Here is a 1,142,188-nt window from a genome sequence, read left to right as displayed (position 1 = left end):
TGAAGAAAGTCCCAGTTTCAATCCCCATCGGCTCCAGTTAAAAGGATCAAGACAAATGTGAGGCATACTGAAAATTTTATGTATAAATCTACCAAAAGACTCTTAAAGTGATATTCAGACTATATAAACCATACATACAAAGCCAACTTGAGAATAAGCACTTGTAATAAAAAATGATCGATGCGAACGGTTATGTATTCAATAGTGGATGTCCACTTCTGGCTTGTGTTAGCTAAAGACACAGACCTTGCACCCTGCACAGGTTCCAAGCCCTGGACTCTCTTTTCCTTTGACCCCTGGACTGAGTCTTGGACTGGTTCATCTAATCCTTCTAAATCCTCATTCCCAGTTAAGAAGACAAGAACTGCTACTGAAGGTGAAGGTGGTGGGCTTAGTTCTTTCCTTCTGAGAAACCAGGGGGGAGATGATCTTGTCCTCCATGTCCCAGTAGGGGTCACCAGAAGTTGCCATGATGTCCAGCTCGCTGATCACAAGTGTTTCAAGGCACTTTATCCTTCATCCTGTTATACAGTCTCTACAATACGCATGGGCCCGAGGAAGCCATCTTGGAAATGGTGTTTTACTGGTGTGCTGTTGTGCAGCGTATTTTGGATCAACGATTTGGGACTCTGAACACTGAGAGAACACACAAGAGTCTACAATATTCTATGCTGCTTGGATCCATGTGAACAGCAGGAACTGAAGCGGACATCCACTATTGAATATATAATCGTTCGCGTTGATCACTTTTTATTACGGGTGTTTGTTCTCGAGTTGGCTTTGTATGTATGGTTTATATAGTATGAATATCACTTTAAGAGTCTTTTGGTAGATTTATACATAAATTTTTCCAGTAAACTTTTACAGTTTTGGGCCACAGGCTTTGGCTTTTTTGTTTGCAGTTTTACACAGCCGCCTGTTTGTCATTTGGGTTACCTTAGACTGATCCAGCAGGCCTCGAACTCTTTGTGTACGGCTTGACTCATTTGTGCGAGTCGCCTGGACTAGTTTGCAAGGGAACATCGCCCTGGGGTTTGCAGCCTGATTGGAGGACATATTCCTACCTCAGAGATAGGTGTGTGTGTGCACATGTGCGTTAAAAACCCAGGGTGCAGTTAATTTCTACCCAAGAAGCATCCTATTTTCCACCAGCAGTCAGTGATAGGGCCAGATATAAGGAGACTCCTTCCAATGAATCAGATTTGGAAATAGCTTCATTTTATAGTTGTTCATGTAATAAAGAATGCTTTGATTTAATTCCATTTGACATCGCTGAAATAGGTTCCCAGTTCCTCAATGCTTATCTTTCGGGCAGGCCTCATTTGGAACAGGCACGCACAGGAGTGGAGTTCCAGAACTTCTAAATTTTATTGTGCTCTTCCCGCCCCCCCCCCCCCAATACTTGCTTCTGGGTTCCATTGTTCAAACCCCCTCTGAGAATTGCGCTGAACTCTTAAGATCTGACAAACTTTCTAATATTTTTCCCTACAAAATATGGGGAAATAACCAAAACCTAGAAAGCAGACAGCTGGAAATCTTCCTCATGCCACTGTGGCCACATAGGAGAAAGTCATTTAAAAAGTATGATGGGAGGAAGGTTTTACGATGATGATTATAATTCAAGAAGCACTTGAAGGTAGATGCTGAGCTGATATAACTTAGTACACCTTCCGGTGGTGTCAGGGGTGTGTGGCATCTGCAAATGAGCCGTGCTAATGAGCTCCAGCACATCTTTTTCTACGAAATGACCCCTGGGGGTATCCCCCAAACCTGTTTTAAGCTGCAGAAGCTGCCCCCTCCCAAATTTATTTATTGAACCCATCTTTGCAATGGAAGTTTGCCTCCCTTGTAGATTTTGGGTGCCCCAAACTAGGCTTCGGATTGGAGAACTGTTGTACCTCTCCTTGTAAGGCACAGTCAGCACAGGACAGGGATGTATAATCTGGGGTGGTAGAAGAGGCATTCCCCTTCTCTCACATGCATTTCCTCTGCAATGACATCTATTACAGATGTCTATCCAGGGGTCATTTTGTAGAAAAAGAGGTGCTGGAGTTCATTTGCATATGCTGCACAACTCATTTGCATATGCCACATGCCCCTGACATCACTGGAAGGTGTACTAAATTATATCAGCTCAGCATCTACCTGAAAATGCTTCTTGAATTAGAATTATTATAATAAAACCTTACTCCCACCATACTGTTTAAATTACTTCTCCCATGCTGCCACAGTGGCATGAGGAAGATTTCCATCTGTCTGCTTTATATGTTTTGGATTATTTCCCCCCCTTTTTTGCGGAGAAATATATTAGAAAGTTTGCCAGATCTTAAGAGCTCAGCAAAATTCTCACAGGGGTTTGAACAATGGAGACAAGACGCAAGTATTTTTTTTGGGGGGGGGGGGCAGTAAGAAAGAAAGAGCACAATACAATTTAGAGGTTCCGGAGCTCCACTCCTGTGACCACCTGCCCAAAATGAGGCCTGCCTACGTTATATAAAAGTCAGACAATAAGTGTTCCAGAATGACAGTTTTTAAATGTAGGCAAACACATCACTGGAGAAGACCCTGGTGCTGGGAAAGGCAGAAGGCAAAAGAAGAAGGAGATGGCAAAAGATGAGGCGGCTGGACAGCGTTACTGATGGAACTAACATGAATTTGAGCAGGCTTCAAATGATGGTGGAAGACAGGAGGGCCTGGCATGACCTTGTCTATGGGCTCGCAAAGAGTCGGACTCAACTGTGCGACTGAACGACAAAAAAAAGAAGATGACATTGGATTTATATTCCGCCCTCCCCTCAAGAATCTCAGAGCGGCTCACAATCTCCTTTATCTCCCTCCCCCACAACAGACACCCTGTGAGGTGGGTGGGGCCGAGAGGACTCTCACAGCAGCTGCCCTTTCAAGGACAACCTCTGCCAGAGCTATGGCTGACCCAAGGCCATGCCAGCAGGCGCAAGTGGAGGAGTGGGGAATCAAACCCGGTTCTCCCAGATAAGAGTCCGCACACTTAACCACTACACCAAACACATATGTTGGAAACCAACAGGTTCATCAACAATGGTTTCTTTAATCAGATGACATAATGTACTACATTAGCATTCTAGTGTGAACACTGAAGCTGAATCGAGAGCACCGGACCTCCCAGAGAACCTTCAATGGCCTGCAACCGCTCCGCTTGCTATCAAACCTGAATGGAAAAATTCCAACAGGCCAACACCCAGTTTCTCTCACATGTGAAACGGTGGGTATTCCAATATGGCTTTTCTCCAGCATGGCTCCTTTGCCCCTCTCAGTCTCTCAAGGAGCTAGTTCAGACAAAAGCCATTCCCTGAGGTCAGTTCTTCCGCCTGCATCTTCTCCGCCGTGTGGTTCCGCCGGTGCCTTATCAAGTGCGACTTGCTGATGAAACCCTTCCCGCACACAGTGCACTTGTAGGGCTTCTCCCCAGTGTGAGTCCTGCCATGTGCAAGGAGGTTTGAGGTGCTGCTGAAGCTCTTCCCGCAGGCACAGCACTGATACGGTTTCTCCCCCGTGTGCGTCCTCTCGTGCAGGATCAGGTGGGAGCTCTGGATGAAGGTTTTCCCACAGTACGAGCACTCGTACGGTTTTTCCCCGGTGTGGGTCCTCTCGTGGGTCACCAGGTGGGACCTGCGGCTGAAGGTCTTCCCACAGAATGAGCACACTGATAGGGTTTCACCCCAGTATGGATTCGCTGGTGCCTCAGAGCTGATCTTGACAGCTGAGGCCTTCCCATCCCCACATGGAAAAGCTGGCTCCTGGATTTCAACTGTTGGTATTGCACAAGTACCAAGTCCTGCAGACAGCTGTCCCCAGACCCGACCTTCTGTGGCTGATGCAGAGGGGCTTTGCTGAGGGATTTCTTGTTTGCCCCACAGGGAACGGGTTTCCCTGCATTGTTCCTAGGAGATTCCCCTGCTGTCTCTTCAGTTTCCGTGGAATCTCTGAAGCTTCCTCCTCCGTGTCAATCCGGGTTGCTTTCTGTTGAGATGGTACCAAGCCATCAGGATTTTCCAGGCTAGTTTGTCACATCTTTGGACTCGCCCCCTTGCCTATAATCTGTTGACAGTAACATAAGAGAACGTAAGTGAAGCCATGTTGGATCAGACCAGTGGTCCATGTATTCCAACATTCTGTGTCAGGCAGTGGCCAAAAACCAGGTGCCATCAGGAGGTCCACCAGCAGCCCCAGAATTCCAGAAGCCCTCCCTCTATGGCAGGGGTGTTGAACTCATTTGTTATGAGGGCCGGATCTGACATAAATGAGACCTTGTTGGGCCAGGCAATGTCGGGTTGGGCCGAGCCATGTCATGCTAGGCCATGTGTGTACCTATTTAAGATTAGACAGAAGAGAGGTAAACTTTATAAAGAACACAAACACAATTAAATATATATATATTAAAAACTTAAAACATTAGCACTCATTAGTCTTAAAGGTGCTTTTTTTGTATTTCTCCCATGGGATCTAGGGAACTGGGCAAAGGAAGCTGTGGCTCTTTCCTTCCTTTCCCAGGGGACCAGGAGAGGGAGGAGCCTCAGCCAGTAGAAGGAAGAAAGGCTTGGCTCAGTTGCTCTGCTGTGCGATTGAGAAAGGCTTGCAAAGCAATCTGTGATGCAGAAGGAAGCAAGATATAGGGCGAAGGAAGCAGATGACAGCTAGTTGCTCGGGGGCCTGATAGGAGCCTTCCAGGGCCTTGATTCGGACCCCAGACTGCTTGTTTGACACCCCTGCTCTATGACCCCTCCAGCACCAAGAATATAAATGCCCCGGACACAGGGTGCTATCTCACTAGGAAATTGGTGTGATATTATCTCAGCTCCAAAAAAGTCGCCTGAGTTTGGTCTGTTTCTGAGCTATCAGACAGCTGCCATTGAAACAGCAGGATCATGACCGCAGTTTTATTCAGGATGTAAGCTTTCGTGTGCTGGAAGCACACTTCATCATATAGCTATACTTGGTGAAAGTGGGTTTAGTATATGTAATGAGATAAAAAAACCCCAATATCCCTGTTCAGTCCTGGGGAGGTGTTAGTTCCAAGTTTCGTAAAAATTTGTAATTCAGCAGTTTCCCTCTCCATTCTGTTCTTGAAGTTCCTTTGCAGCAAAACAGCGCTTATTCAAGTTATGACAGATAGCTATGGCCAAAAAATGAACAAAACCAGAGATGAAAAAGGGCCCTGTGAGTTATCAAGGTGCAGAAAGCAAAAAAAGCACCTCACTGGGAACAAACAGAGTATAATAGTTCGCTTAAAGGTACATAACATTAATTCACAAAACTGTAGGAAGCATGTACAATATGATCTATAACAAGGCACTCTCTCTAAACCTATACAAAGAGACTGTAAAGTCTTCCAAAAGGGGTTCTCAGGTGTGCAAAAGCATGTCTATAAGCTTTTGTGTGAAAGCTTGTACCCAGAATAAAACTTTGTTGGTCTTAAAGGTGCCACTGGACTCCAACTTTGTTCCCCTCCCTAAATGTTGGTCATCTGCAGACAAGGACTGAAGACAGAGCTAACCCCTGCAGACAAGGACTGAAGACAGAGCTAACTCTCCCTGCAGAGAGAAAAGGAGTCTCTCTGGGAAGTTTCACAGGACCTTTACCTTGCAAGCTCCCATCTTCACAATCCTCCTCCTCTTCCTCTTTGGCCTCCCTGCATTTTCCCTCCTGCCCTGTGTCTGATACGACCTGCAAAGCTTCGGAGAAACTCACAGTTGCCTCCTCAAAGGACGGCGGCATCTGAAACAACAGCAGAAAGCCCTTTCACAACTGGCCCTGAACAACACAAGATGTAACTAGCAGGAATGTTTTTCTGTATCTCATAATACTAGAACTCGGAAGCACTCAATGATGTTGTCGAGGAATGGAATCAGAGCAGATGAGGAATTTCTTCACCCAAGTAATTAAACTGGAATTCATTGCTAGAGGATACTGCTTTCCTGCTGAATCCTGGGTGATCTCTAAGCGATCCACTAATAACTCAATGTTTTGGCAAGAATGATTTCTTTTAAGGTGCTAGCAGGATGGGTTTGAATTTGTCAATGCATATGAGTATTGTAACATTTTATTTTGTCACGCATTTTCCTCTGTTTTATTGTGTTGGTTTTTATGCTCAATGGCATATATGTTTGGTTGCATAATTGAATGTACCTTATCAAAGATTTCAGGTTTTCACGGCTGGCATCATCATTAGGGTTTGTAGAATCTTTCGGGCTCAAGTGCCGTGTTCTACTGGAGAAAGTTTTTCTTCCAGACGTTTCGTTCTCAGCTGCAGAGAACATCCTCAGTGGTGTTGCAGCCGGAGCAGGCGATCTGACCTTCTTGGCTGCTGTGCATATGTTCTCCGCAGCTGAGAACGAAACGTCTGGAAGAAAAACTTTCTCAAGTAGAACACGGCACTTGAGCCTGAAAGATTCTACAAACCCTAATGAATGTACCTTAGTTTATTAGTGTTCCTTTTTTAGAAAATTTGTTTAAACAGTTAAGGTATGCTGAATTTGGGGATAAACAGTAATGGCAGAAGAAAACTTTGATAATAATCAAGGGAATAGCTATGTTTAGAAGAAATTATTGTATTAGAAGACTGCAGTAGATTTGTATTGGTATGATAATAACTGAATATATTGTTAGTGTTACATAAGGGAGGGACGGTGGCTCAGTGGTAGAACATCTGCTTGGTAAGCAGAAGGTCCCAGGTTCAATCCCTGGCATTTCCAACTCAAAAGGGTCCAGGTAAATAGATGTGAAAAACCTCAGCTTGAGACCCTGGAGAGCCGCTGCCAGTCTGAGTAGACAATACTGACTTTGATGGACAAAGGGTCTGATTCAGTATAAGGCAGCTTCATATGTTCATATGTACGTATGGGTTGCTTTGAGACTAAAGGCAGACCAGAGGTCTTGAGCATAAAAATCAAAGATTTTTATTTTGTTTTATAGGATATGGAATAAAAGAGGAAAAAGGGAGAAGTTAATAAAAGTAAATTTAAAAACTAACAAAGGGTATATGCCAGGGGTGGCCAATGGTAGCTCTCCAGATGTTTTTTTGCCTACAACTCCCATCAGCCTCAGCCATTGGCCATGCTGGCTGGGGCTGACGGGAGTTGTAGGCAAAAAAACATCTGGAGAGCTACCATTGGCCACCCCTGGTATATACTATTTTTAATGTACTTTTATTAACTTTTCCCCTTTCCTTTTTTCTTCCGTATCCTAAAGAACAAAATAGAAATCTTTGATTTTTATGCTCAAGACCTCTGGTCAAAACAACTTATTAGTAAAAGGAAAGGTGGACATAGTGATGGTCACAAGTATAGCTGCCCTTAAAAGGGGATTAGACAGGGTCACGGAGGAGAGGTCTATCCGTGGCTACCAGCCATTGTGAATAAAGGGAGCCTTCGCATTCAGAGGTAGACAGGTTTTAAATATCAGAGCCAGGAGGCAACATCAGGGGGAAAGCCTCGGCCTCTCTGCCCTGTTCCTGGACCTCCAGAGGAACTGCTTGACCTCTGTGTGAAGCAGGACTAGAAGAACCAATGGTTTGATCCAGCTCTTCTTAAATTCTTAGTCCTTGAAACAGAAGTGAGGGTCACATCCAGTGCTCCCTCTAAACTGTGGAGTCTTGTGAGCAAAAACTGTACTTTGTGAGCCACTGGCATTAAAGTTGTAAGCAACTGATTTAGCTGCGATACAAATTAGTTGGCTCTGGGGCCATCCTTCCTGAGGTAAGACAAAAATGTGTGAGCCGGAGGCTAAAAAACTGTGAGCTGGCTCACGCTAACTCAGGTTAGAGGGGACAATGACACACGTCTACAGTAGTGAACAGTGACAACAAGGACAGACCTGTCTCTGATCACCAGCCTTACCTCAAGTAAGGAAAATAAAAAGAAAATAAACAGTTCCCCAGTGGTAGGATCAATATGGTCTGTAGGCCATCAACCATCCCAGGCCCTGGACCACAGCCAAGTACTTAGTTAAATTTACTCTTTTTATACCATTCATATCTCCCCCAGTGGGAACCCAAAGTAGTCCCACTGTTCTCCCCTCTGTTTTATCATCACAACAACACCGTGAAATAAGCTAGGCCAGGCCTTTTTTTTGTAGTAGGAATTCCTTTGCATATTAGGCCACACAACCCTGATGTAGCCAATCCTCCAAGAGCTTACAGTAGACCCTGTAAGAAGAGCCCCGTAAGCTCTTGGAGGATTGGCTGCATCAGGGGTGTGTGGCCTAATATGCAAAGGAGTTCCTGCTACAAAAAAAGCCCTGGGGCCAGGAATGTGTTACTGGCCAAAGGACACCCAGAGAGCTTCCATGGCAGAATGGGTGTATGTGTGGGTGTCAAACCTGGGACTCTCATATTTTAGTCTGACACTCTAACTACTACACTAAAGCAACTTCAAGTGACTGACCTGTTTATCCTGGCTCTCCGCTTCTCGCTGCAACTGCAGGAAATCCTCAGCCAGGGACACCGCTTGGGAGCAGGTCTCTGGCCCGCCTTCCCTGACCCAGCTCTGGATCTCTGGGGGCAGGACGGCCAGGAACTGCTCCAGGATCAGTAGCTCCAAGATCTGCTCCTTGGTGTGTCTCTTGACCTTCAGCCAGCGGTGGCACATTTCCCGGAGCTGCCTGCAAGCCCCTCGGGGCCCCTCGGCCTCCTGGTAGCAGAAATGCCGGAAGTGGTGACACCACCTCTCCCTGGCTGCAGCGTCCTGCCGCAAGATGGCTGCCTTGACCTTCCCATAATCCTCTCTGTTGTGGACTTCCAGCCTGTTAAAGGCCTGCTCGGCTTCCCTGCTGAGGGCCGGCAAGAGCCGGGCCGCCCACTCCTCCCTGGGCCACCGACAGGCTTCAGCCACTTGTTCGAAGGAGGCCAGGAAGGCCTTGGCGTCATCCCAGGGGGTTGGTTCTTCCGGAAAGAGTGCAACACCCCCTCCTGAGTCAGGGGCCTCCACAGTCTTCAGGAACTCCTGCCACTGGGCATCCCACTGTTGAAGGAGAGCCTCACACGGCTCCTGTTTCACTCGATCCGCTGGGATCTTTTGCTTGAATTCCTGAGCACTCTCTGAACAGGCGGTGCGAGGTGCTAGTTCAGCTTCCCCCCGATTCTTCCATGGGTGTGGAGCCTCCTGGCTCACGTTCCTCCGCCTTGATTCTTGGGGAGTCCCATGGCTTGAACACAGCATGGAACTGAAATTCTGGCTGCCTCCCTTGTTCTGTGTCCATATTTCTCTCTCTGTCCACAGAAGCTCTGAAGAGCCCTCCCTCAACCCTGCCTGTGGACCAGGGACGTTCAACTGCACAGCATCTGTCTGGTTTTCTCTTTCTCCCTAGGTAGGAGGCCTTCCACCTGTGTGTGAAGGGGGAAAGGATAAAGTCAGAAGAAGAAGCAATAAACTTTCTGAGCTTTTTTGGCTACCACAAAGACGGCAGCTGACCCTCACAGCGGCCATCTTTTCATAGTTGATCTCCACAGAGCCAAAATCAGGGTTTCATTGTTTATAGTCAATGGAGCGGTTTTGATTGATCTGTTAAAAACCTCTGGCTCCCACTAAAATGAATTAAATAGGAAATGCTTCTGTTAGAAAAAAAAAGTTTCTTGCATATTTATCGACAACAAGATTTCCAAGCTTTTGAGAGTCAAAGGTCCATTTCTCAAATCTCACAAAGGGAGCTTTAACTGTTAGAGGCTTAAACCCTGGATATTTTGTTGGTGTTAAGGTCCTACTTGCCGTTTCTTGCCGTTTTCCAGACCAATACAGCTACCCCCTTGAAACTCTTTATTTTCTCTTCTGAGGGCAGCTGTGTTGATCTGCAGTAGAACAGTATTGTAAGCTTCTACTAAACTGTGAGGGGTGAATTTTAGGGGTCCTGGCCTTTGCTCACCAAGAGGGGCTCATCTTGTGGCAGACAACTTACTGAAAATGTCAAGACTGTGTGTGATTGCAATAAAAAAGGCCAATGCCATGCTGGGAATTATTAGGAAGGGAATTGAAAACAAATCAGCCAGTATCATAATGCCCCTGTATAAATCGATGGTGTGGCCTTATTTGGAGTACTGTGTACAATTCTGGTCACCGCACCTCAAAAAAGAGATTCTAGAATTGGAAAAAGTGCAGAAAAGGGCAACTAGAAAGATTAAAGGGTTGGAACACTTTCCCCATGAAGAAAGGTTAAAGCGCTTGAGACTCTTTAGCTTGGAGAAACATTGACTGCGGAGTGATATGATAAGGGTTTACAAGAGTATGCATTGAACAGAGAAGGTAGAGAAAGAAGTACTTTTCTCCCTTTCTCATAATACAAGAACTCACGGGCATTCAATGAAATTGCTGAGCAGTAGAGTTAGAACGGATAAAAGGAAGTACTTCTTCACCCAAAGGGTGATTAACATGTGGAATTCACTGCCACAGGAGGTGGCGGGGGCTACAAGCATAGACAGCTTCAAGAGGGGAATGGATAAGCATATGGAGCAGAGGTCCATCAAGTGGCTATTAGCCACAGCTTATTGTTGGAACTCTCTGTCCGGGGCAAGAGATGCTCTGTATTCTTGGTGCTTGGGGGGGCACAGTGGGAGGGCTTCTAGCCCCACTGGTGGACCTCCTGATGGCACTTGGGTTTTTTGGCCACTGTGTGACACAGAGTGTTGGACTGGATGGGCCTTTGGCATGATCCAACATGGCTTCTCTTATGTTCTTAAGCTTGGACCCCAACCCTATTAAGGTTCTCTTCTATGGGTGGATGGAGTCTGGTTAGGGAACTCAGGCTTCCAGAGGGAGAGAAACACAGGGAGAACAGTTGCCTTTATTAATTCTAAAACCATACAAAGGGAATGCTCAGCATATATTCACTATCAATACCCAACAGAATATAGAAAATCCCAATACCTTATATACTGTGCACTTTGGAAAGAATGAGGAAGACAGGGACCTCAGTGGGGTACACTGCCATAGAGTCTCCAAATCCTTTGTTTTTTCCAGCTGGGCTGGGTGATGTGGTCTGGAGATAAGCTGAAATTCCGGGGGATGCTCAGATCCCACCTGGAGGCTGGCATCTCTAGGGGCAAGTCAACTCTGAACCCCGATTGACAGCTGCCAGTCAGAGCTGGCAACCCGTGGCTTGCCTAGGACGGGCAGCATTTGAAACAAGGCGAGAGAGGTGCGGTGGCTCAGTGGTAGAGCATCTAGTCGGTAAGCAGAAGGTCCCAGGTTCAATCCCCGGCATCTCCAACTAAAAAGGGCCCAGGCAAATAGGCCTGAAAAACCTCAGCTTGACACCCTGGAGAGCCGCTGCCAGTCCGAGTAGACAATACTGACTTTGATGGTCTGATTCAGTATAAGGCAGCTTCGTATGTTCATATCTTGAGAGCCACCTACCCCGGGCGCAGTGGGTCCCTGCTCTGCGATGTGCACCCGGGTTCGAGTCCTCCCTCTTACCGGTGACCTTGGGACAGCCGCAGGGCGGAGAAGAGCAGGCGGACCCTGGCCTGGACAGGCGCTGTGGCCGGGGCTAAGGCACCTTCCCGTGGGCCTAAAGAAGCCATCCCCGGCATGGCTCTCCCTACCTCAGCTTTGCAATATAAAACGTAGCCCCAAACGCCCCCCTGCACACCTAACACCGTGCGCCTTGATCCCTCCAAGGGGAGCTTTGAGACCAGCTCCCTCCCTTCTTCTGCACCTTGCTGCCATTCAGACGTGCAATCGCTTACCCGGACTCTCGCCTCCAGATCCAGATGCTGCCCCTTCTTCCCAAAACAGCTGCTTGCAGCTGCCACTCCCGGGGAAAAAGTGCATTCAAAAGAGCCCGTTTCCGGGGGAGGGAAGACGGCAGGAAGGGGCTCGTTTAGACGTTGCGGCTCCTTTTGCAGCGCGTTGCCACCCCTCGGCTGTTGCCGGTTCAGATTCCCATGGGCTCCGCTTTTATTACTTAGGCGTTTAATGTCTTCCCGAAAAGTTCCCCCCTCGCACTCTTTTGCATTATTTTTTTCCCCCCAAGGGTGGTGGGTTTTGCAACTAAGTCTTCTTGCCCTCGCAAGGGCTCCTGGGAATTGTAGTTTCAAGCGACAAGCAGCCCTGCGGGACGTGCTCGGTTTCATTGGAGCCCGTTGAGTTTATTTGTTTCAGGGAGCCCTCTTTGCTTTCGCAAAGAACCGAGTACAGACGGGCAGAATAAAATTAACAACATCATTAACAACTAAAATATGACATAAAGATTGCAGAGAGTTGTGCTGGTCTGCAGAGATTTACTTTAGATATTTGCACCTTGCTTTTCTGTCCAGGGGGATAGAAGCGGCTTCCAAGAGAGGCATGTCAACTTCAGATTGGGCAATTCTTGGCGATCCGGGAGGACACCTGGGGAAAGCCGGGTTTGTGGAAGGAAGGAAGATATGATGCTCTAGAGCAGGGGTGTCAAACTCATTTGTTATCAGGGCCGGATCTAGGGTTGCCAAGTCCAATTCAGGGATCACTGGCAGTCTTTAGCAGCAGCTGGACAAACACTTGTCAGGGATGCTCTAGGCTAGGGCTGTCAAACCTGCAGCCTGAGGGCCAGATGAGGCCCCTGGAGAGCTCCTATCAGGCCTGTAAGCGACTTACTGTCATCTGCTTCCTTCTCTCTCTCTTTCTTCCTTCTGCATCACAGCTTGCTTTGCCAGGCTTGCTCAGTCATGCAGGAGCTAAAGAGCAAAGCCTCTGTTTTCTCCCCTGTCTGATCAGCACATGAAACAGCTTATGTACAAAGGTTCACAATGTCCAGCCATTTCATGTTTTCCCCTGGGTCTTAAGCTCAAAGCATTGACCATGAGATTTCTGTTATCAAAAGTAAGTTTGCAACTTACACACACCTGAACAACTCCTGAACAGCATACTCAAGATTGCTAGAGCGCAGACATTGTCTCCAGAATTTGATGCAGTAATTCAGAGCAAGAGGTGTCAGTTATCAGAAACTGTAAATAAACAAAATATTGCAAGGGTGCAAATCTTCTAAGCATGTTTTATTTTGATTTTTTAAAATTAAATTGTGTTTGTGTCCTTTATAAAATTTCTATCTCCACTACCTGGCATTACATTTTATGACACACATGGCCCAGCCAGACAAGATCACATTTATGTCAGATCCATTCCCTCATAACAAATGAGTTTGACACCCCTGCTCTAGGCTGATCCTGCATTGAGCAGGAAGTTGGACTAGATGGGAGTTGGACTAGAACCTACTGTGTGCCAAGTGGATGCTCTACCAATGAGCCAGGTCCCTTCTCAAACTGAGCTTTTGAGCTCATTTCTCCATTAATGTTTTCTATCCTCATCTCTGGGGCAGTTTGTCAGACCACTTACAGGCCCATTGTAGCAGGAACTCCTTTGCATATTAGGCCACACCCCCTGATGTAGCCAATCCTCCAAGAGCTCACAGGGCTCTTATTACAGGGCCTACTGTAAGCTCCAGGAGGATTGGCTACATCAGGGGCATATGGCCTAATATGCAAAGGAGTTCCTGCTACAAAAAAAAAAGCTCTGAAGAGGTTGGCGTTGTTGGAGGACTACACCCTGTCCTGTGTCGCCTGGCCTACTGAGTCCTCTATTTTTCCTACTTCTCCCAGCTGCCCTGTCCAGCTGCTCCGCCCTCTTTCTCTGGCCCGGAAGGAGAGTGAAGGCAAATGAGGGCAGGCAGGAGTGAAGATAAGGAGAGACAGCTTTTATCTGTTCCCTCACTTGCCTTCTTCTTCTGAGGAAGGACATGAACCAATCCCCATTGCTATTGAGAGAGAGAGGGAGAGGAGCCAGCAAGCCCACACAACAGAGTTAGGGGACAAGCCAACTCAATAAAGGGTATGAGGGGGGAACCCCACAGCTGCTGCAGGAGAACTCAGCAGCAGTGGAAAGATATGAAAAAGGGATAGGTTTCATCATTCTCAGGGCCAATTTTACCCTCCCTTGACTCACAGTTTCTGACTAGTGTTCCCTCTAAGCTGAGTTAGTGTGAGCTAGCTCAGTTTTTTAGCCTCCAGCTCACACATTTTTGTCTTAGCTCAGGATAAATGGCCCCAGAGCAAACTAATTTATTCAGTAACTCACAGCTTTAATGCCAGTAGCTCACAACAAAGTAGAATTTTTGCTCACAAGGCTCCACAGCTTAGAGGAAGTAGTTTCTGGCGTCCTTAGGATTTTGGGGGTGAAATTTTACCTGCATTTTTCTTACACCTAATATCCTTTTTCGCTTAAAGATGGAGATCAGGTTCAGTCTGTAATCAGGTTTTCTCTTGCAAAATCTAGAATCATTGTGAAGAGTTAGTTGTAGGTTTTCAGACTTACCCAACTGTCAAACTGATTTCTATTCTATTCTATTCTATTCTATTCTATTCTATTCTATTCTATTCTATTCTATTCTATTCTATTCTATTCTATTCTATTCACAGGAGGTGGCGGCGGCTATAGGCATAGCCAGCTTCAAGAGGGGATTGGATAAACATATGGAGCAGAGGTCCATCAGTGGCTATTAGCCACAGCGCACTGTCTGGGGCTCTGCATTCTTGGTACTTGGGAGGGGCAGCAGTGTGAGGACTTCTAGTGTGCGGGAGGGGGGCAACACTGTGAGGGCTTCTAGTGTTGTAGCCCCAATGATGGACCTTCTGATGGCACCTGGTTTTTTTGTTTTTGCTTTTTGGCCACTGTGTGACACAGAGTGTTAGACTGGATGGGGCATTGGCCTGATCCAACATGACTTCTCTTATGTCATTTCTATTCTATTCTATTCCTATTCCTATTCCTATTCCTATTCCTATTCCTATTCCTATTCCTATTCCTATTCTATTCTATTCTATTCTATTCTATTCTATTCTATTCTATTCTATTGCACATGAGTTCTAGACAGCATGCTTAGTGTGTTGGACTAGAATCTAGTGGACTCAGGTTCAAATCCCACACCCAGCCATGGGCAATCTCTTGCAAAAAAAACAAAAACAAAACCCTAGCTACTGACTGGAGCAAACCAAAGGATGCCAATTCATGAAAGCTTTAGAAGAAACAATGCAACAATGAAACCAGTAAGGACAGCATATCCAAAACCACAATGATCAAAAGAGAAAAAAGGAGGTTTTTCGGTCTCCGAAGGCTCCTGGGAAACAAACTTCTTCCAAACTTGTCTTTCTTGCCACATTCCAAATTGCATATAACATTTTCTACACACTTCCTGCTCATTCGGTTTCTATCGTGTGCTACTCATAAAGCGCAAGGAGATTTCAGCTCACTTTCTCTGCCTTTGGAGAAGTTACCTGTTTGGATGTGAGTCCAGCTGGATTTTTCCTGCAGATGTTTTTTTTCACAGGGCACTTATTTGTATTCTTTCACGCAGGCTGGATTCTCGGGTGATAACCTTAAGGTAGCCTGCACCTGAATCCCTTCCCACAAGAGTTGTGTTTATACGGCTCCTCTCGGGGCCAGATTTCTCTTATGAACCTGGAACTGGTGCTGGATGCTTATCCCTGTCTGGGCACCCACAGGGGTTTTCACCTGCATGGGAATTTTGATGACTTTGAAGTTTAAGTTTCCTCCCAACCAAGGCTTTTTTTTTGTAGCAGGGACGCCTTTGCATATTAGGCCACACCCCCTGACATAGCCAATCCTCCAAGAGCTTACAGTAGGCCCTGTACGAAGAGCCCTGTAAGCTCTTGAATGATTGGCTACATCAGGGGTGTGTGGCCTAATATGCAAAGGAGCTCCTGCTATATAAAAAGCCCTGCTCTCAATCTTATGTGCTCTATCGTTAATGGGAAGTTCTTAGACAAATGACATCTGAACTACCAATGAAGCACATTCTGTAGATCCAATACACTGACCAGTTGCCTTTTAGGAGCATTATCTTACTTTTACAGGGACCTGAGCTCAAGTAGAAGTTCTCCTCATAAGAATGACTTCACCATCTCTTACCTGCAAGGATTCTTGGCTCTGGTCCTCATCTCCACTTCCACGATTAAGAGTTTCAGCCATTTTTCTCCATCAGTTGAGTTTCCTCTTTCCACTCCCACAGAAATCCCCCCTCCATGGTTTACCGATGTTCTCCCAAATTCCCCCCCTCTATTGAGCAAAGCAGTTCACATCCTGAGCAGAAAATAACTGCTGTAATCTTAACATGTCAAAATTCATATAATATTTCATATAAAAAACCCTACAGAAATTGCAACAATGAGTGCTTGGTATGTTGGAAGAAAGAAGGAACACTGGAGTCATGAGTTGCTTCTAAACTCCTCCCTGACAAAGATCATCTCGGAAATGGAGTTTCTGATAAGGCTGGCATCTCCATTGGAGGAGGCATAGAGGGTTTCTCTACCCATTGATGAACATCCATTTGAAAATTACCAGCATAAGCACAAACCCTTTTTGCCTTTCAAGCATGGAGTTGGGGCTTTAAAAGACTTTTTCTGAGAGCCAGTTTGATGTAGTGGTTAAGTGTGTGGACTCTTATCTGGGAGAACCGGGTTTGATTCCCCACTCCTCCACTTGCACCTGCTAGAATGGCCTTGGGTCAGTCATAGCTATCGAAGGAGTTGTCCTTGAAAGGGTAGCTTCTGGGAGAGCTCTCTCAGCCCAACTCACCACACAGGGTGTTTATTGTGGGGGAGGAAGATAAAGGAGATTGTGAGCCACTTTGAGACTCTGATTCAGAGTGGAGGGCGGAAAATAAATCCAATGTCATCGTCTTTTTCTTTTCAAGACAATTATATAATCAATTTCTGGGATTCCTTACATTATTGCGATTTCTGTGGCTCTTTATAGGAAATATGATATGAATTTTGACATTGCAAACAAAATACAAAATTATATTTAAATATTTATTCATAATTGCATAAGAGCGGCAATCTGGTTAAATCACGGGTTTTGTTGTTGTTGGATCTTTTGTCCATGATTCTCCTGTTTTATTTTATCTAATTATTTTATTTTATTTGGTTAATTTATATTTCACCCTTTCCCATGTGAGTTCAGGACAGATCACAGCACCATTGTGGTTTTTTAAATCTTAACATGAGCAACAGGCCGTGCAAAACACTGCATGACTCTAGATTGCTGTTGAGCGGGGACATCTTGTGTTAATGAGTGGCTGCTCATGTGCACAGCTAAGAGGGAACACTGTGTTAATAACAGTCTCTTTCTCCTCTCCCTCCTTCCCTCATCATTTAACATGGTCTCTGTTGTCCTGAATATCTCCCTCCTCCCCAGAAATTTATGATTAATCCTCCCTTTATCTCACAGAATCATAGAGTTGGGACCTCCAGGGTCATCTAGTCCAACCCCATGCACATGCAGGAAATTCACAAATACCTCTCCCGAAATTCACAGGATCAGCATTGCTGTCAGATGGCCATTGGGCCTCTGTTTAAAAACCTCCAAGGAAGGAGAGCCCAGCACCTCCCAAGGAAGCCTGTTCCACTGAGGAACCACTCTGCCGCCAGGAAATTCTTCCTAATGTTGAGCTGGAAGCTCTTCTGATTTAATTTCAACCCAATTGTTCTCATCTTGCCTTCTGGGGCAATGGAAAACAACTCTACACCACTCTCTATATGACAGCCCTTCAAATACTTGAAGATGGTGCTCACATCACCTCTCAGCCACCTCGTCTCCAGGCTAAACAATCTGCTCAAGAAATGAGAGAATCCCATACAAAGTTCATTTCCCGAATGACACCAAAACATAACTTGAAAGTGGGGAATGCAGCCAATTAAATGCAAAGAGAGACAGACTTTTCAGAAGAGAATTTCAGTTTATCCCTCTCTTTACTAAGCAGAGGGCAAAAGATGCATAAAATCATAACTACCTTGGACAAGGCTGGGGGTACAACCAGCCTAGAAAATGTACCTAATGGAATTAACGTACAAAACACTTGGAACAAAAATGTGCTTATTTTGAAACATGCAATAAAGTTTCAGCTCACGCTGAAGCTTTCCCCATACTCTGGGCACTTGTATGATTTCTCTCCCACATGGATTCTACAATGCCTGTTCAGGTGAACCTTTTGGCTGAACCGTTTCCCGCAGTCCAAGCACACGTATGGCTTCTCCCCTGTGTGGATCCGCTGGTGGCGGTTACGATCTGAGCTGCAACTGAACCTCTTCCCACAATCCAGGCACTCATACGGTCTCTCGCCGGTGTGGATTCTCTGATGGATGATGAGATCCGAGCTGTAGAGGAAACATTTTCCACAGACAAGGCACTTGTACAGTTTCTCTTGCGTGTGGATCCTCTGATGGCGGTTACGGTCTGAGCCGCGGCTGAATCTCTTGCCGCAGTCGGGGCACTCGTAGGGTCTCTCGCCGGTGTGGATTCCATTGTGAATGATGAGATCAGAGCTGTACAAGAAAGATTTCCCACAAATCAAGCATTTGTTTTGTGGCTTGCCTCCAGCGTGTGTTCTCTGATTCATAATAAGGCTTTTGCCACAAACTCTATACGAGTTTTGCTTCTTGCCAGAACAGGCAGCCTGTAGGTCTGTACTTTCCCCAAAATCCTCACAAGAACCTGATTCATCCACCCCTTCTCCTGGGTGGACTTCACTCTGCCATTCATGACCCTCAGGGGCATTTTCTGTCTCGCTGCCTGAGGAAACATTCTCTTCCTCTTGGTCAGGCACCACCTCCATCGGTCCTGCATTTTCTGAATCTCCCAGCATGCATTTCTCCTCATCATGAGCACTCATCCATCTTTTAGCTGCTGGGGAAACAAGAAAAGCCACAACACTGCTCAGTTCCCTCCACAAGAGACTGCTGAAACTCAAAACAATAAATTAAGGAAAACGATAAATTAAGGTAAAAGGTAAAGGTAGTCCCCTGTGCAAGCATCAGTCATTTCCATCTCTTGGGTGATGTCGCATCATGACATTTTCCCGGCAGACTTTTTATGGGGTGGTTTGCCATTGCCTTCCCCAGTCACTTCTCCCTCAGCAAGCTGGGTACTCATTTTACCGACTTTGGAAGGATGGAAGGTTGAGTCAACCCCAAGCTGGCTACCTGAACCCAGCTTCTGCCAGGATCGAACTCAGGTCATGAGCAGAGCTTGGACTGCAATACTGCAGCTTACCACTCTGCGCCACAGGGTTTTTGATAAATCAAGAGATGTTCACAAAAAAAAATGCCTTCCCTGGCTTGAAGGCTTTGTGCAAATTGTGTTTAGGGCAGCAAAAGCTAAGAAGTCAACATGCCCCGGTAACTTCCCAACTAGACGATTGTAATGCTTTCTACGTGCTACTCCCCTTGAATGCTGTTCAGAAGCCTCCACTGGTCCAGACTGCCGCAACCAAACTGATTTTTGACGGCAGCTCTATGGAATGCATAATACTGATTATGTACGAACTCCACTGGTTCTTGATATACTCCTGAGTGAAAACGTAAAGTGCTGGTAAAAAAGGTAAAGGTAGTCCCCTCTGCAAGCACCAGTCGTTTCCGACTCTGGGGTGACTGCTTTAAACATAAGAACAAATTCCCTTAATCTGATTAAAGCTCCCTGACTAAAGGTTTTTGACATCACAGCTCATTAATATTTAGGCAAAAGTTCATACTAGCAAAAGTTCATCTTATCAACTTAAAGAAGAAATAGGATTTATATCCCACCTTTCTCTCTGAATCAGTCTCAGAGCGGCTTACAATCTCCTTTACTTTCCTCCCTCCCAACAGACATCCTGCGAGGTAGGGGGGTTGAGAGAACTCTCACTGGCTCTCTATATGGGACTTAGCAGCTGCAGGTTCCAGGCCCTGAATGAGGTCATGTTTTAGAGAGCATGTGTAGTGGTTAAGTGTGTGGACTCTCATCTGGGAGAATTGGGTTTGATTCCCCACTCCTCCACTTGCAGCTGCTGGAATGGCCTTGGGTCAGCCATAGCTCTGGCAGAGCTGTCCTTGAAAGGGCAGCTTCTGTCAGAGCTCTCTCAGCCCCACCTACCCCCACCCCCCGTCCCTGCAGCGAGGTGGTGCCCCAGTCAGCTGCCTACTTCGCTGACTCCCATGCGCCATCCCTGACTGGGGATGATGGCTAATGAGCCAGAGACTCTTGCATCCAAAGCAGGTAATCTCCCACATAGCCATTTCCCTTGCCTGGAAGTCCGAAGGGAAAACAGAGTGAGACCAGCAATCAGTTTCACATTTCCAGAAGGGTGGAATGGCTGGAATTAGCAAAGGAGTTTCAGACCATGATCAGGGCTGGCACCCTAGGCAAGGCTAACTTCTGGCGCCTCCCCCCTGCACTGATAATGTCATCGAGTCACATGGGGGTGTGCCCAATTTGGTGCCCCAGAAGGCCTGCACCTTAGGCGATCACCTAGTTTGTCTAAGAACATAAGAGAAGCCATGTTGGATCAGGCCAATGGCCCATCCAGTCCAACACTCTGTGTCACACAGTGGCCAATATGTGTGTGTGTGTGTGTGTATATATATATATATATATATATATATATATATATATATATATACACACACACACACATACACATATACATACACACACACAAATATATATATACTGTGGCTAATAGCCACTGATGGACCTCTGCTCCATATTTTATCCAATCCCCTCTTAAAGCAGGCTATGCTTGTAGCCGCCACCACTTCCTGTGGCAGTGAAAAGTCTAGTGGTAGTGCCGGCCCTGACTGTGATGCAAGGCAAAAGAAATCCCTGCTTACCTGCAAGCCGGGCAGTTCTGTCCTCGGCCAGTTTGGCCTCCATGCACAGTTGCCTCTGCTCCATCTCAAATGGTGCCTGGCCAGCCTCAGGGAATTTCACCGCTGCCTCCTCAAACGGCACCTGCAACGGCAGAGAAGGGTAAAGTGGCCAACTCCAGCTCGGGAAATATCTAGAGACTGGGAGTGGTGGAGCTTAGCAAGGGTGTAATGTCCCTCTAGGATCCTGGCTTCTCCTAGACCAGGGGTGGCCAAATGATGTTTGAGAGCCACAAGGCAAGGAAGGGACAGGACAGGGGAAGGGGAAGGGGAAAGGGGAAAGGGAAAGGGAAAGGAAAAGGAAAAGGAAAAGGAAAAGGAAAAGGAAAAGGAAAAGGAAAAGGAAAAGGAAAAGGAAAAGGAAAAGGAAAGGAAAATAGATGTGGGGAGGGAGAGAGAGGTGGGAAGAAAGTGACTTTAGCTTCATTCTCCAAGCCACTGGCTGGCTTGGCTTGAAGAAGTGATTTAAAGAGACTTTAAATGCCTTCTCCAAGCTGGCCAATGGGAAGCGGGCTTTGAGAGCCATACAATATGTGTGAAAGAGCTACATGTGGCTCCCAAGCCACAGTTTGACCACCCCTGACCTAGCCCTTGTAGTGTACCACAGTTTCGGAGGGCTGACTCTATACTGTATCATAGAGTCTGCACTCCAAAGTTGCCTTTTCTTTCTGGAGAAACAGTCTCCATGCTCTGAACATTGGTTGTAATTCCAGGAGAACTCTGGGCCGCTCCTTGAACTTGGTGACCCTAGCAGGGTTCATTTTGTAGAAAAATAGGTGGTGGAGCTCATTAGCATAACTCATTAGCATATGCCACCACCCCAGCCAAAAGCAACCCGACGCAAGAAAGGAGAGCCCTGCGATGCCTGCTTAGGCTGGCTGGATCTCCCTCGCCTGGAGGTCTCCTGGGTCGCCCCACCCCCAGCCAAAAGGCCAGCAAGCCACCTGCTGTCCAAAATCACATAAGAAGTGGAGAAAGGGTGGTGTGGGCTTCTCCAGGGGCTAATGAGGGCTGCTGGGGGTGTGGCAAAGCCCCAGTGGGCTGGCTGGCTGCCTGTTCTCCTAATCCAGGGATTGTTATGCAGTTGCACCTCCTATTCAATGGACAAGGTAGGTGGAAGGGAAGAGGGGGAACCCTCCGAAAGGTTCAGGAGCTGCACTCCTGTGAGCTCCTGCTGAATCTGAGTCCTGGACCTTAGAGAGAAAAGCAACAGGGCTGGTTGGGGGGAAAGTAACACAAGGAAATGATCTGATACTCTTGCATATCTGCAGTGAATGAACACCAAGCAGTGGGGAGGAAGCAAAATTTATCGTATCTCAATGGAAAATAAAAGAGATCTGCGTGGGTTTTTAAAACTATCATAATAAGCTGACTAGAACCACAAGGAAAGGTGGGGTACACATGTTTTAGTAAATATATAAATATCAATCAGTCAGCCATTCAACTTTTTTCCCTGAGTCCTAGGCTCAAAGTATTGATAATGAAACTTCCATAAATCAAAAGTAGGTTTGCAACTTACAGGTACACACCAGAACATCACCTGAACAGCATACTCAAGATTGCTACAGCACAGACATTGTCTCCAGTTTTTGATGCAATAATTCAGAACAAGAGGCGTCAGTCATCAGAGACTATTGAATAAACAAAATATTGCAAGAGTGCTAATGTTTTAAGCTTGTTTTAGTTTAAGTTTTTAAGTTTGTGTTGTGTCATTCCATCTCTTATCAGGCCTACTGATTCTACTTCTGCTGAGCCAGAGCTGTCTTCTGTTGGAATTTAATGATTTACTGTCAATTGATTTTTACTTTTTTAATGGCTTGTTATTAATTATCAGTTATTAATTAAAGAGCCCTGTGGTGCAGAGTGGTAAAGCTGCAGTACTGCAGTCCTAAGCTCTGCTCATGACCTAAGTTCGATCCCTGCGGAAGCTGGGTTCAGGTAGCCGGCTCAAGGTTGACTCATCCTTCCATCCTTCCGAGGTCGGTCAAATGAGTCCCCAGCTTGCTGGGGGGGGGGGGAGTGTAGATGACTTGGGAAGGCAATGGCAAACCCCGTAAAAAGTCTGCCGTGAAAATGTTGTGAAAGCAACATCACCCCAGAGTCGGAAATGATTGGTGCTTGCACAGGGGACTACCTTACCTTTACCTGTTATTAATTATTAAGATTTTGTTGTTGTGATATGTTGTACTGCGTCCTGTGCCTGTTCGCAGGATATGGCGGAATAGAAATCAGCTAAATAAATAAAGAAAATCTTTAATTAAGCACAATTAAAGACTTTATTTATTTATTTATTTATTTCTGTGTCCACTACCTGGCATTTCATGACATGCATGGCCTGGCCCGACAAGGTCTCATTTATGCCAGATCTGGCCCTCATAACAAATGAGTTTGACCCCCCTGGTCTAGTACAATCGTTATATCACGCTAGCAAGTTACGAATGCGTCTCACCTGGTTCGCTACCTGCTCTGCTTCTCTTTGCGTTTGGAGGAAATCTTCTGCCAAGGCCACTGCCTGGGAGCAGGTCTCTGGCCCAACTTCCCTGACTGCGCTCTGGATCTCTGGGGGCAGGACAGCCAGGAACTGCTCCAGGACCAGCAGTTCCAAGATCTGCTCCTTGGTGTGCCTATCAACTTTTAACCACCCGTGGCAGAGTTCTTGGAGCCTGCAGTGAGCCCCTCTCGGTCCATCAGCTTCCTGGTAGCAGAAACGTCGGAAGTGTTGCCGCCGCTCCTCCCTGCTGATGGCGTCCCCTCGCAAGATGGCTGCCTTCACCTTCCCATAATCCTCCCTGTCGCTGACATCCAGCTGGCGAAAGGCCTGTTCAGCTTTCCCGCTGAGGGCCGGCAGGAGTCGGGTCGCCCACTCTTCTCTCGGCCAGTGGCAGGCTCTGGCCACTTGCTCAAAGGAGGCCAGAAAGGCCTTGGCGTCGTCCCACGGAGTGATGGGCTCTTCTGGCAACTGAGGAATGGCCCATCCTGAGTGAGGGCCCTCCATGGTTTTCAGGAAGTCCTGCCACTGGGTCTCCCAATGACGAACGAGCCCTTCGCCTGGTTCCAGTTTAACCTGATGCTGGGTCAGCATCCTTTGCGGGCATTTTCTTTCTGCTGAGTTGTCATTAGAGGCTTTTTCGACCCTCTGTGATCTTTCCCCTGCTTTGTGGCCTGCTGCCTCTTGTTTCACCGTCTTCATCCCTGCCTGATCCCACAGCAATAACTTCTCAGCATGGAGAAACTCCTGCATCGAACAAAGGAGTCGGACCGAGCTCCTTTCAAATCTGCAATCCCAGAGAGTTCTAAAATGAAACTGGGAAGTTTGCCAGAGGGTCCGGTGTTCTACGCCGGCTCAATGGTCTTCTCCCTGAGAAAAGAAATTTAGGATGAGAATGGATGGAAATAGTTCAGAAGATGCATTTCTGGAAATATTATTCATGAGAGAAGTGGAAATTCAGTCATGCAATAACTCCTTATCACTTTACGATGCATTGGAGTCAAACAGATATAATCCACCAACAGACCACTGGTGGTTGTCTTTGATTACAAGTTCTTCTTAAAAACACACACACACACACAAACCCCAACCTATTTTTCTACAATACTTTAAAATTAACCCCTTAATCCATACTCCAGATTGAACCTAACCTCATCAGCTTTTGACTTTTGAAACCTTATACTGTATTGGGGTATAAACTTTTCAGGAGCCATGCTCCCTTCACCAAGCTTACATCCTGAAGATGTAAGTTCTCTAGGAACAATTTTAAAATTGTATATAAATGTATTGCAACACATATGAAGGTACTGTAAGATAAAGCTGATTTAGAACAAGTTCTGATTATAAATGTATAAGGAACTGGAGTCAGACCAAAATATTATTTCTTTATTGTGAGCTATATAATGGATTTCTTGTTAAACTTTGCTTTATTAAATGTTATAGATAGTAAGTAGAAATGATGAAATATGCAATATAGAATATGCAGTAATGATTAAATTAACAATATAGTTGCAAAACGGATCAGTTATGAAATCTGAAATTTAATATGTCTGAAGGAAGGATCATTGTACTCTATAGAAAATATTCCCAAAACTGTGATGTTGGGGAGAACTAATGTTTATTTTTTGTTTTATATACTCTGCAATATGCAATAATCTTTGATATGTATGGCTTGTTATATAATGCCCTTCTTCCTTTTGTATCCCCTTTGCTATTATCTTGTTTTCTCAATTTTTTTTTAAAAAACAAAATCCTACGAATTCTCTGACACCTTTATCAGCAGGCCACCAAACCTACATTCTAAGAGTCCCATGGCACAGAGTGGCGCAGAATGGTAAGCTGCAGTACTGTAGTTCTGCTCATGACCTGAGTTCGATCTTGGCAGAAGCTGGGTTCAGGTAGCTGGCTCGAGGTTGACTCAGCCTTCCATCCTTCCGAGGTCGGTAAAATGAGCACCCAGCTGGCTGGGGGGAAAGTGTAAATGACTGGAGAAGGCAACGGCAAATCACCCCATAAAAACTCTGCTGTGAAAACATTGTGAAAGCAATGTCACCCCAGAATCTGAAATGACTGGTGCTTGCACAGGGGATTACCTTTACCTTTAAAAAAAACCCCCTACATTCAGCCCCTCAGCCTCATTAAAAATATCCTGTCTACTTTCACCCAATGTTACTCTATAGCATACCACATGTGCCAATGGCCACTTTTGGAGAAAACTGAACATGTCCAAAGGCACTGTCACAAATCCCCTGTGGCTTGTCAAGCTAAGACCCTTACGTTCCTCGAAGCTGGTCTCCTCTTCAAAAAGTAAATCTTCTGAAGCATGGTTACAAACACACACTGGTCATGAAAATGCACTCTGCACGCACTCCGAGGACCCTCATCCGTCATCACTTCATACGCCTTCCTGCTCGGAGGCCTGTTTTCGGAAAGGGTAAAGACAGTTTTGGTGATTTTTTTTTATATAGCCCTGTTTCATACACAAGTGTTTCATATACTGAGAGCCAGTGCGGTGTAGTGGTTAATGCTTCAAGCTGGGATCCGGGAGACCTGGGCTTTTAACCGCCCCCCCGCCCCCCCCCACTGCCATGGAAGCTTGCTGGGTGACCACTGGCCAGTCAATCATTAGAATCATAGAGTTGGAACGGAACCTCCCAAGGTCATCTAGTCCAACCCCCTGCACAATGCAGGAAATTCACAAATACCTCCCCCTAAATTCACAGGATCCTCATTGTTTTCAGATGGACATCTAGCCTCTGTTTAAAAACCTCAAAGGAAGGAGAACCCACCACCTCCCGAGGAAGCCTGTTCCACTGAGGAACTGCTCTAATGGTCAGGAAGTTCTTCCTAATATTGAGCCGGAAACTCTTTTTTCAGTTTCAACCCACTGGTTCTGGTCCTGTCTGCTGGGGCCACAGAAAACAATTCCACACCATCCTCTAGATGACAGCCCTTCAAGTACTTGAAGATGATGATCATATCACCTCTCAGCCGCCTCCTCTCCAGGCTAAATATCCCCAGCTCCTTCAACCTTTCTTCATAGGACTTTCCTAACATTCTCAGGCTAGCCTACTTCACAGAGTTTGTGTAGATAAAATGGAGGGGGGAGCAGTAGAAACCAGCAAGAGACCAGGAGCCCCTTAAAGACTAACAACATTTGTACCAGTGGATGAGCTTTCATGAGTCACTGCTCACTTCTTCAGCCACCAACTAAGCTGAGTTAGCGTGAGCTAGCTAGCTCACAGATTTTTAGCCTCCAGCTCACACATTTTTGTCTTAGCTCAGGAAGGATGACCCCAGAGCACGATAATTTATACAGTAGCTCACAACTTTAATGCCAGTAGCTCACAAAGTAGAATTTTTGCCCACAAGATTCTGCAGCTGAGAGGGAACACTGTCAGATACACCTAGAATGCAAGTCCATCTGTCCTTATATCCAGGGCTCTTTTTTGTAGCAGGAACTTCTTTGCATATTAGGCCACACACCCCTGATGGAGCCAATCCTCCTGGAGTTTACAGTAGGCCCTGTAAGAAGAGCCCTGTAAGCTCTTGGAGGATTGGCTCCATCGGGGGTGTGTGGCCTAATATGCAAAGGAGTTCCTGCTACTAAAAAAAAAGCCCTGCTTATATCTTGGAGAGAGGAGTGATTTCAGATGCTGAATTACATCAGCATGCAAATTACAATAGCAGGTGAATAACAACAGCAGATGCAACTGGCTTAGGTGTGATGGGAAGAGGGATAGAAGATGTGGAGAAATCAGCATTGGCAATGAGACAGGAGACCGTGATCTCGATTCAGTCCAGGAGGGCACACTGTCTTGAGCTTCATTATCAGTTGTAATTCAGCAGCCTCTCTTTCAAATCTCCCTTTGAAATTAGTTGTTGTAGATTTTCCGAGCTATAGGAGTGTGGTCTTGGCATTGTAGATGCACCTGTGACATCAGGTTCTAGAATGCCAAGACCATGGCCGTGCAGCCCAGAAAATCTGCAACAACGAATGAACTCCAGCTGTGAAAGCCTTCGGCAACATATTTCCTTTGAAATCTTTTTAAATGAACTACTACTCTTAGGTCAGCAACTGAATGTCCTGGAAGGTTCAAATGTCCCCCCACTGGTTTTTGAATGTTGTGGTTTCTAATGGAGGAAGGAGAACAATTTAAACCAGGGGTGTCAAAGATGTAACCTGGGGGCCGAATCAGGCCCCCAGAGGGCTCCTATCAGGCCCCTGAGCCACTGGCTGTCATCTGCTTCCTTCTCCCCCTCTCTTGCTTCCTTCTGCATCATAGCTTGCTTTGCCAGGCTTGCTCAATTGCACAGCAGAACTACTGAGCCAAGCCTCTCTTCCTTCTATTGGCTGAGGCTCCGCCCCCTCCTGGCCCCATGTAGAACAGAGGAAAGAGCCAGAGCTTCCTTTGCCCAGTTCCCTTGATCGCACCATTAAGACCCCAAAGTGCTAATGTTTTAAGCATGTTTTATTTTTTAAAAAAAATCTTTAATTGTGTGCTGTGTCCTTTATACAGTTTATATCTCTGCTACCTGGCATTACATTTTACAACACACATGGCCCGGCCTGACAAGGTCTCATTTATGTCAGATCTGGCCCTCATAACAAATGAGTTTAACACCCCTGATTTAAACCACTTTAGGTTCCCATTGGGGAGAAGAAGAAGAAGAGGATATTGGATTTATATCCCGTCCTATACTCTGAATCTCAGAGTCTCTGAGTGATGACAATCTCCTTTACTTCCCCGCCCCCAACAGACACCCTTTGAGGTAAGTGGCGCTGAGAGAGCTCTGACAGAAATTGCCCTTTCAAGGACAGCTCTGCAAGAGCAATGGCTGACCCAAGGCCTTTCCAGCAGCTGCAAGTGGAGGAGTGGGAGATCAAACCCGGTTCTTCCAGATAAGAGTCTGTGCACTTAACCGCTACACCAAACTGTCTCTCAAAGAAGAAGGGTATGCTTGCATGCACGCACAAGTAAACTTTTGTGTGCATACGCATGTGAAATAGGACACAGGATTCCCAAGTGAGTGGTATGCTCCCAGGCAATACACGTCCATCCCTTTCTTTTATACTCCGATGCTGTAAGCCGCAGAGGACTCCAGCCCGGATCCCTTTGGGGGTCGGAGCTGGCCCTACCTCTAGGCAAACTAGGATCGCCTAGGGCACCATCCTTCTGGGGGCACCAAATTGGGCGCTTCCATGTGACTCAGCGGGGTGCCAGAAGTTAGCCTTGCCTAAGGCGGCAGACAGTCTAGGTCAGGGGTGCCAAACTCATTTGTTATGAGGGCCGGATCTGACATAAATGAGACCTTGTTGGGCCAGGCAATGTCTGGTTGGGCCGAGACATATTGGGCAGTGCCATTTGTGTACCTATTTAAGATTAGGTAGAGAGATATAAATTTTATAAAGAACACAGACAAATATTTTTTATAAAACTTAAAACATGCTTAAAACGTTAGCACTCATTTATCTTAAAGGTGCTTTCTTTGTATTTCTCCCATGGGGTCCAGGGAACTGGGCAAAGGAAGCTCTTTCCTTCCTTCCTCAGGGGGCTGGGTGGTGGTGGGGGAAGCCTCAGTCAATAGAAGGAAGAGAGGTTTGGCTCAGTAGTTCTGCTGTGTGATTGAGAGCCTGGCAAAGCAAGCTATTCCTCCCCCCCTTCCTCCCCAAGTGAGGAGCCTCAGCCAATGGAGAAAATAGAAGTTTTGCTCTGTAGCTACTGTGCAATTGAGCAAGCCTGGCAAAGTAACCTGTTATGCAGAAGGAAGCAAGTGAGAGGGAGAAGGAAGCAGATGACAGCCAGTTGCTCAGGGGCCTGATAAGAGCCCTCCTGGGGCCTGATTCGGCCCCCGAACTGCATGTCTGACACCCCTAGTCTAGGGCAAGCCCTGTTTGAGGTGCAAAGCTCTCCTTCACCCGAGCAGAAGTTGCAGGGATGCCCCGATGGCTTCACAGAAGGGAAGCCTTGGCAAAAACATTTGTGTGCCTCTGCCAGCCCAGCTTTTGGAGAGATCCCGTGCAGGCTAAAAGGAGGAGGGAGTCCTCCCTGCTCTCTCCCCCCTGCAAGCCCCTGTCACTTGCCCCCTCCCTCCACGCTCACCTCTCTCTGCCCCCTTCCTAAGCCAGGGGCTCTTTTCTCCTTTTTTTCTCCTCCTCTTCTTCTTCCTCCCTTTCTGCGGGATTCAAACCCAAACCCCTCCCCTAGCAGGGAAAAAGCATTATTATTATTTCTTTTTAAGCACACACCCCTTTTCAGCTTCGCTTGGCCTCTCTAGGAAGCACAGTTCTGTATGGTTAACCCTTCCGCTGGGGAAAGAAGCTCGCCGGTCCTTCCAACCTCCAGAAGGGCTTGCAAAAATCCTGAAAAGGAGCTGGCGACGGACCCAGGAAAAAAAGACGCTGCAGGAGCGCCCTCCAGTGTCCAAAAGGAAGCGTCTTCGTTGACACCTGAAATTGTAGGTGAGAAATAAGGCAAGAGTCCAGTTGCATCTTTAAGACCAACGAAGTTTTATTCAGAATGTAAGCTTTCGTGTGCTCACGAAATGATGAGAAATGATTTCAATACATACAAGAAAGTTTATATCCTGGGGGAAATGTCCTGTTGGGTTTTTTTAAGGAAATGCTGGGGAAGGAATGCTCATATAAGGTTGAAGACCCAAGTGACCTTAGTCACAGTTGTTTTCTCAAGAGCAGTTCTCCAAAGAGCGCTCAGCCCCACCTACCTCACAAGGCGGGGAGGGGAAGGGAAGGAGATTGCAAGCTGCTCTGAAACTCTGAGTTTAGGGCAGGGTATAAATCCAGTCTTCTTCTTCTTCTTCTCATTCTTCTCCTTCTCCTCCTCTTCCTTCACCCACCCCATTCAGCTGAGCTACATTGTGACAGGAGAACGTTTATATATATATGATAACAGACTGTCCCCCTTGGCGTCCCACTGAATGCTTTGAGACCACCTGTAAAAGATTCTTTTATTACTGTCCATGGGGTTTTCTTGGCAAGGATACTGGAGTGGGTTGCCATTTCCATCTCCAGTGGATCGCATTTTGTCTGGGTTCTCAGCTGCGGCCTGTCCATCTTGGATGGCCCTGCATGGCATAGCCCACAGCCTCACTGAACCGCACAAGCCCTCTTGCCACGTCAAGGCAGCAATCCAGATGCTGAAGCTGAAGCTCAAATACTTTGACCACCCAATGATAAGGGAGCACTCCCTGGAGAAGACCCTGATGCTGGGGAAGACAGAAGGCAAAAGAAGAAGGGGACGGCAAAAGATGAAATGGCTGGACAGCGTTACAGATGGAACCAACACAAATTTGAGCGGACTTCAGAGGCCGGTGGAAGACAGGAGGGCCTGGCGTGACTTGGTCCGTAGGGCTGCAAAGAGTCAGACTCGACTGTGCGACTGAACAACAAGTAAAAGATTCTTAATTGAAGCAGAGTAAGATATCCCAGGGTCTTTGTGGACTGCCAGAACACCTGCATGAACTTTGAGTGTCTTAGCCTACAATTAATGTCTTTGGCTGTTCTTTTACGAAAAAACGTTCATGTGTTTAGCAGTGCCCTGGTTCACTACTAAGAACACTAATGACGGTTCTTTATGTCCTTTGGCTGCCCCTGGTGGAGGAATGTGTCATGAGGTTGCAGCCGACCTGTGGCGACCATCTCCCAGGGCTTTCAAGGCAAGAGACGTTCAGACCCCCAGACTTCCTTGGTGCCTTCCATCCCATCCAAATACTAACAAGGGCCGGCCTTGCTTAGCTTCTCAAATCTGACTTGTTTGGGCCACCCAGGTCTGGACCCTGGAATGACTGGACTTGAATTTTTTTTTCTACTTACTGCCACTTGTTCGATCCCAGAAGGTGAGCACTGTTGGTTCTCGTTAGATAGGAGACTACCAAGGAAATCCAGGGTAGCTACACAGAGGCAAGCAATGGCAAACTACTAGATGCCTCTTCCTGTGAAAACCCCATCAGGGGTTGCTGTGAGTCAGCTATGACTCGAAGGCATTTTCCACCACAATGAGATGGTACATGAATGTGACTGACCACCTGAAAAAATAATTGGTAGCCAATGGATGGAATCCGTATAGGTGTGATCAGTATTTCCTCTGAGGTGTCTTGTGTGCAAAAATTCTACTTCATGAGCAACTGGTATTAAAGTTGTGAGCTCACTGCATAAATTAGTTTGCTCTGGGGCCATCCTTCCTGAGCTAAGGCAAAAATGTGTGAGCTGGAGGCTACAAAACTGTGAGCTAGCTTGCACTAACTCAGCTTAGAGGGAACACGGCCGGGTATGATATATAATAATTAATTCAGTGCCATTTATGTTGTTGTTGTTCAGTTGCACAGTCGAGTCCGACTCTTTGTGACGACCACCTCACATGTCTCCTGAGAAACTTTTATAAGGGTCAAGAAGCAACGGTCAGAACAGGATATGGAATGACTGATTGGTTTAGAATAAGAAGGAGTTCGACAAGGATGTATATTGTCACCCTGCTTATTTGATTTATATGCAGAGTACATCATGCGGAATGCTGGTCTGGATGAAGCAGAAGTCGAAATTAAGATTGCCGGGAAAAAAAATCAACGATATGCAGATGACACCACTCTAATGGCAGAAAGTGAAAAGGACCTAAAGAACCTCTTGTTGAGGGTGAAAGCGGAGAACACAAAAATAGGCTTGAAATTCAACATTAAAAAAAAACCTAAGATCATGGCATCCACTTTTGAGGCACAAGATTGATTGATTGATTTGATTTATAGCCCACCCTTCCCATGAATGGGCTCAGGGCAAGTTACAACATAATCATAAAAACAGTAGAATGGACATTTAAAATGTTTAAAAATGAGATGAGCAGAGGTGCTTTGCCTTTGTTTTCGTCTGCATAGCAACCCGAGTTTGACTCACAACGGAGCAATTCTGCTTCCTGTCAAAGACCTGCAGCAAAACCAGAGCTATTCATTGATATAAATGTTAAGTGACGTTTCTCCCCACTTTTTCCTACGAGGAATTTGCAGTATCCCAAGATAGCAGTCCCCAGCGCGGTACCCATAGGTACATACACTGCCTTGCTCCACAATGTGAAGTAAATAGTTTTTTAAAGTTTCTAGTCCTCATGGTTGCAAACATACGGTAACACTTAACAGTACCTCCTGAAACCCCAGATGCTGGAGCAGAGGGGGAGAAATCCCCAGGATGGTGAAATGTGAGAGCAAATTTCTAAAAGGAGACAATGTTCCTTCATATCCTAACCAGAGGTAGTGTTTGGGGGGGGGGAGGCACGGTGGGAGTACTTCTGGAGTTCTGGCCCTGCTGGCGGACCTTCTGGGGCACCTGGGTTTTGGCCACTGTGTGATACTGAGTGTTGCACTGGATGAGCCCAGGGCTGGCCCTAGACTGTCTGGTACTCTAGGCAAAGCTAGCTTCTGGTGCCCCCACACTGATAATGTCACTGAGAGCCAGTTTGGTGTAGTGGTTAAGCGCGTGGACTCTTATCTGGGAGAACCAGGTTTGATTCCCCACTCCTCCACTTGCAGCTGCTGGAATGGCCTTGGGTCAGCCATCACTCTGGCAGAGGTTGTCCTTGAAAGAGCAGCTGCTGTGAGAGCCCTCTCAGTCCCACCCACCTCACAGGGTGTCTGTTGTGGGGGGAGAAGATATAGGAGACTGTAAGCCACTCTCGATTCAGAGAGAAGGACGGGGTATAAATCAGCAATTCTTCTTCTTCTTCTTCACATGTGGGGGGGACCCAATTCGGTGCCCCTAGAAGGACAGTGCCTAGGCAATTGCCCAGCTTGCCTAGTGGTAGGGCCGGCTCTGGATGAGCCATTAGGCTGGTCCAATATGGCTTCTCTTATGTTCTTTTCCAGGAAGGAAGGAGAGGTAGAAAGAAATGCAGTTTTCCGATGTGGGAAATCGTACTTTCTTCATTTGATGCACTGTGATGTTTGTCACCTGCTTTTCCTCCTGGATGCCTTTGGCCACCCACCTTTTTCCTCCGGTCCTTTCAACTATTGAGACGCTCTAAGGGTTAAAGCCAGAGAGTCTGCGGTTCTAGACAGGCAAATGAGCGGCAGGGGAGACAGCCAATTCCTCCAACGCCCTATACAAGAAACCGCCTCTGCATTTCTTGGGCTGCCGCTCGAATGGCTGGGAGTGAATCTGGTGAGCTCAAAGGGGCTTTGGAGGGCGGAAATACGGGTTGGGGGCTGCAGGCGGAAAGGAGGAGAGAAGCAGTAGTGAGTGGGAGAGAGCCCCCTCCCCCAGTTCTCACCTTGCCCCCCTCCTTCTGCACCAGCCAGAGCCCCTTAGCTGCTTTGTGCAGAGCCACAAAATATCTTTGCGGTGGGCTTGAGGGCAGGATCCAAACCTGACATCTTTGGGTGTTGTGTAATGCCAATACAGATCAGGACCGTGCTTCTGTCCAGCCTCCAGGTGGGGCTTGGGGATCTCCCGGATTTGCAGCTCATCTCCAGACTACAGAGATCAGTTCCCCCGGAGGAAACGGCGGGAGGGGCTTTGGAAGGTGGACTGTGTGACATATTACCCCACTGAGGTCTCTGACTTTCCCAGGCTCCACCCCCAAATCTCCAGGAATTTCCCAAACTGGAGCTGGCATCCCTCCCCTCCCCACTGCCAGTGGCCAGAGGGGTGGGTGGGGCTGTCACCTGTAAACTTTGAGGCAAGTGCAAAGGTGCTTCGGGGCTATTCCTTCTGTTGTCAACTCTGGTGGGTTCTGAGAAGTGGAATCCAGTTGCAAAGTGGATTGAAAGTGCCTTATTTAGTTAAATCCAGGTGGGCTGCCCTGTTAGTCTGAAGCAATAGAACAGAGTTGGAGTCCAGGAGCACCTTGAAGACCAACAAAATTTTATTCAGAATGTAAGTTTCGTGTGCAGGCACACTTCATCAGGCAATGGAATAGGGTACAGTGAGGAGAGTTACATATCACTGGTGAGCAGTAGTTAAAAATGCAGAATAGTATCAAGTCAGAACCTATGCCAAAATAGCACAATTTAAAAAATTGAAAAAACAACCAGTTTGGTTTAGATACCATTCATTGTGTTGGAAAACAGCCAAGTCAATAAATAGGTCAGAATTGAAGAGTGATGGTGAGAGTGTCACGGGCTAGAAATGCAGAGTATAGCTGGGGTGGCCAAACTTGCTTAATGTAAGAGCCATAGAGGAGGAGGAGGAGATGATGATATTGGATTTATATTCTGCAAGAAGATGATGATGATGAAGAAGAAGATATTGGATTTATATTCTGCAAGAAGAAGATGATGATGAAGAAGAAGAAGATATTGGATTTATATTCCACCCTCCACTCCTAATTTCAGAGTCTCAGAGCGGCTCACAATCTCCTCTATCATCCTCCCCCACAACAGACACTCTGTGAGCTGGGTGGGGCTGGAGAGGGCTCTCACAGCAGCTGCCCTATCAAGGACAACCTCTGCCAGAACTATGGCTGACCCAAGGCCATTCCAGCAGGTGCAAGTGGAGGAGTGGGGAATCAAACCCAGTTCTCCCAGATAAGAGTCCGCACACTTAACCACTACACCAAACTGGCTTGAGAGCTGCAAGACACAAACATCAGATGTTTGAGGGAAGGAAGGAAGACTGGGAGAGGTAGAAAGAAAGCAACTTTAAATGTGTTCTCTAAACTGCCTGCTGGCTTGGCTTGGAGAAGTGATTTAAAGAGACAGATGCCTTCTCCAAGCCAGCCAACAGGGCAGTGGGGGCTTTGAGAGCCACACAATATGTGTGAAAGAGCCACATGTGGCTCCAGAGCCACAGTTTGACTACCCCTATCCTAGTCCTTCAAAAAGTTCATGGCAGTGGGGTGGGGCTCCACTGGCTACAGGTTCCTCAGGAATATTTAGGAAGGAGAAAGGAAGTGGAGGAGGGTGAGGGTGGGATTTAAGGTGGGGGGCAGAGGGAGTTGATGCAGCAGGGGGGAAGGGGGGCTGTTGCAGAGATTTTTTGGGGAGAAGTAGGGAGTTCATACAGGAGTGGCGCTGTTGGGGAGATTTTGGGGAGAAGGGAGTTTCACTGAATTGACTGCCAGAGAATATGTGTGTGCACCGAAAAGAGTTTTTCATCCCCTTTCTTTCTCTCTCTTTCTCTCCCAGGCAGCAACGAAAAGACACTCTTGATGCTTTATCTGCCATCACCTTTGCGTAGAGAGATCTCTATCATGCAGCCGGCTCAGGTACAAGCGGGAGGCCACTGGGGAGATGCACAAGGGATGGAAGAAGTGCTTCCTTTTCTGTTTGTAAGGCTCAGCAGATCAGGCTTCTTACCTTTGGTTCTGGTACTGCCTACTTGGGAGGTAGGGCAACGGTTACCCCCCCTGACCTCTTGCAGGACCAGCCCATCCATTAGGCAGCTGTAGGTGGCTGCCTTGGGCACAGCCCTGGGGGGGGGGTACTGAGTAGGTCCTTCCCACACATCCTCGCCTCCATGCTCAGAGTGTGCGTGCCTCAGAGGGGTGCTTCCAGAAGCTTCCAGAAGCACAAGGGAGGCTGAATGACAGCAGCCAGGCAGCATGCACACTCTGAGGCGCTGGAGGTGCACTGTGCAACCGCTGTGGTACTCACCCTCGCTGGGGGTGAGGGTGGAAGGAGAAAGCATGCGGGCACTGGGGGGGGGGCTCGCTTTAGGTGGCAGATGCCCTGATGCTGGCACTGGCCTCTTGCCAACATGGCTGCTAGCCCCCTGTGACTGAGGAGAGCTGCCCTGGCTCCAAGATGCTCCAAAGGAAGGTGGAATGGGCAAATATCCCTACAGGGCTCTTCTCCCTACTTCTTCATGCCTCTCTTCCAGTATTAGTTCAAGCTCAAGTTTATTTAGGGTTGCTAGGTCCGAATCAAGAAACATCTGGGGACTTTGGGGCTAGAGCCAGAAGACTTTGGGGTGGAGCCAGGAGACTTTGGGGGTGGAGCCAGGAGCAAGGATGTGACAAGCACAATTGAACTCCAAAGGGAGTTATGGCCATCACATTTAGAGGGACCGCACACCTTCTAAATGCCTTCTCTAAGAGTCCTGTTGTCAAGCATGTCTCTTGGTCAGTCTCTGCCAGTTCACACCCCATCAACTTGTATTTGCAGCTGGGATTCTTGGCCCCAATGTGCATTACTTTGCACTTGGCCACATTGAACCTCATCTGCCACGTTGACGCCCACTCACCCAGCCTCAACAGATCCCTTTGGAGTTCCTCACGATCCTCTCTGGTTCTTACCACCCTGAACAATTTAGTGTCATCTGCAGACTTGGCCACTTCACTGCTTACTCTCAACTCCAAATCATTTATGAACAAGTTAAAGAGCATGGGACCCAGTACTGAGCCCTGCGGCACTCCACTGCTTACCGTCCTCCACTACGAAGACTGCCCATTTATACTCACTCTCTGCTTCCTATTAATTAGCCAGTTTTTGATCCACAAGAGGACCTGTCCTTTTACTCCATGACTCTCGCTCTTACTAAGGAGCCTTTGATGAGGAACTTTATCAAAAGCTTTCTGGAAGTCAAGGTAAATAATATCTATCGGGTCTGCTTTGTCCACATGTTTGTTCACCCCCTCAAAGAAATGTAACAAGTTAGTGAGGCAAGATCTTCCCTTACAGAACCCATGCTGAGTCTTCCTCAGTAACTCGTGTTCATCAATGTACCTACTCATTCTGTCCCTGATAATGATTTCTACCAACTTTCCCAGTATTGAAGTCAGACTGACTGGCCTGTAGTTTCCCGGATCTCCTCTGGAACCCTTTTTAAAGATGGGGGTGACATTTGCTACCTTCCAGTCCTCAGGAACAGAGGCAGATTTCAATGAAAGATTACAGATTTTTGTCAGAAGATCCACAAGTTCAACTTTGAGTTCTTCAGAACTCTTGGACGTATGCCATCCGGACCTGGTGACTTATTAGTTTTTAATTCGTCTATCAGTTGTAGGACCTCCTCTCTTGTCACCTCAATCTGACTCAGGTCTTTCAACTCCCCTTCCAATATAAGTGGTTCTGGAGCAGGCAAACACTTCTCATCTTCCACAGTGAAGACGGAGGCAAAAAATGCATTCAGTTTCTCAGCCATTTCCCTATCCTCCTTCAGTAATCCTTTGACCCCTTGGTCATCCAAGGGCCCCACTGCCTCCCTGGCTGGTTTCCTGCTTCTAATATATTTGAAGAAATTTTTATTGTTGGTCTTTATGTTTTTTGCAATATGCTCCTCATAGTCCCTTTTTGCCTGCCTGATCACAGTCTTGCATTTGATTTGCCACAGCTTGTGTTCCCTTTTATTAATCTCACTTGGACTAGCTTTCCATCGCTTAAAGGAGTCCTTCTTACCTTTTACAGCTTCCATTACTTTGTTTGTTAACCATGTCGGCCTTCTCTTATACCTGTTTGTACCTTTCCTAACTTGTGGTATATATTTTATCTGAGCTTCTAGGATTGTAGTTTTAAATAGCCTCCAAGCTTCCCCAAGGGTTTTGACTGTATTTGCCTTTCCTTTCAGTTTCCTCTTCACATGCCCCCTCATCTCAGAGAATTTACCCCTTTTAAAGTTAAACATGGTTGTGCTGGTCTTTTGGAGCAACTCTCTATTTATACAAATGGTGAAATCAATAACATTATAGTCACTGCTCCCAAGTGGTGCAATCACTTTTACATCTCTCATTAAGTCTTGGACATTACTTAGGACCAAATCCAGGATCGCCGCACCCCTGGTAGATTCAGAGACCGTTTGCTCCATAGCACAGTCATTGAGAGCATCTAGAAACTCAATCTCTTTCTCTCGACCAGAACACATATTGACCCAATCAATCTGCGGGTAGTTAAAATCACCTATGATGACACAGTTTTTACGTCTAGCCCCTATCTTTAAGCCTTCCATCATATTATAGTCATCCTCTATCTTTTGATTTGGTGGGCGATAACAAACTCCCATAGTTAAATTTCCTTTTGGGCCCTCTATTTCAATCCAAAGCATTTCTAGAACGGAATCTAATTCTCTGACCTCAGTCTTACTGGACCGTATGCCCTCTCTGACATACAGAGCTACCCCACCTCCAACCCTTCCCTCCCTATCCTTCCGATATAACTTGTATCCGATATAACCGTGTCACACTGATTCTCCTTATTCCACCAAGTTTCTGAAATTCCCACAATGTCTATGTTTTCTCCCAACACTAAACATTCCAACTCACCAATTTTACTTTGAAGACTTCTAGCATTTGTGTATAAACATCTATAATTTCCCAGGCAAGCTAGGCCCGTCACCTTCCTCCTGCCACCTCGAGACTCTGGCAGGCAGTCCATTCTGTTTGTCACTGTCTCAGTGGACAACTCTGTTCCATTACCCGGTAGAAAAGTAACAGCTAACCCTTCATCTCTTTGAGATGAGTCCTCCTGAACCAAAGACATTTCATCTCCTGTCAGCTTTCCCCCAAGATTTAGTTTAAAAACTGCTCTGCCACCTTTTTGATCTTAAGCGCCAGCAGCCTGGTTCCATCCGGGGACAAGTGGAGACCGTCTTTTTTGTACAACTCCCGCTTGTTCCATAAAGCATCTCGGTGCCTAACAAACTTAAACCCTTCCTCCTTACACCATCATCTCATCCACACATTGAGACTTCTAATTTTTGCCTGTCTCTCCAGCCCTGCACGTGGAAAAGGTAGCACTTCCGAGAAGGCTACCTTGGAGGTCCTGGCCTTAAGTCTCCTGCCTAGCAGCCTAAATTTTTCCTCCAGGACCTCACGACTGCATTTCCCCACATCGTTGGTGCCAACATGCACCACAACGACTGGCTCCTCCCCAGCACTGTCTATCAGCCTATCTACTACACGCGTAATGTCCGCTACCTTCGCACCAGGCAGGCAAGTCACCATACGGTCAGTATGCAGTTTTGCCACCCAGCTGTCTACTTGCCTAAGGATCAAATCACCAACTACCAAGACCCCCCCCCTCTCTCCCTGCCCAGGGATGGTTTCTTGGCATGAAAGGATTTCCGCTCACCAACTGGAGAAGAGGTCCCTTCTGTGGGCACCTTCCCCTTATCCTCAGCCCGGTGCCCTGTTCCCTCTCGACCCTCATACTCCCTGGTTGCAACGGGGCTGCCATATTCAGAGCGGGGCTCATCTAACACGTCCCTGAGAGTCTTCTCCGAGTGCCTAACTGACTGTCTCTGCTTCTCCAGGTCAGTCACCTCAGCCTCAAGGGTACAAACTCGTTCCCTGAGGACCAGGAGCTCCTTACATCGAGCACACACCCAAGACTTCTGTCCTGCGGGCAGATAGTCATACATGTGACACTCAATGCAAAACACTGGAAAGCCCCCAACCCCCTGCTGGCATTCTACCTTCATGATAGCTTTTTAAAAATATACAGTCCCCTTTTAAACCCTGTTTGTTTATGTGGCTCCCCACCTGGAGAGTCTACTTACCTTATTGGGAACACAAGGAATCTGGGTTCCTGGTCCTTACACAGCCCCCAGGCTAAGAGCCACAGGCCAAGAGCCCTTTAGCTCTCTGGCAAGGCGCAGCTTAATAATGCAAAGAGGGTGGGGAACACAGCCACTCCTAATCAATCAGCAGCAATCACCTTCAATCACCTTCACCTTCAGCCCTTCACATGAACTCAAAAGTTTTCAGCAACTCCCCCAGCTGCTAAGCCACAAACCTCACACTTGTAGCACTTCTCTGCTCTATTCCAGAGCCCTCTGCAATGTGCTCAGTCTCTGGCAAGGCACAGCTTAAGAAGTGTATCAATGTATTGTTGGCATCACTCTCAAGGTCCTGCACCAAAAGAGCATACCGATTTAGCAATAAATGTAGTTTTGTATCCACTTGACTCATTCTTTTGGAAATCTGTGGCGCAGAGTGTTAAAGCTGCAGTACTGCAGTCCGAAGCTCTGCTCACAACCTGAGTTCGATTCCCAGTGAAAGCTCAGTTTTCAGGTAGCCAGCTGGAGGTTGACTCAGCCTTCCATCCTTCCAAGGTCGGTAAAATGAGTACCCAGCTTGCTGGGGGGAAAGCGTAGATGACTGGGGAAGGCAATGGCAAACCACCCCGTAAAAAGTCTACTGTGAAAACGTTATGAAAGCAACATCACCCCAGAGTTGGAAATGAATGGTGCTTGCACAGGGGACCTTTCCTTTCTTTTCCATTGGAAATAAAGGATAGGGGCACCTACTTCTAGGGCTCATAGACTTGGACCCTCTAGTCCAATCTTTTTGAAACTTTGTGGGTGTATTGAGGAGAGGCACCAGATAATATTCTGAAAATTTGGTGCCTTTACCTCAAAAAACAGGCCCCACAAAGCCCCAAATACCCATTGATCAATTCTCCAGTATACTCTGTGGGAATCAGTCTCCATAGGGTATAATGTACCCAGCAGACATCCCCCCCCCCCGCTTTGTGATGACCCACAAGTAGGGGGAGAGTCTCCAAACCGTCTGCCATCCACAAACACCTATAAACTTCAAATTCAAATAAATGCAGGGTTTTTTTCAGATAAGGAGGACCTGTGGTGGAGATAAAGGAGTGCAACATTCAGAGTAAAACATTCAGTTCCATACAACAACATTTCAGTTAGAGACATTCTGAAAGGCACTATGGGCTTTAATTTTCCTGGCTGCCAGGGTCTTCTAGTATTATTTAACCCTTTCCATTTTTGGCTCCGTTTTTGGAGAGCCAGTTTGGTGTAGTGGTTAAGTGTGCGGACTCTTATCTGGGAGAATTGGGTTTGATTCCCCACTCCTCCACTTGCACCTGCTGGAATGGCCTTGGGTTAGCCGTAGCTATCGCAGGAGTTGTCCTTGAAAGGGCAGCTGCTGTGAGAGCCCTCGCAGCCCCACCCATCTCACAGGGTGTCTGTTGTGGGAGGAAGAAGATATAGGAGATTGTAAGCCACTCTGAGTCTCTGATTCATACAGAAGGGTGAGGTATAAATCTACAGTCTTCTTCTCCCCCCCACCCACCCCAGGGACCAACTTTCAAGTGATATAAAGAAATGCTTCCTTCTCCTTCTTGCAGGCTGGGGTGTCCTTTGAAGAGGTGGCCGTGTATTTCACCCTGGGGGAGTGGACCTTGCTGCGCCCAGCCGAGAGAGCTCTGTACAAGAAGGTCATGCTGGAGAATTTTGGGAACTTGGCCTCTCTAAGTAAGGATCCTTTTCTCCTGGTCTGTCTCCTTCTTGCTGTGAGGTGTGATGGTAAAGAAGTCCTTAATGTGGAAGGAAGGACGAAGAGATCCAGTTTGGTGTAGTGGTTAAGTGTGTGGACTCTTATCTGGGAGAACTGGGTTTGATTCCCCACTCCTCCACTTGCACCTGCTGGAATGGCCTTGGGTTAGCCATAGCTATCGCAGAGGTTGTCCTTGAAAGGGCAGCTGCTGTGAGAGCCCTTTCAGCCCCACCCACCTCACGGGGTGTCTGTTCTGGGGGAGGAAGGGAAAGGAGATTGTGAGCTGCTCTGAGATTCGGAGTGGAGAGTGGGATAATTCCAATATTGTCATCATCGTCATCATCTGTCAGGCTATCTGCCTTGGGCCCAGTGGCTGATCTCTGCCACCCTCCCATGATCCCTCCTCTGATGCGGGAGGGGTTCTGGGCTCTTCTTTGAGTGTGGTGGAGTTCTGTGCCTGGACCGCATAAGAAGGCCCCAGAAAGTTAGACAAGAACCAATGGGTTGGAATTAAATCATAACAGTTTTCAGCTAAACATTAGGCAGAACTTCCTGACAGAGCCAGTTTGGTGTAGTGGTTAAGTGCATGGACTCTGGGAGAACCAGGTTTGATTCCCCACTCCTCCACTTGCAGCTGCCGGAATGGCCTTGGGTCAGCCATAGCTCAGGGCTCTTTTTGTAGCAGGAGCTCCTCTGTATATTAGGCCACACCCCCTGATGTAGCCAATCCTCCGAGAGTTTAAAGGGTTCTTAGTACAGGGCCTATTGTAAGCTCCAGGAGGATTGGCTACATCAGGGGTGTGTGGCCTAATATGCAGAGGAGTTCCTGCTAGAAAAAGAGCCATGGCTCTCGCAGAGTTGTCCTTGAAAGGACAGTTTCTGGGAGAGCTCTCTCAGCCCCACCCACCTCACAGGGTGTCTGTTGTGGGGGAGGAAGGTAAAGGAGATTGTGAGCTGCTCTGAGATTCTGAGATAGGGCAGGATATAAATCCAATATCATCATCATCTCCTCCTCCTCAGTGGAACAGGCTTCTTCAGGAGGTGGTGGGGCTCTCCTTCCTTGGAGGTTTTTAAACAGAAACTAGATGGCCATCTGACAGCAATGCTGATTCTGCGAACTTAGGCAGATCACGAGAGGGAGGGCAGAAAGGGTTGCATCAGTGCTTAGTTCTCATGGCCCCTTCTTACATGCTCAGGGAAATACTGTTCACCACTTTGGGGTCAGGCAGCAGTCTCCAGACTGGTTTGGCCAGGGCTCCTAGAGGGTTTTTTTTGCCATCTTCTGGCCATGGAACAGGGGTCATGGTGTGTGTATGTGGGGGGAGGTATTTGTGAGTTTCCTGCATTGTTCAGGGAATTGGACTAGATGACCCTGGAGGTCCCTTCTATGAGCCTGTGATTCTATGAGAGTACACCAGAAGAGATGCCAAGAGATGTTTGGCCTGGAGGTGAGGTGGTCTAAACAGGGGATTCTTTCCAGTCTGGTTCTTGTCATACTTGGGCTGAGAGGTGGCTGTTGAGGGAACTCTGCTGGCTTCTACAAGAGCCAGTTTGGTATAGAGGTTAAGTAAATGGACTCTTATCTGGGAGAATCAGGTTTGATTCCCCACTCCTCCACTTACAGCTGCTGGAATGGCCTTGGCACAGCCATACCTCTCGTAGGAGTTGGTCTTGAAAGGGCAACTGCTGGGAGAGCCCTCTCAGCCCCACCCACCTCACAGGGTGTCTGTTGTGAGGGAAGAAGATACAGGAGATTGTAAGCCGCTCTGAGTCTCTGATTCAGAGAGAAGGGCGGGGTATAAATCTACAATAATCCTTCTTTTTCTTCTTCTTCTTCCCTGTCTGTTTTCATAGTTCTCAACTGGCATTTCCATTTCAGCTTGACAGGGAGCTAGCACAGAAGAGCCAGTGTTGAATGGATGATTTGTGACCTTGCACTGTACCCCACCCCACCAGAATCAGTGGCCTGTTGTGTACTTCTGGAGGGATTGTCAGCTTGGCCTGGAACTCCCAGAATTGGGCTCACAGAAGTGTTACAATTTTTTGTATTTTTTTCCTTATAAAAAGGGCCTGAGATTGCCAAACCTGACCTCATATCCTGGCTGGAAGAGGAGGAAGAGCGTTTTTTCCTGATCTCTGAGGAAGAGGAGGGATTGGCAGGTAGCTACTGAGATATGTCTTGGGACAATGTGTTGCCTGCACTTTCTTCAAAGGGCTGGTGGATTTCCCCAGCCTCTTTTTCCTCACAGTTTGAGGTTCTTGTCAAAAAAGCTTGGCTGAGTTGTGAATGCTGAAACGGTGCCTGTAGATCTTGAACCTATGAAAACAGACATCTACCTTCTGCCAAGTCAAATCACTTTTCCCACACCTAGCTGAGTGTTATCCTCTTTGACTGGTGTGAGCTCTCTGCCAAGGCTGTACCTCCCCCCGCCCCGAAAAATAGCTCTTTCACTGGAAATGCCACAGGGAGGGGCTGTGGCTTAACAGGGGATTTTTTTTTTTTGTAGCAGGAGCTCCTTTGCATATTAGACCACACAACCCTGATGTAGCCAATCCTCTGAGAGCTTACAGGGCTGTTATTACAGGGCCTACTGTAAGCTCTCGGAGGATTGCCTATATCAGGGGTGTGTGGCCTAATGTGCAAAGGAGCTCCTGCTACATCTACCTCAAAAAACAGCCCTTCCAGAGCCCCAGATCAATTCTCCATTATACTCTATGGGAATAATGGGGAATAATGGAGTACCCAGCAGACTTTCCCATGCCCCACCCCACTTTCTGTTAACTTTGAAGTGGGGGATCCTCTGCCCCCAACTGGGGATTGTGCAACCCAAAGTAGAGAATCACAGCATAAATAGGCAGGGGAAACAAAGCAACTCGCTACTGTGATTACCAGCCTCAAAAAATCAAACAAAGAAAACAAATTAGAAAAATTCTATATCAAAGGAATATTTGATACTAATCAATGAACAACACAGTCACTCAGTCTTTTAAATCGTGCAAAGGACGTGTTCACCGGATACCACGTTGAAGTGAAACTTTGTGGATTGAAGTAGATGGCGTTTTTACCCGATGTAGAAGATTGTTTATGAAGAGCTGGAAAAAGCTACAGCGGAACAAGGACACCGGTATGACCTTGTAACTGTATTGAACTGCTGGCTGCTTTCCTTGAAGATTTTGGGCAGAGTGAATTCATTTTACGATTTCACCAGGATCACCCCTAAGAAAAAGAAGATTTGGATTTATATTGGATTTATATCCCGCCCTCCACACCAAAGAGTCTCAGAGCGGCTCACAATCTCCTTCACCTTCCTCCCCCACAACAGACACCCTGTGGGGTGGGTGGGGCTGGAGAGGGCTCTCACAGCAGCTGCCCTTTCAAGGACAACCTCTGCCAGAGCTGTGACTGACCCAAGGCCATTCCAGCAGGTGCAAGTGGAGGAGTGGAGAATCAAACCCGGTTCTCCCAGATAAGAGTCCGTGCACTTAACCACTACACCAAACTGGCTCTCAGCACGGTAGTGCTACAGAAACTGTGGGACTGGTATCCGGTGAACACGTCTTTTGCATGATGTAAGAGACTGAGTGACTGTGTTGTTCATTAATTAGTATAAAATATTCCTTTGATATAGAATTTTTCTAATTCGTTTTCTTTGTTTGATTTTTTGAGTAATCTCAGTAGCGTGTTGCTTTGTTTACCCTGCCCAACTGGGGACTGGCAACCCCACAATGACATCTGAGCATACAGACAATAAAATGGTTAAAAAAATTCCTCTTTCCATAGGTCTAAAGTATACCTCTGATAAAGAGAAAGGCAAAAATAACTGAATAATTTAGGATTCTAGTTCTCGTCAGATTACTACCTAGCTGGCCACATTTCTTCAGACCTGTCATATGTGTTAAAGCATAAATGGCTGTTCCTCTCTTAAAGAGTGTCCTCTTCCTTTTCCCCTGCCAACATTCCTCCCTGTAAATTCACCCAGTTCAGGAAAAGAGAAACTTAAGACTATTGGGTCAATTTGAGGCTTACATTCTCCATTGTACATTCTTTCTATTTTGTCATCTTGGGCTACATTCAGTACCATTTGAATGGCTATTCTGCAAGAATACATAGCTTGGAATTGCAAAGAAACTGAGATGGTGGAATTGCAAAGAACCTGAGAATATAGCCGTTACAAAGCATAGTAGAAAACTCATATGCAGATAGTTGTTCCAAGTGTCATAACGTCATACCAGGTTTGTCTTTCTTTCGGCAGGAAGCGTGTGGGATTCAGCGAATGAAACATCTGAGCATTTATTGATGGAGAAAGAGGATGCCTGTTCAGATGTGAAAGTGAGGGCTGAATTCTGTGATATGCTACAGAAGGAGGAGGGGAAACGTCTGTATAAAGGAAGAGATAATCCCAGTCTTTTACAAGGAAATGACTCTCTAGTGAAAAAAATACACAAAGGAGACAATAGAAATGAGTGTGCTACAAGCAGGGAAAATATTCCCCCAAAATTGGATATTAATATTCAACAGAGCACCTGTACCTCAAAGAAAATATATAAATGCCTGGAGTGTGGGAAAAGCTTTGGACGGAAAGATAGCCTAATATTTCATCAAAGAAATCACACAGGGGAGAAACCATACAAATGTCTAGAGTGTGGGAAAAGTTTCAGTCAGAGTTCAAACCTTATTTTCCATGAAAGAATTCACACCGGGGAGAAACCATATAAATGCCTAGAGTGTGGGAAAAGCTTTGGCCGGAAAGATAACTTGATCTCTCATCAACGAATTCACTCAAAAGAGAAACCTTATAAATGCCTGGTGTGTGGAAACACCTTCAGCCAGAGTGGAAACCTTACTTCTCATCAAAGAATTCATACGGGAGAGAAACCATATAAATGTCTGGAGTGTGGAAAAACTTTCACTTACAGTGGACACCTTACTGCTCATCAAAGAATTCATACAGGAGAGAAGAAATATAAATGTCTAGACTGTGGAAAAAAATTTAGGCGAAAGGATAGTCTAACTTCCCATCAAAGGATTCACACAGGGGAGAAACCATATAAATGCCTGAAGTGTGGAAAGAGCTTCTGTGAGAGTGGAAGCCTTGCTTCCCATCAGAGAATTCACACAGGGGAGAAAAAATACAAATGCTTGGAGTGTGGGAAAAGCTTCAGTCAGAGTGGAAGCCTTAGTTCCCATCAAAGAATTCACACAGGTGAGAAACCATATAAATGCCTGGAATGTGGGAAAAGCTTTAACCAGAGTTCACACCTTACTTCCCATCAAACAATTCACACAGGGGAGAAACCATACACATGCCTGGAGTGTGGCAGAAGCTTCAGCCAGAGTGGAAACCTTACTTCCCATCAACGAACTCACGTAAGAAAGTAAAACATTAAAATGCCTGTAGTGTGGAAAATGGTTCAGTCATGGTGGACACCTTACTGCCCATGAAATAATTCACATGGGAGAAGCTATTTAAATGATGGAAGAAGTGAATGTGGTAACCTTATTTCACTTCAAACAATTCACACAGAGATTTATGGAGTTTGGAACAAACTTCGGTGGGAGCAGAAAGTTTACTGTCCATCAAAGGATTTGAAAAGGGAGAAATCTTATGTCTGGAGTGTTGAAAAGGTCTCTATCAGAGCTCAAATCTTACCTCCCATCCAGGAATTCATATAGATGAGAAACCATAGAAATGTTGGCATTGGATAGCTATTGAGGGACCAGAGAAACAACAGGCTCCACTCTGCAAATCCAAGATTGCACAGTGAGCACTGTGTAAGCCTTAGCAACACTCGCCAATCAAAGAGCATTGCCCATTTGGTTAACATCACAACAATCAGGGTATCACACACTGATGGGACATATTTACTCCAGTGATTCACTGAAATTAAAATGCTGCACCGGACCTTTTCCACACGCAAATCTGACGGTACCTGCATTCTCCATCATTACCAGGACTGGTTTTTTGTAGCAGGAGCTCCTTTGCATATTAGGCCACATAGCCCTGATGTAGCCAATCCTCCTGGAGCTTAAAGAAGGCCTTGTAAGAAGAGCACTGTAAGCTCTTGGAGGATTGGCCACATCAGGGGTGTGTGGCCTAATATGCAAAGGAGCTCCTGCTACAAAAAAAGCCCTGCCTGTTACACAGGTAGGGCCTTTCATATTGGAGTGCAGTGCTGGATGTTGGATGGAACATGCACTTCTGAACAATATTTAGGATCACTTTCTAGTGTATACTAGGGTGCCAACTTGAGCAGCACTTTATTAACAGGAAGAGGGGGAAATAGCAAGGTACAGGCAAGGGAACAGAACAAATTCACCTTCAGTGGAAAAATACAGAATAGAAATAAAGATGTCAAGGAACAGAATACAGTACACACATGCACACATACACACACGCAGCGGATATGGAAATAGAAAACTGCTACCTTAGGTACTTGAGTTCTAGAAGGGAATCGGTAACGGGCAGGGCTTTTCTTGTAGCAGGAACTCCTTTGCAGATTAGGCCACACACCTCTGATATAGCCAGTCCTCCTGGAGTTTATAGTAGACCCTGTACTAAGAGCCCTGTAAGCTCTTGGAGGATTGGCTACATCAGAGGTGTGTGCCCTAATATGCAAAGGAACTCCTGCTACAAAAAAAAGCCCTGTTAACAGGCCAAAATGAATCAAGAAATCTGACCCTGAGAAGAGCCAGGAGAGTCTTTTAGAAGAAAATGCATGAAACAATTTTGAGCATTCATTATCTCGAGTGGTGATCAGGGGTTAAAACACTGAAGGGAAGAAGTTAGTACAGAGATTTAGGCCTGGTCAAAGTCTCCATTGGAAGTCCTGTGCAATATGGCAGGTACAGTAGGTGGGGTGGTTCTGCTACAGGGTTACCAGGGGAACTGGAGACTCCTTTTATGGACAGATAATACTATTATCTGAGGGTTTCAGCTTCCCTGGATGGGGTTGGACTGTGGGGATGGAAGAGCACTTCCATTTCAGAGCAGGTGAGATGTAATGGTAGGATTGTCAGATTACGGTCTGGAAGACCCAGGTTTGAATCCCTTCTCTGCCATGGAAGTTGAAGGAGAAAGAGATTGGATTTATACCCCACCCTTCACTCAGAGTGGTTTACAATCTTCTTCCCTTTCTCTCCCCAGAACAGACACCCTGTGAGGTAGGTGGGGCTGAGAGAGCTCTTTCAAGAACTGCTCTTGAGAGAACAGCTCGGAGAGAGCTGTGACTGACCCAAGGTCACCCAGCAGCTGCATGTGGAGGAGTGGGGCCTTCTTACAGGGCCTGCTGTAAGCTCCAGGAGGATTGGCTACATCAGGGGTGTGTGGCCTAATATGCAAAGGACTTCCTGCTACAAAAAAACCCCAAACCTGAATTTTAACTGTTTGCAAATTCAAGTGGGGAAGAAAATTACAGGAATGAATATGGTTTTGCTCAATCAGAAGAGAGCTCAGAGGTTTTGTCTGGGGAGAGAAAAGACTAGGTAAGATTAATGACTAAATGTGGTATTGTTTGAGAAAAACTGTGTCCTAAAGATGGCGTCCTGGGTTCTTTCCCCTCAAGCACGCTTGTACTATGCCCTCACACCTCAGGCCTCAGGAAAGCCTGAAGTCAGGAAACTCAAGATCAGCGATCTTGTATTGTCAGGGCTTTTATTGTAAGAAAAGCCCAGTAGGAACTCATTTGCATATTAGGCAATACCCCCTGACATCACCATTGTTTCACACAGGGCTTTTTTTGTAGGAAAAAGCCCAGCAGGAACTCATTTGCATATTAGGCCACACACCCCTGGTGCCTAGCCAGCCGGAACTGCGTTCCTGTGTGTTCCTGCTCAAAAAAAGCCTGCTGTATTGTTGTTCTTACCTTAAAGTTCCCCTAAAAAAAAAAAAAAAAAAGGGAGAACATTTTAATCTTCCGGGCCATTCCATTGCTGACCTAAGAGTGGCAATCCTCAAAGAAACTTCAAAGGGAGATTACAATGTGAGATTGCTGAATTGGAATTCATTCACAAATTCAGAACAATGGACTTCCTGGGACTGAATGGATACATAGGGCATTACTACAGATGCTAATTTTCTCCATTTCCTACTCCAGAACTTTTCTTCCCTGCTCTAATCACACTGGTGACAATTTGTGTTGGACGGGACCACTGCATTGGACTCCTTTCTTTACATCATCCCTCCCACCTTCTGACTGGGCGATAAGGGCTCAAGAATCTCTTTTTTTCATTTGTATCTGATGAAGGAAACCTGACTCTCAAAAGCTGATACCCTGGAAAACTTGTTGGTCTCTAAAATATGACTGGACTCAAATCTTGCTCTTTACGGGAGATCAATACAGCTGTCTACCTAAAATATGACGTTGTAGGTGTTTTATGTTGTTATAATGCGTACCTTTATCAAGTAAGCTAGCTGTTGTTGGATGGTGATTTTAACAATGCTAAATAAGGGTGATTGAAGTAAATAGCAGCTTATTTTTAGAAGACGCTCCTTGCTTTTGACTGACATATTTGGGTGAAATATTTTAATAGGCTCACAGGGTCGGATCTAGGGGGGAGCAGAGGGGGGTGCTTGCTCTGGGTGTCGACAGAGGGGGGGCACCAAATTGGGTATGGAGTTCATTGTATTCTATGGGACCATAAGATACAATGGCCCATAAGGGGGCGTCATAATTTTGCCCCCCTTAAAAAAAATGTAGATCCGGTCCTATAGGTTCATGTAATTCCTCTCCTTTAATTACCTGTGTAGAAATAACAGATGGGATAATTTTCTTTTGGTTTAGTCAGTGTTAAAGATACAAATAATTATGTGGTGATAAAATGATAAAAGTGAAGGAAATGTTAGCTAATGGTATCACTTGCGTACTACACCCGTATTCAGGGCTTTTTTGGAGCAGAAACGCATTTGCATATTGACTACATTGCATGTAGCCAATCCTTCAAGAGCTTGCGGGGCTCTTCTTACACGATTGGCTACATTAGGGAGGCGTGGCCTAATATGCAAAGGAGCTCCTGCTACAAGAAAAGCCCTGCCCGTATTGAACCAGAAATGTTGTTGAACTGTACCTATTTTCCACAATTAAATGACCTGATATAGAAACGATAGCCAGAAGCCTAGGGCTTTTTATCAGCATGACTCCATCTGAGTCAGGCCTAACCAGAAGCCTCCAGAACGCAATGATAGGCATGGAATTCTTGGTGTTGGGGTGACAACAGTGGGAGGGCTTCTGGAGTTCTGCCCCCCCACCAGTGGATCTCCTGATGGGACCTGGATTTTGGCCACTGTGTGATACAGAGAGTGGGACTGGATGGGCCATTGGCCTGATCCAGTATGGCTTCTCTTATGTTCTTATGGAATGTAGATTCCATGCCTCTCACTCCCTAGGATCAATATGACTCCTGAGCATTTGGAAGAGGCTCTGAGAATCCACGGGGAGTTGTCCCTGTTGCAGCTTGCCAGATTGACGGTTGCCTGAGCCAGGGTGGTGTGGGAGCCAGGTTGGAACCAGTGAGATGGTGGCCGTGTGGCAGAGATGTGAGAAGTGTACCCTTCACTGCAGACAGCCCAATCTGTACCAGGAATATCACCCTCCCAAATGGCCTTTCTGTTGAATCCTTACCTGCGTATTAAAATTGAAAGTTTGATGGGCAGATGTATCCTTAATTGTGGAATGCTGAGACTAATTAACGGAGGCTCTGCCTTCATGCTCCATCCATCTCCTCTCAAGCATAGAGGCTAGCTTACAGCCAGGGCTTTTTTTGTAGCAGGAACTCCTTTGCATATTAGGCCACACATCCCTGATGTAGCCAATCCTCCTGCAGCTTACAGTAGGCCCTGTACAAAGATCCCTGTAAGCTCTTGGAGGATTGGCTACATCAGGGGCGTGTGGCCTAATATGCAAAGGAGTTCCTGCTTAAAAAAAAAAAGCCCTGCTTACAGCATCTTCTTCTTTGAAGCAGGGTGATTGGCAGCATAGCGTTATCTTTCCTGTCCCCAGACTAGAGAAATATATTCCAGTCTACCATTCCAAATTACGGTACATTACATTCTACTATTCATTGCATTACGTTACAATCTACTATTGAATTCTGTTATTCCAGATGCAATAAAGAGGACTTATGTCCCTTCTGCAGGATAACCCATACAAACTAATATTTGTTAGTCATGTTTGGTCCTTGAATCCATTATGCTGTATACTTACTGCTTACCTTCTGCCTATATACATGGATTGTTAATTTCCATTTCATTGTATTTGAAGAAGTGTGCATGCATACAAAAGCTTATACATTGAATAAAATTTTGTCGGTCTTAAAGCTACTGCGGACTCAGTTTGTTCAGTTGCTTCAGACCAACATGACTGCCCACCTGACCTGAGTCTGCCTGCATAGAATCACAGAATCAGAGTTGGAAGGGACCTCCAGGGTCATCTAGTCCAACCCCTTGCACAATGCAGGAAATTCACAAGTACTTCCCCCTAAATTCATGGGATCAGCATTGCTGTCAGATGGCCATCTAGCCTCTGTTCAAAAACCTCCAAGGAAGGAGAGCCCACCACCTCCCAAGGAACTGCTCTAACTCTTGGGAAGTTCTTCCTAATGTTGAGCCGGAAACTCTTTTGATTTAATTTCAACCCATTGGTTCTGGTCCTAGCTTCTGGGGCCACAGAAAACAATTCCACACTATCCTCTATATGACAGCCCTTCAAGTACTTGAAGATGGTGATCATATCACCTCTCAGCCGCCTCCTCTCCAGGCTAAACATCCCCAGCTCCTTCAACCTTTCCTCATAGGACTTGGTCTCCAGACCCCTCACCATCTTCGTTGCCCTCCTCTGGACCCGTTCCAACTTCTCCATATCCTTCTTAAAATGTGGTGCACCAAACTGAACACAGTACTCCAGGTGAGGTCTTACCAGAGCGCAGTAAAGCGATACCATCACTTCATGAGATCTGGGCACTATACTTCTGTTGACACAGCCCAAAATTGCATTTGCCTGTTTGAAAGAGATTCTGCTATTCCCCTTATCACCATGGAGGGAGGGCTCCGTTTGCCAAAATACTCCTGGTGCATACCTTATATGCCATCACTGTCCGAATGACACCTCCTTTCCCCTTCTGTGGAGTTGCACTTTGAGTGAGCCTGCTCCATCTGCAAGTGCTGCTGCATTTGGCCCTGATCCTGCAGTGCAACAGTTGCGACAGAGGGTTGGCTAGTAGTTCCAGGCGGCACAGTGAGGGCAGCTGCTGGTCACCCCTGAAAATTATTTGTGCCTCCTCTCCACACCTGAAGAGGTGAGCCAACCTTGGCTTGCCTTTGAATCCAATTGCTAGCGTCGGATGATGGAGCAGTACTCAATGGAGGTCAGTATGAGCAGGGGTCGTTTTGTAGAAAAATAGGTGGTGGAGCTCATTACCATAACTCATTAGCATAAGCAGGGCCGGTGCGTGGGAGTAGGCAAAGTAGGCACTCGCCTAGGGCGCCACCTGGCCTAGGGGACACCACTGGGTGCCCCCTCCCTGACACATGACTCTGGCTCCTGACCACTGTCACCTTGTCCTCTCCCATCACCAAGCTGCTCTCAACAAAGCCAAGCCACCCCCTTCTCCCCGATGTGTGACTTGGCCTCCCACCTCATCCTATCCTGCCACCCTCCTTCCAGCAAGACTTATTTTCACTATTTTTTTTTATAATATCACATTTTAAAAAAATTAAAAATCAGTAAATTAAAAATATGAAGAGTTTCAAGTTTGGCACTCTTCAATTTCCCTATATTTTTAACAAGGGGAGGGTGCTAGTGGGTGATTCGCCTAGGGCACCAGAAAGCCTAGCACCAGCCCTGAACATAAGCTCTCTCCACCAGCAGCAGCCAAAAGCAACCTGATGCAAGAAAGGAGAGCCCCAGGCAAGCGAGGCCTGCTTGGGCTGGCTAGAGGTCCAGCCAGCCCAAGCAGGCCTCGCTCACCTGGGCTCTCCTTGGCCGCCCCCCACCCACCACCCAAAATCACATAAGAAGTGGAGAAAGGGTGGCGTTGGCTTCTCCAGGGGTTAATGAGGGCTGCTGGGGATGTGGCAAAGCTCCTGGTGGCTGGCTGGCTGCCTGATCTCCTAATCTAGGGATTGTTATGCAATTGCACCTACTATTCAATAGACAAGGTAGATGGGGAAGAGGAGGGGGAACCCTCAGAAAGGTTCAGGAGCTCCTGTGAGCTCCTGCAGAATTCAAGGTCTGAGTATGAGAATGAAAGCAGACAGGTTATGGACTCCCAGTCTGAGGATGCCTGATCTCAGCCCCTACTCGCACATCCTTTAGTGTGTGTCTCCAGAGATGAGCTACTCGTAAAGGTTCTGAACAGGGACTTCCCAGTTATAAATACAAGTTAAGAATATAAGAGAAGCCATGTTGGATCAAGTCAATGGCCCAACCAGTCCAACACTCAGTGTCACACAGTTGCCAAAAAACCAACCAACCAAGTGCCATCAGGAGGTCCATCAGTGGGGCCAGGACACTAGAAGCCCTCTCACTGTGCACCTCCCCCCTGCAAGCACCAAGAATACAGAGCATCTCTTGCCCCAGACAGAGAGTTCCAGTGATAAGCTGTGGCTAATAGCCACTGATGGACCTCTGCTCCATATGTTTATCCAATCCCCTCTTGAAACTGGCTATGTTTGTAGCTGCTACCACCTTCTGTGGCAGTGAATTCCACGTAATCCCCCTTTGGGTGAAGAAGTACTTCCCTTTATCAATTCAAAGTTGATGGGGTGTGAACTGGAGGAGACTGACCAAGAGAGAGATCTCGGAGTCTTGGTAGGTAATTCACAGAAAAAGTCAAGACAATTTGCGACTGCAATAAAAAAGGCAAGAGCTGTCTTTGCATTGTCTGCCTGGAGTCCCTTGAACTGCTGAAATGCTCTCTAAGGGTTAAAGCAAGAGAGAGAGCCTGCAGTCCTAGAGGGGGGGATTGGGAGGGACGAGGGAAAGCCATTTCCTGTCCCCCTACCTTGAAAAGTCTTTTTTATGCCCCCCCCCCCCCACCAGCTGCTTCTTGCATGGTTTGACACGATCTGGTGAGCTCAAAGGGATTTGAAGGGGGGAAATTTTGGGCTGGGGGCTTCAATGCAAGACTTAAAAGCAGAGAGAAAAGGAGGGAGGGGATGAAGCAGGGGGTGAAAGAGAGTGCTCCCCTCTCAAATCCTGTCCTTCTGAACCTGGGAGAGCCCCTCTACAGATAAGAAGACTGCAGATTCATACGCCTCCCTTCTCTCTGAATCAGAGACTCAGAGTGGTTTACAATCTCCTATATCTTCTCCCCCCACAACAGACACCCTTGTGAGGTGGGTGGGGCTGAGAGGGCTGTCACAGCAGCTGCCCTTTCAAAGACAACTCCTGCGATAGCTATGGCTGACCCAAGACCATTCCAGCAGGTGCAAGTGGAGGAGTAGGGAATCAAACCCGGTTCTCCCAGATAAGAGTCCGCAAACTTAACCACTACATCAAACTGGCTCTCTGGAGCTGGATCCAAAGGTGTTGCTTCAAGCTCCAGAGATGCCTTTGGGAAGGAGAGGCAGTGGAAGGAGGGAGGGAAGGGCTGGGAGTTCTTTGGAGAAGATTTTGGGTGGAGAGAGAGGATGAAGCGGATGCTAAAGGGAGAAAGGAGTGGGGGCTGTTCATGGAAGGTTTCTTGGGTCAGAAGAACATAAGAGAAGTGGTCCATCCAGTCCAACACTCTGTGTCACCCAGGGGCCATCAGAGGGGTTTGTTAATGTCATGCTTGTTCTGTTCTTGCCTTGGGTTGGTAAGAACAGTGGCAGAGGTGCTGCTTGGTGTGCAGAAGGTCCCAGGTTCATTCCCCGGCATCGCCAGACCAAGCAGTAGCAGGTGATGTGAAAGACCTTGAGATTCTGGAAAGGTGCTGCCTTTCTGAATAGACAATACTGACCTTGATGGATCAGTGGTGTGATTCAGTAGAAGACAACTCCATACATTCACGTGTATTAATATGCCATCAAGTAACATAGTTTCAAGAGGGGATTGGATAGACATATGGAGCAGAGGTCCATCTGTGGCTATTAGCCACAGCATATTGTTGGAACGCTCTGTCTGGGGCAAGTGATGCTCTGTATTCTTGGTGCTTGGAAGAGGCACAATGGGAGGGCTTCTAGCGTCCTGGCCCCACTGGTGGACCTCCTGAAGGCACCTGAGTTTTTTGGCCACTGTGTGACACAGAGTGTTGGACTGGATGAGCCACTGGCCTGATCCAACATGGCTTCCCTTATGTTCTTATGGCGACCCTACAAATTAATGACCTCCAAAACATCCTATCATTAGTAGCCTTGCTCATGTCCTGCAAACTGAGGGGGCCATGGTTTCCTTGATTGAGTCAATCCATCTCATGCTGGGTCTTCCTCATTTCCTGCAGCCTTCACCTTTTCCAATCATCATCGTTGTCATCATCGCCATCATTTTAAGTTTATGGCTTGCCCAATCCCACTCTGGGTGATGTACATTATTTCAGTAAACCACCAAAGCCATAAAATAAACACAAAACAGTCCCAGTACAATAAATCTTAACAAGTCAGATGGCAAAATTGGTGCCTATTCCAGTGCTTCTCATAATGCGACCAAAGTACCATTGCTTCAGTTGAGTCATTCTCACTTCTAGGAAGGGTTCAGGTTTGATTTGATCTACAACCCACTTATTGGTCTTTTGGGCAGTCCGGGGTATTAGTAAGACTCTCCTCCAGCACCACATTTCAAATGAGTTGGTTTTCTCCCTGTCAGCTTTCTTCGTTGTCCAACTTTTGCACGCATACATAGTAATGGGGAAGGAAGAAGACGAAGACTACAGATTTATACCCCGCCCTTCTCTCTGAATCAGAGACTCAGAGCGGCTTACAATTTCCTATATCTTCTCCCCCCACAACAGACACCCTGTGAAGTGGGTGGAGCTGAGAGGGCTCTCACAGCAGCTGCTCTTTCAAGGACAACTCCTACGATAGCTATGGCTGACCCAAGGCCATTCCAGCAGCTGCAAGTGGAGGAGTGGGGAATCAAAGCCGGTTCTCCCAAATAAGAGTCCACACACTTAACCACTACACCGAACTGGCTCTGTATGAATTATCTTCATAATGGTCTCCACCAGGGAATAGAAAATCTTGAATGATTGTAATTTCTTTATCGTTAACACTGAATGATTCCCCAGTAGCCCTTACTCTTGTCTGATGTTCAGCTGTATTTCTTCTTCAGCCTTTTCTGCTTTAATTTTCTCAGTAGTTGTTTCAGGTCATCAGCGTTTTCTGTCATCTGCATATCTCAGATTGTTAATGTTTCTTCCACTAATTTTCACTCTACTTTCATCTAAATCTAAACTATCCTTCCTTATGATATGTTTTGCATGTGATATGTTCTGTATATAGATTGGAGGGATAGGGAGATAAAATAGCATCCCTGTCTGATACACCTTTGCCAATTGGAATCTTCTTCAAAAGATTCTTCTTGGGAGGAACTGGTCATGTTTTTATTTAGGGGGAGATTTGTGGTGGGGGAGAATCAGGGAAGGAGTGTGGAGTTGAGGGAAGATTCGGGGTAGGAGGAGAAGGAGGGAGTAGATGCAGGAGGGGGAAAGCAGCGGGGGAGGCAGAGGCAGGAAGAGGAAAGGAATGGGAGCCGAGGAGGAGATTTGGGGTGGGGGATAATGGAACAGAGGTGGGAGGGGGAATGCATGGGGGCTGAGTGGGAGATTTGGGTGGGAAAGGATGGGATAGATGTGAGGTGCCAAAGGCAGGACCATGGGGGCAAAGAAGAGAGGAGAGGGGAATGGGTAAATAAGATAAACGCCTCCCATATAGAATGACTGAGTGAGGGGCAGATGTTGAGTTAAATGTTGGGCCAAACACTCTTTGGCCATCCTAGAACAAATGGAGTGTGTTTGAATTGTGCTCTGAAGCTAATCTGGAGAGAAGCTCACTGAAGCAAATGAGTCTGTAACAAAAAAAAAGTTTTGCACCCTCTTCTCTTCCTCTCCCTCCCAGACAACAGTGAAAATACACTCTTGAAGTCTTCTCCACCTTCTCCTCTGCATAGAGAAGGGAAAAGAGCCACCATGAAGCCAACTCAGGTACACAGGAAGTGGCGGAGGTCCGGGGGGGGGGGGAATATGTGTTTGATGCATGGACTTCCTTCCTCTCAGGGTGCAGGTTAGTTCCCTTGCTGTTAGGATAGCTAACCAGGAGAAACAGAGGGAAAGAGAGAGGTTGGGGGATGTGGCTTTCAGGGAATTAGCAGTACAGTCCCATTCTTCTGGAACATTCTTCTGCTATTGTGGAGAGTGAGTCTTGAGGTCAGAAGGTATTGTCTGAGGAGGAGGGATGTGATCCTTAGAAGGGACCACTTCCTTGGGTGATGGACCAATATTCTGGAGTACCAAGGATACTCCTTCAGGGTAAAAGGAAGTGGGCTTTTTCTAGTGAGTGTTATACTCCTGCCATTCCTGGATCCTCCAGTGAATTACAACATAATGAGTTTTTTCAATATTGCTACACTTGTTGCTGCTCTGACAAAACTACACAAGAATACATAGATTAAAATGCATACTTATTATTTAAGTCATGAATATGGGCCATCCCTTCCTCTTTTCTTCTGGTTTTCCACTATTAATTTATTATCTTTGTTTTTGGTCCCCCTCCCCCATGCCCCATGGACCAGCTTCACAACTATATAAAAAAGTGCTTTCTTTTTATTCTTCCAGGGCTGGGAGTTGTTTGAAGAGGTGGCTGTGTATTTCACCCCAGGGGAGTGGACCCTGCTGAACCCAGCCCAGAGAGCTCTGTACAAGGAAGTCATGCTGGAGAATTTTGGGAATGTGGCCTCTCTGGGTGAGCAGCCTTTTTTGGGAGGATTTTCTTTGTTGTCTAGTAGGGACTGACTGTAATGAGGTCCTAAAAGAGGCTATCTGCAGAGAGATATGGCTACAGAGGGAACTTTGCTGGCTTCTCTGCCTCTTTGCTTATTTCTTAGCTGGCACTTTCATCTCAGTTGGGCAGAAAGCAGGCAGAGGACTGCCAGTGCTAGTTTTATGCCAGCATTAGGGCCAAGTCTGATTAAAGAAATAACTGGGGACTTTGGGGGTGGAGCCAGGAGACATTGGGGTGGAGCCAGGAGCAAGGTTGTGACAAGCACAAATGAACTCCAAAGGGAGTTCTGGCCATCACTTTTAAAGAGGCAGCACACTTTTTAAAAGCCTTCCCTCCATTTGAAATAATGAAGGATGGGGCAACTTCTTTTGGGGCTCATAGAATTGGTCCCCCTGGTCCAATCATTTTGAAACTTGGAGAGTGTTTTGAGGAGAGGCACTGGATGCTATGCTGCTAACTTGGCACCACTATCTCAAAGAACAGCCCCATATACCCGCGGATCAATTTTCCATTATACCCTATGGGAATTGGTCTTCAGAGGGAATAATGGAGTGCCCAGCAGACTTTTCTCCACCCCCCCTCACCACTTTCTGATGACCCTGAAGTGGGGGAAGGGCCTCCAAACCAGGGGATCCCTTGCCCCCACCTGGGGATTGGCAACTATAGCCAACATCCCTATAGTCATCTAGGGCCTCAACCCACTGCAGAAAATGGAGAAAGGGGCAGCTAACCTGCCCCCTCGCCACCTCTCTTTCATTCCCAGAGAAGAGATGCCCAGAGGCCAAGGGGAAGAAGCAGCCAGATCAGACTCAGAAGAAATCATTAGCGAATGCAAGATGAGTTTTTCAGATCCCCTTTGCAGGATAGTTTGCCCTAAAGACAAACAATCCTGAGTTGCTAAGATCATTCCATATTCCAGCCATAAGAAATGGTCAGGTTTTGTGACAACAACAGATAAATATCGAACAGGGGTGGCCAAACTTGCTTAATGTAAGAGCCACATAGAATAAATGTGAGATGTTTGAGAGCCACAAGACATGAACGTCGGGTGTTTGAGAGAAGGAAGGAATATTGTTCTATTGTCTTGGTTTTTACTGTATTGTTTTAAATTTAAATTGTAGTTTTTTTAATTGTTCAATTTATGTTGTATCCACCCTGAGCCCATTATATGAAAGGGTGGAATATAAGCCTACTAAAGGAAGGAAGGAAGGAAGGAAGGAAGGAAGGAAGGAAGGAAGGAAGGAAGGAAGGAAGGAAGGAAGGAAGGAAGGAAGGAAGGAAGGAAGGAAGGAAGGAAGGAAGGAAGGAAGGAAAATAGATGGGGGAGAGAGGGAGAGAGAGGTGGAAAGAAAGCAAAATTAACTTTGAATGCATTCTCCAAGCCACTGGCTGGCTTGGCTTGGAGAAGTGATTTAAAGAAAGAAATGCCTTCTTCAAGCCAGCCAATGGGGCAGTGGGGACTTCAAGAGCAACACAATATAAGTAAATGAGCCACGTGTGACTCCCGAGCCACAGTTTGGCCCACCCCGTTATAGAAGATGTAAAGGGATTTTCTTAGGCTAAATGTCTAACACATCCAAAAGAGCAACTTGTCACTTTCCTAAGGTAATTACAGGGCCAAAAATGTTATCTTCTGACCCCTAACTTCTTCCTCTTTCTTAGTCTCTCCCTCTAGGACCCATGATTCCCATCCTCTTTCTTTCCATTGCTCCGACAGTGTTCCTGGTTTATGCTGTGGAGCCTCCCAATGTCCCTTTCTAGACCCCTGGTGCCGACTCCTGTCTGCCCCATGGTTGCCCATGTCTCCAACTTGACTCTCTTACATTTCAGATCCCTATGCCTCCTCTGTGCATTTTCTTTCATTCTCCTCCCCTCTGATTTGGCCTTCCATCTCTCGTGTGCTTCAGAGACATATGCGCATCCACACAACTCTCTCATGGACTAGCCTTGAATGAGATATAGCTGGGGAACTGTCATAATCCTTTTTTTTAATTTTTATTTTATACAACCAAGCTATAACACATAATAGCCAAGAATTCCATCAACACTCTGTTGCAAACCCTATGGTCAGAATTACCACCTCTAGCTTTAGTTGCATCGAGGGAATTATATCATCGCACAAAAACTCTAAAACTGGTTTCCATGTTTCATCATATTCTGATAAGGGAACTACCACACAAGAGTCCTCCCAAAAATGGATTATGCATAATCCTGCCCATCAAAAATTGTCCCCAGAGTTTCCGGTCCCATTGTCTAAGTCAAGAACTTGTGGGCGACTTCCAATTCCTGGCAATAACCAAGCGAGCAGAAGCAACCAATGTTGAGACAAAAGTTTTGATGGTTTTATCTATCTATCATTGAATCAGACCAAAGATCCAATAATAAGAATTCCGGGGAATAAGGCAATGGAAGACCCATGTTGGAAATCTCTTTAATCTCCCTCCAAAAATTCTGAACGATATGACGTTCCCACCACATATGTAAGGTGTTGCCTTCCTGTTTACAAGATCTCCAGCATAATGGGCTCAAAGACTTGTTTATTAGGCTTAGTTTGTGGGGCACTGTCATCATCAAAGATTTGAGTAACTGTTGAATCAGAACTTAGCCAAGTAGCTATAGGAATTATTTTGGCTTGCCAAATGCAGGCCTGGCACTGGGAGTTCTGCCACCCCAGGCAGACCCTTGCTCCCTGCCCCCAGCCTGGGCAAGATCGGGATGGCAGCAGGTGTGCTCAGAACTGGGCTCTGAGCGCACTTGCTGCGAGCTTCCCCTCCCCCGACTTTGCCGAGGCTTCCCGAGCCTTGGAAAGTCTCAGCGAGGTCCAGATGGCAGCGGGCACGCTCAGAGCTGGGCTCTGAGCACGTTTGCTGCCATGCCCCCAACTTCACCAAGGCTTCCTGACCCTCAGGAAGCCTTAGCGAGGTCAGGAAGGCAGCGAGCATGGGGCATGAGGAGCGGGGGCACCCTATTGCACTCCTAGGCCAGGTGGTGCCCTAGATAGCCACCTTACTTGGCCTACTCCCACGTGCCAGCTCTGACCAAATGTCTTGATTGCCCACTGCTGTTAAAATTCCCCTTTCTTTCTTGTCTTCAATCTATCACTTAGTAAAAGACACCTGTTTAAAAGAATGGTCTCACTGCTTGGTGGGAAAATAGTGCTCCAGTCTGTGATCTGTGCATACAGAGGCTCAGGTTCAAAGTGCCCAGAGCTTGGTGTACATGTTGGCAGGATCACATATACCTGCTCCCCCAATGTCTCAGGGTAACAGATGATGGATGATTCTTGGCCCCATATAGGGTTGCTAAGTCCAATTCAAGAAATACCTGAGGACTTTGGGGGTGGAGCCAGAAGACATTGGGGGTGGAGCCAGGAGCAAGGGTGTGACAAGCAGAATTGAACTCCAAGGGAGTTCTGGCTATCATATTTAAAGGGACAGCACACCTTTTTAAATGCCTTCCTTCCATAGGAAATAATGAAGGATAGGGGCACCTTCTTTGGGGGCTCATAGAATTGGACCCCTTGGTCCAATCGTTTTGAAACTTGGGGGGTATTTCGGGGAGAGGCACTAGATGCTATACTGAAAATTTGGTGCCTCTACCTAAAAAAACAGCCCCTCCAGAGCCCTCGATACCCGCAGATCAGTTCCCCATTATTCCCTATGGGAATTGTTCTCCATAGGGAATAATTGTCCAGTAGACATTTCCCTCCCCTCCCCCTCCCTCCGCCGCTTTCTGATGACCCTAAGGTGGGGGGATTGCCTCCAAACCTGGGGATTGGCAACCCTCTCTCTCTCACCCACACACACACTTACCAGTTGGTTCCTCCACAACAACATCTGAAAAGAACAGGGGCTACGCTGCTCTCTCTCTCTCACACCCACACACACACTTAGTTCCTCTGAAACGAAAGCAAAACAAACCGAGGGACTGTATTGCTGACCCTTCCCATGAAGTACTTTCTGCTCAACTTTAAAGGCACACAGACACACACATTTTGAAACTGACCTGTTTGCAGGTTTCTGAACCTGCCGGAGATCTAGAGCTGCATGGTGGCTGTGGGGGCAGGGCTTCCCCTGCCGGCCAGCTGACTAGGGGCGGGGGGAAGTCTGTAAAACCGGGGGATCCCCCGCTTGGACCTGGGAATTGGGAAACCTAGCCCCATACTGCACTCCACTCCAACCCATTATTTGCCTGTTGTGTTTTTCTGGAGAGACAGTCAACCTAGGTTTGGGATTGCTGAATTTATGGGCACAGAGAAGTATCATTTTGTGTGTGTGTTTTTTTCCTAATCAAAAGGAGCTCTGATTGCCCAACCTGATCTCATATCCTGGCTGGAAGAAGAGGAAGAGCTATTTCTCCAAACCTCTGAAGAAGAGGAGGGATTGGCAGGTACCTTTCATGTGTCTCTGTGTTGCTTGTGCTCCCTTCCAAGGGCAGGTGGATTTCTGTGGCTTTGTTTATCCTCCCAGTTTGTCCTCAAAAGAGCTTGGAGAGTACTGGATGCTGAAATGATGCAGGGAGAAGGATTCCAGAGAGTCAAGAGCCAGGCCAAGGGTCACAGGAATGGAGCAGAGTTTGGAGCTGTGGTCCATGAGTCAAACAGTTAGTGACTTGCTGCTTCCAGACTGAGCAGCCTCCCATGACTGGCTTTTATAGGCCTCTGCTGGTCTTTCTTGCAGCCAGTTGCTTGGGAGTAATCCTGCAGCTACTCATTATCAGTAAGAAGCTGACATGGGGTCTGGAAACATGTTTTGTCTTCCTTCACAAAGCTCCATTCGAAGCCTTTTTCTCCAATGCTCAAAGGCTGTAGATGAAACTTGAGGGCTGGTAACAACAACCATCTGGGCTTCATCTGTTGGGGCTAGAAGGTGCTGGTGGCTCTGCCTCCGCTGTTGGCTGGGAACTCTGACAAGTCTGCAGCTCATCTTCTGCTGGTCCAGAGCTGATTTCCTGAGGCTCTTCTTCTCCTGAGGCATCCTCGCTGTTGCTGAGTCCTGGCTGGCTCATGACACCTGGCCCAAAAAGTATATAGCTGTTGTTAACCAGAACCAGGATTTTTTTTGGACCTGGCCCTGACCTGGCAGAACTCTTTGCCAAGTGCTATCCAGTCCCTGTGAGACATGGTGCAATTCTGCAGGGCCCATAAGACTTTCCTGCATTGTGCAGGGGGTTGGATTAGATGACCCTAGAGATCCCTTCCAACTCTATGATTCTATGATATGTACCTCCAGGTTTATGGATGAGGACAACAACAATTTCCATCAAGACTGACCTCCCACCCCCTCCTTTCCCCCATTTTCTTCCCCCATCCCTTCCCTTCCCCTCATTTGTAATTCCTTATTTACTTAGCTTGTACTGAGAAGTTGATTAGTACCCTAAGAAATGGAGTAATTTTAATTGTTTTACTGTTTTAACTATTTAAATTTATTGTTAATTTTTATTGCTCAATGTTACGTGTTTAAACTTGGGAGTAACAGCGCAGTGACTCATTATCAGCCATATTCTCTTTGTCCCCTTCAACCATCCAGTTTTACATATTTTGTCATTTAAACAATTTTATTGATAGCATATGGTAACATTGTCTGTTTATGTCATTACTATCCCTAACCCATATGATATTTTCCAATCCCCCCTCCCTCCGTTACTAGACTCCCGCCGAAGTTATATACTTGAGTTCACTTATAAAGGTACCCTTAACCAATCAGAGTTCAATTTCTCCCTTTTCTCATACTCATTATTAAAAAATTGTCCAATGTCTTTTTACATTCCACTCTTTCTCTATATATCCTGCAGTTTTACATATTTTGTGAAATGATAAAATTGTGGGAGCCTTCCTGAGCTCATTGGAAAGGCCACCCCCCAAAGCGGGAGCCATAAGAGAGAAACCCTAAGTGGGGGAACAGCCAGCAGGGAACAACCTGAGAAGAACATATGAGAAGCCATGTTGGATCAGGCCATTGGCCCATCCAGTCCAACACTGTGTGTCACACAGTGGCCCTGACTTGGTGGAACTCTTTGCTGAGTGATATCCAGACCCTGTGAGACCTGATGCAATTCCACAGGGCCTGTAAGACTGAGATGTACCTCCAGGTTTACGGGTGAGGACAACAACAGTTTCCATCAAGACCGACCTCCTTCCCCCTCCCCCATTCCCCCTTTTTCTTCCCCCTTCCCTTGTTTGTTATTCCTTATTTACTTAATTTGTACCAAGAAGTTGATTAATACCCTAAGAAATGTACAGAGGAGAGCAGCAAATCCCCCAGTGGAGTAGGGAGCAATCACAGGTCCAGTTGGAAGGGCAGGCTGGCTGACTCAGAGTTGAGGAGGGTGAAGCACAGACTTTGACTGAAAAACTGGCTCTTGTGGGAGGGAGAGGGGCATCTCCCACCCACTTTCTTTCTCTCCTTCCCAGGCGGCAGTGAAAAGACACCCCGGATTCCTTCTTCATCCTCTCTTCTGTGTGGTGAAGGGAAAAGAGGCAGCATGCAGCCAGCTCAGGTAAGGAGGAGGTAAGCTGCAGTACTGCAGTCCAAGCTCTTGCTCAAAACCTGAATCCAATCCCAGGGGAAGCTGGGTTCAGGTAGCCGGCTCAAGGTTGACTCAGCCTTCCTTCCTTCCTTCCTTCCTTCCTTCCTTCCTTCCTTCCTTCCTTCCTTAGTTGGTAAAATGAGTACCCAGCTTGCTGGGGGGAAAGTGTAGATGACTGGGGAAGGCAATGGCAAACCACCCAGTTAAAAAAGTCCGCTGTGAAAATGTAATGATGCAACACCATCCCAGAGTTGGAAAGAACTGGTGCTTGCACAGGGGACTACCTTAACCTTTATCTTTTTATCAGTGGGTAAAAGTGCAGTGTTACAAGGCTCAGAGGACTGGGTGCCTTCCTTTTGGTTCTGAGGCTGCTGCTGGAAAGGCAAGAAAATGGGCACCCTACCCTGTCTCGGATGGAATGTGCAGAGAAGCCCAAGCAGCAGGGATGGAATTCTAGCAGGAGCTCCTTTGCATGTTAGGCCACACACCCCTGATGTAGCCAATCCTCCAAGAGCTTATTATCCTCTGTAAAGAGCACTGTAAGCTCTTGGAGGATTGGCTACATCAGGGGTGTGTGGCCTAATATGGACAGAATCATAGAGTTGGAAGGGACCTCCAAGGTAATCTAGTCCAACCCCCTGCACAATGCAGGAAACCCACAAATACCTACCCCAAATTCACAGGATCTTGATTGCTGTCAGATGGCCATCTAGCCTCTGTTTAAAAACCTCCAAGGAAGGAGAGCCGACCACCTCCTGAGGAAGCCTGTTCCACTGAGGAATCGCTCTAACGGTCAGGAAGTTCTTCCTAATGTTGAGCCGGAAACTCTTCTGATTTAATTTCAACCCATTGGTTCTGGTCCTACCTTCCAGGGCCACAGAAAACAATTCCACACCATCCTCTAGATGACAGCCCTTCAAGTACTTGAAGATGGTGATCATATCACCTCTCAGCCGCCTCCTCTCCAGGCTAAACATCCCCAGCTCCTTCAACCTTTCCTCATAGGACTTGGTCTCCAGACCCCTCACCATCTTCCTCTGGACCCGTTCCAGCTTGTCTATATCCTTCTTAAAATGTGGTGCCCAAAACTGAACACAATACTCCAGGTGAGGTCTTACCAGAGCAGAATAAAGCAATACCATCACATCATGTGATCTGGACACTATACTTCTGTTGATACAGCCCAAAATTGCATTTGCCTTTTTAGCCACCGCATCACACTGTTGACTCATGTTCAGCATATGATCCACTAAGGCCCCTAGATCCTTTTCGCACATACTACTGCTAAGACAAGTCTCTCCCATCCTATAACTATGCATGGGATTTTTCCTACCGAATTGCATAACTTTTAACTCCCTGTTAAAATTCATTTTATTGGTTTAGCCCAGTTTTCCAGCCTGTCAAGATCATCCTGTATCCTGTTTCTGTCTTCTACTGTATTTGCAACCCCTCCCAATTTAGTATCATCAGCAAATTTTATAAGTATTCCCTCTATTCCATCCAAATCATTGATGATGTTGAACAAAACAGGTCCCAGGACAGATTCTTGAGGCACTCCACTTGTCACTCCTCTCCAAGAGGATGAGGAACCACTCACAAGCACTCTTTGGGTGCAATCTGTCAACCTCTTACAGATCCTCCTAACTGTAACAGGATCCAAACATTTTACCAACTTGTCAACAAGGATAGTATGGAACCTTATCAAAAGCCTTACTAAAATCAAGATAAACGATGTCTACAGCATTCCCCTGATCTAGCAAGGTAGTCACTTTCTCAAAAAAAGAGATCAGGTTAGTTTGACATGACTTGTTCTTGAGAAACCGATGCTGGCTCTTAGTAATCACATCCATTCTTTCTAAAGGAGCTCCTGCTAGAATCCCACCTCTGTGAAGCAGGAACTATGAAAGAATGTTGGACCATGAATTCACCATGGAACAGTGTTTGGTTCTTTACCTTGTGCACTTCTCTGGCCTCTTCCCCACTTGGGCACTAGCTCCCTGCCAATGAGAACAGTCCCTCTGCAGTTCCCTCTAAGCTGAGTTAATGTGAGGTAGCTCACAGTTTTTTAGTCCCCAGCTTATACATTTTTTTGTCTTAGCTCAGGAAAAATGGCCACAGAGCAAACTAATTTATGCAGTAGCTCACGACTTAAATGGCAGTAGCTCATGAAGTAGAATTTTTGCTCACAGGACTCTACAGCTTAGAGGGAACATTGCCCCTCTGGCCCCCAAATGCCCCCAAGGATGACTGGGAGGGGGGAACCAAATGTCCTTGCAAGGCTCTTTGCACCGCCTTTTTGTGCTGGCTTGGGGTCAGGGGGTGTGACCTAATATGCAAATGAGCTCTCACTGGACTTTTCTACAAAAAAGCCCTGTGTGAAACAATTGTGATGTCAGGGGGCGGTGGCCTAATATGCAAATGAGCCCTGTCTTCAAGTATTAATTTACCACGTTTGCTTTTGGGGGTTTTGCCTCCCAAGGACCAGCATTCTAGTGACATAAAATAATGTTTCCTTCTTCTTCCAGGGTTGGGAGTCCTTTGAAGAGGTGGCTGTGTATTTCACTAAGGAAGAGTGGACCCTGCTGAGCCCAGGCCAAAGAGCTCTCTACAAGGAAGTCATGCTGGAGAATTTTGGGAATGTGGCCTCTCTGGGTGAGGATCCTTTTCTCTGGGGCTTTCCTCATCTTGTTGGGGGGAGGGAGTGACTGGAAGGAGGTATTTATTAAGGAAAGAGGGGGTCAGGCTGCTGTCTTCCCTGTGCCCAGTGGCTGATCTCTGCCACCTTCCATGATCTTTCCTCTGATGTGGGAGGGCTTCTGGGCTCTACTTGCAGAGTGGGAGCTCCTGCCTGGCTGTCCTGGTTCTAGACCACCTGAGGGGGCGTCGGAAGAGGTACCAAGGGATGCTTGTTCTAGAGAGGATGACGCGGTCTGAGCAGGGGCTTCTCTCTAGCTTGGTGTAATGAGAGCCAACTTGGTGTAGTGGTTAAATGTGTGGACTATTATCTGGAGAACCGGGTTTGATTCCCCATTCCTCCACCTGCAGTTGCTGGTGTGACATTGAGTCAGTCACAAGTTCTGACAGAGTTGTTCCTCTCAAGAGCAGTTTCTGTGAGAGCTCTCTCAGCCCCACGTACCTCACAGGGTGTCTGTTGTGGGGAGGGGAAGGGAAAGGAGATTGTAAAAAGCTCTGAGAGTCATTTGGGTAGAGAAGGGTGGGGTAGAAATCCAATCTTCTCCTCCTTTTCCTCCTCCTCCTCCTTGTTGTTGTTATTGGGGCCTTTCCTTACCTGGGCTGAAATGAAGCTATGGAGGGAACTCTGCTGGCTTCTCTGCCACTTTTCTTAGTGCTCAGCTGGCATTTCCATCTCAACTTGGCAGGGAGCAGGTACAGAATTCCAGTGCCAGATCGGTGGTTGTTGTTCCATATTACCTGACTGTTGTGCATTTTTGAAGCCAACCTGTGCCTTGTTTGGAATTGCTTTCATTAAGAAGAGTTATACAAATTTGTGATTTTTTTTTTTCTTCCATGACCAAAGGGGCCCAGATTTCTAAACCTGGCATCCTATCCTGGCTGGAGGAAGAGGAGGAGCCATTTCCTCTGGGCCTTGATGAAGAGGAGGGACTGGCAGGTCACTGCTTAGGTCTGTCGTGGGTCTATTTGTTGCCTGCACTTCCTTTCAAATGGGGGGTGGATCTCTGGGCCCTTTTTATTCTCACAGTTTGAATTTCTCTTCATGGGACCTTGGCTCGGTTATCATTGCCAAAATGGTGCCTGTAAACCTTGAACCTATGAAAAGAGGCAACATCTTCATACCATTTCAGATCACTTATGCCAAGGTCAGCCAAGTCTTGTCTGTTCTGAAAGGCAGAGTCTTTAGGCTAGCGTGTTTCCCAGCCCTTTTTTCTCCTCAGATCCCTTGAACTGGATTTGCCTAGCCTTGAACCTGAGTTTTTCTGTCAGGCCTTGATACTGGGTCACTTTTGTCATGGACTGGGTTCGTTACCATATGGTTGACTGCTTGGTCAAACGTATTGCATTTGAGATTTAAAATACATGGAGTAAGCAAAAGGGAGAACTGTCTATAGAATCTTTGTGCTTAACCCCTGAGCATTCACTGAGTTTAAAGACAACTATTACCAGAAGATTGTGACACAGATACTTAGGAAAAGTGGACTTTAATCATACCAGGTTTCTCTCTCTTTCAGCAGGTGGCATGTGGCAGTCAGTGAACAAAACAAAAGGACATCCAGTGATGGAGAAAGAGGATACATATTCAGATGTGAAAAAGGAGGTTGAAAATTGTGATGTACTGGGGAAGGAGAAAGAAAAACACACACGAGAAGTGAGGAATAATTTCAATCTATTAGAAGGGGATGGCTCCTTCCTGCCAAAAACATACCGAGATAATAGGAATGAGTGTGCTCCAAGCAGAGAAAACGTTGCTGAAAAATCAAGTATCGATACTCAGTGGAACACCTATAGCAAGGAAAAATATAAATGCTTGGGATTTGGAAAAAGTTTCACTCAGAGTGTAAGACTAACTTTGCAAGAAAGCATTCACACAAGGGTGAAATCCTATGAATGCCCGGAGTGTGGGAAAAACTTCAGTAGGATTGGAAGCCTTGTTTCCCATCAGAGAATTCACACAGGAGAGAAACCATATAAATGCTTGGAGTGTGGAACAAGCTTCCGTCACAGTGGACACCTGATTGTCCATCAAAGAATTCACACAGGGGAGAAACCATATCAATGCCCAGAGTGTGGAAAAACCTTCACTCAGAGCGGAAGCCTTACTGTCCATCGAAGAATTCACACAACACAGAAACCATATAAATGTCTGGAGTGTGGAAAAAGCTTTAATGAAAGTGGAAGCCTTACTTCCCATCAAAGAATTCACACAGGTGAAAAACCATATACATGCCTAGAGTGTGGAACAAGCTTCAGTCGAAGTGGAAGCCTTACCTCCCATCAAAGAATACACCTAGGGGAGAAACCCTATAAATGCCTGGCATGTGGGAAAAGCTTCCGTGACAGTAGACAACTTATTTTTCATCAAAGAATTCACACAGGTGAGAAACCATATGAATGCCTGGAGTGTCATAAAACCTTCATCCGGAGTTCACAGCTTAGTTCTCATCAAAGAAGTCACACAGGGGAGAAACCGTATAAATGCCCACAGTGTGGGAAAAGGTTTATTCGCAGTTCACACCTTATTTCCCATCAAGCAATTCACACAGGGGAGAAACCATATACTTGTCTGGAATGTGGAAAAAGCTTCAGTGGGAGTGGTACCTTGAAGTCTCATCAAAGGATTCACACGGGGGAGAAACCATACCAATGCCTGGTGTGCAGTAAAAGCTTCAGTCAGAGTTCACACCTTACTTCCCACCAGAGAATTCATACAGGGGAGAAACCATATAAATGCCTGGAATGTGGGAAAAGCTTCAGTCAGAGTTTTAACCTTACTTCCCATCAAAGAATTCACACAAGGGCAAAACCATATGAATGCCAGGAATGTGGGAAAAGCTTCAGGCACCATGCACGCCTCACTTCGCATCGAAGACTTCATACAGGGGAGAGACCATATCAATGCCTAGAGTGTGGGAAAAGCTTCAGTGAGAGCAGAACCTTGAAGTCTCATCAAAGAATTCACACGGGGGAGAAACCATATCAGTGCCCAGAGTGTGGGAAAAGTTTCGCTTGGAGCGACAGTCTTACTTCCCATCAGCGAATTCACACAGGAGAGAGACCATATACGTGTCTGGAGTGTGGAAAGAAGTTCAGTCAGAGGTCACATCTTACTGGGCATCAAAGAATTCACACAAGGAAGAAACCATATCAATCCCTTGAGAGCGGGAAAAGCTTTGCTAACAGTGAAAGCCTCAAGTCCCATCAGAGAATTCACATAGGAAAGAAACTAGAGACACTTTTAGACTGTTAAAATATGTTAAACTAAGCAGTAATGTTATAAAAAAGTAAAGGTAGTACCAGTCGTTTTCGACTCTGGGGTGATGTTGCTTTCACGTTTTCATGGCAGACTTTTTATGGGGTGGTTTGCCATTGTCTTCCCCAGTCATCTACACTTCCCCCCCAGCAAGCTGGGTACTCATTTTACCGACCTCAGAAGGATGGAAGGTTGAGTCAACCTGGAGCCAGCTACTGAACCAGCTTCCACTAGAATCGAACTCAGGTCGTGAGCGGAGGGTTCTGACTGCAGTACTGCAGCTTTACCACTCTGCACCACGGGGCTCATAGTAATGTTATAGACATATAATATTATAGACATAGTAATATTATAGACAATGTAATAAAACATTATTAGGGTTTGTAGAGTCTTTCGGGCTCAAGTGCCGTGTTCTACTGGAGAAAGTTTTCCTTCCAGACATTTCGTTCTCAGCTGCGGAGAACATCCTCAGTGGCGTTGCAGCCGGAGCAGGCGCTCTGACCTTCTTGGCTGCTGTGCATTGAGCAGCCAAGAAGGTCAGAGCGCCTGCTCCGGCTGCAACGCCACTGAGGATGTTCTCCGCAGCTGAGAACGAAACGTCTGGAAGGAAAACTTTCTCCAGTAGAACACGGCACTTGAGCCCGAAAGATTCTACAAACCCTAATGATGTTACCAGCCGTGAAAACCTGAAATCTTTGATAATAAAACATTGGTTGGTACCCCAATCCTGAATCTCCCCAGCTATACTAAATAATGAAATGTATTAGTACACTATTTCATTATTTAGTATAGCTGGGGAGATTCAGGATTGGGGTACCAGCTAATGTTCCCCCTAAGTTGCAGAGTCTTGTGAGCAAAAATTCTACTTTGTGAGCCACTGGCATTAAAGTTGTGAGCTGCTGCATAAATTAGTGTGCTTTGTGGTCATCCTCTAAAACTGCTCAATTAATGCTTTGCTTGTCTTTGTTTATCCACTTTAAGCTATCAGTCTTGGTGCATTATGATTCACTGAAGAGCTTTTTTACTGTTTATTTGGAACTAATTAAAGAATTTTTAACAAAGAATTTTCTTTGTTGTATTTTTCAGTTCATAGAATCATAGAGTTGGAAGAGGCCTCCAGGGTCATCTAGCCCAACCCCCTGCACAATGCAGGAAATTCACAAATACCTCTCCCTAAATTCACAGGAAATTCACAAATACCTCCCCTAAATTCACAGGAAATTCACAAATACCTCCCCCCTAAATTTTGCCACCCCGTCTTTGAGAACAAGTAACTTAATTCAACCCAGCATCGAGAGGGGGTAATCTAAGCCTCTCTTGCAAGTCTTTTGCTATATGGGGCAACTGTGCCTGTTTGCAGGATTGTTTAACCTGCTCTGCAGGTAGGGTTGCCAGGTCTGTGTTGGAAAATACCCGGAGACTTTGGGGGTGGATCCAGGGGAGGGTGAAATTTGGGGAGGGGAGGGGCTTCAGCATGGTACAATGCTACAGAGTCCACCCTTCAAAACAGGCATTTTCTCCAGGGGAGCTGATATCTGACAACTGAAGATCAGTTGAAAAAGCGAGAGATCTCCAGGCCCCACCTGGAGGCTGTAGTAAACTAACGAAAAAGTATTAAAGATAAATTTATAACTGTAAGTTACATATTCAAGAACACTTATCATGTAATACATAACACTTAGCAAGATACAAAATATCACAATGTCAAATTTTCAAAAGTCCAATGTGCGGAAAGTAAGACGTAAAAGTTATTTCCCGTTCAGCATGTCAATTTCTAACTTAATGCACTTGTAAACCATTTGTCCACGTCCACGGGTAAATTAAGGTGCCAGTGCCAAAAGTATTCCGCATGCAGTCAGTTCTAATTTTTCATAGATATTTCTTTCATTTTTAAAGATGCCAAGTTAAAAGCTTCACCATTTGTGAAAGGTTCTTGTGGAAGTGGGTTGCCAACAGCCTCCGACAGTAAAGCCGCTTGTGTTACTGTTTCTGAATATACCTTTGTCAAAGAGACGTATCCCACTCATCACAACACGAAATGCTTCGCATAGCACTAGCCCTGGAGAAAACCACCTGGAGGCTGGCAACCTTTTCTAAATGTCCTGGTGAGTTAGCACCACTTATGGCCTTGTAGGAAAATCTGTCTTGGGCAAGCTACACATCAGATGATGTTTTCCCACTGCAAATCCTAGAAGAGGGGTGGGAGGAGAAGGAGAAGAAAGAGAAGAATTGGATTTATACCTTGCCCTTCACTCAGAGTGGCCTACAATCTCCTTTTGCTTCCTCTCTCCACAACAGAAATCCTGTGAGGTAGGTGGGACTGAGAGAGTTCTTATAGAAACTGCCCTTTCAAGGACAGCTCTGTGAGAATTGTGACTGACCCAAGGTCAGCTAACAGCGGCACGTGGAGAGTGGGGACTCAAACCTGGTCCTCCAGATTAGAATCTGCCACTCTTAAATGCGACCAAACTGGCTCTCACCAAGCACACACTTCGTCAGATAGTTCAGGTGTACATGAACGCTCATACCTTAAATAAATCTTTGCTGGTCTTAAAGGTGCCACTGGACTCAAAATTTGTTCTGCTTCAGACCAACATGGCTGCCCACCTGGATCTGTAGTCTACCTGTCATTCATTTGCACAATATCCAGTGCGCTCAGCTTCTACGGTTGGCAGCCTGGGAAGCTGAGAGCAGCAGGGCAGGGGGCACCCAATGGTGTCCCCATGGGCGAGGTGGCACCCTAGGCGGCTGCCTACGTTGCCTACTCCCACACACTGGCCAAGCTTGGACTGCAGTACTGCAGCTTACCACTCTCCCCCACGGGGCTCCTGTCTTCACTAACCACCTCACAATTCAAAAATGACATAGGAATGGATAGAAGAGCTTAGGAGTGGGTGAAGCGGCCCCCTCACCTCATGACCACGAGTTTCAGCTTTATGCCATCTAATGCAGGGAGGGGTGTCGAACTCATTTATTATGAAGGCCAAATTTGACATAAATGAGACCCTATGGGTCTGGGCCATGTGTGTCAAAAAATGTAATATTAGGTAGTAGAAATATAAACTTTATAAAGGACACAAACACAATGAAAGATTTTTTAGAAACTTAAAACATGCTTAAAACATTAGCACTCCTTGGTCTTAAAGGTGTTTTCTTCATATCTCTCCTGTGTGATCCAGGGTACTGGGGAAAGGAAACTTTGGCTCTTTCCTTCCTTCCCCAGGAGGCCAGGAGGGGGAGGAGCCTCAGCCACTAGAAGGAAGAGAGGCTTGGCTCAGTAGCTCTGCTGTGCAATTGAGAGAACCTTGCAAAGCAAGCTCTCCCTCCTCCTTCCTCCTCAAGGGAGGAGCCTCAGCCAGTGGAGAAAATAGAGGCTTTGCTCTGTTGCTCCTGTGCGATTGAGCAAGCCTGTCATAGCAAGCTGTGATGCAGAAGGAAGCAAGAGAGAGGGAGAAGGAAGCAGATGACAGCCAGCTGCTCCAGCGCCTGAGAGGAGCCCTCGGGAGGCCTGATTTGACCCCCAGAGTGCATGTTTGACACACCTGGTCTAATGCAAGTCCTGAACGTTTTGAGCAGTGGAGCTAGCTTTCTGGGTTTCTCACTGCATGACTTCAGAATCTCATTCTTGCAGTCAAATAAATTCTTGTGGTCAGAAATTGAACTAAACTTAATAAACCTTTTTAAAAATTGATCAACAGTCTGATTGCTTGTGTGTGGCCACCCTGGGGACTCATGGAGTTCAGGCTTCAACTTTTTGACCAAGAACTAGGGTGGCCAATCCCCAGGTGGGGGCACGGGATCCCCCGGTTTGGAGGCCCACCCCCCACTTCAGGGTTATCAGAAAGCAGTGGTGCGGGGGGGGGGGAATGTCTGCTGGGCACTCCATTATTTCCTATGAAGACCGATTCCCATAGGGCATAGTGGAGAATTGATCCTCAGGTATCTGGGGCTGTTTTTTTTAGATAGAGGCACCAAATTTTCAGCATAGCATCTGGTACCTCTCCTCAAAAGACCCGCCAAGTTTCAAAAAGATTGGACCAGGGGGTCCAATTCTATGAGCCCCAGAAGAAGGCGCCCTTATCCACTATTTCCAATGGAGGGAAGGCATTTAAAAGGTGTGTGATCCCTTTAAATGTGGTGGCCAGAACTCCCTTTGGAATTCAATTATGTTTGTCACAACCTTTCTCCTGGTTCCACCCCCAAAGTCCCCAGATATTTCTTCAATTGGACTTGGCAATTCTACCAAGAACATAGAGGAGAAGGCATTGCGAGGCCTATTTCTGAGCTGGCTGAACAGCGCAGCCCTGTGCAGAGTTACTGGGCGTCGCTGACGGCAGCCCGGCCGACGCTCCTGGCGAGGACTGGTCGTATTTGCCTTTCCTCTGCAGCACTAAAAGGGTTAAAACCACCAAGATCCTTGCTAGAGAGGCCGGGGGGGGGGAGGGGTTTGCTTTTGCACAGCTCCAGAGTCCAGGGAGGATTGCAGAGAAGCAGCAGCCGGATCTCGGAGAGGTCTCCTTCAAAGTGAGTTACTGCGGGGGATCAGCTTTGTGATCTAGGAAAGAAGGCTGTGATCCTACTCAGCCAGGGTTGCCAACTCCTGGCAAATTGCTGGAAATGGGGGTGGATTCTAGAAAAGGACCGATTGTGGGGACGGAGATGGGAACCAGGCTAGAGAGTCCCCCCTCCAATGCAGCCTCTTTCTCCAGGGGAGCAGATTTCTGCCGGCTGGAAGCCAGGGAAATCCTGGGAGGGCAACAATGGGAGGGCTTCTAATGCCCTAGCCGCACTGGTGCACCTCCTGATGGCCCCTGGGTTGTGGGCCTGACCGCTGTGTGACACAGAGTGTTGGACTGGATGGGCTATTGGCCTGATCCAACATGGCTTCTCTTATGTTCTTATGGGAGGACTTCAGGCCCCACCTGGAGGATGGCAACCCTGTTAGCGCTCAGTTTTGTTCCACTATTTTGTTGGGCGCGGACGAGGCGGACAATCAGTGTCTTTCAATACAAGAAAAGGTAAATGTGTGAATCTGATATGTTCTGTTGCTGGTCATTTTCAAAGGGGAAAAAAAGCAAACAAAAAGCTGGCCTTTTTTCGGTTGGATGGGTAAAAAAGGAAGGGGGAAGGGAACTCTTGCCAGCGTTGGAACCAACCAGAGCACCATCCTGAGACCCTGATTTGGGCCCAGTGTGGGGCTGGGGCTGCCAGCTGGTGTTCTTGGCCCTCCCAGCAGAGGAGGTGGGAAATTGGGAAAACACCCAGTTTGGTGTAGTGGTTAAGTGCGCGGACTCTTATCTGGGAGAACTGGGTTTGATTCCCCACTCCTCCACTTGCACCTGCTGGAATGGCCTTGGGTTAGCCATGGCTTTCACAAAAGTTGTGCTTGAAAGGGCAGCTGCTGTGAGAGCTCTCTCAGCCCCACCCACCTCACAGGGTATCTGTTGTGGGGGAAGAAGATAGAGAAGATTGTAAGTTGCTCTGATTCAGAGAGAAGAGCGGGGTGTAAATCTGCAGTCTTTTTCTTCTGTGGTCAAGGTGCAGAGAACTTAGCAAAGCCAGGGAAGATCATGGAAACAGCACCAGTGTCCACCAATTGCAGCACGAGGTGACTCCCCTCTGACTGGCAGGGTGGGGCGGAGCATGCTGATGTGGCCACACCCTCTGGTATCAGCCTCCCACAGGGCCAGGAGGAACAAATGGCACATCACTGTGAGGATTGTGGCATGAGCGACGTAAACACACCAGGGAGTGCCACAGATGTGAGTTCAAGTACCCACCAGCAGCAGCATTTTGCAAACTGAATGCACCGGGAGAAAACATGGCCCAAATTGCCAGGAGTTTCCCAACCTGGAGTTGGCAATCTCTCTCCAGATACACTTAGTAGCCAGTGTTCCCTCCAAGCTGCAGTCTTGTGAGCTACTGGCATTAAAGTTGTGAACTACTGGCATTAAAGTTGTAAGCTACTGCATCAATTAGTGTGCTCTGTGGTCATCCTTCCTGAGCTAAAGCAAAAATGTGTGAGCTGGAAGCTAAAAATCTGTGAGCTAGCTCACGCTAACTCAGCTTAGAAGGAACACTGTTAGTAGCCATCTGAAGCTGTTCAAGGGCTGGATTTAGGCTTGTTCCCAAAATGGGCTGACTTTTTCACTCAAAGAGTGATTAACATGTGGAATTCACTGCCACAGGAGGTGGTGGCGGTTACAGGCATAGCCAGCTTCAAGAAGGGACTGGATAAACATATGGAGCAGAGGTCCATCAGTGGCTATTAGCCACAGTGTATGGGTGGAACTCTCTGTCTGGGACAAGTGATGCTCTGTCTTCTTCTGGTGTAGAATTGTTTTCTGGGGCCCCAGAAGGTAGGACCAGAACCAACGGGTTGAAATTAAATCAAAAGAGTTTCCGGCTCAACATTAGGAAGAACTTCTTGACTGTTAGAGCAGTTCTTTAGTGGAGTAGGCTTCCTCAGGAGGTGGTGGGCTCTCCTTCCTTGGAGGTTTTTAAACAGAGGCTAGTTGGCCATCTGACAGCAATGAGGATCCTGTGAATTTAAGAGGAGGTATTTGTGAGTTTCCTGCATTGTGCAGGGGGCTGGACTAGATAACCCTGGAGGTCCCTTCCAACTCTTTGATTCTTGGTGCTGGGGGGGGGCAACAATGGGAGGGCTTCTAGTGTCCTGGCCTCACTGATGGACCTCCTGGTGGCACTTGGTTTTTTTGGCCGTTGTGTGACACAGAGTGTTGGACTGGATGGGCTACTGGCCTGATCCAACATGGCTTCACATGTTCTTATGCTGAGTCAGTGGTGACTGATCTACTGGTGCCTTAGGTGGTAACTGAGCAGCAGCAGCTAATCTTCCCACAAAGGAGTGATACTTTCTCCTGGATCAAGGAGGGTTTGGCTGCATCCAGGGTGGACAAAAATCAATGATTTTTTTTAAATCAAAAAGATCGTATTTTTAATTTAAATCGGATTTTTTAAAATTTAAATCAAATTTTCCTTATTTAAATTGGATTTTTAAAAATTTAAATCGGATTTTTTAAAATAAAATGCTTTTTGAGGAAAATATATCATCATCCAAAGGCTATTCCATCATGAAATAAGGATTAGTTTTTAATTCTGAAGCGTAAGACTGTATATTCATGCAATGTTTAAATTTTTTGGTAATAAATTCTATTAATCCATTCACAATCTCATGCTCTTCCAGAGGTTTCTGTAAAATTACTGGGCAGTTTCTCTGTCTACAAGATATTATCACAGAAGACAGATGCTTGGTTTTGCAGTTCCCAAAACTCTTAATTTGTGTCTGCAGAGGTCACATGCCTCTTCTACACAGCAAAAATGTTATAACATGAACAGTTGAGAAAAAAAACCTTAATCTCATTGTTCTACAAACCTATGTACACAGAGTCAACCCCTTAAGTGCTAAATTTCAAAAAGTTCAATGGATAGAAAAAGATTGCTTGGAGTGGAATAGCTCTGCACAAGAAGAAACTTAAGTGTGAGGAGGAGGGAGGGGCAAGCAAGAAAAACGAGAGTGAAACTTTTTGAGCAGAATACTCCACAATACTTTGGATTCTTTGTGTGCATAACCCGAGGTTTGTCACATTATTCTTTCCCTGGAGGAGAAAACCCATAATGGCAGCAGTAGGGTTGCCAAGTCCAATTCAAGAAATATCTGGGGACTTTGGGGGCGGAGTCAGGAGACTTTGGGGGTGGGGCCAGGATCAAGGCTGTGACGAGCATAACTGAACTCCAAAGGGAGTTCTGGCCTTCACATTTAAAGGGACGGCACACCTTTTCAATGCCTTCCTTCCATAGGAAATCATGAAGGATAGGGGCTCCTTCTTTTGGGGCTCATAGGATTGGACCCCCTGGTCCAATCTTTTTTAAACTTGGGGGGTACTTTGGGGAGAGGCACTAGATACTATACTGAAAATTTGGTGCCTCTACCCCCCAAAAAAGCCACCCCAGACACCCGTGGACCGATTCTCCATGATTTTCTATGGGAATAAATCTCCCTAGGGAATAACAGAGTTCCCATCAGACATTTCCCTCCCCTCCCCTCACTTTCTGACGACCCTGAAGCGGGGGGAGGGCCTCCAAACCAGGGGATCCCCTGCCCCCACCTGGGGATTGGCAACCCTACCGGGTGGGGACAGGGGATCCCCCGGTTTGAAGGCCCTCCCCCCACTTTAGGGTCATCAGAAAGTGGAGGGAGGGGAGGGAAATGTCTGCTGGGAACTCTGTTATTTTGTATGGAGTCTTATTCCCATAGGAAATAATGGAGAATTGATCCGCGGGTATCTGGGAATCTTGGGGGGGGGCTGTTGTTTGAGGTAGAGGCACCAAATTTTCAGTGTGGCATCCAGTGCCTCTCCCCAAAATACCCCCCAGGTTTAAAAAAGATTGGACCAGGGAGTCCAGTTTTATGAGCCCCAAAAGAAGGTGCCCCTATCCTTCATTATTTTCTGTAGAAGGAAGGCATTTAAAAAGATGTGCGATCCCTTTGAATGTGATGACCAGAACTCCCTTTAAGTTTAATTATGCTTGTCACACCCTTGCTCCTGGCTCCACCCCCAAAGTCTCCTGGCTCCACCCCTAAAGTCCCCAGATGTTTCTTGAATTGGACTTGGCAACCCTGGGCAGCAGGCCTTAAAAGAGACCCAGGGTGATTCCGCATTAGCCTTTGCTCCAGCTCCAACGCTGTGTTTCCCCCGGGGCAGATGTTGGTTTCCGCACATTATGACCCGGGGTGGCAGTTTGACCCGCCTCCGAAGAGTGCTGCCCCGGATTAAGGAGATCGGCAAAATACCAGATCTTTTTTTTGATGCGATTCCGAGGCTCAGAATTTTATGTGCAGAACTCGAGCCGATGCGCTGTCAGACTTCTTGCATCAGTAGAACACACCCACATAACTTCACGCCCATGATTCCGCCCAGTTATTTCGTCATACTTCCGCAATTTTACTCCCTTTGAAAATTATGCAATATTTTCCTGAAATGGATTAATTTTTTTTAAAAAACAACTCATTTCGCGTTACAGCGCGAAAACAATATAACGATGTAACGCTATTTTCTTTTTTTTTGAATGCATCACTTACTTGCACCCTTCTTTACTATATTCCACGTGAATTTGATAATGTGCCATTGCATCGCGATTACGTTCTTCCCCCCTTCAAAAAAAATCCTGCTATATTTTTTTCCAAATAAGATCGTTGCAACGCAACTAAATAAAAAGCGATGTTGCATGAACTACTTTAAACATGCATGATTGCCACCTTTATCAATCTCCTACCCCCCATGGCCTCAAACGGGAGCGGAAATTTGATTATGTTTACAGCTTTATATTTTTGATAGGTTGGGGAAACTTTCTCCCTTAACCCCTCTGCATATTTCTCCCCCCCCCCTTCACGCATCTGTTTGTAATTTGTTATAGGTTTTAACAGAAAACTGTGTGCTTAACATTCAGCGTGTGTGGATAAAAACGGTGGATCGCCGACTCAGATTTCATGGTGCTTAACCTGCCAATGGCAGGGCGAAAGGAAAACACGTGACTTTGCCAGTATTATGCCTCTGGCATTACGTTGTAACGCAAACACGCATGCGTGTAAAAAAAAGGGAAACGTATGAGGGAGGGGGAACTCCGGGAGCAGCGGTAATGTGGAATCAGAAAACATGGAACAGATTGGGAATTGAATCCGGGGGAAATCTGCTAATGCGGAATCGGGAAATCTGGCCCGCATGGAACAACCCCGGAGCGAAAGGAGGGCAAACGCCAAATGCGGAATCAGCCCCAGTTTGGAAATATTTTAATGAAGTTCCTCTACCTATCTATAATGTGTTTCTAATAGTATTAAAATCAGTATTTTTATATAACTGTAAAACTAATATGAACAGTTGTTATTCTAAAAATGAAATTTTCATCTAATTGTGAATATCAAGGTTATACCAGCAAAAATGAATCTTTATGTAGAAAACTATGATTAAATCAAGTCTTACTGATCACAATTTAAATCAATTTGATTTACATCAAATCCACCCTGGCTGCATCTATGGAGGGGCTGCTGATGTCACAAGGGAAACACAAGGGCTCATCCTGCAGCCCGTGTGGGGATCCCGCCATGGGTCACAGAAGAGGAGCTGTGAGTGCCCACCACCCCTGCAGGGGAGGCACCCCCATGGCTGTCCCATCCACTGCACTAGGTTGCTGACCTGCTGTTGAAATCACCCCTGATGGCACCTGGGTCTGTTTTTTTGCCACGGTGTGACAGACCGCTGGGCTGGATGGGCCATTGGCCTGATCCAACATGACTTTTCTTATGTTCTTCTCTGTAAACTGGTCCTTCCCTCGGAGTGAGTTGGGCCCCCTCATGTGGTGCTTGGACAGAGCTCTTGCCTTAAGAATTAGCCCCTAGGACAGACAGAGCAAAAGGAATGAGAGGCTAAGCTTGTAACATCTCTAAAAAGCCAAACAGAGACATTTAACCAGGCCAAACTTGCTTAATGTGAGAGCCACACAATAAACGTCAGATGTTTGAGAGCCGTTAAGGCATGAATGGAAGGAAGGAAAACAAATATATGGGGGAGAACATAAGAGAAGCCATGTTGGATCAGGCCAATGGCCCATCCAGTCCAACACTTTGTGTTACAGTGGCCAAAAAAATGTATATATATACACACACACACTGTGACTAATAGCCACTGATGGACCTCTGCTCCATATTTTTATCTAATCCCCTCTTGAAGCTGGCTAAGCTTGTAGCTGCTACCACCTCCCGTGGCAGTGAATTCCACATGTTAATCACCCTTTGGGTGAAGAAGTACCTCCTTTTATCTGTTCTAACCCGACTGCTCAGCAATTTCATCGAATGCCCACGAGTTCTTGTATTGTGAGAAAGGGAGAAAAGGACTTCTTTCTCTACCTTCTCCATCCCATGCATAATCTTGTAAACCTCTATCATGTCACCCCGCAGTCGACGTTTCTCCAAGCTAAAGAGCCCCAAGCGTTTTAACCTTTCTTCATAGGGAACGTGTTCCAACCCTTTAATCATTCTAGTTGCCCTTTTCTGGACTTTTTCCAATGCTATAATATCCTTTTTGAGGTATGGTGACCAGAATTGCACACAGTATTCCAAATGAGACCGCACCATTGATTTATACAGGGGCATTATGATACTTGGTGATTTGTTTTCAATTCCCTTCCTAATAATTCCCAGCATGGTGTTGGCCTTTTTAAATTGCAATCGCACACTGTCTTGACATTTTCAGTGAGTTATCTACCACGACCCCAAGTTCTCTCTCTTGGTCAGTCTCTGCCAGTTCACACCCCATTAACTTGTATTTGTAGCTGGGATTCTTGGCCCCAATGTGCATTACTTTGCACTTGGCCACAATGAACCTCATCTGCCATGTTGACGCCCACTCACCCAGCCTCAACAGATCCACATTGATGCCCACTCACCCAGCCTCAACAATCCTTTCTGGTTCTCACCACCCCGAACAATTTAGTGTCATCTGCAAACTTGGCCACTTCACTGCTCACTCTCAACTCCAAATCATTTATGAACAAGTTCAAGAGCATGGGACCCAGTACTGAGCCCTGTGGCACTCCACTGCTTACCGTCCTCCACTACGAAGACTGCCCATTTATACTCACTCTCTGCTTCCTATTAATTAGCCATTTTTTGATTCACAAGAGGACATGTTCTTTTACTCCATGACCCTCGCTCTTACTAAGGAGCCTTTGATGAGGAACTTTATCAAAAGCTTTCTGGAAGTCAAGGTAAACAACATCTATTGGGTCTGCTTTGTCCACATGTTTGTTCATCCCCTCAAAGAACCCCCTCACCCCCTCAAAGAACTGTAACAGGTTAGTGAGGCAAGATCTTCCATTACAGAACCCATGCTGAGTCTTCCTCAATAACTCGTGTTCATCAATGTGCCTACTCATTCTGTCCTTGATAATGGTTTCTGCCAACTTTCCCGGTATTGAAGTCAGACTGACTGGCCTGTAGTTTCCCGGATCTCCTCTGAAAGGATCTCCTCTGGGAGGAAGCAGGGAGAGGTGGAAAGAAAGCAATTTTAACTTTAAATGCCTTCTCCAAGCTGTCCATTGGGGCAGAGGGGCTCTGAGAGCCACCTAATGTGTGTGAAAGAGCCACATGTGGCTCCCTAGCCACAGTTTGGCCACCCTTGCATTTAATTTTCGCAAGAAACCAGTGCAGCATATTTAAAATACCTTGACATGTAAATAGCACAAATGATATTAAACCCGGTCTACAAACCACAAGAAGCACTTTTGTTCTGATTCGCCAGGACAATTCTCACGTGTCCTCTGAGCATGTTTGTAATTTTCAACGGTATATCTCCATTCTCATTTTTCCTTGTGACGTGTTACTCCCTGTGTCTCTCCTTCCCCCAGAGAGAAGCCTCTTTTCAGAGCCAAGTGAATAAAGGCATCTTTCCACAGATGGAGGTGACTCAGTTGAAGAGTCAGGTAATGGAAGAGCAGGACCCAGAAGGATCTGGAACTGGCAAGACAGCGAGCAAAGGCCCCCTTCCCCTCCAAGCTGGGAGTGGGGTTGAATTCTGGGAAAGGGCTGGGCCCGAAATCCTGGCTCAAGACACCATGACCTCAGATGTACATTGCCAACACTTCCGTCACTTCCACTACCATGAGGCTGATGGGCCTCGAGAGGTTTGGAGCCAACTCCACAGACTTTGCAACCAGTGGCTGAAGCCAGAGAGGCACACCAAGAAGCAGATCCTGGACCTGGTGATCCTGGAGCAGTTCCTGGCTATCCTGCCCCCGGAAATGCAGTACTGGGTCAGAGAATGCGAGCCAGAGACCAGTTCCCAAGCAGTGGCCCTGGCCGAAGGTTTTCTCCTGAGTCAGGCTGAGGAGAAGAGGCTGGCAGAGCAGGTGAGGGGAGTTCCTCCAGATGTGTCCAATTCAAGCAACGGTATCTGGCCTTGTCCTAAACTATTTTTTTAAGTTCGGTTACCTTTATTGGCATTAGAGAAAAAAGAGAGGGGGAAAAATAGATGTACACACACATATGCATACAAATAGATAAAACATGTCAACATGAGTCAAGACAAAAGAACATTCTAAAAGGGTCTAAAATCTGTACAAAAATAATTTAAAAGTCAGTCTGTCTAATACAAATTTAAATTGCAATACATTACTGCGTCTAAGAAGAGCAGCCTGCAAAAACTTTGCCACAGCATCAGTGGTGTTCCCATCTTTGTTGTTTAATAGATACAGCCATTTATATGAATCTGGAAGCTCTAGGATACTATCTTTAAAGTTTTATTGATATTCCAAAGATAAAAGGGAAAATGGGAATAGAAAATTAAGTTTTAGCAATACAGTTATAGTCCATTCTGCATGATAATAAAGCTTACAGATAAAATAACAAAGTATTATTATTATTCATTTTACACCATATCTTCATAGTCTATATAGAATATTATACAGATTGTAAGTCGACACTAGGACTATCTGTCTATATTAAATTACCTTTCAGCATTTAGTATACATCTTAAGAGAAAAGATAAGAATGGAAGTTCACACCAGAATAAGTTAAGTATCTAACCACGCATATAGCTTCTCCCAATGTTTTCTTGCATCTTCCTTAGATTCCCCGGCCAACAACTGGGATAAATAGTCCGATTCCGCCGTCTCCAAGATTTTCCCCATCATATCTAGTCTATTGGGGAAGCTCTAAGATACTATCAAGAATTAACGATAAAATGCTGCACTGAATATTCACATAATAACAGCATTCTAATAACACATGAGACATGGTTTCAATGGACACACTTGCACAAAGGCATAGAACTTTTTCACACAGCCTATGTATTCCGGTATGGAAGCTGGTCAGTTACTGAACAGTAACGGGTTTCTGCTGGCATTTCAGACAGACCCGACTCAGTAACTGGCTGCTACCGGAATACTATCACCTTTTCACACAGTCCCGCGGCTGTCCCAGTAGTGAGGCATGCCTGAAGTGTTACTAACAAAGAGCAGCTTCTTCCAGTTTTCAACCCCTCCTTCCGGGTTGAAATCGGTATGGGGCGCTGTGTGAAATGTCCAGTATCTAATCTGGGAGCAGTTTTTGCGCCCTTTTTCGCTCGCCGGCGCGCAATCTCCAGCTTTTGGGGGGGGGGGGACGTCGGGCTCAGATCGCTATAGCGCTATAGCGACGTATCACAACAGCATAACCATAGGGATACCTGGGTTCCATTAAGATGCCAGAGATCGCCGCCGCTGAAACCTGGTAACTTATCTCAATGGAGCCTAGCCATCTCTATGGTGTTGCTGTTGTGATACGTCGCTATAGCGCTATAGCAATCTTTGCCGGGACGTTAAAAAAAAATATAAGCTGGAGATCGCGAGCCGGCAGGCAAAAACGGCTGGTGCTGGTGGAAGCGAGATAAAAGCGGAACAGTGTGAAATGGCTTGCTTCAATCATGAAACCCTACCGGGGGAAAAAAAAATGTGTCTGAAAACTCCCATCCCTGTCTCGGATTACTGCAAGGCAGCACAATACCGACTCCCTTCTGGTTTCCACCGGTAAGTGTGAAAAGGCCCACTGTCTGTTAGCAAAAGGTGTACTGTTAAATCTCCCAGTTAAAATCACTGAAGGGAGGGCATGAGAAAAGATTCTGCGTAACGCTGGAGCCTGAAGTTGGTAAAAGTAGCTAGCAGGAACACCCACAGTGTGCAAGATCCCATGGCTAAGAGGGGAGCGTGTCTTATTAGCTGCACTGTACAGTTCAGATAGCTCTTCCTCAAATAATCTGTCCCTTATTGTTTGCATTGCCTCTAATTCTGAAAGGGAGAGAAGAGATTCAAAGGAAGTATTCCATGTTCTTGGTTTGTTTTCAATATTGACCAGCCATTGACAGCCTAAACGGTCCCTCAGTGATATTTGTCTAAGCGTTAAAGCCTCCAAATGGGAGATTTCACAGCTTCCTTCAGCAGCCTCTTCTGCTCAAGAATTTCATATCCCTCCAGAAGTTCGCTGATTGGAGGGTGCAGAGTCTAGGAGCAGAGCAGGATCCATTCCTTGTTCTCTTTTCCATTCCATCTCTTACCTATCATTCACGGCTCCCTGACCTGGACAGCCAAATCTCAGAAGTTTAAGCAGGATCAGTCTTGGGTAGTACTTGGATAGAATACCAGGGCCATGATGCAATGGCAAAGCACCTCTGAAACATCTCCTGCCTTAAAAACAAGTCTAGCTCGCCAACTAGCGGTAACAGTAAGGGTGATTCCAGACCAGCACTTTGGGTTGACTCAGCAACGGCTCTGAAATCGACCCCAAAAATCCTTCCACGCACAAACATCTGCTGCCCTTCCCCGTCCCACACTCACTCCATTCTCTGGCCTCTGCAGACCAGCTCAAAAAGCTACCACTTCTGAAGTGGAAGCAAGTTTCTAAGCCAACAGCCAGTCGCCCCATCCATGTCTGGAACCGGAAGGGCGCAAGAGAGGCGCCTTAGAGGTATGAAACCAGCAAGCTGCCCCAAGCTGCTTTCTTCTCCTCCTCCTCTTCCTCCTCCTTCTCCTTGTCCTTCTTCTCCTTGTCCTTCTCCTCTTCCTTCTTCTCCTCCTCCCTTCTCCCTTCCCTCTAACCAGAGCGCTTGAGTGCACAAGCTCTTGACTCTTCAGGGGAGAAAAAGAGCAGTCTGGCTTCTGAGGCGCCTCCCCATCTAAACAGGCCAAGTCGCCTTGCAGATGGGATGGGGCCGCCTCACCAGGGAGCTTGTGGAAGCATCAGGGCCAGTGCATGGGAGTAGGCAAAGTAGGCAGTTGTCTAGGGCGCCACCTCACCTAGGGGACACCACTGGGTGCCCCCTCCCTGACGCATGACTCTGGCTCCTGACCACTGTCACCTTGTCCTCTCCCATCACCAAGCTGCCCTCAACAAAGCCAAGCCACTCCCTTCTCCCCGATGTGCAACTTGGCCTCCCACCTCATCCTATCCTGCCACCCTCCTTCCAGCAAGCACTTATTCTCACAATTTATTAATAACTTATCACATTTTTTAAAAAAAAATAAAATTAAAAATCGGTAAATTCAAAATGTGAAAAGTTTCAAGCTTGGTGCTCTTCATTTTCCTTATTTTTTTCTTAATAATGGGGGGGCACTAGTTGGTGATTCGCCCAGGGTGCCAGAAAGCCTAGCACCAGCCCTGGCCATACATTAATTGATTTTCCTTGCTGCTGTTTCAGATGCTTCTGAAGATAGAAGCAACATTCCCTGAGGCAGAAGAAGCTTTCTTGGAGCAAGAGCACAGAGCGCACACCCAGGAATGTGCCCAAGATGACCTTACTGTTTCCTGTGGTAAGGACTCCCTGTACCTCAATGTGTTTGGGCACTCCTGTGAGTCTGATGGCCAGGGATAACAAAATTAAACTCTCCTTCACACAACATGATAGCGGCATCTGGCAGGCCACTGGGAAATAGGATGCTGGAGTAGGGATGGCAGACTGTGGCCTGGCACCAGTGTTCCCTCTAAGCTGAGTTAGCTTGAGCTAGCTCACAGATTTTTAGCCTCCAGCTCACACGTTTTTATCTTAGCTCAGGAAAATTGACCCCAGAACACAATCATTAATGCCAGTAGCTCACAAAGTAGAATTTTTGTTCAGAAGACACTGCAGCTTAGAGGGAACATTGCCTGGCAACACAGGTGGATCAGATTATATTGATGTCGTAATTCTTCCGTTTATCTGTTAGTGGTCCTTCTGATGGTATTGCTCAGCCGCATAGAGTGGCAGCCTTCTCCCAGTTAGTTATTTTAGGCCTGTCAGAAAATTTCAGCTTTTTTATTAATTAAGATAGAAAATAATAGTAATAAGTAATTCTGTTCTTATTTGTATTTTATTATATTTATAAGTTTTTAGAAGGTTCTTAATAGGTTAATATTACCTTTTATTCTTTTTTGTATTTTAAGTTGAATGCACCGGGGAAGTCATAAAAAGGGGGGAGGGAGATGGGAAATGTGATGCAATATGTTTGATGTTTATTTTTGGAGGATTATTGATTGATGTTGCTGAATAATAAAAAACTATTTTTTTTTTAAAAAAAGTTCAACTTTATGGGCCCTGTAGAATTGGGAGAGCCTCAGCCAGTGCAGGAGCTTGGCTCTGTAGCTCTGCTGGGTGATTTAAGTTTGCTAGGCTCCATCCAACTGCAGAGCTACTGAGCCAAGCCTCTCTTCCTTCACATGGCTGAGGCTCTTCTCCCTCCTCATCCCCTGGGGAAGGATGGAAAGAGCCAAAGTTTCCATTGCCCAGTTCCCTCCATCGGGGGAGATGCAAAGAAAGCACTTTTAAGATCAATGAAGTTTTATTCAAGCTATGTGCTTTTTGCCTCGCTACAGAGAGAAGAAGAGAGTTTTGTTGGGCTTGTTATGGGTTCAGCTGGGTTCCCCTCCTCTTTTTCACTGTATTCATGCCCTCCAGTCTTTCTCAATAGGAAAGCAAGTCAACTATTTAGAAGAGGTGTGTGAGAACAAAAGTTGGATTTATACCCCGCATTTCGCTCAGAATCTCGGAGCGACTTGTAATTGCCTTTTTTTCCTCACCCCACAACAAACATCCAGTGAAGTAGATGGCACTGAGAGAGCTCTGAGAGAACTGTGACTGACCCAAGGTCACCCAGCTGTCTGCATGTGGAGGAGTGGGAAACCAAACCCAGCTCTCCAGATTAGAGTCTGCTGCTCTTAACCACTGCACCAAACTGGTGAAGCAGGGACCAAATAAGCAAGTGGAATAGAAAGTCCTGGAAAAGACCTTTCTTTCCTCCTTTGTCTTGCTAACAGGCAGTGGAGAGATGCTGTTGAGCAATCGTCATTCCAGAGGTGTGGAGATGGCTGCTGTACCTTCAGTCCAAGTTGGGGATCTGAGCAACACACAGCCTGGGCCCATCATCCTTTATCAGGTGCAGGGGGTGTAGCCAGAAAAATTTGGTTGGTGGGGTGTTGGGAAATCTGGGGGGGTGGAGGAGAGAGGGGGTGAGGAGACTGAGAGAGATTCTGTCAGTAGCCAGCTGGTGCATTCTTACCAGCTCTGCTGCATTTTTCAGGGCCACGGAAACCTCTCCCTGCTCCTTCTCTGCTAGGCAACCACGCTCCTCTTGCTGATTTGTTATCCCCTCCGGAGACTTCCTTCGCAGCATCGCTGGAGCTGCACGTGGAGAAAGGCTGTCCATGTGGGCAGGGAGAGCCTGCCACCAGCCCCCGACCTTGGCCTGAGGGGACCTGCACCAGGGGAGGAATGATGTAACCCAATCATATGACCCAGCCACCCAGGGGTGGAATTCTAGCAAGAGCTCATTTGCATATTAGGCCACACCTCCATGATGTAGCCAATCCTCCAAGAGTTTACAAAAAAGATCCTTGTAAGGTCTTGGAGGACTGGCTACATCAGGGGTGTGTGGCCTAATATGCAAAGGAGCTCTTGCTAGAATTCCAACCCTGCTCTTTACCCATGTCAAGCCTTCCATTCTGGACCTTCTCAGACTATACCTTTTGAGTATGCAATCTTTGTCTGGTATAACCTCTGATAAGAGAATCTGCTTTTTCTTCCAGTGTCCCTTTGCCTTTGAGGAAGTGGGTGTGCATTTCACCACAGCAGAGTGGGCCCTGCTGGATCCCCACCAAAGAGCTCTCTATCTGGAAGTCATGCTGGAGATCTGTGGGAGTGTGGCCTCTCTGGGTAAGGATCTTTCATAGATGCAAATTGCTGTCATTGTGATGAGGCATGTTATCAAAATACTGAACTGCAAAACATTGTTCCGACTCCTGTCCCTCCACTGGCCCATAAGAACATAAGAGAAGCCATGTTGGATTAGGCCAATGGCCCATCCAGTCCAACACTCTGTATCACAGTGGCAAAACCCCCCAAGTTTCATCAAGAGGTTCACCAGTGGGGCTAGAAGCCCTTCCACTGTGCCCCCCCAAGCACCAAGAATACAGAGCATCACTGCCCTGGACAGAGAGTTCCATGACCATGTTTCTTGACCATATTTCTGCTCTTTCAGAAAAAAAATTACTTTTGTTTGAATTTCTGTTCTTCCCCACATAAGAATGATATTCTTTCTCTCTCTCTCTCTCTCTCTCTCTCTCTCTCTCTCTCTTTGCGAAAGAAGCCAGAATTATAAGAGAGACTATGGTGGAGACAGACAACAGCCTCTCATCCAGAGAAAGTAACCATCTTCAATGTCATCAAAGAACCCAAATAGGGGGGAAACCTTTTGAATGCTCAGAGTGTGGAAAGAGGTTCAGTCAGAGTGGCGATCTTCTGCTACATCAGAGAATCCACACAGGAGAGAAGCCTTTCCAGTGCTCAGAGTGTGGAAAGAGATTCAGGTTGAGTGGTACTCTGGAACAGCATCTAAGAATTCATGCAGGAGAGAAAGCTTTTGAATGCACAGAGTGTGGAAAAAGATTCGGTCAGAGTAGCACTCTGCAACACCATATAAGAACCCATGCAGGGGAAAAACCTTTCGAATGCTCAGAGTGTGGGAAGAGATTCAGTAAGAGCCGCAATCTTCAACAGCATCGAAGAACCCACAGAGGGGAGAAACCTTTTGAATGCTCAGAGTGTGGAAAGAGATTCAGTTCCAGTAGCCATCTTCAGCAGCATCAAATAATCCACACAGGGGAGAAACCTTTTGAATGCTCAGAATGTGGAAAGCGATTCAGTCGGAGTGGCACTCTTCGAGATCATCAAAGAACACACACAGGAGAGAAACCTTATGAATGTTTAGTATGCGGAAAGAGATTAAGTCAAAGTTGTCATCTTCAAGACCATCAAAGAACTCACACAGGGGAAAAACTATTTGAATGCCTAGTGTGTGGAAAGAGATTCAGTCGGACTGGTACTCTTCAGCGGCATCATAGAACCCACACAGGGGAGAAACCTTTTGAGTGCACAGAGTGTGGAAAGAGATTTACTCAGAATTGTGATCTTCAAAAGCATCAGAGAACCCACACAGGGGAGAAAGCTTTTGAGTGTTCAGAATGTGGAAAGAGATTCAGGTGGAGCGGTGATCTTCAAAGCCACCAGAGAGTCCACACAGGGGAGAAACCTTTTGAATGCCCAGACTGTGGAAAGAGATTTAGTTGGAGTGGCACTCTTCGACAGCATCGAAGAACTCACACGGGGGAGAAACCTTTTGAATGCGCAAGATGTGGAAAGAGATTCAGGTACACTGGCCATTTTAAAGAACATCTAAAAACCCACACAGGGGAGAGAAGCCTTTTTAATGCTCAGAGTGTGGGAAGTGATTCAGTCACAGTGGCACTCTTCAGCAGCATCTAGGAACCCATGAAGGGGGTAAAACCTTTTGAATGGAGTTCGAGTAGCAGTTTTAGAAAACCTCTAAGAACCTACACAAGGAAAAACCATGTAACCTCTTAGCCAATGAAAAGAGCACTTCTCTTATTGCGCAGCTAAAAGACAACCACAGACCACATGAAGCATTGAAACAATAATATCTTGTAAAAAGCTTTAATCTACACAGAAATCTTACCCTAGCCAAGAAGAAATGTTATACATGCTCAGACTCTAGAAGGAGCTTTAACCATGTTTGAAACTCTCAGATTTCACAAGGAAGAAAGCAAAGATGAGCTCTGCCATTTGAAGACCAAGCAAAAACCAGGGCTGGGAAGACAAAGAGAACAACTGCACACAACTTCCCAAGAACAATAATAATACAGCTCCAGAAACAAAGCAGTGTAACGTGTTAAAAATGCCAGAAATTTCAAGAAATTACATAGAAGAATTACAATATGGTAAGAATAACACACATAATAGAATGTAGCTGACAAGCAAAAACATAAGCCAATCAATAAACCAGAAAAGATGTGTATATAAACTAGTAAATCATTTCTACAATCAGAATGGCTGAGAACAAATGGGCATTATGGGGCGGCTTGGAGGCGTCCCGAATTGGAATGGCTCAAAAAGAGCCATTCCGGAGCCTCCACACTCTCACCCACATGCCACCTGCATCCCATCCGTGAGGCGGCTGGACACCTCCACATGGGAAGGTGACCCAGAAGCCGGATTCCTTTTTTCACCTCGGGGGGGGGCAAGCACTGATGCGCACAAGCGCTCTAGCGCTCTGAATGGTTTCTTTTAAAACAAACCGAGAAAGAAACCATGTTTAAAGAAGAAGATGACCACCTAAGTTCACTGTCCCACAGCATCTCACCCTCACAAGCCCAGGACATCCCTCCAATATTAAGCAAAGACTCTCAGTCTGTACCTCAGCCTCTAGGATTGCCCAGACCTTGAGGGGAAAGATGGAGAGCCTATAAGGAATTCCAGAATCTCCACTCCCTCACCAATTCCCTCCTACACACATGACTTTCTAAAATGATTATCTGTGGGGGAGGAGAAGGGCTTTTTTTGTAGCAGGAACTCCTTTGCATATTAGGCCACATACCCCTGATGAAGTCAATCCTCCAAGAACTTACAAAGCTCTTTTTACAGGGCCTACTGTAAGCTCCAGGAGGATTGGCTGCATCAGGGGGCTGCGGCCTAATATGCAAAGGAGTTCCTGCTACAAAAAAAAAAGCTCTGGGGAGGGGCCTGGGACAAATGGGTGAAAAAGGGCATTCAATTGTTGCTCCCAGTGGCCACTGTGATCCTTCCACCTTTTCAGGTTTCCCTATTAGGACAGAAGGCTTTGAGAATTCGGGTTGCTGGCTGGTCAGATGGCCTTATTTAGGAGAGCCTCTTTCCTCAAAGGGAAGGTGGCCCAAAGCTCGACTGAGGGAACTGCCAATTCATTTGCTGGCAAAACTGAAGAATTAGAATTTCTCTTTCAGGAGATATGAGGAAAAAAAGAGATTGTCAAGCTACTAGATACTAAAACTCTTTCCCCTGAGGCAGCCAGGCTGTCCTGGAGTGGGTGAGAGAAGGAGCCCAGAGCCTGATGGAGGACAGTGCTGATTTCTTGGCAGCTTTGTGATGTGTCCAGCCAAGGACAAAGTTTCTCTTTGTCAAGCTAACAGATATTGTTTAAAACTCTTTCCCCTGAGTCAGCTGGACTGGCCTGCAGCAGAAGAAAGAAGACGGCCCAGAGCCTGACAGAGGGTAGTGCTGATTCCTTGGTGGGCCCAAAAAGGAGAGAGCTGAAGCATCAAGAGATCTGCAGCAGCAGAAACCTCTGAAGAGCACAGAGGCCCTCTGCACTTGTATGGACTTGCCCTTGTCCTGCTGCTACCAGGCCCCATTTGTTGGAGTTGTGGTCATAAAGTTATAGGGCCCATCTGGTCAAGCTTTCTGGTTCACACAAGGGCTACCTGCTGTCTCTAGGAAGAAGAGAGAGAGAATGAGTGCAACAGCCCCTCCCCCCCGCTTCAGATATATCAGAAAGTGGGAGGGGGGATGGTTGTAGGGTGCTCCTCTCACTGTGGGAATTACCACCTCCTTGGGCCTTTTTTTGTAGCAAGAACGTTGCATATTAGACCACACACTCCTGATGTAGCCAATCCTTCAAGAGCTTACAGGGCTTACTGTAAGCTTCAGGGGGATTGGCTACATCAGGGGTGTATAGCCTAATATGCAAAGAAGTTCCTGCTACAAGAAGAGCCCTGATCCCACCCCCACCCCCAGCAAGCAGGATGTAGAAAATAAATACGATGTGCCTATGTCAACAGGAAGTTGACATAGGCAGCAAGTTGGTGACATCAGGGACGACCCTCTGGATTTTGGGCAAACCTCTGTGGTAGACTTAGCTTCAAACTGTAGCCTTTTGACCGAAACCTGACCATTCCCCTCCTCCCCATTACTGACATGCCTATGTCACTTCCTGGTGATGCAGATGTTATCTCTTGCTTCTCTCTCCTTGCTCCTGGAAAGGTAAGCCTCATTCCCTGCCTGCACATCTGACTGACCAGGTAACCCCTAAACTAGGATCCTATTATGTAATTTCTGCTTTTATCTAATATGTCACGTTAATACTTAGACTGTGCTTCACCTCTGGTTTTCCAGATCTCTACAGGCCAAATGCCTAGTGTGTTGTCGTTTGGATGTCCCACTGTACTGATTGTACCGATACATTCAATGTAATCTTGCCTTGAGTTCCAGTGAGAAAGGCAGACTGTAGACAATGTAAATAAATAAAATACATTCTCTGTTCCTGTTCTAAATTATGGCTATCATGGAATTTGCACCCTGGTGTCAGTTGCAGGACTATCCTCAATTAAAGAAGGCTTCCAGTGTGGTCGGAAAGCTGTCTTTATTGATAGATCAGTAGCACTACACAACTGCTTCAGAACTGGCTCACCTCTGAGGTGACCAGTCTTTTGTACCTTATCAAGGGCCGTTACGCAGCCTGCCAAAATACAGTGCTAAAAAGCCCATGCAGAGCAATGCAAATTAGTTCCCACCACCTTTTCTCATTAGAAGAAGATAACATTGGATTTATATCCCGCACTCCACTCTGAATCTCCGAGTGGCTTACAATCTCCTTTACCTTCCTCCCCCACAACAGACACCCTTTGAGGTAGGTGGGGCTGAGAGAGCTCTTACAGCAGCTGCCCTTTCAAGGACAACTCTTGAGAGCTATGACTGACTCAAGGCCATTCCAGCAGCTGCAAGTGGAGGAGTGGGGAATCCAACCTGGTTCTCCCAGATAAGAGTCTGCATACTTAACCACTACACCAAACTGGCTCTCAACCAGTTTGTATCCTGCCCTCCACTCTGAATCTCAGAATGTCTCACAATCTCCTTTATCTTTCTCCCTCACAACAAACATGTGAGGTGGGTGGGGCTGAGAGGACTCTCACAGCAGCTGCTCTTTTAAGACAACCTCTGCCAGAGCTATGGCTGACCCAAGGCCATTCCAGAAGGTGCAAGTGGAGGAGTGGGGAATCAAATCCAGTTCTCCCAGATAAGAGTCCGCACACTTAACCACTGCACCGAACTGGCTTACTTGGCAGCTGAGCTGTCTATGCAAAAAGATAATCATGGCCTTGAGGTACCAGCCTCCGCCTTTCTTGCAGAGCTGATATGAATACAGTCGCTGCATTCAAGGAAAAGGGAAATGCCGTATTGTATGGATGAGGTGCTTTAATTGTTGTTTGTATAAAACTTACATTGGAACCTGTGTAGTTTTTTGCGTTTTCTCCAGGGGAGCTGATCTCTGCCAGCTGGAGGTCAGTTGTAAAAGCAGGAGATCAGGCCCCACCTGGAGGCTGGCAACCCTGTTGTTTGTGTCTATCCTCTTTTGAGCTCTTAAAAAAAACTGATGAAAACATCCTCTGTTGAGGTTGGGAGGCTGAGCCTGTTTTGCCCAGCAGTCCCCCCTCCCAGTGAAGGCCAGCTTCTGCTCAGGGATGACAACTTCCAGTGGTGGCTGAAGTGGAGAGCTCATGTAATTAGAACTGATCTCCAGGTAACAGAAATCAATCAGTTCTTCTAGGGGGGGGGAATGGCTGCTTTGTAGGGTGGGCTTTATGGCATTATTACCTGGAGAGGAGGAAGCTGAGAGGTGATGTGATCACCATCCTCAAGTACTTGAAGGGCTGTCATATGGAGGATGGCGTGGAATTGTTTTCTGTGGCCCCAGAAAGTAGAACCAGAACCAATGGGTTGAAATGAAATCAAAAGTTTCCGGCTCAACATTAGGAAGAACTTCCTGACCATTTGAGCGATTCCTCAGTGGAACAGGCTTCCTCGGGAGGTGGTGGGCTCTCCTTTCTTGGAGGTTTTTAATCAGAGGCTAGATGGCCATCTGACAGCAATACTGATCCCGTGAATTTAAGGGGAGGTAATTGTGAACTAAGAGCCCCATGGTGCAGAGTGGTAAAGCTGCAGTGCTGCAGTTGGAGCCCTCTGCTCACGACCTGAGTTCGATCCCAGGAAAACCCGGTTGAGTTAGCTGGCTTGAGGTTGACTCAGCCTTCCATCCTTCCGAGGTCGGCAAAATGAGTACGCAGCTTGCTGGGGGGGAAGTGTAGATGACTGGGGACGGCAATGGCAAACCACCCCGTAAAAAGCCTGCCATGAAAACGTTGTGAAAGCAACATCACCCCAGAGTCGGAAACGACTGGTGCTTGCACAGGGGACTACCTTTGCCTTTTTTAATTGTGAACTTTCGGCATTGTGCAGGGGGTTGGACTAGATGACCCTGGAGGTCCCTTCCAACTCTATGATTCTACCCCTCTCGTCTCCTTTCCAAACCCCACCCTCACCATAGTCCACCCCCACAAATCCCCAGGAATCCCCTAATCTGGAGCTGGCAACCCTACCTTAAAGAGTAGGGGTACTGGAAATGAGGTTTAGCAATAGTGATCAGTTGTTTGAAGTAGGCACGTCGGGAAATGTGTCCTTTTTTGCTTTTCAAAATGTGATAACCAGTGTTCCCTCTAAGCTGAGTTAGTGTGAGCTAGCTCACAGATTTTCAGTCTCCAGCTCACACATTTTTGTCTTAGCTCAGGAAGGATGACCCCAGAGCACACTAATTTGTGCAATAGCTCACTCACAACTTTAATGCCAGTAGCTCACAAAATAGAATTTTTGCTCAACAAGACTCTGCAGTTTAGAGGGAACTGGTGGTAACCCAATCAGAATGATAGGTTAATAAGTATATCCAGGTCTTTTTTTTTTAAGCAGAAATGTACTGGAATGCAGTTCTGGCTGGCTTGATGCCAAGGAGTGTGACCTAATATGCAAATGAATTCCTGCTGGGCTTTTTCTACAAAGAAAGTCTTGAATATATTTCCATTTACCCCATCCAGTTAAAATAGGCCCAGGAAAACCTGTCACTTTGCTGTGGGCTATCGTAATTTATTTGATGTTGGGTTTCAATACCATTTCTCTGTTCTGGATCCAGGTGGGCAGCTGTGTTGGTCTGAAGCAGTGGAACAAAGCAGAGTCAAGTAGCCTCTTCAGCCCTGTAGCTAGGGGCCGCAGAGGGAGGGGGCCATGGGGGACGGAGCCATGGGGGTGACAGCAGGAAGCTGGAGAGGCTGGGGCCACCCCTCTTCCTCCTACCGTGTGATTTAGAGCCAGACAATAAGTTGACCCTATAAGTCACCCTATAAATGGCACGGGACAGGCAGCGACTGCTCTTGGGTGCCCCTCCTGTGCAGTTAAATTGCACTGGAGTGGGAGGAAGAGGGGAGGCCCTGGGATGGGGGGTGAGGGGCCCAAAAACCCAGTCAGGGGGCCAAGCCCCATGGGCCCAGACAGCAGGATAGAAAGACAAGCAGTCCTAAATATAGAGAAAGTGGGCAGTGAACCAGCATGCAAAATCATGGAAATGTCCCTTAGCAGATTAAATAGCTCTGGCTTGTGATTCGTTTAATTTGCTAAGGGACATTTCCATGATTTTGCATGCTGGTTCACTGCCCACTTTCTCTATATTTAGGACTGCTTGCCATTCCATCCTATTGTCTAATGAAATGTGCTTCTAGCACAGGAAAGCTTACATTCTGAATAAAACTTTGTTGGTCTTTAAAGTGCGCTTGACTCCTACTTTGTTCTATTGCTTCAAACCAACAGGGCTGCCCACTGGGATCTATCTACATTTCTCTGTTCTGTTTGCATTTCCTGTCCTGGGTTTCTTGAACTGAAATGCTAAGATACCTGTGCTTGCATACAAAAGCTCACACCTTGAAATACCTTTCATAAAACTTTGGGGGTCTAAAAGATGCCACTGGACTCTTAACTTATTCAGTTGCTTCAGACCAACACGGTGACCCACCTGGATCTAGAACGGGTGGCCAACGGTAGCTCTCCAGATGTTTTTTGCCTACAACTCCCATCAGCCCCAGCCATTGGCCATGCTTGCTGGAGCTGATGAGAGTTGTAGGCAAAAAACAGCTGAAGAGCTACCGTTGGCCACCCCTGCAGTAGAACAAAACAGGAGTCAAGTATCACCTTTAAGTCCAACAAAGTTTTATTCAGAATGTAAGCTTTTGTGTGCTCTAAGCACACTTCATCAGAGAAGGAATCAGGTACAGTGAGCAGAGCTACATATAGCTGGTAGGCAGTAGTTTACAATGCAAAATGGTACAAATTTAAGATCCAATGACAGAATAGTAAAATTAACAAATTGAGCAAACCTTTGATCTGGGTAACATGAGCATGACAAGCCTGGGTCAAATTGAGGGCATTTCTATCTCAGAAGTTTTTCCCATCCAACTAATTTACCTTTTAACATGTAACATACATATAGTTTGCCACTAGATGAAAAATACATTAAAATATAGTGAAGATGGGTTTAGTATATGTAATGAAATAAACAGCCAATACCCCTATTTGAGTATGTCAATACAGCTAAAAGAGAAATACATTGGATAGTGATGTTCTTGTCCACCTAATTTCCTTTTTAACACAAAAACATCATTCTAGTTTTCGGTACAGTGAGCAAAGCCACACGTAGCTGGTAATCAGTGGCTCAGAATTAAACTGGTACAAATTTAAGATCCAATGACAGTATAGTAAAATTATCTGGTAGGGAGTGGTTTAGAATGCATCATGGTACAAATTTAAGATTCAATGACTGAATAGTAAAATTAACAAATTGAGCAAACCTTTGATCTGAGTAGCATGAACATACAAAAGCAATAAAACAGTAATATGTCAAAATGTGAGAATGTCTGTTAATGACTATATTGTATTAAGCCTGGGTCAAAAGGAAGGTATTTATATCTCAGAAGATTTCCCATCCAACTAATTTACCTTTTAACATGTAACATACATATAGTTTGCCATTAGGAGAAAAATACATTAAAATTAGTGGGAGATGGGTTCATTATATGTAATTGAATCTTAAATTTGTACCATTTTGCATTCTAAACCACTCCCTACCAGATAATTTTACTATACTGTCACAGGATCTTAAAATTTGTACCAGTTTGCATTCTGAGCCACTGATTACCAGCTATGTGTGGCTTTGCTCACTGTACCGGATTCCTCCTCTGATGAAGTGTGCTTAGAGAGCACACGAAAGCTTACGTTTTAACTAAAACTAAGTTGGGCTTAAAGGTAAACTTGACTCCTATTTTGTTCTACTACTTCCGACCAACACGGCTGACTACTTGGATCTATCATTTTAGTTTGCCATTAGAACAAAAGAATACAATAAAACGCAGTGAAAATGGGTTTAAGTATATATGTAATGAGATAGCCAATATCCCTATTTTGAGTATGTCAATACAAGGGTTAAAGGTAGCCAGCGGCAGTCCTAGAGAGGCATATGGCGGGGTGGGGGAGTCGTTTCCTGTCCCCTCCCAGCCCCATTTCCCCGGCTTTTTCTTGAAAGACTGCGAGGAGATCGGGGGAGCTCCGAGAGGGTCACAGAAGCTGGGCGCTCAGCGCTCATCCCCCCCCCCCCCCATCTTGCTGGACTCGAACCTAGCTGGTGAGTTCACGGGCTTGGTGGGGGGAGAAGTAGGGGGCACAAGGGAAGGGGTGCGTGTCTTGCAATGGTAGAGAGAAAGAAGGGGGCGGGGTTGCAAGAAGTGGTGAGACAGAGCCCATCCCTACCGCCCTGTATAATGCCCCTGTATAAATCGATGGTGCGGTCTCATTTGGAGTACTGTGTGCAGTTCTGGTCGCCGCACCTCAAAAAGGATATTATAGCATTGGAGAAAGTCCAGAAAAGGGCAACTAGAATGATTAAAGGGCTGGAACACTTTCCCTATGAAGAAAGGTTGAAACGCTTGGGACTCTTTAGCTTGGAGAAACGTCGACTGCGGGGTGACATGATAGAGGTTTACAAGATAATGCATGGGATGGAGAAAGTAGAGAAAGAAGTACTTTTCTCCCTTTCTCACAATACAAGAACTCGTGGGCATTCGATGAAATTGCTGAGCAGCCTGGTTAAAACGGATAAAAGGAAGTACTTCTTCACCCAAAGGGTGATTAACATGTGGAATTCACTGCCACAGGAGGTGGTGGCGGCCACAAGCATAGCCACCTTCAAGAGGAGGTTAGATAAAAATATGGAGCAGAGGTCCATCAGTGGCTATTAGCCACAGTGTGTATATATACAAAATTTTTTGCCACTGTGTGACACAGAGTGTTGGACTGGATGGGCCGTTGGCCTGATCCAACATGGCTTCTCTTATGTTCCTATGCCCCCTCCCCACGTATAAGTGAGAAATCCTGGGCTAATCTGTGCAGAGCCGCGAGATCCCTGCAGCGAACTCGAGAGCAAGACTGGAACCCAGCACCTAGGACGGGTCTAGGACGGCTGCAGGTTCCAGGGGCACTTTTAGGAAGGATGGGCAGTGGGAGGAAGGAAAGAAGGAGGGGGGCGGAGGGAGAAGATACAAGGGGGGGGAGGGCTGGTGGGGGGATTTGGATGAGGGAAGGATGGAGGAGATGCAGAAAAAAGGCAAAGAGGTGGGAGGGGCTGAGGGTGAGATTCCCTGGGGGGGGGGGAGGGGAGGATGAATGAGACAGGAGCAGGAGAAAAGCCACTGATAGACCTCAGGTCCATGAATCTGCCTAATCCCCTTTTAAATGCTGTCTTTGCCTGGGGCCATCACTACATCCTGTGGCAGCGAATTCCACATTTTAATCACTTACTGTGTAAAAAATAGATTTCCTTTTCTCTGTCCTGAATCTACTGCCCATCAGGTTTGTTGGATGCCCTCCAGTTCTTGTCTTTGCGGAGGGGGAGAAAAAGTCCTCTTTGTTTATGACTCCACCCTGTCCATAATTTTATTAAGTTCTGTCATCATGTCCACTCCCTTATTTGTCTCTTAAAAACTGAAAAGTCCCAGACTCTTCAGCTGTTTGTTATAGGGAAGGCTAATTGTCTTTGCTTGCCCTCTTCTCTACTTTTTCCAGCTCTCCGATGTCTTTTTTGTGACAATGGCGACCAGAAGTGCTCACAATATTCCAATCGAGGCTGCGCCATAAATCTATACAGGAGCCTTATCATAGCAGCCATTTTATTTTCAAGCGCTTTCCTACTCATTCCCAACACAGAGTTTGCCTTTTTAATTGCTGCAGCACATTGGCTCACCACTTTCTTAGCTGTCTGCTATGGCCCCCAAGACCTCCTCTCACTCTCAACAAGTTCAGACCCTATTAGCTTAAAATTGAAAATGGGTTTTGTTTGGGGGGGGGGTTGGTCCCAATCTGCATCACCTTCCACTCACCAAGACTGAACTTCTTTTGGCACGTTGTCACCCACTCGCCCAGGTTGTGGAGGTCCTCTTGGAGCTCTTCGTGATCAGTCTTGAATAATGTTGTGTCCTCTACAACAGTGGTCTTCAACCTTTTTGGCACCAGGGACTGGTTTTGTGGAAGGGAATTTTTCCAGGGACCAGGATGGGGCTGATGTTTTTTGGATGATACAATTGTGCACTTTATTTTTATTAGTTTGGCATGGTGGTTAAGTGTCCAGATTCATATCTGGAAGAACTGGGTTTGATTTCCCACTCCTCCACTTGCAGCTGCTGGAATGGCCTTGAGTCAGCCATAGCTCTTGCAGAGTTGTCCTTGAAAAGGCAGCTTCTGGGAGAGCTCTCTCAGCCCCACCTACCTCATAGGGTGACTGTTGTGGGGGAGGAAGGTAAAGGAGATTATAAACCACGCTGAGATTTGGAGTGGAGGGCGGGGTATAAATCCAGTGTCTTATTATTATTATTATTATTTCTACTACTATATTGTAATACATAATGAAATAATTATACAACTCATGGTCCGATCGCTAACAGGCCACGGACCGGTAATGGCCCGGGGATTGGGGACCCCTGCTCTACAAGCCTGGCTACTACACTATTCATCACTAATTCTGGATCTTTTTTGGGGGGATGTACCTTGTCCAAACCCTCATGAAAGTCTGGTTTTGGGCCAAACACTCTAGATCAGGGGGTGGCCAAACTTGCTTAACGTAAGAGCTGCATAGAATAAGCATCAGATGTTTGAGAACCACAAGTCAGGAAGAAAGGAAGGCATACAGTTACCAGCCTCCAGGTGGGGCCTGGAGATCTCCCACTTTTACAATTGATCTCCAGCTGGCAGAGATCAGCTCTCCTGGAGAAAATGGCTGCTTGAAAGGGTAGGCTCTATGGCATTGTACCATGCTGAGGCCCTTTCCCCTTCCCAAACCCCACCCTCTCCCAGATCCACCCCCAAAGTCCCCAGAGCCAGTAGCAGAGACTTGAGCATGTATGCATTGATCCGTGATTGAATTCTTCGTACTGTGGCTTCAGTTAAATCAGCATTGAGAGAAGGCTGATGAAGGGTAAAACCAACGAAACCGTGAGAAATCCAGGAAATACGGTATTTTTGATCTCTTTGTGAGAAGTTGTCGTTCCCCTGTCTCCACCCAGATTCTGAACTGCAAGAAGCGGCTGAAGGCAGTGCCTCTGAGATGTGACTTTAGAAAACAGTCTGGGGGAGCGTCATGTGGGTGCTCGTTCTATTATTTTGCTGTATGGACTTATTATAAAACTGCACTAAATACTTGTTTACACACTTTTTGTGTGTGAGTGATAATTCAACCGGTGAGGTTTTGAAGGATATATTCTCCTGGAGAAAATGGCTGCTTGGAAGGGTGGGCTTTATGGCAATGTACCATGCTAAGGCCCTTTCCCCTTCCCAAAGCCCACCCTCCCCCAGATCCACCTCCAAAGTCTCCAGGTGTTTTCCAACACACCCAGCAGCCCTAGGAAGGCAGGCGAGAAGGCAGGGAAAGAAGTGGAAAGAAATTTAAATGTGTGCTCTAAGCCGCTGACAGGCTTGGCGAAATAATTTAAAGAGGGAAATGCCTTCTCCAAGCCAGCCAATGAAGCGATGGGAGCTTTGGGCGCCACATAATATGTGTGAAAAAGCCACATGTGGCTCCCGAGCCACAGTTTGGAAACCCTGCTCTAGCTCAAACAGAGTATGTGTAAGGTTTTGCACAGGCTCATTCAATAGACTTCTTGTTTGATGCAAAGAAGCTTTATTGAAGAGACAGGTGCAATCATTTCGGCATTAAAGATAGCAAGTTCATCTCTTGCCGGACTTCCCCTACACCTAGAGTTGCCAGGTCCAATTCAAACAATATCTGGGGACTTTGGGGATGGAGCCAGGAGACATTGGGGGTGGAGCCAGGAGCAAGGTTGTGACAAGCACAGTTGAACTCCAAAGGGAGTTCTGGCCATCACATTTAAAGGGACTGTACATTTTTTAAATGCCTTCCCTGCATTGGAAGTAATGGAGAGGGGCACCTTCTTTGGGGGCTCATAGAATTGGACCCCCTGGTCCAATCTTTTTGAAACTTGGAGGGTCTTTTGAGGAGAGGCAAATTTGGTGTCTCTTCCTCAAGAAACAGCTCCCCCACAGAGTTCCAGATACTTACGAGTCAATTCTCCATTATCCTATGGGAATCGGTCTCCACAGGGAATAATGGAGTGCCCAGCAGACATTTCCCTCCCCCCCACCCCATTTTCTGATGATCCAGAAGCAGGGCAGGGGGGAGAGCCTCCAAACCCAGGGATCCACTGCCCCCAACTGGGGATTGGCAACCCTATAGCAGTTAGTGGATATGCTTAAAAGATCCAATAATGCAAACAACAGGTTAATGGTTCAGAAATATATATATGTGATGGTTAACAGCAAGAGTACATATATGGTTACATAAAAGGAAACATAGATGTGTATAGGATTCCAGTGTGTTAATTAGTTCCAATTGTAGGTTAATAAGCAATGACAATACTACTCAGAAAAGTCTCCAGGAAAATCTCCAGCCTGGACCAATGCAGGACTTTTTTTTGTAGCAGGAGCTCCTTTGTATATTAGGCCACACACTCCTGATGTAGCCAATCCTCTAAGAGCTTACAGTAGGTCCTAAGAGCCCTGTAAGCCAGGGGTGTCAAACATACAGTTTGGGGGCCGAATCAGGCCCCCAGAGGGCTCCTATCTGGCCCTCGAGCAACTGGCTGTTATCTGCTTCCTACTGCATAACAGCTTGTTTTGCAAGACTTGCTCAATTGCTCAGGAGCTACAGAGCAAAACCTCTATTTTCTCCATTTGCTGAGGCTCCTCTCCCCTGGGGAAGGAAGGAAAGAGCCAGAGCTTCCTTTGCCCATTTCTCTGGATCCCATGGGAGAAATACAAAGAAAGCATCCTTAAGACAAATTAGCTCTAACATTCTAAGCCTGTTTTAATTTTTTTTAAAAAATATTTGTGTTTGTCTGTGTTCTGTATAAAATTTGCATCTCTGCTACCTAATCTTAAATAGGTACACACATGGCTCGGCACAACCCCACATGGCACGGCCCCTCAGCGTCTCATGTCAAATCTGGCCCTCATAATAAATGAGTTTGACACCCCTGCTAAGCTCTTGGAGGATTGAATGACTACATCAGAGGTCTGTGGCCTAATATGCAAAGGAGTTCATGCTACAAAAGAAGCCCTGATCAAATTCATTGGATGCCCTCCAATTCTAGTCTTTTGGGAGATGGAGAAAAAGTTCTCTTTGTCAACTGTCTCTACCCCATGCATAGTTTTATAAACCTCTATCGTGTGCCGCCTTAGTTGCCTCTTTTTAAAACTGAAAAGTCCCAGTCTTTCCTCACAGTTAATATATATCTGTTTTGCAATGTATTGACAAAAGGTACCTGGGGTTTTTTTCCACTGTGTGACACAGAGAGTTGGACTGAATGGGCCATGGGCCTGATCCAACATAGCTTCGCTTATGTTCTTCTGTCTGAAGTAGTGATGCTCTGTATTCTTGGTGCTTGGGGGGACAACAGGAGGAGGGCTTCTACTGTCCTGGCCCCATTGATGGACCTCCTGATGGCACCTGGGGTTTTTTGGCCTCTGTGTGACACAGAGCGTTGGACTGAACGGGCCATGGGCCTGATCCAACATGGCTTCTCTCATGTTCAGGGCCGATGTGCGGGAGTAGGCAGCTGCCTAGGGTGCTACCCTGCCTGGGTGAGCCACCAGGTGCCCCATACTCCCCTACACTCTTCAGAGGCTTCCTTGAAGAATGCAGTGTTTTGACAGTGCCCGGCCACTTTCAGGTTCCAAGCGACTGAGCGGTGCCTTTCCATGAAGGCGCCATTTGGCCACTTTCACCCCAAAAGCGGCCAGGCGCTGCTAAAACCCTGAGCTCTTTGGAGGCTCCCAAGGAAGCCCCAGAAGAGCCTGGCTGCCCTGCACGATGATGTCACTTTGTGAAGTCATTGTGTCGCGCGTGTGCAAAATTAACAAGAGTTTGAGGGAGAGACGCGGTGCAGGGGTCTGCTGGAATTGGCAGAACCCCTTGCACTGAGCCTGCTTATGTTCACATGTCTGCTCCCTCCTTAGCCAATGTTAACTTCTCCTGACCCAGCTCCATTTGAGTCCTGTAGCGCTTTTGAGACCTACAAGATTCTCACAGTATAAGCTTTTGATATTCAAAGAATTACCCAAGCAGACATTTTAAATGTTTTGATTGCTTAGCTGCCTTTAAAATTCTACTTTCTGTCTTGCTTTCTTGTAGTTTGTCCCTTTACGCTTAATAAAAGTCAATCCTTTTAAAAGAATGGTCACATTCTTTTATGGGAGAATGCTGCACCCGTCTGTGATCTGTTCATACAAAGGCTTAGATACCAAGAGGATCAGAGCTGGTTGTACCTGTGTCCATAAGCACATAGATATGCTCCCCCAATGTCTCAGGATAACCAAAGGTGGATAATGCTTGACTAGGACTGGACACAAACCAAACCAATGAAACAAAATTTGCCCCGTTCGTGGTTCACCATTCCATACCAAACCTTTAATGGCATAACAGCTGCGAATAGAAATACACAGAATGTAAAATGTAAACATTGGAGATAAAATCAAAACGAAACCGAGCTTACAGATGCATTCATACATGGTCATATTTAAATTTAAGGATGTCAGCCAGAAATTTTGCCACAGCCTCGCTAACCTCCCACTCAGTATCGTTCGATAAATAATAACAGGGTGGCAGAATAGACCAATCTGGGGAGAAAGAAAGCTTGCAAAGTAAATCTTTACAGAGGTTATGATAAATGGAACCATCAAGCAATATATGCTGAATGGAGTCGGGAATATTCGCTCCACAGGAACAGAGTCTGTCGCCTAAAGGGACTCGATATCTCCCTTGTAGAACTTTGGAGGGAAACGCATTTAGTCTAGCCAACATAAATGCCCTGCAATGACTTGGAATGGTTAAGTCTGATAGATAATGGGGCATTTTGCCACAGAAAGCATAAAGATCTAAGGATGCTGGAGAACAAAGGGTCTGTTGGGCGTAGTTTCGTTTCCTCCAACTCCAACAATCTCAATTTAATACATCTGAAGATATATGACTCATCAGATGTAAAAAAAATCATCAACCTCTATCCCCAACTGGTTAAGTTTGGACATAAGAACTGCTGACCAGGATGAGATACATGGGTCTCTTTTCAGACAATCAAGAAGGCTGTTAAGATCTGTTCTAAAGTGAATTTTGAGCCAGAATTTAAACACTGCAATCCAGGCTTTTGTCTCCACCAAAGACTGACCCACTTCAGAGCAGAGAGCAAAGTAGGACACACATTTTGGTATACCAAGAATTTGTCTAAAGAATGAGGCTTGAATGCTCTCCACTTTCCTGGTAAATGCTGAGATCCATATAGGGATACCATAGAGAATTTGGGCTAGCGTTTTAGCTTTGAACACTTTAATTGTTGCCAGAACTAATTGGTTGCCCCTTGCAAAGAAAAATTGTTGAATTTGAGCAACCGAACATTTAGCCAAGTTGACAATGTTGTTATGATGTGAAACCCAGCTTAATTTATGATTAGAAGTGATCCCCAAGTATTTTAAAAAAATTGTTTGCTCAGTTGTTGAGTTGCCAATAAACTATCTCTGTGGGCACTGGCAATTTGTGGTTCACAATCTGAAGTTCATGATGGGTCTACTGTCACTGACTTCCACGAATTCTTAAAGCAGTTCACGCCAGTTCGTGGACAGAGCAAAAGGCAACTGTCTTTCAGGCTTTTTGCAAGCCATGTTGAAAAGGACTGTAGGATTTGCTGGGGGCCGCAACCCCCAACGGGAGTTGCTGGGGGCCACAAACCGGTTTGGTTTGCCAGCAAATTTCCAGTTTGCCAGTTTCCAATTCGTGCCCATCCCTCTTTTTGACGCCATGCTGAACTGCACCCTTCCCTTTTTCCTTGCCTGTTGTGTACTGCTGGAGGCATAGTCCATGTGGCTTGGAATGGCTGGATTTCTGGGCACAAAGAAGAGGTATAACTTTGTGTGTTTTTCCCCTAATCAAAAGGACCTTTGATAGCAAAACCGGATCCCATCTCCTGGCTGAAAGAAAAGGAAGAACTGCTTCTCTGGGTCTCTAATGAAGAAGAGAGATTGGTAGGTAGTTGCTAAGATACCTATCCTGGGACTGTCTTTTGCCTGCTCTTCCTTCCAAGGGCTAGTAGATTTCTGTGGCCTAGTCCAGAGGTGGTCAACCGTCGCTCTCCAGATGTTTTTTGCCTACAACTCCCATCAGCCCCAGCTATTGGCCATGCTGGCTGGGGCTGATGGGAGTTGTAGGCAAAAAACATCTGGGGAGCTACGTTGGCCACCCCTGGCCTACTCTATCCGCCTCATTTTACCTCAAACCCCACCCCCCCAGCAAGGAGCAGTGTTGGGAAGGGTCAGGCACATGCCCATATGAAATCCAGCCTCTTTCAGAGGAAGTCCTGGCTGTCCAAGCATATTTTAAACCCTTCTCAGGATTCTTCTCCTCCAGAAAACAGCTGACCACACATTGCACCAAGAATGCTATCACACTGGGAAACTGAAGTGATATGATCTCGGCTCCCAAAAAGCCGCTTGAGTTTGGTTCATTTCCAGTCAATCAGACAGCCACCGTTGAAGCAGCCGTAGTCGGCTCTTCACACTGCTAGTGTGCCGCAGCCACAGGCCCACTGTGGGAAGGGTTTTTGGTTGTTTTTTTTTAAGTGTGTGTTCTTAAGCAGAGAAGCGCACAAGCACTCCTTGGAGCAGGATTAGAGGGGGCGGGGGGACCCTGAATGCACTAGAAACAGCTTGGTGTGATCCCACTGCTCTTCTGCTTATGAGAGTTGTTCCTGGGCATTCAGATGGCCAGTGAATATGTGACCTAAATGTGATTCAGGGGGAAACTACCGGGGAGATCCAGGTGGCTTTTTAATCCAGATAGGAGGCATCTGGAGATGGGGTGAGAACGGGTGCAGCTCGGAGGGCAGATGTGCTCATGCGATTGTGCGCCTTTAATCCAAATGGGAGGTGTGACTAGGTCAGGCCAAGTCTCTTGTGTGGAAAGGAAAAGAAAAGGTCCCCTGTGCAAGCATCAGTCGTTTCTGACTGGGGTGACGTTGCTTTCGCAACATTTTCACAGCAGACTTTTTATGGGGTGGTTTGCCATTGCTTTCCCCGGTCATCTACGCTTTCCCCCCAGCAGGCTGGGTACTCATTTTACCCACCTCGGAAGGATAGAAGGCTGAGTCAACCTCGAGCCGGCTACCTGAAAACCCAGCTTCCACCGGGGATCAAACTCAGGTTGTGAGCAGAGCTTAGGAAAGCACCCCAAATGCAGAAGCTGATTTTAATTCCCCAAGGAATGTGGAGAGAGGGAGTCAGCAGCCAATCCTCCCATGGGGTAGGGGGAAATCACCAGTCCAGCTGGGAGACTGAGCCAGACTGAGCTGGAGCTCACACAGATGAAGCCCAGGGTCCAGGTGAAAAATCTGGCTCCTCTTTGAAGGAGAGGTGCTTCTCCCACGCTCTTTCTTTCTCTCCTTCCCAGGAAGCAGTGAAAAGACACCCTGGATGCCTTCTTCAGCCTCTCCTCCATGCGCTTTAAGGAAAAGAGCAGCCATGCAGCCAGCTCAGGTACGGAGGAAGGGAGTGTGCCCAGGTGGAGATGTTCCGCAGAGGGCAGGCTTGCTTCCTTTTCTGTTGCAAGGCTCAGAGCTTGGGGCTCCATCCTCTGGCTTCTGGCATTGCAACTTGGGGAGGTGGAAAACTGGTGGTCCTTTCTCTGGGATGGAGGCGGTGCAGAGAAGCCCAGTCTGGCAACAGTGAAACTAGACTGGACCTTGAACTTCCTGAGGAACACTTTGAGGTCCATTCTCATTTTATACATATTTTATCCTGATGTACATTGCCTAGAGCCTGGCATTGGCTGGGATAAGGCAATTCACTCATCATCATTATCAGGACACATTTCGTAGCAGAAACTTCTTTGTATATTAGGCCACACACACCTGCTGTAGCCAATCCTCTAAGAGCTTAGCGTAGACCCTGTAAGAAGAGCCCTGTAAGCTCTTGGAGGATTGGCTACATCAGGGGTGTGTGGCCTAATATGCAAAGGAGTTCCTGCTATAAAAAAGCCCTGCTACAGGGAAAGAACCTGGCTTCAGTGTTTTCTGTAGCAGGAATGTCTTTGCATAGTAAGTCACACACCCCTGATGTAGCCAAGCCTCCAAGAGCTTATTGTAGGCCCTGTAAGAAGAACCCTGTAAGCTCTTGGAGGATTGGCTACATCAGGGGTGTGTGGCCTAATATGCAAAGGAGCTCCTGCTACAAAATGAGCCCTGTCAATAACAACAACAACATTTCTGGCCTCTTCCCCACAGGGTTGGTAACCTCTGTCCAGGCTCTCTCACCCCAAAATTCCCCCGTCCCAGCCTTCCAGTGATGTAAATAAATTCTTCCTCCATCTTCTTCCAGGGCTGGGAGTCTTTTGAAGATGTGGCTGTGTATTTCACCCGGGGGGAGTGGAACTTGCTGCGCCCAGCCCAGAGAGCTCTGTACAAGGAAGTCATGCTGGAGAATTTTGGGAATGTGGCCTCTCTGGGTGAGGATCTTTTTTGCTTCTTTCTTTATTACTCTGAGGAGTGACTGTAAGCAATATTCCCGCTAAGCTGTGGAGTCTTGTGAACAAAAAGTCTACTTTGTGAGCTACTGGCACCAAAGTTGTGAGCTACTACATAAATTAGTTTGCTCTGGGGCCATTTTTCTGGAGCTAAGATGAAAATCTGTGAGCTAGAGGCTAAAAAACTGTGAGCTAGCTCACACTGTGAGACGAATTTCGCACTAGACCTTTAAACCTGGTTTAACCTTGTCCCGAAATTGACATTCTACACTAGAATCATAGAATCAGAGAAACCAACTCTATGACTATGATTTTAGTGTAGAATGTCAGTTTGGGGACCGGACTAAACCAGGATTAAAGGTCTAGTGTGAAATTGGTCTCCGTCAGCTTCGAGGGAATATTGACTGTGGAAAGGAAAGGTCCCCTGTGCAGCACCAGTCATTTCCAACTCTGGGGTGACGTTGCTTTCACATTTTCACGGCAGACTTTTTACGGGGTGGTTTGCCATTGCCTTCCCCAGTCATCTACACTCCCCCACCCCCAGCAAACTGGGTACTCATTTTACCGACCTCAGAAGGATGGAAGGCTGAGTCAACCTGGAGCCGGCTACCTGAACCCAGCTTCCACCGGGATCAAACTCGGTTGTGAGCAGAGCTTAGGACTGCAATACTGCAGCTTTAACACTCTGCGCCACGGGGCTCTTTACATTGACTGTAAGGTGGTCATTAATGAGGAAAGATGTGGTCAGGGAGTCTGCCCTGGTCTGAGTGGCTGATTTCAGCCCCTTTCCATGACTTGTCCTCTGATGTGGGAGAGGCTTTGAGGGGTCAAGGGGTGCTTGGTGTGGAGAAGGAGGGGTGGTCTAAAAAGGGGGCTTCCTGCTTGAGCATGAGTCTTTCCCGAACCTGAGCTGAGATGTGGCTGTGGAGGGGACTCTCCTGGCTTCCCTGCCACTTTGATTAATTCTCAGCTGGCATTTCCATCTCAGTTTGGCTCAGAGTGGGCACAGAAATGCCATGGCCAGCTTGGTGGTTCTTGCCCCATGCTGTACTCCACCCCACCCTTACGACTTGCCTGTTGGGTGCATCTGGAGAGACAGTCCAACTGGCTTGGGATTGCTGGATCGATGCGCATGTGCATAAGTTTTAATTTTGTGTGTCTTTTCCTGATAAAAAGGACCTCAGATTGCCAAACCTGACCTCATATCCTGGCTGGAAAAAGAGGAAGAACTGTTCCTTCTGATTGCTGATAGAGAGGGATTGACAGGTAGCTGCTTAGATATTTTTCATGGGATGGTGTTTTCCTGCTGTTTCCTTCCCAAGGGCTGTTGGATTTCTCTGGCCTTCTTTCTCCTCACAGATTGAGCTTCTCCTCCAGAGAGCTTGGCTTAGTTGTGGTTGCTGACATTATTCCCTTAGATCAGAGGTTTCGAACTCATGATCTGACATAAATGAGACCTTGTTGGGCCGGTCCATGAGTGTCATAAAATGTAATGCCAGGTAGTAGAGATATGAATTTTATAAAGGGCATAGACAAACCCAATGGCTTCTCTTATGTTCCTATGTTCTTTTTTTAAAACTTAAAATAAAATATGATTAAAATATTAGCACCCATTGGTCTTAAAGGTGCTTTCTTTGTCAGGCTCTGTCAATTGTACAGCAGAGCTACTGAGCCAAGCCTTTCTTCCTTCTATTGGCTGAGGCTCCTTCCCATCCTGGTCCCCCAGTGAAGGCAGGCAAGAGCCAGAACTTCCTTTGCCCAGTTCCCTGGATCCTGTGGCAGCCAGGTTATCCTTGATGGAGGACACAGAGGAGGTGACGGTGAGGAGGGAGTACCTCACTGAGCCTGCTGACTCCAATCCCAGCCACACAGGGCTGCCACCTGGCCTAACTTGTTCTGCATGGCCATGAACCTCCTGTCCTGCCCCTCCACCAGTGTCCAGAGTCAGCAGGTGTTCTCCCACCTGAGAAATATCCTCACCCCTCACTGCTCACGCCTTGACTCAGTCTTGGTGGATGAGTTGTCCTTCATCACCTCCTCCTGGTGGGCTTCTCGGGAGGTGGTGGGCTCTCCTTCCTTGGAGGTTTTTAAACAGAGGCTAGATGGCCATCTGACAGCGATGATGATCCTGTGAATTTAGGGGGAGGTGTTTCTGAGTTTCCTGCATTGTGCAGGGGGTTGGACTAGATGACCCTAGAGGTCCCTTCCAACTCTATGATTCTGTGATTCTATGATTCCCCTCTCTGGAACATTGGAGAGTAAGATCCAGGACCCCTGTCTTGCCCTCACACATGGGCGGCTCTCTCACTGAAAAGGTGCCCACCTCCAGCCTCTCCTTACCCACCATCTGCCCTCCTGCTACAGCCAAGCATGGGGTCCATCTCAGCACAGCTGCTGGGTTCCTCAGCTGAGGAGACTCACCTCCCTGGTTGGGATATTTCAACACCCCCTCCTCACAAGGCGTGTGAGTGTCTTGTTAAGTTCAGATCTGTGAGCCACCCCATCACCTGTCATCCTGCTACAGCAAAGCATAGGGCCTCAGCACAGGTGCCAGGTTGCTCAGCTGAAGAACTGCACTCCCCTCAAAGGGACTTTAACACCTCCCTTCTCACGAGTAGTGTTCCCCCAAGAATCATCGCTTCCAGCCTCCCCTGGTCCATGTCTGCCTCCTCATGATTTCTGTCCTGCATCTACTTCATAGCATAGCACCCACTGAATGAACATAAGAGAAGTCATGTTGGATCAGGCCAATGTCCCATCCAGTCCAACACTCTGTGTCACACAGTGGCCAAAAATCCAGGTGCCATCAGGAGGTCCACCAGTGGGGTCAGGACACTAGAAGCCCTCCCACTTTTGCCCCTCCCAAGCACCAAGAATACAGAGCATCGCTTGCCCCAGACAGAGAGTTCCAACAATACGCTGTGGCTAATAGCCACTGATGGACCTCTGTTCCAGATGTTTATCCCCTCTTGAAGCTGGCTATGCTTGTAGCCACCACCTCCTCCTGTGGCAGTGATTTCCATGTGTTAATCACCCTTTGGGTGAAGAAGTACTTCCTTTTATCTGTTCTAACTCAACTGCTCAGCAATTTCATTGAGTGCCCAAGAGTTCTTGTGTTGTGAGAAAGGGAGAAAAGGACTTCTTTCTCTGCCTTCTCTGTCCATGCATAATCTTGTAAACCTCTATCATGTCACCCCTCAGTCGACGTTTCTCCAACTCAAAGAGCCCCAAGCGTTTTAACCTTTCTTCCTAAGGGAAGTGTTCCAACCCTTTAATCATTCTTTTTGCCCTTTTTACAATGCTATAATATCTTTTTTGAGGTAACCGTGACCAGAATTCTACACAGCACTCCAAATGAGGCCACACCATCGATTTATACAGGGGCATTATGATACTGGCTGATTTGTTTTTAATTCCCTTCCAAATAATTCCCAGCATGGCATTGGACTTTTTTATTGAAGGGACTGAGATCGACCTCATAATATAACACCTACCTCATGAACCAACATCTACCTCATAACGTAACACCCATTTCATTAAATTGAAAAGTTCTTGGAGGTTTGTGTCTTGTGGGGTCTCATGAACCTCCATTTTTCCAATTTGTGCCAATCTCTAATCATCACACATGGTTTTTCTTTCTTTCAGTAGGAGGTGTGCCAGAATCAGAAGATGAATTGTCTCAGCGTCTTGGGATACAGGATGTACATGAGAAACTAGAATGTAGTGATGCACTGAGGAATGAGGAAAGAAAGCATCCATATAAAGGGAGAACTACTTCTGGTCTTCTACAGGGGGGTGAATCTCTATTGCAAAAAACTGATAAAGGAAATAATAGGAATATGTGTACTGCAAGCGGGGAAATTGTTAATATTCAATGGAATTCTGATGACAAAAGGACAATATATAAATACCTGGAGTGTGGAGAAAGCTTTGGGCAAAAATATATACCAATTTCCCAACAAAGAATTCACAAAGAGGAGAAACCATTTAAATGGCTTGAATGTGGAAAAAGCTTTGGTTACAGTGGGCACCTTACTTACCATCAAAGAATCTGCACAGGGGAGAAACCATATAAATGCCTGGGAAAAGGGAAAAGTTTCAATCAGCATGGAAACCTTGCTTCTCATCAAAAAGTTTACACAGGGGGAAAACCATATAAATGTCTGCAATGTGGAAAAAACTTCAGTCAAAGTGGAAACCTTACTATCCATCAAAGAATTCACACAGGGGAGAAACCATATAAATGTCTGGAATGTGGAAAAAGCTTTGGGCGAAAATATACACTAACTTCCCATCAAAGAATTCACAAAGGGGAGAAACCATTTAAATGCCTGGAGTGTGGAAAAAGCTTTGGCCAGGGTAGTGAACTTACTTCCCATCAACGAATCCACACAGGGGAGAAACCGTATAACTGCCTGGAATGTGGAAAAAGCTTTAGTCAGAGTGGAAACCTTGCTTCCCACAAAAGAATTCACACAGGAGACAAACCATTTGAATGCCTGAAGTGTGGGAAAAGTTTCAATAAAAGTGGAAACCTTGCTTTGCATCAGAAAGTTCACACAGGGGAAAAACCATATGAATGCATGAAGTGTGGGGGAAGGTTTGGGGACCGTAAAAGCCTTACATGCCATGAAAGAATTCATACAGGGGAGAAGCCATATAAATGCCTGGAGTGTGGGAAAAGCTTCAGTAAGAGTGGAAACCTTACTGTCCATCAAAGAATTCATACGAAGGAGAAAAAATGCAAATGCCTAGAGTGTGGTAAATGCTTCTATGACAGTGGAAAACTTTCTAGTCATCAAAGAATTCACATAGGGGAGAAACCATGTAAGTGCCTGGAGTGTGGTAAATGCTTCATTTTTAGTGGAAGCCTTGCTTGTCATCAAAGGATTCACAGAGGTGAGAAACCATATAAATGCCTGGAGTGTGGAAAAAGTTTCACGCAGAGTGGAGGCCTTACTTGTCATCAAAGAATTCACACAGGGGAGAAACCATATAAATGCCTGGAGTGTGGGAAAAGCTTCACTCAGAAAGGAAGCCTTGCTTCCCATCAAAGAATCCACACAGGGGAGAAACCATATAAATGCATACAATGTGAAAAAAGCTTCAGAGTGAAGGACAGCCTTACTAGCCATCAAAGAGTTCATACAGGGGAGAAGCCATATAGATGCCTGCAATGTGGAAAATGCTTTAAGGACAGAATCAAACTTACTTCCCATCAAAGAACTCACACAGGAGAGAAACCATATAAATGCCTGGAATGTGGAAAAGGCTTTAGTCAGAGTGGAAATCTTGCTACCCACAAAAGAATTCACACAGGGGAGAAACCATATAAATGCCTGGAGTGTGGGGAAAGCTTCAGAGTGAGTGATAGACTTATTTCCCATCAGAGAATTCACATGGGGAGAACTATAGAAGTGCCCAGTGTGTGGGGAAAGCTTCAATCAGAGAGAAAACCTTACTGTCCATCAGAGAATTCACACAAGGGAGGGGAAATACAAATGCCTAGAGTGTTGTAAATATTTCTGTGATAATAGAAAACTTTCTATCCATCAAAGAATTAATGCAGGAAAGATACCAAGTAAGTGCCTGGAATGTGGTAAAATCTTTGCTCAGAGTAGAAGCCTTGCTTGCCATCAAAGAATTCATACGGGAGAAGCCGTATAGATGCCTGCAATATGGAAAAAGTTCAGTGTGACTGGAAGCCTTACTTCCTATGAAAGAATTCACACGGGGAGAAATGACTGGCATGTGGGAAAAGCTTCAGTCATGGTTTACACCTTATTGTCCATCAAGGAATAAACACAGGGGACAAATGATATAAATGCCTAGATTGTAGGAAAAACTTGTCAGAGAAGACAACAATACCCATCGAAGGATCCACATAGGGGAGAAACCACATATATGTCTGGAGTATGAAAAAGGTTTCAGCAAGAACCGAAACCTTACTTCCCATCAAAGAATTCACAAGGAGAAAAAATGTGTAGGCATCTATAGAGTAGGAAAAGCTTTATTCAAGGTGGAAACCTTGTCTATCAAAGAATTCATAGAGGAGAGAAACCACATAAATTCCTGGAGAACTGAAAAGTCTTCTCTAAGTCTTCCCATCGAAGAATTTACTCAGGACTGAAACTATATAAATACCTGGAGCATGGAAAAAAACTTAGGACCAAGTGAAAACCTTATTTATATTCTAAAAGGCTTTAGAAATTAACAGCCAGAGTCTGAGAACTTGCAGTCTACTGCCTAGCTACACAACCATCGTCAGTGGTTCATTCCTTACGGACATTCCATGAGGGGAGGGGAACATCTGCCACTCTGCAAGGCCCAGATTTTACCCAGTGAATGGGGCAGAGTCCTTAGCATCTACAGTAGCATCCACCAAGCAACAAAGATTCCTGCTGACATCTCTCTGAGTGGCAGAAAGGGGTGCAGCCAAAACCCCTTCTTGAAGCCCCTTGACCCCCTCACCTTCAGTGCTAGAGGACAGAATTGAAACCATCAGAAAGACCTGTGATTTCTGTGAGACTCCTTGGCACCCCACAGATAAGTCACATAGGGTTTTCAAACGTTAAGTGGGACCTGGAGGTCTTTTGGAATTACATCTGATCTCCAGACCAGAAGACAGGTCTTTAGGTATCCTATCCCCAGTAATTTCCTTCCCCTTTCTAAAACCACCTTCTCCAAGCACTGCCCCCAAATCTCCTGGGATTTCCCAAGACAGAGCTGGCAAGAAAGAATGTTTGAAAAACCACAACAAAGAAATTCTGGTTCTGAGTTTTCACAGCAAACGTTTAGCAGCCTAAGGCTTACATGCATCCAGAGTGTTGAACTAGATAGGCCATTTGGCCTAATCCAACATAGCTTCTCTTATGTCCTTACCTAGAATTATTTTTCTCTTGCTGTTCTGTATAAAAATTGCCATGTAAGGCCTTTGGTCAGAGAGAAAAAGAGAGAGAGAGAAAAGAAAGTCCTACATTGGGTGAACATCTCTTGCTGGGCTTCCCATTTTACTTAACATTCTGCCAATCAGCTGAAAACCTGATCTGCTCTAATCTTAGAGAACTGTCCTGCTTTCATATTTAACGAAGGTTGAGAACTGTCACGAGACCTGACTTTTATTGCATGCATTTTTCATGTACTTGTAGGATTAATCTGCACCTGTTTATATTGATCAAGTTCTTTCCTTTAAAAACAGTTATGCTTGAGTTTCAATAAAATAGTTATCTTCAAGAAATGCTCTTTGTTCTGCAGGCCAAAGATGTGACATAGAACCTTCGAGTTGGAAGGGATCTCCAGGGTCATCTAGAAGAAGAAGATGATATTGGATTTATATTCCTCCCTTCACTCTGAAGAGTCTTAGAACGGCTCACAATCTCCTTTACCTTCCTCCCCCACAACAGACACCCTGTGAGGTGGGTGGGGCTGAGAGGACTCTCACAGCAGCTGCCCTTTCAAGGACAACCTCTGCCAGAGTTATGGCTGACCCAAGGCCATACTAGCAGGTGCAAGTGGAGGAGTGGGGAATCAAACCCGGTTCTCCCAGGTAAGAGTCCGTACACTTTACCACTACACCAAACCGGCTCTCCAGGTAGATTTCATGATGCTGTAAGAGTTAAGTGTCTCTTGAAGAGTTTGTCTTCGACAGACCTAATGGGGATTAGTTCAGCTAACGAGGCTTGAACTCTCCAAGAGCTGAGTTTGGTGTACATCCCTCATTCAGCTGCTCACTAATCAATTCATCACAATGACGTCAACATTGGATAGGGACGTGAGAATTTCTTGGACGATACCTGACCGTCTTGCTTTCTTCTGCACTTGCCTTGTCTGCCTGCAGACTGCAGCTTCACTTCTACCACAACAGCAGGAGTCAGGCAGGGCTGCTAACAGCCACCACGGCCCCCTATGATCCAAACACGTGTATTTTGTGACTGTATATTTTTACACACATACAGATGTGCACAAGTACAGGATACATCTCATAAATGGGGGTTTAGTTCACAAATACCTCCGATCACACTGATCAGTTAGAAATCTATTTAAGTTTACCTTCGTACCTTCAGTTTGCACAAAAGCAGGGTCAAATGGGTCATGCAGTGGCACTAGATGAGAAGTACCAGGATCGTTGGGATGGATTCACCTTAACATTTAATAAAAAAGATTAGTTCGTTCATCATATTACATGAAGCTTAAGATCTGCAGTAGCAAAGTATCATTTACAAAGGGATATTGTTCCTAGATGTCTCACCGATACAACAACAACCCACTGCCTGAATACCGTTTGAAATGTAATGTAATGAAATCTAATGCGTTGGGGGAGTGCCAGGAGGTAACCTCAGGGAAGAGTCTCTGTTCTGTGCCTGGCATCTTCCCATAGGGCAGGGGTGTCAAACTCATTTGTTAAGAGGGCCGCATCTGATATAAATGAGATCCTGTTGGGCCAGGCCATGGGCATCATAAAATGTCATGCCAGGTATAAACTTTATAAAGAGTCAGTTTGGTGTAGTGGTTAAGTGTGTAGACTCATATCTGGGAGAACCGGGTCTGATTCCCCACTCCTCCACTTGCACCTGCTGGAATTGCCTTGAGTCAGCCATTGCTTTCATAGGAGTTGTCCTTGAAAGTGCAGCTGCTGTAAGAGCTCTCTTAGCCCCAACTTCCTCACAGGGTGTCTGGTGGGGGGGGGGAGGTAAAGTAGATTGTGAGCGCTTTGAGATTCAGAGTATAGGGCAGGATATAAATCTAACATCTTCATCTTCAAAGGACACAAACACAAGTAAAGATTTTGTATCTCTCCTGTGTGATTGAGGGAACTGGGCAAAGAAAGCTCTGGCTCTTTCTCTCCCTCCCCAGGGGATGAGGAGGGAGCAACGCTTCAGCCAATAGAAGGAAAAGAGACTTGGCTCAATAGTTCTGCGGTACGATTGAGAGAGCCTGGCAAAGCAAGCTCTTCCTCCTTCCCTTCCTCCCCAAAGGTGGAGCTTCAGCCAATGGAGAAAAAAGAGGTTTTGCTCTGTAGCTCCTGTGTGATTGAGCAAGCCTGGCAAAGCAAGCTGTGACACAGAAGGAAGCAAGAGTAAGGGAGAAGAAAGCAGACTTGCTTGTGGGCCTGATAGCAATCCTTCCGGGGACCTGATCCAGCCCCCAAGCTGCACATTTGACATAGGGGTTTTTGGCAGCCTTGCTATGAGCAATCTCTTCTGAACAAGAATGAAAGGAACATACCACCCACCCCAATCTTTCTTTGCCCTACCCAGTCTCCTGAGAAATCACCAGTGTCATTTCCTGAAGAAAAGGAAAATAGGAAGGCAGAAACCTTGTGAGAGCCAGTGTGGGGAAATGGTTAGAGACTCAGAGTACCCAGGTTTGAATTCCTCCCCTCCCCCTAATTCTCCCACAGAACCTTGCCAGGTACCCTGGGCCACCTCAGCCCTCCTGGCCTAGCCTACCCCACAAGGTTGTGTGGGGAATGAAGAAAGAGGAGAGCAGGAAGACAATGAAAGCTGCTTTGGTTCCCCATTGGGGAGAAAGGCAGGGTAGAAGTGAAATAAAATAAACCTTCCTGTAGCTTCTCTCCCCCCCCCAAAAAAAAAATTAAACAACAACACACACCTTAGGTGGATAAAGGCAGATGTGCTTGGTAAACTTTAGCAGGAAATTTCTTTTCCCCCACCTGTGCCAAGACTCACCACATCTCTTCCCATCTCACATGTGCCCCCGAACTCAGCCTCAACAAACCCCTCAAAACTCCTGCCAGGCTAGTAGGAGAGGGAAACAAACTGGAGGTCAGAAGGTGGCACCATTATTGACCCCCCCCCCAAAGTGTTTTCCATTTCCTTCCTCTTTAGATAAAGTTCAAGTCCAGCATAGGAACATATGAAGCTCCCTTATACTGAATCAGACCCTCGGTCCATCCAAGTCAGCAGGGCTTTTTTTGAGCAGGAAAGCACAGGAATGGAGTTCTGGCTAGCTTGGGATCAGGGGTGTGGCCTAATATGCAAATGAACTGCTGGGCTTTTTCTACAAAAAAATCCTATATGAAACATCTGCAACATCAGAGGGTGTGGCCTAATATGCAAATGAGTTCCTGCTGGGGTTTTTCTATCAAAAAAGCCCCGAAAGTCAGTCTTGTCTACTCAGACTGGCAGCAGCTCTCCAGGGTCTTGAGCTGAGGTTTTTCACGCCTGGACCCTTTTGAGTTGGAGATGCCAGGGATTGAACCTGGGACCTTCTGCTTACCAAGCAGATGCTCTACCACTGAGCCACCGTCCCTCTCTTTAGGTCCCATAAACAAACTTTTATTCTGGCTGTGAGCTGTCATGGACATGCACCCTTCTTTTGTTCTGATTTGATGCTGTTGCATTTTATCTGCCATTTCCTCAGATGCTCGGTTTGCATTTTCTGCCCTGGGTTCCTTGAACAGGTGAAAAGCTCTCCAAAGATGAGACCCTGGAGAGCCGCTGCCAGTCTGAGAAGACAATACTGACTTTGATGGACCAAGGGTCTGATTCAGTAGAAGGCAGCTTCATATGTTCTTCATAAGATGAAGGAGAGAGAGAGAGAGCAAAGTAGGAGACAAGTTGCACCTTTAAGACTGACAAAGTTGGTCTTAAAGGTACCACTTGACTCCTACTTTGTTCTATTGCTTCAGACCAACACGGCTGCCCCCTTGGATATATCTACAATGGATGGAGAGAGAGAGCTGCAGTCCTAGAGAGGCATATGGGGGGGGGAAGGGAGGTCAACGTGGGGGAGAGCCATTTCCTGTCTTCTCCAAGCCTTAATTCCCGGGCTTTTTCTTGAAGGGCTGGGAGGAGACCAGGGGACCTTCAAGAGGTGAGACCGTCAGAGCTCACTCCCCCCACCCCCCATCTTGCAGGTCTCTACAGCGCCTCTGGACTCATATCTAGCTGGTGAGCTCATAGGGGCTTTGGAGGGGGCAGAAGGGGGTGTTGCAATGGAAGAGAGAACGAAGGGGGGTTGCAGGAAGAAGTGAGACAGAGGCCATCCCCACGTCTAAGGAAGACAGTCTGGGGTGCTTTGTGCAGAGCCATGAGGTCCCTGCAGCGGCGGGCTAGAGAGCAGAATCCGAACTCAGCACCTTGAACGCGCCTCAGGTGACTTGCAGGTTCCTAGGGCAACTTTAGGAAGGAAAGTCGATGAAAGGAAGGAGGAACGTGGTGGTGGGGCTGTGGGTGAGGTTCTGGGACGGGGAGCAGAGACAGGAGAGGGTCGGGCGGGTGGGGGGAGGAGATGCAGAAAAGGGCAAAGAGGTGGGAGGGGAGGCTGTTCTGGTATTTTGCGACGAGAAAAACTCCTTTTGGTCGAGCCTGTGCATAATTTTGCACAGCCCCTTACTTGTCTCTTAAAAACTTGAAAGTCCCAGACTATTCAGCCTTTTGTCATAGGGAAGGCTAATCATCTTGCTTGCCCTTCTTCTCTACTTTTTCCCGCTCTCTGACGTCCGTTTTGAGATAACGATGACTAGACGCGCAGGCAGGATTCCAAATGAGGCTGCACCATTAAGGTTGCCAATCCCCAGGTGGGGGCAGGGGATCCCCCTCTCCCGCTTCAGGGTCATCAGAAAGCGGCGGGGGGGGGGGAGGAAATTTCCATAAGGTACAATGGAGAATTGATCTATGGGTATCTCGGGCTCTGTGGTATGTGTGTTTTTGAGGTAGAGGCACCAAGTTTTCAGCATTGCATCCGATGCCTCTCCTCAAAACACCCTCCAAGTTTCAAAACGATTGGGCCAGGGAGTCCAATTCTATGAGTCCTCAAAGAAGGTGTCCCTATTCATTATTTCCAATGGAGGGAAGGCATTTAAGAGGTGTGCAGCCCTTTTAAATGTGATGGCCAGAACTCCCTTTGGAGTTCAATTATGCTTGTCCCAACCTTGGTCCTGGCTCCACCCCCAAAGTCTCCCGACTCCACCTCCAAGGTTCCCAGATATTTCTTGAAATTTTTAAATTTTATTTTCGTAGATTTATAGGCCGCCCCTTCCCATAATGGGCTCAGGGCGGCTTCCAACACGTTAACCGGCAACCCTATGCACCATAGATTATACAGGAGCTTTATCAAGGTGGCCATTTTATTTTCAAGCCCTTTCCTAATCATTCTCAATACAAAGTTTGCCTTTTTAGTTGCTGCAGCACCCTGGGTCACCACTTTCTGCTGTGGCCCCAAGGCTCCTCCCCCTGCTCCCCGCAGTCTCAGCAAGTTCAGACCCCGTTAGCCTAGACCTGAAGTTGAGGTGGGGGGGGGTTTGTCCCCATCTGCATCACCTTCCACTCCCCAAGACTGAACTTCATTTGTAAAAGCAAGTATTAACCCAGTGTAAAGCTGGTATGAGAAGGCGAGAGGCATCTTCTTCGTCAAGGTCAGACAGGCCCGTTACTGTAACTACTAGATAAGAAAGCTGGCTGGAGCAGCAATCCCGATAACAAAGTCTCTGTCCACCATTTCCCCTCCTGCATACCCTGGAAACATATCAGCAAGGTTATGTTATGTCTGGGCTGAGTTATCTTGTACTGTGTGAGATTCAACCCTGGAGACAATGCCTAGGTAGGATTGAATCAGCTGCAGTCTGTTTGGCTGGGCTGCCTTGGACTACCTATAGGGGGGGACTGAGGTGAAGTTTGAATGCACCTATGGGTCTACAGCGGGGTGGGGTTTCACTGCATATAACCAGGTCACGGTCTGGAGGTTTGCATGCTGTAAATAGTTCTGAAATCACTTTAAGCAACAAAATGCTAATCCCTACTCGTAGGGTTGCCAAGTCCAATTCAAGAAATATCTGGGGACTTTGGGGGTGGAGCCAGGAGCAAGGTTGTGACAAGCATAATTGAACTCCAAAGGGAATTCTGGCCATCACATTTAAAGAGACTGCACATCTGTTAAATGCCTTCCCTCCATTGGAAATAATGAAGGATAGGGGCACCTTCTTTTGGGGTTCATAGAATTGGACCCCTTGGTCCAATCGTTTTGAAACTTGGAGATATTCCAGGGAGAGGCACTGGGTGCTATGCTGCAAATTTGGTGCCTCTGAAGTGGGGGGAGGGCCTCCAAACTGGGGGATCCCCTGCCCGCACCTGGGGATTATTGACATCAGAGAGAGGTCACTGGTAAATGAATAAACACACAACCACAAATGGTTATTATCCACAAATACTGGTGGAATCAGCTCCCCGTGGAGATATGTGGGAAGGGCGGGATATAAATTCTAAATAAATAAAATATGGGCCCTACCAAATTTTTTACCTTTCCGTAGGGCCTGTAAAACGGAGCTGTTCCGCCAGGCATTTGATTGAGGCAGGTGGGCATCCTTTTCCTTATAGCCTATACCGGGGTGGCCAATGGTAGCTCTCCAGATGTTTTTTTTGCCTACAACTCCCATCAGCCGCAGCCAGCATGGCCGATGGCTGGGACTGATCGGAGTTGTAGGCAAAAAAAAATCTGGAAAGCTATCGTTGGCCATGCCTGGCCTAGACCATCGGCTATCCTCACCCACAGTGATCTGTCATCTGAACTACTATATCTGGGCCACTGATTATATTCCAACCTCACTATGAGCCCACCCGTCTTTGTTATACAGTACTGTGTTGTGTTGCTGTTTTAATTGTGTTTTATTGGTTTTGCTGTATTTGACTGGTTTTATCTGGATGTAATCCGCCCTGAGCTCGTCTGGGAAAGGGCGGAATATAAATTTACCAAAATAAATAAATAAATTATAGTGACCAACAATTACTAAGACTATATTACAATACAATAATATGATAATAGGTGAGAATAGACAAATACATAGAGACATAGACAAAACTCTCAAAGAGTGCATTCATGGAAGATAGTAGAGCACCGAAGGGCAGGGAGTCGACTTGTAGCTCCTGTTTGGACAAATCTTCAAGCAATGGAAAGCTCTGCTCCATTTTCCTTCAAATCAAGTAATCCACGAACCATAATTCATACAGCTTCACAGTTAATCAGTATCAACAAACTCTTCCATATAACAAAGTAATCTCACAATATTTCATCCAAGGACATATAGTCTCAACTGACTTCAAACAGGCACCAGCTCAGAAATGGCTCAAGGCCAAAGCTGTATGAATTGTGGTCCATGGATGATTTCTGCACCCCTCCCCTTTTACTTGCCTGTTGTGTATTTCTGAAGGGACAGTCCAACTGGCTTGGAATGACTGAATTCATGAGCACAAAGAAGAGGCATAAATTTGTGTGTGTTTTTCCTAATCAAAAGGGCCTTTGGTTTCAAAACCTGATCTCATCTCCTGGTGGGAGAAAAGGAAGAACTGTTTCTCCAGATCTCTAATGAAGAGGAGAGATTGGCAGGTAACTGTTAAGATATCCATCCTGGGGCTGTCTTTTGCTTGCTCTTCCTTCCAAGGGCTGCTGGATTCCTGTGGCCTTGTTTATCCTCTCCTCATTTTACCTCAATGGAGCAGAGTTGTGAAATGTTAGGCGCATGCCATGTGCCAATATGAAACCCAGCCTCTTGCAGAGGAAGTCCTGGCTTTCCCAAAACCTTTTAAACTCTACCCAGGATTCCCCTTCTTTAAACAAGCCAACTTTATGTTGTCTGGAACATCTAGGCTGCAATCACACACGCTAATTAATGCACTTTCGATCCACTTTCAATGCACTTTCCAACTGGATTTTACTGTCTGAACTGGCAAAATCCAGTTGGAAAGTGCACAGGAAGTGGATCAAAAGTGTGCTATTTAGAGTGTGTGATCGCAGCCCTATTGGCAAAGCTGATTAGGGCCTGAAGGATTGTGGAGAGGAGGAGTCAAATGCCAATCTTCCTGCGGGGTAGGAGGAAATCACAGGGCCAGCTTGGGGGGAGGAGGGTAGACAGCCAGACTGAGCTAGAGCTAATGCAGATATAGCCCAGACTCCAGGTGAAAATCTGGCTCTTGTGGGAAGGAGAAGTGCTTTTTTTACCCTCTTTCTTTCTCTCCTTCCCAGGCACCAGCAAAAAGATAACCTTGATGGCTTCTTCACCCACTCCTCCACGTGGTGAAGGGAAGAGAGCAGCCATGCAGCCACCTCAGGTACGGGGAGGGGGAGGTACCTGGGGGGAGATGTTTGGTGGAGGGCAGGCCTGCTTTCTTTTCCTGTTGTAAGGCTCAGAACCTTTTGGTGAGCCAGTTTGGTGTAGTGGTTAAGTGTGCGGATTCTTATCTGGGAGAACCGGGTTTGATTCCCCACTCCTCCACTTGCACCTGCTAGCATGGCCTTGGGTCAGCCATAGCTCTGGCAGAGGTTGTCCTTAAAAGGGCAGCTGCTGTGAGAGCCCTCTCCAGCCCCACCCACCTCACAGGGTGTCTGTTGTGGGGGAGGAAGTTAAAGGAGATTGTGAGCCGCTCTGAGACTCTTCGGAGTGGAGGGCGGGATATAAATCCAATATCTTCTTCTTTTTCATTCCTTCCTCTGGCTTCTGGTGCTGTGCATCGGGGAGGTAGGAAACTGGTGGCCCGCAGTCTGGGATGAGGGGGTGCAGAGAAGCCTTCGCAGCAGCCATGAAACTAGACTGGACTCTTTTTGGTCCTTTTGCAAATTTGCATGCAAAAGATGGGGGGAGGGGGAGGGTCATAAGAGCCGTTTTGGTGTAGTGGTGTAGTGGACTCTTATTTGGGAGAACTGGGTTTGATTCCCCACTTATCCACTTGCAGCTGCTGGAATGGCCTTGGGTCAGCCATAGCTCTCGCAGAGCTGTCCTTGAAAGGGCAGCTTCTGGGATTGCTCTCTCAGCCCCACCCACCTCACAGGGTGTCTGTTGTGGGGGAATATTTATTTATTTATTATGCTAGATTTATATCCCATGCATTCTATGAAGACTCAAGGCAGCTAACAACATAAGGTAAAGGAGATTATAAGCCACTCTGAGATCCAGAGCGTAGGGTGGGATACAAATCCAATATCATCATCTTTTTCTTCTTCTTCTGCGTCTTCTTCTGTTTCTTCTTCTCTTTCTTTGTGCCGCTCTTCCGCTATTTTTACGATCTTTGTTTCTGCCTTTCCTCCCCTGCAAGCATCAACTTTCCAGTAATGTAAATAAATGCTTCCTATGTCAAGCATGCATATTTCTGTGTGCCATGATGGTCCATAAGACAAAGAGCAGAACACCAACCTCTCCTGCTCCCCCCTCTTTTACAACCTAAGGGCAAGTAATAAATCCATCTGGTCCAAGGATGTTTAGGTTAGCTTTGCTGGTAACAGTGCGATATGCCTCTCCCCCAGATTCACACAGCCAGGTCTTATCTGCTCTCAGAGAAAGTGTGAGAATAAAGCAACTTTTGATTCAATAACAAAAGACTGATTATTGAGAAATATCGATGCTTGACATCATCCTCCTCCTCCTTGCAGGGTCGGCTGTCCTTTGAAGAGGTGGCTGTGTATTTCACCCGGGGGGAGTGGAGCCTGCTAAACACAGCCCAAAGAACTCTGTACAAGGAAGTCATGCTGGAGAATTTTAGGAATGTGGCCTCTCTGGGTAAGGATCTTTTTGTTCTTTGCTGACTTGCAATTGCTGTGAGGAGTAACTGCAAGGGGGTCATTTGTAGAGGAAAGATGGTCAGGGAGTCTGCCCTGGTCTGAATGGCCGATGTGGCCAACCTAACACAACCCCTCCTCTGATGTGGGAAGGGTTCTTTGGGGCCAAGAGATGCTTGGTATAGACAGGGCCGACCCTAGACTGTCTGGCACCCTAGGCAAGGCTAACTTCTGGTGCCCGCTCCTTGCAATGATAACATCACCCAGTCACATGGGGGCAACCAGGGCTCACTTTGTAGCAGGAGCTCCTTTGCATATTAGGCCACACACCCCTGATGTAGCCAATCCTCTTGGAGCTTACAGGGCTTACTGTAAGCTCCAGGAGGATTGGTTACATCAGGGGGGCATGGCCCAAGAAGATAAGAGAAGCCATGTTGGATCAGGCCAATGGCAAATCCAGTCCAACACTCTGTGTCACACAGTGGCCAAAACACAAGTGCCATCAGGAGGTCCACCAGTGGGGCTAATATGCAAAGGAGCTCCTGCTACAAAGTGAGACCTGGGGGCACCTGATTTGGCACTTCCAGAAGGCTGGTGCCCTAGGCAATCACCTAGTTTGCCTGGTGGCAGGGCCAGCCTTGGGTATGGAGAAGGAGGGGCAGTCTAAAGTAGACGCTTCCTGCTTGAGTCTGAGCCTTTACTTAACCTGAGATGTGGCTGCGGAGGCAACTCCCCTGGCCTCTCTGCCATTGTACCTGGTTCTCATCCAGCATTTCCCTCCCAGCTTGGCAGAGAGTAGGCATGGAAATGCCTGTGCCAGATTGGTGATTCTTGCCTCATACTGAATTGATGTCCATGCACATCACTTTGTGTCTTTTGTTCCTGATAAAAAGGACCTCAGATGGCCAAACCTGATCTCATATCCAGGCTGGAAGGAAAGGAAGAACAGTTCCTTCTGATCGCTGATGAAAACGTGGAATTGACAGGTAGGTGCTTAGATATCTTTCATGGGATTGTATTTTCCTGCTGTTTCCTTCCCAGGGGCTGGTGGATTTCTCTGGCCTTCTTTCTCCTCCAGAGAGCTTGGCTGAGTTGAGAATGCTGACGTGGTTCCCTTAGATCTTGGACCTATGAAAATAGGCGACTTCCCTGTACCAACTCAGATCGCTGACGTCAAGTCTAGATCAGTATTTCGTTTCCACACACAGCATTTTAAGTGGCTCTGAAAGCTCTGGCAAATACAGAGCCTGGTTTCGCACTGTGAAATTGACAAGATTTTATCCAGTTGAGAAAAAAATCCGCTTCAGTTTGAACCGTTTCTGGGCTATCAGACAGTCGCTGCTGAAGCGGCAGGATCCTGGGCAGTGGTCAGCGGTTGCCCGTTCACACTGCTAGCCTGGCTCAACAACAGACCCAATGCAGAAAGGATTGTCTTTTTTAAAAAGGCCCCTGTGTGTGTGCTCATTCGGAGAAGCACACAAGCGCACCTCAGAGAGGGGTTAGGGGGGAGGAAAACACTGGACCTTATCAAAAATGGCTTGGCATGATCATACAGCTCTTCTGCTTATGAGTCGCCCCAGGGCATTCAGACAGCAGCCGATTATGCGACCTACATCCGATGCAGGGGGATGGCACCGGGAAAATCCATGCGGATTTCAATGTAGATAGGAGGTGTCTGGAGACGGGGTGAGAATAGGTGCAGCTTGGAGGTTGTAGCAAGAGCTCCTTTGCATATTAGGCCGCACCTCCCTGATATAACCAATCCTCCAAGGGCCTACTGTAAGCTCCAGGAGGATTGGCTACATCAGGGGTGTGTGGCCTAATACAAAAAAACCCTGGTTAATACCATCACCTTGAAACAGATCTGAACATAAGAGCATAATAACAGCCATGTTGGATCAGGTCAGTTGCCCCTCCAGTCCAACACTCTGTGTCACACAGTGGCCAAAAAACCAGGTGCCATCAGGAGATCCACCAGAGGGGCCAGGACACTAGAAGCCTTCCCACTGTTGCCTCCCCCCCGCCAAACACCAAGAATACAGAGCATCACATGGCCTGGCCCAACATGGCTCAGCCCAACCCGACATGGCCCAGCCCAACAAGGTCTCATTTATGTCCGATCTGGCCCTCATAGCAAATGAGTTCGACACCCCTGCTTTAAGGGGAACAAAGTTCCTTTATCATACTATGAGAGAGGATGGTGGGATACCCTTCCAGGGATGCGTCATTCCACCCCTGGTGGGGAAAACTGGGGTTAAATGACCCTGCAGGCCCTTCTTGGCCCCTGGGAATGAGGGTTTTATGCTGCTTGCAGTGGTCTCACGTGGCTAGACCTCAGCAAGGAGTTCCCCTGCATCCAGCCTTTATCCCACTCCACTCCTCTTTATTGATTCTCAGACCTACCACCTGAGACCTCTGAGAGGCTTATTGTCTGCTTGCTTGAAACAGATAATAGTATCCATAATAGTATCAGAATCACTCCCTTTACAGCTGCCAAGGCAGAGATAGGGGAAAGTTCTTGGAATCCGATTTGTTAGACTCTTCACAATGCGGGAGCCAGAGAATGAGGCTTTTTTCAAGGACTGAGACCAAAACATGGGTGGCCAGACTGTGGCTCAGGAGCCGCATGTGGCTCTTTCACATAAATTGTGTCGCTCTTGAACCCCCACTACCTCACTGGCTGGCTTGGAGAAGGCATTTCTGTCTTCAAATCATTTCCCCAAGCCAGTCAGTGGATTGGATTATGCATTTAAAGTTAAAGTTGTTTTCTTCCCATTTCTCCTTCCCCATCTGTTTTCCTTCCTTCCCTCCCTCCCTCCCTCAAACATCTGATGTTCATGTCTTGTTGCTCTCATTTATTCTATGTGGTTCTTTACATTAAGCAAGCTTGGCCTCCCCTGGACCAAAATGACACTAGTTTCAGGAAGAGGATGGTTTATTATACAGGATGTGCCATACAATGGAAACACAAAAACAATTGAACACAAGGTTATCTCATCTGAGCATAAGAAAACCCAGTATTTAATGAGGCACCCAGTGTCACCACACTGACCTCTGTACTGTATAAAGAAAAAAGCCAAATTAAAGTATTGGTTTCACATCAGTTGTTCAGATTAAAATAACCCCTATTACAATTTCATCACTCTTTCTTTCTTTCTTTCTTTCTTTCTTTCTTTCTTTCTTTCTTTCTTTCTTTCTTTCTTTCTTTCTTTCTTAGGTGTGTCAGAGTCAGCAGATGAATCATCTGAGCATCTCCAGATACAGAAATACAATGCATACACAGACCTGAAAGACAGACTTGGATATCATTATGGTCTGAGGAACAAGGAGGGAAAAGACCCATATAAAGGCAGAATTACTTCTATTCATCTACAGTGGGGTGACTCTCTACTGCAAAAAATATACAAGGGAAAGAATATGAACATGTACAACAGAAGTCAGGAAACTGTTAATATTAAATGGAACCCCGATGACAAAAAGAAAATATATAAATGCCTGGAGTGTGGAAAAAGCTTTAAGCAGAAATATATACTAACTTCCCATCAAATAATTCACACAGGAGAGAAACCATTTAAATGCCTTGAGTGTGGAAAAAGCTTTGGCCAGGGTAGTAAACTTACTTGCCATCAAAGAATCCACACAGGGGAGAAACCGTATAACTGCCTGGAATGTGGAAAAAGCTTTAGTCAGAGTGGAAACCTTGCTTCCCACAAAAGAATTCACACAGGAGACAAACCATATGAATGCCTGAAGTGTGGGAAAAGTTTCAATAAAAGTGGAAACCTTGCTTTGCATCAGAAAGTTCACACAGGGGAAAAGCCATATAAATGCATGGAGTGTGGGGAAAGGTTTAGGGACCATAAAAGTCTTACATGCCATGAAAGAATTCATACAGGGGAGAAACCATATAAATGCCTAGAGTGTGAGAAAAGCTTCAGTCAGAGTGGAAACCTTACTGTCCATCAAAGAATTCACACAGGGGAGAAAAAATGCAAATGCCTAGAGTGTGGTAAATGCTTCTATGACAGTGGAAAACTTTCTGTCCATCAAAAAAGTCACACAGGAAAGAAACCATTTAAGTGCCTGGAGTGTGGTAAATGCTTCATTTTTAGCGGAAGCCTTGCTTGTCATCAAAGGATTCACAGAGGTGAGAAACCATATAAATGCCTGGAGTGTGGAAAAAGTTTCACGCAGAGTGGAGGTCTTACTTGTCATCAAAGAATTCACACAGGGGAGAAACCATATAAATGCCTGGAGTGTGGGAAAAGCTTCACTCAGAAAGGAAGCCTTGCTTCCCATCAAAGAATCCACACAGGGGAGAAACCATATAAATGCATGCAATGTGAAAAAAGCTTCAGAGTGAAGGACAGCCTTACTAGCCATCAAAGAATTCATACAGGGGAGAAGCCATATAGATGCCTGCAATGTGGAAAATGCTTTAAGGACAGAATCAAACTTACTTCCCATCAAAGAACTCACACAGGAGAGAAACCATATAAATGCCTGGAATGTGGAAAAGGCTTTAGTCAGAGGGGAAATCTGGCTACCCACAAAAGAATTCACACAGGGGAGAAACCATATAAATGCCTGGAGTGTGGGGAAAGCTTCAGAGTGAGTGATAGACTTATTTCCCATCAGAGAATTCACATGGGGAGAACTATAGAAGTGCCCAGCTTGTGTGGAAAGCTTCAGTCAGAGAGGAAACCTTACTGTCTATCAAAGAATTCACACAAGGGAGGGGAAATACAAATGCCTAGAGTGTGGTAAATACTTCTGTGACAGTAGAAAACTTTCTATCCATCAAAGAATTTGTGCAGGAGAGATACCATGTAAGTGCCTGGAATGTGGGAAAAGTTGATGCTTTTGAGCTGGCTTGTCTCTGCTCAGTGGACCTTACCTAGTGAGTACTCTAACCTGGGAACCGATAGCCAAATGGGGATATTATACTGGAGAGCAATTGCCAATCTGAGTAGACCCGACGGGGTGGGGGGGGGGGAAGAGAAGTTTGTAATGCCATTTTATTGTTTTCCCAGGCTCAAAGGATTTTTATATTTTTAGTTTCTGCTGTGATCCTTGTGCTTTTCCTTGATGCTTTATGTTTAAAATTGCATTGCCAAACCCCACTATTCCCCCACCTTTCCATTTTAAACAAAATTTGCAAGAGTTTTAAGCATGTTTGTATTTTAAGTTAAAAACATGTCTTTAATTGTGTTTGTGTCTTTTGTGAAGTTTATATCTCTGCTACCTCACATTACAGTGTATGACACACAAGGCCCAGCCAAAGTCCCATTTGTGTCAGTTCTGTCCCCCCTAACAAATGAGTTTAACATCCTGCTTTAGATTCTTTCAGAGTGTCCAACTAGATGGGCCATTGGCCTGATGCAACATGGCTTCTGTTATGTTTTTAACTAGAATGACTTCTTTCTCTTGCTGTCCCCTTCTCTATAAAAATTGCCATGCAAGGGTCTCACCAGGCTGGTGGCCTTCCGTTAGAGAAGATCTGACACTGGGTGTATATATCTTGTCTGCATGACATTCTGTCAGCTGAAAACCTGGTTTGCTTTCATCTGAAAAGAACTGTCATGCTTATGTATTTAGCTAAGGTTGAGAAATGTTATGAGACTTGATTTTTATCAAATGCATTTTCCCTGTATTTGTAGGATTAATTTGCACCTGTTTATATTTACCAATTTCTTTTTTTAAAAAAAAGTTATACTCGAGTTTCAATAAAATAGTTAATTCTATGAAATTCTCTGTTCTGCGGGTCAAAGATCTGACATCTGAGCGCCAATATTTGGCCAAATATTTAACATCTGATCAATAAGGTTTCATTGTGCTGTTAAGCGAGAAGTGTGAGAAGTGTTTCTCCCTTTCTCACAATACAAGAACTCGTGGGCATTCAATGAAATTGCTGAGCAGTCAGGTTAAAACAGGTAAAAGGAAGTACTTCTTCACCCAAAGGGTGATTAACATGTGGAATTCATGGGGAGTTGTACGCATGCGCTGAAGAAAGCCGACAGCTGGCCCGTTCTCTCAGCGTAATTTGTTAAAAGCTCAAATAAATTGAGATAAGTTCGTCCTCAAGGCTAATAGTAAGAGGAAATTGCTGTAGGAGTTTTTGGTCACTGAAAGAAGTCTTATCTGAGCGTTCCAAGGGTAAGAAAACAACTATTTTTTACTTTTCTAAGGAGGCAACACCCTGAGCGAATACAAGCTCTCATTAGGCCTAGTAAAGTGTGAGGAATGGCGAAGACAATTAGGGAGTTATCTGAGCAATTGTCTGCTTTTCAAAATATAGTAACAGCCTCACTGGGGCAGCTATCGGAAGAAATCAGAACAGTAAACGAAGCTGTTTCGAGTATTCCTGAAGAACTCAGAGATACAACTCAGACGGCCAATTTAGCCAAGGAACTTGCAAGTAAAAATAAAAAATAGATCAGTTATCTAGCCAGCTGGCAATGATTTCAGACAGGAACAGGAGAGCCAACCTCATTTTTTCAGGAATTACCAAAGAGATAAATAATACGCTTTTAGAGGGAATGCTGAGAGAATGGATTGAAGAAAAAGTAGTTAAGGTGTTCAGCCTCAAGAAATAGAAAGAGCCCATAGACTACAGAGGAGAAGAGAGGGAGGGGCTCCAAGAGATGTTATTATTAAATTTACAAGAGAGAAGCTACAGCAAGAAGTTTATAAAACTTTGAAAAAGAAGAAGGATTTGTCCTTCAGAGGAAATAAGGTCTGGGTGAGAGAAGACTTCTGCCAAGAGACTATTAAGCAGAAAAACCTAATGAGACCTTATGGGAAAAAGCTATATGACAACAAAGTAACATTTTCATGGGGGTATCCATCTACAATAATAATACTTAAAGATAGGAAGAGGATAATAGCTAGAAACCCCAAGGAGGCAGAAGAACTTGTGAGAAGATTGGGACTTGCCACAGACGACTTAGGTGTACACAGAGAAGAGGAAACTATGGAGACACCTGACGATCCAGGAGAAGGAGCATCAAGCAGGCTCGATAAAAGGCGAAGGACAGCTTCTCTGGAGGATATCTCATAAAGGGAAGTATACAAGAGTTTAATGAGCTAACTATCTGGAATGGTATGTAGGGGAAGAATTAGGGATGCATACACTCTGGAAGGTGGGAGACAGGATGATGTTTTCGTCCACAATTCTGTCTCAACCACAGGGTGGGGGGGGGAAGGGAAGGCATTTCCTAATATATGTAAATAAACACCCACAGCCAGGGAGACCAATGAGTAAAAAAAATAAAGAAAATGGATAGGTCATTAAGAATACTTTCACTGAATGTAAATGGGTTAACATCAAATCTTAAGAGATACAGGTTAACTAAATTAGCTAGAGAACAAAAGATAGATTTGATGTGTCTACAAGAGACACATAAAAAAATAGAACACTGTTAATAAAAGATCCGTATTGGCAGGTCTTAGCAGAAGCTAGTGAGACTTCCAAGGCCAGGGTGGTGGCAACCTTGATCCATAAGAACTTAACAGTAGAGGATACTGAAACATTAACTAATAAGGAAGGTAGATACCTATTAGTCAAGCTTAAAATGGAAGGTAAACGGGTTACCCTAGTGAATATGTATACACCAAACCAAAAACAATAGAATTTTCTAATTAAGGTCTTCAAGAAGATTCAACAATTCTCAGAGGGTGAATTAATAGTTGAGGGGACTTTAACATGGACATAACAAAGAATAAAAATATTAAGTTGGGAGAATAGGGATTGAAAGAAGCACATGAGTTTACAAGTTCTAGACCTAGACCCCCCCACACATATCTAGTAGGCATAAAACGGCGTCATGCATAGATTATATAATCCTGGAAAAGAATAATATGTCTATAAAAAAATTATAACCTTCCCAATCTGGATATCTGACCATGCTCCTTTAAGTATTGAGTTGGAGTTAAATTTACCAATAACAAATAGACCCTGGAGATATAATAATTTAATAATGGCAAAAGAAGAGGATAGAAACTTTATGAAAACACAGATAAATCTATATTTTAAGGAAAATAGAGGAACGGTTCCCACTAATATATTATGGGATGCTGCCAAAGCAGTAATAAGGGGGCATTGTATAAAGAGCGAAAAGAAGATGAAAAGAGAATGGTATGAAAAAAGACAAGCCAAATTTCAGGAATTGGAGAAGTTACAAAAGGAACAAACGATTAAATATTGCCCTGCAAAACAGAACAAAATAAAAGAGATCCAAAAACAGCTGGAGGCACTGGACATAGCTACGATATGGAAAAAGGAAACTATGGTAAGGAATGATTTTCAGAGGAATAGTATTAATATGGCAAAAAGACTGGCGAATTATTTGAAGATTAAAAAAGCAAAACAGAAGGTTAGAAGTATAAAAATTAACAAAAACTTAACACAAAGCCCTAAGGAAATTATTAAGGCCTTTAAGAATTTTTATAAAAATTTGTATAAGGAAAAGCCCATAAAGGTGTTCCAGGAGTCAATTAGTCTTTCTTTGGAGAAAGAGATGATCGAAGCATTAGAAGGTGATATTTCAGTCCAGGAAATAAAGGATGTAATAAAAGGTTTAAAAAAAGGCAAATCACCAGGACTAGATGGCTTTACAGGTGAATTCTATAAAGAAATGATTGAAATTATTGCACCTGAAATGCAAGCAGTTTTCAATGAAGTGTTGGGAGGAAAGAATGCCCCAGATATGTGGAGGGAATCAGAAATAATATTAATTCTAAAACCTCTAAAGGATCTGGAAGAGGTAGGTTCATATAGACCAATAAGTCTATTAAACCAAGACTATAAGATTTTTGCAAAAATATTGGCTAATAGACTTCAGAAGGTCATTTCAACAATCATTAAAGGGGACCAATATGGGTTTATTAAGGGTAGAAACATCACACACCCTATTAGAAATATACTAAATGTCCTATATCATGGTCAGAAGGAAAAAATAGGGTTACTAAAACTGGACATTTATAAAGCTTTTGATACTCCTATCTCACGAATTTTTATGGCAAATATTGAGGAAAATTGGGATAGGGAAAAGGTTCTTACAGGCATTTCAAGAGATCTATAAAGGAGGAAATGCGAAAGTAAGAGTAAATAATAACCATACACAAGCATTTCCTATACAAGGAGGAGTAAGACAGGGTTGTCCTCTATCTCCTCTCTTGTTTATAATAGCAATGGAACAACTAGCGGAATTGATTAGAAATTTGGGTAGAATTGAAGGCTATAAGATAGGTAATGAAGAGATGAAGCTTAACTTTTTTGCAGATGATATTATTGTAATTATGACAACCCTAAAGAGGGTGTTAAAGAGATTAAGATTATCCTAGAAGACTTTGAAAAGTATTCAGGGCTAGGGGTCAATTTGACAAAATCAGAAATTATTTATTTTAATATTAACAGAAAAGAAAGGCATGAGATAAATAGGTCTACGAAAATAGGATTGGGGGTTAAGAAATTTAAACATTTAGGTATAGTTCTACATAAAAATATTGATAAAATAATAAAGGAAAACTATGATAAAATATGGGAAAAAATTGAGAGACATGAAAAGATAGAAAAATAAAACGTTAGGGTTATCTTCTAGAATAAGCGCTAAAATGTTTTGGATACCAAAGTTAGCATACCTATTTCAAACGTTGCCTCTGGGAACAAGGAAAAATAAAATTGAACAATGGAATAGAGCATTAAGAGAATGGATATTCAGTAGTAAAAATTGCAGATTCCACAAGCAAATAATATATAATCATAAATCAGAATTTGGATGGGGAATTCCGGGCCTAAATATTTATTACGAAGCCTTCCAACTAAAACCATTATTAGAAATAGGTGAGGAAAAGTCTCAGAAGTGGGCCAACTTTAAGAATGAAATAAATAATAATATAGGTAGATCAGGCATTTTCTCTAAAGTTATGAATAAAGATTTACAATTAACAATAGGCCCTAGAAGAGCTTCATTAGAGGTTTGGAAGAAATGGCAGCCGCATTGGTTAGGAAGAGTGTCCAGATGGGCACCCCTGGAAACTGTCAATGAGGAAGTGCAAGAAACTAATTGGTGGGAAAGGTTAAATCTCAAAGGTTATTGCAGAGTGGAAGACATATTTTGAAGTGGAAATCTTAAACCCTTACAGGAAATAACAAGAAATAGGAAAACAATATTGGTTAAAAGCAGCTGGGCTATACAAGACAGTAAAAAAGATTAGCAAAAATGAAGATTTTTGGATAGACACACCAATGGAAGTAATATACAAAGAAATGGCAAAGCAGTAAAAGGGTTTGGTAGGGAAGATATATAGAATGATGATAGCAAACAAGGAAAAAATAAAGTATTTACAGAGGAGATGGAGCCAGGAGGGCTGGATATCAGCGAGGACGGTGGAAAAAATTAAAGGAATAGAAGAAATCAAAGTAACTCAATTTAAAGAACTTGAATATAAATTTCTTACAAAATGGTATAAGACCCCAGCACAATTAGCTAATATGATTCCAGGATTGAGTCTGCTATGCTGGCATTGTAAACTTTCCAAAGGTTGGTATGCTCATATGTGGTGGGAATGCCCGGTAGTAAAGACCTTTTGGAACAAGATTATCGAAATAATCAGAAAAGTATGCAATATAACATTAACCATAGAGTTTAATCTTAAGTTGGTAAGCCCAATAGGTGGCCCGATAATAGACAGGAGTGTGCAAAATTTAGTCAAGGCTATGGTATTGGCGGGTAAGGCGGACATCGCTTTGTGTTGGAAGGACAAAAATAAATGGACAGTAGAAATCTGGCACAATTATTTGTTTGAATTTATACAGTCAGACATCGTGGAGGTACTTAACAAGGAGACAACATGGGATGTGAAAACCAAGGAAATTATGACCAGATCGAAGACCTACCTAGAATGGACAGAGATAGAAGGAAGGACGGACATTCAGTGGAAGACTAAGACTTTATTTTATTTATTTATTTATTTATGATTTGTATCCCGCCCTTCCCACAAGTGGCTCAGGGCGGCTCCCAATAGTTAGTCAGACATGAAATTAAACAATTATTTGAATAAATAAACAATTAAAACAGATAAAACCTTAAGACCAATAAACATTCCAAGGCTATGTAAACAGGAGTCTGGCAGGCTACATTAAGTTTCTCATCTCAGCTAGGTATAAGCTAGCCGGAAGAGGGTCGTCTTACAGGCCCTGCGGAACTGAACAAGGTCCCGCAGGGCCCTCACCTCCGGCAGCTGATTCCACCATGTAGGGGCCATAACAGAAGGCCCTGTCTCTAGTGGATTTTAAGCGGGCTTCTTTTGGCCCAGGGATAACGAGAAGATTTTGGGTTCCCAATCTCAGCACTCTCTGGGGAACATGTGGGAAGAGACGGTCCTTCAGGTAGGCAGGTCCCAGGCCATATAGGGCTTTAAAGGTAATGACCAGCACCTTGTACCGAACTCGGTACATCACTGGAAGCCAGTGCAGGGTCCGAAGACCCAGCCAAATGTGTCCCCACTTTGGGAGACCCAATAACAGCCGGGCCGCGGCATTCTGCACCAGCTGCAGTTTCCGAGTTTGGGACAGGGGCAGCCCCATGTAGAGGGCATTGCAGTAGTCCAACCTCGAGGTGACCGTAGCATGGATCACTTTGTGCCCATGGCTAGGGGAAAGAGACTAGGAGCAAAGGGTGGGGGGGGAGGGAGGAAGGGTGGGTCGGAAATAAAAATATTTGTTGTAATGGACTAAATAGAATAACAAATAGAGACTATTTATATATATATATAAAAGAGAAACCAAGAAGAAATACATGGGTGCCCCTCATGAACTTTTTAAAGTTTTTTTTGAGAATTTTGTTTCAACAAAGAGGTTCCAGAACTTTTCTGCCATGTTCCCCCAGAAAAAAAGCCCTGAACAACCACTGGTATGATTTTATAACCTGATAATTTTTTTAAAAAATCCCCAAGTAAACAATAAAAAAGATGTTCTGCATAGGTGTGAAGATCTGGAATGAATAGAGTGCCACATGTTCTTGCAGAGAAGACTGTGGTGGTCAACAGCATTCTGAATGGTACCTGCAGTAGTTCTTCTATACACTGTCGGGTACAAATTAATGACCATGAGATGAGGATGCTGGCAGATTCTAGTTTTCTAGGCAACACGATTCCTCTTCACCAGGACACTGTACCTGTGCATCGCTTCATGCACCAGGATCCCAGAGGCAGTTTCCCCCCCCCCCCGAAGTGCTCAGAGAACAGCGACTGTAGCACAATGAGTGGATGTAGCTACTATGCACATGCAAAGCTTCTCACTCAGATACAAGTCCCCGGCAAGGATTTGTTTTAAATTTGTTGTTCAGAAACAGTGTGTTGATTTCCCTAATAGTATTGTCATTTCTGATGAGTGGTCAATTATCCAAAGCATATTTATATATCCATAACTATACTGTTTTATGTATTCATATACACTTATATACATGTATTCATGCCTGTATTATTCTATGTATTATAACATCAGTATTTACTAACCCTATTTATTCATTATATTCTTTTATGGATTTATGTAGAATAGTTTTGGTAACAAATGAGGCCACAGTAGAGGGTAGATCATTATGGGAAACTAAGGCTAAGGTAGGTACCAATGGAAGATGTCTACAAAGCTGGAATGCGACCTTGGAGAAAAGCAACACCAGGGTCTGGGAACTAATTCAAAGACTTTTCAATGGGAGACATTTTGACAGGAGAAATGATGAGCCGTTAACCTGTAAACTATATTTGGGCTGTATCTTTCACTTATTGTCAGTCTGGCAAGACGAGTAGTCTTGTGTATACATGCTACAAGTGTTTGCTCCTTGGTTCATTAAAAGCTTCTTCTGCATTTACTCAAGAAGTCTGCAGGCAAAACCCTACACTCACCATTATACTCAAGATGAACACCGAGAAGAGCCATTTTGGTGAACCAATGAGGAACTTGGCTTATATGTACAGTAATTGTTTGGTGGCAAGATCCTCAGCGATCTCTCCCCTTACACTCAGCACCTTTGATGTGTGGTGGGAAATGCTGCACTAAAAGAAACACCTGCACCTTGCTGAACAAACAAGAGAGCCACCATGTTTGGAAAAAGAATTGGCCTCTGTGAAGGAGTATTCTGAAAGTCTCTCTGTTCTAATAATTAATACTAATTAATGAGGAGTATAAATTTGTTATATTAATATAAGATCTTGATAAATGTGATTAATAAAATTGACACAGTAGTGGATAGGGCAAAAGGGGAAAAAAACGTGGAATTCACTGCCACAGGTGGTGGCGGCGGCTACAAGCATAGACAGCTTTAAGAGGGGATTGGATAAAAATATGGAGCAGAGGTCCATAAGTGGCTATTAGCCACAGTGTATATATATATATATGTGTGTGTGTGTATACACACATATTGGCCACTGTGACACAGAGTGTTGAACTGGATGGGCCATTGGCCTGATCCAACATGGCTTCTCTTATGTTCTTATGTGTATATCTTGTGTACATAACATTCTGACAGTCAGCTGATCCTGCGGCCCTCGCCAACTACCGCCCAGTTTTGAATCTCGTTTCTGGATAAGATAGTTGACAGGGAGGTGGCTGAGCAGCTCCAGGTCTTCTTATATGATGGTTCCAAACTGGAAGCCTTCCAGTCCGCCTTCCATCCTGGCCATGGACTGGAGACTACACGGGTTGCCCTCAGGCCTGGCGCTAGGGTTTCTGGCGCCCCACACCACACCCTGCACTGGCACCTCCTGCGTTTTTCTCAATGACATCACCAGAAGTGACATCATTGGGCTGTGTACGCTTCATGAGAATGCTCAGCCAGCCCGGCCCTCTCTCTCTCTTCAAAGGAAGCCGAAAAGATGGCGACCTCTTCCTGGTGGCCTCTGAAGAGGGAGAGGGATGGACTGAGCCACATTCAGGCCCCGGAGGCCTCCTCCCTCCCCACCCCAAGAGTGGCCAAACATAACTCCTGCCACTGCCCACCTGAGCCAGGTTTGGGTCAGCATGAGCGGGGAGGGGGTGCCCACCCCGTGGCGAAGTGGTGCCCTAGGCGGCCGCCTACTTCGCCAACTCCCATGTGCCGGCCCTGGCTGCCCTCACAGATGACCTCTGGAGGCACTTGGATCAAGGTGGGTCAGTGCTGCCATTGCTCTGAGATCTGACAGCAGCATTCGACACGGTTGACTATGACCCACTGCTTTGCTTAAACTGGGATACAGGCGACTGCTTTACAGTGGCTTTCCTCTTTTCCCCATGGCTGGGAACAGAGGTTGGTGTTACAGGAGAGGATGTCCCTGTGTTAACTCCTTAAACATTGGGTCCCACGGGGTGATCCTCTCTCCAATGTTATTTAACATCGGTGCATTTGATTTGATTTAACTTAAATCACTAGTCAGTAAGACTCGATTTAAATCATGGTCTTCTTCTTAAACGTTAATTCTTGCTGTCCTTAATATTTACAACCCAGGTGAAGGTTTCATTTTAGTATAACAACTTTTAAAGTTAGTCTTAGTTATATAGATATGACATTACTGCAAGGTTAACTATCTCCAGTTTAATAGGTTAATCAATCATCTGGACAACTTTTCTGCTGTACTTTATTGGAAGGATAAAAATAATCATTAACAATAGCCATTTAAATTGCTTTATTTAACCAAAACAATAACATTATATAGCATAGGCTTTTTTGTAGCAGGCACTCCTTTGCATATTAGGCCACACACCCCGATGTAGCCAATCCTCCAAGAGCTTACAGGGCTTTTCTTACAGGACCTACTGTAAGCTATTGGAGGATTGGCTACGTCAGGGGTGTGTGGCCTAATATCCAAAGGGGTTCCTGCTACAAAAAAAGCCCTAAGCATATGAATTCTTGTATTTGCTTACACTTCCATGAGGATACACTCATAAAGATCTCAAGATTTCTGGAGTATTTGGCTCAAAATTCACTTTCATTTGTACTGCTTTCCCCTCCCTCCTCACACTTAGCATCTAACCTCTCGTCCTTATCCAGACCTATTCCACCCAAACATATTCACTGAGCTTCTTGAAACTTGGCAATTAAGTATTATGGAGTTGATTTTGTGTGCATAGATTTGCAGAGGACCAATAGGATTGAAGTTTCATAACCATGTAGGGTTGCCAGGTCCTACTCAAGAAATATCTGGAGACTTTGGGGGGTGGAACCAGGAGCAAGGTTCTGAGAAGCATAACTGAACTCCAAAGGGAGTTCTGGCCATCACATTTAAAGGCATCACACACCTTTTAAATGCCTTCCCTCCATTTGGAATAATGAAGGATAATGAAGGGGGGGGGGGGGGTTGAGAGGCACTGAATGCTATGCTGAAGATTTGGTGCCCCTACCTCAAAAAACAGCCCCCTCAGAGCTCCAGATACCTGCAGATCAATTCTCCATTATATCCTATGGGAATCTGTCTCCATAGGGAATAATGGGAGTGCCCAGCAGACATTTCCCTCCCTCCTTCGCTTTCTGATGACCCTGAAGCGGGGGGAGGGCCTCCAAACCGGGGGATCCCCTGCCCCCACCTGGAGATTGGCAACCCTATATATGTTTTGCTATATTTTTGCTGTGAAGAAGAGGCATGTTATCTCTGCACTACGTTTAGATAGATTTTTACAGGGATCGGGTAGACAGGCCCTTACCAGAGTGGTGGCATCCCACAGAAGGCCCTCCTTGGTCCCCTGTTTAAGACAGCCCATAGGGCATGAACTTCCCCAGGGAGCTGCTTCCAGGGGCTTAAGAGGCTCTCTTAAAGGGACAAAGACATTTTCCCCAGCAATTGACAGCCGTAACCAGGATCCACCTAGTCCTAGTCCGACATGCTAAGCAAGCACCAGGATACTACTACCCCCTCTTCCAGTTTAATGCATACAAGTACATGCAAGGGATTTCTGGGTTTTAAATTATTGTGCAGTGCATATAAATTCAATTCATGAAGCTAATAATAAGTAAAATTTTTCTAATAATAAATTAAATATCTCTCCCACTGTGGCCCCCCACCCAAGCACCAAGAATACAAAGCATCACTGCCCCAGACAGAGGCAGTAACCGTTAAACGGGTTTGCTTATTCGTTCAGTTAATACTTAAACAACCACTATACAACCTGCTGTTCTCCTTGTTCTTTCGCTAGCATGTGCAGGTTGCTTAGGCAGAAAGGTAATAGCAGGGGTGGCCAAACTGTGGCTCGAGAACCACAGGTGGCTCTTTCACACATATTATTTGGCTCTCGAAGTCCCCACTGCTCAATTGGCTGACTTCGAAAAAGCATTTCTCTATTTTAATCACTTCGCCAAGCCAGCCAGCAGCTTGGAAAATGCATTTAAAGTTGCTTTCTTTCCACTACTCCCTCTCCATCTATCTTCCTTCCTACCTACATCTGTCGTTCATGTCTTGTGGCTCTCAAACATCTCACGTTTATTCTATGTGGCTCTTATGTTAAGCAAGTTTCGCCAAACACGAGTAATAGCTTAACAGATCAACTATTCAGGGCACCTTCATTATCTTGACACAAGAAATGATTTCACAGAATCATCAAGTTCCCTATAACTTTTGATCCTGCTTTCTCCCCCGTTCCCCCCCCTCTTTATATTTATTATTGATTTTTTTAAAAAAATATACAAGTTGAGCAACCCAGACTTTCCATCTGCATTCTTCTCCAATCCTGAGACCTTTAGACGTCTTGGAGACTTTATTATAAATTTCCAAACCCAAACCCAAGGGGCCATCAGTCCTAGAGAGGCACAAGGCCTGGGTAGGGAGCCCTTGATTTCCTCCTCCGCCCCCTTGCAAGAAGCCGCCTCTGAATCTCTTGTGCTCTGAACGGCTACGAGGGAATCCGGTGAGCTGAAGGGGCTTTGGAGGGGAGGAGAAGGGGGAGGGTGGGGAAATACGGGTTGGGGGCTGCAGTGAAGACCCTAAGCAGAGAGGGCTGGAGCAGCGGGTGCAACTTGCAAGAAAGCCCCCTTCCTCAGCTTCCTTCCTGCCTCCCTGGGGTTGTCTCCCCCTCCCTCCCCCTACTCCTGCCCCACGCAAAGCCTGCCCCCTTGCAGAACCACCAGGCCCCCGCGCAGAGAACTTGGGGGCTGGATCTGAACACAGCACCTTGGGAAGCTGGAAGAAATTCAAGCGGCTTCCCCTTCTAGAGGCAAGTTCGGGAGGAGTGTGGAGGGCGGCGGAGCTCAGAGTATGATGAGGGAGAAAGAGGGAGCAGATCAAGGAGTGGGGGGCGAGGGGGAGATTTGGGGAGGCAGGGGCGGCTGAAGGAAGGGCTGATGGAGCTGGGAAGTGGTGTGCGGAGTGGGGGACAAAAGCTGTGGCGCTTGACCCCTCAAAATACTTAGAAAACGGAATCTGAAATAGGGGTGCCAGCCTCCAGGTGGGGCCTGGATATCTCTCGCTTTTATAATTGTTCTCCCGCTGGCAGAGATCAGCTCCCCTTAGAGTTGCCAATCCCCAGGTGGGGGCAGGGGATCTCCCGGTTTGGAGGCCCTCCCCCCTCTTCAAGGTCATCAGATGAGAGGCGGGGAGAGAAATGTCTTCTGGGAACTCCATTATTCCCTATGGAGACTTATTCCCACAGGAAATAATGGAGAATTTATCTGCGGTTATCTGGGGCTCTGGGGGGTGGGCTGTGATTTGAGGTAGAAGCACCAAATTTTCAGTATAGCATCTAGTGCCTCTCCCCAAAATAACCTCCAAGTTTCAAAAGGGTTGGACCAGGGGGTCCAATTCTATGAGCCCCAAAAGAAGGTGCCCCTGTCAACCGGTTTTGGGGGCATTGCCCCTTCTTCCAGATACCAATTACGGGCAGAGACATGTTGTTCAGAGAAAACCATTTTATTTTCACTTCTGCAGAGAGTGGAGAGAGGCCAGCCATGAGACCGCCTCTCTACCTGAATCAGCCAAGCCCCTTGCCTTATAAAACCTCCCGGACGTCACATCCCTCTCTTGCCCTGTGGCTGTTTGCCATTGGTCAGAGCTCACAGTCTACCTTAACCGGCCGATTTAGGCTGAGGGCTTAGCCATATAAGGTAAAAGTTATAAATATCTCCGCCCAGCAACACTTCCTCTTGTCAGAACTTGTAACTTCTTTATCTATATGCTTAGCTATAATGGTAGTTAGCACAACAGACTCCATATTTGTGAACTTCATTAACCCCGTGATTCTGCATTTCAAACAACCACTAACCACTAAAAGGTGACAGCTAACCACTCACAAACATCTGCAGATGCTCCTTTGAAATTTCCAGTTCTGACATCTCTTATGAAACCAATTTTGCCCTTATGATTGATTAATTCTTTGTTGTGCACTCTACTCACTATTTATGCTGAATATTATAAATCACTATACTTATAACAGTTGTCTTGTTAGCATATATAAAAAGAAAGAAGCATTTTACTTTTGCAGGCTTAAGAGACTGATGTATAGGAAAACTAGCAGGGAGGGGGGAGTGGCAATACTAGCAAGCTTTTGAGAAGCTTCAATAGGAAACAGGCTAACCACCACCAAGCCACATCGAAGAATGCAGGAAGCTAGTACCAGAGAAAAACACTCAGAACTTAATTAAGTGCTTGTTTTATGCTCTATTCTAATGGGTTGTTGATAAGTCTGCAATAGGAAGTAGCTCACCACAAAGCCACACCAGGAAACCAGCAATTCGAAAATAATTCTGCTGTCAGACAGGTGTTGAGGAGAGCGTGGGGGCTTGGCTTCTTCTAAGTCTCATCTTATGTTGAATAAATGATTGAATAAATGTCAGAGACCATGATTGAATAAATGAACATTCAAACGAACATTATTAATTTCCTAACAATCCCCCCTTTTATTTTATAAACTCTTCATTTATTCACACCTCATTCCTCTACACTCGGGTCATGTGTATTATTTTATATTTAGGGTAGTAATCTGTTAGTGGTTGGTAGTCTATTAACGTCACTGTCATCTTACTAGAAAGAAATGCAGCCTGCACTGCAGAATTTACTAGCCCTCTGATAAGTGGTATTATGCAAGGGAGTGTTATCATACCCAGTAGTAGTATCCCCAGGAAGAACAGACTTTGCTTCCATTTAAGAAAAACACACCTCCCAACCATTCCCCAAAATCTAGAATTCCTGTCCATTTCTGAACAGGAATATAGGCCAAGTTTCTCATTCCTCCATTTACATCCCCCACATCTATTTCCTTTGGCATTAATTGCTTTACAGGCATCAAATAAATAATAATAAAAAAAACCTTATTGGGCCATTTCTTTGTAGTATACTTCTGAATCTATGTCCAATGTTCTCTCTGGGTCCCACTTACTGGCCTTCCACTCCTTCCAGTCTTGTGGTTTCTCCTCTAGCGACCCCTTTTACAAATTGGACCTTCTTTTTATACTTCTTCAAGATAGGGTTTCTTATTCATAAAACACCAGCTATGAAATCCTTAAATCCTGCAGTAAATGGTTCTGGGGATGCCTGTCCAATAAAAAGTAAATCTAAAGGTGCACACCACTTTCCTTTCCACAGCGTTATTTCAATTAAATTTACCCAAACCTCCCACCTTTCCTTTTCACCCTTCTTTTCTGTAGGAAAGTACACAAGTTTAAACTGCCAATGATCTTCCACAGGACCCGGTCCACCCACAGGTTTACAAAACAAATACTTGTCCGGGCATTTATTTATCTGCTCGCCGTTTGAAAGTAATTTTTAAGTCTTTTCCAGGTACTGGATTTGATTCCCACTCAGCCTCTGGGGAAACCGCGTGCTTTGCCCTGGTGTACTGAGTTCCACCCTGCTTCTTTCGTCCGGATTGCTGTCTCCGTAATTAGAAGGATTTGGCGGAACCAGGGACTCTTCCACGCCTTGATGTATGCCCATTGGCCTGGCAGATAGGAATGGACCGGGGTCTCAAGTGGTGCCCTCTGAACGGTCACGCCAGCCTCCCTGTTGCAAGAGAGAATGAGAAACGGTGCCAGCAAATGTTTTCTTAAATAGGCATCCTTAAGAAGGTGCAAGTTGGGATTTCCAGGGATCACGTCCCAAACTTCCATGCCATACAAACACTCAAATGGTGAAAGGCCAGTAAACTGATGAGGCCTTGTCTGGATATCAAATAATACTAAAAATAACATTTTACATTCTGGTTCATACATTTGGTTTTTTCCTGAATTCTGGGGTTGCCAGGGGGTTGGAGCTTCCATTTTACTCCCAGAGCCTCCATAACTTGGTGCAGAACCTTCTGGGAGAATGGAGAGCCACTACCAGAATTTAAAATTTTGAAAAAAGACCAAAACGTGGGATAATCTGTTCCAATAATATTTTAGTCACCACATTAAAAGTTGCTCTGGTTGTGGGGAAAGCTTCTACTCACCCAGTCAATTAGTCAGTGAGGACCAGGCAGTGTTTAACCCTTCCCACCTGAGGCAAATTAATGACATTCAAAGGGATGCACTGCCAACTGTCTCCCACCCATCTCAATTTTCTAAAAGTAATGTTTTGTTTGCCCGCTGGCAAGGAGTACATCTGGCCACCAGAGCATTGGCCTGGGACCACACCCATAGTCCCACAAATTTTTCTAGAAAGGTCCTCATGCAAAGCTTTTAAAACCTCTCTGACAAGTCCTTCTGGCAAGCATTGCCAGCCGTCTAGCAGAATTAACACTCCCTGTTTTAAGTCTGCCCCCCTGCTTTTTGCTATTTTCATTTCCTTTTTCTGATAAGTAAACGGAGGGGAGAGCCCTATGCCCAGGGGAACAACCCCCCCCTTTTTTTTCTGATGCCCTGGTACATGTATGACAGCAACCTGTGTAGGCAATTACAGGGTCTGCAGGGTCTTCTTAACTAGATTATGGTGGGCAAGGTTCTTTCCCTGGGATGTTAGCAGACCTTTTTCACACCATAGTTCCCCAAACACATGTACAACCCCACTTATCAACAAGTCATCTACATTTTTTATTCTTGTAATACAAAAGCCAATGCTTTCTCCAAAATTGTGGGGGATTCTGTGTACCCCTGGGGCAGTACTTTCCATTGAAACCTGGTCAAATGGCCAGTATCAGTATAAGGCCACTCACTGGCCAGGGGAACACAAAAAAAGTTTCAAATCAATCACAATATACACTTATTTTACTGGGGGACTTCTGTAACAGTCCTAAATTGTCTGGGCACGCCCAAACCTTGGGGTCAATTTTTTATGTTTCATGCACTTCTTTCAGCACAGCCATCCTGACTGCACAGACTCAATTTGCACATTACATCTTTAACTCCCAACAGGCAAATGCCTGTATTAGACATTCAAAGGAACCACGCAGCTCCACACACCTGCCCTCCCCTTACATTAAACTTGAAGGGGTTTTAAAATGGGCACTGAGCCCTCACAATTTTCTATTTTCACAATTTTACAATGCCTTCCCACACAATTTTCCAGAGTTTCAAATTTCCCTGCCCCCAACATTCCTTATACATTCTCCACTCCTTACTCCTGAATCCACCAAAAATTCCACATCTATACCTAACTCGCCCATCCTTAAGGTTAACACAGGCTCAATTAAGGGAGGGGGGGCTAAGTACCAGACAACTCTGAACCCCCTCCATGCCAAATCCTCATAACACCTTGCCTGCCTCACCAATTCTTCTGTTTCAACCCCGTCCTTGCTCCCCTCTTCACGATTCACCCCTCTCTCTTCTCTCATTTTATCTCTGCAAACCTGGGTTTTGTAACCCCTGTCTCATGACTACATTCAAAAGCCCTTCATATCAAACTCTGACACATATCTAAACCTCCTCATATCAAAACCCCTTTCAGACACTAAAAGTGTCAGCTTTAGTTTTTAATAACATTATTTAATGGCAAGAGAGTTGGTGTATTCGGGCATCTGCTCTCCAACACTGGTCAAACAGATGCTTCTAATACACAATAGAAATCTACCTATTAACTAAACCCAACAAACCTTGGCTTTGATCCAGCAAAGCACATAATTACAATAACCAGAAATTGATTGTACAAGACCCTGTGCAATCAAAAACTCAAGTGAGGATGCCACAAGCATGACTCAATAACTACTAATATATATATATTTAAGTTCATCTTTCTTAAGATTACACAGTGGAAACCAATGTAATCAATAAAATGACACAGAGACCCAGTGCAGCTGAAATTCTGCACTGAATTCAAGCCATAAGTATAATTATCCTCCCAAATTTTGTCTAATCCTTTTAAGCAACCACTAATGTCAATAAAAAATTACCTCTATATAAAGTAATAATTCTTGCAGCCTTTTTTTTTTTTAATCTATCTCCAGTCAGATTTTTATGCCAAGATAGCATTTGCATTCCTGAATGTACTCTCACACCCACCGTTTACAAACTGCAAGCTGTAAGAGGGCTGTCTTTTCACACACACCCCCTCTTCCTCCTGACTTGCAGTTTCTACACCACTATCAGTCTTCTGCTTAACTTCTGATTTTTCTTCACTAATTTCTTTCTTATCTTTCTCTACCTCTCCCTTGTCTTTCTCTTACCATACTCAAAAACCCTTTAAGTGTTTACGTTCCTAAAGATGATTCTCCACTCAAACCTCTGCAACATAAACTACGGGAAAGTTTCACACCCTTCCCTCCCTGGGGTGTTTGTAAATCCCAGTCAGCCGGTGTTGCATCTGGGAAAGCGGCTTCTGCCTCTGCCGCTGTTCTATTGATCTCTCTCCCTCCAGATTTCTCCCATAGGCACTTACCCAAGGGGGCCTTTAATTCTTAATATATATATTTTTTTCCTCCGGCTTCAATGATTGCCGGGGCTTTCTCTCCTTTTGTAAAAAAAATAATTTTCAACTCTTTTCAGTCTCCGCCTCTTTGTAAGAGAGGCGATGACTCTGCCTTTCTCCACTTAAGGCGGCCACTATCTCGCCCACAGGAGAGCGAAGGGGGGGGGGGGTCCAATTTTAAATGTTGTGTTTAGTCTATTCACCTCTCTCTCCAATTTGCTGGAGGGGAGTACCTTCTGTGAATCCTCCTCTATCTCTTCCTCACTGCTCTCCCTCTTGGCCTCCTCTCACCAGGGGGGTCTGGTCCTTTAGTACCTGAGGTACTTGGCCTCCTCTCGGGGTCTGGCAATTTTGTACCTGCGATACTTGGCCTCCTCTCACCTGGGGGGTCTGGTCCGGGGTTAACATAGAGGATCAAAGAGTGGACAGACATTCTGTCCTCTACGGGTGTAGTTTTCATAGGTTTCTTTTTTGTCTAATTGCTTTTAAATGGGGGGAATCTTAATTCTCTTCCCTATGAAATACACCCATAACAAAATGTAAAGTGCCCCCTTGCCCACTATAGGGCTGGGCTCCTGCTCCTTTGTCTCATATCCTGTAGAGACCTCATCCTAGTGGGAGATCAGCCTTCCCATCGGCTGTCTCCGGAAATTCCTGACCCTGGCCATTCCTTTCCAGTGATCTGGGCGTCCCCAACGGAATTCCCTACCTTTGGTACCTTTTTCACCTTTGACGTCTTATTGTCCATCCCATTCACACACACCATTCACACCAACAAACACTTTCAATACCCAAAACTAATTTTAATTTCTTCTGCCCAATTTTATTTTCTACTCACCGGTTCCACACAGCAGACTCCTCCGGTGGGCTGTTTTCAACTGAACGTCTCGTTGTGGGTTCTTGGGGAGCAGAGTGCCACGCCTCAAACAGTGAGTTGGCAGCTGAACTTAGCTGGGGCGCCCTCCAAAATCACAGGAGAGGAGTGTTCGCCCTGCTCTCCAATGGACCAGAGGCCCAACCCCAAAAGGGGCCTATATTTATCCCACTTCTGACACCAGAAATTGTCAACCGGTTTTGGGGGCATTGCCCCTTCTTCCAGATACCAATTACGGGCAGAGACATGTTGTTCAGAGAAAACCATTTTATTTTCACTTCTGCAGAGAGTGGAGAGAGGCCAGCCATGAGACCGCCTCTCTACCTGAATCAGCCAAGCCCCTTGCCTTATAAAACCTCCCGGACGTCACATCCCTCTCTTGCCCTGTGGCTGTTTGCCATTGGTCAGAGCTCACAGTCTACCTTAACCGGCCGATTTAGGCTGAGGGCTTAGCCATATAAGGTAAAAGTTATAAATATCTCCGCCCAGCAACACTTCCTCTTGTCAGAACTTGTAACTTCTTTATCTATATGCTTAGCTATAATGGTAGTTAGCACAACAGACTCCATATTTGTGAACTTCATTAACCCCGTGATTCTGCATTTCAAACAACCACTAACCACTAAAAGGTGACAGCTAACCACTCACAAACATCTGCAGATGCTCCTTTGAAATTTCCAGTTCTGACATCTCTTATGAAACCAATTTTGCCCTTATGATTGATTAATTCTTTGTTGTGCACTCTACTCACTATTTATGCTGAATATTATAAATCACTATACTTATAACAGTTGTCTTGTTAGCATATATAAAAAGAAAGAAGCATTTTACTTTTGCAGGCTTAAGAGACTGATGTATAGGAAAACTAGCAGGGAGGGGGGAGTGGCAATACTAGCAAGCTTTTGAGAAGCTTCAATAGGAAACAGGCTAACCACCACCAAGCCACATCGAAGAATGCAGGAAGCTAGTACCAGAGAAAAACACTCAGAACTTAATTAAGTGCTTGTTTTATGCTCTATTCTAATGGGTTGTTGATAAGTCTGCAATAGGAAGTAGCTCACCACAAAGCCACACCAGGAAACCAGCAATTCGAAAATAATTCTGCTGTCAGACAGGTGTTGAGGAGAGCGTGGGGGCTTGGCTTCTTCTAAGTCTCATCTTATGTTGAATAAATGATTGAATAAATGTCAGAGACCATGATTGAATAAATGAACATTCAAACGAACATTATTAATTTCCTAACACCCCTATCCTTCATTATTTCCTATGGAAGGAAGACATCTAAAAAGGTGTGTGGTCCCTTTAAATGTGATGGCCAGAACTCCCTTTGGAGTTCAATTGTGCTTGTCACAACCTTGCTCCTGGTGTAGCAGGAAAAGTCCTGTGTTGTCCAATTAATAGTAAATCATACTCACAAACGAGGTCTGAGGCAAGGTCAGGAAAACAGCTTCTTTATTTAACGTGCATAAGCGCTCTACACACGGGCTCCAGACCCGAGGGTCTGAGCAATGATCACAGTTACCTGCCATCCCTTATAGGGGGCCTCCACCCACGCACTACCTACTCACTACCTTAAAACACCCATGTTCTCACCACAATTCGAGTTGTTTTCCAACCCTCTGGGTTCTTCTTAGGGCCTTTCTTAAGGCCTCTGCAAACCCTGGTTCCTCTTTCTCTAGAAACATTCCACCCCTACCCCCACGATTTCTGGCTCCATCTCCGGCACCTGTTTTGCTTCTCTCTAGGCTCTGTTCTATGTTTTCAGCTTGTGGTTTTGACAAGGTCAATGACCTGTCACAGTTCCCTTTTCTCTCTGCAAGCTAACACTCCTTTGCTTCAAGCTGCTATAGAAGATTATTTCTCAAAAGCACTCTTACATATTTCTAACATTGCTATATTGATTAGGTATTGGTATTGTTTTTGGATCGATGCTACATTTCCCCTCTTTCAAACGGAGTTTGATTATTTATCATGACATCCACAAACCATCACACACATACTAAAATCAACCTACTTAAAACCAAACACCAAAATCATAGGGGAGTTGTCTCCTGATGCCTGTGGAATCCTGCCATTTCCGGTAAGCCAGGATCCAGAGGGCGTTGCCTGTGGAACCTCACTGCTGCTGGTGAGTGAGGTCCAGAGGTCGGGCTTCAAGCAATCAGGTCTGGGAGCAAGGCTGCACCTAGAAAGCCTATCTAGGAAAACCTCAATCAAACTGCATAGCCAAAACAATACAAAGTTCAAAACAAGCCTATAATTCAACATAACATTTCTTTCTGGGGCTGGGTTTTCTCATTTTAACAATTTTCCCAAAGGGCCTTTCATGAATAAAATCACAAATCACAAAGGACTGAATCTTCTCTCTTACTTAAGCATCACAATATATGGGCAAGGCACTGAGCAATGTGTCAAGCTAAAACTAGCTTTGGGCACATTTTGACTACTTACCCCTAGGGATCGTCTTATTTTCTTCTCTTCTTCTGGGGCAAAACAAGCCTTATGCATAGAGCTGTTGCCATCAAAGGAAAGTGGTTTCAAAACATCAAAAAGTCAAATCAAAATAATCCAAAAATTACTCAAAAAGGAACAAAAAGAGTCCCCTCTTTGTAGCTTCATACAGAAACTTAGCAAGTTGGACTTTCTTCCGGACTTTCTTCTGGGCCCTCTCCCTTCTGGAGAGGCTCTTGCAGGCTCACACCTCGTTCTGGGACTGGGACAGCTGCTTCTTCCGCGCTTCTACCATTTCCTGGCCATCTCCCTCTGGCGCAATCCGGCTACAGCCTTCAGGCGCGGGACTTCCTTGATGCCAGTCAGTTCCCCTTTGTGGATCCGCTCGATCTGCTTCGCTGCTGGGCAGTGTTCTCTCTGCCAGCTGCTTGGCCCTTCTTGTCGACATCCAGGAGCTCAGGCATCGCAGACATCGGGACCTTCAAATGACCCTTGGTTTCCTTATCTGGATCGGCCCTTCTGCTAGGGTTTTCTCTCTTATCTTTCGCAGCAATTGCACAGGAAAAAGCTATTGAACCCACGGCTTCCTCTGTGGCCTTTCACTTCTTGGACCAGTTGTTTGGCTTGATGCCCATAGCCTTGCATCTTACTGGCTGAACAATACTCTTCCAATCTCCTTCAGGCTGGACTCAGCTTCCTGCTGCCTTCGCCTGATACCTGGAGCCGACTGTAACTTCGTGGTTGGTGGACAAAATAAATCTGGTGGGCTTCACACAGGCATCTGGCTTCTGGAGGATCTCTGCTGCCTCACACGTCTTAATGGCTTTGTGCCTGCTGGTAGAGCCCGTTGGCATCGGCTTACTAGGCAGATGGGAGCCTCCCTGTTGGCATCTCACTCGAGGGCAGTTGTTTCTTCACTTCCGCAATCTTGGAGGATTATTTCAGGGGCACTCAGAAAGCACTTTAAAAGTCTCTTCTCCCTTGTGCCCAATGAATACTGTAGCCTGTCATGGGCCAGGAGCCTGGGAGCCCTGGATCTGCTGGACATCACATGGCTGACGGGGATTTCCTCTGAGAAGGTAAGCTGACCAGAGGTAGGGGACTTGCTTCTGGAGTACTTCTCTCTGGGAGGGCCCATAGATCTGGAACTCTTCAGCTCTTAATCAATAAAGGGGGCGAGGGTGAGGTCTAAGTGGCAAAAGAGGAAGAAGCTGGGAGCCTTGTGTTGGGCTTAAAATCAGCTCCCCATAAGGGGCAGCAGAAACACTGCTCTATGTCTTGGCATTTAATTCCCAGGGGCTTCCTAACTAAAAGTGCCTTGTCCTGAAACTGAGATGCCTGTCCAGGGACAGTATATCTCACAACCATATGCTACTTAAAACTACACCTTAATACACTTAAGTCAAATGGGAACCATATCAAAACACAAATGTGACATGATTAATGCTTTTAGGTGCTCTTTCACATGGTCTCACACGGCAGTATTATTGTAATCATAAAACAAAAATAAAGCACAGTTTTCCTGGTTAATAGATAGCATCTGTGGGGTCTCCAGGAATCTCCTGGGGCAAAACACATACATTTTGCAAGTTGCTAGGTAACTTATTCACACTGACACTTCCCGTTTTTCTAAGGGAGGGTTGTGCAATACTGCAGGAATATTTCACATCACCACAACCAGCCTTTACACTGCCCTGCTGCTTCTAGTAATGTGAACCATTTACTACTCTGGTCTTAATTTCTTCCTTTACTTGCAGCGCAGGCATCCGCCTGGCTACAGAGGAAGTTTTCTCCAGGGAACACCCGGTACTATTCACCCCAATATCATCTAAATAAGCACATGCATTATCTCCTCGCACAAGAAACCGATCAGCAAACTCTGGGCCACTTTGCCATTTCCATATTAGACCTGTCCGTTTGGAGAGGCCAATCCAGTGGTATACAGGGCGAGTCAGGTTCATGAAAAAACTCAAATCCCACTGTGAATCAATCAATGCCAAAGTGGCACCAAATGTAGAGCATTTAATCTCACTGCTATCCCAATCTCTTTCATTTTCAGATTTATAATAGCATTTCCCATGGTACCCAATCCAGTGTTGTGGGCAGGCAGTGGTGCCAAGAAAGGGGCATGGTGAGCAAGGCTGTGCCTTTTGGACAGCCATTACAATGATAACTATAAGCAGAACCACACCAACAAGGGGAGTCGCTAAAATTTCTTCTTGTCTATATCACAGTCCCTTTTATAATCTACTTCCAGTTCAAACTATCTCGGCCAAGGGCGGCTCATCAAATCCTCAGTGGCGGCCCAAGGCAGGGTGGCAACTCAACCTCTAGGCTACCAGGGGTGGCAGTTCGACCTCTGATCTTCCAAAACAGCAGGGGCGTCCCCCAGATTATAAATTACTGATGGTTAACCAGACAGACAAAACATTGTAGACATATTGGACCCACGATTTCCCCTAAACATTAAACACAAAACATTAAACACAAAACTTTTCCCCCCAAATGGTATACTTCTTTACTTATAAACCTACGGGAGGCAGAAGGGTCAAAAACGTCCCTTCCCCTCTTCGAATGCAGCCCGTAGCCTAAGGCAGCGGCTGCATGCGGAGCCGACTAAGGCCCGCCGGCAGAAGGGGCTAAAACCTTCCCTTCTCCGTCGATCAGACACTGTTAGGAGGCCGCTGTGCGGGATCCTGCGAGCGCTGCTCAGCGAGGTGTTCCTACCCGCCCCTCACCGGAGGTGGAAGTGGGCTGTCAGGTGACCCTTTGGGTCACCTACCCGACCATCTCGGAGAGGTTCGTTACTGCAGTCAAACTATTACGTAAAGGAAAGGTGCGTTGAGCACAAGGTCCGAAAAAAGTTGCCACGCCCTTGTGTTCAAGGTTCTATAACGTTGAGGGCAGGGGGCTATAATTGGCAGCACCCTGTACCCAATATCTAGGTTGGGGTTCTATACTCACGCTCCGGAGTCTTCTAACAGAGCTGATTCCCGTTGCCTCCTCGTTGGTCCGAGATTAGGCCATCGGTCAAAGGTCAACTGAAGACAGGGCGGGCAGATGACGGTCAGCCAAAAAAAAGGCTGGGAGCTCCTTACCGTGAATCTGGCCCTCCCCGCCAACAGCAGCACTCGGCCGGGCTAATCATCAGGGGCTAAAGGCCCCTGTGTCCCATCTGGGTCGCCAAATTTATGTAGCAGGAAAAGTCCTGTGTTGTCCAATTAATAGTAAATCATACTCACAAACGAGGTCTGAGGCAAGGTCAGGAAAACAGCTTCTTTATTTAACGTGCATAAGCGCTCTACACACGGGCTCCAGACCCGAGGGTCTGAGCAATGATCACAGTTACCTGCCATCCCTTATAGGGGGCCTCCACCCACGCACTACCTACTCACTACCTTAAAACACCCATGTTCTCACCACAATTCGAGTTGTTTTCCAACCCTCTGGGTTCTTCTTAGGGCCTTTCTTAAGGCCTCTGCAAACCCTGGTTCCTCTTTCTCTAGAAACATTCCACCCCTACCCCCACGATTTCTGGCTCCATCTCCGGCACCTGTTTTGCTTCTCTCTAGGCTCTGTTCTATGTTTTCAGCTTGTGGTTTTGACAAGGTCAATGACCTGTCACAGTTCCCTTTTCTCTCTGCAAGCTAACACTCCTTTGCTTCAAGCTGCTATAGAAGATTATTTCTCAAAAGCACTCTTACATATTTCTAACATTGCTATATTGATTAGGTATTGGTATTGTTTTTGGATCGATGCTACACTGGCTCCACCTCCAAAGTTTCTGAGGAAATCTTCCTTCTGGGTCTGCAGCACTTCTCTCTTGGGGAAGTGGAAGCAGGTGCTTTGGCATCTTTTCCCCACAGATAATTTGCTGCTGGTTTGATGCTTTGGGGATTATTTTTCCTGCTTCCACACAGCACCACACAACACTTGGGCACCTTCCGGAGTTTCTCCCCCTTTTTGCTGGGATCTTTTCCCAAAGCTGCTTTGGGGTGAAGCTGAATTTCGCAACCCAGGCAGGATGGCTGCCATTTCCAATCCCCCCTCCCCCTCCCAACAATTGTTTTTCCTCCTAGGCATGGTAGGTGTGTCAGCTTTGGGGGGGTGGGGCGTTCCTCTCTGCTTTAATTGGCAGTTATATATCCTGGTGTTCTAGCCATGCTTCTATCAGACTGTACCAATAAATTAATAGAGAATTGTCAAGGAGTCAAAGGCTGAACCCTATTGAGTTCTCAGGGTTACCGTGCACAATAAATTCCAGGGCGTGACGTCATCACGCTGGTGACGTTGCTCACGGCCACTCTAGGCGTTTGGACACTCTAGCCGTTTTGGGAGGGGGAAAACTCTGTGGTGCCTATTGCACCATAAAGTTTCCCCTCCCAAACGGCTAGAGCATCCAGGGAAACCATAGAGTTCCCCCCTTCCTAAACGGCTAGAGCGGCTGCATTGCAATGTCGCCAGTGTGATGACATCATTGCGCCAGCGATGTCGGGGGAGGTTCCCTCCCGCCGGCTCAATGTGGGCCAGCAGGTTGGGAACCTCCCGGGCGGGGGAACCCCCATCCGGACTGGGGGCTTAGCAGCCCTATCATACAGACATCTGTTTCCTTTTCTCTACAAGGCTTCTAGCCCCCTGCAAGCAAGGACAGCCCCTCTGGCTCCAACTTGCTTCTCAGGAGGACTTGGGGATGGTTTCATGTCTTCAAGGGGCTCTTCTGCCCTTCTTTTGAATGCTGCTCTCCCACTTTGGTTTTACTGTTCCTCTTTTGACTTCTCCCAGCCTCATTTTGTTCTATTCTGCTTTTCAACTATTTTGCCCTTCTCAGGGCTTTTTTTTTCCAAGCAGGACCTCCTTAGCACAGGGGTGGCCAACGGTAGCTCTCCAGATGTTTTTGCCTACAACTCCCATCAGCCCCGGCCATTGGCCATGCTGGCTGGGGCTGATGGGAGTTGTAGGCAAAAGAACATCTGGAGAGCTACCATTGGCCACCCCTGCCTTAGCATATTAGGCCACACACCCCTGATGTAGCCAATCCTCCAAGAGCTTACAGTTGGCCCTGTAAGAAGAGTCCTGTAAGTTCTTGGAGGATTGGCTACATCGGGGTGTGTGGTCTAATATATACAGTAGGGTTGCCAAGTGCCAAGGCTGAAGGAGGCGAGACTGTCGACCACCAGGGATCGGGCCTTTTCAGTGGCAGCCCCCTTCTGGTGGAACCAATTGCCCGAAGAGGTTAGGGCCTTGCAAGACCTCGCTCAGTTCTGCAAGGCCTGTAAGACCGTTCTCTTCCGGCAAGCCTTCAGTTGACCGTAGATTTCTGGAACTGTCGTCTTGAGAATGAGTAACATCTAATTTGTAGCACCAACTGTATATTGTTTTTAATTTATATTGTTTAATGGTTTTATTGATTTTATGATTGTGATCATAGTATACTATGATCTGATGTAAGCCGCCCTGAGCCCGCCTCAACGGGGAGGGCGGGGTATAAATCAAATTAAACATAAACAATATTCAAAGGAGCTCCTGCTACAAAGTGAGCCCTGCCCCTTCTCCACTTTATCCCCTGCTTTGGAGGGGAGGATAGGCTGAGAGATTGTGATGGGTCCAAGGCCCACAGGGAATTTCCATAGCAAGGTGGAGGATTTGAATGCAGCCACCCCAGGTGCTAGACCAGCAGTGGCCAAACTGGCTTAATGTAAGAGCCACAAAGAATAAACATCAGATGCTCAAGAGCCGCAAGACATGAATGTTAGGTGTTTGGGAGAAGGAAGGAAGGAAGGAAGGAAGGAAGGAAGGAAGGAAGGAAGGAAGGAAGGAAGGAAGGAAGGAAGGAAGGAAGGAAGGAAGGAAGGAAGGAAGGAAGGATCATAGATGGGGGGAGGGGGAAAGAAAGCAACTTTAACTACATTCTCCAAGCCCCAGCTGGCTTGGCTTGGAGAAGTGATTTAAAGAGAGAATTGCCTTCTCCAAGCCAACCGATGGGGCAGTGGGAGCTTCAAGAGACTCACAATATGTATGAAAGAGCCTCAGGTGGCTCCCGATCCACAGTTTGGCCACCGCTGTGCTAGACTGTCACTTTAACCACTGCTCCACCCAAGCCTTTTGAATTTGCTTTCTCATGAAACATATTAAACATATTAAAGACTAACAGCCATCTTGGCTTGGGTGAAGAAGGACTTCCTTTTATTCGTTCTAACCCGACTGCTTAGCAATTTCATGGAGTGCCCACGAGTTCTCGTCTTGTGAGAAAAGAGAGAAAAGGACTTCTTTCTCTACCTTCTCCGTCCCATGCATAATCTTGTAAGCCTCTATCATGTCATCTCTCAGTTGATGTTTCTTCAAGCTAAAGAGCAGAGAGGGAACCACTGCCTGGCAGTCCTGTATTTGGATCACATGAGAGGGCATTGCATTTGTTGTCAAGGAATGTTGTCTTGGAGAAGGTGGGCTGGTCTGAGCAGAGGCCTCCCTCAAGTACAAGCCTTGCATTATCTCAGCTGAGACAGAATCATAGAGTTGGAAGAGACCTCCAGGGTATTCTAGTCCAATCCCCTGCACAATGCAGGAAACTCACAAACACCTCCCCCTAAATTCCAGCAGGTGCAAGTGGAGGAGTGGGGAATCAAACCTGTTTCTCCCGGATAAGAGTCCGTGCACTTCACCACTACACCAAACTGGCTCTCCCATTGAGAGGTATATGGGATAGCGTTTAGGGTTGCCCCCTTTAACCCTGGTGGGGGAATTTCACACGTGCGCTTTGTGCGCACGCATGATGTCACCCAGATGTGACATCATCAAAATAACAGCACCCCCGGGGGCCACTCTAGCCATTTCTGGGAAAACTCTGGTTTTCCCAGACACTCTAGCCATTTCAGAGGTAAAACTCTATGGTACAAGAAATACCATAGAGTTTTAACCTTCCAAATGGCTAGAACATCTGGGAAAACCATAGAATTTTCCCAGAAATGCCTAGAGCGGCCTCTGTGCGTGTCACCATTTTGATGATATCACTTCTGGGTGATGTCATCGTGCCAGCGACGCAGAGGCAGGTACCCCCACTGGCCCAATGTGGGCTGGCGGGTTGAGAACCTCCCAGGCGGGGGAATGCCCGCCCGGAACGGGGGCTTGGCAGCCCTAATAGCATTGGTTGTGTTGCACAAATCTGCAATCTGAATGTCTTTGCCCAATAAAAGACATGCAACTGAAGTCTGCTTGAGGAAAGTTTGATTCCCCACTCCTCCACTTACAGCTGCTGGAATTGCCTTGGGTTAGCCATAGCTATTGCAGGAATTGTACTTGAAAGGGCAGCTTCTGTGAGAGCTCTCTCAGCCCTCCCCCCCACCTCAAAGAGTGTCTGTGGGGGGGGGGAGAAGATAAAGGAGATTGTAAACTGCTCTGAGACTCTGATTGAGAGAGAGAAGGGTGGGGTATAAATCTACAGTCTTCTTCTTCTTCAAACTATAATCCTAGAAGCTCAGATAAAATGTATACTGCAAGTTATAAAAAGAGGCCTGCATGGCTAACAAATAAAGTAATGGAAGCAGTAAAAGGTAAAAAGGTTTCCTTTAAGTGATGGAAGGCTAGTCTGAGGTAAATAAAAGGAAGCACGGGCTTTGGAAAATACAATGCAAGTTGATGATCAAACAGGCAAAAAGGGATTATGAGGAACGTATTGCAAAAAACATAAAAGTCCAACAATAAAACTTCCTTCAAATACATTAGTAGCAAAAACCAGCCAAAATATTTCTATTTTGAAGCATAGGTTCCAGAAAGTAAAGAGGTTATAAAAGTGACTTTTTGAAGAATATTTCACAAATGTATTGTGATCTGAATGGTATGCCAAGCTGCTGATAATTGAGGTAAAGTGCAAAAAGTCCAGGAAGTCAGAAGAACACTGTCAAGCCCCTCTCTTCCTGCCTATGTTATTTACTGCCTAGCTGTCCTGGTAATCTGGCAAGCTATTGTTTATTGCCCAAGGCCTTCATGTTGTGTCTGCTTTGGAATGTAAAGTGTTACCCTTCCTTAGTTCTCAAGACTCCTTATCAATTCACAGATCCATGGTAAAATGCTTTGTAGTATGTTATTTTAACCTGGTAACCTTTAGGTTTGAATAACGCCACCATTTAGTAACGGTTTCTGTTATCCCATATAGTGCTTGTGTAGTTGTTTGTTCCTCAGTCTTCTCACTCAGGTGAAGCATCACCTGAGCTCTAATAAACGTATCTATTTGAAATAACAAAGGATCTCGTTATTTGGAACATCGGGAGCTTGACAAACACATTTAAAGGTTTTCACATCAGGTGTGTATGAACTGTTGGAATATTGTATAAACGGATAAGGCAGGCCCTTGAAAGACAATTTCAGGACCTTTTTGTTCATGTGTTTAAATTGGTAGAACATTGTTTCTTGTAAGAAGCACTTTGACCATACACGTGGTAGACAACAGTATAAGAGCACAGGACTGGAATTGTAATAATAATATATAACAGACAAGTTTTAAGAGATTAGTTGCAGTCTGTTTGGACTGAGGATTAATTAAAAGCACCTGGCAGCCTTGACCAGCTGATAGAGAACACTCTTATCTAGTTGCTACAGAGCTCCAGGAAAATAGAGGTTTAGGCCTCCATGACTTCAAGTTCGGGTGCCAAGGATTGTTGTGGTGGGAACAGATTCTCCTCCTTGAGCCTCTAGATGTGGAAGTCAGGTTGTGGGATTATTCCAGAGAAGGAAGCCAGCATCTAATGTTTTAGAGACTTCGCCTCTCTGCCCAGCACAAGTATATTAATTTTCTATATGTTGCGATGCGAGGGTGACTTCTGTTCTGCATACACTCTCTGTTATTCAGAAGACTGAATAAATGCAAAGGTTAGAGTTGCCAATCCCCAGGTGGAGCAGGCAGTAGGTGTAAACCTTTGTGGAAAAACCAGCCTCAAAAAAATTACAAACTGAAAGTTTTATAAATAAGACACTATGGGGCTGTTCAGACACACAGTATAATCAGTTGTCGCTGCTGTTTCATACCGGATTAAAAGTGACTGATCAGACAGCAACATCTGCCTCCTGGTATTAACTCGTAGTAGCCCCCCGCCAATCCTTCTTGGAACCGAAGTATTTTGTTACCTGCTGCTTTGCGGGTTTTTTTGAGTTCTCCAGTTTCACCTCAGACATCTGGTTTATGGTCGCCATTTTTTTTACTACTTAGCGAAATTGATGGACAGAGCGGCGTGCTATTAGGCTGATAAGAATGGTAACGCAGATAAAAAGAGACTTCACACTGGTTCTATTGAAACTATCAGTGTATTTACAAATATATACAGATAAGTGCAGTATAATTACAATCCAGAGCTCCAAAGTGCTACGCCAGACAATCATCAATAAAGAGAGAGAAAGTAACCTTGCTAGTTAGCACTTTTATAGCTCAGCCCACCAATCAGCAAATATGCTGACTCACTGTGACTACAGGCAATTACTGGGCATTGCATCAGCCTGTCCTGTGATCACAGTCACATGATCTCATCACTCTGACAGTTGATGACAGTAGATGATCTAAGATGCAGTAACTTCAAAGCTACACAGTTACTGACAGAAATGCGTATAAGTGCATAACCACATAATGTTTTAATCTATGCGCATGTGCATGTATGCACACGCGCATAATGCACGAATGCACATAATACACATAAAAGTGGAGGAAAAAAGAACTGCATGATGCCGTTGTGTGGACGGCGGAGGAGGGTTTCTCCGCGGAGTGATTCGAATTGCAGTATGGCAGTCTGATAGATAATATCCGGAATAAAGACATTCGGAACAGAACTGGGTCAGTTTAACACGGACTCAACACGCTGTGTGAACAGGGTCAAAATATCAATATAATGTGAAACCAATCACAAAAACAAGAAGCATAAGCCACACCCACACCAAGGTCTCACAAAGGACGAATCAACGTCTGATTTCAGAAATAAAGTCCAGGTAATGGCAAAGATAAGTTCATAAAAAGAGTCCAAAGCTTCAAGATGTTTTCATAAATGCTTGATAGTATAATCCAGTGCAGCAAGGCACATACAAAACGCAACAGGTTTGTACCAAATTCCCTGTTTCACATCATAGTTTCTATAAGTAGCACAAAAGAAACAATGAAGTCAATAAATCTTAAAAACATCAAAAACACAACAAGAGCATTTTTAGCAAAGTTCTACATACCTTCACAATATCCTTATACATTTTTCATGAGAACAAAGCTTCAGAATTCTTAGCACAAGTTACAACATCCTTAGATCACATGATAATAAACGCATACAGGTGACATATGAGATGTTCAATTTAAAGATTCAGACATCCTAGTCAAGGCAGTTTCTCCAGCACAAATATTAACACAAAAAATACTTAAAACAAAACAAATCCCAGTCATTATTAAGGCCATGAGGCACAAGAGTCCTAAATTTAAAGATCCAGCGCATTTCTTGTTTTAATAACCATTTGTTTGGATCAGTTTTACCATGTAGCCAGATGGGAAATTTTTCCAACACAAAGAACCTTAAAGAGTCAGCATCATGTTTTAAATTATGGAAATGCTCCACAAGAAGGGTGTCAACCACCAAATTTTTAATTTGAGATTTATGTTCAAGGACACGTGTTCTAATGACACGTGTCATACTGCCAAGGTACAGTTTGGGGCATGGACAGAGAACTCCATAAATACATAATTTGGTGGAACAGGTCGTAGTGTCTCTGAGACACTACTGTTGTAGGGTGCTTTTATAAGCCTGGTCCATGCTTTGTTCAGAGAGGACCCCCCCCCCTCAATCTTCGGATGGCTGGGGACACTCCTTGCAATTGATTTTTTTTTAAATTATTTGCAATTTTCAAAAGGTTAACTCTCCTGTTGGTTTGGAATGGCAAGCAGTCCTAAATATAGAGAAAGTGGGCAGTTAGTTAGTATGCAGAGTCATGGAAATGGTTTTTTAGCAGATTAAAAGAATCACAAATTGGGGCCTGGTGTTTGTTACTTAGTGTTAAGCTAAGTGTTAAGTTAGTCTTTTAATCTGCTAAAAAAAACATTTCCATGACTCCTCATACTAACCCACTGCCCACTTTCTCTATATTTCGGACTGCTTGCCATCCCACACTATGGTCTGAAGCGTGCTTCGAGCACACGAAAGCTTACATTCTGAATAAAACTTGGTTGGTCTTAAAGGTGCCACTTGACTTCTGCTTTGTTCTACTGCTTCAGACCAAGGCAGCTGCCCACCTGGATCTATCTCCTGTTGGTTTGTAATCAACCCAAGTCGTTGAACTACGTTTGGCCGGGAAGCCCAAATTCCCCAGCACCGTACTTTGGGTTTGGGGGTTTCTTTGGTTTTGCAGAAAGCTGATGCAGGAGGAGGAAACCTGGGGATCGGGCTCACCCCCTGCCTCCCCTCCTGCCAAGACATGAAGCTGTCCTATATTGAATCAGACCCTTGGTCCGTCAAGGTCAGTCTTGTCTACTCAGACTGGCAGCGGCTCTCCAGGGTCTCAAGCAAAAAAGGGTCTTTCCCATCCCATCACCTGCTGCCAGACCTTTTAATTGGAGATGTCAGGGACTGAACCAGGGACATGACCTACCACTTAGCCACAGCCCCCTCTTTGTTCCCTGCTTTGGGTCTAGTATTGCAGGGACCTCACATATCTCCCATCTCACCCCCTTTCAGCTCATCAGCTGTCGCCAAAGCATTCAAGCTGCAAAGGGAAGAAACACAGAAAATTTCTGGGGGGGACGGGGGACAGGAAATGGCTTCCCCAAACCTGTCCCTCTCTAGCATAGGAAAGCTTACATTCTGAATAAAACTAAGTTGATCTTAAAGGTGCAATTGACTCCTATTTTGTTCCTCTCTAGGACTGCACATTTGCTCACTGTAACCCTTAGAGAGCCGTCTTGCCCTTTCAGCGGACTCAAGAAAGAAAACAAAAAAGAACCTCCCAAGGAGAACATTTCACCCATCGGTTAGGGTTGCCAGCAATTTTCCCTCTAAGCTGCAGAGTTCTGTGAGCAAAAATTCTACTCTATGAGCTACTGGCACTAAAGTTGTGAGCTACTGGCATAAAAGTTGTGAGCTACTGCATAAATTAGTGTGCTCTGGGGTCATCCTTCCTGAGCTAAGACAAAAATGTGTGAGCCGGAGGCTAAAAATCTGTGAGGTAGCTCACCCTAACTCCGCTTAGAGGGAACACTGGTTGCCAGCCTCCAGCTGTGCACCACAAAAAAATAATCACAGTCATCAATTAATTACTGCTTCTAATGTACAATATTAAAGAACCTAAATATCTCATGGACTTTCCATTAAAGAACCTAAATATCACCTTATGGACTTAGGACGGAATTCTGACTAACTTCCAGCATTTTGCTAATATAATTTTTCCAGCTAGAAGGAAAATTAATTCTGCTTTAAGTGGAGAAAAGTTTTGTTGCAGCCAATAGTTTAAAAAGAATAGTACAGGGACTCAAATCACTAACAATGTTGTCTAATTTGTCAATAATAGCATTCAAAAGCAGGGTTTTTTTTGAGCAGGACACGGTTCCTGCTCGCTTGGCATCAGGGGGTATGGCCAAATATGCAAATAGTTCCTATTGGGCTTTTTCTACAAAAAAAGCCTTGTGTGAAACAAAGGTGCTGTCAGGGGGTGTGGCCTAATATGCAAATGAGTTCTTGCTGGGCTTTTTCTACAAAAAAAAAAGCTGTGTGTAAATTTACTGTGATTTTGGGCTTTTTCTCTATTTTGAGAGTGGACTTTGACCTATTGTAAAGTCTTGGCTCTGAAAGGACCCCAGGTCCTTTGTTCCTTGTGGGGAGCAGTATTAGAGGGGCCCCTTCATCCTGTTCTCTCTTTTCTATTTTGAAATGCTGGTCTGTCGTCTTTAAACTCTGGCCTCCCATGTTCTCCTCTGTGTGTGAGTGGAGTCCTCCAGGCTTCCCTAGATATGAACCAGAGTTTCAAGGTCAACTATACTGGACAGGAGACGAGAGATGCTCTCTGTAAGCCAAAATGCCCTCAAAACGAGGTTGGGGAATTAGTTAGGTGGGCACCTGGCTCACTAGGAATCTTTTTACCAGTATATACCAGGCTCAACCATCCAGAGGGTAATGCTCAATAAAAAGGACTCTAATTTAATAAAAACCAATTGTAATTTATTTAGAATAATAGTTCTTCCACACAAGATAAAAATACAATACAATCACACATTCACACAGGCCTAAGAAACACAGATAGATTGATAGGGGAACATATAAAGGTAAACAGACAGGGTAATATTTACCATCGTAGTCTTCGAGGAAGGTTCCAATGGTGACATAAGAGGACAGGGGAAATGGACCTAAAACTGTGGCCAGAATTGGGGACAGATCTAGACAGCAGAACTGGGATACTGTTAGATGCACACATGAGTGGAGTTGGGTCAGAGGTTAAATAGACTGCCTTAGACCCTCAGGGACTGGGAGGTCAGAGGGAGGAGAAAGGGGGGGGGGCCTCTGCGATGACCATGAAGGCTGGACCTCCGCAGAGCCAATGGTGAGTTCATGGGTGGCATCTAATTGGGTGCCTACTTTTGACCAATGAACTTCACTCTGGTCCTGTGAACCTGGAAGAATCTTCCTGACTAGAACAGGCCATGGGGTGACAGTTGGGAAAATGAATAGAAGTGATTACCGGGTGGGGAACACTTAAGATTAGATGGACTTATCTGAAAAGGTGACAATAGGGAATCAAATGCTGGCCTAGGTATCACCCGGTTTGGACAAAAGACTTGTTTATGACAGATGTTCTTCCTCTTTTCTCATCATCTTCTGGGCAGGGGCCTTTGTCTAGGGCTTTGCCAGACAATCAGGAACATTAGTTGAGCTGTTAATCCATTCATGGGGCAGATCATGGGTTGCTTGCGAGCCAAGGGTGACACAGGGTGTGTACGTGAGCCTTCCACTATGAGGGAATGAAGTCCAACCTGGCAGGAAGATGGACTCTGGTGGTGTTAGCCCTTGGCTCATGGAAAACAGGCTAGAAACTGCTTGCCTGTACTGTTCATGGTGGTGTGGCTTCTGCCACTGCAGTGGCCAAGACTGGGCACACAAGGAGTAGCTGGCAGCTCATTTGTAGAATGCTGCTGCAAAGCTGAGGCTTATAGTATCCACATAAGCCTTAGAAACTGTAAGCAAAGTCCACTTCTTAGAGCAGATGTGTGAGAGTCAAAACTCCAGGCACCCTGGCAACCATACTGGTGATCATGATGTCCATATGTATGAAAAGTAGGGGGCTTTCCTTACACCTCCCTATGTTGTGAGAACTCTTGGCATGCTGGGTTATTTTCCTTAAAATTAAAAAAAAAAAACCTGATGTTGAAAGAACAAACCAAATGATCTCTTACTCAGAGACTTATTAACAAGAGATCAGTTTTAGGGACCAGGTTTCACAGGGCCTGTAAGATGGAGCTCTTTCGCCAGGCTTTTAATCCATCCAGCGGGCACCCTCTGAAAGTCATCACTTCCTCCAGCATTTCACCATTCTGGTGTTATGTTATGCTACTAGCCATCAGCCGCATGCTTACTGCCTATGTCTGTAAGACTATTTACAGTGCTGCTCCTGTTTTGGAATGTCTGTTTTCATGATATCATTTTAACTGTTGTTTTATTGTTGTGAGCCTACCCTGAGCCCGCTTGCAGGAAAGGGTGGGGTATAAATCTAAAAATTAAATTAAAAATTTTACCGACATGCACAGCAGAGCCAAAACAAGAATAGATTGGATTTATACTCCCACCCTTCACTTGGGAGTCTCAGAGTGCCTTACAAACTCCTTCCCCTTCCCCTCCCCACAACAGACACTCTGTGAAGTAGGTGGGGCTGATTCAAGGCTCTCTTTGTAGCAGGAACTCCTTTGCACACAAATCCTTGATGTAGCCAATCCTCCAAGACCTTACAGTAGAAACTGTCCTAAGAGCCCTGTAAGCTCTTGAAGGATTGGCTACATCAGGGGTGTGTGGTTTGATACGCAAAGCAGTTCCTGTTACCAAGAAAAGCCCTGGGCCTGAGAAACCTCTTTTCAGAACAGCTCTGAAAGAACTGTGGCTTGCCCTAGGTCATACTGACAGTTTCATGTGAAGGAGTGGGGAATCAAACCTGGTTCCCACAGATTACAGTCTGCTCTCTTAACCACTACACCAAACTGGCTCTCATCCCCTAAAGACAAAAGACCTGTAAAGACAAAATAACAAAGGCTGTATAGGACAGGGGTGGCCAGACTTGCTTAATGAAAAGTTACATAGAATAAATGTCAGATTTTTGAGACTTGAGTGACAGACACCTGAGAGAAGGGAGGGAGGGAAGGCTTCTGAATACAGAGTCAGTTTTACTCCCTTGCTAACCAATGCTGAGGCTGAGAATCTAGGGCTAAGGGCCAAATGCCACTGGGTGACTAGGCCAAGGTCACCCAGCTTTTAACTTTAAATGCATTCTTCAGACTGCTGGCTGGCTTGGTTTGGCAAAGTGACTTTAAGAGAGAAATGCCTTCTCCACGTTGGTTGACGAGGCAATGGGTCTTTTTGAGAGCCGCACAATATGTGTGAAAAAGCCACATGTGCTTCCTGAGCCACCGTTTGGCTACTCCTGCTCTGCTAGTACACATGTGTATGTGTGTAAAAATATGCAGTTACCAAATACACGTGTTTTGCCCAAGAAATGTTCATTTCCCTATCCAGTGTTGGTCATTGTGAAGGATTATTTAGTTTGCAAACTAGGGATCTACACTAAACCCAGCTCTGGGAGAGTTAAGGCCTCATTAGCTGTAGAATCTCTCAGCTATAGAATCCCTATTAAGTCTGTTGAAGACAAACTCTTTGAGAGAGACTAAGCTCTTACAGTGCAATGTAATCTTATTCATCAGCTGTTAGATATCTGGCCAAATATTGGAGCTCAGATAGAGTAGGAAGGGACCTCCAGGGTCATCTATTCCAACCCCTTGCACAATGCAGGAAACTCACAAATGCCTCCCCCTAAATTCACAGGATCTTCATTGCTGTCAGATGGCCATCTAGCCTCTGTTTAAAAACCTCCACCTCCCAAGGAAGCCTGTTCCCCTGCGGAACTGTTCTAACGGTCAGGAAGTTCTTCCTAAAGTTGAGCCAGAAACTCTTTTGATTTAATTTCAACCCGTTGGTTCTGGTACTACCTTCTGGGGCCACAGAAAACAATTTCGCACCATCCTCTAGATGACAGCCCTTCAAGTACTTGAAGATGGGGATCACATCACCTCTCAGCTGCCTCCTCTCCAGGCTAAACATGCCTGGATGTCAGATCAGATCTTTGGCCAGCAGAACAAACAGATAATTTCTTGGAGTTAACTATGTTATTGGGAAAAAAAATCATAACTCTTCTTTTAAGGAAAGAACTTGATCGATATAAGCAGATGCAAATTAATCCTACAAATACAGAAAAGAGGCATGTGATAAAAATCAGGTCTTATAACAGTTCTCAACCTTAGCTAAATAAGCCAGCATGGCAGTTCTCTAAGGTTAAAGCAAATCAGGTTTTCAGCTGATTGGCAGAATGTTATGTGAAATGGGAAGCCCAGCAAGAGATGTTCACCCAACGTAAGATCTTCTCTGACTGAAGGTTAGCAGCCTGGTGAGTTAACAGCAATTTTGATCAAGACAGCAAAAGAAAGAAGTCATTCTAGTTAAGAACATAAGAGGAGTCATGTTGGATCAGGCCCATGGCCCATCTAGTTCAATGTCTTGTCTAGTCCTATCAGGCCCGAGCAACTGACTATCATCTGTTTCCTTCTCTCTCTCTCTTGCTTCCTTCTGCATCACAGCTTGCTTTGCCAGTCTCTGTCAATTGCACAGCAGAGCAACTGAGGCAAGCCTCTCTTCTGACGGCTGCGCAAAGAAGCTGCGTTTTCCTCGTGTTCCCGGTCGGTGAGCTTCGGGTTTTTACCCTTTTCCCCCCTAGCCTCTGTAAATATTAGCCTGTTTGTTGTTTTCCTTAGAGTAGTAGTTAGTTCTTAGTTAGTTTTAAAAAAAAAAAAGTTGTTTTTTCCAGGTGCGTGTTGCGGCGGGTCGTCCTCCGGGACCTCCCCCCCCCCTGTTGCTCCCTAGCTCTTCCCCTCTCAGAGGACCTTCCCAGCGACCGCTGTCTATGGACAGTCGCTGGGTTTTTTTTTAAGAGGTGCCAGGCCTGCGGGAAGAAGATCGCCCCTCCCGACGGCCATTCCCTGTGTCTTCTCTGCCTGGGTGAAGCGCATCGTGTGGAGGCCTGCCCACACTGCCTCCGCTTCTCCAAACAAACCAGGAAGAACAGGGCGGCAAGGCTCTCGGCCGCACTTACTGCCTCGGCACTTCGTCCTCCGAAACAAACGGCGGGCCCTTCAGCATCGGTACCGAAAATGGCGACCGCCCAACCCCCTACGGGCCCATCGGCCGATGCGCCCTTAGTCGACACGGAAGCTCCGAGGGAGCAGCAGCCCGCGAAACGGTCCCTCGAGCTATCGGTCGAGAGGCCCGTGAAGAAGCGACGGGAGGAAGCGGGGCGCGAATCCTCCAAGAAGGCGAAGAGTAAGGAGAAGCGAAAGCGGCCACGCTCCACTCCACCTTCTCCCGACGTGTCGGCGCCGATCGCCACCGAGAAGGGTCCCTCCCTCTCCGCTCCGCAGCCCCCCGACTCCAGGGGTCGGCGCGTGTCGGTCGCACAGCCCTCCAACGCCAAGGGCTAGCGTCCATCGGCCACGCAGCCCTCCAGCACCAAGGGCTAGTGTCCATCAGCCACGCAGCCCTCCCACTCCAAGGGCTAGCGCTCATCGGCATCGCAGCCCGCCGATCCCCGGGCCCAGCGCTCATCGGCCGCAGCCTCCAACATCGGAAGTGGAGATCGACCTAACCCGTCGATCCCCATCGGTGGCATCTCGTCGGCGGAGCATCGACTCGGCATCGGACGTTGAGACGCTGCCATCGGGCGACGCCTGCAGCGCCCAAGCGCGTGAGACGAAGGGAGCCGTCGTTCAAATCGCGCCGCTTCCCACCGATACCCCCCTGGGAGCAGCATAGATGGCAGTCGACATATCCCTGCTGCCCGCAGTACCACTGGTACCAGCCACCGGAACACCAGGAATGGGAGCATCGGTCCGATATGTCCTCGTTCTCCAGGACATCGCACCAACCCAGGCAACCATCGGCATCGGTCTCGATCCCACCGGAGCGACGCGTCGCACCGACAGAGCCCCCACACCGACCACCGACGCCGATCCAGCTGCCGCGGAGGGCCAACACCACCCCTGTCGGGACACTCGGACCACGGAGAGTCCTCGCCATCAGGGTCGGAGAGCAACGGGGAGAGAACCTGGGAACCCTCGCCGGATCCCAACACAGCAGAGGACCTTCCAGTCTCACCCTCTGAAGACCTGCGGTCCTATGCAGAGATGGTTAAGAGAATGGCAGCCACCATCTCCCTACCCATCTCACAGCCCAAGCCGGTTGTGGACGATAGTGTCTTTGATATCGTCCAGCGAGACACCTCCGCAGCCGTAGCCTTGCCTATGACCAGGGTCATGTTACAGGCACTCAAGGACCCATGGAAGAAGCCATCCTCAGCACCGGTGTCCTTGAGGAAGCTGGACCATATGTACAAGGTCCAGGAGACGGGGGCTGAGTTTTTATTCACGCACCCAACACCAAACTCAGCCATCGTCTCGTCTTCCTCGAGGTCGCGCAGGGTGCATTCTGCCCCCCCTGACAAGGAGGGGAAGAAATTAGACTCCATGGGCAGGAAGATCTACTCGGCGGGATCCCTGGGCGCCAAGGTGTCGAACTATACGGCCTGCATGGCAAGATATCAATACGCCATGTGGGAACAGCTGTCCCCCCTCCTGTCCTCCCTACCCGAGGACAAGAAAACGACTGCCAAGAGACTGCAACAGGAAGGCCTGAAGGTAGCCAAGCAGCAATTAACAGCAGCAAAACACCTGGTGGACGTGTTTGCCTCGAACATCATGTCTGCCGTCTCCATCCGCAGGCACTCCTGGCTGAGATCCACCGCCCTGCAGTAGGACACCAGGGCGCTCATCGAGGACTTGCCCTTTGAAGGGGACGGGCTCTTTAGTTCCACCACAGATAACGCCCTGCAGGAACTAGATAAGAACTTAAAGATCTCCAAGAGCCTGGGGGTGCAGGCACCCTCCAGACAACCCAGAGCCAGGCAGTGGAGCCAACAGTGGCGCCCACGCCCCTCGCAGCCCGACAAGCAGGCCTACTCGGGCAACAACAGAGGTCGCTACAACACCCAGCCTTCAGGCAAACCTAAGGGTGCCCGCCCCTCCAAGCAGGGACTTTGACTTTTCTGTCCCACGCATCGTCGCCCCCACCCACCTCACCATCCACCTCCGCCCTTTCCTGCCTGCCTGGGAGCGGGTCTCCTCAGACAGGTGGGCTCTCTCCATCATCAAAGAGGGCTACAAAATAGACTTTGCTCAGATTCCAAACCAGTCCGTAGTGATTACCACTCCTCCCTCCCCACCTCTGCTGGCAGAGGTGGCCACCCTCCTACAGAAACAAGCCATAGAGAAAGTACCACCAGGGGACAGAACCGGTGGGTTCTATTCCCGCTACTTCCTGGTCCCCAAGAGGGATGGAGGGCTGAGACCCATCATGGACCTTCGGAATCTGAACAAATTCATCCTGTACCAGAAGTTCAGGATGTCCACACTGCAATCCATCCTGCCCCTCATCAACCAAGGGGATTGGATGGCCACCCTGGATCTCAAGGATGCCTATTTCCACATCAGCATCCACCCAGAGTTCAGAAGGTTTCTAAGGTTTGCGGTAGGCCCACAGCACTTCCAGTTCACGGCCCTACCATTCGGACTCTCCACAGCACCCAGGGTGTTTACAAAAATGATGAGCGTAGTGGCTGCCCACCTCCGGCTGCAAGGGGTGATAGTCTTCCCATATATAGACGACTGGCTCCTGGTAGCCAGCTCAAGGGAAAGTCTGTCTGCCCACATCACAACCACGCTACGCCTTCTCGATGCCCTGGGTCTGCAGGTCAACCTAGAGAAATCAAAACTCACCCCATCAAGGACAGTGCAGTTCATAGGGGCAGTACTGGACACAAACCTACACCGAGCGTTCCTGCCTGCCCAAAGGGCAGAGGACATCACCAACACTGTACAGCTGCTCCAGAGACAAGGGTGGGGCACAGTAAAACAGCTTCAGCGGATGCTGGGGCTGATGGCGGCGACGACAAGCGTGCTTCTCTTCGCGAAACTGAGGATGAGAGACCTGCAGCTATGGTTTCTCCGTCAGTTCTGCCCAACCAAGGACTCACCTCGAAAGAGGTTCACTATTCCTCCTACGATGCTCCAATCACTCCAGTGGTGGGAGTCGAAGGACAATATCTGCCAAGGAGCGCCCTTCCACCTCCTGGCCCCCACAGTGACCATCACCACGGAAGCCTCCCAGTGGGGTTGGGGCGCCCACATGGACGGACTGTGCGTGGGGGGCCAGTGGCCTCCCAAACTGGCCTTGCACCACATAAATTACCTGGAACTGCTGGCGGTCCACTTTGCCCTTCGTTCTTTCCGCCCGAAGCTGGCGGGAAGGACGGTGGCACTGCTCACAGACAACACCACCGCCCTGGCGTACATCAACAGACAGGGTGGGACGGTGTCCTGTCGCCTCTGTGCACTGGCGATGGATTTGTGGACGGAATGCATCCAGCACAACGTCTTTGTGAAGGCCGCACATCTCCCAGGGGTCCTCAATATACAGGCGGACTCCCTGAGCAGAGGGGGGGGCTCACCACACGAGTGGGAACTCCAGTGGCGTTTCCTGCAACCAGTTTTCCAGCTTTGGGGATACCCACAGCTGGATGCCTTCGCCACAGCAGACAACAAGAAGTGCCCCATGTTCTGCTCCAGAGGGGGTGCCGACCCAGCATCCCTGGGGGACGGGCTTCTCATCCCCTGGGAGGGCCGTTTCCTCTACCTGTTCCCGCCCCTCCCCCTATTGACGAAAGTAATCAACAAGATAGCAACGGAGAGGCCACGTTGCATCCTGGTGACCCCCTGGTGGCCTCGCCAGAACTGGTTCTCCTCCCTACTACACCTGTCGGGGGGGAACTTTTACCACTTCCCAGCAGAACCAGACCTCCTGTCATCTCAGGGGGGCCTGGTGCTACACCACAACGTACCACACCTGAAACTGACGGCGTGGCTCATAGACCCCTAGAGTTCTCGGGCAGGGTCCAGGAGGTTCTACTGAATAGCAGAAAACCCTCCACCAGGGCATCCTACGATAGGAAGTGGAGGAAGTTCTCGAACTTTATGGCTAACCGGCCAGGCACACCAAAGGAGGCAGGCCTGCCGGCAATCTTTGACTTTTTGCTGTCCCTAGTCGACGCAGGCTTGGTCTTCTCCTCCATTAAGGTCTACCTGGCAGCCATATCTGCCTTTCACGAACCTGTGGGCGGATACTCAGTTTTCGCCCACCCCCAGTCCAAAAAGTTTATGAGGGGGCTATTTAGACTGCATCCACCATCTAAGCCTCCCACTCAGTTGTGGGACTTGACACTAGTCCTAGACATGCTAACCAGGCGTCCCTTCGAGCCTATGGCCACATGCTCCCTGCAGCTCCTGTCCTGGAAGACTGCCTTTTTGGTGGCCATCACCTCCGCTCGTCGTGTAGGGGAGCTCACGGCGATGCGTTGTGACTACCCTTACCTAGCCTTTAGAGAATCTGGTGTCTCCCTGGCCCCAGATATCAACTTCCTCCCTAAGGTACCCTCCCAATTCCACCTTAATCTAGAGGTTTGGCTACCCGCCTTTTTCCCCAACCCCTCCTCGGACGAGGAGCGGAGATTGCACTCCTTAGACGTCAGGCGTGCCCTACTTTTTTACCTAAAGCGCTCTAAGGCCTTCCGCAGGGACCAGCAGCTGTTCGTCTCATACACTGCGCCCAGACTGGGCTCCAAGATCTCCTCACAGAGATTCTCGAAGTGGCTGACGGAGACCATCAAGATCTGCTACCTCCTAGCAAAGAGGCCGCTGCCGGGACCTGTTCGTGGGCACTCCACAAGAGCAATGGCGACATCGGTGGCGTTCCTGAAGGGCGTGCCCTTGGCGGATGTCTGCAAAGCTGCTACCTGGTCTTCCCCGCATGCCTTCATGAAGCACTACGCGCTGGACGTGCATGCTCAACAGAGGACTTGGTTGGGGACTGCGGTTCTACAATCTGTTGTCTCCGGTTGACCATCTTCCCACCTCCAGGTATGCCTTGCTTGCTAATCTCCCACAAGTGTGATGCACAGAGACCACGAAGAAGATAGACAGGTTGCTTACCTGTAACTGTAGATCTTTGAGTGGTCATCTGTGCATTCACACTACCCGCCCTCCTTCCCCACTGCTGACGGTCTCCCTTCAATAGGGGCTTTTCAGCGGTCATGAAGGAACTGGCGGGATTACCGCGATGGCGCCGTTGGGTGTGCGCAATGGGACGCCTGCGCATGCCCAGTGGCGCCGACCGTGGAAAATTCCCGGGCTTTCTTACAGATACCGATCGGGGACCAGTGCAGGCGCAGTATCCCACAAGTGTGAATGCACAGATGACCACTCGAAGATCTACAGTTACATGTAAGCAACCTGTCTTTTCCTTCTCTCTCTTGCTTCCTTCTGCATCGCAGCTTGCTTTGCCAGTCTCTGTCAATTGCACAGCAGAGCAACTGAGGCAAGCCTCTCTTCCTTCTATTGTCTGAGACTCCTCCCCCTCCTGGTCCCCTGGGGAAGGGAGGCAAGAGCCAGAGCTTCCTTTGCCCAGTTCCCTGGATCCCATGGGAGAAATACAAAGAAAGCACCTTTGAGACAAAACGAGTGCTGATGTTTTAAGCATGTTTTATTTAAAGTTAATTTTTTTAAAAAAAAAAATCTGTTTGTCTGCGTCTTTTATAAAGTTTATATCTCTGCTACCTAATCTAAAATAGGAACACACAAGGCCCAGCCTGACAAGGTCTCATTTATGTCAGATCCATCCCTCATAACAAGAGTTCAATATCCCTTCCACTCCACCATCTGGAGATCAGGTGTAATTCCAAAAGAATTCCAGGCCCCAGTTTGAGCTTGGGACAGAAAGGAGTCTCATAGAAGTCACAGGTCTTTCTGCGGTTTCAACCCTGTCCTCTAGCACTGAACGGGAGGATGGGGGGTGTCAAGGGGCTGCAGGAAGGGGGTTTGGCTATACCCCTTTCTGTCATTCAGAGATGTCAGCAGGAATCTTTGCTGGTTGGTGGGTTTTGCTGTAGATCTAAGGACTTTAACCCGTTCACTGGACAACCTGGACCTTGCAGAATGGGACATGTTCCCCTCCCCCCATGGAATGTCAATGAGGAGTGAACCATTGAGGCCAGTATTGTAGCTAAGGTGGATTGCAGGTTCTGAAACTCTGGCTGTTAATTTCTAAAGTCTTATACGATAAAAGTTTTCCCACACTTCAGAGATTTCTGTAGTTTCATCCCTGAGTATATCCTTTGACAGAAAACAAGGACTGTAAACATACAGAAAACTTTGTCATACTCCAGGAATGTATGTGGTTTCTCAGCTCTAGGAATTCTTTGATTGACAAGATTTCACCCTGACTGAAGCATTTTCCCACACTCCAGGCGTTTATGCGGCTTCTTCCCTATGTGAATTCTCTGATGGTAAGTAAGGTTTCTATTCCTACAGAAGCTTTTTCCACACTTCATGAATTCCTTGATGGTCAAGAAGTGTTCACCTTTGAGCGAAGCTTTTCCCACACTCTAGGCATTTATATGGTTTCTCCCCGTGTGAGTTCTTTGGTGGGAAGTAAGCTGTCCGCTCCGTCTGAAACTTTTCCCACAATGCAGGCATCCATATGGTTTCTCCCCTGTGTGAATTTTTTGATGGGAAGTAAATTCAGAATGCCTACTGAAACTTTTCCCACATTCCATGCATTTGTATGGTTTCTCCCCTGTGTGAATTCTTTGATGGTAAGCAAGACTTCCAGACTGACTGAAGCTTTTCCCACACTCCATACATTTATATGGTTTCTCCCCTGTGTGAATTCTTTGGTGGACAATGAGCTGTGAACTCTGAGGGAAGCTTTTCCCACACTCCAAGCATGTATATGGCTTCTCCCCTGTGTGAATTCTGTGATGGTAAGTGAGGTTTCTATTCTTTCGGAAGCTTTTCCCACACTCTGGGCATTTATATGGTTTCTCCCCTGTGTGGATCCTTTGATGGGAAGTAAGTTTTTCACCCACCATGAAGCTTTCCCCACACTCCAGGCATTTATAAGGTTTCTCCCCTGTGTGAATTCTTTCATGGGAAGTAAGGGTTCCCCTCCATCTGAAGCTTTTTCCACATTGCAGGCATCTATATGGCTTCTCTCCTGTGTGAATACTTTGATGGCGACCAAGGCTAGCCCTCCATCTGAAGCTTTTTCCACATTGTAAGCATCTATAAGGCTTCTCCCCTGTGTGAATACTTTGATGACGAGCAAGGCTTCCTCTCAGTCTATAGCTTTTCCCACATTGCAGGCATCTATATGGCTTCTCTCCTGTGTGAATACTTTGATGGCGACCAAGGCTAGCCCTCCATCTGAAGCTTTTTCCACATTGTAAGCATCTATAAGGCTTCTCCCCTGTGTGAATACTTTGATGACAAGCAAGGCTTCCTCTCCGTCTATAGCTTTTCCCACATTGCAGGCATCTATATGGCTTCTCCCCTGTGTGAATTCGTTGATGCATAGAAAGCTTGGCTTTTACACTAAAGCTTTTCCCACATTCCATGCTTTTGTGTGGTTTCTCCCCTGTGTGAGTTCTTTGATGGGAAGCTAGTATTCCACTGTGACTGAAGCTTTTCTTGCACTCCATGCATTTATATGATTTCTGCTCTCTGTGAATTCTTTGATGGGAAGCAAGACTTCCACTCTGACTGAAGCTTTCCCCACACTCTAAACATTTATATGGCTTCTCCCCTGTGTGAATTTTTTGATGGTGACTAAGGCTGTCCCTCAGACTGAAGCCTTTTCCACATTGCAGGCTTCTATACGGCGTCTCTCCCATGTGAATTCTTTGATGGTGAGCAAGGTTTCCTCTCCGACTAAAGGTTTTCCCACATTCCATGCATTTATGCAGTTTCTCCCCTGTGTGAATTCTTTGATGGCGAGCAAGGTTTCCTCTACGACTAAAGGTTTTTCCACATTCCATGCATTTATGCAGTTTCTCCCTTATGTGAATTCTTTGATGGCGAGCAAGGTTTCCTCTCCAACTAAAGGTTTTCCCACATTCCATGCATTTATACAGCTTCTCATCTGTGTGAATTCTTTGATGGCGAGCAAGGTTTCCTCTTCGACTAAAGGACTTCCCACATTCCATGCATTTATACCGTTTCTCCCCTATGTGAATTCTTTGATGGCGAGCAAGGTTTCCTCTCCAACTAAAGGTTTTCCCACATTCCATGCATTTATACAGCTTCTCATCTGTGTGAATTCTTTGATGGCGAGCAAGGTTTCCTCTTCGACTAAAGGACTTCCCACATTCCATGCATTTATACCGTTTCTCCCCTATGTGAATTTTTTGATGGGAAGCAAGGTGTCCACTCTCACTGAAACTTTTTCTGCAATCAAGGCATTGAAAAGATTTTTCCCCCTTAAGAATTCTTTGATGGGAAGTTAACATATATTTTTGCCTAAAGCTTTTACCACACTCCAGACATTTATATATTTTCCTCTTGCCGTATGAGTTTTGGCAAATATTAACCATTTCCCTGCTTGCAGTACACATATTCCTCTTCATTCCTTTGCATATTTTTTCCAGTAGAGAGTCACCCCCTTGTAGAAGACCAGAAGTGTTTATCCCTTTATATGGATGCTTTCCCTCCTCATTCCTCAATGCATTGCTATATTCAAGTTTGTCTTTCACATCTGAATATGCATCCTTTTTCTGTATCCTGAGACGCTCAGATGGTTCATCTGCTAATTTGAACACGCCTCCTGCAGAAAGAAAGGAAAAAAGTATTTGACAATGACCTTGTGTGATGATGAACAAGGCAGCTGGGGTGATTTTAATCTGAACACCTGATCTGGAACCAATAATTTAATTTGGCCTTTATATTTATGCATTACAGAGGTAAGTGTGGAGACACTGGGTGCATTCTTACATACTGGATTTTCTTATGCTCAGATGAGAGAGTCTTAGCAGGGGTGTCATACATGAAGCCCGAGGGACGGATCAGGCCCCTGGAGGCGTCCTATCAGGCCCACAAGCAACTGACTGTCATCTGCTTCCTTGTCCCTCTCTCTTGCTTCCTTCTGCATCACAACTTGTTTTGCCAGGCTTGCTGAATCATACAGGAGCTATGGAGCAAAGCCTACATTTTCTCCATTGGTTGAGGCTTCTTCCTTGGAGAGGAAGTGGGGGAGGGAGAGCTTGCTTTGCCAAGCTCTCTCAATCGCACAGCAGAGCTACTGAGCCAAGCCTCTCTTCCTTTTATTGGCCAAGGTTCATTAGAGCAAGAGATGTCAGATACCAGAGACTGTTAAATAACTAAAATACATTGCAAGAATGCTCAGGACTTAAGCATGTTTTATTTTAAGTTTTTTTTTTTAAAAAAAAACCCTTTGTGTTGTGTCCTTTATAAAGTTTATATCTCCACTACCTGGCATTACATTTTATGACACACATGGCCCAGCCCGACAAGGTCTCATTTACGTCAGATGCAGCCCTCGTGACGGATGAGTTCAACACCCCTGTCTTATAGTGTTCAATTATGGCTTTTTTGGTGTCTCCATTGTATGCTAGATTCTGTATCATAACACAACAAAAAATGCAAGCTAGTGACCAATTTACTAAGAAGTATACTTCTTAGTAAATTGGTCACTAGCTTGCATTTTTTTGTTGTGTTATCCATTATAGTGACTTCTCTCGGATTGTATTATATTAGATTCTGTATCATAAACAGTCTTCTTTCTGAAACTGCTGTCATTTTGGTTTCTGCCCTTGAAAAAAGCCTCCTTCTCTGGCTCCTGCACTGTGGAGAATCCCTCTAACAAGTCAGGTTCCAAGAACTTTCCCCTACTTCCAAATTGGCAGCTATAAAGGGGGGGATTCTGATATTATTAAGGAAAGTCTGTTTCAGGCAAGCAGACTGTTAACCTCTCAGAGGTCTCGGGTGGTAGGTCTGGGAAACAAGAAAGGGGGCTGGAGTGGGATAACGGCAGGATGCAGGGGAACTCCTTGCTGAGATCTTGCCACTTGCCACTGGTGAAAACAGCACTTCACCATCCTCTCTTCTCTCATGATAAAGGAACAATGGTCCCAACCCCACCCCGCCCCCCTCCCACACACAAAGGCTTTAGACCTGGTAACCACCTCCCTTTTTCTTTAGCAAATAAAGATGGGAAGAAAGCTAGAATGGAAGAAACTAAAGGATCAAGTTGACATTCCACAAAGAGATGCAGCTGTCAGTCTTGCGCCAACATTGAGGGGAGAAGCACTCCTGCCTCCCTCAAGGGTGTTCCCTTGCTGGGCTGGGAATCCTAGGCTGCGAAGAAGGAATTCTATTCAGTCTTCATTGCCAGGGGGCCAAATTAGGCCCTCAGAAGGCTCTTATTAGGCCCCCAGGCAACTGGCTGACATCTGCTTCCTTCTCTCTCTCTCTCTTGCTTCCTTCTGCATAACAGCTTGCTTTGCCAGGCTTGCTCAGTCACACAGGAGCTACAAAGCAAAACCTCGATTTTCTCCATTGGTTGAGGCTCCTCCCTTGGGGAAGAAGTGGAGGAGGGAGAACTTGCTTTGCCAGGCTCTCTCAATTGCCCAGCAGAGCTACTGGGCCAAGCCTCCCTTCCTTTTATTGGCTGAGGCTCCTCCCCCAGCTGGTTCCCTGGGAAGGAAGGAAAGAGTGTGAGCAAAAAGCCCCCTACTTTTCATACACATGGACATTGTGATCACCAGTACGGTTGCTAGGCCACCTGGAGGTACAACTCACACACATCTGCCAAGAAATGTGGGTTTTTGTCTACCTGAATATAAGGGACTTATTTGAGCACTAATAACGTTGCAGCAAGCACTCAGCGTCTCTGGAAGAGTGCTGACCAGGAGGAAAGATGCGTTTCCAATTGCTCCGTGTGATAGCCATCTCAGCCATTGCAGCGGGAGAAGGTGCGCTGTCAGGGACTGTCCAGACAAGCCGTTTCCAGCCCCTGACCATGGAATCCCTATGAGAAGGCTAACACCACTAGCCACTATCGTTCTGCCTCACAAAACTCCATGATAGCAAAGCAGGATGTTCACGTACACAATAGGTGTCACCTGTGCATAAGGCAATCAAACTCACCCCAGGAGGGGAATCTGCCACACTGCCTCAGCCTTTGTTCATCGGAACTAAGACAAAAGATGGCACCAGCAGAGGAATAAAGAAGAGGAAGAACAGCATCATACAGAGCCAAGTGTCTTTGTATAGATTGGGTGCCACCTTAGGTAGCAATTTGGCCATCTATTGACACCTTTTTAGTATGTTTAATAGCTTTCAGTTACCCCCACCCCAGGAATGTCACACATTCTTTCCTTTGATGGTCACCTTGGAGCCTCCCACCTTGGCCAACTTTGTTGCCTGGAAGTCCAATCAGATAACTAAGGCCAAGTCTGCTCATTGGTTAGCTAATAGCATCCAACCAGGGGGTGCCAATTAACTGGCTGCATAAGTCCAGCCCTTATAGTCACTGCAAAGCCGCCCCTTTTTCTGAGGTCATGCACCAGCTGACCACCTGTCATCCGCCCCTGTACCTCCGATCCCCTAAGGGCTCAGGGGACGCCTTATAACCTCTGACCCAACTTTTTACACGTGTGCATCTAGCAGTATCCCTTTTCCACTGTTTAGTTACACCCCCGATTCTTGGCCAGTTGAAGGTCACCATCCCCCTAGTCCTCATTTTTCAGCCATTGGAGACTTCCTTGAAGACTACGATTGGTAATTATCACCCTGTTTGTTCATCCCAGTGTTATCTCTGCATTTCTCTCTATTTTTATTAGGACTGTATGTGTGTTGCATAAATTCATGACCTTGTGTGTGTGTGTGTGTGTTCTATATTTTTCTGCAATAGTTTTAAGCAATAATTTCTGGAAGTGGAATCCTGTATACATAGATTCTAGATCCTTTTAAGCCAAAGGTGCCCACCTGTCAATTCCCCAACCTCTTTTGAGGGCATTTTGGCTTACAAGAGGCAGAGCTTCCTTTGCCCAGTTCCCTGGATCCCATGGGAGAAATATAAAGAAAGCATCTTTAAAACCAATGAGTGCAGGCGTTTTAAGCATGTTTTAAGTTTTTAAAAAAAGTATATTTGTGTTTGTCTGTGTTTTTAATAAAATCTATATCTCTGCTACCAAACTTAAATAGGTATACACATGACCTGACAGGGCATGGCTTGGCCCAACCCAACAAGGCCTGGCCCGACATGGTCTCATTTATGTCAGATCCGGCCCTCATAACAAACGAGTCCAATATCTCTGATTTAGAGTAATTCAGTCCCTGACATCTCTCACTGTCGCTTGACCTCACAGCAGTGTTCGACAGTTGATCGTGATCTTTTGGCCCACTGACTTGCCAACAAAGGAGTTCACAGAGTTGTCCTGAAGTGGCTTTCCTCATTTCTCCAGGGTCAGGGACGGAGGATGGTGTTCAGGGAAAGAGTTTCCTCTAGGTGCCCCTCGATGTGCCAACCCCCCCATGTGCCTGACTTAGAAGCCTGTTCTGTGAGAGGGGGGTGTTCACATGAGAGCTGCTTTGGGCCACATCCAGTGTTCCCTCTAAGCTACAGAGTCTTGTGAACATAAATTCTACTTTGTGAGCTACTGGCATTAAAGTTGTGAGCTACTGCATATATTAGTGTGCTCTGGGTTCATCCTTCTTGTGCTAAGACAAAAATGTGCAAGCTGGAGGCTAAAAAAATCTATGAGCTAGCTCATGCTAACTCAGCTTAGAGGGAACACTGGCCAAATTTCTGTGGGAATAGCACATGCTTTGCATTGTAAGGAACAGCAACCCAGGATCAAGATCAGCTATAGCCAGTTAAAGGAATCTCAGGAAACACCCAGGCCTGAAAGACTCAGCCTATCAGAGAGGACTATACTGAGCTAGACTTGGCATGTGACCTGAGTTGGTAGAAAGAAGTCACCTGTTTTCATAGGTTCAAGATCTACAGGCACCATTTCAGCATTCACAACTCAGCCAAGCTCTTTCGAGGGGAAACTCAAACTGTGAGGAGAAAGAAGGCTGGGGAAATCCACCAGCCCTGAGGAAAGAAATGGCGGGAACACACCATTTCATGAAAGATATGGTCTTTCTTATGAAACACCCAGGCCTGAAAGACTCAGCCTCTCAGAGAGGACTATACTTAGCTAGACTTGGCATAAATGATCTGAGTTGGAAGAAAGAAGTCACCTATTTTCATAGGTTCCAGATCTACAGGCATCATTTCAGCATCCACAACTCAGCCAGACTCTTTCAAGGGGAAACTCAAACTGTGAGGAGAAAGATGCCCTTGGGAAGGAAAGGATGGGAACCCACCATCCCATGAAAAATATCTAAGCAGCTACCTGTCAATCCCTCCTCTTCATCAGCGATCTCAAGAAACAGCTCTTCCTCTTCTTCCAGCCAGGATATGAGATCAGGTTTGGCAATCTGAGGTCCTTTTTATCAGGAAAAGACACACACAGTTATAATTTATGCGCATGGACGTCAGTTTAGCAGTTCCATGCCAGGTATACCCAACAGGAAAGTCATAGGGGTGGGGGTGGAGTACAGCATGGAGCAAGAACAACCTGTCTGGCACTGCGATTTCTATAGCTGCTCTCTGCCAAGCTGGGAGGGAAATTGCCAGTCGAGAACTAACTGAAGTGGCAGAGAATTTAACAGAGTCCCCTCCACAGCCACATCTGAACCCAGGTTAAGGACAGGCTCAGACTCAAGCAAGAAGCCCCTGCTTTAGACCACCCCACCTTCTCCACACCAAGCATCCCTTGGCCCCTCAGAACCCCTGCCACATCAGAGGAAGAGGAAAAAGGTATTGGATTAATATCCTGCCCTTCACTCTGAATCTCAGAGCGGCTCACAATCTCCTTTGCCTTCCTCCCCCACAACAGACACCCTGTGAGGTAGGTGGGGCTGAGAGAGCGCTGACAGAAATTGCCCTTTCAAGAACAGCTCTGCGAGAGCTATGGCTCACCCAAGGTCATTCCAGCAGCTGCAAGTGGAGGAGTGGGGAATCAAACCTGGTTCTCCCAGATAAGAGTCCCTGCACTTAACTGCTACACCAAACTGACTCTCTCCCAAACTGGCTTTCTCTAGATAACACATGACTGCCAATAGAGAATGCATGAATAACAGAAATTAGGCTTGATCTAAGGACAGCGATTGCCCACAGACAATACATGATTGCCAGTATAGAATGCAAGATTGCTCATAAGGAATAATGGATATCACATTTGGCCATAGGGAATAATGGAGAGCAGGCTTGCCTTAAGGACAGTGATTGCCCATAGAAAAAGAAGATCTTGGATTTATACCCTGCCTTTCATTCTGAATCTTAGAGCAGCTTACACCTTTACCTTCCTCCATCCACAACAGACACCCTGTGAGGTTGGTGGGGCTGAGAGAGCTCTCACAGCAGCTAACCTTTCAAGGACAACTCCTGTGAGAGCTATGGCTGACCCAAGGCCATTCCAGCAGCTGCAAGTGGAAGAGCAGGGAATCAAACCTAGTTCTCCCAGGTAAGAGTCTGCACACTTAACCGCTACACCAAGCTGGCTCTCTGGTCGTGGAAGGGAGCTGAGATCAGCCACTCAGACCAGGGCAGACTCCTTGACCGCGTCTTTCCTTATTGACGACCACCTTAAAGTCACTTCTCACAGTAAAAAGAAGTCAGCAGAGAACAAAAAGATTCTCACCCAGAGAGGTCACATTCCCAAAATTCTCCAGCATGACTTCCTTGTAGAGAGTTCTCTGGGTTGGGCTCAGCAGGGTCCACTCCCCCAAGGTGAAATACACAGCCACAGCTTCAAAGGACATCCCACCCTGATAGAAGAAGAAAGCATTTATTTACAGGAAAAGCTGTTCCATGGGGAGAAGCCAATGAAAGAGTTAATCAATAATGGAACAGAAAAAAGAGGGAAAAGCCACATATGATTTCAATTATCTGTATGCATGTTAACCTATGTATTTTTAGGTGGTTTCATCAGAGCCGTGACAAGTGTAGGGATATGAAAGAAACAGACTGTGTTATAGTTCCTGGGAGTGGCCAGAAATGAGGGAAGTGGAACACACATTTTCTGTTTCTCCTCAGCTGGAGTCTGAGCAGAATGAGAGAATGCTGAGACTGAGAGAGCTCTGTAAATTAGTTATTACCACAAAGTTTAAAGTTTATCCAACTCTCCAAATACTAGGACTGGAGGGCATCCAATGAAGCTGACTGGCACTAGGTTCCAGGCGGACAAAAGGAAATACCACTTTACACAGAGAGTGATTAAAATGTGAAATTTGCTGCCAGAAGATGGAGTGATGGACACAGGAAAAAAAACAGCTTGAAAAAGAGATTAGGAGGATTCAGGGAGAAGTCTATCGAGGCCTACTAGCCATCTTGACTGAGGGGAACTTCCACATTCAGAGGCAGTCAACCTCTGAACCAGAGCCAGGAGGTAACATCAGGGAAAGGCCTTAGCCACCTCTCTGCCCTGTTGTTGGCCCCCCAAAAGAACTGAGCAGACACTGAGTCAGACAAGATGCTGGACTAGACAGACTACTGCTCTGGTCCAGCAGGGCTCTTCTGATGTTCTTATTAAGGCCTCAGCCTCTCTGCCCTGTTGTTGGCCCTCCCAAAGAATTGGGTGGACACTGAGTCAGACAGGATACTGGGCTAAAGAGACTACTGGTCTGATTCAGCCATCTTAGGCTTCTTGTCTGTTCGTCTTTCTGGATGTCAGCCAAGTTTCTCTCTACGCTTAAAGATGGGGGGTGGGCTTTCCCCCCTTTTTAAAAGCTCAGGATTCCTTTTGATGAAACAGCACCCTGGCCTGAGGTATCGATTAAGGAGGTCATTTGCCTTATTGAGGGATTAAAATTAGGAAAAGCACCAGGCTCTGAGTATTAGGAAACTTGCCTAATACTCTAATAAAGGTAAAGGTAGTCCCCTGTGCAAGCACCAGTTGTTTCTGACTCTGGGGTGATGTCACATCACGTTTTCACAACAGACTTTTTAACGGCTACCTGGGATCGAACTCAGGTCATGAGCAGAGGGCTCCGAATGCAGTACTGCAGTACTTTACGGGGCTCTCTACCAGTTTTATAAAAGGCTCCTAGGGGTTATTCAACTTTTATATTTGGGTCTGACTGCCCAAGTATGATGTGGGTACAATGGGAGTTTAACAAATACATTTAATTTGGAAAAGGGAGTTCCTCAGGGATGCTTGCTGGCATCTTGTTTAATTTATATTTAAATGATGTAGCATCCATTTTTTATGATTACTGCCCTCCCCCCAAATTAGCTGAGATCGGTGTACCAATTTTGCTTTATGCAGATGATGCTGTGACTTTGTTCCAAACCAGGATCAAACTAAAAAGGGCCTTGTAATCTTCCTCCAGTTATTGTAGAGAAAGCTTGTTGATTAACATTGTTTATTATTTATTTTAAAAGATATAAAAAGAAAACAACAATAATTACACATTATTTCCAGAATAGGCAACATATTCTCTAGTACAGATGACATAACCATTGAGTACATAATATGAAGAAGCTGTTCCATACAGATCAGGAAAGTATAATTGTCTTATGTATTACGTTTGTTTATTGACTCCATGTACAGAGTGTCCACACCAATTCTATCTAAAACTGGGTACCATTTTGCGTAAAACTTCTGCGCTGCCTTTATAGGATCATGAGAATCTAAATCTGCAGTAAGTTTCTCCAGTGCAATGTACTCCCATACTTCGAGCAGCCAACATTCCATACTCGGAACCTGAGGCGATTTCCAGTTGTGTGCAATAGTAGTTTTGGCTGCTGTTATGAGGGAGATAAGTAGCAAGATTTTGGATGGTAAAGCATCAACTCTTTGCCAGTTATTTAGAAGAATTATGTCAATTTGCCTGGGTACCAATACCCCAGAAATTTGCTCAATTTGGGGCAGAACCTTGCTCCTGAAGCTTGGTGATTATTGACGTAAAATCTAAACTCTTAGCTTTCACAAATGAGTTTGACACCCCTGCCTTAGACCAGGACATCTCACCCTCTGCCCCTCCCACCTCTTTGCCCATTTCAGCATCTCCTCCATCCTTCCCCCACCAGCCCTTCCCTCCCTCCTGTATCTGCTTCCTCCTTCTCTCCCCCAGCCTTACCCACAACCCCCACTCGGAGAAATACAAAGAAAACACCTTTAACACCAACAAGTGTTAATGTTTTAAGCATGTTTTATTTTAAGGTTTTTTTTAAAAAAATCTTTAGTCGTGTTTGTTTGTGTCCTTTAAAAAGTTTATGTCTCTGCTACCTAATATTAAATAGGTACACACATAGAATCATAGAGTTGGAAGGGACCTCCAGGGTCATCTAGTCCAACCCCCTGTGAGGAAAAAGCCCCCTACTTTTCATACATATGGACATCGTGATCACCAGTATGGTTGCCAGGGTGCCTGGAGTTTTGACTCTCACACATCTGCTCTAAGAAGTGGACTTTGCTTACCGTTTCTAAGGCTTATGTGGATACTATCAGCCTCAGCTTTGCAGCAGCATTCTACAAATGAGCTGCCAGCTACTCCTTGTGTGCCCAGTCTTGGCCACTGCAGTGGCAGAAGCCACACCACCATGAACTGTACAGGCAAGCAGTTTCTAGCCTGTTTTCCATGAACCAAGGGCTAACACCACTCGTAGCCATCTTCCTGCCAGACTGGACTTCATTCCTTCATAGTGGAAGGCTCACGTACACACCCTGTGTCACCCTTGGCTCGCAAGCAACCCATCTGCCCCATGAATGGATTAACAGCTCAACTAATGTTCCTGATTGCCGGGCAATACCCTAAACAAGAACTCCTGCCCAGAAGATGATGAGAAAAGAGGAAGAACTTCTCCTCCATCAACCAAGTCTTTTGTCTTACCCGGGTGATACCTAGGTCAATATTTGATTCCCTATTGTCACCTTCCCAGATAAGCCCACTTAACCTTAAGTATCCAGCCATTCCCATTCTTACCCCAGTCTAACACCTTGGAGCCGCCTCAGGCCATATTGTAACTTGGAGATTTCCAGGTTCACGGGACTAAGGTGAAGTTCATTGGTCAAAGCAAACACCCAATTGGATGTCACCAAAGGACTCACCATTGGCTCTGCTAATGTCCAGCCTTCATGGTCATCACAGAGCCTCCCATCTCTCCTCCCCGTCACCTCCCATCCCCTAAGGGGCCTAAGGGAGCCTATTTAACCTCTGACCCAACTCCACTCATGTGTGCTTCTATTCAGCAACCCACCTTCCGCTGCATAGATCCATCCCCGATTCCTGATCAGTTTCGGGTCCTCCCCCATTCCCTCAACTGTCGCCACCGGAGCCTTCCTTGAAGTCTGCGAGAGGTAAATATTACCCTGTCTGTCTACCCTTATATGTTCCCCTATCAATCTATCTGTGTTTCTTAGACCTGTGTGAATGTGTGATTGTTTGTATTTTTATCTTGTGTGGAAGAACTATTATTCTAAATAAATTACAATTGGTTTTTATTAAATTAGAGTCCTTTTTATTGAGCAATTACCCTCTGGATGGTTGAGCCTGGTATAAATTGGTAAAAAGATTCCTAGTGAGCCAGGTGCCCACCTAACTAATTCCCCAACCTCATTTTGAGGGCATTTTGGCTAACACCCCTGCACAATGCAGGAAACCCACAAATACCTACCTCAGATGCTGTCAGATGGCCATCTAGCCTCTGTTTAAAAAACTCCAAGGAAGGAGAGCCCACCACCTCCCAAGGAAGCCTGTTCCACTGAGGAACCGCTCTAATAGTCAGGAAGTTCTTCCTATTGTTGAGCAAAAAACTCTTTTGATTTAATTTCAACCCATTGGTTCTGGTCCTACCTTCCGGAGCCACAGAAAACAATTCAACATCATCCTCTATATCAGAGGCCCCCAACCTTTTCTATCCCAGGGACCGGCCCCAGAGATGGCTGGCCCACCACGGCCCCAGAGCCAGCGGCCGCCCCGCGCCGTGCCTCCTCCCCCCCCGTTTCCTCCTCCCTCCTCTGCCCCGCCCCCACGCAGCCTCACCACCTCCTGTTTTTACCACTTTAAGGCCACTTTACCACTGTAAGGTGAAGCGCCTTCCAGATTGACCTCCTCCCCTCCGCCGTTGATCAGGTCGCTCGCCATGGTTTTCCCCGCTGATTGGATCAGCTGATCAGCAGGGGGCAGGGGAGGCCAGCCTGGAAAGCTCTTCATGGCACCTTTCCCAGCCTTAAACGGTGGACGGCGAGGCTGTGCGGGGGGGAAGGGGGGTGCGGCTGCGTAGCCCACTTAGAAACAGGCCACGGACCGGGACCGGTCCGGGACCTGGGGACCCCTGCTCTATACGACAGTCCTTCAAGTACTTGAAGATGGTGATCATATCACCTCTCAGCCACCTCCTCTCCAGGCTAACGTATTTTATATTAATACGGATTCTGTGAATTTAAGGGGTGGTGGTATTTGTGAATTTCCTGCATTATGCAGGGGGTTGGACTAATGACCCTGGAGGTCCTTTCCAACTTTATGATTCTATGACATTGCCTGGACTGACATGGCCCGGCCCAGCTCGACAAGGTCTCATTTATGTCAGATCCGGCCCTCATAACAAATGAGTTCGACACCCCTGGCTTGTACCCTAAAAATCTTGGAGGTCTTGAAGGGGTGGAGAGAGCTGTCCAAGAGACTTCTTCCACTTTCTCCCAAAAGACTAGAACTTGAGGGCACCCAATGAAATTGATGGGCAGGAGGTTTAGAACAGACAATAGGAAATACTTCCTTTTACAATAGTCCCTGCTTGGGCTTCTCTGCACACATTATGCTAGAGAGGAGGGGGGTGACTATTTTCCTGCCTCCCCAGCAGGCAGCCTCAGCATCTTCCAGCACTAGAACCAAGAGCAAGGAGCCCGACCCTCTGAGCCTTGCAACAGAAAAGGAAGAAGAAGAAGAGGAAGAAGATATGATGCTATTGGATTTATATCCCGCCATCCACTCTGAGCCTCAGAGCGGTCACAATCTCCTTTACTTCCCCCCTCCCCACAACAGACACCCCGTGAGGTGGGTGCGGCTGAGAGAGCTCTTGCAACAGCTGCCCTTGCAAGGACAGCTCTGCAAGAGCTATGGCTGACCCAAGGCCATTCCAGCAGGTGCAAGTGGAGGAGTGGGGAATCAAACCTGATTCTCCCAGATAAGAGTCCGCATGCTTAACCACTACACCAAACTGGTGTACATCCATGCTATCCTTTACGCATCTCTCCAGTGGGCCCTCCCCCTTCCCGTATACCTGAGCTGGCTTCATGGTGGCTCTTTCCCCTTCAACACACAGAGGAGATGGTAGAGAAGGCATCAAGGGTGTCTTTCTGACAGAGCCTGGGAGGGAGAGAGGTGGACAGAAAGTCTGGGACTTTTCATTCAAATGCAAAACAACAATTTAATTAAAAATTTAAAAATTATTTTTGTGTGTGTGTGTGTGTTTCTGGAAGTCATGGTTGACAGTTCTGAGAGGTGGCTTGGTCTTGCCTGCCTCTGCACTCCAGCTGTGGTATTCCTTGGAAGTCTCCCATCCAAGCACTTGCCAGGGTCAGCCCCGCTTAGGTTCCACATCAGGCTTGCCTGGGCTATCCAAGTCAGGGCAAATTTTCAGTTTTTAGGAGACAAATAAGAGGATGGCCATGATCAGGCCTGGAGCTGGGGGTTCTGCCACCACAGGCAGACCACCGATCCCTGTCTGGGCAAGATCAGAATGGCAGCGGGCTCTGACCGAGCTCTCTTGTCAGTCCCCCAGACTTCTTCAAGGCTTCCTAAGCCTCGGGATGCCTCGGTGAGGTTTAAATGGCAGCAGGCACACTCAGAGTTGGGCTCTGAGCGCACTCACTGGCACAGCCCCTCAACTTCGCCGAGGCTTCCTAAGCGTTGGGAAGCCTCAGTGTGGTCGGGAAGGCAGCGGGCGTGCTCAGAGCTGGGCTTTGAGCTCGCTCACTGTCACGCCCCCGACTTTGTCAAGGCTTCCCAAGCTTCGGGAAGCCTCAGTGAGGTCGGGAGGGCAGTGGGCACAGCACAGGAGGGGGGCCACGTTGTGGACCCCTAGACCAGGTGGCGCTCTAGTCGGTCACCTACTTGGCGTACTCCCTCGCGCCGGCCCATAGAGGATTATAACATTATGCACAGAGTGGAGACACATGACAAAGAATTTCTCTCTCTCTCCCTCAAAATACAAGAAATGGAGGGCATCCAACAAACCTGATGGGCAATAAATTCAGGATAGACAAAAGAAAAAAAATATTTTTACATAGCAAGTGATTAAAACGTGGGATTCGCTGCCGCAGGATGTAGTGATGGCCCCAGGACTTTAAAAAGCATTAGACAGATTCATGGATGAGAGAGGTCTAACCAGTGGCGGACTGGCCAGGGTGACAGCTTGCCCGATGGCAAGTGGGCCCCTGATGAAGTGGGCCCCCTTAAACATTAGACAATATGCTAAAAATGGTAAAGCTTGAAAATATAACAGACGTTCCAATATTTTTACTGTAATACAACTAAAATTTACGTTGTATTTAGGGTTGCCAGCCTCCAGGTGGGGCCTGGGGATCTCCCGCTTTTACAACTGATCTCCAGCTGGCAGAGATCAGCTCCCCTGGAGAAAATGCAATCTGTATTTACATTAAATATCTACTGCATACTGCCAGTAAAATGTACAATATATGTACACTGTAATTACTAAAAATACATATACATTTATTTCACAAAAGTTTTGTGTACCTTTTTTCCACATGACTTTTTTGAAAATTTATTTCTTATAAAAATCAAATGATTTTTGTGGGTGGACCCCCTTTGTCTCCTAGCAAGCAATATTTTTAGACCCAGTCCGCCACTGGGTCTATCGGTCAGCGTCTCTCCTGTTCCTGCCGCATCCATCCTCCCCCCACCCCCATCTCACCCTCCGCCCCTCCCACCTCTTTCCCCTTTTCAGCATCTCCTCCATCCTTCCCCCACCAGCACTTCCCTCCCTCCTGTATCTGCTCCCTCCTTCTCTCCCCCAACCTTACCTACAACCAATATTCCCTCTAAGCTGCAGAGTCTTGTGAGCAAAAATTCTACTTTGTGAGCTACCGAATCAATTAGTGTGCTCTGGAGGGTCATCCTTCCTGAGCTAAGACAAAAACGTGTGAGCTGGAGGCTAAAAATCTGCAAGCTAACTCACCCAAACTCCGCTTAGAGGGAACACACCCATCACTTCTCTCCCATTGATTCTCCTTCGTAAAGGTACCCTTGGAACCTGCAGTCGCCTGAGGGGCAGCCAAGGTGCAGGGTTCGGGTCTTGCTCTCAAGTCCGCTGCAGGGACTTCCTGGGCGGCTCTGCACAAAGGCGCCCAGGATTTCTCACTTATCCATGGGAAGAGGGCAGTGGAGAAGGGCTCTCTCTCACCTCTTCCTGCACCCCCTCTCTTCCACCCCCCACAAGCCCCTGTGAGCTCACTCACCGGCTAGATTTGAGTCCAGCAAGATTTGGGGGGGATGAGCTCTGAGGGTCTCAACTCTGCAGGCATCTTGAAGCTCCCCCAATTCCCTCTCGACCATTCACAAAAAAGCCCGGGAAATGGGGCTTCCGGCGGACAGGAAATGCCTCCCCCAGCCCATGCTGACCCTCATATGCCTGTCTAGGACTGTGGACTCTTTAACCCTTGGAGAGCATTTCACCGGTTCAAGAAACCTAGGACAGAAAATGCAAACAGAACGCTTGAGGAAATGACAGATAAATGTTAACACAGCCTCAAATAAGAACATAAGAGTAGCCAGAGCTTTTTTGGTAGGAAAAAGCTCAGCAGGAACTCATTTACATATTAGGCCACACACCCCTGGCATCACCATTGTTTTGCATAAGACTTTTGTGTAGAAAAGAAGAGCCCCATGGCGCAGAGTGTTAAAGCTGCAGTACTGCAGTCCTAAGCTCTGCTCACGACCTGAGTTCGATCCCCGGTGGAAGCTGGGTTCAGGTAGCTGGCTCATGGTTGACTCAACCTTCCATCCTTCCGAGGTCGGTCAAATTAGTACCCAGTTTGCTGGAGGGGAAAGTGTAGATGACTGGGGAAGGCAATGGCAAACCACCCCGTTAAAAAGTCTGTTGTGAAAGCAAAGTCACCCCAGGGTCGGAAATGACTGGTGCTTGCACAGGGGACCTTTCCTTTCCTTTGTGTAGAAAAAGCCCAGCAAAACCTCATTTGCATATTAGGCCACACCCCTTGACACCAAGCCAGCTGGAACTGCATTCCTGCTTAAAAAAAAAAAAAGCCCTGCTGGATCAGGCCAGAGGTCCATCTAGTCCAGCATCCTATCTCACAAACAGGGTTCCCATTGCCTGTGTTGAAAAATCCTGGAGACTTTGCGGGTTGGAGCCAGGAGAGGGCATGCCCTGGACCCATCTTCCATTATATTCTAGTGTATTTTTTTTTTGTAATGGCAAACTGAAATGTTTATAATGTATGCTACATGTTAAAAAGTGAATTAGGTAACAAGAACACTTCTGGGAAAATAGTTCTCAATTTAACCCAGACTTTAAGAAACCAGAAAGCAATTAACAGACTGCTTTTATTACCCTGCAACACCTTCTTCAGTTCTGACATGCAGATGCTATCCAGACCAAATGTCCTTTCAGTTTATTCATTTCACTGTTTTGCTATTGGATTTGAACAAAGCAGGACTCAAGTTTCACCAATTGGATTATAACTCTGTACCATTTTGCATGCTTAACCACTGCCCACCAGCTATATGAAACTCGGCTCCCTGTACACCATTCCTTCATCTGATGAAACATGCCTGCATACGAAAGCTTACATTCTGAATAAAACATGGTTGGTCTTAAAGGTGCTACTGGGCTCCAACTTCAATATACAAGTTTACTTATTACTTGTCCCCCCAGAAACCGTAATACGATCAGTTCAATGTTTTGCTTTTGACAAGGCATAGAATAACATTATAAACAAAAGTTAACCTATTATTGGCTTCATCTGTTGAATCTCTAAGAGCTGCACAACCATTTTAAACGCAGAAATCCCTGTATGTATTTGTATTTGGAGTGGGAGGGAGTGGTATAGTAATGCTTAGCATAACAGACTAGGACTGGGTAGATCCTGGTTATGACTGTCAATTGTTGGGGAAAATGTCTTGCCCCTTTAATAGAGCCTCGGGAACGAGCTCCTTTGAGAAATCAGTGAACTTCCAGCATTCTGTAGCGTCAGGCATGTAAGTCGTAGAGCCAGTGTGGTGTGGCGGTTAAGTGTGTGGATTCTTATCTTGGAGAACCAGGTTCGATTCCCCACTCCTCCACTTGCAGCTGCTGGAATGGCCTTGGGTCAGCCATAGCTCTCGTGGGAGTTGTCCTTGAAAGGGCAGCTGCTGTAAGAGCTCTCCCAGCCCCACCCACACAGGGTGTCTGTTGTGGGGGAAGAAGATAAAGGAGATTGTAAGCCGCTCTGAGACTCTGATTCAGAGAGAAGGGCAGGGTATAAATCTGCAGTCTTCTTCTTTGTTTCAGGTACCCTTTAGGTAGCATATTAGGCCACACCCAGTGATGCCAAGCCAGCCAGGCTTCTACTTTCCTTGAAGCTTTTTCCACACTCCAGCCATTTATACAATTTTACCCCCACGTGAGTTTTTTGATGGGAAGTAAGAAGAGCCCTGTAAACTCTTGAAGGATTGGCTACATAAGAGGGGTATGGCCTAATATGCAAAGGAGTCCCTGCTACAAAAAAAAAAAGCCTGATATATGTTTAACTGTTGTAAACCACCTCAAGTCCCCTGTGGGGAGTTAGTGCAGAGGATAAAATAAGTAATTACCCATGATCTATTGAAGCAGTCAAAGGATGCTCTCCTCTCCCCACTTTACATGCATGATAATGGAAAGTTACGGTAATCTGCTGTGGATTGTTGTGTTGGTAACAGCCTCCCCAGAACCCCAGATACCTGTGGATCAATTCTCCATTATACCCTAGGGCAGGGGTGGCCAACGTCCCCAGATATTTCTTGAATTGGACTTGGCAACCCTACTCTCAGCTCTTCCTGCAACCCCCCCCCCCTTTATTCTCTTTTACATTACAACGTTGATGTTACAGCCTCTTGAGATACTATGCCCTGCATTTAAACCCACAACTAACGAAGCCAGAATAACACCCAGATTTATGGCACTTCACACCTATGACATGTCTGCTTTTTATCACCCTCCACTGCTGTTACAGCCCAGTTAACAATACTAACAAACAAGCTCAGACCCCAATTTGTGATTCTTTTAATCTGCTAAAAACATTCCCATGACTCTACACACCAACTCACTGCCCACTTTCTTTATATTTAAAGACGGCTCGCCATTCCAATTTTGTTTGATGAAGTCTGCTTAAGAGCATACGAAAGCTTACATTCTGAACAAAACTGAGTTGGTCTTAAAGGTGCACCTTGACTCCTGCTTTGTTCTATTGCGGCACACACCCCTTCTGCCCCCCCCCCCCAAGCCCCTGTGAGTTCACCAGCCAGATCTGAGTCCAGCGGCAACTTAGAAAACAGCAAGATTTTTTTTGGGGGGGGGGGGATAAACTCTGAACATCCAACCTCTGCAACCCTCTTTGACCAACCCTCCCAGCCATTCAAGTAAAAAGCCCAAGAAATGAAGCTTGGAGGCTGGCGGGAAATGCCTTTCCCTATGCTGAACCACACCACACCCCCCATGTCTCCCTAGGACTGCAGCTCTCTCTCTTTAACTCTAGCAGAGCATTAGTTCCGAGGATATGTCTTAGAGGGTGGTATCAGCAAAAATTTCCCATTCGTTTTCGTTCGTTTCTTTGCAGTTCGCCTTCACCGTCTTGAGATTCAAGGCTAACCATGCAGTTGAAAAAGATGCCATAAATGAGAACGGGGTTAACACACAACATGGACTCCACGCAAATGTCACAGGGCGTTACTGTTTCTTGCTTTGGACATTTAGAAGGGGGACTTTAGGGGACAGCCCTTCCCATTCTCCCATTCCACAAGCGCTGCCCCCAAATCTCCAGGAATGTTCCAGGCCGGAAGTGGCAACCCAACCTCGGGGGGCCGCAGGGAGGAAAATTTCCAGGCTCAGCTGCTCCACCTACTGCAGATGCAGCACTCAGATTAAGAGTTAAAATAAAGTATCCAGGGATTGCTAGAGAGGCATTTTCCGGCTCGGCACCCCCTCTCTCTTCCCAAGGGGAGGGGGGGGAGAGACAAGATTTTCCCAGAGAGGATCTGGTAAGTTGCAAATACATTTGGGGGCTCCGGGGATGAAAATGCAATATCGGCAGTTTAAAAGCGGGGGCGGGGAGTCTTCAGTTCCACCTAATAAACTGAAACAAGAGGGGGGGATTTCTTCTGGAAGGGGATTATTGCACTCCCCCCAAATTTCCCCAAAGGGAGATGGCCTCCAAAAAACGACCCGTTTGGGCTGTTTTCTTCTGCAGCATCCAAATTGATGGTTTGCTAGGGTTGCCATCAATGTTCCCTCTAAGATTCAGAGTCTTGTGAGCAAAAATGCTACTTTGTGAGCTCCTGCTGGTATTAAAGTTGTGAGCTACTGCATAAATTACCGTGCATAAATTACTGAGCTAAGACAAAAATGTGTGAGCTGGGGGCTGAAAATCTGCGAGCTAGCACACGCTAACTCATCTTAGAGGGAACACTGGTTGCCACCTCCAGGTGGTGGCTGGAGATCTCCTGGTATTATAACTGAGCTCCAGGTGGCAGACAGCTCAGTTCATTGTGGGGAGGGAGTCTCCTTTGGAAGGCAGGCTCTGCGGCATCATGCCCCCAGATATTTTCCAATCTAGAGCTGGCAAAACCTAGTGGTTTTATCTGCTTTTCTGCAATGAAGCAAGATACAGCAAATGCACCCTTTAGATTTAGACAAAAGAGGATCTAATACAAACTGGTTTACTTTTGGCACTGCAAAGAAGCAGCTAGGGGGTGAGAGGGGTTCTGGCTGGGGTCTTCTGAGGAAGGGGTTGTTATAGAGTTGCCAAGTCCAATTCAAGAAACATCTGGGGACTTTGGGGGTGGAGCCAGGAGTAAGGTTGTGACAAGCGTAATTGAACTCCAAAGGGAGTTCTGGCCATCCCATTCGAAGGGACTGCACACCTTTTAAATGCCTTTCTTCCATTGGAAATAATGAAGAATAGGGGTGCCTTCTTTTGGGGCTCATAGAATTGGACCCCGTGGTCTTGAAATCCAATTCCCATAGGATATAATGGAGAATTGATCCGTGGGTATTTGGGGCTCTGAGGGAGCTGTTTTTTTGAGATAGAGGTGCCAATTTTGCAGCATAGCATCCAGTGCCTCTCCCCAAAATACCAACCAAGTTTCAAAAAGATTGGACCAGGGGGTTCAATTGAGCCCCAAAAGAAGGTGGTCCATCCTTCATTATTTCCAGTTGAGGGAAGGCATTTAAAAGGTGTGCAGCCCCTTTAAATGTGATGGTCAGAACTCCCTTTGGTGTTCAATTCTGCTTGTCACAACCTTGTTCCTGGCTCCACATCCAATGTCTCCTGGCTCCACCCCCAACATCCCCAGATATTTCTTGCATTGGATCTGGCAACCCTTATCAGTTCGCAAGCTAGAATCACCCCCTTTAGTCTTGAACTTCCAGCTGAGGAGTAAGGTATTGGTTCAGCAGGACTTACTAATTGCTCTCACCTGGGAAAGGGCCATGGCTTACTGGCCATGGCTTAGCATGCAGAAGGTCCCAGGTTCAATCCCCAGCAAGGATCAGGTTGTAAGCAATATGAAAAATCTCAGCCTGAGACCCCTGAAAAGCCCTTCTGGTGTGAGTAAGAACACAACATAAGAACATAAGAGAAGCCAAGTTGGATCAGGCCAATGGCCCGTCTAATCTAACACTTTGACCAATTTCGCACTAGACCTTTAATCCTGTCCCCAAGCTGACATTCTACACTAACATCATAGAATCATAGAGTCATGGAGTTGGTGTCTCTGGTTCTATTATTCTAGTGTAGAATGTCAGTTTGGGGACAGGGCTAAACCAGGATTAAAGGTCTAGTGCAAAACTGGTCTTTGTGTCACACAGTGGCCAAAAAAACCAAGTGCCATCGGGAGGTCCACCAGTGGGGCCAGGACACAAGAAGCCCTCCCACTGTGCCCCCCCAAGCAGCAAGAATACAGAGCATCACTGCCCCAGACAGAGTTTAAACTGTGGCTAATAGCCACTGATGGACCTCTGCTCCGTATGCTTATCCAATCCCCTCTTGAAGCTGTCTATGCTTGCAGCTGCCACCACCTCCTGTGGCAGTGAATTCCATGTGTTAAACACCCTTTGGGTGAAGAAATACCTGATCCTTGCTGGGGATTGAACCTGGGACCTTCTGCACACTAAGCAGATGCCATACCAGTAAGCCATGGCCCTTTCCCAGGTGAGAGCGATTAAGTCCCGCTGAATCAATACGTTACTCCCCAGCTGGAAGTTCAAGACTAAAGGGGGTGATTCTAGCTTGCAAATTGGTGAGTGGACAAGATTGACTTTGATGGTCTGATTCAGCGTAAGGCAGCTTTGTGTGTTAGGGTTGCCAATCCCCAGGTGGGGCAGGGTAAAGGTACAAAAACCTCCGTCAGAACCAGCCTCAGCACTAAAGAAATTGAAGTGTAATTTACAAAAATTCTTATAACAAAGATCCTATCTCTAAGACTATTGAAGCGTTGCTCTCCTAGGAAAGAATTTTATTAATGTATTCTTGAAGGTTTCTCGTTGAAGCACTATGTGAAACGGAGAGAACAGCGCAACTCTGTTGCGTTCTGATGCCTTGCTGCATTACATCATTCTACTCTGTTCACCAAAAAAAGATTGGAGCGTTGTACTCCGTTTGAATATCGACCTTTTTCACCACAGCCCGGATCTTCAGTTCAAGAAACTTCATGTTCAAAGACTTAAATACTATGGGTACAGGCGTGGTCAGTGTTCTGACACTTTAAAATGTGCTTTTTTTCACTTTTGATGTGTTCATTTTTGTTATTAGAATTTTTGTAAATTACACTTCAGTTTCTTCACTGTTGAGGCTGGTTCTCGCTAAGGTTTTTGTACCTTTACCCTGCTCCATATATTCGCATTTCTCTGTAGTGTTGCAAAATCCCCAGGTGGGGGCAGGGAATCCCCCAGTTCGGAGGCCCTCCCCCCACTACAGGGTCATCAAAAAGCGGGGGTGGGGGGAGAGGGAAATGTCTGCTGGTCACTCCATTATTCCCTATGGAAACCAATTCCCATAGGGTATAACAGAGAATTGATCTGCGAGTATCTGGGGCCCGGGGGGGGGGGCTGTTTTTTAAGGTAGAGGCACCAAATTTTCAGCATAGCATCCAATGGCTCTCCTCAAAACACTTGCCTAGTTTCAAAAGGATGGGACCAGGGGGTCCCATTCCTTGAGCCCCAAAAGAAGGTTCCCCCTATCCTTCATTATTTCCAGTAGAGGGAAGACATTGAAAAGGTGTGTGGTCCTTTTCAATGTGATGGCCAGAACTCCCTTTGGAGTTCAATTATGCTTGTCACAGCCTTGCTCCTGGCTCCACCCCAACGTCTCCTGACCCCACCCCCAAAGTCTCTTTGCTCCATCCCCAAAGTCCCCAGATATTTCTTGAATTGGACTTGGCAACCCTATTGTGTGTCCCTGCGTTCTAGTTGGATCAAGAGGGAACATGTCGAAAGTGGGAGGGGACTGCTGGGCCCTGCTAGAAGCTGCCCTGGAGCAGGGCTTGAAAATAGAAGAGAAAGAACCCGCTTGCGTTGAAGCAGCCCTACAGCCTGATGCCATCCAGGGTGAAGGCAGCGAGGGATTCTGGGAAAGAAATACGCAGGCATTTCCAGGAGAGGACACTGTCAACTCCAACACGCAGCGCCTGCACTTCCGACAGTTCTGCTATCAAGAGGTGGAAGGGCCCCGGGAGGTTTGCAACCGGCTCCACGCCCTTTGCCATCTGTGGCTGAAACCAGAGCAACACACGAAAAACCGAATCCTGGACTTGGTGATCCTGGAGCAGTTCCTGGCGATCTTGCCCTCGGAGATCCAGAGCTGGGTCCAAGAATGCCAGCCAGAGACCTGTTCCCAGGCAGTGGCCCTGGCAGAAGGTTTCCTCCTGAAGCAGGCAGAGAGGAAGAAGCAGAAAGAGCAGGTGAGGCCATTTTGCCCAGGTGTACAAACTGTAAACGTGAACCTAGCCATTCACACTCGTCATCTTTGGAACTATATTCTTGGTGCTTGGGGGGCAAAAGTGGGAGAACATCTGGAGTTCTGGTCCCACTTGTGGACTGCCTGATGGCCCCTGGGTTTGGGCTACTGCTTGACACGGAGTGTTTGGACTAGATGAGCCATTGGCCTGATCCAAGATGGCTTCTTTAATGTTCTTTTTTTAAATTGGTATTTTGTGTGTGTGTGCTCTTCCACCTGGAAGTAATGCCTCCTGGAGGCCTGGAGGATTTTCAGAGAGGTAGGTGTCTGAATATAGAGCCTGCCCCTGTCCTCTCAACTGGGTATTTCAAGGAAGTCTCCCATTCAAGTACTAACCGCAGTTGACCTTGCTTAGTTTCCAAGATCTGATAAAATCAGGCTTACCTGGGCTATCCAAGTCAAGGTGGTTCTTTTAACTCGCTCTCCAGGGAGATTCATCTGTCTACCTGTATTGTTGTCTTCCACCGGCAATGAAGACTTTTTTGTTCTGTTTGGCATATCCCCAAATAACAGTTATATGCCTCCTCCCTGGATTTTAGTGTTATGTCTGTATGTATGTTTTCACTGATTTATAGTTTATTATATAAATTATCTGAAATGTTTTTGGTGTTGGAATGCTTTAATGTTTGAAGTCTGCCACATTGGGGGCTTGGATTTTTCTCCCTCTCCCAAAATACTAGAACTAGCCCTGACTTGGAACGCCCAAGTAAACCCGATCTCATCAGATCTTGGAAGCTAAGCAGGGCTGACTCTGGCAAGGAACTCGAGGGAATCCAGTGAAGCTGATGGGCAGTAGGTTCAGGACAGACAAAAGGAAATACTACTTTACACAGAGAGGGGTGGAAATGTGGAATTTGTTGCCAGAGGATATAGGGATGGGCCACAGGAATCAACAGCTTGAAAAGGGGATTCCACAGGTTCATGCAGGTTAAGTCTGTCAATGGCTTCTAGCCATGTTGACTGAAGGGAACCTCCACATTCAGAGACACTAAATCTCTGAATCGCAGAGCCAAGAGGCAATATCAGGAGAAGGCCTTGGCCTGTATGCCCTGTTGTTGGCCCTCCATAGTAACTGGCTGGCCACAGTGTGAGATAGGATGTTGGACTCCATGGGACTTTGGTCTGATCCAGGAGGGGTATTATATTCTGAGGAAGGCCTCAGCCTCTGTGCCCTGCTGTTGGCCCTGCAGAGGAACTAGTTGACCACTGTGTGAGAGGATGTTGGACTAGTGGATCACTGGTCTGATCCAGCAGGACTCTTTTATGTTCTTGAAGGCCTCCGCCTCTATGGTCTGTTGTTGGCCATCCAGAGGAACCGGCTGGCCACTGTGTGAGACAGGATGCTGGACTCCATGGGCCCTTGGTCTGATCCAGGAGGGCTCTTCTGATGTTCTTATGAAGGCCTTGGCCTCTCTGCCCTGTTGTTGGCCCTGTGGAGGAGCTGATTGGCAGCTGTGAGAAAGAGAACGTTGGGCAAGATGGACCACTGGTCTGATCCAACAGGACTCTTCTTATGTTCTTATTTGGGTGGAAAACGAGCACAAAATGTTCTAAGTAAATAAAATAAAAACATTTGAGACCTGTCCTAGTTTACTTTTGAATCCCTCCTCTCATTCCCCTGTGGAGATCCTCATATGTTCTTTCCGGTGCAGGGACCTTTGTCCGATGTGACCGCTTCTTTCCCCAAGTCAGAGAATGTTCCATCGGACACCAGCCAGAGGCCGCCATTGAGGTGGATCGTGCAAGAAGGTGACCAAGACACTGTCATCTCACCGGGTATGGATCAACAGGACGTGCTTTAACCTGGTTCTCTCTCCTTCCTATGCCTGAAATCCAGGGGGGTGCTGGGATGTTCCCATGAACGTATGGGACGGAATGCTCATGCCACTGGCCTCTCTCACACTTTAAAAAGGTGATTGCTTCATATGTCCAGAGTGGCGGCTAAAATCTGGACCATAAAAAGGAATGTTTGGAAGGGATTAAAGAAGAAAGACCTTGTTCTGGATGGCCTTGGCTAGCCTGATCTCATCACATCTCAACAGCTGAATGTGGAGACGTCCAAGGAATACCAGTAGGCAGGGGTCGCTTTGTAGAAAAAGAGGTGGTGGAGCTCATCCAGGGATTGTTATGCAGCTGCACCTCCTGTTCAATGGACAAGGTAGGTGGAAAGGAAGAGGGGGAACCCTCAGAAAGGTCCAGGAGCTGTGCTCCTGTGAGCTCCTGCTGAATCCGAGGCCTGCCAGTAGGGCTTTTTTTTGTAGCAGGAACTCCTTTGCATATTGGGCCACACATCCCCGATGTAGCCGATCCTCCTGGAGCTTACAGGAGGCCCTGTGCTAAGAGCCTGTAAGCTCGAGGACTGACTACATCAGGAGGGTGCAGCCTAATATGCAAAGGAGTTCCTGCTCTTAAAAAAGCCTGAGGTACCAGAGTCATGATGTGGAGGAGGCAATGGCAAGCCACCTCCAAAGTCTCTTGCCTTGAAAACCCTACAGGTTCACCCAAAATTGACTGCTTACCTTCCGAGATCTGCTAAAATCAGGCTAACCTGGGCCATCAAAGTCAGGGCCAATAAGCATATAGCATTTCTGTATGCCCTGTTGTTGGCCCTCCCTAGTAACCGGCTGGCCACTGTGTGAGACAGGTTATTGAACTCCATGGACCCTTGGTCTGATCCAGGAGCGGTCTTCTTATGTTCTTATGAAGGCCTCGGCCTGTGTGCCCTGCTGTTGGCCCTGCAGAGGAACTGGTTGGCCACTGTGTGAGACAGGATGCTGGACTAGATGGACCACTGGTCCGATCCAGCAGGGCTCTTTTATGTTCTCTTCTATGATCTATATTTTTCCACCCAACAGGTGATGAATTGAGACCAGCTTTAAGCTCGGAACTTTCTGCTGTTTGTGGGGGAGCTGAAATGGCTTTGGTGCAGCCAGATCAAGTAAGTGAAGGATTCCTGAGGTGACAAGATGGGGACAGCCTTGGGTGTCTTTGTGTCCCAAAGTCAGAGCATGTTCTCCCTTTCCTTCTCTCTAAGCTCCCCTTTGTGAAGAGTGAAATTTGAGTCCAATAGCACCTTAAAGACCAGTGACTTCCAGAGTATAAGTTTTTGTGAGTCAAAGCATATCATATGTTGAAGAGAAATTTGACTCTCAAAATCTTATGCCCTGGAAATTTTGTTGGCCTTGAAGGTGCTACCGGACTTGAACTTTGCTCTTCTACCAACATGGCTACCCTCTGAAACTATCACTCTGGGAAGGCAGTGACTGCCACACATGTTCCACTGGAGTCCTGCAAGAAAAAAACTGGTCTCCTCAGTTTTCCTGAATTTTTGGACTGCAGTCCAAGGGGATAGAGGGAGTATGTTCCCTGTGAGGAAAACACATCTCCTTTCTCTTGCAAGAGAAATTCTGGACTCTTCGGTTTTGCTGAATTTTTGAACTGCAGTCTGGGGGGATGGGGCAGTATACCCCCTGTGAGGAAAAAACATCTCTTCTTCTTTCTCTTGCTGGAGAAATTCTGAACCCCACGGTTTTGCTGAATTTTTGGACTGCAGTCTGAGGGGATGGGGCAGTATGCCCCCTGTGAGGAAAACACATCTCTTCTTCTTTCTCTTGCTGGAGAAATTCTGAACCCCTCAGTTTTGCTGAATTTTTGAACTGCAGTCTTGAGGGGATGGGGCAGTATGCCCCCTGTGAGAAAAACACTTCTTCTTTCTCTTGCTGGAGAAATTCTGAATCCCTCAGTTTTGCTGAATTTTTGAACTGCAGTCTGGGAGGATGGAGGCCGTATCTTCCCTGTGAGGAAAACACGTCTCCTCCTTCTTTCAGGGTCCAGTCTCTTTCAAGGAGGTAGTGGTGTGCTTCACCAAGGAGGAGTGGGCGCTGCTGGATCCGGGCCAGCGGGCTCTGCACAGGGAGATCATGGTGGAGAATTATGGGACTGTGACTTCTCTAGGTAAGCCTCTTGCTTTTCCTCATGTGAAGCTCCTCAGGGACTGTGGCTCAGGAGTAGAACATCTGCTGGCATGCAGAAGGTTAAACGTCAGGGTGAAACTATACTATCAAAACATTTATTACAAGGGTAAAAATATGGTGAGGAAGAAGAAGAATTGCAGATTTATACCCCGCCCTTCTCTCTGAATCAGAGACTCAAGAGCAGCTTACAATCTCCTATATCTTTCTCCCCCCACAACAGACACCCTGTGAGGTGGGTAGGGATCAGAGAGCTTTCACAGCAGCTGCCTTTTCAAGGACAACTCTTGTGATAGCTATGACTGACCTAAGGCCATCCCAACAGGTGCAAGTGGAGGAGTGGGGAATCAAACCCGGTTCTCCCAGATAAGAGTCCACACACTTAACCACTACACCAAACTGGCTCTTGTGGCCTCTGCTTCTAAGTAGACTCTACTTCTAAACAGTCTATGATGAAAAATATGTGTGCACACAGGCACTTTAATATTCCAAAGCCTCTCCCTTTAAACAGACTGCAATAAAAAATCACAAGAGCGCACGTGGGCACTTTGACATAACCTCTTTTCCCAAACAGTCTGCACAAAATGAATCCAAGCAGTCTGCAGAAAAATAAATCAGAGTGCACACAGGCACTTTTTAAAGGTTAAGCGTCTGCGTGTGACTCATAAGTCAAAATCATAAGAAAACAGTCTGTAATGAATTTTTTCACCCAGAATGCACGCCAGCCGGCCTCTTCCTGGCTTCCTCTGAAGCGGGAGAGGGGTGGACCAAGCCATGTGTTCTTGAAGAAAGAACGTGCAGCTCGGCCTGCCCCATGCCTGGCCCTCTCCCGTTTCAGAGGGAACCGGGAAGAGCATAAGGGTAGACATAAGTGGGGATGGGGAGGGGGCGCCCACCCCCCTGCCCCTGTGGCAAAGTGGCGCGCCAGGCGGCTGCCATCCTCACCGACTCCCACTCACCGGCCCTGCTTCTAAACAGGAAGCTAAACAGGGTCAGCTCTGTCAAAGTACTTGGATGGGAGACCTCCTTGGAATATCAGCAGTTGGGAGGAAAGGGGAGGGCATTATTCAGCCGACTCTGAATATCCTCCAAGTCCCCCGTAGGGGTCAGTCACTGGAGGTCACCATGACTTCCAGGTGCATGCATATGCACACACACATACAAGAACAACTCCAGAAGTATTTCTGGCTTTTGTTGCTGCCTGAATTTCCTGTGTGACTTTTTTTGGCACTGTTTTGGATTGCAGATATATCTCTGGTTGTGGTTTTTCTCTGTGTGTGTTCCGTCAGGTGATGGAGATGAGAGCAAGATGAAAAGCGAAACCCCTGGAAAGTTAGAGGGAGGAGCCTGCTGCCGGGAAGGGGAGGAAGAGAAGAATGGGGAGACAGAAACAGAGAAGACGAACGCATCCTCTGCTCCTCAGAGCGGTGACACCCAGGACACCTTAGTCCAAGACAGAGCTGAGAAAGAAGAGGAAAGGAGTGAGTGCCTGCTGTGTGGCGAACGCTTCAGCTGCAAAGTGGGCCTTCGGGCTCACTGGAAGATCCATACAGAGGAAAAGCCATTCAAATGCTTAGAGTGCGGGAAGAGTTTCACCCGGAGGGAAAAACTGATCCGGCATCAAGGGATCCACACTGGGGAGAAGCCCTTTGCTTGCCTGGAGTGCGGGAAGAGCTTCAGCCGGAGAGATAAACTAATCAGGCATCAAGGGATCCACACAGGGGAGAGGCCATACAAATGTTTGCAGTGTGGGAAGAGTTTCAGAGACAGGACAGACCTCACGTCGCATCTGAGAATCCACACAGGGGACAAGCCATATAAATGCCCCGAGTGTGGGAAAAGCTTCAGCCAGAGTTCGTACCTGGCTTCCCATCGAACCATCCACAGTGGGGAGAAACCATATAAATGCTTGGAGTGTGGGAAAAGCTTTCTTTGGAACCACAAGCTTCTGTCTCACCAGAGAATCCACACAGGGGAGAAGCCATATCAGTGCTCCATTTGCGGGATGAGTTTCAGTCAGAAAGTGTACATTACTGCGCATGAAATAATGCACACGGGGAAGAACCCCTACGAATGCTTTGAGTGTGGCAAGAACTTTACCCGCAGCACGACCTTGACAACGCATCAGAGAATCCACACCGGCGAGAAACCTTTTAAATGCTCCGAATGTGGGAAGGGTTTTGTTAAGAATTCTGCACTGACACGACATAAGAGAATCCACACAGGGGAGAAAACATACAAACGCCCAAAATTTGGCGTGCGGTTTTCAGATAGTTCTGCTCTTACAAAGCACCCACCACTTCTCACAGGGGAGGAACTATTTGAATGACTGGAGTATGGGGACAAATGTTCAACCAGTGGGGAAGAGGCTGTCTTCACTTTAAATAATTCACCAAGGGCAGGGCGGGGGATCCTAAAAATGTTCAGTGCACAGAAAGAAGTCCAGGGATCATATCATGCCTATCAACAGCTACATTGGCTGCTAGATTGTTTCTGAGTTTCAGTTCCATGTGCTGACTATGACCTTTAAAGCCTTTTAAGGCCTGGGACCCTCATCTGAAGGGCTGTCTTCTCCAGTATTATATATAATTTCAATTTCTAGGCTGCCCTCCCCCCCCCAAGGTATTGGGGCTCAGGGCAATGTACATCTCATAAAATACATTCAGATCAATTTAAATATGGTGAAACAATAAATTATTAAAACAGTTTGGTGTAGTGGTTAAGTGTGCGGACTCTTATCTGGGAGAACCGGGTTTGATTCCCCACTCCTCCACTTGCACCTGCTGGAATGGCCTTGGGTCAGCTGTAGCTCGGGCAGATGTTGTCCTTGAAAGGGCAGTTGCTGTGAGAGTCCTCTCAGCCTCACCCACCTCACAGGGTATCTGTTGTGGGGGGGGGGGGAAGGTGAAGGAGATTGTGAGCCGCTCTGAGACTCTTCGGAGTGGAGGGTGGGATATAAATCCAATATCATCATGATCTTCTTCTTCAGATTCATTCCAGGTGGCACCTAGGATGGGCCAAACTAAATCCTCCTCCTAATGGGAAAGAAAAGAAGCCAGACTGGTTAAATGCTATCGCTGTCCTCAACCATAAGTATGATCCAGTGGGCCAACTACAATCCACTGGTTGCCACCTGCTGGCTGCTTCCCTGCTAAGGAAGTCCACTTGGCATCACCCAAAGCTCGTGCCTTCTGATAGCTCCCACTTTGTGGAATGGACTGCCTAAGGAGGCGTGCAGGATGCTGTTTTCAGAAATGTGTAGCACATGCCACAAGACCATTTTTTTAAACCAGGGCTTTTCATGAGGTATAGACAAGCAGGCATCTCTCGGGGGAAGGAAATTTATCAGCGATTTTGTACGTTTGGAACTGTGATGCTTTCCGCTGTGCTTTTTAAGCCGTCGTGAACAGCAAGGAAAGGTGGAACATGATAATTTTGATAAATAAACAAATACTTTTTTGATTGTATTGTTCCATTTGTCAAAATATGGAATTCAGTCTCCATTTTGACATACCTTTCAGCCTTAGTTGCCTTGGATCAATGTACAAGAGAGGGTTTCTTCCTCTCTGTTTCTCTTTAACCATGGGATGGAGGAAGCAGAGAAATAAGTCCTTTTCTCACAATACAAGAACTTGTGGGCATTCAATGAAATTGCTGAGCAGTTGGGTTAGAACGGATACAAGGAAGTACGTACTTCTTCACCCAAAAGGTGATTAATGTGGAATTCACTGCCACAGGAGGTGGTGGCAGCTACAAGCATAGCCAGCTTTAAGAGGGGATTGGATAAAAATATGGAGCAGAGGTCCATCAGTGGCTATTAGCCACAGTGTGTGTGTGTGTGTGTATATATATATGTGTGTATATATATATGTGTGTATATATATATATATATATATATATATATATGTGTGTGTGTGTGTGTGTGTGTATGTATGGCCACTGTGTGACACAGAGTGTTGGACAGGATGGGCCATTGGCCTGACCCAACATGGCTTCTCTTATGTTCTTATGATACAGAGCCTCATGGAATAAGACCATTAAGTCAAGAGGAAGAAAAACTCGAATGTTTTGTACGTGGACAACAGTGTTCCCTCTAAGCGGAGTTAGCTTCTGGCTCACACATTTTTGTCTTAGCGCAGGAAAAATGGTCCCTGAGCAAACTAATTTATGCAGTATCTCATAACTTTTAATACCAGCCGCTCACAAAGTAGAATTTTTGCTCACAAGACTCCACAGCTTAGGGGAAACATTGGTGGACAAGGCCTTTCCCTTTGTCTCTCCCACACTACACAGAAAATCAAATTTCATTATTTGTTAAAACTTACTGAGGCATTGAGGAAGTTGTTGGGATACAAAACCTGACACAATTGCTAGGTGTGGCTAACACTGCCTCCGAAGTTTTAGGAAGGTAGCCATGTTGGTCTCACAGGACTTTTGTAGCAGGAACTCCTTTGCATATTAGGCCACACACCCCTGATGCAACCAACCCTCCGAGAGCTTACAGGGCTCTTTGTCCAGGGCCTACTGTAAGCTCCAGGAGGATTGGCTACATCAGGAGGGTGTGGCCTAACATGCAAAGGAGTTCCTGCTGCAAAAAAGCTCTGTGTTTGTCTGTCTGTAGCAGTAGAAAAGAAAAAGTATCTTTGGGGGGAAGGAGATTTATCAGAGGTTTTGTATGTTTGGAACCATACAAACCAGCAGTATCTTAAAGACAAATTTTGCAACAATTTTTGTTAGTCTTTAAGAGGCCGCTGGACTCTTGCTCTTCTCTACTGCTGTAGAACAGCTAGATTCAAGTCCAGTAACACTTTTGAAAGCAACAAGGTCTTTGGGGTATAAGCTTTTGAGTCAAGGTTTTCAGTATCTGATAAAAGGAGTTTTGACTTTCAAAACCTCATATCCCAAAAAAAAACTTCTTCGTCTCTAGGGTGCTACTGGACTCAGACCAGTCCTTCAGCTGCCACAAAGGAATTCTACAAGCTGCCCTTCAAATGAGGAAAGGGAATCTTAAAATATGTGGTCAGTTCAGTAACACATAACTTCAGCAAAGTAGCTGACAGTTACCAACTGCCTCCATCCAACTTTAGCTGAATTTATTGCTCAGTTACTTTTACATCTTGACTCTGATTAGCTCTTCCTGCCAACACCTCATCACCCTCTACCTATATATAATGGTTGGTGACTTCTGTTCCAGTGTATCTGAAGAAGTGCGCATGTGCATGAAAGCTTATACCCAGGCGGTATAATTTGCAGGCACTAAATCTGTTATGGTAGAGGAAGGTTCAGGTAACTGAATGACTGAAGATGGTACATGGACTCTCAATAGGCTTGCCAATCCCCAGGTCCCAGCAGGGGTTCTCCCTCTTTCCCAGGCTCCTTCCCACCCCCAGTCAGCTGGCTGGTGGGTGGGGGGGGGGAGGAGCCCCGCCCCCCACAGCCACCATGTGACCTTCCACCTCTGGAGGCTTCAGAAGTTGGCAGCAACTCATGAGTAGACACACCAAACAATCCCTCGCTTCAAAGTCACCAGAAAAGGGGGGGGGGGAGGGAAATGTCTGCTGGGCACTCATTATTCCCTACATGGAGATCGATTCTCATAGGGTATAATGGGGAATGATCTGGAGGCATCGCGGGCTCTGGGGGGGCTGTTTTTTGAGGTAGAGGCACCAAATTTTCAGTATAGCATCTAGTGCCTCTCCTCAAAATGCCCCCCCCAAGTTTCAAAACGATTGGACGAGGGGGTCCAATTCTATAAACCCCAAAAGAAGGTGCTCCTATCCTTCATTATTTCCTATGGAAGGAAGGTATTTAAAAAGGTGTGCTGTTCCTTTCAATGTGATGGCCAGAACTCCCTTGGAGTTCAATTATGCTTGTCACACCCTGGCTCCGCCCCCAAAGTCCCCAGATATTTCTTGAATTGGACTTGGCAACCCTAACTCTCAATTTATATTTCCTGATTAACTGATAAAATTGTAGGCCAGACTTCTGAAAAATGACCCCCCAACTGCACCCTCCCCAGGCTCCACCCCGAAATTTCTAGGTGTGTCCCAGCAGGGAGCTGGCAACGCAATCAGATCCCATAATTTCTAAAAATAGGACCAAGTTAAAGTTGTTTTAGAACAAAGTTGGAATCCAGTGGCACTTTTAAGACCAACAAAGTTTTATTAATGGTCTGAGTTCTTGTGTGCACGCAGACTTTCTTAGGCAGAATGGAATGGAAACAGAAATAACATATAGAAAGTGGACAGTAAATCAACATACAGAATAATGAAGATGTTATAATAGATTAAAATAATAAGCTTAGTTATATGACTATCAGAAGAAGAAGACGACGACATTGGATTTATATTCCACCCTCCACTCAAGAGTCTCAGAGCGGCTCACAATCTCCTTTACCTTCCTCTCCCACAACAAACACCCTGTGAGGTGGGTGGGGTTGAGAGGACTCTCACAGCAGCTACCCTTTCAAGGACAAGCTCTGCCAGAGCTATGGCTGACCCAAGGCCATTCCAGCAGGTGCAGGTGGAGGAGTGGGGAATCAAACCCAGCTCTCCCAGATAAGAGTCCGCACACTTAACCACTACACCAAACTGGCTCTCGTTGTTATATGACTTAGCTATGACTATCAAAGTTATAGGACTATCATAACTACTGTTTTATGAAAAGAATAAAACAATAAGCTTAGTTATATGACTATAACTAAACTTATTGTTTTAATTTGTTAAAACTCCATTATTTCGTGTGCTAATTCACTGCCCACCTCCCATATATAAGATTGTTATTTCTGTTTCCATTCCATTCTGAGGAGGTGTGCTTGCACACAAAAGCTCACACCCTGAATAAAACTTGGTTGTCCTTAAAAGGTGTCATTGGACTGAACCTCTTTTGTTTTACAGCAACACAGCAATCCTTTTCTTCCACAGTCTTCATCTGCAATGTTTATAGGGAATCTAAGGGGTTAAGATAAAGGAATCTTGAGAGCTAGAGAGGCTGAGTTCCAACTCCATCCTGCAAAGGAGGGAAAAGGGCCACTGATATCCACCATCCAGGATCTGGTGAGATTGCACATGGGTTGGGCTGAGGAGGATTCCCTGGGTTGCAATGGGCAACTTGGGGTGGGGGATGTAAAGCAGGAAACAGAGGCGAGTCTAGTCAGCAGAAGCTCACAGGAGCACAGCTCCTGAACCTTTCTGAGAGTTCCCCCTCTTCCTCCCCACCTACCTTGTCCATTTAATAGTAGCAGCAGCTGCATAACAATCCCTGGATTAGGAGAGCGGGCAGCCAGCCAGCCACCAGGGGCTTTGCCATGCCCCCACAAATCCTCATTAACCCCTGGAGAAGCCCATGCCACCCTTTCTCCTCTTCTTATATGACTTGCTGGCCTTTTGACTGGGGGGGACGGCCCAGGAGAGCCCCAGGTGAGCAAGGCCTGCTTGGGCTGGCTGGATTTCTAGCCAGCCCAAGCAGGCCTCACTCACACGGGGCTCTCTTTTATTGCATTGGGTTACTTTATTGGGGTGGGGTGGCATATGCTAATAAATTATGCTAGTGAGCTCCACCACCTATTTTTCTACAAAATGACCCCTGGGCGAATCCAAAGGGACAGTTTTGGAGGGTAGCCAGGGAACTGGAGGGGGAGTCAGGAAGGGGACACCTGCTCCTAAGGAGGATGCTGAGGATCTAGGAAGAAAAAAGACACCCTCCTCCTTCCCATAGAGAATGGGGCTAGGAAGGTGCCTCCTTGGGCAGTCTTCGCAGTGGAGGATGGTAAGCAGTGGGGTGCCGCAGGGCTCGGTACTGGGTCCCATGCTCTTTAACTTGTTCATAAATGATTTAGAGTTGAGAGTGAGCAGTGAAGTGGCCAAGTTTGCGGATGACACTAAATTATTCAGGGTGGTGAGAACCAGAGAGGATTGTGAGGAACTCCAAAGGAATCTGTTGAGGCTGGGTGAGTGGGCGTCAACGTGGCAGATGTGGTTCAATGTGGCCAAGTGCAAAGTAATGCACATTGGGGCCAAGAATCCCAGCTACAAATACAAGTTGATGGGGTGTGAACTGGCAGAGACTGACCAAGAGAGAGATCTTGGGGTCGTGGTAGATAACTCACTGAAAATGTCAAGACAGTGTGCGTTTGCAATAAAAAAGGCCAACGCCATGCTGGGAATTATTAGGAAGGGAATTGAAAACAAATCAGCCAGTATCATAATGCCCCTGTAGAAATCGATGGTGCGGTCTCATTTGGAGTACTGTGTGCAGTTCTGGTCGCCGCACCTCAAAAAGGATATTATAGCATTGGAGAAAGTCCAGAAAAGGGCAACTAGAATGATTAAAGGGCTGGAACACTTTCCCTATGAAGAAAGGTTGAAACGCTTGGGACTCTTTAGCTTGGAGAAACGTCGACTGCGGGGTGACATGATAGAGGTTTACAAGATAATGCATGGGATGGAGAAAGTAGAGAAAGAAATACTTTTCTCCCTTTCTCACAATACAAGAACTCGTGGGCATTCGATGAAATTGCTGAGTAGCCAGGTTAAAACGGATAAAAGGAAGTACTTCTTCACCCAAAGGGTGATTAACATGTGGAATTCACTGCCCCAGGAGGTGGCGGCGGCCACAAGTATAGCCACCTTCAAGAGGTGTTTAGATAAAAATATGGAGCAGAGGTCCATCAGTGGCTATTAGCCACAGTGTGTGTGTATATATAAAAATTTTTGCCACTGTGTGACACAGAGTGTTGGACTGGATGGGCCATTGGCCTGATCCAACATGGCTTCTCTTATGTTCTTATGTTCTTGGGGAACTCCTGGCTGTACAAGACTCACACTCAGGTGACCATTCCTTCTTCTGAGCAAGGAGATCCCAGCTGCAGGTTGTTGGCGATGAAATTTATGGCAGTGCCTTTTCAGAGCGGCTGGATTACAAAGCTCCCCAGGGTGGAGATGGGGACTTCTTCAGAGGGATCCAAGGGAAGGCAGATAGGGAGACTAAGTTGTCTATTCCAGGTTGGGAAATGTCTGTAGATTTGGGAGCATTGCCTGGGAAGTGTGGAATTTGGGGAGGGGAGCTCATAAGTACATAACAGGAGCCATTTCAGATCAGGCCAATGGCCCATCCTGTCCAACACTCTGTGTTACACAGTTGCCAAAACCCAGGGGCTATCAAGAAGTCCATCATCAAGGCCAGAACTCCAGAAGCCCTCCCACTGTTGTTCCCCAAACACCAAGAAGGCAGAGCATCACTGGTCCAGACATAATATTCCATCTATATCTTATGGCTAACAGACACTCATGGACCTTTGCACCCATGGCCGGTGCGTGGGAGTAGGCCAAGTAGGCAACCACCTAGGGTGCCACCTGGCCTAGGGGGCTCCACTAGGCTCCCCCTCTCCCCATGCAGAGTGTGTGCTCCTTGCAGCCTGCCTTCCCCAATGGCGGGGAAAGCAGCAGGGAGAGGAGAGAAGGAAAGCTCTTCCCTGCCTGCCCCTCTCGCCTTTGCCCTCCCTTCCCCACCATTAAAATAGCACACGGGACCAGTGGCAGAAGCAGCCCCAGCCCCCGTGCAAGTTAAAGGGCCCGTGAAACAACGGGCCCTTTAACGGGCTCTGGGAGCTGCTTCTGCCACAGCCCCGCGGCACACGCTATTTTAATGGCGGGGGAGGGAGGGCGGCAGCGAGAGTGGCAGGGAGGGAAGAGAAGAGAAGACCCTTCTCTTCCCTCCCTGTCACTCTCGCCGCCACCCTCCCTCCCTTCCCCGCCACTAAAGCAGCCGGTGGAGCTAGATCCAAGTGGGCAGCCATGTTGGTCTGAAGGAGAACAAAGTAGGAGTCAAGTTGCATTTTGTTGGTGTGGTGCAACGTGACTTCTACTTTGTTCAAATGGTGGAGCTGGCAGCAAAAGCAGCCCCCAGCTCCCCCCACCCCCGGTGAGATAAAGGGCCCATGAAACAGCTGATTGGAGGGCCAAACTTAGAGGGGTTGCCAGGACTACTTCTGCCCCCGGAAGCAATTTCATTGGTGGGGGGAGGGGAGGGCGGCCAAGAGGGAGAGCAACTAAAGGGAAGGATGTGTGAGGCACTGGGGGGAGGCATCAGTGCCCCCTGAAATTATAAATGCTCCCCAACCTTCCAAATCCTGTCTACGGCCCTGGGTGCCACTTCTCTGGGTAAGAATTAACAGGGCAAATTTGATCTTGGTTCCTCTCTAGGGTTGCCAAGCTCCTGCCAGGGGCAGGGAATCCCCCCCCCCATGGAGGACCCCAATCTGCCGGCAGAGAGCAGGCCACCAGGTGGATCCCTGCCCCTGAAGAGCCCAGCCAGCACGTGCCGTCCCCAGCTCAGTGATGTCACCCAGCGCAATGATGTCACACCTAGTAACTTGGTTACTAGGAGCTAAAACCGATTCATCGCAGGGGCATCCAATTCAAAAGGCTGACTGTATGCTTGCCATGACATCGGCTCCCGTTCAGACATGTTTTCCAGAATCACACATTCTCTCCCATGCAATACTTTTACAAACCACTGCACATTTTATAAGTGAATTCTGAATTCTCCCATGTGAATTCTGGGATTGTTGCCAAAGTTGGTTTGGATTGACAAACCATTATGCAGGGGGGCGGGGTTGGACCAGATCAACAGTTCCCAACCTTTTTGCCACCAGGGATCGGTTTTGTGGAAGACCATTTTTCCAGGGACTGGGGGGGGAGGGATGGTTTTGGGGTGATACAATTGCGCACTTTATTTCTATTAGTTTGGCATGGTGGTTAAGCGTGCAGACTCTTATCTGGGAGAACTGGGTTTGATTTCCTACTCCTCCATCTGCAGCTGCTGGAATGGCCTTGAGTTAGCCATAGCTCTTGCAGAGTTGTCCTTGAAAGGGCAGTTTCTGGGAGAGCTCTCTCAGCCCCACTCACCTCACAGGGTGTCTGTTGTGGGGGAGAAAGGAAAAGGAGATTGTAGACTGCTCTGAGACTCTGTCCTTGAAAGGGCAGCTACTGTGAGGGCTCTCTTAGGCCCACCCACCTCACAGGGTGTCTGTTGTGGGGGAGGAAGGGAAAGGCGATTGTAGGCCGCTTTGAAACTCTCTCCTTGAAAGGGTAGCTTCTGGGAGAGCTCTCTCAGCCCCACTCGCCTCACAGGATATCTGTTATGGGGAAAAAAGGTAAAGGAGATTGTGAGCCGCTCTGAGACTCTGAAATTTGAAGTGGAGGGCAGGATATAAATCCTATGTCGTCGTCTTCTTATTACATTGTAATATATAATCAAATAATTATACAAATCCCTGCTCGGTTGCTAACAGACCATGGAACGGTACCAGTCCACGGCCCAGGAGTTGGGGACCCCTGAACTAGATTACTCTGGAGGTCTCTTACAACTCTATGATTCTATGACTTCGTAAGGCCTGTTACTTATTTATGTGAGTGTACAGGGTATAAGCTTTCAAGGGTATAAACTCTCTTTTAATGTGTTAATGTCAGCAATAATGTACACTTGAACCACTTCCCAGATCACGAGCACTGATATGGTTTCTCCCCTGTATGAATTCTTAAGTGTTCGTTTAAAGCTGAACTTTCACAAAAACTCTTGCTACACTCTGAACCCGTAAAAGGCTTCTCCCTGCTGTGGATTCTCAAGTGTTTCTTTAAGGTTGAGTTGTCAGAAAAGCTCCTATTACATTCCAAACAAGTAAAAGGTTTCTCCCCGGTGTGGATTCTCTGATGCCTCGTAAGGTCTCTGTTATCAGAAAAGCTCCTTTTACATTCCAAGCAAGTAAAAGGTTTCTCCCCGGTGTGGATTCTCTGATGCCTCGTAAGGCCTCTGTTATCAGAATAGCTCCTATTACATTCCAAGCAAGTAAAAGGTTTCTCCCCAGTGTGGATTCTCTGATGCCTCGTAAGGCCTCTGTTATCAAAGAAGCTCTTTCCACACTCGGAGCATTTAAAGGGCTTCTCCCCAGTGTGGATCTGCTGGTGTTTAGAAAGTGAACTCTTCCCACGAAACCTCTTTCCACACACTGAGCAAATGAAAGGTTTCTCCCCGGTATGGATTCTTTGATGAATAATCAGTTCATTCCTCTGGTTGAACCTCTCCCCACACTCGTCACACTTGAAAGGTCTCTCTCCCGTGTGGATCCTCTGGTGTCTTGTCAGGCCAGCATTAATCATGAAACCCCTGCCACATGTGGGACATTCATACGGTTTCTCCCCGGTGTGGATTCTCTGATGCCGTGTAAGGTCTCTGTTATCAAAAAAGCTCTTTCCGCACTCAGAGCATTTAAAGGGCTTCTCCCCAGTGTGGATCTGCTGGTGTTTAGAAAGTGAACTCTTCTCACGAAACCTCTTTCCACACACTGAGCAAATGAACGGTTTCTCCCCAGTGTGGATTCTTTGATGAATAATTAGTTTATTCCTCTGGTTGAACCTCTTCTCACACTCGGCACATTTGAAAGGTCTCTCTCCTGTGTGGATCCGTTTGTGTTTTGTAAGGTCAGCATTATTCACAAAACCCCTGCCGCATGTGGGACATTCATACGGTTTCTCCCCGGTGTGGATTCTCTGGTGTCGTCGAAGGCTTGAACGAACTCTGAAGCTCTTCCCACACTGTGGACATTCACATGGCTTCTCCCCTGTGTGGATCCTTTTATGTAGAGTAAGGTGTATGTTAACTCTGAAGCTCTTCCCACACTGCATGCACAGATATGGTTTCTCTCCAGTGTGGATTCGTTGGTGTGTGGTCAGTTTGTCCCTCTGACGAAAGCTCTTCCCACACTCTGAGCATTTGAATGGCTTTTCCCCGGTGTGAATCGCCCAGTGAATATTAAATCTGGATTGAACGCTGAAGCATTTCCCACACACGGGGCACTGGATCTGTCCCTTTCGTACATTGGCTTGCTCTTGAATTAGGGCTTTGCAGACATCACCACCCTGAGAAGCAGGAGATTTTTTCCTTTTCGTTTCTTCATTTTCTCTGTTCTGCTCTTCCTCCTCTTCCAATTGGCCACCTCTGAATTGGTCTCCTTCATTCTCACTCCACCCCACTGGAACACAGAGAAAACTGGTAAGGAGGATTGTGGGCCTCCAGGTGGAAAAGAGAAGAAGCTGCGCTTCCATGTAAAGCGACTACAACAGGGGTGTCAAACATGCAGTCTGGGGGCCGAATCAGACCCCCAGAGGGCTCCTATCAGGCCCCTGAGCAACTGGTTGTCATATGCTTCATTCTCCCTCTCTCTTGCTTCCTACTGCATCAGCTTGCTCAATAGCACAGAAGCTACAGAGCAAAGTCTCTATTTTCTCCATTGGCTGAGATTCCTCTCTTGGGATGGAGGGGGAGGGAGGCAGTGTTTGCTTTGCTAGGCTTTCTCAATCACATGGCAGAGCTACTGAGCCAAGTCTCGTTTCCTTCTATTGGCTGAGGCTCCTCCCCCTCCTGGACCCCTGGGGAAGGATAGAAAGAGCCAGAGCTTCCTTTTCCAGTTCCCTGGATCCCATGGGAGAGGTACAAAGAAAGCACCTTTAAGACCAACAAGGGCTAATGTTTTTAGCATGTTTTAATTGTCTGTGCTCTTTATAAGTTTATATCTCTGCTACCGAATCTTAAAATAGGTACACACACGGACTGGCCCAATCTGGCCCGGCCTGACAAGGTCTCATTTATGTCAGATCTGGCCCTCAAAACATATTTGGAATTCCTTCTTAAAGATATCAACATTGGAATTGCTTATTAAAGAGAGCAGCATTCACAAAAGCTTGAAAGCTTAAAAGATATTTCTTTAACACATCACCAAATAGACACTTCATACACAATGGAACATATAGACAAGAAAGGGACATATAACCTGCAAAAAAACTTTTGCACAGCGATTCAACAGGTAAGTCCAATATATCCCTCCTTTTCTTTTCCAGGTGAATGTCCTCTACTCCTGCACTTGAAGAGCTGGTAAGGCGGATTTCAGCACGCAGGACATACTGCACATCTAAGAATCGCTTTAGTACCAGGCTGAAGTTCACCTTACAAGCCTTCGCATGCTGCTCACAATCTCCTTTCTCTTATCCTTCCCACATCAGACACCCTGTGAAGTAGGGGGGGCTGAGAGAGCTCTGAGAGAAACTGCTCTTGAGAGAACAACAGCATTATGACTGACCCAAGGTCACAGCAGCAGTTGCATGTGGAGAAGGAGTGGAGAATCAAACCTGATTCTCCCAGATTAGAATCCACGCAGTTAACCACTACACTACAGGCTGCTTGCCTGACCGTGGGTCAGCTTTCTCCCTCCCAACCCATATTTCCTCTCTCCTTCTGCCAGTCCTGGATTAACTAATCAGCAGGTCTCAGCTTCAGCAGATTCAACCATTGAATAGTAGGTGCAGCTCCATAAAAATCCCTGGATTAGGAGAGCGGGCAGCCAGCCAGCCACTAGGGGCTCTGCCACACCCCCAGCAGCCCTCATTAACCCCTGGAGAAGCTTATGCCACCCTTTCTCCATTTCTTATGTGATTATGGGTGGCTTGCTGGCCTTTTGACTCTGGAGGGAGGGCAAGGAGAGCCCCAGGTGAATGAGGCCTGCTTGGGCTGGCTGGATCTCTAGCCAGTCCAAGCAGGCCTTGCTTGCCCAGGGCTCTTCTTTCTTGCATCAGGTTGCTTTCGGCTGGGGAGAGCATATGGTAATGAGTTATGCTAAGGAGCTCCACTACCTATTTTTCTACAAAACAACCCTTGCTAATCAACAAAATAAGCACATTCTTAGGGCACCCAGAGAAGTTATTTTAATCATCCTTATCTGCCATGTTTGATTTTCATTTCTGTTGTTAAAAAAAAATTTTTTTTGCCAAGGGGAGTGACTAAAGTTTGAAAGTCTGGTATGAAGGTGTCGTCAGATGTCACATTTCTTTCTGTCTCGTGGCACGAGTTCCGCTTTCGTCTAGTGTAAACACCACAATGGAGAGCCAGTGTGGTGTAGTGGTTAAGAGTGGCAGACTTTAATCTAGAGGACTGAGTTTGATTCCCCACTCCTCCACTTGAAGCCAGCCGGGTGATCTTGGGCCAGTTACAATGCTCTCAGCCCCAAAACCGAATCTAGCTCTCCACCAGTGTTCCCTCTAAGCTGAGTTAGCGTGAGCTAGCCCACAGATTTTTAGCCTCCAGCTCACACATTTTTGTCTTAGCTCAGGAAAAATGGCCCCACAGTACAATAATTTATGCCGTAGCTTACAGCTTTAAGGCCAGTAGTTCACAGCTTTAATGCCAGTAACTCACAACTTTAATACCAGTAGCTCATGAAGTAGAATTTTTGCTCACAAGGCTCTGCAGCTTAGAGGGACCATAGCTCGCCACCTAGTGGTACAAACGTGTGGATAGAGCATAACGGTAAAGAGCTAAGAACTGGCAAGCTAGACACTCTTAGGATTTCCTGGCTATCCTGCACATAATGCCATATGATAATTAGTATTACAGCAATGGAAATGCCGAGGGGGAACACTGTTGGGCTGCACTTGACCTTAATCATTTGAACTTAATTTGGCCTTGTCTTCTGCCCACAGCCATTCCCTTCCTGGCTCCAAACAGTGCCCTGGGACCACAGTTAACTTTGATGTGAGGGAAAGAGCAAGAAACCTTACCCAGAGAGGTCACCATTTCATAATTCTCCTCCATCACTTCTCCATACAGGGCTCTTTGTACCCGATCCAGCAGAGCCCATTCCCCCTCAGTGAAGTACACCACCACTTCCTCAAAGGACACTGGGCCCTGAAAGCAGCAAAAAAACATTTATTCCTCATGGACAATGTTGTCCCGCTTTCCCTTCTGACAGCAAACGTGGTTAAGTTCAGGTGTCCAGATGTTTGCATGCAAGACCGAATCTCCTGCAATGGACTATAGCGTTGCCAAGTCCCCCGTGGCCTCTGGCAGGAGACTTTATGTGCACGTGGTGTGATGACATCACTCACAAGTGACATCATCGTATGCCGGCCGCTCTAGGAGATTCCAGGAAAATTCTATGGTTTTCTCAGATGCTGTAGCAATTTGGAAGGGAAACTCTATGGTACCATAGAGTTTTCCTCCCAAATTGCTACAGCGTCTGGGAAAACCATTGAGTTTCCCCAGAAGCTCCTAAAGTAGCTGGCGCATGACATCGCAAGTGACATTGGGTGGCGATCGTCCCACTGGCCCACTGTGGACTGGTGGGTTGGGGACCTCCAGTGTGGGAGAACCCCCGCCCCACCCGGAGGTTTGGCAGCCCTAATGGACCACCATGGCTTTCCCAGAGGTCAGATCTGACAAAAAGAAAGAGAAGAATCTGGGGGCACAAGGGATCAAAGATGCCCCCTTCCCACTGCCGGACAATCCTTCCCCTCCCCTCCCCTACCTGATCTGGCTGCTGAGAAGAGGTTTCTTCCACACCACAAACAAGAGAAAATCCAGACCTCATAGCTGGCGCCATTCCAACTTCTGCTGGAGAAAGAAAGGCTGGGGAAGAGGTTGCATTGTTTATCTAGGTACTGTATTTTTATGCTGACCATTTCAGTTTTCTATATTGGCCCTCAGCAGCAGCTGATATTCCAAGGTGGACTGCCTCTGAACACAGAGAAGAAGACTGCAGATTTATACCCCGCCCTTCTCTCTGCATCAGAGACTCAGAGCGTCTTACAATCTCCTTTATCTTCCTCCCCCACAACAGATACCCTGTGAGGTGGGTGAGGTTGAGAGGGCTCTCGCAGCAGCTGCCCTTTCAAGGACAACTCCTGTGAGAGCTAGGGCTGACCCAAGGTCATTCCAGCACCCCCCCCCCCTCAAAAGACACCCTGTGAGGTGGTTGGGACTGAGAGAGCTCTCACAGCAGCTGTCCTTTCAAGGACAACTCCTGCAATAGCTATGGCTGATGCAAGGCCATTCTAGCAGGTGCAAGTGGAGGAATGGGGAATCAAACTCAGTTCTCCCAGATAAGAGTCCACACACTTAACCACTGCACCAAACTGGCTCTCAGAGGTGACATTTAGCCTCCAAGCTGAAAACAAGTATCAGTTCTTCAGTTCATCTCATCCTTTTCAAAGCCCCCTGTACCCGACAGGCAGTCTCTTCAAACGATCACACTGATAAGGTCTCAGATTTTACCTCCAACCACCCTATGAATTTTCAGTTCGCTGGGTAGCCTTTAGGTAGCACGTTACTCTTCTCATAAATAAACTTTTATTATAAGGCCAACATCCCTCTTTCTAGCACACTTTAAAGGGAGAAACAAAGGGAAAACAGGCTCTGTCTAGCCTTACCCAGAGAGGCAACATCTTGGTCATGTTCTTGTACGATCCACCTAAAGGGAAGTTGCTTCTCCGTATCTGAATGAGCCTCCAGTACCTGCAGAAAACCAGTAACCAAGTCAGCTAAAAGACCCTGCAATTGGGAGGGAAAGGTGATTTTTTGCCAATTCCCTCATTCTCTGAAGTCTCCCAAAAGGCAGGGCTTTTTGTTAGCAGGAACTACTGCTGTAAGCTCCAGCAGGATTAGCTACATCAGGGGTGTATGGCCTAATATGCAAAGGAGTCCCTGCTACAAAAAAGGGTTTAGGTCAGGGGTGGCCGATGGTAGCTCTCCAGATGTTTTTTGCCTACAACTCCCATCAGCTCCAGCCATTGGCCATGCTGGCTGGGGCTGATGGGAGTTGTAGGCAAAAAAAATCTGAAGAGCTACCGTTGGCCTCCCCTGGTTTAGGTTTATTCAGGGGTCATTTTGTAGAAAAATAGGTGGTGGAGCTCATTAGCATAACTCATTAGAATACGCGGCCACCCCACCAGCCAAAAGCAACCCAATGCAAGAAAGGAGAGCCCCAGAGATCCAGCCAGCCCAAACAGGCCTCGTTCACCTGGGGCTCTCCTTGGCTACCACCCTCACCAGTCAAAAGGCCAGCAAGCCACTCGCCATCCAAAATCACAGAAGTGGAGAAAGTGTGGCATGGGCTTCTCTAGGGGTTAATGAGGGCTGCTGGGGGTATGGCAAAACTCCTGCTGGCTGGCTGCCTGCTCTCATAATCCAGGGATTGTTATGCAGCTGCACCTACTATTCAATGGACAAGGTAGGTGGGGAGGAGGAGGAGAAACCCTCAGAAAGGTTCAGGAGCTGCATTCATGTGAGGCCTGGGTTTATTTGATTTATATCCCACCCTCCCCACCAAAGCAGGCTCAGAGCAGCTTGCTGAGGTCCATGTCCTGCTCAAGTGGGAAGCTCTGCTGAGGGGTTTTCAAGGCAAGAGATGGTTGGCCAATGCCTGCCTCTCCACAGCAAGCCCAGTCTTCCCTGGGACTACAGATGGGGAATTCCAGCACTCCCCACCCCACCCCCCGCTCACATCTTGTGCCCCACAAACTACCTGGATTCAGCCCTCTTACCTGACCTTCCAGGTTCTCATTTTCCACCTGGCTCAGGAGGAAGCCTTCTGCCAGGGCCACCGCCTGGGAACTGGTCTCTGGCCCGCATTCCCTGACCCAGCTTTGCATCTCCGGGGGCAGGATGGCCAGGAACTGCTCCAGGATCACCAGGTCCAGCATCTCCTTCTTGCTGTGCCTTTCTGGATTCAGCCACCGACTGCAAAAAGCATGGAGACGACTGCAAACCTCTCGTGGACCCTCTGCCTCCTGGTAGCCGAACCGTCTGAATCTCCGGCGCTGTAGATCCAGGCTGGCAGCTGGTTCAGCCTGCATCTTCGGCAGGGTTCCTTCCCAGAATCCTCTCCTGTTCCCCATCCAAGGTCCTTCATGGCTGCTGCAGGCTTCAGGCTCAGCCAAGTCTTGCTTCTCAGTCCTTTCCTCCCAAGGTGCCCCCCAAGGGTCCCTGGAATCACCTTTTCCTTCGGTCATCTCTTGTTCTGAAGGCAACAAATGTCTGATTTAAAGGGATTGCCACAAAGCACAAAACACAGGCTTAAACTGAAGAAAACTGGGGAAGCCATTAGGCCATTCAGGTTTGACCTTAATTACATCCCTTATGAATATACAATGGAGATGAAGAATAGGTTTAAGGAACTAGAGTTGATAGACAGAGTGCCTGAAGAACTATGGATGGAGGTTCGTGACATTGTACAGAAGGCAGCAACCAGCACCATCCCAAAGAAAAAGAAATGCAAGAAAGCAAAGTGGCTATCTGATGAGGCTTTACAAATAGCTGAGGAAAGAAGGAAAGCGAAAGGCAAAGGTGAAAAGGAAAGATTCACCCAACTGAATGTAGATTTCCAGAGAACAGCAAGGAGAGATAATGAGACCTTCCTGAAGGAACGATGCAAAGCAATAGAGGAAAATAATAGAATGGGAAGGACAAGAGATCTCTTCAAGAAAATTGGAGAAATCAAGGAAACGTTTTGTGCAAAGATGACCATGTTAAAGGACAAAAACGAAAAGGACCTAACAGAAGCAGAAGAGATCAGGAAGAGGTGGCAAGAATACGCAGAAGATTTATACAAGAAGGATCTCAACGTACTTGACAACCATGACAGTGAAATCACTGACCTTGAGCCAGACATTCCGGGGTGTGAAGTCAAATGGGCCTTAGAAAGCATTACTAACAACAAAGTGAGCGGAGATGACAGTATACCAATTGAGCTTTTCAAAGTCCTAAAAGATGATGCTGTTAAAGTTATGCACACATTATGTCAACAAATCTGGAAAATGCAACAGTGGCCATGGGATTGGAAAAGATAAATTTATATTCCAATCCCAAAGAAGGATAATGCCAAGAAATGTTCAAACTATTGCACCATTGCACTCATTTCACATGCCAGCAAGGTCATGTTAAAGATCCTACAAGCTAGGCTTCAGCAGTATGTCAATCGGGAGCTACCAGAAGTTCAAGCTGGGTTTCGGAGAGGTAGAGAAACTAGAGATCAAATTGCCAACATTTGCTGGATTATGGAGAAAGCACGGGAGTATCAGAAAAACATATATTTCTGTTTCATTGACTACACTAAAGCCTTTGATTGTGTAGATCACAACAAACTGTGGCAAGTCCTTAAAGAGATGGGAGTACCAGACCACTTCACATGTCTCCTGAGAAACCTGTATAAGGGTCAAGAAGCAACTGTCAGAATGGGATATGGAACAACTGATTGGTTTAGAACAGGAAAGGGAGTTCGACAAGGATGAATATTGTCACCCTGCTTATTTAATTTATATGCAGAGTACATCATACGGAATGCTGGCCTGGATGAAGCACAAGCCGGAATTAAAATTGCCAGGGAAAACATCAACAACCTCAGATATGCAGATGACACCAGTCTAATGACAGAAAGTGAGGAGGACCTAAAGAACCTCTTGTTGAGGGTGAAAGAGGAGAGCACAAAAGTAGGCTTGAAATTCAACATCAAAAAAATTAACATCATGGCATCCAATCCCATCACTCCTTGGCAAATAAAAGGGGAAGACAAGGAAGTAGTGACAGACTTCACATTTCTGGGATCCAAGATCACTACAGATGGTGACTGTAGCCATGAAATTAAAAAAACATTTGCTCCTTGGGAGAACAGCTATGGAGAACCTGGGCAGTGCAATAAAAAGTAGAGACATCACCCTGCCAACAAAAGTCCGTATAGTCAAAGCAATGGTATTCCAAGTAGTAATGTATGGCTGTGAGAGCTGGACCATAAGGAAGGCCGAGCACAGAAGAATAGATGCTTTTGAGCTGTGGTGCTGGAGAAGACTCTTGAGAGTCCCTTGGACTGCAAGAAGATCCAGTCAGTCAGTCCTAAGGGAAATCAACCCAGATTGTTCCCTGGAAGGTCAGATGCTGAAACTGAAGCTCAAATACTTTGGCCACCAAATGAGAAGGGAGCACTCCCTGGAGAAGATCCTGATGCTAGCAAAGACGGAAGGCAAAAGAAGAAGGGGATGGCAAAAGATGAGAACGCTGGACAGCATTACTAATGCAACAAACACGAATTATTTTCAATGAAGGGAAGGCATTTCAAAGGAGCCCTTGGAATGTGATGGCCAGAACTCCTTTTGGAGTTCAATTATGTTTGTCATAAGCTTGCCTTCCCTTGAAACCTGCTTGTTCATACTTTCCTCTGCTTTCCCCTCCTCAGAGGCTCCTGTTTCCTCACTGGCCACTTTATACCAAAGTGCAGAAAAGTTGCAACCAGTGTGGTGTGGAGAGCCAGCCCAGTGCAGTGCTCAGAGTTCCAAATCCTCATTCTGCCACAGAAACTTGCTGATACTGACCTTGAGCTGCTCACACATTCCCAGCCTGACTTACCTTAAGAACATAAGAGAAGCCATGTTGGATCAGGCCAATGGCCCATCCGGTCCAACACTCTGTGTCACACAGTGGCCAAAAAACCCAGGTGCCATCAGGAGGTCCATCAGTGGGGCCAGGACACTAGAAGCCCTCCCACTGTGCCCCCCTCCCAAGCACCCAGAATACAGAGCATGATTTGTCCCACACAGAGAGTTCCATCTATGCCCTGTAGTTAATAGCTATTGATGGACCTCTGCTCCATATGTTTATCCAGTCCCCTCTTGGAGTCATAAAAAGCCCCATGGCACAGAGTGTTAAAGCTGCAGTATTGCTGTCCTAAGCTCTGCTCACAACCTGAGTTCAATACCTGGCAGAAGCTGGGTTTTCAGGTAGCCGGCTCGAGGTTGACTCAGCCTTCCATCATTCCGAGGTCGGTAAAATGAGTACCCAGTTTGCTGGGGGGAAAGTGTAGCTGACTGGGGAAAGCAATGGCAAACCACCCCGTAAAAAGTCTGCTGTGAAAACGTTGTGAAAGCAGCATCACCCCAGAGTTGGAAACGACTGGTGCTTGCACAGGGGACGTTTCCTTTCCTTTTCCTTGAAGCTATCTATGCTTGCAGCTGCCACCACCTCCTGTGCCAGTGAATTCCATGTGTTAATTACCCGTTGGTTGAAGATGGACTCATCTGTTCTAACCTGACTGTTCAGCAATTTCATTGAGTGCCCACAAGCTCTTGTATTGTGAGAAAGGGAGAAAAGGGCTTCTTTCTCTACCTTCTCTATCCCGTGCATAATCTTACAGGGTTGTTGTGACAGTTCAAGGGAGGAGAACAATGTAAGCTGCTTTGTATCCTCCCCTGGGTAAGAAAGGTGGGGTAGAAATGAAGTAGAATTAGAAAACAAAACAAAACAATTTATGGCAACCCCAGCAATGGGCTTTCAAGGCAAATCAAAAGCAGAGATGATTTGCCACTGTCTTCCTCTATAAGCTCTTCCTTGGTGGCCTCCCTTCCCAGGACCAGCCCTGCTTCAGGTGAGAATGTATAAAAGGAAGTACTTCTTCCCCCCAAAGGGGATTAACACACAGAATTCACTGCCACAGGAGGTAGTGGCAGCTACATGCATGGATGGCTTCAAGAGGGGACTGGATGAACATATGGAGCAGAGGTTCATCCGTGACTATTAGCCACAGGGCATAGATGGAACTCTTTGTTTGGGGCAGTGATGCTCTGTATTCTTGGGGGGGGGGGCATAAGCAGGGCTCTTTTTCTAGCAGGAGCTCCTCTGCATATTAGACCACACATCCCTGATGCAGCCAATCTTTCTGGAGCTTACAGCAGGCCCTGTACTAAAAGCCCTCTAAGCTCTTGGAGGATTGGCTGTACCAGGGGTGTGTGGCCTAATATGCGGAGGAGCTTCTGCTTGAAAAGGAGCCCCGGTGGAAGGGCTTCCAGTGCTCTGGCCCCACTGATGGACCTCCTGATGGTACCTGGTTTCTTTGGCCACTGTGTGACACAGTGTTGGACTAGATGGGCCATTGGCCTGATCCAACATGGCTTCTCTTATGTTCTTATGCTTAGCTTTTCAGATCTAATGAGATCAGGCTCATACCAGATTTTTAATTATGCATAGAAAATATTAAAAACTACAATACAAACAATGTATCTATGGTTCTGTATATTATACCCAATATCAGGACAAATATGTTAGAAGTACAGGTTCAAAGGTACAGAATGCATTCAAATACAGGAACGAAATACATTTTTGCTTTAAAAAAAAATAAAACCTTCCTCAGTGGTAAAATACAAGCTGAGGACTCCAGAAGTTAAACATCAATATATTTCAAAGTCATCATATACAGATTAAACCTAGTTAGTTAGTTTATTCACAGCCTAAGCCAACATTTAAAACAGTAAAATCATACAAAATTAAAACTGAATGACCATAAAATCATACATAAAAAGACATAAAATGCTGTTGTAAAACTAGAAATATAACAGAACATGGCAGTTACAGCAAACAGATTGGTAAAGGTGTTTAGCCATTTCCTGACTGAATTATTTAGAGTTTGCCTTTCTCTTGCGGCAAATCAGCCAGATTTTGCTAATTTGTATGTAACCTCAGGGTTCTTATCATCAAGAAGATTCTTAAGGAGTTGCAGTTTTTGACTACTGGTAAAAGGTATGGCCGTGGAAAATGGAAGTACTCCGCAAAGATCATTGTACACCTCACAAACAAATATGGCATCGACAGATTAGACCTAAAACCCCCAACAATTATCAAATACAGCGTGGACCTTACTCACACAGAGATATTCACTCATGGAGTAAGTAGGAATAAATATTCTTAAAAAGCAGCATGAGTCACTCATCAGGCACTAATCTGCACTATTCAAAATCCAGACAGAGTGCTCAGCTACAATGTTCTTTCTACTTATGGAGTGCTCAGCCCGTATTTTACCACTGAGGAAGGCTTTTTTAGTGAAATGCATTTGGCTCTTGTATTTGAACACATTTTTTTTAACCTGTATTTATATATTCTGACATTTTCCTCATATTGGGTATAGGTATATACAGAACTACTGATGTGTGGGTTTTTATTGTGATTTTAATATTTCCTATGCATAATTAAAATATATTGTATATTTTTATGTTAGCACTGTGTATTTAACTATATTTAATTATTGTTTTTGTCTCAGCCTTTTGGGTTACCTTTCCTGTTTGAAGTTGTCCACCCCCTCCTCCCTTTTTTTTGGTCTTACCAATATATCATACCATTCCACATCAATCACTCAACACATCGGCACTTATGTATTTTTAAATTTTATGATTGTGACCACACACATAGACACATGTTTTAATGTTTGGGGACCACTTTGGGGAGAACCTATTTGGATGGAAAGGAGGCCTAGAAATGTTTTAAATAAATATAGAGATGCAAAGGAGTTTCAAGTGCATTTAGATGGCACTGCCTTGAATCTTAGCACCCAGAATCTTCAGAGTTGATTTCCTGGTTCAGCAGAGGAAACAGACTTGAGTTAGGAATGCCAAAGGGTCGACTGCCCAGGAATGGACAGCATGGAGTTCCCATCTTCTAGTTGAGAAGTTCAAGGAAGAAGAGGGATTTCAGAAGAGGGATTTCAGAGGGGTGGGGGGCAGGAATGCCACAAAGTCCACTCTCCATAGCAGCCATTTTCCCCCCAGGGAAATGATCTCTGTCATTTGGACATCAGTTGTAATTCTGGGAGATCTCCAAGCCTCACCTGGAAGTTGGCAACCAGAGGGCAGGCTCCTTTTTAAAAAGGCAAATAATTGTCCCCAGCGGTTCAACCTCCCAAGCGGCAGCCCCCTCCCTGCGCTCTTCCCATTCTATTTAAGTGGCTCTTCCTGGAAACTGAGGGTCTCCTCCTTTTCATCCCCACCCCCTCAATTCCAGATCCCCCAGAAACCCCATCAGCCAAATGCATGCAAAACTCACCAGATCTTTGGGGGTGGGGGGAATCAATGGGCCCTCGAAGGAGGAGCGAAGAGACTGCAGGAAACCGACTCTCTGGTGTGAATGCAATTGTATTTCGGAAGGGAAGTCCTGAAGGGGGAAGGAGTTGCAGGAAGGCGTCGTCCTCCGACGCTCTTTCCCGACGAATTCGGTGGTGTTAACCCGTTGCAACCTGGCGGGTTTTGGTTTTAACAATTTATTAATTGAGGAACAGCTGCTTGGGGGGTGGGAAATCACAGGTTGTTTCATTTGTCAGCCTCCAGGTGGGGACTGGAGTCTAGGGTTGCCAATCCCCAGGTGGAGGCAGGGGATCCTCGGTTTGGAGGCCCTCTCCCCCCCCCTTCAGGTTTATCAGAAAGCGGGGGGGGGGGAGGGGAGAGGGAAACGTTTGCTGGGCACTCCATTACTTCCTAAGGAGACCGATTCCTATAGGGTATAATGGGGAATTGATCTGTGGGTATCTGGGGCTCTAGGGGAGTTGTTTTTTAAGGTCTCTCTCTCTCTCTCTCTCTCGGCTTGGCTTCGCGAACGAAGATTTAAGAAGGGTGCAATAGTCCACGTCTGCTGCAGGCTCGCTGGTAGCTGACAAGACCAATGCGGGACAGGCAGGTCCGGCCACAGTGGCTGCAGGGAAAAGTCTGATTTAGGGTTGGTGCTGTAGCAGTGCGATTCTTCCTCAATCTCCTTTTGTCCTCAAGACCAACTATGCGTGCGTTCTCAAAAGAAGAGACAGCCTGGTGGATGGTGCGCCTCCATGCTTTGCGATCTGAGGCTAGGTCAGACCACTGGTGATGGTTGATGTGACAGGTGCCAAGGGATTTCTTCAAGGAGTCCTTGTACCTCTTCTTTGGTGCCCCTCTATTTCGATGGTCGGTGGAGAGTTCGCCATACAGGGCAATCTTGGGAAGGCGGTGGTTTTCCATCCTAGAAATATGTCCTGCCCAGCGCAGCTGCGTCTTCAACAGCAGTGCCTCGATGCTGGTAACCTCCGCCTGCTTGAGAACTTCAGTGTTGGTCACAAAGTCACTCCAGTGGATGTTGAGGATGGTGCGAAGGTTGAGGAAGGTAGAAGCACCAGATTTTCAGCATAGAAGCCATTGCCTCTCCTCAAAGCACCCTCCAAGTTTCAAAAATACCGGACAAGGGGGTCCAATTCTATGAGCCCCAAAAGAAAATGCCCCTATCCTTCATTATTTCCAATGGAGGGAAGGCATTTAAAAGGAGCACGGTCCCTTTAAATGTGATGGCCAGAACTCCCTTCAGAATTCAATTTTGCTTGTCACACCCTTGCTCCTGGCTTCATTCCCAAAGTCTCCTGACTCCACCCCCAAAGTTTCCAGATATTTTTTGAATTGGACCTGGCAACCCTAAGTCACCCAGAATTACAACCGATCTCCAAACAACAGAAATAATTTCCATGGCAGAAAATGGCTTTGAAGCATGGACTGTGTGGCATTTTGCTTCCCTCCCCAAAATGCACCCTTCCCTATTTCCATCCTGCATGGGGATGTCCAATGTCCAGACCCAGAGTTGGCAACCCTGTCAGGATCCATGACTTTTTGGAACCTTATCTAGCAAAAAAAAGAACCCTTTTGCTGCATTCAACCATTTTTTTAAAAAATGTATCATATTTCAATCCTGCACATTCTCAAAGGGGGAGCAGATGGGGTGCCATGTTGGTCTGTCAGTACTTTACTTTGAATCTGTCAGAAAGGTGGCTGACAAATTAATAAAATAGGATTTTTTGCAAAGGAATGCAGTTCCAGCTGACTTGTGGCTTAATATTCTAATGAGTTCCTGCTGGGCATTTTCTACCAAAAAAACCCTGCAGAAAACAATTGTGACATCAGGAGGTGTGGCCTAATGTGCAGATGAGTTCCTGCTGGGCTTTTCCCACAAAGAGCCCTGTGTGAAACAATGGTGCCATCAGGTGTGTGTGGCTTAATATGCAAATAAGTTCCTGCAGGGCTTTTTGAGCCCTGCGCGAAACAATGGTGTTCCCAGGGCTTTTTTTTTTTTTTTTTTAAGCAGGAACGCACCGGAACACAGTTCCGGCTGCCCTGGTATCAGGGTGTGTGACTTAATAGGCAAATTAATTTCTGGTAACATCAGGGTGTGTCGCCTAAAATGCAAATGAGTTCCTGCTGGGCTTTTTCTACCAAAAAAGCCCTGGGTGTTCCGGAGAACTTGGAACACAGAGCTACAATAAAGGATTCATCTTTGCTGTTACTCATTGGTGGTGGTTTGGGCAGACTGGTGCAGGGAATTGTGGAAATGATTTTTTCATGATCTGCACAGAAGTGCAGTCACTACATTTCTGCTTTCTTCCTGGCTGTCACTGGAGGGGAAATGAATGAACTCTGCCACTGACCTAGGGTTGCCAAGTCCAACCCCAGAAATATCTGGGGACTTCGGGGGTGGAGCCAGGAGACTTTGGGGGTGGAGCCAGGAGACACTGGGGTGGAGCTAGGGGGGAGGAGGAGAAACGGCACCAGGGAGCGTGGCGAGCCGCCCTGTCTCGGAGCGGGCGACGCTGCTGCGCCGCTGCCGCCTCTTCTCCGCTCGCCGTGGCTGCTCCTCCGAGATGGGCTCAGCCTGAGCCCATCTCGGAGGAGCAGCCACGGCAAGCGGAGAAGAGGCGGCAGCAGGGCGGCGGCCTTGACTCGCCCACTCCGCTCCGCCTCTGGGGTGGAATTGGAGAGGGGGTGGAGGCGGGCCGGGGGCGTGGCGAGCCCGGATTCGCGGCTCGGATTCGCGGCCCGGATTCGCGGTTCGCCATGCTCCTGGCCTGCCTCACCCTCCCCTGCGCTGCTGCCGCCTCTTGGCTGCTCCTCCGAGATGGGCTCAGCCTGGGCCCATCTCGGAGGAGCAGCTGTGGTGGGCGAGGAGGGGGCGGCTGCGGCGCAGCGGCCTCACCCGCTCCAGGATCGGGCGGCTTGCCATGCTCCCTGGTGCCATTTCCCCCCTCCCTCCGCTTCCGTTTTTTTGGGGAGCGGGGGAAGAGGGTGGAAATTCTGGGGTCCCCCGCCAGGGCGGGAGGGTTGGGAAGCCTACACTGACCTGCATTTTGAAGTGTTCGTGTTCTCTGCTTGTCCTGGTCTTACGTGGTGACAGTTCCCCAGGACTTCTTTTTTTGTAGCAGAAACTCCTTTACATATTAGCCACACACCCTTGATGTAGCCAATCCTCCAGTAGCTTACAGTAGGCACTGTAAGAACAGCCCTGTAAGCTTTTGGAGGACTGGCTACATCAGGGGTGTGTAGCCTAATATGCAAAGGAGTTCCTGCTACAAAAAAGCCCTGCAGTTTCTTAATGCTTCCATGAGCTCTCTTTCTTCCACACTTGGGTAAATCACAGCTTGGAACTCTCAAGTTTTCATGGTCGGGCAAAGGTCCAATTGGCAGACTTAAATCTGCCACACACAGTAGTCATCCATAACTTCAAAACATTACACAGTCCAGAACCTGTTATTTTCAGGTGGTTAGTTGTGTTGGTCTGCACTGTTACGGCACGATTTGAGACAAGCAACATCTTAAAGACCAACAAGTTTTCAAGAGTCTAACCTCCCTTTGTAAGATGAAGGGAGTGTTGAATTCTACACCTTGGAAACATTGTTGGTCTTACAGGGGCTACTGGAATCGCATCAGATCTTGTTATGTGAACTCTCTTAATGGTGTAGCCATGTCAAAAAGTCCTTGTTAGTAATGGACATATGGAATTCACTGCCACAAGAAGTGGTGGTGGCTACACGCATAGACAGGTTTGAGAGGGGATTGGTTAAACAACTGAAGCGAAGGTTCATCAATAGCTATTAGCTGTAAGGTATGAATTCCACATGTTAATCACCCTTTGGGTGAAGAAGTACTTCCTTTTATCCGTTTTAACCTGACTGCTCAGCAATTTCATTGAATGCCCACAAGTTCTTGTATTGTGAGAAAGGGAGAAAAGTACTTATTTCTCTACTTTCTCCATCCCATGCATTATCTTGTAAACCTCTATCATGTCACCCCGCAGTCGACGTTTCTCCAAGCTAAAGAGCCCCAAGCGTTTTAACCTTTCTTCATAGGGAAAGTGTTCCAAACCTTTAATCATTCTAGTTGCCCTTTTCTGCACTTTTCCCAATGCTATAATATCCTTTTTGAGGTGCGGTGACCAGAATTGCACACAGTATTCCAAATGAGACCGCACCATTGATTTATACAGTGGCATTATGATACTGGCTGATTTGTTTTCAATTCCCTTCCTAATAATTCCCAGCATGGCGTTGGCCTTTTTTATTACAGTCGCACAGTGTCTTGGCATTTTCAGTGAGTTATCTACCATGACCCCAAGATCTCTCTCTTGGTCAGTCTCTGCCAGTTCACACCCCATCAACTTGTATTGGTAGCTGGGATTCTTGGCCCCAATGTGCATTACTTTGCACTTGGCCACACTGAACCTCATCTGCCACGTTGACGCCCACTCACCCAGCCTCAACAGATCCCTTTGGAGTGCCTCACAATCTTCTCTGGTTCTCACCTGAACAATTTAGTGTCATCTGCAAACTTGGCCACTTCACTGCTCACTCCCAACTCCAAATAATTTATGAACAAGTTAAAGAACATGGGAGCCAGTACTGAGCCCTGCGGCACCCCACTGCTTACTGTCCTCAACTGCAAAAACTGCCCATTTATACTCACTCTCTGCTTCCTATTAATTAGCCAGTTTTTGATCCACAAGAGGACCTGTCCTTTTACTCTATGACTCTCGAACTTACTAAGGAGCCTTTGATGAGGAACTTTATCAAAAGCTTTCTGGAAGTCAAGGTAAACAACATCTATTGGGTCTCCTTTGTCCACATGTTTGTTCACCCCCTCAAAGAACCCCCTCAGCCCCTCAAAGAACTGTAACAGGTTAGTGAGGCAAGATCTTCCTTTACAGAACCCATGCTGAGTCTTCCTCAATAACTCGTGTTCATCAATGTGCCTACTCATTCGGTCCTTGATAATGGTTTCTACCAACTTTCCCGGTATTGAAGTCAGACTGACTGGCCTGTAATTTCCCGGATCTCCTCTGAAACCCTTTTTAAAGATGGGGGTGACATTTGCTACCTTCCAGTCCTCAGGAACGGAGGCAGATTTAAATGAAAGATTACATATTTTTGTCAGAAGATCCACAAGTTCAACTTTGAGTTCTTTCAGAACCCTATGGCATAGAGTGCTAAGCAGCAGTGCTGGTGCTGTCCAAGCTCTGCTCCCGACCTGAGTTCGATCCCAGCGGAAGCTGTGTCCAGGTAGCCAGCTCAAGGGTTGACTCAGCCTTCCATCCTTCCAAGGCTGGTAAAATGAGTACCCAGCTTGCTGGGGGGAAAGCGTAGTAGATGACTGGGGAAGGCAATGGCAAACCACCCTGTAAAAACTCTGCCAAGAAAACGTCATGATGTGATGTCACCCCATGGGTGTATAAGGACTCGGTGCTTGCACAGGGGGACTACCTTTATCTTTTTATAGATGGAATGGCCTGTCTGGGGCAGTGACACTCTGTCTTTTTGGTGCTTCAGGGACAACTGTGGGAGGGCCTCTGAAGTTCTGGCCCCACTGGTGGACCTCCTGAGGGCACCTGGGTTTTGGCCACTGTGTAACACAGAGTGTTGGACTGGGTGGGCCATTGGCCTGATCCAACATGGCTTCTCTTACATTCTCATGATCCCAGAAACCATCAGCATCATCATTACAGGCCATGTTTCAAAGCCATTTCTCCCATGGAAGTGATCTCTGTTGTCTGGAGATCGGTTGTAATTCCAGGAGATTTAAGATTGCCAGGTCCAATTCAAGAAATATATGGGGACTTTGGGAAGGGGGGTGGGTGGAGCCAGGAGACATTGGGAGTGGTGCCAGGAGCAAGGGTGTGACAAGCACAATTGAACTCCAAAGGGAGTTCTGGTCATCACATTTAAAGGGACCACACACCTTTTAAATGTCTACCCTCCATTGGAAATAATAAAAGATATGGGCACCTTCTTTTGGGGCTCATAGAATTGGACCCCCTAGGCCAGTCTTTTTGAAACTTGGAGGGTGTTTTGAGGAGAGGCACTGGATGCTGTGCTGCGCATTTGGTGCCTCTACCTAAAAAACCCCACCCAACTCCCCTAGAGCCCCAGATACCCACAGATCAAGTCTCCATTATACCCTTTGGGAATTGGTCTCCTTAGGAAATAATGGAGTGCCCAGCAGATGTTTCCCCCCTGCCCACTTTCTGATGACCCTGAAGCAGGGGGGGAGGACCTCCAAACCAGGGGATCCCCTGCCCCCAACTGAGGATTGGCAACCCTAGACTCCAGTCCCCATCTGGAGGTTGACAAATGAAATTATCTGTGATTTCCCCCGCCCATCAGCTGTACCTCAAAACCCGCCAGGTTGCAATGGGTTAACACCACCAAGTTTATCGGGGAAAGAGCGTGGGAGGACGACGCCTTCCTGCAGGTCCTTCCCCCTTCAGGCCTTCCATTCCGAAATCCAATTGCATTCACACCAGAGAGTCGGCTTCCTGTAGACTCTCCCCACCCCTCCTTCGAGGGCCCATTGATTCTTCCCTCTCCAGGATCTGGTGAGTTTTGCATGCATTTGGCTCTGAGGGAGCTGGAATTGGGGGGTAGGGATGAAAAGGAGGAGACCCTCAGTTTCCAGGAAGAGCCAGTTAAATAGAATGGGAGGAGCGCAAGGAGGGGGCTGCGCTTGGGAGGTTGAAGCGCTGGGGACAATTATTTGCCTTTTTAAAAAGGAGCCTGCCCTCTGGTTGCCAACTTCCAGGTGAGGCTTGAAGATCTCCCAGAATTACAACTGATGTCCAAATGACAGAGATCATTTCCCCTGGGGGGAAAATGGCTGCTATGGAGAGTGGACTTTGTGGCATTCCTGCCCCCCCCCACCCCACTGAAGTCCCTCTTCTTCCCAAAGTTTGCCTTTCCCACGGTCTCCAGGAATTTCCCAATTTGGAGATGGCAACCACATTCTGTCCATTCATTTGACATTCCTAACTCAAGACTCTGTTTCCTCTGCTGAACCAGGATATCACCTTTGAAGATTCTGGGCGTTGAGATTCAACGCAGTGCCATCTAAATAGGCTTGAAACTCCTTTGCATCTCTATTTTATTTATTTATTTAAAACATTTCTAGGCCTCCTTTCCATCCTAATGGGTTCCCCCAAAGTGGTCTCCAAGCATTAAAACATGTATCTATGTGTGTGGGCACAATAAATAAATTTTAAATAAATAAATGTCGATGTATTGAGTGACTGATGTGGAATAGTATGGTATATAGGTAAGACAAAAAAAAAAGAGGGGGAGGGGTGGACAACTTTAAACAGGAAAGGTAACCCAAAAGACAGACAAAGATGATAATTAAATATAGATAGATCCAAGTTGGTAGCCGTGTTGGTCTGAAGCAGTAGAACAAAGTAGGAGTCAAGTGTACCTTTAAGACCAACAAAGTTTTATTCAAAATAGGAGTCGATTGCACCTTTAAGACCAGCAAAGTTTTATTCAAAATAGGAGTCAATTGCACCTTTAAGACCAACTTAGTTTTATTCGGAACATAAGCTTTCGTGTGCTCTTAAACACACTTCATCAGACGAGGAATCCGGCACAGTGAGCAGAGCCATACATAGCTGGTAGGCAGTGGCCCAGAATGCAAAATAGCACAGATTTAAGAACCAATGACAGAATAGTAAAATTATTTGGTAGGTAGTGGTTTAGAATGTAAAATGGTACAAATATAAGATCCAATGACAGAATAGTTAAATTAACAAATCGAGCAAACCTTTGATCTGAGTAGCATGAGCATTTTTATTCAGAATTTATTCAGAAAGTAAGCTTTCGTGTGCTCCAAGCACACTTCATCAGACAAGGAATCAGATACAGTGAGCAGGGCTATATATAGCTGGTAGGCAGTGGTTTAGAATGCAAAATGGTACAAATTTAAGATGCAATGACAGAATAGTAAAATCAACAAATTGAGCAAACTTTTGATTTGGGTAGCATGAGCATGCTACCCAAAATCAAAACAGTAATATGTCAAAATGTGAGAATACAAAGTGAGAATGTCTGTCAATCACTCTATTATATAAGCCTGGGTCAAAAAGAGGGCATTACTTAATCAGTAAATATATTTACTTATATATTATAATTAAATATAGTTAAACACACAGGGCTAACATAAAAATATACAATATATTTTAATTATGCATAGGAAATATTAAAATCACAATAAAAACCCACACATCAGTAGTTCTGTATATACCTATACCCAATATGAGGACAAATGTCAGAATACATAAATACAGGTTAAAAAACATGTGTTCAAATACAAGAACCAAATGCGTTTCAGCAAGAAAGCCTTCCTCAGTGGGAAAATACAGGCTGAGCACTCCATAAGTAAAAATAACATTGTCACTGAACCCTCTGTCTGGATTTTGAATATTGCAGATCGGGCCGGAACAGATCCATGAGCCTATGAAATAAAACACTCTTGGATGAGTGGCTTATGTTGCATCCTAAGAATATTTATTCCTACTTACTCCATGGGTGAATATCTCTGTGAGTAAGGCCCACACTGCTTTTGATAATTGTTGGGGGGGGGGGGGGTGTTAGGTCTAATCTGTATATGATGACTTTGAAATATATTGATGTTTAACTTCTGGAGCACTCAGCTCTTATCTTACCACTGAGGAAGGTTTTATTTATGTTTTAAGCACAAAATGTATTTAGTTCCTCTACTTGAATGCATTCTGTACCTTTGCACCTGTATTTCTAACATATTTGTCCTGATATTAGGAAAAGGTACTTATATATAGAACTGCCATAGATATGTTGTTTGTATTGTGATTTTTAATATTTTCTATGCATAATTAAAATATCTGGTATGAACCTGATCACATTAGATCTGAAAAGCTAAGCATAAGAATATGAGAAGCCATGTTGGATCAGGCCGATGGCCCATCCAGGCCAACACTGTCACATGGTGGCCAAAGAAAACAGGTGCCATCAGGAGGTCCACCAGTGGAACCAGAGCACTGTTGCCCCCCTCCCCCAAAGCACCAAGAAGATAGAACATCACTGTCCCAGTCAGAGTTCCACCTATACCCTGTGGCTAATAGCCACTGATGGACCTCTGCTCCATATGTACATCCAGTCCCCTCTTGAAGCCATCCATGCATGTAGCTGCCACCAGCTCCTGTGGAGGGAGAGAACGGAGGGAAAGGATAATAGATAAGACAGTATCTGGAATCCTGTGTCTGGTCCCCCTCCATTCAAAGGAGATTTGCACCATTTTCTATTGCCCTCCAACCTCACTTTGCAGGGTCTGACTCAGGAAATATCTGGGAACTTTGGGGGTGGAGCCACAGAGGCAAGCTATGACAAACATAATTGAACTCCAAAAGGAGTTCTGGCCATCACATTCCAAGGGCTCCTTTGAAATGCCTTTCCTTCACTGGAAATAATGGAAAATAGGGGTGCCTTCTTTTGGGGATCATAGAATTGGCGGGCTTTTGAAGAGAGGCACCGCATTCTACAATGAAAATCTGTTTCAAAAAGCAGTCCCTTCAGAGCCCCAGATACTCACTGATTGACTGTCCATTATATAGTGGAATGCCCAGCAGACATTTCTCCCCCCCCCCCCACACACACACACTTTCTAATAACCCTGAAGCAGGGGGGAGGCCTCCAACCTGCCCCCAGCTAGATCCCCTGCCCCCAGCTAGAGATGGGCAATCCTACTTCATAGTCTCTCTTTGGGACTCTCTTTCCTTGGTTTTCCCACAGGGACAGAACTTGGGAGCCCAGCTGAGAGCTCTGCTTTGGTTGGGAGTCTGAATGTTTAAGATAAAGCGCTTTGTGGCAATCCCTTTAAATCAGACATTCGTTGCCTTCACAACAAGAGATGACTGAAGGAAAAGGTGATTCCAGGGACCCTTGGGAGGCACCTTGGGAGGAAAGGATTGAGAAGGAAGACTTGGCTGAGCCTGAAGCCTGCAGAAGCCATGAAGGACCTTGGATGGGGCACAGGAGAGGATTCTGGGAAGGAACCCTGCCGAAGATGCAGGCTGAACCAGCTGCCAGCCTGGATCTACAGCGCCGGAGATTCAGACGGTTCGGCTACCAGGAGGCAGAGGGTCCACGAGAGGTTTGCAGTCGTCTCCATGCTTTTTGCAGTCAGTGGCTGAATCCGGAAAGGCACAGCAAGAAGGAGATGCTGGACCTGGTGATCCTGGAGCAGTTCCTGGCCATCCTGCCCCCGGAGATGCAAAGCTGGGTCAGGGAATGCGGGCCGGAGACCAGTTCCCAGGCAGTGGCCCTGGCAGAAGGCTTCCTCCTGAGCCAGGTGGAAAATGAGAAACTGGAAGGTCAGGTAAGAGGGCTGAATCCAGGTAGTTTGTGGGGCACAAGATGTGAGCGGGGGGGGGGGGGGGGGGTGCTGGATGGCCCAGGCTAGGCAGATCTTGTTGGATCTAAAAAACAAAATGGGGTCAGCCCCGGTTAGTAGGAAAGGGCAACTGGAATGATTAAAGGGTTGGAACACTTCCCCTATGAAGAAAGGTTTAAAACGCTTGGGGCTCTTTAGCTTGGAGAAATGTTGACTGAGGGGTGACACGGTAGAGGTTTGCAAAATTGTGCATGGTAGAGAAAGAAGTACTTTTCTCCCTGTCTCACAGTACAAAAACTCATGCGCATCAATGAAATTGCGAGCAGTTGGGTTAGAACAGATAAAAGGAAGTCTTTCTTCACCCAAAGTGTCATTAACACCAGGACCCGATCTACATGTTTTCTGAGGTGAAGCAAAATTAAAAAACGACATCCCCTTGTGGGCCATTCTATCTTAAGGTCTACAATGGACTCCATACCCAATTTGGCGCCCCCCCCATCAGCGCCTGGGGCAAGCACCTCCCTCTGACCCCGCCCCCCCCCAGATCCTGTTGGAGCAAGAATCTACATAAACCCAGTATAACAGCTACAGTATGACAGCTGGTGATCTAGCTGCCAGGCTAGGTCACAGTGACCTGATCAGCAGACCGGCTTGAGCCGGCAGAAGCCAAGTGATGCAATCTGCTGAGTCAGCACGGCCAGGATTGGCTGCTTGGACTATATATGATCTGTGTGTGCATCACACAGGTCTCTCCCTGTGAGATGGTGGTTAGGCGAAGCACTTTGTCCGTGGAGGTGATATTGTATAGACTGCACAAGAGAGCACTTGTCGTGTATATATGTTAATACACCTTTTGGCACTAGTTGCACGTGTCTGCCTGATTTTCTTTCCTGAAGCCCTGTGTCGGGCAAGTCATCTCCCTCACTCTGCTACTCCCGCTCCGACAGGGTTATGGGCCCAGGGCGGTTCCGCTGCGCGGAGGAGAGAGTTGAGAGTTGAGCTGACTGTGAGTTTGGAAAGAGCCGGAGGCGAGGAACGCCGGTGAAGGACACAGAAGCACCACTGCTGGTTCCCTCATGGCCTTGACAAGGAGGATGTTCCGCACCGTTATGCCGGCTGGAGGGTGTGTGAAAGATCACATCAAACGGCTAACGGACTGTTTCGTTGAGCTGGAGGCAAGAGGCAAGACTGTAGCTCCAGACGACAGAGTGTACATTTTGCTGTCGTCGTTGCCACCTGAGTACACTCCCCTGATAACTTCTCTGGAGACGGTGGACGTAGCGACCCTGACCATGGAATACGTCTGTGCCCACCTGCTTGACTTCCAAGAGAGAATTGCGGCCGTGAGCTGTCCGGGGGTGTCGGCCGGGCAGCGTGCTGTTATCGGTGTGTCCGGGAAGACAGCCAAGAATGAGCCAGCTTTTGCTGCTGGCAGGCGTCCGAAGGTGGAGGAAGTGGAGCCGACTGCGTTTGCAGTCCGTCGCTGCTATGGATGCGGGTCGTCGCAGCACCTGCTCCGAGCTTGCCCTGAGAGGGAGAAGAGGCGGGGGCGTGTGCGGCGAGAGCGGAGGACCGCCAGCCCGTGTGAGGAAGCAACCCGGCTGGTCACGTCTGCAGTAGAGAGCACAGGGTCTGCTTGGATTTTAGACTCCGGGGCAACGAGCCATCTCTGCTGCGAGAAGGAGTTGTTGAAAAACATTGACAGTCCTGAGCATAAGTATGTGAGATTGGCTGATGGGACCACTGCCAATTCTGTTTGCTCAGGCAATGTGGAATTTCCTGCACTGAAATGTATGTTGCAAAATGTGTTGTATGTACCCTCACTGCAGTCTAACCTGTTGAGTGTTAGCACACTGTTTGACCAGGGATACCAGGTGAGATTTGAGAAAACCTGCTGCAAAATCCTGGGAGGTGGGGGAAAGTTGCTTGTGACAGGAAAGAGGGAAGGTAAACTGTATGTGGTCCAGAGTGATTGTGCCCAGGTGGCTCAGGTGTCGAATGAGCCTGTGCACAATAATTGTATACATTTGCTCCATAGGAGACTTGGGCACTGCGGATTTAGGGCGTTAAAGAAAACCCTGGAGCTTGTGCCTAGTTTGAAAGTAAATCCTTGCAAATGTTACTTGGATTGCCAGGTCTGCAAGAAGACCAAAAGCAAGGCGTGTGCTGTTGCTAAAGAAAGCTCAAGGGAAAGCACACGAGCCCTGGAACTAGTCCATTTAGACGTTATTGGCCCATTGCCAAAGAGTCTGTCGGGGAGGAGATACTGCTTGGTGGCCACCGACGACCACACGAGGTACGCGTGGGTTTTCACCATGGTGCATAAGTCTGAGGTGTATAAGACATTCACCAAGTGGGTCAAAGCAGTGGAGAGACAATTAGGGGTTAATCTCCTAGCTGTACAAACCGACAGAGGGGGGGAATTCTTATCTAACCAGATGAAACGTTGGCTGGAGAACAAGGGCATTGCCCACCGTCTGACGAACCCGGCAACGCCCCGAGAAAATGGGCATGGGGCTGTATTGCAGAATGTGATGTATTGCATGTTAGAGGACGCACAACTGCCAATGACCTATTGGGCAGAAACCATACATGCAGCTGTTTTTTTGCAAAACAGGGTTTGGTGTAATACTGTGAAAAATGTGCCTTACAGGTTACTGTTGAACAAGACCCCAGATTTGAGTTCTTTAAAAGTCTTTGGGTCACGGGCTCGGGTTGGCATCCACTCCACGAGTAGCGGGGAGGGGGATGTCCGGGCAGAGAGCCTAATTTTTCTGGGCTACAAGCCAAGGGCCAGGTGTTATCGTTTCTGCAATAGCAAAAGCAAGATAACACTTAGTCAGAGTGCCCAGTTCAATGAAGAAAGCAGCTGGCCAAGGTTGCACTCCTTGCAGAAACAATTTGTCCTGCTGCCAAGTAGCGATAACGATGTTGGAGCGCAGCCCAGAACTCCAGCCCAGGAGGAGGCACCCAGTGGGGCTGGAGAAGGTGAGCCGAATGCTGGCACAGAGCCTGACGAGCAGAGTCAGGAGGCAGAGCCTCAAATGCAGGAACTGGAGGTAAAGTGTGAGAGTCAGGAGGTTCAACACCCAATTACAGGGGCAGAGCAACCAGCCCAGGAGGTGGGAACAGAGCAACCCGAAGAAGACAAAGCTGGTCCAAGCACAGGGCCACGGGTGTCTGCCAGGTCCACCAAAGGCCAACGTCCCGCTAGGTACAAGTGTCCCTATGTCACTCTGACTGTCAATCCAGACCCACCCGGATTTGAGGAAATGTTAAAAGAAAAGGCTAAGAAATGGAAAGCCTGGGTGGCAGAGTGCGAGGCAAGGGAGAAGGAGGCTGAAGCCAAGCGTCTGAAAGAGCTGGCTGAACAGGAACACGATGATGTGTTTTACAATCATGATGAGTTCCTGAACGAATTCCGGAAAGGGTTCCGAGCTACGTAAATATGAACTGTAATGTTGCTGGTGGACATGTATGTAAACTGTGTAAAGTGTTTTGGTGCACTGGGTTTAAATAGATTAGGAGGTGTGTTGGAGCAAGAATCTACATAAACCCAGTATAACAGCTACAGTATGACAGCTGGTGATCTAGCTGCCAGGCTAGGTCACAGTGACCTGATCAGCAGACCGGCTTGAGCCGGCAGAAGCCAAGTGATGCAATCTGCTGAGTCAGCACGGCCAGGATTGGCTGCTTGGACTATATATGATCTGTGTGTGCATCACACAGGTCTCTCCCTGTGAGATGGTGGTTAGGCGAAGCACTTTGTCCGTGGAGGTGATATTGTATAGACTGCACAAGAGAGCACTTGTCGTGTATATATGTTAATACACCTTTTGGCACTAGTTGCACGTGTCTGCCTGATTTTCTTTCCTGAAGCCCTGTGTCGGGCAAGTCATCTCCCTCACTCTGCTACTCCCGCTCCGACAGATCCGGCCCTGATTAACATGAAATTTGCTGCAAGGTGGGGGGGGGGCGGTCTGCAAGCACAGGAGGTGGGGTCGACTGCAAGCATAGACAGCTTCAAGAGGGGATTGGAGAAACATATGAAGCAAAGGTCCATCAGTGGCTATTACTCACAGGTCATTGATGGAACTGTCTGTCTGGGGCAGTGATGCTCTGTATTCTTGGTGCTTGGGGGGGCACAGTGGGAGGGCTTCTAGTGTCCTGGTCCCACTGGTGGACCTCCTGATGGCACCTGGGTTTTTGGCCACTGTGTGACACAGAGTGTTGGACTGGATGGGCCATTGGCCTGATCCAACATGGCTTCTCTTATGTTCTTAGTACTTGGATAGGAGACCACCAAGGAAGACGTGGCTTGCTGTGCAGAGGCAGGCATTGGCCAACCACCTCTGAATGTCTCTTGCCTTGAAAACCCCTCAGCAGGGCTTGAGCAGGACATGGACCTCAGCAAGCCGCCCTGAGCCTGCCCAGTCAAATTCAAGAAATATCTGGGGTCTTTGGGGGTGGAGCCAGGAGACTTTGGGGGTGTGGCCAGGAACAAGGGTGTGACAAGCATAATTGAACTCCAAGGGAGTTCTGGCCATCACATTTAAAGGGACAGCACACCTTTTTAAATGTCTTCCTTCCATAGGTAATAATGAAGGATAGGGGCACCTTCTTTTGGGGCTCATAGAATTGGACCCCCTGGTCCAATCGTTTTGAAACTTGGAGGGTACTTTGGGGAGAGGCACTGGTGCCTCTACCTCAAAAAACAGCTCCCCCAGAGACCCTGAAACCTCCAGATGAATTCCCCATTATACCCTATGAGAATCGATCTCCACATAGGGAATAATGAAGTGCTCAGCAGACGTTTCCCTCCTCCCCATCACCCCGTATCTGGCGACTCTGAAGTGAGGGATTGGCCTCTCTACTCATGAGTTACAGCCAACTTCTTTCAAGTAACACAGACACACCATCCCAAGAGGAAGCCTTTCAATCGGAGACTGGAGCCTCCGGAGGTGGAAAGGCACATGGTCCTCTGGGGGCAGGACTTCCCCCCGCTGGCCGGCTGACTGGGGGCGGGAAGGAGCCTGGGAAAGTGGAAGAACCCCTGCTGGGACTGGGGATTGGCAAGCCTAGCAGGTTGGAAGGGATATAAATCAAATAAACCCTGAGCCCGTCAGGGGAGGGCGGGATATAAATATGATAAATAAATAAATATACCTATTTTTTGTAGCAGGAACTCCTTTGCATATTAGGTCGCACCCCCCTGAAGTAGCCAATCCTCCTGGAGCTTATAGAAGTAGTTCCTGCTACAAAAAAATCCCTGCCTTTTGGGAGACCTCAGAGGATGAAGGAATTGGCAAAAATCATCCCTCCCTCCCAGTTGCATGGTCTTTTAGCTGACTTGGCTACTGGTTTTCTGCAGGAACTGGAGGCTCATTCAGATACTGAGAAGAAACTACCCTTTAGGGGGATCGTACGGGAACATGACCAAGATGTTGCCTCTCTGGGTAAGGCTAGACAGAGCCTGTTTTCCCTTTGTTTCTCCCTTTATTTTGTGCCAGAAAGAGGGACGTCGGCATTATAATAACAGTTTATTTATGAGAAAAGTAACGTGCTACCTAAAGGCTACCTGGTTTTCAGATGGGGAATTGAAAATTCATAGGGTGGCTGGAGGAAAAATCTGAGGCCTTATCAGGGTGATTGTTTGACGAGACTGCCTGTCGGGTACAGGGGGCTTTGAAAAGGATGGGATGAACTGAAGAACTGATACTTGTTTTCAGCTTGGAGGCTAAAGGTCACCTCCATGTTCAGAGGCAGTCTACCCTGGAATACCAGCAGCTGCTGGTGACCAATACAGAAAACTGAAATGGTCAGCATAAACATACTGGACGTGGATAAAGAATGCAGCCTCTTCCCCAACCTTTCTTTCTCTAGCAGAAGTTGGAATGGTGCCAGCTCTAAGGTCCGGATTTCCTCTTGTTTGCGGTATGGAAGGAACCTCTTCTTGGCAGCCAGATCAGGTAGGGGAGGGATCGTCCGGCGGTGGGAAAGGGGCAGCTTTGATCCCTTGTGCTCCCTTTCCTTCTGTGAAAGCCTCACCTCTGGGGAAACCAGGGTGGTCCATTGTGGAAGAGTCAGCCTTGCATGCATCTGGGCACCCAAATTTAACCACGTTTGCTGTCAGAAGAAAAAGAAGGACAACGTTGTCCACAAATAAATCTGAGGGAAAATAAATAAATAATTAAATAAAGTTTTCTCACTGTTTTCAGGGCCCAGTGTCCTTTGAGGAGGTGGTGGTGTGCTTCACTGAGGAGGAATGGGCTCTGCTGGATAGGGGCCAAAGAGCCCTGTATGGGGAAGTGATGGAGGAGAATTATGAAATGGTGGCCTCTCTGGGTAAGGTTTCTTGCTCTTTCCCTCACACTAAAGTTAACAGTGGTCCCAAGGCACTGTTTGGAGCCAGGAAAGGACTGGCTGTGGGCAGAAGACCAGGCTAGATTGATGCCCTAAACCCAGCCCAACAATGGTGCCCCTCGGCATTTCCATTTCTGTAATAATAATTATCGTATTGCATTATGTGTAGTGTAGCAAAACCAAGTGAGAACCACAGTTTGAAATTGCTGGTAAACAATGGAAAACTGTGTAGCACAATAACACTATGTCAATAAGGAACAATTGTGACAACAGTTTCTGTATCCAACTTCTAGTATATTATAATAAAGAAAATAAATGTAGCTGACAAATAGGCCCTGTCCATAACAAATAATATCCATAAACAAAATCAGTGCACAGTCCAAGTGCTATTCCAAAATTATCCTGAAGTGGATCATTGACGAATAACAAAGGAACGGACGCTGCAGCCCAATCAAGAACTTCAGGACTGGTTTTGGTAAAGACACCTTCAACTTTTAGGTTCCACCTGCAGCCATTACGATTATGAATATCTGTCAGCTATGGAAGCTCCAATCTATATTCATTCAAGTAGACATAGTGCAAACACTTTGTAGCCACAAATTCCAACTACAAAGTGTTTGCACTATGTCTACTTGAAGAAGCTGTGGCTCTTTCTGTCCTTCCCCAGGGGCCCAGGAGGAGGAGGAGCCTCAGCCAATAGAAGGAAGAGAGGCTTGGCTCAATAGCTCTGCTGTGCAATTGAGAAAGCCTGGCAAAGCAAGCTCTGCCTTCCTCCTCTTCCTTCCCATGGGAGAAGCCTCAGCCAATGGAGAAAATAGAGACTTTGCTCTGTAGGTCCTGTGCCATTGAGCAAGCTGTGATGCAGAAGGAAGCAAGAGAGAGGTGTTACAGGAATTTATTTTTGTACCCCCAGGAATACAAAACCAAAACCTGCAGTTACCAAAAGAACCTGCAGTTATCAGAAGGCTAATATACACTCTTTAATAAGTTTTAAGACATCATAGATAAACTTTATTAGACTCCAAGGTTAGAAAAGCAAAACTGTTTATTAGACTCCAAGTTTCTCCTTTAGACAGCAGGCTTAAAATATATGGATAGAAAAGCAAAACAGAAAACAGTTTAGATAACTTTCACAAAACAGTTACACAGAATTCAGTCAAGCATAAAGCATAGTTCTACAATAAAGCAGAGAGCATACTGTAAAGAATAAGTCCCAATAGGGAATTCACCCTATTGCCACATTTTCCCATTTAAAATATGTCCCAAGTCTCTAGTAGATGCTATACTCTAGATTCTAAGGTTGAGCATTAAGCTATGTTTGAGGCCTCAAACAGGAAATGACTTAAAATCATCAAAGGCTGTCTATCCTCTTCAGGGGTGTCAAACTCACTTGTTATGAGGGCCAAATCTGACTTAAATTAGACCTTGTCAGGCCAGGCCAGGACAGGCTGGGCCATATGTGTACCTATTTAAGATTAGGTTAAAAAACCTTAAAACATGATTAAAACATTTGCACTCGTTGGTCTTGAAGGTGCTTTCTTTGCATCTCTCCCACAGGATACAGGCAAAGAAAGCTCTGGCTCTTTCCTTCCTTCCCCAGAGGCCCAGTGGGGAGGAGCCTCAGCCAATAGAAGGAAGAGAGGCTTGGCTCAGTAGCTCTGCCATGCGACTGATAAGAGCCTGGCAAAGCAAGCTCTCCTTTCACCCCTTCCTGTCAAGGAGAAGCCTCAGCCAATGAAGAAAATGGAGGTTTTGCTCTGTAGCTCCTGTGCGATTGAGCAAGCCTTGCAAAGCAAGTTGTAATGTAGAAGGAAGCAGATGACAGCCAGTTGTTCGGGGGCCTGATAGGAGCCCTCCGAGGGCCTGATTTGGCCCCCGGGCCACATGTTTGACACTCCTGTCTTAGATAGTCCAGCAGAGAAATTGTCTCTGCAGGGCAGCCCAGAGTCTAAGTTCCAGTTAGCTTGGCATGATCTCACACAGCAGCTAGTGCAGCAGACTCTGGTGCAGATCAGCTGCTTGTGCCTCAAAATCCAGAGCTTTTAAAGGCTTCAACCCATCTCTTATCAGATAGTATTGGATCCACAGCTGCACCTTAATGTAAACAATTTTACAGCCAAATCAAAACAATCAGAGCCCATATTGCCCTCAGTTTCCTTCTACCTTTCACCTACTTTTTGGGTCTTTATAGATAGCTGCTTCCTGCAATACCATATAAGGAACATACGCAATATGGCAATTCCTACCTTGAGACAGCTTATGAACTTTTACCCACTAACCTAGATTTCCCCACTCAGGCATTTATCTGAGAGAAATATAGAGGCTTAAGGTGTTTGAAGAGCTTAGAGCTGAAGAGCTCTTAGTGCCTGTTCCATAAGAGTATGGCTACTTTCAGAAAGAGTTCTTGTAACCAATTTCATAAAGAGTATGGTTAAGATCATCAAGAGGGCCAACCCAAAATAAATTCTGCCACAAGAGGGAGAACGAAGCAGATGACAACCAGTTGCTCGGGGGCCTGATAGGAGCCCTCTGGGGGCCTGATTTGGCCCCTAGGCTGCATGTTTGACACCCCTGTTGTAGTCGCTTTACATGGAAGCGCAGCTTCTTCTCTTTTCCACCTGGAGGCCCACAATCCTCCTTACCAGTTTTCTCTGTGTTCCATCAGGAGTGGGGCGGAGGAGTGAGAATGAAGGAGACCCATTCGGAGGTGGCCAATCAGAAGAGGAGGAAGAGCAGAACAGAGAAAATGAAGAAACGAAAAGGAAAAAACCTCCTGCTTCTCAGGGTGCTGATGTCCGCAAAGCCCTAATTCAAGAGCAAGCTGATGTAGGAAAGGGACAGATCCAGTGCCCCGTGTGTGGGAAATGCTTCAGCGTTCAATCCAGATTTAATATTCACTGGACAGTTCACACCGGGGAAAAGCCATTCAGATGCTCAGAATGTGGGAAGAGCTTCCGTCAGAGGAACAAACTGACGACACACCAGCGAATCCACACTGGAGAGAAACCGTATCTGTGCATGCAGTGTGGGAAGAGCTTCAGTTGTAACACACACCTTACTCTACATAAAAGGATCCACACAGGGGAGAAGCCATATAAATGCCCACAGTGTGGGAAGAGCTTCAGCGTTCGTTCAAACCTTCGGCGACACCAGAGAATCCACACCGGGGAGAAACCGTATGAATGTCCCACATGCGGCAGGGGTTTTGTGAATAATGCTGACCTGACAAGACACCAGAGGATCCACACAGGAGAGAGACCTTTCAAGTGTGCAGAGTGTGGGAAGAGGTTCAACCAGAGGGATGAACTGATTATTCATCAAAGAATCCACACTGGGGAGAAACCTTTCATTTGCTCAGTGTGTGGAAAGAGGTTTCGTGGGAAGAGTTCGCTTTCTAAACACCAGCAGATCCACACTGGGGAGAAGCCCTTCAAATGCTCCGAGTGCGGAAAGAGCTTCCTTAATAACAGAGGCCTTACAAGGCATCAGAGAATCCACACTGGGGAGAAACCTTTTACGTGTTTGGAATGTAATAGGAGCTTTTCTGAAAACTCAACCTTAAAGAAACACTTGAGAATCCACAGTGGGGAGAAGCCTTTTACGTGTTCAGAGTGTAGCAAGAGTTTTTGTGAAAGTTCAGCTTTAAACAAACATTTAAGAATTCATACAGGGGAGAAACCATATCAGTGCTCGTGATCTGGGAATTGGTTCAAGTGTACATTATTGCTGAAGTTAGCACATTAAAAGGGGGTGTATACCCTTGAAAGCTTATACCCTGCACACTCACATAAATAAATAACAGGCCTTACAAAGTCATAGGATCATAGAGTTGGAAGGAACCTCCAGGGTAATCTAGTCCAAACCCCACCCCCCACCCCGCACAATGGTTTCCCTATCCAAACCAACTTTGGCAACAATCCCAGAATTCACATGGGAGAATTCAGAATTCACTTATAAAAGTTTCAGTTGTTTGTAAAAGTCAGGGCTTTTTTTGTAGCAGGAGCTCCTTTGCATATTAAGCCACACCCCCTGATGTAGCCAATCCTCCTGGAGCTTACAGTAGGCCCTGTACTAAGAGCCCTGTAAGCTCTCAGAGGATTGGCTACATCAGGTGTGCGTGGCCTAATATGCAAAGGAGTTCCTGCTACAAAAAAAGCCCTGGTAAAAGTATTGCATGGGAGAGAATGTGTGATTCTGGAAACATGTCTGAACGGGAGCCAACGTCATGGCAAGCATACAGTCAGTCTTTTGAATTGGATGCCCCTGTGATGAATCAGTTTTAGCTCCTAGTAACCAAGTTAGTGTCCATTTTCCTGGAGATAGATGACTTATTCAGGTAGCTTCAGAAAGGAAGAGCATGTGGGAATCTTCAAGTTCAAGTTTATTTAGGTTTAATAGCCCATTGGCCATACAACCATTAAAAAAAACCCTGAAGAATTTAAAAACACAGTGAAACAAAAGTTTGCCACTTCTACAATGCAGTTTGGCAGAGTCTTGATCTTGAAGTATCAGAAATAGTTGAGTACCTCAGCAGTCATTTTCTGGGGACTCTTTCTCATTTCTGGGGACTCTCTTTGCATATTTTGGGCAGCGGAAGAAGACAGGAGATGGCAAGTCAAGTTCTGTCAAGGAGCAGTCATAATAGCTCTCATCTGGAGGTATTCTAGGAAGATAACCCTTCATTTCAGCTGTTGGGAATGCATTATAGCATGCATTCATATATGACCACCTCAGTTTAGGAACTGACAGTGTGTTAAGATCAGGGGTAGCCAAACTTGCTTAACATAAGAGCCACAAAGAATAAACTTCAGATGTTTGAGAGTCACAAGACATGAATGACAGATGTTTTGAGAGCCACAAGACATGAACATCAAATGTTTGAGAGCTGCAAGACTGGAAGGGAGGGAGGAAATAGATGGGAAAGGGGAAGTGGAAAGAAAGCAACTTCAACTTTAAATGCATTCTCCATGCTGCCGGCTGGCTTGACTTGAAGAAGTGATTTAGAGAGACAAATGCCTTCTCCAAGCTGGCTGATGGGCTGGTGGGGGGTTCAAGAGCCACACAATATGTATGAAAGAGCCACAGTTTGGCCACCCCTGGTTAAGATAAAAGGGACAGGTATTTTATGGGCTCCAGGAACACTCAATAGACTAAGGCTGCAATCACACACAGTAAATATTGCACTTTCCACCCACTTTCAATGGACTTTCAAGCTGGATTTTATGGAGTGAACTGGCAAAATCCAGTTAGAAAGTGCATTAAAAGTGGATTGAATGTACATTATTTAGTCTGTATTGCTGCCCAGGTTTGCTGTTTCCTACATTTTGGTTTCTTATTTAGAATCCTTTCACATTCCTTGGTTTTATGTTTTTGTTCTCTTTCCCATAATAACCCTGATTTATTTTGTAATGCTTCTTAAGAACATAAGAGAAGCCATGTTGGATCAGGCCAATGGCCCATCCAGTCCAACACTCGGGGTCACACCGTAGCCAAAAAAAAAAAAAAACACCCAAGTGCCATCAGGAGGTCCATCAGTGGGGCCAGGACACTAGAAGCCCTCTGACTGTTGATCCCCCCACCGCCAGCACCAAGAATACAGAACATCACTTGCCCCAGAAAGAGAGTTCCATCTATACCTTGAGTCTAAGAGCCACTGATGGACCCCTGCTTCAGATGTTTCTTCAGAACTACACTTACAGACCTTACAGGACACCATTTCTCTCCCCTCCTCTGGTTCCTGTTCAGTTTCACTTTTCAGTTTCACTTTTCCCAGAATTATTCAGGTAACTGAAATTTGAACTTGGAGTAAGTCCCAGATTCTTTTATTTTTCCCTTCTTCCAACTTTTCCTCTCTCGTTTTTCATTTTGTTTTACAAGCATTACTTTCCATATGCATTTCTCACAGATCTCTCTCCCTTCGTGGAAATAGATTTTGGTCTGTATTTATTCCCATGTGAGCAGCCTCTGTGGCGCAGAGTGGTAAAGCCGCAGTACTGCAGTCCGAGCTCTCTGCTCACGACCTGAGTTCAATCCCGGCGGAAGCTGGGTTCAGGTAGCCGGCTCGAGGTTGACTCAGCCTTCCATCCTTCCGAGGTCGGTAAAATGAGTGCCCAGCTTGCTGGGGGGGGGAAGTATAGATGACTGGGGAAGGCAATGGCAAACCACCCCGTAAAAAGTCTGCCATGAAAACATCGTGATGCGACATCACCCCAGAGTCGGAAATGACTGGTGCTTGCACAGGCTACTACCTTTACCTTTTACCTTTAATTCCCATGTAGGGTTCCCAGATCCCTCCTGGCCATGGATGGGGGGGAGGGGAAGGATGCCAGCTCCACTTTGGGAAACTCCTGGAGATTTGGGGGTGGAGCCTTGGAGGGCAGGGCCCTCCATGAGGTACAATTCCAAAGAATCCACCCTCCAAAACATCCCATATTCTCCAGGGAAACTGATGTCTGAAGATGCAGTAATTCTGAAGGGTCCTCAAGTCCAGCCTGGAGGCTGGCATCCATATTTCTTTGGGAGCGGAAGTTCAGCCATACCTGGAAAATGGCATTGCTTTCTTTGTAACATTTCAAAATTCTGTTCCTCACACGCCTCAGGCCATTTCTCCCTTCTCTCTGACATTTGACCCAAAGAATCTTCCTGAATACCTCAGGAAGAAGGCATCTAATGAGGATGATGGGCAGTCCATTCAGGAAAGACAAAAGGCAATATTACTTTGTTGTTGTTCAGTCACACAGTTGAGTCCGACTCTCTGCGGCCTCATGAACCAAGTCACACCAGGTCTTCTGTCATCCAAACTAAGTCTGCTCAAATTCGTGTTAGTTACATCAGTAATGCTGTCCAGCCATCTCATCTTTTGCCATCCCCTTCTTTTGCCTTCTGTCTTTCCCAGCATCAGGGTCTTCTCCAGGGAGTGTTCCCTTCTCATCTGGTGGCCAAAGTATTTGAGCTTCAGCTTCAGCATCTGACCTTCCAAGGAACAGTCAGGGTTGATTTCCCTTAGGACTGACTGATACGATCTTTCACTCTCAAGATTCTTCTCCAGCACCACAGCTCGAAACATCTATTCGTCTGCGCTTGGCTTTCCTTATGGTCTAACTCTCACAGCCATACATTACTACTGGGAATACCATCGCTTTGACTATAACGGGTGGCCAAACTGTGGCTCGAAAATCATATGTGGCTCTTTCACACGCATTTTGTGGCTCTCGAAGGCCCCACCACCCCACTGGCTGGCATAGAGAAGGCATTTGTCTCTTTAAATCACTTCTCCAAGCCAAGCCAGCGAGTAACTTTCTTACCACCTCTCCCTCCTCCATTTATTTGCCTTCCTTTCTTCCACCTCTCCCTTTCCCATCTTCCTTCCTCCCTCCCTCCCTTCCTTGCTTCCTCTCTCCCTCCCTCCCTTCCCTCAAGCATCTGATGTTCATGTCTTGCGGCTCTCAAACATCAGACATTTATTCTATGTGCCTCTTGCATTAAGCAAGTTTGGCCACCCCTGGACTATAACTTTTTTACTTAAGGAGTGATTAAACTGAGGGATTTGCTGACAGAGGATGTAGTGATAGCCACAGGAATAAACCACTTTAAAAGGGGATTAGGCAGATTCCAGGAGGAGAGATTCAAGTGGGTAGCCATGCTGATCTGAAGCAATAGAACAAAGTTGGGAGTCCAGTGGCATTTTTAAAACCAATGAAGTTTTATTCTGGGCACAAGCTTTCGTGTGCATGCTCACAAAAACTTATACTCAGAATTAAACTTTGATGGCCTTAAAGGTGCCATTGGAGTCAAGCGTCGTTAAAGGAGGATTAGGTTTATCAGTGGCCGCTAGCCATGGTGATGAAAGGGAACCTCCACATTCAGTGGCAATAAACCTCTGACTCCTAGTGCCAGTGGGCAACATTAGTGGAAGGCCTCTGGGTCCTGTCTGCTGAATCTCCAGAGAAACTGGTTTGCCATTAGATGCAACAATGCCCTTCAGTTCTCTATATAGGCAATCAAGCCAAACCATACACCAAAGGATAAATGGACACAAATCTGACATCAAGAATCACAAAACTGAGAAACATGTAGGAGAACACTTCAGCCTTCCAGGACATTCAAGGGGGTACCTTAATGTGGCTGTTTTATTGCAAAAGGAACTTCAGATACAGACTAGGATGGGAGATTGCTGAGTTACATGTTATTAACAATGGAACATCCTGGGCTTAACAGAGATACCGGTTTCTTATCTCACTACACGTCATTCAGTTCTGGCATCTGTTTGTGAACTCTTTTATTACGTTGTATGCTGATTTGCTGCTGTTCACAGGTCTTACCAATTGCCATTATTCATTCTTATCTATATTTATTGCCCGGTTAGTTATGCATTTTGACTCTAATTAGCCCTTCCTGGCAACGCCCTCCCCACCCTCTACCTGTATGTAATGGTTGGTGACTTTTGTTTCAATGTATCTGAAGAGGTGTGTGTGCACATGAAAGCTTATACCCAGAATAAAACTTTGTTGGTCTTCAAGATGCTACTGGACTCATTGTTCTGGTGGGCCACTGTATGAGAAGGGATGCTGGACTAGATGGGTCACTGATCTGCTCCAGCATGGCTCTTAAGATTATATGTGCTTGGGAATGCTTACCCTGTCCAACATCTGCCTGAAATATCACCTGAGAGCTGAGCTTAGAAACGGCTGCTAAGTCTGAAAATGTGGGAAGCAAGCAGCATAATTGAGATGGCAGGATGCTTCAACCACATAATGTAGAAGTTTTACTGCAGTGTAACATACAATTCCTGTTTTTTGTCTAATTGGTTGGCTGGTTCCTTCCTTCCTTCCGAAATAATTTATTTGCAAGCAGCTTTATTCTTTTTTAAAAGAATAAGAGTGTTAAAGCTGCAGTGCTGCAGTCTTAAGCTCTGCTCGCGACCTGAGTTCGATCCCCAGTGGAAGTTGGGTTTTCAGGTAGCCGGTTCAAGGTTGATTCAGCCTTTCATCTTTCCGAGGTTGGTCAAATGAGTACCCAGCTTGCTGGGGGGAAAGTGTAGATGACTGGGGAAGGCAATGGCAAACCACCCCGTAAAACGTCTGCCGTGAAAGCAATGTCACCCCAGAGTCGGAAATGACTGGTGTTTGCACAGGGGACCTTTCCTTTCCTTATTCTTTTTAAAGCAAAGTTTTTTAAATCTAGGATATCTAGAAATAATCCCCCGCTTCACTGTACTGTTGAAGATATTTTTTCCCAGCTGAGCACATATTTTCAAATATCTCTTTTCTGTCACCACTTCCCTCTCAATGTATGTAATGCTGCCACCAGGAATTTATTTAACATTCCCCACTGAATTGTACCCAAGTTCTAAGGCCAGGGTGTCAAACTCATTTGTTATGATGGCCGGATCTGACATAAATGAGATGTTGGGTTGGGCTAGGTCATGTGTGTACCTATTTAAGATTAGATAGCAGAGATATACACTTTATAAAGGACACAGACAAACACAATTAAATATTTTTTTAAACAAAACAAAACATGTTTAAAAGATTAGCATTCATTGTTTTTAAAGGTGCTTTCTTTGTATTTCTTCCATGGGGTCCAGGGAATTGGGCAAAGGACGGTCTAGCTCTTTCCTTCCTTCCCCAGGGGACCAGGAGGGAAAAAAGCCTCAGCCAATAGAAGGAAGAGAGGCTTGGCTCAGTAGCTCTGCTGTGCGACTGATAGAGCCTGGCAAAACAAGGTATCCCTACCTGCTTCCCCCAAGGGAGAAACCTCAGCCAGTGGAGAAAATAGATGTTTTGCTCTGTAGCTCCTGTGCAATTGAGCAAGCTCTACAAAGCAAGCTGTGATGCAGAAGGAAGCAAGAGAGAGGGAGAAGGAAGCAGATGACAGCCAGTTGCTGCCGGGGGGGGGGGGTGGCTGATAGGAGTCCTCCAGGGGCCTGATTCACCCAGTAAGTAGAACAAAGCAGCTTATTGATGGGCTGGCAACATGCTCTCTAGATTTATAGCATGTTTCAATGGAAAATCCCCCGTCTTCCAGGCCTCTAGATTTATTGCAAGTTTTGATGGAAAATCCTTTGAGGGAACTAAAATTTACAATTTAAAGATAACCTTTAATACTGATACAATATAATAAGGGATTATCTTTAAATTGTAAACTTCAGTTCCCTTCAAGCTACTTCGACTTAGTTACCACGTCACTTCATTGTATAAGAGAGCTTTTGTTTCATGCTACATGGAGCAAGTTCTGGTCACCATCCATGCCTTGTCGTTGGAGTCAGCAATGGAAACAAGTTACTTTGCTTGAAGTTTTGTGCTACTTGACTGACTGTTTTTTGTTTAACGAGTGTGGTGCAAAATTGTAGGAGCTGATAAATAGTATATTGTATCAGCATTAATTTTGTAATTTTTTTGAAACTAAGTGCATTCAGCAAAACATTATAAAGTTATTGAAATCCAAAAGAAGGTGCCCCATCCTCGATTATTTCCAGAGGGAAGGCATTTAAAAGGTGTTCAGACCCTTTAAAAATGATGGCCAGAACTCCCTTCAGAGTTCAATCAAGCTTGTCACAACCTTGCTCCTCGCTCCACCCCCAAAGTCCCCAGATATTTCTTGAGTCAGACCTGGCAACCTGCCAAATATTTTTTTGTTAAAAATATTTAGTTTTAAACAAAAAAGGAGGGAAAGGAACAGTCCTCTCTAATGGAGGAGCGTGTGTGAAGGAAGCATTAGAAAGAGTTAAAACCAAGCGCAGGCTCGAAAGAAACAGAGGGAAGAATTGGCAGTTGGGACTGGGAGACAACTGGCAACGCTTGATAATGACAGCTGGGCTGAAAATCTGCAGTGGTTTTTCCAGAACAATGGCCAGCTTTGTGAGGGAAAGGAGCATTACAGACTGAACCTTAAGCCAGTTTCCGAGAGTGAGAGGGAAAAACAGTGACTTGACCAGACAAAAGTATGAGGGAGAAACCTCCCCCCCAAAAAAAATCACAGATGAGGGGAAAGAGAAATCCTAAAAAGGGTTTCAGTTTCTAAAAACTGGCTCTTGTTGAAGTTGTATGCTGCCACTCATTCTCCCTACTCTGCTTCAACAGAGCCATGGGGTTGGAGCCATAGCTCAGCGGTAGAGCATCTTTCTCACATGCACAATGTCTTGTCACTGGCACCTGCAACTAAAAGGATCAAGTAGAAATGGTCCTGTGAAGGTCTTGTCCCTGGCACCTCCAGCTAAAAGGATCAAGTAGTATTCTCACAATTTTTATTGCTTAATCTCACAATTAAAAAAAATTAAAAAACTGTAAATTAAAAATGTAAATAGTTTCAAGTTTTGTCATTTCTCCTACAATTCTGGTTTTTTTTATTTCAGGGGGGGGCCTAGTGGGCAGCTCGCATAGGGCGCCAAAAATCCTATCACCGGCCCTGATAGCCAGAATTAAACTTTGTTGGTCTTAAAAGGGGCATGGGACTCAGACTTTGTTCTATAAGGTTGCGGCGGTGAGTAGGTGGCAGAAATATTTAGGGTGGAGGATCCCTCATGTATTTTTTTTTTTTTAAAAAAAGAAGTTTAAAAGGTAGCTCAATGTATCCTATCAAACAGAAATTGTCTGATGATGTAGAAGAGGAAACAAGGTGGAAGGAAGGATTGTACACAGGTAGGAGAGATTTTTAAAGAGGTCAGCTGCATTTATAAGCCATCTTTTCTCAACATGAAAGTAAGGCAGAAAGGGAGCACAAAGTTAGCACTAAAGGTGAGTGAAGAAGGCAGCATTCAGGAGAGGTCAAAGAATAAATGGATAAGAGAAGACTGCAGATTTATAACCCGCCCTTCTCTCTGAATCAGACTCAGAGTGGCTTAAAAAGGTAAAGGTAGTCCCCTGTGCAAGCACCAGTTGTTTTCAACTATGGAGTGACGTTGCTTTCGCGTTTTCACGGCAGACTTTTTACGGGGTTGTTTGCCACTGCCTTCCCCAGTCATCTACACTTTCCCCCCAGCAAGCTGGGTTTTCATTTTACCGACCTCAGAAGGATGGAAGGCTGAATCAACCTGGCGCCGGCTACCTAAACCAGCTTTTGCTGGGATCGAACTCAGGTCGTGAGCAAAGGGCTCTGACTGCAGTACTGCAGCTTTACCACTCTGCGCAATGAGGCTCTTTCCAGAGCGGCTTACAATCTCCTTTATCTTCTCCCCCCACAACAGACACCCTGTGAGGTGGTGGGGGGCTGATAGGCCTCTCACAGCAGCTGCCCTTTCAAGGACAGCTCTGCAAGACTGGGGCTGACCCAAGGCCATTCTAGCAGCTGCAAGTGGAGGAGTGGGAATCAAACCCAGATTCTCCCAGAGAAGAGTCCACACACTTAACCACTACACCAAACTGGCTCTCTATAAGGACAAAGAAAAACAGTGGGCAAATTGGAGGGGGGCAGGTAAGACATTTTTAAGAGAGACAAAAAAAGTCAGATAACCATAGAGGAAGTCTGTAGATTAGAAGACACTGAGGATTGTGAAGAGAATTGAAGTGCCTTACATTTAGAAATCCCAAAAGGGCAAACAAATGTTAAAACTGTGCATGCATGAACAAATGGAATAACAAACTTAACAGAAAACAGAACTAGCAGAGAAAGAAAGATGCACCGAAGCAAAACAAGAAACAAAAATGTTGACATAAAAAGCTGAACAGCAGATCATAGCCCGAGAGAGCAGTCTGCCTTTGCTGATGAAAACCCAACTGAATGCTTTAGAGGGTCAATCAGAGGGTTTTGTTGCTGACAATCTGATGTGCTTGTCAGTATTTTATTTACTGCACTTAAATCTTTAGGCTGAGAGATTGTGAATGGCCCAAGGTCACCCAGCAAACTTCTGTGCAGTGCGGAGGTTCGAACTAAGGTCTCCCACCATGCTGGCTTAGGTCAATATTTCAGTTGTAAAAAGGGATCATTGCACAACTGGCTGCACCAACAGGAAAGTTGGGACCCTTTCTATAGATGGCTGGAATCACATATATCAGGGGTGGCCAACAGTAGCTCTCCAGATGTTTTTTGCCTACAACTCCCATCAGCCTCAGCCAGCATAGCCAATGGCTGGGGCTGATGGGAGTTGTAGGCAAAAAAACATATGGAGAGCTACCGTTAGCCACCTCTGACATATATGATGATCTACTAAGAAATGAAGGCTCGACACTTATAATAAGTTATGTTGGCATCAATGTTCCCTCTAAGCAGGGGAGTCGTGTGAGCAAAAATTATACTTTGTGAGCTATTGGCATTAAAGTTACTGCATAAATTTGTGTGCTCTGGGGTCATCCTTCCTGAGCTAAGACAAAAATGTGTGAGCTGGAAGCTAAAAATCTGTGAGCTAGCTCACACTAACTCAGCTTAGCGGGAACACTGGTTGGCATATATGTTACAATTTGAACACTCATGGAAACTACTTCTTTTTCTGTTATGAAATTGCTAGAATATTATATTACTTTATATAGAGTGCAATTTAAGATATGGATTTTTTCATTTCTAATTCCCATTCCCCTGAAAATAAAATATTTGAAACAGAAAAAGGAAAGCCACTGTTCCTGTCATGGAGGAGGCACAAAACTCTGTCCACTGATGAAGAGGAAGAAGAGAAGAGAATGGATTTATACCCTGCCCTTCACTCAGAGCAGTTTGCAATCTTTCCCTTCCTCTCCCCATAACAGACACCCTGTGAGGTAGGTGCAGCTGAGAAAGCTCTTTCAAGAACTGCTCTTGAGAGAACAGCCTCTGACAGAGTTATGACTGACCTAAGGTTACACCAGTAGCTGCATGTGGAGGAATCAAACCCAGTTCTCCCAGATTAGAGCCTGCACTCTTAACCACTACACCAAACTGGCTCTGAAGAGCACCTTCCTTCCCCAGAGGACATTTTCCGGTATAACAACTGCTTCTCTTTTGTATCTGTGAAAATCAATTGAAAAATCCTAACAAGGCTTTGAGGAATAAAAAGAACAGGGTAATGTAGGTAAACAAAGACCCTGAGGCACAGTCTGTGGCAACTCCCTCAATTTTTAAAATTAGAACTCATTCCTTTGAGCAGATTTTTCTTCTCCCCTTTTCCCAAGGAACGCACAACTGCACTCATTTTCCTTCCCTCCTCCATTTTATTCTACAAAACAGCAATGTGGGACTTCTGCAAAACATTTGAATCAGAATTTCCCAATTCAAATGTAAATAAATAATTTTCATATGTAAGTAATGCTAGGAAGACAAATATGCCATGTACAAGCCTGCTTTATATCCCACAACAACCCTGACAACTATAGATGGAACAGATTATTTACATATGTAGGGTACTGGGGAAATTTTCTGTTCCATCTTACTACTCCTAACCAGTGGTCATTTTGTAGAAAAATAGGTGGTGGAGCTCATCCAGGGATTGTTATGCAGACTATTCAATGGACAAGGAGGTGGAACTCTCAGGAGGTGGAACTCTCAGAAAGGTTCAGGAGCTGCGCTCCTGTGAGCTCCCACTAAATCTGAGGCCTGCTCCTAACAATCTTGTGACGTAAACAAGGCAAAGAGAGACTGGCTAGCCCAAAGGAACCCAGTGTTAAGAACATAAGAACATAAGAGAAGCCATGTTAGATCAGGCCAATGGCCCATCCAGTCTAACATTCTGTGTCACACAGAGGCCAAATATATACACACACACACACACACACACACACACACACTGGCTAATAGCCACTGATGGACCTCTGCTCCATATTTTTATCTAACCTCCTCTTGAAGGTGGCTATGCTTGCGGCCGCCACCGCCTCCTGTGGCAGTGAATTCCACATGTTAATCACCCTTTGGGTGAAGAAGTAGTTCCTTTAATCCGTTTTAACCTTTCTGCTCAGCAATTTCATCAAATGCCCACGAGTTCTTGTATTGTGAGAAAGGGAGAAAAGTATTTCTTTCTCTACTTTCTCCATCCCATGCATTATCTTGTCAACCTCTATCATGTCACCCCGCAGTTGACGTTTCTCCAAGCTAAAGAGCCCTAAGCGTTTCAACCTTTCTTCATAGGGAAAGTGTTCCAGCCCTTTAATCATTCTAGTTGCCCTTTTCTGGACTTTCTCCAATGCTATAATATCCTTTTTGAGGTGCGGCGACCAGAACTGCACACAGTACTCCAAATGAGACCGCACCATTAATTTATACAGGGGCATTATGATACTGGCTGATTTGTTTTCAATTCCCTTCCTAATAATTCCCAGCATGGCGTTGGCCTTTTTTATTGCAAATGCACACTGTCTTGACATTTTCAGTGAATTATCTACCACGACGCCAAGATCTTTCTCATGGTCAGTCTCTGCCAGTTCACACCCCATCAACTTGTATTTGTAGCTGGGATTCTTGGCCCCAATGTGCATTACTTTGCACTTGGCCACATTGAACCGCATCTGCCACGCTGACGCCCACTCACCCAGCCTCAACAGATCCCTTTAGAGTTCCTCACAATCCTCTCTGGTTCTCACCACCCTGAACAATTTTGTGTCATCCGCAAACTTGGCCACTTCACTGCTCACTCTCAACTCTAAATCATTTATGAACAAGTTAAAGAGCATGGGACCCAGTACCGAGCCCTGCGGCACCCCACTGCTTACCGTCCTCCACTGGTTACCGTCCCCCACTGCTTACTGTGTTGTGGCCAGTCAGGATCTGAACCTTGGTCTCTTCAGTTCTAGCCCAACTGCTCTGTCTAAAAGGTGAAGGGGTGGGTGGGATGCTGTTAAAAAATGATACTTGCCAAATAAAGAACAAAGCTTTTCATGGACTGCCATGTTGGGCATGGATAGCATTGAGAAAATGGGAAAAGCAGACCGCATCCTGAAATTTGTCTAGTTTGAGCCAATAGCTGAAGTGATACCATTACAGTTTCTTGCCTGTTCCCAAGGAAACTAGACCTTGATTCAATACTGAATCCAGACACAGCTGAAATATTTTGATTTTTTTTGACATTGTTCAGAAATATTTTTTCCAGGATGGATGGATGAAATGTAGCCAAAAATGTTAAGGACTGGACAGGATTCAACCGTTTTAGAATCCAGGCTAGAAGTCACACTTTGAAATTAATTTTACCCTGTTTATTACACTTTACAGGGACTGATTACTCAACATCATTTCCAAAACTCCTAACTAAATGCAAAGAAAAATAGTCAATGATGGTTCAGCATTCAGGAACATTCAAGTTAAATAATACAAGAACAAGGAGGAAAAAAAATGATCCATAAAACATTCTTACACACAGTACTGACACAAAGGGGAGAGCCAAAGATGCCCTCGACTCAGGATCTGAAGGAAAATGCCTTAATAATAATAATTAATAAATTATTGTTATTATTAGCATTTCTATAGTGCTTTCAAAGTAGTGATTATTTTAGTACAATAGTTACAACACCGTTGTAAGGTAGGTCAGTTTCATTCTCCCCATATTGCAAATGCTAAGATTGAAACAGACTGTATTTTGGCCAAGAGATCTCATTATTTGAGAAGCCTCTTGTCATTTCCCCCCCCAAAAAGCTCCATTTTAGAGCTGGTAGATTAGCAAGGCAGAGAACAGCACAGTTCCTACGACACATGAAGAAAAAACCTGTTCTCCAAAACCAGAAACTTTATTTCTAGTGTGGAATCCAGGACATCATTAAATGAAGGAAAGCAAAGTAATTGAAGACGAAGATACTGGATTTATATCCTGCCCTCCACTCCGAATCTCCTTTATCTTCCTCCCCCACAACAGATACCCTCGTGAGGTGGGTGGGGCTGAGAGGACTCTCACAGCAGCTGCCCTTTCAAGGACAACCTCTGCCAGAGCTATGGCTGACCCAAGGCCATTCCAGCAGCTGCAAGTGGAGGAGTGGGGAATCAAACCCAGTTCTCCCAGATAAGAGTCCACACACTTTACCACTACACCCAACTGGCTCTAATAGATCTCATAGTCTCTGATGATCCCATAGTCATGTGCGTGGCTCTGGTTGGTCATGAGCCCAATGAAACTAAGCAGCAAAGGAATACTTAGGGGCGTCCCCCATCTTATGCTGAAAAATAAGACTTTGAAAGTTCGCCAGGAGCAGAAAGAGAAATGCCGAAGGCAGACTGAGTATACCTCAAGGGGTGTGGAGTGCTGAGAGCAGTTGAGAGTCAATGAAGGAGGAGAAATAAAGGGAAATGGTGTTACAAAGAGAACAAGTTGGTATCATGCTGCCACCAGGCGCCACCAAACCCAGAAAAATTATAAAATTTCCCAAACAGTTTATAGCTCCTGGGAAATCTTAAATTCATTCTGGAAAAAGAAGTCATACCAGGCGGTTCTCAGAGAATAATTCTCAAAGTCTAAAAACGAAATGAGTAGGCTGAAAAAGTTCGCACTCACGACAACTGACCAGCTAAAGATACACTCTTAGCATTATAGTCTGTGCTTGTAATATCTGTTTAATACATGATGCCTGGGAATGTTCATTTCTGTCTGGTAAACACAGTACAGATCTTATAGACATGCACAGCTGGTGAGCCAGCATGCTGCTGCTACAGTTTTCTCTCATTCAAACCGTATGATCCCATTTGTTTACAACTTAGAACAGAAGAGAGAGGCTCAAAAATCAAGACAGAAGGAGAAGGAGAAGAAGACTGCAGATTTATACCCATCCTTCTCTCTGAACTCAGAGCAGCTTACAATCTCCTATATCAGGGGCAGCCAAACTGTGGCTTGGGAGCCACTTATGTGGCTCCCGGAGGTCAAGGAGGAACTTAATGCAGACTGACTCTCAAGTCTCCCCTATGCTGGTCTTATGGGGACTGTTATTCCCAGCTTTTATTCTTTAAAAAGTCTCCTTCTAAGATGGTTCTGTTATATAGTGCATTCACATGCATTTTATCTTTCTGTTCAAAGGAAGTATTAAGAGTTTTCACAAAGACGTGTGTGTAATATTTGTTCATGTCTTGTGGCTCTCAAACATTTGATGTGTATTCTATGTGGCTCTTACATTAAGCGAGTTTGGCCACCCCTGTCCTATATCTTCTCCCCCCACAACAGACACCCTGTGAGGTGGGTGGGGCTGAAAGAGCTCTCCTAGAAGCTGCTTTCAAGGACAGCTCTACGAGAGCTATAGCTAACCCAAGACCATTCCAGCAGCTGCAAGTAGAGCAGTGGGGAATCAAACCTGGTTCTCCCAGATAAGAGTCCACACACTTAACCACTACACCAAACTGAAATAAGTAACTCCCCTCCCCCCAGCTTTGATTGGGTGAAAAAACTCTATTTTTGTGATTTTGCTGGAGTAGAAACCCTTATATGATGATCTGAACTTCCACTGAAGTTGTTTCCATGTTGTGACAATTCTTAGGCATGGGAATCTCCCCTGTGTGCATTCGTTGATGGGAAGTCAGGGACGTACTCCAAGTGAAACTCTTTCCACACTCTGGACATTTATATGGTTTCTCCCCTGTGTGGATTCTCTGATGCCTAGTGAGGGCTGAGCTTGTGCTCAGGCTCTTCCCACACTCCGCACATTTATATGGTTCCTCCCCAGTATGCATTCTTTGATGTGAAGTGAGATGTATGTTCCGAGTAAAGTTCTTCCCGCACACCAGGCATTTAAACGGTTTCTCCCCTGTATGCATTCTTTGATGTCTACTGAGGTCAGACCCTGTACTGCAGCTTTTTCCACACTCCAAGCACTTGAATGGATCCTCACCCGTGTGCATTCTTTGATGGTAGATCAGAGTTTTGCTCCAAGTGAAGCTTTTCCCACACTCCAGACACTTATAGGGCTTTTCTCCCGTGTGCATTCTTTGATGCCTTCTAAGGTCTGACTTCTGACTGAAACTCTTCCCACACTCCAAGCATTTGTAGTCCTCCCCTGTGTGGATTCCTTGATGTCTCTTAAGGCTCGAGATTTCACAAAAGCCTTTTCCACACTCAGTGCATTTATACGGTTTCTCCTCGGTGTGAAGTCTCTGATGGCTTACAAGCTTATGCCTCCGACTGAAACTCTTTCCGCACTCTGAACATTCAAAGGGCTTCTCCCCTGTGTGCATTCGCAGATGAGTCTGAAGGCTAGCATTGCTACACAAGCACTTTCCGCACTCCAAACATTTATACGGTTTCTCTCCAGTGTGGATTCTCCAGTGAAGATTTAGCCTTGACTTAAAACTGAAGCTTTTCCCACACAGAGGACACTTATATCTTTTCTTAGTTTTGTCTATTTTTGCTTCCACCGGGATTTCTTGGAAGTTGCCAAGCTGAGAAGGGAAAGACTCATTCTTCCCAGTTAGATTGGTTTTCCTTCTCTGTTTTTTGGTCTTTTCAGATTTGTCCCGTCCCCAGGACACCATAAACAGATCTTCCTCAGTGTCACTCTTCCACCCATCGCCTGCTGGATGAAGCAAGAGAATACTTATTAAGTTCCGGAAGAAGGATTGGAGCCTGAAATCAAGGAGCAAAATGAATTAGCTGCTGTAACAAGTGACAGAATAGAAAAGGACAGTTTCTTCAATGTCCATCCCAACATTTTCTTAGAAGGTCCTCCAAAATTAAGTGGGCAGATAGATTTTAACTGAGTATTAGAGTCTCATAACTGCTAGCATGGTCACTCTTCCAGGGGAATGAAACAGCATTCCAAAATGGCTGCGCACCCAGCCCGAGATTAGCTGTCTTAGCAGACAACACCACCTCCATGTTATCTGGATCAAGCTAGTTGGCCAAAGTCAATGGAGACCAATGCTCCCTCTAAGCTGTGGAGTCTTGTTAGCAAAAATTCGATTTCATAAAATACTGGCATTAAAGTTGTGCACTCCTGCATAAATCAGTTTGCTCAAGGGGCCATTTTTCCTGAGCTGAGACAAAAATGTGCGAGCCAGAGGCTAAAAAACGGTGATCTAGCTCACACTAACTCAGCTTAAAGGGAACATGGGTGGAGACCCTGAAGATTTGTGATAAGGCTAATAAAGGGAAACTTACCTAAAGAGGACACAATCCCATAATTCTCCACCATGACTTCCCTGTGCAGGGCTCTTTGGGCTGGGTCCAGCAAAGCCCATTCCTCCTCAGTGAAGCACACCACCACCTCCTCGAAGGTCACTGAACCCTGAAAGAAGACGATGTAGCAGTCCTTAACTTCTTAGTGCAACCTGAAAGGCAAGGGGTCTGAAAGTTCTTCCTAAGCAACATTAATGTCTTTTCCTAATAGGACACCTTGGCTCAAGCAAAGGGGAAGAGCGGCATGCTTTGTAAGAGAGACAGAAGCACCCAGGCTCACCACTGTGCCCTTCTCTACAACAGAAGTCCCCAACCCTCAGGCCGAGTACCAGTACCAGGCCGCGGCCTGTTTTGCAATGGGCCATGCAGCCTTGCCGCCCACCCCCCCGCGGCACCTTCCCCCCTCCCCCACAGCACCTTCCCCCCCTCCCCGTTTTCACTATTTTAAGGCCGGGGAAGGGAAGGAGGCAAGGGCAGTGTCGCTCACTACTGCAGTTTTCTGCTGATCGGCTGGGAGCGGGTCAATCTGGGAGGTGCTTCATGACCCCTTTCCCGGCCTTAAAATAAGAACAAAAGAGAAGTCATGTTGGATCAGGCCAATGGCCCATCCAGTCCACCACTCTGTGTCACACAGTGGCCTATATATATATATATATATATATATATATATATATATATATACACACACACATACACACACTGTGGCTAATAGCCACTGATGGACCTCTGCTCCATATTTTTATCCAATCCTATTTTTATCCAATCTCCTGGCTATGTTTGTAGCCGCCACCACCTCCTGTGGCAGTGAATTGGTGAAAACAGGGAAAGAGGCAGCTGTGAGGCTTCACAGCAGGGCGGTGAAGAAGGGAGGAGGAAAACGGGGGGAGGAGGAGGTGCCGCAGGGAGGATGGGGGGAGGCAGAATTGGATGACCCCACCCTGCCGGCCCTGGGGCCAGTCCCTGGGGCCAAAAAGGTTGGGGACCACTGCTCTACAATAATCCCATCTCATAGAATCATAGAGTTGGAAGGGACTTCCAGGCTCATCTAGTCCAACGCTATGCACAATGCAGGAAACTCACAAATACCTCCCCCCATACCCTCAGTGATATCTACTCCCAGGGGTGGAATTCTAGCAGGAGTTCCTTTGCATATTAGGCCACACACCCCTGATAAAGCCAATCCTCCAAGAGCTTACAAAAAAGAGCCTTGGAGGATTGGCTACATCAGGGAGGTGTGGCCTAATATGCAAAAAAACTCCTGCTAGAATTCCATCCCTGCCTACTCCACATCCAGAAGATGGCAACAACCCCCCCCAACGCCCCCCCCCCCAAAAAAACCTCCAGGATCCCTTGCCAAACTAGCTTGGAGAAAAATTGCTGCCTGACCCCAAAGTGGCGAACAGCATTTCCCTGGGCGTGTAAGAATTAAGTACTGATGCCACCCTTCCTGCCCTCCTTCTCATGATCTGCCTAACTTCACATCTCCTACCTGATCTGGTTTCCCAGGAGTGGAGTCCACAGTTGGGTCATAAACGGATGACCAAGGATGCGTTGCTGAGATCTTATCACCACCTGTGATGGACACAAAAGACGGTGGGAAGATGTGTTGCTGTTTCTTTCTTGAGTTTCATTTTCTTGTACGAAAAATGTGTCTTCCTGTGGTTCTCTGGACATAGTGAGGTATGAAGACCAAAAGTCCATCTACTTCAGTATTCTTCCAGACAGATGCCTTCAGGAAACCCACTATAGCAGGGGTGTCAAACATGCGGCCCAGGGGCCAAATCAGGCCACCGGACAGCTCCTATCAGGCCCCTGAGCAACTGGCTCTTGTCTGCTTCCTTCTCCCTCTCTCTTGCTTTGTTCTGCATCACTGCTTGCTTTGGAAGGCTTGCTCAATCGCACAGCAGAGCTACAGAGCAAAACCTTGATTTTTTCCGTTGACTGAGATTTCTCCTCTTGGTCCCCTGGGGAAGGATGGAAAGAGCCAGAACGTCAGGCTTCCCCCCTGAGCAGTGTTCCCTCTAACCTGAGTTAGCATGAGCTAGCTCACAGATTTTTAGCCTCCAGCTCACACATTTTTGTCTTAGCTCAGGAAGGATGACTCCAGAGCACACTAATTCATGTAGTAACTCACAACTTTAATGCCAGTAGCTCACAAAGTAGAATTTTTGCTCACAAGTCTCTGCAGCTTAGAGGGAACATTGCCCTTGAGTACTCAATAAACAATCCTTCTATTTCAAGAAGGTTCCATTTATTAAGTAGTTCAGGTAAAATGTGCCTCAGACTGGTGTCTGAGTCAGAACTACCATCCGTCAATAGGTCAAGCAATAATATAGGTTCAGCAATAGGCATAGCTAGCAATGATAAGCTCCCCCCTTTACTTTCCCCAAGCGATTCATTGGAACTCTGGTTTCCCTTCCCAGCAGGACCAAGGTTGCAGTTTTGATACATGCGTTACTAAGCAGTGGCCTTCAGATACAATATCCAGACCCAGCAAACAGATGCAATGCATGGGAAGCAGTAGATAACCATTACAGAAACATGCAGAGAAAATACAAGTACAGACATTCAGTAACCCTTTCATAGCAAGCCCTTGACACAGAATTTCCTTTGTCCAGTTCCTCAGATCCCATGGGAGAAATACAAAGGAAGCACCTTTAAGACCAACAGTTGCTAGTGTTTTAAGCATGTTTTATTTTATTTAAATCTTTAACTGTGCTTTTCTGTGTCCATTATAAAGTTTATATCTCTGCTATTGCTACCTAATCTTAAACAGGTACACACATGGCCTGGCCTGACATATCCTGGCCTAACAAGGTCTCATTTATGTCAGATTTGGCCCTCATAACAAATGAGTTTGACACCCCTGCACTATAGGGATAGAAAGCCTTTGTAACTTGCCCTTGGTAACTGGTTTTCAGTTATAGCATGGAGGATCCTTCATGACAAATAGCTGACAGATCTTTCCTCCAGAAATTTCTTTTGCCTTTACTTAAATCCATCTAAGATAATAGCCTTTGGTATTTCTAAATATACATTATGCTATCGTCCATTTTCAATCCCTTTCAAAACAATCCCAAACACAAAAGTGTGAAAATCTTTCATTGTGGCATCTGCCAGGCCCCCTCAGAAGGTATTGGGGTAAAAGTAAGATTACAAACGTCTACCTCAATACAGCATAGTATATCAACTTTTTGCACTTTTAATGTGTGGAAAAGGTTGCAGACTAGCATCTCCCTCATACCTTGCAGATTTCGGGGTGACCAAATGAAAAGGCCTAGCAGAAAGATGGCTCTTTCTATCAAGGCAATAGTGTTGAAATGATAATTGCCTAATTTGAGAGTCCCTTGGACTGCAAGAAGATCAAATCAGACAGTCCTAAGGGAAATCAACCCTGACTGTTCCTTGGAAAGTCAGATGCTGAAGCTGAAGCTCAAATGCTTCGGCCACCAAATGAGAAGGGAGCACTCCCTGGAGAAGATTCTGAAAGCAAAATATGAGATGGCTGGACAGCGTTACTGATGTGATTAACACGAATTTGAGCAGACTTCAGAGGATGGTGGAAGACAGGAGGGCCTGGCATGACTTGGTCCATGGGGTTGCAAAGAATCGAACTTGACTGTGCAACTGAACAGCAATTTGGGTAGGGGTTTTTTTTGTATCCTCCAAACTTGAAATCCAGGGGACTGGATAGACAGAACTCTTCTTCCTTTAGAGGTTTTTAATTGTGTAATCTAGTTTTACCCTAGCCTGGATGGCTCTGGTTAGTCTGCCTGTAGCCGTAGAAAAGAGCAAGAGTTCTGAAGAAGTGAGCCGTCACTCACGAAAGCTCATACACTGCCACACGTTTTGTTAGTCTGGATGGCCCAGGCTAACCTGATCCCATGAGATCTCAAAAGCTAAGTGGGGTCTGCCTTGGCTAGTACTTGGATGGGAGACCACCAAGGAAGTCCAGGGTTTCTACACAGAGGCAGACAATGGTGATCTGCCCCTGTTGTTTCCTGCTTTGAAAACCCCTATAGGGCTCACATACGTTGGCTGCCACTTCCCAGCAGTTTACACCACGATCACTAATCCAGTTCTATTGCCTCATAAGAATATAAGAGAAGTCTTGTTGGAGCAGACCAATGGCCCATCCAGTCACACAGTTGCCAAAAAAAACCAAGTGCAATCCCCAGGCCCTCGGATTCAGTGGGAGCTCACAGAAGCACAGCTCCTGAACCTTTCTGAGAGTTCCACCTCCTCCTTCTGAGGGTTCCACCTCCTTGTCCATTGAATAGTAGGTGCAGCTGCATAACAATCCCTGGATGAGCTCCACCACCTATTTTTCTACAAAATGACCCCTGGACCTCCCACTGTGCCCCCCCCCAAGCACCAAGAATACACAGTATCACTGCCCCAGACTGAGAGTTCCAACAATAGGCTCTGGCTAATAGCCACTGATGGACCTCTGCTCCATATTATCCAATCCCCTCTTGAAGCTGTCTATGCTTGTAGCCGTCACCACCTCCTGTGGTAGTGAATTCCACATGTTAATCATCCTTTGGGTGAAGAAGTACTTCCTTTTATCAGTTCTAACCTGACTGCTCAGCAATTTCAATGAATGCCCACGAGTTCTCATATTGTGAGAAAGGGAGAAAAGTACTTCTTTCTCTACCTTCTCTATCCCCTACCTTCTCTGTCCTCTACTTTCTCTACCTTCTCTATCATATGAATTATACCAGCTTTTACTGAATTGCTCATCTAACTCTTGTTGCTTGTCTCGGGTTTCAAGAAGAAAGCCAATTATTAACACAGTCAGGGGTGGAATTCTAGCAGGAGCTCCTTAACATATTAGGTCACAGCCCCCCTGATGGAGCCAATCCTCCAAGAGCTTACAAAAAAGAGCCTTGTAAGCTCTTGGAGGATTGGCTACATCAGGGGTGTGTGTCCTAATATGCAAAGGAGCTCCTGCTAGAACTCCAATCTTTAACACAGTAAATAAATTTTAAAGACCCTTACCAATCCATGCGGCATCTTGCTCCCCCTCCACAGCAATCCTGCTGAACAGCAGCCTCTGTCTGGGGTATGTCAGAGCCTCGCCTGCCTCCAGGAAATCCATGGTGACACCAGTTAATGCCCCCTGCAACTGAAAAAGCAAAGACAATCCCAATTAAGGAATGGAAAGAAATTCAGGAAAGGAATAAGGGGTCAGGGGACATTCCCTTCTTTGAGGATTTCAAGGGAAAGATGCTGGGAATGCTTAGGACAGGGGTGTCGAACTCATTTGTTATGAGGGTCGGATCTGACACAAATGAGACCTTGTCAGGCCGGGCCACGTGTGCCATAAAATGTAATGCCAGGTAGCAAAGATATACACTTTATAAAGGACACAGACAAACACAATTAAAGATTTTTAAAATAAATTAATAAAATATAATTAAAATATTAGCACGGTCTGATAACCGACAGCTCTTGCTCTGAATTATTGCATCAAAATCTGGTGACAATGTCTGTGCTGTAGCAGTCTTGAATATGCTGTTCAGGTGTTGCCCAGGTGTGTGTCTGTAAGCTGCAAACCTACTTTTGCCTTACTGACATTCATTACAGAAATCTCGTGGTCAACGCTTTGAGCCGAAGACCCAGAGGAAAATATGAAATGGCTGGGCATTGCAAGCTTTTGTACATATGCTGCTTCATGTGCTGGTCAGCCAATGGAGAAAATAGAGGCTTTGTTCTGTAGATTGACTGAGCAAGCTGTGATGCAGAAGGAAGCAAGTGAGGAAGACAGAAGCAGGCAACAGTGAGTTGCTTGTGGGCCTGATAAGAGCCCTCCACGGGCCTCATCCAACCCCCAGGCTGCATGTTTGACATCCCTGGCTTAGGATCTTAATCAAACGCTCAGCCCTTTCAAGTACACAGGAACCCATATGAAGCTGCCATATACTGAATCAGTCCATCAAAGTCAGCACAGTCTTCTCAGACTGGCTGCAGCTGTTCAGGGTCTTGTTTGGAGATCATTCACATCATCTGCTACCAGATTCTTTAACTGGAGATGCCTCCAAGCAAGGCTTTTTTTGGTAGAAAAGGCCCAGCCGGAACTAATTTGCATATTAGGCCACACATCTCCATTGCTTCATACGGGGCTTTTTTGTAGAGAAAGCCTAGCAGGAACTCATTTGCATATTAGGCCACACACCCTGACACCAAGCCATCCGGAACTGTGTTCCTGTGCATTCCTGCTCAAAAGCCCTGACCCCAAGGACTAAAACTGGAACCTTCTGTGTGCCAAGCAGACCTTTCACCCCTGAGCCATGGCCCCTTGCCCTTTACTAAGCTGGACCCTTGGGGTCTACCCAATCCTTTCAACTGCCACTTAGCCACAGCCCCTCCCTCAAAGTACCTGCCTTTTACTGAATTTGGCCCTTGGTTTTCCTCATGCTTTCAACTGGAGAGGGTGGGGATGAAACGTGGAACTTGTTTGTGCCAAAGAGATGCTCTTCCACTGAGCCACAGCACTTCTGGAAATTACATTGGGGCTTTCACATGATCTACTATTTAAACCATTTGACTGGAAAGGCCAGGGTTGAACCTGGGACCTTCTGCATACAAAGCAGAGGCTCTACCACAGAGCTACAGGCAGGGCTGGCCCAGCCGCTAGGCAAACTAGGTGATTGCCTAGTGCGCCAGCCTTCTGGGGGCACCCCATGAGATGCTATCAGTGCGGGGGGAAGGCATCAAAAGTTGAGTGATCCAAGTGGTGAGCCATGCTGGTCTGAAACAGTAGAACAAAGTTTCACCTTTAAGACCAACAAAGTTTTATTCAGAATGGAAGCTTTCGTATGCATGCATACAAGAACTAGGAAATGCGTGTCGCTTTGTTTTACCTAGACTTGCAGCAACAGCAATTAACAGGCAACTTTTATTACCTTTTCTTGCTCTCCAGACCTAATGGTCTTCCAATTTATTACACTATTTTGCCATCTGATCCTTTGTATCAGTTCACACTCGTAACCCAACAACGACATGCATTTCAGCCCGCTGTACCCTATCCCCTCGTTTGAAGAAGTATACCTGCATACAAAAGCTTACATTGTAAATAAAACTTTGTTGGTCTTAGAGATGCAACTTGACTCTGACTTTGTTCTTAGGTTGACCGTTACATTTCAAAGCCAAGGGCGCCAAACTGCTCATCCCTCCCCTCCCCCCAAAGTTTCATTCCCATTCCCCTTTGAAGGAGTAGACATAATTCCTGGGAACCAGACAACGACCTTGGCATGCCCAGGGACTAGGCAGAACGATACTTGTGCTTGTTACAAAAAAGAGATAGCCCTACCAAGCAATGCGGCAGTGCGAGCGAAAGCAACGCATAAGGTTAACATAGTTCACCTCAGGGCCGTATCTAGAAAATTTTGGGGGGGGGCAGGGAATAAAATTTTAGATGGAGGGGCCCTCTGCTCTGGCAGTCCCCACTCTCTCTGTCGTCGCTGCTTTGGTGGCCCCCACCTGCCCCACTGCTCTGTCAGTACACGCCCTCCTCCACGGCACCTCCCCACCTCCGTCCCACCTACCCATCTGGTAAAGTGCCAGCTCCCAGGGCTTTTTCAAGAAGCCCGCCCCCCCGCCAATCAGTGGAGAAAGCGTGCTGAGGCCGGCGGCTCCTCTACCAGCTTTCCAGCGATCTCACACGTTCAGCCCTGGAACCCTGGCAGCAGTAAAGATCAGGCAGTCCTTCCCGCCATGGGCGCCCCAACGCTAAACATGCTGAGAGCACTGGAAAGCCGGCAGAGGAGCCACCGGCCTCAGCGCCACTTTCAAGGGGGTTCCTTGAAAGATCCCCGGGAGCCGGCGCTTTCCCAGGTGGGTGGGATGGAGGGGAGAAGAAGAAGAAGAAGAAGAAGAAGAAGAAGAAGAAGAAGAAGAAGAAGAAGAAGAAGAAGAAGAAGAAGAAGAAGAAGAAGAAGAAGAAGAAGAAGAAGAAGAAGAAGAAGAAGAAGATATTGGATTTATATCCCGCCCTCCACTCCGAAGAGTCTCAGAGCGGCTCACAATCTCCTTTACCTTCCCCCCCCACAACAGACACCCTGTGAGGTGGGTGGGGCTGGAGAGGGCTCTCACAGCAGCTGCCCTTTCAAGGACAACCTCTGCCAGAGCTATGGCTGACCCAAGGCCATGCTAGCAGGTGTAAGTGGAGGAGTGGGGAATCAAACCCGGTTCTCCCAGATAAGAGTCCGCACACTTAACCACTACACCAAACTGGCTCTGCAGTGGAGGACAGGGCAATGCAGAGGAGGACAGGGGCCACCAGAGTGGTGGGGAGATCAGGGACCACCAGAGCAGTGGCAGCAGAGAGAGCGGGAGCCGCAAGAGCGGCTGGGAGAGGGGGGATGGGGAGAACAGTGGTGGCAACGGGGAGAACAGGGTGGGGAGAACGGGGCAGCAAAAGAAGGGGCCATACAGTTGGAAGGGGGGGTTGGGTGGAGGGGCCTAGCCCCCCCAGGTTCCCCCATGGCTACGGGCCTGGTTCACCAGCAAATAATAAACAATGGCAAGAGACCCTCTTGACAGCACTCACCTGCCTTTCCTGCTTCTTGTCCTCCGCCTCACTCAGCAGGAAGCCTTCCGTCAGAGCCACAGCCTGCGAACTGGTCTCCGGGCGGCATTCTCTAACCCAGCTTTCGATCTCTGGTGGAAGGATGGCCAGGAACTGCTCCAGGATCACCAGATCCAAGATCTGCTTCTTCGTGTGCCTCTCCGGTTTCAGCCACCGACAACACAGGTCGTGCAGTCGGTTGCAAACTTCGCGGGGCTCCGCCAGCTCTTGGTAGGGGAACTGCCGGAAGCGCAAGCGTGGAGCTTCGGAGCCGACAACGTCCTCGCCCAGAAAAGTCTGCATGCTTCTTTCCCAGAATCCACCTCTGCCCTCTACTACAGTGGCATTTTTGGCTTCAGGGTCAGCCAAGCCTTGCTCTTCCATTTTCACTCTGGGCTCCGAGGCAGCCTGCCAAAGATTGCAGGGATCCCCCTGCTCTTCTGCCATAGCCTTCCACAAGGCAAGGAGCGCCTTCCGATTACAGTGGATCCCAAATCCCACAAAGCCAGAGTGTTGGTCTATGTGTAACCCTTCATACACTAAGAACCACAGCCGAGATAAAAGGCTTCCAGCTGGAATCCCAGGTCCTCTCCCTGTATAAAAGACAGACAAACAATGGCTGCGGGGGTGACATGATAAGAGGCTTACAAGATTATGCATGAGACAGAGCAGGGTTTCCCAAACTCCCCCCTTCCCCACCATGGCCCAGTTTTTTCCCCGTGGAAACTGCGCTGGCCAGGAGCTTTCCTTGTCCCTCTCTGATGTTTCCGAACCACAGAGAGGGATAGAGGAGCATGCCTGGCTGGCGTGCAGTCTCAGTATCGCTCCCTCCAGGCGGAGGATGCTCAGGGAGCGATACAGAGACTCCGCGTTGGCCAGGAGGTTTCCCCGCCCTCTCTGATGTTTCTGAACATCAGAGAGGGATGGGGGAGGGCTTCTGGCCAGTGCACAGTCTCTGTAGCGCTCTCTGAGCGTCCTCCGCCTGGAGGACACTCAGAGAGTGCTACAGTCAGCAGTGTGGGGGGCAGGGGCTAGATCATGGGGACCCGGCATTGAGGCTTGTGTGGCCCGGTACTGGGTCGCAACCCTGCAAATGGGAAACGCTGAGATAGAGGAAAAAGTAGAAGGAGAAGAAGACAACAACACTGGATTTATATCCTGCCCTCCATTCTGAATCTCAGAGCAGCTTGCAATCTCCTTGTGCCATTCTCCCTCGCAACAGACACCCAGTGAGGTGTGTGGGGCTGAGAGAGCTCTGACAGACAAGGGCAACTCTGCAAGAGCTATGGCTGACCCAAGGCCATTCCAGCAGCTGCAAGTGGAAGAGTGAGGAATCAGACCCAGTTCTCCCAGATAAGAGTCTGAACACTTAGAATCATAGAGTCTGAAGGCACCTCCAGGGTCATCTAGTCCAACCCCCTGCACAATGCAGGAAACTCAGAAATACCTCCACTTAAGTTCACAGGATCTTCATTGCTGTCAGATGGCCACTTAACCACTACAGCAAACTGGCTCTCCAGAAAGAAGTCCTTTTCTCCCTTTCTCACAATGAACATGGGAATGAAATTAATGAGCAGAAGGCTTAGAACTGATAAAATGAAGTATTTCTTCACCCAAAGAGTAATTAACATGTGGGATTCACTGCCCAGGAAGTGGTGGAGGTTACAAGCACAGACACATTCAAGAGGCGACTGAAGAAACATCTGGAGCCAAGGTCCCTCCATGGCTATTACTCACAAGGTATAGATCAGCATTCCCATTTGCAGGGTTGCAACCCAGTACCGGGCCATGAAAGCCTCAATACCGGGTCACAAGAAAAGCCAAAGCTAGCCCTGCTTCCAGCAAAGCATGAGCTCTGCTCTGCTTCCTTCCTTTCCTGACTCTCTGTTGTGCAGAGAAAAGTTAGGCTTGAAGACTGACACAGGCTGCAAAGCCTGAGCTCCATTTTCCTTGGAGATCTCTATAGAAGAAAGAGACAGGCTTTCCCATCTACCAATTCCACCTCCGAATTTTAGTGGGCCACAAAGGAGAAGTGTAAAAATAACCAGGCCATGGGGGGGGGGGAGAGAGTTTGGGAAACCCTGGTATAGATTGAACAGTTTCTAGGGCAGTTATGCTCTGTATTATTGGTGCTTCCTACAGATCCCTGGGTTTTGGCCACTATATGACACAGAATGTTGGACTGGATGGCCCATGGACCTGATCCACCATGGCTTCTCTTATGTCTTGGGGAAGTGCTGGGGGGGGGCAACAGTGGGAGGGCTTCAGGAGTTCCGGCCCCATTGGTGGACCTCCTGATGGCCCTTGGGTTTTGGCCACTGTGTGACACAGAGTGTTGGGCTGGATGGGCCACTGGCCTGATCCAACATGGCTTCTCTTAAGCTCTTAAATGTCAACATTCAGAAAGAAATGACAAAATGGGGGAGAGTTCTAGGGTTGCCAACTCCTGCTTGGGAAATTCCTGGAGATTTGAGTGAGGAAGGCAGAATGTAGGGAGAGGAGAGACCTCAGCGGATATAAGTGTTAGGGAATTCTGTTTGAGATTCTATTTTTTTATCTTAAACAGTGTGATGGATCACTGGCTCAAATAACCATTGAGAGGCATTTAACATGAAAAAGCAAAAACATATTTATTACTACAGGGAAAGGGTACCGGGAGGTGAAAATAACAAACACTATAGAACTACTTGCTTACACTAGAAGTTCATGTGCTTAATGGAGGCTACTTCCTCCTTCTTCTTGACCTCTCTGCCTGAACAAAGGAAGTCACCTGACTAACTGACCAAACAGACAAAACAGGTTTTCCCGCTTCTAGACATTGATTGACAGCAGTCAGTATCTTCTTCCCAGGTCATGCAGACAATAGGGAATCAGGCACAGTGTTAACTCTATAATGACTGGAACTTTAGAACATTGCAAAGGACATACAAAACAGATACATATTTCCAACACCCCTTCTCAATGTCTAATGTCAAAGTCATACATTCAATAGTCATTACTCATTACTCACTGTAACATTTACATCAACTAGATTCATCATTTCACGTAAACGTTCAAATCTGGCACAAGGTAATGGCTTTGTAAGTATATCAGCTACCATAGCTTCTGTACAACAATATTCTATCATAATCAGCCCCTTCTGGTGTAGATCTTTCACTAGCTCATATTTAATACCAACAGATCTACTTCTGGCTGTTCTACTTTCCCCTTACATATAGCAATACATGCTTGGTTATCTTCAAACATTACAATAGGTAAAGTTTCTTTTATCTAGCAGTCTTTCAGCAGATGAAAAATCTATTCAAGTTCACTGCAGGCACTGGCTGCTAGCACACACTCAGCTTCTGCTGTAGATTGTGTCACTACAGTCTGTTTTCTGCTAGTCCATTCTACAAGTCCATTTCTGTAGAAGAACAAGTATCCACTGGTTGATTTGTAATTACACGATTCCTCTGCATAGTTGGCATCCATGTATTCAACTAGTCTGGGATTCTCAGAAGGTTTAATGATCAGTCTTAAGACCATAGTCCCTTTAAGTATCTGGCAAGTTTCTTTAGTGTGTTCCAATCATGGTGATTAGGCGAACTTACTTTTCTGCTCAGTATTCTGACAGCAGCTGTTACATCAGGTCTGGTAGTTTTACTCAGGTACAGGAGTTTTCCTATAGCTTCTCTGTACACTCCAATGTCTTTGAGTGGCTGACCACCCTGAGCTCTCAGGCATGCAGGTTCAAGAGGTATTTTAGATTCTTTACAGTCTCTCATGCCAAGAGATTCTATAAAGTCCATAATCTTTCATCTCTGACACAGCTGAAAGGTTCCATCCTCGAGTCTCTCAATCTGTATTCCTAGATAGTGTTTAATATCTCCAAGTCTTTTGACTTCAACCTCTTTGTTCAGCTTTTCAACAATGTCTTTAATGTCCTCTTTGTTCTTGTAGCTCACAACCAAATTGTCAACGTAAACCAGAATGTATTGATATTCTCCAACTATGAGTCTAGTGTATATGCAGGGTTCTGCTTTCCCTTGCTCAAATCCTTGTTGCTGTAGTAGTTCAGTTATTTTGTCATACTAACTTTTTGCAACCTGTTTCAAACCATACAGTCCTTTGTTGAGTTTGAAAACACAGTTCTCTTTGCCAGGGACTTGAAAACCTTCAGGTATTTCCATATAGATTTCCTCTGATAGCCCACCATTAAGAAACGTTGTCTTAATGTCTAGGTGCTCTACAAGCATATTTCTAGATGATGCCACACTCAGTAGTGTTTTAAGTGTAGCACTATTGATATTGGTGCAAAAGTCTAAATAATTAGTTCCAAATTCTTGTGCATAGCCTTTGGCTACTAACCTTGCTTTGTACAAGTCTATAGCTCCATCATCTTTGTACTTTATTTTGTAGACCCATTTGCATCCAACAGGCTTTCTTCCTGCAGGTAGCTTTGTAAGAGTCCATACATCTTTTTCATAAATGGATAGTATCTCTTGTTCCATTGCTTGAATCCATTTCTCCTTTTCTTCATTAAGTAAATCACACACTTGTTTCCAGCTCTTGGGTTCCTCGTTAGGTTTCACAGTCTCTATAGATCTCACAGTGTCACAATATCCATATTTCTGTGGTGGTTGCCCTTTTGTGCTCTTTTCTGATCGTCTTAAAATGAGTGGAGGTTCTGTCGCTCCCTGCGGTGCTGCCCCCATTTCCCCTTCTGGTTCAGGAGAGTCTTCAGAAGGTAGACCTGCCGGTTCACTGGTGGTCACTACAAGTAACCAACTATACCAATCTTCAGAAGCGTCATCAGTAACCTCAGGATCAGATTCAGGTACACAGGGTGCTTTAGGCAAATTACTGTCATCCACAAATACAACATTACAATGTTTGGTCTTATTCAGTTTGGATCATAGACTTTGTAGCCTTTTCCCACTGAGGGATATCCTACTATGAATCCAATCTCAGTCCTTGCATCAAGCTTCCTTCTATTTTCTCTAGAAACATATGCATAGGCTTTTGCTTCAAAAGTTTTAATATGCTTAAGTCCTGGCTTCTTGCCAAACCAAGCCTGGAACGGAGTAATTCCTATTACTTTTGAAGGTATTCTATTGTGAATATACACTGCTGTATTTACAGCGTCAGACCACAGGCATTTAGGTTAATCCAGAATGCATGAGCATTGCTCTGGTCATTTCCTGTAACACACGGTTAAGTCTCTCTGCACTCCCATTCTGCTGTGGAGTGTATGGGACAGTCACTTTGTGTTCAATCCCTTCTGCTTTCAGAAATTTCTTAAACTCAGTATTGCAAAATTCACCACCTCCATCCGTCAGCAAGCTTTGAGGTGCACGCCCAAATCTGTTTTTAACCATGGCAACATATTCTTTAAATTTATCAAGAGTCTCATCTTTTGATTTGAGCATATAGACAGTGCTATATTTTGTCTTTGCTTCTGTGAAAACTGAGAAAAATTTATTTCTTCCAATCGAAGCTTTTATAGGCCCAATAACATCACTGAACATTGTCTCCAAAAATCTTTCATTATGCACACTGCTTTTTCCACTGAAGCAAGGTGCAGTTCCTTTTGCTCTCATACAAACATCACATCTTTCCTTGGATTTATCACAATGCACAACATCAAGTCCAGAATCCTTTAGCAACTTCTCAACACTGCATGCTTCTGTGTGTTAACTTTACATGCCAAGCATAAACACATCTCCTATGGTCACACTTTCTGCCTTCAGTCTGGCAAACAGTCTTTTCTGCCTTCAGTCTGGCAAACACTCGTGAGGTGCGGGGAGAACGGAGCGTGGAGCCAACTGGGGCCGCAGCGGGGCTTCGGCTGAATTCAAGCCGCGGGGGAGCGCTGCTGCCGAGAAACATCGCCAGCCGACGCCGAGACTAAGAAGGATCGGGCGCGGCCATAGGCAAACGGCAGGAGCAGGTCTTTTGCAAAGGACTGGGGCGTGGACTGATACAACGAGGAGGGAGAGGGGCAGCTGTGGAGGGAGACGGAGTTGAGGGGTGCGAGTGAGCGGAGGAGTGGACTGGCCCCGGGACGTAGGTCCCGGTGGACACCCTGGTCTCTGCCTTCGCCCCCCCTTCTCCCCTTTTTCTTCTGGCTTTCCCCCCTCGCCTCCTTCATGCTCCCACACCCCCCCCGCCCCCCCCACCCGCGACAAGGTCATCAACCGAGAAGCTCTCTCACCCATGCCTCTGAGAACTATATTAAGAACTGTGCTTAAAACGGTCCCTATACTAGAAAACAGCACCTGCACTTTAAGAGCCGCCACGAAGCACCAAAGACGCCTAAAACCTGGACATTCGATTTTGAATACTTATACCAACCACCAGCACTTTAAGAATTAAACCCTACCTCACCTCCAACTTTTATCCCCACTGCCCACGGACTATAGATCACCACTAGAATTATTATTAAGAATGAATTAGATTTAAATTGATTAGAAACTGGATTTATTAAATTGATTAGAAGCTGGATTTATTATGTATTTATGTTTTAAATGCATATAGAATTAATTAATTCAATGGATTATTTATTCACGTTAGCACTTTAGATTAGTTAGGAATTGGACTTTATTATAGTGCTAAGTAGGAATTATTATTTACTAATCAAATTGGAAGATTATGGTGAACTAGATAACTGGGAACAGAGGACGAAGGTGGGCAGGAGATCTATGCTGTGTATCAATACCAACTAGTCAGTGGAATACTACCATTGGGAGAATAGGTCGGGATGTCCGGTCAGGGGATCCCAGTGCTCCTGGGGAGGGGAAGATATGACGGTGGGAATAGATGGAGATGTGAGAGAAGGAGGCTGAGACAAAACAGTGCTCGGCCCCCTTCTAGTCTACTTCCCATCCCGACGGTGACAAGTAGTGGGACCAAGAGAAATTGCCCGCGTCCGACACTGGTGTTATGCAACGCCAGGTCTATAAATAATAAGACCGAAACCATTAGGGACTTCCTGCTTCGACAGGACGCAGACCTGGCTTGCGTGACCGAGACCTGAGTACAAGAGGGGGAGACGACGGCACTCTCCCAGATGACCCCCCCAGGTTACTCGGTCTTTCACCAGTCCCGGATTAGCGGGCGGGGGGGCGGGGTGGCGGTACTCATACGGGAGGGTTACTCCTTCCGGGCTCTCCCGGCCCCAAAGATCGACGGTATTGAGTGTGTTGGCCTTGCATGGGATGTCGGGGAGAGGTTGGCGATCTGGCTGGTGTACCGTCCGCCTAACGCACCGGCCAGCGCCTTACCATCCCTGATGGAGGCGGTGTCCGGCTGGGCGCTGGAGTACCCAGGGCTTCTGGTCCTGGGCGACTTCAATGTCCATGCCGATGACGCGGCCTCTACTCAGGCGATGGACCTAGTGTCTTCCATGGCGACACTGGGACTCTCCCAATTTGTTACGACTCCCATGCATCAGGCTGGGCACACATTAGATCTGATCTTTGCGACCGGGATTCAAGTGAACGAAATCGCAACGGAGACGATACCATGGTCGGATCACTTAGCCCTCAAGGCTCGTATGGAGACGCTACCACAACCCTGTAAGGGCGGAGAGCCTATTTTGGCTCGCCCGCGGAGCCTGATGGACCCGGAACGGTTCCAAATGGCTCTTCGGGATCCTTGGCCCCCTGGCGATTCCCTTGATGCCCTGGTTGATGCCTGGCAAGATCGGCTATCCGGGGCAATCAACGAGATCGCACCTCGACGTCCTCTGCGCCCTCGTTCAAGGCTGGCTCCTTGGTATACCTTGGAGCTACGCCGGTTGAAACAAGGACTCCGACGACTAGAGAGGCAGTGGCAGCGCACTCGTGACGAAGCGGCGAGAACATCCTATAGAACGTTTATGAGGTCTTATGAGGTGGCAGTCAAGGCCGCGAAGAAGAAGTATTTCGCGGCCAAGATTGCGTCTGCAAATTCGCGCCCAGCACAATTGTTTAAAATAATTGGACAGTTAACCACACTGCCCCAAGGCAGACCAAACGTTAGAGAATTGGAAATAGGCTGTGAGGCTTTTGCGAAATTTTTTGCAGACAAAATCACGTCGCTCCGCCAGGACCTGCCCATCACCTTGGATACAGTATGTGAGCCCGAGGCCCCGTGCCTGTCTTCGGATTTAATCCTGGATCACTTCAGCCCGCTCAGCCTGGAGGAAGTTGACGGAATTCTCTCCTCTGCACGCCCTACAACTTGCGATTTGGACCCATGCCCCTCCTGGCTAATTAAATCCTGCCTGAGGGAGCTTGAATGTCCTTTACGGGACATCATAAATAGATCCCTCTCGGAGGGGCGCTTTCCATCATCTCTAAAAGAGGCTTTGGTCCGTCCCCTCTTGAAAAAAAGTACAGCGGATCCGGCCGAATTGGCAAACTACCGACCGGTCTCTAATTTACCATTTTTAGGTAAAATTATAGAGAGGGCAGTGGCGTCACAGTTGCAGAGCTTTCTGGATGACGCTTCCATCCTAGACCCTTGCCAGTCCGGCTTTCGCCCGGGTTACGGGACGGAGACAGTACTGGTCGCCCTGGTAGATGATCTCCAACGGCACCTGGATCGGGGCGGTGTGGCGGTGCTGATGCTGTTGGACCTGTCGGCTGCGTTCGACACGGTCGACCATCGGCTACTGACCCGCCGCCTCGCCGATGTAGGGGTGAGGGGGTCTGCCTTACAATGGCTTGCCTCCTTCCTCGAGGATCGGGGACAAAGGGTGGCAATTGGGGGCGAGCTGTCCCAGAGGCGCACACTGGATTGTGGAGTGCCTCAGGGGGCAGTTCTCTCACCAATGCTATTTAATATCTACATGCGCCCCCTTGCCCAGATTGCCAGGAGACATGGACTTGGGTGCCATCAATATGCAGATGACACCCAACTCTATCTGCTAATGGACGGCCGGCCTGACTGCGTCCCAGAGAATTTAGACCGGGCCCTGCAGGATTTGGCAACCTGGTTGAGGAAGAGCGGGCTGAAACTGAATCCAGCGAAGACAGAAGTCCTTTGTCTGGGTCGGGGTGCTCGGGGAGGGGAAATACCTCTCCCGGTCTTCGACGGGGCGCCGTTGAAAGCGGCGCACCGAGTTAAGAGCCTGGGAGTTTTACTGGAGCCTGCATTATCAATGGAGGCCCAGATTGCAGCCACTGCCAAGTCAGCCTTTTTCCATCTAAGGCGGGCAAAGCAGTTGGCTCCCTTCCTAGAGCGCCAAGATCTGGCAATGGTGCTTCATGCAACGGTCACCTCGAGACTGGATTACTGTAATGCCCTCTACATGGGGCTGCCTCTGTGCCGAACCCGGAAGCTGCAGCTGGTGCAGAACGCAGCGGCTAGACTGTTGCTGGGACTCCCTAAATGGGAGCACATACAGCCTGGGCTGCACGAACTGCACTGGCTGCCAGTTACATACCGGGTTCGTTACAAAGTGCTGGTCATTACCTTTAAAGCCCTATATGGTCGAGGACCTGTCTACCTTAGGGACCGTCTCTCCTCATATGAACCCCAGAGAGCACTGAGGTCAGCCGGGAAAAACCTGCTGACTATCCCCGGACCGAGAGAGGTGAAGCTGCAAAGCACCCGTAACCGGGCCTTCTCCTCTATAGCCCCGAGCCTATGGAACCAACTTCCAGAGGAAATGCGGGCCCTGCGGGACCTAGAACAGTTCCGCAGGGCCTGCAAGACCTTCCTCTTCAGACTGGCCTTCCCTGATGAAAATGGAAATTGCGAAGGAAACCGCCATCAGAAAAAGCAAACATAGCATTAGCACTTTTAAAAATTAACTAATTTAATTTTAAAGCTTAACCAGATTTTAACTAAATGCTGATAATGTTTAATGTAGTTTTTATTTACTTGTATAATTTAACTCTGAACCATGTTGTTAGCCGCCCTGAGCCTGCTCCGGCGGGGAGGGCGGGATACAAATAAAATTTGTTGTTGTTGTTGTTGTTGTTGTTTTCCACAACATCAACAGCTTCTGACCTATCATTTAAGTCCATAATATAATGAGCTCCATTTCTTTCATCCAGTTTAAAACTAATTCCAGAATTCTTCTGAATAATTTCACTATCATCTCCTTTATCAAGATATACAGCATAATTATTTCTTATAAGCACTTGGCTTGAAAGTAAATTCTCAATTGATTCAGGTGCATAAGCTACATTTTTCAGTCTTACTGGCATTAAATCTCCATCAATGGTAAGCAATTTCTTTTTGATCTCATCCACACCACAAATCTGTAAGGCTTTCTGGTTGGCACCTATCATTTCAGGTCTCTGACTTTCATCCAACTCCGAAAACATGCCCTTATATTGACAAATACGCATAGAAGATCCACTATCAATCAATTTTTTTCCTCTTTCACCAATAAAATTCACATTATTAACATGGGCTTTGTAGAATCTTTCGGACTCAAGTGCCGTGTTCTACTGGAGAAAGTTTTCCTTCCAGACATTTCGTTCTCAGCTGCGGAGAACATCCTCAGTGGCGTTGCAGCCGCAGCAGGCGCTCTGACCTTCTTGGCTGCTGTGCATTGAGTGGGGCCAGGGCTGCTGGAGAGCTGCTATTTATAGGCTGGAGGGGGTGTGATGAAAGGGCAATTGGTTTGTGGATGTGCCCATTGTTTGGTGGGGCTTCCTGGAAGGGTAGTGATAAGGAAACTGGCTGTTGAATGTGACCATTGTTCTGTGTTAATTACTGGGAGGGTTGGAAGGGGTGTGAAGATAAGGAAGATGGTTGTTGACTGCGCTGATTGTTCTGTGTAATGTGCTGGTTGTTCTGTGACTTTCTGCAATTTATAGTCTGTAGGGTGTTTTGCAGAGCTGAATACCAAGATTGGTGGATGAAAATGCCTTCTTCTTTTCTGTTTTTTGTGGAAAGAAAGACTGTCTCTCCTACTTTAAAATCCCATACTGGAGTATGGCTCTTATCATAGTGCTTTTTGTTTGTATCTTTAGCGATCTCCAGGTTCTCTTGTATTATTTTCCAAACTTTTCCCAGATTACCCCACCAATGTTCAAAAGATGAAGGTAGTTCCGGGATCGCTCTGCCAGGTAATAATGGGAAGGGCCTCCCTTCATACCCATTCACTACTAGAAAGGGAGTAGTTTTGGTGGAGCTATGCACACTGTTATTGTATCCATATTCTGCAAAAGGTAAAAGTTCCACTCAATTAGATTGTTGGTAATTCACAAAACACCGTAAATATTGTTCTAGTAATGCGTTCACCCTTTTCGTCTGTCCATCCATTTGAGGGTGATAGGCTGAGCTTAGCCCTTGCTCTGTTCCTGTAAGCTTACAAAACTCCCAACAAAAGTTGGCAATGAACTGTGGGCCCCTGTTGCTAATGAACTTGTCTGGAAATGAGTGTAATTTCACCACGTGTTGAAAAAACAGATGGGCTAGCTTTTTTGCTGTAGGTAGTTGAGCGCAAAGAATGAAGTGAGCCTGCTTTGAAAAAGTGTCCACTATTACCAGAATTTTTCCTTGTGACATAGGTAACTCTACAATAAAATCCATTGAGACTACTAACCACGGTTGATTAGCCATCTCTAAGGGCTGCAATAACCCCGGAGGTCTCCCCCACCCTTTTTTAGACATTATGTATACTGGGCAGGAGGCCACATAATTAGAAATGTCCTTTTTCATGAATGGCCACCAGAACTGTTGATTCACCAAATGTAGTGTTTTTACACAGCCAAAGTGTCCCGAAAGTTTGCTATTGTGACAGAATTGTAGTACTTCTTTTCTAAGGCTTTCCGGTACATAAAGCTTTTCCTCTTTGTACCAAAATCCTCCTTCTCCTTTCATTACTCCCTCCGGTTTGCGCTCTCCTTCTTTTTCCACTTCTGCAAATAGTCTTTCTCCCCCCCACTTTTCTTCAAGGTTCCCGTGTTTGGCTTTGGAGCAGGTAATTACAGCCCCTCTTAAGTGGTTTGGTGAGATAATGGAGTCAATCACTTCTTCCCTCTGACTATTATGTTGGGGGAGTCTGGACAAGGCATCTGCTAGGAAATTCCTCGATCCGGGGATGTGCTTCAGGGTAAAGTCGAATTTAGCGAAGAAGCCTGCCCACCGGTTTTGCTTTTCAGTCAGCTTCCTTCTCCCAGTGAGAGCTTCTAGATTCTTATGGCCTGTTCAGATTTCAAATGGGACTTTCACTCCTTCCAACCACAACCTCCAGGTTTTTAGAGCAAAAGTCACTGTGAATGCCTCTTTGTCCCAAATGGACCAATTCCGTTGCTCCTGGATGAATTTTTTAGAAATGTACGCACCAGGCTTTAACGCCTCCTCTTCATCAGGCTGCATCAGGATTGCTCCTACTGCGACATCAGAGGCATCACATTGGACCACAAAGGGTTTTAATTCATTTGGGTGAATCAATATGGGTTCACTCGTAAAAAATCTTTAACTTATTGAACGCCTCTTGGGATTTAGCAGTACGTTCCAATTTGGCACCTGGTCGTTTCGTGTCCAGGCCCTTCCCCTTGGTTTTGAGGAGGTCGGTTAACGGTAACATCATTTGGGCAAAACCCTGTATGAAATTACGATAAAAACTGCCGAACCCAAGGAAAGATTGGAGCTGTCTATGTGTCCTCGGGGGTTCCCAATCTAACACCGCTTGTACTTTAGCGGGATCCATGGCTAGTCCTTTCCCAGACACTCTATATCCCAAATAATCCAGTTCTGTCTTCTGGAATTCACATTTGGACAGTTTAGCATACACCTGATTTTCATATAGGGTGCTTAACACCTCCCGCACCAATCTCACATGTGATTGTACATCCTTGGAATAAATAATTATATCATCCAGGTACACCACAACCCCTTTGTATAAGTAATTGCACAGAACATTTATAAAGTTCATAAAAACTCCCGGGGCTCCTTGTAATCCAAAGGGCATGACCAAATATTCAAATTGACCCATGGGTGTATTAAACGGCGTCTTCCATTCATCTCCTTCTTTTATGCGCACCCGGAAGTATGCATCTCGCAAATCTAGCTTGGTGAAAATTTGCCTCTCTGACACTGTACTCAGTAAGTCTTTTATCAGAGGTATTGGGTACGCATTGGAGGTATAAATCCCATTAATCCCCCTAAAATCCGTGCAAAGCCGAAGCCCGCCATCCTTTTTGCAGAAAAGTACCGGAGTGCAATGTGGGGCAGTGGCCGGTCGGATAAATCCTCTCTTTAAATTCTTGTCCAAAAATTTCCTTAACTCGGCCTTTTCTGCCCACCCCATTGAGTAGAGCTTGACTTTCGGGAGCTCTTGCCCAGGGATTAGTTCTATATTGCAGTTGGTATTTCGGGGGGGGGGGGGGAGTTCGTTGGCTTCCTCCTCACTAAATACTCTTCTTAAGTCTCTGTATTCTTTAGGAATTGAACGTACTTCCTCTATGGTTAAGCATAGTTTCTCGTTCCTAGGGGGTGGGTCAGGACCCAATCTTGTTTCCAAACGTGGTGGTGGCACTTTTTATCTGTGAAGTCTATCGTTTGTTCCCCCCATTTTATGTCCGGTTCATGTTTCGCCAGCCACCCTACCCCAGCACAATGTCAAATTATGAGGAGGGCGCTATCACGAATAACTCTGTGTCCCAGTGATCCTCTATTCCCACTGGTACCTCCTGAGTTTGTTCAGTACATGGTTCCCCTCTCATTATAGTTCCATCCATTTGCTCAAACTGTATCGGGTGCTGTAAGGGGGTTCTGTGGAGGCCCAATGCTTCCACCAGTTTAGGTGTAATTATGTCTCTGGTGCACCCTGAATCGATTAGCACTCGAGCATGAATCCACACTGCTGAACTCATCAGGGAAGGTGTTTCCCCAGTAATGCATGTAGCTATTAACTTGGATGGAGAAATATTCCACCTCCTCAGGGTCCCCATCGAAGGTTGCATCCAGCTCTCTTCCTCTCCCATAATCTCGAGGGCCGAGGGGCAGCAGTGGCTGGGGTGCAATTGGCGGCCTCTCCGGAGGTGGTGGTGGCCCCCCTCTTGGGTCTGCTGGCTGCAGTGCCCTCTCCAGCTGCCTTCTCATTTCTTGCGCCATGAACGTAGCATTGGCTTGCATCTCATCTCTCAGGCATTTGGCCATTTCAGCCATCTCATTCCTCACCATTTGGACAAGTCCCTGGTCATCAGAATCGGGTTCTTGGTCCTCATTGTCTGGGCACGGAGGGTCTGGATCCCATACTCCTCCTCGGGTCTCGGCTCATCTCGACCGCTCCCACTTCCGATTTTTGCCCCGTCCCGGTCACTCTTGTCCGTCACTCTTCCCCGAATGGACGGGCACGCCGGAATTGCTTCTCTCCAAGCCAGTGCCTCGTCCATTAGGGTAGTGGATGTTCTGAGAGCCCACACCCTGGAGGTGATGAGAAGTTGTTGGATGTGCACGGGGGACCCCCTCCCTATGGCTCGCCGAGTGTCGAGGATATGCCACGGGGGCGTCCGTACCCCTGCGCCCTCTTATCTGGGTTCCCCTCGTACTCTCTCTGGGGACGTAGGGAGTTTGCTGGAGTTCTTTCAGCCATGCAGTTAAAAAGTTGCCAATTCGGTTAAATTCCCAAGAAGGATTACTTCCAAAATGTCAAGTATCGATATTTCGAAATAATCAAGCTTTTGTTTGAAACTCTATGAATTGCTCCAAGGACAGAAAGCTTGGAAGTAATACAGGTTGTTACTTTGCATAGCATCTTAAAGGTTACTTCAAAGGCAGGGGTTTCAGATAACTTGAAAAGAATAACATTAGGATGTGAATTGGATTCAGGGTTCAAAGGCTACAAGAAACTATCTCTTTGGTCACTACGGAATGGCAACATCTCCTATTCTCATACATTCTTCCCATGCTGATAAGCCCATTTGGTGAGAACCTGTAGGAGAGGCATTTACATTTCTATTACAAGGTTACCGACACTGAAAGCAAAACTGGTGAGCTGGTGAAATTTATTATGCATGGTAATGATAGAAGGAAAGAAATAAAAGGGAAGAGGGGATAAGGGTAGATGAGAGAAACATAGGCAATACAATGTTCAGAAATAACATGCTTGACAGCTTGTCTGCACAGCATAGCAGTTTTTTGCTGTTGCTTTCTAAATGCTCTCAAAGGCAATCCAGATTTTAAAAAATCATTTAGAGTTCAAAAAACAGTCCATGCTATAAACTACCAGCTTGATGGCAAAAACCTGCTATCAATTTTGTTAGGGAATTCTGTTTGAAATTCTATTTCTTTATCTCAAACAGTGCGATGGATCACTGGATCAAATAATCATTGAGAGGCATTTAACATGAAAAAGCAAAAACATATTTATTTCTACAGGGAAAGGGTACTGGGAGGTGAAAATAACAAACACTATAGAACTACATGCTTACACTAGAAGACCATGTGCTTAATGGAGGCTACTTCCTCTTTCTTCTTGACCTCTCTACCTGAACAAAGGAAGTCACCTGACTAACTGACCAAACAGACAAAACAGGTTTTCCCGCTTCTAGGCCTTGATTGACCTGCAGTCAGTATCTTCTTCCCAGGTCATGCAGACAATATGGAATCAGGCACTGTGTTAACCTTATAATGACTGGAACTTTAGAACATTACAAAGGACATACAAAACAGATACATATTTCCAACAATAAGGCCATAGAGAACAAACAGCAAATGGCAACAGGTGATCCATCACCCAGTTGCATGTGGAGGAGTGGGGAATCAAGCCCCGTTCTCCCAGATTAGAGTCAGCTGCTCTTAACTGCTGGCTCTTTTGGAGAGAGGAGGTAGAGATTTGATGCCGTAGAATCCCCATCTACAACTGCCATTTTCTGAAGGAATTAATCTCTGTGCTTGAGAAGTAAATTATGATTCTGAAAGAGCTCCAGGCCCCACTCGGAGATTATTAATCCTAGGAAAGAAGTTCCCCTAGGCATGGAGGTGGGGGGGCTGTCAATCTTTTCCTCCCACCAGCAGCTCTGGGCCTCTTTTCAATGGCCAGGCATCTCCTCCCGGGGTTTCCCCCACCCAGGGCTGGCCCTGTCACTAGGCAAACTAGGTGACTGTCTAGGGCGCCACCCTGCCGGGGGTACCAAATCGAGTGCACCCCCATGGGGGGGACAGAAGTTAGCCTTGCCTAGGGTGCCACAGACAGTCTGGTGTCAACCCTGCCTCCACCCACTCCTCATGCATTTCTGCTCTGGATGGGAAACCCCCCTCCCCCAAAAAGAAGACTCTGCAGAAGCAAGCCATGGCAGTTCACCTCTGCTCCTCTCTCCCCTCGAAAAACCCACGAGGGGTCGCCATGAGCCGGTTCTTCTCCTTGCGTTTGCACCCCCCTCCCTCCAGTGGTGCCCCTGCGTCCCAAAACCTTTGCAGCTCACCAGATCCCGGCTGGGGGAAACCACTGGAAGCCCCCCTCCCAGCAGGAAGGCGCCCCTCTACCGGTCGAGACTCATTCATTTTAACCCTTGGCTGGGAAGCGATCTGCGTCTTGCTTGGGGGGGCGTGGGGGGGGGCCTTGACATTTTGCAGGAGGTAGAGATTTGCTGCAACGCCGGGAGAGAAAGCGCGAGAGGGGGGAAGGGGGTCGCCTCTCCAACAACCCGACGAAGCCAGCTGTCCTTTTGCAGGCTCGGCGCCTTGTCCGGGCCTAGCAGCCATCCAAGCGTTAAAGCGAACGAGGGAGGTTTGGCTAGGGAGGTGCCTTCCTGCTCCGCCCCCATTCCAAAGGGGAAAAGGGGCCATTGATTTCCCCAGCCAGGAGCTGGGGGAGTTTGCGAGCGCCTTTGGGTGGAGCAGGGGAACATCTGGGGGCAGCGCTCGAGAGATGAAGGGCTGGTAAGTCCTCCTCCCCTGTGGGGCGATGCTCAGTCCTAGAGGATCCTCGTGTTTTTGCAAAACTCGGGCCTGAATGCAAGGGAGAGATTTTGGGAGAAGGGGGGGGGGGAGGTATGGCCTGCGGGAGTCCGACCCACAAAACGCACCTTGGGGAGGAAGCTGCGGGTCCCAGCGTCCTCTTTGGGGCCCGAGCCGGGTGGGGGGGCGCCGCTGTTTGCAGGATGGGAAGGTCTGAAGCAGTTTTGGGGCGGTTTGATGGCGATTGGGTTGCCTTTCTAGCCTCGATTCAGGGGCAGGTTGCGCAATCCCAAGCGGTGCCAAGCAGGAACAGGGCGAGGCGCACCGAAAAGGGCGAGGAAAAAACTGAATGATGGCATTGAGGGGGGAAAAGGCCCTGGGAAGCTGTGCGGTTCATGCAGGAAAGCAGGATTAGGAAAACCGGAGAGAATGAAACCCGCGCGTGATTCAATGTGTTTGTAGCTTGAAGGCGTTGCTGTGCCACCTTGCCACCTGGTTCCGGATCCCCCAAGGGGTGAGGATTTCAAACATTTGAAACGGTGTGTTAAAATTATCGCTCTTCTCTGCTGATCCCTCTAAATTGAGTTAGCGTGAGCTGGTTCACAGGTTGTTTTTTAGCCTCCGGCTCACATTTTTGTCTTAGATCTGGAAAAATGGCCCTGGAGCAAACTTAATTTATGCAGGAGCTCACAACTTTAATGCTAGTGGACACAAACTAGATTTTTTGCTCACAAGACTCCACAGCTTACATGGAGCCTTGCTCCCTAGATGCCAGGAAGGGGCAAGCAAAAATGATCACCCCCTCCACAAAACAAACCATCAGACCAGTTTCCAGTTCAGAGATGTTCTTCAGGGTGATGGAATCACTCACTGAGAGCCAGTTTGGCGTAGTGGTTAAGTGTGTGGGCTCTTATCTGGGAGAACCGGGTTTGATTCCCCACTCCTCCACTTGCACCTGCTGGAATGACCTTGGGTCAACCATAGCTCTTGTAGGAGTTGTCCTTGAAACAGCAGCTAGTATAACAGCTCTCTCAGCCCCACCTACCTCACAGGGTGTCTGTTGTGTGGGGGGGGAGGTAAAGGCGAATATGACTGCTCTGAGACTGAGATTCAGAGTATAGGGTGGGATATAAATCCAATCCAATATCTTCAAAGTGGCTCCATCTTTGAGAAGACTTTGGCGAAACGTGGTTTGTGCAGCTAGCATACCCACAGACATAAGTGGCTGGAACTGTGGTCAGGATTCTATCAATAGGAGACCTCCTACACAATCCCCCCCAAAATGAGTTGATTGAAGAAGAAGACTGCAGATTTATACCCCACCCTTCTCTCTGAATCAGAAACTCAGAGCGGCTTACAATCTCCTATATCTTTTCCCCCCACAACAGACACCCTGTGAAGTGGGTGGAGCTGAGAGGGCTCTCACAGCAGTTGCCCTTCCAAGGACAACTCCTACGAGAGCTATGGCTAACCCAATGCCATTCCAGCAGCTGCAAGTGGAGAAGTGGGGAATCAATCCCGGTTCTCCCAGATAAGAGTCTGCACACTTAACCACTACACCAAACTGGCTCTCTTTGGCTATTGTATAAAGGACTGTGATACAGTCCAAAGAAGGTACATAGTGTCATATTTCCATGATTAAGAGAAATTTGTCTTCGTTTCTTAACAACAGTGGACCACCCACAGGATTTTTCCTGTTCTGATTGAGGGCTGAGCTAAACCTCATTTTAATTATTTTTAAAAAAAATTATAATCAGAAATATTTCAATACAAATTATAGAACTGTAGAATTGGAAGGGCCCTGCAAGGTTATCTAGTCCAGGCCCCTGCACAATGCAGGAAATTCACAAATACCTTTCTCCACACACACCCTTTAACACCTGCTCCATGCCCAGAAGATGGCCAAACCCCACCCCCCAAACTTTCCACAGTAAAGTAGATCGTGGGTGGCTGAACTTGCTTAAATGTAAGAGCCACATAGAATAAACATCTGATGTTTAAGAGCTGCAAGACATGAACAAATATTACACATATGTATTAAAACTCCTAGTGCTCTCTTCCTGTTTTCATTATCTGGGCAGTTTGAATGAGACAGAAAATCCGTACTCCTCGCCCCGCAACACCACATGGATGCCCCCTCTCCAAGTACCCCACAAATTGTTTCCTGGGGTTGAAAATATAGAAGAAGATGAAGATATTGGATTTATACCTTACCCTTCACTCTGAGTCTCAGAGTTGAATATGGAACCTCCTATTACCTTCCTCCCCCACAACTGACACCCTGTGAGGTAGGTGGGGCTGAGAGAGCTCTCCCAGAGGCTGCCCTTTCAAGGACAGCTCGGCGAGAAAGCTATGGCTGACCCAAGGCCATTCCAGCAAGTGGAGGAGTGGGGAGTCAAACCTGGTTCTTCCAGATAAGAGTCCACGCACTTAACCACTACACCAAACTGGCTTCCCAAGACATCCTCTTACAGAAACATTCCCCTCCCAGGTTCCATATTCAACAACAACCACAACTGGGAATGCCAAACATCACTGAAATGAGAACTGAGCTAAACCTCATTGAATGGAAATGGGGTTTCTGTTAGCAACAGAAAGCATTGGTCCATTGCTTGGATGTAAATGTGTATTACATTGTAATTCATTGTTATTGGGCACTATGAGTGTATCCCCTAAATCAGGGGTGTCAAACATGCGACCCAGGGGCCGAATCAGGTCCTCAGAGGGCTCCTATCAGTCCCCTAAGCAACTGGCTGTCATCCACTTCCTTCTCCCTCTCTCTTGCTTCCTTCTGCATCACAGCTTGCTTCGCCAGGCTTGCTCAATTGCACAGGAGCTACAAAATATCTGTTTTCTCCATTGGCTGAGGCTCCTCCCTTGGGGGGAGGGAGAGCTTGCTTTGCAGAGCTACCAAGCCAAACCTCTCTTCCTTCTATTGGCTGAGGCTCCTCCCCATCCTTGTCTACTGGGGAAAGAAGGAAAGAGCCAGAGCTCTTTCACACAAGAGAGATAGACAGCAAGACCAACAAGTGTTAATGCTTTAAACATATTTGATTTTAAAATTTTTTAAATTGTGTTTCTCTGTGTTCATTATAAAGTTTATATCTCTGCTACCTCGCATTACATTTTTTGATGCTCATAGCCCGGCCCAACAAGGTCACATTTATGTCAGATCTGGCCCTCATAACAAATGAGTTCAACATCCCTGCCCTAAATTGATTGGCTTTTTGTAGGGGGGTTAAAAATCTAGTTATAAATAATAGAAACCAGATAGTTTAGTATTCATTAATTCTCTGGAGAGCCAGTTTGGTGTAGTGGTTAAGTGTGCGGACTCTTATCTGGGAGAACCGGGTTTGATTCCCCACTCCTCCACTTGTACCTGCTGGAATGGCCTTGGGTCAGCCATAGCTCTGGCAGAGGTTGTCCTTGAAAGGGCAGCTGCTGTGAGAGCCCTCTCCAGCCCCACCCACCTCACAGGGTGTCTGTTGTGGCGGAGGAAGGTAAAGGAGATTGTGAGCCGCTCTGAGACTCTTCGGAGTGGAGGGCGGGATATAAATCCAATATCTTCTTCATCTTCTTTATTTCAGTTCATTTTAACATTATTAAGGTTACATAAATAAATTCAATTCAGTTCGTACCTTTATTGGCATAAAAGCACTGGTAATTTACAATCAGGAATAAATACAGAGGTCTGATAAATGATAAAAACAAGAATATGAACATGAAACTGTCAATTAAAATAATAGCCAGTAATACAAGTCTAGGATAAATAGGCATCCAACAATTAAGGTACAGCGGTGTGCTTAGACTTAATTTTATACACTTCTGCTAAAAATTTTGCAACGTATGCTGTAGTTTGAGGGTTATCTTCTAAAAGGTAAATTAAAAATTTTCCTGGGCGAAAACACAAGGCTGAAGGCCTTTACATGAAAATTGTTTACATTGCACATCCATGTTTAGCCTGGAGAGGAGGCAGCTGAGAGGTGATATGATCACCATCTTCAAGTACTTGAAGGGCTGTCATCTAGAGGATGGTGTGGAAATGTTTTCTGTGGCCCTGGAAGGTAGGACCACAACCAATGGTTTGAAATTAAATCAAAAGAGTTTCCGGCTTAACATTATAATAATAATAACATTTAATTTATATCCCGCCCTCCCCGCCAAAGCAGGCTCAGGGCGGCTTACAGCATTAAAAAGAACTTCCTGACTGTTAGAGCGATTCCTCAGTGGAATAGGCTTCCTCAAGAGGTGGTGGGCTCTCCTTCCTTGGAGGTTTTTAAACAGAGGCCAGATAGCCATCTGACAGCAATGAAGATCCTGTGAATTTAGGGGGAGGTGTTTGTGAGTTTCCTGCATTGTGCAGGGGGTTGGACTAGATGACCCTAGAGGTCCCTTCCAACTCTATGATTGCAAGCAATGTTCCCTCTAAGCTGTGGAATCTTGTGAGCAAAAAATCTACTTGGTGAGCTTCTGGCATTAAAGTTGTGAACTGCTGCATAAATTAGTTTGCTCTGGGGCCATTTTGCTGAGCTAAGACAAAAAAGTGGGAGGCTAAAAAACTGAGCTAGCTCACACTCACTCAGCTTAGAGGGAACACTGGTTGTAAGGCAAGAAGAGGACACTCTAAAATATTATGAGATAACGAATCATGGGCTCCCAATCTGCATGGGCATAGCCAGGGGTGGGATTCTAGCAGGAGCTCCTTTGCATTTTAGGCCACACACCCCTGATGTAACCAATCTTCCAAGAGCTTACAAAAAAGAGCCTTGTAAGCTCTAGGAGGATTGGCTACTCAGGGGGCGTTTGGCCTAATATGCAAAGGAGCTCCTGCTAGAATACCACCCCTGGGCATAGCCTATTTTGAAAAGGTATTTGTCTAAATCTGCCAAGAAAGGCATTTTGGCGAGCCAGGGTAAAGGCTCAGTGCTGGAATGGGGAGTCTAAAGCGGAAACATCTCAGTATCATACAGAGCTGTTCTGTGCTTCATTGTTTATACCGTGTACCTCACTGGTATTTGGTACCTCCTAGAAGAGCACGGCAGGCCCCTGGTGCTGCCGGAGATTTCCTCGGGGCACCGGTTGAGGATGGAAGAGCCGGGCTTGGCTGTATCTTGCACAGGAAAAGCATGTGATGCCGTCGAGGCCAGGAGCAGTGGGGAATTCTGGGGGAAGACGGTACGGAAGATCCTGGGTGACCAGCCGAGCAGCTCAAATGCCCGGCACTTGCATTTCCGGCATTTCCACTACCCAGAGGCCAGGGGCCCCCGAGAGGTTTGCAACCAGCTTCATGACCTTTGCTGCCAGTGGCTGAAGCCAGAGCAACACAACAAAAAACAGATCCTGGACCTGGTGATCCTAGAGCAGTTCCTGTCCGTCCTGCCCCCGGAGATGGAGGCATGGATCAGGGAGTGCGGGCCGGAGACCAGTTTCCAGGCGGTAGCCCTGGCGGAAGTCTTCCTCCTGAGCCAGGCAGAAGACAAGACTCAGGACCAGCTGGTGAGTGTCCCTCAGCCCTTTGCTGGTAAAGGGGCCGTGGTTTTGGGGAACAACATGCCGAAGGGTCCAGGTTCAATCCCCAGCATCACCAGTTGAAGGATGAGGTAGACCGGGGTGGCTAAACTGTGGCTCAGGAGCCACATGTGGCTCTCACACATATTGTGTGGCTCTCAAAACCCCCACCACCCTGTTGGCCATTTTGGGGAAGGCATTTGTCTTTTTAAATCACTTAACCAAACCAAGCAAGCCAGCAGCTTGGAGAATGCATTTAAAGTTAAAGTTTCCTTCCTTCCTTTCTTCTTCCATCTTGTGACTCTGTCTTGTGGCTGATGTTCATGTCTTGCGGCTCTCAAACGTTTATTCTATGTGGCTCTTACATTAAGCTGGTTTGGCCACCCCTGAGGTAAGCCAAGAGTCTAACTCTGTGAAAAGCAGGCTAACTTAGGGCTGAGGGCACTGGGTTAGTAATGGGGCATCTGTTTGGAATGCAGAAGGTCCCAGGTTCAATCCCCAGCTTCTCCAGTTAAAAGAATCAAGTAGAAAGTGATGGGAAAGACCTCTGCCTGAGACCCTGGAGAGCCACCACCAATCTGCGTAGACAAGACTGGCCTTCGCAGATGGAGAGTCTGATTGCGTACAAGGCAGCTTCTTCTGTTTTGAGATCCCCTCTGTTTTTGCAGGTACAGGGACCATTTGCAGAACTGGCAAGTAATTTCCCCGAAGTAGAAAAAGCTCCTTTGGACACCAGCCAAAAGTTATTCTTCGATGGGATCATGCAGGAGAGTGATCGAGGGGCTTCCATGCTTGGTAAAGATCCATGGGGTATTTTTAACATTTTTTTTCAAACAAGCCTGAAGTCTCTATTCTGTTTTTGTGTGACTCTGTGTGTGAGTGTGAGAGAGAGGGAGAGGAAGAGGGAGAGAGAAGAAGATAATGGATTTATATCCCGCCCTCCACTCCGAAGAGTCTCAGAGCGGCTCACAATCTCCTTTACCTTCCTCCCCCACAATAGACACCCTGTGAGGTGGGTGGGGCTGAGAGGACTCTCACAGCAGCTGCCCTTTCAAGAACATCCTCTGCCAGAGCTATGGCTGACCCAAGGCCATGCTAGCAGGTGCAAGTGGAGGAGTGGGGAATCAAACCTGGTTCTCCCAGATAAGAGTCCCCGCACTTAACCACTACACCAAACCTTTATGCATGCAAGACAACAGAAAGCAGATGGATTGAAACAGTCCTGTGTAGAGGGCTGACCCTGCCACTGGGCAAACTAGGCAATTGCCTAGGGTGCCAGCCTTCTGGGGCGCTGAATTGGGTGCCCCCATGTGACTCAGTGATGTTATCAGTGCGGAGGAGTGCCAGAAGTTAGCCTTGCCTCGGGTGCCAGATGTTCTAGGGCTGGCCCTGCCTGCATAGAAAGAGAACAGTGACTTGGGCACCACATTTTAAGAAGGATAGAGACAAACTGGAACAGGTCCAGAGGAGGGCGATGAAGATGGTGAGGGGTCTGGAGACCATGTCCTGTGAGGAAAGGTTGAAGGAGCTGGGGATGTTTAGCCTGGAGAGGAGGTGGCTGAGAGGTGGTATGTTCACTATCTTCAAGTACTTGAAGGGCTGTCATTTCGAGGATGGTGCAGAATTGTTTTCTGTGGCCCCAGAAGGTAGGGCCAAAACCAATGGGCTAAAACTAAATCAAAAGAGTTTCCAGCTCAACATTTGGAAGAACTTCCTGACCGTTAGAGCGATTCCTCAGTGGAACAGGCTTCCTCGGGAGGTGGTGGGCTCTCCTTCCCTGGAGGTTTTTAAACAGAGGCTGGATGGCCATCTGATAGCAATGTGGATCCTGTGAATTTAGGAAGAGGTATTTGTGAGTTTCTTGTATTGTGCAGGGGGTTGGACTAGATGACCTTGGAGATCCCTTCCAACTCTATGATTCTAGGTAGGTTCAGGTTGTTAGGGGATGTGGCTCACTGGCACTGGTTTGGGGATGTGGCTCATCTGCTTGCCATGCAGGTCTCAGGTTCAATCCCAGCGTTGCCAGTTTAAAAAGGGCCAGGCAGGAGGTGATGGGAAAGACCTCTGCCTGAGACCCTGGAAAGCCACTGCTGGTCTGAGTACACAGTACTTACTTTGAGGATCCAAGGGTCTGATTGAGTAGAAGGCAGCTTCATGCATTCATGTAATGAAGGATGGGATTTACTTCCCCATTTGAGCATCGTAAGAAGATGTTGGATTTATTTCCAGCCCTCCACTACGAAGAATCTCAGAGCGGCTCACAATCTCCTTTACCTTCCTCCCCCACAACAGACACCCTGTGAGGTGGGTGGGTCTGGAAACGGCTTTCACAGCAGCTGCCCTTTCAAGGACAACCTCTGCCAGAGCTATGGCTGACTCAAGGCCATGCTAGCAGGTGCAGGTGGAGGAGTGGGGCATCAAACCCAGTTCTCCCAGATAAGAGTCCGTGCACTTAACCACTACACCAAACTGGCATTCAAAGATATATTATTGGAATCATTGTAATGTCTGAGGGAGCTGGTCCACATAAAGAAGCCATGAATTGCTGTGCAAATGCAATAAAAATGGTCATCCCTGTAACATCATGTAGAATCATAGAATCCCAGAGCTGGAAGGGGCCATAAAGGCCATCTCGTCGAACCCCCTGCTCAATGCAGGATCAGCCAAGAGCAAGGGTGTCAAACATGCAGCCCAGGGGCCAAATCAGGCCCCTGAGCAACAGGCTGTCATCTGCTTCCTTCTCCCTCTCTCTTGCTTCCTTCTCCATCACAGCTTGCTTTGACAGGCTCGCTCAATTGCACAGGAGCTACAGAGGAAGCGGGGGCGGGGCGGGGGGGAGGCAGAGCTTGCTTTGCCAGGCCCTCTCCATCACACAGCAAAGCTACTGAGCCAAGCCTCTCTTCCTTCTATTGGCTGAGGCTCCTCCCCATCCTTGTCCCCTGGGGAAGGAAGGAAAGAGCCAGAACTTCCTTTGCCCAGTTTTCTGGATCCCATGGGAGAAATACAAAGAAAGCACCTTTAAGACCAATGAGTGCTAACGTTTTAAGCATGTTTTATTTTTTTAATTTTAGTTTTAGTTTTTAAAAAATCTTTGTGTTTGTGCCCTTTATAAAGTTTTTATCTCTGCTACCTAATCTTAAATAGGTACACACATAGCCCGGCCTGACAGGGCGCAGCCTGGCTCGACAACATCTCATTTATGTCAGATCCGGCCCTCATAACAAATGAGTTTGACACCCCTAGCCTAGAGCATCCCTGACAAGTGTTTGTCCAGCCGCTGCTTAAAGACTACCGGTGAGGGGGAGCTCACCAGCACCCTCAGTAGCTGATTCCTCTGTTGAACAACTCTTTCCTAATATCCAGCTGGTACCTTCCAGCCCTTAATTTAAACCCATTATTGCAAGTCCTATCCTCTTCTACCAACAGGAACAGCTCCCTGCTCTCCTCTGACAGCCCCTCAAAGAGAGCAGTCCTGTCCCCCATCAACCTCCTCTTCTCCAGACTGAACATTCCCAAGTCCCCTCAGCCATTCCTCATAGGGCTTGGTCTCCAGGCCCCTGATCATCCTTGTTACTCTCCACTGCACCTGCTCCATTCTGTCCCCATCCTTCTTGAAGTGAGGCCTCCAGAACTGCAGCCTGATCTATGCAGTATACCACAGGACTCTGCCATCTTGCAATTTGGATGTTGTGCCTCTGTTGATACACCCCCAAGATACACCCTTGTTTGTTGCTGCCTCACACTGGCTGCTCATATTTAACTCAGGGTCCACCCACCATACGTGATATGTTAAATATTTCTTTATAAAACGGAGTGATGGAGATACTAAGGTGACATTTATAATTAGCTATATCCAGTGCTGCTGGGCCACCCTGCTGATATGTAGTTAACAGAACTAACACCGACTGAGGGGTGACTTAGAACATAGCAGTAGACAAGTGCACCTTTAAGACCAACTAAGTTTTATTCAGAATGTAAGCTTTCGTATGCTCTTAAGCAGACCATCAGACAAAATGGGAATGGCAAGCATCAGTTCTTAATATAAGTGGGCAGTGAGTTGGTATGTGGAATCATGGGAATGTTTTTAGCAGATTAAAAGAATCACAAATAGGGATCTATGTCTGCTAGTGTTAGAGCAAAGCAGGGCTGAAACAACACTGGAGGGTGGTAAAAAGCAGACTGCTGTTGTAGGCGCAAAGTGCCATAAATCTAGGTAACATTCTGGCTTTGTTAGTTTAAATAGAGGGCATGGTTTCTCAAGAGGTTATAACATCCATTATGGTTTGTCATTAGGAAAAAAGGAAGACATTGGTTTACAAGGTTATGAATGGGGTAGAGAAAGAAGTACTTCTCACAATACGAGAACTTGTGGACATTCAATGAAATTGCTGAGCAGTCAGATTAGAATGGATAAAAGGAAGTCCTTCTTCACCCAAAGGGTGATTAATACATGGAATTCACTGGCACAGGAGGTGGTGGCAGCTACAAACATGGACAGCTTCAAGAGGGAATTGAATAAACATGCGGAGCAGAGGTCCATCAGTGGCTATTAGCCACAGCGTATTGTTGGAACTCTCTGGGGCAGTGATGCTCTGTATTCTTGGTGCTTGGGGTGGGACGCACAGTGGGAGGGCTTCTAGTGTCCTGGCCCCACTGGTGGACCTTCTGATGGCACCTGGGGGTTTTGGCCACTGTGTGACACAGAGTGTTGGACTGGATGGGTCATTGGCCTGATCCATAATGGCTTCTCTTATGTTTTTAACTATTTAGATAAGGGCCCGGGTGTGTGTGTGGATTTTTTATTGTAGCAATGCAGTACTAGGTGGTTGAACACATTAACACAGATAGCGTTCTGTGTCATCCAGAAGTCTGCTTCTGATATTCATAATTCTGCTAAAGACCAGAGAGACTTTTTCGCAAACTTTGGTGTATTAGCTAATATATAGTTTGAAGTATTGATGAAATACCGTACATAAAACAGAATATGTATTAATGATTAAACTATTGAAGAAAATGTCCAAGACAGAGCGTCTATTGTGCAAGTAAGAGCTAACTTGGAATAAGAAACAGTTCAGAAATGGTCTATAAATGTATTTATTGTAAGGCACATCAATGTAGTTTAATGGAGAAAAAAGATGGAGAATAAGTCGTGAATATCAGTTCCTTCAGATTTTGGTATATTAAAAGTTATAGCAAAGTATGTAATACTGGTGAATACAGAATATGTATTAATGATGACATCATTGTAGAAAATGTCTTAAAATTCTAATGAGGGGATTTGGGGAGAAGTAAGTCTTTACCTCTTTGTTTATCCTGTATAAATACAAGTATTTCGTAATCCCTCAATAACCCCTTTCTTCCCTTCTGTACCCCTTTGATGTTATTATTTTGTTTTTAAAACAATTATAGAGACTTTTCACATAAGAACAGCTAGATCTGTGTCCTGTAGAACCTTAAAGACCACAAATAGCTACAAAACTTCAGCGTGCTCAATAACTCCTGAATGTTTTATACTGAATTTTTCTTATCAAATTTTACTGTGCATATGTCTCTGATAATTTTCATACAATAAATATTCTAATACAAAAATTATAAAGTAGTCAAATTGACTGACTCTCAAAAGACCCTAATCCCACCTCCACCCCCCACCCCCCAAATCTTCTCAGTCTATAAGGGGATGGTGGACCCAAATCTAGATGTTCTATCTCAGATCAAAGTGGCTACTTTCTGAAACTTTGCACTCAAGGAACCGAAACACAAAGTGTATATTAAAAATACACAGGGGTGGGATTCTAGCAGGAGCTCCTTTGCATATTAGGCCACACCTTCTGATGTAGCCAATCCTCCCAAGAGCTTACAAGGTTATTTTTTGTAAGCTCTGGGAGGATTGGCTAAATCAGGGGTGTGTGGCCTAATATGCAAAGGAGCTCCCCCTAGAATTCCACCCCTGAATATACAAAATCTACGTGTGAGGTGGAAGCTGTTCCTCCTGTCTTTTGTGTTGCTTACAGGTGACGGAATGGCATTAGCGATGCATATAAGGTTGTCTCTTCTTTGTGATGGAGAGGAGGCAACTGCTGTGCAGCCAGATCAGGTAGGGAAGGGATGACTGGGAGGTGGACGGGGGGGGGAGGGGGGACAGCCTGCGTGGCTCTTGGGGCCTGGAAGAATTGGTTTCCATTTTGCATCTCCCAGAGGTGTCCGTTAGGAAGGCAGTCTGTAAAAGAAGAAGAAGACTGCAGATTTATACCCTGCCCTTTTCTCTGAATCAGAGACTCAGAGCAGCTTACAATCTCCTTTATCCCCCCCCCCCACAAACAGACACCCTGTGAGGTGGGTGGGGCTGAGAGGGCTCTCACAGCAGCTGCCCTTTCAAGAACAACTCCTGCAATAGCTATGGCTGACCCAAGGCCATTCCAGCAGCTGCAAGTGGGGGATCAAACCTGGTTCTCCCAGATAAGAGTCCGCATGCTTAACCACTACACCAAACTGGCTCTCCTGAGGCATCACTCCAAGCTAAGCACAATGAATCAATGGCTGCTTTACTGTGAGATATATAATAGATTTCCTATTGAATTTTGGAATATTTAGAAGCAATAAGTAGTAAGTAGAAATGACAATATAGTTAACACAGAAAATGCAGCAATGATGAAATTAAGGATATAATTGTAAAACAGATCAGTTATGAAATCTGGAGCTCAAAATGTTTGAAACATCTTGAAAATTATAAAGGAGGGAAGTTGGGGAGAAATATTTTCTTCTTTACATACTTCATAATGAATCCTTTTGTATCCTTATATATGACTAAATAATCCTTCATTCCTTTTGTATCTCTCATATATCGTTATCTTGCATAGGTGCATAAGTACACATACACGTAGGCTGCGATCACACAGACTAAATAATCCACTTTCAGTGCACTTTCCAACTAGATTTTGCCAGTTCACACAGTAAAATCCAGTTGGAAAGTGGATTGAAAGTAGATTGAAAGTGCGTTATTTAGTGTGTGTGACCACAGCCATAAAGAAATCAGTGGGCTTAGCCTGTGATGAATTGTGTGGCATGGACTCTACAGTTCTCCTCATAGGAAAATGCTGAAGACGTTGCAGTCTTAGAAGGGGAAGAGCAGTTCCCTGTTGATGAACATTTTCCTCTTACAGGGCATGTTGACCTTTGACCAGGTGGCTATGCATTTCACTGATGGGGAGTGGGCCTTCCTCGCCGCAAACCAAAGAGCCCTGCACAGGCAGCTCATGGAGCAAAACTGCCAGAACGTGGCCTCTCTGGGTAAGAAGCTTCTGGATTGTCTAGTCAGTTATTTTTCTTGCGTCTTCTCTAGGTAGTACTGCCAGTTCTGGGTTTGGGTAATTTCTGGGGATTTGGAGGTAAAGTTTGAGGACAGCAAGGTTTGGGGGAGAAGGTGGAGCTCAGCAGGGTATAATGCCATAGAGCGGTGTTTCCCAAAGCCAGGGTTGCGACCCGGCACCAGGCTGTGGAGCCCTCAACGCCGGTCCGTGAGGCCTCCAGTCCCCTGGCCGCCCTTCCCGCCGCCTTCCCCCGCATCACGCCTCCCTCCCCCAGGTTGCGTGCCTCCTTCTCCCTCCCTTCCCCACCTCAGGCAGGTCAGTTTCATGCTGCACAAAGCCCTTCCTCCCCCCCCCCCCACCATTGCCCGATCGCTTGGAAATCGGCGCGGAGCTCATTCCACACCGGGCCAAGCTGGTGGCAGCTCAAACAGACTGCGGCCAAAAAGGGTGCTTGGCTCTTCCCTCCCTGGCACTTCCTTCCCATCCATTTCGGCCGCGGTCTGTTTGAGCTGCCGCCGGCTTGGCCCAGCAGGGAATGAGCTCCACGCCGATTTCAGAGCAATTGGGGTGGGGGGAGGAGGAAGGGCTTTGTGCAGCATGAAACTGACCTGCCAGAGGTGGGGAAGAGAAGGAGAAGGAGGCGCGGAGGCGAACGTTGGGGGGGGGGGGGAGGCGCAGATGCGGAGGAAGGCGGGGGAGGGGCGGCCAGGGGACTGGAGGCCCCGCGGACGGGCGTTGAGGGCTCCAGGGCCGGCTTTCCCATCGAGAGTGTCCTTTCTTTCACTCTTTCTTTCTTTCCTTTCACTCTTTTTCTCCCTTCCTATTTCCTTCCTCTTTTTTCTTTTTTTCTATATTTGTTTCCATCCCTCCCTCCCTCCCTCCCTCCCTCTCTTTCTTTCTTTCTTTCTTTCTTTCTTTCTTTCTTTCTTTCTTTCTTTCTTTCTTTCTTTCTTTCTTTCTTTCTTTCTTTCTTTCTTTCTTTCTTTCTTTCTTTCTTTCTTTCTTTCTTTCTTTCTTTCTTTCTTTCTTTCTTTCTTCCTTCCTTTCTTTCGTCCTTTCTTTCGTCCTTTCGTCCTTTCTTTCGTCCTTTCGTCCTTTCTTTCGTCCTTTCGTCCTTTCGTCCTTCCTTCCTTTCTTGCCATTGCTAATCTGAGTAGACCTGGAGGGGTGGGGAGAAGCTTTAAACACCCTGCCATTTCATGTTTTTCCAGGCTGAGAGCATTTTATATTTTTAGTTTTCTGCTGTGTGGTCCTTTTGCTTTTTCTTAATGTTTTATTTTTATAATTGCATTGCAAAATCTCACTATTCTCCCACCTTTCCTAAACAAAATATTGCAAGAGTTTTAGGCTTGTTTGTACATCATTTCCTGTCTCCCGGCTCCACCCCCAAAGTCTCCTGGCTCCACCCCCAAATTTTAGTGGGCCACGAAGGAGAAGTGTAAAAATAACCAGGCCACGGGGGTGGGGAAAGTTTGGGAAACCCTGCCATAGAGTCCAAAGGAGCCATTTTCTCCAGGGAAACTGATCTCCTGTTCTCTAGGTAGGAGATCTCCATGCCCCACCTGGAGATTGGAACCCTAACTGTAGGATTCATCAGCTTCTTTTTTGGCTTGATGGTACTAAGCAGTCTCTTCCAAGGGGGCTGTAGTCCTAACTGAGGGCAGCAGTGGGGAGAGATTCTGAACTTCTAGCTCCAATGTTGGACCTCCTGATGACACCTGGGTTTTGGCCACTGTGTGACCCAGAGTGTTGGACTGGATGGGACATTGGCCTGATCCAACATGGCTTCTCTTGTGTTCTTATATCTGAGGCAGTGGTGCTCTGTTTTCTTAATGTTTGGGGGCAACAGTGAGAGGGATTCTGGAGTTCTGGCTCCATCAGGGGACCTCCTGATGACACCTGGGTTTTGGCATGCTGGGAAACACACATTCCTCTCCTAGAATGATGTTTCCTTCTCCTCATATAAGACTATAAGAGAAGCCATGTTGGATCAGGCCAGTGGCCCATCCAGTCCAACACTCTATGTCACACAGTGGTCAAAACCCAGATGCCATCAGGGGGTCTAGAACTCCAGAAACTCTCCCACTATTGTCCCCCAAGCACCAAGAATATAGAGCATCCCTGCCCAAGATAGAGTGTTCCATCTATAACTTGTGGCTAATAGCCACATGGTCCTCTGCTCCATATGTCTATCCTATCCCCTCTTCAAGCTATCTATGCTTGTAGCCACCACCACTTCCTGTGGCAGTGAATTTCATGTATCCGTTACTATTTGGGTGGATAAGTACTTCCTTTTATCTGTTCTAAACCTACTGTTCATTAATTTCATTGAGTGCCTACAAGTTCTCGTATTGCAAGAAAGGGAGAAAAGTACTTCTTTCTCTGCCTTCTTTATTCCATGCATAATCTTGTAAACCTCTATCATGTCACCCCTCAATTGTAATTTCTCCAAGGTAAAGCGCCCTTATCCCTTTTTATATATCTGTTGCATCCTTCATTTCTTCCCTTTGGCGGCAGTGGTGCTGGTGGTGGAAATCATGAAGCCACCCTGAACTTAGAAGCTCTCAGAATCTTCTTTTTCTTGCAGGGTCAGAAATTGCTGATACGTTTTTCCCCCCTTCCTCTTTAGAAGGACCTCTGATTCGCAATCTGGATTTCAACTCCTGGCAGGAAGAAGGGGAAGCTCGATTTTTTCAGGTCCCCAAGGAAGAATCATTAAGAAGCTGCATGGGTGAGGCTCTATGCCAGGTCCATCTGGTTATGAATTTTCCCGACTTTTGATTTTCAGAGAACTTGAGCAAGACTCTCTAAACTGTAGAGTCTTGCAATCAAAAATTCTACTTTGTGAGCTAATGGCATGAAAGTTGTGAGCTACTGCATAAATTTTTGTTCTCTGGGGCCATCCTTCCTGAGCTAACACAAAAATGTGTGAGCAGAAGGCTAAAAAACTGAGCTAGCTCACACTAACTCAGCTTAGAGGGAACATTGAACTTGAGCTATAGGAAATTTTTGTTTTCCGTTATCTTGGTTTCTTCAATTGCCGTTATAAGTTTGGTCAGGTTCTTTCAAAGCCTTTTGAAGCTAGGCCTCAGACTTTTCATTGATACGTATTTCCTGAGGTAAACACCTTTCTTGGTATCATGGGGGTTCCTTTCCAAGATCAGCAGCTTATGAGGCAACGTCAAATGCTTAATTGTCCATATTTCCTGTGAGTGTCTGTTGAACTCCACCTAGCTATCTTAGCTCATTCTCTCATAGGTGTTGAGTGGGTGTATTTAGCCAAACAAACTGCAGGATTTTAGTCCTCTTGGATTATGCTCTGGCAGGGACAGACTGGGAGGAAAACTTGGCCCCTGAAAAAGGGCTCTCATGAGGGAGAGAGAGCCCGCTTGGCCAGCCATACATTTTGGAGGACCTAGTTGAGCATCTCTTTCAGTAACTTGCATGGGGTCTGGTCAGGTGCCTCCTTTCTCATGCTGTGCAGCATGAGTGCTGCCAGCTTATGTCCATTCTGTGTGGGGAAAGAGCTGTCACCAGGTCTGTAACTATGGGGGGGGTCTAGGGGGAAGGCCGCTCTATGTAACCCCCCCTTCCCTCTTTAGGGCCCCTCCATTCCCAGGCTATTTCTCCCCCCCCCCCCCCGTGAGAGAGAGCAAGAGCAAGAGAGCGACAGCCACAGTCAGAGAGAGCACGAGAGAGCGAGAGGAGGCAGCAACAGCAAAAGCGAGAGAGAGAGAGCAGGAGAGAGAGTGACAGCGAGTGAGAGAGAGTGACAGCAAGAGAGAAAGCACAAGAGAGAGAGCAACAGTGAGAGAGAGAGAGAGAGAATGAGAGAGCAACATTGACACAGAGAGAAAGCTCGAGAGGAGAGAGTGACAGCAAGACCAAGAGAGAAATCAGGAGAGAGAGCGTGACTGTGTGTGTGAGAGAGAGAACATGAGACAGAGCAACAGTGAGTGAGAGAGAGAGTGAGAGCACAAGTGAGAGAGAACATGAGACAGTGACAGCGAGAGAGAAAGCAAGAGAGTGTGCGACAGCGAGAGAGTGCACACGAGAGTGAGTGCACGTGCACAAGAGAGCTGGGGCCTGGCAGCTGGCCACTGGAAGAAGCAGCCAAGCCCCATGCCCCCCTCATTTTTTTTTATCCCCTGGGCCCACTCCCAAATTTCTGGCTATTGGACTGGCTGCCATAGAGCTGAATCTGTGTTTCAATGGAGGGAGGCTGTTTAATATTGGGCAGGATCCAATTTTCCACTTACGTTTTGCTTTTAAGCTGCTATGATGGGATGACGGTTGAAACAATTTTTTAAATGTACTGTGTCAGAAACAGCTAACTGAGTTTGTTCCTTGATTACAGGCTCTGTTAATCCTTCCGGATCTTACTGGCTTCCCTCAGATGGATGGAGTGAGGGACAATTGCTCAGGGATATGTCGGGAAGAGGCAGGTCTGAAGAGGCGGAACAGCACAGAATCAAAACAGAAATAAAACAGGAAAGGGTGGAGGAGTCTTACATTTCTCAGGGCGGCGGGGCCTGTGAAATCCCGACCCAAGGAAAAAGAAACGCGGGGAAGGAAATCAGTCAGTGCCCTGTGTGCCAGAAAATCTTCCGTTGGAAGTCAAGCCTTTATGCGCACTGGAGAATCCATAAGGAGGAAAAACCATTTCAGTGCTCAGAGTGTGGGAAGAGCTTTTGCCAGAAGGCGAACCTTATTCGACACCTCGGCGTACACACCGGAGAGAAACCATTCCAGTGCTCAGAATGTAGCAAGAGGTTTGGCCAAAGGGATAAACTGCTTAGGCATCAAGGAATCCACACAGGGAAGAAACCGTATTCGTGCTTACAGTGTGGAAGACATTTCAGAGACAAAACTGATTTTACTACCCATCAGAGGGTCCACACAGGGGAGAACCCCTACAAGTGCTTAGAGTGTGGGAAGAGCTTCTGTAAGAACTCGGACCTTACAAGGCACAAAAGAATCCACATAGAAGAGAAACCCTATCAGTGCTCGGACTGCAGCACAGATTTTTATTACAAACCAAGCCTTAAAGATCACGAGAGACTGCATGCAGGAGAGGAGCCATATAAATGCTCAGAGTGTGGAGAGAACTTCAGTAAGAACTCAGACCTTACTAGACATGCAAAAATCCACGTGGGAGAAAAACCCCATCAGTGCTCAGACTGTAGCATGGATTTTTCTCAAGGGGGAAGCCTTAGAAGTCATCAGAGAATCCACACAGAGGAGAAGCCATATAAATGCATGGTGTGTGAAAAGAGTTTCGGTCAGAGGATAAACCTTAATTCACCCCAAAGAATGCACGCTAGGCACAATCTGGACCAATGCGGGATAGCAGTTGAAGTGTTGAACTAGGGTGGGAGAGACCTGAGTTCCGACCACTCAGCCATGAACATTCACTGGTGACCTTGGATCAATCACTCTCCGCCTACCAAACAATGTTGTTGCGAAAGTCAAATTGAGAAGGATGGCATATTCCATCCCATACTGAGGACGGGCAGGGTAAAAAAAAAAGCTGGACAATCTTGTAAATCCTAAAAAATGCTCTGACCATGGAAAGAACTTCAGTGGAGCACGGATTTTTTTCCCCCGTGTAAAAGTGGACAGATGACATCAGATGGCTTTGGATTCGTCAGACCTTTATGAAGAACATAAAATCCGTATAGGTCTCAGCTTTTTTACGAATGTGAAAATCGCATTCCGTGTTGAACATGAAAAATTACGTGCCGTGTTAATGAGCAAAGCAGGACAAAATCCATTGAGCATTTCAAGTGCCAGAGAACTCTTGAGATGACACTGGAGTAGGTTGATGTGCACAACTGGTTTTATAAAGTACACACTACGTGAGTAACTGTTGTCAATTCACAAAAGAACCCCTGCTAGGGCAGTCCTATAATCTTTCCTGTCCTGTACTCTGCCTTCAGCCATGGCAGTCCAGATGCCTCCAAAAATCCCACAAGCAGGGCAAGAATGGCAGCCGTCTGCTGACAACTGGTCTTCAGAAGTTCATCCCTTTCAAACGCGGTGATTCTATTTAACTACTAAGACTTGTAGCAGTAGATTCATAGCAGTCATTGGTAGTATCTGACAAAGGGGGCTCTCAGAAGCTTATACCACAAAAACCTGGATTTGAATCTAGCTGTTCTACCGCAGACCCACGTGGCTACTCTGAAACAGTACGCGTCTTCGCTTGAGATAGCATCCATGGCCAGATCTTGCAGTGCATTCCATAAATTAAGCTCAATGAACCTCCATGCTCAGAAACAATATACCTTCTGTTATTAGGTAGAACTAGCATGAGCGAGCTGTCATTCTCCTGCTCTGCGCAGGAGCTTTCTGGAGTCTTCTCCAAGGTCATTGTGGGACATGTGCTCTAGATGCCAGCCAGCCAATCTGATTTGGGGGGGTCTGTTCTTATATAAAGCAGTCCGTCTTAGGTCTTATATTTTCTGTTAGTTGGACAGAGTCTAAATACCATTAAGTATCCATGTGGGGGAGTCACCTCTCCTGGATTTAATAGTGTCCTATATTCTCCACTTTAAAATCTAATTGCTGGTTTAACAGAGACTAAAAAGTTCTTTAGGCCTCATGGAAACCATACGGTTCCTCATCCCTATAGCATGGAGATTTTTAAATTAAGAGGATTCTCGAGTGGATACCTAAAGAGCTGGGGTAAGGAGCAAGAGTCCAGAAGGACCTTAAAGACTAACAAAATTTGAGGCAGGGTAGGAGCATTCATATAAGTGCTCCATGGCACAGAGTGGTAAAGTTGCAACACTGCAGTCCAAGCTCTGCTCACGACCTGAGTCCGATCCCGGTGGAAGCTGGGTTCAGGTAGCCGGCTCGTGGTTAACTCAGCCTTCCATCCTTCCGAGGTCGGCAAGATGAGTACTCAGCTCACTGGGGGTAAAGTGTAAATGACTGGGGAAGGCAATGGCAAACCACCCCGTAAAAAGTCTGCTGTGTAGATGTTATGAAAGCAACATCACCCCAGAGTCGGAAATGACTGGTGCTTGCACAGGGGGACAACCTTTACCTTTTTTTAGGAGCATTCATAAGTTATTGCTCACTTCTTCAGATGCAACTAGAACACAATTCCATGTGTCCTTATATCTTGGGAAGTGGAGTGATTTCAGATGCCAAATGACAATAGCAGGCTAATGACAATAGATCAGCTAGATTAGAATAACGTATGAGAAAGAGACTGCTGAATTACAATTGATAATGAAGCTCAAGATATTGCATCTTCCTGGACTGAATCAAGACCTGGGTTTCCTGCCTTAATTACAAATGCTGATTTCTCCATGCCTACTCATCCTCATCCAGTTGTGCCTGCTGTTGTCATTTGGCACCTGAAATCACTCTACTCTCCAAGATATAAGAACTGATGGACTCACGTTCTAACCGTATCGGAAGAAGTGAGCAGTGACTCATATGAACATATATGAAGCTGCCTTATACTGAATCAGACCCTCAGTCCATCAAAGCCAGTATTGTCTACTCAGATTGGCAGCGGCTCTCCAGGTCTCAAGCTGAGGTTTTTCACGCCTATGTGCCTGGACCCTTTTTAATTGGAGATGCCGGGGATTAAACCTGGGACCTTCTGCTTTCAAAGCAGATGCTCTACCACTGAGCCACCATCGCTCCCAACTCACAAAAGCTCATCTCCAGCCGCAAATGTTGTTAGTCTCTAAGGTGCTCCTGGACTCTTGCTCTTTTGTGCTGCTACAGACAGACTAACATGGCTACCCATCTTGATCTAAGGAGTTATGCTTTGCTTCTATAAATCCTGCTTTTCTCCGTGGGCATGTCCAATAAGCTAACGAGACTTTATTGTGGACTCTACCACTAGATTTAAGGAGCTCTTTCCAATCCTGTATTTTAAGGCGTGTGTAGCTTTTCCCTCGGTGTCCGCTTTTTATTAAATAATGTCATGTTTTTTAACCTGTTCATTTCTTGTTTAATACGGATGTTCTTGAGAACTTGTTACACTGAACTATTTATCAAGGACTAATCTTCACATGACTGATTTTTTGGAGGTGGTTGGGACGGGGGGGATTTGACGTTAGGAATTTTGGGAATGGCTTTGGACGATCCGCCTTGGTGATCTTATTAAACCTGCTGCAACTGATCCCTTCCCCTCTTCTCCTTGGTAGTAATTTTGAGGTGATCTGAAGAAGTCTGTTAAGTGCCTTGAAGCTGGGTACTCATTTTACCTCAGAAGGTCATCAGATTTCCCAGTTTCTTCCAGTTCCAAGAGCTGAGAAGCTCTTGACACCTATACTAACACTCTTCCTGTATCGTTGATTTGAGAAATGGCTTTGGAGTTGGTGAAAGGAGTTGTCTTTCTTTTAAGCCCCGCCCCCCACTCTGACTGCATGCCCGCCATACCATCAAAACAAGAGTCAGCAACTTTATTGTACCTTTATTCACAACGAGAACTTTACACTACTCTAGTACAGATGGGGAAATTCTCTGGATGGTGTGAGCATGTTGTCAGATTCTGGAAGAAAAGTCTGAACTCTGACTAGGGGGTAACTGATAAATCTATTTCATATCATGCAGAACTCTGCCTCAGATCAAGGCCTGCTTATGCGTTGAGACAGGCAAATCTATGAACACAACAAGGGGATGATTCTCTAACAAAACTGAGACCCTGTGTGGTGCAGTGGGTCAGAGCAGGGGTGTCGAACTCATTTGTTATGAGGGCCGGATCTGACATAAATGTGACCTTGTCGGGCTGGGCCACGAGCGTCATAAAATGTAACGCCAGGTAGCAGAGAGAGAAACTTTATAACGGACACAGACAAAACAATTTTTTTAAAAAAAATCAAACATGTATAAAGCATTAGCACTCATTGGTCTTGCTTTCTTTGTATCTCTCTTGTGTGATCCAGGGAACTGGGCAAGCAGAGCTCTGGGTCTTTCCTTCTTTCCCCAGAGAACTGGAGGGGGGTGAGCTTCAGCCAAAAGAAGGAAGAGAGGCTTGGCTTAGTAGCTCTGTTGTGCAATTGAGAAAGCCTGGCAAAGTAAGCTCACTCTACCCCCAAGGGAGGAGACTCAGCCAACGGAGAAAATAGAGACTTTGTAGCTCCTGTGCAATAGAGCAAGCCTGGCGAAACAAACTGTGATGCAGAAGGAAGCAAGAGAGAGGGAGAAGGAAGTGGATCACAGCTAGTTGCTCAGAGGCCTGCTAGGCGCCCTCCAGGGGCCTGATTCGGCCCCGTGGCCACATTTTTGACACCCCTGTGTTAGAGTGACAAAGTAGGATCTGGGAGACCCAAGTTCAAATCCCCACCCCATCATGGAAGCTTGCTGGCTGGCCTTGGGCCATTCATATACTTTCAGCCCAAGCTGCCTTGCAGGGTTATTGTGAGGATAAAACGAAGGAGAAGAGAATACTGTAAACCAAGGGTGTCAAATGTGTGGCCCAGGGGCCAAATCAGATCCCTAGACAGTTCCTATTAGGCGCCTAACTGGCTCTTGTCTGCTTCCTTCTCCCTCTTTCTTGCTTTGTTCTGCATCACTGCTTGCTTTGCAAGGCTTGCTCAATTGCACAGGAGCTACAGAGCAAAACCTCGATTTTCTCCATTGATTGAGGCTCCTCTCCCTCCTGGTCCCCTGGGGAAAGAGGGAAAGAGCCAGCATTTCCTTTATCCAGTTCCTCAGATCCCATGGAAAAAATACAAAGGAAGCACCTTTAAGACCAATGATTGCTAATGTTTTAAACATGTTTTACTTTGTTTTATTTAAATCTTTAAATGTCTGTTGTGGGGGGAGAAGACATAGGAGATTGTGTGGACTCTTATCTGGGAGAACTGGGTTTGATTCCCCACTCCTCCACTTGCACCTGCTGGAATAGCCTTGGGTCAGCCATAGCTATTGCAGGAGCTGTCCTTGAAAGGGCAGCTGCTGTGAGAGCCCCCTCAGCCCCACCCACCTCACAGGGTGTCTGTTGTGGGGGGAGAAGACAGGAGATTATAAGCTGCTCTGAGTCTCTGATTCAGAGAGAAGGGCGGGGTATAAATCTGCAGTTCTTCTTCTTCTTCTACTGTTACCTAATCTTGAATAGGTATGCACATGGCCCGGCCCAACAAGGTCTCATTTATGGCAGATTCGGCCCTCATAACAAATGAGTTTGACACCCCTCCTTAAGCCGTTGTTGGTCTCGCTTGGGAGGTAGGTAGGTAGGGTATAAATGACCTCTATTCCATTGCTTTCTTTCCATTTCCCCAGACTTTATGTACATGGAAGCCTACATAAATCTTTGTGTATTGTTTATTTTGCAGTTTCTTGTTTTTATGTTACATTTGACCCATTCCCCATCACCTTTTTGCTAAAACTTAACCAGAACATTAAAATATATATCTTTTCAATGTTAACCAGCCTGACACAGCCTGTGATTTAATTTTTTTTTTAGTTGACACATCAGTTTAATATTTGTAAACATTCTTCAGGAATTGAGTTAAATAGAATGCTCACAAGTTAAGCAATGTTGTAACTCTCTCAACCTGCAAGCAGTTGCAGAGTTACTTCAATTTAAAAGGTAAAGGTAGTACCCTGTGCAAGCACCAGTCATTTCTGACTCTGGGGTAATGTCGCATCACGTTTTCACGGCAGACATTTTTACAGAGTGGTTTGCCATTGCCCTCCCCAGTCATCTACACTTTCCCCCCAGCAAGCTGGGTACTCATTTTACCTCAGAAGAATGGACGGCTGAGTAAACCTTGAGCTGGCTACCTGAACCCAGCTTCCACCAGGATCGAACTCAAGTCATGAGCAGAGAGCTTGGACTGCAGTACTGCAGCTTTACCACTCTGCACCACGGGGCTGATTTTTTCATATAACTTCAATTTTGTCCATTTAATTGATGTTTCCCCCCTCTTTTTATCGTGCTTTTAATAATAGTTTTATTTATATGGCAAGCCATCTTGAGTTCTGCAAGGGAGAAAGGAGGCTAATGTTTTAAATATCTAAATTTTCAATCCACTTGATCACAGCTGGGGAGAGTTCAAAGAGCTCCATCACATCTCCCCGGAAAGCACGATGCTCACATTCCTGTGACAGATAGTTCGGCGGGCTGCACCACAATTGCATTTGGGTCCTGGAGTAAATCTGCATAATATTGCATGTCGCAGAGTGGTAAAGCTACTGTACTGCAGTCCAAGCTCTCTGCTCACAACCTGAGTTCGATCGCAGTGGAAGCTGGGTTCAGGTAGCCAGCTCGAGACTGACTCAGCCTTCCATCCTTACGAAGTTGGTAAAATGAGTATCCAGCTTGCTGGAGGGGAAGTGTAGATGACTGGGGAAGGCAATGGCAAACCACCCTGCAAAAAGTCTGTCGTGAAAATGTCATGATGCGATGTCACCCTAGAGTTGGAAACGACTGGTGCTTGCACAGGGGACTACCTTTACCTTTACTTATAAATGCTTAAAGGGCCAGTGTGGTTTTACGGGCATTATTTTTAAAAGCATGATGCTGTATATATGAGAGTCAGTTTGGTGTAGTGGTTAAGTGTGTGGACTCTTATCTGGGAGAACCGGGTTTGATTCCCCACTCCTCCACTTGCACCTGCTGGAACAGCCTTGGGTTAGCCATAGCTATCACAGAAATTGTCCTTGAAAGGGCAGCAGCTGTGAGAGCCCTCTCAGACCCACCTACCTCACAGGGTGTCTGTTGTGAGGGGAGAAGATATAGGAGATTGTAAGCCGCTCTGAGTCTGATTCAGAGTGAAGGGCGGGGTATAAATCTGCAGTCTTCTTCTATATGAAGAGAGAAAAGGATACCATGCTGATGCCAGTGGTTCACATATCCATCTTCTTGTGTATGTTAGTTCTAGTTATATAGTTAGCCCTCTCTATGAACGTTCAAGGCGATTTTATTTTTAAGGAACGTACTCTTGTCAGACTATGGGTCCATGAAAGTCATATGCAGACAGGTAGTGGCTCTCAAGGTGTTTCCCATCTCCTGCTGTATGCTCCCTGCCTGAAGATACCAGTGAACTGAAGCTGAGGCCTTCTTCATGCCAAGAAAATGCACTACCACAGAGCCAAGGCCCCTTTCAATGGAGATAGGAAAGGAGGAAAGTTAGCTCCATCAAAGTAAAGCTTGGCACAATTTAAAATATTGTGGGGGGGATGGACCATGTTTAGAGGGCAGCTTTCACTACTCCCTGCATTCCATACATTGTGGCCTTTTGGGGTACTGTTTGGTTCTGGAGCACAGCAAAGCTGCCCTTTCAGTCCTGCCAAGAAATATTTCAAACAGAGGAATGCATTTTGTACATATTCAGATTATTATTTATTGTATGGCAGAGAGCCAGTTTGGTGCGGTGGTTAAATGTGAGGACTCTTATCTGGGAGAACTGGGTTTGATTCTCCGCTCCTCCCCTTACAGCTGCTGGAATGGCCTTGGGTCAGCCATAGCTATAGCAGGAGTTGTCCTTGGAAGGGCAGCTGCTGGTGGTGATACCCTGAAGTGTGACACTCCAGATCTTCCCACCTCACAGGGTGTCTGTTCTGGGGGAGGAAGATAAAGGAGATTGTGAGCCGCTCTGAGATTCAGAGTGGAGGGTTGGGATATAAATCCAATATTATCATCAGAGTTACCCATAGGAAGCACATAATATAACAGGTGGGCAGATGGATTTGGCAGTCTCCCTAAATACTAATATCTAAAGTTTCCATCCAATCGCAGCTGGGGAGAGTTCAGAGAGCTCCCTCACATCTCCCTGGAAAGCACGATGCTCACATTCCTGTGACAGATGGGAAATAGTTTGGCGGGCTGCACCATAATCGCATTTGTGTCCTGGCATTTTGCCCCCATTCAAACAACAGGTCTGCACAACTGCCGAAGCCTGCTCGTATTCTATTGGCTGCCTTCTATGCTTTATGTGGCAAGTCAAATACATGTTCAGAGGCACGGTCAGACTCGGCTAGAATTTATAGGTCCAAATGGTGGCAGTTTGTGGGGCTGAGCTAAGCAGCATAAGAAATGTACTCTTGACATGATCAGTGATGCTGTAAATCAGTATTGTTAATTAATTAGAATGGTGCAGGGTAATGCCAGCCTTGGCTGTTTGATGTAGAGCTCTGTGTGACCTGAAAGCTTACACCCTCTTGTGGCAATCAAAATCTGTCCTCTTTGGGAGAGCTGGGTAGAAAAGAAAATGAGTGTGCCCCCATCAAAGGACCTTTGAAGCCAAGCCAAGGAATTGAGTGTGCCCCCATCAAAGGACCTTTGAAGCCAAGGCCCTGTTTATGGGTGATGAGCTGGGCAAAAGAACCCAGAAGATCTGGAATGTCACACTTCTAGGTATCGCTGCCACTAGAGCTTTTAACTACCCAGGCAGCCAGAGACCAGGAGACAAGCCCATAGCCCCCCAAAGTCTAAGAACAAATGTCAGGCCTGCAAGGCTGGACTCTTAACGAGATGAGTTCCTGAAAACAAAGTGATTTATTAAAAGCAGGGGTCGTTTTGTAGAAAAATAGGTGGTGGAGCTCATTAGCATAACTCATCAGCATATGCTGCTGCCACCCAGCCAAAAGCAACCTGATGCAAGAAAGGAGAGCCCCAGGAGAGTGAGGCCTGCTTGGGCTGCCTAGAGATCCAGTTAGCCCAAGCAGTAGGGTTGCCAATCCCCAGGTGGGGGCAGGGGATCCCCCAGTTTGGAGACCCTCCCCCCACTTCAGGGTCGTCAGAAAGCGGGGGGAGGGGAGGGAAATGTCTGCTGGGAACTCTGTTATTCCCTATTGAGATTTATTCCCATAGAAAATCATGGAGAATTGATCTGCAGGTATCTGGGGCCCTGGGGAGGCTGTGTTTTGAGGTAGAGGCACCAAATTTTCAGTATAGCATCTAGTGCCTCTCCCCAAAATACTCCCCAAGTTTCAGAAAGATTGGACCAGGGGGTCCAATTCTATGAGCCCCCAAAGAAGGTGTCCCTATCCATTATTTCCTATGGAAAGAAGGAATTGAAAAGGTGTGCCGTCCCTTTAAATGCGATGGCCAGAACTCCCTTTGGAGTTCAATTATGCTTGTCACAGCCTTGATCTTGGCCCCACCCCCAAAGTCCCCAGATATTTCTTGAATTGGACTTGGCAACCCTACCAAGCAGGCCTCACTTGCCTGGGGCTCTCCTGGGCTGCCCCCCCACCAAGGCTTGCAAGTCACCCGCCACCCAAAATCACATAAGAAGTGGAGAAATGGTGGTACAGGCTTCTCCAAGGGTTAATGAGGGCTGCTGCGAGTGTGGCAAAGCTCCTGGTGGCTGACTGGCTGCCCGCTCTCCTAATCCAGGGATTGTTATGCAGCTGCACCTACTATTCAATGGACAAAGTAGGTGGGGAGGAAGAGGGGGAACCATAAGAAAGATTCAGGAGCTGTGCTCCTGTGAGCTCCTGCTGACTCTGAGACCTGATTAAAAGACTGTGCAAAAATAGGTCATAAAAGAGCCATGAATGGTGAGGATAAAATAATGAAGCTAAATAGCTAACCTAAGGACTTTTATGAGCATTGGTTCCAATCTAGATGTTACCTTGAGTCCAAGACAGTTCCAGGTATGGAGCCAACCTAGTCCATGCAGAAACAGTGGCTACCCTGGAATGGAAGATGCACACTTTGGCATTGTATTCTCCTGAGGTGCCTCACATCTCCAAACTGCTCTCCCCAGGCTCCAACCCCAAATCTCCAGGAATTTCACGATCTCAAACTGACAGCTCTAAACACCAGCAGTCCCAAGTCTATCAGCAAAGGTTGACAAGAGTGGATCTTTTATAAGTTGACCTGAAAAATCTACTTTTCGCCTTCCTTTAACATGAAAAAAATATTATTTCATAACTCTTGCTCTGATGAAGATTCCTGTTGAGCTCAAAAGCTTGCACATTCTTTTGCATCATTTGGCTGGCACTAACAAAAGGTATGATACAGATTTATGGAGTATTTTTTTGTGTGCTGGTTTTTGTTCGGGTCAACACAGCTGTTAACCACTTTTCTCCACCGCTTGGAGACAAAAACTCCTTTGTGAGCAACTGATTCTGATGTGAAGGTAATTCAGAAAAGGCAACCGCTTGCATAGTCTTTCTTCTGTAGAGTCTGGAAGTTATTCTCTGCCATTCCTTGTAGGGTGGCCCATTCTCTTTAATACGTCTCAGGGCCAGGGCAGATTTTACCTTCTGAAAGATGCTCCCTTTTTGAGTTTTGTGTGTATGTAATTCAACTAGGGTTGCCGGCCTCCAGGTGGTAAGCAAACACAAAAAAGTCAAACGGAAGGAAGAAATGGAGAGAACATCGTCAGGCTCCGTGTAAAATCAGCTTAACAGCACCTCTTAACAAAAATAATTCTGATGTCTTCAATAATGTCTGATCAAACACTTTTATGATGCAAATTTGGTTTATTCCACTGCAAAGTGATAAGCCTTCAAAAGTGTGGATAGATCCAAATTCATATGCGATACATCCACATTCAACATTCTTCATCCGTTGCATCCACATATAGTATTAACAGCAGATTAATCCATAGCGCAACCGGTTTAGTCTATTTAATTTCCCTGTTTCGCTTCAACACTTTATCTCAACGGAAGCTTATTCCATTTCAAAATACATTGTCTTCCATTTCACCTACGCTTTACTCTCATCAGTAGAATCAATGTTGACGCACAGTTCACATTCAACCGCTATCCCATTAATAGTGCTGTCGATTAATCTGCTGTTAATACTATATGTGGATACAGCAGATGAAGAAGAATGTTGAATAGGGATGTATCACATATGAATTTGGATCAATCCACACTTTTTGAAGGCTTGTTGCTTTGTAGTGGAATAAACTGAATTTGCCTCATAAAAGTGCTTGATCAGACGTCATTGAAAACATCAGAATTATTTTTGTTAAGAGGTGCTGTTAAGATGATTTTATACGGAGCCTGACGGTGTTCTCTCCATAACCTCCAGGTGGTGGCTGGAGATCTGCTATTGTAACTAATCTCCAGGCAACAAGAGAGATAGAAAATGGCCGCTTTGGAAGGTGGACTGTATAGTATTATGCCTCACTGAAGTCTTTCTCCTCCTCAGGCTCCAACTTGTTAGGGTTGCCACACTCCAGGACCTGGAGAGCTGGAATTACAACTGATTTCCAAGCAACAGAGGTCAGCTCCCCTGGGGGGGGATGGGTGTTTTGGAGGGTGGACTCTATGGCAGGGGTTGTCAAACTCATTTGTTATGAGGGCCAGATCTGGCATAAATGAGACCTTGTTGGGCTGGGCCATGTTGGGCTGGGCCAAGCCATGTTGGGCCGGGCCATGTGTGTACCTATTTAAGATTAGGTAGCAGAGATATACACTTTATAAAGGACACAGACAAAAACAATTAAATGTATATTTTTAAAAAACTTAAAATGTTAGCACTCGTTGGTCTTAAAGGTGCTTTCTTTGTATTTCTCCCATGGGATTCAGTGAACCAGCCAAAGGAAACTATGGTTCTTTCCTTCCTTCCTCAGGGGACTGGAGGAATGGGGAGGAGCATAAGTCAATAGAAGGAAGAGAGGCTTAGCTCAGTAGCTCTGCTGTGTGATTGAAAGAGCCTGGGAAAACTAGCTCTGCCTCCCCGCCTTCCCCCCCCCAAGGGAGGAGCCTCAGGCAATGGAGAAAATAGAGGTTTTGTTCTGTAGCTCCTGTGCAATTAAACAAGCCTGTGATGCAGAAGGAAGCAAGAGAGAAGGAGAAGGGAGCAGATGACAGCCAGTTGCTCGGAGACCTGATAGGAGCCCTCCAGGGGCCTGATTCAGTCCACGAATTGCATGTTTGACACCCCTGCTCTATGACATTGTACTCCGATGAGGTTCCTCCCCAAGTTCTATCTCCAAAACTCCAGGTATTTCCCGAAGGGGAGTTGTCAACCCTATCCAATCTCCAGAACTCCAGGTATTTCCCAAACTGGAGCTGGCAACCCTCGGTTCAACCCTGACCTCCACGTATCTCGGAAGTTAAGTAGGGTCAGCCCTGGTTAGTTATTTGGAGTCATTGCATAGAAAAAAAAGGTGCCAGAGCTCATTAGCACAACTCACTTGCCTACGCCACACACCCCCAGCATCACTGGCAAGTGTCCTAAATTATATCAGCGCAGCATCTACCTTAAAAGGCTTCTTGGATTATAACTGGCATAATAAAACCTTACTCCCGTCATACTGTTTTAAGTTATTTTCTCCTATGGGGCCCCAGCGGCATGATGAAGATTTCCATCTGTCTGCTTTATATGTTTTCACTATTTCCGCATTTTTTTTGTGAGGGAAAATATTAGAAAGCTTGTCAAATCTTAAAAGAGTTCAGCAAAATTTTCACAGGGGGTTTGAACAATGGAGCCCAGAAGCAAGTATTTGAAGGGAGGAGGTGGTTTAAGAAAAAAACACAATCAAATTTAGAGATTCTGGAACTCCTGCCCAAAATGAGGCTTGGATGGGAGTCCAGAGGCAAGGAATGGCGAAACACCTCTGAACGTCTCCTGCCTTGAATACCCTCTGTGACTTCACAACACTTTCCACCACTGCCTCAAGGGTTAAAACGAGCAAGGCTATCTCCTAGAGAGGTTTCTTCCTGCTCCTCCTCCTGTTTCCGGGGGGAGGGGAAATCCGTCCAGTGGGTTTCCCAGCCAAGATCTGGGTGAGTCCCAAATGCATGTGAGCCCCCCCCCTCCCCGGGCTGTAGGTGGTGGGAAATGCAGGGCGGGGGGGAGGAGAGATTCACCCCGAGGGAGTGATGATGCCCATAATGGAGATTAAAGATGGGAGGAGGCAAGAACTCAGCTGCCTTCTGCTTCCCTCCTTGGGGAGGGGGCTTGGGCAGGTGACCCACTGGGGGTCCCTCCTTCCTCAGGGCCTCCATCATGGTGTGGAGGTGCTTTTCCCGCTCTGCAAAGCCGGGGTTGGTCTCCCTGCAGCACATTTACAGGGAATCAAGTGGGGAGGGTGCATTCTGAGGACGTGTGCACAGTACACTAAATGATGTGTTTTGCAACTGGATTTTGGCTCCACTTGCACAGTAAAAATCCAGTTGCAAAACACATTATTTCATTTAGTGTGAATGCACCGAGTTTGGATAAAACAACTGTTTTCAAACCGGTTTATGTAGGTAGAGTAGTGGTGCAGGGCTTGGGGAAGGGACTACAGCCTAGGCCAGGGGTGGCCAAACATGCTTAACATAAGAGCCACAATAAACATCAGATGTTTGAGAGCCAGAAGGAAGGAAGGAAAATAGATGGAAGAGGGAGAGAGTGGTGGAAAGAAAGCAACTTTAACTTCAAATGCCTTCTGCAAGCCACATGACAGGGTGGTAGGAGCTTCCAAGGCCACACAATATGTGTGAAAGAGCCACAAGTGGCTCCCAAGTCACCGTTTGGCTACTCCTGGCCTAGGCGGTGGTGGCCAGAGGGTGAAACAGAGGATGCAGTTGTGGGGGGCAGAGGACAAGGAATGGGGGAAGAAGAGAAGGGAGGGGGGCTTAGAGACAGTCCATTCGCAGGGGTGCTGCAGTTTTTATTGTTCAGCAAGTAACCAAATTGTGGCCAGTCGTGATGGCCACAAGCGCAGATGGGAAAGGAGGTCAGACGCAGGGCCGGCCCTACCACTGGGCAAACTAGGTGATTCCCTAGGGCGCCAGCCTTCTGGGAGCACCACATTGGGTGTCCCCCATATGATTTGGTGATGTTTATCAGTGCAGAGAGGGGCACCAGAAATTAGCCTTGCCTGGGGTGCCAGACAGTCTAGGGCCGGCCGTGGTCGGATGGATTCGTGGAGGACAGGTCTGTCCGGGCCGCTACTAATCATCGTGACTAAAGGGAACCTTCATATTCAGGAGCAGTCTGAGTGCCAGGAGGCGGCAGCCAGTTCGGTGTGGTAGTTAAGTTTGTGGACTCTTATCTGGGAGAACCGGGTTTGATTCCCCACTCCTCCACTTGCACCTGCTGGAATGGCCTTGGGTCAGCCTTAGCTTTCACAGGAGTTGTCCTTGAAAGGGCAGCTGCTGTGAGAGTCCTCTCACCCCCACCCACCTCACAGGGTGTCTGTTGTGGGGAGGAAAATAAAGAAGATTTTGAGCCACTCTGAGACTCTGAGATTCGGAGTGGAGGGTGGGATATAAATCCAATTATTTCTATTTCTTCTCCTCCTTCTCCTTCCTCCTCCTTCCTCCTTTCTCCTTCCTCTTCTCCTCCTCCTTCTCCTCCTTCCTCCTTTCTCCTTCCTCCTCCTCCTTCCTCCTTCTCCGGAACTGGCTGGCCATTGTATGAGGCAGGATGCTGAATTAGATGGACCACTGGTTTGATCCTGCAGGGCTCCTATAATGTTAATATTTCATGACTCTCAAGAGGTGGGATTAGGGTTGCCAGATCCCTATGGCCACTGGTGAAAAGCAGGTATGGTTGCCAGCTCTGGAATGGGAATCTTTTGGAGATTTGGGAGCGAAGTCTGAGGAGAACAGAGACTTTAGTGGGATACAAGGCCATAGACTCCACCCTCCAAACCATCCATTTTCTCCATGGGAACTGATCACTGTGGTTGTGAATGATGGGAGATCCTAAATCCCCATATGAAGGCTGGCACCTCTATTTGGACCCTCTCCTTCCCTCGATTCACCCATCTGTTTTTGAAGTAAGCAGACTTTCTTTCCTGCAGGGAGAAAACTGAGGCACAAAGCTGGAATCAACCATTTTGCTTGCAATCCCTAATTTGTGAGCCAGAAGTTCAGCTCTGGGCTGATCCAGAGGCTCCCATTGTCTTGAGAAAAAGAAAGAATAAGTAGGACAGAATAACAAAAGTATTCTGGAGTGGCTTTGAAGCTTGGATGGAAGGGCAAGAGGCAGCCACCCGTGAAGCCAGCCAGAGTCCGGGCGTCACCAAGTCTGGGAGCAGTAGGGAATTCTGGGAAGAAGCTATGTGGAAGGATCCAGAAGAGGACATTGTTCCTGCAGATGTGCAGCGTCTTTGTTTCAGGCAGTTGTGCTACCGGGAAGCTGAGGGGCCCCGAGAGGTTTGCAGCCGCCTCCACCGCCTTTGCCATCAGTGGCTGAAGCCAGAAAGGCACAGCAAGAAGGAGATGCTGGACCTGGTGATCCTGGAGCAGTTCCTGGCCATCCTGCCTCCAGAAATGGCAAACTGGGTCAGGGAATGTGGGCCGGAGACCAGTTCCCAAGCGGTGGCCCTGGCTGAAGGTTTCCTCTTGAGTCAGGCAGAGGAGAAGAGGCAGGCAGAGCAGGTGAGGGGTTTTTGACCAAGGGGTTCCAAGCCATGAAGGCTGTGTATGAAGTGATCTGAAAGATCTCCTGCAGTTGCCCAGATTGGGTTGACACTCCCCTTAAGAGGGAAGGGCTCAAGCCTCCATACCTTTTCCTGCAGCATCTTGAGAGGTCACCATCATCAAGTACTTGAAGGGCTGTCATCTAGAGCAGGGGTGTCAAACATGTGGCCCATGGACCAAATCGGGCCCCCACAGATTCCCATCAGAACCCAAGCAACTAGCTGTTATCTGCTTCTTTCTCCCTCTGTCTTGCTTCCTTCTGCATCAGAGCTTGCTTTGCCAGGCTTGTTCAATAGCACAGGAGCCACAGAGCAAAACCTGTATTTTCTCCATTGGCTGAGGCTCCTCCCTTGTGGAGGAAGGGGGTGGAGGGAGACCTTGCATTGCCTGGCTCCCTCAATCGCACAGCAGAGCTACTGAGCCAAGCCTCTCTTCCTTCTACTGACTGAGGCCCCTCCCCCTCCTGGTCCCCTGGGGAAGGAGTGAAAGAGCCAGAGCTTCCTTTGCTCAGTACCCTGCACCCCATTGGAGAAATACAAAGAAAGCACTTTTGACCAAGTGCTAATATTTTAAGGATGTTTTAAGGGTTTTTTTAAAAAAAAAATCTTTGTGTTTGTCTGTGTCCTTTATAAAGTTTATATCTCTGCTACCTAATCATAAATAGATACACACATGGCCCAGCCCAACCTGACACAGCCCGGCCCAACAAAGTCTCATTTATGTCGGATTTGGCCTCATAACAAATGAGTTTGACACCCCTGATGGTGTGGAATTGTTTTCTGTGGCCCCAGTAGGTAGGACCAGAACCAATGGATTGAAATTAAATCAAAAGAGTTTCCGGCTCAACATTAGAAGACTGCGGAGTGCAGATTTATACCCCACCCTTCTCTCTGAATCAGAGTCGCAGAGAGGCTTCCAATCTCCTTTATCCCCTTCCACCACAACAGACACCCTATGAGGTGGGTTGGGCTGAGAGAGCTCTCCCAGAAGCTGCCCTTTGAAGGACAACTCCTACGAGAGCTATGGGTAACCTAAGGCCATTCCAGCAGGTGCAAGAGGAGGAGTGGGGAATCAAGCCCAGTTCTCCCACATAAGAGTCCGCACACTTAACCACTACACCAAACTGGCTCTCTAAATTAGGAAGAACCTCCTAACCGTTAGAGCGTTTCCTCTGTGGAATAGGCTTCCTCGGGAGGTGGCGGGCTCTCCTTCCTTGGAGGTTTTTAAACAGAGGCTAGATGGCCATCTGACAGCAATGCGGATCCTGTGAATTTACGGGGAGGTGTTTGTGAATTTCCTGCATTGTGCAGGGGGTTGGACTAGATGACCTTGGAGGTCCCTTCCAATTCTATGGTTCTATGATTCTTTTCCAGTCCCCACCCCCATTCTCTCTGACTGGCCATTTAATTGCTTTTTTCAGGTGTGGGAAGCATCTGCACAAGCAGACACTGGTTTCTTGGAGGCAAAGACATCTCCATGGGATGCTAGACAAAGGCCGCTCTTGTGTAGAATCACACAGGGTTGTGACAGTGGTACACCCTTGCATGGTAAGGATTAATTCTCCAGCTCCCACGCTTCAAAGGTCTTTTCATTCCTAAAGCAGCACTAAAAAACTTGCATCCTCAAACGATTTTCTCTTGGCAGGCAATTAGAGACAAGTCCTTTTTGGTGGCAGCACCACCACTGGAATGCCCTCCCCCTGGAAGGCACTTAGTTTCCCTTGAATTGCTAGAGCATCCCCTGCGTGATGTGCCCGGCATGATGACATCACTTCTGGGTGATGTCATCATGCGGTGTGCTCACAGCACACACAGAAAAAATTCCCCACCGGCAGCCAGTGGGGATTTGGCAACCCTACCTGTTCCTGGAGGCATCCTTGCTACCTGGAAACATCTGGGTTGTCCACTACTGCAAATAATTCTGGAGTGTGTGGACTATTGACTGACCCTGCAGGGCTTGTCTTATGTTCATAACTGAACCGGATAGCCAAAGGGGGGGGGGCAGTATTTTTTTTACACAAGGGAGTGCAGTGTATTAAATAAAAATACAAAGTGTATACAAAGGTTCAGTTTCTTCCGTAAAAGCGTACAAAGACCCTTATGGACCAGTAATAGTCCATCGAGTCCAGCATCCTGTTTCACATAGTGGCCGACCAATTCCTCCGGACAGCTGGCAACAAGGCAGAGAAGCGGGGCCTTCCCTGTATGTTGCCTCCTGTCTCAGGGATTCAGAGGATTAGGGCCTCTGAATGGGGAAGTTCTCCTCAGTCACAACAGCTAGTAGACACTAATGGACTTATCATCCATGAATCCATCTAATTCCCTTTTAAAGCTGTTTATTCCTGTGGCCATCGCTACATCCTCTGGCAGCGAATTCCACATTTTAGTCACTCTCTGTGTAAAGTAGTATTTCCTTTTGTTCATCCTAAACCTACTGCTCATCATCAGGGCCATAGCCAGGATTTCAGGTTTGGTGGGGCCCACAGCAGGATTTGGGTTTTTTTGTGGGGAGGGGCGGGGGGCACCCGGTTTGGTGACCCTGGGCTCTCGCCAATGTATGCTGCCTTGATTTCTGCAAGCTAACCCCCCCCCCCCCTTCGCTTGGGCAGTCACAGTAGCTCTGCTCCTCCCACCCTTCTGAGCCCCTCTCTCAGAGAGACAGAGATCTCTTGACTCTTCCCCCCCTCCCACAAACATACACTTTGCTCTGCACGCTGTGTTAGGGAAGGGGAGAGGAAAAAGTGAAAAGACCAGCTGCAATGATACTGCTACTTCTTCAGAGTGGTGGTGAGCAAAGGGGAAAGATTGGGGGGCCCTCCAATGGAGGGGCCATACAGTTGGAAGGGGGTTTGAAAGGATGGGTCTGGCCCCACTGTTGCTATGGGTCTGCCTATCAACTTCATTGGATGCCCTCAAGTTCGAGCATTTTGAGACAAGAGAGAAAAAAAATTCTATCTGCCAACTCCCTCCACCCCAAGCATAATTTCATAAACCTCTATCATGTCTCCCCAGTGGCGGACTGGGTCTAAAAATATTGGTTGCCAGGAGATACAGGGGACCCACCCACAACTATAAGGCTATTATTTAATTTTTATAATAAATAAATTAAATTTTCAAAAATACATAAGTGGAAAAAAAGAACAATTAAAACTTTTGCAAAATAAATGTATATGTATTTTTAGTAAGTACGGTTTACCTGTGTTGTACATATTATTGGCAGTATACAGTAGATACTAAATGTCAATACAGGTTGCATTTTCTCCAGGGGAGCTGATCTCTGCCAGTTGGAGATCAGTTGTAAAAGCAGGAGATCCGCAGGCCCCATCTGGAAGCTGCCAACCTAAATACAACATACATTTTAGTTGCATTATAGTAATAATATTGGAATGTCTATTATATTTTCAAGCTACTAAAAGGTCATTAACATTTTTAATATCTTGCCTAAAGTTTAAGGGGGGGCACTTCATCAAGGGCCCACTTGCCATTAGGCAAGCGGACACCCTGGCCAGTCCGCCACTGTGTCTTCAGTTTAGAAAACTCATCTCTTTCCTAAACTGGAAATCCTGGACTCTTGGATCTTTCCTCCTAGGGAAGTTGATCTAACCCCTTATCATCTTGGCTGCCCTCCGCTGTACTTTTCCCAGCTCTGGAATGTCCTTTTGGCGATTCGGTGATCAGAACTGGACAAATATTCCGAATGAGGCCGCACCACCAATCTATATAGGGGCATTACAACATGGGCCGTTTTATTCTCAGTTCCTTTCCTAAGAATTTCTAACACAGAGTTTGCCTTTTTCATCGTTGCAGCATATTGGGTTGACAATTTCATTGCACTATCCACTATGACCAGGCCTCATTTTGGGCAGGAGCTCACAGGAGCAGAGCTCCGGAATCTCTAAATTTTATTGTGCTCTTTCTTTCTTACTGCCCCCCCCCCAAAAAAAATACTTGCTTCTGGGCTCCATTGGGCAAACTCCTTGTGAAAATTTTGCTGAACTGCAGGATTTGACAAACTTTTAATATTTTTCCTCACACAAAAAATGGGAAAAATAACCAAAACATAGAAAGCAGACAGATGGAAATCTTCCTCATGCCACTGTGGCCACATAAGAGAAAGTAATTTAAAAAGTATTATGGGGAAAAGGTTTTATTATGACAATTCTAATTCCAGAAGCATTTTGAGGTCGATGCTGAACTGATATAATTTAGTGCACCTCCCAGTGATGTCAGGGGTGTGTGGCAGATGCAAATATGTTACCCAAATGAGTTGTGCTAATGAGCTCCGGCACCTCTTTTTCTCCAAAATGACCCCTGACTATTATTTATCTATTTATTTATTACGTTCAATTTCTATCCCGTCCTCTCTGCAAGCAGACTCATGGCAGCTAACAATCAGTTCTATAATACAATTTAAAACCAATAAAATACAATTTAAAACATTTTGTGGTGCTATACAACTTTGATATCACAAGATCTTTTTTTTTTTGCTGTTAGTGATCCTATGATGTTCATAGCTCCTCTGCGGTGTTAGGTGGCAGTTCTCTCCCGGTTAGGTGTTGAAGGCCTGTTGGAACAATTTGATTTTACAGACCCTGCGTAGACTATGACCCCAAGGTCTTTTCCCCTCTCAGTCTCAGCAACTTCAGACCTCTATGTTCTTTGCAGGTGTTGGAACAAAACCAGCCAAGCATACCAGGTCGTCGCTTCCTAATGACAGAGCAAAATCCATGTCTGTGCAGCTGGATCAGGTAGGGGAGGGATGATTAGGTGATGCTTTCCCACATTGGTTTGTTCTTTTGGGGTGGAAGAGTTGTCATGTCTAGGGTTGCGAAGTCCCTCGGAGCCTCTGGTGGGGGACTATTGTACCATAGAGTTTTCCCTCCCAAATGGCTAGAGTATCCGGGAAAACCACAGAGTTTTCCCAGAAACGCCTAGACTGGCTGCCTTGCAACACCACCAGCACAATGACGTCACTTCTGGGTGATGTCATTGCACTGGCGACATCGGGGGAGGTTCCCCCTGCCAGCCCAATATGGGCCAGCAGGTTGGGAACCTCCCAGGCAAGGGGCTTGGCAGCCCTAGTCATGAAGAATTGATTTAAGGAAGGTTAGCATAGTACATATTGTAGTAAGTTGGACCCATTTCAATGGATGTTTAAGATGTTTTTAATTATTTTTAAGATTTTACTGTAAAAATTTACTTTTATGTGTTGTGTGTGTTTTAACTGTTGTTAGCTGCCCTGAGCCCAATAGGGGAGGGCGGGATATAAATATAATAAAATAAATAAAAAAATAAATAAATAAGTTTTATGTGTTTTTATGTATTTTATATGTATTTTATATATTTTATTGTATAATTATAATTATTAATCTATCATGAATGTATTTAAATGGATTCTGTTGGTTTTTATGTTGTAAGCCGCCCTGAGCCCACCTCGGTGGGGTAGAGCGGGATATAAATCGAATAAAATAAATAAATAAATAAATGTTAGCTTTCTCCATCTTGTCAATGTTGTAAGCTGCCTTGAGCTTCCTAATGAATAAAAGGTGGCTAGTAAACATTTAAAATGAATGAAGCAGGGTCTTTTTTTGAGCAGGAACACACACGAATGCAGTTCCGGCTGGCTTAGCATCAGGTTGTGTGGCCTAATATGCAAATAAGCCCTGCTGCACTTTTTCTACAAAAAAAGCCCAGTGTAAAGGCAATGAAGCAGCCCTGTGGTGCAGAGTGGTAAAGCTGCAGTACTGCAGTCCTAAGCTCTGCTCACGACCTGAGTTCGATCATGGCAGAAGCTGGGTTCAGGTAGCCAGCTCAAGGTTGACCCAGCCTACCATCCTTCCAAGGTCAGTAAAATGAGTACCCAGCTTGCTGGGAGGGGAAAGTGTAGATGACTGGGGAAGGCAATGGCAAACCACCCCGTAAAAAAGTCTGCCATGAAAACGTCATGATGCGATGTCACCCCAGAGTCAAAAACGACTGGTGTTTGCACAGGGGACTACCTTTACCTTTAAAAAAAAACAATGGTGATATCAGTGGGGTGACCTAATATGCAAATGAGTTCCTGCTGGGCCTTTTTAAAACCCTGAAATGAAAAAAAAATACATCAATTCTTTCAGGGCCTGCTGTCTTTCAAGGAGGTGGCCGTGGAGTTCACTGAAGAGGAATGGGCGCTGCTGGATCTGGGACAGAGAGCCGTGTACATCGAAGTCATGCTGGAGACCTGTGGGAGCGTGGCCACCCTAGGTAAGCCTCTTGCTTTCCCCTTGGTTGTTAAAAAAAATTAACCTCATATGTGGGTCTGTTATCTGTAATCCTTCAAGCAGAGAAGCTTGGGGTTTGACCCACTGTATGCCAAATGGATACTTTGGTACTGAGCTGAATGCGGCTCTCTGGGATCCACCACCAGTGCATTTCTTTATCTTCCAATAGCAGTCCCATGGCGCAGAGTTGTAAAGCTGCAGTACTGCAGTCCAAGCTCTCTGCTCACGACTTGGGTTCGATCCCGGCGGAAGCTGAGTTTAGGTAGCCTTCCATTCTTCCGAGGTCGGTAAAATGAGTCCCCAGCTTGCTGGGGGGGGGGGGAAGTGTACGTGACTGGGAAGACAATGGCAAACCACCCCATAAAAAAGTCTGCTGTGAAAACGTTGTGATGCGACATCACCTCAGTCGAAAATGACTGGGGCTTGCACAGGGGACTTACCTTTTTAGGGGCCCAAAGCAGCTTAACTTAGTTCTTTTGGCTTCCGTTTTATCCTCCGAACAACCCTGTGAGTTGAGTTAGGGTGGAAATGCATGACTGGCTCAAGGTCATCCAGCAAAGGGCCCTGTCAAGGTTGAAGATTTGTTGGGCATTTGGCAGTGCAAATATAGCGCAGTGGAATGATGCAGCCACAGACACATGTACATTCAGCTTCTAAGAAGAAGAATTGCAGATTTATACCCCGCCCTTCTCTCTGAATCAGAGACTCAGAGCGGCTTACAATCTCCTATACTCCCCCCACAACAAACACTCTGTGATGTGGGTGGGGCTGAGAGGGCTCTCACAGCAGCTGCCCTTTCAAGGACAACCTCTGCCAGAGCTATGGGTAACCCAAGTCCATTTCCAGCAGGTGCAGGTGGAGGAGTGGAGAATCAAATCCGGTTCTCCCAGATAAGAATCCGCACACTTAACCACTACACCAAACTGGCTCTGTAAGGAAAGTTTACTTCAAAAAACATAGGGAAAGAGGTTACATAGGAAGGAAACAACAAACAGTCTAATTCAGGTGTGTCAAACATGCAGTCCGGGGGCTGAATGAAGCCTCCAGAGAGCTCCTATCAGGCTGCTGACCATCTGCCTCTCATCTGCATCCTTCTCCCCCTCTCTTGCTTCCGTCTGTGTCACAGCTTGCTTTGCCAGGCTTGCTGAATCACACAGGAGCGACAGAGCAAAGCCTCTATTCTCTCCATTGACTGAGGCTCCACCCTTGGGGAGGAAGCAGGGGAGAGACATTGCTTTGCCAGGCTCTCTCAATCGTACAACAGAGCTACTGAGTCAAACCTCTCTTCTTTCTATTGACTGAGGCTCCTCCCCCTCCTGGTCCCCTGGGGAAGGAAGGAAAGAGCCAGAGCTTCCTTTGCCCAGTTCCCTGAATCCCATAGGAAAAATACAAAGAAAGCACCTTTAAGACCAACAAGTGCTATTGTTTTAAGTTTTTTTTAAAAAAATATTTGATTGTGTTTGTCTGTGTTCTTTATAAAGTTTATATCTCTGCTACGTACTCTTAAATAGATATACACATGGCCCGGCCTGACAAAGTCTCATTTATGTCTGATCCGGCCCTCATAACAAATGAGTTCGACACCCCTGGTCTACCTAATCTTTCTAGTTCCTACTCCATCTTGCTTCTCTGGGTCTCTGCGTCTTGTCATGTGACCTTAAAAACAAAGGAGTGGAATTCCCATAGTTGAAGTAGAAAAAAAATGCATTAAAGATCTGCTAAGATAGAAAAGCAGGCGAGCATTCACCTTTTGGTGCCATCATGGCGATCATTGCAGTGGAGTATCGGAACAACAGGAGGTTCAGGGAACAGCCGACGCCGTTTTCCTCGGCCCCTGTCAAGCTCCCTACTGTCAAGGAACCCTTACCTGTGTTCCCCTAGGGATACCACAGCTGTGGCACCCCTCCAGCTGCCCAATTCAGGGGGCGGGGCTGCTGGAGACGAGCTCCGTGGACCGCTGCCAATAATGAGGCACCGAAACCCGGATTTCTCTGGTAGAATCTACTCTACACTTGATCGGTCCTATGCTAAATTTGCTGTTATCAGCTTATAGATGCTTTAGCTTAACTCTTTCATGACTGCAGGGATGACACTTGCAAAACCCAACAAGATTCGAACTGTGCTCTCCCAGATCCTACTCTAACACTTAAACTTCTGTGCCTCTGTATATAATCTGTATTGTCGTAAGTTTATTTTTTTTTAAATGCTTTCTTTTTGGATTTTGTGTAAATATTTTAATTGCATCTAAATAAGAGTTCCCAAGGTGATGATGAACATCAAAACATCAAATTCAACAAAAACATATAAACCCAGAACATCAAAACATAAAATTCAATAAAAACATATAAACCCAGAACATCAAAACATCAAATGCAACAAAAACATATAAACCCAGAACAGTCGTACAGTTTCTTGCATGCAAGAGCAGCTACTGGGACTGGTTCAGAGCTCCATTTCTTTCTCCGAGCTCTGTTTCTCTCTCATTAAACCAAGCCAAACCAAGGACCCTCTCCTAATCTTGTGAGGTTAAATGCTGGGTATTTATCAGTAGTATAAAACACTTCTTTTTGCCTATGTGTCCTGAACCAGCTGCCCCATTTCATTGGGCGCTTGTGAATTTGGTTTTGATCTTCTTCGTGTTCTTGATTCTTCAGGGGATGAAGGGAAGACCAAAAAGGAAGAGCAGGCCCCCGTGGCATCGCTGGAAGGAGTCAGATGTAAAGAAGAAGATCTGCGAGGAAGGGAAACAGAAGCAAAACCACAGAAGTGGAAGAAATCCGGTGCAGGTCAAGGCATCAACGGCCATGAAATCTCACCTCGAAGCCGGTTAGGCCAAGCGAGGGAAAAGAGTCAATGCCCAGTGTGTGGGAAAAACTTCAATTTTAAATCCAGCCTGAATGCTCATTGGAGAATGCACAAGGTCGATAAACCCTTTGAATGCCCAGAGTGTGGGAAGCGCTTAAGCACCACCGCCAGCTTCAAGACCCATCAAAGAATCCACACGGGGGAGAGGCCGTTTAAATGCTCAGTATGCGGAAAGACCTTCAGCCAGAGCTCCGCTCTCACTTCCCATCTGAGAACCCACACAGGAGAGAAGCCGTACAGCTGCTCGGAGTGCGGAAAGAGCTTCAGCCAGAGCTCGGCTCTGACTTCCCACCAAAGAATCCACACTGGGGAGAAACCATATCCATGCCCGGAGTGCGGGAAGAGCTTCAGTAAGACGACCGACCTTACGAGGCACCAAAGAATCCACACGGGGGAGAAGCCATATAAGTGTTCAGAGTGTGCCATGAGTTTTTCCCAAGGGGGTAGCCTCAAATATCATCAAAGGCTGCATCTGGAGGAAGAGCCCTATAAGTGTTTGGAGTGTGGGAGGAGCTTCAGTAAGAGTACAGACCTCACCAGACACCAGAGAATCCACATGGGTGAGAAACCATTTAAATGTTCCGTCTGCAGCAAGAGCTTCACTCAGCGCTCAGTCCTTATCTCCCATCAACGGATCCACACAGGGGAGAAACCATTTCCGTGCCTGGAGTGCGGGAAGAGCTTCATTAAGAATTCAGACCTGACAAGACATCAAAGAATCCACACGGGGGAGAAACCGTACAAGTGCTCTGAGTGTACCATGAGTTTTTCTCAAGGAGGGAGCCTGAAATATCACCAGAGGCTGCACCTGGAGGAAGAAACCTATAAGTGCTTGGAGTGTGGAAAGAGCTTTGGGCAGAGCGCAAGCCTAGCTTCTCATCAGCGGATTCACATGGGGCTGCAGAAATATCTGGACGATGAAAAGAACTTCCGGTGGGGCACGGACCCGAATGGCTTGACAATCGCACCAAGTATGGAAATAATCAAACTTGAGATTCTCTGACCAATTCGATCTTTATAACCAACCCAGAATCTACACAAGGGAGGGACTGTATAAATTTTCAGATGTCTGTGAACTGCGCTCCCTGTAAAAAAAAAGAAAAAAATTAAAAATCCCGAATTAATCTAGGAGGCAACATTCAGTAGAAGCCAAGATTTCAGAACAACTTTGCCATTTGGCACATGCCTGGTTACCGGTAGTGAATCTATCCTGCCTCCCCACCCCTGAGCAAATCTCCACATGATCTGCACGTGTAGCTGTCATTGGAAAGGAAGAAAAACCCTGAAAACTGTTTTTAAGAATGCAAAAAGGACCTTGCTGGATCAAACCCAGTGTCCAGGATCCTCTTTCAAGCAGAGCATTAGATTAAACGTCCACTCTCATTTTTAACCCACTGGATGCTTGTATTAAAAATGACATTCGTTCGGACCCTGGAGGTTCGACCAGCTATTAATGCTAGTACCCACTGGTAGACCTTGCCATGAATTTGCCCGACTAGTTATTAAACTCGTCGCCACATCTTGGGGCAGTGAACCCACAAATCCGGTTCCTTGTAACAAAATACACACAGAAACTCCTTCACACAACGGACGATAGATATATAGAAGTTGCTGCACGATGTGAAGGCAGGCTCTTGTTTAAATTATGACTAACTCACAAATAACAGGTCTCTCTATAGCCCTCAGACGTTGGGATTAAATGGAATCACCATGCTTAGAGGCAGTATATCTAAAATAGAAACTGCTGGGACATTTCTTAAGGTTTTGGAACAGTATTTTGTGTTTGGGTTTGGAAATGGGGTGATTGTCAATGCCATTGTTTCAAATAACGTATTTACTTTGCTCAGTTGAAAGGTGTTCTGTATTCTAAATTGTAGCTGACTTGAGGAGTAAAATTGTTCTTCGCGCTTCAAGGAAACCACGTGGTTCTCTGCCTTGCAAATGCGACAAATCTGTTGGACACTAAGTCTTGAAAACACTTGAGATTATGTGCCCAGTGCATAGATCTAGAACGGTGAGTCTTATTTCCCTTTTCCATCTTTGAGTATCCTGTAAGCCAGTGAGAGCTTCGTATAATGTTTAGTGGGTTGCTTCGAATCCTGCATCAGGGGCACTTTGGAGGGATGTTTCCACGTGATTTATCAAATGACGGTGCCACATTTTGTGCAAGCTCATGTCTCATTTAACGAACATTCCTGAGAACTCCGAACACAGAGCTACAATAAAGGATTTATCTTTGCTGTTACTCATTGGTGGTGGTTTGGGCAGATTGGTGCAGGGAGTTCTGGAAATGATTTTTCCGTGATCTGTACAGAAGTGCAGTCATTCCGTTGCTGCTTTCTTCCTGGGTGTCACTGTAGAGAAAATGGAAGGGCTGACCTGCGTTTTGAGGTGTTCGTGTTCTCTGCCTGTCCTGTTCTTGCGTAGTGACGGCTTCTTAATGCTTCTGTGAGCTCTCTTTCTTCCACACTTGGGGCAAATCGCAGCATGGAACTCTCAAGTTTTCACGGTCTGTCGAAGGTCCAATGGGCAGACTTAAATCTGCCACACACAATAGTGATCAACAAGTTCAAAATATTACATAGCCCAGATCCTGTTATTTTCAGATGCGTAGCTGTGTTAGTCTGCACTAGAAGATATGAGTCAAGTTGCATCTTAAAAACCAACAAGCTTTCAAGACTCAAACCTCCCTTTGTCAGATGAAGGGAGCTTTGACTCTCTACACCCTGGAAACCTTAAAAGTGCTACTGTACTCGAATCAGATCTTGTTATGTGAACTCTGTTAATGGTGCGGCCATGTCAAAAAGTCCTTGTTAGTAACTGATATGGAATTCGCTACCACAAGAAGTTGTGGTGGCTACAAGCATAGACAGCTCCAAGAGGCGATTGGATAAACATCTGGAGCAGAGGTTCATCAGTGGCTATTAGCTGTAAGGTATAGATGGAACAGTCTGTCTGAGGCAGTGATGCTCTCTCTTCTTGGTGCTTGAGGGCCAACAGTGGGAGGGCCTCTGAAGTTCTAGCCCCACTGCTGGACCTCCTGATAGCACCTGGGTTTTGGTAACTGTGTAACACAGTGTTGGACTGGGTGGGCCATTGGCCTGATCCAACATGGCTTTTCTTACATCGTCATGATCCCAGAAGCTATCATCATTATCATATGGCCGTTGTGTGTAGTATAGCGAGGAGATCCTAAGATCCAGAAGTTCTATCACTGCAGGATCATAGATGACTTTGTCTGCACCACTTTCTTTGAAAGCCACAAAAGATGTCTTTCACGGTTTGCACCTTATTTAACAGTTCCAGTAGAGTAGCCATGTTAGTCTATTGTAGCAAAGGAAAATTCCAGCAGCACCTTAAAGACGAAAAACTTTTATTCCAGGGTGAGCTTTTGTGCATCAGAGCTCACATCCTCAGACACAAGGGAAACATTTTACAACTTTCTTAAAATGAAGTAAATGGTATCTTTCCTCCCATGGTACCTGAGGAAGCGAACTCTGTCTCACAAAAGCTCATAGTGTGATAAATTAAGGTGCCACTGCATTTTTGGTGAGAATATGTCCCTTTTCTGTTCCAGTTCATGGTGTGCAAAATATCCATGTTGGTTCTGGGGCGCACCTGTAAGGACATAGGAACAGCCAGAGTCCTCTTTCAAGCAGTGGATGTCCAGCTGCCTCAGGAAACCCAAATACAATGAAGGCCACTTGCCTTCACAAGAAGAAGACTGCAGATTTATACCCCGCCCTTCTCTCTGAATCAGAGACTCAGCGGCTTACAATCTCCTATATCTTCCCCCCCCCCCACAACAGACAGTCTGTGAAGTGGGTGGGGCTGAGAGGGCTCTCACAGTAGCTGCCTTTTCAAGGACAACTCCTGTGATAGCTATGGCTAACCCAAGGCCATTCCAGCAGGTGCATGTGGAGGAGTGGGAAATCAAACCTGGTTCTCCCAGATAAGTGTGGTTCTCCCACACTTAACCACTACACCAAACTGGCTCTGAAAAAACTGATATTCAGAGCTACACTGCGTCCAACTCTGGAGGTTTCGTTTAAAGCTGTCACCTGGCTGGGGGATCACCCAGTGCTACATCTCAGGCCATTTACTCTCCTGCATATTCTTTCCTTCGCTCTCTCTACCTCACACTTCTCAGGACATGCAATAGATGGCACAAACCTTAAATCCAAAAGTCAAAGGCTGAAGCTCAGGAGCTCTCTACATTGCCAGCGACTGCAATTCAAGCGTGTTACAGTTTATTTTTATTTTATATTTCTATCCCACCCTCCCCTATCGGGCTCAGGGTGGCTAACAACAGTGCAGGCCTTTAGTCCATCAGAATCCAAGCTTTTCATCAGGGCCTTAGCTCAGTTATAGAGCCAGTTTGGTGTAGTGGTTAAGTGTGCGGACTCGTATCTGAGATAACTGGGTTTGATCCCCCACTCTTCCGCTTGCAGCTGCTGGAATGGCCTTGGGTTATCCATAGCTATCACAGGAGTTGTCCTTGAAAGAGCAGCTGCTGTGAGAGCTCTCTCCGCTACACCTACCTCACAGGGTGTCTGTTGTGGGGGAGGAAGATAAAGGAGTTTGTGAGCCACTCTCAGACTCCAAGATTTAGAGTGGAGGGCGGAATATAAATCTAATGTCTTCTTTTTGGCCCAGAGACCTCAGGTAACGAGGACATCCAATCAGGAACCATTTTTAGGAGAAGTCAGTCTAGAAGATTACCTCATCCCTCCAATTCTTCCCATCCCATGAGAACCTAATTATTGCACTTCCATCTCTGATGAGAAGGGCCATAAGAGACCAATTTGTATCACCTACAGCTGAGGGGGGGGGGGGGGAGCCTGTGCATTCTTGAATTACTTAATGCTGTCTGTGGTTTTTACGTTCACTTCTGGCAAGACATCCATAAGGAAAGGTCTGAAGTAGTAACATAATAATAAAGCTTCATCTTTGCTTTCCTAAGTAGAAGTCCACCTGAGTGTTACTTGGCAAAACCTCCCATTATCCTCTGACCCATCTGCTTTGGTCATGTCCTTCAAAGACATCACTCTTCACAAAATGGTTCACAGAGATTCTACCTCCTTCCTTCATGAGAAGCAAAAGCTACTCTCAGACTGTGTCCTGATGGTAGAGAGAGAGGAGGCAGAGGGCTCCCACATTCTCAAGCAGGCACCAACATCTCCACTGAGAGTGACCGGGGTCATTTTGTAGAAAAAGAGGAGCCGGAGCCCATTAGCACAACTCATTTGCATATGCCACACACCACTGACATATTGGAGGGCTAACAAAGCACACTTGCAGTTGCATTCAAGCAATGGTGTGGAAAGAGTTACTGCCTTTTGCCACTGTGATGTAGCTCTTAATGTAGCTGTTTCCCCATAACTCTGATTAATCCTCTTTTAAAGGCATTTGTGTTCGTGGCTTTCACCGTGTGCATGGGCAGTAAGTTCCACAGATAGATTATTTGAGGAGTAACTTGTAGGAAGTTAAGATTTCAGCTGAGACTCCATTGTTATGCTCCATTTGTTTCAAGCACAGAGGTAACTAACAGCATTTTTTCCTTGGGGTGGGGTGTAGTGTTATGTCAGAGAAATACATTCCAATTTTCATTGCATTACACTACAATCACTATAACAATATACTGTCCTAAAATAAATGTATAGCCCTTCTTGGTGAGACTACATGTGTAAGGACTGAATGAGTTTAGCATATGTAGTGAAATAAGAAACCAATATCCCTGTTTAGTCCTGGAGGGTGGGGTTGTTCAGCAATTCCCCTTTCCAGTCTGTTCCTGAAGTTCCTTTGCAATAAAACAGCAACTTTGAGATCACCCACTGCATACCTTGGAAGGCAAAAGAGTTCTCCTACAGGTCTCTCAGTCTTGTGATTCCTGATGTCAGATTCGGGCAGAATTTGTCCTGTTTGCCCTATATAGAGAACTGAAGGGCATTGTTGGCATTTAATGGCATATATACAGTGTTAGAAGATGAGCATGTGAATAAGTAGGGTTGCCAATCCCCAGGTGGGGGCAGGGGATCCCCCAGTTTGGAGGCCCTCCCCCCGCTTCAAGATCATCAGAAAGCAGGGGGGGGGGGCATTTGCTGGGCATTCCGTTATTCCCTATGAGTCCCATCAGGTATAATGAAGAATTGATCTGGGGCTCTGGGGGGCTGTGTTTTGATGTAGAGGCACCAGATTTTCAGCATAGCATCCAGTGCCTCTCCCCAAAACACCCTCCAAGTTTCAAAAGGATTGGACCAGGGGGTCCAGTTATATGAGCCCCAAAAGAAGGTGCCCCTATCCTTCATTATTTCCAACAGAGGGAAGGTTTTTAAAAGGTGTGCAGTCCCTTTAATGAGATGCCCAGAACTCCCTTTGGAGTTCAGTTCTGCTTGTCACAACCTTGCTCCTGGCTCACCCCCAAAGTCTCCTGGCTCCATCCCCAAGGACCCCATATATTTCTTGAACTGGACTTGGCAACCAGTGTTCCCTCTAAGCTGAGTTAGTGTGAGCTAGTTCACAGAGTTTTAGCTTCCAGCGCACACATTTTTGTCTTAGCTCGGGAAAAATTACTGCAGAGCACAATAATTTATGCAATAGCTCACAACTTTAATGCCAGCAGCTCACAAAGTAGAATTTTTGCTCACAAGACCCTGCAGCTTAGAGGGAACATTGCTAGCAACCCTATGGCGTACATACAATGTTAGAAGATGAGCATGTGAGTAAGCCTGAGCTACTGCATTTGATCCGCATGCACATGAAAGCTTATCCCCAGAATTTAACTTTGTTAAATTGAACGCAGCAGCCCATCTGAATCCGTCTCTTCGTACTGCAGGCTAGATCCATAAGGGTTAAAACCAGTGAGTCTGGGTTCCCAGAGAGGCTTCTTTGTGAGCTGAGCTCTCTTCCCCCTCCCCCAACTAGGGGGAGAAGAGGTCTTTTGCATCCCGCCTCTGGTGAGTTGCAGTTGCCTTTGGGGGTGCAGAGAAGGCGCTGGGGTTTCATCAGAGGGTAGGTGGAAAAGAAGGGAAGGAGAGACCCCAGAGAGGGAGAGAAAGGGGGACAAGGGGGAAGGAGACATCTGCTGACTGGGAGGGTGGAAACTGGGGCTCCTCCCCGTTTTTCCTTCTTAGGAAGAGGAGGCCTCTGCAGCCTGACCATTGTTTCCAAAACACACAGACCAGAGAGTCTGTTTTCTTCCCTCTGCAAAGCCAGAGGGGAAAAAATAGTGACTGTATCTCTGGAGACTTAAAATGGGGAAATGGTGCCTTTTGAATCTGGAGAGAGTGGGAGGAAGAGATCAGATGGGGCGAAGCTGTCAGGGAAGGGGAGTCCAACAGAGAGAGAGGGAGACCCTTGGGAGAACTAAGACCCTTGGTTTCTGCCCCCCTCCCCCTCCATGCAGTCAATGCCTAGGAGAATCAGCCTTTGAGGTTTAATATTTTTTAAAGTTTTAAATAGATTTATTAGGTTTTCAGGTAAAATAGGAATGGGAGGTAGAAGGGAAGGAAAAAAGGGTGGGGAACATGAATTAAAAATGTGTAATATTTCTACTGAGAGCCAGTTTGGTGCAGTGGTTAAGTGTGCGGACTCTTATCTGAGATAACTGAGTTTGATTCCCCACTCCTCCACTTGCACCTGCTAGCATGGCCTTGGGTCAGCCATAGCTCTGGCAGAGGTTGTCCTTAAAAGGGCAGCTGCTGCGAGAGCCCTCTCAGCCCCACCCACCTCACAGGGTGTTTGTGGGGGAGGAAGATAAAGAAGATTGTGAGCTGCTCTGAGATTCGGAGTGGAGAGCGGGATATAAATCCAATATCTTCTTCTACTTATACATTATTCATTTCATATCTTCATCATCAATATCCATCATCTGATAACATTTTCTTATAATTCATTATTAATATCTCTTAAAACAACTACTAAGACAAGAATAGATTTTTGCACGGCAATACTTGTCATAAATCACATTATTGAGAAAAGAGCTATTAGCCAAGCTTTTAAACTTCTCAGAAATAGATACATTATCAGACAGACTGAAATATGTTAATCTGTTTGAAACTATGGGAACCATTATATTGCTGGTTACGGTATAATATATGAGGTTTAGTATTTCGGCCCCTTTCTTACAGGGAGAAGATATGGGGGATAACAGGAATCATGCACTTTCACTGTGATTCCTGATCAGAGAGTGAAAAGTTGCACTCTGAATTTGTGGGTTTTTGCAAAGTCTTAATAGCCACGCTGATCTTAAGATAACCCTTCTTGCAAAAGGCCACCATGGGAGAAGAACAGGGTGGTTTTTGGACCCTTTTAGAGGCTGCAGCAAAGCCAGAGCAGAAGCCAGGAAAGGAAGACTCCGGTGGCTCTGAAGCAGCCAGAGGTCCCGGTCTCCTAGAGGCTGGAAGCAAGAGGCGATTCTGGAAAAGAACTCTGCAGAAATCTCCAGGAGAGGACACCCCCAGCTCTGATGGCTCGCGCCAGAATTTCAGGCAGTTCCGTTACTGGGAGGCAAAGGGACCCCGAGAGGTTTGCAGCTGCCTCCACGACCTTTGCTGTCGGTGGCTGAAGCCAGAACAGCTCACCAAGAATCAGATCCTGGACCTGGTGATCCTGGAGCAGTTCCTGGCCATCCTGCCCTCAGAGATGGAGAGCTGGGTCAGAGAATGCTGGCCGGAGACCAGTTCCCAGGCGGTGGCCCTGGCAGAAGGCTTCCTCCTCAGCCAGGCAGAGGACAAGAATCCAGAAGAGCAGGTGAGAGGTTTTTATTCCCCCTAATTTAAGGGCCTGGGAACACTTCCAGAGAGATTAGAAAATTCCCTTCCAGTGGCATAACATTTTCTTGCCATCACAGTAGGGACTGTCCCCCAATCCTCAGATTTTTGTCTACCTTCTTCCTTTCTAACCTTCTCTCATCCTGGGATCTTCAGAGAGCCCAGTTTGGTGTAGTGGTTAAGTGCGTGGACTCTTATCTGGGAGAACCAGGTTTGATTCCCCACTCCTCTACTTCCACCTGCTGGAATGGCCTTGGGTCAGCCATAGCTCTCGTAGGAGTTGTCCTTGAAAGGGCAGCTTCTGGGAGAGAGCTCTCAGCTCCACCCACCTCAAAGGGTGTCTTTTGTGGGGGAAGGAGATAAAGGAGATTGTAAGCCGCTCTGAGACTCTGATTTAGAGAGAAGGGTGGGGTATAAATTTGCAGTCGTCTTCTTCTTTGCTGTGTCAGGTGCAGGGAACGTTAACCGGCATAGCCGCAGATTTCTCGGCGGTGGAAGAGGCTCCATCAGGCACTGGAGAGAGGCTGCTGACGGCTCAGGAAGGTGACCAAAATGCCACCTGGACAAGTAAGAATGAACAGGACATCTTTCTGCTTCCTTCTCCCTCTCTCCCCCAAATTCATGTGTTTCAAGTGCTGTCAAATTGTAGCCAACATGGCAACCCCAGGAAGGGACTTTAAAAGTAAGCGAAAAGCAGAGGTTATTTGACGAAGTGTGCACGCACACAAAAGCTCACATCCTGAATAAAACTTTGCTGGTCTTAAAGGTGCCACTGGATTCTAACTTTGTTCTGTTGCTTCAAACCAACATGGCTGCCCACCTGGATGTATCACAGAATGATTAAAGGGGTGGAACACTTCCCCTATGAAGAAAGGGTAAAACGCTTGGGGCTCTTTAGCTTGGAGAAACGTCGACTGCGGGGTGACATGATAGAGGTTTATAAGATTATGCATGGGATGGAGAAAGAGGTACTTTTCTCCCTTTCTCACAATACAAGAACTCCTGGGCATTCAATGAGCAGTCAGGTTAGAATGGATAAAAGGAAGTACTTCTTCCCCCAAAGGGTGATTAACATGTGGAATTCACTGCCACAGGAGGTGGTGGCGGCTACGAGCATAGCCAGCTTCAAGAGGGGATTGGATAAAAATATGGAGCAGAGGTCCATCAGTGGCTATTAGCCACAATGTGTGTGTGTATTGGCCACTGTGTGATACAGAGTGTTGGACTGGATGGGCCATTGACCTGATCCAACATGGCTTCTCTTATGTTCTTAGTAAGTTAGGCATGTGTACATGAAGGTGCCTCGTATTGAATCAGACTGTTGGCCTATCATGGTATTGTCTACTCAGACTGGGAGCAGCTGTACAGGATTTCCCTTAGAGGTCTTTCACATCCCCTGAAACCTGATCCTTCCAAATGGAGATGCTGGGGATGGAACCTGGGTCCTTCCCTTGCTGAGAAGATGCTTCAGGGGTTCTGATCTCATTTGGTATGAAGGCCGAATCTTGACCTTGTTGGGCTGGGCCATGTGTGTGTCAAAATGTAAAGCCAGGTCAGGGAGATACAAACTTTATAAAGGACACAGACAAACACACACACACTCAGCCTAATCCACCTCACTGGCTTGCTGAGCCTCAATCAACAGAAGGAAGAGAGTTTTGGCTCAGTAGCTTTGCTGTGCAACTGAGAGAGCCTGGCAAAACTAGCTCTCCTTCTCTCACTTGCTTTGCTCTGTAGCTCCTGTGTGACTGAGCAAGCCTGAAAAAGCAAGCGGTGATGCAGAAGGAAGCAAGAGAGGGAGAAGGAAGCAGATGATAGTGAGTTGTTCGGGGGGCTGATAGGAACCCTCTGGGGGCCTGATTCGTCTTCCGGGCCACATGTTTGACACCCCTGCTCTACAACCTAGCCACACCACCTCTTATAATTGTGTGCTGTCAAGCCACAACTAATTAATGACAACCACAGGACTGCGGAGTTTTCAAGGCAAGGGATGAGCAGAGATGGTTTGATATTGCCTTCCTCTGTATAGCAACCCCTGACTTCCTTGGAAGTCTCCATCCAAGTACTGACTGAGACTGACCCTTCTTAGCTTATGATCTGGCAAGATCAGGATAGGCTGTGCTGTCAGACTGCTGCACTGTCAGAATTAGGAAAGCTTAAACAGATGTCTGGAGGAAGCTTCTATCAAAGTGATCTCATGATGTCCCTCTATGTTGTAGCTGTGAACACCAGTGGCATAGTGCAAATCACTAACAGTGCAATCCTAAGAACACTTTCCTGGGAGTAAGTCTCCCTGAACAAAGTGAGATTTACTTCTGAGTAGATCTGTTTAGGATTGCTCCCTCTATGCCTTCTCTCCAGTTTGGAATAGTGGTTAAGAGCAGCAGACTCTAATCTAGAGAACTGGATTTTTATTCCCTACTTCTCCATATGCAGCCAGCTGGGTGAACTTGGGTCAGCCACAGTTCTCTCAGGAGTCAGACTGTCAGATTGGATACTTCTGTCTCTTGCACAAAGCACACTTCTCTATCCCTTTCCTGCCAAAGTGTCCCACCTAGAGAAAGAGCCAGTTTGTAAAGTAAAGTAAAGTAAAATTTTATTTATATCCCGCCCTCCCCCGCCAAGCAGGCTCAGGGCGGCTAACAACAGCAAAACAACAATACATTTAACAAAACATTAAATTAACCCCAAACCGATTAATACATTAGTTAAAACAATTACTAAGTCTAAAAACATTAAGTTAGATCTGACAGTACCGTTATTAATCGACGCTATGCCTGTCAGTTTGTGAATGATGGCGGATCTCCAGACTGGACCATTTTGATGTTTCTTTGTGGACTTGGTCAGCCGTTCATGAATGCCTGTTTGAATGCCACTATACCACTGTTTGGTATAGTGGTTAAGTGTGCAGTCTCTTATCTGGGAGAACCGGGTTTGATTCCCCACTCCACTTGCAGCTGCTGGAATGGCCTTGGGTCAGCCATAGCTCTGGCAGAGTTGTCCTTGAAAGGGCAGCTTCTGGGAGAGCTCTCTCAGCCCCACCCACCTCACAGAGTGTCTGTTGTGGGGGAGGAAGGTAAAGGAGATTGTAAGCTGCTCTGAGACTCTGAGTATAGGTTGGGGCATAAATCCATCATCATCATCATCATCATCATCATCATCATCATCATCATCATCATCATCATCATCATCAGAGCTGTTCCCTCAATAGCAGTTATTTCAGGGCTTTCTCAGTCCCACCTATCTCACAGGGTGCCTGTTGTGAGGAGAGGAAAAGAAGTTGATTGTAAGCCACTCGGAGTGAAGGGCAGGATATAAATGTAACTCATCTCCTCCTCTTCCTCCTTGTTATTGGATTCCTGGAGGGATCCAGAAGACTGCCTCCTCTTTCCCTCAGTATGCCCAGGAGCCAAAATCAAGAGACATTGTTCATTCAAGGAACTGAAATACAATTGAACTACAAAAAAGGAAATGACAAAAAATATTCCCACTGTCTTTTGGTCTCATTGCAGGTGGTCAAATGACTCCAGCAACACCTCCTCACTCATCTGTTTATGACCCTACAGAACCAACTCCTGTGCAACCAAATCAGGTAGGAGAAGGACTCAGTGACTAGACTGGGTGCTTCTGTCTCTCCCACAAAGCACACTTCTCTATCTAGGGTTGCCAAGTCCAATTCAAGAACTATCTGAGGACTTTGGGGGTGGAGCCAGGAGCAAGGATGTGACAAGCATAATTGAACTCCAAGGGAGTTCTGGCCATTACATTTAAAAGGGACCACACTCTTTTTAAATGCCTTCCTTCCGTAGGAAATAATGAAGGATAGGAGCACCTTCTTCTGGGACTCATAGAATTGGACCCCCTGGTCCAATCCTTTTGAAACTTGGGGGGGGGGTATTTTGGGGAGAGGCACTGGATGCTATACTGAAAACATGGCACCTCTGCCTCAAAATACAACCCCCCCAGAGCCCCAGATACCCATGGACCAATTCTCTATTATTTTCTATGGGAGTGGCATTAGCAGTTCTCCAGAACTGCTTGAAGAAATTGACTAACTGCGTGTAAATTGCCTTTGAGCATTGGTTCCACACTATGGAAGTATATTGATCAGAGGAAATTTGAATCGAAACATGTATCAATTGTACTTCTCTTCAGCATCTGAATCCATTCCTCAAATTATTTTTGAAAATTTTCTTCATCGTTTATCTTGTTCCGTTACGAAGAGGTCTGCTTGTCAGCATCGCTACACTTGAGTAGCACGTCCTCGTAGACTCTTATGTGATGGACTCCCAAACCTTACATTGTTTTACTATTTGTAAGTTTGTCTTTGTTAGCAACGTTATTTTTATTTGCATGTTTAAAAACTCTAAGTGCTCCATCGAGAGTGTGGATTAGTTTCTAAGTAAATTCATTCTGTAAAAATAATGAATGTTTGTAAATTTCCTTTAAGAGGTTTTGATTAACCTTATAGTATTTCAGGAACACGTTGTCTCTTGGCTTGTAACCTGGTGTTCTTCCCTTTTGGTGTACCACCTGGGGATTGGCAACCCTATCTCTATCCCTGTTCTGCCAAAGTGTCCCACCTGGAAAAAAGGTCAATGCTGCATTTGATGGACCTTCAGCGACCTTGCCTTTAAGTTGCCTTCCAGGTTATGTTAAGAAGGGAAGGACCATGACACCATCTTTGAGGAGAACATGTTCTTCTTCTTTCAGGGCCCAGTGTCCTTTGAGGAGGTGGTGGTGTCTTTCAATGAGGAGGAGTGGGCACTGCTGGATCCGGGCCAAAGAGCCCTGCACAGGGAAGTCATGGTGGAGAATTATGGAATCGTGGCCTCTTTAGGTAAGTCTCCCTCAACTGACATAATCAGCAGAGGTGCTGTAAAAGTAGACGTCAGCAAGAAAAGATGCGGGTGCTCTTAGGTTGGCATGAGGGGGCGTGTCATGTAGGATTAGGTATACAGCCGGTTTAAATAGCCTCAAGGTTACCATGGCACGAATCCATATGGTTAGATTGACTAAGCCCAGGGGTTTTTTTGTAGCAGGAACTCCTTTGTCTATTAGGCCACACTCCCCTGATGGAGCCAATCCTCCAAAAGCTTACAGCAGGCCCTATAATAACAGCCTTGTGAGCTCTTGGAGGATTGGCTACATCAGGGGTGTGTGGCCTAACGGGGGTGGAATCCTAGCAGGAGCTCCTTTGCATATTAGACCACACACCCCTGATGAAGCCAATTCTCCAAGAGCTTACAAGGCTCTTTTTTGTAAGCTCTTGAAGGACTGGCTACGTCAGGGGTGTGTGGCCTAAAATGCAAAGGAGCTCCTGCTAGAATTCCACCCCTGATAACTAGGATGAACAAAGTCTGAGCTCAGAGGTACTTTTGAGACCAACAAAGTTTTATTCAAGGGATGAGGTTTTGTGTGCAGGTACACTTCTTCAGATACAATGAAATGGAAATTACCAGTCCATGCGTATAGGTAGAAAGTGAGCAGTAAATTAGCATACAGCATAATGAAGATTGTTAACAGATTCAAGGGTCAAACAGGAATAAGAGGCTTAGTTGATATGGTTCCTGTTTGCTTGGGTTTAACTCTGGGGGGAAACGCTGTGAAGGAAATAAAATATGTCAGAACTGGAGATGGATGGGCAGATGTATCCTTAATTGTGGAGTGCTGAGAGTAATTAACTGAGACCCTGCCTTTACACTCCCCCTGTCTCCTCTCAAGCAGCTTTACAGCATCTTCTTTTAAGTGGAGTGAATGGCTGCGTAGTTCTCTTCCGTGTTCCCAGAACAGAGAAATACATTCCAGTCTTCCATTCCAAATTGCATTCTACTTGGATGGACAGGGATCAGGAGCACAAGGGGTGACATCCACACAGTCCCACACAGTTTTGTGTTGCCACAGTTTGTTCCTGGATGCCCAGGAGACAAAGGGGGCCAGGAGTTCTCCATTTCTGATGTAGTCTAATGTGGTTGCATATTCGTGCCTTTGTAACATTCAGAGTAGCTATCATAAGGCCCTCCAGGAGGGGCTGTCTTTAAAGAGCATTGAGGAGTATCACAGTGAGAATCTGCCTTGGCCTAAAAATAAGCAATGGCCAGGGCTTTTTTTGTAGCAGGAACTCCTTTGCATATTAGGCCACACACACCCTTATGTAGCCAATCCTCCAAGAGCTTACGGGGCTCTTAGTACAGGGTCTACGGTAAACTCCAGGAGGATTGGCTACATCAGGGGTGTGGCCTAATACGCAAAGGAGTTTGGTGTAGTGGTTAAGTGCATAGACTCTTATCTGGGAGAACTGGGTTTGATTCCCCACTCCTCTACTTGCACCTGCTGGAATGGCCTAGGGTCAGCCATAGCTCTGTCAGAGGCTGTCCTTGAAAGGGCAGCTGCTCAGCCCCACCCACCTCACAGGGTGTCTGTTGTGGGGGGAGAAGATAAAGGAGATTGTGAGCCACTTTGAGATTCAGAGTGGCGGCCAGGAGAAAAGGGCGGGGTATAAATCTGCAATTCTTCTTCTTCCTGCTACAAAAAAAGTCCTGGGCAGGGAGATAGCTGGGTTCAAATCCCCACTCTGCCACAGAAGCTCCTTCTTAGCCTTGCCCACTTTACAGATTAGTGAGGGTGGTGGGGGAGAACCACAGCACAATCCAGGTTGGGGGATCTACAGAACACAGCATCTGAGTCCAAAATCGTTACCTTCTTCCTTGGCTTCTGATTTATTTCTGAGCCCAAGACAAAGGGCTGCAGCAGATTTAAAGGCTGAAATGATCTGGGAGGGAGCTGTTTTAATAGCTGCCATATCTCAGATGAACCTATCCGTCCTCTCTGGTAGTTAGCTGAGACTCTGTTCTATTTTCCCCTTCTCCATAGCAGGTAAATCACAGGGGTCTGGAGAACTGGGCCTTTTGTTCTCTGCAGTGAGTCTCGGAACCTTCTGACCCATTAATCCCATTTTCCTCCCTCCTGGTTTACTAACATCTTGTGAAGGTGGTTTTGTTTCAGAAGATACCAAGAGATACTAAATATATTCCGATGCTGCTGTTCTGGAACTCTAGAGCCTCTAGCCCAGAGGTGGCCAAACTGTGGCTCGGGAGCCGCACGTGGCTCTTTCACACCTATTGTGTGGCTCTCAAACCCCCACCACCCCATCGGTCAGCTTGGAGAAGGCACTTGTCTCTTTAAATCAGGTAAAATATATATTTTATTACTCAGTTAAATTTCCAAGAATTCCCTTCACACTTCACCAACAGGCTTCGTTAAGGGAATCTGTAATATATAATAGCAACTCTGAGTTTAGGGGAATCTGTAATATATAATAACAACGCTGAGTTTACATAAGTAGAGTTAAAATTATATAAATAAGATGAACCTATCTGTCCTCTCTGGTAGTTAGCTGGGACTCTGTTCTGTTTCCCCCTTCCCCGTGGCGCAGAGTGGTAAAGCTTCAGTACTGCTGTCTGAACTCTCTGCTCACGACCTGAGTTTGATCCCAGTGGAAGCTGGTTGCAGGTAACCGGCTCAGGTTGACTCAGCCTTCCATCCTTCCGAGGTCGGTAAAATGAGTACCCAGCTTGCTGGGGGGAAAGTGTAGATGACTGGGGAAGGCAATGGCAAACCACCCTGTAAAAAGTCTGCCGTGAAAACGTTGTGAAAGCAACGTCACCCCAGAGACGGTAACGACTGGTGCTTGCACAGGGGACTACCTTTTTACCTTTATTAAAAGCTAAAATCCAGCTCCTAAAATATCAGTCACAAAACTGCTGGAGCTTATTCTGTCCTTGAGATTGCATGAGGAACTCCTTGTAAAGAACAGAGATAAGATAAGGCTGTCCAGTACCCAGCAGATTTTGGCTCAAAATTAAAGAGATCATTTTTTCTGTGTCTAAATTAATGTTACCAACCTGTTCATATTTCAGTAGTTCTCAAAAAAGGCTAAATGTCCCAATAACATGCAACTTGGGACAACCAAGTGGAGTGGAAGTCACCTCTTGAAGCTAAACCTCACACATCCCCATGTAAATACAAAATTTTTAAAAATCCCCCATCACCCACCAGAAGGCTTTCTTGAGCTTAAGTGAAAATATTGAACCAGTGACCTTCTGGGTACAAAGCTGAGGAATGAGTGCTGAATGGAATCTGAAACTGCCTGGTTCAAATCTAGCGTTCTGTACAATGTCCCATATCAGCTGTCTTTAGTGGGAATGATCAGAAACTGTTTAATATTTGGTGGAATCTACCTCCCTGCTTATGTCTGTGTTGAAGACATTTTCTCTCACTCAGAATAGCAGCTAATTCAAGTTGTTCCTTGATTTCAGGCTTCGTTGTACCACCTAGATCTTAGAGTTGATTCTTCTCATTTTGCTCCAACAGGCGATGGATGGAAGAAAGAGGCCAAGGAAGATCAATCTCCGATGCCAGGGGAAAGGGGCAGATCACAAGAGGCTGGAAAACAGAGGCAGAAAACTGAGATAAATGCACCAACTGGATCCTTTCCTCAGCTTGGTGATTCCAAAGGAACCTCAGCCCAAGACAGAAAAGATGAAAGCCCCAAAAGACACAAGTGCCCTCTGTGTGAGAAAAGCTTCACTTACAAATCAAGGCTTAATCGTCACTGGCGAGTCCACACAGGGGAGAAACCGTATAAATGTTTGGTGTGTGGAAAGAGCTTGTGCAGCAACGCAAGGCTTCAGACGCATCAAAGGATCCACACAGGGGAGAAGCCATTTAAATGCTCCGAGTGTGGAAAGAGTTTCACTGAGAAGTCAGACCTTAGAAAACATCAAAAGAGGCATGCAGGAGGGGAGCTGTACATATTGTTGGAGTCTGGAAAGCGGTTTGCTTGGCGCAAATCCCTGATTTTCCATCCGAGAAAGCGCAAAAGCAAGGAGCCGCTGAAGTGCTTGGAATGTGGGAAGAACTTCACTACAAATTCAGCCTTTGTCAGGCATCAGCGAATCCATACAGGGGAGAAGCCGTATAAATGTCTTGTGTGTGGAAAGAATTTCACTCGGAGCACACATCTTGCGTCACATCAAAGAATGCATACAGGGGAGGTCTATAAATGTGCTGAGTGTGGAAAAAGCTTTGCTTGGAGAGCATCTCTGCGCTTACACCAGAGAATCCACACAGGGGAGGACTATAAATGCTTGGAGTGTGGAAAGAGTTTCAGTCTGAAGTCAGTCCTTAGGGGACATCAACGAATGCACACAGGAGAGAAGCCCTATAAATGCTTGGAGTGTGGGAAGCTCTTCACCTGGAACACAACCCTGATTAACCACAGAAGAATGCACAGAGACGGGAAGCCATTCAAGTGCTTGGAATGTGGAAAGAGCTGCAGTACAGGATCTGACCTTAGAAGGCATCAGAGAATGCACACAGGCAAGAAGCCTTATAAATGCCTAGAGTGCGACAAGTGCTTCAGTTGGAAATCGTACCTGACTGCACATCAGAGAATTCACACAGGGGAGAAACCATATAAATGCCTCCTGTGTGGAAAGAACTTCACTCGGAAAACACATCTGAACTCGCATCAAAGAATGCACACGGGGGAGAAACCATATAAATGCTTGAAGTGTGGAAAGAGCTTTGCCTGGAGTACATCTCTGAGTTTACATCTAAAAGTCCACACAGGGGAGAACTATCAGTGCATGGAGTGTGGAAAGAGTTTTCGTCTGAGGTCGGTGCTTAGGGAGCATCAGAGGAGGCACACAGGAGAGAAACCATATAAATGTTTTGAGTGTGGGAAAAGCTTCTCTTCAAATAAAACTCTGGGTTACCATCAAAGAATTCACTTAGGCGAGAAGCCATTTAAGTGCCCGGAATGTGGAAAGGGCTGCAGTACAGGATCAGCCCTGAGAAGGCATCAACAAATCCACACTGGTGAGAAGCCCTATAAATGCTTTGAGTGTGGGAAAAGCTTCACTTGGAACAAAACTCTGATTTACCACCAGAGAGTTCACACCGGAGAGAAGCCCTATAAGTGCCTGGAGTGTGGCAAGTGCTTCAGCTGGAAATCATACCTGACAGCACATCAAAGAATTCACACAGGGGAGAAGCCGTATGAATGTCTGGTGTGCGGAAAGAACTTTACTCGGAAAATGCATCTTAAATCACATCAGAGGATGCACACAGGGGAGAAACCATATAAGTGCTCAGAGTGTGGAAAGAGCTTTGCTTGGGGCACATCCCTGAGTTCCCATCGACGAATCCACACAGGAACGGACTATCAGTGCTTAGAGTGTGGAAAGAGTTTCAGCCTGAAGTCGGTCTTCAGAGGGCATCAGAGAATACACACTGGGGAGGAACCATACAAATGCCTGGAGTGTGGAAAAAACCTGAGTACGAGCTCGGCCCTCACGAGACATCAAAGAGTCCACACAGGGGAGAAACCGTTTAAATGCCTAGTGTGTGGAAAGAACTTCACTCGGAATATTCACCTGAAATCCCATCAGATTATGCACACAGGGGAGAAACCATATAAATGCTTAGACTGCGGAAAGAGTTTCGCTTGGAGCTCGTCCTTGAGTTCCCATCAAAAAATCCACACTGAGGAAAATCCCATAAGTCGTAAAACCACTCACAGCATGGAAAGCATGTCAGATGTAGTGGAAGTCATCATATGACTTGCAAAAAAGCAAATAAGAGTTTTCCCCCCCACAAACAGTCAAAACTCAATGACTATGATTTTCCAGAAGGGAATTCTGCTGCTTATTTCCCTCCATTGCAAGATATGTCTCCTTAAAAAAAAACAAAAAACCCCTCTCTGCTCTAAATTAGAAAAACATAAATATTGTGCAGGGGTGGAGAGGCCATTTAACTTACAAGGAATTCTCCCAGCAAACCACTGCCCTGGGGGGGCTGTTAGCAACTAGGAGCCAACAGAGCCAAGTCCCAGTAGCTTTGCTCAGCACTGCGGGGGCCATTGGGTGCATCATCTTGCTCCAGGACCATTTCGACTTCCCAGCCGATGGTGATCTTGTGCCGTGAATGAGAGAATGTTACAACAGCAATGTGTCAGTTCACCAGTCATGAAAATCCATAAACTGTGCTATATTTAGGGGACAGAAATGAGCATGGCCAAACATCACACGTTAAAGAGATATTACCAGGGGCTGTTTTGTAGAAAAATAGGTGGTGGAGCTCAATAGCATAACTCATTAGCATATGCCATTCCTTCCCCCCAGCTGAAAGCAACCCAATGCAAGAAAGGAGAGCCCCAGGTGAGCGAGTCCTGCTTGGGCTGGCTAGAGATACATCCAACTCAAGCAGCCCTCGCGGGCCTGGAGCTCTCCTGGGCTGCCCTACCCCCCCAGTCAAAAGGCCAGTAAGCCACCCAAAATCACAAAGGGTGGTGTGGACAAAGGATGGTGTGGGCTTTTCCAGGGGTTAATGAGGGCTACTAGGGGCATGGCAAAACTGGGGGCTGGCTGGCTGCCCACTCTCCTAATCCAGAGATTGTTATGCAGCCGCACCTACTATTCAATAGACAAAGTAGGGAGGGAGGAAGAGGGGGAGCCATCAGAAAGGTTCAGGAGCTGTGCTCCTGTGAGCTCCTGCTGAATCTGAGGCCCGAATATTACAAAGCTGGGATGAGGGTGGGGTATCCTGTTAGGAAGCTTATCCTTAGCTAGTACATTGTCATGAATGCAGGGTTTTTTTTCACTTATTGTGTGTGTGCCTGATACTTAGACTTTGATAAAAATGCTAAAAGGAGTATCTCATGTGACTCTGTTCCCTCTTCATTCAGGAGAAACTTTTCTCTCTCTCTCATAACACTAGAACCTGGGGTCATTCACTGAAGTTGCGGGGCAGGAGAGTCGGTCAGGAACCAAAAGGCTGAGCAACTAGGAAATAAAATAAAATGCAACTATTCAGGACTTTTTCTGATTGCAGGAACTCCTTTGCATATTAGGCCACACACCCCTGATGCAGCCAATCCTCCAAGAGCTTACAGGGCTCTTCTGACAGGGCCTACTGTAAGCTCCGGGAGGATTGGCTACTTCAGGGGTGTATGGCCTAATATGCAAATTAGTTCTTGCTACAAAAAAAGCCCTGTAACTATTTATTTAAAAATTACATGACGTACCATTATAAACTCAGATCACAGTATACAAGAAGATGAATTTGCACATGTGCATTCATGTACAAACCAAAGAGATTGAGGCTAGCAATGATTACTAATCATAATGGATATCTACTCCCTCCAGTACCAGAGGCAGTTGGCCTTTCTGTATCAATTCCTGGGAAGCACAGAAAGGATGATGCTGTTGCAGCCCTCCTCTTTCTAGCCATCCTAGAGACAGCTGATTGGCCACTTTGTGAACAGAACGCTAGAGGGGCCCTTGGTCTGACACAGTGTTCTTATGTCTTCTGGCTTGATTTTGACAGAATTGGTAAATAGTTTGGAACAATACTCCTTCTACACCAGTTTGGTGTAGTGGTTAAGTGCGAGGACTCTTATCTGGGAGAACCAGTTTTGAGTCCCCACTCCTCCACTTGCACCTGCTTGGAATGGCCTTGGGTCAGCCATAGCTATCGCAAGAGTTGTCCTTGAAAGGGCAGCTTCTGGGAGAGCTCTCTCAGCTCCACCTACCTCACGGGGTGTTTGTTGTGGGGGAGGAAGGTAAAGGAGATTGTGACCGCTCTGAGACTCTTCTTCTTCTAAGCTGTGGAGTCTTGTGAGCAAAAAATCTGCATGGTGAGCTACTGGCATTAAAGTTGTGAGCTACCACATAAATTAGTTTGCTCTGAGCCCATTTTTCCTGCACTAAGACAAAAATGTGTGAGCCAGAGGCTAAAATCTGTGAGCTAGCTCACACTAACTCAGCTTAGAGGGAACATTGGTTTGGAAAGTGTTTTGTTTTAATTTTTAGTTTCCCTCTATATTTGGTTGGTAGTTATTTTTCTTGCATTATGATAACTTTTTTTCCCCTGTTGAACATGTTAACTCCTTTTTATTGGTCCTTGAAGGGACTCTAAATTGCTCTTATTATTCCATGCCTCTCAAGGCATATTCTGTCTGCGTTGTGCATTTTAGTTTCCCTCTTGGTTTATTCAAAGGCATTATTTTTCTGCATCAAAAGTATCCCTTCATTTGCCTGCCTGCTTTTGTGGCTTATACACACTGATTAGTTTTCTTTCCTTGATTTCATGGTGTCGTATTCTGTGCTGTAAATTTATTTGTTAGTTGAAGAGGACAGATTTTTTCCCCCCTCACTTGTCATGGAAACCATGTTGTTCTCCACCTTGTGGATTCACCAGCTCTAAAATGGAGGTTTTATAGAAGAGAGACATTATGTAGTGTCTAAAAACAGTGACTTCTTGATGTTCCAAAAACATGGACTCCTAGTGAGTGAAGATTTGCTCCTGTAATCCTGTTTTCCATCTCAGGGAAAGCCTTTTGTATTGGAATGGAATATGACATGTGGAAGGAACAGGTATTTGTTGTTCAGTCGCACAGGCAAGTCCGCCTTTTTGTGACCCCATGGACAAAGTCACGCCAGGCCCTCCTGTCTTCCACCATCCTCCGAAGTCTGCTCAAATTCGTGTTTGTTACATCAGTAACGCTGTCCAGCCATCTCATCTTTTGCTGTCCCCTTCTTCTTTTGCCTTCTGTCTTTCCCAGCATCAGGACCTTCTCCAGTGAGTGCTCCCTTCTCATTTGGTGGCCAAAGTATTTGAGTTTCAGCTTCAGCATCTGACTTTCCAGGGAACAGTCTGGGTTGATATCCCTTAGGACTGACTGATTTGATCTTCTTGCAGTCCAAGGGGCTCTCAAGATTCTTCTCCAGCACCACAGCTCAAAAGCATCTATTCTTCTTCGCTCGGCCTTCCTTATGGTTCAAATTGATTTCTCCAATTTTCTTGAAGAGATCTCTTGTCCTTCCCATTCTATTATTTTCCTCTATTGCTTTGCATTGTTCCTTCAGGAAGGCCTCCTTATCTCTCCTTGCTGCTCTCTGGAAACAGGTATTATGTGGTAGAAAATACAGCTATTAGCTTGGATGTTTCAGGTTCCAATCTCATTTCTGCTATGCACTTGGTCGCCATGGGAAAGTTATCCTGTATTATCCTTAGACCCCTTCCCACACCTGTGGCATTGGGAGGATAATACTGGCCTCCCTTACAGGGCTGTTGTATGGATTATACTACATGTGAGGTGCTTTGAAAGTGCTATATAAATGCTGAATTTTATTATTAAGCTATTTTTTTCTAGAAATCTTGAATTGAGAGTGTCTTTGCCCTTAATTCAAGATTTGAAGAACTACGTATTTGGATCCCCTTGGTGTTAGCTTTGTGTGATATATTGTTTTATTAAACAAGGTTGTCATGTTTTCTTCTTATTGTTGTTTTGTCTCATTCTGAATTGGGCTGTGTGGATCCTTAAATCTACAGATTACGTACGTGAACAGTTCCTCCCCACCCCCTCAGGTTTGTAGAAATATCTAAGTTTGGAGAAAAACCTGAAACCTAAAAAAAAGTTTTTTTCAGGGATTTTTTTTTGAGGCAGGAACTCCTTTGCATATTAGGCCACACACCCCTGATGTAGCCAATCCTCCAAGAGTTTACAGGGCTCTTAGTACAGGGCCTACTGTAAGCTCCTGGAGGATTGGCTCCATCAGGAGTGTGTGGCCTTATATGCAAGGGAGTTCCTGCTGCAAAAAAAAGTCCTTTTAAAAAAAACCCTCAAATAATAGAAGCAGAAACCTCTAGCTTTAAGAATAAATGTCCACTGAAATTCAGTGGCCATATCGATGGTTGCCGGGCAACCACAACAATATTCCTATCCTTCAGGTCTTTGTCTGTGCAGTGACAGGACAAGAGAGAGGGGATAGGCCTCTCTGTCCACTCTGACCTGGAGAGAGGATTCATCAGAGCCAGGCTCAGCAGAAACCACAGGCAGTTTGTTACCACTTCCACAACTCTCAGCCTCAGTGGTGGCCACCAAATTGTGATTTGTTGGCAGCACCTGCTGTGTGACTCGCATAGCTGGCTTGGTACCACACGGTCTCCGCAAGTCACCCAAGTCCTGTGGTGGCTACCAGACAAATTGAAGCCACATAGCTATCCCAAGCCCAGTTCCACCTACCATACAACTTTGACAACTTGGCGGGGCCTGGTCACCACTAGACTCGCTACCGTACAACATTTGCAATTTGGACAGACTTTTCCCAGGGAGAAGCTGATAGCAGGAAAGAATGAGGGAAAGCTGAGAGCCAGTGGGGTGTTGTAGTTTTGGAGCATTCTGTCTGGGGCAGTGATGTCCTGAATTCTTGGTGCCAGGGAAGGAAGCAGCAGTGGGAGAGCTTCTGGGTAGGGTTACCAGGTTTGGGATGGAAAATATCTGGAGACTTCGGAGGTGTATCCTGGAGAGGGCAAGGCCTCAGTATGGGGAGGGGCCTCAGTATGGTACAATGCCATAGAGCCCACCCTTCAAAGCCGAGCCAACTCAGAACAAAATACTGTGTATAATCAAATTGCATATATAACACAAAGGCTGTGATCACACACGCTAAACAAAGCACTTTAAATGCACTTTCCAACTGGATTTTACTGTGTGAACTGGCAAAATCCAGCTGGAAAGTGCATTGAAAGTATATTGAATTATTTATTGTGTGTGATTGCAGCCTAAATGTCAAATATAGTATTATTAACGCCCTCCAAAGAATATACATTATATATTAGATTTCCGCGTCCATACATAGGAAGTATTTCCTTAAAGCCAAAAGTCCTGAATCACAAAGTGTCCAAAAGCATCCATTTAGCTATAGTCTATAGGGGAGGAGCCTCAGTATGGTACAAAGCCATAGAGTCCACCCTTCAAAGCAGCCATTTTCTCCAGGGGACCTGGAGGCTGAAAACCCTACTTCTGGAGTTCTGGCCCTGCTGGTGAACCTTCTGATGGCACCTGGGTTTTTTTTGCCATTGTGTGACACAGAGTGTGGGACTGGATGAACCATTGGCCTGATCCAACATGGCTTCTCTGATTAGGGTTGCCAAGTCCAATTCAAGAAATATATGGGGACTTTGGGGGTGGAGCCAGGAGCAAGGGTGTGACAAGCATTATTGAACTCCAAAGAGAGTTCTAGCCATCACATTTACAGGGACTGCACACCTTTTAAATGCCTTCCCTCTTTTGTGACTCAGAATTGAACTCCGTGGTCCAATTTTTTTTGAAACTTGGAGGGTGTTTTGAGGAGAGGTATGCCACAAATTTGGTGCCTCTACCTCAAAACACCACCACCGCCAGATACATGCAGATCAATTCTCCATTATACCCCATGGGAATTGGTCTTCATAGGGAATAATGTGCCCAGCAGACATTTCCCCCCACCACCACCGCTTTCAGATGACCTTGAAGTGGGGTGAGGCCTCCAAACCGGGGTATCCTCTGCCCCCACCTGGGGATTGGCAACCCTGTCAGGTTACAAAGAGTTAACCCGACAGAGTAAACCCGGACTGAGAGAGCTGAAGTGTAAACACCTTTCTGCACAGACTTTCCCTTCTTTGTTTTCCTGTGAGAATAAAGCAAGAGTCAAGTAGCACCTTTAAGACCAACAAAGTTTTATTCAGAATGTAAGCTTTCGTGTGCTCTAGGCATACTTCATCAGACTGTAGTATGAAATGGAAATCAGTCCTAAATATAGAGAAAGTGGGCAGTGAGTTAGTATGCCGAGTCATGGAAACGTTTTTAGCAAATTAAAAGAGTCACAAGTTGGGGGTGTGGTGTTTGTCACTTTGTTAACTGGGCTGAAACAGCAATGAAGGGTAATTAAGTTGGAATAACAAACTGATGTCCATGTACTAAACCCATTAAGTATCCTGGGTGTGAAGTGCAATAAATGAGAGTGTTGTAATGTTAGCTCTGGGTTTAAATTGAGGGCATAGGTTTCTGAGGTTTGATTTAAACATGTAACACACATATAAACATAATTCTAGTTTGCCATTTAAAAAAAACCATTAAAATAGAGTGGAATAACTCACTGCCCACTTTCTCTATATTTAGGACTGCTTGTCATTCCATGCTATTGTCTGATGAAGTGTGCTCCTAGCGCACGAAAGCTTACATTCTGAATAAAACTGTGTAAAGGTGCAACTTGCCTCTTGCTTTGTTCTACTGCAGGGGTGGCCAAACTGTGGCTCAGGGGCCACATGTGGCTCTTTCGCACATATTGTGTGGCTCTTGAAGCCTCCACTGCCTTGTCAGCCAGCTTGGAGAAAGCATTTCCCTCTTTAAATTACTTCTCCAAGCCAAGCCAGCTGGCAGCTTGGATAAGGTATTTAGTTAAAGTTGCTTTCTTTTTGCATCTCCCGCCGTCTGTTTGCCTTCCTTTCTTCTTCTTTCCTTCCTTTGTGGTTCTCAAACGCCTGATGTTCATGTCTTGTGCCTCTCAAACATCTGACGTTTATTCTAAGTGCCTCTTATGTTAAGGAATTTGGCCACCCCTGTTCTACTGCTTCAGACCAACACGGCTGCCCACCTGGATCTATCTTCCTGTGAGAATGTAAGAGTTAAAGCCAGAGAGCTTTGTTTCCTAGAGAGGCTTCTTTATGGGCTATTCTCCCTTCGTCTCCCCCTCACCCTCCCCCCCCCCAAAAAAGCTGTTTGATGTTTGCAACCAGAATCTGGTGAGTTGCAATGCCTTTGGGGCTAAGGAGCAATCACTGGGGCTTCAGTAGAGGGTTGGGTGGAAAATAAGTCCAGATGGAGAGATGCCCAGCCGGGGGTGGGGGGACCAAGACCCAGAGACTTGTGCTGGGTGGGAGGGGAAAATGGGCCCCCTGACGGCCTTCCCCTATAGGAAGAAGGCATGGGCTGCTCCGTAGGGTTGCCAATCCCCACGTGGGGGCAGGGAATCCCCCAGTTTGGAGGCCCTCCGCCTGCTTCAGGGTCATCAGAAAGCAGGGGAGGAGGGAAATGTCTGATGGGCACTCCATTATTCCCTGTGGAGACCTATTCCCATAGGGTATAATGGAGATTTGATCCATGGGTTTCTGGGGCTCTGGGGAATCTGTTTTTTCAGAGGCACCAATTTTGCAGCATAGCATCCAGTGCCTCTCCCCAAAATACTCTCCAAGTCTTAAAAAGGTTGGACCAGGGAGTCCAATTCTGTGAGCCCCCAAAGAAGGTGCCCCTATCCTTCATTATTTCCAATGGAGGGAAGCCATTTAAAAGGGTGTGCAGTCCCTTCAAATGGGATGGCCAGAACTCCCTTTGGAGTTCAATTCTGCTTGTCACACCCTTGCTCCTGGCCCCACCCTCAAAGTCCCCAGATATTTTTTGAATTGGACTTGGCAACGCTAGCTACTCGCCCCATTGGAATTGCTCCGAACAGAGAAATGCAAGAGAGCCTCTTTTCTCTGCAAAGCCAGAAGATTCCTCCAGTTTCTAAATCTACAAAGGAAAGTGGTGCTTTTTGAATTTGGAGGCAATAGAGAACAGGGTCACCGATGAGCCGGCAGGTGGGTGGAGGAAGAGAAAAGGAGAGGAGGGTTGGTACAGAAGAAACTGGGTGAAGAAGAGGGAGCTGTTCTGGAAGGGTGAAAAAAGGGACCATCCCCTGGCAGAATTTAGGGTTGTCAACCTCCAGGTGGTGGCTGGAGATCTGAGATGACACCTGACCTGTTGACAGAGATCCAGTCCCTTGGAGAAAATGGCTGCTTTGGAAGTTGGACTCTATGGTACTGTACCCCATTGAAGTTCCTCCCTTTTCCAAAGCCTGCCATTTTCAACCTCCAGATATTTCCCAAGCTGGAGCTGGCAAACCTAGGGCGGATGGATCGGGTGCTTCTCCCTCAAAAAAAGCCCAGAGCCCCTGCCCCTCGTTGAGGCTTAGCATTTCCTTCCCTTCCCTGCAAGAAGAAAACAGGAATACTAACCAGGAATTGCCCACTTTGTCATTCCTGATCAAGGATTGAAAAGTTGCAAGCTGAATTTGTGGGCTTTGCAGAGCTTGGTAGCCACACTGTCTGTCTGTCTGTCATCTCTCTCTCTCTCTCTCATCTATGTATCATATCTCTCTCTCTCTCTCTCTCTCTCTCTCTCTCTCTCTCTTTCTCTCTCTATCTCTATCTCTCTATCATCTATCCTTTTGGACTTTATCATTTTGTTCTTATTTTAGTCTTTAAAGCTTTCCAACCCTATTTTGATCAATATATGCAAAAAATACATCCCATTTTTCTTGTTAGCTTTGCCATTGTCATATAATCAGCTAGTTTATTTTTCCAGTCAATTAGTTCTGGGCATATTTCAGCTTTCCATTTTTAGGTAAATACCACCCTTGCCACCATCACCATGTATTTAAATAGTTTGTTATAATTTTTTGATACATTAGACCAGGGGTGGCCAGACTTGCTTACCGTAAGAGCCACATAACTTCCACCGGGGAAGTTGGTAGAAACCATTATCAAGGACAGAATGAGTAGGCACATTGATGAACACGAGTTATTGAGGAAGACTCAGCATGGGTTCTGTAGGGGAAGATCATGCCTCACTAACCTGCTACATTTCTTTGAGGGGGTGAACAAACATGTGGACAAAGGAGACCCGATAGATGTTGTTTACCTTGACTTCCAGAAAGCTTTTGATAAAGTTCCTCATCAAAGGCTCCTTAGAAAGCTTGAGAGTCATGGAGTAAAAGGACAGGTCCTCTTGTGGATCAAAAACTGGCTGAGTAATAGGAAGCAGAGAGTGAGTATAAATGGGCAGTCTTCGCAGTGGAGGACAGTAAGCAGTGGGGTGCCGCAGGGCTCGGTACTGGGTCCCATGCTCTTTAACTTGTTCATAAATGATTTAGAGTTGAGAGTGAGCAGTGAAGTGGCCAAGTTTGCGGATGACACAACATTGTTCAGGGTGGTGAGAACCAGAGAGGATTGTGAGGAACTCCAAAGGGATCTGTTGAGGCTGGGTGAGTGGGCGTCAACGTGGCAGATGCGGTTCAATGTGGCCAAGTGCAAAGTAATGCACATTGGGGCCAAGAATCCCAGCTACAATTACAAGTTGATGGGGTGTGAACTGGCAGAGACTGACCATGAGAAAGATCTTGGAGTCGTGGTAGATAATACACTGAAAATGTTAAGACAGTGTGCGTTTGCAATAAAAAAGGCCAACTCCATGCTGGGAATTATTAGGAAGGGAATTGAAAACAAATCAGCCAGTATCATAATGCCCCTGTATAAATTAATGGTGCGGTCTCATTTGGAGTACTGTGTGCAGTTCTGGTCGCCGCACCTCAAAAAGGATATTATAGCATTGGAGAAAGTCCAGAAAAGGGCAACTAGAATGATTAAAGGGCTGGAACACTTTCCCTATGAAGAAAGGTTGAAACGCTTAGGGCTCTTTAGCTTGGAGAAACGTAGACTGCGGGGTGACATGATAGAGGTTTACAAGATAATGCATGGGATGGAGAAAGTAGAGAAAGAAATACTTTTCTCCCTTTCTCACAATACAAGAACTCGTGGGCATTCGATGAAATTGCTGAGCAGAAAGGTTAAAACGGATAAAAGGAAGTACTTCTTCACCCAAAGGGTGATTAACATGTGGAATTCACTGCCACAGGAGGTGGTGGTGGCCACAAGCATAGCCACCTTCAAGAGGAGGTTAGATAAAAATATAGAGCAGAGGTCCATCAGTGGCTATTAGCCACAGTGTGTGTGTATGTATGTGTGTATGTATATATATATATTTGGCCACTGTGTGACACAGAATGTTGGACTGGATGGGCCATTGGCCTGATCTAACATGGCTTCTCTTATGTTCTTATGTTCTTATAGCATAAATGTCAGATGTTTGAGAGCCGCAAGACATGAATATCAAATGTTTGAGTGCCGCAAGACAGGAAGAAGGGAAGGGACGAGAAGGCAAGGAAGGAAGGAAAATAGGGGCAGTGGAGAGGCTTGGAGCTGGCATGGAGAAGTGATTCAAAGAGAGAAATACTTTCTCCAAGCCAGCCAACAGAGTGGTGGGGGCTTCAAGAGCCACACAATATGTGTGAAAAAGCCACATGTGGCTCCCAAGCTGCAGTTTGATTACCCCTGCACTAGACGGTAATATGTTTAATATATTTTTCAGATTCATCGGGAAGAGGACTTTCAATATCTTTTGTATTTCTTTGTGGATCTTTATCCAATATTGTTTAGCTTTGTTGCAGGACCACCGTAGCCACACAGATCTTGAGGCAGCTCTTCTTGTCAAGGGCATGGCAGAGGAACAGGGTGGGTTTGGGGCTCTTTCAGAGGCTGTGGCGAAGCAGGAATGGATGATGGGAAAGGAAGACTCAGGTGGCCCTGAAGAAAGCAAAGGGCCCAATTCCACTGAGGCTGGAAGCCACGGAGAATTCTGGAAAAGGACGGTGAAGAGATTTCTGGGAGAGGACCCCATTAGCTCCAACATACAATGCCAGAATTTCAGACAGTTCGGCTACCGAGAGGCCAAGGGACCCCGAGAGGTCTGCAGCCAACTCCACCATCTTTGCCATCGGTGGCTGAAGCCAGAACAAAGCACCAAGAAGGAGATGCTGGACCTGGTGATCCTGGAACAGTTCCTGGCCATCCTGCCCCCAGAGATGCAGAGCTGGGTCAGGGAATGCAGGCCGGAGACCAGTTCCCAGGCGGTGGCCCTGGCAGAAGGCTTCCTCCTCAGCCAGGCAGAGGAAAAGAAGCAGAAAGAGCAGGTGAGAGCATTTTTAATCCAGGAAATGTTGACTCAGTGGTAGAGCAGCTGCTTGGCATGCAAAAGGCCCTAGATCAGGGGTGTCAAACATGCGTTCCAGGGGCCGAATCAGGTCCCCTGAGGGCTCCTATCAGGCCCCCGAGCGACTGGCTCTTACCTGTGTCTTTCTTCCTCTCTCTTGCTTCCTTCTGCATCTCAGCTTACTTCACAAGGCTTGCTCAATCACACAGAAGCTACAAAGCAAAACCTCACTTTTCTCCATTGGTTGAGGCTCCTCCCCCTCCTGGTTCCCTGGGGAGGGAGGGAAAGAGCCAGAGCTTCCTTTGCCCAGTTCCTTGGATCCCACGGGAGAAATACAAAGAAAGCACCTTTCTTTAAGACCAACAGATGCTAATGTTTTAAGCATGTTTTATTTTAAGTTTCTTTAGTCACGTTTGTCTGTGTCCTTTAAAAAGTTTATATCTCTGCTATCTAATCTTAAATAGGTACACACATGGCCTGGCCTGGGTCGTCCCGGCAAGGTCTCATTTATGTCAGTTCCAGCCCTCATAACAAATGAGTTTGACACCCTTGCCCTCGATTCAATCCCTGGCATCTCCAGTTAGAGACCAGGCAGGAGGTGATGCGAAAGACCTCAGCCTGAGATTCTGGAGAGCCACTTGCCAGTGTTAGTAGACAATACTCACCTTGATACTTTGACCTGTATAGCCCAGGCTATCTTGATCCTGTCAGATCTTGGAAGTCAAGCAGGGTCAGCCGTGGCTAGTATTTGGCAGGCCGATGTCCAGGGAATGCCAGAGCTGTGATGCAGAGCCAGGCAATGGTAAATCACCTCTGAAAGCCTCTTGCCTTAAAAAATGTCTAGCTCGCCACCCAGTGGTGCATAATGCTAGAAGAGCTAGAACGTCTGGCTGCCAGACAATCTTAGGATCTCCTAGCTATTCTACACACAATGCCATTTGATAATAATAGTTATTATTATTACTGACCTTGATGGACCAAAGGTCTGATTCAGTAGAAGGCAGCTTCGGGTGTTCACATGTTCCATTAGTTGCCCAATTTTTCCTTAAAATTGCCTGAGGAGATATCCCCAATCTCCCATCACTTCTTTGCTAATTCCTCTCCCCATTCCTGTTCTGGGAACCCCACTTTTATTTCAGAAGCAGAGCTTATTAGCAGAAAGGGCCACCTGTTCCCTAGCAGCAGCAGAGGGCCCTTCGGACACCAGACAGAAGATGTTTTCCAGAGCTGTCGTGCTGGAGGGTGACCAAGAAAACACCTCTCTGGGTAAGGATTTCTGTGGTCTCTTTCTGTTTGGTTTGCCTATCTTGGCTGCCTAAAATCCCCAGGTCAATTTTATGTTCCCTCACCTGTTAGAATGAAGGAGACCTCCTCTACCCAATCTCATGGCTCATAAGAATATAGTCATCTGAAAGATCAATCCAGTTTATGCACGTTGCGGCAAAAAAAAAATCCCTGATTTCACAGATAGATGGTTGGGATCTGAAATAATTTATTTATTTGCAGGGCTTTTTTGTAGAAAAAACCCAGCAAGAACACATTTGCATATTAGGCCACCCCCCTGACATCACCATTGTTTTTCACAGGAGTTTTCTGTAGAAAAAGCCCAGTAGGAACTCATTTGCATATTAGGCCACACCTCCTGACACCAAGCCAGCTGGGACTGCATTCCTGCTCAAAAAAAGCCCTGTTTACTTGTGTTATTTCCCACTTTTCTTCCCCATGCGGACCCAAAGGTGATGTGGAGTAGCAGATAGAATGTTGGACCTGGATTCTAGGAGACCCAGGTTCAAATCCCCGCATGCTACCATGGAAGTTCGCTGGATGACCTTGGGCCCATCACAGAGTCTCATCCTGGACTACCTCACAGAGTTGTTGTTGTGAGAATGTAGAGAAGGGGGAAAGAATGTTCAAAGCCTAGCAGCTGACCTCATTCTCCTCTATCTTATTGTTCCGATAGCCCTGTAAGGTAGTGTCACAGAGTCCAAAATTAAGCCCATTGAGTTCTCAGAGCAACCGAACTTTTCTGTATTTTATTAAAATTATAGGAAGTTTTATTCAAATTTTATCAAACAAAGGATATAATCTACAGGCAACCCAACACTCTAAAGTCACACAGTGAAAATTAAAAAAAAATCTAGTTCCACTATCTTAACACATTTTCTTGTGTTAAATGGCACAAACCTTAATTCCCAGAATTGAAGACCACAGTTTATGTGTTCTCTACATTGCTGTCTGCTGCAATGAACGCTCTCTCTAAGCTGAGGAGTCTTGCAAGCAAAAATTCTACTTCATGAGCTACTGTTGTGAGTTAAAGTTGTGAGCGAACGATTTGGCTATTGCATAAATCAGCTCCTTTCTGAGCTGAGACAAAAACGTGTGAGCCTGAGGCTAAAAAAATGTGAGCTAGCTCACACTAACTCAGCTTAGAAGGAACTCTAACTGCAATATAAGCATATCATAGTCCAGGCTGTCAACACATAAGCATCCAAACTAGCCTTCTTTCTCCCCCAGGCTCTTAGCTCAATTATAATTTTTGGCCAAGCAGCATGAGGTGATGATGACGACACCCAATCAGGTCATGTTCTTGCTGGAACCCTCTAGAAAATTACCTCATCACCCCTGATTCTCTTCCTCACACCCTATGGGACACTGGTTCTCAGAACCTGATAACCACACTTCTAGCTCTGGCCTTGAAGATGATAAGGGCTGAGTAAGCAGAGACCAGTTAGTAACACTTGGGGATAGAACGAACCCATTACCATTCACATTAACCCTTGAGGTGATCAGGGGTGCTTTTCCTCACAGGTAGGTTTGGTGGAAAGGATGTGTCTGGCTTCCACGCCTCAATGGAGAGTCAAACTAGAGAGTGCAATGGAGAAGTGGTGGCCAGGTCTTCCCATTATGTTCAATAGTGAAAGAGAAGCCAGGTCTACTGATTGACTCAAATGCAGAAAGGGAGGCCAGGTCTACCAATTGACTCCCATGTAGAACTGGAGGCCAGGTCTACCCATTGAGTTCAATGGAGAAGCAGAGGACAGGTCTGCCAGTTGGATTCAGTGGAGGAGCAGAAGCTGGGTCTACTGATCATATGCAATAGAGACATAGAGGCCAGGTCTACCCATTGTGCTCAATGGCAAAGGGGAGGCCAGGTCTTCCAATTGACTCTAAGGCAGAACTGGAGGCCAGGTGTACCGATTGCGTCAAACTTGGGTCTCCAAGATCCTAATCCAGCCCTCTAGCCACTACACTACACTGCCTTCCATTTGTATTTGTGTGAGCCTGGCTGCTGATTACGGTGTCTTTGGCTGTCCATCAGATGTTGTGGAAGCCAAGGGGTTCAGTGTCTTTTGAGCAGAACACACAAGCTGGCAAACGGTGGCAGGGATTAGACAGAGGGGTTTTTCCCAGACACATTATTGGCCTTTGAAACGCATCCTGAAATATTTTCCCACCATCCTTGTGTCTTTCACAGGCAGTGGTGTGACACCAGAAAAACATCGGAGGCTCACCTTTCTTGATGGTTTGATGGACACAGCTTCTGGGCAAACGGATCAGGTAAGGGGGTGGGAGAATCACCGTGGACAGCAAAAGAGAGAGTACAGTGGCTCGCGAGTCTGTCCCCACCACAAATATTCTTCAGCCTTACCAAAATCCTGTTCTTGTCAGCCAGAAAGAAGACGGCAGAAGAAGATTGCAGATTTATACCCCACCCTTCTCTCTGAATCAGAGTCTCAGAGCGACTTACAATCTCCTTTATCTCCTTCCCCCACAACAGACACCTTGTGAGATGGGTGGGGCTGAGAGCCCTTTCAAGGACAAGTTACAAGAGCTATGGCTAACCCAAGGCCATTCCAGTAGGTGGAAGTGGAGGAGTGGGGAATCAAACCTGGTTCTTTAGCTTGGAGAAACCATTGAGGGGTGACATGACAGGTTTACAAAATTATGCATGGAATAAAGTAGGTAGAGTAAGCAGTACTTTCCCCCCTTTCTCACAAGATAAGAACTCGTGGGCATTCGATGGTATTAAGGAGCAGTAGACTTAGAACGGATAAAAGGAAGTACTTCTTCATCCAAAGAGTAATGAACACATGGAATTGGTGGTAGCTACAAACAGCTTCAAGAGGGGATCTGATGAACATCTGGAGCAGAGGTCCATAAGTTGCTATTAGCCACAAAGTACAGATGGAACACTCTGTCTGGGGCAAGTGATGCTCTGTATTCTTGGTGCTTGGTGTGGAGAGTTCTGTAGTTATAGCCCCAGTGGTGGACCTCCTGATGGCACCTTGGTTTTGGCCACCGTTTGACACAGATAGTTGGACTGGATGGGCCACTGACCTGATCCAACATGGTTTCTCCCTCTCACTGTTGCCCCCCAAGCACCAAGGGTACAGAGCATCACTGTCCTAGACAGAGTATTCCATCTGTACTTTGTGGCTAATAGCCACTGCTCGACCTTTGCTCCAGATGTTTCTCCAATCCCCTCTTGAGGCTGTCTGTGCATGTAGCTGCCAACACTTCCTGTGGCAATGAACCCTATGGGTTACTAACTCTTTGGTGGGGAAATTCCTGGAGATTGGGTGGTGGAGCCTGGTGAGGGTACGTTTTGGGATAAGAAGGAGAGACCTCAGAGGAGTATAGAGTCCGCCCTCTTAACTAGTCATTTCCTTCAGGAGAACAGATACCTATTGAAGGAGCTGGGCATGTTTAGCCTGGAGAGGAGGCAGCTGAGAGGTGATATGATCATCATCTTCAAGTACTTGAAGGGCTGTCATATAGAGGATGGTGTTGAATTGTTTTCTGTGGCCCCAGAAGGGAGGACCAGAACCAATGGGTTGAAATTAAATCAAAAGAGTTTCTGGCTCAACATTAGGAAGAACTTTCTGACCATTAGAGCGGTTCCTCAGTGGAACAGGCTTCCTTGGGAGGTGGTGGGCTCTCCTTCTTTGGAGGTTTTTAAACAGAGGCTAGATGGCGATCTGACAGCAATGAAGATCCTGTGAATTTAGGGGGAGGTTTTTGTGAGTTTCCTGCATTGTGCAGGGGGTTGGACTAGGTCATGGGTGGCCAATGGTAGCTCTCCAGATGTTTTTTGCCTACAACTCCCATCAGCCCCAACCATTGGCGATGCTGGCTGGGGCTGATGGGAGTTGTAGGCAAAAAACATCTGGAGAGCTACTGTTGGCCACCGCTGGAGTAGATGACTCTGGAGGTCCCTTCCAACTCTATGATTCTATCATCTGGAGATCAGTTTTAATTCCAGGAGATGTGAAGGCCCCTCCAGGAGGTTGGCAACCCTCCTCCTGATCCTTTTCTGGAAAGCTGTTTCCAACAGATGGTGCTACATTCAAAAATGCCCATGATCACAAGGGGAAGGATTCTGCTATTACTTACAAGGAGGGAATGCTGTCTTTCAGGACCTGGTGGCATTCGAAGATGTGTCTGTGGATTTCACCGAAGAAGAATGGGCACTGCTGGATCCAGGCCAAAAGAACCTGCATTGGGAGGTCATGCTAGAGAATTTTGCGAATCTGTCACGCCAAGGTAAGGCTGCTGCTTCTTTTTGTAGCTGCAGTGAGTTGAGGTTTACACTGCAACTTGAATGATTAAAGGATTGGAACATTTTCCCTATGAAGAAAGGTTAAAACACGTGGGACTCTTTAACTTGGAGAAATGTTGACTGAGGGGTGCCATGATAGAGTTTTACAAGATTATGCGTGGGATAGAGAAGGTAGAGAAAGAAGTCCTTTTCTTCCTTTCTCACAATATGAGAACTTGTGGACATTCAATGAAATTGCTGAGCCGTCGGGTTAGAACGGATAAAAGGAAGTACTTCTTCACTCGGAGGGTGATTAACATGTGGAATTCACTACCACAGGAGGTGGTGGTGGCTGCAAGCATAGCCAGCTTCAAGAGGGGATTAGATAAACGTATGGAGCAGAGGTCCATCAGTGGCTACTAGCCACAGCGTATTGTTGGAACACTCTGTCTGGGGCAGTGATGCTCTGTATTCTTGGTGCTTGGCGGGGAGGCACAGTGGGAGGGCTTCTAGTGTCCTGGCCCCACTAGTGGACCTCCTGATGGCACTTGGGGGATTTTTTTGGCCACTGTGTGACAGAGTGTTGGACTGGATGGGCCATTGGCCTGATCCAACATGGCTTCTCTTATGTTCTTGCATAACTGTGTACAGTTCTGGTCATCGTATCTCCAAAAGGACATAGCAGAGCCGGGGAAAATACAGAGGAGGGTAGCTAAAATGATGAGGAATCAGAGCACCTTCCCTGTGAGGAAAGGATGAAGAGTTTGGGGCTTTTCCATTGAGAAAGGAGATGAGTTAGGTGGAACACAATAGAGGTTTATAAAATTATGCATGGGGTGGAGAGAGTTGAGAGAGAAAACTCTTTCTCCCTCTCTCGAAAGACTAGAACTGGGCATCCAACGAAGCCGATGGGCAGTAGGTTCAGGATGAACAAAAACAAAGACTGATTTACAGATTCACACAGAGAGGAATTAAAATGTGGAATTTGCTGACAGAGGATGTAATGGCAGCTACGGGAGTAAGCTTTAAAAGAGCATTAGATCAGTTCATGGGGGAGGTCTGTTAGTGTCTACTATGCTAGATTCGAGTGCAGGAACAACTTGGAGACGCAAGATTTCTGGGGTATCAGCTTTTGAGAGTCAAAGCTGTCTTCATGGGATACAAGTCAGAAGGATTCTTATATCTCCTTAGATCAGGGCTGGCCAAACTTGCTTAACTTAAGAGCCTCATAGAATAAATGTCAGAGGTTTGAGAGCCACAAGACATGAACATTAGATGTCTGAGAGTCACAGGACAGGAAGGAAGGAAAGAAGGCAAATACATTGAGGAAAGGAGAGGTGGAAAGAAAGCAACTTTAAATTCATTCCTCAAGCTGCTGGCTGGCTTAGTTTGGAGAAGTGATTTAAAGATAGAAATGCCTTTTAGGAATGGGGCGGTGGGGGCTCCAAGAACCTCACAATATGTGCTAAAGAGCCACATGTGGCTCCCGAACCACAGTTTGGCCACCCCTGCCTTAGATCCAAATTGTAAACAAAAAGTCTTTAAGGTGCTCCTGGACTCCTGCTCTTTTCTGCTGCTACAGACAGACTAATTCAGCTACCCACCTTGATCTCTCTCCCAACTTTAGAGGCTCTTTCAAAGCATGTCTGACTATAAATGGAAAAATAAATGAACACGTCAGGTTGGATTGCAGCTCCACTGATGAGCTGCAGACTGCTCTGAAGCTGTAAATTTTCTGACAGCCCAAAGTCTTAGGGTTCCCTGTGCCTTCCAAGAACAGGATTTTGAGGAGAATTTCACACCTTCATGAGGATGGGAGGTGGGAAAACTGTGCTCTGTGAGTGGGTCTTTGCCCCCATAGAAACGTCTAGTTTGGATCCAGGCAATCGCATTGTGTGTCACCTGCAGGATCAGCTAATCCAGGGGTGTCAAACATGTGGCTCAGGGGCCAAATCAGGCCCCTGGAGGGCTCCTATCAGCCCCCCAAGCAACTGGCTGTCATCTGCTTCCTTCTCCCTATATCTTGTTTCCTTCTGTATAACAACTTGCTTTGCAAGGCTTACTCAATTGCACAGCAGAGATACTGAGCCAAGCCTCTCTTCCTTCTATTGGCTGAGGCTCCTCCCCTCCCCCCAGTCCCTTTAAAGGGAGAGGAAGGAAAGAGCCAGAGCTTCCTTTGACCAGTTCTCTGGATCCCATGGGAGAAATATAAAGAAAGCACCTTTAAGACCGATGAGTGCTAATGTTTTAAGCATGTTTTTAAGGGTTTTTTTTAAAAAAAATCTTTAATTGTGTTTGTCTGTATCCTTTATGAAGTTTATATCTCTGCGACCTAATCTTAAATAGATACGTACATGGCCTGGCCTGACATGGCCTCATTTATGTCAGATCTGGCCCTCATAACAAATGAGTTCAACACCTCTTAGCGAATTGATTCATTCTGCAGTTTCAAGGTTCATTTCTTCCTCATATTCTTATACTCATTTTCTTGCTTTGCTGCTGCAGGTGATGCATGGCAGAGCGAGTGTGAGGAGGAGCCACTCAAGGAGATGTTGAGGAGAGGCAGGTCTGAAGCCTGGGCACAGCAGAAGAGGAAAACTGACATAAAACAGGAAAAGGGGAATGAATCCTCCGCTTCTCTGGGTGGAGACTTCCATGAAATCCCAGGCAATATGGCTGCAGGGAAAGAGCAGAGCCAGTGCCCCGTGTGCGGGAAGGTCTTCCTTCGTAAATCGAGCCTTTATCTCCACTGGGTAATCCACACGGGGGAAAAACCTTTCAAATGCTCTGAGTGCGGGAAAGGTTTCCGCCAGAAGGCAAACCTGATCAGGCATCAGGTGATTCACACCGGGGAGAAACCATATGCTTGCCTAGAGTGTGGGAAGAGTTTCAGCCAGAGGGAAAAACTGATCAGACACCAGACAGTCCACACAGGGGAGAAGCCATTTGTTTGCGTGGAGTGTGGGAAGGGCTGCAGAGACAGGACGGAATTGATTGGCCACCAGAGAATCCACACAGGAGACAAACCATTTAAATGCGCCGAGTGTGGGAAGAGATTCTTCCAGCGAGCGAAGCTTCTTCGCCACCAGAGAATCCACACGGGGGAGAAACCATATACTTGCTTGGAGTGTGGAAAGAGCTTCATCCAGAGGATAGACCTGACGTCCCATCAGCGCATGCACACGGGCGAGAAACCGTATTCCTGCTCCGAGTGCGGGAAGAACTTCAGTAAGAACTCGAACCTCAAAAGGCACCAAAGGGTTCACACTGGGGAGAAACCATTTAAGTGCACAGATTGCCCCAAGAGTTTCTGTGATCGATCGACTCTCATTAAACACCAGCGGCTTCATGCGGAGGAGAAAACGTTCAAATGCCTGGATTGTGGGAAAAACTTCATTTGGAGCACCACTCTATCGTCACATCAAAGAACGCACACAGGAGCGACTATATAAATGCTCAAAGAGTGGGGAAAGCTTCAGTAAGTACCAGGGCTTTTTTTCGTATCAGGAACTCCTTTGCATATTAGGCCACACACCCCTGATGTAGCCAATCATCCTGGAGCTTATAGTAGGCCCTGTACTAAGAGCCCTGTAAGCTTTTGGAGGATCAGCTGCATCAGGGATGTGTGGCCTAATATGCAAAGGAGTTCCTGCTACAAAAAGAAGCCCTGGTAAGTACTGAGAGCCAGTAAGACATCAGGTAATATGTACGGGGAATATACCATGTAAATGCTCACTTTATTGAAAGATTTTCTTTCTGTTCAACTCATAGCGAATTTGTGCAGGGCAGGAACCATGTTCATATTTGAAATGGGAGAAGAGTGTGAAGAGAGCTGCATTGGGAGGAGCAGATCAAAATGGGCAGCCGTGTTGGTCTGTTTGTAGCAATAGAAAAGAGCAAGAGTCCAGGAGCACCTGTTTGGTCACCCCAGGGTCAGTGCAGTGGTTAAGTGTACAGACTCTTATCTGGGAGAACCGGGTTTGATTCCCCACTCCTCCACTTGCAGCTGCTAGAATGGCCTTGGGTCAGCCATAGCTCTGGCAGAGGTTGTCCTTGAAAGGGCAGCTGCTGTGAAAGTCCTCTCAGCCCCACCCACGTAACAGGGTGTTTGTTGTGGGGGGAGAAGATATAGGAAATTGTAAGCTGCTCTGAGTCTCTGATTCAGAGACAAGGGTGGGATATAAATCTGCAGTCTTCTTCTAAAGATTAACCAAATTTGTAGCAGGGTAGAAGCTGAGTAGTGACTCACGAAAGCTCATATCTGGCCACAAATTTGGTTAGTGTTTAAGGTGAGTGGTGACTCACCAAAAACTCAAAGCAAAGGCAAAGACAGTCCCCCGTGCAAGCACCAAGTCATTACCAATCCAGGGGGTGATGTCCCATCACGATGTTTTCTTAGCAGATTTTTTACGGGGTGGTTTGCATACAATGTCACCCCAGAGTCGGAAACGACTGGTACTTGCACACCTTTACCTTTTTTGCCATTGCCTTCCTCAATTACCTACACTGTCCCTGCAGCAAGCTGGGTACTCATTTTACTGACCTCGGAAGGCTGAGTCAACCCTGAACCCGGCTTCCACCAGGATCGAACTGGGGTTGTGAGCAGAGCTTGGACTGCAATACTGCAGCTTACAACTCTGCACTATGGGGAAGTTCCCAAAAGCTCATACCCTGCCACCAATTTGGTTAGTATTTAAGGCGCTACTAGATTCTTGTGCTTTTTCTAGTAGGAGGAGCAGGTAACCTCAAAGGATTCACAGAAGAGATAACTGTGTGAATCCAAGAAATGCTCGGAATGTGGGGAGGACTTTCAGGCGGAGCTCTTTTTCCGGCAGGAGCTCCTCTGCATATTAGGCCATGCCCCCCTGATGCAGCCAATCCTCCATGAGCTTAGAGCGCTCTTCATACAGGGCCTACTGTAAGCTCCAGGAAGATTGGCTACCTCAGGGGGCGTGGCATAATACGCAGAGGAGCTCCTGCCAGAAAAAGAGCCTTGCTTCCAGGTGGAGCTCGCATCCAAAGATTCACACACGTGAAAGCACATGATAACATCAGGACTTCTGCAACTGATCAAAACTGAATAACCAGCACGGTTTTCACACAGGGGAGAGACTCTGTGCAGATCTGCATTATGTGTGGGAGAACAATCGAGTCTGAGAAAACAAAGGTGGATCCAGTCTGTGGTGGGTGGCCTTTTTTGGTCACTTTCAAAGAATTAGCCTGGCATACTAGTGACCATCAGATGGCCATAATAAAGCATATCCCTATATTATGGCAGAATGGTGAATAGCAGGACTTTTTTTGAGCAGGCACCGGTGGCTACAAGCATAGCCAGCTTCAAGAGGGGATTGGATAAGCATATGGAGCAGAGGTCCATCCGTGGCTATTAGCCACAGCTTATCGTTGGAACTCTCTGTCTGGGGCAAGTGATGCTCAGTATTCTTGGTGCTTGGGGGGGCACCGTGGGAGGGCTTCTAGTTTCCTGGCCCCACTGGTGGACTTCCTGATGGCACTTGGGTTTTTTGGCCACAGTGTGACACAGAGCGTTGGACTGGATGGGCCATTGGCCTGATCCAACATATGTTCTCTTAGGAATGCAGTTCCTGCTGGCGTGGTGTCAGGGGTGTGGCCTAATATGCAAATGAGTTCCTGCTGGGCTGGTTCTACAAAAAAAACCTTGTGGAAGCAGCTCTGGTTGCTTCTTCTCAAAGAGGGATCCTAGCATTAGGAACGGTACAGAAAAGGGGCAACTGAAATTTTAAAAAGGGATGGTGCATCTTCCTTCTGATGAAACGGTGGCACATTTTAGTACCAGGGGTGTATGTGGATGAACTGGTTATTTAATGGGGAATTCCCATTGGGTGGTTTCCCAAGAGGACTGCTTTAGCCAATGGCAAGCTAAGCCAAATGGCCCTTCTAGTAACAGCTGACGTTTATCTTGCAAACGACATAACATCACAGTCAGCTCTTCCTGAAGAAGGAACATGGTAGTAAAGCCTTACACCCTTACAAGTGGCAAAATTAGGTAGGGATGTTTATTTTCTGTTTGCATAAGACTGTTCAAAATGTATATTTGTATCCAATCATGCTTAACCTACAAAGTATTTACAATACAAGTACCCCCTCCCCTTCCAATTATAAAATAAACTCCAAATAAATACTGTGTCTTTTGGGCTAATTGAGCAGCGTCCAGAAGGGCTGGAGGGTACTGTCACTTAGGACAATGATCGAATACTATTCAGATATTTTTGTCCCTGAAGAATAATAGGGTATGAGAGTTTAGCATGTGACTATCTTTTTGACTGTGGTTTTATGTTCCACAGCAGAACTTTATGGAGCATAGGTCTATCAGTGGCTACTAGCCATGGTAGCTGAGGGGAACCTCCACATTCAGAAGCACTAAGTGCTTGAATCCCAGAGCCAGGAGGCCACATCAGGTGAAGTCCTCAGCCTCTATGTCCTTATATTGGCCCTCAAAAGGCACTGGCTGGCCACTGTGTGAGACAGGATGCTGGACTAGATGGACCACTAGTCTCATCCAGCAGGGCTCTTCTTATGTTCTTTTGAAGGCCTTGGCCTCTCTGCCCTGTTGTTGGCCATCCAGGGAGCTGGTTGGCCACTGTGTGAGACAGGATGTTGGGCGAGATGGACCACTGGTCTGATCTAGCAGGTCTCTTCTTATGATCTTGTGTTTAGAGACCAAGACTTTCAGGGTCTATGCTTTCAAGAGTCAAAGGATATATCTAGAAAATCTTGTTGGGCTCTGATTTGCCACTGGACTCAAATCTAGTTCTGCCCTCTGACACTAATCATGGTTATTTGGGTTCAGGAAGCAGCAGCAGAAGAAGAATTGCAGATTCATACCCCACCGTTCTCTCTGAATCAGAGACTCAGCGGCTTACAATCTCCTTTATTTTCTTCCCCCACAACAGACACCCTGTGAGGTGGGTGGGGCTGAGAGGCTGAGAGGGGGTGAACAAACATGTGGACAAAGGAGACCCGATAGATGTTGTTTACCTTGACTTCCAGAAAGCTTTTGATAAAGTTCCTCATCAAAGGCTCCTTAGAAAGCTTGAGAGTCATGGAGTAAAAGGACAGGTCCTCTTGTGGATCAAAAACTGGCTGAGTAATAGGAAGCAGAGAGTGAGTATAAATGGGCAGTCTTCGCAGTGGAGGACGGTAAGCAGTGGGGTGCCGCAGGGCTCGGTACTGGGTCCCATGCTCTTTAACTTGTTCATAAATGATTTAGAGTTGAGAGTGAGCAGTGAAGTGGCCAAGTTTGCGGATGACACAACATTGTTCAGGGTGGTGAGAACCAGAGAGGATTGTGAGGAACTCCAAAGGGATCTGTTGAGGCTGGGTGAGTGGGCGTCAACGTGGCAGATGCGGTTCAATGTGGCCAAGTGCAAAGTAATGCACATTGGGGCCAAGAATCCCAGCTACAAATACAAGTTGATGGGGTGTGAACTGGCAGAGACTGACCAGGAGAGAGATCTTGGGGTCATGGTAGATAATTCACTGAAAATGTCAAGACAGTGTGCGTTTGCAATAAAAAAGGCCAACACCATGCTGGGAATTATTAGGAAGGGAATTGAAAACAAATCAGCCAGTATCATAATGCCTCTGTATAAATCGATGGTGCGGTCTCATTTGGAGTACTGTGTGCAGTTCTGGTCGCCGCACCTCAAAAAGGATATTATAGCATTGGAGAAAGTCCAGAAAAGGGCAACTAGAATTATTAAAGGGCTGGAACACTTTCCCTATGAAGAAAGGTTGAAACGCTTAGGGCTCTTTAGCTTGGAGAAACGTAGACTGCGGGGTGACATGATAGAGGTTTACAAGATAATGCATGGGATGGAGAAAGTAGAGAAAGAAATACTTTTCTCCCTTTCTCACAATACAAGAACTCGTGGGCATTCGATGAAATTGCTGAGCAGAAAGGTTAAAACGGATAAAAGGAACTACTTCTTCACCCAGAGGGTGATTAACATGTGGAATTCACTGCCACAGGAGGTGGTGGCGGCCACAAGCATAGCCACCTTCAAGAGGAGGTTAGAGGAGTGGGGAATCAAAACTCGATTCTCCCAGATAAGCGTCTGCACACTTAACCACTACACCAAACTCGCTCTCTAGCAGAGCTAGGATATGTGGCAGGGAAGTATTGTCATCAGGGACTGGAACAGATTGGTAGCCCTCCACCCTCAATAGCCCTCACATCCTTGCAGTGTTCTTTCAAATAACCAGTGAATCCCCAATAAGATAGACTAGTGTTGCCAGCTTCAAGGTGGGTCCTAGAGAATTCTTAGAATCACAGCCCCATAAAAACTGATGGTGTCTTGGAGATTTGAAGACATCTGGCTGTCTTCACACAGAAAAAAGTGTATTTCAGTAACATGTAATAAGCTCAACCATACTGCTTTCAACTTCTTGGCTTCTTATTTCTACTGGTTAGGCTCAAATCATAAGAACATAAGAAGAGCCATGCTGGATCAGAGCAATGCTCTGTCTACTTCAGTACCCTGTCTCATGCAATGGCCAACCAGTTCCTCTGGATGGCCAACAACAGGGCAGAGAGGCCCAGGCCTTCATAAGAACAGATCCCTGCTGGATCAGACCAGTAGTCCATCTAATGAAGCATCCTAAATGATACCTTGTTGGGCCGGACCATGTGTATACCTACTTAAGATTAGGTAGCAGAGATATAAACTTTATAAAGGACACAAACAAGCACAATTAAAAGTTGTTTTGTTTTTTTAAAAAACTTAAAATAAAACATGCTTAAAACATTAGCACTCATTGGTCTTAAAGGTGCTTTCTTTGTATCTCTAAAGGATGCTCTGGCTCTTTCCATCCTTCCCCAGAGGGCCAGAAGGGGAAGGAGCCTCAGCCAATAGAAGAAAGAGAGGCTTGTCTCAGTAGCTCTGCTGTGTGATTGAGAGCTTGGCAAAGCAAGCTCTGCCTCCCTCCCCCTCCTCAAGGGAGGAGCCTCAGCCAATGGAAAATAAACAGAAATGGAAAAAACCAGCTCTGTAGCTCGTGTGTGATTGGTCAAGCCTGTCATAGCAAGCTGGTACGGAAGGAAGCAAGAGAGGGAGAAGGAAGCAGATGACACCAGTTGCTAGGGGGTCTGATAGGAGCCCTCGGGCCACATGTTTGACACCCGTGATCTAAGAAAGACGAGGGAGAGAGTCTTGTTCCTAGACAGGTCTTTTCCTGCTCTTTGTTGCCACCTCCCACTACTCCCGCCCCCCCCCGGTCCAATTCATGGGCGAAAATCAGCCTTTGCTCCCCCCCACCCCCGCGGATCTAAAATCTGGCGAGTTACAAAATGCATTTGGAGGAGGGAGCACTGATAGAGGGTTAAATGGGAATAGCAAAATAAAGGAAGGGGTGAGAAGAGCCGGGCATGGAGACAAAAAAAAGCGGTGGCGGGGGGCTTTTTATGGATGGGAGGGGGAGATGCATCCCCACAAGCACCTGGCTGCCGGTGAGCTTACCGCCAGGTGGATTCAGGGAGGACGACTTGCCGGGAGTTCCGTATATTGACTAAGCGCATCACACATTTTTAGTATAGAGGTGGACTCGCGGGGCTGTCGATAAACGCTGGGTTGCCACTTGCCAGCCTACCGGCACAGCCTAGAATTATCCTAGAATTACAGCTGACCAGTTCCTTTGAAGGAAATGCCAGCTTTGGTGGGTTAATGTCAGGGATGCCAGCCTCCAAGTGGGACTAGGCTGGAATTAGAGCTCGGCTCCAGACTACGGGTATCAGTTTCCTTGGAGAAAAGGAATGCTTTGCTGGGTGGACTAAGATTTAGTATTCCACTGAGGTTGTTATCTTCGTCGCCAGTATCCAATCCCCAAATCTTCAGGAGTTTCCCAACCTGGATCTGGCAACCCTACCCCCTGTCAGAAGCCAGAGGGGACCCAGCAACAATGGCATTAGGCACACTGAATTCTCTTTCCTCCCCAAACTCCACTCTGTTCAGGCACTTAAGAACATAAGAGAAGCCATGTTGGATCAGGCCAATGGCCCATCCAGTCCAACACTCTGTGTCACACAGTGGCCAAAAACCCCAGGTGCCATGACACTAGAAGCCCTTTCACTGTGCCCCCCGCCAAGCACAAGAATCCAGAGCAGCACTACCCCAGAGAGTTCCAACAATATGCTTTGACTAATAGCCACTGATGGACCTCTGCTCCATTTCCCTAGCTGGAGCCAGCAACCCTAAAGTTTCCCCCTGCACTTCCTCCCCCCCACCCCCACCCCCAATCACCAACATCTACACCAGGGGTGGGGAACCTTTTTTCTGTCAAGGGCCGTATGGATATTTATAACAGCATTTGCGGGCCATAAAAAATTATCAACTTTAAAAACAATTCAGGCCAACAAAATTAATGCAAATAATTGTTTTTCTATTTGAAGTTACGTGGGGAGAGCCTAATCTGGTGCGTGCGCACGTGCACATACACACACGCAGCCCGCCGCCCTAGGCAAATGCATAGGTCCAGGGCTTTTTTGTAGCATATTAGACCACATCCCCTAATATTAGCATATTAGGTCACACACTCATTAGCATATTAGGCCACAACATCTGGGATAATCACGTGCAAACTGAACTGCGACAGTAACTTTTCCAGGCCCTGCAGTAATTCTGGCTGGCCAGCCAGTCCCCAGGGAGGCTGCCGCACAGTACATCTGGGTCTTGTGATCCCTGCCTGGCCCCGGGGAGATTGCTGGCCAGCCAGGCCCCAGGGAGGCTGCCACATGACTCAGTTTGGTCCAGCAATCCCTGAGGGCCACACCAAGTGACCTCGAGGGTCGTATACGGCCCTCGGGATGGAGGTTCCCCACCCCTGATCTACAATAAACATCACAGGAAATCAGCTTATAGGACTTACCTGACTTTTAGACATTTGTTGAGAATTTTGTTTCCACAGACTCTATTCCACCACATTCCCCCAGGGGAAAAAAAACCTCTACCACTTCCATCATAATTCCCAGTTTTCCAATGTAAAAAGTACGGAGAAGATCTTCAACCTCCAATTAGGGATAGATTGGATCCTCCCAATTAACAGGGTTGGTCCCCCCACACACACCAGAAACTGGAACGTGTTTGCTTCTGAGGAAGACTTTGAAGTGAACAAAATGAGTTGTGCTTATCTGGGGACTCATCAAGAAAGAAAGAAGTTGGTTGAATTGACTAGCCCCAATGGTGGACCTCCTGATGGCAATTGGGTTTTTTGGCCACCGTGTGTCACAGTGTTGGACTGGATGGGCCATTGGCCTGATCCAACATGGCTTATCTTATGTTCTTACTAAGAAAAGTTGGTCAGTGTTGACTGGAAATCACTTGGACCATACTATAGTAATACAAGCAGGGCTTTTTTTTAGCAGGAATGCACAGGAACGCAGTTCTGGCTGGCTTGGTGTGAAGGGTGTGGCCTAATATGCAAATGAGTTCCTGCTGGGATTTTTCTACAAAAGCACTATGTGAAACAATGGTGTCATCAGGGGTGTGGCCTAATATGCAAATGAGTTTCTGCTGGGATTTTTCTACCCAAAAAGCCCTGGATACAAGCTTGCATATAATTTCTTGTGAGTTATAATGGAAGTTTGTCCCTCCCCCCGCCCACAAAAAAAGGATTATTGTTGACAGGGCTTTGTTTGTAGAAAAAGTCCAGCAGGAACTTATTTGCATATTAGGCCACACCCCTGACATTGTTTCGCACAGGGCTTTTTTGTAGAAAAGGCCCAGCAGGAGCTCATTTGCATATTAGGCCACACTCCCTGATACCAAGCCAGCCAGAACTGCATTCCTGCTCAAAAAAAGCCCTGGTTATTGACCAAGAGAAGACTTGGATTATGTTATAGATATGCGTTTGTATGTAATTCTTACCCCTCATAACAGAATAATTACAGGCATTTCACATTGTGTAAAGTTTATGAAGTGTTAACCATACAGGAAGGGCTTTTTTTGTAGCAGGAGCTCCTTTGCATATTAGGCCACACACACCTGATGCATCCAATCCTTCATGAGCTTACAGGACTCTTGGTATAGAGCCTACTGTAAGCTCCATGAGGATTGGCTATGTAAGGGGTGTGGCCTAATATGCAAAGGAGTTCCTGTTACAAAAAAGCCCTGAATACAGGTAATTTTGTTGTTTAGAGTAGCAGCCATTATTCACAGTGTTTTGTTTATAATATTGTTTGATTGTACACTGTGATCCTATTGGTTTTTTTACTGATATTTAAGGCAGGCCTTGTCATAAGAAAGAAAGAACAAAGAGGCCTTTTTGAAGGGACTGAAAATGAAGAGGCAAGATCCGGAAGCTGGAACAAGCCCCAAAGTTACAGAACATGGAAACCAAGGAGAATTTGGGGAAAGATCCAGAGAGAAGCTTCTGGCAGAGGGATCCACACATATCCAGTGCCAGCACTTCAGGCAGTTTCCCTACCAGGGAGCCAAGGGGCCCCGAGAGGTTTGCAGCCGACTCCACTATCTTTGCCACCAGTGGCTGAAGCCAGAAAGGCGCAGCAAGAAGGAGATGCTGGACCTGGTGATCCTGGAGCAGTTCTTGGCTGTCCTGCCCCTGGAGATGCAAAACTGGGTCAGGGAATGCAGGCCAGAGACCAGTTCCCAGGCGGTGGCCCTTTCAGAAGGCTTCCTCCTCAGCCAGGCAGAGGAGAAGAATCAGGACCAGCAGGTGAGAGCAATTTTCTCTGGTGGTGGTGGAAAGTGGCACAGCTGACTCATGGCGATCCTGTAGTGTTTTCAAGTCAAAAGACGTTTGGAGGTAGTTTGCCATTACCTGCCTCTGCTTAGTGACCCTGGACTTCCTTGGAGGTCTCCCATCCAAATACTATCCAGAGTTGACCCTGCTTAGCTTCTGAGATGTGATGAGGATCAGGCTAGTCTGGGCCACCCAGGTCAGGGCAATTTTCTTTAAGGGGTAAAAAAAAATGGTGTGAAGTTTGGGGACTATTATATAGTCAGTTCATCCAGCTTGAGGTAAGCAAGAACGTTTATTGAACAAGAGCAGAACTGACCACAAACTGGCAACACCACTCCTTATATCCATTTGGGCTGAGTTAACCACGCCCCCTTCTGTGGGCAGCAATCCACCCTATTGGTCTCTCCAGGATCCTTCGTTGACATTCACATCCAATCAGAATGTAGGCACCAGGATCCTGGAGGGCAATGAAGTATGCATCTAGATCAAGTTACAGACATAACAAACCAGCAGTCAAAACAACTAATACACAACAGGGACTTAAAGATGACATTTCAATGGAAGTATCATTATGTAAAGCTCAATCAGTATTGGTCTGTACCCCAACTCTCCACTTGATAGGTTTAACCCAAGCTTCTGAATAAACAAAATTCAACACTCTGGGGAAACAGCAAAACAATTTTTATTTTCTTCCAAGGGTAGGAGGATAAGACCAGCAAAGTTTTAATTCTTGTTATGCACGCACACACAAAATCTTACACTCAGAATTAAACTAGTTGGTCTTAAAGGTGCCGCTGGACTCAGACTTCACAGCACAGTGTGAATGCGAACTCCTCTCAGCAACCACAAATGTCTCACAAGTATCCCTCAGAAATGGTGGCTTCAAGACTGCTGCACTCTCTTCTTCAAGCTAGTTTTATCACCCAAGTTTTATCACCCAAGTCTCCTGAGACAGGTTCTCTCCTAAATAAAAGTCTGGAGATAAAACCGTGTCTCCATGTATTCACTGGGTTAGCCTGCTTACACACAAGACAAACTCTGAAACAGGATTAGGTTTGCCAAGTCCAAATCAAGAAATATCTGAGGACTTTGGGAGCAAGGTTGCAACAAACATAATTGAACTCCAAATGGAGTTCTGGCCATCTCACTTAAAGGGACCACACACCTTTTAAATGCCTTCCCTCCATGGGAAATAATGAAGGATAGGGGCACCTTCTTTTGGGGCACATAGAATTGGATTCCCTGGTCCAATCTTTTTGAAACTTGGGGGGGGGGGGGTGTCTTGAGGAGAGGCACTGGATTCTATGCTGCGAATTTGGTGCATCTACCTAAAAAAAACAGGCCTCCCCAAAGCCCCAGACCCATAGATCAATTCTCCATTATACCTCGGTCTCCATAGAGAATACTGGAGTGCCCAGCAGACATTTCCTCTCCTCCCACACCCCTGCTTTCTGATGATTCTGATGTGGGGGAAGGGCCTCCAAACTGGAATCATGCTCTGCTCTCACACATCAGGCAGGACTGAAGGAGGCTGGTGTATTTCAGAAAGGGACAGGATCTTTGCCCAACTATCACAGATGGTCAAGGAAACCTTAACGTAATCCATCAGTTTGCCTAATTCTCCCTGAACTTCTGGACCCAAATTTCCCACCATTTCTTTCCTAATCCTTTCCCCCACTCCCTTCATGAGCACCCTGCTTTTTTTCATTTCAGGAGCAAGGCCTTTCAGTGGGCATGTCTGGCAAATTCCTTAGGACAGAGAAGGCTCCAGTGGGCACGAGGTGGAGGCCATGCTCCAGGAGGGTTGTGTGGAAAAGTGACCAAGGAACCACCTCACTGGGTAAGGACTAACAGGGTGTATGTCTGTCCATTTGTGTATGTGTGTGTTATGCATAGCTGGCTTGAGTCTGATGGTGGAAAGGTCCTCAAGTCACAGATGATTCATGGCAACTTGAGACTTATGTCTCAAGGCAAGAGATGTTCAGAGATGGTTTGCCATTAAGAACATAAGAGAAGCCATGTTGGATCAGGCCAATGGCCGATCCAGTCCAACACTCTCTGTCACACAGTGGCCCGAAAATCCAAGTGCCATCAAGAGTTTCACATGGGGCTAGAAGCCCTTCCACTGTGCCCCCCCAGCACAAGAATATAGGGCAACACTGCCCCAGACAGAGAGTTCCAATAATGTACTGTGGCTAATAGCCACTGATGTACCTCTGCTCCATATGTTTATCCAATCCCCTCTTGAAGCTGGCTATGCTTGTAGCCACCCCCACCTTCTGTGGCAGTGAATTCCACACGTTAATCACCCTTTGGGTGAAGAAGCACTTCCTTTTATCCGTTATATTCTGACTGCTCAGGAATTTCATTGAGTGCCCAGGAGTTCTTGTCTTGTGCCTGCCTCTGCGGAGTGACCCTGAATTTCCTTTGGGTGAAGAAGCACTTCCTTTTATCCGTTCTATTCTGACTGCTCAGGAATTTCATTGAGTGCCCAGGAGTTCTTGTCTTGTGCCTGCCTCTGCGGAGTGACCCTGAATTTCCTTTGGGTGAAGAAGCACTTCCTTTTATCCGTTCTATTCTGACTGCTCAGGAATTTCATTGAGTGCCCAGGAGTTCTTGTCTTGTGCCTGCCTCTGCGGAGTGACCCTGAATTTCCTTGGTGGTCTCCCACTTTGGTCTTGCCATTAGACTCAGACTTTGTTCAGGTGTGGAAAAAGCCACAATTGTCAAGAGGGTTGAAACTGGTTTCATATAAGCAAAACCAAAAGCTTTTGTGGATTTTTACTTCAAGAGACATAGGTCTTTTCAAAAATAATTCACAGCTTAGGCAAGGGGTAGAGAATTACCTAATTTTTTTCATATTAGTGAAAAATCAGAGCCATCCAATGAGATTGTAGCAGTTGGATAGCCATGTCACTCTTTAGGAGTAGAACAAAATCTGAGTCCAGTAGCACCTTAAAGACCAATCACATTTCCCAGAGTATAAATTTTCATGAGGCACAGCTCACTTTGTCAAATAATGAGATTGCCAGTTAATTTAGTACAAGCAAAAGGAAGTGAGACGAAGCCACAGTTTATTAGTCCAGGAGGCAGAGCCCAAGGTTTGAAAACTCAGAGATGAATCAGGTTCTTATAGAGTTCTCAAGTCCCTCCGCCAAGTCCTAGAGCATCACACTGGGGACGCTCTAGGATTCACAGTAAAGAGCGTCCTAGAGCATCACTGGTGTGATGTCCCTAGTGCGATGACATCACTTCCAGGTGATGTCATTGCACCCGGGATGGCATGCGGGGATGGGGCTCTTCAGGGGCAGGTCCCTCCGGCAGCTTGCTCCCTCCAGGGTTGGAACCCTGCAGACTAGGGGATCCTCCGCCCCCAGCAAGAGCTTGGCAATCCTAGGTTCCTAGTCCTTATGGAATTGGCTGCCTCAAGATCATGGTGATGACCAGTACTTTAGATGGCTTTTGAAAGGGAAACAGATGGGGGGGGAATTCACCATGAAGACTAATGGAACCTTTATGTTCAGAGGCAGTGTACCTTTGAACATCAGTTGTGGGAGGATGAATGTTGGAAGAGGGCTGATAGATGACCTTTGACCTTCTCTGAAGCATCTGGTTGGTCATGGGAATAAACAAGATACAAGGCTAGGCAGACCTTGCATATGATCCTGCTGGGCTCCGTTAAGTTCTTGAGAGTGCCCAGTGATGAAAATGGAGAGATAATTTTTTAAAAATATAGACATTGAAATAGAAAACATTTATTAACATTGCACTAATTTCCTTTTCTGTCCTTCACAGGAGGTGACATGGTGCCAGCAAAACCAATGAGGTCGTGTTTTCTTGGTCGCCTAGTAGACACCATATCTCTGCCAGATCAGGTAAGCCAGAGATCTTGGAGAAGGGGGTACAAGCCCTTTTTCTCACAGATATCTCTCTCTTGTCCTGATGGGAATTATCTCTTTCCCTTGGTTTTTATCAAAGAAAACTAAGTCTCTGAATCTCAGAGCCAGGAGGCAACATCAGAGGAAGCCTCTCTGCCCTGTTCTTGGCCTTCCAGAGGAACTAGTTGCCATTTGTGATACTGAATGCTGGACCAGATGGACCAGTGGTCTGATCCAGCTGGGCTCTTCTTTTGTTCTTATGGAGACCTAGGGCTCTATGCCCTGTTGCTGGCCCTCCAGAGGAACTGGCTGGCCATTGTGTGAGACAGGAGGCTGGACTAGATGGACTATTGATCTGATGCAGCAAGGCCTTTATGTTCTTATGAAGAAGGTACTTCTCTGCCCTGTTGTTGGCCGTCCAGAGGAACTGGTTGGCCACTGGTCTAATCAAGCAGGGCTCTTCTTATGTTCTTATGAAGGCCTTGGCCTCAGTGCCCTGTTGCTGGCCCTCCAGAGGAACAGGTTGGCCACTGTGTGAGTCAGGATGCTGGAATAGAGGGACCACTGGTCTAATCAAGCAGAGCTCTTCTTATGTTCTTATGAAGGCCTTGGCCTCTATGCCCTGTTGTTGGCCGTCCAAAGGAACTGGTTGGCCACTGTGTGAGACAGGATGCTAGACTAGAGCAACCACTGGTCTGATCCAGCAGGCTCTTCTTCTTAAAGCTGACCACATGAAGCATTGTGAATGACTCTTGTGATGAACAGCCCCATTTCCTTAATTAGCCTTTGAGATGTGTGATACCAACATGGATGTGAAGTTGTTAGGTGGCATGAGTTATAATCAACTGCTCCCACTGATTTCAGAAGAACCTTGCTGGCTGTCCTTTTGTTTCCATGGAGAGAGATCAAGCTGGGTGGCCATGTTAGACTGTCTGTACAGAGTGAAAGAGGACAGCACAAAAGTAGGCTGGAAACTCAACATCAAAAAAACTAAGATCATGGCATCTCGCCCCATCACTCCTTGGCAAATAGAAGGGGAAGACATGGAAGTCGTGACAGACTTCACGTTTCTGGGATCCAAGATCACTGCAGATGGTGACTGTAGCCATGAAATTAAAAGACGTTTTCTCCTTGGGAGGACAGCTATGGCGAACCTGGGCAGTATAATAAAAAGTAGAGACATCACCCTGCCAAAAAAAGTCCGTATAGTCAAAGCATGGTATTCCCAGTAGTAATGTATGGCTGTGATAAGGAAGGCTGAGCGCAGAAGAATAGATGCTTTTAAGATGTGGTGCTGGAGAAGAATCTTGAGAGTCCCTTGGACTGCAAGAAGATCAAATCAGTCAGTCCTAAGGGAAATGAACCCAGACTGTTCCCTGGAAGGTTAGATGCTGAAGCTGAAGCTCAAATATTTTGGCCACCAAATGAGAAGGGAGCACACACTGGAGAAGATCCTAATGCTAGGAAAGACAGAAGGCAAAAGAAGAGGGGGACGGCAAAAGATGAGATGGCTGGACAGTGTTACTGATGTAACAAACATGAATTTGAGCAGACTTCGGAGGATGGTGGAAGACAGGAGGGCCTGGTGTGACTTTGCGACTCTGGGTCGCAAAGAGTCGGAATCGACTGTACGACTGAACAACAACAACAACAAAAGCAGCAGCAGAGTCCAAGAGCACCTTAAAGACTAATAAAATTTGTAGCAGGGTAGGAGTTAGAGCTTTTTCTGTAGCAGGAACTCCTTTGCGTATTAGGCCACACCCCTCTTATGTAGTCAATCCTCCAAGAGCTTACAGGGCTCTTCTTACAGTGCCTACCGTAAGCTCCAGTTGGATTGGCTACATCAGGGTGTGTGGCCTAATATGCAAAGGAGTTCCCGCTACAAAAAAAGGAGTGGTAGGAGTGGTCAAGTAAGATGGTCCCTATTATGTTCTTGTATTTTAATTTTAACAATTAACATAGAAGAGAGAGAGGTAGGCTAGGAGGAGAAAATGATTTCTTCTTTCAGGGTCTGGTGACTTTCGAGGAGGTATCTGTGAATTTCACCAAGGAAGAGTGGGCTCTGCTGGATCCAGGCCAGAGGGATCTCCATTGGGAAGTCATGCTGGAGAATTTTGCCAACGTGACCTGTCCAGGTGAGTGTGATGGACAGAAGGCTGTCCCACCCCTGAAGGGAAAAACAGCCACTCACTTGAGCCTGTGGGAGTGCTACTCCAGCATCCAATCACCTTTGAGAAGAAGGGTGGAATGTTGGTGGGAAACACAGCAGGAGCTGAGTTCAGGCCTTCCTCAGGGAGGGAGCAGAGGAGAGCTTAGGTCTGGCTCATGGAAAGAGCAGACCAAGTGAAGGGTAGTTCTGCTTGGTGCTGTGGCAGAGTGGTTTGGCTCTACTTCTGACAGAGATGAGAGTACTCAATTGTCAGGTCTGTCTTTGGAAATGAGCAGACCTTTTGCCATTTAGTCTGATACGTGGGAAAGGGAAGTCTGGTGCAGGTAGAATTCTCTCTCTCTTTCTGTGTGTGTGTGTGAGGATCCAACATAGTGGCTAACAGATGAAAAGCCTGTTTATGCTTGGAAGTATTAAAGAAAACTGAAACTGCTTTCTAATTCAATGTGCCTCAGTCACTGATTGGATGACTTGGGGCCAGTCACACATTCTCAGCCTATCCTACTTCCTTGGGTTGCTGTGAGGATAGAATGGAGAATTATGTAAGCTGCTTTCGGTCCCCACTGAGGACGAAAAGTGAATAAGTGAAGTAAATTAATAATAGAATAGTAAATAAAAGTAAAATACATTACAGTGGTAAATGAAGAAAAAGTTGACAAGGAGAACTTTTTCTCCCTCTCCCAAAAGACTAGAACTTGAGGGCATCTGATGAAGCTGATGGGCAGTAGGTTCAGGATGGACAACAGGAAATACTACTTTACACAGGGAGGGATTCAAATGTGGGATGCACAGCTAGAGGATGGAGTGATGGCCACAGGAATTTTAAAAGGGGATTAGATACATTCATGGAGGATGACCTCGACCTCTATGTCATATGGACATATGAAGCTGCCTTATACTGAATCAGACCCTCGGTCCATCAAAGTCAGTATTGTCTACTCAGACTGGCAGCAGCTCTCCAGGGTCTCAAGCTGAGGTTTTTCACACCTATTTTCACACCTTTTTTTGGAGATGCCAGGGATTGAACCTGGTACCTTCTGCTTACCAAGCAGATGCTGCACTACTGAGCCACCTTCCCTCCCCACTGTCCCACTGTTGGCCATCAAGAGGAACTGGTTGGCCACTCTGTGAGAAAGGATGCTGGACTAGATGGATTACTGGTTTCATCCAGCAGGGCTCTTCATATGTCCTTAAATAACGTAGGAAATAAACAGGAAATTAATTAAATGAATAATAAATAAAACATTGTTTTTGTTCCTTTTTTAATATAGAACTGGGGAGGGATATGTTTTAGCAAAAAAGGCTGGTTTACAATCTCAGGCTGTTTTTGCAGTCAAGCATGCAAGAATTTTCTAATATTGTTTTTTTCTTTCCTTTCCAGGGGAAGCTCTGATTCCTAAACTGGATCTCATCTCTTCACACAAAGAAAGGGAACCTCTGTTAATCCAAGGCTCTGAAAGAGAAGAGCGATCTGGAGGTAATCGCTTAAATGCCTGACTGTTACATTCATTCATTCATTCATTCATTCATTCATTCATTCATTCATTTTTCACATTTATATCCCGCCTTCCCTGCCGAAGCAGTCTCAGGGCGGCTATTTCTTTATTGGTTTATTGATTTTAAATATTTCTATCCTGCTTTCATGGTGGATCACAGTGGCTTGCAAAGTCAGATTTTAAATGTACAGTCAATTCCCCAAATAAAGTTGTCATAAGAACGTAAGAGCCCTGCTGGATCAGATCAATAGTCACTTAGCCTAGCATCCTGTCTCACACAGTGGCCAACCAGTTCCTCTGGACAACCAACAACAGGGCAGAGAGGCTGAGGCCTTCAGACAAGCAAAAGAGCCCTGCTAGATCAGACCAGTGGTCTTTCTAGTCCAGCATCCTGTCCCACACAGTGATCAACCAATTCCTTTTGATGGCTAATAACATGGCATAGAGGCCAAGGCCTTCATAAGAGCATAAGGAGAGCCCTGCTGGATCAGTCGAATAGTCCACTTAGTCCGGCATCCTGTCTCACATAGTGGCCAGCCAGTTTCCCTGGAGAGCCAACAACAGGGCAGAGAGGCCAAGGCCTTCATAACAGCATAAGAAGAGCCCTGCTGGATCAGGTTTATCTAGTCCTGCATCCTTTCTTACACAGTGCCCAACCAGTTCCTCTGAATGGCCAACAACAGCATATAGAAGCTGAGGCCTTCCTCTGCTTTTGCCTCCTGTCCTTGGGATTCAGAGACTTAGTGCCTTTGAATGTGGAGGTTCCCATCAGCCATCATGAACCTGTCTAATTCCCTTTTAAAGTTATTTATTCCTGTGGCTATCACTACATCCTCTGAACATAAGAAGAGCCCTGCTGGGTCTGACCAATGGTCCATCTGGTCCAACATCCTGTCTCTGAATGTGAATGTTCCCATCATCTGTCACCATTGCTAGTAGCCTCTGATAGACTAATCCTCCATGAATCTGTCTAATTCCCCCCCCTTGAAAATGCCTACAACTAACACCCCCTTAAAAGCTCTAATAAATAAAATAGGCTTGCAGCATCTCCTAAATATCTGCAGAAATAGCACCCCCCCCCATTCTCAGGCAGCCTTTCCTATGGTTGGGGTGGGAGGGCTGTGATAGAAAAAGCACAGGCTTTGGTTGCTGCCAGGCAGTTTGTCCTAACCAGGGTTTCTAGGCTATGCCTGGCAATCAGTGGGAGTTTGAGAGGTGGAGACATGGGTGTTGCATATGTTTTCATGCCACTTCCATGGAAAACAAGGAAGTGATGATAAGTAGCTCTAGGAATTGCCAGAAACTTTATGGTAAAACTATAGACTTCCCGGTGATTCCTAGAGCTATCCATCATCACTTGCTGTGATGCGGCAGGGCTCTTCTTATGTTCTTTTGGTGGTGGTTCTCCTATACCTCATAAACGTGTTATCTAAGTCCTGTTAGTTGAGAGCTTTTAACTAAAGCTGTTCAGGATTAAATCTGAAACCTTTATTTCAATTAGGGGCTTCATCTTACCCATTTTTAGTAGCTTTCTTTGTTTTAGGGGTAGGTTTTTTTGCTGCTTAGGTTTAACGGCTTGTGTTTGTAAGTTTTATGTTTAACATAAGAACATAAGAGAAGCCATGTTGGATCAGGCCAATGGCCCATCCAGTCCAACACTCTGTGTCACACAGTGGCAAAAAAAATTATATATACACACACACTGTGGCTAATAGCCACTGATGGACCTCTGCTCCATATTTTTATCTAAACCCCTCTTGAAGGTGGCTATGCTTGTGGCCGCCACCACCTCCTGTGGCAGTGAATTCCACATGTTAATCACCCTTTGGGTGAAGAAGTACTTCCTTTTATCCGTTTTAACCTGTCTGCTCAGCAATTTCATCGAATGCCCACGAGTTCTTGTATTGTGAGAAAGGGAGAAAAGTACTTCTTTCTCTACTTTCTCCATCCCATGCATTATCTTGTAAACCTCTATCAAGTCACCCCGCAGTCGACGTTTCTCCAAGCTAAAGAGTCCCAAGCGTTTCAATCTTTCTTCATAGGGAAAGTGTTCCAGCCCTTTAATCATTCTTGTTGCCCTTTTCTGGACTTTCTCCAATGCTATAATATCCTTTTTGAGGTGCGGCAACCAGAACTGCACACAGTACTCCAAATGAGACCGCACCATCAATTTATATAGGGGCATTATGATACTGGCTGATTTGTTTTCAATTCCCTTCCTAATAATTCCCAGCATGGCATTGGCCTTTTTTATTGCAAACGCACACTGTCTTGACATATTCAGTGAGTTATCTACCACGACCCCGAGATCTCTCTCTTGGTCAGTCTCTGCCAGTTCACACCCCATCAACTTGTATTTGTAGCTGGGATTCTTGGCCCCAATGTGCATTACTTTGCACTTGGCCACATTGAACCGCATCTGCCACGTTGACGCCCACTCACCCAGCCTCAACAGATCCCTTTGGAGTTCCTCACAATCCTCTCTGGTTCTCACCACCCTGAACAATTTAGTGTCATCCGCAAACTTGGCCACTTCACTGCTCACTTCCAACTCTAAATCATTTATGAACAAGTTAAAGAGCATGGGACCCAGAGCCCTACGGCACCCCACTGCTTACCGTCCTCCACTGCGAAGACTGCCCATTTATACTCACTCTCTGCTTCCTATTACTCAGCCAGTTTTTGATCCACAAGAGGACCTGTCCTCTTACTCCATGACTCTCAAGCTTTCTAAGGAGCCTTTGATGAGGAACTTTATCAAAAGCTTTCTGGAAGTCAAGGTAAACAACATCTATCGGGTCTCCTTTGTCCACATGTTTGTTTACCCCCTCAAAGAACTGTAACAGGTTAGTGAGGCAAGATCTTCCCTTGCAGAACCCATGCTGCGTCTTCCTCAATAACCCATGTTCATCAATGTGCCTACTCATTCTGTCCTTAATAATGGTTTCTACCATCTTTCCCGGTATTGAAGTCAGACTGACAGGCCTGTAATTTCCCGGATCTCCTCTGGAACCCTTTTTAAAGATGGGGGTGACGTTTGCTACCTCCGTCCTCAGGAACGGAGGCAGATTTCAATGAAAGATTACAGATTTTTGTTAGAAGATCCACAAGTTCAACTTTGAGTTCTTTCAGAACTCTCGGATGTATGACATCCGGACCCGGTGACTTATTAGTTTTTAATTTGTCTATCAGTTGTAGGACCTCCTCTTTTGTCACCTTATACGGTTCCTCGCCTGTATGGATTCTTTGATGGTAAATCAGTGTTTTTCTCCATGCAGAGTTTTTCCCACACTCCAGGCATAAATATGGTTTCTCCCCTGTGTGGAGAGAAACCACACAGTATAATAATGAGGACTGGAAGGTAGCAAATGTCACCCCCATCTTTAAAAAGGGTTCCAGAGGAGATCCGGGAAATTACAGGCCTGTCAGTCTGACTTCAATACCGGGAAAGATGGTAGAAACCATTATTAACCATTATTTTGTCACCGTATAAGGTGACAAAAAGGCAAGGAACCGTATGTTGTTTACTATCACAACATTGTTTTAATTGTCAGTTACCTTGAGCAGGATCTTGAAGACATGGCAGAGAAATATCCTAAATAAATAAATACATTTCTGTTGAGCTGAACATATTTCTCTGGGCAGAATCCAGATCACACTGTGCTGCGCTGAGCCATACTGTATGTTTTAATGGTCTGCCATTCATCACAGCAGCTAACTGGGATGATTTCTTGATTTTGGGTTCAATTTCTCCTTCTACCAGTTTTTTTCTGCCTTTTTTTAAACAGACAACAGATGCGCAACTGGGCATCAGAAATACCTACTGGGGACATTTTCAGAAACAACTGGATGTAAAGAAGGGGGGAAGCAGAAAAGGAAAACTGAAGTGAAAGAGAAGAGGAAGAATGCACCCACTCTTCAGAGTGGCAGCTGTGAAGAAATCGCAAGCCTAGGGAAAACGTCCACAAGGAATGAAAGGAGTACATGCCCCATGTGTGGGAAAAGCTTCACGCGGAAATCCAGCCTCAGTCTTCACTGGACAATCCACACGGGGGAGAAACCTTTTAAATGTTTGGAGTGTGGGAAGAGCTTCAGACGCAGGGATAAACTTATTAGACACCAGGGAATCCACACAGGACTAAAACCATACACTTGCCTGGAGTGTGGGAAGAGCTTCAGAGACAAAATAAATCTTATTTCCCATCAAAGAATCCACACAGGGGAGAAACCATATTTATGCCTGGAGTGTGGGAAAAACTTTGCATGGAGAAAAACACTGATTTACCATCAAAGAATCCATACAGGCGAGGAACCGTATAAATGCTTGGAGTGCGGAAAGAGCTGCAGTACAGGCTCAGACCTTACAAGACATCAAAGAACCCACACGGGTGATAAGCCATTTAAATGCCTGGTGTGTGGGAAGAACTTCACTCGGAACACAAACCTTTTATCACATCAAAAAATGCACACAGGGGAACAACCATATAAATGCTCTGATTGTGGAAAGAGTTTTAGTCAAGGCCCTGCCCTTACCAGACATCAGAGAATCCACACAGGGGAGAAACCATACAAATGTTCAGAGTGTGGAAAGAGTTTCAACCTGAGCACAACCCTCACTAGACATCAGAGAATCCACACGGGGGAGAAACCATATCAGTGCTCAGAGTGTGGGATGAGTTTCACTTGGAGCTCGACCCTGACTTCACACCAAAGAATCCACACAGGGGAGAACACATATGAATGCCCAGAGTGTGGAAAGTGTTTCAGCAAGAGGAAAAGGCTAGTTTCCCATCAGAGAATACACAAAGAGAATTCCATGGATCCTAGAAATCCCCTTGACATGACAAAAATATTGGGTGGAGCGCCAATCTTCTCAGCAAGGATTTCCCATGAAAGCATATAAATACAGTAGTTATCCCCACCTTGAACAATTGTACCTTGAATAGTTTACTGGTTCTTGGGGGACCTCACTGCTTGCTTCAATGCAAGAGCTGCCCCCCTCTGCTTCAACTGCTTTAACCAGGTACAGTCATAAAAGACCTGTTGTCTTGACCCATAACTTCTAGGTTTACTCTACAGGTTTTGGGAGAGATTATTCCCCCAAAGCTTTTTTTTTTTGGGGGGGGGGGGAGGACTTAAAATTCATAACTGAGAGCATCTTTGTATCAGTCCTTGGCATTCCACAATGTTGCTGTGTTTTTTTACCTGTGTTTTTATGTTGTTCAACTTGGGGGACTTTTTCAAGAGCTCCTAAAAGTGAATGATTTTGTAAGGTATCGAAGAAAAAGAAGATGATGATGACACTGGATTTATATCCCACCCTATACTCTGAATCTCAGAGTTCCAGCAAGGTCCCAATCTCCTTTTACCTTCTCCTCCCCACAACAGACACCCTGTGAGGTGGGTGGGGCTGAGAGAGCTCTTACAGCAGCTGCCCTTTCAAGGACAACTCCTACAAGAGCTATGGCTGACCCAAGGCCATTTCAGCAGTTGCAAGTGGAGGAGTGGGGAATTAAACCCAGGTCGCCCAGATAAGTGTCCGTGCACTTAACCACTACACCAAACTGAGTCCAGTAGCACCTTGAAGACCAAGAAGATGTTCATGCTCTAAGCTTTCAAGAGTCAAAGCATACTTTATCAGAAAACAAATTTGACAAATGGAGCTTTTGTTACGTTCTTATGTTTACTGAGCTGACTCATTTTTTAAAGGAATATCATTTTTTAAAGCCTGCAGGGCTTCAGAGTTGGCGATACAGCTCACAGCTCAAGCCAGTCCATAAGAACATAAGAGAAGCCATGTTGGATCAGGCCAATGGCCCATCCAGTCCAACACTCTGTGTCACACAGTGGCTAAAAAAACCAAGTGCTATCAGGAGGTCCACCAGTGGGGTTGGAAGCCCTCCCACTGTGCCCCCCCCAAGCACAAGAATACAGAGCATCACTGCCCCAGACAGAGACTTCCAACAACAAGCTGTGGCTAATAGCCACTGATGGACCTCTGCTCCATATTCTTATCCATTCCCCACTTGAAGCTGTCTATGCTTGTAGCCGCTACCACCTCCTGTAGCAGTGAATTCCACACGTTAATCACCCGACTGCTCAGCAATTTCATTGAATGCCCATGAGTTCTCGTATTGTGAGAAAGGGAGGAAAGTACTTCTTTCTCTACTTCTCTATCCCATGCATAATCTTATAAACCTCTATCACGTCACCCCGCAGTCGATGTTTCTCCAAGCTAAAGAGCCCCAAGCGTTTTCACCTTTCTTCGTAGTCCAACATATTATTATTATATACTACCTTGGGTTGCCAATCCCCAGGTGGGGCAGGAGATCTTCTGGTTTGGAGGCTCTCCCCCTGCTTCAGAGTTATCAGAAAGTGGAGGGGAGGGAAATGTCTGCTGGGAACTCCATTATACCCTATGGAGACCAATTCCCATAGGGCAGGGGTGGCCAATGGTAGATCTCCAGATGTTTTTTGCCTACAACTCCCATCAGCCCCAACCAGCATGGCCAATGGCTGGGGCTGATGGGAGTTATAGGCAAAAAACATCTGAAGAGCTACCATTGGCCACCCCTGCCATAGGGTATAATGGAGAATTGATCTGTTGGTATCTGGGGCTCTGTGGAGGCTGTTCATTGAGGCAGATGAACCAAATTTTCAGCATAGCATCCAATGCTTCTCCTCAAAACACCCCCCAAGTTTCAAAAAGATTGGACCAGGGGGTCCAATTCTATGAGGCCCAAAAGAAGATGCCCTCATCCTTCATTATTTACAATCAAGGGAAAGCATTTAAAAGGAGTGCAGTCCTTTTAAATTGTGCCTGTCACACCCTTTCTCCCCAGCTCCACACCCAGAGTCTCCTGGCTCCACCCCCAAAGTCCCAGGTCTTTCTTGAGTCAGACCTGGCTACCCTACTACGACCTGTACTGGATAGTGACACTTCAGTCACAGGCATTGGTGTGTGTGTGTGTGTGTGTTAATGTTTTCTTGCTTACAACCTGCTAACATAAAACAATTTCTCACATGCAACGATAGCTTCTTAACAGTCACATGGACTCTGGTACTCTGTGAGAAAGGATGCCATATTTGGTGGGCTATTAGTCTGATCTAGCAGGGCTGTTATGTCTTTATGAAGGCCTTAGCCTCTGTGCCATTTTTGGCCACCTAGACTAGAAGAACTGTTCAGCCACTGTGTGAGACAGGATGCTGGACTAGATGGACCACTGGTCTGACCCAACAGAGCTCTTCTTATGGAGGCCTCAGCCTCTATGCCCTGTTGTTGGCCCTCCAGAGAAACTGGCTGGCCACTGTGTAAGACAAGAGGCTGGACTAGATGATCCAACAAGGTTCTTCTTATGTTCTTAACTCCTCACTCTGCCACAGAAGTTCACTGGGTAACTTTGGGGCTGTCACTCTCAGCCTAGCCAACCTCACTGGGTTATAGTGATGGTAATATGGGAATGTATACCATCCTGAGGTCTGTGGTTTAAGACTGGGGTAAAAATAAGTTGATGTTGCCACCTAACAGCCAGAGGTTGTAATGCATTTTGGGTGAAAATTAGTTGAGAGGAGGTAGATGAAATTTGACCATTTACCTGCACTTTTTTCTAGAATATTGTTCCTTTGTGCCTGTAACAATATCCCATTGTTTTCTGTAAAATAAAACCTTTCTGGTTTGTTCAGGATGCGTTTTGTCTGGGAAAGAGAAAACAAAAATATTGTATTGTTAAGGTTTTCATGTCTACAATGTTGTCTCAAGTGTTGTTAACACACATCCTTTTTTTTCTTTTGGCAGTAAAATTGTTTATTAAATTCCTCTTCTGGGCTGTTCCATTCCGTGCTGGTACACTATCCCATAAAAAAAGAGGAAAAATCAACCCCATAAGTTACAGTAAATGTGTCCCCATTTTTTCTTTGTATATGCCTTGAGTTATTCTCATGCTGCATTCAATGCACATATACAGTGCTGGATTAAACCCTGTGGAGGCCTCCAGGCAGTCAAAAACTTGGGGGGGGGGCTGGCAAATTATCTCAGAGTCTGATTGCCTGCCTCATCACCCAGGGCCCCTGCTGAAGCCTGCAGGCACCTTCTTAAGAGCCCTTTTACTAAGGACAGCTGGTGTTTCAATTCCTGTTCCAATGCCACTTTTCTTCGGACTAACGTGAGTTCTATAACAACCTTAAGCTCCATATAAAAGCTTTTCCTGGACCATGCATCTCATAATACACAATTCTTACAGGCTTAGCTGGTGATTTTAGTGATTTTAGTCAGTTACCCAGGGATTTTTTTTTTTTTAAGCAGGAATGCACAAGTTCCGGCTGGCTTTGGCTCAAGGGGCATGGCTTTATATGCAAATGAGTTCCTGCTGGGCTTTTTCTACCAAAAAATAGCCCTGCAGTTACATCTATCTATCTATCTATCTATCTATCTATCTATCTATCTATCTATCTATCTATCTATCTATCTATCTATCTATCTATCTATCTATCTATCTATCTATCTATCATCTATCTATCTATTTATATTTCGATTTATATCCCGCCCTTCCCACCGAAGTGGCTCAGGGCGGCTTACAGCATATAAAATCTAACATAGGTTTAGCTTAGGGTTGCCAAGTCCAATTCAAGAAATATCTGGGGACTTTGGGGGTGGAGCCAGGAGACTTTGGGAGTGGAGCCAGGAGACATTAGGGGTGGAGCCAAGATCAAGGCTGTGACAAGCATAATTGAACTCCAAAGGGAATTCTGGCCATCACATTTAAAGGGATGGCACACCTTTTCAATTCCTTCCTTCCATAGGAAATAATGAAGGATAGGGGCACCTTCTTTTGGGGCTCATAAAATTGGACCCCCTGGTCCAATCTTTTTGAAACTTGGGGGGTATTTTGGGGAGAGACACTAGATGCTATACTGAAAATTTGGTGCCTCTACCCCAAAAAACAGGCCCCCCCAGAGCCCCAGATACCCACAGATCAATTCTCCATGATTTTCTATGGGAATAAATCTCCATAGGCAACAATAGAGTTCCCAGCAGACATTTCCCTCCCCTCCCCCCGCTTTCTGATGACCCTGAAGCCGGGGGAGGGTCTCCAAACCGGGGGATCCCCTGCCCCCACCTGGGGATTGGCAACCCTAGTTTAGCTTTAAAACATCAATTAGCAACAGTTTAAAACAGTAAGTTAATAAAACATAAAACCAGCGGTCTATCAAAATGCACTCTACCACCATCCAAAATTCCCACTGTCGGTCAGTTGTAAGCCTGCCGGAAGAGGACTGTCTTGCAGGCCCTGCGGAACTGCCCAAGGTCCCGCAGGGCCCTCACCTCTTCCGGCAGCTGGTTCCACCAGTAAGGCACCGTTACCGAGAAGGCCCGATCCCTGGTAGATTTCAAACGGGCTTCCTTTGGCCGGGGGATTACAAGCAGGTTTTGAGAACCTGATCTCAGTACTCTTTGGGTTAGTATCGTTAGTTACCCTCCATGTTGGGCCTGGAGAGAAAATCTGTGGTAGATTCAGGTAGGTAGCCATGTTGGTTTAAAGCAACAGAAAAAAGTTTGAGTCCTGTGGAACTTAAGACCAACTAGGTTTAATTCCGGCTATAAGCTATCTGAAGAAATGTGCATGCACAGGAAATCTCATACCCAGTATTAAACTTAGTTGAACTTAAAGGTTCCACTGGACTCAAAACTTTTTTCTTTAAACTCTATGGTATATCCCCCAGAGATACATCCTTGCCCCCAAGCTCTGCCCCCCAAAACCCAAAACTGGCAACCCTAACTCCACATAAGGGAACAAATCAGCCAGTATCATAAATCGATGGTGCAGTCTCATTTGGAATACTGTGTACAATTCTGGTCACCGCACCTCTAAAAGGATATTATAGCATTGGGAAAAGTGCAGAAAAGGGCAACTAGAATGATCAAAGGTTTGGAACACTTTCCCTATGAAGAAAGGTTAAAACACTTGGAGCTCTTTAGCTTGGAGAAACGTCGACTGCGGGGTGACATGATAGAAGTTTACAAGATTATGCATGGGATGGAGAAAGAAGTACTTTTCAACCTTTCTCACAATACAAGAACTCGTGGGCATTCAATGAAATTGCTGAGCAATCAGGTTAAAATGGATAAAAGGAAGTACTTCTTCACCCAAAGGGTGATTAACCTGTGGAATTCACTGCCACAGGAGGTGGTGGCAGCTACAAGCATAGCCAGCTTTAAGGGGATTGGATAAAAATATGGATCAGAGGTCCATCAGTGGCTATTAGCCACAGTATGTGTGTATATATATATATATATATATATATATATATGTGTGTGTGTGTGTGTGTGTGTGTGCGTGCGTGTGCGTGTGTGTGTTTGTATATGTGTGTGTGTGTGTGTGTGTGTGTGGAAGGGCTTCTAGAGTCCTGGTCCCACTGGTGGACCTCCTGATGGCACCTGTGTTTTTTGGCCACTGTGGGACACAGAGTGTTGGACTGGATGGGCCATTGGCCTGATCCTACATGGCTTCTCTTATGTTCTTAAAATTTGAGTCCAGAGACACCTTTAAGACCAATTCTGGCTATAAGTTATCTGAAGAAGTGTGCATGCACAGGAAATATACCCAGAATTAAACTTTGTTGGACGTAAAGGTGCCGCTGGACTCAAACTTTTTTCTTAAACTCTATAGGAAGGATGGCCAAACTGCAGCTCAGGAGCCACATGTGGCTCTTTCACACACATTGTGTGGCTCTCAAAGATCCCACTGCCCTGTTGGCCAGCTTGTAGAAGGCATTTAAAGTCTCTTGAAATCACTTCTCCAAGCCAGTCAGTGACTTGGAGAATGCATTTAAAGTTGTTTTCTTTCCTCCTCCCTCTCCCCTCCCTCCTTCCCTTCCTTGTGGCTCTCAAACATCTGGCATTCATGTTTTGTGTAGCTCTCAAGCATCTTCCCCCTCCCCCCCAAAAGTGGGGAAATAACCAAAACCTATCAAGCAGACAGATGGAAATCTTCATCATGCCACTGTGGCCACATAGGAGAAAGTCATTTTAAAAGGATGACGGGAGTAAGGTTTGATTATAACAAATATAATTCAAGAAGCATTTTAAGGGAGAGGTGTAGTTGGATGGGAAAACATAATTATTCCTTCCTTTTGGCCCAGGACCATAGCAATAGAGTCACTGACAGATACTCTCACAATTTGACATACTGCTGTTTCGTTGCTTTCACATGCTCATGCTACTCAGATCAAAGGTTTGCTCAATTTGTTAATTTTGCTATTCTGTCATTAAATCTTATATTTGTACCATTTTACCAGATAATTTTACTTCACTGTCATTGCACTATGTTGCATTCTGGGCCACTGCCTCCAGTTATGTATGGCCCTGCTCACTGTGCCGGATCCCTCGTCTGATGAAGCGTGCTTAGAGGGCGCACAAAAGCTGACGTTCTCAACAAAACTAATTTGGTCTTAAAGGTGCAATCGACTCCTATTTTGTTCTACTACTTCAGACCAACACGCCTGCCTGCTTGGATCTATCTGATATAATTTAGTTCACTTTTTGGGGATGTCCGGGGTGTGCTGCATATGCCAAGGAGCTATGCAAATGAAGTGTGCTAATGAGCTCCGGCACCTCTATTTCTATGGAATGACCCCTGCCTAGGAAGGACAGGCGACTGCAGCCCCGCCCAGGAGGGTATTCAAAGCCGGGAGGGGGGCGTGGTGCTGGTTTATACTTAAGGCCCGCGAACAGGCCACGTGGTTCCCTAGAACCAGGTCTCGGTGGAAGGAGCTGCGCCTCTGCTCGGAGTCGCCAAACGCCGCCAGAAAAGGTAGGCCACCTAGGCTGAGTACTGTGGATCTGGGATAGAGAGGCTTTGCTTGCAGGCTCTGCACCCAACTACCCTAAGCAAGCAGTGAATCGGGACAGGAGAGCGAAGGGGTTATAAACGAGGCAACCCAAGGCCAGTCAGTCGCCAGTCTCCGGGCAACCGTCCCAAAAGTGCAATTCTGAAGTTTTGCATTTGATTCCTAGAAACCTGCGAGCGGCTTTTCCTTTTGGAAGGCCGCCTTTTGTTTGTTTTGCGATCTCCCTTCCCGGGCCCGGGCTGCAACTTCCAGTGGGGAAAACTTTTGCAAGGGTAAACCGCCGTGGGTAAGGGAAGAAGGGGGCGGGATTGCAAGGCGGCGGGATGCGTTGGTGCGCCTTTGGGCCAGGGCAAGTGGTGCAGCTTTCAGAAGGCGCAGGGCGAAGGATGTGCAGTTGCATTCACAAATACGCACGCCCCAGCCTGCAGCATAACAATCCGCATTTATTGAGGACTCGAACAACCATCAGATTAATTGGGCGGTGGCGCAGAGTGGTAAAGCTGCAGTACTGCAGTCGGAGCCCTCTGCTCACGACTTGAGTTCGATCCCAGCGGAAGCTAGGTTCAGGTAGCTGGCTCCAGGTTGACTCAGCCTTCCATCCTTCCGAGGTCCCCCTGAGCTTGCTTGGGGGGGAAAGTGTAGATGACTGGGGAAGGCAATGGCAAACCACCCCGTAAAAAGTCTGCCGTGAAAATGTTGTGAAAACAACGTCACCCCAGAGTCAAAAACGACTGGTGCTTACACAGGGGACTACCTTTACCCTTTTGTGTGTGTTGGCCCCAAGCAATAGAACAAAAGTTTGAGTCCAGAGGCTCCTTTAAGACCAACAAAGTTTAACTCTGGGCGGGTATAAGCTTTCTTGTGCATGCACACTTCTTTAGATACCACGCAAAGATCTTATTTTGTTGTTCATTCACACAGTCGAGTCCAACTCTTTGTGACCCATGAACAAAGTCACCCTCAGGCCCTCCTGTCTTCCACCATCTTCCGAAGTCTGCTTCAGATTTCTAACCTCTATGTTATCAGGAGACAGAGCTGTGGTGAGATCCACCAGAGAGGCTGGCTCTGAGGGCTGTTTGGAAGGAAGGAAAGGTCCCCTGTGCAAGCCCCAGTCGTTTTCGATTCTGGGGTGCTTTCACAACATTTTCACTGCAGACGTTTTACGGGGGAGGGTTTTGCCATTGCCTTCCCCAGTCATCTACGCTTTCCCCCCAGCAAGCTGGGTACTCATTTTACCAACCTTGGAAAGATGGAAGGCTGAGTCAAACTCGAGCTGGCTACCTGAAAATCCAGCTTCCGCCGGGGATCGAACTCAGGTCATGAGCAGAGCTTAGGACTGCAGTACTGCAGTTTTAACACTGCACCACGGGGCTGTTTAGTTGCCTCCTAATGCCCTAGTCTGGGTTCTTGTGGTGGGGTTGAAGGGATAATGGGAGTTATGTTGTGCAGAAAAGCATTCTGGGCCGTTTGGGTCATGTGATGCAAGAGGGATGTGTAGATTTTGAGACAAATCTTTTTGTGCATGCATTATCCTTATGTAGCTTGTCCTCCTTCTCTTCCAGGAACGATCCTCTCATGTTCTTGACTGCCTGATCGCCTTTTTTGTCAAAAAGTGTCCAGTTTTAGTCCAGTGCATTGAAAGACCATCTCTTTGGAGGACAATCCATGGCCATGAAGAAACTCTGAGAGGACTCTGGGAGGAAAATATAAGCAGACTGGGTTGAAGCACAACTGTTTCCCAGAGAGCTGCCTGGGGAAACCTGCTGGGAAAGACTTGAGCTATTTCCCTGGAGAGTTTAGTTAGGGAGGAATCCCCTTATATTTTCTGGAATAGGGTGTAGGCAGGGTAGGGGAAACCTGTTCTTAGATTTTGTCGACTGTTTGTTTTACTGTTGGTTTGTTTGCTGACTGTTGGTGGGTCTGGATTTTTAATTTTATTTTTTTAATTTCCTGATTTGAGTTTATTTGTTTGGAGGGGGTTGCTTTTAGCTTTGTTTTGTGACAGACTTTTTCTAAAAATTGGGGAGGCTGCTGTTTTTTAACCTGTTCCTTTTGTTTGTTTTCAGATTTTTACAGCCATTTGTGTTGTGCATTCACATTCTGTGGGTGACTGGTTGTTTGTGCGTGCTGGGGTGCGTTTGCGTAGTATATCCTTGTGAAGGGGTGTGTGTGTGTCTTTGAGAGGGCTTGGCCTAGTTTTAGGAAGGGGTAGTGAAGGATGAGTGAGGCTAGAGGGAGGGGCTTTTGGGGTAAGGCGAAGCGCAAGAGTAATCTGGGTGAAGATAACAGAAGTGCTCTGGCTACCCCTCAGGCCATTGGTAGGCCTCAAGAGCACCCAAACCTCAGCAGCTGCCCATCCCCCTGTTGGGGTACCACCAACAAGCAGCCTTGTAAGACTGTTTCCCAAGAGACTGCTGTTCTGCCTCCTAAACGTCAACCTTCTGAGACAGGCAATGCAGGGAAGGCGCTGGTAGCTGCGAGTTTGACTTTGGAACGGCAGCAAGAACTGTCTTCTGGGGAGACCTCTGTGGCAAAGACTCAGTGGAGTGAGGCAGTCTTCCTGAGGGCATTTCATGAGCTGGGTGTAGGCCTCACTTCTCCAGGTCATGGGCAGCCCAGCTGCTCTTCGGACACAGGGCGGGAAAAGACGGCGCACAGGTTGTCCTCTCAGTCCGTTGTCCCCCTGTCATCAGTTCCTGCCAGCTTGTCCCATTCTGATTCTCAAAAGTTCACTCGCCTAATCTGTGAGATGATTGCTGTGGATGATTTTCCAGTGAACATTGTCGAGAACGCTGGTTTCCAAGGGTTGCTCCAGCTTTTCATTCCCTGGTATGAGCTCCCTTCTTGCGAGAAGCTGTGTAGCACCATCCTGCGCTCCCTTTATCAGTCCATCAAGGAGCTTGTGAAGTCACAGTTGTCCCAGGCCCAGGGGCGGACTGTGCACTTCACCTCAGACATCTGGACCTGCTCCCAGACAGAGTATACCTACCTGTTATTGACTGCACACTGGTGGCAAATGGAGGATGCTGTGGGTGGGGGGCAGAGCAGCTTTAGGAAGGAGGAGACCGGCTACAAGGCGGGTTACCATCGGGCTTTGCTTCATGCCCAGGTTTTGGGTCCGGCGGATTCGGTGTCTGACCTGTCCGGTGTTGTCAAGCAGCAGATAGAGGCTTGGGTGGGCCAAGGTGTTGCCAGAGGTTTTATGGTAACGGATGGTGGTGCCGAAGTTTTGGCAGCAGTGAGTGACTTGTCCTTAACGCGCATTCTGTGCACTACACACCTCCTTGACCTTGTGGCGAACGATGCACTCGGTTTGGGTTCCTCCAGGCCGGCGGGCTGGGATGCCGCGGGCTGTGAACTGTGGTGCCTGCTGGAGGAATGCCGGAGAATCGGGGCTCACTTCAGCAGCAGCATTGAAGCCAGGAGGCTGCTGGGGGAGAAGCAGGAAGAGTCCGATGTGCCGGATGACCCCCTGATTGACGACGTGGCCACCTGCTGGACGACCGTCTACGCTATGATCGAGCGCCTTCTGGAGCAGAAGAACGCCGTGCGCCGAGTTGCCGAAGTGGTCGACCTCGTGCCGGGAAAGAGACCGCTTTCCTGCAGGGAGTGGCAGACACTCTCCCAGACGCTGCTTGTCTTGAAGCTCTTTAAGGACTTCACGGAGATGCTCAGCCGCCCCACGGCTAGCCTGGGTCTGGTCGTTCCCCTGATCCAGAAGCTTCAGGAGGACTTGGCTGCGTTTTCCAACCAAGGTCAGGACGGCTCTCAGCTCCACCCACCGGTGGAAACCCTAGTGCGGAGGCTGCAAAGGGGGATTGAAGCGCATCTGCAGCCTCTCGCTCAGAAGCTGATCTACATGCTGGCCACCCTGTGTGACCCCCGGGTCAAGGGCGCCATTGCCCTGCGTGACAATGCTCTGCACCCCTGGAGAGATGAGCTCGCTCAACGTGTGAGGGACTTTCAAGCCAAGAGGGGCATGGTCACACCAGCAAGAATGGAGGAGGGCGCTCTCCTCCCATACCCTTCTGCCAGCCACTTATCCTGCCTCGCTGCTCCTGAGGCGGAACTTGTGCGGAGTGTAGTCAGGGGAACTGTTAGCGGGAGTGAGAGGCAGGGGAAGGAGGACTGGGCAGAGGCAATGGTGATTGAGTACCTCGTGGAGCCCTGCGAGTCCCCTGATGCTGACCCCTTGAGCTATTGGGCCCAAAAGGAGGCTGTGTGGCCTGGCCTGTCTCTCGTGGCCCAGGAACTCCTCTCCTGCCCTGCCGCCAGGGTTCAGAGCAAACTGGCCTGTTCAGACGAGGTTACCATTTCAGACATATACCCTTTAAATCTGGAGGAGTTGGCCTTCTTGAAGGTCAACTTGCCGTTCTTGAACTATCCGGAACTGGCCTTTGAGAGCGAGTGATGTGTGTGGGCTTGTATGGAGGCTTCTTTGTGGCTGCCCTCGTTCAATCTCTCAGGATTGGGACGAAAGGCTACCCCCTTCTCTCTCTGTCTCTTTCCTTTCGCCCTTCTGTTTTAGATTAGTACAGTAGTTGTGTGGCCCTTCTGATTCTTGGGTCCTTCTTTCTTGAGGGAAGGAAATGGGGTAAAGTTCTGTTACTGGATCTTCAATCCTACAACTTCCAGAAGTTCCAGAGATAAAGGGCAACTGAAGCTGTTGAGGCTCTTCTGAGCCAGTGATGGTATAGGCCTCAGCTTGCCAAGAGAAAGGAGAGCTTGTGTGTTTAAAACCCTCTTCCTTCTCATTTTTCTTAGGACGCAGGGAAATGGTGTGCTTGTGAGAGAGAGTGAGTGAGTGAAGTGTCTGTGTGTGTCGAAAGTGTATGTTTGGATTTGGGGGCCTATGCTTGCTGTGATCTCTTGTCCCTGGATTAGTTTGACTTCCTTTTGTCTCTTGTGGGGTGCCTTCTGGCTCTCTTGCAGTTGAGTTTTGCATTGAAATGTTCATAAAGATTTATATATTTTAAAAATATTGTGGTATAAAGTTCTCCATCTCAGAAGGAAGGGAATGCAAACTTTTGAGTCCTCTGGAACATTACGGCAGGCTCGATGCTTGTTATTGAACCTCCTCCCCCTTTTGGAAGGAAACCTGAAACCTCTTACATGACTGGAAACATCTTAGAAGACCTGAATCCTCTCAGAAGGACGGGACTGCAAGCTTTCCTCCAGAGCATTTTGGCAGGCTTGGATGCTTGCTATTAAACTTCCTCTCCCTTTGGCATCTAGCCTGCCGAAAAGTTCTGGAGGACTCAAAAGCTTCCATTCCTGTCCTTCTAAAATGCTTTTTTAATTAAACAATATTAATAACAAGCATCCAGCTTGCCGGAAAGTTCTGGAGGACTTGAAAGCTTGCAGTCCCTTTCGAATACGTTTCATGCCATGTAGGATGTTCCAGGCATCTGGCCTCTGTAGAAGAATTCTGGAGAACTCAAAGCTTATGCTGTTTTATGTTAACCTTGCCAGTGGATTTGGCTTTTGCTCAATACTATCTGAGACTTCTTGAAACATAAGTTCTTCCTGATGATTCCTAAAGTGGGACATCTTCATTGACATTTTTGCGAAATGGGATGGGGGCAGTCTTTGGTACAGAGAGATACATACACAGGTGCTTGAATCCTTCAGACACAAACTAGGAGACATGGTGTCCATTGTTGAAGCCGGGAATATCAGGGAATTCCTGTAGTAATGAGAGGTCAAGGGTGGAATTGTACTAGACTTAGAAAACCCAGTGGCAGGAGATCCTGAAGAAACTGGAGTCCCCTCAGTTAGGTTGGGGTGCCTCACAGCTGCCAGGGGGGCCTGCTCTGTGGGATTATGCCAAGGCCTTTCTGGCCTTCGAGCAAGTGGCCAAAGCCTGTCAGTGGCCCAGAGAGGAGTGGGTGACTGGACTCCTTTTGGCCCTCAAGAGGAGAAACCCAGCTGCCTTTGACAAGCTGGAGGCCAGAGACAAGGAGAGCTACAGGAAGTTGAAGGCGGCCATCTTATGACAAGACACCATGAGGACAGAGAAGCGGCGTCAACACTTCTAGTGTTTCTGCTACCAGCAGGCCGAGCAGCCACGAAAGACTTACAGCCAGTTCAAGAAACTTTGTCATCAATGACTGAGGGTGGAGAAATGTTTGAAAGCCCAAATCTTGGAGCTGCTGTTCCTTGAGCAGCTGTTGAGCATCCTGCCTTTGACAGCCAGAAGAGGATCAGGGAACGCAGCCCCGAAACTTGTGCCCAGGCAGTGATCCTGGCTGAGGTTTTCCTTCATAGGTAAGAAGGGATAGCAAAAAGGATGCAGTGGATGAGGGCAAATTGGTCTTGGCACTTAAGGGTTGATCTCTCCCTGCTCTTGGTGTTTCAGTTTTGTTTGAGGGAGGGCCTGGTTGGGGAACAAGGCAGAAGAGAAAGGACTTGGATTCTTTTCACATTGGCCACAATAGCATCTTGGCAGCCTTAAAAATGGCCCCCAGTTGTAGGGTTGCCAATCCCCAGGTGGGGGCAGGGGATTCCCCGGTTTGGAGGCCCTCCCCCTGCTTCAGGATCATCAGAAAGCAGGGGGGGGGGAGAATGTCTGCTGGGCACTCCATTATTCCCTATGAAGACCGATACCTATAGGGCAATGTTTCCCATTTGCAGGGTCGTGACCTGGCACCGGACCACAGAAGCCTCACTACCAGGTCACAAGAAAAGCCAAAGCTAGCCCTGTCCCCAGCCAAGCTAGCTCCGTCCCCAGCAAAGCATGACCTTTGCTCTGTTTCCTTCCTTCCCCCATCTCTCTGTTGTGCAGAGAAAAGCTAGCCTTGAAGACTGACACAGGCTGCAAAGCCTGAGCTCTGGCTTTCTTCCTTCCCCCGTCTCTGTGTTGTGCAGAGAGGAGCTGGGCTGCCTCTCTTTTCTTCTCCTCCCCTCCCAATGTTTGAGAGTAAAGCTGGCATGCACTGGCACTTTAGATCCATGAAGTGTTCTTCAGGGTATGAGCTTTCCTGTGCCTTTCAGTATGTTCTTTTGGGGAGATTCCTCCGGGAGGCCTGGGCGGCAAAGAAGGGTGTGTGTGTTTTTTTCAGCGGGGAGTGGGCATTCCAGTATTTTTTTTTTTTAACCGAACGACCCCATGGCAGAATTATTGCTGGCTGACGTCATCTGATGGCGAGGAAGGCTTCCCCCCCCCCCCTCTTTCTTTCCCTGCAAGTGATGCTCTGTCTGTATTCTTGGTGCTGGGAGGGGGGGAAGCAACAGTGGGAGGGCTTCTAGTCCCCTGGCTCCACTTGTGGACATTCTGGAAGTGACATCACAGGAAAAGGTGGCTTTTTGGTTCAGTGTGCCCCAGAAGTGACATCACTTGACCCTTGACACCACAGGAAATGGCATAATTCCTGTCTCCCAGCTCCACCCCCAAAGTCTCCTGGATGTACCCCCAAATTTTAGTGGGTCATGAAGGAGAAGTGTAAAAATAAGCGGGCCACAGGAAATAAAAGTTTGGGAAACCCTGCCATAGGGTATAATGAAGAATTGTTCTGCTGGTATTTGGGGCTTGGGAGGGCCTGTTTTTTGAGTTATAGGCACCAAATTTGCAGCATAGCATCCAGTGCCTCTCCTCAAAGTACCCTCCAAGTTTCAAAGGGATTGGACCAGGGGGTCCAATTCTATGAGCCCCCAAAGAAGGTGCCCCTATTTTTCATTATTTCCAATGAAGGGAAGGCATTTAAAAGGTGTGCTGTCCCTTTAAATGTGATGGCCAGAACTCCCTTTGGAGTTCAGTCATGCGTGTCACAACCTTGCTCCTGGCTCCACCTCCAAAGTCCCCAGATATTTCTTGAATTGGATTGGGCAACCCTACCCATTTGGGTGGTGTTTGTGTTCACTCTCATCCTCTTAGCCAATGATACCCGATATGGTGTTCCTTGGTGCCAATGGCTTTCTTCGCCATACCAAAGAACATTGAGGTTGGAGCTACCCAGTGTTTTCTGATTGGCCCCATGGCAGCCATTTTGTGGTTGGTCATGCCTGTTTTCAAAATACCAAACATAAGCATATGAAGCAGAGGTCCCTCAGTGACTATTAGCCACAACATATAGGAACACTCTGTTAGGGGCAGCAATGTTTTGTATTCTTGGGGGTCAACAGTGGGAGGATTTCTGGAGTTCTTGGCCTGCTGGTGGACCTCCTGATGGCACCTGATTTTTTTGGCCACTGTGTGACACAGTGTTGGACTGGATTGACCTGATCCAACATGGCTTCTCTTATGTTCTTATGTAGGTTCCGGCCAAAGGAATGATGGTGAAAAGAAAGAGTCCCTGAGAAAGTCCGTTGCGAGTGGAATTGTCCCAAAGCATGCCCCCAAATACCAAGCAAGAAGTCTTTTCCTGGGTTGCGGAACAGCTGAATACTAAGATGTAAGATGTACCTGAGTCTGGCAGATCTTGTCAGCAGGGGCCATGACCCTCAGAAGGGGCTTTTTTCAGACTAAGGCCAAGGAGTTTTGCCTTCTCTTGTTCCTTTGAACCTGAGGCGTAAGAGCAGGCATATCCTCCTTGGCCAGTTTTCTTTTGCTTAGGGAGAACCTGGCCCATCCTGAGACCCACCCCTTTGGTGACTCCACCCCTTTGGAACTCCTGTGAGATATGAACGAATCTTTTGGGAAATTGCGCTCTCCCTGGCATCTTCATTGTGACTCATCCCCCCCTTCCACAACCCCTGGCTCAAGGCTGCCTCCCAACGGATTGTGTTGATGGCGAACAGCTGACTTAACAGCAGGCATTGACTTAGGCACCGCATGCGGGTCCTAGAATCCCTGAACCAGCACCAACCCAAGAGAAGGCAAAAAGGCCACTGTAGGAAATGAACAGGTACGTCCATTTTTTGTCCAGCAAGTGAGAAGGCTGTCAATGAAACCCCACAGCAGCAGAAGCCAAATGTAAAGCTGGAGTCCGTGGAGCCACCTTTTATGTGACAGAACTTTTATTTTTTGTCAAGAAAGGCCTTCGATGCAATGATCCCCTTGCAAGCTACCAGTGAGTCCTACCAGAGAGTGGCCTGTGTGAATGTTCTTTCTGTGGAAAGACCATTGAGAGGTCTCAGCTTGCCGTCTACATGGGGAGAAGCCCAATTAATGATCCCACTGCTCAAAAGCCCTCAGCCAGAGTTGACAGTGGGTTGCACGCAAGAGAACCCCCCCACACACACACCAGATGGAATTAGTGCAGATGTTACGGTGGGATTGGCTTCAGGCAGAACAGCCATCTTAATCTGCATGGAAGGTCTCATGCCAATCTGAAACTCCACAAGTGCTTGTACTGCAGGAAGAGCTTCAACTGGAAGTCACAGTTCTGTAGTCCATGAGAGAATCCACACCATGAAGTAGCTGGTAGATGAGAAGACATATAAATGTGATGTATGTAAGCAATCATTCACCTATCACTGGCTCTGTGTAATGCCCAAAGGGGCACGCAGAGGCAAAGGAAAATATCCAGAATTCAGGGTGCCCCTTTTCTCTTGCTGACATCAGTGTCAATGTTGTGTTTAATTCTAATGTTTGTATCCAGTTGATGTGCCTTATTGTTAATAAAATGTACTTGGTGCAGATATAGTTAATAAAGTATAGTCATTGCATTGAGATACCATACTCCCATCAGCCTGCTTCCCCCAAAGATAGACTCTAAGGCAGGGGTCCCCAACCCCCAGGCCATGGACCAGTACCAGTCCGTGGCCTCTTAGCAACCGGGTTGTGAGTTGTATAATTATTTCATTATATATTACAATATAGTCTCTCTCTCGGCTTGGCTTCGCGAACGAAGATTTAAGAAGGGTGCAATAGTCCACGTCTGCTGCAGGCTCGCTGGTGGCTGACAAGACCAATGTGGGACAGGCAGGTCCGGCCACAGTGGCTGCAGGGAAAAGTCTGATTCAGGGTTGGTGCTGTAGCAGTGCGATTCTTCCTCAATCTCCTTTTGTCCTCAAGACCAGCTATGCGTGCGTTCTCAAAAGAAGAGACAGCTTGGTGGATGGTGTGCCTCCATGCTTTGCGATCTGAGGCTAGGTCAGACCACTGGTGATGGTTGATGCGACAGGTGCCAAGGGATTTCTTCAAGGAGTCCTTGTACCTCTTCTTTGGTGCCCCTCTATTTCGATGGCCGGTGGAGAGTTCGCCATACAGGGCAATCTTGGGAAGGCGGTGGTTTTCCATCCTAGAAATATGCCCTGCCCAGCGCAGCTGCATCTTCAGCAGCAGTGCCTCGATGCTGGTAACCTCCGCCCGCTTGAGAACTTCAGTGTTGGTCACAAAGTGACAATATAGTAGTAGGAATAATAATAACACATTAGATTTTTATCCTTCCCCCAACTCCGAATCTCAGAGTGGCTCACAATCTCCTTTATCTTCCTCCCCCACAACAGACACCCTGTGAAGTGGGTGGGCTGAGAGAGCTCTCCCAGAAGCTGCCCTTTCAAGGACAACCTCTGTGAGAGCTATGGCTGACCCAAGGCCATTCCAGCAGCTGCAAGTGGTGGAGTGGGGAATTAAACCTGGTTCTCCCAGATAAGAGTCCGTACACTTAACCACCATACCAAAATAAATTGCACAATTGTATCATCGCCCCCCACCCTGGTCCATAAAAAAATTGTTTTCTACAAAACCGATCCCTGGTGTCAAAAAAGGTTAGGGACCGCCGCTCTAAGGCAAGGGGTTGGGGTAGAAGTTAGGCTTTGAGGCAAGAGACTATGGTGGGAGCCAGCTCTGAGGCAGAAGTTGGGTTCTTGAGGCAAGGGATTGGGATAGAAGTCTGGACTGGGGTGGAAGTCAGACTCTGAGGCAAGGGATTGGGGTGGAAGTCAGGCTTTGAGGCAAGAGACTGGCAGGAGTCAGCTCTGAGGCAAGGGATTAGGGTGGAAGTCAGACTCTGAGGCAAGGGATTGGGGTGGAAGTCAGGCTTTGAGGCAAGAGACTGGCAGGAGTCAGCTCTGAGGCAAGGGATTAGGGTGGAAGTCAGACTCTGAGGCAAGGGATTAGGGTGGAAGTCAGACTCTGAGGCAAGGGATTGGGGTGGAAGTCAGGCTTTGAGGCAAGAGACTGGCAGGAGTCAGCTCTGAGGCAAGGGATTAGGGTGGAAGTCAGACTCTGAGGCAAGGGATTGGGGTGGAAGTCAGGCTTTGAGGCAAGAGACTGGCAGGAGTCAGCTCTGAGGCAAGGGATTAGGGTGGAAGTCAGACTCTGAGGCAAGGGATTGGGGTGGAAGTCAGGCTTTGAGGCAAGAGACTGGCAGGAGTCAGCTCTGAGGCAAGGGATTAGGGTGGAAGTCAGACTCTGAGGCAAGGGATTGGGGTGGAAGTCAGGCTTTGAGGCAAGAGACTGGCAGGAGTCAGCTCTGAGGCAAGGGATTAGGGTGGAAGTCAGACTCTGAGGCAAGGGATTGGGGTGGAAGTCAGGCTTTGAGGCAAGAGACTGGCAGGAGTCAGCTCTGAGGCAAGGGATTAGGGTGGAAGTCAGACTCTGAGGCAAGAGATTGGGGTGGAAGTCAGGCTTTGAGGCAAGAGACTGGCAGGAGTCAGCTCTGAGGCAAGGGATTAGGGTGGAAGTCAGACTCTGAGGCAAGAGATTGGGGTGGAAGGCAGGCTTTGAGGCAAGAGACTGGCAGGAGTCAGCTCTGAGGCAAGGGATTAGGGTGGAAGTCAGACTCTGAGGCAAGGGATTGGGGTGGAAGGCAGGCTTTGAGGCAAGAGACTGGCAGGAGTCAGCTCTGAGGCAAGGGATTAGGGTGGAAGTCAGACTCTGAGGCAAGGGATTGGGGTGGAAGGCAGGCTTTGAGGCAAGAGACTGGCAGGAGTCAGCTCTGAGGCAAGGGATTAGGGTGGAAGTCAGACTCTGAGGCAAGGGATTGGGGTGGAAGGCAGGCTTTGAGGCAAGAGACTGGCAGGAGTCAGCTCTGAGGCAAGGGATTAGGGTGGAAGTCAGACTCTGAGGCAAGGGATTGGGGTGGAAGGCAGGCTTTGAGGCAAGAGACTGGCAGGAGTCAGCTCTGAGGCAAGGGATTAGGGTGGAAGTCAGACTCTGAGGCAAGGGATTGGGGTGGAAGGCAGGCTTTGAGGCAAGAGACTGGCAGGAGTCAGCTCTGAGGCAAGGGATTAGGGTGGAAGTCAGACTCTGAGGCAAGGGATTGGGGTGGAAGGCAGGCTTTGAGGCAAGAGACTGGCAGGAGTCAGCTCTGAGGCAAGGGATTAGGGTGGAAGTCAGACTCTGAGGCAAGAGATTGGGGTGGAAGTCAGGCTTTGAGGCAAGAGACTGGCAGGAGTCAGCTCTGAGGCAAGGGATTAGGGTGGAAGTCAGACTCTGAGGCAAGGGATTGGGGTGGAAGGCAGGCTTTGAGGCAAGAGACTGGCAGGAGTCAGCTCTGAGGCAAGGGATTAGGGTGGAAGTCAGACTCTGAGGCAAGGGATTGGGGTGGAAGGCAGGCTTTGAGGCAAGAGACTGGCAGGAGTCAGCTCTGAGGCAAGGGATTAGGGTGGAAGTCAGACTCTGAGGCAAGGGATTGGGGTGGAAGGCAGGCTTTGAGGCAAGAGACTGGCAGGAGTCAGCTCTGAGGCAAGGGATTAGGGTGGAAGTCAGACTCTGAGGCAAGAGATTGGGGTGGAAGTCAGGCTTTGAGGCAAGAGACTGGCAGGAGTCAGCTCTGAGGCAAGGGATTAGGGTGGAAGTCAGACTCTGAGGCAAGAGATTGGGGTGGAAGTCAGGCTTTGAGGCAAGAGACTGGCAGGAGTCAGCTCTGAGGCAAGGGATTAGGGTGGAAGTCAGACTCTGAGGCAAGGGATTGGGGTGGAAGGCAGGCTTTGAGGCAAGAGACTGGCAGGAGTCAGCTCTGAGGCAAGGGATTAGGGTGGAAGTCAGACTCTGAGGCAAGGGATTGGGGTGGAAGGCAGGCTTTGAGGCAAGAGACTGGCAGGAGTCAGCTCTGAGGCAAGGGATTAGGGTGGAAGTCAGACTCTGAGGCAAGGGATTGGGGTGGAAGGCAGGCTTTGAGGCAAGAGACTGGCAGGAGTCAGCTCTGAGGCAAGGGATTAGGGTGGAAGTCAGACTCTGAGGCAAGAGATTGGGGTGGAAGTCAGGCTTTGAGGCAAGAGACTGGCAGGAGTCAGCTCTGAGGCAAGGGATTAGGGTGGAAGTCAGACTCTGAGGCAAGAGATTGGGGTGGAAGGCAGGCTTTGAGGCAAGAGACTGGCAGGAGTCAGCTCTGAGGCAAGGGATTAGGGTGGAAGTCAGACTCTGAGGCAAGGGATTGGGGTGGAAGGCAGGCTTTGAGGCAAGAGACTGGCAGGAGTCAGCTCTGAGGCAAGGGATTAGGGTGGAAGTCAGACTCTGAGGCAAGGGATTGGGGTGGAAGGCAGGCTTTGAGGCAAGAGACTGGCAGGAGTCAGCTCTGAGGCAAGGGATTAGGGTGGAAGTCAGACTCTGAGGCAAGGGATTGGGGTGGAAGGCAGGCTTTGAGGCAAGAGACTGGCAGGAGTCAGCTCTGAGGCAAGGGATTAGGGTGGAAGTCAGACTCTGAGGCAAGGGATTGGGGTGGAAGGCAGGCTTTGAGGCAAGAGACTGGCAGGAGTCAGCTCTGAGGCAAGGGATTAGGGTGGAAGTCAGACTCTGAGGCAAGGGATTGGGGTGGAAGGCAGGCTTTGAGGCAAGAGACTGGCAGGAGTCAGCTCTGAGGCAAGGGATTAGGGTGGAAGTCAGACTCTGAGGCAAGAGATTGGGGTGGAAGTCAGGCTTTGAGGCAAGAGACTGGCAGGAGTCAGCTCTGAGGCAAGGGATTAGGGTGGAAGTCAGACTCTGAGGCAAGAGATTGGGGTGGAAGGCAGGCTTTGAGGCAAGAGACTGGCAGGAGTCAGCTCTGAGGCAAGGGATTAGGGTGGAAGTCAGACTCTGAGGCAAGGGATTGGGGTGGAAGGCAGGCTTTGAGGCAAGAGACTGGCAGGAGTCAGCTCTGAGGCAAGGGATTAGGGTGGAAGTCAGACTCTGAGGCAAGGGATTGGGGTGGAAGGCAGGCTTTGAGGCAAGAGACTGGCAGGAGTCAGCTCTGAGGCAAGGGATTAGGGTGGAAGTCAGACTCTGAGGCAAGGGATTGGGGTGGAAGGCAGGCTTTGAGGCAAGAGACTGGCAGGAGTCAGCTCTGAGGCAAGGGATTAGGGTGGAAGTCAGACTCTGAGGCAAGGGATTGGGGTGGAAGTCAGACTCTGAGGCAAGGGATTGGGGTGGAAGGCAGGCTTCGAGGCAAGAGACTGGCAGGAGTCAGCTCTGAGGCAAGGGATTAGGGTGGAAGTCAGACTCTGAGGCAAGGGATTGGGGTGGAAGTCAGACTCTGAGGCAAGGGATTGGGGTGGAAGTCAGACTCTGAGGCAAGGGATTGGGGTGGAAGGCAGGCTTCGAGGCAAGAGACTGGCAGGAGTCAGCTCTGAGGCAAGGGATTAGGGTGGAAGTCAGACTCTGAGGCAAGGGATTGGGGTGGAAGTCAGACTCTGAGGCAAGGGATTGGGGTGGAAGTCAGACTCTGAGGCAAGGGATTGGGGTGGAAGTCAGACTCTGAGGCAAGGGATTGGGGTGGAAGGCAGGCTTCGAGGCAAGAGACTGGCAGGAGTCAGCTCTGAGGCAAGGGATTAGGGTGGAAGTCAGACTCTGAGGCAAGGGATTGGGGTGGAAGTCAGACTCTGAGGCAAGGGATTGGGGTGGAAGTCAGACTCTGAGGCAAGGGATTGGGGTGGAAGTCAGACTCTGAGGCAAGGGATTGGGGTGGAAGGCAGGCTTCGAGGCAAGAGACTGGCAGGAGTCAGCTCTGAGGCAAGGGATTAGGGTGGAAGTCAGACTCTGAGGCAAGGGATTGGGGTGGAAGTCAGACTCTGAGGCAAGGGATTGGGGTGGAAGTCAGACTCTGAGGCAAGGGATTGGGGTGGAAGGCAGGCAGGCTTTGAAGCAAGAGACTGGTGGAAGTCAGCTCTGAGGCAAATGTTGAACTGTAAATTGTTCAGCTTTTGTAAGCATTGTGATTAGTATTTTTGGCCGGGAGCTTTTTGCTTTTCTCTTGAGCTGCCAGTAGGTGGCAGCCGCGGAACCGCTTTCGGGCTCTGCGCCGCCATTTAACAATAGACAGCCAAAAGGAAAGCGGGGAAACCGGCAGCTGGAAAAGGTGAGTTGGCAGGAAAAAGAGCATTTGGGCACGGAACTATGGGGCCAGGGAAAGAGAGGCTTTTGGGATGCATTATTCACAGAAAGTTCCAGGTTCAATCTTGGATATTGCTGGTTTTTAAAGAAGGCTTCAGGGAGTTCCCTGCCAGAGACTGTGCCAGACCAAGGGTCCGTCTGGCCACTATAAGACAGTTTCCTGTGGGTTTCTGCAAGTCAAACCACTACAGGCAGTGAGGTTTATAAAAATTATGCGCGGGGCAGAGGGCTGACAAAGAGAATTTTTTTTCTTTCTCTCCCAAAAGACAAGAACTCAGCATCTAATGAAGCTGATCAGCGGTAGGTTCAGGAGACACAAAAAAATGCCAGCCTCCAGGTGGGACCTGGGGACCCCCAGGAATTACCCCACATCTCGGACTTACAGAAATCAGTTCCTCTGGAGAAATAGATGCTTTGGACAGTGGACTCTATAGCATTGTACCCCACTGAGGTCCCAGCAAATACTTCCCTCTAAGCTATGGAGTATAATGAGTGAGCAAAAATTCTACTTCGTCATTAAAGTTGTTAGTGAGCCATTTGGATACTGATTAAATTAGTTTGCTCTGGGGCCATCCTTCCTGAGCTAAGACAAAAGTGTGTGCAGTGGAGGCTAAAAAACTGTGAGCTAGCTCACACTAACTCAGTGTAGAGGGAACACTGGTCCCTGCCCTCTCCAGGTTCCATCCCCAAATCTCTAGGAGTTCCGACCTGGATCTTACAACCCTATGCCCCATCCCCTGCAGGGTGGACCTAGCAATGCTATTTACACAGAAGATTAACTGCAATTCCTGGGGATTTCCAGAAGCCACCTGGAGATTGGCAACCCTAAACTATGCTGGGAATGGGGAGGGTTGTCAAGTTGCAGCAAGTTTATGGTGGCCTTTCATGGAGCTTTCAAGGCAGTAGACATTCAGAAGAGGTTTGCCAATGCTCACTTCTGTGTAGCAACTCTGGACTTCCTTTGTGGTCTCCCATCCAAGTACTAACCAGAGGTGACCCTGTTTAACTTGCTGGATCTGACAAGATTGGGCTAGCCTGTGCCTTCCAGGCTAAAATATTATTCTATCAATGGTCACCACTCCTCCAAAAAGATATTAGAGCATTGGAAAAAGTGCAGAAAAGGGCAACTAGAGGGTTGAAACTCTTTCCCTAAAGAACTCAGGGTTCCTTAGCCTGGAGAAACGACGACTGAGGGGTGACATGAAAGAGGTTTACAAGATTATGCATGGGATACAGAAGGTAGTGAAAGAAGTACTTTTCTCCCTTTCTCACAATACAAGAGCTCGTGGGCACTTCACCCAAAGGGTGATTAACACATGGAATTCACTACCACAGGAGGTGGTGGCAGTACAAGCATAGATAGCTTCAAGAGGGGATTGGATAAACATCTGAAGCAGAGGTCCATCAGTGGTTATTAGCCACAAGGTATAGAAAGAACTCTCTGTCTAGCACAGCAATACTCTGTATTCTTGGTGCTTGGAAAAGGGCAACAGTGTCCTGGCCCCACTGGTGGACCTAATAGCACCTGGGTTTTTTGGCCACCGTGTGACACAGAGTGTTGGACTGGATGGGCCATTGGCCTGATCCAACATGGCTTCTCTTATGTTCTTATAGGTGTTGGGAATTATTTCTTTTTTTGTAATATATTTTTATTTTTAAAATGAAATAATGTAAAAGGGGTACAGAAGGAAAGAAAGAGGTCAAATAGGGATTATGGAACACATGCTGATCAAAGGTTATTATACTTACAAGATACATTAAACAAAAAAGTAAAGATACACTTCTCCCTGATATCTCCTTCATTAGGATTTTAAGGCATTTTGCACAATAGTTTCATCCTTAATATATATTCTGTATTACATATTTCATCCATACTGCACATTCGCTATAACTTTTAATATACCAAGTATGAAGGAAAATCTATTATCTATTTCTCAATAAAAAATAAAATAAAAGGTGATTAACATGGAATTCACTGCCACAGGAGGTGGTGGCAGCTACAAGCATAGACAGCTTCAAGAGGATTGGATAAAAATAAGGAGCAGAGGTCCATCAGTGGCTATTAGCCACAGCTTATTGTTGGAACTCTCTGTCTGGGGCAGTGATGCTTTGTATTCTTGTGCTTGTGGGGGGGGCACAGTGGAAGGGCTTCTAGTCCCACTGGACCTTGATTGCACCTGGGGGCATTTTTGGCCACTGTGTGACACAGAGTGTTGGACTGGATAGGCCATTGGCCTGATCCAACATGGCTTCTCTTATGTTCTTATGTTGTTCAAAGAACAAAGCAAGAGTCAACTTGCACCTTTTTCATCAGACAATAGGATGGAATGGCAAGCAGTCCTAAGTATAGAGAAAGTGGGCAGTGAGTTAATATGCAGAGTCACCTCCTCCGCCGTCTGGAGTTGGCAGGAGGTATATTAAAAACGTCTCCTTTTTCTGCATTGTACTACATCTGTATGCTTGCATAATAGACCCTTGGTGTTAGGAATTATTTCATTTACCACTCTTCGGGAGAGGAAGGAGCAGCTCCTCAACTGACCTGGAAATCTCATAGAACCATAGAGTTGGAAGGGACCTCCAGGGTAATCTAGTCCAACCCCTTGCACAATGCAGGAAAGTCACAAATACCTTCCCCCCCCCCCACTCCCAGTGACCCGTTCCATGCCCAGAAGATGGCAAAAAAAAAACACAACCCCTCCAGGATCTCTGGCTAAACTGGCCTGGAGAAAATGGCTTCCTGACCCCAAAGTGGTGACCAGCATTTCTGTGGACATGTAAGAAAGGGCCATGAGAACTAAGCAGTGATGCAACCCTTCCCATGACCAGCCTAAGTTCACAGAATCAGCCTTGCTGTTAGATGGCCATCTAGCCTCTGTTTAAGAATCTCCAAGGAAGGAGAGCCTCTGTACAATCTCTGTTTAAAAACCTCCAAAGAAGGAGAACCTCTGTACCAGGTGTGGCCAAACTTGCTTACCATAAGAGCCACATAGAATAAATAACAGATGTCTGAGAACCACAAGCCATGAACATCAGATGTTTGAGAACTGAAAGAAAGGAAGGAAGGCAAATGGAAGGGGGAGGGAGGGGAAGGTGGAAAGAAAGAAACTTTAACTTTTAATGCACTGTCCAAGCCACCAGCTGGCTTGGCTTGGAAAAGCGATTTAAACACACTAATGCCTTCTATGAGAGCCAGTTTGGTATAGGGGTTAAGTGCGTGGACTCTTATCTGGGAGAACCGGGTTTGATTCCCCACTCCTGCACTTGCACCTGCTAAGATGGCCTTGGGTCAGCCATAGCTTTCATAGAAGCTGTCCTTGAAAGGGCAGCTGCTGTAAAAGCACTCTTAGCCCCACCTACCTCACAGGGTGTTTGTTGTGGGGGTGGAAGGTATAGGAGATTGTGACCGCTCTGAGATTCAGAGTATAGGGCGGGATATAAATCAAAATCTTCATCTCCTTCATCTTCTTCTTCTCCAAGCCAGCCAATGAAGTGGTGGTAGGAGCTTTGAGAGCCACGCAATAGGTCTGAGAGAGCCACATGTGGCTCCCAAACCACAGTTCAGCCACCCCTGCTCTGTGCCATCTTTGCCTTCCTTATGTTAAATCTTATCATCTCTCTCCCACAGGGAGGAGCTGCTACTCACAAGAAGCATCTCCTGGGAATGCTTGCAGACCCACTTCATTGGCACAGCTAGCATGATATGCCACTGGGCCAGTTGATGCAACTTTTGGAGGCATCCTGACTTCCCCCGCTTATACAGAGAACAGCATGGATTTGGAGCATCTCTGAGAAGGAAAGGTGGGAGCAGTCCAAGTTGGTGAGATAACTGCAGAGAAGGAGCTACTGGTGACCTTGGGAGACCAGCTGCAGGCTGCTCTGGACCATTGGCAGCACCTCAGGATGGTGATGGATGAGAAAGCATCAGGACAGAAGGGTGTGAGCCAGGCAGAATGTCCCCCTTGTGTCATAGGAGATGCTGGCAGTCTGAACACAGGAAAGACAACGGTAGACATCACCGTTCTCCCAAGGGCAGCTGTTGAAACAGAGATGCAACGGCAGCGCTTCCGGCAGTTCCGCTTCCATGAGGCCAAAGGGCCACAGACGGCTTACGCCCAGCTCCGTAACCTCTGCCACGCGTGGCTGAAACCCGAGGAATGTACCAAGGAGGAGATCTTGGACCTGTTGATCCTGGAGCACTTCCTGGCGGTCCTTCCAGGAGAAATGCAGAGCTGGGTCAGGGAATACGAGCCAGAAACCTGCACCCAAGCTGTGGCCGCTGCAGAGGATTTCATGATGGTTCTAGGGCAACGGGTGAGGCTGAATGCAGCCTGTGGGTAAAGATGGGCCATAGTTCAGGGATAGAGCTAGGGATGCCAACCTCCAGGTGGGACCCATGGATCTTCTGGAACAGGGGTGGCCAAACTTGCTCAACATAAGAGCCACATAGAATAAACATCAGATATTTGAGAGCCGTAAGACATGAACATCAGATATTTGAGAGCCACAAAGGAAGGAAGGAAGGAAGGAAGGAAGGAAGGAAGGAAGGAAGGAAGGAAGGAAGGAAGGAAGGAAGGAAGGAAGGAAGGAAGGAAGGAAGGAAGGCAAATGGAGGAGGGAGGGAGAGGTGGAAAGAAAGCAAATTTAACTTTAAATGCATTCTCCAAGCCACCAAGCATGGCTTGGAGAAGTGATTTAAAGAGACAAATGCCTTCTCCAAGCTGGCTGACAAGGCAGTGGAGGCTTTGAGAGTGACACAATGTGTGTGAAAGAGCCACACATGGCTCCCGAGCCACAATTTTGGCCACCCTGTCCTGGAATTACAGTTCATATCCAGACTGCAAAGATCAGTTCCTCTGGAGAAAATGGATGCATTGCACCCCACTGAGATCCCTGTCCTCCCCAGGCTCCATCCCCCAATCTCCAGGCATTCCCCAACCTGCATCCAGAGCAATTCTAGGTAGAGAACATGGCTTGCAGACAGAAGATCTCCAGGTTCAACTTTCCAGAGAGTCCCTGTCAAGGTATCTCAGACAGCAGAAGTCAGGAGACACCTTTCTCTGCCTTCTTCTGAGACACATTGCCAATAGAAGAGAACAAAGAACTTGATAGACTTTAGGGAGGGGCGGTGGCTCAGTGGAAGAACATCTGCTTGGTAAGCAGAAGGTCCCAGGTTCAATCTCCGGCATCTCCAACTAAAAAGGGTCCAAGCAAATAGGTGTGAAAAACCTCAGCTTGAGACCCTGGAGAGCTGCTGCCAGTCTGAGTAGACAACACTGACTTTGATGGAACGAGGGTCTGATTCAGTAGAAGGCAGCTTCATATGTTCATATATGTATATAGGCTTGCTCAGGGCCAGGGGTGGAATTCTAGCAGGAGCTCCCTGATGTAGCCAATCCTCCAAGAACTTACAAGGCTCTTTTTTGTAAGCTCTTGGAGGATTGGCTACATCAGGAAGGTGTGGCCTAATATGCAAAGGAGCTCCTGCTAGAATTCCACCCCTGCTCAGGGCTTTTTTGGGGGGGGGGGGGTAGAAAAAGCCCAGCAGGAGTTCATTTGTATATTAGGCAACACACACACCACCACCAAGCCAGGAGGAACTGCGTTCCTGCTCAAAAAAGCCCTGGGTTTGCTTTGTAGAAGGCAACTGTGTTGTTTCATCTACAGTGTGCTGTCACCGTCTCGAGGCAAGAAATTGAGGTTTCTTGATAGAATAACGTTTGAGTCCAGTGGCACCTTTAAGACCAACAGAGTTTAATTCTAAGCTTTCAGGTACATGCACACAAAAGCTTATACCCAGAATTAAACTTCGTTGGTCTTAAAGGAGCCACTGGATTCAAACTTTGTTCTGTTGCTTCAGATCAACACGACAACCCACCTGAAGGTTTCTTAGTGTCAGTTCTGGTGTCTCTCCTGCCTGTCTCCAAACATTCATTAGAACTAGGGTTGCCAACTCACAGGTCAGGCCTGGAATTATAATTCATCTCTAGATGACAGATTCAGTTTCCTGATGAAAATGGCTGCTTTGGAAGGTGGGCTCTACAACTCGCTAAGGTCCCTCCCCTACCCAAACCCTGCCCTCCCAGGCTTTTCCTCCAAAATCTCCAGGAAGTTCACAACCTGGAGTTGGCAACTTTAACGAGACACTAATTGCTCAAAAGCAGACTCTGGTCTTTTGTCAGGAGTGTAGGGCCTATCACTAAAAAAGCTCAATAACTATATTGTAGTCAGGTGTACGATCATGTCCCCAGAATGGCACTCAGTGGAAACTTCTTCCTGTTTGCAGCACAGTGTCCAGCACCAATTGGCAATGCAGCCATGCCGTCACCAACCCAGTTTTCTCTTCCTACCCACGGCAGTTTCTGCAACATTAAAAGAAAATGGATTCTGCATTTTGTAAATTAGGAAATTTTCCTCTTTCAGGGGCGAGTCACCTTTGAGGAGGTAGCTGTGTGCTTCACTGAGGAGGAGTGGGCCCTGCTGGATCAGGACCAAAGAGCTCTACACTTGGAAGTCACGCAGGAGAACTATACAAACGTTGCGTATTTGGGTAAGAACCCCTTCCTCCCCGGTGATGATATGGGAAACATTTAAATCTCTTGTGTGTGTAAAGTGATGTCAAGTCACAGTTGATTTGATGACGCCTTGCTTTTCAAGGGAGAAGACAAACAGAGGGGGGTTTGCCATTGCCTGGCTCCACATGGATTTCCTTGGTGTTCTCCCATCCATGTATTAACCAGGGCAAGCCCTGCTTAGCTTCCAAGATTTGACAGTATCAGGCTATCCTGCACAATCTAAGTCATGGGAGGGGCTGTGGCTCAGTGGTAGAGCATCTGCTTTGTATGCAGAAGGTCCCAGGTTCAATCCCCAGCATCTCCAATTCAAGGATCAGCTAGTAGGTGATGTGAAAACCTCCACCTGAGACCCTGGAGAGCCACCAGCAAGGGTTTCCAACCTCCAGGGAGGAACTGGAGATCTCCTAGAATTACAAGCAATCCAGACTACATAGATCAGTTCCCCCGGAGACAAAAAAATGGCGGTTTTGGAGGGTAGGAATCTGTGGCACCACATCCGAGCTCCCTCCCTCTTCAAACTCCACCCTCCCCAGGCTTTGCCCCTAAATTTCCAGGAATTTCCCAGCTCAGAGTTGAGAGCCTATTCTCAGCCTCAGCCATCCTTCATTTCTGATTGGGAAAAGTGCAGAAAAGGGCAACTAGAATGATTAAAGGGTTGGAACATTTTCCCTATGAAGAAAGGTTAAAATGCTTGGAGCTCTTTAGCTTGGAGAAACGTCAACTGCAGGGTGACATGATAGAGGTTTATAAGATTATGCATGGGATGGAGAAAGTAGAGAAAGGAGTCCCTTTCTCCCTTTCTCACAATACAAGAACTCGTGGGCATTCAAGGAAATTTCTGAGCAGTCGGGTTAGAACGGATAAAAGGAATGACTTCTTCCCCCAAAGGGTGATTAACATGTGGAATTCACTGCCACAGGGGGTGGTGGCGGCTGCAAGCATAGCCAGCTTCAAAAGGGGATTGGATAAAAATATGGAGCAGGGGTCCATCAGTGGCTATTAGCCACAGCATGTTATTGGAACTGTCTGGGGCAGTGATGCTCTGTATTCTTGGTGCTGGGGGGGGGGGCAAAGTGGAAGGGCTTCTAGCCCCACTTATGAACCTCCTTTTTTTTTGTTTTTTGGCCACTGTGTGACACAGAGTGTTGGACTGGATGGGCCATTGGCCTGATCCAACATGGTTTCTCTTATGTTCTTATGATTACTTTTTCCATTCCAGCGGTTTGTGGGGAAGCAACCATGATGGACACAGAGGAAGTCAGACTGGTTGGGCCTTCCCAAAGAAAGATGACAGAGAATGTCTTCCAGAAGAAGGAACAGTCTTCTCAGAATCAGTGTGCTCCCAGGAAGCAGGAAGGAAGCCACTCTAGAGATAGCACAAGGAAGCGGCCAAAGAAAAGAATGAGCAAGTCCATTCTTGGTGGGACCAACAAAGCCCTCAGTGAAACCCTCCTAGATCACCACGCAGAAGGGACTCCATTCGAATGCACAATCTGTGGGAAGAGTTTCAGCAGTAATTCAGAGATTACTAGGCACAAAAGGACCCACACGGGGGAGAAACCATACAAATGCTCTTTCTGTGGGAAAACCTTCACTCAGAGCTACCACCGCGTTGTTCATGAGAGATCTCACACGGGAGACAACCCTTATGAGTGTTCTGTCTGTGGGAAGCGCTTCAGTCGTAATTCGCACCTTATCATCCACGAGCGTATCCACACTGGGGAGAGACCCTTTAAGTGTTCGACCTGTGGGAAGTGCTTCAGTTCGAAGTCACACCTTGTCGTCCACGAAAGAATCCACACCGGGGAAAAACCTTACGAATGCCCGACGTGCGGGAAGGGGTTTGCTTGCAAGTCGTCCCTAATTTTACATGGCAAGACTCATTCTGGGGAGAGACCGCACAAGTGCTCTGTCTGCGGGAAGTGCTTTGCCCGCAACGCGACCTTGGTCATACACCACCGGACCCACACAGAGAAACCATACCACTGTTCTGCCTGTGGGAAAGGTTTCCATCATCAAAAGCATCTTTTGAAACATGAAAAAAACCACATAGAAATGTTCGCATTAAGCATCCAATAATCTGTATGGGATCCAGAGGCCCTGAGTTTGAGAGATTTTTTAAACAAGTCATTCTTTACTATATAATTGGGAGTGGGGGGAGTCACATAGCAGAACAGTGTATGCTTTGCATTAATTGTAGCAGGAACTCCTCTGCATATTAGTCCACAGGCCTCTGATGTAGCCAATCCTCCAAGAGCTTACAGGTAGGGCTGCCAAGCCCCTGGTTCGGGTGGGTGTTCCCCCACCCAGGATGTTCCCAACCCACCGGCCAACATTGGGCCGGCAGGGGGAACCTCCCCTGACATCGCAGGCGCAATGATGTCATCATGCTGGTGACTTTGCTTGGCAGCCACTCTAGGCATTTCCAGGGAAACTCTATGGTACAATAGGTACCATAGAGTTTTCCCCTCCCAAAAGGCTAGAGCGTCTGGGAAAATCGTAGTGTTTTCCTGGAAATGCCTAGAGCGGTCACCATGTGACATTGCCGGTGTGATGAAGTCACTTCCGGATGATGTCATTGCACTGCAGTCCCCCGCCAGAGGATGTGAGGGACTTGGCAATCCTACCTGCAAGGCTCTTCATACTGGGCCTACTGTAAGCTCCAGGAGGATTGGCTACATCAGGGATATGTGGCCTAAAATGCAAAGGAGTCCCTACTACAAAAAAAGCCCTGGTTATATCCCCTGGGATCTCTCTCCTCCTTAAACTTCACTTTTTCCAGGCTGCACCCCCAAATCTCCAGGAATCTCCAGGAATTGCCCAGCCTGGAGCTGGCAACCCCTGTGAGAAGAAATGCATCTGATTCTTAAACATATTCTGTGCTTGGATATTCTGGCCCCACTGATGGACCTCCTGATGGCACTTGGGTTTTTTGGCCACTGTGTGACACAAGAGTGTTGGACTAGATGGCCTGTTCCAACATGGCTTCTCTTATGTTCTTATGATTGGGGAGGGGGCTAGAATTCATTCTTCCTCATTTAGAGTTGGCCAGGTCCCCCCTGGTCACTGGCAGGGGATGGGGCATAAGGTTGCCAGATTCAGGTTGGGAAACTCCTGGAGATTTGGGGGTGGAGAATGGGGAAAACAGGGGCCTCAGTGTGGTACAAGGCCTCAGATTCCACCCTCCAAAGCATCCATTTTCTCCAGGGGAACCGGAGAGGAGCTGTAATTCCAGAGGATCCCCAGGTCCCACCTGGAGGCTGGCATCCCTAATTCAACTCCCAAAGTTTCCATCTTGCCTATTCATCTCAAGTAAAGGGAATGCAGGCTGTAGATTTAACACACACACCATGTGACTTCTTTTTGACAGGCTTATCAGTGTAAATAAAGATATGATCCAGATGCTGTAATCTCATTGCCTTTCTTGGCGAGCTGTTGGCGGCCAAATGCACGACTGCCTATTAGTAGGGCTGTTTTCCTACTATTTTTTCACTCTGCCTTGGGATCTGTATAGCAGAGCTGTTTTGGAGAGCATCTCCACTGTATTTACACAGGCATAGCCAGCTTCAAGAGGGGATTGGATAAGCATATGGAGCAGAGGTCCATCAGTAACTCTTAGCCACAGTTTATTGTTGGAAATCACTGTCTGGGGCAGTGATGCTCTGTATTTTTTGTGCTTGGGGTGGGGGCACAGTGGGAGGGCTTCTAGTGTCCTGGCCTCACTAGTGGACTGATGACACCTGGTTTCTTTGCCCACTTTGTGACACAGAATGTTGGACTGGATGGGCCATTGGCCTGATCCAACATGGCTTCTCTTATGTTCTTACACTGATGGGATATTCAGAGCCAATGTGCAGTATGTATGTATGTATGCATGCATGTGTGTATTTACTCACATTTCTATACTGCCCTGCATAAATGGGTTCAGGGCAGGTCACATCAAATAAAAAAATTACATATTTCTAAAACAACAAAGCATACTACTATTTGAGGGGGCAGGGGGTGTTCTAATAAAAGGTATGTTACTAGGAATCTATTCTAGATTGACCAACCTGGACATTGTGCTGTGCCCCTTTTTTGAAATGACAGACCAGGAGACAATATAACAAAATTTTAGTCCAGTGGCACCTTTAAAAGAGCCAGTTTGGTGTAGTGGTTAAGTGTGTGGGCTCTTATCTGGGAGAACCGGGTTTGATTCCCCACTCCCCCATTTGCAGTTGCTGGAATGGCTTGGGTCAGCCATTGCTCTGGCAAGAGTTGTCCTGTGAGGTGCGTGGGGCTGAGAGGACTCTCACAGCAGCTGCCCTTTCAAGGACAACCTCTGGACAAGACCAAAGGACAAGACCAACATAGTTTAATTCTGAAGAAGTGTGCGTGCACATGAAAGTTTATTCCCAGAATTAAATTTTGTTGGTCTTAAAGGTGCCACTGGGCTCAAATTTTTGTTCTGCTGAGAGCAGCTTGCTTATAATTAGTTCAGAGAAATAATTTTGGGGGGATTTTTTTAAAAGCAATGTTAAAATTACTATCCTACAAAGTGCATGTGGGCTGCAGAACCGACATTTGAACTAGAGGTGGCCAAACTTGCTTAACATAAAAGCCACATAGAATAAACATCAGATATTTGAGAGCCGCATGACATGAACTGAGACCCACAAGACGAAGGAAGGATAGCAAATGGATGGGGAGGGAGGGAGAGGTGAAAAGAAAGCAACTTTGAATGCATTCTCCAAGACTTTGGCTGGTTTGGCTCAGAGAAGTGATTTATATAGAGCAATGCCTTCTCCAGGCTAGCTGACAGGGCGGTGGGGGCTTTGCGAGCCACACAATATGTGTGAAAGAGCCACATGTGGCTCCCGAGCCGCAGTTTGGCTACCCCTGAACTAAAGCCCTGTAGGGAAGGCTCAGTCTCCCGGGCACCACCCATTAAGACAATCCTGCATCGCAGGGTGAGTCCAATGTCAGCGCGTAAGATTGCATGGGCAAAGGGACAAAACAGAGAGGACCGATAAACCCAATTGCAGGTTAAAGCCAGGCTCCAAACGGAAGAAAAATCTCGCCCCCCACCCACCGCACTGTGCGCCCACACGCAGGCGCGTTGCTCAAAGAAGCAAAGATGGGGACGCCGCCCCTTCGACAGGAAACCAGAGGGACGAGCAGGGGGTCCTTTGCTCTGTTTTTTTCTCGCTCTATGATAAATCCACCCCTCTTCCTGTTTGGTCTCCTCCTCCGGAAAGTGTGTGTGATTTTTGCTTTTTTTAATGCATTGAAATCTCTGGGGAGAAACGTGGATCTGGGGTCTTTGGGTGAGTTGCCGGGGAAGGAAAAAACACGCGTTGAGGTTTCGTGTGGATGTCTTTGGAGCTGCAGCTCGCAATGGAGAAAAATGTACCGGGGTGCGGTCCCAATCTCTGCGCGGCGTTCCGCCGCTGGCTTCTGCAAAACTAGATTGGGTTTGTTTCGCAGCCTGGTCCTTTTGGAGGGATGAGATTATCAGCCCCCTCCCACACTAGTAGGGGGTGGGGAGGTCGGGTTGCCACATCCAGGTTGGGAGATTGCTGGAGATTTGGGGCTGGAGCCTGGGGAGGACAGAGACCTCAGTGGAATACAACGCCACAGAGTCCACCCTCCAAAGCACCCATTTTCTCCAGGGGAACTGATCTCTGTAGTCTGGAGCAGAGCTTGCAATTCTGGAGGAGGGGTGGTCAAACTTGCGTAATGCAACAACCACATGGAATAAATGTCAGATGTTTGAGAGCCGCAAGACATGAACGTCAGATGTTTGGCTAGCTGCAAGACAGGAAGGAAGGAAGGAAGGAAGGAAGGAAGGAAGGAAGGAAGGAAGGAAGGAAGGAAGGAAGGAAGGAAGGAAGGAAGGAAGGAAGGAAGGAAAATAGATGAGGAGGAGGGAGGTGGAAAGAAAGCAGCTTTAAGTGCATCCTCCAAGCTGCCAGCTGGCTTGGCTTGGAGAAGTGGTTTAAAGAAACGGCTGTCTGCTCCAAGGCGGCCAAAAGGGTGGTGGGAGTTTGAGAGCCACAGAATAAGTGTGAAAGAGCCACAGTTTGGCCACACCTATTTTGGAGGATCCCCAGGTCCCACCTGGAGGCTGGCATCACTAGCTCGGGGGGTGGTGGTGCTTAGATGCCCTCTTTTTTCAGGAGGGGGCAGCAAGGAGGTCATTAGCCTACTAAATAAACTAGGAGTTTGCAAGTGGCGCCTAAGCCAAGCCAGGTCAAAATGGGAAGAAAACCCTCTCCCTTTCCACTGAAAGCAAAGTGGTTCTCGGACCAGGAGGGCAGGAACATGATCCTCACCATTACACATGGGATGGGGAGCTGTTTTCCTGCCACTTCTGTCCTGTGGGGTCAATTTGAGGCTTGGGGAACGCCCTGCCACAAGATGGGGTTACAACCTCTGGATTAGAAAGACCTGGGGTTGTTATGTAGAAAAATAGGTGGTAGAGCTCTTTAGCATGACTCATTAGCATATCCCCCCCCCAGCCAAAAGCAACCCAATGCAAGAAAGGAGAGTCCCAAGAGAGTGAGGCCTGCTTGAGCTGGCTAGAGATCCAGCCAACTCAAGCAGGAATCGCTCACTTGGGGCTCTCTTGGGCTGCCCACCTACAGTCAAAAGGCCAGCAAGCCATCCACTGCCCAAAATCACATAAGTGGAGAAAGCATGTGTGGGCTTCTCCAGGGGTTAATGAGGGCTGCTGGGGGCGTGGCAAAGCCCCTGGTGACCGGCTGGCTGCCCGCTCTCCTAATCTAGGGATTGTTATGCAGCTGCACCTACTATTCAATGAACAAGATAGGTGGGGAGGAAGAGGGGGAACCCTCAGGAAGGTTCAGGAGCTGTGCTCTTGTGAGCTCCTGAATCTGAGGCCTGAGAAATAACCAGTGTGATGTAGAGGTTAGGCTGTTGGACCGGGATCTGGGAGAACCAGGTTGGAATCCTTGCTCTGCCATTGCTGGGCGACCTTGGGCCAGTCACATGCTCTCAGCCTAGCCTACCTTGCAGGCTTGTTGTGAAGAGAAAATGGGGGAGAGGAGAATGATGTAAGCGGCTTTGGGTCCCCATCGGTGTATACCTGAAGTCAATAAATAAATTTGATGGGGACGAGAGAATTGGCAGCACTAAGTTCTGAAAGCTCAGTGGAACTTTCATATTCAGAGTTAGCAGCCGTGGGAGGCAGGATGAGTGCTGTCTTCCTACTGTGCTTGTGAGTTTTCTCGGAAGTCTCTGGCTGGAGAGAATATTTGGCTCTCAAACTTCTGATACTCATGTCCTGTGGCTCTCAAACATCCAACATTTATTCCAGGGGAACATGCAGGCCTCCAGAGGGTTCCTATCAGGCTCCTGAACAACTGGCTATTTGCTTCCTTCTTCCTCTCTCTTGCTTCCTTCTGCATCACAGCTTGCTTTACCAGGCTTGCTCAACAGCACAGGAGCTACAGAGCAAAGCCTCTGTTTTCTCCATTGGCTGAGACGCCTTCTCCTCCTGGTCCCCTGGGGAAGGAAGGAAAGAGTCAGAGCTTCCTCTGCCCAGTTCCAGTTTGGTGTGGAGAGCCAGTTTGGTGTAGTGGTTAAGTGAGCGGACTCTTATCTGGGAGAACCGGGTTTGATTCCCCACTCCTCCACTTGCACCTGCTAGCATGGCCTTGGGTCAGCCATAGCTCTGGCGGAGGTTGTCTTTGAAAGGGCAGCTGCTGTGAGAGCCCTCTCCAGCCCCACCCACCCCACAGTGTGTCTGTTGTGGGGGAGGAAGGTAAAGGAGATTGTGAGCCGCTCTGAGACACTTCGAAGTGGAGGGCGGGATATAAATCCAATATCTTCTTCTTCTTCCCTGGATCGCATGGGAGAGATACAAAGAAAGCACCTTTAAGACCAACGTGCTTATGTTTTAAGGGTTTTTTTTTAAAAAAAATATTTACTTGTGTTTGTCCTTTAAAAAGTTTATATCTCTGCTATGGAAGACAGGAAGGCCTGGCATGACTTGGTCCATGGGGTCACAAAGAATCGGACTCGACTGTGTGATTGAACAACAAAAACTGAATCTTAAAACAGGCACGCACTTGGCTCGGCTCAACATGGCCCAGCCCAACAAGGTCTCATTTATGTCAGATCCAGTGCTCAAAATAAATGAGTTTGACACCCCTGATTTATTCCATGCGGTTCTCATGTTAAGCAAATTTGGTCACCTCTGTGCTATACAAATAACAAATGTTTTCTGATTGCGATTTCCCTCCTGTTGTTCTCAGGGAGAAAAACCCTCATGGTGTTGCAGATGGCTACAGCATCGTTCGTGTCTTTTTAAAAGTGCGCACCTCTGAACCCATAAGCGACCATCCTTTTGGGGGAAGCCAAAGGAGGTAGCCAGCATGAAAATGGAGGAGCAAGACCCAGCACGGTGTATACAAAGGGAGGAATCAGAGGATGCTGGGAAAGATCCCCATGTCCTCCAGCGTGGAAGTCTTAGAGAGGGCCACACCAGAGTGCAGCTGGTGAAACAGGAGCCATGTGAAGGGCTGCTTCAGCACTGGGAGGCACAGTGGCAGGAGTTCCTGAAGACGGTGGAGTCCCCTCATTCAAATTGGGCCATCCCACAGGTGCCGAAGGAGCCCGCCACACCGTGGAGCGACCCAAAGGCCTTTCTGGCCACCTTTGAACAGGTGGCCGAAGCCTGCCAGTGGCCCAGGGAAGAATGGGCAGCCCAGCTTCTGCCGGCCCTCCATGGGGAAGCCGAGGAGGCCTTTAGCCGGCTGAAGGTCAAAGACAGAGAGGATTATGGGAAGGTGAAGGCAGCCATCTTGCGAGGGGAGGCCTTGAAGAGGGAGAAGCTGCGCCAGCACTTCCGGCGCTTCCGCTACCAGGAGGCGGAGGGGCCAAGAGGGACATGGCTGCGGCTCCAGGAGCTTTGCCATGGTTGGCTGAAAGTTGAGAGGCACACCAAGGAGGAGATCCTGGAGATGCTGATCCTGGAGCAGCTCCTGAGCATCCTCCCAGCAGAGATCCAGAGCTGGGTGCGGAAGCGAGGGCCAGAGACCTGCTCCCAAGCGGTGGCCTTAGCTGAGGATTTCCTGCACAGAGACGCAGAGAGAATGGAAAAACAGGTGAGGCAGTTTTATGCGAGTGATCCTGAGAAGGCTGTGCTAAGGGGAGGGGAACAAGGTCTCTATGGGGGAGACTATGTCTAGCAACACTTCCCCCCCATACTGTTCCTCTCCATTTCCTCACTACCAGACTTTCCAAGTCTCCACCTTCAGTGGGCAGCCTCCCACCCTCCGCTGTCCCTTCTCGGCATCGTTCAAATTGTTGGTGAGAATGAAATTGAGAAGGAATGCAGCTATCAGCATCCTTGGGGTCACAATGACATCACTTCCTGAGGTGGCCAGAGGTAACATCATAATAGCACCGGGCAGGACATTTTTTTGTAGCAGGTACTCCTTTGCATATTAGGCTGTACCCCCCTGATGTAGCCAATCCTCCTCGAGTTTACAGTAGGCCCTGTACTAAGAGCCCAGTAAGCTCTTGGAGGATTGGCTACATCAGGGTGTGTGGCCTAATATGCAAAGGGGTTCCTGCTACAAAAAAAGCCTGGCCACTAGGAGTTCCAACAATACGCTGTGGCTAATAGCCACATGTTTATCGTATCCCCTCTTGCAGCTGTCTATGCTTTTAGCTGCCACCGCTTCCTGTGGCAGAGAGTTCCATGCGTTAATCACCCTTTGGGTGAAGAGGTAGACATTAAGTTGTAGCGTTCCAGTAGGCACAGAGCCCACAATACTTTTAGGGAACCACAAAAATGTTTGATTTTCTTTTAAGAAGAAAACAAATACGAACTTTTGGGTTTGAAGAAAATGTTTCCTTTTTCTCACATCAGAAAAAAATGAAATGTTTAGGACCCACAAAAATTTATTGAATTTTGCCTAAAACGGGGGCGGTGTGTGTGTGTGTGTAAAAACATTTAAAGTATTACCAAACATTATTTTTAATATTGATATTATTATGGTGGGAGGAGCCCGCAAAAGTCACAATATGGCCCTCATTAGCACTGGGGTCTCAAGCATTTAGACAGTGCTATGATTAAAACAATAGAGATTTTGCATAATGATAGAGCATGCCTGGCACTATGATGATGTCACTTCCTGTCACCCCAGAAGTGACATCATCGTGGCACCAGCTCCCTCACTGCATCAGCTGCAAGGCCTCACCAGAGTGGGTCAGTCTGTCCTCCTGCATAGTCTGTCCTCCTAGCCGTATCCCTCATCCTTAAAATGGTTTCTCTCTTCTATTTAGGTACTGACGCTGCTTGCAGAGGCAGCTGTGAGCTTCTCTGATGCAGGCCAGGCTCCAGGTCATTCCGGGCAGAAGCAGCTATGCTTGGAAACCAAAAAGGAAGATGAGGCCAGCTTGCTTGGTAAGGGTTACTGGGTGGGGCCTAAGATCTCAGATGATCCTTGGAAATCTGGAGGTACAACTTCAGAAGTGTTGGGCCATCTTGTCTGGTTGCGGAAAGTAGACAGACACCAGATAAATGACTGGAACCAGTCAAGATAGACATCAAGTTGTAGCGTTCCAAATCAATAAGAACATAAGAGAAGCCATGTTGGATCAGGCCAATTGCCCATCCTGTCCAACACTTTGTCACACAGTGGCCAAAAAACTAGGTGCCATCAGAAGGTCCACCAGTGGGTCCAGGACACTAGAAGCCTCCCCACTATTGCCCCTCACCCCAAGCACCAAGAATACACTTGCCCCAGACAAGCATACACCAAGCATCACTTGCCCCAGGCAGAGAGTTCCGACAATACGCTGTGGCTAATAGCCACTGATGGACCTCTGCTCCATATGTTTGTTGTATCCCCTCTTGCAGTTGTCTATGCTTTTAGCTGCCACCACCTCCTGTGGCAGAGAGTTCCATGCATTAATCACCCTTTGGGTGAAGAGGTACTTCCTTTTATCCGTTCTAACCCTACTGCTCAGCAATTGCATTGAATGTCCATGAGTTCTTGTATTGTGAGAAAGGGAGAAAAGTACTTTCAATGGTTTGTGAGGGCCAGAAAGCAACACAGAACTGCAAGAGTGTGTGTCTTGAGAAACTGAAGTAGGTTTGCCAACCTCAAGGTGGGCACAGAAATGAAAAGTCAAAAGGACCACTGACTGTGACCACTAGATGACACTCATGTATCTTAAAAACCTTAGATAGCAATTTATTCTGTGCAAAAGTCCAATCTCTGTCTTGTTTGGTTTGTGGACAGAACCAAAATAGTATTATAACAGTACAATAAGATACAGTCCCAACTTTCAACAGTCTCACTCCAATAATTTCTAATGTCCAATAATGTCTAATGTTCAACTTGATGTGCACTTCTGAAAAAGAGTGGACTATGTAGAATCTTGAAAATGACATGTTCTCCGGATGAGAAATGTCACATTTCGAGTGGCTCTTTTTCAGACCCAATAGGCTGGTGATAAGACCTGATCTCAGCAATGTGTTCAGTATAGGAACCAGTTCATTCAGTCATGGAGGATCATGAGGTTGCAGGATACCCAAATGGATGAATTGGGTGGAAAGTAGATTGTAGAAAATGTTCTTATTTTATTCCAAGAGTTACACTATAAGGAAAACTTGCCAATCATTTAAATATAGGGAATGTAAAGATTTTTTTTTTAAAAGCTGTCCAATAGATTAGAACATAAGAGAAGAGATGTTAGATCAGGTCAGTGGCCCATCCAGTCCAACACTCTGTGTCATAAAGTGTCTAAAACTCAGGTGCCATCAGGAGGTCCACCAGCAGGCCAGAATTTCAGAAGCCCTCCCACTGTGGCCCGACCCCCAAGCTCCAAGAATACAGAGCATCACTTGCCCCAGACAGAGAGTCCCATCTATACCTTGTGGCTAATAGCCACTGATGGACCTCTGCTCCAGAGGTTTATCCAATCCCCTCTTGAAGCTGTTTTTGCTTGTAGCCATCACCACTTCCTGTGGCAGTGAATTCCACTTGTTCATTACTCTTTGGGTGAAGTGATTATAGCAGTAAACTCTAATCTGGGGAGCTGGGTGAAGCCTGCTGGTTGACCTTAGACCAATCACAGTTCCCTCAGAGCTCTCTCAGCCACTTAACCACTATACCACAGCTGGAGAGAGGGAGAGAGAGAGAGAAGCTGTATTTAACTGCTTTGGGAGGAAAAATTCTTTCCTTTAAATTATTTGAAATTTTATTACACCTTTCCCACCCAATCAGGATCTACAAGACAATGAACATTTAAAAAAATAGAAACATTTGAGCAATTAAAATGCAGTTAAAATTGTAAAATAATCCTATTAAAAACACATAAACAACACAAGAAGGAAGGCCAATAACCATTCTGGGGGGTATGCCAGACTATTTTAGATAATGAGGACATTAAATTTCACTACAAATAAAACAAGTTTATGGGGGGAAACTTATGAAGACCACCGCCCAGTTGAAAATGTTTTTTTCATTACTTTCTTTCCTTCATCAGAATATTAGCTTCTGGAACCTTCCATACATCTCCTCATTAACCCATTTCTCATTTTGCATGTACCCTCATGCGTTTTTGGCTCCAAACATTGACTCTGCTTTGATCCAGGTATGTGTTTTCTTTCTTGCAGCTGTGAAAGGCTACCTAAATTTAAGCGCTGAGCAAAAATATACCTCAGGTGGCTCACAGCCAGAGCGACCCTATGGGACATCAGTGGGAAGAGCAGAGGAAAATATTGTTCCCTGTGTCAAGCAGGGCAGCTTCCCTGAGAAGTGGCAGAGAAGGGAGTTCCAGGAAACCCATCCAGAGAAGAGACCACATCAATCACCTCCTTGTATGGAAAGTCACAGGGCGGTCAGCGAAGCCACAGTTCAGCAGAAAGTTCACCATGGTAAGAGGATAGGCAGGGCACTGCTGGTGGGGAAATCTTCTGTCAAAACTCTATGGGGGAAACTTCTCTCAGGGCATGACGCATGATCAGTGTTTCACAGTGGGAGTCAGTATAAAAGCAAAGAAATTTTGCCTCATTTTTGATAGTTCAGAGGCAGTTGAAAGAACAGGTTTTTTAGGATCACATTTGCTCAATTACTAAAAATCCTAAACCGTGGTTTTAAATCTTGGCTTTTATGTATTTTATTTTATCTATGGTGTAAACTGCCTTGAGCTTCATAAGGAAAAAAGGTAGCTAATAAATAAATTTTTAAAACTGTACAATAGCTGATAGGGTAGGGCAGGGGTGGCCAACGGTAGCTCTCCAGATGTTTTTTGCCTACAACTCCCATCAGCCCCAGCCAGCATGGCCAATGGGGCTGATGGGAGTTGTAGGCAAAAAACATCTGGAGAGCTACCGTTGGCCACCCCTGGGGTAGGAGATATTATGGTGTGTGTGTGTGTATGCGTGTGTGTGTGTGTGTGTGTATATATATATATATATATATATATATATATATATATATATATATATATATATATATATATATATATATATATGTATATATATCCCGCCCTCCCCTGGCGGGCTCAGTGTGTCTGTAGAGATATAGGGAGGTATAGACATTAGATTTATATTCTGCCCTCCACTCAAGAGTCTCAGAACGGCTCACAATCTCCTTTATCTCCCTCCCCCACAACAGACACCCTGTGGGGTTGGTGGGGCTGAGAGGACTCTCACAGCAGCTGCCCTTTCAAGGACAACCTCTGCCAGAGCTATGGCTGACCCAAGGCCATGCCAGCAGGTGCAAGTGGAGGAGTGGGGAATCAAACCCGATTCTCCCAGATAAGAGTCCGCACACTTAACCACTACACCAAACTGGCTCTCTCGTATAGAGATAAGAACATAAGAGAAGCCATGTTGGATCAGGCCAATGGTCCATCCAGTCCAACACTCTGTGTCACACAGTGGCCAAAAAACCCAGGTGCCATCAGGAGGTCCATCAGTGGGGCCAGGACACTAGAAACCCTCACACTGTTGCCCCTCCCAAGCACCAAGAATACAGAATATCACTTACCTCAGGCAAAGAGTTCCAACAATACACTGTAGCTAATAGCCACTGATGAACCTCTGCTCCATATATTTATCCAATCCAATGTGCACTCAATTTGAGCCCAGCATTTTTCAAGGTGCCGTTTTAGTTCCCTTTTAAGGGCCATGGTTCAGTGGTAGAGCATTTGCTTTGCACCAGAAGGTTCAGTCCATGATATCTTCAGCTAAAGGCACCAAGTAGCAGGTAATGTAAAAGACCTCATCTTGAAACCCTGGAGAGCAGGGTAGATAGAACTGGCCAGATAGAACTGACAATACTGGCCTCAGTTTGTGTCTCCAAAGTGTGGTCTCTTTTGTACAAATGATGCATGAGTGTACATACTGTACATGATATATGCACATTCACTATTTTATTACTGTATTTATACACACACACGCACACATTGACAATGAGAGAATGAGCTTTTGCAGAAAGATCAAAACTCTTCCCCCGCCGCCGTGAGACAGCATAGTTAGTGTTGTCAACTCTGAGTTGGTAAATACTTGGAAATTTACTTCATTGGGGCATAATACCATACATTCCACCTCCCAAAGCAGCCATTTTATGCAGGGGAGCTGATCTCCGTCAAGCATAGCTTAACATAGGTATCTATACCTTGTGGCTAATAAGCCACTGGTGGACCTCTACTCCAGATGTTTATCCAGTCACCAGTGCTTCCTGCAGCAGGGAATTCCACATGTTAATTTCTCTTTGGGTGAAGAAGGAAGATTGGCAGCCAGTCTGAGAAGACTACTAATGAACTAAGGGTCTGATTCAGTGGAAGGCAGCTTCATGTATGTTCCTGTGTCCCTCATGAGGGTCTCTGTCTGGAGCAGTGATGCTGTGTATTCTTGGTGCTTGAGGGGGGCACAATGGGAGGGCTTTTAGTGTCCTGGCCTCACTGGTTGACCTCTTGATGGCACTTGGATTTTTTGGCCACTGTGTCACAGAGTGTTGGACAGGATGGGCCATTGGCCTGATCCAACATGGCTTCTCTTATGTCTGTTCTCTTCTCCTTCCCAGCAGATTACAGGCAGATGAGAACCTTTGAAGAGAATAACACTCAACAGGAAACCCTGGAGCGAATAGGCTGGTATGAGATGTATCCAGGGAGCTCAAGAGACGTTTCCCTCCACCGTCGGGAAAGAGCCCAGAAGGCACCTTACCAGTGCACGGAGTGCGGGAAAAGCCTCAGCCGCAAAGACAACCTGACGAGACATCAGCAGATGCATGCTGGGAAAAAGAAGCCCCACCAATGCTCTTCCTGCTTGAAAACCTTCCGGGACAAGTCCCACCTTATCCGGCACGAGAGAATCCACACGGGGGAAAAGCCCTTCAGCTGTTCTGTCTGCGGGAAAAGCTTCAGCTGCAACTCGTATCTCATTGTTCACGAAAGAATCCACACAGGGGAGAAGCCATACAAGTGCGCCGTGTGTGGGAAGAGCTTCAGCTGCAATTCCTACCTCCTCCGCCACAAGAGGATGCATACGGGGGACCGGCCGTACAAGTGCCCCGTTTGCGGAAAGAAGTTCACTTGCAATTCCAACTTGATTTTGCACAAAAGGACCCACACCGGAGAGAGGCCCTACAAGTGTTCCGCTTGCGCCAAGACCTTCCGCCAGAGGTCCCACCTGATTTTCCACGAGAGGATCCACACCAAAGAGAAGCCCTTCAAGTGCTCAGCCTGTGGGAAGAGCTTTGGCCGTAATGCGCAGCTGATTCAGCACAAGCGGAGCCACACAGGCGAGAAGCACTACCAGTGCCCCATCTGCGGGAAGAAGTTCAGTTGCACGTCGTACTTGATTCAGCACGAACGGATCCACGGGTGGGACAAGCCGTACAAGTGCCCGGACTGCGGGAAGACCTTCCGGAGGAGCGCGGAGCTCTCTTCGCACCAAAGAACCCACACTGGGGAAAAACCGTATCAGTGCTTTGAATGTGGGAAGACTTTCAGCTGGAGCGCTGGCCTGACCTCCCACCAGAGAACCCACACTGGGGAGAAACCATACCGTTGTTCGACGTGCGGGAAGAGCTTCAGTCGGAAACGGCTGCTGATCATGCATGGTCTCTTGCACATGGGGGAGAAACCACTTCAATGCGCCACATGCGGGGAAAGCTTCAGCCTGAATTCGCATCTTGTTAGACATGAAAAAACCCACATGGTGGAAGCCACATAAACAGACACCGAGAGTGATTAAAATGTGGAATTTGCTGCCAGAGAATGGCCCCAGGGATAACAGCTTTAAAAGGGGATTAGATAGATACCTGGAGAAGTCTATCAAGGGCTACTAGCCATGGTGACTGAGGGGAACCTCCACATTCAGAGGTCCTGGGGGAGGGACGGTGGCTCAGTGGTAGAGCATCTGCTTGGGAAGCAAAAGGTCCCAGATTCAGTCCCTGCCATCTCCAACTAAAAAAGGGTCCAGGCATATAGGCATGGAAAACCTCAGCTTGAGACCCTGGAGAGCCACTGCCAGTCTAAGTAGACAAGACTGACTTTGACGGACCAAGGGTCTTAATCAGTATAAGGCAGCTTCATATGTTCATATATGTTCATAAACCTCTGAACCCCAGAGCCAAGAGGGAAAATCAGAGGAAGGCCTTGGCCTCTTTGCTCTGTTGTTGGCCGTCCAGAGAAACTGGTTGGCCACTGTGTGAGACAGGAGGCTGGACTATTGGTCTGATTCACCAGGGCTCTTCTGATGATGTTATGTTCGTTTAAAGGAATCTCAGTCAATTCACCGTACAAGCCAGTTAAGTTGGCATCCACTTACAGAAGAACAAAAAATAATAAATTGGTTCCTTGTTTTTTGCCCAATAGTGGTTAAGTGCATGGACTCTAATCTGGGAGAACCGGATTTGATTCTCCACTCCTCCACTTGAATCCGCTGGGTGACCTTGGGACAGGCACAGCTGTTCTCTCAAAAGCAGTTCTCTCAGAGCTCCCTCAGCCCCACCTAGTTCACTAGGAGATTGTAAGCTGCTCTGAGACTCTGAGTGAAGGGGGTGGGATAATAAATCCAATCTCTTCTTTTTTATCTTCATCTTCACTGTGTGACTGAAGGTAAGCCAGCAACCATTTTGCATCTGCCTCCACCTCCTCCAGCAGCCATTTATGACTGCCGCTTTGTGGCTGCACTCACTACGATGTAAGAATTCCAAATGTGCCTGCAGGGTCAAAAAAGGTTGGGAACCCCTGAGGTATACATTTTAAAAATCATGTAGCACTTGATTTTATGAAATAAAGAATACCACCATTTTTACATTGCAAAATCACAGCAGGGCAGAGGGTGTGTCTTGATTTCACAGACACTAGCCAGTCAGCACTGTGCATCCTCCTCCTGCTTCACACTACTTGAATTTTATCCTCTTGAGCTTCATCTTCAAGAGAAGAGGGTGCACATCACAGTAACATCATGCAGGTACTTTCCGGAACAGGGATGGCCAAACTGCGGCTTGGGAGCCACATGTGGCTCTTTCACACATATTGTGTGGCTCTTGAAGCCCCACCACCGCATTGGCTGGCTTGGAGAAGGCATTTCTCTCTTTAAATCACTTATCTGAGCCAAGCCAGCGAGTAACTTGGAGAATGCATTTAAAGTTAAAGCTGCTTTCTTTCCACCTCTGTCATCCCCATCTACCTTCCTTCTCTCAGACATCTGACATTCAAGTCTTGCAGCTTTCGAACATCTGGCTTTTCTTCTATGTGGCTCTTGTGTTAAGCAAGTTTGGCCACACCTCTTCCAGAACAAGGTGGACATTGTTTTTTATGTAAATTTATGAACGTGTGGAGTCACAGACTGCAAAGCAGAAAACTGGTAAGAAACAGCAGGGACCCTGGAAAACGTTTTTTTCAGAACTCCTTTCAAAAGAGAACAGAGGCGACCGATCTTCAGTTTGCTGAGGCCACTCAATTCTAGTGTAGCACGCAGCACCCAATCCGCTGCACGTGATCTCTGGGATCTGAGAGAACTGAGGGAGTAGAGCCCCCTCCTCCCAGTCAGGTCATCTTTTTGGCGGGAAAGCGCCAGAGGGAGTTGGGGCACTCCTAGTCTATTAGAAAGCTTGGAAATCTTTTCCGTGACAGTGGAGAAGATTTCCAAGCTTTCTAGTAGACTAGGAGCACCCTGAGGCGCTTTCCCGCCAAAAAGATCACCTGATTGGGAAGAGGGATCTCAACAATTAGTTGCCTCACTGATTAATTAAAAGAGCCCCCAGCTGAGCAGCAGATGGTTTAAAGAAAAACAAATAGCTTGAATACAAATACTTGTGAAAGCTGAGGGATATAGGCTCTCTCTTCACAGATACATTCCCTTTTTTCTCTCATTGTGAGGGGGATGCTTCTAAGAAGATGCCTGCTGGGCCAAAGGGATACAAAATAAATAAATCCCCCTGCCTCCCTCTTTTAGAAGACTGATTATTTGAATGCTTATTTCTGCAGCTTAAATTAATGGATGACCTTGCAATTCTAAAAAAAGGCCAGAGGTTTGGAATAGGGTTCCAAACTCCAGGCTAGGAAATTCCTGGAGAAGGGAAGTACGGTTGCCAAGTCCTCCCTGGCTATCAGTGGGATATGGAGGATGGGGCGAGGTTGCGAGATCCAGGTTGGGGAACTCCTGGAGATTTGGAGCCTGGGGAGGGAAAAAGTGCAGAAAAGAGCAACAAGAATAATTAAAGGACTGGAACACTTTCCCTATGAAGCAAAATTAAAGCATTTGGGGCTCTCTAACTTGGAGAAACATCGACTGAGGGATGACATGATAGAGATGTTTACAAGATTATGCACGGGGTAGAGAAGGCAATGACAAACCACCCCCTAAAAAGTCTGCCGTGAGAACATTGTGAAAGCAACGTCACCCCAGAATCAGAAATGACTGGTGCTTGCACAGGGGACTACCTTTACTTTTTTTTTAAAGAGAAGGTAGAGAAAGTTCTTTTCTTCCTTTCTCACAAGACAAGAACTTGTGGGCACTCCATGAAATTGCTGAGCAGTCGGGTTAGAATGGATAAAAGAAGTACTTCTTCACCCAAAGGGTGATTAACATGTGGAATTCACTGCCACAGGAGGTGGTGGCAGCTACAAGCATAGCTTCAAGGGGGGATTGGATAAACATGGAGCAGAGGTCCATCAGTAGCTATTAGCCATAGGGTGTGGATGGAACTCTGTCTGGGGTAGTGATGCTCTTTATTCTTGGTGCTTGGGAGACAACAGTGGGAGAGCATCTAGTGTCCTGGCTCCACTGGTGGATCTCCTGATGGCACCTGTGGGGGGTTTTTGGCCACTGTGTGACACAGTGTTGGATTGGATGGGCCATTGGCCTGATCTAACATGTCTTCTCATGTTCTTATGAAGACAGGGACCACAGTGGAGTCCAAAGCTGCCGATTCCACCGTCCACAGCATCCCTCCCCACCCCCCCACGGACAACTGATCTCTGTAGTCTGGAAACGAGCTCCCATTCCAGCTTATCCCCAGGTCCTGCCTGAAGTCTGGGCGGCATCCCTAGCTTGGAAGGATTTGAGACTGTTTAAAATTGTTACAGATGGGGAGCTGTGATTTGCAGTGGAAGAAGCAGAGCTGAGTCCAGAAACCCACATCTCTACAGGAGAGGAAACTGGTTTGAAACGAGCGCAACACAGAGAAAATCCAAGCAAATGCTGATGGCTCATGTGGGGCCAATACCTTGAGCCATGCTCAAGATGCTTTATATCTGTGTTCTCGGACCATGATGCTTGCCAGTGCTGCCCTTGGCACCTAACCAAGCATTTCAGAAAGAGAGCAGGGTCAACGTGACAAGCTAGTGAAATGGGACCATGGAGGAAACCGGTAACAACAATAGTTCACCTCCCTGTGAAGAATAATATGTAGCCACTATTTATCATATGAAATGTATGAAGGCATATAGTTTCACAAATTCCAATATACAAAATGACATCATTTTACATAGAATCATAGAGTTGAAAGGGACCTCTAGGGTCATCTAGTGCAACCCCCAGCACCATGCAGGAAACTCACAAACACCTCCCCCTAAATTCACAGAATCTTCATTGTTGTCAGATGGCCATCTAGCCTCTGTTTAAAAACCTCCAAGGAAGAAGAGCCCACCACCTCCCGAGGAAGCCTGTTCCACTGAGGAACCACTCTAACAGGAAGTTCTTTCTAATGTTGAGCCAGAAACTCTTGATTTAATTTCAACCCATTGGTTCTGGTCCTACCTTCCGGGGCCACAGAAAACAATTCCACACCACCCTCTATATGACAGCCCTTCAAGTACTTGAAGATGGTGATCATACCACCTCTCAGACGCCTCCTCTCCAGGCTAAACATCCTCAGCTCCTTCAACCTTTCCTCATAGGACTTGGTCTCCAGACCCCTCACCATCTTTGTTGCCCTCCTCTGGACCTGTTCCAGCTTGTCTATATCCTTCTTAAAATGTGGTGCCCAAAACTGAACACAATACTCCAGGTGAGGTCTTACCAGAGCAGATCTGGACAATATACATTCCACATCACGTGATCTGGACACTATACATTCCATTATACAAAATCACATCATTCTCCATCTGTAGCCACAAACATGCCAACCTTGTATGAACACTCCTGTTGAATCATCAATAACAAATCATGAGTTTGTATGGGCAACCTAATAAGACAGCCATAAATGTATAAATCTGTATCCCAATGGATTAGCTTCCTTTCCTTCATGCCTTCAAATCAGGAGATGTCCTTCAAGGTATGTAGAAAACTGTTTAATCACTAAGAAAAATATGACTATCAAACATCTTTATTAAAAAATCTTAAGAGCCAGTTTGGTGTAGTGGTTAATTGCATGGACTCTTATCTGGGAGAATCTGGTTTGATTTCCCACTCCTCCACTTGCAGCTGCTGGCATGACCTTGGGTCAGCCATAGCTCTTGCAAGAGTTGTCCTTGAAAGGGCAGCTGCTGTGAGAGCTCTCTCAGCCCCACCCACTTCACAGGGTGTCTGTTGTGCGGGAAGAAGATAAAGGAGATTGTAAACTGCTCTGAGACTCTGATTCAGAGAGAAGGGCAAGATATAAATCTGCATTTCTTCAGTTCTTCTTAAAAATATTGCCCCATGGTCCTCAGACTCTACTCCCAAATCTTCCCAACCCGGATCTAGCAACCCTATTCCCCCCATTCCTCACCAGTGGCCAGGGAGGAAGACCTGGCAACCCTAACTGAGCATCTTAAAGGAATACCAGGGTACAGATATGATTATTTTTTAAGAGCATGATAGAGATAAAAAAAAAATCTATTGAGAATATGTATTGAGAGTCAGTTTGGTGTAGTGGTTAAGTGTGTGGACTCTTATCTGGGAGAACCGGGTTTGATTCCCCGCTCCTCCACTTACAGCTGCTGGAATGGCCTTGGGTCAGCCATAGCTATCACAGGAGTTGTCCTTGGAAGGGCAGCTTCTGTCAGAGCTCTCTCAGCCCCACCCACCTCACAGGGTGTCTGTTGTGGGGGAAGAAGAAGATAAATGAGATTGTAAGCCACTCTGAGACTGATTCAGACTGGCAGGGTATAAATCTATAGTCTTCTTCTATATCACATGGGAGTGTATGATGGAGAGCCAGGCCTCTTGCTTTTTCTCAAGAGCTGTAGTCTCAGTTTTTCTGTTTTGTAATTCCTCGCCTGATGAAGTGTGCTTAAGAGCACACGAAAACTTACATTCTAAATAAAAATTGGTTGGTCTTAAAGGTACCACTTGACTCCTGCTTTGTTCAACTGCTTCAGACCAACACGGCTGCCCGCTTGGATCTATCTGTTTTGTAATGTTTGAGAATTCTTTCAGTTAAGAACATAAGAGAAGCCATGTTAGATCAGGCCAATGGCCCATCCAGTCCAACACTCTGTGTCACACAATGGCCAAAAAAATTTATATATATATATATACACACACACACACACACATATACACACTGTGGCTAATAGCCACTGATGGACCTCTGCTCCATATTTTTATCTAACCCCCTCTTGAAGGTGGCTATGCTTGCAGCCGCCACCACCTCCTGTGGCAGTGAATTCCACATGTTAATCACCCTTTGGGTGAAGAAGTACTTCCTTTTATCCATTTTAACCTGTCTGCTCAGCAATTTCATCGAATGCCCACGAGTTCTTGTATTGTGAGAAAGGGAGAAAAGTACTTCTTTCTCTACTTTCTCCATCCCATGCATTATCTTGTAAACCTCTATCATGTCACCCCGCAGTCGACGTTTCTCCAAGCTAAAGAGTCCCAAGCGTTTCAACCTTTCTTCATAGGGAAAGTTTCAGCCCTTTAATAATTCTAGTTGCCCTTTTCTGGACTTTCTCCAATGCTATAATATCCTTTTTGAGGTGCGACGACCAGAACTGCACACAGTACTCTAAATGAGACCGCACCATCGATTTATACAGGGGCATTATGATAATGGCTGATTTGTTTTCAATTCCCTTCCTAATAATTCCCAGCATGGCGTTGGCCTTTTTTATTGCAAACGCACACGGTCTTGACATTTTCAGTGAGTTATCTACCACGACCCCAAGATCTCTCTCTGGAGCATTCATGAGGAAGAGAGGGAAATGAAGCAGCTATAGGCATCTCAGCAGTTTTTTCTAAGAACATGAGCCCTGCTGGGTCAGATGAGTGGCCCACCTAGTCCAGCATCCTGACTCACAAACTGGTAAACTAGTTCCTCTGTAGGGTCAACAACAGGGCAGAGAGGCTGAGACCTTCATAAGAACATAAGAAGAGCCCTGATGGATTAGATCAATGGTCCATCTAGTCTAGTCCAGCATCCTGTCTCACACAGTGGCCAACCAGTTCTTCTAGAGACGGCCAACAACAGGGCAGAGAGGCTGAGGCCGTCATAAGAACATCAGAAGAGCCCTGCTGGATCAGATCAATAGTCCATCTATTCTAGCATTCTGTCTCATACAGTGGCCTCTGCAGGGTCAACATAAGAACATAAGAGAAGTCATGTTGGATCAGGCCGATGGCCCATTCAATCCAACACTCTGTGTCACACAGTGGCCGACATACACACACACACACTGGCTAATAGCCACTGATGGACCTCTGCTCTATATTTTTATCCAATCCCCTCTTAAAGCTGGCTATGCTTGTAGCCGCCGCCACCTCATGTGGCAGTGAATTCCACATGTTAATCACCCTTTGGGTGCAGAAGTACTTCCTTTTATCCGTTTTAACCTGACTGCTCAACAATTTCATTGAATGCCCAGCAGGGCATAGAGGCTGAGGCCTACATAAGAAGAGGATAAGACCGACGTTCCATCTAGTCCAGCATCCTGTCTCACACAGTAACCAACCAGTTTCTCTGGAGGGCCAACAACAGAGCATAGAGGCCAAGAATGTCGCCTAATTTTGCCTCTTGGCACTGGGATGCAGAGCCTGTGAATTCGGAGGTTCACCTCTGTCACCATGGCTAGTAGCCACTTGCAAACCTCTCCTCCGGATTCTGCAGATTATGTGGCTATTCAAGGCATCAGTAAAGAAAAAAAAAAATTAAAGTTGGTAGCCTTACATATATCCAATTAAATCGACTTCTATTTGCATAGAACAGAGCAAGAGTCAATTAGCACCTTAAAGACTTCATAAAATTTGTGGCAGCACTTTCATGAGTCACGGCTTAATTATTCAGATATCTTGAAGAAGAAGTGAGCAGAGGCTCAGAAAAGCTCCTCTCCGGCCACAAATGTTGTTAGTCTTTAAGGTGCTCCTGGGCTCTTGCTCTTTTCTCCTACATGGCTACCCATCTCGATCTATCTGTATGTATTGATCTAGCATCTTGCACTGAAATAAAAATGGACTCTATATGGAAAGATCTGTCTACTGAATTTCTACCAATATAGCTTTCTGTAAGAATGATAACAATATCATGTATGAAATGTGCTTTAAACACCTGAATTGTTTAATATCAGAGAGTCAGTTTGGTGTAGTAGTTACGTTTGTGGACTCTTATCTGGGAGAACCAGGTTTAATTCCCCATTCCTCCATTTGCAGCTGCTTGAATCGCCTTGGGCCAGCCATAGCTTTTGCAGAACTGTCCTCGAAAGAACTGTGAGATTTGGAGTGGAGGGCGGGATATAAATCTTCTTATTAAATTATTACATTCTTATTATTAATGTTTGGTTGAGTTGTTTTTCCTTTGTGAGTCACCTCTAGCAGGTCTCTGGAGAGGCCAGTTGCTAAATAAATAAAAGTGTTACACAAATGTTAAGAATAAAATGTGAAACAACAGCAAAGAAAGCTACAGTGTCATTTTCCCCCAATGTTAATACATGGAATTGGGCTTTCTGTAGTTAAATCTATAGATCACAGTGGAGGATATAATTCCTAGATGGGCAAAAGGGAAGTAGTCAGAACTGATCCAGGATGTAAACAGTGAAAGCCCCTCTTCCTGCTCTTTCCTCTTTCCCCCTCCTGCCGGAAACTGGATTTTATTTATATTTGAGGCTGTATTTTTGGACACTTTCTTATACTGCATTAGTATACAGAGATTCATACCAGGGCTGCAAAGGAATAATCCTGATTCTGGGGAACTGGGTGAGTTAAAAGGAGGAGGGAAAATTGGGTAAAGGAGAAAGTTTGCAAAAAAGAAAAAACACCACCAAGAGGGCTGGGTCATCATACAGAAGTGGTCAGCCTATGTATAGTCTGCAATAGGTCATACAGAAAGGTGGTGCTCCTGTAAAAAGATTCCTTGCACACAGAAAGGTAATGGGTCAGGGAGATAGGTCCTAACTCTGACATGCTGGTTTTCTGTCACTGCAGGGATTTTGTTTTAAGGGGAAGGGCTGCTTTAGAGGGTGGGCTGTATGACATGATATCTTGTTCAGGTCTCTCCCCTCCCCTCCCCAAACCCTGCCCTCCCCATGCTCCACCCCCATAATCTCCAGGTATTTCTCGACCCATAGCTGGCCTGGCAACCCTAGGAGGGAGTCAGCTGTGAAGGTCTTACAAAGGTGGTCAGTCTATGTATGAAAGGGCAGCTGCTGTGAGAGCCCTCTCAGCCCCACCCACCTCGCAGGGTGTCTGTTGTGGGGGGAAGATATAGGAGATTGCAAGACGTTCTGAGTGTCTGGCTCTGGGGTATAAATCTGCAGTCGTCGTCGTCTTCTTCTTCTTCTTCTACCTGGACCAATTCAGAACATAAAGAGAAGTTCACAGTAGCATTGCCAGTTCCTGGAAGATTTCCTGAAACTGCGGTTGGTCTGCAGACTAACGTGATTGGTTCCCTTTGGAGAAAATGGTAGCTTCAGTGGCAAACTCTATGGTGGGGGTGGCCAAATTTGCTCAGCGTTTGCTTGCTTCGATGTCTGAAAGCTGCAACATATGAACATCCAGGGGTGGAATTCTACTAGGAGCTCCTTTGCATATTAGGCCACGCATCCCTGATGTAGCCAATCCTCCAAGAGCTTACAAAAGAGAGCCCTGTAAGCTCTTGGAGGATTGGCTACATCACTGGTGTGTGGCCTAATATGCAAAGGAGCTCCTGTTAGAATTCCACCCTTATGAATGTCAGATGTTTGAGAGCTGCAAGGTAGGCAGGCAGGAAAGCAGATAGATGGGGGAGGAAGAGGTGAAAAGAAAGCAACTTTAACATTAAATACATTATTCAAGCAGGCCGATGGGGTGGTGGGCGCTTCAAGAGCCACGCAATATGTGTGAAAGAGCCACATGTGACTCCCAACCCACAGTTTGGCCACCCCTGCTCTATGGCATTATATGTCCCTGAGGTTCCTCCCCCTTCCCCAAACCCCACCTTCCCCTAGGCTCCACCCCCAAATCCCCAGGCCTTTTCCCAACCTGGAGATGACAACCTACTGGTTAAATGTTCCTCCATCCTGGAAAAAAATCACATGGAAACCTAACATCTAGGGAGAAATAAGGTAGCCTAGAACTTCCCCCCCTAGTATTTTTTTCAACATGCCGAGAATGCTTTCATGTACTGTAGCCAATGAGGACACCCCCCCCCCCCAATTTAAAATGGTTTTACCCAGATACCAGATTACCCCTTGTTTAGTGTTGCCATATCTGACTCAAGAAATATCTGGGGACTTTGGGGGTGGAGCCATGAGCAAAAATGTGACAAGTGAGATTGAACTCTGAAGGGAGTTCTGGCCATCACATTTAAAGGGACCACATGCCTTTTAAATGCCTTCCATCCATTTGAAAATAATGGATAAGGGGAACCTTCTTCTGGGGCTCATAGAACTGGACCCTTGATCCAACCTTTTAGAAACTTGGGGGATGTCTTGAGGAGCAGCCCTGGGTGCTATGCTGAAAATTCGGTGCCTCCACTTCAAAAAGCAGCCCTCCCAGAGCCCCAGATATCCATGGATCAATTCCGCATTATACCCTATGGGAATTTTTTTATTCTTCGCATTTATATTGATCTCCATAGGGAATAATGGAGTGCCCAGCCGACATTTCCCTCCTCCCTTCCACTTTCTGATAACCCTGAAGCAGGGGGAGGGCCTCCATATGGGGGGATCCCCTGTCCCATCGGATCACTTTCACACACTTTATCCGTGCTTGGTGCTGTGTGAAAGTGATCCGATGTGAACTGACGAGTGGGAGACGTCTCTTTGAGGAAGGTTCCATCAGAAACAGTAACACACGTGAGTGTCACTGTCAGAGGCTATATCTGCACCCACCTTTGCAAAATTGTCATGTTGAATGAGTGAAGCCTTATAATCATGCTGCTTGGAATTTGAGAAAAGGATTCAACAAAGAGAGAGGGAGAGTTGCGTTGCACAGAATCATTGCAAACACTGGCACTTTAATTTACCCACAGGAGCGGGTGAATTGTCTTTAAAGTGTTTGAGGTCAGACAATGACATGCATGTATGGAACTTTGAATTCTGAACTCACACACTTAGGAACTGTGAATTTGTAATGTGTTCTATCTTGTTATATTATCTAGAGTGATTTTTTTGCTAAATATATTGAATTTAATATTTTTCCATTTATATATTGTGTAACTGGTGTTTAAAATTTTAGATTTTGGAACAAAAAGGTAAAGGTAGTCCCCTGTGCAAGCACCAGTCGTTTCTGACTCTGGGGTGACGTTGCTTTCGCAACATTTTCACGGCAGAGTTTTTACGGGGTGGTTTGCCATTGCCTTCCCCAGTCATCTACATTCTCCCCCCAGCAAGCTGGGGACTCATTTTATCGACCTCGGATGGATGGAAGGCTGAGTCAACCATGAGCCGGCTACCTGAACGCAGCTTCTGCCAGGGATCGAACTCATGGGGCTCTTGGATTTTGGAATAGTGGTTCGTTATTTTTCCACAGTTTTTTGTGTGTTTGATTTGTCCTTTACTGTGGTACTCTAGGATTACTCCCACCTGGAGGTTGGCAACCCTCTTCTGAAAAAGGTAGCTTTGTGTGTTGACATCTTGTTAATGTTCATTCCTTCTTGTTCCCTTTCCCATCTCTTTCAGCCAGAAAGAAAGACTACCTCCCCAGCCTCCAAATCCATGACCTCTTCGGTGTCTTCCTCTTGAATCGAGGGAGAGACTGTGAGAGTCCAGAAAGGTTTTTCTGGCTTGAAAATGGATGAACTGCTAAGCCTCAAAACAGTGGTTGTGCCAGACGGACGAAGCAAAACACCTCACGTCCTCCAATCTGGGAGCCTCAGGAAATTCTCCAAAAGGACACCAGCACAGCAAAAGGTGAAACAAGAACCCAGCGAAGGCCTACTCCAGTGTTGGGAGGCTCAGTGGCAGCAGTTCCTGAAGGAAGTGGAGTCTCCTCACTCAGGATGGGGAATCCCGCCGCTGCCAGAGGAGCCCACGCCCTGGGATGACACCAAAGCTTTCTTGACCTCTTTTGAGCAAGTGGCCAAAGCCTGCCGGTGGCCCAGGGGAGAGTGGGTGGCCCGACTCCTGCCAGCTCTCAGTGGGCCGGCTGAGTGGGCCTTCAGTGGCTTGGACGTGAGGGACAAGGGTGACTATGGGAAGGTGAAGGTGGCCATCTTGCGAGGGGATGCCCTCAGCCGGGAGAAGCAACGCCAGCACTTCCGGCGCTTCTGCTACCAGGAGGCCGATGGACCAAGAGGGGCTCACAGCCGACTCCAGGAGCTCTGTTGTCGGTGGCTGAAGGTTGAGCGGTGCACCAAGGAGCAAATCCTGGAGTTGCTGATCCTGGAGCAGTTCCTCAGCATCCTGCCATTTGAGATCCAGAGTTTGGTGAGGGAATGTGGGCCTGATACTTGTTCCCAGGCGGTGGCCCTGGCCGAGGAGTTCCTGCGGAGGCAGCAGGAAACAGAGAGATGGAAGCGTCAGGTGAGAGACAGGGAATGCCATGGAGAAAAAAGGGTTGCCAACCACCAGGTAGAGACTGGAGTTCACTTGAAATGACAATTGATCTTCAGACTACAGAGATCAGTTCCCATGGAGAAAATAACATCTGTAGAGGGTGGGCTCTATGGCATCATAAACAAAGACAAAAGGAGGGAAAACAAAACTCAACCCAAAAGATACTGGAATGCTACAAGCAGGCCTCATTTGGAGCAGGAGCTCACAGGAGCAGAGCTCCAGAACCTCTACATTTTATTGTGCTTTCTTTCTTACCACCCCCCCCCCCCCCCCCCCCCCGCAAAAAAGCCTTGCTTATGGACTCCATTGTTCAAACCCCCTGTGAGAATTTTGCTGAACTCTAAGATCTGACAAACTTTCTACTATCCCCCCCCACACACACAAAAATGGGGAAATAATCCAAACATAAAAAGGAGACAGATGGAAATCTTCCTCATGCCACTGTGGTCACATAGGAGAAAATAATTGTAAAAAGTATGATGGGAGTAAGGTTTTATGATGACAATTCCAATTCAGGAAGTATTTTAAGGTAGATGCTGAGCTGATATAATTTAGTACACCTTCCAGTGATAGCCAGGAAGCGTGGCATATGCAAATGAGTTATGCAAATGAGCTGTGCTAATGATCAGCCTTTTTCCCGTACAGTCAATAAACTATTACCAAAATAAATATTTGTTATGTGGTGTACGCATTTCAGCCTCAGGGGCCTTCCTCAGGCGTCAGTAAAAGTGTGAGGCTGAAACGCATATGGTCTTGTGTTGGTCATTTGACATGTTCAACTTTATTTGGGAAAGTATTACAGCTTATGTAAAGCTTTCTTTGACTCTTAACGCAACCTGATATTCAGGTCCTGTGTTTTTAATTTTAATGTTGCATGCACCACATAATAAATATTTATTTTGATAATATTGGATTGGCTGTAGCTTGATCCTTGTAACATTCCTCTAAGGCAGGGGTGGCCAAACTTGCTTAATGTAAGAGCCACATAGAATAAACATCAGATGTTTGAGAGCCACAAGACGGGAGGGAGGGAGGAAGGAAGGAAAATAGATGGAGAGGGAGGAAGAGGTGGAAAGAAACCATTGTCCAAGCTGGCCAGTGGGATGGTGGGGACTTCAAGAGCCACATACGTGTGAAAGAGCCAGATGTGGCTCCCAAGCCACAGTTTGGCCACCCCTACTGTATGGTATTGTACCCAGTCCAGGTCCCTCCCCTTCCCAAATCCTTCCTCTCCCCATTTTCCATCTCCAAATCTCCAGGAATTTTCCAGCCTGGAATTGGCAACCCTCATTTGTGCCGTTTGTGGGCTTTTCAGAAGCATCCAACTGTCCTCTGTTGGAAACAGTGCGCTGGGCCAAATAGGTGATTACTTTGATCGGTTGAATCTGCTGTTCTGTCCTCGTGGTTCTGTTCTTGCTAAAACTGGACCTTGATGACTGTTTTCAGGAGCTGATACCATCGGAGGAGGGAGAGAAGCGTTTTCCAGAGGTGGAGACTGCTCCCTTGGATCCCAGCCACAGCCAGCCTCGCAGGGAAGCCAAGCAGGAGAGAGAAAGCGAGAGCAGCCTCTTAGGTAACTGCTGGGCAGCCAAAGGACTGATTGCAGAATGGGAGTAACAGTGGGCTTTTTTTGTAGCAGGAACTCCTTTGCATATTAGGCCACACACCCCTGATGCAGCTAATCCTCCTGGAGGTTACATTAGGCCCTGTAAGAAGAGCCCTCTAAGCTCCTGGAGGATTGGCTACATCAGGGGTGTGTGGCCTAATAGGCAAAGGAGTTCCTGCAACAAAAAAAAGCCCTGAGTAACATGCCGTGGCACAGTGATAGAGCATGCAGAAGGTTCCAGGTTCAATCCCTGGCATCTCCAGTTTAAAGGATCAAACAGTAGGTGGTGTGAAAGACCTCTGCCTGAGACCCTGGGGAGTTGCTGCCAGCCTGAGTAGACAATACTGAATGCTGATGGACCAAGGGTTCATCATTCAGACAGATTCATGGGTTCATGTTTCAGAAGCAGTTTCAGCCAGCTTTTATCAGTAGAATTTGGGGAAATATTCTTAGCCATGCACACTATACGACCATTGATTGATTGATTGATTCATTCAATCAATCAATTTCTATCGCACCTTCCTGTGTGAGTTCAGAGCCTCTCCCCAGCTCTCTCCCACCAGCAATTAAGCCTGCTCAGCATCCAGGCAGACAAAATTCAGTCTGTTTTATCTTCACGGGGGTTGCTCCCTCAAAGGTCAAGCCCTTCTGATTTAGGGTTCGATTCCAGGGGAAAGACGTACTTGGAAATAATGCTGTTCCACACCAGGGTCTTCACTTAAAGTCCAACACAGTTTATTAGAGAGAAGATAATATTAAAACAAAAACAAAACTCCCATTGCAACGGACGGCCAGTCCTGTAAGCAAATAGTCACATTAAAACTCCACAGCAAAATACAGATGGGGGAGAGGTGCTCATTAAAATCAGAGTCTCTTGCAAAGTCGGGCTGCCGGGACAACGCCCCCAGAGCTAACAAAACAAACAGGAGCGTGTGCAACTCACAAGCAGTCAACCACTGTCCAAGGAATGGAGATTGTTGAGCTAAGGTTGCAGCAGCGCTGCCTCTTCTACTGGCCTGGGACTCGGGTGGACAAAAGAGTTGGTGTGGCCTCATTCCGACGGTGCCTCCCTGCCTCGGAGTGAGGCTGCACTGCACTTTTGTCCACCTGGGTTCCAAGTGGGCGTGGCCAGTGTAGTGCCTCTGCCTCGCTCCACGGCCTGGTTGCTAGCAGGCCACAGCCTGGTACTGGTCCACGGCCTGGTGGTTGGGGACCCCTGATTTAAATCACCCGGGAGGGAAGGGGCGGCCCCCACCCTCCCAGCTTTCACCCTTGCACCTAAGAAGGAGGAGGCAGAGGCCGTTATGGTGGGGCCACAGGGGGAAAAGCAAGGGAGGGCGGGAGGAAGGGCAGTGAGGCAGGAAGTCAGGGCAGGAGGGCTGGGGGGGCCTTACAGCCCAAGAAGCCTTACACTGGCCCTGTTGTCCGGCATACTACTGAACCCGTAATCAAGTCAGCAAGGGATAAACATATTGAGCAGAGGTCCATCAGAGGCTATTAGCCACAGTGTATTGCTGGAACTCTCTGTCTGGGGCAGTGATGCTCTGTATTCTTGGTGCTTGGAGGGGGGCCACAGTGGGAGGGCTTCTAGTGTCCTGGCCCCACTGATGGAGCTCCTGATGGCACCTGGTTTTTTTGCCATTGTGTGACACAGAGTGTTGGAATGGATGGGCCATTGGCCTGATCCAACATGGCTTCTCTTATGTTCTTATCTGTAGATAGTCTTATGCACAAGTTTCAGTTTTTGAACTAGAAGGGTGGATGAGGATTGTCTACTAAGTTAGGAACCTCAGGCACAGAGGGATCCTTCCCAATACCTGAAGTCCTGTAACTGGAGATGGTGGGGACTGAACCTGGGACCTTCCATGAAACCGGAACCTGGTGACAAAAAGGTTGGTAGCCACTGATTTAAATCACACAGAGGGGTGCCAAGCAGATGCTCTACTACTGAGCCACACCCCCTCCCTTGCTACTATATGGCATCAAGAGTCTTTTTCTTCCTTCTCATTCTTAAGATTACAGCCAAGTGAACAATGAACAGGAAAGACCCAGGCAAGTGGAAACAGCCTGGACATGCCAAAGAAGAGCCCCTGAGAGTGGTTTTCCTGAACATGAGCCAGGAACCATTCCTCAGAATCAGCACAGGCCAAAGATTGAGCCAGGGAACCGCACCAGGAACAGACCAGTGGTCCCCATTTCTTCCACACCAAACAAGAAGACCGTCAATGAAACCATGTTGCCACCGATGCAAAACTCAAGCGGGGCTTTGGTGGAAGGCGTCCGACAGAACTCAGCCCTTTCCAAAGGAGAAAGCGCCCCTGGTCAGGATAAGCTGTACAATAAATGTTCCATCTGCGGCAAAACCTTCAGCAAGAGTTCCCACCTTCACTTCCACCAGCGGACCCATGACGTGGAGAAACCCTACAAATGTACGCAGTGCGGGAGCAGCTTCCACTCCCGCCAAGGCCTCATTTATCACCAGAGGAGCCATGCGGGAGAGAAGCCGTACAAATGCTCTTTCTGCGGGAAGACCTTCAGTCAGAGTTCGCACCTCCTTGTCCATAAGAGAAGCCACACGGGGGAAAAGCCCTTCAAGTGCCTGTCCTGTGGGAAGTGTTTTAGCCGCAACTCCCTCCTTACCGTCCACGAGAGAACCCACACTGGGGAGAAGCCCTACAAGTGTTCTCAGTGTGGGAGCCGCTTCCATTCTGGCTCTGGGCTGATCAACCACAAGCGGATCCATGCTGGGGTGAAGCCTTACAAATGTCCAGCCTGCGGGCGGGATTTCATCCGCAAGGCTCACCTCATTCGGCACCAGAGCATTCACAGCGACGGCAAGGCCAGCACTTAAGGAGCCCGCTCTGAGGGAAAGACATCCTTCAAAAACCCCAGGAGGAAGGAAAGAGAAGCTGCCGCTCCCATTTGAATCCATGCGATATTTTACCTCATAGTGAAAAGAGCCCTTGAGGGCAGGGAGAGAAAAGCCCTCACACAGAAGCTATCACTTGTATTGATGTCCCATTGTGTTGCCTTCCTCCTGTTGTTCAGCAGATCAAGAGCGAGCCCCTGAAGTGGGTCCTGCCCTCAGAAACAGACCCAGCGTCCGCAGCAAAATGTTGTTTGTGAAGAGTTCAGCGTTTGTGCTCCAGCAGGAATTTGCTCACCTGTTTTGTCCAGAAGGTATCAACGCAAGAGGAAGAGGATGTGTTGACACCTGAGGAAATGATGGATTTGAAGTTTTATTGTGTAAAAGCCCACAAATGTACACAATCCTTCTGGATGGTATTAGTGCAAGGGCAAGAGGACATTTTGGCACTTGAGACAATGGCCAATTCAAAGTTTTATTGTTGAAATCACTATCTACCCACTTCACCTGTGACATCAGGTCCAAGATGTGGCCTTAAATAAAAAAAACCCCACAGGCCTGGCCTGAATTGCAAACAGATTTGTGATTTTCAGTGTTCCATTCTTACAGGTCATCAAACAGATCAAATATGTCCAAACCCCTGATCAATTCTGAGACAAGCTGACTTGGTTCTGGCTGGCCTCTGGTGGGAGGCAGGATGTGAAAAACCAATGGGCCTGATCCAGCACCCCCGCCCTGTTGGTGTCTTAGGCAAATGCCTAGTTTGCCTAGTGAGCTATCCAAAAACAACTGTGCCAAAAATACCAAATACTTAACACAAAATGCAAAAATTGTATCTATTATGAGAGTGCATAAGCATCCAAAACAAACATGAGGCTGGTGTATTAAGAATTTCAGTATTCTTAATCCTGAAAATGGGCGTGTAGGAGGACTTGTCAGGATGACTTTATGAGTTGGTTTATGAAGAAGCTGCATCGCAGCGGAACGTGGTGGCAAGCCGGTGATCACGTGAAGGTGAATTTCCCTTTGGAAGCCGACACCAGTGGGAGGACTCCGCGCTGCTGGATTACTTTGAAGTATTCTACTCTAAGAAGATTGATGAATTGCTTTGGAGTCACCCTATGAAATGGAATGTTTCTGCATGGGACTTTGCTTATTGGACTAATATATTTTTAATACTCCTGTGTGTTTTGGATGCTTATGCACTCTCATAATAGATACAATTTTTGCATTTTGTATTAAGAGTTTGGTATTTTTGACACAGTTGTTTTTGGATATCTCACTGATACTGTGTCGCCATTGTTTCTTATAGTTTGCCTAGTGGGCAGGCCGGCCCTGGATAGGTCTATCTATGGTTACTAGCCGTGGTGACCGAGAGTCATCTCCACATTCAGAGGTACTAAATCTCTGAATCCCAGAGCCAGGGGCTCCTTCTCTATATACAACTTTTCTCCCATTTCCCAAAGACTTTTTTCTTGTGTGTGAAAATATTGTGAGGAAAACAGAGACTGTCTTTGAGAAATGGGAGAAAAGTTGTATGTAGAGAAGGAGCGGAAGCTTAGGAAAAAACCTGCCCAGCAAAAGGCCTGTTGCTGTTTGTATGCATTTTGAATATTGAGAAGTATTGGCTGCAAAACTGAAAGATATAATTGTAAGCCACATTGTTGGGGGAAGGAAACCAAGTCTTGTGAAGTTTGTGTAAGGCATGGGCTACTTTCAACTATTTTTGTACCTGTGAGCATTTTTGTGCATATAAAATAAGAAAAAAAAAAATTGAGCCATTGCAAGTGATTCTCTGTTCTTTATTGAAAGAAATCGACATTGGGTGTGAGGGAGGGGGGGGGGGGTTACACGGAGCATCACTCTTAATCTCCAGTTCTCCTTTCCATGAGATTCTTTTTGTTGCACAGCTTCCAGGAAGGGCCTGGAGATCTCCTGGAATTACAGCTGATTTCCGGACTACAAAAATCAGTTCCCCTGGAGAAAAAGGGCAACTTCGGAGGGTGGACACTCTGGCATTCCATCCGCACTGAGCTCCTCAGACACTGTCCCCAAATCTCCAGGAGTCTCCCAAGACAATGTTGGCAATCTACTGGGATTCTACTGATAGACCATCAGCCAGCTGTCTTTGCTGGCATTTGATTCTCCAACATAAACATATCAATAATGCAAAATTATTTTTTTAAACATGTATTTATTACAGGATAATTTAAAAACTGTTATGGGCCCAACTATAGCCTCAGTACAAGATAAAATTGTACAGTGTACACAAACAAAACCTAATGCGCATAGGTCACGTGAGGTTTCATTTGTGTACATTGCTTTTCATTTGTTTCCTCAGACCAAAAAAGCTCTAGGACTTGTGCTAAAAACTCTATAGCATCATAGAGTTTTTAGCATGAGTCCTAAAACATCCCTGGCACGACGTCCCTGGCCCAATGACATCACTTCTGGGTGACATTATCATGCTAGGGACAACACATGCCGGCGGGGCTCTTTGGGGGTGGGGATCCCCCCAGCGGTCTACTCCCTGCCAGTGGGTTGGGGCCCTCCTGGGCAGAGGATGCCCCGTCCCTGGCGTGAGCTTGGCAGCTCTAGGATTAGATGACCCCGGGGGTCCCTTCCAATTCTATGAAAAGGGCACCATCCACAGACTGGGCCTGTCACTTCTAGTTTGGCCTTTAAATGGCTGGGCCCCTGCATAGCCGAAGGAGACCTTGCTTCCAGAGCATCATCCCTGTTTGCTGAGGCCTGCAGCAGTAGAAGAGAGCCAAGAGTTAGTAGTACCCCCTGCATATTACACCTCGTCCAATCATGCCTGCTATTGTCATTTCCTTCTAATGTCATTTGGCGTCCGAAATTGCTCCACTTTTACATATATAGGACAGATGGACTCACATTCTGGCTGTATCTGAAGAAGGGAGAGGTGACTCACAAAAACTCTTTCCCTGCCACAAATGTTGTTAGTCTTTTAGGTGCCACAGGGCTCTTGATCTTTTCTGCTTCTACAGACAGACTAACATGGAGACCCATCTCGATCCATGTCCGCTGAGATCTACGTCAGCAATTGCAGAACTACAATCACACACACTAAATAATGCACGTTCAATCCAGTTTCAATACACTTTCCAACTGGATTTTACTGCGTGAACTGGCAAAATCCAGTTGGAACGTGCACTGACAGTGCACTGTTTTGTGTGTGTGATCACAACCTCAAACTGTCAAGACAAACTCAAAATGTCAAGACCGTGTGCGTTTGCAATAAAAAAGGCCAACGCCATGCTGGGAATTATTAGGAAGGGAATTGAAAACAAATCAGCCAGTATCATAATGCCCCTGTATAAATCGATGGTGCAGTCTCATTTGGAATACGGTGTGCAGTTCTGGTCGCCGCACCTCAAAAAGGATATTATAGCATTGGAGAAAGTCCAGAAAAGTGCAACTAGAATGATTAAAGGGCTGGAACACTTTCCCTATGAAGAAAGGTTGAAACGCTTGGGACTCTTTAGCTTGGAGAAACGTCGACTGCGGGGTGACATGATAGAGGTTTACAAGATAATGCATGGGATGGAGAAAGTAGAGAAAGAAGTACTTATCTCCCTTTCTCACAATACAAGAACTCGTGGACATTCGATGAAATTGCTGAGCAAACAAGTTAAAACAGATAAAAGGAAGTACTTCTTCACCCAAAGGGTGATTAACATGTGGAATTCACTGCCACAGGAGGTGGTGGCGGCCACAAGCATAGCCACCTTCAAGAGGGGTTTAGATAAAAATATGGAGCAGAGGTCCATCAGTGGCTATTAGCCACAGTGTGTGTGTGTGTGTGTATATAAAAAAAATTTGGCCACTGTGTGACACAGAGTGTTGGACTGGATGGGCCATTGGCCTGATCTAACATGGCTTCTCTTATGTTCTTATGAGAGCTCCATGGATTATGAAGCAGCTGTGGTCAACAGGACGTACAAGAGAGTCGATGTAGGGTGGAAAAAATCTGTTGACTTCTTGCAATTTGTTGCTGGGTGCGTAGGATGGTTAACCTCCAGGTGGAACCTGGGGATCTGCCCAAATCACAACTGTTCAAGATGAGCAGCTGTGCTAGCCTGACTGCAGCAGACAGTAATAGAACAACTACTATCTACCGTACTGTCTACACTAGAAAAGAGCAAGAGTCCAGTAACACCTTAAAAGACTAACGAAATTTGCCACAAGATTTTGTTGGTCTTTAAGGTGCTACTGGATTTTTCTTGGTATCCCTACCTTCCCCAAATCCCGCCTTCCACGGTTTCCATTCCTTCCCCCCCCTCACACTAATCTCCAGGAATTTCCCAAGCCAGATCCGGCAACTATAGCCCGGAGGACGGGATTTTGTGCTTTCCCTGTTGCCGGTGCAGAAAAAGCACAGCACCAGCAAGATTTCCACCTCCCTATCGGCAGGTTTCCCTGCCCCAATTCCCTGCAAGTGATTCTCTCCTTTCAGAATTTCTTTTGTAAAGTCAGCACTGGAGTGATTGCTGCACCCCATTCTCTGAATGCCCAATTCTCATTTAAAAAAAAAAAATCTCCCCATATATTTCCAGGTTGGGGGATAGAGACTAAGGTTCCCTCTAAGCCAGGGGTGTCGAACTCATTTGTTTTGAGGGCCGTATCCGACATAAATGAGACCTTGTTGGGTTGGGCCAGGCGATTTTGAGGTTGGGCCATGTTGGGCCAGGCCATGTGTGTACCTGTTTAAGATCAGATAGCAGAGATATAAACTTTATAAAGAACAGGCAAATACAATTAGATATATATATTTTAAAAACTTAAAACATGCTTAAAACAAAGCAGTAGACAAGTGCACCTTTAAGACCAACTAAGTTTTATTCAGAATGTAAGATTTCATATGCTCTCAAGCAGACTTCATCAGACATATGGGAATGGACACAATTCTTAAAGGTGCACTTGTCTACTGCTTTGTTCTATTGCTTCAGACCAACACGGCTGCCTACTGGGATCTATCTACATGCTTAAAACGTTAGCACTCAGTCTTAAAGGTGCTTTCTTTGTATTTCTCCCATTGGGCAAAGGAAGCTCTGGCTCTTTCCTTCCTTCCCCAGGGGATTGGGAGGGGAGGAGCCTCAGCCCATAGAAGGAAGAGAGGCTTGGCTATGCGACTGAGAGAGCCTGGAGAAACAAGCTCTGTCTCCTCTCCTTCCTCCCCAAGGGAGGAGCCTCAGCCAATGGAGCAATTGAGCAAGCCTTACAAAACAAGCTGTTATACAGAAGGAAGCAAGATGTAGGGAGAAGGAAGCAGATGACAGCCAGTTGCTTGGGGGCCGATTGGGGGCCCTCCAAGGGCCTGATTCAGCCCCAAAACCGCACATTTGACACCCTTGCTCTAAGCTGTGAGGTCTTGTGAGTAAAAATTCTACTTTGTGAGTTACTGACATTAAAGTTGTGAGCTCACTGCATCAATTAGTTTGCTCTAGGGCCATTTTTCCTGAGTGGAGACAAAAATGGGTGAGCTGGAGGCTAAAAAATTGTGAGCTAGCTCACACTCACTCAGCTTTAAGAGGCAACATTGGTAGAGACACATCCCCTCTTCTTGCTTTCTGGCTGGAACTTGTCCAGGAGACCCATGGAGCCTTTTTCAGCTGCTCATCCGCACTGCATCAGAGGGAGGGTTAAATCTACAGAGTTTCGCTTCCTAGAGAGGGCAGCCGGGCTCCCCCCCCTTTCTGCTAACGGGAGGGGGGGTCCGCTTTGCATTCTTCTGCAGTGCAAGAGAGGGTGGAGAGGGGCTGGCCTCAGGAGATGAAAACACTCCAGGTACCCTGCTTTTTTTAGGGGGGGGGGGGTTGAGGAATCCCCAGGTAATAATATTTATCCGATCCTAATAGCAAAAGCATCGCTGTTGTTCATCCAGATCTGAATGGGGAGGTGCTTGGAGCGTGCAGGAGGGAGCAAGAAGGTGTCTCCAATGGTGGGAAGGCAGGAAATTAGGGGAAATGAAAACGCCCTCCTTTAACTTTCCCCTTCATCCTGGCAGGCCTGTGTTCCCTCTGGGTCCAGCTCCTCCCACATCCCCTAGGGATGCCAGCCTCCAGGCAGGACCTGGGGATCCCCCCAGAATTACTGCTCACCTCCAGAGATCAGTTCCCCTGGATAAAATGGAAGCTTTGGAGAGTGGATTCTATGGCATTGTACCCCACTGAGGTCCCTGTTCTCCTCAGGCTCTGTTCCCAAATCTCCAGGAGTTTCCCAACCTGGGTCTGGCAACCCTGTGCCCCATCCCCCACTAGTAGCCCCAAAGTGCTTGCATTCTCACACAGTGCCCTCCCCTCGCCCCACTCAAGGCAAATGCAAGTATCCCTCCAGAACTGGGATGTCCAAACTGTGGCTCAGGAGCCACATGTGACTCTTTCACAATTAAGCTGATCCAATTGGGGGGCAGCTCCCCACCTGAGTGCCCCTGGCCTCTCTGAACATTTGCTTCTTGCAGGTGCTGAGCGAGGCAAAAGGTAGGTTTTGCCATTTGCCCTCCTGAAATAATACTCTCCTGTAAGTGAAATTCCCCTGGTAGCAGCAGCAGACGTGAAAATAATGCTCAGAGTCACACCTGTTCATCTGCCCTCCCTTTTTCTCTGGATGGATTCATATCCTTCCATGCTCCCTACATACCAGGGCAGTGAGAAATTCTCTGAGGTTGGTTTCCTTTGGATTGGGGCAGTCCTGGCATTTGTGTCAGATTTGCTTTGCTGCCCAATAGACAATCCGCACATCTGTTGAGGGGAAGAGAAAGACCCTGTAAGGTGGCAGATCCACTGCCCTACATTTTGCTCTTCTATGGCAGACCAACACAACTACCCATCTGAAACTGCCCCACATCAGAGAGAGAGAGAGACCCCCTTTGCCTCACCCCTTCCACTCTCTGTATGGGTGCTTGAAAGAATTTCACTATAATCTTATACAGATCAAGATGGGTAGCTGTGTTAGTCTGTATGCCCATGGCGCAGAGTGGTAAAGCTGCGGTACTGCAGTCCGAGCTCTGCTCACGACCTGAGTTGCCGGCTCGAGGTTGACTCAGCCTTCCATCCTTCTGAGGTCAGTAAAATGAGTACCCAACTTTCGGGGGGGGGGAGCATGGATGACGGGGGAGGCAAGGGCAAACCACCCCCTAAAAAGTCTGCTGTGAAAACATTGTGATAGTGACATCACCCCAGAGTCAGAAACACTTATTGAAAGGAAAAAATTAGAGTTGCTTGAGATCTCTGACATTCAGAAACAAATTGCATTAGTTAAGCAAAAGTACTGGTTTCGAACCCCTGAATGTCTTAAACTTCTTTTGTGGAAGGTAAAAAAGAGGTTAACTTCGATGGCAGTTCCTTCTATTCGGACTAAATCTGGCTCCTTGAAATATTCAGCCAAAGATATGGTAGGGGTCTTCAAAAAATATTACTCTGCTTTGTACTTGTCTCGACATCCCTCACCTGACCTCATTAACTCTTTTTTAGATACTCATTCCAAACTTAAACCAATTTCTTCGGCGATTAGAACCTTCTTAGATCGACTGTTTACTGCACTTGAAATCCAAGAGACTATTAAATCCTTAAAACCCAATAAATCACCAGGCCAGGACGGATTTATTCCCGAATTTTACAATTTTTTTAATACCTTGTTGGCTCCTACTCTAGCTTTTTGTAATCAATTTGTGAATTTGAATAATTTCCCTGCTACGTGGTCACAAGCAAAAATTATAGTTCTTCCCAAGAAAGGCAAAGACTTGTTAGAACCCAGTTTCTATAGACCTATTTCGCTTCTCAGCTGTGATTATAACATTTTTACAGCGGTTTTAGTCTCACATCTTAATACATCCATCACAAATCATATCCATCCAGATCAGTCTGAATTCATTCCAAAACGTGGATTAACGGACAACACCAGAAAGGTACTTAATATTATACAGTATTGTAAGAAATTCAGTGTTGACTCCTCTTTTATCTAATCAATTGATTTTGAGGAAGCCTTTGATTCCGTTGAAGTCCCTTACCTTATTACTTTGTTGGAAAAAATGGAATTTGGCCCGGTGTTTATCAAAATCATTCGTGCCCTATATCACTCCCTGTCGGCTATTATCCATGTTAACAATTTAGATTCAGAGGAATTTCAGTTCTCTCATAGCACCAGACAGGGCTGTCCTCTTTCGAACCCTGGCCATTGGCCAATGCCCTCCAGAACACTCCTGAATTTGTGGGTATACCTGTCAATAATCAACATATCAAACTCTCTTTGCTTGCTGATGATTTGATACTTTTTGTTACTAATCCTGATTAATCATTACCGGCTATAGCAAATTTATTGTCTCTATTTGCCTCCATGTCTGGGCTTAGATCTAATCCATCCAAATCCATTTTATATCCCATCGTAATATCTAATGCTCTTCAAGACTTTATTTACTCCAATTAGCATTTTAACAAGATTGACAAGGTCTGGACGTATTTAGGGGTGAATATCTCCATAAACTTGAGTGACATTTTTAAAGTCAATCATCATCTTTTGAATAATGATATAATTAGCTTGCAGAAGAATAAGAATGCTTCTCTAATTCCGTGGAATGAGAAAATTCAGATTATTAAAACCTTTATTTTCCCGAAATTTTTATTTTTATTTAGAGCTATTCCTATTCTCATTCCCAACGACCTATTTAAAGGATGGAAACGTTCTTTTCTTAATTATATATGGAACGCAGGCTTGCCCAGAATAAGTTATTTTACTCTTATTCGTACTAAGTTGTTAGGTGGTCTTGCTCTCCCAGATCTTCGTAAGTATTATGAAGCGGCTATTTTAGATGGGCTTATTAAATATTATGATTCATCACAACAGATGGACTGGAAAACCATAGAAAGCTCTTATCTTGGTCAATATTCATTTTGTACTCTACTTTGGGAAATTCCATGATGCAAGCCACCTACAATAGCATCAAATTTCTTCCTTAAAGCTATTTTTCAGATTTGGGATAAACTGCGTAATTATTTAGCCCCTGCAATTTCTCCAGTTTCTCATTTTCTTGGACTTTCTTGGTTTCTACCTGGGTATTCACGTAATTCTTTCAGTGCTTGGAAGCTCACTGACATCTGTTGTTTTAAAGACATAATGTCAAAAGCTGCTTTGCTTGACAAGCAGAGATCTTAGATAAAAAGGTTGGGAAAACATTGGCTTGGTATGAGTATTTGCAGGCTAAACACTTGATATCATCTCTTTCTAAGGATCGTGACTTTGGATGGGTGCTCACTTTCTTTGAACATTTGTTGTCTTCTCCCTCTTCTAAATCTAAAGGATTGATTTCCTATATCTATAAGGGGTTGCTGGAGAAGGACAGTGAGGAACCCCTCCCATATCAGAAGGCTTGGCAGAAAAATTGTTTTATTAATTTAAATGAAGCAGCTTGGCAACAGATTTGGATCTCACCTTCAATCTCATCAAATGTATTAAACATTGAACTACAAACTCAAAAAATTTTGTTTCGGTGGTACTTGATGCCCAAAAGGTTGTATTATATTTCGCCAAGTAATTCTTCACTATGTTGGAAGAATTGTGGTGGAGAAGGGTCCTTTACTCACTGCTGGTGGTCTTGCCCGGTGGTACAATCCTTTTGGTCTCAGATCTTGGAAAGGATTAAGGATATCACAGGTTAAACGCTTCCTGTTAAAATGGAACTCGTACTGTTAGATTGCTGGATTGGCATCCCCATTCCTGCACAGAGTAAAGCCCTAAGATCGTTTTTGCTTGCTGCTGCCAAACTGGTTTTAGCTCAGTTTTGGAGATCTTCTAATTCCCCTCCTTTAAAAATTTGGTATGCAAAAATATGGGAGGTATATGCAATGGATAAGATTGCGGATAGCCTGAAATATCCCTCTGATTCGAATGGTGACACTTCTCCATTTTACAAGTGGTTACCTTTTCTTGAATGTTCTTTTGCCAACTCGGAACTTGCACAGTCATATATCCCCAGCAGATATTATGATATTATTAATCTAATGTAATGGATGAGGTTAAAATGTGAGCACTGTATTCTTTTCTACCTCAGGCTGCCAGTTATGAAGTTATGTTGTTTGGTTATGTTTTGTATCGATGTACAGCACTGGCTGAATGTCCTACTTACTTGTTTGAGTAAGGACGTTGAAGATATGGTCAATGACCATACTGTATTTGTTTTTTGATTTCAATAAACAGATTTGATATTTTAAAAAAAGAAACAAACACCTGGTGCATGCACAGGGGACTACCTTTACCTTTTTAGCAGTAGAAAAAGAGTTAAGAGTCCAAGAGCACCTTAAAAACCGACAAAATTTGTGGCAGGGTAGAAGGTCTCCTGAGTCACTTCTTCAGATAACAGCTGACATGTAAGTCCATCAGCCCTTATATCTTGGAGGGTGGAGTGATTTCAGATGCCCAGCGACAATAGCCATTCACTTGCTATTCAAATGTCATTCACATGCTATTCTCATTTGGCATATAAGGAGAGATGGACTCCCATTCTAGCTGTATCTGAAGAAGAGAGCGGTGGTTCACAAAAGTGCCATACCCTGCCACAAATGTTGTTAGTCTTTCAGGTGCTACTGGACTCTTGCTCTTTTCCAGGGCTTGTTTTGTAGAAAAAGCTCAGCAGGGACTCATTTGCATATCAGGCCACACCCTCTGACATCACCATTGTTTCACACAGGAACTCATTTTCATATTAGGCCACCCCCACCCCCCGGCACCAAGCCAGCCAGAACTTCGTTCCTGTGCATTCCTGCTAAAAAAAAAAAAAAAAGCCCTGATCCCTCTAAATACTAGTATCTTACTTTTTTTTCAGTCCATTCAGTCACAGCTGGGGAGAGTTCAAAGAGCTCCATCACATCTCCCTGGAAAGCACAATGCTCACATTCCTGTGACAGATGGAAAATAGTTTGATGAGCTGCACCACAGTTACATTGGGGTCGTATTTTGCCTCATTGAAACAACACGTCTACACAGCTGCCAAACCCTGCTTGTATTCTATTAGCCATCTTCCATATTTTACATGGCAAGTCAAATCCTGCAGGTCTCTCGTTGGTGTTTTATCAGGTTATGGGTATTGGATGGAACCGATTGCACCCATGTTCACAACCATTCATTCCCTAGAAATTTTGTAACTGCAGGATTTGTGCAGATTGCAGGATTTGTGCAGCTAGGTCCACGTCAGCCATGTCTTTGTGAACGGACAACTCTCTGCTTTCAATTATCTTTCTATATTCGCAAAGAAGAGCTTCATCTTCAGAGATGTGAGGGAGCAATGTGAAGGGATGTACAGCCAAAAGAATACGATATATACCAATTCAAACTTGTGTATCCTTTGCAGATATTTGATATTTGGTCTGTATTTCCATAAAGGGGAGCCAGTGTTATCAAAGGGCCACTTTTCTCTTTTTCCTCATTCCATCTCTCCCCAGCACTCTAGACAAAAATTTACAGTGCCAGTGGCGCAGAGCGGTAAAGCTGCAGTACTGCAGTCCTAAGCTCTGCTCACGACCTGAGTTCGATCCTGGTGAAAGTTGGGTTCAGGTAGCCGGCTCGAGGTTGACTCAGCCTTCCACCCTTCCGAGGTCAGTAAAATGAGGACCCAGCTTGCTGGGGAGAAAGTGTAGATGACCAGGGAAGGCAATGGCAAACCACCCTGTAAAAAGTCTGCCGTGAAAACGTTGTGAAAGCAACGTCACCCCAGAGTCCAAAACTGGCGCTTGCACAGGGGACTACCTTTACCTTTTAATTCATTTGATAGAGAAACATTATTTTGGTGCGGCTGCTTAAGGAAGAAGATGGATGGACAAGACCTTGTAGGCCTGGTGTCTGAGGTGGAATCTGAAGAATTAAAGAAAGTCCCTCATGACCTCCAGACTGTCAAGATCCAGGAATTCCTGCAAAGGAAACTCCAGGAAGAACTGGAACAGGAACCATCTGAGAGTTCACTTCCACAGCCCCTAAATACCGAATTTCTTTCATCATGTGGAGAAGTTCCACAATTGCCAAAGGAGCTGACCCTGTGGGACGATGCAAAGACCTTTCTGGCTTCCCTCGAGCAAGTAGCCAAGGCCTGCCAGTGGACCCAGGATGAATGGGTAAGCCGACTGCAGCCGGCCCTCAATGAGGAAGCCAGGAGGGCCTTTAGTATCCTGGAGACCAGAGGCAAAGAGGATTGTGGGAAAGCAAAGGCAGCCATCTTGCAAGGGGGCACCATGGAGGAAAATCACAAGGGCTCAAGAGAGGCTGCCAGCTGGCTCCATGAACTTTGTCACCAGTGGATGACGGGTGAGAGGCCCTTGAAGGAGCAGATCCTGCAGCAGATGATCCTGGAACAGTTCCTGAACAGCCTTCCATTGGAGATCCAGAGCTGGGTCAGGGAACATGGACCAGAGACCCTGTCTGGAGCAGTTGTCTTGGCAGAGGAGTTCCTGTTGAGGCAGCGACAGGCCCAGGGAAAGCAGAAAGAGGTGAGACCCAACGCACTGTAGGGCATTAGGCAGATTCAAGGAGGGGTACTAGCCATAGTGACTCAAGTGAACACGTTTGAATCCCGGAGCCAGGAGGCAAAATCAGGGGAAGGCCTCAGCCTCTATGCCAGGGGTGGTTAAACTTGCTTAACGTAAGAGCCACATAGAATAAGCATCAGATGTTTGAGAGCCGCAAGACATGAATATCAGATGGATGTCAGGGAAGGAAGGGAGGGAGGAAGGAAGGAAGGAAGGAAGGAAGGAAGGAAGGAAGGAAGGAAGGAAGGAAGGAAGGAAGGAAGGAAGGAAGGAAGGAAGGAAGGAAGGCAGGCAAGCAAATAGATGGGGAGGAGGGAGGCAACTTTAACTTTGAATGCATTCTCCAAGCTGCCGGCTGGCTTGGCTTGGAGAAGTGATTTAAAAAAAAATGGTTAAATTTTATTATAACCAAAAATTTATTTATTTATTTATTAATTTATTAATTACTTTAAATTTCTATCCCGCCCTCTCCGCAAGCGGACTCAATTTAGTACAAAATAAACAATTTAGTACAAATCATAATTATAAAAAATACAAAACAAATCCTTCCTCTACAGACTTGATTCAATCATTACTGACAAACACAATAATTACCTTAAATAATAATGAAATCCAACATTTCAGGAGGCAACTTTTCACTTTCTGAAACAGTAGAATTAACATATTCTAGGTAAGGGAGCCATTTTTCTGTTAGGGTATTTTTGAATGTTGGTGTTTCCATTAGTAGAAATTGTGTTGAGATCTTATCTTGTACAATTATGTCCTTCACCTTACTGCTCCATTCCTCCACCGATGGGACCTTAGTACTCTTCCAAACTTGGGCTACTAAATTTTTGCCATCATTTTTGCCAGCTAACATCGAGATAAGTTGGAGAAGTGATTTAAAGAGAGAAATGCCTTCTCCAAGCTGGCTGATGGGGTGCTGGGAGCTTCAAGAGCCACATGATATGTGTGAAAAGGCCACATGTGGCTCTCAAGCCACAGTTTGGCCATCCCTGCTCTATGGCCTGTTGTTGGCCATCCAAAGAAACAGGTTGTCCACAGAGGGAAACAGGATGCTGGGCCAGATGGACCACTGGTCTGATCCAGCATCTTATGTGTGCTTGTGGTAGACCAGAGGCTGAGATCTGGACAGAGATGGGGAGCGACAGAGCAGGATGGGATGGGTCTCTTGTCTCTATATTCTAGACAGTAAACCAAGATGGTTAATTCTGTCCACTGTTATGGACTTTGCTCTTTGCCATAATAAATGAATGATACTGGAGGATCAAAAGGCACTTTTGTTTTCCAAGAACTTTAAAATGTGTATGTTAGAGACTGAATTGGGGAGTGGAATCAGTTTTTTCCAGATTAGTTTTTAAAAACTAAAGAAACACTGAATGGAAGCAGAGGAGCTGTGGAACCCAAAGGGCTATTACTAGGGGTCACCGAGTGCCCTAATGTAGCCTGGACCACAATGTGTGAACATTTCCTGTCCCTTTCAGTGTCCAATTTCCTTTGAGGACGTGGCTGTGTATTTCACTGAGGCCGAGTGGGCCTTGCTGGATCCTGGCCAGAGAGCTCTCTACAGGGAAGTCATGCTGGAGAATTATGGGAGTGTGGCCTCTTTGGGTAAGGATCTTTTTGTCCTTCTTTCATAGGTGCCAGAGGTATGAATTGCTCCCATTGTTGGTATAGGAAAATGGGTGACTGGGTGGTGTTTCTTGGGCTACAACTGGTGAACGTTGTTGCTCCACATCCTATTCTGTGGGCCTGGCACACATCTAGGGTCCCTTGGGGAGGGGGAGAACCCATGCTGAGTCACTTCAACACATGAAGCTTAAGAGCATAAGAGAAGCCATGTTGGATTAGGCCAATGGCCCATCCAGTCTAACATTCTGGCTGCAATCACACATACTAAATAACGCATAAGAGAAGCCATGTTGGATCAGGCCAATGGCCCATCCAGTCCAACACTCTGTGTCACACAGTGGCCAATATATGTGTGTGTGTGTGTGTAAACACACACACACACACATATATATATACTGTGGCTAATAGCCACTGATGGACCTCTGCTTCATATTTTTATCCAATCCCCTCTTAAAGCTGGCTATGCTTGTAGCTGCCACCACCTCCTGTGGCAGTGAATTCCACATGTTAGTTACCCTTTGGGTGAAGAAGTACTTCCTTTTATCCATTTTAACTTGACTGCTCAGCAATTTCATTGAATGCCCACGAGTTCTTGTATTGTGAGAAAGGGAGAAAAGTACTTCTTTCTCTACTTTCTCCAATGCACTTTCAATCCACTTTCCAACTGGATTTTGCCAGTGCACAAAGTAAAATCCACTTCAAAAGTGCATTGAAAGTGGATCGAAAGTGCATTATTTAGTGTGTATGATTGCAGCCTCTGTGTCACAGTAGCCAAAACTATGTGCTATCAGGAGATCCACTAGTGGGGCCAAGAATTCCAGAAGCCCTCCCACTGTTGCCCCCCAAGCTACGAGAATACAGAGCATCAGTGCCTCAGACAGAGTGTTCCATCTGTATCGTGTGGCTCATAACCACTCATGGGCCTCTGCTCCGTATGTTTCTCCATATGGAGGATTGAACCTGGGATCTTCTACATGCAAAGCAGATGCTCTACCACTAAACCATGCCGCTCCAATGAAGTTGCCTTTTTATGAGTTTAAACCCTGGGCCTACTTCATCCTTTCAACTAGGGATGCTGGGGACTGAACCTGGGACCTTCTGGATGCCAGTGAGATGCCAACCACTGAGTCGCGGCTCTTCCATACAATACTAGGATTCTTGGCTTTGCCCCAGAAAGATGGAAGGTTTTCTAGATCATGTGACCTTTCACCAGCTTAAAAGATAAATTTTTCTCCCTCTCTCAAAATACTACTAATCAAGGGCATCCAATGAAGCTGATGGGCAGTAGGTTCAGGACAGACAGAAGGAAATACTAATTTACACAGAGAGTGATTAAAATATGGGATTTGTTGCCAGAGGATGTGGTAATAGCCACAGGAATAAACTGCTTTAAAAGGGGATGAGATTAATTCCTGGAGAAGTCTATCAACGGCTACTGATCATGGTGACTGAGCAGAACCTCTACATTCAGAGGCACTAAGATTCTGAATCCCAGAATCAGGAGGTAACATAAAGGGAAGGCCTTGGCCTCTCTACCCTGTTGTTGACCCTCCAGAGGAACTGGTTGGCCACTATGTGAGACAGGATGTTGGCCTAGATGGACTATTGGTCTAGTCCACCAGGGCTCTTATTATGTTCTGTTCTTTCTTCGTCTTCAGTACAACTAAGAATTCAGCTGTTTTGAAATCTCCAGATCTTTTCCTAGTCAGGACCCCCCAGAATAATTGTTTCCTTACTTTCCAGAAAGGTCTCAGTTCTGCAAACCTGACCTTGTCTCCTGGCTGGAAGAAGAGGAAGAATTCTTTGTCCCAGGCTCTGAGGAAGGGGTGATGTCGACAGGTAAGTGCTTAGGTTGGTAGTAGCCAAGCCCTCTGTTGTCCGAAAGTTCTGGGAGCCCAATGGATTTGTAAGCTGGTCCATGAAACCTGATGCCACAGTAAATTTGAAGGCAGACCCCAGAGAGTGTAAAGAGGAGCAGAACATCTGCTTGGCATGCAGAAGGTCCAAGGTTCAATCCCCAGCATCTCCAGTTGAAAGGATGAGATAGTCCAAGGGTTTAAGTCAGTAAAAGGCAGGTTCATTTAGGGAGGGGGCCTTGCTTTAGTGGCAGAGCCTCTTCTCAGCATGCAGAAGGTCCCAGGTTCAATCCCCAACATCTCCTGTTAAAAAAGGATCAATTAGTAGGTCATGTGAAAGACCTTTTTCTGTCTGAAACCCTGGAGAGCTGCTGCCAGTCTGAGTAGACAATACTTAACTTGATGGACTAAAGGTGTTATGCACCATTAGGTGCACCACTAGCGATGGTGAGTGTTATGTACCATTAGGTGGCCAACTGGACTTCTTTTTTTAGGCAAGAGACATTTAAGAGATGGTTTGCAATGCCTGGGCTATTCAGGTCAGGGCAGTCTTCAGGGGTGGAATTCTAGCAGGAGCTCCTTTGCATATTACGCCACACAACCCTGATGTAGCCAATCCTCCAAGAGCTTACAAAAAAGAGCCTTGTAAGCTCTTGGAGTATTGGCTACATCAGGGGGTGTGGCGAGGGGTGGTTCTAGGGCGAACAGCACCCTAAGCAGGAGGCCCCCAGCGTCCCGCGCCCCCCGTGGGCTCCGTTCGCCTGTCCACCGCTAAAAGTGGCAGCACTCCGCTCGCTTCCTCCCCCCTGCTCGCCGTGGCTAAAAGGAAGCTCTGCCAAATTCGCAGCTCGTGCCTGAATGGAGGCAGGTGAACAGAGCCTGCGGAGGCGGTGCCAGGGGACAGCGGGCAGTGGCAGCGGCCCGGAGGGGGCTAGCGGTGGCCACGGCAGTGGGGGGGGAGGGGGGCAAGCTAAGCGCTTGCCTGGGGCACCGGAGGGGGGGACAAGAGCCCAATTTGCCGCACCCTGCCTCTCAGAGCCCTAGGCAACCGCCTAGTTTGCCTAGTGGGCTAACCGGCCCCGGGTGTGGCCTAATATGTAAAGGAGCTCCTGTTAGAATTCCACCCCTGGCAGTCTTCAACTGCTTTCTAAAGACTGAAAGTGAGGGGGCTAGCTGTGGTTGTTTACAACTTTTTATATAGCTGTTGCCCCAAAATTAATGTTAACAGCATAAATTTAATTGGGGGAGAGAACTGTTGACAGGGGAATAGAAAATGGTGCATAAATAAAGGCTTGCTGATTGATTCATACAAGAAAGAAGGCAGAATTAAACACAGATTTTTCATGCAGGTGAGATTTATTTATTTTATTTTATTATATAATTCCATTGATATCCTGCCCTCTCCGCCGAAGTGGGCTCAGGGCGGCTTAAATGATCATGAGTATGCATGAGTATAAAAACATATAAAAGATATAAAAACCATAAAACAGTTTAAAAACATAAAAAGTTAACATTTTGGTGCTGTGGTCTTAAATTCAAATTCATATTATCTGTAGGCAGATCTTAGATGGTCCTTTCCACTGCTGCTACAGGGCAGCTTGCAAGAGGTGGTCCAGATGTTTCCTGAGGACTGTAGTGGCCAGCAATCTAGTTTGCAAATACCTGGTGGAAGAGTGCCGTCTTAGAGGCCCTACGGAACAGTATGATCCACTCTAGCCTGAATTTTCCCTACATGCTAAAATGACAAAACCAAGGCTATTGTACTGTGGTCACATCATGAAAACACAGAACGTGCTGGAAAAGATTATAATGCCAGGAAAGGGTCACTAAAGTTATGGAAACTGATGTTATGGAGCTTGTCATAAGCTGGAAGTGAAATGACAGCAAGTAATACAACACACACATACGTTCGCCCTTTTCACATTACTGTTTTAAACGGGATGTTATTCGTTGTTGACCTGATTTCAAGCAAAGCGAGAGAGGGATGGGGATTTCATAAAGCAAATTTCCTTCTGTTCAGGAACTATCTCTGAAGCACTATGGTCATTTCAAAGAATGCCACTCCCCCCCACTGTTTTTTCACTACACAATCTTTCTTAGACTTTTAACATTCTAAGGTGAGCGCTATAGTGCTAAACCAAAATAGGGTTTTAGTGCTATAGTGGCACCATTGTGATGCTCAACTTAGAATTTTTTTTAAAAAGTAAGAGGAAGGCCACATGGTGAAAAAGGGCAGAAAATAAGCTGCATTGTATGAAGCACTATGGATGTTTTAAACAGCACACACACTATAGCAATTCAGAAGTGCAACAAAAGGGTTGAAAATTGGGGGGGGGGGGAGCAGTTTCCCTCAAAAGTGGCTCAACCACGCTTTGCTAACCCAACATGAGTGGGTTTGTACAACCAGGTGAATAAATTCCACTAGCAGCCAGTTACTAAAATGGGTCAGTCTGAAATGACAGAAAAAATCCATTAGCAACCAGTTACTAAAGTTTCAAAGGCACTTTGAAAAAGGGCACTGTGAAATTCAGAAGGATTCCTCCTCCTCCTAGTATTACTAATCATCATCGTCATCTGGTTTAATGGATGATTGTTTCCCATTGGGCTCTTACTGGGTATATTTCCTTATTCCAACAGCATTTGTTCAGAAGAGTGAGGATGAACTGCAGGAACTAGGTGAGCTGCCTGTAGAAGGAGTCAAATGCCTACAGCTGGAAGAGGATGTTCAGAATCGAAATGGATTAAAGAGGTGCAAAAGAAAGGGAGAAAAAGGAAAACAGAAAGGGAGGAAGAAGTCTGTTGCCTCCTGGGAAGGGACCATCCACAAAAAACTGGTCCATCAAAAAATACAGCAAGAAAAGAAAAGGAAGAAGTGTCCCATCTGCAAGAAAACATTCAGCTACGAATCAAACCTCAAGACGCACGAAAGAATCCACACGGGAGAGAGACCGTATCAATGTTCAGGGTGTTCCAAAAGCTTTTGCTATCAAAGGAACCTTGTTCAGCATTTAAGAACACACACAGGTGAGAGACCCTATAAATGCTCGGGTTGTAACAAAAGTTTTCGTTATCAAAGGAACCTTGCTCAGCATTTTAGAATCCACACAGGAGAAAAACCATATAAATGTCTCGAGTGTGGAAAGAACTTCAATCAGAGCTCCAGCCTCACTTCCCATCAAAGAATCCACACTGGGGAGAAACCATATAAATGCCTGGAGTGTGGAAAGAGCTTCAGTAGAAGCACAGGGCTCTCTTCCCACCGAAGAATCCACACGGAAGAGAAACCATTTAAATGCTTTGAATGTGGGAAGAGTTTTGCTGCTAGCACCAACCTGGCTACGCACCAAACGATCCACACCGGAGAGAAACCATTCAAATGTCCAGAGTGTGGGAAAAGCTTCAGACAGAACACATGCCTCACTTTACACCGGAGAATTCACACAGGAGAAAAACCTTACGCATGTTTCGAGTGTGGGAAGAGCTTCAGCCGGAGCACAAATCTCATAGCCCACCGGAGAACCCACAGAAAGGAGAGGCCATTTAAATGCTTGAACTGTAGCAAGAGTTTTAAAGATCATGCCAGCCTTGTTAAACATAACATGCTCCACACAGGGGAGAAACCGTATAAATGCTTGGAGTGTGACAAGAGCTTCAGTTCAAAATCATACCTTGTTACACATCAAAGAATCCACACAGGGGAAAAACCCTTTGTGTGCACGGAGTGTGGAAATAGCTTTCGGCAGAAAGTAAGCCTCATTTCCCACCAACGAATGCACACAGGCGAGAAACCTTATAGCTGTTCTGTATGTGGGAAGCGCTTCAGTCAGAGTACGCACCTCAATTCACACAAAAGAATCCACTCCAGCGATAGACCATATAATTGCTTGGACTGTAGCATGACCTTTGGCAAACAGTCAGGGCTTGATGCACATCAGAGAATCCATGAAGCGAGAAAGCCATTCAACTGTTTAGAATGTGGAATGAGGTTTCGCAAGAACACAGAGCTTAGTTCGCACCGAAGCATTCACAGCAGGGAGAAGTCATAAAAATGAAACTTTCTGCATTCATAGTAATCATGGACGACATCTTCTAACATGTTTTTACAGCACACAAGTCTTATAAATGTTCTGACTCTACAATAAACCAGGCCTGATGTGTTCTACGATGACTGCAACGACTGCAGGTTTATACCCTGCCCTTCTCTCTAAATCAGAGGCTCGGAGCACTACCTGAATACAAAGCACAAATGTGCAAAGGAGGGAATTTTTTATTTATTTTATTTATTTACGTTAGATTTATATCCCGCCCATTCCATACAGACTCAAGGCAGCTGACAGCATAAAATAGACAGTAAACAAAACAATATTAAAACAATAAAAACAATCAGATAAATAACAATGGTGCTACTTCAGGCAGATCATATAATATTTTCTTTCTGATGCGCACAGATCCTGGGCAGTTAATAATAAAGCGCTATGGATCCAGATGTAGTGGCAGCCCTCTCCCGTTTGATGTTATATGCCATCCGAAACAGTTCAGTCTTGCAGGCCCTGCAGAACTGTGATAAATCCCGCAGGGCCCTGATGAAGAAGATACTGGATTTATATCCCGCCCTCCACTCCGAAGAGTCTCAGAGCAGCTCACAATCTCCTTTACCTTCCTCCCCCACAACAGACACCCTGTGAGGTGGGTGGGGCTGGAGAGGGCTCTCACAGCAGCTGCCCTTTCAAGGACAACCTCTGCCAGAGCTATGGCTGACCCAAGGCCATGTTAGCAGGTGCAAGTGGAAGAGTGGGGAATCAAACCCGGTTCTCCCAGATAAGAGTCCGCACACTTAACCACTACACCAAAATGGCTTCTGGAAGGGTGTTCCAAAATATTGGGGCCGCAACCGAGAAGGCTCTTGCTCTGGTGGAGTTGAGCCTGGACTCCTTTAGCCCAGGGACGGCCAAAAGATTTTGAGAATTTGATTGCAGTGCTCTCTGGGGAACATGTGGGCAAGGCGGTCCTGCAGATAGGTAGGATCCTAGGCCATATAGGGCTTTGAAGGTTAATACCAGGACCTTGAAACGGATTCGGTACGCAACAGGCAGCCAGTGCAGCGCTCTCAGCACAGGCTGAATGTTCTCCTGACGAGGAAGCCCCATTAGTAGCCTGGCTGCAGCATTCTGCACCACCTGCAGCTTCTAAATCTGAGTCAAGGGCAGCCCCATATAGAGACTGTTACAGTAATCGATTCTTGAGGTGACTGAGGCATGGATCACCATTGCTAAGTCGCTGCACTCAAGGTAGGGGACCAACTGCCATGTTCGCCGAAGGTGAAAAAATGCAGCTCTGGCAGTGGCTGCTACTTGGGCCTCCATAGTTAAGGAGGACTCCAGGAGCACTCCCAAGCTCTTAACTCTCGATGCTGGCGTCAATGGCACCCCATCGAAGGCTGGTAGAGGAATCACCCTTCCCGGGCCGCTGCGACTTAGATAGAGAACCTCCGTTTTCGTTGGATTCAGCTTTAGCCGACTCAGCCTGAGCCATGATACCACAGCTTGCAGCGCCAGGTCCAAATTCTCTGGGGCGCAGGCGAACCGGCCACCCATCAATAGATATAGCTGGGTGTCATCCGCATACTGATGGCAACCCAGCCCATACCTCCTGACCATCTGGGCAAGGGAGGCGCATATAGATATTAAACAACACTGGGGAAAGAACTGCCCCCTGGGGCACCCCACAAATAAGTGGGTGTCTCTGAGACAGCATTTCCCCAATCCCCACCCTTTGTCCCCGACCTTGGAGGAAAGAGGAGAGCCACTGTAAGGTAGACCCCTATATCCCCATGTCAGCAAGATGGCTAGACAGCAGCTGGTGGTTGACTGTATTGAATGCAGCCGACAGGTCTAATAGGAACAGCACTGCCGAGCCGCCCTGATCCAGATGTCTCAGGAGGTCTTCCATGAGGGCAACCAACATTGTCTCCGTCCCGTGGCCTGGGCGGAAGCCAAACTGGAACAGGTCCAGTATGGAAGTGTCCTCCCAAGGGATACCAAGCCCAAGGAATACCAGTGCTCCTGGGGAGGGGCAAGTATAGCGGTGGGAACAGGCATAATGGAAAGGAAGGAGGCTGAGACACAGGAGGGCTCGCTCTCCTTCCAGCCTGTGTCCCATCGTATAAATGTTGTCCCATCCCAACGATGGCAGGTATGGGGGCCAAGTGGAAGTACTCGCCTCCGTCCTTGGTGCTGTGCAATGCCAGGTCCATAAATAATAAGACCGCAGTCCTATGAGACTATCAGCTTGAGCAGAAAATGGACCTGGCCTGCGTGACTGAGACCTGGGTGCGAGACGGGGAGACAGTAGCTCTTTCCCAAATAGCTCCCCCCAGGGTTCTCGGTCGACCACCAAGCACAGACTAGCAGGTGGGGGGGTGGGGTGGCGCTCTTCATACGGGAGGCTTACTCCTTCCGGGTGCTCCCAGCCCTGGAGTGAGCAGGTCTGGTGTGGGATGTTGGGAAGAGTTTGGCTGTCTGGCTGGTGTACCGGACACCTAACGCACCAGCCAGTGCCCTGCCATTTCTGATGGAGGCTGTAGCAGGCTGGGCACTGGATCACCCTCGACTTACTGTCTTGGGTGAGTTCAATGTCCATGCTGATGACGCAGCCTCTGCACGGGTGACGGACCTGGTGTCATCCATGGTGACACTAGGACTCTCCCAATATGTGACATTACCCACCCACCAGGCTGGGCACACGCTGGATTTGATCTTTGTGGCGGGAGTGGTAGTGGACCGGATTACTGCTGAGCCAGTGCCATGGTTGGACCACTATGCCCTGAAGACCCATATGGACGTGTCACTACACCCCTGTTTAGGTGATGAGCCTGTTTTGGCTTGCCCTCGAAACCTGATGGACCCAATGTGGCTTTGGATGGCCTTGAGGGATCCCTGGCCCCCTGGCAGCTCATTAGCTGCCAGTTTGGAGAGCCAGTTTGGTGTAGTAGGAGAGCCAGTTTGATGTCGTGGTTAACTGTGCGGACTCTTATCTGGGAGAACCGGGTTAGATTCCCCACTCCTCCACTTGCGCCTGCTGGAATGGCCTTGGGTCAGCCATAGCTCTGGCAGAGGTTGTCCTTGAAAGGGCAGCTGCTGTGAGAGCCCTCTCAGCCCCACCCACCTCACAGGGTGTCTGTTGTTAGGGGAGGAAGGTAAAGGAGATTGCGAGCCGCTCTGAGACTCTTCGGAGTGGAGGGTGGGATTTAAATCCAGTATCTTCTTCGTTAGATGAGCTTGCGGAGTCCTGGAATAGCCGGCTCTCTGCAGCCATCGATGAGATTGCACCTAGGCATCCTCTTCGCCCCCGCTCACGACTTGCACTGTGTTATAATCTGGAATTGCAGTTGATGAAGCGGAAGCTTAGATGACTAGAGAGACGGTGGCGGCATACTCAGGACGAAGCGTTGAGAACATCTTATAGGTCATTTATGCAGACCTATGAAGTGGCAGTCAAGACTACAAAGAAAGCTTACTTTGTGGCCCGGATTGTGTCTGCGACCTCATGCCCAGCCCAATTATTTAGTACAATTCGGTCCTTAACTGCCCTACTGCAAGACAGATCAAATGTTAGGGAATTGGAAATTGGCTGTGAGGCTTTTGCAAGTTTTTTCGCAGATAAGGTCTCATCACTCCATCACGACCTCCCTGCCACAGTTCAAACAGTAAGTGAACTTAAGGCTCCTAGCACGTATTCAGTTCTATTTCTGGATCACTTTGACCCACTCAGCCTGGAGGAAGTTGACAGGATTCTCATTTCTGTGCGCCCTACAACTTGCGTTTGGCATGGATCCATGCCCATCCTCGCTGATAAAAGCTAGCCGGATGGTGTTATGTGATCCACTTCGATCTATTGTCAACAGATCCCTCATAGAGGGGGTCTTCCCCACACCTCTCAAAGAGGCTGTGATCCACCTTCTCTTGAAGAAACCATCTTTAGACCCGACCAATTTGGCCAACTATCGGCTGGTGTCAAACCTGCCCTTTTTGGGTAAGATTATAGAGAGGGCAATGGCGACACAGTTACAGGGTTTCCTGGAGGACGATGTGTCCCATCGTATAAAATGTTTGAACCAATTCTGCTATTTATCCATCACTCTGTGAAGATGTGAACTGGGACAATGCCTCTTTTTTGCTTCATATAAATACAGAGTTTGATTTGAAATGATATGCTAAGAATCTAATACTTTTTCCCATTTGCCTTTCTTCCAGAGAGTTCAGCATGGTGTATACAGTTCTCCATTTCCCCCTCTCCCATTTTATCCCCACAGCAATGTTGGAGATTAGAGTCAGTTTGGTGTAGCGATTAAGTGTGCGGACTCTTATCTGGAAGAACCGGGTTTGATTCCCCACTCCTCCACTTGCACCGGCTGGAGTGGCCTTGGGTCAGCCACAGCTCTGGCAGGAGTTGTCCTTGAAACGGCAGCTGCTGTAAAAGCTCTCTCAGCCCCACCCACCTCACAGGGTGTCTGTTGTGGGGGAGGAAGGTAAAGGAGATTGTAAGCCGCTTTGAGATAGGGCGGAGTGTAGGGCGGGGTTTAAATCCGCAGTCATCTTCTTCCTAAGAACACAAGAGAAGCCATGTTGGATCAGACCAATGGCCCATCCAGTCCAACATTCTGTGTCACACAGTGGGCAAAAAGCCCAGGTGCCATCAGGAGCACTGGAGTCAGATGCAAATCTGCCATGGAAGCACTCTGGTGTACACATTAGGTGAAAAGTCAGATAGCTGATGGGCAGTAAATTCAGGACAGACAAAAGCAAATGCTACTTTACCCAGGAGTGATGAGCCAGTTTGGTGTAGTGGTTAAGTGAGCGGACTCTTATCTGGGAGAACCAGGTTTGATTCCCCACTCCTCCACTTGCAGCTGCTGGAATGGCCTTGGGTCAGCCAAAGCTCTCGCAGAACTGTCTTTGAAAGGGCAGCTTCTGGGAGAGCTCTCTCAGCCCCACACACCTCATAGGGTGTCTGTTGTGGGGGTGAAAGATAAAGGAGATTGTGAGCCACTCTGAGACTCTGAGTTTTGGAGTGGAGGGCAGGATATAAATCCAAAATCATCTTCTTTCAAGGTTTTAGGGTTGGCTGCCTCGACTTGGCCACTTTCAGAGCCTCCAGCTTTTGGACCTTGAATCAAAGAATCATAGAGTGGGAAAGGACCTCCTGGGTCATCTAGTCTAACCTCCTGCACAATGCAGGAAACTCACAAACACCTCCCTCTAAATTCACAGGATCTTCATTGCTGTCAGATGGCCCTCTAGCCTCTGTTTAAAAACCTCCAAGGAAGGAGAGCCTTACCCCAAAAGCTTCTAAGAAGCAGCAAGCCCCATAGCAGATGGGAAAGGGTGCCCCCTGACTTTAAAAAAAAAAAAAATTAAATCCTGGCTGCAGTCCTGGTGTGTGGAGAGGGAGGTTGAGTTGCATTCTTTGAAGGCATGTGTTGATTTCAAAAAGTTTTATTGGTTTTAAACAGGAAAAGGAATGGAGAATGGGATAAAGTAAAAAAAGAAAACAATACATTCTGGTATTATTTCGTATAGGAATGCTTTAAAAAAACCATAATTCTACAATATTTTCTTTACATAGATTGTCCCCTATTATTTTGTCTCCATTGCACAGAATCCATTTTCAAATCTTATAGCATAAACCTTTTGTTAAAATTATCTAATAATTTTGACAACTCCAGTGTAGATAGATTTTATAATATAAAGTACAGGAAAAAAGAAAAGAAAAATAAGTTCACATCAGAGAATCTTAAGAGTCTTGATTATCTAACCAGGCATAAAATTTTCTCCAATATTTTCTTGCTTCTTCCTTAGATTTCCCAGCTAACAGCTGGGACAAGAAGTCCCAGTGCTGTCTCCAGCACTTTTCCCACCAAGTCCATTTTCATCGTGTGTTGAGAAAGGGACAGAGAAGATGAAGGGAAAGTCCATTTTGGCAGAAGTGAAGAAATTAGGCTGTCATATGGGCAACGTTTTCATGGAGAAAATGCTGCTGGAATAAAAGTGAAGATACGAGATCATTAGATAAGGAAAGTGGAAGCAAAGAAAGAAGGGAAGCTCTGCCCCTAACAAAAGTTAGCAAGATAACTAACAGTGCAATGCTAAGCAGAGTGTAACCTTCTAAGCACACTAAAGATAGGCTTAGAACATACATGAACACCCAGGAAGCTGAGATATGGAATTAGACTGTCAGTCCAGCAAAGTCTGTATTGTCTACTCAGACTAGCAGCAGCTCTCCAGTGTCTCTGTCAGGGCTTTTGTGTCACCTGTTGGATCCTTTAATCTGAGATACCAGTGGTTGAACCTGGGACTTTCTAATTCTTCATGGGAGCCAGTTTGGTGTAGTGGTTAAGTGTGCAGTAGAGCCCTGCTGGATCAGACCAGTGGTCCATCTAGTCCAGCATCCTGTCTCACACAGTGGCCAACCAGTTGCTCTGGAGGGCCAACAGCAGGGCATAGAGGCCAAGTCCTTCACAAGAACATAAGAAGAGGCCTGCTGGATCAGGCCAATAGTCCATCTAGTCCACCATCCTCTCTCACGCAACAGCCAACCAGTTCATCTGGATGGCTAACAACAGGATATAGAGGCTGAGGCCTTCATAAGAACATAACAAGAGGCTTGCTGGCGAGGCTGCGGGGCCGGGGGAGGAGGCTGCGGCCCGGTTGCCAACAGGCCACGGACCGGTAGTGGTCCACGGCCCAGGAGTTGGGGACCCCTGCTCTAGATGGGGCCTAAGCAGAGCAGAATAAAACAATACCATCACTTCATGTGATATGGACACTGTGCTTCTGTTGATACAACTCAAAATCACATTTGCCTTTTTAGGCACCACATCACACTGCTGACTCATATTCAGTATAGCAGTCTACTAAGACCCCTAGATCCTTTTCGCACATACTACTGCCAAGACAAGTTTCCCTCATCCTATAATTATGCATTTGATTTTTCCTGCCTAAATGCAGAGCTTTACATTTATGTCCGTTGAAATTCATTTTATTTGTTTTAGCCTGGTTTTTCCAGCCTGTCAAGATCGTCCCTTGACTCTGTCTTCTACTATATTTGCATCCCCTCCCAATTTAGTATCATCTGCAAATTTAATACACATTTCCTCTATTCCTTCATCCAAATCATTTATAAAGAAGTTGAACAAAACAGGTCCCAGGACAGATCCCTGAGGCACTCCACTTGTCACTCTTCTCCAAGAGGATAAGAAACCATTCACAAGCACTCTTTGGGCCTTTATCTCATCACCCTTTACAGGTTAGATTACTATAATGCACTCTGAGCGGGGCTGCCCTTGAAGGCAGTTCAATTAGTCCACAGAGGAGGACAACCAGTTACAGATCCACTTAACTGTAATAGGATCCAGACCACAGTCTGTATTGGAAGAGTGCTTGCACACTAAAGCTTACAACTTGCCTAGAACTTTGCTCATCTTTGTTGGGACTCTAGCTTTGCAGCTGCTGAAATAGGCTTGGGTTAGGCATAGCTATTGCAGGAGTTGTCCTTGAAAGGGCAGCTGCTGCGAGGGCCCTCTCAGCCCCACCCACCTCACAGGGTGTCTGTTGTGGGGGGGAGAAGATATAGGAGAATGTAAGCTGCTCTGAGACTCTGATTCAGAGAGAAGGGCGGGGTATAAATCTGCAGTCTTCTTTTTCTTCTTTGTTCTGCTGCTTCTTCAGACCAACATGACCACACATCTGAATCCGATACATGTATGGTTAGCTTTAGAATCAGATTTAGCTTTCTGGGTTTTCAGTGTCCAGAATACAGAAGTAAATAGAGGTCTGCTGACCATCATCTCCAAAATGTTGGGCAATAATTCAGATCATCCATTCCAAGTAGGGTTGCTAACCTCCAGGCAGGGTCTGGAGATCTCCTGGAATTACAGCTTATCTCTAGACTATGGAGATCAGTTCCCTGGAGAAAAAAGGTACTTTCAGAGGGTTGTGTTCTACGGCATTATTATCCTGCTGATGTCCCAGCCATGGAACCTCCCTCTGAACAATGGTGGAGAGAATTCTGGGGAAAGAACTGTGGGAAGGGTTGAAAAGAGACAGCGGTTGAGAGACTGTTGAAGAAGACGCAGGTTTCAAAGGAAACCAATCAGCAGACAACTTGGAAGTGGGTGAAAGGAAATGAACCTTTATCTCATCACCCTTTACAGGTTAGATTACTATAACGCACTCTGAGCGGGGCTGCCCTTGAAGGCAGTTCAATTAGTCCACAGAGGAGGACAAAGAGCAGATCATACCAGTGCACCAAGAGCTCCCTGTGCAATTCCAGTCCTGGGGCACAGTACTGGTTTTGGCCTAGGAAGCCTCACATAGCTTTGGCAAAGGGAAAATGAAAGGTCACAAACCCCCAGATCTGTCTGTCTGGGCCATTCTGTTCATGTTGTCAGACCTGGTTTTATAGTCGTGTGGACTTCTGAGGTGACACAGTTGGACAAAGGACAGAGCCTATTCAGTTGTGGCCCCCTTGTTTGGTGTAGTTGTTAAGTGTGTAGACCCTTATCTGGGAGAACTGTATTTGATTCCTCACTCCTCTACTTGCAGCTGCTGGAATGTCCTTGGGTCAGTCATAGCTCTCACAGAGCTGTCCTTGAAAGGGCAACTTCTGGGAAAGCTCCCTCAGCCACTCTGAGACTCAGATTCAGAGTGAAGGGTGGGGTATAAATCCAATATCATCTTCTTCAATATCCCTTTGCACATGGAACCTTCATTGTCATTTCTTTTGTACAGGCGAAGACTTTTTTTGAAAATGTCAGTAAGCTTTTGAAAGATTCAAAAAACACTTCAAAGCATTCACTTTGAAATAGATGCATGTAGCATAAAGGTAAACGTAGTCCCCTGTGCAAGCACTAGTCGTTTTCGACTCTGGCGTGATGGTGCTTTCATGTTTTCACAGCAGACTTTTTACAGGTGGTTTGCTATTGCCTTCCCCAGTCATCTACACTTTCCCCCCAGCAAGCTGGGTACTTATTTTACTGACCTTGGAAGGATGGAAGGCAGAGTCAACCTGGAGCTGGCTACCTGAACCAGCTTCCTCTGGGATCGAACTCAGGTAGTGAGCAGAGGGCTCTGACTGCAGTACTGCAGCGTTACCACTCTGCACCACGGGGCTCTTGAAGCAGAGTTTAACTTAATTTAAATTTAATTTAATTTGCAATTTAGACCCCGCCCTATCCCACAAGCAGGCTCAGGGAGGCTTACAACATTAAAACCAAGGCTTTTTAAAGCAGGAATGGACAGGGACGCAGTCCCTTGGTGCCAGGGGGTGTGGCCTAATAGGCAAATTAGTTCCTGCTGGGCTTTTTCTACAAAAAAGTCCTGATTAAAACATTACATTAACAATAAATGAGGCATATCAAAATTAAGCAATCTCATAAATATAATACATATAAATTAAATTAAAAAAAACCATAATTCAGACGATCATAATTGACACAGCCTGAGACCACAATTCAAGCAATTCAGCTAATTGGCATAGCTTTAGATAACTGGTGCAGCTTAGTACCATAGTTCTAATTGTTGTATGAGCTTTCTAGTCTATTCAGGATTGCATAGTTACCCCTTGGGCATACATGGCAACTTCAAAGGATGGATTCTACAGAGCTAGATCTGAGCTCCTTACATAAGAACATAAGAGAAGCCATGTTGGATCAGGCCAATGGCCCATCCAGTCCAACACTCTGTGTCACACAATGGCCAATATATGTTTGTGTATACACACACACAAACATATATATACTGTGGCTAATATCCACTGATGGACTTTTGCTCCATATTTTTATCTAACCTCCTCTTGAAGGTGGCTATGCTTGTAGCCGCAACCACCTCCTGTGGCAGTGAATTCCACATGTTAAACACCCTTTGGGTGAAGAAGTACTTCCTTTTATCCATTTTAACCTGACTGCTCAGCAATTTCATTGAATGCCCACAAGTTCTTGTATTGTGAGAAAGGGAGAAAAGTATTTCTTTCTCTACTTTCTCCATCCCATGCATAATCTTGTAAACCTCTATCATGCCACCCCGCAGTCGACGTTTCTCCAAGCTAAAGAGCCCCAAGCGTTTTAACCTTTCTCCTTAGGGAAAGTGTTCCAAACCTTTAATCCTTCCCTTCCTCCCCCCAAAATCTGCTCTCCCCAGGGTCTTCCTCCAAATCTCCACCAGGTTCCCAACACAGAGTTGGTAACCCTAAGCTTTTAGCAAATGCATCTTTAGGTTGACGAAGCTTTACTGGACTGAACACAGCAATCCTGTGCCAGAGATACTCCTGTGTGAGATTTCAATGTCCTGACCTGGATGGCTCAGGCAAGCCTGATCTCATCAGAAAGGACGGGGGGCGGGGGGGCTGGGGCTGGAGCACCTTCCCAAGAAGGAAAGGCTGGAGAGTCTGGGACTTTTTGGTTTGGAAAAGAGGCAACTAAGGGGGGACATGATAGAGCTTTATAAAATTATGCATGGGGTGGAGAGAGCTGACCAAAAGGACTTTTTCTCCCTCTCCCAAAGGACTAGAACTTGAGGGCATCCAAAGAAGCTGATGGGCAGTAGGTTCAAGGTGGACAAAAGGAAATACTACTTTACGCAGAGAATGATTGAAATGTGGAGTTTGCTGACAGTGGATGGAGTGATGGCCACAAAAATCAACAGCTTGAAAGGGGGGGGGGGTTAGATAGATTCATGGAGAAGAAATCTGTCAGTGGCTACTAGCCATGGTGACTGCGCTGAACCACCACATTCAGAGGCAGTCAGCCTCTGAATCCCAGAGCCATCAGGGGAAGGCCTTTGCCTCTATGCCCTCTTCTTGGCCATTCGAGGAACTGGTTGGCCCCTGTGTGAGACAGCATGCTGGACTAGATGGACTACTGGTCTGATCTAGCAGGGATGGAGAGGGACGGTGGCTCAGTAGTAGAGCATCTGCTTGGAAAGCAGAAGGTCCCAGGTTCAATCCCTGGCATCCAGGCAAGTAGGAGTGAAAAACCTCAGCTTGAACCCCTGGTGAGCCGCTGCCAGTCTGAGTGGACAATACTGGCTTTGACGGACAGAAGGTCTGATTCAGTATAAGGCAGCTTCATATGTTCATATATATGGTCAAGTTTAAGGGCTCTTCTTATGTTCTTATGAAGGCTTCAGGCTCTATGCCCATCCAGAGAAACCGGTAGGCCACTGTGTGAGACAGGATGCTGGACTCAGATGGACCACAGGTCTGATCCAGCAGGGAGGGAGGGAGGAAGATTAGATAGATAGATGATAGATAGATAGATAGATAGATAGATAGATAGATAGATAGATAGATAGATAGATAGATAGATAGATAGATAGATAGATAGATAGATAGAGAGAGAGAGAGATAGATAGAGAGATAGATAGAGAGATAGATAGAGAGATAGATAGAGAGATAGATAGAGGTGGAAAGAAAGAAACTTTAACTTGAAATACATTCTCCAAACCGCCGGCTTGGAGAAATGATTTAAAGAGACAAACGCCTTCTCCAGGCCAGCAGACAAAGTGACGGGGGCTTCGAGAGCCACACAGTATTTCTTAAAGAGCCACATGTGGCTACCGAGCCGCAGTTTGGCCATCCCTGGGTTAGCGCCTTTAGATCCCCGTTTTTCTCACGAAAATCCATCCGGCTCCTCTTCCACAAGGCAACGAGCTGCGACTCCAGCTGCCCACGCCGAGGCTCCCCGGGAACTGTAGTTCCGAGGCGCAAGCAACTACGATTCCCAGGATCCCCCTTGCAAAAGCCCCCGCGGGATGCGGCCCCAGCCTCCTCGGTGCAAAGGGGAGCGAGGCTTTTCAGCAAACGCACACCACCCCGGCTTGAGCTGCTCCACTCTGGAAACCGGGTCCGAAGGCAAATTGGAGGGGGCTCCCGCGGCGCAGCTGGATCTGGACCCCTGCAGAGGCGCCGGGCTCTCTGTCCAGAAAGGAGACCCGCTTGCAAAGTTGGGCGAGCCTGTGCCTCGACTCCTCCGGACACGGGTTTCGTGTGAATGCTCTTTCCCCGGGACTGGCGGCTTTGGGGGGGCTGGAGGTCCCCTCCTTGAGTTGGGGAGGGGGCGAAGACGCACGTGGTTTGGGCGGCTGTGCTAGGTTAGTGAAAGAGAAGATTTTTTTGGGGGGGGGGGAGGTTGCACGTCTGAACACAAGCCAGGGGACCCGGCAGGAAGGAAAGGATGCAGGCAGGAGAAACCTGCTCCCCACCCCCCACCGCCGTCTCAAAACTCCTGCAGATCAGAGGCAGAGAACGGGAAGGTGCAGAGATAAGTACTCTTCGTTTAAATGTTTGGTTTGCTTTCCCAATGCACATGGACAGGGCTTTTTTTTTTTTGCTAGAAAAAGCCCAGCAGGAACTCATTTGCATATTAGGCCACACCCTGACGCCAAGCTTGTCAGAACTGTGTTCCTGTGCGTTCCTACTAAAAAAAAAAAAAAGCCCTGCACATGGATAATCTCCCCATGGAAAGCGGAGTGTTGGGGATGAACTGTTACCCTGCATCCTCATTTATTCTCCTCTCCTTTTTATCCTCACAACAACCCTGTGAGGTAGGTGAGGCTAAGAGGGTGTGAGTGGGCCAAAGCTGCCCATCGAACTAACATGGCAAAAAAACCCAGGTGCCATCAGGAGGTCCACCAGTGGGGCCAGAACTCTAGAAGCCCTCCCAGTCTTGCCCCCCACCCCCGCAGGCACCAAGCATACAGAGCATCATTGCCCCAGACAGAGAGTTCCATCTATATCTTGTGGCTTACAGCCACTCATGGACTTTGGCTTCAGATATTTCTCCAATCCCTTCTTGAAGCTGTCTATGCTTGTAGCTGCCACCACTTCCTGTGGCAGTGAATTCCACATGTTGATTATATACTGACACTCAGTTTGGTGTAGAACTGGTTTGGTATAGTGGTTAAGTGTGTAGACTTTTATCTGGGAGAACCGAGTTTGATTCCCCACTCCTCCACTAGCAGCTGCTGAAATAACCTTGGGTCAGCCATCGCTCTGGCAGAGGTTGTCCTTGAAAGGGCAGCTGCTGTGAGAGCCCTCTCAGTCCCACCCACCTCACAGGGTGTCTGTGGGGGGGAAGAAGGCAAAGGAGATTATAAGCCACTCTGAGACTCGAGATTTGGAGTGAAGGGTGGGGTGTAAATCCAATATTTTCTTCTTTTACAATCCACGCTGTCTCTGAGGGACTTCTGGTGGCATTTGATAATCTCATCTGGTAGCATGGAGAGCCGGTTTGGTGTAGTGGTTAAGTGTGCGGACTCTTATCTGGGAGAACCGGGTTTGATTCCCCACTCCTCCACTTGCACCTGCTAGCATGGCCTTGGGTCAGCCATAGCTCTGGCAGAGGTTGTCCTTGAAAGGGCAGCTGCTGTGAGAGCCCTCTCCAGCCCCACCCACCTCACAGGGTGTCTGTTGTGGGGGAGGAAGCTAAAGGAGATTGTGAGCCGCTCTGAGACTCTTCGGAGTGGAGGGCGGGATATAAATCCAATATCTTCTTCTTCTTCTAGCATGTGAATTTGGGTGATTCATGGCACAGGATCAGGTGGTTGTATGTGGGATCATGGGTTTCTTGGAGTGACCATTTTGCTGTTTCTTATGCATTACTGGCTGATTTGGTGCCCTGAGCTGAATAGCGCAGGCTAGCCTGATCATGTCAGATTTTAGAAGCTAAGCGGGGTCGGCCCTGGTTAGTACTTGGATAAGGGGAACTATCAGGGTGGCTATGCAGAGTCAGGCAATGGCAAACCACCTCTGTACTTCTCTTGCCTTGAAGTCAGCTGTGACTTGACAGTGCAAAACTTTGGTTCCTTCTGTGACCGCTTGAATGTGTAATGCTTTGACTGGGACATTAAATATAAAATGTTAAGTTATGTTTATTCAAGTTATATCCTGCTCTCCCCAGCAAGCAGACTCAGGGGTGTCATAAGAACATAAGAGAAGCCATGTTGGATCAGGCCAATGGCTCATCCAGTCCAACCCTCTGTCACACAGTGGCCAAAAAAAGCAGGCGCCATCAGAAGGTCCATCAGTAGGGCCAGGACACTAGAAGCCCTCACACTTGCCCCTCCCAAGCACCAAGAATACAGGGCATCACTGCCCCAGGCAGAAAGTTCCAACAATACGCTGTGGCTAATAGCCACTGATGGGCACTGATAGCCACTAGTGTCCAAAATGGAATTAAATTTGCATGTGCTTCCCTAGAACCAACAGATTTAAAAAGTGTTGATCGCTGAAAGTTCTATCACTGACTTGTTGCCCTCTTTCTCCCCTCAGGCAAGAGCTACCTGTCAGGATTGCTGGTATTTGTAAGTTTTCTATCCTCTGCATCCACCTTAAGGAGCTTACCCAAGAATGAAAATGGAGTCGCAAGAAACTTCCCATTGGGAGGTATCAGCCAGAGCAGGGAAAGTGGTTCGTGTCCCGCAGGGTCACAAACCCAGGATGGACCAGGGCGGAGGAAGTAAACCTGCTGGTGAAATGCCTCCGAAAAGTACCACAGGATCCCTTAGTAGGGCGATTCTGTATCGGGTGAAGGAGGAACCAGAGGAAGGGTTGCCCTTGCGCTGGGAAGCCCAGTGGCAAGAGTTCCTGAGGACTGTGGAGCACCCTCATTTGGTGTCGGGGGTTCCACCACTGGCAGAGCAGCCTGCTGCCCCATGGGATGATGCCAAGGCCTTCCTGGCCTCCTTTGAGCAAGTGGCGGAAGCTTGCCATTGGCCCAAGGATGAGTGGGTGGCCCAGCTCCTGCCAGCCCTCAGTGGAGAAGCCAAGCAGGTCTTCGGCAAGCTGGAAGCCAGAGACAGAGAGGACTATGGGAAGGTGAAGGTGGCCATTTTGCAAGGGGACTCCATGAGGAGAGAGAGGATGCGTCAGCATTTCAGGCGCTTCTGCTACCAGGAGACAGATGGCCCTAGAGGGGCTTACAGCCGCCTCCAAGAATTTTGCCATGGGTGGCTGAGAGCGGAGAAACACTCCAAGGAGCAGATCCTGGAGGTTGTAATCCTGGAGCAATTCCTCAGCATCCTTCCACCAGAGGTCCAGAGCTGGGTGAGAGAACATGGCCCCGAGACCTGCTCACAAGCAGTGGCCCTGGCTGAGGACTTCATGCAGAGGCAGCAAGATGCCCAGGGACAAGAAGACCAGGTGAGACCCATTCCTTGTGCTGTTAAGTGAGGGACAGAGTTAAGAACATAAGAGAAGCCATGTTGGATCAGGCCAATGGCCCATCCAGTCCAATACTCTTGTGTCACACAGTGGCCAAAATCCATTACAAGAGGTCACAGCAGAGAAGGCCCTGCCTGCATTGGCCATCCACCTGGCTTCCAAAGAGGTTGCACCTCTAAGCAGGGCTGGCAGACAGATAGCCTTTTCCCCAGCCTGACCCTGACAGAGATACCTTAATATTGGAATACCCTCAGCAGGGCTTTTTTTGTAGCAAGAACTCCTTTGCATATTAGAACACACCCCTACTGATGTAGCCAATCCTCCTGGAGCTTACAGTTAGTACTAAGAGCCTTGTAAGTTCTTGGAGGATTGACTACATAAGGGGTGTGTGGCCTATTATGTAAAGGAGTCCCTGCTACAAAAAAAGCCATGACCTATGGAGTATTTTCATTTCTCAATTTGGCTTCTCCCCCCCCCCCCACCTACTTTTCCTTCAAGAGACTCAGGGTGGCAGTTTTTTTTTATTTTAAATGTTTCTCAAAGATCTTTACTTCTGAAAATTCTGATTTCTGGCAGACGGTGCTGGAAGAAGCGGCTGTGGCTTTCTCCAAGACAAGCCAGACTTCAGAGTGTCGGTTGGCCAGAGAAACCAAGGAGGAAGATGACGGGGCTCGTAACGCGTCAGGTAAGGTAGAAGGCCTCTTTTCTTTTCTTTTTTGCTTGGATGCTCTGAAGCTCCATCCGAGCTGCACCCCACCAGGCATTTTTCTCTAGGGAGCTCTGGAGGGACAGAGGCTCAGTGAACATATGAACATATGAAACTGCCTTGTACTGAATCAGACCCTCGGTCCATCAAAGTCAGTATTGTCTAATCAGACTGGCAGCGGCTCTCCAGAGTCCCAAGCTGAGGTTTTTCACACCTATTTGCCTGGACCCTTTTTTAGTTGGAGATGCCGGGGATTGAACCTGGGACCTTCTGCTTACCAAGCAGATGCTCTACCACTGAGCCACCATCCCTCCCTGGATGGTGAGCATCTGCTTGGTAAGCAGAAGGTCGCAGGTTCAATCCCCGGCATCTCCAACTAAAAAGGGTCCAGGCAAATAGGAGCGAAAAACCTCAGCTTGAGACCCTGGAGAGCCACTGCCAGACTGTGTAGACAATACTGACTTTGATGGAATGAGAGTCTGATTCAGTACAAGGCAGGTTCATATGGAGATTCTCTGCACTTACGATTTCAGATGTCAGCCCTGTTGGTCTGCAGGGGAAGCAGTTAAATTCAAGTTTGGTGGTTATAAGCTTTTGAGAGCCCAAAGTTCCTTTTGTCAGATATCTGACAAAGAGAACTTTGACTCTCAAAAGTGTATACTCTGTAAATCTTTTCTGCTTACAAGCTCTGGAGCTTTTACGTATGAAGGAAGAAGGGGAGTACTGATCTGGATAAGAACATAAGAGAAGCCATCTTGGATCAGGTCAGTGGCCCATTCAGCCCAACACTCTGCATCACACAGTGGTCAAAACCCAGGGGCCATCAGGAGGTCCACCAATGGGGCCAGAACTCCAGAAGCCTTCCCACTGTGGCTCACCAGGAATAAAGAACATCACTGCCCCAGACAAAGTGTTCCAAATTTAAAGGTAAAGGTAGTCCCCTGTGCAAGTACCAGTAGCTTCTGACTCTGGATGTGATGTTGCTTTCACGTTTTTACGGCAGACTTTTTATGGGGTGGTTTTCCATTGCCTTCCCCAGTCATCTACACTTTCCTCCCAGCAAGCTGGGTACTCATTTCACCGACCTCGGAAGGATGGAAGGCTGAGTCAACATGGAGCCGGCTACCTGAACCAGCTTCCGCTGGGATCGAACTCAGGTCGTGAGCAGAGGGCTCTCACTGCAGTACTGCAGCTTTTCCACTCTGCACCACGGGGCTGTATATTTTCTGAATTTACCTTGTGGCTAATAGCCACTCATGGACCTCTGTTTTAGATGTACTTCCAATCCCCTCTTGAAGTTTTCTATGCTTGTAGCTGCCACTACTTCCTGCAGCAGTGAATTCCACGTGTTAGTTACTCTTTGGGTGGAAAAGGACTTCATTTTATCTATTTTAAGCTTTGGGTTGTTCTGGATTTTCTGGGCTGTGTGGCCATGGTCTTGGCATTGTGAGACCACGGCCGCACAGCCCAGAAAATTACAACAACCAATGGCTCTGGCCATGAAAGCCTTCAACAACATATTTTAAGCTTACTTCTCAATAATTTCATTGAGTGCCCACGACTCTGGTCAGGCCTGATTCAGGTATAGGCATACACTTAAGAAACCCTAGGTGTTTTGTTAGCTTTGCTATACCAGATCCAGGGTTTTTTTGGGAGCAGGAACACACAGGAATGCAGTTCCGGCTGGCTTGGTACCAGGGGTGTGTGGTCTAATATGCAAATGAGTTCCTGCTAGGCTTTTTCTACAGAGAAAGCCCTGACCAGATCATTAACTCCTAGCCAAATGTACACTTCAGTAACATCATAGGTTCATTCAGGGTATAGTACACAATACTATTAGAGAGTTTCTGCTTCCATTCTAAGCATTTTTATTAACACATTCGGTTCTAAAAATAGACTAAATCAACAAAACATTTCATCCCTTCATGATGTTAGATTGGCTTTTTTCTTTGGCCTTTCTTTTAGCTCTTATGGTTTTTGGTTTTCATTTATTCATTGAAAAAAGTCTTTGTCCAGACCAACTCCAGACCCCAGGCTGGTACCAGCAATCCTGTACAATGCGATATATTGGCACATATGCTCAGGAACCCTGCTGGATCAGACTAGTGGTCCATTTAGTCCCACATCCTGTCTTCCACAGTGGTCAGCCTTTTCCTCTGGAGGGCCAGCAGCTGGGCACAGAGGCTGAGGCCTTCATAAGAACATAAGAAGAACTCTGCTGAGGCCTTCCCTTGATGTTGCCTCCTGGCTCTGGTATTCAGAGGTTAGTCCTCCTGACTAGTAGCCACTGAGAGACCTGTCCTCCATGAGTTTGTCTAATCCCCTATTCCTGTGGCCATCACTACAACCTCTGGCTGCAAACTCCAGAGTTTAATCTCTCTTTTGTACTATTTCACAGTTAAAACGTAGATGCTAAATCAATAAATAGGAAATACATGAAAATCACCAGTCAAAAACCCCCTTTTGCACTTGCAGGAGGAAAGCATTCTCATTCTTATATGGAACATTAAAGAACAATCTGTGACACTAGCAACTAGGAGCTGGTGTACATGGAGTGCAGGGATGGCCAAACTGTGGCTCGGGAGCCACGCGTGGCTCTTTCACACATGTACGGCTCTCAAAGCCCCCACTGCCTTGCTAGCCAGCTTGGAGAAAGCATTTGTCTAAATCAGTTCTCCAAGTCAAGCCAGCTGGTGGCTTGGAAAAGGCATTTAAAGTTAAAGTTGCTTTCTTTCCACCTCTCCCCCAATCTATTTGCTTTCCTTCCTTCCTTGCAGCTCTCAGACACCTGATGTTTGTTCTGTGTGGCTCTTACGTTAATCAAGTTTGGCCACCACTGGTGTAGTGGATGGGCATTATTTGGGTTTTAACTTACTTTCTGTTACCTTTTTCTCTGACACTTTGATCATCTCCAGTTTCCTGTTTTGTAATAATCTAGAAAATAAAGTTGTGGGTTCTCATATATCCGGCAGCCCAAGAGTGGATTACCATAGAGGACACCATCGATCAAGAAGGCCCAGGAGGGTCAGAAGCGGCAAAACCTCATGGAATGTCATTGTGGAAAGTAGAAGATGACAGCTGTTGTTGGCAGCAAGATGCCTCGGGAAGTCAGGAAAGACTGCGTTGTCAGCAGGAGGCCATCCCAGTAGAAGAAGTGGAGGAATCCATTCCCTGCTGGGGTCATAACCTGGATCCCCCTGAGATCATAGTCCGGACAGGGATTGATTCTGGTAAGAAATGAAACTTCTACTGTGTTTAAGAGAAAAGCATCAGCCAGTGTGCTGGTGTCCTCATGAGAAATTTCAAAGACCTTCACAGGTACATGGCAACATAAGTTATTAGAAGAGCCCTGCTGGATCAGACCAGTGGTCCATCTAGTCCAGCCTCCTGTCTCACACAGTGGCCAACCAGTTTCTCTGGAGGGCCAACAACAGGGCACAGAAGCCAAGGCCTTCATAAGAACATCAGGAGAACCCTGCTGGATCAGACCAGTGGTCCATCTAGTCCAGCATCCTGTCTCACACAGTGGCCAACTGGTTCCTCTGGAGGTCCAGCAACAGGGCATAGAGTCTGAGGCCTTCATTAGAACATCAGAAGAGCTCTGCTGGATCAGACCAGTGGTCCATCTAATCCAGCATCCTCTCTCACATATTGGCCAACCAGTTCCTCTGAATAGCCAACAATAGGACATAGAGGCCAAAGCCTTCCCCTGATGTTGCCTCCTGGCTCTGAGATTCAGAGGATCCGTGCCTCTACATGTGGAGATTTCCTTCAGCCACAATGGCTAGTAGCCATTGATAGACTTCTCCTCCATGAATCTATCTAATCCCCTTTTCAAGCCACCTATTCCTGTGGCCATCACTCCATCCTCTGGCAGCGCATTCCACATTTTCATCATTCTCTGTGTAAAGCAGTATTTCCTTTTGTCCATCCTGAACCTACTGCCCATTAGTTTCATTGGATGCTCCCTAGTTCTAGTGTTTTGGGAGAGGGAATAAAATGTGAGAGATTCTTCCGTTGCTATTCAGAGTTTATAATCCAGCCAGGAACCCACTGGGGATGGTGGGAGCAGAGGAGTTCAGGAGCAGTTCAAATCATACAGAGATAGCCTGTGAATGTCTGAGTCTCCGAAAATTGACACCACCAATGGGATGGGCCAGGGACAGAGTGGTGAGTTGTGTACATGTGTCATAAGCGTGGAAAGCTCGTTTGATGTTAACAGATGACTCATAAAGTATCTTACGCAGTTGAGAGGACTATTTCAATGGGGAGGAATCTGGTCTACTGTTGGGTTGCTGACTGTTCTGGATCTTTTGATACAGCCCTGGGGTGGCAGTTGACTTTATGGGGGAGCCATGGCTTAGTAGCAGAGCTTCTGCTTGGCATGCAGAAGGTCCCAGGTTCAATCCCCAGTGTCTCCAGTTGAAAGGATGAGGTAGACCCAGGATTAACTCAATAAATAGTTGACTCATTTAGTGAGGGGTCTATAGCTCAGTGGTGGAGCGTCTGCTTGGCATGCAGAACGTCCCAAGTTTGTTCCCCAGCATTTCCAGTTGAAAAGATGAGGTTAGACCCAGGGTTAACTCAGTAAAAATTTAACTAATTTAGTGAGGGGTCTATAGCTCAGTAGAGAGCCCCGTGGCACAGAGTGTTAAAGCTGCAGTACTGTAGTCCTAAGCTCTGCTAACGACTAGGGGTGTGCATTCGGTTCAGTCAAACCGAATAGACCCCCGAAAAACAGCTGATTCGGCTGTTTTAAAGCAGTGTAGGGCCAAATCAGATTCTCTGATCTGATTCGGGAGCCGTATACCGCAGTTGCGAAATGCCGCCATTCGGCCCCATTATACTCTATGGGCCATTGAAATCAATTGCAAAATAGGGTATAATTAAGTGCAGCTAGGGGGGCAGGGGTTTTGAGATTTTCTGAGACGCTTCAGGGGACTCTCTCCTACAGAACCCCCAAGTTTCAAAAAGATTGGACCGAGGGGTCCAGTTCTGTGGGCACCCAAAGAGGGTGCCCCTATCTTTCCAGTATTCCCCATGGGCCATTGAAGTCAATGGCAAAATAGGGTATAATGAAGTGTGGCTGGGGAGGCAGGGGTTTGAGGTAGAGGCCCCAATTTTGCAGGGCAGCTGCAAGGGCCTTTCACCTACATAGCCCCCAAGTTTCAAAAAGCTTGGACCAGGGGTTCCCATTCTAGGGGCACCCAAAAAGGCCCATTTCTCCCAGTGGTTGGGGGGGAAGCAATCAGTCAGTTTTCTCACTAATAACAGTGGGAAAACTGACTTTGGGGAGCAGAGGGTTTGAGGGAGAGCCCCCAGATCTGCAGAGGCCTCTCCCCCACAGGCAGTGCCATGTCCCTGAGCAGAACCAGTGCCACCATGCTACTGCCATTGGCACAAACAGCACATTAGATCAAACCAGAGAATCCCTCTCATTCAAAAATTGGGGCGCAGGCTCTTTGCAAGGACTGCTGCACAGAACCAGTGCATTGACTGCGCTATTGCCATGCAGCAGAGATGGGGCATGAACTTCCTGCATGTCAAACATCTGCCCACTGAACCACAGCCCCACAGAAGAAATACCAGTGTGGAATCCCTCAACACTCCACTGTTGAAAAAGTGCCCCAGTTTCAGTGACAAACAACAAATGGAGTGCTGAGGGATTCCACACAGGCATTTCTTCTGTGGGGCTTCCTCGGATTTCACACTATCTGCCCTGGGGCTGTAACTTGCTCCGTCTCTTTTGTACAGCAAACAAGATCCTCTATAAACCAGTTTCTGTTTGCCGCGCAAAAAAGGCAAAGCTAGTTGCAGCTCCAGGGCAGGTAGTGTGAAATCTGATGGAAGCCCCATGGAGAAGAGGAGTGTAAGAGCAGCATAAAGCTAGTGTGAAATCGGTCAAAGTTTTACTTAAAGGGTATTTAAGATTGTCATATGTTTTTGTTCAGGGAGACCCTCCTTCAGTCTCCAGGTAAACTTTTTTTCCTCTTTTGCGTTTTACAAACTGCCTCCGTGTAAATTTATGATCAGCCCTCAGTCAGAACTGGGAGACGAAGTTTCTGATGGATGGACACACATGCCTGCTGGGATTGACTGAAAAGCTTCTCTCTTATGTTTTGTTTGGATTTCTCTCTTTGTTCCAGCAGGTGATGTCTGGAAGAGTGAGAATAAGGGAGAAGTGCCTGGGAGACGGTTGGAAAAAGTCAACCACAAAGCATCCAAGGAGAACCTTTGGAACCGAGGCAGACCCAAGAGGCAGGAGGAGAGCCATACAGAACAGAGGAGGGATCCATCCAGTCCTTGCCAGGGGGAGGATTTGAATGAGATTCCTGGTTGGCTGGATCCATCAACTGAAAAGGGGAGGAGCAAGTATCTCAGCCTCCATTGGAGAATCGACGTGGGTGAGCCACCCTCTCGAAGCTTTGAGTTTGAGGACGGCTTCACTGAGACCGGGAACCTTCTCGAGTGCCAAGCGGAGCTGAAGCCGTACCACTGCCCCGAGTGCGGGAAGACCTTCAGCCGGAGCACAAACCTAACCTCACACCTGCGGATCCACACAGGGGAGAAGCCTTACGGCTGCTCGGACCCGGTCTGCAGCAAGCGGTTTTGCAGCCAATCGGATCTGATCAAGCACAAGAGAATCCACAAAGGGGAGAAACCGTACCAATGCGCCCAGTGTGGGAAGAGCTTCAGTCAGGGCTCTCACCTTATTTCTCATCAGAGGATCCACACCGGAGAGAAGCCCTACAAGTGCCTGGAGTGCGGGAAGGCCTTCAGCAAGAACACAAACTTGACGTCGCACCAGAGAATCCACACCGGGGAGAAGCCGTACACATGCCCGGAATGTGGGAAGAGCTTCACTTGGAGTTCAAACCTGACATCTCATCGGAGAATCCACACAGGGGAGAGACTCTTCAAATGCTTGAGCTGCGGCAAGAGCTTCTGCAACCACTCGACCCTGATTAAGCACACGAGGATCCACACTGGGGAGAAACCCTACAAATGTTTTCTGTGTGGGAAGGGCTTCAGCCAGAGCTCTAGCCTCATTTCCCACAAGCGAACTCACACAGGGGAAAAACCCTACAACTGCACCGAGTGTGGGAAGAGCTTCAGCAAAAAAACCAACCTCACACTGCATCAAAGGAATCACGCTGAGGGAAACTGAGCATTGTGTTGGCATGGGGAAATGCAGAAAGAGGTAGAGCCATGAGGCTTGGCTTCATCGAAATCCACCTGGGCTGAAGCTTTTTCTGGAAGCAAATGATCAATTGCCTGACAGAAAAGCAGCAGAAAAATGCTCTGGTTGTAACAAAAGCTACTATTAGAAACCAGAGCTAATTATCCAGGGAACACTAAAGATTACTTTGGGGGAAACCTAAATCACAACATTTTCTGTCAGTTGCTTACACTGGAAACCAGGGTGGCATTTTCTTGCTGTTTTTATAGGAACACCTCTCGTTTGTTGATAGTTATGTTATGCTAACTGTACTGATAATAAATTTCTTTCCCTCTGTGTATTGTTGCATTTTTTAAAGGATAAGTTTACCCTTTTGCAGATGTTTGCAGCTGTCAGGGGAAAGGCAGCTTTTTATGAAGTAGATCTTCATAAAAGGTATGGGCCAGATAGAGAAAATAGAGGTTTTGCTCTTTAACGATTGAGCAAGCCTTGCAAAGCAAACTGTCACACAAAAGGAAGATAATACTCTCCCGGAAATCCATGGAGCCCCAATCTTTCCTCCGCACCGTCACGGTGACTGGGATGACGCGCGGCCCTTCAGGCTTGGGTTCTTCCTCACCGTTCATTTTAGTAATCCCCGTAGCCTGGTCCTGTTCACCAGCCATCATGAGCCTGGGGTTAGGCTATGTCAGGGTGATAAGTGAGTTCCGACAAAATGTCAGACCCAGAATCAAGGAAAAGACAATTGAAGTTCAAGATCTTTATTCCAGCTTCATGGGCATACACATGCGTTGTCAGAACTGACCTCTCTGTCAGTTCCCCCAACTTATAAACCTTTGCCCTGACCGTTATAATTCAAGCCAAAGCGCGCCAAGCAAAAGCGGGGGGTTTGCGCGGGGTTTTTTCTAAGTTCTCAGGTGATGGTTTGCATCAGAGGCGTCACTAGGGTGGGTTGCACCCTGGGGCCAAGTGCGCCCTGCTGGCTGCGCAAAAGCGTGGAAAGGCAGGAAGCCCCTCTCCCTCCCCGCCCGTGTTTTGGAGGGAGCTGCGCCCTCTCCGCCTTGCGCAAGCGTCGACGGCCGCCTCTAGTTGCTGCCCGCCCGGAGCCCGCACCTGGGGCAGAGTGGGCGGATGTGCCCTGGTCGGTAGACGCCGCGAAGCCCCCTTCCCTTCACAGGCCCACCAGCACCCGGGAAGAGCCGCCCACCAGCCAACCACCATGCGTCAGGCCTTGACTCAGCCGCGTCCCAGCGCCATCCCCCTCTCCTCCGACTCCATGGGTGACTCACTGCTCCAGGCGCGGGCTCCGGGCGGGCAGCAACTAGAGGCGGCCGTCGACGCTTGCGCAAGGCGGAGAGGGGGGCCAATGAGAATGCTCTGGGGGAGGGCCGATGGCCCCCTTGGCCCCGCCCCAGTGACACCGCTGGTTTGCATCTCCTCCAGCTTTTTCGGGGCTGCAATGCTCCTACCACCCGTAGGGGTTCCAGGGCGACAAAAGTCCGGGGGACACAACTGTGGAGTGGATGCAAGAAGCTTTAGCCACTCAAAGCACCCAGCTCCAGGAGGAAATGCAAGCCATGCACACCTTCATGATCCAAGAGATGCAGGACCTGATGATCCAAGAGATGCCTGGCAAGTGCAAGTGATGGGGGAGCGGATCGCAGCTGCAACCCCCCTGCAACCAGCCCCTGGGGGTGGGAAGACCGCTGATTCCTGCTGTGGGGGGAGCCCCTGCGGGAGGCGAACAACCCTTGGGTGGCGACTGGGTGCCACAACCTCAACCTGAGCTGGACGAGCTGGTGGTGGTGCCAGGTGGCCCCTGAGTAAGTGAAGTGAGACCCATCGGAACTAGCCTACTTCATTGTGACTGTATGAGGGTACCTCAGCGTCTGGGCTCATAACTTCCCGACGGAACAGTCGCGAGTAGTGTACATTGGCAGCTGCCTCAGGGGCCCGACGGCCCAGTGGTATGTCACTCTATTCAAGAGGCAATCCCCTGCACTGAACTCAGCCACGGACCTCCTGAAGGTTCTATGACGCCACTTCAAAGACCCTCTACAGGAGACTAAGGCGATAGCGGCTCTACAAGACCTGAAGCATGGTGCTGGATCTGTCCGAGAGTACCTCAGCAAGTTCAGGGCGCTGAATTCCAAGGTTCAGCGATGGGATGAAGGGGCCAGGATACAGCAATTCAAGAGGGGCCTCAACTCTCACATATATGGAGAGGCCCTGAAGCTGGGGGAGCCATGAGATCTGGTCAGGTGGACCCAGCCAGCTTGCGAAATAGAGGATTGCAACAAGATGATCGCCCTCCATAAGAAGCAACAAGGGGGCCCCCCAAAAGAAGCTTGGGAGAAGACACCCCGACCCAATTTGCCCAAGCACGCCCCTGAACAGCTTTTGCGTGAGGAGCATGACCGGAGAGCCAAAGCAAAGTTGTCCTTCAAGTGCATGTGGGGGAAATCACATCGCCAGCGAATGCCCCAGCAAGCCGAAGGAGCCGCGGACCTCCATACCCCTGAAGCTGGAGACTAAGAAGAAAACCGGTGGTGCCGGAGCCCCAACGGCCAAGGCCAAGTCAGCGGTGCTGCAGTTCCAAGAGGCGATCCCTAAGGTGGACAGAGGGGTCCAGCTGCCGGGAAATGACCCAGACCTGCTGTGAGGAGCGTGCAATAGCAGGTCAGAGCCACAGCTGTGCCACTACGGGTGAGATTATCCGGGACTTTGTATTATGTACCCATAACATTAGTAAACCCCGTTACGAAGCAATTTTCTTGCATCAGGGCCCTACTGGACTCAGGATGCTCCAAAGACTTATTATCCCTGAGCTTGGTGGAAGCACTAGGATTTAAAATGGTGCCCCTTCAAGAATCCTATGTGTTTGAGCAAATGGACGGGAGCCCAATGAAGGGGGAGCCATGCAGAACGGGGACTGAAGTGTGCGCCTTGGGGGTGGGGGAACATTGGGAACCTCGCACGTTCATTATCACTCGGCTGCCAAGTTCCAAGCCGTCCTCAGCCTGAAGTGGCTGGCCAACCACAACCCGCTTGTCCACTGGAGCGGGAGCGCCATTTACTTCTTGGATCCGGTGTATGGATATGAAAGCAAACCGTTCCCTGAACTTGCCCCCTCCTTGTCAGCCCCTGCAGACTTTACCGAATGGTGGCAAGGGATAGCAGGAGGTTGGGAGATTATTAGTAAACAACTACAGAGGGCGCAAGAAGCCTACAAAACCCAATATGATAAAGAACACTCTGAACTTTGGGACTTAGCAGTGGGAGACAAGGTGTACATTTCGACCAAACACTTGCCTAATGCACAAAACTGTAAAAAATTGGGGATGAAATATTTGGGATCTTTCCCAATTAAAAGGATTATAAATAAGGTAATTGTTGAACTGAAACTGCCAAAAAATCTTAAAACATGTCCACCCTTGTTTCCATGCCAGCTACTTGAAGAAGGACCCTGGACCCTCGCTTTGGCACCCCCAGACAAAATCACCATTCCCGATTCTGGTTCGTGGTCAGATTCATCTTGAAGTGCAGGAAATCCTTGATGCCAAGATCAAACGTGGTGAACTGTTTTATTTTATAAAATGGACTCACTTTCCATTAAGTCAAGCCGAATGGGTCAGTTCTAAAGATACCAACTGTAAAGCTTTAATTAAAGACTTTTAAAACAAACATCCTAATAAACCCGGGGGAAAGGGGTCTTGGGGGGGGGCAGAATGTCGAGTAACTCCATCTTGTTCCTCTTGTCATATGTACTCAAATGTATAATGCTATGCTGTGCTTTAATGCTATGCTGCGCTTTCTATGCCTTTTATATAACTGTAACTTGTTGCTTATCTGGAGGGAGGATGGCATGTCTGGGAATTGGCTAGTTGCTAGGTAACCAAGGTCAAAGAGCTGGAAGATATGCAAACCATGAACTGATAGTGGGCACCTGCAGTGACAAGAACTTAGAAAAAAACCCAGGCAAGCCCCCCCCCCCCCCCCCCCGCTTTTGCTTGGCGTGCTTTGGCTTGAATTATAACGGTCAGGGCAAAGGTTTATAAGTCGGGGGAACTGACAGAGGGGTCAGTTCCGACAATGTGTGTGTATGCCCATGAAGCTGGAATAAAGATATTGAACTTCAATTGTCTTTTCCTTGACTCTGGGTCTGACACAAACAACATGGAAATTATTTCTCTTCAGGGGAAGAATTCTCATACAAAGCTTATTATAGCTTTATTGGCTCAAGTGCCTGGAGTTTCTGAGTCTTAATAGGTAGCAAAGCAGGGCCTTTCCATTGGTTGCCCCTTCTCTGGGGACCTTCTTCCCTAAGGTTCTGTGATTCATTTATTGTTTTAAGAAAATGTATGTGCTGCCTCTCCAGACCTGCTAAAGGTAGCACACACAAACAATAAGACAAAGACCTAGGTCATTTCTTAAAAGGGAAATAAAACTAAATAATGCTACCAAAACAAATTGAGTCAATCAAATAAAGACAAGCCAGCTCTTGCCTTGAAAACTCCATGAGGTGGAAGTTCATGAGGGAAGAAGAAGACGACTAAGAACAGCTTTGGCCCGGCACCTAAGGGACAATAAGGTAGGTGGTACCATCACTGAAAAGCCCTGTCTTTAGCAACTGGAGGCAAAGAAAGAAGAGGATCCAACCTTGTTGGACGAGTCAAAAGATGGAGGTGATCCTTTGAGTAACCGAGGGGTTGTGGTTTGAAGTTATACTTTCTTCCGTTCTTTTAAAATGCAATTTAAACTTAGGCTAGTCTTTTTTAAACGGAAAGGTAGAAAATAATAGTAAAGCCACTCTGACTAACAACACTGTAAGTTGGAATTACTTTTGCTAATGGTCTTCAAGAAAAAAATGCTTGAAAATCTTTCCCCATCTCCAGCACCCCACTGTAACATAAGCAGGAACAGAGTGAAGTTTTAATCCAGGGGCACCTTTAAGAACAACAAAGTTTGATTCAAGTTATAAGCTTTCATGTGTATGCACACCTCTTCAAGTGCTCTCTATGCAGCCATGCTTGTAAACAGGCCTCATTTTGGGCAGGAACTCACAGGAGCAGAGCTCCAGAACCTCTAAATCATGGGTGTCGAACTCATTTGTTATGAGGGCCAGATCTGACATAAATGAGACCTTGTTGGGCCGGGTCATGTCAGGTTGGGCCAGACCATGTCAGGCCAGATCATGTGTGCACTTATTTAAGATTAGGTAACAGAGATATAAACTTTATAAAGCACACAGACAAACACAAATATATATATTAGAAGTTAAAACGTTAGCACTCATTGGTTTTAAAGGTGCTATCTTTGTATTTCTTCCATGGGATCCAGGAAACTGGATCTTTCCTTCCTTGCCAACGGGACTTGGGGGGGGGGGGGAGCCGCAGCCAATAGAAGGAAGAGAGGCTTGGCTCAGTCACTCTGCTGTGTGTTTGAGACAGCCTGGGAAAACGAGCTCTGCCTCCCCCCCCTTCCTCTCCAAGGAGCCTCAATTAATAGAGAAAATAGAGGTTTTGCTCTGTAACGCCTGTGCAATTGAGCAAGCCTTGCAAAGCAAACTGTTACACAAAAGGAAGCAAGGTACAGGGAGAAGGAAGCAGATGACTGCCAGTTGCTCGGGGGCCTGATAGGAGCCCTCCCGGGGGGCCTGATTCGGCCTCTAATCTGCTTGTTTGACACCCCTGCTCTAAATCTTATTGTGCTCTTTCTTCCCGCCCCCCCCCCCCCAATAATTGCTTTTGGGCTCCATTGTTCAAACCCCCTGTGGGAATTTTGCTGAACTCTAAGATTTGACAAACTTTCTAATATTTTCCCCCACAAATAAAAAAAGGGAAAATAGCTAAAACATATAAAGCAGACAGATGGAAATCATCATGCCATGGTGGCCACCTAGGAGAAAGTAATTCAAAAAGTTTGATGGGAGTGAGGTTTTGTTATGACAAGTATAATTCAAGAAGCATTTTAACGTAGATGCCCAGCTAATAAAATTTAGCACGCCTTCCAGCGATGTCAGGGGTGTGTGGCCTATGCAAATGAATTGTGCTAATCAGCACCGGCACCTCATTTTCTATGAAATGACTCCTGCTTATAAATATACTTGGTTGATCAGCCGCAACTAACATCTAACTATTGGTCAGTCCTGTAGCTAGGGTCTGCGGCGGGAGGAGGCCACAGGGGAGGCCATTCCTCTCCCTCCCAGTGATTTAAAGTGCCTTTGGATCCACTGATTAGTGGGCCCTTTAAATGGCACGGGAAGGGCAGTCACGCAATTTAAATCACATAGGAGGGGTGGCCATGGGAAGGGGGTGAGGGGCCCCCAAAACCTGTCAGGGGGCCAGGCCCCTAGTTAGCTACGGGCCTGTTATTGGTTCTTTTTAATGTCCTATCTGGTAGGGTTGCCAACCTCCAGGCGGGGCCGGGCAATCTCCCTCTATTACAATTGGATCTCCTGGTGACAAAATGGTTGCTCTGGAGGGTGGACTCTATGGAACTGAACCCTGCTGAGGTCCTTCCCCACCCCAAACCCTGCCCTCCCGAGGCTCCACTCCCACAAATCTCTAAGTATTTCCCCATATGAGCATATGAAGCTGCCTTATACTGAATCAGACCCTCGGTCCATTAAAGTCAGTGTTGTCTACTCAGACTGGAAGCGACTCTCCAGAATCTCAAGCTGAGGTTTTTCACGCCTATTTTCCTGGACCCTTTTTAGTTGGAGATGCTGGGGATTGAAGAACCTGGGACCTTCTGCTTCCCAAGCAGATGCTCTACCACTGAGCCACCGGCCCCACCCAGAGCTGGCACCGTCCCCACCAAAGGCAGATTTTTCCCTTTCTGCTAAGTAGCCAGCGGCATTCACAGGGTTAAAGTGAGAGACTGCGCGTGCCTAGAGAGGCGGCTCAGCGGGCCTCTGTCAAAGGGGGAGGGCTCGGTTTGAGATTTTTCTCGCAAGGCAAAGCCGAGGAGCCTTTGGGGGCGAGACAGGTGAGCTTGCGAGACAGGTGGGCTTGCATTTGCCAGAGAAGGCAGCCAAAATCAGGGGGTTACATAGGAGAGACACCCCCATCCCCTGCTACTAGTAGGAATAGAGAAGGTTGTGGTAGCCCCTGGAGAGTCTTTTTCCTGCTTCTCTCGGAAGCAAAGAGTTTGGCAATTGTAGTCCCCCCCCCCCCCGTTTTCCCAATTCATAGGGGAAAGAGAGGAGTCACCCGGTGTTCCGCAGCCCCCTTTATCTCCCAGTCTCCGGGTAGGATAAGCTGTGCCTGCCTGTCTGCCTTGCAAAGCTGCACTTTGCACTTGTTCAGGAACACTTTCACCTCTTCGAGTTGCATATGGTTCAGGACTGAGTCTGGGTACTGGGTGGGGAAGGGGATAATAAGTCCCGGATTGCGTCAACCGGTATAGAAAGCATGGTGCCGCCAGCTGGATAAATGAAGCCGCGCAGGGACTGGAACCTAATATCTTTTTCCCCCAGACGTGGCTAGTTTCTATGGCTCGGAGGAGGCCTTGAATTTTGCCTGCAGCACTGAAGCTTTAAATAGGGTTGCCAGTTCCTGGAGATTTGGGGGAGTGTCTATGGAAGAGGGGATTTAGGAAGGGGTTTTACTTAGAATCTACAGTACAGAGTCTGCTCTCTGAGCCAGTTGTTGGGGAGGGACGGTGGCTCAGTGGTAGAGCATCTGCTTGGTAAACAGAAGGTCCCAGGTTCAATCCCTGGCATCTCCCAACTCAAAAGGGTCCAGGCAAATAGGCATGAAAAACCTCAGCTTGACACCCTGGAGAGCCGCTGTCAGTCTGAGTAGACGATACTGACTTTGATGGACCGATGATCTGATTCAATATAAGGCAGCTTCATCTGTTTCTCCAGGGCAGGTGATCTCTGTAGCTTGGAGATCAATTGTAATTCTGGACAAAATCCAGGCTCTGCCTGGAGATTGGCAACCCAAGCTGAATGCAGGAGAGGCTGTTGTTGCCAAAACAAGTTGCTAGTTTGTCCAAAGGAAAACAAACTCTTGGGGTGGACAGCTTTCCTCTTTGTGTTCTGGAGGGCCAAAGCCAAAAACTGTGGCTGGTTACAGTTGTAATACTACTGTGGCTCCAGGACTCTTCAAAAAATCATATTGGAGGTGCTTTGGGGGGGTGGGGGTGTTGCTTGAAATCACTGGCAGAAGAGCAGGACTTTTAACTTTTTAAAAGGTTGCTCAGAGGGAGCTTTAATGGTATTAAAAGGGAGCTAGACAAATTCATGGAGGAAAGGTCTATCAACAGATGTTTGCCAGAATGGCCAAATGGAACCTTCATTTTCAAGGGCAGTGTACCTCTGGGCTGTAATGGCTATTTAAAGTGTTTGCTGTTAATTTCCCATCTGGCTAGCCATTGCAGGAAAGAGAATGTTAGTTTAACTGGACCTTTGGTCTGATCCTGCAAAGTGGTTCCTCAGTGCTCAGGGAAGGTGGCCCTATCAATGGGATAGATTCAGGTGGGTAGCCATATTGGGCTGAAGCAGCAGAACAAAGTTTGAGTCTATTGGCACTTTTAAGACCAACCAAGTTTTATTCAAGGTATAAGCTTTTGTGTATGTCTGAAGACAAAGTGTGCTTGCAAACTAAAGGTTATACCTTCAGTACAACTTTGTTGGTCTTAAATGTGCCATAGAACTCGAACTTTGTTATATCAAGGGGAATCAGCCATGCACAAAGAAAAAATATTATTTGAATAGGTATCCAACAGGGCTTCTTGTATCAATTCAGACTTGTCTATCTAATTCCCAAGAGCCCCGTGGCACAGAGTGGTAAAGCTGCAGTAGTGTAGTCCTAAGCTCTGCTCACGACTTGAGTTCGATCCCAATGGAAGCTGGGTTCAGGTAGCCGGCTCGAGGTTGACTCAGCCTTCCATCCTTCCAAGGTCACTAAAATGAGTATCCAGCTTGCTGGGGGAATGTAGATGACTGGGGAAGGCAATGGCAAAGTCTGCCGTGAAAACGTTGTGAAAGCAAAGTCACCCCAGAGTCGGAAGCGACTTGCACAGGGGACTACCTTTACCTTTATCTGATTCCCAGCATGATGCCCCTTATTGTGCAGAGACTTATTTCTGCAAACAAGAGGCACTTAGAGGGAAAAGAGGTTATCATGCAGGCGTGGGGCACTCCCCAGTTGTGCAGAAAAAGCTAAAAACTGCTTTTTAAAAATGAGGTTAAAAACAGGCAAAAAGTACAACGTTCACTGCGCCTGCGCGGAGAACGGTTTACCTAAGCAGAGAACGTTCTCTCCCCACCCCTCTCTCTTACGGAACTTTTCAATAGAGCAGCCAATCACGGCTGAGAACTGCTTTGAGTACGTGACCGCCCTTAGCAACGGCTTTCTTAGCAACGAGGCCTCCACAGGTTTTTCCACTCTAGGGAAGCCTGGAGATAAGAGGAAAGGGAGGTGACGGGTGGCTTTGCAGCTGAACCCGCACCGTCTCGACCCCTGGCCTGCCTGGCTTAGTGACAACTCTCAGCTGCTGGACTGTATTTCACTGGGAGGGAAGCTGCTTGAGGGGGGTTTGGCCGAGCTCAAAAGTAGGGTTGCCAATCCCCAGGTGGGGGCAGGGGATCCCCTGGTTTGGAGGCCTTCCCCCCCCCACTTCAGGGTCGTCAGAAAGTGGGGGGAGGGGAGGGAAATGTCTGCTGGGAACTCTATTATTCCCTATGGAGATTTGTTCCCATAGAAAATCATGGAGAATTGATCTGCGGGTATCTGGGGCTCTGGGGGGGCTGTTTTTTGAGGTAGAGGCACCAACTTTTCAGTACAGCATCTGGTGCCTCTCCCCAAAATATCCCCCAAGTTTCAAAACTATTGGAACAGGGGGTCCAATTCTATGAGCCCCAAAAGAAGATGCCCCTATCCTTCATTATTTCCTATGGAAGGAAGGCATTGAAAAGGTGTGCCATCCCTTTAAATGTGATGGCCAGAACTCCCTTTGGAGTTCAATTATGCTTGTCACAGCCTTGATCTTGGCTCCACCCCCAAAGTCTCCTGGCTCCACTCCCAAAGTCCCCAGATATTTCTTAAATTGGACTTGGCAACCCTACTCAAAAGTAGGATTGCTAGGTCCAGCTCAGGATATATTTGGGGACTTTGGGAGTGGATCCGGGAGCAAGGGTGTGATGAGCACGATTGAACTCCAAGGGCAGTTCTGGCCATCACATTTAAAAAGCACCACACACCTTTTAAATGCCTTCCCTCTATTTGGAAATAATGGATAGGGGCACCTTTTTGGGGGTCTCATTGACCCCCTGGTCCAATCTATTTGAAACTTGGAGAGTGTTTTGAGGAAAGGCACCAGATGCTATGCTGAACATTTGGTGCCTCTACCTAAAAAAAATAGTGCCCCCCAAGCCCCAGATACCCACAGATCAATTTTCCATTATAACCTATGGGAACTGGTCTCAGCAGGCATTTCTCTGTTGGAGAGCCAGTTTGGTGTAGTGGTTTAGTGCGTGGACTCTTATCTGGGAGAACCGGGTTTGATTCCCCACTCCTCCACTTGCACCTGCTGGAATGGCCTTGGGTCAGCCATAGCTCTGGCAGAAGTTGTCCTTGAAAGGGCAGCTGCTGGGAGAGCCCTCTCCAGCCCCACCCACCTCACAGGGTGTCTGTTGTGGGGAAGGAAGGTAAAGGAGATTGTGAGCCGCTCTGAGACTCTTCGGAGTGGAGGGCGGGATATAAATCCAATATCTTGTTCTTCTTCTCTGCCCCGTCCCCACTTTCTGATGATCCTGAAGCGGGGAGAAGGCCTCCAAACTGGAGGGTCCCCTGCCCCCACCTTGGGATTGGCAACCCTACTCAAAAGTAGGGGGAAAGGAAGGGAAGAAGGGGGGATGGCCTTGGGGGAGAGAAAGAAAGGGAAAGATGGATTATTGGCTTGGGGCAGAGAGAAGGAAGGAAGGAAGGTTGCTTTGGAGGAAGAGAGAAAGAAAAAAAATAAAGAATGAGGGATTGACTTGGTGGAGGCTTGGGGGAAAAAAGGAGGGATTGACTTGGGGAGAGAAAGGGGGAGGGGGGAAGCAAAGATCGGGGAATGACCCCTCCTCACAAGTCTCTCCTTGTTACGAAATATTATGAAAAGGAAATAAAGGGCCTGACCGTAACCAGAAAAGACTGAACATGGGACTGGCAGCATAGGGGTAGGGAGTGGCATGTAACGTTACCAGCTTCAGTTTATGAAGGTCCTGGAGATTTGGGGTTGGACCTTGGGGAGGGATGGAAGGGACCTCAGTAGGACCTAACACCTAAGAGCCCACCCTTCCAGGCTGCCATTTCCTTCATGGGAATGATATATGGAAACCAGTTGGAATTCTGGGAAAACTACATGTCCCTCCCCAAAGTTGGCAACCTTAGATCAGCCGTGCACTTGTCCCTCTCTCAGTTTCTGCTTTCCATCTTCATTTCCCAGGCAGACGCTCAGCACGCCTGTTTAAGCTTGCAGTAACTTATTTTAACATTTTGGGACTACCACGGATGAAAATGGAGGCTCGTGACCCCACAAGCCCCATTTCAGGGAGGGGATCTGAAGGAACATGGAAAGCCCCTCTTGTCACCCAGGGTGAAGGACCCAAAGAATTTGTGCAGAGGACACCTGGCAATGAGGTGAAACAGGAGACAGTTGAGGGGATGCACTGGGAAGACCAGTGGCAAGTGTTCTTGAAGACTGTGGAGTCCCCTCCCTCAGACATGTTGCCTGCTAAGCCCTCCCTGTGGGATGATGCCAAGGCCTTTCTGGTCTCCTTCGAGCAAGTGGCTGAAGCCTGTCAGTGGCCCAAGGAAGCGTGGGCAGCCCAACTTTTGCCGGCCCTAAGGGGAGAAGCCGCACGGGCCTTCAGCAAACTTGAGGCCAGAGACAGAGAGGACTATGGGAAAGTGAAGGCTGCCATCTTGCAAGGGGACTCTATGAGGAGGGAGAAGCAGCGTCAACACTTCCGGCACTTCCGTTACCCAGAGGCCGAGGGGCCAAGAGTGGCTTGCAGTCAGCTCCAGGAGCTTTGCTTTCAGTGGCTGAAGGTGGAGAGGTGCTCCAAGGAGCAGATCCTGGAGCTCTTGATCCTGGAGCAGTTCCTGACCATCTTGCCTCCAGAAATCCAGGCCTGGGTGAGGGACTGTGGCCCAGAGACCTGCTCCCAGGCAGTGGCCCTGGCTGAGGAGTACCTCCAGAGGCAACAAGAGGCCCTGAGGCAGGAAAACCAGGTGAGACCCATTCACTGTCTGGTTGACTTTGGGTTGCTGTGAGCATGAAATGAAGGAGGAAGAGAACACATCTGGACTATTTTTGTAGCAGGAACTCCTTTGCATATTAGGCCACACACCCCAAGAGAGCCAATCCTCCTGGAGCCCTGTACAAAGAGCCCTGTAAGCTCTTGTAGGATTAGCTATCTCACAGGTGTGTGACCTAATATGCAAAGGAGTTCCTGTTACAAAAAGATTTTTCTGGATGACGCTTCCGTGCTAAACCCACATCAATCCAGTTTTCATCTGGGTCATGGGACGGAGACGGTACTGGTCACCCTCACAGATGACCTCCAGAGACATCTGGATAGAGGTGGCTCGGCGGTGCTGATGTTATTAGACCTATTGGCAGCGTTCGACACAGTTGATCATCAGTTACTGACCTGTCGCCTCGTCAGCACTGGAATCCAGGGGTTAGCCTTGCAGTGGCTTTCTTCCTTTCTCCAGGGTCGGGGACAGAGGGTGGCACTAGGGGAAGAACTATCTCAGCGACACCCACTTATTTGTGGAGTGCTGTAGGGAGCAGTTCTTTCTCTGATGTTATTTAAAATCTACATGCACCCCCTCGCCCAGGTTGCCCAGAGGCATGGGCTGGATTGTCACCAGTATGCTGATGACACCCAGCTCTACCTGTTGATGGGTGGCCAGTCCGATTCCACCCTAAAAGATCTGTCCGGGGTGGCTCAGGCTGAGTGGACTGAAATTAAATCTGATGAAGACGGAGGTCCTGTACCTAAGTTGCCGTGGTCTGGGACTGGAGGTCCATTTACCAACCTTCGATGGGGCGCAGCTTATGCCGGCGCCCAAGGTTAAAAGCTTAAGAGTGCTCTTGGACACCTCCTTAACGATGGAGGCCCAAGTAGCTGCCACTGCCAGGTTAGCTTTTTACCATCTGCAGATGGTAAAGCTCCCTTTCTTGATCGCGACGACTTGGCTACTGTGATCCATGCTACAGTCACCTTGAGATTAGATTGCTGCAATGCCCTCTACATGGGGCTGCCCTTGTCTCAAATCCGGCGACTCCAGCTGGTGCAGAATGCTGCAGCCAGGTTGTTAATGGGAGTTCCTTTACGGGATCTCATTCGGCCTGCGCTGAAAGCGCTGCACTGGCTACCGATAGTGTACCGGATTCGCTTCAAGGTGCTGGTTATCATCTTTAAAGCCCTATATGGCCAGGGTCCTGCATACCTTAGGGACCGCCTTTCCCCATATATGCCCCAACGAGCACTTCGGTGTGGAACCCAAAACTGGTTGATGGTCCCCAGCATCAAAGAAGCTAGGCTTGCATCAACAAGAGCCAGGGCCTTTTCCATTGCTGCTCCTAGCTGGTGGAATGAGTTGCCGGAGGAGGTGAGGGCCCTGCGAGAGCTCACACAGTTCTGCAGGGCCTGCAAAACGGCACTCTTCCACCACGCTTTTTAATAATGACATCTACAGCGATGGATTGGGCCCAGAAACACCACCGCTGGCTTGTTTGGGACCTCCAGAAGTTTAAAAATCGACCAGTCTGATTACCACCACTAATATCTTGTCTGAATACATCGAATTAGCACCAGATGTTTTAAATGTTTTAACGTTTTTATATTTAATGTTGTTTGTATTTACTGTTAAATGGTTGGGCATGTTGTTGCTGACCCTCGTGTTGTTAGCCACCCTGAGTCTGCCTTGGTGGGGAGAGCAGGATATAAATAAAATAAATAAATACATTTTTAAAAGCCCTGAGAACATTTGCTGCCCTGAGCAGCTCAGAGGAAGGGTGGGAAAAAATGTGTCAGAGATTGCCAGTGTGGATGTGGCCAGTCCTCTTGGCCCGTGAAACAGCCTGATTTGGGGGTGTTTCTCTGGAAGGTCTCCAAAAGTTCATATTGTCAGAGAGTTGCCAGCTTCCAGGTGAGGCCTGGAGATCTCCTGGAAATACAGCTGACTTCAGCAATCGAATCTCTAGGCTGCAGTGATCAGTTCTCCTGGAGAAAAAGGATCCTTTGCTTATTTTTATTTTAATTGCATTTCCTGAAAACATTTTTAATGCCCGCTTTCTACTTGCTCAGGGTCCCCCAGGTGGGGGTGGACTCTACAGCACTATACCCCACTGAGGTCCCTCTGGTCCCCAAACCTCATCTTCCTCAGGCTCCATCTCTGAATCTGTAGAAACTTCCCAATCCGGAGTTGGGAATCCTATTTATTTATATTTCAATTTGTATCCCGCCCTTCCCACCGGAGTGGCTCAGGGCGGCTACCCCATACATGGTAATAAGACTGGTAAATATAGGAGGGGGGACAGAACCAGGCCCTTTCCCTGTCACTCCCCTTTCCCAGCTGTTTTCTTAAAGGCTCCATCTTGGCTGTTACAGGTGACATTTGAGAAAGTGTCTGTGAGTTTCTCTGAGGTGGGCCAAGATCCGTTTGACGTGGAGCAGTGCCAGGTGCGCCCAGAACCCAAGCAGGAGGATGTCAGGGAAGCCGGCCTGCATGGTAAGGAGAAAGGCTGGTTTTGGCCAAAGAACTGAAGCTCAGGTGTGGCACCTTCTTTATTTTTAGCTGGCATAGTTTGGTGCTTAAAACCATAAGTTCAGATGTTTTAACAGGAGGAAAGATGAGAGAACTACAGAAGTGCTCCTGAAATTTGGCCTCGTTCTATTTCTTCATGGTGTTCCCCTTGCAGAGGGAAGCATGCTCTTTCATGCTGAATGTTTGAAAGCATTCTGTGACATCACAGTAGCTCAGCCTATAACCAGACACTGTTGGATATCAGCAGTTCATAGCTTTTCATACTTTTTTTTTTTAAATTGAAGGGTGCAATGATGAGTGTAAAGTGCTTGTGCATTCAATTTTGTTAAGTATTGCATAGCATGTTGGGTATTTCTTAATGCCTTCTGATATCTGGCAGGACTGAATTCCATTCCCACGAGGTCTTTCCTGGCTTGCTGTTTTTTCTTTCACATCTAGGCACACATCTCAGCGTCTCTGAGCCTCATCTCTTGGCAGTCAGAGACAGAAATGTGGGAGTCCTCTGCAGTCGGACCCCATCTGCTCACGACCTGAGTGTAGATGACTGGGGAAGGCAATGGCAAACCACCCCATAAAAAATCTGCCGTGAAAACGTTGTGAACGCAATGTTATCCCAGAGTCGAAAATGACTGGTGCTTGCACAGGGAACTACCTTTACCTTTAGAAGGAGGGAAAGATTTAGGATGCAATTCTGTGCGGACAGAATTGGTGTCCTCTGATGAACCTTTAGCTTGATTTGTTGGAATGAACCACACAACACGCGTGTTGAGGAGAAAATGCTTCTGCCTTGCCTCTCTGAGCAAGGGTTTATTTATCTCTGCCTCAGTTGCGCCAGAAATAAACCAGCTTACAGCATCGAACAGACAAAAGCACTAACAGGAAGACATCTGCCCATGAGGTCATGTCTACAGAAACTAATACCAGCTCAGCAGTTGTCAAGAATAAATTTATTTAAGGAAGCAAAAATGCGGGTTGAACATGGGTGTAAGGATCTTGTGTCATGAAAGCAAAAATGCGGGTTGAACATGGGTGTAAGGATCTTGTGCTCTTGTGTCATGAAAGCAAAAATTGCATGATCCTCCCACATCTTTGTGGGGTACAGGCAAAGCAAACATCATTCCTACTGCCTAATCCCACATTGATTGGGAGACTTGTTCTTTGGAAAAGCATTTCCAGTGGTCTTGCACAGGAATGTTACGTATAACTCCTATCTCTGGTGCAAGGCTAGGTTGCCAACCTCCAGGTGGGAGCTGGTACTCCTAGAACTAAAACTGATCTCCAGACTAGAGAGATCAGTTCCCCCTAGAGAAAATGGCTGCTTTGGGGGGGTTGGCCTTTATGGCATTATGTCTGCTGAGGCCCTTCCTCAAACTATGCCCTCTTCGCCCCCAAAATCTCCTGGAATTTCATAACCCAGAGTTGGCAACCATAAACAAATGAATCAGGATTAGAATTGCTAAAGATATGCTTCAGTCAGAATTCCAAGATGTCTACTGGAATTGGCCCCTCACTACTTCTTTTTATTCTGATGTGAGATATTTGTTAGAAATGTGTTGTTTTGTGTAGACTTTGAATAATTTAAAAAAAATTCCAAGATACAACTGGTCTTTATAAGAACATAAGAGAAGCCATGTTGGATCAGGCCAATGGCCCATCCAGTCCAACACTCAATGTCACACAGGTGCCAAAAAAACCCCCAGGTGCCATCAGGAGGGCCACCAGTGGGGCCAGGACACTAGAAGCCCTCCCACTGTTGTCCCCCCCAAAAAACACCAAGGATACAGAGCATCACTGCCCTAGACAGAGAGTTCCATCAATACGCTGTGGCTAATAGCCACTGATGGACCTCTGCTCCATATGTTATTTAATCCCCTCTTGAAGCTGTCTATGCTTTCCAAACTCGACCACCTCTCCTGGCTGAAGAACCAATAAGTGCAACTGACCACTATTAGTGAGGGGGGCCTTAAGAAAAATCAAATTAACATACTGACATATTTTATTTGTTTAAAGCATTTATTAGCTCATTTTCTACCTTACAGCACTCAAAGTGGCTTATTCAAACAGAACAAAACCCATAAAAATACATTTAAAAGCCATGAAACAAAACTGGTTTAAATTTAAAACTGCCAATAGGTAGGGGGGAAATGAACTAATCATATACCTGAATAAAACCATCTTCAGGCACCTTCTAAAGATCAAGAGTGTGGGAACCAGGCACACCTCCCTGTGGAGGGTTATTCCATAATGGTGGGGCTGCCACTGAAAAGGCCATGACTAATGAGAGGGTTTGTTCCAGCCTCTAATTTGGTTTCTCCCTTTTATTCCAGCAGATGGTGTGAGGGAAAGGGACAATGAGGGAGACCAATTTGGGGTCTCACCAGAAGGTGGCAAACATGAAGAGCTGAAAGAAAACTTTTGGGATCCCAACGAACTGAAAAAGCAAGAGGAAAGCCACATGAAGATGAGGGATGAATCCAGTCCTGGTCAAGATGGGGACTTCTGGGAACCATCGCAACAAGAAAACCAAATGGCCAAAAGAAAGAATGGGTGCCCAGGAGCTCACTGGGGAATCTACATAGAGCAGAATTCCAATCAAAGCTTAGAGTTTGTTCAGACCTTCACCCAGAGAAGAAATATTATTGAATGTCAAAAGGACCATGCAGAGGAGAAGCCATACAAGTGCCTGGAGTGTGGAAAAAGCTTCACCCAGAGCACCACCCTTATTTCACACCAAAGAATCCACACAGGAGAGAAGCCATACACCTGCTTGGAGTGTGGGAAGAGCTTTCATGAAAGCGCCATGCTCATTTCTCACAAGAGAATCCATACAGGGGAGAGGCCATATAAATGCTCAGAATGCAACACCAGCTTCCTTCAGAACTCCAGCCTGATGTTGCATCAAAGAATCCACACAGGGGAGAAGCCGTACAGGTGCCTGGAGTGCGGGAAGAGCTTTTGTCAGAGCTCCCACCTCGTTCAGCATCGGAGAACTCACACGACAGAGAGGCCGTACAGTTGCTCGGGCTGTAACAAGAGCTTTGGTCACAAATCGAGCCTTAATAAGCACGAGAGGATCCACACGGGAGAAAAGCCCTACACGTGCCTGGAGTGTGGGAAGAGCTTCTGTCAGAGCACACACTTGGCATCCCACCAAAGAATCCACACAGGGGAGAAACCATATCAATGTTCACACTGCAGCAAAACCTTTGGTAACCAATCTGGCCTTATTAAACACCAACGAATCCACACAGGGCAGAAACCATATACATGCTCAGTGTGTGGGAAGAGTTTCAGCCAGAGCACACACCTTATTAGACACAACCGAATCCATGCTGGGGGGATCTTTCCACCAGAAACTCCTCATACAGTTAGGTCCTTCTCTGGGGCCCTATTCTAAGTGGACCTGGGTTTTTGAGCCCCAGAAGCTAGTGTTGGCAAGGAGAGAATTTTTTTCAAGGCTGTCTTTCTCTGCAGAGTTCTGTGGTCTTGTGGTTGTGGGTGGTTTCAGTTGAGTGTGAGCATCAACGATTTCAGCACATTGTATTGTTTTATATAAATTGTCTTGAACTTCTTTCTGAACTAGGAAAGTGAGTATAAAACAAACAAAGCCTGTATGGTGGTTTCAGTTGAGTGTGAGCATCAACAATCTCAGTACATTGTATGTAGATCCAAGAGGGCAGCTGTGTTGGTCTGAAGCAGTTGAACAAAGCAGAAGTTGAGTTGCACCTTTAAGACCAACCAAGTTTTATTCAGAACGTAAGCTTTCTTGTGCTCTCTAAGCGCACTTCATCAGATAAGGGGATCGGGTATTGTGGGCTGAAATACATGCAGTTTGTTGTTTAAGAGTGCAGACTGGCTGTGGTCACATGATAAAACAGTGTTGCTTGGCCGTTTTGTCATGTATTTCAGCCCACAATACTTGATCCCCTCTTCTGATTAAGTGTGCTTAGAGAGCACACGAAAGCTTACGTTCTCAATAAAACTTGGTTGGTCTTAAAGGTGCACTTGACTCCTGCTTTGTTCAAGGACATTGTATGGTTCTATAAAAAATGATTTGGACTTCCTTCTGGATTAGAAAAGTGAGTATAAAACAAACAATAAAGCCTGTATGAATGTCTGGATTCTCTGGAAAGCTTATTTAAAATATTAGCTGCTTTTCTCGCTCGTGGAACTCAAGGTGGCTTACAATAAAAATAAAACATAATTTTAAATACACAATAAAACAATTAAGAAGTCTCTCCAGTGCCTCTCCTCTGTTTTAATCTCATGTTAACCCTGCGAGGTCCTTGACTCCATTCCAATTTTGATGAATCATAGAGTTGGAAGGGACTTCCAGGATCATCTAATCTAACACCCCTGCATAATGCAGGAAATAAAATCATAGAGTTCCCTGAGCCCTGCATGCAGGGAAGGGTGGGCTAGATTTTAAATAAATAAATATGTATCTGATAAAGGGAGCTTTGACTCTCAAACGCTTATACCCTGGAAATCGCATTGGTCTCAAAGATGCTACTGGAAATTGCTAGAGTGTCATGCAACGCCATGCTGTCACTTCCAGGTATGTGACCATAAGTGATGTCACAGTGTTTCGCCATGCTGCTTCATTGAGCTTCTGCTTACCTTCAAAAACAGATCTTTAAAAAAACACACACACACATGAACCCTCACCTTGCTTTTTTTTTTCACACTTACCCAGGACATAGAGTTAGGTAGAACTCAAAAACTTATTTTGTTGTGTTGTTTTGGTTGGTCATAACAAAAGATACAATGTGGATTTAGTTTGGAGTAAGCAAAACAGTCCCTTTTTGCTGAGACAATAGTCTCTTGCATTTCTCAGCCCGTGGAGGTTGTGATACTGGTGCCTACTTGCTTCTTCCCCCAAAGCAAAGAAGTAATCTTCAATCCAGCCTTGCCAGGGTGCCAGCTATGGTGGGCAACCTCTCCCACCCAACACCATGAAAAGCTTCAACTGCCCATTTCCACACATGAAGCCTGAATTAAAAGAAAATGGCATTCTGCCCTCCGCCCCAAACGACTGGTTAGCAGCCTAGTTATCTGTGGGATGCTGAAGAAAACCACTATTCAAATATTTATTTACAATGACTCCTGTCCATTCATTTGAATGAATGTCAATGGTCCCATGGAGCAGCATAATACTTTTGAAGGATATAAAATAGTATAGAAAAACATGAATTTACATCTGCATTTCTAGGTGTTATGCCAAATAAACCCAAGCCAGTAAAGTTACGAACCTTACCTATGCCTTGATTTCAAATTCTGAAATCGTTTCTGACATTTCTATGTCAAATTACAAAGTATTCCAAGATAAGGACAGGGGCCATTTGCTGAAACCATCATGGGTGAAAAATTTATACAATTAAACCTATTAATGAATATTAACAGCAGTTTAAGCACAGAAGAACTGAAGAGCCTTGCTGGTTCAGACCAGTGGTCCATCTCGTCCAACATCCAGTCTCCCACAGTGGCCAACCACTTCCCCTGGAGGGTCAACAACAGGGCACAAAGACTTTCCGCTGATGTTGCCTCCTGGCACTGAGATTCAGAGACTGACTGCCTCTGGATGTGGAGGTTCTCTTGAATCACCACGGCTAGTAGCCATGGATAGATCTATTCTCCATGAATCTGGGTGTTGCCTTTGGAGGATCCCTTGCTGAAAAGCACTGCAGTGGAATATCCAGGTAGACTGAGGCTGTGGTCACACACACAATCCACTTTCCATGCGCCCAACTAGATTTTGCCAGTTCACAATGTAAAATCTAGTTGGAAAGCGCATGGAAAGTGGATTATTTTGTGTGTGTGACTGCAGCCTGAAATGTCCACCAGCACTTTTTTGAAACCTACACTTTTTGACGATTTAATTAACAGTTTATTTTGCTTTTTAAAAAGCTGTTTATTCTCTGCAGACACCTACAACAGTTAATAACACCATGCACTGTTCGGTCTTCAGTGTTCAGCAAAGTCGCTTGCTGCAACAAACTTGTCACCCCTCACAGATTGCATAAAGGTGTCCTGAGGGTTAAAGTCAGAGAATCTGCATTCCTAGAGAGGCACCAAGGAAGGAAGAAGGGCCTGTCTAGCTCTGTGTAAGGGGAGGGCTGGTGGTTTTGAATTTCTCTGCAGGGGAAAACAGAAAGGAGAAAACAAGAGAGTACCCCAAACTGACAGGTTAGCTTGGGATGGGGGGCGGGTTTGAATTGTAATTGCATGAGTAACGGAAAGTGTTGGATGGTGGAGTGGCTACCCCCAGCCTTGTTCAGGAGCAAGATGTCTTGGCCTCTCCCTCTGCTCCTTCCTCTTTCTTTGGGTCATGTTTAAATTTTTTTTTAGGAAATAAAAATATATACCGGAGCGAAAGTTTCTGACACTGTCCCAGCTGGATCGGGAAGCCTGTACTTTTCCCAGCAGATGACCATCCACGAGCCCCGTAAGGTTAATTAAACTTTCTGAGAAGAATTATTTCCAAATACTAAAACCTGCCTGAATGCCCTGCCCCTTGGGCACACCAATCTATTCTTGTTTTGATACATTCCGGGCTTGAGACTGGCATTTCTGATTGGCACCCTCTTATTGTGTTGATTGCAGAATCTCTTTTTTTAAAAAAGGTAAAGGTAGTCCCCTGTGCAAGCGCCAGTCATTTCCGACTCTGAGGTGACGTTGCTTTCACAACGTTTTTACAGCAGATTTTTTACAGGGTGGTTTGTCATTGCCTTCCCCAGTCATCTGCACTTTCCCCCCCAGCAAGCTGGGTACTCGTTTTACCGACCTTGGGAGGATGGAAGGCTGAGTCAACCTCAAGCTGGCTACCTGAACCCAGTTTCTGCCGGGATCGAACTCAGGTCATGAGCAGAGAGCTCGGACTGCAGTACTGCAGCTTTACCACTCTGCTCCAGGGAGCAGAATCTCTAATCCTGCCTTAATTTCTCTTGTTGTTGGGGATAATATGTAGACTGTACAAACCCAATGGGGAAGGGGGCATCCGGCTCAGTGGAAGAGCGGGTTGATCTCTGGCATCCCCAGCCTCTCTGAGCCTTGGCTTACTTCCGAAGGCCAGGTGGCTGCAAATGGCTGAGTGGCCACTGCCTTCTTTTCCAGTAGCCAGCAGCAAAGTCCAGTCTTTACTAGGGTCTTTACCAGGTGGGTTCCAACAAACAGGAATCTTAGCAGAGTAAGATTGAGCAACCATAGTAGCAGCAATATATATATGTCAGCAGTGGCCAAACTTGCTTCATGTAAGAGCCACATAGAATAAATGTCAGATGTTTGAGAGCCACAAGACATGAACATCAGATGTCTGAAAGCAGGCAGGCAGGAAGGAAGGTAGATGGGGGATAGAGAGGTGGAAAGAAAGCAACTTTAAATGCATTTTCCAAGCCGCCAGCTGACTTGGTTTGGAGAACTGCACAATATGTGTGAAAGAGCCACATGTGGCTCCCAAGCCACAGTTTGGCCACCCCTAGTATATATGTTTATTTTTTAGTTCCGAATCTGAGTGAGTGATTTGACAAAGGAAGACTGTCCTGAAACACGTTTTTGTATCAATCCTGGGAGGCGTGTTATCACCCCCTGAGGAGCATAACAAGAACTACAGGAAAGAGACCAAAATTTTAGAAATTGACCTAACCCACATTGTGGACTTTGGCTATTGCGCCATGCAAACAGCACTTCTGCATAGCGCTCTTGTATTGTGTTTGTACTATGGTTGTAACTATTAATTCACAGATGTGTTAAATATATGACATGTAAAGATAAGTCGTAGTATGCGGTGTTTTTTCACACATGGTTGCTCAATCCCCAGTTGGGGCAGGGGATCCCCCAGTTTGGAGGCCCTCCCCCCCGCTTTTGGTTCATCAGAAAGCAGGGGAGGGGGAGGGGAATGTCTGCTGGGCACTCCATTATTCCTTGTGGAGGCTGATTCTCATAGGATATAATGGAGAATTGATCTGCGGGTATCTGGGGCTTGGGGTGGGCTGTTTTTTGAGGTAGAGGCACCAAATATGCAGCATACCATCCGATGCCTCTCCTCAAAACACCCACTAAGTTTCAAAAGGATCAAACCAGGGGGTCCAATTCTATGAGCCCCAAAAGAAGGTGCCCCTATCCTTCATTATTTCTAATGGAGGGAAGGCATTTAAAAGGTGTGCAGTCCCTTTGAATGTGATTTCTAGAACTCCCTTTGGAAGTTCAATTTCACTTGTCACAATTCACAACCTTGCTCCACCCTCAATGTCTCCTGGGTCCACCCCAAAGTCCCCAGCTATTTCTTGAATTGGACCTGGCAACCCTAGTGTGTGTGTGGGAGAGAGAGAGAGAGTGTGGTATCTGGGTCAGTCTTTCTAATCACAAACAGCAGCTACCATACCAGAGGTTGACCATTAACTCATTTGTTTTCTCTCTTTTCTCTGTCTTTTTTTACTCAGGTAGAACCTCGGAACGTGGGTTCAGATCCCAGTCATTTGTCCTCGAAGTTCTGATAGTTCAACATTATCTTTGTGAGTTCCTTAGAGTATGAAAATGGAGGAGCAGGGCTCTACCTCAGTAGAAGTGCTTCAGGGAGCCGGGAAGGCCCCTCATGTTTTCCAAGCCGAGAATATGAGGGAATTTTTGCAAAGGAGACAAGGAGAACAGATTAAACAGGAGCCAGAGGAGGCTTCCTTTCATCAGTGGGAAGCCCAGTGGCAGGGTTTCCTAAAGAAACTGGATTCTCCTCACACAGGCAGTGGGATCCCAATATTACTGGACAACAAGCCTTCACCCTGGGATGATCCAAAGGCTTTTCTGGCCTCCTTTGAAGAAGTGGCTGAAGCCTGCCACTGGCCCAGAGAAGAATGGGCAACCCAACTGCTGCCAGCCCTCACCGGAGAAGCCGAGCAGGCCTTTATCAAATTGGACACCCGAGACAGAGAGGATTATGGGAAAGTAAAGGCAGCCATCTTGCGAGGGGACGCCATCAACAGGGAGAAGCAGCGTCAACGCTTCAGATGCTTCTGCTACCGAGAGGCTGAGGGGCCAAGAGCGGCTTATAGCCAACTGCAGGAACTTTGTTGCCGGTGGTTAAAATTTGAGCAACGCTCCAAAGAACAGATCTTGGAGTTGCTGATGCTGGAACAGCTCCTGACCATCCTGCCCCTGGAGATCCAGAGCCGGGTTAGAGAATGCGGACCAGAGACCTGTTCCCAGGCAGTGTCCCTGGCTGAAGATTTCTTGTTCAGACAGCAGGAAGTCCAAAGACAGGAGAAAGATGTGAGACTGTTTCCCTTTGTTGTTTCTGTGTAGCACAAGGAGGTCTGTGGTGGACCAGATGTTGAGATCTCTCTAACTGTTTTGCACCTAGAGCAAGCAGGGTTGCCAAGTACCTTGAAGCCTCCAGAAGGGGACTTGCCTCGCATGCGCGTGCCCCTATTGTACCATAGAGTTTTCCTTCCCAAATGACTAGAGCGTCCGGGAAAACCATAGAGGTTTTCCCAGAATCATCTAGAGCAGTCACCTGCGTTATGTCAGTGCGATGACATCACTTCTGGGTGATGTCATCATGCCAGTGACATTGGGGGAGGTTCGCCCCGCCGGCCCAATGTGGGCCAGCAGGTTGGGAACCTCCAGGGCGGGGGAAACCCCACCTGGACCAGGAGCTTGGCAGCCCTAAGAGCAAGGGTTGCTAACTCCAGCTTGGGAATTCTTGAAAATCTGGGGGTGATGCCTAGCAGTCTGTGCCTGGGAACAAGCAGGACATTTGGTGATGAAGACATGGGGTGGTTCAACATCTCATGTGCTGTTATGTCACTTACAGTGAAAACCTGGATGTGCCATAGGGTAGTTCTAGGAATTGCCAGGAACTCTATGGTAAAACCATAGAGATTGCAAAGATTCCTGGAGATACCCTCCATCACTCCCACTTTTTCACAGGATGTCAACACATACAACACCATTGGATGTGCCATAGGGTAGTTCTAGGAATTGCCAGGAACTCTATGATAAAACCATAGAGATTGCAAAGATTTCTGGAGATACCCTCCATCACTCCCACTTTTTCACAGGATGTCAACACATACAACACCATTTTTATCATTACTTGGAGCCTTGGCGGGTGACAGGACCTGGGAGTGAGGAAATTCCCTTTCCTGCCTGGGGGATTGGGAAGGCTAGTGATGACTGGATAGAAACTTTCATTTCTCCAGGTCTTTATCATATACCACAGAGTCTTCCCTCCAAACTGGCCATTTTCTTAATGGTGAAAAAGAACAACCAGGGCAGGGAGGACACAAAAACCTCTCCCAAAGCACAAAAACCAGGGCAAGGAGGACACAAAAACCTCTCCCAAAGCACAAAAGGACACACACACACAAAAACCTCTCCCAAAAATTCAGCAACAGAATTCTGTATTAAAGCAGGCAGTGTAAACATATAGCAAAAGTTCCATGAAGTAGAATATAACACCACAGTCCACCACAAGTCCAATAAACAAAATCTTCAGAAACAAAGCTGACATAGATGACTTTCACAACGTGCAAGGAATTCCAGCAAATTGTCTTCCACGGCCAGTTCCACAATATGAAGATATCCATAATCAATAAAGACTGATTCCAAAGCAAAATATCTATGATAATTTATTTCTCAATGGCAACAGATGTGTTTACTCCAGAAACCAGTTGTAATTCTAGGAGAACTCCAGGCTCCACCTGGAGACCGTTCACCTTAACTTGTAATTTTGCCAGCCTCCAGGAGGGGTCTGGAGATCTCCTGGAATTACAATCTATTCTACAGGAATCTGTTTCCATGGAGAAAATGGCCACTTTGGAGAATGGACTCTATGGCAACCGAATTGGCAACCCTGCAGTACTGGCGATCAGGATAAAGTAGATTCTTCCGTCTTCTTCTCTGATGGCTCCCAGAGATGATAAAACTTTCTTTGCGGGTTCCATTTAGGGGACTGGCCTTTCACTTCATGAATTTCATCTAAAATAAAGACCATTGTTATTGGATTATTTCTGGCTTCCAAATCCACCCCTCTTTCTCCTAGGCCTGTACTGAATGAGCCTTGCTGATTTGAGTCCCCTAAAAAGATAAAAGATAGGATCTATGTACAATATTTGTATATTATTTCTGTCCTGGTTTTTCATCCTCGATAGGTCAGCGGGGCTTCATACTACAAGGGGGACAGAACCAGGGCCTTTCACATAGAATTTACCCTCCAGACCCTGTCGTGATCATCCTGTTCTAAAGTGCCTGTGTTCCTGTTGCAGGTAGCATTTGAGGAGGGGGCTGTGAGTTTCTCTGAAGCTTCTGACCTCAACCAGAGATGTTTGGGCCCAAAAACCAAGGAGGAGGATGACAGAGACAACAGCCTGTCAGGTGAGGAAGGTGACCTCTTGGTGCTTGAGATCTGAGACTCTCTTCCTGGGATGACGGCAGTTTGGTGCTTTCTCTGTTCTGGAAACTTGGGGGCTTGTCAATCATTAGAATCTCAAGAACCCTTGAAAATGCTAAGAGAAATCTGTAGTGGGTACTAGAATTTATTTCTTTGAGTGGGTCTTTATTTTAAAAACACTCTATGGTATTCCTTTTCAGCTGGAATGTTTGAAAAAAACATTCCATCACGTTAGCAAGTGAGGTAAATTAAGATATAGCAGATGGAAATCAGTTGATTTCTAGCTTTACTTTGTCCCGGGTAAGAGACTTCTATATCCTACTGCTAGGGTTGCCAACCTCCAGGTAGGGACTAGAGATAGGGCTGCCAAGCCCCTGGTCCTGGCGGGGGTTCCCCTGCCCAGGAGGTTCCCAACCCACCAGCCCACATTGGGAACCTTCCTCTACGTCGCTGGCATGATGATGTCACCCCGAAGCGACGTTATCATGCCAGGGATACTGCGCAGCAGCCGCTCTAGGCGTTTCCAGGAAAACTCTGTTTTTCTCGGATGCTCTAGCCATTTTGGAGGGAAAACTCTATGGTACAATAGGTACCATAGAGTTTTCACCTCTGAAATGGCTAGAGCATCCAAGAAAACCATAGAGTTTTCCCAGAGATGCCTAGAGCGGCCGCCGTGCATGCCAACATTGCAATGACATCACTTCTGGGTGACGTCATTGTGTTGCGTGTGCAAGAAAGTCAACCAACTTGGCAACCCTAGTTAGAGATCTTCTGTTATTGCAACGAATCAGTTCAGAGAAAATGTCTGCTTTGGAAGGTGGACTCTATCGCATTATACCACACTGAAGTCCCTTCCCTTTCCTTCCCTTCCCTCCCCTCCCCTCCCCAAACCCTGCCCTTCTCAGGCTCCACCCTCCCAAATATCCAGGTATTTCCCAACCCAGAGCTGGCAACCCTATACATCACTTAGATTTATAATATAATAATAATAATAAAAATTTTTATTTCTACTCCGCCCTCCCCGCCGAGGCAGGCTCAGGGCGGCTTACAGGACATGGCAAAAGCCATATTAAAACAATAAAACAAGATTATACAGTTCAATACAGTTAACAATTAAGTATTTAAATAATCTAAAAACAGTCTAAAAAATATAATCTAATAGTGCTACTATCTCAGTTATATTAGTGATGGCGTGATGTTTATTCCATGCTCCATCTTAGAAGGCTAGCCGGAAGAGGGCAGTTTTGCACGCCCTACGGAATTGGCCAAGATCTAGGGTTGCCAAGTCCAATTCAAGAAATATCTGGGGACTTTGGGGGTGAAGCCAGGAGACTTTGGGGGTGGAGCCAGGAGACATTGTGTGATTACATCATTTCTAGGTTATATTGGAAGTGATGTAGGCACATCACTACAGCATCAGCTGGACCTCCCTCCTTTTTGAAACTTGGGGGTTATTTTGGGGAGAGGCACTAGATGCTATACTGAAAATTTGGTGCCTCTACCCCAAAAAACAGCCCCCAGATACCCGTGGATCAATTCTCCATGATTTTCTATGGGAATAAATCTCCACAGGGAATAACAGAGTTCCCAGCAGACATTTCCCTCCCCTCCTCCCGCTTTCTGACGACCCTGAAGTGGGGGGAGGGGCCTCCAAACCGGGGGATCCCCTGCCCCCACCTGGGGATTGGCAACCCTACCAGGATCCCGCAGGGCCCGCACCTCTTCCGGCAGCTGGTTCCACCATTGGGGTGCTTTTATAGAGAAGGCCTGTTCTCTAGTTGTTTTTAGTTTGGGAATCTCTGGAAACTGGTGCAGACATTAGCTAGTCTTGTAATGTCCTTTGAAGCCTGGTAGGGCCTACTTTCCCCACAAAACTTCATTCCACTGTCTTTCCATCCTTCTGCTTATCTGGCCTTCCTCCAAGAGCATGTGATTCTCCTCTCCTCCATTTTATCCTCACAACAACCCTGTAAGATGTCCCAGGCTGAGAGAGAAAGACTGGCTTGGGGCCACCCCAGGGGCCAACATAGTCACAGTACAACTGGAGCTGCTGCCCTGGGATAGGAAAGGAAGGGCTTTTTTGTAGCAGGAACTCCTTTGCATATTAGGCCACACACCTCTGATGTAGCCAGTCCTCCAAGAGCTTATAGCAGGCCCTGTAAGAAGAGCCCTGTAAGCTCTTGGAGGATCAGGGGTGTGTGGCCTAATATGCAAAGGAGTTCTTGTTACAAAAAAAGCCCTGGGAACCAACCACTTTCAGCCCTGATGGAGGGGACAAGAACAGGGAGAGCTGGCTTTCGCTACCATCTGTGCTCACCTCCTCTGAGCCTCAGGCAGCTGGTGTGAAGGGAAGCTGTCCATGCCTGTCTCCTTGGTAATCAGCTCCTCCTTGCTTCGGCTGGGAGTAGGGTTGCCAGCTGCCCCAGTAGAGGTGCAAAAGAACAGTGGCAGCACAATATATAGAATACAAAAATAACCAAAATATTGTTCAAAAACAAACACTCTTGACTAGTATATACAAAATTAAGTAAATTATATTATCTTATAATGAACAGCCTACAAAAGTGGGTATGCATTCATACAGTAGAAATTAAAGACAAACAAGAGTCTCAAATACAGTATTACAGGGAGGACCCCACACAGTCTCTTAATTTTCCAAACAGAGTACTAGGACTCAATAATAAAGTTCCACAGGAGTCCCTCCGTTGCTTGTTGGCTTCTGAAGGAAAAATTCTTGCCTTCATACAAACTCCGGCTTTGATTGCATTCCGCTGCTCCTGCAGCTTCCTCGTAAGCCAACTGAAACTTCCAGCCAAGTTCTCTCTCAAACGCCCATTTTGGTATCTTAATTAGCGGCTGGCTGCCAGGAGAGACTAACCCAGAAAAAGTGTGAGGCCCAGTCAACATTGCAGCAATGTGTCCACTTCACTTCCAATATGACCCAGAAGTGATGTCATCATGTCAGCAACATGGGGGTGATGCTCTGGTATTTGGGCAAAAACCTCTATGGTTGAAGCCAAATTTATCGTAGAGTTTCTGCCCAAATAAATAACAGAGTATTGTCCTGATGTCACTGTGTGATTACATCATTTCTAGGTTACATTGGAAGTGATGTAGGCACATCACTACAGCATCAGCTGGACCTCCCTCCTGCTCCCAGTACATTCCCCCATCCCCCACCAGTTGCCAAGAGGGTAGGGCTGCCAAGCTCGCACCGGGGGTGTAGGATCCCCCAGTCTGGAGGACCCCCACCCGCCAGCAGGGAGTGATCCCCGCCCCTGAAGAGCTCTGTTGCCACATGCCATTTCCAGCACAATGACATCACCCGGAAGTAATGTAATCATGCTGGGGATGCTCTAGGACTCATAATAAAACTCTGTGGTACCATAGAGTTTTATCACAATTCCTAGAGCGTCCCCGGTGCAATTACATCACTTCTGCATGATGCCGTCATGCCCCCACCGCAGCTGCAGAAGACTTGACAACCCTACAAAAATCACCTGGCAACCCTAGCTTGGAGTGGCCTCGGTAGCGGTGGGGCAGCAGCTGAGGATGCAGTGATTCTGCAGTCCCCATCCTGGACTTTTGCCTTGAGCTTCAAAACCGTTAAGACTGTTTCTAGGTCACACTGTGAATTTCACAATAGGGGTTGGACTTTAATTTTTCTGGTAATACTCGAGCATGCTAACCACTTCTCCACATGTCTGTGAAATATGATTTTTTAAAGCATCTCTCATTTCTGTTGCAGCTGAAACATGGATAGCTCTAGATGCAGAGGGGAAATTCCTATTGGAGGACACAGAACTGGTTAGGCCTCGTGGCTCGTCAATATGGAAAGCAGAAGAGAATATTTCCCAGTGTTGTCAACAGGTCTACATTTCTGCAAGTGGGGAAGAAGTTGGGTGCCAGCAGGAAGCTTGTCCAGTGGAGGATGGGGATGAATCCCTCCCTTGTGTGGGAGGCCTTAAGGCCACCAGCGACACTGTGGTGCAAACCAGAACTGATATTGGGAAGAAGTGCAACCCCTGCCCAGCTTACAGGAAAAGTTTAATCCCAAAGAGTACTCACACAGGAGAGAAAGCACATAAATGCCTGGTCTGCGGGAAATGCTTTCTCTCAAGCTCTAAGTTCGGCATCCATCAGAGAAGCCACGCAGGGAAGAAGCCGTACAGGCGTTTGCATTTCTGTAGCCCCCCACACGCATATCAAGCCGGCCTTGATACGACTAGCCCAGAGCCGTCCGTGCTGTTCACAAAAACGACTCCCCGCATCCGCGGCCAGCGCTGGGAAGGGAAGGAGGTAGCGGCCCTGTTGAACAGCATCAAGGTCAGCCCCGCCCTTGCCCTGCTGATGAGCAGCAGTTCGCAGAGAGGTCAGCAGCACTGGGAAAAAATTCGGGACAGGCTGGGCTCTCTGGGGTTCAACCGGACAATCGACCAGCTGCGGTCGAAGTGGAAACAGCTGAAGACAGATTTCTTCGCAGCCGGTAGGCCTGCTGCAGAGGGGAAAGAGAGGCCCGCCAACATACCAAGTTATTTCAACCGAATGCGGGCCTTGTGGGATGCGGCAGGGCGCCCCCCGTTCAAAGATCGTCACCTGCCAGGTAAATAGGAATGATATTTCTTTGGGGGGGGGCGTTAACAGTGAGATATGAGTCTGGTAGCCCCTTAAAAGAGGAGCCCGGTGGCACAGAGTGGTAAAGCTGAAGTACTGCAGTCCAAACTCTGCTCACGACCTGAGTTCAATCCCAGTGGAGGCTGGGTTCAGGTAGCCAGCTCAAGCTTGACTCAGCCTTCCATCCTTCCGAGATCAGTAAATGAGTGCCCTGCTTGCTGGGGGGAAAAGTGTAGATGACTGGGGAAGACAATGGCAAACCACCCTGTAAAAAGTCTGCCATGAAATCGTGATGTGACATCACCCCAGAGTCGGAAACTACTGGTGCTTGCACAGGGGACTACCTTCAAAAAACTAGCAAGCCACCCGCTGCCCAAAATCACATAAGAAGTGGAGAAAGGGTGGTGTGGGCTTCTCCAGGGTTTAATGAGGGCTGCTGGAGGCATGGCAAAGCCCCTGGTGGCTGGCTGGCTGGCTGGCTGCTCTCCTAATCCAGGGATTGGTATGCAGCTGCACTTACTATTCAATGGACAAGGTCAGTGGAGAGGAGGAGGGGGGACCCTCAGAAAGGTTCAGGAGCTGTACTCCTGTGAGCTCCTGTTGAATCTGAGGCCTGGGAAGGACCAACTGGACTGAAGCTGAAGCCTAGCTGTTCTTCTGAAGATCAACACAGCTACCTTCTAAAATGCGGTTCTTTTTTAAAAAAAAAAGTATTACACGCCATGTTAGATGGGGTGCTAACATCATTTCTTTTGAGGATTGTAATGCTTCTGGGTCCTCTGTCAGTTGATGAAGGATGAAGCATGATATAAAATGGGGCTTGCAGCACTACGAAAAGCTGAGGTCTCTTAGGCAGGACTCACTTCGTAGCAGGAGCTCCTTTGCATATTAGGCCACACCTCCCTGATGTAGCCAATCCTCCAAGAGCTTACAGTAAACCCTGTAAGAAGAGCCCTGTAAGCTCTTGGCGGATTGGCTACATCAGGGAGGTGTGGCCTAGTATGCAAAGGAGCTGCTGCCACAAAGGGAGCCCTGGTCTTAGGGAAGCCCATAAAATTCACCACAGCGAAATTTCTCTGCTGAATTTGAACTACTAGAAACAGTGAATCAGACCCAATCACGTATTACTTTTCCTCCCCTTGTTTTTGCCTTCCGCAGAATGTTGAAGTAAATCACATGTGTGTATTTTGGGGGACTATATGTTAATAACTGCTAAGTTCCTTTGCAAAACACGTACCCAATGTCATATCAAAAAAGCTAAGCAAAATTCCTCTCTGGAGAGCAAAGCACTAAATAAAATAGGGGAGTGGCATGCCAGGGGAACAGAATGCCTATACTCGAATAATGAGAGAAGCTATGGTGGAGTGCAGCTAGTGGCGTGCATTCATTCCTATCCGCAATGCAAGTCTGTATCTCTTGGGTACCCGAGAATATTAGGGGAGAAGAAGGCAGAGAAATGTTTTTTCTTTGACCGCTTCCCCACACCTCATGCATCATTTCACAAACCTGTGTCATGCCCCGCTCCTCACAGCAAGGCTTGAATCTTAAATTATTCCCAAACACATCTGTTTTAAAACTGAGGATGAGCCTTCATAACGGGATTATGGTACAGATGGTGTCCATTCCTATAGACCTCAATTAAAATGGCAAATTTTTGTAAGTCCAGGACTGGCTCACCCACTAGGCAAACTAGGCCATTGCCTAGGGCACCGGCAGGTTGGGGGCTCTGAATTTGGGCTTCCCCCCCTCCCCTCATGCAAATGCCTAGTTTGCCTGCTCCTCAGCCTCCTCCTCCCTCCCGACCCCGCCAGGTCTATTTCAATGACTGAGAACGGGCGGCCAAGCACTGCGCTCCTGGGCTATCTAAACGCCAATCAGCTGTCAGTGCTGGGTTGAGGGGGCAGGCCAGCAGCAGTGAAGAAGGGAGGTAGGAGGAGGTGCAGTGGAGGGGGGTGGCAGAGCACTGCAGAGGGGGGCAGCGGGCCACGAGTCTGCCTAGGGCGCAATGTGCCCTAGGGCCAGTCCTTTGTGAGTCACTTGAAAACTGCAAACTGGATCCAAGAGCAGGGCAGAACACAGACAAACATCATCCTCACCACTTGCCGTTCTGTTCCCTCCCTCCCTGCAGCCTCCTATCGGGCACAAAGGCGGGAGCTGGAGAGGCGTCAGGAAGATGACGAGGAGATGGAAGCAAATGGGCCCTCATGCTGATGTACCTGGGGCACCCAGGCTTGAAGGGCAGCTGCCAGGATCGCATTCTATGTGTTCCTGCGCACCAGTGGTGGAGAGATGCAGCAAGGAAGGGGGGCACTGCCAGGAGCCCTGGAGGCCAAGGTAAGGATGATTTCTAGAGACCACAACCCTGGTATGATTTATTCTCTGGAGTACTTTTGAGTGTTGAACGTACTTAGCACTAGCTTAGAACACTCATTTCTAAAAAACAAAAATATATTTATTGAGATAAACTGATGAATACATACAAACAGGGCTTTTTTTGTAGCAGAAACTCCTTTGCATATTAGGCCACACACCCCTGATGCAGCCAATCCTCCTGGAGCTTACAGTAGGCCCTATACTAAGAGCCCTGTTAGCTCTTGGAGGATTGGCTACATCAGGGGTGTGTGGCCTAATATGCAAAGGAGTTCCCGCTAAAAAAAATGCCCTGTATACAAACAAAATATTAAAAAGCAACACAGTAAGCTATCAGTCTAGGTAACTGAATCACGTACTAAACACAGTACAAAGAGCACCTTAAAAATTATTACATCTCAGGGAGAAAACATCTCTCTCTCTCTCTCTCTCTCTCTTTCATCTAGCTAGCAATCATCAATCAATCATCTATCTATCAGGCTAGGGCTGCCAATTCCCACGTGAGAGCAGGGGATCCCCCAGTTTGGAGGTCCTCCTCTCACTTCAGGGCCATCAGAAAGCAGGAGAGGGGGAGGGAAATGTCTGCTGGGCACTCCATTATTCCCTATGGAGACAAGTACCCATAATGGAGAATTGATCCATGGGTATCTGGGGCTCGGTGTGTGTGTGTGTTTTTAGCATCTATTTTCAGCATCTATCTCATCTATTTCATCATCTATCTTATCTATCTTATCTTATCTATCCCAACTTCAAGAAGAAAGATTTGGAAACAAAATGAGTACTCAGAGGTGAGTTTCCCAGGGCCAATAAAGTTAGAGATGTAACCAAAAACGAAAACTGGACGGGAGAAACTTATGTTCTCTGCCCTGTTATTGACCCTCCAGAGGAACTGGTTGGCCACTGAGTGAGAGAGAATGCTGGACTAGATGGTCTATTGGCTTGATCTAACAGGGCTCTGCTTTTATTCTTCTAACTTTCTACAGTGTGGGAAGCACCACCATGAATTTGTGTGAGCAGACAGTTGCTGATCATACCCATTTGTAGTGGCATTCAGAAGGCTTCAGCTTGTAGCATGTTACTACTGCAGCTTCTGGGCAGCTTCCATCAGCAATCTTGCACTAAGTGCCAAAAAGGTATATTAAATTAAACTTATAAATAAATAAATACATTCATTACTCTGTTCCTTTTGTTGTTTCAGCAGTTATGAAATCACTTGCTCTTGTTTTGGGGCACAACATCCTTGGGATGCTGACAAAAAGGACCATCTTTCATCTGGGGCAGGAGACAGACCGCAGCAATCTGTGCCAGAGATGGAAGCGAATCCTGTCAATGAGAAGGAAGATCTTCCCGCACCGATCTGTTCGCTTCCAAATGGCGAGCTCTGTGCTCCAAGCATCTCTCCTCCTATTTGAAAACAGCTTCTGACTTCTCCAGAGGCATCAGTGCTTTGTTAAAAAATTGAAAATTGCTGGTTCTGTGCAAATTATTTGCTTTTCATGCAACTGACAACATTTCATTCTGGCCAACAATCTATGGAACAGACTTTCTAGACAAGACACAGCAGATCGGTGCTTTGTTTAACAATAAGTAAAGTGAAGTTGAGGCAGGCCCGTAGCTAACCAGGGCCCCATGGGGTATGGCCCCCTGACAGTTTTTGGGGATGCACTCTTTTCAGAATTGGACAGAAGGTGGCATACTCCCCTATTGCTCCTCTTGCCAATCTTGAACATATGAACATATATGAACATATGAAGCTGCCTTCTACTGAATCAGACCCTTGGTCCATCAAAGTCAGTATTGTCTACTCAGACTGGCAGCGGCTCTCCAGGGTCTCAAGCTGAGGTTTTTCATGCCTGCTTGTCTGGACCCTTTTTCGTTGGAGATGCCGGGGATTGAACCTGGGACCTCCTGCTTACCAAGCAGATGCTCTGCCACTGAGCCAACGTCCCTTGGTGTTATGCCCTGGATCCCCACAAGGTTGGGATCCATAAATGAAAAATATTCTCTTTTTATAAAAAGTTATTTTTTCATCTGTGTCACATAATAGTGGAGGGAAAGGTTAAGGCCACCTGTTTATTCACTCAAGGTGTTACGTTTGAGAACTGACAATGGACTGAACTGTCCTCGAGGACAGTTGCCACCAGATAGAAACCGGTGGTGTGACATTCTGGCATGTCCTGCTCAAACACTGAATATAAAAAGATGATTTAGCCCAGGGGGTGGCCAAACTGTGGCTCAGGAGGCATATGTGGCTCTTTCATACATATTCTATGATTCTTGAATCCCCCACCACCCTGCTGGCCAGCTTGGAAAAGGCATTTGTCTCTTTAAATCACTTCTCCAAGTCTAATCAGCAAGCAGAGTGGAGAATGCATGTAAAGTTACAGTTGCTTTCTTTCCACCTCTCTCTCCCTTCCCCATCTATTTTCCTTCCTTCCTTCCTTCCTTCCTTCCTTCCTTCCTTCCTTCCTTCCTTCCTTCCTTCCTTCCTTCCTTCCTTCCTTCCTTCCTTCCTTCCTTCCTTCCTTCCTTCCTTCCTTCCTTCCTTCCTTCCTCTTTTATGCCTTGCAGCTCTCAACTATCTGACACTTATTCTATGTGGCAAAAGTTGCTGTGCTTTTATGGCTAGACACTTGGTAGCAATGTGAATAACCACATAATAACTTCATATGACTCTTGGGAAGGAGTGGGTGTTCCTAGTCATTCCCAGATCCTAACACCTGATGTTGCTGCATTGTGAAAGGGAATGTCGGTAATTCTTCTCTTCCTAAAACTGTGTCTGTATAATGACTTGCAGTGAGTGCTAAGCAGGAAGGAGCTGTTTATTTTGCATCTGAACTTGCAACAAACCAGACTGCCCCCTCTAATTTACAAAACTTGTGTCAGAGCATTCCTTTGTGTGTGTGCGTATGTAGAGCTTTTTTTGAGCAGGAACACACAGGAACACAGTTCCAGCTAGCTTGATGTTGGGAGGTGTGGCTTTTTCACAGAAAAGACTTGTGTGAAACAATAGTAATGTCAGGGGGTATGCCCTAATATGCAAATAAGTTCCTGCTGGCTTTTTCTACAAAAAAAGTTGTGTGTGCGGGCATGCATGAACATAAGAGAAGCCATGTTGGATCAGGCCAATGGCCCATCCAGTCCAACACTCTGTGTCACACAGCGACCAAAAACCCCCAAGTGCCATCAGGAAGTCCATCAGTGTGGCCAGGATACTAGAAGCCCTCCCACTGTGCCCCCCCCCCCAAGCACCAAGAACACAGAGCATCACTGCCCCAGATAGAGAGTCCCAACAATAAGCTGTGGCTAATAGCCACGGATGGACCTCTGCTCCATATGCTTATCCAATCCCCTCTTGAAGCTGTCTGTGCTTGTAGAGGAGGGTCCTTTAAAAGTTTCTTTGGAGTCTTCATACTCTCTCTCCTATTCCAAAGTTGATATTCATTTAACTATATATAATTTAAAACTTATGCCATGTTGCCCTTCTTTCATCTTACAGATCATGGTGGCATATGCCGGGTGGGAGGGAGTTTTCTTCGCCAAAAAGTCCCCATATTCCAACACCAGTGAGTCCCAGATTGGATTAGTTTCCATGAGATGGGCAACCCAGCAAGTTTTCCACTGGCCAGTCTGTCCCCTCCCCACCACTTCTGTCCAACAGCTAATTTTAACTTTCCTTTCCAGCATGGGATAGTCTGTGCCTTCAGAGCAACTTCTTTAAACACTATTGCTGTTCTCTCTGGCTCTCCTTTTTGCTTCCCTTTTCCCTTTCCAACTAGTTTGGTGTAGTGGTTAAATGCGCAGACTGTTATCTGGGAGAACCAGGTTTGATTCTCCACTCCTCCACTTGCAGCTGCTGGAATGGCCTTGGGTCAGCCAGAGCTCTCACAGAAAGGGCAGCTTCTATCAGAGCTCTCTCAGTGAAGGGCGGGGTATAAATCCAATATCTTGTTGTTATTCTTCCTAATAGAGGGAACAACTCTAGTTTGCTATGTCCGGTTGTTGTTGTTTTTTTGTATTTTCTTTGAGCAGGAATGCAGTTCCAGCTGGCTTTGTGTCAGAGGGTGTGGCCTAATATGCAAAGTAGTTCCTGCTAGGCTTTTTCTACAAAAAAAGCCCTGGATTTGCTATGTTCAACTCTGAAAATATCTGGAGACTTTGGAGGTGGAGCCAGGAAACTTTGGAGGTAAGACCTGGAGGCTTTGCCATTCCCTAAAGCAAGCAAACAAAATACAGCAGTGCATTTCTTCTGAATGCAGTCTTCATTTCCTCCTCTCTTTTTTCCCCCTGCCTTTAGTGGGTTCCTCACAGGGTTGTCAATCCCCAGTGGGGTTAGAAAAAAACCAGTCAGTCAACTCCATGTAATCACAGCTTCACTCCAAACCTCATGAAAACTACTGGGTTCGATGCATGAGGATGCTCATGAGAGAATGAATTGAATTAATTTGTGATTACAGCATAGCAAGGTAGAAACTGAAGTGGCTCTAGGCTTCCCAGTCCCCAGGTCCTAGAGGGGGATCCCCTGTTTTTACAGGCTTCTCCCCGCCCCCAGCCAGCTGGCTGGTGGGGGAAGCCCCGCCCCCATCTATTATTCCCTATGGAGAATGATTCCCATAGGGAATAATAGGGAATTGATCCGTGGGTATTGGGGGCTCGGGGGGGCTGTTTTTTGAGGTAGAGGCACCAGATTTTCAGTATAGCATCTAGTGCCTCTCCCCAAAATACTTCCCAAGTTTCGAAACGATTGGACCAGGGGGTTCAATTTTATGAGCCCCAAAAGAAGGTACCCCCTATCCATTATTTCCTATGGAAGGAGGGCATTTAAAAAGGTGTGCTGTCCCTTTAAATGTGATGGCCAGAACTCCCTTGAGTTCAATTATGCTTATCACACCCTTATTCCTGGCTCCACCCCTGAAGTCTCCTGGCTCCACCCCCAAAGTCCCCAGATATTTCTTGAATTGGACTTGGCAACCCTAAGTGGCTCGCGGGGCCAAGGGCCCTGCTTATTTACATGCAAACAACCCCATTCCAAAACCCAACATACATAACTATAGGTACAGGAGCTGGCCCAATGACTCCTGATTGGCCTCCTCCCAGAATCCAGGTGGCTATTGTTATGGGGCCTCAAGCTCAGCAAAGTCAGTTTGGTGCAGTGGTTAAGTGTGTGGACTCTTAGCTGGGAGAAGCAGGTTTGATCCCCCCCCTCCTCCACTTGCACCTGCTGGAATGGCCTTGGGTCAGCCATAGCTCTGGCAGAGGTTGTCCTTGAAAGGGCATGTAATGTACTGAGTGATGAGACATGTTGAAGGCAACATGCTTTATTAGTGAGTACATCACAAGGCGAGGCAACGCGGGCTGGGTCCTGATTATATACATACCCCGGGGCAAGCCTCAGTCTGGCCAGGTCCAATCCTGGGCGTATTTGTGGAGCTACATCTGGGGACCAGTGGACTTCCACTGGTCACCTCTGTAGCGTCCACTCGGGACTGAATTGCAAGACACAACAAGGTAGCTTCTGAGAAGAGTCTCAAAGCCCCACCCACCTCACAGGGTGTCTGTTGTGTGGGAGGAAGATAAAGGAGATTGTGAGCTGCTCTGAGATTCGGAGTGGAGGGTGGGATATAAATCCAATATCGTCTTCTTCTTCTTCTTCTCTGATAGACCCTTAAGGCAAGTTCTAGTTCCAATACATAACACCTCATATGAAGATTATTGTAATTTCTATACATTCAGGCCCCTGCTCTGTCTTGAATTTGCAGGATCTTTGACATTTTAAGAAAAACTTGGGGGTGGTGTGGGGAAAGTAGCTCTAGGAAAGCTCGGTTTCGAATAAATGAGATTTTGATTTGGGAGCTGTGTCTGTGATAGATATGAGTCAGGAAAATAAATATCTAGTAGCAACATAAGAGCCCTGCTGGATCAGGCTAGCGGTCCAGCATCCTGTCTCACTCAGTGGCCAACCAGTTCCTCTGGAGGGCCAACAAGAGGTAGGGTTGCCAAGTCCAATTCAAGAAATATCTGGGGACTCTGGGGGTGGAGCCAGGAGACTTTGGGGGTGGAGCCGGGAGCACAGTTGTGATAAGCATAATTGAACTCCAAAGGGAGTTCTGGCCATCACATTTAAAAGGACTGCACACCTTCTAAATGCTTTCCTCAATTGGAAATAATGAAGGATAGGGGCACCTCTTCAGGGGCTCATAGAATTGGACCTTTTGGTCCAATCTTCAAAACGTGAGGGGGCGTTTTGAAGAAAGGCATCGGATGCTATGCCGAAAACTTGGTGCTTCTACCTCAAAAAATAGGTTTATTCAATTCTAATTCAAGAAGCATTTTAAGGTATATGCTGAGCTGATATAATTTATTACACCTTCCGGTGATGTCAAGGGTGTGTGGCATATGCAAATGAGTTATGCTAATGAGCACCGGCACCTCTTTTTCTACGAAATGACCCCTGGGCATAACAGACCAGTTGACATCGGCAAGCTGCAGCGGCGGTTTTGAAAGAGTTAAGTCGACAGAGCTCCGCTTCCTAGAGAGGACGCAGAGAGACCGGCCTTTTGCCTTTGAAGAAGAGGAACTCCTGCAGGGAGGGGCATCGGAGGTGGGGAGTGCATCCTCAAGGAAGGGCGGGGGCAGCGCCCTGTGGAGCAGGACATTTGGAGAAGGGGCTCTCTGCTCCTCTCTGATGTGCTCCAGCCTTTGATGCGTCCTTCCAGCTCAAGCAAAGGAAAAGGGGAAAGCGATTTGCAAGAATCCCCCCCCCCCCCCTTTTTGTCTTTGTTCAGAGATGTGGGGTGCAGTTGCCTTTGGGGTGAGTTGGGGAAGCTTTGTCACTGGGGGTGGGAGAGAGAGAAGTGGCTCCAGGCTTGCTTTCTGCCCTTTGAGCCAGAGGTCCAGATTTCTGGAGAAAACCTTGGTTTGATTTAGTGCGACTCAGTGGTAGAGCATCTGCTTGACATGTCGGGGATGGGTGGGTGGAGTTCTTGGTTTGATTCTGGGTGTCTCCTATTGAAAGGAGTTGGTAGATCAGTTGGATGGCCAAACTTGCTTCATGTAAGAGTCACATAGAATAAGTGGCAGGTGTCTGAGAGCCGCAAGACATGAATGTCAGATGTTTGAAAGCCCTGAGGAAGGAAGGAAAGATGGAAAGAAAGCAAATAGATGAGGGGAGGTGGAAAGAAAGCAACTTTAAATGCATTCTCCAAGCTGTCAGCTGGCTTGGCTTGGAGAAGTGATTTAAAGAGGCAAATGCCTTCTCCAAGCTGACGGGGGGGGGGGGAGGTTTGAGAGCCACATAATATGTGTGAAAAAGCCATATGTGGCTCCCGAGTCACAGTTTGGCCACCCCGGGGTAGGCCAAGGATCTAACTCAGTAAAAGGTAGGTCTGTTTAAGGAGGGGGCTGTGTCTGACTTGGCATGCAAAAGGCCCCAGGTTCAGTCCCCAGCATTTTCAGTGAAGAGGGCCAGGGAACAAGTGATGCAAAAAACCTGCACCCAAGATATTTCAATATGAGTTTTTGTGAGATACCACTGCCCTTTCCTCCCCCTTGAATTCCCCAGTGCCAGAGGCGCAGGGAAGAAGAAGATGATGATATTGGATTTATATCCCGCCCTATACTTTGAATTTCAGAGTCTCAGAGCGGTCACAATCTCCTTTACCTCCCCCCAACACATAAGAGACACCCTGTGAGATAGGTGGGGCTGAGAGTGCTTTTTACAGCAGCTGCCATTTCAAGAACTCCTACAAGAGCTATGGCTGACCCAAGGCCATTCCAGCAGCTGCAAGTGGAGGAGTGGGGAATCAAACCTGGTTCTCCCAGATAAGAGTCCGCACACTTAACCACTACACCAAACTGGCTCTGTATTCTTAATATTTGGGGATGCTCTGTATTCTTAATATTTGGGGGGCAATGGTAGGAGGGCTTCTGGAGTTCGGGCTCCACTGGTGGACTTCCTAATGGCAATTGGGTTTGGCCACTGTGTGACGCAGAGTATTGGACTGGATGGGCCATTGGCCTGGTCCAACACAGTCAGCTTCTCTTATGTTCTTACAGCATTGTTTTGAACCCAGACCATCTCTTCTCAGGAAGTCTGGGGAAAGATCATCAGCACAGGATCCAGTCCACCTCACCTCCTCCTCTGACAGTTTCACTGTTTTTCATTATTTACTGACTATGGGCTATGGACATGGCTCTGCTAAATAAAGATTTGGTTTCCTAAAAGGCTGCTTTTTTAGCATGCAAAATGTGATATCTTAGAATTCAAATTATGTGCATAAAAAAGGGGAAATGTTATTAAAACCATGGGATTGGAGTTCATACAACATAAGGGGAAGACCTCAACCTCTATGCCCTATTGTTGGCCATTCAGAGAAACTCGCTGGCCACTGTGTGAGACAGGATGCTGGACGTGGTCTGATCCAGCAGGGCTGTTCTTATGAGGGTTTCCGTCTCTCTGCCCTGTTGCTGGCCTTCCAGAGGAGCTGGTTGGCCACTGTGTGAGACAGGATGCTGGACTACATGGACCACTGGTCTGATCCAGCAGGATTCTTCTGATGTCCTTATGAAAGCCTCAGCCTCTATGTCCTGTTGTTGGCCCTCTAGAGGAACTCATTGGCTCCTGAGTGAGACAGGATGCTGGACTAAATGGACCCTTGATCTGATCCAGCAGGGCTCTTCTTATGATATCAATTATACCTGTTTCATTTTCTCCAGGTAGAAAAGATCATGTCTGGATCGCAGTGATTTGTCCTAGAGTTTCCCATCGTGTGATGTGACCTTTGTGATTTCATCCAAGGATGAAAATGGAGGAACAGGGCCCCACAGGGTGTACAAGAGGGGAGGCATCAGGGAGTAAAACCACTCATGCTCTCCGGGATAGTGTGGGTCACAACCCTAGGATGGACTTGAAGGGGAGAAGTAATGCCCCTGAAGTAACACCATTGGGGAGTAATGAGGGGTACCTGACTACAATGAATCTGTATCAGGTGAAGGAGGAACCTGGAGAAGGCTTGGCCCTGCGCTGGGAAGACCAGTGGCAAGAGTTCCTGAGGACAGTGGAGTCTCCTCGGTCAGGGAAGGAAATCCCAGAGTTACTGGTGCAACCTGCACCCTGGGACGACACTAAGGCCTTCTTGGCCTCCTTCGAGCAAGTGGCTGAAGCCTGTCACTGGCCCAACAACGAGTGGGTGGCTCGTCTCCTGCCAGCCCTCAGTGGGGAAGCCAAACAGGCTTATATTAGGCTGGAGGCTCGAGACAGAGAGGATTATGGGAAGGTCAAGGCAGCCATCTTGCAAGGAGATGCCATGAGCAGAGAGAAGATTCGCCAGCACTTCCGGCAGTTCTGCTACCAGGAGGCTGAAGGGCCGCGGGGGGCTCACAGCCGGCTTCAGGAGCTTTGCTTTCAGTGGCTGAAGGTGGAGAGACTCACCAAGGAGCAGATCCTGGAGCTCTTGATCTTGGAGCAGTTCCTGACTGTCTTGCCTCCAGAAATCCAGGCCTGGGTGAGGGACTGTGGCCCAGAGACCTGCTCCCAGGCAGTGGCCCTGGCTGAGGAGTTCCTCCAAAGGCAGCGAGAGGCCCAGAGGCAGGAAAATCAGGTGAGACCCGTTCGTTCTGTTATTTCTTTGGGGAAATAGTGTAGAACCCTCCTCTCCTGTCACCTCAATTTCTTTGGGGAATGGGGGTCAAGACCAATGTTCCCTCTAAGCTGAGTTAGTGTGAGCTAGCTCACAGCTTTTTAGCCTTGGGCTCACACATTTTTTGTCTTCGATCGGGAAAAATGACCCCCGAGCAAGCTAATTTATGCAGTCGCTCTTATTAATTTTAGGGAGGGGGTCCATGGCTCAGTGGTGTGGTGCAGTGGTTAAGAGCAGCAGGCTCTGAACTGGAGAATCGGGTTTGATTCCCCACTCCTCCACGCGAAGCCAGCTGGGTGACCTTGGGTCAGTCACAGTTCTTTCAGAGTTCTCTCAGCCCCACCTGCCTCACAGGGTGTCTGTTGTGGGGAGAGGAAGGTAAGGTGATTATAAACCACTCTGAGACTCCTTTGGGTAGTGAAGGAAAGGAAAAGTCCCCTGTGCAAGCACCAGTTGTTTCCGACTCTGGGGTGACATTGCTTTCACATTTTCACGGCAGACTTTTTACGGGGTGGTTTGCCATTGCCTTCCCCAGTCATCTACACTTTCCCCCCAGCAAGCTGGGGACTTATTTTACCAACCTCGGAAGGATGGAAGGCTGAGTCAACCTTAAGCCGGCTACCTGAAAACCCAGCTTCCACTGGGGATTGAACGCAGGTCATGAGCAGAGCTTAGGGCTGCAGTACTGCAGCTTTAACATTCTGTGGCACGGGGGTAGTGAAGAGCAGGGTATAAAAATAATCTCTTCTTTTTCAACTCAGCCTGCAGCTTCGATCCCTGTCATCTCCACTTATCGGGACCAGGCAGTAGGTGATGTGAAAGACCCTTTTCTGCCAGAGACTCTAGAGAGCCACTACCAGCCTGAGTGGACAAGAATGACCTTGATGGGCCAGTGGTTTGATTCAGCATAAGTCAGCTATTAGTGGCTACTAGCCATGGTGACTAAAGGGAACCTCCACGTTCAGAGCCATTCTGAATCCCAGAGCCAGGAGGCAACATCAGGGGAAGGCGTCAGCTTCTCTGCCCTGTTGCTAGCTGTCCAGAGGAATCAGTTGGCCACTGCGTGAGACAGGATGCTGGACTAGATGGACTACTATCTGATCCAGCAGAGCTCAACTTATGGTCTTATGAAGGCCTCGGCATCTCTGCCCTGTTGTTGGCCATCCAGAGGAATTGTTTGGCCACTGTGTGAGACAGGATGATGGACTAGAGGGACCACTGGTCTGATCCAGCAGAGCTTGCTTATGTTCTTACGAAGGCCTCAGCCTCTCTGCCCTGTTGGTGGCCATCCAGAGGAACTGGTTGGCCACTGTATGAGACAGGATACTGAACTACGTGGATCACTCATCCAATCCAGCAGGGCTTTTCTTACATTCTCTTCCCTTCCACATTTTAGACTAACAACCCTGAAAATTAAGTTAAGCAGAGTGAGTTTGTGGCCCAAAGATCATCCCCATCGTGTTTCAGAAATGAGTGGGGATTTGAACACAGGTCCTAGTCTGATGGTCTAGCAATAGGGATAATGTTGCTAAGTGCATGCAAAGGGCAGGAATCATTTCTCCCCCCTCTCCTCCCCAGCCCTCATATTTTGTCCTGAAACAATCCCTCTCTGCTGTTGCAGGTGGCTTTTGCGGAAGAGGCGGTTTGTTTCTCCAAGGCAAACCAGGCCCTGTCGGCAGTGGAAGAGAAGCAACACTGCTCAGAAACCAAGCAGGAAGATACTGGAGACTCCAGCCTGCTGGGTAAGAAGGGAAGCCATTTTGCGTGCAAGTTTTTCTCCCCTCAGAGAGCCCAGGGACGGCTCTTTCCTGCTGATGTTTCTCCTCAACCCACTGTAGTTCAGATAACCGCTGCCTGTCACTACTGTCTGCATAAAGGGGGGGGGGGGGGGGCTATTGGTTTTGTTCCACTTTCTGCCCCCTCCCCTTCCTTTGTGGTTCTGGGCAGAAGCCTCTTTCCAAGATGGTGGAAGCCAAGAGAATCAACTAGGCAGACTTCTTTCACTAAGCGTTGGTTCATGCAGGGATGGAATTCTAGCAGGAGCTCCTTTGCATATTAGGCCACAACACCCCGCTGATGTAGCCAATGCTCCAAGAGCTTACAACAACCCCACTCACAACAACCCAGCAATGTAGGTTCAGCTGACAGAGGAATTAGCACATGGTTATCTAGAAAGCTTCATGGGTAGTGAATTTGAATTCAGATCTTCCCAGGCCATGCTCACTGCTCTGACCACTACCTGGGAGCCAGTTTGGTGCCGCGGTTAAGATCAGTGGACTCTAATCTGGAGAATCAGGTTTGATTCCCCCACTTCCTCACTTGAGTGACTTTAGGAAAGTCAGGGCACTCTCAGCCTAAAAATAACCATAGCTCGCCACCTAGTGGTACCAAAAAAGAGCTACAGCAGGGGTGTCAAACTCTTTTGTTATGGGGGCCAAAACTGACATAAATGAGACCTTGTTGGGCCAAGCCTTGTTGGGTTGGACTGGGCCCTGTGTGTACCTATTTACGATTAGGTAGCAGAGATATAAACTCTATAAAGCCACAGACAAACACAAAGTCTTTTGTTTTGAAAAAAAAAACCTTGAAAAAACTTTAAAAATTAGCACTCAATCTTAAAAGTGCTTTCTTTGTATTTCTCCCATGGGGTCCAGGGTACTGGGCAAAGGAAGCTCTGGCGCTTTCCTTCCTCCCCCAGGGGACCAGGAGGGGGAGGAGCCTCAGCCAATAGAGGGAAGAGAGGCTTGGCTCATTAGCTCTGCTGTGCAATTGGGAGAGTCTGGCAAAGCAAGCTATCCCTCCCCCCTTCCTCCCCAAGGGAGGAGCCTCAGCCAATGGAGAAAATCAAGGTTTTGCTCTGTAGCTCCTGTGTGACTGAGCAAGCCTCGTAAAGCAAGCTGTGATGCAGAAGGAAGCAAGAGAGAGGGAGAAGCAAGCAGACAAGAGCCAGTTGCTCGTGGGCCTGATAGGAGCCCCCCGGGGGCCTGATTCGGCCCCAGGCTGCATGTTTGACATTCCTGAGCTACAGCTTCGGCAGCTAAATAATTTCTCCAGGGATCTCCTGGCTATTCCACACACAATGCCATATTAATTAATTGTACCACTACTCCACATTGCTGCTCACTCCACATTTTTTTTTTATTCCATCAGGTGACAGCTGGGAAAGTGAAATGGAGGAAGGTGGTTCACCCAGCATGTCCCCGGTGAGAATAAGGGATGAGATGCTTAAGGAGAACTTTTGGGATCGAGACAGACTGGAACAGCAAGCAGGGAACCACACAGAGAAAAAGGAGAAATCTGTCCTTTGCCAGGACACAGACTTCCAAAGAAACCCAGCTGAGCATGTGCAAACCGAAAAGAGAAGGAGCAAGCATCTCAGTGCTCGTTGGAGAATTCACGCAGGAGAGAAACCAAACAAAAGTTTAAAATTCGGCAAGAGTTTCGGCTGGGAAAAAAACCTCCCTGAGTGTCAGTTGCTCCACTCCGGACCGAAACCTTACAAGTGCTCTGTGTGTGGAAAGGGTTTCAGCCAGAGCACACACTTGACTTCACACCAGAGAATCCACACTGGGGAGAGGCCCTACAGCTGCTCAGAATGCAGCAAGAGTTTCAACCAGAGCACGAGTCTGATCCAGCACCAGAGAATCCACACGGGGGAGAAACCATACCAGTGCTCCGAGTGCGGGAAGAGTTTCCGCCACAGCACCAGCCTGACCTCGCACCAGCGCATCCACACGGGGGAGAAGCCGTATAAATGCTCAGAGTGCGGCAAAGGCTTCTGTAACCAGTCGGGGCTGATCAACCACAAGACGATCCACACGGGGGAGCGTCCGTATAAATGCCTGGAGTGCGGGAAGAGCTTCAGCCAGAGCACGCACCTGACGTCCCACCAGCGAATCCATACGGGGGAGAAGCCGTACAGATGCTCAGACTGCAGCAAAACCTTTTGCGATCAGTCGGGGCTGGTTAAACATCAGAGGATTCACACCGGGCAGAAACCATATAAATGCTTAGCCTGTGGGAAGAGCTTCAGCCAGAGCACAAACCTTATCAGACATCGGAGAATTCACGCAGGGGGAGAAGTGCCCGTATTAGCCTCCCCCTGAACTTAGATAAGCAGACAGAGCCAGTTTGGTGCAGTGGTTAAGTGCGCGGACTCTTATCTGGGAGAACTGGGTTTGATTCCCCACTCCTCCACTTGCACCTGCTGGAATGGTCTTGGATCAGCCGTAGCTCTCGCAGAGCTGTCCTTGAAAGGGCAGCTGCTGTAAGAGCTCTCTCAACACCACCCACCTCACAGGGTGTCTCTTGTGGGGGAAGAAGATAAAGGCGATTGTAAGCCACTCTGAGATTGATTAAGAGAGAAGGGCGGGGTATAAATCTACCGTATTCTTCTTATGTGCCATCTCCTTACCGAAGGATTATGATGCGTTTGTGACTTTTGTGCATATTTTAATACAGGGATCCCCAGCATGGTGCCTATGGGGTGCAATGGCATTTAAGGACACCTTTCCCAGCACCCACAAAGTGCTTTTAGAAAGTGGGTGGAGCTAAGTGGGGTTATTACCCAGCAAGGTTTTTGATTGAGCACTGGGGGTTTGATTGGTTAAGAACATAAGAGAAGCCATGTTGGAGCAGGTCTGTGACCCATCCAGGCCGACACTCTGTGTCACACAGTGGCCAAAACCCAGGGACCATCAGGAGGTTGTGCAGATTTGTAGAATTGTGACTTTGGCTGTCACCACAGCACAAGGATCGTCACTCGTGGCAGCCATTTTCTAGCCACCTCTGCCTCCTGTGGCAGCCATTTTGAGGCTGCAGCCACCACACTCCAAAGGTGCCCGTATGCTCAAAAAAGTGGAGGACCTCTACTTTAATGGAGTTGTTTCAGTAGGTTTGTTTTTACATAGGTGGTGTACAGGATCCATTCCTTCTGCATCTGTGGGTGTGATAAAAGGTTACTGGAATACAGAAACTGATCACGTCAGGAGTACACGTCTAAATTTGCATCTAAATTGACATGAAAGAGTCTTCTGTTCGTGTTACAGTGAACACATGTACAACTGGCATGTATACACATGCATCTGTTTGTGAGAAAGAGCTAACGTGTGTTCACTTCACAATTAAACCCAGAGATCAAAAACGGCTTGTACATGTGCATTTTCTGTCATGGCCCACCCAATGGGTCAGGATGAACTGCCACCCTCCTGACTTTCTATTTTCTGCAAACTATGCAAAACTGAATTATTGAAGAGCAGTTTGTTTTTGTTTTAACATAAGGCTTTATTGTAACAAAGTGGTTCTGAAATACTTGGGTAAAGAGTTAAAGACTATGGACTATGGTACTCTATACCAGGGGTGGCCAACGGTAGTTCTCCAGATGTTTTTTGCCTACATCTCCCATCAGCCCTGGGAGTTGTAGGCAAAAAACATCTGGAGAGCTACCGTTGGCCACCCCTGCTATATACAGTTCATACTGTCTGTTGCTGTAAGATCCTGCTATGTAATTTGTTAGCATCATTTAACATGTCCTGTTAATACTTATGTGTTTTTCCAGCTTTGTCCCAGATCCTGTTGCATTGTTCAAATCCTGGGTGTCCCATTCTGTTGATTGTGTTGACTTATCATCAGTAATATATAAAAGCCTTACCACAGTGGCAAATCTAAGCACTTTCTTTGGTTGGATGTGGCCTATGCAGGATTGGCTCATGTCTCTGGTGTGCCATTGACTGATTCTGCTCTCCCCTGCCAACTGCCAGCCTCATCAGGCAAGAACCCCATCAGACAGCCACTGGCCTCTGAGGGAGACTGTTCTCTGCTGACAGGTTCTCCTGATCACTACTGCCTCTTCTCAGGGCCCATTGTAAGAAGTCTGGGATAGTTCGTCTCTCCCCCCTCCCTGCCCCAAACAATGCTGCTGCAAAGCAAACTGAGTAGGAGGGGGAGTTCGTCTCTCCCCCTCCTACTCAGGCCCAGGAATGTTGAACAAACTGCCAGAAGCAGTCTTCCCTCAAAGACAGCCACATCTCCAACTCTTCTCTGTGTCCTCTTTGTCAGTCGGCCCCAAAAAGGGCTGAAGAACTACTGCAGCCTCACAAAAGGCCTCCCAGCACATGCAGCCTCCAAAGGCCACAAAATAGCAGGGAGGCCAGGCCCCGCGGGGAGTGTTTCCCTCCTGGGAAGTGATAGCCAGAGACTGTTGCTAGGCAACCCAGGCTGTTTTTCTCAGTAAAGGGAGAGGCCTCAGGTGAATAGAATAGCATACAGTCCACCTTCCAAAGCAGTTTTCTCCAGGATTGAGAGAGAGAGATCTGTTGTCTGGAATTCAGTTCTGGTCCCAGGAGATCTTCAGGCTCCACCTGGAGATTGGCTACCCTAGGCCTGGCAGCACCCTCTGGGTGACGATGCCACCCGGCTGGCATGCCTTAACTAGGCCCGGCTGCTTGGTCCTGTTCAGCAGCAGCCCCTCTATGACAGCCAATGTGAATTAGCAGTTGCCAACTCCAGGTTGGGAAATTCCAGGAGATTTGATGGGTGGGGCCTGGAGAGTGAGTTTGAGGAGGGGTGGGACATCAGACAGGTACCATGGCATAGAATCCACTCTCAAAATCAGCCATCTCTGCCTGAAGAACCATTGTTGCCAATCTCCAGGTGAGGGCTGGAGATCACTCAGAATTACAACTGCTTTCCACATGGCACAGATCAGCTCCCCTGGAGAAAATGTCTGTTTTGCAGGGTGGACTCTGTGTCATGATACTCTGTGGAGGTAGCTTGCTTCCTGCTTTTATCCCCACTGTGGAGAAATACTGTATTTTTCCTAGGTAGACACTGCAGGGAGGGGGGAGAAGATGGAAAGCTGAAGTCAAATAAATTCCCCTACAGAAAATACCTGCCTTGATGTGCATACTCTATGGTATACCATAACACAACCATGCAAAGCCAAAAAAACCCCCAAACTGATCATGCCACAAGCTCATGCTGATGATAAACACCACAAGGCTGAATATGACAGGAAAAGGTGGCAATAATGCACTGCAAACAAAGTGAATCCTGAGCTTCAGCAGCTTTGTGACCATTGTCATGCTTCCCCCGCAAACCCCCCCCCCCCATTATTTTCACCATTCTGGACCTGTTTCAGGGCTTTGAGCCACCACAGACATGGGGGCACACACACATACATATGTGGAGGGGGGGATGGAAAGCCTGCATCTGTTTCAGCTGCAGAATGTGTGGGAAGGTAGCAAGGGGGGGCAAGTGAATACCAAGGGTTGTAGGTGAATGGGAAGACAGGAAGGGTGAGGAGGTGAGTGAAAGCCAAGAGTTGAGGGGTGGGCTTCAGAGCGGGGTCTGCCAGACCCAGGTTCTTACTGTGGAAGCTGACTGGGTGATTTTGGGCCAGTCACAGACTTTCACCTAACCTACCTTACAGGGTTGTGCAGATCAAAGTGGGGAAAGGACAATGATGTACGCTGCTTTGGTCTTTTTCCTATGTAGAGGCTGCAGGGAGGGGGAAGGCAATGGAAAGCTGAAGTCAAAGGGACAGATAAAGAGGAGATACAGTTGCCAACTCAGGTTAGGAAATTCCTGGAGATTTAAGGGGTGGGGTTTGAGGACGGATGAGACCTCAGACAGATACAATGCTATTTCCTCCTGGGGAACCACTGTTGTCAATCTCCAGGTGAGGGCTGGAACACACCATGCTTCCACTCCTCAGCGCTCTCCGAGTTCAGAGGTCGCCAAGGACTGGAAGCACCATTCTTTATGGGCACTGAAAGGCCAGGGAAGCTGCCCCAACCCCTCAGTGCCCAGAAAGAACATGCCGTGCTTCCACTTCTCAACGCTCTCTGCATTCAGAGGGTACTGAGGACAGGAACCGCTATTCTTTCTGGGCACTGAGGGGCTGGGGGAGCTCCTCCGACCCCTCAGCATTCAGTTGGAGGCTCAGGGACGGCCCTGCTCCTAGGAGTTTCTAAAAGTCCTGGAAGAGAGAGAGGGTTTGGATGAACCCTCAGTGCTAAGATGGGGCTTGTAAGTCTCTCCTCCCCTCCATGCCCTTCTGATCAAAAAAGCCTGGGAGGAGAGCACTGCTTGTCCCTTTGAGAAAACACAGTGCACTGAACTATGGGTGATTCAGATTTGTAGAACTGGATGCTTCAAGTAAGATAGTTACTAGGCTAGGGTTCCTTCAGATTACTGCTTTCCATTTGATAGCTGACTTGTACAAATGAGCCTAGAGGATCCTGAACTCCATCCCTGGATTGATTGGCTGTCATACTCATTCTTCCTGCGCCCACTGACTCCAACAGAACGCTGTAACTCTTCTTAGGACAATGCTGCACCAAAGCAGAAAGAATGAAAAAAACCAGACAAACCAGTGCAAAGACCCTAGCTAAAGACTCGGCCCAATTGGGGGTGGGGGGGTCACAGAGCCACAGCACCAAACCGGGAAGAAGGTGAGATGGAGCCAGGGTCCCCCAAGGATCTGTGTTGCAGGCTTCCTTTGCTGTATGTCCCTCCTTCCTTCCCTTAAAAGCTCTGGGGAGCAGAAGCATCTCTGCCACACGGTCTTTGTCTCCCAAGAGCCTGTGCCAGCCTGGCTCTTCTGAGACCAGCATCCTCGGCTTGGCCTCTGGTTTATGCAGGCTTTTTTCCCTTCCCACCAGGGACAATTCTCTGTTCTGCTCCTGCAGGTAGAGCCATTTCTCAGGAGACCCCCTGCTTGAATGCTAGGCTTACCCACAGTGAAAGGTCCAAGTGGGCAGCTGTGTTGGTCTGAAGCCGTAGAATAAATTAGGAGTCAAGTCGTACCTTTAATACCAACAAAGTTTTATTCAGAATGTAAGCTTTGGTATGACAGCACACTTCTTCAGACCCTCTTCCCTCATTTAAGGAAATATGCATCCATACGAAAGCTTACCTTCTGAATAAAACTTTGTTGGTTTTAAAGGTGAGACTTGACTCCTACTTTGTTTTACAACAGTGAAAGTTGGGGAGGCTGGGGGAAGAGATAGCTCCAGATCGGCCCTTGGTTTCCTATGGCAGCTCTGAGTGATTCTCTCTCATGCCTGCACACAGAAAAGGGCAACTAGAATGATTAAAGGGTTGAAACACTTTCCCTATGAAGAAAAGTTAAAATGCTTGCGGCTCTTTAGCTTGGAGAAATGTTGACAGAGGGGTGACATGATAAGAGGTTTGCAAGATTATGTATGGGATAAAGAAGGTAGAGAAGTATTTTTCTCTCTTTCTCACAATACAAGAATTCGCAGATATTCAATGAAATTGCTGAGCAGTCAGGTCAGAACAGATAAAAGGAAGTCCTTCTTCACCTAAAAGGTGATTAACACATGGAATCGCTGCCACAGGAGGTGGTGACAGCTGCAAGCATAGACAGCTTCAAGAGGGGATAGGATAAGCATATGGAGCAGAGGTCCATCAGTGGCTATTAGCCACAGCTTATTGTTGGAACTGTCTGGGGCAGTGATGCTCTGTATTCTGGGTGTTTGGGAGGGGAACAGTGGGAGGGCTTCTAGTGTCCTGGCCCCACTGGTGAACCTCCTGATGGGACTTGGGGTTTTTTGGCCACAGTGCGACACAGAGTGTTGGGCTGGATGGGCCATTGGCCTGAATGAACATGGTTTCTCTTATGTTCTTACTTTCTTGGCATTGATTTGTGGTGACCAGCTTACATATGATAAAGCCAGAGAGCTGGTGAAACAAAGAATATCAGATATTGCCAGACTCAATAGTACCTCAAAATGGCATGCCCTTGTCTCTCTCTCGGCTTGGCTTCGCGAACGAAGATTTAAGAAGGGTGCAATAGTCCACGTTTGCTGCAGGCTCGCTGGTGGCTGACAAGACCAATGTGGGACAGGCAGGTCCGGCCACAGCGGCTGCAGGGAAAAGTCTGATTTAGGGTTGGTCCTGTAGCAGTGCGATTCTTCCTCAATCTCCTTTTGTCCTCAAGACCAGCTATGCGTGCGTTCTCAAAGGAAGAGACAGCCTGGTGGATGGTGTGCCTCCATGCTTTGCGATCTGAGGCTAGGTCAGACCACTGGTGATGGTTGATGTGACAGGTGCTAAGGGATTTCTTCAAGGAGTCCTTGTACCTCTTCTTTGGTGCCCCTCTATTTCGATGGCCGGTGGAGAGTTCGCCATACAGGGCAATCTTGGGAAGGCGGTGGTTTTCCATCCTAGAAATATGCCCTGCCCAGCGCAGCTGCGTCTTCAACAGCAGTGCCTCGATGCTGGTAACCTCTGCCCGCTTGAGGACTTCAGTGTTGGTCACAAAGTCACTCCAGTGGATGTTGAGGATGGTGCGAAGGCAGCGCTGATGAAAGCGCTCAAGGAGTCGCAGGTGATGACGGTATAAAACCCACGATTCGGAGCCATAGATGAGGGTTGTCATCACAACCGCTTTGTAAACATTGATCTTTGTGCCTTTTTTCAGATGCTTGTTGCTCCACACTCTTTTGTGCAGTCGGCCAAATGCACGGTTTGCCTTTGCCAGCCTATTGTCAATCTCCTTGTCGATCTTGGCATCTGAGGAGATGATGCACCCCAGGTAGCTGAACTGCTGGACTGTCTTCAGAACTGATTCACCCACAGTGATGCAGGGAGGGTGATAATCTTCCTGGGGTGCAGGCTGGTGGAGAACTTCTGTCTTCTTCAGACTAACTTCTAGGCCGAATAGCTTGGCAGCCTCTGCAAAGCAGGACGTCATATGCTGCAGAGCTGATACCGAGTGGGAGACGAGTGCAGCATCATCAGCAAACAGTAGCTCTCGGATGAGTTTTTCCATTGTCTTGGAGTGTGCCTTTAGTCGCCTCAGGTTGAACAGGCTGCCATCGGTGCGATAGCGGATGTAGACACCATCGTCCTCATCTAGATCTACTGCGGCTCTTTGAAGCATCATGCTAAAGAAGATCGTAAAGAGAGTTGGCGCGAGAACGCAGCCTTGCTTTACACCTGTGCCTATTGGGAAGGGCTCCGAGAGGTCGTTGCAGTGTCTGACTTGGCCTCGCTGGTCTTCGTGTAGCTGGATGATCATGCTGAGGAACCTTGGGGGACATCCTAAACGTTCCAAGATTTGCCACAGGCCTTTCCTGCTAACGGTATCGAAAGCTTTGGTAAGGTCGACAAAAGTCACATACAGAGCCTTGTTCTGTTCCCTGCATTTCTCTTGGAGCTGCCTGAGAACAAATACCATGTCGGTGGTGCTCCTGTTAGCTCTGAAGCCGCACTGGCTCTCTGGTTCTTCTGCAATGGTGGGCACCAGTCTGTTCAGGAGTATTCTGGCAAGGATTTTGCCTGCGATGGAGAGCAGGGTTATCCCCCGGTAGTTGGAGCAGTCTGACTTTTCCCCTTTGTTCTTGTATAGGGTGATGATGATTGCATCGCGAAAGTCCTGTGGTAATTTGCCTTGTTCCCAGCAGGTGACAAGTACTTTGCCCTTGTAGACCCGGTTAATTGCACCCATGCCATACTTATATCAGCTGGAAAATTATAAGTACAGGAGAATTTTTACCCTCATAAGGTGGGACGCCCTCCCTTCTGCGGTCTTGGATGGCAGATATAACAAAATACCTTTTGAAGGTCGTACATGCCCCTGCTGCAATGGATAGAATCTTTAGTGCATGTCCTGTATGACTGCAAGGTGTACAACATTCACCGTGAAATCCTTCCTTTTCCCACAATCTTGCCTTCCACTCCAATTCCAAAAACCTTTAATAATAATAATAATAATAATATTTTATTTTTATATCCTGCCCTCCCCGCCAAGGCGGGCTCAGGGCGGCTGACAGGCATGGGAATCCCATGAATCATAAAACAACATGAACAATTTTAAATATCAATTACAGTAAAATTATTTAAAAGTTAAATATATAATAAAATAGGTGCTAAATGCTGTAGTCGTGATGTCCACAAGATGACTAGTTGTCCATTCATCAAATTAGTCGGGTTCCATCTCAAAGGCCAGCTGAAAGAGACATGTTTTGCAAGCCCTGCGGAATTGGTTCAAGTCCCGCAGGGCTCGCACCATCTCCGGAAGGTCGTTCCACCAACGAGGGGCTATCACCGAGAAGGCCTGCTCCCTAGTGGCCTTCAGCCTGGCTTCTCTTGGCCCAGGGATTGTCAGTAAGTTCTGTGAGCTGGATCTCAGCGCTCTCTGGGGCACATATGGGGAGAGGCGGTCCTTTAGGTAGGCAGGTCCTCGGCCATATAGGGCTTTAAAGGTGATAACCAGCACCTTATAGCGAACACGGTAGACAACCGGCAGCCAATGTAGATCCTGCAGCCCAGGCCGTGCAGTTTCCCACCGTGGTAGTCCCTCCAGCAGCCTGGCCGCCGCGTTCTGGACTACCTGAAGCCTCCATGTTCGGTATAAGGGCAGCCCCATGTAGAGGGCATTGCAGTAGTCTAATCTCGAAGTGACCGTTGCGTGGATCACAGTTGCTAGGTCGGTGCGTTCCAGGAAGGGGGCCAACTGCCTCGCTCTCCTAAGATGAAAGAAGGCGGATCTAGCAGTGGCAGCTACTTGGGCCTCCATTGATAGAGAGGATTCCAGTAGCACTCCCAGGCTCTTGACTTTGCGCACTGGTACCAGTGGCGCACCGTCAAAGGCCGGTTATTGGCATAACACCCTACCACTCTTAATGCAACAACTGAAGGATCTTCTGAAGAATAGTAACCCTATGGTTAGACTCAAATTAGCTGAGTTTGGCTGGCTTGTCACTAGAACTAGAAGGTAGCTCAGAAGGCTTATAGCTAGGTATTTTCTCTCTTAGTTGGTAGCTTTTAAAATGTTAATCCCATTATAAACTGTATGTATGTTTTATAATTGATTGTAGCAATCTTACCTCTATTCTCTCAGCATAATTTATATGGGTTACTGTAACTGGCATTGGTTTTATCTGTATTGTTTGTGGTGTATTGACTTTGTGGTGATCAGAAGGGAGACTGCCATGTAGCCAAGATCTTTGCACCATACATTTTTCCTCACTTTGGGATCTCTAGGGAGAAAGAAAAGAGCCCATTTGCAAAGACCAGCACTGCAGCGACTACCTGCCACACTTGGGGAATAGAAGGGGGGAGACTTGGAATGAGGGAGGCAACTGTACAAGATGTAATTTAATCTTACAACTCTACAGTAAATATCAACACCATTCTCTGTTTTATTAGGCAAACTTCTGGTCCCATGGATAAAAGAGTTCCCGATAATGAATTACAGGTTTGGTATGTATTTGACAAAGACTGTGTATCAAACCCCTCTAGCCTGGATGAGTTTTCCTTTGGGAATCAAGAGCTTTCAAGATTAGCTGTTACTGCATTTTGTTCTAGAAAGATGAACAGTCATATGATAATGAACTTCATAAAGAGTATTAAGACTTCAAGTTAATCATTGCAGATAAGTTGAAAGTTAGAGCACCTGAAACCTTTGAGGACATACTAACATTTAAAAAGGTAAAGGTAGCCCCCTGTGCCAGCACCAGTCGTTTCCGACTCTGGGGTGATGCTGCTTTCACAACGTTTTCACGGCAGACTTTTTATTTACACAATAACAAAAACAATTAAATGAACTAAATCTTCTCTTAGATGTCTGTGGAACTTTTCAAGTCTCAAGTGCTGATTGTGAGAGAGGTTTTGCTTGATGAATGCCATAAAAACTAAGATTAGAAATTGGCTAGATACGGATCATTTGGAGAATTTATGGAGAATTTAACTGCATATGTCTAATGGGAATAATATTACTATAGTATTAACAATTTCTGGAAAACACTGAAAGGAAGAAAAGAGATGCAAAAGCTCTTTTCACAAGCTAAGCAGTTACACAACTTCTCCTTGTGTGGGTTCTTTCATGCTGTTGAAGACTGCCATGCTAACTTAATCTCTTCCCACACTCCAGACAATAAAAAGGATTCTCCCTAGTGTGAGTTTGTAGATGGTTTTGAAGATAATAGCTCTGAATCAATGTCTTTTCACTTTCTGAGCTCTCAAAATATTCTTCCTTAGTGTGCGTTCTTAGATGCTGTTGAAGAGTGACAGTCCAGTTGAAGGTCCTTCCAAACTCTGAGCATTTAAAAGTTTCTCCTCTGTGTGGATTCGTTGATGCTGTTGAAGATTGTCATTACGACTAAATCTCTTTCCACACTCTGAGCACTCAAACGGTTTCTCCCCTGTGTGGGTTCTTTGATGCAGTAGGAGATTGCCACTCTGACTGAATCTCTTTCCACATTCTGAGCACTCAAAAGGTTTCTCCCCTGTGTGAGTTCTTAAATGCTTGTGAAGATGGCCACTCTGACTGAATCTCTTTCCACATTCTGAGCATTCAAAAGGTTTCTCCCCTGTGTGGGTTCTTTTATGCTGTAGAAGATTGTTACTTTGACTGAATTTCTTTCCACACTCTGAGCATTCAAAAGGTTTCTCCCCTCTATGGGTTCCTTGATGCCGTTGAAGATGGTCATTCCAGCTGAATTTCTTTCCACACTCTGAGCACTCAAAAGGTTTCTCCCCTTTGTGGATTCTTTGATGGTGTTGAAGATTGCCATTCCGATTGAATCTCTTTCCACACTCTGAACATTCAAAAGGTTTCTCACCAGTGTGGGTTCTTTGATGCTTTTGAAGGTCGCAACTCTGACTGTATTTTTTCCCACATTCTGAGCATTCAAAAGGTTTCTCATCAGTGTGGGTTCTTAGGTGTCTCTGAAGGTCACAATTTCGACCAAATTTCTTTTGGCACTCTGAGCATTTAAAAGGTTTCTCTCCTGTGTGGGTCTTTAGATGCTGCTGCAGATGTCCACTCTGACCGAACCTCTTCCCACACTCTGAACATTCAAAAGGTTTCTCACTTCTGTGGGTTCCTTGATGACGTTGAAGATTGCCAGCCCCACTAAATCTTTTCCCACACTCTGAGCAGTCAAAAGGTTTCTCCCCAGTGTGGTTTCTTTGATGTTGTTGAAGATTGCCAAGCTGACTGAATTTCTTTCCACACTCTGAGCACTCAAAAGGTTTCTCCTTTGTGTGGGTTCTCAGATGCCGTTGAAAATTGCTACTGTCACATAATTTCTTTCCACATTCTAAGCATTCAAAAGGTTTCTCTCCTGTATGGGTTCTTAGGTGCTGTTGAAGACTGCATCTGTGACTAAATCTCTTTCCACATTCTGAGCATTCAAAAGGTTTCTCTCCTGTGTGGGTTCTTAAGTGCTGTTGAAGACTGCATCTGTGACTGAATCCCTTTCCACACAAGGCGCATACAAAAGGTTTCTCTCTCTTGTGAGTCCTAAGATGCTGTTGAAGATTGCCACTCAAACTGAATCTCTTACCACACTCTGAGCATTCAAAAGGTTTCTCCCCTGTGTGGGTTCTTAGATGCTGTTGAAGATGGCCACTTTGACTGAATCTCTTCCTACACTCTGAGCATTCAAAACGTTTCTCCCCTCTGTGGGTTCCCTGATGACGTTGAAGGCTGCCAGCTCCACTGAATCTCTTCCCACACTCTGAGCACTCAAAAGGTTTCTCCCCTGTGTGCGCTCTCTGATGTTGTTGAAGACTCCCAAACTGACTGTATTTCCTTCCACACTCTGAACATTCAAAACGTTTCTCCTTTGTGTGGGTTCTCAGATGCCGTTGGAAATTGCTACTGTCCCGCAATCTCTTTCCACATTCTGAGCATTCAAAAGGTTTCTCCCCTGTGTGGTTTCTTAGATGCTGTTGCAGATAAGCACTCTGACGGAATTTCTTTCCACACTCTAAGCATTCAAAAGGTTTCTCCCCTGTGTGTATTCTCTGGTGTATAAGCAGCTGTGATCTGTATCTGAAGTACTTCCCACACCGAAAGCATTTACATGCCCTCATTATAATGTTCCTTGGGAAATGTAAACTTCCCTGTCTTCCATCAGAGAATGTCATTCCACTCTCTGAAATGATCAATGGCTTCTCTCTTGAATGAATGCTTTGGTGTTTAATAAGGTCTGATGTCCCTGAGAAACTCTTGCCACAGTCTGAGCGACTATGTTTTCTTCTTGCATGCGTTTGTTGATGTCTAATTAGTTTTGCCCTACAAAGGAAGATCTTTCTACAGTCCAAACATTGATGTATCTTCTTTTCACTTTGCATTCGCAAATGGATTTTATATTGGGTTTGATTTGAGAGGTTCATTCCATGCTCCAAGCACTTGTACGTTTCTTCCACCATAGGAATTACTTCACAGAAATCCTCCCCTTGGCAAGGAATGAGTTTGTCCCTCTGCTCAACTATGTGGCTTCCTTTCAGCCTCTTGGGTCTGCCTTGATTCCTGAGGTTTCCTCTCAAGTCTTCATTCTTGACTTCATCGGGTGATAGATGATGTAGTTCCTCCTTTTCCTCGTTCCTCTGATCACCTTCTATTGGAACAAAGAGAGAGATCCGTTAGCACCCACACAAGGAGGTCTGATTTGCACTTGAAATCCCATCCACATTCTAAACGTTTCAGGGGCTGGTTTGTACTTTGAAATGTTCAATTACATACACGTTAAAAGTGGCTTAGAGCCCAGTGGCGCAGAGTGTTAAAGCTGCAGTACTGCAGTCCTAAGCTCTGCTCATGTCCTGAGTTCAATCCCCGGCAGAAGCTGGGTTTTCAGGTAGCCAGCTCAAGGTTGACTCAGCCTTCCATCCTTCCGAGGTCAGTATAATGAGTCCCCAGCTTGCTGGGGGGAAAGTGTAGATGACTGGGGAAGGCAATGGCAAACCACCCCATAAAAAGTCTGCCGTGAAAACGTTGTGAAAGCAACGTCACCCCAAAGTCGGAAACGACTGGTGCTTGCACAGGGGATCTTTCCTTTCGTAAAAGTGGCTTATGTGATAGCCACAACACTGGCCTCAACAGCAGCTGGAAGTTTTTGAGGGAAAGTGTTTAAACTGGATTTGTATTTCACATGCACATTTATTTCCTTTCTGTAGCTCCTGTATTTTTATTTATCTGACCTAACCTGGTTCTCTTCCTGTTAACTTAATGCATTTATTTTCTTGTTAAGAAGCTGATACCCTTTCATTTCTTTTGAGTGTTGGTCTGCATCTCGACCCTGGTAGACACAGGTTTATGATCTTGGGAATTAAAAGTCCACAATACAAGTGTTTTTTCTTTGCTAGCAGGACTCTTTTGCTAGCTATAGCGGTGGACGTTCATGAGGAATTTGGCCAACAGACCCCTTTTGGAGGGTCTCTCAACCCCTCCTTAGCTCCAGGCCAGGATACCCTCTTTCTGGCTCAAGTGGTGGCCACAAAACTGGCCTCAGTTCCCTCTGGGCTAGCGAGGGGATTTGGTCACTCTCTCGGGCCTTGCTGAATATCACTTTCATTGCCACCCCAACTCCTCGAGGAGCCCAATAGAATCAAAGAATCATAGAGCTGAAAGGGACCTCCAGGGTCATCTAGTCCAACCTCCTGCACAATGCAGGAAACTCACAAACACCTTCCCCTAAATTCACAGGATCTTCATTGCTGTCAGATGGCCATCCAGCCTCTGTTTAAAAACCTCCACGGAAGGAGGAAGAAGTAGTGGGGCAGGCCTGAAAACAATGTATTTAGGCTCAATATTTTGATTCATGCATCGTCTCAGTGGTGGCAGTTTGCACCTTTGGCATCTATGAACAATCCTTACCCAAAAAGGCCATGCTCCCATAGTTCTCCAGCATGACTTCCCTGTAGAGAGCTCTTTGGTCTGGATCTAAGAGCACCCACTCTGCCTCAGTGAAATACACAGCTACCTCCTCAAAGGAAAAGGGACACTGGAAGAAAAAGCAGATTTCCTTGTCAAAGATCACGCCAGGTAGAGAAGGCACACGGAAGCGAGCATTCTGGGAGGCTGCAGGATGTACACCTTGGCATGGGTAAATGGAGTGGCATTCAGAGCCTCTTTCCCTCAGACACCAAACAGCAACTTGCAGGAGCAAAAGCCACTCTGTGAAAGGGGGGAGGGGAAGCCCAGATTGTCCCCCGCTCATCTTTCTTACCTGGACTGGAGGTTCAGCCGCTGTTTCCCATCCTCTGGAAAAGTGGTGGCTCAAAGCCATTTCTTCAGTGCCTGAGAGGGAGACAAAGGAGGAAGAAAGATGGTTAGCCTAGATGCCCTCATTCGCTTGCTTGCTTGAATACCACTCTCCGCACCATCCTTTCCAGGGTGTTGCAAGCTCCCCTATGCCCCCAAACCACCATGGGAGGGGAACAGGAAGACAACCTGAACTAAGCCTGCCCTGTGAAAGCAGGGGCAGGCAGTGGCTCAGGTCCAAGGCCTTGTGTATGGCGGGACCCAGGCCAAGCAAAGCCCAATAATCCTGTGCACCAGTGCCTGCCTTTGGCCAAGGCCATCAAGCAATCCACGGTGGGGCAATGCTGGGGGTTCAGACAAGAGACAGCTGCCGAGTCACATCACCTCCATGTGGTGACAGCTGCCCCAGGCTGAAGGATGCTAGATTATCTGATGGGAGAGCAGGCATCACGTCCATAAGAAAAAACAAGAGAGGAAGATATTGGATTTATATCCCGCCCTCCACTCCGAAGAGTCTCAGAGCGGCTCACAATCTCCTTTACCTTCCTCCCCCACAACAGACACCCTGTGAGGTGGGTGGGGCTGGAGAGGGCTCTCACAGCAGCTGCCCTTTCAAGGACAACCTCTGCCAGAGCTATGGCTGACCCAAGGCCATTCCAGCAGGTGCAAGTGGAGGAGTGGGGAATCAAACCCGGTTCTCCCAGATAAGAGTCCGCACACTTAACCACTACACCAAACTGGCTTCTTTTTTAAGGAAGAAAACTTAACCCAAAAACTGGAGTAAGAAACCTAAAAGGTTAATATGCAATTAAAGAAGAAGAAGAATTGCAGATTTATATCCTGCCCTTCTCTCTGAATCAGAGACTCAGAGCATCTGACAATCTCCTTTACCTTCCTCCCCCACAACAGACACCCTGTGAGGTGGGTGGGGCTGGAGAGGGCTCTCACAGCAGCTGCCCTTTCAAGGACAGCCTCTGCCAGAGCTATGGCTGACCCAAGGCCATGCTAGCAGGTGTAAGTGGAGGAGGGGGGAATCCAACCCTGTTCTCCCAGATAAGAGTCCACACACTTAACCACTACACCAAGGCTGTCAAAGGCAAGAGAGTGGGAACTCTTCTGATGAAGAAAACTGCAGATTTATACTCCGCCCTTCTCTCTGAATCAGAGTCTCAGAGTGGCTTACAATCTCCTTTATCTTCCTCCCCCACAACAGACACCCTGTGAGGTGGGTGGGGCTGAAAGAGCTCTCCCAGAAGCTACCCATTCAAGGACAACTTTGCAAGAGCTATGGTTAACCCAAGGCCATTCCAGCAGGTACAAGTGGAGGAGTGGGGAATCAAACCCGGTTCTCCCAGATAAGAGTCCACGCACTAAACCACTATACCAAACTTGCTCTCATAAAAGGCCAAACATTAAAAGCAAACTGTAATAAATCATAAGCAAACATACATGTATTTCTTATAGAGAGCTAAAACCATTTAGGGGCCCATCATTAGCCTCTGTCCTTTCTCACAATACAAAAACTCGTGGGCATTCAATGAAATTGCTGAGCAGTCAGGTTAGAATGGATAAAAGGAGGTACTTCTTCACCCAAAGGGTGATTAACATGTGGAATTCACTGCCACAGGAGGTGGTGGCGGCTACAAGCATAGACTGCTTCAAGAGGGGGTTAGATAAAAATATGGAGCAGAGGTCCATCAGTGGCTATTAGCCACAGTGTGTATATATATATATGTGTGTGTGTGTGTGTATAAAATTTTTTGGCCACTTTGTGATAGAGGGTTGGACTGGATGGGCCATTGGCCTGATCCAACATGGCTTCTCTTATGTTCTTAATAAAACAGGGGTGGCCAATGGTAGCTCTCCAGATGTTTTTTTTGCCTACAACTCCCATCAGCCCAGCCAGCATGGCCAATAGCTGGGGATGAAGGGAGTTGAAGGCAAAAAAATATCTGGAGAGCTACTGTTGTCCACTCCTGAAGAAGATATTGAAGATATTGGATTTATATCCCGCCCTCCACTCCGAAGAGTCTCAGAGCGGCTCACAATCTCCTTTACCTTCCTCCCCCACAACAGACACCCTGTGAGGTGGGTGGGGCTGGAGTGGGCTCTCACAGCAGCTGCCCTTTCAAGGACAACCTCTGCCAGAGCTATGGCTGACCCAAGGCCATGCTAGCAGTGCAAGTGGAGGAGTGGGGAATCAAACCCGGTTCTCCCAGATAAGAGTCCGCACACTTAACCACTTAACCACTACAGTAAACTAGCTCTCCTGCAATAAAACGACAGAACAATGGTGGACCACAAGGACACTTCTGTAATAAAATAGAAAAAAAATGCGAATTTGTAAAAAAATATTTTTATTGTGTGATCATCCTAAATGGTTTTAGCTTTCTATAATAAATACATGTATGTTTGCTTATGATCTATTACAGGGGTGGCCAAAGGTAGCTCTCCAGATGTATTTGCCTACAACTCCCATCAGCCCCAGCCATTGGCCGTGCTGATGGGAGTTGTAGGCAAAAAACATCTGGAGAGCTACCGTTGGCCCCCCCTGATCTATTATACAGTTTGCTTTTAACGTTTGGCCCTTTAATTGCATATCATGCACATAAGGCCATGTGTGGCAGAGGCCCAACACCACCAGTGACCAGTAAAACTGGAGATTGCCAACACTGCCCCCTCCCCCCGCCGCATGAGGCAGCAGCTGCTTATGCCTGAAGGCCACCAAGTGGTCCATGCAGGAAGGAGGCCCAGCCACTGAGTTGCATGCTCGATGGAAGAAGCTGCCAGAGAACACCCCCTATGGACCAAAGCTCACCCACCATATGGGAGGCACAAACATGGCGGCACCACTGGCCACCAGCTGGCCCCAGCAGAGGGTTGTCTGCACCCCCCACATGCAAGCACTGATCCCTGGGGCCACCTGGGACACCATCCTCAGTGTCAAGTTCTGCACAGTCTTCATCAATGACAAACTCTATGTTGATCAATGCATAGAAACTTTAAAAAGGTAAAGGTAGTCTCTTGCGCAAGCACCAGTCGTTTCTGACTCTGGGGTGACGTTGCTTTCAAAACGTTTTCACGGCAGACTTTTTGTGGGGTGGTTTGCCATTGCCTTCCCCGGTCATCTACACTTTCCCCCCAGCTAGCTGGGTACTCATTTTACCCACCTCGGAAGGATGAAGGCTGAGTCAACCTTGAGCCGGCTACCTGACCCCAGCTTCCGCCGGGATCAAACTCAGGACGTGAGGAGAACTTAGGACTGCAGTACTGCAGCTTTAACCCTCTGTACCGCGGGGCTCTTGTTATAGAAACTTTATTCACTTATTAAAGCTGTTACAGATGGCAAGACTTCGTTTTACTAGAACTGCAAGGTTAAACCATCAGACATATAGGTTGGTTCAGACTGTTATGCCATTTGAGCAGGGCTTTTTTTGTAGCAGGGACTCCTTTGCATATTAGGCCACACACCCCTGATGTAGCCAAACCTCCAGGAGCTTACAGGACTCTTCCTACAGGGCCTACTGTACGCTCTAGGAGGATTGGCTACATCAGGGGTGTGTGGCCTAACATGCAAAGGAGTTCCTGCTACAAAAAAAGCCCTGATATTTGAGTAAAAAGAGCCTTTTTTCTACCAATGAAGCATTGCCCACAGCCCCCCTAGCATTCCAGTCCCAACTAGCTACTGCAGTGGTAGTCTCTGAGATGCTGACCTTGAAGTACCAAGGCGTTCAAACACTCAAGAGTGAGAAAGTGGATACTTCGTAAGTTACACAGACAAAATATGAGTGATTAGCTAGCCAGCTGCACTTGGAAGCACAATAGCACACTGTTACAATGCTGAACCAACATGGAAGAACTCATGGCAAGGAACCTGTGGAATTGTTTTCTGTGGCCCCAGAAGGCAGGACCAGAACCAGTGGGCTGAAATTGAATCAAAAGAGTTTCCGGCTCAACATTAGGAAGAACTTCCTGACAGTTAGAGCCGGTTCCTCAGTGGAACAGGCTTCCTCAGGAGGTGGTGGGCTCTCCTTCCAAGGAGGTTTTTAAACAGAGGCTAGATGGCCGTCTGACAGCAATGAAGATCCTGTGAATTTAGGAGGAGGCATTTGGGAGTTTCCTGCATTGTGCAGGGGGTGGGACTAGATAACCCTGGAGGTCCCTTTTAACTCTATGATTCTATGATTCTAACCTCCTTGACACTCACAGCTATAGGTCAAGTGAAGAGGGATGTGACTTTGCCTTGAAGCCCTGAGGCAGCCTGGGTGAACCTGCGGTGGATCCCAAGTTGCCAGTGAGGCTGCCACTGACGCAAAGGGGTTTTGCTTAACTACTGTAGACAAGGTTGTTACGCTGTGCTGATGCTGCAATTGGAGCAGCTCCATCTATCTCCTCCCAAGCAATCTCCTCTTCCCTCCCTTGCACTAGTTCCCTCCCTTGTAGCGGTGTAGAGAGCCAGTTTGGTGTAGTGATTTAAGTGTGTGGACTCTTATCTGGGAGAACCAGGTTTGATTTCCCACTCCTCCACTTGCAGCTGCTGGAATGGCCTTGGGTCAGCCATAGCTCTCGTAGGAGTTGTCCTTGAAAGGGCAGCTTCTTGGAGAGCTCTCTCAGCCCCACTCAGGAGATTGTGAATCACTCTGAGACTCTGATTCAGAGAGAAGGGTGGGTTATAAATCTGTGGTCTTCTTCTTCTAGTTGCTCACAGGTTGGATAAGAGCCCTGGACTGGCTCCTGGGCCCTGTTTTTAGCCCCCCTGATGTATACCTTGCAGTTAAGAGATACTGATGGACCTCTGCTCCAGATGTTTCTCCAATCCCCTCTTTAAGCTGTCAATGCTTGTAGCTGCTGCCACTCCCTGCAGCAGTAAATTCCACAGGTTAACTCCTCTCTGGGTGAAGAAATATTGCCTTTTATCTGTTCTAAGCCTACTGTTCAGGGAGATTTCTATGAATCATAGAATAGTAGAGTTGGAAGGGACCACTAGGGTCATCTAGTCCAAACCCCTGCACTATGCAGGAAACTCGCAAACACCTCCCCCTAAATTCACAGGATCTGCACTGCTGTCAGATGGCCATCTAGCCTCTGTTTAAAAACCTTCACGGAAGAAGAGCCCTCCACCTCCCGAGGAAGCCTGTTCCACTGAGGAATCGCTCTAACTGTCAGGAAGTTCTTCCTAATGTTGAGCTGGAAACTCTTTTCATTTAATTTCAACCCACTGGTTATGGTCCTACCGTCCGGGGCCACAGAACTGAATGAGAACTGAAATGTCTTCCATGAACTCTGGACTTGAAAAATATGACGGCACCCCTGCCGGATCCGAACCAAGGCCCAGGCACGCCAATCTCCCACCAGCTGGGCCCTCCCAAAAGCCCTTCAGTCCAGGCTGGCAGGAGGAAGGGGGGGGCAGAAATGACATTGCATGACTCGTTACTGTCACATCCCTCCAAATACCAAGAGAGGACTTCAGCATATATGAAAATTCCACGGTAATATTGATGGGTTTTCAGAGGATTTGCTGATGCTCTGGCACCACATCTGGTCCACATGCTACCCTCAAACATCACAAGGGTACCAGACTATAAACTGGCATCAATAGTCAACTCTCCTCTTTCTGACTGAAGCCCGTCAGATGACTATGTATTCGTTATAATGTATTATCTTCTCTTAACTTTTCTGTTTGTATATAGACCTAGATTCACTAGAAATTATGATTTATAAGAGTAGCATTATCTTAGTAATTTAGTAATTTTAGCAATGCCAACAAAAATGAGCCTGCCTCAGCGGGGAGGGTGGGGTATAAATAAAAATTTATTATTATTATATATTAAAACCTAAATTGCCTTGTAACTGAATTAACTATATGCATTGATAATGCTTAACAGTTCTTGTGGATGTATAACATTGTTCTAAAGTAACATAGTGCATTTATATTATTGCAATTAGTCTCAATGGTTCTGTTAAGTGTAAATTTGAGCGTACACTGTATCCTGCATAGCAATACTTATACTGCTTACTAAAAATAATTAAAATTATATTTGGAAAGAAGCCTTTAAGGAGAGGCCCAGAAAACAAATACTGACCACTAGTAATGCGTTTTCTGAGATATGCTACCCCAAAACATGGAGCTTCCATTCATTTGCCATGGGTAACAGTGCAACCAGAAGAGGCTGACAGCCAGTTTGGTGTAGTGGTTAAGTGTACAGACTCTTATCTGGGAGAACCAGGTTTGATTCCCCACTCCTTCACTTGCAGCTGCTGGAACGGCCTTGGGTCAGCCATAACTCTGGCAGAGGTTGTCCTTGAAAGGGCAACTTCTGTCAAAGCTCTCTTAGCCCCCACCTACCTCACAGGGTGTCTGTTATGGGGGAGGAAGGTAAAGGAAACTGTAAGCTACTCTGAGATTCAGAGTGGAGGGGAGGATATAAATCCAATATCATCATCAGAATTGCCTTTCATGAATATGTCTAATCACCTGTCAAGAATGTGACCATCTCTACATCCTATGCCACTTAGTTTTTAGAACTTAACTCTGTGTTGTGTGAAGAAAAGTTTCCTTTTTTCTCCTGTCCCAAACCTTGTACCCAACAAATTCACTATGTGCCCCAATCCCATCTGGGTACAAAACAGCCTTACCATGTGAGAGGGCATCTTGGGCACGCTCCTGGGTCAGAGCCCTCTGCTCTTCCACCAGAGGAGATCCTTCCTCCTCAGAGAAGTTCGCTTCCAGCCTCACTGCTGGGCCCCACATCTGAAAGAGCAAAAAAGGAGACAGGTAAGAGAAGGAATGGAAGAGCTCCATTGAAACAAGAAGAAACAAAGAAACAAAGCTCCAAAGAAACAAGATTTGATTGACAAAATATTAGAGACAGCAGAAATGGATATATTGGCATTTCATTTTAAGGGCAGGCTCTTGAAAGACGGAGAAAATCTTTAGAAACCTTTTTATGAATGGATTAATGCAGAGGTCCCCAACCCCCAGTCCATGGACTGGTACCAGTCTGTGGCCTGTTAGCAACATGAGTTGTATAATTATTACATTATATATTACAATGAAAGAAGAAGGAAAAAAGACGTCGTTGGATTTATATCCCACCCTCCACTCCGAATCTCAGAGTGGCTCACAATCTCCTTTCCCTTCCTCCTCCACATCCTTTGAGGTACATGGGGCTGAGGGAGCTCTCCCAGAAGCTGCCCTTTGAAGGACAACTCTGTGAGAGCTATGGCTGACCCACGGCCATTCCAGCAGCTGCAAGTGGAGGAGTGGGGAATCAAACCCGGTTCTCCCAGATAAGAGTCTGCACACTTAACCACAACACCAAACTAAAAGAAATAAAGTGCACAACTGTAGGGTTGCCAATCCCCAGGTGGGGGCAGGGGATCCTCCGGTTTGGAGACCCTCCCCCCCCCTTCAGGGTCGTCAGAAAGCGGGGGGAGGGGAGGGAAATGTCTGCTGGGAACTCTATTATTCTCTATGGAGATTTATTCCCATAGAAAATCATGGAGAATTGATCTGCGGGTATCTGGGGCTCTGGGGGGACTGTTTTTTGGGGTAGAGGCACCAAATTTTCAGTATAGCATCTAATGTCTCTCTCCAAAATACACGCCCAAGTTTCAAAAAGATTGGACCAGGGGGTCCAATTCTATGAGCCCCAAAAGAAGGTGCCCCTATCCTTCATTATTTCCTATGGAAGGAAGGAATTGAAAAGGCGTTCCTTTAAAAGTGATGGCCAGAACTCCCTTTGGAGTTCAATTATGCTTGTCACAGCCTTGATCTTGGCTCCACCCCTAATGTCTCCTGGCTCCACCCCAAAGTCCCCAGATATTTCTTGAATTGATTTTGTATATTACTTGTTGCACTTTCCAATGTATTCCTCATTTTGATGTGGTTGAATTTATAGTAGCAAATTATTTAACATAACCTATAGGCTACAAACTTGTTAAGATGGAGAGTACTACTATGTAATCTCATGATGCAGGGAAAAAAGATGTTGACTCTATTTTACTTTTACCCCTTTTCCCTTCCCACTTTCATATTCCTTCATCCATCCCCTTTTCCAAAACTTCAATAAAATATATCTATAACACCAGAGAAGGAATGGAACAGGCCAAGGAATCCTTCTCACCAGGGCCAGATTAAACCCTGTGGAGGCCCCTAGGCAGTCGAAATCTTGGGGCCCCCCTCGCAAATTATCTCCAAATTGGAGTAACCGCCCCACTGCCCACGCCTCCTGCTGCAGCCTGCAGGCACTGGTGGCTAAAAAGGCATTCCCCCATTTTCGCTCTGCTGCTCTCCCCCCCAGGCTCTTCCCACCCTGTTCCTGCCTCCCCCGGTATCCCCGCAGCTCCATTTTCGCCGCTGCTGCTCTCCCCGGGCTCTTCCCTGCCTCTAGCATTCTCCCCACCGCCCTGTTTTTGCTGCTGCCGCTCTCCCCAGGCTCTTCTTTGCCTCTCCCACTTCCCCCACAGCCCCATTTTCCCCACTGCCGCTCTCCCTGGACTCTTCCCTGCCTCTTCCACTCTCCCTGTGGCCCCATTTCCCCACTGCCACTCTCCCTGGGCTCTTCCCTGCCTCCCCCATTCTCCCCGCAGCCCTGTTTTCGCTGCTGCCACTCTCCCCGGGCTCTTCTCTGCCTCTCCTCCTCTCCCCATGGCCCCATTTTCGCTGCTGCTGCTCTCCCCGGGCTCTTCCCTGCCTCCCCTGCTCTCCCCATGGCCCCATTTTCGCTGCTGCCGCTCTCCCTGGGCTCTTCCCTGCCTCTCCCCATGGCCCCATTTTCACTGCTGCCGCACTTCCAGGGCTCTTCCCTGCCTCTCCCCCTGGCACCATTTTCACTGCTGCCGCACTTCCAGGGCTCTTCTCTGCCTCTCCCGCTCTGCCCATGGCCCCATTTTCGCTGCTGCTGCTCTCCCCAGGCTCTTCCCTGCCTCCCCCACTCTCCCCGCAGCCCCATTTTTGCTGCTGCCACTCTCCCCAGGCTCCTCCCACCCCCAAGAGTGTGAGAGCAAGCGAGCTAGGGGCGGGCAGCTGACCGCTGGAAAAAGCAGTCAAGCCTCCATGGCCCCCTCACCCCAAATGTTATGTCCTGGCCCCCCCACCCAGAAATTTCTGGCTACAGGGCTGAGCTGCAGTCAACAGACTAGGGGAACCAACAGTTAATTAACAGCGCATTTATCCATAAATCAGTCTCATGGTTACTTATATTCTTACATATGAAATATTTAGGCTGCTCTCTGTCGCTCCACTGCTAAGTCGCTCAGCACAGCAGAGCCGCCCCTCCTGCACAGGATTCCTTGGGTGGGGGCTGGGGGGGAAGAGCGAGTGGGGGAGGGACGGTGGCTTAGTGGTAGAGCATCTGCTTGGTAAGCAGAAGGTCCCAGGTTCAATCCCCGGCATCTCCAAAAAAGGGTCCAGGCAAAAAGGTGTGAAAAACCTCAGCTTCAGACCCTGGAGAGCCGCTGCCAGTCTGAGTAGACAATACTGACTTTGATGGACCGAGGGTCTGATTCAGTATAAGGCAGCTTCATATGTTCATATGTGAGACCCAAGGCCAAAGGGAGGAAGGGGGAGCGGAGCCTCACAGACTCCCAGCTAAGCCAGTCAGACTGAGCCAGCCCAGGAAACGGCTGCTCCCGGTTGCACGGAGGTCCTTTCTCAGCTTCAGTTTGAAAACAGCTGCTGCCAACCGTGCGTGCCCACTCCGCACCCTCCTGTGCCACAGCCAATCACCAGCTAGTCTGCACAGGATGTCAGCAGGACACTGAGAAAGAGTGCTGCTAGCTGGGAAAGCGAGTTTCAGAGTCATGCCGTGGAGGACGGCAGAGGGGTGCCTGAGGAACATGCTGGCCATGAAAACAGGGCGGGGGGAGGGTGAGGGAAGCTGGCTTGGGACCCCCCAGAGATGCGGGGCCCCTAGGCAAGTGCCTAATTTGCCTAATTGTTAATCCGGCTCTGCTTCTCAATCCTGCATCAACTGGTTCAGCTGGTACAATGACAGGGGCAAGAACCAGGGTTGGGTTTTGTTCCCAGACCAATGAATTCTCTAGAGACATAAATTTCTGGCAAGGAAGCCTTGGGAGAAGGTTGCTGCTTGAAGTGAATGAAACCCCCTCACCTGCTCTGTCTGCTGCCTCTTATCCTCTGCCTGACTCAGGAGGAAACCTTCGGCCAGGGCCACCGCCTGGGAACTGGTCTCTGGCCCACATCCTCTGATCCAGCACTGCATTTCCTGGGGCAGGATGGCCAGGAACTGCTCCAGAATCACCAGGTCCAGGATCTGCTTCTTGGTGCGCCTCTCTGGCTCCAGCCACCGGTTGCAAAGTCCATGGAGCTGGCTGCAAATCTCTCGGGGCTCATTGGCCTCGCGGTAACAGAACTGCCGGAAGCATCGACTGCGTACATCTGCAGTCATCGTGTCTGGAACCAAGCTCTCTGGCACAGCTCTTTCCCAAAATTCAGCACTACTCCCTGCTTGGATGGGACAGGGATGTCTTGCCAATTCCAGCTCCTTCTGGGTCTTCTTCCATCTCTTTCCCCTTCCCTTGGGTCGTCTCTGATTGTAGAAAGATAGCCTTACTCATGTGGCTATGAAAAGGGAAAGGAAAACATATCAAAAGGGCAGAAAGAAACAAAACGAATGAGCCAGTTTGGTGTAATGGTTAAGTGTGTGGACTCTTAGCTGGGAGAACCAGGTTTGATTCCCCACTCCTCCACTTGCAGCTGCTGGAATGGCCTTGGGTCAGCCATAGCTCTCACAGAGGTTGTCCTTGAAAGGGCAGCTGCTGTGAAAGTCCTCTCAGCCCCACACACCTCTCAGGCTGTCTGCTGTGGGGGAGGAAGATAAAGGAAACTGTGAGCCGCTCTGAGACTCCGAGATTCAGTGGTGGGCAGGATATAAATCCAGTATCTTCTTCGTCAAAAGGGAACAGAGCCACATCGTTCTGATCAAAGTACACCTAACAATTGCCCCAATGAATCAGATGGCATGTTCCTGTTTAGTTTGGGGGTCATTGCGCTACACGATATATCAAGCTTTTTAAGGGATCCCTGTTTGGTCCTTTGGAAAAATAAACCATCTCTATGAGGCTCTTTAAAAATCTGCTGCCAATGTTATGATCTTGGCCTCCTACTTTCAACATAAACTGGAGCCCAGCATAAAATGCCTGGTAGCAGCTTAACCATTGCGGATACTTCAATAGGTTGGATGTGTTTGGCAATAGCTCTGTTTTAAGTACTTTGGCGGAGCGGGGGGGGGGGGGGGAGAAGCAGAGGGTCAGGTTAAGGCACAGGGGCTGCCTAGATGGAGGAGGCAATGAACCCCCAAGGGAAATGGCAGATAGGAAGAACTGCCCCAAATGCTTTGCATGTGGAGCAGCCAGTGGGCTCCTAGGATTCATTCCACGCAATCACACCTGGGAGTCCTTTCTGGGCCTCCCTACGATCACCAGGCCTTGAATTCAGCAGGAGCTCTCAGAAGCGCAGCTCCTGAACCTTTCTGAGGGTTCCCCCTCCTCCTCCCCACTGACCTTGTCCATTGAATAGTAGGTGCAGCTGCATAACAATCCCTGGATTAGGAGAGCAGGCAGCCAGCCAGCCACCAAGGTCTTTGCCAAACCCCCAGCAGCCCTCATTAACCCCTGGAGAAGCCCACACCACCCTTTCTGCGTATTCTTATCTGGGAGAACCAGGTTTGATTCCCCACTCCTCCACTTGCAGCTGCTGGAACGGCCTTGGGTCAGCCATAGCTCTCACAGGAGTTGCCCTTGAAAGGGCAGCTGCTGAGAGAGCCCTCTCAGCTTCACCCACCTCACAGGGTGTCTGTTATGGGGGAAGAAGATAAAGGAGATTGTAAGTCTCTCTGAGACTCTGATTCAGAGAGGAGGGCTGGGTATAAATTCTTCTTCTCCACTTATGTGATTTTGGGTAGCAGGTGGCTTGCTGGCCTTTTGACTGTGGGAGGCGGGGTGGGGCAGCCAAGGAGAGTTGCAAGTGTGTGAGGCCTGCTTGTCCTGGCTGGATCTCTAGCCAGTCCAAGCAAGCCTTACTTGCCCAGGGCTCTCCTTTCTTGCGTCAGATTGCTGTTGGCTGGTGGGGTGGTGGTGGCATATGCTAATGAGTTATCCTAATGAGCTCCCCCACCTATTTTTCTACAAAACGACCCCTGATGATCACCATGGCTGAGAATTTAATTTACAAAGTTCAAAACCCGCCTTTCTTTCCCCACAAGAGCCACCCAGGCAGCTAACAAATCAAAACATTTATGAATGTTTTGTGTGTTTCTTTATGCTGATAATAGCCGAGTTGCGGCGTTCTGCACCAACTGGAGCTCCTGAACTGATTTTGAAGGGAGGCCCACGTACAGTGTATTACAGTAGTCTAGTCTCAATGTCACCGTGACATGGTCCCAGGTGGCCAGACCCACCCTATCAAAGTAAGACTAGGCTGAATTGGAAGGAAGCCTTTTTGGCAAGGGCATTGCCTTGCTTGTCTACACTGAATAGGCATTTTAAGAAGATGACGACTGCAGATTTATACCCCGCCCTTCTCCCTGAATCAGAGACTCAGAGCGGTTTACAATCTCCTATATCTTCTCCCTCCACAACAGACACCCTGTGAGGTGGGTGGGGATGAGAGGGTTCTCACAGCAGCTGCCCTTTCAAGGACAACCTCTGCCAGAGCTATGGCTGACCCAAGGCCATTCCAGCAGGTGCAAGTGGAGGAGTGGGGAATCAAACCCGGTTCTCCCAGATAACAGTCCGCACACTTAACCACTACACCAAACTGGCTATTAAAACTGTTTAATCCCAACTCCCTCTCAAAAACACGGGATGGCCGCATTTCTTCCAGGACTGAAAAGCTGATACCCTCCAAAGACTTACCTGTGAGTATACCTTCTGCGAGGCTTTTCCCCTTCTCTGTTGCAAACCTGAAGCCCTCCCTGCTCTGTTTGCCATCCAACAGCAAAGCTCCACCCCCCCACACAAGACCTTTCCCTCCCCCCCCCTTGCTCGGCCCCTCTAGGAAGCAGCTCGATCACTTTAACCCTTTCCGTGCTGCAGACGAATGAAGGAGAAAAGCTGCCTCCTCCCGTCCTCCCCACCAGGCGCCGAGCCCAGACGGGCTTCAATGCAGCTGGACGGAGCTCCTCGCGAGTAACTGTACACGGGGGATAAGAACATAAGAGAAGCCATGTTGGATCAGGCCAACCGCCCATCCAGTCCAACACTCTGTGTCACACAGTGGCAAAAAATTGTATATATACTCACACACTGTGGCTAATAGCCACTGATGGACCTGTGCTCCATATTTTTATCTAAACCCCTCTTGAAGGTGGCTATACTTGTGGCCGCCACCACCTCCTGTGGCAGTGAATTCCACATGTTAATCACCCTTTGGGTGAAGAAGTACTTCCTTTTATCCGTTTTAACCTGTCTGCTCAGCAATTTCATCGAATGCCCACGAGTTCTTGTATTGTGAGAAAGGGAGAAAAGTACTTCTTTCTCTACTTTCTCCATCCCATGCATTATCTTGTAAACCTCTATCATGTCACCCCACAGTCGACGTTTCTCCAAGCTAAAGAGTCCCAAGCGTTTCAACCTTTCTTCATAGGGAAAGTGCTCCAGCCCTTTAATCATTCTAGTTGCCCTTCTCTGGACTTTCTCCAATGCTATAATATCCTTTTTGAGGTGCGGCGACCAGAACTGCACACAGTACTCCAAATGAGACCGCACCATCGATTTATACAGGGGCATTATGATACTGGCTGATTTGTTTTCAATTCCCTTCCTAATAATTCCCAGCATGGCGTTGGCCTTTTTTATTGCAAACATACACTGTCTTGACATTTTCAGTGAGTTATTTACCACGACCCCAAGATCTCTCTCTTGGTCAGTCTCTGCCAGTTCACACCCCATCAACTTGTATTTGTAGCTGGGATTCTTGGCCCCAATGTGCATTACTTTGCACTTGGCCACATTGAACCGCATCTGCCACGTTGACGCCCACTCACCCAGCCTCAACAGATCCCTTTGGAGTTCCTCACAATCCTCTCTGGTTCTCACCACCCTGAACAATTTAGTGTCATCCGCAAACTTGGCCACTTCACTGCTCACTCCCAACTCTAAATCATTTATGAACAAGTTAAAGAGCATGGGACCCAGTACCGAGCCCTGCGGCACCCCACTGCTTACCGTCCTCCACTGCGAAGACTGCCCATTTATACTCACTCTCTGCTTCCTATTACTCAGCCAGTTTTTGATCCACAAGAGGACCTGTCCTTTTACTCCATGACTCTCAAGCTTTCTAAGGAGCCTTTGATGAGGAACTTTATCAAAAGCTTTCTGGAAGTCAAAGTAAACAACATCTATCGGGTCTCCTTTGTCCACATGTTTGTTCACCCCCTCAAAGAAATGTAACAGGTTAGTGAGGCAAGATCTTCCCTTACAGAACCCGTGCTGAGTTTTCCTCAATAACCCGTGTTCATCAATGTGCCTACTCATTCTGTCTCCAGCTCGCTCTCCTTCCAAGACCCTTCGAAGCAGGTCTCCCCACAAGTCTCCTGTCCGATGGGGCTTCCACCCCTAGGGTTGCCAATCCCCAGGTGGGGGCAGGGGATCCCCCGGTATGGAGGCTCTCCCTCCACTTCAGGGTCATCAGAAAGCGGGGGGGGGGGGCGGAATGTCTGTTGGGCACCCCATTATTCCCTATGGAAACCGATTCTCCTAGGGCAGTGGCCCCCAACCTTTTTGTCACCAAGGACCGGTTTTGTGGAAGACAATTTTTCCACGGAGGGGATGGGGGAGAGACGCTGGGGTTTTTGCAACCCCAGGCTGCCCCCCATGCCACATCCCTGCCCCCCTTTGGGGTCTTTAAATGGGGGGGGAGACTGGGGCTGTTTCTGCCTCCCCCTTCATTTAAAGACCCTGCCGATCAGCTGATTGGTGGAGGTCTAGAAATGAGGGGTAGGGCTAAGGTCACAGCAGTGCTGCCCCTTCTGCCAACCTGGAACCTTGCAAGGGGAAGCAGCCTTGGAGCGAGGCTGTGCTGCCTCTTTAGTCTGGGGCTGCTCTGCCTCACTCTGAGGCCCAGTTGTTAGCAGGCCACGGACTGGTACTGGTCCACCGCCCTGGTGGTTGGAGACCCCTGCCCTAGGGTATAATGGAGAATTGATCCGCGGGTATCTGGGGCTTTGGGGGCGGATTTGAGGTAGAGGCACCAAATTTTCAGCATAGCATCTAGTGCCTCTCCCCAAAGTACCTTGCAAGTTTCAAAAGGAATGGACCAGGGGGTCCAGTTCAATGAGTCCCAACAGAAGGTGCCCCTATCCTTTATTATTTCAATGGAGGGAAGGCATTTAAATACTGTGCAGTCCCTTGAAATGTGATGGCCAGCACTCCCTTTGGAGTTCAATTATGCTTATCATAACCTTGCTCCTGTCTCCACCCTCAATGTCTCTTGGCTCCACTCCCAAAGTCCCCAGATATTTATTTCTTTAATGGGACTTGGCAGCCCTATCCACCCCGGAAGTTGGTTTTAGGCTTTTGGAAATGTCTGTTCCTGTAACTTCTTCCCTGTTTATCAGAACCTCCCCCACCACCTGCAGAGAAGGAGAGGGGTAGGGTTGTTGCCAGCTCCAGATTGGGGAACTGGAGATTTGGAGTTGGAGCCTGGGGAGGACAGGGCCCTCAGTGGGGCACAACGCCGGACAGTGCCCACCCTCCTCCAAAGCATCCACTCCCTCCACGGGATCTTATCTCTGCAGTCTGGAGATAAGCTGTCATTCTGGGTGATCCCCAGGCCTCACCTGGAGGCTGGCATCCGTACTCACAGCTTGCTTCCTGCCACTCTCCGGAGACTGTTGTGATTCTACTCTGTCCAAGAGGGTCCCCATCTCGGGGTTGGGAGATCTCTGGGGATTTCTCTCTCCTCAAGCTTTGGGGGAGATGCAAATGTCAATTTTCAGGTGTGTGTGTAGGGGCGGGTGTGTGTGTGGAAGTCTAAGGAAGGGCATCCCTGACCTCAGATTAAATTAAAAAGTAAATTAGGTGGACAAGAACATCACTAGGAAATACACGTCTTTTTGTTTTACCTTGACTTGCAGCAACAGCAATTAACAGGCCACTTTTATTACCTTTTATTGCTATCCAGACCAAATGGTCTTCCAATTTATTACACTATTTTGCCATTTGATCCTTACTACTACTACTTGTTGTTGTTGTTATTATTATTATCTCCGTCCGTTTATATTCCGCCCGTTCCCCATGAGGGCTCAGAATGGAGCACAACATGAATAATAAAATCACAATAAAATCAACATAACAATAAAACAGCATAACAGTAAAAACCAGTTTCAATATTCAGTCCAACTCTGTATCAGTTTACACTCTTAACCCACTCTTAACCTATATTTCAGCTCACTGTACCTCATCCCCTCATCTGAAGAAGTATGCCTGCATACGAAAGCTTACATTCTGAATAAAACTTTGTTGGCCTTAAAAGGTGAAACTTGACTCCTACTTTGTTCTGACCTCATTGGTTATTTCAAGACCGCTTTTGGCAGGCCTCTCTCTCTCTCTGGTGATACTCATGGGTTCTGAGTACCAGCACCTTTTGCTGTGGGCGTATGTGCATTCTGTCAAGTTCTGATAGGGGAACTGGTGGCATGCTCTGGTTCAGTAGCAAAGCATTTGCTTGGCATGCAGAAGGGCCCAGACTCAAGTCTCAGCATCTGCAAGTGGTGGAAAAGACCTCAGCCTGAGACCCTGGAGCAGGGGTGGCCAAACTGTGGCTCGGGAGCAAATGTGGCTTTTTCACACATATTGTGAGGCTCTTGAAGCCCCCACTGCCCCATTGGCCGGCTTAGAGAAGGCACTTGTCTCTTTAGATCACTTCGCCAAGCCAAGCCAGCCAGCACCATGGACAATGCATTTAAAGTTAAAGTTGCTTTCTTTCCACCTCTCTGTCCCTCCCCCTCATCTCTTTTCCTTCCTTCCTCCCAGCTCTCAAACATCTGACATTCATGTCTTGCAGCTCTCAAACATCTGAAGTTTATGCTGTGTGGCTCTTAAACGTTAAGCAAGTTTGGCCACCCCTGCCCTGGAAAGTTGCCACCTGTCTGAGTAGACAATACTGGCCCTGATGGATTGGTGTTCTGATCCAGTAGAAGGCAGCTTCATGTGTTTATTTGAGTAGAGGCACTCCTCCCCCCTCCCTAAGAGTGCTATTTTCAGGTGTTTCCTTTTTGCATGGGGTACAGTTCTGTGCAGCTTCCTTGCAGTTTGGTTGCCGACTGTGCAGCATCAGGATCAAAGGGAACCCTGTTCCGTGGCAGGACGGTAAAAGGACAGGAAACTGGCTGCTTGCTGTATTCCCTGTGGATCCCTTCCCAGAAGCAGGGCAACACTGATACTCGACTGAGAGACAGCTTGTGAGACTCCTTTCTGTGGGGGCCTGCCTCTCTCAGCACTCTCTTGGCCTGCAGTTCATTTCGGTGCACGTCCCTTCCACTGGGCTAGATTTCCAGCCAACCGTTACTGTTAATCCACAGTTTTGTCAGGAATATATTTGTGCAACCAATCCAAATAGAGTAGGAAACAGGACTTCTTTGTAGTTCCTTTTAAACGCCAAGCCAGGCGATTAAACCCTGTGGAGGCCCCTAAGCAGTCAAAATCTTGGGGGGGCCTCGCAAATTATCTCAGAGTTGGAGTGGTCACCCTGCTGCCTGCGACCCCTGCTGCAGCCTGCGGGCACCTTCTCAAAAGCCCCTTTGACAAAGCTGTGGGGGAGAGGCAGAGAGAGGCAAACTTGGTGGTGACCAGTGTTTCCTCTAAGCTGAGTTAGCGTGAGCTAGCTCACAGATTTTTAGCCTCCAGCTCACACATTTTTGTCTTAGCTCAGTAAAAATGGCCCTAGAGCACAATAATAGATGCAGTAGCTCACTTTAATGCCAGTAGCTCACAAAGTAGAGTTTTTGCTCACAAGACTCTGCAGCTTAGAGGGAACATTGGTGGTGACGCCAGCATCAGCCACACCAGGCAAGTCGGGCAAAGAGCAGCTCAGTGTATGATTGTACAATAAGGTGTATGATTGTACAAGAGATTTAATTCGCTAACAAATATAGTGAATATTTATCTGACACAGAGAATTCATTTTGTATATTTGGATCTTTATGTTCCCGTGGTTCCTGTATAATTTTTTGCTCAGACAGGTTTATCCTCTACTTATAGCTTAGGACTCTGTCTTTCCTTGGGCATTCATTTTATTTAGGCCAGGGAAATCCACCCTCTTCTGCCCCCCCTTCCCCTTTCCATCTGCCATTTTGCTTCCAGGGAACAAAAATACCTTATCCTGATTGGGAAGCTCCATTTCATCTGTTCAGCACCAAGCTCCATTCTGATTGGCACAGATCACCCAATAGGAAGCAAGGCTTTTGATCCTCTTCTACTCATGCTTCTATTCTTCTCTGTGGCTTTCTCTCTTAAGCCTCCATAACCCACTCACCAAAAATCTGCTTTGTGTGGAGAATAAATTTTCTGAACCACTGAGCATTTGGGCAGCCTTTTCTCCAGTGGCCCATGAGGAGTGGTCAAAGGGTTGGGAGAGGATCTGGGAGAGCCACTTTCAAATCCTGCCTGTGCTATGAAGCTTGGGAGTGGCAGGAGGGGAGACCAAGATACATCCTGGAGATTGAGACCCTGGAGAGCCGCTGCCAGTCTGAGAAGACAATACTGACTTTGATGGACCAAGGGTCTGATTCAGTATAAGGCAGCTTCATATGTTCATATGTTCATTCTCCTCAGCTCTTTTGGGGGAAAGATGGGACTTCAAGCGTACTAAATAAATAAACCCCACTTTCAAAGCAACAGGCTTCTCCTTGTGATGCCATGGGAAAGGCCTTTGTGTGAAGAGAGGACAGTTTCCACTTTAGGATCAGTCTCTCCCGCATGGAGAATTCATCAAGGGGCAGTTCCTTCTAGCAGGCAGCCACACTGAGGACCAGCAGCTTGGGAAGTGGCAGCTTTGCCTTCTAAGGAAACAGCAAAGCTACATTGACCCACCTCACTCCCAAATAGGGTTGCCAAACCTCCCAGTAATGGTGGGGGGTCCCTCCCCCAGCTGCTGATCAGCTGGCCTGCAGGGGGCCTTACCAGAAGAAAGACCTAGACCACAATGCCAGTGTTGCACAGGAAGTGATGTCATCACACCAGCAATTTCCGGCAACACCCTGGTATTTGGGCAAAAATGCTATGGCAAAAGCCATACTTTTTTTTTTAAATATATGTGCTTCTTTATTAGCACATTATATAATGACTTGAACTTCAGTGAACTTGTCTGGGGTCTCCTTGTAGCCCTTGTGCCCAACTGTGTTACAAAAGGCTGCCTAGCCTTATGGGAGAGGTAAAATTCCCCTTTGAACTGTCCAGTTTTGCAAAACTTGAACAAACCATGAAAATGAAGCACTTCTACATGTTAATCAACAAACAACTGGAGAGGAATACTGGAAATCAGCGTAGATGTCTGATGTGAGAACAGCCCAACTTCACTGTTTCAGGGCTGAATGATGACTAGAAAGAGTTGCCCGCTGGTTGGCCAGCTAGGTCACATGAGCAGGAAGACTGCCATCTAGTGATAGGTCTAATAACTACCCCAATTTCAAAGAAATGATGAGAATAAACAATATTTTGAGATGTATGCAACAACGGTAATGTAATATGAAAAAAACCTTTGATTTCTCTGGGTGACAAAGTCACAGGTACCGATAATACTACTGTGGTTTGTTTGCCTACATTCATAACAGAAGAAAATGCCCAATTCAGTAAGAGGTGAATGACAATAAAGATATAATTTCTTTCCCCATCCAAGTTCAAGGACCCCCTAAAATCTATTTATGGATATCTGCTATCTCTGACTTGTCTACTTCATCACAGGATTTGGAAAACAGATTTTTTTTTTTTTGCCATGTTTGCAGATGTCAGGAGTCAGCTTGGCAGACAGACTGAAGGAAGGCAACCACGAAAAAGGCCCTTCTTTGCATAACTGCTTTTGGAGCACTTCTGAACTTCCAACACCTGCGCATTCAAATAAGAGCCTCAGCAGAACTCATTAGAGGGAAGGTTTGCCCTTGTGTAGATTATCTGAGAAACAGGAGGGCTGGCTCTCTGCCTGAAACTCTTGCTACAAAGTGGGTATTTATGAGATTCCTCCCATTTGGGTTCTTCAATGGTTAAGGGGATATAAGCTGGTCTCAAATCTTTCACCCTCAGAACACATCCTTCCTTTCTTCCCTCTGAGATCTGTTTGAGCTCTGTCTTCAGTTGCAATATTTCCATCACTTCTTCCAGATTAAGGTCAGGATTCTGGGCAGACACAAACAGTTTACAACTGTTTTCATGGTTTCAACTCTTTCTATGGTTTGTGGTTGTCATTTTCGGATGAAATAAGAGAAAAGCTCTTTTCCCAAGCTGTGCATAGTTTTTCATTGTGTGGGTTCTTCGATGCTGTTGAAGATGGTCAGATTAACTGAATCTTTTCTCACAATCTGGGCATTCAGAAAGATTCTGCCCTGTGTGAGTTCAAAGATGCTCTTGAAGATCACAGCTCTGAAGATTTCTTTTCACATTCTGTAAGCTGAAAAGATTTTTTCTTGGTTAGGTTCTTAGATGCTGTTGAAAAGCAGTGCTCCAGATGAAGGCCTTTCCAGACTGAGAATTCAAGAGTTTCTCTTCCGAGTGCTGTGGAAGATTGTCATTCTGACTGAATCTCTTTTCATGCTCTGAGCACTCAAAATGTTTCTGTTTCTCCTTTTTGTGAGTTCTTAAATGCTTGTGAAGATGGCCACTCTGACTGAATTTCTTTTTTCACTCCAAGCATTCAAAGGATTTCTCCCCTTCATTGATTCTGTTCAAGATGGCCAGTCCAACTGAATCTCTCTCTACACTGAACATTCAAATTCTTCCTCACTAGTGTGGGTTCCTAGATCCTTTAAATTATATTTCTTTTCATACTCTGAGCATGTGAAAGGTTTCTCCCCTATTGGGGTTCTTTAATGCCCTAGGAGATCACCACTCTGACTGAATGTCTTTCCACATTCTGAGCCTTCTTAGATGCCGTTGAAAATTGCTATTGTCACAAAATTGCTTTCCACACTCTCAGGATTCAAAAAGTTTCTCCCCTGTGTGGATTCTTTGATGCAGTAGCAGATGGCTTCTCTGACTGAATCTCTTCTCACATTCTGAGCACTCAAAAGGTTTCTCTCCTGTGTGAGTTCTTGAATGCCTTTGAAGATGGGCGCTCTGACTAAATCTCTTTCCACATTCTGAGCACTCGAAAGGTTTCTCCCCTGTGTGAGTTCTTAAATGCTTGTGAAGATGGCTACTCCGACTGAATCTCTTTCCACATTCTGAGCATTCAAAAGGTTTTTCCCCTGTGTGGTTTCTTTGATGCAGTAGAAGATTGCCACTCTGACTGAATCTCTTTCCACACTCTGAGCACTCAAATGGTTTCTCACCAGTGTGGGTTCTTTGATGTTGATGAAGATTACCACTCCGACTGAACCTCTTTCCACATTCTGAGCATTCAAAAGGTTTTTCCCCTGTGTGGGTTCTTTGATGTAGCAGGAGATCGCCACTCTGACGGAATCTCTTTCTGCATTCAGAGCATTCAAAAGGTTTTTCCCCTGTGTGGGTTCTTAGATGCTGTTGCAAATCGCTACTGTAAGAAAACTGCTTTCCACATTCTGAGCATTCAAATGGTTTCTCACCAGTGTGGGTTCTTAGATGCTTTTGAAGGACATATATTTGACTGTATTTCTTACCACACTCTGAGCATTCAAAGAGGTTCTCCTCTGTGTGAGTTCCCTGATGTTGCTGAAGACTACCAAGCTGACTGAATTTCCTTCCACACTCTGAGCATTCAAACGGCTTGTATTTTGTGTGGGTTTTCAGATGCCGTTGAAAATTGCTACTATAAGAAAATCGCTTTCTACACACTAAGCATTCAAAGGGTTTCTCCCCTGTGTGGATTCTTTGATGCAGTTGAAGATGGTTACTCCGACTGAATCTCTTTCCACACTCAGAGCAGTCAAAAGGTTTCTCCCCTGTGTGGGTTCTTAGATGCTGTTGCAAATCGCTACCATAAGAAAATTGCCTTCCACATTCTGAACATTCAAATGGTTTCTCATCAGTGTTGGTTTTTAGATGCTTTTGAAGGATACAGCTTTGACTGTATTTCTTCCCACCCTCTGAGGATTCAAGGAGATTCTTGTCTGTGTGGGTTCTTTGATGCAATAGGAGATGGTTACTATGACTGAATTCCTCACCACACTCTGAGCATTCATATGGTTTCTCTCCCCTGTGGGTTCCTTGATGATGTTGAAGTCTGTCAGCTCCTTTGATTCTCTTCTCACCCTCTGAGCACTCAAAAGTTTTCTCCCCTGTGTGTGTTCTTAAATGCTTATGAAGATGGCTGCGCCGACTGAGTCTCTTTCCACACTCCAAGCATTCAAAAGGTTTCTCCCCTGTGTGAGTTGCTCGATGCCGTGCAAGATTTTTACTGTGATTGAATCTCTTTCCACACTCAGAGCACTCAAAAGGTTCCTCCCCTGTATGTATCCTTTGGTGCACAAGGAACTGTGATCTATATTTAAAGTACCTTCCACACCAAAAGCATTTACACGCCTTTGTTAGAATGTTCCCAGGAAAATGTAGATTTTCCTGTCTTCCATCAGAAGATGTCATTCTGCTCTCTGAACAGATCAATGGCGTCTCTTTTGAATGAATGCTTTGGTGTTTAATAAGGTCTGACTCCTCTGAGAAACTCTCGTCACAGTTTGAGCAACTATAATGTTTCTCTCCCGCATGTGCCTGTTGACATTTAAGGAGCTCTGCTCTGCAAGGGAAGCTCTTTCCACACTCAAAGCCTTGATGGGTATTCTTTCCACTCTGGATTTGCAAATGGCCATTATATTGGGTTGCATCTGAGAAGATCAGGCCAAACTCTAAGCACCTGTACGTTTCTTCTACCTTGTGAATTATTTCACAAAAATCATCCCCTTGGAAAGGAATGGGTTGATCCCTCTTTTCATCTTTGTGGGTTTCTTTCTGGCTCTTGGGTCCACATTGAGTCCTGAACTTTCCTCTCAAGTCTTCATTCTTTACTTCATCTCGTGATGGATGATGCAGTTCCTCAACCTCCTCATTCCCCCAATCATCCCCTGTTGGTAATAAAGAGAGAAATCACATTAGCACCCACAGAAGGAGGTCTCATTTCCATTTGAAATTCCATCCATGCTCAAAGTGTTTCAGGGCCTTGTTTGAAATATACAATAACGTAAGTGTTAAAAATGGATTCCTGCCTGCCTGTATGGTCTATTAGTTACCTTCAGCCCCTTCATTCTTGGCTTTTTCCAAAGAGAACCCCTGAAATACCTCAAGTGTCTCTTCTGCAACTGCTGCTGGAATACAGAAAGGGGTCCAATCAGTACCTATGCAAGCAGTCAAGCCACCAGTTGGGCAGCCCTCATTCACGAGTTCATTTCCTTTCCTGGAACTTCTTTCTCCCCAAAAAATAGTTACTGTGTGGCAGGGAGGTGCTAGGACTTCACCTCACCAAATAAACTGCAGTTTAAGGGATCCCCCCCATTGGTTTTTGGAAAGGATATCAGTTGCTGGAGGAGGATTAAGGCATCTAGGTGACGACTGAAGAGAATTGTTAATGGCCCTTTTGTCTCATTCTGACTGACAGTTCTTAAGTAGTTTCTCTTAACATTCCTGGCTTCTTTGGCAGAGGGAGAGAAAAACAGATCATTCCTATCAGAGCTTTTTTTGTAGCAGAAACTCCTTTGCATATTAGGCCCCCCCCCCAATGTAGGCAGTCCGCCAAGAGTACACAGTAAGCCCTGTCATAAGAACCCTGTAAGCTCTTGGAGAATTTGCTGCATCAGGGGTGTATCACCTAATATACAAAGGAGTTCCTGGTACAAAAAAAAGCCCTGATTCTTATACAGGAAAGAAGCCCAAGGAAGAGTAAAAATTCTTCTGAAAGGATAGAAACATGGTTGAGATCAAAGCCTACAATCCAAAGCAGTTTAGGGAATGAATCTATATCAGATCACAAAGAGCGGATGGCCTTAATGCATTCAAGGGGAAGGGTGTGTTGTAAAAGTTGGCAGCTAAGAAATCAGGATTTGACCTGATGCCATGGGACTCCCCCTCACCGGGGATATCTGCTTGGGATCCCTGTATGCTTGCACATCATAGCATGGGCTCAGCAATAAAAAAAATGGAGGCTGATATCAAAACTGATATCAAAACAAGAGTGAGTCATGCTGAGAGTGTGCAAGGAATGTGAAGCAACTCCTCCAGTAACATGAAAGCCATACCTGATCAGAGCCCACCAAAGGGCCTTCTCAAGAGGTTCCCTCCCTAATCTTTAAGGACTTGAAGGGCTGTCATATAGAGGATAGGGTGGAATTGTTTTCTGTGGCCCTGCAAGGTAGGACCAGAACTAGTGGGTTGAAATTAAATCAAAAGAGTTTCCAGCTCAACATTAGGAAGGACTTCCTGACCGTTAGAGTGGTTCCTCAGTGGAACAGGCTTCCTCGGGAGGTGGTGGGCTCTCCTGCCTTGGAGGTTTTTAAACAGAGGCTAGATGGCCATCTGATGGCAATGAAGATCCTGTGAATTTAGGGAGAGATATTTGTGAGTTTCCTGCATTGTGCAGGGGGTTGGACTCGATGACCCTCGAGGTCCCTTCCAACTCTATGATTCTAATCATCTGGCCTGAAGAATGATCCAAATATTAAAGACAATGAGCAATGGGCCAGCCCCAGTCACTGCTTCCGTATCTTAAGTGCTGGACAGGAAGATTTCTCCCCCTACTGTATCATGTATTCAGCCATCTACTTGCCTATCCAAACTCGCAGTCTCCCTAAAGGAACTACTTCTCGAGACTTTTTCCCCTGTAATGCTAAAGAACAAATACTCCCCTCCACAATGCACACAAAACCCCCCTTTGAATTAACTCATCTTCATAGAGATGGACTTTTCATCCCTTAGTCCATCCAATTTGTAGCAGGCTTTGGACCCCAAGCAAGTTCCCCCTACTGTGTGGTTGCTTCTTTGCTTTTCTATCCTATACTGTGTGCTTCTCCAGAGATGCCTGGGTGTCTTCAGGAAGCAGGCTTGTATGTCTCTGATTCTCCCCTTCTATTTCCTCCCTTAGTAGCAGGAAGTTCATGAGGCAAAGGGTTTAAACCAGGGTTGTCAAACTCATTTGTTATGAGGACCAGAACCAACATAAATGAGACCTTGTTGGGCCGGGCCATGTGTGTCATAAAATGTAATGGCAGGTAGCAGAGATATAAACTTTATAAAGGACACAATTAAAGATTAAAAAACTTAAAATAAAACATGCTTAAAACACTAGCACTCGATGGTCTTAAAGGTGCTTTCTTTGTATTTCTCCCATGCAATCCAGGGAGGGGGAGAAGCCACAGCCAATAGAAGGAAGAGAGGTTTGGCTCAGTAGCTCTGCTGTGCGACTGAAAGAGCCTGGCAAAGCAAGTTATCCTTTCTCCCCAAGGAAGGAACCTCAGCCAATGGAGAAGCACATGTATTATGGGGTATTAATTCTCAATATCACAAATGCATGTCTACCAGGGCAGATATACAGACACTCAAACAAAATGAACAGTATAAAATCTATTAAGTTAAAACAAAGAGAACCAGGTTGATCAGGTAAACAAAAATAGAGGCTCAACAGAAAGAAAGAAATGCACATGTGAAGTCCAAGCACTGTTTAAACCAGGGTGTCAAACATGCAGCCCAGGGGCTGAATCAGGCTCCCAGAGGGCTCCTATCAGGCCCCTGAGCAACTGGCTGTCATCTGCTTCTTTCTCCCTCTCTCTTGCTTCCTTCTGCATCACGGCTTGTTTTGCCAGGCTTGCTGAATTGCACAGGAGCTACAGAGAAAAACCTCTATTTTTTCTCTTTGATAGGAGAAGGACATTTTTGCTTGCTACAGGAGTGGATGTGAATTCATTATTTGGGTAACAGACCCCTTTCTGAGGACGTCTCAGCAGCTCCTTGGCTTCAGGCCAGGACACCCTCTCTGGCCTGGGTGATGGCCATGACACTGGCCTCAGTAGCCCCTGAGCTAGCCAAGAAAGTTGGGTCGCTCTCCCAGACCATGTGGAACATCATTCTCACTACCACTCCAACTCCTCGAGACCCCCAATAAGGAACAAGTAGTCGGGCTGGCCTGAAAATGATGTATTGTGTTCAATATTTTGATTCATGCCTCATCCCTATGGCAGCAAATTGCACCTTTGGCATTCATGAAAGATTCTTACCCAGAGAGGCCATACTCTCGTAGTTCTCCAGCATGACTTCCCTATAGAGAACTCTTTGGGCCAGATCCAGGAGCACCCACTCCGCCTTAGTGAAATACACAGACACTTCCTCAAAGGAAAAGGGACACTGGAATAAAAAGCAGATTCCTTTGTCAGAGATCATGCCAAGCAGAGATTGCACACTCACATGAACATATGAAGCTGCCTTATACTGAATCAGATCCTCAGTCCATCAAAGTCAGTATTGTTTACTCAGACTGGCAGCAGCTCTCCAGGGTCTCGCATATTTGCCTGGACCCTTTTTAGTTGGAGATGGCGGGGATTGAACCTGGGACCTTCTGCTTACCAAACAAAAGTTCTACCACTGAGCCACCGTCCCCTCAAAGGGGGGAGATGGGAAGGTCGCAGGATGCAGAGCTTGGCATGGGCAAAGGGAGCGGCACTCAGAGCCTTTTTCCCTTGGACACCATAGCAGCAATTGCAAGAGCAAAAGCCCCTCTGAAAAAGGGGGGAAAGAGAACCGGGCTGTCCCCTGTACCTTGACTGGAAGTTTAGCAGCTGTTTCCACACCTCTTCCAAGGTGATGACTGAACACTACTTGTCCACTGCCTGTGAGGGTGACAAAGAAGGAAGAAGGATGGTTACGCTTGACCCCCTCATTCATTTGCTCATTTGAATCCTGCATCATTCACCCTGTCATGACCCAGATGGGGGATGCCTCCTGACGCTGCCACCACTCTGGAATTAGGGTCCCTTGGGAAGGCCCAGAGTGCCCTCCCAAGCCCTTCAGATCTCCCTTGCTTGGGCCAAGAAAACTGGTTTGTACACCAGGCCGAGTAACGATAAAAAGGTTTATTTTAAACAGGAAGGTCAATAAAGGCAAGTGAACAGATAAGGTACTTTGAAGCTATATAGTAACGTGGGTGAAGGAAAATAAACATAGTCCCTAATGTGACTAGACTTAACAGTCCCTAGTCTGTTAGGCCCCCAGGCGTCGGTCTGCTCACTCTCTCCCACAGAGTGAGGGTCTTCCTCCTAAACAGCAGCCGTTCTGCCCGCTTGGCCTCTCAGGAGGAAAGAACAGAGTTTGTCTCCTGAGAGAGCTTTTAGGTGATTCTCCTCAGAGCCTACTTGGGCACCGATTGGCTAAAACCAGCGCCAAGCATTCTGGGGATTGTAGGCTGTCTCTCCCTACTGCAACACAGGCCTCAACAGGCTCCCTAGGCCCTCTAGGCCTCTCTCTGAAAAAATGACAGCATCCCTACAGGACCCAAGACCCAGGGACTCTGTTCTCTTGTCAGATGGGCCCTCCCAGAGGCCCTTCTGTCCTGGCTGGCAGGAGGAAAAGACACATCCTGGTCACATCTCTCTGAAGGCCAAGAGATGACTTCAGCATATATGAAAACTCCAGGGTACTATGGATGAGTTTCCAGAATATCTGCTGATGCTCTGACATCACATTCAGTCCACGTGTCACCCCCAAAGATTAAAAGAGTGCCCAGCTCCAGGCTGATATCTATCCTCTTTCTGACTGTGGCCCATCAGGTGCTCCTGCAAAGCCTTTCATCAGAGGCACTGACGGCAAATGCTGGCCACTAGCAATGGGTTTTCAGAGGTATGCTGCCCCAGAACATTGAGGTTCCGTTTATTTGCCACGGCTAATAACTGAGCCCAGATTGGTCACTCTTTCATTTTTTGAGCACTTTAAGTCCCACTGATGAAAGAAAGGTGACATAGAAATGTTTTCATAAATGTGAATAAGAACAGAATTGCCTTCGAAGAATCGGTCTATAAAAATATTTGAGTAAATGTGAATAGGAATGGAATTACCTTCTAAGAATCTAATTGTCTTTGAAGGGGGACCCCTGAATAATTAATGAATACCCCTATAATAATGAATGAAAGCACGCTTTTGCCTTCAAAAAGAGCGTGTCTGATGCAATGTTTGTTAGAAGCAGACAGCCTTCAATGGGTGTGGATTCACAGATGTGTATTGGATAACACAAAGAGGCCTCACTGAGAAGCTTCTTGCAAGAGCTGATAATGCATGGAGACAGGAGATATGGAAAAATACTAGAAGGAGAGCAAGGGGGTGGAGAATGTTGAGTCAGATAAGTTTGAGGGGCCTGCCTGCTTGTTTTGGATGTGAATAAAACTGGCTGGATGTAGGATGATTTTAACTTAGTCATTTTGTGGGCCTATGGCTGGCTAAATTCTTCTTTGGTATCAAAGTAAATCTCGTTTCATACCAGTAATGTGTGCGGACCTCGTTATTTCTCTGCTTCATCTTTTAAGGGAGTGGCCATCACTACATGTTATGGCACTGAATCCAAGAACTAGGCTCTGTGTTGTGTGCAGAAGTATTCCCTTTTTCTCCTGTCCCAAACCTTCTACCCAACAACTTCACTGCATACCCCAATACCATCTGGCCACAAAACAGCATTACCACATTCAAGGCAATCTTGGGTTTGCTCATGGGCCTGAGCTCTCTGCCCTTCCTCTAAAGGAGATCCTTCCTCCTCAACGAAGTTAACTTCCATCTTCACTGCTGGTCCCCATATCTGAAGGAGCAGAAAAGGAGATAGGCAAGAAAAAGAATGGAACAGGAGATGAATCCTGCCCCACTTCCAGACTTCATATCCCTGCATCAAAAAGCAGAGTTGCTTGAACCACAGGGGTAAGCATCAGGGGTGGGTGTTTTCCCCAGCCAAGCAAATTCTCTAAAGGCAGAAATATTGGGCTGGGAAACCTGAGGAAACTGAGCGAAGAAAACCCCCTCACCTGTTCTGCTTGCCTCTTCTCCTCTACCTGACTCATAAGGAAACCTTCAGCCAGGGCCACTGCCTGGGAACTGGTTTCTGGTCTGCATCCTCTGACCCAGCACTGCATTTCCTGGGGCAGAATGGCCAGGAACTGCTCCAGGATCACCAGGTCCAGGATCTGTTTCTTGGTGTGCTTCTCTGGCTCCAGCCACTGGTTGCAAAGTCCATGGAGCTTGCTGCAAACCTCTCGGGGTCCATCAGCCTTGTGGTAGCAGAACTGCCGGAAGCATTGGCTGCGTACATCTGCAGTCAAAGTTTCTTGAGTCAAGATCTCAGCTCTCTCCCAAAATTCAGCACCACTCCCTGCTTGAATGGGACAGGGACCTCTCCTTGATCTCTTGCTTATTCCAGGTTCTTCTGGGTCCTTCTCTTCCATCTCCTTCCCTCTCTCTTGGGTTGCCTCCGACTGTGGAAACATACTCTTCTTCAGGTGGCTATGAAGAGAGAGGAAAACATATCAAAAAGGCAGAAAGAAATCCAAAGAGGATGGACTACATCACTGACCTTGGTCAAAAGACACATACCCCAGTGAATCAGATGGGGTGTCCTAGTTTAGTTTACATTTCAGGATCAGTATCATTGTGCTACATAATATAGCAAGCTTTTTGAGGTATGCGTGTTTGGTCTTCAGCAAAGTAAATCATCTGTGTTTGGGTCTTTTAAAACCTGTTGCTGGTGTTATGATCTTGGCCTCCTATAACTGCATAATCTTCTGCCCTCAGGACTACTTTCAACATAAACTGGAACCTGGGACAAAATGACAGGTCACGGCTTAACCATTGCAGATACTTCAAGAAGAGGAGGAGGAGAAGGGATTTATATCATGCCCTTGACTTGGAGTCTCGGATTTGCTTACAATCTCCTCTTCCTTTCCTTACAACAGACACCCTTTGAGGTAGGTGGAGCTGAGAGAGCTCTTTCAAGAACTGCTCTTCCAACAACAGCTCTTTTGAGATCTGTGACTTGTGTATGGTCACTCTAGCAGGTGCATATGGAGGAGTAGGGAAACCCAGTTCTTCCAGATTAGAGTCCATGCTCCAAGCCACTAATAATAATAATAAATTTTTATTTCTATCCCGCCCTCCCCACCTTAGCGGGCTCAGGGCGGCTACACCAAACTAGCTCTCAATAGGCTGGGCGCATTTGGCAATAGCTGTGTGCAAGTACTTGGCAGAGGGGAAGGGGCAGAGGAGCATGAAGTCTTTCCAGGTTGTGGCACAAGGGCTTGGATGAACAGGAGGAGGCAACAAACCACCAGGAAAACAGCAAATGGGACATGAAGCACTGCCCCAAATGCTTTGCATGTGGAGCAGCCAATGGGCTTCTATGATTCATCCCATGTGATCAAGCTTGGAAGTCCTTTCTGGGCCTCCCCCAATGTTCCCTCTAAGCTGCGGAGTCTTGTGAACAAAAATTCTACTTTGTGAGCTATTGGCATTAGAGCTGTGAGCTACTGCATAAATTTGTTTGCTCTGGGGCCATTTTTCCTGAGCTGAAACAAAAATGTGTGAGCTGGAGGCTAAAAATTTTTGAGCTAGCTCACACTAACTCAGCTTAGAGGGAACACTGCCTACGGCCACCATAACTGAGGAATCAATTTATTTTAATTTACTAAATTCAAATCCTATCTTTCTGTCCCCACAAGGGCCACCAAGGTGGCTAACAAATCAAAACATTTATGTATGTAATATGTCTTTCTTTATGCTAGCAAAGTCCGCCTTTCTCACTGGGACTCACGGGAGTTTAGACAGAGTGACTCAATACAGCCAATAGGATGGTACATTCAATAAACTATGAAGTAGTGTTTGAGTTGCAGAACCAACCAAAAATCGGGGGGGGGGGGGATGGTATTGAAGCTGTGACTCAACAGCAACAAAAAAATACGTGCATTCGTATACACAACAGTCCCTAATAATTTCTCCAGGTGACTTTGTGAATCATTTCGTACAGTGCTACCCTCTTGAATATCTGATTATCCATAGTTTACAGAAAGGCAAGACAACGGGAACTCCTCAGGCAGGCTATTCTACAAAGTGAGGGCTAGGAAGGAGAAGGCACATGGATGGGCGGTTGTTGATTTCTGCCCATTTGCACGGTGGGACCTGCTCAGGTGAGCGAAGCTGTCAGGGCAGACCCTAGAACAGGTGTCAAACTCATTGTCAGGTACATGTCCCTGTCAAGAGTGTGTTTCAAACTTGAAGTTCAAAAACTGTCTATTGATTTTCCTAATGGTGGTGTCATTGTTGATGGGTAATCAATTTACACAGTGTATATTCATAAATCTATAACTACATTGTTTTATGTGTTTATACACATACGGTCCAAGGCTTTTTTTGTAGCAGGAACTTCTTTGCATATTAGGCCACACACCCTTGATGTAGCCAATCCTCCAGGAGCTTACAGGGCTCTTAGTACAGGGCCTACTGTAAGCTCCAGGAGGATTGGCTGCATCAAGGATGTGTGGCCTAATATGCAAAGGAGTTCCTGCTACAAAAAGAGGCCTGCACGTACCTATACCTATTTATCCATGACTGTACTAACCCATGTATTACAATATCAGTATTCACTACCCTCACATATATTCATTGTATTCTTTTAAGGTTTATGTAGAATAGTATAGTATTGGTAACAATGGAGACCATGGTAGAGGGTAAGTCACTATGGGAAGCAAGGGCCTAATCTAGTCTCCCTGGTAACAGAAGATGGATATCGATGAAAAATGTCTGTAAGCTGGAATGCTACCTTGGAGAAGAGTAACACCATAGGCTGGGAACTAACTCAAAGACTTTTGAGTGGGAGACATTTAGGTGGGATGAGTGATGGGCCATTAACCTATAACAGGGGTGGCTAAACTGTGGCTCAGAACCCACATGTGGCTCTTTCACGCATATTGTGTGGCTCTTGAAGCCCCCACAGCCCTGTCAGCTGTCTTGGGGAAGACGTTTCTCTCTTTAAATCACTGCATTTAAAGTTAAAGTTGCTTTCTTTACACTTCTCCCTCCCCTCTCCCCATCTATTTTCCTTCCTTCCTTCCTTCCTTCCTTCCTTCCTTCCTTCCTTCCTTCCTTCCTTCCTTCCTTCCTTCCTTCCTTCCTTCCTTCCTTCTCTCAAACATCTGATGTACTTGCAACTCTCAGACATCTGACATTTATTGTGTGGCTCTTACATAAAGCAACTGTGGCCACCCCTGACCTATAACTTACATTTGGACAGTCTGGTAAGGTCAGTACAAGTGTTTGCAATATATTTCTTCCTTAAAGCTTCTTCTGCAATTACTCAAGAAGTCTTGTGATAGATTCTGGGCAAAACCTTACATTTATTTGTTATGAGGGCCAGATCTAACATAAATGTCACTTTGTTGGGCTGGGTCATGTGTACCATAAAACGTACCACAAGGTACCATGATCTTAGATGTCAAATGGCAATAGAAGCTGATTGATACTAGCAGACTTGATTGGGATAGGTGCAGTATGCAGAGCAGATCCCAAAATTGGAGTCCAGTAGCACCTTTAAGACCAACAAAGTTTTATTCAGAAAGGAAGCTTTTGTGTGCATGCACACTTCATCAGACAATGAAATGGGGTATATTGAGCAGAGTTACATATAGCTGGTGGGCAGTGGTTAAGCATGCAAATTAGTACAAAGTTACAATCCAGTGGCAAAATGTTGAAATCAACCATTTAAAAGAACACCCAGTTTGGTCTGGATAGCATCTGCATGGGACAACAACACAGGCAGTAAACATGTAAGAATTGGAGAATGATGGTGAGAGTGTCTCGGCAAAAACCTAGGTCTCAATTCCATCCAAAAGAAAACGACTGCGGATTTATACCCCGCTCTTCTCTCTGAATCAGAGTCTCAGAGCGGCTTACAATCTCCTATATCTTCTCCCCCACAACAGACATCCTGTGAGGTGGGTGGGGCTGAGAGGGCTCTCACAGCAGCTGCCCTTTCGAGGACAACCTCTGCCAGAGCTATGGCTGACCCAAAGCCATTCCAGCAGGTGCAGGTGGAGGAGTGGGGAAACATACTCGGTTCTCCCAGATAAGAGTCCACACACTTAAGCATTACACCAAACAGGAGGATTCGGTCCAGGAGGTTGTAGAGAGTAAATGGATATAAGTCTGACATTAGAAACCACGACATTCAGTTGCTGACCTAAGAACAGCAGTGCTCTTACAAAGGAAATTTCAAAGGGAGATTAGAAAGAGAGAGGGGAGTGAGGCAAGAGGCAGGAATAGGTAACAAAGAGTCACTGAGAAAGCTGGGGGGGAAAGCAAGCTATGGTGCAGCTATAGCAGCACCCTGGAAAAGGTAGCAGAAGAAGGAAGTTGCTCAGAGGCTGGATTTGAGCATTGGGTGGATGCATCCAGCCCTCGGGCCGCATGTTTGACACCTCCGCCTGGAAGGAGAGACTGTCTTGCCGGTCTGAGGCTCCAAGAAGAGCACGAAGAGGCTCCAAGAAGAGCATCTCTGTCTGGGATAGCCACTTCTTTCAAACTGAGCCTGCTAATTGATGGGCACCCAGTGGACACTGCAGAAGGGGAGTAACATGCATGTTCCCTCTAGTTGCTGATAACAGCTGAGTTGTGGTATCCTGCATCAACTGGAGCTCCCAAACTGGTTTTGAGGGGAGACCCATGTACAGTGCATTATACAAGAGTCCAGTCCTGATGTCCCTTTGACATGGATTCAGTTGGTCAGATCCACCCTATCAAAATAAGGCTGGGCTAAATTGAAGAGAAGCCTTTCTTTGCAACTGCATTAACTTCCTTCTCCAGCAATCCTGTTGGGTCCAGTAAAACCTCAGGCTCTTAAATGAGTCTTTAAGGGTCAGCTGAACTCCATGGAAAGCGGGGAACAGAATGTTCTTCAAGGCCTCCACCTTCCCAACCAGCATCACTTCTGTCTTTCCAGGAATCATAGAGGGACTTTCCAGGGTCATCTACTCCAACCCACTGCACAATGCAGGAAATTCACAACTACCTCTCCCCCCACACACAAATCCCCAGTAACCCCTGCCTGCTCCATGCCCAGAAGATGGCAAAAACCTCCAGGATCCCTTGCCAAACTGGAGAAAAACTGCTGCCTCACGGATCAGCATTTCCCTGGGCGTGTAAGAAAGGGCCAGGAGAACTAAGCACTGATGCAACCCTACCTGCTCCTGATCCGCCTAATCCACAGAATCGCAGCACGAAGAGAATCACCAGAAAAAGGTAAATGCAAAGAACAAGCCGTGAAAACCTGGGGTCCGGCCGGTGAGGAACGATTTGACCCACACCAACCCACAGCCCACCCCCCTCCCCGCTTGATTCTGCCCCTATAGGCGCCACAAAGAGAGGGCAGGGTCTGCAGTGCCAAGGGCAGCAGGGAGATCCAGGAGGATCTAGAAGGAACAGACAATGAAAAACTATTTCATTAGAATCATAGAGTTGGAAGGGACCTCCAGGGTCATCTAGTCCAACCCCCTGCACACTGCAGGAAACTTACAAATACCTCCCCCTAGATTCACAGGATCTTAATTGCTGTCAAATTTATTACATTTTAAAACTGTTTAATCCCCATCAAAAACACTGAGAAGCTTATTCTCGCCAATGACTTACTTGTGTGTAAACAACCCCGGGATCCGGCCGCAAGGCTTATGCCCTCCTCTGTCGCAAACCTGAAGCCCTCCCTGGTCGCTTTGACCTTTCAATTGCAAAGCCTCTCCCCTCCCTCCCCGGAATAGACCTTTCCCTCTCCTCCCCTGCCTTGCCTGGCCTCTCTAGGAAGCAGCTCTCTCGCCTTAACCCTTTCGGTGCTGCAGACGAATGAATTGAATGAAGGAGGAAAGCCGTGTTGGTCTGAAGCAGCAGAACCAGAAGGAAAGCTTCTTTCTTTCCTCCTGTCCACGGGGCGCCAAGCCTAGACCCAGATGGGCTAAAGCCAGGCTTCTCTCCCAGCCCACGCCGCATAATGCAGCTCGGCAGGGCTTCTTGAGAGTCACTCTGCACTGGGGATCTCCCGGGCTGTTCAGCCGTCTCAGCAAATGGGGCGGTGGAGGAGCGGGGAGGGAAGCAAACTCCAGCTCCCTCCCCTTCCGCGATCCCCCGAAGCAGGTCGCCCCACAAGCCACCTGTTCGATCATGGGGCTTCCACCCCGAAAAGAGGTTTTAGGCTTGCTTGGAAAATGTCTATTCCTCTTCCCTGTTCCTCATAAAAACATAAGAGAAGCCATGTTGGATCAGGCCAATGGCCCATCCAGTCCAACACACTGTGTCACACAGTGGCCAAAAAACCCAGGCGCCATCAGGAGGTCCATCAGTGGGGCCAGGACGCTAGAAGTCCTCAAACTGTTGTCTCTCCCAAGCACCAAGAATACAGAGCATCACATACAGAGAGTTCCAGCAATACATTGTGGCTAATAGCCACTGATAGACCTCTCCTCCAGATGTTTATCCGGCATGCATCGAAGAACGCACTGGAGGTCACTCCCCCCCTCCTTTCCAGAACCCGAAGGGAAGGAGAGTTAAGCCTCCTCCAGTGCGTTCTTTGAAGAAGGATAAGATGCATGCCACATTGCAGCCAGTGGTGCCGAGGCATGGCGCACTCTGATCATTGGGGGGGGGGGGGGGCTGACCGGAAGGGACAGGAAGGAGGAGACGGGCGGTGGCAGCAGCGGGCGAGGCAGGCAAACTAGGTGCTTTCCTAGGGCACCAGGAGGAGGGGGGAGCCCAATTCAGCACCCCCTCCTCCCAGCACCCTAGGCAAGCGCCTAGTTTGCCTAGTGGGCAAGCCAGCCCTGACAACATCACACCCAGACTTTTCACTGTTGCCGCTGGTGTTAACAGTACCCCCCCACACACACACACACACACTCAGTTTGTGGAGATCCTCTTGGAGTGCTTCACAGTCAACATGGGTTTTCGCCACCCTGAATATTTTTGTCTCATCTTTAAATTTCTGCAGTCCCCTTCTTAAGTCTGATCCCATCACATTTGGGCCTGACTCTCTGCTGCCACCACCAGGCCTTCAGTGAGAGGTGTGTCTGTCTGGTGATAGTCTGGTCTCCAGAGGCTCTATCTTCCACAGACCTTTAAGAAATTTTTGTTCAATTGCAAATCACTCACCCTCCTTAAACCTCAATGGAAGCAGGAACTCTTGAGAATCAAACTGGTTAAAAATATGCCCAACTTGACAAGTCCTGCCTGCTTTGACTGGTACTTTGGTAAGAGTGATCCAAGTTTTCCTTGATAACTCTGTGCAGATGCATAAACACACTCATATCCAGGCTAACAGCCAGAAAATTTTCACTAGGAGGACAAATTGTTTGTAGAGGAGGAGTAGGAGTTTGGCTTTATGCCCCGCCCTTCACTTGGAATCTCAATCTCTTTTCCCTTCCCACAACAGTCACCCTGTGAGGTACGTAGGGCTGAGAGAGCTCTGACAGAAATTGCTCTTGAGAGAACTGCTCTGAGAGAACTTGTGACTGACCCAAGGTCCCACCAGCAGTTGTATGTGGAGGAGTGGGGACTTAAACCTGGTTCTCCCAGATTAGAATCCACACTCTTAACCACTACACCAAACTGGCTCTTTAGCGTGGCAGAGAACAGCCTATTATATGTCTTTACCCAAAAATATAGAACAAAGCAGTGGACAAGTCACGCCTTTAAGACCAACTAAGTTTTATTCAGAATGTAAGCTTTCATATGCTCTAAGCAGACCATCAGACAAAAATGGAATGACAAGTGGCAGTTCTTAATATAAGTGGGCAGTGTTGGTATGTAGAATCATGGGAATGTTTTTAGCAGATTAACAGAATCACAAATTGGGGTCTGTGTTTGTTAGGTAGTGTTGTTAACTGCCCACTTGGATTCACCAAATATATGTCAGGCTTAGTCTTTATATATTTTTATTTACATTGTTTATAGACTGCCTTTCTCACATGGTGCAAAAGGAGTCGATACAGTTGACTAAAGAGGACAATGCCAGTTTGGTGTAGTGGTTAAGTGTGTGGACTCTTATCTGGGAGAACCGGGTTTGATTCCCCACTCCTCCACTTGCAGCTGCTGGAATGGCCTTGGGTTAGCCACAGCTCTGGCAGAGGTTGTCCTTGAAAGGGCAGCTGCTGTGAGAGCCCTCTCAGCCCCACCCACCTCACAGGGTGTCTGTTGTGGGGGAGGAAGATAAAGGAGATTGTGAGTGGCTCTGAGACTCTGATTCAGAGAGAAGGGCGGAGTATAAATCTGCAATTCCTCTAGGCTGTAGAACTGAGCAGAAATCAGAGCAGAAGCAAAGTCTATAGATTAACATGACACATGAAATGGTGCAATAATTACCTGTCCTAGCAGGATTTTTGCCAGGCAGGCCCATTTGCAGGGTGGCATCTTCAGAAGACCCTTCTTGGGTGAGCGAAGCTGCTGCAGCAGATCATAGAGGGAGAGGCTATCCTGCAGATACATGAAGGGCTTTGTGTGTTAGCTGGGATCTTAAATTGAGCCCCCAGTAACTGATGGGCAACCAATGGAGTAATACACTGGGAGTTGAACACTTGAGAGTAATATGCAGGCTTCGTGTAGCCCCCTGTAAAAGCCGTGGTGCAGCATTCTGCACCAAATGGAGTCGCTGAGCTGATTTTGAGGGGAGTGCACTGCAATACTAGTTGAACCTCATAATTACCGTGAACCTCATAATTACCGTGGCCTGGATCCAGGTGGCCAAATAGACCCAGTCAAGGTCTGGGGCCATCGTGCAACTTAGATAAAGTAGGAAAAAATCTGGAAGAAAGTGTTTTCCTGCAGCAACATTAACTTCTCTTGCAACTTGCCACCTGACCATTAGAGCTGTATTAGTTCTATTTGTATATTGTTCTTATGGCCCAATGTTTTCTTATATGTTGTAAATTGCCCGTAGCCCTGAAATGGCAAGGACTGGCCAATTTATACGTTTAATGAATAACAGGGCTTTTTTTGCAGCAGGAACTCCTTGGCATATTAGGCCACACACCCCTGATATAGCCAATCCTCCTGGAGCTTACAGGGTTCTTGTTACAGGGCCTATTGTAAGCTCTGGGAGGATCAGGGGTGGGTGGCCCAATATGCAAAGGTCAGAAGTTCCTGCTACAAAAAAAAGCTCTGACAGTAACGATGCTGGATCCAGTATAACTCTGGAGCTCTTGACACCCATCGAAAGTGGGAATCAGAATACTGGTCCTCAGGCCTTCCCAACTAACACCATACTTCCCTTTGTTCGCTCTCAGCCTTTTGACCACCCCAGTCTGATTCTTACCCTTTGGGAGAGGCTTAATGGGGTACTTCTCCCGCCTGTTTCTACATAATAAAGCTTTTATGAAAGGCTTAGGAGAGAAAGCTCCTACTTAACCATTCTTCTCCAGGTCACTTAGCAACCTTAATGATATTTACGGATGTCACTCTGATGAGATCTGGCTAGCCTAGGGTTGCCAGCTCCAGGCTGAGAAATACCTGGAGACTTTGGGGGATGCGGCCTGAAGAGGGCAGGATTGGGGGAGGGAAGGGACCTCAGTAGGGTAAAGCCATAGAGTTCATCTTCCAAAGCGGCTGTTTTCTCCAGGTGAATTGCTGTCTATCACCAGATCAGTTTTAATCCCAGGAAACCTCCAGCCAAAAAACACCCAATCCTGTCTGGGAAGCTCCATTTTATCCAATCAGCACCCAGCTCTATTCTGATTGGTCCTCATCATCCAATAGAAAGCAAGGCTTTTGAACCCCTTCTTCTACTTAACCTCCTCTTCCAACCTTCTGTGTGGCTTTCTCTCTTAAGCCTCCTCTCCTAAACTCAGCTTGATGTGGGGGTTACATTTTCTGAACCACTGAGCACTTCAGGTGCCGTTTCTCTGGTAGAGCCTTGGGGGACAGTGTTCTAGAGTGGTCAGAGAGCTGGAATAGGATCTGATAGTCACTTTCAAATCGTTGACTGTGCTAGGAAACTTGTGGGTGATGGGAGGGGAGACCAAGATACATTGGAGGAGAGATGGGATTTTAAGTGTACTAAATAAATAAATAAACCCCACTTTCAAAGCAACAGGCTAGTCCTTGTGGCACCACAGGAAGGGCGTGTTTGTGAGTGTGAGAGAAAAGAGGGCAGTTTCCACTTTAGGATCAGCCTCTCCCACACAAAAGATTCACCAAAGGGCAGTTCCTTCTAGCAGGCAGCCTCACTGAGGATTAGAGTTTTAGAAGTGGCAGTTTTGCCTTCCAAGGGCCCAGCAGAGCTACATATACCCAACCTCACCCCCAAACAGAGTTGCCAGACCCCCTCCCAGCAGAGGTGAGGGTCCCTCGCTGCCATCCCCTCCCCTCAGATGCTGGCCAGCAGGGGGACTTACTAGGAGAAAGGCCTAGACCACATTGCCAGTGTAGCACGGGAAGTGATGTCATCACGCCAGCAACTTCTGATGACACGCTGGTATTTGGGCAAAAATTTTATGGCAGAAGCCAGTTTCACTATAGACTTTTGTTTTTGCCAAGTACAACAGCATTTCCCAGAAGTTGCTGGAATGGTTACATTACTTCCTTTGCAACCCTGGCCATGCAGTCTAGGTCTTTGTTCTACTAGTTAGTGCCCTCCGTGACTTCTACTAGTTAGTGCCTTCCACTGGTTGCCAGCAAGGATCTGGCAGACCTACTCCTAAATGTATTTTATCTATATCCCCCTCCACACCTCCTACTTGCAACATCTTTGGCTACCCACCTAGGATTCCCAACTCCTAGTTGGGAAACACCTGAATATTTGGGGGATGGAGGGGTTTGGGAGGAGCAGAATCTCAGTGGAGTATAATGCCATGGAGCCTACCCAGCAAATGAGCCATTTTCTCCAGGGGAACAGATCTCTGTTGCCAGAAGTTCAGTTTTAATTCTGTGAGAGCTTCAGGCCCCACTTAGGGGGAAGGGAAATCTCCAGGCCTCTCTCTCCTGCTCCTTTCCCCTGGTTTTCCTGCCAATTGCTTTTCTCCTGAGGCAGGGATTTCCCTCTCCCATGGGGGTTCTTATCTTATTTTGTTCCATGGACCCTTTTGGGCGTCTAGTAAAGCCCATGGACTCTTTTCCACAATAATGTTTTTATGGACCGTTTCCCACAATAATGTTTTTTAACACATAAAATAGAGGACCGCAAAGGAAGCCAATTATACTGAAACATGGTTATCAAAATGTTTTTAAAGAACAAATTAATGATATGGTAATATACGGTAATTTGCTTCTTTATTAGCACATTAAATAATAATTAGAACTTCAGTGAACTTGCCTGGTGTCTCCTCGTAGTTCCTGCGCCCAACTGTGTTACAAAAGGCTGCCTGGCCTTATAGAGAGGAAAAAATTCTTTGAGCTGTCCAGTTTTGCAGAACTTGAGCCATTAAAAGGAATCACTTCCACATTGATCAACAAACAAATGGAGATAGGGGATACTGGAAATCAACATAGATGTCTAGGTCACCAGTGTGAGAATATCCAGCTTTCACTCTTTTGGGGCTGAATGATGACTAAGCGCAGAGTTGCCTTACAGCTGGCCAACTATGCCACATAAGTATCTGCAGGCAGGACGACTCCAATTATGTGCAATCTAGCAGCAGACCTAGCGTAAACGATATTTCGAGATATGTGCAACTCTAACGTGATATGAAAAAAATCTTTGATTTCTCTGGGCGACAAAGTTACAAGTACTAAGAATACTACTGTCGTTTGTTGCCTACATTCATAATGTAAGAAAATATTGAATTTCAGTTAGAGGTGAAGGCCAAGAAAGATGTAAGTTCTTACCCCAACCAAGTTCACAGACCCCCCCCTGAAATCTATCTACAGATATCTACTATCCTTGACATGTCTATTTAATCACAAATTTGGAAAACAAGATGTTTTCCCCAGGTTTGTAGATGTCAGAAAGAGCTAGCTTGGCAATGAGATTGATGGAGGGCAACTACTAAAAAGGCCCTTCAATGCATAACTACTTTGGGAGCACTTCTGAGCCTTCAACACCTGGATGTTCAGAGAAAAGCCCCAGAAGAACCCGCTAAAGGTTTGCCTTTGTGTGGATTATCTGAGAAACAGAAAGGCTGGATATCTGCCTTAAGCTCTTGCTACAAAGTGAGTATTTATGAGGTTCCTCCTCTGTGGGTTCTTCAATGGTTAAGGGGATATGAGCTGGTCTCAAATCTCCTTTCACCCTCAGTAAATATTCTTTCTTCCCGATTAGTTCTGTTTGAGCTCTGTTTTCAGTTGGAATATTTCTATCACTTCTTCCAGGTTAGGGTCAGGATTCTGGGCAGATAGAAGCATCTTACAAGAGTTTATATGGTTTCAACACTTTCTATTGTTTGTGGTTCTCTTTTTTGTGAGAAATAAGAGAAAAGCTCTTTTCACAAGCTATGCAGTTTATATGGTTTATGCTTGTATGAGTTCTTTGATACTGTTAAAGATGAACCAACTGAATCCCTTCCCACACTCTGGGCATTCAGAAGGATTCTGTGCTGTGCAAATTCATAGATGCTCTTGAAGATCACACCTCTGAATGAATTTCTCTTCACATTCTATACATTCTTTTCACCACAATTTTTCCTTGGTGTAATTTCTTAGATGCAGTGATGCTCCAGATAAAGGCCTTTCCAGACTGAAAATTCACTAGTTTATCCTCTGTGTGAGTTCTCAAATGCTTTAGAAGATTCTCATTCCAACTGAATCTCTTTTCACTCTGAGGACTCAAAAAGGTTTTCTCCTGTGCAAATTCATAAAAGCTTGTGAAGATGGCCACCCTGAATTTCTTTCCACACTCCACTCATTCAAATTATTTCTCCCTTCTGTTGATTCTGTTGAAGATGGCCCCTCTAACGAAATCTCTTTCCACACTCTAAGCATTCAAAAGGCTTCTCCTTTATAGATGCTGTTGAAAATTGCCACTGTCACACAATTACTTACTATACTCTCAGCATTCAAAAGGTTTTTCCCTCGCATGGGTTCTATGATGCAGTAGGAGATGGCCACTCTGACTGAATCTCTTCCCACATTCTGAACACTCAAAAGGTTTCTCCCCTGTGTGAGTTCTTACATGTCTTTGAAGATGGGCACTCTGACTGAATCTCTTCCCACATTCTGAGCACTCAAAAGGTTTCTCCCCTGTGTGAGTTCTTAAATGCTTGCGGAGATGGCCACTCCGACTGAATTTCTTTCCACATTCTGAGCACTCAAAAGGTTTCTCCCCTGTGTGATTTCTTTGATGCTGTAGGAGATCACCACTCAGAATGAATCTCTTTCCACACTCTAAGCATTCAAATGGTTTCTCCCCTGTGTGAGTTCTTAAATGCTTGTGAAGATGGCCACTCCGACTGAATCTCTTTCCACATTCTGAGCATTCAAAAGGTTTCTCCCCTGTGTGGGTTCTTTGATGTAGCAGGAGATCACCACTCTGACTGAATCTCTTTCCACACTCTGAGCATTCAAAAGGTTTCTCCTTTGTGTGGGTTCTTAGATGTCGTTGAAAATTGCTACTGTAAGAAAATCGCTTTCCACATTCTGAGCACTCAAAAGGTTTCTCCCCCGTATGCGTTCTTTGATGCAATAGGAGCTGACCACTCTGACTGAATCTCTTTCCACACTCTAAGCATTCAAATGGTTTCTCACCAGTGTGGGTTCTTAAATGCTTGTGAAGATGGCCACTCAGAGTGAATCTCTTTCCACATTCTGAACATTCAAAAGGTTTCTCCCCTGTGTGGATTCTTTGATGCAGTAGGAGATCACCACTCTGGCTGAATCTCTTTCCACACTCTGAGCATTCAAAAGGTTTCTCCTTTGTGTGAGTTCTTAGATGCCGTTGAAAATTGCTACTGTCACCCACTCGCTTTCCACATTCAGAACACTCAAAAGGTTTCTCCCCTGTGTGGATTCTTTGGTGAAGTAGTAGATGGCCACTCTGACTAAATCTCTTTCCACATTCTGAGCATTCAAATGGTTTCTCGCCAGTGTGAGTTCTTAAATGCTTTTGAAGGACACAACTTTGACTGTATTTCTTCCCACACTCTAAGCATTCAAAGAGTTTCTCCCCTGTGTGGGTTCTTTGATGCAATAGGAGATGGCCACTCTGACTGAATTTCTTACCACACACTGAGCAATCAAATGGTTTCTCACCTCTGTGGGTTCCTTGATGACGCTGAAGTCTGTCAGCCCCACTGAATCTCTTCCCACACTCTAAGCACTCAAAAGGTTTCTCCCCTGTATGGATTCTTTGATGTTGCTGAAGACTACCAAGCTGACTGAATTTCTTTCCACACTCTGAGCATTCAAATGGCTTGTCCTTTGTGTGGGTTCTGAGATGCCGTTGAAAATTGCTACTGTCGTACAATCGCTTTCCACACTCTGAGCATTCAAAAGGTTTCTCCCCTGTGTGAATTCTTTGATGTAGCTGAAGATGGCTACTCTGACTGAATCTCTTTCCACACTCTGAGCACTTAAAAGGTTTCTCCCCGGTGTGAGTTCTTAAATGCTTCTGAAGATGGCTGCTCCGACTGAATCTCTTTCCACACTGTGAACATTCAAAAGGTTTTTCCCCTGTGTGAGTTATCTGGTGCTGTAGAAGATTGTTACTGTGATTGAATTTCTTACCACACTCCGAGCATTCAAAAGGTTTATCCCCTGTGTGTATCCTTTGATGCACAAGAAGCTGTGATCTGTTTTTAAAGTTCCTTCCACATCGAAAGCACCAACATGCCTTCATTACAGGGAAATGTAGATTTCCCTGTCTTTCACCAGAGGATGTCATTGTGTTCTCTGAACAGATCAATGGCTTCTCTCCTAAATTAATGCTTTGGTGTTTAATAAGGTCTGATTCCTCTGAGAAACCCTCGCCACAGTCTGAGAAAGTATAAAGTTTCTCTTCTGCATGTGTCTGTTGACATTTAAGGAGCTCTGCTCTGCAAAGGAAGCTCTTTCCACACTCCAAGCCTTGATGGGTCTTCTTTTCACTCTGCATTTGCAAATGGACGTTATATTGGGTTTCATCTGAGAAGATCAAGCCACACTCTGAGCACTTGTATGTTTCCTCTGCCTTGTCAATTGCTTCATGAAAATCCCCCCTTTGGAAAGGAATGGGTTGATTCCTCCTTTCAACTTTGTGGCTTCCTCTTTGCCTCTTTGGTCTGTCCTGAGTCCTGATCTTTCCTCTCAAGTCCTCATTCTCAACTTCATCTGGCGATAAATGATGTAGTTCCTCATTCTCCTCATTCCCCCGTTCATGTCCTTTTGGTAATAAAGAGAGAGATCTCATTAACACTTACATGGAGGTCTGATTTGCACTTTAAATTGAATCCGTGCTCAAAACATTTCAGGGCCTTGTTTTAAATATACAATAATATGCCTACTAAAAGTGGCTTCCTGCCTGCCTATATGGTCCATCTCCATCTGTTTCCTTCAGCCCCTTCAATTCTTGGCTTTTTCCAAAGAGAACCCCTGAAATACCTCAAGTATCTCTTCTACATCTGCTGCTGAAATACAGAAAGAGGTCCAATCAGTACCTATGCATGTAGCCAAGCCACCAATCCGGCACTTCTCATTCATGAGTGTTCATTTCCTTTGGCAGAACTTCTCCCCCACCCCCCCAAAAAAACCCTTGCTGTGGGTCAGGTTGATGCTAGGACCTTACCAAATGAACTCCACAGTTTAAAGGACCATCACGGTTTTTTGAAAAGATATCAGTATTCAGGGCTTTTTTTGAACAGGAATGCACAGGAACACAGTTCTAGTTGGCTTGGCAGCAGGAGATGTGGCCTAATATGCAAATGAGTTCCTGCTGGACTTTTTGTACAAAAAAGCCCTGTGTGAAACAATGGTGGTGTCAAGGGGTGTGGCCTAATAGGCAACTGAGTTCCTGCTGGGCTTTTTCTACAAAAAAAGCCCTGTCAGTTGTTGCGAGTGGGAATTAAGGCATCTAGGTGACAACTGAAGGGAATTGTTAATGATCCTTTTGCCTCATTTTGACTGGCAGTTCTTAAGTAGTCTGTCTTTACATTCCTGGCTTCTTTGGCAGAGGGAGAGAAAAACAGAACAGTCTTACACAGGAAAAAATGTCCTAGGAAGAGTAAAAATTCTTCTGGCCGGATGGAAACACGGTTGAGATCAACGCCCACAATCCAAAGCAGTTTAAGGGGGATGAATCTATATCAGATCACAGTCAGAGAGTGGATGGCCTTAATCCATTCAAGGGGGGGAAGGGCGTGTCATAAAAGTTGGCAGCTAAGAAATCTGGAACTGACCTGATGTCATGGGACTCCCCCTCACTGGGGACCTCCATTTGCACATCGTAGCATGGGCCTAGCAGTAAAAAAAATGGACTCTGGATCAAATTGATATCAAAATGAGAGTGAGTCATGCTGAGAGTGTGCAAGGAATGTGAAGCAACTTCTCCACCAATAGTAGTGCCTGCAAGATGGAGCTATTCCCCCAGGCTTTTGGCTGAGGCAGTGGGCGTCCTATTCCATCACTTGACCTCTCTTGTAGCGACACTGTGTCTTACTACAGTGCTATCCTGCTATTACTACCATCATTTAATCTGGGCCTAAAACTACTTATCTTGTATGACGTGCCCTTCCCGCCTGTGGTGCACTTTATTTATTGTCCTGCCTCTTTAAGGAACCTGATTCAGTACAACATATTTTCCTTCGCTGCTCTCATTACTCTTCTCTGTGCCGCTACTGGATTTGTCCTCTTCTCCCCTCTTCAAATCCTTTGACCAATAATAATTTAGCCTTTTTGTTTTCCCCGAAATCACTGCATCTGTGGCTGAGTTCCTGTCATGTGTATGGAAGTTAAGAACAGGATATAAAATATAGATCTATTCTCTCTACCTGCTCTGCCTTTTTAACTTCAGTGGATTCCGGTCGGTTGCGACACTTTTAAAAATATTTTTAGATATCTACTTCTTGGACTGTTTATCCCTGTTTTATTGCATCACTGGCTCCAGGTCAACTCAGCCTTCTATCCTTCCGAGGTCGGTGAAATGAGTACCCAGCTTGCTGGGGGGAAAGTGTAGATGACTGGAGAAGGCAATGGCATAAGAACATAAGAGAAGCCATGTTGGATCAGGACAACGGCCCATCCAGTCCAACACTCTGTATCACACAATGGCCAATAATTATATATACACACATATATACACACTGTGGCTAATAGCCACTGATGGACCTCTGCTCCATATTTTTATCTAACCCCCTCTTGAAGCTGGCTATGCCTGTAGCCACCACCACCTCCTGTGGCAGTGAATTCCACATGTTAATCACCCTTTGGGTGAAGAAGTACCTCCTTTTATCTGTTCTAACCCGACTGCTCAGCAATTTCATTGAATGCCCACGAGTTCTTGTATTGTGAGAAAGGGAGAAAAGGACTTCTTTCTCGACCTTCTCCATCCCATGCATAATCTTGTAAACCTCTATCATGTCACCCCATAGTCGACGTTTCTCCAAGCTAAAGAGCCCCAAGCGTTTTAACCTTTCTTCATAGGGAAAGTGTTCCAAGCCTGTAATCATTCTAGTTGCCCTTTTCTGCACTTTTTCCAATGCTATAATATCCTTTTTGAGGTGTGGTGACCAGAAATGCACACAGTATTCCAAATGAGACCGCACCATCGATTTATACAAGGGCATTATGATACTGGCTGATCTGTTTTCAATTCTCTTCCTAATACGGTAATACCCAGCATGGCGTTGGCCTTTTTTATTGCAATCGCACACTGTCTTGACATTTTCAGTGAGTTATCTACCATGACTCCAAGATCTGTCTCTTGGTCAGTCTCTGCCAGTTCACACCCCATCAACTTGTATTTGTAGCTGGGATTCTTGGCCCCAATGTGCATTACTTTGCACTTGGCCACATTGAACCTCATCTGCCACGTTGACGCCCACTCACCCAGCTCAACAGATCCCTTTGGAGTTCCTCACAATCCTCTCTGGTTCTTACCACCCTGAACAATTTAGTGTCATCCGCAAACTTGGCCACTTCACTGCTTACTCTCAACTCCAAATCATTTATGAACAAGTTAAAGAGCCGCAGGGCCCAGTACTGAGCCCTGCGGCACCCCACTGCTTACCGTCCTCCACTGCGAAGACTGCCCATTTATACTCACTCTCTGCTTCCTATTAATTAGCCAGTTTTTGGTCCACAAGAGGACCTGTCCTTTTACTCCATGACTCTCGAGCTTACTAAGGAGCCTTTGATGAGGAACTTTATCAAAAGCTTTCTGGAAGTCAAGGTAAACAATATCTATCGGGTCTCCTTTGTCTACATGTTTGTTCACCCCCTCAAAGAAATGTAACAGGTTAGTGAGGCAAGATCTTCCCTTACAGAACCCATGCTGAGTCTTCCTCAATAACTCGTGTTCATCAATGTGCCTACTCATTCTGTCCTTGATAATGGTTACTACCAACTTTCCCGGTATTAAAGTCAGACTGACTGGCCTGTAGTTACCCGGTTCTCCTCTGGAACCCTTTTTAAAGACAGGGGTAACATTTGCTACCTTCCAGTCCTCAGGAACGGAGGCAGATGTCAATGAAAGATTACATATTTTTGTCAGAAGATCCACAAGTTCAACTTTGAGTTCTTTCAGAACTCTTGGATGTATGCCATCTGGACCTGGTGACTTATTGGTTTTTAATTCATCCATCAGTTGTAGGACCTCCTCTCTTGTCACCTCAATTCAGTTGTAAAACCTCCTCTCTTGTCACCTCAATGGCAAACCACCCTGTAAAAAGTCTGTCGTGAAAACGTTGTGAAAGCAACATCACCCCAGAGTCGGAAACGACTGGTGCTTGCACAGGGGACTACCTTTACCCTTTTTGTGCCATTAAAGATTTGTTTGATGGATGGTTTTCATCATTTCGACATGTTTAATCTTAACGTATTGTAACTCTGAATTGTAAGTTTTTATTGCTATTACTGTATGTTGTGATCCGCCCTGAGCCCGTTTACAGCCATCTACTTGCCTATCAAAACTCCCCCTATTGGCATCCATGCAAGATTCTTACCCAGAGAGGCCACATTCCCATAGTTCTCCAGCATGACTTCCCTGTAGAGAGCTCTTTGGCCCGGATCCAGGAGCGCCCATTCTGCCTCAGTGAAATACACAGACACCTCCTCAAAGGAAAAGGGATGCTGGAAGAAAAAACAGATTCCTTCCTCAGAGATCATGCCAGGCAGGGAAGTCACACTGGGGGCGGGGGCAGTTAAGGAGGGGGCTGGGTGCAGAGCGTGGCATAGGCCAGGGGTGGCCAAACTTGCTTAATGTAAGAGCCACATAGAATAAATGTCAGGTCACAAGATATGGAGGGAGGGAGGGAGGAAGGAGATATTGGATTTATATCCTGCCCTATACGCTGAATCTCAGAGCGGTCACAATCTCCTCTACCTTCCCCCCCCCCCCCAACAGACACCCTATGAGGTAGGTGGGGCTGAGAAGAATTGCAGATTTATACCCCGCCCTTCTCCCTGAATCAGAGACTCAAAGAGGCTTACAATCTCCTATATCTTCTCCCCCCACAACAGACACCCTGTGAGGTGCGTGGGGCTGAGAGAGTTCATGCAGCAGCTGCCCTTTCAAGGACAACTCCTATGAGAGCTATGGCTGACCCAAGGCCATTCCAGCAGCTGCAAGTGGAGGAGTGGGGAATCAAACCCGGTTCTCCCAGATAAGAGTCCGCACACTTAACCACTACACCAAACTGGCTCTGAAGGAAGGAAGGAAGACAAATAGAGGGGGAGGGGAGGTAGAAATAAAGCAACTCTAACTTTAAATGTGTTCTCCAAGCTGCTGACTGGCTTGGCTTCAAGAAGTGATTTAAAGAGAGAAATGCCTTCTCCAAGCTGGCCAGTGGGGCGGTGGGAGCTTTGAGAGCCACACAATATGTGTGTAAGAGCCACATGTGGCTCCCAAGCCTCAGTTTGGCCACCCCTGGCGTAGGCAAAGGCAGTGGCACTCAGAGCTCTTTCCCTTGGACATCTTAGCAGCAACTGCAGGAGCTAAATCCCTCCAGGGAAGGGGGGGAACCAAGTTGCCCCCCACTCACCTCATCTACCTGGACTGGAAGCACAGCAACTGTTTCCACACCTCTGCCAAGACGATGGCTGAACACCACCTGACCACTGCCTGAGATGGAGACAAAAAAGGAAGGAAGATTGTTACCCAAGTCTCCCTCGTTTGCTTGAATCCTGCTTCATGCACCCTCCTTCCCATGGCTGTGAAACCTTGCCATAGGCACACCCATCAAAATTTGTAAGGATTTTTCGTAAACTCTGGGAGGGGTGGAAGAAGCACCAGGTTCCCATGAGCTTTGGGGGCTTCTAAATGCTGGTAACCCACTGAAATTTCTGTGAGAACTGAAATGTGCTCTGTGAACTTTGGAGTTCAAAAACATGACACCATCCTTGGTGTAGGGTTGCCAAGTACAATTCAAGAAATATCTGGGGGCTTTGGGGGTGGAGCCAGGAGACATTGGGGCGGAGCCAGGAGCAACGGTGTGACAAGCATAATTGAACTCCAAGGGAGTTCTGGCCATCACATTTAAAGGGACAGCACACCTTTTAAAATGCCTTCCTTCCATAGGAAATAATGAAGGATAGAGGCACCTTCTTTTGGGGCTCATAGAATTGGACCCCCTGGTCCAATTGTTTCGAAACTTGGGGAATATTTTGGGGAGAGGCACTAGATACTATACTCAAAATTTGGTGCCTCTACATCAAAAAACACTCCCTCAGAGCCCCAGAAACTTCCAGATCAATTCCCCATTATACCCTATGAGAATCTATCTCCACATAGGGAATAATGACGTGCTCAGCAGACGTTTTCCTTCCCGCCCCCCCGCCCCCCTCCGTTTCTGGCGACTCTGAAGTGAGGGATTGGCCTCTCTACTCACGAGTTGCTGCCAACTTCTTCAAAGTAACACAGACACACCATCCCAAAAGGAAGCAATCGGAGGCAGCCTCCGGAGGTGGAAAGGCACATGGTCCTCTGGGGTCGGGGCTTCCCCCTGCTGGCCAGCTGACTGGGGGCAGGAAGAAGCCTAGGAAAGCGGAAGAACCCCCGCTGGAACCTGGGGATTGGCAAGCCTACCTTGGTGGGTCAGACCCAAGGGCCAGGCACACCGTTCTCCTTCCTGCTGGGCCCTCCCAGAGGCCCTTCAGTCCTGGCTGACGGGGAAAAGAGGGGGGCAGAAGTGACATTGCATGACATGTCCCTGTTGCATCCCTCTCAAAACCAAGACATGACTACAGCATATATGAAAACTCCAAGGTAATACTGAAGAGTTTCCAGAGTGTCCATGGATGCTCTGGCATTACATCCAGACTACACACCACCTCCAAACATCACAGTGGTGTCAGGCTCCAGTCTGGCATCCATAGGCCACTATCCTCTTTCTGACTGTGGCCCATCAGGTGCTTCCGTAGAGCCTTTCATCAGAGGCAAATGTTGGTCACTAGCAATGGGTTTTCAGAGGAATGCTGCTCCAGAACATGGAGGCTCCATTCATTTGCCATGGCTAACAGTTCTGCCCATATTGGTCTCCCTTTCCTTTTTTGAACTGCTTTGAGTCCTGCTAATGGAAGGAAGGGGACATAGAAATGTTTTAGTAAATGTGAATAAGAATGGAACTGCCAACAGTGTGATGCAGTGCTTAAAAAGGCAAATTAAATTGTGGGTTGTGTCAGCAGAAGTCTAGTGTCCAGATCACATGAAGTGATGGTATCGCTTTACTCTGCTCTGGTAAGGCCTCACCTAGAGAATTGTGCTCAGTTTTGGGCACCACATTTTAAGAAGGATATAGACAAGCTGGAACGGGTCCAGAGGAGGGCAACCAAGATGGTGAGGGGTCTGGAGAAAGGTTGAAGGAGCTGGGGATGTTTAGCCTGGAGAGGAGGCAGCTGAGAGGTGATATGATCACCATCTTCAAGTACTTGAAGGGCTGTCATATAGAGAATGGTGTGGAATTGTTTTCTGTGGACCCGAAAGGTAGGACCAGAACCAACAGGTTGCAATTAAATCAGAAGAGCTTCTAGCTCAACATTAGGAAGAACTTCCTGACAGTTAGGGCAGTTCCTTAGTGGAACAGGCTTCTTCAGGAGGTGGTGGGCTTTCCTTCTTTGGAGGTTCTGGCTTCTCTTATGTTCTTATTAACATGTGGAATTCACTGCCACAGGAGGTGGTGGCGGATAGATGGTCATCTAACAGCAATGAGGATCTTGTGAATTTGGGGGGGGGGGTGATATTTGTGAATTTCCTGCATTGTGCAGGGGATTGGACTAGATAACCTGGAGGTCCCTTCCAACTCTATGATTCTACGAATCTGTCTGTCTTTCAAGGGAGTGGCAAGCATTACATGCTATGGCAGTCCCCGCACGAGACTCTATGCATAGAAGTATTTTCTTTTTTCCTATCCTAAATCTTCTACCCAACAACTTCACTACATACTCCAATCCCATCTGGCCACAAAGTAGCCTTACCACCTGGGAGGCCAACTTGGTAACGCTCCAGGGGCTGAGCCCTCTGCCCTTCTTCTGAAAGTAATCCTTCCTCCTCAGAGAACTTTGCTTCCATCTTCACGGATGGTCCCCACATCTGAAAGAGCAGTAAAGGAGATGGGTAAGGGAAGGAATGGAACAAACCAAGGAGATGGATTCTGCCCCCCTTCCAGATGCCACATCCCTGCATCAACCAGCAGAGCTGCTTGAACCACAGGGATGGGTTTATTTCCCAGCTGAGCAAATTCTCTGGAGGCAGAAATATCTGTCCAGGAAGCCTTTGGAAAGGTTGTAGCTTGAACTGAACGAAGAAAACCCTCTCACCTCCTCTGGCTGCTGCCTCTTCTCCTCTGCCTGACTCAGGAGGAAACCTTCAGCCAGGGCCACCGCCTGGGAACTGGTCTCCGGCCCGCATCCTCTGACCCAGCTCTCCATCTCCAGGGGCAGGATGGCCAGGAACTGCTCCAGGATCACCAGGTCCAGGATCTGCTTCTTGGTGTGCCTCTCCGGCTCCAGCCAGTGGTTGCAAAGTCTATGGAGCTGGCTGCAAATCTCTCGAGGCCCACTGGCCTTGTGGTAATGGAACTGCCGGAAGCATTGGCTGCGTACATCTCTGGTCATTGTTTCCTGAGCCAAGATCTCTGGCTCAGCTCTTTCCCAGAATTCAACACCACTCCCTGCTTGGATGGGATGGGGACATTTCCTTGATCTCTTGCTTATTCCAGTTTTTTCTCTTCCATCCTTTCCTCTTGGGTCACCTCTGACTGCGGAAACACCCCCTTACTCACGTGGCTATGAAGAGAGAGGAAAAGGTATCAAAAAGGCAGATAGAAATCAAAAGGAATGGAACTACATCACTGACTCTGGTCAAAAGGCACCTAGTGATTACCCCTGTGAATCAGATGGAGCTTCCTTGTTCAGTTTGCAGATCAAGATTAAAGTCATTGTGCTGCATTACGTATCCAACTTTTTGAAGCATGCGTGTTTGGTCTGCAGGAAAGTAAACCGTCTGTGTTTCGGAAAGTAACCCTTCGGAAAGTAAGGAAAGTAAACCGTCTGTGTTTCTGAAAGTAACCCTTCGGAAAGTAAGGAAAGTAAACTGTCTGTGTTTCTGAAAGTAATCCTTCGGAAAGTAAACTGCCTGCGTTTGGGCGTTTAGAAACCTGTTGCTGGTGTTATGGTCTTGGCCTCCTATAACCATATATCTAATGGCAAACTAGAATGATGTTTATAATGTACAAAATGATGTTAAAAAGTAAATTAGGTGGACAAAAACTAGGAAATACATGTCCTTTTGTTTTACCTAGACTTTCAGCAACAGCAATTAACAGGCAATTTTAATTACCTTTTATTGCTACCCAGACCAAATGGTCTTCCAATTTATTACACTACTTTGCCATTTGATCCTTTTTCAACTGAACAACAAAAATCAGTTTACACTCTTAACCTACCAACTACATGTATTTCAGCACACTGTACCCTATCCCCTTGCCTGAAGAAGTATGCATGCATACGGAAGCTTACATTCTGAATGAAACTTTGTTGGTCTTAAAGGTGCAACTTGACACCTACCACGTATCATTCTGTTCTCAGGGCTACTTTCAGCATAAACTGGAACCCAGGATAAAATTACCGTTGCCAGGGAGTGAAATTCTAGCAGGAGCTCCTTTGTATATTAGGCCACACACCCCTGATGTAGCCAATCCTCCAAGAGCTTACAATTCTCTTTTTTGTAAGCTCTTAGAGGATTGGCTGCAGCAGGGGTGTATGGCCTAGTATGCAAAGGAGCTCCTGCTAGAATTCCACCCCTGACTGTTGCAGATACCTCAGTAGTCTGGACACATTGGCGATAGCTCTGTCCAAATACTTGGCAGGGTGGAAGAGGCAAAGGACCACAAAGCCTCTCTAGATGAGAGCACAGGGGCTGCCTGGATGAACAGGGGGAAGCAACAAATCGCCAGGAAAATGGCAGATGGGACGCGAAGCACTGCCCTAAATGCTTTGCACGCAGAACAGCCAATCGGCTTGTATGATTCATCCCACATGATCCCTCCTGGGAGCAGGGGTCCTTTCATAGACAAAGAGGTGCCGGAGATCAATAGCACAACTCATTTGCATATGCCACACACCCCTGATTACACCAGAAGGTGGACTAAATTATATCAGCTCAGGATTTACCTTAAAATGCTTCTTGAATGATTACTGCCATAATAAAACCTTACTCTCAATCAGTGTTTCCTCTAAACTGAGTTAGCGTGAGCTAGTTCACAGATTTTTTAACCTCCAGCTCAAGCATTTTTGTCTTAGCTCTGGAAAAAAAGGCCCCAGAGCACAAAAATTTATGCAGGAGCTCACCACTTTAATGCCAGTAGCTCACAAAGTAGAATTTTTGCTCACAAGGCTCTGCAGCTTAGAGGGAACATTCCTATGTGGCCACAGCAGCATGATGAAGATTCCCATCTGTTTTATATGTTTTGGTTATTTCCCCCACCTTTTTTTTGTGGGGGAAAATATTAGAAAGTTTGTCAATTCGTAGAGTTCACAAGAACAAGGGGGAAGCCAGTGTGTGGGCACAAGCATGAAAAGTTAAAAGAACCGCTAACTATGACCACTTCAATACTGACACCTCAGCATCACTAAGTGCCCATGTGGACAGGTTAATAACTAAGTTTGGCGCTTCCTCTGAGGAGGTGGGTAGTATTGCTTACGACTGTATTCTCTTGCAAAAAAAATCCCCATTAGCACTACTCGATCTGCTCCTTCTCCTGGTAGTCTCAGCAGAAAAATGATCAGACTCAGGATTAGTACAGCTCAAGTCAGACCAAGACACCCGTTTTTTTTCCCTAGAGAACATAGCATAATACCACTTATATATTCTACCACTCTCATAATCCTGTGTGTCCCTACAAAACTTCCTAGTTTTGACCTCTCTTATTTTCTTTTCAAGTTATTTAATGCTGGTTTTTTAAGAGAGCTCAGCTTCTAGTCAAAGTCTTCTGTGTTTTGCATGTTGTCCTCAATTTTCTGTTCTAATGGCTCAACACAGCTGAGATTTGACAGCAACAGCAACCAATGAACGTTTGTATACACAGCAGTCCCTAATGATTTCTCCAGGGGACTTTGTGAATCATTCTGTACAGTGCTACCCTCTTGAATACCTCAATTATCCATAGTTTGCAAAAAGGCAAGAGAGCGGGAGCCCTTCCGATTCCCTCGGCAGGCTATTCCACAAGGTGGGGGCCATGAAGGAGAAGGTACATGGACAAGTAGTTGTTGATTCTGTCTGCCCAAGTGTGGAATTCTAGCAGGAGCTCCTTTGCATATTATGCCACACACCCCTGATGTAGCCAATCCTCCAAGAGCTTACAAGGCTTTTTTTTGTAAGCTCTTGGAGGACTGGCTACATCAGGGGTGTGTGGCTTAATATGCAAAGGAGCTCCTATCTTGGGAACATTTGTGGAAAAACTCTATGAAACTCGCAACATGTCATAGTATTAAAGAGAACTGTTTTAAGATGATGTATAGATGGTACATGACTCCAAAAAAATTAGCAAAGATGAGCAATAGATGCCAGATAGGTGTTGGAAATGTAAAAAGCATGAAGGCTCTTTCTACCATATGTGGTGGACTTGTGAAAGAGCTAAAATGTTTTGGCAGATGATTCAACAAGAGATATCTAAGATCCTAGGATATGAATTTAAAAAAGAAGCAGAGACATTTTTGCTGGGATTACAAATGGAGAATTTTCCAAAAGAAGATAGAACTTTAATATGGTACTTGCTCTCAGCTGCTAGGACATTGTATGCGCAGTTGTGGAAGCAAGAAAAAATACCAGAAAAATGGGACTGGACTTTAAAAGTTATGTCATGGAGTGAAATGGATAAGCTAACAAGAAAATTAAGAGACTGCGATTTAGAACTCTTTAATCGGGAGTGGAAGAAATTCAGAAGATATGTAGAAAAAGAGTGGAAAATAAAAGGACACTGGACAATTTTTGAAGATTAAGACCTTTAAGACAAGAATATAACTTTTGAAGGATTTTTTTTTCTTTCTTAATCAATTTTTGTTTTTTCTTGATAGTTAAAGGTACCTTTAATATCTGTTTTTTAAAAAATAACACTGGCGGGGGTCAATTATTGGGGGGTGGGGTGGGAGGAAAGTAAGATGTGGGGTAGAATGATGCTTTCATCTTAAGGCTTTTTTTCATAAGCTGTAGAAATAGTTCTACTACCATATGTTACTAATAAAATTGTTTATACAGGAAAAATATGCAAAGGAGCTCCTGCTGGAATTCCACCCCTGATTCTGCCCCTTTGCAGGGTGGGACCTGCAAAAGTCCCTACTTAGATAATTGAAACCATCACAGTAGAGCAAAGGAGAGACCTTCTTGCAGGTCTGAGGCTTCAAGAAGAGCATGAAGGGCTCCGTCTGGGATAGCCACTCCTTTAAATTGGGCCCGGTAACTGATGGGCAGCCAGTGCAGTGACTGCAGGAGGGGAATAATGTGCATGCTCCATCTAGCTGTGGATAATAGTTTAACTGCTATAATAGTTTAACTGCGGTTTAACTGAGCCAGTTTGGTGTAGTGGTCAAGCGTGCGGACTCTTATCTGCGAGAACCGGGTTTGATTCCCCACTCCTCCACTTGCACCTGCTGGAATAAGCTTGGGTCAGCCATGGCTCTCATAGGAGTTGTCCTTGAAAGGGCAGCTTCTGGGAGAGCTCTCTCAGCCACACCCACCTCACAGGGTGTCTGTTGGGGGCGGGGGAAAGATAAAGGAGATTGTGACTGTTCTGAGATTCAGAGTATAGGGCGAGATATAAATCCAATATCATCATCATCTTCAAAGTGGACTTTCCAAATTCATTTTGAAGGGAGACCCACGCACAGTACATTACAGTAGTCTAGTATCAGTGACACTATGACAGGGATCCAGGTGACCAGATCAGCTGTATCAAGTTAAGGCTAGTTCAGAAAAGGGCAACTAGAATGATTAAAGGGTTGGAATACTTTCCCTATGAAGAAAGGTTAAAACACTTGGGGCTCTTCAGCTTGGAGAAATGTCGACTGCGGGGTGACATGATAGAGGTTTCCAAGATTATGCAGGGGATGGAGAAAGTAGAGAAAGAAGTACTTTTCTCCCTTTCTCACAATACAAGAACTTGTGGGCATTCGATGAAATTGCTGAGCAGTCGGGTTAAAACGGATAAAAGGAAGTACTTCTTCACCCAAAGGGTGATTAACATGTGGAATTCACTGCCACAGGAGGTGGTGGCAGCTACAAGCATAGCCAGCTTCCAGAGGGGATTGGATAAAAATATGGAGCAGAGGTCCATCAGTGCCTATTAGCCACAGTGTGTATATATATATATAAAAAATTGGCCACTGTGTGACACAAAGTGTTGGACTGGATGGGCCATTGGCCTGATCCAACATGGCTTCTCTTATGTTCTTATGAACTGGAAGGAATTTTTTTCTTGCAACTGCATTAAGTTGTTTCTCCAGCATTCCTGTTCGGTCCAGTAAAACCCCAATGCTCTTAAGTGAGCCTTCAAGGGTGATCTAAACTCCAGGGAAACTGAGGAACAGAATGTCCTTCAAGACCTCCCCCTTCCCAACCAGCATCACTAGGAAATGCATGTCCTTTTGTTTTACCTAGACTTGCAGCAACAGCAATTAACAGGCCACTTTTATTACCTTTTATGGCTATCCAGACCTAATGGTCTTCCAATTTATTACACTATTTCACCATCTGATCCTAACCTTTGTATCAGTTTACGCTCTTAACCCACCAACTACATGTATTTCAGCCCACTGTACCCCATCCCCTTGCCTGAAGAAGTATGAATGCATACGAAAGCTTACATTCGGAATAAAACTTCATTGGCCTTAAAGGTGACTCTTGACTGCTACTTTGTTCTACTGCTTCAGACCAACACGGCTGCCCGCTTGGATTGAGTATCTTTTGATTTTATTTCAATTTGTTCACAGCCACCAGGCAGCGATTCAGAACCTGTACGCATCACCAGGAAATGTGGATAGGGAGATATAATATAGGTATGTATCCTCTTCGCTTTGACGAAAGCCAAGCCCAAAAATACAAATGGTTTGACCTAAAGGCTTTAAAGTCAGAAGAGATCTGGGAGGGGGGCAGGATTGTGCCCTGGGCGTCCCAAGCGGATAACTGATCTCCAGTGACCATCCTTTGAATCCTGTGAATTTAGGGGGAGGTATTTGTGAGTTTAGGAGCTCCGTGGCGCAGAGTGGTAAAGCTGCAGTACTGCAGTCCGAACTTTCTGCTCACAGTCATGACCTGAGTTCGATCCTGGCAGAAGCTGGGTTCAGGGAGCCAGCTCAAGGTTGACTCAGCCTTCCATTCTTCCGAGGTCGGTAAAATGAGGACCCAGCTTGCCGGGGGGGGGGGGGGAAGCGTAGATGACTGGGGAAAGATCTGACACACTCCAACCCACAGCCACCCCCCAATGCCTCATTCTGCCCCCAGGCGCCCTAACAAGAGGGCAGGGTTCGCTGTGCCAAGGGGCTGCAGCGGAGAGATCCAGGAGGAGCCGCAAGGAGGCTCGACCTTTGTCTCTATGGAACAGACACTCTCACATCATTTCATAGAATCATACAGTTGGAAGGGACCTCCAGGGTCATCTAGTCCAACCCCCTGCGCAATGCAGGAAACTCACAAAATGTATTACATTTTAAAACTGTTTAATCCCAGCTCCCCCTCAAAAAACACTCGATAGCTGCATGTCTCCCTCTTTCAGGACTGAAAAGGTTATTCCACCCACCTATGACTTACTTGCGAGTAAACCTACCTTCCCAGGATCCGCTTGCAAGGCTTCTCCCCCCTTTCTGCAGCAGATCTAACCCCCTCTCTGTTCTCTTTGGCCATTCAATAGCAAAGTCCCCCCCCCCCGGAAAAGACCTTTTCCCCTCCCCCCCACTCCTTGCCCGGCCTCTCTAGGAAGCAGCTCGCTCCCTTTAACCCTTTCGGTGCTGCAGACGAAAGAATGGGAAGCGCTTCCTCCCCTCCTTTCCAGGAGGCGCTGCGTCCATACCCGGAGGGGCTTCAACCAGGCTGCCCTCAGCGACGACAGCCTCTCTAATGCAGCTGGACGGGGCTGCTCGCGAGTAACGCTGCACGAGGAGGGGGGGGGGGATCGTCGGTTGTTCACCCCTCTCAGAAAATGGCAGGGGTAAGCAGGGAGGGGAAAGAAGGGGAGGTGTTTCTTGATGCTCTCAATGACTGTGCTATGGAGCAGATGGTCTCAGAACCTACCAGGGGTGGGGCGATCCTGGATTTGGTCCTAAGTAATGCCCAAGACTTGGTGAGAGATGTAAAAGTGATTGCGCCGCTTGGGAGCAGTGACCATAATGTTATTGATTTCACCGTTTGTATAAATAGGGAGTTGTCCAAAAAGACCACCACAACCACGTTTAACTTTAAAAGGGGTAAATACACTGAGATGAGGAGGCATGTGAGGAAGAAACTGAAAGGAAAGGTACATACGGTCAAAACCCTTGAGAAAGCTTGGACGCTATTTAAAACTATAATCCTAGAAGCTCAGATAAAATACATACCACAAGTTAGGAAAGGCACAAACAGGCATAAGAAAAGGCCTGCGTGGTTAACAAATAAAGTAATGGAAGCTGTAAAAGGTAAGAAGGACTCCTTTAAGCGGTGGAAAACCAGTCCAAGTGAGATTAGTAAAAGGGAACACAGGCTGTGGCAAATCAAATGCAAGACTGTGATCAGGCAGGCAAAAAGGGACTATGAGGAGCATATTGCAAAAAACATAAAGACCAACAATAAAACTTTCTTCAAATATATTAGAAGTAGGAAACCAGCCAGGGAGGCAGTGGGGCCCTTGGATGACCATGGGGTAAAAGGATTACTGAAGGAGGATAGGGAAATGGCTGAAAAGCTAAATGAATTTTTTGCCTCCGTCTTCACTGTAGAAGACGAGAACTTTTTGCCCGCCCCAGAACCACTAATTTTGGAAGGGGTGTTGAAAGACCTGAGTCAGATTGAGGTGACAAATGAGGAGGTCCTACAACTGATAGATGGCATACATCCGAGAGTTCTGAAGGAACTCAAAGTTGAACTTGTGGATCTTCTAACAAAAATCTGTAATCTTTCATTGAAATCTGCCTCCATTCCTGAGGACTGGAAGGTAGCAAATGTCACCCCCATCTTTAAAAAAGGTTCCAGAGGAGATCCGGGAAACTACAGGCCAGTCAGTCTGACTTCAATACCGGGAAAGTTGGTAGAAACCATTATCAAGGACAGAATGAGTAGGCACATTGATGAACACGGGTTATTGAGGAAGACTCAGCATGGGTTCTGCAAGGGAAGATCTTGCCTCACTAACCTGTTGCATTTCTTTGAGGGGGTGAACAAACATGTGGACAAAGGAGACCCGATAGATGTTGTTTACCTTGACTTCCAGAAAGCTTTTGATAAAGTTCCTCATCAAAGGCTCCTTAGAAAGCTTGAGAATCATGGAGTAAAAGGACAGGTCCTCTTGTGGATCAAAAACTGGCTGAGTAATAGGAAGCAGAGAGTGAGTATAAATGGGCAGTCTTCGCAGTGGAGGACGGTAAGCAGTGGGGTGCCGCAGGGCTCGGTACTGGGTCCCATGCTTTTTAACTTGTTCATAAATGATTTAGAGTTCGGAGTGAGCAGTGAAGTGGCCAAGTTTGCGGATGACACTAAATTGTTCAGGGTGGTGAGAACCAGAGAGGATTGTGAGGAACTCCAAAGGGATCTGTTGAGGCTGGGTGAGTGGGCGTCAACGTGGCAGATGCGGTTCAATGTGGCCAAGTGCAAAGTAATGCACATTGGGGCTAAGAATCCCAGCTACAAATACAAGTTGATGGGGTGTGAACTGGCAGAGACTGATCAAGAGAGAGATCTTGGGGTCATGATAGATAACTCACTGAAAGTGTCAAGACAGTGTGCGTTTGCAATAAAAAAGGCCAATGCCATGCTGGGAATTATTAGGAAGGGAATTGAAAACAAATCAGCCAGTATCATAATGCCCCTGTATAAATCGATGGTGCGGTCTCATTTGGAGTACTGTGTGCAGTTCTGGTCGCCGCACCTCAAAAAGGATATTATAGCTTTAGAGAAGGTGCAGAGAAGGGCAACTAGAATGATTAAAGGGCTGGAGCACTTTCCCTATGAAGAAAGGTTGAAACGCTTGGGACTCTTTAGCTTGGAGAAACGTCGACTGCGGGGTGACATGATAGAGGTTTACAAGATAATGCATGGAATGGAGAAAGTAGAGAAAGAAGTACTTTTCTCCCTTTCTCACAATACAAGAACTCGTGGGCATTCGATGAAATTGCTGAGCAGACAGGTTAAGACGGATAAAAGGAAGTACTTCTTCACCCAAAGGGTGATTAACATGTGGAATTCACTGCCACAGGAGGTGGTGGCGGCCACAAGTATAGCCACCTTCAAGAGGGGTTTAGATAAAAATATGGAGCAGAGGTCCATCAGTGGCTATTAGCCACAGTGTATGGAGCACAGGTCCACCAGTGGCTATTAGCCACAGTGTATGTTTGTATATAACATTTTTTGCCACTGTGTGACACAGAGTGTTGGACTTGATGGGCCGTTGGCCTGATCCAACATGGCTTCTCTTATGTTCTTATGTGTGTGGGGCTGAGAGAGCTCTTCCAGAAGCGCCCTTTCAAGGACAACTCTTGGGAGAGCTATGGCTGACCCAAGGCCATTTCTCTCTTTAAGTCACCTCGCCAAACCAAGCCAGCTGGCGGCTTGGAGAATGCATTTAAAGTTAAAGTTGCTTTCTTTCTACCTCTACCTCCCTCCATCTCCAGCTGCCTCCCCTTCCGGCATCTGGGGCAGGTATCCCTCCACAGTCCTCTGGTCCTGTGTGGGGCTTCCAGTGGTTTCAGGCTTGCATGGAAACGCTGTGCTCCTGCAACACTTTCCTGTTGTGTTCCTCAAAACCCGCCTGCCTAGGAGCCCGCTCCCTCTCCCTGCCCCAGGGGGGTGTTTCCTTTTTTCGGTTAAAACAATTTTATTGGTAACATATGGTAATAAATCTATTTCTTACATCTTTAAAAACTTCTTTTACCTACCCTATATATTACTTTCTACCCCCCCCCCCCGTTACTTGACCCCCGCCGGTGTTATTTACTTAAAATGCAAATATTTAAAGGTACTCTTAACTATTAAAACAAAAATTTATATTCTTTTTTTTAAACTTAATCGTTATCAAAAATTGTCCAATGTCCTTTTATTTTCCACTCTTTTTCTACATATCTTCTAAACTTTTTCCACTCCGTCTTAAAAACTTCTAAATCATAGTCTCTTAATATTCTTGTTAATTTGTCCATTTCACTCCATGTCATAACTTTTATAATCCAATCCCATTTCTCTGGTATTTTTTCTTGCTTCCACAACTGCGCATATAATTTGAAAACAAGTACCAAATTACAGTTCTATCTTCTTTTGGAAATTTTTCCATTTGTAATCCCAACAGAAAAGTCTCTGCAACTTTCTTGAATTCATATCCCAATATCTTAGAAATTTCTTGCTGAATCATCTGCCAATACTTTTTTGCTCTTTCACAAGTCCACCTTCATGTTTTTTACATTTCCAACATCTGTCTGGCATCTTATTGTTCATCTTTGCCAATTTTTTAGGAGTCATATACCATCTATACATCATTTTAAAACAATTCTCTTTAATACTATGACACGTCGAAAGCTTCATAGACCCGAGGGGGGGTGTTTCCTGTTGGGAGTCTGCCCTGTTGGATTTCTCACCTTCCACTTGAGAAATCCCTGGAGATTTGGCCCCTTTCTCTTTCCTCGGAGGCTTTGGAGGATATACAAGTGGCTTTTTCCAGGCGGGGGGAGAGGGGGAGATCTGACTTCACTGATCTGACCCCTGACCTCACTGATTTCTGCTTCAACTTTTGGCAGGAGGAGATGATGATGATATTGGATTTATATCCTGCCTTTCACTCTGAATCTCAGAGTCTTGGAGCAGCTCTTTTGTTGTTGTTGTTCAGTCGCACAGTGGAGTCCGACTCTTTGCGACCCCATGGACAAAGTCACGCCAGGCCCTCCTGTCTTCCACCATCCTCCAAAATCTGCTCAAATTTGTGTTTATTACATCGGTAACGCTGTCCAGCCATCTCATCTTTTGCTGTCCCCTTCTTCTTTTGCCTTCTGTTTTTCCCAGCATCAGGGTCTTCTCCAGGGAGTGCTCCCTTCTCATTTGGTGGCCAAAGTATTTGAACTTCAGCATCCTACCTTCCAGGGAACAGTCTGGGTTGATTTCCCTTAGGACTGACTGATTTGATCTTCTTGCAGTCCAAGGGACTCTCAAGATTCTTCTCCAGCACCATATCTCAAAAGCATCTATTCTTCTGCGCTCAGCCTTCCTTATGGTCCAGCTCTCACAGCCATACATTACTACTGGGAATACTATCGCTTTGACTATACAGACTTTTGTTGGCAGGGTGATGTCTCTACTTTTTATTATACTGCCTTACATTCCACGTTCATCTCCTTTACCTTCCTCCCCCACAACAGACACCCTGTGAGGTAGGTGAGGCTGAGAGAGCTCTCCCAGAAGCTGCCCTTTCAAGAACAGTTCTGCAAGAGCTATGACTAACCGAAGGCCATTCCAGCAGCTGCAAGTGGAAGAGTGGGGAATCAATCCCAGCTCTCCCAAATAAGTGTACACAACAGGGGTGGCCAAACTGTGTCTCGGGAACCACATGTGGCTCTTTCACACATATTGTGTGGCTCTTGAAGCCCCCACCACTCCATCTGCCAACTTGGAGAAGGTATTTCTCTCTTTAAATCACCTCTCCAAGCCAGCCTAGAGCCTGGAGAATGCATTTAAAGCTAAAGTTGCTTTCTTTCTACCTCTCCCTCCTTCCATCTATTTGCCTTCCTTCTTGCCTGCTCTCAAACATCTGATGTTTATGTCTTGCAGCTCTCAAGCATCTCACACATTCATGTCTTGTAGCTCTCAAACATCTGATGTTTATTTTATGTGGCTCTTACATTACGCAACTTTGGCCACCCCTGGTCTGCACAATTAATCACTACACCAAACTGGCTCTCACCAAACTGAGATGCATGGGTACTGGGTACCAGCATATGCCGGGGGGGAGGGGTTCATTCTGCCCAGTCCTGAAAGGGAATTGGTGGCAAGCCCTGACCCAGTGGCAGAGCATCTTTTTGGCCTGCAGAAGGGCCCGGTCTGAGCTCCCAACATCTCTGGACCAGGCAATAGGTGATGGGAAAGACTTCAGACTGAGGCCTCAGAGAGCCACTGCCAGTCTGAGTAGGCAAGACTGACCTTGATGGACTGATGGTCTGATAAGATTCAGTAGGAGGCAGCTTCGTTTATATGAGTACTGGTATACTCATACGTTTATATGAGTACTGGTATTCCCCATCCCCCATAAAAGTACTCTTTTTTTAGATGTTCCCCTTTTGCATGGGGACACAGTTCTGTGCAGCTTAGTTGCAGGTGATGCCAGTTGTTGTGCAGCATCAGGATCAAAGGGAAGCTTTTTTCTGTGGATCTGGCAGGATGGCAAAAGTGTGAGAATCGGCCCGCTCGCTAGATTTCCTGTGGATCCTATTTCAGAAGCAGGGTCCCGTGATATTCGATTTAGGGATAGCTCATGAGACTTCTTTCTGTGGCAGGGGTGGCCAACTGTTGCTTGGGAGCCACATGTGGCTCTTTCACAAACATTGTGTGGCTCTTGAAGCCCCCAACACCCTGTTGGCCACCTTGGAGAAGGCATATGTCTGTTTAAGTCACTTCTCCAAGGAAGCCCACCAGTGGCTTGGAGAATGCATTTAAATTTAAAGTTGCTTTTTTTCCACCTCTCCCTCCATCTATTTTCCTTCCTTCCTCCCTTCCTCCCTTCCTCCCTCCCTCCCTCCCTCCCTCCCTCCCTTCCTTCCTTCCTTCCTTCCTTCCTTCCTTCCTTCCTTCCTTCCTTCCTTCCTTCCTTCCTTCCTTCCTTCCTCCCTCCCTCCCTCCCTCCCTCCCTCCCTCCCTCCCTCCTTCCTTCCTTCCTTCCTTCCTTCCTTCCTTCCTTCCTTCCTTCCTTCCTTCCTTCCTTCCTTCCTTCCTTCCTTCCTTCCTTCCTTCCGTCTTACAGCTCTCAGACATCTGACGTTTATTCTATGTGGCTCTTACATCAAGCAAGTTTGGCCAACCCTATTCTGTGGGAATCTACTTCTCTGGGCACTGTCTTGGCCTGCTGTTTAGCCAGGATCAGGTCCGTATCTCTGGGTGTAATTTCCAGCCAGCCAACACAAATAGTGCATTCACACTACACTAAATAATTCTGCATCTGGATTTTTACTATGTAAGAATAGCAGAAATTCGGATGTAAAATGCATTATTTAGTGTAGTGTGACTGCAACAGATTAGTCATAGAATCATAGAATCATTGAGTTGGAAGGGATCTCTAGGGTCATCTAGTCCAACCCCCTGCACAATGCAGGAAACTCACAAACACCTCCCCTTAAATTCACAGGATCTTCATTGCTGTCAGATGGCCATCTAGCCTCTGTTGAAAAACCTCCAAGGAAAGAGAGCCCACCACCTCCCGAGGAAGTCTGTTCCACTGAGGAACCATTCTAACGGTCAGGAAGTTCTTCCTAATGTTGAGTTGGAAACTCTTTTGATTTAATTTCAACCTATTGGTTCTGGTGCTACCTTCTGGGGCCACAGAAAACAATTCCACACCGTCCTCTATATGACAGTCCTTCAAGTACTTGAAGATGGTGATCCTATCACCTCTCAGCTGCCTCCTCTCCAGGCTAAACATACCCAGCTCCTTCAACCTTTCATAGGACTTGGTCTCCGAGTCCAGACCCCTCACCATCTTTGTCGCCCTCTTCTGGACCCTTTCCAGCTTGTCTATATCCTTCTTAAAATGTGGTCCATGGCTTTTCTGTCAGGAACACATTTGAGTAATCCAAACAGAGTAGGAAATGGTGCTTCTTTGTTGTTCTTATTAAATTCCACACTGTTCAGAGGCCCCCTTCCCCAGTACTTCAGGACCAAAAAGCTTCTTCAGCAGTGACAAATGTAAAATGGTAAAAATTTTAAAAGCCGTTAGGACAAACATACTGTGTGCCAGTAGAGGGCACTACAGGATTGCTTTTTACAATCCTGCTTCATACAAAGCGAATTTCCATTGAGCCCCGGTTGAGTGATTGAAGCTGCTGCAGCAGATCGCTGAGCGCGAGGCTGTCCTGCGGAGAGAGAGGGACTAGGGTTGCCAATCCCCAGGTGGGGGCAGGGGATTCCCGGGTTTGGAGGCCCCCCCCCCCGCTTTAGGGTCATCAGAAAGCTGGCAGGGGGGGGAATGTCTGCTGGGCAGGGCACTCCATTATTCTCTAAGGAGACTAATTCACAGAGTATAATGGAGAATTGATCTGCGGGTATCTGGGGCTCCGGGGGGGGGGCTGTGTTTTGAGGTAGAAGCACCAAATTTTCAGCATAGCATCCAGTGCCTCTCCTCAAAACACCCCCCAAGTTTCAAAAAGATTGGACCAGGGGGCTCAATTCCATGAGCCCCCAAACAAGGTGACCCTATCCATTATTTCCAATGGAGGGAAGGCATTTAAAAGATGTGTGGTCCCTTTAAATGTGATGGCTAGAACTCCCTTTGGAGTTCAATTATGTTTGTCACAACCTTGCTCCTGGCTCCACCCCCAAAGTCCCCAGATATTTCTTGAATTGGACTTGGCAACCCTAAGAAGGACTCAGCCCATAAAGGGCTTTGTATGGCATAGCTCGTACCTTAGATTGAGCCTGGTAACTGATGGCAACCAATGGAATGACTGGGAGTAGAATCATAGTTAGAAGGGACCTCCAGGATTATCTAGTTCAACCCCCTGCACAATGCAGGAATTTCATAAATACCTCCATCTCACCCCACCCCACTCCCAGTGACTTTTGCTCCATGCCTAGGAATGGGGGAGAAAACCCAACAAATAAAAACAAAACCTCCATATTCCCTAACCTAGAGAAAAATTGTCTCCTACCCCAAAATGGTGACCAGCATTTCCCTGGGCATGTAAGAAAGAAGAAGAAGATAGTGGCTTTATATCCCGCCTTCCACTCCGAAGAGTCTCAGAGCGGCTCACAATCTCCTTTATATCCCTCCCCCAAAACAGACACTCTGTGAGGTGGGTGGGGCTGGAGAGAGCTCTCCCAGAAGCTGCCCCCTTTCAAGGACAACCTCTGCCAGATCTATTGCTGACCCAAGGCCATTCTAGCAGGTGCAAGTGGAGGAGTGGGGAATCAAACCCGGTTCTCCCAGATAAGAGTCCGCACACTTAACCACTACACCAAACTGGCTCTGTAATGAATGGAGGGAGGTGTCCAGTGGAGTGCCACAGGGCTCAGTTTTTGACCTGATATTTTTCAATATTTTTATCAATGATCTGGATGAGGGTGTGGAGGAGCTACTCATTAAATTTGCAGATAACACCGAATTGGGAGGAGCAGCAAATACACCAGAAGATAGAGCTAGAATTCAACTAGGTCTGAACACGCTGGAAAAGTAAGCAGAAGTGAACAAGATGCAATTTAACAAGGATAAGTGCCTAGTTTTACATTTACAACAATGAGAAACTCACATCCTGGATGGGTGACTTCTGGGTAGCAGTGTGTGAGAACAAGATCTTGGGGTATGGGTGAACCATAAGTTAAATATGAGCACCCAGTGTGATGCAGCAACAAAAAAACCTAATGCTGGACTCTGTTCTATTGTTAATATGTATCAACAGAGGCATAACATCCAGATCACAAGATGCCATAGCCCCACTGTACACTGCATTGGTCAGGCCACACCTGGAGTACTGTGTATAGTTCTAGAGGCCTCATTTTAAAGAGGATGTGGGCAGAATGGAGCAGGTGTAGAGAGCAACGAGGATGATCAGGGGCCTGGAGACCAAGCCCTAGAAGGAAAGGCCGAGGGACTTGGGAATGTTCCATCTGGAGAAGAGGAGGTTGAGGGGAGGGACATGATTGCTCTCGTGAAGTATTTGAAGGGCTGTCACTTAGAGGAGGGCAGGGAGCTGTTCCTGTTGGCAGCAGAGGAGAGGATTTGTAATAATAGGTTTAAATTAAGGTTGGGAAAGTATCAGCTGGCTATTAGGGGAAGAACTATTACTTGAAGAGCTGTTCAACGGCAGAATCAGCTATGGAGGGAAGTGGTGAGCTCCCCCTCACTGGCAGCTGGACAAACCCTTGCCAGGGATGCTCTAGGCTGATCCTGCATTGAGCAGGGAAATGGACTATATCACGGGTGGCCAACGGTAGCTCTCCAGATGTTTTTTGCCTACAACTCCCATCAGCCCCAGCCAGCATGGCCAATGGCTGGGGCTGATGGGAGTTGTAGGCAAAAAAAACATCTGGAGAGCTACCATTGGCCACCCCTGGACTAGATCGCCTTTATGGCCCCTTCCAAATCTATGGTTCTATGAACTCCATTTCATCCAGTCAGCACCAAGCTCCATTCTGATTGGTATTCATCACCTAATAGAAAGCAGGGCTTTTGAACCTGTTCTGCTCAGGCAACTCTTCCACCCTTCTTATAGAATCATAGAGTTGGAAGGGAGCTCCAGGGTCATCTAGTCCAACCCCCTGCACAATGCAGGAAACTCACAAATGCCTCCTCCTAAATTCACGGGATCTTCATTGCTGTCAGATGGCCACCTAGCCTCTGTTTAAAAGCCTCCAAGGAAGGAGAGCCCACCACCTCCTGAGGAAGTCTGTTCCACTGAGGAACTGCTCTAACGGTCAGAAAGTTCTTCCTAATGTTAAGCTGGAAACTCTTTTGATTTAATTTCAACCCATTAGTTCTGGTCCCACCTTCTGGAGCCACAGAGAACAATTTCGCACCATCCTTTATATGACAGCCCTTCAAGTATTTGAAGATGGTGATCACATCACCTTTCAGCCGCCTCCTCCCCAGGCTAAACATGCCCAGCTCCTTCAACCTTTCTTCATAGGACTTTGTCTCCAGAACCCTCACCATCTTCGTGGCCCTCCTCTGGACCCGTTCCAGCATATCTATATCCTTCTTAAAATGTGGTGCCCAAAACTGAACACAATACTCCAGGTGAGGTCCATGTGGCTTTCTCTCCTAAGCCTCCCACAACCATTCCTAAAATCGCCTTGGTGCTGAGGTTACATTTTCTGAACCACTGAGCACTTTGGGAGCCTTTTCTCTGGTGTGGAGCCTGGGGAGACTGTGTGGTGGAGTGGTCAGAGGGCTGGGAGAGGATGTGGGGGAGCCGCTTTCAAATCCCTGACAGAGCTATAAAGCTTGTGGTTGACTGGAGAGGAGAACAAGATACGTCCCCCTGAGCTCTTCGGCTGAGATGGGATTTTAAAAGTACTAAATAAATGAAATCCACTTCTAAAGCAATATTACAGTCCTTGTGGTGCCATGGGAAGGGTGTGTGAGTGTGAAGAGAAGACTGTTTCCATTTTGGGATCACCCTCTCCCAGCCGATGGATTGACCAAGGGGCAGTTCCTTCTGGCAGACAGTCTCACTGAGGACTAGTAGCTTGGAAAGTGACTTTTGAACCTATTCTGTTCAGCTATGGAGGGAAGTGGTGAGCTCCCCTTCACTTCTTTAAGTAGCAGCTGGACAAACGCTTGTCAGGAATGCCTTGGATGGCCTTTCCAAGGGCCAAGCAACGCCACATATGCCCACCTCACCCCCAAATAGGGTTGCCAGACCCCTTGGAGGAGGTAGGGGTCCGCTTCCATCCTGCCCCCCCCCGCCATGTTCAGCTGACCTGCAGTTGGCCAGTATTAAGAAGGCTATGTCACAGGAAGTGACATCACACCAGCTACTTCCAGGTGACACTCTGGTACTTGGGCAAAAACGCAATGGTAGAAGCCAGTTTTACCATACAGCTTTTGCCCAGATAACAGATAATAGAATATTAATAGAGTTGGAAGGATCTCTGGGGTCATCTAGTCCAACCCCCTGCACAATGCAGGAAATTCACAAGTAGCTCCTCCCCCCCACACCCAGCGATCCATGCTCCAAGCCCAGAAGATGGCAAAAAACAAAAAAACCCTCTCCAGGATCCCTGGCCAAACTGGCCAGGAGAAAAATTGCTGTCTGGCCCCAAAGTGGGGAACAGCATTTCCCTGGGCATGTAAGAACGGGCCATGAGAAATAACCACTGATGCAACCCATGTTCCCTCTAAGCTGTGGAGCCTTGTGAGCAAAAATTCTACTTTGTGAGCTACCGGTATTAAAGTTGTTAGCGACTGCATCAATTAGTGTGCTCGGGGGACATCCTTCCTGAGCAGGCTGAGCTAAGACAAAAATGTGTGAGCCAGAAGTTAAAAAGCTGTGAGCCAGCTCACATGAACTCAGCTTAGAGGGAACACTGGATGCAACCCTTCCTGCCCTTCCTTCAGCCTAAATTCACAGAATCAGCATTGCTGTCAGATGGCCATCTAGCCTGTCTAAAAACCTCCAAAAGAGAGTCCATGACCTTCCAAGGAGAAAGCCAGTTCCACTGAGGAACCACTCTGTCAGGAAGTTCTTCCTAATGTTTAGTCAGAACTCTTTTGATTTTTCAACCTGCTGGTTCTAGTCCAACCTCAGGCAACAGAAAATGACTCTGCTCTGCACCTTCCTCTATATGACAGCCCTTCAAGTAATCTCTCCAGGCTAAACATCCCCAGCTTCTTCAACCTTTCCTCATAGGACTTGGCCTCCAGACCTCTCACCATCTTCGTTGCCCTCCTCTGGACATGTCCCAGCTTTTCTATAACCAGGGCTTTTTCTGTGGAAAAAGAGGTGCTGGACCTCTCAAAAGGGAAATGAAAGAGAAACACACAGGATTCTTTGAAACAGCATTATTTTAATGCATTACAGACTTACCTTTACATTAAAGCAGTTTCCAAGCTTCAGACAAAGCAGCCAAGACAACTTCCTCAGCTCTTTTCAGGTCTTGCTTTTGGTGCCTAGCACTGAATTATGACCTTGAAGCAACCATGTTTTAACATACTTTGTTGGATCAAAAACTGTTGTGCTCCCCTGGTGCCCCTCATGAACTTTTAGACATTTTTTTTAGAATTTTGTTTCCACAAAGGGGTTTCAGAACTCTATTCCAGTACATTCCCGCAGAAAAAAAGCCCTGTCTATATCCTTCCTAAATTGTGGTGTGCAAAACGGAATACTATACTCTACATGAGGTCTAATCAGAGCAGAATAAATCGCTATTATCACTTTGCTTGATCTGGACAGTTTGGTGTAGTTAAGTGTGCAGACTCTAATCTAGGAGAACCGGGTTTGATTCCCCACTCCTCCACTTGCAGCTGCTGGAATGGCCTTGGGTTAACCATAGCTCTCATAGGAGTTGTCCTTGAAAGGGCAGCTGCTGTGAGTCCTCTCAGCCCCACCCACCTCACAAGGATGTCTGTTGTGGGGGAGGAAGATAAAGGAGATTGTGAGCCACTCTGAGATTCTGAGTGGAGGGTGGCATATAAATCTAATATAATAATCATAATCTGTGTATTTAGCCCAAAATCACATTTGGCTTTTTAGCCACCGCATCACACTGCTGACTTATGTTGTGTACAGTCCACTAAGACCCCTAGATCCTTTTGTACATACTACTGGCCAGGGCTTTTTTTGTAGCAGGAACGCCTTTGCATATTAAGCTATACCTCCCTGATGCAGCCAATCCTCCAAGAGCTTACAGGGCTCTTCTTACAAGGCCTACTGTAAGCTCTGAGAGGATTGGCTGCATTAGGGAGGTGTAGCCTAATATGCAAAGTAGTTCCTGCTACAAAAAAAGCCCTGCTATTGCCAAGACAGGTCCCCCTCATCCTATCATTATGGATTTTTCCTACCTAAATGCAGAACTTTACATTTATCCTAGTTAAAATTCATTTTGTTTTAGCTGTTTTCCAACCTGTTATGATCATCTTGTATCCTGTCTGTCTTCTATTGTACTTGCTACCCCCTCCTGATTTTGTATCGTTTTCAAATTTCATAAGCTTGAAAGAAGTCGCTAGCATGATGTCTGTTCTTGTGCTTCGCTAGCAACATGGCTGAGGCTGCCTTCTTTCTATTGGAAAGTCCCCCCCCTCCATTCCTCTGCCATTCTTGAATTCCCATCTCCCACCTCTTGCTTACAACATTTTTGGCCAGCCATCTAGGGTTGCCAAGTCCTGGTTGGAAAATACCTGAAGATTTGGGGGATGGAATCTAGAGATGGGTGGGTTTGCGGAGGAGTGTAACCTCAGCAGGATGTAATGCCTGGAGTCCACCCTGCAAAGCAGCCATTTTCCTGCAAGGGAACTGATCTCTCTCACCTGAAGATATTGGATTTATATCCCACCCTATACTCTGAGTCTCAGAGTAGTCACAGTCTCCTTTACCTTCCCCCCGCCCCCCACAACAAACACCCTGTGACAGAGGTGGTGCTGAGAGAACTCTTTACAGCAGCTGCCCTTTCAAGGACAACTCCTGTGAGAGCGACGGCTGACCCAAGGCCATTCCAGCAGCTGCAAGTGGAGGACTGGGGAATCAAACCCGGTTCTCCCAGATAAGAGTCTACACCAAACTGGCTCTCCACTACATTAAACCTGAAGATCAGTTGTAATTCTGGGAGATCTCTAGGCCCCACTTTGTGAGGCAATCTTTTGTGAGCCGCACCTTAAACCTCCAGAATCCTTCGCCTGACTGCTTTTGGAGGGTTCCTTGTGCAACTCCCCCCCCCTCCAAGAAAACACTGCTGTTTCAGATGCACCCCCATGCAAAAATACAGCAGGCTTTCTGTTCCTGGAGTCATGCGGGGAAGAGAGGCCTCTTCCCTCTCTGCTACTCTTCTTCCCTTGTGTTCCTGCCAAGGCTTTTCTTATTCCAGGGCAGGGATTTCTCTCACACAGGGGTTCTTAACCCTTTCTGTGCCATGGATCCCTTTGGCATAAACTATGGACTCAGAATAATGCTATTAAATGCATAAAATACAGAAGGATCACCAAGGAAACCAATTACATTAAGATACAGTTACCATGGAGCTTCATAGTACAGCATGGTAAGCTGCAGTACAAAGCTCTGCTCACAACATGAGTTTGATCCCGGCGGAAGCTGGGTTCAGGTAGCTGGCTCAAGGTTGACTTAGCCTTCCATCCATCCAAGGTCAGTAAAATGAATACCCAGCTTGCTGGTGGGGGGGGGGGAAGTGTAGATGACTGGGGAAGGCAATGACAAACCACCATTAAAAGTCTGCCGTGATGACATCGTGATGTGACTTCACCCCAGAGTTGGAAATGACTACCTTTACCTTTTTGCAGTTATCAAATATTTTTTAAATTATGATATAGTAATATATGTGCTTCTTTGTCAGAACATTACATAATAATTTGAACTTCAGTGAACTTGCCTGGTGTCTCCTCATAGCTCCTATGCCCAACTGTGTTACAAAAGACTGCATAGCCTTATGGCGAGGTAAAAATTCTTTCAACTGTCCAGTTTTACAGAATGTGAACAATGAAAATAACTCACTTCCTCCCACGTTGAAAAAGGAGGAGACTGGATTTATACCCCATCATTCACTTGGAGTCTCTCAGGGTGGTTTACAATCTCCTTTCCCCACAACAGACACCCTGTGAGGTACATGAGGCTGAGAGAGCTCTTTTGAGAACTGCTTTTGTGAGAACAGCTCTGAGAGGACTTGTGACTGACCCAAGGTCACACCAACAGCTGCAGGTGGAGGAGTGGGGAATCAGACCCAGTTCTCCCTGATTAGAGTCTGTGCTCTTAACCACTACACCAAGCTGGCTCAAACTACTGGAGATGGGGAAGACTGAAAGTCAATATACATGTTTGGGTCACCAGCATGAGAACACTCAACTTCACTGGTTCGGAGCTGAAAGATGACTAGGTAGAGTTGCCCAATAGTTGGCCAGCTATGTCACATGAGCATCTATGGAAAGGGAGACTGTGATCATGTACAATCTAGTGGCAGGTCTAATAACCACCCTAATTTCAAAGTCGTGATGAGTGTAAACGAAATTTCGAGATATCTACAACTGTAATGTGATATGGAAAAGTCTGTGATTTCACTTGCTGACAATTTCACAGGTACTGCTAATACGAATGTGGTTTGCTGCCTAGATTCATAACTGAAGCAAATGCTGCATTTGTTAGAGGTGAGTTAAAATAAATCTGTATCCCCCCCAACCCAAGTTCATGGATCCTATCCATAGGTATCTGCTATGCTTTATTCATCACAGGATTGGGAAAATAGGGGTTTTAGAGCTTTTTCAGTTTTGCAGATGTCAGGAGTTAGCTTGGCAGATATACTGACGGGAACCACTTGAAAGGCCCTTTTTGCATAACTACTTTTGGAGCATATCTGAGACTCCAATCACCTGGTCATTTGAAAAACAGCCTCCTCAGAAGGTTGCATCTCTTCCTCAGGGTCTTGCTATATGGTCAGTATTTCTGAGGTTCCTTCCCAGTGTGAATTCCCCAGTAATTTAAGGAGATATGGGCTTGTCTTGAGTCTTCTTCCACCCTCAGAACACATCCTTTCTTTTCTTCCCAGTGACATCTGTTTGATTTCTGTCGTCAGTTCGAATACTTCTATAATTTCTTCCAGGTTAGGGTAAGGATTCTGGGCGGATACAAACACTTTACAAGAGTTTACATCAGGGTTTCCCAAACTCCCCCCCCCCCCCAATGGCCTGGTTATTTTTACACTTCTCCTTCGTGGACCCACTAAAATTTAAAAATATAAAATGCTCTCATTCTGGGAAAACATGAAACAGCAGGGCATTTCAAGCTTCTCCCCCCACCCCACCTCGGTCTACTCAGATTAGCAATGACAAGAAAGGAAGGAAGGAGAGAGAGAGACAGAGAAAAATGGTGCTGAGCTAACTCAGCGCTAGGGCAGGCTGCCAGCACTTCGAAGGGACCGTGCCTGGAACAGGTGCATGGCTAATCCCTCCTCCACACTTCCTGGATGGGAAGGAAGTGTGGGGAAGGGATTAGCCACGCGCTCGTTCCAGGCACAGTCCCTTCGAAGTGCCAGCAGCCTGCCCTAGCGCTGAGTTAGCTCAACACCGTTTTCCTCACCGAGGAGGTGGCTGGCAGGGGAAGGGGGCGGGGGAGCTTTACAAAGCCTGAAATTTACCAGCAGTGGAGAAGGGAGGGAGAAGGAGGCAGGGGCGTGATGCCACCGGGGGGGGGGCGGCCAGGGGATGGGAGGCCCCAGGGGACGGGAGGCCCTGCGTGGCCCGGTGCCAGGTCCCAACCCTGCAATTGGGAAACACCGGTTTACATGGCTACAAAACTTTTTATGGTCCGTGGTTGTCTTTTTTGTGTGTGAAATAAGAGAAAAGCTCATTTCACAAGTGGTTATATGGTTTCTGCTTGGTTGGGTTCTTTGATGCTGTTGAAGATGGCCAGACTAACTGAATCTCTTCCCACCTTCTAAGCATTCAGAAGGATTCTCCCTGTGTGAGCTCATTGTGGTTTTTGAATATCATAGCTCTGAATGAATCTCTTTTCACAATCTGTGCATTCTCTTGATGTGGGTTCGTAGATCCTTTTGAAAAGTGATACTCCAGGTGAAGTTTCTCACATCTGTGGGTTTGTAGAAGCAGTTGAAGACTGTCTTTCTGATTGAATCTCAAAACAGCATGTGGGTTCATAGATGCTGTTGAAAAATTGTTAGTGTAACAAAATCGCTTTGCACATTCAGAACAATCAAAAGTTTTCTCCTGTATGGATTGTTAGGTGCTTTGTAAGACTACGTTTGCTATTGAATTTCTTTCCACACTCTGAACATTCAAAAGGTTTCTCCCCTGTGTGGGTTCTAAGATGCTGTACAAGATTGTTACTCTTACTGAATTTTTTTCCACACTCTGAGCATTCAAATGGTTTCACCCCTCGGTGGGTTCTTTGATGTTCTTGAAGATGGCTGCTCTGACTGAATTTCTTTCCACACTCTGAACATTCAAATGGTTTCTCCCCTGTGTGGGTTCTTATATGCCGTTGAAAACTGCTACTGTTATAGAATTGTTTCCCACAGTCTGAGCATTCAAAAGGATTCTCCCCTGTGTGGATTCTTTGATGTTCTTGAAGATGAGTGCTCTGATTGAATTTCCTTCCGCACTCTGAGCATTCAAACGGTCTCTCCCCTGTGTGGGTTCTTAGATGCCGGTGAAAACTGCTACTGTCACAGAATCGTTTTCCACACTCTGAGCATTCAAAGGGTTTCTCCCCTGTGTGAGTTGTTTGATGCTTTAGAAGATTATTACTCTTACTGAATTTTTTCCCACACTCTAAGCATTCAAAAGGTTTTGACCCTGTGTGGGTTCTTTGATGTTCTTGAAGATGGCCACGCTGACTGAATTTCTTTCCACACTCTGAGCATTCAAAAGGTTTCTCACCTGTGTGGACTCTTAGGTGCTGCTGAAGACTACATCTCTGATTGAATCTCTTTCCACACTGTAAGCATTCAAAAGGCTTCTCCCCTGAGTGGGTTCTCTGATGTCCTTGAAGATGGGTGCTCTGATTGAATCTCTTTCCACACTGTGAGCATTCAAATGGTTTCTCCCCCGTATGGGTTCTTAAATGCCGTTGAAAACTGGTACTGTAACAAAATCGCATTCCACACTCTAAGCATTCAAAAGGTTTCTCCCCTGTATGGATTCTTAGGTGCTGTTGAAGACCATGTATGTGATTGAATCTCTTTCCACACTCTGGGCATTCTAAAGGTTTCTCCCCTGTGTGGGTTCTTTCATGTTCTTTAAGATGACTCCTCTGACTGAATTTCTTTCTACATACTGAGCATTCAAAAGGTTTCTCCCCTGTGTGAGTTCTTTCATGCTGAAGAAGATTGTTACTCTTACTGCATTTCTTTCCACACTGTGAGCATTCAAAAGGTTTTTCCCCTGTGTGGATTCGTTGATGCAGTTGAAATTTGCCATTCTGACTGAATCTCTTTCCACACTCGGAGCACTCAAAAGCCTTTTCACTTTTGTGGATTCTTTGATGTTTTTGAAGATGGCTGCTCTGATTGAATTTCTTTTCACACTCTGAGCATTCAAAAGGTTTTTCCCCTGTGTGTATTCTTTGGTGCACAAGGAGCTGTGATCTGTATTTAAAGTACCTTCCACACTGAATGCATTCATATGCATTCATTTTAACGTTCCTTGGGAAATGTAGATTTCCCTGTCTTCCATCAGAGGATGTCATTCCACTCTCTGAACGGATCAATGGCTTCTCTACTGAGTGAATGCTTTGGTGTTTAATAAGGTCTGATTTCAGCAAGAAACTCTCACCACATTTTGAGTGGCTGTAATCTTTCTCTCCTGAATGTGTTTGCTGATGTTTAAGGAGCTCTGCTCTGCAAAGGAAGCTGTTTTCACACTCCAGGCAATGATAGGTCTTCTTTTCCCTGTGGATTCGGAAATGGAGATTATATTGGGTATGTTCTGAAAAGGTCATTCCACACTCCAAGCACTTGTACGTTTCTTCCACCATGTGAATTACTTCACAGAAATCGCCCCCTTGGGAAGGAATGAGTTGATCCCTCTTCTTGACTGTGTGGCTTCCTTTCTGCCTTTTGGGTCTGCCTTGATTCCTGAAGTTTCCTCTCAAGTCTTCATTCTTTACTTCCTCTGGCGACAGAAGGTGCAGTTCCTCATCATCCTCATTTCTCTGATCACCTTCTGTTGGAATAGAGAGATCCCATTAGCACCCACATAAGGAGGTCTGATTTGCACTTGAAATTCTATCCACATTCCAAGTCAGGAGTGTTAAACCTATGGCCCACAGACCAGAACTGGCCCACCCAGGGCTTTAATCCAGCTTGTAGCTCTCTTCTCCCTTCCTACCCCTCCCAGGCCTGTCCTCATCCTTCTAAGCTTGAGCTGCCACAGAGACCAGGGAGCAGAGGGCAAGGCTGCCGAACTTTGCAGCTTGTCTTCACTGGCTTCTCCTCCAGCAAAAAACTCCTTTTGGTCTCCACCGAAATATACTACAGCAGAAAAAAAAACTTGCAAAGAAAATGCAGAATGCATTTTCCATACCCAGAGTATCCTATTTGGGCCAAGAGACCATAATGGAAAATGCATTCTGCATTTTCTTTGCAAGCTTTTTTTTTGTGTTTCAGTGTATTTCAATGGAGTCCATGCAAGGCAACTGGCATTCTTGGCTCCCATAATCTCCAATTGCCCTTCAAGCCTCTGCCATCTCAAATCACTATGTAAAAAAAAAAACCCTGAGACCCTGGTGTTTATATTTATTATATAGTATATTATTATTTAGTATATATATATTTATTATTATATTATTATTATTATTAATTATTATTATTATTATTATTATATTATTATTATTATTTAGTATATATTTATTGTATATACTAGAAATAAGGCCCATTGTGGAGAAAAATATAATGGGCTCTAGAAAGAGGCTGTGCGTGAGTGCCCCCCCGCCAGTGAAGGCATTCACTCCCCCACCCCCACCTCAAGGGGAGTTAACCTCTGCCTTCCAGAGAGCAACTGTAATTCTGAGTGACTTCCGGCCCCCAACTAGAGATGGTTGAAATATACAGGCTTTGGTGTGAATATGGCTAAGAAAATAATCACTGAAGAAAGAAAAGCTGGACGCAATACTATGTATGTACAATTCCTATACACCTGTAAAGCGCAGTACAAATGTAACTATTTATAACAATCATATAGCACCCAACATTTTTATGGTTTTATGAATATGTTAGCCGCCCTGAGCCTGTTTTGGCGGGGAGGGTGGGATATAAACTGAATAAATAAATATTGCCACAGGAAGGTTGGTGAAAATCACTTTGCTTCCCAATTGGTTAGTGTATGAGCTCCCTTGATGTAGCCAATCTTCCAAGAGTTTACAGGGCTCTTCTTACAGGGCCTACTGTAAGCTCTTGGAGGACTGGCTACATCAAGGGAGCGTGGCCCAACATGCGAAGGAGTTCCTGCTACAAAAAAAAGTCCTGGACCAGTATAACTAGAGAGTCCCCCCCCACCCCCACAAGGCAGCAGCTGCCTATGGCTTCATCTTAGCAGAAATGTATCAAAGTTATCCCTCAGTCCATCCAATTTGTAGCAGGTTTGGGCTCCCAGCCTGTTCCCCCAACTGTATGGTTGGCTTCTCTACCTTTCCATCCTGTTCTGCTGTGCTTCTCCAGAGCTGCCCAGGTAGTCTCCAGGAAGCAGGCTCATTTGTCTTTGATTCTTCCCTTTTATATTCTCCCTTTATAGCCCAAAGTTTGGGAGCAAAATGGTTTAAACCAGGGGTGTCAAACATGTGGCCCGCAGGCCAAACCGGCCCACCCAGGGCTTCAATCAGGCCCATGGGGCTCTCTTCTCCCCCTTCCCGTCCTCACCCTGTGAAGCTTTGAAGGCTGCAACTACGTTCCCACCTCCTTTTGCCTTCTCTTTGCAGAGGCTAAAGCTGAAAGAAAGCTGCAAAGAAAATGCAGAATGGATTTCCCACTCTGGCTTCTGGGTAGAGCAGAGATGAACAGAAAATCCACTCCACATTTTCCTTGCAATTTTGTCTATGTGTTTCAATGGAGAGGAACTTCCCAGTGTTCCTATGACTGAAACTTCCTTGAGTTGTGTCGTTGCAAATCAAGTGTTGATGCCTTGAGCCAGCTTTGTCTCTTCTCAGTGGAGTGAGAACTAGTGCCTAGGGAGTACTCTAACTTGGGAACCCACAACCAAAGGGATCTACACTGGAGACCCATGGCTAACCTGAGTAGGCTCGGGGGTGGTGGGGGAAGAGAGGGAAGCTTGCAATGCCTTGCCATTTCATGTTTTTCCAGGCTGAGAGCATTTTATTTTTTAGAGTTTCTGCTGTGATCTTTGTGCTTTTTCTTTATGTTTTATTTTTAAAATTGCATTGCAAAATCCCATAATCCCCCCTTTCCATTTTAAACAAACTATTGCAAGAGTTTTAAGCATGTTGTATTTTAAGTTAAAAAATGATATCTTTAATTGTGGTGGCCTGTGTCCTCTATAAAGTCTGTATCTCTGCTATCTGGCATTACATTTTAGGACATGCATAGCTCGACCCCACAAAGTCCCATTTATGTCAGATCCGGCCCTCCTAACAAATGAATTTGACGCCCCTGGTTTAAACTGTGTCTGTACTTCACATGTGCATTCATTTCCTTTCTGAAGTGCCTCTATTTTTATTATTTGACCTAACTTGGTTCTCCTTCTGGTAACCTAATAGCTTTATTTCCCTAAGAAGCTGATACCCTTCATTTCTTTTGAGTGCTGGTCTGTATCTTGACCCAGGTTCACAGAGGTTTATGATCTCAGGAATTAATATCCCACAAGTCACATGTTTTCTCTTTGCTAGTGGGACTCTTTTGGTAGCTACAAGGGTGGCTAATAGTAATACTATGTGGGCCATAGTAAATCTGTATCTACTCCTAATTGTTGGAAACAGTGTGGGTTATCGGGCTCATTTATACATCGCTGGTGGGAATGTCCAACTGTTAATGCCTTTTGGAATAAGATTTTAAAAATTACTAATGAAATAATTGGAACTACAGTTCCTAATACACCTGAGTTGGTATTGCTAAATTATTGGGGTAACACTACTATGACTAAATCGAGAAGAAATCTAGTAGCAATTCTGTCCTTAGCAGCAAAAACTGTGTTAGCTCAATATTGGAAAAACAAAAATGTGCCTATGGATCATAAATGGTTTCTTAAGGTCTGAGATTTGCTGGTTTTTGAGAAAATTGCAACACAGTTATCAATTGTGGATAATGTATTATATAAACTGGATTTCAAAGAGAAATGGTTTCCATTTTTTCATTACATTGCTTCTCAGAATACTAGAGAATGTAAACTGCCCAGGATGTACTTAGATTTTATTTTCTATTGATTTACTATTAATAGATAGTATTTGTAAAGTATCAGCAATTAATTGATGCTCTGAAGTCTTGCTTCTTTTAGTTCATTTTGCCTTTTTGTATTTATTTGCAATTTTAAATAAAATTTTGAAACTTAAAAAAAAACAAAAACAAGGGTGGACGTCTATGAGAGATCTGGGTAACAGACCTCTTTCTGAGGGTCTCTCAGCCCCAACTTGGCTCAGGTGATGCCACAACACTGGCCTCAGTTGCCCCTGCGCCAGCCAAGAAAGTTGGGTCGCTCTCCCAGGCCATGCTGAACATCACTTTCACTGCCACCTCAACTCCTTGAAACCCTCCAAACGGGACAAGTAGTTGGGCAGGCCTGAAAACATTGTATTTGTGTTCAGTATTTTGATTCATGCATCATCCCAATGGCAGCAATTTGCACCTATGAAAGATCCTTACCCAGAAAGGCCACGCTCCCATAGTTCTCCAGCATGACTTCCCTGTAGAGAGCTCTCTGGCCTGGATTCAGGAGCTCCCACTCTGCCTCAGTGAAATGCACAGCCACCTCCTCGAAAGAAAAGGGATGCTGGAAGAAAAAGCAGATTCCTTCATCAGAGATCATGCCAGGCAGAGAAAGCACACTGGGAAGGGGTAGGCGGGGAGGTCACAGGATGCAGAGCTCGGCATGGGCAAAGGCAGTGGCACTCAGAGCCTCTTCCCCTCGGACATCTTAGCAGCAACTGCAGGGACAAAAGCCCCTCTGTGAAAGGGAGGGGGGACCAGGTTGTCCCCTGCTCATCTCCTCTACCTGGACTGGAGGTGCAGCAGCCATTTTCACACCTCTGCCAAGATGATGGGCGAACACCACCTGTCCACTGCCTGTGATGGAAACAAAGAAGGAAGAAAGCTTAGACTCCTCCTTTTGTTTGCTTGCTTGAATAAGAACATAAGAGAAGCCATGTTGGATCAGGCCAATGACCCATTCCGTCCAACGTTCTGTGTCACACAGTGGCCAAAAAAGCCCAACGTGCCATCAGGAGGTCCACCAGTGGGGCCAGGACACTAGAAGCCCTCCCACTGTACCACCCCCCCAAGCACCAAGGATACAGAATCTTGCTTCATGCACCCTCCTTCCTAAGGCTGTGAACCTTGCCACAGGCACACTCCACAACATTTGCAATTACATTTATTAAATTGTGGGAGAGGCGAAAGAGAAGCACCAGGCGCTCTAAAAACCAAGACATGACTTCAGTGTATATGAAAACTCCAGGGTAATACTGAACATAAGAACATAAGAGAAGCCATGTTGGATCTGGCCAATGGCCCACCCAGTCCAACACTGTCACACAGTGGCCAAAAAATCCAGGTGTCATCAGGAGGTCCATCAGTGGGGCCAGGACACCAGAAACCCTCACCCTGTTGCTCCTGCCAAGCACCAAGAATACAGAGCATCACTGCCCTGGACAGTTCCAACAATAAGCTGCGGCTAAGAGCCACTGATGGATCTCTGCTCCATATGTTGATCCAATCCCCTCTTTAAGCTGGCTATGCTTGTCTGCTGATGGGTTTCCAGAGCATCTGTTGATGCTCTGACATCAAATCCAGCCCTTGTACCACCCCCAAACATCACAGGGGTGCCTGGCTACAGGCTGGCATCCATAGTTCACTCTCCTCTTTCTGACTGCGGCCCATCAAGTGCTCCTGTAGAGCCTTTCATCAGGGGTGCAGACAATAAGTACTGGCCAGCAGCAATGCATTTTCAGTAGTATGCTGCCTCAGAACATGGAGATTCCATTCATTCTCCCATGGCTAACAAATGAGCCCGGATTGGCCTCCCTTTCCTTTTTTGAGTTGCTTTTAGTCCCACAATTGGGAAAAGATGACACGGAAATGTGAATAAGAATGGAACTGCCTTCTATGAATCTTTCTAATTGCCTTTCAAGGGAGTAGCTGTCACGACATGCTGTGGCACTGAATCCCAGAAATTGTGTTATGTGCACAATTTGTGTTATGTGTTATTTCTCCTGAATCCCAGAAATTGTGTTATGTGTTATTTCTCCTGTCCTAAACCTTCCAACTAAGAGCTTCACTTCCTTAGAACTTCCAATCCCATCTGGTCACAAAACAGCCTTACCACATGAGAGGGCATCTTGGACACACTCCTGGGCCTCAGCCGTCTGCCACTCTTCTGAGGGGAATCCTTCCTCCTCAGAGAACTTAACTTCCACCTTCCCGGATGGTCCCCACATCTGAAAGAGCAGAAAAGAAGATGGGTATCATCATAGTTTATTACAGTCTCAAGACCAGGATACAGTATAAACAAAATATGGAGAAATAAAAACAGAAGAACAGGGTAAGAGAAGGAATGGAACAGGCTGAGGAGACAGTCTCTACTCCAGGGGTGGCCAACAGTAGCTCTCCAGATGTTTTTTGCCTACAACTCCCATCAGCTCCAGCCATTGCCCATGGGAGCTGTAGGCAAAAACATCTGGAGAGCGACCGTTGGCCACCTCTGCCCTACTCCATTCCCAGACTCCTCACCCCTCCATTGATCATTAGAGCTGGTTCAACCACGGGGCAAGAATCAGGGTTGAGTTTTCTTCCCAGCCTAGCAAGTTCTCGAGAGAGAAAAATATCTGGCCGAGAAGCCTGAGCATAAAGTTATGAGTCGAATGGAGTGAAGAAAACTCCCTCACCTGCTCTGCTTGCTGCCTCTTCTCCTCTGCCTGACTCATAAGGAAACCTTCGGCCAGGGCCACTGCCTGGGAACTGGTCTCTGGCCCACATCCTCTGACCCAGCACTGCATTTCCTGGGGCAGGATGGCCAGGAACTGCTCCAGGATCACCAGGTCCAGCATCTGCTTCTTGGTGTGCCTCTCTGGCTCCAGCCAGTGGGTGCAAAGTCCATGGAGCCGGCTGCAAACCTCCCGGGGCCCCTCAGCATCATAGTAGTGGAACTGCCGGAAGCATTGACTGTGTACATATGTGGTCATAGTGTCCTGAACCATGGGCTCTGTCGCAGCTCTTCCCCAAAATTCAGCACCACTCTCTGCTTGGATGGGATGGGGACTTTTCCTCAATCTCTTGCCAGTTCCAGGTCCTTCCGGGTCCTCCACCTCCATCTCCTTCCCCTTCCCTTGGGTTGCCTCCGACCATGGAAAAATACCCTTACTCATGTGTCTATGAAGAGGAAAAGGAAAAAATATCAAAAGGCAGAAAGTACTCCTAAATGATGAAGTGACTTCACTGACCCTGGTCAAGAGACCCCTAATGATTGCCCCAATGACTCAGATGGCGCATTCTTCTTTAGTTTCCGAATCAGGATTGATGTCATTGTGCTATATCAGGGGTGGCCAAACTGTGGCTTGGGAACCACATGTGGCTCTTTCATGTATATTGTGTGGTTCTTGAGGCCCTCACTGCCCTGCCAGCTGGCTTGGAGAAGGCATTTCTTTCTTTAAATCCCTACTCCAAATGAAGCCCTTGGAGTGGCTTTCTTTCCACATCTCCCTTCCTCCTTCCTCCCCCATCTATTTTCCTTCCTTCTCTCAAACATGTGATGTTCATGTCTTGTGGCTCTCAAACATCTGACGTTTATTCTACGTGGCTCATATGGGAAGCAAGTCTGGCCACCCCTGTGCTATATTATGTATCAGGTTTTTTTAGGGATGCCTCTTCGGTCCTTCAAGAAAGCAAACCCTCCCTTGTTCTTTAAAAATCTGTTGTGAATGATATGAGCTCGCCCTCCAGTTTTTGGGGATCGATCTGTCTAGGGGTTACATGGTTAACCTGGAGCCCAGGACAAAGTGGCTGGAAAGAGCTTAACCATTTCAGCTACTAATTAATACTTATCGTAAGGTGTTGTGTGCTGCACTGTCAGGAGATCCAAGGATTGCCTGGCTGCCTGAAGCTGTAGCTCTTTTAGAATCACAGAAGATTCCTCCATGGTCATCTAGTCTGACCCCCTGCACAGTGCAGGAAATTCACAAATACGTCCCCCACAAATACGTCCCCCTCAAAACGTCCCCCCCCAGCTCCACGTCCAGAAGATGGCAAAAACCCTCCAGGATCCTTGGCCAAAGTGGCCTGGAGAAAAATTACTGGCTGACCCCAAAGCGGCGATCAGCATTTCCCTGGGCGTGTAAGAACAGGCCATGAGAACTAAACACGGATGCAACCCTTCCTGCTCTCCTCCTCATGATCTGCCTAAGTTCACAGAATCATCATTGTTATCAGGTGACCATCTAACCTCTGTTTAAAAACCTCCAAAGGAGCAGAGCCCACTACCTCCTGAGGAAGGTTATGCATGGCAAAGTCGGCTTTTTTGGGGGGGGGGGGCTGAGAGAGCTCTGAAAGAGCTGTGACTGACCAAAAGTCACCCATCTGGTTGTATGTGGAATTGAGCCCTGTTCTCCATATTAGAAACCGTTGTTCTTAACCACTACTGTCCGCTGGCTCCCTACCATTTCAGGTACCGCCCCAATAGACTGGAAGCATTAGGCAATAGCTTTGCCCAAGCAGCCAGTAGAGTGGTGGGGGTGAGGGGGCTTGAGCCTCAACAGGTCAGGGCTGAGGGGCTGCCTGGATGAACAAGAGGAGGCAACGAATGCAGAGGAAAATGGCAAATGGGACATGAAGCACTGCCCCAAATGCTTTGCAAGTGGGGCAGCCAATCGGCTTGTACAGTTCATCCCATGTGATCATGTCTGGGAGTCCTTTTGGGGCCTCACTACTACCGCCATGGCTGAGGATTCAATTTCAGTTATTCTCATTTAGACTCAAGGAGACTTACACAAACAGGATGGTACATTCAACCTATGGCTTAGAATTTGGGCTCTAGAACTGACTAGAAATCTGAAAGACAGTATTCAGAGAAAGCATAAATGTTAATACGAGCCACTAAATGATGCAACATTACATCATAAGATACAACATATAGCAGTACAAAAATTACGTAGTAGGATCCTACTTACAATAAGGTATACACATCAGTACCCTGATCAGGATAGACCAGGCTAGCCTGATCTTACCAGTTCTTGGAAGAAGACCGTAGATTTATACCCCGCCCTTCTCTCTGAATCAGACTCAGAGAGGCTTACAATCTACTTTATCTCCTTCCCCCACAACAGACACCCTGTGAGGTAGGTGGGGTTGAGAGAGCGCTCACAGAAGCTCCCCTTTCAAGGACAGCTCTGCAAGAGCTATGACTGACCCAAGGCCATTTCAGTAGCTGCAAGTGGAGGAGTGGGGAATCAAACCTGGTTTTCCCAGATAAGAGTCCACGCACTTAACCACTACACCAAACTTCCGAGCCTAGCAAGGAAGTTTGTCTTGCAGGTTTGAGGCTCCAAACCAATGAAGGGCTCCAACTGGGATAGCCACTCCTTTGAATTGAGCCTGCTAACTGATGGGCACCCAGTGGACCTGACTGCAGAAGTAGAGTAATATGCATATGCTCCCTCTAGCTGTCATTAATAGTCTAACTGCAGCATTTTGCAAACTGGAGTTCCCAAATTTCATTTTGAGGGGAGACCCATGCACAGGGCATTACAGTAGTCTTGTCTCAGTGTCACCATGACATGGATCCTGGTGGCCAGATCAGCGGTATAAAAGTAAGGCTGGGCGGAGTTGGAAGGAAGCCCCCCCCCTTTTTTTCTGCAACTGCATTAACTTCCTTCTCCAGCAATCCTGTTGGGTTTAGTAAAGCCCTGAGACTCTTAAGTGAGTCTTCAAGGGTCAGCTGAACTCCACAGAAAGTGGGGAGCAAAATGTCCTTCAAGACCTCCCCCTTCCCAACCAGCATTACTTTGGTCTATCCAGGATTTCTTTTCAATTAGGCATTTAACCACAGGCAAGGATTCAAGATTTCTACGACATCCTCCACCACCAGGAGACTTGGATAAGGATATATAAATATCTGAGTATCATTTACAGATACATGACAGTCAAGCCCAAAACTACAAATGATTTGGTTTAAGGCAGGGGTGGCCAAACTGCGGCTCCGGAGCCACATGTGGCTCTTTCATACATATTCTGTGGCTTTCGAATGCCCCCGCCACTCCATTGGTCAGTTCGGAGAAGGCATTTCTCTCTTTAAATCATTTATCCAAACCAAGCCCGCCAGCAGCTTGGAAAATGCATTTGAAGTTGCTCTTCCCCCCCCCTCTCTTCCCCATCTTCCTTCCTTCCTTGTGAAGAAGAAGAAGAAGATATTGGATTTATATCCCGCCCTCCACTCCGAAGAGTCTCAGAGCGGCTCACAATCTCCTTTACCTTCCTCCCCCACAACAAACACCCTGTGAGGTGGGTGGGGCTGGAGAGAGCTCTCACAGCAGCTGCCCTTTCAAGGACAACCTCTGCCAGAGCTATGGCTGACCCAAGGCCATGCCAGCAGGTGCAAGTGGAGGAGTGGGGAATCAAACCCGGCTCTCCCAGATAAGAGTCCGCACACTTAACCACTACACCAAACTGGCTCTCCTACATCTGTGGCTCTCAGACATCTGATGTTCATATTCTTGTGGCTCTCGAACATCTGGCATTTATCCCAGGAGGCTCTTACATTAAGAAAGTTTGGCCACCCTTGATCTAAGGGCTTTACATAGACAGAAAAGCAGGAAGAGGGTGGGGTGGAGGATTAGACCCTGTGCGTCCCAAACGGAACCCAAGTGGCCGTTCTTTGGCTCCGGTCTGTGAGGAAGGATATCACCCACTCCAACCTCATGCCCAATTCTTCCCCCAAGCGCCCTAACAGGAGGGCGGGGCCCGCAGTGCCAACGAGCACTGCAGCAGAGAGATCCAGGAGGAGCCACAGAAAGGCCGGACCTTTGTCTACATGGAACAGACATTTGATAGTATATATTTTAACATTCTTTAATCCCAACTTCCCATCAAAAAAGCACGCCACAGCAGCATTTCTCTCTTTTCCAGGATTGAAACGCTTATCCCTCCCATGGCTTACTTGTGAGTAAAGCTTCTCAGAAGCCGGTTGCAAAGCTTTCGACGCAGCTGCAAATCCGAAGTCCCCCCTTGGCCTCTTTGGCCATTCAATAGCAAAGCCCCCTCCCCCGGAAAAGGCTTTCCCCCCTTTACCACCCCCTCTCTTGCTGGGCCTCTCTAGAAAGCAGCTCGCTCAATTTAACCCTTTCCGTGCTGCAGACGAATGAATTGAGAAAAGCGCCCTCCTTCGCTTGTCTCCGCCAGTCGCTGCGCCCAGATTTCAGCCAGGCTGCCCTCAGCCACGCCGGATAAGGCGGCTGGACGGGGCTCCTCGCGAGTAACTCAGTGTACGGGGCGATGCTGCCAGCATGGACAGCTTCAAGAGGGGATTGGAATATAAACATATGGAGCAGAGATCCATCAGTGGCTATTAGCCACAGCATATTGATAGAACTCTCTGTCTGGCTGGGGGAGTGAGTCGCTATATTCTTGGTGCTTGGAGGGGCAACAGTGGGAGGGCTTCTAGTGTCCTGGCCCCACTGGTGGACCTCCTGATGACACCTGGGGTTTTTGGCCACTGTGTGACTTGGAGTGTTGAACTGGATGGGCCATTGGCCTGATCCAACACGGCTTCCCTTACGTTATGAGGATCCCAGGCTGTTCAGCCCTCTCTGAAAATGTCCCGGGGGGGGGGGGGGAGAGAGAGATGGAGATAAACTCCATCCAGCTCCCCTTCAGCCATCCCGAGCAGGTCTCCGCACAAGTCTCCTGCTCAACAGGGCTTCCTCCTGGGAGAGCAGTGGCTTTAGGATCACATAGAAAATGTCTATTCCTGCACCCCAAGGGTGGTCGAACTTGCTCAACTTAAGAGCCACATAGAACAAACGTCAGATGTCTGAGAGCCACAAGACATGAACGTCAGATGCTTGAGAGCCACAAATATATGAGGGAAAGGAGAGGAGGAAAGAAAGCAACTTTACATAAGAGCATAAAAGAAGCCATGTTGGATCAGGCCAATGGCCCATCCAGTCCAACACTCTGTATCACACAGTGGCCTATACACATACACACACACATATATATACACACTGTGGCTACTAGCCACTGATGGACCTCTGCTCCATATTTTTATCCAATCCCCTCTTGAGGCTGGCTATGCTGGCAGCACCGCCCCGTACACTGAGTTACTCGCGAGGAGCCCCGTCCAGCCGCCTTGTCCGGCGTGGCTGAGGGCAGCCTGGCTGAAATCTTGTAGCCGCCACCACCTCCTGTGGCAGTGAATTCCACATGTTAATCACCCTTTGGGGGAAGAAGTACTTCCTTTTATCCGTTCTAACCCGACTGCTCAGCAATTTCATTGAATGCCCACGAGTTCTTGTATTGTGAGAAAGGGAGAAAAGGACTTCTTTCTCTACTTTCTCCATCCCATGCATAATCTTGTAAACCTCTATCATGTCACCCCGCAGTCGATGTTTCTCCAAGCTAAAGAGCCCCAAACTTTAACTTTGAATGCATTCTCCAGCCGGCCCCCCAGTGGGGGCCTCAAGAGCCGCACAATGTGTGTGAAAGAGCCACAAGTGGTTCCCAAGCCACAGTTTGGCCATCTCTGCATGTAACCTCTTCTTTCTCCAAACCAGCCTGTCGGCGAACCTGTTCACTATCACTCCTGGGGGGGGTCCTGTTAGGAGTCTCTCCTCTGCGAGAAGGTTGCCACCTTCCGCTTGGGAAATTCCTGGAGATTTGGCTCCTTTCTCTTCCTTCGGAGGCTTTGGGGGACATATGAGTGGGTATTTTCAGGTGGGGGGAGGTCTAAGGAAGGGCACCCTTGACCTTCAAGGCAGTTGTAGACCTTCAAGGCTTTGTGTGTGTGTGGTTAGATGAAGGTCCTGAGTACCAGCCCTCGTGGGGTTGCATTCTGCCCAGTCCAGAGAGAGGAACTTGTGGGAAGCCCTGGCTCAGTGGTGGAGCATCCGCTTGGCATGCAGAAGGCCCCAGGCTCAATCCTTGGCATCTCCAGTTAGGACCAGATGGTAGGAGTTGAGAAACACCCTGGAGAGCCACTGGCAGTCTGTGTAGGCAAAACTGACCTCGATGGACCAAAGGTCTGATTCAGTAGAAGGCAGCTCCATGTGTTTATATCAGTACTAGCACTCCCCCTCCCCACGTACTCTTTGGAGTGGTTCCCCTTTAGGCAGGGGGCACAGTTTAGAGAACATAAGAGAAGCCATGTTGGGTCAGGCCAATGGCCCATCCAGTCCAGTACTCTCTGTTCTCTGCAGTTTCGTCACAGGAGACGCCAGCTGTGCAGGACCAGGATCACACAAAACTCTTTTCTGTGGCCTTGGCAGGATGGCAAAGGGGCAGGAACCTGCCTGTTTGCTGGATTTCCTGTGGATCCCTTTTCAGAAGCAGGGTGCCCCTGACACTTGCTGCAGAGATGGCTTGGGAGAGTCCTTTCTGCAGGAATCTAACTCTTTTGGCCTGCTGATCAGCCAGGACGAGATCCCTGCCACTGGGCTAGATTTCTGGCCAATTCTTAACTTTGATGTCAGGAACATATTCATGCAACCAATTCAAACACAGCAGGAATCAGTACTTCTTTGTTGTTCCTATTAGAGGCCAGACTTTTCAGAACGCGCCCCCCCCCCCCCAAAACAAACAAACAAAAAAACCCCCCACACTTAAGGGCTAAAAAACTTCTCCCAGTAGTGACATATGGAAAATTCTAAAATTTAAAAATATTTTCAGGATAAACACATTGCTTGCCAGTAGAGGGCACTGCAGGATTGCTTTCCACAGACCAGCATCATAAAAGAGATTTAGCTGAGGAGTTGTGTTGGTCTGAAGCAATATGAACATATGAAGCTGCCTTCTCCTGAATCAGACCCTGGGTCCATCAAAGTCAGTATTGTCTACTCAGACTGGCAGCGGCTCTCCAGAGTCTCAAGCTGAGGTTTTTCATGCCTACTTGCCTGGACCCTTTTTAGTTGGAGATGCCAGGGATTGAACCTGGGACCATCTGCAGATGCTCTACCACTGAGCCACTGTCCCTCCCCAAAATACAGCTAAGTTGGCATCCAGTGGCACTTCTAAGATCAACAAAGTGTAATTCTGAGTATAAGCGGAAGAAGTGTGTGTGTGTGCGCGCGCACAAAAGCTATTCCCCAGAATTAAACGTAGTTGGTCTTAAAAGTGCCGCTGCACTCAACCTCAGAAAGGGAAAACTTCTGCTCTGCAAACTTTTCTTAGGCTGTTTCTGAAGGTAGCCATGTTCATCTTCAGTCAAACAACCAGATTTGAGGCCAAACTCCTGCTGGACTTGCATTTCATTGCTCTGAAACTGCTTCCAAAAAGATGGATTTTCAGAGCATAATCTCATCCCCAAAATGTGCATCTTCTGTGCACCCTATTCCCAATTTGGAAGCAGTGTTTTCCAAATCTGATTTGGAATCTTCTGCTTACTGTGTCATCAAGAAAATGCACACTTTTGCAGGTCTTATGCATATCGGGGTCATTTTCCTCCCTCAGCCCCCTCAGTTGTCATTTTCTCATTCCCACCCTCCACTGCTCTAAGGTTTTTTAAAAATATCATTCATTGGACTATTGCTATGGCGATGTTAGCAGCTGACTATAAATAGTAATGACAAAATCAAAACATGATTTTTAGAAATTTTGGAAACGTTTGGTATAACAGGCCCTGCAGCCACCTTTTACATACCACGGAACAAGTGCAATTTACTTTACCCTCCCAAAACTGAAGCTACTCCATCCCACAGAGGACTCAAGAATAATAAGAGCCCTGCTGGATCAGACCAGCGGACCATCTAGTCTGGCATCCTGTCTCATACCGTGGTCAACCAATTCCTCTGGAGGGCCAATAACAGGGCAGAGAGGCTGAGGCCTTCATAAGAACATCAGAAAAGCCCTGCTGGATCAGACCTGTGATCCATCTAGTCCAGCATCCTGTCTCGCACAGTGGTCAACCAGTTCCTCTGGAGGACCAGTAACAGGGCAGAGAGGCTGAAGCCTTCCCCAGTGTTGCCTCCTAGCTCTGGGATTCAGAGGGTTAGTGCCTCTGAATGTGGAAATTCCCCACAGTCACCATGGCTAGTAGCCACTGATAGAATCATCCAGGGTTTTTTTTTTTCAGCAAGGAATCCTTTGCTTTAGGCCATATACACCTCTGATGTAGCCAGTTCTCCAAGAACTTACAGGGCTTTTAGTACAGGGCCTAACTGTAAGCTCCAGGAGGATTGGCTACATTTTTTCATCTTAGGCGGGTGAGGCAGCTGGCCCCATTCCTTGAGCGCGACGACCTGACAACTGTGATCCATGCAACAGTCACCTCGAGGTTGGACTACTGTAATGCCCTCTACTTGGGGCTGCCCTTGTCTCGAAGTCGGAAACTCCAGCTAGTGCAGAACGTTATGCAATTGTTATGTTATGCAATTTTTGAATTGATTGTTTTCATTTTGTTGTTGTGAGCCACCCTGAGCCTTCTCCGGCGGGGAGGGCGGAATATAAATAAAATAAATACATCAGGGGTGGGTGGCCTGATATGCAAAGGAGTTCCTGCTATGAAAAAAGCCCTGAATAAAACCCCTCACTTACTTCAGGGTTGACAACTGCCAGAGGAAAACAGTGTGCCATCACTTTAACAGAGGTTTTATGGGATGCTATTTATCTTTTTAGCTCATTTCCACACACTAAGCCTCTTGGAAACAGGTAGGATATTTTTTCCTAACACAGATTACATTCCAAATTAAATAGTGAGATGAAAAGAATTTTCTCAATCTGCAAAATGAAGGCACAACTTTGAAAATGAAGGTTGTGGGGACACATGAGGAGTTGGGGTGGGGGAAATTACTCCAGGACATTTCTGGCTCATGGAGCCCATGGGAGGGGGAGTTCAGAGGAGGAGGAAGGAACTTCTCCCTCTTGTTTCTCTTCATGAAAAATTGGAATGCGGTAACAAGGCCAACTGGGATTCTGTGTCCCTCAACATCGACCTGCCAGCTCCAAGGATACCTGCTCATTTCCTTAATATTGGATATTGTTGGGGGGGGGGTTTTCTGAGCTCTTTGAACTTACTGAATTGGGTTGGGGGACATAACCTTTTCCTTTCAACCCAAATTAATACTACTGCCAGAACTCATTGGGCTTCAAAGTGGTGAGACCCCAAAAAACTTGTGGGAGGCCGGACTGGGAAGGGAACAAGGTTCAGAACTCCTTGGCAGATAAAAATGTTTGTAAATTGAGAATGCAGGCAATTTACACTATGTTTACACTACTAGCAAAGAGACAGTAGATATCTGCTATTCTTGACTTATTTCTTGACAATATTTGGAAAACAGATATGTTTTAACCAGGGCTTTTTTTTTGCGGAAAATGCCCCACAGGAACTCATTTGCATATTAGGGCACACCTTCTGATGCCAAGACAGCCAGAACAGCATTCCTGTGCGTTCCTGCTAAAAAAAAGCCCTGTCGAAGAGCAACAACTTAGAAGGAGGAGAAGAGATTGAATTTATACTCCACCCTTCACTTGAAATCTCAGAGCAGTTTACAATCTCCTTCCCTTCCTCTCTCAACAACAGACACCTTGTGAGGTAAGTGAGGCTGAGAGAGCCCTCACAGAGTTGCTCCTGAGAGAACAGCTCTGTGAGAAATGTGGCTGATCTAAGGTCACCCACCTGGCTTTATGTGGAAGAGTGGGGAATCAAATGCGTTCTCTCAGATTAGAGTCCACTCACTAACCACTACACCAAACTGGCTCTTCTTTCCATAACTATTTTTGGAGCATTTCTGAGCCTCCAATGGGTATCAGCCTTATCAGAACCCACTATAGGAAAGGTTCACTTTGGTGTGGATTATCTGAAAAACAGGAAGGTCGTATCTCTGCCTCAGGGTCTTGCTACAAGGTGAATATTTATGAGGTTACTCCCCTGTGTAGATTCGTCAGTGGTTCAAGCGATATGGACTTGTCTTGAATCCCCTTCCACCCTCAAAACACATCCTTTCTTTCTTCCCTGTGAGATCTATTTGACCTCTTTCCTCAGTTCCAATATTTATATAATTTCTTCCAGGTTAGGGTGAGGATTCTGGGCAGATGCAAGATCTTTATAGGAGTTTACATGGTTTCAATTCTTTCTATGATCTGTGGTTGTCTTTTAGGTGTGAAATAAGAGAAAAGTTCTTTTCATAAGCTAAGCAGTCACATGGTTTCTCTTTGTGTGGGTTCTTTGATGCTTTTGATGATGGCCAGGCTGACAGGATCTCTTCCCACACTCTGAGCATTAAGAAGGATTCTCCCTTGTGTGGGTTTGTAGATGCTTTTGAAGCTCACACCTTGGAATGGATTTCTTTCCCCATTCTGTGCATTCAAAATGTTTTTCCTTAGTGTGGGTTCTTAGATACTGTTGAAGAGTGATGCTCCAGGAAAAGGTCCTTCCAGATTCTGAGCATTCAAAAGTTTCTCCTCTCTGTGGATTCTTTGATGCTGTTGAAGATTGTCACTCCGATTGAATCTCTTTCCACACTCTGAGCATTCAAAAGGCTTCTCTCCAGTGTGGGTTCTTTGATGCTGCTGAAGATTGCCACTTTGACTGAATCTCTTTCCACACTCTGAGCACTCAAAAGGTTTCTCCCCTGTGTGGGTTCTTTGATGCTGTTGAAGATGGCCACTCCAACTGAATCTCTTTCCACACTCTGGACATTCAAATCGTTTCTCACCAGTGTGCATTCTTAGATGTTTTTGAAGGTCACAACTCTGACTATATTTCTTTCCGCACTCTGAGCATTCAAAAGGTTTATCAGCTGTGTGGATTATTAGATGCCTTTGAAGGTCATAATTTCGACTGAATTTCTTTTGGCACTTTGAACATTCAAAACATTTCTTCCCTTTGTGGGTTTTTAGATGCTGTTGCAGATGACTACTTTGACGTAACCTCTTCCCACACTCCGAGCATTCAAAAAGTTTCTTACCTTTGTGAGTTTCTTGATGCCGTTGAAGATTGCCAGCCCTACCGAATCTCTTCCCACACTCTGAGCACTCAAAAGGTTTCTCCCCAGTGTGGTTTCTTTGATGTTGCTGAAGATTGCCAAGCTGACTGAATTTCTTTCCACAAACTGAGCAGTCAAAAGGTTTCTCCTTTGTGTGGGTTCTTTGATGCTGTCGAAAATTGCTACTGTCACGCACTCTCTTTCCACATTCAGTGCATTCAAAAGGTTTCTCCCCAGTGTGGATTCTTAGATGCTGTTGAAGACTGCGACTGTGACTGAATCTCTTTCCACATTCTGAGCATTCAAAAGGTTTCTCCCCTGTGTGGGTTCTTAGGTGCTGTTGAAGATTGCCTCTTGAGCTGAATCTCCTTCCACACTCTGAACATTCAAAAGGTTTCTTCTCCCTGTTGTGGGTTCTTAGATGCTGCTGAAGACTGCCACTTGAACTGAATCTCTTTCCACACTCTGAGCATTCAAAAGGTGTCTCCCCTGTGTGTGTTCTTTGATGCCTCTGCAGATCGCAACTTCGCCTAAATCTTGTTCCACACTCTGAGCATTCAAAAGGTTTCTCCCCCGTGTGTATCCTTTGGTGCACAATAAGCTGTGATCTGTATTTAAATTGCCTTCCACACTGAATGCATTTACATGCCTTCACTATTATGTGATTTAGAAAGTGTTCATTATGCTTTTTTCCATCAGAGAACACCATTCCAGTCTTTGAGCTGATAAAGGGTTTTTCTCCTGAATGAATTCTTTGGTGTTTAATAAGGTCCAATTTTTGTGAGTAACTCTCACCGCTGTCTGAACACATATGTTTCTCTCCTGCATGTATTTGTTGCTGTATAAGAAGGTTTTCTGTACAAAGGAAGCTCTTTTTACACTCCAAGCACCGATGGATCTCCTTTCCACTGTGTATTTGGCAAATGGATATTATATTGAGTATCATCTGAGAAGTTCAATTCATAGTCCAAACACCATGGGAATTACTTCATGGAAATCCCTTCCTTGGCAAGGAATAGGTTGTGTGACTTCCATTCTGCCTCTTAGGTCTGCCTTGGGTCCTTAAGTTTCCTCTCATATCTTCATTCTTGACTTCATTTGGCAATTGCTGATGAAGTTCCTCACCCTCCTCATTCCTCTGATCATCCCCTGCTGGAATAAAAAGAGAGACCCTTTTAGCGGGGGGTGGGGGGGGGGTGGGCAGGGAAGGTCTAAAGGCATCTCTGTGACTGCAGTAGAAAAGGATGGACTGCCCTTTGGCCTCATTCAGCTTGGCTGATCTCAACCAACCCCCCCCCCCCTTTTCTCAGAACAGGGGTTGTTTTGTAGAAAAATATGTGGTGGAGCTCATTAGCATACGCCCCCCCCAGCCAAAAAGCAACCTAATGCAAAAAAGGAGAGCCCCAGGCCAGTGAGACCTGCTAGGACTGGCTAGGGATCCAGCCAGCCCAAGCAGGCCTTGCTCACCTGGGGCTCTCCTGGGCTGCCGCCCCACCATCAAAAGGCCAGCAAGTCACCTGCCACCCAAAATCACATAAGTGGAGAAGTGGTGGCATGGGCATCTCCAGGATTAATGAGGGCTTCTGGGGGCGTGTCAAAGCCCCTGGTGGCTGGCTGGCTGTCCACTCTCATAATCCAGGGGTTGTTATGCAGCTGTACCTACTATTCAATGGGCAAGGTGGGTGGGGAGGAAGAGGGGGAACCCTCAGAAAGATTCAGGAGCTGCACTCCTGTGAGCTCCTGCTGAATCTGAGGCCTCTCCCAGAGTATCCAGTATTTACAAATACCACAGCCCCTCAAGACCCACAGCTGAGATTAGGCCCAGAAGGAACTTCTGGGCCTCCAAATTTCAGGTCCTAGAAGTTCTCCCTCTCTCCTAAGCCAGTGGACTTTATAATTCTACCAAACCAAGAGTTGCCAAGAAGAAAAGCAGAAAACCTCAACTTGCATTCCTTGCCCATTCCATTGACATAACTGTGAAGGATATCCACTCACAACCAGCTCATTTGGGAAGGAAATACCCTCGTGAGGCAAAGCACCCTGATTTCTTCCCCTCTTGTGAGGCAAAGTACCCTGATTTCCCTCCAAGGCTTAATGTGGCCTGCTCTGGCTTGCAGGTATCTATAATTGGGACTCCCTGCATACACCATCATCTCTTTCAAGGCTAGATCCAAGAATATGGTAACTGGCCTCTCATGGAAACCTGTGTTCGGCTTTGTAACTAGATGGAAGGAGAGGGACAGGAGCAAAGGTGTCATCTTCTAGAATCAGGGGTGTCAAACATGTGGCCTGGGGGTTGAATCAGGTCCCCAGAGGGCTCCTATCAGGCCCCCAAGCAACAGGCTGTCATCTGCTTCCTTCTCCCTCTCTCTTGCTTCCTTCTGCATCACAGCTCGCTTTGCAAGGCTTGCTCATTTGCTCAGGAGCTACAGAGCAAAACCTCTGTTTTCTTCATTGGCTCAGGCTTCTCACTTGGGGAGGAGGGGTAGGGAGGCAGATTGCCAGGCTCTCTCAATCACACAGCAGAGTACTAGCCAAGCTTCTCTTCCTTCTATTGGCTGAGACTCCTCCCTCTCCTTGCCTGCTGGAGAAGGAAGGAAAGAGCCAGAGCCTCCTTTGCCCAGTTCCCTGGATTGCATGGAAGAAATACAAAGAAAGCACCTTTAAGACCAAAGAGTGCTAATGTTTTTAGCATGTTTTGTTTAAAGATTTTTTTAAAAAAATCTTTAATTGTGTTTGTCTGTGTCCTTCATAAAGTTTATATCTCTGTTACCTTGGGAGGGCACTGGTTTGTAGTAGTATTGTGGAACTAATGAGGTTATAACTTTTTGTACGACTGACATGTTTTGTATTGTAGATACTCCTTTTGCATTTTGATACTGTATACTCATTACACAGTCATATTGTGTTTTAACACAGAGAGTTTTATCTTTGTTGTAGTGCAATTGAGAGAGCCTGGCAAAGCAAGCTATTCCTCCCCCCTTCCTCTCCAAGAGAGGAGCCTCAGCCAATGAAGAAAATAGAAGACTAATCAAAGCCACCAAGTAATACACCGTCTTTCAGTTTGCAAAAATACATTACAAGGATTGCATACAACACATAATAAACAATACAATAATGATAGAGGCCGGCAGTGCTAGGGTCTTTTAAAGTAACAGAAACCCCAAGGAGCCAAAAAAAAAACCCATCCCCAAATGAATAGATAGAAGTCCAAACTTGGAAATAGTCCAATTGAAAATTATTTATTATGTGTTGTACACAATCCTTGTAATATATTTTTGCAAAATGAAAGATGGTGTATTACTTGGTGGCTTTGATCAGTCTACTAATTACACCAATTGCCCTTCAAGCAGCAAATGGAGAGAATAGAGACTTTGCTCTGTATCTCCTGTGCAATTGAGCAAGCCTTGCAAAGCAAGCTGTTATGCAGAAGGAAGCAAGAGAGAGGGAGAAGGAAGCAGATGACAGCTCAGAGGCCTGATAGAAGCCCTCCGGGGCCCAAACCGCATGTTTGACACCCTTGATTTATGATGCTGTTAGTGGAAATGACCCACGTATTGTTGCTGTTATGACATTCTTCATGACACCCAGCTTGGAATCGCTTAGCAACAAAAGGATATAAAAGGAGTTAATTTTAGATGTTGGGGGTTGCTTTTTCTGACAGCCAGCTGGGCTCTCCATTTAGGCTTCCCAAAAGATCTTTTCATTATTGATCACTACATGTACACTGATATTTGCTCCATGCAATTTGGGTATCTTGATATTTAGCTGAATAAAGTAGAACACAAAGTGCAAGCCTTTGTTTCTTTCACTTGCCCATTGGTCTGGACTCTTGTCCGTCCACATCTGGCCCAGGGACCAGAATGAATTTTTTTCCACTACAGGAAGCTCTACGTAGTGTGTGTTACAAGAAATCCAGCCTTGAGGTGACCGTTGCATGGATCACTGTGGCAAAGTCAGTGTAGAGAGGCAGGGGGTGAGTTGCCTGACTTGGCAAAGTTGAAAAAATGCCAACCTCGCAACCGGTGCTCCCTCTAAGCTGAGTTAGTGTGAGCTAGCTCACATATTTTTAGCCTCTAGCTCACACATTTTTGTCTTCGCTCAGGAAGGGTGGCCCCAGAGCGCAATAATTTATGCAGCAGCTCACAACTTTAATGCCAGTCGCTCTCAACTTTAATACCAGTAGCTTACAAAGTAGAATTTTTGCTCACAAGACGCTGCAGCTTAGAGGGAACATTGCTCACAACATGTGCTATCTGAGCCTCCATGGATAAAGACGAGTCCAGGAACATGCCCAAGGTCTTGACAGTCAACACCAGTGTGAATGGAGAGTCATCAAGCATTAGGAGTTGATGCCCCAACCTTGTATCACGTCCCACCCCCAGGCACAGGACTTCCATCTTTTGTGGATTCAGTTTTAAATGGCTCTGTCCCAGCCACGCAGCCACAGCCTCCAATCCTTCAGCCAAATTTTTTGTGGGATGGTGGCTGGCCGTCAACAGATACAGATGGGTATCATCAGTGTACTGGTGACAACCCAGCCCAAAAACTCCGCACCAGCTAGGCAAGAGGGTACATGTAGATGTTAAACAACATGGGAGAGAGGACACCCCACACGCCAAGGGGGGACAGGGTGACACCCTCTCTCCTAACACCACTCTCTTACCCTGGAGGGGCCCACCAACTCCTCAAAACTTCCTACAGGGGACAAGTAGCAGGGCAGGCCTGAAAAATGATGTATTTGTGTTCAATATTTTGATTTATGCACCATCCCAGCGGCAGAAATTTGCACCTTTGTTGGTGCTTCTTTGTTGTTCCTATTAAAGGTCACACTTTTTCAGAAGTCCCCCCCCCCACCCCCCCGAGCTACTTCAGGGCTAAAAAGCTTCTTCCAGTAGTGACAAAATGTAAAATTTAAAAATGTTTTCAGGATAAACACATTGTCTGCCAGTAGAGGGCACTGCAGGATTGCTTTTCACAGACTAGCCTCCTAAAGAGCGATTCAGGTGAGGAGTCCTGTTGGAGTCCAGTGGCACCTCTAAGATTAACAGAGCCAGTTTGGTGTAGTGCCTAAGTGCGCGGACTCTTACCTGGGAGAACCGGGTTTGATTCCCCACTCCTCCACTTGCAGCTACTGGAATGGCCTTGGGTCAGCCTCTTGCAGGAGTTGTCCTTGAAAGGTATATTGCTGCAAGAGTTCTCTCAGCTGCACCTACCTCATAAGGTGTCTATTGTGTGTGTGTGGGGAGGAAGGTAAGGTAAAGGAGATTGTGATTGCTCTGAGATTCAGAGTATAGGGCGAGATATAAATCCAATATCATCATCATCTCTGGGTAAGGATCCTTTATGAGTGCCAAAGGTGCGAATTGCTGCCACTGGAATGGTGCATAAATCAAAATATTGAACACAGTAGTCCAGTCTGGATGTCACCATGACATGGATCCAGGTGGCCAAACCTACCCTATCAAAGCAAGGCTAGACTGAATTGGAAAGAAGCCTTTTTTTGCAACTGCATCACTTTGCTTCTCCAGCAATCCTGATGGATTCAGTAAAACCCCCAGCGTCTTAAGGGAGTCAGCAAAGGGTCAGCTGAACTCCATGGGAAATCGGGAGCAAAATGTCCTTCAAGCCCTTCCCAACCAGCATCACTTTTGTCTTTCCAGAATTTCGTTTCAAATTGCTTAGTCTTGGGCATTTAACCCCAGCTGCCAGGTGGCAATTCAGGATCACTAGGGCAGGGGTGCCAAACATGCAGCCCAGGGGCCGAATAAGGCCCCTGAGGGGCTTCTATCAGGCCCCTGATCAACTGGCTGTCATCTGTTTCCTTCTCCCTCTCTCTTGCTTCCTTCTGCATCACAGTTTGCTTTACACGGCTTGCTCAATCACACAGGAGCTACAGAGCAAAGCCTCTATTTTCTCCATTGGCTGAGGCTCCTCCTTTGGGGAAGAAGTGGGGGAGCAAGAGCTTGCTTTGCCAGGCTCTCTCAATCATACAGCAAAGCTACTGAGTCAAGCCTCTCTTCCTTCTATTGGCTGAGGTTCCTCTCCCTCCTGGTCCCCTGGGGAAGGAAGGAAAGAGCCAGAGCTTCCTTTGCCCAGTTCCCTGGATCCCATGGGAGAAATACAAAGAAAGCACCTTTAAGACAACAAGTGCTAATGTTTTAAGCATGTTTTTTTTTTTTAAATCTTTAATTGTGTTTGTCTGTGTCCTTTATAAAGTTTATATCTCTGCTACCTAATCTTAAACAGGTACACACATGGCGCGGCTCTTGAAGCCCCCACCGCCTCATTAGGCAACTTGGAGAAGGCATTTCTCTCTTTAGATCACTTCTCCAAGCCAAACCAGATGGCATCTTGGAGAATGCATTTAAAGTTGTTGCCTTTCCACCTCTCTTCTCCATCTATTTGCCTTCCTTCCTCTCCTCCCTCCTGTCTCGAGGCTCTCAAAGATCTGACATTCACATCTTGTGGCTCTCAAAGATCTGACATTTATTCTACGTGGCTCTTACATTAAGCAAGTTTGGCCACTCCTGGATTTGACCCCCTCCAACCCACAGCACCCCCCCCCCGCTTCATTCTGCCCCCAGGCCCCTAGGCAGGAGGGCAGGGTCTGCTGCGCTATGGACAGCAGAAGAGAAGGCCAGGAGGAGCCCCAGAGAGTTCCGACATGGGTGTACAGCAGGGGTCCCTAACCCCTGGTCTGTGGCTTGTTAGCAACCGGTCCATGAGTTGTATAATTATTTCATTATATATTACAATGTAATAAGAAAAAGACATTGGATTTATATCCTGCCTTCCACGCTGAATTTCAGAGTCTCAGAGTGGCTTACAATCTCCATTACCTTCCTCCTCCCACCCAACAAGCTCCCTGTGAGGTGGGTGGGGCTGAGAGAGCTCTCCCAGAAGCTGCCCTTTCAAGTACAGCTCTGCGAGAGATATGGCTGACCCGAGGCCATTGTGGCAGCTGCAAGTGGAGGAGTGGGAAATCAGACCTGGTTCTCCCAGATAAGAATCCACACACTTAACCACCACACCAAGCTAATAGACACAAAGTGAACAATTGTATCATTCCAAAACCACCGCCGCCACCCCCCCCCCCCCACCCCGGAAAAATTGTCTTCCACAAAACCGGTCCCTGGTGCCAAAAAGGTTGGGGACCGCTGATCTATATCATGTGAGCGTCCTTTTAAATTATTTATTGTGCTTTAAAATTATTTAATTTCATCTCCCCTTCAGAAACGCTCGACAGTATAGGATAGGAGCATTTCTCAATTCCAAGACTGAAAAGCTTATTCATAAGAACATAAGAACATAAGAGAAGCCATGTTAGATCAGGCCAATGGCCCATCCAGTCCAACATTCTGTACACACACACACACACACACACTGTGGCTAATAGCCACTGATGGACCTCTGCTCCATATTTTTATCTAACCCCTTCTTGAAGGTGGCTATGCTTGTGGATGCCACCACCTCCTGTGGCAGTGAATTCCACATGTTAATCACCCTTTGGGTGAAGAAGTACTTCCTTTTATCCGTTTTAACCTGTCTGCTCAGCAATTTCATCGAATGCCCACGAGTTCTTGTATTGTGAGAAAGGGAGAAAAGTACTTCTTTCTCTACTTTCTCCATCCCATGCATTATCTTGTAAACTTCTATCATGTCACCCCTCAGTCGACGTTTCTCCAAGCTAAAGAGCCCTAAGCGTTTCAACCTTTCTTCATAGGGAAGGTGTTCCAGCCCTTTAATCATTTTAGTTGCCCTTTTCTGAACTTTCTCCAATGCTATAATATCCTTTTTGAGGTGTGGCGACCAGAACTGCACACAGTACTCCAAATGAGACCGCACCATCGATTTATACAGAGGCATTATGATACTGGCTGATTTGTTTTCAATTCCCTTCCTAATAATTCCCAGCATGGCGTTGGCCTTTTTTATTGCAAACGCACACTGTCTTGACATTTTCAGTGAATTATCTACCATGACCCCAAGATCTCTCTCTTGGTCTGTCTCTGCCAGTTCACACCCCATCAACTTGTATTTGTAGCTGGGATTCTTGGCCCCAATGTGCATTACTTTGCACTTGGCCACATTGAACCGCATCTGCCACGTTGACGCCCAGCCTCAACAGATCCCTTTGGAGTTCCTCACAATCCTCTCTGGTTCTCACCACCCTGAACAATTTAGTGTCATCCGCAAATTTGGCCACTTCACTGCTCACTCCCAACTCTAAATCATTTATGAACAAGTTAAAGAGGATGGGACCCAGTACCGAGCCCTGCGGCACCCCACTGCTTACCGTCCTCCACTGCGAAGACTGCCCATTTATACTCACTCTCTGCTTCCTATTACTCAGCCAGTTTTTGATCCACAAGAGGACCTGTCTTGTGGATCCCAACCCCAACGCCCCCAACCCCCCAGTGACTTACATGTGAGTAGCCTTTTCTGGGATCCACCTGCAAATGCTTTCCCCCTCCTGTTGCAGATACGAAGCGCCCATCACCCCACCCCGGCCTCATTGGCCATGCAAATAGCAAAGCACCCCCCACCACAAGATCTTTTCCTCCCCCTCTCTGGGAAGCAGCTCGCTCACTTTAACTCTTTCAGTGCTGCAGACGAATGAAGGAGAGGAGCTGCCTGCCTCCCCTCCTCTCCAAGGCCAGACCCGGCCGGACTTCAGCGACGAGCACCCTCTAATGCAGCTGGACGAGGCTGCTCGCCAGTCACTCTGCACAGGGGATCCCCAGGCTGTTCAGCAGTCCCAGCAAACGGCGCGGTGGAGGAGCGGGGACGCGGGCGGGGAGGACTCGGAGTCAGAAGCAAACTCCAGCCCAGCTCTCTCCCCTTCCGCGATCCCGAAGAGATCGACCCACAGTCCTCCTGTTCCCTGGGGCTTCGAGCCCTCCGCTTTAACGGGGCTGCGCCTCCCAGGAAAGCGGTTCTAGGATTTCGCTGTAATCTCTCCCCTCTCTCCAAGCCAACCTGCCGGGGATCCTGTCCACTATCACTCCCTGGGGGGTCCTGTTGGGAGCCTGCCACGTCGTCGGAGAGGCGGTGGCGGACTGGCCAGAGTGTCAGCTTGGCCAATGGCATGTGGGCCCTGTGGGCCCTCTTAAGAACATAAGAGAAGCCATGTTGGATAAGGCCAATTGCCCATCCAGTCCAACACTCTGTGTCACACAGTGGCCAATATATGCACACACACATATACATACATACACACACGCGGGCACGCACACACACATATATTGTGGCTAATAGCCACTGATGGACCTCTGCTCCATATTTTAATCCAATCCCCTCTTACAGCTGGCTATGCTTGTAGCCGCCACCACCTCCCGTGGCAGTGAATTCCACGTTAATCACCCTTTGAGTGAAGAAGTACTTCCTTTTATCCGTTCTAACCCGACTGCTCAGCAATGTAATTGAATGCCCACGAGTTCTTGTATTGTGAGTAGAAAAGTACTTCTTTCTCTACTTGCTCCAACCCATGCATAATCTTGTAAACTTCTATCATGTCACCCCGCAGTCGACGTTTCTCCAAGCTAAAGAGCCCCAAGTGTTTTAACCTTTCTTCATAGGGAAAGTGTTCCAAACCTTTAATCATTCTAGTTGCCCTTTTCTGCACTTTTCCCAATGCTATAATATCCTCTTCAACAGCAGACAAAATGTTTAAAATGTTCATGACCTTTTAGTAGCTTGAAAATAAAATAGAAGTTCCAATATTATTACTGTAATGCATAAAATTTACATAGTAATATTATTTTAATAAATACTATTTTATTTGTTATAAAAATTAAGTGATAGCCTTACAGTTGTGAGTGGCCCCCTTTGTCTCCTGGCAACCAATAGCAAAAGTACGCTTGAAACTCAGCATCAAAAAAAACTAAGAGCATGGCATCTGGCCCCATCACACCTTGGCAAATAGAAGGGGAAGACATGGAAGTAGAGACAGACTTCACATTTCTGGGAGCCAAGATCACTGCAGATGGTGACTGTAGCCATGAAATTAAAAGACGTTTGCTCCTTGGGAGGACAGCTATGGAGAACCTGGGCAGTATAATAAAAAGTAGAGACATCACCCTGCCAACAAAAGTCCATATAGTTAAAGCGATGGTATTCCCAATAGTAATGTATGGCTGTGAGAGCTGGACCATAAGGAAGGCCGAGCACAGCAGAATAGATGCTTCTGAGACGTGGTGTTGGAGAAGACACTTGAGAGTCCCTTGAGAGATCTTCTTGGACTGCAAGAAGATCAAATCAGTCAGTCCTAAGGGAAATCGACCCAGACTGTTCTCTGGAAGGTCAGATGCTGAAGCTGAAGCTCAAATACTTTGGCTACCAAATGAGAAGGCAGCACTCTCTGGAGAAGACCCTGGTGCTGGGAAAGACAGAAGGCAAAAGAATAAGGGGATGGCAAAAGATGAGATGGCTGGACAGTGTTACTGATGTAACAAACACGAATTTGAGCAGACTTCGGAGGATGGTGGAAGACAGGAAGGCCTGGCGTGACTTTGTCCATGGGGTTGCAAAGAGTTGGACTCGACTGTACAACTGAACAACAAAAAAGAAATATTTTTAGACCCAGTTTGCCACTGCGGAGAGGGTTTGCCACCTCCGGCTTGGGAAATTCCTGGAGATCTGGCCCTTTTCTCTTCCTTTGAAGGCTTTGGGAGATATACAAGTGGCTATTTTCAAGGCAGCAAGGCGGGGGAGGTCTGGACACCCCTGAACTCACTGATTCTCCTTCAAGGCAGCTTTAGGCAGGACTTGGTGTGTGGTGAGACTCACAGGTCCTGAATGCCAGCCCCTTTGGGAGTTGCATTCTGCCCAGTTCTGAGTGGGGAATATTAGGTGGCAAGCCCCGGTTCAGTGGTGGAGCATCCACTTAGCATGCAGAAGGCCCCAGGCTCAATCCCTGGCAATGCATCTCAAGTCAGAAGGACCAGGCAGTAGGGGATGGGAAAGACCCACCTTTCAGGTTATTCAGGAGGGCAGAGTTTTATGCAGTTTCCTTGCTGTCTGGTGGCAGGCGATGCCAGCTGTAAAGCATCAAGAGCAAACTGAACCCTTTCCCGTGGACTTAGCAAGATAAAAGGGCTGGAGTCTGCCTGCTTCCTGGATTCCCTGTGGATCCCTTTGCAGAAGCAGTGCCAGTGAAACTGGATTGAGACAGTTTGCAGGACTCCTTTCTGTGAGAATCTGCTTCTCTCAGCACTCTCTTGGCCTGCAGTTCAGCCCAAACCATTTCTCCTGGGCTAGATTTCTAGCCAATTATTATGGTTAGCCTATGGCTTTGAGGTCAGGATCATATTTGTGCAACCAATCCAAATAGAGTAGGAATCAGTGCTGCTTTGTTGTTCTTCTTAAATGCCACACTTTTCAGACTCCCCTTCCCCAAATTCCTATTGGGCTAAAAAACTTCTTCTTAAATAGTAACAAGTGTAAAATTAGAAAAGAGTCCAATAGAACCTTAAAGATTAACAAAATAGGAGGTAGAGTATGAGCTTTTGTGAGTCACTGCTCACTTCTTCAGTGGCATACCCTACCACCAATTGTGTTAGTCTTTAAGCTGCTACTAGATTGTGACTCTTTGCTGCTGCTACATGCAGACTAACACAGCTACCCATCTTGATCTAAATTGAGAGCCACAAGTCATGAACATCAGATGTCTGACAGCCACAAGACAGAAGGAAGGCAAATAGATGGGGGGGGGGGGATGGAGATGTGGAAAGAAAGCAACTTTAACTGCCTTCTCCAAGCCAGCCGCCGGGGCGGTGGGGGCTTTGAGAGCCACACAATATGTGTGAAAGAGCCACATGTGGCTCCTGAGCTGCGGTTTGGCCATCCCTGGTCTAAAGTACCAGAATAAAGTTTGATTCCAGGGGCACCTTGAAGAGTAATAAAAGTTTAATTCTGGTTTATAAGCAGAACTGTTCACGCACATGAAAGCTTATAAATTAAATTTTTTTAATCTTCAAGGTGCCACTGGACTCAACCTCAGAAAGGGTGAATTTCTGCTGGGCAAACTACTCTGAGGCTGTTTCTGACTCAGCTGAATACAGCCAGATTTGAGGCCAGACTCCTGTTTTCTGAGGCTCTGTTGGACTTGAGTCTAGCTGCTCTGAGGCTGCTTCCACACAGATGGGTTTCAAGCATCTACATGACCTCATCCCCAACACTGGGAGGAAAATTCCTCTTTTTCAACTGTCTCCTCCACACCACACATAATTTTATAAGCATCTATCATACCCCGCTCTTTATTGCCTTTTTTATAAACTGAGAAGTCTCAGACTCTTCAGCTTTTCATCACAGGGAAGGTCCTCCAACCCCATCATAATCTTGGTTGCCCTCTTCTATGCTTTCTCCAGCTATGCAATGTCTTTTTTGAGATACAGTGACTAGAACTGTACACAGTATTCCAAATCACACCACGCTATAGATTGGGAAGGCCAAACTTGCTCAGCATAAGAGCCACATAGAAGAAACATCAGATGTTTGAGAGCCGCAAAGGGAGGGACGGAAATAGATGGAGAGGAGAGGAAAGAAAGCAACTTTACATGCATTCTCCAAGCCAGCAGCTGACTTGGCTTGGAGAAGGGATTTAAAAGGAGAAATGCCTTCTCTAAGCTGGCCAATGGATTGGTAGGGGCGTCAAGAGCCGCACAATATGTGTGAAAGAGCCACATGTGGCTCCTGAGCCACAGTTGGGCCACCCATTATAGATCTATGGAGGAACATTACAATAGCAGCTGTGAACACAGAGTTTGCCTATTTCACTGCTGTAGCACACTGGTTTGGCTTTCACTGAGCTATCTGCTAAGATCTCCCCCACCCCAGTCTCAGCATCCTCTGACCCTATTAGCCTACTGTGGCGACAAAACTGGAGTACAATAAAAGCTTATCTGTTGTTTGTGAAAAGTTACTGAGTCTCATGTATTAGATACTGAGAGCATCCATTTGTTTTGGGAAACTTTGGGTTACAAAAGGTGTTTATAAAACATATATAAAGGAAATTCCTCATCACCTATACTTGATTTTGGGACTTCTCCCAATGAGCATCACCTTACACTTACCAACACTGAACTTCATTCACCCTCTTCACAGAGGACATTGTCGCCAGTTTTACCGTAGACTTTTTGGCCACATCCAAAAGCATCTCCCAGATGTCGCTGGCATGATGACATCACTTCCTGTGCAACTCCGGCAACATGGCCTAGGTCTCCTTCTTTCTTTGGTTAAGTCTCCCCCATTCCTCACTGGTCGCCAGGCAGTCCTACCCCAAATACTTCTTAACCAATTTCCAGGACTAGCATGGTGCAGTGGTTAAGAGTGGCAGGACTCTATTCTGGAGAACTGTGTTTGATTCTCCACTTGCCCTCTAACATTGAAGCCAGCTGGGTGACCTTGGGTCAGTCACAGTTCTCAGAGTTCTCTCAGCTTCACCTACCTCACAGGGTGTCTGTTGCAGGGAGAGGCAGAGAAGGCAACTCTAAGCTCCTTTGAGACTCCTTGGGGTAGAGAAATAGGGTGTAAAAAATAACTCTTCTCTCTTGCTTGCAACATCTCTGGCCAGCCACCTAGAATTGCCAGCTCCTCATAGGGAAATACCTGAAGATTATAGGGGCGGAATCTACGGACAGAGGGTTTTGGGAAGGAGTGGAACCTCAATGAGATATAATGCCATGCAGTCCACCCTGCAAAGTATCCATTTTCCATCACAGATCTTTGGGCCTCTCTCGCCTACTCCTCTTCCCTGGTTTTCCTGCTTTTCTCCTTCCACGGCAGTGGTTTCTCTCTCTCACAGTGGTTCTTAACCCTTTTGTGCCATGGACCACTTTGGCAGTCTGGTGAAGCCTATGGACCTCCTCTTAGAATAATGTTTTTAAATGCATAAAATAAAATACACAGGATTACAAAAGAAACCAGTTATACTGAAATACAATTATCAATATATATTTTTTTAAAAAAACAAATCTATGATATAGTAATGCATGTGCTTTTTTTATTAGCGCATTAAATAACAATTTGAACTTGAGTGAAGTTCCTTGGTGTCCCCTCGTAGCCCCTGCGCTTGTGTTACAAAAGGCTGCACAGCCTTAACAAGAGTTGAGAATTCTCATATGAACTGTCCAGTTGTGCAGAACTTTTAACAACGAATGAAAGCAACTCACTTCCTTCTCTGTACTGATCAACCAAAATTGGAGATAGGGATTGGTGGAAATCAGACATCTGGCTCACCAATGCAAAACACCCAACGTCACTACCAAGCTCCATTCTGATTGGCCTGATTGAAAAAGCAGGGCTTTGAACCTTCTGCGCAGGCTCCTCTTCCGCCCTCATCCACATTCGGGGATGAACAACTAGGTGCAGAATTGCCGAATAGCTGGCCACCTATAGAAGATGAGTATAAATGATGTTCAAAAATACCTGCAACAACTGTAATGTGATAAGAAAAATCTGTGGTGAAAAAATCACAGGTATTGCTAATACTACTGTGATTTGTTGCCTAGATTCATAATCCTGAAGGAAATCCTGAATTTTAGTTGGAAGTTAGTGGAAATAATTATGTAATTCTCCCCCATTCAAGGTCATGGCCCCCCTGAAATCTATCCACAGATATCTGCTATGCTTGACTTGCCTATTTAATCACAGGAGTTGGGCAAGATATGTTGTTGCTAATTTCGCAGTTGTCAGAAGGAGTTAGCTTGGCAGGCAGATTGAAGGAGGGCAACCACTAAAAAGGCCCTTCTTTGCATAGTTACTTTGAAGCATATCTGAGCCTCCACTCACCCAGGCATTTGAAGAGACTTTTGTGGATTACCTGAGAAATAGGAAGGTTGGATTTCTGCCTCAAGGTCTTGCTAAATGGTAATTATGAAGTTTCTCCCCCTTGTGTGGATTCCTCAATGGTTAAGGAGATATGGGCTGGTCTTGAATCTCCTTCCACCCTCAACACACCCTATATTTCTTCCCCATGAGATCTCTTTGAGCTCTATTCTCAGTCTAAATATTTCTATCATTTCTTTCAGGTTAGGATAAGGATTCTGGGAAAATGCAAACACTTTACATGGTTTCAACTCTTTTTATGATCTGTGGTTGTCTTTTTCATGTGAAATAAGAAAAACACTCTTTCTCATTGTGTGGGTTCTTTGATGGTTTTGATGATGGGCAGACTAACTGAATCTCTTTCCACATTCAGAGCATTCAGAAGGACTCTCCCTGAATGCTGATAGATGCTTTTGTAGATAACACCTCTGAATGGTTTTTCCTTGCTGTGGGTTCTTAGATCCTGTTGAAAAGCGATGCTGCAGACACTTCCAGACACTGAACATTCAAAACTTTCTCACTTCTGTGGATTCTTAGATGCAACTGAAGATTGTCATTCCGACTGAATCTCTTTCCACACTCTGAGCATTCAAAAGGCTTCTCCCCTGTGTGAGTTCTTAAATGCTTTTGAAGATGGCTACTCAACCTGAATCTTTTCCCACACTCGGAGCATTCAAAAGGTTTCTCCCCTGTGTGGGTTCTAAGATGCTGTTGAAGATTACATCTGTGATTGAATCTCTTTCCACACTCTGAGCATTCAAAAGGTTTCTCCCCTGTGTGGGTTCTTAGATGCTGTTGCACATGGCTGCTCTGATTGAATTTCTTCCCACACTCTGAACATTCAAATGGTTTCTCCCCTGTGTGGATTCTTAGGTGCTTTGTGAGACTACGTCTGTGACTATATCTCTTTCCACACTCTGAACATTCAAAAGGCTTCTCCCCTGTGTGGGTTCTGAGATGCTGTTGAAGACTGCCACTCAACCGGAATCTCTTTCCACACTCCAAACATTCAAAAGGTTTCTCTCCTGTGTGGATTCTTAGGTGCTGCTGAAGACTACGTCTGTGACCGAATCTCTTTCCACACTCTGTGCATTCAAAAGTTTTCTCCCCTGTGTGATTTCTTAGGTGCTGTTGCAGATGGCTGTTCTGACAGATTTTTTCCCCACACTCTGGGTATTCAAACCATTTCTCCTTTGTGTGTGTTCTAAGATGTCGTTGAAAATTACCACTGTAACAAAATCGCTTTGTGCACTCAGGGCATTCTAGAGGTTTCTCCCCTGTGTGGATTCTTAGATGCTTTGTAAAACTATGTTTATGACTGAATCTCTTTCCACAATCTGAGCATTCAAAAGGTTTATCCTCCCCTGTGTGGATTTCTAGGTGCTTTGTAAGACTACGTCTATGTCTAAACCTCTTTCCACAGTCTGAACATTCAAAAGGTTTCACTCCAGTGTGGGTTCTTTGATGTTCTTGAAGATGGCTGCTCTGATTGAATTTTTTCCCACACTCCGAGCATTCAAAAGGTTTCTCCCCTGTATGAGTTCTTTGATGCTGTAGAAGATTGCCACTCTGACTGAATCTCTTCCCACACTCTGAACACTCAAAAGGTTTCTCTCCTGTGTGGGTTCTTAGGTGATTTGTAAGACTACGACGGTGACTGAATCTCTTCTCACAGTCTGAACATCCAAAAGGTTTTTCTCCTGTGTGGGTTCTTAAGTGCTGTTGAAGATTACATCTGTGATTGAATCTCCTTCCACAATCTGAGCACTCAAAAGGTTTCTCCACTGTGTGAGTTCTTTGATGCTGGAGAAGATTGTTACTCTGACTGAATCTCTTTCCACACTCTGCGCACTCAAAAGGTTTCTCCCCTGTGTGGATTCGTTGATGCTGTTGAAGTTTGCCACTCTGTGTGAATGTCTTCCCACACTCTGAGCAGTTAAAAGGTTTCTCACCTCTGTGGGTTCTTTGATGTTGTTTAAGACGGACAGCCCCACTGAATCTCTTTCCACATTCCAAACATTCAAAAGGTTTTTCCCCTGTGTGCATTCTTTGGTGCACAAGGAGCTGTGATCTGTATTTAAAGCACCTTCCACAATGAAAGCATTTACATGCCTTCATTAGAATGTTCCTTGGGAAATGGAGACTTCCCTGTCTTCCATCAGATGATATCATTCCATTCTCTGAACTGATCGATGGCTTCTCTCCTGAATGAATGCTTTGGTGTTTAATAAGGCCTGATTCCTTTGAGAAACTCTCACCACAATTTGAGCAGCTATAACGTTTCTCTCCTGCATGAGTTTCTTCCATCATGTAAATTACTTGACAGAAATTCCTCTCTTGACATGGAATGGGTTGATCCCTCTTCTCAGCTATATGGCTTCCTTTCTGCCTCTTGGGTCTGCCTTGACCCCTGAAGTTTCCTCTCAGGTCTTCATTCTTGATTTCATCTGGTGAAAGACAATATGTTTCTTCATCCTCTTTCCCCTGATCACCTTCTGTTGGCATAAAGAGAAAAATCCTGTTAGTGTCCACACAAAGAGGTCTGAGATACACTTGAAATCCCATCCTTACTTTAAATATTTCAGGGGCTGGTTTCTGCTGTACATTGAAATGTACAATAATATACACATTAAAAGTGGCTTGCTGCCTGTCTGTGTGGTCCATCTCCATCAGTTTCCTTTGGCTTTTTAGCTTTTCCCAAAGAGAACTCCTATGATTCCCCAAGGGTCTCTTCTACCTCTGCTTCTGGGATAAAGAAACAGATAAAGCAAGAAGCCAGGCCGCCAATCAGGCAATCCTTATTCAAGAGCAGTGCGCATTTCCTTTAGCAGAAATTCTCCCCCCCCCCCCCAAAAAAAAACATGTTTGCTGCAGGGGAGGAAAATAGCAAAAACCTCACCAAATTAACACCATAATTTAAAGGGTAGTCCTATGGTTTGTGGAGAGGATACCAATTGTTTGGGGGGTGGGTGGGTGTTAAGGCATTTAGGTTTCAACTGAAAACAAGTGTTGATGACCCTTTTACCTCGCTCAGCCTGGCTGTTCTTATGTAACCCTGCTCTGTTTCCTCATGAATTCACGGAACTCCATTAATCACGTGAATCCTAATTAAACAGAGGCTAATTATGAATCCTCCCCATACGAGGCTAATTATGAATCCTCCTGTTTAATTATGAATCCTCCCCATATGAGCCCCAGAGGCCTCTACGATCGGCCAACCAACATCTTCTGACTATCCCTGGCCAAAAGGACGACGGCTTGCCTCAACCATTCCAGAGGGCCTGCAAAACGAAGCTGTTCTGACAGGCTTTTGGATGAGGCAGGTGGGCCTCCTCACACCATCTCATTGGCCTCCCTGCGCTCACTGTATCCTGTGTCTCAATCTGTGAATGATGTTTATATTACTGATGTCGCCTTTTCTCATTTTTATTTAATGGTTTTAACTGTTTAATTCTTAACTGTTTTATTGTGTTGTAATCCACCCTGAGCTCATCTTGGGAAAGGGCGGACTATAAATTCACAAAATAAAATAAATAAATAAAGCCATATCTGATGGGAGTCATAGAATTGGAAGGGACCTCCAGGGTCATCCAGTCCAACCCCCTGCACAATGCAGGAAGCTCACAAATACCTCCCCCTAAATTCACAGGATCTTCATTGCTGTCAGATGGCCATCAACCTCTTGTTTAAAAACCTCCACGGAAGGAGAGCCCACCACCGGCCCTTTTCTCCAAGGTCCTACAAGGCTCCCTCCCTGATTATCTGGCCTGAATAAGGACCCAAATAATAAAGACAATGAGCAACAAGCCAGCCCCAGCCACTGCTTCTGTATCTTAAGTGCTGGACAGGGAGATTTCTCCCCCTCCTCCATCATGTAAAGCAGAGCCCTTGAGTTCTAGAATTTTGGGAGAGGGAGAAAACGTTATCCTTGTCAACTCTTTCCATCCTGTGCATAATTTTATAAACTCCTATCATGTCCCCCCCTTAGTCGTCACTTTTCTAAATTAAAAAGATGATGATGATATTGGATTTATTTTGGGAGGGGGTTATAAGTTTTATTTACAGCATAAACATCAGAACAGTAATCACAGAAGAAAAAAGAAACAACAAAAATAATACCAGAAAAGAAAAAAGACAGAACAAAACAATATATGCTGGAGAATAAAGGTTAGTATAGTTGGTCATAGTATAATAGCTGCTAATCTATATCAATTCATATTAATAATACAATATATTGCATTTTAATTTATTAATTTACTATGGACTTTACTTTGCTATCTCCATCTGTTTTCCATTATTATTATATATTTTCCCCCTTATTATCGTTTATCTCTATAAATGGGTTATCATATCGTTTTTAACCAATCATACAAGGTTAGGGTTTGTAGAATCTTTCGGGATCAAGTGCCGTGTTCTACTGGAGAAAGTTTTCCTTCCAGACATTTCGTTCTCAGCTGCGGAGAACATCCTCAGTTAACCCAAGGCCATTCCAACAGCTGTAAGTGGAAGAGTGAGGAATCAAACCTGGTTCTCCCAGATAAGAATCCACACACTTAACCACTGTACCAAACTGGCTCTAGCAGAAAGACACTAGCAGAAAGACACTTTTGCTAGCTATGGGGTGGACATGTACAACTGATTTGGGTAACAGACCCCTTTCTGAGGGTCCCTCAACCCATCCTTGGCCCCAGGCCAGGACCTCCTCACTGTCTTGGATGATGGTCACAACACTAGCCTCAGTTGCCTCTGGGCCAGCCAGGTGGCTTAGGTCGCTCTCCCAGACCATGCTGAACATCGCTTTTACTGCCACTCCAACTCCTTGAGACCCCCAAATGGGAAAAAGCATACGGACAAGCCTGAAAACGATGTATTTGTATTCCATATTTTGATTTTTGCTTCATCCCAATGGCAGCAATTCACACCTTTGGCACCCATGAAAGATTCTTACCCAGAGAGGCCACATTCCTGTAGTTCTCCAGCATGACTTCCCTGTAGAGAGCCCTTTGGCCTGGATCCAGGAGTGCCCATTCTGCTTCAGTGAAATACACAGCCACTTCCTCAAAGGAAAAGGGATGCTGGAAGAAAAAGCAGATTCCCTCTTCAGAGATCATGCCAGGCAGAGAAGGCACACTGGGGAGGGGGCAGTTAGGGAGGGCGCAGGATGCAGAGTTTGGCATGGGCAAAGGGAATGGCACTTAGGAATCTATTCCCCTTGGACACCTTAGCAGCAACTGCAGGAACAAAAGCCCCTCTGTGAGGGGGGGGGGAGAACCAGGCTGTCCCCTGCTCATCTCCTCTACCTGGACTGCAGCCGTTTCCACACCTCTGCCAAGATGACAGCTGAACACCACCTGTCCACTGCCTGTGACAGAGACAAAGAAGGGAGGGAGATTGTTAGCCTAGACTCCTTTGTTTGTTCGCTTGTTTGAATCCTGTTTCATGCATCCTCCTTCCTGGGGTTTGCTATAGGCACACTCAACAAAATTCGAAAGGATTTTTAGCAGGGCTTTTTTGTAGCAGGACTGCCTTTGCATATTAGGCCACACACAACCCTGATGTAGCCAATCCTCCAAGAGTTTACAGGGCTCTAAGTACAGGGCCTACTAGAAGCTCCAGGAGGACTGGCTGCATCAGGGGTGTGTGGCCTAATATGCAATGGAGTTCCTGCGACAGAGAAAGCCCTGATTTTTAGTAAATTCTGGGAGAGACATAAGAGAAGCCCCAGATACTCTGAGAACCAAGACATGACTTCAGCAAATAGGAAAACTCAGGAGTAATACTGAAAGTTTTCCAGAGTGTCTGCTGATGTCCTGACATCACATACAGTCCACACACCACTTTCAAACATCACAGGAGTTCGGGCTGCAGGCTGGCATCCTTACACCCAGGCCTCAGATTCAGCAGAAGCTCACAGGAGTGCAGCTCCTGAACCTTTCTGAGGGTTCTCCCTCTTCCCTCCCACCTACCTTGTCCATTGAATAGGAGGTGCAGCTGCATAACAATCCCTGGATTAGGAGAGTGGGCAGCCAGCCAGCCACCAGAGGCTTTGCTATGCCCCCAGCTGCCCTCATTAACCCCTGGAAAAGCCCACACCACCTTTTCTCCACTTCTTATGTGATTTTTGGTGGTGGGTGGCTTGCTGACTTTTTGACTGGGAGGGGGCAGCCCAAGAGAGCCCCAGGTGAGAGAGGCCTGCTTGGATCTCTAGCCAGCCCAAGCAGGCCTTGCTCACCCAGGACTCTCCTTTCTTGCATCGGGTTGCTTTTGGCTGGGGGGGGGGCATATGAGTTATGCTAATGAACTCCACCACCTGGTTTTCTAAGAACATAAGAGAAGCCAATGGCCCATCCAGTCCAACACTGTGTCACACAGTGGCCAAAAACAACAACAACACCCAAGTGCCATCAGGAGGTTCACAAGTGGGTCTAGAAGCCCTTTCACTTTGCCCCCCTCCCCACCCAAGTACCAAGAATACAGAGCATCACTGCCCCAGACAGTTCCAATAATATACTGTGGCTAATAGCCACTGATGGACCTCTGCTCCATATTTTTATCCAATCCCATCTTGAAGCTGGCTATGCTTGTAGCCGCCACCACCTCCTGTGGCAGTGAATTCCATGTGTTAATCACCCTTTGGGGGAAGAAGTACTTCCTTTTATCTGTTCTAACCTGACTGCTCAGCAATTTCATTGAATGCCCACGAGTTCTTGTATTGTGAGAAAGGGAGAAAAGTACTTCTTTCTCTACTTTCTTCATCCCATGCATAATCTTGTAAATTCTACCATGTCACCCCGCAGTTGACGTTTCTCCACACTAAAGAGCCCCAAGTGTTTTAACCTTTCTTCATAGGGAAAGTGTTCCAGCCCTTTAATCATTCTAGTTGCCCTTTTCTGGACTTCTTCTAACAAAATGACTCCTGCTTATGCCTCTTTCTGACTGTGGCCCACCATGTACTTCTGGAAATATTTCAGCAGGAACTCAGAAGGCAAATGTCAGCCACTAACAATGAGCTTTCAGAGATATGCTGCCCCAGAACATGCAGGTTCTATTTATTGCCATGACTAACAGCTGTGGCCAGATTGGTCAACCTTCCCTTTTTTGAGCTGCTTTAAGCCCCACTAACAGAAGGAAGGTGACATGGAAATATTTTAGCTAAATGTGCATAAGAACGGAATTGCCTTCTATGATTCTGTTTAATCACTTTTCAAGGGAGTGGCCATCACTTTGTGCTGTGGCGCTGAATTCGAGAAACTGACCCTGTGTTGTGTGCAGAAATATCTCCTCCTCTTTTTGTCTTCAGCCTTCAGCCCAAGAATGTCACTGTGTCCCCCAATCCCATCTGTTCAAAAAACGGCCTTACCACCAGAGAGGGCATCTTCAGCAAACTCCTGGGCCTGAGGCCTCTTCAATTCCTCAGAAAACGAACTTTTCTCCTCAGATGGTTCCCACATCTGAAAGAGCAGAAAAGGAGATGAGTAAGCGAAGGCATGGAACAGACAGTGGAGAGGGATCCTGCCCCGTCCGCAGACTCCTCATCCCTGCATTGACCCTCAGAGCTGGTTCAACCACAGGCACAAGAATAAGGGATGGGTTTTCTTCCCAGCTGAACAAATTCTCTACAGGCAGAAATATCCCTTAGCATAAGGTCATGAGTTGAACTGAGTGAAGGAAATCCCCTCACCTGCTCTGCCTGCCTCTTCTCCACAGCCTGACTCAGGAGGAAACCTTCAGCCAGGGCCACTGCCTGGGAACTGGTCTCCGGCCCGCATCCTCTGACCCAGCTCTGCATTTCCTGGGGCAGGATGGCCAGGAACTGCTCCAGGATCACCAGGTCCAGGATCTGCTTCTTGGTGTGCCTCTCTGGCTTCAGCCAGTGGTTGCAAAGTCCATGGAGCTGGCTGCAAACTTCTCTGGGCCCATCGGCCTCATTGTAACGGAACTGCCAAAAACATTGGCTGAGTACAGTTGTGGTCATAGTGTCCTGAGCCAGGATCTCTGGCACAGTTCTTTCCCAGAATTCAGCACAGCTCCCTGCCTGGATGGGATGGGGACCCTTCCTTAATCTCTTGCCAGTTCCAGGTCGTTCTGAGTCCTTCTCTTCCATCTCCTCCTTCTCTTGGGTCACCTCCAACTGTGAAAAGATAGCCTTACACATGTGGCAATGAAGAAGGACAGGAAAAAATCTCAAAAAAGTAGAAAGATACCAAGAGAGAATGGAGCTATATCATATTTCCTGGGGGCACTCAATAATTATGCCCCCGAATGAGATGGAGTGTCCTTGTCCAGTTTGTGGATCAGATTAATGTCATTATGCTATATTACCTATCAAGCTTTTAAAGATAGGCCTGTTTGATCTTTCATGAAAATAAATCCTCTCTATTTTGCTCTTTAAAAATCTGTTGCAAATGATATGATCTTGCCCTCTGATTTCTGGGGATCAGTCTGTCTAGGGCCGGGTTGGCCAAACTTGCTTAACATAAGAGCCACATAGACTAAACATCCGATGTTTAACGGCCACAAGACATTAACGTCACATGTTGGGGGGGGGGGAGAGGATAGAGAGAGAGAGAGATGGAAATAAAGCAACTTTAACTTTAAATGTCGCTGGCTGGCTTGGTTTGGAGAAGTGATTTTAAGAGAGAAATGCCTTCTCCAAGCCAGCCAACAGGGCAGTGAGAGCTTAGAGAGCCACAAAATATATATGAAAGAGCCACATGTGGCTCCCGAGCCACAGTTTGGCCACCCCTGGTCAGGGGGCTAGATGTCAACATAAACTGCAGCCCCGGAGAAAGTGGCTGGAAAGAGCTTAACCATTTCAACTATCTCCTCAACAGGCCAGAAGTGTTAAGCAATAGCTCTATCCAAGCAGTCAGCAGAGCTTAAGCCTCTCCAGCTGAGGGCAGAGCGGCTGCCTGGATTAACAGGAGCAGGGCTTTTTCTGGTAGAAAAAGCCCAACAGGAACTCATTTACATATTAGGCCACACCCCTGATGTCACCATGGCTTCACATGGCGTTCTGTAGAAAAAGTTCCACAGGAATTCATTTACATATTAGGCCATACCCCCTGACACCAAGCTAGCCAGGACTGCGTTCCTGTGCGTACCTGCTAAAAATAAAAAATCCTGAACAGGAGACAAGAAATGAAGAGGAAAACAGTAGATGGGACATGAAGCACTGCCTCAAATGGTTTGCATGTGGGGTAACCAATAGACTGGTATGAGTCATCCCATCTGATTACACCTGGGAGTTCTTTCTGGGCCTCCCTAGGACTAGCATGGCTGAGAATTTAAGTGATGATAATTTATAACTTTCATATCCCACCTTTCTGCCCTCACAAGGGACACCAAGGCGGCTAACAAGTTAAAACATTTGTGTGTGTATTTGTTATGTTTAAGTCTACCTTTCTCACTGGGACTCAAAGCAGATGACATAGAGTGACTCAATACAATCAATAGGACAGTACATTCAATAAGCTATGAAATAGAAGTTGGACTGTAGAACCAACCAGAAATCTGAAAACCAGTATTGAAGGAGAGCATAAATGTAAGCATGAACCACTAAATCAGGGCAGTCAAACTCATTCATTATGAGGGCCAGATCTGACATAAATGAGACCTTGTCAGGCCAGCCTATGCATGTCATAAAATGTAATGCCAGGTAGCAGAGATATTAACTTTATAAAGGGCACAAATACAATTACATTAAAGTTTTTGTATCACTCCCGTGTGATCGAGGGAACTTGGCAAAGGAGGCTCTGGTTCTTTTCCTATGAGGTGATGGAACCGCATCCTGTAGAAGGAAAAGAGGCTTGGCTCAGTAGCTCTGCTGTGCAACTGAGAGAGCCTGGCAAAGCAAGGAGCCTCAGCCAATAGAGAAAATAGAGGCTTTGTTTTGTAGCTTCTGTGGGATTGAGCAAGCCTGGCAAAGCAAGCTGTGACACAGAAGGAAGCAAGAGAGAGGGAGAAGAAAGCAGACTTCCTCGTGGGCCTGATAGGAACCCTCTGGGGGCCTAATCCGTCCCCTGGGCCACAGGTTTGACACCGCTGCACTAAATGATGCAAAATTGCATAGTAGGATGCAATTTACAGAGGTGCAAAGATTACATAGTAGGATCCTACATACAAGCAACTATACACATTAATTTCCTGATCTGGATACTCCAGGCTAGGCTAATTTTGTCAAATCTTGGAAGCTAAGCAGGGTCAGCCCTGGCTAATATCTGGATGGGAGACCCCCAAGGAATACCAGGGTTGTTATGCAAAAGCAGGCAATGGGGAATCCCCTCGGGACGTCTCTTGCCTTGAAAACCCTACAGGGTCACCATGAGTCAGCCATAACTTGATGGCAACAACAGCAAATAACAGCAAAAATGGGCTCTTGTGTTAAGATAGCACACAGCTGTATAAAACACAGGAAAATGCACTCCTCATACAATTCAGTATCTTATATCACAGTGAACTTTATATATATTGTACAACAGTAAATGTGAAGTTATATACAGTTACTCTATTAATACGAAACATTCAAATCCTATGTCTCCAGCAGTAGCAAAGTACTGGTAAGTTACTCCATCCACATCTCATTAAACAAGTCCACTCTGCAAAACAACAGTCCTTCAAGCAGAGTACTCAAGGAATTATTTCTATCCCCAGAAGCAAGAGACTTCAGCGTCTTTCGAAGAGTTTTATTGTCTTCCCGAGTTTTTTTGTCTTGATAAATAATTCCTTGAATACTCTGTTTGAAGGACTGTTGTTTTGCAGAGTGGACTTGTTTAATGAGATGCAGACTGAGTAACTTACCAGTACTTTACTACTGCTGGAGACATAGGATTTGAATGTTTCATACTAATAGAGTAACTGAATATAACTTCACATTTACTGTTGTACAATATATATAAAGTTCACTGTGATATAAGATATTGAATTGTATGAGTTTATATAGCTGTGTAACAACAGCAAATACACATCAGTTTGGAATACATTCCCTAAAAAATTCTCCAAGTGACTTTGTGAGTCATTTTGGACAGTGTTTTCCTATTGCCTGTGTAGAAAAGCCCCCTTGAATAGTTCAATTTTCCATAATTTGTGGAAAGGCAGGAGAGTGGAGGAACTTTCTGATCTCCTGAGAGCAGGCCATGCTACGAAGTGGGGGCATCAAAGGAGAAGGCACCTGGAGAGATAGTTGTTGATTCTGCAAATGTGCAGGTGGGACCTGCAGAAGTCCCATGTCAAGAGTGCCTCTTGCCAACTGGAGAGCCAATTTGGTGTAGTGGTTAAGTGTGTGGACTCTTAGCTGGGAGAACCGGGTTTGATTCCCCACTCCTCCACTTGCACCTGCTGGAATAGCCTTAGGTCAGCCATAGCTATCACAGAGGTTGTCCTTAAAAGGGCAGCTGCTGTAAAAGTTCTCTCGGCCCCACCTACCTCACAGGGTGTATGCTGTGGGGCGAGGGGGAGGTAAAGGAGATTGTGACCACTCTGAGCCTCTGAGATTCAGAGTATAGGGCGGGATATAAATCCATTATCTTATTCTTCTTAATCGGAATGCTACATTCGCTTCTCGCTTAACAGCTCTCCTATCTCTGTGTAACTACTGAAGCATTCCTTCAGCCTGATCTCAGGGATGGCCAAGGCCATCTCTGACTGATATGTGTGCACCTACAATGGGACTGGGAAAGAACTAAGAGGGAGGGATCACTTGCTTTGCGCCTTGGGTTTGAATGTATAACGGTTTTCACATAAGGTATAAGTAAAGGGTATTTGCCTGTCAAAGCCAGTTTTCACAAGAACCATCTTGCTCTGACTTGTCATGTATCAATAAACAGCGATTTTGAAAATGGACTGTAATTGATCCTTGAACTGTTGGGGACTTGACATCCAAGCTCAGATTTTCCAGAGTGTCTGCTGATGTCAGAGGAGCAAAGGTGCCACAGAAGAGTGTCAGAGGAGTGAAGCTGCCACAGCAGAGCCTAGAAGGACAGCCTGTCTTGCAGGGATGAGGACACAGAATATCCTTCAAGACCTCCACCTTCCCAGTCGACATGGCTTGTCTTTCTAAGATTTCATTTCAGTTCGTTCACTCTTAGCACCAAGAAATTTCATTTCAGTTCGTTCACTCTTAGCACTTAGATAAGGAAATATATACAGTTGTTGTGTATCATCTAGCGGCCCCGTGGTGCAGAGTGGTAAAGCAGCAGTACTATGGTCTGAACTCTCTGCTCATGACATGAGTTCGATTCCGGTGGAAGTTGGATTCAGGTAGCTGGCCCAAGGTTGACTCAGCCTTCCATCCTTCCGAGGTCGGTAAAATGAGTCCCCAGCTTGCTGGGGGGAAAGTGTAGATGACTGGGGAAGGCAATGGCAAACCACCCCGTAAAAAGTCTGCCGTGAAAACATTGTGGAAGCAACGTCACCCCAAAGTTGGAAACGAATGGTGCTTGCACGGGCGACCCTTCTTTCCTATTTTCCCCTGTGTATCATCTGTATATTGATAACAGCCAAGCCCCAAACCACAAATGATTCAGCCTAAGGGTATAAACACAGAAGATATTTTTTGGTCCTGGAACAGGTAACTGTTCCCCAAGGGCCGTTCTTTGGGTCCAGTCCATTAGGAAGGATTTGATCCACTCCAGCCCACAGCCCCTGATGCCCAATTTTTCCCCCAGGCACCCCAACAAGAGGGCAAGATCCACTGTTGCAAGGGCAGCCAAGAGTTGCACAAAGGAGGCCTGACCTTTATCTACTTGGAACACAGGGCTTTTTTTGAGCAGGAATGAAGTTCCAGCTAGCTTGGTGTCAGAGGGTGTGACCTAGTATGCAAATAAGTTCCTGCTGGGCTTTTTCTACCAAAAAAGCCCATTGTGAAAGAATTGTGATATCAGGGGGTGTGGCCTAATATGCAAATGAGCTCCTCTGGGCTTTTTCTACCAAAAAAGGCCCTGCTGGAACAGGCATTTAAAACATATTTTAAAATCGTTCAAAACCGCTGAATACCAGCTCCCTCTCGAAAACAACCGATGGTCGCATTTCTCTCTTTCAGGACTGAAAAGCTGATCTCCCCCCCTCCCCCCCCTATTATTAATGCGAGCAAATCTTTCCAGAGATTTACTACAGCCCCGTGCCGCAGAGTGGCAAAACTCCAGTCCTGCAGTCCTAAGCTCTGCTCACGACCTGAGTTCGATGCCCAGTGGAAGCTGGGTTTTCAGGTAGCCAGCTCGAGGTTGATTCAGCCTTCGGAAATGATGACTGGGGAAGGCAATGGCAAACCACCCTGTAAAAAAGTCTGCCGTGAAAACGTTGTGAAAGCAACGTCACCCCAGAGTCAGAAACGACTGGTGCTTGCACAGGAGACTACCTTTTTTTTACCTTTAAATCTTTCCAAGATCTGGATGCAAGGTTCCCCCCCCCCCCCCCGCGGTTGCAAATTTGAACTCCCTGTTCTCTTTGGCCATTCAAGAGCAAAGCTTCTCCCCCCCACCAAAAAAACCCCCCTTACTTGTAAGTAACCCTTCCTGGGAAATGGCTGCGACTGCGAGGCTTTTACCCGAGGCTGCATATCTGCAGCCCTCCCTGTTCCCTTTGGCCATTCAATAGCAAAGCCTCCCCTCCCCCGCCCCCGGAAAGCCCTTTTCCTTCTTCCTATCCAACCCCCCGCCTTGCTGGGCCTCTCTGAAGCAGCTCGCTCACTTTAACCCTTTCGGTGCTGCAGACAAATGAAGGCGAAAAGCTTCTTTGTCTCCTCGCCGGACTTCAACCACGCCCCATCATGCAGCTCGATGGGGCTGCTCGCGAGTAACTCTGCCCGGGGGGATCTCAGGATGTTCAGCCCGCTCAAGAGAGGGAGGAGGCGAGGGAAGCAAAACTCAAGCCGCGATCTGAGGCACAGGCTGCCGAGTGACCCACGGTGCGTGGGGCTTCCTCTCGGAAAAGTGGTTGTAGGATTGCATGTTAACTCTGTTTCTGCAACACGCTCCTTGTTTCTCAAAACGAGTCTGCTGTGCTGCGAAGCTTGCTCCAACACTGACTCCCCTATCGGAGTGGGTTGCCACCTCCCGCTTGGGAAATTCCTGGATATTTGGCCCTTTTCTCTTTCCTCGGAGGCTTTGGGGGATATTCAGAGGGCTATTTGCAGCCGGTGGGAGGAAGTCTAAAGAAGGACACCCCTGCCCTCACTTTTTCTGCTTCAAGACTTTAGGCAGAGCTGTGTGTGTGTGTGGTGAGACTCACAGGTAGTGGGTACCAGCACATTTTGAAGATATTGGATTTATATCCCGCCCTATACTCTGAAATGAGAGCCCCGTAGCGCAGAGTGGTAAAGCTGCAGTACTGCAGTATGAACTCTCTGCTCACGACCTGAGTGCGATCCCGAGGGAAGCTGGGTTCAGATAGCTGGCTCAGGTTGACTCAGCCTTCCATCCTTCCGAGGTCGGTAAAATGAGTACCCAGCTTGCTGGGGGGGAAATGTAGATGACTGGAGAAGGCAATGGCAAACCATCCCATAAAAAGTCTGCTGTAAAAACGTTGTGAAAGCAAGATCACCCCAGAGTCGGAAAGGACTGGTGCTTGCACAGGGGACTACCTTTTTTATATACTCTGAATCTCAGAGTTTCAGAGCGATCACAATCTCATTTACCTCCCCGCCACCCACCCACAACAGACAGGTAGGTGGGGTTGAGAGAACTTTCACAGTAGCTGCCCTTTCAAGGACAACTCCGGTGAGAGCTATGGCTAACTCAAGGCCATTCCAGCAGCTGCAAGTGGAGGAGTGGGGAATCAAACCTGGTTCCCCCAGATAAGAGTCTGTGCACTTAACCACTACACCAAACTGACATTTTGGGGACTGCATACTAGCCAGTCCTGAGTGGGGGACTGGTGGCAAGCCCTGGCTCAATGGTGGAGCCTCTGCTTGTCATGCAGAAGGCCCCAGGCTCAGTCCCTGGAATCTCAGTTTGAAAGGACCAGGCAGTAGAAGATGTGAAAGACCTCAGCCTGAGACCCTGGAGAGCTGCTGCCAGTCTGAGTAGGCAACACTGACCTTGATAGACCAAGGGTCTGATTCAGTAGAAAGCAACTTCAGGTCTTTATATGAGTACTGGCATTACTACCCCCTAAAGTACTGTTTTTACATTTACCCTTTATGCATGAAGCATAGCTCTGTGCTGGCCCTGGCGCTGGGAAAGGCAAAAGGCAAAAGAAGAAGGGGATGGCAAAAGATGAGATGACTGGACAGCATTACTGGTGTAACTAATATGAATCTGAGTGGACTTTGGAGGATGGTGGAAGACAGGAGGGCCTGGCGTGACTTGGTCCATGGGGTCGCAAAGAGTCAGACTCGACTGTGCGACTAAACAACAACATAGTCCTGTGCAATTTTGTGGCAGGTGGTACCAACTGTGCAGCATCAGGATTGAAGGCAACCCTTTTCCATGGACTTGATGGGATGGCAAAGGTGTTAGAACCTGTTGGCTGCTTGCATTCCCTGTGGGTTCCTTCTCAGAAGCCAGGTGCCACAGATGCTCAATTTAGGGACAACTTGTGAGATTTCCTTCTGTGGGAATCTGATTCTCTTGGCCTAAACATAAGAGAAGCCATGTTGGATCAGGCCAATGGCGCATCCCCTCCAACACTCTGTGTCCCACAGTGGCAAAAAAAAAAACCCAAGTGCCATCAGGAGGTCCACCAGTGGGGCCAGGACACTAGAAGCCCTCACACTGTTGCCCTCCCCCTCAGCACCAAGAATACAGAGCATCACTTGCCCCAGACTAAGTTCCAACAATAAGCTGTGGCTAATAGCCACTGATGGACCTCTGCTCCATATGTTTATCCAATCCCCTCTTGAAGCTGGCTATGCTTGTAGCCACCGCCACCTCCTGTGGCAGTGAATTCCACGTGTTAATCACCCTTTGGGTGAAGAAGTACTTCCTTTTATCAGTTCTAACCTGACTGCTCAGCAATTTCATCAAATGTCCACGAGTTCTCATATTGTGAGAAAGGTAGAAAAGTACTTATTTCTCTACCTTGATCCCATGCATAATCTTGTAATCATGACACCCGTCAGGCAATGTTTCTCCTGCTTCTCTAAGCATAATTTCCAGCCAACCATTACAATTAGTCTACGGCTTTTCCGTCAGGAACATATATGTGCAACCCAAGAGGAGTAGGAAATGGTGCTTCTTTGTAACAATTAAATCCCACAATTTATAGAGCCCCCCCCCCAGTAGTGACAAATATAAAACTGGAATTTTAAAAAGTTGTCAGGAGAATCATATTGTCTGCCAGTAGAGGGAAATCAACCCAGACTGTTCACTGGAAAGTCAGATGCTGAAGCTCAAATACTTTGGCCACCAAATGAGAAGGGAGCACTCCCTGGAGAAGATCTGTTGGGGTTTAGATATACGATTAGCAGAGTAACGTGTAGAGAACCACGAATAACAGCCAGGCACACGGTTTAGCTTAAGATACAAAGTAGTTTACTTTACTAATGAGGAAAAGGTATGACTGGGATTTCTAGAAAACAAAGAAGGATTCAATATCCTATCTAGCTTCTAGGCTACATCTTGACTCTCTCGAGTCCTAACTTCAACTGCTCTGGAGATCTAAGGGCTTAACACAAAGGGCAATAAAACTGACCAAATGTTTTCCCCTAGACCACCACCCAAATATATGGATTAGCCTATTAGGGCTCTCTCTCAATGGTCACTATGCATATTGACACCTAGCCTTGGCAGGAAGTACATGCACACATTCTCGTTGGCTCTACCTACTAACTGGCTAAACATCAGCATGCATATAAAAACAATTAACTCACGACAACAGGAAGTGAAATTGCATAAAAAAACCAACAAGATCCTGATGCTAGGAAAGACAGAAGGCAAAAGAAGGGGACAGCAAAAGATGAGACCGCTGGACAGTGTTACTGATGTAACAAACAGAATTTGAGCAGGCTTCGGAGGATGGTGGAAGACAGGAGGGCTTGGCGTGACTTTGTCCATGGGGTCACAAAGAGTTGGCTGTGCGACTGAACAACAGAAGGCACTGCAGGATTGCTTTTTGCGCAGGGCAATCTTATGCTGTTCCTGAGTGTAGCCTTATTGGTCTTCAGTAGATCAGCTAGATCAGGGTGGTCAAACTGTGGCTCAGGAGCCACATGTAGTAGCTCTTTCACACATATTATATGGCTCTTGAAGCCCCCACTAGCCCATTAGCCAGCTTGGAAAAGGCATTTGCAAAGGTTTTTCAGAGGATCTACAGGACCTCCTCCCCATTTGGCTGCAATATTCCCCAGATTTGATTTGGAATCTTCTGAGAGCACCTTTGCTCTTGTGGGCGAGAAAATGCACTTTTGCAGGTCCTGCCCACATTGGGGCCATTTCCCTGCCTTAGACTCCTCAGTTGTTAAGAGAGCCCCATGGCACAGTGTTAAAGCTGCCGTACTGCAGTCCTAAGCTCTGCTCACGACCTGAATTTGTTCCTGGCAGTAGCTGGGTTTTCAGATAGCCAGCTCGAGGTTGACTCAGCCTTCTGAGGTCGGTAAAATGAGTACCCAGCTTGCTGGGGGGAAAATGTAGATGACTGGGGAAGGCAATGGCAAACCACCCCATAAAAAGCCTGCTGTGAAAACGTTGTGAAAGCAATACCACATCCCAGAGTCAGAAGCTACTGGTAATTGCACAGGGGACCTTTCCTTTCCTTTCACTTCCTCCTACACACTATATGAAGAACATCACTCATTGAAATATTGCTATGGCTTAACGTTAGCAATTGACTATTAATATTAATAACATGATCAGGATATATTTATTACAGATTTTGGAATTGTTTGAAAATGGGCTATTCAGCCACCCATTTTGTACCACGGGGGCAAGTGTAACTTACTCTACTGTCCCAGAACCGAAGCTGCTAGATTTCACAGAGGACTTGTAAGAATGTAAGAGGATTAAACCAGTGGTCCATCTAGTCCAGCATCCTGCTTCACACAGTGGCCAGCCAGTTCCTCTGGATAGCCAATACAGCATAGGGGCCGAGGCCTTCCTGGCTCTGGAATTCAGATAGTGTCTCTGAATGGGGAGGTTCCCCTCATTCACCATGACAAGTAGCCATTGACAGATTTATCCTTCGTGAAGTTCTCGAATTCCTTCTTATACCTAAAAACTTTAAATTGCCATCCTCTGGAAGTGAATTCTACATTTAAATATCTCTTTTTCCATCCTGAATCTACTGTCCATCAGATTCATTGGATGTCCTCGAGTTCTAGTATTTTGGAAGAGTGAGAAAAAGTTATTATTGTCAACTCTCTTCACTCCATGCATCCTATATATATATATAAGCCCTTTTGTGGTGGCCAAATGGAGCTCTCCCATTGGCTTATGGGTACATTCTATACACAGCATATAATTGGCCCATCATGGCTCCTCAGGGTCTCTAGCCTCCCATTGGCTGACTCCCCTGCCTACTACAGGTCTGGGAATATTGAACAAACTGCCCAGTCTTACCTTAGAGACAGCCACATCTCCAATTCTTCTCTGTGTCCTCTATCAACTAGCCTTACAGAAATCATTGCTGGCAACAGACCTCTGTTGCCACCTCAACAGCCCACACAGATGGCCTCCCAGCACAAACAGCCTCTAAAGGCGGCAGATAAAGTCAGGGAGCCGCCACCACCACCACCACAATCTGACTAGGCAGCAAGGCCTAGCCCTGCTGGGAGTGTTTCTTCAGAGGTCATAGCTGCCACCTCTTTCCTGTCACTCCCCTCTCTTCCTCCACCCCTCAGCCTCACCCCTAGCTGGAGGCTGTTGCTAGGCAAACATGGCTGCTTCTGTCAGTAAAGGGAGAGGCCTCAAGTGAATGGAATGGCATACAGTCCTCCCTCCAAAAGAGTTATTTTCTCCAGGATAGGAAGAGAGATTTGTTGTCTGGAATTCAGTTGTGATCCCAGGAGATCTTCAGGCTCCACCTGAGGTTGGCTACCCTAGCCCTAGCAGCATCCTCTGGGTGACTTGATGCCACCTACCTGGCATGACTTAACCAGGCCTGGCTGCTTGCTCCTGTTCAGCTCAAGTATGTGAAACCAGAGAGCTCACAAGTACGAGTAACGTATATAACTTAGAACACTCCGTGAGAGCTTTAACGAATACATATATTGAAAACAAAAATTTAAACCACGGTATTTTTCACATATTAATTTGGAATTATTTACGGCTTACAGCTGCTGCTGGAATGGCCTATGGGTAGGAGTTGTCCTTGAAAGGGCAGCTGCTGTGAGAGTCTTCTCAGCCCCACCTACCTCACAGGGTGTCTGTTGTGGGGGGAGAAGATATAGGAGATTTTAAGTCGCTCTGAGTATCTTATTCAGAAAGAAGGGTGGTGTATAAATCTGCAATCTTCTTCTTCTTAAAGTGTAGATGACTGGAGAAAGCAATGGCAAAGCACCCCATAAAAAAGTCTGCCGTGAAAATGTGATGCAACGTCACCCCAGAGTCGGAAACAACTGGTGCTTGCACAGGGGACTACCTGTGAGTTCACTGCCCAGTTCTTCAGATAGCTGAAGAAATAAATATGTAGTTTTTGAAATTAATGGTGTATTTTTTTTCTGCATCCAAGTGTATAGACCCCCTGAAATCTATCAAAAAGATATGCTATCCTTAACCTGACTGAGGAAGGCAATGGCAAACCACCCTGTAAAAAATCTGCCAAGAAAACATTGTGATACGTCACTCCATGCGTTGGTAACAACTTGGTGCTTGCACAGGGGACTACCTTTGCCTTTTTAGCCTATTTCATCGCAGCATTTGAAAACAAGTATGTTTTTGCCAGTTCTCTAAATGTCAGAAGGACTCAGCTTGGCAGACAGACTGAAAGAGGGCAGCCACTAAAAAGGCCCTTCTTCACATAATGACTTTTCAGAGCATTTCTGAGCCTCCAAAACCTGGGCATTTAAAAGCCTCATCAGAAACCAATATAGGAGAGGTTCACCCTTGTCTGGGTTATCGGACAAAGACCAACCAAACCAAGCCAATACGCTACTCCAAAACTTTATATATTTGCAATTGTTATTAATTCTGCTTTCATACACTTCAAAAGTATGGCAATATCCTACACTTAATACAAACAATACATCCTTTGGGTTTATAAATTGTACATGTCTTATGACAATTCATTTACACTGAAAATCTATCATTAATCTTGAATATCTAGACAGAAAAACATTAATTCATTTAGGAAATAAAGTCCTTCAAACCACGTAGTTGATTACTGAGTATCCAGTATAATCCACAAAAATCCAGATGAAGACTCTGGCATGTGCTCTTCATTTTGTATAAACTTCTAATAATGGACTGCAATCTATATTCAAGTGTTACACATCTTGATACCAAATCTGAAGAGGAACGCTCTGCTTACTTCTATAAATTGCTGTATATTGTAGGCACCACGCAAACAATTCTGTATTGTTGACTGACTCAATCCTCATCTCACGGGCTTCAACTGTGGAGTAATATACAGGTACGGTTCCATTTGTATTTGTTTCTATTCTCTCTTCCTGTGACCTCCTTTTTCTGTGTGGGTTATCTGACAAACTGGAAGGCTGCATCTCTGCCTCAAGCACATGCTACAGTGAGTATTTATGAGGTCCCTTCTCTGTGTGGATTCTTCAATGGTTCAGGGCTAGTTTTCAGTCTTCTTCCACTATCAGAACATATCCTTTCTTTCTTGCCAGTGACGTCTACTTCAGTTTTGTCCTCTTTTCAAATATTTCTATCATTTCTTCCAGGCTAAAGTCAGGATTCTGGGCAGATACAAACAGCACTTTTTTTTTGTAGCAGGAGCTCCTTTGCATATTAGGCCACACACCCCTGATGTAGCCGTCTTCCAAGAGCTTACAGGGCTCTTCTTACAGGACCTACTGTAAGCTCTTGGAGGATTGGCCACATCAGGAGTGTGTAGCCTATTATTCAAAGGAGTTCCTGCTACAAAAAAAATATCCCTGGATACAAGCACTTTACAAGAGGTTTCAACCCTTCCAATGGTGTGTGCTTGTCTTTTTTTTTTGGTGAATAAAGAGAAAAGATCTTTTCACAAGCTAAGCAGTTATAAGGTTTCTCCTTCTGTGGGTTCTCTAATGCTGTTGAAGACTGTTGTTTAGATTGAATCTTTTTCCACACTCTAACCATTAAAAAGATTTCTCCCCTGCATTATTTGATGCCACTTAGACTGAATCTCTTTCCACTCTGAGCACTCCCCTGAGTGAGTTCTTACTTGTAAAGATGGTGGCTCTGATTGAAACTTCTCCCACATTCTGAGCATTTGAATGCTTTCTCCTCCCTGTGGGCTTCTTGATGCTGTAGAGCAGTGGTCCCCAACTTTTTTGGCCCTCGGGACCGGCCTGCTGACCACGGCCCCAGGGCCAGTAGGGTGGGGGCACCCAATTTGGCCTTCCCCCCACTCCCTGCGGTGTTTCCTCCTCCCTCCTTCGCCCCCGCACAGCCCCGCCACCTCCTCCTTCCATTTCCTCCGCCCTCCTTCACCCCCCCCGCACAGCCTCGCCGCCTCTTCCTCCCTCCATTTCCACCATTTTAAGGCCAGGGAAGGCGCCGTGAAGCACCTCCCAGGCTGACCCCCTGCCAATCAGCTGGTGGGCGGGAAAACCACCGCAGCAGCAACGCTGTCCTTGCCTCCTTCCCTTCCCCGGCCTTAAAATGGTGAAAATGAGGGGAAGAGGAGGTGCCACGGGGGGTGGGGGTGGCAAGGCTGCATGGGGGGGGGGGCAGCAAGGCTGCACGGCCCATTTCAAACAGGCTGCGGCCCGTTACCAGTCCCCGGCCCGGGGGTTGGGGACCCTTGCTGTAGAGGATTGGTACTGAATTTCTTTCTATACTCAGGATTCAAAAGGTTTCTTCAACATGGGTTCTTTGATGATGCTGAAGATTGTCACTCCGAGTGAATCTCTTTCCACACACCGAGCATCCAAAAGGTTTTTCCCCTGTGTGAGATATTAGATGTTGTTGCAGATGGCCACTCTGACTAAAACTTTTTCCACACTCTGGGCAGTGAAAAGGTTTCTCCTTTGTGTGGATTCTTAGATGCCGTTGAAAATTGCTACTGTGACAAAAGCGCTTTCCACACTCAGAGCATTCAAAAGGTTTCTCCCCTGTGTGGACTCGTTGGTGCTTTCGAAGGCTACCTGTGGCAGTAAATCTCTTTCCACACAGTGTGCATACAAAAGGTTTCTCCCCTGTGTGGGTTCTTTGATGCAGCTGAAGATGGCCACTCTGACTAAATTTTTTCCCACACTCTGAGCATTCAAAAGGTTTCTCCCCTGTGTGGCTTCTTTGATGCATCTGAAGAGTGTCATTCAACCTGAATTTCTTTCCACACTCAGAGCATTCAAAAGGTTTCTCCCCTGTGTGAGTTCTCAAATGTTTGTGAAGATTGCTACTCAAGCTGAATTTCTTGCCACACTCTGAGCATTCATAAGGTTGCTCCCCTGTGTGAGTTCTCTGATGTTCTTGAAGATGACTGCTCTGACTGAACTTCTTTCCACACTCTGAGCATTCAAATAGTTTCTCCGTTGTGTGGGTTCTTAGATGCCGTTGAAAATTGCTACTGTCATACAATCTCTTTCCACACTCAGAGCATTCAAATGGCTTCTCCCCTGTGTGGATTTTTAGGTGCTTTGTAAGATTGCGTCTGTAACCGAATCTCTTACTACACCATGGGCATTCAAAAGGTTTCTCCTCTGTGTGGACTAGTAAGTGCTTTAGAAGGCTACCTGTTTCACTGAATACCCTTCCACACTCTGAGCATTCAAAAGGATTCTCCCCTGCATGGGCTCTTATATGCAGCTGAAGACTGTCATTCAATCTGAATCTCTTTCCACACTCAAAGCATTCAAAAGGTTTCTCCCCTGGGTGAGTTCTCATATGTTTGCAAAGATTGCCACGCAAGCTGAATCTCTTTCCACACTCTGAGCACTCAAAAGGTTTCTCCCCGGTGTGAGTTCTACGATGTTCTCGAAGACGGATGCTTTGATTGAATCTCTTTCCACACTCTGAGCATTCAAAAGGTTTCTCCCCTGAGTGGGTTCTTTGATGATGCTGAAGACTGTTCTTCAGGCTGAATCTCTTTCCACACTCTGAGCATTCGAAAGGTTTCTCCCCTGTGTGAGTTATCCAGTGCCTCTGAAGACTGCTGTTCAAGCTAAATCTCTTTCCACACTCTGAGCACTCAAAAGGCTTCTCCCCTGTGTGAATTCTTCGATGTTCTTGAAGATGGCCACTCTGATTGAAACGTCTTCCACACTCTGGGCACTCAAAAGGTTTCTCCCCCGTGTGGATTCTTTGGTGCTTTATTAGGCTATGTCTGTGACTGAATTTATTTCCACACACTGAGCATTCAAAACGTTTCTCCCTTGTGTGGATTCTTTGATGCAACTGAAGATGACTATTCAACATGAAACTCTTTCCACAATCTGAGCACTTAAAAGACTTCTCACCTCTGTGGATTTTTTGATGTTCCTGAAGACTGCCAGGCCCACTGAATTTCATTCCACACTCTGAGCATCCAAAAGGTATCTCCCCTGTGTGTATTCTTTGGTGCACAAGGAGCTGTGATCTGTATTTAAAGTGCCTTCCACACCGAAAGCATTTACATGCTTTTGTTAGAATGTTCCTTGGGAAATGTAAATTTCCATGTCCTCCATCAGAAGATGTCATTCCACTCTCCGAACAGATGAATGGCTTTTCTCTTGAATGAATGCTTTGGGGTTGAGCAAGTTCTGATTTCTCTGAAAAACTCTCACCACAGTCTGAGAAACTGTCATGTTTCTCTCCTGCATGTGTTAATTGATGTTGAAGGAACTCTGCTCTGCAAAAGAAGTTCTTTCCACCTTCCAAGCCTTGATGGGTGTCCTTTTCACACTGTGTTTGCAAATGGACATTATATTGGGTTTCATCAGAGAAAATCATTCCACACTCTGTGCACTTGTATGTTTCCTCCACCACGTGAATTGCTTCAGAGAAATCTCCTCCCTGAAAGGGAATGGGTTGATCCCTCTTCTCGACTATGTGGCTTCCTTTCTGCCTCTTGGCTCTGTCTTGATTCCTGACATTTCCTCTCAAGTCTTCATTCTTGACTTCATCTGGTGATCGATGGTGCAGTTCCTCATCCTCCTCATTCTCTTGATCACCTTCTGTTGAAATAAGAGAGAAATCCCATTAGCACCCACAGATGCTTATGAATGTATATTTTGATTGTGTGTTATTTGTTTTAATATAGTCTGCCCTTCCCCATAATGAGCTCAGGGCAGATCACAAACAAGATAAAACAAGAAAACCATAAAATCCAACAATGAAACAAATAGGAAATAGTACTGCAGTCCTAAGCTCTGCTCATGACCTGAGTTCAATCCCCGGCAGAAGCTGGGTTTTAAGATAGCCGGCTCAAGGTTGACTCAGCCTTCCATCCTTCCGAGGTCGGTAAAATGAGTACCCAGCTTGCTGGGGGGAAAGTGCAGATGACTGGGGAAGGCAATGGCAAACCACCCTGTAAAAAGTCTGCCACAAAAATGTCATGATGCGACATCACCCCAGAGTCGGAAACGACTGGTGCTTGCACAGAGGACCGTTCCTTTCCTATTTGTTTTATGGTTTGATTGTTGGATTCTTATGGTTTGATTGTTTTATTGTGCTTGTGACCCGCCCTTAGCCCATTATGGGGAAGAGTGGACTCTAAATCTACTAAAATAAATAATAGAAGGCAGTCTGATCTGCACTTGAAATTCCATCCGCATTCTAAGTGTCTCAGGGGCTGGTTTCTGCAATATGTTGAAATTTCCAAAATTATACACATTAAAAGTGGCTTCCCGCCTGTCTGGTCCATCTCCATCATTTTCCTTCAGTCTCTTTATTCTTGGCTTTTCCCAAAGAGAACCCCTGGGATTCCCCAAGTATCTCCCCTACATAGAATCATAGAGTTGGAAGTTGCTGCTGGAATACAGAAAGTGGTCCAATCAGTACCTACTTAAGTAGTCAAGTCACCAATCAGGCAGCTGAAGATGGCCACTCATAAATGTTCCTTTGGCAGGACTTCTCCTCCCCCCTCAAAAAATGTTTGCTGCAGTATAGGCCGATGCTAGAACCTCATCAAGTGAACCCCACACTTAGAAGGACCCCCTCCCCATGGTATTTGGAAGGGATATGAGTCGTTGTTGGGGATAAAGGCATCTAGGTGACTACTAAAGAATTGTTACTGACTCTTTTGCCTTGTTCAACCTGACTGTGTTTGTGAGAGACAGAGGCAGACAGAGAGATCACTCTTATATGGGAAAGAAATCCAAGGAAAAGGGGAAATTCTTCTGGAAGTACAGAAACATGATCAAGATCAGGGATGGCCAATCCTGCTTAATGTAAGAGCCACAAAGAATAAATGTCAGATGTTTGAGAGTCATGAGGGAGGGAGGGAGGGAGGGAGGGAGGGAGGGAGGAAGGGAGGAAGGGAGGAAGGAAGGAAGGAAGGAAGGAAGGAAGGAAGGAAGGAAGGAAGGAAGGAAGGAAGGAAGGAAGGAAGGAAGGAAGGAAGGAAGGAAGGAAGGAAGGTAGACAGGGTAAGGAGGAAGAGGTGGAAAGAAATCAACTTTAACTTTAAATGCATTCTCCAAGCCACTGGCTGGCTTGACTTGGAGAAGCAATTTAAAGAGAGAAATGCCTTCTCCAAGCTGGCCGATGGGGTGGTGGAGCTTCAAGAGCCACACAATATTTGTGAAAGAGCCACAGGTGGCTCCTGAGCTGCAGTTTGGCCACCTCTGGTCAAGATCAAAGCACACAATCCTAACAGGTTTAAGGGGAAGAATCTATCCTAGATCACAGTCAGAGCAGATGGCTTTAATCCCATTCAGGGAGAAGGGTGGAGTTGTAAAGGTCAGCAGCTAAGAAATCAGGATCCGGCCTGATGCCACATGACTCCCCCTCACTGGGGACCTCCGTCTGGGATCCCTGAAAACCTCCACATCTTAGCATGGGCCTAGCAATGAAAAATGGAGTCTGGATCAAATGGATATCAAAATGACAGTCAGTTAAACTGAGAGTGACAAGCCCTGTGATGCAGAGTGTTAAAGCTGCAGTACTGCAGTCGGAGCCCTCTGCTCATGACCTGAGTTCGATCCCCGGTGGAAGCTGGGTTCAGGTAGCTGGTCCAAGGTTGGCTCAGCCTTCCATCCTTCTGAGGTCAGTAAAATGAGTCCCCAGCTTGCTGGGGGGGAAGTGTAGATGACTGGGGAGGCAAACCACCCCGTAAAAAGTCTGCCGTGAAAACGTTGTGAAAGCAACATCACCCCAGAGTCGGAAACTACTGGTGCTTGCACAGGGAACCTTTTCTTTCCTATACTAAGAGTGTGCAAAGAATGTGGAGCAGCTCCTTCGCTAATCATGCAAAAGCCATACCTGATGGGGGATCTCTGAAGGCCATTTCCTCAAGGACCTACGAGGTTCCCTCCTTGATCATCTAGTCTGAAGAATGACCCAAATATTGAACACAGTGAGCAACGGGCCAGCCACAGCCATTTCTTCTTTATCTTAAGCTGGCCTGGTGCGTGGAGTTCTGGCACCCAAGGCAGAGCCCCAACGCATGCCCCCCCCCCATAAAAGGGGCGTAATGACATCACAATGACAACTCTGAGGGATCGGGAGGACAGTCGGCCTTTCGCTTCCCTGGTGTCTTCGAACGGCGGTCTGAGAGACCGAGAGGAGCTCCTCCGATCCCTCAGAACCGAAAGGACAGTTGACCTTTTGCTTCCCCAGTGCCTTCAGAGGGTGCGGGGGAAGGGAAATGTCACTTTCAGCTCTGAGGGATCGGGGGAAGCTCCTCAGACCCGAAAGGACAGTCAGCCTTTTGCTTCCCCGGTGCCTTCAGAGGGTGTGGGGGGAAGGGAAACGCCACTTTCAGCTCTGAGGGATCAGGGGAATCTCCTCCGATCCCTCAGACCCGAAAGGACAGTCGACCTTTTGCTTCCCCGGCGCCTTCGGAGGGTGCAGGGGAAGGGAAACGTCACTTTCAGCTCTGAGGGATCAGGGGAAGCTCCTCAGACCCGAAAGGACAGTCGGCCTTTTGCTTCCCCGATGCCTCCGGAGGGTGCGGGGGAAGGGAAACGCCACTTTCAGCTTTGAAGGATCAGGGGAAGCTCCTCCAATCGCTCAGAGTCAAAAGGACAGTTGGCCTTTTGCTTCCCCGCTGCCTTCAGAGGGTGCAGGGGAAGGGAAACACGGTTCTTTCAGCTCTGAGGGATCGAAGAATGGATCCCTCAGATCAGATCCCTCTGAGCTGAAACAACAGCGGAGGCTCAGGGACAGCGTGAGTGGGGAGGGGACTCCCGCCTCTGCTGCGATTGCCTAGTTTGCTGACTCCCACGCGCCGGGGCCTGATCTTAAGTGCTAAACAGGAAAATTTCTCCCCCTACTCCATCACATACTCAGCCATCTGCTTGCCTCTCTAAACTCTCAGTCTCCTTAAAGGAACACTACTTCTCCTTGAGACTTTTCCCTGTAATGCAAAAAAAGAATAACTCCCCTCTACAATGCACACAACCCCCCCCTTTTTATATAAGCTTATCTCCAGAGAAATTGACTTTTCATCACTGCCATATTCCAACGCCAACACATTTTCTCATCCATCATCTTAGCAGAAATGTATAAAATGTCATCTCTCAGTCAGGTTTTGGATCCCAGCCACTTCCCCCAATGGTATGGTTGGCTTCTCTACTTTTTCTTCCTATTCCGCTGTGCTTCTCCAGAACTGCCTGGCTGTCTTCAGGAAGTAGGCTGGTATTTCTCTGATCCTTCCCTTTGATTTTCTCCCATAGTAGTAAGACGTTTGTGCGGGAAAGGACTTAAACCTGGGATGGCCAAATTTGCTTAACGTAAGAACCACAAAGAATAACGTCAGATGTTTGAGAGTCACAAGGCATGAACAAATGTTACACACAGGTCTTTATTAAAACTCTTGATACTTTCTTTGCTCAGAAAGATAAAACATATGAGTGCACTTTATAACACAACCATGCAAGAAAGAGACTTCAAAACAAACAAAAACCCTGGGCATAACAGTCCTCATATGACCAGCATAGGGAAAGGTTAGGGAATTATTTTTTTACACCAGTGGGAGAAGGAAACACACATGTACCATATAAATCACTGACCCACCATTTGCATCATTATGCAATCTCTCTTTGCCTTGGCACCAAGATTAGTAAATATAGCTCCTACAAGAACTATGAAACTTAGGGGGAATCCTGCACCACCCTCTTTAATTCCATCCTTCCTTTCAATGGCTCACTCAGCTTTTGCACTCTCTTTCCCCACTCTAGATCTCCAGGCGATCTCTGAAGTGGAGCAGAAGAGCTTGCAAGCTTGCTTATTTCCCCCGATTTCCCTGCTTCACACACAGTGGAAATACTTGCCTATCTATAGTTGAGCACTTAGAGGCTGACTGAGGTCCCAATGCTAAGCATGCTTACTTGACAGTAAGCCTGCATTAACTTCCTCCTTAACCTCTGGGAGCCACACAATATGTGTGAAAGAGCCGCAAGTGGCTCCTGAGCCAGTTTGGCCACCTCTGCTTAAACTGTGTTTGTACTTCACATGTGCATTTATATTCTTTCTGTAGCACCTCTATTTTTATCTACCTGAACTAACCTCTTTCTCTTTCTGTTAACTTAATTAAGAATTTAACTTCTTGTTTAAGAAGATTTTTTGTTTAAGACGACTTATTTTTCTTTTAAGTGTTCATAGAAATCATAGAGTTGGAAGGGCCCACAGAGGCTAATTCACCCAACCCCCTGCTCAATCAGGATCAGCCTAGACCTGCTCTGTTCTGTGCACATCCTTTTTGAAGTGTGGCCTCCAGAACTGCACGCAATGCTCCAGGTGCAGCTTGACCAATGCAGTGTCCAGCAGGTCTAGGACATTCTGCGATCCGGATATACCCCAAGATGGCATTAGCCTTTTTTGTCTCTACATCACACTAGTTGCTCATATTTAACTTACAATCCACCTGTACCCCCCAAGATCTTGTTCATACACACTGCTACCCCTATTCAGTATGTGTTGCTCATTTTTGTTACCCAGATATTGAGCTCGGCACTCAATTGCATCTTGCTCACATCCACCCACTTTCCAGTGTGTTCAGATCTCGTTGAATTCTATCTGTACAGAATCATAGAGTTGGAAGGGACCTCCAGTATCATCAAGTCCAGCCCCATGCACAAGCCAGGAGATTCACAAATACTTCTCCCTTCCACAAACACCCAGTGACCCCTGCTCCATGCCCAGAAGATGGCAAAAAAAGCCTCCAGAAACCCTGGTCAAACTAGCCTGGAACTCAAGAGTTATGGGATAAAAAGCAAGTCCTCTTGTGGATCAAAAACTGGTTAATTAATAGGAAACAGAGAGTGAGTATAAATGGGCAATTTTCACAGTGGAGGGTGGTAAGCGGTGGGGTACTGCAGGGCTCAGTACTGGGTCCGATGCTTTTCATTAAAGAGTAAAGATTCGGAGTTGGGAGCAAGCAGTGAAGTGGCTAAGTTTGTAGATGACACTAAATTGTTCAAGGTGGTGAGAACCAGAGAGGATTGCGAGGCACTCCAAAGGGATCTGTCGAGGCTGGGCGAGTGGGCATCAACATGGCAGATGAGGTTCAACATGGCCAAGTGCAAAGTAATGGACATTGGGCCCAAAAATCCTAGCTATAAATACAAGTTGATGGGATATGAAATGGCGGAGACTGACCAAGAGAGATCTTGGGGTTGTAGTAAACTCACTGAAAATTTCAAGACAGTGTGTGACAGCAAAAAAAAAAAAAAAAAGGCCAACATTATGCTGGGAATTATTAGGAAGGGAATTGAAAACCAATCAGCCAGTATCATAATGCCCCTGTTGAAATTGATGGTGCAGCCTCATTTGGAATACTGTGTACAATTCTGGTTGCCGCATCCCAAAAAAGATATAGCATTGGAAAAAGTGCATAAAAGGGCAACTAGAATGATTAAAGGGTTGGAACACTTTCCCTATGAAGAAAGGTTAAAATGCTTGGGGCTCTTTAGCTTGGAGAAACGTTGACTGAGGGGTGACATGATAGAGGTTTACAAGATTATGCACGGGATAGAGAAGGTAGAGAAAGAACTATGGACCTCCTGATGGCTCCTGGGTTTTTTGGCTACTGTGTGACACAGAGTGTTGGGCTGGATGGACCATTGGCCTGACTCAACATGGCTTCTCTTACATTCTTATGCAGTCACATGCACTACATAATGACCTTTCAGTGCACTTTCCAACTGGATATTACTGTATGAACTGGCAAAATCCAGTTGGAAAGTGCATTGAAAGTGGGTGTTAAGTACATTATTTAGTGTGTGTGATCACAGCCTTGGAAGAACTTCCTGACAGAGTGGTTCCTTAGAATAAACTTCCTGGGGAGGTGGTGGGCTCTCCTTCCTTGGAAGTTTTTAAACAGAGGCTGGATGGCCATCTGACAGCAATGTTTGGTGTAGCCAGTTTGGTGTGGTGGTTAAGTGTGCGGACTCTTATCTGGGAGAACCGGGTTTGATTCCCCACTCCTCCACTTGCACCTGCTAGCATGGCCTTGGGTCAGCCATAGCTCTGGCAGAGGTTGTCCTTGAAAGGGCAGCTGCTGTGAGAGCCCTCTCCAGCCCCACCCACCTCACAGGGTGTCTGTTGTGGGGGAGGAAGGTAAAGGAGATTGTGAGCCGCTCTGAGACTCTTCGAAATGGAGGGCGGGATATAAATCCAATATCTTCTTCATCTTCAATGCTGATCTGTGAACTTAGGCAGATAATGAGAGGGAGGGCAGGAAGAGTTGCATTAGTGTTTAGTTCTCATGATCCTTTTTTCCATGTCCAGGGAAATGCTGTTCACCACTTTGGGGTCAGGCAGCAATTCGTCTCATAAGAACATAACAGACGCCATGTTGGATCAGGCCAATGGCCCATCCAGTCCAACACTGTGTCACACAGTGGCCCAAAAACCCCAGGTGCCATCAGGAGGTCCACCAGTGCAGGGCCTACTGTAAGCTCCAAGAGGATTGGCTGCATTGGGGGGGGGGGGGTGGTCTAATATGCAAAGGAGGTCCTGCTAAAAAAAAAAAGCCCTGCTTTTACTGCCACCCCAATTCCTTGAGACCCCCAAAAGGGAACAAGTGGGCAGGCCTGCAAACGATGAATCTGTGTTCAATATTTTGATTCATGCCTCATCCCAATGGCTGTAATCCAAACCTTTGGCACCTGTGAAAGGTCCTTACCCACAAAGGCCTCACTCCCATAGTCCTCCAGCATGGCTTCGGCCTAGATTCAGGAGCACCCACTCTGGCTTGGTGCAACACACAGCCACCTCCTCAAAAGAAAAGGGACGCTGGAAGAAAAAGCAGATTCCCTCGTCAGATATCACAGAAGACACACTTGGAAGGGGCAGTCAGGGAGAGTGCAGGATGTAGAGCTTGTCATGGGCAAAGGTGTTAACCAAATGCTAGTCTCCAAATTAACTGAGTGAATTAGCAAAACTGGAGTCTTAGCAAGAGCAGGGAGGGGGGGAAGGAGGAGGAGGTTGGATTTATACCCTGCCTTCCACTTGGAGCCTCAGAGCAGCTTACAATCTCTTTTCCCTTCCCCTCCTCCCAACAGAGAGGCTGAGAGTGCTCTGACAGAAACTGCTCTTCAGACAACAGCTCTGAAAGAACTGTGATTGACCCAAGGTCACTCCAACAGGTCCATGTGGAGGAGTAGGGAATCAAACCCAGTTCTCTCAGATAAGAGTCCGTGCACTTAACCACTACACCAAACTGGGAAACTAGGCCAATGTTTATGGGGATTATTCCCTGAGAACTCTCAAAATAAGCAGGCTGAAGTACCAGAAAAGGATTTTTAATTACCGGTATAAGAAGAATAAAGAGCAAACACACGTTCAAAGCACAAGGGGGAAACACACAAACTTTCTAAGAGGAAAATAAAAGGAAGTTGCAGGGAAAGCGATTCAGGGAGGGTGATATTTACCAGGTCTGGAGGTCAAGACAGTGAAAGAGAATGGCTAGCATTTCTCTGGAGAGAAGGAGTAAGGACCTACACATGAGTAGGAGTGCACTCTTTGTCAGATCCAGAGCCAAGGAAAAGACAGTTGAAGTTCAAGATCTTTATTCCAGCTTCATGGGCATACACATGCATTGTTGGAACTGACCTCTGTGTCAGTTCCCCCAACTTATAAACCTTTGCCCTAACCGTTATAATTCAAGCCAAAGCGCGCCAAGCAAAAGTGGGAGTTTTGCGTGGGGTTTTTGCTAAGCTCTCATCACCACAGGTGCCCACTATCAGTTCATGGTTCTCATCTCCTCCAGCTCTTGACCTAGTTACCTAGCAACTAGCCAGGCTTCCTCAGGAGGTGGTGGGCTCTCCTTCCATGGAGGTTTTTGAACAGAGGCTAGATGGCCATCTGACAGCAATGAAGATCCTGTGAATTTAGGGAGAGGTATTTGTGAGTTTCCTGCATTGTGCAGGGGGTTGGACTAGATGACCCTGGAGGTTCCTTCCAACTCTATGATTCTAAGCCTGATCTATAAGAAGGGACAAAGCACCTGCCAAAATCAGTCTTCACAAGGGCTGTTTTACCCTGACCTGTCATTGTATCAATAAACAGCTATTCTTGTAAAGGACTGTCTCTATCTCTGAACTGCCAGGGACTTGACGCAGAGATCCCATCAAGGTGGGGTAGTGTCTTTCCTGATAAACCCATTGTTGAGATTAAGTATCTCTTTTTGGGTAGGAAGGAGAGCAACTAGCAAGCAATGCTCCCTCTAAGCTGCAGAGACTTGTGAGCAAAAATTTTACTTTGTGAGCTACTGGCATTAAAGTTGTGAACTACTGCATAAATTTCCATGCTCAGAGGCCATTCTTTCTGAGCTAAGACAAAAATGTGTGAGCTGGAGGCTTAAAAACCCATGAGCTAGCTCACGCTAACTCAGCTTAGAGGGAACACTGCTAGTAAGTCAGTTCTCCTGACTCTCCTACCCAAAATGGTTTCCCAGGCCATCTTCTGGCCAGCGTCCATTTTATTTGTTCCAGCACTATCTTGGTTTCACTTCTAGGCCAGGCTGTGTAGTGCACAATTGATTTTTTTTTTGGGGGGGGGGTTGATATCAAAAGAGGGAGGATCTGCACGAGGGTCTGGCTGCTAACAAAGGGACACCTTCACAGCAATTGCAGGAACAAAGCCCCTCTGTGAAAGGAAGTAGAGTATCAAGAGTAGAGGTTACTCTCAACATAAACGTTACCCAAAACAAAGCAACTGGTAAGGGGCAAGGGCTTAACCATTAAAGATACCTTCTCCATAGGCTGGATGCATTTGGCAATAGCCAGGGCTTTTTCATATTAGGCCACACACCGCTGATGTAGCCAATCCTCTTGGAGCTTACAGTAGGCTCTGTACTAAGAGCCCTGTATGCCCTCGGAGGATTGGCTAAATCAGGGGGTGTGTGGCTTAATATGCAAAGGAGCGCCTGCTACAGAAAAAGCCCTGGCAATAGCTCTGTCCAAGCATTCAGCAGGAGGGAAGAGCGTGAAGCCTCTCCAGAGCAGGGTGCAAAGGATGCCTGGATGAACAGGCAATGAACCCCCAGGAAAATGGCAGATGGGACACGAAGCATTGCCCCAAATGTGGAGCAGCCAATGGGCTTCTATGATTCATCCCACATGATCATGCCTGGAAGTCCTTTCCGGGCCTTCCTGCAACCAACCATTGCTGAGAATTCCTTTTCAGGTATTTGGATCTACAAAATTCAGATCCCAGCTTTCTACCCCCACAAGGGCCACCAAGGCACCTAAGCAATTTAAATATCTATGTATGTATTATGTATTAACAGTCTATTGTGTAGTAGTCTATTAATAGTCTGTTATGCAGGGCTTTTTTTGTGGCAGGAACTCCTTTGCATATCAGACCACACACCCCTGTTGTAGCCAATCCTCCAAGAGCTTACAGCAGGCCCTGTACTAAGAACCCTGTAAGCGTTTGGAGGATTGGCTACATTAGGGGTGTGTGGCCTACTATGCAAAGGAGTTCCTGCTAAAAAAAAGCCCTGCTGTTATGTATTATGCGTCTATTAAAAGTCAAACAGAATCAGATATTGAGTTCAGAATGCCATCTGAGCACTATTTTTTGTTCTGAATGATGCTTTTAGCTTTTAAAACTTGGTTTGTTGTACAAACCTCTATGTCATAACCCGCCCTGAACCCACGCGGGGAGGGTGGGACAGAAATAAAATAAACAAATATTTATGTTATTAAAGTCTGCCTCTTTCACGGAGACTCAAGGCAGATGACATAGAGTGCCCCAATACAGTCCACACAGGATGGCACATTCAATAAACTGTTAAATAGAAGCTGGATTGTAGAACCAGGAGGGGGTGGGCAGAGAGGGGTGCTTGCCCTGGACGCCAATGGAGGGGGGGGCACCAAATTGGGTATAAAGTCTATTCTATGGGCCCATAAAGGGGTGTCATTTTTTGAATTTCACCCCCCCCCCTAAAAAAAATGTAGTTCCGGTCCTGCTAATGATGCAAAAGCCAGTTTGGTGTACTGGTTAAGTGTATGGACTCTTATCTAGGAGAACCAGGTTTGATTTCCCACTCCTCCACTTGCAGCTGCTGGGATGGCCTTGGGGTCAGCCATAGCTCTCGCAAAGCTGTCCTTGAATGGGTTAGCTTCTGGGACAGCTCTCTCAGCCCCACCTACCTCACAGGGTGCCTGTTGTGGGGGAGGAAGGTAAAGGAGATTGTCCTTGAAAGGGCAGCTTCCGGAAAAGCTCTCTCAGCCCCACCCACCTCACAGGGTATCTGTTGTGGGGGAGGAAGGTAAAGGAGATTGTGAGCCACTCTGAGACTCAGAGTGGAGTATCTTCTTCAAAATTACACAGAAGGATACAACTTAACAGCAGTACAGAAATTACACAACAGGATCCTACTACAATACTAAGCTATACACATTAATACTCTGATCTGGATATACCACAGGCTGAACAGCTCTTGTCAGATCTTGGAAGCTAAGCAGAGTCAGCCCTCACTAATATTTGGATGAGAGACCTCCAAGGAAGACCAGAGCCATAATGCAGAGGCAGGCAATGACAAATCACCTCTGAACATCTCTTGCCTTGAAAACCTACAGGGTAACCATGAATCAGCTGTGACTTGGCAAGGTCAACAAATACACAGTAGTATATACCACAGTCCCTTTTCTCCAAGCGACTTTGTGAATTATTTTGTACAGTCCTACCCTATTGCAGAAAAGTGGGAGCCTTTCTGACCTCCTCAGGTAGGTAGGGACCACAAAGGAGAAGGCATGCTGACCGGCAGTTGTTGATTCTGCTCATTTGCAGGGTGGGACCTGCAGAAATCCCTGCTCAGATAAGTGAAGCTGCCCTGGCAGAGCCTAGAAGGAGAGACTGTCTTCAGCGATGAGGCTCCAAGGCCAAGAAGGGCTCTGTCTGCAACAGCCACTCCTTTAGATTGAGCCCAGTAACTGATAGGCAGCTGGTGGAGCGACAGCAGAAACAGGAGTAATACACATGGTTCTATTGATTACACTGGTGTAGCGGTTAAGTGCTCGGACTCTTATCTAGGAGAACCAAGTTTGATTCCCCACTCCTCCACTTGCAGCTGCTAGAATGGCCTTGAGTCAGCCATAGCTCTGGCAAGAGTTATCCTTGAAAGGACAGTTGCTGGGAGAGCTCTCTCAGCCCCACCCATCACTCAGGGTGTCTGTTGTGGGGGAGGAAGGTAAAGGAGATTTTAAGCTGCTCTAAGATTCAGAGTGAAGGGGAGGGTATAAATCCACAATCTTCTTTTTCTATGGGCAATCACGGTCCTTAGGGCAAGTGTGGTATCCATTATTCGTTATGGACAAGCATGCATTCTATATTGGCAATTATGTACTGTCTATGGGCAATCACTGTCTTTAGGTCAAGCCTAATTTCTATTATTCATGCATTCTTTATTGGCAGTGATGTACCATATTGTCTAGAGAAAGCCAGTTTGGTAGAGAGTCAATTTGGTGTAGTGGTTAAGTGTGCGGACTCTTATCTGGGAGAACCGGGTTTGATTCCCCACTCCTCCACTTGCAGCTGCTAGAATGGCCTTGAGTCAGCCATAGCTCTGGCAAGAGTTGTCCTTAAAAGGGCAGCTTCTGTGAGAATTCTCTCAGCCCCACCCACCTCACAGGGTGTCTGTTGTGGGTAGAGGGAAGCAAAGAAGATTGTAAGCTGCTCTAAAATTCATAGTGAAGGGCAGGGTATAAATCCAAGATCTTCTTTTTCTATGGACAATCACTGTATTTAGGGCAACCGTGGTCTCCATTATTCCTTATAGGCAATCATGTGTTGACTATCGGAAAGCACTGTCCTTAGGTCAAGCCTAATTTCTGTTATTCATGCATTCTCTATTCGCAGTCATGTATTGTCTAGAGAAAGCCAGTTTGGGAGAGAGTCAGTTTGGTGTAGCAGTTAAATGCGAGGACTGTTATCTGGGGGAACCAGGATTGATCCCCCATTCCTCCACTTGCAGCTGCTGGAAATGGCCTTGAGCCAGCCATAGCTCCCTGGCAAGAGTTGTCCTTGAAAGGGCAGCTGCTGCAAGCTCTCTCAGCCCCACCCACCGCACAGGCTGCCTGTTGTGGGGGAGGAAAGCAAAGGAGATTGCAAACTGCTCTAAGATTCAGAGCGAAGGGCAAGGTATCAATTCAAAATCTTCTTTTTTATGGGCAATCGCTGTCCTTAGGTCAAGCCTAATTTCTATTATTTATGCATTCTCTATTGGCAGTCATGTATTGTCTAGAGAAAGCCAGTTGGGAAGAGAGTCAGTTTGACGTAGCAGTTAAGTGCGAGGACTCTTATCTGAGAGAACCGGGTTTGATTCCCCACTCCTCCACGCGCAGCTGCTCCAAATGGCCTTGAGCCAGCCATAGCTCTGTCAAGAGCTGTCCTTGAAAGGGCAGCTGCTGCGAGAGCTCTCTCAGCCCCACCCACCGCACCGTCTGTTGTGGGGGAGGAAGGCAAAGGAGATTGCGAGCGGCTCTAAGACTCCGGAATGGAGGGCGGGACATGAATTCAGTATCTTCTGGTCTTTTTCTTCCGAAAAACTATCTAATCCCAATTCCCTATCTAAAAATAGACCACTGAATTTCTATCGGAGGTTGCTAAAATGCTTCTTCTTCATATATCTATTCTGTAACAATACAGTTAATCAATAAAACCTATGAAAAGTTAAAATAATAATAAAATAGACCACTGCTGCCTTTCTCGCTTCCAAGACTGGAAACCTAATCCACCCATGAGTTACTTGGGGAGTAAAGCAGTACCTTAAAAGACAAAAACAATTTGCGGTCGAGTAGGAGCTACCGCGAGTCACTGCTCAGAGAACTATTCAATAAAAGCCCCCCCTCCTGGTCAAAAGCACACCGCAGCCGCATTTCTCTCTTCCAGCAAAGCCCTTGTTCCCTTTCCCATTACTTACTTGTGAGTAACCCTTCCCGGGGTCGGACTGCAAGGCGCCTTCCCCTCCTCCGTTGCAGATCTGAAGCTCTCCCCGTCCTCGTTGGCGATTCAGCAGCAAAGCAACCCCACACCCCCGCACTCGGAAAGACCTTGTCTTCTCTCCCGCCCCCTCCTTTCCCCGCCTTGCTCAGCCTCTCTAGCAGGCAACTCTGTAGAGTTTAACCCTTTCGGCGCTGCATATGCCCTTGGCAGCACCGCTGGGTGCAGAGTTACTGGCGAGCAATGTTGCCTCTAAGCTGAGGAGTCTTGTGAGCAAAATTTGTACTTTGTGAGCTACTGCTGCCATTAAAGTTGTGAGCTAATGCATAACTTAGTTTGCTCAGGGGTCATCCTTCCTGAGCTAAGACAAAAATGGGTGCGCTGGAGGCTAACAATGTTTGAGCTAGCTCACACTAACTCAGCTTAGAGGGAACATTGCTCCGGAGCAGCCCTGTCCAGCTGCATTATCGGGCGTGGCGGAGGGCAGCCTGGCTGAAGCCAGCCGGGGTCTGGGCCCGGCGCCTAGTTCAAAGGACTGGAGGAGGAGGAGGAAGCTTTTCTCCTTCATTTGTCTACAGCATCGAAAGGGTTAAAATGAGACAGCGTCTTCCTGGAGAGGTTGAGGGGGGGAGGAAAGAGGAAAAGGGTTTTTTTTGGGGGGGGGATATCTTTGGGGGGGGGGCGTTGGTATTGAATGGCCAAAGAGAACAGGGAGTTCAGATTTGCAACAAAGAAGGAAAGAACCTTGCAGCCAGATCATGGGGAGGTTTACTCACAAGTAAATGGGGAAGGCTATCAGTTTTTCAGTCTTGGAAGAGAGAAATGCGGCCATCGTGTGCTTTTGACGGGGAGCTGGGATTAAACAGTTTAAAACTGTAATAAATAGGTTTTAATTGTCTGTTACCGAAAAGACCGTGCCCACAGAGAGAAATGGTGGAGCCAGTGATCGCCTGGTTCCTCCTTTGGCCTTCCTAAGCCAAGTGATTGAGCGAGAGCAGGAGCAGATCACCTCCAGGATTTTGGATCACTTCTCTGCTCTGGACCTTTTGCGGTTTGTTTCCGGACCCACCACTGATGGGACGGAGGCGGCTTTGCTGGCTTTAGTGGACGACCTTCTTTCAAATGTAGACAAAGGTCTGACCTCTTCGTGGCTCCTCCTGGCTTTCTCTGCTGCTCCTGACACAGCGGACACCTGGAGGCAGAATTGGGCATGGGGGGTGCTGTGGGTTGGAGCGGATCAAATCATCCTCACAGACTGGACCCAAAGAATGGCCACTGGAGATGCCCACGGAGCAATCCCCCCCCCCACTCTTCTGCCTTATGTAAAGCTTTTAGGCCAGAGGTGGCCAGAGTCCATAGCCAGAACATTTTAGGTGGGGGGGGGGCCCAGGGGATAAAAATTTTGGTGGGGGGGGCGCAGGGCTTGGCAACTTCTTCCCTGCAGCAGCCAGTCCCGCCCCAGCAGCAGGATCCACTAAACATGGAAGGGACCCTTCCTTCCTCCCCCTTCAACCATTAAGCTGAAGGGGAAAGCCCTTCACATGTGCCCCCTCTGAACTAAGGTGTATGCCCCCCCCCCTCACCTCATCAACAGTGGCTGACTGGGTCTAAAAATATTGGTTGCCAAGAGATAAAGAACTTCTATTATATTGGCACTTTCAAGCTTCTAAAAGGTCATTAACATTTTCAACAGATTGTCTAATGTTTAAGGAGGCCCACTTCATCAGGGGCCCACAGGGCCCACTTGTCATCAGGCAAGCTGACACCCTGGCCAGTCCGCCACTGCTCATCAATCTCGGGCAGCAGTGGCCAAGATGGCACCCACTCCACACGGCCTATCAATTCTTTCCTCACCTGAATTAATCAGACACCTGCCTGCCCTCCCTCTTGCTCCACAAAAGGAAAGAGGGAAAGGACAGCCAGCAGCAAGCACTGGGGAACTCCCAGGGTCTCTGAGGGATCCACAACGGCAGCTCCGGTGCCTTCTCCCACTGCTGGTGACTTGCTCAGCACCACTCCTGCTACCTCCTCCTTTTCCTCAGATCCTGTTGCCAGCCGCATGAATGAGAGGCAGATTAGAGGCCCTCCAATGGAGGAGCCCTGCAGATGGAAGGTGGGGTTGAATGGAGTGGCCTGGCCCCTCCTGGGCCCCACTGTAGCTACAGGCCTGGGCCAGACTGTGACTCACATGTGGCTCTTTCACACTTATGGTTTGGCTCTCTAAGCCTCACCACCCTGTCAGCCAGCTTGGAGAAGGTATATCTTTCTTTAAAGCACTTCTTCAAGCCAAGCCAGCCAGTAGCTTGGAGAATGCATTTAAAGTTGCTTTCTTTCCACCCCTCTCTCCCCATCTATTTCCTTCCTGCCTGCTCTCTTAAACATCTGATGTTCATGTTTTGCAGCTCTCAGGTATTTGACATTTATTCTATGTGGCTCTTACGTTTATCAAGTTTGGCCACCCCTGTGCTAAAGCTTCCCAGCCAGACATTTCTGAGGTGGCCAACGGTAGCTCTGCAGATGTTTTTTGCCTACAACTCCCATCAGCCCCAGCCATTGGCCATTCTGGCTGGGGCTGATGGGAGTTGTAGGCAAAAAACATCTGGAGAGCTACCGTTGGCCACCCCCGCTCTAGAGAATTCACTGGGCTAGAAAGAAAACCCAACCCTGATTCTCATCCTTGTGGTTAAACCAGCTCTGCTGGTTGATGCAGGAATGACGAGTCTGGGAGAAGAGTACATTCTGCCTCAGCCTGTTCTATTCCTTCTCTTACTTACCCCCCCCCACCCTCTTTTTTTTAAGCTTTCAGGTGTAGAGAGCAGCAGTGAAGATGGAAGCGAAGTTCTCTGAGGAGGAGGCTCAAGCCCAGGAAGGTGCCCAAGATGCCCTCTCACGTGATAAGGCTGTTTTGTGGCCAGATGGGCTTGGGGCATGCAGTGACGTTGTTGGGTAGAAGGTTTGGGACAGGAGAAAAAGCAAAGACTTCTACACACAACACAGAGTCAGACTCTGAGAATCAGGGCCACAGCCTCTAAGGATGGCCACTCCCTTGAAAGGCGATTAGACAGGATCACGGAAGGCAATCCCCTTCTTATTCACATTTACTAAGAAATTTCTGTGCCGCCTGCCTTCCTTTAGAGAGACTCAAACCGGCTCAAAAAAAGGGAAAGGTAGATCAATCTGGGTGCAGCTTTTACGGTGGCAAATGAACAGAACCTTCATGTTCTGGGGCATGGAAACCCATTGCTCGTGGCCAATAGTGGCCTTCTATGCACCTGCTGAAAGGCTTTCCAGAAGCATCTGATGGGCCAAAGTCAGAAAGTGGAGACTGGAATATAGATGCCAGATCAGAGGTGGCCAAACTGTGGCTCAGGAGACACATCTGGCTCTTCCACACATACTATGTGGCTCTCAAAGCCCCCACTGCCCCAATGGCTGGCTTGGAGAAGATATATGTCTCTTTAAGTCATTTCTCCAAGCCACGTCAGTTGGTGGCTTGGAGAATGAATTTAAAGTTGCTTTTTTCTACCTCTCCCTCCCCATCTATCTACCTTCCTTCCTGAGCCAGTTTGGTGTAGTGGTTAAGTGCGGGGACTCTTATCTGGGAGAACCGGATTTGATTCCCCACTCCTCCACTTGCACCTGCTGGAATGGCCTTGGGTTAGCCATAACTCTGGCAGAGGTTGTCCTTGAAAGGGCAGCTGCTGTAAGAGTCCTCTCAGCCCCACCCACCTCACAGGGTGTCTGTTGTGGGGGGAGAAGATATAGTAGATTGTAAGCCTCTCTTGAGTCTCTGATTCAGAGAGAAGGGCAGGGTATAAATCTGCAATTCTTCTTTTCCTTCCTTCCCCTCAAACATCTGATGTCATGTCTTGTGTTTATTCTATGTGGCTCTTAGGTTAAGCAAGTTTGGCCACTCCTTCTTTTGAGGAGGTGGCTGTGTATTTCACCAAGGCAGAGTGGGTGCTCCTGGATCTGGGCAAAAACTACGGAGAAATCATGCTAGAGAACGGTGGGAGTGTGGCCTTTCTGGGTGTCAAAGCTGAGATTTGCTCCCATTGGGCTGAGGCATGAATCAAAGAGCCAGGTTGGTGTAGTGGTTAAGTGCGTGGACTCTTATCTGGGAGAACCAGGTTTGATTCCCCACTCCTTCACTCACAGTTGCTGCAATGGCCTTGGGTCAGCCATAGCTCTTGCAGAGCTGTCCTTGAAAGGGCAATTTCTGTCAGAGCTCTTTCAGCCCCACTCACCTTACAGGTTGTCTGTTGTGGGGGAAGAAAAAGGAGATTGTGAGCCACTCTGAGACTCTGAAATTCAAAGTGGAGGGCGGCATATAAATCCAATATCTTCTTCAAAATCTTGAACACAAATACATCGTTTTCAGACATGCCCCACTACATGTCCCCTTTTGGGGGTCTCAAGGAGTTGGGATGACAGTGAAAGTGATGTTCAGCACAGTTTGGGAGAGCAATCCAAGCTACCTGGCTGGCCCCGGGGCTATCACCCAAGCCTGAGAGGGGATCCTGGTCTGGAGCCAAGGAGAGACTGAGAGTCCCCCAGAAAGGGGTCTGTAACCCAGATCACTCCTGCACTTGAATCCCTGCACTAGCAAAACTGTCCTGCTAGCAAAGAGAAAATACATATATCGTGGGATAGTAATTCCCAAAATTGTAATCCTATGTCTACCAGTGTCAAGATACAGACTGATGCTCAACAGAAGTATGAGCTTCTTAAACAAGAAGAACCAATTTGGTGTAGTGTTTAAGTGTGTGGACTCTTTATCTGGGAGAATTGGGTTTGATTCCCCACTCCTCCACTTGCAACTGCTGGAATGGCCTTGGGTCAGCCATAGCTCTTGCAGAACTGTCCTTGAATGGGCAGCTTGTGAACTCTCTCAGCCCCACCTGCCTCACAGGAAGTCTGTTGTGGGGAAGGGAAGAAAATTGAAATGAGATTGTAAACCACTCCAAGTGAAGGGCTGTGTATAGATCCAACCTCCCTCCTTCCTCCCCTCCCTTCCTTCTCCCTCTCCCTCCCTCCACATATCAGGGGGCCTAGTCCCACCACTGAGCATGCAACTCAGAGGCAGGGCCTTCCTCCCCCAGGGATGACATAGCAGCCTTCATCCATGGTTGCTGCCTGCTAACAGGGCGATATGTTGTTCTCCAGTTAACACTGGTCACTGGGTTACCTGGGGTATCTGTCACCCCAGGTAACCCAGCCTCAGAGCAGTTTGCCCAGTGGGAATTCACCCTTTCTGAGGCCAAGTACAGTGGCACCTTGAAGACCAACAAAATTTGATTCTGGGTAAATGCTTTTGTGTGCATGTACACTTCTCCAGCTTATACCCAGAATTAAATTTTGTTGGTCTTAAACAGGGGTGGCCAAACTTGCTTAATGTAAGAGCTACACAGAATAAACATTGAATGTTTGAGAGCCATAAGATGTGGACGTCAGATGTTTGAGATCTGCAAGCCGGGAAGGCATGCGGGTAGGCAAATAGATTGGGGGGAGGGAGGAGGTGGAAAGAAAGCAACTTTAACTGCGTTCTCCTAACCACAGCTGGCTTGGCTTGAAGTGATTTAAAGAAACAAATGTCTTCTCCAAGCCCATTGAAGGGGGTGGCGGCTTTAAGAGCCATGCAATATGTGGACCAGTTTGGCCACCCCTGGTCTTAAAGGTGCCACTGAAACATTGATCTATTCACTTCAGACCAACAGGACTACTCACTTGATTGTCTTTTTCAGAGGCTGATTTATAAAAAACAATCCTGCAGTGTCCTCTACTGGCAGAAAATATGTTTGTCCTGACAACTTTATAAAATTTTACATTTATCACTACAGAACGGGAGTGGCCAGACTGTGGCTTGGAAGCCATATGAAACTCTTTCACATGTATTGTATGGCTCCTGGAAGTCAAGGAGGAACTTAATACAGGCTTACTCTCAAGTAAGCTTGCTTAGCATCAGGACTCAGTCAGCCTCTGAGCACTGACCCATAGGTAGGCAAATATTTTGCCTGTGTGAAGTGGGGAAGGGGGGGGGGAAATACGCAGGCTAGCAAGCTCTTCTCCCCCACTGCAGATTGCCTGGACACCTAGAGTGGGGAAAGAAAAGAGCCATGGGAGCCACTAGAAGGCAGGATGGAATTGAAGAAGGTGGTGCAGGGTTCCCCCTTAGCTTCATAGCTCTTGTAGGAACTGTATTTTCTAACCTTGGTGCTGAGCAGAGAGAGATACAAGTGGTCAATTATTTATATGGTACATGTGTGCTTCCTTCTCCTACTGGTGCCAAAAAAATTTCTGAACCTTTTCCTATGCTGTTCTTATGGGGACCTGTTATTCCCAGTTTTTTTAATGACTCCTTATAGCATGGTTGTGTTGTCAAATACATACATATATATTTTACCTTTCTGTGTAAAGAAAATATTAAGAGTTTTAATAAAGACCTGTGTGTAATATTTGTTCATGTCTTGTGACTCTCAAACAGCTGTTTATTATACGAAGCACGTTAAGCAAGTTTGGCCGCCCCTGCTGTAGAACAAGCTTTAAGGCACTGAATGAACTGAGGGGGGAACCCTTAAACCTGTGGCATTTAATAAGAACAAAGAAACACAGATTCCTACTCTATCTGCATTGGTTGCAAAAATATGTTCCTGACATCAAAGTCATGGACGGATAGTAATGGTTGTCTGGAAATTTAGACCAGTGGCAAGGACGTGGTCCTGCCTGGACTGCAAGCCAAGAGTGCCAACAGAGCCAGATTTTTGCAGAAAAAGTCAAACAAGGTGTTTCTCACTTGACCATCACTAGCACATTGCTTCTAAGGGATCCACAGGGAATCCAGCAAGCAGGCAATTCCCAGCCCTTTGCCAACCTGCTAGGTCAGTTTGATCCCGATTCTGCCCAGCTGGTATTACTTGCAACCAGACTGCAACAACACTGCACAGAACTGTGCCTCATGCATAAGGTGAACCCCTAAAAACGGCATTTGTGCCAGTTTGGTGCAGTGGTTAAGTGTGCACTCTTATCTGGGATAACCGGGTTTGATTCCCCACTTCACCTGCAGCCGCTGGAATGGCCTTGGGTCAGCCATAGCTCTAGTAGTTGTCGTTGAAAGGGCAGCTTCTGTGAGCTGGAGGCTAAAAATCTGTGAGCTACCTCACACTAACTCAGAATAGAGGGAACACTGCCGAAGGTGGCATTAACCCTTTTTATTGCTGCATCACACTGGCTGCTCATATTAAATTCTTGTTCACACACGCTGCTACCCAGAAGTGTATCCCCCATCCAGTACAGGTGTTCCTCATTTTTGTCACCCAAATGTAGAACTAGGAACTTATCCTTGTTATGTATTGGAACTGGAGTTTGGCCTTAGGGCCAGCAGAGACTTGGCTGAGCTGGAGACCCTGAAACAATAGCCACCTGGATTCAGGAAGGCCCATCAGGGATTGTTAGGCAAGCTATTAACCTGTAGTTGTGCGATGGTAATGGGTTTTTGGGTGGGGAGGTTTGCATGCATATAAGCAGGGCCGCTGGTCCTGCCAGACCTGTTCCTATCTCACTATGCTGAATCACTGAATAAAGAGCTGAACTCACTATCTCTTGGGTGTCCTCATGCTTTGAACCCAGTATGTTTTACTTTGTTAAACTGCATCTTGTTAACATCCTTCCACTTTTCCGGTGCGTTCAGATCTTGTTAAATTCCGTATCTTCTGGTGTGTTTGCTGCCCCTCCCAAGGGCCCAGTCACAGGAGTTGGGTTCAGTTCCCGCTAAGTGGGATGTCAGCTTCCATTTTGGTGGCTTTGAGGCCCAGAAAGGAATCCCAGACAGGATCGAGTGTGATGCCCCTTCATGCTGATTGGCTGGCCTGTATGTCAAACATTTTGCCTGGCCCCCATCTCCCTCCCCATCCATCTATCTCCCTGTTGTAGGGATTCCAGTGTCTTGGAAGAGCCTGGAGATCATCTGGAATTAAAACTGATCTCCAGACCTCAGAGATTAGTTTGTGTTCAGAAAATGGTTGCTTTGGAGGATGGACTGTATAGCAGGGGTGGCCAGTGGTAGCTCTCCAGATGTTTTTTTGCCTACAACTCCCATCAGCCCCAGCCATTGGCTATGCTGGCTGTGGCTGATGGGAGTTGTAGGCAAAAAACATCTGGAGAGCTACCGTTGGCCACCCCGGTTGTATAGCATCATACCATGCCCTCTCCAGGCTCCAGCCCCAATTTTCCAGGAATTTCCTAACCCCAAGTTGGCAACCTTGTGCATTTAAGCAAAGTTTGTTGCCTCCCTGGGCTCTTCTTCATCCCAGCAGCCCTTGTGACCTGCCCAGGTAAGGCTTCTGTGTAAGCCCCAACAAACGGCACCCCTGACACAATTCCACTCTATGCCAGCCAGGGGTCGTTTTGTAGAAAAATAGGTGGCAGAGCTCATTAGCATATGCCGCCCTCCCCCAGCCAAAAGCAACCGACGCAAGACACTGTGAATTTAGGGGGAGGTATTTGTGAGTTTCCTGCATTGTGCAGGGGGTTGGACTAGATGATCCTGGAGGTCCCTTTCAACTCTATGATTCTATAATTCTAATAGAGTCCTGAGTGAGTGAGGCCTGCTAGGCCTGGCTAGAGATTCAGCCAGCCCAAGCAGGCCTCACTCACCCAGGGCTCTAGTGGGCTGACCCCCCAGTTAAAAGGCCAGCAAGCTACCCACCGCTCAAAATCACAAAAAGAAATGGAGAAAGGATGGTGCGGGCTTCTCTAGGGGTTAATGAGGACTTGTGAGGGCATGACAAAGCCCTGGTGGCTGGCTGGCTGCCCGCTCTCCTAATCCAGGGATTGTTATGCAACTGCACCTGCTATTCAATGGACAAGATAGGTGGGGAGGAAGAGGGGAAACCATCAAAAAAGGTTCAGGAGCTGTGCCCCTGTGAGCACCTGCTGAATGTGAGGCCTGATGCCAGCATCAGATTTACATTTGGCCTACACTGGAAGGGAACCAGTGTGGCTTTGGGAGGGCATAGCTCCTCCTCACATGCTTAGTAGCTATCAGAAGCTATTGAAGGACAGGGCTTAGGCTTGTTCTTGAAACAGAGACAGTTAATTTCCCAAAGAACCAAGAAGGCATGTCTAAAATAGCTTGATCTTTGATCTAGATTTGGAGGACTATGTGCACTGCTGGTTGTATTGTCCTCACATATACCCATTTTGGCAGCTGATTTTAAAGCATATTTATATAACAGGTTCCTGTCAAGCTAGAAATCCTTTTGTTATCTGTGCTACCAGTGGGCTTTGGAAACAAAAGTAGAAATATTTTGATGACAACTCTGCTAGCCATTGCTAGGGTTGTAATTGCTTCAAAATGGGGACAGAAAAGCTCACCTTCTATTTCACCCTGGCAAAATAAGGTGTGGGAATGTTTTGTCCATTGCAAAAATACTAATTGTCATCTCAGATCTAACTTGCAAAATTATCAAGAAAAATTTACAGCAGTATGGTTTCCAGTAGTATCATATTTGAATCAGCAAAATGTGGTTCCTAATAAGGCTTATTATTGGGACTTGCTATTTTTCTAATACATCATTCCTTATTTGTATCTTCTCTGTAGCAAATATGGATCTGTCTTTGTTTTAATGTATTGTCATATTGGTTTGATGTATGTTAAAATAAAAATTATTTCAAAAATTAAATTAAATTAAAAAAAATAAAATAGCTTGATCTGTAACAAAAATGATATTAAACTCGGTTTACAAACCACAAGAGGCACTTTTGTTCTGATCCACCAGGACAATTCTTGTCTGGTTACTGTCTCTGTCTCTCCTTCCCCGCAGGAAGAAGCCGCTCTGCATAGTTAAGTGACTAAAGGTATTTTTACACAGTCAGAGGTGAGCCAAGAGTAGGGACGAGATGGAAGAGCAGGACCCAGAAAGGGTTGGAACTGGCAGGACAGCAAGCAAAGGTCCCCGTCCCAACCAATTTGGGAGTAGTGCCAAATTCTGGGAAAGCCCTGCACCAAAGATTCGTTATCAGGTCACAGAGATCTCAAATGTACATTTACAGTGCTTCAGGCAGTTCCATTACCACAAGGCTCATGGGCCCTGAAAGGTTTGCAGCCAGTTCCATCGACTATGCAACCTCTGGCTGAAGCCAGAAGGGCACACCAAAAAGTAGATCGTGGACCTGGTGATCCCGGAGCAGTTCTTGGCCATCCTGCCCCAGGAAATGCCATGCTGGGTCAGAGAATGTGGGCCGGAGATCAGTTGCCAGGCAAAGGTTTCCTCCTGAGTCAAGCAGAGAAGAACAGGTGAGGGGATATCCTCCAGACACGTCCAATTCAAGCAACAATATCTGACCTTATTCTAAAGGTTCCCTGAATGATATTTGTCCAAGTGTTAATCATCCAAGTGGGAGATTTAACAGCCTCCTTCAGCAGCCTCTTCTACTAGAAAATTTCTGATCCCTTCAGATAGCTCACCAGGTCTGCTGATGGAAGGATGCAGAGTCTGGGAGTGGGGCAGGATCCATTCCTTGGTCTCTTTTCCATTCCATCTCTTACCCCCTCTCCCTGGCTGCTGTTTCAGATATGGAGATCAGCCATGAAGACAGAAGCTACATTCCCTGAAGCAGAAGGAGCTTCTTTGGAGGAAGGGCAGCGCATGCAGGCCCAGGAGCGTGCCCAAGATTTCCTGTCATGCAGTAAGGACGATGGTTGCACCCTGTGAAGTTGATGGGTAGAGAGTTCAGGTCAGAAAGAGAATTAAATACTTAACATATAACCAGGGGTCGTTTTGTAGAAAAATAGGCAGTGGAGCTCATTAGCATAGGCCGCCTCCCCCCCCCCCCCCCAGCCAAAAGCAACCCAACAAAAGAGGGGAGAGCCCTGGGTGAACAAGACCTGTTTGGGCTGGCTAGAGATCCAGCCAGCCCAAGCAGGCCTCACTCATCTGGGGCTCTCCTGGGCCGCCCCTCCCCTCAGTCAAAATGCCAGCAAGCCACCTTCTGCTCATAATCACATAAGAAGTGGAGAAAGGGTGGCATGGGCTTCTCCAGGGGTTAATGAGGGCTGCTGGGGGTGTGGCAAAGCTCCTGGTGGCTGGCTGGCTACCCACTCCCCTAATCCAGGGGTTGTTATACAGCTGCACCTACTATTCAATGGACAAGGTAGCTGGGGGGGGGGGTGTCAGAAAGGTTCAGGAGCTGTGTTCCTGTGAGCTCCTGCTGAATTCAAGGCCTGCATATAACACACAGCAGTGTCTACTAAATGTGATTCCTCTCAAAAGGGATTAGACAAATTTATGGCAGGTAATTCCTCGCATTAATTAAAATAGTCATAGGTTTCCCAAATTGCACGCCTTAATACATTCAAAAGGTTTCCCAAATTATTGATGTTTTGCTCAGTCCAAGGTTAAACATTTTAATCCAAAACTATCTGCTCCTACCACTATCTTCTGTCTCCCAGGAAACAAGATAACTCAGCTAGGAATTACACTCAGGGTCACATCCCCCTCCCCAAATATGGCCTAAAAGCACTACTATACATGTTAACTCCTAGACTAACTACTTAAGGTGGATACACGTAAATGGAACAGTTGGTTAAATGCAACTTATACAAATGCAGGGCTTTTTTGGTACAGAAAGCCCAGCAGGAACTCATTTACAGATTAGACCACACCCCCTGACATTACCATTGTTTCACACAGGGCTTTTTCTAGGAACTCATTTGCATATTAGGCCATACACCCTGATGCCAAGCCAGCTGGAATTGTGTTCCTGCTCAAAAAAAGCCTTGTACAAATGGAAAAAGAAGAAGTTGCTTATGGGCCAGATTTCAGCCCTGTGGGGCTGGATATGTCCCATGGGCCATAATTTTGACACCCCTGCTAAGTAGACAATTCAGTAAATTAAGGTGATACATACTATGAATAGACTGCAATCCTATTGCCTAATAAAAATGCACCTCTGAACTGGTTTTGATCTTGTAAAAATGGAAGCAAGGTTGTGGAAAGCATAATTGAACTCCAAAGGGAGTTCTGGCCTTCACATTTAAAGGAACTGCACACCTTTTAAATGCCTTCCCTCCTTTGGAAATAATGAAAGATAGGGGCACCTTTTTGGGGGGCTTATAGAATTGGGCCCCCTGGTCCAATCTTTTTTGAAACCTGAAGGGACCAGATGCTATGCTGAAAATTTGGTGCCTCTACCTCAAAAAACAGCCCCCCCCCCAAAAAAAACCCAAGATACCCGCGGATCAATTCTCTATTATACCCTATGGGAATCAGTCTCCATAGGGAATAATGGAGTGCCCAGCAGACATTTCCCTCCCCGCTTTCTGATGATCCTGAAGCAGGGGGAAGGCCTCCAAACCATGGGAATTCCCTGCCCCCACCTGGGGATTGGCAACCCCAGGCCTACCCGTGCTTAGGAACCCCATTTTTGAGCCATTTTCAGGCAACAAGGCAAAATTAACACAGAAAGGAGCTGGCAAGAAAACAATGAAACTCCCTAAGGCAGCTTCCTCACTGGTCTGTGCTGTACCTGGTCCTTGCTGGCTCCAGCCCACCATCCTTGAATGGATTGGTGTGGGGGGGGGGCAGGGGGGTGGTCCTCTTCTGCTGGCAGGAGCAGTGCCAACTCTCGGCCAGCTTCTAGGACAAATAAGGCTTTCCCTCCACAGTGGGGCCCTTATATGCTTTCTTCTGAGGCCCAGCCCCCTGAATGGTGATTGGCCTTGATTTTCCCTCTAATTCCACCCCATCCAATCACAGGGCTCAGAGGGTGTCTGGGAAATGTAGGCCTGTTTGAAACTTTACTCCAGGCCTCAGAGGCCCTGAGGCCTATAGGCTGCGAATTCTTTAGCCTTAGTTATAGGATCCTGACAGGCTCCAGCTACCGGGGGATAACCCTGCTCTCCATCGCAGGCAAAATCCTTGCCAGAATACTCCTGAACAGACTGGTGCCCGCCATTGCAGAAGAACTCCTCCCAGAGAGCCAGTGCGGCCTCAGAGCTAACAGGAGCACCACCGACATGGTATTTGTTCTCAGGCAGCTCCAAGAGAAATGCAGGGAACAGAACAAGGCTCTGTATGTGACTTTTGTCGACCTTACCAAAGCTTTCGATACCGTTAGCAGGAAAGGCCTGTGGCAAATCTTGGAACGTTTAGGATATCCCCCAAGGTTCCTCAGCATGATCATCCAGCTACACGAAGACCAGCGAGGCCAAGTCAGACACTGCAACGACCTCTCGGAGACCTTTCCAATAGGCACAGGTGTAAAGCAAGGCTGCATTCTCGCGCCAACTCTCTTTACGATCTTCTTTAGCATGATGCTTCAAAGAGCCGCAGTAAATCTAGATGATGACGATGGTGTCTACATCCGCTATCGCACCGATGGCAGCCTGTTCAACCTGAGGCAACTAAAGGCCCACTCCAAGACAATGGAAAAACTCATCCGAGAGCTACTGTTTGCTGATGATGCTGCACTCGTCTCCCACTCGGTATCAGCTCTGCAGCATATGACGTCCTGCTTTGCAGAGGCTGCCAAGCTATTCGGCCTAGAAGTTAGTCTGAAGAAGACAGAAGTTCTCCACCAGCCTGCACCCCAGGAAGATTATCACCCTCCCTGCATCACTGTGGGTGAATCAGTTCTGAAGACAGTCCAGCAGTTCAGCTACCTGGGGTGCATCATCTCCTCAGATGCTAAGATCGACAAGGAGATTGACAACAGGCTGGCAAAGGCAAACCGTGCCTTTGGCCGACTGCACAAAAGAGTGTGGAGCAACAAGCATCTGAAAAAAGGCACAAAGATCAATGTTTACAAAGCGGTTGTGATGACAACCCTCATCTACGGCTCCGAATCGTGGGTTTTATACCGTCATCACCTGCGACTCCTTGAGCGCTTTCATCAGCGCTGCCTTCGCACCATCCTCAACATCCACTGGAGTGACTTTGTGACCAACACTGAAGTTCTCAAGCGGGCGGAGATTACCAGCATCGAGGCACTGCTGTTGAAGACGCAGCTACGCTGGGCAGGGCATATTTCTAGGATGGAAAACCACCGCCTTCCCAAGATTGCCCTGTATGGCGAACTCTCCACCGGCCATCGAAATAGAGGGGCACCAAAGAAGAGGTACAAGGACTCCTTGAAGAAATCCCTTGGCACCTGTCGCATCAACCATCACCAGTGGACTGACCTAGCCTCAGATCGCAAAGCATGGAGGCACACCATCCACCAGGCTGTCTCTTCTTTTGAGAACGCACGCATAGCTGGTCTTGAGGACAAAAGGAGATTGAGGAAGAATCGCACTGCTACAGCACCAACCCTAAATCAGACTTTTCCCTGTAGCCACTGTGGCCGGACCTGCCTGTCCCGCATTGGTCTTGTCAGCCACCAGCGAGCCTGCAGCAGACGTGGACTATTGCACCCTTCTTAAATCTTCGTTCGCGAAGCCAAGCCGAGAGAGAGAGAGAGAGTTATAGGATCCTGACAGGATCTGGGGCAGTGGTGCTTGGGGGGCTACAGTGGGAGGGCTTCGGGAATTCTGGCTCTGCTAGTGGATTTCCAGATGGCCTCTGGGTTTTAGTCACTGTGTGACACAGAGTATCGGACTGGGTGGGCCTTTGGCCTGATCCAACATGGCTTCTCTTATGCTTTTGTTGTGTATGTGGACCAATGTGAAGACTTTTATGTATGTTCCTTCCTGGCTCATTGGAGCTGTAAGGACTGAGCTTGGGGACTCAGGAACAATGGGCAGCAGGATCCAAATACCTGTTGCCCCGCTCTAATCATGGGCCCTTTGCTGGTTTGAATGATCCAATGGCGTGCTAGCGTGGGCACTTTGATGTGGATATAGTTGGCTCCGTTGGCCCAGTTCTCCAGTCTTTGAGTTCCGCCTTTGCTATACTGTACTTAATAAAAGAGCTATGATCACTATCACCTCGCCTCTTCTATGCATTGATTATTATAGCTCTTATGACCAGAAGTGGCTGCCGGGTAGGGATGCCAGGATTAGAACTCATTTGATGCATCCCCACTGTGGGGCCAGGGATGCCAGATGGTGTCCAATGCCTGCCAAGCAGAGAAGCAGGGGGAAAAAAATTAAAATTTTGTTGCCAAGGTGCCCAGAGCCTCACAATATCATGGAAACATCACCAGTGCTGGCAGCCTCCAGGTAGCACCTGGAGATCTCTAGCTTTTACAATTGATCTCCAGCTAGCAGGGATCAGCTCCCCTGGAGAAAATGGCTCCTTTGAAGGGTGGGCTCTATGGCATTGTACCCTGAGGCCCCTCCCCTCCCAAAGCCCCACCCTCTCCCAGACCCACCCCCAAAGTCTCCAGGTATTTTCCAAAACAGACCTGGCAACCCTGGGATGAGGCTCCAAGGCCGTGAAGGGCTCTGTATGGGACAGCCATTCTTTTCAATGGAGCCTGCTAACTGACGGGCAGCCAGTGGACTCACTGCAGAATGGGAGTAATATGCCTGCCTTGCTCTGCCTAGTTGCTAATAGTAGCCGAGCTGCGGGGCATTCTGCTGCTGGTCATTTCTCTTCTGCAGATAACAAATGTACTCATGGGGTGCATTCATGCTACACTATGTGATGTGTTTTACATGTGGATATTACTGTCTAAGAACAGCAATAATCCAGATGTGAAATGCATTATTTAGTGTAGTGTGGATGCACTGATGGAGGCCTTTTTTCCTTCCATGAGTAAAAAAAAAGGGCATGGGGGAAGGGAATTCCTGCCTACACTGGAATCAGCTACAGCCCCATCCTAACACCCTGATGCATTACCACTGTGGAGCTGGGGCTGCCAGCTGGTGTTCAAGGCCCAACCACCAGAGGAGAGGAACATCTTGAAAAATTGCAGACCACCCCGCAATGCCAGGGAACATAGCGGGCACGCCTCTAAGGCCCACCAATCACAGCACAATGTGACTCCCCTTCAGACAGGCATAGAGGGGCAGAGCATTCTGCACCCCACCCCCCTTATCAACCTCCCACAGACATGAGGCCAGGAGTCACTGGGAGGACTGTGGCATGAGCAATCAGGGAGCACCATGGATGTGGGTTCAAGTACCCACCGGCAGCAATGTTTTGCAAAGCGGACACACAGGGAGAGAACAGTTTCTCCATCACAGAGGGAGAGAACAGTTTCTCTATCGATGACCCTGCACGATCACTCACTCCACAGCTCACTTGGGAGACGCAGCTGTAACACAATGCCAAATTCTCCCTCCTACACTGGGGCTCGGGTGGGAGAAACACCATCCATTTGCCAGGTGAGAGGAGAAGATTGGATTGATACCCCATCCTTCACTCAGAGTGACTTATAGTTTCCTTTCCCTTCCCCTCCCCACAACAAACAGCCTGAGATGTAAGTGGAGCTCAGAAAGCTCTTGAGAGAATAGCTCTGAGAGAACTTTATAATATATACACTTAAGTGGTATTGAGTGGTGGTAAGTTTTTAACAATTAACAATATCTTAAAATTTAAGAATTATCTATTTCCATTCAGCTTTGTGGTGTGTCTTGTTATTATTACCATGATTTATTCCCAGATGAGAGAACTTGAAGAAAATAAAGATGTTGCAGAGAACATTAATATTGAATTGTTACAAGAGGTTGATAACCCTGAAAGAAATAGGAAGGACCACTGTTTCGCATTTGCAGGGTCGCAACCCGGTACCGAGCCAAGGAAGCCACACTACGTCACAAGAAAAGCCAAAGCTAGCCCCGCCCCCAGCAAAGCATGACCTCTGCTCTGCTTCCTTCCCCCATCTCTCTGTTGTGCAGAGAAAAGCTAGCCTTGAAGACTGACACAGGCTGCAAAACCTGAGCTCCATTTGGCTTTCTTCCTTCCCCCATCTCTCTGTTGTGCAGAGAAAAGCTAGCCTTGAAGTGTGACACAGGCTGCAAAGCCTGAGTTCCGTTTGGCTTCCTTCCTTCCCCCGTCTCTGTGTTGTGCAGAGAGGAGCTGGGCTGCCTCTCCTTCCTTCTCCCCCACACCAGTGTTTGAGAGAAAAGCTGGCATCCACTGGCAATTAAGACCCATGAAATGTTCTTCAAGGTATGAGCTTTCATGTGCCTTGCAGTATTTCTTTTGGGGAGATTTCCCTGGGAGGCCTGGGCAGCAAAGAAGGGGGAGATGGGTTTTTTCAGCCAGGAAGGGCTGGGAGTGGGCATTCCAGTAGCTTTTTTTTTTTTAAACCAAATGACTCCTGGGCAGAATTGTTGCTGGCTAGGGTCATCTAATGGTAAGGCTTTTTTTTTGTCTTTGTCCCCCTTCTTTCTTTCTTTCCCTGCAAGTGATGCTCTGTCTGTATTTTTGGTGCTGTGCGGGATGGGGGAGCAACAGTGGGAGGACTTCTAGTGCCCTGGCCTCACTGGTGGACATTCTGGTGCTTTTGGGACATTGTATGAGAGAATTTTGGACTGGATGGTCCACTGGCCTGATCCAACATGGCTTTTCTTATGTTCTTATGTTATTTCTTTCCATGTCTCCCTTTTCCTTTCCTTCCATTTCATTCTCTCCTTTTCTTTATTTCCTTTTCTCTTTCTTTCCTTCCATTTTTACTGGATGAAATTTTTCTGTTCATCATGCTGTTGTTACAGACATAGGAGCTCTGCCAATGAAAAGTTGGCACCTCCAGTTGTAGCCAGCTGGCCTTTCTATGAGATTTCTGTGTGAGTGAGTGAGAGAGTGAGAGTGAGAGAGAGAGAGAGAGAGGTGGGGCAGAAAGAGATTATGAAGATCACTGCTGTATATCTCAACAGCACTGGAAGTCATGGTACTATGAACTTGACACCATTTTACTGGTCCTGCTTTTAACAGCTGTCTGACACCAAAATTAAACTCCTCCTGTGGATATTAAAAAGGATGAAAGAAGTTCACTGGCTAAATATCTGCACAACAGGTTTTTTTTAAAGGCACGGGAAACACAGCCAGTAAAAAGCTGCAGGAAAGGAAAGGTTCCCTGTGCAAGCACCAGCCGTTTCCGACTCTGGGGTGACATTGCTTTCACAATGTTTTCATGGCAGACTTTTTACGGGGTGGTTTGCCACTGCCTTTCCTAGTCATCTACACTTTCCCCTAGCAAGCTGGGTACTCATTTTACCGACCTCAGAAGAATGGAAGGCTGAGGCAAATAAATATCCTTTTTGGGATAACTGCAGAAAAGCTTGTATGAACTTCATATAACTTGAAATTAATTCATTAATTGCAGTACAATTCTCTGCTACCTTTTACAGCAATTTCCCAGTGTTTCACCCAAGAAAAAGTATGAAAAATAGCTGTCAAAGATTTTCTTGAAACTGAGCAAGCTTGGTTGTAGCTTGAGGCAGGGTTCTATTAGTAGCAGCTGAAGGAAGGGCCTACTAAATGTGTCAGCATATTTTGAGGTAGAGAAGCTGCCAGGGCCCAGTATGGGTGGTACACAGTGCTGCCATTCCTGATGGCAATGGCAACAGCACTCCCAACTGCATATACTGGTCAGTGCTGTTGAGGAAGGGGTGTGTAGGTGGTGCAGGCAATTGAACATGGGCATTAGGAGTGCTTGCAAGCTGGAAAAGAACACACAAACAGGTGCATGCAGGTGTGGGGGTGGAAAGAGAGGACCCTGGGAATGTATGACAAAGTTGCAGACCACCCACTTTCCACCCCCATTTTGGCTCATCATTAGTTTAACAGATTTTATTCTGAAAACAAAGTTACTTCAGAAGAAGAGGCAGGTTTGGGGGAGTGTCCTAGATGTGACATCACAGGAAAAGGTGGAATTTTGGTTCAGTGTGCCCCAGAAGTGACATCACTTGGCCCTTGACCTGGAAATGACACCACAGGGAATGACATAATTCCTGTCTCCCAGCTCCACCCCCAAAGTCTCCTGGCTCCACCCCTGAATTTTAGTGGCCATGAAGGAGAAGTGTAAAAATAACTGGGCCACAGGAAAGAAAAGTTTGGGAAACCCTGAAGTACATTATACCTAGGTAGGGCCCCTCCATTGGAGGGCCTTCAGGACCTGCAGAAAAAGGAGTGATAGCGAAAGAGAGAGAGAGCACATGAGAGAGCAGTGAGAGAGTGCAAGACAAAAGAGCGGCAGTGAGAGAGAGAGCGCGGCAGTGAGAGAGACAGCGGGAGAGCGGCAGAGAGGGGAGTAGCGAGGGGGAGAGAGTGCACGACAGCGAAAGCGAGAGAGCAAAAGTGAGGGGGAGAGTGGCAGCGAGAAAGAGAGGGGGACAGTGAGAGTGGCAGAGAGAGAGCGACAGCGAATGAGAGAAAGAGCAGAAGAGCGGCAGAGAGGGGGGCAGCAAAGATGAGAGAGACAGTGAAAGTGTCTGGATGCGCCTAGGCAACATGACTGGATGCGCCTAGGCAACATCATAGGTCCTGAACAGATTGGCTTCTCCAAAGGCAAATCTGCTATGGATCACTGCTGCACTCTGGCCTTCCTTGCTGAAAAATATATGCATACCGGGTCAAAAAAATTATATGCTGCCTTCATCGATTTGAAGGGTGCTTTTGATTCAATAGATAGAGCCCAACTATGGATCAAGCTAGGTTACCTGGGAATGGACCCTCGTTTGCTGTTTCTCTTGAGGAAACTTCATTCTAATACCTTTTGCCAAGTGAAATTTTCTTCTAGCGGTGACTTGACTAGTAAAATCCCAGTGTTAAAGGGGGTAAAACAAGGTTGTGTGCTGGCCCCACATCTTTTTAATTTATTTTTAACTGACCTGGCACAATTTTTGACCCCTATCAATGGTCATCCGCCTAAACTTGCAGGCCGAGCGGTCCCCTTATTACTTTATGCCGATGACACTACCATCCTCTCTTGTACAAGAGTGGGCCTGCAAAGGTATTTGAACGCCTTTTATGACTACTGTAATTGTAATTCACTTACTATCAATTATACCAAATCTAAAGTAGTTGTCTTTTCAAATTGCTGGGGCCCACAGAGATGGTTTATTGGCAATTCAACAATCGAGCAAACAAAAAATTTTAAATACTTGGGGATCACTTTTAACCACAAGTTAAGCTGGGTTTCACATCGTAACAACACCATCAACTTGGCTAAGTGTTCAGCTGCTCAAATTAAACAGTTTTTCTTTGCAAGGGGCAACCAATTAGTTCCAGCAGCTATTAAAGTATTCAAAGCCAAAACGCTTGCCCAAATCCTCTATGGTATCCCTATATGGATCTCAGCTTTTACCAGGAAAGTGGAGGGCATTCAAGCCTCATTCTTTAGACAAATTCTTGGTTTGCCAAAATGTGTGTCCTACTTTGCTCTCTGCTCTGAAGTGGGTCAGTCTTTGGTGGAGACAAAAGCCTGGATTGCAGTGTTTAAATTCTGGCTCAAAATTCATTTTAGAACAGATCCCAACAGCCTTCTTGATTGTATGAAAAGAGACCCATATATTTCGTCCTGGACAGCAGTGCTTCTGTCTAAACTCAATCAATTGGGGTTAGAGGTAGATGATTTTTCTACCTCTGAAGAGTCATATATCTTTAGATGTATTAAACTGAGACTGTGGGAATTGGAGGAAACGAAATTACGGCCAACTCTCCCTTATACTTGCTCTCCAGCTTCCTTAGGTCTTTATGCTTTTTGTGGCAAAATGCCCAATTATCTATCAGACCTAACCACTCCAAGTCATCGCAGGGCATTTATGTTGGCCAGACTAAACGCGTTTCCCTCCAAAGTTTTACAAGGGAGATATCAGCGAGTCCCTTTAGCCGACAGACTTTGCTCCTGTGGAGCGAATACCCCTGACTCAATCCAGCATATATTGCTTGATTGTTCTTTTTACCATAACCTCCGTAAAGATTTATTTCGCAAGCTTTCTTTTTCTCCAGATTTGTCTATTCTGCCACCCTGTTATTATTTATTGAGTGATACTGAGGGGGTGGTTAGTGAGGCTGTGGCAAAATTTCTGGCTGACATCCTTAAATTTAATTCTGACCATGTTTGAATGTATCTGTAAGCTCGGTTTTATTTTGATTTTATCTCCAATGTTTAAATTTTTATATTCTGTGTATTTTTATCTGAATCTATTATGCCATTAAAGGTTTGGTATGGTATGGTAATCTGAAGGTTTTAGGGGAGGGACGGTGGCTCAGTGGTAGAGCATCTGCTTGGTAAGCAGAAGGTCCCAGGTTCAATCCCCGGCATCTCCAACTGAAAAGGGTCCAGGCAAATAGGTGTGAAAACCTCAGCTTGAGACCCTGGAGAGCCGCTGCCAGTCTGAGTAGACAATACTCACCTTGATGGACTGAGGGTCTGATTCAGTATAAGGCAGCTTCATATGTTTTAAATTGTTATTTAATTTACATTGTGATCTGCCCTGAATATAAACCTGCAAAAAACCTGCAGAATAAAACCCTGCAAAAATAAATAAAATAAATACGCAAAGGCAAATCCTGGTGCGACTATTAGCCATGGTGAATAACTAGAACCTCCACATTTCCCTAACCTAGCTAAGACTAGCCCAGTCTCATCCATTCTCAGAAGCTAAGCCACGTTGAACTAACCTCTGAAACATTTAAGGAAGCCCAACTCATTTTTTAAAAACCCCACAAACCACAGGAAAAAAAACAGAAATAGTTCATTAAAAGAGTTTTAATTTCTATGACCCTTCCTTAGCTGAGCTTTTTCTCTAATTAAAAAAAAACATTTACTTCAGGGTTGCCAACTACCTGGAAGAAAAAAGTGTGCCATCCCTTAACAGAGGCTTTGTGGGATGTTATTTGCCTCTTCAGCTGCTCACTTCCACACACTATAAGTGTCTGAGAAATGGGTCGGATATTTTCCCCCTGCAGACCTGTTAGCAACCCCCAACACAGATTCCTTTCCAAACTAAATTAGTGTAAAGAAAAGAGAATTTTCTCCATCTGCTGAGGAAGGAAGGAATCTGAGGAGGGAGGGAGGACATTACTCCAGGTCATTTCCAGCTCATGGAGCCCAGGAAGGGGGTTCAGAGCAGGAGGAAATCTTACTTCTCCCTTCTGTTTCTCTCCAGGAGAATCAGGAAGTTCAGTAGGAAGGAAAATTGGGATTGAGGAATTTGTGTCCCACAACATCTGCTGGCCAACTCCAAGGATACCTGCTCATTTCCACAATATTGGATGTTGTTTGTGGGGGGTAGAGGTCTGACCCCTTTGAACTTAGGATTTGTGGCTTCAGGGATGCAATCTTTTCCTCAACTTATCTATTTCACAGTATTTGGAAAGGAGAAATGTTCTAGCATGTTTTGCAGATGTCAGAGTTAGACTGGCAGATAGACTGAAGCAGGGCAACCATTAAAAAGGCCCTTCTTTGTGTAACTACTTCCAAGTACTTCTGAGTCTCCAAACACCTGGGCATTCAAAGAAGGACCTCATCAGAACCAACAAAGGAAAGGTTTGCCCTTGTGTAGATTATCTGAGAAATAGGGAGGTTGGATCTCTGCCTTCAAGGTTTTGCTACTCGGTGAGTATTTATGAAGTTTCTCTCCTGTGTGAATCCCTCAAAGGTTAAGGAGATAGGAGGTGGTCTTGAATTTCCTTCCACCCTCAGAACACATCCTTTCTTTCTTCCCCATGAGACCTGTTTGAGCTCTGCCCTCAGTCCAAATATTTCTGTCATTTCTTCCATGTTAGGGCCAGGATTCTGAGTAGACACAAAAGCTCTTTTCACAAGCTAAGCAGTTACACAGTTTCTCCTGGTGTGGGTTCTTTGACTCTGTTGAAGACTGCTATGCTGACTGAATCTCTTCCCACACTCTGAGCGTTATAAAGGATTCTCCCTTGTGTGAATTTGTAGATAGTTTTAAACATCACACCTTGGGAAAGATTTCTTTTCACACTATGACCATTCACTTTTCTTTGGTGTGGGTTCTTAGATGCTGTTGAAGTATGACACTCCGCTGAAAGGTCCTTCCAGATTCTGAGCATTCAAAAATTTCTCCTCTGTGTGGAATCTTTGATGCTGTTGAAGATTACTGCTCTGACTGAACCTCCTTCCACACTGTGAGCATTCAAAAAGTTTCTCCCCTGTGTGAGTACTTAAATGCTTGTGAAGATTGCTGCTCTGACTGAATCTCTTTCCACATTCTGAGCATTCAAAAGGCTTCTCTCCTGTGTGAGTTCTTAAATGCTTGTGAAGATTGCCACGATGACTGAATCTCTTTCCACATTCTAAGCATTCGAAAGGTTTCTCCTCTGTATGGATTCTTTGATGCTGTAAAAGATTGTCATTCCGGCTGAATCTCTTTCCACATTCTGAACATTCAAAAGGTTTCTCCTCTGTATGAATTCTTTGATGCTGTAGAAGATTGCCATTCCGACTGAACCTCTTTCCACACTCTGAGCATGCAAAAGGCTTCTCCCCTGTGTGGGTTCTTAAGTGGTTTTGAAGGTCATATGTGTCACTGAATCTCTTTCCACACTCTAAGCATCCATAAGGTTTCTCCCCTGTATGAGTTCTTTGATGCTGTTGAAGACGATCACTCCGACTGAATTTCTTTCCACATTCTGAGCATTCAAAAGGTTTCTCCCCTGTGTGGGTTCTTAGGTGCTTTTGAAGATTATACGTGTCACTGAATCTCTTTCCACATTCTAAGCATTCAAAAGGTTTCTCCCCTGTGTGGGTTCTAAGGTGCTTTTGAAGGGTACATGTGTCACTGAATCTCTTTCCACACTCCGAGCACTGAAAAGGCTTCTCCCCTGTGTGAGTTCTCTGATGCTGTAGAAGATTGCTACTCAGACTGAATTTCTTTCCGCACTCTGAGCATCCAAAAGGTTTTTCCCCTCTGTGGACTCGTAGGTGCTTTTGAAGGCTACATGTGTCACTGAATCGCTTTCCACACTCCAAACATTCAAAAGGTTTTTCCCCTGTGTGGGTTCTTTGATGCCGCTGAAGATGGCTACTCCACCTGAATCTCTTTCCACACACTGAGCACTCAAAAGGCTTCTCACCTGTATGCGTTCTTCGATGCTGCTGAAGACCAGAACTGAAACTGAATTTTTTGCCACAGTCTGAACATTCAAAAGCTTTATCTTTTGTGAGGGTTTTTAGAGGCCCTTGAAAACTGCTATTGTCACTCAATCTGTTTCCACATTCTGAGCATTCAACAGGTTTCTCCCCTGTGTGTATTCTTTGGTGCACAAAGAGCTGTGATCTATATTTAAAGTACCTTCCACACCGAACGCATTTACATGCCTTCATTTTAATGTTCCTTGGGAAACGTAGACTTCCCTGTCTTCCATCAGAGAATGTCATTCCACTCTCTGAACAGATCAATGGCTTCTCTCCTGAATGAACGCTTTGATGTTTAATAAAGTCTGATTTTCGTAAGAAACTCTCGCCACAGTCTGAGCAACTATAATGTTTCTCTCCTGCATGTGTTCTAATTAGTTCAGCTCTACAAAGGAAGCCCTTTCCACATTCCAGATACCGATGGGTCTTCTTTCCACTGCATTTTCGCAAATGGCTATTATATTGGGTTTGATCTGAGAAGTTCATCCCACACTCCAAGCACTTGTAAGTTTCCTCCACCATGTGAATTAATCCATGGAAATCCCCTTCTTGGCAAGGAATGGGTTCATCCCTCTTCTCAACTGTAAGAAAGAGACCTTTCTGCCTCTTGGGTCTGCCTTGATTCCTGAAGTTTCCTCTCAGATCTTCATTCTTGATTTCATCTGGCGATAGATGATGCAGTTCCTCCTCCTCCTTCCTCTGATCATCCCCTGCTGGAATGAAGAGAGAGATCCCATTAGAACCCCCACAAAAAGGTCTGATTTGGACTTGTGCTCCCCTCTAAGCCAGGAGTGTCGAACTCATTTGTTATGGGGGCTGGATCTGACATAAATGAGACCTTGTTGGGCCGGGCCAGGCCCATGTATGTTCCTATTTAAGATTAGGCAGCAGAGACATAAACTTTTTAAAGGACACAAACGCGACTAAATATTTTTTTAAAAAAAAATAAAAATAAAAACATGCTTAAAACATTAGCACTTTTTGGTCTTAATGGTGCTTTCTTTGTATCTCTCCCATGGGATCCAGCAAAGGAAGCTCTGGCTCTTTCCCTCCCTCTCCAGAGGACCAGGAGGGGAAGGAGCCTCAACTAATGGAGAAGATAGAGGTTTTGTTCTGTAGCTTCTCTGCAATTGAGCAAGTCTTGCAAAGAAAGTTGAGATGCAGGAGGAAACAAGAGAGAGAGAGAAGGAAGCATACAAGAGCCAATTGCTCAGGAGCACAATAAGAGCCCCCCAGGGGCATGATTCAGCCCTCAGGCTGCATGTTTGACACCCCTGCTCTAAGCATTTCAGGGCTAGTTTCTGATCTGCATTGAAAGTTACACGTTAATATACATGTTAAAAATGGCTTCCCACCTGCCTGTGTGTTTTCTTTGAAGTTTCCTTCAAACTCTTCATTGTTGGCTTTTTCCAAAGAGAACCCCTGGAATTGCCCAAGAGTCTCCTCTACATCTGCTGCTGGGATAAAGAAAAAGGTCCAGTTTCTACCCAGGCAAGAAGCCAGGCCACCAATCAGACAATCCTCATTCATGTTGAGTATGCTTTTTCTTTGATAGAACTTATTTCCCCTTTGTGATGCAAGAGTAGCCCCTGCAAGTCAGGGCAGCAGCCAAAGGTAGCATACAGCATGACTGGGAAGGAGCAGGATTGGGCCAGAAGTGATGTGGCTTTTAGGAATGTGGAGGCATGCTGGAAGGCTAGAAAGGTTAAGTGCTGAATGTGGAAGAAGCAGGAGAGAGGCTACTTGCAGAAGTCATTGAGGAGAGTAGATCATAGCTGCCATGAAGAGGCCCAGCAGGGATGCTCAAGAGTTGCCTAACAATGAGGGGGACAGACCAGCAGACAGATGAAGGAGGAGTGAGAAAGAGAAAAGAAAATTCAGGACCGATGTGGTGAAGGGAAACTGAGCAGAAGATAAGAAAGGAGAGGAATGGGCTGCCACATTGGGAGAGAGACAGATGAAGCGAGTGTGTGTGTTGGGGGGGGGGGTGTGGAACAAAGCACCTAAATGTATGCTGTAAGGCTTCTGTAAAAAGAAAGTAAAGAGGGGAGCACGGACAAATATTCTACATGTACTAGAGTGGCCAAGGAGGAACCTGGGAGGGTGGTCCTGTAGATTTTGGAGGTACCCTGGTCTGAAGCCACTGCCACGGTCACAGCCAATGTTCCCTCCAAGCTGTGGAGTCTTGTGAGTAAAAATTCTACTTTGTGAGCTAGTGGCATTAAAGTTGTGAGCTACTGCATCCAATCAGTTTGCTCTGGGGCCATTTTTCCTGAGCCAAGATAAAAATGTGTGAGCTGAAGGCTAAAAAAACCCTGTGAGCTAGCTCACACTAATTCAGCTTAGAGGGAACACTGGTCACACCCGACCCCAAATATGCTTGCTGTGGAGGAGGAGGAGGCCATGACTTCACCAAGTGAACAGCACAGTGTAAAGGGTACACCCACGGTTTCTGGAAGGGATACCAGTTGTTGGGGGGACTGGTATCCCTGCTGATCTCAGGCCCAGAAAGAGCTTCTGACCTCCAGATTTCAGAAGATTTTGGATTTATATCCCGCCCTATACTCTGAATCTCAGAGCGGTCACAATCTCCTCTACTCCCCCCCCCCAACAAACACCCTGTGAGGTGGGTGGAGCTGAGAGCTTTTTACAGCAGCTGCCCTTTCAAGGACAGTTTCTATGAAAGCTATGGCTGACCCAGGGCCATCTCAGCAGGTGCAAGTGGAGGAGTGGAGAATCAAACCCAGTTCTCCCAGGTAAGAGTCTGCGCACTAACCACTACACCAACTTTTGTGCTCATGTACACTTAGCTCATACTCAGAATTAAACTTTGTTAAGAAGAATTGCAGCTTTATACCCCACCCTTCTCTCTGAATCAGAGACACAGAGCGGCTTACAGTCTCCCATATCTTCTCCTCCCACAGCAGACACCATGTGAGGTGGGTGGGGCTGAGAGGGCTCACAGCAGCTGCCCTTTCAAAGACAGCCTCTGCCAGAGCTATGTCTGACCCAAGGCCATCTCAGCAGGTGCAAGTGGAGGAACTGGGAATCAAACCCTATTCTCCCAGATAAGAGTCCGCATGCTTAACCACTACACCAAATCTGGAGATTTCAGGCTCTGGAAGGCCTCTTTCCCTCCTAAGCCAGTGTGCTTAACACTACCAAATGAAGAGTTGCGAAGGATACCCACTCACAGCCAGTTCATTTGGGAAAGAAACACTCTGTTGTACTGAGAAACTCCCTAGCCTTTCTTTAGATGAAAGGTCTTTCTGCATCTCCATCACAGTCTCTCTTATGTTCCTGGCTTCTTTGGGGGAGGAAGGAAGGAAGACACAGAGAGAGAAAGAGTGAGAGAAAGTGATCATTCTGATGAGGGAAAGGAATCCAAGGAAGAGAAAAAATTATTCTGGATGGAAATGCGGTCAGGATCAAAACCCACAATCCCATCCAGTTTAAGGGGGATGGATCCATACCAGATCACAGTCAGAGGGGACAGCTGTAATCCCATCCGCAGGAAGAGCATGTCGTAAATGTTGGCAACAGAAATCAGGATCTGACCCCTGCCAGGGTCTTTCTGAGGTCCTCCCAGCCAATACTCCCTCTAAGGTGTGGAGTCCTGTGAGCAAAAATTCAACTTTGTGAGCTACTGGCGTTAAAGTTGAAAGCTACTGCATAAGTTAGTTTGCTCTGGGGCCATTTTTCCTGAGCTAAGACAAAAATGTGTGATCTCAAGGCTAAAAATCTGTCAGCTAGCTCACGCTGACTCAGCTTCAAGGGAACACTGCTCCCAGCCCATTCTCGGCCTCAGGGCAGGACAGCCTCTCTGCCTTGGGTGGTGGCCACAACACTGACCTCAGTTGCCCCCCCCCTGGGCCAGCCAGGAGTCTTGGGTCTCTCTCCCAGACCATGCTCACCATCACTTTCATTGCCACCCCAACTCCTTGAAGCCCCCAATAGGGAACAAGTAGTGGGGCAGGCCTGAAGATGTATTTGTGTTCAATATTTTGATTCATGCATCATCTCAGTGGTGGCAGTTTGGCATCTACAAGAGCCAGCCTGGTGCAGTGGTTAAGTGTGCAGACTCTGGGAGAACCGGGTTTGATTCCCCACTCCTCCACTTGCAGCTGCTGGAATGGCCTTGGGTCAGCCATAGCTCTCACAGAGTTGTCCTTGAACGGGCAGCTTCTGGGAGAGCTCTCCCAGCCCCACCTACCTCACAGGGTGTGTGTTGTGGGAGAGGGACAGAGTAAAGGAGGTTGTGACCACTCGGAGAATCTAAGATTCAGAGTATAGGGCGGGATATAAATCCAATATCATCATCATCACCTATGAAAAATTCTTACCCAGAAAAGCCACACTCCCATAGTTCTCCAGCATGACTTCCCTGTAGAGAGCTCTTTGGCCCAGATCCAGGAGCACCCACTCTGCCACAGTGAAATATATATCTCCTCAAAGGAAAATGGACACTAAAAGAAAAAGCACATTCCCTTGTTAAAGACCATGCCAGGTAGAGAAGGCACACTGGAAGGGAACATTTTGGGATGGTGCAGGATGTACCCTTTGGCAAGGATAAAGGGAGTGGCATCCAAAGCTTCTCTCCCTCAGACACTGAACAGCAACTGCAGAAGCAAAAGCCCCTCTTTGAATGAGGGTGGGGGGGGGGTCCCATGCTGTCCCCCTTACCTGGACTGGAGATACAGCTGTTTCCCCTCCTCTGTAAATTGATGGCTCAACACTGTTTCTTCACTGCCTGAGAGGGAGACAAAAGAGGACGAAAGACTGTTAGCCTAGACTCCCTCATTCATTTGCTTGCTTGAATCCCACTTTGTGCGCCCTCCTTTCCAGGGTGTTGCAAGCTCCCCCATGCCCCAAGCCATCACAGACGGGGACTGGGAAGACAAGCTGAACTAAGCCTTCCTTGTGGTGGCTCAGGTCCAAGGCTATGTGCGTGGCAGGACCCAGGCCTGTGCAGGGTGTCTCCGTGTGATGCTGTGTACCAGCATCAGCAGGGTGTGCAGCAGCACCTGCCTTTGGCCAAGGCTATCAGGCGATCCATGGTGGGGCAATGCGGGGGGGTTCAAACCCATGTCATGACAGCCACCCCATGCTGAGGGATGCCAGCTCAACTGGTGGGGGAGCAGGTGCCGTGCACACAAGGTTGTGCGTGTGACAGACCAGTGAAACTGGAGAAAGCTGCAGAAAAGGCTCTTAGCTGTGATGAAGCCACAGTGTGGCTTCACCAGAACCCCCCAGCCCAGCCTCCTGTTCCCTCCTTCGCATTAGTTGTTCACGGGTCAAATAAAAGCCCTAGATGGGCTGGTTCCAGCTCCTGGGCCTTATTTTTGAAACCCCTGATGTCATAAGAACATAAGAGAAGCCATGTTGGATCAGGCCGATGGCCCACCCAGTCCAACACTCTGTGTCACACAGTGGCCAAAAACCCCAAGTGCCATCAGGAGGTCTATCAGTGGGGCCAGGACACTAGAAGCCCTCCCACTGTTGCCCCTTCCAAGCAACAAGAGCATCGTTGCCCCAGACAGAGTTCCAACAATATACTGTGACTAATAGCCATTGATGGACCTCTGCTTCATATGTATAAAAAATATGTCTAATAGCCACTGATGGACTTTGGCTCCTAAGATTGTCTGGCAACCTGAAGCTCTAGCTCTTTCAGCATTATGTAGCAAGCTAGGCTTATTTGGGGGGCTGGGAGAACTGAGACTGACCCAAGGTCATTCAGCTTGGCTTCAGCTGCAGGAGGGCAGAATCCAACCCAGTTCTCCAGGTTAGGGTCCATCACCTTTAACCACTACACCATGCTGGCTCCTTTCAGGACCTTTACAGCACCACAAGGAGACTTGGATAAAGATATATGGATATAAGGGTATCATATAGTTCCTCAGGGCCTGTAAGACCGAATTGTTTAAATTCTTAAAGGTTAAAGGAAGGTTGCTATTATCCCACAGCACTGACATATGAACATATATGAACATATGAAGCTGCCTTACTGAATCAGACCCTCGGCCCATCAAAGTCAGTATTGTCTACTCAGACTGGCAGCGGCTCTCCAGAGTCCCAAGCTGAGGTTTTTCACACCTACTTGCCTGGACCCTTTTTAAATGGAGATTCCGGGGATTGAACCTGGGACCTTCTGCTTACCAAGCAGATGCTCTACCACTGAGCCACCGTCCCTCTCACTAAACTAATATAAATGAATCAGAAATATCAGAATAATCAGAAACATCGTGCATCTTGGTTTTTAACAGCTGTAAAATGTATGAATGATTTGATTGTATATTGTTTTAATATTCTGTGTATTTTAATTGTTGTTCGCCGCCCTGAGCCTGTCAGGGGAGGGTAGAATATAAATTTGATTAAATAAATAAATGTGCATATGAGTTTGATCCTGGTGCAAGCTGGGTTCAGCTGACTTAAGGCTGACTCAGCCTTCCATCCTTCCGAGGTCAGTAAAATGAGTACCCAGGGGCTAATTTTTTTCATTCACTTACACAGAGAATTTATACTTGGGAGGATTTGGCAGGATTCATGCCTGACCTTTCTACCTCAGTTCCTTCTTTTTCCACTTTCTTACACTTGAAAGGTATGTCATGGAATTCACAATAAACCTCTGCCTCAGCTTTCCCCTCCCCAAATAATCTTCCCTATAAGAATTCCCTAGGAGCCCCGTGGCACAGAGTGGTAAAGCTGCAGTACTGCAGTCCAAGCTCTGCACACAACCTGAGTTTGATCCCGGCGGAAGCTGGATTCAGGTAGCCGGCTCAGGTTGACTCAGCCTTCCATCCTTCCGAGGTCAGTAAAATGAGTACCCAGCTTGCTGGGGGGAAAGTGTAGATGACTGGGGAAGGCAATGGCAAACCACCCCGTAAAAAGTCTGCCGTGGAAACATTGTGAAAACGACATCACCCCGAGTCGGAAACGACGGATGCTTGCATAGGGGACTACCTTTACCTTTTAAGGACTTAACATAAAGAGAACCCTTTTTTGGGAGAGGGGAGGATTATGCCCTGGGCATCCCAAGTGGATAATTGAGCTCCTGTGGCTATTCTTTGGGTCCGGTCTGTGAGAAAAGATGTGACCCACTCCAAAGTGCAGCCCCCAATCACCCCAACAAGAGGGTAGGGTCTGCTGCATCAAGGGCAGTAGAGAAAGCTGGTGGGAGCCACACGGAAGCCTGACTTTTGCCTACTTGGGAGAGACATTTTAAAACAAGGGTGTCAAACATGCGACCCGGGGGCCAAATCAGGCCCCCAGAGGGCTCCTATCAGGCCCCCAAGCAACTGGCTCTTGTCTGCTTTCTTCTCCCTCTCTCTTGCTTCCTTCTGCATCTCAGCTTCCTTTGCAAAGCTTGCTCAATCACACAGGAGCTACAGAGTAAAACCTCACTTTTCTCCATTGGCTGAGGCTCCTCCCCCTCCTGGTCCCCTGGGGAGGGAGGGAAAGCTCCAGAGCTTCCTTGCCCAGTTCCCTGGATCCCATGGGAGAAATACAAAGAAAACACCTTTAGGGTTAACAAGTGCTACCCTTTTAAGCATGTTTTAAGGGTTTTTTTTAATTTTTAGTCATGTTTGTCTGTGTCCTTTAAAAAGTTTATATCTCTGCTACCTAATCTTAAATAGGATCGGCCCGGCCCAGCAAGGTCTCTTTTAGGTCAGATTCGGCCCTCATAACAACTGAGTTCAACACCCCGTTTTAAACTATTTATTACATTTTAAAACTGTTTAATACCAGGTCCCCAACAAAAACTCTCTCTTCAAGGACTGAAAAGCTTAATTCCCCTCCATCACTTACAAGTAAACCTTCCTGGGATCCAACTTAAAGGCTTTTTTTCCTTTGTTGCAAATCTGAAACCCTCCCTGGTCTCTTTGGCCATTAAATAGTAAAGCATCCCCCCCACACACAGCAAAATACCTTTTCCTCTCCCCTCTCCCCCCCCACTCTTGCTGGGCCTCTCTAGGAAGCAGCTTGCTCACTTTAACTCAGGGATATTGAACTCACTCATTATGAGGACCAGATCTGACATAAATGAGACCTTGTTGGGCTGGGCTGTGTGTGTCATAAAATGTAATGCCAGGTAGCGGAGAGAGAAACTTTATAAAAGACACAAACGCAATTAAAGATTTTTAAAAACTTAAAACGTGATAAATACATCAGTTGTTGGTTTTAATGCTGCTTTTTTGGTATCTCTCCCCTGCAATCCAGGGAATTGGGCAAAGGAAGCTCTGGCTCTTTCCTTCCTTCCCCAGGAGACCAGGAGAGGGAGGAGCCTCAATCAACAGAAGGAAGAACGGCTTGGCTCAGTAGCTCTGCTGTGTGACTGAGACAGCCTGGCAAAGCAAGCTATCCCTTTCCCCCTTCCTCCCCAAGGGAGGAGCCTCAGCCAATGGAGAAAATAGAAGCTTTGTTCTGTAATTCCTATGCAATTGAGCAAGCCTGGCAAAGTAAGCTGTGATGCAGAAGGAAGCAAGAAAGAAGAAGAAGGAAGCAGATGACAGCTAGTTGTTTGGGGCCTAATAGGAGTTCTCTGGGGGCCTGATTTGGTCCTTGGGCTGCATGTTTGACACCCCTGCTTTAACCCTTTCAGTGCTACTGAAGAATGAGAAAAGCTTCCTCATCCTCTTCAGGAGGCATTCCCAGACCCAGCCAGAGGGGCTGCTCTTCAGCCAGGCTGCTCTCAGTGACGTTCTACAGGGATGCTTGTGAGTAACTCTGCACGGGGATCCCTGGCTGTTCAGCTGTCAACAAAAATGGCCAGTAGAAGCAGAGTCCATGGAGCTGCTGCAAACCTCTTGTGGCCCATTGCCCTCATGGTAACATAACTGCCTGGCCCATTGGCTGCATACATCTGAGGTCAGAGTGTTCTGAGTCATGATCTCCAGCACAGCTCTTTCCAAAAATTCAACACCACTCCCTGCTTGGATGGGATGAAGACCTTTCCTTGATCTCTTGCCTATTCCAGGTACTCCTGTTCCATCTCCTTTCCCATCTCTTGGGTCACCTCTGACTGTGGAAAGATATATCCAAATGGGCAGCCGTGTTGGTCGGAAGCAGCAGAACAAAGCAGGAGTCAAGTGCACCTTTAAGACCAACAAAGTATTATTTAGAATGTAAGCTTTCGTGTGCTCTAAGCACACTTCATTGGACGAGGAATCAGATACAGTGTGCAGGGCTATATATAACTGGTAGTCAGTGAGAGCCCCATGGCGCAGAGTGGTAAAGCTGCAGTACTGCAGTCCTAAGCTCTGCTCACGACCTGAGTTCGATCCTGGCAGAAGCTGGATTTAGGTAGCCAGCTCAAGGTTGACTCAGCCTTCCAACCTTTCGAGGTGGGTAAAATGAGTACGCAGCTTGCTGGTGGGAAGTGTAGATGACTGGGGAAGGCAATGGCAAACCACCCCGTAAAATGTCTTCCGTGAAAACGTTGTGAAAGCAATGTCACCCCAGAGTCGGAAACGACTGATGCTTGCACAGGGGACTACCTTTACCTTTTTTTTAGTCAGTGGTTTAGAATGCAAAATGGTACAAATTTAAGATCCAATGACAGAATAGTAAAATTAACAAATTGAGCAAACTTTTGATCTGGGTAGCGAAAGCAATAAAACGGTAATAAGTCAAAATGTGAGAATGTGTGTCAATCACTCTATTATATAAGCCTAGGTCAAAAAGAAGGCACTACTTTCTCAGGAGTATTTCCCTCACTCACTTGGCTGTGAAGACGATAAGATATCCAAAAGGCAGAAAGAAATCAAAACAGAATGGAACTACATCAACAACTCTGGTTAAGAAACACCTAAGGACTGGCCTGGTGGATCAAAATAGTGTCTTTCTCGTAGTTTGCACATCTGGGTTAATGCCATTGTGCTATATTACATATCAAACTTTTGAAAGATATGCTCTTTTAGTCTTTCAGGAAAATAAAACAACCTCTATTTGATCTTTAAAAACCTGTTGCGGACGTGATGAGCTTGGACTCCGATTACTGGGTATCAGTCTGTCCTGGGACCCAAGTCTCAATTTGAACTAGAGCCCAAGATAAAAGGACTGGTAACCATCCCCTCCATAGACCAGAAGCATTAGGCCAGGGGTGGCCAAATTGTGGTTCGGAAGCCACATAGGGCTCTTTCACACACATACTGTGTGGCTCTCGAAGCCCCCACAACCCTATCAACTACCTAGGAGAAGGTATTTCTCTCTTTAAATCACTTCTCCAAGCCAAGCCAGTTGGCAGCTTGGAGAATGCATTCAAAGTTGCTTCCTTTCCACCTCTCTCTCCCTCGTCCTTCTATTTCCTCCCAGAGCAGCTAATTGGTGTTAATTTATTTATTCATTTCATTTATTTCCCTGATCTCTCTAGAGGCTCCTTTCTGAGCATTCCCCAGGGGTGTGTCAAACTCATTTTGTTATGATGGCCAGATCTGACATAAATGAGACTTTGTTGGGCCGGGCCATGTTGTGTTGGGCTAAGCCATGGTGGGCCAGGCCATGTACGTACCTATTTAGGTAGCAGAGATATAAAACTTTTAAAAAACACAGACACAGATATCTTTAAAAAAAACATTAAAGCATGCTTAAAACGTTAGTACTCATTGGTCTTAAAGATGCTTTCTTTGTATTTCTCCCATGGGATCCAGGGAACTGGGCAAAGGAAACTGGCTCTTTCTGTCCTTCTCCAGGGGAGGGGGGGAGCCTCAGCCAATAGAAGGAAGAGAGGCTTGGCTCAGTAGCTCTGCTGTGCAATTGAGAGCGCCTGGCAAAGCAAGCTATTCCTCCCTCCTTCCTCCCCAAGGGAGGAGCCTCAGCCAATAGAACAGAGGCTTTGCTCTGTAGCTCCTGTGCAGTTGAGCAAGCCTTGCAAAGCAAGCTGTTATGCAGAAGGAAGCAAGATATACAGAGACGGAAGCAGATGACAGCCAGTTGCTCGGGGGCCTGATAGGTGCCCTCTGGGGGCCCGATTCGGCCCCCAAACTGCATGTTTGACACCCCTGCTCTACAGCTTCCAGGGCTAAGAATTTATTTTTTATTTACAAATTACAGATCCAATCGGTCTCTCTGCACCCACAAGGGTCATCACGAAGTGGCTAAACAAATCACATAAGAAAATTACAATTAAAAACTACTGGAAAAACCAGTCACACCCCTCAAGAATGCACACGATAGCAGCAATTCTCTTATTCCACCCCCCCCCCCCTATGACTTACTAGCGAGTAAATCTTCCAAGGATTCGGCTGCAAAGTTTTTTCCTCCTGTTGCACATCTGAAGTCCTTCCGGATCTCTCTTTAGCCATTTAGTAGCAACGCCGCCTCCAGGAAAGGAGCCTTTCCACTTTCCCACTCCCTTCCCCGGCCTCTCCCGCAAACAGTTCTGTCAGCGCAATCTTTTCAGAGCTGCAGACAAATGAAAAATGCTTCCTGCCCTCCCCATAAAGAGCAGCGCCCAGACCCTGATAGGTTAAAACTATGTGTTGCATGTTAGAACTATTTCATACCAGCTTCACCCGATAGCCGCATTTCTCTCTCTTCCAGGACTGAGAAGCTTATCCCCTCCCCACCCCCTCGACCTACTTGTCAGTAAACCTTCCCCGGATCTGCCTGCAAGGCTCCCCCCCCTCCCCGTTGTAAATCTGATCTCTTGGCCATTCAGTAGCAAAGCCTTCTCCCTTCCTCAAAGACCATCCCCCCCACCTTGCTCGGCATCTCTAGCAAACAGCTCGCTTGCTTTAACCCTTTCCGTGCTGCAGAGAAATGAACGAGAAAAGCTTCTCCCTCCCCTCCTCTCCGCAACTCCCGGACGGACTTCAGCCAGGCTGCCCTTAGCCACGGCTTATAATGCACCTCGACGGGGCTTCTCGGGAGTAACGCTGCACACGGGGGATCCCCGGCTGTTCAGCCTTCTCAGCAAATGGGGCGGTTGATCCGGGAGGGATGGGTGGGGAGATGCAGATGGATGCAAGCTCCATCCCGCTCCCCTGCAGCCATCCGGAGCATGCCGCCCCCGTTCAACCGGGTTGCCTCCCAGTCCCCGCAAAGCGGCTTTAGGATTGCATGGGAAATGTTCCTGTCTAAAGCCCCTTTCCTGGGAGGAAGCAAGCCCCACTGAAGAGAGCGGTGGAGGATTCCGAATCCAATCAGACCCACTGCGGATTGCTCGGGGTGAGCTCGCTTCAGTTTGCTTCTCCTTCCCCCCCCATCAACCCCCCCCCCCGCCTAGTTTTCTGAGATGGCTGTATAACCCGGGATACTCTGGGAGCGCAGCCCTATGCGGAGTGACTCCAGAGCAGAAGTGGCCAAACTTGCTTAATGTAAGAGCCACATAGAATAAACGTCAGATGTTTGAGAGCTGGAAGGAAGGCAAATAAATGGGGAGAGGGAGGGAGAGGTGGAAAGAAAGCAACTTTAAATGCATTCTCCAAGCCGCTGGCTGGTTTGGCTTGGAGAAGTGATTCAAAGAGAGACATGCCTTTTCCAAGCCAGCCAATGGGGTGGGGGCGGGGCTTTTAGAGCCACACAATGCGTGTGAAAGAGCCACATGTTGCTCCCGAGTCACACTTTGGCCACCCCTGTTCCGGAGCAATCGCATTGAGCTGCATTGTTTGTAGGGCACCTCTGGCGGCAGCCGGGCTTAAGTCCCGCCCGGTCGGGGGTCTTTATGGGAAGCCTCTCTCCTTCTGGGTCTGTAGATCCGAAAGGGTTAAAGCAGCGGAGCTATTTGCTAGGGAGGCCGAGCGGAGGGTGGCGGAAGGGTTTGCTTCTGAATTGGAGGGTGGGAGGTTTCAATAGCAACAGTAGAGAAAAGCCCTGCAACAGCCGGAGCCTGGGAACGTTTACTTTCAAGTAAGTCATTTCAGACTTGAGCTACAGACGTTTTGCTATCGCGTACTCGTGGTGGTGGTGGTTAAATAGTTTTTAAAACTTCATTTTTCTGATGCATGTTTTCATTTGTTAGCCCCCTGCTGTCTCTTGCAGGAGCAGAAAGGCAGGATCTGAATTTTGGAAATCGAAATACATTCTCAGCCATGGAGATTCCCGGGTTGATCCTTCGTGCCGACTGGCTGCACAAATGCCTTTGGGCCCATGCTCCCCCCCCCCCCCCCATCTGCAGTTAACGGGGAAGGAAGAAGAAGATATTGGATTTATATCCCGCCCTCCACTCCGAAGAGTCTCAGAGCGGCTCACAATCTCCTTTATCTCCTTCCCCCACAACAGACACCCTGTGAGGTGGGTGGGGCTGAGAGGGCTCTCAGCAGCTGCCCTTTCAAGGACAACCTCTGCCAGAGCTATGGCTGACCCAAAGCCATGCTAGCAGGTGCAAGTGGAGGAGTGGGGAATCAAACCCGGTTCTCCCAGATAAGAGTCCGCACACTTAACCACTACACCAAATTGGCTCTCCAGTTGGCTTTATTGGAGATGTAATTAACGTTATTTTATTTGTTTACATAAATTACAGTTGGACTCAGTATTTCAGTATTTGGGTGGCAAACTGGTCAGGAATCTGAAAAACAGCATGGAAGGGAAGCATAAATGTTAAAGTGACCCACAGAAATGCTGCAAAATGGCATAGTTAGTAAGATCCAGTTTACAAACGCAAAGTGGCAATTAAAAGCTGCATAATAAACAACCTACACCAGTGGTGGCCAAACTTGCTTAACGTGAGAGCTACATAGAATAAACATCAGATGTTTGAGAGCCAGAAGGCAGGCAGGCAAATAGATGGGGAATGGAAAGGTGGAAAGAAATCAACTTTACTTTAAATGTGTGGCTCTCAAGGCTCCAAGCTGCTGGCAGGCTTGGCTTTGATAAGTAATTTAAAGAAAGAAATGCCTTCTCCAAGTCGGCAGGTGGGATGGGGGCTTCAAGAGCCACACAATATGTGTGAAAGAGCCACATGTGGCTTCCGAGCCAGTTTGGCCACCCCTGTCCTACACAGAGAATACAAACTGACAGAGTTCAAAAGATCTCAGCTTATACAATGCATAGAATGCACAGTGGTGACCTAACTTCCCAGAAAATGAAGGGGAAGCGGAAAGGGGGGGGGGGGACATACACACAATAAAGCCAAAATGCCATAGTAAAGCCCTCTTGAATGATTCAGTTTTGCTCAGGTTGTGGAAAGCCAGGGCGTGGGTCCCTTCCTTACCTCTTCAGGCACACCATTCACAGGGGCCATAACGGAGAAGGCACATGTACAGTCCAGCTAATGGAGGACTGCAGAATGGCAGTAATATGGAGGGCTCCATCTAATTCCTGATAAGAGCTGAGTCATGGAGTTCTTTACGAGCTGCAATTTCTGAACTGATTTTGTGGGGAGACAAAACAGTATATTTATCTAGTCTAGTCCGCACGTTACCATGGCATGGATCCTGGTTGCCGGATGAGCTATATTAAGGGGAAGGGGCCGTTTTTTTAGCTAGCTGAGTTGGGAGAAAGCCTTTTTTCAGGAGATTCGGGCCCTGCGGGACTTATCCAAGTTTCACAGGGCCTGTAAGACGGAGCTCTTCCGCCAGGCTTTCAGTTGATCCAGCAGGTGTCCCCTGAAGTTATCGCTTCCCCCAGCACCTTACCATCTAGGTGCTTAAGTTATGTTGAATACTACTTTGATAATTCTGTACTTCTACAGATTCTGTAATCATGATATTGTCTAGTCTGGATGTGGTTTGCTTAATGTTTCTGTAAGGTTTTAATGTTGTAAGCCGCCCAGAGTCTGCTTGCAGGATAGGGTGGGGTATAAATTGAAAAAATAAATTTTTTGCAACTGTATTAACTTGTTTTGCCAGCAATAATGTTGGGTCCAGTATATCAGGGGTCCCCAACCCCCGGTCTGTGGACTAGTACCGGTCTGTGGCCTGTTAGCAAACGGGCTGTGAGTTGTATAATTATTTTATTATTATATTACAATGTTGTAGTAGTTGTAGTAATACATTGGATTTATATCCTGCCTTCCACTCTGAATCTCAGAGTGGCTCACAATCTCCTTTGTCTTCCTTCCCCGCAACAGATACCCTGTGTGGTGGGTGGGGCTGAGAGAGCTCTCCCCAGAAGCTGCCCTTTCAAGGACAGCTCTGAGTTAACTATGGCTGACCCAAGGCCATTCCAGCAGCTGCAACTGGAGGAGCTGGGAATCAAACCCAGTTCTCCCAGATAAGAGTCCGCACGCTTAACCACCACACCAAAATAAAGTGCACAATTGTATTATCCTGAAACCATCTCCTCCCCCGGTCTGTGGAAAAATTGTCTTCCACAAAACTGGTCCCTGGTGCCAAAAAGGTTGGGGACCACAGCCGTATCAGGGCTCTTAACTGAGTTAGCTGAACCCCATAGAAAGTGAGGGACATAATGTCCTTCAAGATGTCTGCTTTTCCAACCAGTACTACTTCTGTCTTTCCAGAATTCAGTTACAGTTGTTCATAGCCATTTAACCACAGCAACCAGGAAGTGGTGGAGAACCTCTGCTGCATCACTGCTTCCCCCTGTTCCTGTTTATCCAGCAGCCCCTGTACGCTGCCCTAGAGAGGCTTGAAGCCCCCTTCTCCTTCCTCTCTGCTGCCTGCTTGGGCAGAGCTATTGCCCAGCCCTTCTGGCCTGTTGAGGAGCTATTTGCAGTGGTTAAGCTCTTACCAGACACTTTGTCCTGGGCTCCAGTTTACCTTGAGAAGCCGCCACTAGACAGAATGGTCCCCGGAAATCAGAGGCCAAGCTCCTAACATCCACAGCAGATTTTTAAAGAGCCAAAGAGATACATTTTTCTTTCCTAAATGACCAAGCAAACATATCTTTAAAAGCTTGATATTCCCTGGCAGGGGTCGTTTTGTAGAAAAATAGATGGTAGAGCTTATTAGCATAACTCAAGGGTGGCCAATGGTAGCTCTCCATATGTTTTTTTGCCTACAACTCCCAACAGCCCCAGCCATTGGCCATGCTGGCTGGGGCTGATGGGAGTTGTAGGCAAAAAACATCTGGAGAGCTACCATTGGTTACCCCTGGCATAACTCATTGCTGCCCCCCCTCACCAGCCAAAAGCAACCCGACACAAGAAAGGAAAGCCCCGGTCGAGCAAGGCCTGCTTGGGCTGGCTAGAGATCCAGTCAATCCAAGCAGGCCTCATTCACCTGGGGCTCTCCTTGGCCACCCCTCTCCCCCAGTCAAAAGGCCAGCAGGCCAGCAGTGGAGAAAGGGTGGCATGGGCTTCTCTAGAGGTTAAAGAGGGCTGCTGGGGGCATGGCAAAGCCCCTGGTGGCTGGCTGGCTGGCTGCCCGCTCTCCTAATCCAGGGATTGTTATGCAGCTACACCTATTATTCAATGGACAAGGCAAGTTGGAAGGAAGAGGGGGAACCCTCTAAAAGATTCAGGAGCTGTGCTCCTGTGAGCCCCTGCTGAATTTAAGGTTTGCTCCCTGGGCCTTTTCTTACATGCCCAGAGAATGCTGTTCACCACTTTGGGTCATGCAGCCATTTTTCTCCAGGCCAGTTTGGCCAGGGATCCTGGATGGTATTTTTGCCATCTTCTGGCCATGCAGCAGGTGTCACAGGGGGCGTGGGGGGATATATTTGTGAATTTCCTGCATTGTGCAGGGGGTTGGACTAGATGGCCCTATGATTCTAATAGAACACAATTACATTAATCCTGATCCACAAACTACAACACAGATATTCCTTCTAATCCACGTTCTCTTGGCCAGGGTCAGTGATATAACTCTGTTCTCTTTTGGTTGCTTTCTGCCTTGTTGATATCTTTCCCCTCTTCCTCTTCATAGGCAAGTGAATAAGGGTATCTTCCCACAGTCAGAGGGAACCCAGGGGAAGGGGAAAGGAGATGGAAGAGGAGGACCCAGAAGGACCTGAAACTGTCAAGAGATCAAGGAAAGGTCTCCATTCCATCCAAGCAGGGAGTGGTGCAGAATTCTGGGAAAGAGCTGTGCCAGAAATCTTGGCTCAGGATACTATGACCGCAGATGTACGCAGCCAGTACTTCCGGCAGTTCTGTTACAATGAGGCCAATGGGCCCCGGGAAGTTTGCAGCCAGCTCCATGGACTTTGCAACTACTGGCTGAAGCCAGAGAGGCACTCCAAGAAGCAGATCCTGGACCTGGTGATCCTGGAGCAGTTCCTGACCATCCTGCCCCAGGAGATGCAGTTCTGGGTCAGAGGATGTGGGCCAGAGACCAGTTCCCAGGCGGTGGCCCTGGCTGAAGGTTTCCTCTTGAGTCAGGCAGAGAAGAGGAGGCAGGCAGAGCAGGTGAGGGGAGTTTCATTCACTCATTTCAAGCAATAACCTTATTCTAAAGTTTCCTGCGAGATATTTCTGTCTCCATGTATGTATTAATGCCATCAAATTGCTTCCAATTTATGGGACCGTATGAATTAACACCCTCCAAAACATCCTATTGTTAACAGGTCTTGCAGGCTGACAGCCATGGCTTCCTTGATTGAGTCAATCCATCTCAGTTTGGTCATCTTCTTTTCCTGCTACCTTCAACTTTTCCTAGTATTATTCTCCTTTCTAGTGACTCCTGACTTTTTGTAATGTCACCAAAGTACTAGTCTCATTTTCCTCATTTTAGTTTTCAGGGAAAGTTGAGGTTTGCTTTGATCTAGAATCACTGATATATCTTTTTGGTGGTCAACAGTACCTGTAAAAACTCTCCTCCCAATGCCACTTTCTCCATGCCAGCTGTCTTCATTGTCCAATTTTCACATCCACAGATAGTAATACTTTGGCATGAATTAACTTGATCTAGGTTACACTAAAGAATCTTTTCTAGCTTCTTCTTAGCTGCTCTTCCATCTTCTTCTAATTTCTTGTTTGCAGTCTCCTTTTTGATTGACGATGGAGCCAAGGAACAGAAAGTCTTGAACAATTTCTAGTTCTTCATCATCAACCCTAAATTTTTGGAATTCCACACTGGTCATTACTTTTGTTGTCTTGTTGTTCAGCTGTAGTCCTGCTTTGGCACTTCCTGCTTTAACTTTCATTAGCCGTTGTTTCAAGTCTTTACTCTTTTCTGCCAGTAATGTGGCGCCATCTGCATATCTCAGATTGCTGCTGTTCCTTACACCAGTTTTTACTCAACCTTGATCTAAATCTAATCCAGTTTTCCTTATGCTACGTCCTGCTTATAGATCGAAGAGACAGGGAGATAAAAATTCATCGTAGTCTGACGCCTTGGCCAATTTGAAACCATTATATTTCTCCCTATTCTGTCCTAACGGTGGCCTCTTGTCCAGAGTACAGGTTGCACATCAAAGCCATCAGGTATTGTGGCACACCCATTTCTTTTAAAACCAGCCATAGCTTTTCATGAACCAAACAATCAAAAACTTTGCTGCAATCAATGAAACACAAACTGATTTTCATCTGAAATTCTCTCATATGCTCCAATAACCAATCTGAATTTTCAATATGATGTCAAGTGCCTTGCCCTTTTCTAAATTCAGCTTGAACATCATGCATTTCTCAATCCATATATGGTAACAGCCTTTGTTGTACGCTTTTGAGCACCACTTTACTCCCTTGAGAAATTTATACAAAAGTCCAATTGTTGCTGCAATCTTTGATGTCTCCTTTTGTTGGAATTGGAATGTAAAGTGAGTGCTTCCCCCCACCCCACCTCGGTATTTGTTAGCATATTCTTGTTAAGATTTTGATGGACTCTTTTGCTGTGGCTTGGAATAGTTCTATTGATATCTTGATTGCTCTCAGTGCAGCTTTCCTTTCATTTTATAAAACCTTTTGTTCTTCAAAAGATTCTTCTTGAAAGGAATCTATGTTCTTTTCATCTCTTTTGCATAATTCCTCAGTGTATTGTTCCCATATTTTCTTAGATATTTCTACTTCTAGATATCTCACTAGGCTGGGAAGAAAACCCAACCCTGATTCTTGTCCCTGTGGTTGAAACAGGACTTGTGGTAGCTTCAGGGGATGAGAAGAAGATGATATTGGATTTATAGCCCACCCTCCACTCCAAAGAGTCTCAGTGGCTCACAATCTCCTTTATCTCCCTCCCCCACAACAGCCCCCTGTGAGGTGGGTGGGGCTGAGAGGGCTCTCACAGCAGCTGCCCTTTCAAGGACAACCTCTGCCAGAGCTATGGCTGACCCAAGGCCATCCCAGCAGGTGCAAGTGGAGGTGTGCACAATCAAACCTGGCTCTCCCAGATAAGAGTCCGCACACTTAACCGCTACACCAAACTGGCTCTCCCATGAGGAAACCAGGAGTGGGGTCAGCCTCCATCTCCTCATCTTGTTCCATTCCTTCCCTTACCTGAGTCCTTTGCTGTTGTTTCAGATGTGGGGACGATCTGTGAAGGTGGAAGCAAAATTCTCTGAGGAAGAAGGAGCTCCATCAGAGAAAAGCCAGAGAGCGCAGGCCCAGGAGCATGCCCAAGATACCCTGTCAAGTGGTGAGTGAGTGTGCCTCCTGCCCAGATGGGATTGGGATACTTAGTAATGTTGCTGGGCAGAAGGTTCAGGACAGGAGAAAAGGGGAATGATTTTTAGACCACATAGAAACTAAGCAGGGTCAGTCCTAATTAGTTCTTACACAGGGGACCACCAAAAGAAGTTCAGGGTTGCTGTGTCAAGGCAGGTATTGGCGTATCATCTCCGAACGTCTTTTGCCGTTAATAACTGCAGGGTCTAAGTGGAGCCATAGAAACAGTTTTGCATGTCTTAATGGAATGCCCTTATTATTCTAACATTCGGCAGAGTATCTGATCTTCAATTTTAAGTGGCATCTTTGATTGACCTGGTTGACTCAGCCTTCCATCCTTCCAAGGGCGGTAAAATGAGTACCCAGCTTGCTGGTGGGAAAATGTAGATGACTGGAGAAGGCAATGGCAAACCACCCCGTTAAAAGTCTGCCGTGGAAACGTTGTGAAAGCAACGTCACCCCAGAGTCGGAAACGACTGGTGTTTGCCCAGGGGACCTTTCCTTTCCTTGATTTACCTGCTTTCTACAAGTTGGTATTTCTTTTCAATAATGCCAAAATCACTGAAACTGTGGCTAGGTTTCATCCCTCTCTCTCTCTCTCTCGGCTTGACTTCGCGAACGAAGATTTAAGAAGGTGCAGTAGTCCACGTCTGCTGCAGGCTCGCTGGTGGCTGACAAGACCAATGCGGGACAGGCAGATCCAGCCACAGTGGCTGCAGGGAAAAGTCTGATTTGGGGTTGGTGCTGTAGCAGTGCGATTCTTCCTCAATCTCCTTTTGTCCTCAAGACCAGCTATGCGTGCGTTCTCAAAGGAAGAGACAGCCTGGTGGATGGTGTGCCTCCATGCTTTGCGATCTGAGGCTAGGTCAGACCACTGGTGATGGTTGATGCGACAGGTGCCAAGGGAGCAGCTGTCAATTTACGTAGTGATATTCTTAAATTAACTTTGGACTAATTTAATGATGTTGTATTTTATACTGAGTTAAGCGTCTTAACTACAATAGAACCCTTGTTAATGTTCATGTGGCTGAAATGTTTTTTTATGCCAATAAAGGGAACTGAACTGAACTGCAGGGTCACCATTAGCTTGCTGTGACTTGAGAGCACTTTGCAAACACATACACATGCACACACACCATGTTCTGGGGTAGCATGCCTCTGAAACCCCATGGGTTCTGTGCCCCTCTATAAAGGCTTTCCAGGGGCTTCTAGTGGTCCATAGTGAAAAAGAGGTTACAGGACTGGGGATACCAGGCCATGGCATGGCGCCCCCACGAGGTTCAAGGGTGGAGCACGGGGTGGACATGAAGTCATGTTGAAGTCTCGTCCGGCCTAATACGTGGTTGTGAATTCAGAGCCTCAATGGATGCCAAGGAAACCTATTGGGAGTAAAGTTCTCAGGACATTGACTGATATGCTAAAATCATAGCCGGATGGCAGTGTGTCCTACAAAAATGATTTCCGGCCCCCTCTTTTTTCCCAGCCGGTCTGGGCTCTTGTTACGGGTGGGAGGGCCCAGCAGGCAGGGGAATGGCGTGTTTGGGCTTCTGGTCTCATCCAGCATGGATGCTGCAACTTTTGGAGCTCCAAAGTTCATGGAGCACATTTTAGAGAGCCAGTTTGGTGTAGTGGTTAAGTGCACAGACTCTTATCTGAGAGAACCAGGTTTGATTCCCCACTCCTCCACTTGCAGCTGCTGGAATGGCCTTGGGTCAGCCATAGCTCTTGCAGGGAGTTGTCCTTGAAAGGGCAGCTTCTGGGAGAGGTCTCTCAACCCCACTTACCTCACAGGGTGTCTGTTGTGGGAGAAGATAAAAGAGATTGTATGCTGTTTTGAGACTCTGATACAGAGAGAAGGGCGGGGTATAAATCTGTGGTTGTCTTCTTCACATTTCAAGTCTCACAGAAGTCTGAAACTTGTAGTCAGGATCTGTACCCCCTCCCCCCGAGGTTCACAAGTACCTGATGCTTCTCTTCCACCTCTCCCACATTTCACTAAAAGCCATTACAAATTTTATTGTGTGTAAACAAGACAAGGTTTCATAGCACTGGGAACAGGGATGTCCGTAAGGCAGAGTTCAAAGATGCAAAATAGGAATTGGAGGTTAACATTCATCCTTCCAATTTTGTCTCCCTTGCAGGCAGTGAAGATATGTTGTCAAGCCACCTTTGCAGAGGAGTGGAAACGGCTGCTCCACTTCTGGTCCAGGTAGAGAGGGAAGAAAGAGGGATAGCAGGGCTCACTTTGTAGCAGAATCTCCTTTGCATATTAGGCCACGCATCCCTGATGTAGCCAATCCTCTTACAGGGCTCTTAGTACAGGGCCTACTGTAAGCTCTTTGAGGATCGTCTATAGCAGGGTGTGTGGCCTGATATACAAAGGAGGCTTTTGGTCCTGCTGACTGAGCAGAGAGGAGTTCTGAACCCAGCTCTCTTTACAAATTCTGCATCCTGCACTCTCCCAGAATGCCCCCATTGAGAGTGTAGTCTTCTTCTGGAATGATCTCTGATGAAGGAATCTGCTTTTTCTTTCAGTCACCGTTTTCCTTTGAGGAGGTGGCTGTGTATTTCACTGAGGCCGAGTGGACATTGCTGGTTCCAGGCCAAAGGGCTCTCTACAGGGACGTCATGCTGGAAAACTATAGGAACGTGGCCTCGCTGGGTAAGGAGCTTTCGTAGGTGCCCAATGGTGAACTGCTGCCATTTTGAATGCTGTATGAATCAAAATTTTGAAAAGCAACGTGTGGTTGTGAGGAAGACTGCCCAGCTACCTCCTGCTGGAGGCCTCAAGGAGGTGGGGTGGCAGTGGAAACGTTGGCTCAACATGGCCAGCGTTGTGGCTGTCACCCAAACCTGAGAGAGTGTTCTGGCCTGAGGCCAGGCTGGGGTTGGGAGGCTTTCAGAAAGACTCTGGAAGACACTATTCTCAGTTACCAACGTTTACAACATACCCTTCCCCAGCAGTCATTTTGTAGGAAAAAAGGTGCCAGAGTTCATTTGCATAATTCATTTGAAGAAAATGATGATTATATTGGATTTATATCCTGCCCTCCACTCCGAATCTCAGAGTCTCACTCAGAGTGGCTCACAATCTTGTTTATCTTCCTCCCCCACAACAGACACCCTGTGAGGTGGGTGGGGCTGAGAGGGCTCTCACAGAAGCTGCCCTTTCAAGGACAACTCCTGCAAGAGCTATGGCTGACCCAAGGCCATTCCAGCAGCCACAAGTGGAGGAGTGGGGAATCAAACCCGGTTCTCCCAGATAAGAGTCTGCACATGTAACCACTACACCTCATCTGCATAACTCATCTGCATATGCCACACACCCGTGACATCACCAGAAGGTGTACTAAATTATATCAGCTCTGCTTCTTGAATTATAATTGTCATAATAAAACCTTACTCCCATCATGCTTGTAAAATTACTTTCTCCTATGTTGCCACAGTGGCATGATGAAGATTTCCATCTGTCTGCTTTATGTGTTGGCTATTTTCCCTTTTTTTGTGGGGGGAAAATATTAGAAAGTTTGTCAAATTTTAGAGTTTAGCAAAATTCTCACAGGGGGTTTGAACAGTGGAGCCCAGAAGCAGGTATTGGGGTGGGGGTAAGAAAGAAAGAGCACAATAAAATTTAGAAGTTCTGGAGCTGTGCTCCTGTGAGCTCCTGCCCTAAATGAGGCTTGCCTTTCCCCCAGATGAGAATTGAGTGTGATCTGCAAAGGATCCACCCCACTTGTAGTGGCTTTGATCTTAACCATGTTTCCGTCCTTCCTGAAGACATTTTCCTCTTCCTTGGATTTCTTTCCTTTCCAATTTAGGAATGATTCTCTCTCTGTGTCTCTCTCTCTGTGTCCCTCTCCCCCCTCCCCCCCCAAGTCTCCAGAGAGCATTTCTCTTCCAGCAGTCCCCTGGATCCCTTCAGTCCTTACTATTAGGTAGATATGGGTTTGAGTGCTTTATTTGGAGCTGTTCTTTGGAGCCAGTTTGGTGTACTAGTTAAGTGCGTGGACTCTTATCTGGGAGAACCGGGTTTGATTCCCCACTCCTTCACCTGCAGCTGCTGGAATGGCCTTGGGTCAGCCATAGCTCTTGTAGGAGTTGTCCCTGAAAGGGCAGCTTCTGGGAGAGCTCTCTCAGCCCCACCCACCTCACAGGGTGTCTGTTGTGGGGGAAGGAGATAGATTGTAAGCCACTCTGATTCAGAGAAAAGGGTGGGGTATAAAGCTGCGGTCATCTTCTTCTTCTGCCTTGCGGGGATGACTTGCAGCTGGTAATCCCACCAGTCAATACTGCCTCCCAAGGGCTAGTGGCTTAAACCAAACCCCACAGCACCCTCTATTGTGGTGAGGGGAATCAGTCTTCACCCCAAGAGGGTGGAATTGTGTATTATTGAGGAGATCCCCACTGAAACTACCAGCCCAGTAAACATAGCATCAGGCTCTCATTTGAAACAGTTTGCTTGAGCCACAGCAGGACAAAGAAAGCACTGTAGCCGGTGTCCGTCTCCCCAAAAGGCAAGTGACCCATTCCTTCCCAAAGGCTAAGTCCTTTCCACCACTCTGAGGTAGGAAAGTGTCTGCCACAGAAAAACAGAGAGAGAGAGAAGCCAGATATACCTGCCCACTCAGGGCGCCCCGATGCCCAGATTCCTCCAATTGGCACCATCTTCCCCTGTCTCTAGAGAAGATGGTTGACAACAGTGATAACCCTATGCTGCTCTAAGGGTCTGCCAAACTAACTTGTCCACAATTAGATCACATTATCCTGGTCATGCAGGACATGTGCATATCTGCATGCTCGCTGTGCATACACTGCATGCTGAAGGTGCTTTCAGAAGATGAAACAGGACAGATTCTTCTGGGGTCTTATCTGGACTTTTGACAGTGTTTGTTCCTCTGGGATGGGCTTCCAGGGGGGTCCTACTCTACTATAAGGAGTTAATGACCTTGAGGCCCAATAACCAGTCTTCTGGCTATCTCTTGCTGACTATAAGACACATTTCTTTCCAGAGAGACAGGCTGATTCTGTACTTCTAGGAAAGACAGAAATGCCTGGATGATTCAGACATGACTACGCATTAGACAATTGACAGGCCCGGCTAAGGCTCAGAGGTTGCAAGGAAATGGCTCAGACCTTGAGAAATGTGGCTCTATACTGCAGGGTTGGTTTTCTCATTGATCATTACCTGCCCCTAGGGCTTTTTTTGTAGCAGGAATCCTCAACATATTAGGCCACACACTCCTGATCTAGCTAATCCTCCTGGAGCTTACACCAGGCCCTGTACTTAGAGCCCTGTAAGCTCTTGGAGGATTGGCTACATCAGAGGCATGTGGCCTAATATGCAAAGGAGTTCCTGCTACAAAAAAACCCTGCCTGCCCCCTTAAGAACTGTCACCTTTTCAAAAAAAAAAAAGCCATGGGGGTCCCCTTTATCTATGGGGTTCATTTGGCAATCTCCTGGTTCCCCGCCCCCGAAAACATGTATTTTGGGGAGACTGAAAACCAGCTCCTCGTGGCTCTGTTCACAATTGGAAAGAAAAAGACGACATTGGATTTATATTCCGCCCTCCACTCAAGAGTCTCAGAGCGGCTCACAATCTCCTTTATCTCCCTCCCCCACAACAGATACCCTGTGGGGTGGGTGGGGCTGAGAGGACTCTCACAGCAGCTGCCCTTTCAAGGACAACCTCTGCCAAAGCTATGGCTGACCCAAGGCCATGCTAGCAGGTACAAGTGGAGGAGTGGGGAATCAAACCTGGTTCTCCCAGATAAGAGTCCGCACACTTAACCACTACACCAAACTTCAGTGCACTTGAAGGACTGGATATTTTGATAACCCACTTGCAGGAAGGCCAGGATATAAATTTAACAAAGAAATAAATAAACCTCTTGTATTTAACCATCAAGTGCAGACACTCAAAGAAGCTGCATGGCAAGTCAAATAGGAGCAGCAGGAGAATGGTTCTTTGCAACTTTCCCCCCTTAAAGTACATAACAGGGAGTCTGAGAGGAGGGATAGGCAGAAAATAAAAACAGCTCTGTGGGAGGGCCTCGCAAAGATAAGGTGTTGCGACCAGCATCTCTGCTGGGGAGGAAAGATGATCTGATAAAAGAAATGCACACCCATTCATGAGCAGTGCCTGACTGGTGTCTTTGCTTCTTACATGGGTGCTGACTGAAACTCTTTTATTTATTCCAGCCTCAGACATAGAGGAGACAGCTGGAGAATTCCAGGGGTTCTCTTTGGAAAAAGCCAAGAGTGAAGATGCCAAAGGACACTACGGAGATGGACCACAGAAGCAGGAAGGAAGCCACACAGGTAAGAGGTGGGCAATGCTCCCTCTAAGCTGTGGAGTCTTGTGAGCAAAAATTCTACTTTGTGAGCTACTGGCATTAAAGCTGTGAGCTACTGCATAAATTAGTTTGCTCTTGGGCCATTTTTCCTTAGCTAAGTCAAAAATGTGTGAGCTGGAGGCTAAAAAACTGTGAGCTAGCTCACACTAACTCAGCTTAAAAGGAACACTGGAGGCGGGATAAACCCATTCCTTGATAAGGAGAGGGTTTCTGTGAAATTCCAGTTCAAGAAGAAAGGTCAATTAAAAAGAGAAGGAACCAAGGCCTCCACCTTAACTGGAGAATCCACTCCAGGGAAAATGAAAGTGCAGCCTTTGCAAAGATCTTCAGTTGGAGAATTAATGTCATTATGCAGACACAAATTCCCTTAGGAAAGAAACTGTATAATTGCTTGCAGTGGAGAAAGAGCTTCAGCTGGAAAAGAGCTCTTACTTCACACAAGAACAAAATCACACAGGGGAGCCATATAAATGGTCAGAGTCCAAACCAAGCGTCTCTCATGCAGGAGGCTTAATGTAATTTTAAAGCGTATATGATTGTACACTTCAGTGTACAGCAGGAAGAATCCACTGAAGTATTTGGAGTTCTGATGGAACTTCAGGTGCAGATCAGACCTCCTTCTGTGGGTTCTAACAGGATCTCCTTCTTTATTCCAGCAGGAGATGATCAGAGGAATGAGGAGGATGAGGAACGGCAGCCTCTTTCGCCAGATGAAGTCAAGAATGAAGACTTGAGGGGAAACTTCAGAAATCAAGTTAGACCTAAGAGGCAGAAAAGAAGCCACATGGTCAAGAAGATGGGTCAACCCATTCCTTGCCAAGGGGAGGATTTCCAAGAAGTTATTCACACGGAGAAGAAAACATACAAGTGCATGGCGTGTGGAATGAACTTCTCAGATGAATCCCAATATAATGCTCATTTACAAATGCACAGTGGAAAAAAGACCCAACAATGGCTGGAGTGTGGAAAGATCACAAGTCGCAGAGAAGAACTCCTTAGATATCAGAAAAGACATACGGGAGAGAAACCTTATAACTGCTCAGACTGCGGCAAGAGCTTCTTAAAGAAATCAGATCTTATCCGACACCAAAGAATTCACTCAGGAGAGAAGTTACCACTTTGCTCAGAGACTGAAATGGAGTTCTCTGAGGGAGTAAAAGGTAATGTACATTTCCCAAAGCACAATATGAAGGCATTTAAATGCTTTTGGTGTGGAAAATACTTCAAATACAGATCTCAGCTCCTTGTGCACCAAAGAATCCACAGAGGGGAGAAGCCTTTTGAATGCTCTGAGTGTAAGAAGAGATTCAGTCAAAGTGGTGCTCTTCAAAATCATCTAAAAACCCACTCGAGGGAGAAGCCTTTTGAATGCTCAGAGTGTAGGAAGAGATTCAGTCATAATACCAAGCTTCAGATGCATCAAAGAATCCACACAAGGGAAAAACCTTTGGAATGCTCAGAGTGTGGGAAGCGATTCAGTCACAATAGCACTCTTCAAAAACATCTAAGAACCCACACAGGGGAGAAGCCTTTTGAATGCTCAGAGTGTGGGAAGAGATTCAGTCAGAGTGGCATTCTTCGAAATCATCTAAGAACCCACACAGGGGAGAAGCCTTTTGAATGCTCAGAGTGTGGAAAGAGATTCAGTCGGGGCGGCCATCTTCAGAGTCATGTAAGAACCCACACAGGGGAGAAGCCTTTTGAATGCTTAGAGTGTGGGAAGGGATTCAGTCACAGTGGCACTCTTCAGAATCATTTACGTACCCACACAGGGAAGAAGCCTTTTGAATGCTTAGATTGCGGGTCAAGATTCAGTAACAGTGGACATCTTCAAAGGCATCAAAGAACCCACACAGGGGAGAAACCTTTTGAATGCTTAGAGTGTGGGAAGGGATTCAGTCAGAGTGGGTCTCTTCAAAATCATCTAAGAACCCACACAGGGGAGAAGCCTTTTGAATGCTCAGAGTGTGGGAAGAAATTCAGTCGTAGCAGTCAGCTTCAGCTCCATCAAAGAACCCACACTGGGGAAAAGCCTTTTGAATGCTCAGAGTGTGGAAAGAGATTCAGTCACAGTAGCCATCTTCAAAAACATCTAAGAACTCACACAGGAGAGAAGCCTTTCGAATGCTCAGAATGTGGAAAGAGATTCATTCAGAGTGGTGCTCTTCAAAATCATCTAAGAACCCACACGGGGGAGAAGCCTTTTGAATGCTCAGAGTGTGGAAAGCGATTCAGTCAGAGTGGTGCTCTTCAAAATCATTTAAGAACCCACACAGGGGAGAAACCTTTTGAATGCTCAGAGTGTAGAAAGAAATTCCGTCAGTGTGGCCAACTTCAAAAGCATCTAAGAATCCACACAAGAAGAAACCATGTAACTGCTTAGCTCCAAGGTGTCAAACTGATTTGTTGCAAGGACCAGATCTGATATATCGCTTTGTTCAGCCACTCCATGTGTGCCACACAATGTAATGCCAGGTAGCAGAGATATAAACTTCAGAAAGGACACAGGCAAACCCAGTTAATGTTTTTTTTTTTTACTCAAAAAGCAAGTTTACTTAAAACTTTAAGAGTATTTCTTTTATTTCAGAGTCTTTGATAACTGACACCTCTTGCTCTGAATTATTGCATCAAAACGTGGAGCCAGTGTCTGTGCTGTAGCAATCTTGAGTATTCTGTTTAAGTGTGCATCTGTAAGCTGTGAATGTACTTTTGATTTATGGGCATTGATTATAGAAAGTAGCTATTCATAGAAATACGTTGCCCCAAACATCAATTTTTAGAAGCGAAAGCCTTAACATGGAGGTGATTTAGACCCCCAAACTGGTAAAATTTCCTAATGACAACTTCAGGAAGATTATATTTCAACACAGGATCACATTGCTCTGCTGGCCTGGGAGAGATCTGGTTGTCCCCGATCACGGCAAATGCTCCTGTGGCCCTCGCCCCTGCCTGGTGGAACTCTCTGCCAGAGAATATCCATGCTCTTCAGGGTTTACTGACTTTCCACAGGGCATGCAAGGCAGAGATGTTCTGCCAGGCATTTGGTTGAGGGCAGCGATGGGTCAGGATAAGTCTTGGCACTCTCACTCTTTCCTCACCCTTCGTAACCCCTCCCCACCGATACTCCTGCTAAGCTGTGGAGCCTTGTGAGCAAAAAAATCTACTTTGTGAGTTACCGGCATTTAAGCTGTGAACTACTGCATCAATTTGAAAAAGAAGAAGATTGCAGATTTATACCCCACCCTTCTCTGAATCAGAGACTCAAAGTGGCTTACAATCTCCTATATCTTCTCCCCCCACAACAGACACCCTGTGAGCCTGGTGGGGCTGAGAGGGCTCTCACAGCAGCTGCCTTTTCAAGGACAACTCCTACAAAAGCTATGGCTGGCCCAAGGCCATTCCAGCAGCTGTGAGTGGGGACTCGAACCCAGTTCTCCCAGGTAAAGAGTCCACACACTTAACCACTACACCAAACTGGCTCTCCGGCTTCAAAAGCATCTAAGAATCCACATGAAGAGAAATTAGCTTGCTCGGGGGCCATTTCCCCTAAGCTAAGACAAAAATGAGTGAGTTGGGGGCTAAAAAAATGTGAGCTAACTCACACTAACTCAGCTTAGAGGGAACACTGCTCCTGACTAGCTGTCCTGTGGAGATTAAATTCCTCCCCGTGTTAAAGCTGCAGTACTGCAGTCCTAACCTCTGCTCACAACCTGAGTTTGATCCCTGGCAGAAGCTGGGTTTTCAGGTAACCAGCTCCAGGTTGACTCAGCCTTCCATCCTTCCGAGGTCGGTAAAATGAGTACCCAGCTTGCTGGGGGGGCAAGTGTAGATGACTGGGGAAGGCAATGGCAAACAACCCTGTAAAAAGTCTGCCGTGGAAATATTGTGAAAGCAACGTTACCCCAGAGTCGGAAACGACTGGTGCTTGCACAGGGAACCTTTTCTTTCCTTCCACCATCTAGAGAAGTGCATTGTTTTATTATTATGCTATGGGCATTTTAACACTAAACTATTTTAATGTTGAATAATCTATGGTATTGTCTTGTAATCCGCCCGGAGCCCTGTTTGTGGGGACATAATAAATCTAACCAAATAAATAAACTTGCCTACTTGCAATTTGTGGCATCCTTTCATTGGTAGGAGCGGAATAGAAAGAAAGAGGGCTATTCATTGAAGAAGACGATGAAAGGCAAGGATGGAATTCTAGCAGGAGCTCCTTTGCATATTAGGCCACACACCCCTGATATAGCCAATGTTCCAGGAGCTTACAAAAAAGAGTCTTGTAAGCTCTTGGAGGATTGGCTGCATCAGGGGTGTATAACCTAATATGCAAAGGAGCTCCTGCTAGAATTCCACCCCTGATAAAAGGAATCCTGAGGGTGGGTGAAATCATCGTAGCATGTCAAAGTCTTTATCTCACGGGGCACCTGTTTTAAGATAATACAAGATTTTTATATGCCACTCCTCCCCCCCGCCCGCTAGTCCGCGATTGGTGGAAGACTGAGTAACCTGGGGAAGCTGTTTGCGAGAGGGCTACTGTATCACCCTCTCGGATCCAGGTCTCAGTCACGCAAGCCAGGTCCATATTCTGCTCGAGCATGAACTCTCGGAGAATTGAGGTCTTATTATTAATGGACCTGGCGTTGCATAGCACCAATGACGGAGGCGGGTTACACCTGGCCCTACTACCTGTCACCCTTGGGATGGGCCGCAGACTGGAGGGGGGCCGAGCACCGACTTGTCTCTGTCCTCCTCCCTTATAATATCTGCTCCCACCGCCATACCTCCCCCTCCCCAGGAGCACTGGAATCCCTGAGCCGGCCATTCCTCGCTGGCAGCAGCTGCTATAAAGACCACTTATCAAGGCTGGTATCTAGTCGCTCCTTCTCCTCACTCCGTCTAACTAGACCCTAATTCTAATCAACCCAAAAAAGCCCCCCCCCCCAATTCCTTATATATATTTGATAATAAATTAAATTCCAATAGCAATCGGTTTACTCCCTCACTAATTCCCATCAATTTGCTAAAAATATTTATATAATCCAATTCAAATATATAGTAATAAATAATCAATGAGTTAATTAGTAATACATTAATTTTAAACTAGTAAATTCCGGAGTGGGGTTAGCAATTATTAAAGTGCGACGTGAGTGCAGTTTTGGACGCTTCTTGTGGGGTAGCTGTTATTAAAGTGCGACGTGTGTGCAGTTTTGGACGCTCCTTGTGGGGTAGCAGCCACCAATGAGGTATAATGGGGTGTTGCCGATGAAACTACAATCAGCATAGAGTAAAGTGCACAGTGCAGAGTCCAGAACTAAGTCTCAGTAGTTTTACCCAGAGGGTCGTGTAAATGCGCCAGATAGTTCCGAGAGGTTGCAGGCTCTGGGTGCAAGTAAAGGTCTCGTGGTTGGGGACTTATTCGTTGTATCTTGCGCAGGCTGGTGAGCCCGCGGTGGGTAGAAACCCCCCTCGTACTCCCCGCCGCGCCGTGAGGCCCCTCCTGCCTTAACTATAGGGACAACCAATTCATATGGAGCCCTATTGTGCCTGTACGGCCAGTTGTTAGCTTTAGGCAGAGGCACCCAGGTCACCTGCATCAAAACTCTCTTGGGCGTCGACCCCTCCGCCGCTCTGGCACTCCTCCCGTCGCTCCTAGTTTGTAAGCGTCGAGGGTCTCCCACTGTGCTCTGTGCTCGCCGCTGCTCTTCTGTCGCTCCCGATTTGCAGGCGTGGGGGGGGGGTCTCTCGCTGCACTCACCCCCGTTCTCCACTCCGCTCCACCCCGTTCTCGCTGCACTCGCCCCCGCTCGACCGCCGAATCGCCAGGCCGCCGGGCCACGGTGTTGGTTTCGGTCCTGGCTCGAGCGACCGCGTCGCTGCCGCGATCGGCTGCAGTCTACTCCGCCGCCTCGGCTGCGTTCGCGGTCAGGTAGGCCAACGCGGCTCGCGCTCAGTTTGTTTGTTTCTGAGAGCCCGGCGTCGGCATTGGTAGCCTCTAATTTTCTGCGGTCTCCGGTGCTCCTCACCAGGATCGAATACCAGCCTGTCAAGGTTTCTCGTAGGTGGTTAGGTGGATGATAGAACCCAGTTTTCGGGAGCTCTAGCACCTGAGCTCCTTCCTAGGTCGCCATCTTTAAAGAGTGTTTTTTTTATTTGCACGGGAGGCTTACTCCTTCAGGGCGCTCCCGGCCCCAAAGATTGAGGGCATTGAATGTGCCGGTCTGGCGTGGGGGGATGGAGAGGGGTTGGCGATTTGGCTGGTGTACCGTACGCCTAACGCACCAGCCAACGCCTTGCCGTCCCTGCTCGAGGCGGCGACAGGCTGGGCGCTGGAGCACCCAAGGCTGATAATCCTGGGTGACTTCAACGTCCATGCTGATGACCCGTCCTCCAGTCAGGCGACGGACCTAGTGTCTTCCATGGCGACACTGGGATTCTCTCAATTTGTTGTAACCCCCACTCACCAGGCCGGACACATGTTAGACCTGATCTTCGCGGCTGGGATTGTAGTGAGCGACATAACCGCAGAGGTAGTGCCATGGTCGGATCACTTCGCCCTCAAGGCCCATGTAAATATGCCCCCCCAAACCTGTTTAGGCGAGGAGCCGATTATGGCTCGCCCGCGGAGCCAAATGGACCCGGAACGGTTCCAGATGGCCCTGCGGGACCCCTGGCCCTCTGGCGATTCCCTCGATGGCCTGATTGAGACCTGGAATAGCCGGCTCTCTAGGGCCATCGAGATCGCACCTCGGCGCCCTCTGCGACCTCGGACTAAGCTGGCTCCGTGTATACCCCGGAATTACGCCAGCTGAAACAAGGCCTTAGACGGCTAGAGAGGCAATGGCGGCGTACTCGTGACGAGGCGATTAGAACATCTTACAGGAAGTTTATGAAGTCCTATGAGATGGCAATCAAGGCCGCAAAGAAAACATACTTTGCGGCTAAGATAGCATCTGCAAATTCGCGCCCAGCCCAATTTTTTAGAATAATTCGGAACCTGACTACATTGCCTCAAGGCAATTCAAAAGTTAAGGAATTGGAGATTGGCTGCGAGGCTTTTGCGAAATTTTTTGCAGATAAGGTCCAATCGCTCCGCCAGGACTGCCCTGCCAATTTGGAGGCAGTAAGTGGACTCGAAGCCCAATGCGTGTCTTCTGATTTAACTCTGGATTGCTTCGACCCGCTCAGCTTGGAGGAGGTCGACAGAATTCTTGGCACTGCATGATCCACGACTTGTGACCTGGACCCATGCCCCTCCTGGCTAATTAAGGCCTGCCAGGAGGAATTAAGATATCCTATACGGGATATTATAAATCGATCCCTTTCAGAGGGTGCTTTTCCAACACCCCTGAAAGAGGCATTGGTCCACCCTCTCCTGAAAAAACCGTCATCAGACCCGGCCGAATTGGCACACTACCAGCCGGTCTCAAATTTGCCCTTTTTGGGCAAAATTATCGAGAGGGCTGTGGCGGTGCAGTTACAGGAATTTCTGGAGGACGCTTCCGTCTTAGACCCATGCCAGTCCGGCTTCTGCCCGGGCCATGGGACGGAAACAGTCCTGGTCGCCCTCATGGATGACCTCCGACGACAACTGGATCGAGGCGGCTCGGCGGTACTGCTGTTGCTAGACCTATCGGCTGCGTTCGATATGGTCGACCATCGGCTGCTGACCCGCCGCCTCGCCGACGCAGGAATTCGGGGGCTAGCCTTACAGTGGCTCTCCTCCTTTCTTGACGGTCGGGGACAAAGGGTGGCAATTGGGGGGGAGCTGTCTCAGAGGCACCCACTTCATTGTGGAGTGCCTCAGGGAGCAGTTCTCTCCCCAATGTTGTTTAACATCTTTATGCGCCCCCTTGCCCAGATTGCACGGAGGTATGGGCTGGGTTGTCATCAATACGCAGATGACACCCAGCTCTATCTATTGATGGACGGCCGGGCTGGTGATGTCCCTATGAATTTGGACCGGGCATTACAAGCCGTGGCTGACTGGCTCAGGCTGAGCGGGCTGAAGTTGAATCCGGCGAAGACTGAGGTCCTTTGCGTGGGCCGCGGCGGACCGGGAGGGGAGATTACCCTACCGGCCTTTGACGGTGCGCCACTGGTACCAGTGCGCAAAGTCAAGAGCCTGGGAGTGCTACTGGAATCCTCTCTATCGATGGAGGCCCAGATAGCCGCCACTGCTAGATCCGCCTTCTTCCATCTCAAGAGGGCGAGGCAGCTGGCTCCCTTCTTGGAGCGCACCGACCTAGCAACTGTGATCCATGCAACGGTCACTTCGAGATTAGACTACTGCAATGCCCTCTACATGGGGCTGCCCTTATACCGAACACGGAGGCTTCAGGTAGTCCAGAACGCGGCGGCCAGGCTGCTGGAGGGACTACCACGGTGGGAACCTGCGCGGCCTGGGCTGCGGGATCTGCATTGGCTGCCGGTTGTGTACCGTGTTCGCTATAAAGTGCTGGTTATTACCTTTAAAGCCCTATATGGCCGAGGACCTGCCTACCTAAAGGACCGCCTCCCCCCATATGTGCCCCAGAGAGCACTGAGATCCAGCTCTCAGAACTTACTAACAATCCCTGGGCCAAGAGAAGCTAGGTTGAAGGCTACTAGGGAGCAGGCCTTCTCAGTGATAGCCCCTCGTTGGTGGAACGACCTTCCAGAGATGGTGCGAGCCCTGCGGGATCTGAACCAATTCCGCAGGGCTTGCAAAACATTTCTTTTCCAGCTGGCTTTCGAGATAGAACCTGATTAATCCGACGTGTGGACATCTAGCCATCTCGTGGATATTATGATTACAGTATTTTAGCACCTATTCTATGTATTTTATCTATTTTATCTATTTTAAATAATCACTATGTAATTGATATATTTAAAATTGCTTATATTGTTTTAGATGAGTCATGGGATCCCCATGTCTGTTAGCCGCCCTGAGCCTGCCTTGGCGGGGGAGGGCGGGATATAAAAATAAAGTTTATTTATTTATTATATTACTACCTAAAAGGGGAATCTTATATTAGAATCATAGAGTTGGAAGGGACCTCTACAGTCATCTAGTTCAACCCCCTGCACAATGCAGGAAACTCACAAACACCTCCCCCTAAATTCACAGGATGTTCATTGCTGTCAGATGGCCATCTAGCCTCTGTTTAAAAACCTCCAAGGAAGGAGAGCCCACCACATCCCGAGGAAGCCTGTTCCACTGAGGAACCGCTCTAACTGTCAGGAAGTTCTTCCTAATGTCGAGACGGAAACTCTTTTGGTTCTGGTCCTACCTTCTGAGGCCACAGAAAACAATTCCACACCATCCTCTAGATGACAGCTCTTCAAGTACTTGAAGATGGTGATCACCACTACCTCCACAGAGGTAGATATGACCATATGGTGAACATAAGCAAATCCCTTCTGGATCAGGCCAGAGGTCCTTCTAGTCTAGCATTCTTGTTCACATGAGGGCTACCTGCTGCCTTTAGGAAACCAAGAAACAGGATGACTGCAACAGAACCATCTTTCCTGTGTTCCCCAGTACTGATACAAAGAGACATACTGCCTCTGTTTTTGGGGGGAGAGTAGGTCCCTGTCATTAATTTGTCCATTCCCTTTTTACAGCCTTCCAAGTTTGCAGCCATCACCACTTCCTGTGGCAGGGAATTCCACAGTTTAACTGTGTGCTGTGTGAAGTTGTACTTCCTTTAGACTGTCCTGAATCTCCCAACCTTCACCATCAGGGGATGATCCCAGATTCAAGTTTTATGGGAGAGCAAGAAAAATGCCTACCTGTCCACTGTCCTGGCACTATGTGTAATTTTATAGACCTCTATCATGTCTCTTCTTCCTTGCCTGCTTTCTAAGCTAAACATCCCTAAGTGTTCTCATTGATCTTTATAGGGCAGCTGATCATTTTTCTTGCTCAACAGCCAGTTTGGTGTGGCAGTTAAGTGCGCGAACTCCTATCTAGGAGAACCGAGTTTGATTCCCCACTCCTCCACTTGCAGCTGTTAGAATGGCCTTGGGTCAGCCATAGCTTTTGTAGTTGTCCTTGAAAGGACAGCTGCTGTAAGAGCTCTCTTAGCCCCCCCTACCTCACAGGGTGTCTGTTCTGGGGGTGTGGGAAAGTAAAGGAGATTGTGACCGCTCTGAGACTCAGAGTATAGGGCGGGATATAAATCCAATATCATCATCTCTTTTCTATTCCTTTTCAAATTTGACAATGCCCTTTTTTTTAAGCTGTGGTAACAAAATTCCATGTGTGGCCTCGCCATTGATTTGTATAAGGCATGCATGATAGAATCATTTTAATGTTTTCTGCTAACGCTGTGGACCCCGTCTGGAAGAATGTTATGCCCAAGATCAGGCAGGCTCTCGCTTTTAGTGAATGGTAAGCCATCTGCTTGAAATACAGAAGGTCCTAGGTTCCATCTCTAGCATCTCCAGTTAAAGAATCTCAGTAGGTGATGCAAAAGACCTCTCTGTCTGGGACAGTGGAAAGCCTCTGCCCACCTAAGAAGGCAGGAACTCCTTTGCATATTAGGCTGCACACCCCTGATGTAGCCAATCCTCCAAGAACTTACAGTAGGCCCTGTACTAAGTGCCCTGTAAGCTTTTGGACGATTGGCTACATCAGGGAGGTGTGACCTAATATGCAAAGGAGCTCCTGCTGCAAAAAAGCCCATATCCTGGATTTATAACCCACCCTTCTCTTGCACAGCAGGGCTCCGGGTGGGTAACAATAATAATTCAGGTTAAAAAACCTTACAAGCCTGTAAGACAACTCTGAAATTTACAATAATCAGTAATCAATTCAGGAAGGCTTTTTGCACAAGCAATAAGCCTGGCACTGTAACAGTGGGGCTTGGGGACTGTGGACTGTGGACTAGACCACTGAGTATCGTTTGCACTGTCAGTAACTGTAATTCAGTTCCTAATATGTAATTTCTACTTTCGTCTAATGTGTCACGTTAATACTGAGGCTGTGCTTCAACTCCGGTTGGTTTTCCAGATCTCTACAGGCCAAATGACTAGTGCGTTGTCTTTTGAATGTCCCCCACTCTGCTGATTGTACTGATATATTCAGTGTACTCCACCTCAAGTCCCAATGAGAAAGGCAGACTGTAAATAAGGTATATAAATTCTCAATTCCTGTCTTCCATTGTTCTCAAGGCAGATCACATGTAGAATGAGTCAGTGCAATTAACAAGGGAATCAATACAATACATTCAGTAAAAAACCTCAGGATTAGGGTAGTAGAACCAAGCAAAAATCTAAAAACAGAGCTGAAGCAAAGCATAATGTGCATAGGGCGTCCCAGGCAGGCTTGTCGCCTCCCCCCCTCTGCTGGCCAGGCGCCCTCCCCACCCGCTCTCTGATGATCAGTTGTCAGAGTGGGCGGGGGAGGGCTCCTGGTGGACACAGACTCTGGAGTGCTCTCTGAGCGTCTTCTGCCTGAAGGACGCTCAGAGTGCGATACAGAGACTACACACCAGCCAGGAGCCCTTGCAGGTGGCAAAATTTGGGCATTTGCCTATGGCGCCAGGAGGGCCCAATTTGGTGCCCTCCCCAGCCCAGTGCCCTAGGCAAATGCCTAATTTGCCTAGTGGGAGGGCCAGCCCTAATAACATGTCTTAACATGACATATTAAATTATACATCGTAGGATCTTAGGTTCACTAAGCTAACACAGTAGCATAGACCACAGTCCCTAATAATTTATCCAAGTAACTGTGAGTCATTTTGTACAGTGCAAGTCTCTTGCCGCTGTAGAAAAGCTCTTAAATCAGTCACTTTTGCAGTTTCTTGACCTCACCTGGAATCTAGGTTGAAGAATCTAGGTTTGTTTCTTTGGATTCATCCCCCCTTTCCTTAACAGACAGGTGAGATAGGCAGGGGGGCAGTTGATTGACTGCAAGTGGTTGGTGCTTCTTCAGTGGAGTGGGTTTTTAATGGGGGTAACTTTGTTTGCTTGAGGGTGTATTGGTTGCTGGTTGTTGCAGGCTGGGAGACAGATGTTGGAGCTGAGACAAATCCCACTGCCCACGACCCACAAACTTAACATGCAGGGCTTTTTTTGTAGGAGGAACTCCTTTGCATATTAGGTCATACACCCCTGATGTAGTCAATCCTCCAGGAGCTTACAGGGCTATCATAGAATCACAGAGTTGGAAGGGACCTCCAGGATCATCTAATCCAACCCCCTGCACAATGCAAGAAACTCACAAATACCTCCCTCTAAATTCACAGGATCTTCATTGCTGTCAGATGGCCATCTAGCCTCTGTTTAAAAACCTCCAAGGAAGGAGAGCCCACCACCTCCCGAGGAAGCCTGTTCCACTGAGGAACCGCTCTAACAGTCAGGAAGTTTTTCCTATTGTTGAGCTGGAAACTCTTTGATTTAATTTCAACCGGTTGGTTCTGGTCCTACCTTCTGTGGGTACTCTATGGTTTCGCCTGATGCTCTAGCCATTTGGGAGATAAAAACTCTATGGCACCTATTGTACCATGGAGTTTTCCCTCCCAAATGACTAGAGCATCACTGACTAGGTGTTTCCGGGAAATCTCCGTTTTTCCAGGAAACGCCTAGGGGGGCCCACGTGCATGCCGCCATTTTGATGACATCACTTCTAGGTGACGTCATTGTGCCAGCAACATAAGGGGAGGTTCCCCCCACCAACCCAATGCGGGCTGGCAGGTTGGGAACCTTCCAAGCAGGGCGATGTCCACCCAGACTGGGCACTTGGAAGCCCTATACAATGGAAATGTTTTATGTAACAATTTGATGGCTGCCTGGAAGCCTACTGTTGGATTAAACTGTACTATCATGTGAAAAAAAATTGTGGGCCAAGGATTGAAATTTTCTATATAAAATAGTATTTAGCTATAAGAGCTATTGTGCTTGATGGCTGAGGCCTGGATATTCAGATACAGATCAAGATGACTTGAAGCGCCGTCAAGAGCATATGGTGCATTTCTGGAACACACCCAGAAAGCATACTTCTTCATTTAAGCAAGCTTCTGCCTTTCTGTGACAGTTTGTGCTTAGCTAAGCCAACAGACAACACTGGACACCTGGTAGAAAGAGCAATTTACAGCAGCAAATAGAAAATGGCATAAAACAGATGCATTTTGTGCTTGTGTGACAGGAACCTAAAGCGAACTGCCATAGAGGGAGCTCAAGGGCTGGGATTATGTGTGATAAAATAACCAATTAAGTGTAAAGGATACTGATGCATTCATACGTCAGAGTAGTGCTACAGTGTTAATTGACCAATGTTTTGATTTCCATGTATGGAATAAGGAGAAAGTTCTGTAATGTATATATGTACAGTTTCATGCCCTCCTACTTTGGAGCCAAGAACAGAATGACAAGAAGCATGCACACTGTGTCTCCATGAAAGGAACTTTGTGAGAGAGAGAGCAGACGAAGGTTGCGAAACTGCCACAAAGGTCTAGATTTGGCAAGTTCTCTCATCCTCTCCTGTGATTTATCTTCTCCTGTGGAATTACTGCCATTTTCTACTGGTATGGAATCTTCAGTTTCAGCAGAACATTGGACATTTCTTTCCTCTTTACTACGAGCACGGCATTGCCTAGAAACTTTTCCGTTTAAAGAGACAGTTCGTTGTAGTATATACCACAGGACTATGGAAGCTATTTGTCACAGATTTCTTAAAGCTGTACTTTTTGTATTACTTACAGTGTGAGAATGTGTTCATATAAATTATATTAAGATTCTTGTTTATCGTTTAAAATATTGCTTTTTTCAGTGAGTTTTCTTAATATTGTTTACACACCAAAATTGTGATTATGTTACACTCCTACTTCAGAGGGCTTGCTGCTTTTCTATGCGCCCTCTCGCTTCATTGCAATAAAGCTTAAATTCCTTTCTACACTGACCTGTCCTATGTGAGTTATTGAACATATGAAGCTGCCTTCTACTGAATCAGACCCCCTTGGGCCCATCAAAATCAGTATTGTCCCCTCAGACTGGCAGCGGCTCTCCAGGGTCTCAAGCTGAGGTTTTTCACATCTATTTGCCTGGACCCTTTTTAGTTGGAGATACCAGGGATTGAACCTGGGACTTTCTGCTTACCAAGCAGATGCTCTACCACTGAGCCACCATCCCTCCCCTGGCTGAACCCCATACAGAACCCTCTTGTGGGCAACCAATGTGAGGAGCATAATGTTATTCAAGATTTCCACCTTGGAAACAATCATCTCTCTCTTTTCAGGGATTAGAAGCAGTTTGTCTACTCTTAGACAATCTACCAAAGCCTAGCCAGACAGCAATTTAGGATTTATAATGCTGCAGAGTCTATCCCCACCCCCAAAAGCAGCCATTTTCTCCAGGGAAACTGACCTCTAAAGTTCAGTTGTAATTCAGGGAGATATCCAAGTCCCGCCTGGAAACTGGCAACCCTAGGCCTGGCAGCAACCACTGGGTGACCTGATACCATCTGATTTGCATAACTCACCTAGGACTGGCTGCTGGATCCTGTTCAACACCATCCAAACTTATGAAATTCAGTATGGTGTGCTGTTTAGAGCAGGGGTGTCAAACATGCGGCCCGGGGGCTTAATCAGGCTTCCGGAGGGCTCCTGTCAGGCCCCAGAGCAACTGGCTGTCATCTGTTTCCTTCTCCCTCTCTCTTGCATCCTTCTGCTTAAGAGATTGCTTTGCAAGGCTTGCTCAATCATACAGGAGCGACAGAGCAAAGCCTCTATTTTCTTCATTGGTTGAGGCTCCTCTCTTAGGGAGGAAGGAGGGAGGAGTAGCTTGCTTTGCCAGGCTGTCTCAATTGTACAACAGAGCTACTGAACCAAGCCTCTCTTCCTTCTGTGGGCTGAGGCTCCTCCCCCTCCTGGTCCCCTGGGGGAAGGAAGGAAAGAGCCAGAGCTTCCTTTGCCCAGTTCCCTGGATCCCTTGGGAGAAATACAGAAGACCTGAGATTTCCACACCTATCAAAACACATCTCTTCTAAAAAGCCCCTCCCCTTTTTAAATCCTTACAGCTATCTTGCAAGATCTGTAAGCCTGAAAACATGACTTGCTAAAGGGCATCCAATCTTTACAAACCTACTGTGGATTTGAACCCAGATCCATCAAGCTGTAACCCTTGAATTTAACTGACTCACATCATAAATGGGGGGAAACTGGGGATTCATGGGGATGAGTCATGGCCCCAGGTGTGAGTTTCATACTTTAAACACAATTGAAAAAGACGTGCCACAGTAATCTCTGCTGCATTTAATGAAGCCCAACTCATTAAAATACCCCCACAAAGCACAGAGAAAAAAACACAAAGTCTGCCGCCTCCGTGGATACCAGTCCATTTACACAATACTGAATTATTTTGTAGGGGGGGGGAGAGAAGTCTGATCCCTTAGAACTGACTGGTTGGGTTGGAGAAAGGCTTTTCTCCTTTCAACTGAAATAAATCCTATTGCCAGAACTTTCTGAGTTTCAAGGTGGTGACATTCAAAAAGCTCACAGTGGACCGGACTGAGGGGGATTAGGGTTGTGTAATGCCCCTTTAAAACTTCCTGTCATCTAAAAATGTTTCTGAACTAAGGATGCTGGCTGGTCACACTGTGTTTATGCCAGTTGCAGAGAGTCTGTAGATATCTGTTACCCTCAACTAGCCTAATTCCTCATAGGATTTGGGAAAGGAAATGTTTTTGCCAGTTTTGTAGATATCAGAGAGAATTAGACTGGCAGGTAACCTGAAGCAGCAAGTTTCACAGAGGAGGGCAACCACTAAAAAGGCCCTCCTTTGTGTAACTACTTTCTGAGCCTTTCTGAACCTCCAACACCTGGATATCTGAAGAAGATCCTTAGCAGAACCAGTTATAGGAATGTTTCACCCTCCTACAGATTCTTTGAAGAACATGAAAATCAGATCTGCGCCTCAAGCCCTTCCACACAGTGAGCTTTTATGAAGTTAACTCCCTTGTGTGAACTCCATCAGGCTAAAGGAGACAACAGCTGATAAGTCTCCTTCAAAGGGTAAAACCCATCCTTGCTTTAAGAACATAAGAACATAAGAGAAGCCATGTTAGATCAGGCCAATCTGCTCCATATTTTTATCTAACCTCCTCTTGAAGGTGGCTATGCTTGTGGCCGCCACCACCTCCTGTGGCAGTGAATTCCACATGTTAATCACCCTTTGGGTGAAGAAGTACTTCCTTTTATCCGTTTTAACCTTTCTGCTCAGCAATTTCATGGAATGCCCACGAGTTCTTGTATTGTGAGAAAGGGAGAAAAGTATTTCTTTCTCTACTTTCTCCATCCCATGCATTATCTTGTAAACCTCTATCATGTCACCCCGCAGTCGATGTTTCTCCAAGCTAAAGAGCCCTAAGCGTTTCAACCTTTCTTCATAGGGAAAGTGTTCCAGCCCTTTAATCATTCTAGTTGCCCTTTTCTGGACTTTCTCCAATGCTATAATATCCTTTTTGAGGTGCGGCGACCAGAACTGCACACAGTACTCCAAATGAGACTGCACCATCGATTTATACAGGGGTATTATGATACTGGCTGATTTGTTTTCAGTTCCCTTCCTAATAATTCCCAGCGTGGCATTGGCCTTTTTTATTGCAAACCCACACTGTCTTGACATTTTCAGTGAATTATCTACCACAACCCCAAGATCTTTCTCATGGTCAGTCTCTGCCAGTTCACACCCCATCAACTTGTATTTGTAGCTGGGATTCTTGGCCCCAATGTGCATTACTTTGCACTTGGCCACATTGAACCGCATCTGCCACGTTGATGCCCACTCACCCAGCCTCAACAGATCCATTTGGAGTTCCTCACAATCCTCTCTGGTTCTCACCACCCTGAACAATTTTGTGTCATCCGCAAACTTGGCCACTTCACTGCTCACTTTCAACTCTAAATCATTTATGAACAAGTTAAAGAGCAGGGGACCCAGTACCGAGCCCTGTGGCACCCCACTGCTTACCGTCCTCCACTGCGAAGACTGCCCATTTATACTCACTCTCTGCTTCCTATTACTCAGCCAGTTTTTGATCCACAAGAGGACCTGTCCTTTTACTCCATGACTCTCAAGCTTTCTAAGGAGCCTTTGATGAGGAACTTTATCAAAAGCTTTCTGGAAGCCAAGGTAAACAACATCTATCGGGTCTCCTTTGTCCACATGTTTGTTCACCCCCTCAAAGAAATGTAGCAGGTTAGTGAGGCATGATCTTCCCCTACAGAACCCATGCTGAGTCTTCCTCAATAACTCGTGTTCATCAATGTGCCTACTCATTCTGTCCTTGATAATGGTTTCTACCAACTTCCCCGGTACTGAAGTCAGACTGACTGGCCTGTAATTTCCTGGATCTCCTCTGGAACCCTTTTTAAAGATGGGGGTGACATTTGCTACCTTCCAGTCCTCAGGAACGGAGGCAGATTTCAATGAAAGATTACAGATTTTTGTTAGAAGATCCACACGTTCAACTTTGAGTTCTTTCAGAACTCTCGGATGTATGCCATCTGGACCCAGTGACTTATTAGTTTTTAATTTGTCTATTAGTTGTAGGACCTCCTCTTTTGTCACCTCAATCTGACTCAGGTCTTTCAACACCCCTTCCAACATTAGTGGTTCAGGGGTGGGCAAAAAGTTCTCATCTTCCACAGTGAAGACGGAGGCAAAAAATGCATTCAGCTTCTCAGCCATTTCCCTATCCTCCTTCAGTAATCCCTTTACCCCATGGTCATCCAAGGGCCCCACTGCCTCCCTGGCTGGTTTCCTACTTCTAATATATTTGAAGAAATTTTTATTGTTGGTCTTTATGTTTTTTGCAATATGCTCCTCATAGTCCCTCTTTGCCTGCCTGATCACAGTCTTGCATTTGATCTGCCACAGCCTGTGTTCCCTTTCATTAATCTCACTTGGACTGGTTTTCCACCGTTTAAAGGAGTCTTTCTTACCTTTTACAGCTTCCATTACTTTGTTTGTTAACCATGCAGGCCTTTTCTTATACCTGTTTGTGCCTTTCCCAACTTGTGGTATGTATTTTATCTGAGCTTCTTGGATTATAGTTTTAAATAGTGTCCAAGCTTCCCCAAGGGTTTTGACCGTATTTACCTTTCCTTTCAGTTTCCTCCTCACATGCCTCCTCATCTCTTCTTCCCTGTAAGATCTGTTTGAGGGTTTCCAACATGGCTAAAGCTATTTCTATGGTCTGAGCATTTTTAACATTGTGGTTAGAGTAACATTTCTGTGTAGATTCAACCTTTCAATGACAGCTTATATAGTGTCAATACTATATGATCTCTAGCAGTCTTTTCAGTGAAAAATAAGAGAAACACTCTTTTTGTGGAATAAATAGTCACATGGTTTCTGCTTGTGTGGGATCTTAGATGCTGTAGAACACTTCTACGCTGAGTGAAACTCCACACTTGGAGCATTCAAAAGGTTCTTCTTCTGGGTGGGTTTTCTAATGCTGTTGAAGACTGCTACTGTTATTCAGCCTCTATGTACACTATGAACACTCAAAATGTTTCTTCCATGTGGAATCTTAGGACCTGTTGAAGATGGCAACTCAAACTTGAATCTCTTTTCTCAGTGAGCACTCAAAAGGTTTCTCCCCTGTGTGGGTTCTTTGGTGCTGTTGAAGAGTGCCACTCTGACTAAATCTCTTTCCACACACTGAACATTCAAAGGGTCTCTCCCCTGTGTGGGTTCTCTGATGCCGCTGAAGATTGCCACTCCTACTGAATTTCTTTCCACACTCTGAGCATTCAGAAGGTTTCTCCCCTGTGTGGGTCCTTTGGTGCAGTTGAAGAGTGCCACTCCGACTAAATCTCCTTCCACACACTGAGCACTGAAAAGGTTTCTCCCCTGTGTGGGTTGTTTGGTGCTGCTGAAGATTGCTACTCCGACTGAATCTCTTTCCACACACTGAGCATTCAAAAGGCTTCTCCCCTGTGTGCGTTGTCAGATGCCGTTGAAGAATGCCACTCAACCGGAATCTCTTTCCACACTCTGGGCATTGAAAAGGTTTCTCCCCTGTGTGGGTTCTTAGGTGCTGCTGAAGAGCACCACTCCAACTGAATTTCTTGCCACACTCTGAGCATTCAAAAGGTTTCTCCATTGTGTGAGTTCTCTGATGCTGTTGAAGATTGCCACTCTGACTGAATCTCTTTCCACACTCTAAACATTCAAAAGGTTTCTCCCCTGTGTGAGTTCTTTGATGCCGCTGAAGATGGCCACTCAACCTAAATGTCTTTCCACACTCTGAGCATTCAAAAGGTTTTTCTCCTCTGTGGGTTCTTTGGTGAAGTTGATGTATGCCACGCTGACTAAATCTCTTTCCACACTCTGAACACTCAAAGGGTTTCTCCCCAGTGTGGGTTCTTTGATGCTGCAGCAGACTGCCACTCTGATTGAATTTCCTTCCACACTCTGAGCATTCAAAAGGTTTCTCCCCTGTGTGGGTTCTCTGGTGCAGTTGAAGAGTGCTACGCTGACTGAATCTGTTTCCACACATGGAACATTCAAAAGGTTTCTCCCCTGTGTGGGTTCTTAGATGCTGTTGTAGAGTGCCACTCTGGCTGAATCTCTTTCCACACTCTGTACATTCAAAAGGTTTTTCCCCAGTGTGGGTTGTCAGATGCCGTTGTAGACTGCCACTCAGCCTGAATCTCCTTCCACACTCTGAGCATTCAAAAGGTTTCTCCCCTGTGTGGGTTGTTAGATGTTTTTGAAGTGTGTCACTCAACCTGAATCTCTTTCCACACCCTGAGCATTCAAAAGGCTTCTCCCCTGTGTGGGTCCTTTCGTGCTGTTGAAGAGTGCCACTCTGACTGAATCTCTTTCCACACACTGAGCATTCAAAGGGTTTTTCTCCTGTGTGGATTCTCCGATGCCGTTGGAGATTGCCACTCCTACTGAATTTCTTTCCGCACTCTAAGCATTCAAAAGGTTTCTCCCCTGAGTGGGTTCTTTTGTGCTGTTGAAGAGTCCCACTCTGGCTGAATCTTTTCCCACACACTGAGCATTGAAAGGGTTTTTCCCATGTGTGAAGTCTCTGATGCTGCCGAAGATTCCTCCTCTCACTGAATCTCTTTCCACACTGTGAGCATACAAAAGGTTTCATGCCTTTGTGTATTCTTTGGTACAGAAGGAGCTGTGATCTGTTTCTGAAGTGCTTTCCACACTGAATGGATTTACTAGCCTTCATTATTCTGTGCTTTGAAAAATGCACACTATGCTTTATTCCATTTCTATTCTCTACCACACAGCCGCCTTTTTTTCTTTGAGGTCTGCCTTGACTTCTGCTGTTTTCTTTCAAATCTTCATTTTTAACTCTGTCTGGCATTTCCTGATGAAGTTCCTCACCCTCCTCATTCCTCTGATCATCCTCTGCTGGAATAAATAGAGAGATTTGGTTAGCACCTGGGAGGGCTGGTAAGGTCCAAAGGCATCTGACTGCAGTAGGAGAGAACTGATGGCCTTTAGCCTCCTCCAGTTTGGCTGATCTTAATCACCACTCCCACTTTTCCCCAGAATATCTAGTATCTAAAAATACTTCATCCCCTCAAGAGCCACAGCTGAGCTCTTGCCCAGCAGGAGTTTCTGAGCTTCCAGATTTCAGGCCCTCAGAAGGCCTCCCTTCCTTTTTACTCAGCGGGCTATATGATTGTACAAAACTAAATATTGCTCAGAAGTGAATCAGAAATCCCCCAGACTTCCTTAATGTAAGAGCCACATAGAGAAAACATCAAATGTTTGAGAGCCACAAGATGTGAACATCAGATGTTTGAGAGCCACAGGAAAGGAAGAAAGGAAGAAAGGAAGAAAGGAAGAAAGGAAGAAAGGAAGAAAGGAAGAAAGAAAGGAAGGAAGAAAGGAAGGAAGGAAGGAAGGAAGGAAGGAAGGAAGGAAGGAAGGAAGGAAGGAAGGAAGGAAGGAAGGAAGGAAGGAAGGAAGGAAAATAGATGGGTGAGGGAGAGAGAGGTGGAAAGAAAGCAACTTTAACTTTAAATGCAGTCTCCAAGCCTCTGACTGGCTTGGCACGAAGAAATGATTTAAAGAAACAAATGCCTTCTCCAAGCCAGCCGATGGGGTGGTGGGGACTTCAAGAGCCACACAACATGTATGAAAGAGCCACACGGGGCTCCCAAGCCACAGTTTGGCCACCCCTGCCCCATTGCTATTTCTTGCTTGTTCCCTTGACATAACCATGAAGGATACTCACTCCCAGCCAGCTCAACTGGGAAGGAGATATGCTCTTGGAATCCTCTTGAGAAACAATCCAGCCTTTCTTTGGACGTGAGGTCATTGTCTGTTTCCACTGAAGTCTCTGTTACACTTCTGGCTTCTTTCTCACACAGACAAATACAGGGAGAGAAAGAGACAGAGAATAAGGAGGATGGATTTGTGAGGCAAAGCACCATAGTTCCCCATAAGGGTTAATGCAATTATTAAGTGGCCTCTCAGAGTTGCAAGTGTTTGTGACTCGAGTCTTCCTGCATCTAATATCCCCCCCCACCCCCACAGCTGGACTTCAGAATGCGGTCATTGGTTAACCAAGAGAACCTATATCCAGTTGTGTAACCAGGAAGGAGGGGGGATTAGTAGCCTTCTGATATCCTCTGGAAATTCCAGCAAGAAATACCCATGATTGGGTCTGTCTGGGATGGATCCGGACTTCAGGCAGTTTCCCCCCTCAGTGAAGGAGGGAGGGCAGGAAGCATGCACCACTGCGGAAAGCCCTACAAGCCAAGAACAGCCCGTGGCATGTCAAGGGGAGATAGGCACTAATAGGGCTGATTGGCGCAGAGGCAACAAACAGGAGGTCCTTATCATTGAACAAGATCAGCAGAGGGTTAGAAAAGGGGGGGAAATTTATGGAGGAGCTGGCAGGTTCCAGACCCAACCAGTTGAACCCGGAATCTCCCGAGAGGGACAGGTGGAAGGGGGGGCCAGGAGAGGGGTAAGCCAGGTGTCCCTCATGTGAAATTAAGAGCCCCGACAAGCCATTGGCTCAGCAGAAAAGACCCAGGAAGAGGGGGAATAAAAGGGGGATGAGAGGGAGAGCGTGAGGAATTTCTTGAGAGGAAACTGAGGATGACGACCCAAAGCACTCGAATTCCAGGGAGAGGAAAACAGCAGGGCTCGCAAAAGTTTCCTGAGAGACCCTGGAGGAGGGAAAAGGTGATGGAGAACCACCTCCTCAGGGAATTCTGATTCTTCCCTGAAAGTTCCCGCCTGGTTACCTGCCCTGGAAGTCTTTTCTGCTGATGAAGCGAGAGCGGCGAGGAGCTTGACAGGGTTATTAGGACTACCTGAACCTCGAGAGGCAGAACACATAATATGGGTAGAGACCAGAGGAAAGCCATGCTAACTTTATGGTCATGCCATGTTATGGCGCTTTAATATATTCCTGCTGCATTGTGTAGAGTAACTTAGGCTACAGCTGGAATACTTAGGCTGCAACAACAGGTGCCATCTAATACCAGGTCTTTGATTTATCTGGTAGATTAGTTGGCTTTTCTTGTTTTTCTGTTGCTGAGCTGCTGTGTGCAATCTCCTCATGAACCCAATGAACTGGATGCTGTTCAGGTACAAAGACTAGTGACCCAGGAGGTTCCAGGGTTTTTGACAGGATCCTTTCCAGATCACAGGCAAACCAGATGTTGGTAATCTGGTAAAGGCTGGAAGCAGAGTAATGAGAATCTGGCCCCTTTCAGGGTCCTTCTGGGGGGCTCCCATGCCTACCTTTTCCTCACACCAGAACACCTTCTCTGGCTTGGGTGATGCACACAACTCTGGCCTCAGTTGCCCCCCTGGGCAAGTAGCAAGATAGGTGTCAAAATTCTATATTACTATTCAATATTTTGATTCATAGCTCATCCAATAACAGTACAGCTATATAAAACACAGGGAAATGCTTGGCCTTGTCAGATTCTTAAACTGTAGGTCAGAGTGACCACTTGTGCAACTGTGGAAGGCTCTACACTTTCTGTATAAATTACTGATCCCAGCCCTTGAGAAAGACCTTACTTCTGGTTGAAACGATCATCGGGCAAGGGACCCCAGGAGCAAGAGACTTCAGCATCTTCTGAAGAGTTTCATTGTCTTCCAGAGTTTTTTTGTCTTGTTAAATAATTCCTTGAACACTCTGTTTGAAGGACTTTTGTTTTGCAGAGTGGATTTGTTTAATGAGATGTGGATGGAATAACTTACCAGTACTTTGCTACTGCTGGAGACATTGGATTTGAATGTTTTGCATTAATAGAGCAATTGCATGTAACTTCACATTTACTGTTTTATACTACTTATAAAGTTCACTGTGATATAAGATGCTGAATTGTATGAGGAGTGCATTTTCCTGTGTTTTATTTAGCTGTGTATTGTCTTAATACAGGAGCCCATTTTTGCTGTTGTTCATCCAAATGACAGCAATTTGCACGTTTGGCACCTATAAAAGATCCTTACCCAGAGAGATTACGTTCCCATAGTTCTCCAGCATGACTTCCCTGTACAGAGCTCTTTGTCCTGGATCCAGCAGGGCCCACTCTGCCTCAGTGAAATACATGGCCACCTCCTCAAAGGAAAAGGGACTCTGAAAGAAAAAGCAGATTGCCTCATCAGATATCACACAAGGCAGAGACTGCACACTGCAAGGGAGTAGTCTGGGAGGGTACAGGATGTACGGCTTGGGATGGGTAAAAGCCTCTCTTGCCCGGTCAACTTGTAGAAACTGCACAGTCAAAAGCCCCACTGAGAAAGGAGGAGGGACAAAGGTTTTAATTTAATTTTAATTTGCAATTTATATCTCGCCCTATCCCGCAAGGCAGGCTCAGGGTGGCTTGCAACATTAAAACATTGCAATCACAATAAATAAAACATATCCAATTAAACACAACAAATTTAAAATATCTCATAAACATAATACATAAACCAGAGGATCATAGCTCCCACAATAGTACAGCCAAAGGCCATAGTTCAGTAGTTGGTACGACTTCAGCTAGTTAGCACCACTTAGAACAGCTTCAGGTCATTGACACCACTTAAGGTTGTAACTCAGACCCTTGGCCCAACTCAAGCACATGGATAGTAAAGTGCAGGGGGAAGGTTTTAGAGGATGCCCAGTAAATTAAAAGCCTGGCGGAAGAGCTCCGTCTTACAGGCCCTGCGAAACTTCAGTAAGTCCCCTACCCCCCACTCCCCTACCCCTGTCCCCTGCTCATCTCCCCTACCTGGACCTGAGGTAAAGCAGCTGTTTCCCCACCTCCAAAAAGATGATGGTTCAACAGCTTCTCTCCACTGCCACTCAACAGCATCTCTCCACTGCCTGTTAGTGAAACAAAGGAGGAAGGAAGGGTGTTTGTCTTGACCTCCTGTTCCATTTGCTTGCTTGTTTCCTGCTTCATACACCCCATTCCCAGGAGTTTGAAACTTTGCCCTGTGTACACTCAAGACCAGGGGTGTCAAATTCATTTGTTATGTGGGCCGGATCGGACATAAATGAGACCTTGTCGAGCCAGGCTATGTGTGTCATAAAATGTAATGCCAGGTAGCACAGGTATAAACTTTATAAAGGACATAGACAAACACAATTAAAGATTTTTAAAATAAAATATGCTTAAAACATTAACATGTTGGTCTTAATGGTGCTTTCTTTGTATCACTCCCGTGCGATCCAGGGAACTGGGCAAAGGAAGCTCTGGCTCCTTCCTTCCTTCCTTCCTTCCTTCCTTCCTTCCTTCCTTCCTTCCTTCCTTCCTTCCTTCCCCAGAGGAGCAGGAGGGGGAAGAGTCTCAGCGACTTAACCCACCCCTACCCCAATTCTTGCTTCTGGGCTCCATTGTTCAAACACTCTGTAAGAATTTTGCTGAACTCTTAAGATTTGACAAACTTTCTAATATTCCCCCCCACAAAAAATGGGGAAACAACCAAAACATATAAAACATATAAAAGTAGGCCTGCCGTGAGATTGAGAGAGCCTGGCAAAGCAAGCTATCCCTCACTCCCTTTCTCCCCAAGGAAGAAGCCTGAGCCAAATGAGAAAAGAGGCTTTGCTCTGTAGCTCCTGTGCAACTGATCAAGCCTGGCAAAGCAAGGTGTGATGCAGAAGGAAGCAAGATATAGGGAGAAGGAAGCAGATGACAGCCAGTTGCTTGGGGGCCTGACAGGAGCCCTCTGGGGGCCTGATTTGGCCCCCAAGCTGCATGTTTGACACCCCTGCTCAGGGGTGTCGAACTCATTTGTTATAAGGGCTGTATCTGACCTAAACGAGACCTTGTTGGGCCAGGCCATATTGGCCCAGGCCACATATGTATCTATTTAGGATTAGGTAGCAGAGATATAAACTCTGACTAAACATGACTGAAAACCCCCCCCCTTAAAGTAAAGGTGCTTTATTTGTATTTCTCTCATGGGATCCAGGGAACTGGGCAAAGGAAGCTCTGGCTCTTTCCCTCCCTCCCCAGCGAACCAGGAGAGAGAGGAGCCTCAACCAATGGAGAAGACTGAGGTTTTGCTCTGTAGCTCCTGTGCACTTGAGCAAGCCTGGCAAAGCAAGCTGTTACGCAGAAAGAAGCAAGAGAGAGGGAGAAGGACGCAGAAGACAGCCAGTTGCTCGGGGGGCCTGACAGAATCCCTCCAGGGGCCTGATTTGGCCCCCAGGCTGCATATTTGACATCCCTGCTCTAGGTTAATATCAAAGAGTTTTCAGAGGACCACTGACCTGCTAACATCACAACTGGGTTTTTAGCCAGATGCAACATCAACGTGGCATCATATCTGACCTGAGCTCCTCCCCAATGCTCCTGGAGGGTCCCAGGCCATCGCCTGCCACCCCTATTCTATCATCCTGTTTCCCACAGGAGCCCACTAGATGCCCCTATAAGCACAGGAACAGAAACCATTTCACCCCATGATTAGTAGCCCCTAGGAACTGCTTTTCAGACTTCTGTTGCCGAAGAAGCAGGCCTCATTTTGGGCAGGAGCTCACAGGAGCAGAGCTCCAGAACCTCTAAATTGTATTGTGCTCTTTCTTTCTTACCCCGCCCCTACCCCAATATACTTGCTTCTGGCTCCATTGTTCAAACCCCCTGTGAGAATTTTGCTGAACTCTAAAATTTGACAAACTTTCTAATATTTCCACACACACCCCCACAAAAAAGGGGGAAACATATAAAACAGACAGATGGAAACCATCATGCCAGTGTGGCCACATAAGAAAAAGAAATTTAAAAAGTATGATGGGAGTCAGGTTTTATGATAATTACAATTCAAGAAGCATTTTAAGGTAGATGCTGAGCTGATATAATTGAGTACACCTTCCAGAGATGTCAGAGGCCTATGCAAATGAGTTATGCAAATGGGTTGTGCTATTGAGCTCTGGCACCTCTTTTTCTAGGAAATGACCCTTGCCCAGAAGAAGATGATATTGGATTTATATCCTGCCCTCCACTCCAAAGAGTCTCAGAGCGGCTCACAATCTCCTTTACCTTCCTTCCCCACAACAGACACCCTGTGAGGTGGGTGGGGCTAAGAGGGCTCTCATAGCAGCTGCCCTTTCAAGGACAACCTCTGCCAGAGCTGTGGCTGACCCAAGGCCATGCTAGCAGGTGCAAGTGGAGGAGTGGGGAATCAAACCCGGTTCTCCCAGATAAGAGTCCACAGACTTAACCACTACACCAAACTGGCAGAGGCTCCCTAGATTCACAAGGCTGAATAGCTCTCTCAAAGTTTGTCTACCTTTTCTCTTTTGAACCATCTTGAGCTCCTCTTATGAATATTTTAATTAATGAGAGGAATTGTCCTCCATGAATTTCTAACCTCTTTTGAGCGGAATCATGGTTACTGGACACTGAGTGCTGTGTGTTATGTGAAGAAGCACTGAATTCTTTTCCTGACCTGAACTCTCTACCCACCAAATTCACTGGGTGCCCCAATCGCATCCAGGCACAAGTGCTTACCACAGGAGAGGGCATCTTGGGTAGCCCTCTGCACTTGCTCCAAGGAAGCACCTTCCATCTCAGAGAATATATCTTCTGTCTTCAGGGATGGTGCCCACATCTGAAACAGCAGCAAGAGAGAGTGGATGAGATGGAATGGAAACGAGACCAAGAACCGGATCCTGCCCCACTGAGACTCTGCACCCTTCCACCAGCAGACCTGGTGAGTTACTTGGTGCAATTATTAATTCTCTAGTAGAAGAGACTAGTGAAGGAGGTTGTTAAGTCTCCCATTTGGATTATCAACACTTTGATAAATATCTCACAGGGAAACATTATGATAAGGTCAGAATTGGATGTAACTGGAGGAAATCCCCTCACCTGCTCCATCTGCCTCTTCTCCTCTGCCTGACTCAGGAGGAAACCTTCGGCCAGGGCTACTGCCTGGCAACTGGTCTCCGGCTCACATTCTCTGACCCAGCACTGCATTTCCTGGGGCAGGATGGCTAGGAACTGCTCCAGGATCACCAGGTCCAGGATCTGTTTCTTGGAGTGCTTCTCTGGTTTCAGCCAGTGGTTGCAAAGTTGATGGAGCTGGCTGCAAACCTCTCGGGGCCCATTGGCCTCATGGTAGCAGAAGTGCCAGAAATGTTGGCAATGTACATTTGAGATTGCCATAACCTTATAACAGATCTCCGGCCCTGGGCTTTCCCAAAGTTCAACATCACTCCCAGCTTGGGAGAGATGAATCCCTTTGCTTGCTGTCTTGCCAGTTCCAGGTCCTTCTGGGTCCTGTTCTTCCATCTCCTTCCCCTTTTCTTGGGTCACTTCTAACTGTGTAAAGATGCCTTTAGTCACCCGGCTATGAAGAGAGGGTTCTTTCTGGAGGAGAAAGAGACAGAAACATGTCACAAAGAAACCAAATGAGAATTGCCCTAGTGGATCAGAACGAAAGGGTTTGTAGACCAAAGGGTTCTTGTGGTTTGTAGACCAAATTTAATATTATTTTGCTAGTTCATATACCAAGCTATTTTAGATATGCCTCCTTGGTTCTTTGGGAAAGTGAACTGCCTGTTTGGCTCTTGAAGGATGTTACAACCTTAGCCTTCCATTATATTGGTTCAGTCTGTCCAAGGGGCTAATTCTCAAAGTAAACTGGAGCCCCAAAAGTACTGCTTTGTAACTACTATGCATACCTCTTCAATAGACCTGAAACGTTAGGCAAGAGCTCTGTCCAAACACTCAGCTGAGGGGAAGGGGCAGGAATGTATCTTTTGGAAGAATGAACATTGTGAGAGAAAGGCAGCCAGGTGGAAATTTGGCTCAAGAAATGTTGAGGCGCAGAAAAGCTCCCTCTGCGCATGTATTGTGGGGTAGTGGACCTGCTACTCTGTGGAAATCCCTTTGGCTTCCACCCTTGCTCAGGCCATTATATTTGCCATTAAAACATAAGAACATAAGAACATAAGAGAAGCCATGTTGGATCAGGCCAACGGCCCATCAAGTCCAACACTCTGTGTCACACAGTGGCAAAAAATGTTATATACACACATACACTGTGGCTAATAGCCACTGGTGGACCTGTGCTCCATACACTGTGGCTAATAGCCACTGATGGACCTGTGCTCCATATTTTTATCTAAACCCCTCTTGAAGGTGGCTATACTTGTGGCCGCCACCACCTCCTGTGGCAGTGAATTCCACATGTTAATCACCCTTTGGGTGAAGAAGTACTTCCTTTTATCCGTCTTAACCTGTCTGCTCAGCAATTTCATCGAATGCCCACGAGTTCTTGTATTGTGAGAAAGGGAGAAAAGTACTTCTTTCTCTACTTTCTCCATTCCATGCATTATCTTGTAAACCTCTATCATGTCACCCCGCAGTCGACGTTTCTCCAAGCTAAAGAGTCCCAAGCGTTTCAACCTTTCTTCATAGGGAAAGTGCTCCAGCCCTTTAATCATTTTAGTTGCCCTTCTCTGCACCTTCTCTAACGCTATAATATCCTTTTTGAGGTGCGGCGACCAGAACTGCACACAGTACTCCAAATGAGACCGCACCATCGATTTATACAGGGGCATTATGATACTGGCTGATTTGTTTTCAATTCCCTTCCTAATAATTCCCAGCATGGCATTGGCCTTTTTTATTGCAAACGCACACTGTCTTGACACTTTCAGTGAGTTATCTATCATGACCCCAAGATCTCTCTCTTGATCAGTCTCTGCCAGTTCACACCCCATCAACTTGTATTTGTAGCTGGGATTCTTAGCCCCAATGTGCATTACTTTGCACTTGGCCACATTGAACCGCATCTGCCACGTTGACGCCCACTCACCCAGCCTCAACAGATCCCTTTGGAGTTCCTCACAATCCTCTCTGGTTCTCACCACCCTGAACAATTTAGTGTCATCCGCAAACTTGGCCACTTCACTGCTCACTCCGAACTCTAAATCATTTATGAACAAGTTAAAAAGCATGGGACCGAGTACCGAGCCCTGCGGCACCCCACTGCTTACCGTCCTCCACTGCGAAGACTGCCCATTTATACTCACTCTCTGCTTCCTATTACTCAGCCAGTTTTTGATCCACAAGAGGACCTGTCCTTTTACTCCATGATTCTCAAGCTTTCTAAGGAGCCTTTGATGAGGAACTTTATCAAAAGCTTTCTGGAAGTCAAGGTAAACAACATCTATCGGGTCTCCTTTGTCCACATGTTTGTTCACCCCCTCAAAGAAATGCAACAGGTTAGTGAGGCAAGATCTTCCCTTGCAGAACCCATGCTGAGTCTTCCTCAATAACCCGTGTTCATCAATGTGCCTACTCATTCTGTCCTTGATAATGGTTTCTACCAACTTTCCCGGTATTGAAGTCAGACTGACTGGCCTGTAGTTTCCCGGATCTCCTCTGGAACCTTTTTTAAAGATGGGGGTGACATTTGCTACCTTCCAGTCCTCAGGAACGGAGGCAGATTTCAATGAAAGATTACAGATTTTTGTTAGAAGATCCACAAGTTCAACTTTGAGTTCCTTCAGAACTCTCGGATGTATGCCATCCGGACCCGGTGACTTATTAGTTTTTAATTTGTCTATCAGTTGTAGGACCTCCTCATTTGTCACCTCAATCTGACTCAGGTCTTTCAACACCCCTTCCAAAATTAGTGGTTCTGGGGCGGGCAAAAAGTTCTCGTCTTCTACAGTGAAGACGGAGGCAAAAAATTCATTTAGCTTTTCAGCCATTTCCCTATCCTCCTTCAGTAATCCTTTTACCCCATGGTCATCCAAGGGCCCCACTGCCTCCCTGGCTGGTTTCCTACTTCTAATATATTTGAAGAAAGTTTTATTGTTGGTCTTTATGTTTTTTGCAATATGCTCCTCATAGTCCCTTTTTGCCTGCCTGATCACAGTCTTGCATTTGATTTGCCACAGCCTGTGTTCCCTTTTACTAATCTCACTTGGACTGGTTTTCCACCGCTTAAAGGAGTCCTTCTTACCTTTTACAGCTTCCATTACTTTATTTGTTAACCACGCAGGCCTTTTCTTATGCCTGTTTGTGCCTTTCCTAACTTGTGGTATGTATTTTATCTGAGCTTCTAGGATTATAGTTTTAAATAGCGTCCAAGCTTTCTCAAGGGTTTTGACCGTATGTACCTTTCCTTTCAGTTTCTTCCTCACATGCCTCCTCATCTCAGTGTATTTACCCCTTTTAAAGTTAAACGTGGTTGTGGTGGTCTTTTTGGACAACTCCCTATTTATACAAACGGTGAAATCAATAACATTATGGTCACTGCTCCCAAGCGGCGCAATCACTTTTACATCTCTCACCAAGTCTTGGGCATTACTTAGGACCAAATCCAGGATCGCCCCACCCCTTGTAGGTTCTGAGACCATCTGCTCCATAGCACAGTCATTGAGAGCATCAAGAAACTCAATCTCTTTCTCTCGACCAGAACACATATTGACCCAATCAATCTGCGGGTAGTTAAAATCACCTATTACAACACAGTTTTTACGTTTAGCCGCTATCTTTAAGCCTTCCATCATATTATAATCGTCCTCTCTCTTTTGATTTGGTGGGCGATAACAAACTCCCATAGTTAAATTTCCTTTTGGGCCCTCTATTTCAACCCAAAGCATTTCTAAAAGTCTTCTCTGATCTCAGCCTTACTGGACCATATATCCTCTCTGACATACAGAGCCACCCCACCTCCAACCCTTCCCTCCCTATCCTTCCGATATAGCTTATATCCAGGAATCACCGTGTCCCACTGATTCTCCTCATTCCACCAAGTTTCTGAAATTCCCACAATGTCTATGTTTTCTCCCAGCACTAAACATTCCAATTCACCAATTTTACTTTGAACACTTCTAGCATTTGCATACAAACATCTATAATTTCCCAGGCGAGCTAGGCCCGCCACCTTCCTCCTGCCGCCTCGAGACACTGGCAGACAGTCCATATTGTTTGTCACCTTCACAGTGGACAACTCCGGTCCGTTACCCGGTAGAAAAATAGCAGCTAACCCTTCATCTCTTTGAGACGAGTCCTCCCGAACCAGAGACATTTCATCTCCTGTCGGCTTTCCCCCAAGATTTAGTTTAAAAACTGCTCTGCCACCTTTTTGATTTTAAGCGCCAGCAGCCTGGTTCCATCCGGGGACAAGTGGAGACCGTCTCTTTTGTACAGCTCCCGCTTGTTCCAGAAAGCATCCCAGTGCCTAACAAACTTAAACCCTTCCTCCTTACACCATCGTCTCATCCACACATTGAGACTTCTAATTTGTGCCTGTCTCTCCTGCCCTGCACGTGGAACAGGTAGCACTTCCGAGAAGGCTACCTTGGAGGTCCTGGCCTTAAGTCTCCCGCCTAGCAGCCTAAATTTTTCCTCCAGGACCTCACGACTGCATTTCCCCACATCGTTGGTGCCAACATGCACCACGACCACAGGCTCCTCCCCAGCACTGTCTATCAGTCTATCTACTACACGCGTAATGTCCGCTACCTTCGCACCAGGCAGGCAAGTCACCATACGGTCAGTACGCGGTTTCGCCACCCGGCTGTCTACTTGCCTAATGATCGAATCACCAACTACCAATACCCCCCCTCTCCCCCTGCTCAGGGATGGTTCCTTGGCGCGAAAGGATTCCCGCTCACCAACCGAAGAAGAGGTCCCTTCTGAGGGCGCATTCCCCTTATCCTCAGCACGGTGCCCTGTTCCCTCTCGACCCTCACGCTCTCTGGCAGCAACGGGGCTGCTACGTTCAGAGCGGGGCTCATCTAATACGCCCCCGAGAGTCTTCCCCAAGTGCCTAACTGACCGTCTCTGCTTCTCCAGGGCAGTCACCTCGGCCTCAAGGGTACGAACTCGTTCCCTGAGGACCAGGAGCTCCTTGCATCGAGCACACACCCAAGACTTCTGTCCTTTGGGCAGATAGTCATACATGTGACACTCAGTGCAAAACACTGGAAAGCCCCCAACCCCCTGCTGGCATTCTATCTTCATTGTATATATATATATATTAAAATATACAGTCCTCTTTAAATGCTGTTTAAGTGGCTCCCCTTCTGGCGGGTCAACTTACCTAAACTTACCTTATTGGGAACTTACCTTATTTGGAGAACAAGGAAGCCAGGGATCTGGGTTCCTGCTCCTTAGAGAGCCCCTAGGCGAAGAGCCACAGGCCAAGAGCCCTTTAGCTCTCGCCCTTCGGCTCGCGCCAAAGGCTCGCGCCTTTGGCAAGGCGCAGCTTAAAATGCAAAGAGGTGGAGCAGGGCACTCCTCAGCAATCACTCTCAATCAGCAGCAATCACTCTCAATCTCTTTCACCCTTAAGGCAGTCAACCAAACAAAGAGCAGTCAACCAAACAAAGAGCAGTTCCCCAGCTATCACACCTTAGAATTTTAGGCAGCCCCACAAACCTTAGAATGTAGTCCTTCAAAACTCAGAAATTCTCAGCAATTTCTCCAGCTGTCTCAGCTATCAGAGCTGCTCTGCTCTGCTCCTCCCAGACCTCTGTGAGATGGTCTGCTCTGCTCCTCCCAGACCTCTGTGAAACAAATAGTATCAAGGCACCGGAAGGCTCCAGGGATGTCTCCTGTTTAGGGAAACCAATCCCAGTAAACAGTACCCCTTGGGCCTTCTTCCCCCTTGAAGAAGCAAGGTAAGTATAACAAGTTTGGTGTAGTGGTTAAGTGTGTGGACTCTTATCTGGGAGAATCGGGTTTGATTCCCCACTCCTCCACTTGCACCTGCTGGAACAGCCTTAGGTCAGCCATAGATCTCACAGGAGTTGTCCTTGAAAGGGCAACATCTGATAGAGCTCTCTCAGCCCCACCCACCTCACAGGGTGTCTTTTGTGGTGGAGGAAGGTAAAGGAGATTGTGAGCCGCTCTGAGATTCAGAGTGAAGGGTGGGATATAAATCCAATATATTCTTCTTCTTTCATCCAGAGAAGAATCACAGTTTTTTTTCTGGCTCTGTATTCCAGCTCACCGTGACAAGCGTAAGGTCAGTCCCTGAACAGCTTTTGATGGCTACTAAGCATGTGAGGAGATATACCCACCCAAAAACAACACCCTGGCATAGAGTGGGATTGTGTCAGGGGTGCAGTTCATGTGTGGGGTTCAGTCTACTTCCTGAACCCTCTCTAGGCTAGGGTACAAGGGCTGCTGAGATGAAAAGGATCTATTTACAGTGCTTCTTGGAGTGATTAATTTACAGTAAAATTGCTTTGGGTTGTTATTACACCTCTTCTTCGTCATCTTATGAGAAAAAGATTGTAATCCCTTGGTTCCCAATAGTTACCTTTTTAACCCAGCAGGAGATTATACCAAGTGATCTCATGTACCAATCATTAATATACTTTTAAGAAATATGTTTCTATTTAGTTTCTCTACTATTTTCCAGGAAAAAGAATTTAAGCTAAATTTAAGGAATTCAAAATTATTTTCACCTTACTGTTTATACAAAAAAACTGCAAATTTTAATGGTTAATTTTTATCTAATAAAATCTGTTACTCTAACAAGTCCTCTGTTGTGTAATTTTCAATGTATGAAGGACTGTTGTATTATGGTTAAAGAAAGTTCAATACAAATGTTAATTGAAAAAAAAAAGATGAAAAGGATCTGGGGGAGGCAACAGACTCTACGGAATGAACCAGGTTGCCAAATTTGGGTTTAGAAACTTGGAGCTGCAGCCTGGGGAGGGCAGGGTATAATGGCACAGAGTCTACCCTCCAAAGCAGCCTTCTTAACACAAACTGATCTCTGTAGCCTGGAGATCAGTTTTAATTCCAGCCTTCCGGTGCCTTGATACTCCAGGCTCTTCTTGAACACTAAGTAACACAACAAGAGAACCACAGTGGTAGGTAGCAAGAAAATAAAGCACAAAGCTTCCATGATTACCAGCCTCAGACACTAAAGAAACAATAACAATATTATTGAAAGTTTAGTGTATTCAATGTAACATAAAGCACAGACACAACTCAGTAATTTAGGAAACAGAACATCCCAAAGTAACCATCAGAAATCAAGTCCAGTTTTTAAAGCAGTCCAATGCTGTTTCCTTGATGAAAGGTCTGATGTAGCCCTGGAGAAGGATGATGAGTGATGTCCAAGTAGATTCAAACTTATGCATTAAGTTGCTCACAGTGAGTTGAAGTTTGGAGACTTGAATTTCTTGGCGTTCATACCCTTGTATCTGAAATCGATTACTTGATGCTTGAAGAAGCAATTGTGAAACAAGGCAATAGTACATCCTTGTCGAATAACTGGACTGCTGGCTGCCCTAAAATTTGAATCGACTTGGACATCACTCATCGTCCTTCTCCAAGGCTACATAAGACCTTTCATCAAGGAAGTAGCATTGGACTGCTTTAAAAATTGGACTTGATTTCTGATGGCTACTTTGGGATGTTCTGTTTCCTAAATTATTGAGTTCTGTCTATGCTTTATGTTACATAGAATACACTAAGCTTTCAATAATATTGTTATTCTTCCTGAACACTGGCATCCCTACATCAGGGAGATGGTAGATGGGGGGAAGGAACCAGCCACAATGCCTGGCATTCAGGCCATTCAATCAGCATCAATCATTCACATTTTTTTCTCATCTGGGACTCCTTTCTGGGCCTCCTAGCCACCCAAAGGTGAGCTTTGTATCCTTGCTGGCATCCCCTTAGCGGGACCTGAACCCATATCTCCGGTGACCGTGTCCTTAGGTTTCTCCCTGTTGTGTTGCCTGGAGGAGTGGGGGGGATGTACCTCTCTCACCTGGCAAAAGGATGCCATTTCTCCCAGGAAGGAAGGAGATGCAGGATGGAGAAGCTGGCATTGTATTACAGCTGCCTCTGCCAAATGAGCTCTGGAGTGATGGGGCAGGGGCGATGCGGCTGGAACAGCCATGTTCCTTCCCTGTGCATCCACTCTTCAAAACAGTGCTGCAAATGGGTACTTGAACTGACAACCGTGGTTCTTCCTGGTGGGATTACTCTAGGGGTCCTGTTGGTCATACTACAGTCCTCACAGTATGCCCATGTACCTTTCGTTCCTTCTGACCTTGTTTGTGTGGCAGGCAGAAGGCTGATATCAGGTGTATGGCCACATCAGCATACGATGCCTGCCTTTGCCTATCAGAGGGAAGTCACCTCATGCTTTGATTTGTGGGTGTTGGTGGTGTTTCTCTGTACACTGCTGGCATCACTAGGCTTTCTGTACTTTGGCAAAAGAGTTTTTAAAATATTCCTCTCTTCTGATGGGCTGGACACCAGCTGGCAGCCCCAGCCCCACATCTGGGTCTGAGGATGGGGCTGATTCCAGTGCAGGCAGGAGTTCCCTTCCCCCATCCTGCTTTCTTTCTCGTCCAACTCAAAAAAGGGCCTGCTTTTTGTTTGCTTGGCAGATTAAAACGACCAGCAGCAGAATAGTCTCATACGTTTAACTTTTCTTGTACTGAGAGGCACTTTTTAACTACCGCCCTTCCCAATTGCCCTGATATACTGGAGCAAAAACTGGTGCCTAGTAGAATTGTCAACCTCCGGGTGGGGCATGAAGTCCTCCCAGAATTGCAACCGACCTCCAGCTGGCAGATATCAGTTCTCCTGGAGAAAACGGGAGCATTGGCAGAAGAACTCTTACTGCTTGGTTCTCCACCCTTCTCTTCCCATACTTGGCCTCCCACCCTCCTCCGGTCCAGAAATTTGCCATCCTGCGGCTGGCAACTCTATGACAACCGTGCCTGAGCATAATCCTAGCCTCCCACCCTCCCAAGATTTAAAAATTTATCCGCCCCTTACTTCTAAAAAAAACTTACTGGAGTCCGGCACCACGACTTTCCCCGGGGGTGTTTATCTGAATCCCTTCTTAGTCTCTTTCCTAACTCGGGAGCAAACCCCGCCCAGGAAAAGAGCCTTTCCTCCCCACCCACCCCCCACTCCTTGCTCAGCCTCTCTAGCAAACAGCACTGTGGCTTTAACCCTATCAGTGCTGCAGACAAATGAAAAATGACGTTTCCTGTCCTCGCTGAGAAGCTTCAGCCAGGCTCCTGTCAGTGACATCCTATGTAACTCAACGGGGCTGCTCTGGAGTAACTTTTGCACGGGGCTGCGCTCCCAGAGTATCCCGAACTGTTCAGCCATCCAAGGAAGAAGACTGCAGCTTTATACCCCGCCCTTCTCTCTGAATCAGAGACTCAGTGCGGTTTACAATCTCCTATATCTTCCTCCCCCACAACAGACCCCCGGTGCAGTGGGTGGGGCTGAGAGAGCTCTCACAGCAGCTGCCCTTTCAAGGACAGCTCTAGTCAGAGCTATGGCTGACCCAAGGCCTTTCCAGCAGCTGTAAGTGGAGGAGTGGGGCATCAAACCCAGTTCTCCCAGATAAGAGTCCGCACACTTAACCACTACACCAAACTGGAAGGCTGACGCTGGCTCCCTGTTCCTTATTTTGCATTTCCTAGTTATTTTAATTATTTTTTTAAACCCCCATCTGTTATTTGGACCGTAACACTCAATCGAGGGAGGGGATTAGACTTTGTTAGATGATCCTGTTTTGAAAATAGACAAATATTGATCAATAACTTTCTATTGCCATGGAGAGGGAAAACAGGGCCTCGGATCTGGGCAGAAAGGGCCCACCAGGGAGTCTTGAATAAGATCCATGGGATGGGACAGACCCCAGCTTCCGAGAAAGGAGGCTGGCTTTGGACCCTCCACTTCAAGTGGTTGTCTTGCCCAACAGAGGGAGGAGAAAGGAGGACAGAGATCCCTGCCTTGGAAAGAGAAAAACAGCTGGCAAGAAAAAAAACCGGGAAAGGAGCAGGTGAGAGAGAGATCCCTCCTCCCCACACGCATCCGCAGGGCCTGCCCTAGACTGTCTGGCCTCCTCTCCAGGCTAAACATGCCCAGCTCCTTCAACCTTTCTTCATAGGACTTGGTCTCCAGACCCTCACCAAACCCCTCAGTTTGATATCCACTTTGCTGGATGATGCAGTGAGTGATCTATGTATTCAAAATTTTTATTAGTTTTCCAGAAAAAATAGAGGGAACAGGGAAAAGGGAGATAGAAAATTAAAGATACAAAAATCAATACTAATATAGTCTAATCTGCATGAAAATACTTCTTTATAGCAGCTATTATCAGATATTATTATCGCTTTAAACTATATCATCAAAACCTAAATGCAATATTTTGGCAACTGTAAGTCTTCATTTAAGTTATCTATTTAAACTTACATTTCTAGTATATATTCCTGTCTGTCTGTCTGTCTGTCTATTAGCATAATATGGATTGCAAGAGACAGGAAATAAAAGTTCACACCAAAGAATCTTAAGTGTCTAACCAGACATATAACTTCACCCAATATATACTTGCTTTTTCCTTAGATTTCCCAGCAAGCAACTGGGATAAGTAGTCCATCTCAGCCGTTTCCAGTATTTTCCCCGTCAAGTCTGATCTCGTGGGGTTTTCTTGAAGTTTCCATTTCTGTGCCAGAAGAATTCTAGCTGCTGTATTAATATGCACCAATAAATGTCTCATCTCTTTTGTATAGACCTATATGGTCTAGGACATGCCTACCTTAGGGACCGTCTCTTCCCATATGTTCCCCAGAGAGTACTGCGATCTGGCTCCCAAAATCTGCTCATAATCCCCGGGCCAAAGGAGGCCCGGTTGAAGTCAACCAGGGACAGGGCCTTCTCAATAACAGCCCCTTGCTGGTGGAACCAGTTACCGGAAGAGGTCAGGGCCCTGCGGGATATTGGACAATTCCGCAGGGCCTGTAAGACAGTCCACTTCTGGTTGGCCTATAACTGACCGGCACCAAAACTACCAAAATACTGAAGGAAGTTTATAGATTGCACATTGTTGGATTGATGTACTGATTTTTTAATGTTTTTTAATGTTTTTAATTTCTTCATTATGTAAATTGTTATTGTATTTAAAATTTGGTTTTTATTGTTAGAATCTCTGTGTTTTAAGCCGCCCTGAGCCCACTTTGGTGGGGTAGGGTGGAATATAAAATAAAAAAATAAATAAAAAAAATATAGTCACTAGGGTATATGTTCAATAAAAATAATTCTGGTTTAAATTGAATCTGTGTCTTCAAAATTTTCTGCAATAGTTCGTGTACCATCTTCCAATAGTCTTTCAGCACTTCACAAGTCCACCACATATGGTAAAACGAGCCAACATGCTTAGCACATTTCCAACACATATTAGACATATTAGAGTACATTTTACAAAGTTTTTGTGCAGTTACATACCATCTGTAAAACATCTTGTACAGATTTTCCTTAAAGGCTATTGACTTAGTTTAATATTAAGTTTCCATAACACCTCCCATTCTTCTAACATGGTATTAAGATCCACATTCTTAGCCCATTGAACCATGCAATCTTTTACAATTTCACCTTGCACCGTCATCTGTTTATTAAATTTGCAGATGATACGAAATTGGGAGGGGTTGCAAACACAGAAGAAGACAGAAACAGGATACAGGATGACCTTGACAGGCTGGAAAACTGGGCTAAAATTAATAAAATGAATTTTAACAGGGATAAATGTAAAGTTCTGCATTTAGGTAGGAAAAATCCAATGCATGGCTATAGGATGGGGGAGACTTGTCTTAGCAGTAGTATGTGTGAAAAGGATCTAGGGGTCTTAGTGGATCATACGCTGAACATGAGTCAACAGTGTGATGCGGTGGCTAAAAAGGCAAATGCAATTTTGGGCTGTATCAACGGAAGTATAGTGTCCAGATCACGTGATGTGATGGTATCGCTTTACTCTGCTCTGGTAAGGTCTCACCTGGAGTATTGTGTTCAGTTTTGGGCACCACATTTTAAGAAGGATATAGACAAGCTGGAACGGGTCCAGAGGAGGGTGACAAAGATGGTGAGGGGTCTGGAGACCAAGTCCTATGAGGAAAGGTTGAAGAAGCTGGTTATGTTTAGCCTGGAGAGAAGGTGGCTGAGTGGTGATATGATCACCATCTTCAAGTACTTGAAGGGCTGTCATATAGAGGATGGTGTGGAATTGTTTTCTGTGGCCCTGGAAGGTAGAACCAGAACCAATTGGTTGAAATTAAATCAGAAGAGTTTCTGGCTCAACATTAGGAAGAACTTCCTGACCGTTAGAGCGATTCCTTAGTGGAACAGGCTTCCTCCGGAGGTGGTGGGTTCTCCTTCCTTGAAGGTTTTTAAACAGAGGCTAGATGGCCATCTGACAGCAATGAAGATCCTGTGAATTTAGGGGGAAGTGTCTGTGAGTTTCCTGCATTGTGCAGGGGGTTGGACTAGATGACCCTAGAGGTCCCTTCCAACTCTATGATTCTATGTTGTAAATATGAGTATAATTTAGTGATTAGTTTTTCTTGAGGACTCAAAAAGATTTTGTCAAATGAGTATTGTTCCATATTAAAATCTGTTATCTTATATTTGGCATATCTGGATTCCACTTGTGTTCTCAACCACCAATTCATTTTAATGTCCATCTCTTCTAGCTCTTTCTTGGTTTTCAGTTGATTATATTTTTTCAACAATTCTTCATATCTATAGCTCTGGTTTGGTTTTATAAGGTTTGGGAGTGTAAATGCTTCCACTGGGGACACCCATTTCGGAATTTTCTGATAAATTCTCGATTTTAGCCATGTCCATGTGTGATAGAAAGTTTTCCAAAACCAATGATTTTAAAAATAAGAATGCCCTTCTAGTCCTTGGTACCATAAATGCGCATGCCAACCTAAAGTGAGATCATGGCCCTCTAACAGTAACTGTCTCCTGTCATTCAATAGCACCCAGTCTCTTACCCAGGTCAGCACCGAAGCTCTATAGTACAGTTGCCAGTTGGGGAGGCCCATGCCCACTCTTAATTTAGAGTCCTGTAAAATCTTCAGTTTAATTCTTGGTTTTCTCTTTCACCAGATATAGTCAGAGACCATTTTATTCAATTCTTGGGAAAACACATTAGTTAGGAACACTGGTATAGTTTGGAAAAGAAATAACAATCTTGGTAAAATGTTCATTTTTACTGAAGCTATTCTTCTCACTAAAGATAAATTCAAATCTTGCAATTTTCCCAAATCTTTTTAAATCTTTGAGCAATTTATCATAATTGTCCATCTTTAAGCTACTACGTTTGTTTGTAATGTATATGCCCAAGTATTTAATTCTTTTCTCATAGGAAAATCCTGGTTTTTGTTGAAGTAATTGAATTTGTTCTGTCGTCATGCTCAAAAATGTTGTTTTGTGATAGTTTATCTTTTGTCCTGCCAAGTTGATTAATCTTATTTATCCAATGGTCAATTGAGTCTATTGGTTGCTCTAATATACAAACCAAATCGTCTGCAAAGGCTCTCAATTTATATTGTTCACCCTTGATCAATGCTCCCTTAATACTTGAATCTTCTCTTATATCTCTAAGCACAGAATGAAAAGAAGTGGTGACAGTGGGCGGCCTTGTCTTGAATACCAATTGCTTCTGTTAATTCACCATCACCCAGTGAGTGATCTAATAATGCCCATTGTTTGCATCAGTGAACCATGTGACTCTTATCATGCTGGCTTGTAGCGCAGTGAGGACTACTTACCTTGACATCCAATTTCCTGGATGACTTATGAGTCAGTGCTCAGAAGGTGACTGAGGTCCCAATGCTAAGTAAGCTTACTTCAGAGTAAGCCTATATTAAGTTTCTCCTTGACCTCCAGGAATCACACAGTATGTGCTGAAAGAGATGCAGTTTGGCCACCCCTGGTATAGGTCAATGCTGGTTCAGTTGCAAACATATTAACATCTATTTATGAATTGGACTCTGTGAAACTGTCCCGTATTTTATCAGTTTTTAAATAACAGTGCATTGAACCTATTTTCAAACGTTTTATTCCCACAATTGATTTCTACCTGACAAAGCTGCACACACAACATGTAGGGGTTGTATAATTATTAGATTCTTTTCCCTTTACACCATTTTGTTTTCTTCTTTGTTTTATACATGCTTGGAAAAATCTATGCTATCAATTTCCATTTATTTTATTTTTTGCCTCATATAATATAGTGGGTTCAATGCAAGGAAGAGGCGAGGTGGTAGTGATCATAGCTCTTTATTGCAGTACAGCATAGTATAGGACTGCACTCGAAGACTGGAGAACTGGGACAATGGGGCCAACTATATACACTTCAGGGTTCCCGCGCCTGGATGCCATTGGATAGGGGAGGGATGGTGGCTCAGTGGTAGAGCATCTGCTTGGTAAGCAGAAGGTCCCAGGTTCAATCCTCGGCATCTCCAAAAAAGGGTCCAGGCAAATAGGTGTGAAAAATCTCAGCTTGAGACCCTGGAGAGCCGCTGCCAGTCTGAGTAGACAATACTGACTTTGATGGACCCAGGGTCTGATTCAGTAGAAGGCAGCTTCATATGTCCATCATTCAAACCAGCAGGGGGCCCATGATTGGAGCAGGGCAGCAGGGGTTTGGATCTTACTGCCTGTTGTTCCCAAGTCCCCAAGCTCAGTCCTTATGGCTCCAATGAACCAGGCAGGAACACCATTACATATACACATTTGCAGTTCACATACACAACAACTCACTAGACTTTTTTGCAGACACTTTCCCCTTATTCTTGTTCATTTGCTTTGCTATTGTCCTCCTTCTTCTAACAAGGGGGCACACCCTCCCTTCCATGCTCCTTCATGCAGATTCCAGCCTGGTCAGGCAAGGCCTGCAAAGTTCAGCCCTTGGGATTTATGCTCTGTTACCCTGACCTATTCCACTTTTCCTAGTTGTTGGCTGTTGATAGGGTGGCCAATCCCCAGGTGAGCAAACCGGAAACTGCAGTGTACTGATTAGTAACAACTAATTATTATAAAGATTGCTATATATTAGGAGTATTTTTATGCTTTGTTGTTGATTTATATGTTAAGTGGCAATTTTATTTATGTTAAAAGTTCCCGAATATAAAGACAAGCGGCCAGTGGAAGGGGTGAACAAAACACAGACTGAACCTAGGACCTGTGTAGCCGCCGCACCTGCCGGATTTCGGTCTGCTACCCAAGCAAGAAGTGGCACACAGAGTGGTACTGTCTACGTCTTTCAACACAAGGAGTATATAAGACAGTGGACTTTTGGTACCATCCTTTATAATAATTGGAGCAGTATTTGCATTTTGATTTGTGCTACATTCAAGAACATTGATAAGAATTGGTTTGTAATACAATACAAAAGGAAATTGTTCAGCATTCGTTTGCATTATAATTTCGCAGTGGTTTATTCTAGTTGTTACTAATCTCCAGGTGGGGGCAGGGGACCCCCAGGTTTGGAGGCCCTCCCCCCACTTCAGGGTCATCTGAAAGCAGAGAGAGGGGAGGGAAATGTCTGCTGAGCACTCCATTATTCCCTATGGAGACCAATTCCCTTAAGGCATAATGGTGAATTGATCTGCAGGTATCTGGGGCTCGGGGGGGGGGGGGGTGCTCTGGGACTGTTTTTTGAGGTAGTCACCAAATTCTCAGCGTAGCATCCAGCGCCTCTCTTCAAAACACCTTCCAAGTTACAAAAAGATTGGACCAGGGGGCCCAATTCTATGAGCCCCCAAAAGTGCCCCTATCCATTATTTCCAAATGCAGGGAAGGCATTTAAAAGGTGTGCAGTTCCTTTAAATGTGATTGCCAGAACTCCCTTTGGAGTTCAATTATGCTTGTCACAACCTTTCTCCTGGTTCCACCCCCAATGTCTCCTGGTTCCACCCCCAAAGTCTCCAGATATTTCTTGAATTGGACTCGACAACTCTATTCAGATCCTACATTTTGAAACATTCCTGTAACTTTTATATATGATACACAAATGCTGTTTCTCACAATAACCCAATAACTGATATCTTGGCACACAACCAATCTAAGTGTTGCAGGGAAAATAAATATTACATGGTTATCAGACTTCCACCTGGGGTTTCAGCCTTACTCAGGTTCACTGGGCTGGAAGGGATCTGGCTAGAACCAAGTCTTGGTAGGAAGAGAAGAAAACACAAGCATCCAATAATCGATTTTATTGAACCTTAAGTGAAATAACAGCAAACCTCAGAACATAGAAGTTAAAACACAGTGTACACTGGATAACCTTAAGCTAAGAAAGAGGATTCTCTTGGCCACCTTTCAGCGGTCCCATACAATGGAACATTGACAATATTTATGCCTTTTTGCAAGATAAAAAGGCATACATCAAATGTTCCCATGGGAATGTCATGAGTGCAACAGTCGCCAGACCCTTTTCCTTGATGGCACCATAAATTTTGCCCATCAGCTGGTTATCAGACAGGTGAAAAGCCTCTGGTCAGAGCACAAAACTGAAAGATTGTAAGCTATGTGTGGAGGAGGAGGAGATGATGATGGATTTATATTCTGCCCTTCACTCTGAATTTCAGAGTGGTTTACAATCTCCTTTATCTCCCCCCAGCCCCCCATAATAGTCACCCAGTGAGGTAGATGGGACTGAGAGAGCTCTCTCAGAAGCTGCCCTTTCAAGGCAGCTCTGCAAAGGCTATGGCTCACGTAAGGTCATTCCAGCAGCTGCAGATGGAGGAGTGGGGAATTAAACTCAGTTCTCCCAGGTAAGAGTCTGCTCACTTAACCACTACACCAAACTGGCTCACTATGAGCTTTTTCACACAGCCTAAGTATTCCGGTATAGCAGCTGGCCAGTTACTGAACAGTAACGGGTTTCTGCTGGCATTTCAGACAGACCCGATTCAGTAACTGGCTGCTACCGGAATACTCTCACCTTTTCACACACTCCCGCGGCTGTCCCGGTAGTGAGGCATGCCTGAGTCGTCACAAACAAAGAGCAGCTTCTTCCACTTTTCAACCCCTCCTTCCGGGTTGAAATCGCTATGCGGTGCTGTGTGAAATGTCCAGTATCTAACCCGGGAGCAGTTTTCGCGCCGTTTTTCGCCCGCCGGCGCGCGCGATCTCCAGCTTTTTTTTTTTTTTGAACGTCAGTTTAGATCGATATAGCGATATATCGCTATATCGACCTGTCAAAACAGCACCACCATAGGGATGGCTAGGCTCCGTTGCAATCCCTATGGTGGTGCTGTTTTGACAGGTCGATATAGCGATATATCGCTATATCGATCTAAACTGACGTTCCAAAAAAAAAAAAAAAAGCCGGAGATCGCGCGCGCCGGCGGGCGAAAAACGGCGCGAAACCGGCTGGCGCTGGTGGAAGCGAGATAAGAGTGGAACAGTGTGAAATGGCTCGCTTCAATCACGCTTCAATCACGGAACCCTACCGGGGAAAAAAACATGTGTATGAAAACTCCCATCGCTGTCTCGGATTACTGCAAGCGGCACAATACCGACTCCCTTCCGGTTTCCACCGGTAAGTGTGAAAAGGCCCTATGTCTGGGGAGGAATTCAGCAGCCAGGCTCTACCTATGTAGAAAAGACAACAATTAGGAGAGTCACAGACAGAGGATAAAGCAACAGACCAAAACCGTGAAGAACCAAAAATACCACTCATATAATATAACAATGAGGTTCCTTACCCATAGGAAGAGTGGACATGTGAGCACAAGCACTTTCTACTACAAGCACTTTCTATCTTTCAAGTCTGGATGGACTTTAAGGACTTTATACAGCTTTATATGTGTTTATGAACTGAAATATTGAAGTTATGGTTATAAACAGGTGTGGAAGTCTAAGTATGTAAGATTCATTATTATATTATATGGGTGGTATTTTTGGTTAGTCACAGTTTTTGTCTGTGTAGGAAAGACAGCAATAGCCATACTGCAATGGTTTATGGGATAAAACCAAAGTCTGCTTTTGCTACTATCTGTTCAATATACTTTCAACATAAATGGCCAAGTCTCCCTTAATCCAAAATTCTGCCACACGATTTTACCAAGGCTCCTGGAAGAAGTGAGTGCTTTTTGTGTAGAAAATGCCCAGCAGGAGCTCATTTGCATATTATGCCACACACCCTGATGTCACCACGGTTTCACACAGAGCTTTTTTGTAGAAAAAGCCCAGCAGGAATTTATTTGCATATTAGGCCACACCCTCTGACATCAAGCCAGCTGGAACTGCATTCCTAATCAAAAAAAGCCCTGGTTCTAAGAAAATAATGAAGAGCTAAAACTACATATTTATTCTACAAGTAGACTTACATAAAACAAGGGGCAGTGGCTGCCACAACAGGTAACAATTACAATAGAGGGAGGGTTGAGGCTAATAGGCAATTAACCTCTTTTCTACAATCTTGGCAGGAAAAAACTGAACTGATTAGTCAAACCAAACACTGGTAAGTTAAAACCATCCAATTAAAACACAAGATAGGCTCTGAACCAGGTTGTACTTCCTGGTCAGGTCTCTGCTGGAATCAAAACAAATCTGTTAACCCTATAATGCCTGACATTGAGATCTTACCATATCCCAACAATATTCTAATAGTGAAGTTTGCCAAATGTGAGCATACCTAAATGCAGTGACTGGAGCTGTGAAGGGGAAGACCTTTCTACAAACTGAAAAATTCCCCAGTTGCTGAAAAATCTGTAATATATGATAAACAGGGTTTTTAAAAAACAACATATAATAAAAGGAGCATCTGTAGCATCAAGAAATGGATTCCCTCAGTGGCTGTTTCTAGGCAACCACAGAATTTCATACTGGGTAAAAGGCAGGGAGAGGACAGGATTGTGCTGATGCATACTGGTGGTCTTGAAAATATGAGCAGGGCCAGCCCAAGGGCACAGGGTGCCCCAGGCAGACTCGCCAGCCGCCACGCCCTGCTGCCCCCCTCCGCAATGCCTCCCCCCTCCCCTTCTGCACCGCCCGGGAAGGGGCAATGGAATGCCGCACCTCCTGGCCTCTTTAAAGGCCCCTCCCGCTAATCAGCTGATTGGCGGGTAAAACACTGCCGCTGCCCCCCTCCCTCCCCTCTTCTTCTGTGGCGCCGCACTCGCCGCACTCAGAGGAGCGTGGCTAGAATTGGCCCTACCCACTTAGACTCAGCCCGGGCCTCTCAGTGCTCTCATTTCCTGCAGAAGTGAGGCAGGAGTGAAGCCTCATCCAGCACTCTCTTAAGAGACAGCACTGAGAGGGGAGAGTCCAATTCGGCCCCCCCCCTCGCGGTGCCCTAGACAAATACCTAGTTTGCCTAGTGGACGAGCTGGCCCTGAATATGAGAGTCCAAGGCCATGAAGGGCTTTGTACATAAAAGCCAATACTTCCATTCCTTGCATGTAATAGTCAATACTCTAAATTGCAGGTCAGAAAGAGTTAGCATGGCAGATAACCTGAAGTAGCAAGTTTCACAGAGGAGGGCAACCACCAAAAAGGCCCACTTTCGAGTAACTACTTTGAGCCTTTCTGAACCTCCAACACCTGAGAATTTGAAGAAAGACCTTCATCAGAACCAGCTATTCCTGTACAAGTTCCCCCTCATAAAGATTCTCTGAGGAACGTTAAGGTTGGATCTGAGCCTCAGGCTTTTGCCACACACTGAGCATTGATGAGGTTCCTCCGTGGGCAGACTTCCCTGATGCTAAAGAAGAAGAAGACTGCAGATTTATACCCCGCCCTTCTCTCTAAATCAGAGACTCAGAGCGGCTTACAATCTCCTATATCTTCTCCCCTCACAACAGACACCCTGTGAGGTGGGTGGGGTTAAAAGGCTCTCACAGCAGCTGCCCTTTCAAGGTCCACTCCTATGACAGCTATGGCTAACCCAAGCCATTCCAGCAGCTGCAAGTGGAAGAGTGGGGAATCAAACCTGGTTCTCCCAGATAAGAGTCCGCACACTTAACCACTACACCAAACTGGCTCTCCGCTGATCCTTCAACCCAGTGAGCCCATCCTTATTCTTGCTTTCTTCCCTGTGGGGTCTATTTGAGGTTTCAAATATGACTAAAGCTCTTTTCACATTCCAGGCATTTATAATATGTCTTTCTGGTTAGGATTAAATTTCTGTGTAGATTCAAGCTCTTTACAACCGTTTATATCATTTCTACACTTTATATACTCTGTCATTGTTTTTTAGGTGTGAAATAGCAGGAAAGCTCTTTTTATAGGTTAAGTAGTTACATCATTTCCCCTTGTGTGGGTTTTTAGATGTTTTTGAAAAGACTTACTCCACCCAAATCTCCTTCCACACTCTGAGCACTCAAAAGGTTTCTCCCCTGTGTGAGTTCTTTGGTGCAATTGATATATGCCACTCTGACTAAATCTCTTTCCACACTCTGAACATTCAAAAGGTTTCTCCCCTGTGTGGGTTCTTTGATGCTGCTGAAGACTGCTACTCTGGCTGAATTTCTTTCCACACTCAGAGCATTCAAAAGGTTTCTCTCCTGTGTGGGTTCTTTGATGTTGCTGAAGATGGCCTCGCCGACTGAATCTTTTCCCACACACTAAGCATTCAAAAGGTTTCTCCCCTGTGTGAGTTCTTAGATGCTGATGAAGATGCCCACTCCGACTGAACCTGTTTCCACATAATGGGCATTCAAAAGGTTTCACCCCTGTGTGGGTTCTTTGATGCATCTGAAGAGAGCTATTCCGGCTGAATCTCTTTCCACACACTGAGCATTCAAAAGGTTTCTGCCCTGTGTGGGTTATTTCATGCTGCTGAAGTTGGTCCTTCCAGGTAAAGCTCTTTCTACACTGTGAACATTCAAAAGGTTTCTCCCCTGTATGGGTTCTTTGGTGCAGTTGAAGATTCCCCCTCGCACTGAATTTCTTCCCACAGTCTGAACATTCAAAAGGTTTCTCCCCTGTGTGGGTTCTTTGATGCTCCTGAAGACTGCCACTCTGACTGAATTTTTTTCCACACACTGAGCATTCAAAAGGTTTCTCCAGTTTGTGAGTTCTTAGATGAACCTGAAGATTGCTCTTCACAGTAAATCTCTTTCCACACTCTGAGCATTCAAAAGGTTTCTCCCCTGTGTGAGTTCTTTGATGCTGCTGAAGACTGCCACTGTGACTGAATTTCCTTCCACACTCTGAGCATTCAAAAGGTTTCTCCCCCGTATGGGTTCTTAGATGTTGCTGAAGACTGCCACTTTGACTAAACCTCTTTCCACACTCTGAGCATTCAAATGGTTTTTCTCCTGTGTGGATTATTTGGTGCCGCTGAAGATGGCCACTTCTACTGTATTTCTTTCCGCACTCTGTGCATTCAAAAGGTTTCTCCCCTTTATGGGTTCTTTGATGACGCTGAAGATTGCCACTCTTACTGAATCTCTTTCCACAGTCTGTGCATTCAAAAGGTTTCTCCACTGTGTAGATTTCTTGATGCTGTTGAAAAGTGCCACTCCAACTCAACCTCTTTCCATTCTCTGAGTATTCAGACGATTTGTCCCCTCTGTGGATTCTTTGGTGCACAAAGAGCTGTGATCTGTATTTGAAGCACTTTCCACACTGAAAGCAGTTATGTGCCTTCATTAGGTTGTGCTTTGAAAAATATGTATTATCTTTTCTTCCAATAGAGAATGTCATTCCATCCTCTGAGGAGATTAATGTTTTCTCTCCAGAAGGAACAAAGTCTGATTTCTCTGATAAGCTCTTCCCACAGTGTGAACTCTTATAAGATTTCTCACCTGTATGTGTTCTTCGATGTCTAATTAGTTCTGCTCTACAAAGGAACCTCTTTCTACACTCCAGACATTCATGGGCCTTCCTTCCACGGTGGATTCGTAAATGGATATTATATTGGGTTTGATCTGAGAAGTTCATTCCGCACTCCAAACACTCATATGTTTCCTCCACCATGTACATTATTTCACAGATATCCTCCCCTTGGTGTGGGATGGATTCATCCCTCTTCTGGACTGTGTGGCTTCCTTCCTGCCTCTTGGGTCTGCCTTGAGTCCTGAAGTTTCCTCTCAGGTTTTCATTCTTCACCACATCTGGTGATAGAGGATGCAATTCTTCCTCCTCCTCATTCCTCTCATCATTCTCTGCTTGAATAATGAGAGAGATCCTGTTAGAACTCACACAAGAAGGTCTGATCTGCTGTTGAATTTATTTCTGCACTCTAAATATTTCAGTGGTTTCTTCCTGATGGAATAAATAAGAGGTCTAATTGGGAGCCACATAAGAAGCCAAACCACCAGTGAGGCACTGGTCACCAATGGGTGTACAGTTCCTTTATTGTAACTTCTTTCCCACCAAACTGAGTAGCTGATCATACCTTGCCCCAGCCAGGCCCTCCAATAAAGCCATTTTTATATTCTCCCTAGCAATCCCATCTTCACCCTCCTCTGTATGTACTTTAAGGGAAAAAGTTGGAAAGAATGACTCCCCCACTGTTCACATTTGACTTTCCGTCAGGGGTGGAATTCTAGCAGAAGCTCCTTTGCATATTAGGCCACACCCCCTGATGTAGCCAATCCTCCAAGGCTCTTTTTTGTAAACTCTTAGAGAACTGGCTACATCAGGGGTGTGTGGCCTAATATGCAAAGGAGCTCCACCCTTGTTTTCTGTGCAGCTCTTTTGATTCTCTGTCCTTGACAATTCAATACAAGACATTATCATGATATCCAGTCTTGTGACTACACTGAGAGTTTCCTTCCAGTTGTGAAAAAAAGCCATGAGAAGCTTGTTGTCAGCCTCCCAAAAATATGTTTTTTGCTGAAGAAGAGCTATGATCTATAAAAAATGAACCTCTCACTTCAAAGCCCCCATAGTTTTTGGAAGATATGCTAAGTTTTGGAGAAGGGTTCCTGGTAAAACTTTAAGGCATCCAGGTGAAGGCAGTGGAAAGTGTTCATGAGTCTTTGGCCTCTTCCACCTTGGCTGTTCTTAAGCAACTGGCCACCGTTCCTGGAATATCCAGTACTTAAGGATCCTTAGCCCCTCAAGACCACAGGCTAGGCCAGAGAAGGAACTTCTGAGTCTCCCAGATTTCAGGCCCGAGAATACCTCCCTCCTTTCCCAGAATTCAAACAAATCAAGAATTTTTAAGTGAGGCAGAAATCCTCCTTGCCTATTCCTTGCTCATTCCTTTAACATAATCATGAAGGATACTCACTTGCAGCCAACTCATCTTGGTAGAAAATACTCTCTGGAGATCCCCTTGAGAAACTCTCTGGCCTTCCTTCAGATGAGAGACCTTTGTCTGTCTCCACCATAGTCTCTCTTACATTCCATGGTTCTTTGGCACAGAGAAAGAGAAAGTGATCATTATATGGAACACAAAAGAAATCCAAGAAAGGATGGAGACTAGGTCAAGATCAAGGCCCACAACCAGAATCTGCGCAAGGGGGATGGATCCATTCCAGATTACACTCAGAGTAGAAGGCAGAAATCCCATCTGTGGGAAGCAGGGGTGGAATTCTAGCAGGAGCTTCTTTGCATATTAGGCCACACCCCCTTGATGTAGCCAATCCTCCAAAAGCTTACAAGGCTCTTTTTTGTAAGCTCTTGGAGGATTGGCTACATCAGGTGGGTGTGGCCTAATATGCAAAGGAGCTCTTGCTAGAATTCCACCCCTGGTGGGAAGTTTTCCTGGGAGGAGGATTTAGATTTGTCAGGCGCTGGGGAACTTTCTGGGACAAGCCAAACTTACACAAAAGAAACAGGCTTCACTTGAACCAAAAGAGAACCAGACTGCTGGCAATTAATATCAAAGGGGTGGCAAAGCAGCTTTTAAACTAATCCCAGAGGGGAAAAGCTGATAGAAGATTGGGAGTCTCCAGTAGGGGCAAGTCAGTCCAAAGGCATTACTGCATAAGCACTCAGGGTAATATTGATAGGAGCCACAGGAGGTGGTGACCACAAGGTATAGATGGAACTCTCTGTCTGGGGCAAGTGATGCTGTCTATTCTTGGTGCTGGGGGGGAGCACAATAGTGTGAGGGCTTCTAGTGTCCTGGCCCCACTGGTGGACCTCCTGATGGCACCTGGGTTTTTTTGGCTCTGTGTGACAGAGTGTTGGACTGGATGAGCCATTGCCTGATCCAACATAGCTTCTCTTATGTTCTTAAGAGTGACAGAACTTGGGAGTGAGGGCTGGATGGCAACTGAGGGCCATGTGTGGTGACTCACGGGCTAAGGGAGGCGAGGGTTAATGGAGAGGGAAACACATTATAGTGCCTGTATGCCAATGCTAGAAATCTCTGAAGTAAGATGAGGCAGCTGGACTGCTTGATGCTCGCTGACATGTCAGATGGAGGAGGTATCTCAGAATTCATGGTGAAATGGCAAGGTGGCAAATGAAGTTCAGTGTTGGTAAGTCTAAGGGGATACGCACTGAGACAAAAAATCCCAACTTCAGGTATTTGAATGGGGTTTGAACTTCTAAGTTCAATGGAGTTTGAACTTCTAAGAAAAAAGAGGAAAAAATATCTTTGGGTCACAGTGGGTATGAAAGTGTTGATCCAGTGTGCTGCAGTGTGGAAAAAAGGTAAACTCTGTTTTTGAGAAAGGGACTGAAAATAAAACCACTGATATTCTAATGCCCTTGTATACATCTCTGGCATGCCCTCATTTGGAATATGGTGTACATTTCTGGTCACCATATCTCAAAAAGGACATTGCGGAGCTGGAAAAAGTACAGCAAAGGACAACCAAGATGATTAGAGGATCACAGCACCTTCCCTATGAGGAAAGGCCGAAGAGTCTGAGGCATTTCAGTTTAGAATAGAGACAATTAAAGGGGAACGCAAAAGAGGTTTATAAAATTATGCTTGGGTGGAGAGAGTTTATAAAGATACATTTTTCTCCCTCTCCCAAGATTCTAAAACTTGGGGCTTCCAATGAAGCTGATGGGCAGTAGATTCAGGACAAACAAAAGAATACACAAAGAGTGATTAAAATGTGGAGCTGTCTGCCAGAGGCTGTAGCAATGGTCACAGGTAAAGGCAGCTTTAAAACAGGATTAGACAGATTCATGGGGGATAGGTCTATCAGTGGCTCCTAGCCACAGTGACTGAGAGGAACCTCCACATTAAGAGGCATCTCAGTGCTAGAGGGCAACATCATTGGAAGGTTTCAGCTTTCATGCCCTGTTGTTGGCTCTCCAGAGGAACTAGTTGCTGGACTAGATGGACTAGATGCTGGACTAGATGGACCATTTGATGGACCATAGAGCCAGTTTGGTGTAGTGGTTAAGTGTGCGGACTCTTATCCGGGAGAAACGGGTTTGATTCCCCACTCCTCCACTTGCACCTGCTGGAATGGCCTTGGGTTAGCCATAGCTCTGGCAGAGGTTGTCCTTGAAAGGGCAGCTGCTGTGAGAGACCTCTCAGCCCCACCCACCTCACAGGGTGTCTGTTGTGGGGGAGGAAGATAAAGGAGATTGTGATCTGCTTTGAGACTCTTCGGAGTGGAGGGCGGGATATAAATCCAGTATCATCATCATCACCACCATTGGTCTCATCCAGCAGGGCTATTCTTATGCTCACCTGTTCCTATGTTCTTAAGGACATGTTGTAAAAGCTGACAACTGAGAAATTAGGCTGTGGCCCCTTCCAGAATCTTTCTGAGGGCTTCTCATCCCTGCCTGGGCCTCAGGTCAGGACACCCTCTCCGGCTTGAGTGATGACCACAACACTGGCCTCAGTTGGGCCAGCCAGGGGGCTTGGGTCAGTCTACCTAGCCACGCTAAACATCGCTTTCACAGCCAGCACAGACCTGGAGACCCCTAGCTTGGGGGGGGGGGGGGGGGAAGGGGAAATAGTTGGGCAAGTATAAAAAAAAACGTATTGCTGTTCAATATTTTCATTCATGCCCCACTCCAGTGGCAGCAGTTTGCACCTTTGCCACCTATGAATGATCCTTACCAAGAGAGGTCACGGTCCCATAGTTCTCCAGCATGACTTCGCTGTGCAGAGCTCTTTGGCCTGGATCCAGCAGGGCCCACTCTGCCTCGGTGAAATACACAGCCACCTCCTCAAAGGAAAAGGGACACTGAAAGAAAAAGCAGACTCCCTCATCAGAGATCATGCCAGGCAGAGAAGGCACACTGGGAAGAAGCAGTTTGGGAGGGTTCAGGATCCCCTGGCAGTAAGAATGTTTGTTACTCAGACACTTCAGGAGCAACTGCAGGAACACTACCCCCCACCCCAAGAAAAAGGGGGGACCCAGCCTGTTTCCCTCTTATCTCATCTACCTGGAGTGGAGGTGCAGAAGCCGCTTCCACACTTTTGCAAAATCGATGGCTCAACACCATTTCTTCACTGCCTGAGAGGGAGACAAAGAAGGAAGGAAGGAAGGGTGTTAGCCTAAAGTGGCAGAGCTCATTAGCATATGCCACTCCCCCCAACCACAAGCAACCCGATGCAAGAAAGGAGACCCCTGGGCAAGTGAGGCATGCTTGGGCTGGCTAGAGATCCAACCAGCCTAAGCAGGCCTCTCTTGCCTGGGGCTCTCCTGGGCTGCCCACCCCCAGTCAAAAGGCCAGTAAGCCACTTGCCTCCCAAAATCACATAAGAAGTGGAGAAAGGGTGGTGTGGGCTTCTCCAGGGTTTAATGAGGGCTGCTGGGGGTGTGGCAGAGCCCCTGGTGGCTGGCTGGCTGGCTGCCCGCTCTCCTAATTCAGAGATTGTTATGCAACTGCACCTACTATTCAATGGACAAAGTAGTTGGGGAGGAAGAGGAGGAACCCTCAGAAAGGTTCAGGAGCTGTGCTCCTGTGAGCTCCGGCTGAATCTGAGGCCTACTTGTTTGAAACCTACATCCTCTTCTCAGGGTTGTGAAACATTCCCATATATACACTCAGCTAAATGTGTAATGAATTTTAGTAAATTGAGCGAAATTTAGTAAATTGTAGAAGAAAAGCACCAGGTGCCCATGAGCATGGGGGGCGGGGTTTGGTTTAGAAATTCTGGAGATATATTTCAGGCTCCCACAAGACTTGAAATGTGCCCGGTGAACTCTGGAGTTCAAATACATGAAAGTATCCCTAGCAATACTCCCTCTAAGCTGTGGAGTCTTGCGAGCAAAAATTCTACTGGCATTAAATTTGGGTGCTACTGTAGAAATTAGTTTGCTCTGGGGCCATTTTTCCTGAGCTAAGACAAAACGTGTGAGCTGCAGACTAAAAAACTGTGAGCTAGCTCACACTAACTCAGCTTAGAGGGAACGCCAGTCCCTAGTCCAGTGTCCTCTTTGTGACTTTGGCGCAGCAGGCTCCCCTGCAAAGCCTTTAAACAGGGGTACAAAAACCAAATTATTGGCCTCTGGCAACTTGTTTTAGGAGGCAGGCTGTCTCAGATCATGTGGGGGGGAGATGGGCGGGGAGACTTATGGTGACCCCACAGTTACTCAAGGCAAGAGAGGTTCAGAGATGATATGCCATTGCCTGCCTCTGCGTAGCAACCCTGGACTTCTCTGGTGGCCTCCAATCCAAGTATGAAACAGGGCTGACTGCTTAGCTGCTGAGATCTGATGAGATTGGGCTAGTCTGGGCTAGGAGAACATGAAGACTACGTTTATTCACTGTGGGCAGGTCTCATTTTGGGCAGGAGCTCACAGGAGCAGAGCTCTGGGACCTATAAGTTTTATTGTGCTCTTTTTTTCTTCCCTGCCCCTCCTCCCAAAAAAATATTTGCTTTTGGGCTCCATTTTTCAACCCCCCTGTGAGAATTTTGCTGAACTCTAAGATTTGACAAACTTTCTAATATTTTTCCCAACCAAACATATAAAGCAGACAGATGGAAGTCTTCACCATGCCACTGCGGCCACATAGGAAAAAGTAATTTAAAAAGTATGATGGGAGTAAGGTTTTATTATAACAATTATAATTCAAGAAGTATTTAAGGTAGATGCTGAGCTGATAAAATTGAATACACCTTCTGGTGATGTCAGGAGTATGTGGCATACGCAAACGAGTTATGTAAATGAGTTGTGCTAATGAGCTCCAACACCTCTTTTTCCACAAAATTATCCCTGACTGTGGGTAATAGCTGTAACCAAATTTGTCTTGCTTTTCTTTTTTGAGCCACCTTGAGTCCTTCTGATGGAAAGAAAGTGAGAACCGGGTTTGATTCCCCACTCCTCCACGTGCACCTGCTGGAATGGCCTTGGGTCAGCCATAGCTTTCATAGGAGTTGTCCTTGAAATAGCAGCTGCTGTAAGAGTTCTCTCAGCCCCACTTACCTCACAGGGTGCCTGCTGGCAGGGGGGCGGGTAAGGTAAAGGAGATTGTGACCACTCTGAGATTCAGAGTATAGGGTGGGATATAAATCCAGTATCTTCTTCTACAAAGATTTTAATTAATGTAAATATGAATGAAATTGCCTTCCATGAATCTGTCCGTTTCCCCTTCAAGTGAGTGGCCATCACTACACCCTGCAGAACTAAGCCCCAGAAGTCCATCTGTGTAGAGTGCAGAAGCATTTTCTTTTTTCTCCTACCCCAAACCTTCCACCCAACTACTTGACTAGGTGCCCCAATCCCATCTGGGCAGAATGCACCCTCACCTCTTGACAGGGCATCTTGGGCACACTCTTGGATCTGCATCCTCTGACCTTCCTCTGACGGAACTCCTGCCTCAGAGAACTTTGCTTCCATCTTTATGGACAGTCCCCACACCTGAAACAACAGTAAGACAGTCTAGTAAAATAAGGAATGAAACAAGATGAGGAGACGTTTCCTGTCCCACTCCCAGACTCCTCATCCCTGCATCAAGTAGAAGAGCTGGTTCAACCACACGGCCAAGAATCAGAGATGGGTTTTCTTCCCAGCCTAGTGCATTCTGTAGAACAGGAGTGGTCAAGCTGTGTTCTTTCACAGTTACTGTGTGGCTCTCAAAGTCCCCACAACCCCGTTGGCTGGCTTGGAGAAGGCATTTCTCTCTTCAAATCACTTCTCCAAGCCAAGCCAGCCTGCAGCTTGGAGTATGCATTCACAGTTAAAGTTGCTGTCTTTCCACCTCCCTTCCCTCCCTCCCTCCTTCCTTCCCTCCTTGTGGCTCTCAAACATCTTACATTCATGTCTTGTGACTCTCAGACATCTGACATTTATTTGATGTGGCTCTTGCATTAAGCAAATTTAGCCACACCTGCTGTAGAGGTATAAATATCTGGCAAGGAAGCCTTAGAATAAGTTGGTGGTTTGAACTGAGTGAAGAAAAAACCCCTCACCTGGTCTACCTGCCTCTTCTCCTCTGCCTGACTCAGGAGGAAACCTTCAGCCAGGGCCACCGCCTGAGAACTGGTCTCTGGCCCACATTCTCTGACCCAGCACTGCATTTCCTGTGGCAGGATGGCCAGGAACTGCTCCAGGATCACCAGGTCCAGGATATGCTTCTTGGTGCACTTCTCTGGCTTTAGCCAGCGGTTGCAAAGTCCATGGAGCTGGCTGCAAACCTCTCGGGGCCCAGCAGCCTCATGGTAACGGAACTGCCGGAAACATTGGCTGTGTACATCTGCAGTCATAGTGTCTTGAGTCAGGATCTCTGGCACAACTCTTTCCCAGAATTCAACGCCACTCCCTGCTGGGATGGGATGGGGATCTTTCCTTGATCCCTTGCTTATTCCAGTCCTTCTAGGTTCTCCTCTTCTGTCACCTTCCTCTTTCTTTTTGGTTGTCTCCAATTCCACTTGGCTATAAAAAGCAAATGATATAAAAAAAGCAGGATGAAAGCAGAAGAGAGTGGAGCTCTGTCACCAACCCTGATCAAGAGGCACCCCTAGTCAGATACTGTGGGACAGTGTCATTCAAGCTGAGAGATCATGAGGCCGTGCTGCTCTGGCAATAGGAAACTAAAACAAAAATGTCATTACATCAAATTACTTTCATGACCTTCATAAATTTGAATCCCCCAAACACCACAGGGCCTTAACTCTGGCCCATTTTAATGCCCTCCCGTCTGCCGTCCTTGGAGGGAGATATGCACATATTCCATATATATAACCTCTCTGCCCATGTCAGTCTGGAATGGCAGAAACAGAGGGGAAGGGGGCAGAGGGGTGTTTAGCCTCTTTGGGTAAGGGCACAGGGGCTTTTGGGGTGAGCAGAGGGAGGCAGGGAACCCCCAGGGAGACAGCAGATGGGGAGGGGAAGCTGGCTAAAATGTGAAAGAGCCCATCAGCATGAATGATCCTCCCCTCCCGATCATGCCTGGGACTCCATTGAAGAAGATATTGGATTTATATCCCACCCTATACCCTGAATCTCAGAGACTCAGAGCAGTCACAATCTCCTTTACCTTCCCACCCCCACCCCCCACATACACACACACAACAGACACCCTGTGAGGTGGGTGTGGGGCTGAAAGAGCTCTCCCAGCAGTTGCCTTTTCAAGGACAACGTCTAGGAGAGCTATGGCTGACCCAAGGCCATTCCAGCAAGTGCACGTGAAGGAGTGGGGAATTAAACCCGGTTCTCCCACATAAGAATCCGCACACTTAACCAACACACCAAACTGGCTCTCTGGGCCTTCCTACGGCCTCCATGGCTGAGATTTTAATTGTACTTTATATTCATTTGCAAAATTCAGGTTTGCCTCTCTGCCTTCATAAGGGTCCCCAGGGCGGCAAACAAATTAAAAGCATACGTAGAAAATTGCATTTTAAAACTCTTCTCCCCTCCCCAGGCATACTATATCAGCATTCCTCTCTTCCAAGAATGAAAAGTTTATCCCCTCCCCCCCCTTACATATGAGTAAGCCGGCCGCAAAGGTTTTTCCTGCTCTTATTTGACAACCCTCCCTTTCTATGTCACCATTCAGCTGCCCCCCTCCCCCTTTCTTCTGTTCCGGCTCCCTCCTCCTTGTTCGGCCTGTCTGGCAAACTCTGTCGGTTTAACTCTTTCAGTGCTGCAGACCAATACATAAAATGCTTCCTGTCTGCTCGGTCTGGTGCCGTGCTCCTTCACTGGAGGTCTTCAAACAGGGGCCCTCTGACAGCAATGCTGATTCTGGGAACTTAGGGGGAGGTACTTGTGAATTTCCTGCACTTTGAGCAGGGAGTTGGACTAGATGACCCTGGAGATCCCTTCTAACTCTATAATTCCGCGATTCTAAGTATGCTGGTGAATATTTTCTTTTTAATAAATGATTCATAATTTTATAAAGAAAAAAGGGGGGGGGGGATGCTCACTGTACTTTCCAGACCTGGCTGGCCAGGATGGATTTCAGCTCAGCTACCCACAGGGTAGCAGCTCAATGGGGCTGCTCTGGAGTAACTCATCATCTTCAAGTACTTGAAGGGCTGTCATCTAGAGGATGGTGTGGAATTGTTTTCTCTTGCCCCAGAAGGTAGGACCAGAACCAACGGATTGAAATTAAATCAGAAGAGTTTCTAGCTCAACACTTGAAAGAACTCCCTGGCAGTCACAGTGGTTCCTCAGTGGAAGAGGCTTCCTTGGGAGGTGGTGGGCTTTCCTTCCTTCGAGGTTTTTAAACAGATGCTAGATGGCCATCTAACAGCAAAGCGGATCCTGTGGATTTAGGGGAGGTACTTGTGAGTTTCCTGCATTGTGCAGGGGGTTGGACTAGATGATCCTGTGGGGTCCCTTCAAACTCTATGATTCTATGAACTCTGAAAGAGGATCACACTCTTGGGTTGTCCCATGCTGTTCAGGCATCTCAGAAAAAGGCACAGATGAGTAGGGGGGGAAAGACAACGCAAACAAAAACCAGCTCATGCCAAGCAATCTGATTTGGATCTACACAGACGCCTCCTCAAGCATAGCCAGTGAGGCTTATTCCTAGGAAAATGGTTTTAGGATTGCACTGAAAAATTGGTGTTTGTTCAGCATCTTCCCTGCTTTTCAAAATGACATTCCAGCAAGACTGCTCTCTCTCACTTCCTGGGGACTGTTGTGAGTTTATCTTATTGGATATAGTCGCCACCTCCTCCCCCATTGCCCCCACCCCCAAATGACCAGGGGAAACCTGTTGGGATTTGAGAAATTCCTGGAGATTTGGCCACTTCCTCCTACCTCAGAGGTTTTGGGGGATAGTCATAGAATCATAGAATTGGAAGGTACCTCTGGGGTATCTAGTCCAACCCCCTGCACAGTGCAGGAACTTCACAAATACCTTTGACCCACACACCCAGTGACACCTGCTCCATGCCCAGAAGATGGAAAAAACCTCCAGGATCCCTTGCCAAACTGGGCTGGAGAAAAATTGCTGCCTGACTCCAAAGTGGCGGCCAGCATTTCCCTTGGTGTGTAAGAAAAGGCCACAAGAACTAAGCACTGATGCAACCTTCCTGCCCTCGTTCTCACAACCTGCCTAATTCATAGGATCAGCAATGATGTCAGATGGCCATCTAGCCTCCGTTTAAAAACCTATAAGGAAGGAAAGCCCACTACCTCCCGAGGAAACCTGTTCCACTGAGGAACCACTCTGTCATGAATGCATGAAAATGGGCAGCTCAAGGTTTTCCTGGTCTGGAGATGAATTATCAGCTGTTAACTGAGAGATTGAGATGGGTAGCCCTGTTAGTCTTTCTGTAGCAGCAGAAAAAAGTAAAGTAGCACTTTAAAGACAACAAAATTTGTGGAAGAGTATGAACTTTAGAGTCACAGCTTATTTCTTCAGATATCCTGAAATTTTCTTAAGAAGTAAGTAATGAGTCACAAAAGCTCGCATCCTTCCACAAATTTTGTTAGTCTTTAAGCATGAAATACAAGAGGCTCAAATTTTGTTGCTTTTCTACTGCTGTAAATTGCGCAATTCAACAGGATCAAGACAAACATGTCTTCTGTCAGTAGGTGGCACTGCAAGACTGCTTTTAAAACATTTCTGCATATACGGTGGGTGAATTTCGCTGGCAAAGGAGACCTCCAGGCAACACTTCTGGGTAGTAGTGTGTGTGAACAAGATCTTGGGATATAGGTGGACTGTAAGCTAAATATGAGCTGGCTAATGCTGTCTTGGAAGTATAACATCCAGATCTCAAGATGTCAGAGTCCCATTGTGCATAGTGTTTGTCAGGCCACACTGTGTGCAGTTCTGAAGGCTTCACTTCAAGAGGGATGCAGACAGGACGCAGCAAGGATAATCAGGGCCTGGAGACCAAGCCCTATGAGGAAAGGCTGTGGGCCTTGGGAATATTCAGTCTGGAGAAGAGGAAGTTGAAGGGGGACAGGATTGCTCTCTTGAAGTATCTGAAGGGCTGTCACTCAGAGGAGGGCAGGGTGTTGGCAGCAGAGGTGTGCACTCACAATAATGGGTTTAAATTATAGGCAGATTTTGTTGTTGTTCAGTCACACAGTTGATTCCGACTCTTTGTGACCCCATGGACAAAGTCAAGTAAGGCCCCCCTGTCTTCCACCATCCTCCGAAGTCTTCTATTATTCTTTGCAGCATCAGACTTTCCTTTCATCATCAGACACATCCACAGCTGAGCATCCTTTTGGCTTTAGCCCAGCCACTTCACTCTTTCGGTGGTTACTTGAACTTGCCCGTTGCTCTTCCCCAGTAGCATATTGGGCACCTTCCAGCCTGAGGGGCTCTTCTTCTAGCACTATATCTTTTAGCCTTTTGTTGCTGTCCGTGGGGTTTTCTTGGCAAGGATACTGGAGTGGGTTGCCATTTCCTTCTCCAGTGGATCGCATTTTGGCTGGGTTCTCAGCTGCGGCCTGTCCCATCTGGATATTAGGGGGGGTGGAATTTACATGAGTAGTTCAGCAGTGGAATTTGCTGTCTACAGAGGTAGTGAGCTCCCCCTCCCTGTAAGTCATAATGCAGGGTCTGGACAAACATTTGTCAGAGGTGATTTAGGTGGATGAGCTGGGGGTTGTTGGTCTATTTGGTGCTTCCAACCCTATGATTCTACGACACAATTTATTGGGTGTTTCTTTCAAGCCCTGGAAAATCAGATTTCTAATCCCAAGAGTGGGCAACTCAGTGGGCTAGGCAAAGCAGTCGGTTCATGACTAGAGGTAGGAGCCAAAAGGAGATTTTGGAAGTGGGATATAGACCATGGTGGTCCCACAAGAGTCCTAGGCTATGTAACAGCCCCTCCTACAGACAATCCTGTTTTCTCTTACATTGCTGGCGTACATGGACAGAGGATCCTATGTATCGCAGCAAGAAAACAACACTTTCCAGGCAGAACAGTGGATAGAAAAATCCATACACACTTCATACAATTCACCAGGAGTTCATGTTGCATTTTGGCCTCTAAAAGACAGCAGCTTTGTTGGAGGCCCAGAGAAGGAAGGGGCCCTCCTTTATCTAAGGGTGGGGGAAGGGAGACAAATGTCTTTGTGGGGACAGCTTTTTCTCTGTCCCCCTTCAGGGCCTTCTCCCCAGACATCCAGAACTCTGCCTTCCTGCCCAGATGTCTTTAAAGGAGGGTGACCAAATAACAACGAGAAACTCCAGCCCTCTGAGTTCTCCAGGGAGGCTTTGTCTGCAGACATCAGTAAGGCAATCTGATCTGGGCCTGGAGGGAAACTTGATCTACTCCTGCTTTTTGCAGAAATTCCATCCCCAGTTTCAAGGGCCAGATCCAGAACTGGTCATCTTCCTGACCACCTCCTTCCTGGCCCTACTCTGCTGGGGGGGGGGGGGGGGGACCCAGAGAGATCCCCTTGCAGGGTTGCCCAGTCTGAGGGAGATTCTCTCCCCTTCCCTGCCGCTTTACCTTTCCCAGCATCCCTCAGTCTGGCTCCAGCCTCAGTCTCCCAGCTCTCCTTCCAGAAAAAAAATGGATCCCCAAAGAAGGAAGTTGGAGGACTCTGGCATGTTTTCTCTCTTTAGCTTTATCTTAAAGCTATATTTACTGCTCAGTTAATTCTGCATCTTGACTCGAATCGGCCTTTCCTGGCAACACCCTCCTCACCCTATATGTAATGGTTGGTGGCCTCTATTTCAATGTATCTGAAGAAGTGTGCTTGCATACGGAAGTTTATACCCCGGATAAAATTTTGTTGATCTTAAAGGTGCCATTGGACTCAAATTTTGTTGTTTCCTCACTTTGTATCCTCTCTAGGAACTGCATTTCTGTCTGCTACTGCACCCTTTACTACCTCTTATGGACAGGGGGGGGGGGGAGACTCATGTTTGGCAACTTAAAATTAAGAAAACGATGAAATGTGCCTTTTAAGACCCTTTCTGGCCAAAACATTCCACTGCCAAATCCGAGAGGTGTGAAGTCTAGCTCTGGTTGCTCAGTGGGGCTGGCAAGGCACTCTGCTCATGCTCAAAGGCAGGGGTCGCCAAACTGTGACTCAGGAGCCAAATGCTGCTCTTTCACATATTGTACAGCTCCTGCAGGCTGAGGCTTACTTCTGACTAAGCGTGCATAGCATTGGGACTTCAGTCAGCCTCTGAGCACTGACCCATATGTAGGCAATTATTTCCACCATGTGTAAAGCAAGGAAAGAGGAGGAAATAGGCAGGCTTGCAAGCTCTTCTCCTCCACCACAGAGGTCATCCAGACACCTAGAATGCAAGACCCATGGGAGAAAAGTGAGGTGGCTGTGCCACTGAGTCCAGTATTAAGAGTTTTAATAAAAACACGTGTGCAGTATTTGTTCATGACTTGTGGCTCTCAAGCATCTCATGTTTATTCTTTGTGGCTCTTAACATTAAACCAGCTTGGCCACCCCTGCTCAAAGGCACTGACAACTAATGGTGACCTACAAAAGGGAGAAAAGGGCCACCAAGGAAGCTAACAAGTTAAAAACATGTATGTACGTTATTAAGGTCTGCCTTTCTCACTGGGATTCGAAGCAGATGACACAGAGTGACTCAATACAATCAATAGGATGGTACATTCAATAAACTAGAAGAGAATCTGAGTTGTGGAACCAGCCAGAAATCTGAAAAAACAGTAATAATAATAAAGTTTTATTTATATTGAAGAAAAGCGTAATTGTTAACGTGAATCAATAAATGATGCAAAATTAAGTAGCAGGATACAACTCACAGTACAAACATTACACAATACAATAAGGTATACACATTAAAGAGCCCTGTGGCGCAGAGTGGTAAAGCTGCAGTATTGCAGTCCGAGCTCTCTGCTCACGACTGGAGTTCAATCCCGGCAGAAGCTGGGTTCAGTTAGCCGGCTCAAGGTTGACTCAGCCTTCCATCCTTCCAAGGTTGGTAAAATGAGTACCCAGCTTGCTGGGGGGAAAGACTGGGGAAGGCAATGGCAAACCACCCTGTAAAGTCTGCTGTGAAAACATCGTGATGTGACATCACCCCAGAGGTGGAAACAACTGGTGCTTGTTCAATTTCCCGTAGTCTGTAGAATGTCAGGTGATTGGGAACATTCATGATTTCCTCAGGCAGGTTGTTCCACAAGGTGAGAGCCACGAAGGAGAAGGGACAGGTGTGGAAAATGGTTGATTCTGCTCATTTGCAGGGTGGGACCTGCAGAAGTCCTTGCACAGGTGAGAAAAGCTGCCATGGCAGAGCCTAGGAGAGACTGTCTTGCAGGTTATGAGGCTCCAAGGCCATGAAGGGCTCTGTATGGGATAGCCAGTCCTTTAAGCCAAGCATGGTACCTGATAGATCAAAGTGGACAGCCACGTTGGTCTGAAGCAGTAGAATAAAGTGGGAGTGAAGTGGCACCTTAAAGACCAACACAATTTTATTCAGAATGTAAGCTTTTGTGTGTGCATGCACACTTCTTCAGACGAGGAAACAGGTGCAGTGACCAGAGCTACATATACCTGATGGGCTGCCAGTGGAGTGACTGCAGAACAGGAATAACATGCACGCTTCATATAGCTCTCAACAATAAAACTGCAATGTTCTGCACCAACAAATCAGTTCCGGAATTGATTTTGAGGGGAGACCCATGTACAATGCATTACAGTAGTGTATGTAGTCTGTATGTCAGCATGGCATGGATCCAGGGGCCAGAGTAGCTGCAGAAGAGAAGAGAGACTAGTAGTATCTTAAAGACTCACAAAACATGTGGCAGGGTAGCTTTCATGAATCCCTGCTCAATTCTTCCTCTTTTCTACTGCTGAAGACTAATACAGCTACCCTTCTTGATCTACCAGCTGTATAAAAGTAAGGCTATGCTAAGAAGACGACTGCAGATTTATACCCCGCCCTTCTCTCTGAATCAGACTCAGAGCAGCTTACAATCTCCTATATCTTTTCCCCAAACAACAGACACCCTGTGAGGTGGGTGGGGCTGAGGGGGCTTTCACAGCAGCTGCCCTTTCAAGGACAACTCCTGCGAGAGTTGGCCTTGAAACCAAGGCCATTCCAGCAGGTGCAAGTGGAGGAGTGGGGAATCTAACCCGGTTCTCCCAGATAAGAGTCTGCACACTTAACCACTACACCGAACTAGCTTTCACCCACTGGAAGGAGTGGAAAGGAGCCCTTTCTGCAATTGGAAGGGAGCCTTTTTTGCAACTGCATTAACTTGCTTCTCCAGCAGAACTCCAATTGAGTCTGTAAAGGTCAACTGAACATCATGGAAAGTGGGGAGCAGAATGTCCTTCAACACCTCCACTCTCCCAGCCAGCATCACTTCTGTCTTTCCAGGATTTCGTTTTGATTTGTTCACTCGTAAGCAATTTAACCACAGCTGCCAGCCAGCGATCCAGGACCTCTACAGAATCACTAGGAAATATGGATAAGTATAAATAGATAGCTGTGTATCAACTGTCGATCATGATAGCCAAGCCTAAACCCACAAATGATTTGGCCGAAGGGCTCTGCATAAAGACAGATGAGCACAGGGGAAAGGATTGCACCTTCTGGGTCTGAGGAGAAGGAGAAGAAGAAGACTGCAGATTACCTGTTTAAGATTAGCTAGCAGAGATACAAACCTTATAAAGGACACAGACAGACAAACACAATTAAAGATTTAAAATAAAAATAAAACATGCTTAAAACATTAGCACTCATTGGTCTTAAAGGTGCTTTCTTTGTATTTCTCCTGTGGGATCCAGGTAACTGGGCAAAGGAAGCTCTGGCTCATCAGGCTAGATGGATCAAAGACTGCCATAATAAGAATAAGATATTGGATTTATATCCCGCTCTTCACTCCGAATCTCAGAGTGGCTCACAATCTCCTTTATCTTCCTCCCTCACAACAGACACCCTGTGAGGTGGGTGGGGCTGAGGAACTCTTGCAGCAGCTGCCCTTTCAAGGAAACTTCTGCAAGAGCTATGGGTGACCCAAGGCCATTCCAGCAGGTGCAAGTGGAGGAGTGGGGAATCAAACCCAGTTCTCCCAGATAAGAGCCCGCACACTCAACCGCTACACCAAGCTGGCTCTCTGGGTCTGATCCATGAGGAAGGATTTTTACTCACTCCAACCCACAGACCAATTCTGCCCCCACTATAAAACTATGCACACAGAGAAAGCTGTGTAGTAAGTCTAAACAAACAGAAAATGCTCATGCATCAAATTACTAGGCAAAAAAATATTTTTCAAGAAGTAAAGCATGGCATGTAGAAACTCAGGGCTTTTTTTTTTTTTGAGCAGGAATGCATAGGAATGCAGTTTCGTCTGGCTTGGTGTCAGGGGGTGTATCTTAATATGCAAATGAGCTCCTGCTGGGCTTTTTCTACAAAAAGCCCTTTGCGAAACAAAGGTGATGTCAAGGGGTGTGGCCTAATATGCAAATGAGTTCATGCTGGGCTTTTTCTACAATAAAAGCCCTGTAGAAACTTAATACAATTATTTCACATGTAACAATAACAAACCAAATCAAGCATTGCACAATTCCTTACACATATATATTGACTCGAAGACTGAAACCTCAACCCAAAGAGTAATTAGAAACAATTGTGATGCAAGTTTTACTGTGCCCCTTTGGGAGCTACAGTTCATACGATAGAAACCCACTCTTTTTCAAAGTGCTCCTGTGGGCATTTGAACAATGAACCTTTGATGGCACCAGAACACACCATCGTGTTCCAGCAATTTGGGCCATGAGAATTTGCTGCTTGTTTATACAATCCTGCCCCCAGACATTTTAAACTATTACATTTTAAAACTATTCAGTTCCTGCTCACCGTCAAAAACACTCGAGAGCTGTATTTCTGTCTTCCAGAAACTTCCAGGACGAAAAAGCTTATTCCCCCAATGACTTCCTTGCGAGTAAACCTTTCCAAGATCCAGCTGCAAGGCTTTCCCCCCTCCTGTTGCATATCTGAAGCCCAGCCTGTTCTCTTTGGCCATTCAATAACAAAGCCTTCCCCCAAAAAACCTTTCCTCTCGCTGCTCCTTTCTCAGCTTCTCTAGGAAGCAGCTCTCTCACTTTAACCCTTTCAGTGCTGCAGACAAAAGCGAAAAGCTTCCTCCAGTCCTCTCCACAGATGCTGTGCCCAGTTGGATGGAGCAGATTTCAGCCAGGCTGCCCTCAATAACACCCTGTAAACCAGCTTGAAGTAACTCTACATGGGGTGGTGCTGCCAGGGGGATCCCAGGTTGTTCAGCCGTCTTCAAAGATGGCTGGGTGGGAGCATGAAAACGGAGGAAAAGCCATCCAGAGCAGCCCTCCTGTGCAGTGAGGTTTCCTCCTAAGAAACCAGTTTTAGGATTGCACGGAAAATGTCTGTCCCTGTAACACCTTCCCTTTTTCTCAAACCCAAATGCCGGTGAGCTCGTCTAGTGTCACTTCCTGGAAAGTCCTATTGGGAGTTTGCCCTGTTTGAGGGTTGCCACCTCCTGCTTACGAAATTCCTGGAGATTTGGCCATATTTTCTTCCCTTGGAGGTTTTGCGGGAAACACAAATGGCTATTTTCAGTTTGGGGGCAAGGAACAGCACCCCTGGCCTCACTGTATCTAGTTCAAGGGAGCTTTAGGCAGGGCCTTCTGTGTGTAGGGAGGTGTGAGACATATGGGTCCTAAATACCAGCATCTTTGGAGGAGTGCATTCTGCCCAGTCCTGATTGGGGGATTGGTGGCAAGCCCTGGCTCAGTGGTGGGGCATCTGCTTGGCATACAGAAGGCTCCAGGCTCAGTCACCAGCATCTCCAGTGAGAAGGACCAGGCAGTAGATGATGGGAAAGACTTCAGCCTGAAGCCCTGGAGAGCCACTGCCAGTCTGAATAGGCAATACTGTGACCTTGATAGACAAAGGATCTGAGTCAGTAGAAGTTTACATGAGTACTACATTTTCCCCTGCCCCCCTCTCAAATTCTCTTCTTAAGGGTTCCCCTTTATGCATGGGGCACAGTTCTATGGAGTTCTAAATTTGCAAATGATACTAAATTGGGAGGGGTTGCAAACACAGAAGACGACAGAAACAGGATACAGGATGACCTTGACAGGCTAGAAAACTGGGCTAAAATCAATAAAATGAATTTTAACAGGGATAAATGCAAACTTCTGCATTTAGGTAGGAAAAATCCAATACATTATTATAGGATTGGGGGAGACTTGCCTTAGCAGTAGTATGTGCAAAAAGGATCTAGGGGTCTTAGTGGATCATACACTGAACATGAGTCAACAGTGTGATGCGGTGGCTAAAAAAGGCAAGTGCAATTTTGGGCTGTATCAACAGAAGTATAGTGTCCAGATCACGTGATGCGATGGTATCGCTTTACTCTGGTCTGGTAAGACCTCACCTGGAATATTGTGTTCAGTTTTGGGCAGCACATTTTAAGGATACAGACAAGCTAGAACGAGTCCAGAGGAGGGTGACAAAGATGTGAGGGGTCTGGAGGCAAAGTCCTATGAGGAAAGGCTGAAGGAGCTGGGCATGTTTAGCCTGGAGAGGAGGTGGCTGAGAGGTGATATGATCACCATCTTCAAGTACTTGAAGGGCTGTCATATACAGGATGGCGTGGAATTATTTTCTGTGGCCCCGGAAGGTAGGACCAGAACCAATGGGTTGAAATTAAATCAAAAGAGTTTCCGACTCAACATCAGGAAGAATGTCCTGACCGTTGAAGCGATTCCTCAGTGGAACAGGCTTTCTCGGAAGGTGGTGGGCTCTCCTTCCTTGGAGGGTTTTTTTTGGAGGCTTTTTTTTTTGAGGGCTCTCCTTCCTTGGCCATCTGAAAGCAATGAAGATCCTGTGAATTTAGGGGGGAGGTGTTTGAGAGTTTCCTGCATTGTGCAGGGGGTTGGACTGGATAACCCTAGAGGTCCCTTCCAACTCTGATTCTATGAGTGTATTAGAGTGTTTGGGAAAACACTGGAACTAAAGCCTTTCAATAGAAAGGTCTAAGTAACTATGAATCATTTAAGAACCTCTCATTAGCCTGATATATAAGGATAAAATTTTGTGCTTGTACTAGTTTTACCTCAATTTCAACCCCTCATTTCACCTGACTTTTACCCTTGATGTTAAATAAATCTTTTTGTTATTTTTGAATTTCAAAAGCATCTCAAGTGCCATTTTCAGGGGTTTAAGGGGTGATCCTATCCTTTCCCTCAGGTTCCTGCACTGAGCAAAGAGACAAAATATATCATTCTGATCAGGTAAGATAGCCAAGAGTTCTTCAGGGAGAAGAAAACATGTTACCTGGGCTGCTCAGTTAGTGAAGGGACAGAAAACTGAAGGGAAAATCTTGCCTCTGAGGGAAGGAAGTAGAAGGAGTGTGTCATACCAGCCTAATTGAAGTTGCAATTACATTTGCTAAACAATACAGTGTCAATCCACTTTTAATGCACATTCAAACTGGATTTTGTCATTCTCACAGTAAAATCCAGTTGGAAAATGCTCTGAAAGTGGATTGAAACTGCATTATTTAGCATGTGTGATTGCAGGCTGAATCGCTTCTCACACTCTAAGCATTCAAAAGGATTCTCCTGTGTATGAGTTCATAGTTACTTTTGAAGATCACATCTTTGAATTGATTTCTTATCACACTCTGTGTATTCAAAAGATTTTTCTTAGCTCCTATTGAAAAATGACTCTGGAGTTGACAGTGTTTCCAGACTCTGAGCATTCAAAAGTTTCTCACGTTTGTGGGTTCTTAGATGCAGTTGAAGATGGCCATGCCAACTGAATCTCTCCCCACATTCTGAGCACTTAAAAGGTTTCTGCTGTGTGAGTTCTCAGATGCTTGAGAAGATGGCTACTCAACCTGAATCTCTTTCCACACTCTGAGCATTCAAATGGTTTCTCCCCTGTGTGGGTTCTTTGATGCTCTTGAAGATGGCTGCTCTGGTTGAATTTCTTTCCACACTCTGAGCATTCAAATGGTTTCTCCTTTGTGTGAGTTCTTAGATGCCTTTGAAAATTGCTACTGTAACAAAATCGCTTCCCACACACAGTGCATTCAAAAGGTTTCTCCCCTGTGTGGATTCTTAGGTGCTTTTGAAGATCACCACTCAGCCGGAATCTCTTTCTACACTCTGAGCATTCAAATGGCTTCTCCCCTGTGTGAGTTCTAAAATGCTGTTGAAGACTACCAGTTGACCTGAATGTCTTTCCACACTCTGAGCATTCAAAAGGTTTCTCCTTTGTGTGGGTTCTGAAATGCTGTTGAAGACTACCACTCAACCTAAATGTCTTTCCACACTCTGAGCATTTAAATGGTTTCTCTCCAGTGTGAGTTCTAAGATGCTGTTGAAGACTGCCACTCAACCTGAATCTCTTCCCACACTCTGAGCATTCAAAAGGTTTCTCCCCTGTGTGGATTCTAAGATGCTGTTGAAGACTGCCATTCAACCTGAATCTCTTTCCACATTCTGAACATTCAAAAGGTTTCTCCCCAGTGTGGATTCTTAGGTGCTGCTGAAGACTACATCTGTGATTGAATCTCTTTCCACACTCTGAGCATTCAAAAGGTCTCTCCTCTGTGTGGGTTCTCAGGTGCTGCTGCAGATGACTTCTCTGACTGAATTTCTTTCCACACTCTGAGCATTCAAATGGTTTCTCCTTTGTGTGGATTCTTAGATGCCGTTGAAAATTGCTGCTGTCACACAGTCGCTTCCCACACTCTGAGCATTCAAAACGTTTCTCCCCTGTGTGAATTTTTAGGTGCTTTGTAAGACTACATCTCTGACTGAATCTCTTTCCACATTCAGAACATTCAAAAGGTTTTTCCTCTGTTTGGATTCTATGTTGCAGTTGAGGTTCTGCCCCTGTGTGGGTTCTTTGATGTTTTTGAAGATGGCTGCCATTATTGAATTTCTTTCCACACACTGAGCATTCAAATGGTTTCTCCCCTGTGTGGGTTCTTAGGTGCTGTTGTAGATGGCTGCTCTGACTGAATTTCTTTCCACACTCTGAGCATTCAAATGGTTTCTCCTTTGTGTGGATTCTTAGATGCCGTTGAAAATTGCTACTGTAATGAAATCTCTTTCCACACTCAGAGCATTCAAAAGGTTTCTCCCCTGTGTGAATTCTATGATGCAGCTGAAGACTGCCAGCCCCACTGAATTTCTTTCCACATTCTGAACACTCAAAAGGTTTCTCCCCTGTGTGATTTCTTTGGTGCACAAGGAGCTGTGATCTGTATTTAAAGTACTTTCCACACTGAAAGCATTTACATGCCTTCGTTAGAATGTTCCTTGGGAAATGGAGATTTCCCTGTCCTCCATCAGGGGATGTCGTTCCACTCTGTGAACAGTTAAATGGCTTCTTTCCTGCATGAATGCTTTGGTGTTTAATAAGCTCTGATTTCTGCAAGAAACTCTCACCATGGTTAGAGCAGCTATGAAGTTTCTCTCCTGCATGTGTTTGTTGATGTTTAAGGAGCTCTGCTCTGCAAAGGAAGCTCTTTTCACACTCCAGGCATTGATGGGTCTTTTTTTCACTGTGCATTTGCAGATGGATATAATATTGGGTTTGTTCTGAGAAGTTCATTTCACACTTCAAGCACTTGTACATTTCTTCCATCATGTGGATTACTTCATAGAAATCCTCTGCTTGAGAAAGAATGGGTTGAACCCTCTTCTGGACTGCGTGGCTCCCTTTCTGCCTCTTGGGTCTGCCATGATTCCTGAAGTTTCCTCTCAAGTCTTCATTCTTGATTTCATCTGGTGATAGATGATGTAGTTCCACATCCTCCTCATTCCTCTGATCACTTTCTGCTAGAATAAAGAGAAAGATCCTGTTAGCACTCAAACAAGGAGGTCCGATATGTACTTGAAATTCCATTCACTGTCTAAGCATTTCAGGGGCTAATTTCTACTGTACACTGAAATGTACAATGATATATACTTTAAAGGTGGCTTCCTGCCTGCCTGTGTAGTACATCTCTGAAGTTTCCTTCAGCCTCTCCATTCTTGACTTTTTCCAAAGAGAACCCTTGGAATTCCCCAAGGGTCTCCTTTACATCTGCTGCTGGAATACAGAAAGAGGTCATAAGAACAAAAAGAACATAAGCAATGCCAGGTTGGATCAGGCCAATGGCCCATCCAAAACCAAGTGCCAACAGGAGGTCCACCAGTGGGGCCAGGACACTAGAAGCCCTTCCACTGTTGCACCAAGAATACAGAGCATCTCTTGCCCCAGACAGAGAGTTCCATTTATACCTTGTAGCTAATAGCCTACAGATGGACCTCTGCTCCATACACTTATCCAATCCCCTTTTGAAGCCGTCTATGCTTGCAGCTGCCAGCATCTCCTATGGCAGTGAATTCCAAGTGTTAATCACTCTTTGGGTAAAAAAGTACTTCCTTTTACCTGTTCTAACCTGAGTGCTCAGCAATTTCATTGAGTGCCCATAATTTCATTGGGTGTCTTGTATTCTGAGAAAGGGAGAAAAGGATTTATTTCTCTACCTTCTCTTTCCCATACATAATCCTGTAAACCTCTATCATGTTGCCGCTCAGTCAACATATCTCCAAGCCAAACAGCCCCAAGTGCTTTAATCCTTCTTAATGGGGAAAGTCTTCCAACCCTTTAATCATTCTAGTCTATTAGATAATATTGATGGCTTCTTTCATTTATTGATTTTTATGCTCTTGTTGGCCAAAATGATAATGTATAAATGAACCATTATGATATTTCTATCTTATCCTACCTTTTTCTATGTTTTGTGTGCGTGTGTGTGTAATCATTCTAGTTGTCCTTTTCTGCACTTCTTCCAATGCTATAATATTTTTTTTTGAGGTGTGGTGACCAGAATTGGACACAGTAGTCCAAACGACTCCGCACCACTGATTTATACAGAGGCAATATGATACTGGCTGATTTGTTTTCAATTCCCTTCCTAATAATCTCCAGCATAGCATTGGCCTTTTTTTATTGCAGTCACACACTGTCTCAACATTTTCATGACTCCAAGATCTCTCTCTTAGTCAGTCTGTGTACTTATAGTTAGGATTTTTGTCCCCAATATGCATTTCTTTGCACTTGGCCACATTGAAGGCCATTTGCCACTTTGATGCCCAATTGCCTATCCCTGACATATCCCTTTGGAGTGCCTCAAAATCCTCCCTGGTTCTCACCACCAATGTTCCCACGAAGATGCAAAGTCTTGTGAGCAAAAATTCTACTTTGTGAGCTATTGGCATTAAAGTTGTGAGCTACTGGCATGAATGTTGTGAGCTACTGCATAAATTAGTGCGCTCTGGGGTCATCCTTCCTTAGCCAAGACAAAAATGTGTGAGCAGGAGGCTAAATATCTGTGAGCTAGACTCATGCTAACTCAGCTTAGAGGGAACACTGCTCACCACCCTGAACAGTTAGTGTCATCTGCAAACTTAGCCACTTCGTTGCTTACTCCCAACTCCAAATCATTAATGAACAAGTTAAAAAGCACCAGACCCAGTACAGAGTCTAGCACTATCCCACTGCTTACCACACTCCACTGTGAAAATTGCCCATTTATATTCACTCTCTGTTTGCCCTGTCTTGGCTCCAGGCCCAGACACCCTCTCTGGCTTGGGCGATGGCCACAACACTGGCCTCAATAGCCCATGGGCCAGCCAAGTGGTTGGCTCGCTCTCCCAGACCATGCTGAACATCACTTTCACTGTCACCTCAGTTCTTCAAGACCCCCAATAGGGGACAAGAAGTGGGGCAATCCTGAAGACAATGTATTGGTGTTCAATACGTGATTCATGACTCATCCCAATGGCAGCAATTAGCACCTTTGGCACCTAGGAAAGATCCTCACCCAGAAAAGCCACACTCCCATAGTTCTCCAGCATGACTTCCCTGTAGAGAGCTCTTTGGTCCGGATCCAGCAGGGGCCACTCTTCCTTGGAGAAATAAACAGCTACCTCCTCAAAAGAAAAGGGACACTGTAAGAAAAAGCAGATTCCCTCCTCAGAGATCATGCCAGGCAGAGAAGGCACACTGGGGGAGGGGTGGGAGGGTGGGACAGGAGGTAGAGCTTGGCTGCTCATCTCTTCTACCTGGACTGGAGATGCAGCAGCTGTTTCCACACTTCTGCCAAGGCAACGGCTGAACTTCACCTCTCCACTGCCTGTGATGGATATAAAGAAGGAAGAAAGACTGTTAGCCTAACAGTCATAGTTTGTTTGCTTGTTTGAATCTTGTTTCATATACCCTCCTTCCCAGGGATCTGAAACCTTGCCATAGGCACATCCAGGGCTTTTCTTTTTTGTAGCAGGAACTCCTTTGCATCTTAGCCCACACACCCCTGATGTAGCCAATCCTCCAAGAGCTTACAGGGCTCTTAGTACAGGGCCTACTGTAAGTTTCAAGAAAATTGGCTACATCAAAGGGGTGTGGCCTAATATGGAAAAGAATTCCTGCTACTAAAAAAGCCCTGGGCACATCCATCAAAATTTGCAATGATTTTTAGTAAATTGTAGGAGTAGAACAGAAGCACCTGGTAGTCTAAAAACCAGTAGGAGACTTTGGCACGTATGAAAACTCCAAGGTAATATTGGTGGGTTCTTAGAGTTTCTGCTGATGTTCTGACATCACATCTAGTCATGCGCCACCCCAAACATCACAGAGGTGCATGGATACAGGCTGGCATCCACAGTCCACTCTCCTCTTTCTGACTGTGGCCATCAGATGCTTCTTGAAGGCCTTTAATCAAAGGCACAGAAGGGAAATGTTGGCCACAAGCAATGTGTTTTCTGAGGTATGCTGCCCCAGAACATGGAGGTTCCATTCATTTGCTAACAACTCTACCCAGATTGGTCCACCTTTTCTTTTTTTTTTTTTAAGCTGCTTTGAGCCCCATTAAGGAAAAAAGGTGACATTTTAGTATATGTGAATAGGAATGGAATTGCCTTCTATGACTGTCTAATATTTTTGAAGGAAGTGGCCAGGGCTTTTTTTGTAGCAGGAGCTCCTTTGCATATTAGGCCACAACCCCCAGATGTAGCCAGTCCTCCTGCTTACAGTTGGTCTTGTATGAAAAGCCCTGTAAGCTCTTGGAGGACTGGCTACATCAGAGGGGCCTAATATGGCCTAATATGCAAAGGAGTTCCTGCTACAAGAAAACACCCTGGGAGTGGCCATCACTACATGCTTTGGCAGTGAATCCTAGAACTGAACTCTTTGTTGTGTGCAGAAGTAGCTCCTTTTTCTGCTTTCCCAAACCTTCTACCCAACAACTTCACAGTGTGCCCCAATCCCACCTGGTCACAAAGCACTCTTACAATATGAGAGGCCATCTTGGGCATACTCATGGCCCTGAGCCTTCTGCCTTTCCTCCAAAGGAGATCCTTCCTCCTCAGAGAAATTATCTTCCATCTTCACTGCTTGTCTCTGCATCTGAAAGAACAGAAGGAGAGATGGGTAAGAGAAGGAATGGAACACGCTGAGGAGTAAGGTTGCCAATCCCCAGGTAGGAGCAGGGGAACCTCCGGTTTGGTGGCCCTCCCCCCGCTTCAGTCATCAGAATGTGGTGGGAGGGAGGGAAATGTCTGCTGGACACTCATTATTCCCTATGTAGACCGATTCCCATAGGGCAGGAGTGGCCAACGGTAGCTCTCCGGATGTTTTTTTGCCTACAACTCCCATTGGCTGGGGCTGATGGGAGTTGTAGGCAAAAAACATCTGGAGAGCTACCGTTGGCCACCCCTGCCATAGGGTATAATGGAGAATTGATCTGTGGGTATCTGGGGCTCTAGAAAAGCTATTTTTGAGGTAGAGGCACCAAATTTTAGGCATAGCATCCAGGGCCTCTCTCCAAAATACTCTCCAATTTTCAAAAGGATTGGACCAGGGGGTCCAATTCTATGAGCCCCAAAAGAAGGTGCCCCTATCCTTCATTATTTCCAGTGGAGGGAAGGCATTTAAAAGGTGTGCAATCCCCTTAGTGATGGCCAGAACTCCTTTTGGAGTTCAATTATGCTCTTTCACAACTTTGCTCCTGGCTCCACTCCCAAAGTCCCCAAATATTTCTTGAATTGGATTTGGCAACCCTACTGAGAAGACGTTTTCTGCTCCACTCCCAGACTCCACATCCCTGCATCAACCAGCAGAGCTGCTTGAACCACAGAGGTAAGTATCAGGGATGGGTGTTCTTCCCAACTGAGTGAACTCCTAGAGGCAGAAATATCTGGCCAGGAAGCCTTAGGAAAAGGTTGTTGCTTGAACTGAGAGAAGGGAACTCTCCCCACCTGCTTTGTCTGCTGACTCTTCTCCTCTGCCTGACTCAGAAGGAAACCTTCAGCCAGGGCCACTGCCTGGGAACTGGTCTCCGGCCCGCATTCCCTGACCCAGCACTGCATTTCTTGGGGCAGGACAGCCAGGAACTGCTCCAGGATCACCAGGTCCAGGATCTGCTTCTTGGAGTGCCTCTCTGGCTTCAGCCAGCGGTTGCAAAGTCCATAGAGCTGGCTGCAAACCTCTCGGGGTCCATTGGCCTCATGGTAGCGGAACTGCCGGAAGCAATGGCTGCGTACATCTGCAGTCATACTATCTTGAACCATGGTCTCTAGCACAGTTCTTTCCCAAAATTCAGCACCACTCCTCACTTGGATGGGATGGGGACCTTTCCTTGATCTCTTGCCAGTTCCAGGTCTTTGTGGGTTGTGCTCTTCCATCTCCTTCCCCTTTGCTTGGGTCACTTCCCACTGTGGAAAGATACCCTTACTCACATAGCTATAAAGAGAGAGAGGAAAACATATCAGAAAGGCAGAAAGAAACCAAAAGGGAATGAAGCTACATCACCGGTCCTGGTCAAAATACACTTAAATGTTGCTCCAATGAATCAGATGGAGAGTCCTCATTTAGTTTGCTAATCAGCATGTATTTTATTGTGGTGCTGGAGAGTTCCTTGGACTGCAAGAAGATCAAATCAGTCAGTCCTAAGGGAAATCAACCCGGACTGTTCACTGGAAGGTCAGATGCTGAAGCTGAAGCTCAAATACTTTGGCCACCAGATGAGAAGGGAGCACTCCCTGGAGAAGATTCTGATGCTGGGAAAGACAGAAGGCAAAAGAAGGGGATGGCAAAAAAAGAGATGGCTGAACAATGTTACTGATGTAACAAACACGAATTTGAGCAGACTTCGGAGGATGGTGGAAGACAGGAGGGCCTGGTGTGACTTTGTCCATGGGGTCGCAAAGAGTCGGACTCGACTGTGCGACTGAACAACAACAAATATTACATGTCAAGCTTTTAAAGGTATGCCTGTTTGATCCTTCAGGAAGTAAACTCTCTTTATTCGGCTCTTTACAAATCTGATGCCAATGTTACTTGGCATCTGACGACTGTGTATCAGAGTAGGGACTACTCAACTAATATGTCTTCTAAGCTATGGAGTCTTGTGAGCAAAAATTCTAATTTGTGAACTGCTGGCATTATAGTTGTGAGCTCCTGCATAAATTAGTTTGCTCTGAGGTCATTTTTCCTGAGCTGAAGTGACAATGAGCTGTGTGAGCCAGAGGCTAAAAAACTGTGAACTAGCTCACTAACTCAGCTAAGAGGAAACAATTCTCAGCATAAACTGGAGCCTGGGGGGGGGGGAAATGACTGGTAAAGGCTTAACCATTGCAGATTCCTCCTCCATAGGCTGGATATGTTCGGCAAGCAGGCTTCTTTTGTAGCAGGAACTCCTTTGAACCAGTTTGGTGTAGTAGTGGGTTAGCCATAGCTCGTAGGAGTTGTCCTTGAAAAGGCAGCTTCTGGGAGAGCTCTCTCAGCCCCACCCACCTCACAGGGTGTTTGTTATGGGGGAAGGAGATAAAGGAGATTGTAAGCTGCTCTGAGACTGATTCAGAGAGAAGGGTGGGGTATATGTGAACATCTAAACATATGAAGCTGCCTTATACTGAATCAGACCCTTGGTCCGTCAAACTCAGTATTGTCTACTCAGACTGGCAGTGGCTCTCCAGAGTCTCAGGCTGAGGTTTTTCACGCCTATTTGCCTGGACCCTTTTTAGTTGGAGATGCCGAGGATTGAACCTGGGACCTTCTGCTTACCAAGTAGATGCTCTACCACTGAGCCACCGTCCCTCTTCTGTGCATATTTGGTCACAGGACTTTTTTTTAGCAGGAATGCACAGGAATCCAGTTCCAGCTGGCTTGGTGTCAGGGGGTGTGGCCTAATATGCAAATGAGTTCCTGCTGGGCTTTTCCACAAAAAAGCCTTGCGGGAAACAATGGCGACACCAAGGGGTCTGGCCTAATATGCAAATGAGTTCCAGCTGGGCTTTTTATACACAAAAGGCCCTGTTAGGCCAAACACCCCTGAGGTACCAATCCTCCAGGAGCTTACAGTAGGCCCTGTACTAAGAGCCCTGTGAGCTCCAGGAGGATTGGCTACATCAGGGGTGTGTGGCATAATATGCAGAGGAGTTCCTGCTACAAAAAAAAGCCCTGTCAGCAAGTATTTGGCAGAGGAACATGAAGCCTCTCCAGGTCAGAGCAGAGGGGTTGCCTGGATGAACAGGAGGAGGTAAAGAACCTGCAGGAAAACAGCAGATGAGATGTGAAGCACTGCCCCAAATGCTTTCCATGTGGAGCAGCCAATGGGCTTGTATGATTCATCCCATGTGATCATCCCTGGGAGTTCCTTCTGGGCCTCCCTACAAACACCATGGCCGGGAATTTATTTTAATTTACGAAATTCAGATACTGCCTTTCTGTTTCCACAAAGGCCACCAAGGCAGCTAACAAATTAAATGTATGTTATTAAAGTTCAGCTTTCTCATGGGGACACAAGGGAACTTATGCAGAATGACTCAATATAGTCAATAGGAGGATGGTTCATTCAGTAAATTATGAAATGTGGGTTTTAGAATGAACCAGAAATCTGAAAAACAGTATGGGAAGGAAGTATAGTATGTGATCAAGGTGTCTTCCCTGCCGGGTAAATATGGAGGTATAAATGTTAACACGAGCCATTTAATGATGCAAAATTACAATTTACAACATACAAAAATTACATAATAGGATTTTATTTACAATAAGATACACTCAGAGGTGTTGAACTCATTTGTTATGAGGGCTAGATCTGACATAAATGAGACCTTATTGGGCCAAGCCATGTGTGTCATAAAATGTAATACCAGGTAGCAGAGATATAAACTTTATAAAGGACACAGACAAACACTATTACATTAAAGTTTTTGTATCACTCCTGTGTGAGCGAGGAAACTGGGCAAAGGAAACTCTGGCTCTTTCCCTCCCTCCTCGGGGAATGTGTGAGTGGAACTTTAGCCAATAGAAGGAAGAGAGGCTTGGCTCAGTAGTTCTCCAGTGTGACTGAGAGAGCCTGGCAAAGCAAGCTCTCCCTCCCCAAGGGAGTAGCCTCAGCCAATGGAGAAAACAGAGACTTTGCTCTGTAGCTCCTGTGCAAATGAGCAAGCCTGGCAAAGCAAGCTGTGACACAAAAGGAAGCGAGAGATATGGAGAAGAAAGCAGACTTGCTCGTGGGCCTGACAGGAACCCTCCAAGGGCCTGATCTGGCCTCCGGCCACATGTTTTACACCCATGCTATACATATTCATACCCTGATTTGGATTGCCCAGGTTGGCCAGATCTCATGAGATCTTGGAAGCTAAGCAGGGTCAGCCCTGGCTAATATTTGAATGGGAGACCTCCAAAAAATAACAGGATTGTGTGAGGTAAGCAACGGGAAACTACCTCTGAACACCTCTTGCCTTGAAAACCCTACGGGGCCACCGTAAGTCAGCTGTGACAGCAACAACAAATACAATCCCTAAGGATTTCTCAAAGTGACTCTGTGAATCATTTTGCACAGTGCTACCCAATGCCCTGTGTAGAGAAGCCCTCTTAGAATAATTCAATTTTCTGCAGCCAGGGGAGTAGGAACCTTTCTGATCTCCTCAGGCACGCCCAGGGCTTTTTTTGAGCCGCCCTGAGCCTGCTTCGGCAGGGAGGGCAGGATATAAATCAAATCAATAAATAAATAATTTTTTGAAGCAGGAACTCCTTTGCATATTAGGCCACACACCCCTGATGGAGCCAGTTTGTTTCTGTGACTCAGACTGGTTTGGAGGTTCTCTCTCTCTCTCTTTCTCTCAGTAGCAGAGGTAGGCCCTGCGCTAAGGGTGAAGCATGTTTGGGGGTGGGGGGAAGTGGAAGGCTGCCGCGGGAAGACAACGGCGGCTGCAGGGAGGTGGCGGGAAGGCAGCAGCAGCTGCGGGGAGGCGGCAGAAGATGGTGGGAAGACAGAGGCAGCTGCGGGAAGGTGGCAGGAAGGCAGCAGCAGCTGCGGGGAGGTGGCGGAAGGCGGTGGAGGCGGTGGGATGACAGAGGCAGCTGTGGGGAGGTAGCAGGAAGGTGGCTGTGGGGGGAAGGTGGCGGGAAGGCAGCAGCAGCAGCTGCGGGGAGGCGGCAGAAGGCGACGGGAACACAGAGGCAGCTGCTAGGAGGTGGCGGGAAGGCGGCAGCGGGGGGGAAGGTGGTGGGAAGGCAGCAGCAGCTGCGAGGAGGCGGGAAGGCGGCAGTTGATGCAGGAAGGCAGCAGCACCTGTGGGGAGGTGGCAGAAGGCAGCGGGAAGACAAGAGGCAGCTGTGGGGAGGCGGCAGAAAGTGGCGGGAAGACAGAGGCAGCTGCGGGGAGGCGACGGAAGGCACCGGGAAGACAGAGGCAGCTGCGGGGACGTGATGGGAAGGCGGCGGCGGGAAGACAGCGGGAAGGCAGCAGCAGCTGCGGGGAGGTGAAAGAAGGTGTCGGGTAGACAGAGGCAGCTGCGGGGAGGTGGTGGGAAGGCAGCAGCAGCTGCAGGGAGGCAGTGGAAAGGCAGCAGTGGCTGCAGAAGATGGCTGCGGCTGTGGGGAGGCTGCGGGGAGGCGGCGGGAAGGCAGCAGCGGCTACAAGGAGGCGGTGGAAGGTGGCTGCGGCTGCAGGGAGGCGGTGGAAGGCAGCTGTGGCTGCAGGGAGGCAGCAGAAGGCAGCGGCAGCTGCGGGGAGGCAGCAGAAGGCAGCGGCAGCTGCGGGGAGGCAGCCAGCCTAATTCCTTGTGCTGCATGGGGCTCTCTGACTGGTCTCTCCAGTAATCCTGACTTCATTTTCCTGCTCTTCCCTGTGTGAGGGTCTGCTTGACATCCCTGTCCTGCTTTAGCCATTCCAGACAGTTCAGCAGAAGCAATATAGACTCCATCAAGGCTGGCCCCATCCGGCAACCAGCTGTAATCAACACTTCACATGAACAGAGACATGAAACTGCCTTATATAGGTGAAAGGGGAAATATAAGGGGCACCATTTTTTACTCCCCCCCTAAAAATATGTAGATTCGGCCCTGCCCCCACAGCTTTGTCAAAGAGGCTTTTGAGGTTGCCGGCAGGCTGCAGTGGGGCAGGCGTTCTGTCTCTGAGATAATTGGCAAGGTCCCATCCCCCGCCCCCCGAGTTTGACTGCCTAGGGGTACAGGCAGTGGGGTGGTGCTCCAACTCAGAGATAATTTGCAAGGGGGGCCCCAAGATTTTGACTGCCTAGGGGCCTCCACAGGGTTTAATCCGGCCCTGGTGAAAGAGCCATGTGTGGCTCCTGAACTAGTTTGGCCACCCCTGCTCTAAGGCAGGGGTGTCGAACTCATTTGTTATGAGGGCCAGATCTGACATAAATGAGACCTTGTCTGGCTGGGCCATGTCAGGTTGGGCCAAGCCATGTTGACCTACCTATTTAAGATTAGGTAGCTGATTTTATAAAGAACACAGACAAATAATTTTTTTAAAAAAAAAACTTAAAACATGCTTAAAACTTTAGCACTCAATGGTCTTAAAGATGCTTTCTTGTTATTTCCTGGGCAAAAGAAGCTCTGGCTCTTTTCTTCTTTCCCCAGAGGACTGGAAGGGGAGCCTCAGCCAATAGAAGGAAGAGAGGCTTGGCTCATAGCTCTGCTGTGCAATTGAGAGAGCCTGGCAAAGCAGGCTGTTATGCATAAGGAAGCAAAATATAGGGAGAAGGAAGCAGATGACAGTCAGTTGCTCAGGGGCCTGATAGGAGCCCTCCGGGGGCCTTATTTGGCCCCAAAACTGCATGTTTGACACCCCAACTCTAGGGGATCACCAGGAAATGTGGATAAGGATGTGTGTGTCTGTGTACAGCTGGGTATCATCTTTTGACTGATGATATCCAAGCTCAAAACTACAAATGGTTTGGCCTAAGGCAGAAGTGGTGCAGAGTGGTAAAGTTGCAGTACTGCAGTCAGAGCCCTCTGCTCACGACCTGAGTTCGATCCCAGCAGAAGCTGGTTCAGATAGCTGGCTCCAGGTTGACTCAGCCTTCCATCCTTCCGAGGTCAGTCAAATGAGTCCCCAGCTTGCTGGGGGAAAAGTGTAGGTGACTGGGGAAGGCAATGGCAAACCACCCCGTAAAAAGTCGGAAAGGACTGGTGCTTACAAAGCACCTTTCCGTACCTTTTCTGTACCTTTTAAGGCAGAAGAACGGGAGAGGGGGTAGGGGTGGGTAAAGACTGCACTCTGTAGGTCCCAAGAGGATAACTGATCTCCAGCGGCCACTCTTTGGGAGGGTCCGGTCCCTGAGGAAGGATTTTATTCCCTGCAACCCACCCCCCCACCCGCTTCCCGTGCCTGATTCTGCCCGGGGCGTCCCAAGGGGACGGCAAGGTGCATTGTGCCAAGGGCAGCAGGGAGATCCAGGAGGAGCCCAAGGGAGAGCACACATTTACACAGATGGAGCAGACATTTAAAAAAATGTTTATTACATTTCAGAACTATTTAATCCCCAGGACTGAAAACCTGATTCCTGCTCCCCCGGACTTACTTGTGATCAATCCAAGCCTTTCCAGGATCCAGCTGCAAGGATCTTTTCCTCCATTTGCAGAACTGAACCCCTCCCAGGTCTCTTTGGGTTGCATTCAGTTGCAAAGCCCCCCCCCCCCCCCGCAGCCCTTTACCTCCTTCCTGCCCCCTCCGCCTTCCTCGGCCTCTCTAGGAAGTAGCGCTCTCACTTTAACCCTTTCAATGCTGCAGACGAATGAGGGAGAAAAGTGCCTGGTGCCTCCCCTCCTCTCCACCAGGCGCAGCGTCCAGACATCTCAGACCGTGCGGTAACTCTGCACCGGAGTTCTCCGGCTTTCCAGGAAGGGGATTTTAGGATGGCACGGGGAAATGTGTGTTCCTGTACCCAAAATTTTGTTGTTCTTGTTCAGTAGTGGCCAAACTTGGTTAACGTAAGAGCCACACAGAATAAACATCAGATGTTTGAGAGCCACGAAACATGAACATTGAGTATTCGAGAGCCGCAAGACCTAAACATCAGATGTTTTAGAGCCGCAAGACCTGAACATCAGATGTTTGAGAGCCGCAAGTCCTGAGCATCAGATGTTTGAGAGCCGCAAGACCTGAACATCAGATGTTTGAGAGCTGCAAGACATAAACATCAGGTGTGTGAGAGCTGCAAGGAAAGAAGGAAAGCAAACAGATGGGGAGAGAAAGGTGAAAATAAAGCAACTTTAACTTTAAATGCATTTTAAGTTATTTAAAGGGACAAATGCCTTCTCCAAGCCGGCTGGCAGGTCAGTGGAGGTTTTGAGGGCCACACAATATGTGTGAAAAAGCTGCATGTGGCTACCGAGCCACAGTTTGGACACCTCCCCCCCTTCTTGTTGAAGATTGTTTTTCCTTTTTTTACGTGGCAGTTTAGCAGGGAAACGGTTTGGGACGCAGCAGGAATGAGGAAGGCAGTGGCGTCGTTGCATTGAGTTGCTTTTTTTTAAAAAAAAAAAGTTTTGATCGTGACATAACATAACAGTCATACGGAATATATGTCAGATGTTTGAGAGCCGCAAGACATGAACGTCCGATGTTTGAGAGCTGCAAGACACAAAGGTAGGCAGGTAGGCAAATAGATGGTGGGAGGGCGGAGGGAGAGAGGGGGAAAGAAAGCACATTTAACTTTAGATGCAATCTCAAAGCCGCTGCCTGGCTTGGCTTAGAGAAGTGATTTAAAGAGATAAACGCCTTCTCCAAGCCGGCCAATGGTGTGATGGGGGCTTTGATGGTGGGAGAGCGGAGGAAGAAGGGGGGGAGAGAAAGCACCTTTAACTTTAGATGCATTCTCTAAGCCGCTGGCCGGCTTGGCTTAGAGAAGTGAAGAAGAAGAAGAAGAAGAAGAAGAAGAAGAAGAAGAAGAAGAAGAAGAAGAAGAAGAAGAAGAAGAAGAAGAAGAAGAAGAAGAAGAAGAAGAAGAAGAAGAAGAAGAAGAAGAAGAAGAAGAAGAAGAAGAAGAAGAAGATGAAGAAGAAGAAGATGATGATGATGATGATGATGATGATGATGATGATGATGATGATGATGATGATGATGATGATGATGATGATGATGATGATGATATTGGATTTATATCCCGACCTCCACTCCGAAGAGTCTCAGAGCGGCTCACAATCTCCTTTACCTTCCTCCCCCGCAACAGACACCCTGTGAGGTGGGTGGGGCTGGAGAGGGCTCTTACAGCAGCTGCCCTTTCAAGAACAACCTCTGCCAGAGCTATGGCTGACCCAAGGCCATGATAGCAGGTGCAAGTGGAGGAGTGGGGAATCAAACCCGGTTCTCCCAGATAAGAGTCCGCACACTTAACCACTACACCAAACTGGCTCTCCTAGAGAGAAACGCCATCTCCAAACTGACTGATGGTGTGGTGGGGGCTTTGATGGTGGGAGGGCGGAGGGATGGAGAGGGGGAAAGAAAGCACCTTTAACTTTAGATGCATTCTCCAAGCCGCTGGCTTGGCTTAAAGAAGTGATTTTCCAAGCGGACTGATGGTGTGGTGGGGGCTTTAAGAACCACACACAATATGTGTGAAAGTGCCACACATGGCTTTCCAGCCGCAGTTTGGCCTCCCCTGTTTTCAGTCCCCGCCGTTCTCCGTTACCTTCGCTGCCTTCCCGGCTAACCTTAGGAACCCCTCCCGCCCCTTGCATTTGCAGTCCACCCGATCCTGCGCTTTGGGGCTGATGCTTGCACCAAGACCCCCCTTCCATACTCTGCTGGAGGGGGAGGGGAGAGGCTCTGGAGGGAAGTGACGCGCTGCCGCCGCCGCCTCCCTTCTCTAATCGTCGCCCCCCTCTATCCCGGGGCAGAGAGCGTGCAGGGGCGATGCACCTTTCTAGCGACGCCCCCCGCCAGCCCTGCAAATTTCCTGTTTTCAGACGCTGAACTTTTCTTCTCTGTGCAAACTCAAGGAGGTAAAAAATGCATCAGGGGCGGGGAGGGGTGGGGATCCCCTGGTTTGGAGGCCCTCCTCCGCTTCAGGGTCATTAGAAAGGAGGGGGGGGAGGGAAATTTCCGCTCCATTATTCCTTATGGAGATCGATTCCCATAGGGTACAATGAAGAATTGATCTGCGGGTATCTGGGGCTGTTTTTTGAGGTAGAGGCACCAAATTTTCAGCATAGCATCCGATGCCTCTTCTTAAAAGACCTTCCAAGTTTCAAAAAGATTGGACCAGGGGGCTCAGTTCTATGAGTCCCCAAAGAAGGTGCCCTTATCCACTATTTCCAGTAGAGGGAAGGCATTTAAAAGGTGTGCAGTCCTCCCTTTAAATGTGATGGCCAGCACTCCCTTTGGAGATCAATTATGCTTGTCACACCCTTGCTCTTGGCTCCACCCCCAAAGTCTCCTGGTTCCACCCACAAAGTCCCCAGATATTTCTTGAATTGGACTTGGCAACCCTAGAGGAACGGGTTAACTAAGGAAGAAATGGGGAGGGGACTGCCAGTGGCGACTGGAGGGGCTTGGCCAAAGAAAGAAGGGCCCTGAGCCACAAAGGGGCTCCCTGCAAAGGGGGGGCATGGAAGTCCTCTCCTGAAGGGCCCTGCAGCTGCCCCATCCCTGACTCCGCGGATGGGGCTGGAGGGAGGGGTCTCCTTCGTTCCTCCCTGCAAAGGTGCTGCAGAGGGTCCTTGTAGAACCTGCCTCGGGGTGGAGACCTCAGACGTCATTACTGAGCGTGTGGATGCAAGGCACTGAAACGGGGTTCCTTTCCAGGGTGGGGTAGACCACGGGAGTCCAGTTTGGTGTAGTGGTTAAGTGTGCGGATTCTAATCTGGAGAAGCAGGTTTGATTCCCCACTCCTCTGCTTGCATCTGCTGGAATGGCCTTGGGTCAGCCATAGCTCTCAAAGGAGTTGTCCTTGGAAGGGCAGCTTCTGGGAGAGCTCTCTCACCCCCACCCACCTCACAGGATGTCTGTTTTGGAGGAGGAAGGTAAATGAAATTGTAAGCCGCTCTGAGTCTCTGATTCAGAGAGAAGGGAGGAGTATAAATCTGCAGTCTTCTTCTTCCCTTGAAGGGAAGGCGGCCTTTGGCTCTTCCCCAGTAAAGTTTTCCCCAGTGCAGCATCCCCACCTCACAGTTATAAGGACAACACCCTCCTCACAAGTGTTTCTCCATATTGGCTGTCATAACCTGCTGCAACTTTTACTGCCTTATCCGACAAGGGAGTGCTGACCTTGCAGTGTTAGTCTGTCTGCAGCAGGAGGAGCCCCGTGGCGTAGAGTGGTAAAGCTGCAGTACTGCAGTCGGAGCCCTCTGCTCGTGACCTGAGTTCGATCCCAGCGAAAACTGGTTCAGGTAGCTGGCTTCAGGTTGACTCAGCCTTCCATCCTTCCAAGGTCGGTAATAGATGATTAGGGAAGGCAATGGAAAACCACCCCGTAAAAAGTCTTCCGTGAAAGCAACGTCACCCCAGAGTTGAAAACGACTGGTGCTTGCACAGGGGACTACCTTTACCTTTTTAGCAGGGGGAAAGAGAAAGAATCCAGGAGCACCCTAAAGACTAACAAAAAAAAATGGAGGAGCTTTTGTGGGCCACGACTCACTTCTTTAGATGTGACTCATGAAAGCTCCTACCATGCCATAATTTTTATAGAAACATAGAGTTGGAAGGGACCCCAGGGTCATCTAGTCCAACCCCCTGCACAAGGCAGGGAACTCACAAATACCTCCCCCCAGTGGCGGACTGGCCAAAGTGTCAGCTTGCCCGATGGCAAGTGGGCCCCTGATGAAGTAGACCCCCTTAAACATTAGACAATATGTTAAAAATGTTAATGTCCTTTTAGTAGCTTGAAAATATAATAGAAGTTCCAATATTATTACAGTAATGCAACTAAAATTTGCATTGTATTTAGGGTTGCCAGCAACTAAAATTTGCATTGTATTTAGGGTTGCCAGCCTCCAGGCGGGGCCTGGGGATCTCCCGCTTTTACAACTGATCTCCAGCTGGCAGAGATCAGCTCCCCTGCAGAAAATGCAATCTGTATTAACATTTAATATCTACTGTACAGTGCCAGTAAAATGTACAATATATGTGCACTGTAATTACTAAAGCTATATATACATTTATTTTGCAAAAGCTTTAATTGTACCTTTTTCCACTTATGTATTTTTTGAAAATTTTATTTATTTCTTATAAAAATTAAATGATAGCCTTATAGTTGTGGGTGGGCCCCCTTTGTCTCCTGGCAACCAATATTTCTAGACTCAGTCCACTACTGCCTCCCTCCCCACACCCTCCTGCCCCTGTGCTCCATGCCCAGAAGATGGGGGGGGGATGATAAAAAAACCTCCAGGATTCCTGGCCAAACTGCCCTGGAGTGAAATTGCTGTCTGACTCCAAGGTGGCAGACAGCATTCCCTAGGCATGTAAGAAAGGGCTACAGGAATCATGCACTGATGCAATCCTGCCCTCCTTCTCAAGATCTGCCAAAGTTCACAGAATCAGCATTGGTTTCAGATGGCCATCTAGCTTCTGTTTAAAAAACCCCAAGGAAGGAGAGCCTATCGCCTCCATAGGAAGCCTGTTCCACTGAGGAACCACTCTGTCAGGAAGTTTCGGTGGCCAAACTCTGGCTCTTCTACACATATTGTGTGACTCTCAAAGCCCCCACCAACCTGTCAGCTAGCTTGGAGAAGACATTTAAAGTTGAAGTTGCTTTCTTTCCACCTCTCCCTCCCTCCCTCCCTCCCTCCCTCCCTTCCTTCCTTCCTTCCTTCCTTCCTTCCTTCCTTCCTTCCTTCCTTCCTTCCTTCCTTCCTTCCTTCCTTCCTTCCTTCCTTCCTTCCTTCCTTCCTTCCTTCCTTCCTTCCTTCCTTCCTTCCTCCCTCCCTCCCTCCCTCCCTCCCTCCCTCCCTCCCTTCCTTCCTTCCTTCCTTCCTTCCTTCCTTCCTTCCTTCCTTCCTTCCTTCCTTCCTTCCTTCCTTCCTTCCTTCCTTCCTTCCTTCCTTCCTTCTCTCAAACATCTGACATTTATTCTATGTGGCTCTTACATTAAGCAAGTTTGGCCACTCCTGGTTTGGTCAAAAACTCCTCTGATTTAATTTCAACCCACTGGTTTTTGTCCAACCTTCTGGGGTAGCAGAAAACAACTCTGCACTATTCTCTATTTGATAGCCCTTCAAATACTTGAAGGTAGTGATTATATATCATATCACCTCTCAGCCATCTCCTCTCCCAGGTAAACATACCAGCTCCTTCATCCTTTCCTTGCTGGTCTTTTTTTCTTAGTCTTTAAGGTGCTACTGGACTCTTGCTCTTTTTCCTCTGAAATGGCCTTGATGTCTTACTTAGGCCCGACATTGCCCAAGATCTGATTCAGATGTGATGGTTGGGAAAATCCCTTACCCCTCCATCAAGTCCTAGAACAGCCGAAGCTCCCCATCTCTTGTCTGTTATTTTGCTTCTTTACCTGACTGTCAGAATTCTGTGCCTCCTAGACACTGCTCAGTCCCTTTTTGTTTGGAGGAGGAGGTATGGGTGAGTAGGAAAGCACACAAGGAGAAGAGAATTCAGGAGCCAAATTGAGAAGTTCACTCTTGGATGTATGGGGACTGAGAGGAAAAGAGCAAGCAAAATGATTAGGGGGCTAGAGCAGCTGCCTTATGAGGGTATATTTAGCCTGGAGAAGAGATGGCTGAGGTGATATGATAACTATCCTCAAGTACTTGAAGGGCTGGCATATAGAGAATGATGTGGAATTGTTTCTTCTACAGCCTCAGAAGGTCAGGCCAAACAAAGTTTCCCAAGGTACCAAGGAGGCGTATCTAAAATAGCTTGGTTTGTGATATAAAAAACTGGTATAAAACGTGGCCTACAAACCACAGGAAGCCCTTTTGTTCTGATCCCCCAGATCAATTCTCATGTGTTTCCTGAGCATATGAAGGTTTGTGATGTTCGGTAGTGTACCTCTATTCTCTTTTATTTTCCATGCTACTGTCTGTATGTCTCCTTCCCTCCAGAGAGAAGCCTCTCTTCATAGACAAGTGACTAAGGCATCGTTACACAGTCCCAGGTGACACAAGAGAAGGAGAAAGAGATGGAAGAGCTGAACCCAGAAGGACCTGGATCTGGCAAGACAGCAAGGAAAGGCCTCCTTTCCACCCTAGCTGGGAGTGGTGTTGAATTCTGGGAAAGCCCTTTGACAGACGACTGTGATCATCTCACTGCAATCTCAGATGTATACTGCCAACACTTCCGGCAGTTACGCTACCACGAGGCCGATGGGCCCCGAGAGGTTTGCAACCAGCTTCATGGACTTTGCTACCTCTGGCTGGAGCCAGAGACTCATACCAAGAAGCAGATCTTGGACCTGGTGATCTTGGAGCAGTTCCTGACTATTCTGCCTCAGGAAATGCAGTGCTGGGTCAGAGGATGTGGGCCAGAGACCAGTTCCCAGGCAGTGGCCCTGGCCGAAGGTTTCCTCCTGAGTCAGGCAGAGGAGAAGAGGCAGGCAGAGCAGGTGAAGAGATTTCCTCCATGTATGTCCAATTCAAGCAACAATATCTGGCCTTATCCTAAAGTTTCCCTGTCAGACATCTGTCCAAGTGTTAATCATCCAAATGGGAGATTTAACAGCCTCCTTCAGCAGCCTCTTCTACTAGAAAATAACTCAGATAACTCACCGGTTGCTAATGGAAGGGTGTTGAGTCTAGGAGTAGGGAAAGATCCATTCCTTGGCCTCTTTTCCATTCCATCTCTTACCCCTTCTCCCTTGCTGCTGTTTCAGATGTGGGCACCATCCCTGAAGAAAGAAGCTACATTCCCTGAGGTCGAAGGAGCTTCTTTGGAGCAAGGGCAGAGGGCACAGGCCCAGAAGGGTGCCCAAGATGCTCTCTCCTGTGGTAAGGACTCATTATGCATGAATGAGATTGAGGCGCACTTTGAATTTGATGGGTAAAGAGTTCAGGTCAGGAAAAAAATTAAATCTTCCTACAACCCAGAGTTGATTTGTGGCACTCAATATCCAATAGCTATGATTCCTCTAAAACGAGATTAGACAAATTCATGAAGGGTTATTCCATTAAATTTAAATATTAACATCTCAGCTTCCTTCCAGAAGAGGTACTCAAGGGGGCTCAAAAAGGAAAAGGTAGACAAACCTGGGTAGAGCTATTCAACCTGGGGAAGAAAGGAAGCCTCCACTTTCTGGAGCTGCAGAGCTCTGAGAACCAATTCCTAGGGGCCAATAAATATGGGAAAATCTGGCTTCTGCTTAAAGGGGCATCTGGTGGGCTGAATGTGATGGTGACATGTCATGTGAAATCATTTTTCCCCTCCGCAGGCCAGACACGAGTCTCACAAAATTCTGAAATATACTGGCAGCATTTAGAACTCCTAAGGCTCATAGGTACCTGAGGCTTCTCTTCTGCCTCTCCCAGAATTTAATAAAAAGTGTTTAAGAACATAAGAGAAGCCATGTTGGATCAGGCCAATGGCCCATCCAGTCCAACACTCTGTGTCACATAAGAACATAAGAGAAGCCATGTTGGATCAGGCCAATGGTCCATCCAGTTCAACACTCTGTGTCACACAGTGGCCAAAATCACCAGGTGCCATCAGGAGGTCCACCAGTGGGGCCAGGACACTAGAAGTCCTCACACTGTGCCCCCCCCAAACACCAGGAACACAGAGCATCTCTTGCTCCAGACAGAGAGTTCCAACAATACTCTGTGGCTAATAGCCACTGCTGGATCTCTGCTCCATATGCCTATCCAATCCCTTCTTGAAGCTGGCTATGCCTGTAGCTGCCACCACTTCTTGTGGCAGTGAATTCCACATGTTAATCACCCTTTGGGTGAAGAAGTACTTCCTTTTATCCGTTCTAACCCGACTGCTCAGCAATTTCATGAAGTGTCCACAAGTATTGTGAGAAAGGGAGAAAAGTACTTCTTTCTCTACCTTCTCTATCCCTTGCATAATCTTGTAAACCTCGATCGTGTCACCCCTCAGTTGACATTTAAAAAATTGAGTGTACACAAGGTGAAGTTTCACAATCTTGGGAAGGGGATGTGTGAAGCAGGGAACAAGCAAGCAAACATTGTTCCTCTCTCCTTTGTTTCAGTAATAGGCAGTGGAGAGATGCCTTTGAGCCGTCATCTTTTCAGAGGTGTGGAAGTGGTTGCTGTGCCTCCAGTCCAGGGAGGAGAGGTGAGCAGGGGACAGCCTGGCCCCCCCCTCCTTTCTCAGGGGGGCTTTTGCTTCTGCAGTTTCTACAAGGTATCTGGGCAAGAGAGGCTCTGAATGCCATTCCCTTTACCAGGGCTTTTTTTGAGCAGGAACGCATAGAAACACAGTTCTGGCTGGCTTTGCATCAGGGGATGTGGCCTAATATGTAAATGAGTTTTGCTGAGCTTTTTCTACAAAAAAGCCCTTTGTGAAACAATGGTGATGTCAGGAGGTGTGGCCTAATATGCAAATGAGTTTCTGCTGGGCTTTTTCTACAAAACAAGCCCTGCCCTTTACCCATGCCAAGCCAGACATCCTGTACCTTCCCAGGATACTCCCTTTCCAGGGTACAATCTCTGCCTGGTGTAATATCTGATAAGGGAATCTGCTTTTTCTTTCAGGGTCCCTTTACCCTTGAGGAGGTGTCCGTCAATTTCACCGAGGCAGAGTGGGCCCTGCTGGATCCAGGACAAAGAGCTTTGTACAGGGATGTCATGCTGGAGAACTATGGGAATGTGGCATCTCTGGGTAAGGATATCTCATAGGTGCCAAAGGTGTGAATTGCTACCATTGTGAGAAGGCATGAAAATGTTGAATAGGAATACACTGTTTTGAGGCCTGTCTCGCTACTTGGGGAGGGGCTGTGGCTCACTGGGAGAGCATCTGTTTGGCATGTAGAAGGTCCCAGGTTCAATCCCCAGCATCTCCAGGGAAAAGGAGCAGGTAGGTAATGATGTGAAAGAATTCTGCCTGAGATCCTGGAGAGCCACTGCCAGACTGAGTAAACTATACTGACTTCAATGGACCAAGGATCTCATTCACTATAAGGCAGCTTCCTTTGTTCATGTGTGAGTACTTGCCCAGGGGCAACTGAGGCCAGTATTGTGGCCATCACCAAAACCAAAGAAGGCAAAGGTGAGGATGAGAGACTCTCAGAAAGACTGTGGAAGGGGCCAATTCATTGTTTCTCTGTTGCCATACTTTACCACACGCCCTTCCCTCTAGATGCAATTACCAACATCTGCTTTGCCCGTGATCCTCTCAAGAACCCATGCCAGCTTGGTGTAGTGGTTAAGTGCAAGGACTCTTATCTGGGAGAACTGGGTTTGATTCCTCACTCCTCCACTTGCACCTGCTGGCATGGCCTTGGGTCAGCCATAGCTTTCACAGAGCTGTCCTTGAAAGGGCAGCTTCTGTCAGAGCTCTCTTAGTCCCACCGGGTGTCTCTTGTGGGGGAGGAAGATAAAGGAGATTGTGAGCCGCTCTGAGACTCAGATTCAGAGTAAAGGGCGGGCTATAAATCCAATATCATCTTCTTCTGGGTCCCCCTGGGTCATGTCTTTGTACCTGAGCACCACCCAATTCAGTCGGTTCACAAGGAGGGTGCACACAAGTAAAGCAGACCTTTTAAAAATTATTTAAAGGTTTCTCAAGGATCTACAAATAAGACGTCACTAAATAGTGCAGTTTCTGCAGCTTAGCAACAGAAAAACAAGAAATGAGGTTGGTCTGGCTGGACCCGTTAGGGACAAATCTTTGCTGACTTCCCAGATCACCAAGTTGTCCTTTAGATGTTCACTGACTGATCCCAGTAAAATTTGCTCCAGTATCATCCTTGGGACAGAGGTCAGGCTGACTGGGCTGTAGTTTCCTGGATCATCCCTCCTCACTTTTTTGAAAATTGGGATAACAACTGTCCTCCTCCGGTTTTGTGGCACATCTCCTGCCCTCCACGAGGTCTGGAAGATGACCATGGTTCTGTCCTTCCAGAAGAATTTTTACTCTTGCTTTTATTTCCTTCCCCACATAAAATGTTCACTTTCTCTTTCTTTCTCCCTGCCTCTCTCTCTCTCCCTCCCTCCCTCCCCCCTCTCTCTCTGAAAGAAGCCAGATGTATAAGAGAGACTTTGGTGGAGACAGACAATGGCCTTGGATCCAAAGAAAGGCTGGAGAGTTCCTCAGGAGGATCTCAAGAGCATATTTCCTTCCTAAATAAGCTGGCTGAGAGTGAGTATCCCTCAAAGTTATATCAAGGGAATAGGCAAGGAATAGCCATGGGGGGCTTCTGATTCACTTCTAAGCAATGTTTGATTTGGTACAATCATACAGCCCACAGGGTAAGGAACGGAAGAGACTTCCTTGGGGTACAAAACCTGGAGGCTCAGAAATTCCTTCTGAACAATGCCGCCATGGCTGTTCCTTGCCTAGCTGTGGCATTGAGGGTATGAGGTATTCTTAAATACTACATATTTTGCGGAAGGTGGAGGGATGGTTAAGATCTGCCAAGCTGGATGAGGCCAAAGGACCACGACTCCTTTCCCAACTACAGTTAGACAGAGGCCTTTGGGCTTTACCAGCCCTCCCAGGTGCTAACAGATTTTCAAAATTTATTCCAGCAAAGGACAATCAGATGGATAAGGATGGTGAGAAGCTTCATCAGCGAATGCCAGGCAGAGTTAAAAGTGAAGACATGAAAGAAAGCTGCAAAAATCAAGGCAGACCTAAGAGAAAGAAAGGCATTCGTACGGTTGAGAAAATATATGGAAGAAAGCATAGTGTCCATTTTCCAAAGCACAGGGTAATGAAGGGAAGTAAATCGATTCAGTGTGGAAAGTACTTCAGAAATAGATCACAACTCCTTGTGCACCAAAGAATACACAAAGGTGAGGAACCTTTTGAATGCTCAGAGTGTGGAAAGAGATTTGGTGAGAGGGGGAAACTTCAGCAGCATCAGAGAACCCACACATGGGAGAAACCTTTCGAATGCTCACAGTGTGGAAGGAAATTCAGTCAGAGTCGCCATCTTCAGCAGCACCAAAGAACTCACACAGGGGAGAAATCTTTTGAATGCTCAGAGTGTGGAAAGAGATTCAGTAAGGGTGACAATCTTCGAAAGCATCAGAAAAGCCACAAATCAGAGAAACCCTTTGGATGCTCGATGTGTGAAAAGAAATTCAAGTTTAGTGGCCATCTTTACATTCATTTAAGAACCCACACAGGGGAGAAACCTTTTGAATGCTCGTTGTGTGAAAAGAAATTTAGTCAGAATGGTGCTCTCAAGGTGCACCAAAGAACCCACACAGGGGAGAAACCTTTTGTATGCTCAGAATGTGGAAAGAGATTCAGTCAGAGTAGCACTCTTCAAATGCACCAAAGAAGACACACAGGGGAGAAACCTTTTGAATGCTCAGAGTGTGGAAAGAAATTCAGTAAGGATAGCAATCTTAAAAATCATCGGAGAACCCATACAGCTGAGAAACCCTTTGAATGCTCAGTATGTGGAAAGAGATTCAGTCAGAGTAGTAGTCTTCACCTACACCGAAGAATTCACACCGGGGAGAAACCTTTTGAATGTTCAGAGTGTGGAAAGAGATTCTCTTGGAATGACAGTCTCCAGGGGCATCTAAGAACTCACACAGGGGAAAAACCTTTTGAATGCTTAGAGTGTGGAAAGAAATTTAGTCAGAATGGCAATCTTAAACTGCATCAGAGAACCCACACAGCAGAGAAACCCTTTGAATGCTCAGTGTGTGGAAAGAGATTCAAGCACAGTGGCAGTCTTCAAGTGCACCAAAGAACCCACACAGGGGAGAAACCTTTTCAATGCTCAGAGTGTGGGAAGAGATTCAGGATGAGTGGCCATCTTCACAGTCATTTAAGAACCCACACAGGGGAGAAACCCTTTGAATGTTCAGAGTGCAGGAAAAGATTCAGCCAGAGTAGCAGTCTTCAACAGCATCAGAGAACCCACACAGGGGAGAAACCCTTTGTATGCTCATTCTGTGGAAAGAAATTCACTTGGAGTGGTAGTCTTCAGCAACATCAGAGAACCCACACAGGGGAGAAACCTTTTGAGTGTTCAGTGTGTGGAAAGAGGTTCGGTCGGAGTGACCATCTTCATCAGCATCAGAGAACTCACACAAGGGAGAAACTTTTTGAATGCTCAGAGTGTGGAAAGAGATTTAGTTTGGGGTGCCATCTTCAACAGGACCTAAGAACATTCACATGGAAGAAATATTTTAAGTGTTCCGAGTGTGGAAAGACATTGAGTAACAATAGCAGTTTTCAACGGTGTTAGTGAACCCCACAGGAAAAAAACAAACTTTGTGAATGGTCAGCGTGTCATTTCACTCTGCATGGCAATCTTCTACAGCATTTAAGAACTCGCATGAAGAGAAACCATGTAACTGCTTAGTCTGTGAAAAGAGATTTCTCTTATTTCACACCTAAAAAACAACAGCAAACCATATAAAGCATCGACGGTATATAAACTCGTTGAAAGCTTCAGTTTTCACAGGAAGCTTACCCTAATCAGGAAGGAATGTTAAAAATGGTTCCACTGTGAAAGGAGCTTCAGCCATGTTTGAAGGCCTCAAATAGACATCACAGGGAAGAAAGCAAGGATGGGCTTTGCCGGTTGAAGGAGATTCAGGATCATCTTATGCTTCCTTTAGGAGGTCCACACTATGGAGGAATCTCATAAATGCTCAGCGTGTGGGAAGAATTGAAGCACAGATCTGATTTTAATGTTCTTCAGAGAATCCAGATAGAGGCAAAACATTCCTGTAGCTGGTTCTGATGAGGGTCTTTTTCAGCTGCCCAGGTGCTAGAGAGTCAGAAAGGCTCAGAAAGTAGTTAAATGACTTATGTACAAAAATGGAATGCACGACAGTACCTACAGTAGAAGAATGATTGAAGAAGGTGCTGGACTTTGCCGCTATGGCTAAGCCATTTTGGTGTAATGGTGGTTATGCTACCCTAAGTGGCTATGCAAGAGGGGGCAACAAGCAGGAGCTCTATGTTTATGGGGATTTTTCCCTCAGAATTCTCAAATGAACCAGGCCTTTAATTTTCTTTAATAAAAACCATTCCATTAAGAAATAAAAGCAAATTTGTTAATTTAAAAGCACTCTAAACACACACATCTAGTTCAGAAAATAAAAGTAATAGTTTATAGAGACAAGAAGGGAACTTATTTTACACAGGACTATAGTTATCTATTCCAGAACAGAGATTTGAGGAGAAGGGTGAGCAGAACCAACCAGTGTTCCACTCAAAGAAGTTGTACTCAATTTTGTGTTGGGAGTGTAATTTAGTGGATGTCCAGATAATTTGCACACAGACAAATAGACACACACACACACTGTCACCCAGAGAGAGCCTGAGCCAGAGCATGTATGGATATACCCTTTGAACAATCACATAATAGCTTAAAGAATGTATCCATACACACTCTGGCTCCTCTCAGGCTCTCTCTGGGTGACTGTGTGTGTCTCTGTCTATTGAGTCAGGGAAGCTACATAGCTTACCCAGGAATTAGCTTTCCCAGGAGTTGTGAATGCAATGTAACATTCATATGAAAATGTCTATTGTGTTTGATGACCTCTAGTAGACATGACAAGAACACTATTACAAAGGGACATTATGGGATTAAAATGGTCTTGACTATAGACTCACATAGGATAAAACAGGCAAGGGAATGTCAAGCAAGGTGGGGGAGTTGGTTAGTTGTACTGTCTTTTCTGTAAATTAATCTTTATCATTGATGGATTTAAAAGAGGAAAGAGAGCTGCGAAAACCTTTACACCTTTAGGATCAGTTTTCCCAGACATGCCTTTGGCCAATATTTGATGACACTCATTCCATGTTACTGTAGGACCTATTTTGATCCTATTTGCAGACCAGGTGAAAGTCTAGAGGAGTGATCCTATGAGATGTTGAGAAAAAAGGTTGCCTGCCATCACCTTTTCCATGGTACCAGACTAGTCTTTTGAGGGAAGAGTGTTCCCCTATAGAGATACCCAGTAACAGCCTGGCTTTTGCATTCTGCACCAGCTGTAGTTTCCAGATCCGGGACATGGGCAGCCCCATGTAGAGGGCATTGCAGTAGTCTAGTCTCGAGGTGACCATTGCATGAATCACAGTTGCTAAGTTGCTGCGCTATTTTTGTTGGGTGATGGTCTTCTTTGAAGAAGAAGAAGATAAAAGATTGGATTTATATCCCACCCTTCACTACTCAAAGGAGAGCAGCTTACAGTCTCCTTTCCCTTCCCCACAACAGATACTTTGTGAGGTAGGTGAAGCTGAGAGAGCTCTCCCAGAAACAGCTCTTGAGAGGAACAGCTCTGTAAGAACTCATGGTCACATCAGCAGGTGCATTTATTTCCACAGTGAGAAAGGGATTAAAACCTGGATCTCTGAGACTAGGCTTCCCAACCCTCCCACCCTGGCGGGGGACCCCAGGATTTCCACCCTCTTCCCCCGCTCCCCAAAAAAACGGAAGCGGGGGGAGAGGGGGAAAACCGCGCCAAGGAGCTTGGCCCGGTGAGTGGCAGGGGCGGCGGGACCGCGGCGATTGTCCCGGGCTGGCCGCCCTCTGGCCGCTTTTGGCCTTGCTCCCCCCCTTTGGCAGCTCCCGTGGGGAGGAAGGGGTGTCTGGGCTGGGCTGGGCTCCGAGCCCCCTTCAGCCGCGGAGAAGGAGGCGCCGAGAGCGGTTCGGGCGCGTCCCCGCCAGCCTTGCTGCTGCTGACCAACTGCTGCTGCTGCTTCCGGATGGCTGGCGTTCCTGTGGGCTGGCGGGCGGCTCAGTCCTCCTTTCTTCCATCCGGCAGGCGAAGGGGGCGAGGGAGAGAAGAGGCGAGAGAGAAGGAGTGGGGGCGGCTCAGCAGCGCAGCCTTATCCAGACCAGAGGCAGAGCCGGCCACGGGCAGCCCGCGTCATGCGTGTGTGCGTCGGGGGATGAAATAAACAATAAACAGGGCCCGGTGAGTGGCAGTGGGGCGCTGTGGGGCAGCAGGCTGGCTGGCAGGGCTGGCCGCTTTTGGCCTTGCTCCCTCCCCCTCCGGTGGCTCCTGCGGGGAGGAGGGGGCGTCTGGGCCATCCCTTTAAATTCAGTCATGCTTGCCACACCCTTGCTCCTGGCTCCGCCCCAATGTCTCCTGGCTCCACCCCCAAAGTCCCCAGATATTTCTTGTATTGGACTTGGCAACCCTATCTGAGACCCTGCTCTGAAGTTCTAACCAATACACCATACTGACTTCCATAGTATAGCTTATGCCAGCAGCCAGTCCTAGATGAGTTACCCAAGTCAGGTGGTATGAAGTTATTCAGTAGTTGTTGCCTGGCCTAGAGTCGCAACTTCTAGGTGGAGCTTAAGACAATAAACATAACAATGTGCACACTAATTCCAACTATATTATGAAATTGTACAATACACAAATCAGCAGCTAGTTAACAATTGCACTGGTTGTCTAATTTGTCTCAAAATGCTTTACGGTACAAACAAAGGCCCTCAGATCTGCGAAGACTTATAGCAAAACAGCTGGTTTTACAAATACAGAGTATTGGTGTTAGACCCCTGGTCTACATCAGAAGCCTTTCAGACTACAGGAGAGTTGCTACTGTTTCCCATTTCTGTATGCCTTTCTCAAGTCTAAGGGCTTCATATATCTGTTCAGAAGAATTGCAGAAGAATCATTAAAGTTTGCAGAAGAATCATTAAAGTTTTCAAAAGACTCCAATAACACTTGTGAAGTTAAGAGGGAACCATGGAAAAGATTTTCTGTTGTGGCAGGCTGCCTACAGAGTTTCAAATGGTCAAGTTCTCCATTTGAAACTCTGTATGCAGCTGCCACAATAGAAAAACTTTTCCATGGCTCTTTCCTCTTAAGTTCACAAGTTCTCTTGGTCAGTTCTTTCCACCCCACGCATAATTTTATAAACCCCTATTATGTCCCCCCTCAGTGGTGGACTGGGTCTAAAGCTATTGGTTGCCAGGAGACATAGGAGGCTCACCCACAACGATAAGGCTTATCATTTAATTTTTGTAAGAAATAAAAATTTTAAAAAATACATAAGTGGAAAAAAAGTACAATTAAAGCTTTTGCAAAATAAATGCATATATATTTTAGTAATTACAGTGTACATATGTTGCACATATTACTGGTGTTATACAGTAGATACTAAATGTAAATATAGATTGCATTTTCTCCAGATCTCTGCCAAGTGGGGACCCCCAGGCCCCACCTGGAGGCTGGCAACCCTAAATACAGTGTGAATTTTAATTGCATTACAGTAATCATACTGGAATGTCTATTATATTTTCAATTCATTAACATTTTTAACATATGGTCTAATGTTTAAGGGGGTCCACTTGCCATTGGGCAAGCTGACACCCTGGCCAGTCCACCGTTGTCCCCCGTGGTTTTCCTCTTTTCTAAATTGAAAAATCCTCAACTCCAGCCTTTCATCCCAGGGAAGATGCGCTAACCCCCTTATCATCTGGTGTTCTTTTTCCAGCTCTTCTGTTCTTTTTCCAGCTCTGCAATGTCCTTTTTTTGGATATGGTGACCAGAACTGTACAGTTTTCCAGATGAGCAGCGCCATAATTCTATGCAGGGGTGTTATAATAGTGGCCGCTTATTTTCCCTAATAATTGCTAACATAGAATTTGACTTTTTCACTGCTGCAGTGCAGTGGATTGGCGCTTTCATTGAGCTATCCAATACAACTTCAAGATCTCCCCCCCACCCTTTTTCTCAGCAAGTTCAGACCCCATCAGTGTATATTTGAATTTGGAATTTCTTGTCCCAATGTGCATCACCTTGCACTCAACAACACTGAACTTCATTTGCCTCATTGTTGTCCACTCATCTAGTTTGTGGAGACCCTGTAAGGTTTTGCCCAGGTTCAATCACAAGACTTCTTGAGTGGGATCAAAAGAAGTTTAATGATGAAACTTAAAGCAAACAATACATGGCAAGTGAACACCTGGCCAAGGTCTTGCCAGACGGGGCACAATCAAAAGTCACCAACTAATACAGAAGAGGGGGGCAACGGCTATTCATTTTCCTGCACCCACCGAAAGTTATTACAATAAAACAACAGTTCTTTCCCAGGCCGTAGTAGTCAAGGCCAAGTCTGCCCTTCAGTTGGCGCCAGGGCTTTCTTTGTGGCAGGAACTCCTTTGCATATTAGGCCACACACCCCTGATGTAGCCAATCCTCCAAGAGCTTACAGGGTTCTTCTTACAGTGTCCCCACAAACTTTTTCATGCAAAAACAATCTTGGAGGATTGGTTACATCAGGGGTGTGTGGCCTAAGATGCAAAGGAGTTCCTGCTACAGAAAAAGCCCTGGTTGGCGCTTATCAGCATTGTTCAGGGAGATGCGATTACATGTGTCTCCCAGTAGCCACATTGCACCTGTGAGTCTGCATCCCACATCTCACCAACTGCTGAGAGTTTCAACAGGAGATCTTGTGAGTGTTAGTAACTAGAAACACATTTACACAATAGGGTTAGTGTCAAGTGGGATCTAAAATGCGTTGCAATTACTATAGCCCAGGCATGTCCAACTTCGAACAGGTCGTGATCTATTTTTTCTGGACAAAAGTGCTGGTGATCTACCACCATGAAAATTAAGTTTCAAATTAGTTTTGAATTAGATTTTAACCCACCAAAGTTGGGTTCCACTGCTCCCCCCCATTTACAATGCACCTTCTGTCATTGACTGGTAAGCAAAATAAGCAAAAAACAAAAGAGACGAAGATCCAGAAAGAACTGCAAACAGTTTTTCTTAAATTTTTATTGTTATAACTTTCTTTAACTGTCTTAATAACTTTAACTTTTATTGAGTCATTTGTGTTAAATGTAGGTCAAATATTGATCCAGGCTGATCTTGCACAATCTGTAAAACTTCGCTCTTGCTAATCAGTGAGACGTCTGAGCCTGCATTTCATCCACCAGCTTTTTGAAGTTGGGTGAATATTGCGTGAGGGCCAGTCTCAGGGAATCCTGGAGATGTTCATCTGTCATGTTGGAACGCTGTGTACTCTTTGTCATTTTCAGATGGGAAAACACAGATTCACACAAATAAGTTGAACTGAAACAGGAGTGTACAGCTTCACTGCAACTTCTCAAGTTGGGAAATTTGTCTCTAGGCACTAGCTTCCAAAACGATTCTTGCTCAGCACGGGTCTTGAGAAAAATGCCATTTTTAAGGGTTACCATTTTGTTTTGAAGAGATGCCTTGTTCAATGAGTAATTTTTACTGATAGCAACTGCAGTTTCCTTAATCTCCATATCTGCTTTGAATGGGTATGACAACTTTTTAAATTCTTTGGAAGTCACAGAATCTTTTTTCAAATTCCTGGATAACAGAGCAGATTTCTGTCACATACTTCTCGTTCTGAAAAACAAAATTTGGATATTGTCCCAGATGATCGTGTGTATTAGGAAAATGATCAAAAGTGTTGTTTGCAAGGTCAGTCATCATTAACTCAAATTTGCTCTTGTAGGATGAAACTGTACTCGTCTTGCCAATGCATTTGTTTTTACCTTGTAGTTCAATGTTCATATCACGTAGTTCACCTGTAAAGTCAGTGAGAAATGTCAGATCACATAACCACTCCTCATCTTCCAACTCTGCTTTGTGATCTCCCCTCTCCTTGAAAAACCTTCTTATTTCAGTCAGCAAATCACGAAATTTTTGCAGATATTTGTGCCTATTTAGCCACCTTAAATCTGTGTGCAAAATGATTTCCACTGACCCTTCATCAAGAGTAAGATTGAAAAGCTGTCTTTGAAGTGATCTTCCATGAACAGAATTTACAATTCTAAAAGTGATGTCCACAACAGTCTTTGCATTGAGTCTCTTGCTTGCCAAAACTTGCTGGTGAATGATGCAGTGGTAAGAAAGGAAATCTGGAAAGTCGTCATGCTGTCTACAGAGGCCTATGAAAGCGTTAACCTCACCTGTCATTGCTCTTGCTCCATCAGTAGTGATGGAAATGAGTTTATGCAATGGAAGATTACACTTTGTCACAAAAGAATGGAAACAGCTGAATATTTCCTGACCGGTAGTTCTCCCTTTTAAAGAAATCATTCCAAGTAGTTCTTCTTTAACACTGAAGTCTTCAAAAACCATCCGGATAAAGACTAGTAACTGGGCTATGTCTCTTATGTCTGTAGATTCATCCAGTTGGAGTGAGAAAGCAACACAAACGGAAACATCCTCCAACATTGTTCAGTTGTGTCTTTTCTATTCGCTGCACGACGGTGTTTCTTGACAATTGTACATCTTGAACAGCAGCTATGATCTCTTATTCTTAAATCCTTCAAAAAGATTGTCTGCTGCTTCAAGAAAACAATCTTTTACAAATTCTCCTTCTTTGAAAGGTTTGCATTTCTTTGCAATCAGGTTGCTGACCTTGAAGAATGCCATGGTTGCATTGACCGAATGTGACCTTGGCTTCGCCATCAACTGTTGCTATGCAGCCAATTCAGATTTAAGTTCTTTGAGCTTCAGTTTACGAATTTCACTTTTGGGTGGAAAATCAGCAAATCAACAAATATTGCTATGCAGAGCCTTATGATGATGCTCCAGATCACTCTTTTTGGGCAAGGATACAGCAGCGTTACAAAGTAGACAACACTTGTCTTTCACCATGATGAAGTAGTCCATTTCCCATTCATCATGAAAGTGGTAGGTTCTGCTCTTCTTTGGAACACTCATCTTCGTTGTACTGGGGTGGCTGGGGTGCTAAGTTAACACTGGCTGAATTTGGTCCAAAACTGTCACTGTCCCAAAGTATTAAAGATCAACAGGAACTGAAGACCTCTGGATGATGCCAAAACCGCACGTGCAGTTCTATAAGTAAAAATAAGAATTCATCATACTGGCACCAATAATCAAATACCACCACACCAAACAATCATAAAAAAATTCCAAACACCTGTCCAGCAAACCATGAGACCAAGTGGGGCTGGTGATCTACCTCTGACCCTTCCGTGATCTACTGGTAGATCGCGATCTATCTGTTGGACATACCTGCTATAGCCTGTTAATCAGCAAAGATAATAATAGCAGGGTAATAACATCAGTCGGGCAAATGTCATTTAGAATCCTACAACTACGAAGAGGAACCTTGTCAGGGACTTGTTCCTGACGGATCCTCTCAGAGCTCTTCACAGTCAGCCTTGGTTTTCACCATCCAGAATAGTTTTGTCTCATTTGCACACTTCTTCAGTCCCCTTCTTCAGTTTGAGTCCAACCTCTCTCTCCCAGCACATCTGGGGCTGACTCTCTGCTGCCACCTCCAGGCCAACAGTGAGAGATGAATATGCCTTTGTATTAGAACTGGAACTTCAAAGAAAACACAAATATATTTTCTATAACTGCTTCAATTTATTCATGGTAAGGTACAATGTATACAAATACTATTATGTTGTAAAACGCAGATGTCTCTATAAACAAAGGAAACAAACGTTTGCAAGTGATGCTTGGCCTCTTGCTGTTTCAGGCTGTGGATGTTTGTGCTCTATGACAGAACACTCAACAGGAAAAAAGTGTTTACGTAACCATGCGGGAAAGCCCTACCTGGTAGGATTCATGCACAACACAACTAAAAATCCATTCACAAGGAAAGAGGCTGTACCATAAAGGCACCATTGCACATTAGTTGCTAATTTTTGCTCATGCTGGATCGAGATCTTGTAGTGTCTTGCTATTGTGTAGCTTGATAACAGCCTAAATTCCATGTAAACAGACTCTTCATATGTAATCTGAGGCTTAACCATAGCTAGGGAGAACTTCTGAGCATCTAGATACAGATTTCAAATTATGGAAGGGGCAAACTCACTATAACCATTGTTGAGAAATTCAAACAAATACATGCTCATTGGGACTTTGCCATGGTGTAAAGTAATTTTACTAGTAATATACAATCCCTATATAGGAATGATAGTAAAAAGTTACATGGTGTTATATAGATTCTGCAAGCCAGTAAGAATCTAAGAAGTTGGAATGTCTGTATCTAAGAAGATGGAATGTCAGATATTTTGGCTACATTGACCCTGCAAGGTGGGCAATGCCAAGCAACACTGTTTCATTTTGGGGTGGCATGGAAAATCAATTTTTGCTGTGTGAGCTAGACATTCCGTGGTCCTGCCCAAAATAGAAAGCATTCAGAACCACATGCTATTTTTTGGCTGCAGGGGTTCATTGTTCAATTTAATCAACGTCTAAGGGGAACCTGAAGATACCAGTCTAGTGTAGGGTTGGGGGGGGGAAGAGTTCACTGCCTGTTGTTAATTGTTAACAGTGACACATCCATCCAGCTGAAACTTAAAAGATCTTAAAACTGCACAGGTTTCAGTCCTGTTGTGCAGTTCATAATTTTTTTAAACTGTAAAAGAATGAAACGACTTTGAACTCTTCCTTGTGATGTTCTGGAAGCTGAATAAAAGTAAATCTATATTTTCCCAGTCTGTGACATTCAGCATGTTTTTAGAGTCTCTGGCCATCATCAGTGGATATGGAGGTAAAAGGATATTGTGGAGTATTACCCCACAGTTTTGTATCTTTATTTGTTGTAACGAATATGTGGAGACACCCTACATCCAAAGCCCATGTGAACAAACACATGTGTATAATGTTCTCCCAGAATGAACTTCATAATGAAAAGTGCTATTAAATACAGTGCATGCAAGACTAGGGTTTTTCCTAAGCACTCACCATGTGGTTTTGTTTTAAAAGTAGTGTAACATCTAGCTCAGTAAGAAAGATAAGCTCTGATTATCACTTGTTTGGGTCAAGTGTCTGTGACAGAAACTTGGAAACCCTAAGATTCAGTAGAGATTTTTTAATAATGTAATTATTATTCAGTAATTCTTAAAGCAACATCTGTATAAAGAGTTCTGAATGTTGTTCTCATGAGAGTTTCTCATTTGTGTAAGTTCTTAGGAACATTGAAAGTCACAACCTTGACAAAAGTTATTTTGGCACTCTGAACCCTCAAAAGGTTCCTCCCGTTTGGGTTCTTAGATGCTGTTGCAATGGCCAATCTGACCAAATCTCTTCCTACATGCTGAACATTCAAAAGGTTTATCACCTCTGTGGGCTCCTTGATGATGCTGATAGAATCTCTTCCCACACTAGTAGTACTCAAATTATTTCTCCTATATGGAGTTTTTGATGTTGTTGAAAACTGTGAAGCTGCCTGAATTTCTTTCTACACTCTGAACATTCAAAAAGTTTCTCACCTGTGTGGGTTCTTAAATGGTTGTGAAGATGGCTGCTCTGACTGAATCTCTTTCCACACTCTGAACATTCAAAGGGTTTCTCTCCAGTGTGGGTTCTTTGATGACGTTGAAGATGGCCACTCTTACTGAATCTCTTTCCACATTCTGAGCACTCAAAAGGTTTCTCCCCTGTGTGGGTTCTCTGATGCAGTCGGAGATCACCACTCTGGCTGAATTTCTTTCCACACTCTGAGCATTCAAAAGGCTTCTCTCCTGTGTGGATTCTTAAGTGGTTGTGAAGATGGCTGTTCCGACTGAATGTCTTTCCACACTCTAAACATTCAAAGGGTTTCTCCCCTGTGTGGGTTCTTTGATGTACTAGGAGACTACCACTCTTACTGAACCTCTTTCCACATTCTGAGCATTTAAAAGGTTTTTCCCCTGTGTGAGTTCTTTGATGCTGAAGAAGATTGTTACTCTTACTGAATCTCTTTCCACATTCTGAGCATTCAAAGGGTTTCTCCCCTGTGTAGATTCTTTGATGAAGTAGGAGACCACCACTCTTACTGAATCCCTTTTCACATTCCGAAGATTCAAAAGGCTTCTCCCCTGTGTGAGATCTTAGATGCTGTTGAAGACTGTAACTCTTACTGAATTTCTTTTCACACTCTGAACATTCAAAAGGTTTCATCCCTGTGTGGGTTCTCTGATGTTCTTGAAGATGGCTTCTCTGATTGAATTTCTTCCCACACTCTGAGCATTCAAAAGGTTTTTCCCCTGTGTGAATTCTTTGATGTTGTTGAAGATTACCACTTTCACTGAACCTCTTCCCACACTCTAAGCATTCAAAAGGTTTCTCCCCTGTGTGGACTCGTAGGTGCTTTCGAAGCCTACAAGTTCCACTGAATCTCTTTCCACACTCTGAGCACTCAAAAGGTTTCTCCCCAGTGTGAGTTCTTTGATGCTGTAGAAGATTATTACTCTTACTGAATCTCTTTCCACACTCTGAGCATTCAAAAGGTTTCGCCCCTGTGTGGGATCTTTGATGTTCTTGAAGATGGCTGCTCTGACTGAATTTCTTTCCACATTCTGAGCATTCATATGGTTTCTCCTCTGTGTGGGTTCTTTGGTGAACAAGCAGCTGTGATCTGTATTTAAAGTACCTTCCACACTGAAAGCATTTAAATGCCTTTGTTATAATGTTTCTTGAAAAGTGTAGATTTCCCTGTCTTCCATTAGAGGATGTCATTCCACTCTCTGAGTAGATAAATGGCTTCTCTCCTGAATGAATACTTTGGTGTTTAATAAGGTCTGATATCTGTGAGAAAATCTCAACAAAATCTGAGTGACTATGTTTATCTCCTGGATGTGTTTGTTGATGTTTAAGGAGCTCTGCTATGCAAAGGAATCTCTTTCCACACTCACATTGATGCGTCTTCTTTTTGCTATGCATTTGCAAATGGATATTATATTGGCTTTGATCTGAGAAGTCCATTCTACACTCTAAGCACCTGTATGTTTCTTCCACCATGTGAATAAGTTCATGGAAATCCCCCCCTTGGGAAGAAATGGGTTGAACCCTCTTCTCAACAGTATGGCTTCCTTTCTGCCACTTGGGTCTGCCTTGATTCCTGAAGTTTCCTTTCAAGTCTTCAGTCTTAACTTCATCTTGTAATAGACAATGCAGTTCCTCATCCTTCTCGTTCCTCTGATCACGTTCTGTTGGAATGAAGAGCAACATCTCATTAGTACTCACACACGGAGGTCTGATTTGCACCTGAAATCCCATCCTTAGGGGCTGGTTTCTGCTGTACACTGTACAATCATATGCACATTAAGATTGGCTTCCTGCCTGCTTGTGTGGTCCATCTCTAAAGTTCCCTTCAATCACTTCATTCTTGGTTTTTTTCCAAAGAAAACCCCTGGAATCCCCTAATTTTGGTGCTGGAATCAAGAAAGATGTCCAGCCTCCACCCAGGCAAGAAGCCAGGCCACCAATCAGGCAAGCCTCATTCATGGGGGTGCCATTTTGTTTGGTGCAACTTCTATCCTCTCTAAACATGTTTGCTGCAGGGAAGGGAGAAGCCAAGACCTCTCAGCCCCGCCCACCTCACAGGGTGTCTGTTGTGGGGGGAGAAGATACAGGAAACTATAAGCCGCTCTGAGTCTCTGATTCAGAGAGAAGGGTGGGGTATAAAGCTGCAATTCTTCTTCTCAAAGTTAACCTCACAACTTAAAGTGTATCACTGTGGTTTGTAGAAAGGATACCAGTTTGGGGGGTGGGGATGGGTTAAGGCATCTAGGTAACAACTGAAGACAAATGTTGATTACCTCTTTAGAAGAAGAAGATATTGGATTTATATCCCTCCCTCCACTCCGAAGAGTCTCAGAGTGGCTCACAATCTCCTTTACCTTCCTCCCACACAACAGACACCCTGTGAGGTGGGTGGGGCTGGAGAGGGCTCTCACAGCAGCTGCCCTTTCAAGGACAACCTCTGCCAGAGCTGTGGCTGACCCAAGGCCATTCCAGCAGGTGCAAGTGGAGGAGTGGGGAATTAAACCCGGTTCTCCCAGATAAGAGTCCGCACGCTTAACCACTACACCAAACTGGCTCTGAAGACAAATGCTGATTTCCTCTGATTACCTCTTTACCCCACTCCCTCCACCTATGCTGTGAGCCCAGGCCCCAGGGTAAAAATACAAAGCTTTTGGGTGCTGCAAACTCCCCCATGCCCCCAAGCCACCATGGAAGGAGAATGAGAGGACAAGCTGAACTAAGCCCCCCTGCCTACAGAACTGGGGTGGGTGGGTAGGTGCAGGGCTTTTTTTCTAGCAGGAACTCCTTTGCATATCAGGCCACACACCCCTGATGCAGCCAATTCTTCTGGAGCTTACAGTAGGCTCTGTACTAAGAGCCCTGTAAGCTCTTGGAGGATTGGCTACATCAGGGGTGTGTGGCTTAATATGCAAAGGAGCTCCTGCTACAAGAAAAGCCCTGGGTAGGTTTAGGGGAGGGATGGTAGCTCAGTGGTAGAGCATCTGCTTGGTAAGCGGAAGGTCCCAGGTTCGATCCCTGGCATCTCCAACTAAAAAGGGTCCAGGCAAGTAGGAGTGAAAAGCTGAGGGGGGCGGAGCATCGCTGGTGCATGGCAGAAGCGTTTTGAAGGAGCTCCTGACCAGCCCCCTATACGTCGTATCAATAACGTCATCAGACTCAGCGTTTGCGAGTAATTTTCAATGGGACAGCAAACCAAGAATAAAAAAAGGTCGATTTCAAAGGAGAAAAAATCAGTTGCAGAGTTCTTCAAGTCGGACAGAGTGGAGGTCAGTCACCCTGCTACTAGATCGGTTCCAAACATGGCCGCCAGTAATTCTCCCTCTCCTGGCCCAGTGCTAGAAGATGAGGAAGGAGTGAAAAGCCTCAGCTTGAGACCCTGGAGAGCCGCTGCCAGTCTGAGTAGACAATACTGACTTTGATGGACCGAGGGTCTGATTCAGTAGAAGGCAGCTTCATATGTTCATGATTTCAGAAATTAGTACTCCACAATACAAGTGTTTTCTCTTTGCTAATAGAAGGATGCTCTTTTGCCAGCTACCATGGCAGATGTGTGTGACTCATTTGGGTAGCAGATGCCTTCCTGAGAGTCTCTCAGCCCCTCCTTGGCTCCAGGCCAGGACACCCTCTCTGCTTTGAGCAATGGCCACAACATTGGCCTCAGTTCCCCCTGAGCCAGCCAAGTGGGTTTGGTCACTCTCCCAGACCATGATTGTCAAGAGGGTGTCTTGTCATTGTTTACTGTATTGCTCAATGCCCTATAAGTAACCTTAGGCCTTGCTTTCCCTTGCACTCCTTCTGCCTGCTATCACTATCTCTTTTCAGTACCAAGCACAAGTACCCAGGTCCGGCACTAGGGGTCCTGGCGCACCTAGGCCAAGGTCCGTTTCCCCGGCCCCCCAACGCAGAGTGCGCATGGCCAAATGACGTCACCAGAAGTGACGTCATCGGGCTGCGCGCGTGCTCCACCAGTGCTCAGTCCGGCCCTCTCCTGCTTTAAAGGGAGCCAGCCAGCTTCCTTTGAAGCAGGGGCAGGTCGGTCTGAGTGCTGGCGGGGAGCGTCTTCAGGTGCGGGGTGGGGGGGAGGCAGGGGGCATGGAGAGGCCTGAGTATCTTCAGGCATGGGGGGGGAGGCAGGCGCAGGGAGGCCTGAGCGTCTTTGGGTGTGGAGGGGAGGTGGGCGGGCGTGTGGAGGCCTGAGTGTCTTTGGGCGTGGGGCAGCAGCAGCGGGGAGAGGAGGTGCCTCATGGCACCCCTAGGCCTAGTGGCACCGGAGGTGGCCACCTACTTGGCCTACTCCCACGCACCAGCCCTGCAAGTACCATTCTTCCTAGTCTCTGAGGGAGCCAAGGTCAGTGTCTGGTTCCCAGGGATTATGTCTGCACCATGGGAATATGACTATGGGCGGGGAGGGATGAGCAACTTGGTGCCTTTTGCTTTGAAATGTAACAGCTAACCTAAGGTATATGAAGGGATACATTCCTGCCATTGTCAGTTTTCGCAAGGAGCCTCTTGCCCTGAGGTTCCACTATTTCCATAAAAACTCTTAAATGATCACTGAGTGCGTTGTTAACTGGAAGTCCGGGGACTTGACACATGATGAATATTTATTATTTATTTATTACTGGGGACAAGCAGTGGGGCAGGCCTGAAAATGATGTATTTATGTTCAATGTTTTGATTCATGCCTCATCCCAATGGCAGCAATTTGCACCTTTGGCACCCATGGAAGATTCTTACCCAGAGAGGCCACATTCCCATAGTTCTCCAGCATGACTTCCCTGTAGAGAACTCTTTGGCTCAGATCCAGCAGGGCCCACTCTGCCTCGGTGAAATACACGGCCACCTCCTCAAAGGAAAAGGGACACTGGAAGAAAAAGCAGATTCCCTCCTCAGAGATCATGCCAGGCAGAGAAGGCACACTGGGAGGGGGGCAGAATGTAGAGCTTGTGATGGGCAAAGGGAGTGGCACTCAGAGCCTCTTCCCCTTGGACACCTTAGCAAAAACCCTTCTGTGAAGGGGGGCGGGAGAGAAACCAGGTTGTCCCCTGCTCATCTTCCCTACCTGGACTGGAGGTACAGCAGCTGTTTCCACACTTCTGACAAGCTGATGGCTGAACACCACCTGTCCACTGCCTGTGACAGAAACAAAGAAGGAAGAAAGGGTCTTAGCGTAGATTCCCTTGCTCATTGTTTGAATCACTCGTTTGCTTTTTGGAATCTTGCTTTGTGCACCCTCCTTCCCAGGGCAGGGAAAGCTTGCCATAGGCACATTCAACAAAATCTGCAATGATTTCTAGAAAATTGTGGGAGGAGTGGAAGAGAAGCACCAGGTAAGCCTGAAAACCAAGACATAACTGGCATATATGAAAACTCCAGGGTAATATTGATGGGTTTTCAGAACATCTGCTAACGTCTGACTCCTGACATCACATCCAATTCACATGCTACCCCCAAACATCATGGGGTGATCAGCTACAGGCTGGCATCCACAGTTCACTATCCTCTTTATGACTGTGGCCCATAAGGTTCTCCTGGAAAGCCTTTGGGCAGGGGCACAAAAGACAAATGTTGGCCACTAGCAATGCTTTTTCAGAGGTATGCTACCCCAGAACATGGAGGTTCCATTCATTTGCCATGGCTAACAACTGAACCCAGATTGGTCTTCCTTTCTGAGCTGCTTTGAGTCCCACCAATGGAAGGAAGGGGACATGGAAATATTTTAGTAAATGTGAATGAGAATAGAATTGCCTTCTTAGAATCTGTCTAATCACCTTTGAAGGGAATGGCTATCGCATACAGTTGCCAGCCTCCGAGGTCCCAATGGGGGATCCCCAGGTTTCAGGGGCTCCTCTCTGCTGTGGACCAGCATGCCAATGGGGGAAACCCCTCTCCTAAACAGTGACATCACTGTGCAATGTCCTAAAAGTGATGATGTCACCCAGGGAGTGACATCATTTTGTCAAGGACATTGTGCAAGGGAACACTCTGATTTTTGGCAAACTCTATGGTTTAAGTTCAATTTAACCATAAAGTTTTTCCAAAATCCAGATAGCCCCCAAAAGGATGACATCACTTCCAAGTGATGTCATCATTTCAGGGAGATCACTGGAATACTCCCAACTCCTCCACCCCCCTCGGCAGACGGGTGAGGGGACCTGGCAACCCTATGATCACTACATGCTATGGCACTGAATCCAAGAACTTGTGTTTCTCCTGTCCCAATCCTTCCACTCAACAACTTCACTGGGTGCCTCTGTCCCATCTGGCCACAAAACAGCCTTACCACATGAGAGACCATCTTGGCCATGCTCCTGGGCCTGAGCTCTCTGCCCCTCTGAGGGAGATCCTTCTTCCTCAGAGAACTTTGCTTCCTTCTTCACTGCTGGTCCCCATGTCTGAAAGCAGAAAAGGAGATGGGTAAGAGAAGGAATAGAACAGGCTGAGGAAACATATCTTCCCCCACTCACAGACTTGTAACCCCTGCATCAATCAGCATTGCTGGTTCAACCACAGGGGCAAGAATCAGAGTTGCGGTTTTTTCCACCTGAGCAAATTCTCTACAGGCAGAAATATCTGACCAAGAAGCCTTCGCATAAGGTCGTTCCTTGAACTTTGTGAAGAAAAGCCTCTCACCTGATCTGCCTCCTGCTTCTCCTCTGCCTGACTCAAGAGGAAACCTTCAGCCAGGGCCACCGCCTGAGAACTGGTCTCTGGCCCACATCCTCTGACCCAGCACTGCATTTCCTGGGGCAGGATAGTCAGGAACTGCTCAAGGATCACCAGGTCCAGGATCTGCTTCTTGGTGTGCCTCTCTGGCTTCAGCCACTGGCTGCAAAGTCCATGGAGCTGGCTGCAAACCTCTCGGGGTCCATCAGCCTCATTGTAGTGGAACTGCCGGAAGCAATGGCTGAGAACATCTGCAGCCATGCTGTCTTGAACTATGGCTGGCACAGCTCTTTCCCAAAATTCAGTACCACTCCCTGCTTGAATGGGATGGGGATCTTTCCTTGATCTCTTGACAGTTCCAGGTCCTCCTGAGTTGTGCTCTTCCATCTCCTTTCCCTCTGCTTGGGTCACATCCAACTGCGGAAAGATACTCTTATTCACATAGCTATAAAGAAAGAGAGGAAAACATATCAAAAAGACAGAAACTAAAAGAGAATGGAGCTGCATCACCAACCCTGTTCAAAAGACAAAGTGACCCAGTGAATCTGGACAAGCATTCTTGTTCAGTTTGCAGATCAGGATTAATGTCATTGTACATATCAAGATTTCATAGGTATGCCCAGGGCGTTGTGGCAGGAACTCCTTTGCATATTAGGCTACACCACCCTGATGTAGCTAATCCTCCAAGACCTTACAGGGCTCTTAGTACTGGGCCGGCTGTGAGCTCTTGGAGGATTGGCTTCATCAGGAGGGTGTGGCCTAATATGCAAAGTCCGCTTGCAGAGTGGGCGGCATATAAATCTGTAAATAAATTAAAGGCGTTTCTGCTACAAAAAAAGCCCTGGGTGTGCCTATTTGGTCCTTCAGGAAAGTAAACCATCTCTGTTTGGCACTTTCAAAAACTGTTGTCAATGTTATGATCTTAGCCTCCTAGGACTGCATATTAATCTGCCTTAGGGGCTCGTGTCAGCATAAACTGGAACTTGGTACAAAGCAGCTGGTAAGGCACTTAACCATTTCAGCCATCCTCTGAACTGGCCAGAAGTGTTAAGCAATAGCTCCATCCAAGCAGCCAGTAGAGCAGAAGGGGCAGAAGGGGCAGAGGGGCCTTAAAACTGTCTCCAGGTCAGGACAGAGGGCATTGCCTGGATGAACAGGTACAGGCAACGAACCCCCAGGAAAACAGCAAATGGGAAATGCAGCACTGCCCTGAATGCTTTGCAAGCTTATTCTTTGAATCTGTTAAAAACTCGTGGGCATTCGATGAAATAGCTGAGCAGACAGGTTAAAATGGATAAAAGGAAGTACTTCTTCACGCAAAGGGTGATTAACATGTGGAATTCACTGCCACAGGAACATGTGGAATTCACTGCCACAGGAAGTGGTGGCGGTCACAAGCATAGCCACCTTCAAGAGGGGTTTAGATAAAAATATGGAGCAGAGGTCCATCAGTGGCTATTATCCACAGTGTGTGTGTATATATAAATTTTTTTGCCACTGTGTGACACAGTGTTGGACTGGATGGGCCATTGGCCTGATCCAACATGGCTTCTCTTATGTTCTTATGTCTTCACTATTGTGTATCCTAATTTACTGCCCACCTTCTATTTGTATGACTGCTATTTCTATTTCTTTGTTATTGTATCTAAAGAAGTGCATGTGCACATGAAAGCTCATACCTTGAATAAAACTTGGTTTGTATTAAAGCTGCCACTGAGCTCTAACTTTGTTCTATTGCTTCAGACCAGGGGTGGCCAAACTTGCTTAACATAAGAGCCACGCAGAATAAATGTCAGATGTTTGAGAGCCACAAGACAGGAATGTTAGATGTTTGAGAGGAAGGAAGGAAGGAAGGAAGGAAGGAAGGAAGGAAGGAAGGAAGGAAGGAAGGAAGGAAGGAAGGAAGGAAGGAAGGAAGGAAGGAAGATGAGGGAGAGGGGGAAAGAAAGCAACTTTAACTTTAAATGCATTCTCTGAACCACCAGCTGACTTGGCATAGAGACAGGATTTAAAGAAAGAAATGCCTTGTCCAAATCCACCGACCGGGCAGTGGGTGCTTCAAGAGTCACACAGTATGTGTGCAAGAGCCACATGTGGCTCCTGAGCCACAGTTTGGCCACCCCTGCTTCAGACCAACACAGCTGCCCACATGGATCAATTTGTGGAAAGGCAGGAGAATAGTGGTAAAGCTGCAGTACTGCAGTTGGAGCCCTCTGCGCACGACCTGAGTTCGATCTCAGCAAATGCTAGATTCAGGTAGCCGGCTCAAGGTCGACTCAGCCTTCCATCCTTCTGAGGTTGGTAAAATGAGTACCCAGCTTGCTGGGGGGGGGGGGGGGGGCGAGTGCAGATGACTGGGGAAGGCAATGGCAAACCACCCCGTAAAAAGTCTGCCGTGAAAACATTGTGAAAGCAACGTCACCCCAGAGTCGGAAACGACTGATGCTTGCACAGGGGACTACCTTTACCTTTAGGAGAATAGAAGCCTTCTTGATCTCCTCAGGCAGGCCGTTTCACAAGGTGGGGGCCTCAAAGGAGAAGGCATGTGGACATGTAGTTGTTTGTGTCCAGGGCTATTTTTTTGTAGCAGAAACTCATTTGCATATTAGGCCACACCCTCCTGATGTGGCCAATCCTCCAAGAACTTGAAGGGCTCTTCTTACAGAACTACTGTAAGCTCCAGGAGGATTGGCTAAATCAGGGGTGTGTGAGGCCTAATACGCAAAGGAGCTCCTGCTACAAAAAAAAGCCCTGATTGTGCCCCTTTGCAAGGTGGGATCTGCAGAAGTCCCTGCTCAGATGAGGGAAGCTGCTGTAGCAGAACCTAGAAGGAGAGACTGTCTTGCGAGGATGAGGCTCCAAGGCCATGAAGGGCTCTATATGGGATAGCCACTCCTTTAAACTGAGCCTGGTAATTGATGGGCAGCCAGTGGACTCACTGCAGGATAGTATTAATATGCATACTCCACCTAGCTGATGATAATAGTCAATTTGCAGCATTCTGCCCCAACTGGAGTTCCGGAATTCATTTTGAGGGGAGACCCATGTGCAGGGCATTACGGTAGTCTAGTCTTGATGTCACCATGAGATGAATCCAAGTGGACAAATCGGCTGTATTAAGATTAGGCCAGGCTGAATTGGAAGAAAGCCTTTTTGGCAGCGGCATTAACTTGCTTCTCCAGCAATTCTGTTGGGGCCAGCAAAACCCTGAGGCTCTTAAAGAAGTCTCCAAAGGTCAGCTATGGCGAACCTGGGCAGTATAATAAAAAGTAGAGACATCACCCTGCCAACAAAAGTTTGTATAGTCAAAGTGATGGTATCCCCACGTATGGCTGTGAGAGCTGGACCATAAGAAAGGCCGAGCGCAGAAGAATAGATGCTTTTGAGCTGTGGTGCTGGAGAAGACTCTTGAGAGTCCCATGGACTGGAAGAAGATCAAATCAGTCAGTCCTCAGGGAAATCAACCCTGACTGTTCCCTGGAAGGTCAGATGCTGAAGTTGAAGCTCAAATACTTTGGCCACCAAATGAGAAGGGAGCACTTACTGGAGAAGATCCTGATGCTGGGAAAGACAGAAGGCAAAAGAAGAAGGGGACGGCAAAAGATGAGATGGCTGCACAGTGTTACTGATGTAACTAACATGAATTTGAGCAGACTTTGGAAGATGGTGGAAAACAGGAGGCCCTGGCGTGACTTTGTCCATGGGGTCGCAAAGAGTCGGACTCGACTATGTGACTGAACAACAAAAAGGGTCAGCTGACCTCCATGGAAAGCAGGGAGCAAAATGCCCTTCAAGACTTCTACCTTCCTTTCCTGACCTAGATAGCCCAGGCAAGCCCAATCTCATCAGATCTCAGAAGCTAAGCAGAGCCAACCCTGGTAAATATTTGGAAGGACGACCTCTGAGGAATACCAGAGGGATGCAGAGGCGGGCAAATACCAAGCCAGCTCTCTGAAATGTCCTAGCCCCGCTAGGGATCACCAGAAGTCACCATGGCTTCCAGAGATTCAACTGCACGAGCACACACAAATACCAAAACCAAAATCCCAACCCAAGACTTGCAGCTTCCCAGTAGGCATTGTCTTTCCAGGATTTTGTTTCAATTTGTTTACTCTTAAGCAGTGATTCGGGACCTCTAGGGCAGGGGTGGCCAAACTTGCTTAATGCAAGAGCCGCATAGAATAAATGCTAGATGTTGGAGAGTTGCAAGGCATGAACGTCAGATGTTTGAGGGGGGGAGGGAGAGAGGTGTGGAGAGGGAGAGGTGGAAAGAAAGCAACTTTAATTTTAAATATGTTCTCCAAGCTGCCGGCTGGCTTGTCTTGGAGAAGTGATTTAAAGAGAGAAATGCCTTCTCCAAGCCAGCCAGTGAGGTGGTAGGGGCTTCAAGAGCCACACGATATGTGTGAAAGAGCCACATGCGGCTCCCGAGCCAGTTTGGCCACCCCTGCTCTAGGGCATAACTGCAAAATGTAGATAACAGCTATGTACCGTCTGCAGATGGATGACAACCAAGTCCCAAACTACAAATGTTTAGCCTGGAGAGGAGGTGGCTGAGAGGTATGATCACCATCTTCAAGTGCTTGAAGGGCTTTCATACGGGGAATGGTGTAGAATTGTTTTCTGTGGCCCCAGAAGGTAGGACCAGAACCAACAAGTTGAAATTAAATCAAAAGAGTTTCCGGCTCAACATTAGGAAGAACTTCCTGACTGTTAGAGCAGTTCCTCAGTGCAGTAGGCTTCCTCAGGAGGTGGTGGGCTCTCCTTCCTTGGAGGTTTTTAAACAGAGGCTAGGTGGCCATCTGACAGCAATGCGGATCCTGTAAATTTTAAAAAGGTAAAGGCAGTCCCCTGTGCAAGCACCAGTCGTTTTTTACTCTGGAGTGACGTTGCTTTCACGTTTTCATGGCAGACTTTTTACGGGGTGGCTTGCCATTGCCTTCCCCAGTCACTTTCTCCCCAGCAAGCTGGGTAATTTAGGGGAAGGTATTTGTGAATTTCCTGCATTGTGCAGGGGGTTGGACTAGATGACCCTGGAGGTTCCTCCCAACTCTATGATTCTGTGATTGGGCCTAAGGGCTTCATGTAAAGACAGAAGAGTGGTGGGGGAAAACTTTGTATATGTGTATTGTATATGTGACTTGGGCATCCCAAACCGATAAATGCAGTGGCTGTTCTTTGGGTCTGGTCCCCGACTCTGAGGAAGGATTTGACCCACTCCAACTCATGTCCCCACGCCTCGTTCTACCTTCACAGGCGCCACAAAGAGAGGGCAGGATCCGCTGTGCCAAGGGCAGCAGAGAAAGCCAGTGGGAGGCCTGACTTTTGTCTACATAGGAGCAGACATTTAAAAACTATTTATTGCATTTTAATACCAGCTCCGTGTAAAAAAAAACCCCACACAGCAGCATTTCTGTCTTCCAGTACTGAAAAGCTCATTCCCCCCCCCCTGACTTACTTGTGAGTAAACCTCCTCGGGATCCGCCTGCAAAGCTTTCTGCCTCCTGTTGCACATCTGGAGCCCTCTTTGGTCTCTTTGGCCATTCAATAACAAAGCCTCCCCCCACCCCAGCAAAGACCATTTCCTCTCTCCCTCCCCCCGTCCCCGCCTTCCTGGGCCCTCGAGGAAGCCGCTCTCTCGCTTTAACCCTTTCGGTGCTGCAGACGAATGAAGGAGAAAAGTTTCTTTTCCCCTCCACCAGGCGCTGCGCCCAGACCCGGACGCACTTCAGCCAGGCTGCCCTCAGCCTTGCCAGATGATGCAGCTCGCCGGGGGTGCTCGCGAGTGACTCGCCACCGGGCGGGACTGCCAGCGGGATCTGGAGCTGTTAGCCTTCGGCGAATGGCAGTGGGGAGTGGGGAGATTGGAGGCAAACTCCAGCCGGCTTCCCTTCCGCCAGCCTGAGCAGATCTCACCACAGACCTCGGATTCAGTGGGGTTTCTTCCCAGGAAAGCAGTTTTAGGATTGCACGGAAAATGTTTGTTCCTCCTGTTCCCTCTTCCTTTATTCCTCTCTCTCTCTCAAGATTTAAAAGCGTAACCCCCTCCCTGCTCTGTGCAGGGATGTCAAACATGCGGCCCAGGGGCCAAATCAAGCCCCTGGAGGGCTTCTATCAGACCCCTGAGCAACTGGCTCTTGTCTGCTTCCTTCTCACTCTCTCTTGCTTCCTTCTGCATCTCAGCTTGCCTTGCCAGGCTTATTCAATCGCTCAGGAGCTACAGAGCAAAACCTTGATTTTCTCTATTGGTTGAGGCTCCTCCTGCTCCTGGTCCGACTCTGGGGTGACATTGCATCATGACGTTTTCATGGCAGACTTTTTTACGGGGTGGTTTGCCATTGCCTTCCCCAGTCATCTTCCCTTTACCCCCGGCAAGCTTGGCACTCATTTTACCAACCTTGGAAGGATGGAGGGCAGAATCAACCTTGAGCTGTCTACCTGAACCCAGCTTCTGCTGGGATTGAACTCAGGTTTTATTTATTTATTTTATTTATTTATATTTCGATTTATATCCCACCCTTCCCACCGAAGTGGCTCAGGGCGGCTTACAACATATAAAACTTACATAGGTTTGGCTTAAAAACAATTACATAGCAACAGTTAAAACAATAAATTAATAAAACATAGGACATAAAAACCAGCGGTCTGTCAGAATGCATTCTAGCTCCATCCAAAAATTCTCAGTGTCAATTAGTTGTAGGCCAGCCGGAAGAGGACTGTCTTGCAGGCCCTGCGGAACTGCCCTAGGTCCCGCAGGTCCCTCTTCCGGCAGCTGGTTCCACCAGTAAGGCGCCGTTACCGAGAAGGCCCGATCCCTGGTGGATTTCAGACGGGCCTCCTTTGGCCCGGGGATTACTAGCAGGTTTTGCGAACCCGATCTCAGTACTCTCTGGGGAACGTGTGGGGAGAGACGGTCCCTAAGGTAGGCAGGTCCTAGGCCATATAGGGCTTTAAAGGTAACGACCAGCACCTTGTACCGGACTCGGAATATTATTGGCAGCCAGTGCAGATCCCAAAGCCTCGGTCGAATGTGCTCCCATCTTGGGAGCCCTAATAACAGCCGGGCAGCGGCATTCTGCACTAACTGCAGTTTCCGGGTTCAGCACAAGGGCAGCCCCATGTAGAGGGCATTACAGTAGTCCAACCTCGAGGTGACCATAGCATGAATCACCGTTGCTAGGTCGTCGTGCTCCAGGAAAGGAGCCAGCTGCCTCGCCCGCCTAAGAAGAAAAAATGCAGACTTGGCAGTGGCTGCTATCTGAGCCTCCATTGTCAATGAAGGCTCCAATAGTACCCCCAGACTCTTGACCCTGTGCGCCGCTGTCAACGGTGCCCCGTCAAAGACTGGCAGGGGGATTTCCCTTCCTGGGCCACAACGACCCAAGCAAAGGACCTCTGTCTTCGCTGGATTCAGCTTCAGCCACTCAGCCTAAGCCACTTAGCCACCGCCTGTGACAAGAGCAACTGCAGTACTGCAGCTTACCACTCTGCGCCACCAAGGGGCTCTTGTGATAGTATTTACATGGTGCTATTAGTCTTTTGTTCCACAGGTGGTGGCTGCAGATCTCCCTGCATTACAACTGATCTCCAGGCAACAGAGATCAGTTCATGTGGAGAAAATGACTGCTTTGGAGGGTGAGCTATATGGCATTATACTCTGCAAAGGTCACTCCCTCCCAAACCCTGCCCTACTGAGGTTCCACACGCAGTCTCTTCAGGTATTTTGTTATGTATTTGCTGTGTTATGTATTGCATTTTACTGGGTTCTGTTGCCTGAGCTTGAGGCAGGCACTCCTTGCAAACCAGGATCCTGAAGCATGGAAGAACTGGCCAGTCAGGATGCTAGGCATGCAACAACTCGTAACACAGAGATGCAAATGAAGGATTCTGGAGTAGACCAATAGGAGGGATTGCCACTGACTAAAGGTGGCATGTTTAACTCAGCAACAGTGTATATAATAAGTGAAGTGTCTGTTCTATTTGTGACTGTTTCTTCTTGCAATAAAGTGTTCTTTGTTGATTCAGAGCTGTCTGAACTCACTATACAATATATTTCTCAACCCAGAGCTGGCAGCCCTACTAGGCTGAGAGTGTTGCCTGCCTACATTCATCCTACAAGCTTCATAGCATGGTCAGGTATTTGGGAGACCCACTTTCAGATACCTGACCAGGCTATGAAGCTTGCGGGATGAGTGTAGGCATCCAGGGGTGGAATTCTAGCAGGAGTTCCTTTGCATATTAGGCCACACATCCCTGATGTAGCCAATCCTCCAAGAGCTTACAAAAAAGAGCCTTGTAAGGTCTTGGAGGACTGGCTACATCAGGGGTGTGTGGCCTAATATGCAAAGGAGTTCCTGCTAGAATTCCACCTCAGCCCAGTATAATGTCTCAGCCTTCTGACCACTCCACCACACAGTCTCCCCAGGCTCCACATGAGCTGCCAGAGAAAAGGAGCCTGAAGTGGCTCAGAAAATGTAACCACCACAACCAGCTGATTTTCATGGAACCAATGAGAGAAGAGAAAGTAACACAAAAAGGTTAAAGAGGAGCCTGAGTAAAAGAAGTGCTTTAAAAAGGCTGGCTTTCTATTGGATGATGAGTACCAATCAGAATGGGCCTTGCTGCTGACTGAATGCTAGGGAGCTTTTCAGAACCGAATGCATTTCCCTTGGAAGCAAAATGGAAATTGGGAAATGGCAGCTGGAGAGAGGAAGGAGGACGAATTGAGGATGAATTGCCTTCAAAATGAATTGAGGATGAATTGCCTTCAAAATGGTCTGAGAGGCAGAATAACCAGAATGAAAAGTCAAAGTAGTAGGCTAGAAAAAAAAGGTAAAGGACTTCTGAGCTTCAGCATTTTGTCGTCAGTGGGGTCTGCAGAGCTTGTCTCCAGCGCCCCCCCCCCAAAAAATTGGGCAGTTGGAGGGGTGCCACCTTGAAATTCTACCATGCAAGTAAGTCTACTTTACAACCTAACCGACTAATGGAATTCCTATTGTAAAACCAAACGGGACTGTTCAAAAGGAGGGGGAAGGAGGGTGATTTTCCCCTCCCCCACAACAAAGGCTTCCAAAAGGAGAACAAATTGTTGAGATTTGGCATCCTTTTTTCTGACTTTTTTAATTGGACTGAATGCAGATATTTGAATTGATTTGGTTTATAATTAAATAAGCTACAATTGGAACACTTACTATAATAGTCTGAATAAAAGCTGAATATTTTCTTAAGAGAAGTTTATCTGATGGGGGAGCAGAACTGATGCGGTTTGAACTGGAATGTAAGGAAAAAGTTCATGACAGGAGTAGAGCAGGAGGATAAACTAACTGGGACTCTGAGCTATGTATTGGCCTTTGCTATTCGACTGAGTAATTCTGTGGAAAGATGACTGAAGCAGATCAGAAAAAAAAATTTTTGCTACTGTATCTTCTATAAAGCATGGAATTGGTCTACTAGCAGAGTTAATAGAAAAACGGGTGGAAAGCTTCCTTCTGAAGTATGACAGCATTGAAAATCTATATGAGCAGGAATGCAGAGAGATCCCAGAGTTGTCGAAAGAGCTGGAAAAAGTGAATAATTGCCTGGAAATGTGCAGGATGAAATCAAGATGGAGAAGACACACACAGTTACAAAAGAAGACCGGAAATCACGACTTATTAAAGCTGTTGTAAGAGGAAGTGACAGTGTGTGGACCTTTTTGTTCCTAGCAGAACAGATGAGTGTGCCGATGGAAGAAGCCATACATTGCATCCCCCCAAAAAAAACCTTGGAAAACTTTTAAAAAGAAGGGATTATAAACTGTGTTTTCCTATTTGGTCATCAATGGTACAATGTAATTGGAACTTGATATGTCATTTTGAAGTAGAAGCTGGAATTTTACAATTTGTAGGTTTTATAGTTTATAATTCAAGCAGGGTAACCCAGTAGACTCATAGAGATTGTATTATTTTCTTTTTAGGCAAAAATAAATATGTATGGGGGATAAGGTCGTTATGTTTACCAAGTCTCCTCTTCTTAAAGTAATATAATAGCTGAAGATAGTGTCTCTAAAAGCTTCTAAATAATTCCTGAATAATTAACTAATAATTAACTTACATAAATAGTTGGTTATGTTCAACTCATATTAATGTATAGATATTATATGATATTAAAGATCTGCTCCTGATCTCTAACTTTGGAATTGGTTTATATTGACACAGACAAATTAATGTGCTTTTATTTCCAGCTTTGGTTGGAAGCAAATAAGTCAGCTTTATAGATAAAGAGTGTGTATTCATTTTACTTGTTTAGGCTTACCTTTAATACTTTTAAAACTATTCAGTTAGTTTTGTTCTCTTGTTTCTCTTCTTGTTATTCTCATTTTGATAAGTGATTTGATCCTTGTTGCATCAAAGATAAATAGCTTAGATTTACACCACAGGTAGTAGAATTGTATTAGAGAGGGGGGAATTACAAAAGGGCTGTAGAATTTGATGGTAATATTTAGTTATAACTCAAAGTCTTGCTGGTAGAAAAAATTTGGTATGTTTTTTTTTTTGTGTGGAAACATAACTGAAATATTTAGTGGGGTTTTTTTTCTTTTCTATTTTTCTGTTGTACCCCACTCTTTTTTCTTCTATATTTCCCTATTATTTCTTTTCTTATACTTAAAACTAATAAAAAAATTGCAAATAAAAGAAAAAAGATAAAGGTAGTCCCCTGTGCAAGCACCAAGTCCTTACCAATCCATGGGGTGATGTCCCAGCGCAATGTGGCAGACTTTTTATGGGGCAGTTTGCCATTGCCTTCCCCAGTCATCTACCCTTTACCCCCAGCAAGCTGAGTACTCCTTTTACCAGCCTCAGAAGGATGGAAGGCTGAGTCAACCTTGAGCCAGCTACCTGAACCCAGCTTCCGCCAGGATCGAACTCAGGTCGTGAGCAGAGCTTGGACTTCAGTACTGCAGCTTACCACTCTGCACCATGGGGCTCCCTAGTAGGCTAGAAGCAGAAGCTGAACAGTACCTAAAAGAAGACAAGTTGTGTTGGGCATCTGTTCCTGACATAAAAGCAGTGGACTTAATCGAACTGGTGGCTGGAACTCTAGCCCGGTAGTACAGGTATGGTCCTGGCTGAAAAGCAGGCCAGGAGAGTCAGATTCCCCCAGAAAGGAGTCTCCCAAGCTGTCTCTGCACAGGGTGCCAGGGGGGCACCCTGCTCCTTAAAGGGATCCACAGGGAATCCAGCAAACAGGCAGATGCTGGCTCCTTTGTCATCCCGGCAAGTCTGTGGGGAAAGGACGTACTTTGATCCTGACCTTCTGCTTCTGGCATTTCCTGCAACCAAAACTGCACAAAACTCTGCCCCATGCAGCAGAAGAACCCCTCAAAACTGCTTTTTATTGTATGAAGCGGGGTGGGCAGTACTTATAAACCAGGGGTGTCAAGCTCATTTGTTATGAGGGCTGGATCTGACATAAATGAGATCTTGTTGGGCCAGGCCGTGTCAAGTTCGGCTGGGCCACATCAGGCAGGCCGTATGTATACCTATCTAAGATTAGGTAGCAGAGATACAAACTTTATAAAGGACACAGACAAACAATTAAATATTTTTAAAATACTTAAAACATGCTTAAAATGTTAGCACATTGGTCTTAAAGGTGCTTTCTTTGTTTCTCTCCCATGGGTTCCAGGGAAGGGGGTAAAGGAAGCTCTGGCTCTTTCCTTCTGTCCCCAGGGGACTGGGGGGGGGGGGGGGAAGCCTCAGCCAATAGAAGGAAGAGAGTCTTGCTCAATAATTCTTCTGTGTTATTCAGAGCCTGGCTCTGCCTTTCCCCTTTCCTCCTTAAGGGAGGAGACTCAGCCAATGGACAGAATAAAAGTTTTGCTCTGTAGCTCTGTTGTGCAGTTGAGCAAGCCTATGCAGAAGGAAGCAGATGAGAGGGAGAAGGAAGCAGATGAGAGCTCGAAAGCTTGATAGGAGCCTCCCCCCGGGGGGGGGGGTGATTTGGCCCCCGGGCCGCATGTTTGACACCCCTGTTTAAAACTGCCTGCAAGTATTAACAAGGAGGGAAGGGGTCCCTTTCCTTTGACCTCTCCCTGAAAAGTGTCGTGTTTGAGAAACTGGGAAGATGTTACAAAAACGCCGACTGCCAGCGCCATCCATTTCCACTGAAGAGGTCTGAGAAGGCTTCGGAATAGACCCGCTTCGGATGGCTCGCCGTGAACCCGCTTGAGTTTGCCTTGATTCCCATTCTGACAGATCCATCCAAGTGGGCAGCCGTGTTGGTCTGAAGCAGCAGAACAAAGTAGGAGTCAAGTGGCACGTTTAAGACCAGCAAAGTTTGTTAAGGTCAAAAAACTTTGTTGGTCTTAAAGGTGCCACTTGACTCCTACTTTGTTTTCCATTCCTCGACTCAACCGCCCCGTTTTGTGGGACCGACCTGGAAGTCCCCGGCGGGAGTACAGCCCTGCTCGGAGTTACTCCAGAGAAGCCCTGTCGAGCTGCATTACAGGACGTCTCTAACTGCAGCCCGGCTGAAGTCCAGTCCGGTTAGGTCTGGACGCCGCCCTCTCTGGGAAGGGCAGATCCATACAGGCAGCCGTGTTGGTCTGAAGTAGTGGAACAAAATAGGAGTCAATTCCACCTTTAAGACCAACTTCGTTTTATTCAGAACGTAAGCTTTCGTGTGCATGCACACTTCTTCAGACGCGGAATGAGGTACAGTAAGCAGAGACACATATAGCCGGTGGGGTTTGGAATGCCAGGTGGTACAAAGTTAAAAACCAATAGCAGAATAGTAAAATTTTACTATGTTACGTTCTGAATAAAACTAAGTTGATCTTAAAGGTGTAATTGACTCCTATTTTGTTCTGGGAAGGGCAGGAATCTTTTTCATGCGTCTGCAGCACTGAAAGGGTTAAAGCAGCCGAGCTGTTGGCTAGACCGGCCGAGCAAGGGGGGGGAGGGCGGATCGGAAAGGAGAACAGGAAGGGCTTCAGACACGCCAAAGAAGGGGGAAGTCTTGCAGCCGGAGCCTGGGAAGATTTACTCTCAAGTAAGTCATTTCCCTCTGGAAGAGATAAATTCTGCTATCCCATGTTTTGGGGAGGGTGAGAGATAAAAGGTGATCCCCCCCCCCCCGTGCCTATTTTCCTTTATTAGCCCCGGTCCTGGGGAACCAGCTGCCTACAAGGGGCCTGCCTTGCGGGGCCGCCCTCGGATCAGCAGGACTTGCAAGGCGGCTCTTTTCCAGGCACTCTCTGCGGGCGGATCGTGATCTGCTAGGCCAAGGGTGGCCAGATGTGGCTCTTTCACACACATTGTGAGGATCTTGAAGCCCCCACCACTCCGTCAGCCAGCTTGGAGAAGGCATTTCTCTTTAAATAATTTCTCCAAGCAAAGCCAGCCAGCAGCTTGGAGAATGCTTTTAAAGTTGTTTTTTTTACACCTTCTCTATCAATATGTCATCTATCATCTTCCTTCCTTCCAACATCTGATGTTCCAGCTCTCAAACATCTGGTGTTTATTCTGCGTGGCTCTTACGTGAAGCAAGTTTGGCCACCCCTGTGCTAGGCAGCTCCAAAATCCCACCCTGTACTGGGTAGATTTTAACCGGGATAGATTGTTGTTTCGTATTTTGAAAGTTTCTTTCCTGCATCTCTTGTACTGTTTTGTCGGGTGTATTTAAAATTATCTTGAGTCCCATTCCAAGGGGACAAAGCAAGATATAAATTTGAATAAATACATAAATAAATAGAGGGGCTGAAAGGCTGGATCTGAATGACTTAAAATAAATTGTCAGCCAAGGAGAGCAGAGGGAGGCCTAGGAAGAAATCCCAGGAGTGATCCCAGGGGCGGAAACCTTTGTGCCTGGCGGCTGCCCAGATACCACACATTTAAGCCAGTGCTCCCCCTAGCTGCATTTTCAGGGGGGGTGGGTTGTATTTTGTTTATTTACATTAATTATGGAACAAAATTAGAGTCCAGTGGCACTTTTAAGACAATCAAAGTTTTTTATTCAAGGTATATAAGCTTTTGTGTGAAAGCACACTTCTTGGTTTTGGCATTTAGTAAGAAAGGCAATAACATCTGTACCTGTGCAAGTTTTTTCTTCTCAAGGCTGATGGGATTCCATTCCATGTGGCTTAATGAAGAGCCTTCCATGAAGATAGATCCGAGTGGGCAACTTTGCACGTGAACGCTTATAAACCTTGAATAAAACTTTGTTGGTCTTGAAGGTGCCACTGGACTTGAACTTTGTTCTGCTGCTTCAGACCAACACGGCTGCCCACCTGAACCTACATTAATTACAGTAGATCATTTAGAAAGCAATCCTGAACAGGTCTACTCTGAATTCTACTAGGGTCTGATCAGTGGGGCTTACTCCCAGGAAAGTGCTTTTAGGATTGCCCTGTTAATGGGGCACAGTGTAGTCAATAGGATGTTATAGTCAGTAAACTATGACATAGAATTTGAACATTTGAAAAGCAATATTGTAGGAAAGCATAAATGTTAATGTGACTCAATAAATGATGAGAAATTACATAGCAGAGTACAACTTACAGCAAACTCTATGCAGTAATATAGATTCCAGTCCCCAGTAATTCATCTAAGTATCTTTGTGAAGACTTTTGTACTGTGCTATTCTATTGCTTGCATAGAAAAGCCCTCTGGAATAGTTTAGCTTAGTTTGTGGAAAGCCAGGAGTGTAGGTGCCTTCTGACCTCAGGCACACCATTTGCAGGGGCCAGAATGGAGAAGGCACAAGTACAGGCCAGCCAGTGGAAGGACTGCAGAACGGCAGTAATATGCGTGCCCCATCTAGCTGCCAATAAGAGCCATGACATGGCACTCTGCACCAGATGGATTTCTGAATTGGTTTGGTGGGGAGAGCAATGCACAGTGCACTACAGTAGTCTAGTCTCAGTGTCACCGTGGCATGGCCAGATGAGCTGATTCAAATTCAAAAAACCTTTAATGGCATAAAATGCTGATTCAAGAGTTTTTCAAGCTAGGCTGAGTTGTGGGGGGGGGGGAGGTTTTTTTTTGCTGAATTGGGAGAAAGCCTTTTTTTGTGACTGCATTAACTTGCTTCTCCAGCAATAACGTTGGGACCAATATAACAGCAAGGCTTTTAACTGAGTCCTCAAGAGTTAGCTGAACCCCATCGATAGTGGGGAGCATAATATCCTTCAAGACTTCTGCCTTCTCCAACAGCATTACCTCTATCTTTCCAGGATTTACTTTAAGTTTATTCCCACCATTTAACAACAGCAGCCAGGAAACGGATGAGGACTTCTAGTGCATCACTGCCTCCTACTGCTCCTGTTCACCCAGCAGCCCCTCTGCTTTGACCTGGAATGGCTTGACATCCCTCTGCCCCTTCCCCTCTGCTGGCTGCTAGGGCAGAGCTATTGCCTACCCCTTCTGGCCCGTTGAGGAGGTATTTGCAATGGTTAAGTTCTTACAGTCGCTTTGTCCTGGGCTCCAGCTTACCTTGAGAGGAACCCACTTGAAAGACTAACCCCCAGAAATTGGAAGCCAATCTCATAATATCTGCAGCAGATTTTTAGAAGGGCAAATAGTGATGTTTTTCTTGCCTGAAGAACCAGACAGGCATATATTTAAAAGCCTGATATGTAATATAGCATAGTGGTAGTAATCCTGATCTGGAAACTACAACAAGGACGCTCCTTCTGATCCACCAAGGTAATCTTTAGGTGTCTCTTCACCAGGGTTAGTGATTCTCTTTTGTTTTCTTTCTGCCTTTTTAATATCTTACCCTCTCCCCCTTCACAGCCAAGTGACTGAGAGTGTCTTTTTATAGTTAGAGGCAACCCAAGAGAAAGGGGCAGGAGATGGAAGAGCAGGACCCAGAAGAATCTGGAGCTAGCAAGACATCAAGGAACGCTGGAAGTGGTGCTGTATTTTGGGAAAGAGCTGTTCCAGAGATGTTTGTTCAAGGCACTATGATTGCAGATGTACGTAGCCGATGCTTCCGGCAGTTCTGCTACCACGAGGCTGATGGGCCCCGAGAAGTTTACAGACAGCTCTATGAACTTTGTAACCAGTGGCTGGAACCAGAGAAGCGAACCAAGAAGCAGATCCTGGACCTGGTGATCCTGGAGCAGTTCCTGGCCATCCTGCCCCAGGAAATGCAGTGCTGGGTCAGAGGATATGGACCAGAGACCAGTTCCCAGGCGGTGGCCCTGGCCGAAGATTTCCTTCTGAGTCAGGCAGAGGAGAAGAGCCAGGCAGAGGAGGTGAGAGGTTTTCATTCACTCAGTTCAAGCAAGAACTTTATGCTAAAGCTTCCCTGCCAGATATTTCTGTCTCTGTGTTAACTTTCATTAAGTTACTTCCAACTTATGGCAACCCTAAGAACTTCCTATTGTTAACAACCTTGCTCAGGTCTTGCAAGCTGAGGGCCGTGGGTTTCTTAATTGAATCAACCCATCACATGCTTGGTCTTCATCTTTTCCCAGCATTATTGTCTTTAGTTGTAGATTTTTCAGGCTGTATGGCTGTGGTCTTGGCACTGTAGAACCTGATGTTTTGCCAGCATCTGTGACTGCCATCTTCAGAGGTATAACACAGAAGGCTAGAGTTCTCTCTGTGAGAAGTGAGAAGAAGATGGTAGGCAAATATTTTATAACTACTCAGGAAGGTGGGGTAGGGTGAGTCATTATCTTGTAGGAGTTTCCCAGGCTGTGATAACACCTCACAGGGTGTTCATTGTGGGGGAGGAAGATGAAAGAGATTGTGAGCTGCCCTGAGACCCTGAGATTCAGAATGGAGGATGGAATATAAATCCAGTGTCTAATGAAGGAGCTTTCCTGAGGGGGTTCTTTTGCATATGGATTGGCTGTTGAAATTCTAATCTTATCTGTAGTGCTGTTGTAAGATGTAGAGCATTTTGTGGTTTTTTTCAGAACTAGAAACCATGCCCTATTCATTTTTAAACTCTCTTCTTTACTGTTGAAATTGTGTTTTTGGATTTCAATGGCTTCCTTGTGTAATCTGACATGGTAATTGGATGTGTTGTGTCTTGGAATAAGATACTGTGTCCTGTTTGAATTAGGCTATATAAATTACCTGCCTACCATCTTCTCACTCTGACTCAGAGAGAACTCTAGCCTTCTGTGTTATACCTCTGAGGATGCCAGTCACACATGCTGGTGAAACATTAGGTTCTACAATGCCAAGACCAAGGCCGTACACTCCGGAAAATCTACAACTAATGAACTCTGGCCATGAAAGCCTTTGACAACATATGATTGTCTTTTCCAGTGACCCCTGTGTTTTTGTAATATCACCAAAATACAATAACCTCATTTTTTGTCATTTTAGTTTCCTGCGAGGTTTGATTTGATCCAGAACCCACTGATTTGTCTTTGTGGAAGTCAACGATATCTGTAGAAAAACTCTCCTCTGACACCACATTTCAAAACAATCAACTTTCTGCCTCTCAGCTTTCTTTATTGTTCAACTTTCATGCCCACACATAGTAATGGGAAATCTTATGGCACAGTGACACAGCCTTACATTGAAGAATCTTTTCTAGCTGCTTCTTGACTGCCCTTCCCAGCCTCAGTCTCCTGATTTCTTGTTTGTAGCCTCCCTTTTGGTTAATGATGGAGCCAAGGAACAGAAAATCGTGAACAATTTAAATTTCTTGAAAATGAATCTTAAATTTCTGTAATTCCCTACTAGTCATTACTTTTGTCTTCTTGATGTTCAGCTAGATCCAAGTGGGCAGCCATGTTGGTCTGAAGCAACAGAACAAAGCTATGGGACACCAGCTTTGTTCTGATGTTCAGCTGTAATTGTCTTTTAGCTCTGTCATGATTTGTCCTATACAACAGAGGCCTAGTGGGCCCAAAGAACTTGTGAGGCCTGTGTAGCAGTAGGAGAGACAGCCTACAAGCCCCAGAATGCTCTGGGAAGGGGTCGGTACAATTTTTAGCCAATCAGATTACAAGTAGGCTGGGAGGAGATTGCTTAAGAGATCTGTGAGGAGGAAAGCAGGGTCCTTTCTCCCTGGGAAGCTGAGCAGGCCAGAAGGGCTGCTGCAGGGAAGGGACCCTCACTCTGAGCAAAAGAGAGTGAGCAGCCTGAAGCCAGATCAATTAACAGACTAGGGACTGTTGAGTCTAGTCACATTAGGCTCTTTCCTTTGTTTTTCCTTCACCCACGTTACTGAATAGTTCAAGTATCCCCTATTTAAATTATCCCGTTTAGTAATTATTTCAAGTCTTCACTACTTTCTGCCAGTAGCGTAATGTCATCTTCGTATCACGAATTGTTGCTGCTCCGTCCACCACTTTCATCTAAATCTAATCCACTTTTCTTACGGTATGTTTTGCATAAAAATTGAAGAGACAGGGAGACAAAATAGGTCCTAGTCTAACACCTTTGCCAATCGGAAACCATTCTGTTTCTCCATATTCTGTCCTAACAGGGGCCTCCTGCTCAGATGACAGGTTGTTCATCAAAACAGTTGGATGTTGTGGCACTCAACATTTATTTTAAAACCAACCATAGCTTTTCTGGATCCCCATAGTCGAAAGTGTTGACGTAATCTGTGAATCGCGAGCTGATTTTCTTCTGAAATTATCTCCATTGCTCTGTTAACCGATGTTACTTTGCAATATGATCTCAAGCACCTCTTACTTTTCTGAATCTACCTTAAACATCTACAATTTCTCTTTCCATATATGGTAACAATCCTTGTTATAAAATGTTTAGCATCACTTTGCTTGGGTGAGAAATTAATGCAGTGGTCCGATAGTTGCTACAGTCTTTGATGTCTCCATTTGATCAGAATTGAAATGTCAAGTGAGCATCTCCAGTCTGTGGGCCATTGTTTCATTTTCCATCTTTGTAATCATATTCTTGTTTAGATTTTGATGGATTTCTTTTAGAATAGCTCTAATGATATCCCATCTACTCCTGGTAATTTGTTTCTCCCAATTGTTCTCAGTGCAGCTTTATGTTCTGAAACTCTTTCATCTTCTTTGAAAGGTTTTTCATCTCTTTTGTATAATTCTTCAGTGTATCATTCCCATGTTTCATAGATATTTCTACCTCTAGATCAGGGGTGTCCACTTGCATCTGCTGGAATGGCCTTGGGTCAGCCATAGCTCTGGCAGAAGTTGTCCTTGATAGGGCAGTTGCTGTGAAAGCTCTCTCAGCCCCACCCACCTCACAGGGTGTCTATTGTGGGGGAGGAAGGTAAAGCTCTGAGACTCTGAACTTCGAAGTAGAGGGTGGGATTATAAATCCAATATCATTGTTGTCATCGTCAAACATGCGGCCCAGGGGCCAAATCAGGCCCCCAAAGGGCTCCTATCAGGCCTCCGAGCAACTGGCTGTCATCTGCTTGCTTCTCCCTCTCTCTTGCTTCCTTCTGCATAATAGCTTGCTTTGCACGGCTTGCTCAATTGCTCAAGAACTACAGAGCAAAACCTCTATTTATTCCATTGGCTGAGGCTCCTTGGGGAGAAGGCAGAGCTTGCTTTGCCAGGCCTCTCAATCACACAGTAGAGCTACTGAGCCAAGCCTCTCTTCCTTCTGTTGGCTGAGGCTCCCTCACTCCTGGTCCCCCTGGGGAAGGAAGGAAAGAGCCAGAGCTTCCTTTGCCCAGTTCCCTGGATCCCATGGGAGAAATACAATGAAAACACCTTTAAGATCAATGAGTGCTAATGTTTTAAATGTGTTTAAAGGGTTTTTTAAAAATACAAAACCTTTAAATGTGTTTGTCCAAAGTTTATCTCTCTGCTGCCTAGTCAAATATGAACACACTTGGCCCGGCCTGATATTAACTGGCCCAACAAGGTCTCATTTATGTCAGATCCAGCCCTCATGAGTTCGACACCCCTGCTCTAGATACTAATTCACTAGGCTGGGAAGAAAACCCAACTCTAATTTTTGCTTCCGTGGTTGAATGCAGGGGTGGTGGATGCAGGGGTGAGGAGCCTGGAAGTAGGTCAGGATCTGTCTCTGCAGCCTGTTCCATTCCTTCTCTTACCTGTATCCCATGCTGTTGTTTCAGGTGTGGGAAGGATCTGTGAAGGTGGAAGCAAAGTCCTCTGAAACAGAAGGATCTCCATCACAGGAAGGTCAGAGGGCACAGGCTCAGGAGGATGCTCAAGATGCCCTGCCAAGGGGTAAGGGTTTCCTGTACCCAGATTGGTTTGGGGTCCTAGAAAAGTTGTTGGGCAGAAAGTTCAGGATGGGAAAAAGGGGGAATATTTTTGCAGACTACATAGAACAGTTTTGGGACAGAATGCCATAGGATGTAGTGATGGCCACTACACTTTAAGGGGAAGTAGACAGATTCCTGGAGGGCAATTCCATTCTTATTCACATTAATTAAAATATACACATCTCACCTTCCTTCCATGGTCCAAGGGACTCAGGTTGGCTCAAAAAAGGAAATAAAGGCAAATCCTGGTAAGAGCTATTAGCCATAGTGAATAAATGGAACCTCCACATTCCTCTGACTTGGAGGGCCCACAATAGCCCAGTCTCATCAGATCTCAGAAGCTAAGCAGGGTCAGTCCTGGTTAATTCTTGGATGGGAGACACCAAAGGAATCCAGGGTTTCTCTGCAGAGGTAGGCAATGGTGTATCACCCCTGACTTGACAGCACTTTACAAACACACACACGTTCTGGGGCAGCATACCTCTGAAAACCTGTTGCCAGAGGCCAATAATTTAGTTTCTGTGCCCCTGCTTAAAGGCTTTCCAGGGCATCTGTTGAGCCAGTCACAAAGAGGATACTGGATTACCATGAGGTTTGAGGGTGGAGCATAAGAGGGACATGATGTCATGCTAATATCTCATCTGGCTGTATACCTCGATGTGAAGTCAGAAAAGGGAGGCTTTTGCTTCAGCTGTCTAAGCAAGAGAGCCAGTTTGGTTAAGTGCATGGACTCTTATCTGGGAGAACTGGGTTTGCTTCCCCACTCCTCCACCTGCACCTGCTGGAATGGCCTTGGGTCAGCCATAGCTCTCGTAGGAGTTGTCCTTGAAAGGGCAGCTGCTGTAAGAGCCCTCTCAGCCCCACCCACTTCACAGGGTGTCTGTTGTGGGGGGAGGGGGGGGAAGGTAAAGGAGATTGTGACCACTCTGAGACTCTGAGATTCAGAGTATAGGGTGGGATATAAATCCAATATCACCATCATCAACATCAGCAGACAGTCTGGAAACCTACTGGTAGTACCCTAAAAGAGTTTCCAGAGTGTGGGGTGATGTGCTAAACTGTGATTTCTACCCCCTCTTTTCCTCTTGCCAGCCCAGACAAAAGGGCAGGTGGGAAGGCCCAGCAGGCAGGAGAATGGCGTGTCTGGGCTTCTGGTCTGATCCAGCAGGGATTACATAGCATTTTCAGCTCCAGGGTTCACAGGGCACATTTCAAGTCTCACAGAAGTCTGAAACTTGTTGTCAGCATTTCTTTCCCCTGAGGCTCATGGGTACATAGTACTTCTCTTCCACCTCTCCCACAGTTTGCTAAAAGTCATTAAAATGTTCTTGAGTGTAAAGAAGGTTTCACAACCCTGCGAAATGGATGCATGAAACTGAATTCAAAGAAGCAAACAAAAGAGGAACTTGAGGTTAAAATTCATCCTTCCAATTTTGTCCCCGTTGCAGGCAGTGAAGAGACATTGCCGAGCTGTCATCTTTGCAGAGAAGGGGAAATGATTGCTTCAGCTTTGGTCCAGGTAGGGAGGATGAATGTGGGATGGTTGGGTCCCCCCGATTTCTCAAGGAGGCTTTTGCTCCAGCAGTCCGAGCAAGAGAAGCACTGAACCCACTCTTTTCAATTTACTCATACCAAACTTTGCATCCTGCACCCTTCCAGAATGCTCCTGTCAAGAGTATAGTCTCTGCCTGGCATAATCTATGACCAGGGAATCTTTTTCTTTCAGTCTCCATTTTCTTCTGAGGAGGTGGTCGAGTATTTCACTGAGGCTAACCGAGTCTTGCTGGATCCAGACCAAAAAGAAGTCGTGCTGGAGAACAATGAGAGTGTGGCCTCTCTGGGTAAGGCTCTTTCCTAGGTGCCTAAGGTGTGAATTGTTGCTATTAGGATGGTGCTTGAACCAAAATATTGATTCACAGCATATGGTTGTGAGTACCACGTAGGTACTTGCCCCTCTCCAAGGGCCTTGAGGAGCTGAGGTGGGAACAAAAACAATGTTCAACAGGATTAGGTAGAGCAATACAAACTACCTCGCTAATCCAGGAGCAACTGAGGCCAGTATTGTGGCCGTCACCCAAGCCAGAGAAGGTGTCCTGGCCTGAGGTGAAGGAAGGGATGAGAGGCCCTCAGAAAGACTCTGTAAGGGGCCAGATTCTAATGTCTCCATTGCCAAAATTTACAACACACTTTCCCCCCAGATGGGATTACAGCCATCTGCTCTGACGCTGATTTGGTATGGATCTGTCCAGGGCTTTTTATGTACTGGAACTCCTTTGCATATTAGTCCACACATCCCTGATGCAGCCAATCCAAGAGTTTACAGAGTTAGTACAGGGCCTACTGTACGCTCCAACTTACTGTAAGCTCCTACTGAAGGCCGAGCACAGAAGAATAGATGCTTTTGAGCTGTGGTGCTGAAGAAGAATCTTGAGAGTCCCTTGGACTGCAAGAAATTCAAATCAGTCAGTTCTAAGGGAAATCAACCCAGACTGTTCCCTGGAAGGTCAGATGCTGAAGCTCAAATACTTTGGCCACCAAATGAGAAGGGAGCACTCACTGGAGAAGATCTTGATGCTGGGAAAGACAGAAGGCAAAAGAAGAAGGGGACGGCAAAAGATGAGATGGCTGCACAGTGTTACTGATGTAACAAACACAAATTTGAGCAGACTTCAGAGGATGGTGGAATACAGTAGGGCCTGGCGTGACTTTGTCCATGGGGTCACAAAGAGCTGGACTCGACTGTGCAACTGAACAACAAACAGTAAGGATTGGCTACATCAAGGGGTGTGGCCTAATATGCAAAGGAGTTCCTGCTACAAAAAAAGCCCTGGATCTGTCCCCTTGTACTGGTTCAGATTGTGTGTCTTGATCTTAACCATGGTTCCATCCTTCCAGAAGAAGTCATATAAATGGTCAGCGTCAAAACCAAGCATATCTTATGCAGGAGGCTTAATGTTCTTTGAAAGCTTATCAGTTTAAAAGAGCAAGAGGCCAGTAGCACCTTAAAAGACTAACAAAATATGTGGCAGTGTATATTATTATTTCAAAGTGGATATGATTGTACTCTTCGGTGTGCAGCAAGAAGCAGCCACTAAAATATTTGGAGTCTGTATGGAACTTTATGTACAGACCAGACCTCCTTGCACGTATTCTAACAGGATTTCTCTCCTTATCCTAGCAGGAGATGGTCAGAAGAATGAGGAGGATGAGGAACTACATCGTCTATCACCAGATGAAGTTAATAATGAAGACTTGAGAGGAAACCTCAACAGTCAAGTTGGACCTAAGAGGCAGAAAGGCAGCTACATGGTCAAGAAGGGGGATCAAAGTACAGGAGAGAAACCTTATAGCTGCTCAGACTGTGGCAAGAGCTTCTCAAAGAAATCAAACCTTGTTCGACACCAAAGAATTCACTCAGGAGAGACGCTATTTATCTGCTCAGAGACTGGAATAGCATTCTCTGGCGGAGGAAAGGGTAATATACATTTTACAGAGCACATTGTAACGAAAGCACAGAAATGCTTTCAGTGTGGAAAGAACTTCAGATACAAATCACAGCTCCTTGTGCACCAAAGAATCCACAGGGAGGAGAAACCTTTTGAATGCTCAGAGTGTGGAATGAAATTCAGTCAGCGTGGCCATCTCCAACAGCATCTAAGAACCCACACAGGGGAGAAGCCTTTTGAATGCTCAGAGTGTGGAATGAAATTCAGTCAGCGTGGCCATCTTCAACAGCATCTAAGAACCCACACAGGGGAGAAGCCTTTTGAATGCTCAGTGTGCGGGAAGGGATTCAGTCAGAGTGGCCATCTTCAACAGCATCAAGTGATCCACAGAGGGGAGAAACCTTTTGAATGCTCAGAGTGTAACAAGAGATTCAGTCAACGTGGTCATCTTGAACAGCATCTAAGAACCCACACAAGAAAAAGCAATGTAACTTTGACTACCCTGTAATTTCTTGGTTCGCCTCTGGTTCTCTTTTTAAAAACTGGTGTGACATTTCCTACGCTCCTGTCTTCTCATACAGTGGCTGAATTTAATGATAGGTCATTTAGCTATATTCTCTCCCCTAAGATGCTGATTGGGGTCTAAGGAAGGCACATGAATGCTTTCAGTGCAGCCCCTTACATAGCTGCTTATACTTGCAGACAGTTTTAGACAGGGCTTTTCTTTGAGTACTCATGGATACTGAGTATCAGAGCCTTTTCTGGGGGAGGGGCATTCTACCAAGTCCTGAAAGGGATGCAGTGCAACTTTATATCCGCACGGGCACATTTAAAACATGAAAGCACTGATTTTAGGGGTTCTCCTTATGCATGAGGTACAGTTTTGGTGTAGGAGATGCAGGGTATACAATGTCAAGATGAAACTGGACCATTTTCTGCGGACTTGACAGGACAGCAAAAGTGCAAGAATCTACCTGCTCACTGGATTCTCTGTGGATCCCTTCTCATAAGCAGGGTGCTAGTGACACTCAATTTATAGACAGCTTGCAAGACTTCTTTATATGGGAATCTGGTCCTCTCTGCACTCAGTTGATATGCTATTCAGCTTGGACCATGTCCATACCACTGAGCTGGATTCCAGCCATGACAATTACCCCATGACTTTTCTGTCAGAATGTATTTGTGCAAACAATCCAAATAGAATAGGAATTAGCTTTTCTTTGTTGCTCCTATTAAATTCCACACTGTTCATAGCTTTTTTGTTTTGAAGCTCAAAGCTTCTTTTTTCATTCTTGAACATGTTCTTTTCAAGTGCTACAGTCAGACTAACACAGCAACCTATTGTGGTTTCATTCTTGAGTAGTGGCAAATGTAAGGTTTTAAAAAACGTTTAGTACAGCTGTTTTTCCACTTTTAAAATGTGTTATTGAAAATTCAAAATAAACAAAAATACAACAATATAGAAATGCATCAAATAGGGGAAAAAATCTTACAATAAGTAATTATACATTACAGTTTTCATTTACAATAGGTATTACTACTAAAATATTTTGTCAAAGTAGTGCTATCGTGTCTAAAGTCGAAGAAAATCTAAATGGTATAAATCCAGTCTCTTCTCTTCTTCTTTTGCATTGGTCTATAAGGTGCTGTGGACTTGAATCTCATTGCTCTGATGCTCCTTCCACAAAGACTATCCACAAAGAGTATCCACTGGACCTCATTCCCAAATTGTTCACCTTCTGTGCCCCCTCATTTGACTGTGATGTGGGGAAGAAAGTGCACATTTTTGCAGGTCCTGCACTTATCGGGGCCCTTTTCCTTGTCACAGCCCTCCCTAGAGCTTGCCCCTCTGTCTCTTCCCCCCATTATACTATGGCTTTTTTTTTTAATCACTGATTGGAATATTGGTATGACTCAACATCAGTAGTTGACTGTCAATAAGAACATTATCAGGATATTTTTAAATACATTTTGGAAATGTTTGAAAACAGGACCTGCAACCACCTGTTTCCTACCACAAGACATGTGCAATTGACTTAACCCTTGCAGGTCTCTATGAAGTCTGAACCACATAGAGGAGTCCATTTTTTCAGCTTCATTCCAACCTTCCCTGGCACATCTGGTGGCTCTCTGCTGCCACCACCAGGCCAAGAGTGAGAGGTGTATCCGCTTGGTGGAAGTCTGGTCTCCTGAGGCTCCAGTGCAGGCCTTTATGTAACTTTTCTCCAAATTAAAAATCACTCACGCATCCCAAATCACCTTTTCTCTCAGTGCTTTGGGCCTCCCTTGTGCAAATCCCCTGTCCAAGCCCCATCAGCACTTCAGATGCAAAAAGCAAGAAGTTCCACTAGAGTTGACTCCCCACTCCAGCACATGCAACTGCTGGTCAGCCACAGTTCTCACAGAGCTGTTCTCTCAAGAGCAGTTCTTAAAGAGCTCTCTCAGCCCCACCTACCTCACACAGGGTGTCTGTTATGAGGAGAGGAGGAGAAGGAGATTGTAAGCTGCTCGGAGAATTCCAAGTGAAGAGCAGAGTATAAATCCAATCTCTTCTTCACATGTGGGAAGAGAGCTCTCTCTCCTCTTCCCTGTTTTTCCTGCTGCCATCCACCCCACCCCCCCATGCCGGGGTTTCCCTCTTTGTTGTCCTTTCTGTGAGGCTGCAAAATCTTTAATTTACCCAGTGCCAAGGAAGGAGGGATATGCAGGATCCAGCCCCAAAACAGTGTCGTGGAGTGCTCCCTCTGAGTTAGTGTGAGCTAGCTCATAGGTTTTTAGCCTCCAGCTCACACACTTTTGTCTTAGCTCAGGAAAACTGGCCTCAGAGCAAACTATACAGTAGCTCACAATTTTAATGTCAGTAGCTCATGAAGTAGAATGTTTGCTCACAAGACTCCACAGCTTAGAGGGAATACAGGAAAGCTCATTCATAAGAGCTAGCAGAGAGTTTATTTCTAGGGACATATGAAGGCAGAGGGGTCAAATCCAGCCTCCTTTCTGGGAATCCAGAATCTGTCCTTCCCTCCAAAAAATTACCGTTAAAAACGCCCAGAGGAGTGCTTTCTCCCTGCATTTGTGGTCATGTGGGGCCACAGAAGCATAATTTAACAATGTATAACCACCACCCCCCAGCTGAGTTTTACCTTTTTCCAAGTCCTTATACTGGACAAAAGACATGCAGATACTTTTCTAAGTTAAATGCTGTAACAACATAGAAAAAGTTCTCAGAGACACCAATATAAGTGTAGTTTCCATTGTTGAAAAACATTACGGTAGATATTTCTACCCTCCCTTTTTGTTCCCGATGGGAACCCAAAGCAGCTTACAACATCGACCTCCCCTTCCCCATTTTATCCTCCAAACAACAACCCTGTGAGGTGGGATAGGCTGAGAGGCAGGGACTGAGGGAAACGAAAAGCAACAAGACAATAGATATAAATGCCTTTAAATGCTTGGGGAGCATTTTCTTCTCCCTGGACTACATGTGAGTTTTAGGTTGGGTGGGGCTGCCAGCTCACCAAGAATAAAATCTATCAATTGAATGAAAAATGGCCAGCTAAAGGTTTTCCTGGCTTGGAGGTGAATTGTACAAAGCAAAATGATGTTGAAAAGACAGTTTAAAAGCTGGTGACCCCTAAGAGGAGGAATTGAGTGGGGGAGAATTGTGGCTTACTATGTACACCACCCCCAGCTCTGTGTTGAGGGGGGGGATCCTTCTCTTTCCATTCCCAAATTCTTCAGAGTAAGTGGGACCCCCACACATCCTGATATGGTGTCCTACTAAGAGGAACTGGACCACAAAGGTTATACATATACCATACCTTAGGTGAAGCTAGTACAAAGGTGACTGTGTACTACTCCGTAAGATTCAGACAATCCCTCATATCTACCAGAACTGAAGACCCATTATTTCCCACATTATACTTGTTTGCACTAACTATTCTACAACCAAAGCCCACACGGGTGCCCGGCTTCCCTCCCTCCAGAGCTGTTCAGAAAAAAATGTCACTCTTTACTACAACCCTCAAGATGTCCAGACCTTGAGGGGAAAAATGGGGAGCCAGGAATTAATGTTAGCTCCGCTCCTTCAACTCCACTAATCACACACACACATTGCTTTCTAAAAATAGCATCGGGGGCATCACAGATTGTGAGCGGCATGTCCCCCCCTTGCAATTCCAGGCAGCCATTTTGACCCTCCTGCCATCACAGACCTCCCTGCAAGGAAAGAACTATTTGCCAATTTAGGATGCAGGTTGGTCACATTTAGAAGTGCATATTTCCTCAAAGGCATAAAGAAGTGACTCATTATGTTTCCACAGAGACAGCTCCACACACAAAATGGGGCAATCACTAAAAAGGCCCTTTGTTATGAGACTCATTTCTGGGCCTTCAAAGCCTGGGCAATCAAAGCAGCTGATCATCATTGATGGCAAAAGAGTACGAGGTGGATCAGAATAAAGTTTCTTCCATGGTGTCCTTTTTCTTGACGTTTAACAAGGTTTCTGTCCTCATAAAGCCCTTCTCACGTATTTAGTGTCACCCATGTCGTTTTTTAAAAAGTTTAGGATGTAGAGCCCAGGGAGCACAAAGTCACAGAGCAGGAGCAGTTAGTAAAGTTGCTCCCATGTTACCTGCTGCAAGAGCCCCTTTCTCTCAGTCATCGTGGCCTACCCTGGGGGACAGAAGGCCCAGAGCCTAACGGAGGTCACTGCTGATTTCTTTGCAGGCATCTGGCAGGCCCAGCTTGGGACAAATTGTGTAATTAGAATTTCCCTTTTAGGAGATATTATAGAGGAAAGGTTTGTCAAGCTGTTCGTTGTTTAAAACTCTTGTCTCTGAGTCAGTCAGCCTGGCCTACAGGGGAAAGAGAGGGCCCAAAGCCTGATTGTGATGGAGCTGCTGATTTCTTTGCTGACCCAAGACGGAGAGAGCTGAAGCATCAAAACAAGATTTTAGGGATGCCAGCCTCCAGATGGGAACTGGGGATCCCCTGGAATTACAGCTCATCTTTACTACAGAGATCAGTTCCCCTCGAGCAAATGGCTGCTTTGGAGGGTGGACTTTGTGGCATTGTACCCTGCTGAGATCCCTGTCTGCCATAGTCTCCACCTCCAAATCTCCAGGAATTTCCCAAGCTGGAGATGGCAACCTTACTGCCCCATCCCCTTCCAGTGGCTGGGGACCTGGCAACCGATCATGAACTATTGAAAAGCACAGAGAGAAAGAAACAGCACTTGCGTGAGTGAACATTTTGGACTTGCTCTTATCTTTGTGTTACCAGGCATTATTTGTTAGAATGTACCTCTGTGCAGAGTGCCTTTTCTGAAGGCCTGGGTGTGGGCAGGTGTCTGCTTGGTGTCTACCTACCCAACCCACAAAGTCCTCTCCATGTATCCAGCACTCTTTCCTGATGGCTACATACCTTTAAATGGGTTGCTGAGTGACCAGGAGAAACTCCACACTGCTTGGCTTTTGTGCTTTTAAAAAGAAATTTGATCTGCAAAGATCAGTAGAGGAATCAGTTCCCAGCTAGGAACGCCAGCCTGGAATTACAGCTTATTTCTCGACTACAGAGATCAGGGTCCCTGGATAAAACTAATGCTTTGGAGGGGAGATTCTATGGCATTGTGCCCCACTGAGGTCCCTGTCCTCCTCAGGTTCCATCCTCAAATCTACAAGAGTTTCACAACCTGGAGAGGAACCTGATGCCTTCCTGCTTCTTGCTGGAGATGCACCCCAGTTCCTGCGGCCAGATTTAGAATGGACATCCCTTTGGAGAGCACAGAAGGGACCACCAGCCCAACTGTTGGAGGAAGCAATATCTGGTGTAGAAAAAGAAAAAAATAAGACCCTGCTGGAGGCATCAAGAAAAGGCAAGTTAGACAGGATAGTGAGATTCATACCTTCTCCCTGACATGTCATTGTCTTTCTCCAGATGGCTGTCCTTAGGGCAAAATCCTGCTCCTTTTCAGAAGATCCACAGCTCTCCACCTCTCTCAGCTAGTGATGTAGATATAAATTTGTCTTTGTCTCTGCTTTTCACAGTCAAGTATGTTAATGCCTGAATCCAGCTTTCGCTACATTTTGACCAGTTTGTGCAACAAGAGAATGAGGAACCATTCAGAAGCACTCTTTGGGTACAACCTGTCTACTGGTTACAGATCCACCTAACAGTAATAGGATCCAAACCGCATTTAACTAATTTGTCAACAAGAATATTATGTGGAACCTTATCATAAGACTTACTGAAATCAAGATAAACTATGTCTACAGCATTCCCCAGCAAAGGTAGTAACTTTCTCAAAAAAAGGAGGTAAGATTAGCCTGACATTACTTTTTTCTTGAGGATCCCATGCTGGATCTTAGTGATCACAGCCATCTTTTCTAAATGCTGAAGGACTGACTGATTTATTCTAAAACTTTTCTGGATATAGACATCAATCTGACAGGTTGGTAGTTACCTGGATCCTCCTGTTTCCCCTTCTTGGAAATGGGGACATTTGTCCGCCTCCAATTTTCCAACACCTCACATGTTCGCCAAGAATTCTCAAAAATAATGGCCAGAGGCCAAGAATACACAAAAATAATGGCCAGAGGCTCAGAAATTACATCTGCAAGTTCTTTTAGTACCCTTGGATGCAGTTCATCTGATCCCAAGGACTTCATTTCATTAAAAAAACTAGATGTTTATGTACTACCCCATGCTGATTCTAGGATGCAACTCCCTTACCTCAGGTTTCTGAATCTGCTCAAAAATTGGCTGTAGCGTCCTTAAGATTTTCTGCATGAAAGGAGGCTCTCATATCTCTTATGCATAGAAACTTTTTCAGGGCAAGGTTGTGCCCCAATTTATGTATGGATCACAAGTCTATTTATATAGGGATCACCAAAAACTGGAAGTTGTTCAGTCTAAACTCCTTATTTGGAGTACCTTGTGTGTATCCAATGCCATGCTCAGACTAGCAGGCTTGGTAACCCTAGAATCATGGGTTTGGCTGCAAGTCATTTGTTTTTGGCTGAAACCAAATCTTTACCCTTCTAGATTAAATTCTGGTAGACACTTTTCATTCAAGGCGGTTGGAGGCAATAGAGGACAAACTCCAATGTTTAGATTTTTCTAGCATAGCTCTCTTGCATCTTGGCTAAAGGAGCTAAAATTATAATCAAGCAGAGATTATAGGATATCTCCCTTCAGTTGGACAGAGATAAAATACATCTTGTACCGGCTGCTGGGAAATGCAATCAAAACTTTGCTCCACCCACTTACTTCTGAATGCTGGCATACTATAAAAACTGCAGAGCCTTCACCCTTGCCAGATTGAATGTCCTTCCATCTGTCTTTCTTGAAGGGAGATTTGCTTGAATTCCATTTGAGAAATATCTCTGCCCAAGCCACTCAGATATGGTAGAGGCAATCGAGCATATTTTATTATACTGTTGATTTTACCAGAATATTCAAAATATTTATATCACTCCAATATTATCCAATTTCCCAGGTAGAACCAATATGTTTCATATTTCTCTCCATTCTGGAGATTGCTGTAATGTAATGACCCTTAAAGTAGCCAGATGTTTTGCTCAGGCATGTTTAATTAGACAGAACTGTTTAACCCAGTCTTAATATTTTAAGTCAGTACTGCATTTTATGTTTAGTGTATCTAGTGTATTTTAAGATATGGAACTAATGTACATGTTTCTTGATGACTCTGATTCTGAATTCTGATCTTGCATTGTAATAAATTTGACTTCATTCTTATGTAACCCACATCATGATTGTGGGGAAACTGAGTTGGGTTCAATCCTGGGGATCAGTCATGGCACAAAGTGCCCATCTCAAGCGTCTGTAAGATGATTTCTGTCTTAAGAACTTTATACACAATTAAAAAAAAACACATTGCACTAACCTTTGAAACATTTAATGAAACCAAACTCATTAAAAACCCACAAAGAACCAGGAAAAAACAAAACAATTCAAAACTCTTTAATGAGCTATGATTCTGCTTTACCTGAGCTTTGTTTTCGCTAATTAATCCTCCCCCATTTACTTAAAGGTTGCCAACTACCTGGAGGGGGAAAGTGTGCCACCCCATTAACAGAGGCTTTGTGGGATGTTATTTGCCTCTTCAGCTGCCCATTTCCACAAATTAAGCCTCTGGGAAATGGGTAAGATACATAAACACAGATACTTTTCCAAACTAATGTAGTGCATTCAGTCTGCTCAAAAAAGCCACAATCTCAAGGAAGGAATCTGAAGAGGGGGACCTGTGAGGAGGGGGATGTTACTCTAGGACATTTCCAGTTTATGGAGTCCAGGAAAGGGGATTGAGAGCAGAAGGAAGGAACCTTACTTCTCCCTTCTGTTTCTCTCTAGGAGAATCTGGAATCTGATGGGAAGGACAACTGGGATTGGGGAATTCGTGTCCTAGAACATCCACCTGCCAGCTAAATGACATCTGCTCATTTCCACAATACTGGATGTTTGGGGTGGGGGGAGGGATCTGACCCCATTGAAATTAGGAACTGTGGCTTGGGGGTCACAACTGTTTCCTTTCAATGCAAATTAATCCTACTGCCAGAACTCTTTGGGCTTCAAAATGGTGAGACCTGAAAAAGCTCACAGCAGGCTGGAGTGGGGAGGGAATAGGGTTCAGAAATGCCTCTCCAGAATTCTTTGGTTAAAAAAAAGTATGTAAATTGAAGATGCAGGCTGTTCACACTACATCAGTAACAGAGAGGCTGCAAATACAACATGTCTATTTTTTCACAGTATTAAGAGGAATGTTTTAGCAAGTTTTGCAGGTATCAGAAAGTGTTACGTTGTCAGATAGACTGAAGCAGGGCAACCTCTAAAAAGGCCCTTCTTCATGTAACTTCTTTTGTGTATTTCTGAGCTTCCAAACACCTGGGCATTCAAAGAAGGATCTCATCAGAACCAACTACACCACAGCAAAGAAATAGGGAAATTGGATCTCAGCCTCAAGGCCTTGGTACTCAGTGACTATTTATGAGGTTCTGCTCATGTGTAGATTCCTCAAAGGTTAGAGATATCGGCTGGTCTTTAATTCCCTTCCACCCAAAGAACACATCTTTTTTTTCTTCTCCATGAGATATGCTTACGGCTTTTTTTGTAGCAGGAACTCCTTTACATATTAGACCACACACCTCTGATGTAGTCAATCCTCCCAGAGCTTACAGGGCCTACTGTAAGGTCCAGGAGAATTGGCTACATCAGGGGGTATGGTCTAATATGCAAATGAGTTCCTGCTACCAAAAAAGCCCTGGATATATTTGAACAGTGTCCTCAGTTTGACTATTTCTATCATTTATTCCAGGCTAGAGACAGGATATTGGGCAGATGCAATAGCTATTTTCACAAGCTAAGCAGTTACATAGTTTCTTCTGGTGTGGGTTCTTTGATGCTGTTGAAGACTGCCATGACGACTGAATCTCATCCCACACACTAAGCATTAAAAAGGATTCTCCCTTGTGTGAGTTTGTAGATGCTTCCCAAGATGGCACCTCAGAATGCTCTGATCATTCAAAACGTTTCCCCTTGGTGCGGGTTCTTAGATGCTGTTGAAGAGTGACACCTTAGGGAAAGGTCCTTCCAGATTCTGATCTTTCAAAAGTTTCTCCCCTGTGTGTTCTTTGATGCTGTTGAAGATTGTCATTCTGACTGAATCTCATTCCACACTCTAAGCATTCAAAAGGTTTCTCCCCTGTGTGAATATTTAAATGCTTGTGAAGATTGCTGCTCTGACTGAATCTCTTTCCACATTCTGAGCATTCAAATGGTTTTTCCCCTGTGTGAGTTCTTAAATGCTTGTGAAGATTGCCACGATAACTAAATTTCATTCCACATTCTGAGCATTCAAAAGGTTTCTCCCCTGTGTGGATTCTTTGATGCTGTAGAAGATCACCATTCCGACTGAATCGCTTTCCACATTCTGAGCATTCAAAAGGTTTCTCCCCTGTATGAACTCGTAGGTGCTTTTGAAGGCTACATGTGTCACTGAAGCTCTTTCCACACTCTAAGCATTCGAAAGGCTTCTCCCCTGTATGGGTTCTTTGATGCTGTTGAAGACGGTCACTCCGACTGAATTTCTTTCCACATTCTGAGCATTCAAAAGGTTTCTCTCCTGTGTGGATTCTTAGGTGCTTTTGAAGATTATATGTGTCACTGAATCTCTTTTGACACTCTAAGCATTCAAAAGGTTTCTCCCCTGTGTGGGTTCTTAGGTGTTTTTGAAGGGTACATGTGTCACTGAATCTCTTTCCACACTCTGAGCACTCAAACGGTTTCTCCCCTGTATGGGTTCTTTGATGTTGTAGAAGATTGCTACTCAGACTGAATTTCTTTCCACACTCTGAGCATTCAAAAGGTTTTTCCCCTCTGTGAACTCGTAGGTGCTTTTGAAGGCTACATGTGTCACTGAATCTTTTTCCACACTCCAAACATTCATAAGGTTTCTCCCCTGTGTGGGTTCTTTGATGCCGTTGAAGATGGCCACTCCACCTGAATCTCTTTCCACATTCTGAGCATTCAAAAGGCTTCTCACCTGTATGGGTTCTTTGATGCTGTTGAAGACCAGAATTGAAATTGAATTTCTTGCCACACTCTGAGCATTCAAAAGTTTTCTCTTTTGTGAGGGTTTTTAGATGCTGCTGAAAATTGCTATTATCACTCCATCTGTTTCCACAATCTGGGTATTCAAAAGGTTTTCCCCCTGTGTGGGTTCTTTGATGCTGCTGAAGATAGCCACTGAACCTGAATCTCTTTCCACATTCTGAGCATTCAAAACGTTTCTCCTCTGTGTGCATTCTTTGGTGCACAAAGAGCTGTGATCTATATTTAAAGTACCTTCCACATCGAAAGCATTTACATGCCTTCATTTTAATGTTCCTTTCCTGTTTTCCATCAGAGATTGTCACCTCACTCTCTGAACAGACCAATGGCTTCTCTCCTGAATGAATGCTTTGGTGTTTAATAAGGTCTGATTTCTGTGAGAGACTCTCACCACAACAACTATAGTAGTTCCCTCCTGCATGTGCTCTTATTAGTTCTGCTCTACAAAAGAAGTCCTTTCCGCACTCCAAATATTGATGGGTCTTCTTTCCACTGCACTTTTGCAAATGGCTATTATGTTGGGTTTGATCTGAGAAGTTCATTCCACACTCCAAGCACTTGTAACTTTCCTCCACCATGTGAAGTGCTTCACGGAAATCCCCCCCTTGGCAAGGAATGGGTTCATCCATCTTCTCAACTATAAGAAAGAGACCTTTCTGCCTTTTGGGTCTGTTTTGATTCCTGAAGTTTCCTCTCAGATCTTCATTTTTGATTTCATCTGGTGATAGATGATGCACTTCCTCCTCCTCCTCCCTCTGATCATCCCCTGCTGGAATAAAGAGAGAGATCCCATTAGCACCCACACAAAGAGGTCTAATTTGGACTCGAAATTCCATCCACACTCTAAGCCAGGAGTGTCAAACATGCGACCCGTGGGCCAAATCAGATCCCCGAGCAACTGGCTCTTGTCTGCTTCCTTCTCTCTGCATCTTCCTTCTGCATCTCAGCTTGCTTTGCAGGGCTTGCTCAGTCGCACAGGAGCTACAGAGCAAAACCTCAATTTTCTCCATTGGTTGAGGCTCCTCCCCCTTCTGGTCCCCTGGGGAGGGAGGGAAAGAGCCAGAGCTTCCTTTGCCCAGTTCCCCAGATCCCATAGGAGAAATACAAAGAAAGCACCTTTAAGACCAACAAGTGCTATTGTTTTAAGAACGTTTTATTTTAATTTTTTTTTTAAATTTAGTTGTGTTTGTCTGCATCTTTTAAAAAGTTTATATCTCTGCTACCTGATCTTAAACAGGTACACACATGGCCCGACCTGACAAAGCCCAGCCTGACAAGGTCTCATTTATATCAGATCCAGCCCTCACAACAAATGAGTTTGACACCCCCGCTCTAAGCATTTCAGGGTCTGGTTTCTGCTCTGCATTGAAAGGTACAATAATATACATGATAAAGGTGGCTTCCTGCCTGGCTATGTTTTCTTTTATGTTTCCTTTGACCTCTTCATTACTGGCTTTTTCCAAAGAGAATCCCTGGAATACCGCAACGGTCTCCTCTACATCTGCTGCTGGGATAAAGAGGTTCAGGCAGGAAGCCAGGCCACCAGTCAGACAATCCTCATTCATGAGGGGTAGGCTTTTTCTTTGGTAGAACTTCTTTCCCCTTCTGATACATAAGTAGACTCTACAAAGACAGGGCAGCAGCCAAGGGTAGCGTACAGTATGACTGGGAAGGAGACTGACTGGGTCAGAAGTGATGTGGCTGTTGGAAAGTGGAGGCCTGCTAGCCAGCTAGAGAGTTTAAGTGCTAGATGTGGAAAATGCAGGAAGGAGGTTGCTAGAGTCACAGAAGTCACTGTGGCGAGCTCACCAGAGGTGTCATGAGGAGGTCTAGCAAGGATGCTCAGAAGTTGCCTAACAATGCCAGTGGCGGGGGGGGAGTGGGAGAGAGGCCAGCTGAGAGATGAAGCGAGGAGTGGTAAAGGGAAACTGAGGAGAAGACAAGAAAGGACAAGGAGGGTAATGGTCTGATGAGAACACTGGGGGAGAGGCAAATAAAGTGTGAGGGGGTTTGTGGCACGGAGCACCGAAATGTATGATGCAAGTGTGCTGTAAAAGGAAGGTGAAGAAAGGGCATAGCAAAATGTTATACATGTACTAGAGTGGCTGAGGAGGAACCTGGGAAGGTGGTCCTGTAGATTCAGGAGGAACCCTGGTCTGAGGCCACCGCCAAGATCAACCCCAAACATGCTTGTTCTGGAGGCGGAAGAAGCCAGGACCTCACCAAGTGAACAGCACAGTCTAAGGGTACCCCCACAGTTTTTGGAAGGGATACCAGTTGTGGGCAAGGGGGCAGTTACAGTATCTAGGTGATGACTGAAGACAAGTGTCGATGGCCCTTTCGCTTTGTCCAGCCTAGCTGTTCTTCAGTAATCCTCCTATCCTTCTCTAGAATATCCAAATTTAAGGATACTGCACCACTCCAAGACCCACTGCTCCGCTCAGACTCACAAAGAGCTTCTGAGCCTCCAGATTTCAGGTCTCAGAAGGCCTCCTCCCCTCCTAACCCAGTGTGCTTTATAACACTACCAAACCAAGGGTTGCTAAGAAGGAAAGCAGAAACCCTTCAGTCCTATTCCTTGCCTGTTCTTTTGACATAATTGTGAAGAATACCCAGTTCATTTGGGAAGGAAATACTCTCTTTTCTTGAGAAACTCTCCAGCCTTTCTTCAGATGAAAGGCCTTTCTGCATCTTCGCCACAGTCTGCCTTCTTTGGCAGAGAGAGAGAATATGATCATTTTTATATGGGAAAGGAATCCAAGGAAGAGGAAAAATTCTTCTGGAAGGATGGAAACATGATCAGAATCAAAGCCCACAATCCCATCCAGTTTAAGGGGGATGGATCCATACCAGTTCACAAGTCAGAGAGGATGGCCGTAATCCCATCGGGGAAGAGCATGTTGTAAATGTTGGCAACTGAGAAAGGATCTGATTCCTTCCAGGGTCTTTCTGAGGGCATCTCAGCCACTTCTTGGCCTCAGGCCAGGCCAGGCCTCTTTGCTTTGGTTGATAGCCACAGCCTGGCCTCAGTTGCCCCTTGAGTCAGCCAGGTGGCTTGGGTCACTCTCCTAGATCATGCTGAACATCACTTTCATTTCCACTACAACTCCCTGAAGCCCCCAACAGGGAACAAGTAGTGGGACAGGCCTGAGAATGATATATTTGTGTTTGATGTTTGATTCATGCATCATCTCAGTGGTGGCAGTTTATACTTTTAGCACCTATGAAGGATCCTTACTCAGAAAGGCCACCCTCCCATTGTTCTCCAGCATGACTTCCCTGTAGAGAGTTCTTTGGCCCAGATCCAGGAGTGTCCACTCTGCCTCAGTGAAATACACAGCCACTTCCTCAAAGGAAAATGGATACTGGAAGAAAAAGCAGATTCCCTTGTTAAAGACCATGCCAGGCAGAGAAGGCACACTTGAAGGCAGCATTTCGGGAGGCCGCAGGATGTACACTTTGGCATGGGTAAAGGGAGTGGCATTCAGAGCCTCTCTCTCCTGGACACCTAAACAGGAGCAAAAGCCCCTGTGAATGGAGTGGGGAGGCCCAGGCTGTCCCCCACTCATCTTCCTTACCTGGACTGGAGGTGCAGCTGCCGTTTCCCCTCCTCTGCAAAACTAATAGTTCAATACTGTTTATTCACTGCCTGAGAGGGAGACAAAGGAGAAATAAAGATTGTTAGCCTAGACTCCCTCATTCATTTGCTTGCTTGAATCCCACTTCGTGCACCCTCCTTCTCAGGGTGTTGCAAGCTCTTCCATGCCCCCGAGCCACCATGGAAGGGGAATGGGAAAACAAGCTGAACTAAGCCCTCTGCTTGCAGAAGCAGAGTTGGAGGGGTGGCCCAGGTCCAAGAACATGTGCATGGTGGGACCCAGGCCAAGCAAAGCCCGATAAGCCAGAGACGCCTGCACAGCAGCACCCACCTTTGGCCAAGGCCAGAACTTTTTTATAGCAGGAACTCCTTTGCATATTAGGCCACACACCCCTGATGTAGCCAATCCTCCTGGAGCTTAATGTAGGCTCTGGAAGAAGAGCCCTGTAAGCTCTTGGAGGATTGGCTACATCAGGGGTGTGTGGCCTAACATGCAAATGAGTGCCTGCTACAAAAAAAGCCCAGGCCAAGACCATCAGGCGGGGTGATGTTGGGAGTTCAAACAAGAGACTGTCGACAAGCTGCATCACCCCATCTGGTGACAGCCACCCCATGCCGAGGGATGCCAGATTATTTGATGGAGGACTGGGCATTGCGCACACAAGGCTGAGCATATGGCAGACCAGTGAAACTGGAGAAGGCTGCAGACAAGGTTGTTAGCTGTGCTTGAAGCCACATCGTGGCTCCACCAGCTCCCCCACCCAAGCAGCCTCCTTTTCCCTCCTTTGCATCAGTTGTTCATGGGTCAGATAAAAGCCCTGGACAAGCAGGTTCCGGCTCCCAGGCCTTATTTTTGGGGGGATTGTTGCTGATATGACCTAGAACCACTTTGGGCTTTTCAGCTTCACAGATGAACAAATAGCCTTACTCTTACAACAGCCTTCTCTTTTTTTTTTAACAGACAAAGGTCCCTCAAATAGTAACAGTGCCTGGGATAAATCTGTTAATTTAAACTTTTAAAAAGATGAAGATTGGTATACATGCTGGTGCTTTGGGTGACTACTTGAGGAATATAGTTATACCTAGGGGACTACATGTTAAGAAGCCTGGGATGCTGCCTCAAAATTCTGAACTCATAGATAAGTGGTATGTCATCCTGAACAAATGTTCTATGGATTTGATGGCCCTTTTAATTGAGACAGCTGATGCTGAGACTTCTACACTACAGCATGAGATTGATATTCATAGAATCATAGAGTTGGAAGGGACCTCTAGGGTCATCTAGTCCAACCCCCTGCACAATGCAGGAAACTCACAAACACCTCCCCCTAAATTCACAGGATCTTCATTGCTGTCAGATGGCCATCTAGCCTCTGTTTAATAACCTCCAAGGAAGGAGAGCCCACCACCTCCCGAGAAAGCCTGTTCGAATTGCTCTGTCAGGAAGTGCTTCCTAATGTTGAGCTGGAAACTCTTTTGATTTAATTTCAACCCATTGGTTCTGGTCCTACCTTCTGGGGCCACAGAAAACAATTCCACACCATCCTCTATACGATAGCCCTTCAAGTACAGCCCTGTCTGGGAGAACCGGGTTTAATTCCCCACTCTTCCATTTGCACCTGCTGGAATGGCCTTGGGTCAGCCATAGCTCTGGCAGAGGTTGTCCTTGAAAGGGCAGCTGCTGTGAGAGCTCTCTCCAGCCCCACCCACCTCACAGGGTGTCTGTTGTGGGGGAGGAAGGTAAAGGAGATTGTGAGCCACTCTGAGACTCTTCGGAGTGGAGGGCGGGATATAAATCCAATTTCTTCTTTTTCTTCACTTGTCACTGCTCTCCAAGAGGATGAGGAACCATTCACAAGCACTCTTTGGGTGTGATCTGTCAACCAGTGACAGATCCACCTAATGGTAACAGGATCCAAACCACATTTTACCAACTTGTCAACAAGGATAGTATGTGGAACCTTATCAAAAGCCTTACTGAAATCAAGATAAATGATGTCTACAGCATTCCCCCGATCCAGCAAGGTAGTCACTTTCTCAAAAAAAGAGATCAGGTTAGTCTGACATGACTTGTTCTTGAGAAACCCATGCTGGCTCTTAGTAATTACATCCATTCTTTCTAAATGTTCCAGGACGGACTGTTTGATGATTTGTTCTAAAACTTTTCCAAGTATATTATAAAGACTGATCTCAGCAAAACTTTTTGGGAACAGTCCTTTTAGGATAAACTATCTACTTTGGATACAGCATTGGAGAAAGAACATATGGCTATTAAGGATATTAAACAAGAAGTTCTAGAGAGATCTGAGGGATTATGAAAAGGGCAGGGTCTAATGACAATAGGAAAGGTTTTTAAAGGAAATCTGTTTCTTTCAATACTTCTATTAACACCAGTTCAGAGATGGGTAAAAGTGTCTTTGGTGATGAGGACAAATTCACAGATTTTGCTAGACATAATTTATACAAATCTAGTGATTCATTGCCTGGCACCTCTAACACTACACACTTTTTAGACAAAGTGGGAAAGAAACAGACAAAACAGGATTCAAGGATATCACACAGAAAGAAAATGCAGAAAACACACAGGTAGTTAATTTATCAAATAGACAATTCCCTGAACGGCGTTGTGTCTCTTTCCCTGCCTGGCTTCAGGCTTCTCCCTTCCTCTGAGTTACAAAGACCCGCCCACCGCCGGCCTGCTATTCGCTCCAGTCTGGCCTCCCTTTGCAAGGTGCATGCTGGGACTTGTAGTCCTTGCATCCTCTCACGTCTGCTGAGCATTATTCTCTATGTGGAGATTGATTCTCATAGGGTATAATGGGGAATTGATCTAAAGGTTTCGGGGGCTCTGGGGGAGCTGTTTTTTGAGGTAGAGGCACCAAATTTTCAGTACAGTATCTAGTGACTCTCCCCAAAGTATCTCCCAAGTTTCAAAACGATTGGACCAGGGGGTCCCATTCTATGAGCCCCAAAAGAAGGTGCCCCTATCTTTCATTATTTCCTATGGAAGGAAGACATTTAAAAAGGTGTGCGGTTCCTTTAAATGTGATGGCCAGAACTCCCTTGGAGTTTAATTATGCTTGTCACACCCTTGTTCCTGGCTCCGCCCCGATGTCTCCTGGCTCCACCCCCAAAGTCCCCAGATATTTCTTGAATTGGACTTGGCAACCCTATCTTGGATTATATTTAAACCCTGATTATATTTAAATCACCCTGAGCCCGATAGGGGAGGGCAGGATATAAATATAATAAATAAATAGAAGAATAATATATTGAGGACGCCAACAGACAGTTTTATAATACAGCACATAACACTGTTATTAAGGAGGACCCCACAGTTAAGGTTAAAAGGGAGAGCATCACGGTCTTAGACAAGGCATTATTGACTGATTATATTACTAGGTCCATGTATGACTTCCTGTCGCAGTGTGAAAATAGAACTCCCTTGTTCCATCTTTTACCCAAGATCCATAAGGAGGTCTGACCAGTTCCTGGTAGATCCATAGTCTCAGGCTATGGCCTGGTCCTTGAATCTTTGGCATGTTACTTAAATGACTTTTTAAAAAACCCTTTAATCCCAAAATTTACATATTTAGAAGACACCATATTCTTTTGGGGACATATAAATCAGATACGGATTGAGGCTGAGTATATATTGTCACTATGGATTTGGTGTAATTGTATATCAACATACCACATGGGGAGGCCCTGGAAGTAATTCAGGAAATATTAGAGAAGGGAACAATAATATCCCCCCCGGCCTTCTTTTTATACCAATTGGCTGAACTTTGTCTAAAAAAAAATCACTTTCCATTTCAGAATAAATTTTTGGCAGATTTCTGGAATGGCCATGAGAAGTACCGTAAATTTGCACCTGAGCTGGTAAACCTGTTCATGGGTAGACTGGAGACTCAGTTCATCCTTAATAATAACATTTATATTAATAATCTTTGTTTTTAAATGTTATTTGGATGATTTTTTTTTAATTTGGAAGGACCCAGTGCAACTCCTATTGGCATTTAAGCAATTTATTAACAGTGTCCATGATACTATTAAAACTGAGGTGAAATATGATCACAAGAAGATTAATTTTCTAGATGTTGAAGTCAAACAGGTAGGTGATACGACTGAGACAGATACCTAGAGAAAACCTACAGAGGCCAAACCCTTCCTTGACAATGACAGCTTCCAAGCTCAGCATTTAAAAAAGAATTTACCTTTCTCCCAGATGTTACTTAGCAGAAGGAATTGCAGTCAGTACAATGCCTTTGTCAAGCAAGGCAGATTGCCTATGACTCAGTTAAGAGATAGTAGATACTTCTCCAGAATTCTAAAACAGGCTTTCATAAAGCAAGCACTACTAACAGATCCCACACTTACATTTGCAGAAGGGAAAGTGACTGGGAGCATTCTTGACTTCCTCAGTCAAGCTGAGAACTACTAATCCCAGAAGATGGGATCTCAAAGTAGGCACGTCGACAGGCATTGATCCTGTCCATTTGCAGAAGGGGACCTGCAAAAATCCCTGCTCAGATGAGTGAAGCTGTCATGGCAGAGCCTAGAAGGAGAGACTGTCTTGCAGGCTTGAGACTCCAAGGCTATGAAAAACTCTTTATGGGACATTCACTCCTTTGAATTGAGCCTGCTAACTGATGGGCACCCAGTGCAGTAGGGGAGTAATGTGCATGCTGCATCTAGTTGCTGATAATAGCTGAGTTGTGGTATCCTGCACCAGCTGGAGCTCCCAAACTGATTTTGAGGGTAGACCCATGTACAGTGCATTACAGGTGTTCAGTCTTTATGTCAACGTTGACATGGATCCAGGTGGCCAGATCCACACTATCAAAGTACAGCTGAACTGCAAGAACTGTATTGTTGCTTCTATAGCAGTTTTGTTGGGTTCAGTTAAACCCCGAAGGTTCTTGAGTCTTTAAGGGTCATCTGAACTCTGTGGAAAGTGCAGAGCAGACTGTCCTTCAAGTCCTCCACCTTCCCAACCAGCATCACTTCTGTCTTTCCAGGATTTTGTTTCAGCATGTTCACTCTTCGCCACTGAACCACAGCAGCCAGGCAGTGATTCAGGACCTCTAAATTAAATTTTTAAATTATCATAAGGCTTTGTGTGTGATATAGTCAGGAGATCCTAGGATTGCCTGGCTGCTTGAAGCTCTAGCTCTGGTGGCTAAAACTGCAGCTCAGGAGCCACATGTGGCTCTTTCAAACATATCGTGTGGCTCCCAAAGCCCCCACTGCCCCATTGGCTAGCTTGGAGAAAGCATTTGGCTCTTATCCACTTATCCAAACCAGCAGGTGGCTTGGAGAATGCATTTAAAGTTATAGTTGCTTTCTTTCCACCTCTCCCTCCCTCCATTTTCCTTCCTTCCTCCCCTTGTGGCTCTCAAACATCTGATGTTTATTCTATGCAGCTCTTACGTTAAGTAAGTTTGGCCACCTCTTTTAGCGTTACATAGCAAGTTAGGCATATTTTGAGGGACTGGGAGAGCTGTGACTGACTCAAGGTCACTCAGCTTGGCTTCAAGTGGAGGAGGGTGGAATTAAACCCAGTTCTCCGGGTTAGGGTCCATCACTCTTAACAACTACACCAAACGCTTGGGGCTCTTTAGCTTGGAGAAACGTCAACTGCGGGGTGACATGATAGAGGTTTACAAGATTATGCATGGGATGGAAAAAGTAGAGAAAGAAGTACTTTTCTCCCTTTCTCACAATACAAGAACTCGTGGGCATTCAATGAAATTGCTGAGCAGTAGGGTTAGAACGGATAAAAGGAAGTACTTCTTCACCCAAAGGGTGATTAACATGTGGAATTCACTGCCACAGGACATGGTGGTGGCTACAAGCATAGCCAGCTTCAAGAGGGGTTTGGATAAAAATATGGAGCAGAGGTCCATCAGTGGCTATTAGCCACAGCATATTATTGGAACTGTCTGAGGCAGTGATGCTGTTTCTTAGTACTTGGAGGGGGGCAAAGTGGAAGGGCTTCTAGCCCCACTTGTGAACCTCCTTTTTTTTTGGCCACTGTGTGACACAGAGTGTCAGACTGGATGGAGCACTGGCCTGATCCAACATGGCTTCTCTTATGTTCTTATGTTAGGCTGGTTTCGTTTCAGGATCTTTATGCATCGGGAAGAGATCTTGGTAGATATCTGGGTGTCAGGTGCATATAGATGGCAGCCAGTGTTCCCTCTAAGCTGAGTTAGTGTCAGCTAGCTCTCTGTTTTTTAACTTCTGGCTCACACATTTTTGTCTTAGCTCAGGAAGGATGGCTCCAGAACAAGCTAATTTATGCAGTAGCCAAATTGCCGGCTCTCAACTTTAATGCCAGTAGATCACAAAGTAGACTTTTTGCTCACACGCCTCCACAGGTTAGAGGGAGCATGGACGGCAGCCATACCCGAAACATAAGATTATGCCGAAAGGCTTAATGTAAAGACAGCAGAGGAGGGGGAGGGGAGGAGGATTAAGCTCAGGGCGTTCCAAGTAGATGACTGATCCCCAGCCATGTGAAGAAGGATTTGAGTCCCCACCCCAGTGGAAGCTGAGTTCAGGTTGCCTTCAGCCTTCCCTCCTTCCGAGGTCGGTAAAATGCGTACCCAGCTTGCTGGGGGTAAAGCGTAGATAACTGGGGAAGGCAATGGCACAAAGGTAAAAGTAGTCCCCTGTGCAAGAAACCAGTTTTTTTCGACTCTGGGGTGACGCTGCATGCAAACCACGCCGTAAAAAGTCTGCTAAGAAAAGTTGTATGCAAACCACCCCGTAAAATGTCTGCCAAAGAAACGTCGTGATGTGACTTTACCCCATTGGGTCGGTAAGGACTCGGTGCTTGCACAGGGGATTACTTTTAACCACCCCCATCCCCATGCCTCAATTCTGCTCCCAAGCGCCCCAACAAGAACGCTGTGACGTTCAAAGGGCTGCAGCAGAGAAGACCAGGAGGAGCCACAGGGCAGGGGGCTGACCTCTGTCTATATGGAAGAGGCATTTAAAAACTATGACATTTTAAAACTGTTTAATCCCAGCTCCCCGGCAAAAACGCACGACAGCTGCACTTCTCTCTTCCAGGACTGAAATGCTTATCTCTCCCTCCCCATGACCTACTTGTGAGTCAACCTTCCCACGATCCGGCTGCAAGGCTTCTTTCCTCCTCTGTTGCAAATCCTCCCTGTCCTCTTTGGATATTCAAATACCAAAGCCTCCTCTACCCCCCCACCCAGGCCCTCTTCCTCTTTTTCCGCTCGGCTCTTCTAGGAAGCAGCTCGCTCGCTTTAACCCTTTCGGCGCTGCAGACGAATGAAAGAGAAAAACTTCCGCCTCCCGTCGACGAGGCCCCGCGCCCGGACTCAGCCAGGTTGCCCTCGAGCAGTCTCTTAATGCAGCTCGACGGAGCTGCTCGCGAGTAACTCTGCCCGGGGGATCCAAGGCTGGTCTTCGAAAATGGGACTCTTGTAGGGTTGCCAATCCCCAGGTGGGGACAGGAGACCCCCCGGTTTGGAGGCCTTCCCCCCCGCTTTAGTAGGGTTGCCAATCTCCAGGTGGGAGCAGGGGATCCCCCGGTTTGGAGACCCTCCCCCCCCCCCCCGCTTCAGGGTCGTCAGAAAGCAGGGGGAGGGGAGGGAAATGTCTGCTGGGAACTCTGTTATTCCCTATGGAGATTTGATCCGTGGGTATCTGGGGCTCTGGAAGGCTGCTTTTTGGGGTAGAGGCACCAAATTTTCAATATAACATCTAGTGCCTCTCCCCAAAATACCCACCAAGTTTCAAAAAGTTTGGACCAGGGGGTCCAATTCTATGAGCCCCAAAAGAAGGTGCCCCTATCCTTCATTATTTCCTATGGTAGGAAGGAATTGAAAAGGTGTGCCGTCCCTTTAAATGTGATGGCCAGAACTCCCTTTGGAGTTCAATTATGCTAGTCACAGCCTTGATCTTGGCTCCACCCCTAATGTCTCCTGGCTCCACCCCCAAAGTCCCCAGATATTTCTTGAATTGGACTTGGCAACCCTATGCTTTAGGGTAATCAGAAAGGAATGTCTGCCGGGCACTCCATTGTTCCCTATAGAGACCGATTCCCATAGGGTAAAATAGAGGATTGATCTGCGGGTATGGGGGGGGCTGTTTTTTGAGTTAGAGGCAACAAATCTTCAGCCTAGCATTCAGGGCCTCTCCTCAAGTTTCAAAAAGTTTGGACAAGGGGGCCCAATTCTATGAGACCCAAAAGAAGGTGCCCCTATCCTTCCGGGAAGGGAAAGACCCCTTCCAGTTTTTGACGGTGCGCCGCTGACGGCGACGCACAGAGTCAGGAGCCTGGGGGTACTTCTGGAGCCTTCCCTAACAATGGAGGCCCAGATAGCAGCCACCGCCAAGTCCGCATTTTTCTATCTAGGGCGGGCAAGGCAGCTGGCTCCCTTCCTGGAGCACGACGATCTAGCAACGGTGATCCATGCTACGGTCACCTCGAAGTTGGACTACTGCAATGCCCTCTACATGGGGCTGCCCCTGTGCCGAACCCGGAAATTGCAGCTGGTGCAGAACGCCGCCGCCCGGTTGTTATTAGGGCTCCCAAGGTGGGAGCACATTCAGCCGGGACTTCGGGCTCTGCACTGGCTGCCAATATCTTACCGAGTTCGGTACAAGGTGCTGGTTATTACCTTTAAAGCCCTATATGGCCTAGGACCTGCCTATCTGAGGGACCGTCTCTCCCCACACGTTCCCCAGCGAGCACTAAGATCGGGGACTCAAAACCTCCTGGTCGTCCCCGGGCCAAAGGAAGCCCGTTTGAAAGTTACAAGAGACCGGGCCTTCTCCGTAATGGCTCCATCTTGGTGGAACCAGCTGCCGGAAGAAGTAAGGGCCCTGCGGGATCTTACCCAATTCCGCAGGGCCTGTAAGACATCCCGCTTCCGGCTGGCCCACAACTAATCGGCACAGAGCACTGAGTACTGAACATCGAACACGGAACATCGAATATTGAACATGCAATCGATGAGTGTAGCTGTAGGTCCGCTTTGTGATTTTAATGTCTATGTATATAACAAATGTTTAGATTTTTAACTATAACTTATGAAATGTTGATTTTAATGCTTAATTTTAGATTTTATGTTAGTTTTATATGTTGTAAGCCGCCCTGAGCCACCTAGTGGGAAGGGCGGGATATAAATCTTAGATAGATAAATAAATAAATAAATAAAAATTATTTCCAATGGGGGGAAAGCATTTAAAAGGTGTGCACTCCCTTTAAATGTGATGGCCAGAACTTTTGGAGTTCAATCATGCTTGTCACAACCTTGCTCCTGGCTCCACCCCCAAAGTCCCAAGATATTTCTTGGATGGGACTTGGCAACCCTAGGCACTTGAGCCGGGAGAGGGGTGAGAAGGGGATGTTGAGATCCACCCAGTCCTCCGAGTTTGTAGGGCTTCCTCCCCGGAAAGCAGTTTTAGGATTGCACTGAAACTGTTTTCCTGTAACATCACTATTTCTCTTTCAGCTGTATTGACATACTCAAATAAGGGATATTGGCTGTTTATCTCATTACATATGCTAAACCCATCTTCCACTATATTTTAATGTAATTTTTTTTCTAATTGCATATGAACATATGAAGCTGCCTTCTACTGCCTTCTTTGGTCCATCAAAGTCAGTATTGTCTTCTCAGACTGGCAGCGGCTCTCCAGGGTCTCAAGCTGAGGTTTTTCACACCTATTTGCCTGGACCCTTTTTTGGAGATGCCAGGGATTGAACCTGGGACCTTCTGCTTCCCAAGCAGATGCTCTACCACTGAGCCACCGTCCCTCCCCCAGCCACTGTCCCTCCCATACAAACTATATGTATGTTACATGTTAAAAGGTAAATTGTTTGGATGGGAGAAACTTCTGAGAAATAAATGCCCTCATTTTGGCCCAAAGAAGAAGGGTTTCAGTTGTAAAGTCAAAGCAGATAGAATAACACTGTCTCAGAGCGGTCACAATCTCTTTTACTTTCCCTATGCACACAACAGACACCATGTGAGGTAGGTGGGGCTGAGAGAGCTCTTACAGCAGCTGCCCTTTCAAGGACAACTCCTACCAGAGCTATGGCTGACTCAAGGCCATTCCAGCAGCTGCAAGTGGAGGAGTGGGGAATCAAACCTGGTTCTCCCAGATAAGAGTCCATGCACTTAACCACTACACCAAACTGGTTCTTGAAGGTACACAATTTAGAAATGAGCTAACGTGGGTGCTCCAAAAAGCCACCTTTCTAGAAGAAGCTACAGAGCGGCCAGATTCTAGTCTAGCATCATCTTAGAGACCAACCAGAAATCTGGCCTCAAATCCAGTTGTTCTACTAAAGACCAGCAGGGCTCCCCTCCCAAACAACCTCAGAGCAGTTTGGCCAGTGGGAATTCACCCTTCATGGTACTGGCTTTTCATTTTCATTTCATTTTATTTGATTTATATCCCACCCTACCCCACCGAGGCGGGCTCAGGGCGGCTCACAGCACAATAATTCTAACAATAGGGTTTAAACAATTAAAATACAATAATAATTTACATAATTAAAACAACCAGTATATCAATGTATCAGTCAATGTCAGTTGCTATCTTATTGTCTTCCTTCAGAATATTTCAATACCGGTCAGTTATAAGCCAACCGGAAGATGACTGTCTTACAGGCCCTGCAGAACTGTCCAAGGTCCCGCAGGGCCCTGACCTCTTCTGGTAGCTGGTTCCACCAGCAAGGGGCTGTGATTGAGAAGGCCCTGTCCCTAGTTGACTTCAACCAGGCCCCCTTTGGCCCGGGGATTACAAGCAGATTTCGAGCGCCGGATCGCAGCACTCTCTGGGGAGTATATGGGAAGAGATGGTCCCTAAGGTAGGCAGGTCCTAGGCCATATAGGGCTTTAAAGGTAATAACCAGCACCTTGTACCGCACTCGGTATATAATTGGCAGCCAGTGCAGTCCCCGGAGCCCCAGCTGAATGTGCTCCCGTCTAGGGAGCACTAATAACAGCCAAGAGGCGGCGTTCTGCACTAGCTGCAACTTCCGGGTTCGGCACAGGGGCAGCCCCATGTAGAGGGCATTACAGTAATCCAACCTTGAGGTGACCGTTGCATGGATCACTGTTGCCAGATCGTCCTGCTCCAGGAAAGGAGCCAACTGCCTTGCCTGCCTAAGATGAAAAAATGCAGACTTAGCAGTGGCTGCTATTTGGGCCTCCAAAGTTAAGGCAGGCTCCAATAGTACCCCCAAGCTCTTGACCCTGTGCGCCATTGTCAGTGGCACACCGTCAAAAGCTGGTAGGGGAATTTCCCTTCCCGGACCACGGCGACCCAAGCAAAGGACCTCTGTCTTCGCTGGATTTAGTTTCAACCTACTCAGCCTGAGCCATCTAGCCACGGCTTGTAATGCCAGGTCCAGGTTTTCTGGGACACAGTCAGGCCGTCCGTCCATGAGTAAAGAGCTGGGTGTCATCAGCATACTGGTGGCAACCCAGCCCATACCTCCGGGCAATCTGGGCAAGGGGGCGCATGTAGATGTTAAGCAACATTGGGGAAAGAACTGCCCCCTGAGGCACCCCGCAGTCAAGCGTGTGCCTCTGGGACAACTCACCCCCAATCACCACCCTTTGTCCCCGACCATCAAGGAAAGAGGAGAGCCATTGTAGGGCCAACCCCTGAATCCCCGTATCGGCGAGACGGCAAGTCAGCAACCGATGGTCAACCGTATCAAACACTGCCGATATGTCTAACAGCATCAGCACTGGCGAGCCGCCTCGATCCAGCCGCTAGAGATCATCCATCAGAGCGAGCAGCACTGTCTCCATCCCGTGACCCGGACGAAAGCCGGACTGATGGGGATCGAGAACAGAAGCATCCTCCAGAAAACTCTGCAACTGCAACGCCACTGCCCTCTCAATGAGTTTACCCCAAAAGGGTAAATTCGAGACCGGCCGATAGTGTGCCAATTCGGCCGGATCAAAAGGTTGGTATTTTCCGTAGAGGGCGGACCACCGCCTCTTTAAGAGGTGCTGGAAAATGCCCTTCCATCAGGGATCTATTTATGATATCCCGTACAGGATATCTAAGCTCCCTCTGGCAAGCTTTAATAAGCCAGGAGGGGCAGGGGTCCAGATTACAAGTTGTATGGCATGCAGACAAGGATCCTGTCAACTTCCTCCAGGCTGAGAGCATTGAAACCATCCAGGACACACTCTGAAGACAGGCATGGAGCCTCAGGTTCACATACTGTCTCCAATATGGCGGGGAAGTTGCGGCAGAGCGACGCAACCTTATCTGCAAAAGAATTCGCAAAAGCCTCACAGCCAATCTCCAATTCATTAAAATTTGGTCTGCCTTGTGGCTGAGTTATAAGGGTCCGAATTGTATTAAACAATTGTGCCGGGCACGAAATTCAGACGCAATCTTAGCCGCAAAGTATGTTTTCTTTGTGGCCTTGACTGCCATCTCATAGGACTTCATAACTTCTCTATAAGATGTTCTAGTCGCTTCGTCTCGAGTACGCCATTGCCTCTCTAGTCGTCTGAGTCCACGCTTTAATTGCCGCAACTCCTGGTTATACCAAGGTGCCGGCTTTGGGAGGGGGCGCAGAGGACGCCTAGGTGCGATCTCATCGATGGCCCTGGAGAGTCTATCATTCCAAGACTCTACCAGGTCATCCAAGGAATCGCCAGGGGGCCAGGGATCCCGTAGAGCTGTCAGGAACCGTTCCGGATCCAACTGACTCTGCGGGCGAGCTAAAATACGCTCACCGCCTAAACTGGCTTGGGGTGGGACATCCACACGAGCCTTGAGGGCATAGTGGTCCGACCATGGCACTGCTTCAGCAGTAATAGCATCCACTTTTGACAAACAATCCTACAGTGCCCTCCATTAGCTTGCCCTGACAACTTTTAATTTTTTTTTAGTTTTACAACCTTTGCCACTACTGAAGAACGAAAAGCAGCTTTGTGAGACTGAAATAATCTGGAGAAATCTTTTGGAAAGTGTGGAATTTATTAGGATCAGCGTTAAAGCTCTGTTCATTACTTTACTTGGATTGCTTGTGGAAATACGTCCCTGAAGTAAAAGCGGTGGACTAATTGTAATGGTGGGGTGGACATTAAATCCATTGGTACAGACATCATCCTGGCTGAACAGTGGGCCAACAGAGTACCAAGAGTGGGGCAAGTGATGCTCTGTATTCTTGGTGCTTGGGAGGGGCAACAGTGGGAGGGCTTATAGTGTCCTGACCCCACTGACGGACCTCCTGATGGCACCTGGGGTTTTTTGGCCACTGTGTGACACAGTGTTGGACTGGATGGGACATTGGCTGTATTAACAGAAGTATAGTGTCCAGATCACGTGATGTGATGGTATCACTTTACTCTGCTCTGGTAAGACTTCACCTCGAGTATTGTGTTCAGTTTTGGGCACCGCATTTTAAGGATATAGACAAGCTGGAACGGGTCCAGAGGAGGGCGACGAAGATGGTGAGGGGTCTGGAGACCAAGTCCTCTGAGGAAAGGTTGAAGGAGCTGGGCATGTTTAGCCTGGAGAGGAGGCGGCTGAGAGGTGATATGATCACCATCTTCAAGTACTTGAAGTGCTGTCATATAGAGGATGGTGTGGAATTGTTGAAATTAAATCAAAAGAGTTTCCGTTTCAACATTATGAAGAAATTTCTGAGTGTTAGAACGGTTCCTCAGTGGAACAGGCTTCCTTGGGAAGATTGGGCTCTCCTTCCTTGGAGGTTTTTAAACAGAAGCTAGATGGCCATCTGACAGCAATGAAGATCTTGTGAATTTAGGGGGATGTATTTGTGAGTTTCCTGCATTGTGCAGGGGACTGGACTAGATGGCCCTGGAGGTCCCTTCCAACTCTATGTTTCTAAGAAACTCAGATTTCCATGGAAAGCAAAGAATAAGCTGCTCACCAATCAAGTGTCTTTAGCACCCTGCTTCTGATAAGGGCTCCACAGAGAACACAGGGAGCAGGCAGATTCCTGCACCTTTGGCTAGGCTGCTCAGTCCATAGAGGAGGCTTGTTTGATCCTGAAGCTGCACAGCTGGCATCACCTGCAACCCAAACTGTGCCCCATGCTTATGGGGGACCCCTAAAGAGGAGGCAGTACTCACAAAATTTCACTGGTTCCCACCAATTCTCCTCTGAGGATCTCCCCCAAGAGTCTAGCACACAGTGGCTGTGAGTACCATCACAAAATGAGCAAAAAACTCTGCCAGTTCTGGGTACCGCTCTTCCTGGAAAGGAAAAACATTTTTTGTTCGTTTGCAGCACTGAAAGAGCTAAACTCAAAGTGCTGTTTGCTAGAGAGGTTGAGTAAGGGATGAGGGGAAGAGGAGAGAAAAGCCTTTTTTGTGTGGGGGGGGGAGAGGTCATCCACTGGCACATTTAAGCTCAAACAAGTTTAATTCTCAAATATAAAGGAGCACTGAGTGATCATATGCTATCATAAATTTAGTTACTGAAGTCCTCAAGTACAGACTTACAGCAACATGTTATAGAACAGGGATTGCCGAACTGTAGCTTGGGAGCCACATGTGGCTCTTTCACACATTTGTGTGGCTCTCGAAGCCCCCACCGCTGGTCAGCCAGCGGCTTGGAGAATGCATTTAAAGTTAAAGTTGCTTTCTTTCCACCTCTCCATCTATTTGCCTGCCTGCCTTCATGTCTTGCAGCTCTCAAGCATCGGGCGCTCATGTCTGGTGGCTCTCAAACATCTGACATTTATTCTATGTGGCTCTTACGTTAAGCAAATTTGGCCACTCCTGATATAGAAATTCTGCTTTGCCTTGTAAGACTTGTCTCATTTCTTCCATATAGCCAAGTAGTGTGAACTTTCTATAACAGGCTGTGTTCTTGTATTTGTATGCTAATTTGCTACCATTCACTGGTCTTAGTAAAAAGGTAAAGGTAGTCCCCTGCACAAGCACCAGTCGTTTTCGACTCTGGGGTGATGTTGCTTTCATAAAGTTTTCACGGCAGACCTTTTACGGGATGGTTTGCCATTTATTTATTTATTTTATTTTTATCCCGCCCTCCCCGCCTAGGCAGGCTCAGGGCGGCTAACAACATTCAAATAAAACATTATACAGTATACAATAATTAAGAACATTAAAATTATACAATAGTTAAATATATATCTTAAAACCATTCCAGTTTATATAATTTATAATTTAACATCAGCAGAGATGTTCCGAGTGCTATTCTATCCATTTACATTTTACATAATGGCAATGTCAGCAGTCTGGGAAAGCCTGCCTAAAGAGGATGGTCTTACAGGCCCTGCGGAATTGGTCTAGGCTCTGCAGGGCCCGCACCTTTTCCGGGAGCTGATTCCACAGGCACGGAGCTGCCATGGAGAAGGCCCGTACACGAGTGTTCTGTAATTTCGCCTCCCTTGGCCCAGGGACAGTCAGCTTGTTCTTCCCTGCTGACCTCAGTGCTCTTTGGGGCTCGTATGGGGAGTGATGGTCCTTCAGGTAGGCAGGTCCTTGACCATATAGGGCTTTAAAGGTAATGACCAGCACTTTGTAGCGGACCCAGTATGTAACTGGCAGCCAGTGCAGTTCGCGCAGCCTTGGCTGTATATGCTCCCATTTTGGGAGTCCTAATAACAGCCTGACCGCTGCGTTCTGCACTAGCTGCAGCTTCCGGGTTTGACACAAAGGCAGCCCCATGTAGAGGGCATTACAGCAGTCCAATCTTGAGGTGACCGTCGCATGGATCACTGTTGCCAGGTCCCGGTGCTGCAGGAAAGGGGCCAACTGCCTTGCCCACTTCAGATGAAAAAATGCCGACTTGGCAATGGCAGCTACCTGGGCCTCCATCGATAGTGAAGGCTCCAGTAGAACTCCCAGGCTCCTGACCTGGCGCGTCGCTTTCAGCGGCGCGCCACCAAAAACCGGGAGAGGTATTTCCCTTCCCAGAGCACTGCAAAGGACCTCTGTCTTCGTCGGGTTCAGCTTCAGCCCACTCAGCCTAAGCCAGGTTGCCATGGCCTGCAATGCCCGGTCCAAATTCCCTGGGACACAGTCAGGCCGGCCATCCATTAGCAGATAGAGCTGGGTGTCATCTGCATATTGATGACAACCCAGCCCAAACCTCCAGGCAATCTGGGCAAGGGGGCGCATGTAGATGTTAAATAACATTGGAGAGAGAACCGCTCCCTGAGGCACCCCGCAATCTAGTGTGCGCCTCCGGGAGAGCTCACCCCCGATTGCCACCCTTTGTCCCCGTCCTTTGAGGAAGGAGGAAAGCCATTGTAAGGCCAGCCCCCTAACCCCTATGTCGGCGAGGCGGCGGTTCAGTAGCTGATGGTCGACCGTGTCAAACGCAGCCGACAGATCTAACAGCATCAGCACCGCCATGCTGCCTTGATCCAGTTGCCGTTGGAGGTCATCCGCCAAGGCGACCAGCACTGTCTCCGTCCCATGGCCCAGGCGAAAGGCGGACTGGCAAGGGTCTAGGACGGAAGCGTCATCCAGAAAACTCTGCAGTTGCAACGCCACTGCCCTCTCAATAATTTTACCTAAAAAAGGTAAATTAGAGACCGGTCGGTAGTTTGCCAATTCGGCCGGATCTGCTGTACTTTTCAGGAGGGGACGGCTCAAAGCCTCTTTCAGAGGTGATGGAAAACGCCCCTCTAAGAGGGATCTATTTATTATGTCCCATAAAGGACATCTAAGCTCCCTCTGGCAAGATTTAATCAGCCAAGAGGGGCAAGGGTCCAAATCACATGTTGTTGGTCGTGCAACAGAGAGAATTCCGTCGACTTCCTCCGGGCCGAGTGGGTCGAACCGATCCAACACTAAACCTGAAGACAGGCACAGAGCCTCAAGTTCCTGTGCTGTTTCCAATGTGGTAGGCAGGTCTTGGTGAAGCAACGTGATTTTATCTGCAAAATGTTTCGCAAAAGCCTCACAGCCTATCTCTAATTCTCTAACATTTGGTTTGCCTTGAGGCAATGTGGTAAGATCTCTAATTATACTAAACAATTGTGCTGGGCGCGAATTTGCAGATGCAATCTTGGCTGCAAAGTAGTCTTTCTTTGCAGCCTTGACTGCCATCTCATAAGACTTCATAAACGTTCTATAGGATGTTCTCGTCACTTCATCCCGAGTATGCCGCCACTGCCTCTCTAGTTGTCTGAGCCCTTGTTTCAATTGACGTAGCTCCAAGGTATACCATGGAGCCAGCCTCCTGCGAGGGCACAGAGGATGTCGGGGTGCGATCTTGTCGATAGCCCTGGATAGTCGGCCTTGTCAGGCCTCCACCAGGTCATCGAGGGAATCGCCAGGGGGCCAGGGAACCCCCAGTGCCATTTGGAACCATTCCAGGTCCATCAGGCTCCGGGGGTGAGCCAAAATAGGCTCTCCGCCCATACAGGGTTGGGGTGGTATCTCCATACAGGCCTTGAGGGCTAGGTGATCCGACCATGGTACCGCTTCAACCGCGGTATCGTTCACCAAAATCCCGGACGCAAAGATCAGGTCTAACATGTGCCCGGTCTGGTGCGTGGGGGTTGTCCCATTGCCTTCCCCAGTCATCTACACTTCCCCCCCGGGAAGCTGGGTACTCATTTTACTGACCTTGGAAGGATGGAAGGCTGAGTCAACCTGGAGCCGGCTACCTGAATCCAGCTTCCGCCAGCATCGAACTCAGGTCATGAGCAGATAGCTCAGACTGAAGTACTGCAGCTTTACCACTCTGCACCACAGGGCTCTTACCAACTGTTTTAATCCAATTTTAGCTTTAATTATTGCCCAGTTACTTATACATCTTGATTACCTAGCTGTTTCTGGCAACTAAACCCGCCCCCCACCTATATGTCATGGTTATGGAAGTCTGTTTCAGTGCAGGGCTTTTTTTTGTAGAAAAAGTCCAGCAGAAACTCATTTGCATATTAGGCCACACCCCAACATCACCATTGTTTCGCATAGGAATTTTTTTTTTGTAGAAAAAGCCCAGCAGGGCTAGTCTAGAATTCACACAAGGCCACCCACTGTCTCTAGGAAGACGAGAGACAGTATGACTGCAACAGTATTTGCATATCAGCCACACTCCCTGGCGCCAAGCCAGCCAGAACTGCGTTCCTGTTCAAAAAAAGCCGTTTCAGTGTATTTAAAAAAGTACTTGTATTAAAAATTTATACACAGAATTAAACTTTGTTTGTCTTAAAAGGTGCCACTGGACTTAAACTTTGTTTGGATGCTGAAGGGACAGTTTAAAAGTTGGCAGTCACGGAGGAGGGGGCTTTTGGGGTGGGCGTGTGTCTCATTGTTTCCTGAATCTCTACTCCCTCAACCCCACCAGCTCCCTCTTACATGCATTGCTTTCAAAAAAAAAATAACGGCATCACAAATGGCTGAGTGGCAGGTCCCCACTCCCCTTGTGACTGACCCAAGGAATGGCCCTCAGCAAAAAGAGCATTAAGCCATAATTTCTGGTGGCCATTTTGATCCTTCACTCCTCTCAGATCTCCCTACCAGGAAAATGGTCACAAATCTTTATTTAAGAAGAGCCCTTTTGCTCAAAGGAAAGGCCAAGAGCTTGACCAAAGGAACTGCTAAATTCTTGGAAGGTATGCGATGAGCCCATCCACCACTGGTGGCCAGGGGGTATCTGGCAACCTAGGAACTGCTGGTTTCTTGGCAGGCCCAAGAAAGGGAGCTGAGGCAGCAAAAGCGTCTGAAGAACACAGAGGGGAAGAGGTAGTCCAACACTTGCATAAGTGAACATTATGGACTGGCTGTTGTCTTCTGTTAGCTGTCACAATTTGTTAGGACTTGTGGTTATAAAGTTCTTGGGTTTATGAGAAATGTTTGTTACCTTGAAACCTATAATACCCTGAATGCTTTCTTTTTGAAGCAATTTCAATTGCCTGTCAAGTCATAAAAGTGTGCTGCTGATTGATCTTAACACACCCCCCCCCAAACTCTCCAGTTGGAAAAGATAACACAAGAGGAGTCTATGTAGCCAAGGTTGTGCTGGGTTTCATGAGCATGTATAGGAATAATGTCCTCTGGGTATTTCTTTGTAGATTTCCCCTAGCTTAGTAGATCAGGACCATAGTACTCAATGAAAAGGGTCTTAAGAACATAAGGAAGCCCAGCTGGACCAAGCCAAAGACCCAGTATTCTTTTCTTTTATGTGTGTGTGCACACACACCTTGAAGTCATGGTGACTGACCTCTACTGGGGGCCTGGAGGATATTCTGAGAGGTGGCTGCATAAAGCCTGCCCCCTGCTTCCCAGCTCTGGTATTTCAAGGAGGTCTCCCATCCAAGTACTTGCCAGTCAACCCTGCTTAGCTTCCGAGATCTGACAGATCAGGCTTACTTCAGCAATCCAGGTCAGGGCTGGTCTAGAATTCACACAAGGCTACCCACTGTCTCTAGGAAGACGAGACAATATGACTGCAACAGCAGCATCTTACCTGTGCTCCACAGTACTGATACAAAGAAGCCTCTGGTTTTGCGGGGAGTAGGTCCCCATCATGAATTTGTCCATTTCCCTTTTATAGCCTTCCAAGTTGGTAGCCATCACCACTTCCTGTGGCAGTGAGTTCCACAATTTTAAGTGTGTGCTCCGTGAAGAGGTACTTCCTATAGTCTGTCCTGAATCTCCCACCCTTCACCATCAGTGGATGACCCTAGGTTCAAGTATTACAAGAGAGTAAGAAAAGCGTCTCCCTGTCCACTCTTCCTGCACTTATGTGTAATTTTGTAGACCTCCATCATGTCTCTGCTTACTCGATTCTAAACTAAACACCCTAAAAGTCTTCATAGGACAGCTGTTCTAGCCCTCTGATCATTTTGGTTCCTCTTTCCTGTACCTTTTCTACTTTGATAATGTCATTTTTTAAACTGTGGTTACCTGAACTGTACGCAGTATTTCAAGTGCAGACTCACCATAGATTTGTCTACATGCCACACGATAGCATCAGTTACAATCTCACGTTTTATGCTAATGTTGTGGACCCCATCTTGAGGAATGGTATGGCCGAGATCAGGGGGCTCTCCCTTAGTGAAGGGGCTCTGTCTTTCCCCCAAACAGCAGAAAAACAAAGCAAAGCAAACAATATATAACCAACCAACCAACCAACAGGATCTTAAAAGGGAAAAGGATTTTAAAAAATAAAAGAGCTGAAAGCTAGACACAACCTTGAGTTTCTGCTATCTCACACCAGAATCAGGAACACAACCTACTTGGTCACCAAATTTCTATCTAACATATTTTCTTTTAGTAAATAATGTATTATTTTTTTCATCATTGCTCAAGGTCACCTGATCATAGGAGCTCTGAAAAGGGAAGGAAGAAGCTCTGTTAGCCTGAAATGTGATGGGCTAAAGGACATCCAAAGAGCTTCCAGGTCTACTATGGATTTGAACACTGAAAAGGTTTCTTCCTTATGTGGGTTCTTTGGTACTGGTGAACAGTACCATTATGACTGAATCTCTTCCCACAATATCAGTATTCAAAAGGTTTCTCCCCTGTAAGGGTTCTTTGATGCTGTTGAAGAGTGCCATTACAACTGAATTTCTTTCCACACTCTGAGCATTCAACAGGTTTCTCCCTTGTGTGGGTTCTTTCATGCCGGTGAAGTGTGTCACTATCTCTGAATTTCTTTCCACACTCAGTGCACTCAAAAGGTTTCTCCCCTGTATGGGTTCTTTGGTGCTGCTGAAGAGTGGATCTCTGACTGAATTTCTTTCCACACGCTGAGCATTCAAAAGCTTTCTCCCCTGTATGGATTCTTTGGTGCGACTGAAGATGGTTATTCCTACTGAATTTCTTCCCACACTCTGAGCATTCAAAAGGTTTCTCCCCTGTGTGGGTTCTTTGATGCTGCTGAAGAGTGCCATTACTACTGAATCTCTTTCCACACTCTGAGCATTCAAAAGGTTTCTCCCCTGTGTGGGTTCTTTGATGCTGTTGAAGGGTGCCATTACAACTGAATCTCTTCCCACACTCTGAGCATTCAAAAGGTTTCTCTCCTGTGTGGGTTCTTTGATGCTGGTGAAGAGTATAATTCTGACTGAATCTCTTTCCACACTCTGAGCATTCAAAAGGTTTTTCCCCTGTGTGGATTCTTATATGCTGTTGCAAATAGCTACGCTGACTGAATCTCTTTCCACACTCTGAGCATTCAAAAGGTTTCTCCCCTGTGTGGGTTCTTTGATGCTGTTTAAGAGTTTTACTGTAACTGAAGCTTTTTCCACACTCTGAGCATTCAAAAGGTTTTTCCCCTGTGTGGGTTCTTTGATGCTTTTGAAGAGTGCCATTACAACTGAATCTCTTTCCACACTCTGAGCATTCAAAAGGTTTCTTCCCTGTGTGGGTCCTTTTGTGCTGATGAAGGATGGAAGTCTGACTGAATTTCTTTCTGCACTCTGAGCATTCAAAAGGTTTCTCCCGTGTGAGTTCTTTGATGCCGCTGAAGATGGCTACTCCAACTGAATTTGTTTCCACACTCTGAACACTCAAAAGGTTTCTTCCATTTGTGGTTTCTTTGGTGCTGCTGAAGAGTGCCTCTGTCACTATATTTTTCCACACACTCTGAGCATTCCAAAGATTTCTCCTCTTTGTGAGTTCTTTGGTGCTGCTGAAAAGTGGATCTCTGACTGGATTTCTTTCCACACTCTGAGCATTCAAAAGGTTTCTCCCCTGTGTGAGTTCTTTGGTGCTGCTGAAGAATGCTATTACAACTGAATCTCTTCCCACACTCTGAGCATTGAAAAGGTTTCTCCCCTGTGTGGGTTCTTTGGTGCTTCTGAAGAATGGAAGTCTGACTGCATTTCTTCCCACATTCTGAGCATCCAAAAGGTTTCTCCCTTGTATGGGTTCTTTTGTGCTGCCAAAGAGTGCTACTGTCACTGTATTTCTTTCCACACTGAGCATTCAAAAGGTTTCTCCCCTGTGTGGGTTCTTTGATGCTGTTTAAGAGTTTGACTGTAACTGAATCTCTTTCCACAATCTGAGCATTCAAAAGGTTTTTCCCCTGTGTGGGTTCTCTGCTGCTTTTGAAGATTGTCACCCTTACTGAATCTCTTCCCACACTCTGAGCATTCAAAAGGTTTCTCCCCTGTGTGGGTTCTTTGATGCTGATGAAGATGACCACTGTAACCAAATCTCTTTTCACACTCTGAGTATTGAAACAGTTTATCTCCTCTGTATATTCTCTTGTGCACAGGGAGCTATGATCTATTTCTGAGGTACTTTCCATACTGAAAGAATTTTCTTGTCTTCAGTATTCTATGCTTTGGGAAATGCACATTACTGTTTCCTACATCTTTCTTCTCAATTATACGGCTGATTTTCTTTCTCTTAAGTCTGCCTTGATTCCTGACATTTCCTTTCAAATCTTTGTTTTTAACTCTATCTGGCAACTGTGGGTCAAGTTTCTCACCCTCCTCATTCCTCTGATCATTCTGTGCTGGAATAAAGAAAGAGATCCCATTAATGCTTGTGGTGGACAAGTAAGGTCCAAAAGCACCTTTTTGACTACAGTTCGAAAGGACTGGTGGCCTCCTTCCTTCCTTACCAGCGGGCTGTATGATTGTACCCAGGGCTTTTTTGGTAGAAAGAGCCCAGCAGGAACTCATTTGCATATTAGACCACACCCTCTGATGTCACCATTGTTTCACATAGGACTTTTTAAAGAAAATAGCCCAGCGGGAAACTCATTTGCATATTAGGCCACACCCCCTGACGCCAAGCCAGCCAGAGCTGCGTTCCTGTGTATTCCTGCTCAAAAAAGCCCTGATTGTATCAAACCAAATGTTACTCAGAAGTCAATCAAAAATCCCCCATGATTATTCCTTGCCTGCTCCCTTCACATAATCCTGAAGTATACTCACTCTCAGGCAGATCATATGGGAAGAAAATATGCTCTCGGAACTTCCTTGAGAAACTCTCCGGTCTTTCTTCGGATGTGAAGCTACTCTCCACCAAAGTCTCTTTTATATTTCTGGCTTTTTTTTTGAGGAGGGGAGGAGAGGGAGAGAGACAGATCATTTGGGGAAGGAAAGAAATTCAAGAGTAAAAGTTTTTCTGGAAGGATGGTACCATAGTCAAGATCAAAGCTCACAACCCTAACCGTTATAAGATGATGATGATATTGGATTTCTATTCCACCCTTCACTCTGAATCTAAGAGCAGTTCACCATCTCCTTTACCCTCCTCCCCCACAACAAACACCCTGTGAGGTAGGTGAGGCTGAGAGAGCTCTCCCAGAAGTTGCCTTTCCAAGGACAACTCTCGGAAAGCTATGGCTGACCCAAGGCCATTCCAGCAGGTCCAAGTGCAGGAGTGGGGAATCAAACTGGGTTCTCCCAGATAAGAGTCCATGCACTTAACCATTACACCAAACTGAGGACCAGATCTGCGAGGCAAAGCACTTTAGTTTCCCTCAAGGTTTAACAGGATTATTGTGGCCTGGTATAACTTGTCATTATTTGATTCTCCCTGCAGAACAGTTCCAGGAGAGCTCTTTCAGCCCCACCTACCTGTCTGTTGTGGGGAGAGGAAGTGAAAGGAGCTTGTAAACCGCTCTGAGACTCCTGAGTGAAGGGCGGAGTATAAATCCAACCTCTTCTACTACTTCTTCTAACATCCTTATCCTGTTCAAGACTGGACTCAAGACTGTGGTTATTAGTTAATCATGACATGGTTGTGTAACCAGGAGGGAGGGGGGATAGGGAGGGTGCCGACAGCCTCTAGAAAATTCCATAAAGGAGGACCCCTGATTGGGTCATTAGGACCACCTGACCCTAGGAACTTTATGCTCATGCCATGCCATAGTGCATGGATCTTTTCTTGCTTCATCATGTTGAATAGCTTTAATATAGAGTACCAATCTGGCTCTGGGTGTTCCTGCAGTTTCTACAAGGTGTCTAGTGAGAGAGGCTCTGAACTATGACAAGTGACCCAAGAGGACCCAGGCTTGGGTTCCTGACAGGATCATTTCCAGATCCCAGGCAGAGCGGATGTTTGTAGTCCCATCCAGGGTGTTAGCAACAGAGCAATAAGGATCTGCCCCCTTCCAGAGTCTTTCCAAGGATCTCTCATCCCCACCTTAGCTTCAGGCCAGGACATCTTCTGTGGCTTGGGCGATGGCCACAACACTGGTCTCAGTTGCCCTTTGGGGCAAGCAGATGGAAAGGCCTCAGAATGATGTAATACTATTCAATAGTTTGATACATGCATCATCTCATGGGTAGCAATTCACACCTTTGGCACTTGTGAAAGATCCTTACCCAGAGAGATTATGCTCCCATAGCTCTCCAGCATGACTTCCCTGTAGAGAGTTCTTTGGCCCGGATCCAGCAGGGCCCATTCTGTCTTGGTGAAACGGATGGAGACCTCCTCAAATGAAAAGGGACTCTGAAAGGAAAACGAGATTCTCTCATCAGAGCTCGCATCAGGCAGAGAGAGTGGCATCCAGAGCCTCTCTCACTGGACAACTGCAAGACCGAATACTGCCCCCCCCCCCCGAGAAAGGAGCGGGGAATCCTGGCTGTCCCCCTGCTCATCTCCCCTACCTGAACTGGTGGTAAAGCAGCCATTTCCACAACCCAAAAAGATGGTGGCCCAACAGCATCTCTCCACTGCCTATTAGTGACATGAAAGAGGAAGGAAGGGTGTTTGTCTTGATTTGCTATTCCATTTGTTTGTTTGTTCCCTGCTTCACTCGCCCCCTGCACAAGAGCTAGCTCTGCTCACAACCTGAGTTCGATCCCGGCAGAAGCTGTGTTCAGGTAGCTGGCTCAGGCTGACTCAGCCTTCCATCCTTCCGAGGTTGGTAAAATGAGTACCCAGCTTGCTGTGGGGGGAAAGTGTAGATGACTGGGGATGGCAATGGCAAACCACCCCGTAAAAAGTCTGCCTTGAAAACATTGTGAAAGCAACATCACCCCAGAGTCGGAAACGACTGGTGCTTACACAGGGGACTACCTTTACCATTTTTTCTTAGGAGAGGCAGAAGAGAAGCACCCGTAAGCCTCAGGATTGATAAATGCTGCCAGCATATTTCAAGCTTCTTTGAGACCTGAAATGTGCCCTGTGAAGTCTGGAGTCCCAAGGGTTACAGCATCCCTGCGGAATCAGACCAAAGCCCAGGAATCCCATTCTCCTGCTGGTTTGGCCCTTGAGTCTGGGCTGGCAGTGGAAACAGAAGGAGGTGGAAGCGATGTTGCGTGACACATCACTAACACATTAGGCCCAAAACTCAGATATCACTTCGGTGCTTCTAGAAGCTCTAGGGCAGGGGTGTCGGACTCATGAGGGCCAGATCTGATAAAATGAGACCTTGCTGGGCCGAGCCTTGTGTGTCATAAAATGTAATGCCAGGTAGCAGAGATATACACTTTATAAAGGACACAAACACAACGTTTTTAAAAAAGCTTTAAAAAATGCACTTAAAACATTAGCACTCGTTCATCTTAAAGGTGCTTTCTTTGTATCTCTCCCTGTGATCCAGGGAACTGGGCAAAGGAAGCTCTGGTCCTTTCCTTCCTTCTCCAGGGGACAGGAAGGGGAGGAGCCTGCCAAAGCAAGGTATTCCTCTCCAAGGGAGGAGCATCAGCCAATGGAGAAAATAGAGGTTTTGCTCTGAAGCTCCTGTGCGATTGAGGAAGCCTGGCAAAGCAAGCTGTGATGCAGAAGGAAGCAAGAGACAGGGAGAAGGAAGCAGATGACAGCCAGTTGCTCAGGGGCCTGATAGGAGCCCTCTGGGGGCCTGATTCAGCCCTCGGGCCGCATGTTTAATACCCCTGCTCTAGTGTAATATCAGTGAGTTTTCAGACAGTCTGTTGTCAGGCTAACGTCACAGTTGGGTTTTTAGCCAGATGCAACATGACATCACATCTGCCCCAAGACCATCCCCAAAGCTCCTAGAGGGTGCTGGGCCACAGCTTGCCATCCCTATTCCAGCATCCTGTTCCCCGCAGTGGCCCACTGGATGCCTCTATAAGCAAGGGCACAAAAGCCAGATTTTCCATTATCATTGGGCCCCAGAAACTAGTTTTCAGCACTCTGCTGTCTCAGAAGGTGGAGTCTTCCTTTATTCATCTGGCTCAATAGCTCTGATCAAGTTTGTCTACCTTTTCTCTTTTGGACCACCTTCTGTTCCTCTTATGGAAGGAAGGTGAGATATGAATATTTTAATTAATGAGAAGAACTGCCCTCCAGGAATCTGTCTAATCCTCTTTGAGAGGCATCATACTATATTATAGCATTGGAAAAAGTCCAGAAAAGGGCAACTAATGATTAAAGGTTTGGAACACTTTCCCTATGAAGAAAGGTTAAAACGCTTGGGGCTCTTTAGCTTGGAGAAACGTCGACTGCGGGGTGACATGATAGTGGTTTACAAGATTATGCATGGGATGGAGGAAGTAGAGAAAGAAGTATTTTTCTCCCTTTCTCACAATACAAGAACTTGTGGGCATTCAATGAAATTGCTGAGCAGTAGGGTTAGAATTGATAAAAGGAAGTACTTCTTCACCCAAAGGGTGATTAACATGTGGAATTCACTGTCATAGGACGTGGTGGCGGCTACAAGCATAGCCAGCTTCAAGAGGGATTTGGATAAAAATATGGAGCAGAGGTCCATCAATGGCTATTAGCCACAGCATATTATTGGAACTGTCTGGGGCAGTGATGCTCTGTATTCTTGGTGCTTGGGGTGGGGCAAAATGGACGGGCTTCTAGCCCCACTTGTGAACCTCCTTTTTTTTTGGCCACTGTGTGACACAGAGTGTTGGACTGGATGGGCCATTGGCCTGATCCAACATGGCTTCTCTTATGTTCTTATACTTGGTGAATTTTTTGTGCTCTGTGGTTGTGTGAAGAAGTATTTAATGTTTTTCCCAGAATCATAAAGTTGGAAGTGACCTCCAGGGACATCTAGTCCAACACACTGCACAATGCAGGAAACTCACAAATACCTCCCCCAAAATTCATAGGATCAGCATTGCTGTCAGATGGTCAACTAGCCTCTGTTTAAAAACCTCCAAGGAAGCAGAGCCCTCCACCTCCTGAGGAAGCCTGTTCCACTGAGGATTCACTCTAACGGTCACAAAGTTCTTCCTAATGTTAAGCCGGAAACTCTTCTGATTTAATTTCAACTCATTGGTTCTGGTCCTACCTTCTGGGGTCTAAGAAAACAATTCTGCACCTTCCTCTGTATGACAACCATTCAAGAACTTGAAGATAGTGATCATATCATCTTTCAGCCACCTCCTCTCCAGGCTAAACATCCCCAGCGCCTTCAACCTTTCCTCATAGGACTTGGTCTCCAGACCCTTCACCATCTTCATCCTTCTCCTCTGGTTCTGTTCCAGCTTGTCTATATCCTTCTTAAAATGTGGTGCCCAAAACTGAACACAATACTCCAGGTGAGGTCTTACCAGAGCAAAGTAAAGCGATACCATCAGCTCACATGATCTGGACATTATACTTCTGTTGATATGGCCCTGAACTTTCTACCCATCACATTCACAGGGTACGCCAAATGCATCCAGGGCCAATGAGTCCTTACCAAAAGACAGAGCACCTTGGACACACTCCACAACCTGCGCCTTCTGCTCTTGCTCCAAGGAAGCTCCTTCCACCTCAGATAATGTAGCCTCTTTCTTCAAGCATGGTGCCCACATCTAAAACAGCAGAAAGGGGAGGGGTAAGAGATGGAATGGAAAAGGAACCACGAAATGGATCCTACCCCACTCCCAGACTCTGTACCGTTCCACCAGCAGACCTGATGAGATATCTGGAGGGATAAGGAATTTTTTATGTTTGTTTATTTATTTAACGGGATTTATATCTTGTCCATCCCACCAAGGCACTAGAAGAGGCTGCTGAAGGAAGCTGTTAGATCTCCACTTGGGATGATTAACACTTGGACAAATATATCTCAAGTAAACTTTATCTCAAGGTCAGAGATTGCTGCTTAATGGGAAATACCTGGAGGAAATCCCCTCACCTGCTCTGCCTGCCTCTTCTCCCATGCCTGACTCAGGAGGAAACCTTCAGCCAGAGCCACAGCCTAGGAACTGGTCTCTGGCCCACATTCTCTGACCCAGCACTGCATTTCCTGGGGCAGGATGGCCAGGAACTGCTCCAGGATCACCAGGTCCAGGATCTGCTTCTTGGAGTGTCTCTCTGGCTTCAGCCAGTGGTTGCATAGTTGATGGAGTTGGCTGCAAACCTCTCGGGGCCCCTCAGCCTCATGGCAGTGGAACTGCTGGAAGCGTTGGTAATGTACATCTGAGATCGCCATGACTTGATAATGGATCCCTGGCGCAGGGCCTTCCCTGAATTCAACACCACTCTGAGTTTGGGGAGGATGGGGGGCTTTGTTTGTTGTCTTGTCAATTCCTGGTTCTTCTGGATCCTTCTCTTTTATCTCCTTGCCTTTTTCCTGAGTCACCTCCGACTGTGTAAAGATGCCTTCAGTCACTCGGCTATAAACAGAGGCTTCTTTCTGGGGGGAAGGAGAGGCAGAGACAGTAACATGTCACAAGGAGACCAAAGGAGATTTGCCCTAGCGGATCAGAACTAAAGTGCTTCTTGTGATTGGTACACCAGGTTTAATATCATTTTGCTAGATTATATACTAAAGTATTCTAGATATGCTTCCTTAGTTCTTTAGGAAAATTACCTGCCTCTGTTTGGCTCTTTAAGGATGCTACAAGCTTAGCCTCTTGGTTCAGTCCTCTGTAGGGGTGGAATTCTAGCAGGAGCTCCTTTGCATATTAGGCCACACACCCCTGATGTAGCCAATCCTTCAAGAGCTTAGCTCTTGAAGGATTGGCTACATCAGGGGTGTGTGGCCTAATATGCAAAGGAGCTCCTGCTAGAATTCCACCCCTGGTCCTCTGAGCAGCTAATTATTAAGGTAAACTGAAGTGCTAAAAAGACCAGAGGGACTGTTGCCCAATGTTCCCTCTAACCTGTGGAGTCTTGTGAGCAAAAATTCTACTTTGTGAGCTACTGGCATTAAGGTTGTGAGCTTCTGAATGCATTAGCTTGCTCTGGGGCCATTTTTCCTGAGCTAAGACAAAAACGTGTGAGCTGGAGGCTAAAAAACTATGAGCCAGATCATGCTAACTCGGCTTAGAGGAAACACTGCTGGTGAGCCCTTGACCAATGGGTTTTGAACTCATTTGTTATGAGGGCTAGATTTAACATAAATAGGACCAGCCACATGTATCATAAAATGCGATGCCAGGTAGCAGAGATATAAACGTGGAGTTTGGCAACCCTACATGGAACTTCTAACTTTTTTCTCTTGATCCTTCCTCTGCCATGTGACAAACAGCAATTGTTGGGGAGAGTTCATCTTGTCACCAGATCATTCTGTGGAGCAGCTTCCAGTGCAGGATTTATCAAGCAGCTGTGCAAAGTGCAGGAGCACTGCCAGAAAAAGGAAGTTGGCAATCCTACTTTCCCTTCTCCTTTTGTCTCTTTTTCCCCCAGCCTGTTCTCATGTTCAAGGCTCTGAGCCAAGGGTAGATCCTGGCACTCTCTGCATGTCAAGCAGAGACTCTTCAAAGATTTCAGGTTTTCACGGCTGGTAACATCATTAGGGTTTGAAGAATCTTTCGGGCTCAAGTGCCGTGTTCTACTGGAGAAAGTTTTCCTTCCAGACGTTTCGTTCTCAGCTGCGGAGAACATCCTCAGTGGCGTTGCAGCTGGAGCAGGCGCTCTGACCTTCTTGGCTGCTGTGCATTGAGTGGGGCCAGGGCTGCTGGAGAGCTGCTATTTATAGGCTGGAGGGGCTGTGATGAAAGGGCAATTGGTTTGTGGATATGCCCATTGTTTGGTGGGGCTTCCTGGAAGGGTAGTGATAAGGAAACTGGCTGTTGAATGTGACCATTGTTCTGTGTTAATTGCTGGGAGGGTTGGAAGGGGTGTGAAGATAAGGAAGATGGTTGTTGACTGTGCTGATTGTTCTGTGGAATGTGCTGGTTGTTCTGTGACCTTTTGCAATTTATAGTCTGTAGGGTGTTTTGCAGAGCAGGGTACCAAGATTGGTGGATGAAAATGCCTTCTTCCTTTCTGTTAAAACTCTTCAATTGCCAAAAAAAATGTATTGAAGATAAAGGTAGTCCCCTGTGCAAGCACCGAGTCGTTACCGACTCATGGGGTGACGTCACATCACGACGTTTTCTTGGCAGACTTTTTACGGGGTGGTTTGCCATTGCCTTCCGCAGTCATCTACACTTTATCTCTAGCAAGCTGGTACTCATTTTACCGACCTCAGAAGGATGGAAGGCTGAGTCAACCTTGAGCTGGCTACCTGAACCCAGCTTCTGCTGGGATCAAACTCAAGTTGCGAGCAGAGCTTGGACTGCAGTACTGCAGCTGACCACTCTGCACCATGGCACACACCCTTAAAAGATGCCTGCCTAAAATGGGAAGGTGGGGGAATAGTGGGATTTGGCAATATAATTTTTAAAACAGAACATCAAGAAAAAGCACAGGGATCACATGCCCAGCCATGGGGTTGTCTCTCTCTGTCTTCCTCCAAGCACTGAGATTATGGCGCAGAGCCACAAAGGCCAGTACAAACCTGACCCACACAGTAAATGGAAATCTGTGGCTTCTGCTGGAAAATGAGATGGGAATGCCTCCAGTGCCTGTGTTCTGGGGACAGGAGTGAAGCTCCCAGAGGGAAGAAAAGGTAGCCCCAGGCATTTGTTTCCAGAGAAACAAGGAAGGAAGGCTTTCTTGTCATTCCCCCCTTTCTCTCTCCCATTATTTTTATCCAGTTAGGTGGAACGGGCTGATCTGGGTCTTCCTCAGAAGCCCGTCTCCCACTGGTGCTCTTGCACCAGGCAACATGCAAGCCCACTTCTCAGCCCTGGGATCCTCATTCTCCCCATCCACACCCACTCCTCGGTGTGGATGAAAGCCTCAGCTGAGACACGCCTCTCTGGTTCTTGGCTGCCCTGGCCATTCTCAGTTCTGAAGGCAGGCAGGCAGCCTTTACCAGATCGAGGCTAGGCTGGCTGGATGGGCTCTTGCCTTGGCTTAGAGAGCAATAAGGGCCACGTGCCTACCTCATTCTCAAGGTAGCAGAGGGTGGGAAGGGGCCAGGCAGAGCCTGTGGGAAAGATGAGACCTCAGCCTCATGTAATGCTATCATGCCCACCTGCCTGAAACAGCAGTTTCCTCTTGGGGACTGGAGCGCTGCAGTCTTGAGAGCGGTCATAAATCCATGGGAGAATTCAAGGGTTGCCCTGCAGGTTGGCAACTGCCTTCCAAGCACCCAATGACTCAGCTCCACCACCCCAGCTCTCCTACTGCAGTGGCTCTTCCCCTTCTTCAAACTTCACAGTGGAGAGAGCAGAGCCCGAAAGTGTGTGCTCCCCTCGGCAGCTGACAGGGTGGTTCCCTTCACTTCTCTCCCTCTGATCAACTGCTTGAGGTTCAGATTAAAGCTCTTGGTGGGCCGGTTCTGGCCTGTGGGCTATCAGTTTGACACCCCTGCCTTCACTGGAGTTCATTAGCACAACTCACATCCATAAGCCACACACCCCTGACATCACTAGAAGGCGTACTCAATTATTCCAGCTCAGTATCTACCTTAAAATGCTTCTTGAATTATAATTGTCATAAACAAACCTTAGTCCCATCATACTTTTAAAATTACTTTCTCCTATGTAGCCACAGTGGCATGAAGATTTCCATCTGTCCGCTTTATATATTTTGGTTATTTTCCCATTTTTTGTGGGGGGAAATATTCAAAAGTTTGCCAAATCTTAAGAGTTCAGCAAAATTCTCACAGGGGATTGGAACAAGGGAGCCCAGAGGCAAGTATTTGGGGGGGGGGTGTAAGAAAGAAAGAGCACAATAAGATTTAGAGGTTCTGGAGCTCCACTCCTGTGAGCTGCTGCCCAAAATGAGGCCCGAGTGTCACACATTTTAATTTTTCCTGTACTAAAAGACAATTATTGTTGCCCTCCCTCCCCGTTCCACTTACACAGTGGAGCAAAAACTGGTGCCGAACAGAACTGTCAACCTCCAAGTGGAGCTTGAAGTTCTCCCAGAATTACAACCGACCTGGAGAAAATGGCTGCATTTGGAGGAAGGACTCTATGGCCTGGTTCCCAACTGAGGTCCCCCCACATTCCCAAATTTACCTTTCCCAAACTCCCTCCAAACGTCCAGAAATTGGCAACCCTCTGACAACCGTGGCTGAGAAGAATCCCAGCCCTCTTCCTTTAATTAAAAGTTCATCTCCCCTTTCCATCCCCTTCTAAGAAAAACTTCCCGGGATCCGGCTGCAAGGCTTTTCCCTTGGGGAGCATGGCTGAAGCCAGCTCGGAAGCAAACCCTGCTCACCCCCCCACCCCTGGGACAAAAGGCCTTTCCTCTCCGCGCCCCACCCTCCCACTCCTTGCTCGGTCTCTCTAGCAAACAGCATTGTTGGTTTAACCCTTTCAGTGCTGTCCTCTCCATGAAGTGCTGCAGCCCGGCTACTGTAGACAACGTCCTATGCTGCTCCAGTCCGTGGGGCTGCTCTGGAGTAACTCCGCACGGGGTTGCGCTCCCAGAGGATCCCGGGCTGTTCTCAGGAAAAGGAGGGGGGTATACTAAAAGGAAGGATAGGGTTCCCATTGGAAACAATGGGAGCCTGGAACGCCATTTAACTTCCATAGGCTCCATTCAAACATGTTACTACAGCCAGTGTTCCCTCTAAGCTGAGTTAGTGTGAGCTAGCTCACAGATTTTTTAGCCTCTCTCACACATTTTTGTCTTAACTCGGGAAGGATAGCCCCAGAGCACAATAATTTAGATAGAAGCTCACAACTTTAGTGCCAGTTGCTCACAAAGTAGAATTTTTGCTCACAAGACTCCACAGCTTAGAGAGGGAAGATTGGTTACAGCATGAGATGAGTTGCAAAGAAAAGGTAGAATGGATTTTCCATTAAGTTCTCTGGGGCCAGACAGACTACTCTGGGACTGGAACGACGGGCCCCAGTGGAATGACAGCCCCTGGGGGGAGGTGATGTGTTCTGGGGCTGTAATGCTAGCCACCCATGGTGGAATTACAGTCTCTGGGGGTAGGAGATGTGTTCTGGGACTTCCTTCAATAGATCAAAGTGGCATGGCTTACACCAGAAGTACTCCTTTACCATTTAGCTGTCAATACAACCCAAGCACCAGTACCTCAAGGGGTCAACACAGCCTCCACTTTGGCCAAGAATTGGTTGTCTCCATACCAGTCAGAGTCCCAGCACAACAGGCAGAGTAGATTTCAGTCATCCACATGTATAAAGTGCTGGCAACTCTTGTCCAACCTGGCTTCAATTCTGTAGGCTCACCTTCCAGGATGAGATGTTTCCCTCCCACCAAGTTGGAGAAGAGGAGGATATTGGATTTACACCATGCCCTTCACTCAGAGTCTCAGAGCGGCTTACAATCTCCTTTCCCTTCCTCTCCCCACAACAGACACCCCATGAGGTGGGTGGTGCTGAGAGAGCTCTGAAAGAACTACTCTTAAGAAAACAGCTCTGATAAAAAATGTGATTAACCCAAAGTCACCCAGCTGGCTGCATGTGGAGGATCAGGGAATCAAACTTGGTTCTTCCACAGTAGAGACCGCACACTTAACCACTACACCAAACTGGCTCTAGCACAGGGGTGGGCTAACTTGCTTTATGTAAGAGATACATGGGATAACATCAGATGTTTGAGGGAGGGAGGAAGATGGGGAGAGGAGGAAGAGAGAGATGAAAAGAAGAAGAAGAAGATATTGGATTTATATCCCGCCCTCCACTCCAAAGAGTCTCAGAGCGGCTCACAATCTCCTTTACCTTCCTCTCCCACAACAGACACCCTGTGAGGTGGGTGGGGCTGGAGAGGGCTCTCACAGCAGCTGCCCTTTCAAGGACAACCTCTGCCAGAGCTATGGCTGACCCAAGGCCATTCCAGCAGGTGCAAGTGGAGGAGTGTGGAATCAAACCCGGTTCTCCCAGATAAGAGTCCACACACTTAACCACTACACCAAACTGGCAACTTTAACTTTACATTGCATTCTCCAAGCCAGCAGCTGGCTTGGCTTGGAGAAGTTATTTAGAGAGAAATGCCTTCTCCAAGCTGGCGAACAGGGTGGTGGGGGATTCAAGAGCCACACAATATGTGTGGAAGAGCCACGTGTGGCTCCCAAGCCACCCCTAACCTATAAAGAAGCGGAATTTTGCAAGACCAGTCGAAACAAGGAAACCAGATGTGCCATGCAAGAGTACCTGAGTGAGGAAACATCTTATTGCAGCGCACATGTGCTTCTGTGGGCAGCTGCCCGAACTCCACAGCCAGGAGCAAAGTTTCTTCAAAGAAAGCCAGAGAGGGGAGACAAAATAGGCCTGACCTCTGGGGATGTGTAAGTGAAAGTGTTGAGCAGCCAGAGGTCACAACCCATCGCTATTGTGACAAAGAATGGATCGCGAAGGACTGAAGTCCCAAAAAAGAGAACTCAGACTAGGGTTGCCAGATCCTACCCCCCTGGCCACCAGCGACGGGATGGGGGTAGGGCTGCCAGAAATTCCTGGAGATTTGGGCGTGGAGCCTGAGCAGGACAGAGACCTCAGTGAGGTAGAATGCCAAGCATCTATTTTCTCCAGCGGAATTGGAATTGGAACTGAATTGGGAACTGTAATCTGGAGATGAGCTATAATTCCATGGGATCTCCAGGTCCCACCTGGAGGCTGGCATCCCTGGCTGTTCAGACCCAGAGGGGAATGGGTGAGGGCGTCGCCTGCTTGCAACAAGGAGTGAGGGTGTGCGTGTGAATGGGTGTTTTTTGCTGTCAGACAGGAGTTGTCCATTTAACCAAGTCGGGCTGAACCAAAGCAAATGTAAACGAGGTAAAGGGAAGCAAGGAAAAAAAAAAGTGGGTGGGACGTTTAGCCTGATCTCTTCCTGAGTGACAGACTCTCTAGCCTATCCCCGAGTCAACATGGGGGTCTTGCAAGAACTTCCTCCGGGCGCCTGCCATTGGACAGGGGCATAACCAGGCTCGGCTGCGCGTCTGGACCGACAGGACTGTGGGAACGGAGAAGAAGAGCATGGAGACGGAGCTGGCCAAGCGGCAAGAGAGGGGAGGCTGCAAGGAAAGCAGAGGGTAGGGTGGAGGAAAAGTGGTGTTGCAGGGGGGTTTGGGAGGCGATGCATCCAGAGAGCGGCAGGGCTGGCAAGAAGGACAGACGTCAAGATGCTGCAAGGAACCGCCCTGGGCTGGGCCAGGAGGGGGTCGCGGAGGCAATGGTGGCGGGCGGACAGGGAGGGCAATGCAAGATCTGGGACACTAACGGGATCCAGGGGAGGGGAAGGGCTGTCAGATGCCAGCGCCCCTGCGGAGAAAGGCGGCGCATATGAATTTGGAGCAATAGCAGTGCCGATCTGGGGGGGCTCCAGGAGCATTGCGGGAAGAGGGCAGGATGGGCGTCGCTTGAAGAAGAAGGCATTTCTCTGTCCTGAGAAAAAAATGTTTTCCCGTGTTCTATCCTGGGACTGCGAGTGGTTGCTGGAAGTGGCGCAGATTCCCGAAAGGTGGTTTGGAATGGAAAGGTGGTTCTGGAAAGGAGGAGGGGTGGGCGGCGGCTGCCAGGGTGGCTAAGGGCAGGGTTTGGATTGGGGGGGGGGGCGGGGTTCATGGATATTGGGTGGAGCTTGGCCCCAGCCGCACAGGAATGACTGGCATTTGGGGGCAGAGAGTGGGGACAGAGCGAGGCAAGGGATTAGAAGAGCTGGGGAAAGCTTAAATCTGTCTTGAAAAGGAAAGCAGGAATGTTTCCCACCATCCTCTTGGGAAAGGGGAGTGCCAGCACAGCAATCTCTTCCCCCCTCCACACAAACACCAGTGTTCCCTCTAAGCTGAGTTAGTGTGAGCTAGCTCACAGTTTTTTAGCCTCCGGCTCACGCATTTTTGTCTTGCCTCAGGAAGGGTGGCCCCAGGGCAAACTTAATTTATGCAGTGAGCTCACAACTTTAATGCCAGTAGCTCGCCAAAGTAGGATTTTTGCTCACAACACTCCACAGCTTAGAGGAAGCATTGCGCCTCCTCCCCACCACCTTCTTGGACTATCCTACCTTGCAGGTAAGAGCCCCGTGGCACAGAGTGGTAGTAGTCCGAACTCTCTGCTCACAACCTGAGTTCGATCCTGGCGAAAGCTGGGTTCAGATAGCAGGCTCAAGGTTGACTCAGCCTTCCATCCTCCAAGGTCTGTAAAATGAGTACCCAGCTTGGGGAAGGCAATGGCAAACCACTCCATAAAAAGCCTGCAGTGAAAACGTCAGGATACGACATCACCCCAGAGTCGGAAACGACTGGTGCTTGCACAGGGGACTACCTTTACCTTTTTACCTTGTAGGGTCAGCATGAAGGCAACCATGAGCTTCTTGGTAGAAGGGGGGGATACAAATGTGGTAAATATATATTCCTTTTTTTTTAATTTCATAACTTTATTGACAAAAGCATCAACTTTTTACAAAATAATTATATCATTCTATCAAATAAAATATCTTACATCTAAAACACAAAACAGAATGGAAGTGGATTTTAACATCAAAGTTAACCCCCAAATTTTATATAAATTAAACTATTATCATATCATTAATTCATCTCCACCAGACCTTTTTTCCTCCTTTTCTTTTGTCTTTCTTTCAAGCCATCTATACAGTTTCTTCCATTTATTACTTGCTACCGATTTAGCCTTCCCTTTCAAGAGGGCTGAAAGTATATCCGCTTCAGCAGCGTAAAGCACTTTTTCAACCAATTCATCTAAGTTTGGACACTTCCCTTTCCTCCAATATTTGGCTAATAAAATTCTAGCAGCAGTAATAATATAAATCACCAAATATTCATCTTCTTTTAATGTCCCCTTTCTTACCATAGATAATAGCATTACCTCTGGTTCAAATTGAAAATCCATACCTAGTACTTCCTTTAAAAATATAAAAACTTTCACCCAAAATTTTTTCACAATAGCGCAAGTCCACCATACATGATAAAATGTACCTGTTTTGGTTTCGCATTTCCAGCATTTAGGTGACAAACTGGTGTTCATCTTAGATAACTGTACTGGTGTAATGTACCACCTATGGAACATTTTGAAAAAAATTTCCCTATAACTTACTGGCTTAATAGTTTTATAATTATTTTTCCACACTTGCGACCATTGTTCCAAATCTATAATCTTTCCCAAATTTTGTGACCATTTGATCATCGATTCTTTCACCAATTCATCTTCTAATTTTATTTGCATCATATAATTATACACTTTTAAAATTGTTTTATCTTCTTTTGCCAGTAGTACTGGCAAAAAAATATATATATATTCCTTATGTGGAAACATCCTGAGGTGAGGCCGATCTCAGAGAATCCCTAGAAGTAACATGTGGGAGGTCAATCGGTTCAATTCAAAAACCTTTAGTGGCATAAAACAGTGGAATAAAAGTACAGACAGAATCAAAATGGGTAATGTGGGAGGTAAAAGGGTGTCCCCTCTTGCTCCATTTCCCCCATTTGCTTCAGGGGCAAATTTCCACGACAGCAGCTGGGATCATCGAAGAAAGTTGTTTTTACATCAGATGAGCATCTTGTCCAAAGTGGCTCTCTTGGATTTGATTTACGAAAGCAGGAAAATCAAATACTGTTCTTAAGGTCACTTTTAATATGGCACCATTCTTGTAGGTCACTTACTGGAAAAGTGCTTTTCCCGGTGCCTTAATTCACATTGGAAATTGAACTGATGACTCCTGTTCCGCCTCCCTTTGCTTAACTGATCTGACAATTTCTCCACACACAAGTCATTCCTAGGAGAAGCAGGAAAACAGTCCACAAGCAGAGGGAGCTAAACTGTTGACAGAGAACAAACCAAAGTAGTTGGTGGCCCTGTTAATATTTTTAATTCATTCCTTTGTTGAAAATAAATCGACGGATTATCTGCCCAATCTTATCCATCTAGTCAATCTATCTATCTGGAGAAGAAGAGGAGTTTGGATTTTTACAATCTACTTCCCTTCCTCTAGCTAGCCCTGTGATGCAGAGTGGTAATGCTGCAATACTGCTGTCTGAGCTCTCTTCTCACGACCTGAGTTTGATCCCAGCAGAAGCTGGGTTCGGGTAGCTGTCTTAAGGTTGACTCAGCCTTCCATCTTTCTGAGGTCGGTAAAATGAGTATTCAGCTTGCTGGGGGGAAAGTGCAGATGACTGGGGAAGGCAATGACAAACCACCCCGTAAAAAGTCTGCTGTGAAAATGTCATGATGCGACATCACCCCAGACTCGGAAATGACTGGTGCTTGCACAGGGGACTACCTTCACCGTTCCCCCCTTCCTCTCCCTACAACAGACACCCTGTAAAGTAAGTGGAGCTAAGAGAGCTCTCAGAGAGTTGCTCTTGAGAAAACAGCTCTGTGAGGGCTGTGGCTGACCCAAGGTCACCCAGCTGGCTTTATGTGGAGGAGTGGGGAATCAAACCCGGTTCTCTTAGATTAGAGTCCACACCCTTTACTACACCAAAATGGCTTTCAGTTCGACAGCAAACAAGCATCTTTTTGACAGCAAGCATGACGTAGAGGCTAGATTGTCATACTAAAATCTGGGCTTCCCTGTTTTGATTCCCCACTCTGCTATGGAATCTTACTGGGTGAGTCATAGAGCTGGAAGGGGCTATGCAGACCATCCAGTCCAACCCCCTGCTGAATGCAGGGTCAACCTAAAGCAGGGGTGTCGAACTCATTTGTTACGAGGGCCGGATTTGACATAAATGAGACCTTGTTGGGCCAGCCCAGGTCAGATTGGACCGGGCCATGTTGGGCCAGGCCATGTGTGTACCTATTTAAGATTAGGTAGCAGAGATATAAACTTTATAAAGGACCCAGACAAACAACATTTTAAAAAAAAACAACCTTAAAACATAGCAGTCAGTGGTCTTAAAGGTGCTTTCTTAGTATTTCTCCCATGGGATCCAGGGAACGGGGCAAAGGAAGCTCTTGGGAGCAAAAATTCTACTTTGTGAGTTACTGGTATTAAAGTTGTGAGCTACTGGCATGAAAGTGGTGAGCTACTGCATAAATTATTGTGCTCTGGGGTCTCTCCTACCTCCTCAGGGGGCTGAGGGAAAGAAGCCTCAGCCAATAGAAGAAGAGGCTTGGCCAAGTAGCTCTGTTGTACAATTCAGAGTGCCTGGCAAAGCAAGCTCTGCCTCCCCCCTTCCTTCCAAGAGAGGAGCCTCAGCCAATGGAGAAAATAGAAGTTTTGCTCTGTAGCTCCTGTGTGAATGAGCAAGCCTGGCAAAGCAAGCTGTGATGCAGAAGGAAGCAAGAGAGAGGGAGAAGGAAGCAGATGACAGCCAGTTGCTCAGAGGCTGATAGCAGCCCTGATTCGGCCCTTGAGCCACATGTTTGACACCCCTGACCTAAAGCATCCCTGACAAGTGTTTTCCAGATGCTGTTTGAAGACTGCCAGTGGAGAGGGGAGCTCCTCAACTCCCTAGGCAGCCGATTCCATTGCTAAACTACACTTATTGTAAATTCACCCTCCCAATATCCAACCAGTATCTTTCTGCCCGTAATTTAAACCCATTATTGCAAGTCCTGTCCTCTGTTGCCCACAGCAACAGCTCCCTGCCCTCCTCTAAGTGACAGCCCTTCAAATACTTAAAGAGAGTGATCATGTCCGCCCCCCCCCCGACCCAATTTTTCCTTCTCCAGACTGAGCATTTAAGTGCTTTCAGCCTCACGTACCTCATAGGTATTTTGTGAGACTAGAATGGATGAGAGATGTAAACTTTGCATCCTGGTTACAAGAGGAGTGTCTGATCTGGATGTGGGTGCCAGCAATTTGAACCCTTGTTCAGCTACAGAGGTTTTTTTCCTGCTGTTTGGAAGTTCTCTCTCCACCCCACCCCACCGCCTCCAAGCATAACAGAAAGAAGAAGCTTTAAAGGTCTAGGCATTCCTGTGGCACTTTTGGGTGTAAAAGATGCCTCAGAACTCTACTCTCAATTGCCCTTACCAAAATGCTGTCCAAAGTTATTGAGGCCTTCAAGGCTTCCGGACTAGGCCTGGACAGGGGGTGTATTCCCAAGATGCCTTGCTACAGATGGGGAAGCTACTGCCCAAAAGGCAGGAGGAAGATGGTACTGACTGCACCAATGACCAGGCAAGAGCTGAAGGCTTAACTCCTTTCCCAGGCCTGGCTGATCCAAAGACTTCATGATGTTGCATGCACAATTCCCTTCTGTCTCCTATCTGGGAGAACCGGGTGTGATTCTCCACTTCTCCACTTGCAGCTGCTGGAATGGCCCTGAGTCAGCCATAATTCTCACAGAATTGTCCTTGAAAGGGCAGTTTCTGTCAGAGCTCTTTCAGCCCCAGCTACCTCACAGGGTGTCTGTTATGGGGGAAGAAGATAAAGGAGATTGTAAGCCGCTCTGAGTCTCTGATTCAGAGAGACGGGTGGGGTATAAATCTGCAATTCTCCTCCTCCTCCCCCTCTTACGGGGCTCTGCCGGCACCCACATTCTCAGGAAGTTCATAGGGCTAGATTCCACACTGGAACTAGATGCCCCAGAGAGCAATCTTTTTTAAAAAGCGCTCTCAGAAATAAACCAGACTTTATTCAATGGGCTTTAAGGGTTGTCAAGTCAGTGTTGGAAAATATCCAGAGAATTTAGGGGTGGATCTGGGAGAGGGTGGGGTTTGGGGAGGGGAGGGGACTTAGAGTCCATAGAGTCCACCCTTCAAGTAGCCATTTTCTCCAGGGGAGCTTCTCTCTGCCAGCTGGGGATCAGTTGTAAAAGCAGGAGATCTCCAGGCCCTACTTGGAGGCTGGCAACCCAAGGTCTGCAGTTCAGATATATTTCAGAATGGCTCCACTGAAAAGCTGGAGTGGAAGGTTGCAATGTAGGATTTTTAAAATTTTTACAAGTTTGTTTATTAAATTCAATTTTTATACCACTGGGTAGTATTAAATGTATTTATTAAAATATTTATACCTCTCCTTTCCCCATGGTTCAAGATAGTTTCCAAATTTCAATCAACTCTCTTTCCGTAATCCCCCACCCTGTTTTATTGCTTTTTCCCTTTAAAAACTCCACTTTCCCAACAGTCATCCCCAGGTGGACTTTCAGGGTTACCAACTCCTGACTGGGAAATTCCTGGATATTTGGGGATGGAGACTGTGGATGGTGGGGTTTGGGAAGGGGAGTGACCTCAGCGACATAATGTAAAGTCTGCCTCCCAAAGCAGCCATTTTCTCGAGGGGAGCTGAACTATGTAGTCTGGAGGCTGGCAACCCTAATGGCAGATGCACTGTTGAAAATGGATGTTAAAACAGATCTCTTCTGTTTTCTGTACCACACAACTGACTCCAATTAGCCATATAAAATTAAATGGCTTTTTCTTTTGCCTCACATGCAAGAATGCCCCTAGAGTTGTGAGACCAACGGATTAGTCTGTCCCAAAGCCGTAGGGTAGACCAATAGTCCTGACCAATGTTCCCTCTAAGCTTCAGAGTCTTGGGAGCAAAAATTCTACTTTGTGAGTTACTGGTATTAAAGTTGTGAGCTACTGGCATGAAAGTGGTGAGCTACTGCATAAATTATTGTGCTCTGGGGTCATCCTTCCTGAGCTAAGGCAAAAATCTGTGAGCTGGAGGCAAAAAATCTGTGAGCTAGCTCACACTAACTCACGAAAACTATCAAAGTAGGGAAGGGAGTTAAGCAAGGCTGCATCTTGGCCCCACTCTTGTTCAACCTCTTTATAAACGATCTGGGGGTACATCTAAGTGGTCCAGAGGTGCATGCTCCAAAGACTGCAGATAGGCATATCCCGCTTCTGCTATATGCGGATGATGCAGTGCTGATCTCTAGGACTCCAATTGGGCTAAAGAGAGCAATGAAAATTCTAGCGCATTACTGTCAAGTTAACCAGGTTGAAATAAATTACTCAAAATCAAAAAGACCTAAGGTATATCATTGGAAGATAAACGACAGGGCTATTGAACAGATACGCTGCTTTAAGTATTTAGGGGTAGTTTTTCAGGCCTCAGGGGCCAGGAAGGCACACGTGGACTACGTCACAACTAGTGCAGCAAAAAGCTCAGGAGCCATAGAGAAATTCTACTGGACCTCCGGGGGGCAGAACGTGGCAGCTGCAGTCAAGGTCTTTAAGGCCAAGGCCCTCGCCCAAATGTTACGCCATTTGTTTCAGCTGGAGTTACTCAGGACGAAGCGACGAGAACATCCTACAGAACGTTTATGAGGTCTTATGAGATGGCAGTCAAGGCTGCAAAGAAAGAATACTTTGCAACCAAGATTGCATCTGCAAAATCGCGCCCAGCACAATTGTTTAGAGTAATTGGAGATCTTATAACATTGCCACAAGGCAAACCAAACATTAGAGAATTAGAGATAGGCTGTGAGGCATTTGCGAAATATTTTGCAGATAAAATCTCGTCGCTCCGCCAAGACCTGCCTATCACATTAGATACAGTAAGTGAAACTGAGGCTCCGCGCCTGTCTTCGGATTTAGTACTGGACCACTTCAACCCACTCAGCCTGGAGGAAGTTGATGGAATTCTCTCTGCTGCTCGCCCAACAACATGTGATTTGGACCCTTGCCCCTCTTGGCTGATTAAATCCTGCCAGAGGGAGCTTAGATGTCCTCTACGGGACATCATAAATAGATCCCTCCTAGAGGGGCATTTTCCAACGCCTCTGAAAGAGGCCTTGGTCCGCCCCCTCTTGAAAAAATCTACAGCAGACCCGGCCGAATTGGCAAACTACCGACCGGTGTCTAATTTACCATTTTTAGGTAAAATTATCAAGAGGGCAGTGGCGCTGCAGCTACAGAGATTTCTAGATGACGCTTCTGTCCTAGACTCGTGCCAGTCTGGCTTCCGGCCGGGCCACGGGACGGAGACGGTCCTGGTCGCCTTGGTGGATGACCTCCAGCGGCAACTGGATCGAGGCGGTGTGGCAGTACTGATGTTATTAGATTTGTCGGCTGCATTTGACACGGTCGACCATCAGTTGCTGATCCACCACCTCGCCGACATAGGGGTTGAGGGGTTGGCCTTACAATGGCTTTCCTCCTTCCTCATGGGTCGGGGACAGAGGGTGGTGATTGGGGGTGAGCGATCCCAGAGGCGCACACTAGATTGTGGGGTGCCTCAGGGAGCAGTTCTCTCCCCGATGTTATTTAACATCTATATGCGCCCCCTCGCCCAGATTGCCCGGAGATTTGGGCTGGGTTGCCATCAATATGCAGATGACACCCAGCTTTATCTACTAATGGACAGACGGCCTGCCTCCGCCCCAGAGAACCTAGACCGGGCTCTGCAGGCTGTTGCAACGTGGCTTAGACTGAGTGGGCTGAAGCTGAATCCAGCGAAGACAGAGGTTCTCTATGTGGGTTGTGGCACTCTGGGGAAGGAAATATCTCTCCCGGCCTTTGACGGTGCGCCGCTGAAGACGGTGCAGCGGGTAAAGAGCCTGGGTGTTTTACTGGAGCCTTCATTAACAATGGAGGCCCAGATAACAGCCACTGCCAAGTCAGCATTTTTCCATCTGAGGCGGGCGAGGCAGTTGGCTCTTTTCCTAGAGCGTCAGGACCTAGCAATGGTGATCCATTGCGACGGTCACCTCAAGACTGGACTACTGTAACGCTCTCTACATAGGGCTGCCTCTGTGCCGGACCCGGAAGTTGCAGCTAGTGCAGAATGCGGCGGCCAGGCTGCTACTTGGTCTCCCAAGATGGGAGCATATACGGCCGGGGCTGCGCGGACTGCACTGGCTGCCGATTGTATACCGGATCCAGTACAAAGTGCTGGTCATTACCTTTAAAGCCCTATATGGCCAAGGACCGACTTACCTGAGGAACCGTCTCTCCCCATATGAGCCCCAGAGAGCACTGAGGTCAGTAGGAAAAAACAGATTGACTATCCCTGGGCCAAAAGAAGTTAAACTTCAAAACACCCGCACTCGGGCCTTTTCCGCCGCGGCCCCACACCTTTGGAATCAGCTCCCAGAGGAAGTGCGGGCCCTGCGGAACTTAGACCAGTTCCGCAGGGCCTGCAAGACCACCCTCTTTAAACAGGCATTTATCAACGACTGAATTATAGGTGCACAACAAAGGAAACGCCAAAATGGTCTGGTCTAGGGATCCACCACCACTACACCATCTGACAGACATAGCGTCAAACAATAATGTTTACTGCCAGACTTAATAGTGTTAGATTTAGAAATGTTTTAATTAATTATTGATTGGTTTTAATGTGATTTTAATGTCTTATTATTGTATTGTTCACTTTTAAATGTTGTTAGCCGCCCTGAGCCTGCTTCGGCGGGGAGGGCGGGATACAAATAAAAATTTTACTTTACTTACTTTACTTACTATATGGGGCACCTTTGAGTATAACACCATATCAGCATCTCTAGCAGTTAGCGGAGAAAGTGCAATCTAAATTCCTTAGGCATATATTACAAGTCCCTCCATGTGCTCCCAACTCACTTATCAGAGTAGAAACGGGTATGGTTACAGTGAAAGCAAGATTGTGGATTGCTGCTATTCTCTACTGGTACAAAATAATGATTCAGCCCACCAGTTTGGCGGGGCTGATAGTAAGAGATTCGTTTGTTCCTCCGTGGATCAGAGAAACGGAGTTCAAGTTGGGCTATTATGGACTATCTAAACAATTTTTGCTCAATATGGAGCATAATCTGGTTAAACCCTTTCTTAAACAGAGGATCTTGGATGTTGAAAGACAGCATGATCTGAATCAGCTTAAAGGTTATTTACCAGGAATAGAGGAGTTACATAAAATAACACTGATGCCATACTTGCAAAATCTTGACAAAGCAGAGTATAGGAGAGCATTTACTCTTCTCAGATTTGATATGTTACCGTCAGCTATTATTGAAGGCAGATACACAGGACAATTATACGAGGAGAGACTGTGTATTTGTGGGGACAATAAACCGGAAGATAGGGAGCATGTATTATTCCAATGTAAATTATATCAGCATATTAGGGCCAATTATATACTCCCGATCTGTGCCAGTGTTCCTGGAAGAAATATTAGATTTCAGCTAGACAAATTATTGGCTGATAGGAACAAAGGAACCACTTTATGTGTGGCAAAATTTGCTTCACGAGCTATAAGTCTCCGGAAGCAATTCTTAAGGGGAATACCCAACTGAACGCCTTGGTTCTGGAATTTAATCAGTGTTTTGGGGAGGAAATTATATTTTATACTGTCTATGTTTTATTCTCATTATAGTATTGCCTAATTATATTTTATACTGTGTATGTTTTATTCCCCTTATAGTATTGCCTGACTGTATCTTATAACTTCGCAAGCTATAGGTCTCCAGAAGCAATTCCTAAGGGAAATACCCAACTGAACGCCTTGGTTCTGGAATTTAATCAGTGTTTTTGGGGAGGAAATTATATTTTATACTGTCTATGTTTTATTCTCATTATAGTATTGCCTAATTATATTTTATACTGTGTATGTTTTATTCCCATTATACTATTGCCTGACTGTATCTTATTAAGTTATTTGTATTTTATTGATTGGTCTTTGACCATATTAAACTTTCATTCAACTCAGCTTAGAGGGAACACTTGTCCTGACCCTCTAAGTTTCAGACTTGTGAGCAAAAATTCTACTTTTTGAGCTACTGGCATTAAAGTTGTGAGCTACTGCATAAGTTATTGTGCTCTGTGAGCTGGCTCAACCTAACTCAGCTTAGAGGGAACACTGTCCTGACAAGTGCCTCTCTCCTTCAAACCTAAAAAGGGCAATTCCGTTAGTTCTCCAGGCTCCCCGTTTCTGAACTGCTCTCGGAGTAAACAGGTTGTTCCCTCACATTTAGGCTTAATCCATTGGTCTGCTGATTAAACACTTTGCTCCTTTTCACTCTCTTTTCCCAGAAGGAGTGCATTTTGAAGCCTCTGACTCTTCCTACAAGCCTGTCCCTCTGCTGTGGTTGAGAGCATTCTGTGGTAACAAGTACCACTACTCTTGTCACCTCAGCCCCTTTGCTCTGAGCCTTGCTCGGGAACAGCCCAAGAAAGAAAGTTCGCAGGTCCAAGGCACTGAGTTGGAAAGACACAGAAAAATGGCTGCCAAGGTCGAGACGGGATCCACGCTTGCTGTTCAAGTTCTTCCAGCTCCCCACGAGGCCGAGGCCTTAGGAAGGCCACCCAGTCTGCCCAGCGTGGTGCAGTGTGGCACGATTGAAGAGCTGCTCCGTTGTGTGGCTCCGGAGCAGGTGCACACCGCTAGGCCACGCTGCTGGGAAGACACTTGGCAGCAGGTGTTACAAGCCCTGAGAACCCAGTCCTTGCAATGTATCTCCTGGAATGAAAAGTTGCAGTCTGAAGAAGCCCACCACTCTACAACGTGCTTGGAACCAGCAAGGACATCTGAGGGGGTCCAAGGCACTGAGTTGGAAAGAAAGATGGCTGCCAAGGTGGAGCCCAGATCCACCTTTGCTGTTCAAGTTCTGACAGAGACAGCCCTCCGGGAGGCCGATGACATAGGAAGGCCTCCCGGTCTGCCCAGCATGGTGCAGTGTGGCACAATTGAAGAGCTGCTCCGTTGTGTGGCTCCAGAGCAAGCGCACACTGCTACCCTACAGTGCTGGGAAGACTCCTGGCAGCAGGTTTTACAAGCCATAGGAACCAAGTCCTTGCCATGTATCTCTAGGAATGAAAAGCTGCAGTCTAGAGAAGCCCACTCTCCTTCGATGTGCTTGGAACCAGCAAGGATCTCTGATGAGTTTCTTACAGGTGTAGATACCTCTTCTGAGGCAGTGCCAGTGTTGTCCCTCTCTCTGAACAACACGTGGGCACTTAAATTCCACCTGGAGGATGATATTGAGGCCTACCTGGAGGCCTTTGAGAGAGTGGCCCGTGCCTGCCAGTGGCCCAGAAAAGAGTGGGTTGCCCGGCTGAAGCCGTATCTGAGTGGCCAAGCTGTTCTGGCCTGTGGTGTCTCAGAGTGCCTCCCTGCTGAAGACTACAACCTAGCGAAGGAGAGAATCCTGAACCGGTACGGTGTCACCCTGGAGAAACAACGTCAGTGCTTCAGACAGTTCCGATACCAAGAGACTGAGGGGCCCCGAGAGGTGTGTAAGAAACTCCGGGCACTTGGCCACCGTTGGCTGAAGCCAGAGAAACACACTAAGGAGCAGATCTTGGAGCTGCTATTCTTAGAGCAGTTCCTGACGATCCTGCCACAGGAAATGCAAAACTGGGTCAGGGAATGTGGCCCCGACACCTGCGCCCAGGCAGTGGATCTTGCCGAAAGCTTTCAGCTGGGAAAGCAGGTAACTGAGCGGAAAAGGTGGGAAAGATAGAGAGGAGTTGCTCCCTATGAGAAAACAGGCTGCTTTGTATTTGTTTCTTTGTTAACCTCGAGAGATTAAGAACACAGGAAGTACTTTGCTGGATCTAGGCTTGCCAACTCCAGACTGAGAAATTCCTGACAATTTTTTTTTGGGGGGGGGCCTGTGGAGAGTAGGAGGTGAGGAGGAGCTCAGTGGCCATAGTCTCTCCTCCAAACCAATCATTTCCCCCCCCCCCATAGGAACTATGTGGACTGGAGATAAGATTGCCAACCTAGAGGGTTAAATGCATTCTCCAAGCTGCTGACCAACTTGACTTGGAGAAGTGATTTAAAGAGATGCCTTCTCCAACGGGGGGGAGGGATGGTGGCTCAGTGGTAGAGCATCTGCTTGGTAAGCAGAAGGTCCCAGGTTCAATCCCCGGCATCTCCAACTAAAAAGGTTGCAGGCAAATAGGCGTGAAAAACCTCAGCTTGAGACCCTGGAGAGCCGCTGCCAGTCTGAGTAGACAATACTGACTGATGGACCGAGGGTCTGATTCAGTATGTTTCATATGCTAGAGATATCCCAGAATTACAGTCAGGCAACCAGGGGTGGCCAAACTTGTTTAACATAAGAGCCACATAGAATTAATGTCAGATGTTTGAGAACTGCAAGACATGAGCATCAGATGTTTGAGGGAGGGAGGGAGGAAGGAAAATAGATGGAGGGAGAGGTGGAAAGAAAGCAGCTTTAAATTTAAATGCATTCTCCAACTCCACAAGGAGGGTACAAAGGCAGTAAGAGGTGCCACAGTTAAATTAGCTTGAATGCTTTATTAGGGGAGCGGGGAGATGGTGGCCTTGCAATAGTCTTTGGGTTGGATCCAACCAGCTTTTCTGCTGGTAAAAAAGAGAAGAGAGATTCCCTTTTACTACCCCAAAAAGCTATACTGTGGATCATGGGACCTCCATGGACAAAAATCACAGGGGGCAGTAGCTTTGTTAAGGAGGAAAACTGGATGAAAATTGAATGGGAAAGCTGTCAGTATCCAACCTCTTTTTTTAATATACTTTTTGTCTTTGTGTGTGTGTGTATTTCTGCATGGCAAACTCTGGTGACTGTCCCCTGCTGGGGGCCTGGAGAATATTCAAAGAGGTGGCTGAAGAAAGCCTGCCCTTGTCCTCCTGACTGCTGGTATTCCAAGGAGGTCTCCCATCCAAGTACTTGCCAGCAGGGCTTTTTTTGTATTAAAAAAAAAAGTCCAGCAAGAACTCATTTGCATATCAGGCCACACACCCTGACATCACCATTGGTTTTTTAGAACAAGCCGAGCAGGAACTCATTTGCATATTAGGCCACAACCCCGATGCCAAGTGTTCCTGCTCAAAAAAAGCCTGCTTGCCAGAGTTGGCCATGCTTAGATTCTGAGATATGACAAGATTGGACCTCTTATAATTCGGGGCACTGTTTAGATTGTCGTAGTTGAATTGGGACTGGCTACTGAATCGTTTTTACTGCTGTATTAGAAGACTAGGATAAGGGCCTTTCCCTCAGTGTATTTTGGGCCTGGTGGAGTTTGGCTTTTGCGATTCCATTTCTAAACAGATGCTTCTTTCCTCCCCCAAAAGCCACGGGTACCCTTCAGAGACGTCTGTGTGAAGTTCACTGACACCGAGTGGGCCTTGTTGTCAGAGGAACAGAAAACGTTGTATGGCGAGGTCATGCTGGAGAACTTCCGGAACGTGTCCACACTGGGTGAGAATCGGCCTGCTTACTAGACTTCTCTCTCGTTTCCCTGGTGACAAGGGCCGGAGCTGATTCTTTCCTAGTTCCCTTATCAATCCTGGGGACCTGACTGCATGATACATTGAGTTGGATTCATCCAGCTTCTTCACATAGTCTTACCCAGTTCCCCTCCATAACTCCCATCCCACATGGCTTTGGTATATGTAGGTTTCATGACCCCAGAAAATGGCCATGGGGTGTGTGTGCCTTTTCATCAGCAGGAAAAGCTGGTCATTGGCTCCAGGTTCTAGGGATACCTGTCTCCAGGTGAGATCTGAGGATCCCCTGGAATTACAGCTCATCTCTACACTACAGAGAGCTGTTTCCCTGGAAAAAAATGAGTGCTTTGGAGGGTGGACTCCATGGCATTGTACCACACTGAGGCTCCAGTCTTACCCACCTCCATATCCAAATCTCCAGGAGTTTCCCAACCTGGATCTGGCAGCCCCATAAACCATCAGGGACCGGGGGAGACCTAGAAATCATAGATCCAACCCATTGTTCCCTGTCAAGCAGACTTGCTTTGGGAAACTTTACTCCCTAGTTCATTGGGGCACAACTCAGATCAGAAGTACGGTACGTGGGAAGAAGAGTCATAAGCCTTCCCCTTAGGGTTCCCAGCTTCCCACTGGGGGCAGGTTTTCCCCCGATTTTCAGGGCCCCAAATTACTGCCACATGACTGGCCAACAGGGGGAGCCCAGCCCCCCAACAGCACTGGTGTGCAGCAAAGCGCCTGGCGCAATGACATCACCCAGAAGTGACATCATCATGGTGGGCATGTTGCCGGGGGGGGGGGAAATGCTCTGTCACTTGGGAGAAAACTCTATGATAACCATAGAGTTTTTTCCCAAGTATATAGAGTGCCCCCCCAACATGCTCAGCATGATAGTGTCACTTCCAGGGAGGATCCCCCACTGGGAGCCAGGTAAGAACATAAGAGAAGCCATGTTGGATCAGGCCAATGGCCCATCCAGTTCAAGACTCTGTGTCACACAGTGGCCAAAAAACCCAAGTGCCATCAGGAGGTCCACCAGTGGGGCCAGGACACTAGAAGCCCTCCCACTGTGCCGCCCCCTCAAGCACCAAGAATTCAGAACATCACTGCCCCTCTGCATTGGTCTCCAAACTAGAAATAGTCTGTGCACCAGGTATTAACCTCTCTGAAGACAGTTAGCTGCAGTACCTGGGCATTCCTTTGGTATGCATGCAGCCCTTGATGAGGCAAACAGCAGCACTCTGGGGCCATTTCAGGTCAGGAAACCATTGCTGCAAATTTTTGTTAGGCATTCAGAGAACTTATTTTCCTGGATCCTTGAGAGTTAAAGCATGTCTTAAATATGTTCAAATGTGTTATAGAGACATGTTGACTGGAACAGCCTTTCTTGGTTTTGACTTTAAACCAGGGCTTTTTTTTGTAGAAAAAGCCCAGCAGGAGCTCATTTGCATATTAGGCCACACCCCTGATGCCACTGTTGTTTTACAGAGGCCTTTTTGCAGAAAAGGCCCAGCCAGAGCTCATTTGCATATTACACCACGCCCCCAGAACCTGCATTCCTGTGCCTTCCTGCTTTAAACAGATTCTGCTCATGCCCTGACAGGTCTCCCTTTTCTCTTGTTCTCTTTCCCAGGAGTTCCTCTGCAGAAACCTAAGTTAATTACCCAGATAGAGGAAAGGGGAGAACCACATTTCCTGAATGAAAGCTCAGACGCCGTAACAGAAGATTCCTCAAAAGGTCGGTTCGGGGGTTGGGGTGAAATGGAGAGTGAGTTGCCAGATTTGAATGGGGACTCAGCTTTTGATGTTTGCTGGGAAAGGCGCAGGGCCTCTTTCCGTGGAAAGGAATAATCATGTCAGCCAGCCGATTCAGACATGGCAGCCCTGTGAATTAATAACCTCCAAAATGTCCTGTCATTCATAGCCTTGTACAGTTCTTGCAAAGTGTGAATTGTGGCTTCCTTTGCTGAGTTCCCTCCAGCTCAGGCTGGAGGTGGGCTTCACGTGAAAATCAGGCCTGTATAGAATTCTGAGCCAATCCACAAAGAGGACAGGGTCTCTCTCCAGTTATTCTGTCTCTGGCCAAGTATCCAGCATCAGTGTGTGTGCTAATGTGACATTTGTTTTTAGTGTGTGCTACTTGGTTTTAGGCCACTGAAGAAGGCTCTTATAGCCGAAACATGTCTGGCCTAGTGGCTTTTATGAGATTTGGTTATGTGATTCATTGTCAGTTGATGTACAATTTCTATAAGTTGGATTTTAGTATTTCTATACGTCTGTGTTGTTTTTGGGAGCCCCGTGGCGCAGAGTGGTAAAGCTGCAGTACTGCAGTCCAGGCTCTGCTCACAACCTGAGTTCGAACTTGGCAGAAGCTGGGTTCAGGTAGCCAGCTCAAGGTTGACTCAGCCTTCCATCCTTCCAAGGTCGGTTAAATGAGTACCCAGCTTGCTGAGGGTAAGGTGTAGGTGACTGGGGATGGCACTGGGAATCCACTCCATTAAAAAAAAAAAGTCTGCCAAGAAAAAGTGATGTGACATTACCCCATGGGTTGGTAACAACTCAGTGCTTGCACAGGGAACTAACTTTACCTTTTATGTTATTTTTAATTGTCAATTGTTATACTGTGTAATAAATAATCTGTGTAATAAATACTTTGTAATTTTAAAGTTTGTTATACTCAACCTTCTGGGTAGCCATGCTGTTTATGTGGTTGGGTTTCTTCCCCCTTTTCCCCCCTTCTTATTTCTATTCCGTACCAAAAATATATGATGGTCTTTCCTCCCCACATTCTACATACATATGATCAACTAGAAGTCTGGACTAGGAGGTATTTTGAGGGGGAGGGCGCAGGGACAACTTCAGAGACAAACCTGCATCAGCTTTTCTTCCTTTCTCTTGTAGGAAATGCAGTGCTTTTAGCCTTTAAGAAACTGTTACTGGAGAAGAGGACTGCAACAAAGAGAGACGAAATAGCAGAAGTGGGAGAGTCCACAGCAATGAACACAAGTCAGGACTATTCAAGCCCGGTGGATACGGTTAACAGTGAATTTTCCACTCCTGAGAAGCAGCAGTCTTCTAAACCTCACAAGCAGGAGTATTCAAGGACACCCCCAAGCAGAAATCGCCCCACAAAAAGGCAGGCATCAGCCCCCAAAAATAAAACCCCCAAAAGGAAACTACAGGAGACACCGCTGATAAGCAAGCATGCTTCCAGACCAGAGATGTCACAGTCATCCTTGCAAGGAGAAACATCTGGAGAGCGGGAAGCTAACACCACAACTGCAGCCATCAAGCCCCGTAAGCGCAAGAAGAGACCAGGGCTGCAGGACAGACCCCCAAAGCTGAAAAAGCAGCCGTTGTTGGTAGGTGAACCTCCCAAACTGAGAAACAAACTTGAGGCGAGCAATGAGCCTCCCAAGCTAAAGAAGGAACCAGTGTTGCCAGAAGATAGCCCTCCTCAGGAGAAGAGCCAGCCTCAGGAGAAGAAACAGCAGCTGCCATCCGTAAAGGTGAAATTCCCTGAGACCACTGTCCCAATCATCACATGGCACCCGCCGTTCAGCAGCTTTGTAGTCTCGGACCTCACATGCCCAGACTGCGGGCGGGCCTTCAAGCAGAGGGCTGATGTGCGGCGCCATCGGTACGTCCACACCAAGGAGAAGCCGTACGCCTGCAAGCTGTGTGACAAGCGTTTTGGCCACCCAAGCAACCTGCACATTCACCTGCGAACACACAGCGGTGAGCGGCCGTACAAGTGCCCGGAGTGTGGGAAAGCCTTCACCCAGAGCTGCAATCTCCGGACGCACCGCCAGATCCACAGCGGGCGCAAGCCGTTCCACTGCAGCGTTTGCAGCAAGTCCTTCCTCCACCGCTCCATCCTCACCATCCACCAGCGCGTACACACCGGGGAACGCCCCTATGCCTGCTCCACCTGCCCCAAACGCTTTAGCGACAGATCTACCTTGGTGCAACACGAGCGCACGCACACAGGCGAGAAACCTTACACCTGCCAGGAGTGCAAGAAGAAGTTCAGCCAGCTTTCACACCTTGTCAAGCACACCCGTGTCCACCCAGGGGCCAGAGGATCACCACCCAAGTCTTCTGTGGGCCGGAAAAATCATGCAGCCAATTTCCAAAGACAATTGGAGTAACACAGAGTAACACAAAGTAGAATCATAGAGTTGGAAGGGACCTCCGGGGTCATATAGTCCAACCCCTGCATAATGCAGGAAATTCACAAGTTTGTTGTTGTTCAGTCGCACAGTCAAGTCCAACTCTTTGAGACCCCCTGGACAAAGTCATGCCAGGCCCTCCTGTCTTCCACCATCCTCCGATGTCTGTTCAAATTCGTGTTTTTTACATCAGTAACGCTGTCCAGCCATCTCATCTTTTGTCGTCCCCTTCTTCTTTTGCCTTCTGTCTTTCCCAGCATCAGGATCTTCTCCAGTGAGTGCTCCCTTCTCATTTTGTGGCCAAAGTATTTGAGCTTCAGCTTCAGCATCTGACCTTCCAGGGAACAGTACCAACCCCTTAATTCACAGGATCCGCATTGCTGTCAGATGGCCATCTAGCCTCTGTTTAAAAACCTCCAAGGAAGGAGAGCCCACTACCTCCCAAGAAAGCCTGTTCCACTGGGAAACTGCTCTGATTATGAGGAAATTCTTCCTAATGTTGAGCCGGAAACTCTTGATTTAATTTCAACCCATTGGTTCTGGTCCTATCTTCAGTAGTTGATTAATTGATCAAAAATCCCACCTAATGGACTAACAAAGTGCTCCTGATAAATCAGGAAACACATTTTTTTTAAAGTCATCTTTCAAAACATAAGCACTTATAAAAACCGTAAAATTGTAGGCATGCCTCTTTTAAGATGGTTCCTGCTGCAACGTGGATGTCTTCTAAGAACCAAATATGCACTTATTTTCCCCTTTCGGAAGCATTGTTTTACTCAGATTATAGATCAAGGAAGGTTTTGTTAATTTGATGATAATGATAGAATAAATAATAATAGATGATAGTAGAATAAATAGCAGACAGTTTGCTCTACTTGAATGACACCCGAGGAAACTGCCTCAAGGCAAAGCCGACCCTGGCACTCAGGAAGGGAAGAACTGCATGTTCAGAACAAATGGTCTGCCCACATGGGCACCCTTTCTTAAGACTGCGGACAACTGGATCCCACAAGGAAACTCACAAGCCAAGTCTGATTCCTAGATCCCTCCCTATCCCGGCCGTTTGGTCATCAGAGGTGTGCTTATGTGATGAATGGAGATTGCACGTCTTCCCAGAACCCTCCTAACGTCTTTTTCATGCTCTAAAAGCTTTTAGTAATGAATGTGAAATGGTTGGCCCAGAAGTTTGTGAGGTTGCGCTGGAAAATGATGTACAAGTGTGTTAATGGCCAGTGGAAGGAAGAGTCATCTCTGGGTGATTGAACAGGGAAACTGGGGAAGGGGATTTGGTGGAGTGGAGCAGCGCATGTAGAAGATCTCAGGCTCCATTATAGAATCATAGGATAGGAAGGGAACTCCAGAGTCATCTAGTCCAGCCCCCTGCATGATGCAGGAAATCCATTGGTTTTCATCTCTATTAAAAAGGGACCTTGGGCACTGCACCTTTCTCCATGTGGCACTCTGCCAGTCAGAACAGACAGTACCAAACTAGATGGAGGACCCATGATATGAGGCGCACTTTATACATTCAAATTTCTGTAGAATGATGCAGCCAGAATGCTGGATAAACCTTTGTGGACTAGTAACTCGCATGGACTAGTTTTCAAGATTGCCATTGTTCATGTCTGTTCCCGCCTACTAGCATTCCGCTCCCAGAATTTGCTCTTCTGGCTGAATAACAGCGCAATAGCTTTTCATCCTCTTTATATTTACCTGATCCTTTGATGTTTTGTGAACACATCATAGGACAAGTTTGCATGAATGTGTGTATGCGGGCGGGGAGGGGTGGGGGCGGTGTGCTTCTGTGTGGGCCTGTCAAAAATGCTTATATTATAAACCTACGCAGCTTTGTCGAGCATGTGCTGAATTTTGTGTCCTGCCACTTTATCTCCAGAGGGTGAGTTGGGGAAGGCTCCTGAAATTTAGCAGTTGGAAGGAAAGGGGCAGGTGAGAAAAACCAGTCTGCTCAGGGCTTCCCCCCCGGGAGAATGCAGTGGAACAGGGTTCCAGAATCTTTGTCGAAACAAAATTCTCAAAACATGTTTAAAAGTTTGAGGGGCACCCATATGTTTCTTCTTCATTTCCCTCTTGAGAGTTCCGGCACCTCGTTTTCCAGAAGAAAAGCCCTGTGCTTGATTAACCTCCATCCCTGTTTGAATATGGATGGCCAGAATCGCAGGAAAGATCCATGAGCCGTTTGAACATCAATGTTCAGTAATGCTTTCTGCTTTTATGGAATTCCCTCTTCTCACTGCAGGGGCTCACTACAGTCCTACTGTGCGCATAGAAGTAGAATCATAGAATCAAAGAGTTGGAAGGGACCTCTAGGGTCATCTAGTCCAATCCCCTGCACAATGCAGGAAACTCACAAACACTTCCCCCTAAATTCACAGGATCTTCATTGCTGTCAGATGGCCATCTAGCCTCTGTTTAAAAACCTCCAAGGAAGGAGAGCCCACCACCTCTCGAGGAAGCCTGTTCCACTGAGGAATCGCTCTAACGGTCAGGAAGTTCTTCCTAATGTTGAGCCGGAAACTCTTTTGATTTAATTTCAACCCATTGGTTCTGGTCCTACCTTCCGGGGCCACAGAAAACAATTCCACACCATCCTCCATAGGACAGCCCTTCAAGTACTTGAAGATGATCATATCACCTCTCAGCCACCTCCTCTCCAGGCTAAACATCCCCAGCTCCTTCGGCCTTTCCTCATAGGACTGGGTCTCCAGACCCCTCACCATCTTCGTCGTCCTACTCTGGACCCGTTCCAGCTTGTCTATATCCTTCTTAAAATATGGTGCCCAAAACTGAACACAATACTCTAGGTGAGGTCTTACCAGAGCAGAGTAAAGAGATACCATCACATCACGTGATCTGGACACTATACTTCTGTTGATACAGCCCAAAATTGCATTTGCCTTTTTAGCCATCGCATCACACTGTTGACTCATGTTCAGCGTATGATCCACTAAGACCCCTAGATCCTTTTCGCACATACTACTGCTAAGACAAGTCTCCCCCATCCTATAATCATGCATTGGATTTTTCCTACCTAAATGCAGAACTTTATCCCTGTTAAAATTCATTTTATTGATTTTAGCCCAGTTTTCCAGCCTGTATCCTGTTTCGGTCTTCTTCTGTGTTTGCAATTTAGTATAATCTGCAAATTTAATAAGCATTCCCTCTATTCCTTCATCCAAATAATTGATAAAGATGTTAAACAAAACAGGTCCCAGGACAGATCCTTGAGGCACTCCACTTGTCACTCCTCTCCAAGAGGATGAGGAAACATTTACAAGCACTCTTTGGGTGCGATCTGTCAACCAGTTATAGATCCACCTAACCGTAACAGGAGCCAAACCACATTTTACCAAGTTGTCAACAAAGATAGTATGTGGAACCTTATTAAAAGCCTTACTGAAATCAAGATAAATGATGTCTACAGCATTCCCCCGAACCAGCAAGGTAGTCACTTTCTCAAAAAAAGAGATCAGGTTAGTCTGACATGACTTGTTCTTGAGAAAATTATGGTGGCTCTTAGTAATCACATCCATTCTTTCTAAATGTTCCAGGACTGACTGATGATTTGTTCTAAAACTTTTCCAGGAAGAGACATCAAGCTGACGGGTCAGTAGTTACCTGGATCCTCTTTTTTCCCCTTCTTGAAGATGGGGACAACAATTGCCCGCCTCCAATCTCCAATGCACCTCTCCTGCTCTCCAAGAATTCTCAAAAGTAAAAGCCAGAGGCTCAGAAATTACATCCGCAAGCTCTTTTAGAACCCTTGGATGCAATTCATCTGGCCCTGAGGACTTAGTTTCATTTAAAGAAACTAGGTGTTTATGTACTACCCCTATGCTGATCCTAGGTTGGAACTTCATGCCCTCCTTATATGTTCTGTTTTTGCCATGTTGAGCACCATTTTCCTCAGAAGAGAAGACTGAGGAAAAGTAGGAATTGAGCAGTTCTGCCCTTTCTTCATTACCTGTTACAATTTCACTTTCTTGCCCTCGCAATGGGCCTACCATGTCCTTGCTCTTTTTCTTACTCTGAACATAAGAACCCTTTTTTTGGTTGTTTTTAGCATCTTTGGCCAGCCTAAGCTCATACTGAGCTTTAGCTTTCCTAGCATTTTCTCAGAGAGAATGTTGTTTTTCAGCAAACAAGTGGTAGTTGTGGTCAAGCCACTGGAGGGGGGCATTTTCATTTAATGTTCATTTAATGTTTGTTTTTTTAAAGTATCAGTTCAGAGTCTGGAAAAACAGTGAAGATGTCTGCTAAAATAACTACAAAAGAATTTTGCAGGTGGCGAAGGAGGCCAGTTTGGGGGAAGGGATGCTGCAAGGGTAACGAGATTAGGATGGACTGAAAGCTACAATACAGATATTAAGATGAACTAATGAGGTGGCGGAAAGCATTGTCAAGTCCCTGCTGTTTTAGGGCAACCCTGTAGGTTTTTCAAGGCAAAAGACATTCAGCAGTGGTTTGCCATTGCCTGCCTCTGCATCAGGTCCCTAAACTTCCTTGGTGGTCTCCCAACCAAATACTAGCCAGAGCTGACCCAAACTACAGGTGAGATCAGGCTAGTCTGGGCCATCCAGATGAGGGCAGGATAGGCCAATAGCTAAAATGAATGGATTTATTGGGTCATGGTTGCAAACAGCCTCTTGTATAGTCACCTGGAGCAAATAAGAATGGCCTCCAAGCGAACAGGAGCAAATTGGTTTTTTTCTCCAAGGCCAGGGCATAAGATAGAAGCTAAATATAGTAATGGAAGCAGGCTGGGTAATATTGGAGTGGAGGATCATCATCCACTCCCACTGGCAATTTCCGCTGATTTCAAAACATTTATTATTTTGAAATACAAGCTACTGGAGTTTGGTGCAGGGGGGAGAATGATCCTTAGGACCTTAGATTAGAGTTGTGGAAGTGATGTCATCACACCGGGATGTTTTGAGGGCAAAACTCAGTGGGCGTTTTCGCACTCACCTTCAACCGGCGCGACCCCCCTCTTCACCGCGCAGGATCTGCACGGATTTCGCACTAAATGCCACGGAGCAGCCGGAAGAGCCGGAAGCTCCCAGCGCAAAAGCCGCTCAAACATAAACCGCCAAAAAGCAGTTTCCGTTTGCACGGCTTTTGCGACGGGAGTTTCCGGCTCTTCTGGCTGCTCCGCGGCATTTAGTGCGAAATCCGCGCAGATCCTGCGCGGTGAAGAGGGGGGTCACGCCGGCTGAAGGTGAGTGCGAAAACGCCCAGTGTCAGCAACGCTGCATGGGGATGTCACTGCTTGAGGGAGGGGTTTCCAGTGGTGGGGAGAAACCCCTCCCCCCAAAATGTGTGGGATCCCCTGCCAGGAGCTGGGGGCTGTCAACTGTGCCTTAGATGGAAATGAGATAGGCTATTGGATTCATCAACATATTAAACTGACTATTGTTGTCTTCATTGTATCTCTTGTTCATGTTGTTGAGAGATGATAGAACAATAATACAATATGAATGGAGGAGATAAACATGTATATTGCTTTGGAGCCCATAGCTAATAATTTAAGATCTACTCAAGATATCACAGGAGTTAAATGTGGAGAAAAATAACCTCTGTTAATAATGTATGCAGATGAAATATTATCGCTCACAAATTTGACAGAAGCTATACAACCTCTAAAGGAAAAATTTCAAATTCAATTAAATTTCTGGCTTTAGGGTAAACTTTACAAAATCTAATATGCTGTAACATTCCCCCTATAATTCAATTGAAAGTTTCTCACAGTTTAAATACGCTATTAGTACATTAAAAATTTAGATATCTTGGAATATCTATTCCAAAAAGCCTAAAGTATCAATATAATTATAAAGCATTGTGGAGGCAGGTACAATTGGATCTGATTAGGCGGGCAAAGCAGAAAACAACTGTGACTACTTTTTCATGTCCTTTCAAAATTATCTTTTCTATATGGTACCTCAAATTTTTGAGAAGATTTTGAAGGATTGGCAATTAAATCAGGTTTTTTTTTATTCTAAGAACTTAAGAATGGCAAAACTTCTAAGGTATCATCTTATTCAAGAAGGAGGATGCATTCCAAATATTTCTTTATAGTATAATGCATATAACTTGAGACATTTAATCCCTTGTTTATCCTTCTCTAAAGAAGTACATTAGCTAGAATTAGATTTAAGTGTAAAGAGATGGGGGATATTCATTATTTGATAATGCTTTGTGTGAAGAATGAAAATTAAACTCACTGTCAACATTTATGGCTCTATTCTGGTATGGGAGAAATAGAAAAGGGTATGGAACCCAGAAATTTCCCCACTGATGCCCATTTTGTGTCACCCAAAATTTGTTTCAGTTAAAAATTATAGTTCATGATGCAGATACTCTTTTCTTAATCAAATAAACTTAATGAATGCAAATATGCTATTAAATAATAGTACTCAATTCTGGACTGAAGAAAGGATTTTGGAAGGGACAAAATGGCTAATGAAACATCAAATTGTAAGTTTCCTCTTAAAAAAGGAAGTTAAAGATCAAATAGACATTAACTAAATTGTTGAGAATTAATCCAAAATATAAAGAGGAGGGGATATTAATTACTAAAATATACAGAATATTATTAAGGATAAATTCTGGTGCATAAGAACATAAGAACATAAGAGAAGCCGTGTTGGATCAGGCCAAAGGCCCATCAAGTCCAACACTTTGTGTCACACAGTGGCCAAAAAACCTAGGTGCCATCAGAAGGTCCATCAGTGGGGCCAGGACACTAGAAGTCCTCACACTGTTGCCCCTCCCAAGTAATTACAAATACAGAGCATCATAAGAACATAAGAGAAGCCATGTTGGATCAGGCCAACGGCCCATCAAGTCCAACACTCTGTGTCACACAGTGGCAGAAAATTTTATATACACACATACACTGTGGCTAATAGCCACTGATGGACCTGTGCTCCATATTTTTATTAAAAAGAACTGTGAAGTAGAATTAAATACTAAATTTAATGACAAGAATTAGAAACAAATATTTCAGCATTCTTTTATAAATCAGTGTCAAGAGAAGTCCAAGAGCATGCATTAAAGGCGTTTCAAAGTTGGTATTTGACCCCCCATTTAATGAAAATAGTGAATAAAAATTGCTGGAGAAGGGGTGGTGAATTAAGGATATATTTACCTATGTGGTGACTCTGCCCAATTATAGCAAATTTTTGGAAATCAGTATTTACAGAAATTGGCAAAATAACCCTACTGTTGAATTAGCCCTGCTTAATTTTTATGTCAATAAAAATTCTCAGTTTAAACAAAAAAAAATTATTTTAGTTGTAACTTGGATGCTTATTGCCCAGTGTTGGTAGAATGCTAAAAAAATTTCCTTGGATCAGTGGGACTCTAAATTAAGAAACATAGTGGCACTTGAAAAATTGACAAACAAAATTAGATTAATGCAGGGGAGAAAAAATTAAGACAACTTTAGGATAATTTGGAATTGTTTCATAATTTAATGGAATTTCTGTAATAAAACTTTTAAAAATGTTTTTAATTGGATGGAATGGAGACACTTATTTGAAAATTTGACTAAGGTACTGAATCATATTAAAGTCTATTATCATTCAGAAATGGATTTAATACATTTATGTTAAATTATAACCAAATTGGATGGAAACTCTCCCCCTCATTTTATTTTTCTTTCTCTCATGCTTTTTTGTTTGTTTAGATATGTTCATGCTTTGGGTTTTTCATTGTGGATAATTATTTATATAGGAAGTTATCAGTCAACTTGGTGACCTTGGGTCAGTCACAGTTCTCTCAGAGCTTTCTCAGTCCCACCTACTTCACAGGGTGTCTGATGTGAGGAGAGGAAGGGTAGGTGATTGTAAGCTGCTTTGAGACTCCTCTGGGGAGTGAAGAGTGGGGTATAAAAACCAACTCTCCTTCAGTCAGATTACTTGTTTTATTTTCTTGGTTGGTGCTTGTGCTGTATGTGAAAATATAAAACAATAAATATTAATTTTAAAAAGAAACATGTATACTGCTTTGATTTCCTTGGAGGTAGGGAGGTAGGGTAGGTAGGGAGATAAATAAAAGACAGGTAGGGAGATAAATAAAATACCTCACCATGGCTGTCTTGAAAATGACTACTTTGTGGTTTCACAGTAGATAAAAAGGGGAAAGAATGAAGGAGTGAGGCAACCCGAATAATACAAATGAGTGGGTATGGACCAGTACAGAGTACCAGCATAAAGGTTATTAACTATCGTAGAGAGCTATTGTAACCCCTGTTGTGTTACAAAGTACATAAGAGAACCCATGTTGGATCAGGCCAATGGCCCATCCAGTCCAACACTCTGTCACACAGTGGCCAAAAAAAATCCCAAGCCCAGGTGCCTTCAGGAGGTCCACCAGTGGGGCCAGGACACTAGAAGCCCTTCCACTGTTGCCTCCCCACAAAGCACCAAGAATACAGAGCATCACTATCTCAGACAGAGAGCTCCATCTATACCCTGTGGCTATTAGCTGCTGATGGACCTCTGCTCCATATGTTCATCCAGTCCCCTCTTAAAGCTGTCTATGTTTGTAGCTGCCACCACCTTCTGTGGCAGTGAATTACATGTGTTAATCACCCTTTGGATGAAGAAGTACTTCCTTTTATTTGTTATAACCCGACTGCTCAGCAATTTCATTGAGTGTCCACTCCGAGGAGTGGATCCGGTGTGGATCCGGAGGTTTTCAAAAACTCCGGAAGGAGGTGGATCTAGATACTCCGGCGTGAAACCCCTGCAGCGCCGGAGCAAACCGCAGCGCCGGAGCAACAGGTGCGAAAACCAGGAAAAGATCCGGAGGTAAATGGGGTGCTACGCCGGAGCAAACGCTAGTGCGAAAACGGCCAATGAGTTATTGTACTGTACTGCCGTTTCTATCCCATGCATAATCTTGTAGACCTCTATCATGTCACCCCTCAGTCAATGTTTCTTCAAGCTAAAGAGCCCCAAGTGCCTGCTCCGGCTGCAACGCCACTGAGGTTCTCTGCAGCTGAGAACGAAATGTCTGGAAGGAAAACTTTCTCCAGTAGAACACGGCACTTGAGCCCGAAAGATTCTACAAACCCTAATGTTTTAAGCTTTCTTCACAGGAAAAGTGTTCCAACCCCTTAATCATTCTAGTTGCCCTTTTCTGCACTTTTCCTGATGCTTATATCTTTTTTGAGGTGCGGTGACCAGAATTGTACACAGTACTCCAAATGAGGTCGCACCATCAGTTTATTCAGGGACATTATGATACTGGCTGATTTGTTTTCAATTCCCTTCCTAATAATTCTCAGCATAGTATTGGCCTTTTTTATTGGAGTTGCACACTGTCTTGACATTTTACTATGTTATTGTTACATGATAGGATGTTAAGTGAAATGTAAAGACATTTTATTATCTTTGAATTATTGCAAAATTCATTCCAAGTTCTGTCCCACTGAGCCCACAAGCTGAGGTTACAAAATTGCCATGTTGAATTAATCTTTTCCCACAGTCTGAACATTTAAAAGGTTTCTCCCCATGTGGGTTCTTAGATGCTGTTGAAGAGTATGTCTGTGACCAATTCTCTCACACTCTTAGCACTCAAAAGGTCACTCCCTTGTGTGGAATCTTAGGTGTGTTGGAATACATCTGTGACTGGATCTTTTTTCACACTCTGAGCATTCAAAAGGTTTCTCCCCTGTGTGTATTCTTTGGTGTACAAGGAGCTGTGATCTGTATTTAAAATACCTTCCACACTGAAAACTTATATTGTTCCTTAGGGAATGTAGATTTCCCTGTCTTCTATCAGAAGATATAATTCCACTCTGAACAAATTTTATTTATTTATTTTAGTATATTTCTATTCCACCCATTCCCTGTAGGGCTCAGGGCGGAGTACAACATATGATAAAACAATAAAATACGATAAAAACAAATTAATGGCTTCTCTCCTGAATGAATACTTTGGTGTTTAATGAGGTCTGATTTCTCTGAGAAACTCTCAGCACAGTCTGAGAAACGATAATGTTCGTTGATGGGGGAGGGACGGTGGCTCAGTGGTAGAGCATCTGCTTGGGAAGCAGACGGTCCCAGGTTCAATCCCTGGCATCTCCAAAAAAGGGTCCAGGCAAATAGGTGTGAAAAACCTAAGCTTGAGACCCTGGAGAACTTCTGCCAGTCTGAGAAGACAATAGTGACTTTGATGGACCAAGGGTCTGATTCAGTATAAGGCAGCTTCATATGTTCATATTTGATGTTTAAGGAGCTCTGCTAAGGCAGCTCTTTCCACACTCACATTAATGGATGCTCTTTTCAATGTGCATTCACAAATGGATGTTATATTGGGTTCAATCTGAGAAGTTCATTCCACACTCCCAAGCATTTGTACATTTCCTCCAACGTGTGAATTACTTCACAGAGATCCCCTCCTTGACAAGGAATAGGTTTATCTCCAGTTTGGTGTAGTGGTTAAATGTGCAAACTCTTATCTGGGAGAACTGGGTTTGATTCTCTGCTCCTCCACTTGCTGCTGCTGGGATGGCCTTGGCCAGCCATAGCTATCGCAGGAGTTGTCCTTGAAAGGGCAGCTTCTGGGAGAGCTCTCTCAGCCCCACCCACCTCACAGGGTATCTGTTGTGGGGGAAGAAGATAAAGGAGATTGTAGGCCGCTCTGAGACTCTGATTCAGAGAGAAGGGTGGGGTATAAATCTACGGTCTTCTTCTGGACTGTGTGGCTTCCTTTCTGCCTCTTGGGTCTGCCTTGATTCCTGAAGATCTTCATCGTGGTCTCTGTGCAGTCCCACACATGGGTCTTGCCTCTGGCAACAGATCCATACCTCGGAGTCTCCAATAGCTCGCCTAGAGCGTTTTTTAGCGTGCTCTCCCGCTTGCCCTGGGGAGCAGGCATTGACTGCGCATGCCTGGAGCAAGCAGAAGGCGCCCCTCCCACTCAGTTTCTTCCTAACCGCCGCTCAGACAACACTTACCTTGCTGCATTCCCTTCTCCTCAGCTCGTTTTTTCCACCTGTGCTATTGTATTCCTTCTTTTATTTTCTTCATTTTCTTCTTTCTTCATCCTAAAAACAAACAAACAAACAAGAGAGTCCTTATTTCTGTGCTTTCCTTTTTCTTTTTCCCCTCCCTTCCCTGTCCTTGTCCGGAGTGTATGGAAGGGAAAACTACTTTTAAAAAATGCTGGAGGTGTGGGACTAAAATCCCTACTTCCGACGGACATTCTCATTGCCTTTTTTGCTTGGGTGAAGCTTATTGGGTCGATACCTGCCCACACTGCACCAATTTCAGAAAACAGGCATGAAAAAATCGAGCAGCAAGGCTCCAAAGTTTTCTGCTTGAAAAAACTCTCCGGGCCATGCCTCGTTCCGATTCACCACCTCCCCCACATCGAGCGGGAGATTCGGCTGCGTCAGCTACTGTTCAATCCCTTAAAAAGCATAAGTCCAACAAGGGAACGTCTAAACACTCAGATTCGGGACATAAATCTTCGATTCTATTATGCTCCAACTTGCTCTACTATGCCTGCGGTACCTGCCACGACTTCGAGCACTCTGCCATCACAACCTAAGCCTCTGGTTCAAACCTCGCCCTCTAATACTATTCCTTGTAGAGAGGACTCTGAGGCTGGACCAACTACACCCAACACACCTCCTCGGGACCCAGACAACTCTGAATCCGAGAATGAAAGTTCATGCACTTCCGATTCTGAACATCCACCGGGTTCCCCGGCTCTGACACTACTTGACCAAACCGTCTTTCCCTGTCTGATAGATCTAAAGTCTATCTCAACGTCATCACCAGTACGGCTGAGGCCCTGAATGTGACTCTCCCATTGGACTCACCTAAGATTTCAGATGTAGTGCATGATCTAGTTCAGGCTGATTTTCCTACTGGATCACTTCTACCTATGCTACCAGTGCATTTGGAAGGACTTCGTGAGGCTTGGGACAAACCTGCCTCTGTTCCACCTACTTCGGAGCGTTTTGATTCCTTCTATAGGATCCATGCTCCAGAATCAAAATTTTTGGTCTCACATCCAAATTCCATTATTGTCCATTGTGCATTTAAAGCAAAACCTTCAAGACATCCTACACCACCAGATTGTGAGGGATGTAAGTTGGACACTCTAGCCCACAAAATTTACAATCTTGCCTCTACCATCTCTAAAGTCAATAATTACTTGGCTTACTTCTCCGCCTATACCTTCAATCTTGCTAACCAATTCACACCCTTTTCTCCTGGAGACTTCTCAGAGGGTGGCTTCCAGCTTAGTTTCTGAACTCTCCAGAGTGTCTAAGCAGCAAATAAATATCATCAGGCATGCTATTTTGTGCTCTTCTAGAGTTTTCACATCCTCGGTTGCGTTAAGGCGCCATGCCTGGCTCCGATCCACAAATCTGCAATCAGATAACAAGCAGAAAATCAAGGACCTTCCCTTTGATGATCTTGGACTATTTCACACCTCCACTGTTGAGATTCTCACATCTGTTGATGACAGCCATAAGAGAGCTAAGCAGCTTGGAGTCACTCAACCTGTTCCACAGCAGTCAAACCAGCCGAGACCTTGGAAACCAGCATATCAAAGGCATCAACGCTCTCTAAAACAGTCTGAATAGTGGAAGCGGAAAGCCCCTCAATCCAAGCAGCTTTTCCACCAGAAATCACGTTCTCAACAAGCCAAGAAGTCTACTCTACCATGCAAGCAGTCTCTTTGACTTTGCTCCCTGCACCTTTCGACAGCTGGATTCTCTCTATCAGACCAAACTTTTCCCTTTCTACCAGACTTGGCATTCAATCACCACGGACTCTTGGGTGCTCACCATAATTCGTCTAGGTTACGCCATCGAGTTCATTTTGCCCCCACACCATCACCACTTCATTGCCACGCTGCCATCTCTTCATCTCCAGCAAGAGATCTTGGACTTGCTCCAAAAAGATGTGATACAGCCTGTTCCCCATCACCACTGCAGAACAGGTTTCTATTCATGGTACTTTCTGGTTCCCAAGAGGGACGGGGGCAAGAGACCCATTCTGGATCTCAGGAGACTAAACAAACGGATAGTCTACAAAAAAATCAGAATGATCTCTGTTCAATCGATCCTGCCCTTAATACCTAAGGATTCATGGATGGCTTCCCTGGATCTCCAGGATGCCTATTTCCATGTGACCGTCAGACCTCAACGCCAAAAATATCTGCGTTTCACCATGGGACAACATAATTTCCAGTATTAAGCTCTTCCTTTCGGGCTGTCCACTGCTCCGAGAGTGTTCACGAAATGCATGGCAGTGGTGGCGGCTACCCTGAGTCTTCGCAGCGTCTCTGTTTTCCCGTACATAGATGATTGGTTGATAATCGCCCCTAAAGCACATCAACTTGTGAAGAATCTCAAAATGACCCTTTCTCTTCTGGCCTCCTTGGGCCTGTGTGTGAACATTACCAAGTCTCATCTCACCCCAACACAGAATCTACAATTGATAGGTGCTCGTCTTTGCACATGTACTCACCTCGTCTTTCTTCCCTTGGATCAGGCTCAAACTATTCTATCGTTGGCCTAGGATGTCATACTTTCTCTGACACAACCTGCAATCATCATTCAATGTCTTTTGGGCCTCATGACTGCAACTACTTCGGTACTCCATTTTGCCAGACTGCATATGTGGCTCCTCCAGCTCTGGCTTGTTCGTGCCTACCACCCTTACATACAACCTCAGATCACCATCCTTACTGTACCTCAGAGAGTTCTACTCTCCCTTTTCTGGTGGACCATTCCGAACAACCTGCTCTGTGGAATGCCTTTTGTTCTTCCCCCTCCTTCTGCAGTTGTAACTACAGATGCCTCCAAGTGGGGATGGGGAGCCCACTTAGAGGACAAGACTGTCAGAGGTCTGTGGACTGTCTCAGAGAGCACCATGCACACAAACTGTCTGGAACTTATTGCTGTTCACAGGGCTCTTCAGTCCTTCCTCCCGTCTTTAACTGACCAACATGTTCAGATTACAATGGACAACATGGCTACAGGCAGAGCGGGACCAAGTCTGCCCGTCTATGTCGATTAGCCATAGCCCTGTGGGAGTGGTGCATCAGGAACGACATCTACCTGACTGCCGTCCATTTGCCAGGGATAGAGAATGTGTTGGCCGACTCCCTCAGCAGGATTCACCTGGATGACCACAAATGGCTCCTCAATCTACGCTATCTGCATTGCATCTTCGCATGCTTCAGGGTTCCATGAGTAGATGTCTTTGCAACAAGGGCCAACTCAAAATGCCATCGCTTTTACTCCAGGAGAAGCAACTATGCTTTTCTTCATGTTTGGAAAGGACCACTACATTACCTTTGCCCCCAACTCCCCTAATTACTCGATCGCTTCTCAAGATCATTTGGGATGGTACAGATTGTATCCTAATAATGCCATGGTGGCCACGGCAACTGTGGTTCACGAGACTCCTTCAGCTGTCTCATCACACCTACCATCGCCTTCCTTTGGCAGACGACCTCACCCAGAATCAGGGCCAGATATGGCACCCCAACCCCCAGATCCTGGGGCTCACAGCATGGAGAATATGGCCATAGACTTGCCATTAGATGTTGCGCAGGCTATCCTAAATGCCAGGAAACCCTCTACAAGACGTTCATACCAGTGTACATGGAAGCGCTTCTGTTCTTTTGCGCTTTCTCAACAATTTGATCCAGAGACTATGCCTCTCCCTTCGATCTTAAAATATCTTCTGTCATTACAAGTTTCTGGACTCATTTATTCCTCTTTGAAGATTCATCTTTCAGCCATCTCGGCTTTTCATAAGCCTGTCGACGGTCAGACTGTTTTCTCCCATAGACTGTCCAAATCATTCCTCAGGGGCATGTTACACCTTCACCCTCCTGTTAAACCTATTGTGCCCATTTGGAGACTGTCACTAGTTCTGGCACAACTTATGAAACTGTCAAGCATGCATATTTCGGTGTGCCCTGATGGTTCCTTAGACAAAGAGCAGGTCACCAGTCTCTACCACCCCTCCTCTCCTTTCAACCTTTGAGCAAGTAATAAATCTATCTAGTCCAAGGATGTTTACGCTGCAGCCTGGCTAGTAAAGCTGTGAGGCGCCTCTCCCACAGATTCACACAGACAGTCCTTATCTGTTCTCATAGAAGTGTGAGAAAGGGTGATCTTTTTAAATAGCCTAAATTCCTTAGTAATAAAATAGATACTGTGTAGTAACCTTTGAACCCATGACTCAAGCTGCATCTGCATGATAACCTTTTGAAGTTATTCTATATAGTAACTATGTACCACTGTATACATCATTACTTCCAAGGATTGTGTCCTTGGTAAAGCTTCTGAGTTCCTACAATAAAGCAACTTTTGATTTAATAACAAAAAACTATTTATTGAGAAATATCGATGCTTGACATTTTGGAAGTAATCTTACTTGGAGACGTAACCGAACTAGAGACTTTCTAATCCTATGGCGGAGAGAGCTCTAGTTAACGGAGAAGCCCCCGACAACCCAGAACAACCGATTGGTAAGGAACAAAGACCCGGCAACCTCCGTGGCATGTACTCAATGCTCAGAGAGTGGCAGGGCGAGGGTCCCCGCTGCACATACAGCGACTATTCATCATCCCCAAAGTGTGGGGGCCCAGAAGATCCACCAATTAATGGATGAAGCACCCGCTGGGAGAGAGGCGATTCTGGCATTGCCCTCCCTACGCTCGAGGATGGGAGATGACAATGACCAGGGCACCTCGGAGGCGAGTGGTGGGAATGGTCAGGATGAGAGAGAGGAACCATGCCCTGACCCGGATCCAGGAGAGGAGGAGGAGGAGGACCAAAACCCAGACCCTCGGGATTTCGGGCCGAGAGGAGGACAGCCACCTCTGCCTCCAGTGTCACAACAACCCTGGCTACTGTAACCGCCACACGACTACGGAAGGGGCCGCGAGCTGGATGCCACCTTTGATGGGGACCCCAAAGAGGTGGAGTACTTCTCTACGCAAGCCAATAGCTTTATGTTCTATTGGGGGAACACCTTCCCCGATGAATTCAGCAGAGTGGATTACTTATGATCGAAGCTGAAAGGAGCAGCTAAGAGGTGGTACATGAATTTATATGAGACCAGAAGCCCCGAACTAGACACTGTGTTGGCATTTCTACGAGCCCTGCTGACCCAGTATGAAGACCCGCTGCAGGAGACCCGAGCCCTCACTGCCCTACGAGACCTGCAATAAGGGTCCAAGGCCGTAAGAGAGTACGCGGCTGAATTCCGAGCAATTGCGGCCAAAGTGCGGGGGTGGAACGAGCAAATGAAGATAGAGCAATTCCAGCGGGGCCTGAACACAAGCATGCTGGATTGAGCCCTCCAACAGGCTCGCCCTACCACGTTGGTGGGGTGGGTGCAGCTGACCGGTAAAAGGAACCGGCAAAAGGCAGCTCGGTGTCAGCAACTCCACGAGAGGAAGAGATTATTGTAGTGGATGAGTTGGGAGAAGACGTCTGGGAAGACAAGCTGGCGGGAAACGGGGACAACCTGCGCTGAGAGGTGTCGCTGGTTGAAGCTTCTGCCACACCGAGACACTGACTGTGCCACAGAATTAATTCCAGGGCAAAGCCTCCCAAGAGCCAAGTTGTATTCTATGGGGTGGGCTGAGAAAGCAAAACTGCGCAAGTTTCTGGACAAAAATTTAAAGCTGGGGTTCATAAGGCCAGCCACGGCACCCCATGCCGCTCCCATGCTCTTTAGGAAGAAGAAGGATGGGGGGCTTTGCACAGATTTTAGGGGGATCAACACGATTTCAACCTCAAATGCGTACCCCATACCCTTAATAAAGGGTTTACTAAGCACTGTGTCAAAGGGAAAGATTTTCACCAAGTTGGACTTGCGAGATGCATACTTCTGAGTGCGCATAAAGGAGGGGGATGAATGAAAGACGGCGTTTAACATGCCGATGGGACAGTTTGAATACTTAGTCATGCCATTCGGATTACAAGGTGCCTCTGGCGTTTTTATGAATTTTATCAATGAAGTATTATGAAAATACTTGTACAAGGGGGTGGTGGTGTACCTGGATGATATAATTATTATTCCAATGACCTACCATCTCACGTGAGACTAGTCAGAGAAGTCTTAAAGACCCTGTACAAGCATCAATTGTATGCCAAACTGTTCAAGTGTGAATTCAACCAGACGGAGTTGGACTACTTGGGTTACAGAGTGTCTGGGAAGGGATTGGCTATGGACCCGGCCAAAATAAAAGCCGTATTAGATTGGGAACTCCTGAGGACACATAGACAGCTCCAAACATTCATCAGATTTGCGAACTTTTACTGTAATTTCATACAGGGGTTTGCTCACACCATACTCCCTTTAACGGACCTTCTCAAAACGAAAGGGGAGGGTCCGGACGCCAAACGTCCAGGTGCTAAATTAGAGTGGACAACCAAGTGTGAGGAAGTATTCAATAAACTGAAAAGGTTGTTTACCAGTGAGCCTATTTTGATTCACCCCAATGAATTAAAACCCTTCGTGGTTCAATGTGATGCCAGCGACGTCGCTGTGGGGGCAATTCTCATGCAGCCCCCACAGATGAGGAGGGGGCCCTCAAACCATGTGCATACATTTCAAAAAAAGTTTTCTCAGGAACAGAGGAATTGGTCAGTATGGGATAAAAGGCTTTTGGAGTGACTTTCGCTTTAAAAACCTGGAGGTCTTGGCTAGAAAGAGCGAGAGTCCCCTTTGAAATATGGGCAGACCATAAGAACCTGGAAGCCCTAATGAGACGCAGGAAACTAACTGAGAAACAAATTAGGTGGGCAGGCTTCTTTGCCAACTTTGATTTCGAGTTAAAACACATCCCTGGATCTAAGAACTTTTTAGCGGATGCTTTATCGATACTTCCTTAGCATAATAGCCAAAGGGAGGAGGTAATCGATTCTCTCATATCCCCTAGCCAATTGCAGGAAACTGTAACCACACGCTCGAAAGCGAAGTGTGAGAAATTGAACGAAAAGGGGGAGGGGAGAGACTGGTTGTTGAAGTGGAAAAAGAAGGAGACGCCATACCCGAAGGGGTAAAGAAAGGTGAAGGAGGGTTCTGGTACAAGGACAGCAAACTCTACGTGCCAGAGAGTCTTCAAAAAGAGGTACTTCAGTTTTGTCATGACAGTAAACTCTCTGGGCACTTTGGATATGTAAAAACCCTGCACTTACTAAACAGACAATTTTGGTGGCCGTTTATGAAGAAAGATATTTCCGATTATGTTGCTTCATGTCCGATATGCTTAATGGCCAAAAGGAGGAAAAACCCCTGAGTTGTTACAACCCTTAGAGACAGCAACCAGACCATGGTCGATAGTCTCATTGGATTTCATTGTAGAGCTTTCCCCTTCTCAGGGAAGGACCGTAATTCTTGTAGTAGTGGACACATTTTCCAAACAAGCCTATTTCATTCCGTGCACACAAATACGACTAAAAAATTGGCACAGTTATTTTTCCAACACGTGGTGAAACTACACTCATTTCTGGACAAGTTAATTAGTGACTGGGGCTTTCAGTTCGTTGCCAACTTCTGGCGGGAGTTTTGTAAACTGACTGGGATTGAGCAGGGATTAAGCTCTGCATATTACCTGCAGACGGAAGGACAGACGGAGAGGGTGAACGCTCTTCTGGAACAATATTTGAGGTGCTTTCTGAATTATCAACAGTCAAATTGGGTAGACCTCCTCCCGTCTGCCAAATATGGATATAATAACAGCATACATAGTTCCACTAAAACCTTCCCATTTTTGATAGTGAACGGGTATGAGGGAAAGCCATTCCCACAGTTGCCAGGGGGAGTGATACCAGATGTACCATCAACTTTTGAACAATGGTGGGGAAAGTTGGGGAAAACTTGGAGTAATATCCAGGAGAACCTGGAAGCAGCCAAAGAAACGTACAAAAAACATTATGATAAACACCATTCACCCGCTTGGGACTTTAAGGTGGGGGACACTGTGTAATGTAATGTAATGTAAAATTTTATTTATATCCCGCCCTCCCCCGCCAGAGCAGGCTCAGGGCGGCTTACAACATTTAAAATGAACAATACAATAATAAAACATTAAGAACACATTAAAACCAATCAGTGATTAAAACATTCCTAGACTAACAGTGGCAGTAAGCATTATTAATTTAGCAGTAAACATTGATACCATCATTAGTGAACACCTGTTTGAAGAGGGCGGTCTTGTGGGGCTGCGGCGGAAAAGGCCCGAGTGCGGGTGCTTTGCAGTTTTACTTCTTTTGGCCCAGGGATATTCAGTTTGTTTTTACCTACTGACCTCAGTGCTCTCTGGGGCTCATATGGGGAGAGACGGTCCCTCAGGTAGGTCGGTCCTTGGCCATATAGGGCTTTAAAGGTTATGACCAGCACTTTGTACCGAATCCGGTATACAATCAGCAGCCAGTGCAGTCCGCGCAGCCCAGGCCGTATATGCCTCCATCTTGGAAGACCAAGTAGCAGCCTGGCTGCCGCATTCTGCACTAGCTGTAGCTCCCGGGTCCGGTATAGAGGCAGCCCCATGTAGAGAGCGTTACAGTAGTCCAATCTTGAGGTGACCGTCGCATGGATCACCATCACTAGGTCCTGCCGCTCTAGGAAAGGGGCCAACTGCCTCGCCCGCCCTTTGTTTCTGTCAACAAAGAACTCGCCTTTACCACAACCATCTAAAAAATTGGCGTACAAGTTTTTGAAACAGTTCCATATTAAGCGAGTAATCAATAAAGTAACCGTGGAACTTGAATTGCCTAAACTGTTTAGTAAGATACACCCCATCTTTCATTGCAGTTTACTTCAGAGAGATCCTGGAGCCACGTCTTGGCATCCCCGACCCCAAGTTCCAGAACCTATTCCAGTTGGGGATCAGAATCACCATGAAGTAAAAGAAATCTTAGATGCTAAGCTGAAGCGGGGTGTCTTGTATTTTCTGATTAAATGGAAACATTTCTCTGTAGCCCATGGTAAGTGGGTAGATAGCTCAAATGTGAGAGTGCCAGAGCTGATTAAAAAATTCTATGCAAAATATCCTTCTAAACCCCAGAGAACGCTTTAGGGGGGGCAGGATGTCAAGCATGCATATTTCAGTGTGCCGTGATGGTTCCTTAGACAAAGAGCAGGTCACCAGTCTCTACCACCACCACCCTCTCCTTTCAACCTTTGAGCAAGTAATAAATCTATTAAGTCCAAAGATGTTTACGCTGCAGCCTGGCTGGTAAAGCTGTGAGGCGCCTCTCCCACAGATTCACACAGACAATCCTTATCTGGTCTCAGAGAAGTGTTAGAAAGGGAGATACCTTTTGAAGTTATTCTATATAGTAACTATGTACCACTGTATACGTTATTACTTCCAAGGATTGTGTCCTTGGTAAAGCTTCTGAGTTTCTACAATAAAGCAACTTTTGATTTAATAACAAAAGACTATTTATTGAGAAATATCGATGCTTGACAGAAACCTGTTTGAGCCCTTAGCTATCATTGATCTCAACCTTCTTTCCTGGAAGACTGCCCTGTTGGTTGCACTCACCTCTGGCAAGCAAGCTAGTGACTTGTGTGCGTTCTGCTCTGACCCTCCTTATACAGTTTTTCACAGGAACAAGGTGGTCCTAAGGGCAGATCTGGCCTTCCTCCAAAAAGTTGTTTCGAAATTTCATCTTTTGAGTTCTACTTCATTACCCACGTTTCTCCCTGAACCTAAAGATTCTGGACAAAAAGCTCTACACACTCTCGATGTCAGACAGGCTTTGTCCTTTTACCCCTCTCACACACAACCCTTCTGTAAGGACCCTAACTTGTTTGTGGCCTACGGCAATCCCCACAGAGGGTGTAAAATTTCTACCCAGAGACTCTCTAAGTGGGTATCCAATGCAATTCGGTTGTGCTATGAGGTTGCTAAGCAACCTTTACCTGAGGGTCTCAAGGCTCATTCGACTAGAGCGGTCTCAACCTCCTCGGCCTTCCTGGAGAGCGTCTCCTTAGAGGACATTTGCTCTGCTGCATCATGGTCCTCTCCATCCACGTTCATCTCCCACTATGCTTTGGACGTTCGTGCCAGACGTGACACCTCCTTTGGTTCTCAGGGCCATCTTCCACTGAAGTCATCCCAGGTGAGTGCCTGTATACATTGTAAGTATTTGATTTTTCTTGCCAGCACCTGCCTCCTTCTTTGATCTTCAGCTTGCTAATCACCCGTGTGTGGGACTGTACAGAGACCATGATGAAGATAAACAGGTTGCTTACCTGTAACTTATGATCTTCGAGTGGTCATCTGTGCAGTCACACACGCCCACCCAGCCTTCCCTTCTGCTGGCTTTTCTGCTCTGGTTTTGCCTATGTAGACTGTCAGTAGTGGCTGGAAGAAACTGAGTGGGAGGGGCGCCTTCCGCTTGCTCCAGGCATGCGCAGTCGATGCCTGCTCCCCAGGGCGAGCTGGAGAGCGCGCAAAAAAACGCTCTAGGCGAACTATTGGAGACTCTGAGGTATGGATCTGTTGCCAGCGGCAAGACCCATGTGTGTGACGGCACAGATGACCACTCGAAGATCATAAGTTACAGGTAAGCAACCTGTTTTTCCTCTCGAGTCTTCATTTTTGACTTCATCTGGAGATCGATGATGCAGTTCATCCTCCTCATTCCTCTGGTCTCCTTCTGTTGGAATGAAGAGAGACATCCTGTTAGTATCCAAACAAGGTGATCTGATTTGCACTTGAAATTCCATCCACACACTGTTTCTGCTGTGCATTTTTCCTTCACTTCACAAAAAACTGGCTCACATGTTGCTGTTCTTTGCAAATGTAAGGAGATGGTGCATGCAAAAACAACTAGCCTATCTTTCTCCCTCCCTGTTACTCCTGTTTTTTTTTTTTAATGAAGGCTCTCTCATTTCTTCGTCACTCCTCTCTCTGAATTTTAGATAAACGTAGGCTCCTTCCTTTCCTCTCTTTCAAAAATGAAAGCTTGCTAACAACGTTAATCTTACTTTTGGCTCATGAAGTAGAATTTTGACTCACAAGACTCCAGAGCACAGAGGGAACATTGCTTACATGTACCGCTCAGCCCCCCTGAACCTGCCTCAGCAGGGAGGGCAGGATATAAATCAAATAAATAAATAAGTACCAGCATCAAACTTTTGCTGCATTGTCACCCACTCACCCAGTTCAGAGTAAACCAGATACAGTGAACTCAGAGTAACCAGATATGGTAATGATGCAGTAGACCAGATACAGTATTGAGACTTCAGTTCATAATACGTCTGGCATCAGCTCTTCCATGGTTACAGACTGAATTTTATCTCTTCACTCAGAGGATGAAATTATCCTTGGTCCTCACCTTGGTGAGGCTTCCACCATCTCTTCAATGAACACAGACTGAATCAAGAAGAGATGGTGCCCACTGTCTACGGGTGAAGGCTGCTGGGTGGTCCACGGGGGAGGGAGGTCTGGCTGTTGAGTTGCATGCTCAGTGGGAGGACTAAGCCCCCGATGTGCGAAAGAAACTGCTGAAGAACAATCCTATGGGCTAAAGCACAGCTGCCACATGACGAGGTGTGAATATAGCAGTGGTGCTGGCTTCCAGCAGGGGATTGTTTATACTCCCCCCACACACACACACATGTAAACAACGGTCCCAGAGACATGGACTTATCATTACTCCCTCATCCCTATGCTAACACCTTTTCTCCTCCTTAATCTTAGAGTGTCGGTCTGTATATCAACCAGACCCGTAGCCATGGGGGGGCACAACCCCTCCACCCAACTCCCCTCGGACCTTTATGGCCCCTCCTTTCCCCGGCCCCCACTCTTTCCACCCCCACTTTTCTCCCCGCAGCTCTGGTGGCCCCCCTCCACACGGCACCCCTCCCTCCCACCCAGCCACCCACTCACCCACCGGGCGAAACTGTAAAAAGCGGGCTCCTGGGGCTCTTGCAAGGCGCCCCCCCCCCGCAGATCATGTGATCAGCTGGAAAAACTGCTCCGAAGTTGGTGGTTCCTACGCCAGCTTTCTGGCATGATCAGCAAGTTCAGCGCTGGCCACCCCAGCACTGAACTTGCTGATTGGCCGGAAAGCCGATGTAGATACCACCGGCTTCGGAGCAGCTTTTCCAGCCGATCACATGATCGGTAGGGGGGGCACCTTGCAAGAGCCCCAGGAGCCCGCTCTTTACAGTTTCGCTGGTGGGTGGGTGAGTGGGTGGGAGGGAGGGGGAGGTGCTGCACGGAGGGAGGCTGGGCCGCCAGAGCCGCAGTGAGAAAAGTAGTGGTGGAGAGAGTGGGGGCTGCCAGAGGATGGGCCCTCCATCCAAAAATTTTTTCCGTGGGGCCCCCCAAATGGAATTTTCTGGCTACCGGCCTGATATCAACCCTAATAGACATAGGTTTACACTCTTAGGAATTAATACCCCACAACACATGTGTTTTCTCTAGTGGCAGAAAGACACTTTTGCTAGCTACAAGGGTGAAAGTGCAGGAGGGATTTGGGTAACAGATCCCTTTCCGAGGGCCTCTCAGCCCCTCCTTGACTCCAGGCTAGGACCTCACTGGCTTTGGTGATGCCACAACACTGGCCTTAGTAGCCCCTGGGCCAGCCAAGTGTGTTGGGTCACTCTCCCAGACCATGCTGAACATCACTTTCATTGTCACCACAATTCCTCAAGACCCTCTACAGGGGAAAAGTAGTGGGGCAGAACTGAAAATGATGTTTTTGTGTTCAATATTTTGATTCATGCCTCATCCCAATGGCAGCAATTCACACCTTTGGCACCTATGAAAGGTCCTTAACCAGAAAGGCCATACTCCCATAGTTCTCCAGCATGACTTCCCTGCCAGTACTACCTCCAGCCACTTAGAGTAGGAGTCCACAATAAGGAAGAATATTTGATCCTGGAAGGGCCCAGCGAAGTCGAGGTGTAGGCGGGACCAAGGGTTGCGTGTGGACTCCCACTGTTGTGCAGGGGCTCTGGGCAGAGCCGGACGGGTCTCCTGGCATGGCTGACAATGGGCTACCCAGGACTCAATAGCCTCATCGATTCCCGGCCACCATACATAACTGTGGGCCAGCGCCTTCATGCGCACGATCCCTGGATGGGTTTCGTGCAGCGCTGTTAGAACTTGCTGCCACAGTACCGAGGAAACCACCACCCTGCTTCCCCACAACAGACAACCTTTGTGTACAGACAGTTTGTCCTGGCGCGATGCAAAAACCGAAAATTCCGAGCCCACCTGGCCCTCAGGCCACCCCCTTCACACCCAGTCCAGAACCCAGGAGAGGGTTTTGTCCTTTGAAGAACAGGGGGCAATGTCCTTGGTGTGACCTTGGCAGTCCAGAAGGGACTCCAGTGACATGATCTGGAATGCCAGAGCAGGATCAGGGTCCATTGAAGGCAGCGGCAGATGGTTCAGGGCTTTGGCATGACCCATCACTTTCCTGGGGCGGTATTAGAGGTCTTACTGATACCCTGCAAGGAAGATAGACCACCGCAACACCCATGGAGAAAGCATTTGGGGCAGTTGGCAGTTGGGGGCGAACAGGCCTAGAGGGGCTTGTGGTCCGTAAAGATGGTGAAGGGCCAGCCATATAGGTAGTCGTGGAATTTTTTAACCTCCGCTACAATGGCCAGGCCCTCTTTGTCTATCTGAGCGTAATTTCACTCCAGCTTTTGTCAAGTCCTAGAATAATACGCTACCAGAACCTCGCAGCCGTCCGGTAACACGTGGGCCAACATGGCGGCCACCCCGTAAGGCGACGCATCACAATCACCCTTTCAAAAAGGCTGAGGACTCCTCTCTCCTGTCCTCTCACAATACCATCCACAAGTGAAATCAGGCACCAGAGAGAGGTCAGAACAGCAACTAGGGTTGCCAGGTCCAATTCAAGAAATATCTGGGGACTTTGGGGGTGAGTCAGGAGACATTGGGGGTGAAGGCTGGAGCAAGGGTGTCACAAACATAATTGAACTCCAAAAGATGTTCTGGTCATCACATTTAAAGGGACCACACATCTTTTAAATGCCTTCCCTCCACTGGAAATAATGAAAAGGGGGCACCTTCTTTGGGGGCTCATAGAATTGGACCCCATAGTCCAATCTTTCTGAAACTTGGAGGGTGTTTTGAGGAGAGGCACTGGATGCTACAAATTGTGTGCCTCTCCCTCAAAAAACAGCCCCCCAGAGCCCCAGATACCCACGGATCAATTCTCCATTATACCCTATGGGAATAGGTCTCCATAGGGAATAATGGAGTGCCCAGAAGACATTTCCCTCTCCCCCCCCCTGCTTTCTGATGACCCTGAAGTAGGGAGAGGGCCTCCAAACTGGGGATTCCCCTGCCTGCCTGGGGATTGTCAACACTAGCATCAACAGTAACACAGGATGTAAGCTTCCAGGCTCCCCAGAGCTCAGGCCTTTTTGCATTTTGTTTTTACTCCATGATTTTCCAGCCGTTGAGTTGTTGTGCCTTTGACTTGGATCATTTGCATTCATTCTGCATCTGTTTGTTCTGCTGATTCAGACCAATGTGGGGATCCCGGTGCAGTAACATAACCAGGCTTAACCTGAGTTTGACAGACAGGCTAAATCCCATCTTTCCTTAAGAGGGACCAATGAGAGCTGAGGGAATGCTGAGGAGGCGGTTGGAAAATGGCCTGTGAGACGAGCAGGGAGCTATTGGCAGCTTCAGATCTGAGGGAGGAAAAGGAGACTCTCTGAAAGTGTGCTGGGTCCGGTGCTTTTGTACTTGTTAATTGATGTTTTGGAGCTGGGAGTAAGCTCAGTTTGCAGATGAAGTGGCTCAGTTTGCAGATGACTTTAAGGTTTTCAGGGTGGTGAGAACCAGGGAGAACTGTGAGGCGCTCCAGAGGGATCTGTCCAGGCTGGGCGAGTGGGCATCAATGGGGCATATGTTGAGCTTCAACTTGGGCAAGTGTCAAATAATGGATACAGGAACCAAAAATCCTAACTATAAATACACGTTGATGGGGTCTGAACTGGAGACATCAACGCTGCAATTGTGCGACTGCAATTTAAAAAAAAAAGGACGGAAATTATTAGGAAGGGGATTGAAAACAAGTGAAGCCTGTAGCGCAGTTGGAAGTTACAGTGGCAGAAATCAGGAAATGGCCTGGAAGATAAGACAGTGGTCCTCATCCTGTCTGCTCCATGGGGGAGGGTTACCTGGGTGTTTTATTTTGTTCTAAGCTTTACTATCTGCGAGTTGCCATGAAGGGGAAAATCTGGAGGGTTCAGGCCCATGGGTATATTCTCAGTTCCCCCTTTGAGTCTGTGTAATGCCAGATGTGGTGCTGGGGAAGAATCTTGCGGGTCCCTTGGACTGCAAGAAGATCAAATCAGTCAGTCCTCAGGGAAATCAACCCAGACTGTTCCCTGGAAGGTCAGATGATGAAGCTGAAGCTCAAATACTTTGGCCAAAAAATGAGAAGGGAGCACTCACTGGAGAAGATCCTGATGCTGGGAAAGACAGAAGGCAAAAGAAGAAGGGAATGGCAAAAGATGAGATGGCTGGATAGGATTACTGATGTAACAAACACAAATTTGAGCAGACTTCGGAGGATGGTGGAAGACAGGAGGCCCTGGCGTGACTTTGTCCATGGGGTTGCAAAGAGTCAGACTCGAATGTGTGACTGAACAACAAACAACAAAAATGCCAGACTAGGGAGGAATCGATTTGTGCTCCTGTCTGGGGTAACAAAGGGGAACAAGATGGATCTGGCTTGGGTGTAGGGTTGCCAAGTCCAATTCAAGAAATATCTGGGGACTTTGTGGGTGGAGCCAGGAGACATGGGGGGTGGAGCCAGGACAGGACAGGAGCAAGGTTGTGACAAGCATAATTGAACTCCAAAGGGGAGTTCTGGCCATCCCATTTGGCCTTCCGTCCATTTGGAAATAAGGAGGAAGGATAGGGGCACCTTCTTTTGGGGCTCATAGAATTAGACTCCCTGGTTCAATCTTTTTGAAACATGGTGGGTCTTTTGAAGAGAGCTGGAAATTTGGTGCCTCTACCTAAAAAAACCCAGCCCCTCTAGAGCCCCAGATATCCGTGGATCAATTCTTCATTATACCCTATGGGAATCAGTCTCCATAGGGAATAATGGAGTGCCCAGCAGACATTTCCCTTTCCCTCACTCCACTTTCTGATTTGGGTGGAAGGCCTTCAAACCAGGGGAATCCCCCACACTACCTGGGGATTGGCAACCCTAAAGAGTTGTTTGTTATCGATATGCCTCTAAGTGCAGTGCTGTGGTTGAAAACAAAGACAGAGAATGATCTCTCTGAAAGGATAACTTTGTAGTTTAGAGGAAAAGCTAAAGAATGGCACAAAATACAGTAACAGATGATCTCCAGGCCTTTTGCAGTTAGCTTCAACACTCTATTCTAAGGAGTTTAAGCTCTTGATTCTGGGGGGCAGTAGGTTTGATTTCTGGGAACGACCTGGGATATCAAGCTGCAGTGATTTCATCCAAAAGAATCGTGCAATGCCATTTGAGTCTCTTAAGGAGAAATGTGGTCAGAGGTGCCATCAGCAGGTTTTCCAGACTTGCAGATGGAATGTTTTCTTACCATTCAGCTGGGATATATTAGGGAAGAGGATTGGCAGGATTTATTTTCAAAAGGCTCTACCTTCTCAGCCACCCTATTATTAACTGGGAATCCCTGAAAAATGCAGGTTTAGTGGCATCCCTCCCCCTCAAAGGCTGCTAAAATTTATTTGTATAAACTTCTGGAAAATTCTCTTATTGTAAGTTATATAGAGCCTTTCTCTGGGCATAGACCTGTTGGATCGTGGAAGCCCATGTCCCAAAACCTTTCCCAATGTTTGAAATGATATCTTTTAACTTTTCTTTCTTTCTTTCTTTCTTTCTTTCTTTCTTTCTTTCTTTCTTTCTTTCTTTCTTTCTTTCTTTCTTTCTTTCTTTCTTTCTTTCTTTCTTTCTTACTTTCTTTCTTTCCAGTATCTTGTGGAGAACATTCCTAACATTCTGGTGCTGCCAAACCAGGCAGAGGGTGGAAAATAGCAGGCCACACACCAATTATGAGCTATTTACAAGCTTTTATTAAAGTACTGTAGAGGGCAAACTCATGGTAATTGCTGTTGGGTATAGATGGTAATTCTTAATACACTGACATTGCTGTTGGTCTGGTTGTTCCAGGTATGGAGGGTAGGGGTGGGGTGAAAAACTACCCGAGGAATGAGGAAGGGCTGGGGAAAGATTGGGAATTATCGGTTTGGTGACAGTGAGTGCTTCAGCACATGATCAAGAGGTTTATGGGTTCCCCAACATGGCACTCACCAATAGTTTCCATGGTATCTTCCAAGATACTCAGAATCTGATGAGAGAAGGAGGGAGAGGCTTTCGGGGGGGGGGGGAGGGAATAGACCAGCTGCCTTGAGGGTGGGTTTCCTTCCCTCTACCCCCACTATTGAAACATAAACCCAATGTCCAAAAAATGCCAGCTCATTCCTTTCTACAGGAGGCTGACCTATCCATGCTGCCCCTGCAGCTTAGGAGAAACGGGGAGGACAAAACATGATCAGACAAGAGCTTGTGCTTCTCTTCACGGGACAAAGTCATCTTTCTGAGCTGGAGCACTGAAGGAAAAGGGGCTGTTTGACTCCTGGGTTTGAATCCTCCTTCTTCTGCAGTGGCGCAAAGGGATATCCTGGGGCCAGTCACACAATTTCAACCTCACCTACCCCATAAGGTTGTTGTGAGGATGAAGATGGAAGAAGAAGATATTGGATTTATATCCCACCCTCCATTCCGAAGAGTCTCAGAGCAGCTCACAATCTCCTTTACCTTCCTCCCCCACAACAGACACCCTGTGAGGTGGGTGGGGCTGGAGAGGGCTCTCACAGCAGCTGCCCTTTCAAGGACAACCTCTGCCAGAGCTATGGCTGACCCAAGGCCATGCTAGCAGGTGCAAGTGGAGGAGTAGGGAATCAAACCCAGTTCTCCCAGATAAGAGTCCGCACACTTCACCACTACACCAAACTGGCTGCTTCAGCAGCTTTGAATCCTCAGTGGGGAGGAAAATGGGGTATAAATAAAATTAATATGATCTAATAGAAAAGCCCAATGTCCGAGAGAAGGGTTCTATCCCACCCTTAGATGTGTTTGTTTGATATCTTATATACGAATAGTGAAATCAGGATATCTTTGGATACTTAAATCCAGCGACTGGAGCTCTTAACAGACAAGACAGACCTTGCTACAAACCTGAAAAACGCTCTCAAGTAGCAGAAAAATGTGAAATCTAAAAAAAAGAGAAAAAGCCCCAGGCAGCTTAAACAATTTGAAAATGATAAAAGAAGCATCTGTAGCATTAAGCAAGGGTTTCCGTCAGTGGCTGTTGCTAGACAACTGAGGCAGGCTTCAGTTTGGGTCAGTCCAAAGGGAAGGGGTGGGGGCAGGGCCCTGTCCAGTCCTATTGTGGCCTTGGAGGGAGACCTCATTGAGGCCAGGCCTGCCTAGGGTTGCCAGCTCCAGGTTGGAAAATTCCTGTAGATATGGGGGTAGAGTGTGAGGAGGGCAGGGCTTGGGAAGAGGAGAGGTCTCAGCTAAATGTAAAGGCATAGAATTCACCCTCCAAAGCCACCGTTTTCTCCAGGCAGACAACTCTCTGCCATCTGGAGTTCAGTTGCCTTTTGGGGATTTCCAGGTCCCACCAGGAGGTTGGCAATCCTTGGAAGCAATCTCTGGGTTATTTCAGACAACCCAATTTACAGAACTCTACTAGTTCTGGCTGCTTGCTACTCTCCAGTAGCCACCCTAGAAAAGCCATTTTGGAGTTGCAGTGAGAGCATTTTTTCCTTGTGGAGATATAAGGGGAAAGGCATACAATTGCTTTTTCAATGAAAGCTGACAGTTTAGGGGACCTGATAAACATAAGAACATAAGAGAAGCCATGTTGGATCAGGCCAATGGCCCATCCAGTCCAACACTCTGTGTCACACAGTGGTCATATATATATATATTAGCCACTGATGGACCTCTGCTCCATATTTTTATCTAACCCCCTCTTGAAGCTGGCTATGCTTGTAGCTGCCGCCACCTCCTGTGGCAGTGAATTCCACATATTAACCTCCTGTGGCAGTGAATTCCACATATTAGTCACCCTTTGGGTGAAGAAGTTCTTCCTTTTATCTGTTCTAACCCGACTGCTCAGCAATTTCATCAAATGCCCACGAGTTCTTGTATTGTGAGAAAGGGAGAAAAGTAGCAGTTGAGATAAATATTAAGTGGGGAAAAAACGTTGTTATTGGGACTATATGCACCTAACGGTGCAAAGGATGCCTTTTTAAAAGACATTACACAACAGTTGGATGAGTTGACTTATGATCAAATACTCTTAATGGGAGATCTTAATGGAACAGTCGAGAACTCATTGGATAGATCTGGAGGGGGAAAAAACGATGGGAAAGAAGGGAAACTGCCAAAGTCTTTCTTCATAGGGAAAGTGTTCCAACCCTTTAAACATTCTAGTTGCCCTTTTCTGGACTTTCTCCAATGCTAAACAACAGCTTGTTGTTACATTATATTGATATTTGGTTGCCAATTTAAGCATTTAAAAAGCCCCTCTATTGTGTGTGTGTGGGGGGAAAGGCCGTTGCAGAGAAAGGTGCAGGAAAAATATATTCCATGTAGATGCAAAGATAGACAATCTAAAGTCTCCCATCCACACCTCAGCCATGCAAGCTTTGCTGGACCATTCCTCAAACTCAGCGGCAAGGTGGATGTCGGAGAAATCAGAAGCAAGTTGGGGAAGCCCTGGGAGGTACATGAATGTGAAATACGACAAAAGGTCACCCAGTAAGAGATCTAATCTTATGCTCCCTGAGCATTGTCACAGCAATTGCAAGATACCTTGCTACCGAGTATGTAACGTGGGGACACCGGTCAGATAACAGAAAGAAAACGAGCCTCTCTTCAGATGGCTTATTTTTAAACTCATTTTCATCCCATCCTGAACCAGCGATTGGATTAGTGGCATGACATGGTAGCATTTGAATCCTGGTCTCCTTGGTTCTCCTAGCTGCTACATTACGGGGGTGTTTAGTTGTCTTCAAGCTCAGTCTGATGTAAAAGTTACAGCGTCACACCTGGATCACAAGCTGTTTTACTTACCTGTTCTCTGGGAGGGCTTCCTTTCTCAGGGAGGATCCTGTACCTGCCCCACCTTGAACTCTGGATCTTGGCCTGAAGGATGGGGGAGAGAGCTGGTGTGGAAACCAGTGAGCTCCTCTTATGCCATTTGGTCTCAAACAGAAGCAATGTTATTCTTTCTGCCTCAGGAAAGAGCAATTCTCACAGTATCAGAGTTAAACCAGCATTGCTTACAAATTAACAAAACAGCAATCTAAATATTTGGAAAACCTAAGCCTGGGTTATTCCAGAGGCTAGCTGTAAATCTTGTTTCAACTCTTTGTCCTTAGCCTGGATTCATCTCTTTCCTTCTCTCCTTCCTCCAGGTCTTAGCCTAAGTGGAATTACCCCAAAATACCCCCCAAGTTTCAAAACAATTGGACCAGAGGGTCCAATTCTATGAGCCCCAAAAGATGGTACCCCTATCCTTAATTATTTCCTATGGAAGAAAGGCATTTAAAAAGGTGTGCTGTCCCTTTAAATGTGATGGCCAGAACTCCCTTGGAGTTCAATTATGCTTGCCACACCCTTGTTCCTGGCTCCACCCCCAATGTCTCCTGGCTCCGCCCCCAAAGTCCCAAGATATTTCTTGAATTGTACTGTCTAATTTCTAGTACTGTCCTCATATTACAGGTGGAGTAGAGTTTACTGAAAAATTATACAAGTTAAAGAATATATAGCCAACAAATTCAAGAAAATCAAACAGCAAACAAAACAATAAATCTGGCTTCATCTGCCTAACACAGTTTAGACAGGGGTGTCAAACTCATTTGTTATGGCCGGATCTGACATAAAGGAGACCTTGTCAGTCTGGGCCATGTGTGTCATAAAACATAATGCCAGATAGTGGAGATATAAGCTTAACAGAGGACAAACACAAAGACTTAAAAAAAAATACCCTAAAATAAAACATGCTTAAAAGTTTTAGCACTCTTGCAATATTGTGGTCAGTATCAAAGAAAGCTCTCCCTCCCCCAAGGGAGGATCCTCAGCCAATAAAGAAAACAGAGGCTTTGCTCTGTAACTTCTGTGTGATTGAGAAATCCAGGCAAAGCAAACTGTGGAAGAAGCAAGAGAGAGGGAGAAGAAGCAGACTGGCTCGTGGGCCTGATAGGAGCCCTCCGGTGGCCTGATCCAGCCCACGGGCCGCATGTTTGACACCCCTGGTTTAGAAAGCCTGTCAGGCAGCACAAAAACTTACATCCAAATGAAGGCCTCCAATCAGCATGGTCTACGATCTCAGCAGCTGCAAAGCATAGCGTCAGATGAAAATCTCAGCTAGATAGCTAGCCTCTGGAACCATATGGCAATTCTAGTTTTCAGCCCCTCAACTAGAATGATGATAACACTCGATCCCAACCTGTCTCCAGGAGGAATCTCGAGAAAATTGCATCACCACTCTTGGTCTTCCCCTTACCATTGCTGATTACACATTCTCCTGGGAAGCTGACTGCCTCTCTTCCACCCTGGCTGTGAAAGTGATCAGGTACCAGGCAGGCTGAGAGACGCATGAGCAACCCCCTGCAAGGAAGACCAGGCCTGTGACTACACAGACACATCAGGCCTTGAGGGGAGGCAAGAATGATCAAAGCCTTGAGGGGAGGCTTTACGCATTACTTATTGTCAAAAGTTACAGTGAGCAGGTAGATGTGGCAAAATATATAATACTGAATCGGTACTTGTCAAGGAGATGAAGCCTGAACCCCATGGGCCCCCAGGCCAGCCACACACAAGCAATCAGACTGTTGGTTAATTTTTTAAAAAGTTTCATTAAGTTTATTTCAATTTCTGACAATGAGAATTTATTCTACTGCCAGAATGCATTTCTGAAGTCATGCAATGAGAAAACCAGAAAGCTAGCTCCACTGTTTAAAACTTTCAGGGCTTGCATTAGTTGGCACAAACCTGAAACGTGAAACCTCAAAGTCCAAGGCTACAGCTCAGGCGCTGTCTACGCTGCTAGCAATTCTGGTTCAAGCAGTGTAGGCCTCCCTTCATCGGGATCTTAGCTAGAGTCTTTCACTCTGGGCTCTTTGCTGTATTATAGTTTTGGGCCCAGCAACATCAGATGAGGATGAAATCCAATCAGAAAATGTCCTCTAGAGATGCCTCTAGGAGATTACCTCACCACCCCTGCTCTCTTCCCCCCATTCTTTGGGTGGCAGGTTCTCATGAAAAGGTTAGCCATGCACCATCTCCATCTTGGGCCTCTTTTCAGGATGTACCAGGGATTGAACCTAGAGCTTTCCAGTCCTGCATTCCTACCATTTTACCTTTCTAGGATGTGTTGCAGACAAGAAGGTTTGGATTCATTGAATAATTTTCTAATCCAGATTCCAAGAAATAAATGGTGTTTGTGGGCAGAGCTTGAGGGCAGAATGCTTAGTTTGCATGGAGAAGGTCCCCAAATCCATCCTAAGCATCTGTAGCTAAGAAGGATCTCAAAGAGGTTGGCATGGAAATTCTGCTCTCTCCTTGAGACCTTGGAGAGCCAGAGGCATCTGGACTGCTCAGTGCTGGGCAAGATGGGCTAGTGATCTGACTCTGGTAGTTTTTAAAATCTTTAACCTCTTTTTGTTTCCAGAAGGATGCTGGGGTTTCACACCTGCTCTCATCTCCTGGCTCCAGGAAGAAGGCCAGTTTCTCCAGGGCTATGCAGAAAACCCTCAGCCAGCAGGTCAGTGCATAGATGTTTCATGGGAACCCCTTTGCCTGCAGGAAAACACGCATGATGACCTCAAAAAATTGTTATTGATAGGCTGATTAGAAGAAGCCACAGGAGACTGTGGTTAAGAGATGCAGCAAATTGCTTCTCTAGAACATAAGAGAAGCCATGTTGGATCAGGCCAATGGGCCATCCAGTCCAACACTCTGTGTCACACAGTGGCCAATATATGTGTGTGTATACACACACACACTAGATGGATGCTTCACAGCCAAAGGGGAAACTAATGAATTATGTTCTGTTACTTCTTATTTTGTTGATACTCATCATTGTTTGCAGGAGGATGACTAAAATTAGAAACCAAAACCATAAGATCTAAAATAAAGTAAAATAAATAAAACCATAAGATCTAAAATAAAATAATGATAAATGTGGTGTCCTCACTGCTCTCACTGGCAGTCTTTAAGCAGCGGCTGGAGGAACACTTGTCAGAGATGCTCTAGGCTGATGTTGCATTGAGCAGGGGGTTGGACTAGATGGTCTGCATGGCCTTTTCCACCTCTGTGATTCTATGATTCCCCAAACTGAGGGTTAATTCTTCTAACATTTGGAGCTATCCAGTCTTCCTTCCCATCATTTCTATTATATAGTGGGTTCTATGCATGGAGGAGTTGCCAGTTGAATGATAACAAGCTCTTTAATAGACATGGCATAGTATAAGGCTACATTACAAGGACTGGGGTTGGGACCAGCGGGCCAAACATATACATCTCTGGCTTCCCGTGCAAGCATGTTATTGGGCCATTCAAACCGGTGGGGCTTGTGATTGGTCTAGGGCTGCAGAGATTTGGATCCTGCAGCCCTTTGTTCTCTAGTCCCCAAGCTCAGCCTGTATGGCTCCAATGAGCCAGGTAGGAACACTCAAAGTCTTTCCTTGAGTCCACATACATAACAATTTCATTATGTTCTTTTCATTTCTTCAGGTGACATTTGGGGAACCAAGACTGAGGGAAAATGTTATCAATGCCTTGAAGGTGGAAAGAATAGCAATCAAAGTTCAAATCTTACTTCCCATCAAAGATTGCATACAGGAGAGAAACCACATCAGTGCTCAGAGTGTGGAAAGAGTTTTCATCAGAGTTGTGACCTCACTTCCCATCGAAGAATCCATACAGGAGTGAAACCATACCAGTGCTCAGAGTGTGGAGTTTCCATCACAGTTGGAATCTCACTTCCCATCAAAGAATCCATTCAGGAAAGAAACTATATCTATGCTCAGAGTGTGGAAAGAGTTTCCATCAGACCAGCAAACTCACTTCCCATCGAAGAATCCATACAGGAGAGAAACCATATCAGTGCTTAGAGTGTGGAAAGATTTTCCGTCACATTTGCGACCTCATTTCCCATAGAAGAATCCATACAGGAGAGAAACCATATCATTGCTAAGAGTGTCTAAATAGTTTCCATGAGTCTGGCTGTGTCTCTTCCCATCCAAGAATCTATACAAGAGAGCAGGGCTTTTTTTGTAGCAGGAACTCATTGCATACTAGGCTACACCCCCCTGATGTAGCCAATCCTCCAAGAAGATCCCTGTAAACTCTTGGAGGATTGACTACATTAGGTGTGTAACCTAATATGCAAAGGAGTTCCTGCTAAAAAGAAAAAAAAGCCCTGCAGGAGAGAAACCATATCAATGCACAGAGTGTGGAAAGAGTTTCAGGTTCAGTTCACACCTTACTTCCCATCAAAGAACCCTCATGGGAGGAACTATATCAATATTCAGAACACATAAAGAGTTTCACTTGGATTGAAACACTAATATGACATCAAAGATTCTGCATAGGGGAACAGCTGCATAGCTGCTCATAGGATCCACTGATTATCTAAATCGTTTCATTTAATGTTTGGATGTTTCTATTGGTTTTCATGGATTGTTCTTTGGCAACAGCTTTGATCTTGTTTTGAGATATCGGAACTATCTTATGTCAACATCAACAAATACAATTCATAATTTATTTTAATGAAAAGATGTGTGAATATTAGGCCCTGGGCTAACAGGGCCTGCTCGAACGTGTCATGTCCAGTCCAGCCTTTCTGACTTGGAGTTAATTTAAAAAACCACCAGAGTCAGATCACTAGCCCATCTTGCCCAGCACTGAGCAGTATGAATGAATGGCCTCCAAAACATCATGTTATGAACAGCCTCACTCAGATCTTGGAACCTGAGAGCTGTGACTTCATTACCTCCAGGCACAACCAGAACAACCAGAAATGATGCCACTTCCCACCTCCCATTTTTGCTCCAGCTGGAGTGAAGATCAGGAGCAGGGGGCTAGAGTTGGGAGGGGTGGGAGATGGCCACCTGTGGTCAGCAATCTGGTAAGTCTAGGGAGGGAGCCTTCCAGACCATCAGGGCTAAGAAGGGACAAGGCAGCTTCCAGAGTCCTTCTCAGAGACCTCAACAGGCCTCAGACTATGAACTGGAGGGGGTAACAGCACCCTAGGTCTTCCCCCTCTCTTTCTTCTACCCTCTACAGTAGCTGGTTGGCCAGCAGGAGAGTTAAGCTGTCCTCCCTGCCTTTAGTCTCTGGCCCTTATCAGGGAGGCTGCCTGGGGTATGACGGCTATCTCCTCTTCCTGCCCTCCTGAGGGCTGTCTCACCTTCCTGGGTTGATGGACAGGAGATAATTCCAGTCGGGTGTGACTTGGCTAGATTGACTTCCCTTTCAATGGCTGCAACTGAAATAACCAAGGAGATGGAATGCCTTCCTTATGAAGAAAGATTAAATAGGTTAAGGGTGCTTAGCTTGGAGAAATAAAGAGCGAGGGGTGACATGATAGAGCAGGGGTGGCCAAACTGTGGCTCTTTCACACATATTATATGGCTTTTGAAGTCCCCACCACCCTGTCAGCTGGCTTGGAGAAGGCATTTAAAGTCTTTTTAAATCACTTCTCTTTCTGTATGTATATATTTTTAATTTTGTACTTCATATGCTCCCAGTATTTTATATTTCTGTAAATGGCTTGATACTGCAATAAATCTTGACTGACTGCCACAGGAAATGGTGGCAGCCAAAAACATAGACAGCTTCAAGAGGGGTTGGATAAAAAAACCCAAGTATTAGCCACAAAGTAGGGTTGCCCCGTGGCACAGAGTGGTAAAGCTGCAGTACTGCAGTCCTAAGATCTGCTCACGAACTGAGTTCAATTCCAGAAGAAGCTGGGTTCAGGTAGCTGGCTCAAGGTTGACTCAGCCTTCCATCCTTTTGAGATGGGTAAAATGAGTACCCAGCTTGCTGGGGGGGGGGGAGTGTAGATGACTGGGGAAGGCAATGACAAACCATCCCGTAAAATGTCTGCCGTGAAAACGTTGTAAAAGCAACATCACCCCAGAGTTGGAAATGACTGGTGCTTGCACAGGGGACTACCTTTACCTTTTTAGGGTTGGAACACTGTGTCTGTGCCGGTCATGCTCTGTATTCATGGTGCTTTTGGGGGGGCAGTGGGAGGGTTCTGCAGTTCTGGCTCCACTGGTGGAACTCTTTGTAGTAATGTCACACGACTCAGGGTTGAGGTTCACGCACCAGTCTGTTCAGTCTGTGCTGCTCTTCTGACTATCAGTGGCTGCGTTGCTTTATTTATATACATTATTCTTTACACAATCATTCACTAACTATGTGCAGAATGAAACGACCAATGTTTACTTAAGCTTGTAACCCCAAATGTGGATTCCAGGAAGGAGGTGAAAGGACAGCACATTCTGAGACCCTCAGCATTCTTGCATAGGGCAAGGTACATGAGGGCTTAATGTTGCCTTCTGAGTCTTAAGATGGAGGCAGGACAAGGTTGGCTAGGCCATTGTCCTTCCTTCATCTCACTCTTTTTTGTTTTTTGTTAAAAGGTGTCTGACCCCTCACCATCATTCACTGGAATTGATTGTATTAAAGGGGCGTATTGTCCCAGTTGCTTTGCTAATACATATGCATGGTTGGCTTGCAAGGTATCTTCTTCTCTTGACGGTTTACATATTCTTGTACACAAGACACATAAGGAAGGCAAGCATTGTACAAAGCAGAACACCGCTACAGATAATGCTATCATTACCAAACCCCACAGACACAAAGTGCCCAACAACCCTGTAGGCAGCCAGGACCGTAGTGCTTCCCACCAGGATGGTAGAATGTCCTTATGAATGGAAGCAGCCAACTGCCGTAGGTTATCGAGCTGATGGTTTACTCTTTGAGAATTGTCAGTGATATTGAAGCAACACATATTGTGCAATGATTCACATCCTTGGTGGTGAAGAAGGAGCAGATAGTCTATAGCTGCACGATTGTCTAAAACAGCATAATGTTCTGTGATTAATAACAGCCAAGGCTGGCACCCCGATGAGTGAAGCAGCAAGGGACACATATTCATCTTGAGATAACAATGCCATATCAGAAGAATCACAAGTAGAGTCTAAGGGGACAGTTTCTCTGCTAATGCATGAGGCAGAGGATTCCTCAGTGGAACAGGCTTCCTCCTTGGGAGGTGGTAGGCTCTCCTTCCTTGGAGGTTTTTCAACAGAGGCTAGATGGCCATCTGATAGCAATGAAGATCCTGTGAATTAGGGGGAGGTGTTTGTGAGTTTCCTGCATTGTGCAGGGGTTGGACTAGATGACCTCTCTAGGCTAAACATATCCTCCTCCTTCAACCTTTCTTCATAGGACTTGGTCTCCAGACCCCTCACCATCTTCGTCGCCCTCCTCTGGACCCGTTCCAGCTTGTTTACATCCTTCTTAAAATGCGGTGCCTAAAACTGAACACAATACTTCAGGTGAAGTCTTACCAGAGCAGAGTAAAGCAATACCATCTCTTCACATGATCTGGACACTATCTATTAATACAGCCCAAAATTGCATTGGGCTTTTTAGCCACCGCATCATACTGTTGACTCATGTTCAGCATATAGTTCACTAAGACCCCCAGATCTTTTTTGCACATACTACTGCCAAGACAAGTCTGCTCCATCCTATAACTATCCATTGGATTTTTCCTACCTATATGTAGAACTTTACATTTATCCCTGTTAAAATTCATTTTATTGGTTTTAGCCCAGTTTTCCAGCTTGTCAAGATCATTCTGTATCCAGTTTTTGTCTTCTATTGTTTTTGCAACTCCTCCCAATTTAGTATCATTTGCGAATTTAATAAGCATTCCCTCTATTCCTTCATTCAAATAATTTATGAAGATGTTGAACAAAACAGGTCCCAGGACAGATTCTTGAAGCACTCCACTTGTCACTCCTCTGCAAGAGGACGAGGAACCATTCACAAGAACTCTTTGGGTGCCATCTGTCAACCAGTTACAGATCCACGTAACAGTAACAGGATCCAAACCACATTTTATCAGCTGCAAGTTGTTCCTATACCCTTGGATGCATTTCATCTGGCCATGAGGACTTTGTTTCATTTAAAGAAACTAGGTGTCTAAGTACTACCCTTATGCTGATCCTAGGTTGCAACTCCCGACCTTCATCATATGTTCTGTTTTTGCCATGTTGAGCACCATTTCCTTCAAAAGAGAAGGCTGAGGAAAAGTAGGAATTGAGCAGTTCTGCCCTCTCTTTATCATCTGTTACAATTTCACTTTCCTGCCTCACCTGATAAATGGGCTCTACTGCCGTTCTGCTAGCCCTGCCGTCCCATGGTATCTCTGTGGAGGCTCCACCTAATGGAGGAGTCTTGCTGCTGTCCTGCCATCCCATGCTTGTCCTGAAGGAGCCCCAAATGATGGAGCGCATTTGCTAATGTAGTGCCGTCCCATGATAGCCCTGAAGGGGCCCCAGCTAATGGAGGAAACTAATGGTAGCCCTATGGAGGCCCTACCTGATGGAGGACTCTAGCTGCTGCACTCCTGTCTCTTGCTAGCCCTGAAGGGGCCCCGACTGATAGAGGACTCTTTCTACTGCACTTCCATCCTATGCTAGCCCTGATGGGGCCCCAGCTAATGGAGGAAACTTGCTGGCATACTGCCATCTCAAGCTAGCCCCAAAGGGGCAGAAGCTGATGAGGGACTGTTGCTGCTGTGCTACCGACCCATGCTAGACCTGAAGGGGCCCCAGCTGATGGTAGGAAAGTTCCTGTTGTAGTGCTGTCCCATGTTAGCCCTGAAGGGGCCCCAGCTGAGGGAGGAAACTCTTTTCTGTACTGCTGTCCCATTCTAGCCTGTAAGGGGCCCCAGCTGAGGGAGAACACTTGCTGCTGTACTGCTGTCTCAAGCTAGCCTTGAAGGGAAAGAATCTGTTGGGGGACACTTGCTACTGTACTGCCGTCCAATGCCAGCTTTGAAGGGCCCCAGGTGGTGGAGGACACTTGCTGCTGTTATTCTGTTCAAGGCTAGCAATGGTGGGGTCCCAGCTGATGGATTATTGCTTCTGTATATTGCTGCTGTAACGCTGTTGCATGCTAGGTGCGAAGGAGCCCAACTGATGGAGGACACTTCGGGTTGTACTGCTATCCCATGCTAGTCCTGAATGAGCCCAAGTGATGGAGGACTCTTGCTGCTGTACTGCCGTCCCACGCTAGCCCTGAAGGGGCCCCCACTGATGGAGGACACTTCCTGTTGTCCTGCCATCCCATGCTAGACCTGAAGGGGCCACAGCTGATGAAAGAAACTTCCTGTTCTACTGCCGTCCCATGCTAGCCCTGAAGGGGCCCCAGCTGATGGAGGACACTTGCTGTTGTCCTACCGTTCCATGGTAGCTGTGAAGGGGCCCCAGCTGATGGAGAACAGCTGAGGGTGGAAACTTTCTGCAGTACGGCCACCCCATGCTAGCCCTGAAGGGTCCCCAGCTGAGGGAGGACACTTCCTGCTGTCCTGCTGATCCATGGTAGCCCTGAAGGGCCTCAGCTGATGGAGGATAATTGCTGCTGCACTTCGGTCCCAAGACACTACTATACCACCATCTGATGTGACCTCTGAGCGGGCCGCACTGTATGGAGGACACTTACTGCTGTACTGCTATCCCATGCAACTCTAAAGGGGTCGCACCTGATGGAAGACACTTGCTGCTGTACCACCATCCCATGCTAGCCCTGAAGGAGCTCCACCTGATGGACGACAGTCGCTGCTGTACTGCTTTCGAATTCTACCCTTGAAGGTGCACCAACTGAGGGAGTGCAGTTGCTGCTGTAATGCTGTCCAATGTTGGCCCTAAAAGGGCCCCAGCTGATGGAGCACACTTGCTGCTGTAATGCAACCTGATGATACCAGGCAAGGGGCCCAAGTTGAGGGAGGACACTTGCTGCTGTACTGCTGTCCCACTCTAGCCCAGAAGGGACCCCACCTGATGGAGGACACTTGCTGCTGGACTGCTGTCTCATGCTAGCCCTGAAGGGGCCCCACCTGATGCAGGAGATTTGCTGCTGTATTGCCCTTCCATGGTGCCCTAAAGGGCCCAAGCTGATAGAGGACACTTGCTGCTGTACTGCCACCACATGCTAGCCCTAAGGAGGTTCTAGGTGATGGAGGATACTTGCTGCTGTACTGCCATCCCATGCTAACCTTGAAGGGGCCTCAGCTGATGGAGGATACTTGCTGCTGTCCTGCTGTCCCATGCTAGCCCTGAAGGGGCCCCACCTGATGGAGGACACTTGCTGCTGTCCTGCCGTCCCATGCTAACCCTGAAGGAGCCCCACCTGATGGAGGATACTTGCTGCTGTCCTGCCGTCCCATGCTAGCCCTGAAGGGGCCCCATGTGATGGAGGATACTTGCTGCTGCACTGCCCTCCCATGGTGCCCTAAAGAGCCCTAGCTGATAGAGGACACTTGCTGCTATACTGCCACCACATGCTAGCCCTAAGGAGACCCTAGCTGATGGAGGACTCTTGCTGCTATACTGTACTGTAAATCAGGTGGAATTCCAAAATCTAACTCTATGAGCTGCTCCAGGAAAAACTGCTCTCTCAACACTTCTGTCAGCTAAGGATAGTGTTTCACTGGGTGGACTTCCCCAGGAATCGTTCCTCAGCGAATTGTATTTCGTCTATATTGTAAACAGTGTTTATACAACTATATTGTGTCTCATAATTGGTTTGTTCTTGTTCCATTGCATACTGTGTGTCAGGCCTTGAATTCAGCAGGAGCTCACGGGAGCGCAGCTGCTGAATTTTTCTGAGTGTTCCCCCTCTTCCTCCCCACCTACTTTGGTAATTGAATAGTAGGTGCAACTGCATAACAATCCCTGGATTAGGAGAGTGGGCAGGCAGCCAGCCAGCCACCAGTAGCTTTGCCACACACCGATACAGCCCTCTCTAGCAAGCAGCTGGCTCAGTCAATGCTGCAGATTCCCCCTCACCTGACAGCTCTGCCCCGTGCAGAGTTACTCGCGAGCAGCCCCATCGAGCTGCATTAGAGGGCGCCACTGGGGGCAGCCCGTCCGGGTCTGGGCACCGAAAGGGTTAATGTGAGCGAGCTGCTTCCTAGAGAGGCCGAGCGAGGGGGGAGAGGACAGGAAAGAGGAAAAGGGTTTTTCCGGGTTGAGGGAAGCTTTGCTATTGAATGGCCGAGGAGACCAGGGAGGACTTCTGATCCGCAGCAGGAGGGAAAGATCCTTGGAAGGTTTATTCACAAGTAAGTCATAGAGGGAGAGGGAAGGAAATCAGCTTTTCAGTCCTGGAAGAGAGAAATTCTGCAATAATGTGCTTTGTTGTTGTTTTTTTTAAAATGGGGAGTTGGGATTAAATAGTTTAAAAATACAATTAGTCTAAAACATCTGTTCCGTGTAGACAAATGGCGGCCTCCTGATTTTCTCTGTTGCCCTTGGCACAGTGGACCCTGCCCGCTTGTTGTGTCTCTGGCCCCGGAGGGGGAAGAATTAATTGAGGGGGGGGGGCTGTGATAGGGTTGCCAAGTCCAATTCAAGAAATATCTAGGGACTTTGGGGGTGGAGCCAGGAGACATTGGGGCAGAGCCAGGAGCAAGGGTGTGACAAGCATAATTGAACTCCAAGAGAGCTTTGGCCATCACATTTAAAGGGACTGCACATCTTTTAAATGCCTTCCCTGTATTGGAAATAATGGAGAGGGGCACCTTCTTTGGGGGCTCATAGAATTGGACCCCCTGGTCCAATCGTTTTGAAACTTGGGGGGGGTGTATTTTGGGGAGAGGCACTAGATGATATACTGAAAATGTGGTGCCTCTACCTCAAAAAACAGCCCCCCCCCCAGAGCCTCCGATACCTCCAGATTAATTCCCCATTATACCCTATGAGAATCGATCTCCACATAGGGAATAATGAAGTGCCCAGCAGACATTTCCCTCCACCCCCCGCCCCTTTCTGGCAACTCTGAAGTGAGGGATTGGCATCTCTACTCACAAGTTGCTGCCAACTTCTTCAAACACAGACACCCCATCCCAAGAGGAAGCCTTTCCAATCAGAAACTGGAACCTCCGGAGGGGGAAAGTCACATGGGGGCTGTGGGGACGGGGCTCCCCCCGCCAGCCGGCCAGCTGACTGGGGGCGGGAAGGAGCCCAGGAAAGCAGGAGAACCCCTACTGGGACCTGGGGATTGGCAAGCCTAGGCTGTGGGTTGGAATGGGTCAGATCCTTCCTCACAGACCGGACCGAAAGAATGACCACTGGAGATCACTTATCCGTTTGGGACGTACAGGGCACAATCCTACACCCCCCCCCCCCTTTCTCTTCTGCCTTTATGCAAAGCCCTTACACCGAATCATCTGTAGTTTTCGACTAGGCTGTCATTCATCTGAAGACAATAGATTTTCTGGTGATGCTATAGAGGCGCTGAGTCACTTCCTAACTGCTGTGGTTAAATGCCTCAAAGTGAACAAATTGGGGCTCTTCGGCTTGGAGAAACGTCAACTGAGGGGTGACATGATAGAGGTTTACAAGATTATGCATGGGATAGAAAAGGTAGAGAAAGAAATACTTTTCTCCCTTTCTCACCAGACAAGAACTTGTGGGCACTGGATGAAATTGCTGAGCAGCTGGGTTAGAACAAATAAAAGGAAGTACTTCTTCACCCAAAGGGTGATGAACACATGGAATTCACTGCCACAGGAGGTGGTGACAGCTACAAACACAGGCAGCTTCAAGAGGAGGTTGGATAAACATATGGAGCAGAAGTCCATCAGTGGCTATTAGTCACAGGATATTGATGAACTTTGTCTGGGGCAGTGATGCTCTGTATCATTGGTGCTTGACTTCTAGCATCCTGGCCCCACTGGTGGACCTCCTGATAGCACCTGGGTTTTTTGGCCACTGTGTGACAGTGTTGGACTGGATGGGCCATTGGCTTGATCCAACATGGCTTCTCTTATGTTCTTATTTGTAGTTTTCAGCTTGGCTGTCATTCATCTGAAGACAGTATATTTCCTGGTGATGCTATAGAGGTGCTAAGTCACTGCCTGGCAGCTGTAGTTAAATACCTCAGAATGAATAAATTGAAACAAAATTGTGGAAGTGATGCCGGTTGGAAAGGTGGAGGTCTTGAAGGACATTCTGCTCTCCGCTTTCCATGGATTTTAGCTGACCGTTGACGGCTCACTTAAGAGCCTCAGGGTTTTACTAAACCCAACTGAATTGCTAGAGAAACAAGTTAATGCTCAGCCTAACATTATCTTGATACAGCTAAAGAGTGATCTCATGGTAACACTGAGACTAGACTACTGTAATGCACTGTACCTGGGTATCCCCTCAAAATGAATCTGGGAACTCTAGTGCAGAATGTCACAACTCAGCCATTATCAAGATGGAGCATGAATATTACTCCCCTTCTGCAGTTTACTGCATTGATTGCCCATCCTTAACCGGGCTCAGTTTAAAGAACTGGCTATCCCATACAGAGCCCTTCATGGCCTTGGAACCTCCTTCCCGCAAGGCAGGCTCTCCCCTTATGCTTTGCTATGACAGCTTTGCTTGTCTGAGCAGGAACTTCTGCAGGGCCCTCCCTGCACATGGGCAGAAATCATCAGCTGCCTTTTCCCTTGAGGCCTGCACCTTGTAGAATGGTCTGCCTGAGGTCAGAAAGGCTCCCAACTTTCCACAGCACTGTACGAAATGATTCACAAATTCATTTGGATAAATTCTTAGGGACTGTGTGGTATACTAATGTGTATTTGTTGTTCTTTCCATGAAGTCACAGCTGACTTGTGACCCTGCAGGGTTTTCAAGGCAAGAGATGTTCAAAGGTGCTTTGCCTCTGCGTTATGACCCTGGACTTTCTTGGTGTCCCATCCAAATATTAGCCAGGGTCAACACTGCTTAGCTTCCAATATCTGATGAGATCAGGCTAAGCCTGGTATATCCAGTTCAGGGTACTAATCAGTGTTCCCTCTACGAGCTGCGGAGTCTTGTGAGCCAAAATTCTACTCCATGGGCCACTGGCATTAAAGTTGTGAGCTGTTGCATAAATTAGTTTGCTCTGGGGTCATTTTTCCTGAGTTAAGACAAAAAATATATGAGCCGGAGGCTAAAAAACTGTGAGCTAGCTCACACTAACTCAGCTTAGAGGAAACACTGGTACTAATGTGTGTAGCTTATTCTTATTTGTCGGAGATGCTTTAGGCTGATCCTGCATGGAGCAGGGGGTTGGACTAGATGGTCTGTATGGCCTCTTCCAACTCAATGGTTCTATATTAAGTAATTTTTGTACTACTGTAAGTTGCATCCTACAATGTAATTTTGCATAATTAAGTGGCTCATGTTAACAATTATGCTTTCATTCAACATTGTTTTTCTGATTTCTGGTTGGCTCTGCAACTAAAATTCTATTTCATAGTTCAGGGGTGGTCAACGGTAGCTCTCCAGATGTTTTTTGCCTACAACTCCCATCAGCCGTAGCCAGCATGGCCAATGGCTGGGGCTGATGGGAGTTGTAGGCAAAAAGCATCTGGAGAGCTACCGCTGGCCACCCCGTCATAGTTCATTGAATCTATCATCCTACTGATTGTATTGAGTTACCCTGCATAAATTCCCTTGAGTCCCAGTGAGAAAGGCAGACTTCAATAACGTTTGTAAGTACATACACAAACACATACAGGGCTTTTTTGTAGCAGGAACTCCTTTGCATATTCGGCCACACCCTCCTGTTGTAGTCAGTCTTCCAAGAGCTTACAGTAGGTCCTGTACGAAGAGGCCTGCAAGCTCTTGGAGGATTGGCTACATCAGGGCAGTGTAGCCTAATATGCAAAGGAGTTCCTGCTACAAAAAAAGCACTGCACACATACATACATACATACATATGTTTTAATTTGTTAGCTGCCTTGGTAGTCCTTGAGACAGAAAGGCAGGATCTGAATTTTGAAAATTAAAAAATTCTCAGCCATGCTGGTCATAAGGAGGCCCAAAAAGGACTCCCCGGCTTGATCAGAAGAGATGAATCATACAAGCAGATTGGATTCCCCACATGCAAAGCATTTGGGGCATAGTTTCATGTCCCATTTGCCGTTTTCCTGAGGGTTTGTTGCCTCCACCTGCTCATCCAAGCAGCCCCCTCTGTCCTGACCTGAAGAGACTTAAGGCCTCTCTGCCCCTTCTAGTCTACTGGCTGCTTGGACAGAGCTATTGCCTAACATTTCCAGCCTATTCAGAAGATAACTGAAATGGTTAAGGATCTTCCAAGCCACTTTATACAGGGCTCCAGTTTATATTGGGAGTAGTCCCTCAGACAGACTGATATGCAGTCATAGGAGGCCAAGATCATAACATCGACAACAGATTTTTAAAGAGCCAAATAGATTTGGTTTACTTTTTTGAAGGACCAAACAGGCATACCTAGGAAAGCTTGACACATAATGTAGCACAATGTCATTAATCCTGATCTGCAAACTAAACAAGAATGCAACATCAGTTTCACTGGGGAAATATTTAGGTGTCTTTTGACTGGGGTTGGTGATGTAGCGCCATCTCCCTTTTGTTTCCTTCTGTCTTTTAAATATGTTTTTCCTCTTTCTCTTCATAGCCACATGAGCAAGCATATCCTTCCACAGTCGGAGGCAACCCAAGAGGAAGGGAAGGAAATGGAAGAAAAGGACCTGGAAGGACTTGGAACTGGCAAGAGATCAAGGAAAGGTCCCCATCCCATCCAAGCAGGAAGTGGTGCTGCACTTTGGGAAAGAGCTGTGCCAGAGATCTTGGCTGAGGACACTGTGACAGCAGATGCACGCAGCCGATGCTTCCGGCAGTTCCGCTACCATGAGGCCAGTGGACCCCGAGAGGTTTGCAGCCAGCTCCATGGACTTTGCAACCAGTGGCTGGAGCCAGAGAAGCACACCAAGAAGCAGATCCTGGACCTGGTGATCCTGGAGCAGTTCCTGACTATCCTGCCCCAGGAAGTGCAGTGCTGGGTCAGAGGATGTGGGCCAGAGACCAGTTCCCAGGCAGTGGCCCTGGCTGAAGGTTTCCTCCTAAGTCAGGCAGAGGACAAGAGACAGGCAGAACAGGTGAGGGGGTTTCCTTTGCTCAGTTCAAGGAACAACCTTATGCTAAGGCAACCCGGCCAGATATATTTGCCTCTAGAAAATACACTAGGTTGGGAAGAAAACCTAGCTGTGATTCTTGGCCCTGTGAGTGAAACAGTTCTGTTGGTAGATGCAGGACTGAGAAGGCTGGGAGTGGGCAGGATCTAAGCCTGTTCCATTTCTTCTCTTACCCATCTCTCCTCCTGCTCTTTCAGATGCTGGGACCAGCAGTGAAGATGGAAGCTAACTTCTCTGAGGAAGAAGGATCTTCTTTGGAGGAAGGGTGGGGGGCTCAGGCCCAGGAGCACGGCCAGGATGCCCTCTCATGTGGTAAGGCTGTTTTGTGGCCAGATGGTATCGGGGCACACAGTGGAGTTGTTGGACTGAAAGTTTAGGATGGGAGAAAAAGGAAACACTTCTGCACATAGCACAGAGTCAATTTCTGGGATTCAGTGCCACAGCATGTAGTGATGGCCACTCCCTTCAAAGGTGATCAGACAGAGTCATAGAAGGCAATTCCATTCTTATTCACATTTACTAAAATGTTTCTGTGTCACCTTCATTCCATTTGTGAGACTCAGGGGTGGAATTCTAGGAGGAGCTCTTTTGCATATTAGGCCACACACACCTGATGTAGCCAATCCTCCAAGAGCTTACAAGGCTCTTTTTTGTAAGCTCTTGGAGGATTGGCTATGTCAGGGGTGTGTGGCCTAATATGCACACATATGCTAGAATTCCACCCCTGGTGAGACTCAAAGCAGCTCAAAAAAGGAAAGGGAGACTAGTCTGGGTTCAGTTTGTTAGCCACTGCAGTTGAATGGAGCCTCCCTGTTCACAGGGTGCTGCTTGTGGGCAGGCCTCAGATTCAGTGTGCTCACAGGAGCACAGCTCCTGAACCTTTCTGAGAGTTCCACCTCCTTGTCCATTGAATAGTAGGTGCAGCTGCGTAACAATCCCTGGATGAGCTCCACCACCTGTTTTTTCTACAAAATGACCACTGGTTGGGGGGGAGAAGATTGTGAGTCACTCTGGGATTCAGCGTAAAGGGCGGGATATAAATCCAATATCTTCTGGATGTGATATCAGGGCATCAACAGACACTCTGGAAACTCATTATTACTCTGGAGTTTTCATATACACTGAAATCACCTCTTGGCTTTTGAAGGGATGTGTCACACAATGTCATTTCTGCCCCCCCCTTCCTTTTCTCCTGCCATCCGGGACTGAAGGGCCTGACAGGAGAACAGAGTGCCTGGGGCTTGGATCTGATCCAGCAGGGATGCGATCATGTTTTTTTTTTCTTAACTCCACAGAGCACATTTCAGTTCTCACAGAAATATCATTGGGTCAGCAGTATTTAGAAGCCCCCAAGGTTCTTGGGTATCTGGTGCTTCTCTTATTTACTAAAAAATACTTACCTATTTTGTTGGGTGTGCCTATGGCAAGGTTTCACAGCCTTTGGGTCAGAGGGTTCAAACAAGCATGTGGAAAAGGGTGTCTAGGCTAACAATCTTTCTTCTTTCTTTGTCTTCCTCTCAGGTAGCGGACAGGCGGTGTTCAGCCACTGTCTTGGCAGAGATATGGAAACAGCTGCTGTTCTTCCAGTCCAGGTAGAGGAGGTGAGTAGGAGACAGCCTGGTCCCACCCCACCCCCAACCCCCGCACCTAGAGATGTGAAGGCCTGGAAAAATTTGGGGGGGGGGGGGAAATGGGTTTTTCCTTTTTTTTCCTGAAGCCTTTTTTGTTTGTTTTTTTCCTTGAAAAATTGAAAAAAAGAAAAGAAAATTGACTATGGAACGTTTTATTTTAATATGATGAATATAATATTTTAAGACAAGGTGTTCAAATATTTTCCAAATCATTTCTAAAAAATATGTTTGGTATCAGATTATTCTAATTTCTGTGCACTGAGGACAAGCAAGTCCTAAGTCATGCTCATTCATTGAAACTTAGTCCTAAACTCCCTTCTATACACTCCCCCCCTTTCAATTCTTTTTATGAAAATGAGTTTTTATTTAATACTGTGAAAAGGAAATATGAATAATTGTTACTTCTGGATTTTTAAAATTATTTTGTAGAGGTTTTTTTGTCTCTTCCACATAAACTAGCAAACAGTTCAGGAGATTGTTGCTCCATTTGTTACAATTACAAATAAATATTATTTAAAAAGTAAATTCTGTTTGTAATAATTGTTTGGGTACACTATATTTTTAATATGCTAGTTGTGATAATTTCATGCCAAGTAAAATTGTCCATAGTCATATTTTATGTTCCTAAAGTCCGAGGTTGGTAAAATGAGTACCCAGCTTGCTTGGGGGAAAGTGTAGATGACTGGGGAAGGCAATGGCAAACCACCCCGTAAAAAGTCTGCTGTGAAAACGTTGTGAAAGCAACGTCACCCCAGAGTCGGAAACAACTGGTGCTTGCACAGGGGACCTTTCCAAAGTAACAGAATGACTTTCAATCTGGAAAACAAAAAAGAAGTGCTAATGTGGCATTTTTTTCAATTTTTCCGAAAATTTCTGTTAAAAAAAACAAACAACCTGGGGTTTTTTCTGACCTTCAAAATTTCCAGAAATTTTACATCTCTACCCCCACCTTCACAGGGGGGCTTTTGCTAAGGTGTCCAAGGGAAAGAGGCTCAGAATGCTGCTCCTTCTGCCCATGACAAGCTCTGCATCCTCCTTGACGGCCCCCCCTCCCCAGTGTGCCTTGTCTGCCTGGCATGATCTCTGACAAGGGAATCTGCTTTTTCTTTCAGTGTCCCTTTTCCTTTGAGGAGGTGGCTGTGCATTTCACTGAGGCAGAGTGGGCCCTGCTGGATCTGGGCCAAAGAGCTCTCTACAACGATGTCATGCTGGAGAACTATGAGACTGTGGCCTCTCTGGGTAAGGGTCTTTCATAGGTGCCAAAGGTACGAATTGCTGCCATTGAGATTAGGAACAACCCAATTTTTTAAAATTATATCTAATTAAATGTTATTATGTTTTCTGCACAAATAGATACAACAATCAAAATATATAGCAAATACAATATATCAGTTAACTTCCTGCTACTATGCGAGAAAATAAAAGGGAAGAGTCAGAGACATACGAGCCTCTGCTCCCCGAAGACAGCTGGGCCACTCTGGAGAACCACAGTAGAATAAGATGGGACATAAAGAAGTTGAAGTAACAGGCTTCTGTCCAAAACCTGCCACAAATTGGATGGACTGAGGGATAACTTTTTATACATTTCTACTAAGATGAAGGGGAGTAAGGGTGTTGGCACTGGAATGTGGGAGTGATGAAAAGTCCATCTCTTTGGAGATAAACCAGTTTGAAAGGGGGTGTGTGCATGTGCATGCATTGTGGTGGGGAGCTTTCTTCTTTTGCATTACAGGGAAAAGTCTCGAGGAGAAGTGTTCCTTTATGGAGACTGAGAGTTTAGATAGGCAAGCAGATTTTTGAGTTTACATGATGCAATAGGGGGAGCAATCTTCCTCCCCACCTGTGACAATCCCATACACTTCCCTCCATCAAAGGCAAGGTTTTACCTCTGCTTTTCCTGTCCCTGAGCTGCCCTAGTAATGGATCCTCTTTTGAAGAAACTTTGCTAGTCCACCCTGAGTCAGTAAGATAATATTGGATGTTCAGTCACCCTAGGAACCTGAGGGATCATCCTTTAACTTTAACCACTGAAAACAGCACCTGAGACGTTTTAAAATTCCTAAATAACAATACTTTATTTAACATAGAGGAAAAAGGTCAGATGAAATCAGGGGTTGAAATTTCTGAGGTAAAACCAGTACAAGTATGGACTTTTGTTCTTATATCTCAGGCTAATGAGAGGTTCTTAAGTTATTCACAGTTAAATCTTTATGCTGAGAGGCTTTTGTCCCAGGGTTTCCTCAAAGACTCTAGTACACTTTGAGCAATCTCTGACCTTTTTTGTTTCCAGTACCTAAATCTCTTCTCTTGGAACTCCAGTACTTGTCTTGAATTTTTAACTGACTTTTTAAGATCTCACACCAGACCAGGGATCTCTACACTCTCCAGAAATAACTTCCTGTTTGGGTAAGGAATTTTTAAATCTCCCTAGAAGAGTTATCCCCTTTCCTTGGCCTGAAATGTTAAGGTTGAAATCTGACTCTGTCAGCAGTAAACCCTTTTACTATAAGGGATAGACTCATAAAGTCTCAGTACATTACTCTTCTCTGCTAAGGCAGAAATCTGACTGACCTCTCCTCAGCATCCAGCCATCTCAAGACTCTCTGCTCAGCTGATGCTAACCAATCAGATTGCTTGGAGCAGCCTATCTCTCAAGGCTGTCTGTGAAGAATTAAGCCTCCACAGTGTTTTAGTTGTTTGTACAGCACTTCTAAGTTTCTTTAAAAATGCAGTCCATCACACCAACACTTAAAAGAAATGGTCGGAGCTGGCTTATTGTCTTGATTATTTAGATCATTATTCAAGCCAGATTATCAGGGAGGGAACTCCTTAGGTCCTTGGAGAAAAAGCCCACAAGATACGCTCTCACATGATTAGTGGAGAAGTTGCTTCACATTTCTTACATGCTGACAGCATGACTCACTATCCTTTTGATATTCATTTGACCCCAGCTGTTTTTCATTGTTAGGTTGATGGTAAAATGTGCAGGTGGACAGGGATCCAAAACAGAGGTCCCTAGTAAAGGGAAGTCCCATGGCATCAGGTCAGATCCTGATTTCTCAGTGTCCAAGCTTTACAACACAACCTTCCCCCTGAGTGGAATCAAGGCCATCCACATTGATTTCTTCCCCTTAATTGGTTAGGCTTGTGGGCTTTGGTCTTGTCATGTTTCCATCCTGCCAGAAGAATTTTTCCTCCTCTTTGGATTTCTTTCTCATATAAGAATGATCACTCTCTCTCCCTCTGCCAAAAAAACCCAGGAATGTAAGAGAGCCAATTTGGTGTAGTGGTTAAGTGTGCGGACTCTTATCTGGGAGAACCGAGTTTGATTCCCCACTCCTCCACTTGCACTTGCTAGCATGGCCTTGGGTCAGCCATAGCTCTTGCAGAGGTTGTCCTTGAAAGGGCAGCTGCTGTGAGAGCCCTCTCCAGCCCCACCCACCTCAAAGGGTGTCTGTTTTGGGGGAGGAAGGTAAAGGAGATTGTGAGATGCTCTGAGACTCTTCGGGGTGGAGGGCAGGATATAAATCCAATATCATCTTCTTCTACTACTTAAGAATAGTTAGGCTGAACAAGGCAAAAGGGTCATCAGAAGTTCTCTTCAGCCATCACTTAGATGCCTTAATCCCCCCCTCCCCCAACACACAACCGATATCCCTTCTGAAAAACCATGGGGGGAAGGTCCCTTGAACTGCAGGGCTCAACTTGGTGAGGTTATAGCACCTCCCTTCCGTGGAGCAAATATTTTGAAGGGAATAAGTTCTGCCAAAGGAAATGCACATTAATGAATGAATGCCTGATTGGTGGCTTGGATATTTACACAGGTACTGATCGGACCTCTTTCTTTATTCCAGCAGCAGATGTTGAGGAGACACTTGAAGAATTTCAGGGGTTCCTGTTGGAAAAAGCCAAGAATGGAGAGGCTGCAAGAAATTTTAGAGATGGAGATGGGACCACACAGGCAGGTGGGAGGGCATTTTTACCTGTTATTGTCTATTGGCTGGATGCTGAGGAGAGGTCAGTCAGATTTCTGCCTTAGCAGAGAAGAGTAATGTACTGAGACTTTATGAGTCTATCCCTTACAGTAAAAGGGTTAACTGTTGACAGAGTCAGATTTCAACCTTAACCGAATACAGTTTGATTTCAGCCTAAACTGAGAGTAGTTGACACAGACAGAGACCTGGGGGAAAGTTTGGCAGGGAAGTTTGGGAAGTTAATGAAGACTCCCATTCAGGCCAAGGAAAGGGGATAACTCTTCTAGGGAGATTAAAAAATTCCTTACCCAAACAGGAAGTTATTTCTGGAGAGTGTAGAGATCCCTGGTCTGGTGTGAGATCTTAAAAAGGGCTTAACAAGCCCTTGAAACGCTTTGAGCATGGATGGAATTTCAAGTGCAAAGTAGACCTCCTTGTGTGGGTACTGATGGGATCCCTCTCTTTATTCCAACAGAAGATGATCAGAGGAATGAAGAGTATGAAGAACTGCATTATCTGTCACCAGATGAAGCCGAGAATGAAGACCTGAGAGAAAAGAATGAAGACTTCAACTTCAGAACTCAAGGCAGACCCCAGAGGCAGAAAGGAAGCCATGCAGTTGAGAACAGAGACCAACCCATTCCTTTCCAGGGTGGAGATTTCCATGAAGCAATTCACATGGTGGAGGAAGCATACAAGTGCTTGGCATGCGGAATGGTCTTCTCAGATGAAACCCAATATAATATCCATTTGCAAATGCTGAGTGGAAAGAAGACTCATCAGGGCTTGGAGTGTGGAAACAGCTTCCTTTGCAGAGCAGAGCTTTTTAAACATCAGCAGATACATGTAGGAGAGACACATTATAGTTTCTCAGACTATGGCGAGGGTTTCTCAGAGGAATCGGACCTTATTAAACACCAAAGCATTCATTCAGGAGAGAAGCCATTGATCTGTTCAGAGAGTGGAATGACATTCTCTGATGGAAGACAGGGAAATCTGTATTTCCCAAGGAACACTGCAATGAAGTCATGTAAATGCTTTCAGTGTGGAAGGTACTTTAAATACAGATCACAGCTCCTTGTTCACCAAAGAATACACACAGGGGAGATACCTTTTGAAAGCTCAGAGTATGGAAAGAGATTCAGTCACAGTGGTGATCTCTTACTGCATCAAAGAACCCACACAGGAGAGAAACCTTTTGAGTGCTCAGAATGTGGAAAGAGATTCAGTCAGAGAGGCCAACTTCACAAGCATTTAAGAACTCACTCAGCGGAAAAACCTTTTGAGTGCTCAGAGTGTGGAAAGAGATTCAGTCTAAGCAGCCACCTTCAACTGCATCAAAGAACCCACACAGGGGAGAAACCTTTTGAATGCTCAGCATGTGGGAAGAGATTCAGTCAGAGTGCCCATCTCCTAGTGCATCAAAGAATTCATACAGGAGAGAAGCCTTTTGAATGCTCAGAATGCGGAAAGCGAGTGAGTGACAGTAGCAGTTTTCAACGGCATCTAAGAACACACACAGGGGAGAAACCTTTTGGCTGCTCAGAGTGCGGAAAGAGATTCAGTCAGAGTGGCTATCTCCTGCTGCATCAAAGAACACACACAGGGGAGAAACCTTTTGAATGTTCAGAATGTGGAAAGAAATTCAGTCGGAGTGGCCATCTTCACAAACATTTAAGAACCCATACAGGGGAGAAACCTTTTGAATGCTCAGAATGTCAAAAGAGATTCTATGGGGCTGGCAATCTTCAGCAACATCAACAAATCCACACTGGGGAGAAACCTTTTGAATGCTCACAATGTGGAAAGAGATTCTGTCGGAGTGGCCATCTTCACCGGCATTTAAGAACTCACACAGGAGTGAAGCCTTTTGAGTGCTCAGAACATGGAAAGAGATTTAGTCTGAGTGGTGATCTACTGCATCAAAAAACGCGCACAGGGGAGAAGCCTTTTGAATGCTCACACTGTGGAAAAAGATTCCGTCAGAACAGCCACCTTTATAAGCATTTAGGAACTCACACAGGGGAGAAACCATTTGAGTGCTCAGAGTGTGGAAAGAGATTCAGTCAGAGTGGTGATCTTCTCAAGCATTTAAGAACTCACACAGGAGAGAAACCTTTTGAGTGCTCAGAGTGTGGAAAGAGATTCAGTCAGAATGGCAGTCTTCAGCAGCATCTAAGAACCCACACAGGGGAGAAACCTTTTGAGTGCTCAGAGTGTGGAAAGAGATTCAGTCAGAGTGGAAGTCTTCTGCAGCATCATAGAACCCATACAGGGGAGAAACCTTTTGAGTGCTCAGAGTGTGGAAAAAGATTCAATCGGAGTGACAATCTTCAACAGCATCAAAGAACTCACACACAGAGGATAATCCTTTGAATTCTTAGAATATGGAAATCACTTTTCAGCAGCATCTAAGAACCCACACCATGAACTCACATGGGGAGAATCCATCTGAATTCTCAAGAGTGTGGGGAGTGATTCTGTCAACCTCACCATTATCAGTAGCTTTAAAGAACCCACACAAGAAAAAAACCATGTAAAGTCTTAGCTTGTGAAAAGAGTTTTTCTCTTATTTCACACCTAAAAGACAACCAAAGACCATAGAAACCATGGTTTGGAGTAGTGGTTAAGTGTGCGGACTCTTATCTGGGAGAACCAGGTTTGATTTCCCACTCCTCCACTTGCAGCTGCTGCAATGGCCTTGTGTTAGCCATAGCCTTCACAGAGTTGTCCTTGAAAGGGCAGCTTCTGGGAGAGCTCTCTCAGCCCCACCTACCTTACAGGGTGTCTGTTGTGGGGGAAGAAGATAAAGGAGATTGTAAGCCGCTCTGAGACTCTGATTCAGAGAGAAGGTTGGGGTATAAATCTACGGTCTTCTTCCTCTAAAGTCTTCTAATAACCTTACATCTGTCCAGAATCCCGAACTTAACCTGGAAGAAATGATAGAAATGGTTGGACTGAGGAAAGATCTTAAATAAATCTCATAGGGAAGAAAGAAAGGATGTGTTCTGAAGGTGAAGGAGATTCAAGAGCAACCCATATTTCCTTAACAAGGAATCTGCACAGGTGAAGAACCTCATAAATACTCACTGTGTACCAAAAGCTTGAGGCAGAGATCCAGAGATAAAGGCAAACCTTTCCTATAGTGGGTTATGAGGCTCTTCTTTAAATGCCCAGGTGTTGGAGGCTCAGAAATGCTCTGAAAGTAGTTATGTGAAGGGACTTTTTAGTGGTTGCCCTACTTCAGTACATCTGCCAAGCTAGCTCTTTCTGACATTTGCAAAACTGGCAAAAACATATCTGTTTCCCAAATGCTATCAAGAAATACACAAATCAAGATTGCAGATAACTACAGGCTCTCTGCTACTGGCATAAACACAGTGTGAACTGCCTGCACCCTCATTTACACACACATTTATCTGCCAAGAAGTTCTGGAGAAGCACTTCTGTCCAGTCTCCTGTGAGCTTTTTGGGGTGTCAGCGCTTTGGAACCCAAAGTGTTCTTGCAGTAGGATTAATTTAGGTTGTCCCACAACCCACAAACTCCGTAAGTTCAAAGGGGTTAGACACCCCCCCCCCAAAAAAACCCCAGTATTGTGGAAATGAGGTGGTATCCTTGGAGCTGGCAGCTGAGTGTTGTGGGACACAAACTCCTCAGTTCCAACTGGCTTTGCTACCCACTTCCAGTTACTTTCTAGCTCTGCCCTCTTGCCCTGAGCCCCACTCCCTTTTCCTGGGCTCCATGAGCCCAAAAATGTCATGTTAAATGGACAGCACACTATTTATATCCAGGCAATTGATAACCCTGAAGTAAGCAGGTGTTTTTAAGAGAAAAGAAAGCTCAACTAAGGAAGGGTTATAGCTCATTAAAGAGATCTTTATTTCTTTTTGGGTTGTTTTTTCCTATGGCTTGTGGGTGTTTTAATGAATTAGGTTTTGTTAAATGTCTCAAAACTTGCTGCAGCTTGTTTTTTAAAATTGTATATACAACTGTAAGACAGAAATCCTCTTGCAGACTTCTGAAACTGGCATTTTTTGCCATGACCAATCCCCAGGAGTGAACCTGACCCAGTTTGCTTACATTCATGATGTGAGTGTGTCAAGGCAGTTGTAAGGATTAAATTTTTGTGCAGAAGTTGCCTTCTCGGAAGAAATATTTTATCAGAGCATTTTCCCATATTTTATTAGAACATTTATATCCCAGTTTTCGTTATGGTTCAAGGTGGCTTACCATAATACTTACATTTTCAGTTAAAACCAAAAATAGTGACCCACTTAAAAGATGCCTGCCTTTCAAACTGCCTCAAAAGCCTAGAGAAACAAGCAGGGTCTCCTGAAGACCTCCAAGGAGGAGATCTTCCCTCGCCTCTTCAGGGAACCCAGCCCAAGAGACGGAAAAAGCCTAAGCTCTGGTAAATGATACGTTTTCATTTGGTTGTGTGCCAAATTTTCATTGTTTTGTTTATTCTGAGTTCTTCTATGTAGGAGAGGTCTAGAAATCTCCCATTTATTTTGGGGGGGGGGTCAAAAAAAGAAGCAGTTTAAACATCTGGATGCAGGTTCCTTCTAACTTCGCGTTTCAGGGAGCGTTATAGAACACCAAATTCTTCAGTGGTTGTGAGGGAAGATCTGTTGTGGGACAGTGAGAGGGGGTGGACAATATTCCTGCTGACTCTCCATTGATACCATAGACCAGGGGTGGCCAACGGTAGCTCTCCAGATGTTTTTTGCCTACAACTCCCATCAGCCCCAGCCATTGGCCATGCTGGCTGGGGCTGATGGGAGTTGTAGGCAAAAAACATCTGGAGAGCTACCGTTGGCCACCCCTGCCATAGATGTTTTTATCCCTTTCTGCCAAGATGGTAATTGGGGGAATCATCCTTTGGTGGTTCCAGTCCCATCTGGCTGATCAATCTCAGAAACAGAGTTAGGGGAACCTGCTTTAGTTGTGCCACAATCTGGGCTCTCTCTTGTCCTCCAACCAAGCAAGGAGCAGGAAGTGATCAGGTTCACCTCCAGGCCAGGAACCGATTCCTCCACTGATCTTTGCAGATCGAAGCTCTTGTTGGAAGCACAAAAGCCAAGCAGCCTGGAGTCTCTCCTGGCTACTTGGCAACCCATTTAAAAGAATGTGGCCATCAGGAAAGAGTGTGGGATGTACAAAGACGGCTTTGTGGTTTGAGTTGGCTCCAAGAAGACACCCCCTCCCCCGGGGCCTTCAGAAAGGACTTTCTAAACTAAGACGAGTTCTAGCAAACAGAGCCAGAGAATGCAAAGACGAGCAAGTCAAAACTGTTTGCTTATACAAGTACAGAGCTTCCTCTTCCCCTTTGTGCTCTTCAGAGGCTCCTGCTGCTGCTCTTGATGCTTCAGCCGTCTCCCTCTTGGGCCTGCAAGAAATCAGCAGCTCCCTCAGTCAGGCTCTGGGCCTTCTCTGTCCTCCGCAGGCCAGGCTGACTGACTCAGGGGAAAGAGTTTTAAATAGTACCTAACAGCTTGACAAACCCTGCCTTTATAATATATCCTAAGAGGGAAATTTTAATTATACAATTTGTCGCTGGCTGAGCCTATCAAATGCCAGCAAAGAAATCAGCAGTGCCCTTTGTCAGGCTCTGGGCCTTCTCTCTCCCAGGGCAGGCCACAATGACTGAGGGAAAGTGGGTAACACGGGAGCAATTTTAGTAACTGCCCCTTCTCTATGATTTTGTGCTCCCTGGGGCCTGTGTCCTAAACCTTTTAATAAAAAATAAATAGAAAATGACAGGGGTTACATTCAGGGCTTTTGTTCTGGAAAAAGAGGTGCTGGGACTCTAGGGAATGGAGAAACACACGGGTGCCCCTCATGAATTTTTAAAAATTTTCTGAGAATTTTATTTCCACAAATTGGTTCCAGAACTGTTTCACTGTGTTCGCCCGGGGGGGGGGGAGAGCCCTGGTTATACTAAGTATGTGCAAAGGGCTTTGCCAGAGTAGAAACCTTGTAAGACATTAGGACAAATAACACCAGGGAAGAAATTTTATTCTGATTGCTTTGGACTCTTTTGCCATCACTGATGATTGGCTGCTTTTATTGCCCAGGTTTTTTAGGTCTCAGAAATGAGTTCCATGACAAAGGGTCTTTTTAGTAATTGCCCCTTTTTGTGTGTGGAGCTCTGTGCCTGTGGAAATGTTATAAAGCGCTTCTTTTTGCCTTTTCAGAAAGCCTTTGAGAAAATACGCAGTCCTAAATTTGACCAACCTGCATCCTGAATTGGCAAATGGTTCTTTCCTGGCAGGCAGGCTTGAGATGGCGGGAGGGTCAATATGGCTGCCTAGAATCACAAGGGGGGACCTGCCTCTCCCCATTTGTGATGCCCAGAAACTTTAGAAAGCAGTGGGTGGGGTGGAATTAGTGGAGCTGAGGAAGTGGGGCTACTGGATTTCATTACAGGCTCCCCATCTTTTCCCTCAAAGTTTGGACAATCCTGAGAGCTGAGGCACAGTGTGAGAGTTTTTTTAAAAAACTCTCGAGAAAGACCAGAAGTAGGGTTGCCAGGTTAATTGTTCTGCCACAGATGTGAGAATAGGAGAGTGCCTTCTGGGAGGGGGGTGGAAAGGCAGGGTTTGGGAAGAGTTTGGGAATGGAAAAACACAGAGCTTAGGGGATGTACATGGTAAGCCACAATTCTCCCCCTCTAAAGTCCTCCCCTCCTCTCTTCTTATGGATGGCCAGCTTTTAAACTGTCCCTTCAATATTTCTTTGATTTTGAGATAGAATATCTGACTAAGTTGTTACATTATTTAAACTATTGTGTGTATGCTGTGTTGCCATATATGATTATGGGTCATGAAGCCATATATGTCATATGTTTTTAAGCTATATTTTCTTGTTTTGTTTGCTATTGAACTAGGAATGTCTTTAATATTTGTAAAATTGCCCTTTACATGTGCTTTTTGGTAACTACTTCCCCCCTTTTCCCTTTTTTTCCTGTTCTGTATCCCCCTAAAAAAAATAAATAAAAATCTGTTAACAACGTTTCTCTGGTTTGTGCAATTATCAGCCAATAATTCACCTCCAGGTCAGGAAAACCTCCATGCATTCAACTTCCATTCAAGGGATAGGAAATGTTCCTCTTGGCAAGACAGCGAGACAGCCGACCCACCTGTCCTGTGACTTCCAGGTGGTCTGGGGAGAAGATAATGCCTCCAAAGCATTTAAGGTCAGCATTGTATCCATTGTCTTGTTGCTCTTTGGGGAGGGAGAAATTTCCCCTTAGTTTCCCCTCAGAGCCCCTGCCTCTCAGCCGAACCCACCTTACAGAATTGATGCTTGGAGGATAAAACAGGGAAGGGGAGATTATCATAAGCCATTCTTGGGTTCCCATTGCAGACAAAAGGTGAGGGGAGGGCTCGGACAGGTATAAATATCTAGTGTAATTTTTTTTCAACAATGGAAACTGCAGCTTTATTGGTGTACCTGGGATTTTTCCGCTTTTCATTGCAGCTTTTAATTTAGAAAAGCATCTGCATGTCTCTCGTCTGGTATAAGGACTTGAAAAAAATGCAAAACTCAGTAGGGCGAGGGGTGGATATACGTACATTGTTTGATTATACGCTCTCTTTTTGAAAAAATATATGAGCATGTATTAATAATCTGTGACCCCATGGAGAACAAAATATATGACCTCAGATGCAGAGAGAGAGCCCCCTTCTGGTAGTTTTTAAGAAGAAGAAGAAGTGCAGATTTATACCCTGCCCTTCTCTCTGAATCAGCGACTCAGAGCGGCTTACAATCTATATCTTCTCCCCCCACAACAGACACCCTGTGAGGTGGGTGGGGCTGAGACAACTTCTGCCAGAGCTATGGCTAACCCAAGGCCATCTAGCAGGTGTAAGTGGAGGAGTGGGGAATCAAGCCCAGTTCTCCCAGATAAGTGTCCACATACTTAACCACTACACCAAAATGGCTCTCAGAATTCCTTGGAGGGAAGGCTACCAGGGGGTGCCTGGAGATCTCCCGGCAACTCAACTTGTAAGTGTCCTACCTTGCAGGGTTGACCTGGAGAAAATGGCTGCTTTGGAGGGTGGACTCTATGGTATTATGCCTCAAAGGCCGCCCCCACAGGCTCTCCCCCCAAAATCTCCAGGTACTTCTCAACCTGGAACTTGTAACCCTACCTGGAAGGTTAGGACAGAGTCTGGATTCCTAGAAAGTAGGCTGAATGTGAACATACATGCCCCTCTACCTTCAGGTGTCCCCAGAAATAAACTCTCTGCTAGCTCTTATGAGTGAGCTTTCCTCTTTTAGAGTCCACACCAGTGCTTTAGGGCTGAATCCTGCACAAGTGCACCTTCCTCCTTCCTTGGTGCTGGGTGAATTAAAGATTTTGGAGCTCCATAGGAAGGAGAAAGAGAAGAATCCCTGCACAGGAAGGCGACAAGCTGCTGGCAATAAAAACAGGGAAGAGGAGAGAGAGATTCCTTCCCCACCCCCATGCATCTAGGAGCAGGGGATATATTTGAAATTTCTTCAAATATATTAGAAGCAGGAAACCAGCCAGGGAGGCAGTGGGGCCCTTGGATGACCATGGGGTAAAAGAATTACTGAAGGAGAACAGGGAAATGGCTGAGAAGCTGAATGCATTTTTTGCCTCCGTCTTCACTGTGGAAGATGAGAAATGTTTGCCCGCTCCAGAACCACTAATTTTGGAAGGGGTGTTAAAAGGCCTGAGTCAGATTGAGGTGACAAGAGAGGAGGTCCTACAACTGATAGATGAATTAAAAACTAATAAGTCACCAGGTCCGGATGGCATACATCCAAGAGTTCTGAAAGAACTCAAAGTTAAACTTGTGGATCTCCTGACAAATATATGTAATCTTTCATTGAAATCTGCCTCCGTTCCTGAGGACTGGAAGGTAGCAAATGTCACGCCCATCTTTAAAAAGAGTTCCAGAGAAGATCTGGGAAATTACAGGCCAGTCAGTCTGACTTCAATACCGGGAAAGTTGGTAGAAACCATTATCAAGGACAGAATGAGTAGGCACATTGATGAACACGGGTTATTGAGGAAGACTCAGCATGGGTTCTGTAAGGGAAGATCTTGCCTCACCAACCTGTTACATTTCTTTGAGGGGGTGAACAAACATGTGGACAAAGGAGACCCAATAGATGTTATTTACCTTGACTTCCAGAAAGCTTTTGATAAAGTTCCTCATCAAAGGCTCCTTAGAAAGCTCGAGAGTCATGGGGTAAAAGGACAGGTCCTCTTGTGGATCAAAAACTGGCTGAGTAATAGGAAGCAGAGAGTGAGTATAAATGGGCAGTCTTCGCAGTGGAGGACGGTAAGCAGTGGGGTGCCGCAGGGCTCAGTACTGGGTCCCATGCTCTTTAACTTGTTCATAAATGATTTGGAGTTGGGAGAGAGCAGCGAAGTGGCCAAGTTTGCAGATGACACTAAATTGTTCAGGGTGGTGAGAACCAGAGAGGATTGTGAGGCACTGCAAAGGGATCTGTTGAGGCTGGGTGAGTTGGCGTCAACGTGGCAGATGAGGTTCAATGTCCTGAGCCACTTCGGTGGGAAGGGCGGGATATAAATAGAAATATAATTAAATAAATAAATAAATGTGGCCAAGTGCAAAGTAATGCACATTGGGGCCAAGAATCCCAGCTACAAATACAAGTTGATGGGGTGTGAACTGGCAGAGACTGACCAAGAGAGATCTTGGGGTCATGGTAGATAACTCACTGAAAATGTCAAGACGGTGTGCGATTGCAATAAAAAAGGCCAACGCCATGCTGGGAATTATTAGGAAGGGAATTGATAACAAATCAGCCAGTATCATAATGCCCCTGTATAAATCGATGGTGCGGTCTCATTTGGAGTACTGTGTGCAGTTCTGGTCACCGCACCTCAAAAAGGATATTATAGCATTAGAGAAAGTCCAGAAAAGGGCAACTAGAATGATTAAAAGGTTGGAACACTTTCCCTATGAAGAAAGGTTGAAACGCTTGGGGCTCTTTAGCTTGGAGAAACGTCACCTGCAAGGTGACATGATAGAGGTTTACAAGCTAATGCATGGGATGGAGAAAGTAGAGAAAGAAGTCCTTTTCTCCCTTTCTCACAATGCAAGAACTCGTGGGCATTCGATGAAATTGCTGAGCAGTCAGGTTAAAACGGATAAAAGGAAGTACTTCTTCACCCAAAGGGTGATTAACATGTGGAATTCACTGCCACAGGAGGTGGCGGCGGCTACAAGCATAGCCAGCTTCAAGAGGGGATTGGATAAAAATATGGAGCAGAGGTCCATCAGTGGCTATTAGCCACAGTGTGTGTGTATATATAAAAAAATTTTGGCCACTGTGTGACAGAGCGTTGGACTGGATGGGCCATTGGCCTGATCCAACATGGCTTCTCTTATGTTCTTATGGGAGGGAGGAAGGAAGGGTCAAACAGATGGGGAAGGAGAGGTGAAAAAAAAGCAACTTTAACTTTTAATGCATTCTCCAAGCTACCAGTTAGCTTGGCTTGGAAAAGTGATTTAAAGAGAGAAATGTCTTCTCCAAGCTGGCTGATAGGGCAGTGGAGGCTTCGAGAGCCACACAATATGTGTGAAAAAGCCACTTTTGAGCCAGAGCCAGAGTTTAGCCACCCTTGTTATAGACCAATGAGAAACCTAGACTCTTGCTGTTCTACTGAAGACCAAGATGACTCCTCTCTGAAACAGCCTCAGAGCAGTTTAGCCAGTGAAAATTCACCATTTCTGCAGCAGGTTTGTGAGAAGTAATCCTGCAGTGCTCTCCACTGGTTGACAATATATTAGACCTGACCACTTCCTTAATTTTACATTTGCCACTACTTAAGAATGAAATAGATCAAGATGGGTAGTTGTGTTAGTCTCTCTGCAGCACTAGAAAAGAACATGTTCAAGAATGAAAAGCAGCTTTTTGAACCTGAAATAGCTTGGTTAAAAAAAAAAGCTTTAGAAAGTGGAATTTATAGGAACAACAAAGAACCACCAATTCCTACTCTGTTTGGTGGTGGGCTCTCCTTCTTTTGAGGTTTTTAAACAGAGGCTAGATGGCCATCTGACAGCAATGCAGATCCTATGAATCTAGGGAGAGGTATTTGTGAATTTCCTGCATTCTGCAGGGGGTTGGACTAGATGACCTCAGAGATCCCTTCCAACTCTATGATTCTATTTGGATTGTTTGCACAAATATAAGCATTCACAAGAAAAGCTTAAACCCAGCATTAACCTTTGTTGGTCTTAAACAGGTGTGGCCAAACTTGCTTAATGTAAGAGCCACACAGAATAAACATCAAGATGTTTAAGAGCTGTAAGGAAGGCAGGCAAATAAATGGGGGAAGGGAAGGAGAGGTGGGAAGAAAGCAACTTAAAATGCAGTCTCCAAGCCACCGGCTGGCCTGGTGAAGTAATTTCAATAGATAAATACTTTCTCCAAGCCGACTGACCTAGTCTTAAAGGTGCCACTGAACTCAAACTTTGTCCTGCTGTTGTTTGAGACCAGGTGTGGCCAAACTGTAGCTCAGGAGCCATATGTGGCTCTTTCACACGTATTGTGTGGCTCTCAAAGCCTCCATTGCCCCAGCAGGCAGCTTGGAGAAGGCATTTGTCTTTTAAAATCACTTCTCCAAGCCAAGACAAATGGGGGCTTGGAGAATGCATTTAAAGCTAAAGTTGCTTTCTTTCCACCTCTCCTTCCCCCCTCATATTTTTCTTCCTTCCTGCCTTGCAGCTCTCAAACATATGACATTTATTTTATTTGGCTCTTACATTAAGCAAGTTTGGCCACTCTTGCTTCAGACTAACAGGGCTGAATCAGTTTTGCTCCGTTTGCAAAATGCCAGGAGGGTGGGAACCTCCCTGACTTCCCCAGGCAGATCATTCTGCGCATATAAAGGCAGGCAAACAAGTCTCTCCTTAAGACAGGCTAACGCAGACAGCAACCATAAAATCCCATAGATCCCCCCAACCCGCTTTCCTCTAGGACAGGGGTGGCCAAACTTGCTTAACCTAAGAGCCACAGAGAATGTCAGATGTTTGAGAGCCGCAAGACATGAATGTCAGATGTTTGAGAGCCGCAAGGAAGGCAGGCAAATAAGGTGGGGGGGAGGGAGGGAAATGTGGGGAAAAAGCAACTTTAAATTTAAATGCATTCTCCTCAAGAGCCCCATGGCGCAGAGTGGTAAAGCTGCAGTACTGCAGTCAAACTCTCTGCTCACTACCTGAGTTCGATCCCAGTGGAAGCTGGGTTCAAGTAGCTGGCTCAAGGTTGACTCAGCCTTCCATCCTTCCGAGGCCACGAAAACGTCATGATGCGACAGTCACCCTAGAGTCATAAACGACTGGTGCTTGCAGAGGGGACTACCTTTACCTTTTACCTCAAAGCTTCCAGCTGGCTTGGAGAAGCGATTCAAAGAAACAAATGCTTTCTCCAAGCTGGTTGGCAGAGTGGTGGGGGCAGGACTCAGATTCAGTTGGAGCTCACAGGAGTGCAGCTCCTGCACCTTTCTGAGAGTTCTACCTCCCTGTCCATTGAATAGTAGGTGCAGCTGCATAACAATCCCTGGATTAGGAGAGCGGGCAGCCAGCCAGCCGCCAGGGGGCTTTGCTACACCCCCAGCAGCCCTCATTAACTTCTGGAGAAGCCCACACCACCTTTCTCCACAGGCCTCGGATTCAGTGGGAGCTCACAGGAGTGCAGCTCCTGCACCTTTCTGAGAGTTCCACGTCCTCCTCCTGAGAGTTCCGCCTCCCTGTCCATTGAATAGTAGCTGCAGCTGCATAACAATCCCTGGATGAGCTCCACCACCTGTTTTTCTACAAAACAACCCCTGGGTGGGGGTGCTTCAGGAGCCACGCCTGGCTTCCGAGCCACAGCTTGGCCACGCCCTGCTCTAGGACGTTCGGCGGTCATGTTGTTTCCTCCCAATGGAGAACCCCCCCCCCATCTACGGAAGGCTCAGCCCCGTCACGTGCCGGGAGTGCAGCGAATCGCAGCGTTCTTCTGTGCACGTGTGTCCTTGCAACCCAATCGACGGCTGAGGTTCGTCCCCCGCTGTCGTCCGTGCTCTTCAGACCGGCCTCGCGCTGGTAAGGGAGGGAGGCTTCTCCGTGGGAGATTTCAGATTCTGCCTCCTTTGCAACCCGGCTGGGGGTGGGGGAGGGAAGATTTCGGCTTGGTTGCCTTTTGCTGGCCCTGTTCCCTTGCATGTGGGCTTTTTGCGCGGATCGCTCGGGTTGCGCTCCTTGCAGATCCCGGAGATTGCCTGGGAAAGGCAAAGGGCTTGCGGAGGTGGAATTGGGGCGAGATCGCTAACAGGTAGGACAAATACCTAGAGCAGGGGTGGCCAAAGGCAGTGGCGGACTGGCCAGGGTGTCAGCTTGCCCAATGGCAAGTGGGCCCTGGCTCCTGATGAAGTGGGCCCCTCTTAAATATTAGACGATATGTTTAAAATGTTAATGACGCTTTTAGTAGCTTGAAAATATAATAGAAGTCCAAATATTATTCCTGTAGTAATATTGAGAGCCAGTTTGGTGTAGTGGTTAAGTGTGCGGCCTCTTATCTGGGAGAACCGGGTTTCATTCCCCACTCCTTCACATGCAGCTGCTAGCATGGCCTTGAGTCAGCCATAGCTCTGGCAGAGATTGTCCTTGAAACGGCAGCTGCTGTGAGAGCCCTCTCCAGCCCCACCCGCCTCACAGGGTGTCTGTTGTGGGGGAGGAATGTAAATGAGATTGTGAGCCGCTCTGAGACTCTGTCCTTGAAACCGCAGCTGCTGTGAGAGCCCTCTCCAGCCCCACCCGCCTCACAGGGTGTCAGTTGTGGGGGAGGAAGGTAGAGATTGGGAGCGGCTCTGAGACGCTTCGGAGTGGAGGCTGGGATATAAATCCAATATTATCATCTTCTAATGCAGCTAAAATTTACATGGTATTTAGGGTTGCCAGCCTCCAGGTGGGGCCTGGGGACCTCCCTCTTTTGCAGCTGATCTCCAGTTGTCAGAGATCAGCTCCCCTGAAGAAAATGCAGTCTGTATTTACATTTAGTATCTACTGTATATTGCCAGTAATATACACAATATATGTGCATTGTAATTAGTAAATATATATATACATTTATTTTGCAAAAGTTTTATTTGTACCTTTTCCCACCTTTTTTTTTTTTTGAAATTTTTATTTATTTCTGATACAAATTAAATGATAGCCTTATAGTTGTGGGTGGGCCCCCTATGTCTCCTGGCAACCAGTATTTTTAGACCCACTCCGCCACTGGCCAAAGGTGCTTAATGTCACAGCCACATAGAATAAAATGCTAGATGTTTGGGAGCCACAAGATATGAACGTCAGATTTTGAGAGAAGGAAGAAAGAAAGAGATAGGGAGGAAGAGGTGGAAATAGGGCAACTTTAACTTTGAATGCATTCTCCAAGCTGCTGGCTGGCTTGGCTTGGAGAAGTGATTTAAAGAGACAAATGCCTTCTCTAAGTCGGCCAACAAGGCAGTAGGGGCTTCAAGAGCCACAGTTTGGCCACCCCTGACCTAGAGAGAAACCGTGCTTGTAAGCATTCACAGGGGCAGCTGACGTCACAATATGCTGAATGTGTATTCACACAAATGAAGCACAAAAATGTGCTTAAGTGTTTCCACATCAGTAGTCTAACAATATTGAAGCACTAATGAATTACGGCTCTGAACAACTTATCACCAGTGTTCTCTCTAAGATGAGTTAGTGTGAGCTCACACTCATAACTTTTTAGCCTCCAGCTCACACATTTTTGTCTTAGATCAGAAACGATGGCCCCAAAAAACTTTGGAATCCTTTTTATACATGGTTTGATACACAGATATAATCCTGTTTGTTATATGTAACATTAGTAGAAAGAAGCTACGTATTCTGATTGATTCATATTAGTCACAAGATCCTGATTATGGATCATGTATATATCCTTTATGACTTACAGTTAATGCTTATCTGTACTTCAAATTGGCTGATGTATTTCTTATATATGTGTAATGCAGAAATGTAATAGTGTATTCCTTTCCCTTTCACCCCACTATTGCTGAAACCAGTAAAATGTTTAAAATGAAGAAGGATGGCCCCAGAGCAAACTAATTTATGCAGTAGCCCACAACTTTAATGCCAGTAGCTCACGAAATAGAATTTTTGCTCCCAAGACTCCACAGCTTTGAGGGAGCACTGCTTATCACATAAACTAAATATACACAGAAATTGACAAAAACTTGCCAAGGTACTCCACAGAACAAGGCAATTACAAAAACAGATGCAGGTATAATGTTCTTTTAAGTATGTAAATATGTTGTTCATTAGATTAAAGTTTTTGTCAATTTTTGTGTATCTATGTGATAAGTTGTCCAGAACCGGAATTCATTAAGGCTTTAATATTGTTATGCTATTGTTGTGGAAATACTTAGCACATTTTTGTGCTTTATTTAATTTTGTGAATTCAGCATATCGTGATGTCAGTTGTCCCTATGAATCCTTGCAAACATGTTTTTTCTCTAATGTTTGCTTAACCTTGATTGTGGTTTCCATTGTTTTGTTTGTTCAACCTCCAGGAGATGTTCTCGAATAGCAATGGACCTCTAGACCAGCGGTCCCCAACCTTTTTGACACCAGGGACTGGTTTTGTGGAAGACAATTTTTCCACAGACCAGGGGGAGGAGGGGGATAGTTTCAGGGTGATACAACGGTGCACTTTATTTCTATTAGTTTGGTGTGGTAGTTGTGTGGACTCTTATCTAGGAGAACTGGGTTTGATTTCCCACTCCTCTACTAGCAGATGCTGGAACGGCCTTGGGTCAGCCATAGCTCTCACAAGAGTTGTCTTTGAAAGGGCTTCTGGGGAGAGCTCTCAGCTCCATTCACCTCTCAGGGTGTCTGTTGTGGGGGAGGAAGGTAAAGGAGATTGTGAGCTGCTCTGAGACTCTGAAATTTGGAGTGGAGGGCAAGATATAAATTCAATGTTGTCTTTTTCTTCTTATTATTACTACATTGTTATATATAATGAAATAATTATAGAACTCATGGCCCGGTTGCTAATAGGCCAGTCCATGGACCTGGGGTTTTGGACCCCTGCTCTAGACTACAGAGATCAATCCCTCTGTAGAAAAGGGCAATTTCAGACAGTGGACTCTGGTGGCACAATATCCCTGTTGACCCAATCCTTTCCTCAAACCCCACCTTAGCCAGGCTCCACTCCCCCCAATTTTCAGTCTGGAGTTTTTCTGTCTGGAGTTGGCAACCCTAGCAGAGGAGGTCTTCAAAAGTGTCCTAAGGAAGCTGACTTATGATGAGCCTGTTGGGTTTTCAAGGCGATAGACTAACAGGGGTAGTTTGCCATTGCTTAGTTTATTGTGACATTTAAATTCCACCTCACAGTGCCATCCTGTGCAGTGATATTCCATTCTACATAAATAGAAATCCACGGGCTTAAGATGGGAATAACCTTGCATAGAGATGCACTTTTATCCTCCCTTGTTAAGCTCTGACACTCTTAGCCACTGTGGCACACACTGGTTCACTATTGAATTGGAAGAGATGAGGGGTAATCACTGCTGTGGAGGGTGTTGCTCATGGTGTCCTGATTTTGTTCTAGGATACATATCCAAGTGCTGGAATATGAGGAGGAATGTTTGTGGAAGACATCTGAGGAAACAGCCATTGTTGATCAACTGCTAGAAGGATCTGAAGGGATATATTTTTGGGGCCCTTATGTTCAACTGGGAACAGAAAGTCAATTGAATGATCTTGTGGAGAAAAAACCTGAACTAGCCTTGATTTGGGAGGAAAACACTGGAAGTTTAGAGTTGGGTGAGAGATTCTGGAGGCATAAAAGAACACAGAGAGACCAAGACAGCTTTGAAAACAGCTTCTGTCAGATCATTGACAAATCCAGAACCTGCAAATGGCAGAAGAAACCTACATTTGTTCTTATTGTGGGCAAATATTTCAAGGGACTTTGGCCTTGATGGTGCATGAGAGGACTTGTGGCAAATGCTCCAGTCAGAATGCCCCCCTGCCCCCACACCAAGGCACCTGTCTGGCAGAGAAGGTAAGCAATGCCTTGACTGTGGGAAAAGCTTCAGCAGCAATTGGTAGCTCCATCAGCACAAGAAAATGTGTGTGGGAAGATCAGAATGCATGCTCAGAATATAGCAAGCAGTACAAACAGGTGGCCTCCCTCATCAAAATCCATGCTGAGGTGAAGCGTTATACTAGCTGCTCTCTGAGCTTGGACCCCACACTGGCATGGATTCTGAGTCCTCTGTAGGGCTTTTTTTTTAGCAGGAACTCCTTTGCGCATTAGGCCAATCCTACCTGATATAGCCAATCCTCCTGGAGCTTACAGTAGGTCCTGTATTAAGAGCCCTGTGAGCTCTTGGAGGATTGGCTGCATCATGGGTGTGTGGCCTAATGTGCAAATGAGTTCCTGCTACAAAAAAAGCCCTGGTCCTCTGGTTACATACACCCCGACCCATGGGGTGATGTCACATCATGACATTTTGTTGGCAGACTTTTTAAAGGGTGTCTTGGTAAGGTACCTTGCCAAAAGTCTTTTGAAAGTCCAGATATATAATGTCTACTGGGTCCCCACTGTCTACATGTTCGTTTGCTTTCTCAAAGAACTCCAAAAAGTTGGTGAGGCAGGACTTCCATTTGCAGAAGCCGTGCTGGTTTTCCATCAGCAAGCTCTATCCCTCTGCATTCCTAACAATTCTGTCTGATTACAGTTTCTGCTAATTTGCCTTGGACAGACATTAGGTGGGGTGGTCTGTAATTTCCTGGTTCTCTGGATCTCTCTGGGGTCAGGAAGCAGTTTTTCTCCAGGCCAGTTTGGCCAGTGATCCTGGAGATTTTTTGCCATCTTCAAGGGTCACTGGGGGTTTGTGTGTTTGGGGGGGGGGGTGTATTTGTGAGTTTCCTGTATTGTTCAGAGACCTGGACTAGATGACCCTGGAAGTCCCTTCCAACTCTTATCATTTGCTACTCTTTAGTCTTCTGGTAGAGCGGCTGGAATTAGTGATGTTACATTTACGGGTGGGTAGATCAACGATCTCACATCTGAGTTTCTTAAAAATTCTTGGGTGTGACAAGGTAATTGAACTTGTAATTCAGCCTTCTCCTATTCTGATCTTGTTTATGAAAATCCGTTGCAATAAAACAGCTAATTTGAGATCCCCTATTGAATGTCCTGGAAGGCTGAAATGTTCTCTTACTTTTTGCTAGATTTGGTGTAGGGCTTGACCTGGCGGCCCTGTGGCGCAGAGTGGTAAAGCAGCAGTACTGCAGTACTGTGGTCTGAACTCTCTGCTCACGACCTGAGTTCGATTCCAGTGGAAGCTGGATTCAGGTAGCCGGCCCAAGGTTGACTCAGCCTTCCATCCTTCCGAGGTTGGTAAAATGAACACCCAGCTTGCTGGGGGGGGGGGGGGGAGTGTAAAAGACTGGGGAAGGCAATGGCAAACCACCCCATTAAAAAAAAAAAGTCTGCCGTGAGAACGTTGTGAATGCAGCATCACCCCAGAGTCAGAAACGACTGGTGCTTGCACAGGGGACCTTTCCTTTTTCCTTTCCTTGACCTGTTTGCCCCACATAGAGAACTGAAGGGCATTATTGGCATTTAATGCCCCAGGAAATGCAGTGCTGGGTCAGAGGATGTGGGCCAGAGACCAGTACCCAGGCTGCAGGCCTGGTCAAAGTTTTCCTCCTGAGACAGGCAAAGGAGAAGCAGGAAGAACTTTTGAGTTGATTCCCCCCAGATATGTCCAATTCAAGCATCAATAGCTGTCCTTATCCTAAAGGTTCCCGCCAGACCAAGTGTTAATAATCCAAATGGGAGATCTCAGAGCCTCCTTCAGCAGCCTCTTCTACAAGAAAATTTCTTATCCCTCCAGATAACATCAGGTTTTCTGATGGGAAGGGTAAAGATTGGGGCAGGATCCATTCCTTAGTCTCTTTCCCATTCCATCTCTTACCTTTCTCCCTTGCTGCTGTTTCAGATATGGGTACCATCTGTGAAGAAAGAAGCTACATTCCCTGAGGAAGAAGGAGCTTCCTTGGAGCAAGGGCAGAGTGTGCAGGCCCAGGAATGTGACCAAGATGCTGTCTCCTGTGGTAAGGGTTTGTTCCACCTGGATGTGATATGGGCACATGGTGAATTGATCGGTAGAGAGTTCAGGTCAGGAAAAAAAAAGAAACATTTATGGAAATCAGTGTCTACTAACTGATATCTCTAAAAGGAGATTAGACTAATTTATGGAGAGCAATTCCTCCCCTTAATTTAAATATCATATTTTACCTTTCTTCCATAAGAAGAGCTCAAGGTGCCTCAAAATAGAAAAGGTAGAAAAACCTCAAGAGATCTATTCAGCCTGGTGAATAAAAAGAACCTCCATCGCTAAACAGTACAGTTTTGGCAGCTCAGCAACAGAAAAACAAGAAAAGCTAACTGCACTTTAGATCCAGAGGAGTTAGCCATGTTATCGTGTTGCTGCAAAATAGTGAAGAATCCTGTAGCACCTTTAAGATTAACAAACTTTATTGTAGCATAAGCTTTCGAGAAACACAGCTCTCTTAATCTGATTCATAGAAAGTATGTAGAAACTGGCCACAGATGTATAGGTAGTATGGGGAGGGGGGAAGAGGATGTAGGAAATGTCACATAGGTAAGGAGGGAGGGACACCTTCTGGGGGCCTGAAATCTGGAGGCTCAAAAACTCCTTCTGGGCAAGAGCTCAGCTTTGGCTCTTGAAGGGATGAGGTATCTTTAAATGCTAGATATTCTGGGGAAAGTTGGGGGGTGGGGGTTAAGATCAGATAAGCTGGAAGAGGCCACTCCTTCTGCAGTCACATTCCTTCTGCCTTTGAACCTTAACTGTCCTCCTAGGTGTTAATGGGATCTCTTTCTTTATTCCAGCTCAGGAGGATCAGAGGAATGAAGAGGATGAGGAATTTGATCAGCAGTTGCCAGATCAAGTTAAAAATGAAGGCTTAAAAGAAAACATTGGGAATCACAGCAGAACTAAGAGAAAGAAAGGCAGTCTTGTGGTTGAGAGAAAAGATGGAAGACAGCATAATGTACATTTTCCAAAGAAGATAATGAACGCAAGTACATCTGTTCAGTGTGCAAAGTACTTCAAAAATAGATCACAGCTCCTGAAGCACCAAAGAATATTCACAGGGGAGAAACCTTTTGAATGCCCAAAGTGTGGAAAGAGGTTCAGTCACCCTGGCACTCTTCAGCTGCATCAGAGAACCCACACAGGAGAGAAACCTTTGGAATGTTCAGAATGTGGAAAGAGATTCAGTGAGAGGTGGAAGCTTCAACAGCACCAAAGAACCCACACAAGAGAGAAACCTTTTGAATGCTTAGAGTGTGGAAACAAATTCAGTCGGAGTAGCCATCTTCTGCGGCACCAAAGAACCCACACAGGGGAGAGACCTTTTGAATGTTCAGTGTGTAGAAAGAGATTTAGTCAGAGCAGCCATCTTCAGCAACATCAGAGATCCCACATAGGGGAGAAATCCTTTGAATGCTCAGAGTGTGGAAAGAAATTCAGTGAGAGGAGGAACCTTCAGCAGCACCAGAGAACCCACACAGGAGAGAAACCTTTTGAATGCTCAGTGTGTGGAAACAAATTCACTCGAAGTAGCCATCTTCAGCGGCATCAAAGAACCCACACAGGAGAAAAACATTTTGAATGCTCAGTGTGTGGAAAGAAATTCAATCGCAATAGCACACTTCAGCGGCACCTAAGAACCCACACAGGAGAGAAACCTTTTGAATGCTCAGAGTGTGGAAAGAGATTCAGTAGGAATGGCCATCTTCAACTTCATCAAAGTACCCACACAGGGGAAAAACCTTTTGAATGCTCAGAGTGTGGAAAGCGATTCAGTAGGGATAGCCATCTTCAACAGCATCAAAAAACCCACACAGAGGAGAAACCTTTTGAATGCTCAGAGTGTGGGAAGAAATTCAGTAGGAGTTCCAGTCTTCAGATACACAAAAGAACCCACACAGGGGAGAAACCTTGTCAATGCTCAGAGTGTGGGAAAAGTTTCACTCAACATGGAAATCTTCTGCAGCATCTAAGAACTCACATGCCAAAAAACCATGTAACTACTTAGCCCAGTGGTCCCCACCCACCACGGGCCCAGGGCTGGCAGGGTGGGGGCACCAAATTCGGGCCTCCCCCATGGCCGTGCAGCCTCCCCGCCACCCCACTGTGGCCGCGCAGCCTCCCTGCCACCCCCACCGCAACCGCGCAGCCTCCCTGCCCCGCCTCGCGGCCACGCAGCCTCCCCGCCGCCCCCACGGCCGTGCAGCCTCCTTCCCCCCCCCCGCGGCCCTGCAGCCTCTCACCATCCCCTCCGCGGCTGTGCAGCTTTCCTGCCCCATCTCTCATCGCGGCGCCTCCTCCACCACCCTCCATTTCTACCATTTTAAGGCAGAAGAGAGGGCAGTGAAATGCTGCCTTCCCCGGCCCCTTAAGGGCTGACCCCCCCCCCCTGATCTTGGTGGGAAAAACCTTTGTAGCAGCGGATGGCAACCCGCTGAAGAAGCAGCAGCGCCCTTGTCTCCACCCCACTTCCTTCCCACGACCTCTAGCTTATCCCATTTTATATTTTAAGTTCTCACCTCTCCTTCAGAGAGCCAGTTTGGTGTAGTGGTTAAGTGTGTGGACTCTTATCTGGGAGAACCGGGTTTGATTCCCCTCTCCTCCACTTGCACCTGCTGGAATGGCCTTGGGTCAGCCATAGTTATCACAGAGCTTGTCCTTGAAAGGGCAGCTGCTGTGAGAGCCCTCTCCAGCTCCACCCACCTCACAGGGTGTTTGTTGTGGGGGAGGAAGGTAAAGGAGATTGTGAGCCGCTCTGAGACTCTTCGGAGTGGAGGGCGGGATATAAATCCAATATCTTCTTCTTCTTCCCCCCTCCCTTTTTTCTGTTTCCCCTTCCCCTTGACTTCCCCTTTGGTTACAGCTATTTAATAAAATCTTTTGAATCGTTAAAAAAAGCTTTTCTTTTATTTCACAGGAAAAAAGACCAGCTTAGACCATATAAAGCACCAAAACTGTAAAACTCTTGTAGATAGAATCTACATAGAAATCTTACCCAAACCAAGAAAAATGATAAAAATGTTTAAATTATGGAAGGAGCTTTAGCCATGTTTGAAGCCCTGAAATACATCCCACAAGCTAGAAAATAAGGATGGTCTCTGTGGGTTGAAGGAGACTCAAGCTTGGCTCATGTCTCCTTTAGCCTGAAAGAGTCCACAAAACAGAGGAACCGCATAAATGCTCAATGTGTGGCAAGAGCTGAGGCACAGATCTGGTTTTCACGTTCTTCAGAGAATACATAAGAGGATGAAAAATTTCTATAGCTGGTTCTGATGAGGATCATCTTCAAATGCGCAGATGCTGGAGATTCAGAAACACTCAGAAAGTAGTTGCACAAAGAAGGTCCTTTTTAGTGGCTGTGTTCATCTGTGAAACGGAATACTTTTAGTTATCTGCCAATCTAACCCTTTCTGACATCTACAAAACTGGCGAAAACATTTTCTTTCCCAAATCCTGTGAAAATTGGCAAGGTGAGGATAATTGATAGTTAGTTTTTAGGCATAAACACAATGTGACCGGTGAGCGTCCTTAAATCACAAAAATTGTTCTATAACAAGCTATTCTAGAAAGGCATTACTCAACCATAATCCTTCCCCAGTCCAGCCTGTTGTGGGCTTTCGGGGGTCTTACCATTTTGAATCCCAAAGCATTTTGGCAGTAGGATTTATTTGGGTCGAAAGGAAAAAATTGTGTCCCCCAACCCAACAGTAAATTCTAAGACACCCCCTCCCAACAACAACTTCCAGTATTGTGGAAATGGGCAGTGTCCACAGAGTTGGCAGGTGAATGCTGTGGGACTAATTCCTCAGTCCTAGTAGTCCCCCCCCCCACCCCCTGATTCTCTCATGGAGAATTATGAAGAAGTAGTAAGATTTCCTCCTCCTGGTCTGAATGGCACCCCTCAACCTGGCTTACATGAGCTAGAAATGTCCTGGACTAAGCCCTGGGTCATGGCTTACTCCCCACCTCTGACTTCTCAGAGCCCCTCGATTTCTTCCTATGAGATTGTGCCTTTATGGCACAGACTTGAGAAAACTCTCTATCTTCCTACTTTATTTTGGAGAAATATCTACATTAAGGTTGCTAACAGGTTGGAAGGGGGGGAAATATCTTGCCTCATTCCCAGAGTTTCTGAAGAGATTAATAACTTCCCAAAATGCCTCTGTTAAAGAAACGTCACACATTTTCCTCCAGATGGTTGTCAACTCTACATTAAGTGTTTCTTTATGAATTAGAAAACAAAACTCAGCTAAAAAAGGGTCAAAGCGCATTAAAGAGATTAATATTTGTATCCAGTAAATCAGACTTTGGGTTTTCTGTACTTTCTGGGGTTTTTTTAATAAGTTGGGCTTCATTAAATGTGTCAAAGGTTAGTATGGCATGTCATTTTTCTTTTGCGTATAAAGTTCTTTAAAAATCCTCTTCCAGGTGCTTGAGACTCACACCTCAGGCCATGACTGAGCTCCATGAACGAACTCGACCCAATTTGCCTCCATTCATGATGCTGGTCAGTTAAGTTCAAGAGCCAGAGTGTTAGGTTATGACTTGGTGGATCTGGGTTCAAATCCACAGTAGACCTGGAAGGTCTTTGGATGCCCTTTAGCCAGTTACATTTTCAGGCTAACAGACCTTGCAAAATAGTTGTAAGGATTTAACATTGGGAGGGGGCATATTTGAAGAGGTGTGTTTGATAGGCATGAAAATCTCAGGATTTCTGTATTTATTTCCAAATAGGAACTGGCAAGGACTCACGGGATGTATCTCACGTTCATCTCCCCCACTTTCATATTTCCCTTTCCTGAAAGACCCTGTAGCCTCTCCTCTTTCCATCCTATCTTTCTCTCCTGCCACCTCCACAGCTAACCTTTCTGCTTCTCTGCCTTCAGCTTTCCCTCCCCCCCTCAGCATTCTCTACCTAGGAAAACTGTGGACCAGTTGTATGATGTCAGCCAGTTGGCCAGACCAACCTGCATGGTAGGAAACCCTCAAGGACTTGAAAGAGCACCTCACATTCCTTTCTGCCTCCACAGTATTTCCTTTTTTCCTTCCTCTTGGCAACCTCCATATTCTCTCCCCTTTCTCTAACTTACTGTCTCCTCAGCCATTCACCAACCTTCCTTTTATGTGCCTCCCAGCTTCAGCTATATTATTTATTCATTTATACCCTGCCTTTTTCCAGAGTGGGGAACAAAGGAGCTTGTACAGTTATTTTTTGCTCTTTTTTATCCCTACAACAACCCTGTGAAATAGGTTAGGCTGAAAGTATGTGACTTACCCATTGAGCTTCCACAGCAAGATGAGAATTTGACCCTTGGTCTCTGAGACCCTACTCTGAAACTCTAACCAATACATCACACTGACTTTCATAGGATGGCTGCCGTTGAACAGGATCTAGTAGCCAGTCTATTGAGACATACAAGTCAGTAAGGCTTTTTTTGAGCAGGAACGCACAGGAACACAGTTCTGGCAGGCTTGGTGTCAGGGGTGTGGCCTAATATGCAAATGAGTTTCTGCTGGGCTTTTCCTACAAAAATAGCCCTGCAAGTCGAGTGGTATCAAGTCACCCAGTGGCTGCTGCCAAACCTAGGGTACCCAACTCCCAGGTGGGACCTGGAGATCTCCCAGAATTATTATGAAACTTCAGGCGACAGAGATCAGTTTCCGTGGATAAATGGTTGTTTTGGAAGGTGGATTCTGTGACATTATAAATCCTAAATCACTGGATAGGCTGTGGTAGGTGGCTAAAAAGCAAACAAACTACAACTAGTCCTTGAAAAGAGAGAAGTAATATTGGTTTCAACAGCAAACATCTTGAATGCTTTCCATTTTTGATGGAGTTGGGCTGACCCTTGCTGAATTAGTTATGTGCCTTAGAGCTATACCAGATCCAACAGTACTTCTGTAGAAGCAAGTTAACACCTCTCCAAATAATGCTTTCTCCCAACTCAGCCTAGCCCATAAGATGGCCCCTTATCTTGATATGGCCACCTGGATTCACATCAGGGGTGGGGAGCCTTTTTTCTGCCAAGGGCCATATGGATATTTATAACATTATTCGCAGGCCATAAAAATTATCAACTAAAAAAACAGTGCCAAGCCAAGGGAGAATGATTCAGGCCAGCAAAATTAATGCAAATAATTTTTTTTCTATTTGAAGTCATCTTGGGAGAGCCTAATCTGGCGCGCGCACACACACTCTCGACCTGCCGCCCTAGGCAAATGCGTAGGAACTCAGTAGCATATTAGACCACATCCCCTAATATTAGCAGATTAGGTCACACACTCATTAGCATATTAGGCCACACCATCTGGGATAAGTGCAAACTGAACTGTGACAGTAACTTTTCCGGACCCCGCAGCAATTCTGGCTGGCCAGCCAGGCCCCAGGGAGGCTGCCGCACAGTACATCTGGGCCCTGTGATCCCTACCTGGCCCTGGGGAGGCTGCTGCACAGTGCAGCTGGGCCCCACGATCCTCGCTGGCCAGTCAGCCCCCAGAGAGGCTGCCACATGGCTCAGTTCGGCCCAGCAATCCCTGAGGGCCACACCAAGTGACCTCGAGGGCCACATATGGCCCTTGGGATGGAGGTTCCCCACCCCTGATCCACACCATAGTGACATCCAGACTAGGCTCTTGTAATATACTGTTCATTGGTTTTCCCACAAAATCAGTTCAGAAACTCCAGTTGGTGCAAAGTGCAGCAGCTCAGCTATTATTGGGAGCCAGATGCCCAGCCTATCTCAATCACATCATATCTCCGAAGTTAAGCTGGGATGGCCATGGCTATTATTTGGATGGGAAACCTTGAAGGAATACCAGGGTCATGACACAGAGGCAAGCAATGGCAAACCACTGAATGCCCCTTGCCTTGAAAACTTGCCTACAGGGCAGTCATAAGATAGAGAGAGCCAGTTTGGTGTAGTGGTTAAGTGCATAGACTCTTATCTGGGAGAACTGGGTTTGATTCCCCACTCCTCCACTTGCAGCTGCAGATTTGACCTTGGGTCAGCCACAAGTTCTCAAAGCTGTTCTGCTCAAGAGCAGTTGTGAGAGAGCTCTCTCAGCTCCGCCTACTTCACAGATTATCTATTGTGGGGAGAGGGATGGAAAGATTTGTAAACCACTCTGAGTCTCCTTCAAGTGGCAAAGAGTGGGTTATAAATCCAATATCCTCCTCCCTTTTCCTCTTCCTCAGCAAAAATAACAACAATAAACATGAAGCGTGCGTTTTTTCCTCCCATTCTACAGTCATCCCACCAGCTACCCATAAGTTACCGTATTCAATTTAAAGCACTGGCTATTTACATATTAATCCCTTCATGGCCGTGGACTCTCATATTGGCAAGACCGTTTCTCCCGCTATGCACCACCACTACACCTTCGCTTATCTGAGTGAGGTCTTCTACAGGTACTAACCTGTAAATGGGCAAAATCAACAATCACCCATACACAGGGCTTTTTTTTTGGTAGCAGGGACTCCTTTGCATGTTAGGCCACACATCCCTGATGTAGCCAATCCTCCAAGAAGCTCCTGGAAGACTGGCTACATCAGGGGTTGTGGCCTAAAATGCAAAGGAGCTCCTGCAATAGAAAAACCTCTGCCCATACATATGCCTTCTCTGTTGCGACTTCCAGCTTAAGGAATTCAAGAGAGCTTTTCTAATTGGATTGGCTTGTGCTATCCCTCGTCCAAGAACATGTGCTAGGCTGCACATGCAGGGTCTGCAGCTTTGGTTTGTTAAGGAATATGACCCTCTTAGACATGCCCCCTGGATGTTGTTTTTCTATCCCCACATTGGTTCTGAGACCTCTTAATTGGTGGACAGAGGACATCAGCCTCTTTACAGGAGTCCAGTTTGGGTTTTGTGTCCCACAGATCATCCCTCACTACTGATGTTTCCCTGACTGGCTAGAGGGCCCATTGAGAGGGCTTCTCAGTGCAGGGTAAATGGACTGCACTCAGTACAGATCTCCGTATCAACATTAAGGACAAAAGAGATGTTGGATCAGGCCAATGTCCCATCCAGTACAACACTCTGTCACACAGTGGCCAAAAGAACAGGTGCCATCAGGAGGTCTACCAATGAGGCCAGGACCCTAGAAGCCCTCCCACTGTGCCCCTCCCAAGCACCAAGAATACAGAGCATCACTGCCCCAGACAGTTCCATCAATATGCTATGGCTAATAGCCACTGATGGATCCCTGCTCCATATGTTTATCCAGTCCCCTCTTTAATCTGTCTATGCTGGCAGCTGTCACCGCCTCCTGTGCCAGTGAATTCCGTGTGTTAATCACCCTTTGGGTGAAGTACTTCCTTTTATCCGTTCTAACCTGACTGCTCAGCAATTTAATTGAATGTCCATGAGTTCTTGTATTGTGAGAAAGGGAGAAAAGTATTTCTTTCTCTACCTTCTCTATCTCATGCATAATCTTGTAAACCTCTATCACAGGGGTGCGGAACCTTTTTTCTGCCAAGGGCCATATGGATATTTATAATATCATTTGCGGGCCATAAAAAAGGATCAACTTAAAAAACAGTGCTCCGCCGAGGGAGAATGATTTAGGCCAGCAAAATTAATGCAAATAATTGTTGTTCTATCTGAAGCCTAATCTGTCACACACACACGGCCCACCGTTCTAGGCAAATGCATAGGTCCAGGGTTTTTTTGTAGAAAAAGCCCAGCAAGAACTCATTAGACCATATCCCCTAATATTAGCATATTAGGTCACACACTCATTAGCATATTAGGCCACACCATCTGGGATAATCAAGTGCAAATTGAACTGGATTTAATTGTGAAGGGGCCTGTTCTGCACCACAATGTGACCCGCTTACACCTTACAGTGTGGAGGATATGCCCCTTTGGTTGCATTTCTCCTCTGACATGCACAATATCCTAGTTCAAGCTAGAAATTTTTCTACCAGGTGCTCATATTCCAGGAAGAGAGTCCAGTTTAAGTCCACAGCCTCGTCCAAATGGGTATCTCCTTTTACCTGCCCTTTAGTTCAGGTCTTAGAGTACCTACTCTCCCTGATACATAAGGAGTTAGCTGTGTCTTTAATGAGAATGTTCTGCTTCATCCCAGCCTGGACTTCCCTCCAAAGGTGATCTCTAAGTTTCACCTGGCACAGGAAATGGTGTTGCTGGGTTTTTTTCCATCCCCAAGCTCTAAGGCCAAGAAAGTCCTACATACATTGTTACCCAAATTAGAGATCTCCAAATTAATTGGGGGAATTAGTATAATTGGAGGCAAACAAGAAGGGGTAACTCTGAAAATGAACCAGACTGAAGTACAACAGGAAAGGTATTTTATTACAAAAAAGAAAACAGCAAAAAACATACATGCAGAGCACGTGGGGACCACACACCTAAGAGGAAAATAAAATGACACAGCAGGGAAACTGATTTGAGGAAGGCAATATTTACCAAGTCTTGGAGAAGTGAAGTCTGCGGAAGGCAGCAAGAGAAATGACCAGCATTTCCCAGAGCGAAGGAAGCCCACAGACCATGGGGGTGCAGTGTTTAATGCTGAGAGAACACACACCTGTATGAGGCACAGTGTGTCTGGTTTTAGGGAAATTATTTATAAGGTGGTCCGACGTGTGTGCCCTTAAAATAATATATTGATTGGATATCCCAAGGGTAACTAAGACCTAGGGAAGTTTGTGACACTTTACATGACTAGGGCTAATATTCTGTGATGAGATTGTGTGTTGTAAACTATAGACATTAAAGTTCTCTGATAACTCTTGGATTCAAGATGGTAGAGGCTATCGGCTGTATGACTACCCTATTAATTAAGGTGAATAGGCAAAAGAGGAAACTTCACCAGTTGTGGATGTGAAGTGCAGGTAGGGTGTAGTCTTCCTGGGAAAAAAACATGAAATAAAAAAGATGAAATATCTCTTTAAGGTTGGGGAGGAGAGCCATTAGCAAGTCAGCTGTCCTAGTTCACATTCCAAAAATAGTTCCAAAGGGCTTACCTGGTTGGCATCCATTTTGTTTGTACCAGTTCCATTTTGTCCTGTTACTAGGCCAGGCTATACAGTACACATGGATTTTTGGGGGAGGCCGAAATTTTAAAGACCACCATCTGTTCCAAGACTGTCCTTTCGCAGGAAGAGTCTGATTGCAAACAACTTTAGACATCAGGAAATCTCTGCTATATGACGTTGATAGAACGGAACCATTTTGAATGCCTATGGCCCTATTCATGGGCTATTGGGGTCCTAAGAAATCTTAAAAGGTTTATGGTTTTAACTGTTTAGAGATTATAATTACATTTATTGAAATGTGTCTATCAAAATGTTGTCCACTGCCCTCAGCTCTATGTGGGGAGGGGAGAAGTCTAGTCAAATAAAATTAAAAAATAGGGAAGGGACTGCCTCTTCACAGCCCCCTTCTAGGTGGTGGTGGTAACTACCATCTGCTCTCACCATGAGGCTGCTGAGAAGCCTTATGCATTAGAGGTGATGGTACAGTCAATCAGGAGGACTCAAGATTCCTATGCTGCATTCCACAAAAAGAGCCTGCTTGTGGAACTCTGCGACATGGTTGGTAGAAGACGTGTTCATGAAGCATCACATGTTGGACCTTCAAGCGAGGAAGGAGGTAGATGCAAGGCAGTTCTCCAGCCATTCTTTCAGTAGGAAAATATCAAAAGGAGAGAACCACAAAATGAAGTCCTCTAATACAAAAAAATGAGAGCCCCATGGCGCAGAGTGGTAAAGCTGCAGTACTGCAGTCGGAGCCCTCTGCTCATGACCTGAGTTCGATCCCAGTGGAAGCTGGTTCAGGTAGCTGGCTCCAGCTTGACTCAGCCTTCCATCCTTCCGAGGTTGGTAAAATGAGTCCCAGCTTGCTGGGGGGAAAGTGTAGATGACTGGGGAAGGCAATAGCAAACCATCCTGTAAACAGTCTGCCGTGAAAACAACGTCACCCCAGAGTCGAAAATGACTGGTGCTTGCACAGGGGACTACCTTTACCTTTTTAATACAAAAACAGACTGTGGCTGAATTACTACTAGATTTTAAAGGTTTCTTAAAGAGATATTAACATAGTTTCGCCGAATCACTTCGTACAAAATACATTCCATACACAACTTCGCTTATCTCATATATGAAACTATTCCAGTCCAAAAAGCGCTTGTCCAAATATGCAGTATTCTTTCATCTATTGGTTGTGGAGAAATGGAAACTTGTGCAGGACTCTCCAAAAGCCTCCAACATACTCACTAGCAGATGAGCTGATAAAAGATGGTATACTCTAAGCTTCTGGTGCCTACCCTTTTAAAAGAAGAAACAGGTGTTAACAATCATCAAGAGCATTTTCTATTTAATGTTCCATTAAAACAAAGTGTTTGAGAGTTTTTCTCCATTTGAAAAATATTTTGCTTGCCATGACTGTGAACCTACTGAAGTGATAAGCAGTTTTGCTTGTTATCATTGTATCCTTTTCAAAATGATATTGCTTGGAAATGGTTTTTTTGTATTTTATGTATATACAGAAGAAGACTGCAGATTTATACCCCGCCCTTCTCTCTGAATCAGCCTCAGACGGGTTTAAAGGTAAAGGTAGCCCCCTGTGCAAGCACCAGTCATTTCCGACTCTGGGATAATGTAGCATCACGATGTTTTCATGGCAGATTTTTTTATGGGGTGGTTTGCCATTGCCTTCCCAAGTCTTCTATACTTTCTCCCCAGCAAGCTGGATACTCATTTTACCAACCTCAAAAGAATGGAAGGCTGAGTCAACCTTGAGCTGGCTACCTGAGCCCAGCTTCCACTGGGATCGAACTGAGGTGGTGAGCAGAGGGCTCCGACTGCAGTACCTCAGCTTTACCACTCTGCGCCACAGGGCTTACAATCTCCTTTATCTTCTTCCCCCACAAAAGACACCTTATGAGGTGGGTGGGGCTGAGAGAGCTCTCACAGCAGCTGCCCTTTCAAGGTCCACTTCTACGAGAGCTATGACTAACCAAAGACCATTCCAGCAGCTGCAAGTGGAGGAGTGGGGAATCAAACCCGGTTCTCCCAGATAAAGAGTCCGCACACTTAACCACTACACCAAACTGGCTCTCGTATAGGTGTGGAACCTGTTCAATAAGCGGACTACTCACCAACTCCTCAATGAGGAAAGGTTCACTACTGAAACGTCTCATTAGCTAGTGAGTACGCTGGAGGCTTTTGAAGAATCCTGCACAAGTTTCCATTTCTCCACAACCAATTGACGAAAGAATACTGGAGGCTTTTGAAGAATCCTGCACAAGTTTCCATTTCTCCATAACCAATAGATGAAAGAATTTCTCCACAACCAATAGATGAAAGAAAAATATTTGTACAAGCATGTTTTGGACTGGAATAGTTTCATATATGGGAAAAGTGAAGTTGTGTATAGAGTGTATTTTGTATGAAGTGATTTGGTGAAATGATGTTAATATTTCTTTAAGAAACCTTTAAAATCTAGTAGTAATTCAGCCAGTATTAGATAATTCTTTCAGTGGGAATATCACCCAACCTCCTCCGTTGAGAACAGGCTGCACCAAAAACGGAAAATGAAATCAAAGTTCTGCTTACCTATTAATTGTTGTTCATCAATATCTTCTTTGCAAACACACATTTCCTCTCTCCTGCCCCACTGTGAGGTCATACATGATCTGCATACTGTGTGCTTGTTTGCAGTGGCTTTACAGGAACTGAAGGGAAGGGGGCGCCTGACTCTGAAGCATGTGATTGTCTGAGTGGGACAAATTGTGTCAGCTCAGGAGGTGGAGGGATGCCTGTTCAGATAGATTTTGAGTGGGAAAAATCCTTCTGCAACTGGCCTACACAGACGCAATCCCAATGTGTGTCTACATAGAAGATGTTGATGAACAACAGTTAAAGGTAGGTACAACTTTGTTTTCTGAGACAACCAAGAAGTTATACTTAAGACCTGTTGAGCTTTATTGTCCAACTCACTCTGTTGGCACTGCCTCAGTTCCAGGATCAGAACCAATTCTCTATCTAGGTTGGCTCTGAGCCCTCTTGCTAATGCCTAATTCTAAAGGCTGACCTGTCAGCACAAAGAGCACCATTCATTTTCATCACAGGTGCTGCTTCAGTCAGAGGAAACCACTTTTGAGTTCCTCTTGGGAAGCAAGACGAGATACAGATAATCTCCATACCCATCTTTTTAAAGGGCATCTTATGTTTCTACTTAAAACAGGTGCTCCATGGGACAAAGTCTTGGACATCCTATGACAACTTCACCCACCCCCAGAATTCCCTTCATCTTTTTTTTTTTTTTTGCTGAGCAGCCCCTTTTCTTTCATTTTTTTCCTGTCCCATCCACTTGCTTTAAATATATATTGATATAGGCTGACCCAGCTGAGAGAACTGAGGGGCTATCTTTTGTCTTAGTTTGATAATGGCACACTAGAGGGTTATTGTAAATCAAAACTAACAAACTGTTTTTACTTCACTTTAAGAGAAACAGGTAGGAATCAGGTTTAGGATTTATGAGTGAACTGGCGCAGGAATGAGGTAATTGTATAAATAAGAACACTAGAGAGTTTGTCACAAACAGCCAGCTGTTTCTGTGATTCTATGATTCTGTTATTTAGAGGTCTTTACAAACTGAGGTTTGTTGGCATTCTCTGCTTAAATAAAGTTAGCTTTAGTCTCAGAGACACTTCAATTGGTGATGGAAGGAACATCATACAAGTTTCAGTTTCCTTTCTTATCCACTTTATGCATGTGTTAAGTGCCATCATGTCACTTCTGACTTCTCCCATGTGAATTCGATGCTGCTGGAAAGTTTCACTCAACCTGAATCTCCTTCCACACTCTGAGCACTGAAAGGTTTCTCCCCTGTGTGAGTTCTTTGATGCTGTTGAAGATATCCACTCCTACTGAATTTCTTTCCACACACTGAGCATTCAAAATATTTCTCCCCTGTGGGGGTTCTTTTATGTTTTTGAAGAGAGCTTCTGGGACAATCTCTTCCCACACTCTAAGCATTCAAGGCTTCTCATATGATTTGGGGGAGGGACGGTGGCTCAGTGGTAGAGCATCTGCTTGGTAAGCAGAAGGTCCCAGGTTCAATCCCTGGCATCTCCAAAAAAGGGTCCAGGCAAAGAGGTGTGAAAAACCTCAGCTTGAGACCCTGGAGAGCCACTCCCAGTCCGAGAAGACAATACTGACTTTGATGGACTGAGGGTCTGATTCAGTATAAGGCAGCTTCATATGTTCATATGATTTTGAAGAGCACCAATCTGACTGAATCTCTTTGCACAGTTGGAATATTCAAAAGTTTGTCCTGGATGAGTTTTAGATGCTATTGCAGATTGCTATGCTGACTAAATCTCTCCACACTTTGAGCTTTTAAAAAGGCTTCTCCACTTTGTGGGTTCTTAGATGCTGTTGAAGTGTGGCACTTTGCCTGAATCTCTTTCCACACACTGAGCATTCAAAAGGTTTCTCACCTGTGTGGGTTCTTTGGTGTTGCTGAAGAGCACCACTCAGTCTGAATCTCTTTCCACACTCCGAGCATTGAAAAGGTTTGTCCCCTGTGTGGGTTCTTATATGCTGTTGCAGATTGCTACGCTGACTGAATCTCTTTCCACACTCTGAGCATTCAAAAGGCTTCTCCCCTGTGTGGATTCTTTGATGCTGTAGAAGATGGCTACTCAATCTGAAGCTCTTTCCACATTCTGAGCATTCAAACGGTTTCTCCCCTGTGTGGGTTCTTTGATGCTGTTGAAGATGACCACTGTGACTGAATCTCTTCCCACACTCTGAACATTCAAAGGGCTTCTCCGCTGTGTGGGTTCTCAGGTGCTGTTGAAGAGTGCTACTGTGACTGTATCTCTTCCCACACTCTAAGCATTCAAAAGGTTTCTCCCCTGTGTGGGTTATTATATGATTTTGGAGATAGCCACTGTGACTGAATTTCTTCCCACATTCTGAGCATTCAAAAGGCTTCTCACCTGTGTGGATTCTTAGATGCTGTTGCAGATTACTACGCTGACTGAATCTCCTACCACACTCTGAGCATTCAAAAGGTTTCTCCCCTCTGTGGATCCTTTGATGCACAAGGAGCTGTGACCTGTATCTGAAGTACTTTCCACACTGAAAGCATTTATGTGCCTTCATTATAATGTGCTCTGGAAAATGCATGTTACCCTTTCCTACATCAGAGAATGCTATTCCACTCTCTGAGCAGATAAACAGCTTCTCTCCTGAGTGAAGTCTTTGATGTTGAACAAGATCTGATTTCTCTGAGAAGCTCTTGCCACAGTCTGAGCAGATATAAAGTTTCTCTCCTGTATGTGTTCTTTGATGTCTAAGGAATTCTGCTCTGCAAATCATGGTCTTTCCACACTCCAGGCATTGATGGGTTTTCTTTCCACTGTGCACTTGTAAATGGGCAGTATATTGGGTTTCATCTGAGAAATTTATTCCACACTCCAAACACTTGTCTGTTTCCTCGACCACGTGAATTACTTCACAGAGATCCCCACCTTGGCAAGGGATGGGTTTTTCCCTCTTCTTGATCATGTGGCTGCCTTTCTGCCTCTTAAGTTCAACATGACGGTTGAAGTTCCCTCTCATGTCTTCATTCTTGACTTCATCTGGTGAAAGAGGATGCAGTTCCTCTTCCTCCTTATTCCTCTGATCATCCCCTGCTGGAATAAAAAAAGAGATCCTGTTAGAACCCATGCAAGGAGGTCTGATCAGCACCTGAAGTTCCATCCGCACTCCAAATATTTCAGTGGCTTCTTCCTGCTGCACATTGAAATGTACAATAATGAACAATTTCAAATAATAAGAAACACTGCAACACATTTTGTTAGTTTTTAAGGTGTTACTAGACCCTTGCTTTTTAAAAGCAAGCCTCTTGCATAAAAAATGCTTGGTTTGATCCTGACCATTGTCAAGAAACTGGACCTATAGTTCAATTTCTTGTTCTTTCATTAAATACCAGGCCTCATATAAATCTTCTAGGCTTGCAAATAGGTTGAAGAGACCAAATGAAAAATAACTGGCTGTAGGTATTGAAGGGTTGGCAAATCGACCTTGTGATCATCAAGTAACAATTCAGACAACCCGTTTGTTTACCAAGATAGGACTGGTGCCAAGGCGATCTTCAACTGGTGTGATTTACAGTACAACAGGGATGGGTTAGATTGCAAATAACCCCTCCATCCCATCATAGTGACCCTCTCCTGGGCTATCTGTTGTAACAAATTCATACCAACATAACTTCAATGGCCTGATTTTTGATTAGACTATTGGATTCAGCCCACTCAGATGTTAGACCTTAAAAAGTTTAGTTTTCTGTTCTATTCCATTGTTGTAGCTAGCCCCTATTATCATGAGGTATGGTGAGCTAACCTCAGAATGGACCAGGCTCTTGCCTGGCAAAATGCTATCTGGATAGAAGATGATACTGGATTCATGCCTTTCCCGCCACTCCAAATCTCAGAGTGGCTAACAATCTCTTTTATCTTCCTCCCCCACAAAAGACACCCTGGCCCTGTTCACACAGCATGTTGAGTCCATGTTAAACTGACCCGGTTCTGTTCCGAATATCTTTGTTCCGGATATTATCGATCAGACTGCCATACTGCAATTCAAATCACTCCGTGGCGAAACAGTCTTCTGCCGTCCACACCACGGCATTATGCAGTTCTTTTTTTCTCCACTATTATGCACATGGGCGCACATGTGCATATGCGCATGGGTTAAAACATTATGTGGTTATGCGGTTTTGCGCATATCACTAAGCAGTAAAAAAAATGGCAACCGTACACCGGATGTCTGAGGCTCCTTTTGCTCCGGGACAGCCTTCAGACATCTGGAAGTTGGTCGAGAACTATCCAGACGGGAAAACTACGAGGTGAAACCAGAGAACTCAAAAAACACGGCAAAGGAGCAGGTAACAAAATACTCTGGTTCCAAGAAGGACTGGGGGGGGGGGGGGGGGGTGGACGGGGACGGCTACTACGAGTTAATACCAGAAGGCAGATGCTGCTGTCTGATCAGTCACTTTTAATCCAGTATGAAACAGCACCAACAACTGATTATACTGTGCGTCTGAACAGCCTGCCTGTGAGGTGGGTGGGGCTGAGAGAGCTCTCCCAGAAGCTGCCCTTTCAAGGACAACACTGTGAGAGCTATAGCTGACCCAAGGCCATTCCAGCAGCTGCAAGTGGAGGAGCGGGGAATCAAACCTGGTTCTCCCAGACTAGAGTCCGCGCACTTAGCCACTTCACCAAACCAGCTCTCATAGATTACTGCCTGACTTCAAAGATAATATCTGATAAATATGAATTAATGACCTAGTATAGCTAGTACGTTAACTGTAGTTTTTGTCTTAGTACTCACTGCTAATGTTCGTTTGAAATATTCTTGCACTCTTTAAAAAATATCCTTTGATTATATTTGGTGTGTTTGGAGCTTTAAATGCCTCATTCCTGTCCCAGGGCCTTAGATGTAAGGAGTCCACCAACCAGGTTAATTGTTGTGGAAATTCATTCAGCTAGTGAGCTACATTGCAGGGTTGTCTTTCTTGATTAATCCCTGTAAGGCGGCGTTTCCCAATGGCAGGGTCACGACCTGGCACCAGGGCACCCGGGCCTTGATCCCAGGTCGCGAGGCCTCCCGCCGACGTTCCGTCTGTGCCTCCCCCCACCCACCCCCCGTGGCATCGTGCCGGCCCTCGCACCTCCTCCTCCCTCCCTTCCCCACCCCAGGTCAATTTCGGGCTGTGTAAAGCCCTCCGTCCCCCTCCCCACCGACCACCTCGTCAGCGGGAAAAACGGCGCACTCCAATCACTGACTCATTGCTCAGGCAGGCCAGCAGCAGATGGAAGGGATGGTGTCTGAAAAGGGCACTGCGACTGTTCCCGCCCCCACACTTCCTTCCCATCCACCTGGGGTGGGGAAGGAAGGGAGCTGATGCAATGCTGTGGGGGGGGGGGCAAACTTGGCCTGACTTCCCCCTGGCCAGAGTCAGCTGTTAAAAGGTAAGTTGCTCCCATCCAGTTTCTTTCCATTTTTCTTTTTCTTTCTTCCTTTTGTCCCTCCTTTCTTTCACTCCTTCCCTCCCTTTTCCTTCCTTCCTATTTCCTTTCTCTTTCTTTTTTACTTTTTCTCTCCATCTATTTGTTTCCAACTCACTCCCCCTCCTTCTTTCCCATTCATTCATTCATTCATTCATTCATTCATTCATTCATTCATTCTATCAGTCTTTTCCCCCTATTTGCTTTATTTCCCACTCCCCTTCCCCTCTCTGTCAGTCTTTTCCCCTGTCTCCTTCCTTCCTTGCCATGCTAATCTGAGTAGAGTGGGGTGGGAGGGTGGGGAAGAAGCTTGAAATGCCCTGCTATTTCATGTTTCCCCAGCGCTGCCATTTCATTTTTCTTCCTTTCTCTCTCACTCTGTCAGTTTTTCCCTTTTTTCTTCCTTCTCTCTCTCTTTCTGTCAGTCAGTTTTTCCCGTCTTCCTTCCTCTCTCTCTCTCTCTCTTTTTCTGTCAGTCTTTCCCCTGTTTCCTTCTTTCCTTGCCATTGCTAATCTGAGTAGAGCGGGGGGGGGGGGGAGAAGCTTGAAATGCCCTGCTATTTCATGTTTTCCCAGCACTGCTTGCCTTCCTTCTTTCCTTCCTTCCTTCTGTGGCAGGGAGAGAAGCTTTAAATGCCCTGCCATTTCATGTTTTCCCAGGCTGAGGGCATGTTATATTTTTAGTTTTCTGCTGTGTGAGCCTTGTGCTTTTTCTTGATGTTTTATTTTTAAAACTGCATTGCAAAATCCCACTATTCTCCTACCTTTCCTAAACAAAATATTGCAAGTTTCAGGCTTGTTTGTACATCATTTCCTGTCTCCCTGCTGCACCCCCAAAGTCTCCTGGCTCCACACCCAAATTTTAGTAGGCTACGAAGGAGAAGTATAAAAATAACCGGGCCACAAGGGGAGAAAGTTTGGGAAACCCTGCTGTAAGGTTAGAAGCTTGACCCTTAGCTACTGTGTGGGGTAGTTCAAGGTGCTGGTGACAGATACCAGAACAGGTGAGTGTGTGGACATACACCCCAGGGTAATCCTGTGTTCTGTTGGCTCGTACCAAGAATCCCTTGGACTGGGAATTCTTGGGAAAGGTTTTTGCAAAGGCCATATTTTCATTTTTCCTGGAGTGGATTATCTGGTTAGGATGGAGGCTCTTGTTACTTCATTTTTATTGACTTTTCTTTTTGGGCTGGGATTTTACAGAAACCCCCTCCTTGGCATGGAATGGGTTTTTCCCTCCTCTTACCTGTGTGGCTTTTTTCCTGGATCTGTGGTCCATCTCCAAAGTGTCCTTTGGCATCTTCATTCTTGGCTTTTCCCAAAGAGAACCCCTGTTCCCCAGCTGTCTCCTCTACCTCTGCTGCTAGAATAAAGAGTTTCAATCAGCACCCACTCAAGAAGGCAGGTCACCAGTCAGGCACTCCTCATTACTGAGTGTGCATTTCTCTTATCAGATCTTCTTTCCTCCCAACCTGAGCTGCTAGTTACGCCTTATCCCTACTATGTCCTCCTGTAGAGCTGTTTTTTTTTAATATTCTGCCCATCCCCCCCCCTAGTCTCCCTGTATGCACTTTTTAAATAAGTGGCAAGGAATGATTCCCCCACAAGAAGTTATCAAGATATCCACTCCTGCAACTGTGCTGAGAGTTTCCTTTTGGCTGAGAAGACAGCCATGAGGAGCTGGTTCTCATGGGGCAATGAGAAGCCAGGACCTGACAAAGAGAAGCCCACAGTTCAAAGAGACCCTGATGAATTCTGGAAAAGGTGCCAGTTCTTAGGGGAGCAGATAATGACCAATGAGAAAACCAAAACTGCAAAGTAGGGCCATCTTTCTCAAGTTCAGAGCCATTTTCTTGCTACTTCTGAACCATTTTCTGAGCTTTAGCTGGACCTGTCTATTGTCTAATGCAGGGGTGTCGAACTTGCAACCCAAGAGCCAGATCAGGCCCCCAGGGGGCTCCTATCAGGCCCGCAAGCAACTCACTGTCATCTGCTTCCTTTTCTCTCTCTTACTTCCCTCTGCATCACAGCTTGCTTTGCCAGGCTTGCTCAATTACACAGGAGCTATAGAGCAAAGCCTCTATTTTCTCCATTGCCTGACCAGCACATGAAACAACGTATGTACAGAAGCTCGCAATGCCCAGTCATTTCATGTTTTCCCGTGTCTTAGGTTCAAAGCATTGACCAAGAGATTTCTGTAATACATGTCAATAGATCAAAAGTAGCTTTGCAACTTACAGACAAGCACCAGAACAACACCTGAACAGCACACTCAGGATTGCTACAGCACAGAAATTGTCTCTAGATTTTGACGCAATCATTCAGAGCAAGAGGTATCAGTTATCAGAAATGGTTAAATAAACAATATATTGCAAGAATGCTACTCTTTTAAGCATGATTTATTTTGTTTTTTTTAAAAAAAATTGTGTTTGCTTGTGTCCTTTATAAAGTTTATAACTTCGCTACCTGACAGTGGAGAGAGAAGTACTTTTCTCCCTTTCTCACAATACAAGAACTCGTGGGCATTCAATGAAATTGCTGAGCAGTCGGATTAGAACGGATAAAAGGAAGTACTTCTTCACCCAAAGGGTGATTAACATGTGGAATTCACTGCCACAGGAGGTAGTGGCAGCTACAAGCATAGCCAGCTTCAAGAGGGGATTGGATAAAAATATGGAGCGGAGGTCCATCAGTGGCTATTAGCCACAGTGTGTGTGTGTGTGTATATATATATATATTGGCCACTGTGTGACACAGAGTGTTGGACTGGATGGGCCATTGGCCTGATCCAACATGGCTTCTCTTATGTTCTTATTTTATGACACGCACAGCCTGGCCCAACAAGGTCTCATTTATGTCAGATCTGGCCCTCATAACAAATGAGTTCAACATCCCTGGTCTAATGAGTAGCCAAGTCTGAACCACCCAGGCATTTCAGCCTCTGAGAGCCAGTTTCGTGTAGTGGTTAAAACTATAGTTTACAAGCTGCACTAGTCATTCATTTATAATTATCAGATGTTCCCTTTTCAGGGTTGAAGTCAGGCGGGGCAGCTTGAAGCCGCCCCAAAGAGAACCAGCTGGAAACTGAGCACCTCGGAGCTTCCTGACAGTGCTCAGGAAAGGGGCGGGCCATGGGCACGCAGGGAGCATCCGGAACGTTCTCCTGTTGGCGGCTCTCTGGGCACCTCCCGGCTTTCCCTGGACCCTCTCCGGGCGCCTCCCGGCTTTCCCCGGGCCCTCTCCGGGCGCCTCCCGGCTTTGCAAGTGGTGCCTTTTCAAGCCAGCTCTCGGCAAGCCTGGGACAGGACCAGGGCGGGGACGGCAGGCAGATGTGCGCATGTGGACGCACTTTTTAAATCTGCCTGCCTCCCGCCCCAGGGCGACTTTAAATGCCTGTTGGGTATCGCCCTATGAGTGACAGATTGGTGTAGTGGTTAAGTGCGCAGACTCTTATCTGGGAGAACCAAGTTTGATTCCCCACTCCTCCACTTGCACCTGCTGGAATGGTGTTGCGTTAGCCATAGCTATCGCAGGAGTTGTCCTTGAAAGAGCAGCTGCTGTGAGAGCCCTCTCAGCCCCACCCACCTCACAGGGTGTCTGTTGTCGGGGGAGAAGATACAGGAGATTGTAAGCCGCTCTGAGTCTCTGATTCAGAGAGAATGGCAGGGTATAAATCTGCACAGAGTCAGCCTGTCTCTCTGGAAAGAAGTGTATCTTCAGTGTGTCAGCAAGAAGCTGCAAGTCTCAAGGTCATTAAGTCGTTACAGTAGAATAAGGCCCTCTGGAAGCCTATCCCAGAGGAACACATAGTGCTGAAAAACCAAATAAGACCCCAGAAGAGTCTATCCTGTCCCATCCTCCCAAAACACAGTGAACACCCAGTGAGCATGCAAATATCCATGTGTTGAGCATAGGGATGCCAGCCTCCAGGAAGAACTTGGGGATCCCTTGGATTTACAGCTCATCTCCAGATTAAAGAGATTACTTTGTCTGGAGAAAGGGCTGCTTTGGAGGGTGGACTCCATCTCCCAATCTCCAAGAGTTTTCCAACCGGGAGCTGGCAACCCTATCCGCCATCCCCTGCTGGCAGCCAGAGGGGACCTGGAAACTCTAGTTCAGCATGATAAGGGGGATGTAATGTAAACATGGGGAAGTTAGTTTGGCAGACCTTTACAGCAGCACAGGGTTTTTATTGTTGCCTCTCAGTCCTGCCTCGCCCTCAGGCCAGGACATCCTCTTTGGCTCAGGTGATGGCACAACACTGTTACTGCCCCTGGATCAGTGGGGCGGCTTATACTCTACCCCAGGGGTGTCAAATATGTGGCCCAGGGGCTGAATCAAGCCCCCAGAGGGCTCCTATCAGCCCCCTGAACAACTGGCTATAGACTGCTTCCTTCTCCCTCTGTCTTGCTTCCTTCTGCATAACAGCTTGCTTTGCAAGGCTTGTTCAATTGCACAGGAACTATACAGAACAAAGCCTCTATTTTCTCCATTAGCTGAGGCTCCTCCCTTGGAGAGGAAGGGAGGTGGCAGAGCTTACTTTGCCAGGCTCTCTCAATCGTACAGCAGAGCTACTGAGCCAAGTACTCTTTCTTCTACTGGCTGAGGCTCCTCTCCCTCCTGGTCCCCTGGGGAAGGAAGGAAAGAGCCAGAGCTTCCTTTGCCCAGTTCCCTGGATCCCATGGGAGAAATACAAAGAAAGCACCTTTAAGATCAACAAGCACTAATGTTTTAAGCATGTTTATTTTAATTTTATTTTAAAAATATTTAATTGTGTTTGTCCGTGTCCTTTAAAGTTTATATCTCAGCTGCCTAATCTTTTATAGGTACACACATGAGCTGGCCCAACAAGGTGTCATTTATGTCTGATCTGGCCCTCATAACAAATGAGTTCGACACCCCTGCTGTATCCAGCCACGCTGAACATAATTTTTGTTGCCACCCCAACAAACCCTGGAGGGGGGCAAGTACCTGCGCAGGACTCACAGCCGCATGCCGCGGTTCAATATTTTGGTTCAAGCATCATCATAATAGCAGCCATTTGCATCTCTGGCACCTAGGAAAGGTCCTTACCTAGAGAGGCCACGCTCTCATGGTTCTCCACCATGACCTTCCTTTGGCCTGGATCCAGCAAGACTCGGTCAGCCTCAGTGAAATACTCAGCCACCTCCTCAGAGGAAAATGGAGACTGAAAGAAAAAGCAGATGCCCTGGTCTTGGATTATGCCAGGCAGAGACTACACTCTTGACAGGAGCATTCTGGAAGGGGGCAGGATGCAAAGTTTGGTATGAGTAAATTGGAAAGAGCAGGTTCAGAGCTTCTCTAGCTCGGACAGCTGGAGCAAAAGCCTCCCTGAGAAGGCGGGTTGGGGGGGGGAGGAGACCCAACCATCCCCCATTCATCCTCCCTACCTGGACCAAAGCTGGAGCAACCATTTCCACTTCTCTGCCAAGACGACAGCTTGACAATGTCTCGCCACTGCCTGCAATGGGGACAAAATCAGAAGGATGAATTTTAACCTCGAGTTCCTACTTTGTTTGCTTCTTTGAATTCAACCTCATGCATCCCTTTCCTAAGGTTATGAAACCTTCTTTACACTCAAGAAAATATGTAATGACTTTTAGTAAACTGTAGGAGAAGTGGAAGAGAAGCACCAGGTACCCACGAACTTCAGGGGATGGAAATGCTGCCGACAGGTTTCAGGCTTCTGTGAGACTTGAAATGTGCCCTGTGAACTCTGGAGCTGAAAAGGTGACATCATCCCTGCTGGATCAGACCAGAAGCCCAGACACGCCATTCTCCTGCCTGCTGGGCCCTCCCATGAGCCCTCTAGTCTGGGCTTCAATTTAAAAAAAACAAACCCAGGTCCTGACAATGTTCCCTCTAAGCTGCAGAGTCTTGTGAGCTACTGGCATTAAAGTTAGATTCGAGTAGGCAGCTGTGTTGGTCTGACGTAGTATAACATAATAGGAGTCAAGTTGCACCTTTAAGACCAACCAAGTTTTATTCAGAATGTAAGCTTTCATGCGCTCTAAGCACACTTCGTTAGACGAGGAATCTGGCACAGTGAACAGAGCCACACATTGCTGGTAGGCAGTGGCTCAGAATGCAAAATGGTACAGATTTAAGATCCAATGACAGAATAGTAAAATTATCTGGTAGGCAGGAGTTTAGAATGTTAAAATTGTGAGCTACTGCATACATTAGTTTTCTCTAGGGCCAATTTTCCTGAGCTGAGAAAAAATGTGTGAGCTGGAGGCTAAAAAATTGTGAGCTAGCTCACACTAGCTCAGCTTAGAGGGAACACAGTTCCCGATGTATGAATACAAGAGAATAAATAGAACACCGGAAAAACACTTACATGCACTCTCTATATGTACAAGTATATATATTACTGACAAAGACTGTGGAACCACATGTAAATATACAATTATGCTCCCAGAGTAGCAGCTGGTAACAAACACAATCACGGAAAGAGTCTGAGGGTAAAAAAGTCCATCTAATCACATGAAGAGCAGCAAAGGAATGCGTCGATCCAAATTAAAATATTTTCTCTGTGGGTCTGTGAAGCAGTTTTTGTGGAGAGATCAGGCTGATGAAGGATCAAAACCGTGATATGACCTAGAAGTATGGTCCATTCAGTCCCCAGTGGAAGTTTTGGATTCCTTTGAGGCAGCACGGAAGATAAGAGGGCATAAATTTCACACAAGAGAGGTCACAGCCTTACAGACGTGATTAGATGGACTTTTTTACCCTCAGGAGCTTTCCATGATTGCGTTTGTTACCACCTGCTATTCTGGGAGCATAATAGTATACTTTATATGTGGTTTCACAGTCTTTGTCAGTTATATATATATGTATATGTGCACAGTGAATGTGTTTTTCCAGTGTTCTATTTATTCTGGTCCGTGGGGTCACAAAGAGTCGGACTCGACTGTGCAACTGAACAACAAAAATGTATTCTCTTTAGCCTGGGCTGGCAGGAGAAAAAGAGGGAGGCGGAAATCACATTGCACAACACGTCATCATCACATCCAGCCAAAAACCTAGATGTGATTTCAGCACATCATGTCACACTCTGGAAACTCTCTTAAGGTTGCCACCAATAGGTTTCTAGACTGTCTGCTGATGATCCAGGTATTTGGCTGGACAAGACATCAGCATGACATCATGCCCCTCCCATGCTCCACCCTCAAACTTGATGGGGGTGCCAGGCCATGCCCTGGCATCCCAGGTCAAGTATCCTCTTTCTGACTGTGGCTCAACAGATGCCCTGGAAAGCCTTTAAGCAGTGACACAGAAACCAAATTACTGGCTTCTGCCAACAGGTTTTCAGAGGTATGCTGCCACAGAATATAGGGTGTGTTCGTAAAGCCACACCTGACCTATGATGACCCCACAGTTATTCAAGGCAAGAGATGTTCAGGGGTGATATGCCATTGCCTGCCTCTGCGCAGCAACCCTGGACTCCTTCGGTGGTCTCCCATCCAAAAACTAATCAGGACTGACCCTGCTTAGCTTCTGAGATCTGATAAGACTGGGCTCGTCTGGGCTATCCAGGTCAGAGAACGTGGAGGTTTCATTTATTCACCATGGCTAACGGCACCACCATTTCATAGAATCATAGAGTGGGAAGGGACCTTCAGGGTCATCTAATCCAACCCCCTGCGCAATGCAGGAAATTCACAAATACCTCCCCCTAAATTCACAGGATCTTCATTGCTGTCAGATGGCCATCTAGCATCTGTTTAAAAACCTCCAAGGAAGGAGAGCCCACCACCTCCTGAGGAAGCCTGTTCCACTGAGGAATCACTCTGACAGTCAGGAAGTTCTTCCTAATGTTGAGCCGGAAACTCTTTTGATTTGCTTTTATTTCCTTTTTGAACCACCTTGACTCCCTCTAACCATGGAAGGAAGGGGAGATGATCATATTTTAAGTAACGTAAATAAAAATGTAACTGCCCTCCATGAGTCTGCCTGCTCCCCCTTAAAGTGGAGTGGCCATCACTACATTCTACAGCATTGTGTCCCAGAACTCTATGTTTTCTGCAAAAGTTTTCCCCTTTTCTCCTGTCCTGAACTTTCTGCCCAACAATTTTACTACTACCCCCAAACTATTAGGGTACAGGACACCCTTACCACTTGGCAGGTCATCTTGGGTGTTTTCCTGGGCCTGTGCCCTCTGACCTTCCTGTGATGGAGCTCCTTCTGCCTCAGAGAACTTTGCTTCCACCTTCGGAGATCGTCCCCACATCTGAAACAACAGCATGGGACACAGGTAAGAGAAGGAATGGAACAAGTTGAAGAGAAGGATCCTGACTCAATCCCAGACTCCCCATCCCTGCATCTACCATCAGAGCTTCTTCAGCCACAGGAGCAACAATCAGGGTTGGGTTTTCTTCCCAGCCTAGTGAATTATCTATGTCATTCCAATTTTAGATTATCTGCTGCTGAAGCGAACACTAGTGATCTGTCTAGAGGTAGAAATGTCTAAGAAAAGATGGGAACAATACACTGAAGAATTATAAAAAAAAAAATGAAAGGAGGAGAGATTCCTTTCAAGAAAAATCTTTTGAAGAAGGAAGAGATTTAAAAAGTAGAGCAGGACTGAGACCAATACAGAGAAACAAATCATCAGGAGAAGATTTAATAGCGGCATGTAGGGGAGAAAAATGTACAACAAAGAAAGCTGACAAGAAGAGAGTTGATTCTTTTGAAATGTGTTGGATGTGAGTTTTTTAAATGGGTAATGTAGACCACCTGAAGCAGAGGTGTCAAACATGTGGTCTGGGGGCCAAATCAGGCCCCTGGAGGGCTCCTGTCAGAAACTCACGCAACTGGCTGTCATCTGCTTTCTTTTCCCTCTCTCTCTCTCCCTTCTGCATTGCAGCTTGCTTTGCCCAGCTTGCTCAATCGCGTAGGAGCTACAGAGCAAAGCCTCTATTTTCTCCATTGGCCGAGGCTCCTCCCTTGATGAGGAAGGAGGGGGGGATAACTTGCTTCAAAGGAAACTCTGGCTCTAGTTCCTTCCCCGGAAGACCAGGAGGGGGAGGAGCCGCAGCCAACAGAAGGAAGAAAGGCTTGGCTCAGTAGCCCTTCTGTGCAACTGAGAGAGCCAGGACTGCATGGGAGAGATACAAAGTAAGTACCTTTTAAGACCAACAACTTTTAATGTTTTAAGCATGTTTTATTTTAAGTTTTTAAAAAAACTTTGTGTTTGTCTGTGTCCCTTATAAAATTTATATCTCTGCTATCTGGCATTACATTTTATGACATACTTGGCCCGGCCCAGCCAGGTCTCATTTATGTCAGATCCGGATAATAAAAGCGTTTGACACCCTGGATTTAAAGGGCCAATCAGTGGGTCCTAGATTGAATCAAGACTGAACACTCCCTAGAAGCTAAAAAGATTAAAATGAAGCTATTGTACTTTGGTGACATTATGAGAAGATAAGACTCACTGGAAAAGACAATAATGCTAGGAAAAGTTGAAGGCAGTGTCAAGTCTGAATATAACTCCAGCTCAACCAAAGAGCATGCTGGGTAGAACCAAAGTAGAACCAAATGCTGCTACTGCCTCTCTGCTTTCCCCCCCTCCCTTTCTTAGAACCTCTCCCTGCTTTGAAATGGTGATGTGTGAAAAGTCTTATCTGAACCTTCTCAGCTCAGGCCCGGGGGAGTCCTAGGAGCCTGGTAAAACATCAAGACCACTATGCCTAATCAACATGAGAACGTATTAGTAACATCTATGTGTGAATGTCCCCTGCACAATTTCCCTGCCCGTAGGAATGCTTTTGAAGTACTCTTTATATGCAATGTATTTACTGTATGGTTTCAGTCTCTTCAAGCCCTGGCTTAGGCCGCAAGCATCCAGTATCAATAAACTAGTTTCTTTGTATCTACATCGACTCTTTATTGAATCTGCAGACTTGACAGGCAGCAGGAAAAGAGGAAAACCAAACATGGGATGGATTGACTCAATCAAGGAAGCCAGAGCCCTCAGTCTGCAAAGACCTGCGCAAGACTGTTGACAGGACTTTCTCAGGGTTGCCATAAGTCAGAAATGACTTGATTGCAGTCAACACACAGAGAGACAGAAATATCTGGCAGGAAATGTTAGCATAAGGTCATTGCTTGAACTAAGCAAATGAAACCCCCTCACCTGCTGTGCCTGCCTCTTCTCTTCTGTCTGACACTGGAGGAAATCTTCGGCCAGGGCCACCGCCTGGGAACTGGTCTCTGGCTCGCATTCCCTGACCCAGCACTGCATTTCCTGGGGCAGGATGGCCAGGAACTGCTCCAAGATCACCAGGTCCAGAATCTGCTTCTTGGTGTGCTTCTCTGGCTCCAGCCATTGGTTGCAAAGTCCATGGAGCTGGCTGCAAACTTCTCGGGGCCCATCGGCCTCATGGTAACAGAACTGCCGGAAGCATCGGCTGCGTACATCTGCAGTCACAGTGCCCTGAACAGAGATCCTTGGCACAGCTTTTTCCCAAAATGCAGCACTACTCCCTGCTTGGAAGGAATGGGGACCTTTCCTTGATCTCTTGCTAGTTCCAGGTCCTTTTGGGTCCTGCTCTTCCATCTCCTTCTCTTGGGTTGCCTCCGACTATGAAAAGGCACTCTTAGTCACTTGGCTGTGAAAAGGGAGAGGGAAACATCAAAAAGGCAGAAAGAAAACAAAAGAGAACTGAGTTACATCACTGACCATGGTGATGAGACGCCTAAGGAGTGGATCAGAAGGAGATCCTTGATGTAGTTTGTGGATCAGGATTAATGTCACTCTGCTATATTATATATCAAACTTTTAAAGATATGCCTATTTGGTTTCAGGAAAGGAAAACATCGCTATTTGCTTTTTAAAAAATCTGTTGCCTATGTTACCAAGCTTGGCTTCCAATTTCTGGGGAGTCAATCTGTCTAGAGCAGGGGCGTCAAACTCATTTGTTATGAGGGCTGGATTGAACATAAATGAGATTTTGTTGGGCTGGGCCATGTCCAGCAGGCCAAGTATGTACCTATTTAAGATCAGGTAGCTGAGATATAAACTTTATAAAGGACACAAACAAACACAATTAAATATTTTTTTAAAAAATAATAAAAAATGCTTAAAACATTAGCACTTGTTGTCTTAAAGGTGCTTCCTTTGTATCTCTCCCATGAGATCCAGGGAACTGGGCAAAGGAAGCTCTGGCTCTTTCCTTCCTTCCCCAGGGGACCAGGCGAGGAGGAGCCTCAGCCAATAGAAGGAAGAGAGGCTTGGCTCAGTAGCTCTGCTGTATGATTGAGAGAGCCTGGCAAAGCAAGCTCTTCCTCCCCCCTTTCTTCCCCAAGGGGGGAGCCTCAGCCAATGGAGACAATAGAGGTTTTGCTCTGTAGTTCCTGTGCAATTGAGCAAGCCGTGTAAAGCAAACTGTGAAGGAAGCAGATGACAGTCAGTTGCTCGGGGGCATGATAAAAGCCCTCCAGGGGCCGGATTCGGCCCCTGGGCTGCATGTTTGACACCCCTGGTCTAGAAGGTACATCTCAAGGTAAAATGGAGCCCAGGACAAAGCAACTGCAAGGACTTAACCATTACAGACAGCTCTTCAATAGACCAGAAGGGCTGGGCAATAGCTCTGCCCAAGCAACCAGCAGAGGGGAAGGAGAAGGTAGATATCAAGCCTCTCCAGGTCATGGCAGATGAGTGAACAGGAGCAGCAAGAGGCAGTGATGAGGTAGAGGTCCTCAACCACTTCCTGGCTGCTGTGGTTAAATGGTGTGAATAAAATGAAAGCAAATCCTGGACAGACAGACAGACATACTGCTGTTTGAGAAGGCAGAAGTCTTGAAGGGCAGCTCAGCTAACCCTTGCAGACTCAATTAAGAGCCTTGGTGTTATACTGGACCCAATATTATTGCTGGAGAAGCATATTAACGCAGTTGTGAAAAAGGCTTTCTCCCAACTTAGCCTAGCTTGAAAAATGCCCCTTTCCCTTGATACAGCTCATCTGGCCATGAGGATCCATGCTATAGTGATACTGAGACTAGACTATTGTAATGCACTGTAAATTGGTCTCCCCACAAAACCAATCCAGAAACTTCAGCTGACGCAGAACGCCATAACTCAGGAGCTAGATGAAGCAGGCATATTATGACCATTCTGCTGTCCCTCCACTGGCTGGCCTGGACATGTGCCTTCAGCGTTATGGCCCCTATAACTGCTGTGCCTGAGGAGGTCAGAAGGTGCCCACTCTCCTGACTTTCCACAACCTAAGCCAAACTTAATTATTCAAGAGGGCTTTCCTATGCAAGGAATAGGATAGCACAGTACAAAAGACTTCACCAAGTTACTTGTTGAGTTACTGGGGACTGGAGTCTATATGAAAGTGTATAGTCCAGGCTCTCTCAGTTGCACAGCAGAGCTACTGAGCCAAGCCTCTCTTCCTTCTATTCTTCCCCCCCTTCCAGTTTAGTGTAGTGGTTAAGTGCATGAACTCTTATCTGGGAGAATTGGGTTTGATTCCCCACTCCTCCACTTGCATTTGCCTTAGGTCAGCCATTACTATCACAGAAATTGTCCTTGAAAGGGCAGCTGTTGTAAGAGTTCTTTCAACCCCACCTACCTGACAAAGTTTGTTGTGGAGCTGGAAGATAAAGGAGATTGTGAGCTGCTCTGAGATTCTGAATGGAGGGTGGAATATAAATCCTATGTCGTCATCTTCTTCCTCATCAAGGAGCTTCAGTCAATGGAGAAAATAGAGGCTTTGCTCTGTAGCTCCTGTGCGAATGAGCACGCTGGGCAAAGCAAGCTGCAATGTAGAAGGAAGCAGATGACAGCTAGTTGCTTGGAGGGCCTGATAGGAGCCCTCTGGGGCCTGATTTGGCCCCTAGACCACACATTTGACACCCTTGGTGTATAGGTTGCTGAATCCTGCTAAATAATTTTGCGTCATTTGTTGGGTCACAATACTGTATAAGAGCCAGTTTGGTGTAGTGGTGTAGTGGTAAAGTGTGCGGACTCTTATCTGAGAGAACCGGGTTTGATTTCCCACTCCTCCACTTGCACCTGCTGGAATGGCCTTGGGTCAGCCATAGCTCTGGCAGGAGTTGTCTTTGAAAGGGCAGCTGCTGTGGGAGTCCTCTGAGCCCCACCCACCTCACAGGGTGTCTGTTGTGGGGGAGGAAGATAAAGATGATTGTGAGCCACTCTGAGATTCGGAGTGGAAGGCGGGATATAAATCCTATATCACCATCAACATGCATGCTTTCCTTCAATACTGTTTTATTCAAAGTTTTATTCTGAAGAAGTATGCATGCATACAAAAGTTTACATAGAATCACAGAGTTGGAAGGGCCCTCTAGGGTCATCTAGTCCAACCCCCTGCACAATGCAGGAAACTCACAAACACCTCCCCCTAGATTCACAGGATCTTCATCGCTGTCAGATGGCCATTTAGCCTCTGTTTAAAAACCTCCAAGGAAGGAGAGCCCACCACCTCCCGAGGAAGCCTGTTCCACTGAGGAATGTTCTTCCTACATTTGAATAAAACTTTGTTGGTCTTAAAGGTGCTACTGGACTCCAACTTTGTTCTAAGCTAAATTTAATCATTCTAGAGGGCTTTTCTATGCAAGGAATAGGGTAGCACAGTACAAAAGGTTTCACCAACTTGTTTGAGTTACTGGGGACTGGAGTTTATATTACAGCGTATAGGTTGCTGAATCCTGCTATGTAATTTTGCACCATGTCAACATTTATTGGGTCACGTCAACATTTATGCTGCCCTTCAATACTGTTTTTCAGATTTCTGATAGGTTCTGCAACCCAAATTCTATTTCGTAGTTCATTAACTGTACCATCCTACTGATTAAATTGAGTCCCATAAAATAGTGTATTATAATTAACGTAGATTCAGGTAGCCGTGTTGGTCTGAAGCAGCAGAACATAGTTTGAGTCCAGGGGTACCTTAAAGACTGAAAAGGTTTTATTCAATATCGTATAAGCCAGGAGTGGCTAAACTTGCTTAACATAAGAGCCACACAGAATAAATATCAGATGTTTGAGAGCCTCAAGAAGGGAAGGGAACAAATGGGGGCGGGAGGAGGGAGGGACAGATGGAAAGAAAGCAGCTTTAACTTTAAGTGCATTATCCAAACCTCCGATTGGCTTGACTTGGAGAAGTGATGTGAAGAGAGAAATCCTTCTCCAAGCTGGCCAGTGGGGCTTCAAGAGCCACACAGTATGTGTGAAAGAGCCACAGTTTGGCCACCCCTGGTATAACCGTTCATGTGCAAGTGGCCACGCACGACAGCCCTTTCTCCTCCCCTCAGACAGCTGGTTCCCCAGGACCGGGGCTAACATAGGAAAACAGACACGAGAAAAATCACCTTTTAAAAGTATTTAAACACACACAGCCCTACCCCAACATGCAATAGCAGCATTTCTGTCTTCCACGACTGGAATAACTTACTTGAGAGTAACCCTTCCCAGGCTCCGGCTGCAAGACTTCCCCCTCTGAGCCCTTCCTGCTCTCCTTCCCTCTCCGCCCCCCCCCCTGCGAAAAGAGCCCCCTCCCCTTGCTCGGCCTCTCTAGCCAACAGCTTGACTGCTTTAACCTTTTCAGAGCTGCAGATGAATGAATAAAGCTTCCTGCGCTAGGACTGGGCTGGACTTCGGCCAGGCTGCAGCTGTTGTTGTTCAGTGGCACAGTCGAGTCCGACTCTTTGCGACCCCGTGGGCCACATCACGCCAGGCCCTTCCATCTTCCGCCGCCCTCCTAAGTTCGCTCAAATTCATGTTCGTTGCATCGGTAACACTGTCTAACCATGTAGATAAATCCAGGTGGGCTGAAGCAATAGAACAATGCAGGAGTCAAGTAGCACCTTTAAAACCAACAAACTTTTATTCAGAATGTAAGCTTTCGTGTGCAGGCACACTCTTTCCCGTCTGAAGAAGTGTGTATGCACATGGAAGCTTACATGCTGAATAAAAGTGTGTTGGTCTTAAAGGTGCTACTTGACTCCTGCATTGTTCTGCTGTTTAACCATCTCATTCTTTGCCTTCCCTGCTTTTTTTTACCTTCGATCTTTCCCAGCATCAGGGTCATCTCCAGTGAGTACTCCCTTCTCATTTGGTGGCCAAAATATTTCAGCTTCAGCAGTCAGGGTTGATTTCCCTGAGGACTGACTGATTTGATCTTCTTGCAGTCCAAGGGACTCTCAAGAGTCTTCTTCAGCATCACAGTGCTCCAGCTAGCAACATCCTATAATGCAGCTCAAATGGGGCGGTTGAGTCGAAAAATGGAAACCAAGCCAGGCAAACTAAAGCAAGCTCTTGACAAGCCATCCTCAGGCCTCAGTGGAACAGGCTTCCTCGGGAGGTGGTGGGCTCTCCTTCCTTGGAGGTTTTTAAACAGAGGCTAGATGGCCATCTGACAGCAATGAAGATCCTGTGAATTTAGGGGGAGGTGTTTGTGAGTTTCCTGCATTGTGCAGGGGGTTGGACTAGATGACCCTGGAGGTCCCTTCCAACTCTATGATTCTGTGATTCTAAGCCTGTTCCATTGAGGAATCACTCTAACTGTCAGGAAGTTCTTCCTACTGTTGAGCCAGAAACTCTTTTGATTTAATTTAAACCCATTGGTTCTGGTCCTACCTTCCAGCGCCAAAGAAAGCAATTCCACACCATCCTCTATATGACAGCCCTTCAAGTACCTGAAGATGGTGATCATATCACCTCTCAGCCGCCTCCTCTTCAGGCTAAACATCCCCAGCTCCTTCAACCTTTCCTCACAGGACTTGGTCTCCAGACCCCTCACCATCTTCATCTTCCTCCTCTCGACCCGTTCCAGCTTGTCTATATCCTTCTTAAAATGTGGTGCCCAAAACTGAATGCAATACTCCAGGTGAGGTCTTACCAGAGCAGAGTAAAGCGATACCATCACATCACGTGATCTGGACACTATACTTCTGTTGATACAGCCCAAAATTGCATTTTCCTTTTTAGTCATCGTATCACACTGTTGACTCATGTTCAGCATATGATCCACTAAGACCCCTAGATTCTTTTCACACATACTACTGCTAAGACAAGTCTCCCCTATCCTATAACCATGCATTGGATTTTTCCTACCTAAATGCAGAACTTTACAGTTATCCCTGTTAAAATTCATTTTGTTGGTTTTAGCCCAGTTTTCCAGCCTGTCAAGGTCATCCTGTATCCTGTTTTTGGCTTCTATTGTATTTGCAACCCCTCCCAATTAAGTATCATCAGCAAATTTAATAAGCATTCCCTCTATTCCTTCATCCAAATAATTGATAATTGAACAAAACAGGTCCCAGGACAGATCCTTGAGGCACTCCACTTGTCACTCCTTTCCAAGAGAATGAGGAACCATTAACAAGCACTCTTTGGGTGCGATCTGTCAACCAGTTACAGATCCACCTAATGATAACAGGATCCAAACCACATTTTACCAACTTGTCAACAAGAACAGTATGTGGAAAATTATCAAAAGCCTTACTGAAATCCAGATAAACGATGTCTACAGCATTCCCCCGATCCAGCAAGGTAGTCACTTTCTGAAAAAAAGAGATCAGGTTAGTCTGACATGACTTCTTCTTGAGAAACCCATGCCGGCTCTTAGTAATTACATCCATTCTTTCTGAATGTTCCAGGACTGACTGTTTGATGATTTGTACTGAAACTTTTCCAGGAAGAGACATCAAGCTGATGGGTCGGTAGTTACCCGGATCGTCTTTTTTCCCCTTCTTGAAGATGGGGACAACTTTCACTCACCTCCAATCTTCCCACACCTCTCCTGTTCTCCAAGAATTCTCAAAAATAATAGCCAGAGGCTCAGAAATTACATCCGCAAGCTCTTTTAGAACCCTTGGATGCAGTTCATCTGGCCCTGAGGACTTAGTTTCATTTAAAGAAACTTAAGCGTTTATGTACTACCCCTATGCTGATCCTAGGTTGGAACTTCATACCCTCCTTATATGTTCTGTTTTTGCCATGTTAAGCACCGTTTCCCTCAGAAGAGAAGACTGAGGAAAAGTAGGAACTGAGCAGTTCCGCCCTCTCTTCATTACATGTTACAATTTCACTTTCTTGCCCTCACAATGGGCCTACCATGTCTTTGCTCTTTTTCTTACTCTGAACATAAGAAAAGAACCCTTTTCGTAGGGTTCTTTTCTTTGGTGACTTGTCTGCCTGGTGCGGGTAGCAGACATTACGCGTGTTGTAGTTAGGCTGATAGACAGTGCTGGGGAGGAGCCAGTGGTCGTGGTGCATGTTGGCACCAACGATGTGGGGAAATGCAGTTGTGAGGCCCTGGAGGGAAAATTTAGGCTGCTAGGTGGGAGACTTAAGGCCAGGACCTCCAAGGTAGCCTTCTCAGAAGTGCTACCTGTTCCACGTACAGGGCTGGAGCGACAGGCACAAAATAGAAGTCTCAATGTGTGGATGAGACGATGGTGTAGAGAGGAAGGGTTTAAGTTTGTTAGGCACTGTGATGCTTTCTGGAACAAGCTGGAGCTGTACAAAAGAAATGGTCTCCACTTGTCCCCAGGTGGAACCAAGCTGCTGGCGCTTAAAATCAAAAAGGTGGCAGAGCAGTTTTTAAACTAAATCTTGGGGGAAAGCCGACAGGAGATGAAATGACTCTGGTTCAGGAGGACTCATCTCAAATAGATGAAGGGTTAGCTGTTACTTTTCTACTGGGTAATTGATCAGAGTTGTCCACTGAGATGGTGACAAACAGTATGGAGTGTCTGCCAAAGTCTCGAGGCAGCAGGAGGAAGGTTGCGGGCCTAACTTGCCTGGGAAATTATAGATGTTTGTATACAAATGCTAGAAGTGTTTGAAGTAAAATTGGTGAGTTGGAATGTTTAGTGTTGGGGAAAAACATAGACATTGTGGGAATTTCAGAAACTTGGTGGAATGAGGAGAATCAGTGGGACACGGTGATTCCTGGATATAAGTTATATCAGAAGGATAGGGAGGGAAGGGTTGGAGGTGGGGTAGCTCTGTATGTCAGAGAGGGTATACAGTCCAGTAAGACTGAGGTCAAAGAATTAGATTTCCTTCTAGAAATGCTTTGGGTCGAAATAGAGGGCCCAAAAGGAAATTTAACTATGGTCACAGAACCTACCAGGAGTGGGGCGATCCTGGATTTGGTCCTAAGTAATGGCCAAGACTTGGTGAGAAATGTAAAAGTGATCGCACCGCTTGGGAGCAGTGACCATAACGTTATTGATTTCACCATTTGTATAAATAGGGAGTTGCCCCAAAAGACCGGCACAACCACATTTAACTTTAAAAAGGGGTAAATTCTCTGAGATGAGGAGGCATGTGAAGAGAAAACTGAAAGAAAAGGTAAATACAGTCAAATACAAGCTTGGGGAAGCTTGGAGGCTATTTATTTATTATTATTTATTTATTACTTTAAATTTCTATCCCGCCCTCTCCGCAAGTGGACTCAGGGCGGCTAACAACATACATTATTACAATTTAAAAATACAATCCTAGAAGCTCAGATTAAATATATACCACAAGTTAGGAAAGGCACAAACAGGTATAAGAAAAGGCCTGCATGGTTAACAAACAAAGTAATGGAAGCTGTAAAAGGTAAGAAGGATTCCTTTAAGCTAGTCCAAGTGAGATTAATAAAAGGGAATACAGGCTGTGGCAAATCAGATGCAAGAGTGTGATCAGGCAGGCAAAAAGGGACTATGAGGAGCATATTGCAAAAAACAAAGACCAACAATAAAAATTTCTTCAAATATATTAGAAGCAGGAAACCAGCCAGGGAGGCAGTGGGGTCCTTGGATGACCAAGGGGTAAAAGGATTACTGAAAGAGGATAGCGAAATGGCTGAGAAGCTGAATGCATTTTTTGCCTCAGTCTTCACTGTGGAAGATGAGGAGTGTTTGCCCACTCCAGAACCACTAATTTTGGAAGGGGTGTTGAAAGATCTGAGTCAAATTGAGGTGACAAGAGAGGAGGTCCTACAACTGATTGACGAATTAAAGACTAATAAGTCACCAGGTCCGGTTGGCATACATCCAAGAGTTCTGAAAGAACTCAAAGTTGAATTTGTGGATCTCCTGACAAAAATATGTAATCTTTCATTGAAATCTGCCTCCGTTCCTGTGGACTGGAAGGTAGCAAATGTCACCCCCATCTTTAAAAAAGGTTCCAGAGGAGATCCAGGAAATTACAGGCCAGTCAGTCTGACTTCAATACTGGGAAAGTTGGCAGAAACCATTATCAAGGAAGGACAGAATGAATAGGCACATTGATGAATACAAGTTATTGAGGAATACTCAGCATGGGTTCTGTAAGGGAAGATCTTGCCTCACTAACCTGTTACAGTTCTTTGAGGGGGTGAACAAACATGTGGACAAAGGGGACTCAATAGATGTTGTTTACCCTGACTTCCAGAAAACTTTTGATAACGTTTTGATCAAAGGCTCCTTAGTAAGCTCGAGAGTCATGGAGTAAAAGGACAGGTCCTCTTGTGGATCAAAAACTGGCTAATTAATAGGAAGCAGAGAGTGAGTATAAATGGCAGCCTTCACAGTGGAGGACGGTAAGCAGTGGGGTGCTGCAGGGCTCAGTACTGGGTCCCGTGCTCTTTAACTTGTTCATAAATGATTTGGAGTTGGGAGTGAGAAGTGAAGTGGCCAAGTTTGCAGATGACACTAAATTGTTCAGGGTGGTGAGAACCAGAGAGGATTGTGAGGCACTCCAAAGGGATCTGTTGAGGCTGGGTGAGTGGGCGTCAATGTAGCAGATAAGGTTCAATGTGGCCTAGTGTAAAGTAATGCACATTGGGGTGAAGAATCCCAGCTACAAATACAAGTTGATGGGGTGTGATATGGCAGAGACTGACCAAGAGAGAGATCTTGGGGTCGTAGTAGATAACTCACTGAAAATGTGCGCGATTGCAATAAAAAAGGCCAACAACATGCTGGAAATTATTAGAAAGGGAATTGAAAAATAATCAGCCAGTATCATAATGCCCCTGTATAAATCGATGGTGTGGTCTCATTTGGAATACTGTGTACAATTCTGGTCACCGCATCTCGAAAAGGATATTATAGCATTGGTGAAAGTCCAGAAAAGGGCAACTAGAATGATTAAAGGTTTGGAACACTTTCCCTGTGAAGAAAGGTTAAAACGCTTGGGGCTCTTTAGCTTGGAGAAACTTCGACTATGGGGTGGTGACATGATAGAGGTTTACAAGATTATGCATGGGATGGAGAAAGTAGAGAAAGAAGTACTTTTCTCCCTTTCTCACAATACAAGAACTCGTGGGCATTCAATGAAATTGCTGAGCAGTCAGGTTAAAACAGATAAAAGGAAGTGCTTCTTCACCCAAAGGTTAATTAACATATGGAATTCACTGCCACAGGAGGTGGCGGCAGCTACAAGCATAGCCAGCTTTAAGAGGGAATTGGATAAAAATATGGAGCAGAGGTCCATCAGTGGCTATTAGCCACAGTGTATGTGTGTGTATATTCATTTGTGTGTGTATGTATATATTGGCCACTGTGTGACAGAGAGTGTTGGACTGGATGGGCCATTGGCCTGATCCAATATGGCTTCTCTTATGTTCTTATGTTGTTTTTAGCATTTTTGGCCAGCCTAAGGTCATACTGAGCTTTAGCTTTCCTAACTATTTCTCTACAAACGCTGGTGATTTGTTTATATTCATCCTTGGTTATAAGGCCCTCCTTCCAATTCTGAAAGGAGTCTTTTTTATTTCTCAAGTCTTTAGAGAGCTGTTTATGGAGCCAACTCGGCTTCTTTAGGCTTTTTCCATTTGTGCTGGACCAGCACAAATGGTACTTTTCCCACATGTGCTGGTATTCAGGACCCGTCTCTCTTACACCCGCTCGTACACCTAAAGTTGTCCTGAAGTAGAAACAGTGAGGTCAGGGGTGCCTTTCCTTAAAGTTCCATCCCTCCTGAAAATAGCCCTTTGTATATGACTGAAAGCCTCCGAGGGAAGAGAAAGGGGTCACATCTCCAGGAATTTCCCAGGCAGAAGGCGGCAACCCTCTCCGGCGACGGGGCAGACCAACCCCCCAGCAGGGAGATGAGGCAGGCTCGCTGGTGACCTGCTTTGAGAAAGGGGGAAGAGGGTACAAGAACAGACATTTCCCCATGCAATCCTAAAGCCGATTTCCCGGGAGGAGGCCTTTTGCGGAGACCTGCTCCGGATAGCTGAAGGGGAGCTGGCTGGAGTTTGCCTCCATCTCCTTCTCCCCCCTTCCCCGCTCCCTCGGGCATTTTCGGAGCCGGCTGACCAGCCAGAAAGCCCCCGTGCAGAGTTACTCGCGAGCAGTCCCATTGAGAAGCCAAGCTAGTCAGCAGTTTGTTGAATGCATTTAAAGTTGTTTCCTTTCCACCTCTCCCCCCTCGGTCTATCTATCTATGTTCCTTCCCTCCCTCCAACATCTGACATTTATTCTACGTGGCTGTTAAGTTAAGCAAATTTGGCCACCTTTGCTTGAGGTCAGCCTGGCTGAAGCCCGTCTGGGCGCAGCTCCTGGCGGAGACAAGAGGAGAAAGAAGCTTTTCCCCTTCATTCGTCTGCAGCACCGAAAGCGTTAAAACAAGATAGCTGCGTCCTAGAGTGGTTGAGCAAGGAGGGGGGGGCAGGAAAGAGGAAAAGGCCTTTTCCGGTGGGAAGGGGAGGCTTAGCTATTGAATGGCCAAAGAGACCGACCAACAAGTGGTTCAGGGTTGCAACAGAGGAGAAGAGAAGCCTTGCAGCCGGATCTCGGGAAGGTTTACTCCCAAGTAAGTCATGGGGGGAGGGGGGGAGCTTTGCAACCCTAAAAGGGAAAAATGCTGCATCCCCTGGTTTTTTTTAATGAGAAGTTGCAATAAGTGTTTTTTTAAAATATCTTCATGAAAAAACGATCTTTATAGAGAAATGGTGGAGCCAATGACGGCGCTGTCTTCTCGTCTTGCGCTTCCGAGGCTGAGTGATCGAGAGAGACTTGCAGGAGCAGATCACCTCCAGGACTTCTTGGATCATTCCTTTGCTCTGGATCCTTTGAAGGTCGTTTTTAGACCGGCCGATGGGAGGGGGAGAAGAAGGCTCTGCTGGCTTTAGTAGACGACCTTCCTCTAAAAGTGGACAAAGGTCCGCTCACCCCCTGGTGGCTTTTCCTGGCTTCGCTGCTGCCCTTGCCGCAACCGACCCTGCCCTGCTGTTGGGGCACCTGAGGTCAGAATCAGACATGGGGACATGAGCTGGAGTGGATCGGGTCCTTCCATACAATGGCCAGTGGAGTTCAGTTATCCATTTGGGACGCACAGGGTGCAGTGATCCCATCCCCGGGCATGCTGCCCTTTCTTCATGTAAAGGCAAAGCCCTTACCAAAGGTGTCAAACATGTGGCCTGGAGGCTGAATCAGGCTCCTGGAAGGCTCCTATCAGGCCCCAAAGCAACTGGCTGTCATCTGCTTCCTTCTGCATCACAGTTTGATTTGTCAGGCTTGTTTAATTACACAGAAGCTACAGAGCAAAACTTATATTTTCTCCATTGACTGAGGCTCCTCCCTTGGGAAGCAAGATGGGAGGGAGAGCTTGCTTTGTCAGGCTGTCTCAATTGCACAGCTCAGCTACTGAGCCAAGCCAACTCTTCCTTTTATTGGCTGAGGCTCCTCCCTCACCTGGTTCCCTGGGGAAGGAAGGAAAGAGCCAGAGCTTCCTTTGCTCAGTTCCCTGGATCTCATGGGAGAAATACAAAGAAAGCACCTTTAAGACCGAGTGCTAATGTTTTAAGGTTTTAAAAAAATCTTTGTGTTTGTCTGTGTCCTTTATAAAGTTTATATCTCTGCTACCTAATCATAAATAGGTACACACATGGCCTGGCCCAACCCAACATAGCTTGACCCAACAAGATCTCATTTATGTCTGATTCGGCCCTCAAACAAATGAGTTTGATACCCCTGCCTTAGACGGAGTAATTTGTAGGTTGGGGCTTGGCCTTTTTGGAACAGCCTGCTGGAGAAGGTCACAGAGGCTCCAACTCTCTTGCCTTTCTGCAAAGTATGGAAAATTATTCCAAGAGGACTTTTCCACACAGGCGCTAGGGTAGCAGTGCACAAAAGGCTTCACAAAGCCAATTGGAGAAGTTATTAGGGACTGTAGCCTATACTGACCTGTATAACATTGATCCAGGTGGGTAGCCATGTTGGTCTGAAGCAGGAGAATAAAGTTAAGAGGCCAGTAGCACCTTTAAGACAAAGAAGATATTGGATTTATATCCTGCCCTCCACTCCGAAGAGTCTCAGAGCGGCTCACAATCTCTTTTACCTTCCTCCCCCAAAACAGACACCCTGTGAGGTGGGTGGGGCTGGAGAGGGCTCTCCCAGAAGCTGCCCCCTTTCAAGGACAACCTCTGCCACAGCTGTGGCTGACCCAAGGCCATGCTAGCAGCTGCAAGTGAAGGAGTGGGGAATCAAACCCGGTTCTCCCAGAAAAGAGTCCGCACACAACCACTGCACCAAACTGGCTTTCCAACAGTTTGTTGTAATGGAATGCAATATCTAGGCATAGATTTTTTCAGACACAACACCCATGGCCGGTGCATGAGAGGAGACCAAGTAGGCGGCCGCCTAGGGCATCACCTTGGTGGCCCTTGTGAGGGCAGAAAGTCAGGATCTGAATTTTGTAAACAGAAATAAATTCTCTGCCACTGTAGTCATAAGAACATAAGAGAAGCCATTTTGGATCAGGCCAATGGCCCATCCAGTCCAACACTCTGTCACACAGTGGCCAAAAAAACAGGAGCCCTCAGGAAGTCCACCATTGGAGCAGGACATTAGAAGTCCTCCCATTGTTGCCCCACCCCCAAGTACCAAGAATACAGAGCATCACATGCCCCAGACAGAGAGTTCCATCTATATCTTGTGGCTAAGAGCCACTGATGGAACTCTGCTCCAGATGTCATAGGGGAGCCCAGGAAGAATCCAGGCATAATCATAGTTGGAGGAATCATTCATGCTGATCACATGCCACACATTTTAGCAAATGTCCCCTCCCCATCTGCTGTTTCCAGGGGGTTCACTGTCTGCCCCTTCTCACATTCATCCTGGCAGCCCCTCTAACCTGATGTGGAGAGACACCCCTCTGCACCTTCTTTTCTGCTGGCTCCTCAGACTATTACCTAATTCTTCCAACTACTTAGGAGATAGCTGAAATGGTTAAGCCCTTTCCAGCCACTTTCCCCCAGGCTCCAGTTAATGTTGGTATGCAGCTCCTAGACAGACTGATCTCCAGAAATAAGAGGGTGGGTTCATACCATTCACAACAGGTTTTTAAAGAGCAGGAAAAAGGGGGTTCCGTTTTCTGAAGAACCAAACAGACATACCTAAAACAGCTTGATTCATAATATAGTGCAAAGTGCAAAGACATTAATCCTGATCCACAAACTAAACCTGGACACTCCATCTGATTAACTGGGGCAATAATTAGGGGTGTTTTGACCAGGGTTAGTGATTTACCACCATTCCCCTTTCATTTCTTTCTGTCTTTTCGATATGTTTTCCTCTCTCTCTTTCCCCATAGCCACGTGAGTAAGCATATCTTTCCACAGTTGGAAGTAACCCAGGTGAAGGAGATGGAAGACGAGGACCCAGAAGGACCTGGAATTGGCAAGAGATCAAGAAAAGGTCCCCATCCAAACCAAGCAGGGAGTGGTGTTGAACTTTGGGAAAGAACTGTGTCGGAGACCATGATTCAGGACACAATGACCACAGATGTACGTAGCCGATGCTTCCGGCAGTTCTGCTACCATGAGGCCAGTGGGCCCCGAGAGGTTTGCAGCCAGCTCCATGGACTTTGCAACCGCTGGCTGGAGCCAGAGAGACACACCAAAAAGCAGATCCTGGACCTGGTGATCCTGGAGCAGTTCCTGACTATCATGCCCCAGGAAATGCAGTGCTGGGTCAGGGAATGTGGGCCGGAGACCAGTTCCCAGGCGGTGGCCCTGGCTGAAGGTTTCCTCCTGAGTCAGGCAGAGGAGAAGAGGCAGGCAGAGCAGGTGAGGGAGTTTCCTTTACTTAGTTCAAGTCATGACTTCATGCTAAGGCCTCTGGGCTTGATATTTCTGCCTCTAGAACAGGGGTGGCCAAATTGCTTAGCGTAAGAGATGCTCATCTTGCTTCTACCAGGGCCAGGACTTTCTCGGTCCTGGCCCCGACCTGGTGGAATCAGCTCCCTATGGAGAGCCAGGCCGTACCTGGCTTGCTGGCCTTTCGTAGGGCCTGCAAAACGGAGCTGTTCCGCCAGGTCTTTGGATGAGGCAGCGGGCATCTATTTATCGATTGGTTGGCCTCCGCTCTACTGCTCTGCTGCTGTACTGCACTACTGTACTGTGATGCTGTATTGCGGTACTATTTTGTGCTATACCACCTTGCTGTCATGTCATCTTGCTGAATCATTTTGCTGCACTTTGATGAATGTTGTAGTTGGTTTTATTATGATTTTATTGTGATTTTATTTCTATTTGCTGTACTCCGCTCTGAGCCCCCAATGGGGGAATGGGCGGAATATAAATAAACAAATAATAATAATAATGAGCCACATACAATAAATGTCAGATGTTTGAGGGCCACAAATGTCAGATGTTTGAGAGTTGCAAGACATGAACATCAGATGATTGTGAGCTGCAAGACGGATGAAAGGAAGGAAGGAAACAGATGGGGAGGTGGAAAGAAAGCAGCTTTAAATGCATTTCCCAGGTGGCTTGGCTTGGAGAAGTGATTTAAAGAGACAGATGCCTTCTCCAAGCCGGGCAGTGGGGGCTTCAAGAGCCATATAATATGTATGAAAGAGCCACATGTGGCTCCTGAGCCACAGTTTGGCCACACCTGCTCTAGAGAAATCACTGGGTTGGGAAGAAAACCCAAACCATACCTGGAGTCTAACGACTTGGCAACAGTGATCCATGCAATGGTCACCTCTAGAATAGACTACTGTAACACCCTCTGTATGGGGCTGCCCTTGACTCAATTCCAGAGACTTCAACTGGTGAAAAACGCAACAGCCAGGTTGTTGTTGGAGCTACCTGTATGGGAGGACATCCAACCTGCATTGGAAACGTTACACTGGTTGCCAGTGGCATTCTGGATTCGTTTCAAGGTGCTGGTTATAACCTTTAAAGCCCTATATGACCTGGGACCTGTCTACCTTCGGGACCGCCTTTCCCCATATGAGCCCCAGAGAGCACTATGTTCAGGGTCCCAAAATCTCCTTCAGATTCCGGGACTGAAAGAAGTTCGATTGTCCACCACTAGAGCCAGAGCATTCTCAACAATAGCCCCCGCTCTGTGGAATGCCCTCCCTGAAAACATCAGGGCCCTGCGGGACCTGCCACAGTTCCGCCGGGCCTGTAAGACCGAACTATTCAAGCTTGCCTTCAATAGTTAAGGAGGTAGCAAATGTCCCACAGCACTGACAGTACCACTGGACAAATATAGATATTGAGAAACACCAACGTGCATCTTGTATTTTATGGTTAAAATGTGTAGAATTAATTTCATCGTGTATTGTTGTTTAGTATTCCATGTGGTTTTTAACTGTTGTTAGCCGCCCTGAGCCCGTTAGGGGTGGGCGGGATATAAATCTGATAAAATAAAATAAATAAATTTCATGCCCTGTGATTGAACCAACTAAACCAGTTGCTGCAGGGTTGAGCAGTCTAGAAATGAGGAAGAATCCATTTCCCATCTTTCTCTTACTCATCTCCTTTTCTGCTCTTTCAGATGTGGGTAACATCAGTGAAGATGGAAGCGAACTTCCCTGAGGTGGAGGGATCTCCTTTGGTGGAAGAGCAGAGGGCTCAGGCCCAGGAGTGTGCCCAAGATGCCCTCTCACGTGGTAAGGCTGTTTTGTGGCCAGACAGGATTGAGGCACACAGTGAATTTGTTGTGCAGAAGGTTTGGGACAAGAGAAAAAAGGAAATACTTCTGCAGACAACACAGAGTTAAGTTCTGGGATTCCCTGCTGCAGGAGGTAGTGATGGCCACTTCCAGAATCATAGAAGGCAATTCCATTCTTATTCACGTTTACTACAATGTTTCTATGTCACTTTCTTTCCATTAGTGGGACTCAAAGGAGCTCAAAAAAGAAAGGGAGACCAATCTGGGCAGAGCTGTTAGCCATTGCAAATAAATGGAACCTCCATGTTTTATTTATTTATTATTTATTTCATTCGATTTATATCCCGCCCTACCCCACCGAAGCGGGCTCAGGGCGGGCTCTGGGGCAGCATACCACTGAGTATGCATTGCTAGTGGCCAGCATTTGCCTTCTGTACCCGTGCTTAAAGGCTCTACAAGAACACCTGACGGGCCACAGTCAGAAAGAGGGTAGTGGGCTATGGATGCCAGCTTGTAGTCGGGCACCTCTGTGATGTTTGGAGGTGGCAAATGACTGGATGTGATGTCAGAACATCAGCAAACACTCTGGAAACCCATCAGTATTACCTTGGAGTTTTCATATATGCCAAAGTAACGTCTTGGTTTTCAGAGCAGCTGGCACTTCTTTTCCACCCCTCCCACAACTTACTGAAAATCGTAGGAAATTTTGTGAGTGTGGCCATGGCAAGATTTCAGAGTCCTGGGAAGGAGAGTGCATGAAGCAAGATTCAAACAAGCAAACGAACGAGGGAGTCTACACTAACAATCTTTCTTCCTTCTTTGTCTCCATCATAGGCTGTGGGCAGGTGGTGTTCACCCATTGTTTTGGCAGAGGTGTGGAAACAGCTGCAGCACCTCCAGTCCAGGTAGAGGAACTGAGCAGGGAACTACGTGGTTTCCCTCTTCCCTTTACAGAGGTTTCCCTTTTGCTAAGGTGTCCGAGGGGAAGAGGCTCTGAGTGCCACTCTCTTTGCCCATGACAAACTCTGCATCATGCGCCCTCCTTAACAGCCCCCTTCCAGTATGCCTTTTCTGCCTGGCATGATCTCTGATGAGGGAATCTGCTTTTTCTTCCAGCATCCATTTTCCTTTGAGGAGGTGGCTGTGTATTTCAGCGAGGCAGAGTGGGCCCTACTGGATCCAGACCAAAGAACTCTCTACAGGGAAGTCATGCTGGAGAACTATGGGAGCGTGGCCTTTCTGGGTAAGGGTCTTTCATAGGTGCCAAAGGTGCCAATTGCTGCCATTGGGATAAGGCATGAATCAAAATATTGAATGCAAATACATTGTTTTCAGGCTTACTCCACTACTTGTCTCTTACTGCAGGTCTTGAGGAGTTGGGTTGGAGGTGAAAGTGACATTCAGCATAGTCTAGGAGAGCAAGAGTTGGCCCAGGAGCAACTGAGGCCAGTATTGTGGCATCACTCAAGCCAGAGAGGGGTGTCCTGGCCTGGAACCAAGGAGGGGCTGAGAGGCCCTCAGAAAGGAGCCTGTTACCCAAATCACCCATGCAGGTCCACCCCTATAACTAGGGAAAGAGTCCTGCTAGAAAGAGAAAACACATGTATTGTGGGGTATTGATTCCCAAGCTCAGGCCTCAGTTTGGGCAGGAGCTCAAGGTAGCAGAGCTCCAGAACCTCTAAATTTTATTGTGCTCTTTCTTTCTTAACCACCCCCCCTCCCATGCTTGCTTCTGGCTCCATTGTTGAAACCCCATGTGAGAATTTTGCTGAACTCTAAGACTGGACAAACTCTCTTAATATTTTTCCCCACAACAAATGGGAAAATAACCAAAACATGTAAGACAGACATGGAAATCATCATGCCACTGTGGTCACATAGGAGAAAGTAATTTTAAAAGAATGATGGGAGTGAAGTTTTATTATGATCATTCTAATTCCAGAGTCCTGGCCTGGCATATTAAGGTAGATACTGAGCTGATATAGTACCCCTTCTGATGATGTCAGGGGTGTGTGGCATATTCAAATAAGTTATGCCAATAAGTTGTGCTAATGAGCTCCGATATCTGTTTTTCTACAAAATGACCCCTGCCCAAGATCATAAACTTACCAGGGTTGAGATACAGACTAGCACTCAAAGGAAACGAAGGCTATCAGCTCCTTAAACAAGAAAATACATTTATTACGTTAACAGAAGGAGAACCAGGTTTGGTCAGACAAATGAAAATGGAGGCTCTACAGAATGGAAATAAATGCACATGTGAAGTACAAACACAGTTTAAACACATTTCCTCACAAACTTCCTGCTACTAGGGGAGAAAATAAAAGGGAACAATCAAAGACAAACAAGCTTGCTTCTTGAATACAGCTTGGCAGCTCTGGAAAAGCACAGCAAAATAGGGATTTGTGTGTGTGTGTGTGTGTGCATTGTGGAGGGGAGTTTTTCTTCTTTTGTATTACAGGAAAAGTAGCAAAGAGAAGTGTTCCTTTTGGGAGGCTGAGAGTTTAGATCAGTGGTGTTGAACTTGTTTGGTATGAGGGCTGGATCTCACATAAATGAGACCTTTCAGGCCAGGCCATGTATGTCATAAAATGTAACGTCAGGTAGCAGAGATATAAACTTTATAAGGGACACAGAAAGACACTGCTAAAGATTTTTTGTTTTTTAGAAAAAACCCTTTGAATTAAGTGTAATTAAAATATTAGCACAAAATATTGCAATATTTTGTTTATTTAACAGTCTCTGATAACTGACATCTCTTGCTCTAGATTATTGCATTAAAACCTGGAGACAATGTCTGTGCTATAACAATCTTGAGTATGCTGTTCAACTGTGTATCTGTAAGTTGCAAACCTACTTTGGATTCACTGAATTACAGAAATCTCATGGTCAATGCTTTGAGCCTAAGACCCAGAGGAAAACATGAAATGGAGCCTGATCCGACCCCCAGGCCGCACATTTGACACCTCTGGTTTAGATAGTCAAGTAGATGGCTGAGTACGTGGTGGAACAGAAGGAGAAATCTTCCTGTCTAGCACCTAAGAAACTGAAGCAATGGCTGAGGCTGGCCCATTGCTCATTGATTTTATTATTTCTGTCCTTATTCAGGCCAGATGATCGGGGAGGGAAACCATTATGTCCTTTGATGGACTCCCTCCATATATGGCTTTCACAGGATTAATGGAGGAGTTACTTCATGTTCTTTAAACACTCTCAGTGTGACTCATTGCCTTTTTGATATCAGTTTGATACAGATTCAATTCTTCATTGCTAGGCCCATGCTAAGATTTGCAAGTGTGCAGGGATCCCAAACAGAGGTCCCCAGTGAAGGGGGAGTCCCATGACATAAGGTCAGATCTGGATTTCTTAGTTGCCAAATGTAACAACACACCCCTTTCCCCTGAATGAGATTCCAGCCATCCACTCTGACTGTGCTCTGGTATGGATTCACCCCCCCCCCTTTAAACTGTTTTGGATTGTGGGCTTTAATTTTGACCATGTTTTCATCCTTCTAGAAGAATTTGTTCTTTTCCTTGGATCCCTTTCTTGCATAAAAATAATCACTTTCTGTCTCCCTCTGCCAATGTAAGAGAGACTAGGGTGGAGATGCATAAGGTTGGAGAGATTTGCAGGAAAAGAGAGTTATTTCCTTCCTAAATAACCTGTCTGTGAGTGGGCATCTTTCGCGATTATGTCAAAGGAATAGAAATGGAGAATTTATGCTCTCCCCTTTGGCAACTCATGCAGGAGAGAAACATTACAGTTTTTCAGACTGTGGCAAGGGTTTCTCAGACCTTATTATAATTATAAAGAAATATAATTCTAGAATTAGAATTATAAAGCCCACTGGGTTAGGAGGGAAGGAGGCCTTCTGGGACCTGAAATCTGGAGGCTCAGAAGCCCCATCTGGGCCTAGCCTCAGCAGTGGATCTTGATGGGTTGTGGTATCCTTAAACACTGGATAATCTGAGGCAAGAGGGGCATTATTTAAGAACAGCCAGGCTGAACTAGGCAAAAGAGTCATCAACGATTCTCTTCAGTTGTCTCTTGGACTTCTTAAATCCTTCCCTCCCTGAACAACTGATATCCCTTCCAAAACCCTTGGGGGTACCCTTTGAATTGTTGGGATCACTTGATGAGGTCCTGGCTTCTCTCTCCCCTATAGCAAACTTGTTTGGAGGGGAAAGAAGTTCTACCAAAGGAAATGAACACTTGTGAATGAGAAGTGTCTGATTAGTGACCTGGCTTCTTGCGTATGTGCTGATTGGACCTCTTTCTGTATTTCAGTAGCAAATGCAGAGGAGACCCTTAGGGAATCCCACCAGTTCTCTTTGGAAGAAGGCAAGAATGGAGAGGCTGAAGGGAATTTCACGCAGACAGGAAGCCTCTTCTAATGTGTATATTATTGCACATTTCAGTGTTCATTGGGAATAATTTTTTGAGTGTGGATGGAATCTCAAGTGCAAATAAGATCACCTTTTGTCGGTGCTAAAAGGATCTTTCTCTATTCCAGCAGGGGATGATCAGAGGAACGAGGAGGATAAGGAACTGCATCATCTATCTCCAGATGAAGTCAGGAATGAAGACCTGAGAGGAAACTTCAGGAATCAAGGCAGACCCAAGAGGCAGAAAGGAATCCACACATTGCAGAAGAGGGATGAACCCATTCCTTGCCAGGGGGGAGATTTCCATGAATTAATTCAGATGGTGGAGGAAATGTACAAGTGCTTGGAGTGTGGAATGAACTTCTCAGATCAAACTCAATATAATACCCATTTGCAAATGCACAGTGAAAAGAAGATCCATCAATATCAGGAGTGTGGAGCAGAACTAATTAGATATCTAAGAACTCATGCAGGAGAGAAACATTACAGTTTTTCAGACTGTGGCAAGGGTTTCTCAGACCTTATTAAACACCAAAGCATTCATTCAGTAGAGAAGCCATTGATCCATTCAGAGAGTGAAATTACATCCTCTGATGGAAGACAGAGAAGTCGACATTGCCCAAGGAATATTATAACGAAGGCATGTAAATGCTTTCACTGTGGAAGATATTTTAAGTACAGATCACAGCTCCTTGTGCATCGAAAAATACACACAGGGGTGAAACCTTTTGCATGTTCAGATTGCGGCAAGACATTCAGTTTCAATTCCAATCTACAACAACATCTAAGAACTCATACAGGTGAGAAGCCTTTTGAATGCTCAGAGTGTGGAAAGAAATTCATTCAGAGTAACAATCTTCTACAGCATCAAACAACCCACACAGGGGAAAAACCTTTTGAATGCTCAGAGTGTGGAAAGAAATTTAGTCACAGATGCAGTTTTCAACAGCACCTGAGAATCCACAGAGGTGAGAAACCTTTTGAATGCCCAGAGTGTGGAAAGAGATTCAGGTTGAGTGGCCATCTTCAGCTGCATCAAAGAACTCACACAGGTGAAAGACCTTTTGAATGTTCAAAGTGTGAAAAGAGATTCAGGTTGAGTGGCCATCTTCAGCGGCACCAGAGAACCCACACAGGGGAGAAACCTTCTCAATGCTCAGAGTGTGGGAAGAGATTCAGTCAGAGTGGCAATCTTCAAAAACATCTAAGAACTCACACAGGGGAGAAACCTATTGAATGCACAGAGTGTGGAAAGAGATTCAGTCAGAGTAACAATCTTCTACTGCATCAAAGAACCCACACAGGGGAGAAACCGTTTCAATGTTCAGAGTGTGGAAAGAGATTCAGTCAGAGCAGCAACCTTCAACAACATCTAAGAACTCACACAGCGGAGAAACCTATTGAATGCACAGAGTGTGGAAAGAGATTCAGTCACAGATATAGTCTTCAACAGCATCTGAGAATCCACACCGGGGAGAAACCTTTTGAATGTCCAGAGTGTAGAAAGAGATTCAGCCATAGTGGTCATCTTCAGCGGCATCTAAGAACCCACACAGGGGAGAAACCTTTTGAATGCTCAGTGTGTGGAAAGAGATTCAGTCAGAGTGGCCATCTGCAACTACATCTAAAAATTCACACAGGGGAGAAACCGTTTGAATGCTCAGAGTGTGGGAAGAAATACAGTCAGAGTTATGACCTTCAACAGCACCTAAGTATCCACAGAGGTGAAAAACCTTTTGAATGTTCAGAGTGTGGGAAAAGATTCAGTCAAAGTGGTCACCTTCAACGACATCAAAAAACCCACACAGGGGAAAAACCTTTTGAATGCTCAGAATGTGGAAAGAGATTCAATCAGAGTGCCCATCTTCAATACCATCAAAGAACCCATACAGGGGAGAAACCTTTTGAATGCTCAGAGTGTGGAAAGAGATTCAGTGAGACAGGTAACCTTCAAAAACACCTACAACTCCACACAGGGGAGAAACCTTTTGCATGTTTAGAGTGTGGAAAGAGATTCAGTCGGTTTTGTCATCTTCAGCGGCATCAAAGAATTCACACTGGAGAGAAACCCTTTGAATGCTCAGAGTGTGGGAAGAGATTCAGTCAGAGTTATGACCTTCAAAAGCATCTAAGAACCCACAGTGGTGAGAAACCTTTTGAATGCTCAGAGTGTGGAAAGAGATTCAGTCAAAGTGGCAATCTCATGCAGCACAAAAGAACCCACACAGTAGAGAAACTTTTTGAATGCTCAGAGTGTGGAGTGAAATTTAGTCAGAGTTGCAGTATTCTACAGCATCAAAGAACTAGGGAGAAATTGTTTGATCAGAACATAGTAAGAGATTCGGTCTGAGTGGCCATCTTTGCAAGCAAAAGGAGAAACCTTTTGAGTTCTTGGAGGGATTCAATCAAAGTGGCAATGTTGTATGCATTGAACCCACAACGGGGGAGAAACTTTTCGAATGCTCATAGTGTGAAAAGAGATTCAGTCTGAAGGACTATCAGAGAATCCACAAATTGAGAAATGGCCTAGCTTGTGAAAAGGGCTTTTCTCTTATTTCACATGAAAAAGTCAGCCAGAGACCACAGAAATGCTTGAAATCATGTAAAAAATTTTCAAAGTTCTTCTATCTGCCCAGAATCATAACCCTAAATCTGGAAGAAATGATAGAAATATTTGGATTGAGGACAGAACTCAAATAGGAAAGCAAGAAAGGATGTGTTCTGAGGGTGGGAGGAGATTCTTCAATAACAACCCATATCTCCTTAACCGCTGAGGAATCCACTCAGTGGAGGAACCTCATAAATACTAACTGTGTAGCAAGAGTGTGAGGCAGACATCCAGCTTTCCTGTTTCTTAGATTATCACACAAGGGTAAACTTTTCATGTACTGGGTTCTAGTGAGGCTTTTCTTTGAATGCCCAGTTATGAGAGGTTCACAAATGCTCCAACAATTGTTATGCAAAGAAGGGCCTTTTTAGTGGTTGCGCCTCTTCAGTTTATCTGCCAAGATAATTCCTTCTGAAATCTGCAAAACTGGCAAAAAACATACCTATTTTCCAAATCCTGTGATGAAATGGACACATCAAGGAGAGCAGATGTCTGTGGATGAATTTCAGGGAGTCTGTGAACTTGTATGGAAAAAATATTACATCTTTATTTTCACTAACATGTAACTGAAATCCAGCATTTCCTTTGATTATTAATGTAGGCAACAAACCCCAGTAATATTAGCAGTACCTATGACTTTTGTTACCCAGAGAAATCACGGTTTTTTCATATCACATTACAGTTGTTGCAGATATCTCAAAATATCATTTATGCCTCTCACAATACTGAAAATAGAGTATTACTAGAACCACTGCTGCATTGCACATGACCACGGTCTTCCATTTTACAGACCCTCATGTGACATAGCTAGCCAGCTATGGGGCAACTGTGAACCTCTTAATTGGGTCAATATGTGTTCTGGTTGAGAGAAAGAGATTGAGTTTCTAGATGCTCTCAATGACTGTGCTATGGAGCAGATGGTCACAGAACCTACCAGGGGTGGGGCGATCCTGGATTTGGTCCTAAGTAATGCCCAAGACCTGGTGAGAGATGTAAAAGTGATCGCAGCGCTTGGGGGCAGTGACCATAATGTTATTGATGTCACTATTTGTATAAATAGGGAGTTGCCCCAAAAGACCAGCACAACCACTTTTAGCTTTAAAAGGGGTAAATTCTCTGAGATGCGGAGGCATGTGAAGAGGAAACTGAAAGGAAAGGTAAATACAGTCAAAACCCTTGGGGAAGCTTGGAGGCTATTTAAAAATACAATCCTAGAAGCTCAGATAAAATATATACCACAAGTTAGGAAAGGTACAAACAGGTATAAGAGAAGACCTGCATGGTTAACAAACAAAGTAATGGAAGCTGTAAAAGGTAAGAAGGACTCCTTTAAGCGGTGGAAAGCTAGTCCAAGTGAAATTAATAAAAGGGAACACAGGCAATGGCAAATCAAATGCAAGACTGTGATCAGGCATGCAAAAAGGGACTATGAGGAGCATATTGCAAAAACATAAAGACCAACAATAAAAATTTCTTCAAATATATTAGAAGCAGGAAACCAGCCAGGGAGGCAGTGGGGCCTTTGGATGACCAAGGGGTCAAAAGATTACTGAAGGAGGATAGGGAAATGGCTGAGAAGCTTATTGAATTTTTTGCCTCCGTCTTCACTGTGGAAGATGAAAAGTGTTTGCCTGCTCTGGAACCATTTCTGTTGGAAGGGGTGTTGAAAGACCTGAGCCAGATTGAGGTGACAAGAGAGGAGGTCCTACAACTGATGGACGAATTAAAAACTAATGTCACCAGGTCCGGATGGCAAACATCCAAGAGTTCTGAAAGAACTCAAAGTTGAACTTGTGGATCTCCTGACAAAAATATGTAATCTTTCATTGAAATCTGCCTCCGTTCCTGTGGACTGGAAGGTAGCAAATGTCACCCCCATCTTTAAAAAGGGTTCCAGAGGAGATCCGGGTAACTACAGGCCAGTCAGTCTGACTTCAGCTCAGATAAAATACATACCACAAGTTAGGAAAGGCACAAACAGGTATAAGAAGAGGCCAGCATGGTTAACAAACAAAGTAATGCAAGCTGTAAAAGGTAAGAAGGACTCCTTTAAGCGGTGGAAAACCAGTCCAAGTGAGATTAATAAAAGGGAACACAGGCAGTGGCAAATCAAATGCAAGACTGTGATCAGGCAGGCAAAAAGGGACTATGAGGAGCATATTGCAAAAAACATAAAGACCAACAATAAAAATTTCTTCAAATATATTAGAAGTAGGAAACCAGCCAGGGAAGCAGTGGGGCCCTTGGATGACCATGGGGTAAAAGGATTACTGAAGGAGGATGGGGAAATGGCTGAGAAGCTGAATGCATTTTTTGCCTCCGTCTTCACCGTGGAAGATGAGAAGTGTTTGCCCGCCCCAGAACCACTAATATTGGAAGGGGTGTTGAAAGACCTGAGTCAGATTGAGGTGACAAAAGAGGAGGTCCTACAACTAATAGACAAATTAAAAACTAATAAGTCACCGGGTCCGGATGGCATACATCCGAGAGTTCTGAAAGAACTCAAAGTTGAACTTGTGGATCTTCTAACAAAAATCTGTAATCTTTCATTGAAATCTGCCTCCGTTCCTGAGGACTGGAAGGTAGCAAATGTCACCCCCATCTTTAAAAAGGGTTCCAGAGGAGATCTGGGAAATTACAGGCCAGTCAGTCTGACTTCAATACCGGGAAAGTTGGTAGAAACCATTATCAAGGACAGAATGAGTAGGCACATTGATGAACACAGGTTATTGAGGAAGACTCAGCATGGGTTCTGCAAGGGAAGATCTTGCCTCACTAACCTGTTACATTTCTTTGAGGGGGTGAACAAACATGTGGACAAAGGAGACCCGATAGATGTTGTTTACCTTGACTTCCAGAAAGCTTTTGATAAAGTTCCTCATCAAAGACTCCTTAGAAAGCTTGAGAGTCATGGAGTAAAAGGACAGGTCCTCTTGTGGATCAAAAACTGGCTGAGTAATAGGAAGCAGAGAGTGAGTATAAATGGGCAGTCTTCGCAGTGGAGGACGGTAAGCAGTGGGGTGCCGCAGGGATCGTTACTGGGTCCCATCCTCTTTAACTTGTTCATAAATGATTTAGAGTTGGGAGTGAGCAGTGAAGTGGCCAAATTTGCGGATGACACTAAATTGTTCAGGGTGGTGAGAACCAGAGAGGATTGTGAGGAACTCCAAAGGGATCTGTTGAGGCTGGGTGAGTGGGCGTCAACGTGGCAGATGCGGTTCAATGTGGCCAAGTGCAAAGTAATGCACATTGGGGCCAAGAATCCCAGCTACAAATACAAGTTGATGGGGTGTGAACTGGCAGAGACAGACCAAGAGAGAGATCTTGGGGTCATGGTAGATAATTCACTGAAAATGTCAAGACAGTGTGCGTTTGCAATAAAAAAGGCCAACGCCATGCTGGGAATTATTAGGAAGGGAATTGAAAACAAATCAGCCAGTATCATAATGCCTCTGTATAAATCGATGGTGCGGTCTCATTTGGAGTACTGTGTGCAGTTCTGGTCGCCGCACCTCAAAAAGGATATTATAGCATTGGAGAACGTTCAGAAAAGGGCAACTAAAATGATTAAAGGGCTGGAACACCTTCCCTATGAAGAAAGGTTGAAACGCTTAGGGCTCTTTAGCTTGGAGAAACGTCGACTGAGGGGTGACATGATAGAAGTTTACAAGATAATGCATGGGATGGAGAAAGTAGAGAAAGAAGTACTTTTCTCCCTTTCTCACAATACAAGAACTCATGGGCATTCGATGAAATTGCTGAGCAGACAGGTTAAAACGGATAAAAGGAAGTACTTCTTCACCCAAAGGGTGATTAACATGTGGAATTCACTGCCACAGGAGGTGGTGGCGTCCACAAGCATAGCCACCTTCAAGAAGGGGTTAGATAAAAATATGGAGCAGAGGTCCATCAGTGGCTATTAGCCACAGTGTGTGTGTGTGTGTGTGTGTGTGTGTGTGTGTGTATATATATATATATATATATATATATATATAAATTAATAGGAAGCAGAGAGTGAGTATAAATGGGCAGTCTTCGCAGTGGAAGACGGTAAGCAGTGGAGTGCCGCAGGGCTCAGTACTGGGTCCCAAGCTCTTTAACTTGTTCATTAATGATTTGGGGTTGAGAGTGAGCAATGAAGTGGCCAAGTTTGCAGATGACACTAAATTCTTCAGGGTGGTAAGAACCAAAGAGGATTGTGAGGAACTCCAAAGGGATTTGTTGAGGCTGGGTGAGTGGGCGTCAATGTGGCAGATGAGGTTCAATATGGCCAAGTGCAAAGCAATGCACATTGGGGCCAAGAATCCCAGCTGCAAATACAAGTTGATGGGGTGTGAACTGGCAGAGACTGACCAAGAGAGAGATCTTGGGGTCGTGGTAGATAACTCACTGAAAATGTCAAGACAGTGTGCGATTGCAATAAAAAAAGGCTAACGCCATGCTGGGTATTATTAGGAAGGGAATTGAAAATTATCATAATGCCCCTGTATAAATCGATGGTGCGGTCTCATTTGGAGTACTGTGTGCAATTCTGGTCACCGCACCTCAAAAAGGATATTATAGCATTGGAGAAAGTGCAGAAAAGGGCAACTAGAATTATTACAGGTTTGGAACACTTTCCCTATGAAGAAAGGTTAAAAAGCTTGGGGCTCTTTAGCTTGGAGAAACGTCGACTGCGGGGTGACATGATAGAGGTTTACAAGATTATGCATGGGATGGAGAAGGTAGAGAAAGAAGTACTTTTCTCCCTTTCTCACAATACAAGAACTCATGGGCATTCAATGAAATTGCTGAAAAGTTGGGTTAGAACAAATAAAAGGAAGTACTTCTTCACCCAAAGAGTGATTAACATGTGGAATTCACTGCCACAGGAGGTGGTGGCGACTACAAGCATAGCCAGCTTCAAGAGCGGGTTAGATAAAAATATGGAGCAGAGGTCCATCAGTGGCTGTTAGCCACAGTGTGTGTGTGTGTGCGTGTGTGTGTGTGTGCGTGTGCGTATGTGTATGTGTATATATATATATATATATATATATATATATATATATATATATATATATATATATATATATATGATGGAGCAGTGCCTGCAAAAGGCAGAGATGTTCTGCTAGGGTTAGGCATTTGGTGGAAGACAGCGATGGTTTCCATATGCCTGGCATTCATGACTGTTGCCTCCCCCACCTCTGCAAGGCAGTGGCACAACTGGAATTTTTAGAACAGTCTAGAAACCAAATTTTATCAAGAAACAAGTTTCCAGCATTCCTTGTCTACCAATTGTTGATCAACATGTGGGAGGAAGTGAGTCATTTTCATTCTTTGTTGAAAGTTCAGCAAAACTGGACAGTTCAAATGAGAATTCTTCCTTCTCCCTCAGGCTGTGCAGCCTTTTGCAACCAAGTTTTTTTTTGGGGGGGGGGGGCTACAAGGGTACACCAGGCAAGTTCACTCAAATTGTAACTTATTTAATGTGGTAATAAAGCAGCACATGTATTACTTTATCATAAATCTTTTTTTCTTTTGTATTTTGATAACAATTTCAATAGAATTGTTTTTCCTTTGTAATCCTCTGTATTTTATGTTAATCATTTTAAAACATTATTCTGAGAAGGGGTTTGTAGGTTCGCCAGAGTGCCGAAGAAGTCCTTGGAACAGAAGGGTTTAAGTACTGCTGTGAGAGAGGCATATCCCTGCCTTGGAAGGAGAAAAGCAGTTGACAAGAAACCAAGGTAGAGGAGTTGGACAGGGAGACACGGAGATCTCCCAACCGCAAAGTGGGGTCTGGTATCCCCTCGTCTGATGAAGTGTGCTTAGAAAGCACACAAAAGCTTACATTCTAAATAAGGCTTGGTTGGTCTTAAAGGTACCACTTGACTCCTGATTTGTTCTTTAACAAATTTAGTGTAGTGGGGAAATGGCCCTGATGTGAATGGAACCTGGAAAACTGTGTGAGCAAACGGGCTTTCCCAGAAGATTCCAAATCAATTTTAGGAAATATTGCAGCAAAATTGAGGAGAGGGAGCACAATTTGGGGATGAGTTCATGTGACTGCTCCAAGAATCCACCTTTGCAGAAGCAGTCTGAGAGCAGTCCAGGACTGCCTTAGAGACCAAGAAGAAACCTGGACTCAAATCTAGCTGATCTACTGAAAACACAGCGACTCTGTGAAACTGCCTAAGAAATATTTGCCCAGTGGAAATTCACCCTTTATGAGGCTGAGTCAGTGGCACCTTTAAGACCAACCAAGTTTAATTCTGGGTATCAGCTTTCATGTGTGTGCACACTTCTTCAGCTTATAGCCAGAATTCAACTTTGTTGGTCCTAAAGGTATCACTGGACTCAAACTTTGTTCTATAGCTTCAGATCAACAACTACGCATTTGAAACAATGAGAGACTGGGTTGTAAAAAGCAATCCTGCAGTGCCCTCTACTGGCAGACACTATGTCCTGGAAACAAATTTTTAAATTTTCCAAATTTACACTTGTCAGTCCGGAAAAGATGTTTTTTGGCGCTAAAGTAGGAGGGGCGGGGGGGGGGGAGTGCGGTGTTTACTAGGAACAACAAAGATATACAAGTTCCTATTTTATTTGAATCAGTTGCACAAATATGTTCCTGACGTAAAAGCTGTGGCATAATTCTGATGGTTGGCTGGAAATCTAGCCTAGTGGTCCTGGTTGAACAGCAGCCCAAGTAGGGTTGTCAGGTCCAATTCAAGAAATATCTGGGGACTTTGGGGGTGGAGCCAGGAGCAAGGTTGTGCAAGCAAATTGAACTCCAAAGATAGTTCTGGCCATCACATTTAAAAGAACTGCACACCTTTTATATGCCTTCATTAGAAATAATGAAGGATAGGGGCATCTTCTTTTGGGGCTCACAGAATTGGACTCCCTGGCAGGACTGGGTTAGCAATTAGGCTAGGTAGGCACTGGCTTATGGGCCCCCATGCCTCAGGCTGGCTCTCCCCCCTGCTTGCAGCCCTCCCAGCATGCACGCGCAGCCAGCAACTAAGCCGCTTTTTGCCTGACTTGCCGGGTGTGGCTGTTTCTGGCATTGTCACCAAGTTTGCCTCTCCCTGCCTTTCTCCTGTCCCACAGCTTTGTCAAAGGGGCTTTTGAGAAGGTGTCTGAAGGCTGCAGCAGGGGCCATGAGCAGCGGGGTGGGTGCTCCAACTCTGAGATAATTTGTGAGGGCTCCCCCAAGATTTTGACTGCCTAGGGGCCACTACAGGGTTTAATCCGGCACTGCCCCCTGGTCCAATCCTTTTGAAACTTGGAAGGTATTTTAAGAAGAGGCATCAGATGCTATGCTGCAAATTTAAGAACATAAGAGAAGTCATGTTGGATTAGGCCAATGGCCATCCAGTCCAAGACTTTGTGTCACACAATGTCCAAAAAACCAGATGCCCTGAGGAGGTCTATCAGTGGGGCCAGGACACTAGAAGCCCTCCCACTGTTCCCCCCCTCCAAGCACCAAGAATACAGAACATCACTGCCCCAGACAGTGCCTCTATCTCAAAAACACACACACACCACAAGCTCCAGATACCCACGGATGAATTCTCCATTATATCCTATGGGAATCAGTCTCCATAGGGAATAATGGAATGCCCAGCAGTATGTCCAGGTCAGTATTGCCTACGCTGACTGGCAGCAGCTCTCCAGGGCCTCAGGCTGAGATCTTTCCGATCACCTACTGCTCAGTCCTTTTAACTTGAGATGCTAGGGATTGAGCCTGCGTCCCTCTGCATGCCAAGCAGAGGCTCTACCACTGAGCCAGAGCTTCTCACAAGTTTCCCTCTCAGAACTGGGCAAAAGGCACCCTCCCAAAGGGGCTGGTAATCAGGACACGTGAGTATCACCACACACGCAGCCCTGCCTGAAGCTGTCTTGAAGTGGAAACAGTGAGGAGAGGGGAGCCCCACCCCACCAGAAAGCGGTCATCTGTATTTCTCTCAAAGCCTCCCAGGAAAGAAAATTGGCCGAATCTCCAAGAATTTCTAAGCGGGAGGTGGCAACCCTCTCCAATAGGCACACTTTTTCCACGGTGGTTTGCCATTGCCTTCCCCAGTCATCTGCACTTTACCCCCAGCAAGCTGGGTACTCATTTTACCGACCTTGGAAGGATGGAAGGCTGAGCCAACCTGGAGCTGGCTACCTGAACCCAGCTTCCACCAGGATCGAACTCAAGTCATGAGCAGGACTGCAGTACTGCAGCTTACCATTCTGTGCCACGGGGCTCCTGGCTCTATTATTACTGTTGCGTAAATTCTCTGATCTATCTATAACCTCTACAAAATGCTGTCGGCTCCATATTTTGGTTTAAACCCAATGGTTCCATAGTTTTAAGGGTATGAATCCAGTAACTCTCCCTACATAAAAGATGCTTGCGTATATCCATTTGAACATATGGGTGTGGTTCAAATTTTTCCAAAACCAAAAAAGAAAAATCATTAGGAGAATGTTTGGCCATAGCAAAATGTGGCAGAGAGGAGCATCGAGGTGCTGGATCCTAATGCACGACCTATGCTCACAGATCCTGGTGCGTACTGCCCTCATGGAAGAGCCTACGTACAATTTGGAACAGCCACATTTTATTAAATAAATATTTTTTTAAATGGTAAGTCCATGTACTTAGTTTCTTTCTGAATGGGTGTTCCAAATTCTATGTAGGCTCTTCCATGGGGGCAATACGCACCAGGATTTTGCCAGCCAAATTCAAAAGCCTTTTGCATCCATTTGGAGAAGATGTTAAGGCCTGACTGGCTTCCAATATTAACACTGAATCGTAATAAGAATCTGATAGCTTTGAAGACAATAGAAATACTGCTGAGAAAGACTTGTGATGAAATGAGCCTACATCTAAGTGCTCATTGGATGAACTTTTCTTTGCAATCTTGTAAAGTCGAACTTTACAAGATCACAGTGCTTTTTTGTATTTGTTTTAACAGGAGCAGCCAGGTCTAGTTAGGTTATGCCAGTCAGGTGGCATCAAGTCAACCAGAGGGTGCTGCCAGGTCTAGAGTAGGAGGAGGCTGAAGATATCCTGGTATCACAACTGAACTCCAAATGACAGATCTCTTTCCCCTTGGAGAGAATAACTACTTTGGAGGGTGGACTCTATGGCATTATATTTTCCCTCTCCAAAGTCTGGCTTCTGTAGACTCCACCACAAAATCTCCAGGAATGTCCTACCAACCTGGAACTGGAAGCCCTAGTCAGGACTGGCACCCTCAAAGGCCAAAATAGGCCTGGAAAGGGCCTCCTCTCCCAGCCTTTTACTGACAGAATCAAGCGTGGGTGTAGGGTTGCCAGGTCCAACTCAGAAAAAAGCTGGAGACTTTGGGGGTGGAGCCAGAAGACTTTTCCATTCCCCCCCCCCAAAAAAAATAAAAAAAAAATACAGCAACACCATTCCCCAGAATACAGTCTTCATTTCCCCAACCCTGCCTCACCCCCGGCCATGAAACTCACCTATAGCAAATTTCTAGCACCCATTGTATTTCTCCCCACAACGGGCCTTATTATTAGTTTATGATAAAGTAATATATGTGCTTCTTTATTACTACATTAAATAACAACAACTGGAACTTGAGTGAACTTGCCTGGTGTAGCCTTGTAGCCCCCATACCCAACTTGGCTGCAAAAGGCTGCACAGCCTTATGGAAAGGTAAGAATTTTCATTTGAAATATCCAGTTTTGCAGAACATTTAACAAAGAACGAAAATGACTCACTTCCTATCATGTGTTGATCAACAAACAATTGGAGACACGGAATACTGGAAATTTATTTGTTCATTAAATTCGGTTTCTAGACCATCCTCCCCTTTAAACAGGTCTCAGGGCAATATAAAACAGTAAAACAATCATAATATATTAATGAATTAATATATTAAAACATTAAAAAACACTACTGGTTTAACTGCAATGTTGGAAGATACTGTAGTTGCGGCGGCTGGGTGGCTGACACAGATTAATAACCAGCTCCCTGCCAAGTTGGAACTTGTTTCATAAAATCTAAGGGACTGACTTTGAAGAAGACGACGACTGCAGATTTATACCCTGCCCTTCTCTCTTAATCAGAGACTCAGAGCGGCTTACAATCTCCCATATCGTCTCCCCCCACAACAGACACCTTGTGAGGTGGGTGGGACTGAGAGGGCTCTCACAGCAGCTGCTCTTTCAAGGACAACTCCTGGGATAGCTATGGCTAACCCAAGGCCATTCCAGCAGTTGCAAGTGGAGGAGTGGGGAATCAAACCCAGTTCTCCCAGATAAGAGTCTGCACATTTAACCACTACACCAAACTGGAGATAAACCCATTCCTTGTCAAGGAGGGGATCTCTGTGAAGTAATTCACATGCTGGAGGAAATGTACAAATGCTTGGAATGTGGAATGAACTTCTCAGATTGAACCCAATATAACACCCATTTGTGAATGCACATTGAAAAGGCAGCAGAGTCAATCTCCTATGGATCTGACATAAACGTCACTGTTGGGCTGGGCCATGCATGCCCTAAAATATAACACGAGATACCAGAGATAAACTTTATAAAATTGATTTCAGATGCCAAATGGGAAACAGGCTTGATTGGATTAGGTGTAATAAGCAGAGGGATAGTAGGCAAGGAGACATCAGCACTAGCAATGAGACAGGAAACCTAGGTCTCAATTTGGTACAGGAGGATTCGGTCCAGGAGGATGAAAAGAATAAATGGAAATAAGTCTGAAAAAGTGAGGAATGACTCATGAAAGCTCAAGTGTGTGGGTTCTTTTATGCTGCATGAGATTGCCACTTTGACTGAATCTCTTTCCACACTCTGAGCATTCAAAAGGTTTCTCACCACTGTGGGTTCTTAGATGCTTTTGAAGGTCATAACTCTGAATGAATCTCTTCCCACACTCTGAGCATTCAATAGGTTTCTTCCCAGTATGGGTTCTCTGATGCCGTTGAAGATGAAAAATCCGCCTGAATCTCTTTCCACACTCTGAACATTCAAAAGGTTTCTCCCCTGTGTGGACTTGAAGGTGTATTTGAAAGTTACCTGTGTCACTGAATCTCTTTCCACACTCTGAGCATTCAAAAAGTTTCTCCCCTGTATGGGTTCTTTGATGCCGCTGGAGATGGGCACTCTGACTGAATCTCTTTCCACATTCTGAGCATTCAAAAGGCTTATCCCCTGTGTGGGTTCTTTGATGCCGTTGAAGATGGCCATTTTGACTGAATCTCTTTCCACACTCTGAACACTCAAAAGGTTTCTCTCCTGTGTGGACTTGTAGGTGCATTTGAAGGTTACCTCTGACACTAAATCTCTTTCCACACTCTGAGCATTCAAAAGGTTTTTCCCCAGTGTGGGTTCTCTGATGAACTTGAAGATGGCAGATCTGACTGAATCTCTTTCCACACTCCGAACATTCAAAAGGTTTCTCTCCTGTGTGAACCTGTAGGTGCTTTTGTAGGTTACCTGGGTCACTGTACCTCTTTCCACACACTGAGCATTCAAAAGGTTTCTCCCCTGTGTGGGTTCTTTGATGCTGTTGAAGATGGGCACTCTGACTGAATCTCTTTCCACATTCTGAGCACTGAAAAAGTTTCTCCCCTGTGTGGGTTCTTTGATGCCGTTGAAGGTGGCCACACTGACTGAATCTCTTTCCACACTCCGAACATTCAAAAGATTTTTCACCACTGTGGATTCTTAGGTGCTGCTGAAGGTCATAACTCTGACTGTATTTCTTCTCACACTCTGAGCATTCAAAAGGTTTCTCCCCTGTGTAAGTTCTTAGATGTAATTGGAGTTGGCCACTCTGACTGAATACCTTTCCACACTCTAAGCATTCAAAAGGCTTCTCACCTGTATGAGTTCTTAGATGTTGTTGTAGATTGGAATTGAAACTAAATGTCTTGCCACAATCTGAACATGCAAAAGGTTTCACGCCTGTGTGTATTCTTTGGTGCACAAGGAGCTGTGATCTGTACTTAAAGTGCCTTCCACATCGAAAGCATTTAAATGCCTTCATTATAATACTCCTTGGGAAATGTAGATTTTTCTGTCGTCCATCAGAGGATGTAATTCCACTCTCTGAACAGATCAATGGCTTCTCTCCGGAATGAATGCCTTTAATAAAGTCTGATTCCTCTGAGAAACCCTTGCTACAGTCTGAGAAACAATAATGTTTCTCTCCTGCATGTGTTCTTAGATATCTAATTATTTCTGCTCCACACTCCTGATATTGATGGATCTTCTTTCCACTGTATGTTCGCATATGGGTATTATATTGAGTTTGATCTGAGAAGTTCATTCCACACTCCAAGCACTTATACATTTCCTCCACCATCTGAATTAATTCACGGAAATCTCCCCCCTGGCAAGGAATGAGTTCAGACCTCTTCTGGATTGTGTGGCTTCCTTTCTGCCTCAAGAATCTTCCTTTCTGCCTCAAGGGTCTGCCTTGATTCTTGAAGTTTCCCCTCAAGTCTTCATTCCTGACTTCATTTGGAGATAGATGATGCAGTTCATCTTCCTCCTCATTCTTCTTATCATCCCCTGTTGGAAAAAAGAGAAAGATCCTTTTAGCACCCGCACAAGGTGATGTGATTTGCACTTGAAATTCCATCCACACTCAAAGAATTTCAGGGGCTTGTCCCTAATGAACATTGAAATGTACAATAATATACACATTAGAAGAAGTTTCCTGTCTGCGTGTGCGGTCCATCTCTTAAGCCTCTCCATTCTTAGCTTTTTCCAAAGAGAACTGCTGGGATTCCCTAAGGATCTCCACAACATTTGCTACTGGAATACAGAAAGAGGTCCAATCAGCACCTAAGCAAGAAGCCACAAGTGTTCACAAGTGTTAATTTCCTTTGGTAGAACTTCAAACGTTTGATACAGGGGGAAGAAAGCCAGGACTTCATCAAGTGATCCCCACAATTCAAAGAGTACCCCCATGGGTTTTGGAAGGGATATCAGCTGTTTGGGGAGGGAGGGATTTAAGAAGTCCGTGTGACGACTGAAGAGAATAGCTGATGACTCTTTTGCCTAGTTCAGCCTGGCTATTCTAAAATAATGCCCCCCATTCCCCAGAATATCCAGTGTTAAAGGATACCACAACCCATCAAGACCCACTGTCAGACATTGTAACTTACCTTTATTCCTATAGTAGATAGATATGCTTGCTTGACATGACTAACTCCATTTTGTAGACTGTTATACCCTATGCTTTTCTACTAACTCTGGGAACAGAAACTTGCATTTCAAACAAGAGCAATTGTTAATTGCAAGGGAGGAATTTCTCACTTGGTACAAAGAATATCGGGGGGCCTTTGAAGCTAGCAGGCCCCAAGGTAACCAGCAGGGTTCCTTCCCTGAGAAAGAGATAAGGGAGTATGGGAAGCGTCAACTGTCTCTTAGAGTGTGAGAATGGTTTTATTGTTATGCCTCCGTTTACTGTACAAAAGCACAAGGCTTGGCCTTGGAAAGTAACAAACTCAATCTGCTTCTATACCAGACCGCTTGTTCTCAAATAAATGGATTAATTTTGAAACAAAATGATTCGTTCTTGTTTGAAGTTCCAACGTCTGACACCCACAGCTGAGGCCAGGCCCAGATGGGGTTTCTGAGCTTCCAGATTTCAGATCCAAGGCCTCCTTCCCTCCTAACCCAGTGGGCTTTATAATTCTAACAAACTAAGAGTTGCCAAAATGGAGAGCATAAACCCACCATTCCTGTTCCTTTGACATGATCATGAAAGATACCCACTCACAGCCAGGTAATTTTGGAAGGAAATACTCTCTTTTCCTGAAAATCTCTCCAGCCTTTGTGTGTCTCCACCCTAGTCTCTTTTACACTGGGTGGAGGGAGACAGAAAGTGATCCTTTTTCATGTGGGAAAGGAATCCAAGGAAGAGGACAAATTCTTCTGAAAGGATGGAAATATGGTTGAGATCAATGCCCACAATCCAGAGCATTGATCCAGAGGGGGGGAGGGTGAGTGAATCCATACCAGAGCACAGTCAGAGTGGATGGCTGGAATCCCATTCAGGGGAAAGGGGTGTATTGTTAAGTTTGGCAACTAAAAAATCTGGATCTGATCTGATGTCATGGGACTCCCCCTTCACTGGGGACCTTTGGGATCCCTGTACACTTGCAAACCTTAGCATGGGCCTATCAATGAAAAACGGAGTCTGGATCAAACTGATATCAAAATGGCAATGAGTCACACTGAGAGTGTTTAATAATAATAATAATAATAATAATAATAAATTTATTCTTATATCCCGCCCTCCCCCGCCGAAGCGGGCTCAGGGCGGCTCACATGACATGGTTTATACCATGTCATGTGAGCCGTGAAAGAAATGTGAAAGATATATATGGAGGGAGTCCATCAAAGGGCCTTTCCTCCAAGGACATAAGGGGTTCCCTCCCCAATCATCTGGCCTGAATGAAGGCCCAAATAATAAATACAATGAAAATTGGCCAGCCCTAGTCATTACTTCCATTTCTTAGGTCAGGGGTGGCCAATGGTAGCTCTACAAATAAAAGGACAGTAAAAGGACAGGTCGTCTTGTGAATCAAAAACTGGCTAATTAATAGGAAGCAGAGAGTGAGTATAAATGGGCAGTCTTCGTAGTGGAGGACGGTAAGCAGTGGAGTGCCGCAGGGCTCAGTACTGGGTCCCATAACTTGTTCATAAATGATTTAGAGTTGGGAGTGAGCAGTGAAGTGGCCAAGTTTGCAGATGACACTAAATTGTTCAGGGTGGTGAGAACCAGAAAGGATTGTTGAGGCTGGATGAGTGGGCGTCAACATGGATCTGTTGAGGCTGGGTGAGTGGGTGTCAACACGGCAGATGAGGTTCAATGTAGCCAAGTGCAAAGTAATGCACATTGGGGCCAAGAATCCCAGCTACAAATACAAGTTGATGGGGTGTGAACTGGCAGAGACTGACCAAGAGAGAGATCTTGGGGTTGTGGTAGATAACTCACTGAAAATGTCAAGACACTGTGTGATTGCAATAAAAAAGGCCAACGCCATGCTGGGAATTATTAGGAAGGGAATTGAAAACAAATCAGCCAGTATCATAATGCCCCTGTATAAATCGATGGTGCAGAATCATTTGGAATATCGTGTGCAATTCTGGTCACCGCACCTCAAAAAGGCTATTATAGCACTGGAAAAAATGCAGAAAAGGGCAACTAGAATGGTTAAAGGTTTGGAACACTTTCCCTATGAAGAAAGGTTGAAACGCTTGGGGCTCTTTAGCTTGGAGAAATGTTGACCGCGGGGTGACATGATAGAGGTTTACAGGATTATGCATGGGATGGAGAAGGTAGAGAAGGAAGTACTTTTCTTCCTTTCTCACAATATAAGAACTCGTGGGCATTCAATGAAATTGCTGAGGAGTCGGGTTAGAATGGATAAAAGGAGGTACTTCTTCACCCAAAGGGTGATTAACATGTGGAATTCACTGCCACAGGAGGTGGTGGCGGCTACAAGCATAGCCAGCTTCAAGAGGGGGTTAGATAAAAATATGGAGCAGAGGTCCATCAGTGGCTATTAGCCACAGAGTGTGTGTGTGTGTGTGTATATATAAAAAAATTTTGGCCACTGTGTGACACAGAGTGTTGGACTGGATGGGCCATTGGCCTGATCCAACATGGCTTCTCTTAAGTTCTTATGTTCCAGATGTTTTTTGCCTACAACTCCCATCAGCCCCAGCAATTGGTCATGCTGGCTGGGGTTGATGGGAGTTGTAGGCAAAAACATCTGGATAGCTACCGTTGGCCACCCTGTCTTAGGTGCTAGACAGGAAGATTTCTCCCTCTATTCCAGCACATACTCAGCCATCTACTTGACTATCTAAACCAGGGGTGTCAAACATGCGACCCAGGGGCCAGATAAGGCCCCCAGAGGGCTCCTATCAGGCCCATGAGCAACTCACTGTTTTCTTCTTCTTTCTCCCTCTCTTGCTTCCTTCTGCATCACAGCTTGCTTTGCCAGGCTTGCACAATCAAGCTACAGAGCAAATCTTCTATTTTCTCCATTGGCTAACCAGCACAAGAAAGCAACTTGTGTACAAAAGCTCACAATATCCAGCCATTTTATGTTTTCCTCTAGGTCTTAGGCTCAAAGCACTGACCATGAGATTTTTGTAATTTCAATAAATCAAAAGTATGTTTGCAACTTACAGATACACACCTGAACAACACCTGAACAGCATACTCAACACAGACATTGTCTCCAGATTTTGATGCAAGAAGTGTCAGTTATTAGAGACTGTTAAATAAACAAAATATTGCAATATTTTATGCTAATATTTTAATTGTATTTTTAAAGGGGTTTTTCTTTTAAAAATCTTTAACAGTGTCTGTCTGAGTCCTTTATAAAGTTTACATCTCTGCTACCTGGCATTACATTTTATAACATACATGGCCTGGCCCCAAAGGTCTCATTTATGTGAGATTCGGCTCTCATGAGTTCAACACCTCGATCTAAACTGTCAGTCTCTCAAAAGGAACATTTCTCGTTGATACTTTTACCTGTAATGCAAAAGAAGACACACTCCCTCCACAATGCACACACACACACACACACACACAAAACCCCTTTCAAATTGGCTTATCTCCAAAGAGATGGACTTTTCATCACTCCCACATTCCAATGCCAACATCTTTTCTCCCAGGGCCGGATTAACAATTAGGCAAATGAGGCACTTGCCTATGGGCCCCTATGCTTTTAGGGGCCCCAAGCCACCTTTCCCCCCACCCCAGTTTCCCCCCTGTGGCTAGTTTGCCTCTTCCTCCGTAGGCCCCTTCCCCTCAGCTTGCTTGCCTCGCCTCCTCCCCCGCATCGCTTCCCCCTTTGTCTGCCCGCCCCCTCCCTCATTGTTCCTTCCCTGTTCGTCCGCTTCCCTCTTCACCTGACCCCTCTCCGTTGTTTTCTTTTCTGCCCACCTGCCCCGCCTCCTCCCCATCTGCTGGCCCCACCCCAGGGAAACCCATCTCTGGAGCGAGAAAACTGCTTCTGTGCTCGCTGGGCTTGCAAGGCACTTTCAGCGGAGAGGAAAGCAAAGTCATTGCAAAACTCTGTCTGGGCTCTGGTTGAGTGGCGGGCAGCGAGCACAGGACACTTTCCCCCCCAAGCAGAAATCCAAATTGCCTACAGCAAAAAAAAGAAAGCCAGCCAGGCAAGCCGGCTCCCTCAGGCTCGCCTGCCCTTCAGCAGCTCTTCAGCCCCTCTTCTGCATCTGGCAGCGCCAGGCCAGCCAACATTTTAACTCCTGGGGGGAGCTGGGGGCTGCTTTTGCTGCAGGCTCAGCCCCTTAGCCAGAAATTTCTGGCTGGGGGTGCCCAGGGCATACATTTTGGGGGGGGGCATGGAGGCTTGGCTGCTTTTTCCAGTGGCCAGCTGCCTGGCCCCAGCTGACTCGCTCTCACGCTCTTGAAGGTGGGAAGAGCCTGGAGGAAGTGGCAGCAGCGAAAATGGGGCCACGGGGAGAGCAGGGGAGGCAGGGAAGAGCCTGGGGAGAGCAGCAGTGGGGAAAATGGGGCTGCGTGGAAAGCGGGGGAGGCAGGGAAGAGCCCGGGGGGAGCAGCAGCGGCAAAAATGGGGCTGCGGGGAGATCGGGGGGAAACAGGGGAGAGCCCGGGGAAAGTGCCAGCAGGGAAATGGGGCCGTGGGAAAAGAGGGGAGGCAGGGAAGAGCCCCGGGGGAGCAGCAGTGGCAAAAATGGGGCTGCGGGGAGAGGGGGGAGGCAAGGAAGAGCCTGGGGAGAGCGACAGCAGCGAAAATGGGGCTGCGGGGAGAGTGAGGGAGTCAGGGAAGAGCCTGGGAACAGTGGCAGTGGGGAAAATGGGGCCACAGGGATAACGGGGGAGGCAGGGAAGAGCCCGTGGAGAGCGGCCGCAGTGAAAACAGGGCTGTGGGGAGACTGGAGGAGGCAGAATGGGGTGGGAAGAGCCTTGGGAGAGTGGTGGCATGAAAATGGGGGAATGCCTTTTTAGCCACTGGTTCCTGCCAGCTGACACAGGAGTCCCGTAGCACAGAGTTTTAAAGCTGCAGTACTGCAGTCCTAAGCTCTGCTCATGACCTGAGTTCAATCCCCGGCAGAAGCTAGGTTTTCAGGTAGCCGGCTTGAGGTTGACTCAGCCTTCTATCCTTCCGAGGTTGGTAAAATGAGTACTCAGTTTGCTGGGTGGAAAGTGTAGATGACTGGGGAAGGCAATGGCAAACCACCCCATAAAAAGTCTGCCGTGAAAATGTGAAAGCAACGTCACCCTAGAGTCGGAAATGACTAGTACTTGCACAGGGGACCTTTCCTTTCTTTTCCTGTGAAAGCAAATGTCACTCTAGAGTCGGAAACGACTGGTGCTTGCACAGTGGACCTTTCCTTCCTTTTCCTGCCGGCTGCAGTAGGAGGCGCAGGCAGCGAGGCGGGTGCTCCAACTCGGAGATAATTTGCAAGGGGTGCCCCAAGATTTCGACTGCCTAGGGGCCTCCACAGGGTTTAATCCGGCCCTGTTTTCTCCTCCTTCATCTTAGCAGAAATGTCTAAAAAATTATCCCTCAGTCCATCCAATCTGTAGCAGGTTTTGAACCCCAGGCTGTCACCCCAACCGTATGCTTGGCTTCTCTACTTTTCCATCCTATTCTGCTGTGCTTCTCCAGAGCTGTATCCAGGAGCGCAAGCTTGTATGTCTTTGATTCTTCCCTTTTATTTTATCCCCTAGTAGCAGGAAGTTTGTGAGGAAATGTGTTTAAATGTGTTTGCACTTCACATGTGCATTTACTACCTTTCTGTAGAGCCTCTTATCTTCATTTGTCTGACCTCACCTGGTGGTTCTTCTGTTAACTTAATAAATCTATTTTCTTGTTTAAGAAGCTGATACCCTTCATTTCCTCTGAGTGCTGGTCTGTATGTCGGTCTTGGTAGACTTAGGCTTATGATCTCAGGAATCACTAACCTACAATACATATATTTTCTCTTTGCTACCAGAAGGACACTCCCTAATTACAGAGGTGGACCTGCATGAGTGATTTGGGTAACAGGCTCCTTTCTGAGGGCCTCTCAGCCCCTCTTGGGCTCTAGGCCAGGACACCCATTCTGGCTCAGGTGGTGGCCACAGCACTGGCCTCAGTAGCCCCTGAGACAGCCAGGCAGGTTGGGTTGCTCTCCCAGACTATGCTGAATGACACTTTCACCTTCCCTCCAAGTCCTCAAGACCCCCAGTAAGGGACAAGTCGTGGGGTAAGTCTGAAAACTGTGCATTTGAATGCAATATTTTAATTCATGCCTCATATCAATGGCAACAATTGGCACTATGAAATTGGCATCTATGAAAGACCCTTACCCAGAAAGGCCACATTCCCATAGTTCTCCAGCATGACTTCCCTGTAGAGAGCTCTTTGGTCTGGATTCAGGAGGGCCCACTCTGCCACAGTGAAATGCACAGCTACCTCCTCAAAGGAAAAGGGATGCTGGAAGAAAAAGCAGATTCCCTCATCAGAGAGTATGCCAGGCAGACAAGGCACACTGGGAGGGGGCTATTGGGGTAGGGGGCGCAGGATGCAGAGCTTGTCATGGGCAAAGGGAGTGGCACTCAGAGCCTCTTCCCCTCGGACACCTTAGCAAAAGCCCCCCTGTGAAGGGGGGGGAGGAAACCAGGTAGTTCCCTGCTCAACTCCTCTACCTGGACTGGAGGTGCAGCAGCTGTTCCCACACCTCTGCCAAGACAATGCGTGAACACCACCTGTCCACTGTCTGTGATAGAGAAAAAGAAGGAAGAAAGATTGTTAGTGTAGTCTCCCTTGTTTGTTTGCTTGTTTGAATCTTGCTTCATGCACTCTCCTTCCCAGGGCTGTGAAATCTTGCCATAGCCACACTCCACAAAATTTGCTACGATTTTTAGTAAAGTTGTGGGAGGGGCAGAAAAGAAGTGCCAGGTACTCTGAAAACCAATGCATGACTTTGGCATATATGAAAACTTCAAGGTAATATTGATGGGTTTCCAGAGTGTTTGCTGATGCACTAACATCACATCCAGTCATGTGCCACCTCCAAACATCATGAGGTGCCCAGTTAAAGGCTGACATCCATAGCCCACTACCCTCTTTCTGACTGTGGCCCATCAGGTGTTCTTGTAGAGCCTTTAAGCACGGGTACAGAAGGCAAATGCTGGCCAGTAGCAATGCATACTCAGTGGTATGCTGCCCCAGAACAGGGAGGTTCCATTCATTTGCCATGGCTAACAGCTGTGCCCAGATTGGTCTACCTTTCCTTTTTTGAGCTGCTCTGAGTCCTACTAATGGAAGGAAGGGGACATAGGAACATTTTAGTAAATGTGACTAAGAATGGAATTTACTTCTATGATTCTGTCTAATCTCCTTTCAAGGGAGTAGTCATCACTATATCCTATAGCAATGAACCCCAGAACTTAACTTTGTGTTGCCAGCAGAGATATTTCCTTTTTCTCCTTTCCCAAACCTTCTACCCAACATCTTCACTGTGTGCCCTAATCCCATATGGCCACAAAACAGCCTTACCACATGAGAGGGCATCTTGGGCATGCTCCTGGGCCTGAGCCCTCTGCTCTTCCTCCAAAGGAGAGCCCTCCTCCTCAGAGAAGTTTGCTTCCATCTTCACTGATATTACCCACATCTGAAAGAGCAGAAAAGGAGATGAGAAAGAGAAGGATTGGAACAGGTCAAGGAAATGGATTCTTCCCATTTATAGACAGCTCAACCCTGCAGCAACTGGCTTAGTTGGTTCAACCATGGGGCAAGAAATCAGAGTTGGGTTTTCTTCCCAACCAAGTGAATTCTCTAGAGGCAGAAATACCTAACCTGGAAGCTTTAGCATGAAGTTGTGACTTGAACTAAGTAAAGGAAACTCCCTCACCTGCTCTGCCTGCCTCTTCTCCTCCGCCTGACTCAAGAGGAAACCTTCAGCCAGGGCCACCGCCTGGGAACTGGTCTCCGGCCCACATTCCCTGACCCAGGACTGCATTTCCTGGGGCATGATAGTCAGGAACTGCTCCAGGATCACCAGGTCCAGAATCTGCTTCTTGGTGTGTCTCTTTGGCTCTAGCCAGCGGTTGCAAAGTCCATAGAGCTGGCTGCAAACTTCTCGGGGTCCACCAACCTCATGGTAGCAGAACTGCCGGAAGCATCGGTTGCATGCATCTGCAGTCATCGTATCCTGAATTGTGGTCTCTGGCACAATTCTTTCCCAAAATTCAACATCACTCCCTGTTTGGACGGGATGGAGACCTTTTCTTGATCTCTTGCCAATTCCAGGTCCTTCTGCATCCTCCTCTTCCATCTCCTTCCCCTGCGTAACTTCCAACTGTGGAAAGATATGCTTAGTCACGTGGCTATGGAGAGAGAGAGAGAAGAAAACGTATGAATAAGGCAGAATGAAAAAAAAAGGGAGAATGGTGCTAAATCACTACCCCTGGCCAAAAGATGCATAATTATTGCCCTGGTTAAACAGATGGAATGTTCTTGTTTAGTTTGTGGATTAGGATTATTGTCAGTGCACTATATTACCTATCAAGCTGTTTTAGGTATGCTTGTTTGGTTCTTCAGGAAAGTGAACCCTCTTTTCTTGCCCTTTAAAAACCTGTTGCGAATGGTATGAACTCACCCTCTTATTTCTGGGGATCAGTCTGTCTAGGGGCTACATATCAAAGTTAACTGGAGCCTGGGAGAAAGTGGCTGGAAAGGCTTAACCATTTCAGTTTTCTCCTCAATAGTTGAAGAATTAGGTAATAGCAGTGGTCTGAGGAACCAGCAGAAGGGAAGGAGCAGAGGGGTGTCTCTCCACAGCTGGGTAGAGGGGCTGCCAGGATGAATTCAAGCAGGGGCAGGCAGTGAACCCCTGGGAAACAGCAGATGGGAGGACATTTGCTAAAATGTGTGGCATGTGATCAGTACGAATGATTCCACAAACTATTATTATGCCTGGATTCTTCCTGGGCTCCACTATGGCATCTGGAGCAGAGGTCCATCAGTGGCTCTTAGCCACAAGGTATAGATGGAATTCTCTGTCTGGGGCAGGGATGCTCTGTATTTTTTTTTTGCTGGGGGGGGGGGGGGGCAACAGTGGGAAGGCTTCTAGTGTCCTGGCCCCACTGGTGGGCCTTCTGATAGCTCCTGGGTTTTTTTGGCCACTGTGTGACACAGAGTGTTGGACTGGATGGGCCACTGGCCTGATCCAACATGGCTCCTCTTATATTCTTATGGCCACAGTGGCTGAGAATTTATTTTTTATTTACAGAATTCAGATCCGGCGTTTCTGCCCTCACAATGGCCACCGAGGCAGCTAACAAATTAAAAACATTTAGGCATGTGTTATATATTTATTAAATTCCATCTTCCTCATTGGGACTCAAGGCAGGTTATGCAGAGTGACAGTATACAATCAACAGTATTCAGTAAACAATGAAATAGAATTTGGGTTGTAGAACCAACCAAAAATCAGAAAGTGCTATTGAAGGAAAGTATAAAGGTTAACATGATCCAATAAAGGAAGCAAAATTACACAGTAGGATACAACTTACAGCCAAGCAAAAATTACATAATACGATCTTACTTACAATAAATTATACAGAATAAAGTTAGAGCTAGGGTTTCCAATCCCCAGGAGGGGGCAGGGGACCCCCGGTTTGGAGGCCCTCCCCCCACTTCAGGGTCATCAGAAAGTGTGTGGGGGGGGCAAATGTCTGCTGGGCACTCTATTCTTCCCTATGGAAACCGATTCCCATATTTGCTGGTATCTGGGGCTCTGGAGGAATGTTTTTTGAGGTAGAAGCACCAAATTTGCAGCATAGCATCCAGTCCCTCTCCCCAAAACACCCTCCAAGTTTCAAAAGGATTGGACCCGGGGGTCCAGTTCTACAAGCCCCAAAAGAAGGTGTCCCTATCCTTCATTATTTCCAATGGAGGAAAGGCATTTAAAAGATGTGCAGTCCCTTTAAATGTGATGGAGTTCAATTATGCTTGTCATAACTTTGCTCCTGACTCCACCCCCAAATTCCCCATATATTTTTTGAATTGGACTTGGCAACCCTAGTTAGAACCCAGTAGCACCTTTAAGACCAACAAAGTTTTATCAAGGTATAAGCAGGCCTCAGATTCAGTGGGAGCTCACAGAAGCACAGCTCCTGAATCTTTCTGAGAGTTCCACTTCCTTGTCTATTGAATAGTAGGTGCAGCTGCATAACAATCCCTGGATGAGCTCCACCACCTATTTTTCTACAAAATAACCCCTGGGTATAAGCTTTCATGTGTCACACACACATTTCTTCCGATACAATGAAATGGGAAAAAGCATTCAAACTTATAGACAGGGCTGAGGAAAAAACAAATTAGCATATAACATGAAGCAGACATTTTGAGACAAAGCAGGAACAACAAGCCAAGTGCACAGGGTCAACAACATTTGAAGTAACAAATATGTAAAAATAGGAGATAAATGTAGAAGAGAATCTTTTATAATTGTGGGAAAGTGAACTTTATGATGGCTATCTGCCTCCCCTCAAGCATGAAGGTAACTGCTATACATTGTTTTAAATACTATAAGTTGTTCTTAGAGGTGTAATAAAGGTAAAGGTAGTCCCCTGTGCAAGCACCAGTTGTTTTCGACGTTTCATGGCAGACTTTTTATGGAGTGGTTTGCCATTGCCTTCCCAAGTCATCTACACTTTCCCCCCAGCAAGCTGGGTATCATTTCACCGACCTCGGAAGGATGGAAGGCTGAGTCAACCTAGCGCCGGCTACCTGAACCAGCTTCCGCTGGGATCGAACTCAGGTCGTGAGCAGAGGTTGATTTATATTCCGCCCTTTCCCGTACGGGCTAAGGGTGGATCACAGTCATGTTAAAACAGTTAAAATACAACAATAAGTTAATAATATATGAATAACTCAAAAACTCAGAAATATACACAGGCAGGCAGGCACATACTTCAGGTGAAAGTATAATTTTTCAGCTCATTGTAGCTTTTCAGCCCATTGTGGGGGAGGGCAATAGATGGTACAGAGAGTAGATTGAGAGGGCATCTGTTTGCCTCAACCAAAGGTCCGGCGAAACAGCTATGTCTTGCAGGCCCTACGGAGCGGAAGCAAATCCGGTAAAACAAACTGTGTTGGTCTTAAAGGTGCTACTGGACTCTAACTTTATTCTGTTGCTTCAGACCAACATGGCTGCCCACCTGGATCAATAATTAATATGGGTTAGTATAAGCCACAGTCCCTAACTTCTCCAAGTGGCCTCGTGAAGCCTTTTGTACACTGCTACCATAGTGGCTGTGTGGAAAAGCCCTCTTGGAATAATTCAGTTTTCCACAATTTGCAGTAGGGTTGTCAATCCCCAGGTGGGAGCGGGGGATCCCATGGTCCGAAGGCCCTCCCTCTGCTTCAGGGTCATCAGAGGGCGGGGAGGGGGGGAGGGAAATGCCTGCTGGGCACTCCATTATTCCCTATGGAGACCAATTCCCACAGGCTATAATGGAAAATTGATCCGTGGGTATATGGGGCTCTGGGGGGATTGTTGTTGTTTTTTTTTAAGGTAGAGGCACCAAATTTTCAGCATAGCATCTGGTGCCTCTCCTCAAAACATCCCCCAAGTTTCAAAAAGATTGGACCAGGGGGTCCAATTCTATAAGCCCCCAAATAAGGTGCCCCTATCCATTATTCCAAATGGAGGGGAGGCATTTAAAAGGAGTGTGGTCCTTTTAAATGTGATGGTCAGAACTCCCTTTGGAGTTCAATTGTGCTTGTCACACCCTTGCTCCAGCTCCACCCCCAAAGTCTCCTGGCTCCACCCCCAAAGTCCCCAGATATTTCTTGAGTTGGATCTGGCAACCCTCGTTTGCAGAAAGGCAAGAGTGCTGGAACCTTTGTGACCTCCTCCTGCAGGCGGTTCTGAGAAGGCACAGGTATAGGCCAAGCCCCAAACTACAAAAGTCCTTAAAGTCCATCTAGACTTGAAAATCCCAAGCTTCAGACTTGAAAGATAGGAAGTGCTTGTAGTGCTCCATATGCTTATCCAATTCCCTCTTGAAGCTATGATTGTAGCTGCCACCGCCTCCTGTGGCAGTGAATTCCATGTGTTAATCACCCTTTGGGTGAAGAAGTACTTCCTTTTTTCCCCCGTTCTAACCCAACTGCTCAGCAATTTAATTGAATGCCCGTGAGTTGTCTTGTGAAACAGGGAGAAAAGTATGTCTTTCTCTACTTTCTCCATCCCATGCATAATCTTGTAAACCTCTATCATGTCACCCCTCACACTTACTCACTTAGTTATAAAGAGGGAGAGGAAACAGTATCAAAGACACAGAAAGAGGACAGAGCTTTATCACCAACTCTGCTCAAGAAACATCCAAGAATTGCCCTGGTGGATTCGAAGGAGCGTTATTGTAGTTTGCACAAGCAGGATTAATGTCATTGTGCTAGATTACATATCAAACTTTAAAAATATATGCCTTTTTAGCTTTTCAGGAAAACAAACTATCTCTATTTTATCTTTTAAAGAACTGTTGAGGATGTTATCATCTTGGCCTCTGATGACTAGGTATCAGTCTGTCCTAGTTAAGTGTCAATGTAAACTAGAGGCCAACAGAAGAGCTGGTAACAGCTGGACCATCCTTTCAGTATACCAGAAGCATTTGGCAAAAGCTCCGTCCAAGCAGCCAGCAGAGGAGAAGGGGTGTGTGTTTGTGGGGGGCGTTAGCTCCCCAAGTGAGGGCACAGGGGCTGCTGAGATGAGCAAGGGAGGTAGTGAATCTGCAGATGAGGTGGGTGGATCACCACCCAAAATATCTGTTCTGGAGGGCAGCCAATCGTTGTGAATGATTCTTCCCATGGGAATAAGCCTCCCCTCCCCCCGCCGCCTCTCTAGCAAACAGCTGTTAGTTCAAGTCTTTCAGAGCTGCAGACAAACGAAAACTGCGTCCTGCCTTCCCCATAAAGAGCAGCGCCGAAACTTTTTTTTAAAAAGGATTACGGTACATTTTAAAAGAAATACAAACGTTTCCTCAAAAATACTGATAACCGCATTTCTCTCTTCCAGGACTGAAATGCTGATTTCCTCCCCCAATGAACATATGAAGCTGCCTTCTACTGAATCAGACCCTCGGTCCATCAAAGTCAGTATTGTCTACTCAAACTGGCAGCGGCTCTCCGGGGTCTGAAGATGAGGTTTTTGACGCCTACTTGCCTGGACCCTTTTTTAGGTCGAGATGCCGAGGATTGAACCTGGGACCTTCTGCTTCCCAAGCAGATGCTGCACCACTGAGCCACCGTCCCTCCTTGGGAGTAAATCTTCCCGGGATCTGGCTGCAAGGCTTTCCTCCCTTCTTTTGCAAATCTGAAGCCCACCCTGGTCTCTTTGGCCATTTGGCAAAGCCCCCCTCCCTTCCTGGAAAAGCTCTTTTCCTCCTTCCTCCCCCCCCCCGTTTACTGTGCCTCTCTAGGAAGCAGCTCGCTCACTTTAACCCTTTCAGTGCTGCGGACAAATGAATAAGAAAAGCTTCTTCCTCCTGTCCTATCAGGTGGTGTGTCCAGACCCGGACGGACTTCAGCAATGCTGCTCTCAGCCACACCCCATGCTTGCAGGTCGATGGGCCTGCCTGCGAGTAATTCAGTGCACGGGGGATCCCAGCCTATTCAGCAGTTCTCCGAAAATGAGGCCGCTGAGCCGGTAGAAGGCGGCAGTCCCAACTGTACTTGGAAAGGGCGGGTGGGAAAGCAAGCGCACGGATTCATATGATTGGACTTTTTCTGTTGCTCTCTCCCCACTTTCTCAGCTCTGCCCATACATTCTCAAGTCACCAAAACAATCACCTAGCTTACCTCATCCCTCTCTTTCACAATCCCCTTTCCCCTCTGAAAGTTACCCAGAACAAGTCTTCCCTCACAGCCACTGAAGCACTTGCTGATCCATAACCGTTCTTTCACTTCTTGCCCCCTCCTGGCCTTTCTCTACAACTTCCAAGGTTTGGTCCACCTGTATGACCTCTGCAAACCCCATCAAATCCACCATACCATACCCTCTTTTTTTTTTTTTTTATAACTTTGTACATAACAGTTGGAAATGTGTAAATTCATTACAGATTAAAAACATTTTATAACTAAAACAACAGTAACCTTACAGCCAAATAAGCCATAAAAGTGACTCTCTTGACTTTTGTAAAAGTTAAATTTACAACTTTCAATAAATGAAATCTAAAAGAGGTACTATAATATAGTATTCAAAATATTAAAAAAATCATTGACTCTATAGTCCTTCTGGAGTATATTACGATGAGTCATATATTCTAGAACCAGGAATTAATTCTCAATGAATAGGGTATAATAAGTTATCATAGTTGTATGCCTCAAACCATCTTATTTTTCTATAACAAAGCATTCCTGTACCTTCTCATGCCATAAAGAGAGATGTGCAGTTTTCTCCTTCCCATTTGGTTGCAATAACAAACTTAGCTGTTACTAACAGAATCAAGAACAGATATATCCCAGCTATTACATTAGGAGAATGTTTCCAATAATTTAAAAGCAGTGACTCCAGAGAGAAAGTTTACAGCCTGTAACCTCATATATGTGAGCCACTGCTTCTTTTCATAAATTTTTAATGCAAGGACAGTTCCATCAACAGTGAATAAAATTTCCTATTTGCCCAGTTTTTTCAGCACGAACACTGAATATTCTGACATACAGTGTTGCCTTAGAGGAGTAAAATACCACCTGATGATGAATTTAAATGACTGTAGCCTAACATAATATGTGAACACTGGTGATTTTCTTATTACTACCCAGTCATGCTTCTGTTGACTTTCTAACTATAATAAAATATTGCATATTACCAAAAGTAATCCTTTAATATTTCCTTCACTTGATTAAAATTCCAAATTTCATGAGAGGGCTTTGAAAAGCTTTTTAAATATCTGGTTTTAACAAGTGTCTCATTTGCAGATATAAATACCAATTAATCTTACTGTCTAATTGTTTTTCTAATTGCATTTTCCCAGGATGACTCCTTTATTCACTATATCTAGCAAACAAGTCAGTTTTGCTTGATGCCAAACTGCTGTTGCGCAAAAATCATCTCCCAATCTGAACCAATCTTCCCTGAGAAAGTTTGAAAATTGAACAATTTCTCATACTAATTTAGTTCTTATATCACAATTTTTTAGTGTATTTTCTAAATTTTTAGTGCATTTTCTTTCTTTCTTTGGTCTAATTGGAGATTTATTCCAAATTATTTCAATTTTGGTTGTGTGAAGGTTTGTTCAACAGTAATTCAATCTTCAACAGCATCTTTTTGTAGCATCTGTACAATGCTGACCTGAATGGATGCTTTGTAATATAGTTGTAGATCTGGTAATCCTAAACCTCCTTTTTTCATAGGTCTCATTATATTAAAGGTTTTCAGTCGTCCCATATAAAGTTGGGGTTTTTTTTTTGCCATTTCTGTATTTCCTGAAAGGGATTTCAATTGGCAATGCTCTACATAGAAATAAAAATATGGGGGCCACAAAACTTTCGATTAAATCTAGCCTATCAGGCCATTTTAGTTTCAATTCTGTTTTAAAAAGTGGATTAGGATTTCTTGATGAATTTTTGTCATGTTTTGTAAAAATTGTCAATTCAACTAGGACTTGGATTCCTAGATACCTCCATGTAGAGGTGATCCATTTATAAGAAAATTTATGCTTAAGAATACTAATAGCACTTTGAATCTAATTTTAATGGAAAGAGTTCAATTTTTTAAATATTTAAATAATCCAGAGCTTTGGCTAAAGTGTCTTATAATTGTTTGCATTTATTAAAGATATTTTACTGGATCAGATAAATAAAGGACCAGATCATCTGCAAACATACTTATTTTATGCTCTCTGTCACCTATTCTTATTCCCTGTACCATATGACTATAGTGTTCCTGCTAGTGGTTCCATTCAGATTGAGAATAAGAGTAGGGACAGGGCACACACCTGTCTTGTTCCCCTAGTGATTTGAAATGTCTTGGAACGTTATCCATTTGCCTTCACCTGTGTGATAAGAGCTGCATAAAGTGTTTGCATTATTCTCAGAAATTTTTCTCCAAATTCCATTCTGGTTCTTTAAGATATGTGGTCTCTAAACTATCAAAAGCTTTTTCTATATCAAGAGCTACAATAGTCATGTTGTGCTTGAAATTTCTACTAAAATCTATGATATTCAATGTCCTGCATATATTTCAGTCATATCTCTTTTCAGTATGAAACCCGTTTGATTTGAATGTGCGTATGCTGGTATGATTTGCTTCAATCTTTTCACAGAAACTCCTGGTCTATATACAAAAGGGGATGTTATGTCCTTAACTTTTGGGTTTGGCATTTTCCCATGTTGACAGCTGCATCAAACCCCACCTCCCTGGGGTGCTAAGGTTCAGACTAAGTAACCAAAAGATGGTCCTGGATACTCTCGTCAATATCCAGGGGTCCACTTCCCACCTACCCCATCTCTGCCACCATGAGCAAGCCCCCCCTTTTCACCTTCGCCCCCTTGCAAAAGCACCATCCTGGGGTGCTAGAGACCCTGTTCTTTTACTGCTTACACCTCCTGGCCTTCATCTACCACCTCTAAGCATCAGCCTGCCGGCATGACCCCCACAACTACAGAAGAAGAAGAGGAGGAGGATGACCAGAAATTTATATCCCACCCTCCACTCTGAATCTCAGAGTCTCAGAGTGGCTCACAATCTCCTTTACCTTCCTCTCCCACAACAGTCACCCTGTGAGGTGGGAGGGGCTGAGAGAGCTCTCCCAGAAGCTGTCCTTCCAAGGACAACTCTGTGAGAGCTATGGCTGACCCAAGGCCATTACAGCAGCTGCAAGTGGAGGAGTGGAGCATCAAACCTGGTTCTCCCAGATAAGAGTCTGCACACTTAACCATTACACCAAACATACTCCCTTTTCCTTATTGACAGCCTCCTTCCCCTCAGTCAGTTTCCTTTCCCTCAGTCAAACCCCACCCTTCCAGGGTTGCTGGGATCCAGACTAAGTATCCAAAAGATGCTCTTGGGCTCCCCTGATCTCCCCTTCACTAGCACCATGAGCAAGCCCCCCCCCCCTTCACCTTCTCCTTCCAGCAAAAGCACCTTCCTGTGGTGCTGTAGACCCTGTTCTTTCACTGCTCACACTTCCTGGCCTTCCTCTACTACCTCCAACGGCCAGCCAGTCAGAACGACCCCCACAGCCACTGTCAAATCCACTATACCTCCTTCCCTTGTGTCAAACCCTGCCTTCCTGGGGTGCTGGGTTCCAGACTGAGTATCAAAAGGTGTCCTTGGGGCCTCCTCTCCAACGTCCTGGGGTCTGCTTCCCAACTCCCCCATCACTTCCACCATAAGCAAGCCATCCCTCTAATAGATACAAGCCAGTTCAGGGATGCCTTTTGTCCCCACCCCCCAGCAAAAGCAGCCACTGCTCTTGCAAGTGAACTCAGAATGCCTTCTGAACTAATTGGAGCTAACACTAAAATACCTTCTGAGCTAACTGGTGAGTAGCAATGCTGCAGCGGTGCAGCCCACCACTGCATTGAGCACTAGCATGTCTGAACCCGAACCGAACAAACCGATAACCAGGCCAGTTTGTGGGCATTTCACAAATGACTGCCTGCATCACAGTTTGTGATCCAATGAATTGGCCTGGTCTGTCATGAAATTTGGTTAATAAAGGTAAAGGTAGTCCCCTTGGTGCAAGCACCAATCGCTTCCAACTCCAGGGTGACGTCGCATCAGCCCATCCCTATTTTCAACTCATGGAGCCCAGGAAAGGGGATTCAGAGCAGGAGAGAGCCTTACTTCTCTCTTCCGTTTCTCTCCATGAGTTTGGTGGGCAGGAAGACTGGGACTGGGAAATTTGCGTCCCACAACATCCTGCCAATGCCAAGGATACTTGCCCAATTCCACAATATTGGATGTTGGTGGCTTGAGAGATTCAACCTTTTCCTTTCAACCCAAATTAATTCTACAGTCAAAACCTTTGGGGCTTCAAAGTGGTAAGACCCCAAAAAGCTCTCAGCAGGCTAGACTAAGGAGGGGATAGGGTTCAGAAATGCCTCTCCAGAATTCCTTGGCCGATAAAAATATATGTGAATTGAAGAACATAAGAACATAAGAGAAGCCATGTTGGATCAGGCCAATGGCCCATCCAGTCCAACACTCTGTGTCACACGGTGCCCAAAACCCCCCCAAAAAAACCCAAGTACCATCAGGAGGTTCACAAGTGGGTCTAGAAGCCCTTCCACTTTGCCCCCCACCCAAGCACCAAGAATACAGAGCATCACTGTTCCCACTACATCAGTAGCAGAGAGGCTGTAACTATCTCCTAACCCTCAACATGTCTACTTTTTCACCATATTCAGAAAGGAGAAATGCTTCAGCAAGTTTTGCAGATGTCAAAAAGAGTTAGCTTGGCAGATATACTGAAGAAGAGCAACTACTAAAAAGGCGCTTCTTTGTGTAGCTACTTTTGGAGTATTTCTGAGCCTCCAAACACATGGGCATTCAAAGAGCAGCCTCGTTAGAACCAGCTATAGGAAAGGTTCGCCCTTGTATGGATTGTCTGAGTAACAGGGAGGTTGGATTTCCACCTCAAGCTCTTGCTACACAGTGAATATTGATGAGGTTTCTCCCCGTGTTGATTCTTCAAAGGTTAAAGAGATACAAGCTGGTCTTGAATCTCCTTCACCCTCAGAACACATCCTTTCTTTCTTCTCTGTGAGATATGTTTGAGCTCTTTCTTAAGACCAAATACTTCTATCATTTCTTCCAGATTAGGATGAGGATTCTTGGCAGATGCAAAAGTTCTTTTCACGAATTAAGCAGTTATACCATTTCTCCTTGTGTGGGTTCTTTGGTGCTGTTGATGAGTGCGATAATGACTCTCTTCCCACACTCTGAGCATTAAAAAGGATTCTTCCTTGTGTGAGTTTGTAGATGCTTTCAAAGATTATAGCTCGGAATGGATTTCTCTTTACACTCCAAGCATTCAAAACATTTTCCCTTTGTGGGGGTTCTTAAATGAGTGATGCTCCAGTTGAAGGTCCTTCCAGACTCGGAGCATTCAAAAGTTTTTCCTCTGTGTGGGTTCTTTGATGCTGCTGAAGATTGTCATTCCGACTGAATCTCTTTCCACAGTCTGAGCATTCAAAAGGTTTCTCTCCTGTGTGAGTACTTAAATGTTTGTGAAGATTGCCACTCTGACTGAACCTTTTCCCACATTCTGAGCATTCAAAAGGTTTCTCCCCTGTGTGAGTTCTTAAATGCTTGTGAAGATTGCCGCTCTGACTGAATCTCTTTCCACATTCTGAGCATTCAAAAGGTTTCTCCTCTGTGTGTGTTCTTTGATGCTGTAGAAGATTGTCATTCCGACTGAATTTCTTTCTGCACTCTGAGCATTCAAAAGGTTTCTCGCCTGTGTGGGTTCTTAGGTGCTTTTGAAGACTACATGTGTCACCGAATCTCTTTTCACACTCTAAGCACGCAAAAGGCTTTTCCCCTGTATGGGTTCTTTGATGCTGTTGGAGATTGGAACTGAAACTGAATTTCTTTCCGCATTCTGAGCATTCAAAAGGTTTCTCCCCTGTGTGGACTCGTAAGTGTTTTAGAAGGCTACATGTGTCACTGAATCTCTTTCCACACTCCGAGCATTCAAAAGGTTTCTCCCCTGTGTGGATTCTTAGGTGCCTCTGAAGGCTACATGTGTCACTGAATCTCTTTCCACACTCTGAGCATTCAAAAGGTTTCTCCCCTGTGTGGGTCCTTTGATGCTGTAGAAGATTGGAACTGAAACTGAATTTCTTTCCACACTCTGAGCATCCAAAAGGTTTCTCCCCTCTGTGGACTCGTAGGTGCTTCTGAAGACTACATGTGTCACCAAATCTCTTTCCACACTCCGAACATTCAAAAAGTTTCTCCCCTGTGTGGGTTCTTTGATGCCGCTGAAGATGGCCACTCAACCTGAATCTCTTTCCACACACTGAGCATTCAAAAGGCTTCTCACCTGTATGGGTTCTTCGATGCTGTTGAAGATTGGAACTGAAACCGAATTTCTTGCCACAATCTGAGCATTCAAAAGTTTTCTCTTTTGTGAGGGTTTTTAGATGCCCTTGAAAATTGCTATTGTCACTCAGTCTTTTTCCACATTCTGCACATTCAAAAGGTTTCTCCCCTGTGTGTATTCTTTGGTGCACAAGGATCTGTGACCTGTATTTAAAGTACCTTCCACATCGAAAGCATCTACATGCATTCATTTTAAGGTTCCTTGGGAAATGTAGACTTCCCTGTCTTCCATCAGAGAATGTCATTCCACTATCTGAACTGATCAATGCCTTCTCTCCTGAATGAATGCTTTGGTGCTTAATAACTTCTGCTTTCTGTGAGAAACTCTTGCTACAGTCTGAGCAACTTTAATGTTTCTCTGCATGTGTTCTTAGATGTCTAATTAATTCTGCTCTAAAAAGGAAGCCCTTTCCACATTCCAGGTATTGATGGTTCTTCTTTCCACTGTGTTTTTGCAAATGGCTATTATATTGGGATTGATCTGAGAAGTTAATTCCACACTCCTAGCACTGGTAAGTTTCCTCCAACATGTGAATGAATTCATGGAATTCCTCCCCAACAAGGAGTAAGTTCATCCCTCTTCTCAGCTGTATAGTTTCCTTTCTGCCTCTTGGATCTGCCTTGATTCCTGATGTTTCCTCTCAAATATTCATTCTTGATTTTGCCTGGCAATAAGCGATGATGTTCCTCTTCTGATCATTTTCTGTGGGAATAAAAAGAGAGATCCTGTTAGCGCCCACACAAAGAGGTCTCTTTTCTACTTTAAATTCCATCCATACTCTAAGCCAGAGGTTCCCAAACTTATTTGGTCTAACGTCCCCTTTTCAGAAAAAAAGTTACGCAGCGCCCCCCTGGAAATCTGCCTTCAAGAAGTGGACTAAAAGATGCAGCGACATATTTGCACACAGATTAAACAAAGATGTTTTAAAGAAGACACTTTGAAGCTTGAAATTCTAAAATTAATTTATAAAATCAACCATAGTAACATTCCCATACATAGAGAATTTTTGAAATTTCTTTATAATTATTATCCACCCTCTCCTTGTCAGCTCCAACTAACGCAATGGAAAGGTGCCACCGCCCAGCTGCTTTCAACCTGAAAGCAGCAGGTAGCTGCAAAATGGGGCACTCTTTGGAGGCTTCCAAGCGCAGGCAATGTTTGCCCTGCAAAGAAAAGCGGCAGCGTGGCAGCACCGCCTGGGGCTCTTGGCTTGCCTGCTGGCTGGCACAATCGTGGCACAAGGGAAGGGGGAGTAAGCAGGTGCCCAGCAGTGCCCCCGGGCAGGGTGGCACCCTAGGTGGTCGCTTACCCACCTACTTCCATGTGCTGGCCCTGCAGAATCGGGGTTGCCACTTTCTGGAAAGTGAGGGAAATGGAAATTGGTCAGGGAAATTGTGATTAAAATATATTCAAGCAGTGGACTTTTGACCTGCTGCTGCAAGAGCATGATCTGTTCTTGTGGCAACTGGAATAGAGAAATAGCAGAATACAAGTAAAACTTAATGTTGCCCTTTTCCAGTTCCACTTTTTTCTCAGCTCCACCCCCAGCAACCAGCCTAATGTGTTTGTTGAGCTCTGTCCCTGCATGATTTCCAAGGTCTGCCTGTAGCATTGGCTAGTTTAAACGTTTAGCAATATACAAACTTTAAACATCTGTTTTCATCCCTACCTCCTAGTACTGCATTTAACTTACATATAAAAATAAGCATGTTTTTGGGTCATGCTTGTGTATGGAATGGACGTTTTATCTCCTGCTAAACCCAGCAAAGAGTTGCAAATGAGTTTTGCCGCTGTTGGATTTCACAGACAACTAGCACTCTCCACTCTGCACCATGCAAAGTAAATTTTGTGAATGTGATTGTTCCTGCTGAAGTTTACAGAGTACCAGCTCTCTCACCCTCTTTTTTGACTTCTCCCATGCATAAAGGTTGCAAATTAGGGTTGTCTGCTTCTCTAGATTGCAGAAACTCCGCCTCCTTTCTTGCTGATCAAATGTTGGTCAGGGAGTCAGGGAAATGAAAAATAAAATTTTAGTGGCAACCCTGAGAAGACACTCTGACTGATTTCCCACTCGTCTTACGCCGCTCCCAAGCTCCTCTTCTCAGTGGGGCTTCTCTCTGATTTCACACTATCTGCCCTGGGGCTGCAGCTAGCTTTGGCTTTTTCCCGCTGCAAACAGAAACCTCTAAAACCCAGTTTGTGGCACGAAAAAGCGTACGCTAGCTGCAGCCCTGGGGCAAATAGTGTGAAATCGGAGGGAAGCCCCGCTGAGAAAAGAAGTTTGAGAGCCACGTAAGATGTGGGAGATCGGTCTCTGTGTCTGGGGCATTGTGGTTGGCTGAAATCAACAGAAGCAACCACCTGGTAACCAAAGGACTGTAAGAAGCTTGACGCTCTGCAGAAAACCTTGTGAGGAACAAGCTACAGGTTGAAACTCTTCAGAGAAGTTTGTGTAATTGCCTCAGTGCTTCCACTGTCCTGACTTGAACTGTACTGCTGAGAGAGAAACTGCAAGCAACCTTGAGGAGCTGCTAGCTATAGCAAGTATTGGCTAGGATAGACTAGTGAGGTTTTTTGTTTCTTTTTTGTTTGTCTGTCTTGTAAATAAACTGCATCCTTCTGATATTTTAATTGGAAGGAGTTCTGGTCCTCATTACTAGTCTAATTGGGTGAAATCGCACTAAGTAGCAGACAAAAAGGAACCCTCTATTTTTGTTAATTGGAATTTTTCTCTAAATTAGAAATTCTGGACTCCTCCGAGAAACGTGATGTTTTGACACCTCCCACCCTCTTCTCTTCTCTTTATGCTTCCACCACCCCCTTATTTTTATTCACCGCCCCCCAATTGCACCCAAGGCTACTACCACCCCCCTGGATTGTTCCAGAGCCCCCTAGGGGGCAATATTACCCACTTTGGGAAACACTGTTCTAAGCATTCCAGGGTCTGGTTTCTGCTCTGCATTGAGAGGTACAATAATATACATGTTAAAAGTGGCTTCCGGACTGCCTGTGTGTCTCCTTCGGCCTCTTCATTCTTGGCTTTTCCTAAAGAGAACCCGTGGAATTCCCCAAGTGTCTCTTCTACATCTGCTGCTGGGACAAAGAAAGAGGTCCAGTCTCCACCCAGGCAAGAAGCTAGGCCACCAGTCAGACAATCCTCATTCACAAGGAGTACACTTTTCCTTTGGAAGAACTTCTTTCCCCCTGTGACACATGAGTAGGCCTTCTGAAGTCCGGGCAGCAGCCAGAGGTAGAGTACAGCATGACTTGAGAAGGAGCATGATTAGGCTAGAAGCGACATGCCTTGGCTGTTGCGAATGTGGAGGCCAGCTAGAAAGTTTAAGTGCTGGATGTGGGGGAAGCAGGAGGGAGGCTGCTAACGTCACAGAAATTGCTGCAGAAAGCTCACCGGAGATGTCCTACGAAGTCCCAGTAGGGATGCTCAGGAGTTCCCTAACAATAAGAACACAAGAGAAGCCATGTTGGATCAGGCCAATGGCCCATCCATTCCAACACTCTGTGTCACACAGTGGCCAAAAAACCCAAGTGCCATGAAGTTCTGATGTGGTAAAGGAACACTGAGCAGAAGACAAGAAAAGACTAGGGGAGGAATGGACTGATGAGAATATTGGGGGAGAGACGGATGAAGTGTATTTGGGGGGGTGGAGGTGGCACGAGTACCTTAATGTATGCTGTAAGCCTGCTGTAAAAGGAAGCTGAAAAGGGGAACATAGGAAAATGTTATACATGTACTAGGGCGGCTGAGGAAGAAACTGGGAGGGTGGTCCTGCCGAACTGGGAGGAACCCTGGTGTGAGGCAACTGCCAAGATCACACACCCAAACATGCTCGTTTTGGGGGAGAAAGAAGCCAGGACCTCACCAAGTGAACAACACGGTTTAAAGGGTATCCCCACAGTTTTTTGAAAGGATGTCAATTGTTTGGGGAGGGTGGTTAAGGCGTCTGGGTGACAACCAATGTTCCCTGTAAGTTCCACAATGTTGTGAGCATAAAGTCTATCTCATTAGCAAAAAACCTGATAGTATTACAGTTGTGAGTGAGTTTAGATTTCATAAATTAATTTTTTAGATTATTTCCGTAAACTTGTAAAAAAACCAGAATGAATTCTTTTAAACTGTATTTTAACACTAATTTAACCATTATAAGAGAAAAGAGAATGAAGTCAAATTTCAATACAGAAAATATTTTCCTCTATGGGAGTAGACCAGGCCTCCAGAGAGCCAGCCCCTTTTCCTTATATTGGTAGACTTGTCCTCCGGATAACAGGTCTACCCTCCCTTTCCACTATATTGACAGACCTGGCCTCTGGAAAGAAAGATCTAACCTCCTCTTTTTGGTAGACCTGGGCTCCAAAGAACAGGTCAACCCTCCCCTTTCCACAATATTGGTAAACCTGGCCTCAGATTGTTGCACTGAGCCTTAGAAAACATACCAGCACATTTTTTTTTTTTTTGGGGGGGGGGTTCTTGCAGTCTACTTTGGGGGTGGGTTTTTTGTGAAATATGACAAATTTACAAGTATAACAGAGGTGAAACAATCACTGTCAGAACGCTGCCTAACCTAACAATCAGGAAGTTGCTTAAATGTTATCAACCTGTCCAAACTACTCATTTATTCAAATAGTTATGTCCCACTTCTACTGTGACTCAAGGCAGCTTACAAATCATAATGAAAAGCATAATCAATTCCCCCTGCTCCATTACAGCCTATGGGGAATCATTATAGTCAATGGCACCATAGGCTATAATGGAGAATCTATCTGGGGGTATCTGAGGAGTTGTTTTTTGAGGTAAAGGCACCAAATTTGCAGCATAGCTGCTGCCTCTCCTCAGAAAGTATGCCAAATTTCAAAAATATAGGACCAGGAGGTTCAATTCTATGGGCCCCAGAAAGAGGTGCTCCATCTTGTGATGCTTGTGAGCTGGAGGCTAAAATCCCTGAGCAGCCAGCTAAAATGCTGTGTGCCAGTGCCCCCAACACAGCTTAGAGGGAATACTGGTGATGGCTGAAGACATCCAGCCTCCCATCTTTCCCTAGAATATCCAATATTTAAAGATACTGCACCAAGACCCACTGCTCAGCTCAGGCCCAAAAAGAACTTCTGAGCCTCCAGATTTCAGGTCCCAGAAGGCCTCCTTCCCTCCTAACACAGTGTGCTTTATAACACTACAAATGAAGAGTTGTGAAGGATACCCACTCACAGCCAGTTAATTCAGGAAGGAAATATTCTCTTTTCTTGATAAATTCTCCAGCCTTTCTCCAGACGAAAAGCCTTTACGTGTCTCCACCCTAGCCTCTCTTACATCCCTGCCTTCTTTGGCAGAGAGATATAGAGAGTTAGAAAGTGATCATTCTTACATGGGAAAGGATGGAATCCAAGGAAGAGGAAAAATTATTCTGGAAAGATGAAAACATGGTCAGGATCTAAGCCCTCACCCAGTATAAGGGGCAAGTGATGCTCTGTATTCTTGGTGCTTGGAAGGGGCAACACTGTGTGGGCTTCTAGTGTCCTGGTCCCACTGATGGACCTCCTGATGGCACCTGGGTTTTTTTGGCCACTGTGTGATACAGAGTGTTGGACTGGATGGGCCATTGGCCTGATCCATCATGGCCTCTCTTATGTTCTTAAGGGGGATGGATCCATACCAGATCAGTCAGAGGGGATGTCTGTAATTCCATCTGGGCGAAGAACATATTGAAAGGTTGGCAACTGAGAAATCAAGATCTGATCCTTTCCAGTGTGTTTTCTGAGGGCCTCCAGCCACTTCTTGGCCTCTCTGCCTTGGGTGATGGCCACAACACTGGCCTCAGTTGCCCCTGGGCAAGGTCACTCTCCCAGACCATGCCAAACATCACTTTCATTGTCACCCCAACTCCTTCAGGAGCCCAATAGGGAACAAATAGCGAGGCAGGCCTGAAAACAATGTGTTTGTGTTCAATATTTTGATTTATGTATCATCTTAGCAGTGGCAGTTTGTACCTTTGGCACCTATGAACGATTCTTATTCAGAAAGTCCACACTCCTATAGTTCTTCACCACGACTTCCCTGCAGAGAACTCTTTGGCCCAGCATCCATTCTGCCTCCGTGAAATACACGGCTACCTCCTCAAAGGAAAATGGGCACTGAAAGAATAAACAGAGTCCCTCCTCAGAGATCATGCCAGGCAAAGAATGCATACTGGAAGGGCACACTGGGAGGGCACAGGATGTATACTTTGGAATGGGTAAAGGGAGTGGCATTCAGAGCCTCTCTCCCTCGGACACCTAAATGACAACTATAGGACCAAAAGCTTCTTTGTGAATTGGAGGGACGCGTGCTGTCCCCACTCACCCCCTCAATGCCATTTTTCACTGCCTGAGGGGGGAGACAAAGGAAGAAGAAAGATTTTTAGCCTAGATGCCCATGTTCATTTGCTTGCTTGAATGCCACTTTGTGCACCTTCCTTTCCAGGGTGCTGCAAGCTTCCCAGTGCCCCCAAGCCACCATAGAAGGGGAAGGGAAGACAAGCTGAACTAAGCCCTCTGCCTGCAGAAGTGGTGGGGAGGCAGTGGCCCAGGTACGAGGCCATGGACACAGCAGGATCCAAGCCAAGCAAAGTCAGATAAGCCAGAGTTGTCTGGCCTTCAGCCAAGGCCACCAGGCAATCCACGGTGGGGTGATGCCAGAGGTTCAGACGAGAGATTTTTAGCAAGCTGTATCACCCCCATGTGGTGACAGCCGCCCCTGGCCAATGGATGCCAGATCATCTGATGGGGGAGCGGGCATCACGTACGCAAGGGCCATGCATATGGCAGTGGCCCCAGACCACCATGTCACCAGTAAAACTGGAGACTGCCAACACTGCCCCCAACACAAGGCAAAGGCCACCAGGTGGTCCGGGGGGAGGGAGGCCCAGGCACTGAGTTGCATGCTCGATGGAAGCACTAGGCTCCCAATGTGTGGAAGAAACTGCCAAAGAATGCCCCCCATGGACTAAACCATGGGGGGCACAAATATGGCTGTGCTACTGGCCATCAGCAGGCCCCAGCAGAGGATTGTCTGCACATGCAAACGCTGATCCCTGAGGCCACTTGGGACAGCATCCTCAGAGCTATAGGTCAAGTGTAGAAGGATGCGACTTCACTTTGGAACCCTGAGCCAGCATGGATGTGGCTGTGGTGGATCCCAAGTTACCAGTGAGGCTGCCGCTGAAGCTAAGGGGCTCTCTTTGAAAGCTACAGACAAGGTTGTTGACTAAGAACATAAGAGAAGCCATGTTGGATCAGGCCAATGGCCCATCCAGTCCAACAGTGGCCAAGAAAACCGGGTGCTATCAGGAGGTCCATCAGTGGGACCAGAACACTAGAAGCCCTCCCACTGTTGCCCCCCAAGCACCAAGAATACAGAGCATCACTGCCCTAGAGCAGGGGTGGCCAACTGTAGCTCTCCAGATGTTTTTTGCCTATATCTCCCATCAGTCCCAGCCAGCATGGCCAAAGGCTGGGGGCAATGGGAGTTGTAGGGGAAAAACATCTGGAGAGCTACCATTTTTGATGGGCAGTGGCTGCAAAAGGGGAGCAATCTGCATGCTCCATCTAGTTGCTGATAATACCCAAGTTGTGGCATTCTGCGCCAAGTGGAGTTCTCAAATTTGCCGTGGCCATGCCTGTAGGTGACAAGTGGTGGTGGTGAACACGCTGCATGATTTTGAGAAGGTACTCGTGAAACAAGGCACAGTGCAGGTTATCCTGGATGAGAACGCTGTGGTGGCGGGGAGGCTAGTGCAAAGCTGAGATGCTGCCTTTTTAATTGGAAAAATGTCTTTTACGTAACAGTATAATCCCCCAATGCCATGTTCACTAAACTAATGAAGGGGAACTTTCACATCTAGAGGCAGTAAACCTCTGAATACCAGAAGGCAATATTGGGGAAGACCTCGTTTGTTTGTTTAAATTTGGTTGGCCTCCCTGTGGAAGAGGATGCTAAACTAGATAGTCCACTGGTCTGATCCCTCAAGGCACATCTTATGTTTTTTATGATATACTCTCTTTTAAGCTTCAAGATATCATTATCTAAAAAGTTCATATAAGCCACTGAACTCCTGTTCTGCACCCCTGCCTTTGATATGTGGGTCAATCACTTCTGAGACTGCTAGATCCAACCCTCCCTCCCCACAAAAATTTCCAAAGTGTCCAGTGTTCCCTCTAAGCTGAATTAGCATGAGTTAGCTCACAGATTTTTAGCCTACAGCTCACACATTTTTGTCAGGATGACCCCAGAGCACAATAATTTATGCAGTGGCTCACAACTTTAATGCCAGTCACTCACAAAGTAGAATTTTTGCTCACAAGACTCTGCAAGCATAGAGGGAACACTGAAAGTGTCCCTCTATCTTAAAATTAGCTTGAAGAATATTCAGTAAAGTTCTTCCCATTGGCAGAAGAAAGAGGGACAGAGCATTATCTTGTGGAGTCCAATATGATATGAGCTGGTGTGACGCCCACCACTACTTGTTCAGTGTATTGGGGCGGGTGGGTTCTAAACTGTTTTATTTATCCTGCCATCTTTTGTTAATTGATTTATCTGATTAAAGGTTGATGTATTAATTTTTATTCTCTATGAAAGTTGATGTTACCTGCCCTGAGCCCGTTTGGGAAGGGCAGGATATAATTTTAATGAATGAATGAATTGATTTCGAGGGAAGACCCACATTCAGGGCATTACAGTAGTCCAGTCTTGATGTCACCATGACATGGATCCCGGTGGCCAGACCCACCCTATCAAAGTAAGGTTGAATAGGAAGGAAGCCCTTTTTGCAACTACATTAAATTGCTTCTCCAGCAGTCCTGTTGGGTTCACTTAAACCCTTGAGGCTCTTAAGGGAGTCTTTAACGGTGAGCTGAACTCTATGAAAAGCAGGGAACAGAATGTCCTTCAAGACCTCCACCTTTCCAGCCCGCATCACTTCTGTCTTCCAGGATTTTGTTTCAGTGTGTTCACTTTGCCACTGAACCACAGGTAACGATTCAGGACCTCGAAATTAAAATTTAAAATTCTCATATGAAGAAGATGATATTGGATCTATATACCATTCTATACTCTGAATCTCAGAACGGTCACAATCTCCTTTACCTTCCCTCCCCCCCAACAGATACCCTGTGAGGTAGGTGGAGCTGAGAGAGCTCTCACAGCAAGCTGCCCTTTTGAGGACAATTCCTAGGAGAGCTATAGCTGACCCAAGGCCATTCCAGCGGCTGCAAGCAGAATGGGGAATCAAACCCGGTTCTCCCAGAAAAGAGTCCACGCACTTAACCACTACACCAAACTGGTTCTCATATGGCCTTGTGTGTGGTATAGCCAGGAGATCTGAGGATTGTCTGGCAACCTGGTGCTCTAGCTCTTTTAGCATTATGAAGCAAGCTAGGCTTATTGGGAGGGGGGAGAACTGGGAGAGGTGTGATTGACCCTAAGTCACCCAGCTTGGCTCCAAGTGGAGGGGGATGGGTTAGAATCGAAGCCGGTTCTCCAGATTAGAGTCCACAGCTTTTACCAATGACACTTCCCTTTCAGGACCTTTGCAGAATTCCGAGGAGATTTGGATAAAGATACATAGATACCTGCAGGGGTGGAATTCTAGCAGGAGCTCCTTTGCATATTAGGCCACACACCCCTGATGTAGCCAATCCTCCAAGAGCTTGCAAAAAGAGCCTTGTAAGCTCTTGGAGGACTGGCTACATCAGGGGTGTGTGGTTTAAAATGCAAAGGAGCTCCTGCTAGAATTCCACCCCTGGATACCTGGGTATCAGGTGCACATAAGTGACAGCTAAGCCCAAAAGTACATTAAGATAATGCCTAAGGGCTTTAAGTAAAGACAGAACCGGGTGTGGGGGGGGGGAGGATTGCGCCCTGGGCATCCCAAACAGATGACTGACCTCCAGTGGCCATTCCTTGGGTCCAGTCCGCGAGGAAGGATTTGACCCATTCCAAGGATTTGACCCACTCCAACCAAGCCTCATTCTGCCCCTTCAGCCGACCCAGCAAGAGGGCAGGGTCCACTCTACCAAGGGCAGCCACGAAAGCCAAGAGCCACAAGGCGGCCCGACCTTGCCTAGATGGAAGAGGCATTTTAGAATATTAATAACAATCTTTTAAAGGTCTTTAACCTCAACTCCCAGTCAAAAGCACTGGAGAGCTGCATTTCTCTCTTCCAGGACTGAAAAGCTGATTCCCCCTTCAGAACTTACTTGCGATCCGGCGGCTGCAAGGCTCCCCACCCCCCCTGTAGCAAGTCTGCAGCCCTCCCCGATCATTCAATAGCAAATCCTCCTCTCCACCCCGGAAAAGACCTTTCCCCCTCCTCCCCACTCCTTGCTCGTACTCTCTAGGAAGCAGCTCGCTCAGTTTAACTCTTTCCGTGCTACAGACGAATGAATAAGAAAAGCTTCTTCCTCCCCTCCAGAAGGCGCTGTGCCGAGACCCGGCTGGACTTCAGCCAGGCTGCCCTCAGCCACACCCCATCATGCAGCTCGACGGGGCTCCTCGCGAGTAACTCTGCACGGGGATCCCGGGTTGTTCAGCCGTCTCCAAAAACTGGACGCTTGAGCCGGGGAGGAGATAGATGAAAGCAAACTCCAGCTTGTTCCCTTTCCGCGATCCGGAGCAGGTCTTTCCCCCCAAGCCTCCGATCCGATCCCGTGGGGGCTTTCTCCCAGGAAAGCGGTTTTAGGATTGCACTGAAACTCGTAGAGCACTTTCACACGCCCACTAAATAACTAACGCACTTTCAATCCACTAAGCAAATGGATTTTACTGTATGAAATGGCAAAATCCACTTGCAAACTGTTGCTGAAGTGGAACGCGCTGCTGTAATTTAGACTGTATGAACGCGCTGCTGTAACGCGTTCCCTGTTTCTCAGAAGAAAATGCTAGCGAGCTAAGGTTGCCTTTTCCCTCCCGCCACCGTCCCCCAGCCACCGATAGGGGATGGGGGGTAGAGTTGCCAGCTCCACGTTGGGAAACTCCTGGAGATTTGAGGATGGTAGGGATGCCAGCCACCAGGTGGGTCCTGGGGATCCCCCGGAAATACAGCTCATCTCTAGAATAAAGAGATCAGTTCCCCTAGAGAAAAGGGATGCCTTCGGGACTCTGTGGTATTGTGCCCCACTGAGGTCCCTGTCCTCCCCAGGCTCCGTCCCCAAATCTCCAGGAGTTTCCTAACCTGGAGTTGGCAACCCAACTGTCCCATCCCGTGCTGATGGCCAGGAGGGACCTGGCGACCCTGGGGAGGAAGGGGTCTCAGTGCGGCACAATGCCAGAGAGTCCACCCTCCAAAGCAGCCATTTTCTCTAGGGGAACTGATCTCGTTAATCTGGAAATGAGCTGTCATTCCAGGGGACACCCAGGGCCCTCCTGGAGGCTGGCGTCCCTACAATGAGCCCGCTCCCTATCACTTCCTGGATACTGTTGTGATTCTACCTATCGGAGAGGGTTGCCACCTCCTGCTTGGGAAATTCCTGGAGATGTGGCCAATATCTCTTTCCTGGGAGGCTTTGGGAGAAATACAAATGACGGCTTTCAGGTGGGGTGGGGCTCCCCTCTCCTCACTGTTTCTACTTCAAGACAGCTTCAGGCAGGGCTCTCTCTCTCTCTGTGGTGATACTTACATGTCCTGATTACCAGCTGCTTGGGGAGGGTGCCTTCTGCCCAGTCCTGAGAGGGGAATTGGTGGGAAGCCTTGGCTCGGTGGTAGAGCCTCTGCTTGGCATGCAGAAGGCCCCAGGCTCAGTCCCTGGCTTCTCAGGTTAAAACGACTCTGCAGTAGGTGTTGGGAAAGACTTCAGCCTGAGGCCCTGGAGAGCTGCTGCATGTTTGAGTTGGCAATTCTGAGCTTGATAGACTCAGTACAAGGCAGCTTCCTGTATTTAAATTAGTCCCAGCAGTCCTCCCCCCCTCCCCTTGTACTCTTTTGAGGTGTTCCCCTTATGCATGGGGCAGAGTTCTGTGCCATTCCATTGCAGTCTGGTTTATTTATTTATTATTTATATCCCGCCCTTCCCACCAAGGTGGCTCAGGGCGGCTTACAACAGATAAGTCAACATAATATTAAATTGGCATTTAAACATATAAACATTTAAAACATTCAAAACATTTAAAACCTTAAAAACATTGGTTGCAGGTGATGTGAGCTGTGCAGCATCAGGATCTGTCTCCTGGAACCTGGGGGGTGGGGGGTGGGCGGATGTAGCTGGATCCAGTTAGGATCAAGCTGAACTCTTTCTGTGGATTTAGCAGCATGGCAAAGAGGCAGGAATCTGCCTTGTCGCTGGTTTTCCTGTGGATCTCTTATCAGAAGCAGGGTGCTAGTGACGGTCAATTGAGAAGTGCTTTGTTTGTCTCCTTTTTGTGGAAATCTTTCCTGCATCGAGCAAGGGGGTGGACTAGATTCTGACTAGATTCTGACTCTCTTGGCCTTAGAGTTGCCAATCCCCAGGTGGGGGCAGGGGATCCCCCGGTTTGGAGGCCCTCCCTCCACTTCAGAGTCATCAGAAAATGGAGGGGAGGAAATGTCCTGCTGGGCACTCCATTATTCCCTGTGGAGACCAATTCCCATAGGGTATAATGGAGAATTGATCTGTGGATATCTGTGGCTGGGGGGGGCTGTTTTTTTGAGATAGAGGCACAGTGATGCTCTGTATTCTTGATGCTTGCAGGGGGGAAACAGTGGGAGGGCTTCTAGCATCCTGCCCCCACTGATGGACCTCCTGATGGAACGTGGGATTTTTGGCCGTGTGACACAAAATGTTGGACTGGATGGGCCATTGGCCTGATCCAACATAGCTTCTCTTATGTTCTTAAATTTGCAGCTTTAGCATCTGATGCCTCTCCTCAAAACACCCTCCCAAGTTTCAAAAGGATTGGGCCAGGGGGCAGTGCCAGACTAAACCCTGTGGAGGCCCCTAGGCAGTTAAAATCTTGGAGGGGGCCTCACAAATAATCTCAGAGTCAGAGCACCTGCCCCACTGCCTGTGGCCCCTGCTGCAGCCTGCAGGCACCTTCTCAAAAGTCCCTTTGACAAAGCTGTGGGAGAGAGGCCAACTTGGCAACGATGCCAGAAACAGCCGCACCAGACAAGTCAGGCAAAAAGCGGCTTAGTTGCTGGCTGTGTGTGCAGGCTGGGAGGGCTGCAAGCAAGGGGGAAAACGGGGGGAGCCAGCCTGAGGCCCCTAAAAGCATGGGGGCCCATAGACCACTGCCTATCTGGCCTAATAGTTAAGCCAGCCCTGTCAGGGAGTCCAATTCTGTGAGCCCCAAAAGGTGCCCCTATCCATTATTTCTAATGGAGAGAAAGCATATAAAAGGTGTGCGGTCTTTTTAAATGTGATGGCCAGAACTCCCTTCGGAGTTCAATTATGCTCCTGACTCCACCCCACTTTGTTTTTAATGTTTGGCCTTTTAATTGCATATTAACCTTTCAGGTTTCTTACTCCAGTTTTTGGGTTAAGTTTCTTTCCCTTCTTTGTTTTTCTTCCACCCCCAATGTCTCCTGGCTCCACCCCCAAAGTCCCCAAATATTTTGTGAATTGGACCTGACCACCTTACTTGGCCTGCTGTTTGGACAGGACCATGCCTATACTACTAGGCTAGATTTCCAGTCAACCATCAGAATTACTCCACAGCTGTTACATCAGGAACATATTTGTGCAACTGATCCAAATAAAGTAGGAAGTTGTGCTTCTTTATTGTTCCTATTAAACACCACAGACCTCCTCCCCCCACTTTAGAGCCAAAAAGCTTCTTTTCGGTACTGACAAGTGTAAAATTTAAAAAGCTTTTCAGGACAAACATAGTATCTGCCAGTAGAGGGCACTGCAGGATTGCTTTTTACAAACTAGTCTCTCATCGTTTCAGATGGGTAAAAGCAAAAAAACAAGGTTTGAGTCCAGTTGCACCTATAATACCCAACAAAGTTGAATTCTGGCTATAAGCTGAAATAGTGTGCAGGCACTTGAAAGCTGATACCCAGAATTAAACTTGATTGGTCTTTAAGGTGCCACTGGGCTCAGCCCCATAAAGGATGAATTTCCACTGGGCAAACATTTCTTAGGCAGTTTCCCAGGGTAGCTATGTTGGTTTTCAATAGATCAGCTAGATTTGAGTCCAGGTTTCTTCTTGGTCTCTAAGGCAATCCTGAACTTCAATCTAGCTGCTCTCAGACTGCTTCTGCAAAGGTGGATTTTTGGAGCATCCACACAGCCTCATCCCCAAATTGAACATAATAAAGCCGCCTTATACTGAATCAGACCCTCAGTCCATCAAAGTCAGTATTGTCTACTCAGACTGGCAGCCGCTCTCCAGAGTCCCAAGCTGAGGTTTTTCATGCCTACTTGCCTGGACCCTTTTTAGTTGGAGGTGCTGGGGATTGAACCTGGGACCTTCTGCTTACCAAGCAGATGCTCTATTACTGAGCCACTGTCCCTCCCCTAAATTGTGCTCCTTCTGTGTTCCCTCTTCAGTTTGGCTGCAATGCTTCCCAGATTTGATTTGGAATCTTCTGGGGAAAGCCCCTTCACTCACTGTGAGGACAAGAAAATGCACAAGTCCTGCTCACATGAGGGCCATTTCCCTGCCTCAGTCCCTTCCTCAGCTGTCAATCTCTGCCTCCCTTCCTCCCCACCCCCGCACTACACTAATTCTTTTTAAAGAACGTCGCTCATTGAAATATTGCTAAGATTTAATGTTAGCAGTTGACCATCAATATGATCAGGATATGGTTTCCCCCCCTCAAATTTTGGTATTGTTTGAAAACAAGTTATGCAACCATGGTCCATGTGCAGCAATTTAGGTAACCATCCCCAAATTGAAGCTGCTTGATCCCGCAGAAGAATCATAATAATATAAGAAGACCCCTGCTGGATTAGACAAGTGGTCCATCTAGACCAGCATCCTGTCTCACACAGTGGCCAACCAGTTCCTCTGGAGGGTCAACAACAGGGCATAGAGGATGAGGCCTTCTCCTGAGCTAGTTTGGTGTAGTGGTTGTGTGCGGACTCTTATCCGGGAGAACCAGGTTTGATTCTCCACTCCTTCACATGCAGCTGCTTGGAATGGCCTTGGGTCAGCCATAGCTCTCATAGGATTGTCCTTGAAAGGGCAGCTGCTGTAAGAGTTCTCTCAGCCCCACCTACCTCACAGAGTGTCTGGTGTGTGTGTGTGGGGGGGGAGGCAAAGGAGATTATGACCGCTCTGAGATTCAGAGTATACAGCGGGATATAAATCCAATTTCTTCTTCTGATGTTGCCTCCTGGCTCTGAAATTCAGAGGTTTAATGCCTCTGAATGTAGAGGTTCACCTCAGTCACCATGGCTAGTAGCCACTGATAGACTTGTCCTCCATGGATCTATCTAATCCCCTTTTCAAGCTGTTTATTCCTGTGGCCATCCTCTAGCAGCAAATTCCACATTTTAATCATTCTCTCTGTTAAAAAGAATTTGTTTTTCTCCTGAACCTACTACTCATCAACTTCACTGGCTATCCTTGGGATTTAGTATTTTGGGGGAGGGATAAAAAAATGTTGTCTTTGTGAACTCTCTCCATCTCATGCATTTGTAACCTATGGAGTTTAAGGGAAACAGTGTCAAATAATGATGTGTGTGTGTATTTTTTTTTGTACATTAAAGAACTGAGGAAAGAGTTCACATCTATGACAGTGTGATCCCACCTTGTGACACTTGCAGTTTTGAGAATAGCAACAAACCACATTCAGAAAACATTGTTCTGTGTTTTAACAATTTATTAACAACATATGGTTACAATAATTAATTGTCTCTTTTCTATGCTAACCCATATGATATTTCAACCCCCCCTCCCTCCAATTTTTGACTTCCCCAAAGTTATAAATTTAAATTCAATTGCAAAGGTACCACTAACCAATCAAAGTCCAATATTTTTCTTCTCTCATTAATACTAATAAATTGTCCAATAACTTTTTATATTCCATTCTTTCTCCATATATCCTTTAAATTTCTTCCACTCCTTTTTGAATATATCTAACAGAAAACATTGTTCTGAAAACAGTGTAAATTTATACAACAATCATAACAATTCAAGCCCGTTGCATTTGAAAGACAGCCTTGGGGTCTCAGGTCCTTCTGGCCAGGCTTTTCTTGAAGAAGATGCCCCACATCAAACTGTGCCTCTCTGCTCAGATGCCCTCTCTGTTCTTCACAGGAACTTGTGGCATTCCTGTAACGGAATATAATATAAATACAATGCCTTTTGCTTTTTCGGAAAGCCTTTGTAATTAACTCATTACAAGTTTTAAGTGTGGTTTTTTTAAAACGTTGGTAACTTTCAGAGGGGAAAAGGAGTATGTGAAAGAGAGGGAGGTGAGGTGAGCCGAGGCAGGTGATTGTTTTGGTGACTGAGAGTGTATGGGCAGAGCTGAAAAAGGGGGGAGAGATGCTGATGCAGCCCAGTTAACATAAACTAAGGATCACCAGACTCCATATTTTGCTTCTTTTAATCTGCTAACAAACATCTCCATGATTTTGCATATTAATTCACTGCCCACTTTCTCTATATTTAGGACTGCTTGCCATTCCATCCTAAAGGAAGTCCTTCTTCACCCAAAGGGTGATTAACATGTTGAATTCACTGCCACAGGAGGTGGCGGTGGCTACAAGCATAGCCAGCTTTAAGAGGGGATTGGATAAAAATATGGAGCAGAGGTCCATCAGTGGCTATTAGCCACAGTGTGTGTGTGTATTGGCCCCTATGTGATACAGAGTGTTGGACTGGATGGGCCATTGGCCTGATCCAACATGGCTTCTCTTATGTTCTTATTGTCTGATAAAGTGTGCTTCTAGCACACGAGAGCTTCCATTCGGAATAAAACTTTGTTGATCTTAAAGGTCAAACTTGACTCCTACTTTGTTCTACTGCTTCATACCAACACAGCTGCCCACTTGGATCTATCTAGTCAGTCAGCAGTTAATGGTTAACAGAAAAAGCCCAATCTTATGAATCCATCAGTGTGCTCACTTTCCCACCCGCCCTTTCCAAGAACAGCTGGTGCTCAATGGTGGACTGGCCATGATGTCAGCTTGCCCGATGGCAAGTGGGCCCCTTTAAACATTAGACAATATGTTAAAAATGTTAATGGCCTTTTAGTAGCTTGAAAATATTATAGAACTTCCAGTGTTATTACTGTAAAGCAACTAACATTTACTTAGGGTTGCCAGCCTCCAGCTGGGGCCTGGGAATCTCCCGCTTTTACAACTGATCTCCAGCTGGCAGAGATCAGCTCCCCTGAAGAAAATGCAATCTATATTTACATTTAGTATCTACTGTATACTGCCAGTAATATGTAAAATATATGTACACTGTAATTACTGAAAATATATATATATTTATTTTGCAAGTTTTAATTGTATCTTTTTTCACATGCATTTTTTGAAAATTGTACTTATTTCTTGCACAAATTAAATGATAGCCTTATATAGGGTGGCCATAATATCTGCAGGCCAGCCAGGGACACCTTGAGGGGGGAATGAATGTGTGTGTGCGCGTCACTTCCGGTGACGTCATGCTACCGCCGGAAACAGGAAGTGACATCACTTCCTGTGACATCGTTTCCCCGCGCCACCTGCCGGAAGCAGGAAGTGACATCACTTCCTGTGACATCATTTCCCCCAAATGCCACTGCTGGAAACATGAAGTGACATCACTTCCTTTGACAGCACTTCCTGTGATGTCATTTCCCCCAAATATCACCGCCGGAAACATGAAGTGACATCACTTCCCTAAATTGCCACTGCTGGAAACAGAGACTTCTGGTGACATTACCACCCCCCAAATATACAACTTGAAAAAAGAAGAGAAACTTCAAGATGTTCCCTGCTGAAGAAAAAAAGGCTCCAACAGCAACCCCTCTTGAGTCAGATTCACAGGAAAACAATCCATTATCCTTGATACCTGCTTGTGCTGACAAACATTTCAACAAGACTGTCTACAGTATCAAAGGGTCTTGATCAACCCAGTAAAAGCAACAAAGCAACCCTTATCTACAATCAAACTGAGATCAGCAGCTAAAACCACCACTGCCAGTCTGTGTCCCGTAGCCCAGCCTGAAGCCAGGCGGATACACGTCTAGAAAAGCAGGTCCTCCCCAAGCAGCACACAAAAAAGAAAAAGGTGTTCAGGTGCCACTAAAATACTAAAAACTGCAAAAAAGAAAGGAAACCAAGTTCTCTTCATATTATTAAAGTGGTGGAACGAGCTGTCAAGTCACAGCCAATTTGTTCCTTACCTTCTGTTGTGTGATGGAAGCGATCTACTGTTGTCTGTGGTTGCTAGTTTCCTGAATGGAGCTTATCTGGAAAAAAAAGAAACACACTGTCAGCAGTTTAAAATTACTTTGCATCTTGGCAGCTCTTCCAGGCTCGTTGGTTATACTCACCCTCTGTACAGCAACATCTCTGCTGAGATGACTCAAGAACATATCCAAATGATTGTGCTGGGGATTCTGGCATTCCAATAATATAGTGAAAAAATTGTTCACAATCCATATCAAAATTCACTTTGACTTGCAGCTCTGCTTTCACCAGGTCTACGTTACACCGATTCCTGGTCTCCGTCCAGTGAGCTGACATGAGGCTGAATACCCTCTCCACAAAAGCGTTGGAGCATGGGATACTCAGGATCTTGCTTACAAGAAGTAAGAGGTTTTCGCACTTGTGAGACCGAGTTCTCATCTCAGAGAATATGGCCACCCACTTTTTATCCACAGTGATTTTTGGGTCAACACAGGCCACTTGCTCATCCAGCAGGCTCTTGGCATCAGTGTATTCACTGTATAGGTTATCCAGGTTTATTATTTTCTCCATTTTCAGCTGCTCAGCAGCACACCGCAGGTGGTCATAAGTCACACTTTTTTAAAGAGAAAATGGTGTCAAAGCACACAGGTGATTTTTCTCAGAGAAATCAAACTTTGCTTCCAGATATGCGATGCTTTTTTCGAAGAACTTGAGGAAGTCTTGCTTCACTTTCCTTGCCTTTGAAGGTGGCATTTTGCGCAGCGCCTTATCTGTATCCGTTCCAAAAAAGGAGTCAGCTTTGCGTTGCTTAAGGCTGTTTAGCAACCTGAGCATGGCCTCAAACAATTCAGGTGCTGTCAGTGCATCCTGCTCCAGAATCAGTACAGTCTCCTCAATAGGTGTCAGAGTGGTCTGGAGAAACATCATGTAAGTTTGTGATGTACTGTAGTCCTTTTCTCCAGCCTCACCATCAATGTGGCGCCATATCAGAGAAGGACAGTCGTCCTCTCCCAGCTTTTGAAAGTACGCTTTAACGGCTGGCCAACACTTCAACATCTTGTTTATGGCAGGCAAGAAAGATAGCCATCTTGTGGGTACATGTCGAAGCAGGCGATCACCCTGCATCTCCAAAAACTCAAACACCTCCTTAAGTTCCTCTGAACGTTTGGCAGAAACAGAAAAATGACCAAAAGCCTTCAGTATGAGAGACTCGATGTCGCAGGTGAGCATATCACATCCTTTTTTGGCAGCATTGTGCACAATGTGTGCAGGGGACCTGGCGGGCACGATGTCTTCACGGCCTCTACTCAGAAGTGTGTACACAGAATGGTATTTTCCAAAGTTTACATTCGCGCTGTCTGCTGAGTATGCAGACAGACGAACTAAGTCCAGCTGGTATTTTGTCAAGACATCCAAAATCCTTTGTGTGACATTCTCAGCCGTTTCATTGGCATCTTCATAGAAATCAAGAAGACGATTTGAAATGCCGTCCTTCAAAGTGAAGTATTTAAGGCATAGGGGGAACATTTTCCTGTTGCCATGATTTGATGCGTCGCTGGAAATGCTGTAGAAACAATGTGCTGTGTCAAGATCTGACAGAATCAGTTCTACAGAGTAAGGTGCCAAGACATCGCTTATCAAAGCTGCACCCTTTGTTTTCCCACAGGTCATCTTGGTCACAATCTCTGAATCGGGAAATGTGACTCTGCACAATTTGACACCGCAATCAAGAGACTGGTATGATAACGCATGGCTGTTCGTGTGGTATGCCCAGGTTAGTTCAGCAGCCGCAATTCTGGCCTGAGCAGCGGTGTCTCTTTGGTAGACAAAAAAAGTTGGGATGGATTTTGAAGTTCTAGCTTGGCTTGCCGCACTCCTGTGAGAGTCAATGTCCTTATGAGCTTTCACATCATTCACTCCACTGTGACCAATTCCTATCTCCTTAGAACACGTCGTGCAGAATGCTTTGTTCTTGTCCTTTGTCTCTTTTAGCCAGGGGTAGGTGTTTTTCCATTCAGGATTGAACACAACCAAACGTTTGGGCTTCTTTTTTGGTGGTTCCCGGGGCTGGTAACCTTTGCCACCTCCAGCGCCTGATGTTGAAGCCATGGTCTGCTGTAAGGGCCTAGATAAAGAGGGCAGAAGAATCATAGTTAAGTCCTCGCCAGGCGTGGTGATTTCGTTCCATTGTAGTTCTTGGGCAGCCAATTCATAGGCAGTGACAGCCAGCCTACCTGATTTGGCAATCTGCCCATGGCGAGGACGGACGGAGGCCCTTCCAGATGGGCAGGCAGGTGGGCGGGGAGCAGACGCACCGGCGCCAGAGAGGGCAGGAAGCCGTCGCACGAGGCACCGGTGGAGGGAGGGGACCTCACTCACCGGCAGGAAGGGAAGCTGCCCGCTGCCAGGCCGGCCCTCCTCCACGCAGGGGGAGAGGGGAAGCGGCCGAGAGGAGGGGGGCTGGCGGCGGCGAGATAGCTGCGAAGCAGAGCCCATAAAGCGGCAGAAGAGGAGGGGGAGGGGCGGGGTAGAAGCGAGGGCGATCATCCCCGGTGAGCCGGAAAGCAGCGGAAGTCAGGCCGCGCACATGGCAGCGGTGGAACAGCGGCGCAGCCGAGCCCATAAAGCGGCCGAAGAGGAGGGGGTGGGGGAACTGAGGCCACGGAAGAGGCCGGCTAGGCCAGCACTGCGCCTCGGCAAATGGCCGCCCACTGTGGCCGCCAGGGGGAAGGGGAAGGCCACTTACCGTAGGGGAATCCTTTTCTCTTCTTCTCCTCTCGAGTTCTCACTTGCTCTCCCTCTCTCTGTCTCCCTCTCTCTCGTTCGCGCTCTCTCTCTCTTGTAAGGGGAGAAATGTAGAAGTCAGGCATGGGGCAGAACAGGAAGGAGAAATCTGGCCCCAGAGGCAAAGGTCCTTGCTTAGGAGAGGGAAAAACATATTTCTAATATGGCCTCTGGGAATGTGCAGAGGGTGCGTTTCCTCTCAGGCGTCATTTCGTAGAAAAAGAGGTGCTGAAGCTCATTAGGACACCTCATTTTCATATGCCACGCACCCCGACATCACCAGAAGGTGTACTGAAATTATATCAGCTCAGCATCTACCTTAAAATGCTTCTTCTGTCATCATCAAACCTTACTCCCATCGTACTTTTTAAATTACTTTCTCCTCTGTGGCCACAGTGGCATGAGGAAGATTTCCATCTGTCTGCTTTATATATTTTGGTTATTTCCCCATTTTTTGTGGGGAAAAATATGACAAAGTTTGTCGAACCTTAAGAGTCCAGCAAAATTCTCCCAGGGGGTTTGAACAATGGAGTCCAGAAGCAAGTATGTGGGGGAGGAGGGGTAAGAAAGAAAGAGCACTATAAAATTTAGAGGTTCCGGAGCTCTGCTCCTGTGAGCTCCTACCCCAATTGCGGCCGGCCCTTGACTAACCTCAACCAGTCTGATATTAGGCAGAAGGGCATGAAGCTCAGATGGAAATCCTCCAGGTTTACTGCCGCCATTTGCTTATGGAGAGGGGGGGGGCGGGAGGATGCTGGTATCTGATTCAAATTAGCCGCCCTGAGCCCGCCTTGGCGGGGGAGGGCGGGATATAAAAATAAAGTTTATTATTATTATTATAAATCTCTCCAGCATGCAGACCCCTCCCTGCTCTAAAGATGGAATCAGACTTTTTAGGCCCCATGAAACTGCTGTACAAGCAACCCCCCCCCCTCCACCCTGTTCACACCTTTCTGGATTCCTTAACAGAAGGCCGCTAACTTCTGAGCATGCACAAAGTGTTTTTGCCCTCTAGCACAATTTAAACTTTCCAGTCCAGTGGAAACTTTAAAAACAAAACCAAAGCACGAACGGCGTGTGGCTGAGTCTGAGAAAGCGCTCCTTTTGGGATTTTTTTTTTTTGGTAGGTTTTAAAAGAAAGCAGAGCGATAAGGAGGAGAAATTCGCCCGGAGATGCATTTTTCCTGCCTGACGCGCTCCACTGCTGGCTCCTCGTCAAGGAAGGGCGGTGGGGGGGAGAAAATCTGGCGGGCCCGGAAAATGCTGTCTGGTTTTCCCCCCCTCGCTGAACCCCGGCACCTCTTTGCTTCGCATCGAACCGTCCTGGGCCCCCTTCTGGCCACGCTCCTTACCTGATCTGGGGCATCCAGATGTGCCGACAACTGGACCTTCGGAACTGCAAAGGTTTCTGCAAAAACTCCCCTTTCCAGTATCCCGGGAGAGAGAAATGCAAAACCTTTTTTTCCCCTCGGGCTTTTAAAATTTAAGTCTTCTCTCTCTCTTTTTTAAAAAGCCCTGCGGGGTGGTTTCTGCGGCCGCTCTGTTTGCAGAAATCTCGTTGCCCGGCGCAAACCGCACTGGCTCTGGAGTCCAAGGTTGAAACCCGATGCTTTCTGGCCCAACGCACGCCTATGGAGGGGGGGGGAGGGGGAGTTTCAAATTCTGCCTAGACTTGAGGTGGGGAGGAAGAAAGGAGGGTGACAGGGAAACGAGCCAACGGCAGTGCTAGGCTACCTGTGAAGCAGCCAATGGGGAGAGAGGGGAGGGCCCTCCGTTGCGATCTGAACTGGTGGGGGAAACCCAGAACGAAGACGCCAGGCGTTTGGGTAACAGTTCAGGTTTGTCTTTTGGAAGGGGTTTTGGCTTGCACGGGAAGCCCTCTTTCCCCAGGCTTTCCATAGCTGTGGGTGGGCCCCCTATGTCTCATGGCAACCAATATTTTTAGACCCAGTCCGCCACTGCTGGGGCTGCCGCCTTCTACCGACTCAGCCGCCTTATTTTGGGAGAAGGGCTGACGAGCCGTTACTGAGTTACTCGCGAGCAGCCCCATCGACCGGCATTATGGGGCGTGGCTGAAGGAAGCTTGGTTCGGGCCGGGTCTGGGCGGGGCACGGGAGGAAGTTTTTCTCATTCATTTTTCTGCAGCACGGAAAGGGTTAAAGTGAGCGAGCTGTTTCCTAGCGTGGCCGAGCAAGGGACGGCAGGAAGGCGGAAAAGAGAGGGAGGGAAAGAGAGCCTTTGCTATTGAATGGCCGGGGGGGGCTTCAGATTTGCAACTGGAGGGGAGAAAGCCTTGCAGCCGGATCCCTGGGAGGTTTACTTACAAGTAAGTAATGAGGGGGGAGGAAATCAGCATTTCAGTCCTGGAAGAGAGAAAATGCGGTTATCAGTACTGTTGAGAAGTTTGCATTACTTTTAAAATGTAATCTTTTAAAAAATCCATCAGGGTCTGGGCGCAGCTCTTATGGGGAAGGCAGGACGCAGTTTTCATTTGTCTGCAGCTCTGAAAGGGTTGAACTAACAGAGCTGTTTGCTAGAGAGGCGGGGGAGGCTCTTTTACCTGTGTTGTGTTGGGGAGGGGCTTTGGTATTGAATTGCCAAAGGGAACGGGAAGGGCTTCAGACATGCAACAGCTGGGAAAAAAGCCTTGCAGCTGGATCCTGCGAAGATTTACTCCCAAGTAAGCCATGCAGGGATCAGTTTTCCCTATTGCAAGAGGAGAATGCTGCTATCGTGCCATATTGAGGGTTGAGGCTGGGTTTTAAGTCATTTTAATGAGCAATTTTCTTATGTTCGCTGCCTTGGCGTTCCTTGTTGGGGGCAGAGAGTCTGGATCTGGATTTTGCAAATAAAAATGAATATCAATAAGTTTTCAGCCATTGAGGTCGTAGGAAGGCCCAGAAAGGAGTCCCAGGCTTATTCCCGTGGGAAGAATCATTCATGACAATTGGCTGCCCTCCAGAACAGATATTTTGGGTGGTGATCCGCCCCCCTCATTTGCAGATTCACTGCCTCCCTTGCTCATCTCAGCAGCCCCTGTGCCCCCCACAAACACACATCCCTTCCCCTCTGCTGGCTGCTTGGACAGAGCTTTTGCTAAATGCTTCTGGTATACTGAGAGGATGGTCCAGCTGTTATCAGTTCTTTTCTCTTGGGCTCCAGTTTGCATTGAGACTTAACTACGAGGACAGACTGATACCTAGTCATCAGAGGCCAAGATGGTAACATCCACAACAGTCTTTTTTTAAAGATAAAACAGAGATAGATTGTTTTCCTGAAAAACTAAAATGGCATATATTTTAAAAGTTTGATATGTAATCTAGCACAACATTAACCCTGTTGTGCAAACTCAGGGCTTTTTTTGAGCAGGAACGCATGGGAACGCAGTTCCAGCTAGCTTGGCAGGAGGTGTGGCCTAATATGCAAATGAGTTCCTGCTGGGCTTTTCTCACAAAAAAAGTCCCGTGTGAAACAATGGAGACATCAGGGGGTATAGCCTAATATGCAAATGAGTACCTGCTGGGCTTTTTCTACAAAAAAACCCCTGTGCAAACTACAATGATGATGCTCCTTCAGATTGCCAGGACAATTTCTTAGATGTTTCTTGAGCAGAGTTGGTGATGTAGCTCTGTTCTCTTTTAGTTTCTTTCTGCCTCTTTGATATCATTTCCTCTTCATAGCTGAGTAAGTGTAAGTGAGGCATGACATGATAGGGGTTTACAAGATTGTGCATGGGATAGAGAAAGCAGAGAAAGAAGGACTTTTCTCCTTTTCTCACAAAACAAGAATTCCTGGGCACTTAATGAAATTGCTGAGCAGTTGGGTTAGAATAGATAAAAGGAAGCACTACTTCACCCAAAGGGTGATTAGCACATGGAATTCACTGCCACAGGAGGTGGCAGCGGGAGTTATAAGCATAGACGGCTTCAAGAGGGGATTGGATAAGCATATGGAGCAGAGGTCCGTGGCTGTTAGTCACAGTGTATTGCTGGAACTCTCTGGAGCAGTGATGCTCTGTATTCTTGGGGGTTTTTTGGGGGGGCAACAGTGGGCTTCTAGTGTTCTGGCCCCACTAGTGGACCTGATGGCACCTGGGTTTTTTGGGTCACTGTGTGGCAGAGTGTTAATGGGCCATTGGCCTGATCCAACATGTTCTCTTTTCTTTCCACGGTTGGAGGTGACCCAGGAGATGGAAGAGGAAGACCTGGAATAAGCAAGGGATCAAGGGAAGATCCCCATCCTATCCCAGCAGGGAGTGGTGTTGAATTTTGGGAAAGAGCTGTTCCAGAGATTATGGCTCACGACACTAAGACCACAGATATACGAAGCCAGTGGTTCAGGCAGTTCTGTTATAATGAGGCTGATGGACCACAAAAGATTTGCAGCCAGCTCCATGTACTTTGCAACCACTGGTTGGAGCCAGAGAAGCACTTCAAGAAGCAGATCCTGGATCTGGTGATCTTGGAGCAGTTCCTGGCCATTCTGCCCCAGGAAATGCAGTGCTGGGTCAGAGGATGTGGGCCAGAGACCAGTTCTCAGGCAGTGACCCTGGCTGAAAATTTCCTCCAGAGTCAGGCAGAAGAGAAGAGGCAAGCCGAGCAGGTGAGGGGGTTTCATTCATTCAGTTCAAGCAACAACTTTATTCTAAAGCTTCTCTGCCAGATTTTTCTGCCTGTTGATAATTCAGTCGGCTGGGAAGAAACCACCCTTAATTCTTGTCGCTGTGGGTGAACCAGCTCTGCTGCTCGATGCAGGGATGAAGAATCTGGGATCCATCTCCTCAGCCTGTTCCATTCTTTCTCTTGATCATCTCCTTTTCTGCTCTTTCAGATGCAGGGACCATTGGTGAAGATGGAAGCTAACTTCTTGGAGGCTGAAGGAGCTGAGTTGGAGGATGGGCAGAGGGA

At 46.5% G+C, this 1,142,188-nt stretch overlaps 36 protein-coding genes, 2 non-coding genes and 3 pseudogenes across 53 annotated transcripts in view; 25 read left to right on the top strand and 16 right to left on the bottom strand.

Annotated features, from left to right (window-relative positions):
* The window catches only part of LOC132571235 (zinc finger protein 883-like), a 216,748-nt gene extending 99,923 nt beyond the window's left edge, over window positions 1-116,825 (top strand). The window contains exons 2-7 of one of the 2 annotated variants that reach the window (XM_060237964.1): window positions 41,211-41,337; window positions 62,566-62,658; window positions 64,682-64,767; window positions 67,323-67,449; window positions 110,765-110,854; window positions 113,234-116,825. In XM_060237964.1, the coding sequence (XP_060093947.1) occupies window positions 41,211-41,337; window positions 62,566-62,658; window positions 64,682-64,767; window positions 67,323-67,449; window positions 110,765-110,854; window positions 113,234-115,107 (2,397 nt within the window). In that variant the 3' untranslated portion in view covers window positions 115,108-116,825. Of the gene's footprint in view, window positions 1-41,210; window positions 41,338-62,565; window positions 62,659-64,681; window positions 64,768-67,322; window positions 67,450-99,041; window positions 99,146-107,008; window positions 107,098-108,517; window positions 108,604-109,443; window positions 109,571-110,764; window positions 110,855-113,233 lie in introns of those variants that run through there. The other variant, XM_060237965.1, reaches the window with a different exon arrangement.
* The window catches only part of LOC132571344 (zinc finger protein 850-like), a 359,929-nt gene extending 167,953 nt beyond the window's left edge, over window positions 1-191,976 (bottom strand). Inside the window, exons 1-2 of the mRNA XM_060238150.1 lie at window positions 191,940-191,976; window positions 189,743-189,828 (exon numbers count right to left, since the gene is read on the bottom strand). Of these exons, the coding sequence (XP_060094133.1) occupies window positions 189,743-189,805 (63 nt within the window). The 5' untranslated portion in view covers window positions 189,806-189,828; window positions 191,940-191,976. The remainder of the gene's footprint in view (window positions 1-189,742; window positions 189,829-191,939) is intronic.
* LOC132571287 (zinc finger protein 397-like) lies at window positions 17,735-62,896 on the bottom strand. Of its 6 annotated transcripts, none has more exons than XM_060238054.1 (5): window positions 62,663-62,896; window positions 25,464-25,605; window positions 23,148-24,056; window positions 20,663-20,783; window positions 17,735-18,701 (listed from the first exon to the last, which is right to left on the bottom strand). In XM_060238054.1, exons 3-5 carry the CDS (start codon window positions 23,937-23,939, stop codon window positions 17,917-17,919), a joined length of 1,698 nt encoding a protein of 565 aa, XP_060094037.1. In that variant the 5' UTR covers window positions 23,940-24,056; window positions 25,464-25,605; window positions 62,663-62,896; the 3' UTR covers window positions 17,735-17,916. The 6 variants fall into 6 exon arrangements, with proteins under 6 accessions (XP_060094037.1, XP_060094039.1, XP_060094041.1 ...); XM_060238056.1 differs by having other exon boundaries at window positions 17,735-18,698; XM_060238058.1 differs by lacking the exon at window positions 62,663-62,896 and adding an exon at window positions 29,437-29,637 and having other exon boundaries at window positions 17,735-18,698.
* Window positions 75,178-93,923, top strand: LOC132571267 (zinc finger protein ZFP2-like). Its single transcript, XM_060238021.1, has 6 exons — window positions 75,178-75,268; window positions 83,168-83,668; window positions 86,989-87,100; window positions 88,581-88,699; window positions 89,349-89,475; window positions 89,909-93,923. Exons 2-6 carry the CDS (start codon window positions 83,216-83,218, stop codon window positions 91,081-91,083), a joined length of 1,986 nt encoding a protein of 661 aa, XP_060094004.1. The 5' UTR covers window positions 75,178-75,268; window positions 83,168-83,215; the 3' UTR covers window positions 91,084-93,923.
* LOC132571342 (zinc finger protein 557-like) lies at window positions 120,393-129,578 on the top strand. Its single transcript, XM_060238148.1, has 5 exons — window positions 120,393-120,501; window positions 124,568-124,653; window positions 125,969-126,095; window positions 126,988-127,084; window positions 129,312-129,578. Exons 2-5 carry the CDS (start codon window positions 124,591-124,593, stop codon window positions 129,331-129,333), a joined length of 309 nt encoding a protein of 102 aa, XP_060094131.1. The 5' UTR covers window positions 120,393-120,501; window positions 124,568-124,590; the 3' UTR covers window positions 129,334-129,578.
* On the top strand, window positions 129,496-130,861 carry LOC132570964 (zinc finger protein 501-like). Its single transcript, XM_060237599.1, has one exon. It carries the CDS (start codon window positions 129,512-129,514, stop codon window positions 130,859-130,861), a length of 1,350 nt encoding a protein of 449 aa, XP_060093582.1. The 5' UTR covers window positions 129,496-129,511.
* LOC132570963 (zinc finger protein 345-like) lies at window positions 175,966-188,607 on the bottom strand. Its single transcript, XM_060237598.1, is given in 6 exon segments — window positions 175,966-176,015; window positions 176,018-178,210; window positions 182,811-182,903; window positions 184,161-184,287; window positions 186,195-186,265; window positions 188,541-188,607. Coding segments are annotated over 6 exon segments (2,601 nt in total).
* Window positions 191,977-195,664: 3,688 nt separating the features above from the next.
* LOC132571889 (zinc finger protein 197-like) lies at window positions 195,665-204,972 on the top strand. Its single transcript, XM_060238681.1, has 6 exons — window positions 195,665-195,714; window positions 199,142-199,632; window positions 201,341-201,464; window positions 202,544-202,626; window positions 203,516-203,665; window positions 204,949-204,972. The coding sequence occupies exons 2-6, from the start codon at window positions 199,159-199,161 to the stop codon at window positions 204,970-204,972; spliced, it is 855 nt and encodes a 284-aa protein (XP_060094664.1). The 5' UTR covers window positions 195,665-195,714; window positions 199,142-199,158.
* Window positions 204,969-333,741, top strand: LOC132571888 (uncharacterized). The gene is made up of 19 exons (XM_060238680.1): window positions 204,969-205,981; window positions 238,251-238,743; window positions 244,130-244,214; window positions 244,642-244,727; window positions 244,977-245,103; window positions 247,787-248,813; window positions 272,791-272,938; window positions 273,690-274,195; window positions 295,472-295,997; window positions 296,678-296,819; window positions 302,021-302,103; window positions 303,170-303,296; window positions 305,946-306,047; window positions 307,674-308,682; window positions 323,311-323,476; window positions 325,035-325,161; window positions 328,279-328,361; window positions 329,730-329,856; window positions 332,528-333,741. Exons 1-19 carry the CDS (start codon window positions 204,969-204,971, stop codon window positions 333,739-333,741), a joined length of 7,191 nt encoding a protein of 2,396 aa, XP_060094663.1.
* On the bottom strand, window positions 215,091-228,522 carry LOC132571243 (zinc finger protein 345-like). Of its 2 annotated transcripts, none has more exons than XM_060237979.1 (6): window positions 228,341-228,522; window positions 222,028-222,503; window positions 220,915-220,999; window positions 220,014-220,114; window positions 219,268-219,394; window positions 215,091-216,689 (listed from the first exon to the last, which is right to left on the bottom strand). In XM_060237979.1, exons 2-6 carry the CDS (start codon window positions 222,493-222,495, stop codon window positions 215,161-215,163), a joined length of 2,310 nt encoding a protein of 769 aa, XP_060093962.1. In that variant the 5' UTR covers window positions 222,496-222,503; window positions 228,341-228,522; the 3' UTR covers window positions 215,091-215,160. The 2 variants fall into 2 exon arrangements, with proteins under 2 accessions (XP_060093962.1, XP_060093961.1); XM_060237978.1 differs by having other exon boundaries at window positions 220,014-220,096.
* Window positions 263,362-265,216, bottom strand: LOC132571323 (zinc finger protein 501-like). Its single transcript, XM_060238130.1, has 2 exons — window positions 265,082-265,216; window positions 263,362-264,547 (listed from the first exon to the last, which is right to left on the bottom strand). Exons 1-2 carry the CDS (start codon window positions 265,159-265,161, stop codon window positions 263,410-263,412), a joined length of 1,218 nt encoding a protein of 405 aa, XP_060094113.1. The 5' UTR covers window positions 265,162-265,216; the 3' UTR covers window positions 263,362-263,409.
* Window positions 310,904-310,978, bottom strand: TRNAS-UGA (transfer RNA serine (anticodon UGA)). The gene has a single exon. It is a non-coding gene; the product is annotated as a tRNA-Ser (tRNA).
* A 7,274-nt stretch (window positions 333,742-341,015) lies between the features above and the next one.
* On the top strand, window positions 341,016-343,796 carry LOC132571887 (zinc finger protein 213-like). Its single transcript, XM_060238679.1, has 3 exons — window positions 341,016-341,489; window positions 341,959-342,076; window positions 343,729-343,796. Exons 1-3 carry the CDS (start codon window positions 341,016-341,018, stop codon window positions 343,794-343,796), a joined length of 660 nt encoding a protein of 219 aa, XP_060094662.1.
* On the top strand, window positions 341,962-372,222 carry LOC132571350 (zinc finger protein 420-like; annotated as a pseudogene).
* Window positions 372,223-381,054: 8,832 nt separating this feature from the next.
* LOC132571886 (zinc finger protein 154-like) lies at window positions 381,055-393,921 on the top strand. Its single transcript, XM_060238677.1, has 6 exons — window positions 381,055-381,354; window positions 383,191-383,317; window positions 385,273-385,352; window positions 387,364-387,490; window positions 388,904-388,999; window positions 392,807-393,921. The coding sequence occupies exons 1-6, from the start codon at window positions 381,055-381,057 to the stop codon at window positions 393,919-393,921; spliced, it is 1,845 nt and encodes a 614-aa protein (XP_060094660.1).
* A 12,591-nt stretch (window positions 393,922-406,512) lies between these two features.
* On the top strand, window positions 406,513-410,223 carry LOC132571885 (zinc finger and SCAN domain-containing protein 32-like; annotated as a pseudogene).
* A 9,735-nt stretch (window positions 410,224-419,958) lies between these two features.
* Window positions 419,959-422,649, top strand: LOC132571884 (zinc finger protein 197-like). The gene is made up of 2 exons (XM_060238676.1): window positions 419,959-420,369; window positions 422,479-422,649. The coding sequence occupies exons 1-2, from the start codon at window positions 419,959-419,961 to the stop codon at window positions 422,647-422,649; spliced, it is 582 nt and encodes a 193-aa protein (XP_060094659.1).
* A 213-nt stretch (window positions 422,650-422,862) lies between these two features.
* Window positions 422,863-422,934, top strand: TRNAT-UGU (transfer RNA threonine (anticodon UGU)). The gene has a single exon. It is a non-coding gene; the product is annotated as a tRNA-Thr (tRNA).
* A 935-nt stretch (window positions 422,935-423,869) lies between these two features.
* LOC132571883 (zinc finger protein 239-like) lies at window positions 423,870-424,774 on the top strand. The gene has a single exon (XM_060238675.1). The coding sequence runs from the start codon at window positions 423,870-423,872 to the stop codon at window positions 424,707-424,709; it is 840 nt and encodes a 279-aa protein (XP_060094658.1). The 3' UTR covers window positions 424,710-424,774.
* A 6,188-nt stretch (window positions 424,775-430,962) lies between these two features.
* On the top strand, window positions 430,963-438,843 carry LOC132571882 (zinc finger protein ZFP2-like). The gene is made up of 4 exons (XM_060238674.1): window positions 430,963-431,740; window positions 432,927-433,061; window positions 435,246-435,528; window positions 437,687-438,843. The coding sequence occupies exons 1-4, from the start codon at window positions 431,009-431,011 to the stop codon at window positions 438,835-438,837; spliced, it is 2,301 nt and encodes a 766-aa protein (XP_060094657.1). The 5' UTR covers window positions 430,963-431,008; the 3' UTR covers window positions 438,838-438,843.
* An 8,209-nt stretch (window positions 438,844-447,052) lies between these two features.
* Window positions 447,053-457,266, top strand: LOC132571288 (zinc finger and SCAN domain-containing protein 12-like). Its single transcript, XM_060238059.1, has 4 exons — window positions 447,053-447,228; window positions 450,132-450,974; window positions 452,454-452,580; window positions 454,629-457,266. The coding sequence occupies exons 2-4, from the start codon at window positions 450,243-450,245 to the stop codon at window positions 455,462-455,464; spliced, it is 1,695 nt and encodes a 564-aa protein (XP_060094042.1). The 5' UTR covers window positions 447,053-447,228; window positions 450,132-450,242; the 3' UTR covers window positions 455,465-457,266.
* A 10,036-nt stretch (window positions 457,267-467,302) lies between these two features.
* Window positions 467,303-516,775, top strand: LOC132571881 (zinc finger protein 850-like). Its single transcript, XM_060238673.1, has 11 exons — window positions 467,303-467,973; window positions 469,497-469,623; window positions 471,388-471,483; window positions 474,138-475,539; window positions 479,404-479,531; window positions 489,889-490,694; window positions 491,292-491,400; window positions 494,394-494,651; window positions 497,568-498,536; window positions 505,235-505,239; window positions 516,089-516,775. The coding sequence occupies exons 1-11, from the start codon at window positions 467,719-467,721 to the stop codon at window positions 516,773-516,775; spliced, it is 4,842 nt and encodes a 1,613-aa protein (XP_060094656.1). The 5' UTR covers window positions 467,303-467,718.
* Window positions 516,776-521,819: 5,044 nt separating this feature from the next.
* Window positions 521,820-524,781, top strand: LOC132571332 (SCAN domain-containing protein 3-like). The gene is made up of 2 exons (XM_060238140.1): window positions 521,820-522,639; window positions 524,637-524,781. The coding sequence occupies exons 1-2, from the start codon at window positions 521,905-521,907 to the stop codon at window positions 524,778-524,780; spliced, it is 879 nt and encodes a 292-aa protein (XP_060094123.1). The 5' UTR covers window positions 521,820-521,904; the 3' UTR covers window position 524,781.
* Window positions 524,782-525,416: 635 nt separating this feature from the next.
* Window positions 525,417-533,212, top strand: LOC132571880 (uncharacterized). The gene is made up of 4 exons (XM_060238671.1): window positions 525,417-525,486; window positions 528,510-529,364; window positions 531,504-531,709; window positions 532,944-533,212. The coding sequence occupies exons 1-3, from the start codon at window positions 525,417-525,419 to the stop codon at window positions 531,584-531,586; spliced, it is 1,008 nt and encodes a 335-aa protein (XP_060094654.1). The 3' UTR covers window positions 531,587-531,709; window positions 532,944-533,212.
* Window positions 533,213-538,377: 5,165 nt separating this feature from the next.
* On the top strand, window positions 538,378-547,040 carry LOC132571276 (zinc finger and SCAN domain-containing protein 30-like). Its single transcript, XM_060238030.1, has 4 exons — window positions 538,378-538,556; window positions 540,461-541,344; window positions 543,005-543,125; window positions 544,534-547,040. The coding sequence occupies exons 2-4, from the start codon at window positions 540,544-540,546 to the stop codon at window positions 545,487-545,489; spliced, it is 1,878 nt and encodes a 625-aa protein (XP_060094013.1). The 5' UTR covers window positions 538,378-538,556; window positions 540,461-540,543; the 3' UTR covers window positions 545,490-547,040.
* An 8,340-nt stretch (window positions 547,041-555,380) lies between these two features.
* Window positions 555,381-682,393, bottom strand: LOC132571219 (zinc finger protein 420-like). 3 transcript variants are annotated; one of them, XM_060237940.1, is made up of 7 exons: window positions 682,290-682,379; window positions 676,476-676,925; window positions 642,163-642,277; window positions 640,837-640,907; window positions 640,488-640,614; window positions 635,560-636,843; window positions 555,381-557,153 (listed from the first exon to the last, which is right to left on the bottom strand). In XM_060237940.1, the coding sequence occupies exons 1-7, from the start codon at window positions 682,347-682,349 to the stop codon at window positions 555,403-555,405; spliced, it is 3,858 nt and encodes a 1,285-aa protein (XP_060093923.1). In that variant the 5' UTR covers window positions 682,350-682,379; the 3' UTR covers window positions 555,381-555,402. The 3 variants fall into 3 exon arrangements, with proteins under 3 accessions (XP_060093923.1, XP_060093924.1, XP_060093925.1); XM_060237942.1 differs by lacking the exons at window positions 555,381-557,153; window positions 635,560-636,843; window positions 640,488-640,614; window positions 640,837-640,907; window positions 642,163-642,277 and adding exons at window positions 667,898-671,289; window positions 673,743-673,869; window positions 674,095-674,156; window positions 676,155-676,245 and having other exon boundaries at window positions 682,290-682,393; XM_060237941.1 differs by lacking the exons at window positions 640,488-640,614; window positions 640,837-640,907; window positions 642,163-642,277; window positions 676,476-676,925; window positions 682,290-682,379 and adding an exon at window positions 673,743-673,928.
* LOC132571314 (zinc finger protein OZF-like) lies at window positions 580,507-582,274 on the bottom strand. Its single transcript, XM_060238118.1, has 2 exons — window positions 581,809-582,274; window positions 580,507-581,559 (listed from the first exon to the last, which is right to left on the bottom strand). The coding sequence occupies exons 1-2, from the start codon at window positions 582,137-582,139 to the stop codon at window positions 580,553-580,555; spliced, it is 1,338 nt and encodes a 445-aa protein (XP_060094101.1). The 5' UTR covers window positions 582,140-582,274; the 3' UTR covers window positions 580,507-580,552.
* Window positions 653,059-1,050,534, bottom strand: LOC132571316 (gastrula zinc finger protein XlCGF57.1-like). The gene is made up of 2 exons (XM_060238121.1): window positions 1,050,447-1,050,534; window positions 653,059-655,117 (listed from the first exon to the last, which is right to left on the bottom strand). The coding sequence occupies exon 2, from the start codon at window positions 654,909-654,911 to the stop codon at window positions 653,373-653,375; it is 1,539 nt and encodes a 512-aa protein (XP_060094104.1). The 5' UTR covers window positions 654,912-655,117; window positions 1,050,447-1,050,534; the 3' UTR covers window positions 653,059-653,372.
* Window positions 690,676-706,434, bottom strand: LOC132571879 (oocyte zinc finger protein XlCOF6-like). Its single transcript, XM_060238670.1, has 3 exons — window positions 706,343-706,434; window positions 700,097-700,206; window positions 690,676-692,981 (listed from the first exon to the last, which is right to left on the bottom strand). Exons 2-3 carry the CDS (start codon window positions 700,128-700,130, stop codon window positions 690,676-690,678), a joined length of 2,340 nt encoding a protein of 779 aa, XP_060094653.1. The 5' UTR covers window positions 700,131-700,206; window positions 706,343-706,434.
* Window positions 727,945-741,967, bottom strand: LOC132571266 (gastrula zinc finger protein XlCGF57.1-like). 2 transcript variants are annotated; one of them, XM_060238018.1, is made up of 5 exons: window positions 741,576-741,927; window positions 735,043-735,109; window positions 734,703-734,825; window positions 731,715-731,816; window positions 727,945-731,072 (listed from the first exon to the last, which is right to left on the bottom strand). In XM_060238018.1, the coding sequence occupies exons 3-5, from the start codon at window positions 734,734-734,736 to the stop codon at window positions 729,220-729,222; spliced, it is 1,989 nt and encodes a 662-aa protein (XP_060094001.1). In that variant the 5' UTR covers window positions 734,737-734,825; window positions 735,043-735,109; window positions 741,576-741,927; the 3' UTR covers window positions 727,945-729,219. The 2 variants fall into 2 exon arrangements, with proteins under 2 accessions (XP_060094001.1, XP_060094002.1); XM_060238019.1 differs by lacking the exon at window positions 731,715-731,816 and having other exon boundaries at window positions 741,576-741,967.
* Window positions 747,123-758,715, top strand: LOC132571878 (oocyte zinc finger protein XlCOF6-like). Its single transcript, XM_060238669.1, has 6 exons — window positions 747,123-747,607; window positions 749,657-749,771; window positions 751,942-752,009; window positions 752,336-752,462; window positions 756,000-756,119; window positions 756,811-758,715. The coding sequence occupies exons 1-6, from the start codon at window positions 747,185-747,187 to the stop codon at window positions 758,535-758,537; spliced, it is 2,580 nt and encodes an 859-aa protein (XP_060094652.1). The 5' UTR covers window positions 747,123-747,184; the 3' UTR covers window positions 758,538-758,715.
* LOC132571280 (gastrula zinc finger protein XlCGF57.1-like) lies at window positions 774,334-777,454 on the bottom strand. 2 transcript variants are annotated; one of them, XM_060238045.1, is made up of 2 exons: window positions 777,354-777,454; window positions 774,334-776,521 (listed from the first exon to the last, which is right to left on the bottom strand). In XM_060238045.1, exon 2 carries the CDS (start codon window positions 776,472-776,474, stop codon window positions 774,696-774,698), a length of 1,779 nt encoding a protein of 592 aa, XP_060094028.1. In that variant the 5' UTR covers window positions 776,475-776,521; window positions 777,354-777,454; the 3' UTR covers window positions 774,334-774,695. The 2 variants fall into 2 exon arrangements, with proteins under 2 accessions (XP_060094028.1, XP_060094029.1); XM_060238046.1 differs by having other exon boundaries at window positions 774,334-776,518; window positions 777,354-777,444.
* On the bottom strand, window positions 801,675-813,083 carry LOC132571231 (oocyte zinc finger protein XlCOF6-like). Its single transcript, XM_060237959.1, has 6 exons — window positions 812,627-813,083; window positions 811,964-812,075; window positions 809,653-809,723; window positions 809,324-809,450; window positions 806,573-806,695; window positions 801,675-805,502 (listed from the first exon to the last, which is right to left on the bottom strand). The coding sequence occupies exons 1-6, from the start codon at window positions 812,918-812,920 to the stop codon at window positions 803,620-803,622; spliced, it is 2,610 nt and encodes an 869-aa protein (XP_060093942.1). The 5' UTR covers window positions 812,921-813,083; the 3' UTR covers window positions 801,675-803,619.
* Window positions 825,230-1,104,443, bottom strand: LOC132571228 (zinc finger protein 345-like). 4 transcript variants are annotated; one of them, XM_060237954.1, is made up of 6 exons: window positions 873,344-873,473; window positions 867,853-868,330; window positions 867,503-867,614; window positions 866,282-866,352; window positions 865,957-866,083; window positions 859,307-862,880 (listed from the first exon to the last, which is right to left on the bottom strand). In XM_060237954.1, exons 1-6 carry the CDS (start codon window positions 873,427-873,429, stop codon window positions 861,085-861,087), a joined length of 2,670 nt encoding a protein of 889 aa, XP_060093937.1. In that variant the 5' UTR covers window positions 873,430-873,473; the 3' UTR covers window positions 859,307-861,084. The 4 variants fall into 4 exon arrangements, with proteins under 4 accessions (XP_060093939.1, XP_060093940.1, XP_060093937.1 ...); XM_060237956.1 differs by lacking the exons at window positions 859,307-862,880; window positions 867,503-867,614; window positions 867,853-868,330; window positions 873,344-873,473 and adding exons at window positions 825,230-827,414; window positions 1,103,620-1,103,734; window positions 1,103,975-1,104,151; XM_060237955.1 differs by lacking the exons at window positions 859,307-862,880; window positions 865,957-866,083; window positions 866,282-866,352; ... (1 more) ...; window positions 867,853-868,330; window positions 873,344-873,473 and adding exons at window positions 1,092,843-1,095,625; window positions 1,102,428-1,102,554; window positions 1,102,767-1,102,837; window positions 1,103,620-1,103,734; window positions 1,103,975-1,104,443.
* Window positions 844,750-1,015,314, top strand: LOC132571230 (zinc finger protein 420-like). Its single transcript, XM_060237958.1, has 5 exons — window positions 844,750-845,435; window positions 1,006,603-1,006,717; window positions 1,007,927-1,008,006; window positions 1,009,149-1,009,275; window positions 1,012,486-1,015,314. Exons 1-5 carry the CDS (start codon window positions 845,013-845,015, stop codon window positions 1,014,384-1,014,386), a joined length of 2,646 nt encoding a protein of 881 aa, XP_060093941.1. The 5' UTR covers window positions 844,750-845,012; the 3' UTR covers window positions 1,014,387-1,015,314.
* LOC132571329 (zinc finger protein 239-like) lies at window positions 849,636-852,027 on the top strand. Its single transcript, XM_060238137.1, has 2 exons — window positions 849,636-849,804; window positions 850,225-852,027. The coding sequence occupies exons 1-2, from the start codon at window positions 849,723-849,725 to the stop codon at window positions 851,217-851,219; spliced, it is 1,077 nt and encodes a 358-aa protein (XP_060094120.1). The 5' UTR covers window positions 849,636-849,722; the 3' UTR covers window positions 851,220-852,027.
* LOC132571301 (zinc finger and SCAN domain-containing protein 31-like) lies at window positions 880,844-892,975 on the top strand. 2 transcript variants are annotated; one of them, XM_060238093.1, is made up of 6 exons: window positions 880,844-880,917; window positions 883,690-884,125; window positions 887,917-888,031; window positions 889,518-889,588; window positions 889,796-889,910; window positions 891,248-892,975. In XM_060238093.1, exons 2-6 carry the CDS (start codon window positions 883,721-883,723, stop codon window positions 892,021-892,023), a joined length of 1,482 nt encoding a protein of 493 aa, XP_060094076.1. In that variant the 5' UTR covers window positions 880,844-880,917; window positions 883,690-883,720; the 3' UTR covers window positions 892,024-892,975. The 2 variants fall into 2 exon arrangements, with proteins under 2 accessions (XP_060094076.1, XP_060094077.1); XM_060238094.1 differs by having other exon boundaries at window positions 880,875-880,917; window positions 883,662-884,125.
* Window positions 899,419-913,001, bottom strand: LOC132571293 (gastrula zinc finger protein XlCGF57.1-like). The gene is made up of 3 exons (XM_060238065.1): window positions 912,860-913,001; window positions 905,724-905,794; window positions 899,419-902,914 (listed from the first exon to the last, which is right to left on the bottom strand). Exon 3 carries the CDS (start codon window positions 902,772-902,774, stop codon window positions 901,110-901,112), a length of 1,665 nt encoding a protein of 554 aa, XP_060094048.1. The 5' UTR covers window positions 902,775-902,914; window positions 905,724-905,794; window positions 912,860-913,001; the 3' UTR covers window positions 899,419-901,109.
* Window positions 926,236-940,180, bottom strand: LOC132570962 (oocyte zinc finger protein XlCOF6-like; annotated as a pseudogene).
* LOC132571221 (zinc finger protein 420-like) lies at window positions 1,070,829-1,083,776 on the top strand. Its single transcript, XM_060237944.1, has 6 exons — window positions 1,070,829-1,070,993; window positions 1,073,775-1,074,249; window positions 1,075,973-1,076,087; window positions 1,076,924-1,076,994; window positions 1,077,206-1,077,332; window positions 1,080,603-1,083,776. Exons 1-6 carry the CDS (start codon window positions 1,070,902-1,070,904, stop codon window positions 1,082,822-1,082,824), a joined length of 3,102 nt encoding a protein of 1,033 aa, XP_060093927.1. The 5' UTR covers window positions 1,070,829-1,070,901; the 3' UTR covers window positions 1,082,825-1,083,776.
* Window positions 1,104,444-1,141,464: 37,021 nt separating the features above from the next.
* The window catches only part of LOC132571877 (zinc finger and SCAN domain-containing protein 31-like), a 2,228-nt gene continuing 1,504 nt past the window's right edge, over window positions 1,141,465-1,142,188 (top strand). Inside the window, exons 1-2 of the mRNA XM_060238668.1 lie at window positions 1,141,465-1,141,883; window positions 1,142,112-1,142,188. The exon at window positions 1,142,112-1,142,188 is cut by the window's right edge and continues 29 nt beyond it. Coding sequence (XP_060094651.1) covers window positions 1,141,575-1,141,883; window positions 1,142,112-1,142,188 — 386 coding nt within the window. The 5' untranslated portion in view covers window positions 1,141,465-1,141,574. The remainder of the gene's footprint in view (window positions 1,141,884-1,142,111) is intronic.

This window comes from Heteronotia binoei, chromosome 5 (assembly GCF_032191835.1).
Source record: "Heteronotia binoei isolate CCM8104 ecotype False Entrance Well chromosome 5, APGP_CSIRO_Hbin_v1, whole genome shotgun sequence".
In the NCBI taxonomy this organism is placed as follows: Eukaryota; Metazoa; Chordata; class Lepidosauria; order Squamata; family Gekkonidae; genus Heteronotia; species Heteronotia binoei.
Note: the sequence above shows the minus strand (reverse complement) of the source record. Positions and strands in the feature narration are given on the sequence as shown.

Bases quoted from the DNA above. Each gene is read 5' to 3' on its own strand.
- LOC132571288 (XM_060238059.1), top strand. From the start codon at position 450,243: ATGGATGAACTGCTAAGCCTCAAAACAGTGGTTGTGCCAGACGGACGA. The intron at 450,975-452,453 runs GTGAGAGACAGG...GACTGTTTTCAG, and splicing joins CAGAGAGATGGAAGCGTCAG to GAGCTGATACCATCGGAGGA. The intron at 452,581-454,628 runs GTAACTGCTGGG...CTCATTCTTAAG, and splicing joins AAGCGAGAGCAGCCTCTTAG to ATTACAGCCAAGTGAACAAT.
- LOC132571243 (XM_060237979.1), bottom strand. From the start codon at position 222,495: ATGACCGAAGGAAAAGGTGATTCCAGGGACCCTTGGGGGGCACCTTGG. The intron at 221,000-222,027 runs GTAAGAGGGCTG...GGTTTTCTGCAG, and splicing joins ATGAGAACCTGGAAGGTCAG to GTACTGGAGGCTCATTCAGA. The intron at 219,395-220,013 runs GTAGGGGAGGGG...TGCTGCTTTCAG, and splicing joins CTTCTCAGCAGCCAGATCAG to GGCCCAGTGTCCTTTGAGGA.
- LOC132571889 (XM_060238681.1), top strand. From the start codon at position 199,159: ATGTCGAAAGTGGGAGGGGACTGCTGGGCCCTGCTAGAAGCTGCCCTG. The intron at 199,633-201,340 runs GTGAGGCCATTT...TTTCCGGTGCAG, and splicing joins GGAAGAAGCAGAAAGAGCAG to GGACCTTTGTCCGATGTGAC. The intron at 201,465-202,543 runs GTATGGATCAAC...TCCACCCAACAG, and splicing joins AGACACTGTCATCTCACCGG to GTGATGAATTGAGACCAGCT.
- LOC132571881 (XM_060238673.1), top strand. From the start codon at position 467,719: ATGGAGGAAAATCACAAGGGCTCAAGAGAGGCTGCCAGCTGGCTCCAT. The intron at 469,624-471,387 runs GTAAGGATCTTT...CTTACTTTCCAG, and splicing joins TGGGAGTGTGGCCTCTTTGG to AAAGGTCTCAGTTCTGCAAA. The intron at 490,695-491,291 runs GTGAGACCCATT...GATTTCTGGCAG, and splicing joins CCCAGGGACAAGAAGACCAG to ACGGTGCTGGAAGAAGCGGC.
- LOC132571221 (XM_060237944.1), top strand. From the start codon at position 1,070,902: ATGGCCAAAGAGACCGACCAACAAGTGGTTCAGGGTTGCAACAGAGGA. The intron at 1,076,088-1,076,923 runs GTAAGGCTGTTT...TCTCCATCATAG, and splicing joins CCAAGATGCCCTCTCACGTG to GCTGTGGGCAGGTGGTGTTC. The intron at 1,076,995-1,077,205 runs GTAGAGGAACTG...TTTTTCTTCCAG, and splicing joins CTGCAGCACCTCCAGTCCAG to CATCCATTTTCCTTTGAGGA.
- LOC132571886 (XM_060238677.1), top strand. From the start codon at position 381,055: ATGAAGAGGCAAGATCCGGAAGCTGGAACAAGCCCCAAAGTTACAGAA. The intron at 381,355-383,190 runs GTCAGGGAATGC...TTTTCATTTCAG, and splicing joins CCCTGGAGATGCAAAACTGG to GAGCAAGGCCTTTCAGTGGG. The intron at 389,000-392,806 runs GTAATCGCTTAA...TTTTTTAAACAG, and splicing joins AAGAGAAGAGCGATCTGGAG to ACAACAGATGCGCAACTGGG.
- LOC132571314 (XM_060238118.1), bottom strand. From the start codon at position 582,139: ATGACATCTTCTGATGGAAGACAGGAAAATCTACATTTTCCTGGGAAC. The intron at 581,560-581,808 runs GTGAGAAGAGAA...TTGAATGTTCAG, and splicing joins AACTTTTGAGTGCTCAGAGG to AATGTGGAAGGCAATTTTCT.
- LOC132571323 (XM_060238130.1), bottom strand. From the start codon at position 265,161: ATGGGCTTTGCTGGACCCAGCCCAAAGAGCCCTGCACAGGGAAGTCAT. The intron at 264,548-265,081 runs GTAAGTTTCCCT...CCTTGATTTCAG, and splicing joins TGGGATTGTGTCCTCTTTAG to GCTCCAATCCTTCTTCCGGA.
- LOC132571276 (XM_060238030.1), top strand. From the start codon at position 540,544: ATGAAAATGGAGGAACAGGGCCCCACAGGGTGTACAAGAGGGGAGGCA. The intron at 541,345-543,004 runs GTGAGACCCGTT...CTGCTGTTGCAG, and splicing joins CCCAGAGGCAGGAAAATCAG to GTGGCTTTTGCGGAAGAGGC. The intron at 543,126-544,533 runs GTAAGAAGGGAA...TTATTCCATCAG, and splicing joins TGGAGACTCCAGCCTGCTGG to GTGACAGCTGGGAAAGTGAA.
- LOC132571883 (XM_060238675.1), top strand. From the start codon at position 423,870: ATGATGGACACAGAGGAAGTCAGACTGGTTGGGCCTTCCCAAAGAAAG.
- LOC132571293 (XM_060238065.1), bottom strand. From the start codon at position 902,774: ATGGATGAACCCATTCCTTGCCAAGGGGGGGATTTCCGTGAAGCACTT.
- LOC132571887 (XM_060238679.1), top strand. From the start codon at position 341,016: ATGGGAGAAGAACAGGGTGGTTTTTGGACCCTTTTAGAGGCTGCAGCA. The intron at 341,490-341,958 runs GTGAGAGGTTTT...TTGCTGTGTCAG, and splicing joins ACAAGAATCCAGAAGAGCAG to GTGCAGGGAACGTTAACCGG. The intron at 342,077-343,728 runs GTAAGAATGAAC...TCTATGTTGTAG, and splicing joins CCAAAATGCCACCTGGACAA to CTGTGAACACCAGTGGCATA.
- LOC132571267 (XM_060238021.1), top strand. From the start codon at position 83,216: ATGGAGGTGACTCAGTTGAAGAGTCAGGTAATGGAAGAGCAGGACCCA. The intron at 83,669-86,988 runs GTGAGGGGAGTT...CTGCTGTTTCAG, and splicing joins AGAAGAGGCTGGCAGAGCAG to ATGCTTCTGAAGATAGAAGC. The intron at 87,101-88,580 runs GTAAGGACTCCC...TCTTGCTAACAG, and splicing joins TGACCTTACTGTTTCCTGTG to GCAGTGGAGAGATGCTGTTG.
- LOC132571230 (XM_060237958.1), top strand. From the start codon at position 845,013: ATGGAAGAGCTGAACCCAGAAGGACCTGGATCTGGCAAGACAGCAAGG. The intron at 1,006,718-1,007,926 runs GTAAGGCTGTTT...TCTTCCTCTCAG, and splicing joins CCAGGATGCCCTCTCATGTG to GTAGCGGACAGGCGGTGTTC. The intron at 1,009,276-1,012,485 runs GTAAGGGTCTTT...TTATTCCAACAG, and splicing joins TGAGACTGTGGCCTCTCTGG to AAGATGATCAGAGGAATGAA.
- LOC132571342 (XM_060238148.1), top strand. From the start codon at position 124,591: ATGGCTTCTTCACCCACTCCTCCACGTGGTGAAGGGAAGAGAGCAGCC. The intron at 124,654-125,968 runs GTACGGGGAGGG...TCCTCCTTGCAG, and splicing joins CAGCCATGCAGCCACCTCAG to GGTCGGCTGTCCTTTGAAGA. The intron at 127,085-129,311 runs GTGCTTAGATAT...TTTCTTTCTTAG, and splicing joins AACGTGGAATTGACAGGTAG to GTGTGTCAGAGTCAGCAGAT.
- LOC132571228 (XM_060237954.1), bottom strand. From the start codon at position 873,429: ATGGCCAAAGAGACCAAAGAGGGCTCCAGATGTGCAACAGGAGGCAGA. The intron at 866,353-867,502 runs GTAAGGCTGTTT...TTTCTGTCACAG, and splicing joins CCAAGATGGTCTCTCATGTG to GCAGTGGACAGGTGGTGTTC. The intron at 862,881-865,956 runs GTAAGAATCTTC...TCATTCCAACAG, and splicing joins TGGGAATGTGGCCTCTCTGG to AACGTGATCAGAGGAACGAG.
- LOC132571266 (XM_060238018.1), bottom strand. From the start codon at position 734,736: ATGCTGGAGAACTATGGGAGTGTGGCTTTTCTGG. The intron at 731,817-734,702 runs GTAAGAATTTTT...TCTTTATCCCAG, and splicing joins TGGGAGTGTGGCTTTTCTGG to CAGCAGATGTAGAGGAGACT. The intron at 731,073-731,714 runs GTGGGAAGCCAT...TCTTCATTCCAG, and splicing joins CAAAGAAAACACACAGGCAG to CAGGGGATGATCAGAGGAAG.
- LOC132571280 (XM_060238045.1), bottom strand. From the start codon at position 776,474: ATGCCAGACAGAGTTAAAAATGAAGATTTGAAAGAAAACAGCAGAAGT.
- LOC132571332 (XM_060238140.1), top strand. From the start codon at position 521,905: ATGAAAATGGAGGAGCAGGGCTCTACCTCAGTAGAAGTGCTTCAGGGA. The intron at 522,640-524,636 runs GTGAGACTGTTT...TTCCTGTTGCAG, and splicing joins TCCAAAGACAGGAGAAAGAT to GTAGCATTTGAGGAGGGGGC.
- LOC132571880 (XM_060238671.1), top strand. From the start codon at position 525,417: ATGCCTAGAGCGGCCGCCGTGCATGCCAACATTGCAATGACATCACTT. The intron at 525,487-528,509 runs GTGTGCAAGAAA...TTTCTGTTGCAG, and splicing joins GGGTGACGTCATTGTGTTGC to CTGAAACATGGATAGCTCTA. The intron at 529,365-531,503 runs GTAAATAGGAAT...CCCTCCCTGCAG, and splicing joins CAAAGATCGTCACCTGCCAG to CCTCCTATCGGGCACAAAGG.
- LOC132571878 (XM_060238669.1), top strand. From the start codon at position 747,185: ATGGAAGAGGAGGACCCAGAAGGACCTGAAACTGTCAAGAGATCAAGG. The intron at 749,772-751,941 runs GTGAGTGAGTGT...TCTCCCTTGCAG, and splicing joins CCAAGATACCCTGTCAAGTG to GCAGTGAAGATATGTTGTCA. The intron at 756,120-756,810 runs GTAAGAGGTGGG...TCTTTATTCCAG, and splicing joins GCAGGAAGGAAGCCACACAG to CAGGAGATGATCAGAGGAAT.
- LOC132571301 (XM_060238093.1), top strand. From the start codon at position 883,721: ATGGAAGAGCAGGACCCAGAAGAATCTGGAGCTAGCAAGACATCAAGG. The intron at 884,126-887,916 runs GTGAGAGGTTTT...CTGTTGTTTCAG, and splicing joins AGAAGAGCCAGGCAGAGGAG to GTGTGGGAAGGATCTGTGAA. The intron at 889,589-889,795 runs GTAGGGAGGATG...TTTTTCTTTCAG, and splicing joins TTGCTTCAGCTTTGGTCCAG to TCTCCATTTTCTTCTGAGGA.
- LOC132571231 (XM_060237959.1), bottom strand. From the start codon at position 812,920: ATGACTGCAGATGTACACAGCCAATGTTTCCGGCAGTTCCGTTACCAT. The intron at 809,724-811,963 runs GTGAGGGTGCAT...TCTCCCTCTCAG, and splicing joins CCAAGATGCCCTGTCAAGAG to GCAGTGAAGAAATGGTGTTG. The intron at 806,696-809,323 runs GTAAGGATCATT...TCTGTGCCAAAG, and splicing joins TGGGACCGTGACCTCTCTTG to AACCATGGAATGTAAGAGAG.
- LOC132571316 (XM_060238121.1), bottom strand. From the start codon at position 654,911: ATGATACTCAATATAATATCCATTTGCCAAATACACAGTGGAAAGGAG.
- LOC132570964 (XM_060237599.1), top strand. From the start codon at position 129,512: ATGAACATGTACAACAGAAGTCAGGAAACTGTTAATATTAAATGGAAC.
- LOC132571879 (XM_060238670.1), bottom strand. From the start codon at position 700,130: ATGCTGGAGGACTATGGGAGTGAGGCCTTTGTGG. The intron at 692,982-700,096 runs GTAAGGACCTTT...TTATTTCAACAG, and splicing joins TGGGAGTGAGGCCTTTGTGG to AAGGTGATCAAGAGAATGAG.
- LOC132571888 (XM_060238680.1), top strand. From the start codon at position 204,969: ATGAAAAGCGAAACCCCTGGAAAGTTAGAGGGAGGAGCCTGCTGCCGG. The intron at 205,982-238,250 runs TGAATGACTGGA...CCTTTAAATCAG, and splicing joins CTCACAGGGGAGGAACTATT to ACATTCGTTGCCTTCACAAC. The intron at 272,939-273,689 runs GTGGGTGGGATG...CGCCTCACTCAG, and splicing joins GGGAGCCGGCGCTTTCCCAG to CAGGAAGCCTTCCGTCAGAG.
- LOC132571884 (XM_060238676.1), top strand. From the start codon at position 419,959: ATGGTGATGGATGAGAAAGCATCAGGACAGAAGGGTGTGAGCCAGGCA. The intron at 420,370-422,478 runs GTGAGGCTGAAT...TTCCTCTTTCAG, and splicing joins TGATGGTTCTAGGGCAACGG to GGGCGAGTCACCTTTGAGGA.
- LOC132571219 (XM_060237940.1), bottom strand. From the start codon at position 682,349: ATGCAGCCTCGGGTAAAAGCCTCGCAGTCGCAGCCATTTCCCAGGAAG. The intron at 676,926-682,289 runs GTAAGGGGGGTT...ATCTTTTCACAG, and splicing joins CCAGGAAGGGTTACTTACAA to TTGGAGGTGACCCAAGAGAA. The intron at 640,908-642,162 runs GTAAGGCTGTTT...TTTCCATCACAG, and splicing joins CCAAGATGCCCTCTCATGTG to GCAGTGGACAGGTGGTGTTC.
- LOC132571287 (XM_060238054.1), bottom strand. From the start codon at position 23,939: ATGCAGGAGTTTCTCCATGCTGAGAAGTTATTGCTGTGGGATCAGGCA. The intron at 20,784-23,147 runs GTGAGACGCATT...CTGCCGTTGCAG, and splicing joins CAGAGCAGGTAGCGAACCAG to GTGCCGTTTGAGGAGGCAGC. The intron at 18,702-20,662 runs GTAAGCAGGGAT...TTGTTTCCCCAG, and splicing joins CAGAACTGCCCGGCTTGCAG to CAGCTAAAAGATGGATGAGT.
- LOC132571882 (XM_060238674.1), top strand. From the start codon at position 431,009: ATGAAAATGGAGGAGCAAGACCCAGCACGGTGTATACAAAGGGAGGAA. The intron at 433,062-435,245 runs GTGGGGCCTAAG...GCTTTGATCCAG, and splicing joins TGCTTGGTAAGGGTTACTGG to GTATGTGTTTTCTTTCTTGC. The intron at 435,529-437,686 runs GTAAGAGGATAG...CCTTCCCAGCAG, and splicing joins TCAGCAGAAAGTTCACCATG to ATTACAGGCAGATGAGAACC.
- LOC132571329 (XM_060238137.1), top strand. From the start codon at position 849,723: ATGAAGGGAAGTAAATCGATTCAGTGTGGAAAGTACTTCAGAAATAGA. The intron at 849,805-850,224 runs GTGAGGAACCTT...GAACCCACACAG, and splicing joins GCACCAAAGAATACACAAAG to GGGAGAAACCTTTTGTATGC.